Source organism: Pseudomassariella vexata (genome assembly GCF_002105095.1).
Source record: "Pseudomassariella vexata strain CBS 129021 chromosome Unknown BCR38scaffold_3, whole genome shotgun sequence".
In the NCBI taxonomy this organism is placed as follows: Eukaryota; Fungi; Ascomycota; class Sordariomycetes; order Amphisphaeriales; family Pseudomassariaceae; genus Pseudomassariella; species Pseudomassariella vexata.
In genome coordinates, this window is record NW_024467958.1 from 1820855 (window position 1) to 2884325 (window position 1063471).

At 50.5% G+C, this 1063471-nt stretch overlaps 315 protein-coding genes and 7 non-coding genes across 322 annotated transcripts; 162 read left to right on the top strand and 160 right to left on the bottom strand.

The window, feature by feature from the left end:
• The first annotated feature begins 5878 nt into the window (after positions 1-5878).
• BCR38DRAFT_135933 (uncharacterized protein) lies at positions 5879-8414 on the top strand. Its single transcript, XM_040853586.1, has 3 exons — positions 5879-6793; positions 6854-7026; positions 7082-8414. The coding sequence occupies exons 1-3, from the start codon at positions 6105-6107 to the stop codon at positions 8236-8238; spliced, it is 2019 nt and encodes a 672-aa protein (XP_040718936.1). The 5' UTR covers positions 5879-6104; the 3' UTR covers positions 8239-8414.
• Positions 8415-10786: 2372 nt separating this feature from the next.
• BCR38DRAFT_336421 (something about silencing, SAS, complex subunit 4-domain-containing protein) lies at positions 10787-12515 on the top strand (the record flags this gene model as incomplete). The annotated part of the gene is made up of 2 exons (XM_040855455.1): positions 10787-11348; positions 11404-12515. 2 exons carry the CDS (start codon positions 10787-10789, stop codon positions 12513-12515), a joined length of 1674 nt encoding a protein of 557 aa, XP_040718937.1.
• Positions 12516-13592: 1077 nt separating this feature from the next.
• Positions 13593-19131, top strand: BCR38DRAFT_135948 (uncharacterized protein). The gene is made up of 2 exons (XM_040853587.1): positions 13593-17371; positions 17426-19131. The coding sequence occupies exons 1-2, from the start codon at positions 13718-13720 to the stop codon at positions 18698-18700; spliced, it is 4929 nt and encodes a 1642-aa protein (XP_040718938.1). The 5' UTR covers positions 13593-13717; the 3' UTR covers positions 18701-19131.
• Positions 19132-19561: 430 nt separating this feature from the next.
• BCR38DRAFT_482154 (uncharacterized protein) lies at positions 19562-20404 on the bottom strand (the record flags this gene model as incomplete). Its single annotated transcript, XM_040863465.1, has 1 exon — positions 19562-20404. One exon carries the CDS (start codon positions 20402-20404, stop codon positions 19562-19564), a length of 843 nt encoding a protein of 280 aa, XP_040718939.1.
• Positions 20405-21088: 684 nt separating this feature from the next.
• Positions 21089-21411, top strand: BCR38DRAFT_423957 (uncharacterized protein). The gene has a single exon (XM_040859616.1). It carries the CDS (start codon positions 21098-21100, stop codon positions 21353-21355), a length of 258 nt encoding a protein of 85 aa, XP_040718940.1. The 5' UTR covers positions 21089-21097; the 3' UTR covers positions 21356-21411.
• A 64-nt stretch (positions 21412-21475) lies between these two features.
• Positions 21476-21832, bottom strand: BCR38DRAFT_423958 (uncharacterized protein). Its single transcript, XM_040859617.1, has one exon. It carries the CDS (start codon positions 21684-21686, stop codon positions 21486-21488), a length of 201 nt encoding a protein of 66 aa, XP_040718941.1. The 5' UTR covers positions 21687-21832; the 3' UTR covers positions 21476-21485.
• A 581-nt stretch (positions 21833-22413) lies between these two features.
• BCR38DRAFT_363247 (general substrate transporter) lies at positions 22414-24879 on the top strand. The gene is made up of 5 exons (XM_040857201.1): positions 22414-23079; positions 23154-23242; positions 23332-23551; positions 23625-23990; positions 24046-24879. The coding sequence occupies exons 1-5, from the start codon at positions 22802-22804 to the stop codon at positions 24734-24736; spliced, it is 1644 nt and encodes a 547-aa protein (XP_040718942.1). The 5' UTR covers positions 22414-22801; the 3' UTR covers positions 24737-24879.
• Positions 24851-27011, bottom strand: BCR38DRAFT_464041 (amino acid permease; the record flags this gene model as incomplete). Its single annotated transcript, XM_040862658.1, has 8 exons — positions 24851-24946; positions 24978-25545; positions 25640-25786; positions 25856-25958; positions 26027-26324; positions 26382-26497; positions 26559-26768; positions 26897-27011. 8 exons carry the CDS (start codon positions 27009-27011, stop codon positions 24851-24853), a joined length of 1653 nt encoding a protein of 550 aa, XP_040718943.1.
• A 1317-nt stretch (positions 27012-28328) lies between these two features.
• On the bottom strand, positions 28329-28640 carry BCR38DRAFT_482157 (uncharacterized protein; the record flags this gene model as incomplete). The annotated part of the gene is made up of 1 exon (XM_040863466.1): positions 28329-28640. The coding sequence occupies one exon, from the start codon at positions 28638-28640 to the stop codon at positions 28329-28331; it is 312 nt and encodes a 103-aa protein (XP_040718944.1).
• Positions 28641-29097: 457 nt separating this feature from the next.
• On the bottom strand, positions 29098-30544 carry BCR38DRAFT_455567 (FAD dependent oxidoreductase superfamily; the record flags this gene model as incomplete). The annotated part of the gene is made up of 4 exons (XM_040861812.1): positions 29098-29288; positions 29346-29904; positions 29963-30252; positions 30307-30544. 4 exons carry the CDS (start codon positions 30542-30544, stop codon positions 29098-29100), a joined length of 1278 nt encoding a protein of 425 aa, XP_040718945.1.
• A 265-nt stretch (positions 30545-30809) lies between these two features.
• Positions 30810-31939, top strand: BCR38DRAFT_464043 (2-haloalkanoic acid dehalogenase). Its single transcript, XM_040862659.1, has 2 exons — positions 30810-31650; positions 31722-31939. The coding sequence occupies exons 1-2, from the start codon at positions 31052-31054 to the stop codon at positions 31846-31848; spliced, it is 726 nt and encodes a 241-aa protein (XP_040718946.1). The 5' UTR covers positions 30810-31051; the 3' UTR covers positions 31849-31939.
• Positions 31940-34221: 2282 nt separating this feature from the next.
• On the bottom strand, positions 34222-36646 carry BCR38DRAFT_482160 (uncharacterized protein; the record flags this gene model as incomplete). The annotated part of the gene is made up of 5 exons (XM_040863467.1): positions 34222-34513; positions 34582-34663; positions 34756-35057; positions 35110-35735; positions 35786-36646. 5 exons carry the CDS (start codon positions 36644-36646, stop codon positions 34222-34224), a joined length of 2163 nt encoding a protein of 720 aa, XP_040718947.1.
• An 8378-nt stretch (positions 36647-45024) lies between these two features.
• Positions 45025-46328, bottom strand: BCR38DRAFT_423966 (uncharacterized protein). Its single transcript, XM_040859618.1, has one exon. It carries the CDS (start codon positions 45896-45898, stop codon positions 45434-45436), a length of 465 nt encoding a protein of 154 aa, XP_040718948.1. The 5' UTR covers positions 45899-46328; the 3' UTR covers positions 45025-45433.
• Positions 46329-50144: 3816 nt separating this feature from the next.
• Positions 50145-52483, top strand: BCR38DRAFT_455569 (fungal-specific transcription factor domain-containing protein; the record flags this gene model as incomplete). The annotated part of the gene is made up of 4 exons (XM_040861813.1): positions 50145-51229; positions 51284-51478; positions 51538-51886; positions 51917-52483. The coding sequence occupies 4 exons, from the start codon at positions 50145-50147 to the stop codon at positions 52481-52483; spliced, it is 2196 nt and encodes a 731-aa protein (XP_040718949.1).
• Positions 52484-57416: 4933 nt separating this feature from the next.
• On the bottom strand, positions 57417-58871 carry BCR38DRAFT_136031 (amino acid/polyamine transporter I). Its single transcript, XM_040853589.1, has 2 exons — positions 58156-58871; positions 57417-58090 (listed from the first exon to the last, which is right to left on the bottom strand). The coding sequence occupies exons 1-2, from the start codon at positions 58747-58749 to the stop codon at positions 57533-57535; spliced, it is 1152 nt and encodes a 383-aa protein (XP_040718950.1). The 5' UTR covers positions 58750-58871; the 3' UTR covers positions 57417-57532.
• A 200-nt stretch (positions 58872-59071) lies between these two features.
• On the bottom strand, positions 59072-59596 carry BCR38DRAFT_136025 (uncharacterized protein). The gene has a single exon (XM_040853588.1). The coding sequence runs from the start codon at positions 59514-59516 to the stop codon at positions 59211-59213; it is 306 nt and encodes a 101-aa protein (XP_040718951.1). The 5' UTR covers positions 59517-59596; the 3' UTR covers positions 59072-59210.
• Positions 59597-59849: 253 nt separating this feature from the next.
• On the top strand, positions 59850-62155 carry BCR38DRAFT_507783 (MOSC domain-containing protein; the record flags this gene model as incomplete). The annotated part of the gene is made up of 3 exons (XM_040864956.1): positions 59850-60075; positions 60127-61025; positions 61356-62155. 3 exons carry the CDS (start codon positions 59850-59852, stop codon positions 61905-61907), a joined length of 1677 nt encoding a protein of 558 aa, XP_040718952.1. The 3' UTR covers positions 61908-62155.
• A 209-nt stretch (positions 62156-62364) lies between these two features.
• Positions 62365-64129, bottom strand: BCR38DRAFT_423982 (WD40-repeat-containing domain protein). The gene is made up of 2 exons (XM_040859619.1): positions 63768-64129; positions 62365-63714 (listed from the first exon to the last, which is right to left on the bottom strand). The coding sequence occupies exons 1-2, from the start codon at positions 64019-64021 to the stop codon at positions 62523-62525; spliced, it is 1446 nt and encodes a 481-aa protein (XP_040718953.1). The 5' UTR covers positions 64022-64129; the 3' UTR covers positions 62365-62522.
• Positions 64130-64206: 77 nt separating this feature from the next.
• BCR38DRAFT_423984 (uncharacterized protein) lies at positions 64207-65496 on the top strand. Its single transcript, XM_040859620.1, has 2 exons — positions 64207-64532; positions 64592-65496. Exons 1-2 carry the CDS (start codon positions 64403-64405, stop codon positions 65122-65124), a joined length of 663 nt encoding a protein of 220 aa, XP_040718954.1. The 5' UTR covers positions 64207-64402; the 3' UTR covers positions 65125-65496.
• Positions 65497-75181: 9685 nt separating this feature from the next.
• On the top strand, positions 75182-78811 carry BCR38DRAFT_455573 (uncharacterized protein; the record flags this gene model as incomplete). The annotated part of the gene is made up of 6 exons (XM_040861814.1): positions 75182-75727; positions 75788-75897; positions 75956-77521; positions 77576-77680; positions 77738-78418; positions 78478-78811. 6 exons carry the CDS (start codon positions 75182-75184, stop codon positions 78809-78811), a joined length of 3342 nt encoding a protein of 1113 aa, XP_040718955.1.
• A 1521-nt stretch (positions 78812-80332) lies between these two features.
• Positions 80333-81348, bottom strand: BCR38DRAFT_336268 (autophagy protein Apg5-domain-containing protein; the record flags this gene model as incomplete). Its single annotated transcript, XM_040855443.1, has 4 exons — positions 80333-80529; positions 80611-80781; positions 80841-80928; positions 81034-81348. The coding sequence occupies 4 exons, from the start codon at positions 81346-81348 to the stop codon at positions 80333-80335; spliced, it is 771 nt and encodes a 256-aa protein (XP_040718956.1).
• Positions 81349-83388: 2040 nt separating this feature from the next.
• BCR38DRAFT_136191 (uncharacterized protein) lies at positions 83389-88010 on the bottom strand. Its single transcript, XM_040853590.1, has one exon. The coding sequence runs from the start codon at positions 87873-87875 to the stop codon at positions 83709-83711; it is 4167 nt and encodes a 1388-aa protein (XP_040718957.1). The 5' UTR covers positions 87876-88010; the 3' UTR covers positions 83389-83708.
• On the bottom strand, positions 87943-95429 carry BCR38DRAFT_136231 (uncharacterized protein). The gene is made up of 3 exons (XM_040853591.1): positions 95050-95429; positions 91797-94997; positions 87943-91475 (listed from the first exon to the last, which is right to left on the bottom strand). Exons 1-3 carry the CDS (start codon positions 95177-95179, stop codon positions 87994-87996), a joined length of 6813 nt encoding a protein of 2270 aa, XP_040718958.1. The 5' UTR covers positions 95180-95429; the 3' UTR covers positions 87943-87993.
• Positions 95430-100241: 4812 nt separating this feature from the next.
• Positions 100242-101817, bottom strand: BCR38DRAFT_136390 (vacuolar-sorting protein SNF7). Its single transcript, XM_040853592.1, has 4 exons — positions 101233-101817; positions 100964-101168; positions 100702-100910; positions 100242-100632 (listed from the first exon to the last, which is right to left on the bottom strand). Exons 1-4 carry the CDS (start codon positions 101414-101416, stop codon positions 100553-100555), a joined length of 678 nt encoding a protein of 225 aa, XP_040718959.1. The 5' UTR covers positions 101417-101817; the 3' UTR covers positions 100242-100552.
• Positions 101818-103891: 2074 nt separating this feature from the next.
• Positions 103892-104392, bottom strand: BCR38DRAFT_455577 (uncharacterized protein; the record flags this gene model as incomplete). Its single annotated transcript, XM_040861815.1, has 3 exons — positions 103892-104119; positions 104171-104218; positions 104270-104392. The coding sequence occupies 3 exons, from the start codon at positions 104390-104392 to the stop codon at positions 103892-103894; spliced, it is 399 nt and encodes a 132-aa protein (XP_040718960.1).
• Positions 104393-107013: 2621 nt separating this feature from the next.
• BCR38DRAFT_136493 (ribosomal RNA-processing protein 7-domain-containing protein) lies at positions 107014-108381 on the bottom strand. Its single transcript, XM_040853593.1, has 2 exons — positions 107244-108381; positions 107014-107035 (listed from the first exon to the last, which is right to left on the bottom strand). Exon 1 carries the CDS (start codon positions 108274-108276, stop codon positions 107338-107340), a length of 939 nt encoding a protein of 312 aa, XP_040718961.1. The 5' UTR covers positions 108277-108381; the 3' UTR covers positions 107014-107035; positions 107244-107337.
• Positions 108382-108538: 157 nt separating this feature from the next.
• Positions 108539-110835, top strand: BCR38DRAFT_424011 (major facilitator superfamily domain-containing protein). Its single transcript, XM_040859621.1, has 2 exons — positions 108539-108791; positions 109154-110835. Exons 1-2 carry the CDS (start codon positions 108757-108759, stop codon positions 110679-110681), a joined length of 1563 nt encoding a protein of 520 aa, XP_040718962.1. The 5' UTR covers positions 108539-108756; the 3' UTR covers positions 110682-110835.
• A 561-nt stretch (positions 110836-111396) lies between these two features.
• Positions 111397-112948, bottom strand: BCR38DRAFT_424012 (short chain dehydrogenase). Its single transcript, XM_040859622.1, has one exon. The coding sequence runs from the start codon at positions 112676-112678 to the stop codon at positions 111725-111727; it is 954 nt and encodes a 317-aa protein (XP_040718963.1). The 5' UTR covers positions 112679-112948; the 3' UTR covers positions 111397-111724.
• Positions 112949-113020: 72 nt separating this feature from the next.
• On the bottom strand, positions 113021-113410 carry BCR38DRAFT_136506 (uncharacterized protein). The gene has a single exon (XM_040853594.1). It carries the CDS (start codon positions 113315-113317, stop codon positions 113105-113107), a length of 213 nt encoding a protein of 70 aa, XP_040718964.1. The 5' UTR covers positions 113318-113410; the 3' UTR covers positions 113021-113104.
• BCR38DRAFT_136507 (uncharacterized protein) lies at positions 113411-113966 on the top strand. Its single transcript, XM_040853595.1, has one exon. It carries the CDS (start codon positions 113503-113505, stop codon positions 113812-113814), a length of 312 nt encoding a protein of 103 aa, XP_040718965.1. The 5' UTR covers positions 113411-113502; the 3' UTR covers positions 113815-113966.
• Positions 113967-114751, top strand: BCR38DRAFT_136508 (uncharacterized protein). Its single transcript, XM_040853596.1, has one exon. It carries the CDS (start codon positions 114118-114120, stop codon positions 114619-114621), a length of 504 nt encoding a protein of 167 aa, XP_040718966.1. The 5' UTR covers positions 113967-114117; the 3' UTR covers positions 114622-114751.
• Positions 114752-115522: 771 nt separating this feature from the next.
• On the top strand, positions 115523-115867 carry BCR38DRAFT_406591 (uncharacterized protein; the record flags this gene model as incomplete). The annotated part of the gene is made up of 1 exon (XM_040858068.1): positions 115523-115867. One exon carries the CDS (start codon positions 115523-115525, stop codon positions 115865-115867), a length of 345 nt encoding a protein of 114 aa, XP_040718967.1.
• Positions 115868-116712: 845 nt separating this feature from the next.
• BCR38DRAFT_334589 (uncharacterized protein) lies at positions 116713-119175 on the bottom strand (the record flags this gene model as incomplete). The annotated part of the gene is made up of 2 exons (XM_040855331.1): positions 116713-117202; positions 117617-119175. 2 exons carry the CDS (start codon positions 119173-119175, stop codon positions 116713-116715), a joined length of 2049 nt encoding a protein of 682 aa, XP_040718968.1.
• A 3138-nt stretch (positions 119176-122313) lies between these two features.
• Positions 122314-123781, top strand: BCR38DRAFT_136579 (uncharacterized protein). Its single transcript, XM_040853597.1, has 3 exons — positions 122314-122524; positions 122586-123443; positions 123518-123781. Exon 2 carries the CDS (start codon positions 122607-122609, stop codon positions 123312-123314), a length of 708 nt encoding a protein of 235 aa, XP_040718969.1. The 5' UTR covers positions 122314-122524; positions 122586-122606; the 3' UTR covers positions 123315-123443; positions 123518-123781.
• BCR38DRAFT_464055 (uncharacterized protein) lies at positions 123372-126445 on the top strand (the record flags this gene model as incomplete). Its single annotated transcript, XM_040862660.1, has 3 exons — positions 123372-123469; positions 123518-124378; positions 124511-126445. 3 exons carry the CDS (start codon positions 123372-123374, stop codon positions 126018-126020), a joined length of 2469 nt encoding a protein of 822 aa, XP_040718970.1. The 3' UTR covers positions 126021-126445.
• A 414-nt stretch (positions 126446-126859) lies between these two features.
• Positions 126860-130552, bottom strand: BCR38DRAFT_482177 (uncharacterized protein; the record flags this gene model as incomplete). The annotated part of the gene is made up of 4 exons (XM_040863468.1): positions 126860-127488; positions 127542-128278; positions 128332-130399; positions 130510-130552. The coding sequence occupies 4 exons, from the start codon at positions 130550-130552 to the stop codon at positions 126860-126862; spliced, it is 3477 nt and encodes a 1158-aa protein (XP_040718971.1).
• Positions 130553-132031: 1479 nt separating this feature from the next.
• BCR38DRAFT_424022 (uncharacterized protein) lies at positions 132032-132809 on the top strand. Its single transcript, XM_040859623.1, has one exon. It carries the CDS (start codon positions 132074-132076, stop codon positions 132533-132535), a length of 462 nt encoding a protein of 153 aa, XP_040718972.1. The 5' UTR covers positions 132032-132073; the 3' UTR covers positions 132536-132809.
• A 456-nt stretch (positions 132810-133265) lies between these two features.
• BCR38DRAFT_424023 (uncharacterized protein) lies at positions 133266-133627 on the top strand. The gene has a single exon (XM_040859624.1). The coding sequence runs from the start codon at positions 133361-133363 to the stop codon at positions 133520-133522; it is 162 nt and encodes a 53-aa protein (XP_040718973.1). The 5' UTR covers positions 133266-133360; the 3' UTR covers positions 133523-133627.
• Positions 133628-134892: 1265 nt separating this feature from the next.
• BCR38DRAFT_455584 (60S ribosomal protein L5) lies at positions 134893-136029 on the bottom strand (the record flags this gene model as incomplete). Its single annotated transcript, XM_040861816.1, has 3 exons — positions 134893-135757; positions 135851-135888; positions 136027-136029. The coding sequence occupies 3 exons, from the start codon at positions 136027-136029 to the stop codon at positions 134893-134895; spliced, it is 906 nt and encodes a 301-aa protein (XP_040718974.1).
• A 523-nt stretch (positions 136030-136552) lies between these two features.
• Positions 136553-137542, top strand: BCR38DRAFT_335706 (HAD-like domain-containing protein; the record flags this gene model as incomplete). The annotated part of the gene is made up of 2 exons (XM_040855400.1): positions 136553-136606; positions 136745-137542. 2 exons carry the CDS (start codon positions 136553-136555, stop codon positions 137540-137542), a joined length of 852 nt encoding a protein of 283 aa, XP_040718975.1.
• Positions 137543-137702: 160 nt separating this feature from the next.
• On the bottom strand, positions 137703-138482 carry BCR38DRAFT_507817 (uncharacterized protein; the record flags this gene model as incomplete). The annotated part of the gene is made up of 1 exon (XM_040864957.1): positions 137703-138482. A coding segment is annotated over one exon (621 nt), but the record flags the coding sequence as incomplete, so codon positions are not given.
• Positions 138483-139009: 527 nt separating this feature from the next.
• BCR38DRAFT_136644 (uncharacterized protein) lies at positions 139010-139943 on the bottom strand. Its single transcript, XM_040853599.1, has one exon. It carries the CDS (start codon positions 139644-139646, stop codon positions 139086-139088), a length of 561 nt encoding a protein of 186 aa, XP_040718977.1. The 5' UTR covers positions 139647-139943; the 3' UTR covers positions 139010-139085.
• A 950-nt stretch (positions 139944-140893) lies between these two features.
• Positions 140894-142591, top strand: BCR38DRAFT_136690 (uncharacterized protein). Its single transcript, XM_040853600.1, has 2 exons — positions 140894-141029; positions 141091-142591. The coding sequence occupies exon 2, from the start codon at positions 141235-141237 to the stop codon at positions 142318-142320; it is 1086 nt and encodes a 361-aa protein (XP_040718978.1). The 5' UTR covers positions 140894-141029; positions 141091-141234; the 3' UTR covers positions 142321-142591.
• BCR38DRAFT_136711 (uncharacterized protein) lies at positions 142503-143867 on the top strand. The gene is made up of 3 exons (XM_040853601.1): positions 142503-143024; positions 143084-143131; positions 143184-143867. The coding sequence occupies exons 1-3, from the start codon at positions 142862-142864 to the stop codon at positions 143672-143674; spliced, it is 702 nt and encodes a 233-aa protein (XP_040718979.1). The 5' UTR covers positions 142503-142861; the 3' UTR covers positions 143675-143867.
• On the top strand, positions 143630-144987 carry BCR38DRAFT_136724 (uncharacterized protein). Its single transcript, XM_040853602.1, has one exon. It carries the CDS (start codon positions 143857-143859, stop codon positions 144733-144735), a length of 879 nt encoding a protein of 292 aa, XP_040718980.1. The 5' UTR covers positions 143630-143856; the 3' UTR covers positions 144736-144987.
• Positions 144988-145682: 695 nt separating this feature from the next.
• BCR38DRAFT_472189 (uncharacterized protein) lies at positions 145683-149433 on the bottom strand (the record flags this gene model as incomplete). Its single annotated transcript, XM_040862899.1, has 3 exons — positions 148703-149433; positions 147231-148625; positions 145683-147091 (listed from the first exon to the last, which is right to left on the bottom strand). The coding sequence occupies exons 1-3, from the start codon at positions 148956-148958 to the stop codon at positions 145683-145685; spliced, it is 3060 nt and encodes a 1019-aa protein (XP_040718981.1). The 5' UTR covers positions 148959-149433.
• Positions 149434-152963: 3530 nt separating this feature from the next.
• BCR38DRAFT_507860 (uncharacterized protein) lies at positions 152964-155317 on the top strand (the record flags this gene model as incomplete). Its single annotated transcript, XM_040864958.1, has 2 exons — positions 152964-154059; positions 154100-155317. The coding sequence occupies exons 1-2, from the start codon at positions 153076-153078 to the stop codon at positions 155315-155317; spliced, it is 2202 nt and encodes a 733-aa protein (XP_040718982.1). The 5' UTR covers positions 152964-153075.
• Positions 155318-155532: 215 nt separating this feature from the next.
• BCR38DRAFT_482187 (uncharacterized protein) lies at positions 155533-156150 on the top strand (the record flags this gene model as incomplete). The annotated part of the gene is made up of 3 exons (XM_040863469.1): positions 155533-155749; positions 155777-155848; positions 155927-156150. 3 exons carry the CDS (start codon positions 155533-155535, stop codon positions 156148-156150), a joined length of 513 nt encoding a protein of 170 aa, XP_040718983.1.
• Positions 156151-156694: 544 nt separating this feature from the next.
• BCR38DRAFT_482188 (uncharacterized protein) lies at positions 156695-157001 on the bottom strand (the record flags this gene model as incomplete). The annotated part of the gene is made up of 2 exons (XM_040863470.1): positions 156695-156867; positions 156941-157001. 2 exons carry the CDS (start codon positions 156999-157001, stop codon positions 156695-156697), a joined length of 234 nt encoding a protein of 77 aa, XP_040718984.1.
• Positions 157002-157886: 885 nt separating this feature from the next.
• Positions 157887-160507, bottom strand: BCR38DRAFT_406603 (FluG domain-containing protein; the record flags this gene model as incomplete). The annotated part of the gene is made up of 5 exons (XM_040858069.1): positions 157887-158953; positions 159018-159367; positions 159418-159950; positions 159992-160202; positions 160263-160507. 5 exons carry the CDS (start codon positions 160505-160507, stop codon positions 157887-157889), a joined length of 2406 nt encoding a protein of 801 aa, XP_040718985.1.
• An 834-nt stretch (positions 160508-161341) lies between these two features.
• On the top strand, positions 161342-162145 carry BCR38DRAFT_455588 (cytidine deaminase-like protein; the record flags this gene model as incomplete). The annotated part of the gene is made up of 3 exons (XM_040861817.1): positions 161342-161692; positions 161772-161859; positions 162006-162145. 3 exons carry the CDS (start codon positions 161342-161344, stop codon positions 162143-162145), a joined length of 579 nt encoding a protein of 192 aa, XP_040718986.1.
• Positions 162146-162980: 835 nt separating this feature from the next.
• Positions 162981-163919, bottom strand: BCR38DRAFT_406605 (uncharacterized protein; the record flags this gene model as incomplete). The annotated part of the gene is made up of 2 exons (XM_040858070.1): positions 162981-163400; positions 163701-163919. 2 exons carry the CDS (start codon positions 163917-163919, stop codon positions 162981-162983), a joined length of 639 nt encoding a protein of 212 aa, XP_040718987.1.
• Positions 163920-168124: 4205 nt separating this feature from the next.
• Positions 168125-170774, top strand: BCR38DRAFT_136907 (multicopper oxidase). Its single transcript, XM_040853603.1, has 7 exons — positions 168125-168606; positions 168664-168727; positions 168789-168879; positions 168936-169431; positions 169491-169742; positions 169807-170111; positions 170178-170774. The coding sequence occupies exons 1-7, from the start codon at positions 168288-168290 to the stop codon at positions 170334-170336; spliced, it is 1686 nt and encodes a 561-aa protein (XP_040718988.1). The 5' UTR covers positions 168125-168287; the 3' UTR covers positions 170337-170774.
• Positions 170775-173889: 3115 nt separating this feature from the next.
• On the top strand, positions 173890-176044 carry BCR38DRAFT_336245 (major facilitator superfamily domain-containing protein; the record flags this gene model as incomplete). Its single annotated transcript, XM_040855441.1, has 10 exons — positions 173890-174158; positions 174229-174304; positions 174379-174404; positions 174470-174506; positions 174555-174593; positions 174684-174788; positions 174847-174981; positions 175046-175303; positions 175367-175645; positions 175700-176044. 10 exons carry the CDS (start codon positions 173890-173892, stop codon positions 176042-176044), a joined length of 1569 nt encoding a protein of 522 aa, XP_040718989.1.
• Positions 176045-176950: 906 nt separating this feature from the next.
• BCR38DRAFT_424056 (amino acid permease) lies at positions 176951-179582 on the top strand. Its single transcript, XM_040859625.1, has 6 exons — positions 176951-177253; positions 177341-177548; positions 177612-177680; positions 177738-178483; positions 178781-179083; positions 179144-179582. Exons 1-6 carry the CDS (start codon positions 177152-177154, stop codon positions 179336-179338), a joined length of 1623 nt encoding a protein of 540 aa, XP_040718990.1. The 5' UTR covers positions 176951-177151; the 3' UTR covers positions 179339-179582.
• A 2239-nt stretch (positions 179583-181821) lies between these two features.
• Positions 181822-183024, top strand: BCR38DRAFT_334501 (uncharacterized protein; the record flags this gene model as incomplete). The annotated part of the gene is made up of 2 exons (XM_040855323.1): positions 181822-182212; positions 182285-183024. The coding sequence occupies 2 exons, from the start codon at positions 181822-181824 to the stop codon at positions 183022-183024; spliced, it is 1131 nt and encodes a 376-aa protein (XP_040718991.1).
• A 69-nt stretch (positions 183025-183093) lies between these two features.
• BCR38DRAFT_386447 (SacI homology domain-containing protein) lies at positions 183094-186316 on the bottom strand (the record flags this gene model as incomplete). The annotated part of the gene is made up of 3 exons (XM_040857487.1): positions 185924-186316; positions 185649-185858; positions 183094-185600 (listed from the first exon to the last, which is right to left on the bottom strand). The coding sequence occupies exons 1-3, from the start codon at positions 186120-186122 to the stop codon at positions 183094-183096; spliced, it is 2916 nt and encodes a 971-aa protein (XP_040718992.1). The 5' UTR covers positions 186123-186316.
• A 157-nt stretch (positions 186317-186473) lies between these two features.
• On the bottom strand, positions 186474-187775 carry BCR38DRAFT_521707 (putative 13 kDa ribonucleoprotein-associated protein). Its single transcript, XM_040865201.1, has 5 exons — positions 187452-187775; positions 187324-187374; positions 187147-187262; positions 187014-187094; positions 186474-186954 (listed from the first exon to the last, which is right to left on the bottom strand). Exons 1-5 carry the CDS (start codon positions 187506-187508, stop codon positions 186876-186878), a joined length of 384 nt encoding a protein of 127 aa, XP_040718993.1. The 5' UTR covers positions 187509-187775; the 3' UTR covers positions 186474-186875.
• Positions 187776-187813: 38 nt separating this feature from the next.
• BCR38DRAFT_424065 (vacuolar ATP synthase 16 kDa proteolipid subunit) lies at positions 187814-189141 on the top strand. The gene is made up of 4 exons (XM_040859626.1): positions 187814-188011; positions 188157-188169; positions 188260-188389; positions 188442-189141. Exons 1-4 carry the CDS (start codon positions 187980-187982, stop codon positions 188765-188767), a joined length of 501 nt encoding a protein of 166 aa, XP_040718994.1. The 5' UTR covers positions 187814-187979; the 3' UTR covers positions 188768-189141.
• Positions 189142-190698: 1557 nt separating this feature from the next.
• On the top strand, positions 190699-190881 carry BCR38DRAFT_323862 (uncharacterized protein; the record flags this gene model as incomplete). The annotated part of the gene is made up of 1 exon (XM_040854794.1): positions 190699-190881. A coding segment is annotated over one exon (183 nt), but the record flags the coding sequence as incomplete, so codon positions are not given.
• A 2554-nt stretch (positions 190882-193435) lies between these two features.
• Positions 193436-195995, bottom strand: BCR38DRAFT_424069 (ergosterol biosynthesis ERG4/ERG24 family-domain-containing protein). Its single transcript, XM_040859627.1, has 3 exons — positions 195755-195995; positions 193758-195528; positions 193436-193702 (listed from the first exon to the last, which is right to left on the bottom strand). Exons 1-3 carry the CDS (start codon positions 195787-195789, stop codon positions 193691-193693), a joined length of 1818 nt encoding a protein of 605 aa, XP_040718996.1. The 5' UTR covers positions 195790-195995; the 3' UTR covers positions 193436-193690.
• A 4359-nt stretch (positions 195996-200354) lies between these two features.
• Positions 200355-201886, bottom strand: BCR38DRAFT_406614 (uncharacterized protein; the record flags this gene model as incomplete). The annotated part of the gene is made up of 3 exons (XM_040858071.1): positions 200355-201001; positions 201052-201358; positions 201395-201886. 3 exons carry the CDS (start codon positions 201884-201886, stop codon positions 200355-200357), a joined length of 1446 nt encoding a protein of 481 aa, XP_040718997.1.
• Positions 201887-202559: 673 nt separating this feature from the next.
• Positions 202560-203559, top strand: BCR38DRAFT_482201 (Alpha/Beta hydrolase protein; the record flags this gene model as incomplete). Its single annotated transcript, XM_040863471.1, has 2 exons — positions 202560-202783; positions 202839-203559. The coding sequence occupies 2 exons, from the start codon at positions 202560-202562 to the stop codon at positions 203557-203559; spliced, it is 945 nt and encodes a 314-aa protein (XP_040718998.1).
• Positions 203560-204055: 496 nt separating this feature from the next.
• On the bottom strand, positions 204056-205474 carry BCR38DRAFT_424095 (uncharacterized protein). Its single transcript, XM_040859628.1, has 2 exons — positions 205349-205474; positions 204056-205313 (listed from the first exon to the last, which is right to left on the bottom strand). Exons 1-2 carry the CDS (start codon positions 205365-205367, stop codon positions 204370-204372), a joined length of 963 nt encoding a protein of 320 aa, XP_040718999.1. The 5' UTR covers positions 205368-205474; the 3' UTR covers positions 204056-204369.
• Positions 205475-205654: 180 nt separating this feature from the next.
• On the top strand, positions 205655-207427 carry BCR38DRAFT_424096 (phosphoethanolamine cytidylyltransferas-like protein). Its single transcript, XM_040859629.1, has 3 exons — positions 205655-205993; positions 206052-206823; positions 206875-207427. The coding sequence occupies exons 1-3, from the start codon at positions 205779-205781 to the stop codon at positions 207226-207228; spliced, it is 1341 nt and encodes a 446-aa protein (XP_040719000.1). The 5' UTR covers positions 205655-205778; the 3' UTR covers positions 207229-207427.
• A 1646-nt stretch (positions 207428-209073) lies between these two features.
• On the top strand, positions 209074-210889 carry BCR38DRAFT_137143 (protein kinase A regulatory subunit). Its single transcript, XM_040853604.1, has 2 exons — positions 209074-209926; positions 209977-210889. Exons 1-2 carry the CDS (start codon positions 209237-209239, stop codon positions 210694-210696), a joined length of 1410 nt encoding a protein of 469 aa, XP_040719001.1. The 5' UTR covers positions 209074-209236; the 3' UTR covers positions 210697-210889.
• A 193-nt stretch (positions 210890-211082) lies between these two features.
• On the bottom strand, positions 211083-211781 carry BCR38DRAFT_336000 (Pre-mRNA-splicing factor SPF27; the record flags this gene model as incomplete). Its single annotated transcript, XM_040855424.1, has 2 exons — positions 211083-211690; positions 211745-211781. The coding sequence occupies 2 exons, from the start codon at positions 211779-211781 to the stop codon at positions 211083-211085; spliced, it is 645 nt and encodes a 214-aa protein (XP_040719002.1).
• Positions 211782-212224: 443 nt separating this feature from the next.
• Positions 212225-214687, top strand: BCR38DRAFT_336465 (Neutral/alkaline nonlysosomal ceramidase; the record flags this gene model as incomplete). The annotated part of the gene is made up of 2 exons (XM_040855456.1): positions 212225-213969; positions 214063-214687. The coding sequence occupies 2 exons, from the start codon at positions 212225-212227 to the stop codon at positions 214685-214687; spliced, it is 2370 nt and encodes a 789-aa protein (XP_040719003.1).
• A 792-nt stretch (positions 214688-215479) lies between these two features.
• On the bottom strand, positions 215480-217862 carry BCR38DRAFT_455604 (uncharacterized protein; the record flags this gene model as incomplete). The annotated part of the gene is made up of 6 exons (XM_040861818.1): positions 215480-216619; positions 216668-216839; positions 216893-216999; positions 217090-217256; positions 217313-217611; positions 217666-217862. The coding sequence occupies 6 exons, from the start codon at positions 217860-217862 to the stop codon at positions 215480-215482; spliced, it is 2082 nt and encodes a 693-aa protein (XP_040719004.1).
• Positions 217863-219371: 1509 nt separating this feature from the next.
• BCR38DRAFT_472206 (uncharacterized protein) lies at positions 219372-220214 on the top strand (the record flags this gene model as incomplete). Its single annotated transcript, XM_040862900.1, has 2 exons — positions 219372-219410; positions 219521-220214. The coding sequence occupies 2 exons, from the start codon at positions 219372-219374 to the stop codon at positions 219935-219937; spliced, it is 456 nt and encodes a 151-aa protein (XP_040719005.1). The 3' UTR covers positions 219938-220214.
• Positions 220215-222713: 2499 nt separating this feature from the next.
• On the bottom strand, positions 222714-223025 carry BCR38DRAFT_406623 (uncharacterized protein; the record flags this gene model as incomplete). The annotated part of the gene is made up of 1 exon (XM_040858072.1): positions 222714-223025. The coding sequence occupies one exon, from the start codon at positions 223023-223025 to the stop codon at positions 222714-222716; it is 312 nt and encodes a 103-aa protein (XP_040719006.1).
• Positions 223026-227614: 4589 nt separating this feature from the next.
• On the bottom strand, positions 227615-228976 carry BCR38DRAFT_406624 (uncharacterized protein; the record flags this gene model as incomplete). The annotated part of the gene is made up of 3 exons (XM_040858073.1): positions 227615-228664; positions 228717-228880; positions 228940-228976. The coding sequence occupies 3 exons, from the start codon at positions 228974-228976 to the stop codon at positions 227615-227617; spliced, it is 1251 nt and encodes a 416-aa protein (XP_040719007.1).
• A 990-nt stretch (positions 228977-229966) lies between these two features.
• Positions 229967-230704, bottom strand: BCR38DRAFT_137334 (uncharacterized protein). Its single transcript, XM_040853606.1, has 2 exons — positions 230516-230704; positions 229967-230410 (listed from the first exon to the last, which is right to left on the bottom strand). Exons 1-2 carry the CDS (start codon positions 230560-230562, stop codon positions 230104-230106), a joined length of 354 nt encoding a protein of 117 aa, XP_040719008.1. The 5' UTR covers positions 230563-230704; the 3' UTR covers positions 229967-230103.
• Positions 230705-231314: 610 nt separating this feature from the next.
• On the top strand, positions 231315-233797 carry BCR38DRAFT_424118 (GTPase-activating protein gyp1). The gene is made up of 7 exons (XM_040859630.1): positions 231315-231499; positions 231579-231594; positions 231693-231702; positions 231766-231885; positions 231949-232406; positions 232460-233325; positions 233376-233797. Exons 1-7 carry the CDS (start codon positions 231458-231460, stop codon positions 233631-233633), a joined length of 1770 nt encoding a protein of 589 aa, XP_040719009.1. The 5' UTR covers positions 231315-231457; the 3' UTR covers positions 233634-233797.
• Positions 233798-236815: 3018 nt separating this feature from the next.
• On the top strand, positions 236816-238311 carry BCR38DRAFT_455607 (branched-chain amino acid aminotransferase; the record flags this gene model as incomplete). The annotated part of the gene is made up of 2 exons (XM_040861819.1): positions 236816-237907; positions 238138-238311. The coding sequence occupies 2 exons, from the start codon at positions 236816-236818 to the stop codon at positions 238309-238311; spliced, it is 1266 nt and encodes a 421-aa protein (XP_040719010.1).
• A 1476-nt stretch (positions 238312-239787) lies between these two features.
• On the bottom strand, positions 239788-241035 carry BCR38DRAFT_137565 (uncharacterized protein). The gene is made up of 2 exons (XM_040853607.1): positions 240988-241035; positions 239788-240915 (listed from the first exon to the last, which is right to left on the bottom strand). Exon 2 carries the CDS (start codon positions 240552-240554, stop codon positions 239850-239852), a length of 705 nt encoding a protein of 234 aa, XP_040719011.1. The 5' UTR covers positions 240555-240915; positions 240988-241035; the 3' UTR covers positions 239788-239849.
• A 1208-nt stretch (positions 241036-242243) lies between these two features.
• On the bottom strand, positions 242244-243446 carry BCR38DRAFT_424148 (thioredoxin I). Its single transcript, XM_040859631.1, has one exon. The coding sequence runs from the start codon at positions 242964-242966 to the stop codon at positions 242592-242594; it is 375 nt and encodes a 124-aa protein (XP_040719012.1). The 5' UTR covers positions 242967-243446; the 3' UTR covers positions 242244-242591.
• Positions 243447-243569: 123 nt separating this feature from the next.
• Positions 243570-244645, top strand: BCR38DRAFT_424150 (uncharacterized protein). The gene is made up of 2 exons (XM_040859632.1): positions 243570-244287; positions 244349-244645. The coding sequence occupies exon 1, from the start codon at positions 243924-243926 to the stop codon at positions 244254-244256; it is 333 nt and encodes a 110-aa protein (XP_040719013.1). The 5' UTR covers positions 243570-243923; the 3' UTR covers positions 244257-244287; positions 244349-244645.
• Positions 244646-245877: 1232 nt separating this feature from the next.
• On the bottom strand, positions 245878-247980 carry BCR38DRAFT_507913 (peptidase S8/S53 domain-containing protein; the record flags this gene model as incomplete). Its single annotated transcript, XM_040864959.1, has 5 exons — positions 245878-246526; positions 246581-246771; positions 246897-247133; positions 247185-247467; positions 247520-247980. 5 exons carry the CDS (start codon positions 247978-247980, stop codon positions 245878-245880), a joined length of 1821 nt encoding a protein of 606 aa, XP_040719014.1.
• Positions 247981-251324: 3344 nt separating this feature from the next.
• On the top strand, positions 251325-252096 carry BCR38DRAFT_482214 (uncharacterized protein; the record flags this gene model as incomplete). The annotated part of the gene is made up of 2 exons (XM_040863472.1): positions 251325-251804; positions 251956-252096. 2 exons carry the CDS (start codon positions 251325-251327, stop codon positions 252094-252096), a joined length of 621 nt encoding a protein of 206 aa, XP_040719015.1.
• A 1523-nt stretch (positions 252097-253619) lies between these two features.
• On the top strand, positions 253620-254221 carry BCR38DRAFT_424153 (uncharacterized protein). Its single transcript, XM_040859633.1, has 2 exons — positions 253620-254012; positions 254095-254221. Exons 1-2 carry the CDS (start codon positions 253756-253758, stop codon positions 254147-254149), a joined length of 312 nt encoding a protein of 103 aa, XP_040719016.1. The 5' UTR covers positions 253620-253755; the 3' UTR covers positions 254150-254221.
• Positions 254222-256907: 2686 nt separating this feature from the next.
• BCR38DRAFT_336218 (uncharacterized protein) lies at positions 256908-257919 on the top strand (the record flags this gene model as incomplete). Its single annotated transcript, XM_040855435.1, has 2 exons — positions 256908-257326; positions 257382-257919. 2 exons carry the CDS (start codon positions 256908-256910, stop codon positions 257917-257919), a joined length of 957 nt encoding a protein of 318 aa, XP_040719017.1.
• A 3797-nt stretch (positions 257920-261716) lies between these two features.
• On the top strand, positions 261717-262328 carry BCR38DRAFT_482216 (uncharacterized protein; the record flags this gene model as incomplete). Its single annotated transcript, XM_040863473.1, has 2 exons — positions 261717-262233; positions 262282-262328. The coding sequence occupies 2 exons, from the start codon at positions 261717-261719 to the stop codon at positions 262326-262328; spliced, it is 564 nt and encodes a 187-aa protein (XP_040719018.1).
• A 2551-nt stretch (positions 262329-264879) lies between these two features.
• Positions 264880-267531, bottom strand: BCR38DRAFT_137666 (uncharacterized protein). The gene is made up of 2 exons (XM_040853609.1): positions 267109-267531; positions 264880-266868 (listed from the first exon to the last, which is right to left on the bottom strand). Exons 1-2 carry the CDS (start codon positions 267262-267264, stop codon positions 264901-264903), a joined length of 2124 nt encoding a protein of 707 aa, XP_040719019.1. The 5' UTR covers positions 267265-267531; the 3' UTR covers positions 264880-264900.
• A 1064-nt stretch (positions 267532-268595) lies between these two features.
• On the bottom strand, positions 268596-270502 carry BCR38DRAFT_334726 (uncharacterized protein; the record flags this gene model as incomplete). The annotated part of the gene is made up of 3 exons (XM_040855342.1): positions 268596-268982; positions 269068-270192; positions 270383-270502. The coding sequence occupies 3 exons, from the start codon at positions 270500-270502 to the stop codon at positions 268596-268598; spliced, it is 1632 nt and encodes a 543-aa protein (XP_040719020.1).
• Positions 270503-276833: 6331 nt separating this feature from the next.
• On the bottom strand, positions 276834-278191 carry BCR38DRAFT_424177 (uncharacterized protein). The gene has a single exon (XM_040859634.1). It carries the CDS (start codon positions 278036-278038, stop codon positions 277082-277084), a length of 957 nt encoding a protein of 318 aa, XP_040719021.1. The 5' UTR covers positions 278039-278191; the 3' UTR covers positions 276834-277081.
• Positions 278192-278867: 676 nt separating this feature from the next.
• BCR38DRAFT_455614 (uncharacterized protein) lies at positions 278868-283088 on the bottom strand (the record flags this gene model as incomplete). Its single annotated transcript, XM_040861820.1, has 2 exons — positions 278868-279916; positions 279974-283088. The coding sequence occupies 2 exons, from the start codon at positions 283086-283088 to the stop codon at positions 278868-278870; spliced, it is 4164 nt and encodes a 1387-aa protein (XP_040719022.1).
• Positions 283089-289777: 6689 nt separating this feature from the next.
• On the bottom strand, positions 289778-291365 carry BCR38DRAFT_406638 (uncharacterized protein; the record flags this gene model as incomplete). Its single annotated transcript, XM_040858074.1, has 3 exons — positions 289778-289876; positions 289957-290184; positions 290238-291365. The coding sequence occupies 3 exons, from the start codon at positions 291363-291365 to the stop codon at positions 289778-289780; spliced, it is 1455 nt and encodes a 484-aa protein (XP_040719023.1).
• A 566-nt stretch (positions 291366-291931) lies between these two features.
• On the top strand, positions 291932-292816 carry BCR38DRAFT_424193 (haloacid dehalogenase). The gene is made up of 2 exons (XM_040859635.1): positions 291932-292044; positions 292108-292816. The coding sequence occupies exons 1-2, from the start codon at positions 291956-291958 to the stop codon at positions 292769-292771; spliced, it is 753 nt and encodes a 250-aa protein (XP_040719024.1). The 5' UTR covers positions 291932-291955; the 3' UTR covers positions 292772-292816.
• Positions 292817-298993: 6177 nt separating this feature from the next.
• On the top strand, positions 298994-299756 carry BCR38DRAFT_406640 (ras family-domain-containing protein; the record flags this gene model as incomplete). The annotated part of the gene is made up of 2 exons (XM_040858075.1): positions 298994-299098; positions 299166-299756. The coding sequence occupies 2 exons, from the start codon at positions 298994-298996 to the stop codon at positions 299754-299756; spliced, it is 696 nt and encodes a 231-aa protein (XP_040719025.1).
• Positions 299757-306857: 7101 nt separating this feature from the next.
• Positions 306858-307251, bottom strand: BCR38DRAFT_424203 (uncharacterized protein). The gene has a single exon (XM_040859636.1). It carries the CDS (start codon positions 307217-307219, stop codon positions 306992-306994), a length of 228 nt encoding a protein of 75 aa, XP_040719026.1. The 5' UTR covers positions 307220-307251; the 3' UTR covers positions 306858-306991.
• An 865-nt stretch (positions 307252-308116) lies between these two features.
• On the bottom strand, positions 308117-309488 carry BCR38DRAFT_482226 (uncharacterized protein; the record flags this gene model as incomplete). The annotated part of the gene is made up of 2 exons (XM_040863474.1): positions 308117-309381; positions 309461-309488. The coding sequence occupies 2 exons, from the start codon at positions 309486-309488 to the stop codon at positions 308117-308119; spliced, it is 1293 nt and encodes a 430-aa protein (XP_040719027.1).
• A 5800-nt stretch (positions 309489-315288) lies between these two features.
• Positions 315289-316062, bottom strand: BCR38DRAFT_424212 (uncharacterized protein). Its single transcript, XM_040859637.1, has one exon. It carries the CDS (start codon positions 316049-316051, stop codon positions 315839-315841), a length of 213 nt encoding a protein of 70 aa, XP_040719028.1. The 5' UTR covers positions 316052-316062; the 3' UTR covers positions 315289-315838.
• A 308-nt stretch (positions 316063-316370) lies between these two features.
• BCR38DRAFT_472222 (chitin synthase-domain-containing protein) lies at positions 316371-321582 on the top strand. The gene is made up of 6 exons (XM_040862901.1): positions 316371-316821; positions 316934-319429; positions 319483-319616; positions 320144-320231; positions 320649-320736; positions 320809-321582. Exons 1-6 carry the CDS (start codon positions 316753-316755, stop codon positions 321255-321257), a joined length of 3324 nt encoding a protein of 1107 aa, XP_040719029.1. The 5' UTR covers positions 316371-316752; the 3' UTR covers positions 321258-321582.
• A 280-nt stretch (positions 321583-321862) lies between these two features.
• On the top strand, positions 321863-323732 carry BCR38DRAFT_424218 (6-phosphogluconate dehydrogenase). Its single transcript, XM_040859638.1, has 4 exons — positions 321863-322292; positions 322347-322378; positions 322486-323432; positions 323517-323732. Exons 1-4 carry the CDS (start codon positions 322082-322084, stop codon positions 323539-323541), a joined length of 1215 nt encoding a protein of 404 aa, XP_040719030.1. The 5' UTR covers positions 321863-322081; the 3' UTR covers positions 323542-323732.
• A 104-nt stretch (positions 323733-323836) lies between these two features.
• On the top strand, positions 323837-325660 carry BCR38DRAFT_363394 (tryptophan synthase beta subunit-like PLP-dependent enzyme). Its single transcript, XM_040857202.1, has 2 exons — positions 323837-324363; positions 324662-325660. The coding sequence occupies exons 1-2, from the start codon at positions 324021-324023 to the stop codon at positions 325486-325488; spliced, it is 1170 nt and encodes a 389-aa protein (XP_040719031.1). The 5' UTR covers positions 323837-324020; the 3' UTR covers positions 325489-325660.
• A 178-nt stretch (positions 325661-325838) lies between these two features.
• On the bottom strand, positions 325839-328130 carry BCR38DRAFT_424222 (major facilitator superfamily transporter). Its single transcript, XM_040859639.1, has 3 exons — positions 327550-328130; positions 327279-327381; positions 325839-327223 (listed from the first exon to the last, which is right to left on the bottom strand). The coding sequence occupies exons 1-3, from the start codon at positions 327802-327804 to the stop codon at positions 325911-325913; spliced, it is 1671 nt and encodes a 556-aa protein (XP_040719032.1). The 5' UTR covers positions 327805-328130; the 3' UTR covers positions 325839-325910.
• Positions 328131-329172: 1042 nt separating this feature from the next.
• On the top strand, positions 329173-330575 carry BCR38DRAFT_482232 (glutamate-5-semialdehyde dehydrogenase; the record flags this gene model as incomplete). The annotated part of the gene is made up of 2 exons (XM_040863475.1): positions 329173-329473; positions 329530-330575. 2 exons carry the CDS (start codon positions 329173-329175, stop codon positions 330573-330575), a joined length of 1347 nt encoding a protein of 448 aa, XP_040719033.1.
• Positions 330576-331338: 763 nt separating this feature from the next.
• Positions 331339-332057, top strand: BCR38DRAFT_507935 (uncharacterized protein). Its single transcript, XM_040864960.1, has one exon. It carries the CDS (start codon positions 331473-331475, stop codon positions 331992-331994), a length of 522 nt encoding a protein of 173 aa, XP_040719034.1. The 5' UTR covers positions 331339-331472; the 3' UTR covers positions 331995-332057.
• A 1035-nt stretch (positions 332058-333092) lies between these two features.
• Positions 333093-334090, top strand: BCR38DRAFT_482234 (short chain dehydrogenase/reductase family; the record flags this gene model as incomplete). Its single annotated transcript, XM_040863476.1, has 4 exons — positions 333093-333122; positions 333183-333207; positions 333289-333973; positions 334027-334090. The coding sequence occupies 4 exons, from the start codon at positions 333093-333095 to the stop codon at positions 334088-334090; spliced, it is 804 nt and encodes a 267-aa protein (XP_040719035.1).
• Positions 334091-334336: 246 nt separating this feature from the next.
• BCR38DRAFT_335148 (uncharacterized protein) lies at positions 334337-335310 on the bottom strand (the record flags this gene model as incomplete). The annotated part of the gene is made up of 2 exons (XM_040855370.1): positions 334337-334999; positions 335065-335310. The coding sequence occupies 2 exons, from the start codon at positions 335308-335310 to the stop codon at positions 334337-334339; spliced, it is 909 nt and encodes a 302-aa protein (XP_040719036.1).
• A 5080-nt stretch (positions 335311-340390) lies between these two features.
• BCR38DRAFT_455628 (SPRY domain-containing protein) lies at positions 340391-342740 on the bottom strand (the record flags this gene model as incomplete). The annotated part of the gene is made up of 5 exons (XM_040861821.1): positions 340391-340542; positions 340597-341106; positions 341158-341366; positions 341437-341602; positions 341663-342740. 5 exons carry the CDS (start codon positions 342738-342740, stop codon positions 340391-340393), a joined length of 2115 nt encoding a protein of 704 aa, XP_040719037.1.
• A 1754-nt stretch (positions 342741-344494) lies between these two features.
• On the bottom strand, positions 344495-345412 carry BCR38DRAFT_336503 (INO80 complex, subunit Ies4; the record flags this gene model as incomplete). Its single annotated transcript, XM_040855461.1, has 2 exons — positions 344495-344903; positions 345018-345412. 2 exons carry the CDS (start codon positions 345410-345412, stop codon positions 344495-344497), a joined length of 804 nt encoding a protein of 267 aa, XP_040719038.1.
• A 2015-nt stretch (positions 345413-347427) lies between these two features.
• On the top strand, positions 347428-350303 carry BCR38DRAFT_507941 (uncharacterized protein). The gene is made up of 3 exons (XM_040864961.1): positions 347428-348010; positions 348109-349505; positions 349575-350303. Exons 1-3 carry the CDS (start codon positions 347846-347848, stop codon positions 350038-350040), a joined length of 2028 nt encoding a protein of 675 aa, XP_040719039.1. The 5' UTR covers positions 347428-347845; the 3' UTR covers positions 350041-350303.
• A 273-nt stretch (positions 350304-350576) lies between these two features.
• On the bottom strand, positions 350577-352423 carry BCR38DRAFT_335067 (FAD dependent oxidoreductase; the record flags this gene model as incomplete). The annotated part of the gene is made up of 3 exons (XM_040855366.1): positions 350577-351363; positions 351412-351881; positions 352166-352423. 3 exons carry the CDS (start codon positions 352421-352423, stop codon positions 350577-350579), a joined length of 1515 nt encoding a protein of 504 aa, XP_040719040.1.
• A 230-nt stretch (positions 352424-352653) lies between these two features.
• On the bottom strand, positions 352654-354894 carry BCR38DRAFT_424238 (eukaryotic translation initiation factor 2 subunit beta). The gene is made up of 3 exons (XM_040859640.1): positions 354533-354894; positions 353924-354065; positions 352654-353872 (listed from the first exon to the last, which is right to left on the bottom strand). Exons 1-3 carry the CDS (start codon positions 354545-354547, stop codon positions 353061-353063), a joined length of 969 nt encoding a protein of 322 aa, XP_040719041.1. The 5' UTR covers positions 354548-354894; the 3' UTR covers positions 352654-353060.
• Positions 354895-356075, top strand: BCR38DRAFT_424240 (uncharacterized protein). The gene is made up of 2 exons (XM_040859641.1): positions 354895-355515; positions 355570-356075. Exons 1-2 carry the CDS (start codon positions 355293-355295, stop codon positions 355671-355673), a joined length of 327 nt encoding a protein of 108 aa, XP_040719042.1. The 5' UTR covers positions 354895-355292; the 3' UTR covers positions 355674-356075.
• A 165-nt stretch (positions 356076-356240) lies between these two features.
• BCR38DRAFT_334525 (uncharacterized protein) lies at positions 356241-358103 on the top strand (the record flags this gene model as incomplete). The annotated part of the gene is made up of 1 exon (XM_040855325.1): positions 356241-358103. The coding sequence occupies one exon, from the start codon at positions 356241-356243 to the stop codon at positions 358101-358103; it is 1863 nt and encodes a 620-aa protein (XP_040719043.1).
• Positions 358104-361856: 3753 nt separating this feature from the next.
• On the bottom strand, positions 361857-363041 carry BCR38DRAFT_424249 (3-hydroxyanthranilic acid dioxygenase). Its single transcript, XM_040859642.1, has 3 exons — positions 362612-363041; positions 362422-362538; positions 361857-362335 (listed from the first exon to the last, which is right to left on the bottom strand). The coding sequence occupies exons 1-3, from the start codon at positions 362784-362786 to the stop codon at positions 362079-362081; spliced, it is 549 nt and encodes a 182-aa protein (XP_040719044.1). The 5' UTR covers positions 362787-363041; the 3' UTR covers positions 361857-362078.
• On the top strand, positions 363042-364836 carry BCR38DRAFT_464103 (2-amino-3-carboxymuconate-6-semialdehyde decarboxylase; the record flags this gene model as incomplete). The annotated part of the gene is made up of 4 exons (XM_040862661.1): positions 363042-363221; positions 363274-364459; positions 364523-364647; positions 364687-364836. Exons 2-4 carry the CDS (start codon positions 363412-363414, stop codon positions 364834-364836), a joined length of 1323 nt encoding a protein of 440 aa, XP_040719045.1. The 5' UTR covers positions 363042-363221; positions 363274-363411.
• Positions 364837-365596: 760 nt separating this feature from the next.
• On the top strand, positions 365597-366651 carry BCR38DRAFT_482246 (quinone oxidoreductase; the record flags this gene model as incomplete). The annotated part of the gene is made up of 2 exons (XM_040863477.1): positions 365597-365781; positions 365865-366651. The coding sequence occupies 2 exons, from the start codon at positions 365597-365599 to the stop codon at positions 366649-366651; spliced, it is 972 nt and encodes a 323-aa protein (XP_040719046.1).
• On the bottom strand, positions 366516-367520 carry BCR38DRAFT_138350 (putative L-PSP family endoribonuclease). Its single transcript, XM_040853611.1, has one exon. The coding sequence runs from the start codon at positions 367223-367225 to the stop codon at positions 366722-366724; it is 504 nt and encodes a 167-aa protein (XP_040719047.1). The 5' UTR covers positions 367226-367520; the 3' UTR covers positions 366516-366721.
• A 678-nt stretch (positions 367521-368198) lies between these two features.
• Positions 368199-369923, top strand: BCR38DRAFT_334548 (aldehyde dehydrogenase domain-containing protein; the record flags this gene model as incomplete). Its single annotated transcript, XM_040855330.1, has 4 exons — positions 368199-368629; positions 368709-369219; positions 369284-369730; positions 369792-369923. 4 exons carry the CDS (start codon positions 368199-368201, stop codon positions 369921-369923), a joined length of 1521 nt encoding a protein of 506 aa, XP_040719048.1.
• Positions 369924-372514: 2591 nt separating this feature from the next.
• Positions 372515-374261, top strand: BCR38DRAFT_335154 (major facilitator superfamily transporter; the record flags this gene model as incomplete). The annotated part of the gene is made up of 4 exons (XM_040855372.1): positions 372515-373129; positions 373190-373595; positions 373656-373860; positions 373913-374261. The coding sequence occupies 4 exons, from the start codon at positions 372515-372517 to the stop codon at positions 374259-374261; spliced, it is 1575 nt and encodes a 524-aa protein (XP_040719049.1).
• Positions 374262-375190: 929 nt separating this feature from the next.
• On the top strand, positions 375191-376000 carry BCR38DRAFT_335105 (ureidoglycolate hydrolase; the record flags this gene model as incomplete). Its single annotated transcript, XM_040855369.1, has 1 exon — positions 375191-376000. One exon carries the CDS (start codon positions 375191-375193, stop codon positions 375998-376000), a length of 810 nt encoding a protein of 269 aa, XP_040719050.1.
• A 527-nt stretch (positions 376001-376527) lies between these two features.
• On the bottom strand, positions 376528-384174 carry BCR38DRAFT_406664 (uncharacterized protein; the record flags this gene model as incomplete). The annotated part of the gene is made up of 3 exons (XM_040858076.1): positions 376528-380990; positions 381051-383389; positions 383453-384174. 3 exons carry the CDS (start codon positions 384172-384174, stop codon positions 376528-376530), a joined length of 7524 nt encoding a protein of 2507 aa, XP_040719051.1.
• Positions 384175-386692: 2518 nt separating this feature from the next.
• On the top strand, positions 386693-388149 carry BCR38DRAFT_455641 (60S ribosomal protein L44; the record flags this gene model as incomplete). The annotated part of the gene is made up of 4 exons (XM_040861822.1): positions 386693-386812; positions 386982-387225; positions 387492-387879; positions 387933-388149. 4 exons carry the CDS (start codon positions 386693-386695, stop codon positions 388147-388149), a joined length of 969 nt encoding a protein of 322 aa, XP_040719052.1.
• A 257-nt stretch (positions 388150-388406) lies between these two features.
• BCR38DRAFT_138419 (zinc-binding ribosomal protein) lies at positions 388407-389540 on the bottom strand. Its single transcript, XM_040853612.1, has 3 exons — positions 389365-389540; positions 388727-389004; positions 388407-388661 (listed from the first exon to the last, which is right to left on the bottom strand). The coding sequence occupies exons 1-3, from the start codon at positions 389365-389367 to the stop codon at positions 388622-388624; spliced, it is 321 nt and encodes a 106-aa protein (XP_040719053.1). The 5' UTR covers positions 389368-389540; the 3' UTR covers positions 388407-388621.
• Positions 389541-391141: 1601 nt separating this feature from the next.
• On the top strand, positions 391142-393139 carry BCR38DRAFT_336385 (major facilitator superfamily domain-containing protein; the record flags this gene model as incomplete). Its single annotated transcript, XM_040855451.1, has 5 exons — positions 391142-391438; positions 391543-391678; positions 391750-391882; positions 391946-392017; positions 392164-393139. 5 exons carry the CDS (start codon positions 391142-391144, stop codon positions 393137-393139), a joined length of 1614 nt encoding a protein of 537 aa, XP_040719054.1.
• A 3597-nt stretch (positions 393140-396736) lies between these two features.
• On the top strand, positions 396737-399207 carry BCR38DRAFT_455643 (uncharacterized protein; the record flags this gene model as incomplete). The annotated part of the gene is made up of 2 exons (XM_040861823.1): positions 396737-397263; positions 397323-399207. 2 exons carry the CDS (start codon positions 396737-396739, stop codon positions 399205-399207), a joined length of 2412 nt encoding a protein of 803 aa, XP_040719055.1.
• Positions 399208-401563: 2356 nt separating this feature from the next.
• BCR38DRAFT_138499 (uncharacterized protein) lies at positions 401564-402215 on the top strand. The gene has a single exon (XM_040853613.1). It carries the CDS (start codon positions 401669-401671, stop codon positions 402131-402133), a length of 465 nt encoding a protein of 154 aa, XP_040719056.1. The 5' UTR covers positions 401564-401668; the 3' UTR covers positions 402134-402215.
• A 392-nt stretch (positions 402216-402607) lies between these two features.
• On the bottom strand, positions 402608-404021 carry BCR38DRAFT_507955 (uncharacterized protein; the record flags this gene model as incomplete). The annotated part of the gene is made up of 3 exons (XM_040864962.1): positions 403850-404021; positions 403391-403627; positions 402608-403322 (listed from the first exon to the last, which is right to left on the bottom strand). The coding sequence occupies exons 1-3, from the start codon at positions 403927-403929 to the stop codon at positions 402608-402610; spliced, it is 1032 nt and encodes a 343-aa protein (XP_040719057.1). The 5' UTR covers positions 403930-404021.
• Positions 404022-404722: 701 nt separating this feature from the next.
• BCR38DRAFT_424287 (cytochrome P450) lies at positions 404723-407308 on the bottom strand. Its single transcript, XM_040859643.1, has 4 exons — positions 406852-407308; positions 406690-406786; positions 406041-406633; positions 404723-405987 (listed from the first exon to the last, which is right to left on the bottom strand). Exons 1-4 carry the CDS (start codon positions 406973-406975, stop codon positions 404912-404914), a joined length of 1890 nt encoding a protein of 629 aa, XP_040719058.1. The 5' UTR covers positions 406976-407308; the 3' UTR covers positions 404723-404911.
• Positions 407309-408460: 1152 nt separating this feature from the next.
• Positions 408461-409868, top strand: BCR38DRAFT_334662 (uncharacterized protein; the record flags this gene model as incomplete). The annotated part of the gene is made up of 2 exons (XM_040855337.1): positions 408461-408697; positions 408786-409868. The coding sequence occupies 2 exons, from the start codon at positions 408461-408463 to the stop codon at positions 409866-409868; spliced, it is 1320 nt and encodes a 439-aa protein (XP_040719059.1).
• A 605-nt stretch (positions 409869-410473) lies between these two features.
• On the bottom strand, positions 410474-411838 carry BCR38DRAFT_424291 (uncharacterized protein). Its single transcript, XM_040859644.1, has one exon. The coding sequence runs from the start codon at positions 411491-411493 to the stop codon at positions 410600-410602; it is 894 nt and encodes a 297-aa protein (XP_040719060.1). The 5' UTR covers positions 411494-411838; the 3' UTR covers positions 410474-410599.
• Positions 411839-412802: 964 nt separating this feature from the next.
• On the top strand, positions 412803-417092 carry BCR38DRAFT_406672 (uncharacterized protein; the record flags this gene model as incomplete). The annotated part of the gene is made up of 1 exon (XM_040858077.1): positions 412803-417092. The coding sequence occupies one exon, from the start codon at positions 412803-412805 to the stop codon at positions 417090-417092; it is 4290 nt and encodes a 1429-aa protein (XP_040719061.1).
• A 1556-nt stretch (positions 417093-418648) lies between these two features.
• On the top strand, positions 418649-419844 carry BCR38DRAFT_336050 (WD40-repeat-containing domain protein; the record flags this gene model as incomplete). The annotated part of the gene is made up of 4 exons (XM_040855427.1): positions 418649-418675; positions 418727-418749; positions 418805-419285; positions 419359-419844. The coding sequence occupies 4 exons, from the start codon at positions 418649-418651 to the stop codon at positions 419842-419844; spliced, it is 1017 nt and encodes a 338-aa protein (XP_040719062.1).
• Positions 419845-421024: 1180 nt separating this feature from the next.
• On the bottom strand, positions 421025-424707 carry BCR38DRAFT_336207 (SWI/SNF family of DNA-dependent ATPase; the record flags this gene model as incomplete). The annotated part of the gene is made up of 4 exons (XM_040855433.1): positions 421025-421156; positions 421211-424180; positions 424346-424513; positions 424618-424707. 4 exons carry the CDS (start codon positions 424705-424707, stop codon positions 421025-421027), a joined length of 3360 nt encoding a protein of 1119 aa, XP_040719063.1.
• A 2104-nt stretch (positions 424708-426811) lies between these two features.
• On the top strand, positions 426812-427594 carry BCR38DRAFT_406675 (uncharacterized protein; the record flags this gene model as incomplete). The annotated part of the gene is made up of 1 exon (XM_040858078.1): positions 426812-427594. One exon carries the CDS (start codon positions 426812-426814, stop codon positions 427592-427594), a length of 783 nt encoding a protein of 260 aa, XP_040719064.1.
• A 2505-nt stretch (positions 427595-430099) lies between these two features.
• Positions 430100-431671, bottom strand: BCR38DRAFT_482264 (acyltransferase; the record flags this gene model as incomplete). The annotated part of the gene is made up of 1 exon (XM_040863478.1): positions 430100-431671. The coding sequence occupies one exon, from the start codon at positions 431669-431671 to the stop codon at positions 430100-430102; it is 1572 nt and encodes a 523-aa protein (XP_040719065.1).
• Positions 431672-432833: 1162 nt separating this feature from the next.
• On the bottom strand, positions 432834-433676 carry BCR38DRAFT_138646 (uncharacterized protein). The gene has a single exon (XM_040853614.1). The coding sequence runs from the start codon at positions 433574-433576 to the stop codon at positions 433136-433138; it is 441 nt and encodes a 146-aa protein (XP_040719066.1). The 5' UTR covers positions 433577-433676; the 3' UTR covers positions 432834-433135.
• Positions 433677-433735: 59 nt separating this feature from the next.
• On the bottom strand, positions 433736-434947 carry BCR38DRAFT_482265 (delta-aminolevulinic acid dehydratase; the record flags this gene model as incomplete). Its single annotated transcript, XM_040863479.1, has 2 exons — positions 433736-434644; positions 434699-434947. 2 exons carry the CDS (start codon positions 434945-434947, stop codon positions 433736-433738), a joined length of 1158 nt encoding a protein of 385 aa, XP_040719067.1.
• Positions 434948-436618: 1671 nt separating this feature from the next.
• On the bottom strand, positions 436619-437642 carry BCR38DRAFT_406678 (uncharacterized protein; the record flags this gene model as incomplete). The annotated part of the gene is made up of 3 exons (XM_040858079.1): positions 436619-436713; positions 436751-436814; positions 437487-437642. 3 exons carry the CDS (start codon positions 437640-437642, stop codon positions 436619-436621), a joined length of 315 nt encoding a protein of 104 aa, XP_040719068.1.
• Positions 437643-438630: 988 nt separating this feature from the next.
• BCR38DRAFT_424305 (protein-tyrosine phosphatase-like protein) lies at positions 438631-439942 on the bottom strand. Its single transcript, XM_040859645.1, has 3 exons — positions 439799-439942; positions 439201-439741; positions 438631-439120 (listed from the first exon to the last, which is right to left on the bottom strand). Exons 2-3 carry the CDS (start codon positions 439708-439710, stop codon positions 438776-438778), a joined length of 855 nt encoding a protein of 284 aa, XP_040719069.1. The 5' UTR covers positions 439711-439741; positions 439799-439942; the 3' UTR covers positions 438631-438775.
• A 655-nt stretch (positions 439943-440597) lies between these two features.
• Positions 440598-443066, top strand: BCR38DRAFT_138751 (amidohydrolase 3). The gene is made up of 3 exons (XM_040853615.1): positions 440598-441437; positions 441490-441958; positions 442006-443066. Exons 1-3 carry the CDS (start codon positions 440955-440957, stop codon positions 442782-442784), a joined length of 1731 nt encoding a protein of 576 aa, XP_040719070.1. The 5' UTR covers positions 440598-440954; the 3' UTR covers positions 442785-443066.
• On the bottom strand, positions 442958-444242 carry BCR38DRAFT_482269 (uncharacterized protein; the record flags this gene model as incomplete). The annotated part of the gene is made up of 4 exons (XM_040863480.1): positions 442958-443066; positions 443122-443298; positions 443356-444016; positions 444122-444242. 4 exons carry the CDS (start codon positions 444240-444242, stop codon positions 442958-442960), a joined length of 1068 nt encoding a protein of 355 aa, XP_040719071.1.
• A 2054-nt stretch (positions 444243-446296) lies between these two features.
• On the bottom strand, positions 446297-447369 carry BCR38DRAFT_424332 (Threonyl/alanyl tRNA synthetase). The gene has a single exon (XM_040859646.1). It carries the CDS (start codon positions 447224-447226, stop codon positions 446390-446392), a length of 837 nt encoding a protein of 278 aa, XP_040719072.1. The 5' UTR covers positions 447227-447369; the 3' UTR covers positions 446297-446389.
• A 1941-nt stretch (positions 447370-449310) lies between these two features.
• On the top strand, positions 449311-451792 carry BCR38DRAFT_336180 (pentatricopeptide repeat domain-containing protein; the record flags this gene model as incomplete). The annotated part of the gene is made up of 2 exons (XM_040855432.1): positions 449311-451565; positions 451624-451792. The coding sequence occupies 2 exons, from the start codon at positions 449311-449313 to the stop codon at positions 451790-451792; spliced, it is 2424 nt and encodes an 807-aa protein (XP_040719073.1).
• Positions 451793-451917: 125 nt separating this feature from the next.
• BCR38DRAFT_482272 (ribosomal protein S18) lies at positions 451918-452880 on the bottom strand (the record flags this gene model as incomplete). Its single annotated transcript, XM_040863481.1, has 3 exons — positions 451918-452151; positions 452312-452676; positions 452781-452880. The coding sequence occupies 3 exons, from the start codon at positions 452878-452880 to the stop codon at positions 451918-451920; spliced, it is 699 nt and encodes a 232-aa protein (XP_040719074.1).
• Positions 452881-453078: 198 nt separating this feature from the next.
• BCR38DRAFT_464123 (U3 small nucleolar ribonucleoprotein IMP3) lies at positions 453079-454322 on the top strand. Its single transcript, XM_040862662.1, has 3 exons — positions 453079-453236; positions 453294-453358; positions 453427-454322. Exons 1-3 carry the CDS (start codon positions 453171-453173, stop codon positions 453848-453850), a joined length of 555 nt encoding a protein of 184 aa, XP_040719075.1. The 5' UTR covers positions 453079-453170; the 3' UTR covers positions 453851-454322.
• A 65-nt stretch (positions 454323-454387) lies between these two features.
• On the top strand, positions 454388-457786 carry BCR38DRAFT_363494 (P-loop containing nucleoside triphosphate hydrolase protein). Its single transcript, XM_040857203.1, has 2 exons — positions 454388-456004; positions 456110-457786. The coding sequence occupies exons 1-2, from the start codon at positions 454498-454500 to the stop codon at positions 457717-457719; spliced, it is 3117 nt and encodes a 1038-aa protein (XP_040719076.1). The 5' UTR covers positions 454388-454497; the 3' UTR covers positions 457720-457786.
• A 1853-nt stretch (positions 457787-459639) lies between these two features.
• BCR38DRAFT_424340 (marvel domain-containing protein) lies at positions 459640-460889 on the top strand. The gene is made up of 3 exons (XM_040859647.1): positions 459640-459725; positions 459917-460214; positions 460303-460889. Exons 2-3 carry the CDS (start codon positions 459942-459944, stop codon positions 460510-460512), a joined length of 483 nt encoding a protein of 160 aa, XP_040719077.1. The 5' UTR covers positions 459640-459725; positions 459917-459941; the 3' UTR covers positions 460513-460889.
• Positions 460890-462107: 1218 nt separating this feature from the next.
• On the top strand, positions 462108-463997 carry BCR38DRAFT_138831 (uncharacterized protein). The gene is made up of 3 exons (XM_040853616.1): positions 462108-463515; positions 463570-463651; positions 463712-463997. The coding sequence occupies exons 1-3, from the start codon at positions 462426-462428 to the stop codon at positions 463863-463865; spliced, it is 1326 nt and encodes a 441-aa protein (XP_040719078.1). The 5' UTR covers positions 462108-462425; the 3' UTR covers positions 463866-463997.
• A 405-nt stretch (positions 463998-464402) lies between these two features.
• Positions 464403-465425, bottom strand: BCR38DRAFT_482277 (methyltransferase; the record flags this gene model as incomplete). Its single annotated transcript, XM_040863482.1, has 2 exons — positions 464403-464572; positions 464633-465425. The coding sequence occupies 2 exons, from the start codon at positions 465423-465425 to the stop codon at positions 464403-464405; spliced, it is 963 nt and encodes a 320-aa protein (XP_040719079.1).
• A 1968-nt stretch (positions 465426-467393) lies between these two features.
• Positions 467394-468366, bottom strand: BCR38DRAFT_424346 (uncharacterized protein). The gene has a single exon (XM_040859648.1). It carries the CDS (start codon positions 468265-468267, stop codon positions 467749-467751), a length of 519 nt encoding a protein of 172 aa, XP_040719080.1. The 5' UTR covers positions 468268-468366; the 3' UTR covers positions 467394-467748.
• A 782-nt stretch (positions 468367-469148) lies between these two features.
• Positions 469149-472180, top strand: BCR38DRAFT_138846 (uncharacterized protein). Its single transcript, XM_040853617.1, has 3 exons — positions 469149-469297; positions 469552-469858; positions 469909-472180. The coding sequence occupies exons 2-3, from the start codon at positions 469552-469554 to the stop codon at positions 472068-472070; spliced, it is 2469 nt and encodes an 822-aa protein (XP_040719081.1). The 5' UTR covers positions 469149-469297; the 3' UTR covers positions 472071-472180.
• Positions 472181-472702: 522 nt separating this feature from the next.
• Positions 472703-473419, top strand: BCR38DRAFT_138884 (uncharacterized protein). Its single transcript, XM_040853618.1, has one exon. It carries the CDS (start codon positions 472872-472874, stop codon positions 473181-473183), a length of 312 nt encoding a protein of 103 aa, XP_040719082.1. The 5' UTR covers positions 472703-472871; the 3' UTR covers positions 473184-473419.
• A 3965-nt stretch (positions 473420-477384) lies between these two features.
• Positions 477385-479032, top strand: BCR38DRAFT_138924 (beta-glucanosyltransferase gel1). The gene has a single exon (XM_040853619.1). The coding sequence runs from the start codon at positions 477531-477533 to the stop codon at positions 478896-478898; it is 1368 nt and encodes a 455-aa protein (XP_040719083.1). The 5' UTR covers positions 477385-477530; the 3' UTR covers positions 478899-479032.
• A 963-nt stretch (positions 479033-479995) lies between these two features.
• On the bottom strand, positions 479996-481904 carry BCR38DRAFT_482281 (S-adenosyl-L-methionine-dependent methyltransferase; the record flags this gene model as incomplete). Its single annotated transcript, XM_040863483.1, has 8 exons — positions 479996-480153; positions 480267-480578; positions 480717-480922; positions 481037-481144; positions 481202-481243; positions 481306-481401; positions 481498-481574; positions 481659-481904. The coding sequence occupies 8 exons, from the start codon at positions 481902-481904 to the stop codon at positions 479996-479998; spliced, it is 1245 nt and encodes a 414-aa protein (XP_040719084.1).
• A 2356-nt stretch (positions 481905-484260) lies between these two features.
• Positions 484261-484959, top strand: BCR38DRAFT_139025 (uncharacterized protein). The gene has a single exon (XM_040853620.1). It carries the CDS (start codon positions 484295-484297, stop codon positions 484760-484762), a length of 468 nt encoding a protein of 155 aa, XP_040719085.1. The 5' UTR covers positions 484261-484294; the 3' UTR covers positions 484763-484959.
• A 21-nt stretch (positions 484960-484980) lies between these two features.
• On the bottom strand, positions 484981-487636 carry BCR38DRAFT_334775 (pectate lyase superfamily protein-domain-containing protein; the record flags this gene model as incomplete). The annotated part of the gene is made up of 6 exons (XM_040855345.1): positions 484981-485383; positions 485448-486162; positions 486215-486758; positions 486819-487101; positions 487156-487285; positions 487339-487636. The coding sequence occupies 6 exons, from the start codon at positions 487634-487636 to the stop codon at positions 484981-484983; spliced, it is 2373 nt and encodes a 790-aa protein (XP_040719086.1).
• Positions 487637-487912: 276 nt separating this feature from the next.
• On the bottom strand, positions 487913-489414 carry BCR38DRAFT_424384 (Alpha/Beta hydrolase protein). Its single transcript, XM_040859649.1, has 2 exons — positions 489012-489414; positions 487913-488928 (listed from the first exon to the last, which is right to left on the bottom strand). Exons 1-2 carry the CDS (start codon positions 489262-489264, stop codon positions 488267-488269), a joined length of 915 nt encoding a protein of 304 aa, XP_040719087.1. The 5' UTR covers positions 489265-489414; the 3' UTR covers positions 487913-488266.
• A 346-nt stretch (positions 489415-489760) lies between these two features.
• On the top strand, positions 489761-491123 carry BCR38DRAFT_139060 (GAF domain nucleotide-binding protein). The gene is made up of 6 exons (XM_040853621.1): positions 489761-489811; positions 489864-490142; positions 490194-490298; positions 490358-490362; positions 490426-490505; positions 490598-491123. Exons 2-6 carry the CDS (start codon positions 490140-490142, stop codon positions 490984-490986), a joined length of 582 nt encoding a protein of 193 aa, XP_040719088.1. The 5' UTR covers positions 489761-489811; positions 489864-490139; the 3' UTR covers positions 490987-491123.
• Positions 491124-491259: 136 nt separating this feature from the next.
• BCR38DRAFT_455666 (carbon-nitrogen hydrolase) lies at positions 491260-492186 on the bottom strand (the record flags this gene model as incomplete). The annotated part of the gene is made up of 1 exon (XM_040861824.1): positions 491260-492186. The coding sequence occupies one exon, from the start codon at positions 492184-492186 to the stop codon at positions 491260-491262; it is 927 nt and encodes a 308-aa protein (XP_040719089.1).
• Positions 492187-492771: 585 nt separating this feature from the next.
• On the bottom strand, positions 492772-494092 carry BCR38DRAFT_455667 (Spermidine/spermine synthase; the record flags this gene model as incomplete). The annotated part of the gene is made up of 5 exons (XM_040861825.1): positions 492772-493052; positions 493226-493463; positions 493519-493811; positions 493873-493908; positions 494062-494092. 5 exons carry the CDS (start codon positions 494090-494092, stop codon positions 492772-492774), a joined length of 879 nt encoding a protein of 292 aa, XP_040719090.1.
• A 197-nt stretch (positions 494093-494289) lies between these two features.
• BCR38DRAFT_139150 (uncharacterized protein) lies at positions 494290-495064 on the top strand. The gene has a single exon (XM_040853623.1). The coding sequence runs from the start codon at positions 494519-494521 to the stop codon at positions 494999-495001; it is 483 nt and encodes a 160-aa protein (XP_040719091.1). The 5' UTR covers positions 494290-494518; the 3' UTR covers positions 495002-495064.
• BCR38DRAFT_139138 (C-1-tetrahydrofolate synthase) lies at positions 494980-498082 on the top strand. The gene is made up of 4 exons (XM_040853622.1): positions 494980-495064; positions 495123-495160; positions 495237-497764; positions 497829-498082. The coding sequence occupies exons 2-4, from the start codon at positions 495137-495139 to the stop codon at positions 497935-497937; spliced, it is 2661 nt and encodes an 886-aa protein (XP_040719092.1). The 5' UTR covers positions 494980-495064; positions 495123-495136; the 3' UTR covers positions 497938-498082.
• Positions 498083-501933: 3851 nt separating this feature from the next.
• On the top strand, positions 501934-503389 carry BCR38DRAFT_334698 (G protein alpha subunit; the record flags this gene model as incomplete). Its single annotated transcript, XM_040855340.1, has 5 exons — positions 501934-502051; positions 502142-502326; positions 502502-502659; positions 502717-502975; positions 503045-503389. 5 exons carry the CDS (start codon positions 501934-501936, stop codon positions 503387-503389), a joined length of 1065 nt encoding a protein of 354 aa, XP_040719093.1.
• Positions 503390-505244: 1855 nt separating this feature from the next.
• BCR38DRAFT_424405 (glycoside hydrolase family 3 protein) lies at positions 505245-508735 on the top strand. The gene is made up of 6 exons (XM_040859650.1): positions 505245-505878; positions 505947-506416; positions 506473-506576; positions 506631-506817; positions 506878-507390; positions 507453-508735. The coding sequence occupies exons 1-6, from the start codon at positions 505542-505544 to the stop codon at positions 508422-508424; spliced, it is 2583 nt and encodes an 860-aa protein (XP_040719094.1). The 5' UTR covers positions 505245-505541; the 3' UTR covers positions 508425-508735.
• A 1234-nt stretch (positions 508736-509969) lies between these two features.
• On the top strand, positions 509970-512381 carry BCR38DRAFT_139283 (uncharacterized protein). Its single transcript, XM_040853624.1, has 4 exons — positions 509970-511116; positions 511205-511615; positions 511725-512062; positions 512175-512381. Exons 1-4 carry the CDS (start codon positions 510083-510085, stop codon positions 512291-512293), a joined length of 1902 nt encoding a protein of 633 aa, XP_040719095.1. The 5' UTR covers positions 509970-510082; the 3' UTR covers positions 512294-512381.
• Positions 512149-512962, top strand: BCR38DRAFT_139302 (uncharacterized protein). Its single transcript, XM_040853625.1, has one exon. The coding sequence runs from the start codon at positions 512355-512357 to the stop codon at positions 512907-512909; it is 555 nt and encodes a 184-aa protein (XP_040719096.1). The 5' UTR covers positions 512149-512354; the 3' UTR covers positions 512910-512962.
• An 875-nt stretch (positions 512963-513837) lies between these two features.
• Positions 513838-515407, bottom strand: BCR38DRAFT_335529 (uncharacterized protein; the record flags this gene model as incomplete). The annotated part of the gene is made up of 3 exons (XM_040855393.1): positions 513838-514818; positions 514899-515089; positions 515155-515407. 3 exons carry the CDS (start codon positions 515405-515407, stop codon positions 513838-513840), a joined length of 1425 nt encoding a protein of 474 aa, XP_040719097.1.
• Positions 515408-516767: 1360 nt separating this feature from the next.
• Positions 516768-517515, top strand: BCR38DRAFT_424411 (uncharacterized protein). Its single transcript, XM_040859651.1, has one exon. The coding sequence runs from the start codon at positions 516878-516880 to the stop codon at positions 517445-517447; it is 570 nt and encodes a 189-aa protein (XP_040719098.1). The 5' UTR covers positions 516768-516877; the 3' UTR covers positions 517448-517515.
• Positions 517516-519229: 1714 nt separating this feature from the next.
• Positions 519230-522951, bottom strand: BCR38DRAFT_334897 (uncharacterized protein; the record flags this gene model as incomplete). The annotated part of the gene is made up of 4 exons (XM_040855355.1): positions 519230-519735; positions 519801-519979; positions 521585-521970; positions 522133-522951. The coding sequence occupies 4 exons, from the start codon at positions 522949-522951 to the stop codon at positions 519230-519232; spliced, it is 1890 nt and encodes a 629-aa protein (XP_040719099.1).
• Positions 522952-524571: 1620 nt separating this feature from the next.
• Positions 524572-525102, bottom strand: BCR38DRAFT_406704 (SCP-2 sterol transfer family protein; the record flags this gene model as incomplete). Its single annotated transcript, XM_040858081.1, has 3 exons — positions 524572-524735; positions 524816-525016; positions 525087-525102. 3 exons carry the CDS (start codon positions 525100-525102, stop codon positions 524572-524574), a joined length of 381 nt encoding a protein of 126 aa, XP_040719100.1.
• A 1675-nt stretch (positions 525103-526777) lies between these two features.
• BCR38DRAFT_334487 (fungal-specific transcription factor domain-containing protein) lies at positions 526778-528672 on the top strand (the record flags this gene model as incomplete). The annotated part of the gene is made up of 6 exons (XM_040855322.1): positions 526778-526820; positions 526903-526953; positions 527118-527408; positions 527459-527733; positions 527789-528013; positions 528070-528672. 6 exons carry the CDS (start codon positions 526778-526780, stop codon positions 528670-528672), a joined length of 1488 nt encoding a protein of 495 aa, XP_040719101.1.
• Positions 528673-528773: 101 nt separating this feature from the next.
• Positions 528774-530358, bottom strand: BCR38DRAFT_455675 (putative nitrilase; the record flags this gene model as incomplete). Its single annotated transcript, XM_040861826.1, has 6 exons — positions 528774-528995; positions 529051-529276; positions 529426-529735; positions 529895-529947; positions 530013-530014; positions 530203-530358. The coding sequence occupies 6 exons, from the start codon at positions 530356-530358 to the stop codon at positions 528774-528776; spliced, it is 969 nt and encodes a 322-aa protein (XP_040719102.1).
• Positions 530359-531578: 1220 nt separating this feature from the next.
• On the top strand, positions 531579-533792 carry BCR38DRAFT_464140 (uncharacterized protein; the record flags this gene model as incomplete). Its single annotated transcript, XM_040862663.1, has 10 exons — positions 531579-532031; positions 532088-532165; positions 532203-532251; positions 532314-532349; positions 532597-532702; positions 532853-532856; positions 532966-533092; positions 533264-533532; positions 533606-533655; positions 533705-533792. The coding sequence occupies exons 1-10, from the start codon at positions 531855-531857 to the stop codon at positions 533790-533792; spliced, it is 984 nt and encodes a 327-aa protein (XP_040719103.1). The 5' UTR covers positions 531579-531854.
• A 1111-nt stretch (positions 533793-534903) lies between these two features.
• Positions 534904-535890, bottom strand: BCR38DRAFT_508029 (uncharacterized protein; the record flags this gene model as incomplete). The annotated part of the gene is made up of 2 exons (XM_040864963.1): positions 535336-535890; positions 534904-535191 (listed from the first exon to the last, which is right to left on the bottom strand). Exons 1-2 carry the CDS (start codon positions 535585-535587, stop codon positions 534904-534906), a joined length of 540 nt encoding a protein of 179 aa, XP_040719104.1. The 5' UTR covers positions 535588-535890.
• Positions 535891-537320: 1430 nt separating this feature from the next.
• BCR38DRAFT_424428 (uncharacterized protein) lies at positions 537321-538327 on the bottom strand. The gene has a single exon (XM_040859652.1). The coding sequence runs from the start codon at positions 537906-537908 to the stop codon at positions 537729-537731; it is 180 nt and encodes a 59-aa protein (XP_040719105.1). The 5' UTR covers positions 537909-538327; the 3' UTR covers positions 537321-537728.
• Positions 538328-538331: 4 nt separating this feature from the next.
• On the top strand, positions 538332-539421 carry BCR38DRAFT_424429 (uncharacterized protein). The gene has a single exon (XM_040859653.1). It carries the CDS (start codon positions 539005-539007, stop codon positions 539272-539274), a length of 270 nt encoding a protein of 89 aa, XP_040719106.1. The 5' UTR covers positions 538332-539004; the 3' UTR covers positions 539275-539421.
• A 1609-nt stretch (positions 539422-541030) lies between these two features.
• BCR38DRAFT_139605 (uncharacterized protein) lies at positions 541031-543179 on the bottom strand. The gene is made up of 4 exons (XM_040853626.1): positions 542833-543179; positions 541891-542737; positions 541516-541824; positions 541031-541464 (listed from the first exon to the last, which is right to left on the bottom strand). Exons 1-4 carry the CDS (start codon positions 542862-542864, stop codon positions 541291-541293), a joined length of 1362 nt encoding a protein of 453 aa, XP_040719107.1. The 5' UTR covers positions 542865-543179; the 3' UTR covers positions 541031-541290.
• Positions 543180-546233: 3054 nt separating this feature from the next.
• Positions 546234-547479, bottom strand: BCR38DRAFT_472284 (uncharacterized protein; the record flags this gene model as incomplete). The annotated part of the gene is made up of 2 exons (XM_040862902.1): positions 546234-547204; positions 547308-547479. The coding sequence occupies 2 exons, from the start codon at positions 547477-547479 to the stop codon at positions 546561-546563; spliced, it is 816 nt and encodes a 271-aa protein (XP_040719108.1). The 3' UTR covers positions 546234-546560.
• Positions 547480-548116: 637 nt separating this feature from the next.
• Positions 548117-549261, top strand: BCR38DRAFT_139657 (uncharacterized protein). Its single transcript, XM_040853627.1, has one exon. The coding sequence runs from the start codon at positions 548377-548379 to the stop codon at positions 548977-548979; it is 603 nt and encodes a 200-aa protein (XP_040719109.1). The 5' UTR covers positions 548117-548376; the 3' UTR covers positions 548980-549261.
• A 2486-nt stretch (positions 549262-551747) lies between these two features.
• On the top strand, positions 551748-552753 carry BCR38DRAFT_406712 (uncharacterized protein; the record flags this gene model as incomplete). Its single annotated transcript, XM_040858082.1, has 4 exons — positions 551748-551790; positions 551850-552078; positions 552432-552498; positions 552610-552753. The coding sequence occupies 4 exons, from the start codon at positions 551748-551750 to the stop codon at positions 552751-552753; spliced, it is 483 nt and encodes a 160-aa protein (XP_040719110.1).
• A 3489-nt stretch (positions 552754-556242) lies between these two features.
• On the bottom strand, positions 556243-558669 carry BCR38DRAFT_482299 (glutamate-cysteine ligase; the record flags this gene model as incomplete). Its single annotated transcript, XM_040863484.1, has 7 exons — positions 556243-557286; positions 557340-557925; positions 557975-558097; positions 558150-558301; positions 558354-558419; positions 558517-558589; positions 558659-558669. 7 exons carry the CDS (start codon positions 558667-558669, stop codon positions 556243-556245), a joined length of 2055 nt encoding a protein of 684 aa, XP_040719111.1.
• A 1022-nt stretch (positions 558670-559691) lies between these two features.
• BCR38DRAFT_482300 (uncharacterized protein) lies at positions 559692-565053 on the bottom strand (the record flags this gene model as incomplete). Its single annotated transcript, XM_040863485.1, has 4 exons — positions 559692-560817; positions 561031-561272; positions 561326-564149; positions 564389-565053. The coding sequence occupies 4 exons, from the start codon at positions 565051-565053 to the stop codon at positions 559692-559694; spliced, it is 4857 nt and encodes a 1618-aa protein (XP_040719112.1).
• A 1067-nt stretch (positions 565054-566120) lies between these two features.
• Positions 566121-566658, bottom strand: BCR38DRAFT_482301 (uncharacterized protein; the record flags this gene model as incomplete). Its single annotated transcript, XM_040863486.1, has 6 exons — positions 566121-566158; positions 566213-566242; positions 566304-566342; positions 566401-566439; positions 566493-566510; positions 566571-566658. 6 exons carry the CDS (start codon positions 566656-566658, stop codon positions 566121-566123), a joined length of 252 nt encoding a protein of 83 aa, XP_040719113.1.
• A 3610-nt stretch (positions 566659-570268) lies between these two features.
• On the top strand, positions 570269-574109 carry BCR38DRAFT_482302 (uncharacterized protein; the record flags this gene model as incomplete). Its single annotated transcript, XM_040863487.1, has 6 exons — positions 570269-571798; positions 571862-572043; positions 572161-572243; positions 572311-572859; positions 572910-573296; positions 573391-574109. 6 exons carry the CDS (start codon positions 570269-570271, stop codon positions 574107-574109), a joined length of 3450 nt encoding a protein of 1149 aa, XP_040719114.1.
• Positions 574110-574502: 393 nt separating this feature from the next.
• BCR38DRAFT_363545 (uncharacterized protein) lies at positions 574503-576185 on the bottom strand. Its single transcript, XM_040857204.1, has 3 exons — positions 575846-576185; positions 575700-575788; positions 574503-575634 (listed from the first exon to the last, which is right to left on the bottom strand). The coding sequence occupies exons 1-3, from the start codon at positions 575921-575923 to the stop codon at positions 574551-574553; spliced, it is 1251 nt and encodes a 416-aa protein (XP_040719115.1). The 5' UTR covers positions 575924-576185; the 3' UTR covers positions 574503-574550.
• Positions 576186-576611: 426 nt separating this feature from the next.
• Positions 576612-580094, top strand: BCR38DRAFT_424462 (ATP-dependent RNA helicase DHX8). Its single transcript, XM_040859654.1, has 2 exons — positions 576612-576678; positions 576759-580094. Exon 2 carries the CDS (start codon positions 576957-576959, stop codon positions 579960-579962), a length of 3006 nt encoding a protein of 1001 aa, XP_040719116.1. The 5' UTR covers positions 576612-576678; positions 576759-576956; the 3' UTR covers positions 579963-580094.
• Positions 580095-581479: 1385 nt separating this feature from the next.
• Positions 581480-583031, bottom strand: BCR38DRAFT_334960 (P-loop containing nucleoside triphosphate hydrolase protein; the record flags this gene model as incomplete). Its single annotated transcript, XM_040855360.1, has 3 exons — positions 581480-581956; positions 582011-582734; positions 582799-583031. The coding sequence occupies 3 exons, from the start codon at positions 583029-583031 to the stop codon at positions 581480-581482; spliced, it is 1434 nt and encodes a 477-aa protein (XP_040719117.1).
• A 1397-nt stretch (positions 583032-584428) lies between these two features.
• On the top strand, positions 584429-587060 carry BCR38DRAFT_139997 (uncharacterized protein). The gene is made up of 3 exons (XM_040853628.1): positions 584429-584589; positions 584657-586430; positions 586488-587060. Exons 1-3 carry the CDS (start codon positions 584545-584547, stop codon positions 586898-586900), a joined length of 2232 nt encoding a protein of 743 aa, XP_040719118.1. The 5' UTR covers positions 584429-584544; the 3' UTR covers positions 586901-587060.
• Positions 587061-587219: 159 nt separating this feature from the next.
• On the bottom strand, positions 587220-588740 carry BCR38DRAFT_335362 (pyridoxal-dependent decarboxylase; the record flags this gene model as incomplete). Its single annotated transcript, XM_040855380.1, has 1 exon — positions 587220-588740. One exon carries the CDS (start codon positions 588738-588740, stop codon positions 587220-587222), a length of 1521 nt encoding a protein of 506 aa, XP_040719119.1.
• Positions 588741-590859: 2119 nt separating this feature from the next.
• On the top strand, positions 590860-591364 carry BCR38DRAFT_424472 (uncharacterized protein). Its single transcript, XM_040859655.1, has one exon. The coding sequence runs from the start codon at positions 590932-590934 to the stop codon at positions 591211-591213; it is 282 nt and encodes a 93-aa protein (XP_040719120.1). The 5' UTR covers positions 590860-590931; the 3' UTR covers positions 591214-591364.
• A 664-nt stretch (positions 591365-592028) lies between these two features.
• BCR38DRAFT_140014 (S-adenosyl-L-methionine-dependent methyltransferase) lies at positions 592029-594096 on the top strand. The gene is made up of 5 exons (XM_040853629.1): positions 592029-592336; positions 592387-592466; positions 592518-592785; positions 592969-593431; positions 593490-594096. Exons 1-5 carry the CDS (start codon positions 592251-592253, stop codon positions 593628-593630), a joined length of 1038 nt encoding a protein of 345 aa, XP_040719121.1. The 5' UTR covers positions 592029-592250; the 3' UTR covers positions 593631-594096.
• Positions 594097-595535: 1439 nt separating this feature from the next.
• BCR38DRAFT_424475 (RmlC-like cupin domain-containing protein) lies at positions 595536-596691 on the bottom strand. Its single transcript, XM_040859656.1, has one exon. The coding sequence runs from the start codon at positions 596460-596462 to the stop codon at positions 595806-595808; it is 657 nt and encodes a 218-aa protein (XP_040719122.1). The 5' UTR covers positions 596463-596691; the 3' UTR covers positions 595536-595805.
• A 270-nt stretch (positions 596692-596961) lies between these two features.
• BCR38DRAFT_140030 (uncharacterized protein) lies at positions 596962-597866 on the top strand. The gene has a single exon (XM_040853630.1). The coding sequence runs from the start codon at positions 597173-597175 to the stop codon at positions 597653-597655; it is 483 nt and encodes a 160-aa protein (XP_040719123.1). The 5' UTR covers positions 596962-597172; the 3' UTR covers positions 597656-597866.
• Positions 597867-598076: 210 nt separating this feature from the next.
• On the top strand, positions 598077-600271 carry BCR38DRAFT_336264 (uncharacterized protein; the record flags this gene model as incomplete). Its single annotated transcript, XM_040855442.1, has 4 exons — positions 598077-598191; positions 598252-598268; positions 598347-598457; positions 598529-600271. 4 exons carry the CDS (start codon positions 598077-598079, stop codon positions 600269-600271), a joined length of 1986 nt encoding a protein of 661 aa, XP_040719124.1.
• Positions 600272-600443: 172 nt separating this feature from the next.
• Positions 600444-601865, bottom strand: BCR38DRAFT_334890 (uncharacterized protein; the record flags this gene model as incomplete). The annotated part of the gene is made up of 2 exons (XM_040855353.1): positions 600444-600785; positions 600825-601865. 2 exons carry the CDS (start codon positions 601863-601865, stop codon positions 600444-600446), a joined length of 1383 nt encoding a protein of 460 aa, XP_040719125.1.
• A 404-nt stretch (positions 601866-602269) lies between these two features.
• On the top strand, positions 602270-602682 carry BCR38DRAFT_424477 (uncharacterized protein). The gene has a single exon (XM_040859657.1). It carries the CDS (start codon positions 602291-602293, stop codon positions 602654-602656), a length of 366 nt encoding a protein of 121 aa, XP_040719126.1. The 5' UTR covers positions 602270-602290; the 3' UTR covers positions 602657-602682.
• Positions 602683-606638: 3956 nt separating this feature from the next.
• On the bottom strand, positions 606639-608431 carry BCR38DRAFT_521808 (uncharacterized protein). Its single transcript, XM_040865202.1, has 6 exons — positions 608019-608431; positions 607932-607951; positions 607818-607851; positions 607300-607750; positions 607152-607247; positions 606639-607077 (listed from the first exon to the last, which is right to left on the bottom strand). Exons 1-6 carry the CDS (start codon positions 608215-608217, stop codon positions 606687-606689), a joined length of 1191 nt encoding a protein of 396 aa, XP_040719127.1. The 5' UTR covers positions 608218-608431; the 3' UTR covers positions 606639-606686.
• Positions 608432-609152: 721 nt separating this feature from the next.
• BCR38DRAFT_424481 (uncharacterized protein) lies at positions 609153-611558 on the top strand. Its single transcript, XM_040859658.1, has 5 exons — positions 609153-609835; positions 609979-610235; positions 610343-610637; positions 610693-610882; positions 610936-611558. The coding sequence occupies exons 1-5, from the start codon at positions 609441-609443 to the stop codon at positions 611242-611244; spliced, it is 1446 nt and encodes a 481-aa protein (XP_040719128.1). The 5' UTR covers positions 609153-609440; the 3' UTR covers positions 611245-611558.
• BCR38DRAFT_508046 (uncharacterized protein) lies at positions 611217-612570 on the bottom strand (the record flags this gene model as incomplete). Its single annotated transcript, XM_040864964.1, has 3 exons — positions 611217-611899; positions 611957-612114; positions 612169-612570. 3 exons carry the CDS (start codon positions 612568-612570, stop codon positions 611446-611448), a joined length of 1014 nt encoding a protein of 337 aa, XP_040719129.1. The 3' UTR covers positions 611217-611445.
• A 3061-nt stretch (positions 612571-615631) lies between these two features.
• BCR38DRAFT_363575 (NADP-dependent oxidoreductase domain-containing protein) lies at positions 615632-616975 on the top strand. Its single transcript, XM_040857205.1, has 2 exons — positions 615632-616430; positions 616512-616975. The coding sequence occupies exons 1-2, from the start codon at positions 615763-615765 to the stop codon at positions 616840-616842; spliced, it is 999 nt and encodes a 332-aa protein (XP_040719130.1). The 5' UTR covers positions 615632-615762; the 3' UTR covers positions 616843-616975.
• A 2722-nt stretch (positions 616976-619697) lies between these two features.
• BCR38DRAFT_508048 (uncharacterized protein) lies at positions 619698-620731 on the top strand (the record flags this gene model as incomplete). Its single annotated transcript, XM_040864965.1, has 3 exons — positions 619698-619887; positions 619927-620000; positions 620197-620731. 3 exons carry the CDS (start codon positions 619698-619700, stop codon positions 620482-620484), a joined length of 552 nt encoding a protein of 183 aa, XP_040719131.1. The 3' UTR covers positions 620485-620731.
• On the bottom strand, positions 620615-622867 carry BCR38DRAFT_424486 (uncharacterized protein). Its single transcript, XM_040859659.1, has 7 exons — positions 622208-622867; positions 622141-622160; positions 622047-622080; positions 621926-621999; positions 621487-621863; positions 621340-621435; positions 620615-621278 (listed from the first exon to the last, which is right to left on the bottom strand). Exons 1-7 carry the CDS (start codon positions 622401-622403, stop codon positions 620861-620863), a joined length of 1215 nt encoding a protein of 404 aa, XP_040719132.1. The 5' UTR covers positions 622404-622867; the 3' UTR covers positions 620615-620860.
• Positions 622868-624876: 2009 nt separating this feature from the next.
• BCR38DRAFT_424491 (uncharacterized protein) lies at positions 624877-627208 on the top strand. Its single transcript, XM_040859660.1, has 4 exons — positions 624877-625274; positions 625341-625605; positions 625745-626396; positions 626460-627208. Exons 1-4 carry the CDS (start codon positions 625176-625178, stop codon positions 626962-626964), a joined length of 1521 nt encoding a protein of 506 aa, XP_040719133.1. The 5' UTR covers positions 624877-625175; the 3' UTR covers positions 626965-627208.
• Positions 627209-629772: 2564 nt separating this feature from the next.
• On the top strand, positions 629773-630550 carry BCR38DRAFT_320636 (DnaJ domain-containing protein; the record flags this gene model as incomplete). The annotated part of the gene is made up of 2 exons (XM_040854768.1): positions 629773-629831; positions 629917-630550. Coding segments are annotated over 2 exons (693 nt in total), but the record flags the coding sequence as incomplete, so codon positions are not given.
• Positions 630551-630910: 360 nt separating this feature from the next.
• BCR38DRAFT_455694 (eukaryotic porin/Tom40) lies at positions 630911-632180 on the bottom strand (the record flags this gene model as incomplete). Its single annotated transcript, XM_040861827.1, has 4 exons — positions 630911-630940; positions 631009-631128; positions 631185-631925; positions 632013-632180. The coding sequence occupies 4 exons, from the start codon at positions 632178-632180 to the stop codon at positions 630911-630913; spliced, it is 1059 nt and encodes a 352-aa protein (XP_040719135.1).
• Positions 632181-632845: 665 nt separating this feature from the next.
• Positions 632846-635688, bottom strand: BCR38DRAFT_424501 (asparagine synthase). Its single transcript, XM_040859661.1, has 8 exons — positions 635250-635688; positions 635083-635133; positions 635004-635029; positions 634911-634937; positions 634815-634850; positions 633614-634758; positions 633258-633541; positions 632846-633207 (listed from the first exon to the last, which is right to left on the bottom strand). Exons 1-8 carry the CDS (start codon positions 635273-635275, stop codon positions 633060-633062), a joined length of 1743 nt encoding a protein of 580 aa, XP_040719136.1. The 5' UTR covers positions 635276-635688; the 3' UTR covers positions 632846-633059.
• A 617-nt stretch (positions 635689-636305) lies between these two features.
• BCR38DRAFT_t101 lies at positions 636306-636408 on the bottom strand. The gene has a single exon. It is a non-coding gene; the product is annotated as a tRNA-Thr (tRNA).
• A 512-nt stretch (positions 636409-636920) lies between these two features.
• On the bottom strand, positions 636921-637599 carry BCR38DRAFT_334627 (ubiquitin-conjugating enzyme/RWD-like protein; the record flags this gene model as incomplete). The annotated part of the gene is made up of 4 exons (XM_040855333.1): positions 636921-637171; positions 637244-637267; positions 637331-637491; positions 637565-637599. 4 exons carry the CDS (start codon positions 637597-637599, stop codon positions 636921-636923), a joined length of 471 nt encoding a protein of 156 aa, XP_040719137.1.
• A 3696-nt stretch (positions 637600-641295) lies between these two features.
• On the bottom strand, positions 641296-641951 carry BCR38DRAFT_406736 (uncharacterized protein; the record flags this gene model as incomplete). Its single annotated transcript, XM_040858083.1, has 3 exons — positions 641296-641333; positions 641484-641727; positions 641763-641951. The coding sequence occupies 3 exons, from the start codon at positions 641949-641951 to the stop codon at positions 641296-641298; spliced, it is 471 nt and encodes a 156-aa protein (XP_040719138.1).
• A 1279-nt stretch (positions 641952-643230) lies between these two features.
• On the bottom strand, positions 643231-644086 carry BCR38DRAFT_455697 (kinase-like domain-containing protein; the record flags this gene model as incomplete). The annotated part of the gene is made up of 3 exons (XM_040861828.1): positions 643231-643538; positions 643597-643888; positions 643961-644086. 3 exons carry the CDS (start codon positions 644084-644086, stop codon positions 643231-643233), a joined length of 726 nt encoding a protein of 241 aa, XP_040719139.1.
• A 1302-nt stretch (positions 644087-645388) lies between these two features.
• Positions 645389-647880, top strand: BCR38DRAFT_508061 (uncharacterized protein; the record flags this gene model as incomplete). Its single annotated transcript, XM_040864966.1, has 1 exon — positions 645389-647880. The coding sequence occupies exon 1, from the start codon at positions 645421-645423 to the stop codon at positions 647878-647880; it is 2460 nt and encodes an 819-aa protein (XP_040719140.1). The 5' UTR covers positions 645389-645420.
• A 3015-nt stretch (positions 647881-650895) lies between these two features.
• On the top strand, positions 650896-652691 carry BCR38DRAFT_386718 (S-adenosyl-L-methionine-dependent methyltransferase). The gene is made up of 5 exons (XM_040857488.1): positions 650896-651249; positions 651319-651460; positions 651526-651906; positions 652017-652245; positions 652305-652691. The coding sequence occupies exons 1-5, from the start codon at positions 651016-651018 to the stop codon at positions 652339-652341; spliced, it is 1023 nt and encodes a 340-aa protein (XP_040719141.1). The 5' UTR covers positions 650896-651015; the 3' UTR covers positions 652342-652691.
• A 2182-nt stretch (positions 652692-654873) lies between these two features.
• Positions 654874-656893, bottom strand: BCR38DRAFT_424516 (heterokaryon incompatibility protein-domain-containing protein). The gene has a single exon (XM_040859662.1). It carries the CDS (start codon positions 656869-656871, stop codon positions 655228-655230), a length of 1644 nt encoding a protein of 547 aa, XP_040719142.1. The 5' UTR covers positions 656872-656893; the 3' UTR covers positions 654874-655227.
• Positions 656894-657798: 905 nt separating this feature from the next.
• Positions 657799-659155, top strand: BCR38DRAFT_521819 (uncharacterized protein). Its single transcript, XM_040865203.1, has 2 exons — positions 657799-658538; positions 658615-659155. Exons 1-2 carry the CDS (start codon positions 657938-657940, stop codon positions 659076-659078), a joined length of 1065 nt encoding a protein of 354 aa, XP_040719143.1. The 5' UTR covers positions 657799-657937; the 3' UTR covers positions 659079-659155.
• A 3-nt stretch (positions 659156-659158) lies between these two features.
• BCR38DRAFT_386725 (uncharacterized protein) lies at positions 659159-660336 on the bottom strand. Its single transcript, XM_040857489.1, has 3 exons — positions 660282-660336; positions 659967-660186; positions 659159-659741 (listed from the first exon to the last, which is right to left on the bottom strand). Exons 2-3 carry the CDS (start codon positions 660155-660157, stop codon positions 659171-659173), a joined length of 762 nt encoding a protein of 253 aa, XP_040719144.1. The 5' UTR covers positions 660158-660186; positions 660282-660336; the 3' UTR covers positions 659159-659170.
• Positions 660337-663095: 2759 nt separating this feature from the next.
• Positions 663096-664099, top strand: BCR38DRAFT_482327 (uncharacterized protein; the record flags this gene model as incomplete). The annotated part of the gene is made up of 3 exons (XM_040863488.1): positions 663096-663525; positions 663567-663697; positions 663782-664099. The coding sequence occupies 3 exons, from the start codon at positions 663096-663098 to the stop codon at positions 664097-664099; spliced, it is 879 nt and encodes a 292-aa protein (XP_040719145.1).
• A 3998-nt stretch (positions 664100-668097) lies between these two features.
• On the top strand, positions 668098-669333 carry BCR38DRAFT_482329 (putative aryl-alcohol dehydrogenase; the record flags this gene model as incomplete). Its single annotated transcript, XM_040863489.1, has 2 exons — positions 668098-668637; positions 668743-669333. 2 exons carry the CDS (start codon positions 668098-668100, stop codon positions 669331-669333), a joined length of 1131 nt encoding a protein of 376 aa, XP_040719146.1.
• A 1403-nt stretch (positions 669334-670736) lies between these two features.
• On the bottom strand, positions 670737-676272 carry BCR38DRAFT_140353 (cell division control protein). The gene is made up of 12 exons (XM_040853631.1): positions 675707-676272; positions 675507-675641; positions 675414-675443; positions 675283-675347; positions 674789-675227; positions 674356-674716; positions 673758-674272; positions 673205-673705; positions 673003-673146; positions 672451-672940; positions 671943-672399; positions 670737-671865 (listed from the first exon to the last, which is right to left on the bottom strand). Exons 1-12 carry the CDS (start codon positions 675893-675895, stop codon positions 670881-670883), a joined length of 4311 nt encoding a protein of 1436 aa, XP_040719147.1. The 5' UTR covers positions 675896-676272; the 3' UTR covers positions 670737-670880.
• Positions 676273-676993: 721 nt separating this feature from the next.
• Positions 676994-679229, bottom strand: BCR38DRAFT_472312 (uncharacterized protein). The gene is made up of 3 exons (XM_040862904.1): positions 678913-679229; positions 678150-678729; positions 676994-678043 (listed from the first exon to the last, which is right to left on the bottom strand). The coding sequence occupies exons 1-3, from the start codon at positions 678921-678923 to the stop codon at positions 677309-677311; spliced, it is 1326 nt and encodes a 441-aa protein (XP_040719148.1). The 5' UTR covers positions 678924-679229; the 3' UTR covers positions 676994-677308.
• Positions 679230-679654: 425 nt separating this feature from the next.
• BCR38DRAFT_424530 (Mur ligase) lies at positions 679655-681206 on the top strand. Its single transcript, XM_040859663.1, has one exon. The coding sequence runs from the start codon at positions 679869-679871 to the stop codon at positions 681135-681137; it is 1269 nt and encodes a 422-aa protein (XP_040719149.1). The 5' UTR covers positions 679655-679868; the 3' UTR covers positions 681138-681206.
• Positions 681207-682269: 1063 nt separating this feature from the next.
• Positions 682270-684188, top strand: BCR38DRAFT_363613 (S-adenosyl-L-methionine-dependent methyltransferase). The gene is made up of 6 exons (XM_040857206.1): positions 682270-682892; positions 682946-683087; positions 683151-683429; positions 683477-683584; positions 683634-683862; positions 683915-684188. The coding sequence occupies exons 1-6, from the start codon at positions 682422-682424 to the stop codon at positions 683970-683972; spliced, it is 1287 nt and encodes a 428-aa protein (XP_040719150.1). The 5' UTR covers positions 682270-682421; the 3' UTR covers positions 683973-684188.
• A 1203-nt stretch (positions 684189-685391) lies between these two features.
• On the bottom strand, positions 685392-687760 carry BCR38DRAFT_521827 (ABC1 family-domain-containing protein). Its single transcript, XM_040865204.1, has 3 exons — positions 687193-687760; positions 686981-687131; positions 685392-686928 (listed from the first exon to the last, which is right to left on the bottom strand). The coding sequence occupies exons 1-3, from the start codon at positions 687513-687515 to the stop codon at positions 685603-685605; spliced, it is 1800 nt and encodes a 599-aa protein (XP_040719151.1). The 5' UTR covers positions 687516-687760; the 3' UTR covers positions 685392-685602.
• Positions 687761-688133: 373 nt separating this feature from the next.
• BCR38DRAFT_334894 (uncharacterized protein) lies at positions 688134-688847 on the top strand (the record flags this gene model as incomplete). Its single annotated transcript, XM_040855354.1, has 2 exons — positions 688134-688448; positions 688509-688847. The coding sequence occupies 2 exons, from the start codon at positions 688134-688136 to the stop codon at positions 688845-688847; spliced, it is 654 nt and encodes a 217-aa protein (XP_040719152.1).
• Positions 688848-689067: 220 nt separating this feature from the next.
• On the bottom strand, positions 689068-690249 carry BCR38DRAFT_336359 (Pex19 protein family-domain-containing protein; the record flags this gene model as incomplete). Its single annotated transcript, XM_040855448.1, has 2 exons — positions 689068-689169; positions 689230-690249. 2 exons carry the CDS (start codon positions 690247-690249, stop codon positions 689068-689070), a joined length of 1122 nt encoding a protein of 373 aa, XP_040719153.1.
• Positions 690250-690799: 550 nt separating this feature from the next.
• Positions 690800-691393, top strand: BCR38DRAFT_334823 (uncharacterized protein; the record flags this gene model as incomplete). Its single annotated transcript, XM_040855350.1, has 1 exon — positions 690800-691393. One exon carries the CDS (start codon positions 690800-690802, stop codon positions 691391-691393), a length of 594 nt encoding a protein of 197 aa, XP_040719154.1.
• Positions 691394-692919: 1526 nt separating this feature from the next.
• Positions 692920-693312, top strand: BCR38DRAFT_482338 (uncharacterized protein; the record flags this gene model as incomplete). Its single annotated transcript, XM_040863490.1, has 2 exons — positions 692920-693157; positions 693227-693312. 2 exons carry the CDS (start codon positions 692920-692922, stop codon positions 693310-693312), a joined length of 324 nt encoding a protein of 107 aa, XP_040719155.1.
• A 1518-nt stretch (positions 693313-694830) lies between these two features.
• Positions 694831-697264, bottom strand: BCR38DRAFT_455708 (heme peroxidase; the record flags this gene model as incomplete). Its single annotated transcript, XM_040861829.1, has 2 exons — positions 694831-696756; positions 696920-697264. The coding sequence occupies 2 exons, from the start codon at positions 697262-697264 to the stop codon at positions 694831-694833; spliced, it is 2271 nt and encodes a 756-aa protein (XP_040719156.1).
• Positions 697265-699580: 2316 nt separating this feature from the next.
• BCR38DRAFT_335026 (glycoside hydrolase family 7 protein) lies at positions 699581-701667 on the bottom strand (the record flags this gene model as incomplete). Its single annotated transcript, XM_040855364.1, has 7 exons — positions 699581-699619; positions 699691-700041; positions 700159-700310; positions 700449-700610; positions 700675-700921; positions 700992-701447; positions 701512-701667. The coding sequence occupies 7 exons, from the start codon at positions 701665-701667 to the stop codon at positions 699581-699583; spliced, it is 1563 nt and encodes a 520-aa protein (XP_040719157.1).
• A 1537-nt stretch (positions 701668-703204) lies between these two features.
• On the bottom strand, positions 703205-704012 carry BCR38DRAFT_472320 (uncharacterized protein; the record flags this gene model as incomplete). Its single annotated transcript, XM_040862905.1, has 2 exons — positions 703205-703597; positions 703860-704012. 2 exons carry the CDS (start codon positions 704010-704012, stop codon positions 703313-703315), a joined length of 438 nt encoding a protein of 145 aa, XP_040719158.1. The 3' UTR covers positions 703205-703312.
• Positions 704013-710586: 6574 nt separating this feature from the next.
• Positions 710587-713730, top strand: BCR38DRAFT_455710 (uncharacterized protein; the record flags this gene model as incomplete). Its single annotated transcript, XM_040861830.1, has 10 exons — positions 710587-710618; positions 710690-710993; positions 711044-711257; positions 711303-711416; positions 711464-711568; positions 711614-711812; positions 711860-712477; positions 712527-712896; positions 713066-713623; positions 713671-713730. 10 exons carry the CDS (start codon positions 710587-710589, stop codon positions 713728-713730), a joined length of 2574 nt encoding a protein of 857 aa, XP_040719159.1.
• A 7-nt stretch (positions 713731-713737) lies between these two features.
• On the top strand, positions 713738-714536 carry BCR38DRAFT_508085 (uncharacterized protein; the record flags this gene model as incomplete). The annotated part of the gene is made up of 1 exon (XM_040864967.1): positions 713738-714536. One exon carries the CDS (start codon positions 713738-713740, stop codon positions 714203-714205), a length of 468 nt encoding a protein of 155 aa, XP_040719160.1. The 3' UTR covers positions 714206-714536.
• An 836-nt stretch (positions 714537-715372) lies between these two features.
• Positions 715373-717072, bottom strand: BCR38DRAFT_521834 (secretory lipase-domain-containing protein). Its single transcript, XM_040865205.1, has 2 exons — positions 716328-717072; positions 715373-716273 (listed from the first exon to the last, which is right to left on the bottom strand). Exons 1-2 carry the CDS (start codon positions 716851-716853, stop codon positions 715477-715479), a joined length of 1323 nt encoding a protein of 440 aa, XP_040719161.1. The 5' UTR covers positions 716854-717072; the 3' UTR covers positions 715373-715476.
• Positions 717073-718063: 991 nt separating this feature from the next.
• Positions 718064-720052, top strand: BCR38DRAFT_482345 (uncharacterized protein; the record flags this gene model as incomplete). Its single annotated transcript, XM_040863491.1, has 3 exons — positions 718064-718116; positions 718403-719070; positions 719127-720052. The coding sequence occupies 3 exons, from the start codon at positions 718064-718066 to the stop codon at positions 720050-720052; spliced, it is 1647 nt and encodes a 548-aa protein (XP_040719162.1).
• Positions 720053-720422: 370 nt separating this feature from the next.
• BCR38DRAFT_140629 (uncharacterized protein) lies at positions 720423-721697 on the top strand. The gene is made up of 2 exons (XM_040853632.1): positions 720423-720794; positions 721262-721697. Exons 1-2 carry the CDS (start codon positions 720493-720495, stop codon positions 721428-721430), a joined length of 471 nt encoding a protein of 156 aa, XP_040719163.1. The 5' UTR covers positions 720423-720492; the 3' UTR covers positions 721431-721697.
• A 5880-nt stretch (positions 721698-727577) lies between these two features.
• Positions 727578-729035, bottom strand: BCR38DRAFT_508091 (uncharacterized protein; the record flags this gene model as incomplete). The annotated part of the gene is made up of 3 exons (XM_040864968.1): positions 727578-728391; positions 728535-728586; positions 728720-729035. The coding sequence occupies 3 exons, from the start codon at positions 729033-729035 to the stop codon at positions 727578-727580; spliced, it is 1182 nt and encodes a 393-aa protein (XP_040719164.1).
• A 5342-nt stretch (positions 729036-734377) lies between these two features.
• BCR38DRAFT_508093 (general substrate transporter) lies at positions 734378-736201 on the top strand (the record flags this gene model as incomplete). Its single annotated transcript, XM_040864969.1, has 4 exons — positions 734378-734676; positions 734754-735004; positions 735058-735500; positions 735593-736201. The coding sequence occupies 4 exons, from the start codon at positions 734378-734380 to the stop codon at positions 736199-736201; spliced, it is 1602 nt and encodes a 533-aa protein (XP_040719165.1).
• A 1073-nt stretch (positions 736202-737274) lies between these two features.
• Positions 737275-739523, bottom strand: BCR38DRAFT_406761 (fungal-specific transcription factor domain-containing protein; the record flags this gene model as incomplete). The annotated part of the gene is made up of 3 exons (XM_040858084.1): positions 737275-737309; positions 737368-738454; positions 738519-739523. 3 exons carry the CDS (start codon positions 739521-739523, stop codon positions 737275-737277), a joined length of 2127 nt encoding a protein of 708 aa, XP_040719166.1.
• A 708-nt stretch (positions 739524-740231) lies between these two features.
• BCR38DRAFT_424564 (uncharacterized protein) lies at positions 740232-741479 on the top strand. The gene has a single exon (XM_040859664.1). The coding sequence runs from the start codon at positions 740549-740551 to the stop codon at positions 741278-741280; it is 732 nt and encodes a 243-aa protein (XP_040719167.1). The 5' UTR covers positions 740232-740548; the 3' UTR covers positions 741281-741479.
• Positions 741480-744912: 3433 nt separating this feature from the next.
• BCR38DRAFT_472325 (cytochrome P450) lies at positions 744913-746022 on the bottom strand (the record flags this gene model as incomplete). The annotated part of the gene is made up of 2 exons (XM_040862906.1): positions 745817-746022; positions 744913-745516 (listed from the first exon to the last, which is right to left on the bottom strand). Exons 1-2 carry the CDS (start codon positions 745918-745920, stop codon positions 744913-744915), a joined length of 708 nt encoding a protein of 235 aa, XP_040719168.1. The 5' UTR covers positions 745921-746022.
• A 1156-nt stretch (positions 746023-747178) lies between these two features.
• On the top strand, positions 747179-749040 carry BCR38DRAFT_521838 (major facilitator superfamily domain-containing protein; the record flags this gene model as incomplete). Its single annotated transcript, XM_040865206.1, has 3 exons — positions 747179-747986; positions 748050-748417; positions 748512-749040. The coding sequence occupies exons 1-3, from the start codon at positions 747414-747416 to the stop codon at positions 749038-749040; spliced, it is 1470 nt and encodes a 489-aa protein (XP_040719169.1). The 5' UTR covers positions 747179-747413.
• Positions 749041-750563: 1523 nt separating this feature from the next.
• On the top strand, positions 750564-751342 carry BCR38DRAFT_424579 (uncharacterized protein). The gene has a single exon (XM_040859665.1). The coding sequence runs from the start codon at positions 750958-750960 to the stop codon at positions 751195-751197; it is 240 nt and encodes a 79-aa protein (XP_040719170.1). The 5' UTR covers positions 750564-750957; the 3' UTR covers positions 751198-751342.
• A 1877-nt stretch (positions 751343-753219) lies between these two features.
• Positions 753220-753505, bottom strand: BCR38DRAFT_334683 (uncharacterized protein; the record flags this gene model as incomplete). The annotated part of the gene is made up of 2 exons (XM_040855338.1): positions 753220-753361; positions 753402-753505. 2 exons carry the CDS (start codon positions 753503-753505, stop codon positions 753220-753222), a joined length of 246 nt encoding a protein of 81 aa, XP_040719171.1.
• An 810-nt stretch (positions 753506-754315) lies between these two features.
• BCR38DRAFT_406765 (uncharacterized protein) lies at positions 754316-754684 on the bottom strand (the record flags this gene model as incomplete). The annotated part of the gene is made up of 1 exon (XM_040858085.1): positions 754316-754684. The coding sequence occupies one exon, from the start codon at positions 754682-754684 to the stop codon at positions 754316-754318; it is 369 nt and encodes a 122-aa protein (XP_040719172.1).
• A 5824-nt stretch (positions 754685-760508) lies between these two features.
• BCR38DRAFT_335894 (ADP-ribosylation factor 6) lies at positions 760509-761201 on the top strand (the record flags this gene model as incomplete). Its single annotated transcript, XM_040855417.1, has 2 exons — positions 760509-760926; positions 761038-761201. 2 exons carry the CDS (start codon positions 760509-760511, stop codon positions 761199-761201), a joined length of 582 nt encoding a protein of 193 aa, XP_040719173.1.
• A 2418-nt stretch (positions 761202-763619) lies between these two features.
• Positions 763620-765818, bottom strand: BCR38DRAFT_424603 (kinase-like domain-containing protein). The gene is made up of 2 exons (XM_040859666.1): positions 765477-765818; positions 763620-765057 (listed from the first exon to the last, which is right to left on the bottom strand). Exons 1-2 carry the CDS (start codon positions 765565-765567, stop codon positions 763772-763774), a joined length of 1377 nt encoding a protein of 458 aa, XP_040719174.1. The 5' UTR covers positions 765568-765818; the 3' UTR covers positions 763620-763771.
• A 1-nt stretch (position 765819) lies between these two features.
• On the bottom strand, positions 765820-767788 carry BCR38DRAFT_424605 (actin-like protein 2). The gene is made up of 3 exons (XM_040859667.1): positions 767557-767788; positions 767071-767493; positions 765820-766989 (listed from the first exon to the last, which is right to left on the bottom strand). Exons 1-3 carry the CDS (start codon positions 767576-767578, stop codon positions 766259-766261), a joined length of 1176 nt encoding a protein of 391 aa, XP_040719175.1. The 5' UTR covers positions 767579-767788; the 3' UTR covers positions 765820-766258.
• Positions 767789-767929: 141 nt separating this feature from the next.
• On the top strand, positions 767930-769078 carry BCR38DRAFT_424607 (hydantoin racemase). Its single transcript, XM_040859668.1, has 2 exons — positions 767930-768232; positions 768293-769078. The coding sequence occupies exons 1-2, from the start codon at positions 768035-768037 to the stop codon at positions 768956-768958; spliced, it is 864 nt and encodes a 287-aa protein (XP_040719176.1). The 5' UTR covers positions 767930-768034; the 3' UTR covers positions 768959-769078.
• Positions 769079-770493: 1415 nt separating this feature from the next.
• Positions 770494-772778, bottom strand: BCR38DRAFT_363651 (general substrate transporter). The gene is made up of 2 exons (XM_040857207.1): positions 772505-772778; positions 770494-772415 (listed from the first exon to the last, which is right to left on the bottom strand). The coding sequence occupies exons 1-2, from the start codon at positions 772604-772606 to the stop codon at positions 770961-770963; spliced, it is 1557 nt and encodes a 518-aa protein (XP_040719177.1). The 5' UTR covers positions 772607-772778; the 3' UTR covers positions 770494-770960.
• A 150-nt stretch (positions 772779-772928) lies between these two features.
• On the bottom strand, positions 772929-774976 carry BCR38DRAFT_424612 (uncharacterized protein). The gene has a single exon (XM_040859669.1). It carries the CDS (start codon positions 774661-774663, stop codon positions 773041-773043), a length of 1623 nt encoding a protein of 540 aa, XP_040719178.1. The 5' UTR covers positions 774664-774976; the 3' UTR covers positions 772929-773040.
• Positions 774977-787603: 12627 nt separating this feature from the next.
• Positions 787604-788602, top strand: BCR38DRAFT_406773 (SGF29 tudor-like domain-containing protein; the record flags this gene model as incomplete). Its single annotated transcript, XM_040858086.1, has 1 exon — positions 787604-788602. One exon carries the CDS (start codon positions 787604-787606, stop codon positions 788600-788602), a length of 999 nt encoding a protein of 332 aa, XP_040719179.1.
• Positions 788603-792025: 3423 nt separating this feature from the next.
• Positions 792026-792469, bottom strand: BCR38DRAFT_482366 (uncharacterized protein; the record flags this gene model as incomplete). Its single annotated transcript, XM_040863492.1, has 2 exons — positions 792026-792174; positions 792235-792469. 2 exons carry the CDS (start codon positions 792467-792469, stop codon positions 792026-792028), a joined length of 384 nt encoding a protein of 127 aa, XP_040719180.1.
• A 517-nt stretch (positions 792470-792986) lies between these two features.
• On the bottom strand, positions 792987-795532 carry BCR38DRAFT_424627 (major facilitator superfamily domain-containing protein). The gene is made up of 12 exons (XM_040859670.1): positions 795017-795532; positions 794916-794961; positions 794816-794847; positions 794635-794759; positions 794408-794571; positions 794250-794333; positions 794016-794192; positions 793875-793958; positions 793529-793812; positions 793446-793473; positions 793313-793387; positions 792987-793258 (listed from the first exon to the last, which is right to left on the bottom strand). The coding sequence occupies exons 1-12, from the start codon at positions 795252-795254 to the stop codon at positions 793102-793104; spliced, it is 1494 nt and encodes a 497-aa protein (XP_040719181.1). The 5' UTR covers positions 795255-795532; the 3' UTR covers positions 792987-793101.
• A 708-nt stretch (positions 795533-796240) lies between these two features.
• On the top strand, positions 796241-798578 carry BCR38DRAFT_472337 (fructosyl peptide oxidase). Its single transcript, XM_040862907.1, has 7 exons — positions 796241-796892; positions 796951-797109; positions 797167-797276; positions 797338-797497; positions 797574-797680; positions 797743-798051; positions 798105-798578. Exons 1-7 carry the CDS (start codon positions 796611-796613, stop codon positions 798289-798291), a joined length of 1314 nt encoding a protein of 437 aa, XP_040719182.1. The 5' UTR covers positions 796241-796610; the 3' UTR covers positions 798292-798578.
• A 677-nt stretch (positions 798579-799255) lies between these two features.
• BCR38DRAFT_336494 (uncharacterized protein) lies at positions 799256-799879 on the bottom strand (the record flags this gene model as incomplete). The annotated part of the gene is made up of 1 exon (XM_040855460.1): positions 799256-799879. One exon carries the CDS (start codon positions 799877-799879, stop codon positions 799256-799258), a length of 624 nt encoding a protein of 207 aa, XP_040719183.1.
• A 3815-nt stretch (positions 799880-803694) lies between these two features.
• On the top strand, positions 803695-805651 carry BCR38DRAFT_424630 (mannose-6-phosphate isomerase). The gene has a single exon (XM_040859671.1). It carries the CDS (start codon positions 803940-803942, stop codon positions 805305-805307), a length of 1368 nt encoding a protein of 455 aa, XP_040719184.1. The 5' UTR covers positions 803695-803939; the 3' UTR covers positions 805308-805651.
• Positions 805652-806518: 867 nt separating this feature from the next.
• On the bottom strand, positions 806519-808755 carry BCR38DRAFT_424634 (uncharacterized protein). The gene is made up of 3 exons (XM_040859672.1): positions 807282-808755; positions 806917-807074; positions 806519-806716 (listed from the first exon to the last, which is right to left on the bottom strand). Exons 1-3 carry the CDS (start codon positions 808464-808466, stop codon positions 806617-806619), a joined length of 1443 nt encoding a protein of 480 aa, XP_040719185.1. The 5' UTR covers positions 808467-808755; the 3' UTR covers positions 806519-806616.
• Positions 808756-809722: 967 nt separating this feature from the next.
• On the top strand, positions 809723-811336 carry BCR38DRAFT_482372 (methyltetrahydropteroyltriglutamate-homocysteine s-methyltransferase; the record flags this gene model as incomplete). Its single annotated transcript, XM_040863493.1, has 4 exons — positions 809723-809936; positions 810082-810198; positions 810337-810651; positions 810774-811336. 4 exons carry the CDS (start codon positions 809723-809725, stop codon positions 811334-811336), a joined length of 1209 nt encoding a protein of 402 aa, XP_040719186.1.
• A 145-nt stretch (positions 811337-811481) lies between these two features.
• BCR38DRAFT_424641 (flagellar associated protein) lies at positions 811482-813860 on the bottom strand. Its single transcript, XM_040859673.1, has 3 exons — positions 813509-813860; positions 813292-813347; positions 811482-813240 (listed from the first exon to the last, which is right to left on the bottom strand). The coding sequence occupies exons 1-3, from the start codon at positions 813777-813779 to the stop codon at positions 811621-811623; spliced, it is 1947 nt and encodes a 648-aa protein (XP_040719187.1). The 5' UTR covers positions 813780-813860; the 3' UTR covers positions 811482-811620.
• An 843-nt stretch (positions 813861-814703) lies between these two features.
• BCR38DRAFT_482374 (uncharacterized protein) lies at positions 814704-815313 on the bottom strand (the record flags this gene model as incomplete). The annotated part of the gene is made up of 2 exons (XM_040863494.1): positions 814704-815087; positions 815152-815313. 2 exons carry the CDS (start codon positions 815311-815313, stop codon positions 814704-814706), a joined length of 546 nt encoding a protein of 181 aa, XP_040719188.1.
• A 3120-nt stretch (positions 815314-818433) lies between these two features.
• BCR38DRAFT_424645 (uncharacterized protein) lies at positions 818434-818798 on the bottom strand (the record flags this gene model as incomplete). Its single annotated transcript, XM_040859674.1, has 2 exons — positions 818748-818798; positions 818434-818655 (listed from the first exon to the last, which is right to left on the bottom strand). Coding segments are annotated over exons 1-2 (163 nt in total), but the record flags the coding sequence as incomplete, so codon positions are not given.
• Positions 818799-819214: 416 nt separating this feature from the next.
• Positions 819215-820237, top strand: BCR38DRAFT_424646 (Chloroperoxidase). The gene is made up of 2 exons (XM_040859675.1): positions 819215-819386; positions 819438-820237. Exons 1-2 carry the CDS (start codon positions 819296-819298, stop codon positions 820052-820054), a joined length of 708 nt encoding a protein of 235 aa, XP_040719190.1. The 5' UTR covers positions 819215-819295; the 3' UTR covers positions 820055-820237.
• BCR38DRAFT_508141 (uncharacterized protein) lies at positions 820218-821309 on the bottom strand (the record flags this gene model as incomplete). Its single annotated transcript, XM_040864970.1, has 1 exon — positions 820218-821309. The coding sequence occupies exon 1, from the start codon at positions 821094-821096 to the stop codon at positions 820218-820220; it is 879 nt and encodes a 292-aa protein (XP_040719191.1). The 5' UTR covers positions 821097-821309.
• Positions 821310-824450: 3141 nt separating this feature from the next.
• Positions 824451-825429, top strand: BCR38DRAFT_521853 (Ctr copper transporter family-domain-containing protein). The gene is made up of 2 exons (XM_040865207.1): positions 824451-824961; positions 825025-825429. The coding sequence occupies exons 1-2, from the start codon at positions 824507-824509 to the stop codon at positions 825149-825151; spliced, it is 582 nt and encodes a 193-aa protein (XP_040719192.1). The 5' UTR covers positions 824451-824506; the 3' UTR covers positions 825152-825429.
• Positions 825430-825631: 202 nt separating this feature from the next.
• Positions 825632-826194, bottom strand: BCR38DRAFT_472345 (uncharacterized protein; the record flags this gene model as incomplete). The annotated part of the gene is made up of 3 exons (XM_040862908.1): positions 825632-825771; positions 825806-826055; positions 826105-826194. The coding sequence occupies 3 exons, from the start codon at positions 826192-826194 to the stop codon at positions 825632-825634; spliced, it is 480 nt and encodes a 159-aa protein (XP_040719193.1).
• A 2372-nt stretch (positions 826195-828566) lies between these two features.
• Positions 828567-829204, bottom strand: BCR38DRAFT_309362 (uncharacterized protein; the record flags this gene model as incomplete). The annotated part of the gene is made up of 2 exons (XM_040854644.1): positions 828567-828824; positions 828908-829204. Coding segments are annotated over 2 exons (555 nt in total), but the record flags the coding sequence as incomplete, so codon positions are not given.
• Positions 829205-829701: 497 nt separating this feature from the next.
• Positions 829702-830077, bottom strand: BCR38DRAFT_140998 (uncharacterized protein). Its single transcript, XM_040853635.1, has 2 exons — positions 830019-830077; positions 829702-829938 (listed from the first exon to the last, which is right to left on the bottom strand). The coding sequence occupies exon 2, from the start codon at positions 829920-829922 to the stop codon at positions 829749-829751; it is 174 nt and encodes a 57-aa protein (XP_040719195.1). The 5' UTR covers positions 829923-829938; positions 830019-830077; the 3' UTR covers positions 829702-829748.
• A 2385-nt stretch (positions 830078-832462) lies between these two features.
• BCR38DRAFT_482380 (uncharacterized protein) lies at positions 832463-833137 on the top strand (the record flags this gene model as incomplete). Its single annotated transcript, XM_040863495.1, has 1 exon — positions 832463-833137. The coding sequence occupies one exon, from the start codon at positions 832463-832465 to the stop codon at positions 833135-833137; it is 675 nt and encodes a 224-aa protein (XP_040719196.1).
• Positions 833138-833714: 577 nt separating this feature from the next.
• Positions 833715-834678, top strand: BCR38DRAFT_386810 (S-adenosyl-L-methionine-dependent methyltransferase; the record flags this gene model as incomplete). Its single annotated transcript, XM_040857490.1, has 1 exon — positions 833715-834678. One exon carries the CDS (start codon positions 833715-833717, stop codon positions 834630-834632), a length of 918 nt encoding a protein of 305 aa, XP_040719197.1. The 3' UTR covers positions 834633-834678.
• Positions 834679-834685: 7 nt separating this feature from the next.
• Positions 834686-837189, bottom strand: BCR38DRAFT_424659 (uncharacterized protein). Its single transcript, XM_040859676.1, has 6 exons — positions 837102-837189; positions 836405-837044; positions 836276-836348; positions 835715-836219; positions 835487-835658; positions 834686-835413 (listed from the first exon to the last, which is right to left on the bottom strand). The coding sequence occupies exons 1-6, from the start codon at positions 837125-837127 to the stop codon at positions 834700-834702; spliced, it is 2130 nt and encodes a 709-aa protein (XP_040719198.1). The 5' UTR covers positions 837128-837189; the 3' UTR covers positions 834686-834699.
• A 1100-nt stretch (positions 837190-838289) lies between these two features.
• On the top strand, positions 838290-839364 carry BCR38DRAFT_482383 (uncharacterized protein; the record flags this gene model as incomplete). Its single annotated transcript, XM_040863496.1, has 2 exons — positions 838290-839163; positions 839255-839364. 2 exons carry the CDS (start codon positions 838290-838292, stop codon positions 839362-839364), a joined length of 984 nt encoding a protein of 327 aa, XP_040719199.1.
• A 6129-nt stretch (positions 839365-845493) lies between these two features.
• Positions 845494-846855, bottom strand: BCR38DRAFT_482385 (uncharacterized protein; the record flags this gene model as incomplete). Its single annotated transcript, XM_040863497.1, has 1 exon — positions 845494-846855. One exon carries the CDS (start codon positions 846853-846855, stop codon positions 845494-845496), a length of 1362 nt encoding a protein of 453 aa, XP_040719200.1.
• Positions 846856-847221: 366 nt separating this feature from the next.
• BCR38DRAFT_141067 (putative cycloheximide resistance protein) lies at positions 847222-849686 on the top strand. Its single transcript, XM_040853636.1, has 5 exons — positions 847222-847638; positions 847699-847835; positions 847895-848365; positions 848415-849186; positions 849256-849686. Exons 1-5 carry the CDS (start codon positions 847587-847589, stop codon positions 849474-849476), a joined length of 1653 nt encoding a protein of 550 aa, XP_040719201.1. The 5' UTR covers positions 847222-847586; the 3' UTR covers positions 849477-849686.
• A 472-nt stretch (positions 849687-850158) lies between these two features.
• Positions 850159-851443, top strand: BCR38DRAFT_335190 (putative actin-2 protein; the record flags this gene model as incomplete). Its single annotated transcript, XM_040855374.1, has 3 exons — positions 850159-850467; positions 850548-851318; positions 851381-851443. 3 exons carry the CDS (start codon positions 850159-850161, stop codon positions 851441-851443), a joined length of 1143 nt encoding a protein of 380 aa, XP_040719202.1.
• A 1231-nt stretch (positions 851444-852674) lies between these two features.
• On the bottom strand, positions 852675-853139 carry BCR38DRAFT_406794 (uncharacterized protein; the record flags this gene model as incomplete). The annotated part of the gene is made up of 1 exon (XM_040858087.1): positions 852675-853139. One exon carries the CDS (start codon positions 853137-853139, stop codon positions 852675-852677), a length of 465 nt encoding a protein of 154 aa, XP_040719203.1.
• Positions 853140-856827: 3688 nt separating this feature from the next.
• On the top strand, positions 856828-856930 carry BCR38DRAFT_t87. Its single transcript has one exon. It is a non-coding gene; the product is annotated as a tRNA-Thr (tRNA).
• A 713-nt stretch (positions 856931-857643) lies between these two features.
• BCR38DRAFT_424691 (uncharacterized protein) lies at positions 857644-858908 on the bottom strand. The gene is made up of 3 exons (XM_040859677.1): positions 858288-858908; positions 857857-858213; positions 857644-857748 (listed from the first exon to the last, which is right to left on the bottom strand). The coding sequence occupies exons 1-2, from the start codon at positions 858824-858826 to the stop codon at positions 858039-858041; spliced, it is 714 nt and encodes a 237-aa protein (XP_040719204.1). The 5' UTR covers positions 858827-858908; the 3' UTR covers positions 857644-857748; positions 857857-858038.
• A 3142-nt stretch (positions 858909-862050) lies between these two features.
• BCR38DRAFT_t100 lies at positions 862051-862143 on the bottom strand. The gene has a single exon. It is a non-coding gene; the product is annotated as a tRNA-Ser (tRNA).
• Positions 862144-863091: 948 nt separating this feature from the next.
• Positions 863092-864456, bottom strand: BCR38DRAFT_335455 (uncharacterized protein; the record flags this gene model as incomplete). Its single annotated transcript, XM_040855386.1, has 2 exons — positions 863092-863442; positions 863515-864456. 2 exons carry the CDS (start codon positions 864454-864456, stop codon positions 863092-863094), a joined length of 1293 nt encoding a protein of 430 aa, XP_040719205.1.
• A 10242-nt stretch (positions 864457-874698) lies between these two features.
• BCR38DRAFT_455739 (uncharacterized protein) lies at positions 874699-880397 on the bottom strand (the record flags this gene model as incomplete). Its single annotated transcript, XM_040861831.1, has 3 exons — positions 874699-874742; positions 874799-876575; positions 876627-880397. 3 exons carry the CDS (start codon positions 880395-880397, stop codon positions 874699-874701), a joined length of 5592 nt encoding a protein of 1863 aa, XP_040719206.1.
• A 3115-nt stretch (positions 880398-883512) lies between these two features.
• On the bottom strand, positions 883513-883965 carry BCR38DRAFT_334875 (uncharacterized protein; the record flags this gene model as incomplete). The annotated part of the gene is made up of 1 exon (XM_040855352.1): positions 883513-883965. The coding sequence occupies one exon, from the start codon at positions 883963-883965 to the stop codon at positions 883513-883515; it is 453 nt and encodes a 150-aa protein (XP_040719207.1).
• Positions 883966-891050: 7085 nt separating this feature from the next.
• On the bottom strand, positions 891051-894121 carry BCR38DRAFT_482395 (uncharacterized protein; the record flags this gene model as incomplete). Its single annotated transcript, XM_040863498.1, has 4 exons — positions 891051-893439; positions 893500-893693; positions 893762-893973; positions 894082-894121. The coding sequence occupies 4 exons, from the start codon at positions 894119-894121 to the stop codon at positions 891051-891053; spliced, it is 2835 nt and encodes a 944-aa protein (XP_040719208.1).
• A 2270-nt stretch (positions 894122-896391) lies between these two features.
• BCR38DRAFT_335416 (interferon-related developmental regulator-domain-containing protein) lies at positions 896392-897774 on the top strand (the record flags this gene model as incomplete). Its single annotated transcript, XM_040855385.1, has 2 exons — positions 896392-897264; positions 897340-897774. The coding sequence occupies 2 exons, from the start codon at positions 896392-896394 to the stop codon at positions 897772-897774; spliced, it is 1308 nt and encodes a 435-aa protein (XP_040719209.1).
• A 2438-nt stretch (positions 897775-900212) lies between these two features.
• Positions 900213-901304, bottom strand: BCR38DRAFT_335927 (RlpA-like double-psi beta-barrel-protein domain-containing protein-containing protein; the record flags this gene model as incomplete). Its single annotated transcript, XM_040855421.1, has 2 exons — positions 900213-900623; positions 900705-901304. 2 exons carry the CDS (start codon positions 901302-901304, stop codon positions 900213-900215), a joined length of 1011 nt encoding a protein of 336 aa, XP_040719210.1.
• Positions 901305-907310: 6006 nt separating this feature from the next.
• On the bottom strand, positions 907311-907751 carry BCR38DRAFT_406802 (uncharacterized protein; the record flags this gene model as incomplete). The annotated part of the gene is made up of 2 exons (XM_040858088.1): positions 907311-907412; positions 907527-907751. The coding sequence occupies 2 exons, from the start codon at positions 907749-907751 to the stop codon at positions 907311-907313; spliced, it is 327 nt and encodes a 108-aa protein (XP_040719211.1).
• A 1625-nt stretch (positions 907752-909376) lies between these two features.
• BCR38DRAFT_t88 lies at positions 909377-909479 on the top strand. Its single transcript has one exon. It is a non-coding gene; the product is annotated as a tRNA-Thr (tRNA).
• A 1255-nt stretch (positions 909480-910734) lies between these two features.
• On the top strand, positions 910735-913255 carry BCR38DRAFT_424747 (uncharacterized protein). The gene has a single exon (XM_040859678.1). The coding sequence runs from the start codon at positions 910974-910976 to the stop codon at positions 913008-913010; it is 2037 nt and encodes a 678-aa protein (XP_040719212.1). The 5' UTR covers positions 910735-910973; the 3' UTR covers positions 913011-913255.
• Positions 913256-916207: 2952 nt separating this feature from the next.
• Positions 916208-917012, top strand: BCR38DRAFT_406804 (uncharacterized protein; the record flags this gene model as incomplete). Its single annotated transcript, XM_040858089.1, has 3 exons — positions 916208-916315; positions 916442-916800; positions 916832-917012. The coding sequence occupies 3 exons, from the start codon at positions 916208-916210 to the stop codon at positions 917010-917012; spliced, it is 648 nt and encodes a 215-aa protein (XP_040719213.1).
• Positions 917013-918647: 1635 nt separating this feature from the next.
• BCR38DRAFT_482401 (uncharacterized protein) lies at positions 918648-921505 on the top strand (the record flags this gene model as incomplete). Its single annotated transcript, XM_040863499.1, has 4 exons — positions 918648-918998; positions 919026-920362; positions 920530-920941; positions 921038-921505. 4 exons carry the CDS (start codon positions 918648-918650, stop codon positions 921503-921505), a joined length of 2568 nt encoding a protein of 855 aa, XP_040719214.1.
• Positions 921506-922946: 1441 nt separating this feature from the next.
• BCR38DRAFT_336488 (glycoside hydrolase) lies at positions 922947-924331 on the top strand (the record flags this gene model as incomplete). Its single annotated transcript, XM_040855459.1, has 2 exons — positions 922947-923708; positions 923768-924331. 2 exons carry the CDS (start codon positions 922947-922949, stop codon positions 924329-924331), a joined length of 1326 nt encoding a protein of 441 aa, XP_040719215.1.
• Positions 924332-928030: 3699 nt separating this feature from the next.
• Positions 928031-928820, top strand: BCR38DRAFT_406807 (uncharacterized protein; the record flags this gene model as incomplete). Its single annotated transcript, XM_040858090.1, has 3 exons — positions 928031-928396; positions 928504-928650; positions 928728-928820. 3 exons carry the CDS (start codon positions 928031-928033, stop codon positions 928818-928820), a joined length of 606 nt encoding a protein of 201 aa, XP_040719216.1.
• Positions 928821-929581: 761 nt separating this feature from the next.
• Positions 929582-930939, top strand: BCR38DRAFT_336318 (esterase/lipase/thioesterase; the record flags this gene model as incomplete). The annotated part of the gene is made up of 5 exons (XM_040855447.1): positions 929582-930033; positions 930098-930155; positions 930211-930288; positions 930358-930640; positions 930716-930939. The coding sequence occupies 5 exons, from the start codon at positions 929582-929584 to the stop codon at positions 930937-930939; spliced, it is 1095 nt and encodes a 364-aa protein (XP_040719217.1).
• Positions 930940-931083: 144 nt separating this feature from the next.
• On the bottom strand, positions 931084-931914 carry BCR38DRAFT_316565 (uncharacterized protein; the record flags this gene model as incomplete). The annotated part of the gene is made up of 1 exon (XM_040854708.1): positions 931084-931914. A coding segment is annotated over one exon (831 nt), but the record flags the coding sequence as incomplete, so codon positions are not given.
• A 1073-nt stretch (positions 931915-932987) lies between these two features.
• BCR38DRAFT_141354 (uncharacterized protein) lies at positions 932988-934321 on the top strand. Its single transcript, XM_040853637.1, has 2 exons — positions 932988-933616; positions 933672-934321. The coding sequence occupies exons 1-2, from the start codon at positions 933165-933167 to the stop codon at positions 934201-934203; spliced, it is 984 nt and encodes a 327-aa protein (XP_040719219.1). The 5' UTR covers positions 932988-933164; the 3' UTR covers positions 934204-934321.
• A 3253-nt stretch (positions 934322-937574) lies between these two features.
• On the top strand, positions 937575-938808 carry BCR38DRAFT_482406 (homoserine kinase; the record flags this gene model as incomplete). Its single annotated transcript, XM_040863500.1, has 3 exons — positions 937575-938016; positions 938110-938408; positions 938464-938808. The coding sequence occupies 3 exons, from the start codon at positions 937575-937577 to the stop codon at positions 938806-938808; spliced, it is 1086 nt and encodes a 361-aa protein (XP_040719220.1).
• Positions 938809-940214: 1406 nt separating this feature from the next.
• BCR38DRAFT_424781 (uncharacterized protein) lies at positions 940215-941622 on the top strand. The gene is made up of 2 exons (XM_040859679.1): positions 940215-940261; positions 940324-941622. The coding sequence occupies exon 2, from the start codon at positions 940338-940340 to the stop codon at positions 941328-941330; it is 993 nt and encodes a 330-aa protein (XP_040719221.1). The 5' UTR covers positions 940215-940261; positions 940324-940337; the 3' UTR covers positions 941331-941622.
• Positions 941623-941831: 209 nt separating this feature from the next.
• BCR38DRAFT_424785 (kinase-like protein) lies at positions 941832-944722 on the top strand. Its single transcript, XM_040859680.1, has 6 exons — positions 941832-942088; positions 942154-942291; positions 942350-942460; positions 942511-942657; positions 942713-943381; positions 943431-944722. The coding sequence occupies exons 1-6, from the start codon at positions 941966-941968 to the stop codon at positions 944568-944570; spliced, it is 2328 nt and encodes a 775-aa protein (XP_040719222.1). The 5' UTR covers positions 941832-941965; the 3' UTR covers positions 944571-944722.
• On the bottom strand, positions 944723-946540 carry BCR38DRAFT_424786 (WD repeat-containing protein pop3). Its single transcript, XM_040859681.1, has 4 exons — positions 946390-946540; positions 946316-946337; positions 945754-946249; positions 944723-945686 (listed from the first exon to the last, which is right to left on the bottom strand). The coding sequence occupies exons 1-4, from the start codon at positions 946409-946411 to the stop codon at positions 945123-945125; spliced, it is 1104 nt and encodes a 367-aa protein (XP_040719223.1). The 5' UTR covers positions 946412-946540; the 3' UTR covers positions 944723-945122.
• A 1998-nt stretch (positions 946541-948538) lies between these two features.
• On the top strand, positions 948539-949301 carry BCR38DRAFT_424788 (uncharacterized protein). Its single transcript, XM_040859682.1, has one exon. The coding sequence runs from the start codon at positions 948686-948688 to the stop codon at positions 948974-948976; it is 291 nt and encodes a 96-aa protein (XP_040719224.1). The 5' UTR covers positions 948539-948685; the 3' UTR covers positions 948977-949301.
• Positions 949302-957650: 8349 nt separating this feature from the next.
• On the bottom strand, positions 957651-957753 carry BCR38DRAFT_t99. Its single transcript has one exon. It is a non-coding gene; the product is annotated as a tRNA-Thr (tRNA).
• Positions 957754-961989: 4236 nt separating this feature from the next.
• Positions 961990-964280, bottom strand: BCR38DRAFT_334472 (uncharacterized protein; the record flags this gene model as incomplete). The annotated part of the gene is made up of 3 exons (XM_040855320.1): positions 961990-962325; positions 962956-964084; positions 964135-964280. Coding segments are annotated over 3 exons (1611 nt in total), but the record flags the coding sequence as incomplete, so codon positions are not given.
• Positions 964281-964325: 45 nt separating this feature from the next.
• Positions 964326-965733, bottom strand: BCR38DRAFT_455751 (uncharacterized protein; the record flags this gene model as incomplete). Its single annotated transcript, XM_040861832.1, has 5 exons — positions 964326-964577; positions 964624-964908; positions 964963-965263; positions 965293-965556; positions 965714-965733. The coding sequence occupies 5 exons, from the start codon at positions 965731-965733 to the stop codon at positions 964326-964328; spliced, it is 1122 nt and encodes a 373-aa protein (XP_040719226.1).
• A 3616-nt stretch (positions 965734-969349) lies between these two features.
• Positions 969350-971221, top strand: BCR38DRAFT_482414 (uncharacterized protein; the record flags this gene model as incomplete). Its single annotated transcript, XM_040863501.1, has 2 exons — positions 969350-969725; positions 969783-971221. 2 exons carry the CDS (start codon positions 969350-969352, stop codon positions 971219-971221), a joined length of 1815 nt encoding a protein of 604 aa, XP_040719227.1.
• Positions 971222-975250: 4029 nt separating this feature from the next.
• Positions 975251-976562, bottom strand: BCR38DRAFT_424825 (uncharacterized protein). Its single transcript, XM_040859683.1, has 3 exons — positions 976072-976562; positions 975814-975972; positions 975251-975732 (listed from the first exon to the last, which is right to left on the bottom strand). Exons 1-3 carry the CDS (start codon positions 976447-976449, stop codon positions 975547-975549), a joined length of 723 nt encoding a protein of 240 aa, XP_040719228.1. The 5' UTR covers positions 976450-976562; the 3' UTR covers positions 975251-975546.
• Positions 976563-978000: 1438 nt separating this feature from the next.
• Positions 978001-980757, bottom strand: BCR38DRAFT_464210 (uncharacterized protein). Its single transcript, XM_040862664.1, has 2 exons — positions 980388-980757; positions 978001-980333 (listed from the first exon to the last, which is right to left on the bottom strand). The coding sequence occupies exons 1-2, from the start codon at positions 980688-980690 to the stop codon at positions 978135-978137; spliced, it is 2502 nt and encodes an 833-aa protein (XP_040719229.1). The 5' UTR covers positions 980691-980757; the 3' UTR covers positions 978001-978134.
• Positions 980758-981306: 549 nt separating this feature from the next.
• Positions 981307-983577, bottom strand: BCR38DRAFT_424834 (and other transporter-domain-containing protein). The gene is made up of 3 exons (XM_040859684.1): positions 982995-983577; positions 982591-982932; positions 981307-982534 (listed from the first exon to the last, which is right to left on the bottom strand). Exons 1-3 carry the CDS (start codon positions 983368-983370, stop codon positions 981492-981494), a joined length of 1761 nt encoding a protein of 586 aa, XP_040719230.1. The 5' UTR covers positions 983371-983577; the 3' UTR covers positions 981307-981491.
• Positions 983578-985879: 2302 nt separating this feature from the next.
• BCR38DRAFT_406821 (uncharacterized protein) lies at positions 985880-986827 on the top strand (the record flags this gene model as incomplete). Its single annotated transcript, XM_040858091.1, has 3 exons — positions 985880-986084; positions 986144-986288; positions 986362-986827. The coding sequence occupies 3 exons, from the start codon at positions 985880-985882 to the stop codon at positions 986825-986827; spliced, it is 816 nt and encodes a 271-aa protein (XP_040719231.1).
• A 1695-nt stretch (positions 986828-988522) lies between these two features.
• Positions 988523-990534, top strand: BCR38DRAFT_482420 (nucleophile aminohydrolase; the record flags this gene model as incomplete). The annotated part of the gene is made up of 4 exons (XM_040863502.1): positions 988523-988687; positions 988739-988757; positions 988821-989170; positions 989233-990534. 4 exons carry the CDS (start codon positions 988523-988525, stop codon positions 990532-990534), a joined length of 1836 nt encoding a protein of 611 aa, XP_040719232.1.
• A 245-nt stretch (positions 990535-990779) lies between these two features.
• Positions 990780-991269, bottom strand: BCR38DRAFT_335347 (thioredoxin-like protein; the record flags this gene model as incomplete). The annotated part of the gene is made up of 2 exons (XM_040855378.1): positions 990780-990949; positions 991035-991269. 2 exons carry the CDS (start codon positions 991267-991269, stop codon positions 990780-990782), a joined length of 405 nt encoding a protein of 134 aa, XP_040719233.1.
• A 792-nt stretch (positions 991270-992061) lies between these two features.
• BCR38DRAFT_335925 (flavo protein) lies at positions 992062-992865 on the top strand (the record flags this gene model as incomplete). The annotated part of the gene is made up of 2 exons (XM_040855420.1): positions 992062-992553; positions 992623-992865. The coding sequence occupies 2 exons, from the start codon at positions 992062-992064 to the stop codon at positions 992863-992865; spliced, it is 735 nt and encodes a 244-aa protein (XP_040719234.1).
• A 2835-nt stretch (positions 992866-995700) lies between these two features.
• Positions 995701-996258, top strand: BCR38DRAFT_482423 (uncharacterized protein; the record flags this gene model as incomplete). Its single annotated transcript, XM_040863503.1, has 1 exon — positions 995701-996258. One exon carries the CDS (start codon positions 995701-995703, stop codon positions 996256-996258), a length of 558 nt encoding a protein of 185 aa, XP_040719235.1.
• A 1867-nt stretch (positions 996259-998125) lies between these two features.
• On the bottom strand, positions 998126-999145 carry BCR38DRAFT_482424 (NmrA-like family protein; the record flags this gene model as incomplete). Its single annotated transcript, XM_040863504.1, has 2 exons — positions 998126-998477; positions 998529-999145. 2 exons carry the CDS (start codon positions 999143-999145, stop codon positions 998126-998128), a joined length of 969 nt encoding a protein of 322 aa, XP_040719236.1.
• Positions 999146-999807: 662 nt separating this feature from the next.
• BCR38DRAFT_406827 (choline dehydrogenase) lies at positions 999808-1000227 on the bottom strand (the record flags this gene model as incomplete). The annotated part of the gene is made up of 1 exon (XM_040858092.1): positions 999808-1000227. The coding sequence occupies one exon, from the start codon at positions 1000225-1000227 to the stop codon at positions 999808-999810; it is 420 nt and encodes a 139-aa protein (XP_040719237.1).
• Positions 1000228-1005145: 4918 nt separating this feature from the next.
• On the bottom strand, positions 1005146-1005248 carry BCR38DRAFT_t98. The gene has a single exon. It is a non-coding gene; the product is annotated as a tRNA-Leu (tRNA).
• A 1478-nt stretch (positions 1005249-1006726) lies between these two features.
• BCR38DRAFT_482427 (ANK-repeat protein MBP1) lies at positions 1006727-1008845 on the bottom strand (the record flags this gene model as incomplete). The annotated part of the gene is made up of 2 exons (XM_040863505.1): positions 1006727-1008703; positions 1008777-1008845. 2 exons carry the CDS (start codon positions 1008843-1008845, stop codon positions 1006727-1006729), a joined length of 2046 nt encoding a protein of 681 aa, XP_040719238.1.
• Positions 1008846-1011051: 2206 nt separating this feature from the next.
• On the top strand, positions 1011052-1011846 carry BCR38DRAFT_317170 (ankyrin repeat-containing domain protein; the record flags this gene model as incomplete). Its single annotated transcript, XM_040854720.1, has 1 exon — positions 1011052-1011846. A coding segment is annotated over one exon (795 nt), but the record flags the coding sequence as incomplete, so codon positions are not given.
• Positions 1011847-1015031: 3185 nt separating this feature from the next.
• Positions 1015032-1016154, top strand: BCR38DRAFT_406830 (aflatoxin B1 aldehyde reductase member 2; the record flags this gene model as incomplete). The annotated part of the gene is made up of 2 exons (XM_040858093.1): positions 1015032-1015367; positions 1015435-1016154. The coding sequence occupies 2 exons, from the start codon at positions 1015032-1015034 to the stop codon at positions 1016152-1016154; spliced, it is 1056 nt and encodes a 351-aa protein (XP_040719240.1).
• A 619-nt stretch (positions 1016155-1016773) lies between these two features.
• On the top strand, positions 1016774-1019101 carry BCR38DRAFT_424856 (uncharacterized protein). The gene has a single exon (XM_040859685.1). The coding sequence runs from the start codon at positions 1017073-1017075 to the stop codon at positions 1018744-1018746; it is 1674 nt and encodes a 557-aa protein (XP_040719241.1). The 5' UTR covers positions 1016774-1017072; the 3' UTR covers positions 1018747-1019101.
• Positions 1019102-1020977: 1876 nt separating this feature from the next.
• On the bottom strand, positions 1020978-1021721 carry BCR38DRAFT_406832 (uncharacterized protein; the record flags this gene model as incomplete). The annotated part of the gene is made up of 1 exon (XM_040858094.1): positions 1020978-1021721. The coding sequence occupies one exon, from the start codon at positions 1021719-1021721 to the stop codon at positions 1020978-1020980; it is 744 nt and encodes a 247-aa protein (XP_040719242.1).
• Positions 1021722-1029402: 7681 nt separating this feature from the next.
• Positions 1029403-1030365, top strand: BCR38DRAFT_406833 (uncharacterized protein; the record flags this gene model as incomplete). The annotated part of the gene is made up of 1 exon (XM_040858095.1): positions 1029403-1030365. The coding sequence occupies one exon, from the start codon at positions 1029403-1029405 to the stop codon at positions 1030363-1030365; it is 963 nt and encodes a 320-aa protein (XP_040719243.1).
• An 8322-nt stretch (positions 1030366-1038687) lies between these two features.
• Positions 1038688-1038954, top strand: BCR38DRAFT_328165 (uncharacterized protein; the record flags this gene model as incomplete). The annotated part of the gene is made up of 1 exon (XM_040854835.1): positions 1038688-1038954. A coding segment is annotated over one exon (267 nt), but the record flags the coding sequence as incomplete, so codon positions are not given.
• Positions 1038955-1041678: 2724 nt separating this feature from the next.
• On the top strand, positions 1041679-1042275 carry BCR38DRAFT_482434 (uncharacterized protein; the record flags this gene model as incomplete). The annotated part of the gene is made up of 1 exon (XM_040863506.1): positions 1041679-1042275. The coding sequence occupies one exon, from the start codon at positions 1041679-1041681 to the stop codon at positions 1042273-1042275; it is 597 nt and encodes a 198-aa protein (XP_040719245.1).
• A 164-nt stretch (positions 1042276-1042439) lies between these two features.
• On the top strand, positions 1042440-1043573 carry BCR38DRAFT_406836 (uncharacterized protein; the record flags this gene model as incomplete). Its single annotated transcript, XM_040858096.1, has 1 exon — positions 1042440-1043573. One exon carries the CDS (start codon positions 1042440-1042442, stop codon positions 1043571-1043573), a length of 1134 nt encoding a protein of 377 aa, XP_040719246.1.
• Positions 1043574-1047124: 3551 nt separating this feature from the next.
• BCR38DRAFT_508311 (uncharacterized protein) lies at positions 1047125-1048387 on the bottom strand (the record flags this gene model as incomplete). The annotated part of the gene is made up of 4 exons (XM_040864971.1): positions 1047125-1047509; positions 1047672-1047901; positions 1047954-1048221; positions 1048363-1048387. The coding sequence occupies 4 exons, from the start codon at positions 1048385-1048387 to the stop codon at positions 1047448-1047450; spliced, it is 585 nt and encodes a 194-aa protein (XP_040719247.1). The 3' UTR covers positions 1047125-1047447.
• Positions 1048388-1049610: 1223 nt separating this feature from the next.
• On the top strand, positions 1049611-1051293 carry BCR38DRAFT_306717 (uncharacterized protein; the record flags this gene model as incomplete). Its single annotated transcript, XM_040854622.1, has 1 exon — positions 1049611-1051293. A coding segment is annotated over one exon (1683 nt), but the record flags the coding sequence as incomplete, so codon positions are not given.
• Positions 1051294-1054107: 2814 nt separating this feature from the next.
• Positions 1054108-1054566, bottom strand: BCR38DRAFT_336374 (uncharacterized protein; the record flags this gene model as incomplete). Its single annotated transcript, XM_040855450.1, has 2 exons — positions 1054108-1054416; positions 1054495-1054566. Coding segments are annotated over 2 exons (381 nt in total), but the record flags the coding sequence as incomplete, so codon positions are not given.
• A 1835-nt stretch (positions 1054567-1056401) lies between these two features.
• BCR38DRAFT_t97 lies at positions 1056402-1056495 on the bottom strand. The gene has a single exon. It is a non-coding gene; the product is annotated as a tRNA-Val (tRNA).
• A 1208-nt stretch (positions 1056496-1057703) lies between these two features.
• Positions 1057704-1059331, top strand: BCR38DRAFT_424876 (uncharacterized protein). Its single transcript, XM_040859686.1, has 2 exons — positions 1057704-1058255; positions 1058338-1059331. Exons 1-2 carry the CDS (start codon positions 1057972-1057974, stop codon positions 1058909-1058911), a joined length of 858 nt encoding a protein of 285 aa, XP_040719250.1. The 5' UTR covers positions 1057704-1057971; the 3' UTR covers positions 1058912-1059331.
• The last annotated feature ends 4140 nt before the right edge of the window (positions 1059332-1063471 follow it).

Genomic DNA, 1063471 nt, shown 5'->3' on the forward strand with positions numbered 1-1063471 from the left:
GACTACGTCATATGCGCTGCTGTTTCAAACCAATTCGGCCATCAAAGCTTGCTGGAAGCTATCCAGTACATAGAAGCCCCGGTACCATCCTAACCTAGTATACCTAGGTACTGCGCGTCAGCGAATGCTTTTGTACCTTGTTGAACTGCTGTCATCAAAACAAGAAAAGGTGGCCAACGAAATGCGCATCCATCGCTGCCAAGCCACCACCCCATTCATTGTCAGCTCGTCAAGTTCTGTTCTCCTGTCTCGAGTGAGCACAGGTCCTTATTGCTGTCCCAGACCCTAAGCCTGAACGTTTCAACGGTATTCGATGCTATAATGACTGAAAGACCACCAACAGCACCGTCAGAAGACAGCGTTGAGGCGCTAATGCTTTCATGGCCTGCCCCTAAGCAAGCCACCTCTCCGCACGACCATTCACCTTTGGAGTCTCTTCCGTTAACCCCACCTCACTCCCCTCCTTCCTATCCGCAAACCGATTCGAAAGCCTCGCTCGACACGACAGCATCCCGACGCTCCACTCGATCTCATCAGGAGTATTTGGACTCACTGAAACCACCGTCCGATCAAGACTTTATACGCCTAGCTTCGGTGCAGGAACAGCGTGCCAAAGAGCGCAAGCAACACGCGCGTGAGCTGCGACGCCAGTCGGCCGACATAGCTCGGAAGTCTCTGGAGGCCCGGAAGGACTTTATGGAAACAAAACAGCAGCATCACCTACACAATCTGCTCGAGCATGCGCGCCCAAGCAGCAGCAGCAGAGGCGATGATTCAGCCGCCCAGGGCGGCGACGACGATGGGGCGAGCGTCAAGTCGCAAGCTGCGACGGTTATTCAGCGCACATATCGTGGATATCGTGTGAGAAGGGAGATCAAGGGCTTGAGCCTGGATGCCAATACGAGGTGGACACATACGATCAGAGATCTGCACTGGACCACCATCAACACGCCGAGGCCACGGAATGACAGTCTGCTAAGTCCGGGAAGTCCGGGGACTTCGGAGGAAGCCGCAAAAGTTGGTCAGAGGCCGAGGTCCAACACGTCTGGTGCCCGACAGAAATGGAAAAAGGCAGCTGCCATTGCCAGGCGTGCTGGTGGTGATGAAGACTCGCCGCACTCGGATGAGGACTCCGATACGTCGTCTGATGAGGAAGTCAATGCGGCAATGACCGAGGAGCAACATGCAGCTGCGAGGAAGAGGCGAGCCGATTTGAAAGCAAATCGACAGAAGCATGCCAAAATGATGGGGTTGCAGTATTTCTTAGAGATGGTTGATCTGAAACACCGATACGGTTCGAATCTGAGACAGTACCATGAGGAATGGAAGAAGGCCGATACAAAGGAGAACTTCTTTTACTGGCTTGATGTTGGGGACGGCAGAAACGTCGAGTTAACGACTTGTCCGAGGGAACGATTAGATAAGGAGCAAGTTCGGTACCTGAATCGCGAAGAGAGGCAGCATTATTTGGTGAAGGTTGATAAAGACGGTCGACTGTGTTGGGCTAAGAACGGCATTCTCATTGACACGACAGAGCAGTGGAAGGACAGCATCAACGGGATTGTACCAGCGACGGACCAGACGCCTGCTTTTGAACCAACGCTGGAAGAGCAATATCAGACAAAAGATTCTCCAGTACCATGGCAACCTGAAGGTCAGACTCACCCAGACTCAGAAAATGACTCAGAGACATCCGAATCCGAGCTGGAAGCTGCTCGGGCAGCCAAATACGCAACACCCACTCTCGACGAAGCCAAAGGGGTCAAGAAGGTGAGACATGTATCCGCAGCCACTATTTTCAATAAGCTTCTTAGGAAATCTGTTCGGAAAGGGACGTGGATATTCGTTGCCGACACGTCCTTCCGTCTATACGTTGGCATAAAAGACAGCGGCGCCTTTCAACATAGCTCCTTCCTCCACGGCGCAAGAATATTGGCCGCCGGTCTCATAAAAATCAAAGAAGGGAGACTGTCGAGCCTCTCGCCCCTATCAGGACACTACCGCCCCCCAGCCTCCAACTTCCGGGCATTCGTGCATTCGCTTAAGGATGAAGGTGTTGACATGAGCCACGTCAGCATCAGCAAGAGCTATGCCGTACTAGTCGGACTCGAGGCGTACATCAAGACCCGGCAGAAAGGCAAGGAAACTTTGCAGTCGATGACACACCGGAAGGTAAAATTACTCGATCCCGTCGAGGCCGAGAGGAGGGAGGAGGCCGAGAAGGATAACAGTGCGAGTGCAGCTAGGGAGAGGGAGATTCTGGAAAAGCAGGAGGTTGAACGGGACGAGAATCGGGTGGGGGTCAAGTTCATGCAGAAGTTGGGGTTGAGGCCGAGGGCAGCTACGCATTCTTGAGGGTTTGGATTAATGGAGCTGGGACTGACTACTAAGGATGTGACATACACGAGTAGACTTTGTGTCCGTTTGCTTTTTTGTCGATATTCAACCATTCTGGTCCTATGCGGTCTGGTTGGGTTAACAGGGCATAACGTGGCATAGTTAGTCCGGTATGGTTGATGTGGCCTATGAACCGTGAATTAATTTCGATAGCCTGAATGATACCCGATGTTTATCTGCTCATACTTGCTTGGCATTTCATCGCTGGATATTTCCAAAACCGACTCGCCACTGTACAATTTGGAGGTAATTTCGCTGCTGAGGTGGGGAGGTGTTGCTGGAATCCAGATGGAGAGTTGACGGATTCCCTATGAATTACGTACTTGCTCCACCGTATCTATCAACATGGCCGGTTTCATCTTGTAGTATGTATATCTCGATCTTTTTCTTTCAGTTATGTTTCTTCAGCTCATTCTCTTCCTAACTCGACCAACTTCTGTGAGGGCCCAAATCGAACTCTAGACTGCCTGGATGAAGGAACAATTTTGGATCATATTAGGTATTCGCTAACATCATCTTATGCTGTTGCGTGATGCAGCGTTTGGGCCGGAGTTAGTCCCATTATCACCAATACAGCCCTTGCCTGTATTATTCACATATACTACAAGATCGACCAAACAAAACTCATTTCAAATTCGCCACCAGAGAGCGGAAACAATGAGAGTCGTTCGTGTTTTGCAGAGCCAAAGCACCTCGCAAAGTCTGCTCTAACCACAAATAATAGCGCCATCATGTTTACTATCTCTCCTCCGAGTACAACTCAGTCATCAGGATCGAGAAAAGTAGCACTTAACAGTTGGACAAGGAAACATCGTCAACCAGCGATCTGAAGTAACCATCGCGTTTTCAGAATCATCAACAGATAACAGCTACGTCGATTTTTATCCTAGCCGCCAGGTGGATTTCTCAATCATGATTTACAACCACTGACGGATGATACTTAGACTGAGGGTCATCGCTTTCGGAAAGCCCTAACTTGATCTCGATTCTCGAGGCTTAACTGCGGTTTATCCCCTGCCAACATTCATCTGTAGCCTACGAGATCTGCTCAACAGAGGGTATCAACACGAACAAAGAAATTGAATCGCTACCATCAATTATATAAGCCCGCATTCTATCTCCCAAGACTGATCGCCTCACAGATCATCACACAATCACCTCCTCCTTCCACAGTTGTATCATTCGCCTACTCCAAGCCCAGACACGCTCTTCTAAACTCAATGAAATCATCACAAGGCGGCAGGCAACAATGCCGAACAGCAAGAACAGTACGATAATTCCAATTCACGAGCAACCCCAAAGGTTACTCAGAGAATACCACAATGACAAGGCGAAGTTCAGAGATGTCGTGGACGATGCCACAGACGCGTGGGCCAACCAAAGGGGTTATATCGAGGACGCTGACAAGGCCAAGATGCTTATTCAGATTTGGATGGCGTTAAGAAGAAGATTGAGGGTTAGAGGATTTTGATGCGAAGGCGGGGGAGGGGGATAAGGCGATAGGGGCCAGAAGAGTTTGGGCGTTTTGTGACTTCACACGAACCATATTCCATAATTAAAGGTAAGTGAACTTTCGATATCGCCGTTTTGTTGGCGACAGCTTCTTGCGTAATATGCATCAGATACCACAAAGAGTGATACTGGTGAGTTGGCCCCTTATCTCCATACTTCCCACTATGCTGGGATAAAACGAAATAAATCACTCTATGAAACTGGAGCTGCGTGCAAGATAGCCAAAGATCATGTCGTCAAGATCGAGTCAGGTCAATGAAAGTTCAATTCCAAACGACAATATTGTATTCGTGGTTATAATACACTGACCAAGGATCGTTTACACCGCATGCGAAGCTCATAATAGTGCTCTACATCAGCAAGAAATCCGTTTTCGTATAATGCGCAGATTTTATGGCTGGTCTCACCACGAGAGCTATAGATCATCAAATTGACACGCGCAAATTTGGGGTCTTAAGACAAGCTTTCTGGCCAAGTCGGGGTATCTGTTGCTTGGAGGAGACCGACGGGTGAAAAAGGCCGAGATATAGATTTAGAATTACTTGGGACGACAGTTCTGGTGAACTCCTTCTCTCATCATGTTCATGGCACACGAATAGAGGGGCCAAATATGTATTCGCTCTTCTCTCGTCTGGAAAATATTCCTATTCGTTTGCAAAGAAACATTGGTGTCGAGCATGGATCTCGTATGAGGTCGGTGCGGTAGTTGGCTAGATCAAATTTCCCTAATGTATTTCGGGTTCATCACCTACTTCGAACTGAGGCTGCTTGTGAACCCCCACAAGGAATCGCGGTATATCCTTGTTCTACCGAATATCACTTCCCGGACCCGGTGTTCGAGCTTCCATCGAAGCATCCAAGCACGAAAATAGCCAAGTCACTGCCACGCTCTGCTTAGATCATATCTTGCGTGTTGGAGTATCAGTGACACCCCACTCGGGTTTTGTCTCGGCCATTCTACATACTCAATGGCAACCCAAGCTAATGGATCGCTGAACTAAAAATAGATCGAAGCAACCACTTGCAACCAACTACTCAGTTGGCGCAACAAACTTGAAGTGGCAACTATGATACGTACCGATTTGCAACGCACCTGGCCAATCTCAGAAATCAGGTCGGAGTAAAGGTGGATGCCGTTACTGGTTGGCACATAACTTGGTGTGTGAATCAATGGACTAGTCAGATATAATCCCTGAAAGTCCCAAATCTGCCGCATACTCAGTTGATCCATCAACATCGAAAAAGCACTGCGCCGCCCGAGTGCACTTTTCTCCCGATGTCGCCGTAGCCAACAACTGATGTATTTGCACTTTCTTGCCACCAGCTTACCTGCCCGATACAGCATGGATAAACTGGCTGACCGTCGATGGCTCCGACTGGCCAACAAGTAGAAAGGCAAAAGCGAAGCTAGTGCTGACTACAGCTGAGAAATGATGATTGAATGCATGAGCGTGCTGGGCTAGTTCCTTGCTGCCAAGTTGAGGTTTCTTTCAAATGTAGAATTATAACACTCGCGGCAGTCAACTAGAAAAATTTACCCAGTTGACAAGCTGCTACAGCCCCAAGGGTAATGAGTCCCACTCACTCTGGCGTAGCGGCGCTTACAGACTATGCATCTTGCGCACTAGCGGCTCCATCTTGTCATTCAGCCTTTCGAGATGTTCAAGTACCATTCGCGCAGTCGTCCAGAAAACCCACCACCTGCTAGACTGCGAATGCATCCTGTGCCCTGGTGTTCGTTAGGGCTTGGCGACACTTCCCACATACTCCAACCGGGCTGTGAATGGTACATGTAACGGCGTCGTTAGGCCGCTGCAGTCTATTGCTTACTACCGAGTGGGGAACCCGTTGCAGTATACATTAGTATGGTGCAGAATGCAAGCCAACGCAGCCAACGCAGCCAACGCAGCCATCCCGCGACAGTATACCCGTATCCTTGACTGAGTCATGAGAAGTGTTGGGGGCTGCAGATCATGTCGGCCGGCATCGAATCGATATCGGTCGAGTTTTATGACAGATGCAAGCCCACGACGGGATCCTGCTGTGCTATAATATGTAGTGCCCGTTCCCACGGGCTGTCTCTATCCGCCTGTCAGACTGCGGGCCGAGCTATTTCCAGTATCGCGATTGCAGGAGATAACAGCAGCATCATTTCATTTCGTGCCGTCTGTTTATGTTTGATATAGATAGAACCTATGGCTCAATACGCCCCCGTCCACGACCCTAGTTATGATATAAGTCCCGTCACAAACTACGTCCCCCCCGGCGGACATGAGCATAGTCCATATACTCAGCAAACGCACACCCCGAACACCCAACCCCACCACCAAGGTCTCCCATCGGAGACTCAATCTCTAGCCGCCAGCGATGGCCAGAACCCCAATGTGGAATTCCACGAAGTAAACCCCTACTGGAACACCGGCGTGCCCCCCGGGCCAACCCATCAGCGCGGATGGAGCGACAGCACCATCGCAACGGAGAATATCTCGCCTGCGTACCAGAAGGCGGGCGTCTTGCGGCAGGGCACCGACCACCCTGTGAAGAAAACCACCGCCGTGTTTTCCGACAGCGGGCCATGGACGCTGGAGATAGTCACCATCCTGATAGCGTTTGCCGCCGTGGCGTCCATCATGGGAGTGCTAGCCCGCTTTAACGGTCATGCGCTCCCCGAGTGGCCGTATTACATCACGCTCAACGCGCTAATTGCGCTGCTGGCGACGGTGGCGACAGCTACGATGAGCATTTCGTTGCAGAACGGACTGAGTCAATTGAAGTGGATTCGGTTTAAGGAGGCGAGGGTGCCGTTGGCGGATATGGAGACTTTTGATGAGGCCAGTCGGGGGACTTGGGGGGCGCTTAAGTTGCTTGTTACTAGGCGGGGAGGGTGAGTATCTCACTCCAAGATTAGTGATTCAGTTTGACTGGCGACTGACTGTTTACATAGCGTGCTTGGATCTTGCGGTGCTCTCATTGCGATTGTGGCGCTCGCCCTGAGTCCATTTGCACAGCAAATCGTAACCTACCAGACGCGGTCAGTCATAGTTGACGGCCCTGGGAGTGCAAGTGTCAACCGGGCTCTCAACTATACCGGCGCGCTTCCTGGGACCACATCTCCGAGTAAGTCGTTGAAATATGCCCCATATACATGCAGGGCAGAACTAATCCCACACAGCCCTTTACGTTCCAATCCTTCCCCTGAAATCGGCAGTCTATAACGGCCTCTTCGCCGAGAACGGCCGCCCCGGCGCTGCACTGGCCTTCGAATGCCAAACGGGCAACTGCACCTGGGACGCCTACGAGACGCTTGGCGTCTGCTACGAATGCGTCGACTTGACAGCATTCATGTCACGCTACTGCGCCCCGGACGCTGCCGACAATGACTGCGGCTGGCAGGTTCCCCAGGGCGCCCGCCTCAACAACAGTCTCGACGTCTTCAGCATGACATCCCTGATCCCGTCCGCCGACGGCAACATGCCCCATTCCACCATCATGAAACTAATATTCATGGGCACCGAGGCTCAGGACGGGCTTGCCGGCGACTTAAAGCCATGGGCGCAGCAGTGCTCTCTGTCAAGTTGCCTACAGACTCTCGAGACGGCCGTGGTGAACGGTGTCCTAAGTGAGAACATGACGGGCTCAGTGATCAATAATACGGTCGTCGACTTGACCTCCCTGCCCCAAGACGCAGACATGGGCTCCTACGTCACCGGATCCAATAACTCGACCTATCTCCTCGGCAAAGAAGCCATGCTCAGCATGCGCGGCTGGTTCTACACCCTCTTCGCCAACGGCTCTGCCGTCCGCACATCCGAAGACTCGAATAGGACCATTACCGATAATACCGTCGTCGTGAACCTGACGGTGGGTATCTCCAGCGGCGTCACCTTGTTCGACTCCGACATCGTCACCGCCTTTTATTGGAATTACTACGAGTACGCCGAGCAAGACGGCATCGCCATGCTCATGTCCGACATGGCAACGTCCATGACAGTCGCCTTCCGTAGTTTTCTAGGCGCTGCGCCGGTAAATGGCCGCGCTATATCCGTCGAGTCGTATGTACATGTGCGGTGGGGGTTTGCGGTGCTGCCTATTGTGGTGGTGGTGGGCACGGCGGTGTTCTTGGCTGCGGCTATGTACCGCACGCATAGGACGAACACGAAGCCGTGGAAGAGCAGTGCGCTGGCGATGCTGTTTCATGGATTGGATGAGGATATGCGGGTCCAGTTTGGGAGCTCGGGGAGCTTGAGTGATAAGAAACGGCAGGCGAGGGGGGTGAAGGTGCAGTTGGATGAGAGTGATGATGGCAATAGCATTTCGCTCAGGGGTTGAGGGAGGGCGGAATTGAGGCGGCGTATTTTTGCGGGTTGAAGGAGTATGTGATCTGCATGGCCAATGACCTTGAGGGTATATACATTCTTGTCGACGCGATTATTGTCTTGTAGTCTTTAGGCGGTCGCTACAAATATCATAGAAGAGAATGGTAACGTAAAAGTAATATTCAAGCACTTTGGAAACTTGTGTGATAGCAGTGGCCAAGTAAGCTGTCCATTTTGTCGAGTAAAAATTTACTTTGATGCGAAGATAGGGGTCAGGGGTTACGGCAAATCTAACATTGTTCACCTTGCTCTCCCGAATTGTGCTCTCTACTTTAAGATGTATGCCATCAGTTTCCTTGCAGTAAGGCCTCAACAAATAGGTAAAATTCTGGTACATAACCATGGCGACTCCAAGCTGAAGTACCTCCGGAAGGGTCACATGCCCTTCCCTCGGGACTGCGAATACAAACCTGGGATTCGCCATAACACCTCGGCAAATTTTGCAGTAAACGTGCATACCTGATGCCAAGTGACACAATCGATTCGGCACTGAAGGGAGCCTCCTTCGCATTGCCGAGGTCTGCTCAGGGGGCAAGGCAAATTGCCCAGTCCAGAAAGTTTCCTGGTCTGGTCCGGGCCTAATGGCCCTGAATCCCATTCTGACTTCCAATTGGATCTGCCCTGGGAGGTTGACACGGCGGGCTTGGGTGAAATATCGCGTGGATGCCGAAGAGCTTATGGAGAGCGATCCGAGGGCGCAGGGGTATCTGAGCACGCTGTTTCCTATGAAGGCTTGCTTCGGGTTTGTGTCGAAGGATACTGTTGAGGGCCCGATGTGGCAGAGCTGTACAGCAAACCAGTCAAAAACACTTGTTTCTGTTCTCGAGGTTTACCTTGTACTTGAGTATGTGACATGCGCATGGCTTGCTTCGTGGCGACCAGCCAGAATAGACGAAATGTTTGTAATTCGGTCACGGAGAAAAGAGAAAAGAAACAAACCGACGAAGGAGTTATACGTTGTGAAACTGGTAGGCTGAACCAGGAAAGGCCATAATGAGGCCCTTTAACTTCAAATCAGGAGACAAGGTTGTTACGGTTTTTGTGTTACTGTTGATTGTCGGAGGATGCTAAGCCCCTTTTACACACCCAAGCGTGTACAGGATCATCGAGGTCAGTGATGAGAACTGGTGTCAGGTAAGTCGCCGATGGTCATCTTGCAGACTGTATTCCTGATAGAAAACACAACAATAACCAACTTAGAGAGGCCGCATGGGTAAAGTCTTGCCCACCGAACTCGGAGTGCTGTGAACAATATTCGACTGGCGGTCAACAGCGTCAGTGGGGCTGGATCCTAAGTTCCGGGATGGTGGTGCCAACTAATAAGTGACCGGGCAACCTGGGGTGCATATAGGGCTGTAGCGGCTCATCGTCGTTTCTGGGGGAGTCCTATTTGGGCAAATCTGGTGGCGGAGCTAAGCCCAATTCAGAGGCATTGGGTTTCGATACTCGAAAGAGTTGGACGGGCTGGACCAGGCTCGTATACCTTTCGGCGTCACAACAGGACCTTGTCGGCCTTGAGTGACATCCAGTTACATCACCTTGAAGAGCGGAAATGGCGGAAATGTAAATGTGGTGTGACAGCCAAGCAGGCACCAGGGCACACAATGTGGAAAGCCTTTCACGTTTGTTACAGGATGAGAAAGAGCAAACAAAGATATACTAGATGGGTCATCTATGTTAGTCGCTGCGGCTCCCTATCGTTCGTGCAGTCCTCACCCGAGTGATCGAATCTTCGCATCCCCCACGACACTCAAAAAACACAGAGAATGTGAATAATTCTGGCCGGGAGTACCGGTCTTTTACACAACCGGAAGACGTTTTCATAAGGTCCAAATCATAGAGCGTTTGGACTGGATAGGGCATGCGAATCTAAAATATTATCAGCTTTGCTACGTTTACATCTATATGATAAATATGGTGATACTACAACCAGGGAAATAAACAGAAAGCGGATTCTCCCAGTATAGTCGTAGTGAAAAGGGGGAAGTAGTATCTCCTGATGATTCACCCAAGGAAAAGGCTTCATCAAATACAAGAGAAAATCAATCGAACGATGAATGAAACTTCTAGTTTCCCATTGATAAAATGCGGTGAGTATTATGGTCCCATTGAGGGGCAAAATAAAATAAAGTATTGCTGCCATTTGGTTGCGCCAAAGCACAAAATCCCACCATGGCGAGCTACCATGGCGAGCTACCATGGATTTGATGCACCCGCCAGGACTTGGGCGGCTTAAGCAGCTTCAATTGATGACGAACCCCCTGCGCAAAAAAACCACCACAACAATCAATTTCCTGAAGTCAATGCTCAAGTGCATAGTTCGCATGTAGCAAAGGATGTGGAAAACTACGATCAAACCTCAATTACCTCTTCTCCGACTATGAGCTCTGGCTTAATCAACTCCGATGGCCTCGACCACCACACGCTCCACCAGACGAGCTGAACTCCAGCACTCGCGCCCGCAAGAAAACCAGAGGCAACAGCAGATGCAGCACAGTCACATGGCGGCCAAACATGCTCAGATTATCGCGACGCACACAACGCGAAACCATCAAAACATCCTCCAGCCGAACAGCTCGACTCGCATGAAGCGGCCTCTCGATCCCATCGACTCCAATTCCGATTCTCTGAAGAGAGCTAGAATTACCGTCGAGATTCTGGCAAGGCCAATACCTCAACCCATCAGTCCGCCGAAGACCATCACGGTGAAACCGCTGGTGTCTGCCAGACGGATGGTGGTGACGGCGGAGCAGCAGCAGTCGGAGAAACCACTCCCCCCTCCTTCGCAACCACAGCCACCTCCGCCTACTCAGTCAGCAGCAGAAGAAGCAGCCCCCAAAACGGCGACAATTACGCAGCCAGGCCTGACACGACATCAGGAGAAGGTCATTAATGGCATTAAACACGAGCTCGACAGGTTGCAGCCCGCTGGGACCGATGCCAACGTGTCAAAAGAGGGCGGTCGCAAGCTGCGTTCGCAAGAGGCCTCGCGGTTCAAGAGCGAACTGTCGGCGTATTTTCCCGATTACGACGAAGTAATCGGCAATGACGCCAAAGAACACCGTACGTAACACTATGCGAAACACCCGTAACCAGTTATTTGCTGACACCAATGCAGATGTCGTCAACATCGACAGTCCGCTTATTGTCGTCGATTCTCAATCGCGCCGTGCTTACCATGACCAAATCCTACCACCCGGATTAGCATCACAGCCGTCCTCAATTGGCCACGATCCTGAGTTGACCCGACGCCACGGCAACCAGCACACACAAGACCCACCCATACCCACCCAGCCAATCGACGGGTATGCCGTACGAAGTTACGGCGATGCCTTGTTCACCAATCTGTTTGATGCGCAGCAAATTGATTTGGACTTCCTAGGAGCTGGACGAAATGACCGAGACATCGACGACCCGTTGCCCGATTCACACTACGAACTTGCGCACAAGAGAGCCGAGAGGTTGGAGAAATCAATCCGCAACACCGAGAAGGGTCGTGCCCAGCATGAGAAGGATCAGATCATCCGATTGCTCGGGGAGCTGCAAGGCCCAGATTGGCTGAGGACGATGGGTGTCAGCGGTGTCACCGAGACTCGCAAGAAGACGTTCGAGCCTGCCCGGGAACACTTTATAAAGGGCTGTCAAGCCATCCTAGAGAAGTTTCGCCTATGGAACGAGGAAGAGAAAAGGCGCAAGCGAGAAAGAGAACAAGCTAAAGCGGCAGAAGAGGAATCCCAGTCCGAAGAGGCCGACGAACCAGCAGCAGCAGCAGAAGAAGAAGAAGAAGAAGAAGAAGACGAACCGGTAGCAAGCGAAGAGGAAGAGATGGGCCACGAGGAGTCAACCGGCAACATCAGCGATGGCGATCCGCCGGACTACAGTGATGTTGATGAATCCATCGCCAAGCAGCTACACGAAGAGGCCATCGCAAGTGCCAAGTTCGCGCCCTCGGTATCGTCCAAGAGAACCCGTGGAGAGGCACCACCTATGATGCCATCAGAACCGTACGTACCACCCCGAGAGTTTACCTCTTTCTTCCGCAAGAGGCACGAACGCGAAGCGGCTTTAAATATAGATCGCCGCCGCGGCCGAAACGTCATGGCGTGGGGATGCACTGTGCCAGAAGCTCACGAAAACAGCTTCGATCTACCGGAAGAATACCGCGACGAGGATACCATGAAGGCGAGGGCAAGACGTAAACGGAGAGACCTAAGGGGAAGCAGACGCTGATTTCTTGTGTTGGTCTCTTCTGGGATAAATTATTGATACCTTTGGCCTGGCGTATGGATACCAACAAAGCATTGACAGTGCTAGGGAGCACAAGGTAGTACGATATGAAATGGCTGCGATACATACATACATAGTGTTGATCGTATGCGTGTATATAACTGGGCGAAGAAGAGCCCGTTGCTTTGATAATTAAAAATTTACATTATTTGGTCTTGCTGAACGTACCACAAATACCGAAAGGAACATCCAAGCCTTCAGCTGGGTTGTTATACTTCAGCGGCTACATGATCCCGACTCTCTGTGCCCATGGTATTTTCCCACTTAAAAAAATGAAATTCTTCCTCGAGTTCCCCATTCGTGTACTGCCCAAGCAACTGTAGAACCAAGCTAGCTAGACATCGCGGCTTAGGTGAATGATACTGGCTTCATCGTCAATTCAATAACCGCCACAGGCGGCAATGAAAGATAAAATCATGTAGGCCCATGCTATCGTTCATTTTTCCTTTAAAGTAGAACAAGTTGATACACTTCACTTGACTGTCCTTAGACTAGATGTGACTGCGGCTCTAGCAGGCTATTTTAAGGCAGTTTCTTATAAAGGGACCCCACTCCGAGGAAGGATACTATGCGCGGACGCGGTTGGCGCGTTGTGCACAGACCACTGTAATTGGACAAAGATGATTGGCACAGCAAGCTCCATTGCAACCACCCCTACCTCACCTTACTTCGACACAAGGCTACGAGTTTCGCGATTGAACGGCCATATCGCGAAACCAGATCTCTACGATCTTGGTCTTACCCATCGACCTCGCCGCCGGCTCTCTTGCCACTCTCTACGAATCTGCCGACGCTTTGCACTAGTCAGCATTCACTGCGGTTACTGACACCTAGCGCGACGAACGGCGATTTCCAGAGCCAGGTCCAACAGCCCCCGCTTCCCGAGCTGGACTGAACCTCGATCTGTTTTCGACTATTCCTCCATCCACCAAGAACCTTTCCTCGGCAGACCTGCGCCAGTTGATCATCATTTCGCAAACTTTAGCTGATCCTTGGTAAGGCAACTACCGAGCTTTCTCGACGGCGCAACTTGGGACTCCTTCGCTCTGGTCATTGCCGTTGCTCGTCGCAACAAGGACCGCGATATCGATCCCCATGATATTCCATTCTCGAGACGAAGCGTAGCTTCCTTGAAGGTCTCCAAGATGCCTGGAGTCATAGTAGATGCCGATAAAGTGCCTGCGCCAGAGGTCGATGCTGCCGTCACTACCGAACCCCCCGTCGATGAAACACCGCCACGAGAATATACCGTCTTTAGAGAAAACATCTCTCTCGACATTGACTTCCGCCAGAAGTCCATCAAAGGTCGAGCAGACATCTTTATTACTGCGAAAGACTCGAATCTGTCCGAGGTTTTCATCGACGCCCGCCAGTGCCAGGTAGATGTAGACAACGTCACCGTGAGCAGCTGCCCTGCTAAGGCGGCCTACACCGATCCACACGCTTGCCTCGAGACACCGAAGGCGTATCGGTGGTCAGCATCTCAATGGGCCATTAGGAAACAACGAATGCGCCCCGTTCAACACCGCCGGAGAGTGGAGCTATCAGCATCGGAACACGAGGAACGCTTTTGCTGCACGCCAGCTGACGGATCTTTGCAAGTCACCATTCCACCCCTCAAGGACATCCAGGCGAGCATAGCAAAGCTTCGAGAGAAAGATGGCCTCCGGAAACAGCAGAAGGAGCCTTGGGATAAAGTGGTCGAGGATAACAATGGGTCGATGGTTCACAAAATCAGCATCCCTTTTACCCTCACAAACATACGTGATGGGCTCCAGTTCGTGGGAGTTGAGGAGACTGACGTGCGATATCCACATGTCTACACGCGGCACTCCGTCGAACCTGGTACCGCCTCTTCCATATTTCCTTGCATAGACGACCCAGGATGTCGGTCTGCCTGGAAGATTTCAATCACCTTCCCGCGAACCCTTGGGGATGCTTTCCACCAACCTCTTGCTACACAGCAGCAGTTCAATGACAACGGAAGCCGCAAACGCAACCACGGCGAGGACGAGCCGAGGAATCGAGTGTTCGGCCTTACTGAAGAAGACAAGCTGTTGGAGATGACAGTTGTTTGCTCGGGAAGGCTGGAAGACGAAGCTGTTAGCCAAGACGATCAAACGAAGAAAACCATGACATTCAGCTGCGAGGGCAAAGCAGCACATCATATTGGATTTGCCGTGGGTCCTTTTGAACACGTCGATCTTTGGTCCGAGTTCAGGAGCGAAGAAGACGACGAGAAGCTTGCCGCGATAGCTACCAAGATCCATGGTTACTGCCTTCCCGGCCGTGCTGACGAGGTCAGCAATACTTGCGCTGCTTTGGTGACGGCAATCGACCACTTTGTCCTGACCTTTGGCCGTTACCCCTTCGACAGCTACAAAGTCTGCTTCGTTGACGATATGGTCACCGACACCGTTCCGCTAGTAGGCTTTTCGCTTTGCACCACGAGGATGCTCTTCCCACAGAGAGTCATCGACACGGAAGTAGAGATGACCAGGACCCTGGTGCACGCGCTCGCCAGCCAGTGGTTCGGTGTCAACATTATACCCGATCGAAAAGCGGACATCTGGCTCGTCGTCGGCATTGCCTGGTTCATGACCGATCTGTTCATGAAGGTGCTCTGCGGAAACAATGAGTATAGATTCAGAATGAAGGCCATGTCTGACAAGTTGATCGAATTAGACGTCAACCGACCATCACTTCAGTCGCTTGGCGAGCATTTACACCTGGGCGATTTCGAGATTGACTTCATGAATCTCAAGGCTCCTTTGGTCCTCTTCATCCTAGACAGGCGACTTTCCAAGTCCTCTGGGTCTGCCGGCATCACCCGAATCATTTCCAAGATGGTCAGTAAAGCCAACACTAGTGGTGAGGCTAGTGACCAGATTTTTGTTTCGGAGCCGTTCCGCAAACACTGCGAAAAGTACGGCCAGACCCGGCTGGAGAGCTTTTGGGCTCAGTGGGTGATAGGTTCCGGCTGCCCACGTTTTGACGTTTATCAGAAGTTCAACAAGAAGAAACTCTGTGTTGAGATGACCATCCGGCAGATCCAGGATATGGCCGCTGCTAAGACGAGGCCACTCGAGAAGAGTGCATTCTGGAGGGATGTCATGGAAGAAAACCATGCGGTGTGGGCCGGGGAGTTGCAGCACTCTTTCTCTGGCCCAATGACGATCAGGATTCATGAGGCCGATGGGACACCATATGAACATATCGTGGAAATCAAAGAGGAGGGTGCTAAATCCGTCAAATTTGATATCCCTTACAACACCAAGTACAAGCGCCTCAAGAGGAACCGCCGCCAACGGGAACGGCAACAGGCGGGTAACACGTCTAAACAGAACGAAGACAACCAGGAAGAGTCTCTGCTATACTGCCTTGGCGACGTGATCCAAACCGAGGAAGAACTGAATGACTGGGGCTTCACCGACTGGGACGAAAAACAAGAAGCCGCAATGGACCAGGAGTCTTATGAATGGATCCGAATGGATGCTGATTTCGAGTGGGTCTGCTACATGCAGACTAATCTTCCTGCTTACATGTATGTTTCCCAACTGCAGCAAGACCGGGACGTCGTCGCCCAACAGGACTCTATGCTCTATCTCGCACAGAAGAGCAAGAGCCCGCACCCCTTGGTCTCGACCATCCTCACTCGCACTCTGGTTGATCAACGCTATTTTCACGGCATTAGAACCATGGCTGCCGAGATCCTTCCCAAACATGCCGTCGAGTTGCTTTCGCGCATAGGACTTAAGCATCTCCTAAAGGCGTATCAGCACTTTTTCTGTGTCGAGGGGACTTACACACCGCGGCCAAATAACTTCTCAGATAAGCGCCAGTACTTAGTTCAGTGCGCAATCCCAGAAGCCGTTGCGCAAGTTCGAGACAAGGATGGCAAATGTCCAAAGGAGGCTCGGCGTTTCATCCTGCAGCAGCTTCAGTGCATTGACAACGACGAAAATCCGTATTCGGATCATCTTTACATCTGCAAACTTATATGTGCTCTTGCGACATGCCAAATCCCGGACGAGAAGAAGGAAAAGCCGTTGCCTATGTCTCTGACATTCGGCGACGGTGACGAAGACGACGAAATTGTCGATCCCGAACCACAAGAGTTCAAGGAGTTGGCATTGGAGGAGATTGAGCGATACCGTAGGATGGACGAATATTCTCCTTCATTTCAAAACTGCTTCACCGTTGCAGCTCTTGACGCCATGTGCCGTCTGATGAAGGCTAAAGTCGTACCGATCAATCCAATCCTCTTTGTCCAGTACTTACAAGATCGGACGGTTGATGTTGTTCGCATCAAAGGCTTTGAGGCTATGGTCGAGCTCGGGCAATTGTCGAGGGAAGTCTTCCTGAAATTCTTTCTTTCGGTTCTGTCTACGGACCCTTCCCCCTACGTCCGTGATCGGCTCTTCAAGATATTCTGCGGTGGTCTAGCGAGCATTGCATTCGGGGAAAGCGGGAGAGCAGAGAAAGACAAACCCGTTTCTAACGAGAGTGGTCTAATTGTCGAGCAAGACAGTTCTGTCATTGAGGCCAAACAGAAAGAGAAAGCTCGCAGAGAAGATCTGACGACTGCACTTGCTGCCCTCAAAGAAGCGACCAAGAATGACAAGGCTTTGTTGAGGACCCTCTGGAAAACTCTGGACTCTCCCGTCTTGTCTGTGGCGGAGAGACGAAATCTTCTTGAGCTCTGTTCCATCTTAACCGATGAGGAGGACTCGCTGGTTGTGGCCTTCAAATATCCGACGTACTGGACAGCTCAACGCGCGGAGAAGAAAGGCGGCAGGGTAAGTGATTATGCTATGCTTTTAGACGGGCCAGTTCAACTAACGCAACAACAGCTCTTGGTCACCTTTAAGCGTCATTTCAGGACGAAGTCGCGGAAGACGTATGTTGCGCAGCCGATATCCGTACGCCCGGAGCCCAAACGAACAATTACTTTGAACCTCAACAGAAGTACGAGCTCCACCGCCGCCCGGGCAGCTACTCCAGTCGCGGCAACTCCTCCACCTCTACCGCCGCCAGTAGTGAAACCTGCCGCCAAACCCACGGTTACGGTTGCTACGCCGCGACCAATTGCCACGAATCGCCCCGCCTCGCCCCGGCCGGCCAAAGAGATACGCCGTGATAGTATAGCAGTCCAAACGCCTCGACCAAGTATTGAGATCACGGCACCGACTGAGCGGAAACCTCTTCCTCAAGCTGTGAAGCCCTCAGCACCAGACACAGTCGCTGCACCAGTAAAGTCGTCAGTGCCCACCAAGGCATCGGCACCTGTCAAGGTGTCTGCACCTGCTAAGACATCCGCACCTGTCAAGACCGCGCCTGTGAAGACATCAGCACCAATGAAATCTTTAGGACTCAACAAGGCTTCGGGGTCTAGCAGAGGCCCAGCCGCTCTCAAGGGTTCGGCACCTGCCAGAATCCCTATCAAGCTGGCAGGTCCTGTGAAGACTGGGACACCTCCTCCTATGACTAATCGGCCTGGTGGTTTGGCCACCAACAATGGCCATCTGGCCCCAAAGACCTTGAAGCGACATAGCACAGAGCCAAGTGAAGGGCCTCGACCGACGAAGCTGGTCAAGCTGAACACTAAGGGGTTCCCTCCCCACGTCTTCCAAAAGCGATCGAGGAAGGTCACTGTCAAGTTCACAAAATGGGACAAGCTCAAGATTAAAGCACCCAAGCAGCCACGTGCACCCTCGGAGGCCGGCTCTATTCGTGCTACCCCGAAGGGCCCGTTGGTTGTGGAGCGCTCAAACTCGATTAAGGTGTCCTCGCCCGCTGCCTCTCAGTCTCCTCAGCTGTCCACCCCAACAACAGCAAACAATACATCCTTCTCCCCGCCCCCCTCAGCTTCTCAGATATCATCCAACTCGACTTCATATTCGCAGACGAGTGCTGCCGGGAATGGATCGAAGCCTGCTCGCAAGCCTCTACCCTCAGGAGACCGCAAACCTCTACCCTCAGGGGAACGCAAGTCTCTACCCTCTGGAGGTCGCACTATGTTGCCATCCGGCTCAGCGCATCCACCCCCTACGCAGCACAGCAATACTTCTGCTGCTCCTCAAAAGACGAAGATCAAGCTCAAGGTCAAGCCATCTGTGCAGCGGTAGCAATGCGCGTGTCCCGATGAAGATACCCACTACACAGTTTCACCGGTAACTTTACCCTCACTACGCCCCGAACCCTCTGACTGCCAATCTCCCGTATCTTTCGGACATACGTCACCTTTACATCCCCCTCCGTCTTCCGTGGCATCCACGGGCAAGTCTGGGGCGGAACGATAATCCTAGCTTTAACAGAAGCACATTGAGCAGCCGACTCAGGCTGGGAACGAGGACCAAGCTCCGGTTGACTTTCATTACGGCATATTTCGTTCCATTGTACACCAACCCCGCATAATCACCAAACTGCATAGCAAGGCGTTTCGGAAGGAAGTGGCAAAGCTAAACAGGCTTTACCTTTGATTGATTGATTTTGCGTTGACTCCGATGGCCACGATCTGCCGTGGCAACCCAGCATGATGCGAGTAGCTAAATTCGTTTATATAGTCGGCTTGCGTAGGTACCTTAACTAGGTGGCCTCGAGCGTTGAATTATTACAAGTTGGACTGCATCATAGAAAGTGAAGTAGAGTAAAGTGGATAACGCTCAATGTGGGATTGACTGTGATTTGTGTGAGCTTCCCCCATATTAGTGTCTGGTTATCAGATCCTGGACGCACTTATCCACACAATTCGCCCGCCCGTGATTTCACGGACATGCTCCATAGATATGTAAAACGCTCTATTCGTTCAGATATGCTTGTCGCTGTGTGCAAAACCGAGCATGCCAATATTTGCCAATGGCCATATGCACAACTCCTTGCCTCCTACGCTGCATGCTACGAGGGATCTTGGGATATAGTAAAGTCCCACACTCCCTCCCTCGAGTGTCTTCCTCGAGTACCCTCTTCTTCCCCAACACAAAGGGATTCTATCTCCTCCCGCGACCCGCCACCCCAATGCGCTCCTCCCGACTCCGCGTCACGCGCCCTTCCACCGGCTCCGCCGTCCCCTCGCGGCGCCGCACCGGCGCCGGAGGCGGAGGAGGGTTCATTTGGCCCTGCGTCTGCGCCTGTTGTATTCCTGTCTGCGCTGCACCCCATCCAGGTCCCGCAATGCGCATATGGCGCTGTGTAGCCGCCGCCATCGACGTAGCTCGGGAGCTGGCCGGTGGTGGACGAGAGGGTGCTTGTGGGATGTGGCTGTGTGTCGCGGCGGCAGTAGGGTGAGCGGCTGTAGGCGTTACGGCGCCGGGGCGACTGGTGGCGATGGGTTGGGGTTGTGCGCGGTGATGCGGTTGGTGCTGTTGTTGGTGATGTGGTTGCCGCGCCGCGGCGGGTAAGCTCTGGATCTGTCCGGCTACTCCGAGGTCATAGTCCGCCATTTCTTCGTCCTCGTCTTCATCATCATCTCCTGCTTCGTCGCTTTGCTGACTTGGAGCCACGCGCCGTCGTCTCCTTTGCTGATGCCGTTGGTCGTCGGAACTGTCGTTGTCTACTTCTGCCTCGGAAGAGGAGGAGGCATAGTCGCCAAAATTCAAGCCTTCTGTTGAGCCAGGTGGGGAGACAGAGAGGCCTGGCCGCGGTTGGGGGGGTTGGAGTTGGGTGTGGCGGTCGAGGATGGTGGGTTTGGTTGCTGACGAGGGGATGAAGGAGCGCGGGCCTGGATTGAGAATTGGGTGACCAGTTTGGTGGGTTGCGGCTGCCCGACGGTCTTCATACGAGGCGGTGTCTTCCGAGGTGAGAGTGAGGGTTGTTGGCGGGCGGCGGAGCATGGTGAATGTTTTCGGATTGGGGCTAGGTTGTGGAAGTAGAGATACGGATTTCGTCGCTGAGGGACAGATGTAGATGTTATGTAACTATATTTATCAAGACGAGAGACAGCGCTTGGTGTCTAACGTGAGTGTCGATAGTTGTAGTAGTACTGTGCAACAAGAAAAGTTGGGGGACAAATCTACAATTGGCGATTATCCGGGATGGATTGGAGAACGCGCTATCGCGACTTCTAAGGTTGTCTTGCCGCCTCGGTAGGTTGGCGGGGCTGTAGGGCTGAGGTCAGACAATGGATCCCGAGTCCAACCCGCACTTGAGCGCTCCCAGGTAGCGTTGGGACTGGAACTATCTAGGAGCAGGTACTCTTCTAGCCAGCCCTCTTCATTCTGAACTTCTTGCGTCCAGCTTGAAGATTCCCGATTCCAACCTGCTGCTGCTACGCAATTTGCCTGCGCCATAAAACTTACAAGTGCGCGTTCTTGAACATCTCCAAATCCCTACTTGGTACGAAGTATTGTTATGAAGCTGTGAAATACAGCTTCCTTCTTACTTGCATATACGCACTTGGCCGCCCAGCAATTCTCATCAATGCGAACGACCACATCATGAATAAACTCTCTTCAACTTGAATTCCATCTTGTTAATTTGAAAAATGGTGCAAGCCCATAAGTCGAAGACATGGATAGGTTCGTGCGATGGGAACGATCGACCTTGCAACCGATATTAGTGTACCGAATTCCTCACTCGCTGGGCCTCTGCTCAAGAGCCCACTCGTAGGCGTCATCAGGCTACAACGTGCTGTTACCTCAAGCCCATCCCTGTTCTCCAGAAGCACCCCAAAAGGCTGGAAAGAGATATTATCACGCTGGTTGTTATTCAGCCGGAAGGGACCTACTTGGAAGAGCAAACATTCACCAACACCAACTTCGCGAAACGCGTGTTCTCCTGACTAGCACAGGCATGTATGAAGGGAAAAACTCGGTCTTCTACGACTGCACTTCCATTGCCCGAACGCAATAGTAAGTAAAAATTTCCAAGCACTTCGTGAGCAACGCCCTTGCGTCGCGGAAGTTCATAAAGCTGTCAGCCTTTATCGACCTCAAACACTCTACGACATTGAGTAGATTTTCGATTGGTCATTGCTTGACAAGGCCAGGAACTGTAATATTGGTTGGAGATATGTGTGCTGTTGGATATCCGACAATCAAGACCATACTCTTCTGAGGGCGTTGTTAATTCCGGAGTATGGCGACGGTCTGCATTGGGCAATAGTCGACCCATCATGTGTGACTGAAGCTCCCTTTCAGACTATTTTGCGCATACTTCAACTGCCGCGATTACAGTATGTGTCGGTAGCTGTTGACAAAGGGTATTTCGCATGCTGGTATTAGTTTCGCGAAAGGCATGGCGGTGGTCCCTGCAATGGGTACTAGACGGGTATACACAGCTCTATTGATATATATTGGAATACTATGGTCAGGAGTCTGTACGAGGTTCAATGAGTTGCTGGGCTTGATTAGGGCCTCAGTCGACAAACGCATATCCAGTTCCTATCTGACACCGGCAATACCCTAACCGACGGACTAAATGAGCAATGGTCTCAAATCAGTGGCAGGGCTTGCAGGATATGACACCTGAGAGTTTGAGGATAATGCAACATTCAAGCCATTCTGCGAACAGGACCACCCGTTCAACGACTGTTGCCAATATGCGCTGAGCATAGTTGCTTGGTCTATCACCAGCGCCCAGAGCTGTACCAAATACTGCGAGCTTGGACACCCGCGGCCACAGTCTGCACATATTGTCCTTGGTCTTCTGGTGAGAAATCAGTATCGAATCTGTCAGCTTTAACGCTCCTAAGAGTCCAGGTCCACACCCCACGTGCGCCATACTCAGGCTTTTACGGGGACGAGAAATATACTTGACTTTCTGTTAGGTATATTTCGATGCGACCACTTAGCCCGGTCACCACATCCACCTAACTGCCTTCCAGAGCGTTGAGGCTAAGTTACTGGTTGAAAGTTGAGTCAAACCTCGCTTGTCACTGAAGATCGTAGCACAAATTGGGTCTAGTACCACATTTTCGGTACCGCCGACCGTTGTCACAAGGACATCTCGACGATCCAATAAACTTCGGCAGTCCTGTCTTCCCTCCGCATGCTCTTGCCATCAACCAGCATGCCAAGCTTTGGGTTCGGTGTGGGGTAGATTATAAGCTGGGGAAACACGCCGTATTTGGCGTCCCCTCGGCCCCGTTGTTGGCCCCGTCTATGGAAACCTTCCTGGCTTTGAGTCTGGCTTAGGGTTCCCTCTGGAACTCGCAGGAGCTTGGATCCGCTCGGTAAACTATCTGAAATTGTGCTTCTTTGGCCAGAAGACACAATACACCAGCCTATATCATGCCCTCAACTTCTACCCCTACCTCCGCCCATGAGAAGGGCACGGAGAAGGAACTAGATCCTGCTAATACAAACGAGGAGGCATTTGTCGATGTAAACACGGCCGTGCAGCTTGCGCATGAAGTCGACGACAACAGATATTCGCCATGGACACCACGGATGTTCCGTCTGTACCTCGTTCTCGCAGTCGCGTATCTCTGTGGTTGTCTTAATGGGTTCGAGGGGTCGTTGATGGGCGGGTTGAATGGGATGAAGTCTTATCAGCGATATTTTGGCATGTAGGTCACGTCCTCCTGCACTATCAGTTGTGTCTGTACTGTGGAAGGCTGAGGGATGATCTTGTCGTCTGTAGGGCACTTGCCGATTCTGGTACCGGGCTTGTCTTCGCCATGTATAATATTGGTGGTTTGGCTGCTGTGTTCTTCACTGGTCCCATGAATGGTAAGTAATACTCACATATCTGAGTGGCAGCCCACCACCACATCAACATGAGAAGTCATCGAAGGGCTTTGACTAATTCGACATCACAGATTACTTTGGCCGACGTTGGGGTATGTTCACAGGCGCTATCATAGTCATTATCGGTACTTGCGTCCAAGCGCCCTCGACATTTCGAGGCCAATTCCTTGCTGGCAGATTTGTTTTGGGATTCGGTGTGAGCTTCTGCGCAGTTAGTGCCCCTTGTTATGTTAGCGAAATGGCCCATCCCAGGTGGCGTGGTACACTCACTGGGCTCTACAACTGCACCTGGTAAGCATTATTTGAATATCCACTGATGGCATGGTATTCTATTGATATCTGATCTCTAATGCTCCGTTTGAAGGTACATCGGTTCTATTATCGCTAGCTGGGTCGTCTACGGATGTTCCTATATTGACTCGAATTCCGCTTGGAGAATTCCAGTATGGTGTCAGATGATCACGTCCGGATTTGTGGCACTGGGAGCTTTTTGGCTCCCCGAGTCGCCCAGATGGCTAGTTTCCCAAGATAAACACGATCAAGCGGCTCAGATATTAGCCAAATACCATGGCGAGGGCTCGGTAGACCATCCTCTCGTGCAGCTGCAAATCAAGGAAATGGTCAATCAGATCTCGGCTGAGGCTTCCGACAAGAAATGGTGGGATTACCATGAACTGTGGAATACGCGTTCTGCCCGTCGACGTCTGATCTGTGTGCTTGGAATGGCCATGTAAGTCAGACATACACACTTGATCCCCCCTCAACCAATCTGACCGTACAATCAGTGGAGGCCAAATATCAGGAAACCAGGTCTCGGGGTCGTACTTCCCAGCCGCTTTGTCAACAGCCGGCATAACGGACGAGAAGCGCGTCCTGGCCCTCAACGGCATCAACCCCGTCCTCTCCTTCCTGGGTGCCATCACCGGCGCCCGCATGACTGACGTCATTGGCCGCCGCCCCCTATTGATATACTCGATCATCTTCTGCGCCGCGTGTTTCGCCTGCCTGACAGGAACAGCCAAAGCGGCGACCGACGACCCCTCCAGCCCCCGCGCCCCCGCCGCAGCCAACGCCCTTGTGGCCATCATCTTCATCTTCGGGATAGTCTTCTCTTTCGGCTGGACCCCTCTACAGAGTATGTATATCGCCGAATGCCTGCCAACATCAACGCGCGCTAAGGGCACGGCCGTGGGGAATTTCGCTAGTTCGGCGGCGGGGACGGCGCTGCAGTACGCTTCGGGGCCGGCGTTTGAGAAGATCGGGTACTATTACTACATCGTGTTCGTGTTCTGGGACCTATTTGAAGCGACATTTATGTATTTCTTGTTTCCAGAGACGAAGGAGAGGACTTTAGAGGAATTGACGGAGGTTTTTGAGGCGAGGAATCCAGTTACGAAGAGTTTGGAGAGGAGGAGTGCGAGGACGGTTATGAATACGCTGAATGTGGTCGCCGAGGACGCCAAGGGTATTGCTTAGAAGGATTGAGTAAGACATCAGTTACGTCGATATGGACAGGGGCTGACGTACACAATGATGTATGGCTTCCTGCCGCTATGCTCCGGATGCATCGATAACTCGCAGCTGTATCTTCTATTTCCTCTGTACATGAAGAGTTTCCCTGATATGTAACTCCCTACGCGAAAATGAACCGTTTGATCTTGACATACCACGGCACCGTGATCTCCCCTTTACTCTGCCCCAGCACAGCAGCACTAACCGAATCGACGGGAACATCCCTCCTCCCCGAAATGAGATCGACCTCCATCAGGGGCACGACCTTAGTTCGTTTAATAACCTTCCAGCCGATGTACAGCACCACAAACACAGCAACAACAATATAATTAACCACGAACCCTACCGCATCAAATCCACCAATAAACACGCCATACCCAGCAATAAAGACCAAAACCGTGTTAATAATCACAACAAACCATGTCCCATACGGATACCACAGCGCCCGAAACGGCAACTCCTCCAACGCATGCCCCTGAATGACCCAAGCCTGCCGGAAGCGCAAATGCGTGACGCCGATGAAGGCCCAGGCAATGTACGTCGCGGAGCCGCTGATGGCAGTCAGGTAGCTGAAGACTTTGCCTGGGCCGGCTTTGTAGTTGAGCATGGCGATTAGGCCCAGAAGGTTGGAGAAGACGAGGGCGTTGACGGGGGTGCCGTTACTGGTGGTACGGGCGAAAATGGCGGGGGCGCGCTTGTTGGATGCCAGGGAGACCAGGCTGCGGGAGGCGACGTAGAGGGCGGAGTTCATGGAGGAAAGTTGGGCGGTTATCCTGGTATAGGGGCTTAGTGACAGGCGGTTGGGGGGGGTATGAAGGAAGAAAAAGAGGATGTAATTAACTGGATGTGAGGAAGGAGAAGACTCACATTACGACGTTGACAACATGCCCCATCTGTGGTACGCCGGCCGTTTCAAATGCGATCGTCCAGGGTGACTTGCCAGATCGGGTGCTTGCGGTCAGTAGTCCTGGACTGTTTGACGGAACGATTATGCCTGCGAAGAAGACCAGACCCCTATTGACATCTCTCGTGAGTACACAGCCTCGACAAAGTGGATCTCATGAGATGGTGAGTAGGACTTACAAGAAAACGATCAAGACTCTCCAAAACGTTGATTTGATGGCTTTAGGCAAATCCTTCGAGGGGTTCTTGCTTTCCGCAGCTGTAAGCGCCAGCATTTCCGTACCTAGAGTCAAGAATTGTTATTCATCACGCATTCGAACCACCGGGGGAATGGATGATTCTACGACTTACCACAGTAGTAAACGGCCGCCAGCAAGAAACACTGGCCGAATCCATCAATTCCATTGGCGATTGGCCCAGGATCTCTCCAGTACCGAAAACCGATATAGTCTCCGCCAACGGCCCCTGTGTTTATAAGAATAGCACACAGGAATCCGCCCAGGATACACGTCAGTTTCCAGCACGCAAAGTAGAACTCCATTTCTCCCCACACGACGACCCCGAGCAGTGAGGTACCTTGGTAGAATGCCCACCAAAGCAGGATCCAACCGTATGAGGGCACAGCGTCAGTCCAATAGCCCATGATGATCTGTTCACAGTTAACATCAGACTGAACACAGATAAGGTAGTTGGAAGGGATACCTACCGAGCTCGCGTTGAAGTCACTAGCAATATTGGTAATCCAGAGGTAAAAGTAGTTCCATCCCAAACTAAAAGAAAGTGATGGATCGACGAACCGACCGGCCAACTCAATGAATGCACCTATCGCACCGACGTCAACCTCATTCTCCAGTCTCCCCATAGACTAGATAGATATACGTACCTTGAATAGGGAACAGAGTCGACATCTCCCCAAGACACTGCATGACGAAGAAAACATCAACACCGATGACGAAGAAACAGACCAAGGCGCCCACCGGCCCGCTGTAAGCAATCGCATAACCCGTCCCGTACCAGATACTCGCGCCGACGACGCCGCCGAAACTGATCATAATGAGATGACGGTCTTTGAGACCTCGTTGGAGGCCATCGTCTGTGAGATGTTAGCTGCCATTCTTGACTCTCCATTGTTACTGAGCGAGCAGGAGTATAGTGTTTCGAGTTTGGTGCAGGGTATTATCCACACGACCAGCTACGACATAGTAGGACTTCAACACATACCGATGATGTTTCCATTGTTAGCGACTTCCAACGAACGGATCTCGCCCGCCTCCTCACCGCCCGGCCCTGATGCCGCCACGTTCAAGGCGACTTTCGTGTCTCCTTGGGCCAACATCTCGACCGCTGTAAGGTACACGCCGCTCCACTTGATCGCAGCCGAAGTCGTAGACGCAAATTGTTCAGTAGCGCGACTTACGAAAAATGCAGGTCCGGAACGAGCGATGTTGAGCCTAGAAGTCGATCAAGACATTACGGGCATGCGATGTCATTGTACAAAACCGCTGGTATATGACACGACTGCGGTGATGAGTGTATCCTGCGGTTGAGAGCATGCTAGCCGCATATGTCATCGGCAATCAGCGAGTATCTGTCTGCCCCACCACGCGAGAGTCCGAAGGCGATAGGTACTATGTAGCACATGCGGAGGTTATCCCTCGTCATTATTAGCGTGCCTCCTCCGTTGCGTTGCCTTGTAATTGCCGGTGCGTAGAAGGATACCGAGGCCGATGTTATCGATACTGTAGTTATCATGCGGGACCGAAACTCGCGAGATAGGGTCAAGAGTGGAGAGCTGCGGAGGGTTGATGACAGGCAAGTCGGGATAAGCCCACTCACCCGCATTATCTGACCAGAGCTTGCCCCCGTAAAGGCTTGGGCCATGAGGTCAGGGTTTCACTGTTGAGAGCTTTAGAAATCAGGAACAAGCCACGATTCGGGGAATTGATGTGTGTCGTCAAATCGGTATTCCTTCGGCTTCAATGGGAGAAGGACTCTGAATCTCTTGTTAAGGCCAATTTTGCCAGTAAGACTTCACAGGTTCATTGAGCCGGTATGTATTCACATTGATAGCAAGTCTGTAATAGTGGAACCCTCTCATTCTGAGTATAGTCTGTTTCAGATGACATGCCAACTCTGTTTGATAATACTATTGCTCACCTATCGGGCGTTATCCTCAGATCGTTGCATACAAGCTTCGAATGCTCGCGCTATCCTGGTCTCGATGGTTGCCTTGAAATTCTTCGAAATCGAAATCTGTGCCGTGGTATCGTTGCAACGGTTGACGTACTTAGTATTGGGTGGCATAGGAATGTGTCAGATCTTGAACACGATCAGTTGCAAAAAGATTGCAGAGAGTACGCTGTTGGAAAATTATATCGCAGTGCATCCAGGAGAAACACCACTGTATGCAAAGGGATAGGGTGCTGCAACTTTGTTCGAAAACTCCTTCTCTTCTTCAGCCAGCTCTCCAGGCCGAAGACGTCAGCATAGCCACAAATCGCAGTCTGTTAGTATGCAATCTACCACTTACGTTTAAGATGTTTCATGATCTACTGTGGCTGGTTGCTTGAGCGTTGACCAGTATCATGACTCTTTTGGGAACTGTAGCCTTACGATACGGCAGTACATGAAGAGGTGGATAGAACCGCAGAATTTATCGCACAACACCAGCAACAGAGGATGACTTCTCCTCGCTCACGGATTGATCGAATGACTCTTCCATGGTGCTGTAAGAGCTAAGGATGTCTTCGAATGTCTTATCCTGTACTGCCTGGCCCTCGGGGGCTAGAAAAGCGATAACAGCAACGGCGCTAGAGATGATAGTTTCGGATCCACTAGACATGAGTCCTCCGAGAATTGTACGGGCATCAGATGATAGATGTCGGTTTAGTGAAGCCCCAAAGTTTAGACAGTTGAATAGAAAGTAAACCTTCGGCAACACAATTTGACTTTTTGCTAGCGTCATTGTGGTCTTTGACCTCCTGTAAGACCGCAAAAAGCCATTTGTCCCGCCGAGATCTCATTCGGTGCACCTGTGGAATGGAGAGCCCAACAAGTATCACAGTTAGGCTGTCGCTAGCATTCTCAGACGAATCCATCACAGTGCCATGCGTTCAAGTTGCCCTACCAAAGCACAACGATGATGGTGGATCCAGTCGCCCTTTGTCGGGTGTCAGCTGCATGAAATGGAAACTGAGGTTCATCGAAGATTGTAGATTCTGGATGGCATGGCCGAAGTGGACGACATCGAGCTGAACTTTTGGATTGGCAGTATGAGAGAGCGGTTGGATGACTGGTTGGACAAATCAAAACAAAACACAATACACCTACCATCTTGAGTTCAGAGTAACCTCTAGGCCTCTGGCTACCAGTAATGCGCAAGCACAAAGCCCTAATCAAACTCCCGATCGTGGACATGCAGATTATATGCCAAGAATTTCATTCTTCTTGCTTTCCAGCCTTTCCCAGGTTGGCTTGAAGATAGACGGCAAATCTTTGTCTCCCAACTTCCTGCCCTTCATAACAGTCGCCAGCGCCTTCGAAGCAAGATAAATGATGGGCATGCCGTGGCCACTGAACCCAGCATTGATGAATTGCCCCGGCTTTCCGGGCACTTCACCCACGTACGGCATAAAATCGGACGGTCATCCCATGATTCCAGTCCATACACTCTCAGTGTAGGCACCTGAGCCTTCCCAGCCCACGAAGTGTCGCTGCATCAAGCCATCGAAATATCCAGAAGCTGGCTCGATCAGCTTGCTATCATCAACTACACCGTACCAGTGCGTCTTATCATGCCAAAAAGGCTGCTTCGCACCGCCCACGATGATCGATCTGTCAGGTCGTTGGATCAGATAATCGTACTGTGCTTTCATGTAACGGATGCTGTATGTGTGATCCAAAAGTTGCGGTGAGGTGCTGGGAACTACGATGCGACTGCAAATTCCGCGAACGGGTACGATTTTCTCGTGAAATTGCGAAGCAATAGCTGCAGTGTAACCATTTGTTGCGAAGACAATCTGCTTCGCACGGATACTTCCACGGGGTGTTGTTATTGTCCAGTTTCCTTCCGAGTCTGGTGCCTCGGACACAGACGTGACGGGGGTATATGTCTGGACGTTGACGCCTTCCTCAACCAGATTTGAGAGAAGTCCAATGACGAGTTTATACGGCCAAAGGGCCGCAGCTGGATACGAGAAACAGCACTTGGCCCCCTTCACACCGGATATCTTGCATCAGGGCATTAGCCATCGCGACAAAATTTGCACGGTAAAGCGACTCGCTCACCTTTTCGGCCTCATCCCCACCGGTAAACTGGATATCCGTGAGGTCTGCAACACCCATGCGGAGAAGTTCACGATATATGTCTTCTGTTGCCTTGGCATGCTCCACGTCTAGGTAGGCATCCATCGCCCTCGTCAGAACGAAATCACACTCGATCTTCTCCTTTTCCACCATTTCCTTCACGGCAAGCACGTTGGCCGCCTCAAAAAGTGCGAAGGACGCGGCGGCCTCGGCGCCGTACTTGTTGGTGTACTTGAGGATATTGTAGTACACATCCGGTTTGATATGACCGCCTACTCATTCGATTAGTTATTTTCCCAGAGGATATGGCAGCAGGGGGACGCCACCATTCCGTCCTGATGCCCCTGAGCAAGCTTCTCGGGCCTCCAGCATAACCACAGATGGCCGCTTCGCCTCATTGTCATCAAGGAGATGGTAAACCGTGCTGACCCCAGCATACCCAGTACCGATTACGACTATATCACATTCAGTCGGTAACTCTTCCGTAGTCCTTATGTTGTCTAAGTCGTGGAGTTCGGTTCGCCAAAAGGGAGTCGTCGCGCCTGGGACAGGTAATTGGGTCATGGGAGTTTGGGTCGTCATGGTATCAGTGCCAGCCAGTCACGAACTAACTTCCAGTTGGCGAGTCGCAATGACGCATACTCGAAGCCTATCGTTTCCCCTCTTCCCCAATCCAAACCTCCAGCACTAGATGCTGACTGTTAAGATGGCACAGCGGTCGTGATCGGAGCCTTCCGCTATCTGTCGCTTCATAAGACGGAAAATCCCGAATAATCTATAGGCGGAAAAGCGGGTCGACCGGCATCAGTCGACTCGGGTCCTATGGTCGATCATGAACCGCATCGGATCAGGGCGACTCTTGTTCGGATACATCTCAATATGCTGTTCTTGGTGCTCTATAAGGTCTGCTTGGCTTCTTCTGACTGATCGCGTTCATCGCAATTTGGGTTGAGTGTTCGCGAAATTCCCTTGTCTGATTGCGACCACGAGGCTCAAGTTCGAACACCTTGACCAGCCACACTATCATATTATTTCCAAATCTGGCCTCATACCCAGGACCCTTATCCAACCATGGCGAGACGCGGCAAACACGTCGTCTTTGACATAGTCGGCACCTGCGTCTCCTACGACAACTTCTTCTCCGCCATCGAATCCCGCCTCGGCGACCGTCTCCGTGCCGAAGGCATCAAACCCAAACTCTTCGGCTTCGCATGGATGGAATGCGCCGAGCGTGAATTCGCCTACCTAGACCTATCAGGCCGGTACGTGCCCTTCTGGTCCACATTTCAGCCGCTCTTCCACCGCATCCTCTGGATGGCAGGCGTCGAGGACCCGCGCGCCTTTGCCACCGACGACGACGCCCTGTTCATGGTGCAGGCATACCGGCAGCTGAAGGCCAGGCCGGGCATCAATGAGTGCTGGGAGAAGTTAAGGGATGCTGGCTTCACGGTTTGGGCGCTGACGACGGGGGATAAGGAGAGGGTCAAGGGGTATTTGGATAGTAATGGGATTGAAATTTCTGATGATAATTTTGTCAGTTGTAATGATATTCCGGTTAGGAAACCGCACCCCGATAGTTATAAGTATTTATTGGATAAGTTTGAGGGGGCTGAGGAGACTTGGTTTGCGGCAGCGCATATGTGGGATGCATCCGCAGCGAAGCACAATGGGTAAGTATTTCCCCTGGGCTGGGCCGAGTGAGCTTGCGTTGGAGATGATGACTAACAGCGAAACTGAACAGATTCAAAGCGGCTTGGTGTTCGGTGTATGAGAAGGAGCCGGTGAGCCAGGTGTTTGGCGATGTGGACGTCACTGCGGACTCGCTTGTGGAAATGGCGGAGAAGATAATTCAGGCTTCGGGGAGGTAGTTGCTTGTCTTTCATATTTGTATATGAACTGTATTAGAACTATACGCGATGCTTCCTATGTGATAGATTCCGGGGGAAGCTCATATCCACCTCAAAACTTGTTGTTTCGCGCTGCGTTCCATGATTTCGTGATGTTCTCCCCAGACCACTCTTACCACAACCAAGATTCTGCCTGATCCCCGACAATTTCCATCATCAATTATTCTTCACATGGATTGTCAAGGGACGTTGGTGTTAGGAAATTCGAACACCGAAATCGCAGAAGTTCATGGAAGGTGCTCGTGGATCAAAGAGAGCGAAACTAAAGATACCATTGAGATGCCATCATCTGTGATCTATGAGAGGATCAGCTTTCAGTTCCAAGCCTTCCCAGGCAGGGAAGATGTAGGAGGAAATGCCTAGGGCGAGTCCGGTACAAATGAATCAGGAACGTGATCTGGGGTTAGACCGTGACGCGACAGGAGACAGACAGAGATGCAGTATGCGGCCCTTGGCATGCTGCCCACGAGACCGATGAGAGCGAAGAGTGGTGCCCTTCGGCTTCGTACTCCTCTCCCCAACACTAAACCTTAAGAAACTAAAATATGATAAGCTAAAAGCGAAAATATTAGTGGTGCGATACTACTCTTGAATTTTCAAATCCGTTATCCTTTCAAACGAGAGAAATGTTAGGCACCCCAACGAAATAGTAGTAGAAATGCAGTTTCGTCGCTGTCAGCTTGGCTCCCGACTCTGTCCGAAATAGCTTCTTCAACTTCTTCCTTTTCACTTTGCGAGCCGATTTATCCAACTGGGGGTCGAGGTAAAGTTGGTTTCGGGTGACATTGATAACTTTGGCCAACTCCCACCCCCTCCAGAGCGGTGGCCGGTTGCGTATAAGATATCTAAGCTAGCTCCAATGCCAAGCAGGGGATATGCTTCCAGGTAACGCCGCGGCCACAGGTGGAACCTCAAGGGCCCAAGCATAGGCAAAAGCCGACTAACAAGTTGCATGTGTCGCGCACAGGAATTGGCAACATGACAATTCAATTAGAGCTGATGATTTATGGTGTTGACCATGGTAAAGATCACGATGAATATCAATGGTGGATTTGGAGTTGGAGGGTGAGTAGATGAGAAGGAAAGGAGAGACTTGAATGGAGAGAGACTAGAGAAGCAGTGCAAAACTTGGAAGGGGGATATTGTGGCAGGGGCGAGTAACATCCAGACGGCAGGAGCTCAATGAGTCCGATAATTGGAATGGAATAATGCAAGGACACATGCATAAGAGTGGTTCCTCTCATGTAAGTAGTGAGAAATCATGATGAGAGGGAAGGGAGGGCACATGAACCTTTGCGAAGGTGAAACCCATGACGTCCACAGTCCACAGCGGTGGAGACACGCAATTCCGAGACGATGAGTAATGGGAAGACCGGATCCAGGAGAAAGATGGATATAGAGAAGTCGCCAACAAGGTAATTTGGTATTCGAAATCCGTAAAGGGGTCTGGCGAGATCAGTGGACATGTTAAGTTCTTGACAATGTCAACTTTCAGACTTCTTTCATGAGCCTGTATCATTACAAAGAGGCAGGAGACAAGGAGGAAACGGATAGTCTCTGCATTGATGTGATGACATAAACCTTGACCCTGACCAGACGCGATGGAAAATAGCCTCTGGGTGGATCCTCTCCATGGCAGCACAAAAGGCGTTAAGATCTCTGGGGACACTCTTTCCAACCTTGAGAGAAGGTGAAAGCTGGCAATCCAATTGCATGCTGCAAGAAAACTATAAGAAGTTCTCAAGTGCGAAGACTGTAATAGCATATGCGCCGAGCATCCAGTGAAGTGCTGCAAATTTGGCTCCCCCAAAGTTCTAAATGTGGTGCCTAGATTAGTTCAAATCCGCCCAATCATGGAAATGATGAACGACCTGGTTGACGGACAAAAGGCTGCCAGTTGACCGACTCCAGAAAACTCCAGTAACGTTTTCTGGTGCTTTCGGAAAGCGAGGTCTGCTTTTAGTTCATGGTAGCGTGGTTGGACAAGATTCCAGGGGCTAGAACTGCTTAGAACCCTGTAGGCCAGGTGTGCCCACAGCTTAAATGAGGATGACACCACAGACCCATCTCGTTCTCGGCAATCTCATTCCACAAGACCATCACCATCATGCTCTCGTATTTGCGGTCATGTTTATGCCAATTGGAGGCCAATAAGAAATCGTTGAGACAATCTATGTCGTTATCAAGGAAAGTAGAGTAAATTGTAACAAGGAAATCAGAAACCGAATCACTGCGCTGCTCCTTCTCCCTCCCCATATGCCGCAAAATGAGAAAAGAACGTCTCGTGTCACTGATTTCTGAGAGATGGCAGGCCTCGCGGTTGGGGCAGTCAGATTACCAGTTGCATAGTTTTCTCGGGTTGAGAATCTCTGCCTGTTGTTCCTTGGTCAGCGACGAGCATGCACCACACTTGCAGACGAACCCCCAAATGCGTAATAGATGCTCAGGGTTTCTGCAGTATATTATGGTCAATTCTGTTCCTGCCGACACATCTCTCTGCACGGTAAGCACGATACTGTCCCTAGTTTTATTATACGTGTATAGAATGTTGTTGAGAGGCGGGCAGGCGTGGTTGAATCTGGAAGCCACGAGGAAGACACCCTGCTTCGCGCTGAAGGCGTGGAAGCTGCGGCAATAGTCAGTACTTTTTATCATGGTACTCAGAAGTTTAAATGGTCAACAAGCTGAACATACCTGTTTGTCTGGAAAATGGCGGCGATTTCATTCTCATTGCCAGTTGGCTTATGCGCATCCGCGCATGCATCCGTTTGAAGGCCTGTTTTTGCAGCCGCGTTAACTTCTCAAAATTATCGAACAAGGTGAACCTATTGGCGTGGAAGAGGGCTTTCTCGATGAGGATGGTCTGACCCCGTTTGAGGTCTCGGAGGGCGAACGAACCGTAACCGCCGAGCGAGGATCTTTTTACTTCGAAGAAGACATTGCAGAATCGCTCCGGGGTACTGGGCGGGTTTTCCTGATATCCCTGGATGTGGCGTGTCATTTCCAGGGTTTGCTCACCATTTAGCTTAACGGAGCCATCGTTATCATGAGGTCCACGGTTAGATTCCCGGTTGCTTCTAAGGCTACTTTTCGTGTGTTGTTTAGATGTACTGAATGTTTCAAAGCCGTGCGGTGTCTGGAAAATTACCGTATCAAGCTTCTTTTCAACGCTATCAGTGTAAGTATAGGCAGTATCACGGGGACCAAGGCAAGTTGACTTACTCCAGGATGAGGCGACAGTATGTGACTCCACCAATAGGAACGAGTTGCTTCACACAGTCAAGACCGCTTAGATCTACCTGATGAGGGGTTTTGCGGCGGTTGGTCTTGTGTTGCTGGTTGCAACTGGTGGGGTTAAGTGCTCCCAAACCAAGAATGACGGGAGCCTCGGTATCATTTGTGGAAGTCTGGGGTCGCACGTTAGTGTCGTCGATTTTTGGTGCCCCCAGGTGAGGGATGACACCTTTCTTGGGCGCAACTGTGGGAGTCTGGAGCCGCATGTTAGTCGTGACGGGGGGTTGTGCCTCGAAGTTAGGGATGGCACCTTTCTCGGGATCGACTGTGAAAGTTTCGAATCGCGGATTTGTCGTGACGGGATGAAGTTCCCCCAAACTAAAGACGACACGGTCCTCCGGTTTTACTGCATGCGCTCCAGAGGGATGTCTCTTGGAAGCACCAAAGGAGAAAAGCTGGCCCACCTGGTCCTGTACACTAACAGAATCTGCAGGTAAGACCACATCCTCGCTGCTCCTGTCAGCCCATTTACCGTCGGTGATGGTGGGGGATTTGTTGGCACATGGTTCAGTCACCCCAGAGGTACGTCTTCGTCCAGCTCGGGTAGGAGGAGTCTGCGAATGTAAGCTTCAGGTTTCATTATCTCACTAAACGCGCAACCTACAACGTTCAAGGCTCTAAGCTTTGAAAGCTGTGAGCGCAGTTCATCGTCTTCAGGCAAGTCATTCTCCAACACATGGTCCCAGGATAGTTGATACGTCGCTGGTAGATCGAATGTTCCTTTTCCCCCTGACCAGCTGAATCTGTTGAAATGGTTAAGTGGAGTTGGCACCCTCTGCGGTGTGTTGTCCCAGTCAGGGTTGGCATTCTTAGGTGGAGTCGAGACTCCCCAACCACACTGCGGTGAGTCGTCCCAGATGATATTGGCTTTTTTAGGTGAAGGTAAAGCCGCCCAACCTACCTGAGGAGAGCTATCTTCGTTCATGCTGGCATGGTCGCTTGAACTTGAATACTCCCAATCAGCCTTGGGCGAATACGCGGGTGGACTCAAGGGCTGTACATCATTCTGAGGCGTATCGGAGAACGTGATGAGATCAGAAGTGTCAGAGAACGTAATGAGATCAATATCCTCAGGGAAGATGATAAGATCGGAATTTGAGCAGGGACCCATGCGTTTCAAATCAGCCAGAGACGAATCTCGGGGTTGACCCGAGGATACGAAGACATCCTCAGATGGTGTGGAGAAAATAAACTCCTCGGACTCTGTGGGTGAACTCGAGGATTTAAACTTATTCTGAGGTGAGTTGGACCAGTAGTTTAGGTCCAAATTGGTGGATGGGCTTGACGGCTCTGGAACCTTCCGAGGCGGACGGGAGAAGGTTGAAATATCAGGCTCCCCGGCTGATCTCGAGGATTCCATGCGATCTGAAGGCACATAGAACCGGTCCATTACTGAGGAATTCTTCGGGGCAGGCGACTTTGGCCTTTTGTACCACGTGAATTCGGGAAGATTACATTCCGACATTGCGGCAGATTCTATATATTGAGAGTGTCAGTACCTTACAGTCTATGCCAGATAGGATCAGATCAAAGCAAATGTGACTAGTACCTCAGGTGTGATGTATGAAGGTTCCAGTGTAATCGTAGTCATAGTGTAAAGTAAACGTACTTCACACGACGGGTTTCACTAACATACCTTTGCTCTGGGTTGAGGTTTGTGTAGGAAAATGAAGAGGACTATATCAATAGATCGTCAACAAGTGTCAAAATTTGACCCAGCGGCTCGGCGAGAGTTTTATTACCTACCCCCAACCTAGGACTGTTCTCCGCAATGCTGTTGATAAATTCTTTGCTGATTCACTTCAGTCGAAGCCTTGTTTTGTCAGCTGAACAATGACGCTTCTAATTGCTTCACCTAATTCTTCTTCAGATTCCTGCCAATAATCCTGTTAATATCTAGGGACAAAGGAGAAGTTAGGCGTCGAGAAGGAAAATATATGTTCCTTCCTTCAAAGTCCGCAGTTTTTCAGTTTTGAGTTGCGCACAAAGAATAGCATCTGCTATCGGGGACAACAGACAAACTTGTGGCTGGTTCTTCTCAGAATCTAGTTGATGGCGTAGAGCCGTCAATATGTTTGACTTGGGACCTGGTGTCCTTGATGAGGGAGGCTATGTACACCTGACGGAGAATTTTCCTCGATCCGGTAGTGGTCAATAGTTAATCGAGGGTAATGCCGAATTAGTAAGCTTTCGAGTGCTGTCAATGATAGATGTTGGCCTAGTATTTAAGCTGATTCAACTAATAGATGACCGTCTAGCCAGTAAGCCTAGACCAACATAGGAAATTAGCGATGGGAAACATAGTCGAATCTTCTTGGCGGCCACTCCGTGATTGACAAGTGATAATTGGTGCTACAAGTCAACAACACTATGCAGGCACACTATAGTACCTCAAGTCATTTGTCCCATCAATCCATTGCTGATTACAACGCCGTCACAACTCATCAGAGAAGATAGTTGAACAATATGGGGCACAATATGATGAAAATTTCGACTTACCTGTCTTGGATTTGGGCACTACCTGGCTGATTCAGGTGATGACGGTTTCCTTTCCAGTGAATATTTACTGGAATAGGCAGCCTGTCAGAATGATTGCACTTGATGCTGGATTTGTTGCTCGACGTTCTGGGATCTAAACTCGGGTGTAATTAGTTCCCAAGTCAGAAATTACAGGACTGTCGGTTTTCAGTGTGAAGAAAATTGACTTGGATGGCTCTAGAGGGACGATTGCAGGAATGGTGCTGTTTTCGCTGCAGAAGCAGTAGGTTAGATTGTGAGTATCGAGCAGAATGTCTCTTGCTTCAAATCCATCACTGAATTTGTGAGTGAAGATGTTATCGCAGCCAGTTATTCCATTTCTTGGGGCTAAGGGAGAAATAAAGGTTGCCCAGTGGATGTGTTGGAGGAAGCATGATTTGGTAGGGCAGTAGCTGGGGAATAATGCCTTGGGGAAGATACCGAAAGCAAGAAGGAGTACCTACAAACTAGTTGTGTATGAACATCCGTAGTGTTTGGTAGAACAGAAATGAGAAGTTGCACTCACCTTGATCGCCTCTCAGCCGTCTGGCTTCGTGTCCCAGAGGCTGCCGAAATAGATGGGCTTGGGATGGCAATGCCTTAATAAACTAGATATCGTCGTGATGAGTTTTCCTGTCGTACCCGAAATGTATATAATGGAGTCAGATAGTGCAAGGGAATTCCACAAGGGGGAAAGAAGGTACCTTTCACTTAGGAGGAAGATGATGTCAAACAGATGGTGTAGACGAAAGACTAGTGCTGTCGGTTAGATAAACTGTCCTCCACAACAGGCAGGCTCAATTCAGTGGCTTCCTTGAACTGCTAAATTCACCGCAATTGGGTCGTGGCCTTCACTAGCACATGCAGTAGAAAGTGAATGTTGATGGACCTCAGAGAGTAGGAAGAGTCTGGACAGGCAGTGATGTTTACAAAGAATCATACTACTTACCTGATGGTTCTGGTGTAAGATACCAGTAGAAATAATCTCCGCAGACGCGGAGGTAGACAAGAAAGGAATGAAGGCAGTTCTTGTACACAAAATTACTGAGGACTCGAAACTTAGAATCCGAGTTGTGCAGCCTTTTCAGAAAATAGCTGGCAGTGAGAATAAGATGTGCCTTGGACAAGAAGATCACCTTGCTCCTAGAAACATGTCGCAGGCGTAGGTCTCACTGGGAAATGTGTAAGTGGAGAAGTCGTCTCGCTGAGCTGAGAGAAGGTAGAGATTGTCTTGTCAATATCGTGTTTTCCCTGGTGCCCTTTTAACCAGTTGTTGTCGATATTGACAAATGTTGGCGGATAGTTTGGGGACGATGGAGAGTGGACGCATTGTGGGAAAATACCTTATGGGTCATAAGTCGTGGCTACATATAAGGAAGGTCCGACCAGGTGTCTAGTTCGCAGGTTTATCTGTCCGCAAACTGCACGTGCCTTACCTATGACGTTTTAGAAGGGGAAATGGGGATTGTTGGCGAAGGTGATGGATTCAAGGATACCCGCTTGAGTGCTCAAACTTGGTAGGAGAACTTGACAAATGACTGCTGCTGGCAGGTCCTTGTATTGAACATCTGGAGCACGTTTCAAAATGACATATATTATTCAAGGAACTTCTGCTGTTAGTAGGGCTTGTGCATTCTTCTTTCCAAAGTCTAGCGTGTCATTGAAAGCAATGTCCAGGCCACTGGGATCACACACAAGGGCTCCTTTGAATAGTTTCAACGCAAATTCGTTTGTGCTAGTTACTTTGTTGTCTCCTAGGATTGAAGTTTGTGAGCAGAAATTTCCCCCAAATGCGCACGCACATTGGCGGAATAAAGTATCCCAGTTCCCAGCAGCCCTGATCTTTGCGTACGACTCTCTCCAACAGAAGATTCTGCCGAACATCTATCGAAAACATCACCTAAGAAAGAGAGATAGCGACTACACTTGCGCTGCGCAGAAAGAAATGACCACCTGTATCATTTCTTGCCCCCCTTGAGACCCAGACTGAAGCCGTTCAGCTTGAGGTTGGAGTCAAAGGAGGTGGAAGCAGTCCCCGATCTCGCTGAAACGCTCAAGTATGGTTCCAACACCCAGAACACCGGTTGGACTCTGATGAAAGATACTTGATAGTTCTCTGGGATATATCTTAGCTTCTATTGATGGCAGTTCAACGCTCAGAAACCTATAGCCCTGTTCGCCCCACCCTTGGCGAAGCTCTTTGTCGCTATCTCTCGCATTTTGTTTACTGGGGTCTAAGTCTGGCATATGAATGTTTGTTGCAGGTGAGCCATCATCTGTTCCTTTTACTTGTTGTGGGAAGTAACAGTCGGATATGACAGAGGATGTAGTCCATTCAATGATTGTCATAAAGCAGCTGATACACAACTCTGATCCTCCACTCAAGACTAGCTTGGAGAAATGCCAGCAAGACCTTAATCCTCTTCAGCACGCATTAAATATTGACTGGAGAGCTTCGAACACTCCATACCCTCGAAAAAAGTAATCTGTGTGCACAATAACAACAGAATCCCCACTAGTGTTCTTTAGAGACAGCCCCTGCAAGCCTCCACTGCCCACAATAGACTGGACGCTCCCAGAAAGGGACTCGGTCGCTGAATGGAGAGAAAATGTTCTCCAGATATGCTCTGGGTGCTCAGGGGTCAATAGCAACGACTTGGCAATTGCTGACACAGATGGGAAGACTGGTCTCCCGAAGAACTATTGACTTAGACCATCGGCCAATCATCATAGCCATCACTACCTGAAGGAGATAAACATTTTATACAAAGTCGGAATATAATTCGATTAGCTGCACAAAGATGACGAAGGGAACTCCGCTTTAGAAGCTATGGCCGATGTTTTCAAAGTCCGGTTCATCCGTGTCTGACCTGTCGGACCCGGCGAGTCACGGTATACAAGGGACACTACATACCGTTCTCATGGCTTCGAAGATAAATTCCTGAAAGGGGGAATCATAGTTAGGAGACATCAGGCAGACGCAGGGATGGGAGGGCCCCTGGACTGCACAAAGTCAAGGAGGACTTGTTATGTTGTCTGCCCCCTTTCCCTATTCCTAGCTTGTCATCAACATTATTTGAAGACCGGCGTATAACGTGAATGTACACCGAGCTGGCCACTTTCATGCGCCAACGCGACCGGCCAACTTAATGTTTGATTTTCTCAACAACCAATTATGGCAAAGTCATATAACGAAGCAGACTTAATGCTAGCCCTTCAAGCTCTCAAAAATGACCAAAAACTTAGTCTCCGACAAGCGGCAAAAACGTACCAAGTCCCCCGAAGCACCCTCCAAACGCGTAAAAACGCGCCCGAGGCGCTGTGGTATTTGCAACGGGACTGGGCATAATGCGCGAACTTGTAAGATCGCATTGCCATCTTCTGGAGAGGAAGATTCAGAGTAGTTTCAATTGATTTACGGCGTTGTGGTTTTACTATCGTAAAATTTCTATGCGAGGTTATGTAAGGGTGGCCAGCTCGGTGTACATTCACGTTAAGCATATCTTGTGGCACAATAGCCCGCTCGAACCGATCCTCCACAGTTCGCTTGCATATGATATAATGCTATCTGCTTGACCTCGACGTTGCAGCCAACAGATATAGATCCAACCCGACCAGTTTTTGAGCCAAACTCTGTACCAAGACTACAGTCTACATCGATTTCTACGGAGTAGCATCACAGCTGTGATGTCTTCTAGCCGGCAGCTCTTGCGGTTAGACGGCTCCTGTTGCCAACGGGAACACAGCATTCCTTCGGGTGATTTGATCCCCGTCGGGGCTTTGCCACACTGGAAAAGCTGATGTCATATTATACGACGACTACGTAAACCTAGTTACATGGCTTGCCATAACTTGCACAAATCGTTTATTATCACACCAGATCCACCGTTACATTACGTATATTGTGTACACGTTACTTGACGCAAACATGAGCGAAATATCCCGATCTCAGTTACACTACAAGGAATGCCAATGTATGCTATTGGAAATTCCAACTGCACCAAGCTTCCTGAGTTAGCGGAGCAAACCAAATATCAACCTTCTAGCCATACCATAGTACCAGACCTGACCAGTATCATATAAAATGACTTAATCCAACGGAATTGATTTATCTTACTGGGTGGCCTCAGTGAGACGCCCACAAAGCTGATCGCAAGAGTGGACAATGATAACCGTGTCCTGCAAATCATCAAGTCGTGTACCCCTTTATTACCAGTCGAAAATCTAGTTCCCGATTTGCAAAGGCGCTACGTGTCTCCCATCAGATTCTTCGGCATGGTTGCTAAGTCGTATGTCTCGGGCATAAGAAAGCGTAGTCGTCGCTGCTATTCTGTACGCATGCCGACGTCACCTGCTCCAAGCCCCGATACTACTTCCTCTCTGAACCCCACTAGCAACGTCGAGATGCACGTCCCCACCAACGAGCAAGCGTGAGCCGCATGATCCGCATGAGAAGATGCACGCTCAAGAAGCCGTTGCTCCTCGCGAGGACCCCAACACGGTTAGCGTTAGAGACGGAGCAGCTGAAGAAACAGCTCCAGCAGATTATGGTGGTTACGGGAGCTCCAATCACAAGTCAGTGCAGACCACTTCGTCAAGGCTCCCTACGTTAGACAAGCCTGTCTCTCCACAAGCTACATGGGTATTGACGATGTGTATACAACAGTGTTAAACAGTGTTAGTTATTCAACTTACTCCACGTATGACGAACCTGGAGACAACAAATCTGTCTCCACGGCAAGACAAACACTGGTACTGAGCAAGAGAGCGCAAGCTCCGCCTAGAGACCCTTTGAAAAGGGGGGCCGCTTGCTATCACTGGTCAAGACCTGAGGTGCCTACGACATGACCTTGATCAGCGACGCAGGAGACCCTTGGCCCCTTGGAGCCACCTGAAGCCAATACCACGTTGCTACCAGAGGCCAGAGACTCAGATTCCAAATTTGTCCATGGTGACAATGGATGTACTTATAATCGTTATTTCCGGCTCGGGCCAGCAGATAACAAGGGTCGACCATTATTTGGGACCGGCTTGCTAGATTTTTGGGGTTGAGTTACAGTGCAGAGTGCCATCTGATATAATGTCGCAAGTCGGGATCTGGGGGTCTCATCGTCAAGGCGGTGATTCGTCAGTTTCATTTACACAGCATGTGCAACACCCGTTGGGGGCGGTCATGTCTATGTAAAGAGGGGTGTGGTAGATGATATTTGGTACCATGCAGTTGGGTTATCTGGGAGCCTGGAGAGCAAAATTTCACGTAGCACAGTCCAGACATAAACATGCATGCATGGTGCCGATGGATGAGGTGGGGCTTTTCTTCGTTAACGTGGTATTTTGACATCGTCGAAGCGCTTTGCGCGCTCATTGTAATGATCATGAAATTTGAATGCATCCCAAGCCTGGAAATAATTGCTTGCCCAATCTGCCTCGGCTGTACACTGTGACTATTTTCGTTTGCAGCTATTTCCTGCCCGGCAGCCACTGTTTCCCCACAAGAGGAGATCGCATCATCAGCTTGTTTGCACGTTGTGTTGAATTAATGTTTGCTTAACGAAGGCTGACAGACAGAGGCTTGAGTCGCCAGGGGCTTCAAAGCCTCTCCAATCAGTGGTATGATCAACTCAAGGTTAGCTACGTGACCTAGCAGGTATGCTTGTCGTTGAGCCATGCAGGTACAGGGATTGCAGCCCGGCTGCTTCATTCTTGAGAACATACGCGAAGCCGATTGGCGAGCTGCGGCTGTGCAGGTAGCGGGTGATTGACGAATATCCCTGTTCATCATCTTCAATTCTGGCGGGTATAGGAGTTCAGCAAGGTTGGTAAATGGGGACTCTGCGAGTTTGCGGCGTTGTGCAAGCTCCGCAGGTCCAGATGGCCTAAGGGTGATGATCCCAGTTTTGCTGCATCGAGATTTAGGAGACCTAGGGAGGTTTTGTGTTAGAGAAGTCACATATTCCAAGTCTCGACCGTGGCCCCCAATTCGGGCCAGCATTCAAACATCATGGTAATTGTCACTCCAAATTATGGAGTCTTATGTGTCGGGGGCGGCTGGAGAAACGGGAGGGCTAGCATACCCGACGATGCGGCGCGGTAACCACTCCACGTTGTATGCTGCATTAGGCTCATATCAGATCCTGCGAGGCAAAATCGACACTCTGCACACTCTAGCTGTCGATCGTGAGCAGGCCAGGGGCTTCTTCGGACGTCGTTCTTGGAAGCAAACACCCTCCGACTTTCCTGGCATCCTGGAGATGCCAGTTCAACTTGGACTGGTGTGGCTGTTGATTGGTGGGCAATGAGGCTACTACCAACTCAAGGGAAGGATGTTGTATAAGTGCTGCATGGAAAGCTTGCCGGCGGCAATCTGAAAAATAGGAAGCTAAGCGAGCCGGGTGAGCACATTATTCTTGATTTCTTTCCATCCAGGACCGAACGCCAAACCAAAAAGATTCCTAGGAAGCTGGGGGGCCAGCACTGATGCTGCTCGAACCAGATTCGAGTATTGTAGCTTGCGCCGTAGAAGCATGAACTCTTGCACATGCTTAAAGTACGGACACCACAACGCTACTTCTACAGCTGCCCATGTGAGATTGGATCCATGAAACGTCTTCCATATCGCCAGCGAATTTCGTTAAAGACGATGGTTGTGCGACTTAGAACAGGAGGTCGGTCCGGCCAGCCGTTTCAGGATTCCTTAATAAGCTGAGAGCTAAGCCTTCAGGTTTACGTGAGGTCTCATCGCAGGTCTCAAAAGGCTGGAAATCAGGCAATGGGTGGGTGAAGAGACATCGTGAAGTCGCCGGGTGAATGAGAAGAAATAAGCCATAACCTGACGTAGGAGATCACACGTAAGCCCCTGAAGTGAGGCATCTCGGCAATGAGCCTTGTGTTGGCGATTCCTCAAGCTTACCTCTGTCGTCATCCGATCTTCCCCGCGGGATAATTGGATTCCACGCCTGCGGGTGGTCTGGACTGTACCGCTCTCTGCTTGCTCCCAGCGGACCACAAAAATGGTATTTTTAGCGAGGCTCAAGGGGAGGCGAACATTGCGATGCAGGATTCTGGAATCCTTCGGGTAGGGAGATTCTGGTTGATTGGGTCGTTGGAATTGGAGGCCATAATGGCCCCCAACTCTAGAACTAGTTGATAACACTATTCCGCAAAAGGAACAATGGTAGGAGCTGATTCTACTCGAGTTGCTTGGTGGACTTAAGGCAGGGATTATGCACCAGCCACACTAATGCAGGGACCGAGGGACCATTTTGATGGAAACTTGGATTCGACTGTTGCAACGTGCAACCGACTTTTGAACTAGGTGAAGACTCTCTCTCAATCTCCATCTTTTCGGACCGCTCGACATTCTGATTCGATCTTGAACTCTAGTCCGAAGCCAAATTTGGCATGCTGTATATCCCCGGCCTCGACACCAGTGAAGCAAGGAATGCCCCCTTGTCCATCCCCACCTCTGATGCGCGCCCGTTCCCGTTCTCGGCTCCATTTTTCAAGAGCCATCCCACCGTCAGTCGCGGAACTCGACTAAGTGCTTGGGTGGGTTGAAGCGTCTGGTTCTCTTTCCCAGTCCATGCGATGACTATCGAAGGCTGCACCGCGAACACTGCTATTCCATTTGAGGCAGCCGTCGATCTGCGTCCAGATTGATGATGTAGATGCGTTTCACCCCTCACCTGACTGCGATAATTCCGAGTACGGGGTCCCGAGACAGCTTCGGCATCGGCTAGAGACAAACACTCGACTCCGGTGGGTAGGTACGGCCACAGCAACAATCGGACCACATGCCATAGCTATGCCGCAAGTTCGAAATAAACCGAGTGCCCTTCCCATGCGCCCAGTGTAGCACCGGCCGAAAATTTCCGGGGGTTCTCACCTCGCGTTCTAGTTGGGGGATACACGCATCACGCAGCCGAGCGCAGTGTTCAGGGTTCGCTCTATCACCACCGCGTGTTCGTGTTTCTAAAAGCGTTCTGATAACGAAAATCCAATTTCCTTTCCACCAGTCACGGCTTTCCAAATCAACAATTTCTCTGCCTGGCCTTCCGTCATGATGGACTAGGCGCAGGGCGCAGCTCGCCGCTAAGTCTCGGCCCCCAGCCCGCGCTGCTTCGCGGGATACCACGTTTTTTTTCCCCGACTCTCCATCACCGGGGCGGAAGACGAGACACTGCGTCAGGAATGAGCGCATTGCTAAGTCCAATCTACAAGTCCCCCACCTCCCCGGGAGCGACTCAGCCTAGCAACCTGTACCTCAACATAGACAGCCGCAGGGTGTGCTGCTGAGCTCCTCTTGTATCATGCATTCATATCCTGACCGGACTTGGTGTTTGGTACTGACTTCAACCACTCCATCCGGAGGCTCTAGGCCCCACATGATGGTCATGAAGTGCGGAATGCCAATTCCTTCCGCAGGCTTCCCTTGTTTCCCATCTTCCTCCCGTGCAACATGGGCTCTCGGGAGGCTTGTCAGAATCCTAACGTAGGGCTATGGCAAAGCTTCAAGTTACTCGATTTGGGTGGAAGTTATCTGTCACGTTCAGCAGATGGGCTGTTTGTTAGCAACAATGAGTAGCACATGTTCGTACATATATATATATATTCAGTCACAGTCGCCTGAGATGGTTTCTTTGCTGTATCCAAACTATCACCACGCTCCAACCCCTCAGTCCATCGCTTCATACCATCCATCACTGGAACGTTGCTCCATACTGTCCTACAACTTACGATCGTTTTTTCAACCCATTCTCTACAACAACCAGAAGCGCATCTCACATAATCGAAACAAACTGTACGATACCCAGTTCCTATCCTCTCAGTCTTGAACATGCAGTTCTAACCAAGCGCATGAGGAAGATACCCTCATCAATCAATTCTGCTAACACTGGAATCATAGAAGCCCAGCAACGAGGAGCCAACCCTCAGGAGCTAGTAGAAACTGGCAAGGATCAACCCCCTATTGGCGAGTTATCAACACCAGGCGCACCCAGCCAGATCTCGACGAGAGGAGCCAATCCAGGCCAACGAAGCCATAGCAGCAGAGGACGCAGAGGGCCCAGTTCAAGACGACCCGGTGTTCGCATCAAACGGAAACGAGGAGACGGCCAAGACTCTTCTGATCCCGAAGAGACTCAAGCAACGACTCCTGAAAACGCAACCGAAACCTCTTCACTGCCTCAGCGAAGTCGTGGGCGGTCTCTATACAGCAAACGCGGCAAAGGCCACACAGGAACCTCCGGGCATCTGGTCGCATCTCCGCAAAGCAGTCAAACCATCTCGCATCAAGCCACTTCGGCAACAGAACCGCACGAAACAGTCGACATGCCTGAATCGTCTACCGACAAGACTTCCGGAAAGAGCAAGGGCCAGGGCCAGGGCAAGGGCAAGGACAAGGGCAAGGGCAAGGGCAAGGACACGGGCTCTGGTGGTCGTGGGGATTCACCCGACACGGAGAGCACCCAGGAGGAGAGCCCCAGCAGGGGCAGAAGCCGAAGTGGCTACAACTAGGAGACTGATAGTGGGAAAACGCGACTCGGCCAAAATTAGCGATGGAGTTGGGGTATAACGGATGTATCTCTATGGTTTCTTTCTTACGTCTCAGATACGGTCAGGTCATTTGCGATAGATTTGGGTCTTTCGTTGGTTCTCTGCGGTTTTAGATCATCGTTGTAACATTAGCATTTACTGTCGGGTTCCAAGAACCGGGGCTGTATTGGTACTACGACGGTGCGTGGGGTACCAATCCCAAGTTGGCCCTGAGGAGTCCCCGAATACTACAATCCGTGCTTGCCTGCCTCGTACCCCTCCATACCGGAGGCCACAGCTTCCCATATATGTACCAAGCAAGCATTGGGTTAGGATATTTAGGAGCTTCAGCATAGATATATTTGATTTCATTGCCACTGCCTCAAATTACTATTGTGCCTGACAACGTCAAAGTCGAAGAAGAATCCTGGTCTCGTTGACATCTACACCTCGCTAGGACACCGATGATTATCGGACTAACGGTACCAGTCCTCTTGAAGTTTGGATATTAGACCAACTTCCAAATTTGGGGGTCAAGTACCTCAAAATTAGAAGTCGCCGCCTCGAGGCCGGTGTTGCACTGAAATTTGAACCTCGGAATAGAAAGTCCCGTCGGGTACCCCAAACAAATATTCTTCATGTAAGTATCCAGATACAGATATTGCTTCGACCGGTCTATGCCCTTGTTGACCTTTGAACCGTCTTCATTCGTTTCTCGTCTCTTCGTCACCCCCTTTGCTATCTTAGCAGCCTGCTGATAAGCACCATGGCTCTTGAACAGTCCCAGGTCTGCGTTGATAAGAAAGGCCAATGTATATATTTACCATTCGTTCTACAAATGACTTGGCCTCTGGCATTTCTGACGAGATCTACTCCCCTCGTCCGCAGCACCGAACCTACCATATTTGGCAGGAAAGAGTGCTAAACGGGCCAGATGGAGAGCTACATGAGCGAATACTGTGTGGACACTAAACCCTCCGTTGACGACCTCGAGAGGGTCGTTTGCTTGACTGTAGGCTCCATTTATCGCGTATGATGGCAAGTTGGGACCCCAACGCAGCCATGGCGAAGTAACATGTCGCCATTGTCAAACACTATCCGAGTCGCGGAGTATGGGCTCGGGTCCGAACCGCTCGATAGCGAAGACAAACGAAGACGGAAACTGCCCGGCCCAAAGCCTTCGAAATCTTCGGTGGAGGACCATGAAGTCTCTGGTAGACGGAGGTCGAGTTGACGCGCAAGAACAATGGCTAGTGGCGTTGTAAATTGCTGCCAGAAGACGACGGTCCGAATGCTCTTAGTAAGTGTCAGGCGACGTAAGCCGCGGTGCATCACGGGTATTCAGTGCCTTAAGGAACCAGTTCGAGCTCGTTGTGATGGTCAAAACTTTCTAAAGAGCGGCCGAGGGCAAGGGCGAGAACTCTCTCGGTTGCGCTGGGCTCGACTACTCTCACCTTGATCAAATTCTACCGCTCCGGGCTCATTGGGTCGGAAAATCGATGCCATGATGATCTCAAGTATGTCTGAGCTTATGAAGAGGAAGAATCATCCCGCGATCGACGGTATGATCCCCAGATACCTTGCAGGATGTAGTCGGCACTGTGGTCTTGTCCACTGCACCCGGCTCGCTATATCCGGGCATTGTTGTTTTGCCGGGGTCCCCGCGGCCTCCACATTTTACCCCGGCAAGCAACACCTGGCCTCTCGTCATTGCCAATCATTACTGACCGTATGGAACTACTTTATTGCTGCTTAAGATAAAACCGATGCTTCAGAATTAATGATTGTTCACCGCAATACTTTGGCTCGTCGTGGTGTCGCAGCACGTTAATTCGGTAAGATTGCAGTGAAATAATCATCGGCCCTTACCCTCCTACAGTTACGTTGATGCGACCCACGTCCAGACTCGCTACGGATGGCATTGGAGTCTGGAAATCCTAGTTTTCGCATTGTCGTTACAGCCTGATCATGCGTCTCATCTTACTTCTTGTTCTTGTTCTGGCTGAAGATAAATACAGGTATTTAACCTCTTGAGCATGAGGTCTAGACCGCAAAGGGAGTGGCCAAGAGATTTGGCATGTCTGCCTTCCCCAGCCGCTACCCTGGTCAAACAGAGTATACCCCACACTCTACCTTGGCTCCAACTTCAACTTGACTGATTCTCATATTCCCGGGGTGGTATCTTTTTCTCCGTCTTCCATTTCCCAGCGGTCGTCGTAGACATATCTGCTGGCTTCACGACCATCATCATGTCTACCACCAATGTCATGGCCCTGGACCCGAAACCAAAGGCCTCGACTAAAGCTCGTAGAAGAGCGACAAAGGCATGCTTGTCTTGCCGAGCCCGGAAGGTTCGGTGCGATGTGTCGCAGAGGGGTAGGCCATGTATGAATTGCTATCTTGACAGCGAGACGTGTGTTGTGACCGGGAGGGCGTCTAAGTGGTAAGATTTGCATATAACACCGGAATGCACACTAGTCGGAAGCTGACCTGCAAGCCAGTCGGGGGTCACGCGAGGGTGATGACGGCGTTGAAGCCACACATCCACCATGCGCTGCAGATGACAACAATAGCGCTCCTACGGCAGAGGATGTTTTGACATCGAGGATAAACGGAGAGCCCGTGCCGCCCACGTCGGCCGGCAGTGGTCTTATGCCACCAAATAATGGGTTGAACGACACCAGTACCAACCACCTGACCGCAGTTGAAGTTCGTGAAGGGCCGAGACCGGCTTTGCAGCAGATGTCCTGGAATGGAGGCGGGCAGTGCTTCAGCCGAAATGCAGTCCCGTTACCGAGTCATAAAGGTAAGACCATGCAGCCCGAGGAGGAAATCCAGACTGATTAAAACAAGGCCATAACCTGGGAATGCCGGATACATCGTCATTGCTCGCATCTGAGGTCCCATCATGGATGGGAGACCAGCGGTTGGCAGCCAATGCTGATGTAACTTATTCATACTATCCGTTTCTCATCATCAACAACCTCCCCAACATGATGACCCAAGACATAAACTACCTCGAATCGCAAGGATGTCTACGCGTGCCCACTCGGGACATACTCGACATATTCATGAAGCAGTATTTTCTGCATCATCATCCGTTGATGCCGATCCTTAACGAAGGCGACTTCTGGGACATGTACGGCCAGCAGGGGATGCGAGGTTCTGGAGAAAGGATGTCGCTACTCGTCTTCCAGTCGATGTTATTCGTGGTCTGCAATTACTTGTCGCAGGACAGCATCAAGGCACTTGGCTTCCCCAGCACCAGGATTGCCAGGGCTTCCCTGTACCGACGGGCCAAGCTCCTATACGATTTCGAAAGCGAGTCTTCCATGGTGTATCTGGCTCAGGCTGCTTTATTACTCTCGCACTGGTCGCCTAATTTCACCCATGCATTCAAGAAGGCCAACTCAACGTGGCTCAGTATGGCGATACAGAACGCGAAAAGTGTGGAAGCCCACTATTACTCCGCTATACCCGTGATCTCGGCTGCAGCACATCCGGCTCAACACAAAAGACAGAACACCCTCAGGAGACTCTGGTGGTGCTGCATTGTTCGAGACCGCATTTTGCCCCTGGGCTTGAGACGCAGTCCCAAAATCACTCGATCACACTTCGATTTCGACGCGAATCCGAGACTTGGATACCCAGACCTTGATGACGAAGTCCACAGATCCAAAGTGTACAATGCCGAGACGAAACGGTGTCTGATCGGGATATTTAGCCAGATTGTTGACTTAAGCATTGTTTTAACGAGTTCATTGATGCTTGTATTTCCGCTCGACGATTCTCCTGGCTGGGGCAAACGCGTGGGAGCTGAACAAAGCGAGAAAGTGAGGGAATGTAAGAGTGCGCTTAGACGATGGTATGAAAGCGCGTCGCTCCAGTTCCCTATGTTTGGCGGTGGGACAGCTAGACGGATAAATGCTATGAAGAGAAAAGAGAGCCGGCATGATTCGGTAATTCTGTACACCAACATGATGTATATGTACTATCAGTGAGCTGCCTCAGTTTCCATCATCCCATGGCCTTTACTGATGCCAGATATAAGTTCTTCAAGAGTTGCTCTGAGCCATCACGAAGTACTTCAGACGGCGGCCGCTTTCGTCTCGCCCATCGACAATCTCCAAGACTTTTCCAGCATATACGAAAATCGCCGTGAACTCCAGGATGCAACATCGGGTGTGACAGAATGCTTGAAGGAACTCATCCAACTACGACTGGCTCGATGGCTACCTATCAGCGCGTGGGTCGAACTCAAGCCTCTACTATTTCTAATTAGGTACCTTTGCTGACAGTCACCAGCGTCGCATGCACAGCTTTCCCCCTGTGCTTGCACATAATAGATGTCAACCTTTCACCTCACAAGCTCGGATCCTCTTCAGCTCCACCCAGTGCTCAGCAAGCAGCGAAACAGCACCAACTGAACATTCTCATTGCGGCCATGAAGACTTACCAACCCCAATACGACGGGGTTGACTACGTAAGCGAGACTATCCGGCATATCGTCAATCTGGCTCAACTGGACTCGCCTACACCGCCATCAGCGTCGAACAAGATATCAGGCTGGACTGACATCCTAGCATCGCAGCCGGGCTGCTACTTGCGCTTGGCCATGACTATGGATCTTAGTTTCGCCAAGGGCCGCTTACCGGTGGAATCCGACTTTCCCGCCAGCTTACAGGGCTTGTTTACGACGGGCTACAGCTCCGTCAAAGCCCTAATGAGGAACGGTATTGCAACCACTTCTTTAACACAGCACTCACCTAGACTGCCCAACTTCAACGATGCCAGGGGGCCGAGCCCGGTGAATCCTACTCCCCCGGATCGGGCCTTCAACGCGGCCACCACCAACTTATTGATAGCCGAAAATGCGGACGCGAGTCGAGCGCTATCCGAAATGCACGGCGGCCATGGTATCGTGCACCTCCCCAGCACAGAATCCTTCATCGACGCCTCTCTTAAAATAGAGGGAATCATGAGCGAGATTCTGGTTCCGTACACGCTGCAGGACGATGCCTCCTCACGGAGCTCCTCCAACTCGCATAGCCACGGGGCTGGCGGTGTGTCGTACGAAGCGACGGAGGAGGAGACGGCAGATGATTGGATTGGGACGGCATGGGGGAACGAGGCGGATGTGCGGATGCTTGGTGGAGAGGACGGGAGTGATCAGGAGACGGCGCAACTATTGCATGCTTTGAGGGAGAGTACGGGGAGCGGGGTTACGTGGCGTGGGAAAGAAAGTGCATAGTTGGAATAGGGCTCTTTCTTTTCAATATTGGAAACAGTTGGACTGTGGGGTTGGGCAACGGCGTATTTACATATCACGGTGTTACGTGCTCCAAGGTAATTTGGCCTTTTAAGGATAGAGCTTCAAATCGAAGCCATGCGATGTTCGTTTCCTCACAGGAGTAAATTGTCTCGTTGTATTTCGAAAATGATGCACTCATATAGGGTTGATCGTATCAGTGAAGCCGGTGACGCATCATTCCACGAACTTTGTCAGCTCTCAATACTGACAACACTCTCCGTACACTTGACATTCAACACGGACTTGGCATCATTAGCCATGACAAAGTCGCCAATTTCAAGGGAATGCGATGCTAATATGTGTCGAACTATAGGAGTATCTTGATCTAGGAATCTAGCACATCCAAGCACAAAAGAATGACCTACCGTTTTCATCAGAGGTCAAGTAGGTGCAACGCTGTTCCAAGGGCAAGGAGGTTGGATGCGCAGGATGTCAATCACAATTTATGTAGAGTCAAAACTTTTGTTCTAGCCCCTTTTCGTGCGCACATTATGCTAGGACATCGGTTGTTGTATGGCCAACTGTAATACTTCGTTAGACACGTGCTTTAGAGTTGAAACACGCCAGAAGTCCGGCCTCAGTTAGGTACGTAATTCCTAGTATCAAATAAAAATCTAAGGGCAAAAGATTTAAATACCCTGCACAACCCCTATAAAGATCTATTTACCCTGCAATTTCCCAGACCTCCCACCGCCTTCCCAATCCATCAGACCCACCGATCGGGCCTATCAAGCTATCCATGGGGGCGTCGGCACCTTCTCATATTATGTCCAGTCTCACCACAACTAGAGCATCGCGATTGTGAGCTCTGTGGAGGGCGGCGAGAATCCCCCTTTTGAATCCTCTCTTTGACAGGGCGTCCTCGAGGTACTCTAGTAATTGGAGGGTTACAAGGGTCCTCTGGCTTGAGCTTGAGCTCAGAGACGTTGATAGCTGGCATCGGGCTACTATACGTGGCAGCCCAAACTGTCGGAGAGAGAGATTCTGGTAGATAAGGGGTTATACCGTCCCCTCCTGCTAGTATTACGGTAATGGCACGCCCGCAAGGGATTCCATTCCTTTGATACCGACGGCATGAACATGTCCCTGCTGTCAAATTTACAATGCAAATAAGGCCGTCAGGCTGTACTACTCTTGCTTCCGTTGGTGACGAAAACTGAGCACGATTACTAGACGCCCATTGCCTCCCTTCTCGTAATTTCCCTTCAACGAATGGGGTAGCTGTCTTCCCTGCCTCTATCAACCGTAAAGCAGATTGAAGCCGAGCTGCCCTCTTCTCCATAACCCGGTGCCATATTGAGTCGAGGAGAGCAATAATTGGAAGTTCCTGATCAAACTTTAATACTCCGTTTTGCGACTCGACGATATTACTTGTATCGTGGCCATATCGACGCCCAGAGAATAGCGCCTCGGCCCAAAGCGAAGGGTTTGCCACCTCTAGATATGCCGCAGCTTCGGGCTTTTGTTGTCGAAGCTTCACTAAAGCTGCCTCGTATTGGGCTAGAGTTGGTGCTCGGGCGATAGTCCAAAATAAAGAGGCAAGCCCTCTCCCGAACTTTCCCGTGAAATTCTCCTTAATATGATGACAGCACCACGCCCCTGTAGCTAGAATATAAATCTGCCAGATATCCTCACTAGGGGAATAGGTTGCTCGGCAGTGTCATAAACAGCCGCTTAACGCAGAGGCACACACCCAGGAGCCACGGGTCTTATCTCGCCGCTCAACCCGATAAGAGAATTTCTCCTTTACAGCCCAGTTGTCGAGGGCAAGCGATAGAGTATCAAGGTCAAGGAACTCTTGTCCATCAATAGGAATAGATAATAGGGGTAGCGACGTCATGTTGAGCTGAGGAATAGTAGTCGTATGCTAATTCCAGAGGCATGGAGTCAGAAAGCATGGCGGAAATGTGGAGAGAAAAGCGGCAGAAAAATTGCAGGGTAAATAGATCTTTACAGTGGTTGTGCAGGGTATTTAAATCTTTTGCCCAAAATCTAAAGCATGCGACATATTCTTGACTCATGAACCATGCCAACGATTTTCCAACAATCACCGAGGGTCAAATCACGCCAACAAAACCCCAAAGTAGAAAGCATCGTCCGCCTTCCCGGAATAACAGCAGATGCGAATTACCTTTCAGCTGCCGCAACGGATCGCGTTACCCCCGGATGAGGTTAATCAAATTTGCTTTGCCGATTATGGGGTGCGGGCTCCCGTTTGAATCGTGGGACCAGGGGGAGGGATCTGGGGATGACAGATCATGGGAACAACCATGATCACTAAGCTCGTATCGCTCCACTTGAAATATGACATCGTGGAACTAGGGTTAGGGATCTGGGGCGGACAGATCATGGGAACAGCCATGATCACTAAGCTGGGATCGATCCACTTGAAATATGATGAGGTTCACCTGGAGAAATTGGGCGACTTTGCAATTTTTCAACTGTCAGTTGCTTCTCCGGATTGAAGATTCATGTATTGGACTACTAAGATGTCAGTTTTGATATCTCGGGAGACTGAATTGGTCCGCCGGGTGCTTTGAGTCTTGGAGCCCGGAATATTCTTTGTCAATTTGAATTTCTTCCAACAGTTCTGGACAGAAATGACCCACCTCGGTTACCACGAGGCCGCAATGCGTGTCTTACTGATAATACCGTCAAATATATGGGAGGTTGATAACCGTTTCTAGGTGGCGTTCTGAGGTGTGATGTGGCTCAAAAAACGGACCACGGGGAAATTACCTGTCCCGCGATGTGACTCGCACAAGGCATGGAGAAAACCAGATCTGGTAAGCAAGTGCCGAAGACGTGATCAGCAGGCCTTAGCCACCCATGTGATTTCGCGCGGCATACGTAATTAATACTATGAGAGAGTGATAGACTTGTTCATGTTGAAACTCATAGGACGATCACGATGATAAATATAGTAAGCATAACTTATGATGAGATTCATTTACATGCAATAATTCAAGAGACAATTGCGTTTGTAAACGCAGTGAATGCTGCCTTTACAGTCATTTTATATAAACGAAGTTATCTTTCATCCATCACCACTCTACCATTTCTCCACTCGTTGCCGTCCTAAAATCTATACTATATCTCTATAGCGCTTTAGTTAAGGTTAACTATCTTCTGGTGCAACTGAAATAAGCTTTAAAAGCAAGCTCTTATCATACGTACTTGACCCGGCATCGTTGCTTCCTTCAAGACTTCACTTCTTCCCTTTTCCATTAGCCACTTCTTCCCTACCTAATTATCTCTCCCCAGCCACATCCTTCCTCGTGGCTCCCTTAGGAGGTAAGAAGAGGTCTACACAGCCCAAGGCACCAATAGTGGATATGCTAGTGTAAATGCCAACAGGAATGAAGAGTTCGCCTTCTCGGCTGCGAAGGCCGGACGAGGGACTTCTACCATCAAGAGTACAAGAACCTCCCCCAAAACACTAAAGCTAACTTTAGCCACGAAAAGAATCAGTTGTAGCCTGCTCTCGGTCCACTGGGACAGCAGAAATTACAAACACGGGGTTGTCTGGTTCTGGTTGGTAAAGGACTTCGTAAAACAGGCAAGCCCAGTGATACGAAAAGGTAGGGGGACCCACTGGTTAGATGAATCCCATTCAATTAGATACTATAACGTTGCGCACTACTGCATTATAGCATCCTCCCCCCTAGGTGCACGCATCACCAGTGACTAAGCCAAAGTCACAGTGAGCATTGGGGGTTATCACGAGAAATTGGGGTCGGTTGGATGTTACATGACCGGGCCATAGTGAGTTTACCAGCTCACAGAGGTACCGCACAGCACAGTACGGGTCAGGATGGATTGGCTGGCTGGCGGGAGGGGATCAAGATTTATAGGCCATGGGTTCAAATCTAAGGTGACTGCTCTTTCTATAGATGGCCCCTTTCGAGCATCCTTGCGGGCTTTTTTCTTTCCTAATCTAGGTAGCGCACTAAGCTCAATTGCGATGCTTCCTTCCTAAACATCTATGGCAGCGGACTCAATGCATTGTCCTACGATCTTAGATATCCCACGACGGCATGCAGCAGTCATGATACATACCTTAGCGGCGACGAGCTGCTATCATCTGTTAGCATCCCCTCGAGGGATCATTGCTTCACAAGCCTCGAGCCTCAAGCACTATGTCTTTCCCGCTTCCCCTCACACGCTTTGCACTTATCCCACGTAGCCTTCGTCTCACGTGCAGACCAACAGGGGCAGTCTAGCTCGACTGGGCCACCGCCGCAGTAGAGCCACTCGACATGAATCGTCTCGCTGATCTTCCGACAGCAGGGGCAGGTAAAGTGCCAGGTGATATTGGTGCACATTGTGTGGTTACCTCGAAAGTCACTTGACAATTGGGTGTTCTGTGAAAGGAAAAGGAGTAGCGGGGTTTTGTGTATCGTGATGATGCGGTGCCACATTCTTGTTTGGTTGACGTGCAGTACAACACGCCTCTTACCTGATATATATATATTATTGTACATAGTTCCTAAGGCCGCAACTGCCTGGCTCCTCAGAACTTCAAGAATATAAGGCTAGTTCTCGGAGTTCTGGAACACGCACCGTTCTTCAGCTATCGTGTGACTTGTATATAAATGAAACATGCCTGATGACTTCAGAATGAATGCAATGATAGGGTGGTTAATTTTAGAAAATGGTCTTTATGAAGGCGATTGTCTTGGTTCTCTCTCTTTCTCGGCGAGAGGGATGAGAAATAAACCGGCGAAAGGCCGTTCATACAATGGCTTTGTTCACTAATGACAGTTTCGGGAGTCTATCCCATTTGGCCTCTTTCCTTTTGGAATAGAGACCATTTCTCAGAAATTATACTAGCAAGGCCTATTTATCCAGGTGCAAACAATTGCCACTAGAAACCTGACGCAAACCCAAGTCTTTCTCACACGTGGCGCCTTCCTCAACTCGAAAGTATTCAGATTGCCATGACGATGCTGCATGAAAAATCATCTCAGCTTTTGACGGCTGCGCTCATCACTCTCCCCTCTGAATATCATACCGTCTTCGTACATAGTAAAAGCCCAAGCCGAGTATCCATACCGCGATCAGAACCAGCGCCAACGTCGGCGCAAAGATAGCTCCTCGAACCACAACAAAGCCGCTGACCACCGTGAATATGACGGGAACCAGAACGAATGGCTTATATGGTCTTCGCAGCTGCGGTTCGCGCCACCTTAAGATAATGGCACCGAGCACGGTAAGGAAAAAGAATGAGTACTCACCCAAGCCGTTAAAAGTAACGAGAGCACGGAAGTTACCGAGGAGGATGTACAGTGTTGACAGGACGGTTGAGAGAATGATGGCATTGAGCGGGGCGTCAGATCGCGGCGAGTTTTCTGGGCTGGACGGCTTGGCGTTGCCAATCTGACCTACAACGCCAAATACGCGAGGGAGCCAATTCGTGTTGGCAGCCGCTACCGCCATACGGCCGGCGACAAAGGAGTTTCCGAGTAAGGAGCCGGCGACTACGAGACATATGAGTATTGCGGCTATGATGCCAAATGCGTCGCCCATGAGACGTGTGATTGCGGTCTGTCGAATAATATATTAGCCTAAACGTTACTTTATATTTGACTTACGTGGGGTTGGATACTCACAACAGCTACACTGTCAGTCGCGGAGATAGCATTCCATGGTAGTAGAATATAGTAGGCAGCATTACTGAATATGAAACAGAAAATGATAGTCGGGATAGCCGTGTTGATGGCGAGCGGAAGCTGGCGGGCGGGAGATTTCAGCTCAGCCGTGATGTATATCGCTTTGTCCCAACCCGAGTAAGCCCACAGAGCTCCGTAAAGCGCGGCCGAGTAGTGACCAAGCATCTCCCATGCACTCAAATTCGACCAGTGCGTCTTGCTCCCGTCCGAGTTGAGACTCGTCCTGTAGCCAAACCAGGATTTCTCATACCAGTCTCTTCCCCCCACATGTCTATCCGGGTTCGATACCTGAAGGATGATGACAACAGTGGCCGCAATGACGATAAGCAGGATGCTGAGGAACTTGGTCACCACGAACAAGTTATTCAGCTGAGTACTAGCTTTTGTACTAATCCCATTGGCGCCATTCATGATGAGCAATATCAGAATGGAGAGCAGCTTGTGCGTAGCCGTATCAGCCTGGTCTGTCACACCGGCGGCTGAGAAAATGCTCTCAACGAAGACGATGCTGAGGATCGCAAGCGTCGCTGGCATAACAGCTACGACCCAGGTCCAGGCGGCAAGGAAACCGAAGACATCGCCGAAGATATATCGAAGAATCGGCTGTATACCCCCTATAGAATACGTTAACCCGGTTATTGAAGCTCAACTGTTTTAGCTCCAGGAATAAAGGGTTGAGTATACCTTCTCCAGGAATCGAAGTACCAAGTTCTGCCATGGTACTGGCCTGTTACCAGTTAGCTTAGCCCTGGCTTGTGTTTAAAACTGAGAAACCTAGATGCTCGGCCAAGGTCCCGGTGATAAGAAGAAGAGCATAGTCAAGGGGAACCTCCAAATTGCCTCTCCTTCCAACAGCAATTCCCCCGACATGACTCCGGGATTGAGAAACGGGAGACGGCGTTTGCTTGGCGGATTTCCAGTGATATATCCACTTGTTGAACCAGCACCGTTGGTCCAGAACCAGAGGAAAGCAATATAATAGAGGATGCTGGTAATCACGGATCGATGAACAAGTGACTCACACCGGTCCACGCTAAACCCCCCCCAACGACCCAAACGATAAGAGCCATACCCGGCGAAGGAACATTGCTGTCAATGGACCCAGGCGAAGTGAAGACGCCGCTCCCGATGACGATGGATACGACGATGGAGAAGGCGGCTAAAGTTCCCAAACTCCTGGAGAAGGTGCTGGGCTCCGAGCTGGAGGCTCCAGTGATGCCTGCCGCTGCGGCATTTTCATCTCTTTGGTCTGCGAGGAGCGGCCTTTGAGCGGCATCTTCGTTTCGAGAGTCATGTGACATGTTGCTGTCGTTGTTGTGGTTATTGTTGTTGCAATCGGCTTGATACCATGAGCATATGGACTGACAGCAATTGAAATTCATTCAACGTGGTTGAAAAGAGGCGTGCAGTTGCGTTTGAGCGGGGCCAATTAAATACGACTTACTTACCCGATGTGGTAGAAGCGTCTTTCCTAGTCCAGTTTAGCCGCTGATTTTATGCACCATGCTGACATATGGGTTGGTTCGTATGATAGTTTCAGAGTCATACTGAATACTGCACCTTTAGCACAGCAGACGTTAGAATCAACTCTCTCTCAGGTCATATCGAGACAATTCGACTTTCATTCGCTCACCATGGGCCCTACCGCAGATGTCGACATGTTTGCCCCTTTCGAACGCGATGTCATCCTAGAGGTCCGGACCAGCAGGATGAAGATCATGCTGGGCCTTGCCATACAGAGTGGCATTGACAAGGAAATCCGTTCAGGAAAGGTTTTTGTGACCAAAACGGGGATTGAAGAAGATGAGCATGACCTGACCTTTCACGGCGGCGTTGACAAAGCCATACATGGATGCGAGTGTAATCTTGGTGTAGTCAAGCAGTTGCTTTGTAGTGCTAACAAGATCTCAGACTGCTCATCTCACTACCCCAAGTGGCGCTCGGAATTCCCTGAGGCAGCAGAGCGCTTTGAGCCAGGAGGCTTTGGGGAAAACTTCGTGACAAGCAATATGAATGAGCGCAATGTCTGCATTGGCGACATCATGAGCGTCGGTAGCGAGGGCCTTTTGTTGCAGGTGAGCTTGCCTCGCCAGCCCTGCTTCAAACTGGGGCATCGCTTCCAACTGAAGAACTTCGCACCACATACTACAAAGCTCTCTCGCACCGGATGGTACTACCGGGTTCTACGGGAGGGTTGGGTCCAGGCCGGCGATGAGATCAAGCTCGTGGAGAGGAAATGGCCCAAGTGGACGATCGAGCGGCTTCAGGAGTACCTCCATCGCAAGCAGGATAATCATGCCATGAATGAGGAGTTGGCAACGATCGAGGACATGGGAGATGAAAGCCGAGGAAACTTCAAGAACCGCGTCGCGAAGCAAAAGGCCAAGGAGAAGCGGGAAGCCGGCGGCGTCAACGGTAAAGACGAAGACAAATGGATCCCTTACAAAATTGTCGAAAAGAAGCGGCAAACACCCCGAATCACATCCTTTGTCTTCGAAGCTGTGACCCCTGAAACAGAAACGCCGGAAGATGAGTTGGGTGGCCACGTGCGAATCAAACTGCCCAATGGCCTTGTTCGGTCATACTCTATAGCAAGGGGAAATAAGAACCGCTTCGAGCTTGGAATTGCCCTGGAGACCAACAGCCGCGGTGGATCAGAATACTTTCACAAGACGGCAGAGGAAGGCCACATTCTGCCTGTGGGCCATATCACAACCGATGTAGAACCGGCGGGACTGGCGAGCAACCACATATTCATTGTTGGTGGCATTGGTATCACTGCCTTCTTGACAATGCTTGAACTGTACCAGGTAAGATTATCTATGGTTATTCTCTACCCCCGTCGCAAGGATGTGATTGATGCAACACAATTGTCGCGTCAGAAATCCCGTGAAACCACCAACGTGACCTCTTGTAACAAAGCATCAGTACTTTAAGAGTTAAGCAATTCTTGGGGTTCAGGCTGCTAGTATTTATATGTTTCGCCGCCGGAAAGGGAACAGAAATATCGCACGCTCTATGTTGCTTTTTTCTTACTTCTATGCCCAAGAGCCGCACCCCAGGTCAGGAGAAGTCTCCATCTACAAGTCAGGACTTGCTTTTTTCGATGCAGACCCTAATCAACGCTCAAACTCATTCAGCGCATTCACTACAACACAATCCTCCACTACGCCGTCCGCTCCGCGACCGAAATCCCCTTTCCCTCCCGCATCACCAACCTAGGCGACCTAGTTCATCTCTACGACGCCTCCAAAAACCAACGAATGAACATCCCCACTATCTTCGCTACCCGATCCTGGAACTCACACATCTACGTCTGCGGCCCACGCCGTATGATGGACGAGGCCGCCGCCCAAGCCAAGCTCCACGGGCTGGGCGACGACGACGTGCACTTCGAGGCCTTTCAGGCCAACACGACGGGCGATCCGTTTGCAGTCTCGGTCGCCAACCAGGGGAACGAGAAGTTAAGTGTTGGGGCGGAGGAGACGCTGCTAGAGGTGCTGAAGAGGAGGTTTGGCGAGGATGACGTGCCGTCGAGTTGCGAGGTGGGGAATTGTGGCACCTGTAGGGTTACGGTTAGGAGTGGGAGGGTCGAGCATAGAGGGAGTGCATTGGGGGAGGAGGAGAAGGGGGAGGGGGTGATGTTGAGTTGTGTCAGTAGGGGGGTTGGGCCGATTGTTATTGAGATTTGATGGTTGGTATCTGATAGGGGGGGTGTTTCCGATTCCAAGGGATTGAGATGACTACTGTTCCTGAGTGGTTGAAGTGTTCAATCCTTCCCGAGGGCTCTGATTCCCTAATAGTCTGAATTACTATGGTGTCGTGCTAGTGTTTTCGTGCTTGCGAGGTCTCAATTGGGCCAAATTGTATCATACATGTACGTTCATGCTTTGGCATGTGCGTGGGTCTCCATATCTCATCTAATTATCCGTGTTGTGTCTGCCTATTATCCGACAGTTATCGTCTGTCACTAATACATGACCAAGCTAGTTATATCACTGATCTAAGGCTGTTTATAAGCTTAAAGGGGTGGGGGCTAAAGATGTGGTAAAACTTTCAATGGCGAAAAGGGGGAAACAAAAACCGGCAATTGTGTTTCCATTGAACATCAATCAATGCACAGGGTTTACTTTCTAGCATTTTCGATAGGGCTTTGAACTATCATTGCAACTTTTAATGACGTAAATGAACCCACAGCCGGTTTCTATAACCTGTCACTCTTGATGTGAGCAAGCGAATGAGCTGAAATGGAACTTGGACAATGAAACTTAGCTTCCGCTATCTATGCGTCTTCAACGTGGAATATCTTAGATAAATGTAATCTTCTTCCCCATCAAATTTTGAAAGACATCATTCATAGCCTTCCGTTTCTTGGCTTTGTCCTCACTGACTTCTGTGTTCCCATCATCTTCACCCTCTTCGTCCAAGCCTTCCAGCTGGGGCGTCCATGCCCTGATCTGACCATCCATATGTGCACTATAAAGGGCTCCGGCCATGTTTGTTCCGCCCATAACCACACCACTAGAGGAACCTCCACCTCCTGCCCCGCGCCAAGCGATGCTTGTAACCCGATTCTTGACCGCGCTTCCTGCGCCGATTGCCGACTTCACTCCGGCCATGGCTGGACCCGTGCCTCTCAGTTTCGTGATGGTGTGGCCATCGTGCAAATCCATCACTAACAATTCGGTCTCGTTGGGCCAGAAAAGTACTTCCTTGCCGGGATGTGTGAGTCCCAGCGGCGATGTGAACATAGTCACGCTCGCAAGGTGGCTGTTCTTGATGCTGGGCCCGAAGTTTGCCAGAGTATTAGCCCCCGTAGCAGCGTCCCAGACACGAATGCGTCTATCTTGGCCGGCAGAGACAATGTACGCCCCATCATCAGTCCACGTAAGTCCGTTGACGGGGCCAGAGTGTGCTTTTGCCGACATTCTCGTACGCACTTTGCCATCGGATCCGAGGAGTCCATTGCGGTAGAGACCAAGACTGTCCTCTTGGTCCAACATGCCGATTGCACCTCCAGCACGACGGACATCCCAGATTCTGACGGTGCCATCCACACTTCCTGTAGCGACGATATGCTCGTGGCGTGGCGACCATGCGGCGGCTAAGATGGCAGCTGTGTGACCCGCAAGCGACTGAATATTGGATCCTGAGCGCAGGTCTACCAGTCTTACGGCTGGGTGTTGCGTCCCACAGGCAACTAGCAAATGCGATGCTATTGGAGATACAGTGTGAGTGTATACCTTTGACCCAAGAGGAAACGAACCAGATACGCTAAGGGTATCTGTGGACCATAGCTTCAGGGTTTGGTCATACGACGTCGACAGGAACGCTGCTGAGTCGAAGGGATAGAAACTCAAGGTTGTAATCCCGAATTTGTGTCCCTTTTCAGATCGAGGAACCTGAGAAATGGCTTTGAAAATGTGACTTGTCGAAGGGTTTCCGCATTGCTCGAGATCCCATAGTTTCACCGAGGCATCTGAGCCGCCTGAGATGAGGCTGTTCACACTATCAGTCAACCCCAAGTAACGGTCGTCGCAACATCTACTCACAGACGGCCATCAAAGCGTTCGATAGCGAGAGCGTTCACACCGGCCTGATGTGCCCAGATAGAGGTTTTGGCATCCGAAGTCACAGATGAGCCAGCCTCATCGACCTGCACGGCGCTACCTCGAAGCCGCTCTCCTCCGTCGAACCGGAACTGTGGGGCGTCGCAGAAGGAGTTCAGGAACCGCGTTGTTTCTAGCCTGGCAAAGACATTTGGCCCGATTCTGCCGGTGGACCGTTCAAATAAGAGTTGATTCATGCATCTAAATTGGTAAATGATTTTGCTATATAGAAGTGAAGTGCTGAAGTGGCTAATGATTCTTTGATGTTTGAAGCTGGGAAGAGTGTCGATCCATGGTGATGTGGAGACCTGCGGCGGTTTCTATTCGGAGCCAGAGAGCTCTGAAATTGGGGGAATCGCCCTGGAATTCACTGAGCTAGCATCGCTAATCCACTGGAATTTTACATCTTCAAATTCTCACGTCAGTCGCATTACAGCACTGATCTAAAGATTTCACAATCGGAGTATTTATTATGAACATGAGAAGAAGACTCTACTCTCAGGAATCCAACATTGCGACTGGTGGATAGCCTCGCCAAGGACCACCTCCACATTCAACTATCTTCCTACACAAATACGATGGCATCCAGAAGCAAGCAACATGGTCGCTTCGTAGCACCTCCTTCCTCATCCGATTCTGAGACCTCTTCGGCGCATCACAGGATAGAAAGGCGGAGACGCGACGCCAACCTCTACGATGCCATTGCAGGTTCGTCAGAAACCGTCAGATTAGACTGGCTGTTTTCTTGCTGATATCATGAATTGCAGGGCGCGTGACAACGACATTACCACTTGACGAGCCGAGCTACTATCAACGCGCCTCGCTCCGAGATGCGACCCTCGCGCCAGAGGAGGTCCTCTTCCGACGCATTGGAGCACCTATCCGCTATGCAGAAAAAGACATCTACCACGCCCACGAACGGCTCCCGGACGCTGGTCGCGACATGCTGCCCGATAGCGACATGCTCAAGTCGATACACCGCTACGCGAGCCACTTCTATGGTAGACTTCCCGCGACGGAGGTCGGTAAGACCAGCGGTGGCCATGACAAAGAGAACATAGACGAGCGAACCATGGACGAGACGGCGCTTCTTGCGTTTGGCATTCTGCTCGAAGAGGTAGGCCGCGAGGCCCTGGGCAAGAGGGGCGATATGGTCTTCACCGAGGGTGTTCAAGTTAGGGATGAAGGTTGCCGACCAGAGACACACAACGAGGCCGTCAGCTTCCTAGACGTGGCGCCACCGCTGACGATTTCACGACGACATAATCGGATAAGATTGTCGAAAGAGCAAACGCGTTAATGATCTTAGCAGCGCTTACGATGAGATGTGACAAATCTTGACTCCCCCGAGACGGAGTGGAGACGGAGTGGAGTAGATGATACAATGCAATGCGCATATAATGGATTGTTTGCATGCACGTTACGATGTCCGACGCAAACAATCTGCTCGGATCCTGAACCTGGGCTGTCTCCTCGCAGAGTACTGCCAGTTGGGAGATTGTCAAATTGCCTGCCGGCAAAGTAATTGATTCTCTATAGCTCCAGGTTGCTAGAGATCTCCACGTTTCATGCGTGCTGACAGTATGTGACTATCAAAGCTACATGTAGCTCCATGTACCTCACAGCCAAAGGCACCTGCCAATGACCTGTCGCGTTTCTGGCATCCCAAGACTTAAAAAGTACTCTCCTTCCCCACACACACACAAGGCGAATACCACAAGGCGTTTGTTCCAGGCCAGCTTGGGGGAGAGGACGCCAGAGACCTCGAGATTGACTCGTCCCCAAGATTCGAACCAAGAGCAGAATAAGCCTGATCACTGCAACAACAGCCTTGTCATATTACCTCCTCAAACACCCAGTCACCTGACCAGTCGACAATGCCTCACAGACTAATTATTATTAGACTTCGTGGGACATTCCACTGCGGTACAGCGGATCATGCACTCACTCGGCAATTTGGTAACACCCCAATAGGCAGGATTTGCCCAAATTGTTAACTGATCTACGTCTTTATGAAACGGCCTAGAGAACAAAGTCATGCTGACTGACCCCCACGCAACTTCTAGATCTGGAAACTGTTTCGTTCTCGTGACGTGTCTGACTTGCTAGAAAGCCGCCACCATAGATTGATATATTGCTATCTAGATTTATTGGGGTGATGTTCTGCGGCTACGTGCAGAATCACACCCATTGATTCGCACGCCACAAGACCAGTCAACTGGTTGTTCCTGTATCGACTGTGGGCCAAACATTCAACTCGTCCATCAAACAACTATCACTTTGTCAAGCATTCCCCCCTCTCGTGATGATGACGCGTTTGTGGGAGAATTCACAGCACCAGGTATCTGCTATTCTGCTGTCCTGGCGACGATCATTGGACAGAGCCCTAGGATAGCCAACTCCGCTGTCTCCGCAAATGTTCATAAGTGAACTCCGAGGGAGAAAAGTTGGAACTTATCTCAGCACCTCCTCTTCGTTGCGACTCTGAATTTGAAGCTTGTAAAATTTGTCAGATGTTAATCTTGCTAATCTCAACGGCAACTGGCATATGGTTACAAGCACCAACTGGATCAAACAGCAATCATGGCGATCGGCCCATAGAGCTCTACACTGGTTCGGCAAAGAGGGGGGGTAATAATGCTCCACAGAAAGAGGAATCAGCTGCGATTCTGGCTCGGATCCGGCATTGCAGGCTCCTTGGATCAGATACCAACTAACTGACGCCTGGTATCCGTATGGATCAAGTTCCTCGATATGGGATCACGCTTCCGGAGAAGGGAAAGGTCTCGACTACGGATTTCCGAACAGGTGCTGTAGAAGATCCCTATGTTATTTCCGGGCTTATCAGACACTATCGCCGCCTCGCCGTGTAGGCGTTTATTGCCTGAGCCAGCGATCAGCAGCTTATTAAGTCCCGTAGATGTGGTTCACTTGAACCCTTGGCAAACCTTAACCAGCCCTGTCAAGCTTGTTATTCAGCGTCCCATAGTTAGAGAAATCCAGGGCTTTCGTGATGAAAGCCTTTATAAATTATATTCAAGCCGAGTGCTGTTTCCTGCAGGAGTCTGCTAAACGACCAACATTTCCCAGATCTCCAAACCTCAGCTCTTTTCTTGGTATCTGCGACGTGAAATTTCAACAACACAACACAGGACAGGAGCCAAAATACTACAGGTCATATGTGATGATGTTGCCTTGTCGAGGAGTTGTATCCATAGTCTTGATTGATGCCCAATGAAAGCTGTATCTCTGTGCGTGCTAGACAACCAGGCACGAAAGAAAATAAAATGAAAGCAGGTCATCCGCGCGTTGCAGTCAGCCATTCCACCCCGTTCGGTCTTTCGGTGTCTTCTACTTCCCCGGCCACAGGCGGGCGTAACAGATTATGTTGTACGAGGTAAACGAAGTGCGCAAACCGGTACACAGATCTTGGACACCTTGGACACCTCAGACAAGCAATATGAGCCAGCCCGTTGGGATCCGATAATTGGTTGGACTTTCTTCCCATTTTGATGTAGTTTCAATCTTGCGCATCAAGTTTTGCCGTGTAAAGCTGCCAGCCTTGCCATATTCAAAATATCACCGGCAGGAATGGTGGCCGGCTGGCATCTTCGCGAATCAGCAAGGGGATCACGCCACATTAGAAGCATGCCAATAGCAATCATTCGTTCCCCAAGTTCTGCTCATGTCAGCAGGAGAAAAAGCAAACATAAAACAATTGCAGGTTTATGATATCCTTGTCTGTGTGCTACTCTCTGCTGATGACACCTGCGCGGGGAAACGACAGGTACAAACAGAAGATAAGAGGACCATCATGGTTGTCGCATCATGGCTGGCGGAGTTTCATTCTTCCAGGTCTGGTCAGATCTGATCTCTCATCTTGAGACTAGAGCCCGGTTCTGCTAGGCACGCTGCCACGACGCTTTTTACCTGGTCCACGGGCCCTACTGCAACAAGCGGATACGTTGACCCGAGAATAGCCTCATGTGACCGGTCATTTGTGAGCGGCGTCATTACTCAATTTAGGATTCGTTAGGCTGTCTGGCGCTGGAGCCGCTTCCTTCGTGCGGGCGCAGGTCGGTGGTTTTGAAGATTATGAGGCGATATCTCGGGTTGCTTTTGCAGCTTCTATTGTCTCATTGTTTTTCGTGAGGCCTCGCGCCCCACGCCTTGTTGCAACGCAAATCAATGGAGAGATCTCCTCCCAACACTTCATGTTGACACTTTCACCGCATCATTATCACAGTCGCCTCCTTTGTGGAGGCGAGTTGGGTGTCAGAAACACAACTCTCGGAACGTGCACGATCTAACCCGGCCGACAACTTAACGGAAGGCTTCGCTGTCGACAGCCACGACCAGTATCTATGCCCAATGGAAGGGTGTCGGTGGTTGAGTTGTTGGCTGTTAGCCGCCCATCCCTCCGCCAGATAAAGGTAGGTACATTTAGATTCATCAGAGAAGCACCGAAGAAGGATCGTGTTCTTCTGCAAGTGGGTAGTTTGCAGCCGACTGTTCATGACCCCAGGTCGGTGGTGTCCTTGCAAATCGACCCCGCCATCATCGGTGAAGTTGGTGATCAGTTTTCCCTCCCAATAGCAACTGCCATCAAGTTCTCGTGTGACCCTAGCCATTCGGCAAATGGCAGGACCTGATTGGGTTTGATGAACGTGGCCTTCCGCCGCTACCAATCAATGATGCCATGCTCGAATGCTTCTGCCCGACCGTTAGATCATCGTCTCGATTTTTCCAAGTTGTGTTTGCCGAATAGAACGAAAACGTACAATTGACGTAAAGAGTAGTAATGTTGTGACATGTTTCTGTTTCTGCTTCGGTCACCTGCAATCAAGTCAAGACCCAGGATGGTGTCAGGCATCGGACAAGACACTCAATCAACGTTTGTTTCAACGTTGCTCCTCGCCATTCTGCAATATCACCCAACTTGGAGTCGACTTCAGCCGTTCCAAACTGTCATCTTGTTAGCTGTGCCCATTGAGTTCCTATGAACACGGAGTAAACTATCGTTTTAATCAACTTGCGTTGTAATTCCGCTCCGTGACGCAGCAAAGTATCAACAAGTACTCCGTTGCTTGGTCAAAACTGCCCAATGTCAAAGTCATCTGCTGAAATCGGCAGTGATCCGCATACCAAAACTTGGAGCGATCAGCAGAAGCGTGCACATGACTTCTAGAATCGGGGGAAAGTTGAATGATCTGCAACACGATCCGGATAAAGGCATATTGCAGAGCGTCTGCCCCAAGCCTGCCAACAAATTGACAAGCCTGTCCAGAAGGCCTGACTTTCTATACTAACGGTATTATCAGCCCGGTCCCTTGGCAACTTAGCACGCCCAGGTTCTGAACTGCAATACTACATAGGGAGTAAATTTAGCACATAGTAAAATGCTACTCAGCCTCAGGCGGATAAGTCAATGAGTCATGCCCATTTGGATCTTCTAGAAACTGATCCTGAGCACAAGACACCTGCGGCTCTCGCCAATTGGGCTGCCAGTACGAAAGACAATCTTAAACGCTGCTTCAAACAACAGGGGAGGACGACCCATGCTTCTAGACCGGCATTGTGTTAGCGATCTGATAAGGACCTGTGCTACATAAGGTGGGGCGTACAAACGAGGTGGTTATCTGATGTATAGCAGTTCTTATATTGTATGTTTTGATGCTGAGCGCCGACACACGGGTGACCCCTAGCCGATACGACCTACGGTGCCAGGGCGAACGCGTAGCCATGTATCATTGATTCCGACACTGACTGCGTTTGCAAGAGGATTTTGACCAAAGAGAAACGCTTGTGACCGTTATTGGACAGTGTCCAATGACGTGGTCGGGTTGACGGGGAAGCAAATTGATATGCAGAGGTTCAGCTAATGTATCAGTACATGGTCGCCTTCACCAGACTTTATGGCTGTAGTTACAAAGTTCAAAACTATCCCGCGAGGATAAGGTACTACATAGCCCATCTGAAGCCCAAGTGACTCAGTAAAGGTGGAATATAACGTCGTTAGCTCGGCCTGAACAGACCTTCACGCTAGTATCCTTTCATTCGAGGTAGTTCAGTATGACTACTACTACGGTATCAGGCCAAAGTTTTCACCCCCTTGACAAGTACCAGTGGACCACTACCAAGGTAACGCTATACTGATTCTTACCGATTCTTACCTAGCCTATTCATACTAACGAAAAGGTACTTCCACCTCTGATTCCAACTTGCTGTTAACGCGTCCTAATTATCGCGTATGTAGCAACTACAATAGGGACTAAACACCTTACAGAAGCAGATCGCTAACGAATTCGAACCCTCCATTTCGACGGTGGTAAATCGAAAGCCGAAATTCAAACTACTACAACGTTTTCTTTTAATCTGATTAAGACAGCTAGCTGTTAAGGTCGCTTCAAGCCAGGTAGCTAAGAGTTGGCTCGTGCCTAGGTGGAGCACGGTACAAACACACAATTGAAAACTTACCCATGATACCATAGTAGAAGATTTCGCGAAGATTCTAGGTTACAGTTTCTATGATGCTCCACAGAGATTAGGTGACGACTACAATCATGTCATCCGATCCCGTGCCAAGTGCAAGTCTCTTGAGTTCATTCGAACTCACTAATAATAACCTGTAAGAGACTCGAAAATCATGAAGCATATAAACAAGTTTCTCGCTATTCAAGTAAAACATTACTTGACATTATAAGAGTTGATCATGTATAGTTACAAGCTTTGATAGGTGGTTGCCTCAGCGCTGGTTTAGCGCATCGCCCCACGCTTATTTTCAGTCTCATGTTGTTCAAACATATTTTCAAGAGGTTGAATCTGCTAAATTGTTTGGTTTCAGTAATCAGATTCGACTACTTCGTACAGCAAGTGAAGCCCAACCTGATCGCGAGGCTGACGGATCCTACGTTGGCTTCAACTTGCTCCACAAAGCTGTCTTGGAAGTTGCAAGCCAAGGGTCTCGCAATTACCAGGCCAGAGATAATCAGTTCATGCGGCGCTGTTCTCTAACAACCTCATCCCTATTGTACTGGGTTGTTCCCTGCAGAGCTTGAGGTGCAATACTTATAAAATAGAAAGAAAATGGCCAACAGATTTCCCAAATTTCGGCCTGTATTCGCAACATGACTAGTAGCAGGTGGACTGACGGACCTTGAGGGGCGAATTGGAAATTCATCAAAGCCAAGGGAATCTATAGAGTTGTGGCACGATAACTATGGATCCAGCTGCTCAAGTGACTTGAATTACATGCTCGTTATGCTGTGAAACTGCGGCCTTTGAGGCTGGATCCATGTTGACAAATGTGGGGGAAGCCCCTGTAACGAGACACGAAGAACTGCAACTCCAGCCAACAGCTTTTGCCGTCACCAAGAGAAGCCAATGGATACTAAATGGCAAATTGAGGGTATTAACCTTCACCGCCCGACGTACGAAAGAAGATACAGACGCGGCTAGCCTGTACATTTCTCGCCACAGAATATTTGCCCCTCATGTTCCTAGTTTCAATTTATTCTAAATGACGATCTAGAACGGCCAAAGCTTCTACTATTTCCGTGGAACTTTTCATTCTCATTCTTGCGACTGCCAGGGACTCTGCTCCATCGCCACGTGGCCGGTATCGCATCAGTGTTGTTGATTCGCTGACTGTGGGCCAGTCAAGCATCCAGTCATACCCCAGAGTGAGGTAGAGTGACAGTTGCTTCATGTATCACAAGAAACTCGTAAGGATTTCTGCTTCATTTAACACCGCATTTGGCAGTCCGATGGATCCTGTACGTAATATCGAGATGCGGTCAAGTAAGTCCCAAAAACCTTCTAGAAGCTGGTGTACGAATAAAGGGGAGTGCCCCTATGCGGATCCCGGCGTCATATGATGAGGGATTCTCCAGCTGACAGACTAGGTTATCGGTCCATTCCCGTGCAGTCGGTGAGGCTGCAGTTTTCGGCAGGTTTTTGCAACTTATCAAGTTGCTTTGGCGTAGACAGAGCTTCATGGCTTTGGTGATAGCCTTGGGTTGTCTGTCACCTCACCTTCGGGCTGTTTTCTCTAGAACATCTGACACGTTTCACAAATGCTATTCGTTGCAGATTTCCTTACTAAACACATGTATTGAGAAGAACCAATGCAGTGCTATGGCATCCTACCAGCTAATACATTGACAGTATCACGAAAGTCATTAACCATGGAGAAATTATTGCCACCCCACATGCGCAATACGACGAAATGTTATGGTCACTGCTCAGATGAAGTAATTCAGAATTATGCTGATCTTCTGAAAATGAATTTATCACGGTATTCAAGACAAAAAAAATCCGTTCGGTTGACATCTACGAACATGGATGCCAGTCGCAATGCAATGATGTCAGAGTAGACGGCGGGGTCTGGGCCGGAATTCCGGCAGAGACCACTGAAAGTGTGTAGTTAAAGCCGACCCGGTTTCCTACCCCTCAATCCATTCTAGTTGCGCCTGTCTGTCGCAAGCCTCTTTTCTTTTGTTTTGCTCGTTTAGGGAAACCGAACTGTCGGAGTGTTGGTTTCGGCAGTCGATATTCGACTTTAACTTCAGTAACAAGCTGTAACTTGCAGAAGTCCAGAGGAAGGAGGAAGATCCCAAAGTTTTCCGCGTATTAAGCGAGCGCCGTCAACCGCAATAAGCCTTTCAGACACCCGTTACCCGCTTGGCATAATCGTCCCTGGACATGTACTCGTATTTAGAGTGCATACTGCCACAGCCATACATAACCATGCAATAGGGAGGTTTGTCTAAAAAGGTCTGAAAAAGTCGTGAACTTTTGGACCTGATTGAGCCTTACAAGCCCATCTGTCCAAGCTCTTATTGCCCGAACCATGTAGCTAGCTATGCATTAGGGTCGGCATGGTACCCCTCAGACATTTGATATGCAAGTCAACCAGAACCATGCTGCAGAATGCAGCAGTTTCCGACTTGCACCAACGATATCCACTCCCTCGTGTCTTATTCTGCCCTGCCGACGCTCACCACGGGATGACCGACATTTGTTGATGGACATGGTCTAGAGATGGGGGGCTGTGATCTGCTCTCATGGGTGGTGAACAAAGTGCATGTTGAAAATTGCCAGTGATAGCAACACATTTATTATCGTCGAAATTCGTAGTGGTCCGCCCCACTGTTGCAGTGCTAATTTCCTGATGAAAAATGCCACAGACCACTGAGCAGTGCCGTCGTCTCGTCCTTTGTGTAACAGCACTCAACCGAAGCTAGACGCAGATCACGAACCTCATCCCCACATCTTGTCACTCTTTAATTAGATGTCTCTCGTTTGCCTTTTCTTTTTTTTCCTTGTTTTTCTTTGGTTTCTTCTTCTCTCTTTTTCTTCGGCGGTGTCTGTGCATGTCAAACAGGAAGATTATTTGTGGATGTGGTTGCCTGTTTCTGTTTCATGAGAAGCGCACTCGCGATCCTCCGTGCTGCTTGGGATCCAAAGAATTGGAAGAGGCGTCCACCGCCTTCAGACACTTGCATTCAAAATTGTATGCGAAAAAGGTTGGCAATGGTGCAACGGAAGGCACAGACCCAAATCCTTGGTTTGACCCAATCAAAGTACTGGGCCCGAGTTATTGGGTACCTCGGTACTTTCGATACAGATGTACATGATGGTACATGACCACCGACGTAGACCAACGGCCGGCCTCATTGCGATTGCTTGGCTGTTGGAGGGAGAGCTAGTCTATTCCTTCAGCTGAGGTCTCTTCAATGGTTCCATCTGTTGCGGCCACTGCCCAGGTCCCATGGGCTTAGTCTGTCACAAATAGAGCTCTATTGAGTTATGCATCGCTCGTCAAGCACTTGCGTTCATCTGGTCCAAAGGTACTACTGATACCGTAAAATCTTTTCGATTCTGGAGCCTCGTCTGACCGCTCCGCCAATTGGTGGTTCGGACCCAAACCGTTGACAGTCAATCTAAATCTACTTACCCCACTTGTCCGTCAGTGCCAAAACTGGATAGCTCGAGGTCCAAGTTCCTCCACTGGGACTCGACGACTGCTGCCTCTCGTCGGAGACTGTGCAGTATTTTTCTCATCTCTGCCACTCCACTGCGGGTGGGTGTACTTTGCAACATCGAAGTGGCTCTGCCGTCTCGCCGTCTCCGCGCACAGATTTTTTGCAGTTGAGACAATCGCTAAGGAGACACCTGTCAGACGGCTGCCGTCGCCGTAAAACCCACATAGCTCGCAGCAGATCCATCCACTATCCGGTTACACGGGACGCTGATTGGAAGCAAGCTGGACTGGCAAAGCCAACATTCACACTTCACCTTCGCTGTCCCGAGGTCGTCACGACTCACGAGTCGCGATTCCCCTCACACCGCCAGTGTTACAGTTGTCGGGAGCAACCGCTAACTACCAACCGTCTTGCCTCTTGTGTGCCACCACATTGGCCGCAGGCCGTTGACCGTTGTGGTGAAGCTACACACTGCTACTGCCGTGCATGGTACGTAAAAAGAGCCGTCGGCAGCAGCGTTGGAGTTTTCTCAATTTCCGTCGGGGTAGGTACCCTTGTTCTGTACCATCGTGGTCACTAGCCACCCATGTCCATGCGATCCCTGCTTGGTTAGCTTCCCTGGAAAGTCGAGCTCGGCAGGGTCGACAAGTCCTCCATTGGATCTTCAAAGCAAAACGCTTTCTGGACCCTCTTTACCCACCAAAGCTGTCGTTGTAGTTCTGCCGTCAAGAGATTCTTGCTTGGACTCGGGGACACTGATGTCTGCGAACTCTACGACGCTGACCTTTTCTGCCATACACCCCAGCAGCATGTGCTCGAGCTTTGTGGCTTCGTCTCTGCCCAACTGCTGATCGTTTTGCCTCAATATTTTATTATGCTTCGGCGCTTTGGAGCTTGACCCAGGAACCCGGCACCACACACGCCCTCCTCACGCGCCTCGCACGGAAGGTGACAAAGCTCTCACCAGGCACGTTCTCGTTCCGATACATACACCTGCCTTTTCTTCATATGTCACATAAGCCAATAAGCAAGCGCCCAAGTACCGTGCTACTCGTACACTACTCCTTCCCGCCGGCGCTGGTCGAGGTACCTTGCTCTCTCTGACCGGTAACCCCAGGTCCCTCGGTCACTGATAGCTTTCCCATGGCCTCCCTCCCCAATGCCGTTATTGCCTGACTTGTGGTTTCCATTTGCTTAGCCCGCCTATGAGTGTACGCATATACAAACCCAAGGATGGATACCGGGCCACCCGAGACGAAACGTCCGCGTCTCTCGTCCGGTGTGCAGTCATGGCCAAATACACATCAGGGTATATCACTGCCTCCCCCTCCCTCCGGAGCCGCAACGCTGCCACCACCCTCGCACCACCCCATGCCATACCATCCTCATAACCCGTACTCGCGCCCTACTGAACATCACTCCAACGTGGCTCACCATCATCACGACGACCGCCGCCACTATGAGCCTGAGCCGCAGTACCATCCCCCCTCAATGCAGGACCACCGACAGCCCCCTCCCTCGCCGGCGCATCCGTCGCCGTATGGTCAGCACCACCAGGAGCCTATCGTGAAGAGGGATCCGGGAGAAGAGACTCCTCTAGGACAGATGCGCCGACCCAACTCGACCGGCAACGTTCCTGACGGCCTGCCCCCGACACCGCATGGCCCACCGCATCCCAGCCAGCATTCCGAAGAGCAGCGACGACAGATGAGCTTTGACAACGGATCAATGCCTCCCCATTCGCCTGCGACGTACCGGCCTCCCACCACGGGCTTTCACCCTCCCCCGAATCCAATCGCTCAGTCTCAGTATCAGCCGCCCGCTCATAACTACGGCCCTCCGCAAGGCCCCGGCCCGGACATGTACCCTCCCTTCACGGTAGCTCAGACCAAACGAAAGGCGCAACGCGCCTCACAGGTAGGCACGCGAGACAACTGACCATGATGGAATGTTATGCTGACTTACCCGTCGCTGTAGGCTTGCGAAAACTGTCGACAACTCAAGGCCAAATGTGATGAGCAAAAACCCTGCAAGAACTGCAAGGAAAAGAAAATAGAATGTCAATATCGCGACGTTCCTGCGAAACAGTGAGTTCTGCCGAAGGTCATTCATTATGTTGGCCACCAGTTGTTGACGTCCAGCCAGGTCCGATAAAGTCAGCTCGGATATCCTAGAGGCTATCGCCGCTATTCAAGATAATCTCACAAATCAGTTTTTGAGAATAGACGAACGGATGGGTAGGATGGAAAGTGCCATATCACACTTGCAACCGCCGAAAAGGGAGTCCATCGAGGACCACCTGGGGATTCCATATCAGCCTCCAACCGATATGAAGCCACCTTTACCTAGTGATGATGATGACGACCAACAATCCATAGACGCCATGGACAGAGACCCGGACCCGGACCCAACCCCCAAGCCTGACGTCTCCGAGGCTCAAAAACGACTAGACAAGGTCGACGAAGGCGAAATGGAAGCCGAACCAGGACCACCCGTTGACCCTGGCAAACCATCCATGCCAGCCAACCATACAACTCTGGCAGCATTGCTCCTCAAATGGACGTCCGTCCGTGAGCTCGTGGATAGTCTCCCAGAGGATATCCAAGAGAAAATCAAAAACTTCGAGGGCTACCACCTACACCAGGAACGAAAACGTGGATCGTTGCGCGTCTTTGGAAGAGGAGAGGGCTTTGATCGAGAAACACGGTCGTCGCACGTAGGAACCATGATGGACCAGGCCATGCCCGAGTTCTTCGAGGACAATGTATCCGAGACCGCGTCCCCTTCGCCCTCTACGTACGACTCCCACGGACAGGTCGGCGGTTTCACGCCCCCTAGCGGAGGTGAGTACAAAGGCGGCGTTCTCAAGACGGATGGGACAGCGGATTTCGACTCGAGTAAAGTCGCCGAGTATGTGCAGAGCTTCAAGGACAATATCCTGAATATGCACCCGATTTTGAACCCACAACACTTGGATGACTTGGTCAAGACATTCCTCGATACTCTGCCTCGATCATCTTCCAAGGCCAAACCAAAAGACCCGGTCGCTAGGTTCGTTAATTCAAACAATGCGACGAGTGCGTCTCCTTCAATGCCGGACACGGGTACAAAGCGGAAGCGGTCGCCGGCTGTGGAGGAACAGAGTCATCATTCATCGGGATTCACTAAGCCGGGACGACCGTACCGAAATGTTCATAGCGCCCTCGTGTTGGTTGTTCTCGCCCTGGGCAAGATATGCCTCCACAAGGAAATGATTCCTGATGTTGTCCGCGGGCATCAAGAAAAGCACGCAGAAAAGCATCAGGACAATCTGAGTACTCCGAGCTACAGCTCTCCTTCGATTCGAAATGGAGTTCCCGTATCTCCGCTCCAAGGTTCTTCGCCAGGCTTCGCTTCCCAATCTCAAACATCGGGTCTTCCGTCTCCCAAGGACAACGAACGGGTTCTCGCAAGTAGACGATCCTCCCTCCAGGGTTCCGCTACTGCGCCGAAGAGCGGACAATCAATGAAACGCAATATTGAAGTCATACCAGGGCTCGAGTATTTCGCTTTATCCACGGATATCATTGGGGGTCTCACTGGAAGTCCCCAACTAAAGCTCGTGTGGTACTATATCTTCGCCGGGCTTTACCATGGGCAACTCGGCCGTGTTGTGGAAAGCTGGTCGTTCATTGCGCTAGCAAGCCGTGACCTTCAGGTCATCATGCAGCCGTATGTGTTCAGTTTTCCTCTCTCTTGACTCGTACTAATACATACCTCTGATAGGAGCCTGTTCCGACTTGCAACGATAAAAGACAAGGCACTGCAAATAGAGGACAGACGGGACCATATGCTTGCTTTTGCGTTTTGGACCTGTTTGCAACTCGAAAGGTAAGTGGTGCCGTCGTGATCGGGCAATTGAACACCTTGCTAACTAATCGTTTGTAGCGACATCTTAGCTGAATTGCAGTTCCCACAATCAAACATCCTGTCGTGGGAAGAAATCATGCCGTATCCCAATATGGGCATTGCCATGAGCGACGGGCACCCTCAGCACGTCGTGGGCAATTACTCGGCACAGTTGTATCTTCGGAAGCAACTGAACACCATACATAATAGCTTGTACAACCCAAATCCTCGGGAGTCCGAGGAAAATCCACACGAGCGAGATCCAAACAACCAGACGATAGAGGGCAAGATGCTCAAGATCCAGAGCATGCTAAAAGATGCGAGGAGTGAACGTCCTGGAGGAGCTGGTGGGTCACATTTGGTTCCCATGTGGGTCCCCCCAGGCTTCGAATTCTCCGACAACGATCCACCAGCGACGGATATCCTTGCCGCACGACTACGCGCCAAGTATTGGGGCTCTCAGGTCATTCTCTACCGGCCCTTCATCAAGGTGATTCTTGAGTCGGAAAATGTCCCGCACGACATGCTGCTTCCAAATGCTTCGTACAACCACTCGGCTCCCGTACACCCCGATATTGCGCGTATGGCCAATCTTGATCCCAGAATCATACACTACGCTCGCTTGGGCGTTGAGGCGCTCAAGGAAAGCACCCGCGCCTTTCATGGGATGGATCCCAGACAGCGTCTTATCATAACCAATATTTTTGGAACTGCTCATGCGTAAGTGTTCTCCACGAAGCCGCAGTATTGATTCCGCGGCAACTCTAACCCTTCCGTAGCCAATGGGGAAACCTCATTGTCCTGGCTGCCTGCTACAATAATCAAGTTCTTTCCAACTTCATTGACAAGCATACGCTGCAAGATCTGTTTCAACGAACCATCGATTTCATCCGAACCAGCGTCCCCGAGACCAGCTCGAGTTCACTCAACACGGACCTGAAGATCTTGGAATGCCTCTCGCTCAAACTTGGCTTCTCCACCAGTCACGACATGCACTCGAGCTTTTCGAGCCACATGAACGTCGACCCTCCTCTGCATGTGGGACACCGCAACCACTACTCACCAGCAACGCCTGCCAACCCCATGCCTCCACCGCACTACAGGCCTCCTTGATTGGTAAACCCGGCGAGCGAAGGGATTCCGAGTCCCCCCCCCATGAGACGGATTTATATATCATACCTCCCCTAGCATCAGATATTGCAAGCCTGTTTGAATATTTACACATGACTTATGGCGGCCTTATGGCGGCGTTGAATTTCCGAATTGGGGGGCTGATGCTAAACTCTCGTCGATCAAGTCTGTCTCCAATTCGCGTTACATTGCGTGCTGGTTATAATCTCAAATTACACATTTTGCAGATGGCGTGCATATATATACACCACTGGATACCCCTTGCAGTTCAGTTCAGCTCGAGTTACTCGATTTCCCATCTCTCTAATCGGTCATTTGAACAAAGTCTTCAGCATTGCAGGAATGGGCGGCATCGCATTCACTCTCGAGAGGTTTTCCACTCCCTCGAGTTCACTGGCAACAAGTCGGAGAGATTTGGGTTCACGGCGCAAGCCTCGGCGGGTTGATTTGTTTTTGAGTTGATTTAAAATGAAATATTCACTTATTCGAATAACAATGGTCCCACGTTGGGGGACAGGACCAGGGCCAGGGCAGTATCAAAGGGTCACATCACGGGGCGGTTGGTTATAGCATCATTGTCCGGTCACTTTGGGTTGGTGACTGCATCTGTCTTTGTCTTTTTTTGTCATGTATCCCTCAGGTCTTTTCTCGCTTTGCTACTTCGGGTGGGAATGGTGGAGATACCTTTATGCCACGGGATTTTTATTATGTTTTGCTTTACTGTCATGTATATTGCGCTGGTTTTATTTGCTGTGTCTCATACACAGAGTACCCCTTTCCCTTCCTTTCCTGCCGTGTTTTTCCCCGTGCGGGATGCTGTCTATCTGGGAATAGGGGAAAAGGTAAATGTAAATGCTGAGAGCATTTTCATTAATTGTGTGGGATATAATCGGTGGCAATAGTAGCTACTACTACAGAGTGTAGGTACAGCCTGCCAAGGCCAGCTAATCGAACACGGGGATGCTCCGAGCCTTCGTGCCGTGCGCCCTGTTTCAAGCTCACTACGTTTTGTGCGTGTCAAGTATGAGTTCAAGTGCCGCGAAGAGTTGTCGACTTGGACATAAAAGTTGTATCAGGTCTAAATTCCGACAGCTATCGAAACTCCTCAACAGCTCCTGATAGGCCTCTCGATGAGATGTGGTATATATGTGAGGTAGACAACTCGGATGAGGCAAATTTGTGGCAATAGGACCATGTACACATCCGACGAACCCCAGCGCAGATTCTCGTTTTCGTCAAGGTCGAGAGTTCTCGGTGGCGACATTAGATATACCAAGATACGTCGAAGCTCCATGGTCTCCCAATCCTTGACCGCGTAGCCATCAAGCAAGACTGACGTGCCAACCGGCTGGCCCTGATCTCGAGAGCGCTACGACCGTGCGAAGAAGTCGCAGAAGGGGACTGTCTCTTGGTTCCTCAGATCGGTATCGAATTCTCGAGTCGACAAATACTGAAAGCCCCGTCCACTCACGAGGTAGTAGGGACAGACTCTGACAACGTGTTCTATACATCGAGAGGAACGACCACCAAACAAATCCACCCGTCGGGGTAAGCCGCCTCCCGCATCAAGTCTTGCAACGGTGCCGTGAATGGGACATGCGCCCCGTGAAGAAGGACGTTTGCCAGCACCGGGTCGCGACTACTGGGGAAGAGCCTCGGCAGAAGTCCGCGGAGAGCGGCCCCGAGTGTCTGTGGATTGCCTAGTGAAGTGAATATACTTGCGCAAACAAGCGGAATGTGGGGTCGGATCGGGTCGGGGGTGTAGTTATGGACCGACTTACGCTCGTTGAGGCGGGGTTGGACCAGTGATTGGACGACCTTGAAAGAGCCTGCTGTGGCACGTAATGCATCGCCGGGAGATTGGGGGATGTAGATGCGGATGGGAACGTTCCTGAGTTCTCGCGAGGTGTTGAGAAGCCGCGAGTTTATCTTGTGGAACGCTGCGTAATCATCTCGTAACGGTTAGTGCCAGGATAGAGAGGCGGAGCGAGACGCCATGGTGGCGACATACTGTCTTGTACGGCATTCCAAAGCGCTGTCGTGTTCTCCTTCGAAAGAGACATGATCTGCTGTGCATTGCCGTTGCGCACGAAATCCGCCTAGCGACCGTTCGTCAGCCAACAGGTACGCCACCCACGCGGCACTTGCAAACGACAAGCCCTCAGACGTATGTGGGCGGATGGCTGCAGGACGACGTGGCTCACCTCTTTGGCGCTGTTGAGGAAGGTGTCCCCAATGTCCCAACTCATGCCATCATTGACCGTCAGGCGCCAAGGGAGAGTTGGCTGGTACAGATCGATCAACAGACCGACGGCCAGATTGCGCAGCAGGACGTCCTCATGGTGGAAGCTGGTGCATGGCAGGCCAAAGTACGACGAGAGCCGGGGGAGAAGCAGGGCCAGGTAGCTGAACCTTGGGACCGCCGTCACGAAGGGCTGGTTTGGCGCCGAGGCATGGGTAATGTAGAGAGGTGTTTGCAGATCCCAGAGGGTCTGAGGGATGGGCGGACGGGAGGGCATTGGATTCGTCTGCCGAGTGTCGAGATCCTGTTAAGTCGGTGTGAAGATTCGAAAGGGCATCTTGGCCAGGAGTGGAGCAGATGGGCTGTACGCTCGAGCGGTGATCCCATGGCCCGTCCAGACAGACAGCCAGCCAGTCAGTCAGTCGGTGATGATGACTGGACCGCCGTCCAAACTGTCGTCAGATTCCAGACCAAGACAAACATGACAACTGGCATGCGGGGTCGGTAGCTGATAAGGCTGATAAGTGGAGATGGGCATGCGGGATGATGATAGCGCTAATCCGAACGTGGTAAGCCGCCACTGCGCTATTGGCATCTTCTTGGTTCTCCCCTCAGCATCGGCACATTTCCCCCCTGCGTCCCATCGTGGCCAAAAATGATGGCTCAGGATTGCCTGGCCAAACATGGCCAACAAGGTTCAGTCAGATTCTTCAACCCCGAATCTGGCTTGCTGTTTTGTCGTTGCCCGCATCTGCTCGACGTCACGTGATTCATAAGTCTCGTTATATATCCAGGGCACTGCAAGTTCGCTTTCGGGTGTCGTGCTGGTCAGCCCATGGCCAACCAAGTTCAGCATCGTGATCGTGCTCGTTGAGCATCGTGATCATGAGTTGGCTCGGGGAAACTTTGTGGTGAGCGCATCCTTTGAACGCGTACTCCTTTGAACCTTCCCTCTGCAGCCTCGTGCGTTCGGTCCGCAGTCAACCCGTTGGTGGGTGCTATATTTGGCATCGTCGCAATGAGGTTGTTTTACGACGTGTTCCAGGACGTGGACATTTCGTAGACGTTTGTTCGGTGAAAGCAGAGCACTGGATAATGAGGAGGCCAACGCGTAGGCCGCCAAGGGGTTCAGGTACGGTACGGGGACCGAGGGGTCCAAGCCACACGGACCGAAAGACTGGGTGGACATGTCTGGTGGACATGTCTGGTGGACATATCTGGTGGCCCTGGACGACCAGCAAGGATTTGGCAATGTCGCAATTCTTCGTTACCAGAGTTGCTAGGGTATCGTAATTAAGGTTCGCTTTGCCCCTAGTCGGCCAAGGCTCCCTCCAGGGTTCCCGGTGTAGCGTTTGTACCCAATTGAGGGTCCGGACGCGTCGGTGAGGCCTGAAATGGGGCTACGGCGGTCGTGTCTTCCCCTTCTATACTCGTACTGCGCAGGAGACAACGATCATTTCGACTCTGCAAATCCGCCCATTTCATGAACTGGCCGAGCGAAGTAGGGGGTGGGGGTTACGAGACCCTGTTCGTTCTGTTCGTTCGAAAAGCTAGATCTGATATATGAGCAACTCTAATGCAAACCAAGCGGGTTTGACCCATGCGAGTCGCATATCAAGTGCGGAGTTGGACAGTTGGTCTGGTCTGGTCTCATTTTTGAACCAGATCCTTCGTCGAAGGTTCCATGACCCTGGGCAGTTCTTGCCGTTATCGCTATACCTGGGTGTCGGTTAGGCGCTTGATACGTACACATCAGGGAGGTGTCGTCACTATACAGCAGCACCCTTCCGTCACCACCCATCACGCCTTGATGTCTAGTCTCGCTGTAGCAGTCGACGCCGGCTCTGAGCCTCGTTGTTCAGCCCAATCCAATTTAATCGCGCAAAAGACATCAGCCTGTGCAAGACGTACCCAAACATGGGGTAGAGACATGCTTCTCATGACAGACTTCGTCTTCTGTCGTGTGCGCCGGATGGGCATTACACCCGTTTTATGCATCGGCCTGCTGAACAATGGCTTCGCGCCTGGGTTTCACTAGCCCATGGCTCCAATGTACACTTCTCAGCCAAGACGAGCATCATATGTTGTCATCGCTCAGCTGCCTACAAGCACCAATCTGCACTGTGAGTGCTTCAGTACGTATTGGGGATGCAGTGAAATGATCAATGTAGCCCACACGTCGTAAACCGTCGAAGCACCAACAACACCGGAACCCAGCAGGCTAACGAGTTCTTCTCACATTCTCCTTTTACCCACATCCGCAGCCTTCCTCAAGCATGGAAGTCGCGCCTCCCTTGGGTTCAGTGCAAGGCAAGATAGAAAATCTAGTAATTACATAATTAAACGACTGAATTGAAGTAGAAGCATAACATCGTAATATGACATGACCTAAACATGAATCCCGGTCAGATATCGTCCCCAAACCAACTCCCATATCCCAAGTCTCCCAAAAGTCCGCCATCATAATTCCGTATTGATGGTGTTTCCCCATATTAGTCGTGACATGATCTCGTGTGCCTTCCTCCTTCTTTCCCCAAGATCCTCAGCTCGTTACATTCAATCTTCCCAATCCCTACCGTCCTATCTCATTCCATCCATAGCTTAAAACAGACAGATATCGTAATGCGCCTAGCCTCGCTAAGTAAACAACTTCTTAAAAGCCGCCTTAATCCCCGAGCCCTTCTTCTTCGTGCCCTTGACCGCCTCGGCTTCTCTCGTCCTTTGCCTCTCCTCTCGTCTCCGATGTCTCTCCTCCCTTGACTCCGAAGGTGAATCACCACGACCCTCATGCTCACCCCTATCCCCGTGCGTCCTACTACTTCTAGTCCGCGTGCTCTTGGACCTGGCTATCGTATCCTCCTCCTCAAGCGGGTCCGCCATTCTGACCTTCTTCTCCACGGGCGACCCGGTCCGTGTGGGAGATACGTGTAGCTTGTTGCCACCACTGCCCCCACCCGCCGACCGGGAAACCTCCCTAGACGTGCGACGATGACTATCCTCCCTCGTCGGCACGGTGCTCTCTCTCGCCGTGTTAGACCGCTTCAGAACCCCTTTACCCAGACCCCCTTTACCCGAATCCCTCGAGGCACGCGGCACGCTCGTGTCGGTGCTTGCGCGGGTGGCAGCAAAGGTGGTCGCCAAAACACTTTCGCCGTTCTTCATATCGAAGAATTTCTTGGGCTTGCCTTCCGGTGTGGCGGGCGGTGGTCTCTCCGGCGGTTGAGGCGCGGAGCTGTGTCTTCTCGACGACCGCCGGTCGCTGCTGGGGGGAGTCAGGGGTTCTTTCCCCTTGCGGGCGTGCTCGGCCTCCTTGGCGCGCTCACGGTCCAGGGCGTCGCGGGCGGCGCGGCGTTCTTCCTTGCGCTTGTCGTGTGCGGCTTGCTCTTCGGGCGTGCGTACCCTGCGGCTTGATGAAGTGCGGGTGCTGCTGGTCATGGAATCTTTCTTTGGCGTGCTGGTGCGTTCTGCTTCTTCGGAGGGAACCGATTTGGCCGAGAGGTCGCTTTCGGCCCTGCTTCGGCGGTGGTGACGGCGGTGGGGTGGTGGATCGCCGGATTTACTGTCGAGCGGCCTGGACGATGGCTCTCGGTGCTCTCGATGTTCTCGGTAGTCTCGGTGCTCTCGGTGCTCTCGGTGCTCACGATGCTCGCGATGCTCGCGGTGCTCGCGATGTTCACGATGCTCACGGTGGCGGTGATGACGGTGTCTGTGGTGCCGATCACGAGGTGATTCAGGAGACTTCTCTACGTCTGTCCACTCGTCAGTAACAGGTGTAACGTTTCTCTCCACCCAGTCACCATCTCCTGCCATCCCTGGTGCCATGTCACTGCCTTCCAATGCCAGAGCCTTGTCCAACGTGTCTGCGATGTTGGTCTCGACGTGGGGACTACCCGCTCGAGGACTAGGAGGCGGGCTGAGCTCCCTAGCTGTGGCGTAGATGATTACAGCCGCAGCAACTGTCTCCTCTGCCCTCCTGAGCGTCCTCTTTTGCTGTCTTTTCAAGCTTCTTGCACGACTCATGGCTCGAGCCGTCGGGTCAGACAGATCAGGCAGCATGATACCGGGGGTCTGTGGCCTTGCCTCAGACGTGACGTCCAAGGGCGTTTTTGGTCTGAAAGTGTCCTCCGTTTGCGTGCTGGAATGTACCATTGTTGGCCTGCCGGCTAGCGTACTGTGCTCGCCGACGGTATCTCTGTCCTTGACAGCGAACCACTCCGACAATGGCACATTGCCACCAATCAAGTCAAGGGTGTCCTGTAGCTTGGACGATTGGCTTGCAACGCTGCGTCTCTTGTTCTCGACTGGCACATCGCGCGAAGTCGCATCTCCGCGCGTAGGGGACTTTGGCGGAACTTGTGGGACACTGTCTACCAAGTCTGACGCAGTCGTGTGCCTTGCAACAGTGGGAAACGCGGGAGTTGCTGGCATATCAACCAGATCACCGTCTCTGGCTTCAGTTTCGGGCATGCCCAACTTTCCTGTCTCCTTCTCATCAAAAGAATATTTATGGGCAAGCATGCCGCCGCCAGCAGCGAGACTAGCGGCACCGGCCACAGAGCCGGCAATGATAGCAGCTTGGTCATCGTCATGCTCGTCCTCAAAACGGCGGTCAACAACCTCCTTGGTAATGTCTCCCAGATCTTGCAGGCTTGGAAGAGTTTGTTCGGGCTCGTAGACTTGCCCTACTAAATGATCGCCTGCTTCGGATTTTGGCTCGATCGTGTAGTTCTCGGTTCTTTGAGAATAATCAATGGGTGGCTCGATCGGATACATAAACCACGGCCGTGGTTGAGAGACTTCGGCAACTTTTAGTTCTGGTTGGACCATTTCGTCAAGCTGAGGCTGGAACGGAGGTTCGGCCAGAGCGTGATCATACACGACTCTCGCAGCTTGGACATTTTCGTCTCCGGAAGGCTCGGGTGTCAGCTCGGCCAACTCCCTCGAAAGATTATCTTGTATGCCGCCCATCTCAACTGGCACAGACCCTTGCGATTCGATATCTTGTTGTTCTTGATCGATTACTTCCTCTTGAACGGTGGGGATTGCTTCTAGGACAGCTTCTTCCGGTTCATCGTTCACATCTTTGATGAGATTGCTTGCATCCTCGTTGACGGCAGGGCTGACCTCTTGGGCTTCAAGCTGATCGTGTATAGCGAATGACTCTCCGATCAGGTCATCATCCGAGACAATGACCTGAGGATCTGTCTCGACAGCTGAGTCCAATTGGGCACCGACAGTAGAGACTTCGTCAATGGCAGGTGTCTCATCCAACGCGAAGTTTCCATCTTCAGAGGCAGGTATTTCGATAAAGGCAGAGCTCTCATCACCGATGAGACTTTCATCGATATCATGATTATCCTTGGGGATGACTGTATCTGTATCCGAGGTCTCTTGAATGGTATCGAGGTGCTGTGGTTCCGATAGCACAGGCTGTGGCTCAAGGTCGCTTTCATCTTCGTCTTGAGTGGTGAGGCCTGATTCATCTGCCACCTGTTCGAGCATTTGATCGTCACCAGACTCAACAGCATGTGCAGTCGAGTCGACCACCTCAGTGTCTGGTTCCAGAAGGCCTTCTACTTCATTGGCCGGGTCAAGTACATAGTCATCGCTGGGCTTGTGCTCTGCTTGTTCAACGACTAGTTCCGTATTCACATCAGCTGGCGCATCTGTTAATTCGCCCAATTTCTCCACAAACGAGGACGCATCGTCTATTTGATTTGGCTGTTGCATCAAGTTGACAACAGATTGAGGGGTGCTTTCGATCGACTCTTCTGGATGTTGCTCTGATTCTCCAACGGTCAAGTCAGGCGAGTCGCTTAGTTTCTTGTCCTCTTGCTCGTCGATCGCCTCCGATGTTCGATCATCATGCTGTTGCGGGTGTTCCAGAGCTATTTCAGACGCGTCGTTGTCCGGTTCCTCCGGCGTTTGCTCAGACGGCTGCTCGGAGGGGGCTTCGACCAACTTTTCAGGTTGCTCAAAAATGGGTACGACTTCAGGTGGACTGTCAACGGCACTGTCATGTTCAAGGTCAGTCGTACCAGCTGCAGCCTGTTCATTCTTGTCAAATTCAGGCAGGGTATCGTCGGCCTGTGACTCCTCGTTATGTGGCTTGTTGAGTGACTCGTCCAATTGCTGTTGTTCCGGGCGTTCAACTGTGGCTTCTAGATCCGTCGTATCAGGAGCAACATCTTCAGTTGTGTCGTGATCTGTGGCTGGCCCAGGCATGTCCTGAGTAGAGTCCACCGGCAGCTCGGTCTCATCCTGTTGTGCCTGATTTTCTGCGTCTGAAGTATCGCCAACTACTTCCTGGATAGGCTCATCCAATATGTCGACGACATCTTGGCCGGTACTTCCCTCAATCTCAAGGGCCATCACGGGCTCACTGAGGCTCCTATTGTCCTCCAAGTCCTTGTCTTGGCTCGTATTTTCCTCCTCATGGATATCTAGCTCGTCCACTGGACCGCTGTCATCTCCCGGCGTTGGAAGACTAGCCAACTCCGCGTGGTCTGGTGTCTCATCAAGCCCAGTCCCGGGCTCAATGAGCTCTGTGACCATATCCCCTCCAACCTGATGATGATCCTCCTCAATAGCCTTCTCCTCAGTAGCCTCTACCTTGTCCTCCACTTGGGATACAACTTCCTCTATGATAGGCTCAGGGAGACTTTCTCCATAATCAAGCGTCATAGGGCCAGGGGTACCTCCAGGGGTATCGGAAGGAATGATATTCTCACCTTTTCCCTTTTTCTCCGCCAATTCCTCCCCACTCGGGATCGGTCCAACCTTATCCTTACTTTCATCTTCCATTACTTTGTCGTCCTTGACCTCGGGGGCCGGTTTCTCGGGAGCTTTCTCTACTGGGGCTTCGGCTGCTTCCGGTTCTTGTGCGGGATGCGGGACCTCCTCGGCCTTGAGAAACTTCTAGTCAGTCAACTTCTCTGAGGAGAGAATAAAACAAACATAGGGGTCCTACCATTGGCTCTGAAGCGACTGGTACAACGACTTCTGGTCCCGGCTCACATACGGGAAGCACTTCCTTTGTTAATTCCACAGGCGCAGCTTCGACTGGGGCATCTCCCGCGGCAGGCGGCTCAGCAGCAGGCGGTTCTTCAGCTGCCGGCGCTTCAACGGCAGACTCTTCGGTAACTTCGACAACTGGTGCTTCGGGGGCCGGTTCTTCAGCTGTTGGCTCTTCAATGAGCAGTTCTTGGGATACCAGCGCTTCAACGGTCGGATCTTCAGAAACTTCAGCAACCTGTGCCTCTTTGGCCGGCTCCTCAGCTGCTGACACTTCAGTAGCCGCCTCATCAGCGACCGGTGCTTCAATCACTAGCTCTTCAGCGGCTGGCTCGTCGGGAAGAGGCTCTTCAGTAACTGGTGCTTCGGCAGCCGGTGCCTCGACGACCGTCTCAGCAACAGCAGGTTCCTCAGCGACCAGTGCTTCAGCAACTGCTTCTTCCGCGGCAGGTTCATCAACAGCGGGCTCAACAGCAGCTGTCTCATCAGAAGGAGGCTCTTCAGTAACTGGTGCTTCGGCAGCCGGTGCCTCGACGACCGGCTCAGCAGCAGTAGGTTCCTCAGCGACCGGTGCTTCAGCAACTGTTTCTTCCGCGACAGGTCCTTCAGAGACAGGTTCTTCAGCAGCGGGCTCAACAGCAGCTGGCTCATCAGGAGGAGGCTCTTCGGTAACTGGTGCTTCGGCAGCCGGCGCCTCGACGTCCGGCTCAACAGTAGCAGGTTCCTCAGCGACCGGTGCTTCAGCAGCTGGTTCTTCCGCGGCAGGTTCTTCAGAGGCAGGTTCTTCAGCGGCGGGCTCAACAGCAGCTGGCTCATCAGGAGGAGGCTCTTCAGTAACTGGTGCTTCGGCAGCCGGTGCCTCGACGACTGGCTCAGCAGCAGCAGGTTCCTCGGCGACCGGTGCTTCAGCAACTGCGTCTTCCGCGCCAGGTTCTTCCGCTCCAGGTTCTTCAGAGGCAGGTTCTTCGGCGGCGGGCTCAATAGCAGCTGGCTCATCAGGAGGAGGCTCTTCAGTAACTGGTGCTTCGGCAGCCGGCGCCTTGACGTCCGGCTCAACAGTAGCAGGTTCCTCAGCGACCGGTGCTTCAGCAGCTGGTTCTTCCGCGGCAGGTTCTTCAGAGGCAGGTTCTTCCGCGGTGGGCTTAACAGCAGGTGGCTCATCAGGAGGAGGCTCTTCAGTAACTGGTGCTTCGGCAGCCGGTGCCTCGACGACCGTCTCAGCAGCAGCAGCAGGTTCCTCAGCGACCGGTGCTTCAGCAACTGCTTCTTCCGCGGCAGGTTCTTCAGAGGCAGGTTCTTCAGTGGCGGGCTCAACAGGAGCTGGCTCATCAGGAGGAGGCTCTTCAGTAACTGGTGCTTCGGCAGCCGGTGCCTCGACGACCGGCTCAGCAGCAGCAGGTTCCTCGGTGACCGGTGCTTCAGCAGCTGGTTCTTCAGAGGCAGGTTCTTCAGCGGCGGGCTCAACAGCAGCTGGCTCATCAGGAGGAGGCTCTTCAGTAGCTGGTGCTTCGGCAGCCGGTGCCTGGACGACCGTCTCAGCAGCAGCAGCAGGTTCCTCAGCGACCGGTGCTTCAGCAACTGCTTCTTCCGCGGCAGGTTCTTCAGAGGCAGGTTCTTCAGAGGCAGGTTCTTCAGTGGCGGGCTCAACAGGAGCTGGCTCATCAGGAGGAGGCTCTTCAGTAACTGGTGCTTCAGCAACTGTTTCTTCCGCGACAGGTCCTTCAGAGACAGATTCTTCAGCGGCGGGCTCAACAGCAGCTGGCTCATCAGGAGGAGGCTCTTCAGTAACTGGTGCTTCGGCAGCCGGTGCCTCGACAACCGGCTCAGCAGCAGCAGGTTCCTCAGCGACCGGTGCTTCAGCAACTGTTTCTTCCGCGACAGGTCCTTCAGAGACAGATTCTTCAGCGGCGGGCTCAACAGCAGCTGGCTTATCAGGAGGAGGCTCTTCAGTAACTGGTGCTTCGGCAGCCGGTGCCTCGACAACCGGCTCAGCAGCAGCAGGTTCCTCAGCGACCGGTGCTTCAGCAGCTGGTTCTTCAGAGGCAGGTTCTTCAGCGGCGGGCTCAACAGCAGCTGGCTCATCAGTAGGAGGCTCTTCAGTAGCTGGTGCTTCGGCAGCTGGTGCCTGGACGACCGTCTCAGCAGCAGCAGCAGCAGCAGGTTCCTCAGCGACCGGTGCTTCAGCAACTGCTTCTTCCGCGGCAGGTTCTTCAGAGGCAGGTTCTTCAGCGGCGGGCTCAACAGCAGCTGGCTCATCAGGAGGAGGCTCTTCAGTAACTGGTGCTTCGGCAGCCGGTGCCTCAACGACCGGCTCAGCAGCAGCAGGTTCCTCGAAGGCCATTTCGACGACTGGAGGTTTGTCCGCCACTTCTTCTTCCCCTGTCTTCCCCTCCTCGGCCTCAACGGCGTCACTCGGTTCGGCAGGGTGTTCAACGGCCTCGTTTTTCACCTCACTTGGCTCAACTGATTGCGCTAGTGTGTCCTCAACGTCTGCGGCAACACTTGGTTCGACCGTACCGGGCTGCTCGACATGCTCCTTGGCTTCCACAGCTGGTACCTTCTCCGGACTTGCCTCGACAACAGCTTCAGACTCGTCTTGTGGAGATGCGCTTTCAATCGACTCCGCCGGGGTGCTTTCGGCTTCTGGGGCTTCGATTGCGGACGCCTCGGTAGCATCAGCTTCCGCTGGATCATCTTGGGCTGGCTCGACGACGTCTTTGACAGGTTCGGGGACTTCATTGCTTTCCTCAACATGTTCGGCGATGTCTTGGCTCCCTTCAGCAGGGTCGACTTTGTCCTCAGATCCAGGTACTTCTGCTGCCGTTTCTTCACTTGCGGGTACTTCGTCGGCAGGAACCGAGGCTGATACAGCATCTTCCACCGGGATATTTGGCGGCTCCTGAGCGTCGGTGCTGGCTTCAGCAACAGTTTGATCAATATCTGCGCTTTCGACAAGGCTCTTCTCAGGTGAATCTGGACTGCTTTCCTCAGCTTCGGTCTGAGACCCGGCCGGCACACCTGGCACACTTGGACTGCTGCTTTCATCGGTTGAAACAGGGGCCGGTGCTTCCTCGGCCTTGTCATTGCTAATATTGGCGACAACCTCGTCAGAAGCAGGGCTCTCGGCGGCAGTCTCACCACCTTCAGCGTCTGGCGCATCAGCAGCACTGGACTGGGATTCTTCTGCTTTCTCAGTTGAAGCATCCTCTGGATCTGCCGGAACATCTTTTGGGGCATCTGCTGAGGCATCAGTGGTAATGTCTCCGATAGATTCCACTGGAGGGTCATCTCCATCACGCGTCAAGGGCGCGGTAATGACTTCGGGCTCTTTAGCGAAGTGTACCGATTTGGTCTCTACTTCGGCTACCTCTTCAGATTCAACGGGTTCATCTTAGTAGAATTAGTGGGATACTCAGCAAGTTGGGTTCTGCTCGCATAGAAAAGGGGCAACAAAGGCGAGCGACTTCGTCGCTATGGGATAACTTGGGATAATACCGTTATTTACATGTTATCCAGCAAATTGCCACCGGAATAAATGTGTTCATCCCCGCAGAATAAGCTGGATAATATATAGAATAATGGCTTTTATTCCATGTTATTCGAGCAGCACCAATCAGCCCTCTGTATGATCCTATGTTGGGTAAGAGTAGTAAAGACAGTCATCAAGAACGTAGCCTTACTAAGAAAAAGATATAGAAATCAGAGGCATACAGTTGTACTTACCGGTTGCGTCCTCACTCTTCACCGGGTCCTCATACACCAGCTCACTGGCCTCGACTTTCTCAACAACTTCAGGACTTGCTGCCTCCGTTTCGGCGGATGCTTCAACGGATCCCTCTTCAGTAGGATTATCAGCAGAATCTTCAACAGACTTTTTGTCCTCGACAGCTGGGCTTTCATCGGTCTCGGTAGATTGCGAAGGTGTCTCGCCATCAGGCTCATCCTTGGCGTCCGAGGCCGAGCTCTCTTTACTTTCAGCCGGCGTGTCACTTGGCTCAATAACCTCGGCCTCTTTCTCTGGTTGCTCAACGGCCGGATCGTCCTTGGCATCGCTGTCCATCGGCGGCGTGTCCTCTGCGGGGCTAGGTTCGGCAGCATCCTCGGCGGTTGCGGTGGCAACTTCGGGAGGCTCTGGGGCACTGCCACCTTCAGCTGATTCTTCAGTGGCGACAGGGTTATCAGCAACCGGTTGAGACATATCGGGCCGACTCTCGGACTCGGGCGCCGGCTTGCGGCTATCGTTGCCGCTGTCATCTGTGGGCACAGTCTCGGCGCTCTCGGTGACCTCAGGACTCGCATCAGAGAGGTCCTCTTTTGGTTGTTCGTCTTTGATCGAAGTCTCAGGATCGACCTTGACATCGTCGGCTGGTTCTTGCGTTTCCGCTGGGGTAGCTTCCTCAGGGGCGGACTCTGCAGCAGTTGTTTCTGCTGGGGCAGCTTTCTCAGGGTCGGACTCTTCAGGGGTGGACTCCTCAGGAGCGGTTCCTGCTGGTGCAGTTTTCTCAGGGATGGACTCTTCAGGAGTCGTTTCCGCTGGGGCAGCTTCCTCGGGAACGGACTCTGCAGGTGCGGACTCCTCAGGGGCGGTTTCTGCTGGTGCAGTTTTTTCAGGAGCGGATTCTTCAGCAGTGGTTTCTGCTGGTGCAGCCTTCTCAGGGGTAGACTCTTCAGGAGTCGTTTCCGCTGGGGCAGCTTCCTCGGGAACGGACTCTGCAGGGGCGGTCTCCTTAGAAGTGGTTTCTGCTGGTGCAGCTTCCTCAGGGCCGGACTCTTCAGGGGTGGACTCCTCAGGAGCCGTTTCCGCTGGGGCAGCTTCCTCAGGAACAGATTCTGCAGGGGCGGACTCCTCAGCAGCCGTTTCTGCTGGTGCAGTTTTCTCAGGGGCGGACTCTTCAGCAGTAGTATCTGCTGGGGCAACTTTTTCAGGCGCGGACTCTTCAGGGGTGGTTTCTGCTGGTGCAGCTTCCTCAGGGCCGGACTCTGCAGGAGTGGATACCTCAGGAGCCGTTTCCGCTGGGGCAGCTTCTTCAGGCTCGGACTCTTCAGGGGCAGGCTCTTCAGGAGTATTCTCCGTCGGGCCAGACTCTTCAGAGATAGTCTCCTTCGGCGCAGACTCTTCAGGAGTAGTCTCAACTTCGTCACCAGCAGTGTTTTCTTGAGCATCGTCGACAGGACTGCTATCCGCACCGTCACCCTTTGGATCCGGGCTATCCGAGCCCCCTGCAGCAGGCGGAGCTTCGCTCGGTGCTTGAGCTTCTTCCGTCGGAGGGTCCACTGCCGAATCCTCTACGGGCTGTGTGTCACTATCAACGCCAGTTGCCTCGGGAAATTGGACTTCGCTATCGGCAAGGGCCGGGGTCAGTTCGGATCCCACAGGCGGCTCATCGTCCTTCGAGCTCTCCACAGCGGGGTCCTCCTTCGCCTCTTCCGTGTCTGGAGCTGATGGTGCATCGACAACCGCCTCGTCAGTAGACTGTCGCTCGCTCGCCACCGTATCATCGGCGTCGGCGTCTTTCGTAACGTCCGAGGTTGCTTCGACGGGCTCATCCTTGCTGCCGGTGCTGTCTGCAGCTTGTTCGGTCGGGGGTTCAGCCGGCTCGGGGGCTGTTTCACTTTCCACAGGCGGATCAACGGCAGGGGTTTCTGTTGACTCCTCTGCCGTTTCTGCGGGGTTTGAATCTGGGGCTTCTGCCTCCTTTTGCGAATCCTCTGGCGTCGAATCTCCCCCAACTGACACTGGTGGTTCTTCGGCACTAACTTCTTCAGTCACGGGCCCGTCTGGGGACTCCGGAGCCTCCGGAGCATCATCTCCTTCCTTTATGCCTACTGTGTCATCTCCGGCAGGTTCAGGAGCACTTATAGATTCCTGGACGGCTTCACTAGGTGCGGGAACTTCGTCTTGCGGTGCCGGTTCTCCAGAGTCCTCGGCCTTCACTTCCGATGAATCGCTAGCCTCTCCTGCGGGTGCAGGTGCAGGTAGTGAACTCTCTTCTTCTTTCGGCTCTTCTGGCGATGGTTCAGCCGGATTAGGGTCCGCCGGTGGTTCTGGAGGCGCTTCAGTGAGAGGATTCTCCGCAGCCTCAGCAGGAGTACTCTCGATCTCCTTTTCACCCTCTGGTGCTGAGTCCCCTGCAGGAGCTTCGGTACTCGGCTCGGCAGGTTGTTCAGGGGCTTGATCGCTTTCCTCCTTCGCTTCCAGTGCCGGTGCTGGTGATGACTCCCCTTCAATTTCCTTGGCTTCGTTTTCAGCCGGAGCCGGCTCGTTCGGCGGCGGAGGAGGCTCACTTGCTTCTTCCTCCGGTTTACCTGGTTCTTCTACGACCGGCTCTGGTGGAGCCGGCGGATCCGAGTTGTCCTCCTTTTTACCCTTGCCATTTTTCCCCTTGCCCTTCTCAGCCTTGTCCTTGCCCTTAGCCTTCTTTCCCTTTCCCTTCTTGTTCTTGCCTGTAGGGGCGGCCCCGTTGTCCTCAACGGCCGACTCTTCCGCTTTGCTTGCTTCACTTGGCGGTTGTCGCGGAGATGCAGGCGCAGGTGCAGCGGCAACGGTTGCGGCGGCGGGAGTAGGAGGGTTTTTGCTCTTGCTCTTCTTTTTTTTGGATTTCTTGGAGATATCCGACCGTTCCTCCTCAATCGGCAGAGCTTCACCTCTACCGGCGTCAACTGATACTGCCAGAGCTGGTGGAGGCGGGGGGCTTAATGGTGTTGCGTTGCCCTTCTTGCCCTTCTTCTTGCCCTTCTTTGGTGCCTCTGCCCATTCGTCTTCAGGAGCGGCATCCTCAGCTTTACTCGCCTCAACGGGCGTATATGGCGGGGAAAGGGGGCCCTCTGGTGGGATTCCCTTTTTGGATGCGTTTGGGGCCTCGGATGGACCTTCGTTTACATCCTCGCCACCACTTTGGACCTCGTCCTCGGCTTTACACAGGGTTAGCGTTTTGAGTTCTTATGCAGTAGACATGAAACTCACCCTTCTCTGGGATTTCCTCATCTGAGTCCTGAACTGTAAGGTATTGTACATTAGAAAAGTCGGCGACCTGTACATGTGAATATGGGTCGGACCGAACGGAACAATAGGCTATTCCGTCTGGATCACTCATTCTTTCTTTGTTTGGTCGTGTGGCTTGTCCGAGTGAAGTTCTTGAGGGATGACCTGAGGACGCTCTTTATTGACTTCCATCTGCAAGGTAACTGTCTCCAGCGGGATGTTGCAGTAGCTACCCAGAACAATTGGGTCGTGGTGTGTCGGTAGGGTAGCGGGATGATGCTTGTACGACACAATGACAACAATGCCGTGGTAAGGAAGAACAGACAATGCACGCTCTATCGGTGGGGAAAATGCTTGAAACTTGGAAATTGATGAAGAGAAGTAATAGCCGATCGACTTGGAAGGCGAACGGCAATATGAAGAAAGGTTCCGTGTATCGAGGGGTCGGGATTGCCCTCGAGTGACGTTGGACCTACCCAGGAGAGACTCGTACACCCCACTATCCCCTGTCTAAACAAAGGAGTGAAGAGCGATTCCAACTTCAACGTGGGATATCCACGACTCGCAAGCCCTGACTCGACCATTCTAAAGCTCTTGTGATCTGTATCGTGCTCAAGAGCCATTGGTCGGAGCCGCAGCACTGGCGCCACGTCGCAAAAACGGAGGTTGGGCTAGCCATTGAGCCGAAGATCCATAATGGAGAGGGAGAAAAAAATAAGACAGCACTATGCAATCAATGAACAGGGAGGCCCTATAGCGGCCCAACACAACAGTGGCGGCCCTGCAAGAAGCCCGAATCGGGCCCGATCCATGCAGTAAAGCGCTCTCAATGTTGCTTACTACTCCCGCATGTGTACTACGTACCGACATTGGAGTTGGACCGACAGCAACGCCAATGCTGGTCGGCATGACGGCCCCCGCGTGATGGCCTTCCCCTTCACCAACGAGGAAACCCGTCGGCAGCAAGCCATTCGATGTCTGGCTCCATTGGGCTCCAATTATCCCACCTTGCCACATGCAAGGAGATTTCCCATTCGACTGGTTTAATACCTGGATTGAATTGGCAGACAGGCCGGATGAATGCATGGGGACAGCCGCATAAGCTGGTAGCGTGCACGCCTCATTATGGGCGTGCTACGTGGTCACATCTGGCTGCGTCGCTCGAAATTCGACAAGTGAGCATCCTTGCATTGCAGCGCAGTTTTGCAGGTGGTAACCCAATTGGCCAACCACCGCAGGCCACTTGCAGCAGCCAGAATCAGAGTGGGGCAACCATGGCGGGAAAGATCGGGGCTTGACTGGAACTAACAGATCCCCCACGACGAAAGCATTGGAGATAAGATCAGATGAGATGAAGTTGGGTTTCCTGTCATAGAGGGCAAGGGTTTGTTCGAAGAGGTATTGTGGTCGGGATGTGGTCGGGATATCACACGTCGAAACATTGAATTGGGCAGGCGTGGACACCTTGAAACTGCCGGATTCGATATCAAACTTGTACATTGTATTCTGCCAAAACATTGAAGTCGGGATACTTGGGATTTTCCCCGAACAACATTGCCAAAGCACCCTTTTACTGTGGCTCTAGGGTGTTCATGCAAATAACAACCAACCAATGCGACGAGTAACTCGAGTGCACCGCGTCATCGAGATATGATTGGATCAAGTTTAAGCCGCCGAACGTACCTGGAAACGGTGGCATATTCCCATGACACTCTGTGTAAACGCATGAACATCATTTCCTACGAACACCAAGGACGATACGTATCCAACTTGATGTGTATCTTCCATATAGATATTGGTGAATCGGCCTGGCCTACCTCTTAGACCCTTGCGAAGAGTGAAAATAATGGGTCAAGCCCGACTAGGTTTGGTGGTTGACAATGGCGGTGTATTATCAAAACACTTCATAAGCGAAGCTTCACCTGATGAATTAGACTTCGAGCAGTCATGAATCAATAGTCAAGCCTCACACCGACAACCCTTGGAACCAAAGCCCTGGATATGTGGGGACTCTCGTAGGTGAGTAGACGAGGCTGGTGAAAGGAAGGTAATCGGAGTGGTCGATTAAGGTGATGCCAGATCTGCTGCAACGGTGGAACTGCCAGTAAACGTGTCGTCATTCAGAGCGGTAATGGTTCTAAACTTATGATATTGATCAACAGCGGTTTGGAGGACCAATGGCCATACCACACAAGATAAGCAACGGCATGGTAGAATGGACGGTGCATCTGGATGAAATCATACGGGATAGCCCGGTGTTCTAGTGTCTCTTAGGGGGATCGAGATACATCATATCAAATTACTACACTGCAATATCGGGTTATCCCACACCAATCCACCCTGCGCTGTTTGTTTTGTTATCCATTTGAGAAGAGAACTGGGAATACCCTCAAGGTAATCAGTCCCACGCTTGGCTGTGAGGTAGCATACCATTGTGCCGTCAATCGTTCGATGGCCTCGCCTCATATCGTTACAGAAAGGACGAAAAGCAGAGAAGAAACGAGCTTGTCAACTAGTATTAGTCCGACGAAGGTAGGATTCGTACTGTGCATAGAGTACTTTGCCGTTGTTTCGTCTGATATTGGTGATATCTGAGCCCATTATGCTAATTTCGTTGTAACACTCCCACGAACAACAAAACGTGTGGGTCGTCTATTTTATTCACCGGTCAGCTGAAGGATATGTATGAGGGTGACACTAGGGTAAAATGAGGCGCATAAATGCAGATAGGGTCTTTAATAAGAGAGGGATGAACGTAGAGGTGGTTAAGTGCAGGTGAGCTATAGGGGATGATATATCAACCTCAAAGCAGTCTTGCAAGTGTAATTACATATGTCTGAGCCTAAGAGTACAACGTGCTAAAAATTACTGCCAGACGTCATCCATGGTTAAAGCATTGAACAGGATACATTCCAATCATAGACTTGTTGAAAATGCCATGGAAGAGAGAACTAGGCACAATCTCGTATAACGTACCCCACAAGCTAGTTGGCCACTTTTTCTTGGCACCGTATGAATAACTTCAATAACTTAACTAAACTAAAAAATAATAATTCAAGCTAATCGGAATTCTCTTCCTCGTACGTATCTTCATCATTCTCACAAGTACGAGCATTATGTCCGGGCTCTCCGCAGATCCTACAGCGCCGTCGGCGTGGTTCGGCCGGTCTCGTACGACGACGACTTACACGTATATCACCCTGTAGCTGCTGTTCAATATCCCGTTGAGACTGTAAGTCCTGGGCGTCTCGTAAACTAAGAGATCCTCCATCTTGTAGCTGTCGATTTTTAGTCCTTCGACGACGGCTTAGCTCTTGATTAGCCTTCCGAAGTGCAGTGACCTCATCCTCAAGTAAAACTAACCGGTGCATAACAGCCGTCGCACCACGTGAAAATTGGTCAATAGCCGTAAGTATTGTCGTCGGGGAGCTATTCTGATGCTGTACGATTATGTTTTTAACGTATTCAGACTGGGATTGCGCCTCGGTTGGGTTATTTGGAGTCTTTGATTCCCAGATTAAGGGGGCGCCAGACGAGCTCCCAGGAGGTGTAGGCGTATGTAGCTTAATATCCAGCTGTGAAATCACATATTCCGGGTCGTACGGAATAAGTCCTGTCCCCCTGAAACCTGCCTGGATATTCGACTTAGTTATAGTCGTACGATACGCCCTATAGAATGCCGAAAAGAAATCCTCCTTCGAGATATGGGTTATATGCGCCCGTATTAGGTCTTCAATTTCTTTGCCGTACGACCTTTTCAAAGCCCTAAAACAGCCTACATCGAGAGGCTGGAGCTTATGTGACAAATGAGCAGGCATACTAAGTGTAATAATATTATGCTCTTTGCAATATAGCTCGAAGTCAGTCGAGTGGTGGCTCTCATGCCCGTCGAGGATAAGAAGACGATAAACACCCTTCGTACGATCCTTCGTATAGCGATCAAAGTGCTGAATCCAGTCTACGCCTCGCTCATTTGTTGTCCAACCGTTTTTGGTTACAGCGATTACCCAATCGGACGGGAATGGGCTATTCTCGTACCAGGATAAGAGGTGGTTTTGACCCGCGACAATAATATACGGCGGGATAGCCCAGCCGGACGAATTAATACCCTGGATTACTGTAGCCCATTCTCGATTGCCTTGTTGGACTGTACGAGGCCTTCCGCGTCGTTCGGCACTTGTAACTACCATCTCGGATGAGATTAAGCCCATCGCGAACCCTGTCTCGTCGAAGTTATAGATATCCGCCTCTTGGATACCATATTTCGCAATTGTATTTCGTACGAGCGTAAACCACGCGCGATACGCGTCAGGATCTTCGCAATAGGCTCGTTGGTAGTCGATTCTTCGATTAAAACGCGTCCGAAGGTCTGGTTGTCGTCGTACGAAGTTCGAGGCCCAGTTGACGCCGACGCGTCCAGCGCCACGGTCACGGAGCAGTCGGTTAGCCATAGCTTCAACACCATGGAGCCGGGGAGGAAATGATCGCGAATCTAGGTCAAGTATGTATTGTACGACCGCTAACTCTTCTGATTCCGCAAGCTTATGACTAGATTGTCGAGTATCGCGTCGAGATAGTAGTCCGCGTTTTCGGTTAGCTAGAGTTGTACGAGGGATATTGTAGAGTTGGGCAGCGCGTCAGATGCTTAATTCGGGTTTCGATTGAAGCGCCTGACACGCTAGAATCATGTCGCTTTCTTTCCAATTCGATCCCATCTTGGTATGTGTAAAGATATTAATTAAAAGGTTGTTCGTACGGTGCCAAGAAAAAGTGGCCAACTTGCTTGTGGGATACGTTAACATACCTTGATCGGTTCATAACAAGTACACACCTTATTCGTAGGTAATACTCCTTTCTACGGCCATCAACTTAACCGGTTTGTTATTTGACTATTTGGGTATGGGTATAATTCTAACCACTTCTTAGGAGGCTTGTTAGCATCCCGACGTGGTCATTTTGATGAACGTGTAGGTTAGGGAAGCAAGTCGTTATCATTTAAAAGCTGCGATGACAGCGCCGTTGCCGTAATCTGTGGCGAGTCTATGTTATAGTTAGTAGCCATTACAAATGCGCTACTGGCCAGGGGCTGATCGAGTCAAACCGCGTGGAGTTCTTCATCTGCGAGTGAAGGAGAAACACACTGCGTCTTGTTGATCATTTGTATTGTGAGTGAATAGGTTGGCAGTATATCTAGAACGGAGAATCCTCCAAAGCAATACACGGACGCAGTTGTGCACTTTCAGATGAAGTACCATCGCAAACCGACTCCGACGCCAGTGGATAGAAAGCCGAAAACACAGGGGGCAAAGACAAATTCAAGGATGACATGGCAATGATACAGGCCTCGCTTAGCTTCAATTGTTGCCGCATGAGAAAACCAAACCACACCCAAGTATCCTCGATGGACAACTTCATTCCACCCAAGCATGCGCTTCCATGATCCGCAGAACACCGGAAAAACAAACAGGGTTCAGGAGGCAAGCTTTCACATGGCCATCTCAGCTTGCAGCTTCCTGAGCTCTGCCTCTTCGTCGTCTTCTTCGATTGCAGCTGGCTTGCCCTTGACTGTACGCAGGTATCGGAATTAGTCATCAGATTTATGTCATAGAAGCAATTGGTTGGGGACAAACTGACTTTCTCCATTCGCAACCGCCGGCATCCTGTTGATGGAATCTGACACGGGAACTGTGCCCGACTTAAGCATCTGCTCATCCAGTGCTTCTTGCTGCAATGACTCCAGCTCGTTCTCCAGCTCGTCCTCGTCGATGGGCTCGCCGATATGATTGCTGGTAATAGCGCTGACGATCTCCTCGCTGAGCGCATTTTGTTCTCTGAGTTTGTCCCTGTTCCCATTGGATTAGCAGATGGCCTCTGAGGAAGGACTAGGCTGTCGCACATAGTCTCGTCGACCTTTTCTGGCGTTAGCTTGCCATGGATTTGCTTCATGGCTTCGCTCGCCCTCTCCATTGCCGCGAGGGTATTTTTGTTGATATTGGCCGACTCTACGGCGTTAATCTGTTGCTCCAGCGACCCCATCTGTGATTGCGTTTGCTCCAGACTGTGCTCATGAGCCTTCTTCCGCTTCAAGGCAGTCTTCGCGGCTGTGGGCCAAGGCAACATCAGTATTCCTTGTATCAGCACCGCAGCTTTGCGACTTGCACTTACCATTCTTGTTTGTGTTGATCATCTTCCGGGCGATGGCATCTTGCTCAGCCATCTGATTCTCAAGGTGCCTTTCGCGCTTTTGCAGCATATCAAGCTGCGCTCTCAAGTCGAGGATGGCGTTTTTGGGGCTGTCCTTCTTCTTCTGGGCCGCACCTCCCCCAAACCAGCCCCAGACGCCTGACATGTTGATCGCACGATGTGCGGATAGGAGAATCGGTCGAGGGGACGGTTACCGATGATAGACAGTGCTTTGTCAAGCCTGTGGAGTTTTGCGATGGTGCCAGAAGCTCGATGGCGGGGTACGCGGCCTCCGAGGTAGGCCAAACGATAGAGGCTTGTACGTCGCAAATGATGGTATATGGGCTTTCGAGATCGACGGTGTACGAGGAAAGGGGTGGTTGTTGTTATCGGAGGAGTCGTAATTGTGTGGCGTGTTGTTCGGTCGTCAAAAAGTGAAGCCTAGCCGGGTCTGGTTTGTAGGGTATGATGCAAGAGTACTCACCTGCGCGAAGTTGATGATTGCCTAGCGCTGTGGCAGGTGGTCAAGTGTCAAGTGCCGAATCCAATGGCAGTATTCCGCCAATTTCGGCGCATCGACAGCAGGCTGCCAGTTGTTGGGTTTTACCGTGGTTTAGCCGGAAGTATGAAATGACGAGTCAAAGGATAGCAGCGACTTTACGATCTCAAAGCTTTCCCAAAATAAGGTTCAATGAACCTCGGAAGCTAGCATGGCGTTCAAACAATGCCTCTTCCAATGCCTTAGTACTTGATATCTGCCGCCACCTCTTACCAGATACGATATCGAAGCGAGTCTGACTTTTTATAAAGCTTCTGGATGATATGGAGATCGACATTATTCCTTCCGATTCAGAAGCAATGTTTTACAGATCTGCAAAGACCTGAACCTCCCATCATTTGATAAGGTTATATGCCTGTGACCATGTCGAATGGCCCGCTACCATCGACACGCAGCCTGCTCTCGGACCTGCCGGCAAAGGCAGTTGGAGACAAGGTCAGATTTTTGGGTTGGTAAGAACACCCCTTGCATTTTCGATTTGTTCTCACTTATGCGTTTGCCGTCTTAATTTCGCGATGAAAGGGACCTGTCTGTCTCAGTGTGGTCGTTCTGCCCGAAGACATCTGCGGCTTTTGTGTAATTTGGTCGATGATTTGCTGACTCCTCAAGTGTGGCATCATATTCGACCAAGTCCGCGATCCTAAATGTGCAACATTCATTTCCTCGAGACAGTAGAGTGCGGGTATCTGTGGACGTCCGGCTTCTTGTCCAATCTTTCAGGAATGGCGAGACCGACATAGGCCAGTGGATTCACGTGATAGGTTATATCACGCCAAGTGATAAGTCGACAGCCGCGTCTAGATTTGATACCCGGAATGTCAACGTGCAGGCCCTGACTCTTTGGGTAGCCAGAGATCTCGATATTGCTGCTTATGAGAGGGCAATCACCGACGAGTCGAACTGACAGCGGTCAGTCCTCGTCCAAAAGTTCGGGATGCCGCCTTCCGGTGCAGCATCTTGCTACAAGGACGGTTGGTCCAATCCGATAAAGCCACACGATCTTACTGCTGGTTTGGCGTCCGCCTTGCCAGGCCAGCAGCCTCTCGAGAGACGAGACGACGACGTGATGCGACGATGTCTGAGAAATGGCCAACAACTACCTAGACTGTCCTGGTTGGAGAAGAAGCATACAGTAACGAAATCATGCTGGCGGCTACAAGCCAGGAAATCGAGTTTCATTGCGCGCAGATGGTTGATCAACGGCCGCTTGTGTCCTGAAGGTCGCCTGTGTCGACGCTTATGGTCTAGTTCAGCGCTTTGTGCAACTTGAACTCGATTTCTACCGCCATCGCTTTATCCAGCGTCGTCTCATCCTATTGGCAAAGGGGAATCCTGAATCCAGGCCAAATCATCATCAAAGGGGTGGCCTACCCAGCTCCTATCGCTTCTAGTTGGTACGGTCATCATGAAGTCCAGCCGTCGCCATTTGCTGCAACCCGCTTGTCTCAGCGGTCCATTACGAGTCACGTCGCAAGAGATAAGGCCCGTCCAATCTTCCTAAGGAATCTCTCGCTGGATTTTTCGTTGCTGCTCCTGTTTGGTCAATGCCCTCGCGCGGCGTTCCCCTCCTTGCATCGAACTTGTTATCGCCATTTCCACAGTCCATTCACCAGTACTCTGTGAGCATTGTCTAGCCATTTGGTTCATCGTCTACACCGAAGTCCATTACCAATTACATCTACTTCCGGAAGGCCTAGTCAAGCCGCAGGAACTACCTGCACGTCGCGCATAGTAGCAATGGTGAGATTGCACCCTACAAACCAATCAGGATTAGGCGGCCCGCAAATTGCCTAGTCGACTTAGTCGCGCAAAGTCGAGCGCTTGCACATACAGCCATTGATATGGCATCTCTCAACTTGGTACCCACTGAAGCAGAGTGACATGGCACTCCCTCGCTGGACAACATAACCCAATGCAAATTTCCATCTCCGGAAACTGATCCTCAACCAATGCCATTCCAGCCACCTATTGCTCCCGTACCTCGAAGGCATGACCAGCGCCTGCGTCAGCCAGTGTGTTTGCAACACAGAGCCCTTCTGCCACGCCACGCCACACCAATATTTTCTTCCCGGTCGATAGACTTCAGTTCCGAGATCCCTCGCCCCTTTTCCGGTCACTATAGGGTCGCCGGGAATCATGGCCTTTGCGGTCACCGCCTCGTCGCTTTGACCCCTCTCCGGCACCTGAAGAGATCAATACAGGCTGGTGTAGAGGTCGTTTCAATGGCTTGTCGGGGTTCTGTGTCGCTCTTGCTGCCGCTTGTTTCTCCCACATATCCTTCGATTTCAAGCAGATGTCGTCGATTTGCTCCTGCCTTGCGAGTCAATGCCATCCTCCACGGTCACGCCGTGTCAAACTCACATCTGTCAGACATCCTCCTGGTGTCGTGATAAGAAAACCATCTTCCCCCTAAGGACATGTAAGTAGTTCGTTCGTAACGATCAACCGCTGTTATTGTACTTCGCGAGTGTATGGTCTCACCGTCGCGTCGGGTCCTAAATAAAAGGGCAACTCTTGTGTGATGATTCGTTTATGGATGTCGAGGTGCGGTATCCAATATCTGTTTAGCTGTGGGGACGACATGGTCCTCTTGCAGCTGTCTTCAGATCAGTCATGGAGGTGATCGGCAGGAAAATCGACGCAGGATCAGCCCTGGGATTGTCGCCGCGACATACCCAAGTATTTATATTGAAGCAACTTACGCGCTTTGTACACCAAGCTCGGAACTGCCACTAGAACAGCGCAATAATTCCCCAGCAAATCGCCGCAGCAACATGTTTCACCGCCGAAATCCTCGGGAAAGGGTTACTTATGCATGCAGACTATATGGCGCATCCTGGTTTCCATAATAAACTCCCTTGGTAGGCTCACCTAATGCTTGCATTATCGCTCGCCTCACTTATACGCCCCGTTTTCAAGCAGACGAATAGCAGCCCTCCTCCTCTACACCACACTTCATCGCTACCATTTGAATATCCTACTTCATATGGATATGCTCTAATTCGGTTGCGGGTCAGTTTCAGCGTGCAGTCACCATTCCTGCCAGGCCCGCTTTGGTAGGTGACTGGCTTTATATGCCCAGAGTTGACCGTCCCTTCCGGCGTCGTTTCTGGCGTCGTTACACGCGCCGAACTACATGATGCGGGTTTCGGCTCGTGCCGTGCTATTGATGTTTGGGCGTGGGTTAGGTGTTTTTTCTCATACTTGCCGTTTGCGTGATATTCAAGTGGCTGATCCGGTTACCAGTCTGCCGGTTGTTACTTACCTCATGTCACCTGAGGGCTAGCTCAGTCATTGCAAGGCCGTTGCTCGAGTCTATAAACCCCCCGGGTTCACGGGTTGACGTCTACTCATTGTGACGGTCGCATTCTTGCCATCAGTTGGCAGTCCCCACACCTATGCAGCGTTGTCATTGAGCCCCGTTCGAGTCACGCCGTAGCCAACACTCCGGCTCATCCAGTGTAGGGAGGTTTTCGTTGGGTAAAGTGATTAGATTTGCCAGGGAATCCCTCACACGAGCTATATGTCACCGACCAATCCGACAAAGCAGCTCTTAAGAACATTGTCAGTCACACTCGGCAAATGATGTTTGATTAGTCCTTGTTACATGGGTTTTATTCCTAGGCAGCACAGCTACTATGTCTTTCAACGCCCTTTGACGCCCAGCTTAGCAGGCGCGTATTGCGGTTGTCATGTAGCCAAGAATGGCTCTGAACAAATTGCCGTTGGTCATAGCTAATTCGCAGCAATACAATCAGTTATGTTTGCACTGTGCTCCTTGCTTTTCAGCTTCGGCAATGTTGCCGAAACTGCTACTGCTCTCATCCAAAGTTTGATTGCCAGTCGCAGCGACACGAGGGGCTAGGATACGGCTGGTAACAAACAAGCAAGGGGTGTACCGCATCTATATATGACAGCCTTCTTTGAGAAGTTGGAAGTAGGTCAAAATAGTGACCACCAGTGATCAAACGCTCTTCGTATACTGTCACACCAATCAAGAAATCTTACCATGATCAGTCGATCATGTTGTCTTCGCCCCTGTGCGTGTGGACTAGGCGTCTTATGACAGCCGTATCTCTTCTACGCATACATACTTTGGAGATACTCCACTTTCCATAATCCCAATATCATCCGGCTGGCTGTACATGGTCGTAAGACGTCGAATATTGTCTAAGGCTGGATCTATCAGACTGACATGGTTCGATGAGGATGACTGAAGTACACTCGCCCAGAGTCGCAGGCTACATTCAAATTCGACCTTGCGCATTATAATACACGATCACTGTACTGTCAATTGTATTTTACAAGGAAAGCCTTGTTTTCTCAAGCAAAGTTTCGCAAACAGCACTGCGGTTATGCTATATCGAGATTCCCCGCAAGTCATTTGACGATGACTTGATCACGAACTCATGACGTCGTCTCGTAAGTCTGCACAATTGTCGCAACTTGCACCGCATCTTCAGTAGTATCAATCCAGGCCCAGTATAACCCCACAGTGCTCAGACGTCTTTGCCCTCTACGGTTGAGTCCAGTCTTGATGCCTCTGAGACATGTCCCAGCAATGATTTATATCGTGGAATTCATACAAAAGCCGGTCAACACGTAGAGGAGGCAGCATATCTTCTGTTACCGTAATATGTGCGCCTACACTCCCATCCTGTGCTCGCTCGAGAGACATCAGCCTACCAAAAGATATTGGATTCACAAGACACACATTCATCAAAGCACAAGTCTGTGACCTCTACTGATTCCCGGAGTCTCGTAGAAGTACAGAACGACCTCTCGAAACCGGGCGCCCAGCAACGGGTTCATATTTTCTCTTTGCCAAGTGTGAAACATCCGCATCTATTGAAAGAGACAGCGAATGGCAAAATTCGAACGTAAAACGTACGAAATCGGCATGTGGGTAGGGAAGTGGAGGAAATTGGATGGAACATGTCAGTCACTGTCTTGAAACAACATAACCAAGTCAGGCAGGTTTCCCATGATTGGGAATACTAACGTGCAGTTTCATCTGCTGGTTTCATTCTGTAGCGAGCTATTGCAAGTGTCATGGGTTGCTCCATGGCTGCATTGGTGCTTCAGCTAAGGGACTTGTCCCGCGATGATCAGGCTTTTCGAGCAGCTACATATGGCGGTGGGACGCCCAATCGCTCTGCAAACTTTGCAATGAGTGCATAATAGTTGAGGACTAGATCTGCGTTGTCCGTCCATGTGATATCCAATCTGAGAGAAAATTTAGTGACAAGTTGCTTCGAAGAAAACAAATCAATGCACTGAAAATATGGTTTCAGAAAATTTGAGAAGATTGTGATTGCGGATTTTCTCGGCACCTAACATCAAGACTCCTGGTTGCCCAACAGCTGATGGTACTTCGCTGGCCCCCGCATATTTCATCATGCAAAGATTGAGGGGCTGATGAAGGGTGACTGACCTTTTGCCCATATCATACGCACATCCAGAGCTGTGCATTAACGCCACGGCATTGGGTATATTCTTTGGCCAAATTCTTTTGCTCGACGCATCTCTCAGCGGTCTGGTCGGAAGTTGCCTCTCCTTTCCCTCATCATCCTGAGCTTCTCCTTGTCTTCCTGGAAGCGGTTCAAGAATGCTGCCTGCTCCGCCTTCTTCTTCTCCCGCAGCTGGAAACGGTAGAAGTTCTGTGTTGCATCCCTCTTCTTTTGCTCTCTCTCCAGCATTCTTCTCTTGGCCTCTTCAGCCTCTGCCTGCTTTGCGGGTGCTATGCGACCACCGCGAGTGACAGTGATGAAGCCATCCTCGTCGGGCTCATTACGCATACGCTTGGCCAGGTCGGCAGCCTCGACCTCCTTCTTGTTGTATAGTGTAAAGTACGCATCTACTGATGCTTGCATGGCATCGCTGCCTGGATACGACAGCTTGTTGTGTGCCTTCAGCCATTGTGGTCCAAGTGGGGGAGCCTTATCACCAACTCCTTCGCCCCATACTGGAAACTTCTTGGACTTCTGTAACTTCTTAACGGCTTTGAGGACTGACTCGACGCTCTTCTCATCGGCAAGTAAGACGACAGCGGAGCTACCGCTTCTGTGCAAGGGTCGAGACCATGCGGGAGGCAGCTGAGCGGCAGCTTCCTCCTGGGCTCGTTGGGCTTCTTCATCTTCCCGCTTCCGTTTCTTAGAGTGGGCGGCTAACCTCGCAGCCTGGGCTGGCTCGATGGACGAATTGGTAGCTCTCTTGTCGTGCTCAAATGTGATGCCTTCGAATCGGCCAGCACCCACCAAGCTGGCAAATACGGCTCTGAAGTGTGCTTCTGTACTGTCTACAGGGACATTGACTAAGAAGAGGCTTCTCGAGTCTTCTGCTGTGAGGATCTTGGCATTTCTGCGCAGGAAGACATGATGGGTGGCAGGGAATGGAAATGAAGGAAGAGGTGGAATAGATATTGGAAGAACCGAGAAGCTGTCGCCAGATGACGTGGGCTCAGCCATGATGCAGGTTGCTACAGCTTCACCTTGTATCGAGGCTTGGCTGTGTTGTGAGCATGTTGAAGTTTTGTTCCACAAGCTCACACAAGAGGAAGAAAGTTTCTGAAGGTCAAGGGCGAGGAAAAAAATGAGAGCTTGTAATCTTGTTATCAAAGTGGAGCATATGAAATCTTGGCAGCCTTATCGATAGCCCGTGTGTCACTTGACCAAGTATTGGTACCTTATAATGAGAATTGGCGAAATAGCAACCCTATTTCACTTAGAACATCAAGTCACCCAACTCTGTTGAGATCGATGGCCAAGCCTCTGCATGAGATTGGATAGGCAATGCTGACAATACCTTGCTCCTTCCGAAGAATCTTTTCTGCTCTATGTGCGAATTAGCCGCTCTGTAGAACCACCGACCGCCAAGGGCTTTAACCGAGCTATATGTTCGGCATGGCAATTCATCTAGAGTCTCTTTGTTTCGTGTCGAGTGACACAATGCAAACAGATCTAAAACATAGCAAGTTGGAATCGTAAGGGTGAAAGGCCCTGTCGTCTTGACTGCAGGTCGTCAAAGATCAGATCCGTCGGGATGGCGCTAGGAGACTGCCGCCGGGCCCCGCGGGACCCCTCTCCCAAAGGCAGTCGAGATGCCGTGACACAATTCAAAGGTCATTGGTGGTCGCCCTTCTGCCGGCCGGGTTTTTACGAGATTCCCAGATCAGAAAATCTGAACTATTATGTCTGACGGAAAAGAAGGTTCTCAACAGACAGTTAGGAAGCCGTGTCTCGGCTTCATTCGCCTCTCTCGATCTAGTAGAGTCTGAGAGAACGACAAGTTTCCTCCATGTAAGCAAGTCATGGATACAACTCGACAATTCTTATCAGGCACAAGAAAAGATGCTGCATCGAAACCGCCTTTTTTGCTCGCATGGCGTTCGTCTTCATTCTTCATTGTTTTGACTGTGTGCTTGGCTATCTTTACAGATATTTTTTACTACGCTCTCATAATTCCTGTCATTCCGTTCTCTCTCACAGTTCAAATCGGTATTCCTGAGGATAAAGTCCAGCATTGGACAAGCATATTATTGGCATGCTACAGTTTAGCTCTTTTCTTGGGAAGCCCCGTTGCTGGATTCTACGCAGACCACACATCATCGAGAAGACGGCCCCTGCTCATTGGTCTCCTCGCGCTGGCCGGGTCGACGCTGTTACTATGCTTCGGTAAAACAATTGCCTTGTTAGTCGTGGAGAGAATTTTGCAGGGGTTCAGTGCATCTATTGTCTGGAGCGTAGGCTGCGCGTTGCTCGTTGACACCATGGCTACGGCCGTGGGTGTCGCAATGGGATATACGAATATTGCCATGAGCGTAGGGCTACTCATAGCTCCGGCTCTAGGAGGGGCTGTCTATGATTCTGCGGGATATTATGCTGTTTATTACATCGCATTTGGTATCGTTGCCGTGGATATCTTGTTGCGGCTCGGCATGATCGAGAAGAAGGCCGCGAAGCAGTGGATACCGGGAGCAAGCCAACAAAACACCGTCAACGACGTCGAGAATACAGCTACGGCTGTGAGCAGTGTCGATGCGGATGTCCCGCGCAATCACAACGACGCCGGAGGTACTCAGTCGGCTACCGAAATCAACGGTCGACAAGAAGTCGAAACGAGAACCTCGCCAACGCCAGAGGGCCAATCAAAACACGGGGTAGCGGGACCCGTCATCATACTCATCAAATCCCCAAGATTGCTCGCAGCCCTCTACTGTCTCGTCGTAGAAGGGAGCACCATGATGGGTTTCGATGCCGTCTTGGCCCTATTCGTCAAGTCTACCTTCGCCTGGAACTCAACCGCCGCCGGCGTGCTATTTCTAGCCCTCTTCCTGCCGGGCTTCGTCTCACCCGTGGCAGGCTGGCTCGCTGACCGCTTCGGCCCCAAATGGCCCTCACTAGCAGGGTTCGTAGTCACCGTTCCAATACTAGTGTGCTTGCGATTTGTGAATGAGAACACTGTCGGCGATAAGGTGCTCCTTGCTGCTTTGCTCGCGATCCTCGGGGTTGCGCTGTCGTTTTCCAACACGCCGCTAATGGCGGAGATCAGCTACTCTATTGAAGAGAAAGAAACTCAGAACCCAGGTGTCTTCGGCGAGAAGGGCGTCTATGGTATCGGTTATGGGCTCTTTACTATGGCTTTTGCGCTCGGTGGAGTGATTGGGCCGCTCTGGGCTGGATATGTCAATGCTGAGGCGGGCTGGGGGACGATGGCGTGGAGTTTTGCGGTGTGGTCTGCGTCTGGGGCTGTTGTTGTATATCTTTGGCTCGGCGGGACAATGAAATTTCGTGAATCGAAATTAGAATCCGGGGGGATCGATTCGAGAAGAGGCTTGGAACTGATGATAGATGGGCGGGCTGAAGAGCATTAGCATTCAATTCATCTAAGTCAACTTCGCAGCTACCCTTTTAGGGGAAGGAGGTAGATACAACCGCTATGAGCATTAACTAAGATATTGCGGAAGGTACATCAAGTTTTGTTTTGCAGCAAGTAGAAATCTTTGGCCAAATCTGCTGATTCCAAACTTCCCCCACTTCACTCATTGCCATCATCTCCAACCAGCTCACCTATATTCATCACTCAATCTCCTGAAATCTATAACACCTAGTACTATCTAACGTATCGGACCCTCCGTCTTCTTAACATTTCATCGATGACCGCCACCGCGGCCTCTCAAACGGTCGGCTTGGGTTGACATTGTCTAGCAACCAGTCCAGTCCCGAAAAAATAGCATCCATTCGGAATCTTGGACTTTTAATAATAGACACCTACATCAGGAAGTATCTCCACACTGGACAATGGCTTAAACACAACAAGACATCTCTGAAGCATAACTATGACATCTTGGAGGCACATAATCAAGCATTGGAGGCGAAAAAGACAGTGGCCGAACAGAATAAGACTTTCGTACCCTTACAAAACTTCATTAACTAGCATAAGGGTACTATTATGACTTACCTAACCACTATTCGGGAAGACAGAGAGACTTCCGTTATAAAAAATGAACACTTAGTGACGAAGTCGAACAGTCGAAAAATTATCAGTTCGTCTTCCACTTCTACTTATAATAGTAGTGTTCATATCTTGCATTTTGAATAGCTACTCAGGTATTGATACATATATAGTCATTGACCCTAATTAGACTTCACAATAGAGGTGCGATTTGATCGCTTGTAAGGATTTAGACGGCCCAAAAGAGTGGGCAACTCAAGTTCAGGAACTTGCTACGTCATTTCCTGCTGGTCATCCTTTCTGACCAGGTGCGGGTTCCGCATTCTTCACTGCCGTGTCCAGATAATGCAAAATTTAGTGAGGTTCTTGACGTCCTTTTGTCCGGTGCATTCGGTGGCCATTCCGAGGCTGGGATGGTGCTCCTAAGCGCATACTTCCTATACAACTACTAAGGGCAGCAACTCATTTTGTCTTTGCTGTTTCCTGCTCAGCCCTCATGCGCTTCATCACACCCGTTACAACGTAGTCAAATATCGACACCGGAATGAATCCCAAAGCAGCATCTTGCACACCGTGGCACCAATACGAAACCACCGATTTCTTACCACAGCCCGTCCTCGCAAGCACTGCCTTGGCAATAGTACGTGCTGACGGTGTGCCCAAAGAAGCCCTTGATGAATTCCCCTGCGTCTCCGTAACAGGGCCGAGACGGTGGACAATGACTTCGATCTCGCGGCCCTCGAGCATCATCTCGCGCCATACTGCCTGCGATAAGATATCGCCAAAGGCTTTCGATGCGCCGTAGACCGAGACTAGGGGAAGACCGTGGTCGGCGATGGAGCCGATATTGATGATTAGGCTGGGGCTGTTCTTGACAAGAAGGGGGATGAGGGCCGAAGTGAGGAGGGTGGGGAAAGTGACGTTCAGGTGTAGGTTATCTAGTATTTCCTGCGGTGGGAACTGGTCTAGACCGCCGAAAGCTGGGTTCGAACCTCCTCCAACGTTATTGACGAGGACGGTTAGGTTGATATCGTCGAAAGATCGGACGGCCTTCTCAAGCCAGGCACTGTCGGAGTGACATTTCGTGGCATCGGCAAACCAAATTCGGAATGAGCGCGCTGGATGGGCCTTTGATAGCGCTGCCTTCACTCCGTCGAGCTTGGTGGGGTTGCGGCCGTGCAGCACTACGTTGAAGCCCTGAGAAGCGAGCTCGAAGGCTATTGCCTTGCCGATGCCATCGCTGGCGCCAGTAACAATAGCCCAGGCTGGGTTTCCGGAAGTTGCGCGTAGGTATTTGTACAGCCTCGAGGGTTGAAGGTACAGCCAGACGAAGTCTAGAGTCTTGTAGGCGGCGAAGAGGAGAGCAGAGGCGCCTACTACTGACAGCAAGCCAGTGTCAGGTGACAGCAGGGACATTATGAGGTTATTATGATACGTAGACGACACCTCTTGGACATTGCGCTACATCGACAATTGTAGACATGGCAATATTTATGCCGTGCATCTGCCCATCGAGGGCTGAGGGTCAAGCCGAAACCTCCATTGCGTCACCGGTTTCACTGTGCGACCCTGGCGGAGATGGTGCCCGAAGTTGCGATGAACGCTGCTCACGAATCATTACCGAGTATATTATCGGAAAAGTAAATTGCCTCCGAAATACGATCAACTTCTGTGACTCGATGACTGTGTTAGAAGGAACAGGAGTTGTCCGACCGACGTATGCATCCAACGGGGCCTTTCAGATTGCAATAATCCCTGGTCGGGGTCATTTGTGGCCGCTGTTACGTTCTTGCACCTTCGACCTCAACGACCGATTAGAAATCCATTGCAGGCCTCAAGCCTTCAGTATTCTACCGATGGCCCTCCTCCCAGGTAAGGAAGGGGTTGGTTTGAATTGCAGAGACAAAAGAATGCCGCAAGCGTGCTAGTTACTTCAAGATATGTACTTAAGAAGGTTGTGCAGGTGTGGCTGCCTGCCCGCAGCTGGCCTGCATCCCCAGCTCTCACTCCTCTACCGCAAGCAACGACCCAGAACTTGAGCATTAATTTGAACATGAAAATGTAACTTCACCAGGAACCTGAACTTGGCTTCATTAACCCTCTTGATGTCTTGACATGCAACACCTCCTAGTTTGTGCGTTGCCGATCACGCTGGCTTCGGTCTTGTCATTGTCATTGACAGCCGAGTCCCCGCAACCACGCAACTTTCGAGGCCCTACACTGCTATCATAATCGATCTGATGGACTTGGATCTCTTTGCAGGTCTCTGCGAGTGGGTGAAAGCCGAGTGCTATTTCTCGAACCGGGAGAACAACAAACACCCAATCTCCACTCATCTGGTCACCGTCCACATGGATTCGGCGCCAGAATACGACGCCATCCCATACGTGTGGGGGGATACACTGGTACCGTACCAATTTGCTGCGATGACATCTCGACCAACATCACATCGATCTCAATTGGGCCTTGCGGAGGGTGAGACTTGCCGACAATTCGAGGGTTATGTGGGCGGATGCTCTGTGCATCAATTCAAACGACAATCAACAGCATAGCCAGCAGGTCGCCATCATGGGTCGCATCTACTCAGGGGCGAGATATGGTCTCGTATGCATGGGAGATGCCCTGGATGAGGAGCTGCCAATGTCGCCTCTTTTGTGGGCCATTTCGAGAAAACCCCCTCCTTAGACCTGTACGAGCCAGATTTGAGGTTATCTTATGAGGATATTCGGTGGAAATAAGTTGGCGTCCTCATCGCTTCGCCTTGGTTCCAACGTGCATGGGTCATTCAAGAAGCCGGTCTTGCCAGGCACCCTTAAGTCGTCTATGGCAACGCCGATTTCAGTTACAGAAGTCTGATGACCATGGTGAAGTTTTGTCGTCAACTAATTTGGAGATCTTGCCGTAAACGCGCATATTGGCCGCTTCTTCGTCCACACCCAGTGGGCAGACTGGACCAGCAACTGCGTGGACATGGAGCACGAATTTGTCGCTCTGCTGGACCATGGTACGTTACTGAAGTGTTGGGATCCGAAGATCGTATTTACGCATTCAGTCGACACCCACTGTCTCACGCCTACGGTGGCGGTATCCCTGATTATACAAGGATAAACTTCAAGTGTACCAAGAAGTGTCGGTTCGGCTGCTCCAGGACGCTGGCATCCGAGCACTTTCGTCCGTCAAGCACAGCTCAGTCAGTATTAACGAAGACTTTCCATCCTGGGTGGATCGATTGGATACGAGCTTTGTTCTCAACAATGTTCACAAACATCCCGACGATATATACGCGGCAAGCGGCCGGCTATATGATATTGTCCCGCAGTTTTTTGGGCAATAGGTTTCTTCTACAGGCATCATGGTAGACGAAGTATTAACGGTCTTCGCCATAAACATGGTCCATGAGTTCATGAAAGTCATGTTCAGCAGAATCAATGCTTGTGGTACAATGCACAATCTGATACGGTACCTCGAGGACCCCAAGACTCCATTCGCTTACCAAACTACTCAGGCCGAGAGCCTCACGCACACACCGTCCCTTTCCTTTGCGGCCTTCGCAGGCGGGGATGGGAGGCGGCGCCTTACCTATCGGTCGTTGGGGAAGCCTATGGACATGTTACGACGATGGGAGAGGCAATCACGATGCTGCTTGGAAGAGAGGACACTGTCCATCTATTGATGCCTAGGGACCGTGTTGTACAGCGATTGCATAATCAGAATACTTATCATTCGTCACAATCACATGTTGTTCGGGTAGACAAAATATATGTTAGAGGCTGTCGCAATTTCTTCCACTGACGATTTCACTCCAGTAAATACCTTCAGACATAGTATTGCTGAAATCTTTCGGCAGGAAGCCACATCATCTATTTCTCTCGACTGCGTGCCGACTTAGCCCAGGAAGGTGCGCTGGCTGTTCCAATACACATCATCAGAAAGAAATCCTAAGCCTCATCAAGCTTGACTCTCCTTTCAACATTTGGATTATCACTTGAGCCACTTCAGCATTGGTCAAAACATGAACTTACTTTGCTTTTGCCCAGAATCGATTACATATCTGCTCTGGGTCATCAGTCAAATCATTGATCCCACTACCGGCTCTTATTGCGTACTTAAGCCCGGTCATCGATCGAGACAACACCCCCCCACCCCCTCAACTAGTGCACCCGGTCACCAATTTTCTGCCCAGACATCAGCATTGAGAATAAACTCTCACTGAACAAGCCAGTCTTGATAATCTTCACATATATGCATGACCATTCAAACATGCACACTGTCAACAACGCTGCGCTCAACCTGGCCAATGCCGTCATGGACTGCAAATGGGAACTTGCAATATTGGTACTGTACTTCATCTTCCTCCAGTTCGCAATCCGTGACCGCGATTTGGTACGACCGGCATCTATCGCTCTGTACATTTGGGGCTATGTCATGTCCTTGACAGTATCCAGAGGCATCACGGAAGCCTTGGCCGTACCCCGAACAAAGCCTGCGCTTCATGGCATCGTGGCGAGTGTCCTGTATGTCTCGTGGCTTTCACAGCAACAGGGGATGGGTGTCTATCGGTTGGGTTACAGAGGCATGGCCCTGGGCGTCACCGTGGCTTTCTAGGTGGGATTCATGGTAGAGTGCGTCACTGCCGTCAAGATGAGGGGATTTAGCTATTGAAAACAGACACCACGGCAACTTACTTCACTTCAGTGACCCCCAGACTCAGTGAAAGTGACTGCTCATGGATGCAAGATGTAGGAAACCCTGGGTGACGGGTTATCGGTGAGCTTTACTGAACTTGGCATTAAGTATGTGCTAAGGGAAGGAACAAATGGATACCTTTAGCGTAGCAAACTGTATCATACATTGCCAACGGACATTGGGATTTGATCTGGTCTCTACATTGTACTGGAACTCTATCGTGTGTGACAGGGGCGAACGAGCTTGACAATGATGTTTGAGGTGCTGACTCTGAGTCAAACACACCTATCCAGAAGCACCATTGTCGTCGTCTTGTTCCTATTGTGAGGATAATGTGTGGTCCCGGAAAGTTGATTCGAATGTGAGAGATGCCAACCTCCCTTACCGTTGACCAAACTCCAGCGGCGGCATTGATGATCATCAAGCCCTATGCTCATACGACATACCGAATGCTGGCACTGTTCCGAGACACCTCTGGCAAGAGACATACCTAACACAGACTTCCATCCACTCACTGATATGGATATAGCTCATTGACAGACAATAACAACACATCTCAACACACGCAGAGATGGTGTATGTAGCAAGTAGTATGTACTCAAGTATATATCGACTTAATGAATGTATATCTTCATAAACTCATTATAATTCATAAACTTCCCACTTTTCCTTTTCCCCATTTCCTGGTATATGTTCCCTGTCCCTGTCTCCGGTCCTACCGTCTACCCCGACCCCGACAACCAACCGCCGCCCATCCATCCCCCTCACGCCGGACTGAACAGGATAGGCACATCCATACTCGTCTGCATCGTCCCCGTACTCACAACTGGCGTATTGCTCCTCCCGAACAAACCCTCATGGAACCGCATCCGCATCGCCATGCCCGCCGACACGGCATTGGTCATATCTTTCCCATGATGATGATTGGTTTTGTTGTTCGTGCTATTATTGCCGAACCCCTTCGACATCTTCTTGGCCCCATGGAACTGCTCCGATAATTTACTCAACACAGCCTCCTTGGCCTTCTTCAACGCCGAGGTCCGCATCGCCACATCCTCAGCAAGCATGCGCTGCTTTTCCTCCGCCTCGATATCGCGCTGCACGGCCGTGATCTCGCTGCATAGCTCTGCGGTGGGATCATAAACCGCTGGCTGTAGTACAATAATCGGCATCGAGGGTTTGGTGTCGAGGATCGGGGCCGAGATGTCCATCATCGACATCATCCCCGTTTTAGTCTTGTTTATAGTCCCCATCCTAGACTCGATAGATGAGGGCGAGCGGGAGGGGGAGACGGCCAAGGGAGGCGTCATGGGGCGGAAGTACTCGTCGACTGATTCGCCGCCTTCGTCTGTGGGAGACCAGCTCAGCTCGGGCTCGCTGGTGATGACTTCGCCGAAGAGGCGGTGGCTGGATTGCGAGGCATTGCTGTCATCGTTGTTCAGCTCGCCGAAGAGGCGCTGCGTCGCGGACCGGGCGTAGCTTGTGTCTAGCTCGCCGAAGAGGCGGGACTGTGAGCGGCAGTGGAAGGCTTGAGGGGGGGTGACGGGGGGTAAGTGAGATTCTAGTGCGTCTTGTTCTGCCTGGTTGAGACTGTCTTCGGATTTCTGGTGACGGTGATGATGGTGATGATGACGACGATAGCCATGCGGGTGTGGGTGGGACCGGGACTGGGACTCCTGGCATTTCTCGTGGCGTTGCTCGTGCTCGCGCTCATCATCGGCATCGCGGCTGTGGTGTCTCCTCTTGCGGCGACGCTTAGTGATGCGACGCTTCTTCATCTTTGTCGAAGGGCAAAGACTGGCTTGCCGAGCGGCCTCAAGATCGGATGCGAGCTCTTCGACATCTTCATACCGAGGCTCGGTAGTCCCCACCGCGAAGCTATCTTCACCGTACCCTTCGTCGTACTCTTCGCCATTGATTATGTCAAGTTCAAACAGCTCCTGCGATGCGACTTCCACTGCTGCGGACGGGGATGAAGGCAAAGCATCCTCTTGCGAAGGCGAATAATGGACTGGACGAACACTTCCAACTTCGGATATGCTGCCCGTAGAATGGCGTGACCAATGATCGCTGCGAGACGGGTTGTTCATCAATGGAGCCAGCGCCTCATCCCAACTGCCGTTGTTGATGAGAATGACATTCTCAAAGTCGAACTCGCGGACGCAGTGCTGATGGTCCGCCACCAACTCAGCAACCTGCGGCGCGTTCATAGTCGCATTCCGCACCGATAAATACTTCAGCTTCCGGAACATGATGGGTTTCCGGGACGGTGCTGGTGGGAGCGGCGACATGGGCGACGTCACCTCATTGAACAGCTTCCTTGAGCTGCGTGGTGGCGCAAACAGCGGATCGGCTGCAAGCGATACTGGACATGGGCCTTTGCGACCCAGCCAAGCGAAAGTGAACTTCTCCAGGCAGGTCGAGAACGTTCTGATATAATCATCGATCACCTTCAAGTGATCGAGGCCGGGCGAGGGGCCGTAGAAATCCCACGACTCCACTGAGATGTTCAGCTTGCGAATCTGTTGCCACCGGCGGCCCGCCGAAGGCATGCAGCCGAAGCCGGGTACATGGCGCAGGTATATGAAGGCCGACGGATGCACTGACGACAGAGAGAGTTTGGTCAGCTTTTTCAGCGGCGCTCGCTCCAGTGATATCCTGAGGCTGATCAAAGCATAGTCGACAATGTCCCGCCGGTATCTCTCCTTGGCATTCTGGCCCGGCGTCTTTATGGTGAGGTGTCTCATGTTGGGCAAGTGCTTCATCGCATTAATGAAAGAAGGCACGTTGGAAGCCGCATGAAACATGGGTGGGTACTGCTGCGTGAGGATATCGCCCAGTTCAGTATTGGAGAACTTCGGCCTGGCCAGAACTGATGCCATTGAGGTGTGGGGGGTATATAGAAAGCTGATCTCACGCCCAGTCTCGGGGTGAACGAGCGGAGGTAGGAACGTGGCGTCGGAGTGTGGGAGGTAGAAGGTCAAGTGTTCAATGTGGTGCCCTATCCGCGACAACGCCTGGATTCTGGATTGTCGGGTGAAGGTGTTGGCGCTGAAGGTCAGGTGGGTTCGTAAGAACAGCCGCTTGGTAACGAGGTTGCAACATGCTGAAGAGGCGACTCGCACATTGCAGATGTCCTCCTTGGATAATTCCTCGAAGAGCTTCTCGCGGATTGTGTCGTTTTGCCACAGGCAATAAAATGCTTGCGGTGCGGATGCTCGTGCCATAACGTTCGCATGTCGTATTGGCAGATATGAGAAGTATAGACAGCCGTTGTGAAGTCTTGTTGACTCAGTTGCGGATGCGTCGAGGTAAAAGTAGTGTCCGGGACATGAGAATGAACGATGATGTCAATTGGTAATCAAATGGATAAAAATAGCACAGGAATCATGTGTTGGCTATACAGCCGCTATACTGCGGTGTGCGGAAGCTTGAGTGAGGCTATTCGCAGTTCATGCAATCTTGCAAGCGCCAGCGGAACCTGCAGCAGAGCGAGTGTGCTGGCAATGATAGACTAATAACGCAAAGACTCTTAGAGTTGAAAACAACTCTATTCAACGGAGAAGAAACGAAACAAGAGAATGGGTCAGGCCACCGAAGGCCGTCGTCGACCCAGTTATACCCCATTGCGTTTACAACCACCTACCTCGCACATGCTCCAGCATAGTCCCCAAGGATCGTCGCTCGACCTCAGGAAAAGGCGTTGGGTCGAGGTTGGTTGGTGAGTCACGCTCGATATTAACTGCTGCAAGTCGCCATGCACCACAGAAGCACTCGACAGAAGACCAAATCGCGGACGCGACGCCTGACTTATACCGCGATGTGCGCGATGACTGGCCCGACAAGAGGCCACTTGCATAGCTTATATGCGGCTCTATGCAAGCGGTCTGCAACCGTCTCGGGCACTTGAGCTCTCAGCCAGTAGGACCATGTGAGACGACCCGATGGGTGACAGGAGAAGTGCTGTGATGGGTAGAGTGCGGGGCGCAAAGACCACTAGCAGGGCTCTCCGCCAGGGCCGAGACTATGTGACCAATTAGGCTGCAGGGACCAGAAAACGAGTGGCTGGAACAGCGCGCTTCGCGTCTGTTTCGTGTTCTGCTCGCGTCTCTTGGAGTCGACTATGTCCCTTCATGTAAAAGACTTAAGCGCTCCCGACTTTAGGGACTTGCCAGCGAGGGTTTCGTTGGGCATTGGACAGCAGAGGGCAGTGGGAGTCCTCGATTCGGTGGACAGTGGCACCCACTTGGAATCTACCCCACAGGTGACACGCTGGCCGGGTCTTCAGGCACGTAGGGCCATTACATTCGCTGGGCGGACTGCTGGACGATCTGTTTCGAAACGTCTGCTAGGCTTGCAGAATTCGAGGCACTCTTCGAGGTGCCGCATGGTCCCTGGCCCATCTTTACCCGCAAGAGGTGGCCGCAGATAGCGATGCAGGAAACCGAAACCGGCCTCTCGGCAATCAATTTCGCATCTGAAATCGCCACCCTTCAATTTCTTAGCAGCCTTGCGACACACTCTGGCCGTCTTTGGTGAACCGCTCGTGGAATCGGGCTTGCGGGGCTGATGGACTCGGGTGCGCATGAATTGCATCGCGCTAGATTTGAATGGTGGTTCGCATCACAGCCCTAACCGAACCTCAACTTACGATGATCTCTGGACCACTCATCGACCCTTGCCGTAGAAAGTGCAGCGTGGGTCTTGTGTGTCGCAGAGACGTGGAAGCTTCCCAGTATGACGTAGAATCGATGCCACGACCTTCGGATGTGCTGTCCAGTGGTGACGAGCCAGTCCCAGATCCACATGACAGCAACTTACCGCCCCGATTCCGGGAAATGTAGTTCTCGTCACAATAGCCGAGGAGAAACCCGTGCTTGGACTGTGGCAGGCTCTCGATATGTCACTCTCTGCCCACCCTCGCACTTCCAGAGAAGCTGCACGTTTGAGTTTCGGGGAAAATGATGGTTGTGGTAGACGCAATGGGACCACTACGTCATCCCTAGCTTCGTCTTGCCGAAGAACAAGAGCGACGGGCAGCCACGGTTGCCGGTGTGGCAGGACTCGGCAGGTCACAATGCGCACACTGAGTGAGGTATTGCACGAACGCGTCGCGAAAGTTGCACCATGGGACCCAGATTCCTCAAAGGGGTCGTATTAGTACGCCAAGACAGCACCGCGCAGATAGTAGCTGCGCTCCGAGCGTGTGTATTGTCAACAAAGTTGTAGAGGGTGGACTAGACCGCTCGAATACGGGGAGCCCTAGAGACTGTAAGTGCATCATCATCGCTCGAAGGACAGAGGTAGAAGGGACAGGATGCAGGCTGAAGAAGCCGAGCCATCCGCTTCAAAAGGGACGTTGGCATTGCTCATCGACGAGTGGTTGGTGAACTTGCGTTTCCGAAATCAACTTAGCCCGCCCATCAGAGCTTGGCGCTGAGCGATTTAAGGTTGAAGCTCTCACGGACTTGTAGCTGTTAACATGGAGCTGGGGTGGCCCGGGACAAGCCGGAAGGCTGAGGGGTGACTGAACGTGACCAGAGACATTGGTCCCTTACTTTGGAGACCTGCGAGGGGTCGGTAACTTACCTTTCCTTTTTTCTTTTTAGCGGTCGCAACATTTAATACGATTATCATCAATCAAATGATCGACGATGCGAAAGAAATAAATTCCGAGCTCGTTCGCGTCGATATAGGTTGTACTGAGAGTCTCGCTTCTTTATCAGGCAACTAACTTCTCGTGCGAGTGAACTGACCTGACCTCTGAACCATCCCAACCCCAACCCCAACAGCAGCCCCCAGTTCCAATCGCCACAAGGTACTGCATAGTAGCTCTTCCCAGCTGACAGGCAAACAAGCCCAGCCAAGCAACCTTGCAAATCTAAGCAAGGCATTGGCCCATCTGAAACGCACCGAAATCAAATCACCACGCAATAGCTAGTTGGCTAACCTTAGTGTTTAATGCTTCCACCAGGAGAAACACCAAACACCCGCTACCCGTGATTATCTCTATGGAAACTTCATGCGATTGTTCCGAGTCCCCGCTTGCCAATGAAGTGCAAACATATTTCCGAGTCTTCCAGTTTTCAAGTGCGCTTCGTAGCGCCCGTCGGCCGACGATCCGAGTGTTCATCCGAAAACTTCAGTCCACAACGGGGGAGGCAAAGCCAGTTGTTCCAACTTCCCTTCCGTTGCCCCTTTTCTTCTGATCTATCGCCGGGCATATTTGCCCCCTGCGCACTAAACGATGCTAATCCTCCTGGTTGGACTAATCGGGACCAACGGATGGTTGGGGTTTCTCGCGCAAGGAGTCTGAAACGACGCCACTTGGAGGCTGTTCCTAATCACAAAACATGGCATGGCTGAGCTTGGGCTGTCGACTTCCGTTGCAAGTGCCACAAGCGCGTCGAACTCTAGAAACTTGCCGGGTTCAGAGCTTCGAAGCGTCTGATCTACAGAGGGGGTATATCGCATGTACCGGCAATCGGGCATATCCCAGGCGCATGAATGATCCTCCCTTCTTAACCAGAAATTACACTTCATGCCCCGGTGAGCCAACAGCATTCTTACGACGACGTCAGCACTGCCAACTGTCTTCAGCTTAACCTTACGAGCTATCTTACGAGCTATCTCAAAGCAGAATGCATGCGGTGCAACCATGCCCTCCAAAGATGACCAGCCTATGCAACCCAAACTCCATGTACCTTACTCGGATCCGCAGTTTGGGATTCGAGTTTCCGCTGCATGCTGCTGGTCATTTGCAGGACCCTTCCATAACGCAACCGGCTCCAAATGTCGACTGCGACCTCGCAAGCTCACAAGCAGGCTGCCAGCGCAATCTGGATGGACGAATGTTGCAGTCAGAGAGCGGTGCAACTGGCATTTGCTCCACGCCACGCGCGCAAGCCTCCTTTCAAACACACTAGCATCACTCGCTCTGAGTCGTGACTTGTCTTCCAATGAAGTGGTCATGAATGGCAGAACCATAGGCCACCACTGCTTTGATTGGTCTATCCATCCGTTAAATCTAGGGATCTATAACATAGAACCCAGTCTAATAGTACTGCCATGCAACTTTGCAGGGAGGCCTGGGGCTGCTCATCCACGGCATAGGCTCTGTCCCTTGGCTCGCTGGCTCCTTGATTGTGAATGGTTTAGCAATGCCAGAGCGGTCATGGCGGGGTATGCCTGCGACTTTCTAGTCTCGGATCGGGCCCCAGCTGGCGGCGTTACTACAAAGATGCTGTGCGCCTTCGTCCAGGCGTTGAGACGTCGACCCTTTTTGGTTTCCCTTACTCTTATTCACATCGACACGCCGCGGTGCTTGGTAACAAGAGAATTGTACCTATCGTCTATTGTACTCTAGACGCAACTAATATCGGGTCCTTATGTCTTTGGTTGGAATATTCGCATCAGCCCCGGCATGGAAATTGTAATACCGCCTCGGGATCATGGCAAGGCTACGTTCAGATACACTTGGGACAAAGATGGAACGGTACGCAACCTCGAAGCGCTGGAGAGGTGCGCCCCGTCTCATGGCACACAAGATGAAGTCTAACATTGTCGCAGGATACAAGAGGGAGACGAGCCAGAGTCAGCACCAGAAGACATTAGGCCCACCACAGCCAAAACGGGGACTACCCGGAGGGTAAGAAATTCCATGGCAGCCTGGCCATTCCATCGAGCGACAACATCAAACGTCACTTCTATACCTATCACATCAAACTTCCGCCGGCCGACGTGGCAGCCGAAATCCTTTTTCAAGACGAGTGATGATTCCGCCAGCACCTACAGTAGGAGCATCGTCCCGGACTATGTTGTCAACTACATTAGAGGCGAGACGCCAGAGACACTGGCAAGGAGGAAAGAGCAGAGGAACTGGGGAGAGCGTAATGTTATGATCACGCCAAAGCGGGAAACCTTCTACTCGCGAGCGGCCGAATTTGAAGACCCCTTCGCGTCCACGACGGATCTTAGTCCCAACGGCCCTAGTGAAAATAGGTACGACAACGAATGGCGGCAACGAGGGTTGCGGAGATTTCTCGAGGGGTGGCGGGCCGGTGTCGTATTCAACATACTGCTGTCAACCCTAATATTTTTGGTGGCATTAGTATGTTTTGCCGTTGCGGTTTCGAAGGCAAAGTCTATTTCCGAGATCGCCATTTTCACCGGATCATGTTCGATGACGTCTAACATCAACATTGGAACCCACATCGTCATCAACGTATGCGCCATTGTCCTCCTGGCCGGCGCCAACTATATTTTCCAGGTCCTGTCGAGCCCGACGAGGCTCGAGGTTGTGGCGGCGCACAAGAACAAGCGGTGGCTAGATGTAGGCATCCCGTCCATACGGAATTTGTTGCAGGTATCGGGATTCCGGAGCTCTCTAGCCATCGTCGTGATCTTGGTTGCGGTCGCAACTCACGTAATGTGAGTAGGCGGCAGAGTCCTACCCAGCAGTGGTTGCATGAGGAACGAACTCGGATGTGGTGATTTACTACCGTGTTTGAGCGGTTCACCTTCGACCCAAATAAACCCCAATTCAGCTAACACTCGATACAGTTATAATGCAGTAATATCCACATCTCGAACCGGTCTTGACTACGACGTTGTCTTCGTAACCGAGACCTTTCTCAGCGGCGCGCCCTTTAGCAATGCCACAAACAACGAAGGCGGGCTCTCCAGGCTGGAACTCTTAGCCCTCCAAGACGCTGCCAGCCAGAAAGACTTGGTCAACTTGACCACGACGACGTGCTTGCAGGAATTCGGGGGTGCGTTCGAGACCTCGTTCGATGCCGTGATGCTCGTGATCGACATCGATGTGACAAACAGCTCCTTGGTTCAGATCGACAAGCCGGGGACTTCGCTACATGTGTATAGCACCAACAGCAACGACGATGACGACATTATGGCGCTTGATGGCTCAGCGGTGCTGTACTGCCTGGCTCGCGAAGGCTCAGCACCCCAAACCTGTGCTGTCAATGCCAATATCCTAATGCTCGGCATCGTGGCCTTACTAAACCTGGTCACACTGTTCATTATGGCTGTAGTGCTGACCCGCTCATCCTTGGAGCCCCTGGTGACGCTCGGCGATGCCCTCCGCTCCTTCTTGCGCAACGCCGACGTCACTACCGACAACAATTGCCTCTTGACGAAGACGGATGTTTCTCGGGGTCGCTGGAATTTGCGCGAGGCCAAATACTTCATTCCCAAGCCGCACTGGTGGATCTCCACGCCCTCGGCATCGCGCTGGTTCCTATTCATGTTCAGCTGGCTCCTCATCACCGCGCCCGCTACCGTGGCACTGGCCGTTCTCCTCATGGCCGCCAACCCATCCGCCGGACTGCCTCTCCTGACGGCCTTCGGCACAGCCACACCACACACCACCTTTCTCCTCCCCTCGCCCGTATCTACGGACCAGATGGCTCTCCTCTCCGCCGCCCCGCAGCTCCTCCTTGCCATACTGTACCTAACCACAAATTCGCTACTGACGACGTACTGGCTCTCTCACGAACTCTCTCTTTTCTCCGTCTCTCCTCGTCCTCTCCGCGTCTCGGCTGATCGCGTCGGCGCCCAGACGACGTCGCTATATCTCACGTTGCCGCGGCCCGTGTCCTGGTTTCTGCTCATGCTGTTCGCTACCATGGGATATGTACTCAGTCAGGCTGTGTTCCCAGCCATTATCGACATTACTCCCGCTTCCTCTTCGACCACGCCCTCATCAACCTCGGACCGCACAACCGCCATTTCCCTCTCCACCCAAGCGCTACTCGCGCTCGTAGCCCTCCTCCTCGTCCTCGCGATGACCGTAATCAGCCTCGGCTTCCGGCAGGCGCCCTCTGCCTCTGGCGACTCAGTCGAAAAAGGGAACCCCCTCGCTCTCCGAGGCGGGAGTTGCAGTGCCGTCCTGAGCGCCAAGTGCCACACCGACCTGAGCGAAGTCGACCACGACATTTGGCGGAAACAGATCAGCTGGGGCGTCGTTGGCGAAGGGCTTAACATAGAGGTCGGGCATTGTGCGTTTAGTGCTGTCGGGGTTGGGGCCGTGGATGGGGGAAGATTGTATGCTTGATTTGTCTGAGGGGTTGACGCATAGACATATGCAGACGTATAACACACATACACATATATGAAAGCAATAAAGAAAAGAAAGTGCACTGGAAAGGGAAATATAATGGCGTTGGGAATGATTGCAGATCCAACGGCTGGTTCGGCGGCACTGAGCCACGATTAAATGGTTGGTCTCCCGTTGTTTGATTTGGGTCGGTTCGGGTCTGGTTACTTATATATACCCTTTTATTTATTGTACGGGTTGTGCAGAGACGAGAATGGGGTCCTCAAGGGTCCAAAACCTGGGACGGGGACAGGAGACGAACGAGGTTCACGTCGACAACGGCAGGCATTGAGATGTGTGTTTCCTGGAGAACACACCAAGGGCTGGAAACCAGAGGAATTTTCGCAAGTACCAAATATCTAAGTTCACGAATATCAACCGATCGATATTGTCCAGAATATTGTCCAAATATCACGAATCAAGAACAAAATGACGGTATCCTTTGTCTGTCAAGCGTGACACGCGAGTCCCTACATACTGAGGTTGTGTATCCAGTGTTTGAATTCTAGGTTCTATGCCAAGTTGACTCCTCCATCAGTGGGCCTGGCCGGTCTTTGAGGATACAACAGCCTTCTCCTTCCTTAATACTCTCTTCCCTCTTTACTCCACCACCACCGTCCCAAATTTGCGTGTTGTTTTCCGGCTTTTTGGCTCATCGTCCAAGTTCGATCAGGCCCGACTCACGATGAAAACTTGGACGAAAATGTGACCAATTCGTTGCAGTACCCAGCATTCGATGTACTGTCCCAGTACAAAGCTGTCCCTGCATCTGTACATTTGTTTCACCCCCTCGGAGTTTAGTCTGCGATTGCACTTTCGTCGGCTAATTTCGCAGGCGGCGTGTCCTCCTTCGCTCCATTAACATCAACCAGCACGTTGGCGCGAGCTTTATGTTGGGATTCGATGAACCTATCCCAGTAAACGGGATCCTTGTCGCGCAACCTCTTCATGATATCTTCCTTGTTCTCCTGGAACGTACGCATGGCGCCCAGCTCCTCGGTTTTCTTCCTGATATCCTCGTCCTCAGTTGCAATATCGTCAACCACACCTTCCAGACTGCGCACGTGGTCCGGGTCAATGAAGTACTCAGGGTTCGTGAAGATCTCGTTATGTTCTTCGCGCAAAAACCCACGACGGAACTTGTGACCCACGCGCAGAGCGTGGCCTTCTTCCTCGGCGAGCGCCTTGGACGTGGACACCATCGAGTTGGACCGTGAGCGAGAGGGTGGCCGCAGCTCAGTTTCTAGTTCTTCCGTGTCGGAGAGGAAAACTGCGTCATCACCTTCGGTGGAAGAAAGAGATGTGCCAAGTTCGGGAACCAGGGCTGCCGCATGTGGGGGCGTAATGAGGAGTCGAGTCTCAGGGTACTCGTCCTCAAAGCGGTTAATGATGCCGGATATAGTTTGATCAAGGAACACGAGGCGAGCTGTATGTGTCAGTGAACAAAATATATTCTATTCAGGGTTTGGAGACACTTACTGTAAGTATTGATGTCCTCTCTAGACGAAGCCTTGGCTTTGACTAGAGCAGGTTGCAATCGAATACGAATCTTCCGTGCGCTGGCAAGCAGATTCTTTGACATGTCCTTCGCTTTGCCCGACGATACCGGAGTTGTGGGAGTGATCTCCAGATCTCTGACAAATTCGCCCGACTGTCGTCCGGAATCATCACCACGGTTCTCCAAGCAGCACGCCAGTGCCTTGACGACGCCTGTGCCGCCAATGACATAGTCTTCGTCAGGGCCGACACTGACATCGTCGTCATCCGACTCGACGTTCGATGAATCTTCTTCATGACCAACAAGGTGGCGGAGTACATCTGGATATCTGATGTGGCGAGGAACTTGTTCGCCCGACGCAGAGTCCAATAGATCCGGTGCCATACGCATGTTTCGCAAGCAGTAGGCCACAACCTGATTGGCTAAAGCCTTAATGATCTCGCCCGACTCCGCGCTGGGGTAGTCGATGTCAATCTTGACAAGGGTATCCGAGACGCGAGATGCTGCCAGAAGCGAGGCATACAAGGCGCATGCCTCCTCTTGTGTCTCCTCTGTTTTGGCATCCGCCAAATTAACCATCCTCGGATTTTCCAGCAGATTAATATGGGCTAAAGTCTTGATCTCGGGTAGAATCTCTGCTAGGGCGATAGCTTGCTCAGAGGACATGGCCACATCTGCGAGATGAAGCCGTCTGAGAGATTCCATGTTAGGAAGATACCTAGTATGCCAATTAGTGACGGGGCACAGTTTGCTGTGGGAGATCAAACTAACCTTCGAAGCAATCCAATGGCGCTGGGATCGGATTCGCAGAGATCAGTATTATGAGACAAGTCGATGAACCTGAAGTTCTTGAGCTGCGTCAGCTTTGGGAAGAGCTTGCATAAAGAGCCTGGTTTGAGGTTGCAGTCAGCCAGGCTGAGTGCCCAGAAGGTCGCGTCGTTCTCATCAACGGCATCAGCAATCACTTCAAGATGGTCTCTCAAGTCGTTGCCGCCAAGATCGATGCCTTGGCACTTCCCTCCCCGAAGATACTTCGCGACCTGTTCTAGTCCTTGGATATCCAAGTCATTGTTCGCAAGTCCAATTCGGGATATACCCGACTTGAGCGCACCATCGATTATGTTGCCGAGCTGACTTGTCGTTATCCCCGTTTCGCCTATGTTAAGAAGTTCAAGCTCTGAACCGGCCAGTCGCTCACCAAGTGCTTTGGAAAGGAGAATTGACAAATCGACGGGGGCCACCGGGTTATGGCCATTGTGGAAATGAAGATGTTGAGATAATGGTGTTTTGGGAGGTTCAGATAGAGCGGGAAATGCGATACTGGAGAGGTCGAGGCACTTGATTGAGCGGCACATGTGAATGAACAGGCAGATGTGTTTCCAGCCCTCAACCCCGAGTTTGTTGTTTTTAAGGACAAGCCCCTCCACAACGCCACCCTGTTGGGTCAGATCTGCAGCTTTCGTGATGGATCTCCTTTGCCTAGTGTTGGGTTTCCTCGAGGCTAGTAACCCAGCGAGAACAACTCGGACCCCTTCGTCCGTCAAGCCGCAATTCTCCAGGATGACCTCTTTCACAGGCACGACGGCGAGGAAGTCTCCCAGTGTCACCAAATCCGGTAAGGACATGAAATACCCCGTGAGGTCTAACCTTTCTACAACGCCGCAGCCATCGGTAGTCTTGGGCAGCTGAGTCGTGATTTTGGTCAAAATATCCGTTTCTCGTAACTGGCAGCATCTCCGGTATATGCGAGCAGGATTCGTCGTTGGGATAACCTGAGGCTTGTGAGCCCCTTTTGGAGCCGTTGCTTCTTCTGAGGATGAGTCGCTGTCGAGATGAATCTCCATTGGAATTGCCCCCTTTTCAAGAGCCTCTTTCAGCTTTTGCTCCTTTTTCGCTTTCCGTTCAGCCTCACTCTTCTTCTTCTTTTCCTTCTTACGGGATACTTCTTTTTCAGGTTTCGGCTCGTCGGTGGACTCCTGTCCATTCGCTTTCGGTGCTCCATTTGTCGTCGCATTTTCCTGTTTCTCAGTCTGTTTTGGTAGGTCCTCGCCAGTGGCCTCTTTCTGCTCCTCCGCCGTCTTTGGGCGTTTCAGAGCGTCACCCTCGCTCTTTTCTGTGCTCTTGAGTTTTTGCGTCTTGTCCTTGTCTGCAGAACCCTTGCACACTGTTTCCGACCCGGCGTATTTTGGCATTGGTGCGATCTCAACATCGACACAGAAAGCGACGCGACGGAGTTTTGACGGATTTAAGTCGTTCAACCGAGGCCTTTCGCGCTTCTTATCGACATTCAGCACTTTCCGTTCCACTAAGCCATGGTGATTCTTTCCTGCAGCGAGAGACCCGTTTGACGAGGATAGTCGTCGAAGCACTCCCAGAAACCCTGGCTGCGCTGACCTGGGTGGCGCCGGAACATATGGGCCTTCCCCAGACTGTCTTGTTGCATGTGGAAGCACAGCGTTCTTATTGGGATTTATCTTAGGGAGAGGCGAAACGTCGTCGCTCGTAGGTTGTGGGGAAGCAGCGGCGGGAGGTGGTGTAGCGCCAGGTGTTGAAGAAAACTGGGAGGAGATCTTGGAGAACCACGATCCCCTCCTACCCGGCGACGTCCCATTTGCACTCGTAGGCCTCTTCTCCTCGTACGTCCCAGCTCGTTCAGGTATCGGCTTTGGTGGCGTTGGTGACTGCGAAGACTGTGCGGGTGATGGTGCGCCAGCGCCTGATGTTGAATTGCCGTTAACCGTACTTGGAGTCGAAGATTCTAGAGGCTGGACTGGCGGCACACTCGTCTCACTAGCTTGAGACAACGAGTTCCATTTCGTAGAATGCTTGCCTAGCCTGTCTGTACAAGGAGTTGGGATTAGCCATGACGACGGGGCCTCGACAGCAGGAGTGGGATTGAAAACAAACAGTGAAGGGGTCGTCGATATTGGTGGAATGTTTGGTCTATACCTTTGCCATGGGTCATCCAGCTCACATCCATGACCTGCTCCATCTTGATTGGCGATTGTCGAGGACTAAGTCGACCACAATGTTGGAAAGGGGGATTGTAGTGCGGCAACTACAATGTTCGCAAGATATTGCTGGACTCGGCGATATCGATACCTTTAGATGGGACCTCCGGGCGGAGTGGAGCTTGGGGGAGATGCGCAGCCGCTTGTATGTGTCGGTACGGAATTTGATGTGGTTTTCGAAGTAGCAAACGAGAACGTCACGGCCAGGTCTCGTCGACTGAGCCGCAGACGTGTACTATTCAAGAAGGGTGATCGCGCACATATCCAAAAGCACTATCTTTCTGTCGTCCTCAGCTCGTGGTATCGAGGGGGTCGGCCGCTTGAGTTTGAAATGTGGGGTCTGGACCTGACGGTCAGGAGCGACGGAGCCATTTGCTAGTGGGAGCAGAGGCCATTTCGTGGAGGGCAATTGGATCAAGACGACGGGATCTGGGCGCGCAACATAAAGCAGCTCGACCGAATTAAACAAATACTCCGGAGCTAAGCTGATGTGAGTATTATCAGATTGAAGACAAGTTGATGCAATGCCGATGTGAGCGCTTTAAGGTAAAGAAAGCGAGGCGCCAACACGTCGGACAACAGCCAAAAGGCTAGTGACAGGGACCCCTCGGCCCACCTCTGCATTGAGACCAATTCTTAGATCCAATCGCACAACAGAAAATGACCCTGTCACCAACGTCCTTGAACCTAGGCAAATGGACCCGAAGACGTCAGTCGTTCCCATTACTGAGGGGCAATTCATCTGATCTCCAGTAAGGGAACCATCTGATGCCACAACCACAACCGCTTGGCCACACAGCTTACGTCCTTCATATAATGGGTGTGACAATTTGTCCATACTTCCACGAACTGTCTACTCGTACTTCGTACCTAGGTGAAGTCTTGGAGGGTGTCTTGGAGGGTATCTTGTGCCTGCGCTGTTCACGCCCGGAGTTCTCCTCACAAGAACAGAATCATCATATGGAGCATGGTCTTATGAATCAGTCCACCTGCGGTTGGAAAACGCGGGTGCGCAATAAGGGAAATGTCGGAGTGCAAGGTTTTAATTCGCTTGTTGCTTCTGGCCAGTCTGGATTCTGTGATAGTACACTCCAGACTTCTAGTGGAAATCCTCTTGATCATGCTTTTCTGCCAATGGTGCCCTGACATGGAAGGTGGCCAGTCTTGCAGTTGACATTGGCAACCCACACTGGATTTCTGCATGCGGATTAATTGTTGCATCTCATGATCTACAGCATGTCAGCCCGCAGCGATCATACCGTGCGTGTATACCAAGGCGCAATGCGCCAAATGCTTGACAGCAATGCCAACAAGCAGGAAGATTCCCGAATTAAGTTATCAATGCCAGCCGCACTACGGTTCCAAGTTCATCAAGGAACCCAATTTAGACGTGTCTATATCCGTACCTGAAATGGCGCAGCACGCGCCGCATCTGAGCATTCGATTGCCCATAGTTTGATTCCTAACCAATTCCGATCTGAGACCATCGGTCGAGCCGAACTATGCCTCACCTGCAATATTCCCAAATAGGAGATATGCCGCGATCAATCCATAAACATACCTTATATAACAAAAATCATGGTAAAAATTACCAAGCCAAGTTCTTGGGTTGCCAAAAACGACGCCATCAAACGCAATTTAGGATCTCCTCCGTATCAGAGTCGAAACCCTTTGTGAGTGTAACCCAAGTTTGTCGCATATGGACAAACAGGTCATCAGCCACTACGCATATTTGCATCGTTATCATGGATTCGTCTCGTCTCATTCAACATAATAATGGCAAGTATCCGTCGAAACGAGACATCTACACAGTGGTTACAGATTGTTCAAGGACATCAGGTATGAATGATCAGAAGACTCGGTTCAATCTTACACTACAATGCGATAATCGTATTGGAGTATCGCATAAAACTGAGCATCTGGAAGCTGTATTCAAAATGCTAAAACTCAAACCCGAAGAGTGAAATATCCGAAAAAGACAAGAGTAAAGTGCAGACTTGATGGGCAACAACGTGAACAGCATGTAACAATCTATTGAATGATAACAGAAGAAGAAGAAGAAGAGGAAGAGAAAACACCCCATTTCGCGCAACAGAGAAGACGGAATCTTCAAACAATTCTTGCTGTGAGTTGTTTGGGCAAGCCAGGAAGGAGCACGACTTGCAATCATCCGCCTCCGCATCACATTGACTATTGGCGTTATGGGGCTCAACCACATACATTACTATGTAATTGCCATATTTCTATTGTGCCCGACAACGCAGTTGGGTAACAAATACAACACTAAAATACTCCATTAACTTCGACTACCAATTGCGCTACCAAACTATGGCCGAATTACCCCGAAACCGCCCAAATGGAGAATTCGCACCTGACGCTGGAGCCGCTGTAGTTACCGCCACCGCAAGTGGTCAAAATTATGTAGCCACTACAGACGCGATTGGCACTAAGCGGCCCCAGACTATAGGGGACACTATCAAGACCTACAACTGCACTAAAACAACAGAATCAATCCAGTACGCGGCGACGTGGCAGATTCAAGACCACCGACCGAGATGAGCGCCACATCTGCCTGCAGGTTTGCCGGGACCCAAGGGTCAGCTACAGTACACTGGCAAGGCGCGCGGGGCTCAACATTAGCCCCAAGACCCATTAAGAGGACCCTTAACCGTCACAACTTTTAAAAAAAAAAGGTGTGTCGCCAAGCTGATATTATTGACGGAGGAGGACGTAGAGCAGAGACTGGACTTGCGCAGAAATATATCCCTAGTGCTAAGTAATTGGGGCTAATGAGGTGCCTTTTCTCCCACAAATGTACCATGTCGAACTCCCCTGATAATGCGGGCATTTGGGTGATGCGTCATGTCTCTGAACGCTTCCGGCAGGACCTTGTGGACACGCATAGTTATGGAAAGTCCTGGGTTTCTATTGTGGTCTGGTCTATGACCTGATCACGGGATGATAAGGCCGGTCTAGTCAAGTTGATCTACTATAAGAGGGATCCGAATACCCCTCGCGGTAGAGCAACCTCACAGTCGTATCATAGCGTACAGGAGAAAGGATTACTTCCATTGTGTAAGCCTGTGGACCACTTTATACAGGATAATGCCAAAGCACATGTTCAGCTTAACCAAGGGGTGGCTAGAGGAGCACGGCATCTGGACATTAAATAGCCGGCCCACAGTCTGAATTTGAACCCTGTAGAGCACGTCTGGCACGCTCTCAAGAAAATTCATGAAATCGAGCCTAATTTTGCCAATTTGAAGAAGAACATTACCCACAAAGCGTGGGCCAGAGAAGTAATCCAGATGGCGTGGGCAGAGTTGGATCCGGACCTGGTAGTGAAGTCGATGCGGTCTATCCCCGATAGGATAGGATCGCCGCTGTGCGAAGCGCCCGTGGCTGGTACACTGATGATTAGAGTATACGCTTTAAGGAAACTCTTGTAGTAATTCCCAGGTTATTTGAACGTGATTTGCCTGAGAAATAGCCCATTGAAGTCCGAAGGTTGTTATGTAAGGTGGGGTCCAAATAACGGGGTAACGGATGAATTTGTCCACAGATTGTACCTTGTCCTGTCAAATATCGTAACTGTTTACCAACAGTAGGTAAGCCGTTAACATCAAGTTAAGAGTCATTTCCCTGATGATATTATCAACATTGACAGTTCTACAACCTAAGCCTCCTCACTAAAACACCTAAACACTATCAATCCTCAGTAAACAGCTTCAGTACGTAAAATTTTGACTGCCTTCCTGCTGGTAGCCTGTCAGCGAGCATTCTAATCCGGGATGCCTGTGGTATATCATCCCCAGTTGACGCTTCCTCATTTGTATTCGTTGTTGGTGTTGTTTTTGTGTGTTCAACATGAGCACTCCATAATGGGATCGTGTCTACGCATCTGCTCGAGATGCCGAGATAATTAGACCGTCCGAAGCATCACAGGTGATCATTTACTATCTCCATGAGACCCTGCATGTGCTTGCGAGTATTGACAGCATCAGACAATTTTCCTCAACGGCCCTACGGGTATGGACGACCAAAGGTCTTCTACTGGCAGCGTACATTTGCCCCGGTCTAGTCACTACGTTGCAACAGGAAAACAGAAAGTGAAAACGGTACATTCCAGGCAACGCTGATCGGTGGAATTGAGTCATTTAGTTGTCAAAGGGAAGAATCACAGTTTCATTAGCGTGAGGTGTGACTGATCAGGTAGTTTGTCAATCATGATGAGCCTTTTCGTCATATCAACGCCTAACTACCTGGAGGCAAAACCCCAAACCGCATTAAAGTCAACCGTTTTGCAAACCCAACCATTCGTTTATTCGTCGCGGAGCTCGGCAATCTTGGCCTTGACTCTCTCCAGCTTCTGCTCCTTGGTGGATTTGGTCATCTTGTGCTTCTTAGATTCGGCCTTCCACTCGTCTTTGCTCTTCTTGGGCGCATCGCTCTCATACTTCTTGAAGGGGTCCTCGCGGATGGCGGCGTGGGCCTCAGAGTACAGGTCCTCCAGAGCGTCAGCCTCGATGTCGTCATCGATGTACTTCTGGAATTGGGACTTGTAACGCTCCTCATCGTCATCAGCCAGAGTCTCCATGTACTCTGCAACGTGACCGCCAAAGATGTACTTCTTGAGGGTCTCTGCATCAAGCTCCTTGGACTCTATGTCGAAGCCGGGGAATCGGTTCTCAGAGTGGGGGATGAGGATACCACCGTCAGAAGCACCCTTCATGGCACCGAAGATGCGGGCACCAGTCGATGTTCGGTGAAGACCGACATCGAGGTGGGCCTTGAAGGGACGGCGCTCCTCGCCATCTTCCTCGGCGGCCTCAGTGAGGGTGTACTCTCCATCAGCTTCCTCGACTCCGGTGAAAGTCTCGTCAAGGCCGAGCTTCTTCAAAACACGGCGAGCGATGAGAAGACCAGTGCAGTAGGCGGCAGCCCAGTTGGTGAGGCCGTGCTCGATGCCGTAGGCGCGGAGCTCGTGGGAATAGGCAGCCGCGAAGACCTTGTCGCCGGTGATCTCGGAGGTCACGATCTGCATGATGATGTCGCGGTTGGTAAACCGGACGACCAGACGGTACTTGGGCGCATTGTACTTGTTCTTGGCCTGGGTGATCAAACGCTTGCGAGCGTAGTAATCGGTCTTGCCTTGGCGGCGGCGCTTGTACTTGGTCTGGAAGCGACTAGGGAGAAGTTAGCCAATGCCTCCTCCAAATGGCGACAGCGACCCAACAGAGGCCGAGTAGTGGACTTTGGAGAGTTCTCCTTCGACTTACCTGTAGTACGCACTGCTCTTAACTGCCTTATCGAACGCCTATCACAATAGTACCGAGTCAGCAATTGGCGCTTCAGAATTTTGGAGTATTCCGAAGCATCTTGCATTGACTCCAATCGAGAGCTACTGGGCCATTTCTGGCATTCGCACCGATGTCGTTCACAGGTTCACACTTACCATCTTGACTGGATGGCTGGTGATCAGCACGTTTTGTCGAATTGGCTGTTGGGAAGATGGAGGTGAAAGTTGTGATCGCGAAGGTCGAAAAGCACAAAATCTTTGTGGGAAATCGCTAATCACCCTGCTGCTTAACCCTGCCGTCTAGTTTGGTGGGGTACGAAGCTGAAGACAAGCTGCAAGTGGGATTGTGCGGTGGGTGACGACCCGGCTTGCCGAGACCCGCAGCTGGCAATTGCAGGCTAGGTGGCGCTTGGACCATTCAAAACCTGCAACTTCCCTTGGGCGCCGAGTGAGAAGTAACCGAGGCTCCTGGACGAGGGAATCCGAGGTAAGTGTGGCGTCTAGCACGCCCAGTACTTTATAGAACTTGATTTCTAGACTCCCAAACACAACTCCAGCCTTTTTTATTTTCACCCAAGAGACATTTATGTATGTAATAGTACATTACTAGACGCGAGATCTTGAAATCTCAACCACTGGAGAGTGAATCGGTGCCGCCTATTCTAAAGATCTGGGCGGTATCATGGCCACCGCAAAGCAGCCAAAGGTCATTCTATTTGACATAGGCGGTGTTGTCGTAAGTTGGTTCTTACTGCTCCCTTCATCTTCCCTAGTTAAGTGCAATTGTAATATCTCCTGTCTACACACCACTGCCCTCGAGTAGTTTTCATTTTTGCCAGTCTGCAGTCTCCCCACTTGGCCTAACATCGTGCAGGTCGTGTCTCCGTTTCAAGCTATCCTGGATTATGAACTCAGTTTGGGAATCCCACCTGGCTGGATCAACTATTCGATATCAAAGACAGCTCCAGATGGATTCTGGCATAAGCTAGAACGGGGCGACATCCCCATGGATGATGCCTATTTCGAGGGTTTCAACAAAGACATTCATGATCTTACAAGATGGGAAGCTTTCTACAGGCTCCAGCAGAGCAAAAACCCAAGGCTCCCAGAGGATGTACCCCCTTTACCCAAGCTTGATGGGCGGCGGCTGTTTAACGACATGATGACCTCATCAACCAGCCCTGATCCTTGGATGTTTCCCGCATTGAAGAAGCTACAAGAGAGCGGCAAGTTCATCATAGCTGCAGTGAGCAACACCGTCATTTTCCCGCCTGGCCACCCTCTGCATGAAGAGGACTACTTCAGTGGTCCCGTGAGGCGTATATTTGACGTCTTCGTTTCGTCAGCCCACGTTGGGTTGCGGAAACCAGACTCAAAAATGTATGAGTTTACACTCAATGCGGTGAACAAGTTCGCCATGACCCATGCCAAGGAACAGAAGGGACTGGATTTGGGAGATGGTGTCAACCCAGAAGATATCGTCTTTCTGGATGATATTGGAGAGAATCTGAAAGCAGCAAAGAAGCTTGGGTTTCGAACGATCAAGGTTAATCTGGGAAGGGCGTTCGAGGCCGTTGATGAACTTGAGCGTGTCACTGGCCTCAAGTTGGCAGGCGAACATCCCAGGATACCGATCAAACCCAATTATGGCAACACAAAAGCCAAGATATAGGGTCGTAATTTGTCGAAATATTTGTGGTACTATTCCTCATGTTGGACAGCCGTGCAATAGTCGATGTAAACGACAAAATTTCCGAAAGTTGGCGAACGCCCAAGTGTCTTACCACACGTCTAGTTCGACATCTTGCCAGGCCTTCTTGGCAATATACCGACACGGCGCGCCAACGACTCAAACCTACCCGTTTACTGCTAGAGCTTCCCACTCTTTCTGAAATGGGTACCTTGCCTTCTCCAAATCGGGTACTCTCCACTCAGTATAGCTGGCAAAACCCGTGGTGTTCAAATCAAACTGTTCATACGACTAATCAATATCAGAGGACGTGACTGGCGTGCCAGTAAGCTTGTCCATGAGAGCTATTTTTTATTATTTTTTTCCTTTTTTTAGATGACCATGCCTTCGTTTTACAGTAGTCTCTGAAGGGTTTCTTGCCCTTGACCCATCTTCGGTTCGAGGCCACCGCAAATTCATCTGATCCGATACATGTTCGATCACCATGCCTTGAACGCGTAATTTCAATCAGCATTCTGTCACAGCCCTTCAACCAACCTCTCCAGTGCCTCAGAACTTCGGCAGGCTCGTCAAAAAGTACGAAAGCGTTGCTACAGATCACGACATCAAAGCCCCCCCTCATGTCTAGGCCCGTCAACTCTTCGGGCATGTCCGGGCTAGTAACATCATGTTTCGCAAACTTGATCCTCGAGCCTAGCACGGGCTCCCACTTCTGGCGTCCGTGTGCTTCCGCCAGCATTCCACAGCTGACGTCAACTCCGATGACGAGACCCTCCAGTCCAACAGCATCGGTTGCAATACAAAACCTAGGCCCGCGTCGCAAGTGGTGACGAGAGTACGGTTGCTGGGCTTGACATCCACAATTTGTACCATGCGTTGCGAATAGTTTGGGTGGAACGAGGATTCGTAAGTTGAAGCTCGGGTATTGAGACGGACGTTAGCAAAGTTGGGTACCGGGGGAAGCTAACCTACCATTCCAAACTGTACTGAAAATTAATCAATGTGATGCTTCTGAATTATTTTAAAGGGCGAATTGATTGAGAATATATATTCTTCGACTGCAGGGTTAAGAACTTGTATCATCCAGCAAGGTGTTTCCCGTGATGAACGATCAGAGTTGTTCGTCCAAGCCGGTGAATAGTAACCGGTTGCAACTGCCCCTATGACCAAGTTGAAGTTGAAATGTAATGGCACTTGACTTGAAGTTGCGCATTGACTAGTGATTGTTCTAAGACTATGATTTGATAAGATGCATTCCATCCTGTCCGTTCACCGGCCTGAGTTTGAATGTGTAATATGAAACGCGGTGCTGGCCCCTCCGAGTTTGGCGCCCTCCCGATCGGGTCAAGCGCTGACGTAGCCCCGCTCGCCGCTTTTCGCCATTGGCCCATGGCAACGTCACCTCTTGCGCCGCAGCATATATAGGGCCGTCCTCCCTCCTGTCCTGATCTTGTACCCTTGACTTCACGCCCTCCCCTTTCCAGGCTTCATTTTCGCCGAACCCTCGCAGTCGCGCCCTCTTCCCTCATTTCGTTAAGATCCTGCGTCTTGTACCCTCCCGTATGGCTCTTCCTGAGGCCGTACTGCCGTTTCGTGCAGCGTCTGAGCTGACCACCGCTCGGCGTGTTCCCTCTCGATTCCGACATTGAACTTCGCTGCAACTACTCTCTGATTCCTCAACGGAGACAGTCACACGCAGTTCCCTCGAAATTTTCGAACCTCCTCCACGACGACGCATGCGTCCCCTTGCCCTACCCCGTCCCCCACTGTGTGCCACAGCCCTCCGCCTGTCCGTGGATGTGGAATCCCGGGCTGCCTGTAGGATCTCTGACGCTATTGGCATCGCCTCCCTGTCTTGGCCAATTACAAAAATGCCGTAGGCGACGATCGCGTGTTTGTGGAGATGAGGAGGCCTCCCTTTCTTCGCATCACATCGCAGGAGGTCGCGATTGGACCGCTTGCCAGCAAGACGGTGTGAAAGAGTTTCAGCCGTACTCCATGCTGACGCAGCCTTACTAGGGCCATGGCGAGGGATCAGCCTTTCCGGATGTGATGTGGCGTGATGTGAGGGACGATTCCCCTTCATTTGGGGCAATGGCAAGGCAGACACGTCATGCGAAGGTGTTGCAGGTTACGATAAGAGGGCGTGCAAAGCAGCGTCGTGCGAGCTCAGCCTGCTATTGGTGCTGACCGAAATGGTGTGATTAATGGGATAAGACTTTATGCGGAAGGGGCTGGGAGTTGGAGACAACGATGCAGCTTTATCACACCGACGAAGCCTTCACGGACCAACACCGGCGACGCCGTGGACCATGTGCTATAAGATTAAAGACATGATTGGCAGCGGCGGCGACGATATCCCTGTGAGGACTGCCTCTAGCTGTCTCGTCTTGTTTCGGCAGTTACACGATTGGCAGAAATACGAGGTGACTGGGGAGGCTGTGTTTTGGCGTTCTCTTGCTATCCTGTGGAGCGCAGCTCGCAGTTCAGCACGGTTTATCGCCAGGCTGCTGGGGTTGGTGAGAAGAGGTGTAGCGGAAGGCTCGCCCGTCTCTCATGTGTATATATTTTCCGCTTGTCCTCGAGCCGAACCGGCACGTATGCTTCTTAAGCATACACCCGGAAATCGTTCTTCCATTCAGCATTATTCGCAACCTACGCGTAATCGCACTCCGACGCCATGGCTGAAGTGGTGCTAAATAACGAAATATCTCCTACTTCTAGGATAGCAATCTCAATGCTTACGGGCCCAATGCCTACTGGGAACTCGCCAGATGATGCTTTGCCGTTATCCAGCGATGAGGAATCCGATGATGACGACTTTAGCGATGGCCAATTCGATACCTCTTTACCGCCGATTGGCGAATTTTGTCGGCGTGGTACCGGAAATGTGGACTTTGGCAGCACTATTGCTCCTGGTATGCATTCAAATTTTCTTTTCTTTGCAGCAGGTTGTTCTAATCTATCCTCTCGGCAGACACATGCTCCCAAGCTATATCCGGTTTTGCTACCGCTGCTATTAGTGGCGATAGCGATACAGAAGAACCATTGAAGGGAAGCGAGCCCAACGACGGGTCTGCCTTAATCCACCACCAGACAATATACAACCAACAGCAGTCCCAAGTGCTTCCATGTACATCAGGATTCTCGCAAAGCCTATCTGGGCCATCCAGGACTCCACTGATGGAGCAGGATCAGCCGATTCCTACTGGTATCGCTTTGTATGGGGCGAAGCCAACGTCCGGCGCTACATGTACAGCTGCTGAGATACCCCACCCGATTCCGTCAAGAGTCCAAACTCCTCATTTGTCCTGCCCAGGGCACTTCGGTACCCCTTTACAACCAAATGACAGTTCCCAAGAGCATATGCGACTTCATGGTGGTCGGAGCGAAGGCGATTGCGACAGCGATGACGAAGCTGGGCGGCCTCAACAAAACAGCGTTGAGAATGACAATCTGGCTGATTCAGGTTCGTACACAGGTTTCTCGTCTATAGACGTGGTGCCAAAGCTGACGCGGCTTTTAGACAGAACTCCTGAAGGTGCGCTTGGCGCTGGTGGCGACGTCGAGATGGTCTTCACACGAGGGGCTATCGAGAAGATTGCATCAAGCCGACAGCAGCAACCACCTAGCCTAGAGGGTTCTCCATCACCGCATGTATTCCAGCGCTGCGGATGTCGCCTATCTCGCAGAGCCCTCAGCCGGAACAACACCAGCCCAGCCAGGACTTATTGCGTCGCACTGGTAGTCCTTCCTGTGAGGCTAGGCAGGAACCCACTAGCAACGCTACACATTATGTGCCCGTTAAGGGGACCTCTCACGCCTCATCACCCACGGTCCAGTTTCCATCATTACCTGGCTCCCGTAGCCTCTCCACGCTTTCTCCCGCGCCACCGTACGAAACCAACGATCCACAGCGCATATCTCGCTGTGAGCTGGTTAACGGAGCCGACAATGGTCGCCAAGAGTCGCCGAAGGCCCAGCGGAAGTTAAGACCCAGGATCGCAGCGCTTGATAGGGATCGCCATCCCTCCAAGTCCAGCATCGCTTCCGACGACGAGGGAGCGGATGAATTCGAGGACACTGACGATAACGATGACGACTACACTGCGCGGCCACAGCGAAAACGTCGCAAGAACCCATCGAGCTCCCAGGTTTCAAAGCAACGGCACAGTCGCTTAAGCGGCATTGGGAGATCCTCTCGTCCGTACAGCATCTCCACGCCGCCATCTTCGCAAATTGATAGCGACAAGGAGGGTACTGCAGGGGCGCCTACCGCGGCGTTCGAGGAGTGGCCACTTCAGGACGCTGTCCTAAAGCGTGTCACGGAGGGCCGCCAGATGACCTTTCAGTTACAATTCACCTGGGGCTCTTGCAGATCTCAAGGGCTCCATGCCGATGCAAGACGAAGCCTAGGGGACCAGCCACCCACCAGAACAGAAGTCTCTATGAAGCGAGGCATATTGAGCATAGCCGGTCCCGAAGCAGGAGACTCTATGCAAGATGGCGACGAAGAATATATTGTTGAGCAGATCCGGGACCACAGATTCACCGAACCTGGCAATCAAGGCCTCCAGCTCCATGTCAAGTGGCGCAACACTCGAAAGTTGACTTGGGAACCAGTGGAGCTGATGGAAGACACGAAAGCATACGATACATATTTGAAGCACAATAACATCTCTCGTCCTTCCAACGGACGCAAACGTGGTCGACCGAGGAAATCCGTAGTCGATAACCCCAGGTTAGGGATATCTTTCTGAGCATGTATGCGAGATTGTGAGTCAGCAAAGACGGTTGTCGAACTTGTGGCTGTGGCTTTTAACACAGGCTGGCACAGACATGCAAAGCAGATCACTACAGATGTACGGCGTTTGACAGCGATTTATTAAGCCTCATGTGCAATATGGGAACCATGGGCGAGAACTGACCACCTGGGAGAGATGTGAAAGTCCCACGTTGATAACACACGCATGTGGTCCCAAAGTAATAAAATGCGATGCTGTCAATAGTACAGTACCTAACAGATATTTCCGACTGAAATCTTTCTTTCACATTCCCCGCGATCTAAAACCCAAGGCACATGCTGGTTCCCGAATTTATAAGGCCCACCTTCCTAAATGTAGTCTTGTTGCAAACGGAGTGTCTTGGGACTGACGTGGCAACAAACGGGATACCTAGGGTCTAGCTCGGGTCAAACTCGTACTTCCCTTCTTCTCAAACCTTCGGCATCCAACTTGACTTCAGGAAATACACCACTGCAACTGGGCGCGCCTGTGAAGCAGGGCAGTGCTATCCGCCATCATGTTGACGCCCACAAGCCTCAATCCCAACATCTACTTCTACCCCATCGGCAACACTACGGCCATATCTATCACTCAGTCACTTGCACCACAGACGACAGGGAGTGTCTTGCTTCTTGGTTGTGGAGATGTTCGCAACATCTTATTCACCAAACATATGGACGGTAAGGCCCTTCAAGATTGTCGACCGTCCTTCCAGTTAGCAGCGACTAACAATCTCCAGGAAGCCGCTTGGATTTTACATGCTGTGATATACAGCAGGCTGTCATCGGTAAGTGACCCCATGGCTTACTGAGACCAACATACTAATTCGACCATCTCAGCCCGCAACATCGTCGTCCTTTCTCTCATCATTGACGATGAAGAAGGTCGAAACCAAGATTCCATATGGAAAATTCAATTTTACATGTACCTCGACGAGAAAGCCCGCGACCTGCTTGCCCTGCAAACCAAGAAACTCTTTGACGCTTCACAAACTGTGGAAGCTTGGCAATCGAGCAAATATGGCACCGAATTCAGGTTCTGCAGCATGTCCACGATGAGCGATGTGAGAAATATGTGGGATTTCTACAAGGAAGGGACGAATACCGAGCGTCCAGGCTCCCTGCAGCAGTTCATAGCTATGATGAATGGTGCGCGAGACCATCAGGCGCGTAGATCTGGAAGTTCCACCTTCAACTTCACTGCCCTTCGGTCGACCAAACCAGCTCTTCTTACGCCGAGCTTAATGAAAGACCTCGATACACTATACAAACATTTAGAACTAAGACGAATATGGCGAGGTGAAGCCATCGCCAACGAAACCCCTGGTTAGCGGCAGCGCGGTCCGCTCAGAAGCCAGGACTCCACGATACAGTGAGCTGTAGAACGTGCTTGGGAGAAAACTCTTCTCTTTCCCTCTTAAGCTTGAGTATACACAATTCTGCGTCATAACCTCCGTGCATCGCTGTCGGCTGTGACCGTCACATATCGCCAAGCTTCCATCACATCCTTTACATGTACGACCCTCGTTACAAGGCTGAAAATGATCACAAACCCGCATCAACCCTCTTCGAGCGAGGACTTGACCACCAGGCTGAAAGTACTCGCCTTGATCGATATATCAGGACCAATAGGTCAAGAGACGATGGAACCCTCTCAACCTTCAGCAACAGGAGCACCTCCCAGACTGGTTATGACCAAGGAGCAGCTCGAGAGTTATGTGCAGTCAGAACTTGCCAGGCTCACAGCTGGAACGCCAAAGCCATGAAAGTCGCCAACCACGTCAAGGCCCTTTCGGCCGCGGTACGAGGCCCACTGGCAGCAGGCCTTCACAAGACAGTAAAGACTGTCCTCTTGCCCACTCTACTGTACGGGTCCGAAGTATGCTACAAAAACAGGACGAAGCTAACCAGCAGGAACGCTAAGGGCAGGGAGAAACCTGTCAGTATTAGGCTCGGGGGGGGGAGGGGGGCGGCTACGTCTTGCGATGCCAGAGAGCACTGGTCAAGGCCATCCGGGGGGTACTGCCAATATGGAAAACGACAGCTAGTGATGCCCTGTTCGGGCCCAGCGGACTACCCACGGCGGAGATGGCGCTTGAAGAGGCGAGATACAGATACGCCTGCAGACTACAGACGGTGTATGACGTCCCATACCCCTCATGGAGGTCGCGGACGGCGGCCAAAGAACTTTCTACTACTCCTCTACCGAGGTCTCATCCAACTACTCAGAGCGTTACGCTCCACTGTCGGGTGCTACACTCCGATAGTGCTGCTTCAGTTAGCAGGTGCCGACCTCGGCGATTCGCCTGTCCAGCGCTGCGCTGCGGCCAGGAGTCTGCTAATGCGCCTCGTCGCTACAACCCTTCGTCTTCCAATTCCTCTAGTTCATTAAGGGCATCTAATTCTTCCAGCCTCTCCAACGCTGCGTGGTAGGCTTCTGCTGCTACGACGTGGTCGGCGCGTCCAGTATCCCCTGTGCTGCGTGAAGCCGACGGAACAACGGTTGAAACGTGTGTTGTACGTCCTTTGCGAGGAAAGACCAAGAGAGCTACCAACGGCAGATAGAGGACATCGGTGGACAATTCGCCAATCGCAGCATCTCCGATGGAGATTGGAAGAGCGTCTGTCGTATTTTCCAGTGTCGCGAGGATAGCCAGGAGCACAAGCCGTTCGGCTTCAAACTTGCCATCTCCGGCTATCAACTGCATGCAATCTGGTGGCAGCTCACTCAGCATCCCGTCAGAGGAGTGCCAGGTGGCTGCCTCGGCGACGAGATGGGTCTAGGCAAAACGATTGAAGTCTTGGCCGTGTATTTATAATATAATTTATTGGAAAGTGCTGTGGCAGTTCAAGCCAGGAGCGCTCATATGGGCAAGAGCATCTATCGTGAAATAGATGGAAAGGCACACCCACCGAACGGAGGGAGTCTCTGACGCCCAACGTGAGCTAACTAGACCTCACCTCTGCATCTCCTTTGGAGTGTGTGAGTGTGTCTACATCATGTTTCAGCTTTTAATAAGTCGATCTCCTACTGCCGTTACTGGCAGCGTATTGCTTCCAACTACCTGCTACACCTTGTTTGCACTATACTATAACAGGTTATGAGCCCGGGTAGCTCGATATCATCCGATTGAGCGATTTTCTCGCTACGGACCTCTCAACCCATTGACGGACCGTGGCTCTCGAAAGGAAAAAACGCAGGAGTCACTAGACTAAAACGGTGCAAGGCCACACCAGATATTAGCACCTTGCTCGAAGAATACCGATGCGACCTGGAGGCACATGCGGTGAATGCTGACTGAAGGGAGCAACTCTGTGTCATCCGTCGATGCCCATGATCTAACTCCAGGTTGGCATCACGGGACTCTTCCCGCAGCGACCGCAGCCTTCGCCCCACACCAGCGAGATAGTCCCACCACACGCACAATTTCTAACTAGCAGCATGCCTCCCTCTTGTCCTTCAGCCGGCCTCCACGTCTTCACGAAACGAGGGAAGCACAAGGCGCGAGCCAATCGGGGCACGTTTCCGAAGACGGCCGCCACCGCTGGCCGCATGCCCGCGACCTCTGCTCGTCGGGCCCACTCGTCGATGGGGAGCTTCTCGAATTTGCGCGTATGCCCACACTCTTCTTCAAAGAATTCCTTCATCTCCTCGATGGGGATGGCCATGTCGCCGGTCTGATGCACATAGGACACGCCACCGTCTAAAGAACGAGGCAGGTTATCGTGTACCATCTGCACTACGTCGTTACTCACGCGTGATACGGCTACGAGGTCCAACCAACCCCACAAGTTCTCGGACACGGGGACTGCCGCTAACTTGCGCGAGTAGCCGAGGAGCGTATGCAGCAAGTCCCATGAAGCCTCTTCATCGTCGTCACGTACCATGTCAGACGGTCTATGCATCCAAACGGGGAGCTTGAGCTGCTCATTGAGGCGCTCAAGAAAGCGTTCGCTAGCCCACTTGCTTGCCTTGTAGCCATTCATCCCGTCGGTGGGGGGCTGTGCCGCGCTGGCACTGGTCTCGCCAAACGACTGCCAGAAAGTGAACATGGACACTCCCGCGGTGGATACGTAGTGGAACGGAATGCGGCGCGGCAAGCAGAGGCGAGCCAGCTCTTTGGTTGCGTTGAGGTTGGCGCGCCGTAGCGTGTAATAGGACTTCAAGTGCGAAACATCCGCTCCATTATGAATCACCGCGTCAATGTCGGTGAATACGTACTCAGCGTCGGCCTCCGAAAGGCCCAGGCGTGGCTCCCGCAGATCTCCTTCGTAATAGATGACCTTGGGGTGTTGTGGTAGGAGTCCGGTAGCCAAGCGCTTCTCTAGCTGCCGTACAGCCACGGCGTGAACACGATCAATGTGTGGGTTCTCCATAGCGCTTCTAAGCAACGAACGACCAAGAAACCCAGCGCCACCCGTGACCAGGATGGATCTTGGTTTGGGTGCTGGACGAACCACATTCTCTCCTGCCGTACCGATACGCAGATCAGGGGATGGCCGGGTCTCCCACTCCCAATCAATCATAGGCAGCCTCATCGTTTCATCAAGCGAACCGAGATGCTGGTTGATCAATATTGACATGGGCCGGAGCGTACTGTTAGCAAAGAGGTCTGCCAGCCGGATGAGAATACCCAGTCGTTGATTGATAAGAGCTTGTAGCCGAATGAGTAAAAGCGAAGTTCCTCCCACATGGAAAAAGTCAGAATTGGGAGACAAATCATCGAAGAGACCCTGAGGGATGACCTCTTGGCATGATAACGGTTGGGCACATGTAGCGTGGCAACGGAAGATTTTCCTTCAGATTTTGCAGGAAGTCTCGTTGATTGTCCGGTGCGGTGGTTGGTGAGAAAACGACATGGGCGACGAGGTATTGCGCGTCTGTACCGTTAGCTATCGATCGTGCAGATGCGACTGTATCTGCAATAACACCATCGGCGGTCCGCAGGATTGTCTGTTCGATATCCTTCAAGTCGATACGTTGCCCACGAAGTTTGATTTCGGTGTCGCCTCCTATACGACCTTCGATGAGAATAGAGCCATCTGCCATGAGGCGGCTACGATCTCTCGATCGGTACATTGTGTTCCAGCCATGATGAACCATCCAGTCAGCCGCAAATGAATTGTGAAAGAACGATGCCTTCGTCATGTTTTCGTTGTTGTTGTATCCCTCAGCAACACCGACGCCAGCCAAAACGATTTCGCCCGGTAATCCAAGAGGCAGGAGATGCAGGCTCTCGTCCACAATATAGATCGCCTTGTTGGCCAAGGAATAGCCGGCTGGAACTGAACCCTCTGCGTAGTGGCCCACGTCCTTCCAGTTCAGCTCCTGTTGCGTGGCATATATCGTTGTCTCGGTCGTACCATATATATGGAAAAGTTGCAGATCAGGCTTATCAAGCTGGCGCAATTTATCCATCAGTGACATGGGGAAGGCCTCAGCGCCGCATATCGCTACCCGCCAGGCAGATGAGCGCAATTTGGTCAAGTCCCCAACCGTAAGCCAGCTGTTATACTCCGAAGGAGTGCCGGTGGTGTGCGTGACCTTGTGTTTAATCATGAAGTCCATGATCATTAGGGCGTCTCCGCGCATGTCTCGCGAAATGAGACATACAGTGCCGCCGGCCGGCCAAGCGATGAACATCTGAATCAGACTGATATCGAAGCCAAGTGAACTCTGCACTAGACTGATGACTTGCTCATTGACGCCATAGTATTGACAGGAGCTTTCAAAGACAGCCCGTAGGCCCTCATGCTTAACAGCAATGCCTTTGGGTATGCCCGTTGATCCGCTGGTATAATATATCATTGCTGACCCATTCTGAGAAGCGCGGGCGTCAACTTTCGCATCTGATGTGCCCTCCGTCAAAAGAGTTGAGACATCAATATACGCGGCTCGAGTGGCATTCATCTCATGTTCTTGCTTAACCGTAGCAGCATCCACCAGAATTACTGCAGGTCGGCAATCGCTGACAATCATGGCCAGTCGCTTCGTTATAGTACCCGCATCCAGAGGTACGAAAACAGAGCCTACTTTCCATATAGCCAACATACTACAGATCCAGTCAGTGGTAGACTCCTGGAAGAGACCTACACTGTCTCCTGACTTGACTCCGTTATCCATCAAGGCGGCTGCAATAGTGTCGAGGCGTTGCTGCATCTGACCGTAGGTGAGCGATATCCCGTTGGCGTGTATCAATGCTACTTTGTCCTGATGCTGAGGCACGACGGACTCGAATTGTTCAATGAGCGTGTCATGCCATTTCTTCTCTTGGACTTCACCTTCAACATCTTTCTATCAGCAAGCCGTATTTTGTGCAACGGATCGGAAAGGGTGAGGTGAATTCAAAACTGCTTACCTTGACCAATGTCTATAGCCTTCTGTATATCGGCTTGTCGGTATTGCCAGTTCTCTGAGATGTGCTTGGTGGGTGATGTTGTAAACTCTTCTAAAATATCTTCAAACATGTCTGCGACAGCTTTCATGTCATCATTCGAATACAAGGTGGATTGGCCCATAAGAGTGACCCTGGCGTCGCCCTCAGGGTTGTCTATCACGTCTAGACTCAGGTCGTAGTTTGTACTTCCCATTTGTAACTCTATCATTTCCAGCATGCACGATTCCAGAGGCTGGCGCTCTTGTGAACCCTGACGGTAGTCAACAAAGGCCTGAAAGAGAGGGCTGTGTGTTGTAGAAGCTCTGGGAACTTGCAGCTCTCTGAGAAGGACGTCGAAGGGCACATGAGAGTGCGCCAATCCAGTATAGGACTTCGCACGACTGTCGGAAATCAGGCGGCCGAAGGTCACTTCCGGAGTGACTTCAAAACGAAGGGGAACTAGATTGAGATATGGCCCAACACTGTCTTGGATACTACTGCTGGATCCTGGGGTTGTCGCCTCTTTCTTTTCATTCCAGTGGCTGCGACCACTGTCAGCGATACCGATCGAGAAATCCTCAACTCCCAGAAAGCGATGTAGCAGAATCTGGAAGCAGGTGAGATAGAAATGAAAACTGGTCGCTTTGTTCGCACGAGATACACGACGTATCTGCTGAGCCAGGCCTGTCCCAACTCGGCGGTGACTCGCGTTGATTTTGAATTGGGTGAGTGGACGTCGGGTGGTGATCCGTGCACGCGTTAGAGGCAAGGGCTCTGGTACCGTGGAAAACTGACTCTTCCAGTAAGCTATGTCATCTTCCCAAACACCACTCTCATACTCAGCATGCTGCTTCTCAGAGAAATCCAGATACTGTAATGTTTGGTTGATGAGTACCTGGCCGCTGCAGAGCTTGTGCAGATCACGCATGAAAATCTGGTAGCTGATGCCATCGACATTAATATTATTATTATTATTAAATACGCCGTAGGCTCGAAGCCCCCGGTACCTCTACTAGTACTCCCGTATGTCAAACCGTGCCCTAATGGCTGGACTAAATACATACGCTGCGTCGTCGGTTCGCCCTATTGGCGACTGCGTTGCGTTCACTACCATACTACGTTGGTTCTCAACCTACCAACAAAGTCACCCCTGAGAAGATCGATGCTATCTGGGCCTTGAAGCTGTCCGACCCGTCCCTAGCAGCCATCTTACAATAGTCCCACTAACTACTGGTTCTCCTGTTGCCGTTGCGAGGTCTCTGCGAGAGTATAGTGGCCGTGGTGCGATGGCGGCCCGTAATCGTTCCCTCAGTCCTTCCAACAGCCCGCAAAAGAGTATTACGTGCTCTGCCGTCTCAGGGGCATCGCCACAGCGGCATAGCGGCGAGTACACGCCAAAAGCCCCTGTCTTGAATAAGAAGGCTGCTAGTCCTATTTTTTCCGTCCTGATCTGGCACAGCGTAGACGCCTCCAGTCGGTTCAGGCCGAAATACTTGCCCCCTTTCGGTATCTGCATCGAAGGGCCCTCCGGTTCCTCAGCGATAGCGCGTCGCTGGCGATCGTGATGCTCTGCTCCGGTGAGCCATCTCTTCCTCCAGTGGTCGAGGAGGGCAGCCGGGACCTCCTTTTCCTCACTCATCCACTCGGAGCCCCGGGCCTCCTTCTCCATAGTGTACCCTGCCGGTCGGAGTAGCTGCGACGCCTGCTTCCTCTTCGCCGGCCTATCCTGCCGGAGTATATGTGACGCTTTAGCGCTCGCGCTGCGAAGCAGATTTCTCTTCCCGCTAAGTCGTAGCCGTTCTTCAAACTTAGCAGCCCGGGCACTAAGATAGAGGTCTAGTGGCGGGATTGCTGCTTCTGCTTCCAGGTGGCGAACCGGCGTCGCTTTGTGGGCGCCACAGACTACCCGGAGGCACTCGTTCTGTATCCCCATCAGGCTCTTAGCTGGCCCTGCCGGTTCCTCACTTATAGTATGCCACGCAGTCGCCCCGAAGGCGATCGCGCTACGGATAACCACCGTATATAACAGCCTCGCCCGTATAAGATCGCAGCCCCACGACATATTGACTAGCTTTGTCAGGGCTAGCTTTTGAGTTGCCATTTTTGTTTTAACACGCTCAACATGGGCGTGCCACGTCAGTTTGCGGTCGAACCAGACTCCTAGGAACCTGGCTGAGACTACCGGCGACACTGTGGCGTCCCCAAGGCGAATACTTTGCGGCAAGGGCTCTCGGGCCCTAGTAAAGTGCATTAGCTCACTCTTGTCAGGAGCGAACTCCATCCCGTGCCTCACTGCCCACCGCTGACACGTAGCCCATGCGCTCTCCAACCGGCGGCAGGTCGTGTCTGGATCGGTGCCGACGCTTAGCAGGTTCGTGTCGTCCGCGAACCCGACTACTAAAAGTAGTGGATGCTGCTCCGCTAGCTCCTCGTACAGCGTTGAAATGTATAATATAAACAGTATCGGGGATAGCGGTGACCCCTGGGGGACGCCAGCTCGTAGGGGGATTGGCTCTGACTCCTTGCCATCGAACCGGAGGCGTACCGTTCTATCCTCCACGAAGCTGCGTACCCACTCCTGAACCCACTCCGGGTAGCCTTTCCGGGCTAATATGGAAATCAGCCGTCTGTAATTGACCGTATCGAATGCTCCCTTGATGTCTAGCTGTAGCAGCGAGGCGATGCCCCCGCGTCTCCACGCCGTATAGACCACGTCCTCAACTATACGTATTGCCAGTTCGGTGGACCTCCCAGCGCGGTTACCCATTTGGCCGTTTGGTAGTAGGCCGGCCGCCTCAGCTACTTTGGTGATACGCTGGCTCATCGCCGTCTCTATTACCTTCCCTACCGTGCTAAGCAGGGCAATGGGGCGCCAGCCGCCAGGGGTCTGCTTCTGAGCTGTCGTTTTATTAGGCTTAGGGATAACAACCACCCTCGCTGAGCGGAAGCGCTCCGGGTAGTACCCCAGCCTAAAGCTAGCTGTTGCCAGATCCGCTAGGATCTCCCATAGGGGTTCACCGCAGGCCTTTAGCAGGCCAGTGGGGATCAGGTCGTCGCCGGGAGCCTTCCGAGCAGCCGTTCCTTTGATGATAGACTCGATATCCATTGTGGTCACCTCCCTAGGGACGTTCAGCTCTGGTCTCGTCTGTAATAGGCCGCGATCGAGGTCCGATAGATCTATACACGGGTCTGGGAAGAACCTCTCAGCTAGTAATTTTGCCTTCTCATCATGTGTACGTGCCGTACACCTAAATATAGATCTCAAGTTGGAACAGGTCGTAGGCTGCTAATTATAGGCTAGGTATTATTTATAACACATGATATGCCGAGGTCGAAGTGGTCTTTATACCCCGAGTGTGTTACAAAGTACGCTTGCGTGGTGGTCAGGGTTTTCGCTGGTGAAGACGTGGGCTTGCTACCAGCCCTAATAGCGGACTGGCACAAATCGGGATACGCTACCAGTGCACATGTGGACCAGGGACGTCCTGCGCTGGTGGAGGCATGAGCTCGCGACTACGTGGGAGCGTTACCAGTGCAGTTTTGGGGCAGTAAAGCGGTGGGCTGGGCACGGTTCCGGACTGGGGAAAAGAGGATAAGTTACCAGTACACTTCGGCGCTGGTAAAGAGGGACACTGGTGAAGGCGCGTGTCTGTTACCAGCGTCAATTCCGGACTGGCACATTTTGGGATGTGCTACCAGTGCACAGGTGGGCCAGGGACATTTCGCGCCAGTGAAGGCATGGGCTCGCTATCATGTGAGAGTGTTACCAGTGCACATATGGGGCAGTAACGCTGTGAGCTGGGACAGTGAGTAGGCTTTTACCACCACGCAAGTGCACGGAGCTCTGGAAAACGTGGAGGTCGAGGAACTCATGATTGCCCATGTACAAGTTTATCACGAAGATATTACCTCTCATAATAACCCCTCCCCTCCCCCCCTTTTTACTGAGATTGGTCCCAAGGTGATCCCGTCAGTCGGATTCTATGATTTCCTAGACACTGTTCTATTGTATAGTGAGGACCGAACTGAGTGTCTCCTTCGCGTCCAAAGTAATCTATGGAGTGACTCAATGTGAGGCCAAGTCATTTGAAACAGTCTGCATCTGTAACTAGCTTCCCTACTTGTCCTCAGGACGAGGCTGCTCGCATTTGCCTTAGGCATAGACTTTACGGGTCAACTTCGGAGGGAGAATAAGCTAGAATACTTGTTACACAGAGGACAATGATAGAGTGTACACCCCGCACTTAATCGAAGATCACGGCTCATCCATTACGGCATCACGGCCCTAATAGATTAGATGAGATACGCATTCGCTAGATCCATTTGGGACTGAAGACTCTTCGAACACTTACGACATGGCGGAAGATGTGTCAACCACTGTTCTAGGTTGCGTCCTTGACGTTTCCGGTTCGATGCGTGAGGCTCTCGATCTTGACCACCTCACTGAGGATACAACGGAACGTTTGTGGGCAGTCCTGCGCGCTGCGCTAAAAATTGCTCAAGCTGAAGAGGCTCGAAACCCGAATGCTTACATATTTGTTGGCTTATTCGGATTAGACGAAGCAGGCGGATGTCCTCCTACCTTAGACTTGTGCAGTGTTATTGATGCACTGCTCACGGATAGGGAGAACGAGCTGAGCGGTCACGACCGACTGGTCAGCTTGGCGAAAGCTAGAAAACGGCATCGCATCGAGAAACAAATTAGGAATAAGCTCTCAGATGCACAGGCTCGCATCTGCTGGCTGCAGATGCGGAATGACGAAGCGCTTTTGGAGCAATTTCTCGGACTGATCCCAGAGGATGTCATGCCTGAAGTTCAGCACGAATCTAAAGACACCCAAACGAGAGAGCACCGCTTCGTGTTTCACGATGTCGTTCGCCAAGCCTTACGTCCATCTCAGGCTATAGCAGCCAACAATACAGCCACTTCTCCTGTTGGATCGTTGTTACATATGGTAGCCGGCAACGCTGCAAAAGAGGTCGTGAGGCCAGTGTATGAGGTTGCAAAGGCGGGCATTGACTATGCATATGATGTGGTCGAGGACTATGCGGTAGATATGTCCTCGGCGCTCAAGTTGGCTCACAGGACTTGTAAGCGTTGGTTGGCAGGGTTCCACGATTTTCATGCGTGTAGAGTTGCGAAGGCAGTTCAGCTCCTCCAGCACTTACAGGAACAGAGACGATCTGAACGCGAGCAACCGAACAAGCAGCAGCATGGCTCTGATACTTGGTTTGAAACCTTGCGCGAGTACATGTATGGGGAAACACCTATGAAGACGGCCCTAGAAAAGTCTAAGGATGCATTTCAGCGATATCCAAATACCAGTCAGCGCACCCTGGTCAGGACCGACGACAATCCGAAAACTCTTTGCTCGTCAGCTCAAACAGACCTACGGCATAATAATCGCTGGAGTTTATCTGACGAGCAAGAGAAGTATTGATTCGACCTGTCTCTGGGATAAGCCAGAGGACTCCTGGGATTCCGGCCAAAGATATCTTTTCGAAATGGCCAGCACGACATCCTGTATGCAGACTCCGATTCCGGCTTTAGCATCGCTTGGCTGGACGGTCCCATCCTCGGGGCAGTGCGCGCTGTTTGTGATAATTTGCAGCACTGACATGTTGAACCAATTTTGCTCTACGTTACTAAGCATGAGATTTGGATTGGCGGACATGATTCTGGAGATTACCAATCGTATCCTGCACGACGAATACGTTACTATAAAGCAGGACCGACCTCTAAGGAATCCATCGAACCAGAAGCGCTCCGAAACCTGCTATGCTCATGCCGCTGCTGCAGTGATTCGTATGGCACTCCTTCGAATCATTGCCTGGAGAGGTGGCACTGTCCGGCTTTCAAGCATAAGAAACAACATTCTCAAAAAATTTCCAGGCGACACAGGTGGTTGGTCCACGCAGCTGGTCCTGACCGAAGCAATCAAATGGTACAAACCATTGTGTTTCAATGAAGTCACTCCGGACGGTGCGCGTCAGGCCGTATTACACCGACGTCCTGTTCTAACAACCTTCAACCTCTCATCAGAAGGTTGGGACAAGTTTGAAGAATTCTTCAAAGAAGACTCACCTACACGAAACCTGGTGCTTAGCCTAGAAGACATGGCATCGCAGCGCTCTAAGAAACCAGACAAAGTCGGTCACGCAGTGGTTCTGACTGGCTGCGATCCAAATTCACTGACTTTCCTGAATTCCTGGGGACAGAACTTTGGCAATTCGGGCTCTTTCAAGGTCGAAAATCATAAAGTCCTTGAAACACAGGGACAGCTATTCCCAGTCCGTTTCTACGATGTCTTTTGGTTTGAGGAAGACCTCGTGGCGTCAGAAACGACTGCATTCAAGGTTACGATGGATGAAAAGATCCAAACCATTATTGCGGATTTCCCAAGTCTCCTGAACCTCGAAATCAGATGTCCAAACTGCAAACAAAATGCTTCTATTGCTTGGTTGAGTGGCGATCTCCGACAAGCCAAATGCCGGCTCTGCCACGGGCAATTCACGCCGGAGGTCGCTCATGTGCTACAAGCACTTTATGTGGATGAAAATCAAAGGCAGATGTTTACATGCTCGCAGGTGCAGTGACATACATTAGGGCTAGCATCCTATTGTACCAAAGACTTGACAAGCGCTTTCTCTTCCCAGGGATAGAGGTAGTGTGGGCTTTGGGCTTGCTCTTCGATCGGGCATGCACGATGTTGCTTTTTTTAGATCGGGCGATGTGGCCCAAGCTTCTATCCTTCATCCCACCAACACTTGCCTCTTATCCATTATAATTCACTACAATATCGTTCACAAACATGTCGTCTGGAGGCGATCAGCAAGGTGCTTCGGCTGGCGTATCGGCTACGCGCCGCGCAGTGCCCCATAGACTCTCTCTCTGCGGTGTGAACTACACTACTCCGTACGATGTCGTCGTCGGCTATTGCACCGCCGTCTCGGATGCGAGCAAAGAACGTCCCCGCGACACGAATTTCACCCTTCGCGCTATTCAAGACTACCTGCGATCATTCGACGGTTAGAAGCTGCTGAATGTAATTGAAGGAGGAGAGCCCAAGGTCTTGACCGCGCAGCAGCTTATCGACGATACTAGCATCCCAATGCCGCCTCAGTTTGGTAAGCACGCAATCACAGCTGAATGCTCCCATCTTGGTCTTGTATCGTCCCTATATTGACAGCATCCCTCGTTTGTAGAAGACTGGAATCCCAAGAATACCGGCGTGGAACTCCCCGAGCGAGTCGATGGCCAGAATGTCATTCGTTTCACCTTCCGCGATACGCACAACCATATTCTCACCGACGAGCTTGTTCCGCAGGTGGCCTACAATATCTTGTGCTATAATATCTACGATCCCGGTGTTGCAGAGGGCGAGTCTGCAGTATATCTCCGTGTTGGCTCGGTGCCTCGTAACAATTAGGCGGAGGGCACAGCTGTGAAAGGGAACAAACAAGGAATGGTTTTTCGTTGCAGTGCTGGCAAAATCCATAAGTGTATTGGAGCTATCTAAATACCCAGAGGGAAGCCATTATGGTGACTCGTGATGTCCGACTCGCGACTGGATCCTCGGGGTCCGTACGCCCTCGCATGTCCCGTAGGTCAACACGGTATATTCCTTAGTTAAACCTCGCCTCCTGTTCGAGGCCGAAACAATGCAGAAGATCGTTGCAATCAGATGGCTAATCCTTGTGGACGTAGGCAGTGCAATGCGCAATAGCACGTTTCCCGACCGAAACTAGGACGTCAGATCAATTGGCAACTCTGCGGTTGATCCAGGTCTTTGGCCTCGCCTTTGGATGGTGGTGACATACATGATCATCCTAACGTTTGGCCTCGTCATTGTGCCTTACTCCATGCAATAGGACAGCTGCCGAAATCCACACTGCTCAAGACGCAGCTTACGGAGTACTTGCTCTCAATAGACATTCCTCCAATCCCGACCAAGGGTGGCTCTCCTGTACTTCTCATCGCTTTCTTCCTTTCCAAGCAGTTAAAGCACCACCGAAACCAGTCGCAGCTCCCAGTGTCTGCACCATCGCCGCGCCCGCTCCGCCCATCCCTGCGCTCTGTAGCGTTGCGAACAAGCTGCCGGCCGCGACATTGCCGATGCCTGCTTGGGCCATGGCGGCAAAGGTTCCTTGGGATCGCCGGTCAGCATTCGCTCCTTATTTGTTCATGAGATACGGTACTAAGGGGATGACTTGACTAACCTGCTACTGGACCGAGACCTCCAAATCCCAGGAGACCGACAGCTGCAGCTGGGGCGAGCATGACTGTAGTTGAGACTCCAGCGATGCAGATGCCGACGGCGGAGATGGGGTTTTCGTATATTCATTTGGCACCCTATATCATTATGTTAGTCAAAAGGCGAGATGTAATAAGTAATTTGCGGCTAATGTGCACCTCAATTATCTTCTTCGCGAATGTCCGGGTTGCTTGGATTGCGGCGCCCACGAAGGCCACGATCGTGTGTACAGCGCCCATGGTGTAGTTTAGATTGGTTCAATGCACTGGTGAAAGATTGATTGTTTGATAATCCAGAGTAGGGTGTTGTGGGTTTGCGTGCGATGTAGCAGCAGTGCCTGACTTTGTTTTTGAATAAATTTGGGTTGAGCCACGCAAGGCATCTGCGGGTTTCCGAGTGAGCCAACGGTATTGCAAACGGATTCGATAATGCCAGGCTATCGATGTGTTTGTGCTGCATGCTGGGAAATTCTTCATCGCCCTTAGGAAAATCCCACCTTGGGAGAGCCAGACTCTGTCTACCTGACCGTCGTTCGGTGTCTATGGGAATCAACGACAACTTGGATGACCCGCGATCTGACTCCATCTCAGATATTATGAAGTATGATCTGCGTTCTAAGGTTGACTTGCTTCTGACAATGGGTACAACTCTTTCTGTTCATGGTATTTAAGACTTGACGAAGTCGTTTGCGAAAATTGTTCACCGAAATAGTGGTATGATGGTATTTGTGAATCTGAACAGGCCAGATGCACGATCGAGGCACATGTCACAGGCTGCCTAATAGTACAGGATCTAGGTTGCAGGTTATATTGGACGCTAATAGCGCTCTGTTGATATATTGTGTAAATCTAACCCCAGACCTCCTGGCAGGTGCCACCAAAGGGCTCAGCTCGCGATATTGATGTGACGGATCAGCCAGTACGTCGTACCCGCTTAAGCTCAACCTTTCGTGTCCGCATCTTCTGTACCTGTGCTGATGACCGCAGCGCGACGCCGTGGATAGATTGGACATGATTCCTGAATGCATATACACTCCGTAACTTGACTTCCGAGCATTTGGGATGTTTGCAGGCGATAGGCTCGCCCTGCTGTTCAGCACGCTCTTTCCCGTCCAGATGATGGTCGTCAAAGTGGTCATTTCTCTTGGTGGAACGGCAATAGCTGAAAGTCCGCTCGTAGATTGTCTGGGCTGCGTCGCCAATGCAATCAGGGCACTGGGTTGGTTGCATCAGCAGGGGAAAGGGGTCGAGTTCGGGCTCAAGTTCGGGCTCAGGCTCGGGCTTCAGTGCGGTTTTGACCTTCGTAGGACCGGTTCTTATGGGTAACTCGATTTGTGATCTTGGCCTGGTGCGGTTGCGCTTGACTGTCTCTCTCTTGCCACCCAAGGCCACGTATAGGTCGACGGCCTCGATTCTTCGCTGAAGCATCTCTTCGTCGCTCAGCTTTTTAGGCTGGTAACAGAGAAGCTTGGCGAGCTGGGTGCGCTCGGGAATAACGAGGTCGATGGCCGGCTCTGCATATTCCTCCATATCCTCTCCTCTGGCTTGTCTCTCGAGATCCCAGGTTGGACGATTGTAAAAGTAGTATTCACGGTACTCCTTCACTATCCGGTCCTCGCGTTGAGCCCGTTTGGTTCTGATCTGATTCGTGAGCTCTCGTATCTTGGCCTCGTTCTTATTCCCTTGGATTCGATATTGGCCGCTCTTCAGTTTTTCTCGCTCCGTCTCTAGTGTCACAATGTCGGGATCCGGCTCCAGATTTGCCCAGACCTCGTCGGGCACCATGTCTTTTTTAGCACGAGGATCTCGAGTCAGGCTGACATGCGCAAACAGGCGGAACAATTGGTCCTCGGTCTCTTCCTCTAAGAAAGCGTTCTGGAGATCGAAATTGGCAATCTGGTTGAGGTATGCATCTTGAAACGTGTAAAATTCCGGGTTATGACGCATCATCTGATCGCGGACAGGATCTGGCGCGTTTCCTAGAGAAAAGTCGTTAGCTTAAGCGCTCGCCCTGCTTAAGTTCTTGTCCAAGGACCAACCTACCATTCGCAGCGTTCGCAGCACCTCTTCGGGCAAATCTAAGGGTCCATCTCTTCTCAAACCCCGCATTGAGGCTCTGATTGCCCATGTCGTGTCTGAGCTTGTCATACGACATGGCCACGTCTCGAGACACGGTGCCACGGTGTATATGACGGAAGACGGGAATTTTAAGCTTGGATTCCTTCCACCGTAGTGGCAGACATTTCATCCCACGCGGGACTTGCACCCCAAGCACAGATCTTGCATCTATCAAGCAATCTGCCTCGAAAGCGTCGTCAAGTATCGCAAGGGAGATCATCAACAGAAGGGGACAGAAGAGCAGCGTCTTGGAAGCCGTGAAAAAGAAGATAGTCCTAGGAGTCGTTAACAAAGAAACATCTATAGTGAGCAAGCTTGTACGTACGGTTTGGGCTTGTTATCGCATCCTTTGTGATGGACGAACTTGATAGACATGGCCGGGACAGCCCGCCCTGTCACAGGGTGGCGAACAATCATCAGGAGGATGTCCTCGTAGCAGAGCGCCTTTGGACGATCACGCCCGATCGTCTCTCGCAGGAGAAGCTTGCCAACCTCGCTGGAGTCGTCTTCGTCCTCGTCCTCTTCCTCTTCCACCTCACCACCAGGGCGCTCCGCCGACATGACTGCTTTTGTACCAAAAAGCTCCTCAAGCGAGCCATCTTTCGGTTTCTTCCTCTCGTTATCCACCAGCTCCGCCGGCCGTGCCCCAGTATAGCAGAGAATCTGGTAGCAGTTGGACAGGTTGAGACGATGTAGCTCGAGCGGAAAGATGCTGGTGTCGTATGCTATATTGTAGACCAAGATGACGCGCAGTGAGTCAACGTTCAAAACCGGCTTTCCATCGATGTTGGGCGGTCGCAGGCCAAACCGAGGAACTAATACGCGATCATGGTACTGGCTGCATATAAGTAAACTCTCCTACGAGGGTGGTCATAAAGCAGCCGGGCAAAGCGCCATACCTTGTAAAGCTCCTTCATGTGATTTCGGTCGACGTAACGGCCGGTGCTGGTGGTGTGGAGTTGCGAAAATTGACGAATATACTCCTGTGACGAACCTCGAGATTTGATTCTGTAATTCTCACAGACGAAGAGAAAGAAGTCCATCAACGTCTCGCGGTCCAGGCTCTCGATCGTGAGTTTCCAGTCCCCCACTGCCATTTCAGTGCAGTACCTGTATCCTGACGATTAGCTGATGATAGGCGCAGAAGGGTTCTAGCGGGCTGCTACGGACCGCTTCCATTTCCCAAAAATGCCGGTCACATTGATCTCGGTCTCGATTGCGTACTTTGGCTTGATGTACTGAACTTGTTTTAATTGTTTTCGGTGTGCGGCATGCTGCCTGGCCGAGAGCGGTGCCGGTCGCTTGGTAACTCTGCTGTCCGCTTCCTTGCTGGCAACGCGCCTGAGGAAATCCGTATGATCGGGGGCGCCATTTGTCCTGGGGCGACTACGGACTGCAGTTGTTGTCGAAGGCATCAGGGAGACGGGAGCAGGACGCAAAATGATCGGATTGGACGCGTAGTCGTGTAGATAGATGAAAATGGAAGACAGGTCGAGATCTGGAGAACAAGGAAGGCTCCAAGACCTGTCCTGAGGAGTTGTCCAGTGCTGCCATTTTATAAAGTGAGGAGCCAAAAATGGCATCCGTCAGCATGTTGCCAGAAAACGGTAAATTTGAGCAGACTTATCCAATAGAGAAATAAAAGGTCATTTGGGAACATCTAGCCAGGAAGAAGATCGATCAGATGGATCAGGCATGGTTCTGACTTGTGTATGGGGACGGATACAAAGACTTGGTGAGCCTCCGGGCGTCTGCAATAACTTCTGCCAATGACGGACTTGCCACTGCAGCCATGCACACTCCGGCGCTGACGGAATTATCAAACACATTCAACACGGTTCAATACGGCATCAGCGACAGCCGGTGCAAAGTGGAAGGCGGTAGTTCATGACCCCGCTGAAGGACTCGAGAACCCGTGGAAAATATTGAAATGATATCATCCTAAGATCCGGATACTTTCAACAGCGTGCAAAATCCGCCCGGCGCTGAAGAAGGAGCTGTCGTAGATGGAATCGCTGGGCTCGGGACTAGTCCGTTATGGGGGCTTCTTATCATAGCGGCGGAAGGGGGTCGCCGGATTCTATCGACGATGAATAACCGACACCACTCCGAGATAGACGGTATCGCTTCCTTACAGCAACAACACACTAAGCAGTCAGAACAACTCGTCTCTCCTGCACACATTCTTTCAAAAACGCCCGTGTACCCAAACTACCATCAATTCGATCTCATATAATCAATTCCCCAGTATGAACACCACAGCATCATCGACCGCCGAAGGTGGCACTGCAGCGTCGCTTATCCCGAGCCTCTTCCCGCCCCGGAAGCCGATGACAGCAGAGCAGATCGCAGCGGGCGTCGAGGCTGCGCTGACAGTGCAGCGCCGCGCCGTCACGTTCGGCAAGCGGCCCTTTGCGGCGGTGCTCGTCGGTCCCGACAACGAGACAGTGCTGCTTACGCACCAGTCAGTGGATCAGGTCAACCACGCAGAAAGCTCGCTGGCTCGGTTGGCATATCAGCACTACTCGAAAGATTTTCTCTGGACGTGCACCCTCTTCAGCACTTGGGAGCCGTGTGGAATGTGTACGGCTACGATTTACGTGAGTCTAGTCGGTGTGGATTGGTGGTTTGGTTGGTTGGTTGCTACTATCGAGATGCTAACGATGGTCGGTGAGCCAGTGGGCGCACATTGGTCGGATCGTGTTTGCAGGGAGCAATGATCAGCTGTACGAGCTTACGGGCCCTGGAAATAAGGAGAACTTTACGAGTGAGTTTACTATTCTATCAACTCGATCACGGCTTGGAAAGGAAGGGGGGAACTCGGAAGGGGGGAACTCGGAAGAGAGTCACAATGGTCGTGGGATTCGATCGGTTCTTACCGAACAAGCCTAAGCTGACTTTGTATGCTTGAAGTGGAATGGCATACTAGAGATTTCCTTAAGGGCTGCCCTCAGAAGGACGTCGAAGTCATTGGGCCGTTGGAGACCGAAGGCAAGGTTGTCATGAAGGAAAGCGACAACTACTGGAGTACGACGAGAAGCGTCCGAAAGTGATGGGTGGCCTCGTATTGGCAGGCTTACTCATAGATCAGGAGATGAAGAGCGCTCCTTTGTGCCTTGATTGAGTCAAATAGACTGGATACTCAGGCAGTCGGTTGCGGAATCTCGGGACGGTAAGTCCTCTGGTTCAGAGGCGGACTGGGTTTTATGGCAGATATGCAACATGCTGCTGTACCCGTATACTAGGGCTGAGTGAGCAACGATCGCTTGAAGCAGCGCTCTCTTCGTGCAACAACTCCTGCCGTTTGATCGCGCCGACACAAACGATCTGCAAGCGTATATTAGAAAAAGCTTGGCGCACATAGGAGAAATAGCTCGGACATTTTTCAGCTTTACTCACATTTTAGTGAGACATGACATGAAGGCTTGATTGCAGTCGCTGGGGGCGTTAGCAAATAGCATCATTCCGCGACCCAAAGGTGAGGTTGACATTGTGAAATGCTGCAAGTCTTGTGTTCCCAATCATTGTTGGGTTGCACAGGAGACATGTAGGGAACCCTATTCCAGCCCTTTAAGTCACAAACACAGAAATCACACACGCACACACATGAATCCCAGTCGTTTCATTCAATGGTAGGCACACAAGCAGGTAATAATGCACGCGAACCCCACATGTTGTCGCCATTGTTGCTCGCTCACTGTGGTATTGCGAAGCAAGTGACAATACCGAAAAGAATTCAACTGCAACGATAACTCGCCATCATAAAACAGCTGCAGCGCTGCAGCCGCACTTTCCGTACAATGGTACGCTATAGAGCGTGGCTTGTCTGGAACCGCGGCGGTCTGCTCGTGGTCTGGGGTATTCACTTCGTACTTGTTGATTTTTTTTCTATATTTGGGGCATCAGGCCGGGGTTGGCATGCCCCCACCCCGGAGCCCAGCCGTGACTTCCAGGATGCGGAGGCGGCCCCGAGTGGTCGGCCCTCGATCCTCTTTCAGCCATTGGATTAGATTGCATTACGTGGCCCACCATCATCCTCGACCGGCGTACACCGGTGGGAATACCCCATTCCTGTGGCTGGAAACCATTCGCTTCAGTCTTCAAGCAGAACAAGGGCGTGAGCAAACACCTGCTAACTCGGAATTCGGAACTTGCCTTTGCCAAATGGTCCATGGATGAAAGGTCATCATGCCATACGAACTGGGACGTCCTGGGAGAGCGGCCTGGGTAAGGTGTCATCGGCATCCTCCGAGAGAGAACACGGCTGAGATTCAACGATCGAGCTAAACTGCTTGTGGGTATGGGGATCTGATAACAAGAGCAGACAGAAGCTGTCAGAGGGTGTCATTAATGTCCGTGTTTCCTGTTGTCCTGGATGCGCTCGCCTGCTTCGCCTGCTCGATGTCCTGGTCGAAGTAGCGTGGCTTCGTAGAGAAGTTCCCTGCAGATGATAGTATCAATAAGAGTGATTGGTGGTGGTGTTGGTGGTGTAGCAACCAAGACGTTCTCGTAGCGAAGGGAGACATGGGTAGGCTTTGGTTGTCCTGTAGCGGCAAGGACGATAAGTTGGCCAAATCGTTGAGTCAAGAGGGGAGGTACTCACTTCACCATGTACTTGGTTTTCGAGATTTCAATTCGTGATAGAGCATTGGCTTCCAGGTGTTGTCTGGTGGACTTGCCATTATCGGTGTCCTTTGCAGCTATTCCCTGAATATCCTTTTGCCTCATCTTTCCCGATGCAAAAGCAGGAACTGGCTTGCTTGTCGGAGTCGAAACTCTAAGACAGCGGCCAACGCGTGATGGTACCATGCGGAGAGGCGTCATCATAGTGTCTTGACAACTGTCTTTTCTGTTGTTATTAGTCTACGGCTCCTTGTCCTCAAAGCTTTGATTTCAACTTTAAAGACAGATAACCCCCTTGCGGGCCGTCCCACTAGTCTCAATCTCACTATATTACGTTAACATGTTCCTGCGTTCCCTAAGCTGAAGACCAGGCACATTACCGCTAGACCGTGGATGCCCATAAGTGGCAGCTGAGCCGCATCCTAGAGCAACAAACATTGAGCAAATACCCACACCTAGTGGGAAAAGACCCAATCGTTTACAGATGGCCGTGAATCATCTGCAAGCGAAATTCCGCTTCATCTCGCAGCTTGAAGCCAGAAAGCTCGCCACTGATTCCTATTCCGGTCCGTGGATTCATCGAACACTGATTTGTTCCTGCAGTATTGGGGAATTCACCCAGCAGGCGACGACCTTGCTGACTAGTGCACATGTAATCTTGGCAGTGCAATATGAGGTGTGGCTCACAACCTTGTTTGTGCGTTACGATACGGTTGCACGGTCCAATACCGTCGTTGCCGGTCCGTGTTGCCAGCTCTCACAATAAGTTTACCTGCGCCGCAGAACATCAACCGTAGATCGGTGTTACCACACATAAGTAACCTATTGGCGTTTAGACGGCTTCGGAAACCACTTCGTCGCCTTGAAGAGCAGATGTAACGTACATTGGTGTTCCAAAAACAACGGCTTCAGTTCATGAGCAAGCTTACCAACAGAGCCCTCTCATAAGTCTCATAAGTCTCATAATAAAACAACAGCAAACACCAACACTCTGAATAATCGATGACGTTGAGAAAGTGCTTTCTGCAGTCTCGACCCCACCATAAAAACACGTGGTAGCAATGCATCTCATGAAACCACGACAATATCCGCCGTCAGCAAGCCACCACGATGATTACAACTTCGCACTCCACGTAGTGAACGCCTATTTGACGCCACCAACGTTCCTTCATGGAAATCGGTGTTTTTTCTTTACGCATGCAACATGATTTTCCATGGCCACGAGGTCATTGCCTTAAACCCAAAATTAGAACACAGGAAAGTCGGGGCCAACGATGAAGCTTGGCAAGGCTGACACCCCTAAGCCTTGAAGTCATCCTCGAGTTCCTCTGTCAAGCGGAATTGGAACACAGCGACCATTGCTTCTTGGCAAGGATTCTCGTGGAGTGTAACCTGGCAAGTCGTCCCGTCTCGTAAGAACAACACAGAGCAGGGGTGATGTCGCTTTGGTAAATTTCCTGCTGTAGCACATAACAGGAACCTATCACTATCATCCAAGTAAATACTGATATTATCTGCTGTGAAAGCAAAGAGTTGATAGAGTTGAGAGGCGTGACTAATCACGAGAAAATGTCAAGAGAATATACCAGGAGAAAATCCAGGATGTACAGTCTGGCGGGAGAAGATGAGATAACAGCAAGTATACCAGTGTCTCGTCACTCAATGATGACCTAGTCAGTTTTGCCGCTCTACCGTCGAGATGGAACGCGTGTCAGCAGCAAGCCAGGGCCCCCTCGACCCTGCTCAAGATTAGGAATACCAGGGCAATGTTGATAGGAAGAGTCTAGTAGGGGTGAGAACGAGAAACCAGAGTGGTATTTCAGCCCAGTATGCGCCATTTCAGGATACATACCAGAGACACCCGAACTCGTTGAGTCCCTCAGTCGCACCGCAGGACACCCATGATCGTGAGAATAAAAAGCACGCTATCGCTGTAGGATGTCCACGAGGTCACAAAGTGGCGACACATAAGGCTTGTGGTACTTGACATGCTGCATGCAGTGTAGCTCCCGGAAGAAGGATTCTCACACAAGAAAACAACACTTTTCATGAGCACGAGATACCTCTAGCGGAATGGCAGGGGGCGACGGAAGTCTTGGCAGCCAGGTGGGCCGATCGGCATATCGGGCCCGAGCCATACGACGATAAACGCCGGGATTGAGACATGGGCAGTAGTAGCGCTCAAGGATCATGAGAAGACGATACGTCCTGATGGAGTAAAAGATTAAAAAAAACATTTGACAGTTGGCGGTTAACAGATGAACAAGGCTTTGTCGACTTTATCTCGCTTGTACACTCCGTGCATAGAAACCAGGGTAATTTTCGTTTTGAAACGTCATCTGGCTTGCTGGCCGACAGTAGTGTTGCTGCGAACCCCTGGAGCCCGCTGCCCACTATCATTCGGAGTTGTGCCGAGGCCGGGTTCGGCGTGTACCTGCTCCGAAAAGCTCGGTCTATCATTCTAGAAGAAGAAATATAGGCCGCAATCAAATAGTGCCCGGCCGGTCGCCTGTGCAGAATATGGGAGGACCAAGCCGGCAGTCACAAGTTGGAGGCATAACGGATGAGTCTGAGGTGAAGTTGCCATTCTGGAAGCCCTAGCCAATGGGGTGTGGGGAAGTTTCTCGAAGGGGTCGAATGGGGAAAGAGGACGGAGGACCTAACCCTGAGACAGGTCGTCAATTATGGAGACACTCGCTCTTAGTACGATTAGACGCGGAACATATTGTACAAGCTTATTTGCTTGGCAGCGCCATTATAATACGAGGCTTGCGCGTCCTCCCGTCGGCGCCCAATCAGAGACAGCGCAAAAACATGTTTATACTACGTGCACGGATTGGCGCCCTGGGAGATACAGATGCTCTAGCATGTGGAAGCATCCACATTCGGGGGGGTTTACCGCTAAACGTCCCCATTCAGGACCCGCAAGGTGTTATTCATACGGGAAGGTGGGACTGTCTAGCAGGGACCCGGGGGAGCTTATCGTGGGAATACCGCGATGCGGGCATGCGGGAAAGGGTCATTCACATATTTGGAAGACGATGATGCAATCCAAAGTTTGCCAATTCTATCAGGGTCGTTATCAAATATGTTGAGCGAGGATCTATTCGCCGGTTCGGCGGTTCGTCCCGCCAGGGCTGCAGAGATAGAGATGAACTCAATATCCATCATCCGGGTCGTGAGTCTGTACGGTAGTGACTTAAGTCATGCGGACAACGGCATTTAATCCAGATATCAAAGTCCATCTACCAGAAGGCATATCGCTGAGCTGGACAATAAGATCAACTTTGCAGGTTCAGGGGTTCCGACATGGGAATCAGGTGGTACTCTGCTCGGCTGTACGGCCAGGCCAATCCTGCATGTGCAGCAAGACCTCATGCAGTCAACAAGATACTCATCTCGCCAACAACGCCCGACCCATTGTTGATTACGGCACCTTTGAGCCACATCAGTATCGTTCACCCTTGACACAACCCTTGATCTCCAAATCTTGACAGATGCGATGGGGCTAGCAAATAAAAATCCGGCTATAAGCAGGGAACCTTTCAGGGACTTCTCGCACTTACACACTTAGGTACCAACTTCACGTGCGGGATGAGGTACAACGGTTGTGGGCGGCTACTAGCCCCTGGTAGCCTAGTCCTAGAAGCGGTTCATCAACGTCTTCGCCGCATTACGGGTTTATTGCCATGGTCTTTCCCTTTGATAGCAGCTTCGCACTTTTAGGCTTGGCCGAGGTCCAAATATGGTGCTTAGTACAGGGTTAATGCAGCAGCCTTGATTTCCTGGCTTTTCGATGTCAACAGAAGAGCTCTTGGGCTGCCAGCAAGTTCTTTTCCTAACGTGGCCATGTTTTTCCCGAAGGAATTATTTGAATTTTGACTATTCCCAAAGCTCGCATCTATTCCGCCGTCTGACGCCTCTTCCACCTCACAGCTAATTTGACAAACGAACCTTACCGGGATATGAAATTTCGAAGGATCCTGGAGGTCGGAACGTTCATGTGGCTTCCATCGTCAGCGATGCAGCATCAGCCGCCAAGTTGCAAGATTGTTCATGACCATAAGTCGAAGTGTCCCCTGATTTGAGGTAAAGATGGCATGTTGCCACCACCCACACACATATGTTACTCGCGACTATTGAGGAACACTTCGTTTCGATTCGACCGAGCCCATGTAAAGTTACAATAAAGGCTTCAAGTGTGCATTGGCGTAGATGCAGGCTAGTAGGCGCCTGTCTAGCCTAGGTCCAGACCTGTATATCGTTGTAGCTGACGCACACCTCCGCCTACAGGGACATCTGTTTGTGATGCTCTTTTTCACAAAAGGGAAGTTCGACTTCGATAACGAGCCCTTGGCCTGGGCCCGGGTCCGCGGCCCATACCTGATGACCTTGCTCAACTTGGCAATATCATGCAGAGATTGAGACTTACGTCTATATAAGACGTGCATATTCCTCCGTGATTTGATCTCATCCAACAGCATCACCATCATCAACAGCTCCCATTCCTCCTTCCCTTCTTTTAGAGACCCCCCTCCCCCTCGTTAATTCTTTCTTTTGATCCTATACAATATGTACAAAGCAACTATTCTTTCGGGCCTCTGTGCTCTGTTCTCTTTGCAGGCTCTTGCCTTTCCCCTTGAGGGTCCCTCTGCCTCTACCAAAAGACAAGGATGTGAGTTCGACTCAGCCAACTCTCCTGAGTGCTGGGGCGACTTCTCGCTCTCTACCAACTGGTATGAGGAAGCCCCCGACACGGGTGTTGTTCGCGAGTACTGGTTCAATGTCCACGACACTACTATGGCCCTTGATGGAGTCTCGCGTCCCGTCGTTGCTATCAACGGTTCTATCCCCGGTCCGACCATCACTGCGGACTGGGGTGATACGGTTGGTGAGTACTCATGCTTCTCCATGTTTATCAGATAACAGAATACTGACTACCTTTCAGTCGTTCATGTCAGCAACTCTGCTACCAACGGAACCAGTATTCACTGGCATGGACTCCGTCAAAAGTGAGTACTCGACCGGCTTGCCTATAGGGGGGAGCCATCTGCTAACCTCTCACCTTCACAGCCATACATCAGAAGATGACGGCGTTGCTTCCATCACTCAGTGTCCGATTGCCCCTGGTGACTCATTAACCTACACATGGAAAGCTACACAGGTATGCAATTATAACCACCACTTCTTCTCCTTATAGACAATAACCCAGTTCTCAAGTACGGAACCACCTGGTACCACAGCCACTACTCACTACAGGCATGGAACGGTGTCTTTGGGGGCATCATCATCAACGGTCCCGCATCTTCAGCCTATGATGAGGACAAGGGAATTATGATGCTCAGTGACTGGTTTCACGTGCCTGTCGAGGAGCTCTACGTCCAGGCTTCCACTGGTGGACCGCCCCAGGCTAACAATGGTCTGATCAACGGGGTCAACGTCTACTCAGATGGCGGAGGCTCCCGCTACGGGACCACCTTCGAGGCTGGCAAGTCTTACCGATTCCGCCTGGTCAACAGTGCTATAGACACCATGTTCCGCTTCATGATCGACAATCACACCTTGACAGTCATCTCGTCCGACCTTGTCCCCATTACTCCCTACGAGACTACAACAATAAACGTCGGAATCGGTCAACGCTACGATGTTGTCGTGACGGCCAATCAAGATGCCAAGAACTACTGGATGCGCTCCATCCCTCAGACTTCCTGCTCCTGTACGTTCCATTAGTCTCAGTTTTACACCGTAACCCCTTTACTGACCGACTCTTGTTAGCCAACGAAATGACTCTGGACATCAAGGGTATCATCACCTACGATGGTGTTGATGTCGCGGACCCCGATACGAGTATGTGGGACTACGTCGATAGCTGTGACGACGAAACCCTGAACCTGGCGCCGTTCCTGTCCCTCGACGCCGGCAACTCCGACACTGAGAATATCTTCGACATCGGACTGTCAGCGCCCAACGGTCTTTTCGTCTGGACCATCAACGACAACGCCTTCCTCTCCGACTGGGGCTCGCCTAGTAAGCTAACCTCCACAACCGCCCCCATTTCTTAACGTATGAGCCTTTTCTGACAGTAACCAAGCTCTGAAACAGGTACTCGACGGTAGTTCGGACTTCGAAACCGAGCAGCAGGTCGTCCAACTCAACGAACAAAATGACTGGGTCTACTTCATCATCGAGTCCCAGATCGGCCTCGCGCACCCTGTTCACTTGCACGGCCACGATTTCTTTGTCCTGGCCCAGGAAGCAGCCAGTACCTACAGCGACTCCACCCCGCTGAACCTGGTCAACCCTCCCCGACGAGATGTCGCTATGCTTCCGGCTGCAGGATTCCTGGTGATTGCGTTCCAGTCGGACAATCCCGGTGTGTGGCTTATGCACTGCCATGTAAGTTTTCAGTTCGCGCCGAGTTCTCAAAAAGGGGGGTAACTATTGCTAACGACATTTCCACAGATTGGCTGGCACACAGCCCAAGGCTTCGCCTTGCAGCTCGTGGAGCGGCTCTCCGAGATCTCGGCGACTGCCAACACCGATGTCGTTGACCAGACTTGCTCCAATTGGTCCGATTATGCCGTAACTTCGGGCCTCGTGCAGGAAGACTCGGGCGTCTAGACAATGACGGCCACACTCGACCAAACTGATTCATTCATTTACACCCTCGCACGATTATCCACAATAACGACGAACACGATGATACAACGCAACGAAACACGACGATTCGATACTCTTTCTGTACTTTTTCCGGTCCGTATTTTCACTGTCATTCTTTCCACGACACAAATGGATATCAAGTTCTCCCCGCCGGAACGAACATCTTGGCCACGGCCGGGTCAGGTGCCAACCCAGCCACGAATGGGCAATTGATCAGAGGTTTTGGAATGTATATACCAAGGATGACAGTACTAACTCCACTTATGATCGTATATATTTGGAAATGTTTAATATTTAGTTTCCTTAATGTATGTATAGTCTTACTTATGAGTGGTGAGGCATGCCGGGGGGAATATATATAGAGGCAGCCTTGGGACTTATAAATTTTATTACTTTCACTCATATGCAACGTCTTTGTTTTCTTATGAGCTGAAAATTCAACACTCCTATGTTAGCTTCAGTTTGCTTAGGGCGATGAGATCCAAATACCACCCACTCAGTTTCATTTAGCTGATGACGTCCGCCGGTTCTGACTACATGTTTAAACGCATAACCCCCATAGAAACGCACTCCCATATGCAATACTACTTTCTGCAACGCATGTCATGTAACTGATCGAGAATGGCCCGAATGAACAGAAGATTGATAAGTGGTTGCAAGTATCAAAGTCAGGGATTAGGCATTGGTCTTTTTATGAGAAGACATTTCGCATGATAGCGCAGCGGCTTGGTAAGAAATCTCTAGCACGGCGTGGAAATATCCCCAACTTACCCCTAACTCGAAGCTCCCTTTTCTCGTCTGCCACATAGTAAAGTACTATTATACTACGGACAAGCATAGCTGATTTCAAGAGCCATATCGAACGCGTCTAAATTCCTAAATCCCTTGGCCATAGTGCTAGAGCATCGGCGCGTAAATACGGTATCTCTGTGAGATTGGTGGCCTACGGTCACGTGGGATACGGGCAAGAGACTTAAATGCCTTTGTGCGGCTTGGACCCCCACCTCTACTTCCCTTCTTCACCTTCGTATGTAGCCGGAATGCCAGTACCAGTGCGACGATAGAGACATTTCGAAGCTAGAGTCCTAGCGCGTCAATTAACAACTTCTCAATGCGAAAAGGTTTTCCTAGTAGATACTGTCACGACCTGGGTTGCATCGCATTGGCATAGACCTCGATTAGGTGCTATCGACGAAGATTCTACTCTAAGGAGCGAAGGAAAGAAGATGACAACTTAGGTTTGAGGGAGCGCGACTAAGTCATCCACGCTTGGCGGGGCTCCTACAAGGGTTATGCTTGGCTTCCCATCTGACACTGCCACGGCAGGTGTTCCAGCTGTAAGTCACCTGGTTGTAGTGAGTCTGCGAGGGTTGACCTTCACAACTTCGATCTACCTCGCTAATCTAAGCTAGTGTAGTGGGACTAGTAGCGATTACTAAAACTTCATAGCTATAAGACAGATATATAGGCCAATTCTATATAGTCGGCGTGCACTAATAATATAGCTTTGGCTTGTATCCTTCTATGGTAGTAGTAATTCGCCGTAGCCGCTTAGCATTAGCTATCTTTTGCCCCTAAAATCGCAGTATTACTACGAATTACGCTAGATCACCGATATAGTAGTTCCTGGGCAGAGATATAAGTAAACTATACGTCAAGTATACATAAGATTAGTGTGATAACTGTAAGAAGTTACATCTAAGGTAGGTAGGCAGGTGCCGACCTTTTTATCTACACAAGCGATTTCACTGCCTTAGGCACCACCTCAGGCACCACCTCAGGCACACATATGGCGCTCAATCCCACAATAACTGCTTTTACTTTCAGGGGTAGAACGGTAGCTGGGTTTAACAGATGAGGATGTCGCCGATTCCAAATGTGTTGGAAACCTAATTGCCAAGGTGGACGAGCCGATTTTCTTAACCGAAGCTGCATGATCTTGGTTTTAAGGTTGTTTCTCCACGTTCTCCATAACGGGCAATGAACCTGTCTTGTGCTAGCTCGTGATGCGGGCCCGGTAGTTATGTTAGATATTCACGTATCTTGCTGTCTGAACTGTCTATGAGGCATCTGTGGCCCTGAGTGATCCGTCCAATTGATTGATATTATTATGTGCTCTGCAGAAAGCTCTTCGTGTTAGATACAAGGGTCATGTGAGTCACCAGTAGTAGGGGGCTAAGATTGCCAGCCACTTGGGGTCAGTCCGAAAAGCCTTCTGAAGGGGCCTTCCACTTCGACACACAAAAAGGAAATGATCAATAACATCCATCACAGCCATCTCACAGAGAGGTCACACAGCAAGATAACACGAATATCGAATCTTAGCCCCACACTATTGGTCAGTCATGTGACCCCTTGTATCTGACAAGCTGGGACTACCATGGGCCATACACCACTCGGACTAACAAACCAGCGAAAACACTTCCAACTTTATGCAAGGTAATCCAGTCAATGATAACCTATATATAATCATATGAGCCATTTAAGATAACAAATCGATAAACCGCGTGGTTTCCGTAATTTTTCGAGGCGCGAACATCAGTGTTAGCGCTTCCATGACCCGTAATCTGATTGAACACCCAGTACAGCTATACGCAAAATCAGATGATCGACGCGTTTCTTGGTGTTACAGATAATAGCTATTCTATCTCCAGATTGGCTTGAAACAACGGAGTTCCCAAGTACACGCTTTCTGAATAAATTAACAGTCCTACACAACACACAACACAGCCTTTCGGCCTGGAGCGCAACTGTGGCGCTCCATCCCACAGCTCGTTGATAATTATGCAAGTTGTGTGTAGCTCTCCAATTGTTAGCCCTTAGGAGCAGTGCGGTGCTATAGAATGAGTGTAATATTACATAGTGTTTACTTCAAGGTAAGCTCCTTTCCCGAGATTGAAAACTACGTACCGAGATCTGTATGTTGACGCGGAATAGACAACCCGATTAGTCTTCTAACCTCGTTTCCACGAAGCCCACTCCACTGACCCCGCAATCGCGACTTTCCCCCGCAAACTACTACAGCTCCAATGGCAGCTCAAGGGTATCGGTATGCGGGATCGTCACCTTGGGCTCCAGAAGTAGATTCAACCGCATCCAATGGCATGTCTACTTGGCGTCTATCTTTTCGTCATCAATCCCAACGAGCAATTGGAGTGTAGTACTGCAGCACAGTAGACCCAGGCGAGTTGAGGGAATGAGGGTTTGCGACTGATTCATGCGAGTCCTGTCTGTTTGGCTGCTGCAATGCGACGCCCGTTCCTTTATCACAGCTATACGTGCAGGGAACCCGTCAGGCGTTCCGTTCCTGCGATCGGCGGCCACCTCCCTGTCTGCTGTTATATGTTGCGTCGCAGCCCGCCCTCCATATGTGTGTGAGCATTTTGGTTCGTCTTGTTCCAACTTTCCAAGCGTGCTCGCCAAGTCAGTTCTCCAAATTCGGCTTCCAACTCATGCACGACCGTTAGACGCCATCTTTTCTCTCGCCCGGAACGAAGTCTAAATAACAGCCAACATGTCAGACCCGGTCGACAATAAAGTCGATTTCGGCCATATTTCCTCGAACGAAGATGGGCTGGCCGCTCATCATGGTACCAAATCGATTGCAACGTCTGCGGACCCCAACATCCAGGAAGCGAGGGCGAGAGGTCTTCAACCGCCCGCCATCCTCGCCAATTTGACTCCCGAGGAGCGACTCGTACTCGAAGCCCACTTGAGGAGGAAAGTCGACTTGAGACTTTTGCCGATGATGATTCTCATGTACATCATGAACTACATTGATCGGTAAGAGACCCTCACATCAAGAGAGATGAAACTTGAGAACCAGGTGTTAATGAATCGGTCATAATAACAGGAATAACATCGCCGCCGCGAAGCTCGCCGGGCTGGAGCGCGATTTGCGCCTCCCCACCAACTCAACGGAGTATCAGGTTGGTTTTACCCAGTGCCAATTTCCCAGGCTTCTTCATCGTGGTTGTCTGACACCTCGATTCTACTCACACAGACGTCGGTCAGCATCCTATTCGTCGGGTAAGCTGCGGTCTCTTCCGGCCCGGGGTTGGGGATTTTGCGACACCTTCTCATCTGAGTTACAGTTACTTGCTTATGCAGATCCCTTCCAATCTGTTTCTCGTAAGTCCGATGAACGCTCTTACCGATCATGACTAATAGCGAAGTCAGAACAAAATCGGAAAACCTGCCCTGTATTTGCCCGCTTGTGTAAGTTTGACGCTGTTAGCCACGAATGCGACAACGTTCGCTGGCTGTTGGCAATGTTTGGAGGATGCGCAGTGCTGAACGTGAACGCAGATGATAGTATGGGGTGTCATTAGTGCTTCAACAGCAGCTGTCAAGAACTTTGGGGGGCTGATTGCCGTTCGTTTCTTCCTCGGTTTCGTGGAAGCGGCCTATTTTGTATGATTCCACTTGTGTTCAATTGGGGCCGAAAACCTCGGAAACTAACTATTCCCAGCCGGGATGTCTGTACTACTTGAGCTGTTGGTATACTCGGAAAGAGTTGGGTCTTCGCACAGCGATGCTTTACTCTGGTGCACTCATCTCTGGTGCCTTCTCTGGTCTCATCTCAGCTGGAATTACGAAAAACATGGTTCGTTTATGCCCCCTCCGACTCACTTATCAGACATAACTAATGAGAAGTTACCCCCATCCAGGATGGAGTCCGAGGATTCAGTGCCTGGCAGTGGCTGTTTATCATTGAAGGGGTTGTAACCGTAGGAATCGCATTTATCGCCGTTTTCGTCCTGCCCAATTTTCCTCGAACGACCAGCTGGCTTACCAATGAAGAGAGAGCTCTTGCCATTTGGAGGTTGGAAGAAGACATCGGCGAAGATGACTGGATTAATTCAGAAGAACAAACGTTTTGGCATGGTGCTAAGCTCGCTTTCACCGATGTCAAGACTTATGTCTTGGTAGGCCCCCATGAAGTGAAAATCGTGTGCTCGCTGTGCAATCATTAATCCGAATCAATGCAGATGGTGCTGTTGTTCTGCTTCGTTGCAAGTGGCTCCGTCACAAACTTCTTCCCGACGGTGGTCTCAACACTGGGCTACGACAATGTCACCTCGCTCTTGTTGACCACCCCACCGTACGTTCTCTGTGTGATTACATCATTCGCCAATTCGTGGCATGCAGACAGGACTGGAGAACGCTACTGGCACATCATCCTGCCCCTGATAGTGAATATGATTGCCAACATAATTGCCGCAACAACGACGAGCATTGGCCCTCGATATCTCAGCATGATGCTTATGGTAAACCCCCTCATTTCGCCGACCAAGTCTCGATCAAGTGCTCATTATTTTCAGGTCCCAGGAGTCTACACGGGATATTCCGTCGCACTCGCTTGGATTAGCAATTCACTCCCTAGACCGCCCGCCAAACGCGCCGCTGGGCTTGCCTTTATCAATGCTGTTAGCAACACTAGCTCGATATACGCCTCGTATATGTATCCGAACTCGGCAGGGCCTCGCTACGTCGCGGCTATGTCGGTCAACTGCATGACTTCGTTCATCGCTATATGTGCGGCTACCGTACTGCGATCCATGCTGGTGCGGCTGAATAAGAAGCTTGAACAGGGTATCCAAGTTGAAGGGGCGATCAACGCTGCGCCAGGAGAGGCTGCGCAGCATGGATTCAGGTTTAAGATATGATATGGGACTCGGAAGCCGGGGGATATCTGCCGTATCGGAGCCGACTAGGTACCGTTCAGCGGCCTCGAAACCAAAGTGTCAGGAGTGAGGCCGAACGGCATATGGCGATGAAGAGCAGCTATCTTAGAGTAAATGCTAGAACCCGTTGAAAGACGTAAGTTATTACACTTACACAACAGTTAAAGCCCGGTAGTGCTTTTACTTTTGATCAAGTTACACTTAGCCCCGATGTATGCATTTCTGTAGAGGAACTCAGAGAACCCCTCGATATTGAATCCAACCCCAAGGAAATGGGAATGGTAGGTAAAGCATCACTATCCGAAAGCAGCCAGCATAAAATGTCGATTCTGCGATACAATTGAGGTACAAGTGCCGTGTACTGCGGAATTGCATATCAGCAACTAACACCGGTTCAGCCAGGGCTGGTGCGGCAGTAACAGCGCAGGTGTACAAGGGCTGGAACGGAATACTGAAAAGAGTTATGCTTGCCAATTATCAGCAACAATCACTCATTCTGATCGAGGCGACCTATTCATGTTAGCGGCCCCCAGTTTTGAAGAGGACATTATGCAGGTTCCTGGAGTAAATCCCACCTCGCGATTCTCACATTATCACCCGCTTTCGATGACCGACCTTATCTCTACCGCGAATCTTGAGAAGGATGACTTACAAGCCAACCTCGGGGAACCTCCCAAACTGTCCTCGCGCAGCCAATCGCAGCTTTCGAGCAAATCGGCACCGCCGACCGGGGCTAGGCTGTCAACCTATCAGAATTCCGAGAAGATGGAACACCCTTGCCTCCAGTGTTGCAAGCTTCCCTGTCGTACAACAGATGGCTTGCAGGGTTTCGGTACTAATCTGACGTCTCTCAGCGCAGAAACGGCAGCCCGGTAGGGTTTAAAGACACAGAAACCCCGTGGTAGAATGCGACGGCTGACAGCAGCACTCGTTTTAGACCACCCGCGAATTGAGCCTTCGAGACGGCGAGACGGCGTTTCTCAATCAGCGTCAACTTGACGACAGAACACGAGCTACCAAAAGATCTCCAAGCACGTCGACGGCAACCGAACTCCAGCTAAGCTTTCCAGCCAAGGTACCAAACCTCCAATGGCGGTAGATAAGCATCCACTCGAGGAGCCCTCGAGTGGCTCTTCAGCCAACGAGTTGAGCGCTGCCGACAAGGCCCTGGCCGAGATGGGATACGCGCCTGTGAGTTACCCGTTTTACGCCGTTCTATTGGAAAGTTCCGCGACGGACCTGGAGGCTGATTATTGGATGGTGTCGCAAAACGCATAGGTCTTCAAGCGCGAGTTCTCTATGTGGTCATGCTTTAGCTTCGCGCTGAGCATATCGGGCCTCTTCGCGACGGTTATGACAACTTTCTCGTATCCGTTGTATGCTGGCGGTGGTGCTTCCGCAATTTGGTGTTGGCTGATCGCTGGGGCCGGAGCTCTGTGTCTTGCGCTGAGCATTTCTGAGATAGTCTCGGCTTATCCAACTTCAGGTGCGGCAACGCCCAAGAATACGACAAAGGTCGATTTCTGAGGTGAAAGCTAAATGCTTCCAGGGGCTCTGTACTTTACGATCAAATACCTGGCGCCGGAGAAATACGTCCCCATTGTCGCATGGATTGACGGTATGATAATGCCTCTCTGACGCCGCTCAGGCCGATAATTGACCAATTTGTCAACAGGCTGGCTCAACCTCATCGGACAAATTGCCGGCAGCGCCTCATCTGAATATGGAGCCGCCCAAATGCTTTTAGCAGCAGTGGCCATAGGTTCCTACGACGGGACCAATTTCATCTACGAACCATCGACGTACCACATCTACGGCGTCATGGCCGGCCTGATCATCTTCCACGCCTGCATCAATACTCTATCCACTTCCTGGCTGAACCACCTCGCCAAGACTTATGCCGTCTTTCACATCGCCGTCCTCATCGCCGCCTGCGTTTCTTTGCTCGTCATGCAGAAGGATAAGCATAGTGCGCAGTACGCCTTCACACAGGTGGAACCGGCATCCGGCTGGAGTCCCCCCGGGTTCTCTTTCTTGTTTGGGTTTCTCTCAGTTGCCTGGACGATGACCGATTATGACGCTACTGCTCACATAGCAGAAGAGGCAAAGAATCCAGAAACAATCGTCCCGAAAGCCATCTCCACGGCTCTTACATTTACCTACGTTGTGGGGTGGTTGTTCAACATCGTGTTGGTGTTTTGTATGGGCGATCCTGCGGAAATCCTGGCGAGCCCCATCGCTCAACCGGTCGTCCAGATCTTCTTCAATGTCATGGGAAAAGGCCCGGCAATATTCTTTGCCGTGTCGGCGTTCATAATCATGAACTTTGTTTGCATAACGGCTTTGCAGGCGGGATCCCGGACAATTTGGGCTTTCAGCAGAGACGAGATGCTGCCCGGCTCGTGGATCTGGTACAAGATCGTAAGCAAATTTGATTGTCGTTTATTTCCCTGTATATTCTGTCTCAGGAGCCAAAATGACCTTACGGAGCTGTGAAAAGGGGTGTCTTGCCTTCTACCAGAATGATGTTGTCGTGTGTCCTGTGCAAACATTTCCTATTCAGGTAATTCGGTTATAAGGATATTGGCTCGACTCGACAGGAGGCGATTATGTGCCCTCCAGGCACGTCCAGGTTGTTGCTCTTGAGACATGACTTAGGACTCCTAAGCCATCGCTTAACCCTCCGTTTGTGGTAATTACTGACACAACTTTCTGCAGTGGAAGAAGACAGATACCCCTGTCTTGGCGGTGTGGTTCTACTCTCTGCTCTGTATTCTGATCAACCTGATCAGTTTGGGAAGCTACATCACCATCGCCGCCGTCTTCAACATATGCGCCATTTGCCTGGATTGGTCCTACTGCATCCCCATAATCTGCAAGATCTTCTTCAACAAGTTCGAGCGCGGCCCGTGGCACCTCGGCAAAGCGAGTATCTACGTCAATTCATGGGCCTGTATTTGGACTGCCTTCGTCTCGGTCATTTTCATGTTTCCCACAGTCATGCCGGTTGACCCTAGCACAGTAAGTCAGCTTGATACCACATCCTATTTGCAAGACTCCAAACTAACAAAAATCTGCAAGATGAATTATGCCGTCGTGATTCTGGCTTTTGTCTTCCTTCTGGCAACCGGATATTGGTTTGTTGCGGGCCACAAGTACTACATAGGACCTCGAACTCACGCACGTGTTGTCAGCGGGGCGGTCATTGAGGAACCTAGCCTGGAGGTGCTGCAGGATTACGAGAAGGCAGTCGCGGCGTCTGGGCGACAGATTTAGACAAGCGTCGTTAGACTGCGGGAGTTAGTAAAGGCCACATAGCTGCAGTTTCACTCATGTCTACATCTTGCGATCTTGTACAATATTGATCCAGTTCACTAGACTGATGTCCTGGCTATTCTTCTTGCAAGTATTGGGCTGTATACGTGGCTAGCTCCAATATCACTTACATCTCTCTTCACATGCACCCAATCCCTGGCTGATCCGCAGTGACTTCTACGACGTCAATCCCCCGCTCGTCAAGCGACCCCAACTGGTTTGGACCCCTGTACTATGTAAGACAGTATAGTCTCGTTCTCCACACTCACCCCATCATTTCTGTGGGCCATTTCTCACTCCCTGTTCTGAACCCCGTTGGATTCTGTGCATCAACTCTGCAAGACTCTGCCGATTGTCGTCTTTTTTCAAGAAAGCTCGATGCAAATGCACTCGCTGGTATCACGGCGCACCTTTTCGCTATGAGGAAGCTGTGCCGAGATTACTTGGAAGCGGCTGCCTCGCCTCGTTATTATCGAGTGAACCTTGTCGTGCATGTTTAGCTAAAGGGGGGGGGGGTTGATGGTGCGACGACTTGATAGCTGCGTGTTGCTCGGTACCCGTTCACAGGACCCGTGTTTTCTAGCAATAAGGATGCTACCGATACTCCAAGCCATTCTACACAGCTAAGCTTCTTCATGTTTCTTTAAAATCTTCCTCTTGGTGTATTAAATGCTCCTCTTGGGTTTCGCAGCCAGTTTTGATGTCATTGCGGGCCAAATGATCTCCCAGACCAGCGACGAAAACACAGTCGCCATCACGATGCCACCTCCAAAACACCAATTCACGCTGGCACAGCAACCGGCGTTAACAGTTTCGTCGTATGTTATAGCATGTACAGACATTTATAGATGCAGATTGTAGATCATCCTTCCACCCGCGTGCGATTAGCGAATCACGCCGTGTGCTGTTTAAGGGAGAGCCTGAGGCAAGCGAGGTCAATGAAGGTACGGTCAGCTGCTTACCATGAATGCCACCGCGCGAAACGAGCTGTCAAAAGCATGGTGTTACGGACGGTATTGCTGCTGTGGAGATAGTAGGTCTACTGGTTGGTAATGACGTCTGGGCTAGATGTTAGCGACCTCCCGTTGCCTCTGTGCAATAGTTTTGAGTTAACGGAGTGACCGGAAATAGCGGATAAGATTTCTCACCGTAGAAAGCCGATCAAATCTGCAGGAGATGATGGGAAGCCCGTTGACTGTGCTTAGTCGTCCGTGTTGCGATTTTGACAACCCAGATCTGAGGAAGTAATGGTAAAAACACGGCGTCTACGAAGGTGTTGCGGGCCTCCACGGGCGACCTGCTTCAGGGTCCAAATCGTGAATTTAAGTGCGTATTAAGTCTCCTTTCAACTACAGACTCTCACTTACCCCCAATTAAACACTAGTTGAGCGATGGTTACTATGAACTTAACCGATTCAGCATGGGGATATGTGTATTAGAGAAAACTGATCCTTTTCAGCCCTTGCCTAAGATTTCCTCGTCGAAATACCTGCTGCGGCATCGGGAAGGACGAAATATAGACGGAATTTGGACATTATTGGCTGCCGTTTGTGGTCCGAACTATTGCTGGACCGTATTGTCGTCGTTGATCCATGAATTCTATATCTTCTGTGCGTTATATTATAAGCCTGATAACTTTGAAAGACGGCGTTTTAATAGAATTACTAAATTGTATAATGCCGAGGTTCAGGATATTTGCCCGTTCCGCATGGAAGAGAGAATGTTTAGTGCAAGAAAGTATCTTCTTCGTGGCAGGGTTGAACGGATGGAAGGCGCCTCTGAGAATACAGAGCACCTCCTAATGTCTCTCACGAAGGACCTGCAACGGTAATTCACCGGTGCTCGGGCTTTGAATATGCATCGAATGAACTCATCGAACTACACCTGGTGTACATGCAGAGCATAAGTTTAGTAGGCCCGTGGAAACGCGATGTTGGAAGCCACAACATGTTCAGGGGCGTGATAGGCACTATGTGGAATTGTTCCAGATATATTCTAAAGCGATCAGAATAAAAGTATATATGCATCATAGGTACTGGTATCTCTTGAGTAAATTATGGACTTGTCTTATAGAGGAATAAAAACCTAGATATTATGCTCATCTTCATAGCTTCCTTCAACATCCAAAGGCTCGTAGGCTTACATACAACTTAATAATCAATTAATATAACTTAGGTTATTGCTTCTAAATACTAGTTGTTGTAATTGTCAAACATTTTCAAATCCCTTAGTAGTCTCTTGCAAAAGGGGCTCAATACGATTACTGATGTGGAGATAAGTGTCGCTCCAGTCGTGTACTTGCATGCATAGTGTGGCAGCCAGGACCGTGAAGTAAATTACGGTGTCCGAAATTTCCAAATGAGTTCGCAAAAGCTCTCCCCTCCCACCGGAATAGATATTTTCATAAGAGACATACCAGCCGAGTGAGTAGCCAAGCCTCCACAATGGTGCAACACAAAACCCTCCCGCCATCATCCAAGTCCTTCAAACCGCCCAAATCCTCAGCTGCGGCAACATCATCAAAGAAAACCCCCACCACTAGCAGTGCAGACGCGGATGCAGACGTGCCTGTTACTGCACCCAAGACCGAAGTATCCCCACAGGAACTCAAGCACCAGCAAACGCTGCTCAATATCTTCATAGACACCTTCAGCTCTGTCTTCCGCGCCGATGATTTTGCTTCTGTGCTGCAGGAGGTGAAGCAAGCGCTGTACAACCGCGAGTTCGCCAAGGCGTTTGGGAAGGAAGGGTACCTGGATGTCTATGCCGCGCGATGGAGTCCGACGCGAGCGCTGTGTTATGCGCGGGTGTTGGGTGAGATTGAGGAGCATCTGAGTGTGCTTTGCTTTTCTGGTTCGGGGGAAGGTGAGGCTCGTGCGTATGGCTCGGGTGCGGTTTTGAAGGCAGGAGAGGAAGGGAAAGGCAGTGAGGGTGGTGGTAACGAGGTAGAACGACGGAACAAGCAATCGCCTCTCAAGGTTCTCGCGATCGGAGGTGGCGCCGCCGAAATCGTGTCATTCGCATCCTTCCTATCGAGGAACGAAGAGTTTTCAGGAGATCTCACGCTTCTGGACACAGGACCATGGAAGGGCGTCATAGACAAACTGAGCACGACTCTGCGGACGCCGCCCCAACTATCAAAGTACGCCAGCGCTACCGCAAAAGCGACCAACGCAGCACTGACTCCCGAATCACGGCTTCGCTGGACGTTCGCACAACAAGACATCCTGGACCTCACCAAGGAGCAACTCGCGGAGGTGCTGGGAACGGATGCATTACTTGTTACGCTGCTATTTACGCTCAACGAGCTCTACACATCGGGCGGCATCGCCAAAACGACCTCGTTTCTACGCACCCTCACCACCAGCATCCCCATCAACTCGCTCTTACTCGTCGTCGACAGCCCGGGAAGTTACTCCGAAGCCTCGATCGGCAAAGAAGCAAGGAAATACCCCATGCAGTGGCTCCTCAACCACACCCTCCTCAACGATAGCAAACTACCCACCGACGGCTGCAAATGGGAGAAACTCGAATCGCACGATTCGATTTGGTTCCGTGTTGCGGAGCTCCTCCGATATCCTGTTGCTTTGGAGAACATGCGCTACCAGATGCACCTATACCGTGCCGTTGCGCGACCCCAAGCCTAGTCTAATTATATGTATATGCCCCATTCAAGATACCCGACCATCACAAGACCCAAACCCAAAGAAACGAGATCAAGCCCAGACGAGCTTTTTGATAGTGTGTCCCCACTGTTCCAAGATACCAGTGTTTTTCTTGGCCTCGGCCAAACTGATGATATCGCTTCTTTCTCTGAATCCCTCATTACCACGATTTGCCTGGGGCTGGTCGGCAGACACCAGCCTCTCAATTTCGGCCGCGATGACTTCGATTTGTTCCATTTCTGTCATTCTGGTCGTGGTTTTCGGACTGACATCAGCGATACTGTTGCTTGCATTCAAGGCTTTGAGCGCGATTTTTCTGGGTGGTTGTGGAGCCTGCTGTTTGGCACTTCCGCCGAAGATAGGTGCGAGGATACCGCCTGATGTAGCGGAGGGGTTCGCCACCCCTTCTTCCTGGCTGGCGGGTGAGCCGGACGTCGAAGGCCCGGAGATACTGGACAGAGAGCGCGTGTTCACGCGCTTAATGTCGTTCTTGCCTGGTTCATATGTGACTACCAGCCCGACGTTTTTTGTCTCATCTGCTTGTGCCGGTGAGATTGTCGAGGTTATATATGTGCCAACTTGGAGGCCAACGATATGGGCAAGGTCCACGCGTTCAAAAGAGGACACCTTGTCTAAAGTCCAATTGAATCTGCAGAGATATAGTGCCGCATCCGTCAATAGGAGAACGACCTCTTCCATGGGGAGAGACCTGATGGTATTAGACTGGTGGGGGCTGAGCACCGTCCAACCACCAATGAAGTCCTCGCTGTCATCCGAGACAACTATCTTCCGCGAGGTCTCGATGGCTTGCTCGCGCATCTTTCCCATAGAAACGGCAGGGTCTTTCGTCATCATAGTCGCCTCAAACTCCTCGAAAACCATGAAGGTGACATTGCCGAGGAAGAAGTCGATCGCGGCTTGGCTGAAGTAGTCGTTCACCATACCGTTGTAGAAACGCGTCAAAGACAGGCCCAAATCATTCACCATGCCCCTATAATCCCTCTTCCTCGTCCTGGTATAATCTCCCTTCATCGCCGCCGTGCTCGCGTATTGCTTGCTGATGGCATCTCCATTGTCGGCCCACAGCATGTTGAACCAGCTTGTCTTCTGATCGAGCTGCGCCGCCAAGTCGAATCCTTCTTCCTTCAGCTGCAATTCCAGTACATACTTGGCGAATGAGCTCTGGCAAACGTTTGTGCGGTCCAGACAGTCCATACAATTCGTTCGGAGCACGCCCTTCTGCTTCTGAGTGATTTCATGGCTGCTAATGTTCTCGACTGTGCTGCTCAGCTCTTCGATCTGCCGGCCCAGCGTGTCGAGCAGCATGTTCACATTTTCGAATTTCATGCCACGGCAAGCGGAGTGGAAATCGAACCATTCGAAGCCAACCTGCTCACCCCCCTCAACTATTTCCTTGTTGTACTTCTCGACGTTCCGTGCATACGCATCACCAATGACGGCTTCCGGGCCGTGTTTCTCCACCAGGTTGACCAGTTGTACTTTCCCGTACTTTTTCTGCAATTGCTCGAAATGTTTTGTGAATGCGTTAAGATTGACCACCTCGGAATGCTGCAATACTGGTACAGGCTTGAGAGAGTACGGACTTTGCTGGAAGAACAATGGAATGCTGCCCCTGATCTGCACAAAGCTGAATATCTTACCGTCCCCAGCCGAAGTCGACAGCAGTTGCTCCGTCTCTACCGCATTGGCTGCATTTCCCTCGTCGTCTACACCACGTCTAAGGTATCGCAGCCCAGCGCGCTTGATCGAGCGGCGCGAAATTACGGTGATGAGATACTTCTTCTCGCTGGGCCTGAGAACGACGGAATTCTGCTCCAGCTCTGATGGCGGCGAATCTGGCACGGATCCCGGTAACCGTGGGCTTGGCATCTCGCGCAATTCCAGAGAATCCTCGATGTCATTGTCATCATGTTGGGGTGGGTTCTTATCAACGATGAAGGAGGTCTGGCCAACGAAGCCTTGCATCAGGGGCAGGAGCAGGAAGTCCTCGGCTGAGAAGCGTTGAAGCAGGTTTCGGTTCCAAAAGAAATTGGGGTCGGCAGTCTTGTGCAGCGGAGAGTCTGGCGCCGTTGCACCTCGCCCTGTCGAGTTCGCAAGATTCCGTGTGATATCCACATCGTACGAGAAGAAGAAGCTCTTGCTGCTGCCAAACCAGATATGCGCCGTCCGGAGTAGCTTTGGCAACAGACTTTCGCCCGTTGACACGGCCGTAGCGACGGCCGCGCTAGCTGTCTCGGTCACCACCGCTTTGCTCAGGGCCTTATTTTCCATCTCTTCTTTCTTGTCTTCAGCACCAGGTAGACCCTCTTGGGTCTTGGGCGCAGCCTCGCTGATGCCCATGTTTCGTTTCGAGTCTTGCACCCATCCCTTGTGGCTAAACCACCGCTGCGCAAAGCGGCCATAGCTGCCACGAAGTTTAATGACGTCTTCTGCTACACTGCTCCTGCTCTCGTCTTCTCTTGGCTTGTCAGCTTTTGTTTCTTGCCCGGTAAATTCACCGGAGACACTGCCCCGATCGCTCTGCACGTCGTCTGGCTCTTCGGTCCCTAGCAGCGAAGCAGTCTCCCCTTCCGTATCCGACGCACCCGTTTCTTCGTCGATCCGATTATTAGCGGAAGCAGCCCTCAGTAACTGTATGCTCGTGTGCCTGATCGCATCTTCGGCTTCGGATTGCGACGTGCACGGAGTAAGGGCGACATCAGTGACGACGTAAACCGGATACCCGCGGACTTGGGCAACTTCTTGGCGACCGGTGATAGTGATTAGGTAGCTGAGGCGGGATACGGTAAACAATCCTAAATAAATTGTTATCAGCAAGATCCTTCACACTTACTGTCCAGTTTCAGGAGTCCCAACGCACCTATAATGCCAAAAGCCTCGAAGGACGAATTGGGCTTTGAGATATCGGGTAACTGGTCACGCGTTGAAGAGACTGAGCCTTCTCCATACTTCACTTTTACAGAATGCGACGGCCGTTGCCCTTTAGGCGCGAGCGGCTGGATGATGAGGCCATCGACGGCAGCGCAGATGAGGAGTTTGCGAGCTAGTGGAAGAGGCATCGTGGGATTGGTTCTGGATTCAGCAACTATAACGGGGGGTTCATGGTTGAGACTTGATTGCAGTATTCGGGGAGTGATTACATTAGCGACTTCAACATTGAAGCGTTCAATGGACAAGCTGCGGTATAGTCCTCTTCATACAATGAAAAGCTCGCGAGTGGAATTTTCAAGTTGTTGAAGAAGATGGGACGGTCACCTTGCGCTATCAGCTGCAGTATGATGTCTTGGGTACAAAATGGCTTGCATGGTGGGGTAGCTGTCAACCGTCATCGGATCTTGCTTGAGTGGGGGTTTCATGCATGAAAGACGCAAGGAAAATGTTTTGTAGATGGGCCCAAACAGCCACCCCAACCAAGACAATACCTTATCGAAGTTCGCTTTTGAGGCCTTCCACTGCGCCCTCCGTTTCCTACAAATCACAACCTCAGGTAGGGATGTTTATGGGGATCATTTTGTCTCTTTTTGCTATCTCTGCCCCCAGGTGACTGAGCAGCAAGGTGTGACGCAACTCTTATTAACAATAAAATAGTATTCACGAAGCGCAGATGGGCAAGGTCAAAGGTTGTTACAAATTTGGCTTGTGTATTTTGTCTTATTAGATCGATCTCATATCCTTGCCCTCTAGAGAGCCTCAATGACTGATCAGCACCAGAAACGCATATTCCTTCCTTCGTTCCCTATTCAACAGTATACGGCACTCGACTCGAGGTTCATTGTCCCTAATGGGTCGAGAAATCTTCCCGAAGCATGGGATTAGATCATCAGGCGCTCAACCTTGTCCTTCAAGCTGCGAATCTGGTTCATGAGCTCGGAGGCCTCGTTGGTGGTGATGCTGTTACAATGAGTTAGCATTCGATGCGGGAGCTGGAAGGCCATAGTAGAAGCATTTACCTGGCAGCAATAACGCTACGGCTAACACCACAAGCACGTCCAAGCGCAATCTTGGATGGCACATAGACATACGGGACGTTCCTGTTCTAGTCTCAGTTACTGACAATCACGAAACATATGAGCTTCGACATACTTGTCTTCTGCGAGAAGGGGGAGATGCAGAAGGATTGCCAGCGGCTGGGTATCGGCGGCAAGAACGACGATCTCAGAGATACCACGATTGAGAGTCTTGGTGGCCTCGTTGGCTCCCTGGAGTTGGCAGAGTCAGCATTTTCATCTCGTGGACACACTTTGGAGATTGGGCTCGTACCTTCTTCAGCTGGCGATAGTGGCTAGCCTGTTGAACAAGGTCCAGGATCTCCTGTATACAGAAATAGAGTCAGCGAGCCTATTCGTGTAATTGGCGCGCGAAACCCTATCGTCTTCGGTAGGTCTAACCTGAGAGAGCGCGGCATCAGCCAGCGGCCAGGCGGCAGAGGTGTTCTGGTCAGCCATCTTAACGTTTGGGTATCGCTGTGATTGTGTACGAATAGTCGATACGTGGGATACTGGATATGGACGGCAGGGTTCCTTGCGTTGGCTCGCCCTGTGAAGAATGCGACAAAAGCTGCTGTTGAGCGTGGGGGATATTCAACTGCTCGAGCTCCAAATTCGCTGGGAAGTTTTTTTGCATGGGTCCCGCGAAGCTCGGAACGGGCCAAGGATCGGCACATAAGTTTATCCGACCCGCTGCTCCTATCATTGGTCCAAGCTCTGGAAATCAAAGTCATCAGTAGTTTGGTACGTTGCCAAACCTTGAACAGCACTCGACTTCAATTTAAGCAACCTGCCTCGACCTTTTCCATCACGCATTTAATCCCCAAACGTCAAGCTCCCATTTCAATCGCCGACCGAATCCCCCACCGCCATCGCCTTGTGCTCTAAGCTTGATCTTGTTGATCTCTTCATTCCATTCCAACAGTCAAGATGTCTGATCCACGAACATTCTCTGAGGGCTGGTACGTAATCCATGAGCGCCTTTTACCTTGAAGCTCGAAATTCCATCCATCCGAGCTCCTGGCATCGTAATGATGCTTGCTTTTCCTCCCCCAACTATCTATACTGCTACTGTAAGAAATATGGCTAACATACTCGACTTCGCAGTCCCGTCTACGCGGTCCGTCACTACTCCCTATCTTGGCTTGGGCTTGACACTCTCCCAGCCGCCAACATGTCCAGTACATGATGAGCTAACGATGGATAACAGCCCTTCTTCGGCGCCATGGGATGCACAGCCGCCATTGTCTTCACCTGCTTGGGTGCCTCCTACGGTACTGCCAAGTCTGGTGTTGGTATTGCTGCTATGGGTGTTCTTCGACCTGATCTCATCGTCAAGAGTACGCGCAACAGCTCTTTTCCATCTCGCAAAGTAGTGCTAATGTTCCACAGACATCGTTCCCGTCATTATGGCTGGTATCATTGGTATCTACGGTCTCGTCGTCTCGGTCTTGATCTCAGACGGTCTCAAGCAGGACCTGCCTCTCTACACTGGTTTCATTCAACTCGGTGCTGGTCTTTCCGTCGGTCTTGCCGGTCTCGCTGCAGGTTTCGCCATTGGTATCGTAGGTGATGCTGGTGTCAGAGGAACTGCTCAACAGCCCCGTCTCTTCGTAGGCATGATTCTGATTCTCATTTTCGCCGAAGTTCTGGGTCTCTACGGTCTCATCGTCGCTCTGCTCATGAATTCGAAGGCATCGCTGAATGTCAGCTGCTAAATTCATCCACCTCCAAATTCAAAGGGACAACGGGGCCGAGCTAACTTGGTTCTCAATGTGGTAGGACATCAATCATCCGATGGCGATAGCTCAGGGGTTTGGTGAAACCATGGAAATATCTTATGGTTAAAGCTGCAGGTTTTGGTGGGCCATCAATTTGTTGATGGCGGTAGTATCTGGTGTTGCTGGTGGGACATTAGAGTACGATAGTTGACAGACTGTCAGATGATGCGGTATGTACTATAGAAGGATTATTACGATGCTGCGTTTTTCCAGTCTACGTAATATATTTTGGCAAGAAACAAAAGTCATCCTTATATCGTCATCTCATTTGTCTACTAGTGTTGCCATAATCTAATCTCGTCATGTCTCACTTTATCACCTCTGCCTGGGCTCAGTTTTCTCCAAGTTTTCAGTGATTCGCAACCACCATAAGTGCAGTGGTTGATTCGGTTGCGCTCAGAATCATACCTGTGTCTTATGCTGATTTGCCTGTATACGAGTGATAAGTGGTTACCACTCGTATGGGGGAGAGTAGTCTTTTGGCTGTGATGGTGCTGGCCTTACTCTTTATCTCTTTCACCAGTATACCTATGAACTTACATGACCAGTTCGCGGTCCAATCTCTGGAGGATACTAGCGATCCACGTTCAGGGTACCATTGAAGACAAGTTCAGGGTGGAACACTGATGTTGCCGCACAATCGGGTCTGGACCTGGGAACAATTGTTCTTCTCCCGGTAACCTCGGAAGTTTAAACGTTGGTTTACTTTGCTAACAGCAGGGAGATTCTGCCTTCAGCCTGGCCCATAATTTTGCTCATGGTTATTGCCAGCCAAGGGAAAGGGAGGGAGACAATGCCGAATATCTTGGCCAGAGGAGGTCCAAGTCAATAAGTCGTGTTGACCCAAACTTGATCGTTCAGGAAGAGGCTCGTCTTGTCCTTGAACACGAAATATTGATGTTTATATAGCTACAAATGAGATATAAAGGGGCATAAATGCTTCTGCATAATCAAATGGTGGATGCTCCATCTGCTGCTGATCCTGGATCTGTAATGCAGCCCTGTTATTGGTTCCGACACACCGGGTCTGCAGTAGGAGGATGGTAAGATGTAACCCCTCACCACCAAACTTCAGCAAACAGTACATGTATCTTCCCGCCGATTTACAGGCTCTACAGCGAGGCACAACTATCTTGCAGTACGCTGTGTCTAGTGAGATACCACTGGAATTCAGGCCTTTGCCTCAGATGAAGTAAGAGCCTCAAAACCGCCGGCATTCATCTAGTAATTGGGTTTTGTCGTAGAATGGCACAGGAATGCCCTTTGAAACCTGTGAAGTGCCGCAAATACCGATCCTATCATCTCAATCGATTCTGACGCATGGATTTGTCCAGTGCAGCCCTCTCAATCGGTCTCGGGAGCCTGGTACGATGACGCACTTAGAGTTCATGGCACTCCTGACGGACTTTTCATTCCAGAAGGGTTCTCCGCGCCAAGGAACTGCTGCGACTTCTCTCGGGAGAATTAGTCGCAGGGCCCGAATCTGTCATCGGCGAATTGGGAAGGACATACCATGGCTACAAAGAAGGCAGATATTTGTTGCCAAACGATGCTGTAAGAGTTGCCAAGGTTTTGTTGAACTGTATATGCCCAAATTATAGAACAGGCAGGGCAGGATCGTCCCGACTTTCGACACGCTGCTGTTGGTGTGCTTCTTGGTAGTAATTTAGCCCTATGGCTGAAACCCCAGGAGTCGTTCTGGGTGTAGCTACAGGGATGGGATATAGGCGATAGAATTTGTATATATTAGATCTCTTTATAGTATACCCCTTACTTCTTAAGAAGCCCTATTCTGTGGTCTCAAAAAATAAGATAGAGAATTCTGGGAATTTTGAACTATGTGTACACATGTGCCAGTATCACCAAGCTCACTCGTATCAGCTGAAAAAAATCCAACGTCACAAGTCATCGGCACAGATCTGAGCAAAACCCAACCATTAAACGTACCGCCTAATTGTCAATTCGAGAAGGAGGATTCAGAGGCGGACTGGGTCTTCCCTTACAAGTTCGATTACGTCCACTTGCGGTTCGTCTGCTTTTGTTTAAAGAACCGCTGAAAATGATGAGAAACGCGTATCAGAGAGCATACATCCGGCCGCCTGGATCAAATTCTAAGATCCTGTGCCGGACCAAATTGACAGTGACGACGGAAATGGGAAAGACTCAGCTCTAGCCCAACGGGGACTGTCGGTCATCAAGGGAAGGGCGTCCTGTGGACTGAATATAGCAGGAGCCCACCCCTATGCATGTTGGCACCGCCAAAATGGGTGTTAGTGCAGCGGAGAACGTCGCATCTTGTGGCAAAAGCTTCAAAACTAATCCTGGGTCTGTGATTTTTCTTGCAGTTGTCGATGTTGAAGAGAAGAACGTCATATGGCCATCAAGTTCCTGGCCCGAAAAGCCGAGGCTACGAATGGCTGGTTGATGGTCGCAGAGAAATTACCTCAATGGTGTGCTGCTCACTACTTGCAAAATGATCAAGATCTCGGGGATGTTGGACGAGGAGACCAGTGATCTTATAGACTCGGCCAAGACCGAAGTCTGTGATGTGAATAAACGCCTGTATATGCCGATGTATGTTGTTTATGGACGAAATCCAGTCGTGTCTGATCCAAAGAATTGAGTTCTTTTGGTGGAAGGAATAACGTGAGGAAAAGCAAGTCTTCGCGCGTTATTAATTGCGATTATCAGCTGGAAAATTCTGGACATTGAATTGCAGGCGTACTGTAGAAAGTTACCATCGATTGATACCTAAACATAGGAACGAGGCTTCAGGTGTACCTCCCGGGCTATGCTTTGAAAGTAGGCTTCTGTTTCTGGAGACAGAAACTGGCTGGTGGCGTAGCCCACTCAGGGACTTGAACTTTTGCCCATCTGCCGGTATAGTAAGCACCAAATCAGTCAGATCAAAATGCCCAAAACAATTGGAAAATTATGAAGGTGGATGGTTTGTTCTTTGTTTCCGCTGTGCTGCCCGAAAACATTGAGAGATCCTTTATCAATTAAATAATATCAACGAGTATGTTTCTATGCCAATTCCAAAAGTCTCCGTGTGACTTAACCTTCGTTGGCTTGTTATTTGTCCTACAGAATGTCTTTTGGCAGAACGTGGTTATTAATATGTAGGTCCCTGGGGAAGAAACTTGGAATCTAAAAGGCTAGCTCAATGTAAGTCACTACTATCTCATGTCAGATAAACATGGCTGAAACTAAACAAGTGTATCACCGTTGTCGTTGTGGTCCGGAACGCCGCGTCAACCCAAAAGAAAAAGGCAGAAACCAGAAGCGATTTCAGGAGAGGTAGTTCTCTGACAAAGAGGTGTTCACAGGACAACGCTCGCTAAGTGCAAGCGATTGTTGAATCGCTCTGCTGGTTCATAAAAAAGTAAAAGATCTCAGGAAGAAAGCAAAATTAACCGCTGTATGTCCATGGCGCTAGTTATTGCACACATTAAACTTACTAACGCCCATTGTTAGCGATTCATATGCCAGATCTGATGCCTCGTGGAGTACACACAAGAATTTGGGGCATAGGCATGGTGAGGACCCTAGCTTATGTCATCCAGATCGGTGGCTCAATACCGCCTTTTCTTTTGTTTTGAGACGACTGACTAACATGTAGGTTATGTCCACTCTTGTTTGACCATATATTTACGAGCACGGAGGATTTTACTTTGGAAAAGCTTAATCTTTTCAACAACTCACAAAAGTTAAACATCAAAAAAGAAGCCCTATGGCAACAAGAATAGGGACCGCGAACAAGAAGATTTAGACAAGGAAAAGGATAAAAATGCCAACAACGGAGAACATCAGGGGAGCACAACGAAGAAGAGAACTAAGCCATACGCTGAGTTGATCCACTGGGTTGAAAGATACGAGGGACAAGGGCACTGGTGGACTTATACAAACCCTAGACTTCGCTGTCCAATCATGGTGTGTCTGACGGAAACCCCCCAAACCCGACTCAACCTTATGTACCTGCGGAACGAAGTGTACACCAATGGACGAGGCTGGTAAAACTATGCCGAGAATCCCCGCGGGTCAGATGAGGAGATCATGAGTTTCACGCAAGACTTTGTCCTGAATGCCCCAAAGGTTAAGCCACCTGATGTCGCGGAAAAGGATACCTCAGGCTTAGACGAAGCATGACGGAACTGGGATCCATCAGCAAAAGCTAAGATCCCCTAGTAATAGAAGTAATAGACGCATCAAAACCTGGGGACTGAAACCTTGCTAGAGTAATGTACCTGGCTGTAATCGGTGTAGCTGCCTCTACATCAGCTTTGCATCGCATACATGGGTTGAATGTACAGCCAATCCCCTCAGCATCACGGATTCATTCAGATTCCAACCCCCTGAGCCCCTTGATCCATATGGATGAATACGAACGAAGTATTAGACGGGTTTCCTTGTGCCTATGATATGCATGTCTACTTTTCGACGAACTTCTGCACAGGAAAGCGGCACGGGTACTTGGCAGAATAGAGCTTGAAATGCCGCTGTGCTAGGAGTGAGTCAGGCCTCTCCCCCCACGTGGAACCTTACTCAGTTTGATCATCGAACGGAAATTTACTTCCTCTGAGCACGGAAAGGTATATAAGTTTCATGTGTTGTATTCTATCATTAATTATGTTTATTATGGGCGCATTGGGGACCCATTGGGCTTCCCACCGACCGTCTTGCATCGTTACTCAGGCACTGGGCCATTAAAGGTGTAATTTTCAAGTTATATACAGAAGGGTTGTATTCAATACCCACCCACAAGCTCCATTGATAGGAGGCTTTGACGCGACACATCCACCACTTGACCATGTTCATCGCAGGGACGGGGCCAAACATTGGTCTTTCTATAGGCAGACCTCAAAACACATACTATAAACCAGTTAGCATGGAACCCTCGTACAATGATTCGGCCGAGAAAACTTACTGGGATAAAGAGATACGGAACTTGTCTCTCATACTCCTTCCATGCATCACCGTACTTCTGCTTGCATCGCTGAATGTCTCTTACCGCACGATGCGTGATCATGCCGCAGAAAAACACGGGATAGAACCAGGGGAAAGGGCTGCTGAACCCCGTAATCAACCCCCAACTGATTGCGAAAAACGCATCGCAAGTGTAGTGGATCTTCCGTGCCTTGCCGTACCACCCATCTGCCAGGATTCGATCACCACATTCTGTTTCAATGACCTTGGGGTTGTGAACCTCTTGCCAGGGCAGTTGCGGGAAAGTCCTTCGCTTCACAAAGGTCCCACGCTCCATCATTCGGAATGAGTTCTTCTGGCCGTTGGTAGTGTCCCAGACCCAGTATACGAACAGGTAGGAAACGAAGAGAGCGGCAAGCGCGTATTTGTTCCAGGCGTATTCCGATGGGTGGTGATTGGCAAGGTACAAAGTGCAGTGACAGTACGAGAGCGGGACGCCGGCCATGTTCCAGAAGATGAGCATGAAACCCCACTTCTCAAAGTACATGTCCCAAGTCGTGACGATGAGGTGCTCGCCTTTGGAGCACGCATTGGCATAGAGATAGTGTGCCATACAAAGGAACATGACTTCACCAGAGACATAACCGTAGTTTTCGTACTGGCGCGTAGCAGCGCCAACGCTCAGGCCAAAAAGGATGAACCAGGGAATGCGGACCTCATAAAACATCTTGAAATCCAGAATACCAAACATGCGCGGGTTGAGCTCGGCACCCATGAAGAAATCATAGATGGGATAACCCGTCATCCTGTGTTCGGCTCCCCGTGCGAGGGCTGAAAAGTAGGCGATAAAGCTGCAGATAAAGCCGGAAATTATGGCGACTGACATAAGGGGGCCGAACTCGTCCAGGAAGGTGTAAATAGGAAATAGGCCGGTAAGATGCAGAACCGCCATGACGAGGATGGTGAAGTAGAAACTGGTGTAGGCCGAACAGTGGTACTCGAGTTGTTTGCCGCCTGCATGAGGGAGAGGCTTTCCGTAGGCCTTGAAACCAGGCATGAAGACATAACAGGCAGCCTCAAAGAGGTAGAAGGTCCCGTAAATATGCCAGGCCCTGAAATGGGGGAAGGCACCAGTGTAGGCCAAGTGAAGCATGTGCTTCACAAAGTCCAGTAGCGACTGACCTTCGGTTGGCAGAGGAAACTTGCCATCGTAGTAGGTCGCCCCGATCCACATGTAGTACATGAGAGCAGGGAACAAGATCATCATGGAGAATGTACCGGCACTCCCACCGAACTCGAAGTGACCGGAGTAGTCGACTTTCGGATCCATGCCTGGTTTCCAGCCATCGACAACTTCATTTTTAGCATGCCCCTTTGCAGCATACCCATTGACTTGTTCATTGGCCAGTCCATTGGCATATCCGTTGGCGTGTCCGTTGGCGTGTCCGTCGATATGCCCATTGGTATACCCGTTGTTATGACCATTCAGAGTCGCCATATGGGCTTTGCCGTTGCCGTTCAGCACATTAGAGAGCTTATCTTGCGGGACGGGACTGGATTTCCCAGCCTCGGGTGTGTCGTCGTCAGAAATGTTCTCGATGAACTTGCTGGTCGTTCGCCGGCGTACAGGCCGCGTCGTCGAGATGGTCTCGGCGGCGGAACTCGACTCACCATCGTCCGAAGTACCATCCACTGCAGGAAACTGAGCTTTGCGCCGCAAGGAACGGCGACGTGCCGGCGTTTCGACCATGCCGTCAAACAGCTCGGATTTCCTGTTTAGGGAGCGCCATTAGGTCAGCATGCAGGTCTGAGGTGCGTGACCGAGTTGGAGGGCAACACGTGGAGTGGACAGCCACAACAAGCAAGCGTGAAATCCATTATAACATGATAAGCGACGTTCGTCCCTCTCGATTGCCATGCCATATTCCGTGTTTTGCGGCACAATTCCATAGCAGTCCCGGAGGCCGCCAACTCAAGAATGGAGACAGGGGTACTCACCGAGGTGTTGCTCGCAAAGAATATCTGCCAGACATATTCGATTAAGTCCTGCCTCTTGTGGATATAATATAGTCCAAGGAATGGATGCTGGCACTCAATGCTCGCGGATTGCAAAGTCGAACTGACTATGTGCGCAACAATAAAAAGAATACTTTTGCAACCGGTGCCGCGCGGGTCGCGAGGGCAATCCACGCAAATTCCATCAAGGAAACGGCAGCCAATTGCAACCGAGATCAGCGAGATTTAATGTTGACGCATTTTGCGTCACCAAGGGCAGCGCTAGCAATTGAAATCAATGGATCATCTGCGGCAGGGGTGGTCTCTGTACCCCACAGGAACGGCAGCTTCCCAAAGTAGCCCGGGCCTTCTCACCTTAGAAGTATTAATCACTCGCAATTTCCTAGTTAGTATCCTAGTCCCAGCCAGAACCTTCAACACAGTCCCTATCAAGCGAATGACAGAGTAACCAAGCTATATTAATATTTATATCTGCTAATTCAGTGTTACTAAGAAACTATTTAGCGGCTTGTTTATTTTACTACTCGCTTACGTATGATTTTAGTCCTTACCACCGGGCTAAATTTTGTGGTACTTTCTTAAAAAGCTATTTATCTACGAGTTATGTTGTGACGACTGACACATGGACGATAAGCAGGGACATCCTGACATGGCCTGCCCTGATCTGGACGAGCGCGTTCCCCTTATAATAGGAGAACGGCCAGACATACTTGTAACCCTTTCCTTCTCTTTCTTCCCTAGTTTAGTATTCAACAATAGAGATGCACTGATATGCAACCTTGATTCGTACCTATGTGCCTCTGCCTCGTTACATATGTATCTTTACCAAGATTACAAATGTTAGTAAAGTAAGTTATTTCAGTATATTATATTAAAGAAGTCAAGTAAATATGTTTAGTTTTACCTAAGATCTACCAGGTATAATTTTAAGAAGTTTGATACTAACCGCATTGACCACCTTTTTGCGTGCACCCCTATTTTGCAGGGAAATCGTACGCCTTAACAACACGACGTCTCTCAATTTACCTCGCAATTGCTCCCTAGCTACGTACAAAATGGCTGATCCAGTGGAGAATAGTCCGGACGATTTTGAGCAGCGAATCGAGGGCGCTAAAGAGCTTGTCCGTCAGGGCTCTTCCCAGGCCGCAGCAACTTATCGGTACGGTATCAAGGGGACTACATTGTCCTATCGCATTCGTCACGGTAATTCGTATCGCGACGCGGCCTCCGGGTAACAAAAGTTGACTCCAGAGTAAGAGGAGGTCATTGTGAACTGGATCCTACACGAAGAACTGTGCGGACGGGCTCTTAGTAAGCGTTATGTGGCCGACTTTACTATCGAAATCCTCCTTGCTTAAGGGATAATAATATACTCGGCTAACTCTAGGTGGATTACTTCGTTAGCCGCTATCCATAGATACGTACTAAAATTGGGCGCGTCGTAGATACTAGCCGAGTCAGAGCGTCCGATTCAAATAAGATCCGAAACTTTGTAAGGAAAGAGCCGTCATGGCGGTCTCAGCTGACCAGCTGAGTCGGGAGGGTTTCGCCCCCGATCCGGTAGAACTCCGGAACCGCCCAGCTTAAGAGGAGAACTCGAGACGCTCCCACCTAACTTAGATTCCTCAAGAATCAGTCTTGCAATATACGCACCCATAACCCTGGCGCATCACAGCCGCTCTTTGCACTACCTGGCTATTCCTGTGAGACGTGTGATATCCTCGTTACAGATTTCTACACCCTCCTCGAACGCTTACGTACGAAGTACCGTATCAAACCCGATAACGAGTATAATATAGATTAGATAGGTATCTAAGAGGGGGAATCTGGGCATAGTACGGTTATTAGGACGTCTAATTCACGCCGGGTACGCGTATCACAGTCGGACGCTTCGTCGTAGTGCTCCTAGTTAGAGTATATTTTGTATACCTAACGGGGCATACCTGTCTGCGTTTTTTCCGGTAAGAGAGTCTAGGTATAGTGGTTCCTAGACTAAAATATCTCTAAGTGGGAATATATCGCGAAGAGTAAGGGCTAGAGTAACAAAGTTATCGTAAATAGGTAGTTAGATCAGGTTTTCCTCCCCGAGACGAAGCCTAGGGGTACCGAATAGCGACTCCTTATCCTCGACGGTCACTAGACATATATTTATGCCGAATTTATGTGGAAAGCCTACTTGAATAGAGTCGCCGTGCTTTATTTACCCTCACACTGCAGTGACGATCTCCAGCCGTGCGATGTCGGGCCGTTCTCACTTTTTGTTAGGCAACCTTTGTGGGCTTTGCCAAGACCACCAAGGTTACCACGTGACTTAGCCCTTTAGGACTAAGTCCAACCTTCGTGCTCGATAGCATTAGATAGAATAACATGCTTTTACAACTTCACAAATATTCGACCACCATTGCGTGTAACACCTTTGAAGACCTACTAACGCCAAGAGCTCAGGGCTTACGCTTCTTACAAGGCTACAGCCCTAATTTACAAGCAACGTATGCTAGAAATATATCTACGTGCCTCGGAGAGAGCCTTTACTACGGAAAATATTAAATCTGGCTAGCGGAAAACTGGTATATGGCTGTTACACGCAAAGGTGGTCAAAGATTTGTGAGGTTGTAAAAGCATGATCTTCTATCTAGTACTATGGAGCACGAAGGTTAGACTTAGTCCCGAAGGGCTAAGTCACGTGGTAACCTTGGTGGTCTTGGCAAAGCCCATCAAGGTTGCCTAACAATGGCCCCTAAGCTCCGAATGACTGTCGACGTATCTTGTGATCCTCCGCCTCATATATCACCACCTCTACTTACTTTTACTCCTCAGAAAGCGCAGCAACTATCTAGCCAACTACAGTCGATAGAGAAAACCGAGGGCGGGGTATCTCGTAAGATTCGTACCCTAGTAGGCAAGGCGGGCAAGGCCCTTACACTCCAGGCCGCCGAGAATGCCAAATTACGTATCGAAAACGAGTAACTATATAAAGAATTCGATAAACACTGTCACGACCTGGGTTGCATCGCATTGGTATAGACCTCGATTAGGTGCTATCGACCAAGATTCTACTCTAAGGAGCGAAGGAAAGAAGATGACAACTTAGGTTTGAGGGAGCGCGACTAAGTCATCCACGCTTGGCGGGGCTCCTACAAGGGTTATGATTGGCTTCCCATCTCACACTGCCACGGCAGGTGTTCCAGCTGTAAGTCACCTGGTTGTAGTGAGTCTGCGAGGGTTGACCGTCACAAACACGCTCTAGATATACGCTAGCCCGTCGAGCCTAACCCGAATAAAGTATTCGTTAACTTGTCAGCGATCCGACAGCCTAGGACAAGCGAAATAAGCGAATACTGTCACGACCTGGGTTGCATCGCATTGGTAGAGACCTCGATTAGGTGCTATCGACGAAGATTCTACTCTAAGGAGCGAAGGAAAGAAGATCACAACTTAGGTTTGAGGGAGCACGACTAAGTCGTCCACGCTTGGCGGGGCTCCTACAGGGGTTATGATTGGCTTCCCATCTGGCACTGCCACAGCAGGTGTTCCAGCTGTAAGTCACCTGGTTGTAGTGAGTCTGCGAGGGTTGACCTTCACAAGTCTTTGGACGCTTAAATTAAGTGTGTTCTGTACATAATAAATACGGATGAAGTATTTAGGTTGATTTAGTTAGTGTAACGAGGATACCACACGTCTCACAATATAATAGTCAGGTAGTGCAAAGGGTAGCTAGAAGTAGGCCAGTGTATGGGTGCGTATATTGCAAGACTGATTCTTGAAGAATCTAAGCTAGGTGGGAGCGTCTCGAGTTCTCCTCTTAAGCTGGGCGGTTCCGGGGTTCTACCGGATCGGGGGCGAATCCCTCCCGACTCAGCTTGTCAGCTGAGACCGGCCCGCCACAACGGCTCTTTCCTTACAGTTAGACCCTGCAAAATGGGGGTGCATGCAAAAAGGTGGTTAATGCGGTTAGTGTATTCGGATTATTACGAGAACTATGTATTGCTAGTTTCTACACTGAAGTAGTCTTCTAGTAGAGAGTGCTAGAAAAGTAACCTTCAGCTCAAAATGGCTAGATCCTCAATCAACCACGGCCCCTCTAAGTCACTGCACGAACGTCTGTGAGCCCGGTCCACAAGCGCACACAGTCCGCTGGGCTCGGTAACCAAGACAAAGGTATGGCAGGTGGTCCGCATGCTGCCGAGTCGACACGAAACGAAATTCTTCGGAGGTATATGCCCTTCCCATCAGCAATAGATATTTTAAAAGTTGTGTCTGGCTTTAAATCAGCCATTCAGGCGACACACTGCACGTATCAAAAGAACGCTAGAGCAATTTGAAGGTAGTTACGCCGGTTGTGACCACACTAATTTCAACGCTGGAGCGGTCCGATTACGTAGGAACATTGGTATCGGCCAGAGGTTCCGGCATCCACAATAGCTTCCCGATCCATTGCTGACTTGTAGAAGGCGGTATGCTTTGTTCGAGCCCAGTTGTATCGTGACCGCTCTTCCGCAGGCACTCTGGTAATTCAGAACAATGTGCACGTAGCTGACTTTGCGCACAGCAGCTCCATCGAATCCCAACATCTCACCTCGTTCTAGGCGTAGATACTACTCCACGGGTGAGGGAGGGCGTGGTCTTCGTGGTCGTCTTCTGCTGCCGTCGCCGCCGAATGGAGCCATGGGTACATATGGCCCTGGGCTTCCGTCGTCAGACCTGCAACCGCTCGCCCGTGGATAGTCCTGCTCGCCGCTTGGATGTCCTTTCCCAGAATTGGGATGTGTTTGCCTTCATCTTCTACCAGAGGACTGAGCGGTTGCGGCATGACTTTGCTTTCATCCTCAGCTGCCCCTGCCCCGTCGAGGACTGCATCACCGCCGCTCTGATGCTCTTTACTCTGCCTGTCCTTTTCTGCAGAGAAGTGTGCTCGACGTCCTGCCTGTCGCTCGACGTCTGTGTTTCCCACGGAGTCGGTGAAGCTGGTTTTGGACCCGTGAACATCGTGGGGCCACTCTCCATACCCCTCGGAGACTTGTGTCCCGTCGTCGCGAAGCCTCATACCGAATACCTCATGCCGGCACCTCCTTCGTCGTGGCGGGGTTGAGGGGTACTCACCAACGCTCAGAGGTCGTTGGTTATTGGACCTCGGTACTTCACTCGGCCTAGCTAGCGTCAAGCCTTGGCCGCGTTCGCGGTCGTCGTGGGTTGACACTACCAGTGGTACTACTGCCATTTCCGCGGTGTCTGGGACGAATGGCTCTTCAGTTGGACCATGATCTGGGCTCTGGTTGGACTTTCATCTAGACTTAATGGCGGGCTTGGGTGCCGGGGAGGACGTCTGTCTCTCGGAATTTGTCTGCTTTCCTGGGCCCGGCGTTGTGATTTGATTGTATTCACAACGAATTTCTCTATTTCCCTGGTAGTTGACGCCATTATGTCGCATTCCTCTGATGTCGAATCCTCCAAAATGAACCATTTCTCTTTGTAATCCTTCAGTTCCTTCCTTGCCTGCTTCGCTGCCTCTGTCATGTTCTTCAGTTGATCGAGCCAGACAACACTGCATCGTTTAGCGACAGGATCGTAGTTGCAAGTTGGACCAACCTACATTCTTTCATCGTTGATGTTTTTCTTCCTTACCTCATCTAGAGTGAAGAGTTGAAGGAGGAGGGTTACGGTGGCTTTAGCACTGTTCATCAAAAGTCTCATGGCCTCCAGGTCGGGTTTCTGGATTGCCCACTGCACACGCGCCCAAAGGGTCGCTAGGCTTGTATCATGGCTTCCATGGATATCGGCGAACTTCCTTACAAGTGTGTAAACCCTTCCGCATATAAATCTGCACTGGTCCGTTATCCGAACAACCAATTTGGCCGTTTTCGACTTATGCTTCGCATCCAGGCTCTCACCTGTACCATGGACCCTTTCATGGAACGAACAGAGCAGAGTGGCGAAGATGGAGGCTTCTTCATGAAAGCATTTAACCTCCTTTGGCGCAGCTTCCTCGTCAGCCTCACGATTTCCCCGGTGACTTGAAGGAATGCTGACAAAGTTGCAACGAATGCAACCACTGCCTTTGTACAGACAGAAGCTCGAGTATCGCGTCGCAATTTTGATCGTCACATACGGAAACATCGATGGTCTTTCTGCCTGCTTTTAGTTTCGAGATATTCCAACGTTCTCTACGGAAGCTGTTTAGAGCATGACTTCCCCGCAAGAGCCTCATGCAGTGCTCGCGATATGATGCCTTTGATGGTGGCGGGTATACCGCTGTCGTTGGCTGGCTATTACAATATTGAGCAATACCCGATTATGCGGTTGCTCGCACAGGAGAAAGCAATCAACGCCTCGGAGTGGATGATGAACTGTGTGATTGGGAAGATACCCAGCCCTCCTTCCGGACCAAAAGGGTGAGTGGAAAACCAGAGGCGGCATCGAGGGTGCTTGACAGTGCCCACCGAGCTACGCACTGAAGTAATTTGCGCTTACTATTTCCTCAATCACATCAGAAACCCACGTTCGAGTTCGATAGTAACAGTTAACTGCAGAACGTCGCCACATAACTGCCAATGAAGACAGCATTCCGGGATGGCGGACCGAAACTTGCAATCCTTTGAATTCGGTCTTCTATCTACCCCAAGACTTATCAAGCAGAACTATATGCGTGATAGCGGGGTATTGCCAGTACTTCTTCTTTATATTCATTATAGTAACGAGTTGAACGGTATTAATGTGCGTAGGCTCTGTCACATAACCATCTTCAACATAGTCGTTACGCAACTCCATAACTACGGTATCACCAGAAAACATGCCTCTCGGCACAATTGACACCGAGCAACAGGCCCCAGAGGCTCTTGGGCTTTTCGAAAAGTTCACTATCTACACCGAATTTTACAAGCACATCGAAGACCAACCTATCGGTCTCTTTGCTCTGGTCCCCAAGACCACACCAAGTGGTAATCGACCACTACTTGCCAGAATTCACGGGGGTGCATTCACTGAAGGCAAAAGTGATGGCTTCATCCGGCCTTGGTACGTAGCGACGATTCCCGAGCATATCTCGCGCTTATTCTAACCTCCAAACCAGGATCCTGGAGCTGGCACTAAAGCACGACGCGATAATAGTCACCCCGGATTACCGTCTCCGCCCGGAACACGAGCACGCCGACTCGCTCGCCGACATACAGGACTTCTGGAATTGGATCGCGACAGACTTTTCCGCGCTGCCATACGCCAACGACGTCGATGTAACGAACCTAGCCGTAGTTGGCGAGAGCGCCGACGGCACTTTTACCGCGCAGACGGCTCTACTAGGCATGACCTCCAACCTCCGCGTCATCATACTGCAGTATCCAGCTCTCGACTTTGCAACCATGCTCAATTGGCTAGAGACAGATCCCCCTTGGAACGTGCCAGAATCCGTGTTCGACGACTATATGGCGAAGGTTGTCCCGGGGCAGGTCGTCACGAGGGCCAACTACGGCTCGAAAATACCCATTTGGCAATCCATGTTTTCGCATCGCCGTTTTGTCGACTTGGAAAAAAATCCGCTCTTCGATCCGATGAAGAGCCTGGAGGTGGCGGGGCCGCTTCCGCCGGTTTTCTTGTTCCATGGTACGGAGGATACTGCGGTTCGGGTGCAAGATTCGGTGGCTTGGGCGGAGAAGTTGAAGAGGTTGCGACCAGATGTGCCGCTGAACTTGTTGATTAGGGAGGGGGAGCATAGTTTTGATGAGGGGGATAAGCTGGACGTGCCTTGGTTGAAGGAGTCGATTGGGTTTGTGGAGAGGTTTTGGCCGGTCCAGTGAAGGGTTTACTTGTCTGGGGTGTGTGGTGTTAGGTACGTAGATGATTGTACGTAAGTAAGCAGATTTTAGTTGAGTACATATCGTCTATGATGCACTTATGATCATATATTAGACGGATGTAAGTGGTGCATACACCCAAAAGTCCATCTGGGACTGCGTACCGCGTTGGGACTATTTTGAACGGTCCCCCATGATCAAAATATTTTCATAAGCCGAACTTTTGAAGTCGATTGAACATGAGTCCTGTGAATGAGACCGCAGGGGATCTGGTTTTGATCCTGTTACCAAATAAATCGTCGTACGGTGGCTATATAGTTGGAGCCAGCCCCCACTTGTTATGAAATGCAACAACTCCCTAGACATGTATTGCAGTTGAAGAGTCGCAGTGATTCAATCCCGTTGGTAAATAGCTGGAATAGCGTAACCGAGTTGACGTTGCTAAACAACGCAGCAGATACAATTATTAAGCATGCTTATACCGGAAACGGAATTATTCAGATTGTGTCGGAATCCAGGTATTAGGGGCTATATTGGTACTATGAAGGTGCGTGAGGGACCAATCCCAAGTTGGTCCTGATGGATCCCTAAACACTACAACGCGTGCGTGCCTGCCTGCCTCGTACCCATCCACACCTGAGGCCACAACTTCCCACAGATTGAGATTAACATTACTTTCATCCTTGACAACTTGTCGGTTTCTCTCTGTTGCGAACTTGTATGCTCGCATCTTATACTATCCCGAGAGGACGCCATCTTGTCTGATGCAAATTTGAAGTCGTATACAGTCAGAGCTCGCAGCCCAATCCTCTATCAACCCCTATATAGCTTCGTGAACCCTTCCGAAGGCGGTTGTAGCCAGTTCCTCTTATCGTATACCTTTCCCTCGCCCTCTATCACGTGGAAAGTATATATGATCCTTCCTTTCTGACTTAAGTTCTTCTCGCTCTTGTGCAGTAAATTGCCATGTATCAGAACCAACGAGCCCGCCTTGACTTCACCCATCTTGTACTCCCCCTCTTCATCCCCATCCTTCAGACTCTCCCCATAGCCCTCTTTCGACGGAAACCGAGCCCCCTCATTATCAAAAAACGTAGTTCCCGACCCATTTTGATCTCTCACAAACCGACTCTTCACCGGCGCCCACCGATGGCTCCCAGCCAAGAAACTCAAACACCCATTCTCGATCGTCGCATCCTCAAGCGCGTACCAGAACCCTACCGCGCTCGGCGGGTCCGTGTATAAAAAGGTGCTGTCCTGGTGCGGTGGCACCGCGCCTCCTATCTCGGGCTGCTTGCAAATCACCATGCTCTGCAGCACCCTCGGGTCCCGGAACCCCAGCGCCCGCGCCACTGCTGCCGGGTGCGACTCTTTCCTCCCGGCCTCGACGGAACCACCGGTCGAGCCCGCGCCGAGTAGGTCCGGGTTGAGCGCTGGGTCGAGCAGAGACGCGAAGGGTGGGGATAGGGAGTGCAGGTAGTGGCCGATTTTATTGATGGCGCGGGATTTGGGTTTAATCAGTTCGCCGGTCGATGAAAAGGCATCCTCTTCGAAGAAGAAGCGGATCTTATCGCCTGAGGTCAGGAAGTAGTCGTCGCCGACGTGGGCGGACTTCTCGCCTGTGCTGAATTTCGTCATCGGGTGGTCGGCTAGGGAGAAGTTTTCGAGCATCATGTGGGCTTCGGAGAGGAGGGCTTGGACGGTCGTTGGTGGCAGGGCGTTGGGTATTATGAGGTAGCCGTCCTTGTGGAAGGTTTCTAGTTGCGAGGTGGTGAGGCCCCGCGGGCGTCACTGGGTGTTGTGCTGGACATAGTTGGATTTTCTTTTGCTTTTGCTACACTGAAGTACAAGCTGAAGAATTGCGAGTGGTGTCTTTAATACTTTGCGTCTCTGAATAGGATCAAGTGCTAAAGATGACGAAGGCTTGGAGATCGCCGCGGGGCTAAGGTCGCAGCTGCTTTGCTGCTCAATGCGGAAAGGTTCCCCCACTGAGGGGTCATTCTAAGTCCGTATGCGATAGCGCTCATACGGTGTTTGTGGTCACTTCAAAGGCGAAACAAACTGTTCGTATCTAGAAGTCACACGGTGTCCTCATCAACAACCCCACCAGAGTCGGTCAAGTCAAACAGCCAACAAGTGTCACAGCATCAACCCCTATTAATACATCGGTAACTCCTCCAGCTTTGTAACCATAAGAAATTAGATATCCCCCGATTGCGACAATGGCAACAGATGAGGGAGCGCCCCTGGGCCAGCCGGCACTCGAGATCCTGGAAGGCAGAATATGGGTTGATGGTTGCTGGGACTTCTTCCACCACGGTCACGCAGGGGCAATGCTGCAGGCGCGCCAACTGGGCAACGAGCTCTACGTTGGTGTACACTCCGATGAGTCTATTCTGGAAAACAAAGGCCCTACCGTCATGACGTTGGAGGAGCGGTACGGATGTTTCTTCCCAACTTCTACGCAAGAGGCATTCTACTGATCCTTGCTCAAGCCTGTCTGCCGTTGACGCTTGTCGCTGGGTAACAAGGTCTGTTACGCATGCCCCATACGTCACGCAACTATCCTGGATCAGTCACTTTGGGTGCAAATATGTGGTCCACGGCGACGACATCACCTCGGATAGTAGCGGTGAGGACTGCTACCGTTTTGTGAAAGCCGCGGGCCGGTTCAAAGTGGTGAAGAGAACGCCGAGCATCTCTACAACAGATCTCGTTGGTCGCATGCTGCTGTGCACCAGGACCCATTTCATCAAGTCTCTGCAGAAGATGCTGGCTGGTGAGGAGGGCCATGGAACTGAGGCAGAGAGGAAGGCCGAGGGCGCGGCCATGCTGGAGCGCGTTCGGTTGTACGCCACAGACGAGACGGGCAAAAACCCGGGTGCCGACGTCTGGTTTTGGGTGGCCTCTGATGCGGCGAAAGTCGAGGACACGGAAGAGGAAAAGGGGTCTTTTCGGTCCCTTCTCAAGGGACCGGGACCGAAGCCGGGCCAACGAGTTGTCTACGTTGATGGAGGCTTCGACTTATTCTCCAGCGGCCATATCGAATTTTTGCGGTTGGTTGTTGAGGCTGAAAAGACGTTGGCCCGCAAAGACGGCTGGTATGATGAACAAGCAACAAATGAGCGAGTTGGCAAGGGCAGCGACTATGGTCCGGTCTTCGTAGTCGCTGGTGTCCACGACGACGAAGTCATTAACCACTGGAAAGGCGTCAACTACCCCATCATGAACATCTACGAAAGAGGTCTATGCGTATTACAATGCCGGGTGAGTCCTCGAACTGTCCATCCTTTGGGCTTCTAGACTAACACAACCTAGTACGTGAACGCGGTAGTCTTTGGAGCCCCGTTTTCGCCCACCAAATCGTATCTGTCTACATTGCCATGGGGCACTCCCGATGCTGTGTATCACGGACCAACATCGTTCATGCCATTATCATACGATCCGTACGCAGCTCCCAAGGAAATGGGCATTTTCCAGGAGATATCTACCCACAATTTCCAGGAAGTCAATGCTGGGACAATCGTGCAACGCATCATGAGAAGCAGGGACTTGTACGAAGAACGGCAAAGGAAGAAGGGGGTCAAGGCGGGCGCCGAGGCTGCAGCTCGGGAAAGAGAGATATTCGAGGAGGAGCAGCGTCTCAAAGAGGCGAGAACGGCTTCGTCGTGAGATGGTTTTGGCGCATGGATTGATGAAAGAAGGACCTCGGGAGGTTTTTGACGGCCAAAATAGACAGTATTAGATATCCATGCGAAATTTGGTTATTAAACTTTGCAAATTGCATAGGACGTACCCGAGTGGCCGGGTGTCGAGGTGGAGATAAATCGTGTTGCAAGTTGGGTTATTCATGGGTAACAATCTATTAAGAGTCCGGAATAATGATACCGGTCTTGCCGGTCGTCGAAATTAGAGCTCGGAGTTGCATCCGCGGTCCGATCAACTCCCTGGGGCCATGTAATGATCCGTGCGTAGCGCTGCAGACTGGCCCATGCTCTTTCTAGAAGGCATGAACAAGAACATCATAATGCAGATCCTGAAGTCATTCCGGACTGCCCGCCGTGCTCCAAATTGCTAATGACTCGCCCCTTTGACCCCTCAATCCCTGCTCTACTCTTGCTGATGAGACAGAAAGTTGGTAAAGGGGTTCTTTATTGAATGAAAAACGGGTCGGGAATATGTGCTCGTAACGAATTAGCCCAACCACCCAAGACGAACATTGGAATTAAAAACTTCTTTTTTGTTGTGTTTGTTGTACTCGGAACGTTGGGAAAGAGCTGGGATGGAAGATGGGAGGTTGGACGACAACTCATGCTGCATGGATCGTGCTCCCTTCTGGAAGCAGCGAAGAAGCTTCACAACTCATGCATTCAAGCAATCAGAAGCAACTGGGCTAGCAACCCGCTGCTATAGGACTGGGGGTAGCATGGGCGCACGGGGTACAGAGAGCTCCTGGCTGCTCAAATGCCCGTGGTTCTTACCCCACTCCCTCTTGAGCACGGGCTTTTGAATGATCTTCAAGCGGCAGAGAGGGATGAGGAGGGATGAGGGCACTCAGCGGGCTGGCATTCCATTTTCGGCCCTCGAGGAACCCTTTCCCCTCCAAGACCTTGCTGTCAATCTCCCCAAGTTCACCACAAAGCTACCTGGCAAATAGTGATTAGCAGGTTTTCAACAAACCGCCGCGGCCCTCGTTGGTATACGATTAAATAGCTTTTCCTCTAGTTCCTCTATTTGAATTACTATCTTATCTCCACCCAGCCTGAAGACAACCCCCCAGTGGATCGTCGTTCACAGGTCGAGACTCGAGGTCCTGTCGCTACGCTACGCTACGCAATTGTCACTATCTGCCCCTCCCTCCCCAACTACAGCTGCGTAGTATCAAATCCTTGAGTCGTCCCGGGTGCTGTACTGTGCTGTGCTGCTGCCCCAATACATACTACCCCAGCAACACGCCTGCATTCTTTACCACGAGTGTCACGGCATTGGAAATACCAACTGCAGCTCTTGAACAAGTTGCTCATTCTGATTGCGGAGTAAGTCGATGCACCTTTATCTCATCATCTGCCGCTTTCCTCATCCTGTCTCACCCCCCGGTTCGTCCATCCTTCTTCCCACTGTCCCTACCCTTATTTCTGCGTACTGCCCCTGGGCAAAATTAAGACATCTGGAATTCTTGACATCCTTCTGGAACGTTTCCACCCTCTTCTTCAGCTTTGCTTCTGGCCAGTGTAACTTGCGTAATCTGCCCACCGGCCGGCCCCATTCGAGGCCTGCAACTCCTCTCCTCCTGCTCCATCTTTTTCTTTGGACAGCCTTGGCTCAAGCTATCTCTTATTACATAGGCACATCATTTAGCGCCCTGTCCTCACGGCCCTCCTCTCCACAATCGGTAGTACAGGTGGCTAACCCCAGCCGAGCGAAGCTTAGCCACGATCTATTCGCAGGGAGTCATAAAGCCAGCTGGACTATTGCATACTTAGCTGCTCTGGAGATCAAACCATCAGGTACTTGCATGCCACCTTTTCAGCTCATCTCCGTTCATCTCATCTCTTGATACTTTTCTTCCGATGCTCTCGCCCTCATAAAAACCTCATGCGCCAGGTGTAGAACCACCCAGCCATTACATCACATTGCTTATTGCTGTTCCTGCCTTCTCTGCCTTGCCAAATCCGCCGCCATGATGTCTCTACCATCCGCTTACCAGAAGGAAATCCAAGGCCTCGAGAGCCAGATTCGCCTAGAGAACCCACCCGATATCCTACAATTCTGCTCCGACTATTTCCTTCGACGACTCGCAGACGAGCGCAAACAACACATTACTACTACACGCAAGAACCCCACCCTCCAGACTGGCAACATGTCGATGTCGGGCACCACCTTCACGAGCCCATTTGCGGCCAATTCGAACCCTTTCGGCGGTGATGGAAGAAGGAGCGAGAGAGCAACCTCGCCGTCTCCCGCGCTGCTGAATGTTGTCGAGGAGGACGAGAACGACGCCGTCACATCCCCCACAACCCCATCATTTGGCAAGACAAATAGCCCTAACGGCGGCTTTCGGGTTCCCTTTTCGGGCGACGCTTCGGCAGATGGACCACCCTCTTCGCTAAGAGGGCCTCCAAACCCCGACTCATATCCTCCCCAATACAACTTTGGTCGTCGTACTTCGGTCTCTGCCGAGTCGCTGAAGCCAGTAGCCGATGCCAATGACAATTGGACCCCGCCATCCTACCACAAGACGAGCGACCAGTTGGAGAGGCTGAAGAAGTCCATCAAGGACAACTTTCTGTTCAGTCACCTCGACGAGGACCAGAATGACCAGATTCTCGGTGCTCTGCAGGAGAAGCCGATACCGGCCAAAGATATTAAGGTAGGCCCCTACTTCTGCCGTGATATATTTAGTTTACTAACATCGGCAAGGTGATTACGCAAGGCGATGCAGGAGACTACTTCTACGTAGTCGAGAGAGGTACTTTCGATGTATACGTCAACCATACTGGTTCGCTGCAAGCGGGACCAGACGGACTGGGCGACAAAGTGGGCACAATCCAAGCCGGAGGCTCTTTCGGTGAGCTAGCATTGATGTACAATGCTCCTCGAGCCGCCACGGTCGTGTCTGCGGAATCTGGTTGCACGCTATGGGCACTCGACCGTGTAACGTTCCGCCGCATTTTGATGGAATCGACTTTCGCACGCAGGCGCCTATATGAGAGCTTCCTTGAGGAGGTGCCACTCCTGCAGTCGCTCACACCATACGAGCGATCCAAGATATCTGACGCCCTCGAAACACAGAGGTTCCCTGCTCGTTCTACAATCATCCGGGAGGGTGACATTGGCCAGTCCTTTTACCTGCTCGAAGATGGCAAGTGTGAGGCGTACAAGGAAGGTCAGTCGGAACCTGTTAAGCACTATAAGAAGGGCGACTTCTTCGGCGAGCTGGCGTTGCTTAACGACGCGCCACGAGCTGCAAGCGTCGTCAGTACCACAGATGTCAAGGTGGCCACGCTCGGCAAGAGTGCTTTTGCTCGCCTTCTCGGACCCGTTGAGAGCATCATGAGGAGGACTCGATATGTCGGTGTCAAGTCGGGAGTCGAGGATGTGGATCCCCTTCATTTCTTGCAAAGGGAGCTACATGCCTGATTTTATGAGGGACCGGCCGTCAAGCTGAGGAGCTAAAATGACATGGAAGGCAGGAACAGAGCACTATTGTGGTATGGCGGAAGAAAGGACCATTGACTGAATTGAGACGGGAAAACCATTGGTATGCGGTTGAGGAGGGGCGTTCATGGATTACCCTCGTTTTCTGGTAGTATTGTCAGGCTTGCCTAGTTAGCAGTTACCGTAGAGAAGCTCGTGCTAGCAAGCAAATATCGTTTTCATATTTCCCCTGAACGCCGCAGTATGATGTCTCTCCAAGGTGCCTTGATATTGTACTCGCCACCATTATTTTACGTGCCATGCTTTGACACCTGTTGTATCTCGACCGCAGCATCCAAGACTTTGCCTCCAGCGCGCAAGGAACAACTTCAAGAATATCCCGACCTCCTCTTCTCCAAGATCTCTCCCCTTAACTGCTGCGCCGCGACCTCCGTCTCCAACACCCGCCCCACGCCCCTCTTCCACGTCTCCTCCAACCCCTTAAGCTCCTCCCCATGCTCCTCCTGCATCCGCTTCCGCCCAATATTGACCAAATCAATATCGCGCTTCGCGTCAGCAAGCTCCTTTTCGAGCATCTGTAGCTCCATCTCCGTCTGCCAGTTGCCTACGAGCCAGGCATTCTTGCCGAAGCTGTCCAGCAGGCTCAGGTGAGTGTATCGCGAGCGCAGGTACGTGTTTTGGGTGTAGGCTTTTGCGAGGAGGGATTGGAGCTCGGGAAGGGAGGGTGATGATGATGAGGAAGAAGAGGAGGGGAGTTCGAGGGTCTCGTAGCGGTGTAGGTCGATGGCTTTTAGGGGTTCGCCTGTGGCGGCGCGGGTGAGTTCTTGGGTTAGCAGGGGAGTGAAGGCTGGTGTGTAGGCGGCGGGAAGAGAAGGATGGGGCACGGCTGGTTCTGAGGAGGTGGTAGAGGATAGGTCAGCGTCGATGAGAGATTGCGCTGCGGCGCGCTGAGCGGGTGTGGGTTCGCGGTCGATGTCTAAGGGTTTAAGGTGGTTAGTTCGCGTCCGGGGGACCGTGGGGGAGAACCTACATGGGAGGGATTCGTGGACTGTTGTTTTAACCGACATCTTGTTTTGATTATTGAGGTGTAGGCGGTGTGACTATGGAACTACTTGAACAAATTGATGGGTACATGGGCGGTCAATCGGTTGGGGTAAACTGATGCTATTCGTCTTCCGATGGAGCTGCCAGTCGCGATGCTGAACTGGCGATTTTCCGTTATCGCGATAACAACGGGCGGCAGCCACTCGGTACTTAGCAAGGAGGGTCTCCGGGCGAGCCGGGGGCAGCTCTTACCGGCTGTCTATGACGCACCTGCAACCAGACCGGTTGGTTCGGCTAGAAGCATACTGGGCTTATGTGATTCTTCACAGCTACGTTCAAAGGCGGCAAGTTCGAAGAAAGAAAATGATTATTGATTTGAGCATTTGCAAAACCTTCAAATGTTTTCTGTGTTGACCAACTCCCAGTATGATACTGCATAGCAACCTTGAAGCGACGAATGCACAGCATGCAGCCCACCAAGATCACCGTTGATGATGCTAGACCCCCCGGCCACAGGAGCACCAGAGCTTCATTCATCCGCAAAACCATAAGCCTCCTCCCATTTGTTCTCTTAGCAGCAATCTTTGTTACGTTTACATGGCCTTCCAGCAAACAATATGTCTGGGGCCCTTTGGGTTCCGAAGAAACCCAGGCAGATCTGCCGGCGGCGGAAGGCGATGAGTATCTGCTGGGCGTGGGCAAAGGCGACATTACGGGCCCCTGTGTGGAAATCAACTTGATGGGATACGCAGATCCAAAACAGATTGGCACTGGACTTCGGCAGCGCCTCTACTCGCGGGCCTTCATCATTGGTGACCCCGAGCGCCCCTCGGACAGGTTTGTTTATCTAGTCCTTGACACCCAGTCTGGGGATACTGCCGTGCGGTATGGCATTCTCAAAGGGCTGAAGGAACTCGGTCCCGAATATGCTTACTATGGCCATCACAACCTGGCTGTAACGGGGACTCACTCGCACTCCGGGCCTGGCGCCTGGCTCAACTACCTACTTCCCCAGATTACGAGTAAGGGATTCAACCAGCAGAGCTACAGAGCCATCGTAGACGGTGCTGTGCTGTCAATACAGCAAGCTCATGAGAAGATGGTGCTGGGTCATCTGAGTGTTGGCACGACCAAAGTCTTTGGTGCCAACATCAACCGGAGCTTGTACGCTTATCTCGCAAATCCGGAAGCCGAACGCGCGAGATACAACACGACCACGGAGGATGATGGGTCCGTAGAGAAGGACTTGACTTTGCTCAAGTTCCAGCGTGCTTCGGACAAGAAGAACATTGGCGTACTGACTTGGTTCCCAACACACGGCACTTCGGTTCTAGGCAACAATACCTTGATCTCAGGGGACAACAAAGGGGTAGCTGCCAAGCTGTTTGAGGACAGCGTTGTGGGTGACAAATCTGCGGCCGAAGGATTTGTAGCCGGTTTTTCGCAGGCTAGTGTTGGAGACACTAGCCCCAACGTGCTCGGGGCTTGGTGTGAAGATGGCTCGGGGCAGATGTGCAACTTCGAAAACAGCACTTGCAGTGATGGAAAGGTCCAGCATTGTCATGCTCGAGGACCCCTTTTCACGGCAGATGACACGGGGACTTCATCCTGCTACGAAATCGGAAAGCGACAATTCGAACCTGCTAGGAAGTTGTACGATGGGCTGGATTTGTCTCCTGCTCCTGTCCAGGGCCGTTGGGTCAAATCATTCCACAACTTCCACAACATGTCGAGCTACCAGTTCGTACTGCCAAACGGTACACAAGTGAGGACATGTCCCGCTGCCCTGGGGTATTCTTTCGCGGCTGGAACCTCGGACGGGCCCGGCGTCTTCGATTTCACTCAACATGATGGTGGTCCTGGGACCACATCTCCTGTTTGGCAAGTTGTCTCCGGACTTCTCAAAGCGCCTTCGGAGGAACAGAAAGCCTGCCATTCACCCAAGCCGATTCTGCTTGACGTGGGGGAAATGACGAGTCCGTATATGTGGACTCCGAATGTTGTGGACATGCAAGTCTTCCGCGTCGGTCAGTTTGTTATCATTGTGAGCCCGGGTGAGGCGACCACCATGGCTGGACGCCGTTGGAAGAATGCTGTCGCTGGCGAGATAAACGCTCTATTGTCGAAGAACGACGAGCTGTCGCCGGTGGTTGTCCTTGGAGGACCAGCGAATAGCTATACGCATTACATTACTACTGAGGAAGAATATGGGTACGTCTCCATTTCCAACCTCTTCCCGCCAAGCAGACCATTGCCTATTTCATAGCAAACGGCTCTATGCGTTTGATGCTGACAACGAAATAGCATCCAACGATACGAAGGCGCTAGCACATTGTACGGGCCACACACCCTGGCAGCCTACATCAACGTGACTCTATCCCTAATCCCGTATTTAAGCGCATCATCAAACAAACAACCTCCCATGGGCCCTCAACCACCAGATAACAGCAATCGGAGCCTAAGCTTCGTTCCAGGCGTAGTACACGACAAGCCCCCAATATTCAAAGCCTTCGGCGACGTCATCACCGACGTACGGGAAACCTACCGCCGCGGCACCTCCGCCACCGTCGTCTTTGTCGGCGCGAATCCCCGAAACAGTTTAAGACTAGAGCGCAGCTACGCCATGGTAGAAAAGTTGATAGAAACGCCTGCAGATTTACTACTCCGACACAAGACTACTCGGGTCACAGCAGATGGCGCAGATAAGCGACAGTGGATCGTTGTGCGCGATGACAGCGATTGGCACCTCGTGTTCCGTTGGCGTCGGACAAGCGAGTTGCTCGCTACGAGTGAGGTCGAGATTACGTGGGAGACGGAGGAGTGGACAGAGCCGGGAATATACCGGCTTAAATACTATGGGAATGCGAAGAGCTTGAGTGGAGAGATTACTGAGTTTGAGGGTATCAGTCGGGATTTTACGCTCATTTGATTGCATGAAGATATGGATTCGTCAATGGGTACAGCAGGACAGGACGCGAAGTTTCTATATTAGGGTCATCGTTTTAGTATACCAGGGAGAATGGCTTGGGCAATTTGGATATCAAAATGCGGAACACAGGATCAAGGCGTCACGGTTTCTATGCGTGAAGCCTGAATCTTTGGGGGTGAAAGGGGCAACAGCCAGCTGGATGGGGATTCACGAATGGATTTTAGATCGCATTGGCCCAGATAGCAGATATGAGTGAAGATGATGATCAAGCATTCATTGACAAGATGTATGAAACTCCAAGCGACCGAGTACATGCAGCCGCGCAGCAGATCCGTCCTTATAGTATTTCCATTCCGTTCCCTGCCAGTCTCGACGCCTATATGAAGAAGCGAAACTCCATATTTGCAAATGCTCGTGCTTTCAGTTGTTGCTAAGGCCGTCCCGTTTGTTCCTTCCATATATCCCTGCTTATGCCACCACAGTTTCGACGGCCAGATTACCGCCTAAGAGCCCGAAGAAAACGATACCAATATGTTCCCAGTGAAAACACGGTACTATGACCGTTGTGGGTATCAAAAACTTTGCAAAAGATAAGAATAAAAATAATGCCATGCCACTGCGAATGCTTGAACAGCGATAGATTTGACCAATCGGTCCTGATGTCCGTCAGCTCAGATGGCGCCGAGCCAACGTCGGCATTAGTAAGCGCAAAGTCAACCCAACCATCCGGGCTGGGACAACGCTGTTTCAGTCTTGTGTATTGACTCTGTTGAAGTAGGTTCGACTGATATCTCAAGGCAGAGCCAGCAAAGCGAAGTGCCCACCAACAACTGGGCGTGCGGTAAAACTCAGTCCGGAGGGATAATCCCCCGTGACGGCGTCATACAGATCGGTAAACGCCTTGTTCGTCGGTGTGACATTGATCCAGTTGGCCACAAGCTTGATGATTTTGTCCCTAGTATCGGTCGATGCAATGGCAGCGCAGAACAACATCCAGTCCGTCTTGGTCCACGTGTGCCGCGTGTCAAGCGGAATGCCATACTCATCTGCTACGGTCGGGTAGAAGGCACTTTGAATATCGTAGACGGATTGCGGGACGAAGTCGCCGAAGTTGAGAAGGCTGTTGGAGTATAGGTTGTACAGGAGACCGTGCGAGGCGCCATCGCCGTATGAGAGTGTTGTGTGAGGTGGGTTGGCGGCGCTGTTGATGCCCAGGTTTTGCCATTGGCTAACGTAGGATGTTGCCGTATCTCCATATGTCTTTTCATCGCCCGAGTTTCCGGTCAGTTTAGCGATCTCCGACATGGCTCGCAGGCCGATGATCCCCTTAAGAGCCAGATTGGTTTGGTTGGACAGAGGGCCAGCAAAGTCGTCTGTAGAGATCTGGTTCGCTGGGATGAGTGCCTCGTCGACAAGATAGCCAGCCCATTGCTTCAGGATCGGGTAGTGTTTGTTCAAATACTCCGTGTCAGCAGCCCGCTGTGCATAAGCAAGAGCCATAATAATCATGTTACCACACTCTTCCAATGGTTGCGGTTCGTCTGATCCATCTGGGTAGCCCTTAGCTACCGGAAATGTGCCGAGATCATGAATGGCATTAGTATTAGGATAATGACCATTCTCTTGATTTAGGAACAGTGGATCCAACAAGTAGGCTAGGACTTTAGGATTGGTGTAAAGGATCAGTGGCATGGCCGGGAAGATGACGTCGACCGTTTGGATGTCACTGTTGCTGCTGATCTCCTTGAGAAAGACCAAAGGCGCCGAGTCTGTGCCGGTAAACTGCAGAGCACCAAATGTCTGTCTGACACTAAGAGTGGTGATGACCAGGTAGTCCTGACCCGCAGCAGCCAAGGAGTCCGAAGCAATTTTGTTGTCAAGCGCAGTAGCAAGACCAAAGGCATCGCCATAGTCATTGTAGAAGAAGGTGACCTACATTCATTAGAAAAGCCTTCATTGATCAGGGTGCTGCTCACTTACGGCGTCAATGTCGTTTGAAAAGTAGCTCTTCCAAAGAGACGGAACAGTTGTCAGACCACTACCCTCTCCGAGGAACGAAATGGCATTATCCTGCGTCAAACCAAGCGAGAATACTGTCGAAACCGCATTGCTTCCGACGGGCCCGAGGCCATTGCAGAACGCAAAGACTGGCCTAGTAGACTGTTAGTCGACGATTGGAGCGACACTAAAAGCATTTAAACCGACCAGTTGTCATTTACGGCGCGGAAATTAGTGTCCTTCGTATTCGAAAGCTTTCCGTTTGAGACGAAGAGGTTTCTCAGATCATTATCCGCTCCGCTTTGGTATGTGAGCTAAATGTGATTTGATCAGCCTCGTTGCCCACCAGACAAGTGAAGCGTTAACGCATATCCATCTCAAGATCAGATCTGGAGTTGACTTACAGCCGGATAATTGTTAGAGGTAGACCAATACCAAGTACCCCAACTTGCTTGCTGGTTGATCTCTGTCAACTCGGCCTGATCTTGCCGAGCAAAGCTGTGGTACGCTACTCCGTCGGCAGTACCGTAGTCCCATTGTATGACAGCAGCAGTATCACCGGATGCCCATTCTAGGTAAAACATTTAAGCAATGATGTTCCCGCTTCGCACAAGGCTTGGAACTTACCGCCAGACACATCAGCGTACACTTCGACGTCGTGAGTGCTACCGTCTATCGACTGAACTGCAACATCCAGGTAAGAAAAGGTCAAAGATTGCCTCTTCAGATCGTCAGGCGTGACGGGTGACATGAAAGTGATGTTCATGGAAATTTTCCCAGCAACATTCATGATAAACGTGCTTCTAGTCGAAGTATAGGAGAACTCTGTTTGGTCCACAACTTGTGGCTGAACTTCAGGAGCTCCCATCCACGTGTAAGCGGTACCATCTACCCTCACGAGTCCTACCCACCCCGTGATTTGCTGGCTGTGGCAATGTCAGCTCGGCTCCCAAGGAGCCCGCGGATGAGAAAATACATACTTCCAGAATCTCGCCCATGAGTTTTCACCCGCAAGGTATCCACCGTTGCCACCGTCACTGCCAACATTCAACCACGAGTTGAGGTATGGCGCTCGGACAGCAAGAGGAATAGACGGTGGCCTCGCCGGCGAGAAGGTTGAAGCCGCGTTTGCTAGTCCTTCGGCTAGGAGCCCTAGAGCCGCAAATTCTAACCTCATGCTGATCAAGCGGGGGCTAACGTGGATTAAACTGGTAAATCGGCTAACGAAGGCTCGGTATACAAGAAATGTTTGACAGGAGAGGGGATGATGATGGTGACAACTCAAACTCACAGTCGAGAACCCGGAAACTCCGCAAACGGTTGGGCAAGAGCAGGCTATATGAACAAAATTCAGCTTAGGAATAAGAAAATGGACCTTAGGCCCACGTATAAAGGGAGACTTGTGGTGGGATCAGATGTGTTGTCAAATGGGGAAGGGTTGGCAGCACGAACACCCCAGAGACCAGGGATGGAGTGTATACCAGGTCAGCACCGTAAAACGCTTGGAGGAAAGTAATCATGAGACATCTTATTCCACCTGTGACGGCCCTATTAATCAAGCCGACATATGGGCTTGGCCGACCTCACACAGGACGAACTGGCGAGGACTCCCGAGCAAGCGTGTTCATGCGAGTGTGCTGTGGGTGCCTTGCCCAGGGAGTAGAGCCGAGGACAGCTCTACGACGACATATCTTGACAAGGAGATCGGGTGGGTCACAATCCGATGATCTTGGCACGGCTTCGAGAACGTGGGAGACTTGCCCACACGAGAGCTAGGGAGTTCACTAAACTCGGATAGGCTGCGTCAAGGATCATTGATGAGGAAATTACCTGGTAGCGATACCTGGAGAGGGCTGGGCGACTCTGGAGCCGCAGCAGACCACCTGCTTCTGAGCGGTCAGGAAAAGGTTGAATAAGCGTTGTAATATTTCTGCGCTGCGAGTTGCACTCAGGGACAAGCTGTCCATAAGCGGCAAGAGATCTACTAGTCATGGGAGATAGTTCGGGGCATAAAGGCGCTCAATGGTGAGCACGATTGACTAATGAAATTGAGATGGCAGATTTGGTGTTCACGTATTGCCGTTCTGAATACGTGATTTGGGGGTTGACGAAGGAGTGCTGACATCAAACTTGAATGATAATAACGGTTCGAACGGATGGGGCGGCCATGCAACAAGCTGGGCACGGGCTGCGGTTGAAGCTTGTGGAAGAATCCGATGTCGACAAGAAGAACTTGTCCTATGTTATGCAATGTCGTTGGTGACCCTTGGCGAACTTTGGACAGGACAGGAGCTTTGAGGAATACGAGGGCTTCTGAGGGGCAGGAGCTCCCCAACCCCTGCAAAGACTTGAGCTTCCTTCATGCTTGTCGGCAGTGCTCGGCAATTTCTCCATTGTGGTTTTCTTTCATGGAGTATGGAACTTGAAAAGGAAATGCTCCTTCCATGTTGATGAACATAATGTCATGGCTAGTGCCTGGAACGCGCCGAGGCATTGTCATCCCATGAATGGCTGGGAGACCAAGCCAATATGCATCTCGGCAACACGACGCCGAAGAGTGCATTTAGGCCGCGAAAAAGTATAGCACGTCAGGGAGGTACGTGGTATGGAAGCTTGACAAAGCAAGGAAGCTTCCGTCAAAACCAGACGACGGACCAATGCACCGGCAACATTGGACTAGCCCAGCATGCCAAAGGTTGGTAGCAATAGCCCCGCCACTATGCAGGTCCGTAAGAGCCACAGAGCTACGAGAACGCAAGCCTCGATCGTTGAATGGCCCTGGGCGGGTTGGTACCTAGGTGCCCTGCAATTTAAGCAACTGTATCTCCGTTTCAGCATATGCTCTGCGTGCCATCGCATGACATTCCACTCGCCATGCCCTTCTTCACTGAGGGAATAATTCCACCAGCTCGAATATCTCGGAGCCCAAATGGTACACATTGCAGCTCGCCACAAACCACACGACAAAACTTTGCAAGCACACAATGCGTTTGCTGCAGCCGGCTCACGTGGACATGCCCCCTCCAAAGGAGTAGGGCCGCCGTGAGCACCTTGGCGCTCTCTTCGCTGTCAACACGCTGTGGTAGGAACTGGGGAACCCCAGCAACCTCCAATACCGATCGACGGCGAAGCCGTGCCTCATTCGCCCCAACTATTCCTGCGTCCAGCAAATCTCACCCAACCACCGCCTTATTCAGTTACACGCGACCACATTTCGAGTGCAGGTTGTGGGCAAACCATCACTTGACTTAGTACCAGAAGACCACGCATTCGTAGTGTGCAGTTCTACCAATAATTTGCACATCTGACCCCCGTCATAGCTCGACTGCTGACCCCGTCTTGAGTGCTAACGATGTACAGCAAAATTGAGAACGCTTGGCGGACTGAGTCGTTATACTATCATAAAACTGGGTAGTCTCCGATATCTTGTTTTTTGTGAAGGTCAACCCTCGCAGACTCACTACAACCAGGTGACTTACAGCTGGAACACCTGCCGTGGCAGTGTCAGATGGGAAGCCAATCATAACCCTTGTAGGAGCCCCGCCAAGCGTGGATGACTTAGTCGCGCTCCCTCAAACCTAAGTTGTCATCTTCTTTCCTTCGCTCCTTAGAGTAGAATCTTGGTCGATAGCACCTAATCGAGGTCTATACCAATGCGATGCAACCCAGGTCGTGACATTTTTTAAGCTAGCAGGGAGTTCGAAAAAACTAGAAGGGGGGTCGAAAGTTAGACCCTTATAAAATAGCAAGATACTAATAATAGATGTATTAATTAGACGAAAGTATATTTTAAAACTTTAAGCTTATATTATTGTGCTAGTTGTGGAGCTAGAATATATAAAAGTTAGTTCAGTATTATAGACGCGGTTACTATGAATATAAGTGGTTTTTAATACGTATATATATATATGTATCAAAGTATATATTTTTCCTTGAGTATAAATAACGTCAAATAGTAATTTAAGTTTACGATATAATCATATTAAGACTTAATGTAATGGGGATACCACACGTCTCACCTCGAGATATTCTCTTTGACTGGGTGGTTGCGGAGTTCTACCGGATCGGGGGTGAAACCCTCCCGACTCAGCTTGTCAGCTGAGACCGGCCCGCCACGACGGCTCTTCCTTACACTTAAGCACTTTATAATTATATTTTATTACTTGATTTGCCCTTTAAATTCTCTTTATATTATATAATTGTGATTTAATATTGGAATCATGTTAATTGTAATGCTATTTACTCTTTAATCTATTTCGACGTGGATGAGTGAGGAAAAGGAGGTCCCGGCTGCCCTCCTCGGCCACTGGAGGAAGAGATGGCTCACCGGAGCAGAGCATCACGATCGCCAGCGACGCGCTATCGCTGAGGAACCGGAGGGCCCTTCGATGCAGATACCGAAAGGGGGAAAGTATTTCGGCCTGAACCGACTGGAGGCGTCTACGCTGTGCCAGATCAGGACGGAAAAAATAGGACTAGCAGCCTTCTTATTCAAGACAGGGGCTTTTGGCGTGTACTCGCCGCTATGCCGCTGTGGCGACGCCCCTGAGACGGCAGAGCACGTAATCCTCTTTTGCGGGCTGTTGGAAGGACTGAGGGAACGATTACGGGCCGCTATCGCACCACGGCCACTATACTCTCGCAGAGACCTCGCAACGGCAACAGGAGAACCAGTAGTTAGTGGGACTATTGTAAGGTGGCTGCTAGGGACGGGTCGGACAGCTTCAAGGCCCAGATAGCATCGATCTTCTCAGGGGTGACTTTGTTGGTAGGTTGAGAACCAACGTAGTATGGTAGTGAACGCAACGCAGTCGCCAATAGGGCGAACCGACGACGCAGCGTATGTATTTAGTCCAGCCATTAGGGCACGGTTTGACATACGGGAGTACTGGTAGAGGTACCGGGGGCTTCGAGCCTACGACGTATTTAATAATAATAATAATAATCTTTAATCTAGTTAAGAATTATTTCGACAGGTACTTGATACAAGTATATATAACTAAAGCGAAAAGCATGTATATCAGAAACGTTTAGTAACTATTTTTAGACTGCCTCTTAAGTAGGGTTTTTATTATTGTTATATATTGGTGTTATTCTTACTTGGATTAGACGTGAGCAGATTTAACGAGCTAGTTAGGCAGCTGGTTTATTGTAAGAAAAACGGTTATATAAGGATAATTCGGATCTAGCATGTGTGAAGGTCAACCCTCGCAGACTCACTACAACCAGGTGACTTACAGCTGGAACACCTGCCATGGCAGTGCCAGATGGGAAGCCAATCATAACCCTTGTAGGAGCCCCGCCAAGCGTGGACGACTTAGTCGCGCTCCCTCAAACCTAAGTTGTCATCTTCTTTCCTTCGCTCCTCAGAGTAGAATCTTCGTCGATAGCACCTAATCGAGGTCTCTACCAATGCGATGCAACCCAGGTCGTGACAGCATGTACGTTCTCGGGATACTCCTACCTATTTTCTATATAACAAGCGCCATCATTATTTAGGTTAGAGTTTAGAATAATATATTTATTGAAGGTGTTTCTCAAGTTATTTATGTATCTATAAGTATCATTTATATTTCTAGAAACGGTATATAACCTACTATAGAACTAATATATATATACAATGCGATAGTAATATATTAATAAAGAACCTTGAGTATCTACTACTACTTAGTCTAGTATAATATAAGGGATTAAAACCCTTAATCCTTCTATTGACTTCGACTAAGCTATGGACTTAGACCCCACTACGAATTATTTCGACGCCCTGGTTAACTAGGCCTCTAAGTCTCCCGGAGAGGCTTCGATATCAAGGAAAAAAGGAAAAAGTACCCATAAATATCCCCGGATTTACGAGACAACGGACCGTTAGAAGCCTCCACGCCCCTTCCGCATAACGGCCCGTCGAGGAACCTTCGTCGCGACCAGCCCTTCAGCATGACTCGGAGACCGCAGTAGTTCCAGTCAATACTGCAATCTGAAAGAATATCTGACCAAGCTCGTCCAAGTGCTCGGTCTATCTGTGGTCTACCTACCGCTGCATGGCACTGGCATAAGCGTCACATACTCTCGTACGATTGTCAGCCCGGTTCGAAGTACCACTTGCCCCACGGTATGCGCGCAACGAGATGAACGTGGAGTATCGTGACCACAACCCTGGTCCCAATACGCCCACATCAAGCGCTGCCGTAAGAGAGTGGTGTAAGTAGATATACAATCTCCGAATCCCCTGGTTGCTTCGACGACGTTCGCCCAACAGCTTTGTTGACATGTGAGTGCAGACTTCTCCCTTTAGACCGGCGTCGATAGTTGCCGCAATAGGAAGGCCAACGAGAAACAACATTTTGAGTGCATCATGAGATGCAAATGTTGCATCGCGCGTCCGGTTCGCCTAGTTCTTTTATGAGTCGTCAACATCCGAAAGCGTAGTCAACTTTACCAGCCACAACCACGCCGATTGGACAGGGCACGGGCGGGCTGACCATCGAAATGACGAAGAAGGCACTCCAACTGCCGGCTTGTCTCCCTGTCCGCACGAACTGTCCATGTCGTGATACCCCGCAGTTTCGCTAACAGGTAGGGTCTTACCGCCTCGGAGTTTTCAATATTACGTGCAGAAGGGGGGTATGAGGTCGCAGATTTGGTCAACTGTATTGGTCGCCTGGCTTTCCAGAACGCTGCGAGACCATTCGCCGCGAACCAGGGCTCACTGCCGAGGCCTGAACGAATCTGTGCAGCACTCGACCCTCCTCGACCCCCCTCCTCGACCGTTACTTTCTGCAAAATTCATGGATATCAAGTTCCGGGTTGGTGTTCTTCACATTCCGTCGCCCACAAGCATCACCAAATTCGCTTGTTTAGGGACCATTCCAGTGCTTTAGGGGTCGACGATAATGTCGAGGGACGCTCACCCTGGGGGCATCGTGTGTGTGGATACATATTGGAATATCACCTCCCCCCTCCAATGACGTCACGTTGCGCGTGACTCGGTCTTGATGTCCAATGTGGCACGAAGGTAGGTAGTCATGTGTGACCAGAACCCCGTGGCTATTTTTCCCTGCAATCGCTGGCATATCCGAATACAGTCGTTCTACTCTCCAAGACCATCCGATGTAGGCAGTTGGTTGTCGCCAAGAGCCTTACACAACCTTGTCCTGTCGTGGCATCGCTTTCAAGCGGCCTCTCGTCTGGATTATACGATATTCTGTATCCCATCGTTACTCGTGATCGGAACATGCTTGGCTTACTCTCCTCCCAGTCCTCATGTCTTTGATCTTCTCGCCTTGTAAGTCATGACCGTAGGGACGGCAGCTTCGTTGTTGATATTTCACATCTTCCGAGGAAGGAAGTGGCGTTTCCGACTTCTCCACGATATCCGTATTCTTTTTTCGTAGGTAACACAATGTCATGCTCTGGAATGTGAGACAACCTTATTAAGAGGTTATCCAGCCCAGTGAGGTAGGTAAGACAGGCCTACTATGGAGCGTAATGTTCAATAAGGAATGTCTCCTTTTCGGGATGGTATCGCGATTGTAGGAAAGTGTGACGATTTCTCATACCGTCTATTGGACTTCAGCTTGGGCGAATGCGAGAAAGCAACATGATCTGTTCCGTGAAAGTCGAAGTTCACCCTGCGCAACATATGCGTCGACTTCGTTTAAGCCACGCCAAATGCAGCCGAGTTGGTTCTTCCTGCGAGTTCCCGAAATGAAGCTTCCATACATAATGCTACGAGTATGTTGGGCAGCATATAGAAAAGCCCAAGCGCTTGATCCGAGGCTTTATATACTCAGATATTAAGCATGCCATCTCGTATCTTGCTGTTCCGGCACTCGCCAAAGCAACCTTGGCCCATGATTAACCGGAACCCATTCGTGTTCGTCTGCTCGTTATCCGATGAGCCTTGTGCACAGAGCATCAGATCTTGGTAAACATAGAATACATACTATATTTATGCATATGGGATCGACATCGGAAGAGTCTCCAAGTGGACCAAGCCGACATTAGTCCCTGTCCCTTCAACATCGTGTCCCTGATCCGCAGACCAGATACCGGGTTGAGTAAGGGGTCGGACAACGTGGCAAATGCAGCTTCAACCCTTTTGTGGAAATCATCTGCAAACACACTGCTATCCGGTCGGTTAAATGTACAAGGAAGTATGCTGGCCGTCGGAAACCAGGAAATGGCAGTGTTCCACAGAGATCGCAGAGGCAATTTGCAGATTGCCTTTCGGGATTAGTTGGACTTGTGCCACGGAGCCGGAAAGCTCCAGTGTCTTTGTCATGATTCATGCTGTCGTAGATAGTGGCTGTTTTGACGTTGTTGTTGGAACGGAGGATTACGAGATGAGCATGCTGTAGAGCGATGTTGCTGACTTTGCGACTTGGAAGAGGCACAGGGGCGAGGTTGTGGAGAAAACATACCAAGCCAAGTCTAACAGAAGAGCGACCTTGTAGCCTTTGCAGCAAGTGGAGTTTGTTGCTTGTGGTCAATGCCTCCTACAGACGAACATGGGCTGGTTCTAGATGCCTCTGATATATGAGCCCAGAAGAGAATCTCCGCTAAAACCCTCAACAAGCTGCTTGTAGCTAGCAATCCAATTGCAATTCTTCCTTTCGTGAAAGCAGGCAGAAGTTCCTCTTCTGTCAACTTCGCCCACGGCACACTAGTCTCCATATTGACGAGCCAGGAGTCCCTGATAACCCATGGCTGGGTATGACAGCATGGTTACTAGAGGAATAGCTGATCCATCGAGAATCCTGTTCATCTTTGGTTGTGTATTGCTGCTAGTATTTATCCCAAGTACAGTTATATTGACTTCTATATTGGAATCACAATTCTTCCCATCTGAACTTGAAATCTAACAATCAGGACAGCGGGACAACGACCAAAGCGAATAGCGTAGAACAAAACAATCATCTCTCCAATATTAGGAGTCATATACTGCTCGATTTAACCCGTACGTCGACTTTGAGGCCATGAGCAACGATGTCAAACCGTTCGTTGAAGAGATTCAGTAAAACCTATATGCGATTGGACGCCTGGCTGACATATTTTGCCAGCAAGGGGACGGAATCTTTTTTTAGAGATTCAGCTTAGATAATATCAAGAGCTACATGAAGTGAGATGTACCTCTACGCCTAGATACGCTGATAGATAATACGCCCAGAGACCGACGAGGAACTAGGTTGCTGAGGCTGAAATACCGCAAAGCATCAGAGCCAAGAAGAAAAAGACAACTAGAAAATTCAACTGGATGAATTGAGAAACGAATCTTCTTATCTGATCAGAAAACAACCTATGATGTGGGAAGACTGGAACCGACTGCATTCGTAACCAGAGCACTGTAGGAAACCTAATGCAAATACATCAGAACTAACACAAGCTTCGGAACAGACGGATGAGATTTGAACCGGTGTCCTATTTACATGAAATAAACCACCCTTGGCTGATCCTTCTTCATCTTGCAGTCCCAGTGATTCGTGGAAGCTTGGTATAACGCCAGTTCTTGTCTCTACGTTATCCATGTTTTAAGATCTCATGATCCTTGGATTCGAGAATGTGTTTTACTAGGACACAATGAAGCTTAGGACGAAGGGGAAGTCAGAGTCCAGAAGGAAAGCACAGAGCAAGGAATCCAGGAGAAAGATAAGTGATCAACTCCAATAACCCCACGTAGAAAGTCGTAAATGGCCCAGAAACTAAAGTAGAAAACAGCATTGTAGGAATGTAGTAAGGAAGTCTTTAGGTACTTCAAAATAACAGCTCAAACTTCACGAAAAGGGACCTCATCACTTTCATAGCACAGGACCTATGGAACATATAAGGTCCATTGATACAATAGATTGTTATCAAATAAGCCACGACGCTGTTTCTGATTGTTGAGAAGTTGTATGTCCATATGCAACCAAGCGAGGCAGGTGTTAAGTCTGGGCTTGTCACACAGGCAGACACGTAGATAGAAAGAAGATGCGGCAGTGGCAGGCAGCTCGAGGCGACCTGTCTCCCCTCCTGAGGCTCGCCGGCAAGTTTGATGGGATAGTCTGCTGATATGTCAATGGGCCATAAGGAAAGTCGAGGTAGAAAAAGTATCATTGAATTGCCTCAGAGAAGCTAGGGATTGCTTAAATGCATAGTGTAATCGTATCACAAGGGCATGAAGTGATTTCATTGAAGACTACAATTACAGGGCCATGATGGAGAAGCGCCGCATGAGACGTTGTTCGTTTGTTATACAAGACACACTTCTCACCGACAAGATATATTGGTTTCGCTCAGTGGTACCCGCAGGTCATAAACATGTACAGAGACGAGGTTGGACCACGTCGAGAGCAGGAATTGAGCGCAACATTTAGACACTGGTCGTGGAGCCCGTGACATGATTGACACTGCTTATCCAGTTTGCCAGAAATAAGTAATTGATAAGTACGCGATTAACACAGTCGTCATGAGCAATAGGATGTTCGTATTGATTATGAACCAGCCACTGCCAACCCTGCGCATAAGCATCGCAGTCCGCATAAATGCAAGTCGAGTACAGACAATAATTATGACCGCTGCCACTGGCCGACAGCCTCTTCTACCATTTTCTTTATTTTGTCAAAGGCAAGTGATGACCTGAGCCAAGTCACTTGAGCATAGTCGAATGCCCCAAGGACATTTATTCCAAACATAGATACCAACGTGGGCGTAGAGCCGCCGCCTATACTACCCTCTAACTTCGGGACAGCGAGATGGGGAAATATCGACCAGAAGAGTAGTAGAATACACGATGACTGAAAAGTCTCATCCGGAAGTATCGATAGAAGCGATTTGCTTCTCGACTTCAGGAGTGGTGGCCGCAAGATGCCAAGAGAGGGTTGCGAGAGTGATGTTGTCCGCAATTTCGTGGGAGAGGTATGTTAAACACGGGGCCGCCCCTATCCTGGATTACTAGCGCTGGTACGGGTGATAGCCGCGGCTGCTGCCTCGTCCGCCGCCTCGGTAGTTGGCACCAGGCTTTCCGGCATTCTTGGGACCAGTGGGCGCATTCGGAGGCGGTGCTGCGTTCGGATCCGTCGGTCCGGGACTGTGGTTTGACCCGCCCCTGTTCCGACCAAATCCTCCACGGCCGCCTTGGTTGGGGTTCGGCTGGGGAACGTCGTCATACATGCCCTCCCACGAAGTCGGATCTCCTCCACCGCCTCCAGCCACGGCGTAGGCGCCTTGGTTGTAGTTTTGAACTCCACGTCCTCCACGCCGACCGCCACGTCCACCGCCGTACATCTGTTGTTGGTTGAAACCCTGTTGCTCTCCAGCACCAACGCCCGGGCTGCCGGCCTGTGCCATTTGGTTCTGCATTTGTTGCTGCATCTGCTGCATCATGGCGGGGTTCATGCCTGCCATGGGATTTTGGCCATTCTGGTTTCCGCCCTGAGCCATTTGGGCCATTTGCATTTGCATCATTTGCTGCATCATGGCTGGGTTCATGCCTCCCATGCCCATGCCCATTCCCATGCCTCGGTTCATGGCCACCTGCTGTTGCATCATGGCCATGTACTGCTGCATTCTTTGCATGTATTGGGCCATGACCTGCGGTGTCATGCCTCCTTGGCCCATCTGGTTGGCCATCTGGTTCTGAACGCCGTTCTGCTCTTCGACCCCGCCCTTTCTGAACTTGCCACCACCACGTCGCGAAGTCTCTTCCTCTTCGCGCATGTTGCCTCTCGGTTGGGCCTTCTTGACCTCAATAGGCTTTCCATGAATCTCCAAGTGAGTGCTCAAGCATGCGTCGACCCCGGCTTCGCTCTCGAACGTGACAAAGCCAAAGCCTCGAGGTCTGCCCGTGTCCTTGTCCATCATGAGCGTTGCATCAACAACGCGGCCGAACTGAGCGAAGTAATCCTTGAATTCAGACTCCGTCGTATCTTGGCTTACACCTCCAACGAAGATCTTACTGGTCTTCTCCTGCTCATCTCGTGGGATGGCTCGCTTGGGATCAATCTACAGCACTGGTCAGCTCTAGTCTGCTTTACCAAGGAAGTATGTAGCATACGATCTTTCCGTCCAAGAAGTGTTCCTTGACCATAACAATGTTCACAGTCTTGGGATCCTTGAAAGTCAAGAACCCGAAACCTCGAGAGCGACCAGTCGCACCGTCTCTCATGACTGTGCATTCGGTGACTTCGCCGTACTGTGAGAAGTAATCGCGCAGAGACTCTGGAGGCTGGTCAGTTGACGACTTCAAGGCGATAGATGCCATTTTTCATAAAACTTACGATCAGTCGTCTCCCAATTCAGACCGCCAATGAACATTTTCCTGTATCGAATCCATTGTCAGCCAGAGGTTCAATCGACAAACGTCCCGTGGTCAGTGCGATGCAAAAATGCAGGTTATTCTGGACAGGAAATGCAGATGGTAAAGCCTGGTTATCAATCCAGCAAACATGCTGGGCCTGAGTTCTGTGTTTTTGCCAAGAGAATGCAAGTTGCAGTGTATAAGTCGAGACCACGACACCATCACGCCTGGGGAATTTTTCGTCTATACGCGCAGGCACGCCTGAGAGGTCGTGCTTCGTGGTCGGCAGCAACAAGCATGGAGGAGTATGTTGCCAGGTTCGAGCCACTGATGTCGGATTGACAAGGTGTGAGCCCCTCTTTTTGCACCTCAAGGATTTCCATGTGAGCGTCTCGTGTCGACGGGTCAGAAACGTGGATGTAGTTTGAGATAACCCAATAATGAATTTCCGATGAGCAAGCCACAGACAGTATTTTCCCAGCAGGAAAGAGCTCATGCAGACTTGGAGGAAGGTGTGCCAGAAATGTTGTCGATTTTTGCTGTTCTCGTCTTGTGCTACCCTCAAGCTAGGTCATGGCCTCGAGCGCTATTCGCTGCTACTCTTTTGTTACAGCCAGCAAAGAGACCAATGTCCTCATCGAGCTTTATGAGCCTATCTTGACGAATGGCTATGGAAGGCAGTAGTGCGCTCTTGAACTGACTATAGTCGATGTCTGCATCGTGGCCTTCTTTCTGGTAGATTGGCGGACACTTTTCCGCATTCAACTCCTTCCTCTTCAGTCTTCGAAGTACTGTTTGGAGCATGACAGGTTGAGGCGATTTCGGTACGAATTGGTAAGCCGGCTGTTTTGGCAGTCCACCCCACAGCATTCTCTCTGGAGCCCAACTAGCCAAAAGATCTTGTAATTTCGTCTTCAGCCATCCATGACGGACCCTCAGGCCCCGAAACACGTCTTCTCCATGTGGTGCCTAGCAGCATAGTCTTGGACTGTCCTGCAACATCATGCCCAAATGCAATGATAACACCCAACTTTCCAGAGATGACCCCCTTCCATCGCAATGAATGCAAATGGGGCGCGGGGCCGATATGATTGATGGCTGCGTGCAAGTACGATACGCGGGGGGAAACTTGAAGCAAATTTACTTACCCGTCTTCTTTGGCACTAGAGCCTCGGCCACTGTGACTGTGGTATGTCGGAGTAGATACGTCTTGTTGCGAGTGGGAGTTTGCATCGTTATTCGACGCAGTATTGCCCAGGTTGAAGTTGACATCGTCATCATCCTCATAAGTATCTTCATGATACTCCTCTCCATAGCCGTTTTGCTCGGCAGCAGCATGGGCCGACTCGTCGGGGTTGTACTCGGGCACGGGGGCGGCGGGTGCATGAGGCTCAGATGACGGCTCCGGCTTCGAAGCTGCGGGTGTCGCTGCAGTGTCGTTATCATCGTAGCTAGCTAGAGTCAGTACCAAAAGAACCCGCAGAAGGTGACGACCAAGGCAGTCGCGTGGGCCAGGGAAGGCGCGACAGGCGGCAGGGTGCCATCGAAGGACTCACAGGTCGGCGAAGAGATCCTCCTCGAAATTCTCAGGTTCTGCCATCATGAGGGAGATGCTGAGGAAGCTAGACCGCGGCAGCAATCGTGAGTCGAACCCAGGCGACAGTACTGGGAAAGTTTGCTCAGTAGAGCTGCAGATGTCCCTACAGTCCAAGAAGTGTCTCAACCTTCACCAATGGCAGGAAAATATGTAAAGTACAACGATCAGGAAATAGACAGTAGAATAGAAAGGGGAATGATGCGATCGCTGATGACTTCCTAAGAGGAGGGGAGCGGTTATGAAGATGTTGATAGAAGAAATGGCAATTGAGGTAACTAGCGCCGGCCGGCATGAGCGAGCCAGAGCAAGCAGAGAAAGCAGGTGCATGGGCCACACGCAAGTTCAAGTCGGCAGCCGGTGCTTGGGTTATCCGCCAAAACCGGTTCCTGGCCTATGAACGGCTGCAGTTGGGCTGTCGTCCCACAATGCTGTGCTCAAAGACACAAGTGAGGGACTTGGATTGACTCAGGCAACCTCAAAAATGTGGAGTAGGACCTGAAATGTCGCCTTCTTTTGTAGGTTATCAGGTAAGGTAAGCTCTTGATATTGCGGCCAAGTCTGAACTCTGTGAACCAGTTCTAGGAAGAACGAATATGAAGTTGCAGGAACAAGTGTTTGTTTGCCGTTGGCCAATTCTGATGGTGAATTGAAGTTAGATCAAAATGAGGCTTGGCCTGGTTGTGTGGCTTGGAACCTTCCGGCCTCAAACTGGTTGGTTGCTTTCCAAGTCAATGCAGCTTTGCGGTTTTGGTCGCGGACTCAGCCGAAACAGTGGAGCCAAAGTAGCATGCTACAACCAGCCCATGTCTTGACTTGCGACTCCAGGGAGTTCTTGCAGTCGAGACTGTTCACAACTCTAGCCATGTAATCGCAGAGATATCGCCATAACACAGCCGTCACCATGTTCACATCTTCGGGCAGCGGCAAGAAGCCGCCCCAACAGGTAAGTCTTTAGCCTGTTTACACTGTATCCTCCCTAAACCGTCTGGAAGACCTCCCTCTGACCGTTGATGATGACGTAGGAAATGGTCCAAGTCGGTATGTCCTCTTGAATCCCGCCCCAAGAAACGTGTTGCAATATGACGTGAAGGCCACGGTGGAAGCAATTGCTGATATTTGTCCCTCTTTGCTTGTAGACAGATCCGAGTACGCAAGTCCTTTGTTCGTAACACATGGCAACGATGGAGGGGCGGCTAAGACTGAGTACAGGTCAACTTCGCCATTCTGGAGGGTTCAAAGAGAAAGTATACCGAAGCGGACTGCTCGAGATCCGAACCTGGTCGTGGGCGCAGCCTATTCGCACGCTGACATGCTCAAATTCGATTCCTTGTACGTCCCTCCACCTATTCAAATCGGCCTGCGAATAACGACCGAGACTGACGCCATGAGCAGAAGCATGTCTAGTGCGTCCTCACGACCCAAGACGCCTCCATCTTCTGCATTCCAGAAGGCCCGAACCAGCGATGTCAGTCCCCCACCACCGAAGCCCTCAGGCCTGTCCTCGCCTCCCCTGAAATCGTACATCAGCTTCCTCTCGAATACAAACCAGGACTGGACCGCGGATGATCCGGAGGGAGAAGATGAATACGGCTATGAAGATGATGATGGAGACGACTTTGGACTACCGAGTCTGGCAAATATGAAGCGGCGATCAAGGCGAATAGCAGCGGCTCAGGGAGCAAGCCAGTCGCAGGGGAATCTGTCCGCTCTCGAGACCACGTTTGGTTTCCCGTCCCGTCGTTATTCGGATAGTGCCGACATAGCGATCGAGCGACCCACCCCGACATACCCGATGCCTAGGAAGAGTGAAGGAAAGATTCTCAGGCCCCAGTACAAAGACATACTGAGAGGTGTTTCACTTTCATCCTTGGTTATTGTCTTTTTGTTGTTAACACGTAATCAGATCCGGCCAATGCTCTGCACTTGATCAACCACCCAGCCACCACGACGATTGCGACACCTAAGGAGATTGAAGCGGCCAACTCGCGGGTGACGAGGATCAATAAGTTCAAGAAGATACTCCAAGCTACGACGATTCCGCTGCCAGATTTGAGGCAGTTGGCATGGAGTGGAGTCCCAGAGGAAGTTCGGGCCATGACTTGGCAATTGCTGCTGAGCTATCTTCCTACAAGCAGCGAAAGACGAGTGACAACCCTGGAACGGAAACGCAAAGAGTATCTCGACGGGGTCAAGCAAGCGTTTGAGCGCGGCGGCAGCACCCCCGCCGCAAGTGGACGGGCAAGAGGACTGGATGAAGCAATATGGCACCAAATAAGCATCGATGTGCCACGGACGAACCCTCACATTGAACTGTACGGATACGAGGCGACGCAGCGGTCCCTAGAGCGAATACTATATCTTTGGGCAATTCGACATCCCGCAAGCGGCTACGTTCAGGGGATTAACGACCTCGTAACGCCGTTTTGGGAAGTCTTCTTAGGGACTTATATCACCGACTGTAATATCGAAAGTGGCATGGATCCGGGGCAGCTACCCAAGGCTGTTCTAGATGCCGTGGAAGCCGACTCTTTCTGGTGTTTGACGAAACTGCTCGATGGAATCCAGGATCATTACATCGTGGCCCAACCGGGCATACAGCGACAAGTTGCGGCATTGCGAGACCTTACCGCAAGGATTGATGGGGACCTCGCCAAACACCTCGAAAATGAACAGGTTGAATTCATTCAATTCAGCTTCCGCTGGATGAACTGCCTTCTCATGAGAGAAATCAGTGTCCGGAATACCATACGAATGTGGGATACTTATTTGGTTGGACCCCCTGCATCCACAATGTTGCTGCGTTGCTAACGATGCGATAGGCCGAGGAACAAGGTTTCTCTGAGTTCCATTTGTACGTGTGTGCCGCGTTCCTGGTCAAATGGTCGCCAAAGCTCCTGAAAATGGACTTTCAGGAGATCATGATGTTCCTTCAGGCGCTGCCAACTCGGGAGTGGACTGAAAAAGACATTGAGCTTCTGCTCAGTGAGGCATTCATATGGCAAAGCCTCTTCAAAAACTCGTCAGCCCACCTGAGAGGCGGATCAAGCCGGGTACCACCTGCAAACATGCAACTTTAGATAGCCCAATAAGACGCCAATAGGCACAGATGCCGTCAACACTCACCAGATGAGCGTTCATTGCGAGACTTACAGCGGGCTCATGTCGGAGGTCCAGGCGAGGTGGGCATTGTACATACGTTGAAAAAGAAGTCGCTTAACGTACCCCACAAGCAAGTTGGCCACTTTTTCTTGGCGCCGTATGAATAACTTCAATAACTTAACTAAACTAAAAAATAATAATTCAAACCAATCGGAATCCTCTTCCTCGTACGTATCTTTATCATTCTCACAAGCACGAGCATTATGTCCGGGCTCTCCGCAGACCCTACAGCGCCGTCGGCGTGGTTCGGCCGGTCTCGTACGACGACGACTTACACGTATATCATCCTGTAGCTGCTGTTCAATATCCCGTTGAGACTGTAACTCCTGAGCGTCTCGTAAACTAAGAGATCCTCCATCTTGTAGCTGTCGATTTTTAGTCCTTCGACGACGGCTTAGCTCTTGATTGGCCTTCCGAAGTGTAGTAACCTCATCCTCAAGTAAAACTAACCGATGCATAACAGCCGTCGCACCACGTGAAAATTGGTCAATAGCCGTAAGTATTGTCGTCGGGGAGCTATTCTGATACTGTACGATTCTGTTTTTAACGTATTCAGACTGGGATTGCGCCTCGGTTGGGTTATTTGGAGTCTTTGATTCCCAGATTAAGGGGGCGCCAGACGAGCTCCCAGGAGGTGTAGGCGTATGTAGCTTAATATCCAGCTGTGAAATCACATATTCCGGGTCGTACGGAATAAGTCCTGTCCCCCTGAAACCTGCCTGGATATTCGACTTAGTTATAGTCGTACGATACGCCCTATAGAATGCCGAAAAGAAATCCTCCTTCGAGATATGGGTTATATGCGCCCGTATTAGGTCTTCAATTTCTTTGCCGTACGACCTTTTCAAAGCCCTAAAACAGCCTACATCGAGAGACTGGAGCTTATGTGACAAATGAGCAGGCATACTAAGTGTAATAATATTATGCTCTTTGCAATATAGCTCGAAGTCAGTCGAGTGGTGGCTCTCATGCCCGTCGAGGATAAGAAGACGATAAACACCCTTCGTACGATCCTTCGTATAGCGATCAAAAGTGCTGAATCCAGTCTACGCCTCGCTCATTTGTTGTCCAACCGTTTTTGGTTACAGCGATTACCCAATCGGACGGGAATGGGCTATTCTCGTACCAGGATAAGAGGTGGTTTTGACCCGCGACAATAATATACGGCGGGATAGCCCAGCCGGACGAATTAATACCCTGGATTACTGTAGCCCATTCTCGATTGCCTTGTTGGACTGTACGAGGCCTTCCGCGTCGTTCGGCACTTGTAACTACCATCTCGGATGAGATTAAGCCCATCGCGAACCCTGTCTCGTCGAAGTTATAGATATCCGCCTCTTGGATACCATATTTCGCAATTGTATTTCGTACGAGCGTAAACCACGCGCGATACGCGTCAGGATCTTCGCAATAGGCTCGTTGGTAGTCGATTCTTCGATTAAAACGCGTCCGAAGGTCTGGTTGTCGTCGTACGAAGTTCGAGGCCCAGTTGGCGCCGACGCGTCCAGCGCCACGGTCACGGAGCAGTCGGTTAGCCATAGCTTCAACACCATGGAGCCGGGGAGGAAATGATCGCGAATCTAGGTCAAATATGTATTGTACGACCGCTAACTCTTCTGATTCCGCAAGCTTCTGACTAGATTGTCGAGTATCGCGTCGAGATAGTAGTCCGCGTTTTCGGTTAGCTAGAGTTGTACGAGGGACATTGTAGAGTTGGGCAGCGCGTCGGATGCTTAATTCGGGTTTCGATTAAAGCGCCTGACACGCTAGAATCATGTCGCTTTCTTTCCAATTCGATCCCATCTTGGTATGTGTAAAGATGTTAATTAAAAGGTTGTTCGTACAGTGCCAAGAAAAAGTGGCCAACTTGCTTGTGGGGTACGTTACCGGAATGGTCTATACTTATTTACCGGTCAATTCTCCTTCCTTCGACAGCCTATGGGCACCGATGGTCACAGCCAGAGGCATGTGAAGAGTATATACCTACGCCCAGCCTTGTCCCGCTTGTCGGCCGTAGCGCCGGGAGCGTGAGTCTAGGGAGAAGACGGCCGGGCCAGATCGGCAGAGCCAGAAGAGCGGCGCCCTCAGCTACTGAAATAGCCGAGCCGCTCCACAACCAAGCGGGCCGAACGATAAAAATCATATGACTCAAAATTTGTCAACAGGGCAAGTTGGCCAGATGATACGAATGAATATCACGATATAGCGCTGTTAACAAAAATGGGTTGAATGAGGCAGGTGCAGAGGGCCGTGTATCGGCGGTTAAAAGCGGCACCCGAATTCCGCCCCGGTTCCTCACTTACTTGCGGCTTACACCTCTTAGTCTTCGCCGATCAAGGACCCCAACGAAAAACGCCCGCAGTCACTGCACGCTCTTAGTGTGCTTACCGTCCGCGCGTCTGTGGAACCTGGAGTTGGATCTTCTGCAATAACCTGACCCGCTCCTCATGCGATCTCGGATTGCATCTGATAGGGCGCGGATGACACATCGCTTGAGGATTGAATTCCGGTTCTCACAGCGTTTCTCATGGCAGCAACACCCTTACTTAACCTGGGATGGGATTATCGAAGGCCAGAAAGTCATGCATACCTGGATCTACTGGTAGAGGATTACGAGTGCTGGCTCGGCCGCTTGCAGCCGGACGAGTGACAAATATAATGCCGGGATGGGAAACTGGCGGAATCTTCGATAGTAACGGTTCAAAGCGGGGCGATATGAGTTTTGCTTGTCCGCGTGATGGATGGCAATGAGACGGCAGAGGCTATCAGGAAGTGTATCCGCTGAGGCCAAGATGAGATGGTTTCAATTACACTATGTCAACACGTCTGGCGCCCTTCCTTTGACTACGTATTCGGGTGGCGTCTCCCATTGGCCGACAAGTAACTAAATGGCCCCTTTCCGCCCAATTTATACTTTCGACTTTCCAATCCAAGTCTGTTACACTTTCTTATCTTTGTTAACCAAGCTGGACCATCCCCGAGACCGCAACCTTGACATCACGGCCCGCTTTCTTTGTTACTAGGAACGCCAACCTAGATTGTGAGAACCAGTGTCCCTCAACACTTACCTCTCAGTATCTCATCGCCAATTGAGGCTACAATGGTTCCATCTGCTGTCCCTTCAACCGGCCCCAGTGCTGGGCAGGATTTGAGCCTCACTGCTCAGGCCATCGAGCATCGCATGGAAGAAATCGGTCGCGCTAATGGAACTTCCAATGGTGACCATAAGCCTGCACCGAAGGAATTGGACGCATCCAAATTGACTTACACCTTCACCAAGTCTCCGCGAGAGGTGCCGCCGCCCGGAGTCGACAGTGTGGATGGCTCCACCATCTGCACCGATCACATGATCTCGGTCCCGTGGTCCCAGAAGAACGGCTGGTCAACGCCAGAACTGAAGCCCTACGGCCCCATCTCGCTCATGCCCACGGCCTCAGTGCTGCACTATGCAACGGAGTGCTTCGAAGGTCTCAAGGCGTACCGCGGCTTCGACGGCAAGTTGCGCATCTTCCGCCCAGATTGCAACAGCGCCCGCATGTTGCAATCGTCGGTACGCATTTCTCTGCCGTCCTTCCCGCCGGCCGAGCTCCAGAAGCTCATTCTGGCCCTCATCGCCGTCGATGGGCCGAAATGGCTGCCCCGTGAGCGACCGGGAACTTTCATGTATCTGCGCCCGACCATGATCGGCACGCAATCGCAACTCGGCGTCACGGCGCCCATGGAGGCACTCCTCTACATCATCCTCTCATTCATGCCCGTCTTGGACAGTCCCGCAGGCGGCATGAAGTTGCACACCTCGCCCGACGATATGGTGCGGGCCTGGGTCGGCGGCTTCGGGTATGCGAAGGTCGGAGCGAACTACGGTCCTTCACTCCTCGCGACGCATGAAGCCAAGTCCCGCGGCTATCAGCAGGTTATATGGCTGTACGGAAAGGAGGGTTACTGTACCGAAGCAGGCGCAAGTAACTTCTTCGTGGTTATGAAGACCAAGGAGGGAAAGACACAAATTGTCACGGCGCCGCTGGACGACAGACTGATCCTGGACGGTGTGACGAGGCGGAGCACGCTACAGCTTGTCAGAGAGCGCTGCAGGGATGAGGTCGAGGTTGTGGAGAGAAGTTATACGATTGATGAGGTGATGGAGGCGGATTCGGAGGGTCGTTTGGTGGAGGCGTTCGCTGCTGGTACTGCAGTAAGTCTTGATCCATTTATCTTAACCCCGCCTCTCAGCCCAGTATAATCCCTCGCATTGCCATTTTTATCTTCCCATACTACTCATCTGCCCCAAGATCTGAGTCTCGGGCCCGAGACGAGAGCAATCACGATATCGGGGGTGGCTTGCTCGGTGTTTCAAGATCTGCACAACTTGGAGTAGACGTATGGTCTTTGCGCCGTTTGTTAACGAAGAATGGGCGCCGTTAGTTCTTTATTTGCCCCGTGTCGCTGATCCACCACCGTGGCCGCGATGTAGCGATCCCCATGGGCAAGGCCGGCGCAGGTGGCCACTACACCCAACTGATCAAGGGCTGGCTCCGGGACATCATGTATGGCCGTGTAGAGCACCCGTGGGGTGTCGTTGTCCAGGAGCAGCAATGAGCGACGAACTTTACACTTCAACTTTTGGGGCATTCCGCCAACAAGCCGAATTGCCAGTCACAACGGCACGTGCTGCGAAGCCGGGCAGTTCCGTTTTGTGTAAGCATCATCCTCCGGTTGGCTGCCTTCCCGGGGGGCTTTTTGTGGCGTATACTCGCTTCTGCATTTTGCATGGTCCGGAGTTGGGGGTGGGGAAATAAGAACATCACAACGTCAGACGAAGACTTTTGAAACACCAACCCCAACACCAACACGCAACCTCGAACCAACCCAAATACAGAAAACTGGGCTGAGGGCTGGTTTGGATTGGAATCGTGGGAGGAACGATCAATTCCGCATTGCTAAGTGGTAGAATTACTGACGCAAGACAAGGGAAGAAATAGTGCTTACGATTTGTTTGCCAAGATATTGAGGCTGTGTTGCATATCTAGAGCAAAAAATAACTACATTATAGAGGTGCGTATAGAGCACGTATGTATATGCCTACTACTACAACGAGACACACTAGATTCTGGCCTTGCATCCAAAAATTGACACACGCTCACACGTATCTTGTATTACCTGAGATGGGGCGATGATCCCCAACTTGCCGTGCGGGCTTAGGCAACCTGACTGACTGTGTGTGTGTAAACCTCCAGGCCAGGAAAACTTAGCCTCGGACGCAACACAGAAAGAGATACCCGGGCAGCACTGCATCACTGTCCAGAATTGGTTCGATCCACGAATTTACGAACACGTCCGCATCCGGAGCGGAGGATTCTGTCATCATGATGTAAGTGGGACTAGACTGTCTTGTTGGTTGGTGTGGATGTTCAGCTAATGGGACGGTGAACTGCAGAAGATGGATGTCTTCTATAGGTGGATCTATGGCGCTTTCAGCATGTTGTTCAGATGCAACGTATTTCCCTCGTATCGAGTTAGCAATGGCCCATATAAACTTCAAGTCCTCCGCCTCAAATCGCAGTTGCTCCCGGTCTTCCCATTGGGATAGAAGATAGCTGCACTATAGTAACCATTCCACCAGTTCGAGTGTTTCGTAGAAGCTAGCGTCACCACTCATATCAACCACTTTCACCATCCACCATGCGCCGCTCCTTGACAGCCCACAGAGCCATCCGAGGCCTCAAGCGATCCCTAGTGCAATCCGCCCAACGTCGCGGATTCCTAGGCATCCCCAGCCACGAACGTCTGCACAATCTTCCCGGCCTCACCCTCAATCTTCTTCAGAAACTCCTAGAACTCAATCAGTACATCGCCCTTTCGTACGACCTCCGCACCGGAATAGCAGCAGGCGGCGAGGGTTCACATACCTTCTCATACGTCCTCATCTCGTCTACCACCTCCCTACTCGTCACCTCCAGATATGCCTCGAATTCCCTTACCGCGCTCCCGTGCTCCGACTCCATTCCCCTTAGCGTCTTCCCAAAAGTGGTACCAGCGATCTCGTCGAGGGCCTCCATATCATCCGACCCAGCCACCTGGTGCGCAAGCGGCAGTAGTTCCTTCCCCAGGGCCTCGATCTCGGCCTGAGCATCCTCCTACGATGCCCAGAGCGTGTCGAGCTCCTTGACGGTGGCGGACACGCGCGCCTCGAACTCGGGTACTGCCGTCGACATGTCCACCATGACGGCATCGCGCGGGCTGCCGGCAGGCGAGTCAGCCACGTAGTCCTCTTTGACCGTGACTTGGGAGATGGGCGCCACGAGCTTGCCGTAGGCGCACTCGAGTTTCGCTAGCGCTTCGCGGTTGGACTTGATCTTTGACGTGGCTTCCGTGGTGAGCACCTCCTGAGCAGACTCCAGATCTGTTAGGGCGGTGGAGTGTAGGGAGGTGCGAAGGTTGGAGTAATTGGCTGCTTTTGCTGTTAGATTGGGTAAGGTGGGTATAAGGCGTTCTACGAAGATCCATGGAATAAATGGGGATGGATGCGATGGGTTACACGCACCTTGAAGATTCTCCACGATTGGCGACTCAGGCGTACTGGACCGTCGTCGACGGTGGTGGCGGCGACCGGCATCGCTGAAGTAACCATTGTCGTAGCTTTTGTCGTCGCCTCTGCCTGAGCCAGGGCCAAAGAACGGGGCGAAAGTGACGGAACGTCGCTTGGAAGAAGGTGGTTGTGCAGTTTGGCCTTTCTCATCATCGTCGTCAAGACCGAAGCGATGCTTGAATGATGCCGTGCTACGGAGGCTTTGGCTTGAGGATGAGGCTTGGGTTTGCTCTTGGTTCTGGCGTGAAAACATGGTATTGTCGACTTGGGTGCGTGTAGAAACAATCTGAATGTTTAACGATAGTCGATAGTCCAAACAGCGGATGAATTTTCTTTTGCTCCACCAGAGTCAAGCAACACAACTGGATGTCTATTTCGATGGAGCAGGGTTGATTCTGTCTTGCTAGAATAGATGTGGAGCTCAGGTTAGAACTGAGTGGGAGCAACCCGTCTAACTTCTACAAAGTTGGGAAGTCGCAGCCCACTGTCATTCCCTTTTGTTCAAATCCAGCACACCTACCCTACATCTGATCCCTTACTGAACAGTAAATTTTTACTTCCGTCCACCACCATCCTCTCAAATCACATTGAATCAGTACTTCGTCTTTCAGAACCTGTCATGGGTTCAGCTTAACGTACGCAATTGTTTCGAAGTCTGATCTTCATCACTAGACCGCCATCCCTACCTGCTGTCAAGCTTGGCATTCACATTCATTTGATACTATTCTCAAAATACCTCTGCAGATATAACACATGTCGTCCAATGTCGACTAATCTCTTGGGCAGCTCCTAAATACCATAATGTAAAGGCATACTGCCAATTTCGTGATATTGCCATACCAAGGGTGTGTGGTAATATGACCCTCATGTCAACACAAATTAGGTTGGCTCTGGTTTTCATTAGTTCAAATTATGTCCGAACCAGCTATGAATCAATCCTACTTCATCTTAGACTGGGGTACGCGTGCTTATAATTCTTGGGAAGCCTGTCCATGCCAGAGGAAGCCGCGAATCTGGTCATCCGGCTTCTGTCTACCTCAAGCGCATTTAGACACATCCGAAGCAGGGGCACTCTTACTTGAAATGTCAACATCAAGAAGGCGTCTTTCAATTGATGCAATACTCTGGATTTTGTGCATATTTTCTCTCCTACCAAGCACGTCAGCTGAGTCATTGTGCAGAGCAACTGGCCAATTTCAACAAATTTCAACAACGATGCTTGCACTGAGATAATTCCAGAAGCCATAATTTGTACAGAGTATGAACACCCCCCAATCCCGGTAATCAGTCATGTCATTCTGATTAACCCATCTATCCTCACACCGGGTATCATCTCAATGCCCACCATCCCCGTACATTGATTTGTATTTAGGTGCTGGGGAGCGGGAAAGAGAAAGGCGGTTGCCCCTGCCGCCGCGGTGAGTTCGTCATCTCGGGTGTTCCAGGACCGTTGGGGGTGCCGGAAAAAGTACACTACAAAGGCTTCGAGTATAATGAGCACGCTTACGCCCAAACCAACGCCCACGCAGATTCCAATCTTGGTTTCAATAGAGAGATCGGTATACTGTTGGCGATACCCGCCAATGGTGTATACACCGCTTCCTGTCATGTAGGTCAAGGTGTTCCACTCAATAGCTTCATAGGCTCTGGCACTGGTTGTAACAGTAATTGTGTACTGGCCGAGATTTCAGGCCCTGATCCCGTCTGCGAAACGTAGCCGCCATAATTCCAACCTTTCCTATATTCACCATTGGCATTTGAACAATGCTACAAAAAGCTTATATAGCAATTAGACACGATTTCCCTCTTCGGCACTCGGTTCCCGCTCCGTCAAGCCAGTCCGATAACGAAGCCTCCCCTTCTGCAAGCCAGCATGCAAATTGCAACTGATGACAGATGCTGTCGATGAACTTTGATGGGAAGCGAGGAAGCCATTGATACACGAGTTGCATGAGTTGTTGAATTATTATTATTTTAACTTGGTTAGGGTATAACGGGTATGCAGCTTTAGGATGGAAATCTCCCCTTCTAGTTCTCATCTCCGCTGCATGAACAGATCCAGAACATACCTGCACCCCGTCGGACCTGTCGCGTGCCGATATCTTGGTGGTACGGACCGTTTCACAGCGGCATCAGGAAATCCAGAGCTCATCTGTTGGCCCCACAGCTGCCAATGACCATGGCCGTCCATTGTGCCTACAGGCCCTCTATATCCAGCCTCGAACACGATCTTCTCTTCCACCGCCTGCTGTCTCCTCTCCCTCAGGTGTCATGTCCTCGCATCTTTTCTTCACACCCCCGCATCTCTCTTCTCTTTGGCCAACCTCCCCAACTTCTCCGCCGCGCCTTGCAAACTCCTCACATCACCGCCGAGAATTGCCGCAGACCCATTCACTGCGACTTGTTTCCCGCTCTTGAAGAACATAAAGGTCGGCATAGCGGTGATCCTGTACTGTTGCGCGACGGGCTGCACGTGGTCGACGTTGACCTTGGCGAAGGCCAGGTAGTTGGGGATCGAGAATGTGCTCGCCATCTGCTCGTACAGCGGCGCAATCTGCTTGCAGGGCCCGCACCAGTCTGCGTAGAAGTCCGTCACCACGTACATGGTCGACGAGAGGAGCTTGGAGAACTCGTCAGGCGAGGTGATATGGACGAGTTTTGACATGGTATGAGATTACGTTCGCGCTACGGAGGTATAGGTCGATGCCGAGTTTGCGATGGTTATCGGTTTGGAGCGTTTGTTGTGTAGTTCAATGTTGAGGTTGCAAAAATCGGAGTTAATTCCGCTAAGTGGATCAGGCTTTATCGCTTGCTTGACTACGACAGTGAAGTGCTGTTTCTCGATCTGCTTATCTCGAATAAATCGAGTAGAGTTTGGACTTGATGTTGAAGCTTTGCATATTTATAACCAGTGCATTTTGTTTTAATTGCGATGCTCAATTACTTTGCCTCTGGTCAGCGGGTGGAAAACTCTAGGTCTGCCTAGATCATGCTTTGTAATTCGCAAGCAGTGGACTCCATGATGGAAGATACTTTAGTGGTGGGCGGATGTCTTGGGTCAAGGAAGTACCTGCTAATGTGCAATTGCAGGGATTATAGAAGGTGCGCAGCTGCTCTTGGCAATAGGCACTGTGCAAAGTGTACCACTTGCGTACCCTGAAGTAAATTGAAGTATCTTCAACTGCCTTGATTTAGATAATAAAAGTAGCGATCCCTACTTAGTGGCGAGGGAAATGCTGAGCTGGTGTGAGTAAGTGTGGCTTCAGATATAGAGGGGTGTAAGTTACCTAAACCTAGAGTGTTGGGCGATTCTTCCCCACGCGCCTTCGTAGCACCAATATAGCCTCTAATACTCGGGGTCCGATGGCTGGTCTACACATGCACTAATGAGCGAGCCCTTTTCCTTGTAAGGATTCTCAATGGAGCACATTGCCCACACAACAACGAGCTTGCCCACATTCGATCCGGGATCCAGGTCCAGGTCCAGGTCCAGAACGACTTGTGATCGCTGCAGTGCCCGCTTTGATGAGGTCATGAAATTGTCCGGAAGCTCCAGCTCACAAGGGGTTCTCACAACTATATTACACCCTGCAGAATATCCGACATACGAGGGCCAGCTACGATGAGCCTGACACCAAAAATTTGCATCGCCGTTATTGGCTCTGGGCCCATCGGCAAATTACTAGCCTGCTCAACCACTCGGCGCCCAGGGATAGAGCTAGTGTCAACTCTTTATGTCGCAAAATCGTGCAGGGCCAGGACTTCCGACCACCTATTATTACGCTGGCATACTCGCCTTCGCGGCAAGGTGCTAGAGGATAAGGTGCGCGCCACAGTCGGCCAAGTCTTTATTGAAGAGTCGCACTGTTTCATCGGCGTCAAGGGCTGGCTATCAGTCGCGGCACATTTACCAACATTGCGGCTTTTTGTGTTGAACCTGAGCGAAAGCAACTAAGTAGAGAGCGTTTCCTCACTCAAGATGAAAGGTTGGACTACTTCTCGGGGAGGAATGAGAAGGTCGACGCTGTGCTAAATGTGAGATTGCAGATTTTAGAAGGCGTCAACGGGGCTTGCATGAACTGACGTGGCCAGTTACTGAAGGACTACACTCGGGGTGGCTGCCAGCGTCTTGAACTGACACACTTGGGGTAACTCGGCACATTTGTTAATCGAGAGCTCTCCATCACTACCTTTGGTGATGCAGCGAACGCAATGACTCCTTTCCTTTAACGGCTGAGGACGTGATACGTGAAATATAGCATTGTTTCGTACAGTGGATAAGCAAAGTGAATTAGCTTTGCCGATACTATTCTACCGGGCATACTGTAAATAAATGTTAGTAGCCTTTAAGATGTAACCATGCACGTGGTTAGTATTGGTCCTTATATCATTTAGAGTACGGTAAGTCTGTTTCGCTCGTAAATATTCGCTACATCTTTTATCATCCTTGGCGTCAGTCTTTACGAGCATGGATAATGAGGATATCTGGCGATAGAACATCGCATTGCTTCCTATTCGACTGGAACAGGGGGGTTTCCACATAATATCCGGGTCATCCATACGATACGCTAGTTTGGAGGCCAACCATGATCTTCAGGGCACAGGTGCTCACACAGTAAACTCCACACGCTCCTTGATATGACATCTCTCATGTTTTAGGAACGTTGTAACGGGAACATTTATCTATAAATCTCTATGTCCCCCCTTCGCCAGAGCAGAAACAGAAATTACGACTCCGGGGTAGTCGCCAGACCAAAGCCAAGTACGCGACCAGTGATGCGACTTTACTTTCTCTGTTCTTTTTCCTCTTTTCAATTTCTTGTTCAATTGCACCTCAATACGAGTAAGGCCTCATCTTACTTTTTGTATTTTCGTAGCAAGCAATATAACGAGCCCTCGAGGTGGGAACTGACATCAGTGGAATATGTGAGATCAGACGAGCATGCAAATGCAATGAAAGCCCTTACACAAAGGCCACACCAAAACCGCAAGAGAGCTACGGGTGTGCAAAAAGAAAATAAAGGGTTAATGGGGTTAATTGTAGTCTGTTTACAGCCACCTGAATTCATTGCTTCTAGATTGCCCTATAAGGCCCTCTTCGTGCTGGATCTAGGACAGACTTTTGCGATCGAGGGGTAAGCTCGGGGGTAGTCTCGCTCACTTGGATGCGGCTGGGTATGAGGCTGCAGAGTCTTGACGCTTGTAGAAGGAAGAGTTTAAAATCAGATGCATTCGGTTTCTCGAGAGGTGGGTAGATATGTGGAATAATTGTTCAAAGCTACAAATTTCGGACGAACCTAGTCGACATGCGGAAGCGTCACGCATTCATCACTGGGCTACGTTACAACTCGCACATGCAGATACACGGTGCAGAAGGTTTGTTACCTAATAAGAGCAATTGCGTGCGGTCAGATATGATGTTGTATCACATGAGCCGTCCCGGTTTGCACCAAGTACGAAGTTCAGGAGTATTGAGAATGGCAATTGTCATGTACAAATCGGTTTAATGCTAGCAACCAGAAGCTTAGAATGCGTAGTATGGTGCGCTATTTATCATTAAGAACATTTCAAGATCCTTAGCTTCCAATTGTGAGCAATGAGCCCCCCGAAATTGCGAGCAGCTTGTCGAAAAGTGGCGTACCCAGACCAGTCACCGGATCCCAGCCCTCAGTCGCATTCCACCCAGCACCCGGCACGTAAGGGGTCGGCAGTCCGCTGTAAATGTCGCGACCCGAGCATCCCTGGCTTCCTCCATCAACGATATCCGTGAAGCCAGAACTCGCATCGTTATAGAGCCATGGGTTCAAGAAGCCGAGAGCGGGTTGTCCATCACGGATTCTTGCGTTATTCAACAGGCTTACGATTCCTGCGAACGTAGGCGCCGATGCAGAAGTACCACCGACACTTATAGTCCTACCCTGCGTGATGACTTGGAACCCACGGCCTTGCGTAGCAACATCTGGGAAACCGCGACCATCTGGGTTGTACAAGCCAGCGAAGGTGGTGCCGATGCTTTCGACGTATGCTGAAACGACTGCGTCTTGGTATTCTGGGCGGGGGAAGACGTCACTGAAGCCACCAGAGGAGAAAGAAACGGCTCTTTCAGGCTGAACACCCACAGTGCCACCTACCGAGGTCACGTAGGGGCAGGCACCTGGGAAAATCGGGAGAAGGCGTGTTCTATTCGTGCCATCGTTGGTCTGACAAGCACTACCTGGGCCAGTACTGCAAAGGATCGTTAGCCACAAAGTCCATCCCAAGTCCACGCTTCAAACTTACTCTCCAGAACTGAAGATAACGGAAACACCTCGAGCTCCCAGTTGACCGAACATCTGGCAGACTTTCTCGGCATATGTCTTGGGCACAGACTGCTCATTCTCGCCGTATGAGGTGGTGAGCGTCGCGGGGAGTTCCTCATCAGCGAGGTTGGTCAGATACGTCACAAATTCCAGATAGGGCTCATTGGAGACCTGTGGTTTGTCAGCGATCAAGGACTCATTGTTGGCAGTGCCATATTGTGCATACGTCATTTGGATCCGGTTGGCTATTTGGAATTAGTATAGTTAAGTAGAATAATAATGGAGGGAGGTGTCACGTACTCCAGATCGGGGACCAAAATTCCGCGACCGCCAGTGGAATAGTAGCGAACATTAGTCTCGAATCCTAGGGAAGCGGCGTATTGTATGTCGAGATTGGCCTCAACATCGCTGTCAACAGTGTCTATTTGGTTGTCTATGCCACCGTTGACGAGAACCGTAGTGAAGTTCTGGGCCAGCGCGTATGGTGCAAACTTCTCAAGGAACGAGTCAAGCGCATCGTGTTTAGCATATTGCTAATCCTATTAGGACAGGTGACTAGAAACAAGTGGTTCGGAAGCACTTACCTCAAGGAAACCACTAATTCCGAGAATAGAATCCACGCTTGGATCCGCCCGGTAGTTTCCGATCTTGTAAAGAGCCCTCAAGCATTCCGGGGTAACGGTCGAGTTACAGGACGCGTCCAGCTCTGTCCCAGGCACGTCTGCAGCGACCTTGAGTGAATTGACAGCAGCATCGCCTGTCTCAATAACCTCAAAGACCTGGTCTGCCTGTGCCTTCATCTGGCCAAACCGCGTAGTGGGCTGGATCAAGGTGATGTGGGACTTGACATCAGCCGGCACCGAATAGCTATTTTCTGTGAGCCTCTCGCGCTGAGTTGGGAGCAGCGGATTGGACAAACCTTAGAGTGCGGAGTCTCTCGGTGGTGGTGCCGACATGGTTGTAGATGCCAAAGTCGGCATTCAGCAAAATCTCGGCTTTTGCTACAGTCGTGTTGAAGTTGATCCAGTCCCCGGCATCCTCGATGTTGGCAGATGGTGTGCCCGCGGACTCGAGCCACTCAAGAACAGCAGAGGTGGACTCTTCGGTCGGCTTGACCAAGTCTCGGACCTCCTCTCGTGAAAGATGGCGACCGTACAGAGGGTTCTGAGGCGAAGAGACGTCGTACAGCGTCTTTTCGAAAACAGCCAGATTTGGCTGCTCAAGAGCGATGCGGAGCTGGATGTGCTGGCCAGGGTCCGCATCTCTTACTCTGTTCCACCCGGCGGGAGTCTTGGGTAAAGACTCAACGACGACATGCTTGGCGGAAGCGACTGATTGGAGCAGCAAAAAAGCTGCGCTCAGAAGTGATAGGTGCGCCATTGTGGTCGAGGCTGCGATTCGGAGAGCGAAGGATGACGGCAGCTACTCGACATGGTAAGGGAGCCCGTGAAGCTTAAGTACCTGTCTCAGAGTTACGCTCTACGGATGATGCAGGGCCTTCTTTATGGATATACGGCACTCTGCATGCAAATGGATCAAGATAACATCACGCATATACGACCATAACACCCGGCCTTTTCTAAATGATGTCTCGCACAATCGCGGTGTGCTAAGTCCAGGGTAGCATTAACTGCTTCTTGGAGCTCGGAACGGTTCCACATCGGTGTCTCCTCTTCTAGAAGGAGTGACAGATTGAAGGAGGGCGCTGTGTCCTTGGCAAGAGACACGATCGGAGGGAAACGACAACCGGAGCAATTTACACGGCAACCGCAGCGATGGATCATCGGACAAACGGCCTGCCACTTGGAGGGCAAGTGTCCAAAGGTGAGATGAAAGGCTGGAAATATGCATACCGTGCGACTTGAGTTGCGAACGCAGAGTCAACTGATAACAGGGAAGGTAGGCTTGGAACGGCAATTAGCATTTGAGTTACTGAGGCTTGATAGGGAAGCCCAACGGTGAGCCCCTGTCAAGGCTTGTGGTTACCCGGCCTATGGCATGCCGGTGTTTGCCAGCGAACTGCCGTTTTGGTCCAATACCCCCTGCGCCTTAGCAGCCGAGCAACCCCACATTGGTGGGGACAGCGCCTTGTGGGTTCTGCAAGCGACACGGAGCTTGCTCCACGGCAGGGGCAGCTGCAGGATTGATGAATGTATGAAGTTATGATTCATGATCTAAGGACGAGCTGATCATAAATGCTAGTTGTAATTGCCTCCGCCAGCCTCCTTCCTGAACAGGTCAAAACCGTGACAGGAATCGTACCTTCAGTCATCGCTGACCTAGGACATGCACGCTGTAGATAAAAGAAGATGGCGCGGGGGTTTCCTCACCCAGCCAATTGACCGTAAGAAAACGGTATTCTCATTCCAACGTCGCTTATTACTATCTCCACGCCAGAGCTACCCGAAGCCCATAAGCACTGATATACGCCTAACAAGTCAGCAGCACGCTCGATGCAGCGAGTCTGCGTTGCCAAGGATATTGAACGCTCAATTGGTCAAATCTCTTGCCTCATAGGTGCCGCGATGTACTGAAGGCTAATGTTCAAATTAACTGGCTAGTATTCATTGACTGTTTTTGTATGCAATTGCCTTGTAAATTACGGGTATTGATGACTACTACAGTGCATTGAGGCGCGGGCCCCCGAGCCATTCTTTTTGTCCACAGCTTGACATGGTCATTGACCCAGTAGTTGCTTTGTTATACTTGTTTCGTGTAGATGAGGTTAGCTCTGAAGTCTAAAGAGGCAAGATCCTTTCACTCTTTGTCTGAGACCTTGCGGGGGGGAAAGGATGAAGCATGGGCTAATAATGGGTGGACCTTGTGACCCAGATCGCCATAAAACTCCATGTACGCATTTACAAGAAGCATTCGAAGCACCTGGTTGACTTTTGGTTTTCGCAGTGCGAAGGAGACTTTGTTAAAGTGGGCCACAGAGGCAGATGTCGAATCCTGATGCTGTGCTACCGAGGCGAACAAGCATTAACGTGGGATACATTCCTGACAATTCTTGTCGTGCAATATGTGGCTTTCAAGTATGGTAGAATAAATCCTAGGTACTTTCAGTTTATCGATGCCTCCTCACCTTTAATGTGACCATATTCGACCTCGCAAGCATTGATTCACAGCAGTATTTGTAGAATTTAGGAGTGAATGGCTGGTCTGACATAGTTTCTCCACCCATACAGCAGATAGCCGTTGTCTTGGTCTGGTAACACTAACGTGCACATTGTAAGATGCTTGTTACCCTTTCAATCTTACTCTTCTTTGGCAATGGTAATTGACCAAGCTATGTAGGTTTAATTGAGATGCTCTCAGAGCCTCACTTTACATATTGGCTGATACAAAGACCGAATATCAAGCAATATAGAGAAACCACCGGAGCAACTTTCAACTAGAGCTTTGTAGGAACCAAGCACGAATTTACAAGATTTTCTGTGCAACCTCGTTCACTTGAGCAGGTGGAACCGAAGTCGTCCAGGGCCCACGGGTCGCAATGTCTGTCATCTTGCCTAAACCGGATATTCGGGTGGGAGATCTAGATCTATTCCCACCCTCCATGCATGTGGGCACATGTCAATGATTTGGGTGGATCGGTACGGTTATTTAATGTAATGATTTCTTTGGAGCCGCCCGATTTGTTGTGGGTACCGTCCTTCGAACACATGAACATAAGGTCGCTTTAGTAAGTGATGCTCGAAGACATCATATTATACTTCTGAAGTCCCAAACGACTCCCCTAATTTCATCATCACCCACAAGCAAATCAATAGAGGCTTTTTTTGGTCTAGTGCCATTGGATACTCCAGGTCGTGGTCGTCACAATTTACCATCATGTCAACTTTATTGCTGTTTCACAATGCATCCTACGATGCCGCAGGTGTATAAGGCAATTTCGAAGAAGAACCTATTATATCCTTCCTGATTGCTACCGAGTAATAAGACGTCTGAGAAATTGCCTGCATTCTTTCATGTCTGCGTTCCTCTGGGACTATACGCAAATGCTCTGATCATAGATAGCCCTTCCGTAGCTGCAGATTCCTGGGCGTTAGTACCCTCATCATCATCATCAATACAACTCTCTTGCCTGTATTGCCCGCATGTAGGCAATACAGCACATGTTGGCGGCGGTGGTGCTGGAAGGAAGAAACCAGGAAGCCACAGTGGAAGGCAGGGCTAACTATCGCAGCAGTGGCCCGGGCATGACCGGGTCCACGCAACAACTTGCGATATCCTGTGCACATGGTGTTGAAGTGAAGTTAAGGTCAGTAAGGTACTGACTTCTCACTCAGTGTTCTCATCCAGACAAAAATACCATGGATGGAAATGTAAGAGCAGAATTGTGACGTGCATGCTGGGGGACAGGTCACTTTTGTTGCAAGAAGCATCGCTTAGATGTCGAGCCGACATCACACGCCAGGGATGGAATCGCATGACGAATGTTTGCATTACGGTATCATGGTATTTCTTGCTATGCCCATGGACTTATGAATCTGTAACTGTTGGAGAGCATTCTGTAACAGGATAATACGAGTAGATTGTTGGTTGGCAAGTGAATTCAGTACACTTTGACATGATGTTGGCTGTTCACTGAATTGCCTTACTTTTAAGCAGGTCCTTTCCTATTTCAACCACCATGGGTGCTCTTACACTCCCCATCTCACGCCCAATCTCGGTTTTTATTCTTGGCCTCCACTTGTCGGAAACAACACCAATCACCCACAATGAAGATGATCATCTTTCTTCTCTGGCCTCTGGCCGCCCTCGCAAACACCTGCGCAGATATGGTTCCCACCGCAGGAATGACCTGCCACGAATACACTCTCTTCGACGGCCAAACCACCACCATCATGGTCAATAATCGTCTTCGAGTCGACGGCAAATATCAGGAAACCGCGACTACTGGTGTAGCTCCCCGCGCCACCGAGACACCAATCACTACCGACCAAGACAATGACATGTGCGGCGATACCACATGGACCAATGACTCCGACCCGACCTGGCCGCCTGTCGCCGACTGCAACAGCATTGGCCAGTGGGCTCGGGACAACATGGTCTACTGGCGGGCCTACAAGCATGACCTAGCGGCTAGATCAATGACCACGCTGCTGGTTTCGGGAAGGTGCAAGTTCGTCATCGGCTGCAACCGAGACGATATTCCAGAATACGGAATCATTGTCGGCAACACTGATGTGGCAGACTTAGTAAGTGACTGTGACTCGTGTTTTCTCTTTCTGTCCCTTCAAACATCTGTTTATTTACTTTTCGAAATATGTCTGCATTTTTGGGACTATATTCAGTGTCTCCAGTGACTATCGTACATAGTGATAATTGCTGACTTGTAATTCCGACTAGGTGCAGGATGCAATTGCGACAAAGGTGAAGGATGACAGGGTCGCTGCTCTGGGAACCATGAACTGCTGGACGACGGACACAAATGGTGGAGTCAAAACTACATTCACTAAATGGGGTATCATTGATGTGTCCATCGCCTAGTCTTTGAGTGATCTGGCATAGGGAAACAACTCAGGGGGTAAAGCATGATATTTCCTACTAGGTCCACGATTGGGGGCGGTGACTCTAGTGGCCATAGTCAGCCCCTTTTAGTGGACATAGACATGAAACAGCTGATAGCCTCTAAATAATCAGATGCTCCTACTGAACAAGCTCCACGCTTGAAATGGGTAAATAATTGTCAATCTTCTGGTGGAGCTGCCCTACCTGCTGCGGACATGTTGCCCATTCATACTCCAGAATCCCACATAGAAGCATCAGATTGAACGCTGGTGCCATCGGATTTTACATCGGGATCTCACATTAACCAGAAAGGCTTGATCTAAATTTGCTAGGCATGACGGGATATCTTCTTCTAAATCAGCCTGCTTAACAAATATTCAGAGGTAGCTATGCCAAATATGGAACCACCATCACTTCTACCGAGTGTTTGAGCCTGTCGCGAATACAACAGCTACCGCTGATACTAGCCTTACTCACACCAGCTTTGAGTCTGGCATCACGAAACCCACTACTGAGTAGTCAGCTATCGCTAGCTGCTCGGCCCCGATTCCCATGCGAATGGATCTTCCCAACAATGAAAACAATTATCTCAATTTTGCATGCTAATCGCAAGCGAGCAGTTCTCGATAACTTCAGCAATGAGAACTGAGATGGTATCGCTGTGACTGTCGATGACGTGACCGTCCCACTGGATGTCCCAGTACGCTGTCCACAATCAACAGTCGCCTGAGAGTGCTCCCCTCGATAAATTTCACCCATGCCTCCACCGGACAGCATCTCCTTGCCCTCAATCCAGGGCGTCCAGGCACCCCTTACCGCACCATCCTCATGGACCACGACCACTCTGCCTGATTCTTGCTCAAACTCTTGACTCCTTTAAGCACTGGGGGGCAACTGCAAGTTGCTAACATTCGGTATGGGGTATATCAGGAGCAGAGCATGTATGGTATTGGGATGGGATTGAAGATCATGGTAAAATTCTGAGTTACGACATGCAGCTTGACTTGCCGTCTGTCGCGGCACAACTGAAGTAATCGTTAGTGGATCAGGGTTATTGGAACCTAGGCGTAGACTTGCGTGCTATTCTCTTCCAAAAAGCATTGCACGCCAATGATTCCCTAGGTATTTCGTGATTTTTGACTTTCCTCTTCTTGAACATAGTTGCAGTGTGGTGGTAGAAGAAAGAATAGAGAAGGATCAATGAAATCCCCGGTCCAAGTTACACTCTTACCAATGGGTCAATTAATGGGTCAATTAATGGGTCAATTGTAAAATCTGGTTGTTTATACGTTTGGCGCTTCCAAACAATGCCTCGAAAAATGCCATGCGCCCAACGTTTCTGATTCAAATATACTCGACCGAATCTTATGGGTGTCATCGGACTTGATGACCTGTCTGCATTGCCTCAGTTGTATCTCCGAGTCTGTGCAACTTGGAACCATATATGAAACTAAACCTTGCATGTAAAGGTGCCACAGAAAACATTGCCGTAAACAACATGCATCGCCTTAGAGAACGTACTTTGAAGTCATATTATGAGCACGAGTGTTTGTATCGTCTGCTTTCCTCGAAAGGAAAAATAGATTGGTGTACTATTTGCCTCTGGCTCTTGCATCCATAGTATTCAAAGCTGAAGACATGGCGAAGCTCTACGAAGTATTAACAATATGTTGCTTCGTTCTAGTGGCAAAAGCGCCCATATTCAGAAAGTTACGGCCATACGTATTGTATTGCCGTATTCTCAAGTATCGTCAAGTCTTACCGGCAACTTGCCCCAGGAGATCGATATCGTATAAAGGGAAAAGGAAAAAAAGGGGCACAGGAAAAACACTAGGTAAAATTTATGAACTTTGCTTTATCCATCCATATTTATCAAGTTCGTGTTTCGTCGTCTCCTAAAAGGAGTGTTAGCACGTAATTCTGGTTGGGAAGCTTCCGTAGCTGCAGGTATGCCGACGCATTATGGACGTGTAGTACCCATTTTTCTGTCAACTTTGATAGTTTAGAACGGTTGTTTGCTCCTTGGTGGTGATTTCATACTTGAGAAGGTAATGGAATCTGGATAATTTTGATCTTCTACTTTGCTTGATTTGGCGGATGGGTGTATCATGGATCGTGTGGCAGTTGCGATCATAGGTAGGTTTGCTCCGCTTTTATTGCTGCTCAAGCTGGATTAATGCCTGAGGCTCTCACGACGCGACGAAAGTTGATACCTTGTGGCCTGGTTTCCCCTCAAAAGAATGCAATTTGAACAGGCATTGTCATGATGGATCGCGACCGACTTTTCTGTCGACTTCTTCACGGCACTGGCATAATGCCTTCAAGATGCCTTGTTGTGCAAGAACAAACCCTACCATGGGATTCTGAGCCAGGGCAATTGAGAATTATCGACTTGTTCTGTTCCTCCCTCACGCGCTCCTGGCTGCGCGTTGGTCTTTCTTTGTCGGGGTTCAGACACGTTGCCAAGATACCATGACTTGCATTCTATTTGACCCCATTTCCTTCTATTTGCGTGTCATTGCAGGGTCGGTTGGACGTCACCTTCCTTGGAGATGAATCGAGCGAGCCCGCCAGCCTGAAGTCGCCCACAGAAGTCCATCCCGGCATCATGGCACCAAGCCTTGATGTACAGGTTTGGTATCCAACAAAGTATGGACCGCAAGACGTGTGCTTGGATGAAAGGGCGAATTACTGGACCTAACTTTTTGCTGCGCCCCTGGTATCAGCCTGCGCATCGGCTAGGTTGCCATTTGGCGTTGGGTGACGCTACTGACTGCCGCAGGGAGTGTGCAAACCCTTGTGCCCAATTCTAACATCCAAATGCGAGAACAGCTTCGCAGATTCCCACATGAGCCACCTAGTTCCATTAGCTGAATATCGAAACCAAAATACTGGCCTCACCCAGCCCATCATCCAATAGCACGCCTGTTCCCACATGGACATACCAGCCAACCCACGGAGTTCGCACGGAATCCTTACCGAAGCACCTGGCTAGGCTCAAGATGCGTTACGAGTGCCTTTTTATAGCTGCGCCTTGCCATTGTAACAAGCACAGAGGTCGATGTTATTGATCTCCGTCCTCATCTTGGATAGCCATACAACGGTGGTGATGGCGGCTGGCCCTCTCTTTCTCCTACTCATTTTCCTCCATTATCCTCCTGGGTAGTTTTCAGCAGTGGAAATGAAGTTTTCTTTGGTAGTTTCAGTTTTGTATGTTGAGTGCTCTGTGAGTGTCTTGAAAAAAGGGGCAATGGCGCGGTCGGGGTGTTTCTGGAAGATGAGCGACCAGGAAGAGTCCAAGACAGGCTCGAAAACCCTTAGAAAGAAAAGGCATTGAGACATTTTCAATGACGCCGAAAATGCTTTGATTAAGTCAAGGTATGATCAAGTCGAACCTAAGACAGATTTGGCGTGTGTTGGAAGCGACTCGAGGCGCTCGGTCAAGTCGCGCTGCTGAGGCAATTGCACCTTTCACGATTGCAACCTATAAGATATTCGCAGCCTCAAAAATCTGCGGACTCGACGAGTATGGTGAGGAAGTCGAAGCATTACCTCGGTCACTTACCACTCACTGTGCAGTATCTCAAGCTTTGCATTCAAGTCATTTTTTTCCTGAATAACCAGAACACCAACAAGTACTACGAGGCGATCGTGACATTCACTCCTTAACCCTACATCTAGGTCTTCCTGTCTCCTCGGACAACAACACTAATCATCAAGGGATCCAACACGCAGCCAATCCTCAGGCGATCCTCGGGAGGCGGTGGTCTAGGTCTGTTACATTGGCAAGTTGCCGCCTTATAACTGCAGGGTCCTTGAGTGCTAACGTGGATAATAGTACGCAATGGATGTCCCCCATGACTGGTTTGATTGGGTCGTCTCGGGTTACGATAATGATCAGGCGCCAGAGGTCAAGGCAGCAGATGGAGGGTATGCTCATCAGCTTGAAGTGGTGCCAGGCCTCGAGTTGCCGCAATTCACGCCAGAGCAGGCACCCCAGAAAGAGGAATACTACCCCAACCCCGACACTGACTACTGGGACCACCTCGACCCATCACTTCATGTTATGGGCAACGCGCCTGAGCTGCAAGAGAACCAACAAAATCTCGATATTGGTGAGTCACTGTTGTTTACTGCCCTGTTAGCCTAGTGCTGTCATAATCCGCGCCATAGGCTGCTACCGGGGAGTACAGTCATTGCCCATGCCTCCTTGGGCGTAGTGGAACATGGATTTACTGATATAAAATGTAGCAGTCCCTCAAGAAGATATCCAGGCGGTTCCAGTGCATCTTAAGAGCCAGGAGTGGACATATTGTGTTGACGTGTGGCCTGCTGAAGATCAACCTGGTGAGTTTACCGCTTTCCTCTTGGGGGTGTGGACAGCCACATCTAAATATAGCATTCTGCTGTGGCGGAGCATATGCGCGCGCAAAAGCTGAGCAGGCTTTGTGGCGCAGTTTTGGCGATTTCACCTTGTATTTGCTGCTGCCTTGTACAACCATCGGTTCCCCCCTCATCGCTCGAAGACCGAGGCCAGGCTGCTGACTAACGATGTTGAAGGCGAATCATCCGTATTGGATCACATAGTCGCGGTACAGGACAGCCTCTCTAAGAATAACGTACAGTACGACTTGAACATCTGTGTCGATGCGACCGACCCTTTCACCTGCTTCCGACGATACATATTACGTCGCAAACTGCGAAACGAAGAGCGCGCCCGACTCAACTTCCTGCAAGTCTTCAGCGCCAACAAACCCTACAACGCTGCGCTCAAGGGCTACCGCTTCACCATGAGTGTCGTCGGCTACGAGCCGCGGCAGTTTATCCACAACGATGCATACCCTTCGATGGGCGACCCCGAGCACGATGGCGGCGGCCAGGTTCGATATAACGACCACGATGTTGCTGTCTCCGTATCTGAACTGAGTGCCTACAATCCGCCCGTGCCGAAGTTGATTCCGTCGCCCGAGCCTCATCATGGCCTGGAGATCTCGACGCCCACCGCCCAGCCTCAGCCCCCGACCCTCACGCCCGCGCCAGCACTACCGGCGACGCCCAAGGAAGACGCCGAGCCGCGTACCCCTTCGCGCATCAAGGCCATAGAGAAGCCAGTACGAGAGCCGGTGAAGGGCCTTAATGGGAAGTTTGTGTGTGATTGGCCGAACTGTACCGAAGAGTCTCGCGAGTTCAACCGCCGGTGTGAATGGACGTAAGTAGCTCCTATGGCACAGTCTCAGGAGTGCGTTTGCTCATTAATTTGGTAGCAAACACATGGACAAGCATGACCGGCCGTACAGATGTCTTGTAGAAGGCTGTGAGAAGCTGCCAGGCTTTACTTATTCGGGCGGCCTTCTGCGACACGAGCGTGAGGTTCATCATAAGCACGGTGGTCCCAAGAACCCACTCAACTGTCCGCATCCCAACTGCAAGCGCCACACCGGCAAGGGCTTCTCGCGTCTCGAGAACCTCAACGAGCACCTTCGCCGCGTGCACACTAACAATCTGGATGGCGTGGTATCGCCCCTCGCAGCACCGGATGACAGCCTCGCCATGGTAGCCAATGAAAAGGTGGTCGTCGGCACGAAGCGCAAAGCTGAAGACCACGACCTGCAGGCTGAAGTCAAGCGGCTGCGAGCTGAGAATGAAAGACTGGAGATCCAGAACAAGGCCCAGCGACAGCAGCAGTCTGCTATGATGGACCAGATTGCGAGCCTGCAAAGCGAACTCCGAGCATATCGAGATCCCCATCTTCCGGGCGTCCCCCCCGTTCAGATGCTGGAGGACAATTTGCATCATTTCTAATTTTCTTTTGTTGCTTTGACGGCGATATACCCCACCTCGCGCTGTTTTGATTTTCCTTGCTTACTCACGTCACGACACGATACTGCATGTATGATTGGGGAGTTAGGGCGGTTGCTATTGTTTGTATGGTCGCAGCTCTTGCTGGAAGGCCAAGGCGTCAACGAGAATGTGGGATACACACCATCTTGAGTGAGACTGGATGGTTCTGGCATAGATATTCCGTCAGTTCTTGCATTTAGGGGAGCGAGCATGGATGGATTCTTCGGGTTCAGGATGCCGAGGAGGTCCACTAGTTGGGTATTTTCAGGGACGTCTGGCGGCAGTTTAGCACTTGGACCACTCAGCTTGGTACTCGGAGCATTCTTAGAGCGTGAATCTCGATGAGAAACTTCCTGTATGTGTATGAGTATCAGATTGAGGATCACGTCAAAAATGTAAAATATAGTTGTATACCACACTAGAAAACAGTGATCCATCTCTTTGGTTCTCAAATTCTTTTACTTTATCTGTGTTTCCATTGATAGAAGTATGAGAGCACTGCAGCAGCCCCGAAAATGAGGGTGGTCGTGCTCTCGTCGAGGGCATTTATCTCGTCTTGTATGCTTCATGGCCTTCAGTGCTATAGAGGCGCGTTTGAGAATAGCCCAGCGCAATTTCATCCTTTTTTTTCTTGTTCTCATTTGAAGTCTGTTCCCAATGTGCCTGTTGCATTTTCTGAAGGGGAGAAAAGCCCTTAGCTGCCTAGGGTCTCTCGTTCTTTAGATTGGCCAACTTTGCTCAAGATTTCCGATAACCAACAGTTGAAGTTGGATGTCCATGCCGGAAAGGGGAAGCTGTCTTAGGGCAGCTGAACGCCAAATACTTGCTTGCTATCCCTATTCCCAGCGGCCAACGTGGACATATACCTGCAGCTTGGCAGAGTTCCATTTAATTTGGTTGCACGGCGTAATCGCCACTTTTTCTTTGCTTTCAGTGTTCACCATCATCCTGACGAATGTCGTCGCCAACCTCCCCTGTGCGGTGGACGTTGGGCGGGCGGCAGGCAGCTGACAGTGCTTCCGGACGCTTCCGTCCTTGGTAGGTGACGGTTCGTAGCCATAGTAAAGCTAACATCCGTGCTGCAGCGTTGTATATAGACTTGCGCGCGGCCGAAGAGGCTCCATATCGGCCTCGCTCATGCTGTGATGAAGCACTCAAAGTCCGTGTTGTACTACTCCTCAGGAACTGTTAGCGCATTAGCTCATTTTCAGTCCAAACTATCCCCTGAAAAGCAACATGCTTCCTCTAAAAGTGTTTCAGGCGTCACTGGATGAGATCGCTTAAGAAAGAACAATGACTTTAGACATGATTGGAAGCCAGCTAACTGTCCCCTGGAAGTAACGGGATGGATGTACAAAATCCTCAAGAGCATTCGGAGAGGAAACTATGTCTACCTCAACATCGAGTTCACTCGTAACGGCGATTACACACTGGTTATCTTATTTGAGAAAGGAGAATAGAGGGTAGCCCCTTTGGAGTATGGCAAGTTTACTTGTCGTGGACAAGGCGGATGAACAGAAACTCGATAAGGAAACCAACCGATGATCTTTTGGCAAGGCTGACACAATGCAACCCTGCTGTCAGCGAGCTTTTACCGACTCAGTTGTGTTGATCCGGATTACACGAGCATTATCTGGTAGCGTCGCATGGGTCAACAAGCGCATCACTCACAGAATCCCGGTGGTTTTCCTTTTCTTTTTCGATGATGGTCAAGAAAACATAATTGTGAAAGTCGCTCCTCGTTTTTGGACGTCTCATTGGGCCTGGAGTTGGAATTTTCTTATACGGCGTTGAATTGACCAAATGCGTTTGAAATCAGGCAAGATAGTCTTCGTAGCAGTACAATGCACGTCATCCATTAGGCTTGTAATGAAAGTGCGGTTAGATAGTATGTAGAGTAGAATTTGACAACACCCACTAGTATAACATTGTACTTATTTTGACCAGGTAAGTGACGCGTGATGTTTCCAGTAGTCGGCACATGGGGAGCTAGTTTCAATCACTTGGTATTCTGGCCTTTGATCCCAAGCTCTGATAAGGGAGGTACAGCTAGATGTAAGTTGCCCAACAGTTGTCAGCAGGTTGGTTGATTGGCCGTCTATATCTACGAAAGCACTCTAGGTCAAACTATCCCTCCCCTACGGATGATTTGGGGCGCTTGGGCCTTCAACTCTGATTCATCTATGAGATGGTGAATGCCGATATGGGACTGAAGGCATCCCTGCTTCGGATGTGTTAACAGCCACCCGGGCCACACCGTAACCTTCTTTCCTCTTTGTGCGCAAATATTGAGAATGGCGCAAAGCTCATGGATTTCCAGGAAGGGGATCTGAGCTTGCGTCTGATGCGCGCATAGATATAGCAAACACATTCCTGGCGGCCAACCGTGTGCTCAAGATTACTCTTTGTCCCTCGAACATACGACAGGGACCAGGCTCAAAGAGAACGGGGTTTAAGAAGCTGAGGTCTTTTGCTCATGGCAAATGCTGCCAACTGCGTTTGGCCATTGGTTGGTTGGTAAGGTCAAGGATAGTAATATGATGGTGGACCATGATTGCATAGAAAAGCATCGCCGAAAAGGGTGAATAGCGGGATTTCGCTTGGCTGGAGAGCCATGCCGTCTTCAATACCGTCTGCAGTCTTCCTGCCAAGTCAGTACCGTATACATGGCATTAATTCAGAAGAAAGTCGCAGCCATGTATGAACCCCTGAAGGTTCACAAAACGTATCCTCTGCTCAAGCTCATCGTCTGTACTCTTTCCGCAGACAGACACGAGTTCCGCCATGCTTTTCTTGTGTGCGCTGTCTTCATATTAAACGTCTATAGCGATTCAGCCAGGAGACGACGCTGGCAAGCAATTTGCTGAAGCCGTTGAGGTTGCGAAAGCGTCGGACTCAGGGTTGCGGCGAACAACCTGCTGCTTATAAAGTTGCTTCGATGAATCCCCAGGACATACGGGCCTTGGGGGCTTGCAAACAATCTTGGAAATAACTGCATTCTCAAAGGCCAACGCTAGGTTGCGAGCTGTCACGGTTCCAACTGCCCAACTGCCAGCAGTATGATTTGAGCTGTTTGCTATGATGATCCATGTCAGGAAACAAATGGGGTTAGCAATTAAGCAGACTGGTTAAAGAGGCAAAATCCAAACAACCTCGCCACTTCATCAATCCTGTGTGACTACCTCTCACCAAAATAACACCCGAACACACCAGCTGCTACTACCACTTACAAAAAGTTACTCCTCGTAATCACGCATGTAGTATAATATTGCTTCTTCGCCAGTGTATGAGCGCCCATTACATTCGCTATGATGCCTGTTGGGAAGTTCGAGGCTGTTTGCTCGTGGATCCACGGTCTCGCTTCTAGCTTCGACACCGTAGTCTTTGATCAATCAGGCCATCCCAACTTCTTTATCACGAAGGTGCAAACGGCGACCAGGGAAGTAGTTTTACTTGATGGTATCTTTGCAACACTGGATGAGTCTACCGCAAACGGCGAACGGCACTGCTTGAGGTTTATCGCCAGGTGTGGAAGTTGATGTTGGTTGTTGAGATGAGCAATGGATCTATTCAAAGATACGGAACCAACGAATCTGGTCTCTGAGAGGCGAGTCCGCCAGCTGAGTATAAATCTTGGGGTTTTGCCATGCTCAAATCTCGAATAAAGCCCTTTCGCTCACTGATAGCACGCCCAATGCTGCGTACCCTCTTTCGAAGCTGCAACAACTACCACCAAGTCACAAGGAAAAGCCTCAACCATGGCTTCAGAATCCCAAGCGTCGAACAACCCTCTTGAGATCCCCAACATGGGCGAAATCATCATTGCACCTCCTAGCACTCTCAAGGCTGGCAGTACTTTTCGAATTGTGGGCCATATCGACGAGTCCATCGTGCCCTTGGGGGATGGTCTCAAAGCATGGCTTTTGCTGATGAATCCCTTGGAAACGTCGGAAGCCCAGGAATCTCTCAAGCTCACCGTAGCGACTGCTGAAACCACTGCTAGAGGCGAATGCAAACCGCCTCTGTCTTCGTTTATGGCGGAGTCGAAAGCATACTGGGTTTCGCGGGACCCGTCACGCGAGATGAATATCCCAATTGGATGGTACGTAGCCTTCGACAACCTGAAAATCAACCAGCCGGGGAAGTACTCGTTCTTCATTCGTCTACTTCAGTTCGTCCCGTCCGCTGAACCGGGAGACGTGTTGCCAAGTTTGTGTCTTGATCTTTGCAACATTACGGTCACTGACCATGAAGATGCAAAAGAGCAAACTATCGGTAAGATATAACCTCCAACTGTGTTTACAGGAGTCTAAGAAGTAACAGATTCGAATTTTCATCCATTGTTGACGGAGCTAGACGAGCTCCATTAGATCATGTTTTAGAATCCTTGGGCTGACGGGAGGATACGAAAATGGCAAGATTTCGATATCGACTTCGTCCTCTTTGGTCTCCGCATGGGATTATGGCTTTGGGTACCACTTTTCTCCAAGCCATCCGTTGATCAAATGGTCTGGCAGAGTCTGGACACATCATCTGTTGCCATTCGGAATTCCAAAGGGGGCCCACCAGGCAGGAGGTTCACCAGGCGCTCTGCCATTCCAATAACACGTGCACATTCTTATAAAAGGGCTTTCCCGCCCTTTTATATATCTCTCTTTCGGGATTTTTTTGGAATAAAACCGATCTGCAAAATTGGTAGTCCACGTCTGTAAATGAGGGGCCTCATATGCCATCCGTGTTCTCCAGTACGTACTCGTGCACAGGGCTCTAACACGGCCAGTTTGATGCTTGATACTAACAGTCCCATTTTATTTGTGAAAATTGCTTTGATGGTAGTTCGCGCAGCAGCCCTGGTTAAATACCTAGCCATGATGATGGCGAACTCTGCCAAGATGACTATTGGATGTTACTACACAGACTTTGTGTCCGGTCTGAGGTACTGACCTCAACATGACGGAACTTGAATATCCATGTGTCAAGTTGATATTTTGCCAATACTGCCGTAAAAGAGTGCTTACACAAACTGTTTGATGGCAGAGGAAAATACTATCCAGTTCATCGTATCTTCCTTCTTCATTCTATTTATTCTCCCAGATTTTTATGACGGCGTAGGTATCTGTTGAAGTGATCTCTCGGTTAGGCCGGCAACGCCTCGTTATCAGCATATCCTTATGATATCATCCGTATATACTAGTGTCCACTGTGAGGGCAGTATAGTAGATCAGGGTCTGTGAACAATCTGTTTATTCGATAACGCCACATAGTTATTATGATGTGGGAGCCCCTGACGCACCATTGCAAGTTTCCACACGAATTGCCAAGATAGGTATGTGATGAATAATTTCAGACTCGAGCCTGGAAAAGCCAGCTGAACAGATTTTGATTTTACTCCATCCAAGCAGTTCTTATCTCACTAGTCATGATTAGACACATGGAGGCGGTGGCGTCACGAGTACTATGTAGGATCAATCTTGCCTAGCCTCAGGACCATGTGATTGTGCAACCGCGCACGGAAAAGCAAGCTGGCCACATATCAGTTAATATAGTGACCCTTAATAAGTCTGCGTCCGGCCCCACTCTAGGCACGCCCAACGCATCAGAATCAACATCTTCAAATATGAAGTCCTCAGCTAAACCGTGCGGCAATCCTACCCAGCCAACTGTACATACAATGTAGTTGTTTCAGGATTGCGTTTACCAGCGGTTTGGGCAGTGAGCTGATAAGGCCGCGTACGAGAGTTATATCGACCTGTGGCCACGCATCCTCCATCACAACCTTAGCCCACGCCTCGTAGGTTGCAGCGTAGTAGATTAGCACCGATGGTTATATTGGCCTTACGCTTCACCTCTACGTATGTCCGTCATTACCGGGAGTCGGCGGGAAAGGACAACTAGATGTCTCTCTGCCTAGCCCATAACTGCGCTGTTACACTTATCCGCTTAGCTACATGTGTAGTGCTGGTCGACTTAGCCCTAAGGGCCGATTTAGGTGGTTAAGTTGCGAGGTCCTAAAAGCGTCGGCCACCTTCCCCCGACGTTTGCCGCATGCTCTGGTGCCCGTAATAGTGGCTCTCGCTTCTGGTGTGTATTCAAAATTTGGGCCGCGATTGCCGCTCGTAAGTTCGAACATCCATCGCAAATTGCGGTAGTCTTAGTGGATTGACGTAAAAGTCGCCTCGTTGTGTTGTTTTGATTTCTCGATTAGGGTGTGGGGCCGAACACAGACTCACTGAGGATCACTGTAGTATCGATCCCCCTTGCGGATCGCACAGTACTGATCAACACACTTCGGCCGGCCGGGGGCGAGCCTCCCGCTGCCAGGAAACAACAAGCCCACTACGAAGCCGACGAGTCCCAACTTTTTTTATTTTTTATTTTTATCTTTTTTTTTAAAACCAACTCGTGTATCTTCGAACGTGGGGGGGGGGGGCATTGACACTTCTCAGATTCTCTATCCCAAGCTAACTATATCCACATTTAAGCTTCTCACTCCAGTAGTATTATGTAACATAAGAAAGGCAAAGACAGTATAGTATGCGTCAATGTCAAATAGGATGCTCTCTCCTCTTCGTGCAATCTCGCGGCCATATGTCCCACCAGCCAAACATGTTGTCACATCCCATCCAGCCCAAAAACAAAACGAAGAAACTGCGGCGTTCTGCCGTAGCGGGTATCATCTTCCCACTCACCAATAATGCATCTTTTGATACAAGTTAGAAGCAAACAAAAAACAAAAGAAAAAAAACACCACACGGACACGGTAGGTATATATCCAATGTCCGCAAACGCCGTGCCCGTTCTGGTGCGGCCCGAACCCGATGTCCCGAGAACACGGCCCAAAATGAAACGAAACGACTCCCCCAAATATGCAATCTTGCTCCTTTCGTACATGGTATTATAGATCTTCCGTTATACATCCCCCTACTGCCACCTCGCCTCGCCTTATTCAGCGAGGCCTTCCAATAGCGCATCTCGATCCACCGAGTCGGGCATGACCTTGCTCGATGGTCGTTTCTGATGCGCGGCGAGGTATTCAGAGAAGCCGGGCACAACCCCGACTTGATTGATCCCCGCCGGACGGCTCAAGTCACGCTGTGTTTGCTTGTCTTTGTCTTTGTCCGGCCTCACGGGAGGGCTGCCGTTCGGGCTGGTGCCACCGCCCCAGGGCCGCCACCCCGTCCATTTTCCGAACACCGACGGCGCTTGCGCGGACGAAGGGATCCATGACGGCCCGGAGGCCGCACGTAAGCTTGCGACCGGGTTCCTCGGCGATGCCCCAAAACTGTCGCGCAGAAGTGTGCTGCCTCGCTTTCCATCGCGAGAAAGCATCGGACGGGCCGTCACTGTACTGCTCCCTGCGATGGTAGTCGCGCTGCTGAGATGACGCAGGGTGAGCTGGCTGGGCCGAGATTTGAGGGTGTGGATGTCCAAACCGCCGCCGTAGAGCGATATTACGGATTCGTCAGAGGGCGATCTCCGAAGACGTCGCCTACGGGGCTCTTCGCTGCTGTCTGTATCTTCGTGGTAGATCGTAGAACCGTCATCCCGGGCCAAAGGCTCTTTAGGTTCGTCATCCGCGGCCGATTCATCCGTTGTTATCATGAGATCGGGCACATCTAACAAATCGTCGCTTTCTTCGATGATTGTATGGTTGTGTGATGGTGTAGAGGGGTTGAGTGAAAGGTTGCCGGGCGCCTGAAAACTTCGTGATGATATGTTCGAAGGCTGCTTTCGATGCGTTGCACGCCACGTGGGGGACATTGGATCAATACTCGTCGTCGGTGACGCGGGGAATGAGTCTAGCGTGGCTGGGTCAAATACCGAGTTGCGGTTGTTGGACTGTGGGGAGCTGGGTACCGAAGAGGGCGCAAAATCGGATGGCTGCTCAGACAAGACGGACCATCGGTGGGACGGTGCCGACTCCCTCGACATGCGATTGAGTTGATGTTGCCGCCATTGTGCTGGCGGTGTCGGCGGCAAGGACGCCTGCGACGGGGGTATGTAAATACCTCCAGCGATGCCTATGCGTTTCTTCCTCGGCTTCTTCGCCTCCTTGTTTACTGCCGCTACATGATAGTGGTGGTGAATGTGGAGTTCCTGGGAGACTGCCGTTGGGCTCTCTTGCGAGCTTCGCTTCGGGTCCAACTCAGCTTCCAGTGTTGGTACAGCCCTTCCTTGAACCTCGTCAAGGGGCTGATGGTACAGTAACTGCTCCCTCAATGCCTGGATCTCGTCATTTGAGTTCATAAGCATCTCACGCAGCTCAGCAATGCCTTGTTGTAGGTTCGCATTGTCTTGCAGCAAATCGCGTACGAAATGTGACACGACGTTGCTCCCACTCTTTGCAATGCTTAACGACTTGGTGACCGCTGCCGCCTTTAATCGTCCGGCCGATGAATCCAAGGATCTCTCGACCTCGCGCTGCCTCTCCATGCGGCCCAGCACTTCCGCGTGACGTTCTCTCTCCTCTCTGCCCTCTCTCTCCATCCTCTCGAGCTGATCTTGTAAGTCGTTGATACCTCTCTCCGCACGCCTCCATCTGGACATGGCACATCGAGCATCTTCCTGAGTTGTTGCCAAGTTCTTCTGCAGGTCTGCTTGCTCCTGTTCGAGGCATGCCAGTTGTCGTTCCAGTGCTTCGGCCCTCGCAGTTTCTCCTTCTAGTCTTCGAATGACTTGTTGTGACGAGAGCAATGTCGCTTCCAGGGACTTGATGCGATCTTCGGAGTCGGTCACGGCGGTATTGAGTGATTCGAGCTGGCTGAGGAGTTCCCGGTTTTCTTCAATCGTCCTGGCGTTCTTCGCCTCGAGCTCCTTGTTGTCCATCTCCAGTTGCTCTATGCGACTGGTAAGCTCCCTGCGGTCACGTTCCGCATCTGCCATGTATGCTTCGTGGCGCTCAAGTAGGGCCTGTAGGGCAAAGGTTAGAGAGTTGAGACCCATGGTGGGGGTTTGAGACTGGTGATATTTTCAAAAACACGGCTGGCGGAAAACACAATTACGTTGTGGGATGGAATGCGTGATTCACGGGGTCCGTATCGTAATGCATGTGTAGGCATGCCATGGGGGTAAGGTGCTGTAGATATATGTGAGGGCAGGAATGGAAAGAGATACGGTCTCGAGTGCTGTTGCTTGCTTGCTTGTACGTACCTGTCCCATTCGTGCTGCATGCTGCACATCTGCTTCAACGCTATCGAGGACTGAAGAGTTGTGTTTCAAAAAAAAACACTCTGATGAGCCGCAGCAGCAGCTCATGGGTGCCGTCCCGGTACCGCAGGAGGACGGCGTGGGTACCTCCTCGGCCATTGTGACTGGTCCACGTAGGGCGAAGTTGTGTCGTTGCTGTGTACTTTTGGCGCGACAGACACATGCTGGATGCAGGTGGTTGCGGGTATTGCTCCCTAGGGTGCGGCCGGACAGGGGCGAGGCGTTCCGTCGACTTCAGATGAAAATGAAGGTTTGCTGACTGTTGCCAAAAGAGCGCAGAAATGTGACGGACACGAAGCCTACTGGGCGGGATACAACATATCGCGTCCTTTCCCGCTTCAAGTTGTGATGGTCTTGGTGTGGAGCCAGCGATCTAGCCCGAGGTGGGGTTTACGAAAAGATATCGATATACCGCCATTAGCTCTCAACATGGTCCAAGATTTGTGCCTTAGTCAATTCTAGGTGGAAGGTGCAATGATCAGACGGGATGGATAGACATGTCTCGAAGCATCGCGAGAAAAGAAAAGATGATCAGAGTATATTCCTGCATTCGGACGCTTGGGAGGTTGGGCTGTGATATCATCCTCGCCGCGACGCTGCACTCTGCAAGCCAACTCAGGGCCCGTTCGTCGAATCAATAAAAACGCGGGCGCAGTCGCACGATCAAAGCCGCGCTTGCAGGTCGCAGAGAACTTTTTCTTTTCACGTGTTTAATTCGCTCGTAGATTAGACTCTGTGTAATTTGACAGGTGGAGGGGTTCGTCAGCTCGGTCCGGGGGTGGGCCATGTTCGCAGTCAGGTCCCAAACCTGTCGTCATTACCGATAAAAAACGATCGTTATTAGTTACCAGGATCAGACAAAACCTCGTGACTGAGAACCTATACTAGAATATACCATGACAATAGCACATAGATATCAACTAACAATGTCACACCACATCGTAGCGTTTTTGTTTAGACCGTGAAACTGGTAAACACGTAGATAGTACTACTTCGGAGCTATTCCAGAGCCAGTGAGACACCTGCCGCGTCCGTCTCGTCCCATCACTTGCCGCGCTGGCTGAAGTCGAAATGGCCTGGACTTCTAACGTCCTAAGAAGCAAGCACTACCTTGGCACACTGCTTCTTGACGGCCCCGGAACAGGAACTTTTTGTCCAAACTTTGAAGACGATCGAGAATTCGGATTTTAATGCGACTGGGCAACATAGCATTCAGGACCAGCAGATCCGACGCAACTTCATCAAACAGCGAACTACGAACAACCACTCTAATAAGAAAATCTCGCGAGCGTCAAAGTCACTGAAAGATTTAGTTTTCCTTCTCATGCGTTCTGAAATCATACTTAAGCCTGTGGCTCAATCCCCCCTGAACGCTTAGCTTCGTTGTCGGCTGTCAGAGATGTAACACGGACGCCGTCGACCCAACGCACTCATGCTAAAGAAAGGGTGAGGATGTCGAGGCCCCCCCTCAGTTCGCTCTTGGAGGGCATCTTGCCTAATTTCATCAATTCGGCCGTCTGAGACATCGCAGGGTCGGCACCCATCGAAGCCATGGCGACGACGGTCTCACCCTTGCAGTAGTAGGCCACGAATTTGCTTTCCTCCGGCTTCCCTTGCAAAACCAAGTCGTCCCAGCCGTTGACGGTGTTGCCGCAGTACCGCAACTGTGCTGAAAGCGCTGACCAAAAGACCGGGGTGAAGAACTCGGATCGCCGTGTTGGGTTGACAATGTGGTTCGCGACAACGCGTCCAGATTGTTGTGCTACGTTCCAGTGTTCAATGCGGGTGTATTTGCCCTCACCGCCGGGGCCGCGGTACTGCAATAGTGTAGTCAGTAAGTGACGGTCTGTAGTAAGCTGAAAGCTTATCTCACGTGAGAGATAAAACAGGAAAGTGGCTTACCGGGAACGAGGCAATATCTCCGATTGCGTAGACGTCTTTGAGACCAACGACAGAATAGTTCTCGTCCGTTTTCAGCGAGCCATCGTCCTCGAGACGAACTACCTTGTTTTCTCGTAGGTACTCGGTGGCAGGGGATACGCCGACACCAAGAATCACCAAGTCGGCGTCCAACTTGTTCCCATCCTTGAGGAATATAGCTCCGACTTTCGAAGGGTCAGAGCCTGACGGCTCGGCCTTGTCGACACTTGCCGACATGTAGAACTTGACGCCTTTGGCCTCCAAGGCCTTCTGCAGGCCTGCGCCGACCTCCTTGCCGAGGACTCGTTCGAGGGGCACGCTTTCCATGCCTACTACACTGACGGCATTGTCGTTGGCCGTTGCGTTGGCAACCTCCATGCCGATGAAACTGCTACCGATGATGATGATCTTCTTGCCTTTCTCGCCGATAGCTTCAACAATCTGCTTGGTGTGCGTGACGCTGCGGAGAGGGAATATGTTGCTCAAGACTTTGAAGCCCTGTAGGGGTAGGTTGCGTGGTGTCCCACCCGTGGCTAAGACCAACTTGGTGTAAGGAACTTTGCCTGCCCCTTTTGTGACAACGGCCTTGTTCTCCAGGTCGACGTCGGTGACTTCGTCTTGAATTACCTCGACCGAGCCCGACTTGTACCATTCTTCATCTCTCCACTGCAGCTTGCTGGGGTCGGTCATCAACGCCTTGGACAGCTTGGTTCGATCGATGGGAAGAACTCCTTCGTTCGTGATCATGTTGATGGGCCCCGTGAATCCCTTGTCTCTGAGTCCCTCGACCAGGCCGAGTGCTCCGCTGCCACCACCGACCACGACAATCTTGTCCGTGTTGGAGCTGTTGCTGGCACTGCACTTGAAGTTGGGCTTTCTACGGCCGGCCTTGATGGTCGCTTGCTCGCCTGTCACGTACACCGCACCATCTTTCTCGGCCACTTTGAATACCGGGAGAGCGTCTAAAGCAGGAGCATCCTCAACGTCACCAGTTTTGCCGTTGAAACACGCACCATGCCACGGACATCGTATCGTTCCATTGTGTGACATGACACCATTGATGAGAGGCGCACCGAAGTGTGTGCATTTGGGTCCAAGTGCTTGGATCTATCGTCTCGAAGAATGGCAAGTCAGTCACTACTCTTTGAAGCTTGATGGTGATTCGCAGGGATGTCGACGGGGTGTATTTGTGCCAGCAGGGCTCCGCGATATGGTGCAGACTCGAGAAGGGAACGCTGGGTGCTCCTAAACTCGCACAGCCCGTACAGATTGAGCCTCTAGCTGAGATGGTACTGACCTTTCCGCCGACATTGACAAGTAGAACCTTGGCTTCGTCGATGCCTTCCACTTCAACCTCTTGCTTGTCACCAGGCTGGAGCGACAGCGAGGTGAGGCCCTTGAGCTTGAATTCCGACATGGCTCTTATCGGTGATGCTGCAATTGGTCTGAAACAAGACGCAATGCCAACAGAAGGCTTCGTAAAGAGACGAGAAATAGTAGATCGCAAAAAGATAGATCTTGCTACAGCTGAAGTCATGAAGCAGGAAAGAGTTCGGTGTAGAGGTGAAGGCGGAGAGAGGCGATTCTTCGGGAGGGTCGGATTGAACACTATCGATCAATAACAATAGGATTCCCGACGGGTCTCCAACTCTCTGCTTTGTTCTAGACAATAGCTCCCTAGAAGCTGCAGTAAGCGCATGATAGTGCGCAACACACTCGTGTCGTAATCCATGCACGGCTTGGAAAAGCAGAGCTTGTAATTGGTCAGCGTGGGGAGCTCCCTCTTATCTGACATCACAAATCTGCTCGCTCCTAGCATGATTCAGTATCTCTCACGTACTTGCAGTTTGGTACTTCGTGGAATAGGGAGCTTTACGAACGACTCCAGAGATATCTACGGTAAAGAATGTTTGCTTCACTCTGTCCTAAGCAAAACGCATTCATACGCAATGCTTTCAATCCATTGCAAGATGCACTGTAGCCCGAAATCAATCAAATATCCCGTCCACGGTTGATAACTGTACTCGGTAGTTTTCCCTGGGATATCGTGCATAGATCGCGGCCAGTGGAGAGCACTTACCCCGCTAAATTAGGCTCTGTGGTGGATCACCAATGGGACCATCTGGGAATGCTCGGCAGTCGCCGGGTCATAACGGTTATCAGGCTTCTCATTGGTTCAGTCTACATGACTTCGGGACATTTGAATGGAATAAGACGGCAAGATCGTAAGCCACAATGCACTGAAGCTCTTTCAATATGACGTCTCATCTCAATAAGTCATCTCCTCTATCAACGGCCCACTTGACGATGTTATCCCAACCAAGACATCGTCAAAACAGACCTTGTACGAAACCGTTAAAGACATGTCTCACCTTTTGATGGCAAGTCTGCCGAGGTCGGTGAGGAGTTGTCAGAAATGCTCGAGAGAAATGTAAGCCATTTGGGTATTTTGTGTAAGTATATCTTGCCGATACCTCCAAAATTGATTTCGACAAGTCTCCGTACCCCCCTGCCCCCCTTTCCTGTCAGAACTCAACCTATTTACGAATAATGTCGGATTCCAACTATTGGGGCTGTATTGGTGCTATGAAGGTGCGGAGGGACCAATCCCAAGCCGGCCCCTGAGGGGTCCCTAAATCCTCCAATCCGGGCCTACCTGCCTTGTACCTGCCTTGTACCCCTCTATACCGGAGGACACAGCTTCCTACAAATACGCTATAGTTCGAAATAAAATCGGATAATTATATACAAAGAACCTCTGTACAGGATTTTTTATGTTCTATGAGATTATGACTCTAATTTACTTATACTACCCCGGGGCCGCCCTCCAGGCGGATCACGGGCGGAGCAAGTGCGGACCGAGCGCTCAGCGTCAGCAATGCGAAGCTTCCTTACTAAGCGATGCACGAACGAAGAAATACCACCGGCAGCGTAATGGTAGTCTCCATTCTCTACTGGAATATTGCGGATTCAAAAGCGAACGCAGCGCTAGCGATTGAGAAGGGAGGCGATCACGATATAATAGCGGTGCAAGAGCCATGGATTAATCGACAGACGAAGTCAATCTACTGCCCAAGGTCGTCTAGATACGAGGCAGTCTATAGTAGCGGCCGAGCCGCGCTATACGTCCATACACGCTACGATGTAGCCTCGCTACGACCCCGAACGGGTACCGACTGGAGCAGTATCACATTCGGAACAGGCCCGGATGCCCTTACCATCTGGTCTATCTATTCACCAAACCAGTCCGGAAGCCGCTGGATTAGCCCGCTCCGGGACCTCCCTAGTGAGGCCCCGGAAGGGAAGCAGGTCCTCGTAGGGGACTTCAATACACATCACCCGTTGTGGGACATACACGGACGATCGTCACGGGGTAGCGAGAATGTGGTAGAGTTTGCGCGACGGTGGCAATTAGAACTCGCCACACCTTTCGGGGAAATTACACGGCAAAGACACAGACAAAGGGACTCAACTATCGACCTTGCATGGGCGACGAAGGGGACCGTAATAGACTACGAAGGGGACCCGGGCCTAGAGGGATCGGACCATAGGGCGCAAGTAATCAGGGTAATATCTAACGAGGAGGCAGCGAATGAAGGCCGCCGTAACACCGAGGGGTGGAATTGGACGATGGCAGATAAGTGGCTAATCGTAGCCGAGTCGGGCCAGAGATTCATGAACTATTTGCCGGTTGAGACGAGAACAGAGCTAGACCAGGCGGTCGATTGGGTCATCCAAAACCTCCAAGAGATCGCCGACGTGGCGGCCCCTAGGCGTACTGTTGGTAGAGGCGCCGGGACCCCGTGGTGGTGCCCCCAGGTCAGCAAGGCTTGCGCTGAGACGAAGAGGCGACGACGAGATTACCTCCACGCGAGGTCGCAGACTAACTGGGACGAATACTTAAGAGCTAACCAAAAACAACGGCTCGAAATCAGCGAGGCACAGGCGCGGAGCTGGCATGAAAAACTCGAGAGGACGGCGAAGGATCATAAAAGCCTTTGGGCACTACAGAGATGGGCTAGGCTGCGGAGCTGGACACCCCCTGACACCCATGGGATGCCGGATCTTCGACGGAACGCAAGCGATGCACCCACAGCGCGCACCCACGACGAGAAGTCAAAGCTACTAGCTGAGAGGTTCTTCCCAGACCCGGATATAGACCTGTCGGATCTCGATCACAACCCGCCACGGACGAGACCAGACCTGGACGTCCCTAAGGAGGTAAACGCGAAGGACATCGAGGCTGTTATCAAGAAGACAGCGGCTTGGAAGGCCCCCGGCGATGACCAGATCCCTACGGGCCTGCTGAAAATCTGTGGTAAACCCCTATGGGAGATCCTAGCGGATATAGCGACCGTAAGCTTTAGGCTAGGATACTACCCGGAGCGCCTCCGCTCGGCAAAGGTAGTCGTTATCCCTAAGCCGAACAAAACGACAGCCCAAAAGCAGACCCCTAGCGGCTGGCGACCGATAGCGCTGCTTAGTACGATAGGGAAGGTGATAGAGGCGGTGATATGCCAGCGTATCACTACCGTCGCGGAGACGGCCGGTCTGTTACCAAACGGCCAAATGGGTAACCGAAAGGGCGGTCCACCGAATTAGCGATACGTACAGTCGAGGACGTAACCTATACAGCTTGGAGGCGCGGAGGGATCGCCACACTACTACAACTTGATATTAAGGGGGCGTTCGACACAGTTAACCACAGGCGTTTGATTTCTATACTAGCCCGGAAGGGCTACCCGGAGTGGGTTCAGGAATGGGTACACAGCTTCGTAGAGGATAGGACAGTACGCCTCCGGTTCGACGGTAAGGAGTCAGAGCTGATCCCTCTACGAGCTGGCGTCCCCCAGGGTCGCCACTCTCCCCGATACTATTTATCCTATATATCTCGACGCTATATGAGGAACTAGCGGAGAAACACCCCCTACTCTTAGTCGTAGGGTTCGCGGACGATACGAACCTACTCAGCGTGAGCACAGACACGGGCACGACCTGCCGCCGACTAGAGGACGCTTGGGCTACGTGCCAACGGTGGGCCGCCAGGCACGGGATGGAGTTCGCTCCGGACAAGAGTGAGCTGATGCACTTCACTAGAACCCGAGACCCCTCCCCGCAGAGTATCCGTCTTGGAAACGCTACAGTAACACCGAAGGTCTCGGCAAGGTTCCTAGGGGTCTGGTTTGACCGCAAATTAACGTGGCACGCCCATACCGAACGGGTTAAATCAAAAATGGCGACTCAGAAGCTAGCCCTAACAAAGCTAGTGAACATGGCGTGGGGCTGCGATCTCATACGGGCGAGACTACTGTACACGTCGGTTATTCGCAGCGCGATTGCCTTCGGGGCGGCTGCGTGGCACACTATAAGCGAGGAACCAGCGGGACCAGCTCAGAGCCTAGTCGGGATACAGAATGAGTGCCTCCGAATAGTCTGTGGCGCCTACAAAGCGACACCGGTCCGACACCTAGAAATAGAGGCAGCTATCCCGCCACTAGACCTATATCTCAGTGCCCGGGCGGCGAAATTTGAAGAACGGCTACGGAATAACGGCAAAAGGAGCCTGCTTCGGAGCGCGAGCGCGAGAGCGTCACACATACTCCGACAGGACACGCCGGCGAGACGGAAGCGGGCGTCACAATCGCTCAGACCAGCGGGGTACACGATAGAGAAGGAGGCTAGGGGCTCCGAGTGGATAGGCAAGGCGAAGGAAGTCCCGGCCGCCCTCCTAGACCACTGGGAGAAGAGATGGCTCTCCGGGGCAGCACAACACGACCGCCAGCGACGCGCTATCGCCGAGGAGCAGGAGGGCCCCTCGATGCGAATGCCGAAATAGGGCAAGTACTCAGACCTAAACCGACCGGAGGCGTCTACCCTATGCCAGATCAGGACCGGAAAAATAGGACTATCAGCTTTCTTATTTAAGATAGGAGCCTTCGGTGTGTACTTGCCGTTATGCCGCTGTGGAGAGGCCCCCGAGACGGCAGAGCACGTAATCCTCTTTTGCGGCCTGCTGGAAGAATCGAGAGAGCGCCTACGGGCCACTATCGCACCATGGCCGCTGCATACACGTAGAGACCTGGCAACGGCGACGGGGAAACCAGTAGTCAGCGGGACTATCACAAGGTGGCTACTCAGAACTGGCCGGATAGCGCTTAGGCCCGGATAATATCGATCTTCTCAGGGGGACTTTGTTAGTAGGGTGAGAACTAACATAGTATTGTGGTGGACGTAACGCAGTCGCTAATAGAGCGAACCTACGTAGCAGCGTATGTATTTAGTCCAGCCATTAGGGCACGGTTTGACATACGGGAGCACTTGTAGAGGTACCGGGGGCTTCGAGCCTATGGCGTATTTAATAATAATAATAATACTTATACTTACTAGAACTCCAAACTTATATTAATGGAAAATTATACGTAACCTCATCTCTAAGAAATCTCTTAGAGAGTAATAACTTACTTCTGTCCTAAATAGAAAGAGATAAGTATTACATAGCTAAATAATTCATATTCACAAACAAGATATTTTAAAAGTTATGAATACGAGTTTTCAGGTATCATTTAGAACCCTACACAATCAATATAAGCCTCTGGAAGCACGTGGGTTTTGCTGAGAAGTGGGTGGAGGGATGGGGCAGCGGGCAGGGGTGGCGTACGGAGACTGAATAAGGGTCACTGTACCATGACACCAACTCTGCCTCATCGTCTCTCATTGCATCGCAAGACTACAAGTACTTCTAATCTCTCCCGTTGTGAAATTTCACCACCCTACTCCCAACACAGCTATCCAATACGCAAACGTGACCACGAGCCACTTGGTCAAACTTCAGTCCGGATCGAGGATTTGGGCCTCGTTGGTAACGCCGAGGTGAGGACAGCCGAGGGATAAGATACGAGGGTACCTTCGGAAGCTTGAGGCAGATCGCCATTTCCAAATATGCAAGGCATAGACAGCCATTGGCCACAATCGTCGGGCCTGGAAGTGTCATACACGACTATGATGACGCCCTAGACTTGGGGTGCAGAGTTAGCTGTGGGTGTCATGCTTCGAGTTGAGGCAAAAGCCAGACTAGACGTGGATGAATGAGGCCACGTGAAATACAGCATGATTGCCTGGATGATCTGGGAAACTTATTCCAGACTGTAAAGTGATCCTCGTACCATGTTGCCGAGCCCTTGGCCCTCGATCTCCTAGAGAAACCTCTGCTATGTACGGAAGCAGCGCTCTTCTCTACGTTGAAGGTGACATCGCTTCCATTAGGCGTTGATGGTAAGCTCATTATCTTCCCAGTCAGAAACACGGTTCAAACTATACTATAGGGTGACTTGGCTAAGGTACGACAAAGGCCCGAGTATCCATCGAGGTGGGATGAAGAGTTCGGGGTAGCCAACGTTGGACCAACGTGTTGAGTATCTCAAGACGCCTTGGCAGTCAACAACTGATTCACCACTGACCCCACATGTCAGGCCCAAAGTTCAATCTGACTAAATCTCATCCATTATAACTTGACCTGCAAATGTCGACTATTCCCACGTAGCCCCCCGGCTTACGTAACGACTACTCTTTGTAGATTACGCGTAGATCATGTCAAATAAATGTGGAAGATACATATACCCGTTGATCTGAGAATCATGATAGACCAGGTGGGTGGTTGGTGGGAAATATGCTGTTGTCTTCGCGAAGGAAAGGTATATCTTCTGTATACAACCATCAAATTATGATAAGTCATGGGGGGGGGGGGGGGGGGGGGGGGGGAGGGGAAGGCTCTCTTAGCTCGTCCGGGCATATCCTCTCCGATTTCACGCCAGACCCAGCAGTCTTCATCACCATCTAGCGTTGACAGACGGTGCAGACATTGCCAACTGTCATGAGGAGCAGGCAGTTTCGCAAACGGTGTTCTCCTATGGTCGATTCCGTCCAAGGTCCCGCAGACCTGCCATATCTGTCCTTGCAGCCTGCTCCCATCACCGCCTAAACTTCACACCCAACCTCCTCATGCCTTCCTCAGCGAATTGTAATGCTCCCCCAACCCATACCCATGCCGGTAATACGCCAACCATATCCTCCTCCCCTCCTTCTCTCCCTGCCCGCCCGACTCAATTGTCTCCGTCCTCCCATCCTGCACGACCTTAATGTCGACCCCATACGCCTTGCTTAACGCCGCCAACTCCAACTGCCCTCCCCACTCAGCCGTATCCCTCATCTTCGCCACATAACCCTCAAAATCCTCCTCGAGAAACGGCGCGAAATCATCCGGGTGCGCTTTCATGTACTCCGTCGCCTTCCTCCGCACTGCTTTGTACGGTGGTAGCTTCGTCTCGTCTTCTCCATGGGAAGAACTGATCGGGATGGAAAGCTGCACAAGTTGATCCGCCACCGCGGAGAACAGACAGTGCCCGTCGGGCTGTATCTCCTTCTCCGTCAGGCCGTTGGCTTTGAATTGCGATAGAAGAGATGTCTTCTCTATGCCTCGGTGGTCCGTCATGTTGGCTGCCTCCTCTTGCGCTTTCTGGGCGGCTGCCTCTTGTTCTGCCGCGCGTCGGGCCAGACGTTCTTTTTGGCGGTTGCGCTTCTTGCCGTCGTTGTTATTCTGCTGCTTTTGTTGGTTGGGCGGTGGTTGTAAATGCGATGATGCGACGTCGCCGTCGAGGGTCGTGCTGTTGAATTGGACTGCCACTGCGTTGAGGGCCATTTCGAGGTCGGCTCCGTTCGTCTCGTCTTGGGGCTCGGGCTCGTCGTCTGCTCCATCTTGCGCGCCATTGGGTTCTCCATTGAGGCTTGCAAGCTCCTGTGCCTGACGGTCTTTCAACTGGCGCTCGAGCTCGGCGCACTCGTCGTTGACGCCCTTCCGTGTTTTCTTGCTGGCGTTCTTCTTCTTGTTCGTGATTCGAGATTGGAGGTCCCGCTGTTCCTTGCGGTGCCGCGTTTGTACAGCTTCTAATGTCCCCATGGTGGACTTGAGGTTTACAGAAAGTTCGTGTGAAATAGTTTCGGCTATGAGATCGGCCAGTCAGGAATTCGACGATAGTCGCAAAAGAAAGTGCTCGTTCAGTGAGTGTGATTCCAAGACCCTGACGTAGGTAAAGTTCTTGATATTTACTCGTGGTGGGGTGCCATGCCGATTGACACAGGGATCTTAGCTTCGTCAGATCACCTCACTGACAGGAGCGCATTCGTAGGTAAGCTACCTCAAGGTAAGGGACTGACTGATTTGGAATATGGACTTTATTTACGATGCACTATCGAACCATTTTGAGCAATACCCTCTCTCTATTCACAATTATTCCAGAGCCTACTTTGCTTCATCGACTATTAAATATTTACTTTACAGATTATTTGTACAGTTTCCCCGTGTTCCCCGTGTGGAACTTTCGACCCATTTCAGTATCATTACCTACCTATCCCACCACCATGGTCTTGAGACCAAGCCCTTTGCGAACTTCTAGGATCGAGAAGTCCACCGACTGCCCTGTTCCTATTTCCTCGTCCGTTCTACCGCATCCAAAATTCAAGAAAACATAGCCTGTTCATGGCGAAACGATTGATCGTACAAATATCGTGGCATAACAGCCAAACACTGAGGACAACTGACAAGTTCCCAGACTGTTGTACATGATTCGTTTTTGGCCCTTGGGTATCCCCGAAACTCCGCCGTCTGACAAATGACGGCAAATAATGAAACGCCCTCTCCCTCTCCCTCTCCCTCTCCCCGGGGTTGAGCATATAGTGGGTACCTCGGAGGATATATAGAAAGTAGTCCGGAGAAACTAGGAAATTGTTTAGAACCCCTTGAAGGGGTCGTCTCGAAAGTAATCCTCCTCCGGTGCTGTCCGGTTTCCCCCATACCAATCGTCGGTTCCGCGTGTGGTACGGGAATTGTGGCTGTCGCGCTGTCGACTGCGACTTCTGCGGCGACGCTGCTCCTTGCTTCGTCTGCGAACTCTGTAGCGCATCTCCTCGTGCTCGTCGGGGTATTCGTCAAAGCGTGGGAAAGCGAGCGGGCTGATGAAGGCCTCCATTCGCACCGTGCCTATAGCTTCGAAGAAGTTTTGTCCCGGGCGCGAGGAAGCCTCCGACGTGCGTTGGGATGCTGCTGAGCTTATAGCCCAACCCGACGCGGTGTTACCGTTGCTAGACCCTTGGGTGTATATATCAGACGAGCCAGCTGTGCCAATACTGTTGCCAGTAGCACTGTTTGTTGCAGCGTGATAAGAGGTACCATGACCCACCGGTCCCGAAAAGCCTCGGAATGACAAAGGTGGAGGAATGTGGCCGCCCGTATTGCTCCTCTTGCGACCATGCAGCACCACCTGATTGGCCCGTTCATGAACCCGTTCCGTGGATCTTTCATGATATCGGGGAATGAACGGCGGTTCAGCGACGTCCTTCGAGAGTTCGCGCTGGTGAGTTGGCATAGGAGCAAAAGCCTCTGGCTTGAAAACAAGTGCGTCTTCGAATTCGAATTGTTGCGAGTTGGGCATTGGTTCTGCTCGGGGCTGCACTGGACTCTTGCTCTTCTTGAGCATGATAGAGTCACGAATGCCCATCTTCCTCGACTTGGTCGGCGGCGGCGGCGGCGGTGTGTCGAATACCGGCCGCAACTTGGCCTGTGGAGGAGGGGCTGCGACAATATTTTCGGGTACGGACTGGGCCGAGTGCGCCAGGAAGGAAAGCGACGTCAGCCATAAGTAATGTCGTTCCGCATTGACTGTGGTAAACTTGAGTGCTCGCTGAGGCGTCAAGATCAAGATGGACCGGTTGAATATCTGGTTGGCACCCTTGGGAGCAGGATTGTCGTCCTTGACATCCAAAACCGACTGGATTGTCACTGCACATGTACATGGTTAGAAAATAGTGCATGCATGGCGCTTTGGGGTGAACTTACGTTTTCGGCCAGACTTGCCCATCAAGGCACTCCCAGAAGATGGCTGCTTGCCGCTCCACAAAATGGCACGCTCATATGGTGCGAGCCACACCCACCGCTTGTGGCGGTCATTGCTGTTCTCCTCGCCCTTGGTGTCGGCCATGCCAAATGACCTCCGCCTTCGCACATACTTAAACATCCACTCTCCCACCATAGTCTGAGCGATGGCGTCCACAACACCCGAAGCCTGCTGAGAGCTGCCCACAGAGCCCACATTCGTCGTTTCGGTGACAGCCGTTGTGGTTGACGGTTGAGGCCGGTGTCCGCGATAGCGGGGTGCCGCATAGTCGCGCCTGGGCGTGGTGATGTCGTTGCTCGGCAGGGGAGGCAGACCCGGACTCTCGGGCGCCTCTTCCGAAGGTGACATCGGTGGTGGCGGCGACGAGCGACTGCCCTGTCGCCTGTGTCTGTTGTTTCGGGGCAAAGCCACGGCAGAGCGGGTTTTGCGGATGCTGTTGGACCTCGACGGGCCGGCTTTGTGACCTCGGCGGTGCCAGCTTCCGTCCATTCTGATTGGACTCCGTTGGCCGTCGCTGGGGGCACTGGCGCTCATGGGGGGCTGACGTGAGCTTGCTCTGGTGGGAATCGGGAACGGCGGATTCTTTACGTCGGTGAAGCTTGGGCTCCTGGCACGCCCCTGATGAGACACGATACCACTCTGAATCAGGGCCGATTTCCGCATGGCACTTGCCCGGGAAGCCGTGTTCAACGAGGCTGGCTTGTCAGCTGGCCTCACTGATGGCTTGCGAACGAGCGTCTCGCGACCTTCAGGCAGGCTGAACACATCCGTCGACTTCGTCAAGCTTCTCGACTGTCTGGACAGTGGCACTTGTTCGAGAGTAGAGCTTGCGCCCGACGCAACTCGCTTGCCGTGGCGGCCAAATGAGCCTTTTGGTTTCGGTGCGGACAAGGCTGTACGGAACTCCAAGTCACTCATGTCGGCGTCGGCAAACTCGTCTCCGTCGGAGCTCTGAGCTTCGAATCCGGCAAAAAGGCTGCTGATACGATGGGGGCGTCTCATGGGTGCCTTATGGCTCGACAGGGGCCCATCGTCATTGTTACCGGGATAAGCGTCGCGAGTTGGGCGATGGTCATCCAATCCAGGAGATACCGGAGGCGATGAGCCAAAGTCGCTGGTGAAACTACGCTTGCTAGCTAACCGACGAGGGTTTCGAGGAGGTACGTTGCCCGGCAGGGGCGTGAAGTTCTTGTCTTCAACCGTTCCCGGCGGCTTGGGAGAATTTGGGCGAGATGTGATAGCCGAAGGATGCAAGTGGGCTGGAAGGCGGTCAAGTCGCTTATCGATGCGGATTTCGTCCGTCTGCATTCCGCTTGATTTGACCGAAACAGGCCCCAGTATCGACACCTGGCAACCAAAGTCCTTGACATACTGGGGCAGCCTGTGTTCTCGTGGCGTTGCTGGTCGGCTGGTAGGCGGATGGATGCTAATGCTGGGGATCATCGCTAGCGGCGGTTGCATGAATTGTGTGACGGGGGCGGGAGCCGGGTTAAGAGGTGGCGGTGGAGGAGCATCTGTTTGCGTGGCCGAGGACATCATTTGAGGGACAGGCTTCGCCTCGACGACTGGTGCTGGCGCTGGTGCTGGCAGTGGAGCTGGATGAACATCAATCGGCGTTTTTGGTGTTCGTGGCGGGCTCAGGGGTTCTGCCGAAGTCTGGGATGAAGCCGACACCATCAACTTAGACATGCTCGGCGGCTCAATAGGCGCTGGCCTGTTGATATGCACTCGCTTCCGTCTTTGGTTTGCTTCGATTTCCCATTCGCGCTTGGCCGGGATGTCGGTTTCCACTGGCTTTTCCACACTGATGGCAGGCTCCAGTGTACACGGCTTCGTCGGTGCCAACTTGGGTGAAGGAGGAGGCGAGAACTGGATGCCCGTGTCCTTGTACTCAGGCTTCGGAGCAGGTGGGGTTTCATCGTCCTCACGGATTCCATTTTCCAGTCTATCGAGCACGCTAAGGTTCATAAACAGTCTCCCGCGGGCCACACTTCCAGGTCGCATTTGACTTTCGCTGCTCCGGTTGCGGCGATGGGTCTTGGGCGGGGACTTGAGTATAATACTGTCCCTACTCTGGTTGCGCATGTGTCGAGCATTCGACATGACACTCTGGCGGCCATCCATGACACTTTGACGACCATCCATGGCACTCTGGCGGCCATCCGGATCCGTCTCATAATCTGTGTCGTCAAAGTTGAGCTCGTCCGCAAGACTGTGGCCATTGACTTTCCCCGCCATCATGGAGAACCGGATGCTGTTGGTCATACTCATCGACCTGACGCTGGTACCGTCGTTTTCCCTCGCACCATCCTCCGCCTCACTTTCAACACCACTGTGGGGGCCATTGAGCTGCGCAGCCTGGGCGCTGGCCACCTCGTCCAGGATTGTTTTCAATCGTGTGTCTGCGACATGCAATTTCCTCTCGTATTTGCGCTTTTCTTCTTCCCAGTCGTCCTTTTCTTTGGCCCATAGGTCATGGACTCTTTGCGAGTCTTCTTCTTGAGTCCGAATTTTCTTTTGTGCCGTTTCAAGACGTTTTTTAGTCTCCGTAAAAGCCTCGACAGCTTCGTCACGTTCTTTGGCCAATTCACCGAGAGCAGACGAGGTTCCCCCTTCGAGTAGCGCCAATTGACGCTTAAGAGATCTGCTTTCCTTCGCTGTGTTCAGAGCGGTCGTTTGCAGAGACTCGTGCTCCTCTCTTGTACTGTGAAGTGAAGACTCAAGACTCTCAATGAACTTAAGCTTCTCCTCTTGATCTCGACGCAAAGTCAAGATTTCAGAAACGAGGTTCGCATGTAGCGTCGGCGTAAATCGACGTGGGTCGAAAATACTGATGTTCTCATTACTCGTGATGTCTTTCGAAGCCCGCTTGGCATTTCGCTCGACCTTCTCCGAAGGCATGGGTGGAGGGGAAGACGAAGATATTGCCGGAGGCGTCACCGAGCGGTGCGATCGCCTCGAGCTCCGTGACGGCGTTCGGTAGGGAGTGTCTGATAGGGTTGGTAACGACTGGACGGCCGCACCGCTGAGCTCATCTTCCGTTTCCCACACAGACATGGTGTCTGTTCACCGCAGAGTACCCAGGTTCCGTCCAGATAACGCCTGACAACGCTGCACCCAAGGGATTCTGCGCATAGAGGAAGTGCGATCACATATAAGTGTTCGCCAGTCCACGTTTTGCAGTTCCCACTTCAGCCCCCTTGGGTCCTTCAGAAAGCGATCCAAGCAATATTAGTACGGTGTCCACCCCTGTTTACAGTGGAGTGATAACACAATCAGCCCTTGCATATAATACAACTAACCCAAACATTAGCATCGCCGCAGCAGGAAACGTAACAGAAAAGCGGATGTGAACGGCATACAGGGGCCGCGCTTGATTGAAACGCCACACACCTGATGAAGGCGACTAACAAGACAGGCCAAGTTGAAGGGTATACTAGTCTGACGTGACATCTGGTATAAGCCGGTGATTATAGGATTGCAAGGAGGAAGTTGCAGCACGTAACCACAGAAATGCAAAAATCTCCGCTTCTGTTCGCCATTTGTTCGAGAATCGCGGGGCCTCCTTCGTAAATAAGATGGTATGCTCACCTTAGGCCGCCGAATATTAGGGGTAAACCTGGTTGCTTTCCAGCAGTACCAGGTCCGAGACTCTTTCCAAAGCACAAGGGGTATTAATTGGCGTTTCGATTGCAGTTGCGGGGAGCAATGGTCTTTCAATGATTCGTGTTCATGCTCAGTAGTTCGGCTTATTTTGGGCGACGGTTGGGCGTGCTCGAGCCCCCGATTCAATTGGATGACACTCAACACGTACGAGGTGGTGTATAATGGTATATATAATATGTACAAGAATCAAGGAAGGCGTTGCAGGATGGAACGTGGAGGTTCGGGGAGGGGGAAGTGTCCGTCTATATTAATGACCCGTCAGTAATACGGTATTAGGTTTGCAACATGCTTGTGGAAGATTCACGACGGGAGGGAGAGAGACTGGGACGGCAGATCTACAAGCAGCGCAGGGAGAAGCTGGACAGACTTACGAATGATGAGGATGCAGTCTCGAGGTATCTGGTCTGTGAGAAGCTCGAACGGCTGGTCGAGATGTCAGATGAAATGTGAATATGCGCGCCCCTCAGTTTCGGGTCGCCGCTCGATAATGATTGCTCACCATGAGATCCGCGAAGGGGTTCCCCAGAGATGCGAGGATGGGACGCGCACGGCAACAAGGAAAAAGAAACGATAAGAGCGCGCAGACAAACTGCAAGTTGACAGCGCGTCTGTCAGTTGTCGCAAAGCGTTGGCCGAGAAAATAAGAAATTGACCCGGAACTCAAGCTGTGGTCAAAGCAGAAAAGGCGTCCAGAACGATGCGCTAGATGTAATAACGATACCCACTTTGACTTAACGGTGGACACGGCCCAGGATCCGGCTGCATGGAGAGATACACATTACCAGGTATAGAATCCAGAGTGAGGACTTGTTCGACTGGGGTGCGCATCCGGACGAGCAGCTTGCCAGCCTTGTTGGTCTCCACGAACGCGTGGGATGGTACAACTGTACTTACCTCGTGAATCCGCGACTCGGTGGCACCGCCGAAGCAGTTGTGTGCTTCGGCATGTCCAATCCAGATGCAGGACCAGAACAAACTGGACTAACATTGAAGGGGAACTGGCAACAACGCTGTGATGTCTCTTCCGGATCTTCTCTTGTACAATATTGTCAGGGTGAAACGGTGGCAAATCTGCTGGCACTAAAAGACGATTGGGAATAAACGCCTCCAAAAGGGGGACAGGCCTTGCTGTGCCACACTCAAATGTTTGATTTCGCTGGAATCGCTGGGTGTCGGAGCCAGGGATGTTCGGTCTTGAGACGACGATCTAACCTTGTGGAGCTTCCTCCCATTTACAGCCAACTGCGTGTCAGGAGAAGACAAGATCTTGGGGAATCCCTCATAGCCAGTCGCAATTCATTATGTGAACACGCGTGACAGGCCCAAGCTAATGTGTAATGCGGGCGAGTCAAGCGACTGGCAATATTATTAACGTGGTGGGTGTGGGCTTGGAGATGCATCATACAAGTCCAAAGCGCTACGGTAGCTCCATCAGGGTGTTGACTAGATTGGTGCAATTGATTGGCAGTTGAATGCAAAGCGGGAATACTGGTGCGAGGCTTCAACGGCTAGCCCTCTTTGGGGAGCCGTCAAATAGAAATTGCTGGCAGGTTCCTAACGTGCTAATCTCTTCCATTGCTGATCGCATCGTCATTCGCTCTTTTCTGCAGCTTTCTCAAGTCCCAGATCTGGAGAAGAGCCCAGGGCGGCCTGGGGCGCCTGGAGGCCTGGGTGTCTGCTCGACTTGCAGATTACTCTCAGCTCCTACGAGGTAATTGGTTAAGTTGCTTGGTTGTCGAACAACAAAATGATCCTCCCTTTCCTCGGGTTTGCAAATGGTGCCGTCGTGATGTGGACGGCGGTTAGTTAGCTGTGATATAGAGGGCGACGCAATCTGCTTCCTAAGTGCTTGAACTCAATTGCAGATTCAAATTGGCAGACGCGGCTTCAGTTCCCATCGTGCATATATGGCTGCAGAACGTGTGTGTGGGGGACAAGCATCTTGCCTGCTCGCTCCGGGATACTGAAAAATGCCCAGGCGATGGTTTGTGGCATTAAACTATCTTCTGGTGGTCTGTCATTACTTGGCAGTACACTAGTGTAGTGGTGGTTTTGCGTCGTATTTGGTTCTTGCCAGTACTGTATGTCAGCTTGATAAGTCACATCAATGCATTCTTGCGACATGAAGTCTACTGCATCTCATCTCCCGACCCGTTGACAGATACTATTGCAATATCTCCACTTTCAGGTGGGTGAATCTGCCAGACAGCTCTTTGAACGTTACCACCTCATGGTCCGACGCCTTCTTGGAGGCTCAGCGATACGCAACGTCACGTCGTACCCTGCACTCGTTGCTGTAATGCACTCTTAGAACCCTGCAATTAGGCATCACTGATTCAAGACACAATCAAAGTCAGTTGCAGTTGGTAGTTCTTTGACGTTTCTCATCTGGGCAGTCAAAGTCATACCACTTACTACATCATCGCACCGGCGGACCAGTAGTGTATTTTCAGCTTTCCAAGGTACCTTCAGGTACTCTCGACTTCCACCAATTATCCACTACTGGCAGAACTGGGGCCTCGAAAACAACCCTGGTTGTCTGCCCCGTTGATGGGCGTCAGGAGGGTCTCCTATCGAACCTTGACTCTCCCAGATCCACGGAAATTACCTGAGCCATCACATCACGTCGTGATGCAACTTGTACCGACTGCAGCATCCTAGTCAGTGCCGAATTTCAATCGGAACCCAGGCAGCCCGTTTTTCCATGTCCGGGTTCCGACAGGAAAAATCAAAGCTTCGATGATCATACGCATGAGACTCGAGACCCAGGCCCAATGTTGGAGAGCCGCCCGATAGAGCAGAGAGCGACAGAGCTTGGAGGTATTCTTAGAAACTTCAACAAACTTGACAGTTGTCTCGACGACTTGGGGAACTAACTACCTTGCTTGCCTTTACCTACTGGGCTCGTCCCTGCTCGTATTAAATTCGTATCAAGGAACTAGGGTTGGGTTGACGCGTCGCACGAGAACGACGTGCGCGGCTGAAAAGAAGGATTGACTACCCGCTCCAGACGACACAGCGGTTACATCCCTCCGTTATCAATTTCTCCCCGTATTCTGGCGAGTGGTTACTGGCGGCCGCTCCTAACTAACGAGGAGAATATCGGAGAATATCCTCAATGATCCAATGTGCCGTGCCGTCGTCTTTGCAGGAACGACGGACCTGGGCGCCACATCGACCAGTATGTTTTGCATTCACTCGACCAACTGCCTGGATCTCAGCAAGTTTTTCCGAGGTTCGTCCAGCGATTGGCGTTGGACGTTGCAACCGGCCAAATCCTGGGCCAATATGTGCCTTTTGCAAGTTGAATGCTTGTCCTACCTATCTTCAGCTACCGACAGCCGGCAAGCGAGACGCACATCGTCGCCACAGTTACAGACACCAGGATTTTTTTCGTACTCGGCCGCATAGGAAAACAGGCCATTTTCTATTCATCCCAGTCGGTTGAAAGCAGCAACTGTGATTCCCATTTCCTAGCAAGGGTCGACTGCAGTCGGATCACATACTACCGCAGTGAAAATCAACCAGGGCAGAAACGACTCGCCGTTGTACGGAGTCGCGGATGCAACCTAAGCACGCAGGCGCGGTCTGGAGCGAGATTACACAGGAAGTTCATTGCCCATGTTTGCTCAGGAACATAGAGCCCCGGAAAGCCACAGTTGGTGGCATCCGGGCCGCTCCCTAGTCTGCCAAGCAACCACTTTGTAGGTGGGCATGACTTTTTCATTGCCAATGGGATCGTCAAGTTCATGTCCATCGAGATGTCCCGCCATACCAGATGTGAGGCCACTCCTGCTTCCACCCAAGAAATTGTTGGGCTTAGTCTTGATTAAGAAACAATATGACAGAGATCGGTCAAGGACTTTCTTGATCATGGTCTTCATTCTCTCCACCAAAACACCTTAGCCTGGTTATGGCGAGCTGTACCTAATAACCTTTGGCACTGGCTGGAGGATAGCATCATGAGGTTGCATCAAAGGTGACGTTGATTTCGTCCCCATAATGCATGGCGGCCTAATTGCGTTTACAGTTGTAGAACATGCGAACATTTATAGGTTGCATGGCCGTCAAAGACTGCAACTCTAGCATCCCACCGGGGATCCCGCCGGGAATGCCGTCATTGCTGCCAGATATAGTGAACACGCGATGCACTCCAGCGGCGGGACATTAGCTCATACGGATAAGAGACCAAGAGACTAATTACCGCAAATTACGATCTGTATAGCCTACGAGCCGTCCAGAGTGAAGTTGAGTCCACCAGATTGGGTGTTTCAAGTATATTCCAACCCTCCTTACTTCAACGTCAACTGACCTTTGTAGGTCGTGGAGGCGTTTGCTTAAGTATTATCACTTCCATTTTGCACTTCGGCACCAAGAACTCGGGAAGTCGGCCAACTGCTTCATTGCGGTGAGGCAACTTCAAACAGCGAATGACAAGGCACAATAGTTCTTGGGTAACCCAGTACTTGCAGGATCCCAATACCGTGAGCAACAAAGAAGAGCAACAGAAAAACGTGACCCCTTTCGTGTGCAAGTCATCTTCGCTTGGTGTCTTGGTTCGGGCTTGGACGGCGGTTCACAACACGACTTGCAACCAGACAGCGTACGTAGAACCTGGATAAGACGCTGGGGACAGTCCCTAGTCTCCGGGACATCACTATCGAAGCGATTCAGCCTCTACCTCATCTCTCTTGCCTTGCGTTCTGCTGGTTCTCCGACAATTCCCTTGTTCATTTGGGGGATGTTTGTCCTAACAACTCCTCCTAGGCCCCTGTCTCTAGGATCTTCCGATCTTCCGCCATTCACCTGCGTGGAAGCAATCCATCCACAAGTGTGGTTGCGTGGAACTCTTCCTATCCATGCGGAGAATTTGCTGTATCAAGATGAATAGTTGCGAATTAACGAATCAGGCCAGCCTCCTGCTCGCACTCGCATGGTAAGCCCCGAACGAGCGAACCACTTGTATGCATACCTAACTATGTTTGTCAACTCGTCGGGACTTTCCGGTGAATCCAACAAACAGTGCATGGTAATAATTCGAGACATATCTTGCGTATGTACGGTAGTATCAGACATTGTAGTTGTACGAAATTTGGTGACTCAAGGACTCAGGAAAAAGGTAGGTTTGCTCGAAGTTCCCACTGCAAACCCCTGAATCATGAACCGGATCAAGGGCCCGTATGCACAGCTTTACTAATAGGGCATTTAATTTTAAAAAATCATCTGAGCGCCTATAATGACGGTGGCGGAGTCTTAGTATCGTGGCTTTGCCAATGTCTTTTCTCTTGCATGGTTGGAACGTGAAACCTAGAGGTGTTCCGTGGCCTTCTTGGTGGCCAAGAGGTGAAAGTAGGCGAAACCTCTGCTCCACGGATATTCGTAACAATAAATGAAGCCTAGTTTGCTACTCAAAGGCTTGATGCTGATCCAGCGATGTTCTTGACTTCATTCTGATCTGTTGATAGTGCACTGATTGTGGCGGTTTCGTTGCTGATGAGATGCGCCTGCTGGGATAATCAGGGGACGCCAAATATGCTTACCAACGGCTTGCTTGATTTAACTCGCTTCAGAGACGAAAATGTATACTTAAGATCTCACACGGTAAGACTTCAGGTTAACAAAAGCCCCATTCATCATGTTTTAGTCTCTCCTGGAGCTCAAACGGCAATGAGAGTCAAAATGGGAAACCAATTATGAACTCACCCACTGTGGTTAATGATGAAGAGAGCTTGCACCATACACAACTTAGTGACCCCTTTCCATTTCTCCAAGATCTCCTAAATGGTGATTCGTTGACATCTGAGTTAGCGTACGTCTCCAAAGCCCCTGCGTGCACAGACACGTCTGCTCGTTCATTCAAAGATGATATAGCGCAAATTTCTCTATAACACAGGCCCATATCAAGAGACCCTGGACATAGTTCACAATGTCATGACTCAGATTTTACACACTTGCCCCAGTATACGCATGAGAAATGAGACAGTGTTGGCAACCCTTGTCTCATTACTCACCCTCCAGATATCAGAAGCAGTACCAAGGGCTTTTTCCAACCTCTGTTGCCAACGCATGGCACATGAGCTCTAGCCATCTGAATCTGAATCGCTCAGCTTCCTGATACTTTTCTCCAAGGAGACGGGATACTTGTTTAGACTTTCGTACCACTGAACGACACTTCCAGTCTGGAAATACAAAGTCAGCTTCATAGACAGACCTCAAACTCTAGAGGAACAGTAACAGTGGAAAATAAATGCAGACTCACTAAGAAAGCCCACGATCCAATGAAAGTCGCGAGAGCAGATACGTAAGAAGCTGTCTCATTCTCGCTGGCGAAACCAAGGGCACCGCATAGAGTGAAGCCTATCGCCCCAACCAGATTCCAAAACCCAACGTGCCATCCTAAGACCTTGAGTGCTGGTTTATACCAGTTCGGCTGGGTTTCAACCATGAACAACCAGCTGGAGATGATGAATCCCGTGCCTCCAACGACCTACACAGAATCAGAGTTGTGATCGAACTAGAGGGTACGAATATTTAGCTTACCTGCGGGAGCCAGAAGACACCATTAGCAACCGGCGTAGACAGTCCATCGTAGAGAGGCAGCAATCCTGTCAAGCCGGCAACCCAGAATATGGTCGCGCCTATCAACTGCGACAGACAAGCCAGGAATCCGATCTCGCGCAGGTAGTGCGTCAAGTCGTGCCACGACGGCCACCACTGCCACCACTGCCACGACCTCTTCGCGGCCGAGTTGGTGACATTCTCCTTCCTTACAAACAGCGCCCTCTTCTCTCGATGGTGATGCATGCATCCCTCATGGTTTGGCCTTAGCAAAAGACTCCAACCCGCACTCTCCCTCTCAAAAGCCTCCTCCAGCGCCCATCCAAAACACTCGGTGCGGTTCTCGTTGACAGCCTCTAGCATAAGCAACACAGAGCCAACCTCGAAAATCGTAGCGCCCACGAAGGCCGTCACACCACCACCAGCGTCAACCTCGCCTGTGAACTCAGAGGAGGGAAGTTGGGCAGGCAACCAGACGAAGAAGCCGTTGAACACCCAGATAACGGACCCTTTGTATTCGCTCCCGGTATCAGCCATCCATCCATCCATCCATAGAGTGAGTGTTTCACCATATGATCGTAACAAAGCCGAGACAGCACAAATTGAAAGTAGTGGAGTGAAAAAGCACCACTCACCTAGCGTAAAGAGCAAGGCCACATCATACGACACATCCCAGACGGGATACCTGACCAACATCTTTCCTACCCCCCGCCAGGTCTGCCCCCACGAATCAGTCGCCTTAGGGTGCCTCAACAACCCATGTTTCTTTTCTACCCTCTCAGATGAAATGGCAACCGCATGCCGGCCCTTGCGGTTGTCCCGGGACCGCCAGACTCGATAAACACCCGCCGGCGTAGTTGCGGCTGCTACCCCACTGTTGCCCGTTCCCGTCTTGGCATCTCCGTCTCTGTGTCCATGACTCGGCGGCGGCGGCGGGGTAAAAGGCGCGTTATGGGGCCTTCTCGTAGCCGTAACTTCCTCATGACTAGCTTCCACGTATTCCACGGTGGGATTCAGGAATTCGAAGGGACGGGCTGGATAGCGGGCTTGGCTCGGTCTTGCGCCGAAGCAGCCTACGGTGTTGGTACTGTTTGTAGAATTTGTTGACATTGGTTGCTGAGGTATCAACCACTTCGCGAGTGGCTTCGGCGGCGCGATTGGGTATGACGTAAGGAGAACCACTGAATAGATGAGACGGGGATATCCTGGGGCCGCGGGAATAAGATTATGGAGAATGCAGCTACAATATGTTTTCGATTTCACACGTCATCAAGAACTGATGATTATCTGCTCATGCAAAGATGAGTCATGTCCATGTCAGCAAGGTCAATTGCCGTTTCCCTGTTTGCTTCCCGGCCGAGTCTCAACCGGACAACCCGCTGAATCTCGCAGGTTTCCGGTGTCACGGAGTGGATCCAAACCCAAGCCAGCACTTGGAAATGTGAGACACTGGGTTATCAAGTTCCGCTAGAAGTACCACAGTTGAAACTTTCTCGGAAGCTTATCGACTTGCCAAATCGCATACTGTAGTGTACCTCGACTTCCGGGTAACCCCGCAGTAAGGTAGGCTAACGAAAGCACACCACCTCGGCCTCCTATGGTATCAAGCAAGATGCTCTCTTATATTTCAGACCATTTGATGGGGGTCACATGACTATTGACTGGACTTCACAAGTAGCCGTTCAAATTATTCCGTCGAAATGGCTGCCGAATCACCCCAAATTCCCCCGGCCCTCCGCAATGTAAAGGTACTACTCTTCGACACCTTTGGCACCGTCGTTGACTGGCGCTCCACCGTCCACACCGAGTTAACAAGACGAGCAAGTGAGAAATTCAACTCATCAGACCTTACCAAGAATGTAAAGTCCCGTCTACAAAGCCTAACAGCAGATGACTGGTCCCGATTCGCTCAAGAATGGCGCAATAGCTACGGCGTCTTCACCCGGTCTTTCGACCCAGAAGTCTCAGAGTGGAAAGACATCGATACGCACCATCACGAGAGTCTTATAGGGCTCCTGCACAAGTGGAACCTCGCTGGCACATTCACCGATGGCGAGGTCAAGTCGCTCAGTCTCGTGTGGCACCGCCTGACGCCGTGGCATGATTCGGTGCAGGGATTAGAGATGCTGGGCCGCCGGTTTGTGACGTCAACGCTGTCGAATGGAAATCAGTCTCTATTGCAGGACTTAAATGAACATGGACAACTCGGTTTTCAGAGGTTAATCTCCTCGGCCGATTTCAAGGCGTACAAGCCGAAGCCTGCGGTATATCTTGGAGCAGCCGGCGTTCTGGGTTTGAAGCCCGAGGAGTGTGCTATGGTTGCTGCGCACTTGGAGGATTTGAAGGCTGCGAGGGATTGTGGGCTGAAGACTATCTACGTTGAGAGGCCGTTAGAAGAGGCATGGCCTAAGGGTGAACAGCTTTACAGCGAATCTAGGAGTTGGGTGGACTTGTGGGTTACTGAGAAGGAGGATGGGTTTGTGGAATTAGCTCGACGACTGGACATACCCAAGTAGCAATCCAAGAAATTCTTCTTCTGTGGGGGGAACCCTGAACTCTCTGGTATTTCTGGGTTCATGTTTCATGCTTCTTGTCCCCGTGGGCAGTTCAAGTACCGGCATAGGCCCTTCGGAACAGGTATTTTTTCTTTACACCATTCTCACCAAGAGTGGCTTGGCTTGGCGTATTAGTCAACCCGGTTGTCGCCTGCCATTTCATGCTACGCCAATTTGACGCAGAATCACCGCTGCATGATATTGGAAGTGCTCGAGGACAGGTAAGACTTGTTTCTCGAAACACGTTGAAGCACGTGGGGGTGACTATTCAAGTTCCCTGGCCACCATATGGGTGCGCTTCCCATTCAGAGCCTTCCAAGCTATAGTTCTACTATAGTGTCATGGGTAAGTTTTCAATTGTGTGTTTGTATCGTGCCCCACCTTAGCACGCGCTAACTCTTAGTATCTACATTCAATACATTTTACTAGTACTTTGTATGTAATCTGTTAGCCGTGATCACCGCTTCGCACCTCTAGTATTAATTTTAAAAGCTGCTGTAAATAGCTCTTAGGTAGTTTATCCGAAGACGATTATAGCTAAGCCTTTTAGTGATACCGTATTTATCTTTAATATAGTCCTTTATCTAGTTCTAGTATATCTCTGTCGTGTAAGGGAATACAGAGCTATAAGCAGGGTTAAGCCTCAATCCTGTCACTAAGTGACAGAATTGCTAGATCTTTGGTCTATGTGGCGTGATGGTCTAGGCTTGCTGTCACCTTACATATCGGGTTTAGATTAAGGGAATAAGGTAGCTACTAGACTATATTATTATTATTAAATACGCCGTAGGCTCGAAGCCCCCGGTACCTCTACAAGTGCTCCCGTATGTCAAACCGTGCCCTAATGGCTGGACTAAATACATACGCTGCTACGTAGGTTCGCTCTATTAGCGACTGCGTTACGTCCACCACAATACTATGTTAGTTCTCACCCTACTAACAAAGTCCCCCTGAGAAGATCGATATTATCCGGGCCTAAGCGCTATCCGGCCAGTTCTGAGTAGCCACCTTGTGATAGTCCCGCTGACTACTGGTTTCCCCGTCGCCGTTGCCAGGTCTCTACGTGTATGCAGCGGCCATGGTGCGATAGTGGCCCGTAGGCGCTCTCTCGATTCTTCCAGCAGGCCGCAAAAGAGGAAAGACTATATTAATACCCCTATCCGTAAGATCTGTAACTATATTAATTACCGAGTAAGAGGGAGCGCCGTCCTATATTAATATAAGGTGTGTACCGAGGTCCCGTTAATAGAGTTATATCCAGCTATCGATAATAGGAATTATATAGGATCGATATGTCTCGGTAGTAATTGTGACGGTTGTCACGTGATTGACCTACACTGGTCTGAACAGATTGATAAGTGGTTGCAGATATCAAAGTCAGGGACTTTGGTATTGGTCTCTTTTGGTGAAGACATCTGGTACGGTGGCGTAGTGGCAAGGATTGCAACCCCTAGCACGGCGTGACAGTAATAGAACTCTAACCCTTTTCCTAGAAGATTCCCGGTCCTTTCCTAAGGCCTGAGAAACAGCCCTAGAATATCCAGCCTTGTTTACGTTAGTGTCGTTCGGTAATACAGGTCGGGTCCTATTCCTCTCCTAGTTATCGTGTAACGTACTGTTTTCGATAGTATCCTCCTGTAATCCATATCTCGTCGGTCCAAAGCACCTAAGCCTATTGCACTAGCGTCCAGCTAACATATTCGAGGGCCTAGGCGAGGCGCTTTTGTCGGTTAACTTCTGAGATAGGGGGCTTTCGGCGCGCAGTATGTCTCTTGTATCCGAGCCGGCGGAGGATAGTGTCACGACCTGGGTTGCATCGCATTGGTAGAGACCTCGATTAGGTGCTATCGACGAAGATTCTACTCTAAGGAGCGAAGGAAAGAAGATGACAACTTAGGTTTGAGGGAGCGCGACTAAGTCATCCACGCTTGGCGGGGCTCCTACAAGGGTTATGATTGGCTTCCCATCTGACACTGCCATGGCAGGTGTTCCAGCTGTAAGTCACCTGGTTGTAGTGAGTCTGCGAGGGTTGACCTTCACAGATAGTTCGTATAACGTAAACTCCGAAGAGGGACTAGAAAAGGATAATTGATAACTAGAGGAATAATGATCTACGGCTTTGCTTAGAACTAGTTACATATATAACGAGCTCTTCTTCTTGCTTACTGTTACGAACCACGTTCCTAACCAACACAGAATAGGCCCGTTAGCAGGCCTTAGGTGGATACCTGCAGGAAAGGACCGGAAACAAGGCTAGAAGATAGGAACGGAAGAAGGACGGACTGACTAGAGAAGGTCACGTGATGGGTCACTGGATCATGCAGTGAGCCAGTGAGCCACCCCGGTAGGATCACGAAGAATAGGAGTGATCCAACGAGATCAGTGAAGGAGAGATGGATATATAAGGGACAGGACTCCCAGGCATTTCATAGATAGACAGTCTCTACTTCAGTGATCAATCTAAGCATCAATCTAACCCATTGGTGAGGCAAACTGCCTTAATGACTCTATTCCCGATTACCCTACTTGAATACTTCAGTTACCCAAAGCACTCTACTCCATACGTCAAACCCCGATATTATTGCTTGAGGACTCCGCAGCAGGACTTACTTACTAGCACAAACCCTTACAGACTCTTTAGTGGTTTACGCAGCTAGACTATTAGAGGTTTCGTTACACTTACGAGACAAAGTCCGAGGTCTACTACATCTCTTAGCTACCTAGCTTAAAGAGGCCTTAATAGCTGTCTTGATCTGATTAAGAGAAAACGTTGTAATAGTATGAATTTCGGCTTTCGATTTACTACCGTCGAAGTAGAGGGTTCGACTTTGTTAGCGATCGGCTTCCGTAAGGTGTTTAGTCCCTATTGTGGTTACTGAAACGTGATAATGAGGACGCGTTATTAACAGCAAGTTGGAATCAGAGGTGGAAGTACCTTTTCGTTGACATGAGTAGGCTAGGCCAGAATTAGTATAGCGTTGCCTTGGCAGTGGTCCACTGGTACTTGTCAGGGGTGAAAACTTTGGCCTGATACCGTAGTAAGGTATAATAGCCGTATCAGGTCTCGGTAGGGTAACTTGGAACCTTGGAAAACTGAAGCCAGCCGTCCTGGGTGGCTTCATAGGAATGGCACGTCATTAAACGTGGAGATCAAGACAGGGCCGCCCAAAAACCGCAACGAACCTGGCACATACTCATCAATCAACGAGGCGAATAGTAGGTTGGTTTCGTAATTGCTCTTGCTCTCTGCCACAGTGACAGATCCCAAGTCCCCGAGGTCACCGACTGGTAATAAATTGTGATGTGTCAGAGAGCAATGGGAAGGGAATTCTGATAGAAACAGAACCGGGATGGGCTGGTAATCGACAGGCGACGACGAGGTGCCACGGTCCACCGCCACCAATCAACGCTGACCATAGCTGTCGAGACGCGGTCAAAGCACCAGTGGTTTCAGGGCTTGAACCACCACTCTGTCAGTAGATGATGAGCTGACGGAGTTCGAACGAACGTACCTGTGTCAGAGGAAAAAAAAAAAGGATATACAGTTGACTACTCCCATGCAAGTACGGATCCAGCACCGTGGAACCTCGTAATGTAATCAGCTCCTCGTGGTGACAGGTGCCTGGGAAGGCGGTGACAAGGGGTTAGACATCCCCCTTGTTGAAAGTTTGCTGCTCTTGAAATGCTCTTGGCCTGCAATGGGATAATGAAAAGTGCCGGCCGGCCGGGATGCCCGTAAAAGCCATCTTTTCGATATACGATGACCATGTTGTTGTGTATTTCCCACTTGAGTAGTGCATTCGCGATGTATTGGATGATGGGTATGTATCGGGTTTGCGAGAGACAAGGACCCAGGCCACCACGCCTTTGGCCCGCGCAACATGAGCGCCGCCACAAACGCGGCCAGCCCTTTTAGACTTTGGGGGTTGCCAGACCGAGGAAAGCATTGACACTTGACACTAGCCATCTGGAAGATGCTGACAGGAATTCCCCTGACAATCGACACCGTACTTAATCCAGACGTGGGGGACAAGTCCGAATATCGATAGGAACACCAACTTGTCAACCAACATCTGGGTCTTGTAGACAGCCAACTGACTGTAGATGAACCTGGGGGTTTGACGTCTGTATGTTATTCATGAGCGACAATACTGCCAGCTGATGCTGTTTGAGATGTAGCTTGACGATTCCGGGACAAACTCCTAACATGGCTGATTCAGAAGTTACTCTATTCAGTTTGAGGCTGAAGTAGGCTCTTAGCGACTTACAAGTTGCTGCTTGGTTGTCCTTCATATCATGCTTCCTTCTTGATTGTATTTTTATTTCACTTGAGTTTCCATGCTGTGCTGTCCCGACACTGTGGATGTCCAACATCAAAGGCGCATGGGGAGGTCGGCGATGGTACCCCCGCCCCAATGCATATGCGACCCCCGGGTCAAGTAGGCGAAGAGGTATCTGATGTATCGATAATTTGGTGGTATCCGAGTAGCACTATCCACGGGCAAAGTATTATTGTACCGACTGAGTGCTCTACGGGAGTACTGGGTTCGCTTGAACGACTTGACGGCGTCAAATGAACCGCTCACCATGTGGGATGGTTGGATCGTCCAACGTCAAAATCTACTCGGCATGCAACAGAAGGTCCAAAAGTGGGTGTGGCCCAGTCAGTCTGCCCCGTGTGGTACCGCAAGCTGCATAGGAACACATTGATGATGCGAGCTCTTCATGCCGCCGCCGCCGCTGCTCACAAGTGATGAGAGAGAGAGAGAAAGAGCAAATGATGCTGGCCCGCTCTTCTTCTCTCGAGCGACTCCCATTCACTCCACTCTCATCGATGTCACAGGGAAGGGGACGGGGAAAGGGCAAATGAACATGGGAGCAATTCATGGATTAATCAATCAATGTGAATGTAACCAACAACGAACGAACGGTCCATGCATTCTGTTAGATGGCTGATATAACAATTACTTTTTCTTTCCAGACCGGATTTGTTTCTTGGAGCTACTTAAAGTAGCTTTTTACTACTCCAACCACAACCATATGCAACATCAGGCTGCATCACGCTTCCTTTCCAACCGAACCGCTCTTTTTGTTATATCCTTTGATGCCAGCATTAAACCACATGATCGCTTCTTAGACATTTAATCACACAGTATTTCTTGTTTTTGGTTTTACTTTTGGGTCATCGTGGCGGATTCCTTTCTTGCATCTCGATCAGCTGTTTCCTACTTAATGCCTTAATCGAATTCTTCTGAACAATTGTGGAAGCGGCGAGACTCCCGCCGTCCCCCCCCCCCCGGCAGCCAGTTGCCAGCAGGCATATCAACGCAACAGTGGAAAAAGTCCGCTTCAGCCATTTTTTGCTGCCAGCACCCCAAGTTGCCTGGGACGAGGCCAATAAGGTTTCGTTCGGCCCAATCGCCCTCCTCTCTTCTCGCCTCTTTTCAACATCCGGCTCGATTCGATTCAAAGTCGTGGTCCGGTCAACTCTCTGCTTGCGTCTTGTCGGCTTAGCCTTTTTTATCCCATAGATTTCGGGGCGTCATTTGGCTTCAGCGCTGCTACTCTGCTACTGCTGCGGCTCCTTCACCCGCTCTCCATCTGCCATCATCTGTCGCCGCAACGACTGCTGCGCGCGCTCCTTTGCCGCTTCGAATTCCGCCAAAGCTTAGGCCCGCCAAACTCACCCAGACCTTCTAAAGTTCTCCACATCAACAACGCAAGGCTCTCTGTCCCTCCCGCTACCCCCTCAACTGCGGAAATCCAGTCAGGTCTTTTGTCCTTCTCCCAGTTGGCGCTACCACGGTCCAGTCAAATCAGCTTTCCCGACTTCGACTTCCACAAAGTTGCAGTTCCGGCCGCGCTTCACCCATACGTACACCAATACCCGCGAGCACAAGCACGACTGCAAATAGCGGCACTCTGTCGAGCCTACCTGGCCGGTATTTTGCTCCCTGTGCCGTGCACAATACGGGCGGACCTCACAACTCTAGGACTACGACCCGAGCGCAATCAATGAACCACCCGTAAACCACCACCTCACTTGAGCTTCACGGCCGCCGGTCTAGTATCGACTCGTCTCGTCTCGATTCGTGCCCCTCACGATCCTATCAACATCACCACTGTCAACTCCTCAATTCGCCCCACCGAGCTTGGCCTAGTTTCAGACACGCCGTCTTCATCATGGCGGGTAAAATGGTATTGTACAAATTGGTGGTGCTGGGAGATGGTGGTGTCGGGAAGACTGCATTAACGATTCAACTATGTCTGCAACACTTTGTTGAGACGGTATGTCCTCTTACTCGTACATATCCGGTTATTTTGCCCGGGCGCTGACCTTATTGTCTCTTTGCAGTACGACCCCACGATTGAGGATTCGTATCGAAAACAAGTCGTTATAGACAGCCAAGCATGCATGCTGGAGGTATTGGACACAGCAGGTCAGGAAGAATACACAGCCTTGCGAGATCAATGGATCAGAGACGGTGAAGGGTTTGTGCTGGTGTACAGCATCTCCTCCCGGTCGTCCTTCTCGCGCATCAAGCGATTCCACCACCAGATCCAACGAGTGAAGGAATCCGTCCAAGCTTCGCCAACATACCCTGGTTCGCCAATGACCGCCGCAGCACCCTCACAAAACGTGCCCATCATGCTTGTTGGGAACAAAAGTGATCGGGTGACGGAGCGAGAAGTGTCGACACAAGAAGGGCATGCCCTCGCGAGAGAACTGGGATGCGAGTTTGTCGAGGCCTCTGCTAAGAACTGCATAAATGTTGAGAAAGCTTTCTACGACGTGGTTAGGATACTCCGACGCCAACGACAAGCCGCATCGAGACCAACGCAACAACCGAGGACCAGCACACGGCCTCAGAATGGCGACGCTCACCGCCGGGAAGGCAACAGCACACGATACAGGCGCGACAAGAGCCGCTGTGTAATATTATAATCATCCCTCTCGGCCGTCTAGACTAGACAGCTTGCACCATCTGCAGTCCTAGGACACATGAAATTACAACACACACGACGTTTATAACTGATTGCCATGGTATATGCACAGGCTATTGCTGCGCACCCGGGACCCACGAATCCCGAACCCGAAAGTCCATCTGTCTATATCAAAGCCGACAGCTTTTTCAGTTGTCAATTTACGTTCACATTTGCACCACACCTCAGAACTCTCGTAACCAGCTTCAGGTCTGGCGGACGGCGTACGAACCGAAAAAAAAGAAAGGCATCATTGGGCTCAGGTTACTGCTATTTCTACGAGAAAGGATGATGATCTGTTTTACAGAGGGAAGAAGAGAGGGAGGAGGTAGCTCGGTGTTCTGGAGTCTGGACTATGATGTGTCTTGCCCGCCCTAGGCAGAAAAAAACTTTTCCCAATCCATATTCGGCCACCTGGTCTTCGCAATGTCCATAACATTCACAGTTGGATTCAATCCACCTGGCTCCAGGTCAGCAATTCGTTGTCGGGCAATGAAACTCTTGACGATGGATTGTGGCCCATGAATATTATTTGATTTCCCCTTTCAGCGTCATCACTCTCACGTCCTGTGAACTTGTGGCACATGCCTCCAAATAAAAACGTCATCCCAAATGCCCCAAGGGTCTCGCCCTGCCACCATGTGATTGCGGTTCCCACAGATGCCGCCCAGGAAGATCTGCGAGTTTATAGCTTATCTGGTAATTTGAGTCTTGAGGGTTCGGGAACGGGCTCAGCGGCCGCGCTCAACACGTGTATCTCCCCCACAATACCTTACCACATCATGCAAAGGCTGTAAAGCTGGCTGGGTTGCTCCCTACGCAGTAAACCTCAAGTCAGTTGTATTGCCATGGTACTATTACCACACCAATTGCTTATTGATCTTGGGGATCGTCAGCATTGATGCTGATGACGGCAGCTGCGCTGACCCCCCTCGAACATACAAGGTGCTGTTCTTTTCGATGCCATTCCAGCCGAGCCCGACTTTTGGGGGCGAACACCATTTCGCTATCTACAATCCTGTTTGTTCTTTGCCAGAGCAGCCGAAAATTTCTCGCGGTGGGAAGTACGTATGTACAAGCAGCAGAGCTAGGTGTGGTCCTGCTTACCTTACGTACTTACTTCCAAACATACTTAGGCCATTCTTGTCACCGAGGCTATATGCAGTTTGTACATATCATATGTGTAGGTATGTTTGTATTGTCGAACTACATACGCTTAATAAGTCTGTATTGAAGTACCTACAATATTCGGACCTAGTTCCTTGAAAAGGAAAAGGGAATACTGGAGCTAGGTATATCCACCTCGGCAGTAACTGCCGCTGGTGCGTGCCCACAGCAGAACTTGAAGAATTTGATGACGAGGTGGATCCGGCCGGTGGCAGCTTGACTCGAGTACATGGCTCTTCTTTATTACTTAATTTATTTCTCTTGAACTCGGCAAAGGGCATCTAGAGCCGTTGTGGGTTCTGGGTCTTGTTTTGCGTCTTTACCCGAGTAAGTGGTCTGGTGGCTATTGGGCAGCAATATTGAACCCCAGCATGCCCGCCGGGTCCTGCCTGCTGTTGTTGTACGTGGCAGACTCGATCACTGATCAGCCTTGACTTGGCTGCAAGAGTCAGTAGACGGGTTGGATGGGATTTGGTATTTTTTTAAATCCTCATCTTGCCAATGAGCGAGAGCGACCGTGCTGCTTGCTGGCCACTCGCTTCGCTGGTGCATATCCTACCGCCGGCTACTTATACCGTTGAAGAAATATATGCGGACTTCTATGTTCGTGCGTGGTAGGTTGCATTGGAGCTCGTGCTCGTAACCATGGCTTGACTTGACGACTTTGGCCGCACGCCCGCCCGCCCGCCGACGAGTTGTTCAACGTGGCACACACGCGCGCCGGCGCTGCTAGTTTAGACCCCCGCCGTCGGGAACCGAGCTATTTTGTAGCTACGACCGAGCAGAGGATCAGTTAGCGACCACGGTCCAATGATGGTGTACATATGTACATACCTAAACTGGTGAGCTCTCACGACATTCATTACTTGCATTTGCTCAATATGAGATACGACGTACATGCATGTTTCACCTAGTCTTTGATCTCTCTCTCGATCTCTCTGTGTATCTCACTCTTCTCAGCTCCCAACCAGCTTCTGCGGCTTCCTTCTAATGCACGTTCCTCGGCTGTGTACAGAAAGAAGAAGCAGAGCTGCGGTCGAACGACATTACGAGTATCCCGCTTGTATCCCGCAAGCCGAGCCGTCGACAGATAAATGCAGTCGCAGCAGAAATGGAGTCCGCCCAAGGCCTCGGGCCTACCCTGCCCTGCCCTGCCCTAGGCTAGGAAGGTGGTTTCCCGTCGGTTTGTCCTGCCTCGTTGCTCTGCCTTTGCACTCGTTTTGGGCATTCCATGGACGAAACGGTCACTACCCAGCACGAGGCCTCGGCCGGTGAGAGCCTCGTGGCCCGTGGGGGCACTAATAACTGCCCCGAGAAACGATGTTACTCATTATTAGATAATGGGGGAGTTATATGACTAACCGATGGCTTCTGCCTTGTGTACGGAGTATCATCACTATGAGGTATAGGGCGGGAAACCCCCAAAGTTTTAGATTCGAACGCTTTTGCTTTGTCACTTGTCGCGGAGCTGGGGAATCAGTCCATCTTCTCACAGTCGTCCTTCTTACACCGCAACCGGTAGTCTGAATCGAACGACCAATAGAGGAAAAGAGAAACGAAGCAGAAAAGGGTTCCTGATGGTCCCCATTTCACGATCTACAGGTGGCTTAGGGTAAAGACCGTCGGTGTTTCGACAGGGGTTAGCTTCTCATGCCGGGCCCCGGTTCCTTTCTTTCCACCGGAATGCGGGCCGGGAGGAGCTTTAACGTTGTCTGTGCGAAATACTTTTATTCTGTCTTATTGATGACCAGGGTATCGAATGGAGAGTATTATTTGGGTTTGATGTAGCTGATAGGGTCACGCTGAACCTTCTCCTTTTTTTTTCCCCAATATTATCGAGTCAGGAATCGAGGTACCCTGGGAGATTTACCATACATATGTTATCTCCCGCATGAATGTTATACTCGGTATAGCGTATCTCGACTACATTCTCAATACATAGAAAGCCCGCTGTTATCTCGATCATAGCTTTCTGATGAGATTCAAGAGCTAGGATCTTCATGGGCTGCCATCACTCGACCAACCATAGCACAGCCTGGGCCGATCTCCCCCGCTCAACGCTACCCCGAAACCACGACGCTGGGAAATTCTGAGCATCCGTATTGAACCAAAGTGGAAGGCCCAAGATTATACCTAGTTCACACCCCTTGGGCCCCAATCAAACTTGACCGTGCTGAAGAGTCACATTTCTCATCGGTCCGGACCCTGATCCTAGGAATATCAGTCTAGTAACTTGGCTGTTTGTCCAAAATTGTTGATATCTGATTCAAGCACCCCTTGACCTCGCTTGACAAAACCCAACTGACGCTACTATGGAAAGTCTCTTACCCCCGTGGAGCCAGGGGGACTAATGAGCGCATATCACAATAACTGCTGCAATAGACAAGCTGCTGACCCTCAAATTGCCTTCCTGTTCGATTTTGGTCAACTTGTATACGTATCTAATCCTGCTGCATCTTCGCTCGAATCAGTCTATCCCATTACGGTTTGAAAATACGCCGAAGAAGGCATCGATCAACAGCTGACTCCCCGAAAGGACCTTACATATCACACCGTGACGGTCAGGACAAGAAACCCCACGCAAGCGGGCTACAATTGTATGTATACGGTGACTGCTAGACCAGATATAACTCTGCGTTAAGGTCCAGAGCTCCCGGGAACTACGTATGCTCGGCACTCTCAGCGCCACGCGCTGCTGTCGATAGGTTTACCGTCCGTAGAGTAGACCAGTCCAGCTTGCTTCTTTATTGTCACGTCAGCTTTAATAGTCTCTGGGTGGGATGGCATGTCACAGACGTACCATGATATAATGTAACAGCTTTAAGGGGACGTCGGTCAACGAACCGTCATCACAATATCAACTCTCTGTTCTCTCCCCATCGCCAACTGCGTCCAGCGGTAAGTAAAGCACTGTTCAGAGGGCTTGCAGAGGGCTAAGTAATATCATCATCAATAATCATGGTGGCTTCTATGTTGGTCTGGAAACCTTCCTAATTAGGCCAGGTGGTCCCAGGCCAAGTGGCGCGGGCTATGCTTACTTACATCGGCTAAGCCTTGACCGGAGAATGAACAGTGTGGTAAAGCTTCATAATTAGTTGTATGGTTCGGGGGTAATACTTCGTTTGGTAAAGTTAGTTCGTTTGGACAGAGCCGTATTTCAACATTGACGCCGAATGTATCTATATCAAGGGAAATCGTTGCCAATTATGTCATATGCAATGACTATATGCACTTATGTGGCGGCTCGACGTTGGCTGTTCAGTAGATGGATTCTCGTCCTAATGGGCCGTCCCTGCCCGGAGACGTTGTGAGCTTTCCGCGTCTTATTAGACCTGACAACTGTCTGATCGTGACATTGCTTGTGGGGGGTTGAATGCCAGCAGTCTGCTGTTCACTTAGTCACATCTTGGCATGGCCTTTGCTGTGTCAATATCAAACCAGGACATACTCCAGAGTCGTTGAATTATTTCGCAACAGAGCCAAACAGAGCCGCTCGAACTGAATTTTCTGCTAAGATTGGGGCCCCCAGCAGCATGAATGCGGTTTGTGATCATTGTGTTCCTGAACGGATGATTTTGCTAATCAACCTGAACTTGGGTCCAACAGTATCGTTTTCCATAGAGCCACACCGAGAGAGTGATGACTGCCGAGTTCTCTCGCTTTCATCCCCTATATATTCAGTTTCAGGCTGGTGGACTTTGCGGGATTTGTAGGGAGCATGGGACGAAGGGCCAAGTCACAGGAGAGGGATGGAAAATGGAAGTGAATCTGGAATCCCCACTTCTGGTTGTCGAATGTCCGCTGGGTCATTGAGTCTGGATATGCCAGATGTGAAGGTAGAGAGGCAGGGATTGAGCCTGTACTGGTGGCATTTGGCTCTCGATATCGTATAATGCTGTGGAAGGATGAAGTGTACCAGAATGTTCCCAAAGATGGTAGCCCCTCCAGCCCAAGACGAAATACTCCAAAGGCAGGCACATATGCCAGCTAGGGATTTCCTGCAGTAATCTTGGTTGATTGCAAATCTCGGCCTTGGCAAGATGATTTAGACATTGGCCTGAAACTCTCAGCCAGTCTGTTGTTCTCTTGAAACCGGTATAGGAGAATACTCACCTTCTTGACACTTTTTGACCTACCCATTCATATATTAAGGACCCGATCTGAGGTTCTTTAGACACGACTATTTTGGTTCAATCTTGTCCATGTGTTGGTGGATTCGTCGTCTGAACTAGATCTGTTTGGCTGCCCAGCAATGTATTCACTAGCTACACTGCAGCTGGGTGATTGCCTACTCATCATCCAGCCTTGTTCTCTCCTGTCCCCATATTCATCGAAAGCGTCACACCCAAGCGCCACATTTAGAAAGACATGCACCTTTCCAGCAGGGAGACGACCGAGACATAACGGTGCACATCATGAATAGCAAATACGAAAAACGGATATAACACCAGGCTGACCAAGCGAATAGGTGTGGTGACACGACGATGAATCTTTGTACTCGGAAGCCCCTCCTCAACGAGCGCTCGTCGTTCGACCGACTGCCGGTAAGCGTGCGCGAAGCCACGCTGTTGATAGAGTGCTTGTGATACCCCAGAAGTGTAACAAAGACATAAAGACCGGCAAAGTCGGCTTCTAGGTGCATCGAATATTTCCGCAGCCGGAATGGCCTTGAACAATGACATGTGGGAGTCTCGCGTTACGTTCATACTTGCATGGGCTAGTATAATGGGTCTTAAAAATAGTGTATTCCGGAGGCAGCTCGCGGGTCCTGCTTTCTGATTTGTTGCGGCGAGAGGGCTGTGGTCTCGGATATTGGGCCGTCGGTGCTAGAGAACGATATCTTGATATGCTGCTCATGTGTGGCATGACATACATACATTACCGTAGAAAGATGAATCAACGCGCGTCGAACGTCTTTAATCACATCTGAGTTGACTTGTTGAAGTTGCGGGTGCTTCATCGGACAGTTGCGACCATTTCAAATGGTCGTCTATTTTACCAGCAAGGCCCCGAATCATCGAAGTAAGAGAGCAGACAAATAACCTGAATTTGCAGGATAATGTGAATGGTCTTTCGTGTGCGCTTTTCGTCACTCTACTGACCTGACGATATTAACGCACTTCCAGTATTCCACTGGAGCTTGTCCCAGTCGTACGCCGATGTCACATTGGCATGCTATTCACTGAAAGGCATGGAAATGGTTTTTAGAAAGCAATAACGGTGGTTGTTTACACTGCTCTAGTATAACATGTGAGTCATGGTACCACGGTGTACGCCGGTGGCTGCACCCTACAGGAGCCGTCATTCTACTGCCATATCGTCATCTAAATGCGATGAATAACGGGGTCATCGACGGGCACTTCTTCACTTGGAAAATTTGTGACAGGCCCCTCTAGGTATGTAGTATATTCCTTTCTTTGGGCTAGGATCGCGTGGTCATGAAGCGCCGCACTTCGTGTAAGTTGTGGTTGGTATACACAAAGTTTACATCACCACACTACTTGCCTCATTTAATATGCAACCATACTGAAGGGATGCAAGAATTGCTGTTGAATAAAATGGGAAACCCGATATACCAGTACATTGAGCCGCGCTCTGGACAAGTACGATCTTCCTCCATCCTAGGATCAACACCACTCTCGTGATGAAGCGCATCAAACAGGACGGGGGCGCTGCTGAAGATATATAAGATGAACCTCCATGGAGGGAGGGCGTTTTGCCTAACTTGATAAGAATTCCTTACCTGCCATCTGGCTCATGGGATTGAGTAAAAGTCATGCCTCGAATTGTTTTAATGGTGCCAGGGGCAAACAAGCGAGTAGAAATTAGGTTGACAAATTGCATATATATTGAAATTGTTTAATACCTTACTGGAGGTGAATACGACGGCCACTGCGCGTGTGATGAGATGGATGTGTCAAAGATTTGACTCTGCTCTACTACTCGTAGAGTATCAAGTTATTTTGAGATGTTGCTTATTGCAACCGGAATATGGGTAGTATGGAGGAATACATTTACATCCATGACATGTCACATCGTCTGAATAGCGATAATACCACTCACTGTGAAAACAAAGCAACAAGACGATGGAGTAATAAAGAAGGAAAGAAGAAGAAGAAAAGCAATTTCCCTGTAAAAGACATGTAGACCAACCAACAAGCACCCCAATACCTGCCAATAGAAACCCCGAAGCTCACGATACACCCGGAAAGCCAACCAGCGGCACGCGGGGAACCAACTGCTCCCAGTAAACACCATGCCCCCCGCCCCTCACCCTCTCCCAGACCAACTGCAACACCCGCATACCGTAATTTTGCCAAAAAGCATGAAGTCCATTGGCAAACCATGGCGCAATTCACGAACGGGCGCCAGGAGGACTACATATCCATCGCCTATGATGCACTCACCTCTCGTGGATGCAGCAGAACACACGTGCATATGCTGTGCAACCCCCAAGTCCGAAGTTGAGTCGGAATTCAACAATAACCTTCGGGCTCGGGAAAGGCTGTGTTTGCACAGGCAACAAGAACCAGCACAATGTCCATTGTTGCGCAACGGGGGCTGAGTGTGCAGTGTGGCAGACAGAAAACCTCGCTTGTTCTCTCCGTAATCGCACATTTGTAATGAACTACAGGCATGTTATGTTCTCATGCATCAGCGGACTTCCTCAACAAACTGGTTGAGCATAGACAATGTAAGTGATTAATCAACGATGGAACATAGCAAGACATGTGGCATATGTCGACACATGACAATTTTATTCGTCTCTATATCTAGAGAATAAATTCATACACAAAAAAAGTCCGTTGATAGACAGCGGAGGCGTTGACGTTTTCTCGTCGTCAAAACCCCGTGGGGGGAGGGGGTAAGGGATACAAGTGGTGAACCCTTCCTTTCCGTGAGGTATTCCATTCAAACCCGTAGTACCAATACGCCGTAACCATCCCGGCCCAGCTCCCTTAAGGCGGGATATAAAGCATTCAGTGGGTGATTCTTATAGTGAAGCCCACCATGTCCAAGCCGCCATTGCTAGAGAAACTAAAAATAATATTTTATCCAGGAGAACACTAGAGACCAGAATCGAAAATCAATGCCCGCTTTCCCATTACCATGCATGACATCGCGTGAGATAGAGCATACGCGCGGGATTTAATGTTAATCCCTCAAGGCGTGCTCATCTCCAAAGGGGCTACGACCTCGCTCGACAAGGCTCGGGTTCGAATCACTGCCCCTATGCGCAGATGCCCGCCGCGTTGCCTCTTCGATCACGGCACTGAGGTTGTTGGTGCTCCTGTGCTCGGATGGTGTCGGAGGAGGGTCCGCAAATGGCCCCGGCGTCTCATCCGCACTCGATTCTCTGGCACGAGACTCGTCGCGCACCTGGATCAACGGCTCGGGCTCTTCCACTTCTGAAGATGAAACGGAAGCAGACGGCGACTTGGCATCGACCATCTTGGGGCCACTGCCGACTCGGACGACTTGTGGGCGGACGGCCGTGGCCGTGGATGCGCTTGCGTTCTTGAAAAAGGTGGCTCCGATGCTGAAGGCCGGAGACGGCTCCGGCTTTTCATACTTATCATAGTCGACAGACGGGACAGGAGGAGTGCTGGTCTCGCTCCCGCTGCCACTGGTTGCCCGCGACTTGACGCTGACAATAGACGGCTTGAGAAGGGTGCCCTTCTGGGCTGGCATGGGCGATATTACGGCATTTTTACCGTATATAGTCGAGGCAACACTGGACCGTGGGGCATAGGACCGGGCGTATGATGTGCGGTCACTGTAACCTGAGATTCCAGAATACGTCGAATCACGAAGGTCTCCTGGAACAAAGAAGTGCTGCTCTTCAAAGGACGAGGGGGTGCCCGCGTCCGACAAAGCCAAAGGAATTGGAGGGACAGGTGGAACGAGAAGCGTTGGAGACGTAGGGGTGGCCCTATTGGTAACTCCGGGAATGTAGGCGATTTGGATGATGTTGGAAGCGCGGGTGAGGACTGTCGAGGCGACTGAATGGACGGAGAAGGCTGATTGGCGTTGTGACCGGGCCGATGCGAAGTCGTTGGCGCCACGTTCCTTGGACTGTTCGGGGTCGTGCTGCCACTGCTCCTGCGCGAAATTCCCTCTCTTGGTCTTGATACAGAACCTCCAGACCAAATAAGTGACGATGGCTATTGCTGCTAGACCTCCGATGACACCGCCTGCAATGGCACCGGCGCTTGGCCTGTTACTACTCGACGAGGAAGACGAGGATGCAACCGATGTTGTGGATGACTTTACCGCACAATATGCTTTTGGGCATTCCGTGCAGTTCAAGGGAACGGTAACCTGACACTCCTCCGTGTCGTCACAGGCTGGACATGTAGGACTGGCATCTAAGCATTTGACGCAGCCGTTTTGTCTTGCGAGTATGGACGCGAACTCGTCTGATGATTGAAACACGGTCAGCCCCGGACGTATTTCCGTGATTAGAGGTATGGTATGGAAATGAGGAGCATGACTTACCAGTCGCCAAGTTACTGCGTCTCGACATGGTAAATACACAATCAAATAGCTAGATATGGCTCAATGATTGTGCGACAAAGACGTTGAGGTGTCTTCAATGGTTTCGCCGTTGATCGACAAAGAGTGAACACTCTTGTTGCGGGTGGAGATTGACCTGTGCTGATCCGTCCCAGATCAGGGTAATCCGATCAAGCACTTCCAAGATTTCTCAGTTGGGATTCCGGTTCGGCAGACGAAAATACCAGTTATAATGAGCCGAGAAATACTCCAGATGGGGTTTATGGGACCAAGTGGCCGGGTACAGAAAGAGAAGGATGATGTGAGTTTGTCGTCGAGGTAGTTGCGTGAAAACGATTATAGGGGGCTGCCGAGCGACCGTCGCTGGCTTAGCTGGCCGAGTGTTGTAAGTTGCGAAGAATTCAAACGAGTGGACTAAGAGACTAGCTCATAGAAACATAGGATGTAGTATTCGTTGTTAAACGGCGAAGAACATCAGGGGCATCGAGGATCCGGGATCGACGGCGACCAAATAATGAATGCGGTTTGGTTTGTTGTCGTCGGATGCGAGGGGCGATGCAGTGCGATGCGAGAAGAGTGCAATCGAAAAGGGAGAACGAGAGGTTGGCTCAGGTCGCCTTTGTGGGATCCGGCTCTTGGTCTGCCCACTGCCTGACAGCGATGAGAACAAGACGCAGGGAAGAGTCTGGGGGCATGGGGTGCACAGCGCAGGACACGGCGGAGGAATGGGCCAGGAAAGTTGGAACGAGGGAATGCAAATTGCGGGAGTTGTAGCACTTTAGCGAGCGCCCTGGGTGGGCCGTTCTGGTCTGCCATTTGTCCAACGGTTGGCAACCTGGCTGACGACGGCGCCAGGGGTCCATGTCCCCTAGGCCATTTTTGGACCTTTGTCGGTGTTTGACTTGGCTAAAGGCGCTCCATCTGTGTGTGCAAGAAGCTTGGCAATCTTGGCTCGAGACTGATTCATGCCTCGCAAGGACACCCCAAGCAACCAAGCTCTTGGTTTTCGAGGTGTCTAATGAGAATGGAGAAGGGTGAGCGAAACACAGCTCTAAAAGTTCCAGCCCTGTACTGAGTTTGAATATGGAACCTGGCGTCGATCGGCACTGGGCCATTGTTCTGGCCATATGGCATAAATGAAGATGTCTCTCAACTCTGTCGAATTGGGAATCCCATAATTCTATCTGCTTAGTGCCGCACCTTGACGAGTCTTACTCAAGCATAACTAAGAAGATAATGTGCGCCCGTGACGGATTATTCCAAGAAATACCGTATCGATTGTCTCCATGGTTAGTTCTCTTGATGCAGCAAATCGATCGGGTCCGGGTTGAATGCCAGTCTTCGCAGTAAACATCTGGACTAGAGGCAGCACTTGCAGCATTGATCAAGTGCGCAGTGCCTGGACCAGTGGATGGTGCCAATCATGGAGCCCCCGCCTTATGGATGGCGCTATTAACTTAATTTCCCGAGCAGGTGTACATTTGCCGAAATTGTACATGCGTAGTGTCGAGGGGAAAGAGGGCCAAAATATCGAAATCGCTCTGGCGCAATTTCCATGGCAAGACAAACGGCAGACAAGATGGACACATTGCTGCATTGCAGGCCCATTTCGGCCGTTCTCAGATGTGGGAATGGCTTCGGCCCGCACCAGGCGTTCGAGGTCCGCTTTGGCCAACACTGACAGCTACTCTTTCCTCGAGTTTGGCTTAAAAGCCGCTGCAGGTCGGTGGTCGCTAGTGCTGTGATCTGCTATGGTGGGGCTCATCCGAAACCTTGCTCAACTCAGAAGTGGAAAGTCGTCGTCTCAACGTAACCTAGCTCCAGCTTCGTCCGACATCTTCAAGGAGTTGAATTCTTCGCAATACGAGAAAAACGACCTAGGTTGCGCTCCTCAATCAGGAGGTTCTCGGCGTCTTTGGGGAAACATTCCCTGGCCTCTCAGCTCCAGCGTCTCACTTCAGCTGGAGGCAGTCGACCCAAAAACCTATGACCTGTTGCGGTCACACCACTGGTTTTTGCGCCGTCTCGTCAATTGTTTTCACTGCGTTTCATCACCATGGGGAGTACTCTATCTCACACTCAGGTGAGAACTTCGCCCTCTCAAACAAACCCACATGGCTAAGTTCGATTTCGACGACATGTGGGTGAGTTCGGATCATCCGGGCTATGTTGGGGAGAAAGACAAAGTCAAATAAACATTTCAAGGCCAATTGCAACCTGAATTATGAGCGATGCGCAACGCGCCGTTGAGCCCTCCACTTGCGGCACGTGCTGACAGTCGCACTGCACCGTGACGGTTACGGTGGCTCAGGGTGGCTCATCATTGAGAATCTCAATTCTCAAGCTCATGTTCAAGCAAAGCATCGTGGTCGTCTTCCTTGAATCGCCATCTAGCATGAATGTAGAGGGCAGAGGATTTGCCTCTGGATGGCAGTGCAATTTGCTGTAGCTATCCCCCTCCAACCTGTCCAGTTGCTCTTCGCGCTGAAATTCACTTTGGCCAGGGCCGCATCGTGGAGCCTGGACGTAATTTCGCAACAGCAACCCGGACGTTTCTTCGTCAACTCTTCTTTTTACTGCTCAGTTGATCATCAATGGGACCTTTACATTCTTCGTCAGGCAGAGGTGCTTTCGATTCGAAGACTGAACTGCTCCAGATGTTTGACTCAGTTCCCGGCTTGGAGACTGCACATAGTTCGAATCGGTCCACCGAGAAGAGTTTTACGGACTCGACATTTTCGTTCGAGATGTTGGCCTGATTAGTATGCCACTATCGAGATTCAAGACCAGAAGTTCAGGCCAAAACTCCGCAAGCACCTAACGGCAAGGGCAATCAAACCATCGTTGACGCGATAGTACGGACTACCTGGGAGAGCAACCCTAACCATTCCGAGCTCCGCGGCCCCGGGTGGACACCGCGCTTACATGGCATCGTTGCTAATCCGACTCTATGTTTGGGCCTCGGAAACCTTCCTGTCACCGCCCAACTGTATAAAATGCTCTTTTACAAGAAAGGTGGCATGTTCAATGCGCATACCAAGTTGATGTTCCCATGTCATTGACTTGCTCGGAAGCGCCGATGTTGATTTCTGTTGCTACCTAGCTACGAAAAGATCCCCGACATGTTTGGAACCCTCGTGATCAGTCTTCCTTCGCCTCACGATGGCGGATCGGTGATTGTGAGACACGAGGGCACGACGCGAATATTCGACAACTCACAACATGACATGTCGTAGGTATCCCGATGTATCTCATCAGGTCACAGCGTCAAAACAGGATATTGTTGGGTCTTGACCTATAACCTTGCTATGAATCCATCAACCGAACGTCCCTCAGCCGGAACTTGTCTGAGAACAAGGAGGTTCCGGTTTTTTTTCTTTTATTCGAGAGATGGTCTAATGAGGTCAAGATCGCACTTTTGCTTTAGAACTTGGGTTTGACCTATTCTTAACGACTCTAGAAAAGGAGGAATGTAGCTCTACCGTGTACGACCATGATCGTTATTGAACTATAGTAGACATAAATGCTATGGCTACAGCGACGACGACGACGAGGACGACGAAGACGACGTGGATGAAGATGGTGTATACTACAAACTAGACGACATACTGTCCTTCGAACTTGGTTCCAAGTTCATTTTCGATTTGATTGGGAACAAGGTCGCATCCTGAATTCCCCTCGAAGAGACCTCGAAAAGGACGATATGTTTTGGGAGGAGACTTTCGGAGATGAGCCCGATGGAGAAGACCACAGAGTTTGCATGGGTAACTCAGTTAGCACTCTTGAGTACCGGCTCGTCACATCAGCTCCTGACAAGACATACAGGGTCAGATGCAACTCACTGGTATAGTCTATCAGTAAGTCACACCACGGTTCCCGTTGCCACGCACTGAACGGGTATTGACTGCGTACCCAGGCCTTAATCATTATTCCATCTGATGGGATCTTTCGTTTTTTCACACAGGCTCTTGGCGAAAGTTATCGCAACTACTCTGGCTATAGAGTGCCGAGTATCCAAAACCTCCAAAATGCCGTCCCAATTACGAATTGAGATACGTGAGCCAGTGCCTCATTTCTGCTCTGCGTACTGCGTCGATAAGCCAGTTGCACAAACTTCTTGCGTCGATCTAGACACAACAGCACACAATCCCCTATTCCTACATTCTCCGTCCAGTGCCGTCCTTTGGCGGCGACTCGCTGTGTCGACTTCTGCAAGCCACTGTGCGCTGCAAGGATATTGCGATGATGAACCTTGTCTTGACCAAGAATACGGACGCCGTCCCTATGGAGTTGTTTGAAGCTACAAATACGGCCAACCTATGCGAAGAAGACGCTGTCGCGATCTTTGATGCTGCAGTGAATCACAGAGACACTGAGCACCCGAAAACAGCTTGGGTGCTTCAGAATAATATAGGCTAGACGGTGAGGCTCATCTATGGCAGCTTGGTTTCTACAGTTGAGAAAAGTAGTAATTGGTTGCCTTTTGCTCTGGGATCTCCAGCTTCAATATACCGCGGTATCGAAAACGAGTACAAATAAGACTCGGTCAAAAGCGAGGAGGCCAAGCGCATGTATGGGAGCTTGTCGAGATCCATACTGCGAAGCATGCGCCTCGCGTGCTTGATTTCCCCAGGCACAGCGAAGCAATAGCAACCAGCTAAGACAGCAAGACTTGTTCCTGTCCATACTGCCAACAGGGAGGAAACTGATCAGGCCGTGAACAATGACGCTGTGGGGTGTTTTCTACAGCTTGTTCGAGTTGCGACTTCAGGCCAGTTCTTCTCTAGGGCAGTGGGTGTATCGCCATGCAGTTTTGTGCAGATGGTGTGTATGTTGAAGCCCATGCAATTGAAACATTTCCAAACATGTTGTGGTCCAAGATTAACCTTATTTTGGTGTTGTCAATGGCCTCAGCAAAATTAGCCAGTCTTCTGGGGACCTCTCAGTATTGGATTCCTTTGGTGAAAGTAACTATACGTTGTAAGCACCATATATCATGAGCGCAGATGCGATGTCTTGTTTATTGTGTTGCCTTTGTAGCGACGTTAGGATTTCCAGTATTGAGTATTGGGACATGGCAGTATCACAATTCACACTACAGAAGAGGGTGGTGACACCTATAGCTCCCAATATGGATTTGAGAAAAACGAATATTCAATGCCGGACTCGTAAGGGGGGACTCGTAAGGGGGTCGATTCGACGTTACTGTAACGTTGGCAACGGCCTCGAAACCCACTGATCCAGAACACTTTACCCAATAATCTCACAAGCACGCGCCCCTGTAGGGCAGCACAAAATCCTCAATCGTCCCTTGTGGCAGCGCAAGTACAACTGGGGATATTTTTTTAGGTTGTCAGACAATATTGCCGGTGTGGAGAATGAATCATGAAGTGACACTGGAGCCGCTTATGAGCCAGCTGGAACCGTACCCTCGGGTCTCAACAACACAAATCTTGTGGACAATCATTATGGTGGGAGAATCTCCAGGCTAACAGCAAGAAATGTAGGCGGATTCTGTCCGGCTGCCTGCGTACATATGTAACGTCGTTGGCGTGAGATAAATTGACCACAATGCTGCGGGTTTGCTACAATGTATTCGCCACAGAACGCGTATTTTTCCCAGGCGGCGCGGCAGTGGGTTCAAAAAGTTGCCAACACGAACCGGAGTGCCGCTGCTGAGTGATCACGGGGATTGCCCCTGTAGGTCATAGCTGCACCGCCTCGCCGAGCTGGATCCACCGAAGCTGGGTTACTATTTTTGGCCGCGCTGGAACGTTTCTCAATATGTTATGCCATGAGAAACGTGGCGGCAACGGCGAAAATAGGCAGTGCGGCGGCAAAGCTTAAATGCTTTCCTGTTTACGATACGATTCTTGTATGTCGTCGTTGAAGAATCAATCTAGAGGGGAGAGCGAAACAAATTGGATTGCACTCCGTCGTTGTAGCTCGTCGGACTCGAAACATTAGAAGCCACTGAGCAGTGAAAAAGGGGATATGACGGTGTTTCAAGCTAGACCCTTGGACCTAACCTTGGCGCCCCCCGGGCCGTCACTCTTGGCCAAGGATGCAGATGACATGAAAAGCCTACAAAGTAAGAAAGTTAATAACAGGATCAGATCAGATGGATGGCATCACCGTCGGAAGGCTGATGGTCATCGCTATTATTACTACTAGCTACTCCATGGCTCAAGCTGAAGGTCGTGCAGACAGGATTAAGTACTCGATCCTGGCCGCCTGCCTCACATAGAGAGATTGTTGATGATGAGCAGCAACCCCATCATCCGAAAGTCAAAAACAAGATTGGCACGCGGGCCGGAAGCGTGGTTAAGCCTGGCACAAAGTGTCTCATAGCATGCGCTGTCAATTGGGCTTAAAATCTCGGCAGCGCTGACGTAGTGCAAAAGCACTGCTTCCGTTGGATCTTGATTGGAATGTAACATAGATCGAAGGAGGAAAATAGACGCTTTGGATGAGTTTACCTCCCTGGGGCGTTGCACTTGCAACCGCCCAGCTAGCGATCAACGCCGGCAGCGTCCCGTAGTACTGAGAATTGATGAAGGGCCCATATAGCATGCGGTTTGATGATGCCCCTCGATCGCTTTTGCTACTACGTACAGCTCGTCTGGGCCTGGTGGATCACGTTTTGAGCAGACACTGACAACGGACTGGCTGGACTGGCTGGTAAGAGATGCCATCAGCTGCGCTAGTCGCGAGCTAAGCCACACGAACAGAACCTCCTTTTTTTCACAACGCAAGTGGCCTCCAGCCCGTCCTGTAGCCAAACAGGGAGGGAGGGCGACGTGCTTTACCTCGGGGGGCTGCTGATCTTTTGCTACCAGCAACCCTGGGAAAAAAAATACGAATACCTCATCGCAGTCCTCTCTTCCCTTGCCGTTTTTTTTTTCAATTCCATTCTTGCATCTTGACTCGAGCTATCATCAAAGAGGTTTCCCGCAGATTGGGATGCTTCAGAGCCGTGGATGACCCACCATATCTGCTTTTAAAATAGTCCGTCGTTTTCTCTTTCATTGCCCAGTTTTACGGCGTCGCCCAGCCACTCTGCAAACAGGTCTAGCTACTTGGTACTAGCAGCACTTCACTTTCTTTGTTGTCCGTGGGGATCTCTCCCAGACCACCCCTGGATCTTTTTAGGTCAAGTCACTCCGTCACTTCAAGACACCTCCCCCGACCCTTGACCTCTCCTCCAACCAACAACAACCAAAGCCGTCCATCGTTCTTCATCCACGACGGGCCCATCGAGCCGTTCCGCAACCATGGCGTATAACGGACACGGTCACGAGTATGAAGGCCACAACCTCCAGGACATGCCTGCTGGGAGCCAGGTAAGTTTAATCTTGGAGTCAATTACAATCACGGTTTTGGTCAAGCACAGCAAAACAAAGCAAAGCAACTGTCTGCAAGGAAAGCCCCACTGACGTGAAAGCTGCTAAACAGTATCACCTCCCTCCACAAGAACAAGATGAGGACGTTAAGGATCACCTACTGGGCCAGGGCCCCCACGACTACGAGCACAACCGTCTCGGCACCGGTACCCCCCCTGTGCGTCCCGTCTCTGCCTACAGTCTGACCGAGTCGTATGCGCCCGGTGCATCCACAACACCCGGTGCGCCGCAATATGGCCATGAGTACGCTGGGCAAGAGCTTGGAGACACGGGCTACGGCTATGGCCGACCCGTGTCGACGGTCGACAGCGAGGACGCCTGGGTGCGACGTCAGCAGCCTGGCGCTGCGCCGGGCGGCGGAGGTCTGAAGCGCTTCAACACCCGAAAGGTGAAGCTCGTTCAGGGCTCCGTTCTGAGCATCGATTACCCTGTGCCCAGCGCCATTAAAAATGCCATCCAGCCCAAGTACAGGGAAGTGGAGGGTGGCACTGGTGAGTTCGTCAACATGCGATACACGGCGGCCACGTGCGACCCCAACGATTTCACTCTTAAGAACGGTTACGATCTACGCCCCAGGATGTACAACCGACACACCGAGCTGCTCATCGCCATCACCTACTACAACGAGGACAAGCAGCTCATGTCCCGAACCTTGCATGGCGTTATGCAGAACATCCGCGATATTGTCAACCTCAAGAAGTCCACCTTTTGGAACAAGGGCGGTCCCGCTTGGCAGAAGATCGTAGTCTGCATGGTCTTCGATGGTATCGACAATGTAGACAAGGAGACCTTGGATGTCCTGGCCACCGTGGGTATCTACCAAGATGGAGTCATCAAGAAGGATGTCAACGGCAAAGAGACTGTTGCTCACGTCTTCGAATACACCACCCAACTCTCTGTCACACCCAACCAGCAACTGATTCGTCCCATTGATGACAGCCCCCAGACTCTGCCCCCTGTGCAGATGATCTTCTGTTTGAAGCAGAAGAACACCAAGAAGATCAATTCCCACCGTTGGCTGTTCAACGCCTTCGGCCGTATCCTAAACCCCGAAGTATGCATTCTCCTCGATGCTGGTACCAAGCCAGGCACCAAGTCGCTCCTGGCCCTTTGGGAGGGTTTCTACAACGACAAGGACCTTGGCGGTGCTTGTGGTGAAATCCATGCCATGTTGGGGAAGGGAGGCAAGAAGCTCTTCAACCCCCTGGTAGCCGTCCAGAACTTTGAGTACAAGATCTCCAACATTCTGGACAAGCCTCTGGAGAGTTCTTTTGGATACGTCAGTGTGTTGCCCGGTGCTTTCTCCGCCTACCGATTCCGTGCCATCATGGGCCGTCCTCTCGAGCAGTACTTCCACGGTGACCACACGTTGTCCAAGATTCTGGGCAAGAAGGGTATCGAGGGTATGAACATTTTCAAGAAGAACATGTTCTTGGCCGAGGATCGAATTCTGTGTTTCGAGCTTGTGGCCAAGGCTGGCTCCAAGTGGCATTTGACCTACATAAAGGCTGCTAAGGGAGAGACGGATGTGCCCGAAGGTGCCCCGGAATTCATCAGTCAGCGACGAAGATGGCTCAACGGTTCTTTCGCCGCCAGTCTCTACTCGCTCATGCACTTTGGTCGCATGTACAAGAGCGGACACAACATCGTCCGCATGTTCTTCTTCCACGTGCAACTCCTCTACAACATCGCCCAAGTCGTCTTCACCTGGTTCAGTTTGGCTTCCTACTACTTGACTACTATCGTCATCATGGATTTAGTCGGTACCCCGACCGCACCAGGAGATACGAGTTCGGAATTCCATGCCTGGCCCTTCGGCGACACGGCTACTCCCATCGTCAACTTGGTTCTGCAATACGCGTATGTGGCCTTCTTGATCATGCAGTTTGTTCTCGCTCTCGGCAACCGACCGAAGGGATCCAAATGGCAATACATTGCCTCTTTTGTCGTCTTTGGTTTCATCCAGCTCTACATCCTCATCCTGTCCGGCTTCCTGGTCGTGCGCGCTTTCGTTAATGATGATAACGTCGATCTTGGCAATGAGCTCAAACAACTGGCGACGGGACGATCAGAGATTGCGCTGATTCTTATGGCCTTAGTCTGCACGTTCGGCTTGTACTTCCTGGCTTCTTTCATGTACTTGGATCCCTGGCACATGTTCCACTCGTTCCCCTACTACATGGTGCTGATGTCTACTTACATCAACATCTTGATGATTTACGCCTTCAACAACTGGCACGATGTCTCTTGGGGTACCAAGGGTTCAGACAAGGCGGAAGCTTTGCCGTCTGCCAACGTTACCAAGACAGACAAGAACGAGGCTGTGGTGGAAGAAATTGAGAAGGAGCAGGAGGATATCGACAGCCAGTTCGAGGCAACCGTCAAGCGTGCTTTGGAGCCTTTCAAGCCGGAGGAGGAGGTCGAGAAGAAAGATCTCGAGGACTCGTACAAAGCTTTCAGAACCTCCCTGGTCCTGGCATGGCTTTTCTCTAATGCTCTGCTCATTGTCGCCTTACAAAGCGACAGCTTCAACTCATTTGGTATCGGAGTAAGTGATGGTATATATCGAAGTTTACGCATCAGATTACTAACATATTGCAGCAAACCACGGCGAAGCGAACAGCCAACTTCTTCTCGTTCCTGCTTATCGCCACGGCCATTCTGTCCATCATCCGCTTCATTGGGTGTGTGTGGTTCCTGGGTAGGACGGGTCTCATGTGCTGCTTCTCCAGACGGTAAAAGTAGACACGATGATTCGTCGGCGCCGCGGGGTAGCAGCGAGACGTTTAGCCGGCATAACTTGCATACAATGAATGGTACTCTCAATATCAGGACCTGGCGTCAGACGTTATATCATCTTGTACAGGATAAAGGTTGGAAGGAAGATGCTTGGATGAGGTCACTTGAAAAAAAAACATCAGAAAAGTCGCGCTTTTGCGTCTGGTTCTTTGGCTCATGAAAACGAGCGGCATGAAGTTTGGGCGTTCTTGAAATTCTCTTTATATCCTCGAAGGTAGTAATGTGCCTGAAATACATAATTTGGACACGAGTGACGGTATGCTGTGGTACTTGTGTGACGAGGACACGAGACCACATGAAAATGAACGGGGGAGGAGGGGGCAATAACTCGGCTGTTTCTTTTGGACGATATTCTGCGTCATGTAAATAAAGGGTTGACATTTACAGATTCAGACTCTTGCAGCATCGTGAGGTCCACCTTTATTCATGACAACGGCCCTTAACACTTACTACTATATCGTAGAAGGTCCAAAAACTTCGAAGGCATGACAATCGCGCGTCATTCTAGGTTTGGGCGCGCGACGCCGCAAGGTTGGTTCAGCGGTAGTAAGGTAAGGACGGACGGAACTAGCCGAGGAAATGCCGGTACGTACCTGCCTGGAATGATCAGGCTGAGATCACCCCTCCATTCGTGGCGAGGCTTCCATACGTTCAAAGGGGCCTGGTTATTATTATTTCCGAAGTCGTCATTCGTTTCTCCTTATTTCTATGTCGGCGACCCTCCCTTCTCAGATACTTCTGTGCATCCGAGTCTCTACTAGGTAGTGTCTCAATCTCTGACAACTACGCCGGCTTTTCTTGATAAACGCTGAATATTGCATTGTCCCTCTTCTCCGCCGACTGACCAACTAACCGACCCGAGTCCTGCGCATCAATCATAACCACCAAGATGTTAAAGATTTGGTCTATGGTAAGGATAGCATGGATGTTTTATTGGTTTGTGCGACTGGGACTAATGATGTGAACAGAAAAAGGAGCAGCAGAAGGCTGATTCTGCCGAGGGAGCGAGTGGCAAGAAGAAGAAGGTCACAGCTGCGCAACTGCGGGTGCAAAAAGGTACATATTTTTCTTTGTCGCCGATCTTTCTAGCTGGTACTTTATACTGACAAGTGTGCTCCCATGTGACAGATCTTTCCGAGCTATCTCTAGGCTCAACAATGCGAACCGACTTCCCCGACCCGGACGACATCCTCAACTTCATTCTCACCATCACACCGGACGAGGGCCAGTACCAAGGTGGCAAGTTCACGTTTACTTTCAATATGAACCAGAACTATCCCCACGAGCCCCCGAAGGTCCGCTGCCAACAGAAGATCTATCACCCCAACATCGATCTTGAGGGCAAGGTGTGCCTGAACATTCTGCGAGAGGACTGGAAGCCGGTGCTGAACCTGAACGCCGTTATTGTCGGACTTCAGTTTTTGTTCCTCGAGCCGAACGCCTCGGATCCCCTCAACAAGGAGGCCGCTGAGGATCTGCGCCAGAGCCGAGAGAACTTTAGGAAAAACGTCAGAAACGCCATGGCTGGTGGCTCCATACGGGGAACCAGCTATGAACGGGTGCTAAGCACGAAATAATGAGCGCTGACACAGACAACTCGACAATGCTTTATGCATCTCGATGCTCGATGACCACACGAATTGAGATGGAATGCTCCATAGGTTGGCCACTAGGGGAGGCGGAGACCTGGGACTGAAAGCCATGATATTAGATGCTAGGGCCCATATATTGCAAATTTGGCGTTTTCTCGAGCGGCATTGCTTTGGGCAACAAGGGCGCCATGCTTCTTGCCAGTCGTGCGACTGCTACGAAGAGGGGGGTTTGTGGCATTTGGACTCATAGTGTGCATAGCAAGACCACTTCATGATAGATACAGGATGGATGAAGATACGTTTACACTACAACACCAAGTCCACAAACTTGATGCTTGTGTTTCCGGACAATGTGTAACACGCAGATGCCAGTTTTGCTTTGATTAACCTCCCTAGTAGACAGGTCCATCCTCTAAGCAGTCACTGATATCTCGACACATTACAACGCGTCCTCCGCCTGGGCAGTTTGAGCTGGTGTGTCTCGGACTGGCTATGACAGTACGTATCCCTGGCACGAGAGACTCGGCCAATAACGAGTGGCGGATACCCCCATCAACCCCAACTAAACCACCAAACAACCCCACTATCAGTTGATTGATTCGTTTCACCGCCAGGCCGAGCCCGGAGGAAGCTACGTCAAATCTGTCATGGGGGAGTCGAGGTCTTGGACCCTGCCGAACACCAGCCCGAGGGGGAAAAAAAATAAAAGTTTTCTGGGACCTGCGAAGCTGTACATATGACTACACAGTTTCTAAACTTCCACCTTTGTCTATCCCCAGATCTCCACTCCAATTCCTCACCTCACAAATATGGCTTCTAAGAGCTTCTCCAAGGCGCTTCGCTCGCCATTGGCCCGCCAATTGGCCGCGCCTGCTCTTCAGAGACGCACTTTTGTCGCTGCAGCGAGCGCCGTGAGAGCTTCCGCCGTCAAGGCCCGCCCTGCCCTGGCTGGTGTTGCGCAGCAGCAGGTTCGTGGCGTCAAGACTATTGACTTCGCTGGAACGAAGGAGGAGGTCTACGGTAAGCTCGATTGACTCCAATTGACCCGGTCTAGAAGCTTACAGGCCAATGCAGAGCGTGCCGACTGGCCCAAGGAGAAGCTGTTGGTGAGTCACTCTACTACTGTTACTTCCGAAATATGGACTTGAGAAGGCCAATTGGGTGCCAATCCGGGTCTCCCTCGAGGAACACCTATGCCTAATAACTTTCACAGGAATACTTCAAGGACGACACCCTCGCCCTCATCGGCTACGGTTCGCAAGGTCACGGCCAGGGTCTCAACCTCCGTGACAACGGCTTGAACGTCATCGTCGGTGTCCGAAAGAACGGTCAATCGTGGAAGGATGCAGTCCAGGATGGCTGGGTCCCGGGCAAGAACCTCTTCGAGATGGACGAGGCCATCTCTAAGGGTACCATCATCATGAACCTGCTCAGCGATGCCGCCCAGAGCGAGACATGGCCTGCTATAAAGCCCCAGATCACCAAGGGCAAGACACTGTACTTCTCGCATGGTTTCTCCCCTGTCTTCAAGGAGGTGACCAAGGTCGATGTCCCCACGGACGTCGATGTCATCCTCGTCGCCCCCAAGGGATCCGGCCGCACTGTCCGCTCCCTGTTCCGTGAGGGTCGTGGCATCAACTCGTCTTTCGCCGTCTACCAGGATGTCACTGGCAAGGCTGAGGAGAAGGCCTGTGCTCTCGGTGTTGCCGTTGGCTCCGGCTACCTGTACAAGACCACCTTTGAGAAGGAGGTCTACTCTGACCTTTACGGTGAGCGTGGCTGCCTGATGGGTGGTATCCACGGCATGTTCCTCGCACAGTACGAGGTCCTCCGTGAGCGTGGCCACAGCCCCAGCGAGGCTTTCAACGAGACCGTCGAGGAGGCTACCCAGTCGCTGTACCCCCTGATTGGTGCCAACGGTATGGACTGGATGTACGAGGCTTGCTCCACCACTGCCCGCCGTGGTGCCATTGACTGGACCCCCAAGTTCAAGGATGCCCTCAAGCCCGTCTTCAACTCTCTGTACGACTCAGTTTATGACGGTTCCGAGACCAAGCGATCCCTCGAGTACAACGGTCAGAAGGACTACCGCCAGAAGTTCGAGGCTGAGATGGAGGAGATCCGCAGCATGGAGATCTGGAGGGCAGGCAGGGCCGTCAGGTAGGATCATCCCTTTCCCAATAACCAATAACTGCAACTCTTCACTTACATGCATGACACTGACACTGACACTTTCAAACACAGATCTCTCCGACCTGAAAACCAATAAAGACGGGGCTTGACATGGGAAAGGCTATCAAAATCGGAAGGGTACTTGGAGGCCGAGGCTGGGGGGTGTTCCCGGGGGACAGGCTTTTGTACTATATTCAGGATTCCCCTACATTAAGTGGATCTGTGAGATATCAGGCAAAAGTTATTTGCTCTATCGCTTTTTTCGCAATACAGCGTGTTCTGTTCAAATTCGACGCTTTGTGACTCGTGCATTACTCCGCTACCGGACCTTGATAAAGCTTACCCCAACTTTTAAAAGGTAGCATTTAAGTTAGTCTCTATCTGTTGGAGATAGTAGTCATTGTTTTAGACTAGTCTCCTCCCTACCTACTGACTAATAGCCTATACTCATTCCAAATATACTCACGGCGACCTATCTTCCACATAAATCCCTTTTTGCCTCGCCTCTGTTCAAGTACTCCACACCCAGGATACAATTCCACCACTTGCTCACTCGCCCACTGCCTCACAACCACAATGGCCGACCCCTCCACTTCACCCCCGCTAACGCGCGCCTCGGTGATCGAAGCCCACAAGCTCATCAAGACGTACATTCACCACACGCCCGTGCTGACCAACGCGTCGTTAACGGAACTAGCATCAAGACCAAGGGAAGCGGCGAGTTTGGTGGGGACACCCTGGGAGGGGAGAAGACCCGCCCGCCCGGGGAAGTTAAATCTCTGGTTTAAATGTGAGAATTTTCAGAGGGTGGGAGCGTTCAAGGTCCGGGGCGCATTTCATGCTATTGAGAGGTTGAAGAGGGAGACGGGGTGGTTGACAGGGGGCGGAGCGCAGATGGGGGTTGTTACGCATAGTAGTGGTAAGTTCTAAACAAAGGAGGGGTAGAGTTTGGACTTTGATATGGTTGAAGGGGGCTGGAGATGGGTGTTGGTTTGGGGACATGAAGTCAAGTTGAGATGAAGCATGGGTATGCCGCTCGAGTGAGCATTTAGTGTTTGAGCTGGGGAGGCTTGTAATCAGGCGGGCTTGTCAAGGCTTCGTTCGTTCACTGCCTCGAGGTTCATCAAGTGATAACGGCTTTGATTACCGCCTTTCTATCTGTTCCTCCTTCATACTGACTGGAGTTTGACGTACGACTAACGAAGAACCTCGGCAAGGAAACCATGCACAAGCCCTCTCTCTGGCGGCTAGATCAAACGGAATCCCAGCCTACATCGTCATGCCCACCATCTCCGCACCGTCCAAAATCGCCGCTACCAAGGGTTACGGCGCCTCCGTCATCTTCAGCGGCAGCACGTCAGTGGAGCGTGAGGCTGTCGCCGCGAAGGTCATCGAAGAAACAGGCGCCCGACTCGTCCCGCCCTACGATCACCCCGACATCGTGCTCGGACAGGGCACCGTCGGTCTGGAATTACAGGACGATGTCGAGGCTCTCATGGCTGGTGAGGCGGCCGATAGGGCTACGGGTTCTTCTTCGCCGCCTACAAAGAAGAAAGGGCTAGACGCTATTCTCGCCCCTTGCGGTGGCGGCGGCTTGCTCTCAGGCGTCGCCCTCTCTTGCGAAGGCACAGAGATCCGCGTCTTCGGCACCGAGCCGTCGTTCCAAGGTGCCGACGACGCGAAACGGGGGTACGAATCCGGCACCCGCGTCGAATCCGTCAGCACACTCACCATCGCCGACGGTCTGCGCACACCTGTTGGTACAGTGCCCTGGGGGATAATCTACGAGCGGAAACTGGTGAGCGGGTTTTACAGCGTGACGGAGACGGAGATTAAGGATGCGCTAAGGTTGGTGTTGGAACGGTTCAAGATTGTGATTGAGCCCAGCGCCGCGGTGCCGTTGGCGGTTGCGCTGTATAATGAGGAGTTTAGGGGGATGGTGGAACGGGAGGGTGGTGGAGAGGGGTGGGATGTCGGGATTGTGTTTAGTGGGGGTAATGTGAGTTTGGATGCTTTGGGGAAATTGTTTGCTGGGGAGAGTTAAGATGATGGGGGCGAGTTTGACAGTTTGCTGGTTGGACCTGAGCTATGCAAAGTATGTGAGTGACTATAGAGAGGATAGATCTTGGCACCAAAATATATTTAAGCTGTTCTTTTCCAATACATGGTAATGTTCTTGTCAGCAACAAGTCGGCTCAAGTCAGAGCGGCACTTGGAAGAGACCGTTTGCGGAACAGAGAGTCGGGGTTTGACGAGCTCTTCACTTGAACGACGGGGCGTCTTATGAGGCTAGTGGCTCAGAATAGACGTGTGCTCTCTCAGCGACGCATATTTCTCTTGCTTGGATTAAGGTTCGTTGACTCGTTGCGCATTTTTTATGAGCCAAAGCGAATACTCATTGATTATATTCTTTGCTGTGATTATGCAGTCTAATCTAACTTAGTATTCAATCCTTCCACACAGTGGTTATTGAGGGTTAAGAGCCTTGTCCATCTGCGTCCGCCACTTCTCACTATTCCGCCTCAACAGCCAAATGCTCGCATTTCCACTCACCCAAGCCACAAGCCCCAGAATGGTAAACAACCACCCATGGCCAATGGCATCTATCAGCGGCTGCGCAATAATACCTCCAGTACAGCTAAATATATTTCTAACAAAATTATTCAACGCCACACCACTGCTACTCTTACGCGGCATGAACTCGGTCAACATCGTCGTAGCCGCACTGAAAACCAACATGCTCCCCACGCCAAAGAAGAAATTAGCCACCATAGGCACGATCCAGTGAACGCCATAGTGGGTCGCCCAGCCATACCAAATCAGCGCGCCGGGGTACAGCGTAGCGGAGATCCAGATGTTCTCGCGCATGCGGTCTTCGGGGAGGTAGATGAGCTTGCCGTCGGCATCGTAGCGGCCGGCCTTCTCGGCGGCCCGGACCATGATACGGTCGATCCACGGACCGCCAAAGATGGAGGCGAGGAAGTAGCCTATGGAGTTTGGGATGTAGAGGAGGCCGACGAGGAGGGCGGAGAAGTTGTAGGGTGAAGAAGAGAAGGCGGATTGGACTGAGATGTTGAGTACATATAGCGCGCCGAAGGTAATGGCTGCGTAGTAGACGACGAGAGCGACGGCTGGGAAACGTAGATACGTTATGACCTGGAGTGGATCGAGGAAACACCGTTTGAGATATCCAGCGACCAGTTTGGTGCGCATCTGAACCGAGCAGGCGGTTGACACGCGCGAGAGTGCGTCTGGACGCCCGCTTGACCGCGAAGCCTCGGGGGCCGCTGGTCTCTTCTTTGCCAAAGTCTCGGGGAGACAGAAGGTGAGCAGGACAAGTACAACGGCCGAATAGGCAGCGCTGAACCACATGGTAGATCGCCATCCAAATCCTTCGGCAAGAACACCGCCAATGATCGGGGCGAACAGAGGTCCCATCAAAGGGCCAAGGTAAAACACTCCCATGGCGCGACCTCGTTCCCTGCTTTCCCAGATGTCCGCAATTGTTCCAGCACCAACAGCTTGGACTGAGGCGGCAGCACCACCCGACAGGATTCGCATGACGATCAGCATGGCCACATTCACGCTCAACCCACTAAGAACGGCAAAGACGATTGCCAGAGTAAAGGAGCTGAGGTAGATATTGCGCCGCCCCAGGGTTTCAGAGAAGGACGACCACCAGAGTGGGAAGATACTCATGGCAAGCATGTAGAATGCAATTGACAAGTTGGTAATAGTTGCTGAGGCATCAAGGTCTTTTGACATTGATGAAAGTGCGGCTAGGGCGACATCAGTGTGTGGGTTCCTTGACGACCGATGTTGCACAGTACTTACGATAGAATATGGCCGAACCCATGGGCGCAGCAGCCCCAGCGGCAGCCACGATGGTAGTGATGGTCCACTTCACCCGGTGGGTATACTCATAAGGCCTTTTTACCTGTAACAATGGATTAGCAACTGTTACTCCAGAAGGAAATGTGCGTGGGGGGAGAAAGGGAGTAGACGGTCTAGGCTATGGCTTAATGAGGAGTCCCCGAGCTGCTTCAAGTAGGCTGTTGCCCTAACTCAGATCTGGAAATAACATAGATATGGGGAAGTTTCGTACCTCTGGGATAACAGTCAACCTTGCTAACAGTCCTCGGCGCCTTGCCCTCGGTATAATGGTGACGGCTCGGGACCGAACCGATGCAGTGTGAGAACGAGCACGCTCAGGTGCGTGTGCCTCCTCGTCGCCCGAGACATCGTCCGTTTTCGTTGATTGCAATTCTGGAGCGGCTCTGATACTGTCCTTCTCGCTGTCCCGGGTGGTGTCCGTACTACCTACATTGCTTGGAGGTCTCTCTTCAATTTCTAGACCCATGCTCTCCTCGCGCTTCTCGTAATCGGGAACTATATCTGCGTTGAGAGTTCGGGAGTGCCAAGGCCGACGTTGAGCTTGGCCGATGCCGGCAATCTGGTATCCAACACCGCTAAGTATAGTCTCATATACAATCCCGATACGAGTGTCAGAATTTAAGAGTCACCAGTAATTGTCGACCCAAATCCAACTCTATCTTGCGATAGCAATTCAACATGGGAAAATATAGACAGCAACAGTTAGGAAAAGTCAAACCGAAAAAAAATAAGACAAATCCGGGGAATACGACGAGGATAGTGTATGGTATGGGAAGGGTGGAGACTTTCTGCTGCAACAAATTCCGACTAGGGAACGAGCACCCGCGCCTTGGTTTTATATCCGGATCGGCAACTGCCAACCCGCAACCGAATCTGTCGCGCATACATCCCCTCCAGAGAGGCGGTGATAGGATGAGGGGTCGGATAACTTGCCTCAGTCGCTCGGAGTCATTGTCGTACATCGCACTTGCAGAAGTATGTCGACATTGAAGACCCTCGCCATCTCTGTCTAATTTACTGCGGGTTTGCCTACTTGGCTGCCGCGAGCAGTGGGATTTTCTCATCAATTGCATAGTGACAGAAGTCCCCTCCCCTGTGTAAGTGAATGTTCGGACGAGTTGAGCTTCGACATCGTCAGAAGACGAGTTCCATAATGGTTTGCAAACCTGATAAGACGAAAGATACTATTCTCATATGTGTGACCCTCCTTGTAGTCATGCATGTGAGGTGTACTTTTCGACATCATGAGGAAGACCCGCGAGTCTGAAACGACGCAATCCCAAGATAGTAAGTGGTGAGTGCTGACACAGCATTATACCATGGTAGGCAGACGTTCGCGCATCTGACACGACGGTTGCAGGCTCACCGTCTAATCTTGAGGCTAATGGGCGGATCGAGGGGGGCCCACGCGGGCTAGACAACGGAAAGCAGCCAATAGTACCATCCGCGCTGGAAGTGGTATATCATGTATTGGTTGTATCTTGTCTCGGCCGGAGTAGTGTCCGGTATCTCTCTGGGAATCCGTGCTGATTGGTAATGGTAGTAAACATAGTTGGTTAGACGCATCTAGCGTTGGGATATCGCGGCCATATTAGCCGGACAGCGGCAAAAATAAGCCAGCGTGTAGATTAGGAGGATGTCGTCTTTTTGAGTCTCGACTATTCCCCTTGGCGCCGAGCCCGGAGTTGTACCACCAAAAAAGTTTTAACAGAGCCGCAGCAGCGCAAGCTCGATTCAACCACCAGTTCCAGCTCCAGTGGGGCTTTTACCGGGTCGTGAACTGGCGGGGAAATTCAGCTTTCAACATAGTTGCCTGCATCAGATCCCCTACATCATGTCGTTGACGAACGCATCCCCGTCGGAAGCTGCAAAGGCGGCGAAGGGAGCCTCGCACGTTCTTGCAACACTGTCGGCATCGGCGAGAAATGATGCACTCACGGCGATCCACTCCGGACTCGCTGCCGCCCGGGACGACATCCTCGCCGCCAATGCGTGCGACTTGGAGCTTGCGCGCAAGGCTGCATCGACTGGTGACTTGAGTCAGAGCTTAGTGGCACGACTGGATCTGGGCAAGAAGGGCAAGTGGGAGGACATGCTGAAGGGCATCTTGGATGTGCGAGAGCTGGAAGATCCAGGTGAGTCACTTTCAGCTATTTAGCAAATTGGAACACAGATGGCTGATTTCACGAAGTTGGCAAAGTCACATTACGGACAAAACTAGACGATGGCCTGGAGTTGGAGCGGGTGACATGTCCGATTGGTGTTCTATTGATCATCTTCGAGGCACGGCCCGAGGTCATCGCCAACATCGCCTCGTTGGCCGTGAAATCGGGCAACTCGGCCATTCTGAAAGGAGGCAAGGAATCCACGGAATCTTTCATTGCCATATCCAAGGTGATTTCGGAGGCCTTGACCAAGACTCAGGTTCCCAACGGAGCAATCCAACTGGTCACAACAAGGGATGTGATCCCCCAACTCCTGGATCTGGACCGGTATATCGATCTTGTCATACCACGAGGAGGCAATGAGTTGGTCCGATATATCAAGTCTTCGACCAAGATTCCCGTTCTTGGCCACGCCGACGGGCTGTGCTCCATTTACCTGGAGCAGTCGGCCGATCCAAAGATGGCCGCCGAGGTTATTGTCGATTCCAAGACCAGCTACCCAGCTGCGTGCAACAGCTTAGAGACTTTGCTAATCCAAGAATCTGCGTTGCAAGCCCTGCTCCCGACCGCTGCCGAAGCGCTGATAGCAAAAGGAGTCACACTGCGATGTGACCCTAAGAGCAAAGTAGCTCTTGAGGCAAACCTGCCAGCTGACATGGCCAAAATGCTTGTAGATGCGACCGATGTTGATTTCGACACCGAGTTTCTCTCCCTGGACCTAGCAATCAAGACGATCAGCGGCGTCGAGGAGGCCATCTCGCACATTAACACGCATGGCTCCCACCACACCGACGTGGTCCTCAGCTCTTCTCAAGATCTCGCAGAGCAATTCATGACGAGCGTTGACTCAGCCGGTGTCTACTGGAACGCTTCTACCCGCTTTGCCGACGGCATGAGATATGGCTTCGGCACTGAAGTCGGCATCAGCACGAACAAGATTCACTCCCGCGGCCCGGTTGGTTTGGAGGGTTTGATGATTTACAAGTACAAGATTCGGGGATGTGGCCAGGTCACTGCTTCGTATGGCGAGGGCGAGGAGGCGAGGAGTTACAAGCACGAGAGGCTTCTTTGAAATAGAACTGCTTGAGCATTGCTCATGATGAAAAGTGGGATGGGTGGGAAAAGACGGGGCGGCGGCGGCGTTAGGGGTGATAAAAGATTTGGAATCGCAAGTGTCTGGCTGGTTAGAAAAGATTATAGATGCAGATACAGTGGGATAACTATGAGCATAATAGTAAACATCCTGCTCCCTGCTGTCTTTTTTTTGTAGTGACGTTTCAATAACACTCGAGCTGGCAAAGGGCCGGCCGTCGGAGATGCATAGAAGAATTGCTGGGCAGCGTTATGTTCTTTACAATTGTCGATCAGCAGGAACTTGAAGAAAGCTTTGACGGCGTCTGAGGTTACTACTTGTCTTTCCGCGCGCGACCCCTAAATCCATTGCGGCAGAATAGGAAAGCTTATCAGCAAATTGGACAGTTTCAGCGGGTGTAGCGCCTCTCAGCCCTACACACCCTTCATTTCGTAGACCTCTGTAGATGCCCAACAATTAGAGGGACGCCGTCGACTGTTAGCGGTTGTAATTTCTATTTGGGGTTCGGCGCTGCGCTATAAAGGATTTTGCTTGAGGGCTTAGGTAACACTATTTTTGTCATTGGTAGACTAACATTGTTAAGGCGCCTGGGCTTCTTCACCTACATTTCCATGGCGCAACTAGTATGTGACTTCGAGAGATCATAGCTCTGGGGCTCTCCAGGACATTACTCATCGCACAATGGGCGTGATGTTTGTGGCTGATGTAGTTGAGCTGTACGTCAATATTTTCGAAAAGTGGACGCCGTCGAGATGTGAAATGAGGGAAGTGGTCTCCCAATTTTCAACTATATCAAGCCAGACATTCCCTTCCTCCTAAGGTATTATTAGATCAAGAAAACAGGTGTCACTCTTAAGAATAACCTGAATATCCAATATGCATCCCAAAACTATTCTATCCATTGTCGCTTTCGGCATCCCTCTTCTCGCCCATGCTCTCCCCGTCCATTCCGAACCACAAAAACGGCAAGACGACGTATCCTCGCTCCTCGCAAGTTACATGCAGGCGCAACAGCAGATGATGCAAGCACAGATGGCCCTCCAGAACGCCATGCAACAAGCTTCCATTCAAGAATCGGCAGCCGAAGACAAAATCCAGAAACGCCAGGGCAACGACTCACAGGAGGCCATGCTACAGAAGTTTCTCCCACAGTTGCTACAGCAGTTATCTCAGCAACAAGGGTCATCCGGAGGAAGACGCAGAAGTGGTGGCATCACCCAGAAGCGCCAGGATGACGCCACTGCCTCCTATGCGGAAGCTCAGAAGGATATGTTCCTGGCTACTATGGCGGCTATGAACGCTATGCAGGCGCAGACTACGGAGCAGGAGTTTGCGCAGAAAATGAACGACGCTGTGTGGAAAACCGCCTCAGAAGCTGCGTCTGACAAGATTCAGTGACGTCGAAGGGGACAGTGGTCTTCGTTCTTTGCGAATGTATAGTTTGTGGAAGCTTTGATGAGGTATCCTCCAAGTGAGAGAGGACATGGGACAAGAAACACTCAGTGCATGAGAAGGTTCCTACTCTCAGCCACGGAAAAGATTGGGCTCGAGGTTCTGTTGTTGCGTGTTTTACGAGATGATCTTATGCCTTTTCGTAAATCAACGTCAATCTCTTTAGGTCTACACCATGTTATCTAGGTTAGATGGTCACCAATCACTATAAGGCATTTAGATTGATACGCGCTACCAGTACGCGAGAAATCTTGATATGTATCACTCTTGTCGCTAATGCGCATGACCATCGTTATCTAAAGCAACTATCGCTCTTAATCTGCGACAGAGAACTTGCCATATGAGGATAAGAAGCTGCAAAAAGAACATTGGAGAGAAAATACTCTAGCACGCCCAGAGTATTCAATTGCCTGTATTGGGCTTGTTTCTGGGGTGAGGTCGGCTGAAGAGAGCGGTATATCTACATAGCCATCTCGAAGGACTGGACCGCCTGCGGGAGTTATCTGGTCGGCCGAGTGATGATATAGAAGGAGGTGCAGGTAGATGCGTAAAAATAGCAAAAAATTTAAGCCTAGGTCTCAGAAATATGGTGATAGCGTTAATGTTTTCATCGCTGATAGCATCTGTTCACAGATATTTACGCAAACAATCTAGGTTATTAGGGAGGGTGCGTCGAGTTTCCAAATTTCATCTCAACTCATTCTCGCCCTCATCGAATAAGAATTAAGAAATAAATCCATAGCTCAGATCAGATGAACAAGGACGACAAAACTGGCACTGGACATCGTTTCAGCAACGTACGGTGGTAGGTGTAAGCCAAGATATTTCCTATCTACGTAGCTTTCTCACATGAACCTCGGCGCCCCACATTTCCAGGACAACTTAACTCCCTGTCTTTAACTTCAAATATAAAGGATATCTTGACCTCATAAACTTCCTTAGAAGCTCATTCGCTGGACTCGACAACTTGGCTGATTGGCGAACACGCACTGTATAATACTGATAGAGAATTTGCGATTTATGAGACGTGAATCACTCGCAACAATGGAGGTCACAAAGCTCTTCGACGTCAAGGTATGAAGTTCCCGCAGTTCAGTCAGTCTAGCAACTTCATTACTGACACCTCCCCTCAAGGATAAAGTTGTGCTAGTCACTGGAGGTGAGTTCAAAACAACCAAGCAGTGAAATCCCCTCCCTCACCATCAAGACAAACCCGACCCCCGACTCACACTCTCCCCAGGCGCCAAAGGCATCGGCCTTATGATCTCGACGGGCTTCATCACCAACGGTGCCAAAGTCTACATCTCCTCTCGCGACGCGCCCGCCTGCACCTCCGCCGCAGCATCCCTCAACGCCCTCGGGCCCGGAACCGCCATCGCCCTCCCCGCGGACTTGCTGCGACTCTCCGAGTGCGAGCGCCTTGCCGCCGAACTCAGAAAGCGCGAACCAGGCGGTCTCCACGTCCTCGTTAACAACAGCGGGATCGCCTGGGGCGCGCCGCTGGACGAGTTTCCCGATGAGCAGTGGGGGAGGGTGCTGACGTTGAATTTGCAGCGGGTTTTTACGTTGACGCAGTTGTTGTTGCCTTTACTTGAGAGCGCGGGCGTGGGGGGCAAGGACAAGGGTTGTCCGGCGGCGGTGATCAACATCGGGAGCATCGACGCGCTGCGGGTGCCGCTGCTGGAGAACTATTCGTACTCGGCGTCCAAGGCGGCGTTGCATCATTTGGGGAGGGTGCTGTCTACGAAGTTGGGGCCCAGGGGAATCACGGTGAACACGTTGGCTTGTGGGCCGTTTGCGACGAAAATGACGGCGTTTGCTATGAAGACTATGCGGGACGAGATTGAGGAGAGTAACCCCATGGGGAGAATTGGGGAGCCGGCGGACGTTGCGGGGGCTTGTATATTTTTGGCTAGTCGGGCTGGGTGAGTTGTCCGGACGAGAGGAACGAACGTTGAGACTGGACTAACTTTGATAGGTCGTTCATTAATGGGGCTACCATTACTGTGGATGGTGGCGTGAGTAATGTGGCCAAATTGTGAGGAGGGGGGAAAGGTTGGCTGCCACTGCGATTTGGTCACTGGGATCGCTGTGTATACTAATGGTGGGATGGGAGACGTGGGATTGCACCTAATCGGCCTAAGGGCATCGCATCAAGGAGTTGTGGTACTCGAATAGTTACCGGGGTATCGTCCACATCTTACATAAGGCCATTCTGACAATTCATTCATAATGCTGACCCCAAACTGGCGAAGCCATCTGAAGGTTCAGCTCTCATCACATCATGCTCATCCCTGCAAACCCCAATATCTTGCCAGTATCCTGTCCCTATGCTCAACCAAGCTGGGATAGTTCATCAACGCATCTCTCAGCCGGCTGTCCTGCCAGGACAGCTTTTCATCCAGCACTAGATGTGTATAAGCAAACACCGTCGCATCAAATAAGCCCGGATTCAAGTTCCCAAAGAACCAGGCCTCGCCACCCAACACCGTTGCCAGGGCTTCGAAAGCCTCCTCCGCCCCCTTGTACAAAGCCGGCGGATTCACCGCCGGCGCCCCTGTCGACTTTAAGATCTCAGACTCGGCGGCATGCTGCAGTTGGTGCCAGATGGTATTTCTGACCACTTGCGTCGACGAGGTGGGGTTGATGTAGAGATCGAACAGCAGGGCCGTGTCTTTAGGGTTTAGGTAGAGAGAATAGAGCCAGGCGTTGCGTATCCGATGGTCCAGCAATGACTGATATGCTTCTAACCTCAGACTCGAGACTTCGGGTACTTGCGTGGAGCCATTGCCACGGGCATACTTCTCAAGTTTGTTGGATGGAACAGGGGTTTGCGAATCGGCATCGCTCGCAGAAGAAGGACGGATGAGGAAGGGCAGGGCGCCATTTGGAGAGGCATGGTTCGTCGAAGGGATTATGCGGAATTCGGCGCCAGCGAGTTTGAGAAAGGTCTGCGGACGGTATTAGTGGAATGCTGATACACGCCACAAGCGCAAAGAGCAAGACTTTAACGTACCTGCCACTTCAAACATGAAGGGTTGAAACTAGGTAGACCTTGCAGGGCATCTTGGTCGGTGCTGAAGACATAGAGAGTCGGCAGCTCTCTATTTGGTAGTGTCCGGAAGGGCAACTCGTTGGCGGGATAGACCAGCAGCGGAAAGTGCTTGAACAGTCGTCGCAAGGGAGCCGGGATTGTAAACCAGTCAGACGCCTTAGCTGTCGCCTTAGGAGCTGCGGCGCTTTGCTTTGAGTCTACCGACATCTTCGACTCTCCCAGGCCGGGTCGTGTACGTCTGCAAGTGGCTACCCTGAAGCTCCGTCACAAAATTATTCGCGATGCGCGCGTCACGGCCAGATCCGACATCTCAAAGCTGCAAGTGGTGGCTGGGTCCCACTTAAACGGCTCCATCAACGGGCCGAGAAATCTGGGACGCCGGGACCGTAACCAGCCAGGCCAGCTCTTTTACACTGCGCGCGGAGTTTTTCAAGAAAGGCCGACAGATGCTCCGATGAAGGACTTCTCTTCTGCGAGCTGTTCCCGAGATGCTCACCGACCCTATCAGCTCATATGCAGACCCTGGCCACCCGATTTATTCGCGCGAAACTGGGGAATAAGGGTCCTTAGATCTCCCAGAGAAAAAAAAAATTCTGCATTCATGCCAAAATGCCAGAAAAACGCCGACGATGGCACGGGAGACCGCGCATCGCTTCCGTCTGTATTCATGCCTGCACGTGCATGCATGCATCGATATCATTATGAACGCCCAGCACTAGATACGTGCATTTGCGGAGATGTCCCATTGCTACCTTGCGTCCATCAGCTGGTACTGTCTTCAAGAGCAAATTGATATCGTACCAGCTTGACTAAGTTTGAAGGATGAAGCTTGAGTCTAAGTCTGCCTCGACTGCGAGTCAGCCAGCCCCAAGTCCCTTATGACGATCCCAAGCCTGCATGCAGTCTGGGGCGTGGTGCGGGGACTCCACTGAATGTGGGGGTTCGAGTTGGCAGATACTTTCGGAGTACAGCAACTGCCAACTGCCAACTTGTCATGCAGACATTGGACGAGGAAATCATGAGCTGCCCAATGTAGACATTGCTTGCCCAGTCCAAGGACCAGGCATACTGTGACCACAGGCACTTGATACGACCCAATAGACTGACCGGAACTAGAACAGTCTCTGGTCAATATACTGGCGGTTGCAGCGCGCGGGAAGCGGTATGAGACGCTCACTTCAAGTCCTGCTTCTGAGCAGCAAGTGTTAAGCGCGGCCGCCAGGTTGGCCGGTCGCACGAGCCGCGCAACCGCATTGCAACACTCACTTCGCCCGAGGTTACGAAGAGAGAACACGTCCTCCAAGAACTCCGCCAGGGCCCACATGTGCGATGATGTCGTCGGCCCTTCGGTACACTGTGGTATCTCCAGACTTGCCTTCGATCGTGCGGCCTCCGTCGATGCTCGTGCGGCCGTGGACGAGATTCCCCCAAACTCAAAGCCCCGGCTTGAGAGGTCATGTTCGGCTTCAATATGGTGACATGGAAATACAACGGCAAACCGGCGGGATCTAAATCTAAATCAGATGTCACCGTGTAACCTTAGATACTGGTTCCTGATGTTATCAGAAGCAAACAACGAGATTTGGAGCGGGCGGCGGCCTTTCTGCATTCGGCTCGAGACATTAGCATACTATCGCAGTCAATGTCAAGACCCTCACCTCCACTTTCATCGTCGCCTTTGTCGTTTGATATGACCTGGAGGGGCTTTAGCCCCTGTCGAGAACCTCTTGCCTACTTTACTTTTTATTGTCTCTTGCTCCACTACCGCTTCATGCTTTTACAAATACTCACGACTCGTCAACAGTCCGGCGAATTCTCGCAAAGCCACGAGCTTTTGAACCATTTACGTCAACTCTCCCCCGCCTTCTTCCCCCATTCTTCCTGCTGATCTTTCCAACCTGCTTGTGGCATATGCAAGTTATTTGTCCGCTCGGAAACTCAAGTCGTCGTACATCTCGTTGCATTTCCAGCTTTCGGTCACCGTCGGTAACAAACTACAAAAGGACGTGACGCCAATCATCCAAAAGAGGAAGCACCCTGTCGCCCTGTCTCGAATCTATCGATCCATTGGGCTGGCTATCTTCACCACCAACATTCGACTCTGTGACAACATCTGCATATCATCGCCAACCCGCATCTCTACGTCCTCTGTTTCTTGTGCCAGAAAGAAGCAAGCAAGCAAAACCGGTCTTCGTTTTAGCCTGTTCGCCTCAAACCCCAAAACCTTCTCCGAGTTAACAACTTAAGAAGATTAAAACCATCCCCAAGCCTTGAGAGGGTTTTGCCGTCTTCTGCATTCCGCTTCATCATCAAAGTACATCGAGGTTCCTTTCTCGCCCACCACCCGCCCGCCGCTGCCACCCTGCCTGCCTAATTCTCCAACAACCAATATCTGACGCTTGTGACCCCGAGGCAGCAACCCAAAAAGACATCAGGCGCCACAACCTTATTACACAACACATCCCGCATTGTCTGCAGCCAGCCGAACAAAAAGAGGAGCACAAAACAGTCCTATCTTTGATTCAACACGAGCACCAAGAACTTCAAGCGCAAACCTCGAGTCCCCGTCGTTACGGCAGAGCTTCGACGTCACTCTCTCTTGTTTTTGCACCAACCACAACTACAATTACTACAAACTGCACATCATCGCACACATCGCACACACATATACACACACACACAAGCATCAAAATGGACGCCCCCATCCAGTCCCCGATGAGCGCCCACCGCGGCAGCTCTGCAACTACCACATCAATGAGCCAACAATCCTCCACAGCTCAAAAGTTCGTCCCGCCTCCACCACCGCAGCACCGACAGCCGAGCACCGAAAGCTTCATCCGCGACCTGAATCTGGTGGCCGAAGCGGCGAAGCGCGCGCAAATGGCGTGTTTGATGCGAGATATGGAAAGCATCGGAATCTCCTAATCAGGTTTCTTCTCTCTACTTGCCTATCGCCGCCGTTCGCTCATGCATGCGCATGAATCGCGGATTCGCGGATTTGGCCGAATTTTGAGAGTGGATACGCGGAGAGAGCCATGGTATAACGGCGCCCTGGCCAACTAGGTCACGATCCCGTTTGTGCCGTTGCGAATGGGCAATTTTGCTCGGCTTGTCGGGATTATGGAAGAAGCTGCTGGCGATAGTCGCGTGTTGTCCGTCTCCTTGCATTACTTCGTACTTCGATTACGGAAGGTGGGAGACGGACGTTGACGTGACTGTGGAAGAAAAAGAATTTCAAACCAACAACCACAACCAACAATCAATAAGTCCACCAAACCAAACAAACGAATAAACGCGACGAATGAACGTTTGCTATAATGTGCCACTATTGTCGGTGGTTAGGGACCGGGAATTGATACCCTGCGTTACCATCCTTGGACGTCATTCTACGGCAGCAAAGTCGGGGAAGTTGAATTGGAATAACCAAGGGTGTCTTCTGAAACTGGGGGTGGCATCCGATGTTGGTTCTTGTTTGCAAAGCTATTGATATGCCGGCATGGAAAGTTCTAGTCCGGATGGATTAGCCCTCGTCGAACGGCATAGCCGGCGTTGGGCTTCCAGAGAGCAAATACTCTAGGGAATAGACACACCCTAATCCTTATTGCCATCCTCATTCACGAAACGAGGTTGCTCAGAGCATATGCGGACGGAGGTCAATCTTTGCCTTTTCGCTTAAGCTCATCGTTATTACACAACATGCACGAGAGCTGCCTTCGTTGCAGCCTACGGAGTTTCTTGACAGGCTACAAACCTTTTCTGATTTACAGCTTATTACTTGATATCCTCGGCGTTTTCCTCATTTATTCATCCATCCATCGGGAGTAACGTGCGGATGGCGGGGGTGAATGGCATATTTTGATCTGGTGGTCGTTTTATTTCCTCTTTTGGGTGGCTTTGGTAAAAGACACAAGAGACAACAAAAAAGAGACTTGGGGCGAAATTCCCGGCGTCGTGTCTATCTATCTAGCATCTTCGGTAGACTAGGCTACCCACTTCCTTAGTATGCGAACTGTATCAATATAGATACCGATATCTTCGATATGATGACTTGTGGGAAATGGTTTTACTTGAGAATTTATGTTTTTGAGATGGCTCGACGTGGGGGCAGCGCTGTGGTCCTAACCATCACGAAATGAGTACTATGGATGTTCATGCCCATTCTGGATCACAGACCACATGTCTAGGGCTAGAAGCTTTCTTGACTGGTATTTACGTAGACACGACATCAAGAACCTCAGTATCGGTAGAGACTATGCCGCTGTATATCGTTCTACCCCATTCACTGCCTAACAAGTTGTGATCAAAAGTCTTACCATTGTCAAAGTCGAAGACCAAGCACAGCAGCAAAGAATGTTATAATCAAATCTATTCAGTGAGCTTGCCCGCTACACTGGTATTCAGGAGCTAGTATCTAGTAGTGCCTATTCCTATTCTCAAATCCGCCTTCAGGCCTAATTCCGATGAAGCCGAGCCCTTCGCACTTTGGGGTGTGCCCGTCCATCCAGCTTGCTCTGTGCTATGCGTGGTCAATATAACAATACATCCATCCATGCCTCGGCATGCTCGTGGGCAAATAAACAACAACAAAACGAAATGGGGGAAATATTCATTCCATGGAGCCAGCCAGAAAAGAACCACGCATGCCATCCTGTCACTGAAGCCAGCCGCCGGAGTGCAATATACCATTTACTTCATGTTGAAACTTGCGCTGTGTTGTTGGTTATGCCGTCCAATGTATAGTCAAGTCGCCCCTTTCGCCATCCGATATATTCGGCCGGCACGACGTCCAAGAGTAGAGAGGTGGAATCAAGGTATTGACGAGCATAACTCGAGTGTCGGGGTGGTGCTCAGTTAAGACCGCCATTGTACACTCGCCTTGGCTAAATGAGCACACATAGACGTGATACTAGCCATTAGGGCAGTGCAGACCCACTTGAGACAGTCCCGTAAGACATCTTAAAAAGAATGCTAAGTGCCAAGCTTGATGTCCAGATCACTATGAGCGTGGTGAAGGTCGGGGAGTTGAGACGATACCGAGCAATGAAGCCTCCAGACGCCACAACTCTGGAGAATCAATGCTGTAACAAGAACGCTGCGATGGGAACAAAATGCTGGAGATGTCGATGGTATGGAAAAGATTCGACGTGAAGTTCGAACACGATCCTCCGAGTGATCATAAGCCTACGGTCCAACCATAACGCCGTATGATGATGCTGAATGGCGGAAGACGTCAAGGATGGCTGCCCAACGAGTAACTCAACTTGTGAGGCACCGAAGGGTCTCCCTCCTAAAAGGGTTGTTGCTTCGGTATCTCATCAACTACGGACTGAATCGTGACGAATGCGCCCGATCCACCGTCTTCCCGCAAGTAGTCGAGCAAAACAGTTGTTTGTCCGTACAAGGTTTCCAAGGCCGAGCGGGACGACTTTCCCAACGACTCTGGTGAAACTGTCAGTCACAAAGCTACTTATCGACGCTAACATGGTTACTTACGTAGAATGGCAGAGTTCAGTTCCTCAGCCACGGCCACCCTGCCCCTTCTGTCAAGCAAGTGCGCAACTTCCTTGACCTCAAAAGGATTCGGGTAGGCCAACAAGGCATATACGTCGCCCAGTGCCTTGCTGACTTCTCTGCGGGGGTCATCCTTGAACTCCTCTTGCAGCACCCGGCCATACTCAATGGTGGCATTCAGCAATGCATCCTGATCGGATGCAGAATGGTAGGGTCCATCTTCCGTCTCCATCTGATCAGAATAGCCATTCTCATCGAGATCCATCTCATTAGGATTGTCGTCGATGGAACGACCATTACTCTGTTTGCTGATACCGTTATTGTTGTTGTTATTCTGGTTGACCTCGGCCGACTTTCTTATCATCTCGATAAATTTTCGGCAACGAAGTCTGAAGTATACCTGCTCATTCTCTTTCAACACCTCTGGGTAGTAAGTATTAGTGTACTTGTGCGCCTTGTCGATGTCTCCTTCGAGTACGGCCCTTCGTATACCTACTTTACATTAGCTTCTGCATCAACAACGGGTTTTGGGATACACCTTACGCTGCCTGCGGTTAGCATCTTCGTCATCTTTGATATTGATACCCTCCACGTGAGCGTCTGGATCTATCGTGAGAGCCTCTTGTTCGGCGTGGATTTCTTCAGCGAATGCTCTGGCGGATTCGACATAGCCATCGTGCTGCAAAAATTGAAGGATCAGTTGCTGGATTAGCTCCGTCTCACTCATAGGCGGTGAAGTTAAGTTCTCGGTGCTGTTGTACGGTCAATCGTGGCTACTCGGCAAGGAGCGAGGGCTGCAGAAAGACCTCTATATAAGCATACCTGGTTTCAGAGATGGCCTTGCGGATCTTAGCCTGCTCTTGCTTCATCATGCCATCAATATCGTACACGAAGGGTGTGTGTCCAAAGTTGACGCGGATGTGCTCGCCGGTTCTCTTGAGACCAATGACAGGGTACACTTTCCCCTTGACATCGCGGAAGGCAGTTCCTGTGGCAGAGTGTCAGCAGTATGTGGTTTCCTCCAGGGCAGGGCAGCTCGACGACTTACCAAGATTCACGCCGTTCTTGGTGAAGAAGGCAACGCCGGTCTTGAAGTTGATACCGCAGCCGATGGTATCACCCGTGCTGAAGGGAGGCCCGTAGTGCTTGCCGACGCTTTGGCCGTGGAAAATCTGACCGTCATCGCCGTGATAGCCATACGAATCGGCTTCCCAGCCAGGTTGACGTGCAAGCGAAACATCCTTTTGCATGAAGCCGACGCATACAGTGGTGTCATCACGTTTCCTAGACACGATGACGACCTCAAAGTAATAGAGACCAGCCTGCGCAGGCATGGCATGGTTGGCTCGAATGGCGCAGGCCTCGTAGTCGCGCTCGCCTGGAGGCTTAGACGAAACGTACTTGACTTCTTGACCGTCACCCAGCACTTCCAATCCCCCGTTCTTGTCATCCTTGTTCCATTTTGTCGGTAAAGGTGCTATGGACTCGTCGTATTCGAAGGAAGGGGGGCGTTCGATCAGGTCGTACGCCATGCCGAGATGGAATCCAGACTTGCTGTTAATCGGGGAGGGGGTGGTCTGGCTGGTCTGCAACCCGCCGCCTCCAGCCTGTTGCTGTCCTTCCTTCTGTGCTTGTTTCGTCTTATGCGCCTCCTCCAACTTTTGTATATAGGTGGTCCCTCGAAGATAGGACGGGGTGAAGAAACCGTTGTTTCGGTGTGGACTCGCCCAGAAGCTGTCGCCTATTCCCCCTCCACTCATGAACACTTCGAAGGCTCTCGAAAAGGACGGTAGTTGGGGCACCGCGGGGCGAAGGCTGGGTGCGCCGGCGTCTTGGGACGACGCATTTCGGTCGACGTCCATGGCGTGACTTTGGTGGTTGTAGGCAAGGTTGTGGCTGCGGCTGCGTGACGAGGAGTGGTGAGTGGAGTAAAGATCAGAGGTGAAATCATGCGGAGGGTTGAGAAGATGGGAGAGGCGGTTGAAGGGAGGGTGGGATGATGTCGGCTGGTTTGGATTGGAGCCAGAGACCACGGATGCGTACGAGGATCTGATGCGAGGGAGGAACCCTGTGACTGCTACATCTGGTGGAAGACCAGAGGAGCCATGCTGGAACGGATTCGTCATGTTCAAACTGGGCGACTGGGCGACTGGGCAACCGTCGTCAGTCGTCAACTCGTCCCTCTATTCACCCAAACCCGCGAGGGACAATAACGTCGAATGGTCTTCCAAGCGTCTGGTTCTGGTCCAACTGGGACTCTATGGTAATGGAGTCGTTGGTCACTCGGCGAACGAAGGGATTGGGGCACCATGCAGTTTCACACAAGTAGATATCGTAACGTGTAGCGCCGTGGCTCGTCAGACCAGTCGCAATGATAAGGTTCGTGAGGCGCTTCCCCTTCCCAGTTGGGGCCGTGGGTTCGGAAGAGCTTCGCCGGAGCTCCTTCGACTCAGTTGCTCAAGGCCAGGATCTCATGACCAGATCTTATCAGCAAAGCTGCCTAATTTCTCGTCGGTTGGGCAAGTAGAAGCTGCTTTGTACGGCTAAGGGAGTCAGCGGGCGTCAATCAGATGCATTCAGACGTGGACATGCAAGAGTGATGGGCTGTTGCGGAGAAATCCCAAATCTCCCCAAAGTCAAGGGCCGAAGCAACTCAGGTAGCGCTATCAATCACAAGGTCGGAGTACAGGTGGGTTTCCACAATGTTGCTTAACTGGTACTATGTACCACAGCTGTCCCATTTCAAACTTGGCTGCTGTAGAATGTCCTTGAAAGGTACAACCCGACTGTTAGTAAACCCCAGTAGCCCATCCCTGGATGATGCAATTGCACCCCATTCTCGTATTACATCTTCAAACTTGTCGGAACTGAAATCTGACAGAGCTCACGAGCTTAGAAGGCTCATTTGTTCCAACGACGCCAGCCACCTATTTTCCCATGGCAAATTGAAGTCATGACGACGGACGTGACCAGACAGGACTGAGGGGTCACTTTGACTGGCCCAGTCGCACTAGTGAGCCCACTGCTGCTTGCGGCTTCCATGTAACAGGGATTAACAACTGACTTGAAAGTCCAACTCTGCATTCGCGACTTTAGACCAACTATGCTTCTACGCTGGAGCCTGAGTATACAACTACTTGGAAGGAACAAGTCTTGCATGCCGATATTTGTTAGCTATTAAGAAAAGCTTCATCCTTTATTTACTCTATGCGCGGAATTTTAATGTATGTAAGCGAGCTGCAGTCCAGTTGCTGGTTCATTGAATATGCCTACGAACCTAGGAATGTTGTAATTTTGATCCTGCTGTTCAATAGGTTTTTAACTCGCAGTAGTAGGTTACGTGTTCTTCTCTTCCACCTTGCTATATGGCAAGATGACTATTGCGCACCTGTCTACGGAGAATGCGATGGCTTAGCTCCATATCCCCCGACTCCACCTCAGCTACTAAAGTTCATGCCTGGCAGGTGTTTCTTCTCCATGAAAAGTTACGTGGTCATCTTAGTTCTGGAGCGCCCCCATTTGGTAAAGCCGGTAGGAATCGGAACTATAAAAGAACAGAGACTCTGAAGGTGTATATGCATATGCCAGTCCGCTGAGGGGTTGTATAGTACAGCCATTGAATCCTTGACGCCACGCCGATGCAGCGGTATAACTGCCTTCTAGCCCATAACCCCTTCCCAGGTTTTGCCAACCCTATGTCCATGTGCCGAGCAACCTGTCGGAGAGTCCAACAGCAGCTAATGACCACTGTTCATGTGACCTGAACGCCGTGCTTTTGTCCCATAATTCCCAAATCCATGTCAAAAATACAACGACTGTATAGTAACCACATCATGATATAGTTGATGCTGTGATAGTAGGTGCACCAAGCATGAACCGGCTATGAAGCGGCAGCGATGGGGATCTCAGCCGGAGCCGGTGAGCTGCCAGCCATTACGCTCGGTGGGACGCTTCGTTGCTCGCCGTCGACGGCACTGTTGCTGTTCTCGCTCTTGATTTGGCTACCGTCCTTATTGTTCTCCTTGTTGCTGCTCTCGGCCGAGGCACTGGGCTCCTGAGACGCAGTGTCCGGTTGAGGTTTGGGAGGTGCAGCCCAGCGAGGGATCTCCCACAAAACTCCAGTGAAGCTTTTCAGTCTGAAGCCGCCCTTGGCCCATTTCCGACAAGGCTTGCCCGACCGGTCGAGCGCTCGGAGATTGGCGTTGATGTTTCCTTGATTTGCCTTTGGGCCGAGCTTGTGATATGTACTGCCGTTCGTTCGGGCATTGGGGTCGATGGTGCCATCCTCTCTGTAAGATGTGTTGGTGAATTGATGCAGGCAGTGTGGGATATCCGCCAGTTCGCATGGCAGCGACGGCAAGCTCTCATGCCGCAACGAATGGAGATGGAATAATGTCACTTACAGTCTGGCCTTCTTCTTTGGACCGGGCTTGCCTCTAACCTTTGGCTCGCCACCATTCGTGCCAGGGGCACTTCTCTTGACACCTTTCTTCTTGGGAGCTTCCGTTGGCGGTCCCATGGGAACGGCAGACGGCGTGCTATTACCAGCCGGCGTTCCCGGATTCGACTCGGAGGCATTATCGCCAGTCGATGCGGCAGCAGCAGTCTCGGTGGGCAGCGTCGTCGAAGTCGCAGGAGACTCCTTGACGGGCGATAGTTCCTTGATCGAAGCGGGAGAGATGATCTTTCGCAGTCGGTCGGGGGACACCTTCAATGTGCTAAGCAAAGACGGCCTGCCAGCCGACTTGCGACGGTCCTTCTCCTTTGCAGAAGCAGAATTCTTGCTTGCAGCCGGCATGCTGATGGTCTGGTCTGGAAAAATGCAGGTGAGTAGGTGAGTATTGATGCTCTGCGTGGGCCTGATGAGGTGGTGGTGCCGATGAGGTTGACGGAAAGTTGTCGCGATAGGCGAAAGGTGAAGTATTTGTCTTGGGCGACGATGCCCAGCTGGTGAAGTTTGTGCAAGTTTGGTTGGTCTTCTTGACTGGTAAAGGACGAGTGCGTGCCAGGCGCAGTGATCCACCTGGCTGGGTGCAAAGGGTCGTGTGCAAATTTGGCCTCGGTGTTAAGACTGATGGCGTGGTGATTCCGTTCTCGTCTGGGTGCGGTGTACTATGGAATGGGAATGGGGATGATGGATGAAGGCGATGATGGGGTGATAGGATTATTTATTATGGGGGGAGCCATCATGCTCTGGTAGGTTTGGGGCTTGGATCTCATTTCTGTGAACTGGTCTTTTTGGGCGCCGAGCGAGCAGGCGGCGTGACAGAGACAATAAAAACGGGATACGCTCATGCTTGCTTGCGCTCACAGAATTGCGAAGCGTCTCCTTCGCGCTCTTGGGTAAGCGAGAGTGTGGTTGAGTGCCATCCCTGCATGGACCAGCTGCTTGCCCCTGCACTTTCTCCGGAAGGGACCAACCACCCACGCAACCATCCCGACTCAGCTCGATACGGCAACATTTTTATTCACGACTCTGACGCTATCCCGTTTGCGAAACTAAATCCATCTCATCATTCAGAGTTGCACGCAGCGTACGCAGCGTAATCTTCATGCTCCACTGGTGCCAAGAGGTCTCAAACTCTCGCACTCGTCCACCCCGTGAGCGATGTGCCCTTACGCTACATGAATAGCGGCAAAATCGTGAAGAAACTTGTCAGGCTTGCATTTCATTTACACAGCAAGATGCTGACGTTCGGTATTCTACACTAACGAGAGGCCGGAAAGATTCTTGCTCTTCTCCGTACCGGCTAGGTGCTTTTACTTATATCTCAGGTCGGAATGTGGTTTGAGAGTCCGACCTGACAGTCAGTCTGGGACCATGAAGCAAAACCAGCATCATCCAAAGTTACTACAATACCCTGCGGCCGACGATCGCTAGCCCGTGCATCGCTCTTGCAGGCAGTCTTCCGAAATAGAATTTCCACGACGCCTGGTACTTTCACAGATGACAGGCATCCTGGGCTTACCCTCCCATCATTTTGCCCACCACTGATGAGTCGCAATGTGGCTGAGAGAAGCTGCCGCAAACTTCGTGTTTCAATGCATTGGGCCGCTTCTTTGATGACAACAGCAGAGTTGGCTGGAACACTGAACCGAAGCGGTCATGGCATTTGCCGGCCATCCCGCCCACAACTTTGATTCCGGATTTTGAAGACGCGCACGCTAGCAGTTAAACGGCAAGTAAGAAATAGGGGGCAGCTGTTGGTTTTGGAGTCAAACACCAGCCCCCAGGTTAACTTGCATCGGATCCTGCATTTGTGAAATGGCGGACGCATTATCGTCACATCGCCCACGAGCAGGGACGAACTGATGGGCTTTGGCCGTCCACTCGCCCCCAGCACTGCAGTGCACAACTCTATCACGGAATTATTTAAGGTAAGGCTGCTTCGCATCTCACGATTAGCTCAATCAAGTCCGAAACCAGCGATGATTGAACGTCAACAAAGACGCGAGAGTATAAACGGCGCACCAAGGGTGTAATATATGGGGCAGTGTACTAGACCAGGTCTAACTTGATGATCCCACCTGAGTGTGCCCTTGATTTTGTTGTCTACCTGGTCAAGGTGATGGACATGGTCGCCTCAAACCTTCACGATTTCAATGGAGCGACCTTTCATGAGTTGGAAGGAAACATGTTTACGGAGCAATAGATTGCCTAGGCCAACTTTCGAGTTCTTTTCTCTAGGCTCTCACCATGCCGAGTCTAGAATCAGGTCATTCACTACTTCAGATAATCCTAACAATCGCCGATACAAATGAGATTCTCGTATTTTCGTTCCGCAAGGCTGTGTTCTTTTTATGGTGCGATTGGTTTCGACCAACTTGTTTGTCTTTACTGGAGCGTCCGGGTCGAATACAGAACAGAAACAGTGGCCTGCCATACTGCGACGAGCTCGAGGCGCTAATGGCTCCAAGTTGGTGCCTCTACCAAAAGTGATGGGGAATCACAGCAACCGTATATCTCGTAAATTCGACCGCATCCCTTCGGATGACATACCTATAAAAAGAAGTTGCCCTTCAAGGTGTTAGCACTGAGATGGCGATCTTCAATCTGCCACCCATCGCAACTCCTTGCGCACAATTTCCACTTAGAATGGAGCAGGAGTTCGCTGCCAGACTAGGTATACACGGAATCCATATGCGAAACATACTGTCGTAGGTAAGCAGAGAGATACAGCTAACACCACGACTGTAGTATAAATCCACGAGGCCCAGATGATCACACTCGATGTCTTACTCCAATTCTCCTAGGTTCAGTTGTCGGGATGATGAACAATGGATTATGTCTCGAATAAGCAAGAATGGAGCCAACAGGCGATCCTGTGTTTATGGCCTTCTTTCAACTCGTCTCGACATCAAGACCAACATGAATCTAGTCGACCTTCGGACAAAGGTAATGAAAGTCATGCCACCTACATTATGTTATCTTCTACACAACGAGTACGAGGCACTTGATATTACGAGTAGCTGCCAGCTTCTTCGTCTGGTTAGCTATCTTTTCTCGCCTCTCATTACTCTACATTTGTGTGTGCCTTTCTGGGTGTCATATTTCTCTCTCCTGACTACACCACTGCAATCATGAAGATCTACCTGAATTTCGCTTATATCTCTGTCGTTTTTATCCACCTTCTCTCACTAAGCCTGGGTGACTTGTCTAACCAAAAACGCGTTGCTGGTAATGGAGAAACGAACCGTCGAGAACCTCACACCAGACAGGAACAGTTCCCCGACGCGAGGGCATGGACGAGCTGCCAAGCAGATCCGACGTGCCCAGCCAATATGGCACACCCACGTCGAACCTTTGGCAGCCATAATCATCATCTTGAGAAGAGGAATGCTATTGAGAAATCCGATATTGATGAGGCCATGGGAAAGCTGGAGAAGTCTCGTGAGGACTTCCGCAGTGCGGCAGACCAAGCTTATCTGCACATGATCGATGCTCGGTTGCTGCTGCAAAGTGTATCCATGGTCATAGAAATCAACGATACACGGACCATTACACCTACGTCGACGCCGGTGGCGATCAGCCAGGATGACACAGCGTCCTGGGCCGGAACAACATCAAGGGGTACTGCGGACACCACTGACTTCTTCATAACACCCACAGAGGGCACCTTTGACGATAGCTCCCAGGCTCTCCCCAGCTCTTCAACTTCCAGTCCGAGTTACTTCCCCCAAACTCGCACTAGTTCCTCAACTTCCACTACGCGTTACTCTACAATAACAGAGGCAGACGGAGACCTCACCTTGGTTCCCATAACCCCGAGTTCCAGCCCAACGTCCAGTACCGCGAGTTCGTCACCTTATACATCTACAAAAGCATATACCAATTCCAGGATGTTCTCATCTTATTCATTTATGCCTTCGGCATCCAGCAATACCCAAGACGTGGTCTCGATGACAACATCCACGACTACTATAAGGTCTACCACTACACTTACCACCACGATTACTGTGCCATCTCCAGAATCATCGGGTGACCCAGATTATATACTGGACGACGAATGTGGGCCTGATGACAACTCAGCCACACCCAATACAGCTGCGAGGTCTGGCACTGTTACTAGTTTGATTATCATCATGGGCACTTCCTCGTCCACTCCCTCGCCTGCGAACATCGCATACACATACACAACCCAAATGGGCTTTATTCAACCAAGTTCTGGTCTCTCTGGAAATGGATGGCCCTCGCGGAGTATGACATACTCGCACAGCTTGACCTATCGCTTCCCAACCCCAAACTTTCCGCTCCCGACATCGGCTCGCTTGCGATCCTCGAGTGATTCTTATTCCAGCAGCAGCACGCCTTTGGGCGGCTCGGCAATGATGGGGACCTCTCCTACAAGCAGCTTCGCCGCCAAGACAACCAGAAGTAGTAGCTCAACCAGGTATACGCCAACCCCATCAACAACATCAACTGGCTTGTCTTCACCACTGGCATCTACAACATCGTAGAGAAATACAACAACGACCGAAACAGTGAGGCTACCAGGGAGCCACCACCCATCGTCGGGCCCACGGAGTATGAAGGCCACCAGATCCTTTGGCGGCGCCGCCTGGTCTTTACCCGTACCATCCGATACGCCATGGGGAAAATCAACGGCTGCCGCAACTGAAACTTTATGCGGAACTGGTCATACCCCTTTAAGCACTCATTCTCACTCCCATGGAAGCACATCCAGCACCTTCAGAAGCTCGTTTTCGTCAAGTGCACATTCGACCCCGTGCTCAAGCACAGGCAGAAGCAGTACTTATTCTTCGTCATCCTCGTCTTCTACATCAAAATCCCTGCTACCGACTGGCTCGTTCGTTCTCTCCACCACATTCACCACGACTACGACCACGACTATGACCACTGGAACCGCCGCATTTTCGACAATGACTTCAAGCTTGACGGGCTCCAGTGGCTCCACAAGTTCCTAGACAACTCGAGCGGCGCAGCCTGGGCTCGATACGCTTAGGCAAGTTGGATGGACGGATTCCGTGAGAGCTGCTGATAGCTTTACTAGATATCCCTGCTGGCATGGGGGGTCCTGGAGCACGTGTTCCCAGGAAATATATGTAAGCATACCGCAGCATGGAAACGGGTTCGATTTGAAGTATACGAAGCTACTTCGCGTAATTGGTATTTTTGGCGTGAATGTAGACAGTTATCTCCCTTCTTCACTCTTAATGCTAGACTTCAGACCTTCATGCTATACATCTTCGATATGTATGTAAAACTCGATGTTACGTATATAGTACTATCTCTAATCCATCCAAGTCGGTAACATTGCAAACGGCGTAACAAGACGGAATAGTATGGGATGATATTCTGCATTCCAGTGTAAGAAACCAGCTATATCGTCATCATCCCACTTAGGCACGCCGTTTATTCTTTTATTAACCTAACATCTCCTTTCTCTCTTCCTTCCTTTATAGCATCATTCCCAAGCAATCATTTACTCACCCCACCCCCCTTAATCCATAAACGCAAACATCTCCAACTCCCCCCTCGCATCCGCAACCCTGACCGTATCCCTCCTCCTGGCCCCCTCGACCCTCTCCTCCGTGACCTCATATTCAGGCGGCAAATCCACCTCATCAGCCCCAACCATCATATCCACGACAGCCTTAGCACACAAAGCTGCATTCGGCATACCATGACCTGTGTAACCAGCACAAACCCATAGTCCCTCCCCGCCACCTAAACTCGACGGCACCGCACCCACCCAAGGCGCCGCATCCCGCGAATATCCCATGATCCCCGTCCACTCGAAACTCGCCTCCAGATCCTGCTTATTATTTTCCCCCTGTGCGGCGTGCACAGGCGAGGTAGTCGTCTCCTCTGGCGTACGCAGACTCAAATCCATAGCCGCGGGCAGCTCGCCCCGTAGCCACCACTTCACGGGCTCGTCCAATTCCCCATCATCCCAGACGCCGACAGCGTTGTCCTTGGCCAGGAACCTGCCGCCTCCTAACACGAGCTCTGCTTTTGGAGGCGGGCGCTGCACAAGATAGTCGTCCCGGCGCAGGGGCCGGTCCGTCGCGTCGCCCAGAATGTAGTACGTGTGTCCTATATCAAGGGGGGCTTCTCCCGGTTGCGGTTCCTGCGGCGGGAGCAGGCTGGAGACTTGGCCGCGGGTGGGGACGATGAGATCTGTGAATTGGGGGAGTAGGTGGGACGTGTACGCGTTAGTAGCTAACAAAACCGACTTGGCGGCGATGTGGCCACGAGGGGTGTGGACGATCCATTTCGGGTGCTGGCTATTGCTACTTGCGCTGCCGTCCGTGCTTGTCATCAGGTTGGCTGACGGTTCGACTTTCTGAATTCCGGTGGCGGGTGTTTTGGTCTGCAGGTTGAAGCCGCCCGCTTCGGCTGCGAGAAGGCGTTCCAGCATGGACGCTACGAGCTTGTAGGGCCAGAGGCTGGCGGCGTTGAACATGACGACTGCACCTTCGGCCTCGGGGATGCGGAGGCCCTCAAGGGTGAGTTCCTTGCGCTCATGCTCGAGGAGCCAGGCTGGGCTGCCACCTTCGCCTTTGGTGACTACTGCCACATTGGCGGCCAGGTCTGGGTAATTATCTGCAAGTTTCTCTATAACGTCCTGCACGAGCTTGAAGAATGAGGCGGAGTAGAAGGCGTGTACGCCTGTTGTCGTTTTCCAGTCGCAAGGGATTGAATACTCTTCTACTATTGACTTGATATACGAGAAGGTACGCAGCTCGAATGAGGCGATGTGCGGTTTCGCTGCGTACATGGCCGGTTGGCAGTGGCCGCCGTTCTGTAATTCTGTCAGTTGAAGGTTCGGCCATGCTCATGGATCATATCAAGTGTGATGAGGTAGGGAGGTCCGAAATAGAACTGCGCGCCAGTGTACCCCTGACGCAGGACCTATTATGCCACAGAGATGACCCAAGATCCATCCAACGAATGAATGCGCTTCTATAAGTCCATCGACCAAACTCGGCTCGAAGCTCTCATAATCAACAGATCACCTCCGACCCCTCCACCAGACCTAACAGCTTCCCTCGTAAGACCAAAAACAACAATAAAAAAAGAACTCACCCTTCCCGTAGCACCCCAACAAGCCTCCCTAGCCTCCAGCATAACAACATCCAACTCGGGCCTCTGTTCCTTCAAACAATGCGCCGCAAATGCTCCCGTAATGCCCGATCCCACAATGACGACATCCGCCGAGTGGGGGAGCTGCTCCGTCGTCCGGTGACCCATCAGCTTCTCCGACGGTGCTGAGTGCCAGTAAGATTTGGTTGAATTATCGACAGGCAATCCCGACTGGCCATTTAGAAGTTGCGTTGTTGCCATTGTGGAGATATTATGGTTGTTGCGGCTGTTGTGTGGTGATGAGGAAGAAGGCGCTGCTACTGATATGTGGATGTGCAAAGAAGAGTCGACCAGGCTACTACTACCGGGATAAACGCCCGGGTGCAGCCCGGGATTGGGCATGGAGTCGTCACACAAATATGCCAATGTTTGTCTTGGACTTTTGAGGAGTTTTATATCTACTTGTAGAGAAGACTGCTTTGAGCAAGAAATGTAGAAACGCACGGTCTGATGAGTGTCGGGGCTTCAAAATTAACCTCTTATCATTGAGGGTGGGTACTTGCGCCATCAAATGCAAGTGATATCACCCAATGTTTGTGATATCGAATTTGCCGACCCATCCAGTCTGTTCACCATTAGGCAAGCTGGTAGAGAGTCCAGAAACAAAGCAGCAAACGCCCTGTCATTATCAATGTGAATCTACTGCTGTTATGAAAGCCGCGAACATCCCACGCGTGTAGCATAATGACCCATGACCCTATGCTGCATTCTGCCTTGTGCCGCACACTGCCTTTTAGCAAACATGACCACATCCAGCCTAACCAAGCGTGCTCGCAAACTTGGCATCTCCAGCGCATCCTTTCGTGTTGTTCTTGCTTCCAGTATGTACAGCTCCAGCTTATGCTTGCATCTTCCGTCTCTTTCCGACCTGGGCCGAGAAACCAGTCTTGATGGCTGTGACTGACCGACGAGAACCGCATTGGTTGCAGGTAATGAAGTACAGACGGTTCTCACCCTTGCTGAGCTCCGTATCGGGAGATCGGCACGTCTTACAAGTCACATACTCCATGATGTACTTCCGCAACATAGACTCGATCTGCTTCTGCTGGAATCGACCTTTGATGACGAGGCGTCTGCTTCCGTCAACGGAACCGCTCGTACCCAACTCAGCGAACAAGTAAGCTGTTACGTGCTCTTCGGTTCGCTTCATGCGATGGCAAATCTCTTGGATGTTGGCAAAGATGGTCTTCTTGTTTCCTTCACGCAGACATTGCGGAGGCGGGATCTTGTAGCTCTTGGAGCTGCTCGAGGCGTGGTCAGGGTTCTTCTGGGCCAGCAGGTCGAAGAAGCGGATGAGCATGTTTCCGTAGGCAATAGGCTTCGTCTCGTCGTGGGCCCAAATGCCGGTGCCCTTGTTCATGTCGCCTGCTTGCTCATCAAGTACCTCTGCGGGCGCATCACCCTCACCACCCTCGTTCTGCAACTCGAGAGCTGCTAGCTTGGCGGCCAAATCGTCGCCACCTTCCTCCTTGGGCGCCTTCTTCTTTTTCTTCTTCTTCATCGTGAGGTCCACGGCATCCGCGGCACCGTCGGCGCCAGTGGCAGCCTCGCCCTCTTCGCCATCCTCGGTCTTCTTGACCTTCTTCTTTTTCTTCTTGAGGGTCGACAAGTCAATGGCAACTTCCTCGGCGGGGGCGTCCTCGACCGGAGCTTGACTCGGGTCAGTAAATGCTCCCAGAGCGGCGGATAACGGCGGCGTACTGGGTGCGTGGGACATGGCGGAGTCTTGGGCCACTTCGGTGGAAGCCATGGTGGTCAATTTTCCGTCTGCTTCAACGACTATTGCTTCCGAGTTGAAGACGACTGATTTTCGTTGCTTGCGATCAGGTGGGGCGGGGTGTTCCTGTAGGTTAGAAATGTTAATCGAGTTTGATCGAAGACGATGGTCGGCAAGGCACTAGCAGGGCAAGTTGCGGTGGCTTGATTGGTGAGGTGAATGGGATGTGAGTGTGGTGGAGGAAGTTTCGAGCAGTGTGGTGCTAGTGTGTCAAATATTGATGGAAGTGATGTGTATGACTCTTTCCTGCCTCTTTCTCACTGGCTGGACGTGCTTGTGTGCGTGTGGCGTGTGAGCACCGACGCTGCTAGCAATTTTGGTGGGAGAGGTGGGGTGAGAACAGGTGTTGGAGGGGGCGGATTTAGCTTTGGAGAGCCCGCCGACCAGAGCAAAATACTCCGTGACTAGAGGTGGAGAGGGGGTTTCAAACGGGAGGGCTAAATTGAACCGCAACACAATTCAAGAAACAACCTGGCCGACAACCTGGACGTTCTGGAGGAGGGACATGAGAGCTAGACGAAATCAGAACTTACCTCTGAGCCATCCATTTCGCTAGCGGCTGTAGTGTGACCTGCTCTTGGCGATATAGTTCTTGGAATGGAATTTGGTGGCGACGCGATATCCTGTAGAGTGCAGCTGGTTGGCGTACGTTTGGTGATGGAGGTGCGAGGTCGCGTATGGTTTGTGTGATGTTTGCGCAAGTATATATTTATCCTCTTCACGTCAGATAGATATGGAGGAAAAGGGCCGACCTTCGAGAAAAAAGGTGCTCGGCGGGTTCGGTTCGGGCGCAAACAACGTTTGCTGTTTGGAAACCCCACGACAGTTAGAGAGTTTGAATGAATGGCACTTTCGCCGCCTCACTAGCGGGCAGCAAGGGCAGCTTGCCTGGTTGATCGATGCTACCACTTTCTGACCCCCGCCAAAGGCTCTCCAGTTGGTTTATGTAGCCACTGGTGCCGTAGGCCAATCAGGCATCAATGCTTCTGAAAGTCGGCCTTGGCCGGTGACGATTTGCCGACGACTTGACTTCATTCAGCCGTTCAACGCCCAGATTGGCAACCAGGTTGAAACCTCCAGCTTCCGCAAACCGATCGTGTCCCTCGTCAACGTCCGTCACGGCTCGAAATCACAATATCGCAAGTATAACTTCGTCCACGAGGCGCAGGCTTTATTTTCTCTTATTCCAAGGTCCGGTGTCCTTCAATGCATGGCGTCTGGCAACAATAGCGAATAGCTCGCTCACCCTCCGTATTCCTCACCCGCCAGCTCCCGCAACACACACCTTCTACGATGTCTCTCACGGAGTCTTTCATGATTCCAGACGTATCTGTCTTGGATAATGACGATCTCGACTCTTTGCCTTCCACATCGACTGACTCCTACAACTCCGACGATGCCGATTTCGATGCACAACAGGAATGGGAACGGAGCATAGAACAGCTACAACTGCTTCTCACCATGATCTTGGTACCATTTGCGGGCAAATATCTGGGTCGAAAATTTGCATATTGGAGTAAGGCTAAGCATCTTCCCCGGCCGCGACCACATTGTTTCTAATTATTCGCAGGTTGGGCGCGATATATGGAATGGATGCACGACGTCGAAATACGCTGGACAAACGAGAAGAAATTCAAGGTCGCCGGGGCTGCTGAGGTTGCGGCAACACTTTGATAAATGACGATGCAAGGATTTGCCTACGATGAGTGCAGGCAGTACATAGGGGTTTGGCTGCCGTCGAAATCTCTATAGACGGTGCAGTACACTGGTCCCGGTGAACATAGAAGGGCGGATATCTCGCATAATGGTTGTTCCAGAAATCGAGACAACATTTTGAGCATCGGGAATTACAACATCACATCTGTCATCTTTCCAATAACTCTAGAGAATTGGGTAGGTCAGATCTCAAATTCGTGAGTGCTTTGAAGTTTATCGAACGTTTGGCTATACCGGTGCACAGACTCTCCTCGGCTTGACGAAACGCGTCTCATGTTTCCAAAGAAGCATAGGAACGTTTGGCATGGCAATAAAATAACTCTATGCCCATCTCTCTTTGCTACAATATGTATCCTTGAGGTGATATTTTCATCGTTGCCGATTTCCAGAAGCAGTGCGCTACCGTTTGAAATTCTTGGTTGCTTTCGGTGACCCACGTCTGCCAAGTCCTACTCACAGCAATTGCCTGTTCTATCATACAACTGAATCATGGGGATTCGTCGGCTGCCATCAGAGGGTTACGGAATGAGGGAGGACAACGCATTTAATTCGTTGGCCAATTCTGATTCCTCGTCTTTCCGTACACCAACATCTACAGAGGACGAGGGTGAAAATAGTGAGCTGACGCCCAAGAGTCACTACCATCGAGCAGTGGATGACAAGCGTCTACCGAGCTGGCTCTCTCCGGGTTTGGAATCATGGCTCAATGGGGGTCGCTCGCCTCAAAAACACATATTTAGGCCCGTGATGCCAGCTCTACAGTTGATTCCGCGGCGATGGCTTGACCAAAGGTTCCCGCAGCAACAACACAAAATGTTCCTCTTCATCGGCATTTGTCTGCTGTGGTGTCTCATGTTTGCCATCCTATACGACACGAGTATGGGTCCGGTCATGGTGGATGGCCTCTACCAGCCAGTACAGCAAATTGACTGCACCGACTCGTTCTGGCTGCCTGACAACGGATGTGGAATTGACGGAGCGGACTGCAGGCCATTCGCGGGCACCTCAATGGCTTTTCACTGTCCTAGTGATTGCGCTAAGGCCAAGGTCCAGACACCTCATCATGTCGGTGCTCAAAACATTGTTAATCGTCAGCTTGTCATTGGCGGCCCTATATACCGAGGTGACTCTTATATCTGCGGCTCAGCTATCCATGCTGGTATTATCAGCGACGCCGACGGTGGATGTGGTATTGTGACTCGAGTGGGTCAGACGAACACTTATCCCAGTACTCATATTAACGAAATCGAGTCCATAGCTGTCAGGACGTACTTCCCGCTGTCTTTCAAGTTTCAGCTGGACTCGGGTTTTGAATGTCAAGAGAGAAATCTGCGGTGGCTTTTGCCCTTCCTTTCGCTGGGGTTCACCATTGTGGTATTTCTATTCTCATCAAACCCAGCTGTTCCCTTCTTCACGGCATTTGTCGTTGGCTTCGTACATGTGAGCCTTGTGTCCGACGAACCAGAGGCGGGTCCACACTTGAGTCCTGTTCACGCACATCCTGGGGTTTACTCCTCTCATAGTCTATCCTCAAACCTCGTCAAACTCCTACCTGCCGCACTATGTGCTACACTCATTTACAAATGCTCTGTGCGGCCGACTTTTCGCAACTTGACAGCACATATTGAAACGACCGCTCTCTGGCTAGGGGGATTCTGGATCGGTTCATTTTCGAACCACACGTTCGAGTGGTTCCCCATCTCCCGACTTGCAGCCCGGGACATGGAGCTACAACGAATGGCTATCTCAACGGTCTTTATGGCTCTAATTCTCATTTACCAAGTTTACAATCTCCGCCTTGAGGGACGACTAGCAAAGTCTGCACCCCTATATACCATCTTCACATTGGCTCTTATTATCTACATTATCGCCCCCAGCCTGCGGCTACCCATCCACTACGTCGTCCTCCCGCTCGTCATCATGCCTGGAGCAAGCATTCAAACCCGAGCATCGCTCTTCTTCCAAGGCCTCCTGGTCGGGCTCTTCGTCCACGGCGTCACCCACCAGGGCTTCGTTCCAATTACCCATTCCCCCTCCTTATCCGTCGAAACCCCCGACTCCACCAATTTCCCAACTCCCATCCCCACTATCCTGCAACCGGAGATATTCCTCGAAGATGCGGCGTCCAACATCACCTTCGTGTGGGCGAACCCAGTCCCGCCCCTGTTCGAGGGGATCAGTATGCTTGTCAATGATGTGGAGAGGGGAAGGAGGTATTTCGGGGACGAAAATGCGCCGGAGAGCGATGATCGGTTTGAGTGGCGACGGGGACCACAGGCTGTGGTGGATTATGTCAGATTTAGTTATTTGAAGGACGGGAGGGCTTTGGGGTACTCGGAGGCCGGGATTTGGTTGGTTAATGGGACTTGGACTGGGTTAGGGGAGTAGGATTTCAATGGATACGATGACGGCGACGGCGTTTTGAGGAATGTTTCTATACACATCTATATCAGACTGTCCCACCCCCTTGTAAAAATCGTCCCGTCGCTTGCTTTAGAAACTGTTCAACAGTAGCTGAAAAATTTTCATGAGTTACCTATTCTGCCTCCTCACGAACATTCTGTGTTGAATCAGATCCGGAGTCACGCTTCACACTATAACGATGAATTGCTTATATGAAGCTCCCAATAGTCAATACTGCGTGTATGTAAATTGCAAATTGTATACGCGAAGCTAACATATGTTTTAGCGATAATGAAGCAGAATGGTGATCGTTGCATCTCCGGTTTCAAACCACCTTGACTACCTGGACAGGATTTTTGTCGCATATGGCGTCTCTAATGTTTGCGTATTTGGCTTTCATCTCAAATCCACTCACGATAAGCCAGCGTATATGCACTGCAACCCGTTGAACAATCACCAAGGACGAAGCATTAATACCAGGACACATTCGATGATGCAAGAACGAGACAGTGTTGTAAAACCGCGAGGCCTCAAATCACCAATATCTAGTCTCTGGATTGACTTGCACATTCCCAACTCTCGCGGGCATCAACAGTGACGTCACACAGGACAAGGGACTTCAAGCGACTTACACGCTGCCCGACCAAATAACGCCGTCTTTCCATTTCGGACACACCAAATAACGCACTGTTTTGATTGAGTTTCGGCAAACAGTGTAGACCTCGATGATTGCATGATCGCCCTTCCCGAATCGGCAGGTGCGTACAGTATATACAGTGTCACCGTGTCTGATCCGCTTGTGGACGTCGCCCTCTAAAATCGCTCATTGGTCAAATGGTTAGCACGGGCGCAACGCAATTTTCAGCTGTCCCAATCTGGAATGACATGCCAGGAGTGATTGCAGCTCTTTCACTTCTTTCCCCTTCATTCTTCCAGTCGGAGTTGGGCTTCAGGGAGAGTAGAGGACGCTGAGTCACGATCTGTGTGAGGAAGAACTCTCCCTTCGCTGTCTATCAAAGTAGATAGTTGTAGATAACTGGTTGGAATGGGGTTGCTAGTTTCCGTTTCCTCCCAGTTGACTTGTCTTGCCTTTTCCTTGAAGTGACTTTCAACATCACCATTATACTCGGCATTATCCTCCCAGTGCCATCGCCGGACTTCCATGTCATCCAGTAACCCATGGCTACTGCCATCACAATGATTGATGCATTCATCGCCATTGCCAGTGTCGCGAGGCTTGACAATTGCTAATATCGTCACCCGTCAACAGAATCCATCTGCAGTATCCATCCTCTGTGGCCTAACCTATCAACATACTTTGCTGGCTACAGTAGGCAGCTTTCATTGCTATCATTGAATTCGCTGCCAGGGCATACCATGGCTATTATCTCCAAAAGCCAACACCCATTGCCAATGGCAGCCGTATTTATGAATTTTTCAGTATACATTGCCGGAATTCAACAACATCAAGATTCCGTCTTCCACTATTCATCCCGTTCCTGTCAGGAAGCGACCCGAAGCCAGTTCGACGGTGTCCCGATATTGTTTGATGGACTATAACAAACTAGAAGAGCCTGCCCCATGCTGGCGTGGTGCAATGGGGTGCTTCTACATTGACTACAAAATGCGCCACAATCCCCGTGGCAAAACAATGGTCGAGGAAAGGATGCGGATGCGGATGGAGCTTGAAGTCATCTTTCCGTGGAGTTTTCATTATCCCCACGTAAGCTTTTTTGTAATCTCCATCTTGGAAGTCACCGTAAAAACAACAAAGCAACACAATTTTGGCAGGCTACTGACAAGCAGAACGGTTCAGCACATCATCGGCAACATGGCCTATAGCTTTAAGCGATCGAGTCGCCGAAACGAGCCGTAGCGAACCAGATTTTCATGCCCATTCGCCGAAAGTCGCTGATACCTGAAATAGAAAGGACCTCCAAAGCTTGATGAGTGTCGCGACGCACGATTGGGACTCAATACTGCCGCGATAGTTCTTCTCTAGACAGACTGTGGAATTGCCAACTCAGGCCAGGCCCCAAACCCTCATTTGTATCGCCGCTGCCATTTAAGTAAGCGAGGGCTTGCATCGCTCTGTCGAAAAGTATTCTCTCCATGAAACGGTATAATTGGATTTGGTTGTCATCGACATCCTGACATATACGGCTATGTTCTTCATTGCCAAAGCCCCACTTTTAATGATACATACTATCAGGTTCGCTATTCCAAGAATGCTTAGCAGAGTTATACCGGCAGCCTTCTTATTCTTCGTCATCATTTTCGTGGTCGCAACTATACTCGCGCTGTTGCCCTGCTGTACAACTCGCAAGATTCCAGTATCGCTTAGGACCCTCCTTGCAAACTATTTAAGGCAACCATGATATTCTCCAAAATAATAATCTTGTCGGTTGAAAGGGGTTGCTTTTGTCCTTGAAGAGTTTACGAGAGCAGCCCCTAAGAACTCATGTTGGTATAGATATCGTTAACGTTCGTCTCCAAGGGACTCGGAAAGATAACGTCTGAAGCACTGATGGTAGACTGAATAAACAATTTTGATAACTATCTGAAAGGCGGATGATGCTTGTCTGCAAAGCACTTTGTCTGTCTCCGAGTGAGTTGCCAATGGCCCCGAAATACTGACAACACAGCTGAGCCCAGCTTTTCGATGACCACGCCTACAATGCTCGGGATACTTGATATTGGACATGGCCCTCGACCAACAGAAAGTGAAACCTGGGGAAAATTAATGGTGTTATTCCATGCAGTTGCAGACAACGATCAATGGAGGTACCAAAATACCATTGCTGAGAAAGAAGATCTTGTGATAAATAGTGAAGGTTGCGACAAGGGACACGCAGGAGGAAAGGGGAGGTGTTACCATGTAGAGACTTTGCTTCACTTGATACCGAATGAAGAAGACATACACAAGGTGTTATCATGGATGATAAGTCAATGCATCATCTTAAGTGCGCCTGCATTATTTAAGACTACGACGGATGTTTTCCGTTGGCTAAACTCCAGCGTTATCTCCTTGATGTTGAGGAGCGTTTTCACCTTCAGACACGTCAACCCCCGAGGTCTGGCTTTCAGCTGAGCCAAAGGGGTAGATAGTATTGCATAGAGTCCAATCATCGAGCTCAACATTCAGAAAACGAGGATGACTTGCAACCAAACCTCAAGGCGGGTGATCTTAACTGCGACTCCCTCAGCCCGCAAACGATCAGACTAAACTCGGCATTGACGCTACGTGACGACGCAGCTTGCTGCACGGGTTTCAAAGTCAATTTGATGCGGGCTAATACGAACATTGCCGTACTTGTATTTCTTGAGGGTTCCACATCAACCATGTAGTCTCAAGAGGCCATTGAAGTCCCTGTTTCCGTTGTCATCAGCTCAACTCTCGTGTTTGAGAGCGATTTGGACTCGAAGCTGTCCATCGCCATCCCGGTTTTACCGACCAACCATTAATAAATATCTTGTTACTCTGTACTTGATACTGGCTAAACTTGATAACGGAAGCAGTACGAATTGATTTATATGAGGCCGACATGATCGGAATATATGGCGGCAGTTGTGAGCCCTTCACGACACGTTGAATTTTGTGGTAAGATAAGGCAGCCATCACCGTATTCGTCATTGCCGCATTGGCGTACACGAGTTTAGCATATTTGCTGAGAACGATGAATTTAGTCGTAACACATTTCACGGCGAGGTGTGTAAGATGTGATGCTTGAAGAAAGAGGGATCAGCAATTGGTCGATGTAGCGACGGCGGTCGAAGTCATCGTGCCTAACTACGTAACTGGCTGCGTTAGGCTTATGCAAGGCTACTCGGATCTCGGAATTTCGGGCACACAGCACAGTGCAAAGCAATACCACGTCAAGACCTCCGACGCAGACTTCATGCATCTCCATATCAAGTTCTTTTGTCATTTTCAATGTGCACCAAATCCATCCGCACAATTCACTTCGGATTTTCCACCAACCCACAAGCCGTACACCGGCGCGCCTCCTCATCCTCTTGCCAATAGCGGATCAATGGCTTGAGTTGCGTCCCCAGATCAGTACAGTGGAAGACTTCCTCCCGGATGACGGTAGGTCCTGGGTGTTCGCCTTTCGTGCAATACCAACGCAGTCTATCCAATGCTTCCGCTGGTCGCGTTCGCTCCATGACCAACCCTGTGGTATCGGCGAAGCGGATGGGATTGTGCGGTACATTTCCTGATGCGTGTGTCAGCCATGCCAGCAGCATTAAACCTGTGATCCCATCCGTAGCGGAGAAAGCTGAAGAGGCAGTAGTTGCATACCGGGTAACATGAACATCTCGCCCTCATTGATATGCACGTCTCTGAATTGGCCGTTCTCGACGATGCGCAGCAACATGTTGCCTTTGAGCTGGTAGAACCACTCCTCGGTCTCGTTAACTGGGTCAAGTAATGCTTCAGTTTGCTTGCATGTTTCTTGTCAAGCCGCGGAGAGATGGTCAACTTGGCGTACCGTGGAAATCATTCCTCTCGTTGGGGCCACCAACGACCATTAGCACGAAGTCCTTGCCGCTGAAGAGGCAGTAATTGTTGACGGGTGGTTGAAGCTTGGCCTGATTCTGGCCCAGCCATTCTGCAAAGGCCAGGGGAGGGGGCAGCGTTGAGGAGGCCAAAGGCGAGTCTGCCATAGTCGAAAGTGAGATGAAGTGTATGAGGTTGCGCGTGAGGATGTAAAAATGTCTTGGCTTGTGGTTGAGTTGTAAAGCTGCTTCCCGTTCTATAAATTTTGCGAACGATTCCAGCAACTGGGGTGTAAGTTAGGTTCCTCGATGCGCTATAGTGGCTCGCATGTGAAGACGACACGGACTCTTGGCTACTTGCAGCGCAAGTGGAGAAGAAGCTAATGATGACTGACAACCTTGTCCTACAAGATCGAGATACTATTAAGGTTGGTCGTCCGGAGCCGAAGCTGGGCAGTCGGACATCTGTGGTTAGCAACGGAAGTTTAGACGCGGAAGACGGATGCGCTTGTGAAGCCCGGATCCGAACCTCAGACCGCAACAACGCAAGACTACATCACCGCACGCATCACTGCAATATTCTATACAATCTTGCACCATCATGTAAGTGGAATCCTGAAGGCATACACACTCCTGGCACTAAACACATATGCAGTTGGTTGCGAGCAACACTATACGGTCGTAGGGCAATCTAGGAATGCTCGTTGCGCTCACTTACACCCAAAAGAACCGAACAAGGTCCACGTCCTCAACTTATACATAGATAACCAGGGGAATCTCCAAACTCGCTATCATGGCCCCGGGACGCGTTGGAGACTTTACAGCCAGCAGCAACAGCTGTTGCTGCACCACCACCGGCAGCCTAGCCACCCCACCCTCTTCCCCGCGAGCCCAAACAGACGGCTCCTCCCTCTACCGCATCGACATGCACACGCACATCATGCCCTCCACCCTCCCAGACCTCTCCTCCTACCCCACAAACTCCCCCAGCAGCCCCTGGCTTTCCCTACGTCCAAGCAAAACAGGCCAGCCGGATCAAATCGACATGTATGTAGGATCCGCTTTCTTCCGCACCGTAGAGCCCAACTGCATCGATCCGGCCGTCCGCCTTGCAGAGATGGATGCTGCGGGTGTGGATGTGCAAGTCCTCAGCACGGTGCCCATCCTTTTTTTCTACGACGAGCCGGCGGAGCCGGTTACTGTCTTGGCGAGATCGCTGAATGATCATATCGCCAATGTCTGTAACCAGTATCCTGATAGGTTTGTCGGGCTGGCGACGGTGCCGTTGCAGGACGTTGGTGCATCAGTGGAGGAGCTGCGGAGGGCGAAGGGGTTGGGATTGAAAGGGGTGGAAATCGGGACTACGATCGGTGATGCGAATCTCGACGACTCTATGCTGGAGCCGTTCTGGACGGCGTGCGAGGAGTTGGAGATGCCGGTTTTCGTGCATCCTCTGGGTTACTCGTTGAGCAAAGAAAACCCCAAGAGGTGGGAGAAGTACTGGGGCAGCTGGCTGGTGGGGATGCCATGCGAGACGGCGCTGGCTATTCTTGCATTGACAGCTTCGGGAATGCTGCTTAGACACCCAAGGCTGAGATTGTGTTTTGCGCACGCCGGGGGCGCGTTCCCGGCGTTGTTGGGGAGGATACAGCATGGGTATGAGTGTAGGCCGGACTTGGTCGCCGTGAATGCTGGGGGCGTCAGTCCGAAGGAGCATATGGGCCGGGGTGGGTTTTGGATCGATTCGTTGGTGCATGATCCGGATTTGTTGGACTTTTTGTGTAGGAAGATTGGGAAGGATAGGGTTGTGATGGGGAGTGATTATCCATTTCCCTTGGGAGGTATGTGTCTTCTCTCTTGTGTTCTCCTTCTTTAAGGAGATATGATGACTGACATAATTACAGAAGTTCCGATTGCTGGGAAGATGCTGTGCTTTGAGGACAGGCTGTCCAAGTTCCTAACCTGGGATGAGAGGGCGAATATGCTGGCTGGAAATACTATCGATCTGCTCAACCTCGGGCCTGAATTTGTGAGGGCTTTTCAGGACAGATATGCGAGCTTTAATCAGACCATTGCTGGGACCCAGGAGAAGATGAATACTGGGTCTGAGCAGACAAAGGGCTTTAGAGATCATGAGCAGACGGGAGACAACGCTGTCGTGTCGCAAGAGGCACCAGCGGCACAGGCGCATGATTGGGCCTCGAGCGTGTATGTATAATCGTTTCAAAGACGGAGCATCCAAGGTCGCCGCAACTCTGATGGTGGTGACATCTCTGCCAAATAATCAAAAGTGCCCCTGGCTGGCAAAGTTGACAATATAAACCGAATACATCATAACGGGCAAACCCTAGGTAATCTTCTCCCACTGATGCACCACCAACGTCGTCTCCCTACTCTTCAGCACCGCCACGTGTTGCTCGGTTCGAGATTCGAGATCGAGGGGCCGTTACTCGTAAATCAGCTTCTCCACGATCTGATGGTGAAGTGAGTAGTGCAGAAATGTGAGAGACAAAAACCCATCTTTATCGTCAGATTATTGTCCTAGTTCATCTGGTTATCTACATCCCATCTTTTCGATCGTGTGGACTCTAAATCAGGACCCGGATGGTGCGATGTATTCGCTCCCGGAACGGCGGAACGGGCCGAATGTCCGGGTAGATTTGGACGAGTGAGTGGAGAGCTGTATTCTACGTAGTGGTATTCAGAAAGAACTTACTTTACTTTGAAGATGGGCAGTTCACGGAGTACAAAGCGGGGCGAGTCGGATGGCGTGACGAGCACCAGCATGCAGGAGGGCGGCATCGCTGTGGCTTATTAATCGCGTAGAGCCAACATCTATAGATCAATGACTCGGTTGTATGTTCTCCCAACAAGCATCTTTTTAGATTATTTGCTGCAATATTTTCTGGCCAGGCCATCTAGGGAGTCAATTCAAGCAATTATCTTATCCATTCTTTCAATCCGTGCGTGTCCCCACGATGAAGGTCGTCCAATTCGCAGAAACCGGAGGCTCCGATGTCCTGAAGTTGGCTGATGTCCCCAAACCATCACCGAAGCCAACAGAAGTCCTCATCAAAGTCGAGTATTCTGGCGTCAACTTCATCGACACTTATCGCCGCACAGGACTCTACCCAGTGCCCCTTCCATGCATCACTGGGCTCGAGTAAGTCTTCGTACTTTTCAAGAAAAGAGAGGAAATAGAAGATTCAGTACCTGCGTTTCTTTCAGTTGCTAACTCTAAACAAGAGCCGCCGGTGTCATCGAAGCACTCGGAGCCGAAGTGGCCCCTGAGTACAAACTCAAGGTAGGCGACCGCGTTGGGGCCTGGGTCCAGGGCTCGGCCGCCGAGTATGCAGTGGCAGCGGCCAAATACGTGCTTCATCTGCCGTCGCACGTCTCGACCCGCGATGGCGCCGCCGTACTGCTGCAGGGTCTGACTGCCCTCACGCTCCTCCGGGACGCCCACGAGGTCAAGCCAGGCGAGACCATCTTGGTGCAGGCCGCGGCCGGAGGGACAGGCGGCATGCTGGTGCAGATCGGCAAAGCACTGGGCGCTACCGTCATCGGGACCACGTCCACGGAGGCGAAGGCCGAGACGGCTAGGGCGAATGGGTGTGATCATGTCATTATTTACAAGGAGAAGGATGTCGAGGAGGAGGTGATGAAGATGACGGAAGGGAAGGGCTGTCATGCCGTGTATTCGGGAATTGGGAAGGCTACCGCCGAGGCGGACTTGAATATGACGAGGCGGAAGGGCACATTTGTTACTTTTGGGAATTCGAGCGGTGCGATTGAGAGTGTCAAGCCCTTGGATCTGGCCAAGAATAACGTTAAGTTGGTACGCCCGACTCTGTTCAACTACCTTATTGAGCGGGAGGATTTCGTGACAAGGAGCAGCGAGCTGTTGGCTCTGGTTGAGAAGGGCGCTGTCAAGGTGAATATCGGGGGAGAGTATGCCCTTGCCGACGTGGGAAAGGCGCAGGATGCTCTTGTCAGCCAGAAGACTGTGGGCAAGCTTGTGATCAAGATTTAAGGATGCAATTACCGCGTCAATGATTTCTCAATTTGGCGAGACCACCTATGCATCCCTTCACTTTTTCCTCTCATGACTTCTCAGGCGCGACCCCCTCCCAAATTATAGCAGTACACTTAATCTCCACGTTCAACCTCTCATTTGGCAAAGCCGCAACCTGCACACACGTCCTCGCCGGCGCCTTTTCCCGATCCGGCCACACCCGATTCCACTCCTCATTCATCCCTGCATAATCCCCCCGGATATCCGTCAAAAAGACCGTGGCGTCCGCTACTGCCTCCAGCCCCGCGGTTCCATTCGAAGCGCCTTGGATAATGGCTCCGATGTTTTCTAATACGGCCGCTGTCTGCGCCCGTACGTCGAGCTTGTGCTCGCCTGTGGTAGGGTCCGTGGTGCAGCCGGCGTATGTGCCGTCGCCGCGGCGGGAGGAAGTGCCGGATATGAAGAGGGTTTTGGGGCCGGGTGTGGGGGATGATGAGGAGGAAGAGGGGACGAGGCGGGCGTGCGGGTAATTGGCTAGGCCTTGGGCGAAGGTCGAGGGGCGGAAGTAGGGGGTTCCGTTTGGAGATGTCATTGCGAGTTGTTTGTCTGATACGAGGTATTGGATGAAAGTTTTGGTGGACTTGCTATATTCGATATTCTGTCTACGAAATATCTCATGTCTACCCGCTCAATCAGATGCATCCTTTTCACATGAGGGTTGTTGAGTTTCAAGACGGGCGCCGATGGTGCCGGAAGCGGGTTTCGTCGGCTCTTACGCACACCGGCCTACATCCGGGGTTGCACTGTGTGGAGACATCTGCGGATAATTGGGTCGGTCTATATTATACGAGATTAATGCTGTACGAGCCCGTCATGTCATTATGCCCAAATCTGAATTTCATTGATTATGAAGACGTTAGCTTGCAGTTTTAGAAATATCCTTCCGTTGCAACTGCTAGAGTACGCTTGCCAAGTGGCCACTTCACGAGCATATTTGGCATGTAGATGAAAGCAAAGTTGACTACGCTTCGACGTGGACTACCTCAGGAAAGTCACTAAGCCTGCACTGCAAAGGATTGACTAATAAACATCATGAGTATACTTGTTTTCCAGATTGGCAAACGACAAGAGCGATGAGCATATACCCAGTTGCACTAATATATTCCTATTGGAATTAGCCTTGCTTCAGGCCCCTGAGCATGGTACCGGGTAGCGTGAGACACCCCCATAGAGTACCACCAGCGCCATAGCGACTTCTCACTGTCGCCGGTGGCTCTCATTGAAGTTCACACAGTCGCAACAACTTGGAGCTGCGTCATACGCTTAATCACAGTACCACTGAGTCGGCAGCACTTTGCTGTTAGCCGACGCGAGACTAGTTGTCTCCAACCGCTACTTCCGTCTTCCGCACTCCGTCTCCCGGGCAAACTTCCGCACAGTGTAAACTTGATGTAAGGTTTGGACGGCCGAACCTTCGACAGATCGGTATAGCTCGTGGCGACGTTAGGAAATCGAGGGTGCAGTTTCCAATTCCTCATTGTAGATGTACCTGTCAATAAATCACCATGGGTTCACAGACTCGCTGCCAAGCCATTGTCGACGCCTTCAGCTGCGATACCCTAGAAAAGGCCGAAGCATTTCTCAAAAGCCACAATGATTCAGGAAGTCTGGTGCTGCAGAACTTCGTCGGGAACACCTTCGTTTCTTCATCACAGCCAACACATGACCTAAACACAATAAACCCCAAAACCTGCAAGCCGTTCGCCAAAGTCCCCCTTAGCAGTGCCTCTGAAGTCGAGCAAGCCCTACAGGCGGCTACCATTGCTTTCAAAACCTGGAGCAAAACTACGCGGGAAACGAGATCAAAGTACCTCCAGCGTGTCGCGCAGCTCATCCAAGAAAACAGGGAGCTATTCGCAATATGGGAGAGCATCGACCAAGGGAAAACGCTCGCTCGGGCTCGAATCGAGGTTGATAGAGCAATCTCGAATTTCAAGTGAGTCTTCATACTCGGTATCCACCCAGATATCAAAAGATTTCATGAGACAAGATCAACGAAGGACTGACTAACTCAGATACTTCTCTACCTTCATCTTGCACACGCAAACCGCCGCCCGGATGGTCGACAACGTAGCGCTAACCTACGAGCACCGCTCCCCCGTAGGAGTATTCGCTCTCATTTCCCCCTGGAACATGCCCCTGTACCTGCTAACGTGGAAAATCGCCCCCTGCCTTGCCTTCGGCTGTACGGCAGTTGCCAAGCCCTCGGAACTAACCTCCATGTCTGCTTTCTTACTTTGCGAGATCTTCCAGCGGGCGGAGCTGCCCTCCGGCGTGGTCAACATCGTGTTTGGCGATGGCGCCACAACGGGCGCGGCGCTGGTCCGGAGTCCGCTCGTGAAGGGGGTTTCGTTTACGGGGGGCACGGAGACGGGGGTGAGGATTAGGCGGGAGACGGCGGATCAGGTGTGGAAGCATCTCTCGCTTGAGCTTGGGGGAAAGAATCCGACGTTGGTGTTTGAGGATGTGGAGGTGGGCAGGGCGGTGGAGACCGCTGCTATGGCTGCTTTTGAGAATCAGGGAGAGGTTAGTTTTAATTTTTCTTTCATTTTCTTCTTTCGGGCCTCAGATAATTGCTAATATACTCTAGATCTGCCTCTGCGGCTCCCGGATCTACGTCCAATCAAGCATGTACGACGATTTTGTCTCGGAGTTCACTGCATATGTCACAGCCAACTACAGGTGCGGTGGCAGGGTGGGCGCCGTGGTGTCAGTGCCACACTACCAGAAAATCAGGTCGTATCTCGAATTGGCAGAGGTCGAGAAAGCCACTTTCCTCTCTGGCTCAATACCGCCAGCGAACCCACAGGAAGGGCTTTGGATCGAGCCTGTAGTGTTAACGGGCGTTTCGACTTCGTCCCGTATCATGCGGGAAGAGATCTTCGGCCCCGTAGTCACCATTGCCAAATTCGAAACTGAGGAAGAGGCTATCGAGCTTGCGAACGACAATCCGAATGGACTGGCAGCTGTCCTACTTACCAAGGATGGTGCGAGGATGAGGCGGGTAGGTGAACAGATTGAGGCAGGGTTAATTTGGGTAGGTGATCTCTATCAGGCTCTTTCCTCGAAAGTGCATGTACTGACTCCATATCTCACAGGTCAACTGCTGGCTGGTCCGCGAATTGGGGACGCCGTTTGGTGGGATGAAGAATTCGGGAACGGGGCGTGAAGGGGGAGAGTATAGTAGGGACGTCTTCACGAATGTGCGAACATTGCACATACCCATGTAGATATGGACAAGTTGAAATCGGGTGTCATCCCTAATAAAACCATACGTCAGACTTCGGAACGACCCAGTTGAGATGTAGGCAAGATGATGACAACTGCAAATTATGCTGCTTCCTGAAAATCCCCACGTCTCCACTCTCATCCTTGTGGGCTGGACTAGACGGATTGCCGCAGAGAAGGTGTGCATGATGTCGGCTGAGCATGGCGCCACGACGCTCGCGTTATAAGAAACAAGCGACTATCTGATACTTGGGTGAGTAATCATACAAGGAAGACACCATGATGGAGACCAGTCAGACTTATTTTGGGCTAAACGATCATGTATGACCCTTGATGTAGTATTCCTGCGGATAACGCTTGTATGGAACAAACCTGCTAAGCTTATCCCAATAATAATTTCTCCCCTCGGTCCGCACCCGCGCGAAGAACGACACCTGCGACCCAAGTAAATGCTATGTACAGTTCGTCAAGAGGAAGCATATCCGCCAGCAACCACAACCCAGCATTCAAGCTTTCAATGTCGGTCAAGCGGCCCGACTGACAGGGCAAAATCGGGGCCACATAGGGCGACGGGTACCCGTCGCTCTTCCTAAGTGGTAAAGCCCTTCCGCTATCGGAAACGCACCAACTTCGAGACTTGGAGAGTCTTTATTTTATTTTTTCTTCAGGCGTAGATAGGATGAATTAGGGAATAACTAGCTACCTTACTAGGAGAATATAATACTATAAATTGTCACAAGAATTAGGCTCGGTGTGACAGGCTGTGCCTGATATGGGATCCGGAGCTGCAAGGACCATGCGTCCGGATCCACCAAAGGAACCATCGACGGCATACAAAACATAGTCCCTGTTCCCGGGAGAGCTCGCATATTTTACTTTCCTCCTCAGTTAGATAATTAACAGTATTTGGCCCAGAAGTAGTCCTGCTCTGTCTCGCCACTGAGAAATGCGAACGCAATACAGAAGGATCGCTGGCAGGCGTCGACTCCGATTATATCAAGAAGAGGCATTCCGTACTTGTTCGTCTTATACGTACAGTCTAATATCAAGGTATCTGGGTAGGCCTGGAGGTATGCCAGTGATTCTGGATGAGCAAATAAGATAGCTTTTACCCGGTTATCTGGGCCTAGTTGCATTCGGTTCCAAAATCCTTCTCGATCTAGCTGGTTGGCAAGTGCGTTGATACTACTCTGCCCTTCGCAAATATCTCGCCTTGCATCTGCAATACGATTATAGATATCTTGCTGAGTTGCGATATAAGTGGTGTTTTGCCGCATATACGTTCTGATATCCTTAGGAGCTATACCAGCATTTGTAAGGCTCGTAAGCTGGGACATATCTTGTTCGGAAAGCCCTCGATGAACTGGATGAGCAGATGGATGATCACTTGGCTCGTGATTATGTATAGAGAAACGTTGATCGAAACGATGTCGCAAGGTCCAAGTACTCTTATCTAAGGATTCCTTAGCTAAGACAGAGAACTGACAGCCAGTCCCTCAAGTAGTTGTCTTCCGTTATCGCTCTTTGAGGTATCGGGAGGGTTAGCACGCCGATCACATAAGTACGTAATTGTTTGTTTGCCGGTTTTCTCTTTCGTTGACCTCCCATTTATAACCTCTTGAAGCTGCCCACGCATTAATCGTGTAAGGAAAGAGCCGTTGTGGCGGGCCGGTCTCAGCTGACAAGCTGAGTCGGGAGGGATTCGCCCCGATCCGGTAGAACCCCGGAACCGCCCAGCTTAAGAGGAGAACTCGAGACGCTCGCACCTAGTTAAGATTCTTCAAGAATCAGTCTTGCAATATACGCACCCATACACTGGCCTACTTCTAGCTACCCTTTGCACTACCTGACTATTATATTGTGAGACGTGTGGTATCCTCGTTATAAATCGCTTTAAATACAGCATCTCGAGATTCGTATTCGCCTTCAGGGGGGAGGCAGTCGTCAGGAAACCCGGTATTTCGATTTAGAGATAAATCCATGCTTATTTATAACAAGAAGTAGCTGCACCAAAAGAATACCTACTTAAAAAAGCAAAAGACGTTATTTACAAGTATAGAAACGCAGAGAATGTCTCGAAGTTGATGCGTTTCCGATAGCGGAAGGGCTTTACCTATTTAGGAAGAGCGACGGGTACCGGTCGAATTTTACAGCAACGGGTACCGTCGCCCTATGTGGCCCCGGCAAAATCCACTCGCTTAGTCACAATATCCACTCCTGACACAAGAAATCTTATCAGACCATCTGATATATGGAGCACCCACGCCTTGGCAAACTCCACAAGCGCACCCAAAGACTTGGTGCAGCAATGGAATCCGGCTTCGTTGTAACTGTCTATGGACGACAGCCGGAGCCTGGGGCAGAAACTTTTAGGCCCGTTCAGCTTGTCCTCTTTGGTGTGCTTGGCCCGGTATGACAGCCGTTTCTTCACGATGGCAATCTGGCTCGGACGTTGGTCTGCCGACGGCGAGAGTGGTGGTGGGTATAAGAGGGCGTGCCTGGAATACTCTCATATACCTTCATGGCTTGAAAGCGTGCGTCGTCGACAACGTTGAAAATCTTTGGAGTCTGTTCACCCTCCCGTTCTTCCACGATGTTGGCAAGAAGAATCACCGCCCACGAGCCAGATGGCGTCAAGTCCAACGATGCGCGCATCCAAGTCGATCCCGTCTCGCCCCCTAACGCCAGCAGTGCCGAGTCTCTCGCAAGAGAAAACCGGCCCACGGCACCGCTCCTTTGGAAGATCTGCGCCATCCTCCTCGTCTCGTGCATCCGCTTCGGCTCGTCCTGGAGCTCGGGCATCACAGGCGCCATGAAGACGACCATGAAGAAGGAACTGCACATCAACAACACGCAGTACTCCCTCCTCGAGGCCGCCGAGGACTTCATGACTATGAACCTGATCCTGCTAAGCGGACCTGTCACGGACCGCATCGGTGGCGCGGGAGCTATTGTATACGGCAATGTCATCTACTCTATCGGCTCGATCCTTGTCGCTGCCGCAGCGCAAGTCCGCAGTTTCCGCTTCATGATCGGGGGGAGGGTCATTCTGGCGCTTGGCGATATTGCGACCCAGGTTGCGCAGTACAAGATGTTCTCGAGCTGGTTCCCGCCGAACAACGGGTTCGCGTCCATGTTGGCTCTGGAGTTGGCAATTTCCAAGATTGGAGGGTTTGCGGGGAAGAGTTCTGCGAACATCATTGCCAAGGTGAGTTCTCAACATATGATTTTAGAGCATACAGTGCCGCCGACTAACTTCGTTATCAAGAACACGGGCGACTTCGCCTGGGTTTTCTGGGTTGCCGTATTTATGAACATTTTCACCAACGTTGCCACCGTGGCCTTTCAATATTTCAACCGAGTTGCTGAGAGAAAGTTTGGATCCAACACGGATCCGGCGACAGGCGAGAAGCTTACCGAGAAGAACAAGAAGTTTGAGCTTGCGAAGATTATCGAACTCCCCTGGGTGTTTTGGGGCATCCTGGCCTTCTCCCTGTTCCAGACTAGCACCGCTCTCGTCTTCAGCCAAAATGCGACCGAACTCGCCGAGCAGCGTTTCGATGTCGATTCCATCACGGCCGGTTGGTACACGGCGCTGGCCCAGTATGCTGGCTTCTTCATCGTGCCGTGCTTGGGCATGTTCATTGACGTGTTGGGAAATCGGATATCATTGAGTACGTGCACCTCTATACCCGCGAGTTACTCGAAAAACCATGACTGACGGTTGAAAACAGTGGCATTCTGCGGAGCCGGGATCTTCCTCTCTATGGCACTCGTGAACTGGGCCACGGATACCAAAGGCACGGCGGCAGCGTTTGGCGTCTATGCCGTGGCCGCCTCTTTTGGTCCTACGTTGATCATCGACGGCATCAGGACCTCAATGTGGCACCAATCTGTGTTCGGCTCGGCATACGCACTGAAGATAGTTATGAACAATGCGTGAGTTTTAGTTCCTTGACACAGTCATGGCGCAATGCTGACCTGCTTTCAGTATGAACATCATCGTCCGCATCGGAACGGGTGTCCTGCAAGACGAAGACAACAACTCGTACGGCCGTGTAGTCATTGTGTATGTTGCCCTGGCCGCGATGTCCGTCGTAGTGGCTCTGATTTTGCTTGTCATGTCTTACCGCACCGTGGATCTTGGACACCTGCAATGGACTAGGAAGCAGCGCAATGCGAATGGCGAGCTGTGGAACGAACGAAAGCGAATGTTCCAGGAGGAGAACGGTGTGCGTAACAAGAGAATCTCGCGCGGATGCTTCGCTTGTTTGCTGGTCCTCATGACGGGTGGTTGGGTTGCATTCTTCTGGGGAGTCGCGACAGGAAACAACTCGTAGGGCGGACAGATCGATAGATGAGATGCATTATTGGGTAGTCTGAGAATGAGAAAATTACATCCGACTGAAATATAATTTGAACTTGACAGGCTTTCCCGACCCCGACGTGTGATTTGAGCACGCCAACTTTAGCAAAACTGCCCTCTGCTTCACAGGTTAGGTTCTGAGGATGATGTTGAGGAATAATGCCTTGCAAATCGTCTTTACGTACTCCTACGAGAGCCCGGACCGCCCCAAAAGTTCTTGTCGGCCATATATCAGCTCCGACGAACGCACCATAGGCTGGCGGGGCTCCGCAGTTTCGGGCTCAGGAGCAAAGTAGGTCCACGCGCGGCTCGCGGACTTGGGGTTCGGAGAGAATGAGCTGCTGGACGAGACGGGACTGGTTTTTGGAGGATGCCGACTGGTACAAATAGGCAACAAAGAGCGACGATGGTACATCAATCAAGACAGCGATTGCTACCGATTACAGCATTGATGCCGATGACGTTGCCCACGTGCTCGCGAACAAGCCATGTTGGTATGTTGACACAAGGGTAAATTGCTGTTCGCAGGATCCTTGGTGTGGGGTGGGGGACAGCACTGATTGATGCCAGCCTACATTACCAAACTGCTTCTGGGAGCACTTGAGCGCCCAGTTGGGCCTATCGGTGAGATTTGATAGTTGATGATAGTGCATGTTCCAATGTTCTCCGCTTTTACATATCAACACTGGCATCAAGCCGAATTAGCAGCTGATCCCGGCCCACAGTCAGCCGCCAAGCCCGTCCTTCCTTGCATTGCACACCGTTCTCAGAGATAGCGTAGAGTATACAGCAACGAGCTATACAAGAAGCTACAATTTCCCAAGACAGAACCCGCTTCGAATTCTTAAACTAGCGTGCTACAATACTTGAACATTACTCAACTCAACTAAGCAACAGACAAAAATGATAGTCCAAACCATACCCATACCCCAGGCCCTCACCCTCCACCCCCTTCCCCTCAGCTCTTCCTCCTTCTCCCCCTTTGGTAATGTAATCGCCAACCCCTCCCCCTCCTCTACTCCACAAACCACCACGGTCTCCTCCATCGCCGCCGACCCGCTGCTCCGGTCCCACGGCGCCATCTCCGCCAACCAAGGGACCGCCATCCAGTACAAGCAACTCGGTGCGCACGGCCTGCGCAACCTGTATGACCAGGCGCCTAGCGGGAAGGTTGCCTCGGGGAGGATAACCATGTTTGTGTGTGCTGCACGGGCTGAGATCTCGACCAGCCCAGGAGCTGCAAGCAAGGAGGAGAAGGAGGAAGCCGGAAGGGCAAAGAACAGCATACCCATCACCATCCTAGAACGTCACCCCTTCACCACCCAAACCTTTATTCCACTCACCGCCAACGCAAAAAAACAATACCTAGTCGTTGTAGCTCCCTCGGCCCCACCCGGAAACCCAGATGCAGCACTGCCCGCACCCGAGAGGAACCAGAACCACCTCCTACCCGGCCGAGGCCTGCCCGACGTGGCTAAGCTGCGCGCTTTCATCGCCACGGGGGAGCAAGCCGTGACGTACGGGGCCGGGACCTGGCACGCGCCCATGGTGGCGCTGGGGCCGGCCGGTACGACGGTGGACTTTGTGGTTGTTCAGTTTGCGAATGATGTGGCGGTGGAGGATTGCCAGGAGGTTGTGCTGGAGGGCAGGGAGGAGGAGGGGATCAGGATAGAGGTTGGGCTTCCCCCGAGGATGGAGGTGGCGAGACTGTGAAGTGTGTATACATGTTTATTCGGGAACATCACGCATCGGAATTGTCGGGATTGTTAACTATGGACCGACTGGTTGGCTGATATTGGCGTCGGGTATACTGCATTACCCGAGACACCGGGTCTAAGAGACCGAGTACTCTTCATCGCCTTGCGAAGCTGTGAAGAACCAAAAGTATCAAGACCACAGTATCGACATCACCATTTACCACCTTCAGAGAGCGTGCCACTTGTTTCGCTCAAATCACAACCATATCAAAAGCTACTGGATTTCATCGCCCCTTTATTTCTCGCCAGTTTTTTTTGGTTGCTAGTTACATACATAATTCTTTAGTCAAACGACCATTCCTCATCCCAATTGCCAACAATCAGAGACTGAGTGGATCGCCGACCGCACATGGCACTTGTCCGTTGACTAGTGCGAAAAGCAGCAAAAGTATTCGTATATCATGAGCTCGTGTCGTGTTTCCGATGAGGAAGTAAGGATTGAAGGTGCGGGGTGTTCTTCATCATGGATTCGTATGCAGCTGACTATTCGCTTGCTGCTCTAATAATGATGTAATCCGACTCGTCCATCGCCTTGAACACCTCTTTTGGCTCAAGAAGGGAGTTGATGCGCTGTAAAGAGACACCGGATTGTTCAAGATGTTTCTTGACATGCTCTGCAGATTTCTTCTTGTCCACGAGAACTCCAGTTTCTGAGTGAGGCGCGACTAGCACATGCTGTCTCGTCCGGAGCTCAAGCACATCGACTTCGGCAGTCAATATCGTGAGGCAGTGATAGATGTAGACCGGCTTCTTCTGGCCTTCTCGGATGCAGCGTCCACGGGCTTGCTTCATGTAAGCATCATATTCCTCTTGGCAATCCGTAATGAGCGGTGTTGCAAAGATCATGTGGTTTGCAACCACCAAGTTGCTGCCGGAAGCTTCGGGCGAGCTCAGTTTCAGCACCAAGACTGGGAAAATCCCCTGCTTGAACTGCTCAACAACTTCATCATCTTTCATAACATTGCTCTTGGCCGGCTTGCGCCTGGTCGACTTGCCCTTGCCGGCCTCTTTCTTGTCTGCGTCCGTATTGGGGCGCGGGGTGGTCGTGTAAGCCGTGATATTCTTCTTGCCCAATGCATCCACAATCTGATGGAGGACTGCGTCATGCTGGGCGAAGATGACGACCTTCTCATGACGATTATGAATGCTGAGCACAAGATCAACGATGGCCCTGAGTTTAGAGCTCTGATTGTCGTCAGGAGCCGACTTTGTCGATCGTTCGATCTGTTCAATGGACAGTGTGCAGGTATTCAGTACAGACGGACACTCTTTCATTCCATAACCGCAGCAAACCTTTCCTTCGTGATGCTCCTGGCAGAGTGCATGACCACATTCCAGTACAATATATGAAGCATTGTTCTGGCACTCATTGCAAGTTACTTTTTGGGCTCGTTCAATAAGATTGAAGCAGACGGCGAGCCGGTGCTGCTTATCGAGGTCGATTAGATACTGATGGACCGTAAGCAGCTTGCTGTATAACTGCTTGTACTCATCATGGAGTACTTCAATCTTTGTTCCTCTAGTGCGTAGCACATTCCCTACAAGCTGAAGGGGAGTTCGTACTCGCGAAGCTTGTAGATTGGGGCCAATATACGACTCGTCGCTTGCAGTTCCGTTTGCATCGTCAACAAGTAGCTTTTTGAGTTGAGGCAAACTGGTCGTCTTGACCTTGAGACCACGCTGGCGACACTTGTCACTGAGCTCGGCAATACTCCAGTCTCCGTACATAGATACGTCCGCGACTTGGGTGTTTGCCGCACCGTCTCTATCTCTCTCAGCTTCGACTACTTCAAGAAGTTTTTTAAGAGCTTGTCTGAGGCGTTGCTTCTGTGCATCGCTTAATGTATTGTCGAGTGTGACTGTGGTGGCTGCAGGTTTGTTCCCCTTGGTTGCCGTTTTCATCACCTTGGCGGCTGCATCGATGTCCTTGGCTAACTTTTCCTTCCTGATGTCTGGGATGTCTCCAAGAACATCCTCGAGTTCATTTATCAGCGATTTGATTGGGTCAGCCGGTTCTTGGGTGTCGGTGACCTTGACCTCGTAGTAATCCTGCAGGAGATCCCTGATTTCGTCCATCCCCATCCGATCGATGTCTTTATTGAGGACGGTGTAATGATGATCAAAACTCTTGGTTCTTGCTGCGTACGCTGCATCAGGCAAGAAGTGTATCAGAGGAGCATCGGGGACGGGAGCGTCAGCGTCAGGATTAGCAGCCATGGAGGCACTATCCAGAGGTACATATTCCCAAGGCATGGAGGTACCATAAACAGGGGCATAAGCCATGGTGACACCGTCCTTAGGGGCATAAGTCCTGGAAAATCCATCCATAAGGGCATAAGCCATGAAAGCACCCATGTGACAAGCGTCTGGCATGAGGAAGTCGGTTCTCTTAATTTGATCAGAGAAGCGAAAGAAAGGCCGAGGCCCATTGATTCGATCCCTAAGCGTTTCCACAGGGAAAACATTGCGATGCTCATAGATGGAGAGAATGGTGTGCGCAACAGTGAACCAGGCATCGACTCCACCAAACCGTTCAAAAATGCCATCTTCCAGAGCTGCAAGTAGATCCCAAAGCTCGTCAAGTGCACAATCTTTCTCTGTAATGCCAATGTTGACCTTGCTCAGCTGCAGTCGATGCGCAAGCCAAATGGTCTTTTCAAACACCCGCTTTAAGCACGCCTTAGCTTCGTCTAAGAGTTCCTGGCGTTTATTTACAAGCGCTTGAGAAGCCTGAGGATCTTCACCAGCGTTCTGAATTGGCAAAGATGCTCTGTGGAGCAGGCCTTGCATGCCTAGATCCCTCCCCGAGGAAGGAAAGTTCGCCTTTAGACGGATGTTGTTGATCAGGTCTTGCAAGGATCTCTGCCCAAGGCTATATGCATCCATGTCGGCGCGGCGCAGTTCTTGCTGCAGGTCAAGATAATAGGCCAATTCGACAAATGTCGGGTAGCAAACAACCACCTTCTCTTCCACCTCGTACAATCCGACGTCAACGGGATTGGCACAGGACAAGGCGCTGAGGAATGCTTCTCCCTGTTCGTGTCGCTCCTCAACATAACGCTCAGACTTGTTCTTTCCGTAGGATCGATAGATCTCGCCGTCGGTGCGAACTGATAACGACGGACCCTCAGTGATCCGTGGCAGCCCCTGGCGTAGGTCCATAGGTACAGCTATGTGGACTCCAAGTGGCATTGCCATAGAATCAAGTTCTCTCAGACTGCGCGTCGGAGGTGTGCCAGTAAGCAGCCACTTGGCATCCGCAAGCGCGCTCCGGACGAACTGGCGCGTCTCCGGGTTCTTTTCACTGGCTTCATCCCAGACAATCCGATTCCAAGTAAAGAATTCGAGGAGGATATTAGCGTCCATGAACATACCAGAACCGATCTTTTTGCCGCGCGTTTTGCTGCTATCTTGCTGGGGGGTTTTCTTCGATTTCGACTGGAGTTGTCTCTTGCGTCTACTACTCTTCTCTACTCTGTTTGCAAGCAAGGCCTTGTTATCTTCTAAATCAGCATCACGGGACTCGGAGATCGCATTCTGAAGCTCGTCGTCTGTTTTGTTTCCAAATCGATATTCTCTGAGGAATGCCCGGATTGAGGAAACGCAGCCATCGTGCCAGGCTCGATAGGCACGCTCTGAAAGCTTTTCTGCAGAGAATGCCTTACCAGCCCAATATTGAAGGGAATCCTGATATGCTTTGACCTTGAAGATCGCGTCACTCACAATGACGATCTTGGCACGTCTTATGGCATCTATGGTAGGGTTCTTTTGAGCCAGAGTCCAAGTCTTGATTACGACCGTTGAGTATGAGTCCAAACCGAGAAACTTGCTGATCTCTGTCTTCCACTGCTCAGTCAGGTGCTTTGGAACGATAATCAGAGTGGCATTCAGGGCCTCGCGGCCGTCTTCTTTCACCTTCTCTTCTCGCTCTTCGAAAAGCTGTTCGTCGTGCATGCTTTGTTGTAAGTCGATCAGAGCCAGAGTTATGACAGTCTTGCCATATCCAACGTCGTCAGCGATCAGTCCGCCCCGGCAGAAGATCTCGCGTTCAGCACATCCAACCAGTCGTAGCTGGAGTTCTGGGACTACTTCTTCCTCAATTTCTCGTTCCACAAATCGTGCTCCTTGCTTTTCACGTCTGACCATCCACTCCACAGAGATCTGTTGCCTTTCATGCAGCATTTCACCTTTCTTGACGAATGATGGTGGTTGAATATTGAGGTTACTGGATTTCCTCAAGGGCTTGATGGACTCCCGGAAAGGGGCTAGGGTCGGAGCAAGAGTATCAGCATGGTGGTGTTCCACTTTAGTCGTCACGCTGACCTGATTGGCAGTAGACACGCTCAATGTTTCTTCAATGCCAGGGAGCAGTCGTAGGACTTTATGCTTGAGAAGTTGCGGGTTCCAGACATATCTGGCCGTAAGCACAACCTTCTGTGACTCAGTTAAATCTACTGAGGGACATCGGACCTGCACCTGCACACCGAAAGCTGGAGGTACCGATTTTAACGCATCTTCGTAGGCCTTGGCATCCAGATGGTCATGGCAAGGCTCAGCTCTTCCGCTAGTCTCTTCGCGGCTCAGCCAAGAAACTGCTGGGGGTGATGGGGAGCATTCATCGCAAAGGTCAGATAAGGTGACAGGTATGTTCGAACTGCCATATTTCCTGTTTGTAGACATGACCTCAATCAGCTTCAGGTTCCCGAATGCAAGCTGCTTCAGGACCTCAGGCATGTCGTGTTTTGGCACTGTGTACCATCCGTCCTTTTGGCCTAATTCATTGCAGGCTAAGCCCAGCTTTTGCAAGGCACGTGGAATAGAGCACTTATCCAAGCGGATATCTTCCAGCTGGCTGAGAAGCTGTTTGCCTTCGCATTCTCCACTTGTTGATGCTTGCGTATCTTCTTTGGGCAACCAAAGCTTCGTATAGGTGTCAAAGGGGGCATCTGGTGAACTTTGATATTCATGCGATGATTCCTAGTCATCGAGCTTGTCCCAGTACCCACCTATGCTGAAGTTGACCATTGTTTTGCCATCTTTCAACTCGTGAAGTTGGTGTTTGGGGTTGAACGAAAGCAAAATCTCGCGATGCTCAGGTGTCTGCAGCAATCGGTTGTTGTACGAAACGACGAAGTAGTCATCCTCGGCGGGGCCGGTCTTGGTAGGATCCTTGAAGAGATACACGGGCTTTGGGCCCTTGTTGTTGACAAACAAACTATTCTCAGCCGCGTCGCACTTGGGCAGGTGAACGTATGACCCAAGGGCACTTCGGAGAATTCGATTGACCTGAAGGGGGTAAAGTCTGCCAGTTGGCACGAGCTCTATTCTCTCCTGTTGTTTGTAAACCAACATAGGCAACTCTTCTGTTTGAAATTGCCAGAAATCCCAATCGGCAGGGCAGGGCAAAGCATGTTGGGCACATGCAGGAAGCTCAGCCTTGGCAAAGGGCCTCTGTCGAGAGAGGAAGTCGCCAATAGTTTCCTCCTTCTCGTTCACTATATCTCCATGTACACAATGGCGATCGAGACGGACAAACCAGGTGATACCATGGTCAGAGATGCTTGCTTTCAGAATGAAAGCCGAACCAGCGGAGTAGGTGATCGTCATCGTCTCTGTGATGTGGACCTCTTGCAGGCGAAAAATCGAGGATTTAAGCTCACGCAAAGCAGACGCAAAAGAGTACATGCCAGGGCCTTTCAGATACTGGTTGAGCTGAGAATCGGTGAACAATCCAGAGACGAGCGTGGGGAAATGCTGCATGAGGCTTCTGACGGCTGGATTAAAAGTGAGGCGCTCCAGTGGTTGATGATACCGCTGATATCGGTGTATGGGATTGCCTGCGCAATTGGCGCACCTGATTATGCCGCAATCGACACAAATCAAGAAGATATCACTGCTGTATTTGGCAGTTCCATTGCAGCGACAGTACCGACGGGCTTTGGCCAGAATATTTAGTACTTCCTGGACCGCAAAGGCGACACCACTTTCTGCTTTGAACAGTTCTAGGTTCTCAGGACCGAAGGCTTTCTGGCCGAAGGGCCCCGACGCTTGTGGGTTCAGTAATGGGTGCTGGTACCCGCTACCAGCAATGGTTTTGAATATGCGAAATGAATCCCCATCAGACTCGGCCAGCGCGATAAACGAAGCCAGAATGGTAGCGCCGACGACAGTTGTTGTCATGGCGTTGCCAGCCAGGTCCTTCAGCTGGTCTTGGGTTTGGCGAGACATGTCGAGTCGCTCAAGAGGTAAACCTTGTAAGGCCAATGCCTCGTATCCGGTGATAAATCGACACTGGTCTCCGAGGAAAGGGATGCCGTTCGGGGTCAGGCAGCCGGCCAAGCCAAAGTGGGCTACCACGCCTCTATCAACATTCTGACTTAGATCGTAGTGTTTCATTTTGAATCTGTTGTCGAAAGATATAAAACCCGGTAAACTGAAAATGCCGCGCAGAAAATTGATGTCTAGGAGGTCCCAAACCCGTGGTGCTTGTCCACCGATGATGATCGGATCCATTCGGTCGTACAATTTGATACAACCAGCATCGGTCCACTGGGTCAGGGGTCTGGACTGGCCTAGACCCTCGTTACGCCTGGCTCTGTTGTGTCGCTGAAGGCTGTGGAACCACTCCTTGTCACGGGACTTCTTGCCTTCGGCTTTGTGTTCAAGCTCTTGGCGAGCGATTTGGATCAGTCGACTATTCTCCTGAAGCAAATAATCTTCAATGGAAGACGAAGCTCGACGTTTGAGGCCGCCAAGGATTGTCTGCCACTGCGTGACAACCTGGGTCAAGTCAATGCCCGGGAAAGCCTGCATGTCCATCGCAACAAGGTACATGCGTTTGCGTGTTTGTGGCATGTAGAAGTCTTTGGTGTCCAAGGCGATGATCTCAGCAGTGTATCCGATCCCTCTGAGCCAAACGTCCCTTGCATCTTTCCAAGGAGCGCCTGACACGTTTTCCAAGATAATCATGCTCGGCCGGTATTTCTTAGCGTAGAGCAGCATGGAGAAGAAGGTTGTATCCGATTCACCGCCTTCGTCCAACTTTCCCTTGATCGCGTTGAGGACACGCGACATGACACGCATCAGGTCTTCGGTTGGAATTAATCCCCAGCCTTTGGATCCCTTCTTTTTCAGGTCGTCATCTTCGCCCTCTGCGTTGGACTGGGCCTCGCAGAGTGCTGCGAATTCAGCTGCGGAGCACTCCTCTTTAGCAATCGCGAAGATATCAATGCTAAAACCCGACTTCTTCTTCGTATTCAGGGCAGAGAAGTCGACACAGGATGTACCTGCAACAAGGAGTTGAATATTTCGCGGAATTTCAGCCTTAGAGCCGTGTGCCGTGGTACTATACATGCATTATTATTGAGTGGGTCGAGCAGGAACAGGATTAGCACGGGGCAGAACTCACGCTATCTCGCAAGTTTCATTAGCCATTTCGCGAACATCTCGGAAGATGGTAGCCTCCGTATTAAGACTCAGGAAAGCTTGTTTAGCCGGGTCAATTTCGACCCCGAAGACATGCTCAAATCTGAACACTTCTTGCTTTCCTTGGAGGAGAAGAGATTCCTGCATCAACTTCAGCGCAAAGTACGGGGCGTCCGTGCCGGAGCACATCGTGGCAAAGCGAAATGCAATGCCGCCTCGTCCGATTATCTTGTTGAAAGCAGCAGGATGGTTTTCAAGTGCCTTCTTCATGAGATCATCAAAAGCCACATAGACGTTGGGGATGGGAGGCAACGTTCGATTGAGGCCAGTTTCTGTGGACTTGTCCTCTCTCTTCGTTTTCTTGTCTGGGTATATCCACCTGAAGCGTGACTCGTAGGCCTTGCCAGAGCCGTCGTAGCATTTCTGACACAACAAAATTGTCGGATTTGCAGCAGTATTGCCTGCGAGGTTAGTCCCATCGGGTTGATTAGTAGTGTCATTACTGTTGGAAGCATCTGCAGCGGCGGTAAGCCCATCACCAGAAGCAGCGAGAGGCGTGTTGCTTTGGATTCTTCGCCTTTTCTGGACGGCAAAGTCATCTGCTGCAGCTCGTTTAGTACCGCAACCGTTTGTCTTGGTAGTTACCGCCTCCTTAGTAGTATTGCCTGTGCTAGCTTTCTGGCGCCCTTTGGCCTGACGCGCCATCGTTAGTGCAAATCGTGGTTGTGCGATGATGAGGTTCAGGCTTCGGTGTGTGGAGGAATGAGGGTGGTGGGCGTTGGGCTTGTTATCAAGATGCCAGATCAGTGGCAGACCACTAATCCGGCACAGCAGAAGATCTCAGCAGAATGAGGAAACAAAAAGAGAGATGAGTCCAGTATGGATTTGTGTCGCAAGATAGCTCTCGAGGGAAGATGTGTTGGTTAAGAAGCTCTTCTCTGATATGTGCGAAGAGAGAGAGAGATCCAAAACTTGAATGGTTAGAACGTCAGGAAAAATTAAAGGCACAGGAAACGTGGGGTGCCAACTTTTCTTCAAGTAGGGCTACAACCACGAGAAGCGTTGACTGTGTTGGGAACCCGCTGCGGCGCCCGTCACGGCTTGAGCTACCTTGTGCCCCTACCAGTAATGACAAGGACGACGACTAATAACTTGTGAAGAGTTCGGGCTCTCAATGATTGTAGTCCGGTGCGCAACCGCTCTGTCAACATACCTAAGACCTGGTCAATCCCATGCCGTGATTCAAGTGAGTCTTCCCCCTAATTTGCCCAACGGAGCGGAAGGCCGTTGCTGAGATATCAGAAGAACAGACTGCCCTTGATCTGTCCTGATGTCGAACTGCAGAGGTCTACAGCTAGTCAAGAGACAGTGGCTGGTCAGCGTATCCCAGTACAAGCCCTTCACCACATGACAAAGGTTGAATGTCAACATAATAACCCGGGTCCTTTGATAGGCTGAGTATCTTTCAAGTCAGTTGCAGTGGAAGCAATCAGCCATGCATGCTGGTCCAGCAGAATCGAAGCAATACACAGTAAGCTCAGTGTCGTGATGCCAGCTCCTTCACGGATGTCTGGTGAAACTGTTTTCACCATGGCTGCATGGCCAGGCCAAGGCCATACGTAGGATCGAATACCAACGACAAAATCGGGCTTTGCATTGAACTTGTTAGCGACATCTGGTCATTGGCCCAAGGCTTATTCACTGGGGATGCCAAGTGGTATAAGTGGCAGCAGGCCGAGCTGGCCATATCCTGTGAATACTCAACACCCAGCGCCATGGATCTGGGGTGTTGAGATTCCGGGCTTTGAAAAACAAGTGCAAACCAGAACAAGTCGAAAGTAGATCTGCCAGGAGTGGAACTTGTCATTGCCCAGCAGTTGAGCAAAGGCAAGAATCATGGCATTAGGACAAGCAGCGACTTCAAACTGGCTGTCATGAGAATTGTCACTGGACAAAGACCCCTTCCGAAAGATCAAATGACGACCCATTCTTGATGCGAGAGAAGGAGCGTGCAAGTACCCTCTCGTGTATGTGACCACATGCCAGCTCGATGGAGCCGGGTCCCCAGTGTGTTTGTTCCGTTGCATGCTTGAGCTGATGGATCCATCGATGAATACTGAAATAATGCTCTCATCCATCGCTTGATGAAAAAGTTGGTAGCCATCTATTTATTTCGAAGGTTGCACTTCACGGAACAATCCGCAATGAGACCACCAGGCAGAATTCGATGAGAGCCAAACGGGTGTAGGACATTGGCGTCTCCAGAGAATGCATCTTCACAGCTGGCCTGTGGCTTTTCTGGACCGCAAGGCGGTATGTCTAGGGTGATATGAAGACAGCACAGTGCAAGCGCGAGAGACTGGAGGTGCGAAAGCGGATAACCAAGGGCTCAAGTGCGACCAAGAAAGGTGAATGAGATGAGAGCTCAGTCAAAGGAACAAGATATCTGAAGCACTGGATCAAGACAGCACATTCTGGTTTCGAACTGATACGAGATGACAACAGTTCTTGCTGGATGAAGATCAGGAGGAGCTTTCTTCAACAGGACCGTTGTTGAAGTCAAATATTGATTGAAGCAAAGGTGAGAACAAATCCCAACTGCGCCACAGCATGGGTGAGGTCTATTTAGGGTTGTGGCGGAGAGGGCCATTGGCCATGCACGGTCTTCCGTGTGGCTCACACCGCGATGCCGGTTTACCCGACCCCGAAAGTGGGTTGGTCAAGCTGCCAGCTGGGCCGCTGTGGGAATGGGCTGAGGGTTGGAGGGACGCTAGTGTCATATCGATACCGCACCCTGGTCAACAAGCAGGCTTGGGAGTTGTGATGAGGTGCCATCTATGAGCCCTCAGGAGCTAAGAATCTACTATAGAATGTGCTGATTACGAGAGTTCAGAACAACGTATTGTCAGTTTGCAGTAATGAAGTTTTTTTTTCTTTCAGGGGTTAAATCACTGGTTGTAAACCTTGGCATAGTCGATGGCCCTACTTGTATTTCCAAGCGAACGTTCGTAGATACTTGATAGGCTTCGGCCGGGGTTGCTCTCCGAGTGCGGCTTGCTAAGCTTGAAAGCTAAGAAAGTTGCGTTCCTGTACCTTGCTGTCAACTTCTCAGATCATTTGTCTGCACCTAGGCAGACACCGTACATCAGCCAATCCAGCGCTTTGTTGTCTCCAACCTATCAAATAACAAGTCCGGGTTGAGAAGCCAGCCCCTGATCGTACGATGGGTTCGTTATTGGAGTCCACGGATGTGAGGAACAAGCTCGAAGATCTCTCCGGCGTTGTCATCAAGCCAGGAGAGAATCCATACGATGCCCTCATTGCGGCCTGCAATGATGATCCGGTACGGTTACGGACTGCCGTATATAAACACCACGAGGTCTTGTTGGACTGGATAGTTGCTTTGCTGCACCAATTGGGTTTGGGACTTCGGCAACGCAACTGCCATATGCAACGGGCAATCGGAATCTATGTATTTGGAAGGAGACTCAACCATGCTGACAGAGTCGCAGGCCCAGATACAGGCACTCTATGCAGCACACCGGACGAAACGCAATGCCCAGCAGAAGGAGAAATTTTTATCTCCTGATTTTAAGGAGCTCATTATCGATCCGTTCCTCTTGCGGCTCGAGAACCCGACTATAGAGCCAGGCTTCCAGGACACGAGATACTGCATGACTTTTTGGGGTCGTCCTCCAATCCACGCTCTCGAACTAGCCGGCCAGATTCAAAAGAAGCTGAAGGCTTGTGCACCTAGTAAGTGACAGCTTTCTTGAATCGTGATATCGTAGTTTCCAAGAAGTGAGACATCATATCTCGTATTCCATAGACGCAAATTATAGCGAGCCTCTTCGTGGAAGACAGGGCTGGCTCTTCAAGGCTGACGCTACCATTCTCTAATCTTGAACCATGCGCTTTGCAGTTCTTGTACCGTTGTCTCACGGAAACTGAACCTACTATAGAAAAGACTATGGACTTTTTCTACTCGTTGGATCTCATTATCAACTAACATGGCCAACCAGACATCTGGCTCATGCCACTCCATCGAATGCATATCACAACTCTCGAACTCGCATTCTCCAGAACAGCCGAGGAAATAGACGCTATCAAGTCTGAACTGCGGCCAGCTATCCCATCTGTAGCTAGTTACACGTACGGTCACCGCACCCGATTGGTCAAGCCCATGATATCATACGACCTTTCGGCGTTCGCCGTCTCCTTCCTGCCAGCCTGCGGAGAGCCCGTGATCTCGCCTCCGCCTGTGGCTCCCGATACAGCAGAAGTTGCGCAGCAAGGTGATCAGTATACGTATCACCATCTCAGACGGGATATGTGGGACCTGGCCAAAGAAGCGGGTATGACCGTTGACTCGCGCTATGTCGTGCCCAGCGCACATATAACTCTGGGAAGGTAAGATTAGGGCCCTTGGCCTTCAGCTAATACGTACGCTAAATCCGTTGAAGGTATTTGACGCATGATGATCACGCAACTCCAGAGAAGAGGAAGAAGTGGGTGGAAGCTATTGACGAGATCAATCACTGGCTGGAAACCGAGATCTGGGGCAACGGGAGGGAGCTGATAGGGGAGTGGGTGGTTGGCCAAGAGAAGGGACTTGACGTTCGAGTCGGTACTCTATGGTACGGAGCAGGTCGAACAGTTCTTCTGGGAGAGGGCTTTTGAAGACATACATATGCAGGGCATTCCCAATTTGGCCCTGGAACATATACACTGGAGGCAAAAGCAGCTTGGAGCAGACAATGACAGCCTCTTTTTAGTGACCGCTATGTTCTGATCTGAGCCTTTGTCTTGCACACTGCAAGTTTTAGAGTTGAAACTTGAGATCAACCCAGAGACAGGGCTCTGCCAGGTACTCAGGTATTCACAGTGGTTGCTTTAGACCATTCTAGATCGTCGGCACAAGGACCGACGCATTGTTCAGTGAGTTTTTTAAATCCTTGCAGTGCACTAAAGATCAAGCTTCCCTCGATGCCTTCGCAGCAAAAGACTCGGTTCTCTATCCGACCTATGTCCCTGCCACATCATGCTCATCAAACTGAGATCAATACTCCTATCGCCATTGTATCCGGCATGATGAACCACCCCTAGTGCCAATTGCCATGAATGATGAAGGTGTCCGAATATGAAAATGCGTTTAGAACACCAGAGCCGCACCCTTCGTCTTCTTGTCACCACTGTACACCCAGTTAGTCAGATATACGGCCAGCATGGTCAAGCATGTGATTTCGAGGCAACGTACCCAAGCTCGAAGTGCTTGCAACGCTTCAGCGCCAGTTGCATCTTAGTCTTGCATGCGACACATTCCAATCTTAACACGACCTTCTTCGTTGTCTTCGCCTTCTTGTGGAAGACAGGCTTGGTCTGACCACCGTAACCGGCTTGCTTGCGGTCGTAACGACGTTTTCCCTGTGCGAAGAGCGAAGCCTTGCCTGCCTTGTATTGGGTGACCTTGTGCTGCGTATGCTTGCGGCAGTCCTTGCCCTTGCAGTAGGTCTTGCGAGTCTTGGGAATGTTGACCTAAAGGATAAATTTCAGTCAGCCTTTCAGCTCATTGATCTTCGTATATACGTTCATTCTTCGCGGCGATCTGAGGAGAATTCAGTCATTTCAATGCGCCAGGTCCAAGGGAATCCATGCGTCCCAATGCGTCTCGCGCACCGGCTCAATAATATGGCGCAATCACGATCGATAATAGGGATCGTGGCATCGTCGGGTTGCTCGTCGTTTCTCTCGCTTCATTGCCCCCATGTCCATCTTCTGCTCCTAGTTTCCATCTCCCAGCTTCAAATCCCAGCTTCGAAACCCAGCTTTGTCGACATGACGTACTGAATCCCCTCGGAACGGCATGGAAATCAAACTAAGCGTGTGCATACGTACCATTTTGACAGCGTTCTCTGGATGCCGGCTCGAAAGGTGGTCGTGGGTCTCGTAGAGTTGGTGTGAAGTTCGACAATCTCTTGACTGGATCACGAAGGTATTTTTTTGGGAAACCGCCTACTTTGTGGCCCGGAGGTGTGCGCGCTAGCCGAGTTTGAGGGGTCTAGGTTGTGGCTGCCTTTGCCATTTTTAGCTCCGCAGCCACAAGTGGACAGCACTCGCCACAGTTGATCAACACCAAATCTGAAATCGCGACTTCAGATTCCAAGTCTAGAGCCCACCTTCAAGTTCAAGTTTCCATTGGAAAGTCCGGGTGCAGTTTGAGGTGGTCAATTATTTGCAATGTTACCTATTGTGGAGAAAATACCAATGCATTCAACTCTTCATGTAGTTTACTTGCGAACATGGCCGGCAACACTAAGCTAATGTGGTACCATGTTTGAAAATTCCAGAGCGTGAAGCATCTTGGCAGATTGCGAATACAACATGACCGCATCTCGACATGTTCGAAGATGTCCAACGAAAATAACCGATGCACGTTTGACCTCATGATCTGGACGAATTGTTTATTTGTTGTGGTGTATGCCCCCTGCTAACCTATGTCGCTCAACTACAAGGGTTGAATGTGGATTGTCACTGTCAACTTCTCCCGTACCTTTGGTCTGAATCCTCCCTGCAGTAGACCTTCAACAAGCAAGAGGCGACCGGGACTTGGGAGTCGCTCAAAGATACAAAACCTACATATTCCTGTCTTAGCCAATCTCAGGTGGCGAGTCATTTCTCCTACTATGTAAGAATTTGGTCGGCATTATTACACTGACAGCAGCAACTGTACCAGTTGCACTGGGGCCAATCATCAAGAGACCAACGCCATCAACGGCTGTAGTTCTGGAAGACCCGTCATGGACATTCATCTTCAAGACTCCGCCAGCCGCCCAGCAGAGCCATCCGGGGACATTTCGCAGCGACGAATCGCCGGCGTCGGAGGCGTTGGAGACCTAAAGCCGCCAACCAAGCCGTCATCGGCAAAATTCCGCGATAAATGTTGTCCAGACTAGGAAGCTCGTGAGAAATGATTTCGCTCATCGCCGTGCAGGTCCTTTCATTGCGGGGCAAAGCCGGGAATAATCATATTGCCGCCTCGATGTTGTCACGACAGGATACTATTCCCATGCATCTTTTAAGCTTATTCCTGATGGATTTCTCACTTGAGCAGTAGATTACATTCTTCAGGTCTTACTTGCTAAGCTGATAACGGAATCAAAGACTTGGGCAAGTATCCACTTCGAGTTGCCTTAAGAGCTCAAGACCGGGTAGGAAGGAGGCCCGTCGACCTCGATATGGGCTTCCATCCGTTATGGGGATGGTGGCCGCCTTTGGTTTCACCGATACTCGGCACTTAGATCTTTCACTAGAGCACTGATTGACTGGGGCAGAAACTGAGAAGCACGAGGGATGTATCATGTGGGTGTAGTTAGCCAAGTTCCCCAGACTATTTTTTTAACAGTTGTTCTTTGTTTGTTGCGACTCATTATGTTTTCGTGAGAGCCTCACGTTACCATACCCTATCGCCACTCACCTTGAGCCCTATACCTCGCTCTCGACATCAAAAAGCCCATTGAGGGGTTTATAAGACCTTTACAGAGGTGTCTGAACATTGTTCGCGCCATCAATAAGTGGCGTATCCTGTAAAAGAAATCAAGAGTACAGATCGCTGTCGTTGTATCTTTCAAGCTTCCCAATCTGAGACAGTTTCCTCATGTTCGAGAGCAATGCAATGGAGCGTGACCGTCATGAAGGCCAAAGTCAGCAGAGCATAAACTCTCAAAATAACGACGCGTCCCACAATGATGACTCCGTTTCCTCAGAGCCGCCAGAGCACCCGTACCTGGAACGCTTCTCAACCCACCAATCATTGGGTCCAGATGCACCGATCGAATGCCGCGAGTCTATCGTTGAAATCCCAGATGAAGTATACGACCGTTTGCCTAAGCACAGAAAGCTCGTCCTCGTCTTGCTGCTCTCTTTCTGTGCCTTCCTGGCACCCATCTCCAGCACGACGGTTCTGGCAGCAGTGAGTCATCCTCGGACTCCTTAATCCCCTTATTTGTCATATCCTAGGAATAGTAGACTCTGTAAAAAGAAGTCATGCTAATTGCTGACTCCGCGAATCCATAGGTCCCAGAAGTTGCCGCCGAGTATAACACTACTGGAATCATCATCAACCTGAGCAACGCTATCTATATGCTCTGCATGGGAATCAGTCCAATGATCTGGGGTCCGATTAGTCAGGTGTACGGAAGAAGATGGGTGAGTCGGGCCACCAATCATTCTCAACTTACCACAAAGAGAACCTCTGACACACCCTTTCTCAGGTAACCCTAGTGACGGCTGTAGGCTTTCTTGGATGCAGCATCGGAACCGCACTAGCACCGAACCTCGCCGCCTTCTTCGTCTTCCGCATCCTGACGGCCATCGAAGGAACCTCGTTCATCTTGGTAGGATCTGCGGTGATAAGGTTTGTCGGCGCCTCCTTATTCAACCATGTCCGTCGTGTAGATACACTAATACGACATTGCAGTGACATTTACAGACCAACGGAGCGCGGTACAGCGATTGGGTGGTTTTTATCCGGAACTCTAATCGGACCTGCGTAAGTCCAGCCCCCGGGAGCTCGTTCATGCACTCAGTTTTTGACAGCCAGCCCCTTTTGACTGGAACTAAACCTATGACCGTTGGAACTTTAAAAAGCTTGACTCAGTGTACTTGTCCTTCTGATAACTAACCCTGGGTTTGCAGGTTCGGTCCTTTTGTGGGTGGTATTATCGTAACACACACCTCCTGGAGGGTTATCTTCTGGCTGCAGACTGGCCTTGCAGGCGTAGCGGTTGTAGGCTCCTTCTTTCTTCTGCCGGAGACAATCTACCACAAGAAGATCGATGACCTGAGTGGCTACAGCGGCGTCGAAAAAGGCAAGGTCCTCTGGGGGATGATAAACCCGTGGCGGGTCATCAAGCTATACGAGTATCCAAACCTCCTGCTCACAGGCTTGGGGAGTGCAAGCCTGCTCTGGAACATGTATAGTCTTCTGAGCCCGATTCGGTATATCCTGAATCCGCGGTTTAACCTGACGACCCCCATGCAAGCTGGCCTGTTCTACCTTGCCCCAGGATGCGGCTATTTTCTGGGGACGTTCGCGGGCGGACGTTATGCTGACTATGTCGTGAAGAAGTACATTCAGAAACGAGGGGTGAGAATCCCCGAGGATCGTATGTATTCGGCATTGCCGTTTATGGGTATCGTGATTCCTGCCTGCGTACTGGTATATGGATGGTGCGTCGAGACGAACCGGGGCGGCATCCCGCTCGTCGTCATCGTCCTATTCCTACAAGGTTTCGCTCAGCTCTTCTGCTTTCCCTCACTGAACTCGTACTGCCTGGACGTGATGCCGGGCCGGACGGGGGAAGTGGTGGCGGGCAACTACGTCTTCCGGTACATACTAGCCTGCGCCGGCACGGCGTGCGTCCTGCCAGCGGTGGAGGTCATGGGCGTCGGCTGGTTTTGCACCATTAGCGTGGTCCTCCTGATCCTAAGTTCCCTGGGCATCCTGGCGACGGTTTGGTGGGGCAAGTCGTGGAGGGACAAAGTCGACGCCAAGAAGAAGGCTAAGCGCCTGACAGAGAAGCCGTCACATCGTGGCGCTGCTCAAGGCCTTGGCGGCAATGCTCATATCGCTACTCCAGCGGCCGAAACGCAGCGCAAAGACGAAGTCTAATAGAAGACAACCACAGACATTGGGATGGACCAAAATAGCATCTCCGGGGCGAATAGATCTGAAGTTGATTACTGTGTAGCCCGAAAAGCTGGTATCAGTTTGAGAAATCAGCCCTTCGTGTCCAGCATCGCGAACAACCAGCCAAACATCTAGACTGAGACTCGCCGAGTGTAGAACAATTGGAAACGATAAGCACGTCAACGGCATAAGCCAAGTCAAAGCCAAACTTGGCAGGGCAATCGTACGGCTATTGCTTGCGGCGCCGTGTCATTCTCTGCCCCGTCACTTGTCACGCCTTTGTTGCTAAACGAGGATGACATACTATCGCCGTCTGGTCAGGGATATCAGACGGTGGAGGCTGTTTCTAGAAACCCACGGCGTCGCCGTGAGCAGTGCACTATCCTCCGGGTCCATCCAAGTATATGTTCTACCAATAGCTGTTGAGGGAAGCAAGCGAGTAATGACTATGCTTGCCATGGTCACACTTGAGAAGGAAATTATGACTTCGTGTCCCTGTTGAAAACCCTAAAGCAATTCCGAGCAGCAGCCACTTACTGAGTAGAGGTCCAATTTGTTTCTTACAGACCCACCTCTATAGGGCACCACCGACATGGCTTGAGTCTTGGTCTCATTATTGGTAAATCTTCAAAATTTGAACTCGAAAAGGTTTTTGTTGACCATTGTTTTGACAAATCGGCTCGCGAAACGAGTCATGAAACGGGAGCACTTTCATCGCTTAAGTCGGGCAAACTGGACCCGCCGAGTTGCCGCTACGTGCATTGTTTCAGCATGGCTAGCTGGATTCCTGTACCCCCATGATCAGACGGTCCGAGAAGGTGCCCGGCATTCAGGTAATCGACGTACTGCCCGCCTCTGACAAGGGCATTAATAGATATCAGGATGGTAATTCCCCATAGAAAGGTGAAGAATGACGTCATTATCACAATAAGTTCTGACGGGGAGCCCTTATTGAAAGTACCAATTTGTGACTCTTGAACTGCCGATCGCAACCGTCTTCGGTATTCCGCGACTTGCCTGGGTTGTGAGATTCGGTACTCGCAGAGCTGGCTTGGCTGGGTTGAGTTCCACTGACAGCTGGCTCACCACAAATCCCGCAATTCCGTGCCCGGCTTCATGGACAGAGTCACCGACTGCTAAATTTGAGACGTTCGAGTTGATGGCTGCAGCGTAGGTAGGTAACACGAATTTGGAGTCCGGAATTGGCTGCGCACTCGATAATTCAGGATCATATTGGACGAAGTGTTTCCTTGTTCGCAGTCCATACTAATGTATAAGTGCTGGTGCAGACTGAAGTTGGCTGTGAAGGTACTTATCGAGCTAAGTGCCTGGCGCTCCTACTAATGCACAAGCCAGTGGCTTATTAGAGATCCTAAAGTTAACTACTCGCCGGCTGTAGTAAGCGCAAGGCATGCATCTGTGCATATTGCGCAAGAGGGATTCCAAGTCTGAATACGATGAATAAGCATCTTAACCAGGTGGGGTAAGATGCAGCAGTCCTTCGGGTTCCATGCTGAGACGGGTGGATATCGATGAAAGACTGGGCATCCCAAATGTGAGTATCCCAAATGAAGTTCGGCCTCATGTCGTTATCCGCGCGATTCGTGATGCTTTGGCAGATGGCAGTCGCATCAAGAGACGAGTAGGTGTTTGCAAAGCGGTTTGGCGAGGTTGCAAACAGACGAAATAAGTACGTAGTGGACTTGTGGAGCAGGCCGACCTGGACTGACCTGGATGTCATGGCTTTGGAAGTCGCGCCACTCCCGTCCGGACAGGTGACAGGTCTACCAGTCGACGTTTTGATACGCTGGCCCAATGAACGAATCGCGCGACCCTTCGCAAGCTTCTCGGTTGTTGAACCGGTTTCGCCCGTTCGTGGTACTGTACATATGGCTACAATTCTGCCAAATCGAAATTGAATAATCTCCGAAGTTGGCACCAAATAACATACGCTTGTTGCTTTCGCCCATCAGATCTGCGTTCCAACGTCACACATTCTTCATGTTGGTACACGGCTGCACGCAATCTACTTGACCTAGTAGCAAGCGTAGCTCCGAAGGTCTGAGGTTTATCTAGACCCCATACGGACATGGGGGTAGTAATTGGGCTGGGCAAGCAAAGTTCGCCAGCAACTCTCAAACATACCTTGTATTTTATGGGAAGAAGAGGATCGATTCGTGTCTGCAGGTTCATCGAATGGGCTGTAGTGAGCAGTGACTTAGTTCGTGCATTGGTATAACGGCCCTGTTCAACCTGTCGCTTGGCATCGATTTGCATTGCTTGCTTGGCCGCAAGAAGACAAGGGTGTCGATCACTTTTGCAGGTGCCGACCCCCCCCCACTAGATCCTGCTCTATGATAGGCCTCTCAGAAGCAGGAACTGTTAAGCGTTAGTGGAGGCTCAACTGTGCAACCCCAGTTTTGCAGCCCTGATGGCTTACTAGCGTTGGGCGATCAGGAAGGAACCGCCGACTTGTCCATTTCTAGACGTAGAAGGTGGGAGGGTGGCATGGACTCATCAACCCAGAAAAGAGAATCGCACAGGAATGTAACTACCAATGTGCATTCACTGGCAAACTGGATCGATATATGTCCAACTCGTCAGTTTCTATTTTGAAAGCCAAAAAAGGACTTGCAAAGCACAGATCTTGAAGGATGACTGAGTTCAGTTCGGTTGGAACCATTGGGTGAAAGATGCAACGCATTGACGACCTTCGAGGCCAGGTAGTTTCTAGATCTGGCGAGCAGCCCACCCTTGAAAATCCAGGTCCCAGCACTCCAGCGAAGACAGGGAGGTATGCTGGGCATCAAATGACCGGGGGTACCGCATGGCATACACTTATCCTGCATCACTAAGATGACCCTACGGGCCAGGGCTGCCCACAAATGAAGCGGTACGGTTCAAGTCAAGGATACGTAGATTTTGAGTCAACGTCTCGAAACTGTAAAGCTGCTCGTGTTTTGGACCTCCGATCTGAGCACCACACCACACATAGACACACATACAACACGTTCACTTCCTATTCCCTCCCTCTGGCTAGGTATTCTCGGTTTGTTGTTTGACACAGCATCTCATCCCCCAAATAATAATTCCTCCCCACCACATTACATACCTGGACTTGTATTCACTACTTCTTCATCACCTACCGCGCAACCCGTTTGGGAACAAAGACACCTTTTTCCCTTGTCCTTTTTTATCATCACCCGTCCACGCCGTTCATTGACCTAGGCCCTACCACAACAAAATTGTTTTCCCCCTGCAGCCCACCTCACACCCGAGCGACGACTGCATCACGCCAAAGCAACGTCTTGCAAACGCTCATTGTCGTTAACGTAGCCGGTGCCGAGGAGGACGTACTACTTGAAGCTTTTTTCTTCGATACCCTCTGACCTCAACTGCTTCGGTCTTTCCCTTCTTTGTCCCTTCTTTGTCCCTTCTCTGTTCCTGAAGCATTACAACCGAACTTGGGGCAACCACAAGGAGCTCTTTCAAGACTGCAGACCAAGACATCTCCGGATTGTTTTTCGATGCTAAACCTTGATCTCCTCCCAACCTGACGACCCCCATACCTCGCCTGCAATGGACAAGGTATCGTCGTTCTTTCTGCGTAAACCAGACTCCTTCTCTGGCCTCATGTCGCGAAAAAGCGAAGTATACCTGCCAATCACCTCAAAACCGCAGCCCAAATTCCGTGTAAGAGCATTACTAGGCCACTGCCTCTACCGGAGAGTGGTGTTATGGACTTTGATCGTCATCGTATTACTCTCAGTCACACTGTTCAATCCGCGAATAACACAACGACACAATGTCTTGGATCTGGTCCACGTCGGCGTGGGAGAGGTCGCAGAGAGCAAGGCAGAACAGACGGGGGACCTGTCCCTCACTAAACAAGATGGGAAGAATGACGCAGATGAACGGCCTATGAAGTTGGATGAAGAACACAATGATGATGAGCAGAGTGAGAACAAAAGCGAGAGTACGAGCGAGGATAAAGAGCGGGAGAAGAAAAAGAAGGAGAAGGGAAAGGATAAGCAAAAAGAAAAGGAGCAAGCGAAAGAGAAGGAAAAGGAAAAGCTGAATGGTCCTCACTGGCTCCGATACAAACAGTAAGTTGCTCACATCAACTTTTCCGTTGGAAACATTCGCATCTGACCACGATCAACAGTCTCGATGGGTACTACAACGGCTTGAGGTCGCTGGTTTCCTTCTCCGACTACATCCCTGAATATCCTGTCGCACTGGACGCCAGCCAGCCCACCGTAGTCGTGCCGACAGTACACCGCACTGCTCTTCCTACGCCCACAGTATATCGGTCACATCCAGACTACGATTCGTCCGAATACAGGAGCGAATACCAGAAAGTGAAGCCCTGCTACCTCGATGCGAAAAGGAAAGTCCCAGTCCCCGAGCTCTACGCTTACAGCGGTGTCCCACAAGGTCAAGCCAAGCCCGCACTTGGGTCGTATGATCTTTTGGGCCTCCGGGAAGACGTTTGTTTCGATCGATTCGGTCGGTACGGTCCTTATGGTCTTGGCTACCCTGTCTCTGAAGGTGGAACGGGCGAGGCGACCGATACGGAGCACGAGGCTAGCGAATACGTTTGGCAGAAAACGGGTAAGATCAACTGGGACGACATGGACTGGGCGGCGGCACAGGATCGCTGCACCCAAGACAACGAAGCCCGTTTCTTTACTGGCAACAAAACCCGTGACAGTGAGATCGCCAAAGTTCGACCTCGAAAAATCCATCGACAGGCCGTGGTGGTGCGAACGTACGTGGGCTTCAAGTGGACGGCACATGCGCTGCTCAATTTCCGTGCCATGATTTCCGAACTCAATCTGCAGTCCAGTGGCGAGTATGACGTACATTTCTTGCTCCATGTCCGCGACAATAATGCCCCGATTTGGGCGGATCCGGCGACGGCTCAACGTATACTCGATGCCAATGTACCTCCCGAGTTTCATGGCATCTGTACCCTGTGGTCCGAGGCTCAGATGAAATTATATTACCCAGGCGATTTTGGTTACACGTTTGAGAATCCAAGCAACGGCGATATCCACGGGGTGTATCGCAGTGCCCATATGCCGTTGCAGCATTTTGCCAACATTCATCCCGAGTATGAGCACTTCTGGAACTGGGAGATGGATATGCGCTGGTCCGGGTCCTACTACGAGCTCTTCGACCGCCTAGGCAAATGGGGTCAGCAGCAGAGCCGCCAAGGTATGTGGGAACGTGCCAGCAAGTACTACATCCCCGAGCTGCATGGCGACTGGGATAATTTTACCAAGATTGTGGACAAGGAGACTCGGACGTCTGGCCGGAGATCGATCATGGGCCCCGTCATTTTTGCCGGCAAGACGAGCCTTCAGCATGGTGAGGAGGGCTTCCTTCCCAGAACTTGTGCTACTGGCTCCGACATGAAACTCTGTGGTGTTGGTGAGGACGCAGATCTCATCACGCTGAACCCCCTATTCGACGCCGACCAGTCCGGCTGGGTATTCGCAAGCGATGTCACCGGCTATGACAAGCAATACCAACAGCCTCCTCGACGGTGTGCCATAGTGACTGCGTCAAGGCTTTCTCGCCGGTTGCTGTCTGTCATGCACGAGGAAACATGGCGCCTGCACCACAGCATGTTCAGCGAGATGTTTCCGCCCTCAATGGCATTCCATCATGGCCTCAAGGCTGTATATGCGCCCCACCCCGTATACCTGGACCGTGCATGGCCAGTTGACGAGATCGAAAAGGCGTTCAATGGCGGACGAGACCACACGTCTGGCGGCCACGGCAGCCCCTTTGACTTGATGAATGAACACAACCACAAGGGAACCTCGTGGTACTACAACAGCGAGTTTGCCGGTCTCCTGTGGCGACGGTGGTTGGGTTATGCCCAGATGGATGGCCGTGGAGATAATGGAGGCCGAGCAGGTGAGGGCACGATGCGTGGGGGAAGAGACGAGGAGATGGACAAGAAGAACTCCGGTCGCTTGTGTCTGCGCAGCATGTTGGTACACCCGATCAAATGGGAGAACCCATCTGAGCGAGACTAACGACTAAAAACTTGTATTTTTGAGTTGAAAGTTGCGAGAAATTTCTTTTGTTGGTTCGTTCGATTACGGATAGATTGTGCTCCTAGGGGCACCAGAGCATACCCACGTATCGGAATCAAGTCAGGACGGTGGGACGGATCACCCCGTGCGTGGGAGGCGGGACGGAACGGATATCATCAGTCATTTCCAGTACAGAGTACTGGCGGGCGTCGCGTCGATATCTTCAACTAGGCGAAGATTTCCACTCACCAAAAAAAAACAAAAGATAGGCTGGCTGGTGTGATCGCGCTCTCGCTTTCTCGCCGTTTTTGGGTTTGCCAGTTGTGTAATGTGTGGAGTATCTGAAACTGTCGGAACAGCTTGAGGACACGGCCTGCATATCCATATTTTTTCTCGAAGAAAGAAACGGAGCGAAGGCGTTACTGTGTAAATATGGGGGAAAAGGTTTCCATCAGAACATAGTGCCCGGCTCAAAGATGGTCGGTTCGTACATTGATTAAATAAAATCTGCCGTCTATTCGGATGTAGTACTCGAATAGTCCAGTTTTGCCGGTTCGATCAAGTGATGCTGCGGGCGTGGGCCACCGGAATCAATGAAAATTAAAGTTGACTTTTAGGAACATGCGAGGGAATTGCGTGAATAACAATCTGAGACTTACCAAGTTATTCGGAAAAGACAGCCTTTATATATGCCACTAGTAGGCCAGTCTCACTCATAGTTATCTCGGAAGACCGGCACGCGCGCTGATGGCATAAGTAATGTTTTGATGAAATTGGCGCAGGGGAGGGGCTTACGGAAGCCAGGACTTTTCATTTCTTTCGACATGTAGCCGCAAACGTAGGCATAGAAACATATACGAAGGAGTTTGTTGCGTGGCGTCTGATCTCTGTCTCTCTGGAGAATCTTCGAAACGATTGGAATATCCCGTTCATTGTTACGAAGAGCAAGCAAACCAAATGTGCATCAGCTTTTCAATTTGGGAAATCTGGTAGATTGAACAGGGTTTAATAACTTGAATAGAGAACCATTCTCGAAGTCTGTATGTTGCCGTTTTAGCGGAACCAGGAGAAATGCACTTATCCAATGCATGCTCTGTGCCTCGCCGATTCAATATGCTACCAGGTGATTATTTGGTTGCTATGGGGAAGTGCTTTTCAATGGTTTGCTGGGTCAATGTTCGGAGCGGGAGGAAAGCTTTCTGGTGTTTTCTCCTTATACTAGACCTGAGAGCTGAATCCTGATTATATCTTTGCCAATTTTGTGAACTATAAAATTTAATGAGATGGCGGTTGTTGGCTTCCACCGAAAGGAGTGTTCCGTTGATAGAGGCGTAGGAAACTGGAGAGTAGAAACGGAGACCACGATGGCATATACCTATGATATGTCACTAACAGTCAATGAACGTTGCAGCTTTCAGAAGATCCTGTATACGGAAGGAACTTGGGAATAGCCAGAGATTTGACATACGTATGGCCTGATAACATGCAAGACTAGGACAAGTTCCTGATTCTGCATGAAGATTCGAGCGACTTGACTTGCTTGTTCATATGTGTCTCATGATGGCGCTGGCAGTGAAAACAGCATTGTTTCAGTTTCTTGCAGATACAGAGTTGGTTCAGATAGTATTTGCAGAATCTGGAGTAAATATACATATATATAGATACTCCGCTGGAAGTAGATACTGTGGTTCATGTTTATACATCTGTTCTGCCAACTGGATACACCTTTCGTAGAGCCCATGATACATGTCATGTCGTAAGAGAAAACGGATAGCCATGTTGGTACACATATATCGAAACGGTTCATCCATCATAGTAGATCTCAGCCATTGTTGTTAAACAAATTCCGTCGAGTAAATGTGAGCGGACTTGAAGGGGCAGGTCAGTCGACCCCAATCGAAGCTGGACTATCATAGGGCATAATCACATTCTTAGTTTGGAGACAAATGGTTTCAGGTGGCTTGCCCTTGTGTATGAACCTAGTAGATAAACCCGGCTTATCGCAGTAGGTATGTGAAGAGAATCCTAGCGTTTAGGAGCAACGACGGTCTAACACTGACAAGAGTCCATAGTAGAAAATTCCGGGATCGATGCTCTGGCATTGGCATGAGCAGAGAGGGAGTATTCAACCGCGCTTCTGCTATACGAATCAACCCAGACCTCTTTTACCAATAAATACGTAGATTGGCATGCCGCTTCTGGCCAGGCCTGAAATCAGCGGGGAGAGGCCAGTCTTCAGTCTACCCTCCATATATCAATCCTCCTAAAAGAGATAGTAACAACGAGGGGAGCTTATCAACGGACGGTGGAAGTGACTCATCTTCTGAGAAGTTGGCATTTATATGCCACGAGTTGTGACATGCGAAAAGAAAAAGGGGATCGTAGCAACTAACAACTTAACAAACAGCAGAGACCGGAGTTAACCTGCAGTTTTTCCTCCACTTATTTACAGCAACCATGTATGAGATGGATGAATCGTAGTGTAATTGGCGACCCACGGTCAATAGTAAGCACGTACGGCATAGGCACCACACATAATATCAAGCCACGTACAGTAAGTAGCTTTCAATGTGAACGGAGAGAAATGCAGAATATGTTTCCTACCAAATCATCCATCCATTCATGTACAAGCGTCCATCATCCTCTCGTACTCGCGCTACTTTTCTCAGGTTCTCAAATGCATCACAGTGAGCTCCATGTCGCTCCATCTTCCCACCGCCAAGATATACAATCCAAAAAAAACGCGCAACTGACTGACTGCTTTTCTTTCCCCTATTTAACTCGTCAGGAAAATTGCTATAGACAAAGTTCACGAATCATGCAACCCATCCACCAAGGGAGCAAGAGTCCGTACCCACCCTCACCACCGGCCGCCGCTGTGCGAGATAATCCTGAGAGCAGGACCAGTGGTAAAAGATATAGTTAAGGCTAAGGACCGAATCCAGAATGAGCCTACCACTAAACGGGAAACCAGAGCCAAAAAGTGTCAAAACTATACCACCGTGCTATAAACAGCTGGGACGGTGCGAGTCTGCTCCAACAAGAGCAATTTGAACCTTTGCTAAAGTGCGCTTAGAATCATGATAAACAATGTGCCAGGGAAGAAGGGGCAGGTATCAGGCGAAGAAGAGGTGCAGGAAAAGCCACCAACGCCGACAACGCCATTTGAACGCCGCCTTTCAAAATACTGATTCGAGATGGAAAATTGGCGACACTTGCAAGCCGACCAGTTTGTTGGATAGTGCTGAGTTAGAGCGGAAGGGCAAATATGTAGATATGGGGTGGTGGCCTATCATCGAATGACGAATGAGGCTGGGATGAAATATTGCTGTCGTCGGGGGGTCATGTTTCGCCTTCGCTAACAGCCATTGCCGAGAACGAGGAAGCCTTGGGCGGACATCTAGTTCCGCAGCACTGCGCCGTAGATGCTCATAAGTCCGCTGATGGCAGTGCCGACCAGGATGCCCTTGTAGCCACCGTAGACGGCGCCGTTGACGCGCGCGATAGATTCATCGTCGATCCAGCCGCCAAAGGTTGCTTTTTGGCCGTAGACGACGAATGAGATCAGAGCTTTGACAATGCTGAATGTCAACGGGTCAACATTGTAGGCAGGTGTGGTGCCGCGAGTCTTGCGACCTGGGGGTTGGGTGCCAATGGTCAAGTTGAGGAAGTAGCCCACGACGCTAGGAAGAACAGAGCTGGTGAATGACCACAGTAGCGCAGGCGACCAGAAAGACGACGTCAGCAACAGAAAGAGGTCCGGGATCATGACGGGATAGTCCTTGGTGCCGAGAAAGTTGATGGCCGGGATAGTAAAAGCGTAGCGATCCGGCAGCACCTCGTGACGCAAGAAGTAGAGCTCAAAAGCCGAGACGATAAAGAGCACTGACGTGACGGTCGACAGGCTCTCGCGCGTGGCATGTGTAGCTTCTGTGATGCCAGACTCCTTGTACAGAGTCGCGACGCGGTTCCTCACCGCCACTGTGGAGCGGTCGACGGCATTAGCGACGTCCGCTGGGGTTGCCGGGAGTGGGATGCGCTGGGCAAGAGAGAGCGCGCGGCCAGGGGTGCGGGCAACGGCGGTCGAAGTGCTTTCAGGCGTCTCATCATCCGATCTATCGCAACTTGTTAGCCTACGCGTCTTGTTATGCGACATCGAGCCTAAGTCGCGACTGGGACTTACTCGGGCGCGACGATATCCTCGATTGCTCGGGTGGTGCGGCGCCTTGCGATCCTCAATCTGCCTTCAGGGACGGGAGCTGCAACCTCGTCCTTGAACTGTTTGACGGGCGATCCTACGGTTCTGGCGCGACTCTGGAAGTAAGGGGCGAGTCTCGGGTCTGATGAGAACTGCGTCGAGTTCTCTGAGATATATTCATCGAGGGCAAGCTCGAGCTCCGGCTTTCGTTTTCCTTCGTAGCTGTTTCATGAGAATTCCAGTCAGTCGCTGTGTGTCTCAGTGCTGGCGAAGTCACAGCCATCGTGCTGCACGGTCTTGTTGTTGCAAGCGCATCCGATCTGACGATCCAACCACCATCCTTATAGCATGACTAAGAATAAGATATCACGCGATAAACTCAGATTCTCCATCTGAACATAGACGGGAAAACATTAAATTAGTGGGAAAGCAAGCCGTACGTACTTTGTCAATCCCGTATGCTGTGCAAGCTCCGTCAGTTCTGTCTTGCGCTGCCTCTGCAGCCAGCTGTTTACGCCCGACATTGTAGATGACGTGGCTTTCTGTGCGGATCGTAGTGGGTATCAACGTGGTCGCGTCAAAAATGCGACCAAGATGCAATGCTTCTTGAGGCAATATGGGTAAGTGGTCCGTATAATACTAGGAAATAGGCGATCCGTGATGGTGGTTACGATGGCTGGGCTCGTGTAAAAGAAGATTGGCGTCAGCGGACTGTAGGGGTGTGTTGCGAGTGCGAGTTCACACGGAAGCTAGGACAAGGTGCGTTGTTTATGTTTTCTTTTCGCGTGTTGTTTTGGGTAGGAACCAAGACTGGGGGAGCTGCGACGCTGCAGACTAGGCAAGCTGGGGGACTGACGGAGTGGAGTGGAGCGGAGGGAAGACGGCGAAATGGGTGGCTGGGAGCATTTGTGCGAAAGAAGCTCACGTCGTGTTGGTTGCTCTATTGGCCTATTGGGGCAATGACGGGCAAACCCTCTGTACCTTTTCTCCGTGTTAGCTTCCCAGTGTGTTGCATCCAATGACGCCCAGCTGCCGCATACAATATCCCTTGTATGCCTTGTATGTAGGTACCTAGACACAGAGGAGCTCTTGTTCCAATTGTGTAGCAATTGGGGAGGCTGGGGAGACCTCAGACGATCCCATGTTGAGGTCGTCAGTTCTGCGAAACAACTGTCAAAGTTGGACCGAGTTGTTTACTCGTATGTTGCGACAGTCTCCATGAACTGCTCCAGCGGTACATTACACACCACTTCAACGCCACCTAATTGCTCAAGTATCCGACACAGGGAGATCCCGTGAAAATTGCAGTGATAGCTACGCACATCTTCCCGGCTATGCACACAGCATGTCTCCAGGCCGTGGTCATTTGTAGACTGATCTTAATGTCTCAACGTATGCTCGGATTCTATGTATGCCATAGAGGAGTATACATGTTCTTCGCTATACCCAATGCCCTCACAATAACACACAGGCTATCCCAGCTCAACCAGAACCGCATGACCCACGTTATGATTCCAACCAACTCACAAACCTCTCCTCCCCTCTCTTCACTAACCTCACCGGGATGACCTTACTCCCGTGCATCTTAAGCGTAAGCAAACTAGTCGCAGATTTGATATCCTCTCTCGACTTGCCCTGCGCTTTCTTGTACACCTTGGCCTTCTGCTCCCTGCTCATGAGCTTCACCTCGTCGTCGCTAGCCCATTCATCTACCGCCAGCTCCAAACTGTATTTCTGAAATATAACACTGAGGGCCGCAACCATCTCGACCTGCGCTATGCGCCGCCCTAAGCAAGACCGCGCACCGGCCGAAAAGGGAATGTAAGAGCCTTGCGCGGGCCGGAAGAGCTGTGCACTCGTGTCCGGGCCGGCGAATCCGCCAAAATCTTCAGTGTCCGCGCCCTCGATGCAGTCGCCGTCGCTGGCCGTGGCTTCGGTGCGGTACCAGCGCTCGGGCACCCAGTCGTCCATGTCATTCTCGGCGCCCGTGATCTTGCTTGGTTTCGACGGCCAATAACGGGGGTTGCGCTGCACGGCTGCGACTGTGAGGCCGATGAACGTGTCTTGAGGAATGACAACCTTTTCCCCATCTCGAACAATGGCTTGGTCCTGCCCTGGGGTGACACGCTTCGGGATATCGACGACTGGGGGAACGATACGGAGTGTTTCGTTCATGCAAGCTGCCACCAGTGACGCCATCAGGGGGTTGATACACGACTCATAATCCCACTTCTGCGGGTCAGTATCGCCAAAGAGATTGTCCAGGTCTTTTTGGAGTGCACGTTGAACTGGCGGGTTGTTTGCGAGTTCGAGTAACGTAAAGTTCATGATGTTGGCTGTCGTTTCGTGTCCAGCAACCAACATGACAAATGCGTTTCCGATGATTTCCGAATCCGTAAGCGTGGCCCCCTTGGCTTTCTCGCCGTAGCTCGTCCTTACCAGTTGTCCCATTATGTCCATGCCGACCTCTTTGTTTCCCTGATTAACATCGTCGATTTTGTCGTGCAAGAACTCGTGCATAAACCCCATGCAGTTGTTTTGCGCCTCAGCCGCCTCCTTCGTCTTCTTGAACGGCAATCGGTCTGAAGTTGACCATCAGCTTCAAATTCATCCATAGCTAGACGCGATTACCTACTCAATATCCATCGTGGTACAATCAGCAGAATGATGATATTCTCCAACGACTTAGCCAAGGAATCGACGAAATTCATTGTATGCCCAGCTGGAGGGTGAAGCGTCGAGTATTTGACCAACTTTGGGTCGATGTCAGGCGGTAATTCTTCGACCGGCCAAAGCAGCTTCAAGCCGAATCCAATATAGCCAATGATGTGAAGCATTAGAGCCATTGTATCATGTTCAATCGTCTTGATCGTCTTGTTTCCCTTGTCATCGGGACCCAGCCACTGAGAAACTAAGCCTTGTGTCTGGTTTATCGACTCGTGGAACACAAGTGCCGCGTTCTTCTCGTTGAAAGAGGCCGAGGTGATCTTGCGATGCATGCGCCACTCTGCCCCCTCGGTTGTTACCACGTTTTCGCCGTATTGCGACAGGAGCTTGTAGGATTCGGTGGGCTTGGGGAACTGCTCGCGCTTTGATGTGATCTGGTGGATGACCTCGGCGTTTTCGGTATACAGAATGACTTGGCCTGGGGATATAACTATGAACGAGTCGCCTAGTTTCTCAAATATCCTGTGATTCTCGCGGTAGTGCCAGTCGGCTGTCAAGACCCTGCATTAAGTAGGTCAGTTGTCTGACACGAACTGCCATTGAAGGGGAAATCCTACACCTGGACATTTTCCCAATGTCTCCGTGGAAAGAGTTTCCACAAGGGCATGTAGATGAACCTGAATGCTTGCCCGGTCCAGTTGAAAGGGCTGCATGCTATACGCACGTTGTATCAGTCCAGTTGCCTGGGTTTTAACCGCAGCTGTAGCTTGCTGACTTACGAATAACATAGTAAGGCAAGCCTGTGCGCTTCGCGGCGGCTAGGTTGGATATGAAGCGAGTGAGGGTCCTGTAGATGCTGTAGGCGACCACTGCGCTCAACAGTAGCAGCACAGACAATGCCATATTCGATTACGGCCTCGTTCAATTGTAAAGACAAGCAGAAAGTGCTTTTGTTGTTTGAACGAATAAACTTCCAAGTGATAACCTTTCCGTCTCAGACTCGAGTCCTCGCACGCCAGGAGCTCCGTGTTTCAGCAGCGGACTCTCAAGCACACGCGGTGGGAGAAGCAGGACTTGATAACACTTGTTCAGCCCACACACAAGATACATGAGGAGACTCTTTGTGGGTGACCTGTTGCGAGAGTCTGGAAAACAGCTAGGTGGCCAACCGGAATGGCAAACGTGGACGGCATTTTGCCGCACAACTAGAGCCATTGTTGCTGGCATCTTGGTGAAGAGGGTGGAAGGTGTTCTTTGTGCTCGGGTACTCTGGTAGCCGTGCGCTAAGGCCGCTGATCCACGCCTATGGAATGACGCCGATTGATTGAGCCACTAACCTGAGGAAACTGGGTGATGACGGACTTTCCCAGACGACACCACACTATTCCTAATCACCGTAAAGACAATGGAAATGTGCTTCACCAGCACAATTTTATAATATTGCACTTGAATACTACCTACTACGATGCCTCAAATTAGTGGATGAGCGTTCGCATGGGTAAAGTGCCAAGCCATCCGCGGGATTCAATGCAGGAAGACCACATGGCAGATTAAGTGTGGCAGCTTTGCATTTAGTACGCATCATAAATATTACAGACTGCCGCAGGTTGACAGCTCTCCAGATGATCTTCCTAACGGCAATATCAGCATACCCTTCATCATATATCTGACCTTGATACCAGACTGCTCAATGAAGCAATGTTGTTATAAAGTACACAACTCTGTCAAAACAATCAAAGGAAAGTCTTTAACTACAAGGTATCTCCCGGTGGCACAACTTCCATCAGCCGCCCTACCGATGCTCATCCACAGATTCCTCCGAGGCCGAGCGCCCTAGCCGTCGGATCTTGCTTTACTTAGGTAGCCCATCCCAAGGGTTGTCTCGCAGTCGTATCTGGAAGGATTGCAACACCGGCAGCTCGACCGGAGAAGCAGAAAGCCAGATAGTGTCAATCCATATGGGCGGCTGAAGCCGCAATGCATCGTGTGTGGTCCAGACCCTTTTTGCTTTGCGCGAGAGCACTCATACTTCCAACGGATATAAAAATATGGCTCAATACTTGTTGAAGGACCGTGTTTAATCCCAGGATCCTAGCATTCTATACCCAGTCTTTGGAGACGCGAAATTTAGTGATAACTGGGACATGCGCTGGACTATTTTGTCCACATGATGTACATAAATGCCGGTTTGACGTGTGACAGATCATCAGACAACATCAACATTCTTTTAGCGAAGATGCTAGGTGCGGGCCATACGGCCTAGCCCGGCATGACACAAGGAATCAGCATTTTATTTGAACGCCCATCGATCCAACCCTACGCAACCTTAATACAACCTCCTCTCGATTCTTGACTTTCGTATTCTTGGAGGTGGAGCCGGAAGCAATCATGCCATTTTTCTCCAACATCAAGCGATTCCATCGCAACAATGTGTCAACACTGCGTCGGCAGCCCCTCGCAGAGATCTCGGGCGCGCTTGGCGACCTCGGCACGCTGCTGCCGCTCATGATCACCCTGGCCATCAACGGGTCGATATCGCTGTCTACGACGCTGGTCTTCTCGGGTTTCTTCAACCTGGCTACAGGCGTCGTGTTTGGCGTTCCGCTGCCTGTGCAACCTATGAAGGTATTTTCATTATCAACTAGGCAATTCTTGATGTCACATATTTAGAAACGTCAAAATTTGAAGACTAGTCAACTGATAGCACACTCAGGCCATCGCGGCAGCAGCAATAGCCTCCCGCGCCTCCCTGCGCGAGACCGTTGCAGCCGGCAGTGTAACCTCCATCATCGTTCTCTTCCTCAGTGTAACCGGCCTACTGCACTGGGTCACACGCGCAATCCCCATCCCCGTCATCAAAGGCATCCAATTCGGCGCGGGCCTCTCCCTCATCGTATCCGCGGGCTCCTCGCTCCTGCAGCCACTGAGCTGGGTTCGCAGCTGTCCCTTCGACAACCGTATCTGGGCCATCGCCGCCTTCCTGGCTCTCATCGCCACGCAGAAGCTGCCCCGTTTCCCGTACGCCCTCGTCGTCTTCGTCGTGGGTATTGTGCTCGCCATCGTGGTTCTGCTCACGGATTGCTGCTTTGATGATGCGCACCACCCGCACTTGCCTTGGTTTGGGATTTGGCGCCCGTTCGTGACGCTGCCTTCATGGAGTCCGGATGCGGTTGGTATGGGCATTGCCCAGTTGCCGCTCACGACGTTGAACTCGGTCATTGCTGCTAGTGCGTTGGCGGCGGACTTGCTCCCGGATCTGCCTGCACCAAGTGTGACGCAGCTGGGTATCAGTGTTGCGGTAATGAACTTGTGTGGTTGTTGGTTCGGTGCTATGCCCGTGTGCCATGGAGCCGGGGGAATAGCGGCGCAGTACCGCTTTGGAGCGCGCAGCGGGGCAAGTATTATTTTACTCGGGCTGTTCAAGCTGACCCTCGGGCTCGTTTTCGGTGAGACATTGCTCGATCTACTCGCTGGGTTCCCCAAGAGTCTGCTGGGAATCATGGTCATAGCCGCGGGCTTGGAATTGGCTAAGGTCGGGCAGAGCTTGAACCACGGAGCCTCCGACTTGTGGGAGTCGAGCGTGGAGAATAGCAAGAAGCACAGAAATGTTTCCGATGATGAGAGACTGGAGCGCTGGACCGTGATGCTCATGACGACGGCGGGCATTCTCGCCTTCAAGAATGACGCCGTCGGCTTCTTGGCTGGCATATTCTGTCATTGGGCTTATAGGGCTGCGGACTGGGTGCAGAGGAGGCACGGATCGAGATTGGAGAGGATGCCGTTGTTGGTCAGCTGAGGTTTGGGAGAGTTGTAGGCTTAAGTAAGAAGCTGCTGTGTCGATGTCATAGGGGTTACTGGGAACACGAGAATATGAGAAACGATTGATTAAATGTAGAAACTGGATCATGGGCCGCCTCCAGGATTGACAGATCGAGGCTCTCGTCGCCACTCATTAAAGTGCCGTGCTCGAGTCTAGGAGTATGACCTATTCCGACGAGAAGATCTTATGGCTGCAGCGTAGATCGATATAAAGTGGTTGCACTTTGAACAGTAGCAAATAGAGCCATTGTGTGCGCGAGTGGTATAATGAGCAAGTATTTACTGCCGCATTTGAATAGGTGGTTTGCCTAGACAGAACTAATCTAGAGCTTTATCTATATCATCGAACCGCACCTGAATATTCTGCTAGTAAATAATACTGGGAAAAAGGCAGCACGGCAACTTTTCCATGTTACAGTCACTTCACTTGGTTGTTTCTTTAGTTCTACTCGATAAACGGCGAAGCATACTGAAAAGGGGTAGGTACTACTTCTCGTCTGCTCATATCTTAGACAAAATCAAATTACACAACCTAACTTGAGCTCTACCGATTAGACACGCTCGCTTTGATAAGAAAGAAAATTCTTTGAACATGGAGATTTTTCTACATTGTAGCTCTAGATATTGCATCCGATACCAACACTCGACCTGCGAGCATTTGGAAGCCAAGAATCTGCAGATTTCAAATCGGATGTACAAAAAAGATGATTACACAACACTCCCAGGTTCTAAAGCAGGCTCATGTAGCTTCCTCTCCGTCTTCTCCAGAAAGCCTTCAGCCTGCATCTTCTCGACCTCACGCCCATGCTTCATCTTGATCCATCTCAACAACAAATTATTGAAAATCACAAACAACAACCCGCAAATCCCCAGCGCAGACCCTTCCACGATCGCTGTAATCTTAGCCATGATACTCCAATCTCCATCCGCCTGAGTATACACCGTAACCAACGTCGAGATCAGACCCGCAAGCCCGTTCATAGCGCCCGGCAAAAACAGCCGGTTCAGGAGCCACACGTAGTTCTTCCGCCAGCGCACGCTCAACCATACCATCCCTGTTGTGCCGGCAGTGCAGCACACAGCACCCACGATAACGAGGGGCACGTTCTTGACGCGGTTGAGGACGGCGTTGGCTGCGGAACTGGACCATGCCTCTGGATCGTCGGTCAGATCCTCGATGCTGGTGAAGGTGCCGGGCCAGACGACGAAGCCAGCTAGGAGAACCCAGGCGAAGAAGGAGACGAGGATGTTATGTAGCCGCGGGATGGTGTCGAGGCTGAGCAGCATCTCCATGTAGTGCGTCTGGAAGCTGGCGGCGGTCTGGAAGCCTGGGCGTGAAGGTTTAGTGGACTTGGTGGAGGGATGGCCAGACCTGAAGGAGACATTGCGGTCTGGTCTGCTTGTGTTTACAGGGCTGGCTTTGGTGTACCGGTCCTTTGCGTGGGAGGCGTTGCGGTGGACGTGATTGTAAACTTGCCCCCGTGACTCTTGTTGTTTGGTCGGGTATTTCTCAGGGAGAGTATCGGTGTTTGAAGGTAGATGTTCGGGTGCTGGGCGGGTGGTCTTAGACTCGGGGTCCCTTACTGGACGTGTGTCCTTCATTGATGCAGATTATATGGTACGGCCAATTGTAATGGATTTGACGGTGGTCCTTATATAATAATGATGTCCCAAGACGTCGAACCCGAAACACTACTTACTGTAGATGAGCTAACATGAGATATGAAGCTATAGCAAATTGATGTAGTGGAACACATAGGAGAACCTAGGTTGGTTTAGAACCTGGCACGCAAACCGTCTATATTTGCCAGAACGTCGCGAGTTGACATCACCCGACTCGTCCGTACCCTGCACTCATCACGTCAAACCAGAGTATCCTCTGGTTCCTAGGTTAGAATAGTAATATGGATAAGGACCAATCATAGGTCTGAGATAACCCGTACCAACGCCACGGTAGGATAGTTGCTGAAAAGAGCTAAGAGGCATTCGGCCAGTTACCAGAACTTGGCTAATGGTGGGATGAACCGTTGGCAGAACCCCTGTCCCAAGCTTGCCCGCACCATGACGTATAGGCCACCAAGTGAATGGTCAACTGGCGGCTGGATTCAACGCCGCTGCCCAAGAAACAACAGTCAAGACGGTCGCATGGGATTGTCTGTGAGTGTATGCAAGCACATAGTCTTCGAAGCTTACGAGCTCTTGGCAGAGGCCTGGACAACGAAAGATGTCTTCGAAGGATGAAAGTGTAAACGGTGCTGTAGCAAACGTATAGATTATGTACACCGAAACATGTCTCGCCCCCAATTAGGGATATTCCCAACTTTGAAACTATGCAGTGTAGTGAACACAACCAAGTGGGGATAACGCCACTACATTTCGAATAGCTCCTGTTATCGGAGGTGGGAAACTGCGAATGGGACGAGGTGTTTCTCACGTGTTTATCCATTCAGAGACTTGTAAAGGCCCGCTGACACAGCAGAATCATCGGGAGACCATGCGTACTCCGTTTTTCTGGTTGTTATTCGTCTTGAGCCTCTTGGATCTAGCACAATTTCTGGAGAACGACCAGTTGGTCGGATAAAAGACCGACTTCGAACCTGGGGAAGAGCGGTGGGTGAAGGAGGGGCTGGAAATGGCCAAAGCTCCCCCAAATTTACCGTCGGGCTCAAAAAGTCAAAACGCCGATGGGTATCGAGGTGAGAATCTTGAGCAGCCAATCGGCAGGCAAGACTTGCAACAAGCCCGGCAGGGATTCTGGCGCGGAGGTGTGGAATTGTCAGGCATTTTTCGACTTTGCGGTCGGTCGAGTCCGACAACTCTTGTCATTGACTGGACTCTCGACAATCGCCAACCCCCAACCAACTCTGCGGTACGTCGGCAATGAAGGAGCTGTCTGTAACTTGGACCAGCGATGACTTCGACCAACGCCGCTGCCGCCGACAATGGCGGCAGGTCGCCATCCGCTGCCCCACCGCCGCCCTTCGCTGCAGCGACCACCGCGACCACCGCGATGAACATCGATGATGAAGAAGGTTCGAATGCGAATGCGCCCCTTCAGCCAGGCCTTCACGACGACCACTTCATGCCTTCACCACCCACTGTATCCCCCCTCTCGACGCCCGCAGTCACGGCCGTTCATTCCATCAGTGGCGACAATGCTGCCGAGGATGAACTGCCCAAACTCTCCGATCAACATCCTACCACCAACCGACAAGCTCAGGATTTGGCCCACGTTTCTGCACACAGTTTCATGGTTGAACCAGATCCAGCCGAACTTGTTTCCCCTTCGACCGGCTCAGCCTCCGCTATGGATCTGGGCCACCCTCAATCGTTGATTCAATTGTCGCAGAACTTGCAGCAAGTTCAGAAGATGCAACATCAACTGCGTGCAGCCGTCGCGATCGTCGACGACGACGAGAGTTATCCAGCTGCAAACATCGGAATGATGTCGTCTCGGCATGAGTCTTTGGGGAGCGTAGATCCAAACGCTTATATGCTATCGTCTTTGGCGCAGGCCAGCGCTGCGCAGCTAGTCAACGACTACCCGATGGCCGTTGCCCCCTCCGAGATATCTCTACAAGCCTCCTACACGCAAGATAGTGATGTAGTCACGGGGAGTGGAGAAGTGGCCAGCGCTTCTGCCAGTGCTGGTCAGAGACTACAGCGACTGGAGTCCTTTGCCCGGATTGAGTTTAAGGATAGCACCTTCCAAATGACTACATATGAAGTCGTGATTGGCCGTGATCAGAAAGCCATGTTTCAAGCTCGCAAGGATGAGCGTCGAGAAGAGGCTTTCCAGCGCAGGATCGACGAGTGCGCAAGGCAAGGCTTGCCTCCGCCAACCCCCCTGGAAAGGAGCAGGGGCAGGTACAACAAATCCTACATCAGCGAAGAAGGAGGAATGCTGGGCCCCGAATCGGACGACGAGAATAATGCTCGCCCAATCAAGCGTCGGCGGCCGCTGAGCTCCGGAGGCCCTTCTCGTAATGGCGACATCCAGGGCCATAGCGAGGACCGTCCTGCTAAGCTCGATCGGCAGTATATCTCATTCACAGAAGGCGCTGCACCTGTCGACCTTGACACCATGGCCCCGTCGCACTTGCAATCGCATTTCCTCGGAATTCATTCCCCAGGACCTAACATCGCTGAAAAAACGAAGAAAATCTCGAGGAGACATATGAAGATTCAGTTTAACGAGAAGAAAGGGGTCTTCGAAGCCATCTCGCTCCATCGTAATGGGTTCTTCTGCGACGAAATACACCACAACAGCTTGGTGCAGCCCGTTACCCTGCGCAGTGGAGTTCGCCTGCAGGTTAAGGATGTCGAGATGATGTTCATTGTAAACGGCGTTGAGTTTGGCAAGACTGGTGCAGAGGACTTGCACGAAGAGGAGACTTCTAGCAAACGTTGTTCGGTTGGTGGGAAGGAGATGAGTTTCGACTTTGAGCATTCCGATCACCGGAAATTCAATGACACTAGTGACGAGCTCTCCGACGTTGAAAACGTGCCTACGCCTATTATTGGGTCTGATGGTGGCGAAGGTGAAATTGAAGAAGAGCGTCAGGGCGTGAACGAGCACGAGCATGAGCGCGAGCGCCAGCGTGAGCATGAAATCACTACGCTGATCGAAGGTAACGATCACAATGCTCCTGATAACAAGTCGGATATAATGGACGACGACCAGGACGCCCCGTGTGAACATGACGGTGATATTGTCATGCAGTCAGCGGAAGGAGATGACGGGCAACAGCTCGAGTTCATCTTGCCTCAGCTCCCTCGAAGGCGTGGACCAGGCAGACCGCCAAAAGACGGTATCATGTCCAAGAGAGAGCGTCGCTTGCTTAAGAAGCAGTTGATGGAAACTTCAAAGAAGACACTGCCACAAGAACCACCTGGCGAGAAGATCAAGCGTCCAGTTGGTCGTCCAAGAAAGAACCCGCTCCCCGAGGACGGTGACAAGCCAGAAAAACGCAAATATACCAAACGCAAGAGAGAAGATGGCGAAGAAGGATCCGATGGCGAAAGGCGCTCGAAGGAGAAGAAGAACGACAAGAAAGTCCGGCCCAAGTCTCCTCCTTTGGAGCTAAACCGGGAAGACTTCACCGAGGATCAGTTGCAGAAGCCGACCCGGAATTACTCTCTTCTGATTGAAGATGCCTTGATAGCAGGGCCTGCCGAAGGTCTGACCCTCAAGCAGATATACAAAAGGATCATGGCCAAGCACCCGTGGTTCTACTTTTCTGCAGAGACCAAAGGATGGGAAAGCAGCGTACGCCACAATCTTATTGGCAATGAGGCCTTTAAGAAAGATGACGAAACAAGCCTGTGGTCTCGTGTGCCCGGAATTGAGCTCGACGCAGGCAAGAAGCGTAAAGCAAATTCGCCTGAGGGACCCATGGGGCATTCGATTCTACCGCCTCACCTGCAACAGCAGCAGTACTTCCACGGTGGTAACTACATGCAACAAGGATCTTTGGACTTTACGCATGGATTGCCAGCACCTGCGTATCCTTCCAACAACCAAGCCCATGGAAGCTACCAGCCATCCGGTGCCCATGCTGCTCAGCAGTACAGCGCGCCGCCCGGCCAGCATGCATATGCAGGTCAAACTCCAGCGCCAGCTCCAGCACAGCCGCCGGTTGGGCTGGGTTCTTCTCTCCTCTCGAGACAGGCACCAGTACCGCAACAGAGTACCTACAGCTCTCCATATGCAAGGCCACCGCCCCCGGCCAACCAGGCTATCAAGACGGAAACCTCAGGTCCCAACCCACATGCCCCACCGGCAGCTCCCGTGTCACAGCCTACCAACAACTCGATCCCTCAGTCGCAACCACCGAGAGCTCCTACTATTCCCGCAGCGCTCAATCAACCAACGCTAACCCCAGAGATGCACAAAGCAATCGCCGAATTCAAGAATAATATGATGGCTATCCTGTCGAAACAGACGCCGAAAGCTAGTCAGATCATCGAAACGGCCGTCAACCGGGCGCTCGGCCTACCTGCGCAAGCAACGATACCGGGCTTTGAGAACGTGGAGAAGGCGCTCATTCCTGGTGTGCAGCAGATACTCAATGATAAGGCGAATAGACATCGTGGCACCACGTCGGCTACCCCAGCAGCCGCCAAGCAGTCGACTCCTATTCCCGTACCAAGCCGAAGCCCGGCCCCGGCAACAACAGTCGAGGCCGAAATCCAAAGACGTCTGAAGGCTGTCAAGGACAACATGGTCAATGCCCTAAAGAGCAAGATCAGCCAAGCCGAGGCTGTTGTCGACGCAGCCATCAAGCGTGCGCAAGGCTTGCCGAACGCGGTCCCCGTCCCTGGCTTCGAACCGGTTGACAAGCTAATTTTTGAATCTGCCACGAAAGCCATCAATGAAGTCCGCAAGAACTTTGCAAATCAACCGCCGTCAAGCCCCGCAGCAACACAAGCACCGTCGGCTCAACCATCGCAGCCATCGACTCAGGCTGCATGCCAGGTATCATCTGCGTCCCCAGCACTCGGCCAGACCTTGACACCCACCCCCTCAGCCACCACTGCTTTGTTGCAGGGGAACAGCACCGCGCCAGCTTCTTCTACGTCCGTAGCACCAGCTCCTGTCATCCCCGCGGCAACGGCTCCGACATCAACGCTAAGCAAACCCCCCATCCCAGCCGTGCCCAGACCAAATTTCACGCGTCCGTCGACATTTGGCATCGCTCGGCCTACCGCAAACCCGGTAGCTCGTCCAGCCCCGTTCCTCGTTCGCCAGAACTCGGCTTCTGCCACGCCCCCTCCACCTCACCCCGCTGGGCCAAGTACAACATCAGCTACCAACAATACTATTCCTAAACCAGCAACGGCCAGCCCGGCGCCGCCTCCGCCTCCAACAACGCAGCCAAGCGCTGGGGCGATTGAGCAGATTGTTGGGCAGAAACCGGCAATGGAAAGCTCGCAACTGCCAGCTCAACCGAGTGTCGGGGCTGTCGAGCACATTTCAAAACAAGCACTTGGGGGTTCTCAGGTACCGCTTACCCAACCGAGTGTCAGGCCTAGCGAGCAGGCTCCCGGACAGAAGCGAGCCATGGAGAGCCCCAGCAAACCCTTTGAAGTGAACGTAGGAGCATCGGGGCAAGTTACAGGAGAGAAGCAAGCCCACGACAACTCTGAAGGGGTTATGAAGCACTCCGAGCCTCAGAAAGTGGCCGTATCTTCTACTTGAGCTTGAGGCAGTGTGAACTACGGCGTATAGGATTGTATTTTCGGTCAAGCATGAAAAGCATATAGCATGGGCCAAGGGATATGAAGCTCAGGAGTTGACAGGCATGCAGTATTTACCGGTTGTTGCGAAATGTATCATACCGTTTGCTTTGCGGCATAATTCCCAAGCAACGGGCTCGGAGCGTTATCTTCAACCATGTCGGGCGAGTTGGAACTGTCGAGTATGTCCGGTTTGGAAGGGTTAGACACTCCAGAATGGCAGATGAGGTAGATGAGCAGGTGGCCTACTCACTCAAGTAGGGTTCATATGTGAAATTACAGGTTTGTTAGAGCCACTTTTTGGCTCGGAAGAATGAGTATACGAATAACCAACCAAAACAAGCGATATATAGATAGGGAGACAGCCAGCACCGCTGGGTGCCCTGACTAGTCAGTTTAGATGTCCAATGAAAACACATGATATTCCCCTAAGATCTCTGACCACATCTCGTGCTCCTTTCGCCAAGTGACAGCCAACCCGCTGGGTGTTGCCTATAAGGTCCAACATTGTGTGGAACAACGGCTGTGACTGGGAGTGGTACGTGGAGGTCAAGTTAACATCTTAACTCCTTGCCATACCCTGAAGTGAAGGTCAAGGCAACAAGCGACAATAAGCATCATGCCGTGCCAGATTCCATGCATTTTTCTCAGGCATTTCAACAGCATAGCCTGGCAGTCAATATTGAGCATCATTCCGCAGCTAGACTTGACAAAACGGTTGGTCAGACGATCAGGAGCCAGTTTGGCTTTTGCATATACTCGCAGGGCGTATTCCCGGGGCTATGGACATGGATACGAGCCAATACTGAACTTACGCACAAGAGCCTTGGGTTGTCTAGAGCTGCGGCGTTGCCGCCGATAATGCCGAAATGGTTGGTTGCTAGAGTCATCAACTTCCGATAACACCTCACACATATCTTAATCGCCCACATCCATGCATGCCACCACCAAGCGGCCATTGAGCAGTGCTTCCACCCTTTGTAAAAGTGGCTGGAGTGACTCAACCCGGGTCCCAGAGTATGAGTTCTGACTAAAGGGGAAACGGGGGTTTTCAGCGCGTTTACGGAGATTTATCCTGAATCAGGGAATGGACAGACTTGGCGAATTCGTCAAGATGAGCAATACTCGACTGCGCCACTCGTGCGAGGTCTGTATGTAGAAAGAAGAGTCGAGTCTACGACTGGAGCGAATCTTGAGACTGGGGTTGAGTGAGTCAACCGATGACTCCTGCTCGACAGATGCAGGACTCTGGATTCCATGGGCAAATTATCAGACCCTTCCCTGGTAATTTCCCCCTAGAATGATCTCGTAGTGCATCCAATTTAAGAAGTGAAGCATCCTCAAAGTTGCAATAACAGGAAGCTGCAGTCATCACGTGTATATCTTGGACAAAGCGGCAAATCACCGGTTATACTAGCGATTGCACCTGCTGCCCCACGCCCACAGTCAAAAATCTGTGGCAAGCGAAGGACAGCAGCCATCGCGAAGATCATCAAGAACACCAGAACAACCGCGAAGATGAGACCTATTCTTCTTTCTGGCCATGTAAGTTGTATCTGTGCCAAAATTTGCGGTCCATGTACTAATGTCTGCTAGGAACGGGCTCTGACCCAGATCAAGTTCGTAACGCCTAACTCGACCGTTTACCCCACCATAAACTGACCCTCTTCGCAGGTTCAACCCCGACGGCGACCTGCTCTTCTCCGTCTCCAAGGACCAGAATATCTGCGTGTGGTTCTCCCACAACGGTGAGCGACTAGGCACGTACAAGGGCCACCAGGGTGCCATCTGGACGGTTGATGTGGACCACACCTCGACCTTCATCGCCTCGGGCAGCGCCGACAACACCATCAAGCTGTGGGAGGTCAAGACAGGCAAATGTCTCAAAACTTGGGAGTTCCCGACCGCCGTTAAGCGTGTCGAGTTCAACGAGGACAGCACCCAGCTGCTGGGCGTTACCGAGAAGCGCATGGGACACTTGGGTACGATCGTCGTGCTCAACATCATTCCTGATGTCAACGCTGAGCAGAGCGATGAGAAGGAGTTGACTATTGTGTGCGACGAGAGCAAGGCTACTGTTGCCGGGTGGAGCTATCTGAACAAGTACATCATTGCTGGCCATGAGGATGGCAGTGTCAGTCAGTACGATGCCAAGGTAAGAAGCATCCATGCAGCGTCCCTCTTCCCGTCTTCCATGAGCTAGTCGTGCTGATAGTAGAACCCTCTAGACCGGCGAGCAACTAGACAACTTCCCCGTACACGAGCTCGGCATGCAAGTCACAGACCTCCAATGGTCCCCTGACCGGACTTACTTTATCACCGCATCCAAAGACAAAACCGCCAAGCTGATCGCAGCACGGGATCTCGAGGTCCTGAAGACGTACCCCGCCGATACCCCCCTGAACAGCGCCGCCATTACACCCAAGAAAGACTACGTTCTGCTAGGCGGTGGACAAGCCGCCATGGACGTAACAACCACCTCGGCACGCCAGGGCAAGTTCGAGGCGCGCTTCTACCACAAGATCTTCGAGGACGAGATTGGCCGTGTAAGAGGCCACTTCGGTCCTTTGAACACAGTGGCTGCCGATCCGACGGGAAAGAGCTACGCCAGTGGCGGTGAGGACGGTTACGTGCGCATCCACCACTTCGATAAGGGATACTTCGACTTTCTCTACGAGGTCGAGCGAGAACGACAGAACCAGAACCGACTGTAAATTCTTTCGTTCTCTTGCGAGGCAAACCGAATCGGTACGATTGGATGGGCGTGAGCGCGCGTGGCTGGCTTCAGGCGTTGGTTGTATGTAGTTAGCAAAATTCATTGCTCTTGCATCTGGGTCTGGCGTTGGTGGATTTTGGCCTTTTTTCTTTTTCTGCGAGGAAAGAAAAATTAAAAGGCAAAGCAGACTCGATCTAAAATTAGGCTGGGAAGAACCACTCCGGTATGTAGATGGAGTGGCGTTCTGACGGTAATAAAGATGGCTACCTACTTTTCTACCACTGAGGAGCCTATGTAAAGAAGCTTCTGATGCTCAATGAAGAAGCACCGAGATCCGATTTCGAGCCTGCCCGCCTGCCTCGGGCGAATTCATGCTTGCCTGCCTTGGAGCGTTACATCAGCGGAAAGGACAGACGGCAGAGCCAGGCCCCGAGGCACAATCGATGCTTACTTGTCCTCAAGCGTTGCACTAGTGGGTGGCAGACGGCCAACGTTATGGGTCTAGAAGGAAATGATAGCTGTGTAGAAACAACTCTGCCCCCAAATTTGAATGTATGGAATATTGAACCGAGAGCCCTTGCAGAGCCTTGGAACCTCGTGCCGCATAATGAACCCGCTTCTTACACTGAACAAGGCCCTGATGCTTGCTATTCAAAACCTCAAGTCAGTCAGCCAGTCAGTCAGTCCATCAGTCCCAGTGACCACCAAGACCGCTACCATTAGCACAATATTCACTGTGTACCTCGGCACATAATGACTCATGTCCAGAAGGTTTGTTCATTCCGCAACGCGCAAACCAGTACCGTACATTTTGCCATGAGCCAGTTCTAATAACCATCGTCACGCCTCGTCACCTTCAGACCTCACTTGGTTCCACATAGGCTTCCTAGTCGCCGCCCTTTGCTGTGTCTAGTACATAGGAGGAAGAGGTTCGTCAAATTGTCCATTGGAGCTCATCCAGGGACCTTTACAAAAAGCAAATCGCAAAAACTCAAACGCCGTCACCCGTGTCCCTTGGTGTTTTTCGCAACACTGTCATCTTGGCAGCCGAAACATTCTACCATGCAACAAGTCAAACGCAAGCTCAAAGCAAATACGGCTTGCTCCAGTCGTGTAGTCGTGTGACAGCCAAAACTTCCGTTTCCACCATGACAAAAAACTTACAGCGGCTCAACGGCTCACTTCTTCTTCCCCTTGCCCTTAGCCGCCTTGGACACCGAGGCAGACGTCGTTGATGCAACACTAGATGCCCGTGAAGAAGTGTTAGCGGAGTTTGCCTTGCTGCCCTTAACGTTATCAAGCGCCTTGTTCTGTTGTCATGTTAGCTGCCATTGCAGATTAAGTTGGACCGGCTCTTTACATACCTTGACACCGTTCTTCGTCTTCTTCTTTGCTGGAGCCATGCCAAGGATGCTATCCTCATCGTTCTCTTCGTCGTCGGGCTCGCGCTTGCCCTTGCCGTTGACACCATTCTTCGTCGGGTGAACGTCCTCGAATTCCTTCACAATGGTCGTGAGAAGCGTGGTGCAGCGACGGCTGATCTCAATCGGTGTACGGCTGAGGAAGAACCAGTCAAACCGGAACAAGGGGCTGTCGCGAATCTCATCGCGAATGCGCTCATGGATACCCTCCGTATCGACGCCATACTTGTCGAGCAACACAAGTAAGAAGCGATCCTCCTCTTCCGTATAAACCTTCTTGTTGGTCGTGGATACCGAATAGTTGATCTTCATCTGCTGCAGAGGCACTCGGTACTGCCCCATCTTCTTGCGGAGCATCTTGCGCTGGTGTTCCGTCTTGCTTCTACGCTCCTCGCCAGCGTCAATGACGGCTAGATACTTGGTGTAATCGGCAATCTCTGTATATCGTTGCCAGAATACCTTGGCGTAAGCCTTGACCTCGGCTGCCGTTTTGCTGTCGACTTCGTCCGCAATTCGCTCGAAGTTGTTCTTGCCGTATTTCGCAGATCCATTGATGAACTGCTGGAAATCACGCCTGTTCCAGTCACCGAAGCCCTGGCCCGACAGGACCATCTTCTCTTCCTGCTCTTCTTCAGTTAGTGCCACGGCGTCATCGATCTCTTGCTGATCGAGCGCACGCTCTGCCTCCCGCTCCGACAAATTCTCATCATCACCATCTGGCAACGGAATCTTGTATCCGATCTCTTTGCGATACCATGCCGTCTCCCGTTCCTGTAGCTCACGAAGTCTGGCAGGATAGAATTGATAGTCATGACACGGGGTTTGTCGTGGGGCCTTGGGAGCCTTGGGCTTGGCTTCGGCCTTGGTGCTGGTGCCGTAAATTGCTTGTCTGTAGAACTTATCGACGGAATATGACTGTTCTTTTCGCTCGCGTTTGGCGGGCTCGATCCAAAGTAAGGGGCCATCCTCCTTCTTTTTACCTCCGAAGGTCTCGCCGTTCCACTCGTACGCAGATTCCGAGGTGAATTTCTGTAGATCGTCAAGTCCAAGCTTCTCGTATCTACTGTTGAGCTCCTTGGTTCGATTTTCGCCCTTTGCTAGGATGGCTTCAATGTCATCGTCGTTTAGATCAGTCCCCTTTGCAGCCAATCCAGTGGCGCCTTTAGTCTGAAACACGGCTTCAGCACCATGCTGGATCATACTCAGGAGCTCGTCCTTGGCTGCAGGTCCCTTGGCACCGGGGTGAGCACGGCCTTGCTGGATGACAAGCTGGTCAAGACGGAGTTTTTGTGCAGCCCGCTCGAGAACCTTTTCCTCAATGGCGTGTTCGGTCACGAATCTGTATACGACAACCTGTTTGGTCTGACCAATACGGTGAGCTCGATCCATAGCCTGAAGATCGGCCTGAGGATTCCAGTCGCTGTCGTAAAGCACGACGATGTCGGCGGAAGTTAAGTTGATGCCTAGGCCACCGGCTCTCGTGGTCAGAAGGAAAATGAACTTCTCAGAACCAGGTTTGTTGTATTCATCGATGGCAGCAATACGATCCTCATGTGCTGTGCCACCATCGATGCGGCAGTACTTGTACTCTCGGAAAACGCAGTAGTCTTCCAGAATATCAAGCAAACGACTCATCTGCGAGAAAATAAGAACTCGGCTGCCCTGTTTCTTCATCCTGCCCAAGAGCTTATCCAGAAGTGCCATCTTCCCCGAATTGTAGACCAAGTGTTCGTCAGTTGTGTACGGTGGTCCAGGTTCGGCCCCTTCGAAGAGATATGGGTGGTTGCAGCACTTGCGAAGCTGCATCACGATGTTGAGCAGTCGAGTCTTGGATTCCCGCTTGCCGCCAGCACCATTTACAGCGTCGATATCCTTCTCAAGAATCTTCTGGTACCACTTCACCTGCATCTCCGCCATGCCGATGTAAAGGTTGATCTCCTTTTTCGGAAGTAAGCTCTTCTCCACATCGGCCTTGACACGTCGCAGCAAGAACGGTCGAAGCACACGGTGAAGTTGCTGGACCACTGTGTCCTGATCCTGGTCTTGGCCCGAGAACCATTGGTCAAAGGCTTCCGACTCACCGAAGACGTCAGGAAGCAGGAAGTTGAGAAGCGCCCAGAGCTCGTGAAGGTTGTTCTGCAGAGGCGTTCCTGTGATGAGAAGTCGGTTTCGTGAGTTGAACATACGAATAACTTGCGACAAGGAAGATTCCTCGTTCTTGATCCGATGTGCCTCATCAATGATGATGTATTCCCAAGCAAACTTCTTCAGATGGGACTTCTCTCGAAGGATCATTTCGTAGCTGGTGATGCAAACGTCGAACTTCTCGTCGATGAGGCGTTCATTGATCAGATTGTGTCGCTCCTCCTTGGCGCCTTGCAGAACGAGAACGTTGACCTCGGGCGTCCATCTCTCAAACTCGCGCTTCCAATTGTCGAGGGTGGACTTCGGCACCGTAATCAGATGGGGACCCTTGATATCCATAATATGTCGCAAGTAACCCAAGAATGAAATGGTTTGTAGAGTCTTGCCCAAGCCCATCTCGTCCGCAAGAATACCCGAAATACCGTTCTCGTGTAAGGATATCATCCAGTTGAGGCCAGCAACTTGATAGTCTCTCATGGTGCCCTGAATGAATGGGGGTGATTCGCGGAACACGGTTTCCGCCGAGCCTCCGACTCTTTCATCCTTCAATAATTCAGCGTCTTCTTCAGCTTCCGTACGGCGTCCGCGGCTACTGCCTGCGCCACCTTGGCGGGAGCCCTTTTTTCCGGCCTTGCTGGCTTCCTCATTCTGGCGATCGATCTCGACCATGATCTCGCGGATCTTTGGGTTGGGATTCGTCTCGATGAAGTGTCGAAAAAGATCCGTCAATCCCAGGAGGTAACGGAACCTGCGAATGCTATCGTCTTCCTAAGGTTGGATCGGGTCAGCAACGCCATTCCACGGGCTTCGCGCAGAGCAGAGCTGCATGCAAACGACGAAATACGCGCTGGGCATGCCAAGTTCGCATATTCAGCAGAGTTTTACCCAGCTCAACCTGTTATCAGTAGAGAAGATTGGAAAGAGCGACTTTACCTTTGACTCGCCCAATGCGTCGTGTTTCTTGCCGAAGATGCTTCTGCGTAGCTGGTTTGCCTCTGATCGCTTCTTGCGGCCGTCCAACATGTGGTCCCCAGCAACACTACTTGCTGTCGTGTTGGGATTGGTGTCGGAGTCAGTGTAGTCGGGTGTCTCATCAACCTCCTGATTACCAAGTTAGCATCGGATGTAATGGTTTGTAGCTTGTAAGTGAGGGCCCGTCGCGAGACGGCGCCTCGAAATGAAGGGCATAATCTGTGCGGACTTACCATTTCGTCGGCGTGTATAACAGGCTCTGCGGCATCCGACATGGAGGTGTCGGTGTCAACAGCGCTGGGCCGTGATCGTGAAGGAGCCATTGTGTGATGTGGTTGTCGCTTCTGTGAACACTCAACGCGACTTAGACGCGCTCGGTGTAAGTGGTGACGCGATCCCTCAAAATGCTTGAGATGGTGCCAAATGATGTTTCTTGATGGCCTGGAATTTTTGGGGAGGGAAAGTGACCAAACACGGCAAGAAAGTCGAGAATGATCGAGCTGACTGGAGGTGATGGGGTAGAGGTCAGGAAAAAGAGAGAGTGGGCTTGTTCAGAATCTCGAACAACTCTAATCCTCCCAATAAGGCCTAGCGGCATTGAGAAGTAAGGATTTTGGACTAATTGGTGAGCACGGCCTTGGTTTTTCCGACCGTTCCTGCCCCAAGCTCCTATTACCCGTGGACAACACCTAACGAAGGGGAGGAGCATTCAAAGGCTACGCTATTGCCCCCACTATCCAGACGTAAAGGAGGCACTGCCGACTGAATTCACTTCAAACCCACCAACGAAGGGTCAAATCTAGGCCTTGAAACCACATGACATTGGCAGGAGTGTTTCTGGACATTACTTGGCTATAAACTGTTGTATACTCTATACTAGGACTATACACCCGGCCAACTGGCGACAAGTCAATGTGCATCTAGTTGCTTAACACATATTCACCTCGATTAAAGTCTCGCAACTACTATGTGGTAATGGATTTCAAAGTCGCTTTTCAAGTTGTACATGGCAGTCTCAAAAATTTGGCTGTTAAGGTTGCAGGCTTCAATCTGATTGTGCTAGGCAAACGCCCAGCATAGGATGAGCTACATTCCAGACCTGCACAAGAACAACTCGTCTCCCACTCGTATTCATAAGTACAGGCTTAACCACGAGGTGTTTATCTGTGAGCTGTATCTGTATTTAGTTTAGACTGGCTTAGGTACATCCGAAGTGACTATAGTCATGGGGACTATTATCTATTAGGATCAATGCATAGACGACAAAGTGGCAGAGCAGAGTGATTTTCTTAACCAAGATGTTTCGGTAGATTTAGGTTTAGATTGAGATCGATTAAGGGCATAAATCACTCGACGTGTTATCATTCATCTTAGTCTTGAAGACCTACAACATGTGGGACTGTATCCGGCATCTCCCCCGTTCAAATGCCTCCAATGCCAATCTGCGGACCCGACTTCCGAAAATACTTGACAAAAGGCTTCAACATAATATGCGAGCCAACTATATCGCAGTCAACCACTTTATGCCTCGGAAGCCTGGTGACTCGTTTATAGCATTAGGAAACTGATGTGACTTTGATACTCAAGTCTATGGCGAACCCCGGTCTTTAATATTTAAAATCACTGTAAGTCAGGAACCGGCGGCCAAGCACGGTCCATCGGTACATAGGTCCGCCGGACGGAAATGACGTCGGCCAATTGTTTCGCACCTCGCTTCGGCGACCGTATCGCTGGGACAAAGACTTTCAATGTACTGAATGTCAACAGTCAAATCGACCTTGGTGCTCGTCTTTGATGCATCTAGTTCTCTAGTCTTCCCCGACGACTCTATGCAAGAGTAGTCATCCCCAAGATTGAGTTATGGAATAATCGTCGAAGCCCGGGTTCACCACAATTTTTATTCCATCATCTTCAACCGTAGGGTTCAAGATGGGGCCTTTGGGGCCTTGTTGCTTCGGAGGTTAAACGGACCGAGGGGTGCAAGTGCCACGGTTTGTGGCCGACTGCCGATGTGACTTTCTCCAACAAGGTCATCAACTGTCATAGCGATTTAGCGACCTACCTCACCTGACTGCCACTGCCGCTACAGTCATCAACCCTCAGCTGACAACTTCATTCTTTTATCACCCTTCATTGCACACCGTATTCTCCTGATACCCGTTGTCCTCGAATGCAACACCTCTCGGTCATTTCCTCATCTTGATCATCTAGATTGGTAAACGTGATAGCGGCAATACAACCAGTGATTGGCAAGGATAGCATCCCACCTGTAGCTGGCCCACTCCTTCGCACAGGCCCCACTACCAACAACAGAAGAAGAGGAGAGAAAAGCATCGTCATTTGCCGTCGGGCTTGCCCACTGCCACTACGAAAACCATAAAGCCAATTTTTGTCGAGGACATCAGTTGTTCTCAACTGCAAACCATCATGGACGCGCTGAGAGGATCGTCGCCGGCTAAGGGGTCAGCCAACGACTCCCCCGAACAGCTGCTCGACATCTTCAAGACGGCTGCCCTGTCGGTAACTAAGCTATATAAGACGTCAGCGGCAGCCCAGACCAAGGCCCGCTCCGATGGGTACCAGGACTGTCTCGATGACCTCCTGTCCTTCCTCGATAAGCAACGCCTCGGTCTCAGCGACGGAGAAGGCTGGCAGATCCGACGTTGGGCCACCGAGCGACTAGAGGGCAGCAGGGACGCTCAGACAGCCGAGAGCGAAGATGAGAGCGACAAGCCTGAGACCGTGTCGTCACCCGAACTGTATCGGTCAACCAACACAACCTCGACAATAACAGTCCGCCCAGAGCCTGAAATGCGAGCCGACTCGGCTCCTCCAGCGACAATAATAGCTCAAACCAGCCCCGCAGCAACAGTAAGCCCGGTTACAGTACCTCAGCAGCCACCGATTGTTGTACCTACCCAGGACAATTTCACATTCCAGTCTTCCATGATGTACCCCCAAGATTCCGATTTGAACATGGCCAACCTCGACCTCTCAGACCGGAACAACGAAAACGTAATCCATCAACCTACATCTCAACCACGTCCACGAAATCACCGATCGGGTCAAAGGCCGAGAACAGCAAATCACCTCGGCCGAGGAGCCGGACAGAAACGCAAGATCAACTTCGCTGAGATATTCGACCTGGGAAGCATAGGGGGCAAGGACATGTTCGGTAGCGGCGGAGGGAAACGGAGTCGTCACGCATGATATGCATGTATGGATCTTTGATGGATGTCCATACCACCAGCGAGCGATTCTGGATTGCAACGGGTCCCTTCTCCTTCCGATACCCAACGGGAATAGATAAATGACGCTGAGCATGTCTCTTTACGATCCATTCATGACAGGGCTTGGGCATGGCACGGCGCGGCACAAGGGGTGGGAAGGGCATTTGAGGAGTTATCTAGCGGTCAATATTTTGGCTCCTTCGAGGAGGCTGCATCGGTCAGGGGGTCTTCACTCCTACAAGATAACTATAGCGCTGACGTTGTCTCCATACGACGACTATGTGGCTCTTTGGGTACTTGCTCGAAGAGTCCGCAGGTATCTATCACCTGCGATTTGTACATAGCCTGAACCCCAATATCATCAGCAAATGCTGATGGCACTCAATTCTCCAACTGTAAGCGTGCAAGTGGTGTAGATTATGGAGGTTGTGAAGCCGAAGGGAAGAGATTGGGCATGTGTTCTCCAGTTGTAGCTATCGGTAATACCGGGCATGTGTGGCATAGAAGACACTGGCACTATACGATATATAATTCCTTTTCTTCTTTTCGTGCATTGATGTACCAAGCAAACTAGAGTTGGTAGACATTCTTCCAAATCAAAAAGGGCTTGTTACACCATGGCATCTCTCTGGTTTAGTGGTTGGGCTTCAGTTTTGAAGGCTTAGAGTAACTTGAAGGTACAGAAAACCCAGAGACTCTGCGTACATAACTTGCTTGTCTTTTACCTTGTTCACTATCAGCTCAGCACATCCTTGCTACTATAACATACCACACAGCGAACGTCCTTTTTACAAGATTATGATTAACTTGAAGTACGTTTATAGGTTTTCCACTTATTTGTCTATGAGTAGTGTAGCGCTGTTGGAACTGGGTTCAAGGTAACGCGGTAGGTAGGTGAATCTGAGCGCTTTAACAGATAGTAAAGGTAATGAATACAAGGCTTGAATTTGGTTAAATCATCATCTACATACACGCTATATCATCACTTCATCATCACCTCTGTATTTACCACTCCCATCAACCATCTTCCTCCTTGATATTATCACTCCTCGCCGAAAGCCCTACCATCGTCTCCGGCATCCCCAGCGGCCGCGGTATTGCTGATTAGCTCGGACTCCTCCACCATCACCACTGCTCCCCTTAGTTCCATTATCACAATCGTTATTATAGATATACGCCACCACATCCCCTGCCCAAACGGCGAGCGGCACACCATCGCGGACAACTTAGAAGAGGTACATGGTGTGCGGGCAGTCAGTGCAGGATTGGGAGAACGAAGCTAGGGAATAGTTCGGAGTGGTGTGGTGCATCCCCAAGATAGGAAGGTCTTGCCAGACAGGGGAGGGGACGACGGTTTCCGGCTTGGAGACATCGGGCCAAGTGGAGCCGAGGATGCTGTTGGTGTAGGTGAGATTTCGGTTTCGATGCTTTGGTCTGGGTGCACGTGTTAGGCTGATCTGTATCTGAAAATAAATGAGGATTACGCTTGGGGACAAAGGTAACTTACCATGTTCCGGTCCTGTCGATACTAGAGGCAATGGGTGTGTGCCTTGCGCAATCTCTTCTAGGTCGAATTTTGGAGCGAAGAATTCCATATATACCAGTAAGTGGGTTATCCGATGAGTTAGGAGAAAACAAGGAAGTCCTCATCGCCATATACTTACCAGTAGCCGCTGTCAAAAATGGCCGTATTGCTTCAAATCTTCCGGACACATTTCTCGGCCGAAGTCTTTACTAAACGAGATATGTCTACATCCACGTCTCTACCCAGCCTTTATATCACAAGCACCAACAACATCCCATTCCCTTGCACATTCAGCCACTACCGCGGCATACCACAAATAGAAGTGCCACCCATTGAAGGTTTGTACCGTCACCAATTGAGTCAGCAGGACCCGCTAGTGGTAAGGAAGGAAGGGATGGAATTTGGATGATCAAAGTGAAACTCTTGGTTTGTTGGGCGAACTCCATGACCCTCAAATTGCCCTTGGTAGTGGATTCATTTCCGATTCATCACAGTGACAACTTGAAGCCAACAGCGGGATATTCCCATTCGTCGAATCCACCGGCAGATTCATGACGCCTAGGGGCGCATCAACTTGCCACCTCCAAGACAAGTCTACTGTTTTCGGTTTGCTAAGAGTCCTGGGAGGAGCTTGCAGACGGTAATTCGTTCGAATTCAACAACAGAAGCAAGCTTACTAGATTTAGGCAATAACCAAACTCGCACAACAACCGAACGCTGCGCATAGAGACGCCATGCCATCCTACCCATTCCCCGAGAATGCTTCCTAACCAGTCGTATTTGTTCCATAGATCCCATGTCCTCCGTATTTTCCAATTTAGTGTTACAAGCTCTGTCTGGGCTTCTCGATGCCTTTGTCGCACAATTGAACCGTCCGTGGTAGCCATGGGTATCAAATGCAATCGACCTAAATCAATGAAGATACACACGCACTGCTGAAAATTTGCTCTGCTCTGATATCTAATCCAAAATAACAACCTTGCTCTCCAACCATTTCGTAAACCTGACAGTGGGTGCATCAACGCCTCGCCAGAAGACGTCAGCCGCCCAGATGACCAAAGGAATGTTGATGAAACTGGCGAGGATGAAACCGGTGTTGTATGCGTAACCTTCGGTGCCGGTCAAGCTCCAGGCCCATTTTTCAATGATATATCCGATCGTGTGCATGACGGGGCCGTGCATCAGGTAGATGGCGTAGCTGATGCGCCCAAAATATTGTACGAACGAGGTGTTGAAGACGCTCTGCCACTGGGGTGAGCGTGCGACGCAGAAGACGAATATGACAGATCCGATCATCTGCCAGTATCGGTACTTGTCGGAAAACCATTCTGGAATCAGGGTGCCCAAGAACTGCCAGCCTGGCATGCCTTCGGTCCCCAAGTCGGGTTCGCACATTAGATACAAGGCCGGGATCGATAAAACGATCCACATCAATGCCTTGGGGCATCGTTTCCGCGTAGATGGCGTCTCCTCGAAAGGGAGTATGGATCTCGCGGATGTTTGCGAAGGCGGCGGGTTGTGTGCTCCACGGATTATGTCCAATTCAGCTAGGCCCATACCAGCCAGGAACAGGAACATCTCCCATCGATCGTTTCGTAGGACAAACCAGGAGATTCCTGCCAGACAAAGGAAGCGCAGTCCAGTTCGTAGCCTTGCCAGCCCGAACAACACAAGGAACAGCATCATGGAGCACCGGTACTCCACGGGTATGGTCCATAGATGCACATCATAACCCGTGCTTCCGCCAAACTTCTCCCAGCCCCAAACATGGACAAAGTTGAACATTTCGGTGCCCCAACGAGAAAGCTCGTCGTTGAGCGTCTCTTTGCGCTGCGGATGGAATTCGACAACGTTTCTGAAGAATTGTTTGTCGTTGGCGAACTCCTGATTGTGTTCGTAGAAGCCGAGCTGGAGGAGGATGAGAACCATGAATGTAGAAATGGTCGTGGGAAGGAAGAGTCGAAAGCCCCGCCTGAAGACGAACGATGACATCGTAGCGGCAAAGCCGTCGAATGTGCGACTGCGAATTTGCTTCAACGGCTTCAACGATAGGGCGTACCCTGAAATAACAAAGAAAAGGCAGACCATGGTTGGTCCACTGACAAGTAACCGGACAAAAGGGAGCTTCCATATTTCGTAGTTTGCGTTGTTATGACCCCATCCTTCTGCTATTGCGAATGCCGTATAAAAGTAATGACAGAAGAAAACGAAGAGCGCGGCTAAGCCTCGCATGCCATCCAAGTAGGCTGTTGGCCCAATTCTATCGTTCCGTGAGCGCTCGCGGGTAAGTCGGTGATGTACGAAGCTGGGTGTCAGGAAGATTGCCGTCCGTAATATCGTGGAGCTCCATGATGAGAACCGTACTGCTTTACAGTATGACTTTGCGCTTGTGATCCATCTCCGCGTCGAGAATCGAGTCTCTATATCCGCCCGGCCGCTCTCGCTTTCCACATCAGATAGCGACTTCTCCTCGATTAAAGACAGCTTCTCCTCGTGGGAGAGGGAAAACTTGGAAGCAGCATATCCGTACATTGTCCGGCAATGTGGGAAGATGAGAGCAAAGAGATTTACGGAGGGTCATCACCGCCGGGTACGAAATAAAGTCAAAAGATGTTGAACGAGCTGCGGAAGTGGTGAGAGTAAATGATTTAGACACGATAGTCCTCTCGGCAACTTTGCCGACGGATGGGTTGAGCCAAGCCGACCTGTGACAAGACCTCGCCTCAACCATTTCCATGGCTGCCGCGTGGAGCTTGTCGTGGAGTATGTATGCTACCGCCTTGCTTGCTGACAAGTTGCTACTGGGTTGTGTTGTTTCAGGTTTTGTGATGCACGGTGGTAACCAGTGCAAAAAGGTTAACTCAGCAACATCTTGCCAACTCAATCGTGGGGCTTTTGCTACACTGAAGTAAGATAAATACGAACAAATGCGGGTGTCCGTGATTCCTTACCTGACTATCTTCATCTGGGGATGCCCCATCACAGAGGAATTCACCCACTTCCAAGTAACGCATCACAATTTCACGACGTGCCTAGTCGCTGTCATTCTGCAACAGATCATTTCCGAGAAGAGATCTGCCGTCTGAAAACCCTCATAGACTCGGCACACTGGAAATCAATAGAGTGCAAGGAGTATGCAAGCATCCCAGCATCTCTTGTGACGGTCGAAGTAAGGTAGGATCCCTGATCTCGCCGGGTGGATATGATCGTCGATAGGATCCATGCGTGCCGGTATGCTATTCCGAGACAGTCGATCTGCAGGAGAAAAGCTTGGCTATTACGGCTAGGTCGCTTTGGGCCACTGCCTCCACAGTTCCAATGCGGCCATAGAGTCGTGCGGTGTTCCAGAATGGGGGAGCATTTGAGATGTTGAAACGTCCAATGTGTTGCTGATTGGAAAATGTGGACAGACGAAAACCAGATACCTCAAGTAGGTGTGCACAAGCGAGGTTGTGGTTATCTCTCCACTTGAACTGAACAGGAGCAGAGGCAATGACTCCTGTCAATGATTTGATGGCTCTAGCTATTAGAACGATAAACCTAACGATGGCATAATTAAGGATGGATACCTGGATCTGGATCGACCGACCTAGATTGCTCATGGAAGTGTGGACGATTCGAAACGGGTTACTTACAGAAAATACCGACTCGGTAATGTTAATATAATGTTTGATTACTTATCAATAGGGCATACCTACTTTAGATGCATGCCCGCACCCTTGCGCCCCTCGAGTCGTCGCTAATGCTTGGGATTCGTCAAAATGCTCCTACGCAGAGCTGGGAATAACGAAGTTCCTCTGCTTCCTCTGCTAATGGGTCTAGAACCTGTGGGTGCCCTGGTCACAAGGCTGTTGTGAATTTGACAGCCGGCGGATTGAACCGATTACCGTGGCTCGAGGCTTTCAGGTTTGTATCAGCAGCGAGTCCTTTACCACCTTGACTCGCATCGCAAAGAATTTACTCTCATTTGTCGCGTGTGTGCGTAATTTTTAGATGCTATTTGAAAGTTGACAACCGCCAGGCTGTCTTTCGCTTGTTGAATTTACCACAGACGCAAGGCTCTTTGCTCGCCCCTACCATCCGATGTCGAAAGCTTGAGTTGGTGAAGTCGCTCAACAGGCGTACGTGACCCTGAGGTGTTATGGAGGAGAACTGATTCAGGGTCTTATATGGACCTTGTGCTTGCAATAAATATCTAGACCAATACGTCGGTATCATTGATCCGGGTAGTCCTTGGCTTTCCTCCTTAACATCCGAAATCAATTTTATGCTTTCCCCCCGGCTACACGTATGAGTCCCATCCGCGACCAAAACGCCATCTGCATAGCACCTCGCCCTAGAGCCATGAATCAAATCCCAAAACAAAGTCAACTGAACGACGATTCCGCACGCTGATGGCATGGTAGGGCAGAATAACCTGTCCAACCCAAACATCATGCGAGGAGCGCGGCACGCGATTACGGCCGCTTCGAACGTTGTTGTGCTGCCTGAACACCTGATGAATGTAATCGAACGATGTGGTGTGATGTCTTGATGACCTGCCAGGACAGGATATTGACAATATCCCAACAGCCATCCCACTTCATCCCGTGGCTGCTAGTTGTCCAACCAGTCAAGGAACTCGGGAGTGAAATAGCTAATCACAATAGTCGCTCCTGCCCGGAGGATGCCCTCGGTCACTTCGAAAGCCATCGTCTTCAAGTCGAACACTCCAGCTTTTGCTGCAGCGCAAACCATGGCATACTCTCCACTGACGTGGTAAGCTGCGACGGGAAGGTCCTTGCCCAGTTCTTTAGCATCGCTGATAATATCTAGATATTGACTGGCAGGCTTGACCATGATGATATCGGCGCCTTCATTGATATCCCGCACGATGGCACGTCGAGCGAGGCCACGACCCCCAGGGGGGAGTTGGTAGCATTTGCGATCTCCGAAAGAAGGTGCTGAGCCGGCTGCGTCTCGGAATGGGCCGTACAAACATCCAGAAAACTTGGCCGCGTACGACATGAGCAAGGTTTTGTGGGCAATACTTTCGTCGATGAGCTTCATCTTGATAGCTCGAATACGGCCATCGTTCATGTCGGAGGGAGCAACGCAGTGTGCGCCTGCTAGAGCGTAGGCCACAGCAACATCAGAGATTCTGTCGACGGATTGTCGGTTCTCCAAGGTGCCGTCCGAGCTCAAGATTCCGCAGTGGCCATGCGACGTGTACTCACATAAGCACACATCCACGACGATGAACAGCTGAGGGAATCTTTGTTTTATCAGACGGATAGCCTGGATGACTGGGCCTTGAGGGTCGTCGGCAGCGGTGCCCAGGGCATCCTTGGTACCTGGCTTCAGAGGTACACCGAATAAAATAACGGATCGAAGTCCTTTATGAACTAATGGCTGCAAGAAAGGGACCAGCTTATTGACTCCACGGCGGTATTGTCCGGGAAGGGATGGGATGAGCGTTTCGTCGTCTTCGAGGTCGGACACGAAGAGAGGGTAGATGAGCATGGACTAGCGACCCGTTAATTAGCCACTCCGCATGTGTCTTGACAGTCTACTACACACCTTTGTCAATTGACGCTCGGCTTGCCATGAGCGGGCAAGAGGATGATGATAACCTCCATGTAGTTGACTTCTGATATCGCCAGCGATGCTCACGCTTGTAGCTGCTGTACTGGTGTAGGACATAGCCCGTGAGATGCGCGAGGCGCAATCATCGACTGTAGAGACGGAAGTGGCGGTTCGTGGCGGTGGCCGACGGGGATTGTTTCCATCGCGAACGGATAGCTCTTGAACGAGGCTTGAAAAGGACATCTTCGGCCGGTGTTTGGGTGTGTAGTTGTCTTCGAGAGGTGACAGCTTGGTCGTTTCGAAATTATGGACACTGGGCTAAATAGCGCACAGTCGCTGAAGTCAATGCGCAGGAGACAATATGTAACGGAATGAGAACAGCCGCCGGTAAGAGAATAAATAGTACTTGAAGACGTAGCGGAGGAAACTGTATCTATGTTCGGGATTCGGAAGTTTATAACAACCTCATCAGCGTTGGCGCATCCTTTTTTCGCCCCTCAGGGTTGCCTAACATTGGCCCAGGCAAGTCGGCGGCGGCGTCTTCGGCATTGGATTGGCCATTTACGCGTTTCACTTCTTCCATTATCCAATCGCCTCTGTTGTTTTACAAAATAAATTTGGGGCCCCGACTCCGACTCCTATAATTCACTTGGGCGAGGGTAAATTCTACAAAATATGCAACAGTAATCGCCCGCTGCCTGTAAATATTCAAACAGTTACAGCACAGATACTGGCAGTAGACGCTGGGAGTCTGCCGTCAGCAGCTTCCTAAACGAACATTATGCCGTCAGACAATTGAGAGACCCAGTGAGAAGGGCTCCTCTGGAGTGTAGTACAGCTCGGATGTTACACTGTGACGCTCTTGCGGTTGGGCTGTTTACTCCTGCTAAATTTGGTAGGTTGCATCGAACTGGCCGGCGATGATGTTACTCGTAACATTGATGGGTGCATTAACACTGCGTGATTGATGATTAGTTATCTGGCGTCTGGTATTTGTCAACGGTTGTTGCCGACGTCATCTTTACCGTCGATTTGGGATGTAGCAACAGCTTATCTCTAATCTGGCGGGAGTGCTAGATGCGGGAAACGCGTTCACCAACATCGTTCTACTTGTTGCGTTAGGCAGTGCTGCACAAAAGAGTAACCAAATTAACCACTATTTTTGACTGCACTCCCATTTTCATGGGATTATCGAGAATCTTACTCAACGTCATTCCCATTCCTTATAAGAGGCTGATTGATTCTACAGCAGGAGTAGATTTTATTTCGAGGAATCCTTCGACTTTAAGCTAGTCGGGTCTCTATTAAACTAGCGAACACCTTAGTTTAATCGGGCCCTACTAGTTAACATACGTAGGGGCTACCTTCTCAAGTTCCTTCCTTAATTACTAATTTTAGGTTTCTTTCTAGATAGGATTATAGTGTACGTAGAAATGGTTTAAACTATCTTACTACTAACGTACGTAATTACTGTATGAGATCTTAAGCTTTATATTGACCTAGTGACAGGGGGTTTAAAGGGTATTTTCGGATGAAATATGCAAGTAGCCGTGGAAAAGCATTACTGTAGTAGTGGTCATAACGTGGTTAAAATCGAGGATGATCGTCGTCTACAAGGGCCGATAATGACCGACAGTAAAGCATTGTATGCATGCAAAGGTGGCCACAAGGGTCCTCACTACGTGAAAATGTTGGTGACAGCTGGCAGTTGTGTCAACGCCAACTACGCTGATTATTGCATGGAAATGAAGTCGTGCTCTCCGCCAGGCCTGCATCCAGGATATGAAGCCATCTTGTAGGGGATGAATGGTCAAGGTCGCCACTCAACTAAGCAGTATACTGAGAATGGGGCAGCCAATATAGTCCAAATTTATTTTTCTTTTACATATATAGGTTGGTGACAAGCCTCATATCTCATATCTTGACAGTGCACTTGTCGGCCATTGAGTCGCAATTTGTCATGCATACGTGCAGTCGTGGATGGAAGAGGATAGACGCACTATTTTGTCCTATAGACAGTCATATATTTGCTGGAAGCAGACTCACTTGATTTAAGGGGAAGAGGGAAGGAAGGGTAATAGGGAGTCGGTAGCGTAGTTTCTATGGTGACCTAAACACCACTTTTACTGGAAAATTCATGGATATCTCTGTTTCATCTCAAAATCAAGAATTAAAGATAGTGAGGTTTGGTCGCATACTGTGGTATGCATGTAATGGAGAGAAGCAGAAGGAGAGAAGAGGCCGAAGTTTGAACAAGCTAATGTGGGATTCACCGACCTTGTTTGCTTTTCTGTTGAGGCGTCACAGTCCACCGTAACTCACAACGTTGATTTACAAGGAATGCAATTTGCAAACAAAAAATAAGAATCATTGAGAGGAGTTGCTGCTTATGAGAGCGCTAACTCTATACTTTCTCTTTGTATTTTCATAATCGCTGAAGTATATCAAAGCATTCAATTATGTAGTGAAGTTCAAATTGAATATGGTACTTTGCTGTCATACAAGTCCTCGACAGTATCGTACATATCTTGTCATATCATAACATGTAAACACATTTCGCTCGCTTCCAACGTCTGTTTGGGGTATCATATTGTTCAGTCCTCCGACTTCTTATCTCGCATCTCTCCAACGTTGTTGTGCACCTAGTAAATGCGCTTGGTGCGGGTACGACGGCTTCCACGGCCGTCAGTACCTCTCATGCGGCGAGTGCCAGCAGCCTGATTAATCGATTAACTTGATGCTGGAGACGGATTACGAGAGAACATTAGGATAGATGACTAACCTTCTCGCCAGGGCGGTGGGTCAAGGTGCCCTTCAGCTTCAATATGGCGCCTGAGATCTTATCTCCAATGGTAGCCTTGCGCTTCTGGTGGTGGACGACCTTCTTGCGGCCGAACAGACCGTGGCGAGTAGTGGTGGTGGTTGTAGTATGAACCATTTTGATGATTGTTGTTGTTTGGTCTGGGATATATTTTGAAGTAGTTACTGATTCGCAATTTGGTTGCTTGCTTTGGGACTGAGTTGGATGTTGTTGTCTTTGTTGGGAGAAGAGAGAATTGATGTAGAGAACGAGTATAACACCTTTCTTATATGTTGAATTCGAGCCGCTTGGAGACTTGGCCAGAGGAAGCTCTATCCAGGTTGTAACCAATGATGCAAGACTGGGATACGGCAAGGAGCCATGACATCAAGCCCTACGTAGCTCTTTGCAGATCCGGGTTCGCAGAAGCTCCCCATGTTGACTTATCGCCTGGTGGTGTGGCACGCGCGGTTGGGCATCTCCTCATAGCTCAAAAACTGGGCGCAATGGTTTCCGAGTTCACGCTGCTGCGGGTTAGCGCAGGCCAGACCCTCATGACGCGCGGAATCGAAGTGGGACACTACAGTCTTGTCGCAAATCAGGGACCTGCGGTGCTCGTGGGTGAAGGTACTATGGTAATCGTTGAGGCTGAGTGGCTGGTGGTGATGTCATTGCCCCTCAAGCCACAAATTTGTTAGTTGACATGAGTTGAGATTGTGTCCGAAACCAGGCTGCCGAGGGGCACGATAGGCCTATTGGTTGGTAAAATCGGTGTGAATGAATTTGGAGGAGCTCAAGTGTGTTTCATAATATGCTCTTATGACGAAGATGACGAGAATTATGCGGTTGAATTGCAAACCTCGAAGTGCCGTAACCAACCAGCCTCTACACTCATAAGATACATCCACTAGCCTATAATAATTGTACATTTTGTAGACACCACCAAATCACGATCGGGAAATTTCGAGAAGAATGCTGAAACTTCTACGTCATATCTGATTATGAATCTTCGCGACACATGGGGTCATTACCGCGAAAGTAGACTAATGGAAGTCAGGCTGAAGTGGATCGTGAGGATCGGGGATACCGTCACATTGTGGCTACGGCGCCGGAAGTGCATGGATTGATCGCACATTGGCATTCTTAGAACAGTTCATCATTCCGCAAGTTAGAGGCTTCTCTTCCCCTTATCCGTTTCGGTCTCAATCGTTCCAAACGTGATCATATCAGCAACCTTAAACCCCAACTGTCTTGAACACCGCTTATGGAAGCTACTTCTTGGTTGAAGGTGAAGTCAGGTTTGCCTTGATCTTTGCCAAGTCCTCCCCCGAGAAGCCAAGTTTGTCGATGACAAACTGCTCGTACCCTCCATACTCTCTCTGCAGCCCGGCGATGAAAGCATTCCAGCAGGATGCCCGCAGACTGCACATATTATAGAACCCGGGCTGTTCTTCACTCTCAGCCGAGGTCCCCGCCATGGCGAAAGCCAAGAGCCTCTTGCGAACGGGTTCCGTGCCGATACGTGAGAGCAGGTAGTCGAGTGTGACCACATCTGGCGAGGCTCCAGCGAGTGTGAGCAGGAGTCCTCCCAAAACTCCGGTTCTATCCCGCCCCGCTATTGTATGAAGTTGTTAGTCAACCAGGCCGTTCTCTACACGCCCGAGGACAGCTGATGATTGGTTTGACTTCACATACCCACACAATGAACCAGAAAAGGATCCTGAGGTCGATCTTTCACATGCTCAAGAATGACCTTCCACGCAGGCTGATAGAAATCTACCACTTCCAAGTACATTTCCTCATATCCCACCTCTCCGCCGCCCGAGAGGAACTTGTTCAAGTCTAGATGAGAGTCTGGCCGCGAGCTTTGAATCCATGTATTCTCAATATCCGGAATGATGGGATCAGGGTCGTGCTTTCTTTCCTTGGGCGAGCGCAGGTCAAAAATCCGTTTGATTCCTAACTTCCCCGCCAGCACCGCTTTACCGTTGTCCGTCAGGTGGCTGAGAGACCCAGATCGGTAGGCAAAGTTGGCCCGCAGCGGACTGTTGGGCACCAGGCCCAGATCGCGGGTGTTGAATGTGCCGTCGACGAAGACGAACGGAGGCTGCAAGATGACGGGGCCGAACTGTTCTTTTGGTATCTCTTGGGCAACGTCAGTTTCGGCAAGCTTGAGGAGGGTCACGGTGTCGGCCATGGTGCTCATTACAGGCGGGTGCTTTGCGATGCTCTCCAGTGTAAGTTGATGCAAAATGCTGGACGGAAAATCGTTTAATAAGTTTGTCTCTTATTAGATGCGGATCTCGTGGTTACTTTTCCAATTGTATTAACAACGGCCTTTCTTCTATTTCTACTTGAAGCTGGTCGGTTCATATGGGACGTTCTAAGCACGACCTCCACTCTCATTGAAGTTCATTGAAGGGACGCTCAAGTTACCCCGCCTCAGTCTACCAATTTAGCTATAGGACTTCACTTCAACCCCAGAATGTTAAACCTCAAGCGATTGTCCTGAAGCCGACCATTGTAAATACAACTGAAACAAGTCAGTATACGCTTTGTCTTCCGAAACGCGCACCACTTTTAGCGTCAAGTAGCATCTCCTCGAACTTTGGCAGCCACAAGCGAGGGGTTCGTCCGATCATGCTATTTCTATTTCTAGTTCATGCCTTGTCAAACTCCCAATCATCGCAAGATGCATCTACGACAAGCTTCATACCTGCACATCTAGCCTCGGAAGATTGTATATATAACTGTAGCCACTAATGGACAACTTTGGTATTGCCAGCATACTCTGATCCTGCGGTTGATCCTTCTCAGACGACGTATCCGTCGCCAAACTTACCGTATTATTATTATTATTATTAAATACGCCGTAGGCTCGAAGCCCCCGGTACCTCTGCTAGTACTCCCGTATGTCAAACCGTGCCCTAATGGCTGGACTAAATACATACGCTGCGTCGTCGCTTCGCCCTATTGGCGACTGCGTTGCGTCCATAACTTACCGTATGATATATGTATATATTGAATCACATCAAAGAGAAAGGCTTCTTCTTAACGCCATCCTGTTTGTACATTCTACAACAATCCATGGATGCTGCAATGAGATCAATTTGACATTCAGACACCATACATCAGCCGCGATAAGGCGCCATCATGCAGCGGCAGCGTATCATCATCCTTGCTGTCTGCGTATCAATTAAGTGGGGTGAGAGTTTAGGTGAATAACTCCCGAATGTGTCACCACAGCACAAAATGCCTATTTAAATTCTCGCCCTGTTCTTAAGGCGGTTGAGCAACTCAGGAACAAGGCATCGTTAACATTTCAACAACCTGGGCCATCATGATTTAGCGATTCTTTTACAAAGACAGCGACGCTCTTTCGAGGTCCTACTTCCATACCGCACCTTGAAGAGCCTCGAAACACACTACCTTCAAGGTAGTAAGTCCCGCATGGCTCGGTTCCGTCTCCCAAAACTTGGGAGTGACAAGTCCCCGTGGCTGTACACATCTGCGGCTGTGGTTGGTCTTGCCGGGTTGATTAAGCTCCGGGAAGGCGTCAACAATTACCTTTTCTCTGAGACACACTGCTATCAGTCGGTACGAACGCACTGGGAAGACGAGCCGTATGCGAACTGCTTCTCTGTCTCTCCTTCAGGTACCTTCTCCAAGGTCTTTCGGGAAACGTCAGATACGCAACTGGCCAAGAGGGCCGACACCGGCCATGTCATTCCTGGGCTATGGGACGGCCACGGTCATCTGCTCCAATACGGCGAGTTTCTGAATGCGGTCGACCTCTTTGGATCTGAGTCCATGGAAGATGTGCAGACTCGCGTTCGAGGCTATCTCGATGATCACCCTGGTTTCGGTACGAGACATGAATGGGTCAGAGGTGTTGGCTGGGACCAAATGGCTCTCGGCCGAATGCCAACGGCTGTAAGTTTGAACCCCTAGAAGCAACGAAGCAGGCCAGGCTGACCGAATGAAGGATGACCTGGCTGGAGATGACCGACTAAAGGGACTCTACATCATGCTAGATCGTGTGGATGTCCACTGCATATGGGTTTCGCAAGCTGTTCTCGACCTCTTGCCCGAGTCCTTGCCCGATATTCCAGGGGGTGAAATCGTCAGAGAGCCAGGAATGGGCGTATTTTGCGACAATGCCATGGATATGGTAATGGCCCTGTGGCCCAAGCCGGACAACAAAATGAAGCAGAGGTTTGTCAAGAGCGCCATGGAAAAACTCAATGAAGTTGGACTCGTTGGGATGCACGATGCTGGAGCAACCCCTGAAAATCTGGCTCTGTTCAAAGAGTTGGCAGGAGGCGATGACTGGACAGTACGAGTCTTTTCCATGCTTGAATGCTACGAGCGTGATACCTACTGCCCGGATGAAGTGGAGAAATACATCAGCAAGGATGGCTTCCTACACATTCAGAGTGTCAAGTTGTTTGCTGGTAAGCTTCTGTTCACCCCTATTGTGGCATTGTTTTGACATTTGCAGATGGTGCTCTGGGTAGTTGGGGAAGTGCACTCATCGAGCCGTATAGTGATCGACCAGACACTTCAGGATCCCTTCTTGTCAATACTTCGGAATTGACAGCAGTGACGAAGGCTTGGGCGAACCATGGATTCCAGGTCAATATTCATGCTATTGGTGATTTAGCCAACCGATATGCCGTAGATGCTATAACTGCAGCACTTAGGGAAGTCTGTCCCGGCCAAAGCCCGTCGGAATGTCAAGCGCAAAAGCGGTTCCGCATTGAGCATTCCCAAATCATCCACCCAGACGACCAAGCGCGTATGCACTCCATTGGAATCATTCCCTCGATTCAGCCCACACACGCCACTTCAGATATGGTTTATGCAGAGAAGCGACTCGGTAAGGAGCGGACAGCAAAGGAAGAATATAGGATGCATTCCCTGCTGGATATTCACTTGGTCCTTGGAAGTGATTTCCCGGTTGAGCCATCAGATCCTTTCCAAGGTATATATGCCGCGGTGACCAGGAAGAACCCGCACACCGGACAAGGGACAAACGATTATCCTGACGGCTGGCACATGAGTGAGGCACTGAGTCTGGACCAAGCCATACGGGGGTTTACTGAAGGACCTGCTTATGGTTCTTTCCTAGAAGGAAAAGCCGGCGTGATAAAGAAGGGTGCATTTGCTGACTGGGTGGTTCTGGACAAGCCCCTGGAAGAGATGCACATTGAAGAGTTCCGATCTTTGAAGGTCCGTGAGACGTGGGTTGCAGGGAAGAGGGTGTATAAGCGCAACTGAAGACATTTCTGTCAATCGAGATCCTGGGAAGAAACGGCATTTGCGGTGTGTTGGACTAGACTTAGATTCGGACCAAAAAATAGATGACGTAGACGGTCAGGACAAGAAGCTAAGAGACTCTGAACTAGAGAGCGTTATGGACTTTTCAAGATCATGAACGGAGAATAAGACAATCATAAAGAAGCCTTGAGTTCCGCCATTCTCTCGATGGCCTGGTTTCTGACCTGCTCGACAATCCTACCAGCGGGCATTACGTTTTTCACCAAGCCTACTGCAGTTCCACTGGATGCATGTCAGTAACAGTTATGTAGCGAAGGCATGTGGAACGCAAACTCACCTCCAGTAGACATTTCGAGAATTGTCACCAGCGGCTTCAGTCTCCTTGTACTTTGCAATATTTTCCTCCAATGGCAGACCTGCCTGCTCATCCCGGATCGACGGGCCTGCGATGGCTCTCCCGTCATAAAATTTGGGCCAATGCGTCACTCCTTTGACACTGTCATGCAAATGTGATCTAGAAAATAGTCAGTGAGCACGCCACTCCGTTAACGCGAGAAAGGGCCATGCATACTTGACCGTGCTGATCCCCCCATCCTCAGCCCCCAAAATGACCTCCCTAGCATGCCCCGGCGCCGACGACTCGTCGGCAGCAATAAACCGCGTCCCCATAACCACCCCATCCGCACCCAACACCAACATAGCCAATAACCCGCTCCCATCCACGATACCTCCCGCAGCAAAAAGCGCAACCTCCTTCCCGTCAAACTCCTGCCGCAGCATCTCCCTCACCTCGGGAACCAGACTCACCACCCCGGCCCCTTGGGCCCACTGATGACCGCCCGCATCAATGCCTTGGGCTATGATCCCATCCGCACCGTCTTGCATAGCTTCTCGGGCTGCGGCTACGGAGCCCACTTGCACGAAGACTTTTAGACCCCAGAATTTGCCTGTTTTGTGGAGCAGGGGGATGAGTTGCTGGTGGGGGCGCGAGGAAGGGTCGGGCGCGAAGAGCCAAATTACTAGGGGTTTGTGTTTGATTAGGAGAGGGGGGATGGTGGAGGGGAAGTGTGTGGTGGTGCTGTGGTGGAAAGTGAGGAAGCCTATGCCGACGGGGAGGGGGGTTTCTAATTTGTCGTTGAGGTTGAGGATTTTGCGGGCTGTGAGTAGTTCTTGGTCAAGGGTTTGGAGATTTGCTGAGTCCGAGGTGAAGATTGATCCGCCGGGAATGGTGCCTGGTAAGTGTGAGTATATTGAGTATAAGGCAGGTAGGTGGATTGCGTGCAAATTCCGGGGGTGGGGCTGATGGTTGGAATGAGGTGAAGTGAGGGTTTAGTTACCGAGACCGCCGGCCTTGGATACTTCGGCTGCTAGGGTGCCGTTTGAAGTTGCTAGCATGGGGGCGCTGATGACGAGAGGGTGGGAGATAGTTGGGAACCACCCTTTCAAAAGTCGGTTCATGATAGCCGTTTTGGTCTTTTTACCTTGAGAACGATGTTGGAAGTAGTCATTCTTAGGTATTGGTGTTTCTGCGACAGCCGGTTATTCGATTTGCGGGGAAGCAACATTACAAACCAAAAGGCAATTGCTGATAACGTCACCCACAGGTCAATGCCCCACACGGGTCTTTGCCCAACTTTTCACGACCCCCCAACCTTTAATCTTAGATAGATCAACAACAGCCCGTATTCATCCAAGAAATTAATCAGAATTCTTTTCATTATCTGTTTCTACATCTGCCAGACAAGCTCGCGCATTATGTCCAGTTCCTCCGCAAATGCCACAGCGCCTAGCACCCGTTGCCCTCCTCCTTGTAGGACGACTACTTTCACCCTCTTCCTCACTTTCCAAACCCGTATCACCCCTAATAGCCCGTAGAACTTGTGAATCTTCTATATTAAGTGGCCCACCATACTGGATTTGCTTGTTTTTGGTTCTGCGACGTTTGCTTAGCACATGGTTAGTCTCACGAAGCTCTTCGTTCTCGCGACGCAAGATAACATTCTCTTGCATCATTGCATGCGTAGCCTTTGCAATCGAGTCAATTGAATGAAGAATATGCGTCGGATAGCTGTCTTGATGCCTCTGAACGCTATTCTTAATCAACGTTGACTGCGATTCGGCTTCAAGGGTGGTAGTAGGTGTCTTAGAAGTCCAAATAGGGGGTAGGAGTTCTGGGTCGGCAGAGGGTCCACGCGCGACTTCTGCGACATCCAGGGCAGATAACCCTGTCGGGGTCAAAAGGGACAATTCCAGCTGCTTCGAAACCAGATCTGATGTTTTGTTCAGTAAAAGCAGCGCCAAACGCCTCCAAAAAACCGGCAAGGAAATCCTCCTTCGCAACGTGGGTATGATGCTGTCGCATCAAACCCTCAACAAACACACCGTACGCCCGTTTCAAAACACTAAAAGGCACTAAGTCGAGAGGCTGGAGCTTATGGGACGAATGGGCAGGCATAGGAAGGGTAATGATGTCATGGTCCTTGCAGTATTGTTCGAAATCCATCGAGTGATGGCTTTCGTGACCGTCAAGGATCAGGAGGCGTTTGACACCCTTCGTACGATCGCGTGTGTGCAGATCGAAGTGAGCTGCCCAGCTGAGACCAATATCATTCGTTGTCCATCCGTTGTGGGATAGATCAACGACCCAATTGCCCGATAATGTGGTGTCGCGATACCACGAAGCGAGGTGAACTTTGGCCGCGAAGATGATGTACGGCGGCACCGCTCAGCCTTGGGAATTGGCCGCCTGAATGACAGTAACCCATTCCCTATTACCTTGCTGGGCTTGCCTAGGCCTTCCACGTCTTTCGGTACTCGTAACGACCATGCCGGTTGAGATCATGCCCATTAAAAAGCCCGTCTCGTCAAAGTTGTAGATATCCTCCGGCTGGATGCCGTGCTTCGCTATTGTGTCCGCAACACGCTTAAAATAACCGCGATACGCGACAGGATCTTCGCAGAATGCCCGCTGGTAATCGATTCGACGATTTAAACACGTCCGGAGGTCTGGTTGTCGCCGTACGAAGCTCGAGGCCCAGTTCTTGCCGACGGGTGACGCGTCGCGGTTGCGTCGGAGGATATTCGCCATTTCTTCAACGTATCGAAGCCGGGGAGGAAAAGTTCGCGAATCTAGCTCAATTACGCGTCGGGTAATCGTATTCTCTTCGGTTTCGGTCATTTTCCGTTTGGACATGTTAGTAATGTGTAATGGTTGTACGCCTTCATAACGGCGCTTCAATGTCTTATGGTCGACTTTGAAGATTTTACCAAGCTTGTTCCAACTTAGGTGAGGATCGCGTCGTTTATTTTGGATGGCTAATTGAAGATTAGCTTCACCAGATTTGCGTGCCATGTTGTGGAAGGGAAGAATTGTATAAGTAAAGATGGAAAGTCAAGATTTCTTGAAAAGTTGGGCAAAGACCCGTGTGGGGCAATGACCTGTGGGTGACGTTAATATTTAGGTTGATTAAGACAACTATTTGATCACGACGTCAGCACTAGGATAGTTAAATGCCGGTAAATTATCTATTGGTAGCTTTTCACATGTATGACTTCTATGTATATCTCGAGCCCGACCTCTAGATCTAACATGGAACAAAGTGGTGTTACGGCAATGCATAGCTCACTCTACTCGTCCCCTTCGCACGACTAATCTTCCTCACATTCGTCTTTCCGCACATCATAGTGCTATCCACATGCGTACCCCCACATGGATACGCCTCAGCACCCACAATATTAACCACCCTAAAGTTCTCATCATCCGTCATACCCATGGCCTTCCGGTCCGGGATGAGCCTCTCCAGCCCATGGGCTCGGAAATCCTCTTCATCCCACCAGTCAATCTCAACCGGCATATCCTTCTCCACGTAGGTATCCAGCCGCGTCTGAATTGCCTCCTTCCATTTCCCCTCAATCAAGCCCTGGAACTCGCACGCTGCCGAGTCCGGGAAATGCGACGCCTTCAGCTCGTCGAATCCGTCGATCTCATTTTCAAGCAGATGCCGCACCGCCGCACCCAGTACATGACCAGCTGTATGATACCGCGAGTAGAGCTCGCGCTTAGCGCTGTCGATAGTCTGTGTGATTTTATCTCCCGTCTTGAAGGCCGATGACGCAGCGATAGTTTTCTTACTGTCGTCTGTGAAGAAGCGGCCAAAGTGTATGACCTGGCCCTCGTTGACAGTGCACATGCGCACGCTCAGGACGTCGAATATGACATTGCCGCTATCGCTCTTCATGACACCCACATCTGAGGGCTGACCGCCGCCTTGAGGGTGAAATATGGTTTGTTCTGTGACCACGACATGGTCTTCGTCGGTGGCTTGCTTGAATAGTGCTTTATTGGTTTCTTCGAGCGAGGCTATTGATTTCACTGCCGTCACTACGGTTTGCAAAGTGTGGAGGTGAGCGTTGCGTTGGAACGCAAGGAAGGTGCGTTGCATTGTAGATTGCTAGTAATGACAGTTTGAGGAAATTTGTCAGCTTGAGGTGTGACGAAAAAGTGACTGACCACGGCATGCTCCAATGACACAGTTGACAGCTGTTGTAGCGCTTCACTTATTGCATATACTCGCATAGTACAACGACTCGTAACAGCGACTACAACGAGTCAACCGGGTCAGATAGCTCATGTAATTCCACAGCTAGTGCTTATTTATGTATGTATGTTAATATTGACTTTATGTATCTAATCTCCCGTTCAATGGGGATAAATACAGTACATGTTCTCAATAGTATATCACATAGGGAACTGCTTATTTTCTTACGTATTCGAGTAGGTGCAGAATAGTTATTTCAACTATTTCGCAAGAACAACCCAGGGTATTCTCAGCTAGCCAGTGAGACTGTGGTATATTTAATGATTGCCAACTGGTTCATTGCAGTGGATGTCTCGAGACATCCGTTTGCATCCTGATTACTCTACAGTGACAATGATAATACACTACTGTCCTCGAGCCCAAAATTACACCCGCAAAATCTTTGTTTTATCAGCTCAGGTCAGAAAGATGGGTGCGAGCATTTTGTACCAGACAGGTTTTGAAAAGTGTTTGACAAACCCTATCTGGCATTGGCGATTCTTGCACTGAGAAACGACGCATGGCAACATTATTCTTCTAAGGGACAGGTATAACCCGTCACGTCTGTTATGGAACAGAAATCTGGCCAAGCCACCGCATGTAGTGTTTGTCGTCTCCTAATTTATGGTGGATTATGTACCGGTTTCCTGGGCTAAGGGTTCTTAGAGGCTTACCGGTTGGTAGCCTCCCAGACGAAACCGTCCCGGGGTTTCGATGTCGGTCTTGTCATCCCAGCATTTTCGGAAGATTCTACTTCGGCCAGCATCAGCAAGGATGGGTCCGAATCGAGATCTTGAAAGCGGAGCACTCGACGGACGCTGGCCGGAACTGACCATCATCCGACATCTCGCCGGTGGGAGGCGGGAAGAGCTCGACGAAAATTACTTTTTCCTGGCGCCGTAGCAATTTTGGCTCGATGGACCAAACGGCCGGCACTGCTGTCTCGTTCTTCCCTTTCTTGCGCATATTTTCCGTTACATCAGTCCTGGGGCCGGGGTACAAGAGTCGGCTAAGGCTATCGGACTGCAAAGGCCGGAGCTGCTTCCTCGGATCACTTGAGATTCGATATAAAACTCTCGGTGTGCAGTCTTCAACTTACAAATGATCTAGAATCTCGAGGCAAAACAAGCCAAGTATACACAGCTAGCAGGCAAGGAAGAAATCCTCCAAGAGTTAGGACTTTGAGTCTGAAGTGCCGTACTCGACAAGCCTAAAAACGGCGGTTTAACTCATTGCTAACGCGGTGGGTCAAGGACGTCTGTCTACCACTTTTCATCTGAATGTCATTTTTGACCGATACTTCCCGAACTTCACCAATTCACAGCAATTTCGGAAGTATCTCTCAAAAGTTTGAATATAATGCTTAGAAGCATGTAACGAAAAAGCCAGAGTCGGCTTCGCAGCGACAGTCAGTGCCGGAATTTAAAGAGAATAACCGGGGATGAAGACCTTTTGTCAATTATGCTCATTATATTCGGATTTGATCGAGAATAATAAGTCCGCGATCACGTACAAACCCCATAGCACGCACAAACTGGCTGTCCTTGACCTACCGTGTTAGCAATGGGTTAAACCGCCGTTTTTAGGCTTGACGAGCATGGAAACTAACCATAAGTTAGAGGAGAACAGAAGTGAGCAGAGCTGTCGCAGTTTCAGTGCCGAAGTTCTACCTTGGCCCCACATCGGCTTGGAGCTGCAAGTGCAACGATGGTTCTCGCCATCCAGGGACCTAGTGAGAATGACGCGCCGCTGGTGTGAAAGCAGCTCTAGTGATTTTTCTTAGAGCTCCAATGTTCATTTGAATTCAAGCTGTGCTTCCGCAACGGTGCACCGCCGATGACAGCTTCAGCCATGCACAGGTAAGTTGACAAAGGCAGATCCAAAGTTGATATTGCATACAATCGCTAATCACCATCTAGTAGTCTTTGTACATAGCCATACTACCCATTATGCGGTCGCAATTGACCCGCCATGTCTTGCGACGCCTGCTTGCCCACCATGCCCTGGTGCCGCCATGCCCCGTCCTCGCTCGACCTACCCTGCGCGGATATCCCGTCATATCCCGTGTAACAAGGTCCTCTCAGAGGAGGACTTTCCTCGAATTCTTCAGGAAGCCTCCCCGGGCGCCCAAGGACCTCGAGATCGATCCCGGATACGAGATACTAGTGCAATACTGGAACCACAAGACAGAAGATCTTCGGCTCCCCTCAAATGAGGAACTGGTGGCAGCGTTTCGAGAATTTTGCAGGCACAAGAAGATGACCAGTCGTCAGCCACTCACTGCAACCCAAGTAAGAATTCTCCACAACGTCCTCAACCACCTCTGCCATCCATCGCAGCTTGACGGCGGCCTCACAGTGGGAGATCTGAGGACAGCGAGGGAGGTCGTCCTGATAGTGCCGCGGGATGACACGGACGATCATGTCAAGTTGTCTAAGTTCCTCTTTGCAAAAATACGAAAGATGGCTCAAGACAAGCGTCGGGAGGTGCGGGGGACTTCAAAAATGACGGATGAGGCAGAATATGCAGTCGACTTGGCGGTGCTTTTAAGAGCCTTGACCCAGTATGGAAGATCCACCGAGGCCAGGCAATACTTACTGGACTTCTGGGCCAAAGTTGGCCGAAATGACCCAAACATTGGATTGGGACGTACCAAAGCCCTGTGGATTCCTGTGCTCCGTGGTCTTGCACAGGAAGGCAACGAAACCCAATTACTGGAAATGCTGGACGCTATGGAGCAACAAGCTGGGCTTGCCTACAACCCGGGCGCCAAGGAGATAGTGACGACCTTCTATGCTCAAAAAAATGAGTTCCACAAGATGAAAGACTGGTTCACGAGACCAGTTGTGCCCGAAGCCCCTCCAACACCGAAAACATACCAAGAGGTGTTCCGGTGTGCGGTGCGGAATAACCACAAACCTTGGGCGATATCCTTGTATCAAGACGTCGTCAACGGACTCGAGTCACTAACCGACACGAAGTACTTCGGAGAAAGCATACTACTTATATATCAAGGCGCAGTCATTTTGCTCGGGAAGGGTGCTGATCACATTGAACACATGATGACGGCATACTCTGACCGACACCCATTTGATCCTAAATATCAGCCCAGCATTGAGACCATCAACGGCCTCATCGAAACCGCCGTGGAAAGGAACGATGCGTATCTCGCCGAGCGCCTCGTTTCCTTGATATCAAAACTAGGACTGAAAGCGAATAGACAAACCCACAGCCTTCAAATGGAGTACAGGATACGCACCAATGACTTGGACGGCGCCTTCTCCGCGTACCGATCCCTCCAGAACTTTGATGGCGACCGGCAGGACTGGCCGGCCTTGAATAAACTGATCCGCGCCATGTGTACGGCCCCGACACCAAACCACGAGAGGGTTCTCGATGTCGTAAGCCATCTGGAGCAAGACACGGCGGTCTTGGAGGCGGAAACGGTCGTGGCAATATGCATGACCTTTCTAAAGAACGATGAACATTTCGAAGTCATTGATACGCTATCACTTCACACAGTCAACTTTAGTCAGCGCGAGCGACAGATGGTATGCAAGTCCTTCGTAGGATATTGCTTGGAGACAAAGAACACCACAGCCCGCGTTTGGGATGCGTATGCGCTACTGCGTCAGTTCTTCCCAGATACACAGAACGAGGACCGCGTCAAGATTATGGACAGCTTCTTCCGCCGCAAACGGCCGGACATGGCTTGTTTTGTATTTGGCCACATGCGTCAAGCGAAGAACCCTGCCAACAGGCCGACACTTGATACCTATGTTCAGTGCTTTGAGGGCATCGGGAGGTGCCCAGATATAGAAAGCCTGAAGATTGTACACAACATGCTGAAGATGGATACGACCGTCGTACCAAATACGCAGTTACACAATGCCCTGATGATCGCCTACGCAGCATGCGAAGAAGATGACCGAGCACTGGACTTCTGGCAGGAGATCAGCAACTCGGTCGAGGGCCCATCGTATAATTCGTTAGAGATCGTCTTCAGGATATACCAGATCAACCACAACGGCGATAAGAAAGCAAAGGCTCTCTGGGAGAAGATGGAAAAGATGGAAATTGACGTACCCCCGAAAGTCTACGCGGCATACGCAGGGGCGGTGGCAGCACACAGCAATCCAGATGAGGCAAAGAAACTTTTGGTGGAGATGGAGGCCAAAGTCAACCAGGAGCCCGACACAATGACGTGAGTCTCCTTTCCGTTATATAGTTGTTCTAGACAACTCATGCTAACACTGAATAAGTCTTGCCGTTGTGTACAACCGCTTGGCAAATGATGAGCAGAAAGACGATTTTGAAAAGTGGGCTCAGGAAGAGTTTCCCCATATTTGGACAGAGCTGGCCAAAACAAAAAGAAAGCGAGACAGCGAGGGATTACGCAAGTTCCGGATGTCTCCGCCCTGGAAGGCGTAAAAATGTACAATACGAAATCTATACATAGACAATTCGCGCTATCTGTACATATGGATCAATGTCGCCATCGAATGGAGCTGTCGTACAACAGATACTTCGTCCCTCTGGCTGACGACTGATGTCCACTAAACCCTCAAGTGGTTGGTTCTTTTCCCTACAGGGGCGTTCTGCTGATATCGGCTGGAAGACAGCTGGGCTAGTATTTCCGGATGTCTATGGACACTCGGGTGCAAGCCCATCCCAATGGACCGTCGGATTGCCTTCGCCACCTTTCGCTGGTTCACGGGCCGCAGACCTGTCTGCTCAGAGCGCATGATCTTGCCGTGCGTGGTCATGTATTCTGATATGAATGAGAAGTTCTGTAGACGACATTAGCATTTGTCGTTCCAACATTAAACCAAAAAATCCCATTATCAGCATCCCTTTTCCCTTATTCATTGTAACCCCACCCGGTCCCCCTCTCTTCACCAACAAGACTAGTCCAACATCAGTTAAAAAAGTAAAAATTCTAGAACTCACCCTATACATATCTAGCGGTCTCAGCCCTAGCATATCCACCAAATCCGTCTTGGCGGTCGTGACGCGGCGCCACTTGCTCGCCTCCTGGGGGCTCAAGTCATGGGGCGCATAGAGGTCGCCCTCGCGCCAGCGCCGGGGCATCTGCCGCATGAAGTCCTCGGAAATATTCTTTTGCTGGAGCGCATCCAGGATTGGCCGCTCGCCCGCTGGCGGCTGCATCCTGCTGTACCTCTCGTTGTTGTAGGCCGTGAAGATGTTGCTTACCCCCTTGGTGGCGTTGCCGATGGGGTAGGTGCGCGACAAGTTGGGATCACCGGAGGGCTCGAGGCCGAGGAGATTGCTAGAGGCGGATGGGACGTCACGGACTGCGTGGTGGGTTAGCTGTATGATAAGAATATGATGGGTAGGCTTGATGGATGGGGCGGTCGACGGAGAGGCAAGGAGAAGAGAAGACGGGATGGGGACGTACTTGCTTGCGGTGCTGCAGTCTTGGAGATTTGGCGGGCTTGAGGTTTGAGCCATGATACCGGTTGCCGCAGGGCGCTGAAGTAGGGTATCCGGGGTGGCATTGTAGGCAATTGGGGGGAGTCTTCACTGCTGGAGTAGAAGCTGACGCTATCCCGAACCGCTGCTGCGAATTGTCTTTCGTCACAGCAAGCCAAGCTGCCCCAAAATTTGGTTCGCCGTGAACGGGTTCTTCCGCTTTTTATCGTGACTTATCTTATCGCCGAGAAGCAAAAGAGTGGGACCAACGCAAGAAAGTCCAAAATCGCACTCCAAGGTGACTTGGAGACCTCGAAATCATCGCGAACAATTCAAGTTGAGCGCAAACAGCTATACGAGCATTGCAACCGCAAAAATGGTCCGAAAATTAAAGCATCATGAGAAGAAGCTTCTGAAGAAAGTCGATTTCATCACATATAAGGTACGTATCCTTGCATCCCCAGTTCCATCACAAAGCTAACCTCTCCGGCTATTGTAGCAAGATAACGACCATCGAGATGCCGCCGTCATCCGTCGGTACATGATCCAGAAGCCCGAAGATTAGTGTGTATACTCCATTTTCACTCCAAGAATTACCGGGAATATCAGACTGATCAGTTCGTTTTCTACAGCCACAAATACAACCGCCTCTGTGGATCTCTACGTCAACTCGCCCATCGACTCTCTCTATTACCCCCCGACAACCCTGTGCGCCGCAAACACGAACAGCTGCTCCTGGAAAAAATGTACGACGTGGGAATCCTGTCAAGCACGAGCAAGCTGTCCAGCGTCGAGCATGGAGCTACGGTGAGCGCATTCGCCCGCAGGAGACTTCCCGTGGTCATGACAAGGCTCCGTATGGCAGAGACTGTGTCAGCGGCCACCAAATTCATTGAGCAGGGGCATGTACGAGTGGGTACGGAGACGATAACCGATCCGGCGTTCTTGATCACACGGTCCATGGAAGACTTTGTTACTTGGACTGTGGGCAGCAAGATTAAGCGGGATATCATGAAGTACCGGGATGAGCTGGACGACTTCGAGTTGCTGCACTAGGGGAGGGGTTGAGGACCTGGGGAGGTTGTACAAGGACCGGAAAGAGTTGGATCTAAGGTCCATACTTTGCATTGCTTGGCGTCCTGGAGTTTATCTGTTGGCCGGAAAAGTGATTCGCTTCCCCTGGGCTGCAAGAAAAGGGGCCCTATCAGTTGCGTATCGAAGTGAGACGTGACATGATTTGAGTCGTGATATACCCAACATAGAGAAAAGTAATAGTTCAAAAGATACATAGCCAAAGCGGTTATCATCTATTGACGTTTAAACTCATAGGGTTCCGAGATTACGAAGACGGCTCCAAGTTGCGTCTCCTTCCAGCAATTCTAAGTGGCTGTTTTCATGGCGTTGTGTCTGAGTTACGCTCCATTATTTTACCCAAACCTCAACTATCAGTTTGTGATGCAATCAGATTCGGTCTAGGAGAAGGAGTGTGAAGTGTTAACGAACCCCACTTGAGCCAGCAAGTCACGTGATCTCGCGGCCTTTTGGCGTCAGCTAGCTGCTGCAACGCGACTTCCCAAGTTCCCAACTCAGGCACGTATCCGAGCCCCTAACCAGTCTCCTAAAGTCGTCCTTGCCCAATCGATCACCCAAACAGGTGATAAGTCGCGGTGAGACGAGCCTGGCCCATCATTGCCGTCATCAGCATGGTTGGATCATCCGAAGCCATCGATATCTCTGATGACGATGGTGTTACTGTCTTGTCGCAATCGCTCGACCAGAGCGACGAAGGCCCGTCCAAGAAGAAACGCAGGGTAGAGACTGCGGCGGTACAAAAAGTCGGATGGACAGACGATTCAGACGATGTGGGGTATGAAGCCTTCAAGAAACGTAAGAAATATCAAACGAAACCTCGCAAAGCTGAAGGCAAGGGGAAAGCTGTCTCCCGAGGGTATCTCGCAAACAAGGGTAAGAAGGCACGGCACGCGTCTTCACCGGATGAGGATTGTGCCGAGAAACAGTTGCCTGAGCATCTGCGAAAACGTCGCGAAGCCTTTGACAAGAACAAGGCGATGCTAAAGAGAGGCGGGTTGCGCTTACCTCCGGACTATGAGGGCATATCTTTTTCTGATGATGAGACTCTCGAGAACCTGGATGAGAGGCCTCAATTTGATGAGATGAGCGGCATAAAACCATCCCGCGAGTATAAAGATGTGCCTCTCGAGCATTCGGCCGGCTTCATCCCTGCGTCCATCGCCCAATATCTCCGGGATTATCAAGTTGAGGGGGTGAAATTCCTTCATTATCTTTTTGTCTATCAAGTTGGTGGAATCCTCGGTGACGACATGGGCCTTGGGAAAACCGTACAGATCGCAGCATTCTTAGCAGCGGCGTTTGGCAAGACTGGGGACCGCCGAGATGCCAAGAGAATGCGGAAGTTCAGGCGTAATTCTGAACGTTGGTATCCTCGAGTCCTGATCATATGCCCCGGCTCTTTGACCCAGAACTGGAAGAATGAACTTTCTAGATGGGGATATTGGAATACGGATCTTTACCACAGTGTCGGGAAAGAAGATGTGCTTGACACTGCTCGAGCAGGCCGTCTTGAAATCATGATCACGACATACTCAACTTACAAACTGAATTACGACCAGATCAACAAGACGCCATGGGACGTAGTTGTCGCGGATGAATGTCATTGTATCAAGGACCCCTCAACCGGCGTCACTCGAGCGATGAACGAAGTCAACGCCCTCTGTCGCATTGGACTGACCGGCACTGCCATACAGAACAAGTATGAGGAACTGTGGACATTACTCAACTGGACTAACCCAGGGAAACTGGGTACCCTTGGAGAGTGGAAGCAATTTATTTGCAAGCCACTGACGGTTGGACAAAGCCACGACGCCACGGCCCAGCAACTCAAGGTCGCGCGTGAAACAGCATCAAAACTCGTCAACCACCTCTTGCCACAGTTCTTCTTGCGCCGGGCTAAAAGTCTGATTTCCCATCAGTTGCCAAAGAAGAGCGACAAGGTAGTATTCTGTCCCCTCACGGCTCTCCAGGAAGAAGCATACGAGAACTTCATACAGGATCCGCTTGTGGATTTTGTCAAGTCCGCGTTTGTTCAATGCGAATGTGGTTCCGACAAGAAACGAGGCTGGTGTTGCCATCAGACCACAACTGAGGGCGAAAGTTGGAAATCACTGGTTTGTAAGTGTCCTGGTTTGTCAAATATAGCATCCACCCCTCCGACGAATCTACGTAGTACTCATGACGTCTTATGAAAATAACAGCATCTAACCGCGCATATCGCAGTTCCCATGGTGATCTCTCTACAGAAGTTGTCAAACCATTTGACATTGCTGATTCCCCGTACTGCGGACACCAAAGAGAAATTACTCAAGGACCTCCGATACCTCAAGGCGGCTATGCCCGACAAATGGCAAGAGCTGTACAGCAACCGAGACTCACTTCTGAACATCGCCAATCCCGAGTACTGTGGCAAATGGGCAATCTTGAAGAAGCTCTTGCGCTTTTGGCATGGCAGTGGTGACAAAGTGCTGGTCTTCTCACACAGCGTTCGACTGCTGAAAATCCTCCAGTCCTTGTTCCATAACACCAGTTACAGCGTTAGCTACTTGGACGGATCTCTATCCTACGAAGAACGACAGAACACTGTTGACGACTTCAACTCGGACCCCAACCAGTTCGTATTCTTGATATCCACAAAGGCAGGAGGTGTCGGCCTCAACATCACATCTGCCAACAAAGTTATCATTATGGATCCACATTGGAACCCATCCTACGACCTTCAGGCCCAGGATCGAGCGTACAGAATTGGTCAGGTACGCGACGTGGAAGTCTACCGACTCATTTCTGCAGGTACCATCGAGGAAATCACCTATGCACGGCAAATTTACAAGCAGCAACAAGCAAACATTGGCTACACCGCATCCAAAGAACGTCGCTATTTCAAAGGTGTCCAACAGGATAGCGACCGGAAGGGGGAGATCTTCGGTATTGAGAACTTGTTCTCTTACCGCGGCGATCAAGTTGTTCTACGAGAAATCGTCAATAAGACCAACATTGCCGAGGCAAGAGTCGGAGTCAACCTCGTGGACATCGACATGGAAAAGGCGCTGGAAGACGACGACGACACTCAGCTGTTCAAGAAGGAAGAAGCGGACGATGCAGGCGGGCTGGGCTCACTGGCAGCTTATCTTACCAAGGATGAAAAGGAGAGATTAGAACTTAAGTCCGCTCAGAAATCCAAGACCGATCCGATTCACGGTATCCTCGCGTCAGTTGGAGTGGAGTACACCCACGAAAACTCCGAGGTAGTCGGCTCGTCCAAAGTCGAGGAACAGCTGTCCCGGCGCGCGCAACTTGAGGGCAGTCAAGATCTGAACCCCACGGGCAGAGCACTCTTCTTCGACAGCCAGGAAAATGCTGACGGTATGGGGGATCGCGATAGCCTCATATATCGGTATAATCCCCCGGAATATGTCATGCAACGCCAGTTTTGTACAATGGCCAAGACTTTCAACTTTCCCAACGCCACTGAGTTTGCCCTGGTCGTGGAAGGGTTGACGCAGGAGCAACGGAGAAATATGCTGGATATGTTCTACAAGAAGAGAGTAGAACGGCTAAAGGAGCTGGGCGAGGTGAAGTCCGAGGGAGAAGAGAAGCTTCGTGTTGATATGACGGATGAGTTGAAGGGGGAGACGAAGATAAAGGACGAGGATGAGAAGCAGCATATGATGCCGACTGAAAATGTGGTGGAAAACGAAATAAAAGATGAAGTTAGGGCTACGTCTTTCAGCAGCGACATGAAAATTAATAATGAAGAACCGGCAATTGTGATTGTCAATAAGCCATTGGGATCAATTTGGCTATCAGATAGCGAGGAAACGGATGAGTTGTGAGGCAACGGCATGATACCCTAGGATTGGGAGGAGTTGATTGGTTTGCGCATTACATCATTTTCTTGACAGTTTATAGCAAAATGCAATCTCTTTGCCAACTTTATCTTTGTTATCATGTTGCCTAGTTCGCGTGTGTGAGTATTTCCGCCGTCAAACCACCTTGCCGCCGCGTCATAAGCTCACTTCAAGAGAGGCGATGCCGAGCCTCTACGTAAAATGCTTCGAGACTACTCAAATTGAGCGGACATATGAAATTAATATTCATCGCACTTGGTTCTGGTCTTTTAGGTTCATCAAGCATGTGGTTCGTCACAAAATTGACTATTGCAGTTTGCCACAAGTGTATAGGTTAGTTTTAAATGACAGTGTTACCTCGAGCGTGGAACTTCACAGATCATGAGAACCCACAGCCCTCGGCGGTTGAGGCACAGGACATGCGGATATCTTATCTCTTATTAAAACAGGTCGTTGATGATCAGTCCTATGTGGTCTCATCGCTGATGGCAGCAGAAACTCGCATCAGGTAGAGGGGGGGGAACAATCTTGTACTAGCTATCACGTTGGGAAAAGAAAGAGAGGGGGAAAGAGCTGGCCAGAAAAACTAGATCGAGACTCTTTAGCCATCTATTCGTCTGACTAGCTCTTTCGTTGTGTCATAAGTGAGTTGGGATAGTTCGGATTAATGAAAGCCACTACTTCATCCTATCGCCGACAGAGAACGACGTCTCTTCAATGCACAGCTTATAGTGTACAAGTCGTTGCGTGATGCCATTGGCTGCAAATCGTAGCGTTTTGGAGTGCCTCCGAAATCAAGAATCTCAGCACGTATGCCGTTTCCGGAACAGCCTTCGCATTCCGATCTTCGGTTTTTTCAGCAAATAAGTTCAGTCCACATGTCCCACTTGAACCGTGATCGAGATCTTTGACGGATAGTCATCAGACTGAAAAAGGGTTGCAAAAGTCCGAAAGGAGAAATGATGTCAAGCTAGTGGCGCCTCAAAATTCCTGATTTGACCCCTGCACTAACAGCTTTCCCACATGTTTAAACGATCATCCAAAGGGTAAATAGGGCTGCGCAGGGATATATGTGTCAGATGGAGAAGTGTGAAATTAGGAAGGATTTTCCTCAGATGAAGGCCGAGTATACCGATATACTGTTCATTCTGAATAACGCGTGTCGTCATTTTGAGTCTTGTTGAACTTATCAACTACAGAAATCAGGGTTACTTGGACGATCGAGAAGGCCTCCCGTGTCGTAATTGGAGTTTGATGTTGGAAAAGCGCCGGGCTGCTAATGTTGGCCCGCCATAGCATTCGTCAGAACTCCTCCGTGGGTGTTCACCAGCTATAAGCTGATACTCGTGTTCATTCTGAAGTCAACTCGGGCTCGTGATCCACCTCTCAAAGCCGAGCCCATCTTCATCCGCAGAATCCGCAGGCCCCGTAGTGAGTGCCGTCCGTTTCCCTGCCAGTCTTTGAGATGTCAATTGCGCAGAAGCTTCTCGTCAAGCCATGTGTGTGTGTCCTGGTAGGCTGCAGGAAAACGCCGGTAGTTGACGAGCAATGTTTGCCAATACCCCTGTTAGCGCACCCCGCATTGCCGTTTCAGCGTTTTAAGCCACTATCATTGGACGGAGTAGGGCTGGCACCAACGCCACAATTTCCCGTCCTTGATTTTGGCAGATTTTTCCAGTGCTTGGGCGCAGGATGACCTCATACTTGGGCTGAAGCGCCTGGAAGTGCTAGTTTTCAACAAACAAGCAGACCATTGACAAGTCAACTCAATGAGTCACTCGTGATCGGGAGGTCGCAGCCAGTCCGTGCCGGCCCTTGGCCTTGGTGGGTAAATGTGCGCCACGTAAGCCATGCCACGGCACCCCGGGGATGAATCTCGTGCTCGGCCGTGGGTGTTTTCCATGGTAAGTGCTGCCTTCATGGCCGGGTACCACTGGCCGAATTGTCACCCAATAGGCATGATGAGTCCCCATTTGTGTTTGATTTTCAAGGTGAGCGTCATCGGCGCCAGTGATTCGGATTTTCACTCGATCAGCATCTGAATAAATACATACCTCGTGGCCGTCCTCCCATCAACTAAGTTTAAAGCTTTCCTTATAGCAGCCGCAACTAGTTTTTCTCAATAAATCACAACCAACAACCCACCCAAACCCAACGTTAGCGAAGGGACTAATTATCCTAGTACTATCAGGAACCCACCGCCAAAAATGGCTATGCTTAGCCTCCTCTCAATGGTCCTCCGGGTCGCAGAGCTTGTCTTCGCCTGCATCGTTGCCGGTGTTAACGGCGCCTATCTTCATGCCGTCGAAAATACCAGCTCCTGGGATCAAGCTCGTTTTATATTCGCCGAAGTCGTTGCCGGTCTTTCCATCCTCCTCGCCATTATCTGGCTATTCCCCTTCTCGGGTAGCTTTGTCCATTGGCCCGTCGACCTCGTTATTTCCATTTGTTGGTTCGTCGCATTCGGTCTGATCGTCAGAGTAAGTTCACTGCTATACCCATATATATAAACCATGGCTCGCAGAAGAGAAAATTTAAATAGCGGAAAAAGAAACTAACACATTGCAGCTTCTTGATGGCGCTTGCGGTTCAGCTTTCGATTGGGAGGGCATCAAATTCCGTGGTGTCAGCCAGTGCGGTAACTGGAAGGCCATCATCGCTTTCTCGTTCCTGTCGGCCATTTGTTGGTTGGTCAGCGCCATCATTGGGTTCATGTGGGTACGCGACCACGATAGGACTTACCGCCGCCGCACATATGGCCGCACCAGCCGGGTCTAAATATCGTCAACCATGGCACGAACACCGACCGACATGTGACAAGCTTGTCCACGACATGAACCAATTATCGTCACACGACCTGAGATGCTCCTGATTCACTCTTGTCGGTTTACGAATTCATGCAGCCCATTTTCTTGAGTGAATTTGGACATCCGAAGACAGCGGATAATTGTTTTACGACACGGGGAATTTGGAAATGATTGAAAGCCTTTTCTTGAAAGCATGGGGGATTGTGATACCATTCTCATGCAACTTGCTGAATTTATGAATATTGATACCCGCTGTTGCGAAATACCTACTAATTTATCCAGACATCTCTCTTTTATAATATGACCTATCATACCTAAGTTAAAATACGATGGAAGCTTTTACGAATTGCATTTTTGATCTATAAAATCACTTGATATATCATTTTAAATCCAGACGTGAACCACTCCACACTTAGCACGGCAGCATACCATTAGTCATGGACGCGTGTGGGGTATATCTCACCTGTCATAGTCAAACTTGCAGTCAGTGACTAAATCAATTCCTTAGGTGGAAGGGTGGAAAAAAAGAGACCGCATCTCGACATTGAAGTTGATATAGTACTCGAGATATCTATTTTGAGCAATGAGCGCATTAGCCTTACGGCTCGGCCTACGTACTCCAGCCGATTGATGTCAAGAAAACCATCGATAATTTCCACGATCAGCCAAACTCGCGAGAGCCATAGAAACCTGAAAGGTCATTCACCGCCCCTGCCAAGACCCGAAAACCAGCATTGCTTCGAAATGAGTATGGAAATGTGAAATTGCGTCTTTGGAATTTGCTGTTCGCTGTGGCTAATGATGGCAAGCGGGCCGTGCTAACCGAGTTTCCTCTCCCTTTGCCCCTTGTGCCGTGATCTCGTGCATTAGCACCCTCAGATCATGCCTCCTGACACGAAAATGACTCCAGTAAAACACATCATAAGAGCGTCACGGAAGCAGGTTTAAGCTGCGTCGTCTATGACGCACTAAGCCGCTCACTAGCCACAGCCAAGAGCCTCCAAGATCGACCTTGCGTCAACGGGGAGTCCACTGGGACCCCAGCTTGGTCCCTGCTGCTCTGCCGAACGGCCCCATGTGCGTTCCTGATCGATTTTGCAAGGATGACGGGCCCCTCCACCGATAGCGCCACCCACCCCTCCCCCGCTCCAACTTCAACGTCACAGCCACAGGTATCGTCTTTTCTCAGTATTTCATCATGACGTGAGCCTCGCCTGTCACAAAGCATGGCATTGGCTAAGATCATGATGTCGCCTTGGCCAGTAGGTTTACGCTGTGGCTTATGAATATGAACGAGTGACCAAGGACCGCAAATAGCCCTGGCAGTTCCACAGTTTCGGATATCTACCGGTCTTGACGGACCTTCATTGGGCTGGCTGAAAGTCGCGCCAGTTAGCAGGGATGGAGCTTAGGGGGCTCTCTCCGTAAGAAGTGTACCGGCTGTTTGGGCTACTCTTAGTTACTCCTTGGGTAAAATATGATGGAAATTGCTCTGGACTGTCGGAAAGAGCGGTACTCTACTCTAACAAAGAGCACTTCAGGCACTGGCCAACATGAATCCAGGATAGAGCTGCTTTACCCAAGGGCGATGACGAACCTATGATGACAGAGGGTTTGCAAGTACACTCAAGCTGTTTGCAAGCTTTCCTCATTCCTTGGAACAGGACGGACGAAGCAGGTGTCTTCCACAACGGGAAAGTCTCAGGACGCAAGACGACGCTCATTCACTACTTAAACACTCCAGTCGTTCCTCAAACTCTTATTGAAACCTATCGTAATATCATCATATTCAGCAACTCACCTCTTTCTGATACCCCCAAAACCTACTTCAAAATTATTACTTCAGCTATCTTCATCAAGTCAAACTAACAGCTACCACTCATCATGTCTTCCATTGTCAACAAGATCAAGGACACCGTGTCCTCGGACAAGACCCACGAGGAGCCTACTGGGACGCACGGCACCCACAACACTCGCGCAGCCAACGCGGCGGATCCTAGAATAGATTCCGACCGTGATCATCGTGCCAACCCCGCCGGTACCACTGGCTCTCACACTGCAGGCACCACCGGTGCTTACGAACAGCCAACTGGCACCCACGGCACTCACAACTCTCGCGTTGCCAACGCCGTGGATCCTCGAATCGACTCCGACCGTGACCACCGGGCTGCACCCAGCTCGGGCATCGGTGGGACTTACGGCACAGCTGGCACTTCAGGGCTTGGTGGAAGTCATAACATCACCGGTACACACGGCACCTCAGCTCTCGGTGATAACCATTCCAACATGAGCGGCACCCACGGTACCTCTGGCCTCACTGGCACAACTGGTGGCCATCCGCAGCCAACGGGCACTCACGGTACCCACAACTCCAGGGTTGCCAACGCGGCCGATCCCAGAATAGATTCTCATCGTGACCACCCTGCCCATCCAGATACATTCGGTGGTATTAACTCCGGCATTACTGGCTCACACTCCACTGGGGGCGCATCCCACTTTTCATCCACCGGCGGCCCTGCCCCCAACACCGAGGGGCCTCATAAGAAGGATCTCCTGAACAAAGCTGACCCTCGTATCGACTCCGACGCATCTGGTCACAAAATGGGCAACACCCACGGTGCTGTCGGTGGATCCGGTCGCGAGGGCATTGCTGGTCCCCACGATTCCAAGTACATGAACGCGGCCGATCCTCGTGTTGACTCCGACCGTGATGCCTCGCGTACTATTGGCAACACGTACGGTAGTTCTGGTACAACTGGTACTCAAGGGACTGGCCCTAATGTTACACATGGCGGCGTCGGCTCCGGTTCCCACACCACTGGCACTCACGGTACCACCGGTACTCACGGTAGTACTGGTGAACACAACACTACCGGTACCCACGGCACTCACGGCACTCACGGCACTCACGGGGAAGGTCTCCACACTCATTCTGGCCCAGCTCCCAACACTGCCGGTCCTCACAAGAGTGACAGTATTTATTCCCTACTCCGTCAATCTATGGTACGCGATATTAATTTATTTGCAGTTCTGAACAAGGTTGATCCTCGCGTCGATAGCAACCTTGACGGCTCGAAAACTTTCGGTGGCAATAAGACATTCAGTTCCTCGTAAGTACGTGATCATCACCGCCCCCACCTACGCCTTCAGCTTATCTAATCAAATTGCAGTTCGAATCGAGATCCTACCGATGCCGCTCAAGTCCCTCCGTCTGTTATGAAGCAACATTTTGGTGAGCCTGTCATTGAGCACGATGACAATACTCACGGGCGCGATCGACGTCATTCCCTTAAATCGGCGCAGGAACAGTATCGTGGAATTTGAACGGTAACATGGTTAGTTGAGGATGTTACATGCCGTGCAGGCAATAATGAGTAACGAAAATATCATCTATATCCCACAATACACAAATATTTCTACATAATACCCCATACTCATTGATAATATGTGTGAGTGCGTTACTTTTAACTCTAGCATCGTTCGCCCGACATTCAGCAAATAATTGCCAACACGCATAACTCTTAGAGATAATCTGTCATCGAACGGGATGGGATTTTCATGATAATATTTATAGAACTTCTTGAAAATAAAACGAACAATCTTCGCTTCATAAGACATGCACGGTTTCATTGCATGGTACGTTTTTCATGACAACTGATGTGTACGCAAGAAATTAATCATATAGAATATTGTCTGCATACTATAGCAAGTCAGTCGAAAACTTTAGAGTAGCTTACTTCTGTCATTTGGGGTAATATCAATGTGTCATTTGAGCCAAGGCCCCGACGACAAACAATGCAACCCATTCTAGCCAGAGCCCCTTGATTCTGGTTTGTAAGTCATTATGACCAGACTCAGAAATTATTTCGTGAAGACACCGAGAATGTGTGGGACACAGTGATGCCACTGCTCGCCAGGAGGTTGGCCAACATCGACCTTATCCCAAGGCCCTGCCTCTCTCAACCACTTCTCCGTCGGACGACACAACTGGCAACCGCCCAAAAAGTGAGGCCAGAACAGATTAGTGAATGCTGTCGATGTCATTAGCCCTCTGCCTGTGTCTCAATGTCATCATCGCATAGCAAACTCACCTTGAAATATCCTTATTCCCCAATTTCCCTCAGCCCGTACGTGTTCAAACACATACCACCTCCCCCCTTTTTTCAAGTACCCATAAAGTTCCTTGAAGTTCTTCTGCGGCTCGGGGATACTGCACAGACACAGAATGGAAACGATACAATCCACACTCCCCTTCTCAACCTTGCCGTCCCATTTGCTCGGGTTATCCAAATCCTCAATTCCCACGGGCACGATTTCGTAAACATCCTCGAGCCCAGCCTCACTGATCTTCTGCCTTAAACTCGGGTGCTGCTCCCGATTCGGCTCAACCCCATAGATGCGCGTGACAAGACCTCTAACACCACTCGTCCGCTTCACCACACCAGCCCCAGTCCCCGCAACTGCCTGTCCATCAATACTCGACGCCTTGCCCTCCCCCTTTCCCAAATCCCTTTCCTTAAAAACATCCACCCAGAACCCACTGCCGGCCCCAATCTCCACAACAACGCCCTCAATGCCGTTCCCTGTAGGTTCCTCCACGACCCTCCCGCCGCACGTACGACCCTCAAGCAGCGAAATCACCATCGGTTCCCTGGACAGCTTGATATTGGGCCCGGCCCAGCCCCAGAATCTGCCGAACCAGACGCCTTGCAGCTTGGAAGGGGAGAGGAGGATGGCGAGTTCGCGGTTCCGGAGGAGGGTGAGGATGGTGCTAGGGAGCCAGGAGGCGGATATGGCCATGAAGAGCCAGGGGTCCGCCAGGGCCCAGAGCAGGGTGTGGGTGCGGGCGAGGAGGGACGGGGAAGGGGAGGGAGAAGAAGACATGGTTCGGCTGAGTTGGATGGGTGAAGGGATCGATAGGGTGGTGGGGAAGTTCGTTGTGGATGGCGAACCTCCACAGGAAGAAAAGATAAGTCCTGTAGAAGTACTAGCGAGCAATTCAATTGAATTAATAGAGTCAATACAATACTGCTGGCCGAGTTAGCAAATCAATTTTTCATGGAATCTGGGAAAAGCCCGGGGAAGGATGAGCGCACTCTACCGAACTCGCATGAAAGACGAGAGGGGAGATGTGTGGGAGATGAAATATCGCGCTCCCACGAAAGTAAAGGGAATCTCTCTCCTGATATAGGCTATTGGATATATGTGAGCATTCAAGCCTGACCCAGTAAAGCTCTGGATAGTGTGACACCTCTTGAATGCTGATAGGCTGAAAGAACAACGTTGTTGCGCTGTGCCGCAACCTTGTCTTTAAACCTGATTGACCCGCACAGTGTTAGTTACTACCAAGCGCGTATAAGTCTCTCTAACAACTTACATACTAAGTACATGATGAAGTGTGATCTCAATATAATGACTCACTGTGTAAAGCGATCAGTAAGCTCTGGTCAAGGCTATCCAAGTTACAGGTAGTCGGACTCTTCATCCACCAGTGGATCTTGTACAATTCCTGAGTCAAGTAGTGGACGAGAGACATAGTTGGTGCAGGGAATCGAGCAGCAATTCGATTCAACAATAGCAAATGAATAATGAATTTCCAGTATCAGATTTCTTTTTGGAGCCGTGGACGTTAATTTTTAGAAGTATGTATGTGCCTTCGTCATCACTAATTGCCCTATGCTTCTCGGATCCGCACATGAGAGACTGTATTGTTGCTCTCGCTGTTACTAGAATACGGGCCATCGTGTAATACTTGAGCAGAATGGACACCGGTTGTTTCACTCCTCGGATGCTGCGCACGCTCTCTGCTACAAGCTAACAATACCCATACATATGAGATCTTACCCTAGTTCATAATACCGTGGCTATTGATGTGCATATTGAATTCTGTCTTTGGTTTTATATTGAAGCTATTTATCTCATGCTGAAGCCACGCCGCCCAGATATCCTATTCATACAAGATATCACATAGGCCTGGTCTTACGTTTGAGTCTCTTAGCTTTGCTTGGCTGCAACTTTCGGGCTTTTCATTGCCCACTTTGTGAGTTCTGCGAGATCCATACTCATCCAGTGCCCTATTAAACTTGAGGTGGTATCCTCGTCCTTGTTCTGAACTAATGCACACTGTCCGTCGTTCGCCATCTCTGGCCAGGGTCAGCAGGTTCACTGATCATAGAATAGTCAGCATGGTTCGTAAGGACTCCAAGAGCCTTCAAGATTGGCTTGATGACATCGAACCGTTTTTATCAAGGATATCCTTATCGTGCGAGTGTTAAGCCATGCAATGCATTTATCTTGCAGATGGGGTGTTTTTAGGCTATATTGGTAACCCAGAAAAGCAGTAGCATCGACATTGCGAACCCAACAGGGGCGCAGGCCAAAGTGGTCACCAGTAATATTGTTGGTATTCGGAGTCCACAAAGGCATACTGATACAAAGTGTTTCATCCTGATCGTGATCGTCAAGTCTCTTTGTTCTGCGTTTACATTTGGCGATGTTATGGCGCTCGTCTAGCGTCTCCATCTTTTCTGCGTTAGTCGGACCCGGCGACATAATTGAACGCGAGCACGGCAATTATATTTCATTATACCAGCCCTATAAGTGGGCTATGAGTGTCGGTGGAAATATAACCGTTAGTTTCAAAGTACTTGGATAATTGTGTTTGGTGTTAGATGTTCCAATATCAAGATTCAAAGGGGGACAAAGACTTGTTCCGTGTATGCGAGTCTCTATCTGAACCCGTAAGGTATGTAGGTATTGCATGCAAAGCAAATTCACGTATAAATGACCGGGATCGCAATAGGTACCGAAACTAATAAACGGTGATGTCTTCATGTCATACCGAAATCGTCCCTGCGATAACCCTAGGAAGGGCTTGTTCAATATTGTCGACACTTCTTACTACCAACACTGAAGCGCACGTGGTTCAGTCAAGCCATGGAGTCGAGCAGCTTGTTGTTCCCGAACTCTGAATCGAATTCCTGCTCTCTCATCACTTCCAGTGGCCTCATCTCTGCCAATACATTCATTCACCGCCAATGGCATGATCCAGCGATGATGGTTCTGAATACTCGGCAATTGAAACTAACCGATTCTTTGGCATCTTAGACCTCCTGTGGGTACCTAAGTACCATCAGTGACCCATATTGATAATTGAATACTCATCACAATCCCCGGCGCTTCGGTATGATTTTGAAACAAGAATCTACTAGTCCTGTCCATATAGAAGATACGGCACCTCGAGGAGTATGTACGAATGGTCCAGGCTTAGCCAGGTATGCCCCGTTCGCGGTCTGGCCATACTCTTCAGCGACATGATTGTCGGTACTAGCCGTGATAATTTCGTCCCAAGTGACCACAAATACAGTTGCAGGAAGGTATCCTGGGATGGTTTGATCAAAATGAACAAACACATATGTATTAGAACGTGTTTGCGAACGGTATCCCCCGGCGGCAATGCAATCATGACGACGATGAGATCATACCTTAAGGTATCGTGAGATCTCCGGGTGCCGAAATGCCACGAAATGTCACCTTGAAGATGGCCGCCAATGGCGAGACCAGCGGCCCGTCTGCCGGAACCCCGGTCGGCGACAAGAGTTTCTCGTCGTGTAGTTTCTGGTCGTGTATAGCCGACCGGTGAGTTGGTGAAAATGTCGATTGACAGAGCTTGGCAACTTTGGAAAAAGTACAATGTCCTTTCGCATCCTAGCTTGCACCAACCCATCCCAAGACGGTGTCTTGATAGATTCGATGGCAAGGCATAGTGGATCCGAGAACCCCCAAATCAATCTACAAAAATGCAGTTGGGGAGGTTATCCAGTCAGTTGCGCCTTGCGACGGGTTCAAACAGGAGTCCACGGACATAATGGCCTTTGCGTCGCAGTCGTTCAAATCGGGCGAGTTGAGCACCGCCTCAATTGGCTGACGCTCATCCCATACCATTTCTACGCGCTGTCCCTTTCTTCCCTCAGGACAATTTTTAGGCGCGCGCAAATTAGCTGCCACACCAAAATACACCATCGCACCCAATCTGACGGCACACAGCCTACCTCCCATCTTGCATCTCTTACTCCGCCCTTCGCATTTCTGTTCTTGCTGATCCCGTTCGCCCTTCGCATTTAGTCCTGTCGCCTGGGGTGCCAACCTCTTGACCACTGAGAGGAGGGCAAATTGCCCAGGCGCGGCCAATGAGGACCGCCGGCGACCACACAAAACGACCTTTTCTGGGCTTTCGAGGGAAATGTCCCACGCAATGCCGTCCGCATCTTGCTGCAGAATCTAAGCCATGACGCACCCTGGGTCGGATAACTTTTGTACTGCGTCGACGATGGTACCTGGCGGCGGCACTGCGTGCATGTCTCTCATTCGGAGCCGCTTACTTCCAGCATTCATAGCCCAATGCTACCTTTTCATTGTCGACGAAGAGATACTAGTGGCCTGCCTGGCTATCTGCTGATGCGGTGCATTATGGATGCCGTTGTAATGAAAGCCCAGCGGCCTTCATTTGATGACCCTTTCCCTTCCCGCGCGTTCCTGTCGTAGTTTCTGCTTGCATTCTGCAGCAAATCTCCTTTCCTTTTTTTTCTTCCTTCCATTGATCTTTGAGGCTTCTCTCTGACTATTCGGTTTTCTTGCGTATTCTTTTTGAGCTCTGTCCCGTTATTAGACCCGTGCATACTCTTGTTTGTTGGCTGTGTTAGACTACCATGTGGAGATGCTAGCCGTCTCTCCGAGTCCATCTTTCTATTCCCTAGGTAAGTCGCATGATCAAGTCTTCCTATATATCCTTGGCCCGACCGCATCTTGGACCCGGGTGGCCTCTGAAACGGGGTACCTACTCTTCTCGTGTCTCTTCTCTTGTCTCTTCTCCATGATTTATGTGGAGGATCTTCTCTTGGTTTTCATCTTTGGCATCTCCGGTCCCAAGTCTAAGTCATGCTAAGCCCTGTCCGCTTGACATGATGGACACAGCCGTTGAAGAATATCAAACATTGACATACCTCCTCAGATGTTCTATAGAATGGCCTTCAAGCCTCTGCTTCATCAGCTGTTAATATGGATCTCGATATCGACCGCCCACGGATACATGGCCCACCTTGTTAGCCAAGTCAGCGCCTTTATACCCGACTGTGCTCAGGACTGCGTCGAATCGTTCATAGAACTCAATTTCTTGTCGACGGCTTGCGGGGCGTCTCCTTCTTTACAATGTCTGTGCTCGCAACACACACAAACTGGGTTTACGATAGGGGAGGGCGCTGTTCAGTGTATCGTCGCCTCGGATCAGCTTGGGTATTGCCGCACCGGTGAAGTCGACGGTAAGAGTCGTGCTAAGATGGCTGCTGCATCTCTTGCTGATTACCTACAGCCACGGTCGTCTCCAAAGCCTATAAGATGTGTTCAGGTCAAGTGAGCGCACTGCCCAATACCCATCCAACACTATCGGCCACCCTGGTGGTTCCGACTTCTGGGACGGGAATCATCATCATTGAAACTCCAACTTCAACCAGGACTTTGGTTTCGGCCACGCAGAGCATGTCGAACTCGGTATCCCGGACATACTCAGCCAGTCCAGTGAGTACTGCTATAGTACCAACAACATTTACGACTTCGAGGATAACGTCAACACAATCCGCACCGCCCTCGCCATCCTCGTCGTCGACAACCGCTGCTGCAACTGCAACGACAGATCCTCAGCCCACCGGAGCATCAGCGCCAGCCCCTGCTAAGCTTGCAACAGCTCAGATCGTGGGAATCTCAGTGGGCGTGGCTGGAGCCATTGGCCTGGCTTTGTTGGCAATATTCCTAGCCCGACGTGTGAGGAGGCGTCAGTACCCCGAGTTCTACGATGATGGATTCTTCCCAATGGATGAGAAGAGAAACAGTAGTTCCTTGGGAGGTGTCGAGGCAGCAGCCCAACGCCTCTCGAGGATCTTCCACATATCACCTCCGATCTTGAGAAATCAACAGTGGCAAGATACCCCACCCCCGCCACCTTCTGGGAGCGCTGGTGTCGACCGTAGCACCATCGGTCTCGCTATATCTCGCCCCCGAAGCGATATCGCCCCGGTGCAGACACCACCCCCGGTAGCCCAAAGACGATTGTCGAAACTCCTTCCACCCAAGCCGGTAAGGGCAGTGAAGCCCTCACTGACATTGTCCATTCCGATAAAGTCCACTTTGCGCCCTCAGTCTTCGCAGCCGCCACAGACAGACAGGACAAGTACGATGACCAACATAACGGCCTTCGCGGATCTGGACACGGAAGCGGCAGAAGGAATGCAAATTTGGCGCCCACCCCCATCGGATCCTCAGTCAGCAACGACTTATTATGTGGCCGACAGGTGGGGCAACTGGGTTCTAAGTAACGACTATCGCCAGTCACAACTTGCTCAGGTTGCCGAGGCGGCCGAGCTGGATACGTACACACCACTGACCAAGTCGCCGATCGAAAAGAAGGAAGAGGCTGCTGCCATGGCGGCAGCGATATCTGCAGCATCCGCCAGGCCGGATGTTTCTAGGCCAAAACCTGCGATGATGCCGAGGAATGTTGCCGACTCCAGTATGTCTCGTACTTCGAGCCTGTACTCGCAGGCCAGTGCTGTGCGTCCAGGAGTGAAGCCACTCGCTGCACTGGCTAGTCGCAGTAACAGCGCTGGACGGAGGAAGGGCCGTTCGGATTCGAACGTTTCGCAGGACTCGGCAACTACCATCGCCACGTCGTCTACCAGCGCATACGATGAGGACGAATATGTCGGTGGCGAGGCGGAGCGTGGTCGTCTATCCCAGGCCGCATTGTCTCCTGTCGTGGAATCTCCACGGACCCCAACCGGGCGTTCCCCCGTCAAATATCCCAAGATCCCGGGTCGTTTAGACGGTGCAACACTGCGTATCGTACCACCCCCGAAACGCCCGGATTTCACGGCATCACCACCCGGCCAACCTAGTCCGACGCTAGGTGCTGTCCAGCCCGTGAGAGGTTCGCCGTCGGCTTACCCTCCGCCGCTCAACCCGAGACGTTACTCAAATCTAAGCACCATGGATAACATGAATAGGCCCAAGCCACCCGTTCAGACTTCGGGTTCCGGTTTCTCTCCCCAACCTCCATCCAGACCTACTTTGCTGAAGGACATGCCTGCCTTCCCTATACCCCCACTGAACCCTCCCAAAGGCAGAACATCCCGAGACCTATCCAGAAATCCACCTAGACTCGACACACGGCAGGTACCGCGCCCGCACATCGCCTCTTTCGCATCGCCTACCAGCGCCGCAACCACGAGCTCCGTGGCCAGCTCCCTCCTGGCCAAACGCAGGGGCAGCCAGAAAGCCGTGGCCATGTCGCTCGAGAATAGCCAGAAGGGCCAGCAGTGGATGCGGCAAGGCGGTCGTGGCGCCGACGGACTCCTGAGTCCCGACGCCGCTGCCATGATGTCGCCACGAATGATTGGGGGTCTGCCCGCTACACCGATATGGCAGCCCAAATTGACGCCTACGCGGAGGGGTGACGATTTGTTTTTGAATGTCCAATAGAGCTTTGCAAAGCTTCGAGACAGACCCGATAGTCTGATCGTATCATTCCCTATGTTTCAAGTCCTTCTCGCGCCAAGAATTGTCGCTACGGCAGCGTTGCACGATGGAGATACCCACTCACTCACGACATACTTTATGTACTTATTAGACGTTTTCTTTTTCCGATGGGCCAAAACTTCTCTCCCACCGATTTCTTTTTATCACGATACTTGTACTATATCAGACCTTGGAATAGGCATGGCGCTGGTGTTTGGGGTTGGTAGCATTTGTTGACGGAGCATGAAAAGTGACATGCCGGAGGCTGGGCAGGAGTTCAGGGGTTTTTTGCATCTTGATGTTTCGATGGAATAGGAAGGGTTTGGGTTGATATATAATTAGGGAAAGACGGAGAGATACCCGATGATAAAGACGTTTTTTAGGCATAGGCATATATATCTCGTATAATTTGGAGTTGAGAAGGGGATACTTTAGTTCAAAGTCGATAGATTCAGGACTGGGATCAATCAAAAAACATCAAGTGTAGCTTGAAGCCAACCATCTTGTGACAGTCGGAGGAGGTTACCCGGGAAACTGTGGACCTGAACTTTGAAGGTTCTTGGTGGGGCAGACTTTTTTTTTGCCAAACTAACGACATGTAAACTACTTTCCTCTGGAGATCGATCGTAACATCGGAAAGCCACCCAAGCGTTGGACATTTGCTGCCGCCGTACAGAGGACCGAGGCGATTGAAGCACCTCGTTGCCACTTCTAACACTTTCCCAACCTTCCAGTCCCCCCTCTACCACCACCATCGCCAAAGAAATGGCCCAAGGAACCATCAAGAAATCCGCCGCCAAGCCCCCAGCGGCGTCTTCGCGCCCCGCAAGCGGCAAGACGAAAAAGGGCGCGCGCGTAGCCAAGTCCAAGAAGACGACGACGGCCGACAAGACGCAGAAGAAGCTCAACGCGGGCATGACCATCAAGACGGAGAAGTTGCTGGGCGAGCGGGCCGGGCATCTCGAGATGATTGGCAAAGGACGCGATAAGGGCGGGCCGAAGAAGGAGGGGGAGAAGGGGAAGGCTACTGGTGGGGAGAAGAAGGTACAGACGGGGGGATCGAGGAAATTTGGTTGAGAGGGTTAGAGAATATGATACCCAAGAGTTGGAAGCAGACTACAAGATGCCCCGTGAGTGGCCAAAGTCGGAATGCTCGCGCGGCCGGCTAGATTGAGAGCAAGACTTGGTCCACGGTGTTATTTACTCCCTGAGCGGTTTATCAGGAGACGGTTATTGACGCCAGAGGAGCGACGGTCTCGAGATCGTCTTCGCCTGCTGGGCGTTCGCAGAAACCCGAAGGGAAAAAACCCGAAGGGGAAAAACACAGTACAGAGGTGGATTACAGCCTGTCTCTTCAGGCATTATTGATCACGCCAATCTAACGCTACAAGGTCGTGCAAGAGTCCTGGCAAAGCAAGACGTGGAACCAGAAGTCTGAAGGAGCCGGTATCACAGGGCTATATCATCAAATACATTGTATTCACGCATATTCTCCTCTCATCGACAAACTATTCCATTGTCATGACCCACCTCTGACATTGCAATGGCATGTCTACCCATATTTTCAGCACTAGGATTATGTCGATCCGCCCTGAAAGACAACAAGGAGGAAATTGGCGTTACCCAGCCGATGCTGGAATAGCGAATGAAGTCTGGTCACGGTCGGGCACACCCTCCTCGCCCTATCGCTTTGATGCACTACAAGTCAAGAGGCCCTCCATCAGCGGCTTGCCCATGAGGGCATCCTGGGTTTCGATTGGCCCGAATATAAAGAAACGTCAACTTGCATTCTGCAACACAGTCATATTTCAACTTGGAAATTATTTTTCTACATGCAGTCAGTCTTCTGGAGAAAACTCACAGTCGAGACACTAAGCTGAAGTTCTTACATTTGCCTGGCATTCTATCAGAACGGCTGAGGTTATTGACTGTTGTGACACGAAAAGAACCTTGAGTCGAATGGGGTTATTTTGTGACCAGTAGCCTTAGAATAAGGGAAGAGCTTGTGGTGCTCAGAATTCCGGGCAAATGAAAACCACGAGATGTTCTTGCATGGGGAAAATTTGGTAAGGCGCCCAGCTATTTGGTACTTCAGGTATAGAGGTTGATGGACGCAACGAAAAATAGGGAAATGATTGTTTCCAGGGGAGATTACGATCACCAAATGCTGGCTTTCTGGTCCGGCTCCGACTCACCAAAGTGGAATACTTTATGGATTTCTTGTAGACACGTTTGGACAGGTCTCTTGGTTCTTTCCTAGATACTCGAAGGCACGACCTGGTCCACTTTTATCACCTCTTACGTATGGAACGACATAGCACCAGATCGATGGCAAGATATTTATTGAGCAATTGAACAAAATATGTTCTTGGGTTACAAATTATGTTTTACTGCGGAATCTGCAACGCCAATTCTCATCTTTTGCCAACGACTTTAGCTGACTTTGCAGTTGGAGGGTCAGTAATGTGAACTCGCTTCCTTGGCATGGTGCAAGAGGCGATACAGTGATACGTAGTGGGGTAGAAAGATATGAAAGCCTGAGAAACAGCCTGTTTACTCGGGGTTCGTGGGCAGGCTTCGGCTACCCCCATCATGATGTAGTGCGGTTAGGTGTCGACAGTTGAACATGGGCAACAACAGCAGGAGCTCCAGCTCTTGAACTGCTTCTTCAACTTATGGGTCATCTGTGATATCCAGGTCCTTTCCAATGACAACCTTCAGGTGCTTGTTGACAAGAATCAAAGCCGAATACTGTAGTCATATGCCACCCAGGCTTACTTGTGACTAGTGTACGGACTCTGCTATCTTTAATACATTACCTATTCCGCGCAGAGCACTGGGCCGATGTCAAGCCAGATTCCTTTCCCCAAACCTCATTGTTTGGATTTACGCATTTCTCTCACCTCGGCTGAACACGTATCACTCAAAGCTTTTCTACACGCCACCGCATTCAAGGTGCGCAGAGCTAAGGAAAGGCTATGTCGTCAGGGCCATTGTCCCGACGATCGAATTAGCGTACACCCACTAGCGCATTCCTTTCCGCAGTTTGTTGGCCTACGGCTTGTGCATTATGCCAGTATGCACTGCATCATGAGCATAGGGACCTATATCCACATTCAAACCCGGGCATGGACTAGTTCAATTGACGACCACGTGGCCAATTACGGCATCGTGAGTATAGCTAGGTCCTCGTGGCCATCTAGACCGAGTCGACACAGTGTGCTCTAATCCCTCGTTAATTCGGATGATGGGATTGGCTGAAGCTCGTCAATCGAAACAGTTAGGTGAGCCGTCATGACGTTCATGAGTTGAGGCGCCCTCTCAGGCCTCAAGGTAGTACACAGGATGCGGGAGGGACCATCTACTATGCGGTCAGAATTGTCTGCCCTCTATTAAAGCACAAAGAACCAGTGCTGCTTGCAGCAAAATAGCCAATCAAATCAGAAAGATTGCGTCGATTTCGACTGTGATACGCCGTCGTTGGATGATTTGGGAATGTTGGAGGTCTGGAAATGATATGTCAAGGATATGTCAAGGATATGTCAAGGATATGTCAAGGATACGTCAAGCGAGTTGTTGCACGGTCCGCAACATCCTTCGTATCTTCCGGCACTTCTGGAAGTCGTACAGGGTCACGAGTCCCGTGCCCGCCATCGCCGATGCTAGTGCTGTTTGGGGAGGGCAAGGCGTCGCACATCGAGAACAAGTCGCACTTTAGCAACGCCAGATCCGTTGCCAAGGACCTTGTCTTCTTGGCAAGCCAAGACGCAGATGCTTGATTTTGGTGACAAGCACTATTGATAGCAAGACCCATGCATGCTGACCTGCTGAAGACTTCAACCACAACAACTATATGTAGAATATCGATACTCCCCAAGCGAGGTGAGCTGGGGGACTTCTAGCGCGGCGACTGATGATATCAAAGGGGCCATAGGAGCACAGTAAATACCAAGACGGAACGGGGTGTATTTTCTCTCCAGTTCGAAGTTAAGCGGATACGACGTGGAGAATTCCCCTGGGAACGGAGTCGATGAGTCGATGGATATGGAGATGATGGAGACTATGGAGACTATGGAGACAATGGAGACAAATGCAGGTACCGAAAGCAGGCTTTTGTTACCGAATGACGGCATCGAGATGCAAATAGAAGAGAAACCAAGTCGTTAGCAAGTGGCACTGAGCATTGTCTTGAAACGGTTCGACGGCCAGTGGTATGACCGTCAGACAAATCTGGCGCATACGATCGCCGAAATTTGCTTAGGCGTGAAACCTCCAATCATAGGAGTTCTATCAGATGAATCGGCCGTGGAGAAGGGATCAATCAGTGGGAAACAAATCCGTCCACCCCAGGGCCAAAACCGTGGATCACCTTGGATACGAGACTGTGGGTAAAAGATGGTGCGCTGGGCATCCCATCGCTGGAGAAATCACGGACGAGCGGTTAGTAAGTTGGCAAGTTAAGTTTGGCATCAAATGAAGCTGGCAGGCTGGGAAGTGATTCAAAACCCTGCCACAGACGATCGGCCCGTCAGGGGATCAGGTCTGAAGTCGAAACTTGAGGCAGTGTTGACAGGCCGAAATATGCAAATGGAAACATTTGACTGGCATTCACGTGTGTGAGAGATGATGATTGACAATTAAACCGACAGCACTTGATTCGCCGCATCCCTGCATCCCGGCCAGTGGCGCCCTGTGGAGGCAATAAGGATCCACACCATCAACTTGTTCTTGCTATTTACACCCTCCATCAGCAGAGACGGATAATGCAGACATTGCCACGGTGCGGCAAGGCTAGAGGGAACTGCACAGTCTCGTACAGCCAACCGTCACTCACTCATGGTACCTCTGCTTTCGAGCTTCTGGGCCGACACCCTTCAGCAATCTTACTGGAAGCGCTTGCAGCCAAAGCGCATCCACCTGCCACTAATGCCAACATGCCCGGTCTTGCATTGCTCGAGACGGGCAACCACGCTCGTGTTGAAAGCCAGTTACTATGCATATCACGAAATTCACTTTTGTGGACATACCCCCTCTGCCTCCCTGTTTTGGGGCTGACGGACCTGCCTCTCGATTTGTGTGACATTCGGCCAGCTCTTTCCTTTTTCTTGCACTGGTCTCCCACTTGGACATAAACTCGTTCCTTCCCCCTTTTCCCTCCCATATTCACCATTCCGATCGCTTATAGTTAAGTGTCTCACTCGACGATTTCTCCTCTGAGCAACTCACTCGCTCTTGTTGCTCTTCTTAATCAACTTTGTAATTCGACCTCAACCGGGTCTTTTTTTGTGACGGCTTCCGCATCCCTCACTCTTTCGGGACCGCGACTACTTGGTTTTTCTTGCCCACGACACCAACACTACAATACCAATTGGAACTCGAGCTTTCGGATTTGATACCAATTAGTCACATACTACCAAAACAAAGATGCGTTCGTATGCTCTCGCCTCCGCTCTGGCGGCTGCCTCCCTTGTGAGCGCCAACCCTACCGATCCCACCAGGACCACGCCTCAGCTCCCCAAGCGTGCATCTTCCCTTCCCGCAGTCACCGCATCCGGCAACGCCTTCTGGGCCGGTGATGACCGATTCTACATCCGTGGAATCGACTACCAGCCCGGTGGTTCGTCTGGAATGAAGGACCCCCTGGCCGACGAGACGGTCTGCAAGCGAGACATTGCCGAGTTCAAGAAGTTGGGCATCAACACTGTCCGAGTTTACATGGTGGACAACTCGGCCGATCACGACACATGCATGCAAGAGCTGGCTGATGCCGGCATCTACCTTGTCCTCGATGTCAACAACCCTCTGTATTCCATCAACCGTGACAAGCCGGAGCCGTCGTACAACGCCGCCTACCTCCAGTCCGTCTTCGCCACCATTGATGCCTTCCAGAAGTACGACAACACGCTCGCCTTCTTCTCGGGTAACGAGGTCATCAACGACAAGCTCAACTCAACCCTCTCTGCCCCCTACGTCAAGGCTACCACTCGTGACATGAGACAGTACATTGGCTCCATGAACTACCGTGCCATCCCTGTCGGTTACTCGGCCGCCGATGTCAGCAACAACCGCATGCAGACTGCCCACTACTTCAACTGCGGCACCGACGATGAGCGCAGTGACTTCTTCGCCTTCAACGACTACTCGTGGTGCGCTCCTTCATCCTTCTCACAGTCCGGCTGGGATGCCAAGGTCAAGAGCTTCACTGGATACGGTCTGCCCATCTTTTTGTCAGAGTGGGGTTGCACCACCAACGGCCGTACCTTCGAGGAGCTCAGCGCTCTTATGAGCAGCGACGATATGACCATGGTGTACTCTGGTGGTCTGTTGTACGAGTACAGCAAGGAGGGAAACGACTTTGGTATCGTCGACGTCTCGGACTCTTCCAGCGTCTCCGAGAGTGATGATTTCAAGGCATACTCCAGTGCTCTGGCCAAGTACACCGCACCTAGCGGCAATGGCGGCTTCACCTCGACCACCAACTCGGTTGCCTGCCCGACCAAGGACGCATACTGGCTGGTCGACTCCTCGGCCCTCCCTGCCATCCCTGACGAGGCCAAGTCGTACATGACGGCCGGTGCCGGGACTGGCCCTGGTCTCAAGGGTGACGGATCTCAGAACGCCGGCTCGACCAGCACTGGAACGGCTTCCCCCGGATCTGGATCCGTGGCGACCACTGCTTCGGCTTCTGGCGAGAACGTTGCTGGACGTCCCGCGCCGCCCATGGACATGGCCATATTCGCCATTGCTGGCGTCTTTGGCTTCTTCACCCTCGCCGGTACCCTCCTTCTGTAAATAAGCGGACCTCGCATAAATCCACCCACGTGGACAAATGGTCTCGTCTTTCAGAATAGACCCGCGTGTTCCCGGTTGTCGTTTGTTGATTTGGAAGGATTATGAACCCCGTGAGCGGATAGACAGGAAATGGCGCTTTAGGGGATGGCGTGGTTAGCAGCCACTTGATATAATTCAGCACTTGGCCACTAGTAAAATCTAGGTCGTGGCGCGTATGTGTACACAATGATAAGTCAGGGACTTAACACAGAGTTCAAGCTCTGAGAATATGGAACTACGGAATGGAGAAACAAAAAAAGACGGCGGTGTGCTGCCCGTTGGTAACGTTCTACTGACTCACGCATGCGCAGAGGAACTGGAATTGCCGCTGGAATTTGCTGGCTGGTTAATTACACAGTGTGTCGTGCATAAAAGTTCGATAATTAATTATTCTACCAAGTTTCCTTCGTATTGTGTGGGCTAAAGTGAGGTGTTCGCAATGACTCGAAGTGATCGATGGAGTCCCCAAAGTACCGATGAACACAGGGCGGGAGGTTAACCTTGGGTGTCAACCGTATATGTACTTGTAGTTATGCAGAGCCATGGACCAAAGTAATCCAGTCCAACCGGCCTCTTCTATATACCGCAGGTAATGAAATTTCATCGCAGTACGTCACCAGTCATTCCTGCTACGACATCGCTGGCGTCTCGTCAAACCAAGCATATTTCATTTTGTGCAAGGAGATATTCGTTCCTGGCTGCAACGATGGTTCAGATGCGCCTTTTCAGAGTTTGAGCTTAATCCGGAGCCACCAGCGAGTGCATTATTCAACGAGACTCTGTGATACCACCGCACCAGGGATTATACTCTCACAATGGTTGGATATTGACCACGCATGTTTCTTGTGGTTTTTCAGCCCAGGCCTCCACCCAGCCAAATGCATAGCATCGTCATGGCGGCCGAGGTTGGCATGCATGTTAATCAATGTATTTACCTCGCTTGGTTCCAGCCCCGACCCGCACTCTTTTGGACGCAATGTAGCTTAGCTCAGTCTTGATACCGGCGTCCATCGCTCATGAGCTGGTACTCGTCTTCTCATCCCGGAAAACAAAACATGCTATTCACCTACCTCCAGTTTCCTCCCGTACGTGACTTGGACCCAGGCGTATGGATGCAGCTTGTTGGATCGGAGTTCCTTCCGTATGCAAGCCAGCAGAAGCTGGACTCGCTCGGGGGCCCATTTGAGCTGTTGGGTTAGGAGGTACATGGCGTATCCTGTGTTTTCAACGTCAGCAATTTTTTGTCTTCGTTTCTTTCGCTCTCTCCCCTGTTCTGTCTCCCCATTTGTCGATTGGGCTGATAATAACGCGAAGATAGAAAAACCTCACCCTCGAGCCCCTCCTGCGCCGCCCAATGCTGTATCGCCCCCACCTCCCTGAGCCGCTTGTCCGCGGGCCATGCCGTCAGCGGCAGCCGGTATCTCCTCTCGACGACATCGACGAAGCCGGCGGCCTTCAAGCCGGCGGGGACGATGCCCCGCTCCACCACGTCCATCGGTCGGCCCATCTTCCGCCCGGCCTCGTGGAAGATGCGGCCCCAGTCGTAGCAGGCCATGCCGGGCGCCACGGACCCGTCGTCGCTGCTGATGACGACGCTGCACTCGAAGTCTTCGATGTAGCCCCCGGGTTTGATGCATTTATCTGGATGACACGGGGGTTGTCAGCTTCGTTTGTGCTTTGGGATAAATCACTCGGTGATTTCAGGGGCTTTGGGGGAGAAAATCGGGGAGAGGGGAAGATAGGAGAATGAGATCTTGAAAAGGAAAGAGAAGAACATACAAGCTTGTCTGTACAAGCTGTTCCAGTCCTGTATCGACCCGAACAGGTCCCGCATGTGCACGAAATCAAACACGTTAGGCCTGAAGGTCCACACGAGCGTGGCGTCGTCGACCTCGAATTTTACGTTGGCGGGTACCCAGCCGGGCTGCGTGGGCGACAGGTCGGTGCCGATGACCTCGGCTTGGGGGTACTTATCTGCAAAGTCGCTGTTGATGAGGTGGTCGTATCAGCTAAATATCTCTGAGTAAAACAGAGTTCATCTTCTCCTTCACTTCTTCTCTGGAAATAGGCAAGCGGGGTGAAGGGGGATTAATACTTACATGGCCCATATTCCAGATCCCGTGCCGACGTCGAGCACCTTTTGCACATCGTCTGGTATCGGGGCCAGGAAGAGCTTGTCTTCTAACAACAGAGTGAAGGCGTGGTGGCTAGCAACGAGGTTATAACTCAAATATCATGTATTGACAATCGGTATGATGGCATACCTAAGATCCATAGACTCGAGTTGCCGGTCATCATTAGGTCCCCTGGGAGCTTCTTTTAGCAAGTGAATTGATTATGCATACTATGGGGATGAGATTGAACATACCAGTACTCGGCATTACCTATGTTGCTATGATAAGTCCGTCCGTGTATGGTTCTATACTCCAGTATACTGGCCGACAACGACGCTGTAGAACTTGCACTGCAGGTGGTTACATGTAAGACAAAGTGGGCCAGCCGTACGTGTCACCCTTGGGGTGCAAACCAGGGGGTGGGTATGAAGAGAAAGAGGACGTACCCGTCGTCACCAAGCGCCGAGTCGTTATCATCATCCTCGTCAAAATCTTCCTCGTAATTCTGCAAGGGATGACAGGCCTGTGTTAGTTAACTTGTTCCTCACGTCAACGCCGTAGCAGCGTGACTTTGACGTGGTGAGGTAGGGGTGGGTTCGTGTAGTACCGGTTGCGTCCAATGCGGTAACGCGTCGGCTGGAGCCGGAGCGACTGTTGATGACTCGCCTCCGGCCTCGTGCTGCTGCTCCTCCTGCCCGGGTTTCGGACCGGCGGCAGGTTGCTCGCGGGTCTCGGTCTCGGTCTCGGCATGTTTAGGGCCTTTTGTCTCAGCCACGCCACCATTAGGACCGGAGGCTTCCTCCTCCTCGACCGGCACAACCCTTCTTTCCTTCCCTCCTGGACTGTCGGCCATCGGGGTTGTCGTACCCGTTGTGAATTTGACTACCTCAGTATGGGAAGATAATAACAGGCATGAAGTAACAGGCAATCCTAATATGTTGCACAGACTTTTTTTCGAGCCTCAGAGTTCACTGTAAATGTAAAGGCTGGAGGTCGGTTGGGGAAAGGCACCACGCTAGCTGAGAACTACTGTAGATTTGAGGAGGGCGAGGAGAAGAGTTGAGAGCGGAGTGGGAACGTAAGCGTGGTGACGGTAGGGCAAAGTCGAGATGAGACGCCGACACGGCAGAATAAACACACCGACAGACTGACCACCCCGGAGAGCAAATTAGGCCTGTAACAGTAATAACTAATGAGGTATAACCCAAGACTTGAGAAAGCGGACTGTGCCGAGTGGAGTAATTCGGGAGCTCGAACGGGGACCGAGGAAAATCGCACCTGCGGAACAGGCGTGCCGATGAAACCTAGCAACTAGGCAACCTGGGTAACAACTCTTACCAAAGATGAGGCGAGCGAGAAGGATTTCCGACGATGGTCTCGGAGAGACTGATCTTATGTTCCTAAGTGAGCGCGTGTGAAGAAGAAACAACAACGTACCTTTGTTGCACTACTAATTTATTATAAATGGTCAATCTTCAGTTTCGGTCTTTCCTCAATGCAAGCTAGTACCTCGGTGGATAGATATATCATGCAAGCCATTAATTCGACGACTAGTCTCTTTCCATGACACACTATTGTCGAACGGTAGGGGAAAAAGACCGACCCCCAGCCCATCACCGAGTCCGCTAGTCCGAAAAGAGATTCACCGTTGCCCCTTAGGAGGGAGGGACCTGGCCATACCATTCGTTAGATTGATTATGCATGCAGGCCATTAATAACTAGCCTCTTTATGTGAATATTTCTATTTTTTCTATTTTAGATTCTTTATAACTAGTATGACTAAGATTCCTATTACCAATATAGCCGTAATATATAATTTTATAGGATACACTTTATCATGGAGCTAGGCTCCTATACGTCGATATAGGCCTTCAGGGTCTGGATATATGTATAAACACCGTAGCCTAAGCTACGGCCCTTGTAACTCCCTCTATTTTATTGCAATATAATAACCCATACTTAAGCCTGTGTACTGAGTATCCACAGTACGCTAGACTCTTCATACTTGAACTAATTATCTTCTCTGTGACGCCGGTCACGATGCCTGGCCCCTAGGCCCCTGGACGAACAGGGACACCCTAGTATGTGTCCCACCTGTACGCGCTGCCCTTTTCCTTATAATGTAGGAAAGGGCACTTGCACTTAGATCTCTTTCTCTCTCTTCTTCAGTTTAGTATTCGTCAACAGAGATAGACTGATGTCGCAACCCTGATTCGAACTTGCAGTGCCTCTGCCGTGTCACATTCTCTGTCTTTATTCATCCTTTTTCATTAGTTAGCTACTACTATTATAATTAAGTAGGACCAGGGATGTCGGTTAGTATAAATTGTCGCATTTTACATATAAACTACCCAGCTAGTTTTTAACAATAGGTAACAAAAATATTCGTAGTAACGGATACTTGATTACTATGAAATTTAGGTAGGGTCGACCTATAGCTCTAACTGCATTGAGCATTCGCCATGGGGGGGTTTAGAGCAGCCACATATATTATTACGTATGCACAATCCTTCTCTCGGCTAAGCCTGCGAAGGAACCAAACCTGGATAAAAGTGATCAATCGTCATGGGATGTTGGTGTCGCCATGCTGTACGTGCCGCGCGTATGCTTGAGAGTATGACCTGATCACTTGCAACCTTACTACCAATGGGATGAAGACGAGATGTTGGCATGCGGACAAATGTGGAGTTTATGATGCCGAGTTTACGATGCCGAACGCCGCGATCGCACCGCATGTCGTTGCCCTCAGATTCCCAAAAGTCAGGTAAATATTTCAGTGACGATAGCCGGAAGGTAATCGCCGCAGTCATGCATGATGTGCCTCGGGCGGGATCCTGCGGCCTGGCCATTCAAGTCCAGGGTTTTGGTGCTTGTCGTTGGGGCTGGTTGCTTTCTGCGGTACTCAAAATCCGGACACTGTCGATGATGCAGCCCGGAGTAGGTCAGACCAGGGTCATTCGAGTTTAGTGCTTGCGGTAGCGCACTTCAGCTGCCTCTGTCAATCATGCAGCCGTAGGACTGAGTTGGAAAATCTGAGATGGAGAGGTCATGTCTATGCAGGGTGACAGATCAACGTACATATGCGGTGTATGGCCCTTTACATCGACGTTCCTGGTTCGTCGAATTGTAGGCCGGCATGCTCGTTGTTGGAATAACACCGACTATGACACAGGACGGCAGGCAGTTCCGGGTAATCGGAATTCGGATTCGGGATCTTCAATTATCAATGCTCCGTAATTCCGAATGGGCACCTGGGAAGCTAGGCGTCGACTATTTGCGAGCATGTTTGTCACACTATCCGAGCTGTCGGATTATAAACTCTGTTTGCTACACTTCCTACGGCCACTCCTAAGCTTGCCTGCTTCTCCACTCCACGGCTTTCCAATTAGCACACTTCCGGCGGTCCAGAGAGGCCAACCAACATCTATCCTGGGGGGGTGTTCGCAAAGCATGACAGGGTACGGAGCGCGCTCCGGTAGCTTCTCTCCTGGTCCTCGTACGTCCAACGCCACGTGGTTGTACGGCCTATGGTCGGATGTGGGTGGCAGGTGGTCCAGACCTGTCCATTGCCTGCACAGCCGACATGCGTACATATATGACGTATATCGATATCCTCCCTCGACCTTGCCGCTTGGGTCTTTCCGAATCATGGGACATGGAACCACGTTTATGATGAGAGCGCATAATTACGCAAGTCCCTCTTGGTCGTGAACACTGGCGCGACTAGATGCAATGACCGAGGCCTCATATGCGCGCCAGCATCTTATGTTGCCACGGTCAAAACTCCGACGGTAAACAGGGAGCCGATTACCAGGCTCCTGATGGGTACTTGCGCCATGAAGGCGTTAGACCTAGTGTTTCACATCAGCTGATATTTCCTCTCACGGCACAGCAGTGTTCTCTGCTCGACACTGCAGGACACGGGAAACTCACTCATCTCCCTCCACGCCAAAGTCCCTCAAATACGCCGCAACAACCGCTCCCCAACCGCCCACATTATCGTCCATGGCGGCAACGTTGATATCGCCACCCGTCGTGTCATAGACCAGATTGGTTGTCGACTTGCCGCCGAGTGAGTACATGAACGTCGAGACGGCATCGCTGAGAAAAATCATATTGAGTTGGCAGATCCCTCCGTACTTGTCACAGTTCGCATCCTGGAACTTGTTATCGTTCATCCCGTTAAAGAAAACCCACAGCGCCGACCCATGGATCACGATGTCGGAGCTGCCCGCAGCGTGATGTGCCCAGGCGCGGAAACACTGCCCGTTGCCATCTGCATCTTGGTCGGCGCAGTTGCTAAACGTCGGGTCGCCGTACGTGGTATTAGGTCTGGATATCTCTTTGTCAGGGGCTCCATCAAGTTGCAGACTCTCATACCGATCGATTGACTTACGTCCACGGTGCAGGCGCATAGTTCGGCTGGCCAGTGCCTTGCCAATACGGACTCTCCGTCTGCTGCAGGCCAATGTATACATTTGACGCCCTGTTCAGGTTATATTGGTACAGTGCACAGTGCTCGAATGAGGTGCCGACCAGCCACGTGGGCTGTGTGCTTTCAATCAGGGCGCCCCGACCAACGGCAATGTTCTGCGTCGTGCCGTCTTCGAGGCTGTGGTCGGCTACCCATCCCCATAGGTTCTCTGCGTACAAGGAGGCGGAGTTGGTGACGTGGAGGAGTGCGAAGGCCGCTTTGCACGTCGACGTGTCGGCGTCTGTGCATTGCGTGTTTACTAGGGTGTGCTTCGATCCGCCGACGCGGAGGACTGTATTCCAGACTCCAACGTCCCCGGGTTTAGTGCCAGCCATGTTAACTTGCATCAGGATGGCGCCCGGCAGGATATCGGATACTTCGACCAGAATGTCTAAGATCTGGGCAACCCCCTTTTCGCCTGGTTTTCCTACCTGGACGACTGGTTTGGGATCATCTGCGTTCTTGAACGTGGACCCGTTGCCGGTAAAGACACTCAGGAGTTCACCGACTAGGCGAGTGCCTGGAGGTATGTAGATTGTCTCCTCGGTCACGTAAATGCCTTGTGGGACCAAGATGATCTTGCAACCGGCATGCTTCTTTAGAATCGCATTGATATTGGGTCCGTCATTGTGTGAGTCTAGAAACATTATGAGTTTGCCGGCATCTCCGTCAAGGTGGAATGTACTTACTGTCTCCAAATACAGGATACTCTGAATCGTTGGTGAGACTAACAACCTGACTGATCTCGTATTTCTCGTACTGCGGCGCGGGCATTGTGAAGTATTTGTCATCCGAAAGCAGCGCACTCGGCCGATCAATCTCATATAATTTGCCGCTCTGGTAGTTCTGGGGGTTCTCGTTGCCCATCACCCAAGTCTGGCCAGCCGGGACCGAGTCCTGTAGCAACGTGTTTCCTTCAGATGACTTGACGGCTGTTGTCCCACCGTCAGTCTGAAAGTTGTCAATAGTAAGCGACCCCTGTCCAGTGCCCGAGACATAGGCATTTACTCCAGCTTCGCAGTTGTTAATGGAAGAATCCACTAACGATACCGCTCCGGTGGCATTGCCCGACATGTCGATGCCATACTTGCAATTGGCAAACGTGATGTCCTGGAAGGTGGCAACCCAGACGGTGTCGATCTTGATGCCAGTGTTGCAGCCGTTGAAACTGAGGCCTTTTAACTCATACTGCTGGTTCTTAAGGAGGATCCCGATGGCACCTCCTGTGAAGCTCTGTGTCCGCGTCAGTTGGTTAGTACACTGAAGCAACTATGTTTCTGGAGATATGCATACACAATCTGCAATGATGATGCCAGAGCCACCGCGCTTCATGGTGATTCCCAGATGTTTCGAGTCCTGGGGCATCTTGATCTGCACATTATTCATGGAGCAGCCCTGCGAGACGGACCAATCGATGGCGGTGATACCCGTGTCTGTACTTATCTCCGAGGTATCAATGATGATATTCCGAATGGACATGTAGAAGTTCTTGGTAGCAGATCCATTCCCTTGGTGCGTGTCATAACCATTGATGACCGGATCGAAACCCAACGCAGGGTCAGCGATGAGCGTAGGGCTTGGCCAAAGTCAGTTCCAGTCACTTGAACGTATAGGTAGTAGGTGAACGAACGGATCAAGAGGGTCACCAATCAGATAAGTCGATACGAGCATCTGAATCGAGGCTTTGATTCGGTATTTGCCTGGCGGGACATAAACATAAGCTGGCAGTGTCGTGACGGTATTGGCAGTCCGATTCCAAGCTGGCATTCATTAGCAAAGCCGAAAAGTCATGTCGACGAGTCGAGTCCCCAACCATTAATAGCAAAATTGAAACCCTCGGTTGCATTCTCAACACCAGTGTTGTCCGCGCCATACTGAATGACAGTTCGATAGTACTGAAAGGTCTCATCCACAGCCGTGGGTGTCGTCCCGTTGTATTGGATGGCAGCTCTCCACCAAGTTTTCGGACTGCTTTCGACAGGGCCTGAACAAGAAGTCTCTCGGGTGTTGAGGCTTTCGAAAGGCGTGGGATGTTCAGAGGGAGGATGCGCTAAAACGACCGCTAAGGAAACCAGCAGAGTCCCAGCTGCGAGGAAGTGGCGGGGCAACATTGTGTAACGATGGGATATTCAACGGCCGTAGGGCTGAGATCAAACAAGCGGGTACCCTAGTTGGTTATAGTACCTTTTAATTCGTACATGAGCGACAATCATAACTCGAATATAGACAACGACGAGTTTCTAATGTCTGTATCCAAACAACGCAACGATGCAAAGCTCGGCCGAATTGTCGTTTCTGTTCCTGAAGTGCCAATTTCATGTGGGTAGGGCAAAGTTGTCTGGCACCAGTCAAGCCTGTGGAATCGAGTCACACAGGTTCGACCGACTTTGTGGATGACAGCACTCGTGAATGACAGCAAGCCTGATGCAGCCTCGAGTTGTTGGCTGCAGGATCGATGGGTGCCACGGTTGGGATGCTGGCCAGCTGATAGGGTAATAATAGCACCCAACCAAAACCTCGCCCAATTTTCTTCTGAATAACTCAGACCTGAAGATGCACTTCTAGGCTTTGTTCTGGCACTATGCCGGTTTCTACAAGGAAACCTTGAATCTTCAAGCTATCAAGCCTTGGGAAGGTGGTTTCATGCCACTCAGTAGAGCAACATGGAACAAACACGCCAAGTTTTGACAACTGAAGCAACGATTCTGCAATGATCTTGCATTCGATTGGACAATGTCCATCTATTGGTGAATATGCTTTCTAAACCAACTTACAGCCTGGTCCTCCGCACGCGCGCCCAGCTCAGCCTGCTTCGGATCCCTCGGATCCCCTCTTACGGCAAACCCGTGTTTAGCTCCATCGTAGACCACCACCTCATGTGCAATATGCTCCTGAGCCCCAAGAATTTGCTGCAGCATTACCATTTTCTCTCTTCCTAAAAACGCGTCGTCCGGCCCGTTAGCGACACTCAACGGCCGTTTTACAGCCACGATATCCTTGGGCACTGAAATCAACGACGGGTGAGCCGTGAAAGCGCAGTCAATCAGCGAAACCTTCTCGCCAATATTCCCGTCATCGTCCGACCCTGGCGGTGTCGCGATTTGGTTCTCGGGTAGGTCCTTAGCCAGCAGCACAGTATAATACCCGCCCCAGCAGAACCCCGCGACGCCGATTCGAAGGCGTTCCACTGTCGCGAACGGCGCGGGGCTGCTCCTCAGATCCTGGAAGAACTTGATGATGCGCGGCCTTGTGACAGCCTCACGAGTCCAGAAGCCGAAGGGGAGGAGGGCCGACGCGATCCTGATTGCCCACCATGGTTTCAGTACGAGCGTCGTCCACCAGTCGGGCGAGGGGCTGCTGAGGCCATCTATTATAGTGAGGATCCAGGTATTGGGGGCGGCGCCTTTTACGCAAGATTGAGTGTTACTATTGAAAACAAACATCTGATAAATGTAGCATTTCGCGGTGCTAATAAGGATAACAAACCGTTCATGAAATCGGGCAGATAGACTAGGAACTCTCCTCGTTTGGCGTAGTTGTCGGCCAGGGCGCGGCTGTTTTTCAGCGTCCAGCCGAAGGCATCCGGGATGATGACCACGATGCCCTTCGGCTCCGTACCCGCCTCGGGCCAGGCAACGTAGCTCGGTAGGCCATGGATCGTCTCGACGGTACCTGTTAATTCGGCGTCGCCCCGGAGCGTGCCCTTGAAGCAGTCTTGGCAGAACCCCGTGGCTGACATTGTGGTTGTGGAAACGTGGGTCGTGATGGGGGATAACTATGTACCCAGTGCTCGAGTTGGATCAACAGTGGGAATATATATACAACGCAGCAAACCCCAAAACAAGCCATGCAAGTGCGCTTGGGCATCGTATTAAATACCTTGATCGGTTACCTTGATATTCCTAGCCCATGTGATGACGTGCTAACATGCAGACGGCCGCAGTTTGTGGTCGTCTCATATGTGCTGAATTACTTTTCAACACACTAAAAGGTCCCAAATCCAAAGGCTGGAGCTTGTGAGATGAATGGGAAGGCATACACAATGTAATTATTCGACCATCCTCAACGGATAACTCGTCAAAGTCGGCATTTTTGTGCCCCAGACACTACATTACAAGCTCAGCACACAGTACCTAGGTTACTTATCACATGTAGCTATTAATAGGCGACACGCTCAAAGTGTGGAAACATCAGACGAACATGTGAACTCGAACGTTCCTACTTTCAGTATGTTTGCTATGTTAGTCATTTGAATTACCTGGGCTGGGTGTTACTATTGGTCTAAGGTAAAGTGCTATGTTCGTGGTATTTGTCTGTTACGCGCCTAAACGACACTAGAAACCAACAGTTCCTGCTGCAATTCCCGCTTGGCACACCTAGGTAAATGCATTATAGTGGATAGACGGCAGAAATTTGTGTCTCCTCGAACCGATTGCGCATTGAGTCATCGTCTTACCCTACCGATTTCTTATTGCAGTCACGACCAACTCACCACGTTTCACAAAATCTCATTCATAGCCAGGAGTCACGCAGCCCCTGTAAGCATTCTTGACGTCTCATTTCCGAGGATTTCATTATTCTCCAACGCTGTCCGCCGGCCCTTAAACCGGCACCATGGTTAGCAACACATTCCCAGCTCGGTAACACTACACTAACTTACATACTCAGGTTCATGCAGACGCCTCTAACTTCGTCATTGGCGTGACCAAAGATCAAGCCTACGAGCAAGTGCTAATGCAAGCCGAGGGTCTCTTCGATGGTCAAAGAAACTGGGTTAGCTAACCTTGTCGTATCTCTAAATTTCCCCACAGTTGCTCATAATTAGTATGTAGGTCTGGTATGTAGTCGCCCTCTGTGCCATTTACTCCTCGCATCTCGTATATATCTAACACCAACTCAGCAACCTATCCAACGCAGCCTCCCTCCTCTGGCACGCCTACAAATCCCTTCCTTCGCCGAGTAACCAGGTGAACTGGGCAGGTGCGTGCTTCTGTCTTCATCGTCACTATCACACAACTGCCCTCATGCCATTTATCTCACCTTACCTTATCCCATCTAACAATCACACCCAGGCTTCTACACCCTCAATCCCCTCTCTCCTTCTCCCCAACTCATCCTAGGCCCCTTTCAAGGTAAAGTCGCCTGCCAAACTATCGCCTTCTCACGGGGCGTATGCGGCGTCGCGGCTGCGACGCAAACCACGCAGCTCGTACGCGACGTCGATGCGTTTCCGGGTCATATCGCCTGCGACGGAGATAGTCGGAGCGAGATTGTCGTGCCGATCGTTGTTTCTCAGGAGGGAACAGGAGAGAAGAAGCTGGTGGCTATTATTGATATCGACTGTGCGGTTTTGGATGGGTTCGACGAGGTGGATAGGGTGTACTTGGAAAAATTGGGGGGTTTGATTGGGAGGAGTTGCGATTGGTGGCTTTGGTCATCTGGGGATAGATTGGACTGCTAAGGAAGTCGAGTCTGGGCGAGACAAAAGCTTGACGAGTATTAGGGGCTTGAATTCTTGGGTTGAGTCCACTTGGCTTTCCCTTGTACGCTGAGGATGACTTGAAAGCTTCATATAACTTGAAGCAACAGCTGATGAGACATGCTGCGTGCTAACAGGTTCAAGAGAACACAGTGTGCTTGGATTTATGAGAACCGCGGTAACAACGCTTCGGTCACAACGTATGCTTATTGCTTCACACAATATTATCAAGCTACGGTAGATTCACACCGCCCTCTAACTCGGCACATTATCCTCATCAAACCGCACTTTCCCTTCGCTGATGTCAGGGTAAACATCAAACCTCCTCTGCCCCGAAAGGGGGATCCCCTTCCTCGTCTCCTCAATCCTGGCCCCATCCAGCTTCCAGCTTACAATAGCCTCCTTCTCCTCAGCCTCAACCAGCACCGTAGCCATAGGATCCGTAATCAGACTATGTCCCCACGCGTGGTAGGTAGCCGTCGTGTCCCTTGCTGGACTGCACATGGCCACGTACAACTGGTTGTCCATGGCCCTAGCCTGCCCCTGCAGCCGCCAGTGCAGTGGCCCTGTCGTGGTGTTAAAGGCGCCCGGGTAGATCAGCGCGAAGCAACCCTTGCGCGCGGCGATGGTGGCCAGCTCGGGGAACCGCACATCGTAGCAGATGGCCACGGCGATCTTCCCGTACTCGGGCAAGTCCACCAGCGTCACCTTGTTTCCGGGGGACAGCACGTCGCTTTCGCGGAACGTGATTTTGCCCGGGATGTCGATGTCGAAGAGGTGCACCTTGCGGTGGCTCGCGAGGAGCTTCCCGTCGGGCCCGAAGATCAAAGACGTGTTGTAGTATTTTTTGCTCGCTAGGTCCGGGTCGGCTTCCGGGATCGAGCCGCCGACGAGATAGGCGTTGGCTTCGGCTGCCATGGACGACAAGGCATGGTACGATGGCGACTGGTCTTTAGAAGGAGGGCTCGGGAGCAGCGTCTCGGCGTACGAAGGGAAGTAGTCGCAGCCGTAGGGCGAGTTGAAGCACTCGGGCAGCACGATAATTTGGGCGCCGCCCTTTGCGGCTTCGAGCACTTTGTCGCGCGCATGCGAAAGGTTGGCCGTCTTGTCCGCACCGCTGGCAAGCTGGATGCATGCCAGCGTCACTGGCTTCTTAAGCGGGGACGAGGTTGAGGTCGCCATGGTTCTTCTTGCCAACTGTCGCAGACCGGGAAAGAGACAGCAAGTAGAGGAGGATAATGATGATGATGATGATGATGATGGGAAGGATTTGGTGAAGAGACTCAAGATCCTCAGGAAATGTCTCATGGTGGTAGTCGCATCTCGTCGTCGGAGTGTATTGGAAGCTAGATCGGCGGTTGGAGTCGATTGGTTGGGGGACAATGGAGGGGTCGTGGGGTCGTTGGAGACGACACTGGAAGTTGGGAGTGGCTATCGGCCTTTAGCGGACCTGGCGCCGACTTGGCTAGTTAATTCGGGACACTAATATATTCAGGGCCGAGATACGAAGACACTTTGAGCATGCCAGCACGAAACTTGGAAGTCGAGCAATGTTTGTTCATGTATTGAATTTGTTATTGATCAATTGGTGGAAGACCTCATACTATGTCTAGGAGTTTGAATGGTTTTTGGCTGATTTTCGTCCGCAGATAGAGTGCCTACCGATCCGTATTTTTCATAAGCTCATGTATGTATTTGCTTTTTTCATATAATGTTATCATGTTTTCATTTCCGGGTTAAGCCTTTGTAAATTACGTAGTTCCCAGCTTATTGATTCAGAGCCTGCTTGGCAAAGTTGGGAAGGACGAAAGCAGCCTTGTGCACCTCTGAGTTGTAGTAACGGCAGAGCTTAGCCTCCTCCTCAGGGGACCACGATCGCTGCGGCGTCTTGACGTCTCGGCTGGCATCCTTGCAGCAAACCATGAAGCCGATCTGACCGGAGGGGTAGGTAGGAATGGTGGTGAAACCATACTCTGCCACTGGGAAGACTTCTGCGCAGTCCTTCTTGATCTGCTTGATCAGGTTCAAGTGAAGCCATTGACTCTCAGCTGCAGTAGATGGTTAGCATTTTCCCGAGTGATCTCATTGAAGTAGAATGGAGAAATTGTTTGGTGACCAATCAACCCCGCAATGGCTTGCAATGGCCGATGGCTATTAATCCAAGCTCATCTAGGTGGTTCTTTGAAAGTTTGCAGAGGGCTCAACAATGAATTTCACAAACCTTGGGTGGTAATGACACCACCATCGCGGAGTGCGTCAAAAAGGAGCTGGAAGTAGGGCTTCTGGAACAGGCTCTCGGCAGGACCCTCTGGATCAGACGAGTCAGTGATGATGACGTCAAAGGTGTTCTTGTAGTCATCCAGAAATTTGAATCCATCACCAACATGCACCTTGGTCTTTGGGTGCTTGAAACCCTCGGCCATGTTGGGCAAGTACTCCTTGGAGAGACGGATGACGGCCTGGTAGCAGAGTCAGTAGAGGTCGAGCAGCCATAAACCTCGATGCATAACCCACCTCATCAATATCACATAGGGTAGCCTCCTCGATACACTCGTGCTTGACGACCTCGCGAAGGACACCACCGTCACCGCCACCAATGACCAAGACCTTCTTGGGGTTGGGGTGGGCGTTCATGGCCAAGTGGGTGATCATTTCCTGGTACGAAAATTCATCGTACTCGGTGCACTGGATGACGTTGTCCAGGACCAGCACGTTGCCGTGCTTCTCCGACTCGAAGATCAACACATCTTGGTACTTGCTCTTCTCGTGGTGCAGAACCTTCTTCACCTTGAGGGTCATGGCCTGGCCTGCTCACAAATGTCAGATGGCTTCATCTAGCTGGGCATGACTCGCTGATTTATAACTCACCTGCCCACATCTCAGAGATCTCTCTGAACCAGCCATCTAATATGGAAAATTAGCAAGTGTTGAGCAACAGTTTTGACTCAGTGGCTTAGAGAGCCATGGAAACAGGACGTTGGGCCCTGATAAGGAGGACGCATTATGAATGGGATGATTGTGAGGGCCTCCTGTGTAAGAGATGATGCGGCAACATACCCTTGATTGTAGGGTGAGTAATCTCGCTCATCTTGTTGGGTATTGCTAGTCTTTCTTTACAAGAATTATTACGCTGAATTTTGATTGAGAAATGCTCTACGTTCAGAGAGATATTCTTGTGGAAATGGAGAGAATAGTTTGGGTTATGGGTCCTGTGTTGCTGCGGCCCAAGGATGTGCCCTTGAAAATTTTTGCGACTGAGCGAATAACCGCCCAAAGCCGCGAAGCTGCCTTTACCCGCCATTTCTAGGAACTGGCAATTTGAGGAGTGGTTGTATGGGGAGCAGACAAGTCTAGTGTAATACTGTGTCGACTAACAATCGGCTGTTCCCTCTTCACATTTTGAACGCTCCAACCAAAGGACAACCTGACGGCAGAGTCCGATGCGCAACAAGCGACGAGATTTTAAGAAAAAGTTTCCTCACATCGGGTGTTTTTGGAAATAAGAAAGTTTCAAATGTTGGCAGTCCGCCGCAAGTGGCCTGGCAATTTGAGGTTGTACGGCGACTGTTCTCATACGCAGCTTACTCTTCTGGCGCCAACTGTGAATAAACAACGGGCACTCCCCGCCCGGCTATCGACTCTGACTCCGCCCAACCGATATTTATCAACAGACTCAAGTTCATCGGCACCGGTCCGACGTCGCACTTCAAGCTGCCCCCTTTCGAACACAAGGGCAAAAGCAAGACGGAGGACTTGTTCATCTTCTCTTTCTCGACCTAACTCTACTGCACCTGCGGTATTCACATCTGCATCTCCCCGCGCCTTTTCTACCAGCTACCCCGCCATGGCTGCCACAAAGATTGATGGCACTGCTATCGCGAAAAAGATTCGTGAGAGGCTTGCCGCCGAGATTGTTGATAAGCAGAAAATCAATCCAAGATACAAGCCATGCCTCAAGATCATTCAAGGTGTGCAATGGTCCCCCGAATACTTTTGATACTGTCAGGATCACCATACTGACTCCAATTGTCCCGAATAGTTGGTGATCGATCTGACTCTAGTATGTAACAACCCCAGATGACCCCGCCATGGCTGTGTTGTGACTAATGATCGCGCAGCAACCTATGTTCGCATGAAACTCAAGGCTGCCGAAGAGGTATGTTTCCAACTGTTGTGTTGTGCAGCATCCGAATGTAACAGTGTTCTCATCTTGACAACCGTGATGTATAAAGGCCAACATTAGCTGCGACTTACTTCACTACCCTGAGTCCATAACCGAGGCAGAACTGCTCGCAAATCTCCATATTTTCAACCACGACCCCAATGTTCACGGTATCCTCGTGCAGCTGCCGCTTCCCGAAGGCATTAACGAGTACATCGTCACGTCTGCGGTCGCCGATGAGAAGGATGTCGATGGTTTTGGGGTTGCTAACATTGGTGAGCTCGCCAAGAAGGGCGGCCATCCGCTGTTCGTTCCCTGCACGCCAAAAGGCGTCATGGTCCTGCTGGAAGAGGCGGGAGTAGATCTCAAGGGGAAGAACGCCGTCGTCCTCGGCCGAAGTGATATCGTTGGGAGCCCAGTCAGCTATTTGTTGAAGAATGCGGACGCAACCGTCACCGTCTGCCACTCTCGGACACAAGACCTCGAGGGGTACTTACGCAAAGCTGATGTCGTCGTAGCGGCGATTGGCAAGGCTCAGTTCGTCAAAGGAGAGTGGTTGAAGCCTGGCGCAGTTATCATCGACGTTGGCACGAATTATATCCCGGATCCATCAAGGAAGTCGGGCCAAAGACTGGTTGGAGATGTGGACTTCGAGGCAGCTGCGAAGGTCGCATCCTATATCACGCCAGTTCCAGGAGGCGTTGGTCCCATGACGGTTGCCATGCTGCTGCAGAATGTCGTCGACGCTACTTCTATGTACTTTGAGAGGCAGAAGCGGCGCCGTATTGTACCCCTGCCCCTGAAGCTTCAGGACCCAGTGCCTACTGATATCGAAGTCTCGAGAGCACAAGCACCCAAGCAGATCACGCGGGTTGCCGAGGAAGTTGGAGTTTATCCCCATGAATTGGAACCTTACGGTTCATACAAGGCGAAGGTCGACCTCAGCCTTTTGAAGCGTCTCGAGCATCGTCGTAATGGTCGCTATGTCGTTGTCACTGGCATTACACCTACACCTCTGGGCGAAGGCAAGTCGACGACAACGATGGGCCTTGCTCAAGCTTTGGGAGCTCACCTGGATCGACTGACCTTTGCCAACGTCAGGCAGCCCAGTCAGGGTCCTACCTTTGGAATCAAGGGAGGGGCAGCAGGAGGTGGATACAGCCAGGTCATCCCCATGGACGAGTTCAACCTTCACTTGACTGGAGACATTCATGCCATCACGGCGGCCAACAACCTCTTGGCTGCTGCCATCGAAACCCGGATGTTCCACGAGAACACGCAGAAGGATGGCCCCTTGTACAAACGATTAGTTCCTGTGAAAAATGGCAAGAGGCAGTTCGCCCCTGTTATGTTCCGACGGTTGAAGAAGCTGGGCATTGAGAAGACGGACCCGAACGAGCTCACAGAAGAAGAGGTTCACAAGTTTGCGAGATTGGACATCGACCCCGAGACCATCACATGGCGAAGAGTGCTCGACGTCAATGATCGCCATCTACGTGGCATCACCATCGGCACGGCCCCAACGGAAAAAGGACAAACTCGAGAGACTGGCTTCGATATCTCGGTGGCCAGCGAGTGCATGGCTATCCTGGCAATGAGCACCGATCTGGCAGACATGCGAGAGCGACTTGGTCGCATGGTCATTGGAAGTTCGCGATCTGGAGACCCTGTGACTTGTGATGATATCGGCGCTGGAGGCGCGCTAACGACATTGATGAAGGATGCTATTAAACCCAACCTAATGCAAACTTTGGAGGGAACGCCAGTCTTTGTCCACGCAGGTCCCTTTGCGAACATCAGCATCGGGAACAGCTCGATTCTGGCGGACAAGATGGCCCTAAAACTGACAGGTACCGAGTCGGACGAAGATCATAATGCCAAGGCAGGATTCGTCGTAACCGAGGCGGGCTTCGATTTCACTATGGGTGGAGAGCGTTTCTTCAATATCAAGTGCCGGGCATCTGGCCTCGTGCCTGACGTCGTGGTCATTGTCGCCACCGTGCGCGCGCTCAAAGTCCATGGCGGCGGTCCACCGATCACCCCTGGTGCTGCTCTCAATTCCGTCTACAAGCAGGAGAACGTTGAGATATTGCGCAAGGGTTGCGTCAACCTCGCTAAGCACATCCAGAATGCAAAGACCTTCGGCTGTCCGGTGGTAGTGGCTATCAACAAGTTCTCCACAGATACCGATGCCGAAATCGAGGTTCTTCGCGAGGAAGCAGTCAAAGCCGGCGCGGAGGACGCCATCCTAGCAAACCACTGGGCGGAGGGAGGCAAGGGCGCTGTCGACCTTGCCAAGGGTGTGATTGCTGCAAGTGAAAAGCCCAAGGATTTCAAGCTGCTTTATGATTTGGATGGCAGCGTGCAGAGCCGCATGGAGGCCATTTGTCAGAAGATGTACGGAGCATCTGCCGTCGAGTTTAGCGAACTGGCACAGACGAAAGTCGACACGTACACCAAGCAGGGCTTTGGTAACCTGCCTATTTGCGTTGCAAAGACGCAATATAGTCTGTCCCACGACCCTGACCTGAAGGGTGCTCCCACAGGCTTCACGGTGCCGATTCGGGATGTGAGAATGGCTGCTGGTGCTGGATATCTGTGAGTGCCGCCCTTATCACGCTTGGCTTGCCTCAAAATGCGGACCCTGCTAATATGTGAAAAGATATGCCCTTGCAGCAGATATCCAGACCATCCCCGGTCTACCCACTGCGCCGGGATACCTGAATGTCGACGTAGATACCGAGACGGGTGAGGTAGACGGGCTGTTCTAGACGTGTGGTTATAGAGGGGAGAGTGGCATGAAACAGCAATGACTGTACCAACAAAAACAACTCAACTAATATACTCGGCTCTTCAACCTAACGAGCACTAAATAGGGTATCGAAGAAAAATCCATCATTTATCAACAGAATCACAATGCCGGAAAATGAGTGTCGTCGCAAATCAGATAGCTGAAAAATCTGGCACGTGAAGATAGAGCTATGCTTCGCGGCTTTTTGGATACCGGTAGTTATTCTATTTTTTTTTAAAAAACCAACTGTGGACAGATGTCATAGACTGCATGAATACACTTACTCAAACCACGAAAGCAGTGAATGCTACGAACCAATGGCTTATGGTCATCTGGATCTTTGAGACACAGACGCATCTGCTAAAGACGTCCACTATTCTTAGCATAGCTGTCAGTGGTTCTGTCAAACAAGACAAGACGCACCCTCATGGCATGTGGGCCGCTAGGGGCGGTCCGCTTAGACAACCCAGATTTGTCCTCGTGAAACGCACTCGCATTCGCCAATTCCAACTGTGAGGGATGGCACTGTGCCAAAAATACCACATTAAACCGACTAGCCTTAAAGGTAGGGACTTAATTAGTGGCAATAATAACAAACAAGCTGGAGAAGGCCACATTAATCATGGATGGTTCAGATTCCGCGCATGGGGTTTGACTAATAGTACGTCGCCAGCAGTGATGATGAACCGCGTTGCTAGTGTCCAAAAGAGCTGGCAAAGCTGGCACGTATGCTGTGCCTTGGCTTCAAATTATCGTCCTGGTTTCCCGTATTGCGCCTTTCAATTGGACGTGCTATGTAGCAATTTCTAAGAATCCGATCCGACGCAAGATTGTGGCTAATCCCTACGCTTAATGGAGGCGGGAACTATTCCCATTCGTTAGCTGGGGGCGAAGGCAGATCGAACAATCTATTGGAAGCATGGCGCATGGCAGATGACAGGCAGACAGACTTGTAGGCGAGCTCTACACTCTTCTACGCTACGATGCTGCAGAACCTTTTGATTTTGATTTTGACTTTATCCGTGGCCCAGTGACAAATACGCCAAGGCGGAAAGGGTAGTCTGACAGATATTCCCGTGATATTCCAGATGCCGGCTGAAAAGGCGTGGCGGCATTCGTCATTGACTGCATACCGCGTATCTTGAGACGATGAGTGAGTGAGGCCTTCCAGAAGTATTTACACGGCAACTAAATTTTCAGCTACTTTACCCCCAGTTTTTCTTCAATGGCGTGAAATCATACCATTCTCGTGTCTTGAACAACGCTTGCAAGTGGGTTCAATATCTTGGGTCATCTCCGAAATTTCTCAAGATTGGGATTTAACAAGTTGAGACTTGAGATCAAGAGGCGTGCTGGAAAACTACGGAATACGTGAACGGCCTGATGTTCGTAATGACCGTCAGCTCAAAGCCTGGCCGAAACAGACTAGACGTACAGATGTGAGGTTGCAGTCTGATCAGCTCCTCTTGAACCCATTCCCCTGTTCTCCGAGCCATTAAACGTCGCTGTCTGACATCGGTCCGCCGTTGACACCCCTTTTATGTGCTTTGGAAGATGGGATGATCATTGCTATGAAAGAAAGTTCAGTAGCAGCAGCAGCAGCATGGCGACATGGTAGTCGTGGTTAAGCGATGCAGTGCAGGTTCGATGCATTTCCATGGGGCATCTCGGTGAAGGGAGGATGACACCCTTTCTTGGCCTGTCAAGCTGCAACAAGTCGTCGCATTTTTTCCATGTCATTCGTCTCCGAACACCCCTGCTTACCCGAACTGGGAAAGCTTTCGAGACCCACTTAGTTCAACACGTTTCAACGTGGGAAGCCGAATTCCAGCAGAGTTCACGACCGAATGACTCGCGTGAATTGCGGGTTTGGCCGTCATAGTGTAAATACATTATCGATTTGATAATTGCTGCATATTCATAGGAGCCAGCAAAGCTTCATGCATGTGCAAGAATCTGCAAGTTCACCTGCCGGATATTCCAAGGTATCCTTGCAACTCGTCTGAGTCCTCGCGTATGCACTCTGCGGTGGTGATGAGACATAGCCGGGCCAGTAACACGATACAATTGGTAGCGGCGAGCTGGGGGCGAGGGGGGAGCTTGGGTTGTATACTATGTCTAAGGCTCTGATTGACTAGGCTGCCACAATGTAAGTTGTTTGCTTGCAATACAGTCTCTGTATCTAGATGATGTGTATCCCCCAAGGTCTTCATCAACCAAACCAACGATGATGATGATGGCGGGATCCATTAGCCCGAGCGGCAGCCAGGGAGGGCGAGGCACAAATTACTTGCTTGCACGTCTCATACTGCAAGGAGTCGGCCGTAAATGATGAGATTATCCAATGGGCATGTATTTAGAATGATGGCATCACAAACTTGTGCATGTGAACAACATCTAGGCGAACGTGTGGAAAACCTAGGACCCTTGCTTGCCTGGATGGATGGTCGAAGGACTGATTGATGACTGCAGCTTGCACACTTCAAAGCTCGCATTATTCCGTTTTGATGGCCAAACGGCAGCTTCGGCCCCCAGAAATCCCAATGCCCCGCTTTACTGTTCTAAATTCTTCTCAGAGACCTTGACGGTAAATCCTTTTAGCAGGTTGTCGGGAAGTTTGAGGAGCGTGCGTGCAAGCAGTTGTGATATTTCGTACTATTTTCGGCAAGCAGATCGGTTCGCTATCTCGGCGATGGAGACTTATCAAATGGAAAAAGCCGCTTTTAAGCAGAGTGCACAAAATGCTAGTCCTAGAGGCTCCACACCACATGTTGCTAGTAAGCATATTCGTCAAGGCTGCTCAGACTGCTACTGCATCGTTGAGGCACGGCTTCGTGATGGCGCCGAAGAATACTGCACAAGTCTCCCCAACTCTGGCCAGCTCCAGATCTTTGGCCTTGGATTGCTGCCGATCCCTCTCTTGGCCGTGACCCTCCCAACTCCTAAGGACTGCAGACCATAATTGCCCCCCATCTTGAACCATTGCCTAGTCTATGTAACCATGTCAACATGCTCGTCGTAGGCCCTGTAGGCCTGCAAGGTACCTGGGTTCGCACCGTGCCAAATAGGAACCACAGTTGCCTACCTTACTTTACGTCGGGTGCTCACTGGGCAAGGCTCTGGGGGCGGCCGCGCTCTCTCTCTCTCTCTTGCTCATTCAAATGTCAATCAAAGCGAGTCTCCTCTTTTAATCCTACTTTAGCTGCTGCTGGCAACAACCTTACCTAGGGACTGCATCTTTTTGCTAGTCGCCTCTAGGGATCTTCTTTCCTTCTCCCGTAGTCTTCTCTTTCCTCCCATCGAGCTTCAGAGCGCAGTTGTCGTCTTCGTCGCCGTCGCTGCTGTCGTTATTTACCATTACTTATTTGAAGTGCTGTACTGTTGCCAGAGTTCAATTGAAGCATACGAGATTGCCGTTCAGCGCCTCATTCCTTATTCCGTTGGTTTCCAACACCAGGAGTATCGCGAAACCCGCCGATTGAAGCTTAAGGTTTCTGCCCTTGTCTGATCCCCCAAGGTTCTCTGAGTCGCGAAACATTAGAGCCTGAGGAACATTCGCTAGGCAGCCGGATTGGAGAAGTGCATACGACCTTGTCCTAAACCTCTCTAGACGGCGCCCTGGGAGCTTTGGGCCATCGTTTCCTACGAAGCCGGTTGACAACGCACGGCGTCATTGCCATCCTCTTCCGCCTCGCCCGTGGAGGACTCTCTCCGCAAGAGCTAGCCTCCCGCGCTCCAATTGTTAATTTAGCGGTCGAGAGCATTTCTTGAGAGGGTTGCCATTCCGTTCTATAATCATAACTTGCACCATTACAAGGCACAAAAACGCAGACGCAAACGCAAACAAAGACAACGCCCCGACGCCGCACCCGAAGCTGTTGCGCGCATTCTGGTTGCTGCGACTCGACGCCGCCCCACGAGGGATTACTTTGAGGAACAAAAGTAACTGGCCAATTTCCCAACCGACGAAGCCATCATGTGCTTCAGCAGCAGGAAAACGAACGAGGAGGGCCTCAATCGGTCACGCGAGCTCGACAAGGTTATTCGTGCAGATGAGAAGCGGTTGTCAAGAGAGGTCAAGCTGCTACTGCTGGGTATGTACCTTTCCTTTTTTTTTAGGTGTCAGACACGTTTTCCCCCGATGTCTCAGAATGCGGCCCGCCTAACAATCGAATGTTGTGCAGGAGCCGGCGAGTCGGGAAAGTCGACGGTACTGAAGCAGATGAAATTGATATACGCCCAAGGCTTCAGCAAAAACGAGAAGCTAGAGTGGAAACCCGTCGTGTTCAACAATGTCATCCAATCCATGAGGCTTATTTTCGATGCCATGGCCGACTTTGGAATCGAGCTCGAGAACAAGGAAAACGAGGTGAGAACGTCGACCTCTGAATTTCTATTACACTATCACTTTGTCTCGTCTTTTTTTTCCATAGCTTTTTTCTTGTTCGGTTCTTTCGGGCTGTGTGTATCCATTCCTACTGGATGGGCTCAGTCCGACACTAATTCAACCAACTGCCTCGGAGCTGACCAATTATTGCGCGTAGAAAAATCAGGCATTGGTTCTAGTCGATTGTGAGATTTCGCCCACCGACACGCTACCGCCAGAATACCTCGAGCCAATCAAAGCACTGTGGAAAGATGGAGGGGTTCAGAAGGCCATTCTTAAGGGGAATGAATATGCGCTTCATGACAACTTGGCATAGTACGATATTACCACTTCTGTTCTACTGCGCTTCCAGGCTGACTGACCTTTGTGCAGCTTCTGCGATGACGTGGATCGGCTGTGGGCAAAGGGCTACATCCCCAATGACCAAGACCTTCTGCGATCGAGGTTAAGGACGACTGGCATCACCGAGACCATCTTCGATTTAGGCCAGCTTACATACCGAATGTTTGATGTTGGTGGCCAGCGATCAGAGCGAAAGAAGTGGATACACTGCTTTGAGAATGTCAATTGTTTGCTGTTTCTAGTCGCCATCAGCGGATACGACCAATGTTTGGTGGAGGACAAAGATGGCGTAAGTTCTGCTCGTCCGCCCCGCGCCACGATGCGAAACACGCCTTTCTAACTGATATGTCCCATTTAGAATCAGATGAACGAGGCCTTGATGTTGTGGGAGTCCATCGCCAACTCCCACTGGTTCACCAAGTCCGCACTCATCCTCTTCCTCAACAAGATGGACTTGTTCAAGGACAAGCTCGCAGCGAGCCCCATCACCAAGCACGGCTTCGTCGACTACCAAGGGCCCGCGGACGACTGGAAGCAGGCCAGCAAATACTTCATGGACAAATTCCGAGCGCTGAACCGGAATCCAGAGAAGGAGATATACGGCCATTTCACAAACGCCACCGACACGAATCTCCTTAAGATCACCATGGGCTCCGTACAAGACATGATCATCCAACGGAACCTGAAACAGCTCATCTTGTGAGTCAGTCTCCTGAGCCTACTCCAAGCTTCCGAATATTCTACTGCACGGCTTGCAAGTGCAATGTAGTTCGCGCCCATACCTCTCGAGCACGGCGATCCATGTCGAATTTCTTTCCTTGGCTGTTGATTGAGACTTCTTATGAATGTCTAGGGGATCACACGCGACGGAATTTGTATAAAAATATACCCACGGAGAGCCGGAGCTGAGACGTTGCAAAGAATATAGCACTGCCCTCGTTGGGCTATTCGCTTCAAGCACAAGCCAAAGCTCGATGTTCGACTCCCCCCCCCCCAACGAGGCTGGTCCCGCCTTTCGATTGTACACCATATATATATACATCATACTACTTTTCTACCTTTTCAACTATTCATCAATATCTCGGACGGCAGGCTCATGGCTACGGCAACCCCCTTATAGCGTGCCAACTTAGGCTACCTCAATACCACTATTCCCCAATATTTCAACAGTACTTCGAAGCTACTTCACGGGCGCATATATACAACAATCCTTTCCAATGCGCCAAATCGATTTTCGTCTTGATCAGCATTGGGCGGCGGCGGCATATCTCTTCTGACTTTGGCACCGTTCTCTCCTTTTATTTCATGAACCAGCGATACCTTTGCTTTTTCTAGCGATCCGGGCATGCGATGACGAATGACGGCGACGGTGGCAGTTGGGTGGGATATATCAAATCCAAGTGTGTCAATTAGGAAATTGACGTGGAGTCATTCATCCCTTACTCGGAATATTTTCAGTGCCAGGTGCCTACATTAGGGATGCTATCAACATGGACAGTTCTTTCAGGGTCAGAATCTGGTCTGATGGTGAGGCATCAACCTCGAATCCAAATTGGGCAATTCCTTCTAGCAGTTTAAAGGTTGGCATCTCTTCCGGGCCGGCTACGCAAACCAACAGGATGAATTCTGCTGAGTTGAGCGTGCAGCGCCTTCTCGGTATAGCAATTCGATTTACTCTATAGCTCGTGGCTCGCAGGTCTTCCAAACAGCGTCATCTGTGCAACGCTGCATCAACTCGGTTTACGAGCACGGCAGCCGCCATGAGGATGAGCTCTTCGGTACACAACTCCCCTCCATTTGGAGATATAGATCTAGATTTGGCGGAGACGGATATGAGGATGAAATGGCGACCGCCGCAAATGTGTCAGGTGCGAGTCGTGGATTTTCAACAAAAAAAACATGGGACATGATGGCCATGTAAGGTTAATAAGTTTGTAATAATAAACTGACTCGGCTACGTCAGTATTGGTTTTCACACGTTGGATCATGGCAGTTGCCAGTAACGATTATATCAGATACTGGAAATACTAACCTCCATTTTCAAGCACTCAACTACTCAAGTAAAAAACCCCGACAGCATCTTGCGTTGGACACACGTAGATCACTAGTATATCTGAGATGCTGCCAATATTTCAAAACACCACTCCCGCTTATTAACCACAGTTGATACTACCTCAGGTAGGCTTGACGATCGGCCATGCCCTGAAACTCCGAGCTACAACGTGATATAGTGTACTGTACTTCACGCGTTGCACGCATCCCGTGTGCTCCGGTCCAATGCTGCCCGGGAGCGCCACCTGCCGTCTGTTGTGGCATCGAATCGTGATGCACGCTGCATGTGTCCACCCTGCCAGTCATCTGTAGAGTTGCCCCCCGCAATCTGCCACGCTTTTCTGCCCTAGCGCGGGGGACTGTGGGATTGAGTTGCGGGAGTCAAAAGAAAGAAGGACAGAAGTACGATGGTAGACCAATGATGTGGCAGTCGGCTGGCATTTCCGGTACTACCGAGATTTATCCACTACCATGGGCAGGGATACGGCAGATTGTGCTTGCCCACTGCGCAGGGCACCGGGCCAACAAAGCGATGTCAACAGGGTATTTCCATAGTCGAATTGAGCGCACTGGGTCGCATTCCTTCACTTTGCTACGGGATTAAACGGCAGAAACTCATGGTCCATCTTTTTTTTGGGACCATTCTCACAAATTGCACTGCTTCAAACAGACCCTGTGGTCCAGTTAGTGTCGAATTGTTGGGAATGAATCGGAATTCACCCTAGCTTTGGACCAACAGACGATATTCAGCATCGCAACAATCGCCAACCACTGGCAGTATTTCCCAATCCAATACAACCAATATGGAGAAAGATGGTCTCGTCGGGTTGAGAGCTCCCAACGAACGGCCGGCCGAGTTGGCTGACTCGCGGAGGAGGGATCCCTCTTTGCCAGTGAAAGACACAGGCTGGTCCTCACGCATCAAGCAAAGATACCCCATACTCCAGAAAAGGCAAGGAAAAGCTCTCGTGATCACCATCCTGCTACTTCCCCTGTTGGGACTGCTCGGACTCTTGGTCCTTCGACATGGGGGTTATAGTAGTAGTGCAACCGGTGTTGGTGGCGGTGGTGGTAACGGACAGAATGCTATCACGGACGACACATACTTTTATGGACTATCTGAGCCGGTGTATCCTTCTCGTGAGTAGTGACGGGCTTGTTGATGTATTTCGACGTGTAAGGGAGGACTAGTATTAACCGTATTCTAGCGACTATGACGGGCCTAGGCAGCTGGGCTGAGTCATTGACGAAGGCCGGTGATATGGTCAAAAACATGACAGTCGAGGAGAAAGTTAGCTTGACCACTGGCACTGGAGCACCGAATGGCTGTTCTGGCAGCATACCTGCCATTACACGCCTGGGGTTTCCTGGACTTTGCTTGAGCGACGCAGGCAACGGACTTCGCGCGACGGATTTTGTGAGTGGTTGGCCAAGCGGAATACACGTTGGTGCGAGCTGGAACAGAAACCTCACCCGGCAGCGAGCTGTAAATATGGGGGGCGAGTTCAGAACGAAGGGTGTCAACGTCGCGTTGGGCCCCGTAGTAGGACCGGTCGGCAGAGTCGTTCGCGGGGGTCGTATTTGGGAAGGCTTTGCTGTAGATCCTTATCTGTGTGGTGCTTTGGCATACGAAACGGTTTCTGGAATTCAGTCCACTGGCGTCATCACGAGCACCAAGGTTTGCTTAAACCCGTGCTCTTCAAAATGGGCCTTGTTAGCTAATAAGTGGCACAGCACTTTATTGGCAATGAGCAAGAGACGAACCGAGTTCCGGGAGGTGGTGTCGAAGCGGTGTCATCGAATATTGATGACAAGACGATGCATGAGCTTTATCTCTGGTAAAAGAGTTGGTCCCTACGTTTTGTTTCCGTCTGGCTGACACATTGAACAAGGCCTTTCCAAGACGCGGTCCTCGCAGGATCGGGTAACATCATGTGCAGCTATCAACGAGTCAACAACTCTTATGGTTGCTCTAATAGCAAGACACAGAATGGTCTACTCAAGACGGAGCTTGGGTTCCAAGGATTTGTCGTCTCTGATTGGGGTGCTATGCACTCTGGTGTTGCGACCGCACTTGCTGTAAGAGCTAACCACTTTGCGTACAAGTCCTTAAGATTGAGAAGGGTCTAACAGATACAGGGAATGGATATGGTGATGCCGTCGTCGGATATGTGGGGCGACAAACTCACTTCTGCCGTCTCCAACGGCTCGGTATCCGAGGCTAGACTGGATGACATGGCAACACGGATCATTGCCTCTTGGTACCAAATGAAGCAAGACCAAGACTTTCCAGACCCTGGTGTGGGCATGCCTTCTGATTTGACGAAGCCGCACCGTATTGTGGACGCACGAGACGTTTCTTCGAAGCGGATTCTGCTAGATGGAGCAGCCGAGGGTCATGTCCTTGTGAAGAATATCAACAATGCACTGCCGCTCAACAAACCGCGGATGCTCTCGCTATATGGGTACTCAGCCAGGAACCCTGAGCAGTGGAACTACAATTCATCTGGTGGAGTTCCCGCGTGGACGTTTGGCGGCGAGTCAGCATACTTCGGAAAAGATATCTCTGTCGGGTTCGCTGGTGAAGAGGCCGAATCGCCTTCTCAAATAGCTCCGAACGGGACAATCGTGAGTGGTGGCGGCAGCGGCGCGGTAAGACAAGACCCCTACCTTCGCAGGACTACGAAACTCGGAATTAACGCTGCAATTCGTAGGCTACGCCGGCGCATATCAGAAGCCCTTACGACGCTCTAAACTCGCGGGCGTACGGGGATGACACAGCTTTGTTTTGGGACTTTTATTTCTCAAATCCCTACGTGGCCGCAGCCTCGGACGCTTGCATTGTTTTGGTGAATGCCTTCGCCTCCGAAGGATATGACCGTCCTGGCAGTCTCCACGACGACTATACGGACGGTCTGATCAAGCACGTCGCCGACAGCTGCAATAACACGATTGTAGTGTTTCAGAATGCCGGAGTTCGTCTGGTGGATCAGTTCGTGGACCATCCTAATGTTACAGCGTTGATCTTCGCACATCTTCCTGGGCAGGAGTCTGGTGAGGCATTAGTCTCGCTGTTATATGGCGACACAAACCCATCGGGCAAGCTGCCGTACACTGTGGCTCACAACGAGTCGGACTACGACCACCTTCTGGGTCCGGACTTACCGGAGGGTATCTTTGAGAATTTCCCTCAGTCCAATTTCACTGAAGGCGTCTACATCGACTATCGTCACTTCGACGCCAGAAACATCACGCCACGATACGAATTTGGCTTCGGATTGTCCTACACCACCTTTAACTACTCAAACCTGCAAATCGAGAAGAACAACACCGCCGATACATCGAGATACCCGACGGGGCCTGTTGTCGTGGGCGGACAGGCCGATCTGTGGGATATCATTGCAACCGTGACTGCCGACATCCAAAACACCGGCGATGTGGACGGGGCAGAAGTAGCCCAGTTGTACGTGGGCATCCCCGACGCGCCAGCGAGGCAACTCAGGGGCTTTGAGAAACCATTCATCAACGTCACGCAGTCAACTACGGTCACTTTTGCACTGAACAGAAGAGACTTGTCGGTTTGGGATGTCGTTGCGCAGAAGTGGCTCCTTCAGTCGGGATCGTATAGCGTGTACGTTGGCTCTAGCAGTCGGGATCTTCCATTGCGAGGCACGTTGTCTTTGTGAACTTCAAATTTGGAGCTGGGCCCTGTGCATTCCACGGGTGAGATCTAGATCTTGGGTTGTTTGTGATAACAATGGATAGATGGCTTAGACGTTTACTGGATGGTGGAGCGTGGATAAGCCAATGATTAGGGTGTCAAGGATGGGATACTCGGAAAATTTAAGGTGTAATGAGAGATGATCCGGCCTGGAAAGTTGGGCTGTAATATGGACTTGCCACTGTATATTCAGTAATTATGTTATGGTTTGGAAACGGAAGACTGGCAAATTGCCATCCTGTGACTAAGTAATAAATACAACGGGTTCGACAGTACAATTCATATTGATGACAAGTTGCCTGTAAGTAGGTAGATATGGATCTGAATTGCATCGCTGCTACACGTACAGTGGCTATAATCATGTACAGGTGGTATAGGACGGCAAACTGCCTGGCATTCCCACTAATCTGAAAAGACCGAAACAAATCTCGATGTAGCTCATCGCTACTGGGTTAAGCGGCAGAGTCATAGTAATAAGTCTTCACAATGCATTTCATCCAACTTGTGGTTGGCCCGAACACGTACGGTAGCTTAGTGGTAAACTCTGCTCTCCGTCTAGGGGCGGGTGTGCCTTCCTAGTCGATCAGGCTATATGAATGAATATTCGGCTACAAGGGTGTTTAAGTATATCTTTGTTGCGTCCGTCATGATTCAAGCCACTGCTAAAGGGAAGTCGGTGGTGTTGTCAAACTTATTTGGCACCCTTCCACCGCAAGAATATATATCCAATGCAAGTGGCGTCAGGCCAGCAGGTTGGCGAGACCTCATGCCAAGGAGATGGAAGCAGAAACAAGAACGACAGTATCTATTTGGGAAACCTGGCTCCCAAGGTCCGAGTGAACGTATCCACAGTGGTTATGGCATGGTTGTTTATCCACAATTTCAAAGCTGAGTCGGTGTTTCAATGTGTCCAACATACGTTCGCGACCTGATTTGTTGTCGATAGTGGCACTGTTATTGGGTTGCCTCCACCTCTCCCGGTAGGGATGGCATATTCCTTACAAAGTACTCCTTTGCCAGGTATTATGATGCAGCGCTGTAGCAGTAGTCCAGGTAGGGCTTGGGTACGCCGTTCGGTAGCAGGGCAGTGACGAGAGGGCAGTGACGAGAGGGCCCCAATCAATGTGCGGCTGATGTGACATACCGGTGGGGGTGAAGGGGGGGATCCCTCGCTTCTTCATAGCTTGTAGATCTTGAGTAAACGTTGAGATCTTGCGATACTGCCCCCAAAGAAAAAAAAACAAAAAACAAAACAGAGGGGAAAAGAAAAGAAACTGTTCGCCATCGACGACGGGGCCTAGAACATTATCGACAAGCTGTGGCGCGCCCGACGGGAAGTGGGTAAAGGTTAGGACATTCGAGACCTCGAAGCCCCAATTATTGATGCACGACCTCATGATCAAAGCACTTTGCCCACAACCACGACCACCCGCTCATTCGTTTCAAGCTAATGTGATCGAGTTTTGGCCTTGGCCTGCCAAAACCAAGATAGAAAGAAAGCGCACACCCACTTGACATTTTCATATCTCCTCATCACCTCTGTTGCCTGCGGCGGTTGATGGCAACAGAGTGAACCTCGGCCCTCGGCGACGGTTGTCACTTGCATCAGCACATGCAGACGACATGGGACGGCCGGAAATAATGATATCGACTAGTTACCTGCCGAACGGCGTGTCGCCGAGCTCGGACAGGAGCGATGCCCGGGATGCGGGAGACTCCCCGGAGCCCACTTCGATGTCCAACAACGGGCAGTCAATTAGCGGCAACGGCAGCAACAACACCATGACTACCGAACTGGCAGCGCGCGCTTGCGAGAAATGCCGGAGCTCCAAGCGACGCTGCGACAAGACGCTTCCCCAGTGTGAGCGCTGCTGTCGCCTCAATGCCAAATGCGTCTACCTCGCCGACCCTGTCGCCGCCAACTCCAACAACCCAGGCGCTCCCGTCGTCGTCTTCCAGTCCCAGTCCCTGCAGGTCGTCAACGACGTGCTGCTGCGAGGATGCGACCCCCTCGAGGAGCTGACCGCAGCGCACATCCTTCGCCTCGTTGCCGCTGACGCGCAGCAGCCCGGCGAGAAGCTTGACTGGGTCGACGGTGTGCGCTCCTATTTCAACTGTGTGCATTCATGGTACGCCGTGGTGCACCGCACCCTCTTCGAGCAGCAGATCGCCTCCCTGTGGTCTGCTGCCGACTCTCCCGTTCCGCAAGTCTACTCGCCGCCCTTGACCAACACGCCCTCGGACAAGGCTCTTTCCGTACATCAGTCGTCCTCGGTCCTCGACTCGGCCCCGGAACACATGGGCCGCGACTTGGCCATCCTCATCGTGACCATGTATCTGACCGTAAGACTGCGTCCCAACGACAGGACCATGTTCGACGAAACATACCGCTCCATCAAACGGGTTCTGACCCTTTCATTCCTCGATGGTCCCGTGCCCACATTAGAGCTGGTACAGGCTGGCGCCTTACTTGCTTTATACGAGTATGGACACGGGGATTCCTTTGCCGCCTATCGAACACTAAGCGAGACTGTGGCTGCCGGCAGAGTCTTGGGCGTCCAACCAGGTCGGCTGGAAGACGGGTTCCCCAGCAAGATGCTGGGGCTGGCGGATGAGCAGAACAGTGGTCTGTGGTGGGCCATGTTTATTCTCGACCAGTGAGTTACCAGACCGTTTCCTCGGGGATTTTTATCTTCGGCATCTTCATGCTCATCGAGACTTCGAATTGCTAACCCGGATCGGCAGGTTTCTCCATCGAGACGAAGTCTCCAAAAACCTGCCTTTTATCCTCGAGTCGCCAGACGAGCAGACCCTGCTCCCTGGCTCCATCACTGCCTCGCAGATTACTCAGCACGCCGGAGGCTACGACGTGAAGTACCTCTGCGAACCCATGACGCCGCCGTCGCGGCGGATGTCCATCGCCGTACCCATCAACGCGACGTCCATGGAGTCCTTCCAGCTTTCGGCCAAGGTGGCAAGTTTACTGCATCGAGCCTTGCGTCACGAGTACGATATCAGAACGAAAACACCGAATCGCTTGCCCGCCGTCAGCTTGTTTGTAGAGTTGGATCGCGAGATTCGGAGCACCACCATGGCGTTGTTGCAGGATGATATCAACTGGCAAGCGGCGCTCGACTGCTTCGCCATGTGCGTCTCGTAAGTCCCCATGTAAACACGCCATTATAATACCTCTCATTTCGAGTCACTTTACCAAAGAAGACTGGCCATCAGACTCCGTACCTAGTGTTGCTAACTTCTAGCCCAGCGCGCTGTTTACTCTCTACCTCCCCTTCCTGCCCGTCCTGCAGTCCAAAACGGCACAAGAGATCAACGGGGACTACGAACTGACGACGGCCCTCACGGCCCTCCGCTTCGCCATGAAGATGTCGACCGATATTTCATGCAAGATGAATGGGGATATCGCGAGAGAGGTCAACTCGGTCCGGTATCTCGCGGCTCCGGCCGCACCGACGTGTTATTTGGTCGTCATGGCTTACGCGGGGCTACGTAAAGTGTTCCCTGAGCAATGGGACCAGTGCCAGATCGCTATGATGGAGAAGTATGAGAGTCTAAAGTTTTTCAGTTATAGGTGGGGGATTGCTGGTGAGTCTACTTCCGTCTTTCGTGGTGGTCTGCGAGGGCCCTGTTAGGTCTCGGTGCTGCGACTTATGGTTCCGAGTCTCATCATCAGTACTGACTTGAGTTCTTTTGGCAGAAAAAATCATGCGCCAGCTAGAGGACGTGGTTGGCTTGGATCGAAATGACTTCCTTAGCGGCCAGATGCCAACGCCGCCCTTCATTGAATCGAGTGGCCCGATGGATTTGAGTCGGTAACGGGATTCTAGTTTTAGACGCAATCGAACTGTCGAACGAACACTACATTCAAACGTTTAGTATGGGGTATATAATACGAGCCGACCAAAGGCGGGAAGCACTCCTTGGAACAGGGGCAAATCTGCCCTGGGGAAGCGACGAGCAGCACATGCAACGTTGTCATAGCCGGGCACTATCATCCAAGGCGCGCCGCGGGGCCAAAGTGGTCTTCAGAGGGTGGGAGCAAAACGTCGGCGAACTCAAGTACCCCCCATACCCTTGGCCGCTCGGAAAGGAAAGTAAGGAAGGAGGTTATACGACGGTGGCTGACAGGGTGATAACCAAGTGCAACATAATGACACGGAGACGGATATGTATCTGTAGAGATCTGGAATTTCAAAATGTGACAGCAGTCTGCGATTTGGGGTTCTACGTAAGGGGGAGTACAGGAAGAAGAGGGGTACGGGAAATGGACCATTCTGGGAATGCTTGTCGCTTGTGGCTACGCAACCTCCCTCGATGGGAAAGCATCGTACCCCTGGTTAAATATAATACCTCTTGCTTTCTGTTCCAGGCCCGAGTGGTGGCTAGTAATTTTATTACGGCTCTGTTAAGACTCATGAAACCTCACTCCTGAGCTTGGGAGTGAGTGATCTCCAACCCTTGGTGGGGATCAAATCAGGGAGGAGCAAGACTTACAGCGGGTAGCCAAGATCAACAAGCATCGAGGCTCAAGATATACCTCACCGTGTTACTCCTTCTGCCAAAGCACTCCCTTGCCGCTTTGAGCTTCGAGCTATTCTCTTCCGATATACTCCTATACGTCCCCACGGAGAAAGACGGGTGGCCTGATGAAGATCGGGGGTACGGGGGAGAGGGAGGAGCGGCGGCGGGGGCTTGGCTACTTGCTGGTCCCACTGCGGGACTTGCTTGGCCTTTCGGGTAGATGAACTCGTGTTTGATTGATATTGTTGGCGCGTTGTTGCATGTGTTCGTACCGGAGAGAGAGGTTTGAGCCTCCGTTTTGAGGGGCCGTCTAGTGTATCAGGAGTTCGTTTCAGTAGCATCGAAGTAGATAGACGGCAATGGTCGGGGTTTCCGATTGCTATCCCGTCGTCGTGATTAAGTCGATATCTTGGACTAGCAATCGTGTCGGATGGATAACGACAAAATTTATCACAGAAGTGGTGACCTTTCTGGGCGAGCTGACATGAAGCTCAAGAATAATGTGGAAGACATCGCTTATATTCCCATTCATATCTAATGCACAAAAGAGATTATGTAGCTATCGCTAGGGTTCCTCCAGGGGTTCAATCATACAATCTAGGTATGCCCTGTTCGCGGGTATCGCAAAATGCATCGAATGCTCCCGTGTACACCCAGTACATTTGCCACCATCCGGGGCAGCAAGTCCTACCGCATATATCAATTTGACCGACTGCCATCGGCCGTACCAGCCCTAGAAGACTTCCAAAAGGGGTACTCCCAGGCCGAGTCGATCGTATCGTCATCTCATGTCAGTTCCCCTCTACGAATGACTCGTGACAACGCAAAAGCCATGTACATCATAAGCCATTACTACCCACGATCAGGACAAGTAACATGACGTTGAGCACGAAGTTGCCAATAAACGCCACCCAAGCAACAGCTTTGTATATGAAACCCAGAGCATCATGGCGATACAGCATGCCGCCGAGTCCCAAACAGCTAGCACCCAAACTGGCGACAATAGAGAGCGTTGCGGCCGCGTCCACTTCCAGTCTCATCTTGTGCCGACCCGTAGCCACGAGCACGCCAGCTACCATCAGCAGCACGGCGGCGACGGCGAAGCCCCCTACGGTGAGATGGTGGTGAACCCTCTCCCGATATCTTTCCACCCGTTGTTCTTCAATGCTCGGCAGGGCAGCGTAGTGTGTCGCGTAGCCAGTGGATGGATATTCCGTTGACGAAGTGTCTTCGTTGTCGGTAACCTCATTGTCGCTGGACCGAGATGACTGACGTACACGTATACCGAAATAATCTGTCGGAGAATCCGCGTCGTGCAGGAGTGAACGACACTCCGCAGTCCGGCCAGAAGAGCGAGAGATGATACTACGTATCGTGTTGACGGGGGTGCTGAACATGCTTCGAAGTTTGTCCATGCCGGGAAACGTCTCCGACTCACTGGGGTTGATATATATGGCGTAGCCGTCATCATCGTCACCTCCCGCCTCGCTGCCGTTGTCATACTCGTTCCAGTACCTCGGCGGTTGCGATGCTTCTTGTCTGTGTAGTACCAAGGTTGGAGTCCGCGATGGGCGCCGGCTTTCCGTCTGGTAATCGCTGTGGGAGGGTCGGGTTGATGTTCTATTACTGTGGTCTTGGGGGTTATCGCGATCGGCCGGCCCGGCGGGCGAAGAGGTGCCAGGAGATGCGGCGTTTAGTGTTGCGAGGAGTTCTCGATGTTGTGTTTGCAGCGGGTGGAAGTCGCGTTTCGTAAAAGTTTTATAAGTACTCAGGACATCGTTCCTAAAGCGACTGCTGAGGGTCGTGGATCCGGTCCATTTCTGCAAGTTCGATGTGGTCAGTGGCTGTACTGCCTTGCGCAAGGCATCGTCTACGGCTGTTGGGTTGGGGTCGTAATTACCTTGTACTTTTTGAGGATTTTGTGAAAGGCAATCGTTTGAGCGTTGACGAAGCGCTCCAGATCCCTGATATCGTCGCCGCATTCCCCTATTTGTTGCTGGTATTTGGCGAACTTCTTTTGTCTCTTGCGAGACACGCCTCGCGAGTCGGTGCATTGGACGAGTAAGCTGTGGACGAGCCCGGCGAGATGACCTAGGCATGACCATCAGTAAGACGTCCACAACAATGGGCGACGTAGGTGGTTGAGTTTAGCGTACGCAAACGTCTGTTTATCTCGTCGGCCTTGCTGGAGACGAAAAGCCCGACTCTGTCGTGTTGCCGGCAGAGCTCATGGTATAAGCCGTTTTCGAACTTCTGCAGCACAGTGTCCTCGGCCCCCCGGGTGGCAATGGCCTTGACTTGGTTCTTGGTCGTATGGGTCTTGATCTGGTACTTCAACGAGTTGTAGTCGATGTTGTGTAGACTCCAACGGGGAACCGATTCCCTCTCGAATAATTCGCCGAACTTCATCTTGGTGTGATCATAACCATCTGATCTGCGCCGAAGGAGCAGCCGGCAGACCAGTCGACACTGTCTCTATACCACCGACAAGTATACGGCTTGGCAACGACCCGATGCCTGGAAACAATGCCGACTTGAGGTATGCGGCGGCGGTCTCATAGGCGATCCTCGAGGTGCTGGGCATAGTGCTATGGAGCAGTCGGGATAGAAAAGGTGAGAGACTAGGAGACAGATCTACAGAGAGCGGATGGCAATGGAAGAGAAGAAAAGACCGGCAATGACGTCCAGCGGGGGTCCGCTTTCTAAAGTCCCGGGTCTAGGCCGAGAGGAAGAGGCGCGACACAAGCTAAGACAGTGAAAGAGCGAACGCGATACGATGTAGATATCGGGGTCAATCGAGTAACCAGTGAGGCCGGCGACTGGCCAATGGAGACAATACTTTAACCTTGACCCAGGAGCAACCGAATACTACCGGATACTACTTGATATCTGATACGCCAAGGGCTGTTGAGGAATCCTAGCAGAGGTTGCATCTGACCTGCACTTGACTCGGGTTTTAGCCTAGCGTGCGTAGGGCTTGCCTGCAATCTACTATGTAGATCGTAGATGTCAACATCTGGCCATGATGATAGCGCCGAGACTTCCTAGTAGAGCCGCCAGGTACATGGAAGTTTCAAGATTGCGTCCTGGATAGGCGAACGACTCTGGTGGATGCGGGTATGGATGGGGAGAGCGCGGGATGGAGGGTGGTGAAAAGGCAAAAATCATGACGGTCCTGTTCTGATGAGGGAAGTGCCCTGCAGGGCCCCGTCCAGATGGCTTCCACTAACCACCCGAGTCTAAGTTGTCTGGGTGCAGGACTGCGTGCAGAGAGGGCCGAGGCCAACGACCCCAACGACCCCAACGGTGTGAAACCTTGTCAAGAGAACAAAGAGAAGGTGCGGGATAAGTCGAATCAAATTAAGGATCTGACCGTTTCCATGTGATGCAAGGCGTTCGCAGCAATACGACCTAGCATGGGAAAGGCTTCCAAGCGATCGGGGGTCCCCTTGCCTTAAGTGGAGCTGAGCCATTTGGCGAGTGGCTCTTTCCTTGGCTCGGTGGAAACAGAAAACATCTGAAGCGGGACTTCAGCCCGTCATTTCTGAGCCATGGGCCTCAAGGCATTCAAGGTTGCTTTGAAGCTCTTGAACATGGGGAACGATGGCGATTGAGATGGGTGTGAGTTGGATGCGATAATGCTAGGCTAAATGCTGATGACAACGGATAAATACCGGTCCTATGGAAGGTTCTATCATCTGTCCACCTTCATTGATAAGCTCTGGGAGCCCAGCAACGCAACAGTCCATGGCTTGGCATGCTTCGCACGCGATTGGCCAATTACAACAACGGCCGCAATCTGTTGGTCTCTTGGAGCTGTCGCGTGCTCGCCCGATATAAAGTTTCATCAGTCTGGAAAACAATGATGTGCCGCTTTCCATGCATTCATTGCGTTATCTAGACGGACATAACGAACTTGGTGAGCGAGCAATGCTATTTCCAGTACTGCTCGATATTTACGTAAATATGCTGCTGACTTTGCGGGTTCCACTTGCAGGTTCCACTTGCAGAAGAGGTAGCTCGCAGCTCAAAAAGCTCAAAATCCACCAACTTGCTTCCTTCGCTTCGGCGGCCGTACTTTTGGTTGCGGTTTTTGATGAAGACAACTTACTTGTCAACCTGTATACATCCCGGCATACACATACATGCGGCTCCTTGGCATGGTCAACTGGGTCGGACATGAGGCATCCGAAGGCGCCTGGGCCGTATGCTGTGGAGATCATGGTAACACCCAACACCACAACGCCATGCAGTCAGTCGCACGGCATCAGGCAGGTGCGGCATTATGATGAACTTACATGTATATGTACCCGGAAACTTTTTGTCACCTCAACATGTCCGTACCATCATCTACAACGCTACCGCCGCTCTGCTCCAGTATACGAAGTACCAACGAACCGCTTGGAGTCCCGTCTCCCCGCATACCCTGGTAACATCGTAAACTTGTAGGGGGGATAGGGGTCTTTGTTTTACCAAAAACCCCCCAAAAAATAGGACCTACGTAGCAAATCTAGAGGAGTCCAAATTCTAACCGCCCCAACGGCCCATTCTAACCTGCATCCGCGAAACCCACTCCAATGTTTAATGGACTAGGGTCAACGGACGGGTAGAAGTGGAACTTAGAAACAACGACAAACGAAATATTGTGCCGTTCCTCCACTACCGAACAGTCATTTCCACAGTCACCGTCCAGCGCTTGCTCTGCATGCGAAATTTTCTCATTCCGCAGAACGCCAGTAACGATTTTGGCAGGTTGATCCCGCTTAGCCAGTGCGGTAGTGACGGCGTCCGGGTTTGCGTTGATTTATCAACGGAAAGCATTGTGGATTTTCGTCGTCGTCATATGTCATAAACGATCCTCACCACTCGGAGTCACGACCGAATTTCGAACCTTGCAGCAATTCTGATCTGTTCCCATAGACAGGCCATTGGCGGATGACCTCCCTGTAGCCATGCAACTCTGCACGGTGGTTGGTTTACAACGCATACTTCCTACACATTACTTTTCGGAGGCTGAGCCGGCACGGTGGGATATATTTTCGGCGTTATTAATTTGTGGTAGGTCTACGATTACGCCGGTCTCAACTGTGTACAACAGAAAATTTCGGCTGAGCATGAGGATATTCTTTTTTTGACTTCCTGGTAGCTCATCAGGATTGACTTTCCCGGACTCCTATTTGCTCCGTGACACTTGCTACGTACGGAACTCGGATTCGAACTTAAGCTTCCGAAACCTGGATCATTTAACCTTAGTAAGACCCAGCCTGGTGTTCGCACCGCTAATACCGCGCTCGGAAGTATGCAAATGCAAAAGTATCATCCGGCACCCGACAGACCTAGGTATGTGCTGTAGTTTTCCTTTTGGCAACGACACTGAGGGTCCGCAATCGTAACAGACAATGTTATGCGCAAGCGGGGCAGTCGGTTGAAGTTATAATGTTGTTTAAACACTCCATCTGGACGTCATGGCTTCAACTGAGCTCGGGAGCTGTAATGACCTGTGAGGCTGTAAGGATCGACGTGCAAATAGGAGACATGGGAAATCCGGAGGGCAGGTTACAGTTTTGGCACGTGACGTTACCAGTACTGATTATGGGCGACTGTGTTTGATAACATGGGAGAGACCTGTCGCAAGAAGGCAGGAAAGCAGGTCAATTCGCGTTGAAGATTGACATATTCCTCGCAATATGAGTTTCATAGACCAGAAACAAAAGCAGCAGTTCTTCCACCACACCTAACCACGAGCAACGATGCCTACACTCTGCAAGGAAGTCAAACAATGATTCATACCATGTACAATCTAGATGATTGAATAACTGCAGCACAGCAAGAACCAAAAACAAACACAGCCATGAACCCCCTTTTTTAATGCGGAATCCCCCAAATCAAGCGCTACCTGATGCGAGTTTCCGTCATTCTTTGGCCCCAGAGATCTGCCGAGTCCAAGACGGATAGTGAGGTTGATGGCGTAGGCGTAAACACTCATACAACTCATCCTTCCGAAACCGACCAGTGTATGACCAGTGTGTAATAGCACACATCTCGACATGCTCTCGCTCTCAAACAGATTAGACGGAAAATGCCAAATGCCAGCGCCTCTAATTACTATCGTCATCTCCTGCGGCTTTGTTCACGTCGATGCCTCAACAACTCGTCTCGCCGTAATGTCTTGGTCCTCCGTGAACCGTTCCGCCTAGAGGTACACTCTTGGTGGCGATTAGGTGTAAAGTCCTACTTCTTGTTCGCAGCCTTGTTCGCCTCCAAGACCCCAGCCAACTCGGCCGCCATCTCGGGCCTTTTGACTTGCAGTAGCCACGTCTCGAGCGAGTTCCCGTCATCGCTAGCCGCAGTTATTTTCAACGTCTTGGCGTCTGCCTTGTAAGTGTAATCCGACAGAATCGTCTTGTTCAACGCAATGTGTCCTCTAGGCTCGGCACGCAGCAAAATGCGCACTGTGCCCGTCGTCTTATTTTTGAGAACACGGAGCGGGCCTATGCCTTGAGTGCGCCAGGGCGACTTCTTATCAGCATCATCCTCGTCGGGTTTGACGGCTTTGTACACAATGGCTTTGGCGCGCACTTCGTGCAGGATGGTCTCATCTTCCTCACCGGGACCGCCATTGATTAGGGAAATTTGCTCTTGCGGTGCTTCATCGTCATAGCCTTGCTGGGTTTGGGGTTCGGGTGTGCCATTGACCGGCGTAGTATTCATACTAGAAGGCGCTGGGAATGGCGAGCCTAGGAATGATAAGCAAAGATTCAGACACCTCAGTGTTCGTTAGGAAGTGCATGGGTGTACGTACTGGCTCCAGTAGACGTGCCTGCTTGCAAGAGATTGCCGAAGACGCCTGCGGGCTTCGATACAAAAGTGTTTGGTGTATTCTGCGGCGGAGTGGCAGATGTGAAACTGAAACCCGGCGTGGTGAAAGATCCATTAGGTTGTCCACCGAATACAGATTTGTTCTGCTCAGCTGGCGCGGGACTAGGCATAGATGGCGCTTGGCCGCCAAACTGGAAGTTGAATGACCCAGAAGGAGTTGGAGTAGACGAGTTACCACCAAACGTCGGGGCAGACTGTCCTTTTGACGGTGAAAATGGATTTGGGGCAGACTGTCCTAGACCGCCTGCCGTAAACGTGAAGGATCCTTGGTTCGACGAAGACTCCTGACCGTCACCTCCAAATGTGAAACTAGAGCCTGCAGCAGGCGCAGAGCCTCCGGTGAAGTTGAAGTCAAACTTGCTAGACCCCGAACCTCCTGGTTGTGCGTTAGATGCACCAAATGTCGGGGTTGGCGGCGCATTCTTGTCTACACCGAAAGTGAACAGCGAAGACGAAGCTGGCTTGCTTTCAGTGGGGCCAGGGGTGTTGTTCTGCGATCCGAAGCTGAAAATAGGGGTGCTCGCCGGTGGGGCGCTGCCAAAGCCGTTAAATTTTGGAGCTGCTGGCTCTTCGGGCTTCTTCTCGGTGGGAGCTGCGGAGCCAAATTGGAAAGGAGATGCCGTTGCTGTACTATTCCCGAAGATACTGGCCGGTGCAGGAGCAGTAGGTTTTGCCGCCGTAGAGCCAAATAGTGTGCTTGGAGTTGCGCCGAAACTGGGCTTCGGTGCTTGGGCAGAAGTAGCGTTCGAAGCAGCGAAGTCGATAGGCTGATCAGGCTTCGAAACACCGAACATGGGCCGCTTTGCGGGCTGACCTTCTTGGTCTCCAAAGCTTTGTTTGGTCAGAGAAGCGGCCTCCGCAGCAGGAGTTGGTGTAGCGGGTGTTCCAAATGTGTTCGGCGCAGACGATTTCGTGTAGTCACCAAAGACTGATGTACTACCATTCGATGGTGTCTTTTCAGGCTCAGTCCTCTTCTCAAGACCCCCAAAGAGGGTGCTACCATTTGATGATGCCTTTTCGGGTTCACCGGTCTTCTTAAGACCACTAAAGAGGGTGCTACCATTGAACAATGCCTTGTCGGGCTCAGAGGTCTTCTTAAGACCGCCGAAGATGGTACTGGCAGTTGCTGGTGTGGTGTCCTTTGTCAATTCGGAGTTTCCAAACGGCGGCTGCGATCCGAATATACTCTTCGGCTGCTCCTTAGCAGTCGTGGTGTCTGGTTCACCAGCTGTGCTCGCTTGTGTAATGGACGCACCAAAGATCGAGGATGGCTTCGTGGCATTCTTCTTGGCCCCGAACTTCGAAGAAGGGGTGGCTATCGGCCTCGACCCTGCAAAGATACTGGTCGTGGGAGTTGCATCAGCCTTCGGGGTGTCACTTGACTGGTTGAGACTACCGAATAGTGTCTTGGGTGTTTGTTGAGATGTTACCGCTGACACAGCAGCCGGTGTCTTCGAAGCAAAGATTGACGAAGCGGCCGAGGACCCATTCGTCCCAATCTCTTTAGTGTCGCTTGTGGTAGGCTTCTCAGCAGCAGGTTTGGACGCAAAGATAGAATTGCCTCCTTGACTAAAATTTATGGGCGTTGTTGTGGGGTTGAAGGTGTAATCACCAGGAGGCTTGACTGGAGACTTAGCTGAAGTATTGGCCTGCTGAGATTTTGCGTGCTCCGCCACGGCCGCAGCAGTCTCGAGGGTTGGGGATGACTCTCGAGGTTCTTCGGCGGGTGGCGTTGCTCGTAGAGGCTGACCGTCCGATCCCATAGATACACGGTCAAACAGACCACCCTTTGTTGCACTTTCTGGCGGTTTGGATGCGGCGCTGGATATGCTATCGGTATTGTTGGTCTTGCCGGGGGCAAACAGACCAGGTGCTCCTTGAGTGGGAGGTGTGCTGGTTCCCGTGCTGGCTGCGGCACTTGGCTCATAACTAGGTGCAACATCCTGGCTTCCAATCTCCGGTTCCGACGCATGACCAGATTCGTCATCAGTCTCGGCATCAGCATCGCCATTCTCATTACCGCTGTTGTTGGCAGAACTCTCGGACAGATAACTGAAGATATTCGCCGAACCTGTAGCTGGTGTGGAGCCAAACTTGTGTCCCGATAAAACGGACCCAGAATCACTCCCGTTCAAGACCTTGCCGGGCTGGAATTGAGATGATTCAAGCTTCGGTGCTGCACTTGCCCCATTTGTTGCGGCTTTGAATGGATTCGATTTACTGGCGAAGGGTGTTTCGCCAGGTAACTTAGAAACGCCGAAAAGTGGTGTTTGGGTTGATATTGAAGCAGCAGAGTTGGCACCAAATAGTGTGCGCTTGAGTGGTGATCCTGACGACGCCGAGCTGCCAGATTGCACATTATCGATGATACTCTCAAGCTTGGACTTAGCAGCCGAGGATGTGGGCTTTTGCAATTTGCTGCGTTGGTTTTCATCGGGCTTCTCGGCCTCATCCGCCTTGCGCTTACTTTTCATCGGAGTAGGGGCGAATCTGGGCATGTCAAAGGCCGAAGACTGCTCCACGTTACGTTTCTTATTCTGGTTGGCGGTAGAAGCCATCAAGGTGTTATCTTTGGGCTGTAGATCGTCGTCGGCCTTGCGCTTCGTAGACCCTGTACCTGCAGTGGCTGAGCCAACACCATCGGGCTTTGGGGTCGTCGTCTGAGGTTCGGGGTCCGGTTCTGGTAGACCATGCGCAGCTCGCCATCTCTTCAGCAACTCCGCGGATGGCTTCACGTTCTTGAACTCGTACAGACCGTAGCGCAGCATGATCAAGCCCCTGCTCTTTTCGTACTCCTTGGCGAAGTTCATAATGTTCAGCTTCCATTCCTTTTTCGCAAAGATGGCGTTGGCTGCATGCTTGAGCCGCCGCAAATCGAGGATACAGAAGAACTGCCTGCGTTGGAGTTCATCGAACTCGGGCGGGCATTTGTCGGCCAGGTATTGATCTGCGTAGACTGTACCCTTGCGGCTAAGGTCGTCGGGAACCGCCTTGGTCAGGGCTTCGCCGGTCAGACCAGGGTCTGGCGACGGTATTCTCATCTTGAACAATTCGCTCGATGCGATATTGGCCATGCCAGCGCTAACACTCTTTGCCGGCGCAAATTTGCGAGGCGATGCCTTGGTTGCGGCCGCGGGGAGCTTCGGGGCAAATGGGGTTACTCGACTAGGCTTCGCGGTTCCGAAGAGGTCGCGACTGTTTCCAGACGAGGTTGACGCCGATACCCTAGTGGGAAATGGCGCCGGCCGACCTGGAGAGGGTCTAGACATTGGTACGAGCGATGAGCGGAATCTGTTCGCGGCTGGGGAGGCAGTGAAGGGCATCGAGCGCGGTTGACCTTGCAGATCCGGCGCGGTCCCGGACTTGCGGGGCGTGACGCTGGAGCTCATCGCGACGGCTGAGTAGGAGTAGAATTGGGATCGGAAGAAATATTGGGTGTTGCGTTGGTTGTGAGGAAACTAGGTGTCAAGTTTCATATACAGAGAGATGCGACAATGAGACCGCGTTCGAAGAGATCCGGATGGAGCAAACCAGAAAGTGAGGGTTCAACCTAGCATCAACGAAGTGAAAGCGGATGACGGCGTCGTTGTTGATGTTGTTATTGTGATTGCCGTAAACAGAAAAAAAACTCGCGATGGCACGCCTTAGAAAAAGCCGTTGAGGGTCATCATTTGACACGAGAAATTCACGCGTTTCGCTTTGGGGCTCGATGCGATGGATCGTCGACCACTTTTCGAAGGCTTTGACAATGGGCAAGGTTTTTGGCGTTGAAGAATAACGGGGTCGTCGTGGTGGTTATTTGGGTACCAAACCCACTTGCAAACCGGGGTTGAAGTGCAAAAAAACAGGGTGCCCATCGCACCATGGGTGCAAGACTGGCCAAAGCGCGTAGCTGCACTACGCACCCGGGCAACCACCTGCAACCGGCTGACTGGGCTGGCAGCTGACAGCGGTGGCTATTTTATTGTAGCTTTGTCTCGAGGCGCCACGTTTAGTACTTTACTAGATGAGCTCGATAATGATATGCTGATCAGAGAACCGGTCATATCGAGCTTCTGCTTCCTGATTTATGTCGTCACGACCGTGGCCTAAATTATGCTTAAATACCAAAAGTAATGGTTTAATAGATACAGCATACACTCACTCAGTTGTAATCGGTCCTGCAGTCAAGGCAGAATCTATATGCTGAGGAAGGCTTTGTTACGGATTCAAGGCATGCTGGAGTACGGAATTGACGCAATAATTGACCATCCTCCTTCTCAACTAGAGTGCGACTTCGCCTTGTACTTTCAATCGGAAGCAGCAGAGCCAAAAAGCTAAGCAAGCGCATCGACTCGAAGGGTGGGTGTACGACCATATTCACATGATCCAACACAGTACGGTCCTTAGCAGTGAGCACCGGTAGATGGTGTCCATAGACCATACCAATTGATGTGCGCAAAGATCATGAAACACCTGATCAATGACCAAATCAATGATCTATTTTCAACGTTGACGTATTCAAGTAATGCCCCACAAGATGAGTACCACGATTATCGAGGTGTGTATTGCGACCGCTTTTCATAATGTATCCACGATTTTGTAGGTATGCAAGCTGGCAATACTTCGGATCCAGGGCGCATCATATTTCAAGATCTGATAATTCTTTCGGAATAGTATGACATTAGACACTGCGCGCATGAAACATGTATAATTTACAATTTGGCCTTGGTCTGCGCCTTCTTGAGAATGGGCTCCATCTTTGTTGCCTTCATGACATCACCCTTGATCTTGAGCTTTCCCGACATGAACAATCGCTGCGCATTCGCCTGTCCAGTGACGAGCTTGCCGAAATCGTCATCTGAAAGTGATAGTGTAACTGCAACCCGTGAATGTTAGCTATGGGTTATTGAGGAGGGGCCAGAAAGGGGTTGCTGTTGCCAAACTGGGGGGCCATACCAGTGGGTTTACTCCCCAGACCAGTGCCAACCTCGCCCTTCTCCTTGAGGTCGATGTGCCAGCTCTCGGTCTCGCCGGCCTTGTTCTTCAGGGTGAATGCAAAGACGGCGTTTCCTTGTTTGATAGCATCCTTTTTGTCCGCCTCGCTCGAATTCAACGCCGAGTTGATGGCCTCGAAAGCCACAGAGGAGGGAAATTTGTCTACATTGGCATTGTCAGCCCATATTCTCCAACGGAAGCTTGCGACAGGCGGCAGGGCGTCACGTCATACCATTCGCAAGACCCATTGTGGCTGTTAGTTTAAAATTGCTGTATGGTAAGTATGGCTTTGTAAAATGGGTACAGAGCGAATTCGATGGAAAATATGACACAATAAATGTCTGACGGAAGGGTTGGATGGATACTTGTAGGATATTTGATTCGTGGGCTGTCGGCAAAAGAATAGTTGCTATGACGCTCGTTCGTAGCGACACAACATGTGAACTGGACCTCGGCGCCTCCCAAAGCGTCATGTGCAAAGCCGGCCGATCTTTAGAGTTTCGACACCAGCCACATTGTCAGAAGGCGCAACACATTGGAACAACCAGAAGGGACTGGGGTCAAGCCTTCTTTACTGGGGCGTGGTTCAGCCACAACTGGCCAATTTGAAAGAAGAAAGTCGGTACACATATACTGTACAATCGATGCTAAATCAAGTAAACCGACGGAGGGGACTTTCAACCGATGAAACCCTGAAACCTTCATCATTACCTCATTCGGTGCACTACAATACGAATTAGATTTCAATCAGCAAATCCCATTTTTGAACGTCGCACCTGCAAACCACGAGTGTCTGGCGTCTGTCAGGTTATTACTGGCACGGCCCGTTTGATGTGCTCTCCCAGTTGCGAGCGAGGTCCAATCGAAGGTCGCGGTATTCGTATCTATGTCGTTGAGTTTACTGCACCAACTGCTGATATTTGATGTCTTGACTCAAGCACTCATGAGGAGTGTCTCAATTTATAATCATCAACAGGACGCGGCACCAATTGACCTAAGGTTGCGTCCAAGTTGGCCTTAATCTGATTGTCGGAATGCCCCTTTGTGGACCAATGCGGCACCCAGGCCCGTTCAGAACACCCAGTATCTTATTCCGACAACCGACCCTGCGCAGGCTGTCAACAGTGGCTAGCCCGCAAAGAACCTTTCGGCTGCAGGTGAACTGACCCCATTGGTGAGCTGTCAAATTTATCGTTACCGTCGATATCTCCCAAGGGTGGCGTGAGCCTGTAGTACACCTGTAGTACACACAGAGGTCTTGAGAGTTCGGATATGTCAGCAAAATAAGGTATCTACACGGTCAAGTCATATGTGTACTCGATATCATCATTGGCCATGTATGATGTAACGATCTTGGGAACCATCATCGTTGTCGAGCTCTGAATTGGAACCCAACCTTTTCCATTTTCTCCAATGGCTACGACGCTTGTGGCTAGCCAAGTGCGATGATCATCCCAGGTCAGGCACTTGAGCTCGCTAGGGGTCATGGGCGGTCCTGTCACAATTGGCCACTTCTCTGTGAGACGAATGCGGAGACTGTTGATTTTACTCTCAGTGGCCGATACGATCCTGCCATTCATGCATCCAGGCAGCTGGTGCAATCCCCATGTTGCCGCCAACGGCGTACTTTTCGAATGCCCGATCGGGATTTGTGTCGGCAGCGGGGTCTGCTTCGCTGGCTCAACAACGACATTGACATTATCTTGCAAGATGAGAAAGCAGAGGCCTATCTATATCTACCCTTCTACAAGCATCTTCAAGCTCCGGTTGTTACCACAGGTTGGGGTTCCACTCTCCGGCAGCCTTGTCGTCCCGCTGGTGTTCTCCACATGCAAGCGCCCCCAACCCGGATATTTTGTTGTTGAGGAGTTGCATACAATCTCCTAAAATTAGCTGTCCTTGTTGCTCAAGTCTCTGCTTCAGATGGAGTCGGTTAGGCGCGCTCAAGGTTGCTGGACTTGTAAAAGTGAGTTGAGATCATCCATCGCTATGTATCTGGCGTATTGCCTGCCGTATTGCCTGCCGTGCTCATGCTAACACCATCATAGAGCGCAAGATTGGCTGTGACAGAGGCGAGCCATTTTGTAATAACTGCATCCGTATGTCTCTGCCCGTTCCGTTTCCATCCCCTTTGATCGAGGTTCAATTCAGACTTTCTGAGCTTGCGCCACCAATGCGGCTCATTCCTACTATCTATTTTATGTGTCCATATGACCCAGAGTCACAACAAGATATGTGGTGATACCTAACTGCGAACCTACAGGTACTGGCAGAGAGTGTCTCGGCTATGGACTTCGACTGGCATGGCCCGATCAACCTGATGGACGCCGCCGCGTGAATCGGCTGCCCGAGCAAGAAATACGTTCACCCTCGACCAACTCAGAATACTATGGCAAGCAATTCTTGAATGTGACCTACGCAGATCTTGCTCTGGCAGGAAGTGGTTCGCCGCCTGACGGCCTGGCTGTCATGCGCAGTGGCATAGCGCGTCCCAAACGACTCATATCATTTATTCCAAATGTTCATGAGAGAGAATCCTATCTCATCACATATTGTAGGTTACAGCTACCACCAATATTGCAATTGACACTAAACCTACTTCAGACGAGGGCCGGCTCGCGCGCATGATTTCGACCATCGATGTTAACAACGGCTTCCGTGACGAGCTACTCCCTATGGCCATGTCGAATCTCAGCCCGGCCTCTGACGGTTTGCGCAATGCGATGCTGGCCTTGGCCGCGTTCCATCTGTGGGGCCCCGAGCAAGCCTTGCCCTACAAGGCAATGGCTCTTCGATCCTTGTATTCGTCCCTCAGCAGCGATTCTGTTGGCATTACGGAGACACAGCTGGCAACATCAATGATGCTGTGCGTCTACAATGTGAGAAAGCTTGAGCACAAGGGGAAGGCGTTGGTGTCTTGCTAACATCAATCAGGTCTTCGATGAGACAGAAGGCAACTGGTATCTTCACTTAAACGGAGCCAAGAACATACTTTGCCAACTTGCAGGCGTACGTGGGAGTCTCTTGAAGTACGGCTTCCTGTACACCTGGTTCCTCTATCACGAGATCCTTGGTTGCTTCGTTGATCCTCTGCGACAAGGCAAAGACGGGCCTGCTTCTATACGTCTGCGACGTGATATGCTCTTTGACCCGTCAATTGTGAGTTCTAGAACTTCGTGAAATCTGGATAAGTTCAATCTCTGACCCTTGAACAGATCGTCGGATCTCTTGGCTGCTCAGTAGAAGTCATGGAGATCATCAGCTACGTAAATGGGTTACGGGCCATTGAGCTCAAGGGAGAGTCAGCTGCATTCTCTCCAGGGGAACAACTTTGCAGAAACGAAGAATGGCACAGTATCGAAAGTAGGTTATCCAACCTGAATCAACGACTGGACCCCGAGTCCGAAACGAAATTGCCAACGCAAGAACGCACCAGGATTCGTACCACCGCCGAATTGTACAGAATTGCTACCTTTTTGTACCTCCAGAGAACTATCAACAATGCTCAAGTACAAGAGACCAGGACAGTGTATTTAGAGCAGGCCTTCCGAGTATTGGGCAGTATGGCTGTGTGTACCAGCCCTTGGCCTCTTTTTATCATCGCTTGCGAAACTGAGAGCGACGCACAACGGATCGTGATTCTTCAAACGTTAGATCGAATGGACGAAGAGCGTCATATTGGCAACGTCTTTGTTCTACGAAATATCATCGAATCATTCTGGAAGCAACAGGACCTCCAAGTAGACAGTGGGCGGGCCTGCAACATCAAATGGTGGGATGTCGTCGATCTCAACACGGTAGCTCCCTGGTTCATCTGAGCCACCAACTCACGGAGGTCTCAAGCATTCCCTTATCTTTAAGGGTTCTCTTAACACCGGCGAAATAATCAAAAACTCGAGACGCAACTGGACGAAACAATCTATTTGTCCATACTAGTTACGTGTTTGTCCGTCGTTGGATTCACTAGCAGACTTAACAGATCCGGTCTAGCGTAATGACCAACAACGTCGATGAACGCTTTTGGATAATCAATGTCCCGCAAGTTGATATCCGCTTTCAGTATAGCCTCTTCCCCTGCACCGATGGGTTCGCAGAGCGGCTTTCCGTCCGGCCCAAATATCATGGAGAACCCGCCGCCGGGCTACGTGTGGTATTAGTTTCCTACCAGTTTCAAGCCATAGCTGGGCACCACTTACCGCCTTTGTGACCGGGTTTCCTATCAGGTTATTCTTCTCGAGGTTCTCCTCCGTCAATACCTGTGACGCGACGAGGACGAAACACTGTCCTTCGATGGCCATGAACTGGCTCGCACGATAGCTGGCTTCCCCCGTCTCGTGGTACAGCCAGGCAAGCTTCTTTGGATCCGGCATCTCGAATTCGGCAGGCCAGCTGGCCACGTGAATTTGAACACCTTGCGAGTACCTAAAACACTCGGTGTCAGTAATGACTGCCATTGTCTATTTCCGAAGGGTTATGCCATGTACTATGAGTAGACTGCTTCTGTCTCAAGAGCCCTATACTCCTAAAACATGACATGAAAGGGGACGATGGAGTCTGAGGAACGACGCAACTCGTAATATCGCAGCAAAGGCTGGAGATGCTCCCAACAGTTGAGGCCGCCGATTTTACCAAATGGCGACGGCACGACGCACTTCAGCGACTCGGCCTGGCCTTCTCCCCAAATCGTTCGCTCGATGTGGGTGGGTTTGATTTTCCTGCGATGGTGGACAATCTCGCCCTCTGGCGAAATGAACGACTGGCCCATGTACAGACTTCCTCCATCTCGTTCGCTGTATCCGAGCACCACGAACATGCCGGCTTTCATCACCGCAGCCTGGATCCGCCTCATCTGATCGGAGTCCCGCGCCATCGAGTTGTTCACTGCAACAACGTGAATTAGTATTGCCACTTCCGACATGCCAAGGGATGAATCGGGGGTTCAATCATATGTCCAGGGGAAACTAGAACAACTGTGTTTAGGTAGTTTCCGCATATGAGACAGACCGGAGGATGGGATGAAGGAACATCATGGCCGCCTACTGTATTCGTGGATGATGTGGCTGTTGTCGATGACACTGGAGGTCCACATTGACCTGAGGCCGCGAAGACGGAGACGTCAACTCGTATTAACACACAGTAAGGGGCTATTGGGGCTCACCACTGCAAGAACTCGAGTTAGCGACCACTACATTTAGAATATAACACAACGGATCGGAAAATTCGACGACTGCCTAAAAATCAAAAAAATCAAAAATCAAAAAAGATCCCGAGAAGCAAATCCCTCCGTCAAACGATTTTGCTCTTGAGACAGTAAAAAAGAGGAATCAAAGACTTCTGAAGTCACATACGGGATATCCAGGTATCCAAACCTCTGGAAACCCGAGGACCTGGACACCGTCTGCTGCTGCACCCTCGATAAGCGAGATGGTCTTGTCGACGCTGCCATTCAGGTCGAGCCAGACTGGCTCTGCCTGCACGGCACCAACTCGAATTCTTGCCGTCATTGGTCACAAATGCGCAGACGGAAGTTGAGCAGTGGGCGTGGCTACATGGCATATCGGACGATCGTATGTCGCAGGCACATGGCTTCTTATAATGTTTGACATTACTCCACACCATGGGCCCAGCTCCTCTTTTTTCAAGTGATCGCAAGATGTTGCTGTAACCCCCTTTGCACAACGTGCCTTATCTCGCTGATCTCCATCCGGCAGGATTTCTGACACATACTAGGATGACAGACTCTGGGTGCCATTGGCTGTTGCTATAGCATGCATCCACGACGCCGCATCTTACTTGTCTGTGCGACTTTCTGGTTCGGTACGAAGCACGTGGCTGTTCAGATTGGATGATGCAAGAAGACCGATGCGGTAGCCGCCGTGGGGGACTTGGAATCGGAATACCTCGGCACCCTAGATCAGCCTCGAGAGTCGGATGCTTACTGTGTCGCTGATCGCGAACTACTGCCGGCTGACAGATCGATCACGTCCAGGGATTAGTCACTTCCCCACATTGCTTGTTTCTTTAACGATGTCGGCTATAACCCAAAATAAGACAAGGTATGTTTTCTGACAACTGTGCTGAGGAATAAAACGAGATCATACGTGGTACCGCCGTCACACCAGGACCGCAAAAATAATGAGTTACATCTGGCTGTTTGGGCTTCGCGCTCAAGGCGGTTATGACGTTGTTGATCGAGGATAGTTTTCTGCAGTCTGTGGACAAGCCGATTTGGGGTGTGCCAATCGGCATCTAGGTTTATTGGCTTCAGGCATGATTTACAGGAACATATGGTGGTGGCATGAGGAGTGAGCTTTAATACACTAAAGTTGGAGTAGAAACTGCGAGGCCAGCCAGTCCTGAAGGTGGCAGCTCGGGATACAGGAAATATAGGTCGATGGTCCCCGAAAACAGATTGTACAGCATACTACTGGATGTCCATTCGTTGAGTTGACGTGACTACTCGGCATACCTGCATTATGAACGAACGACCACAGGGACAGAATAGGCTTGGCGTCCTTTTGTTAAGAAACAATACCCTATTCGACGAGAAGCGACTCTATGAAGCCGACATCGGTCGGTCTGTACGACTAGTCCAAGGTGTTGTGTTACATGACAATGAGCTTCGTAAGGACGTCGACCTCTGATGTGCGTGTATCAGTACATTATATGTGGTATAGGACCTGATCTCCGCATTATCTTTTCCCCTTTCGGTAACACACCTTATCTGCATGTTACACAAGCGAGAGTGTTTTTCCTCCAGTGTCCAGACCTCATCTCAAGAAATTGCTACAGCTCACTCAACTTCTTCCCGTTCTCGTAGAAGGCCTACCCTCACCAAATACCGTCACAATGTTAGTTCACGAAAGTTCTCTCCTCGCCGAGGGTCGACTTCAATCTTGATTATCGTGGTTGACCACGTGGGCGTCGAAGTTGCCATAATTAAGTAAATAGACCAAACCATTATTTTCTTCCAGACTCCTCGAGACTCCAAGCAGAACAAATGAAGCAGATATTTGAATCGGTGAGAGACATGCTGAAAACAAGCTATATCACTTGGATCGCCCTCGCCGGCTCCATGTCCTTCCCCTACCGCTTCATCTTCTGCGTCGTGTGCAATCTTGCGCTGGTGGCGAGCCTGGATGAGATGGCGGCCATTTGGCCCACTATGGGCGGGCAGGTATGTAAATTCTCCGGGACGGCCCTTTTCTTTTCTGTCTGGCCAATTACTTCCAGGGTACTGCTGACTCGATGCTGATGGCGTCGTATCATTTGTTCTATATGTTGTGTACAGAAAAGTGGAAGAAGTCCATGGTATTTACATCTGAACGTTCCGGTCATCTTGTGATAGACTCCAACGGGCTGGCTGACAGTCGTGAATACCGCGTGTTTCTTTGGCGGTGAGCTTCCGTCATGATGCATTCTTGACATCAGTATCGGCTGCTCATATTTCGGTGTCAAGCCCAGTTCGTTACAGCAGCGGCCATCATTGCTTCAGGTGGAAAATAGGAGATAGAGAAGTGGAAAACGTATCTAATTTCCTCGCCATCCTCAATCTCACCACGGGTGCCAGTATCTGGGGCAGCAAGATTATGGGACGATGAAATGATGCAGCTTATGAGTTGATGCCCCCTTTCCCAGTTTCCCTGACTCTTGCTTTCCCACGCCCACATTACCAATAAACTAAGCAAAATAATCCCGTTTAGTCTACAAGTAACTACTCGGCGTGGTGATAATTCGTGAAGTGATCCTATCCACCTTATCCAATAACGATGCCTCCTTGGCCTTCGTTGGGTTCCAGAACGAGATGGGCTGGTCCGATGGGATATCATGGACCCTAGGGATTCTCTAGTCGGCCCTCTCCCTCATCGCCTTCGACGCCTGTCTACACATGACGGAGGAGTGATCCGGCCTGTCGAGGACGTGCCGCACGCCATGTTGTATGCTGTGGGTATTGGGGGTGTTCCGTGAGTGGACGAGCTTAGTTGATCGCATTTGCAGTTCAGTGTGGCAGTGCGGTGTAGAAGAACGATTTAGTCGAGTGACCAATATGTAGAAACCACAGTGGAAACAGTCTTCATCATCTTCATCCTGTTCTGCCTTACGATCCCGAGATTATCCTGCCGACAGCGTCTGGTCAGCCCATCTCGGAGCTCATCCTACAGGCAACGGGCAGTCGTGTGGCCACCACGATTCTTACTCCCATGATGGCCGTCTGCTTCATCAACGGCACGAATGGCTGTGTTACAAGCTCGAGCCGATTTCTGTACGCAATGGCTCAGGATAAGGATATTATCTACCACCACTAGTAACTCACCTAACCCCTTGGTCCCTTAACCTCTTCATCACTTGTTATCTTCAAATTGGCCATCAAATCTCGACGCAGATTTGCTTACATCTCGCCAACCCTAGACGTCCCAGTTCGCACAACCATGCTTGCATTCATCTTCAACGTGCTATTCGGCCTGCTCTACCTCGACCATTCAGTCGCGTTTAGTGCCTACGCGGTCAGTTGCAACGTCTTCCTGGATATGCCGTACGTCCTTCCCGTCATCGCACTGCTGCTTCGAGGACGAAGCGTGCTGGCCAAGTATCAGACCGAACAAACGTACTTTGCGCTTGGCAGATACGGGTGGCTATGTAAGTGGGTATCTGCCATCTTTGTCGTCGTCATATTGGTGGTAGGGTGTTCATATAGGCTTCGGTGGATGCAGAAGTTCCAGGACACCACAGTCGATTTGAGAACACTGGTAGTTCTTTTGCTTCCCGACTTCGTTAGCCGCGTCGGGTGAAAAAGTGAGTAGGTTATACTGTTTGGGATATGTCTGGAATTGATTATGGATACGGCTCTAGACGGTGTGCTGTTGTTATTGGAATCGTAATACTCGTCGGCGCGTACTGGGGTCGTGTACGGCCATACGTTCGAGGAACCTGTACGTGAATAATATTAACCGACTAACTGGCTAAACTGCAGACAAATACAAGTGACTAGTGTGCTTTCTTCAATAAGAAATTCGAGTTTATCATAGGGCACCGTCCTCGAGATGTTAGAACAACTCAGCATGTTGATGTGACGTCCAGTAACCAAGATGAAATAGGAACATTGTTTAGCCTCTGGCTGTATCCATAAACGAATTATCTCTCACTGTCTAAGTATGCCTGCATTAAACGAGTGAATTTCTCTAAGCAAGACAAGAGGTCCGATTTCAGTGTCACAGCTAGAAACAGATAGTGAGAGTGAGTATACGTTCGTTACATATTTGCATCAACCGGAGCAATATACTCAAGAAACATGTGATGGACTCTGTGATTGTGACAGATCTGAATAGAGCAGCCAGCGCGTAACTGGTCACGTAACCTAAGAAGTAATTCATGGGGAAACCTCCCAGCTACATCGAAGTGACTTACTTCTGCGTGCGAGTATGGAGAATAAACCACCAGACCCTATTATGGCAAGTCCCCCCTAAACCGAACAGCGTGCACTGTGGATCGTGAACGGAGAACCAAACTGGGTCATATGCAAAATTCCATTGGATAGCAGCCAGACAGGCTCGAATTTATGGCACACCTATCTACAGCCACACCCTCTGTGATAGCAAGGGAATAGCTTGTAGACAATGCACAGGATCGCTGGCAGACCCCAGTTCATCTCCTTTCAGGGATCTGGGTATCGAATCGAAGCTCATATGCTGAGTTCTTCTCTTTTCCGCAAGATATACTTTCTCCCTTGGCCTTGGGGATGGAGACCACGGGACCGCCTTAAGATTGCGAATCATGGGGAAGCACTGAACCTCTGGCAGGGATGGTAGCTGCAGAGCTGCCAGTATAGAGCGGATTGAGTCAGCACCGTTCGTCCTCGTCGATCGATGGGTAGATGTGGACGGCATATAGATCAGCGCGCACAGCAGATCGTGGCCATGGTGCCGGAGACCCCTGCATCCCCAGGGGGAGGGCGGTGACCGCTTTTACGTACGTTGTGAATAAGCTTTTTTCCTTGTCAAAACATTGGCTGAAGTGGCCTAGAATCCAAACAATATTTCGTTTGAGACGATCTACCATCTAGAGTTTTCCATCCCAACTTGAGGAGAGTTTCGGGAGTTGGGCATCAACCACAATACCGTCGTACACCGTCGTTGAGAGTTCATACACCGACGTTTCTCTTTGTGGGGACTGGCATGTACTTGCCACTTGCGCGTAGTTTTCCGTAGTGTGTCTGAAGTGTTTGTGAACGAGATCATATCCCAGGAGCAAAACAATACCTCCTCCGGCATGTCCAATGTTAGCGTGTGTAGCGTGTGCACTGGCCCATAATAATACCAAGGGTCTGCTCCCAAGTTCTGCTGTTAACGACGTACCAAAACCCTTGCACATAGAAATTCTACATGTTTAGTTACTTAGTTTCTTATATGAACTTATATGTGTCGATTGTTCCTTCACGTGGGGCATTTCACTGGCTAACATTTGAGATGCCGGAAGAGGTGTACTTCACGACTTCGGAGCGCGGGAGGAATAAGCAATGTGTAGTCGGCCGCTAGAACGTGCTCAGTACGGGTGGCGAGTTCAACCCGGCGCTCCGGATAGGCGAGATCCAGATCTTCTACGCCATCATCTCTGTTGCCCCCTGTAGGCATGATAGGGACGATATGGGCATCAGCAAGCGGCGTAAACGTGCGGTCGCAGGTGTGAAGGCCGCTAGGGCAAATGGCTGGGACCAGGCGCAGATCTTGGATATGCATCCCATGTCTCGCCTAACAACGTTTCCGGCACCAAAGGGGGGGAGCCACTATCGGGAACTTCCACAGGGACATCTCCAACGCACAACGTGCTCAGTCTTCGGCACTTGCTCCAACCGGCATTCTTTGCTTTTTGTGCTGAGTCTCTCGACATGGCCCCGAAAACCTCAAGCCTCCAAGCGGCTAACGACCTGGAGCTGTTCTTCGGCTGTCGCTGGAATTCAAGCCGGTGTAGACTAATTAATGAAAACAGACGAGGCTCACCATTAGTGGCCAGCGCCATGCAGCCGCAGCAACTAGAACATTTCGCCAGAGAAAATGATGGGACGCCACAAGTGATTAGTCCTGTGAAGTTGTGGCTACCCTGACGAACTGTAAAGATGGGGGACGACATCTCTTGTCTGTCCTTCAGATGGCCAAGCGATGACCCGGAGACGAAAAACCGAAATCGTGGAAATGAGACCGTACCCTTGCTAGCGCAATGACGGAACGTCCAGGGAGATACCTGGGTAACCTTAGGTTCTTGCTTGAGCAGAGATTATAATGGCAGGATGCAGGCCGACTGTGCGGGTGATCGTGCTGCTTTGCTTAACGTAATCGTCCAGGCAAGTAGAAACAGACAAGGGCCTCACGTGCGAGCCGCGTAGAAAGTGTGAATCTGGCATGAATCTGTATGTATGATGAGTTTTGTGTACAACGCCTCACCTACAGATAGTGGGTGAGGTGGCTCTGGGTTCCGGTTGGAGAGTGCTGAAGAGGCACTGAATGACGTCAAAGGTTTCATAATAAGAAGTAAGTCAGCACCGAGCAAGATAGTAGGGGTATACCATGACGGCCCGAACTAGATGGTCCCAAGGACTGGTTGAAGCAATAACCGACGGCGGAATGGGGGTATTGCACTGGAGATGTTTCTATCGTCCACCCCACATTCTTATCACGTCGAGAAATTCCATCCATGACAAATGGCATCAAGGTTTACCCACGCGCTACCGATATTATTGATCGATTCCAGCCGAGCTCATTCAGACGGCGCGAACCTTAGCAGTAACCTTAACTTCGGATCGGGATTCCCTAGCGAGGCGGCATTGAACCCACAAGGTACATGATGCGGGCGATGTCAAAAGGTTCATTGGTAGATATTATCAGCGCGCAGCTGAAGCCAAAGATGTTGGCGAGTCGTTGCTTGCTGGTCGACCCTGATGTGAACCTTAGCGACAGTGAACCTCGGTTCGTCAATTCGTTGATTGGTTTGAAGAATTCACTTGGTCGAGTCGTTGGGAAATTATGTTGTGGGGAAGCGTCTGACAGAGGCATTTCGTCCGATACATGGCCGACGAATCAACGCGTACGATGAGTGAGACGTAAGTTATGAGTCGGCAACTTTTCGCAGCATCGTGATCTTTGCCGCGTGCCGCGATGTGAAGCAAAGGTCGACGTGCAAAAGATGCCTGGGCCAGATCAGATTGCGTACAATGCCCTCAAGCGCAACGTTCAGGGATATTGCGTGGTGCTGAAGTTGCTGGTATTGGTGGGTCGTGCCTACCTTACTTTCACTTCGTACGAAGAAAGCATTGCTATGTATGATAGATGGGGTGGAAAGAACGATCTGGGCTCGCAGCGATGCGCCTTCCACCACGTGGCTTCGCAAGGTCTGCCACGCGAGATGGCCTGCTTTCAGCGCTAGAGCGCCTAAGCAAGCGCCCCACTCCCACTAATTGTTTGTGCTTGACCAACCACAACGACGTTCTTCAGCGACAGCACTTATTCTATCACAAAACTATGATGCATCGTGCATCTTAGACATGGATTGTCAGACTCGACGACCGGCCGATGGCATAGATTGTCCTATGTGGCCGGAAATCTTGCATGCGAGGAAGCTCGAGACGATGCCTTGAGACAACGAGCTGAAAATAGCTTACAGACCAGACGAGACAAGACGAGCCGCTGCCCGCAGGATGGATGTACGTCCGAACATACCAGCGAGCGGCGGTGATATCACGCCATCATGACAGAATGCCACAAGATCAGCACCGAGGCACAAGCTCAAGCCATTTGTTGATGCATCACAATCTCTCGGAGAAAAAGCAATGTGCGCCGTGCCCTCGACTGTGACATTCGGAAACGAGTGACACGTTGAGCCTGAGTCAAGCTTCGATCCATGTCTTAGATACGTGTAAGCCCATCTTGCACGTAGGGCTGCACAGACTGACACAAGCCGACTGAGGAGTCAGAGACAAGCAGAAACTGCGACACAAACATTCTTGTGCGCTCCGTATGCACACTTGGGGTTGGCCGGGGACCGAGATGGCAATACTACTCGGCATCTTCCCGAGGTGACGTCCGCATTGCAGTCTAACGAGCAGGTCGAAAACTGCCTCTTGACCTGCCGCCAAGACAAAGGACTTCTATATCGCCAAGCACGTGTTACCGTGCGATCAAACTTGAGGGTTCAACCCGCCTTTCGATGTTGAACCAAACCCTGGGAAGTCTAACCAGTTTATCGTTGCAAGTGGCATGAGTTCCAAGGTCAAATATCAAGTCTAGGTCTCGGGCCTGAAGCATCTCATTTCCGTTGCCAATATGTGCCATTATGCATATGCCTGCAAGTATTTCCAAGCCTGTTGCGGCTGCCGTTGAAGCCACATAACGGAACCTGTCAAGCCGATCTATCGCCTCTTTGCATTTCTTGTCCGGACTGGCCTGCTGTGTATCGTGCCTTTACATATACGCGAGCATCTTGGACATTGGCGCTGGCGACAATTAATTAGATGCATGTGGCTAGCCTGCAGCCTCCCGCTGGCGTTGACAGACACTATGAGTACATGCTCCGGTTCCCGTTCCCTCCTAAAGAACAAGGAGAGCTCAATATCAAGGCAACGATTAGGGCGAGTCTTCAACACCCTTATGTCGTGGCACTGTCTGACAGACAAGATCTCGAATAATGTGCAGATACGCTTACTTGCATCCAGTGAACTTTGATTTCTGCCGCCTCCCTCCCCCTTGTACGTCGTGGGACCATAAGGGAAGAACAAGATCAGAGGGTAGAAGAACTGGTTGTTTTTGTCCTCCATTCCCTTGAATATGCTTGCCGCCGGTCTCAGACCCCGCATTTTTGGCCTCTCTTCCCGTTTCCGCTCTGCAAGGGCGTTCTTGCGGCATGGCGAATCGCATCCTACAAGGCAACCCGCAGCGGTTGTGGGATAGCCGAGTGACATTGCCGCGCTGACTTGGCCCACGAGTGCATTCGGTATATGTAGGATCGAGCTCGCACAAGTTTGTTATTGGAATGGTGCGAGTTGGCTCACAAATATTGATCGTCGTTCAATATCGACGACCACGCTGCTCAACCTTAACCGCATGACTGACTAGCTGGCGCCCCCGATCCTGTACATACAGACAGGCAGTGTGTCGTACAGTGACATGCCTGGGCCTCGTCCGCTACCACTCACCTTATTTGTGATTGCGGTCCGCCCAGGCTGCTGCAGGGTGTGGTGGGCCGCTGGTCCAAGAATAGTGGCAGCGAAATTCTGGTCAAGTGGTCCAGTCAAGCAGGGCTCGAAAGCAGTATCGATCAATCAACAATCATGCAGTGAGACTTTTTGGTCCGCGACCAATATGTGGGGGCCTATGTATATCCTTATTGTCTGCTGTGCACTACGATGTCGCCCAATGCCACCGGCCAGCCACTGACTGACTGACCGACGCTCCTTCCGCTCATTCCATCATAGCATCGTCCACACATAGTAATGGCAGATCATTCCAGTCGCTCGTACGGAGGATACAGTAGCAGCAGCAGCAGCAGTAGTCGTCGTCATTATTGTAAGAGGTGTTAGTCTCCGAGGGCACACATACCACCCTCTCACACAGGCCGATCCGCTGACCGGGATTTCCCGCTTATGTACTCTACTCACTCACTAAAGTATCCTTACCGCGCACGTACGGTATGGCAAGACTTCGTAAAGGAGCAAGTCGGGGAATTCGAGCCCCAGCGCCAAGCCCTGAGACCGACCGTACCGTACCGTACCGTTCCCCTCTCCTTGTGTAGCGCTACCCGCTGGCTCGCTGCTGGAAACCAAGCCAACCAGACCTTGGCTGAGCCAATTAGTAATTTGGCATTGTATGTCATGGTCAAATTGACAGCTCACGTCGCACGACAGTAGATTATCTGGAGAAGCTGTTAGGACAGGAATTAAGAAAAGAGGCGGCGCGGGTAGCGGGGAATCCGCGTGTTCTTTATGCGGGTGTGTTACCAAGGAAGATGGAAGATGAGACATGACTAGACAGGGCAAAGCAAGCCAAGGTTGAAGGAGGACATTTAGGTTGTCAATCTAATCTCTTTTTTCCCCTTCTTGATCGCGGTGGTTCTAATCTTGGTCGTACTACCTTCTTCGTACTGCCTCCGTCTCCTAAGCTAGTTCATGCACATGAGCATAGAGTGAGACGGGTAAGCAGGCAGGTTTCCATTTGCTCAAAAAAGGCATATCGTATGTAGCATCACATCATAGGCAAGGCAGGAATATGAGATAACCAAGATAGAAACCATGCGAACGGACTTCTCCCAGTTGGCATCACCCTAAGGGGCGTGTGAAGGTAAGATTTCTTACCACCATGCATTACGACCGGATCATTCGCGTCCTTGATGATGATTGGGTTGGGGTGGTATGAGCTCACGGAGCCCACATCGCTTGTGAGACGATGAGTCGACATCTCGAATAACGCCACATTTCACCATCAGTGGTTCTTTATTGTGGATGCTCTCAGCATCAACAACTCTGTAAGCTCCAAACAGAACAACAGTTCATATGATTATATGTGTATACGTATATATGTGGGTACCTGAAGGTGTTATCCAGATGATGCTTTGCAATGTCTTTCCCCACCGCCAGGTCCTCCTACATACATCAAATTATGAACCCGCGAGGCCCTCGCTCTCTTTGTGTGAAAACAACAGCGAGGCCAGACTGACCGGGGCTGTTCTCATTGGGATCCTGGACCTTGGGCCGACCCTTGCTAATGAGCCACATTGCGTTGCCCATCCATATCTTCGAAAAGCGAAAAAAGACTCCCGAGCCAATGCTCCTCCGTCTCTTCTCTCCGTCTCTCTCGCTGGGTTTTGCTGTACATCATCGTCTATGATTCTTCATCGTGCCAAATTCGCCCTTGTCATCATATGCCTTACCGCCTAAAGTCAGGGTCTGAAAACGTGTCGATGCGACCGGACCCGCGCAGAAATGGAAACCAAAAATCATGTCCCGGGGGAAAACCCCCCCGAATGCTTGCAGCTGGAACGCCGAAAAATGCCGTGTGACCTGTCATGCCAAAAGGCCCATTTCCCCGAGCAAAGGGTATATACAACCGTCGGAACCGGTGCAGCTCACCAAATAACCGAGCCAAATAAATATGTCGAGATGGGTATAATTAACACATGTTTTTTTTGTTTTTTTTGTTTGGCCTTGTGAGGGACGGAGAATGTTGTCAAGTCCTGAAGCTTAGGTCGTAGTTATAGGAGTAGTTGTAGTAGCAGCTGCGCAGCGTGCAGAAATGATGTGCACAAGTCGGAATGGTTTCGTCGATGTGATACTATGAAGCCCCTCAAGTTCGGACTTCGAGTATTTCAGGTTGTTGAGTATGTCGAAATGCAGCCTGTACCCATATTGACCAAGAGGATCAGAAAATTCGAATAATTGGATAGTTCAACCTGAACGTCTACTCAACAGCTTTCGGCCTCAGAGCGCGTTGTTCCATTTGTCGTTTCCTCTCCAGTTTCGCGTAGTGGAGCCCACACGCATTGCATAAGGTCCTCGCCCCGTCCGGTCCTCGCCTCCATTCGGGGGTATCGATCCTATTGCAACTATGGCATCGACCAGGAGGTGCAGCACGCTATAGTCGTCAGCTTTCGTCTCCCTAATATGGAATCTTCCGGTAGCTTACCCCTCGTCGCTTTTTGACCTCCCCGAGACTGTAATGCTGCTTCATCCCGTCGCCATACATGGAAATATCGTCGTCATCGTAAGGTCCCTTGTGCTTGCCGCCTTCCCGCGCCTTCTCTGCAAGGCTATGCTGAACCAGTTCCCGGACGTTTTCGAGCGACTTCCGCAAATAGTCGGCATTGCTCAACATCTCAGATACTTCTCGCTCAGTCGGTAATCGTTCTGGTATGGGGTGGCCACCATGCTGTTCTGAGGCGATGTTTCCATATGCCTCAGCGAAGTTACAGATGGTCCTGCAAATAAATTGTATCTGCTGCGTGTGTTAGCAAGAGTTTGATATAGCAACGAAGCAAACGTTGGGGATATATATATATACCCTTTGAAGGCCGTCCGTGTAACTCCATGTTTCGAAATGTCGGTTCAAAGAATTTGGGTCATATCTCCGGGGCGCTCCGAACTCGTCATCACTGTGCAACTGTTGAGGTCGCTGGTGTTCAAATGGCGGTGGTATCGGCGGTCCAAAATGGCGTGGGGAAATCGGTGGAGCAGCGGAGAGAGGCAGTTGGCCAGGTGGATATTGTCCAGGCTGAGTGTACGGAACTTGAGGAGGTGGCGGAGGGTTATTTGAGTGATTGCCATTACGCTGCAATGAGTCCGGGGGCTTTGGTAGCTCGCGTTGGTCACCATAGGGATACGCTGAACTGGAAGGGCCGGATGGAGGGCCCTCCTGGCGTTGAGGATGGCGGGAGAACTTGTCTTCGTGCGAAGGAGGCGGCCGGCTTTCTGGTCCCGGTCCCGATCCCGACCCTGCTTCTGCCCGAGACGACACCGAAGACCCAAAAGGCGGCGGTGGAGGGAGATTTTGCGAGGGACCCATGGTAGTTGGTGTCGTGGGAGAATAAGGATGCGACTTGTTAGCGCTCGAAAACACTTCGGAGATGGAGGGCAGAGACTGCCTCTGCGCAGGCTCAGCGTCATGCATGGAATGTCTCCGAGATTCGTCGAGGGATATCATGCTGGGCATCGAGGGCGGAGGCGGCCCGTGGTGTCCATGCCCATGCCCGTACGGCGGAGACAAGGACGAGTAGCTGTGAGAATGATATGCCGCAGCCGGGCTCATCAACGCGGCGGCTGCCATGCTCGGGACTTCTCTCGACTGTCTTTCTGCCGGATCCCTCGGGCGAGGATGGAAGATATCAGGTCTACTGGCCGAGGTAAAACCACTATAAGAGCAAAAATGCATAAGAGTCAACTTTCAGAGTCCACACGTTATAAGAGCTGCGCGCGTGGTACTAGCTCCAAATAAGAAGCAACTGACCTTTGCCTAGTGCCAGAATCACCCGCTTCCATAGCGGGACTGCTGCCAATGATGCTGCCAAAACCCCAGCCGATTTCAACTAGAGCGATTCATGCATCTGACTCGACAGACAGACGGACAGAGCGATCTGGATCGTCGTGGGGAAGAATGCGCCGGTGCACAACTCTACTGCCTTCGCTCGGGCGTTGGGTTGAGATCGACAGGAAAGACAGGACGACAAACTGGCCAGGAACCCTAGTTTCTGTAGTTTCCGTACTGACGTAGAGATGGCTGCGCTAGTCACACCCGACGTCGCCTCCAACGGGCAAAGCCAATTGCTCCCGTCTTTTCCTTGGGAAACCGTAGCGGCGTAAAAGCTGGCTTGATAAAGGCGAATCGTATCTTTGGGACCCGGTTTGATTAGATCAGAGCAATGAGACCAGAAAATGATGGAGAGGCAGGTGGCGGACGGGATGGGTATAGGAGCTGACGGCTTCTGGGGTCTTTTTTTTCTTTCGGACCAAGACGTTGCAAGGAATTGTCCTGTGGCCAGTCCATACACACACACCCGCGAGCTACGACAACAAACGGAGGCGGCGGAGGCGTTGTATTTTGTTTTCTTTCTAAGACACGCCTTGGATTTCTCACCTTTTTCTGGGGGTCGAGACTTCGTCAAGTGGATCTGCGACGTCCCGCGGGACTGGATTGGGGGGGGGGGGGTAGGATCTTGCTTTGGGCCCGTCGTGGAGTCGCTAAATAAACTACCAGTCGTGCGTGCTGACCTAAAGCATAGTCGTTCACAAGTCGTGAACTCTATCTCAATGCGCGTGTGAAGTTTGGTTGGTTGTATATAGATAATTGTAGAGGGGGAGGCGGGGGGGAGGAGGAAACGTTAGACCCGAGTCGGGAGCTGCCGTCGATGAGCCTCACTCAAACACTGCTTGCTGCAGCGGGCCTGGCAAGCAGAGTGCGGTCGGGATGTTTGCAACGAGGAACACCGAATGGGAGAGGGTGGTCTGTCGCGTGTTGCTGGTTGGTAACCTGTTGCAGATGGTATGTTTTCTTTTTCTTTGGCCCTTCTCTTTCGAGCGACGGGAGGACAGGAGGAGGGGGGAAAACAGAGGTGTAAACTCCGACGGAAAAGCGGGTGAAAGTTGGTATTAAGAGATTGAGAAACATGAAGAGGCGAGATGTGACCAGTACGGGAGCATGTATGCAATTGTATGTATTGTGTGATGCCACGGGCTGGGATCTGATGAAAGGTGAATGGGCACTGGGCCGAACAGCAAGACCCCAACTCCCTGGCAGCCTGCCTGACCCTTGGAGCCAGCCCCTGTCGGACGGGTGGGGGAAGACCCAGGGAGATAATCGGGGGTGTGAGTGGGATACTACCATAGCAGATACATCTTGACGGCCAGGGGGGCAGACCTGGCAGATCGGGATCTGGGGGGGGCTAACCAGAGACTAGGTTGCACGCTGCAACCAGACTGTGCTGTCTTCGTTTTCGTCTGGAAGCTTTTGGGGAATCATTTGAGTACTCACGTAGTCAGTTGGGTAAGGTCGAACGACTGCAGCTAAAAACCAAACCACCTTAAAAGTACTTAAGTACGTGCCATTAGTCAACCACTTTAATTGACGTAACCGAGTAATCAACAAGGCAACTCAAAAACCCAGGCAGAACCGCAAAGAGAGGCCACAGGCCGCCATTTCATCGTCCTGATTTGGGCTGGCAATTGCAGGGACGACGCGTTTGGCGGCGCATCTCCCTCTGAGGGTCTACGTTCGAGCTTTCACAGCGACTGACCGACCTACTTGACCACCAAACGGATAACGGAATAAACGGCACAGCAAAGGGAATCTTTCGGGATAACCCAATATCTCCATGTGGTGTATTTAAACCGGCGACCTTACCTGGTAAACGCATCATAGGCCACTCTATCTGAAGTTCTACTGACCAAACCACTCCGTCCGTGGAAAACGTTGCTATACCCTTCCCTCTGCCTATACTGTAACCTCTGTATTAACTCAAGAAATCCATTGCCATCTGTCGGTCACCGCTTGCTTGCACGCGTGTATGTAGGATTTAATGATGGAACCAGTGGACTCTCCATCCAATCTTAACAGGGGAGTGGCACCACTTTCGCGCAGGGTTTTGTTACAGGGACAAGGTGAGGGGCGGCCTTGACGGCAACAGCGCCCGGCGAGTCGGCGACTTGCCCGCTAGCTACCAAGTGGCACCTTTACGGATACTCCTTCGTATGGTTCGTCTTCTGCGCTCTCTTTTCAGAAAAAAAAGGTTAAAAGCGGCTTCTCCGGACTGCCGGTCTGTACCGCACTGCAAGGCCTATCGATCTTTGAGGGAAAGGAAGGGATGGAGACGCATCGTCGCGTTGAAGTTGTGTTGCTGAACGGACAGCTACTACTACTACTACTACTACTACTACTACTACCCCGCCACTGAAGAGCGGCAAAGACAAATTGTCAAGTGGTTTGACAGCAGTCGAGAGACTCGGCGACGTGCGTACAGCTGTTGGTAACCCCCTAACCTGACAGATAAAGCAGCTGCAAGGTGGACATCCTTTCTTTTTTGGTCAAAACGGGCTCTAGGGCGCGCAGGGGACGGGCATGAGGTTGAGATTCGGGGGCGTGTGAGTGATCAATGAATGGGTTGCATGAGCTGGCCTGGGGGCATGGGTTGAGATCCAGAATCTGCTGTAGACGTCAGTTGCAGGGCTCCCTGCTTGGCATCGCGGTCGGGTCGCTGCAAGTACCGCCCAAGTACATACCGCATACCGCGTCCAGTGCTGTGGTGCGGCGTTGGTGGCAGAAGCAGCATGGGGCAGAATTACACCGTGTACGGTGTTCGTCAAGTACTCAAGTGGTTCGAACCAGGTCGTGCTGTCAAACGGGGGCAGGCAATCTCTCTCTCATCAGACTCTGGGCCCGCTTGGATGGGGGAACACTGCTGTCACTGTCAAGTCAGCAAGCGCGGCGCGTGTTACCCGTCCACTGGCAGCGATAACGCTCGATTTTAATACCCACTCAAGGATCGTGACAAGCTTATGACCCCTCCAAAACCTCCATGCCCCTTACCATTCGTCTGTATTTTTGATTCCCATGATTTGACATCTCGTTGAGCGGGCCCCCGTAACATCGTGGATTTTTCCACAGTTGCAGCGGTCAGCAAAGAAATGTCGGGATGTCGTCGTGTCGAATCTCGATAGGGCCATCTCCGCTCTTGGACTCGGTGACCGAGTCGTTGGTCTTTATCAAAGTAAATAAGTAGTTTCAAAGGGAAGGGTCGCGTCGCAACACGCAAGACCACACACCACGCCCAACTGCAGATCCTGCACTTAGTATATACTGAAACACAGCACAATATGGAGAGTATGTGGGGTTTATATCATGTTCTAAATGATGCTATCGACTCGATCAATTCTCGATGCCACCTAGTCACTCCTTTATAATGAAACCTCGTCGTCGCATTTCAGGTCTGCCACAGGCCTGAAGATGACCAGAGCGTGCTTGCTCAGTTAGTTGTCTCGCCTCTTTATTTGCTGATGTACTTTTCTGAGATATCACAAACGATAGAAAAGGGACCTCAGCGTTGCATCACTTGTGCTACCCCGAAATTAGACTATGTCTTTCGTGTCACTGGCAACGCACAGCGCATTTTGCACACTTTTGACTGAGATCGTGTAATCTTGCCAGAACCCACTCGATACGGCCTCGAGACAATGCTAAGGGCATTACTTGTATTGGCATGCCGACGTTGCCAACTCATTTACACCATTTCTTGAAAGTGACTTCGACGATAACGCCCTCCAATATGGCCTGGAAATTTGATGCGGACTCTCGTTGCTCGTGTTGTGGCACCTTTGATCAGTCACTTTTGACGGCCATGTCCCTCTCTCCCCGTGCTCTCCTGGGCTAAAGGGCACGGGTTTCTTCGGTAGCCAGATTCCTTGTGCTGCGTATGAGGGCATCTTGCATCTTGCATCTTTGCCACTGACTGACAAGACTGGCACGCCTTCAAAAGATGGAAGCGGAAAGCCGCCAAGGGGAAGTGAGTGGCTTGCAGAGTAACGCCTGCTCAGCCATGTCTGTGATGCGTCGCTAATACCTGCCGTCGCGGATATCGAGATAATTGATGGACGAGCGACTTTGTGACACGCCGAGTTTTGTTGCTGTCGCTCACGGATCCGCGCCACGGAGTCACGGAGACTGGTTGGACGATATATTCCTACTTCGTAAACAACCTGGGTATGCAGCGTTCCGGCTAGGAATTCGTTGCAGTTTGCGGCGTTTCTATCACCACTGCCAGCTGGACAAGAAAGGCGGATGTAGCAGAATAGCCACATCTCACATGTCATCTTGTGGAATTTGGTGTCGGCTTATAAGAAGACAAATAATGATTCTACGAATGCTAGCACAGGGGACGGTGACAGAATTTCGTATCCTAGAGACAGAACAACAAACATTCAGTGAGGGCTCACCAAATCCGCAGGAAACCGTACCAGTGCGCTTGTCATCGCCACGAAATCCACGGAATAGAACAACTGCAAGAGCGTCGTTGGGAGTTGCAGATGGAGGCGTTCTTGGATGCATGGTACCCGTCGACACGCCTTCAGGTCCCATCCTTGCGCCATCACGAACTTGCCAGGACATGGCCGTGTCGAACGAAGCAACGAACAGGGCCACTCGACGTGCAATATGCCATGACTCCAGGTGATATCGGACCCATCATTTTTATGACAGATCACGAACAGGTGTTCTTCCGCTTGATCAATGATCATCCACTCTGCAGACCCGCCTTCGGAACGCAGCGCTTGGCCGGGCCGCCATCAGGGTCTTCGAAGGGCCACCAACGCCTCGTTGCTCGTGTCATGACTCTCGCCAGCTCTGTAGGTCATTCTTACGCTCGGGAACTCGAGAGAAACTCGAGAGATACACTGTCCAAATCTATCCATATCAAGAATCATATGAGCACATGGGAGTTCGCTCTGCCCTGGATGGAGCAATGGCACTGGTGCCGGTATACCTGAGCTGGATGGAGCCTACGACATCCAACCAACCAAAAACGTCAGCATGTAGTTGGACTTGTCAGCGATTGGAGCGTCAAGTCCTGTTTCGTTTACTGGAACCTGGGGGTGTGATGACGGGCGTTCTCCGAAACCCCCAAACGGCTACGTTTACATAACACCACGGGCGATCATCAACAAGGCCGTCATCATAGTTGAGATGCAGACTTGCGGTTTCAATAATGTCACCACATTATGGGCGCGATCTACCGACGTTGTCATACCCACAAACTGCGCTCAAAATATTTCACGTTCGAAGAAACCAACTTGCGTCTGACCTGCATCTGAAGCAGCATGGGTCAGCCCCACCTCTCCGAACTCGACGTCGGGCACCAGACACGCTCGCGGCGTCTTGACCGAAACCTAACGAGAGTGGTTCTGGAGAGACGAGATTGGTTCCTTGGAGCTCGTTTAAATCTTGATAAGCCGTCAAACGGCGGCGGCGGCGGCGGCGGGCATTTGGGCGGGCTCGCAGCGAGAGCAGATGCACGCTGCAGATCGATCTCATCACACGTCAACCAGGCCCCTCCAACAGCGGCTCGTCATGAGCCGTCTCGCCCAACCGCCGAGGCACTTGGATCTGCTAGATCGATCTGTTTGGTTATTGGGCATATTGTGTTTGCGGGGCACCACCCCCTCTAGTTTCGAGCCTGGTGACTGGTTCGCCAGATCATCCAGATTTTCCCTCCACGATCTATCGTGGATGCATCATGCGTTTCCGAGTTTCAAGGTAGTACTGAACCCGTACAGATATAGCTCGCAGGATCGCTGCTCCGTTGTGCGCCACCACCTGCACCAAAGACTGACGCCAGGCCGTATTTTGTCGACAAAAAAATACGTCTGTTGTCGCCTACGCACTAGTCTGTTTGGGTGGAGTTTCCTCCCAGCATCTGCAATTTCGTATAGCCACGACTTGTCGGAGTTGAAGGGGCAGCGGAGTGCACGTGGTCTTTGCGAAGGGGGTATCCTTGATCATGTTCTTTTCCATGTTCTTTTCCATGTATTAAACGCCAAACTAGCTGGATGTGGGCGGCATGGTCCTTTTTTTAGAGGTCTCGGCCCTGCTGTGCTCACGTCAACTTTCTGACGAGCATTCGCCTCGCGGTTACGAGGTTCTACAAAGTGTCGTTGTGAGACTCGAACAGGCAAATCCCATGCGGAGAGTTCACAGCTGGGGCGGGGATTGGCTATCTCAATCGCTGGTTGTCTGGCTGAGTGCGGCTGCTGTGACAGGCAGCAATCCATGTTGTGCCCTTCAAATATGCCGTAGATGTGATAAGAGCGACCATCTGTGTTATCGTCTTCCTAGAATTACTCCGTAGAAGCTTGGCAGTTGGTCCGGGGAGCCCGGCTAGCACGTCAGGGACCGATCTAACAGTTATCGTAAAAAGTAAGATTCTGATCGGTGAAAGGGTTAAAATAAGAGAAAAAACCGGGTATGCAGCTGATGGATTAGGGTTACTCTATCTTGATCCATCTCCGTGGACCATGAGCCCGAATAGTTTGACGAGATGTGTGGCTCCCTTCCTGAATCCATCTCATCCTACGTAATTTTCTTTCGACTGCTGCAAATCAGGCCACGAGCAGGTCCAGCTCAGACCAGCTCTGCTGTTGATGGCCCGACCGAAGCCCGCTCTTTCTGTAAAATGCTCGCATGCGGCATCTCGATTCGCATCTTCTAATTTTATCGTGCCGTACCTGTTTGTGTTCCCTCTGCACATTATTGCGGCCACAATTTATTTACGATCGGTCGTTAATTTAGCGGACCCCAGACGCCAAACTCCTGCTGGTCAGGGTGACCATGCGTCCTAGATCTAAGTAGGTTGGTGTGCTAGCGACTGGCAGGCTGCGGCCGCCGGGATAGAGCTTGATGCATTCGCAAGCCGGTGGGCCTGTCATCTGGAAAAGTACATGGCGGTCGGTCTACAACGTACATGAACCTCGGGACCCTCAGATGGCAGGCAACCAAATTCTCAGGGCAAGCCCATCTCTCATTACCTACCATCTTGCCATCTTCGAGATTGGATGATCCGATGCGCCCTCATCTATGTGTCAAATCAGCAAAGGGCATCAGGCGGAGTACGATGGTGCTTCTTTGCATTGGGCAGTCCTCCTGCTATCATGCTTCACGGAGCTGCGTGGAGACTATAGGCTGAGGAACGAACCCGCTTTGAAACCGTCACGACATCAGTCCCTAGTCGCCGCATCCATCCACCCCATCCATCTTCAACGACAGACCACTCTGCCTTAAGAGAACCACCTTGAGAGGCTTCAGGTCAGACCTCCCTGAAATTGACGAGGCCCAACAAGGCTCATCGGCGATTCAGTACCTGTCAGAAAAGATTCGCCGCCGCGGCGCGGGCCCACTGCCACGAACCCTGTTCGGAAATGTCCTATGATTTTATCGAGCTAGACCGCTTCTGCTGTGTCGTCCAGGCCCAGTTGAGAAGCAGTTGGGAAGCAGTTGCCTGCCACCAGCACATCCTCGTAGTCTTGCATTGCTCAAGTGGTGTGCACTGAATTCTGACCTGACACGTTGTGTGGCTCCAAAGGCGCAGGGACACAGGCACAAGGCAACTAATAAGCCATCACTGCGATCCCTCCGTGTCGTCTCTAACCTTGTGGACAAGGACGCTCCCGAAGGCGTTCCGGGATGGACGTTTGTTGGAGTCGTTCGTTCGGCCTCTGATGTACCGCCTCTGATGTACCCCAGACATCTGACAAGCGGGGACATACCCAAATTGGGCAGCAATTCCAGAGTATCGAGTCAAAGTCGTAGTGATCATCGTCTGCAACACCACCGCTTTATTGGACCAGCAGCGAGCGAGATCCGGTGAGCACAACAATCCATCACATCTCATTCAACCTGTCTCCTGGGACTCGCTGGCTGATAACTACGTACCATTCATGTATATCGGGAGTACTCCGAACGAGATTGATTGACGCGTACGTATCACTCAGGGTTCTGACAAGATGCAATTCACTTTCAGCAGTCACCGGCACTCTGTAAGGGCCACCTGTCGGATAATCTCCAAGTTTGACGGCCTGGCTTACGTCTCATGTGCCTGTTGCTGGAATCTCCGGTACTGGTCAAATAATGGCATAGTATACTCTCGTATTCGTAAGCACGAACACCCGGTGGATAGCGAGGACATCATTCATAAGTTGAGGCCATCATAGTCTCCCCTTGCCGTTCAGAAGCGTCGGCAACCACCCACGAATGATCGTGCAGTATATGCATCGTGAGATTCGTTGCCAGGGTTGGCTGTCAGACCTGCAGCTAACGAAAAGGCATCCCTCCCTCAAGCCGCCCATGTTCTCATTCGTCGCAGGCAAGAGAGGGTTCCGATCCGGGCAACTATCCGTTGCAAGTCCAATACTTGTCATGAAGGCCACTCGGTTCGGCACACTTATTACTACTGCTGCGTTCTGCAGCCCTTCTGATGCATCAGGAGACACCGCATCAACCATAGACGGGGTCATGCTTCATGATTGGGCCGAGTATGGCAGGTAGAAACCCAACAATATGGACATGATCTGATCCTGAGCGGGCTGGTTCGATCCATCCGGCGCATCTTCGTTCTCGTCCAGTGAGGTTCGGTTCCTTACGGCGCCTAGCCAGAGCCACGTTGTAATCTGCGCATCTCAATTGTTGCCGCGACTTTGCAGCGAATATAGAAGACACGCTGGTCAACCAGGAAAGGCTTGCAGACCGCGGGATTTGAACGGGAACGCCTCTCACGTCATGCCATTGACATCGTAGATTCACCACGGTTGGGCAGATGTGGGAGGGTAGTATTCTTAGCCAGGTTCGTAACATCTCACCCACACTTTCGGATGACCGACAGGACTAAAATGGACCTGCCAACCCCAACTGGGCAGGAGCAGCAGTTGCACGGTATGTAGTAGTCAATGCTAATCGATTCCGATCTTGGACGACTGCACTACATGATGAAGATGAAGGATGTTTCCCTTCCCAACCTTGTTTCCACAGCGGTGGTCTTCTCGGTGGTAATCGGGCCAGTAACGTGAGAGCCCAGCCTTTTTCCCTCGCAGGTCTTGTCACCTTGCAGCAGGACACACAATCTTGGTTCGACCAGTGTCAGACCCAAACCAAATGCGGATTTGAAGCGAAGAAACCATCCACAATCTGGATCTGGTTATCTAGTCCAATGATCCTGTGGGAGTATGATCTTCTGATCTGGCCAAGTCAGATCCAGCGTGGGTCTTTGTTTTTTTTGTGTTTTTTTCCATGTCTGCGTCAAGCACATGTGATGCTACGCCCGCAATATCCTGACCGCCGTGTGCTTCGTCCTATTATTGCCAGCAACCGTGAGTTTCCGACGCCGCAAAACTCTTTTGCCACTTACGACGCAGGTTTTGAGCCCAGCGCTGCGGTCCGGCGCCCAATATGTTCGATGTGCCGGGTGTATTTGTAGCCATGCTTAACAAGATCTCGGTCATCGTTCCGTGCAGGACGTCGCCGTGCCGAACCCACCGCCCGAGGCTTTTGACTAGGCTACACACTATACTATGCAGTCACCCGAGCTCCCCCTTACGCTCTGGCACCATCAACAAATGCAGTGCGAGTGTGCCGGCCAATGTGGTGAGCACCTTTGCTCATTACCATGGTTGAATTTGCTGTCATTCTCGTCAGCTTCTTGTCAGCAACAAGCTTGACATGCCAAACCCACCCTGTGGAGATGATAATTGACAGGTCAGCTTCGCAGGGTTTGTCTTGTGGGCGGAGCTCCGTCGTCCCCCAGGCAGACAGGGATTCTTGGCTGTCGTGTCAAAACGTACGATATCGGAGAGTTTATGTCCAAAGAATAGCCGAGTTGACATGTCTCTTGACCCTTGAGTATTTCTTGGCTACCAAATAGTAGGAGTATCGCAATATGGTGGTTCATGGGGGCTTGGCAAGTTGGAGTAAGACGCATAATCTGAAGCCCCCGTTTGAATATGCCACCCACACTCGATGTCACCTCGTGGCTTACTCGGGTCGATCCCTTTTGTGATGCACGGCATGTACTTTGTCGATAATCAGCTGATTTTACAAGCCCTCATTGGAAGACAGGGAGGAAGAACATCAACGGAGCAAACAGTTCCTAACGATGAAGCCTTGTGCGTGGAGAGCGCCAGATCCAAGCCGGCGCCCATCGGGAATTTCTACTCGCAGGATCTTGCGAAAAGGAAGCCCCTTGCTCCCAGGCGAAAAGAGCAATCAATGTCGGGCGGCAGGTTCCCGCTGCTGTGCCGGCTCGGCGAACTCGGTTACGTTTTCTCTACTACCCTAGTCACTTCGTAAAGGAAAAAATAAACCAAAGGGCTCGAGAACGCGTCGAGGTCCCACGGAGGATGGCGACGTACTGTCACTTGTTGTCGTGTCACACCAGACCCCGAAATCTACTGATGAACAATATCTGCGAGGGGACATTGACTGGTCGCCGACCACTGCAATCTCATCTGCCCGTTGAGAAGAGCAGCTGTTGTTGCACACGATCCAATGGCAACTTGACATGTTGGTTCGCCCGTTCTTTCCGACGGCCCTGCCGAGCCACAAGTTGACAGCATTCAAGCGGCCAGTCGGAGCAAGCTGTCATTGGTTCGCATTTCGATTCCGGTCTCAACAGGCAAAGGGGCCGGTCAAGTAGTCTATTGATTTTGTTTGCTACATCTACATCTTGCATCCTGGATTCGCACTTTCGCGCTCTTGGTTAACCACGCGACCCATCTTTAGATCTCGATCGAATGCGCCACCGTCCCTGGCTTCTGAACCCCCCCTACCCCAGGAAAAGGTTCCTGACTTGAACGTTGGTCACTTTCAGCCTCATTGCCACGGGTGTAACTGCAGTTTTTGCAGCGTCTGGCCGGGGGTTGTGTTTCCAACGGAAAGGTCCCTTGTTTCCCCCACCATTCCGCTCTTGACCAGGCTCTCAACGGTCACTGCCGAGACAGGAAAAAGCAAATTCCTTCTGACAAGTCTGGAGTTCGATCTTGATGGCACTCGAACGTTTCCTCGTGTGTCAACCTCCAGCTTCCAGGGTTGAGGGGGGGTCGATGGGAAACGTCAGAAAGCGCGGATCCGATACGCATTGCAGATACCTATCACCAAGTCAAACCAGGGCACTCCCCGACGTCTAGAGTATCCGCGGTTGTACTTCATTCTATGAGCAAAAGAGACCGGCGTCATATCCACTTGCAAGTCAATGAAACACCCCTCGAGTTCCTGGTCTAGCTTTTGCTCGTACCAAGCAAGGGACCATTGATGCTGCGTCAGCCGGTAACCGAGACATGATCACCAACCCAATAATGAACCCTCGCGAGTAAAACCTCGTACATTATGTGAAATGAGTTTCCTATCTCAGGCATAAAGAACCAACTAATAACATGTCACTTCGTGCCATACCCAGGAGAAGGGAAGAGACCTAACCGACCATGGTGTTGCCCGAATCAGGCAGGCGAGACCGTTGATATATAAGAACTCGTCGGTTGGCTGCGGTGCCTTGAAGTGGCGCAGCTAGATCTCGTTCTGATTTTCCACGTTATCTATCGCCTTTTTTTGCCTTACCCCAACATTCTCTCTCACGGCTGCTGAGCTGTCATTCTTCTTATCGCCTTTCTGTCAGTTGCAATTTGCAGTCCGGAGTAGAAAGCATCCGAGTTGGCGGGCGCGGGGGTCGGTCTCGCCTCTCCATACACAAGGTTTCTCCCTGGACGCGTAAATAGATAGGGTAGATATGATATGCCCCCCTCCCCACCCAAGCCGGAGTGCCCAATACATTTTGCATATTTTGCATAGGCCTAGCAGCCCAGCCCTGGGGTGGCTTCAAGACATTGTCCGAAATTTCTTATTGATTTTTTGAGGGCTGGGGAAGGACGGAAGAGGGAAAGAGGGGAAGAGGGACCCCTATCCTGCGACTTTCCAGCCACTGACGCAACTCCTTACATGGCCTGCAACACATGGCTGAGATATCTCTCCAATCTGCCTGCCTTCATGTGTAACCCCAAGCCAAGATTCGGCACCTGGGGTGGTTCTTGTTCTCCAAAATATCGCGAATGTACAGTTGATGAAACATGTTGCAACAACAGAGAGTTATTTGTTCTTGTGACGTCGTGACGCCACGCACTCACTCAACACCAAGCTGGAGGCCAACCAAGGAAACACATCACTCACGTCTTGCGAGGTGGCAATAGTAAGGCATCAATCATCGCCAGATTCGCGCTGCAGGCATCAAGTAGTCAGGCCGCGTAGCTGACAAACCCCAACGTTCACATTCCCCTTTCATCATGCGTTTGGGTCCAGCTGGCACCCAACCAGAGCCAGTCAGAGGCGCTCATCTACCAAGAGAAATGCGGGTGATAGTATATATTCATCTAATACCATGCCATGTGTGCAGTAGAACCCTGGATCTGTGTGATTTCAAGTGGGGTCTTGGCGTGCATGTTTGCTTCAAGGGACATCGCTCTCTTGCATTTTGACAGCGGCTTCTATTTTGTTGTTTTTCCATATGATTGCTCAGTTTCCGGAGTCGTGGTCGGCGGTTGGGCCAGGCTAACTGCTTAGGTTTACATCCAGGAAGAAATGGCCTGAATCCATGTCGTTGAATCGAGGGACATATGAGATTACGTGCGATGTCGGAAGTGGCTTTTGGCAGGCGCTGGGGGATCAGAGGGCCAGAATGGCCGTTTATTGTGGCGGGCAGCAAGACTTCTAGCAAAGGCGTAGTTGGATTGGGTCTCGTAGGATTAAGAGATTGACTTGGTTGGGGGTGTAATAGGATTGTCATTTGATATTTGGACCTGGGGGACAGACAGAAGTGCATCTGGTATCTTTCCTCTTAACAAGAGCCTTGATCTAGGGAGCATCTGCTTTTAGTTGATGCAGAGGGATAGACATAGCAAATCTCTTGACACGCAAATCCCCTCCAAAGAGACATCAACGAGCCTGATGCCATCAGACCTCATTGAGTCGAATGCGACATGCCTCTAGACATCTTCAGTTGGTGACGGAACCGACACTCCAGTTTGAGACAGGCACCACGAGTACCTTCAGTGAAGTGCTTTTCTTATGCGTAGGACTTATAGGCAAATCAGCTGTATTGCGACAAGAAGCAGATCTATCCGAAGTAGGCCTGACATATGCTCTCCAAAAGTAGTGTAGTGATTCACAAGCCTGACGGATGTATTTCCATAAAGCCTACGCAGCCGCAACCTTTGAAGGTGTCCCAGCCAGACAGCCAGGAGGCACGGTAGGGAGCCTCACGATTACAAGTTGACCTTGTCCGTAGTGTTCTCACCAAGAGCAGGCTTAGAGTAAAGTTGGACAAAGGGAGGAGACACAGCAACCCTACTCACCCGCCTCCTTTCCTCCACCTCCACCACAACCACCCCTGAACTGCCCTAATAACCTCTCCAAATCCGGCACGCCGTCCAATCCTTTCCATCCCTTCCCCACCTGCTCCTTCTCACTGATATCAATAACCGCACCCACGAGACTTTTATTGATTTCATCATCCACAACACTATCGGCTTTGTACGCCGGGTGCTTGGCGACAAACTGACGGATCCACTTGGCCGCGGTCCAGAGCTCGCCGCTGGCGCGCCGACGGATCAAGTCGAGGTAAGTAGCGAGCTCGCAGCGCGTTTGCACGTCGACGTTGACGCTGTCGAGGTAGCTCTCGACGATGGGGATCAGGCCAGGGAAATCATGGTCCTCGGTCTGGGACCCGTTGATGACCTCGTTGATGGTCATGAGGGCGTACTCGTCCTCGACGGGACCCGAAGGCGAAGCGGGGCGGCTCATGAGCGGAGTACTGGTGCCCGAGGCGACGGCGGATCGAGGAGGGCGCGTCGGGAAGGGATTCTTGCGGAAATAGAACTTCTGCTCGAGGACGGCGTCGCGGGTGTGGGCCGTCTCCATGTTCTCGTCTACCTTGGCGATGGGGATGTAGAAATTAAGGTCGAAGGAGAGGATGGCGCGTGTGATAAGCACCATGAAGACGGCGAAGGCCGCGTTCTCAAAGTCGGTCATCTGAATCTCCATGGGCCGGAACTCAACGCGCCAGCCGATGTCGCTGCCTGCCGGCGGAGGCTTGAAGCGCATGTGCTGCCAGTTGGTCGACTGGATGTTCTCGAAATGGTCCGTCTTGGACATGTCTAGCTCCTCGAGATCCTCGGCAAAGATGACGATGGGGTCGCGGATGAAAAGGTGAGCAAAGTGTGTGGCAAGCCGCTCGTCCATGCCTCCCTCCATCAGCTGCCCCTTGATCGACTCGTCAATGATCAGGTTCAGGTCCATATACTCAGGCCGTAACCTGTTATCTGTCGAGATGTAGGTTGAGTTGGACGCGTAGCGCGACTTTGGTATCCGCCATCTGTTGTTCTTCAAGGGCTACACGTAATTAGTCTCTTACACTTACGGCTATTCAACAAGATTTCTCCTACCTTTTCTCCAAGTTCTTCTTCAGTTCGGTCATCGACAGCCGTGCTGATCTGATTCCAGCGAACATCAGTGTCTGCAAGGAAGCCCTTGTATATCGGCGTCGCCGCTGTAAGAGCCAGCATAATAGGCCCGATCGGGCTGAGCTGATCGTACATCTTCCTGCCCTCGGTGATATTCTTGGCCTGGAAGGTTATCTGTAGACAGCAGCTTCCCATGCCGAAGGCCATGGCATCCATGTGGATGAAGTTGTCCGGCGCAGCGCCGTTTCGTGCGTCGGCATCCTCAGGCCACTTATGCATATCATAGTTGACTGTGGGATCCTTCCATGGGCTCGCTGTGTTCTTGTCGTGGAAGACAGGCACGTTCACCTGTACCTTCCTGCCTCTTCTCCAGCGGATGTTGGCAGCAAGGGTTGGGAATCGAATATGAGGATTGGCAATCTCGTCCGGGACAAACTGGGATCGCAGCTTCGACCCCGAAGGTGGATAATAGGGGTCAGTAAAAACGCCAGGAACCCCAAGGCGAGGGAAGGTCGTCAGCGTAATGGGATACTCGTTGGTCTTCATGTGTTCCTTTGCAATTTTTCTCCTGCAATTTCGTGAGCCAGGGAAGACATTTCAGGCTTGTGAAGTATTACCTGAGCTTCATGTCTGGCTCAACCTCGAGCAGTTCCTTGAACCCAATACCCCATGGCTTACCAGGTGTTGCCTCGAGCATGAACCTACCAAACTCAGGGTGGAACACTGGCAATGGGTTTGATCTGCAATTTTGTAAGCACTAGCGCCGCCTTGCGGTAAGTCGATTATGCTTACTGAGAAGCATCAAGGTCTTGAAGCGCCGGAACACCTCCTCCCTTTTGAGCGAGCTCCTCATCAGCAGCCAGCGCCGTCAGGATGTCTGCTTGTCGAAGTGACAGGAGGACTTTGGGATCATCCTTAGAGTACGTGACCACGAGGTATTCGATCTAGAACAGTCTTAGTGAACCATCCTACAACCCCAAATAGTCTTATAAGTACCTCATCGCCCCACAACATAGCATCCCGCTCCTTGTGCTTCGCCTTGTTCCAAATCTCAAGTAATTGCTTTGAACCGGCCTGGTCAGCTTGGCACACATAATCGCCCCAACAAGGCCGCGGAGTATTTCTCTAGGACTTATGCAGTTGCAAAGTGGAAAAATACCTTGATGCCCCATTCTCTGACTTTACTGGCATGCTGTTGTGCATCGGGCCAATCAAGAGCGGTACCCAGAGCACTACACACGTTGCGTTAATGAAAATTCTTGTGTTACCGTGGCTGCAGGCGTTGAAGTAAAACAACGTACAGGAGACCCATCTTGCACTAAAGGACTGATTGCGTGTCGATTTGGATTTGCGCAACAGGAAAAGATTCGCACGCCAATCCCGCCTTGTGTGTTGTGATATCAATGCCGGGTGTCGCAAAGGTTGTTGAGCAGATTGATAACTGCTCCGAGATATGATATGGACCCAATCGGAGTTCGTTTGCTGGTCAGTATAGAAGCAACCCCAGCACTTACTCGATGGTGAATGACCGAGACAACCTAGTCAACATTCACTCGAGCCACTGCTCGTCAACGTGACGGTCAATGTGATGAGCAGATTCCTCGCTTCTCAGGTGAAATTTTCAAAAGACGTCGCAGTCCCTTCAAGAGTCTTAATGGAATGTCCAATCTAAGCCTCCGGGATTAATAGAGGCAGAAAAAGGTACCCCCCACACTGCACTTCCCGCTGAGCGCTCAGGGCTGACACTCCATGTTCTGGGATTGGTCGAGGCAGGGAATCAACTGAATAATAACAATTCTGTGTCCGAGCACGCAATAACCCTAGGTTCTTAACTGGTCCGCTTTATGCCGAGGGCCTGGTTTGGACGACAGCGTAGGAAGACGGACGGGGTTTCTAGGTGATGAGTTTTGTTTCTCTTTCTTACCAGTCGGTCTTCAGATCAGACGGGAGTCCCTATGAGATTGAATTTTCCAACATGCTTATTGTGGGGCCGACAGCTGACAGAAGTGACTGCTTAGAAATCGAATTGAATCGCATTACAATCCGGCGCAGTGGTTCCTCGCGCTTTCTGCCGAAGTTAGGCGGCGTATCGCGGCTGGGGCGTTTCTGGGCCAGATTCGGCATTCCTTGGCTGAACTAGGCTGTGGCGGTGCAGTCTGTTAGCCACCAGTTTCGACTACGTTTGGTTCGCAATTGTCCAAAGTTTTCAGTTGCTTGACGATAGATTTGAAGGTGACGTTCCGAATGTCGGTTGTGATTGTTGTACTCTAGTTATACAGCTTGTCTTCCCTTCCATTGACTTTTATGTCTCCGGACCATTCTCCTTGGCTCCTGCTACCTCGACTTCTTGTGGAGCGAAACCTGTCCGCCTTCCGATGTCTCATCCTCCAGGTCCGCCGGCTTGACTTTGCTCTCCATATGGGCGCCATGCGCTTCTCTCAATCTCAGGCCATCTGGATCCGCTGGTTGCACCTTTGGCTGTGTGTGAGAAGCATGGCCTCTTCGCGCAACATCCGTGTCTACTACATAGTCTTGAGACGGGAGACGGCCGCCCCTCACCTCCTGCTGCGCAAAGCCGGTATACGGCCGCACCTTGGACACCATGTGGGAAGTGTGGTCTCGAGAGCCGCGTCTCAGGTATTCGTCGTCAGCTGTTCCGCCGCCTTCCACCGATGAGCTCTCCTCGGCCTCCTCCGGCACCGTCTGGCCCATGACGCATTCTCGTTCAATAAACACGTCGGCTGGATATGTTGGATTGTGGTTCGGATTGTGGTTTGCACCGTGACCTAAGCCAGTCCCCGTCGATGCCACGTCCCTCGACTCGTTTCTTGGTCCTGTTTGCTCATCATCCGAAGATGCGTAGCTCCTTTTACTTCGCAAGCTCCTCTTGCTAACCTTGCGTACGATCTCTCCAACCTTGGCTCTACCACGGTGGAGGTCGTCTAGGACATCTTGGCCCATCTGCCCCAGCTCCGATCGCGCCATTTCGAGCGCTGTCCGGTTGAGATGTGTGCCTTGGTCAATCAGACGGTTCTTCTTCCGGATCTCCGACCATCGTGTCAAGGAGCCGAGCTCCAGGAAATTCATCCGTCTATGCTTCTCCGATGGATTGCCGATGATCAGAGGTCTCCAGCCGACATCCTCTTCGGGAATGTCAGTCAAGTCTTTTTGACCGCTGACCTTGGCTGCGGCGATGGCCGACGCCCGTCGACGCATGCTGTCTCTGCGAGCAGAGGTCCACTTGTCCATCTCCATGCTTCGGGAGCGCGGAATGATTTCAGTCTTCCTGAAGCGAACAAGCACGGCGAGTAGCAAAACCGTCATGACAAACAATATCGAAGCTACGACAGCTGTGGCAGCTCTTTGACCCAGAGTTCGTTGAGCCATGCCTCCAATGCCAGTTGCCCCTGCTGCAAACACAAATCCCAGGCCGTGTATAATTGCATAGCCCGCTGTGACCCTGGGGAATGACGAGTAGTTCGTGGGTTTCCTTGGATTATTCATGCTTTTGGAGCGTCCAGTCATGCCTGGCTGGAGATCGGAGCAGTCCTAAGCCTCCATCAAGAGCCCGTTGCACTCGGCTATGGCGAGGCAGGACAAGAAACCAACCAGAGCCGCGAAAAAGCAAGGGAAAAAAATATGAACAGGCGGCCCGAAAGAGACAATAGCGTACATGACACCTGCAATAGGCAGAATAATTGTGAAGATGACGCGGCGGACCAGATGTGACGTCCATGTCACCGTCTGGTCCAAAGACTGGCCGCTTGAGGTCTGAGGCTTGTATCTTGAGCGCGAAAACAGATTGGCCTTCTGGAAAGGAACTGCTGCCAGAGCGCCGATGGCTACAGATGACACGGCAGCGCCAACGAAGGATGCTCGAAAGCGGTAGTATCTAGAGGTCAATGACCCAAGGAGCTAATCCGTGTTAGAGGAAGTATCAAAATTGTCGCAATCTGAGAGGAACTTACCACAATGATTAGTACAACTTGGGCATAGATCCACGCTGAGTATAAAGCGATGACTGCAAAACCAGGTTGCCGAAGCATCTCAAGCGAGAGTGCCACACCGTGATACACTTCTTGGCCCCACCATTTTGGGCCGTCTTTGACTCGAGACATCATGATCTCCCCGCGTCCGACGCGTCGAGAAACCTGGGAACCAACTCTGACTTCAGCCACTGATCGCCTCCATGCCGAACGTCTAACCTCGGGGGTCAAAACATTGAGAATTAGTACGACCGCAATCAGTATGATGCTGATATACAGCCCCCAAGAGGGTGGCAAGTTATCGATGATAACGGCGCCGACGAGGAAACCTACACCAAGAGATCCAATGAAGCACCAGGTCCAAATGCCGAGCCAAACTCCTAGTCCACCACCATGCCTCCTCACATCATACTCATCCACAACCTCCTGGTGAGGGTTTCTACTCATCAACGAAGCACCAAAAAGGTCTGTCAATATTGAGTGGAAATTCATGCTTGCGAATCCCAGAGACACACCCATCAAAGCCCTGGGCAGGAGCAATGCCCATCTCCAGGCACTTGTATATGGCGATCTTGGTGCGCTGACTGTGATGGCTTGGGGAAAGAGCAGGGGCATAGCAATAGCCAGACTGGACAGGATGTAAGGTTTGCGGCCATGCAACAATGGCAAAGGCCAGCAGAACAACGTTGGAATGGCCATGCCGAGGTAAAGGCCCACATTGCCCAGGATTGCATAATGGTCAAAGTCGGCAATGTAGTACTGGATGGATGGTACGAGTCCGGCATAAATGCCAATCAGAACGCCTATTAAAGCTGTGCTGATGCAAGCGACCGCAGCTACAAACCTTTTTCGCACGGGTGACCAGTTTCGAGCGATGGTTTGACGACGACGTAGCTTCATCAAGCTGAAGCGGCTCACGTCTTTGATGCTGACATGCGACCTCCCTCGGAGACTGATCTTTTTTAGGTCATGAGCACGCTTCGCTGCCTCCTCATGGTGGTGTGCCCCTGAGTGGCTAGCAGCAGCTGCCATGCGAGATTGCTTGGGTGGTTTCAAAGCACCAGTGACTGTCCGCCCGATTTGAGGAGTTTCGAGAAAGTCCACTACTTCATCAGATGCCCCGCCATCCAAGCTACAACCGTCTACATCTCTGTAATGCTTGGTGTGGTATTCTCCTTTTCGGTCGGACTTCGGCACATGATAATTATTGGCAGCTTCTCGAAGGTTCTTAGAGCTGTCCCGGGGCACAATGGGTGGCTGGTGGAAGACGCGGATGTACTCACGAACTTCTCTGCTGTTTGGCACATTACCTGACGTATGGGGCTCGCGTATCGTGCTGGGGTCATCCTCATCGTAAGCATGAGGAGCTGGATACGCGCAGTCTCTTCTGAGCTGATTGTCAGGTGGCGGCATCGGAAGGAAAGGACTGTCACTTCTATGCCCCTCTTGTCGAACCAGGCGTTTGCCTACATGCTTGCGGGCACGCAAGCTAGATCCTCGATCCGGAAGTGCTGGCCCTCTGACATTGCCGCTGCGCATGTCAGGCGTGTCCAACCCATGACGTTTAACAGACCCAAGAGGGGAAGCTTCGCATCCATGACTCAATTCTTGCACAGCTCCAACAAACAAGGCTGGGCACTCTTTGGCATGTGCAATTGTGGGCTCCATGAGGGCACCGGTTAGATCACCGTCGTAGTCGGTATTTGAATCACTCGCTACGCTCTCGTGGACACTCGGAGCGTCATGGAACACCTCCGACATACTTTCAGACCGCTGATGAAGGTGGCCATCGTCAACCTGCCCATCTTCATCTCGTTCTGCAACCTCGTTTGCGATGTCCAAAGCTTCACTGAGGATCTGCTCGAGGTTTTGCATAGCTTCTTGCATGGCCCCAACATCTGCAGCATCTTTGTCAGAGAAGGTCGTAACTCTTGAGGCGAGAGCGAGGCCGAGATCATCACGGCTGTGGCCATGGTCTTGGTGCCTGGGGTGTAGTTTCATAGGACGCTTGGTGAGCTTTGGGCCCCTGGAGTTAGCATTCTTGAGTTGCTCGCGAAGCCATTGTAGAGTGCGCTTAGTATCCAATCCCTCAGGGATAAAGCGTCGTATTGGCTGTGGCAGAGCATTCCCCGGAGATTTTTGATCGGATCGAGAAGGAGGCGAGACGCAAATAGTTGAGCGGCGCGGGTCTCCTCTCTCCAGTTGGAGAGCTTGAAGTCGCTCTTGCAATACATTAACTGTGAATGATCGACGTGCTGGCTCGGGCGTGGTTGATACCTCCCCTTGCGGCGCATTTTCCTGTTTGACAGTGGTGCTGGGTGAAGTAGTGTCCCCATTCCTCATCCTATGAGGGTTACCCGGAATTGAGGCAATACTTGCCGGGCTCTCTGGTTGAACTAAGTCGTGAGACTTCGTGGCGACCCTTTGAGGAGACTCTTGGTTTTTCCGCGAGGGAGTGGAATGACTGATATTTCCAGATGAGAGGGCAGCTAACGGTTTCATACCGCTGTTTGTTAGCCCCTGAGCTTCTTGACCATCCTCAACCGGAATTTTGTCTGATTCATCATTAATGACTTGCGGTTCTTGCTTCTTCTCTCCAAAGGTAGGGAGAAATCCCCAATATGAGGCTGCTTTGGAGGTTTCCTCGGCCTGCAAAGGTATGTTCTGTTCAGCATTGGGGTGAATGAAACACCGCGGTATCGAATGAACGTCGCCATTGGACGTCAATGGATCCGAGGGGCTGCCATGGTACGATTGTACTTTCTCGACCCATACATGTCCTTCGTGGGTCTCATTGGGAAAGTAACTGTTCCCATTTGCCAGTAACGATGGTCGATCCAGAAACGGCCTTACTTCCGAAGGTTGGTGATGACCATGGTGTTCATGTTCCAGTAGATAAGGCTTGGCGGCACTGGGCGAAGGGCTCTCCCCTTGATAAATAATTTCTTTATTATCGCCCCCATCTGCCGTTCCCACTTTGGAAACACCGTGATGACCTTCGTGGCTGTCCAATTGCCCATGTAGAGTTTCTAAAGCCGGCCGTACCTTGATCGCAGCGCTATGGCCCCGTGTATGTGCTCTGTGACGTCGACAATTACCTCGCATAGGTCACCTCCCGTCAGCGTTCGATAGTTTCGACCCGTCAAGATCGCGTCAGACAAATCTTCTGGAGAAATTCGACGTCTGTTTGGAGCCTCTGTTGGGGAGTCCTGGTCAACAGTAATGTCCTCGTCACAGGAGACGTCTCCTTTGACCAAGACTGGATGATTAACCATGCTATGAGAACTCGGTGAGTGTAAATCTGAGTCGGTACACACAATCTCAGGCCGTAGAGCAGTATCCTTCCCCATTGTGGGTGAATCTTGGACTGCCAGAAGGTCTTCAGATGAGTGTCGTCGCGGTACCGGGACGTTGGAGAACCGCAGGTCTCGCTTGAAATCTTGGGCTGGTGATGCCAAAGTATCTACCTGGGTGAGGACTGGAGGAACCGGAAGGTCCCTCTCGGTGGACTGCTGGCGAGACGCTTCGGACTTGAGTAGAGCGTGGCGGTACGCCCCACTTCTTGAATTGGTAGAGCGAAAGGAGGCAGGTCGATTGCTCAAGACCTTCAACGAAGGAGCTGAAGTTTGGGGACGAATGATATTTTCGGGGGTTGGCTCCATTTCTGTCGCTTTTCTCGAATCCGGCATCATATAAGAATGTGGCGACATGATGGCAACTGGTCTCCGTGTATTTTGGCTCCAATGCAGCGAAATCACATGTGAGCATTGCTCATCTGTTGTAGGTGATAGATTCCCATCAGTGTATGAGCTGGGAACAATACAAATGCGAGCCGAGCTTGCTGAAGACAGACTTCTTTGACAGGAAGGAAGTGGGATTGCCCAAATTCTTTCTGGCAGGTAGGCAGTCAGAGCCGTGGAGTATTACACGTCAGTAGGCAGATACCTGGCGACCGTCGTGCGTTCGCCTTCGGTCAAAGTCCTTGAGTTTGACCGTGTTTAACCCAAGAGCATGGAGCGGATGGCTAGAGGAGTAGAGGTTGAGGCCTGGACTGTGACCAAGTATCACTGTCCTAGGGGGCAGGAAAGAGAAGACAAGATAGAAGCTGCTGCATAGAAATTAAAACGAGCGTCGTACGTAATAGGGGTGAAGGTTGGCAAGAATGATAACAGGTTGATGATGGCAAAGGTGCAGAAGAGTCGGCGAGATGAAGAGGTGAAAAGCATGGCCTATCTTGAAGTCACTTGCTTTAGTCAAGTTAGTCGACGTCCATCTTTAGTTGTCGACCTGGCTCCACAATTGGGCCTTACCTGTCATCGCACCTGCTTCGTCTAGGTCATGGATCTGGCAGTTGCCATCGCGAGATCATAGACGCCACTTGGGACATGTAATTAGTTCGTAGCTTCCCACCAGATAAGCCCACTCTCTCTGCACAATGGCATGGACCGACAACAAGTGCAACTCGATGAAATGGGGGTGATCATATCTTGCGAGTAGAGTTCCACTCTCAATGAGTGGACTGCGGGCAAGTACAAATAGAGTCACATATATCTCGATCAAAAGGTACAACGAGTTGCGAAGATGGAATTATGACTGGATTCTCTTCGATCACCGTTCCAGCGTGTCAGAGTCCTGCTTGATACATGTTCTTAGTATGTAACCCGCATTCAGCCGTGTCCAATCTCAGACATTTTCCAACTAGACCACATATATGCACTACCATCTTCAGGCGACGGACCTGCAAGCTTCTCATCCAATTGCATTGCCGTATTCATCCTTAAACGCCAGTAGGAGGAGTAGGAATAGCGAGCCCGGCTTGATATATGTGTCAGCAGGGTTGCATCACGCAACTTTATTAGAGGGACTTACTAGGGGAACCAGTAGGAAAGGGGTGGCCGCCTTGAGGTTATATTAGTTCCTTTTCTTGTGAACAATTGTGCTTAACGAAGTGTGGACCTACTTGCAGGAGGGAACCCACTAGTCGGGAAGGGAAAACCACCTATTCACTTATTAGCATCTTCTGTATTTCCAGCTTGTTCTTGGAAGGGTTCACATACTCCCCGTTGGGAATCCACCAGTCGGGAATGGGAAGCCACCTATGATTTTGTTTAGTTTTAACTTTTCCGATGTAATTTCCTCATGTATATACCTTCGGTACCCGTGGGAACTGCATTATCTAGGTCAGCAATCACAGCCATGCAATCAAGGAGGTACGGAGAAGACTCACAACCAGTGGGGAATTGAACCTGCTGGACCTGGTCAACAGGAGCGGCGGCAGTAAGGCCGATAAGAATGAACGAAAGGACTGCCTTCATGGTGTCAGTATCTTGAATGGAATGAATGGATTTGTTGTGTAGAAAAGAATGATACTGGATGGTGATAGTGAGTAACGAGAACTTCAACTTTCGAGGGTAGAGTTGCCCTTATTTATAACTCTAGAATACTAAGCAAGGGAAAAACAACTGTTCAGGATTAAGATGAAGACCGAAGATTTCACCTCCTAGTTCGCACCTTGCACGCGTTACTTGACACAGTCTTGTCTCGGCCTGGCAGCTATACTGGGTGTTAATTAACGACGTGACTCAAATGGAAGGATCAACACAGGGCAGGGTAATGATGCCATATTGGGAAGATATCATATGTGCTCCGGCGTGGTGCTGGTTCGCTAGCTGTGGTTCCGGGATGGATGCCTAGTGGAGGAAAAATAGGCCAATGGTCGAATCAGAACCTCCGAATACCAGGGAGTGTAGACAAGTTTATAGACTTTATTTTATTGCATACGACTCCGTGTCTGGATGCCAGATCATCGTTGATCAGACATGAATATTGCTATTTAATATCTCTGAAACGAGTTTGATGCCTATCTAAGTCCAGGTTCAGGAGCGCAGCATGAGGCTGAATCGAACTGCTTGGGCCTATTATAAGCTGACAAAATTTGGTTGGAGGAAATTGTTTTGTAAAGCAGCCCGGATTGAACAAAGATCATATTTTAAGCTTGCTTGAAATGATCGGCACGCGTAACCGTGGTTGTACAAGCCTTGGTATGAGCATCCCGTCCCGTTTCAACTTGGATCACGGATACAGCATCTCCTTTAGCCTTTTAACCTTATTCAAGAAACGCCGTTCAACCAGGGTCAGGGGCAAGACGACACAGATTAGTAGGGGTGATCCGTTGGAACGGGCTCGTGGGGCCGCATGTTGTTGGATCGGGATATGGTACAGGGATATACGATGTATAGTGAGATGACCGGAACCCCGTTAGATGATCTTCGTCCGAACTAAAGACGGAGTGGATTCCGTAGATGGACATTGACTTGGCTCGACCTACCTAAAAGGGTAAATAGATAGATCTGAAGCATGGTTGAAGACATCTGCAGAAGTTCCCTGAGAGCCGCGTGTACGGAATTCCGGAGAAACTCATAGTGATCCGGGGCGGACGGCGAGACTCTCGAAAGCGGAATTGAAGGAGACTAAACGGCGGTCTCTTCTACATGGTATCCGATTCGGCTTAGGGGTTCGTGTTCCATGGGATTTCTCCATAGAAAATATTACGCAAGGACCCGTCAACTCCGGGCTCAGTTGAAGTTTGTATTATGATACCCATCGTTTAGGTAGGTTCAAACTCGATTCGAATTTGGGGCCATTGCAGTCGCCAAGCAACCGTAAGACTAGATGCGCTTGATCTAGGTTGGTCGATGTTCAAGACGAAACGTATAATTCAATGCTATACCCCTGAACCCCGCCGCGGGAAGTTTGGCCGTCGTATCTTTTTGTATATTTCGCATGCCATGAGATGCAGCACGGGATAGCTGCTGGGTACGTGACTTATAGTTAGCTGTCCGAGTCTCTCTTCTTTCAGCGAGATGACCAGCGTGTACCGAATGTCTCGTCTCTTGCACTGTCAGGCAAGAACACCAGGTTCCGCCGGCCTTCAGCGATCCCTATGGACTGCGAATTACTTCACTGCCGTACACTGTACCAGCTGCGAACGCATGAAGAACACCACCAGTCTCAAGTCGTGAGCTAATGCCGGGGTGCATTGTTGATTCCTGAAGATGAAGAAGTGATCATTTTCAACAGCACAACATGACTTCCGCTGTGGAGCAAATCTCGGAAGACTCGGGTCTTCCTGGCCAGGAGCCTACCACGACTTCTCTGCGGACTAAGTAGAGCAACAGCAGACACCCAGCCTGGTGTCGGATATCACACATCCGAGATAATCAGCTGAATGAGGTGGTAAAAGCAGCCGCTAGGTATTCCACCTCGTGCGTAGTTTTCGTGCCTATAACAAGCAAGTTACTAATGTCTGTTCTGTCTCGTGTCCAGAAGAGTGCCGACAGCTCCTCAGTCAAGGTGAATGCACGCCAGGTGAAATCGGGTGTTGACGAAGTCTCACATGAGGATACTTGTGTCCACATGTTAATACCACAATACATTATCACATCCTTGTGTCATACGTTAACTCAATGTCGTTTATATCCTTTCCGGAACAGCGAACTTTGCAATGAAAGCATACGAAGGAGATCGACTACGTATTTCTCGCTTCCACCAGCACTGGAGATGAAGCAGGGAATGCCCAGGAGCACTTCCAAGATTGCCAACTTTACTTTGAAAAGTGCTTATGTCACCGCTACCCCGCCTCCCGAGAAGACAGACGACTTGGTGAAAACAGTTCCAAAGTCCCATTGCCCACAGCGAACTTCATGAAGTATTAAGATTTAATTGCTGGCATAAAAAGCAGTTCCGTGATTCTTAATGCAGCCGCCCGAGTTGAGTTTGGGTTGATGAAGTTTGCAGTATTGCGTCTTGCTTTGGGACGGAGGTGCAGGTGCAGCGGGGTCATGCCAGCACAACGACTCGATCTCGGGAATTGGCCAGGCAAACAAGAGTTGAGCAGTTGCAGAGGGTATGACGACATCGACAGCCCAGGCCTTGATTGAACCGATTTTACGAAATACTGTACAGGGGTTATCTCTGCTTGTGTTCGGTGCCAAGTCAATTGGTTTGATGAGAGACGTTTTATATCCACCACGAAGCAGCATTCAAGTATCCAAGCTGGTGACAACAGTCAACCCATTGACTTATGTTCTAGGGCTTACGATGACTATCTGTGTTGAACTCGGCCAATAATATGCCTTCTTCTCAAGTTGCATCCCAAACCTAGCCTGTCAGCTTCTTCAACCGCCCACCACCCTGTCGCAACCTGTGATGCCAATGATGCAGATGATCACAAGTCCCCAAAATTCGACAACAGCGTGATCTCTCGGTGCCTAGAGGTCAGCTCACCGCATCTGGGGCTTAGAGGCTCAATCCTCTCACTCCCTCACCTCGGGAGCCTCCAATACTGAACTGGATGTTTTACATTTAACTTCTACAGGAGCCAGATGGAATGATAATCACAAGAACGAAGTACCAAAAGCTGCTCGGCTCCCGGATATTGGACCCTTTGGCTTACTTGCAGGACGCATGCAACCAGGCGCTGCGCAGAATCAGGTAACCAAGGTGGCAACGTTGTCATAACCTGGGAATCTTGGCCCGACGTTATCTGTTTATTCTCCCTGTACGAAGCATTGTTATTGCACGAGGCTCTGAGGCGGCGGTTCAGCCCGGGTCGCTCAAGGGCTATTAGTCACAACTCACGCCTCTAGTTCAACAAGCCGCCGGAGGCCGCTTTCCCAAGGCATTCAATTCTGCCCAACCCAGCCCCGCCAACTCGCAGCAGTGGAGGGGTGCGAGTCCTGCTGGTTGCGTGACATCCATCCCAAATCCCCGCCCGCTTCTCCCGCACAATTAGTAGCCTTTCCAGATATATCTCGTTAGATCCACGCGGACATTACGTAGCTCTTCGCTTCCTCTTTTTCCACCACATCCTGTTACACCGTGAGCCGCGCTCGACTCGCATATTTCTAGTTGCGGCCAGCAAAGATGTCGTATCACGAGCGAGAGTACCGCTACAGTCGGCACAAAGACGACGCATCATCGGATGACGAGAATTACAAGAAAACGACGGTCCGACGATATAAGGTCGGCGGGAGCAGCACCAGTAGCCGAGTTGAAAGAGTTGATCGATTTGAGGAAACGGACGACGACCGCCGATCCAGATACTCGCACCGAGACGACTTTCGCGATTCACAGCCCCACATTGGTCGCACTTCCGGCGATGTTCTGGAAGTCGATCGCAGGGTCGAGAGAACTTACTTGCCCGAGCGACCCAGATCGGCCTTCGATCCCCCAGTCCAGCGCACTGTAACTGAGAAGCGAGTTGTTGAGCGCGAAGGACCCGAACATCGAGAACGAGACCGAGGCCGCGACGATGGGTATCGCTCTGTAGAGAGAGACGTGACGTACTGGGATCCTGAGCGTCGCGATCGAGACCGGGTTGTGGAGAGGGAAATTGAATACTCGCGAGAACCTGAGCGCAGGGACAGGGTTGTCACGGAGCGAGAAGTCGAGTACTCTCGAGAACCTGAGCGCAGGGACAGGGTTGTCACGGAGAGAGAAGTTGAGTATGCCCGAGAACCTGAGCGCAGGGATAGAATTGTGACGGAAAGAGATGTTGAATACTCGCGAGAACCCGAGCGACGGGATCGAGTGGTTGAAAGAGAAGTCGAATACTCACGTGAACCAGAGCGCCGTGAGCGGGACTGGGAACGGGGCTCCCGGGCACCGTGGGATGATCACGAAGAAATGCGTATCGAGAAGCGCGTCGAGCGCAGATCTGACGAGCACGTTGACGACGTCCGAATTGAGAAGCGCATCGAGCGTCGGTCAGATGATCATGTCGACGAGATCAGGGTGGACAAGCGTGTCGAACGCGAACATTGGCCAGAACATGAGCATGGCGGAGATATTGAGCGCTACAGGAAGGAGACCGAGTATTATGCTCCTGCAGACCCACCACCACAGCCTATCGTCATCAGACAGAGGGCGCCAGAGCCGCAGCAGATCATCGTACAGGAGGCGCCTGCACCGCCCCCGGTCATTCTTGATAGACCCCGTGAGCCTGGGTATATTGTCCTCCGCGAGAACAACCGTCCGGATCTGCGAGAAGAAGAATACTGGCGGCGCCGCCGAGAGGAGGACTATGCCATGGAGAGGTATGAGAGGCGACAACAGCGCGACTACCCTTCAGAAGAGGAGGATGTCTATGTCAAGCGCACAGTAATCCGACGTGAGCGTAGCGAAAGCTCTGACCGAAAGCGTCACCTGGCCGAGGGCGCACTGGCTGGCGCTGGTCTTTCCGCCCTGGTGGCTAGTCGTCGACGCCAAGATGGTGACTATTCTGAACACCGAGGCAAGAAGGTTCTGGCTGGCGCTGCCCTCGGAGCATTGGGCACTGAAGTCATCAGAAGAGCCAAGAGTGCTATGGACGACCATCGGTACGAAGACGAATATGACGACCGCCACAGGTCTCGATCAAAGTCTAGATCAAGGCTCACCACCGGTCTTGCTATAGTAAGAACAGTCGCTTATCCTGAACAGTCTTGTCTCCGATGAAACTAATGACGCAATGACTAGGGCGCTGCTGCTCTGGCTGTTGCTGGTGGACTTAAGTACATGCAGAGCAACAAGATAGAGAAAGAAGAGGCAACTCGAGGCCGTAGCAGACGCCGGTACTCTGGTAGTGATTCTTCACGCTCGAGAACCCATTCTCGAAAACGTAGCAAGTCCAGCATGGCTAAGGCCGCGGCCGCGACTGGGTAAGTGTTACTGATGCTGAACCCGTGACTTGTGTGACACGACGTCAATATAATGACTATACTCAACATGGAGCCTGGTTTCTCCTTGAGAATGACATGCTGACTGTGCTTTACTAGTGCCGTTGCTGGGCTCGTTCAGCACTACCGCAGCAAATCAAGAGGACGTTCGAAGTCTCGAAGCAAGTCAAGGATTCGCACTGGTAAGCCCTAGAACTACTGGGAGCTGAGGCTTCATAGCCAATAAATGATGCTTACTCGTAACCACAGGAGCTGAGATTGCAGCGGCTTCGCTCACGGGAGCAGCAGCAAGCAAGCTTTGGGAGCGTCATAAAGATAAGAAAGCGCGCTCGCGTGACAGAGAGGTCGACGATGAGTACTATTCCGATAGAGATCGTCGATACAGCCCGTCACGCAGCCGCAGCCGCAGCAGGTCGAGGGCTCGAAGCCACAGCAGACGAGACGGCGCTAATCCAGAATTAGGCCTCGTTCAGTACGGCGGAGGTCCATTGTCGCCGACGGCAAGTGAAGAGCGCCGCCATCGCCGCCGCCATCGACACCGGTCGCCTTCGGTAGAGGTAGTGGAGGAGAAAGAGGTAACGCAGAAGAGGAGTAAAAGTCGTCTGCGAGAGGCGGCTGCCGGTGTGCTAGGCGCCGGTGCTGCTGCTATTGGAATCAAGAAGTACAATGATGCGAAGAAGGAACGTTCAAAGTCCAGGGAACGGTCTAGAGAGCGCTCTCCTGATGAGACGGAGGAGGAGGCACTAAGAAAAGAGGACCGACGACGGGCTAGACGATCTCGCGAGCGTGACCGAAGGCGTACGAGTTTGATCCTACATTTCTCCGACGTTGGCTGACATTTGTACTAGGCTATGAAGAGGAGGCAGCAGCTGGCGGATACTACTCTGACGAGTATGACCCCGAAGCTCCCCCATCTCCGCTGACAGCATCTGGAGGCGCATACTATCCACCTCAGACTTATGGACCCCCACCGCCTCCAGCAGGTCCAGCCGGCTTTACTCAACAATCTAATCAGTCCACCATGAATCTCAACGCGTATCCACCTCACAACTACAATCCGCAAGATTACGCCGCCGGCTACCCTCCACCCCCACCCGGTCCTCCCCCAGCTGCAGGCCACCGCACTCCCTACCAGCCGACAAGCCCAGAGAATGTGAGTCGTCAAGCCAACCCCGGTGAAAATGATGTCTATCCCGGTCTTAATGATCCTGAACCCGGGGGCGCTGATGCACAAGGTGCGGCTCCCGAGTCTTATGTATCCGTACTCTCTACTTCTGATGTAAAAGTCGTCGTCCCTTCCAATCTTTGCTGACATGTGTCTACTTCTAGATGGTGTGAGACGTCGGCGACGACGCCGTCCTGGCCCAGTCACTGTGCCCCGGCGGGCATCCTCTGATAGTCCTGGAGTCACTTCGCCGCCAACAACCTCGAAATCCGTGTCTTTCATTCCCCTATCTCCACAGTCTAGCTTCACATTAAAGAAACATCACGAAGCCCAAGAAGAAAAAGAACGGTCTGAGCCCGAGACCGGGCAAGATGACGACCTCACAGCCCCACGACGCCCTGCCATCCGAAGATATCGATCGGATTCAGACCCATCATCAGACCGCTCATTAATTCAGCGTCGTCGCGGACCAAGAAGCGATGAACCTCTCTTTGACGAAGATATCGAGGAATTACCGGAGCGTTTTGACGCTTCCGGCCAACCCATAAATCCCCATGATAGACGGCGCTGGGCATCGAGACAAGGCGACTTCGAGTACCGCCCACGGAAGCGAAATGGCACTCATGTTCAAGGCTCCTGGGGTGTGGCCGGCACAGACCCTGAAATGATTAGTAAGTTGGCGCAAGGTGTCGGGAGCTTGTTGGAAGGTCGGAAGGGCTGGATGGGCGTGCTTCGTGGTATTCTTTCAAACGATCTTGAATCTGATAGAGGCGGCGGCGGCGGTAGCAGCAGCATGTATGCAATCGACGATGGGAGAGATGCAAAAGATGATGATGAAGCACGCCGGAAACATAGACGTCGTCGGAGGCGGGAATCGGATTGAGCTGGTGTCGAGTTATTTTTGTTCTTATCAATTGGGTACATACGGCAAGCGACATATGCTGTTGATGAGTACCATGTTGTTTCTCTTTATAGGGTCGGAACGATAACGACTTACGAATACGACTTTCCTTGGCAGAGTTTTTGTTAAAGCGAATTACGACTTGAGTACACGCGAGTGGAAGGAAGTTTTGCTCTGTGTTCTAGGAGGGAACCGGTATATTAAGTGACGTCAATATAGGTATTTACGATTGATGAACTAGATTGATGAATGAGCATTAAGAATTTCCGCGCCATGAGAAGTGGCCAACTCGTATATGCTTCACCCCTTATTGCTTGCTTTTATACGCTATATCGCAAGTATGTGGTTCATTGTTAACAGACTTAATGAGTTGCTGTTAAAACACAATCCTGTATTAGGCATGTAGGTATCATCTATGCTCATTTATAGTTCATCATGTTGTTCACTCCCCGCTGGTATCGGCGTCTCAGGCCTCCCACTATCCTTATGCAAATCCACGCCGATCTTACCCCTCCACTTCTGCCAAAGCGCCCAAAACTCCTTCTCCATGCCACTCTCAATCTGGTCTGGTAGCACAACGATGTATTCAATAAAGAGCCGCCCAAACTGGGTCTCGTGGTAAACCGAGTCACCGTCCTCGTGCCACACGGGCATCCCTTCCCCTTCAATGGTGTCGACCTGCCCCGGCTGCACCACCTCGCCCCTTTTCCGCCCCAGCCGCACAATATGCCCGTCCAGATGTGTCAAGTTGCGCGTCCAGTCGCCCATCCACGCCTCCCGGAGCGAGAGCACCTCCCGCCAGAACAGATCGTCGCCCCTACGGCGGAAGAAGACCCCGTCGACGTGTTCCGGGTTGTCCTGCTCGATATCGGGCTCCTTCTCCACCAGCGTTACAATCAGATCACCGGCGATATAGTCCGGACTAGCGTCGGCTTCATTCTCGTAGACAATCTTGGAGTCGCGCGCCGCCCCCCGGTCGATGTGGAGCGGTACTGTTATCGTTTGCCGCACGACGCGGTTGCCGCCACACACGGGACACTTGTGCTTGATGGTCTTGCCTCGGCCGCCGCACTGGTCGCACTGCGTCTGGACTTGCTGGAACATGCCCGGCGCAAGCTGGTGCTTGATAATACGCACGCCGTGACCGCCGCAGTGGTGACACGTATCGACGACACCGTCGCTTGACCCGGTCCCTGCACATTCCTCGCAAATTTGCTGTTTTTCCCATTGGAACTCCGTGTCCCGCCCGTTGTAGAAGTCGCGCAGGGAAATGGCTACTTTGATTTCGATGTTGTGCCCGCGCGGCTGGCCTCGTTGATAGTGACCGCCGCCGCCGAAGAAGCGACTGAACAGGTCGAAGGGGTCGTGGTGGTGTCCTCCTTGTTGACCGCGCTGCTTTAGGCCTTCGTGGCCATATTTGTCGTAGATTTGCCGCGATTCTGGGTCGATGAGGGCTTCGTAGGCTTCGGAGACTTCGACGAACTTATCTTTGGCGGTGTCGTCATTGCTAGCGTTTGAATTAGAAATGACTGGCGCCTGTAGGTGTAATTCCGGGGACAAGGTGCAGCTTACGGGTTCTTGTCGGGGTGGTATTTCTTGCTGAGCTGGCGGTAGGCCGACTTGATCTGTTTGTCGCTCGCCTGCTTGTTCAACCCGAGGATCTGGGTCAACAATGTTAGGACCGAATTCTTCTACCACGTTCGAGTCGCTTGCCTTACTTTATAGTAGTCCTCAACACATAATGCGAGCTGCACAAATGCCAACAGGAACAGCAAAGCTGCCCCGTGGAATAACATCTTGAAAATGGTTGAAGGTGCAGCAGCCACGAGGCTTCCAACCTCAGCGAAAGAAAAGAGTGTACCGGAATTGCAAGTGTATTACACAAAAAGTACTAATGAGTGACTTGAATGGCAATTCCAGCGAACAACTCTCCTATGGCGACAGGAAGACAGGAGCTACCATGGAAAACAAAAAAATGGTGCCAAAGTGGTTTTGTTCACATTCACTGCGGTGCCATGGACCCTGGAAAATACCAGCGTGTCAATGTTCAAGTTCATGTGGCGCTGGCCACATGAAGTGCCATAGAAATCTGGCGATAAGATAAGCAACCATTTGGGAAAATATCCAATAATGTGATTGGCTGGGTGAGCTCTGTCCTTGCTACGCCGACAAGAGAACAATAACGAGAGTATAGACTTTGCAAGTACTTTATATGGTCAATGGGTTGAACTCAAGTAGGGGGCTAGTGGCGTTCTATGAGATCTCTACTGAGTTTGGAGACAATACTCCAGAGCCAAAGTACAGTTGTGGGTAACACAGCCAAGATCTGCAGGCGTCATATATATAGCGTTACAGGCTTTCCTACTTCACATTCAAGTATTAGATCTGGTTTGCAATACCCGTCGGAAGTCTAGTAAACACTCTCCCTTTTCTGTTTCTCGTAAAGTCGTTGAGACTAACCAATAAGACCTCTTAGGCGGGTTCCGGACCTCTGTACGGCTGTACCGCCGCATCGACAACTGCAGGTCAGGCAGAGTTGCCCTGCCAAAAGGTTCGGAAATAACTTTCTTCGGCTGTACTTGAAAGTGCGAAGATTATGCTGCTGATTTATTTTCATGATTCAACCTGTAGACTGGAGCAGCAGTTATATGCTGGTAGAATAACGACGGTCGTCCAGTGGAATAGCGAAGGTTTACCCCAGATTATAGTGTCGCGTCACAGCATTGGAGGTACACAGGGCCGGCCCACTTCTTGCTGCCTGTCAACTTGACATCGGCATCTGCTCGCCAAAAGTCCTGAACCACAACACAACAACCACAGACAGCCACAATGAGCAAACGATACGCATTTATCCCTATGGACGACGACGGTGCCGAGATAGGGCCACAAAAAGTCGAAAAGAAGAAAAGCAAGCATCGCAATCGAGACCATGGCAACGACCGCGAACGAGATCGGGGAAAGCGCTCCAAACCCACACGAGAGAGTCGCAGTCGCAGCCGCTCTCCAAGAAGAGAGCCACGACATAGCAAGACAATCCCAGTCAGGCGCCGTCGGAGAAGCGACGACTTTGGCGACAGGTGGGGTGACGAAGAGCCACCTTCGGAGGGCGCGGCTGACGAGGAACCCGAATTTCAGGAATCAGCATCGAAACGAGTGAAGCTGAGCCATGACGACGCCGAGAATATCGAGGACGGTGATATTTCCGACTCTACCCGTGACAAGCGCGAGGCTGAAGCCTTTGCCAAGCGGCTGAAAGCACGAGACGACGAGAGATCGAAGAAGACCGATGCGAAGTCTTCGGGCAATACCGAGCGGCGCCGTGAAGAGGACCCTGCGGCCTTATCAGGCCTCCGCGAGAAGTCCCGTCAGGAATACCTCAAGAAGCGAGAAACGGAAAAGCTCGTCTTGTTGCGCCAGCAGGTTGCTGAGGAGTCTCGCGAACTGCAGACCAACCCAAGGCTGTCCAAGAAGGAGAAGGCCGAATTTGCCAAGAACCGAGAGATCCTCCAGCTGGCCGAGGAAAGGCTGCGCATCGACGACCACCGAGATGGATACTACATGCCCGAGGATTACATCACAGAGAAGGGCAAGATCGACAAGAAGAAAAAGGAGGATGCTCTGTACAAACGATACGTCGAAAAGGACGAGTACGGCCGGGAGAAATTCGTCACGGAACACGAAGAATGGGAGCGTGAACAGGCGCAGAAGGCCAAATCCCAAATTAACAGAGCCGAACGTGAGTATGAAGGCGACTATGCCCTGGTCGTGGACGAGGAGCAGTACATCAACTGGACCCTGGATTCGACGATGCCGGGCGAGGACAGGCAGCTGACCGCGGAGCAACGGTTCCTGGAAGCCCAGATCGATGCAGCCGAGAAGAAGGCTCTTTCGATACAAGAAGTTCGAAAGAGCTTGCCAGTATACACCTATCGAGACGAGTTCATGGCAGCCATCGAGGAATACCAAATTCTTGTCGTCGTAGGTGAGACTGGTAGTGGTAAAACGACTCAACTGCCACAGTTCATGCATGAAGCCGGCTATACCAAAGATGGCCGGAAAGTTGGCTGTACGCAGCCTCGCCGGGTCGCTGCCATGAGTGTTGCTGCTCGCGTTGCTGAGGAAATGGGAGTCAAAGTCGGTAACGAGGTCGGTTACTCGATCCGTTTTGAGGACAATACTAGCGACAAGACCATTTTAAAGTACATGACGGACGGTATGTTGCTCCGAGAGTTCATGACCGATCCCGAGTTAGATGGCTACTCTGCCCTGATGATCGACGAGGCCCACGAGCGTACTGTTCACACAGACATCCTCTTGGCTTTGATCAAGGACTTGTCGCGAGCCCGGCCAGATTTGAAAATCCTCATTTCCTCGGCCACTATGAACGCTGAAAAGTTCGCCAAGTATTTTGACGATGCTCCGGTCTTCAACATCCCCGGCCGCAAGTATAAGGTCGACATCTACTACACCCCGGCCCCTGAGGCGAATTATCTGGCCGCTGCCATCACTACCATTTTCCAGATTCACACCACTCAGGGCAAGGGCGATATCCTCGTGTTCCTAACTGGACAAGACGAGATCGAGGCCGCAGAACTGGAAATCACCGAGACTGCTCGGAAGCTCGGCAGCCGGGTAAAGGAGCTTATGGTTTGCCCCATCTATGCGAATCTGCCATCCGATCTGCAATCCAAAATCTTCGAACCAACTCCGGCGGGGGCTCGAAAAGTCGTCCTGGCCACAAACATCGCTGAGACAAGTTTGACCATCGACGGCATTGTTTACGTTATCGACCCCGGCTATGTGAAGGAGAACGTCTTCAACCCAACCACTGGCATGTCGAATCTTGTCGTTGTGCCTTGCTCCCGAGCGTCCGCGAACCAGCGGAGTGGACGAGCTGGTCGTGTCGGGCCAGGAAAGTGCTTCCGACTCTATACCAGGTACGCTTACATGAACGAAATGGACGAGTCGACGACCCCTGAGATCCAGCGCACCAATCTCAACAGTATTGTGCTGTTGCTGAAATCCCTCGGTATCAACCAGTTGCTCGACTTCGAGTTCATGGATCCGCCGCCCACGGACTCACTGATCGGTGCCCTGAACCAGCTATTCGCTCTCCAAGCTCTGAATCACAAGGGCGAACTGACGAAAGTAGGCAGGCAGATGGCGGAATTCCCTACTGAGCCCATGCTTGCCAAGGCTGTGCTTGCCGCAGACAAGTTTGGTTGCGTGGACGAGGTGCTGTCCATCGTCTCGATGCTGGGCGAGGCTTCCGCGCTCTTCTTCCGGCCAAAGGACAAGAAGATCCATGCAGACAGCGCCCGAAATCGATTCACGATCAAGGAAGGTGGTGACCACCTGTCGCTCCTGAACATCTGGAACCAATGGGTCGATAGCGACTTCTCGCCTGTCTGGGCACGAGAGAACTTCCTACAACAAAGGTCCCTTACGCGAGCCCGAGATGTTCGAGACCAATTGGCTAAGCTGTGTGAACGTGTGGAGGTTGCTCCTTCCACTTGCGGAGCTACCAACATCGACCTGATCAAGAAGGCGCTAACGGCTGGGTTCTTCCCCAACGCGGCGCGTCTGCAGAGGAGCGGCGACTCGTACCGTACGGTCAAAAACAATACTACGGTGTACATCCATCCTAGCTCCGTCCTTATGGGGTCCGACCCGCCGGATAAGATGGTTGTTTACTTTGAACTGGTACAAACTACGAAGGAATACATGCGGTCGGTCTTTCCGATTAAGCCCCAGTGGTTGAACGAGGTCGCGCCTCACTTCCATAAAAAGAAGGACATTGAAGAGGAGCGGAAGATGCCGAAGCAACAGCGGTAGGTGCGCCCCCGTATGATAGAGGGGAAGGAACAATCGATAGGGATAGAAAGGTGGTCGCGATCGGTGCGTAGGAGCACGCAGTTGGTAAATTTTTCTGCTACATGATCATAACGGAATAAACAGTTCAATCCATTGTCTTGAGTATATTCCATGGTACGAGCAAGTGATGCCACCAGAACAGTCAGTACAGATCACTGCATTCCACGGGATAGACAAAGTCTCCTGGAGTTGGTAACATGGCTTGCTGCATTCCAAAGAATAAATAGTGCAATACCACTAGAACAGTCAGGTGAATCCACTGTATTCCACGGGATGAACAGAGCAATGTCACTGGAGTAGTTCAGCGCACTATATTCCACAGGTAATACCACTGGGATAGTTAGGTGAGCCCATTGCATTCCGCAGATAGACAAGCTTAGCCCACTATATTCCACGGGATAAGCGCAGTAATGCCATCATGATAGCTAAGTCAGGCCACTGGTCCTCCACCCATATTGCCGCCGAGGATGTTGCCTTGCCCTTTCACAACCCTTTCTCCTCACAATCCGAGATAGCCCGCCATTTCTCGTCTCATCGACGCATATACCCGTATCTGGACGTGGGAATTAAGCTATCTGATCAACGTCGAATCGGCGAGTGTTATTTGTGTGACTATTGACAAGCTGAGAAACCAAGTGATTTCGGATGGCCGACGATGGATACATGGGGTCATGGCTCAGAATCTTTCTTGCAGCATTGAACAGTATTTTGGCGAATCGCTTTTCATTTGGGTCTTCAAAGTGGCATTGAGGAAGACCATGTCCATTATTCGATTACCATTTCTTGTCTTTTCTGCGCTCGATCCGTTGTATCATGGCGAGTGTGTGGATCATCGAACAGCTCCGTAACATCCACAAGTTGGGACAGCCGGGACCACCTAGTTGGGTCCAGAACTTCACCCCTTTATAAGTATCATTCAGCGTTGGCACGACCTATGAGAGCTATTCATCGCCCCTCATGATTGGCCGAGTAGTGCCACCCCTGGAGGCCTGAAAACTCGACCGCGTATAATAGGTATATCTTCGGCTAGTTTCATATACGTAACTGCTGCGTAGTACTTCAGCAAACATGACTTTAGCTATCAGAGGGAAAGGTTAGTTACAGATGCCGGTGATTTCTGAGTATCTCTACCAGCACAAGTACATCATTAGACGTATGGTGAACGAGAAACAATAGAAACTTATGGTCACAAACAGCTGAAGGAGGCATTTTTGTCTAGAGGTTGTGTCAAAATCAATCAGCTTTCATTATGGTATCAGTAGTCTCTTCTCTCATGAGTCTCTATCTTTTCATTACGTACAGACATTGCATGATGCAAATCACCCTTCACTTGTTTGTGACTAGCCAAATTCTAACCATGGATGCAATATCCGGAGCAATTCAGATGGCCATTCAGTGTCCGCTCAAAACCTCAAGATAACCGGGGTGAGGGTGTAGTTGTGGCAGGCGGCCAAAGGTTGTAGGGGCAAAGCTGTCGTTCAAGTTCTGGCACTTGGGTTGAAGCCCGCCTGCGCTCTGCTCGACTTGATTACACGCTGGACCTTTTTCTCCGTATTGTCCCAATCATCGGGTACCAGGCGAATAAGGTCGATATCATATTTGGCGGCGATGTATTGAAGAGCCTCGTAGCTCTTCTTGTCGTAGATGAAAGTGATACTGACACCTACACGGCCAAATCGACCAGTGCGGCCAATGCGGTGGAGGTAAGTCTCCGGATCCGCCTCGCGCTCGCCGGGTCCCTTCATGGGGACGTCGTAGTTGATGACCATGGAAACACTTGAGACGTCGATTCCACGAGCGAGAACGTTGGTAGTGATGAGCACCTTCGATCGTCCTTGACGGAACTCATCCAACAGTGCGTCTCTGCTCGAACCCTCGAAAGCACCGTGGAGTGCAGTGACCTTGTGACCATCGGCTTCCATGCGCTTTTGAATCTCACTTGCACTCTCGCGTGTCTGTGAAAATCGTCAGCTGATGCTCTCGTAGTAACTCTTATGAGCTATATTTACCTTGACGAAGATGATTGACGATCCAATGTTCATCAGACCGTAAAGACTGCATAGGATCGAGTACTTCTCCACCTCACTAGGGCAATCCATGAACATCTGGGAGATGCCGCGTACGGTAAGCTCCTGGACCTTCAGCTTGATTTGATTTGCCTGCGGAGCAAAATTGGTCGCGTATCTCAGTACGACGTCGGGAAAGGTAGCAGAGAAGAGGAGAATCTGTATAGTCGGCGGGAGCATGTTCTTGACTCGGGCGCACTGTTCACCCAAGCCCTGTAGGTCCAGCATGTTGTCGGCTTCGTCAATAACGAGCACCTTCAGTTGGGACACATCAAATTGCCGTCTTCTAATCAAGTCCATGACGGTTCCAGGGGTGCCGGTGACAACACTGGCTTTTACGCGGGAGTCTCTGGCGATGTTGCCGGGAATGGCGGCTTCGACAACCAGATTCCCGCAGAACTGACCAATAGTCTGAACGACACCTTGAATCTGGCGAGCCAATTCTCGGCTGGGGGCTAGGACAAGGGCCTGTGGCTGCTCGGGTTTAGTGAAGTCTATTCTCGATAGGATCGTCGTGACGAAAGCAGCGGTCTTGCCAGTTCCAGACTGGGATTGCGCAATCATGTTCATGGGCGGGTCAGCCAACATGAGAGGTAGGGCCTTCTCTTGGACCTTGGAGGGCTTCTGGAAGCTCATAGCCATCAAGCCGTTAAGCACTTCGTTGGGCCTGTGAAGTTTTTTTTATCAGCCATCCATTCACTTGAAACAGGGATAGGAAGCGAGAGGCGTACAGTCCAAGTTCCTGGAAAGTGTGTGCAGAGCCCAAGGGGTTTTGCTGATCGCGCTGGATCTCGTTCAGCGATACCTCGACATCGTAGTTGACATCTTGGAGACCCGAGCCGCCTAAAATCTGACCAGCTCCATCCGTTTGCGCATCTTCAACGGTGCCAGTAGTCTCTTGAGCAGGAGCCGTCTCTGCCTCTGCCCCCTCGGGCTTTGTGATTCGGCTCGCGAGATCGGCCATGGCGGATATCGACGTGAACGATAGGTGGGATTGAAGGACTTGAGCCGAGTGGAGTGGGAGATGAAACACGATTCTACGAGAGAAGAGTTTCGAGTAGAGAGTGACACGTTAGAAAAGAATACTGGCGGCGCAAGAGAAGGAAGGGAGCTTGTCGGCGGAGGTATCGAGATCTGAGGTAGATGCGCGATAGACACCCGGAGGCTTGAAACAACCAGGTGTAAATAAATTGCTTGAGGCCACCAACTTAATCAGGTTTCCGGCTACGCATGAAAGTATAGAAAACTTACCAGACCACCCGTGCCTTAGTGATGCTTTGTTGCTGGGCAATCAATCTAATCCAGCAATGCCAGATGATGGAGCTTGGAGTCTGAAATTACCAAGGTCAAATTTTGGCGGGGTTCTTCCAAGGTGGGGTGACAGCCGTGCAGCCTTGTTGCCTTGAACTTGAAGGTAGGGATTGAGCATGAAGAGGGTCTCCGCTCGAGCTGCGCAATGCAGCTGACAGCCGGTGTCACTCTGCCAGCCCCGCGATTGTCATCTGCAAGTACTCCTCAGTTACTCAGCGCCTTCTAATGGCAAGTCAAATCTACAGTACGGTACTTCTTATAGTTAAACTTGTTTGATGGCGGCTTCAACCTCATCAGCCAAAAAGCCAGGCAGACCTCAATCAAGGTTATGGGTACCCTAGATCCGACACACGAAATTTGAGTTCTTCATATTCTAAAATCATCTGTAGTTTAGGCAGAGAAGTTGCATCTACCTTTGCAAGTCCATACATACTAAATATGTTATTCCAAGGCTGGGTAAAAAAACCAACGGCAAATTTCGAAGTCTAGGATTCGTCTGGACAATGCACGCATCTAGTAGCTAGAGTAACAAACCGTCCAAGTTCTTCTGCTCCAACCATAAGAAATTGCCTCAGTAGAATTGTCCTGAAGTTCCCTCAATGTCGTTCTGATGCTTGTCATCCAACAGCAGGTGAATCTGCACTGCCAATTGTGGGCAACGCGTGGTTGTAAGTGGTGCGGGGCAATCGCGAGTCGGCCCACGGTGCCGAGTTGCTGTGCCCAGCGTTACCGCGGAAACTTCGAATCATGAGGATCGCTTGGTCGTAAAGTTTTCCATTTTGTAGCATTGTTCGAAGTGGATTTATTCCATTTGTCTGACATCGGATCATCCGCTTATGGTATTGGGTATCCGACAAGTCCAACGAAAAAAAGGGGCCGTAGCTACCCAACTCGTTCATCTTCCCAGACCAAGTTCCAGCCTGGAGTGAATTGAAGTGGGCTGTGCCTTGTCGCTTTCTCAGCCTATTTGCTTTTGGGAAAAGCGACGGCCAACCATCGCAACCCCATCCTTCTGTTCATTACCTGACACTTTTGTATTGCCCCCATCGCACCTTAGATGGCTTTCCTGTGCGAAATACAACTAGAATCCGCCTTCTTTACGGAGCTTCGAATTATAACCTCTGCTGTATGCCTGTACCCATCGTCTTTCAAGAGTAGACTAAGCGATGGCTGAGGTGGAAGCTACGCCAACATTTGGCGCGGAACTGAAGGTATGTCTCTGTGGACCAGTTATCTATCACAGAACCGTGTCGCTGAGACGAAAATTACTGGATGTAGGATGGCTTCAGACCAGCCAGCGCATGGGTTGCCAACGGGATCGCCTGGCTCGACGACATTCAGCAATTCTACCGCGAACGAAGCGCCATCGAGAAGGAGCACAGCGCCAAGTTGAACGCCCTTGCCAAGAAATACTTTGAGAAAAAGATCAAGAAGTCAGCTAGCTTGAGCGTCGGCGACACGCCTACTATGACACCGGGATCCCTTGAGAGCGCCTCCCTCACGACGTGGACAACACAGCTGACGACCCTCGAGTCCCGAGCTGACGAGCACGAGCGATATGCTAACGAGCTGATCTCCAAAGTCGCAGACCCCCTCAAGTTCTTTGGCAGCAAATTCGAAGAGCTGCGAAAGCGCCATGTCGAATATGCGGATACTCTGGAGAACGAAAGGGATTCATCGTATGCGGCTTTGCGCAAGACCAAGGCAAAGTACGACACCGTATGCCAAGAGGTCGAGAGCAAGCGCAAGAAGTCCGAAACGTCTTTCGACAAAGCCAAGGCGAAAAGCACATACCAGCTACAAATACACGACATGAATAACGTCAAGAACACATACCTGATAGCCATCAATGTCACCAACAAGCAAAAGGAGAAATATTACCACGAGTACGTCCCCGAGCTACTAGACAGTCTCCAGGATCTCTCGGAATTCCGGACCCTCAAACTGAATGGACTATGGAATATGGCAGCTCAATTGGAGTCCAAGATGCTGCAGCAGAGCAATGGTCTCGTAGAACGGCTTTCCACCGAGATCCAACGAAACGAGCCCCATCTTGACTCCATGATGTACATAAGACACAATCTGGGCTCATGGACGGAGCCGTCTGACAAGATCTTCGAGCCAAGCCCAGTCTGGCACGATGACGACTCCATGGTCACGGACGAGCAGGCAAAGATTTTCTTGCGCAATGTCTTGAACAAATCCAAGGGTCAGCTTGGTGACTTACGTCGGGAGGTTGACAAGAAGAGAAGGGAAGTAGAGAGTATCAAGAGGATAAAGCAAGGCGTCCGAGAAGGGACGGAGAAGAAAGATGAGGTGCAGATAGTGACGCAACTCTTCGCCATGCAGGAAGACCTACACCAGGTGGATCGGAAGCGTTTAACAGCCGAGGTCGAGACGTCCACCATTACGGCGGCGGTGGGAGACGTGACGCTGGGTGCTAAGAACCACAATTTCAAGTCACAAACGTTCAAGATTCCGACAAATTGCGATCTATGTGGGGAGAGGATATGGGGCCTGTCAGCGAAGGGCTTCGATTGCCGGGACTGCGGGTATACGTGTCATAGCAAGTGCGAAATGAAGGTGCCAGCCGAATGCCCTGGTGAATTATCAAAGGAGGAGCGCAAAAAGTATAAGGCAGAACGACAGACTGCCGCAGGCTCACTGCTCATGCCGGTCTCTGGCGTACCTGATCACATTGCCGAACTGCCTGATCTCAGTCGGTCCAACACCATGAACTCACTTAGTTCAGGGTACGCCGCCAGCGCACATCGATCAATTGGTGGCCCGGTGGGTAGTCCCAAATCTCCAGCCGAGGACACGCCGCCAGAACCCTCAGGACCGCGGCCATCAATAGGTTCAACTAAGAAGACCCGATTGGTTGCCCCGCCACCTGCCGCCTACATCAGTGAACTGCCTGGTATTTCGGTGAATGGATCTGCAACAAGCAAAACGGAGCAGAAGGGCAAGATGCTGTATGGGTTTGACGCGAACGGAGATGGGGAGTTGACGGTTCCAGAAGGCCGAGAAGTCACGATATTGGAGCCTGATGGTAAGTTGCAATTTTTTGGTCAGTCCAAGGGTTTGCATGTACTAACTGGTCAAATAGATGGAACAGGGTGGGTAAAAGTACGCGCGGGGTATAAGGAAGGTCTCGTGCCTGCGTCCTATCTTGAGGTCATCCCACCTGCTCCTTCGCCTATGGCCCCTCAGGATACTGGTTCCTCGATCAATACCAGACCCGCCTCGGTCTACTCCAATTCTGGATCGTCTGTGGGGACAGGCGGCCCTCCCACAAAGAAGAAGGGGCCAGCAGTCGCTCCTCGAAGAGGTGCCAAGAAGCTCAAGTATGTGGTCGCGATCTATGATTACACAGCGCAAAGCGACGCCGAGCACAACATGCATGAGGGTGAACGGTTCGTTCTGGTCAAGGAGGACCCCGGCGATGGGTGGGCAGAAGTCGAGAAAGGGGGCGCCACAAAGAGCGTGCCGGCAAGTTATGTACAGGTGGATCCGGCGTAGGACGTTGTTAAGCCAAAATATTTGCCTCGAGGACTTAGGGTGGCTTTTGGGTGTTTCAACGGACCGAGGTAAAAGATAGATACTTGTTGAAGCGTTACCAGGTAGCATTGGAGGGTAGGAGCGGGATGCATTGGGTAGTGTGAGGGGAACAAATGCGGAATTGCACTAGTATCGCATAGGTTGATAACCGCGCCAAGAGGTATGGGGCCTCTGAGACCAGAGATTGAACCCAGTGTTGGGACACTGGGTTCACATTCTGGGCAGGATCCAGTACCGTGTATATATATACTACTTTTGATGTGAACTGGCTACATGTCTATTATCGGCTGTTCCTTCTGTGGTTTTGGGCTATCATGGCCAGAGAAGATTTGACCATGGCCAAATCAACCTCGACATCAACTCGCCAGTTCGCAACCGCAAGACGAACTGCCGTCTGGCCCCTCCATTTCGTCCCACCAACATACCACTTGCAGCTTGTATTGATGGTGTCTACCAGTACCTTATTCAGCTCATCATCCTTGGCACGGAACAGCACGATGATATGCGTATCTTCTAGGCTGGCCTCATCCGGCAGCAAGATATAATCCTCCGACTCCTTCACAACCGCCGCTATCCTGCGTGCCAAACACACCATGCGTGTCAACATCTCTGTGATCCCGTCCCGCCCTTCACTCATCAGCACAGTATAGACGGGTAGGGCCCTAAACCGCCGCGAGTTCTCAATCCCGACGTCAAGGGGGGATTGGATATCCGATGTCCCACCACCAGAGGGCAAGTACGCCGCGTTGGGGTTCTTGCAAACATTTGTCAGGGTCGATGCTTTGCGGGTGAAGAATATCCCCAGGTCATACGGCACATTGAGTAACTTGTGTCCGTCGACCGTAATGCTATCCGCGAGCTCGAGCCCGGCGGCATACTGGTGGAGTTGTGCGAACTCTTCAGTCTGCGGTAGAAGGCGCGCAAAGATGCCGAACGCGCCGTCGACGTGGATCCAAGCCCCGTGGCGATCGGCTATGGACCGCAGCCTCTGCATGTCCTCGAGTCCGGTCGTGGCGAAACGGCCGGTGTTGACTTCGCCGGCGCTGACGGCGATGATACTCGCGACACCTTCGCGCTGGAGCTCTTTTTCAACGGCGTCTAGGTCGAGTCTCCAGGGCTGGTCGGCGCTGTGGGGGAGTTCTTTGACGGAAGCTCGACCTAAACCGACGATGGAGGCCGCTTTGGAGAGGGAGCTGTGGCCCATGCTGGTCAAGACTTGGATATCCATGATTCTGGCTTTGAGACAGGCGTTCAGGAGGCCGAGCTCGCCTACACCTTCATGTTCGGGTGATGCCGAAGACGAAGAAGACAACCTTGCTAACTTCGCACCCACAACCCCCTCCCTCCCACACCCCAGCCCAAGCACATTACTCGCCGTCGCCCCCGTAGTCAACGTCCTCCCCTCCCAATCCTCTGCATTTCCCAACCCCAACAGCTCGACCAGCATCTTCAACGCCGCATCCTCGACCTCGGTCACGATGGTTTGCCCGGGGAGGTGCACGCTCACGTTCTGGTCGTAAGCGCTGACGAGGTTATCCGCCACCTCGGCGATGGGCAGTGTCCCGCCCGTCACGAAGCCCCAGTACCTGCTGGACCGGTTCTGGCCATTGAGGCCGGGGGCAATATCGGTTAGAAGGTGGTTTAGGGTTGCTTGGGGGCCGTGGGAGGTTAGGTAGGTGATGGCAGTGCTGCTGGGGAGGGAGGACCGGGCCGTAGAGAGTTGGGCTGGTGTGGGGAGGGTTGGTGCGGTTTGAAATGTGGTGGTTACTGATGAGCGAATGCGACCGTACGCTTCTTGCATGAAGTCGTCTCTCAAGGCCATATCGTTGGAACCCATGTTTGGGGGCTGCATGGTGTTGATGTGCGTTGCATGCAGTGTGTCTGCGGGTTCGCTGCGGGTTCACTGCGTGTCCTGGCTTGCGTGACAGGTCTGCAAACCAACAGGGGTATTTCTCACTTGGATGCTCCAATGGGAGGGTTTACCGAATTTCCCAGTTGCAGATTGGCAGCTTTTGACTGGGTGGGATCCTCGGCCACGGTGGTTGATGGAATTACTGGTTCGGGCGACGACGTTGGATTGGGGTGGTTGATCGGGGAAAAAGCTGACGTAGTGATGTGGCACAGTTTTTGCAACTGCATGTCAGCAGCTTGATGCGCTGAAGGCTGGTTGAATCAACAAATAATCATTATTGCTGTCCGAGAAATATTGATGTCGACGAGGCCTGGAGGAATGGCTGGAGATCTCCAGAGTGAAGGAAGTTTTGGCTCAACCCAAACTGCAAATATACAAGTTTTTCTCATTTGTGGCAAACTCGCAGACAGACACCTTTATGAACTCAGGGCTTTGAATTGGGATGTGAGTAGGATTTAATGCGTCGTTTGCTTCTGTTTCACTGCATGCTATCACTAGTTACGATCGCATACTATTTCCATATTGTAAACGTACACTTGAATGGAGTCTCTATTCGTATGGGGAGCCCGTCTACTATAGCCTCAATCCTGAGGAGGCTAGTGTATTAGCTTTTAGCTTCAGTCCATGTCATTTGCATTACCAACCACTGTAGTGTGCCGAATTTGCTGCTCAAGTACGGACGTGTCCTACAGCTACTGGAATCGGCGAGTAAGTTCAGCAAAGTAGTTGACAGTCAAGCCCGTGTGTCGCCCGTGTGTTTGATGGTTAAAAGGCTGCGATATCGGAATTGGGACCAGAATCTACCAGTATGCCAGCCGTCTAACAATCAACGCTGTTATTTGAGTATGATAGGTACTTGGAATGATGACGTCCAGTTTGTAAGTAGCTTCCATTTTGACATTCACCGGAAGCAATCTATCAGAAAGGAAGATGACTCTTTGTCAACCTGTCGTCGTCGTACGCGACAACTCATACAAAATGGAGTCCTCTGAGTTTCATTCACAATGATTAGTCCGATTGACATTGGAATGTTCATTGCGGTCTTCTCACTCAACGCCCCACCCATTGTGCTGGGCCTGAAATTTTCAGGGTTGCTTCTACCCTCCCTTGTCATCCACATTCCTGGGTTCGCAGCCATTCTGCTGCGGGGTAGCGCGGCGACATCCATCCACGTTATACCTGGGTACTTGTCACAATTGATATTTAGGACACTGCGTAAAACTGTTTCGAGTGCTTGCGAGTACTCATGTTCACCTGATCTCTGTGGAGATAACGCGATTTGTTTCACTGGACACTCCGTGTCCTTGCGGCTGATGTAATTCGCAAGTCTGCCTACAAACGGCTAACCGACTGGGACATTCCCTGGCGCGGTACTCGATAGGCGCGTGTCACCGATCCATCGCTCCCTGAACGCTTCAGATGCAAAGGCCATGTGTCTGCAGCTCTTGTGTAGGGTTTTGCCTTTCGGCGGGATCCATGCCCGGTATCACAATCAACTGCTCAGCTTGGACTGAGACGGTGCCTGGAAAGATATGACGGGGTGGCTTTCTTCGGCGATCCGAATAGACGGTTCGACGTCTTGGGAGAGTTTCAAGATCCAATGTGCCAGATGTAGCTGCTACGTAACAGTATATTTTAAAAAGAACCTATATGCTAGATACCGCTGGCTGTCAAACCCCAAGTGCTTGGATTTGGAACTTGACGGATGCAGCTACCCCTCAAACGGAGGGTTTCGTGCTACCAAAAGAATTGGGTTGCATTAAACGAAGGTGGGCTGACTTCTATCTAGATGCTACCGCGGACACTTGTACTTCGAACGAGCTTCTTTCCAACCTGGAAGCCCTATACCCATGCGATGACAAGGTTAGCTCATCGGGGAAATAGCTCTAGCGCGAGCTTAGAACGCCCCCCTTCCCTGACTGCCTCTTGGACACCATTCGCCGGCGGCAGAGGCTTCACTATCAACCCTCGTGCATTACGCCCCGTCTTTTGAAGCATACAACCGAGGCTGTTACGAATCACAGTTTCCACGCATAAGTATTCCAATAGTCGCGATTCCACCTGATATCGCATAGACACTATGTGGCTGGGCATTCGTCATGCTCTCGTTGTTGGCGCACCGCAAGCGAGGGTCGCTGTCGCGGGGGTTTTCGACTTAAACCTTACCAAGCCTTTAGCACCCCTCTTACATGACGCGACCAGATCGCAGATATCCACCCTTGATGGATTGAAATATACAACGGTGCTGCAATGGACGTCCACCTCCCCATCGCATTGGACGAGCGAAAGCCCACCTGATTATCAGCTGCACTATGGGTCAGGATCAAGTATATGTCTTATCAATCGGGTTTCGAGGGTTTGATGCGACCAATCCTGCCCGTTGCAGAAACCAGGGCCATGACCCGTGTCGACTCTCACAGTTGCAGGAGGAATTTCTAGCCGCGCTTCCCGTTTGCGTGATACGCAACGGAAAAAAAGAAGTAGCATCCCTCAGATGGAAAGCGGTTCTCGGTGGGAAAGGCAATCGAGCTGCTGCACGCATATGTCTGCGGAGTTGTTGCCGGCTGGAATGTCTGACGGTCTGATGCATGGATGGTCGTCTAATGTCTCCTACCCTACCTACCGCACAAGAAAAAGGTTTCCCACCCCAGCTACAAGGGACGGTCACAGATTCGCAAATCCTCCCTCTCTCCACCCTCTACTAGTCTATGCGAGCCCGGTATCCTGTCTGGTGCCCGCAAAGCGACTGGTTTCACCTTACCGTGCGGCGTAGTCACCGTTACTCAAGAAATTCCCAATTCCCAATCAGGAGACATCGTAACAGGGGACGCGGCTTGACCGGGCTCTTGCATGCCTGCCGTACACCCAAACCGTTCCTTCGGGTCCTGTCGTTCCCGACAATCTGGATCGATTCTTTTCTTTTAGGAAACGCCAATAGAGGGAGCTTCGAATAACTCGAGAGCTGCTGTTGTCAATAAGGCGAAACGGCACTTCCGTCAGACTACCGACGCAATTAAGCTTCCACGCCACGCGTCTAATAGGGTTGTTTCTTGGGATAGTTCTTAGGTTGGGTCGCTAGCTTGAGGCACATATAACCCTAAGTTTATATGTGGTCCTGCGTTTTGCCGGCGAGCTTATCAAATCCGATCCATCTTCACGTCCACAATTCCTCATATTGCTGGGCGCAAGATTCTCGCCAGAATTATTATTGTCTTTTGCTAGTGTCTATTTTGTTAACCATGCCGCGCAACGGTGGATACGGAGGCGTCGGGACAGATAACGAACGGTATCAAGTCGGCCGCTCCGACGGCCTCGACACTTTCAGTCTGATGAACTACCAGTTCACGTTTGAACAACGTCTCGATGATGCGACAGCTGCCTCTTTCCAGATAGAAGCGGATGTATGTACCTAATCACACTCATCCTTCCCTCTATGTCATGTCAGATTTGCTCACCCCCAGGCAGCCTGATCCTAATAATAGCCCGTACGTTGATATGCCTGCTCCGGACGTCCCGCCACTAACTCTTGTGCCAGCGACTACCAGACGGTCACAAGTAGCATAACGAGGTATCGGTTAGAGAATGGACGAACCTACCACGCATACCAGGACGGCTGTAAGTACTCGTCTGATACCCTCAACCCCGCGGCTGACAATTTGCTCGCAGCATACATGTTCCCAAACGACCTCTATGAGTGTGATCGCCTCGACTGGCAGTATTATTGCATAAAACATCTGATGGGCGGCGAGCTACATTTCGCACCATTTTCACAAAACGATCCTCCGCGGAAGGTGCTTGATATAGGCACTGGCACGGGTATCTGGGCTGTTGACATGGGGGATGAGTATCCCACCGCTAGAATAATCGGCACCGATTTAACACCCATTCAACCTGACTACGTGCCCCCTAACGTTATTTTTGAGATCGACGACTGGTAAGAAACAGCCGATCTCTTTCCTAGCCCCTTGGCCGTATTTCAAGACAACTTTATACAGTGCCAATTTGTTCCTTCAGTCAACATGGTCACGCCAACCCAGCAACTTTCATTCATCTCTCTGCGGACCCTCGCCAGAGCCCAATGCATCCATATTATTTCAGACTGCTGATACTGTTCTAGCCTGCAAGAGTGGAGGTTCAGAGAGCTCTTCGACTTCGTCCACCTGCGCTGCATGCTGGGTAGCATACGAGACTTCAAGGATGACATCGCCGTGAAAGCATTCGATCACCTCGAGCCAGGTGGCTGGCTGGAGGCACAGGAGCTACACTGCTCAATCCAATGTGACGACAACACAATGCCACCGGATTTCCCACCCAAGGTCCACTTTGACGACCTCGAAGATGCTACTGCGTCGGAGCAGCGGCCTCTCCGCATCGCCCACACATACGCCCAAGGCATGCGAGACGCTGGTTTCGTAGACGTGGTAGAACGAACCTACAAGATCCCTATCAACAGTTGGCCGATAAATAGGAAGTACAAGGAGCTTGGGAAGATGTGGGAGGAGAATTTCGCCCAGGGCATCTCGGCTTTCTCTATGGCTCCCTTACATCGGATACGAGGGTTGAACAGGAAGCAAATCGAGGCGAGTCCCTATTAAGCCGTCAACAACAACGGAAAGCATAACTAACTTTCAGGCGTAGATCATGTTGATAGATGTGAGAAAGGGTCTCTCGGACCAAAGCGTGCATGCGTACCAGAAATTCTACGTTGTCTGGGGACGGAAGCCGTACCCGGGTGAGGTGCCGGAACCAAGGGGTGAAGCGGAGATGACGGATATTTAGCGACAGAAACGTCGGTCAGCATTGCCGGCGTTTGGGAAACTGGTGTTCGAAGGTGGAGCTATATTATCCCTGTTCAGTCCAAGAGGTCTCATTGACTGGAGTCTTGGGGATGTGATACACTTTTGATTTGCCCTCGGGACATTATGACTTCAAATGAAGTTCTGAATAAATGTTCTTCATTTTAAGCTGGAGGAGGAAGATGGGTCACATGGCGGCTCGCAATGGCGCCATAGACAAGGAAAAGGAGTAGCGGACTTCAATACGAATGTCCTAACTTCAAAAAACTGCCCGTATATAGGAGACGTGACATACTGGGGTGGATGGACATATATTGAACCCATTTTCAGCGGCTCGCTGTTGATGTTAAGTTGCTGACCGAGGGACTGCAGAGAAGTTCGGTGTGTGTCACTCGAGCAATGTAACGCAACGAATCGTAGGTCGTTTATATCAAATAAATGTTCCGTGCCTACGCTATAATGAACAGGATGCGGGCGTCTTCTTTCCACATCCAGAACTCAGCTCGCAGCGAGCTGCGAGACCAAGGCCCATTGATAGACCTCCGTCCCTGTCCACAGCCTTGGACTGCACCCAATGTGACGTGCTCGACGGACTAGGGGCTCACACTTTGGTACCACGCCCACATGAGGACATTGTACCCTACGGGGGTGCTGTCAGACACCAACCATGCAATCGAGATTTCCATAGGGGTGCTCGAGGGGTTTCATCACCAGGATTCGGAGGAAGCTAGGAAATAGGGAAGACTCGAAAGAAGCTGACAACCTATCCCCTCTAGACGAAGGATGACTGATCACAACGTATAGCAGCGGGGCGTAAGAAAAAAGATAAAAAAGATGTGGGATCTCCCACCGGTCTAAGGTAATGTGTTTACTTCATACTTGAGTTTATTAACTGTATACCCATCATTTCACATATGTGACACAGATACGAGAGGATTTGACTCCTCCTACAGTGCCCGCACTAAATGTTAGTTCACATATATGGTATGAGTGTGAACCTCGACACCCATGAGTGGGATCCCCCACGGCATAAGTTCCTGCACAAGGCGGCGTGGGCCGATCTTAGTTGACAGTTAGGATTGCTTTTGCAACGGCTCTAGATGTCTGTAGACAAGTGTGGCTGTGAGCGTTCTATCTCGATATGATGGACCTTGGATTGATGGGTATCTTTCTAGTGTTGTTTCTATTCTCCTATTTCGAGTTAGTGACGCCGAAGAATTGAGAGGGGGATGGTTTCAAATCGGCTAGAGATCCCAGTCGTTAATATGGATTTCATTTGTTCGCTATTATCTTCTCAACGCAGTGTCGTGGGAAAATTTGTCGCAGATAGGATGGAAACAAGGAATTGTGAGCTCTAGCCTGTTTGGGGGGAGCTGACCCAACGTTTGTTGGCTTGTATCTTCCGGATCTGTTGGTAGCGAAGATTCTGAGGAAGACGTAGGATTCGTAGCTTCGCGAGAGGCTAGCCATCCGGTCTGAAGACAGTGATATTCAGGTTGGGTAAACCAAGTAGAGGTGTGAAGAACAAGTAAAGCTAACGGACCGGAGAGTATCTTTATCTTGTAATTTGCTATGGATGGTGAGGGGGCAGTGAGAGGTGTGTGCCGAACTCAATATTGTGATCTTTCCTGTTTTGATTTGCCAACCTGCTGATGTGAATTCTGAGATCTGAAATCGGCCAGAGATCCTGTTGGCAATGTTGAGTTTTCCATTATGTCCTTGTAGCAGGGCACTTTCCAGCCAGCCAAAAGATGTAATTCAACATGATATGCCAACTATCGACGCCTTGCCCTCGTTCCTTACACCATCCTGCCCATCATGCTACATCACTCCGAGTGTCAGACTGCAGTCGTTCATCAAGGCCGCTGTCACCGTCGTTATGAAATTGTTCTTCCATACGTGGTTAGAACAGATGGGAATGCACTTATATACACGCGAGTTTCGAACCACTTCCAACTACTGCTTTTCTGGCTCACCACAACAAAGGCATGGTCAATCTGAAAACAAGTCCAGATAGGGTCGAAAAGAGAGCTCTTGGGTCACGATTGGGCCTTTCTAACAAGTTCATCATATCAAATCTAGCTGTACAGACAGGGGCGCATACACTCCTCGCCCAACCCAAAAGAAGATTTGCTCAACTGGAAATCAAGTCCCAACATCAGCTTTTCCTAACGAGCCAGCCCAGTTTCTCCGCCTGCTCAGACCCAACAAGCACTTTCAACCCTTCCGCAACCAGAAAATCATGATCACAATACTCGAACCCAGGAACGACTGTCTCCGAGATCAACAACACACCACTCTGCTGACCCTCTGCCCCTTGATCTGGGAGCAAGAAACTGGCCTTATACTTCCCACCCTCTACAATCCACTGCAACCGCTCCCCCTTCGCCACATCATGACCCACGACAAACGACTCAACCCGCTTCCCCCTGCCGCCGCCCTCATACTCGACATCCTCCTCATCGGCATGAATGAGCACATATATCCCACGTCCTCGGTGCAGCGTGTGTACAGTCCGTCCCCGGTTGCGGTGGAAATTGCCCTGAGGAGACGACGGGGTAAGGAGGTAGTAGATGCTGGTGGAGGCGTTGCGGTAGCGAGGGTCGAAGCCCTCCCGTTGCGGCATCAACTCTGATGCTGGGTTGAGAGGGAAAGGGGAGGAAATGAGCAGGGGGTCTCGGTCTGTTTCGGTAAAGTAGCCGCCTTCTATATGTGGAATCATGGAGAGGGTCTTGATGAGAGCTGATGTGGAGCTCGATTCTGGAGGTGGCGGAAAGGAAGCAGAGAAGAATGACTTGATGGCTGTTGTGGCCATTGTGTATGGTCGTGAGTCAAGATGCACTGGACTGACTCCGGAATTCACGACACAGGTGTCGATATTGGAAGCACAAGAAAAAGCATGTTTGGGTGGAGGGTTTTCTGCGTATGAACAGTTCTCTCCCAAATGCTCCGTGTTGAGAGTAATGGTCGAAAAATCGACGACAAATTAGCATTAATCCTGATATTATCACTCACGTACATAGTACGCTCACACTGGCTAAAGGACCCGCTGATACTTGGACTCGTTAGCTCCGAAGCGTCCGAACGTGCAGCGTGATGCTGACTCCATGCGACAGGTGGCCGTCACTGATACGACTCAAAGTGTTCCTATGCATGACTTAAGGCTGTTTGCTGCACGAGTAGATAAGTGCTTCTAGCCATAGGCAAGGAAGGCGTGGTAAGTTCCTGCATATGCAGGCTGCTGACGATGTGGTCAATGATTTTTGCTCCGGTTCACGGCTAGCGATGACTGAGTCTTTGCAATCGCCGTCAATCAGCACTTGAAGAGCACAAGTCATTGTTGATAGCATGGTGCACTTCCTCGAAGTTCGGCACCTCTTCATTTTACTTGATTTGGATCTCCAAAGGCCCTCGAGATGCCACCTTGGTTTCCACTAGAACCCCTGCGAGAAGATGCTTTGGCGGAATCGAAGAAGCAAACCTTGGAATCAGTAAAACGGTTCGACGGCTAAAACATCCATCCCCATGGGGAAGTCTGCCGTGCGTCTGAAAATTCAGACGAAGGTTGCCGGCAGAATTTTACGTGACAAACGTCTGAGAAATACTGAAGCACTGTTTTCGTTGGATGCGACCGCTACGAAAAATCTCGTGAGAATGCGAATTACCCTAGAGCGCAGCCTACAGCGCAGCTTAGAGCCCCAAAAACGCCGAGGCATGATGCGGCTAAAAAGTTTACGAATCGAATCTTCCGCAGCACCGCCAGGCCACGTCTTCGAGACGTTGACGCAAAGCTCGGCCCAGGTGGCTTTTCGCCTAACGAAAGCAAGGGAACCAAGTCTTTTGGTCCCAATTCCGAAGTGGGATCTGCCCCTTTCTCGACTTCGGAGGACTTGCTTCGATCGACATTTGGAGATTCAAGGCCAATCTCTATTTTCGATTCTCCTTCTCCCAATTTGCGCCCAATGGACTGATGAAGACCATCGCGGCTCTTCCACTTCCAATCTCTAGCATTTTTCTTGTGCCCTGCATTGATGGCCGTCTTCTCTTCTTTCTAGCTCCTAGTACCGTCAACACCTCTGCCTTTCTTTCGCCCCCAAGCAACCCGACGTGGCGGCGACGCGACATCGGTCCAGCATCCTCGAGTTCGCCGGTGTCGACGGACAACTTTCCTGGTTGTACGAAGCTGCCATTTACACCATTGCCGGTTTATTAATGCCTCGAACACGATATTCCATTTACTAGTTGCATCGGGCCCTGTCCTATATTGCCGACGACATACCCTCCTGCGTTTCCTTCGCACCTTCCTTGGTGGTCCCAAGGACTCGGAACCCTGGTTTTTGTTTTGTTCGAGCCGCGCCGAGCAGATTGGTACGATTGGGCTCAGACTAGCTTTGCGCTTCACGGACATCGACTTTGGAGACACGCGACAATGACCTCGTTGATGAGCAAGCGCCAACAGGCGCGCAACGAGAAGGCCCTGCAGGACCTGGTGCAGAGTGTGCCAGGTAACAACTTCTGCGCCGACTGCAACGCCAGGAACCCAGGTGCGTATTCTGCATGTCTTCAAGCCCGCATAAGCAATGACTGACACTTTCGGTTTTCAGCATGGGCATCATGGAGTGTACGTATCTGAATACGGTTGCGACCGACCCGCGCATCGGAAAACACCCAGAGGAAAACTAACATGTGGATTTCGTAGTTGGGCGTGTTTCTCTGCATGCGATGTGCAGCCATCCATCGCAAGCTTGGCACCCACATCTCCAAGGTTAAATCGCTGAGCATGGACGGCTGGTCGAACGATCAAGTTGAGGTATGCCATCCCTGGTTGTAACTACAGTCTGCGAGCACCGAGTTCGATTGGGATACTGACGATGTGAGTAGAATATGAAGCGGGTAGGCAACGCCATTTCCAACAAAAAATACAACGCCCAGAACAAGAAGCCGCCAGTACCTATCGATGCAGATGAAGTCGACTCGGCAATGGAACGATTCATCCGTGCAAAGTATATGCAGAGCGTGGCAGCACCGGCAGCCCATGACGCTCGACGGCACGACAGAGCCAGTACGGAGTCAGACGAAGGACCGCCTCCTCCCTTGCCGCCTAAGACGGGTGGCAGTTTCTTCAAAAAGAGCTCTGCCACGTTTCCTCTGTCATTCCGATCCAGGAAAACCCCTCTTAGTCCGAAACATGACACGCCCCAGCAACTTCAGAGCAAGCCATCCAAGGTCTTCGGCGCGAGCGTTAATCAGGACAGCCCTGAGGAAATGGCCCCAAAGCTCTCGCACCTTCGCGACATGGGTTTCGCAGATGACAAGCGCAACGCTATGGTCTTGAAAGGTGTAAACGGCAATCTCCAGAAGGCGATAGAGGCGCTTGTACGGCTCGGAGAAGGTGGAGGAATACCACCTTCCCTGGGTTGTGCCCGCCAAAATTCCCTGTCAACTTCGAGGTCGATGACTTCATTGAAGACAGGGCCTCCTGTAACGCCTGTGGGCTTGTCGAGAACCAGTCCGGCGGCAAGCCCCAGTCCAGCAACATCCAACAATCCTTGGGATATGCCACCAGCTCAACCGCAGTCATCTCAGTCAACGGGTACACTACAGAATCGGAATCCTTTCTATTCAACCAATCCATTCGGGATGCCGGTTCAACAAGCCGAGTTCACCTTGAACCAGTCGTTGCAGAACCTCTCTCTGACGCCATCCCAGCAACAGCTCTTCCCACATCACACTGGAGGTATAACTACGCCTGCGCCAACGCAACCGCAGCAGCAACAGCAACCGATGTACCAGCAATCTATGGCGACGCCAGTACCTCAAAACCAAGACTTCGCATCTACTGCATTTAATAATCAAACCTACCAACAACCGCTTCAGCAACCTCAGCAAAGTTACAACCCGTTTCTGCAGGCACCCGCATCGCAGAAACCGCCACAGCTCTCCGTGACCGCGACACCATTTTTAAACCAGGGTAACAATCCATTCACCCGCTCGCCTACCAGGATGACGTCGCCAACGACGCTGAATCAAATCCCCGAGCAAGCACAGCAAAATTTCTACAGCTCCCTGCAATCGCAAACTTTGAACCAGATCCCTGAGCAGTCGCAACAACACTTCTACGGCGCACCCCAGTCGCAGTTTGGGAATAACCCGTTCTTTGCCACGGGTCAACCAGCGCAACAACAGCCGCAGGCGTTCGACCAGGGCTTTTACCAACCTGAGCAACAGGCCCAGCAAGCACCAGCGCCGCATCCAGTGTACCAATCGCAGCAGCAGACCAAGGCAGACATTTTGGCCTTATACAACTACCCGAGTCTTGCGCCGACTCCGGTACAACAGCCACAGGACCAGAGTGTGCCCAACACAGAGGCTGCTGCTCACGTGGCCTCTACTCTGGTAGTGCAAACATCACCACGGCGCAGTTTCTCGACGCCTTTGCCGGCGGGAAACAAAAACCCCTTTTTGAATGGAGGTGCGTCGTCACCCTCAGCGGCGTTCAGCAACCCTGCGCCTACTGGCAGTGCTCGAAGTCGCGAAAGCATGACTTTGGGGATGGAGATGGCCTGGAACAATGGCCGTCATAGCCCGGATGCATTTGCCAGTCTGAGTGCGAGGAGCAGTTGATGAAAAGGTTATCCTAGGGTCTGTATATATAACCATCATGTATTGAAACCATGTATTCATCGCAGCAAGAGCATGTGATCTAGTAGTGTGTGGCCAAGAAATTTTTGACGCTCTTCGCCGATTGCCCCAGACGCCTTCGACACCGGACACGCGCTTGCATTTGTACCAAAACTCATTTGTGCACCTCCGTCAAGCTGAATTCTTCCCACGGCATACCCTCCACATCCTCAAATCCCTGCCCTTCGTACCTAGCCACCTTGCTCCATCCCCGAATCGCAGCCCTCCAGTAACACATCTCCGCGGCCGGACTAAGATATCCCGCCTCATGAAACATCTCCCGCTGTCGTCTCGCAATGCCCTCAGCGACCTGGGGATGCTTTTCCAACCACTCAATCGTTGCCTCCAAATCGCTCCAATCCGGCGCCACGAACACGATATTCGCCTCCTCAGCCCGATACTCCCGTGGCCACGCCTCCTTTACCCAGGGGGCCGGGTACGGCGCCAACCTCGGGTTCTCCCCTTTGGTTACAGGATCCCGAAGCGTGCGTTTCACGCCTCCGTCAAAGCCGCTACTGCTGAAGACGGGACGCACGAGGTGGGTCGTGTGCTGCATCCAGGCCAGGGGCGGGGTTATAACTACGCTCGCACAGAGTTGGTGAAACTGGAAACGTCCGCTGTACGTGATCCCTTCGGTTTGGATGATGTACTTGTACCGACAGAAATCCTCGATGGCCAGCGCGTTGGACGCGTTGTGTCCATTGGTGACCCACTTTAGAGCTTCGATGTCGGCCCAGGGTTTGGAGGACGAAGTGAGGAGCAAGGTCTGCCGGACGCGGCCGGCGCGCGCGTTGTTGAAGCGGGTCGTGCCACGCCAGATGGCTTTGGGGATTTTGCTTGACCAGCTACCTTTTGGGGATGAGAACGTGGATTCGAGAGAAGTGATGGCGCTGGCGGCGCGCGGGAAGGAACCGATGAAGGGCAGGGGCCAGGAGTAGAAGCTGAAGTGCGGGACAGGGAAGATGTGGGAGGAGGGCTTGTTGAGCGCGGTGTCCGCGGGACGGGAGTATGAGAAGGACGGGGATAGAGGGTCGTCGTGGTGGTTGAAGGCGAAGATGGTATCAGGGATTTCGTCCGGGTTGGGAGATGTGAGTAGCGCGGCGGCGATTTGGTGCAGTGTTGCGCTGCGGTGCGCCAGCATGTCTGCTGACAAGTCGGATTTACGCACCCATTGCAGGATAGAGAGCTTGCCGTTGTGGATGCGGGCTACGAGGGGACCTAGGGGGCCGCTGGGGGAGAGAGTGAAGGGGCCTTTGGAGACGACGGTGTCGATTTCGCTGGTTAGGCCTGGGAAGGTGGTGGTGCATTGGGAGTGCGTGAGGAAGAGGTTGTTGAGAACCTCTAGGGATGGCGATTGATGTATGTGCGGACTGCTGGGATAGGAGTAGGAGGAATCGAGGATGGTGCGGGAGGAATCGAGGCTGTGGTTGGGGACGAGGAGGAAGCAGTAAATTGCTAGGAGGAGGACGCAGATTATGGCTAGTTGTCGGAGGCGGGAGGATTGTCTGGTGTGGAGTGGTTTGATCGTTGACCCCATGATGCGCGAAAAGGCATTTCGTTTTCAGACCTAGGAACTACTAGTAAGAGAGAAACATGTGCCAAGATATTCAAGGACGCAACTGTGCGGGCGCCAGATCTTGATATCTACTTCGTCAACACGATCTCTGGCATGAGGAATCCGGCCCCTCTTCCGGAGCGAGTGTGACGACGCGTCCCGGATCGTCTGGCTCCGGAGGCTTGGATGCGGAACTATTGCGGGCGGGGTGCTACCCCAAGTTTCAATTAGGGACATTTAGGTAAATATGCCAAGCAGGCATGGCAAGGTGGTATGATGGTCTTCTGACATGGGGTGTTGAGTTCAAAAACCAGCCTGTTGTTCCAACGTTATAATTGCGCTGCATTGGCACTCCGTCCAAAGATACTTCTGTGGTAATTGTCCCAGGTCATCTGCTATCATCCAATATGGCCAAGATCAGGTACACTGGTAGGGGGAGATATGCAAGATGGGCAAGTTACGAATCAAAAGACATGGTCTTCTCACTGATATTAGTTGCCCCGCCAATCAATTTACATAGAACCTGTGTGCTCCTGCACATCTTACTCGTTCAACTAGGATCACGCGAACACTACAGATCGAGGACGACAAAATGCCAGGCGCCCCCCTGTAGAGTACCCAAATTGACTGTTCACTCTGCTGGGATATCTGCTTATTACGCATCCTTCCACCATTTAGTGTACCATTTATCATGTTTTCTTTGCACCAACTGCCCCTGTTTATGCTTCGTTGATACCGTACGCACTCAAACGCACTCTCACCTATCGAGCTGAAATGTAAATATTAAAATTCACCAACGAATCCTTATCATTATACTCCGCTTCTAGGGAGGAGTCACGCTGCTCGTCCTCGGAATCAGGGGGCTACTTAGTGCTAATTAATGAGTTATGAGGGGAGATAGAGAGACGGCTCGCAATTTACCTCATTCCAGCTTTATGGTACAGCATGCACTCACCATCAAGGCGCAATTCCATATCTTTGGACACAAGGCCTGTAGTAGCTTCCAAATCTCTTTCAAGAAACCCAAGGATGTTCTACTTAAACTGCAGTATTCCCAAAACTGACTTCTGAGTGCTTCAGAATGCTTTGAGAATCCAGCGAGGAAAGCATCATCTATTGGTCTTGCGTGTCCATCGTAGGAGTGCGATGCTGCTCGAATAACTATTGAAACCAATGTCGGCCAGTTTATTCTAATCTTGATCCATCAACTGTTGACCTACCTCCGCCTTCACCTCAAACGTCTTCCCCTTGAATAGATAGTAATAGGAATCTTGATGGTCTAACTTGCAGACATTCTTGCACTTGCTACATTTATTGGGATAGGTTCGGGTTACCAGCCACGAAGAAAGAACTTCATAAATTTCGACATGTGTTTTGGACTGCTGGTGAAATTCGAGGCTACTTTCGTGTCCCTTTTATTCAGCGAATTATTATAGGGGTATTATAAATTGTAATACTCAATCAGCTCCAGTCCAAGTCTGCTTAATAATAACTCAGGAGTATGCTTGGAAATATACCGCTAGTAAGTGTTGTCAAGGTGGGATTGTAGGGTTGATATACAAGGAAACAAATGCAAAATGAGGCTGCAATTATTGCGGTTCAAAGTTAACGATAGGGCTATATTGTCGGTCTTGAAGTCCGGCCAAAATGATAAGGAGAAGAGACGTAGAAGAAATTCGAGAGGAGATCGACCTCATAACTTTCCCATATCCCCAGAAGATATGCCTTGCCAGTTCACTAGGACAAGACGTATCTCCGTTATGCTTCGTGATGTTTTTCTTTCTACGAGTCAGAGGTATTGCTTGCCCCTCTTGTTGCGGCAGAAATAGATGAGACAGGATTCAATCCTTACAAATGGCCTTGTTTGAGAGGGCTAAAGACGATACATTAACTGCGAGAAACACTGAGTCCGAATAGTATGGCTCTGAATATCGTGATAGCAACAACGCGCACGTTGGGCTGTGACTCTCTCGTACATTGCACGAGAAGCGCTAAACATAGGCCATCGTGACTAGTTAACCCGGTTCTGGATATCACAGAACCATCCGAGTCGGTCATGCAGAATAGCAGCTTCATATGCTTATTTGTGTATGTATGTACATCTCACGTGTCCTCACCAAGGAAATATATGTAACGAAGAAGATATCAATGGACACCTAAAGCCAAGCCATCTAAACAGTAGTTTTCATAGTACCACCAGCGCGGAATCGAGTGTCTACGGAGCTCTAGAAGAGGTCCTGCTCACCTAGATGAGTACCCATTCAGTTGAATATACGGCTTCTCGTATATATTTCCATCACATGCTTTGGGTTTGCTGATACGTCCTCATTGCAGACTCCATCATTTAAGCTTTCTGCAACAAGTACTGAAGCCCTCATCATCGGCAGCATAACTGGACTCTCACAATTAACGGCATGAGTTGAATTATCTAATTGTACCGGAAACGAGGTGTTAAATATCCTAATATGATCATACATGGTTAATAGAAAATGACACGGACCCGACTAGAGGAGGCGGTACTCGGTACACACCCGAGTTAGGTACGATTCTAAGGGGCCACTGAGTAGGATCAGCACGGCATCCGGAAGGTCTAAATGTAAGCGTGGATAATTGGACAGGTTACCACCCGGGAGTTTTTAAAGCTGGTGCCTTATCTGCCCAGCACCTGGTCGACTCAGAGAAGAACTCCTCCGCCTCGTTGTACGAGTACGAAATCACAATATTGGTCTAATGCACTCGTGTTGGGCACCCCTTAGAGGTGAGTCCAGCCAATCGCTTGGTTATCCATGTTGCAGTCCCCCGAATTGTACCAAATGGATCCGTCCTAGCAATACTTTTGCAGGTTGGGCAAGCCGTCGATGTCGCCCACCTAGCAGTCTGTTCCGGTCGTATGGTCGCAAAACTGCATTACCTTGGCCGCTCCTCCCTTCTGGCTAAAGCGTGACATGAATTATAATAGACAACTCAAAGACTACACCTAGCCCAATATTATGTTTTGTTTATTCAACATTGCTTGAAAGAGGTCAGTCTGAAACCTAGACTAATTATCGTATATTCATTCGGCTTCATAGGGTTATCTTTGCGGAATCCGGTGGTGTTCAACAAGGGCTTTCTGTCTTTCTACCCCTAGTGATGGAGAGTCTTGAGTCTGGAATGGGCTCGTACGTTTTCCCACTCCCTAGAATACACTGTTGATTCTTTGTGAGTATTGGTCAAGCCGCCGTGAAGGGGAGTAATGGGCGTCCCTCCTGCGTAGCACCGGGTGGTCACTGGCGATCACGGATAGTCTCAGGTAGGGGTGCCCACGATGGTTCATTGATCTCTGCCCTCCCTATCTTCTTCCCGGACACCTGCCCCTTTACATAGATAGCTAGAGCCCGGAGTCGGAGCCGTAGAAAATTAGTTCCTCCAATTGTTCTGTATACCAAGACTCCATATTAGGTCATGAAACGTCCCTACACCGGTGCCTGTAGCATTCAGTTCTCTGACAGCTCGGCTTTAGCTTCATAGGAAAATATTTTTTCTCAGCATTTCGTGAACCGGCTAGTATAAGCCTGAAATAAGTGCTATAATGTATCACATTACAGCATAGTTGAAACCCGAACCCAGGTGATGCGAGTGCATATGGGGTGTGAATTGTTGTATTGGGAAAGGATGGCCAGGTCAGCTATTCTGGCCTGGCAGAGCTCTTTAATAGCTCTTATCTATTTTATCTCTAGCTATAGGGCAACTCCCCATGGGGTCACGTATCACCAGGTGACAAATCAATGTTTCAACAAGCCCAAGCTCGTATTTAGACTTAATGACGGCTTCCGCTGGTTCGGCACGCTGACAGCAGGGCTTTATAAATCAAAGCAGAAAAACTAGAAGCTACAAGTACTTGTGTTCTACGCTCTTCAGTCACTCATCGGCCCCGATAGTACCAGTCGGACTAGATCTTGAAGAGTCCTTCTTAAACTCCGGATACGCCATAGCTAAAGAGGATATCTCGGGCTCTCTTACCTAACTCATGGTACGAGTTCGATATAAACTCAAACCAAAAGCGATGATCGCGCTTGAGGCTGATTTCGATAGTAGTCTATAGATTTATCACAGTGATTCTGGGACATTTCTGACCATATTTGGGACAATGTGTAATGGTGATTGCTTCATAGCCGCTCCCGGCGTAGAATGGACCAATCAGTGACCATGAGAAAGTAAGTTGATATTCGCCGATTCGTTTCTATCGAATGCAAGCAATGCACTATACTGAGACATGGCCTCTTCTAATTCCACCAGCTTCGGCAATTTATCCAACTCAAAGAGCGTCCAATCAAAGTAGTCGACAATCCACCCACCAAACTGCAGTAATATCCACAACAGCAGCCTGGCCATGCCTCCAAACCAGAACCAGTCTGGTCAGCCGATCCAATCTCTCAGGGTCCACCACGCCCCGCGGCTCAATGTATTGGCGATGAATGCGGTGACGAAGGAGCCGGCTGTAAATGTAGCGTTGTTCCGGCTAAAGACAAGGCATTTCTCAAACATGTAGCGGACACGCCAATACGCCGAGCCTTCAAGCAGCGTTCGGTCGTTTCCACTCGCAATATTGGATGCAACTATGCCTACCATACGAGGCATGCATCGTATGCCGAACGCGCGTGGTCACATAAGCGAACTGGAATTTGAGATTCCTCCTTGCATGCTCGAAGAGTTGAGTATCGCTGCTGTAAAAGCCAGGATACATGTGCGTCGACTTTCTATAGAACCTAATCTGGTCTATTTTCCATCCGTTGATCAATGCGGCATCTTACGACACATATTTCACTTGGAATATGTCACTGTCGTCGTCCGTGTTTGATAAATGGCTTTGTCAGAACTGCCGTCCCCATGTTCCTCCCAAACACCTGAATTACCGTTGATTTCATATGGACTGTCGCTCCGCTGCTTTTCGGAGTCTTCGTGGCTACCGGCTTCAACATTGATTATTGTTTCGAGAGGATAAGGGGTGCCATCGTCGAATCGACTATATTGGTCGTGACGCATTATGCGTTCTCCCCCTGAACCGCCAATTGTTGCTCGGGCATTCGTATCGGACAACCCGTATGTTTGTTTTGAGCAGTCACTGCCTAGCAGACGAGGCGACACATGGGCGATGAAGACCTTGAGGGTTGGAAGGGAGCCGCATATACAGGAGAGGTTGCTTTCGACGAGGCTGTTGGAAATCGGGGCGTCAGCAAGTGATTCTGCAGCATATCCGAAGACTGGTATTTTTGCCATGATACTTACATCCACACAAGGACTGGGCCAGCACCCCAGGGCTGATCGGCGTCACTCATTGACCGGATGAGTTTGACAAGACGCATGATGGAGGTCATGACCGTGCTATGTCTAAATTAGCGTTTGCAGCTCTCCAGCTGCCATTGAGGGAACTAACACGGCACCAATGCCAAAACAGCTGATCATCAAGATCTTTTGCTTCCGTGGAACATGCAGCTTGATGATGATTGGCATGGGCACAGCCAGAACCAGGACATCGCCAATAGCGCCCAAGATGGCAGTTGCTTTGTAAACGCCAGGGCGATCGATGCATTCGTATTCCGTGATGGTAATGTCCCAGGCGGCGGCGATCGGGCGACACGGGAAGATGGTTGTAAAAAAGATTGCCACGGAGGAGCCAACGACAACAAATCCGACGGACCAGACCACGTATCGGTACCACAGTTGCGGTGCAAGACGACGATACACCAAAAGAAGAGCTAGTTTGGCACCGCATTGGACGGGGTTGTAAAGAATTGGGAGACGGTATAAGGCCTTGACAAAGTCGCGGTATTTGCTCAGAGGCATCTCCCAGCCGTGGATACCTATGATGCCGCGTACATAATTACCTAATTGGTTGGCAAGCCAGTCAAGCAAATGAAAACACGTGGATAGTTCTCAAAAGTGAGTACTCACGGATAATCAGGACTTGCAACACCACAGAGCAGACCTGAAGTGGCAAGCCCAAGTCAGCAATCGGCAGTAATGGATATGAATGTAAGATCACGAGGCGTGAAGTGAGTTCCATACATAAGCAATGAACAGGCAAACTTGTAGGGTACAAAAGTCAGTGTATGGTCTTGTCAAGATGGCAAGCGGGTTTCCAATGCGGCTCACCATCTTCCAGAAGAATTCGCTTTTGAATAAATAGCCTCACATGAGCTCTCTGGTACACGAAAAGCAGACAAAACACGTTCCCAACGCCAAAGAGCCAATAAGCTTCGGTGACGGTGTGGCGCTGCGGGTTGTCGAAGTCGACGACGTATCCTTCGGGTGGTGGGATGGCAACGGGTACGCCATGCACAATAGCCGCCATGCTGTATGATACCCGAAGACGACTGGTTCTTGCTTAACTCATGTAGTATGATGGTAAGCGAACTGTGAGGAGACTTCCCGGTGTGGGTAGGCAGTTGTTTCGTTGTGAGCAACGGTCCATTCCGCTAGCTAGCGCTTGTTTACTGTGTCCCAGAGTCGCAATCTCATACAGCACTGATCATGCCGGGGTCACTCAATGCCTAAATGAGTGTGCCCATAGCCTTTTCGTCTGCTTGGTGGAGCAGTGACAGAGAAAACGTGGGGCACGTTGGGAATCGCCTAATAACCAGACAGCCATCCCTATTTTAAGCAACGTCAAGCTGGCATCACTTGGGGTACCGACAGTCTAGTAAATTCGAATATGACGAAGCCATCACTGCGCATACGGTGGGGAATAAATCATATTTCATCACCGGGGAGGACTCAGCTAGCACCTGGCCCTACAAGTCCGCTTAGGGCTCCATTTCCGAGGATCCGATCTTGCAGCAGAACCCGCAGCCTTCACGCAGAAAGCCGCAGCATCGTTACAAACAGGTACTTGCAAATCTTATTCTTGAACGTCCAGATCAAAGAAGCCGAGCGTTCTGCTATCCTAAACATTCAGCAGCCTCTGGGACGTGCGACTGAATCAAGAACTTGATCGAGCTCCATGCGTGTGAAAACGTAAAGGACGTGCCGCCAATCCCGTAGTTGAGGTGGATAGCCGTTGAGATTAAACGTAACCCCTTGCCATGATGCAACTTGATGGGTTGTCCGCGATTGGTTCCGAAGCAGCGGTTCGCCCCGTCCTCGCCCCTAGCTTGGTATCCACAACCGCGCATAGACTTTCGTTCCTAACCACAGCTAGGCACGGTTCGAGTCGGCGTTCTGGGTCTTCCATATCTTATTTGAGGCATTTATTCGTTCGGTGTCAGGCGCGGCGTGTTCCGCTTGCTCATCTGAGCGAAAGTCGCACGTTTCGTGGGTTTTATAGTGCACTATCAACAGCTGAAAACAGAGCAAAGGGTAGCCTCTTCAGGGTTATTTTTTCCGTCACGGGAAATTCAAATGTATTTGACCGCCATGTACTACTTCAGCTGAGCTTGGGCTGCAACCATTCTGATCCTGTGTCTCGACAGCTTTGTGATAGTGAGCAGCGGCGCCTTGTCATGACACCGCATACTTTTGCCTTTTCGAACACCGTCGAGCCATAATCATTACTTCTCTTCTTGACCGAAGTCCAATATGGCTGCCACAGTCCCAAAGCCCCCTTGCCCGCAGGCCGAACCCCTCATCAACGCTGGTCTCCACGTCCTGGTTCCCCAGGATTCCGACTACGCAGCACGTGAGGACTCATACTGGTCAAACAGCGCCAAGCTTAAACCTGCCTGCATTCTCCTCCCCAAGTCTGCAGAGGAAGTTGCAACTGCTGTCAAGGCACTCGCAGCCGCGGGCGAGAAGTTCGCTGTCCGAAGTGGAGGCCATACCAACTGGGCGGGCTCAAACAACATTGCTGGAGGTGTAACCATTGATCTCAGTTTGCTGAACTTCACGGTGTTCGATGAAGCGGCGGAAAGCGCCGCCATTGGGCCGGGAGCTCGCTGGCGTGATGTGTATGCCGAGCTACACAAGCACGGGCGGTAAGTAACTTCCAAGGGACCAGTACTATGAACATTACCCAGATCAAAACAAGCTTAGCCGTTCATTGTTGCTATCAGGCTTATGGGAACCCGCAGTTTCCTACCTTATAGCAACGAAACAATGCTAAGTCCCATGGCTATAGTGTAGTCGCAGGCGGCCGAGAAGGCAACGTCGGGGTGGCGGGCTTGATACTTGGTGGTGGCAATACATTCTTCACGGCACGACAGGGCTTTGCATGCGACAACGTCCTTGCCTATGAGGTGGTGCTTGCTGATGGTCGGATCATCACGGTAGATTGGAAAACTGAACAATACAGAGATCTGTTCATCGCGCTCAAGGGCGGGTCCAACAATTTCGGCATCGTAACCAAGTTCACTATGAAGGCTATAAAGTGCGACTGTAAGTCCATGTCTTGACCTCGAACTTTCCAAAATATAACGGCTACCCTGTTGAATCAGCCTGAGGATCCCACGGCTGTCGAGTTACACTGACAGTGGATGTTGCAGGTGTCTGGGGCGGCATGACCTTCTTCCCCAAGCAAACGATCCCTGAAGCTGTCGATGCCCTCACGTCATTCACTAGCAATGTTTCGAACGACGTCGACAGTAACCTCGTGTGTATGTTCACCTACATGCCAGACTTTAAGGATGTAGTCGTTGCCACTTTGTACACGAACCTTGCTGGGATCGAGAAACCCCCAGCTTATAAGAAGTGGCTAGCTTTGCCGGAGATGATGAGCATGGTGGAGATGACCAGCATCAGCGAAATGGCCTTCAAGTACAACATTCCGGCGCAGTACCAGTGAGTGACCTCCCTCTAATCCTTACTATTGCCTCGCTGACCAGTCCATCCCCAGCAACATATGGTTCACGCTATGCTTCAAGAACGATCCTCGCATCTTGATGAAAGCATCGGAGCTTCACGACCAGCTCGTGGAGGATCTCAAGGTTATTGCTCCTGACGGCGATTTCACCACGCAGTGCTTGTTCCAGCCCTTACCGAAGCTGTTTGGGCAGCGGGTAACAGAAGCCGGGGGCAATGTTATGGTAGGTCTCCAGAAACCCCAGGAAAAGTGTTTTACTTACTTTATAAATCTTAGGGCGTGGAACACCAGGCTCATGACGGCATTCTGTGGTTGGCTGTGGCCATGATGAAGACTCCTGAGCAGGAGGCTCTCGCGTACCCCAAAGTCAAGGCGTGGGTGAAAACTGTGGAAGAGTACGCTGCATCGCTAGATGGCATGCTGGAGTGGGTCTACCTCAACTACGCGGACAAAAGCCAGAACCCACTGGCAAGCTATGGAGAAGAAAATTTGAAAAAGATCAGGGATGTGGCGGCGAAGTATGATCCGGACCAAGTATTCCAGAAGCTGTGCCCAGGTGGTTTCAAGATTTCAGATGTGAAGTGAAAGATCGAACATCTCAGGTGTGGTTCAGAGCAATGAGGGGATAATGTGTTTGAATTCAACCAATCGTCGCTTCGCTCTATAAGAATCCTCCTCTTTCAGGAAAGCAATAGTTGCTATCGCTCAACCGGCACAGCCCGCAACCTCAACACAGCAAATCAGGACCGCCTTACATCGACGACATACCGGGAAGCTCGCTGAGCCCTAATAAAAAAAAGTTGTTAGCGTCACCTTGGTAGAGTAGCACATGAATATTGGCTTACAGCCATCGATATTCTCATTGACCGTCGACTGCACCGCGCACTTGTTCATCTCAGTCACACCCTGCGACAGCAGCGGTCTTCCATTTTCGCAGGCATTGAACATGCATGAGTTGTCCATTGCGCGCTGCAGGGCGTCGCCCTTCCAGCCGAAGACGTAATCGGCGTGGGTGCCGTAGCCCAGGTTGTCGTTGTAGCTCATGACGAATGGGTTCGAGCCGTCCTTGGGCCACATGCTGCTGAACTTGGCTGTGTCCCAGAGAGTCTCGTAGGCGACCTGGGGCATGCGGACTGGGTGAGAGGCCGGGCAGGGGCCAGCGGGTTGGAAGGCTTCGTTGGCTGTGTTGTACATGTGCGATTGGTGGTCGGGGCTGTCGAGGTTCTTGCCGTCCCAGCATCTATGTTTTGTTAGCAAGCAAATGGGGTCTCCATTGAACATATGTGATTTTACTGACGATGGGAAGTGGTGGACCGTCATGATTCCGCCCTTGCAAGGCTGAGTGGGGAAGGTGGGAAGCTCGGGGAATCTTGTTGACTTGGTGTCGAGGCAAACGAATTTCAGACCCGTGTGTGTCTCCTTAGATGTGACATCGCCGACTGTCATGCGGAAGCCCTGATATAATTAGTCGCTGACAGCAGCCTATATTTCTCTGTCGACCCAACTCACAGGCTGGAAAGAAGTGATCTTCTGGTTGCCGTTGGAGAAGAAATCCTGCTGCGTATAATAGACCGTCATTCCGCCGTTGATGCCGGCAGGCAACGCATCGTTCTCCATGATTGGCACACGCTGGTATGAGCCGTTCTCATGCTTGAAGAACATGACAGCGGTCCAGTAGTTGGAGAAGTCCTCGGAGAAGACACATGTCGTGCAGGTGCCTTGGTTACCGACATCGCCCGACATGTTCGGTTTGAATGCATTTCCACCCACGATCTGGTGGAGATGAGTCGAAGGAACGATGCCAGGTTGAACAACGGGGTCGAGGCGCTGAATACTCAGAGTCGCGCATCCGAATCGGAGTGCGGCTTGGGAGGGCGCCATGAGCGCGGAGGCGAGATAAAACCACTTCATCTTGGCGCGTTACAACTGACTTGTTGATCTGTCCTGGAAATACGGGAAATTCTCAACAGAGGGCTGCGTAAAGCGGTTTCAGCTCAACTATATATACAAAAGCCGGGATGCTTCCATGGTATGAATCGAAATACTTGCCGTCCGCTGGTCCTTCAAAGTACTTGAGGGTAATCTATTTATCCGTCATGTGTCCATGCGGATGGACGAGTGACAAGCCCAAGTGTAAAGTGTCTCCCCGCATTCCCGGCATCAACCAGATTATCTATTCAAGTGCCGAAGCATCGGTACTTGCCATGATCAAGTCGGAACAGACACCCTCCGCTTGATGTCTTGGCCGACATATGCTGATTGTGGTAATGATGGCCCATGAACCGGCGTTTAAGATCACAGGACGGGCAAAGGGGGAGACCCGGGTTTCCCATCTTTGGTTTCGAAATCCCAAAATATATGCAAGCTGTAAACTGCTCAATCGGCTGTGGTACCGAGTACCGAATGCATGTTTTCTCCTTGACATGATGTCGTATGGATGGTAAATAAGCTGAATGTGTTGCTCTCTTCAGGGATGAAAACTCCGTATCTGTGTGTTTCATTTCTCGAAGTCCGGTTACATACCGAGCTTCTTGGCATACTTTCCTCTGCTGAGAACTCTCACGTTCGTAGGGTTCGTAGGGAAGCAAAGGTGTTTGAAATGGTTGACATGATCCAACTTGATGTCATCTTTCGCTGAGTGACTGGATAGATCGGGATGGTTTGGCTTTCCGTCTTCCTCATGTATGGAATGTTCCATGATGAAAATGGATTTGGAATTATTATGCATTTCGGCGTAACATGCAGTCGTACTGTGAGTTTGTCCGAGATTTGATGAATCTTTAACAAACCCTGATCTCATCGCTAGTTGCTATTTGCTCGTACATATTTGGCTACTATATTTCTCAGGGCTGACTAAAAGGAGGAAGCCACTGATATTGCTTCAATCCGTGTGATTGGAATCGACTACTGGCGCCAAAAATATAATCTTGGTTGGTAAAGAACTGCCGAATAAGCTGCCGGTGGGCGTAGGAGCAGCGGGTAACTTCATTAGTTCACTGGAGATTCTACAGAGTATACCGCCACTGTGCGCTCCAGATACTCCTGGGAACAAGTCACACTTTGGAAAGCAGACATCCAAAAAAAGAATGAATACTTCCAGCACCATTTCCAAACCCTTCGCTGGAAGTTCCTGAAGAACTTGGAGCAGGTTCTTGTTGGACCAAATTGACCGTCAAAAGACGAGGGACCCACTCGCTATAGAAGGAGGTATTTTTTGGTAGTTATAAGGTCTGACAGTTCTTTGGGTTAGCTCCAGAACTCAGACAATCACTGAGGCAAATAACACAAAAAATTGACGTATACGCATATGTGCGTTCAAAGATCCATGTCATCAGGCTTTTCCCTGGAAATATGGCACTGTATAGACGCCGGTAGATTTGCTTGTTCGGCTATCGCAAGTAATACGTGCGACGATGAAGCACCCGCGGCAGTCATGATCAGCAAAAGCTTCTAGAAGTTTTATGATGTATATTAATTTGTAGAGCTTAATAAAGGAAATTTCTACTATTCGACAAGAAGTCTTTTAATCTGCTGATAGTGGTTCGGGTCTCCGATGTTCTCCGAGGGAATCAAAGTATGGCACATGCACGAGAGATTGACCGATCGACTGCTTCGTCAACAGGGATCTATTTACTGGCTTCCCCAAAAGCCTTGTTATTCCCGGGGAATTATTTCCGTGTATAGAATAGGGAACGAAGGTCCCCTATCATCTGGTCTTCAGCAAGAACCAGTTCGCTGGCAGAGTCTGCTCAGATGCTTGACTGGCCAGGGAGCCCGCAGACCACTATCTAGCCAACTTGATATTAATGAAGCTCGTAAGAAAGCTCGAATGGCTGTTCCTGCACTCACGTAATACCATGCCGACTTAAACCAAAAGTAATCGAAATGACAGTTTGGTCCAGTTGTTTGCCATTCAATCCTTAAGAGAGTGGGTTGGAGTGCAGAGCTAGATCACCAATGGCTGCGACGCGATCTTGGAACGTTACTTTCGCACCACGTTGAGCCTCGATGATGAATGCTGCGTAACGCTTCCACTGCCTACAAGTCGGCCATCCGAGTCTCTTGTATACATCTGTGCTCACAATAACGTGAGACGGAGAGAAAGTCGAAGTTTTCAGGGTTCCCTTGATCTGGTTCGAGGATCACTTGAAAATCACACCCCTTAAGTGACCCAGCTTCCACGGAGATTTTACGAGTATGAGGTGGTTTATGAATGGGCAACCGTTGAACCATTCTTACAAGACAAGACGGCGATCGACATGGCACGGATTCCACTACAGTAGATTCCGCTGCAGGACGGATCTTCGAGATAGCGACGAAGGCTGGACAGGGCGACTTGCGCTCGAGTAGCACTATTCATTTCGAATGTAGTTAGTGGGACTATTGTAAGGTGGCTGCTAGGGACGGGTCGGACAGCTTCAAGGCCCAGATAGCATCGATCTTCTCAGGGGGGACTTTGTTGGTAGGTTGAGAACCAACGTAGTATGGTAGTGAACGCAACGCAGTCGCCAATAGGGCGAACCGACGATGCAGCGTATGTATTTAGTCCAGCCATTAGGGCACGGTTTGACATACGGGAGTACTAGTAGAGGTACCGGGGGCTTCGAGCCTACGGCGTATTTAATAATAATTTTTTTGGATCAGATTGAAGCGCATGTAATGCTAGAATCATATCACTTTCATTCCAAGAACCAACCATAGTTATGTGGTGAAAAACCGCAGGTCAAAGTGGTAGCGTACGAAAATCTGCCGAAGTGTGCAATTGGACCGTGGACTACGTTAGACAGTGAACTATCTAAGTAGTATATGGGCAGTCGAGGGGCAATATCGTCAACCCTTCGCCGCAAACGTCGTTTCTGATGCTCTTGGGAGTTGTCTCAGTACTTATAGGTCCTAGCGTAAATGGTCTTGTTACATTCCAGTCTCATTTCAGCCGATCTTCTCATCATACGAGATGTTTCAAGTCGCAGACGTCATGACTCCACCCACTAATCCAAATTTCCAGGGTTGTGTCGCGACTCTGCGACGATTATCCAGATCGGCTGTCCAACATCATTCTCAACGTCGCCAATTGGACCACAGCGAAATCATACAACCATCAACATGGCAACGCGCTTCACCCTCAAATGCGCCCGTGAATCCAGCGGCCTCATCCCCCTTCCCAACCTCTGCATTGGCACCTGGGCCTGGGGTGACTCCAAAACTTGGAACAACGACTCGTCCGCCGCGCGGCAGGACCTCGACGGCGCATGGGCTTGCATGCAGAAGCAAGGCCTGAACTTCGTCGATACCGCCGAGTTCTACGGCTCGGGCGAATCCGAACGCATTATCCGCTCCCTACGCGATGCGTCCCCGCCTGAATTTAAGTCCAGCCTAGTCATCGCGAGCAAGTTCTTGCCCATACCCTGGCCGTTATCCCGTTTGATGATGCCTAGTGGTATGGTGAAGTTCTGTCGGGAGAGCTTGGAGAGGTTGGGGTTGGAGACAATGGATTTGTATCAGATTCATGGACCGGTGCATTTTGTGAATTCGATTGATTCCATGGCGAGTGGGCTGGCCCAGTGCGTCGAGGAGGGTTTGACGAAGGCCGTGGGCGTGAGTAATTACAGTCGGGATGAGATGATCAAGATGGATGAGGCTTTGAAGAAGAGGGGGATGAGGCTTGCGAGTAATCAAGTTGAGTTTTCTTTGCTTCGCACGTTGCCGAGTACGGGTGGGTTGTTGGAGGAGTGTAAAAAGAGGGGGATCTTGATGATGGCGTATAGTCCCCTGTGAGTGTTGACCCCTGTCGCCATGCCTCAAGTGCATTACCACCCATTTGCAACCAATTGGCTTAAACGAACCCTTAACAGTGGTATGGGCCGCCTCAGCGGCAAATACACCGCCGAGAACCCGCCTCCATCTGGACGCAGATTCAGCAACTATCCGATGGAGCAGCTAACCCCCCTCCTGGATACTCTGCACAAGGTTGCCGGTGCTCACGGTGTTAAGCCCAGTGCCGTGGCACTGAAATGGGTTATTCAAAAGGGGGCGATTCCCCTGGGAGGCGTCAAGAACGCCAAGCAAGCAGAGGAAAATGCACACGCGGCTAGCGACGAGTGGAGTATTTCCGACGAAGAGATGGCCGAGCTTGAAAAGCACTCGATAGTCGGCACGACGAGCATACAATGGCAGCATGGATAATATTGCTATAACGCACAGTGTACATTATAATAAATGGCGCATCCAGGAGATGTAACTAAGTTAATCCTGTCTACTACACTGGAATCTCGTGCTATCCCCATATTAGTCCACCCTCAATTTTGTTGTTCCCTTGACTGTAGTATACTGGGAAGTCGGCTTAACCCACGAGATCCCCATTGGTTATGACATTGCCTTTTTGTGTCTGAAGGGATATATCACCTCCACGCACAGTGTTCCACTCTTCAGGGGACCTGATATAAAGATCTCGGAATGTTATACAAGTGTCAGCGTAACATCGTAGAAGTAAGAACTTGACTCTGGTGGCCGGTGGCACGGATACGAGGTGAAATAAGCCTTGTTCCTAGACAACGTCACACTACCGATGACGGTTGATTTCAGATTTCAGATCCAAAACTTCATTAATCCGAACAAATCCACAACAACTACTCTGATGTGTTCATCGATCGCTGGAATGTAAACTTGAAATTTCTTTGACTCTTCTACATGAGTAGCACCGGGCGATACATTTCCAAAAACATGTGATCTCCACCGACAAGGGCAGAACAATGACTTTTGCCCCCTTGTATTAGATGGATGTTTCCGCCAGTCGTGCGATCCAATCAAACTTCGTCCGGAAGACTCCAGGCATAAATGGAGGGACCAGTATCTCCTCCCAAGAATCGAAGCAGACCATCTCTCTCAAACCAGAGAATTCACCAGCCACGCAGCCCCCATCACAGCCAGATTGGAAAACTTTTGGGAGGTTGTTCTCGAGTCCAGGATTATCAATGCACTCTATCCATTGACCATTATGCTGCACCGAGATGACCGATTCCCAGAGGAAAATCTTTTGGTCGATAGCTGGTGAAGCGGACAGTGGAATGAATTGGAGGATACTGACTCGCGTTGAAGGTCAAATATGTTAAGTCTTCTCGACTTTTAATCAATTATTATTTACAAGTCAATATATTTCCATAAAGTTCACCACAAGTTGCAAGTGGGATAAAATAACAAGTTTATATTCGCCGGAATACAGCTCGTTGTTTCTATATTCAAGTTGAAATGCCCCTTGGGAGGCTTGTGCTGTTGCGCCACGGATACTCTCCCAGACGTTGAAGATTACAAACAAACAAACATCTATCCAAGTTAACTAGAGGTATTGTGGTCGTAAAATGGCGTGAAAACTGGTGGTTTCAAATTAGGTAGTCAAATACTTCTGACGTACCGAGCATATTGATATTCCTCTCTTGACCGCCTGCTCCGACCATGTAATATCCTCGGATACACCTCCATCATCTAGATCACGTGCCGTGACGTGTGCAAGAAGGTGAAACACCATTGCAACTAGTGATAGACCCTTCTAAAACCACCGGCCAACTATGTCTAGGTATCTGTATTATCACCAACATCTCGGGCCGCATGGGACCATGGCTATTCAAATGAGGTTATTGTTGGTTGGATGATGATGGCATCCCCAAAAGGGGTTGTCACCGGGGCGGCAACACTCCAGTCACCTTCGTTCCGCACCGCGTCGTGCCGTGCTGCTGGCTTGCATGGTGACTGACGACCAAACAAATAGCCGCTGTGCATATTGAGGTAAGTACACGAAAATCGGGGCTCAGTTACTCAGTTAGGATGTAGGTTACAGATCACTCTGCATGATGCACGCCTTCTGCCACCTCTACTTGTTCTTATCGGAAAATGGCTTTTTATAGACAAAAAAGCTGCAGTCCTGGCGCTTATATTATAGTTCAAATGCAAGCCTCGATAAAAAAAGTAATCAGTCCTGATAGCACACGGCGCTGCGATGCGATTTCACTTGGACTTGTTCCCCCGAAGACTCCAGTCCCACTTATTGTTATCTGCACGAATGTGTGCAAGTCTACCTAATCATTGCATATATGTCTAACATCTGTTTGCGATATGGGCAGGATCCAGTCCATTTACTCAATGTAACATCGGATTCACTCCCCGAGGAAGTTCCCCCTACTTGTACCACCTAGTCCATCTGCGAGGCGCAGCTGGCGCTCATCCGCGCGCATCTCGACCTAGCCACAAATTCGTATTCGTAATGGCCTGATCCAGTGCGATCACCTAAATTGGACTGAAAATGGATGATTCAAGCATTGACCTCAACATTTCCTTCGACGAATTCTGCAAATGTAATGCAAAGAGGGCCAACTCCCACCTGGGATAATCTGTTCTCCAGTCTCGACGCGAGACTATTATGACACAAATTGTAATATGATCTCACTTTGACGACAGGGATTGTAGATTTCTCAACAGCTGTGAAGACAATAGCATAGCCTTGGACTAGAAGAAAACAGAGCAATCCTTGATGCCAGATCCTTGACTCCTCTACATTAAGGCGCCTGCTTCTGAATAGCAGACATAGTGGAACCAGCCGGATGGTTGTTACGTCTTGACAACTTGTGTTGGTAATTATGAGACATATTCTCCTGCCCAAGAGGAGTATCACGGTCAGGGCGACCACGCCTAAACCCCAGTAAAGATTAATCCTACTTTGTCAGGCGGTATTTTGGAGCTTTTTATAACAGAAATTTCGTATTTCATCTCTAAATAGCCAGATGAAAGGTAGAAACATCATCGCGGCTCAACATACTACTTCTAGCCGTTCTCACGACCATTGTCTGGTGCAGATTGCCCATACTTGCAGCATTCTGTCTTGACCTTTCTAGGAATCAAAGTCATTTCCCCCAAAGAATACTTTACACCCGGCCCTTATAGTCGACACACCTAATATAACCGTCAAAACTAGATTATTCTCGCACCTTCCCCATAGCCTTCATCTGTATGTCATAAGTCTTTTGCCTTTGCTAACTTTTGAACTCACCATGGACTCACCATGGAGCAATGGCCAAGAACCTTACTTGACGTCACTGAAAATAAAACCAACGGTCATTCAGATGATGTCGAGCTTGCAGGGAATAGGCCCCAAGATGGTGATAAACATAGTTGTCCCTATGCCATCTCATGGATACAAGTTAGCATCCTATATAACCTTTTTCACGACTCCTTCTTCAAGTATATATCATGAAGTATGTGACTAGCTGGTTGTTATAGAAACCGTCGATGAAAACACCCTAAACGCGGGCAGGTACAACATCCTAATGGGTGCCGTTGCAGGCTTATATATAGTGAGTGGTTGGCTTTGGCATAGTTCAATCTCTCGTTCCACTGAAAGAGAAACCAATGCCGTGGGTGCTATAACAGTGTGTAGGTTCTACTCCAACCAAAAGAACAGAAACAGAAAAGACATTTATACTCAAATATGGCGTTCAAAATGATTCACGAAGTCCAATATCTCGGCACCTTTATATTAATAGCTATCAGTGGCTCTGTGTTACACAAGCAAGCCATCCAACAACTCATCCGTCCCTTGCCGACATCTTAGTGGACAACTTTGCCAACCTGATTGCTGGCACCAGCAGCTCCATATTTGCGACGCTGTATGATGCGGAAAATGCTGTCATCATTTCAAAGATCACAGATACCATGAAGATCCTTAGTATATTCTTCCTGGAGGCAGCCCTACTGAGCGTCGTTGGCATATTAATACTACGCACATACTCGCGGGACTTGGACGTCATTCGACCTTCTCTCCTAAGTTTCCAACAGTAATTATTGGATATTGGCCTCTAAATAGCCCAATAAACAATGGCACCGTGGGTGTTAAGCCACACCAGGAGAATCAATGGCTTGTTATTAAGAGTCAGGAAGTACCTGTGCAAGAAGTGTGACCTTGAGCCATAAGCGCCATCAGGATTTGAGTTAAATCGAGACTTAATAAAGTAGAACAAATCTATGATACTGTTAATTACCGCCCGTAGCTAACAAGGCTTTAGAAATTAAGGGTCTAGGTAATAGAAATTTTGGTTGCATCACGAGGTCAAGCAATTATCTATCCTACCAGGCCGCGCCCCCACCCCCCGTCTTAGGCAATCACCTCTAAAGCCCCCCGAATAACCTTCTAAGATAGACCATAAATAAAAATTCTTCAGTTGTGATTTTCCTCATCGGAATAAAACACGGTCATAGTCTTTGTCTGCACGATAGCCCTGACACTATCACCATCCCCACGGGATCCCGCATCCCAAGTATGGCCTTTGTCTGCAGAGCCTGCATCAACTTGATTCTTCCGCCGCTGCATTCGATCTCGATCTCCTCGCAAGTTATGATCACTTGGCTCTTCATTAAGGGTCATCATACCGTATTCAGACTCTCCAAACTTATTGTACTGCTTTCTCTTGTTGCTCGACCTCCCGAACGTCCGTAGGTTTGTATGTCCGGGGAAATGGGTGGGTGCGCTGGGGCTGTTGTCGCTCTCGCCGATGATTTTCGGGGCCACATCCCGAAAGAACTTGCGTAGTGTGGGCAAGGAACAGCAGATGACCAGGAGGTTGGCTTCCGCGCAGCTGGGACATGGTTAGTGGGATGCTCGCTTGGGCTGAGAATTAAATTGAAGGGAGTTCTCACATCCAAGTACATGGGAAGGCAATAGCCCATGGTTGATCCGTGTTCGTGAGAACAGGGAGGAGGATAACGAGGCGGACGATGGATGTAACGACAGTCCTGCAAATGTTAGGACCAACGGCATCAATATGGAAGACTGCATATGCTCACAGAGATCCAATAGTGAACATCAGTAACAACCCAGCCTTCTGCAAGTTGGGCATCTGTAACCCCAGGACCATGGGGATTGGAAGAACCAGGAGGATCACATCAGTCAAGATACCTAGAACAGCTGTGACAATGTATAACGCCGCGCGGTTGATGCAGTACCCTTCTGTTATCGTGATGTCCCAGTTCTTGGCTATCGGGTTACAGGCAAAGATCAAGCTGAAGAAGATGACGATCGTGTATCCAACGACAATGCAAATCATAGTTGTAATGCTCCATTGAAACCAGGTCTGGGGTGATATCCGGCGATAGAATAACAGCAGTGTGAGCTTTGCAAAGCCAGAACAAGGGGCGTATATAACGGGCGCGACGAGAATCAACTGGCAAGATTGTTAGTGTATTCAAGTTGAAGTCTATTGCTAATAGCTTGGCGGCAACTTACAATGCTGTAGAAATTGTACTGGTCAAGCGAGATTTCCCAGGCATGAACTCCCACCACCCCAACTGAGAACATATCTTTGCGACTGTCAGCACAAAACGAACACTTGAGGGCGTATACATACGAAGTAAGACTGCTTGTGTCCCAATCGAAGTGATCTGGTCGGAAGGTCAGTCCAGTTGCACCTTTCATTTCACAGGTTGAATGAGGGATGTTACCCAGGCGGCGACGAGAAAACCTGCAAAGGGTCAACATGAATCAACGGGAGGTTCTCAAGTTGCATACCATCCTCTAACTGGAACGTTCTCAAGACTGCGAGTTTGGTATAAACCCTCTGACCGATGAACAGCAATGCCAGAAAATTGCCCACAGCCGCAACCCAATAAGTCTCAATTTCAGCCTGTCGCTGGGGATGTGCAAAGTCGACATTGTAGCCTTCTGGTGCCGGAAGGAGAGTGAGAACGCCCTTGGTCATAGGCATGGTGAAAGAAGGTGGACGAGGTCGTTGGAAACGATCGAAAACGAAACGTGAAACCAACGGACTTGGGCCATGAGAAATGAGTATGTATACCCCCTACTGTTGGCACTCTTGTCTCGATGCAATGGGTTTGGTGTCAAGGGCTCCTCAATTACATGTTTGAGAAGAAACATGGGGTTAGGAATGCTGCCGTAATTCCAGCAAGGTACGAGCTCCTGCAGTTCAATCGACTATTCTAGAGATGCAGAAAAGGATGCTTAGATGTTCCAATCAACGGCTACTAGCCATGCGAGGGCTGGCAGCTTCATGCGACTTGCCTGAAACTTTCTCCCATGAAGGAAAAAAGGCGTTAAAGTGTTGATCGGCACTGAGTGAGACTCAACGTCGGAAGTGAGTTTCCTACCCTTGACAAGCCGGCTGTCTGTCCAATGTGAGCAGTCACTTAAGTACATTGGTAATGTTCATCACCGAAAATAGAAGTAACTCGCCATCTAAAGTGCTTGTTTGAAGAAGTAGCCGTCACTGAACTTTGACAACATTTATTAATTCGGTTGAACTCGTAAGTAGCGTTTATGGCTCGAGATATTTTTCACATTGTTTTCAGTTGATGTAAGCCAAAGATACCCAAAGATACAGTTTTACAGGGCCGCAGCCCGCCATGTTACTGAATAGGATGCGTTGGTGATCATCGTTCTACCGGTGAAGAGCTGAACTATAATCCTGGGAATGAAGAAGCAGGGATGATGTCAAATGTTCGGCATATCCTCAAAGTTCTCGTACATCGTAGGAGGTGAGATGTGCCGCCTCAAATAAGTAGCAAACAAAACACATTTCGGCGAGTTAAAAGCCAAGAGTAACGGCACAGAGATGTCGATTGCCCATCGCGATCATTACCAGAAACCTGGGCCGCCAGCCCTTGGGTAACTTCACCTACCTGGTCAGATAATGTAAAAGCATGCACGTTGCAACCAACCTTCACACCTAATGACTTGGAATTGGTATTTTCTTGACGAGAGCTGCTCGTGACCAATGTGCCCACCAAAAATTTTCATTCACCTGGTATATCACCAGAGAAGGTATGCCCACGGACCCGAAGTTCTAACTTGTATCAGTAAGTCCGCATGCATGGCACACACTAATGCGCTGTGACAGATCCACTTGCAATGCTTCGTTTCCCACTTCCCCATTCAACTTTAGATGTTCCGGAGATGCGACATCAAAAGCAACCATTATGAGCCAATTACTCCATAGGCATAGACTGACTGGTTGTCAAAATTCCGAATCTCGTAAGCCAACCGTGATTTATAGTGGGCGAAGAAACCTGAAGCATACTCGATTCCCTTGATGAGACCCCATCTGAGCCTCAGCTTTTGAGCTCACGGGACAGGCTGTGCTGTGCGAGCGTTGACATAAATCACCCTGGTATTACACACGCTGAAAGGCTCTTGGCTCTGCGTTGTCCCTCATACGAGCCGCCGCATCCCCGTGGCAAGCGGCACTTCCCATCAGTCCAAGCCTGCGTTGGGTAACATTGTGTTCATGCAATATTTTAGCAGGGTTTCTAGAAACGGTGTGGGCGATTCCACGTTTACGCTGCTTGGCTTCCGGCTTTGCGGGTCAGGACATCAGAATCCTATGGTACACCTGGCACGCCGTTAGCAAAACATTGGCTTGTCTGGCTTTGACTTACAACAGGGCAATCTTAGAGGCGTGGAAAGCATGTGATCTTAAAGGAAAGCCAGATAAGAAGACATCTCGGCGCTCAATTTCTGCAATCGAACAATCGTCCGCGTGGATCATCTTCCGGCACGGTTCCGGCGATCCTCTTGGTCGGAACACTGCCTACTGATCCACTTATCCAATCCAGCCTTGCCTTTTGTCCGGATCGCTCAAGGGTCGAGGTCCCCTTCAGTGGAGTGTCTGAAGAACTAGTCTAGATCTCGCGCACAGAGGAAAAGGGGGGTTGTTGAGTGCGCAGAGCAAACGACAGACAAACAGCTACTCAATTCAACTTACGTCTGACCTAAAATTGGTAATAAACTCCTGGGAGATTCCTCGCCAGCCTCTCTCCGATACTTGCTTAAATATCGGCCGTTGCTTAACAACAGTTTAGTACACCCCATAAGTCCATATCCCGCACCAAATACTTCACTTCAAACGCACCATATTGAATCCAAGAAACGCCGTAAAGGTAATAAGTAAGCTGTATTAGTGGGGAAGTAGCTAAAAATTTATTACAATTTTGTTCATATTGTTTCAGTGCGTTAAGATGAAATGTTGACGTGTAGGATTTAGTAGGGATTGGATGCATGAAATGTATTCTTATGGTGCGTGGCCTCTGCCTGAAGCGGAAACAGCCTCGGGGAACCTGGAAACTCCAGTGGGCCCGATCTCATTGCCGCACCCGGGACAGGCTGGCAGAGCCCCGGAGCTCCTCTTCCTTCATTTTATCGTTGGCAGGGTTTAAAGCGATGCTGGTGAAGACTATTGCCTGCACAGTATATTGCTTTCCTTGCCCTAGGACACCCCTGGAGTCTTCCACGCAGCCCGATTCCCCGGAGAAAAAGTATGCAGGCGGCTATGAATACTTGTTTGAATATTGAGAAACGATGACGACTCCTTTATGGTGCTGATCCCCCGTTTTGTGTGACACGTCCTCGTTCCTGCATCTTACTACCGGCGTTAATCAAATATTAACTGACTGCACGCTCATCAACTATCAAACGCATCAACCAATCAAACAAATTCCTCTCGACTTGCCGGGGAACTGCAGCCATGAAGGGCGCATCCAGTACTGCAGCACTTGCTACCACTGCCATGTTGAAGGCGCCAGGGACCGATGCATTGTCTTTTCAAAGCAACTCAACTTCATGCGTAAGGGTCCTACACTTAAGCAAGACTGTGAACCCAAAGCTTTCGTAAAGTACTAACGTGGCGCAGTGTAGCCACCTTATCGCCGCTGGCTTGGGGGAGAGGGTCTTCTTCCCGAACCAGACCGTGTATGAAGATCGGATTGACTCTTACTGGTCCGTCAGCGCTCAGTTGCGACCAAACTGTGTTATCCAGCCTCAGTCAGCAGAAGAAGTGTCCTTGACTGTCACTACACTGGTTGGCGACTCTGGCTGTCAATTTGCGGTACGCTCAGGAGGCCACACAACTTGGGCAGGTGCCAATAACATTGAGAATGGTGTCACCATTGACTTGGGTAATGTTTGTTCTTCTTGTCGCTTTTTTTTCGAAAGATTTCCTCAGCTTCTAGTTTGTATTTCTTCAGGGGCAGCCTCGCAAAGCCTGCGACATCCTATCACTAGTTCATGTCCCGACCACTTACTAACCTCACCAAGGGGATATGAACACCACCACGTTTCACCCTGAAAACAGCACGGTGACCATCCTCCCTGGATCGAGATGGCTACAAGTATACCAAACATTGGATGCCATTGGCATGACCGTCCCAGGAGGTCGAGCCGGCACCGTCGGAGTGGCCGGCCTCGTAACCGGCGGCGGCAACTCATTCTACTCAGCCCAGACCGGTATGGTGTGTGACGCCGTTGTCAACTATGAAGTCGTTCTCGCCAGTGGAGAGATAATCTATGCTAACAACGACGCCAACCCGGACCTGTTCCGAGCCCTAAAAGGAGGTTCGGGGAACTTCGGCATCGTGACACGGTTCGATATGGAGGCTTTCGAGGCCTCCAAGCTGTGGGGTGGTGCTACCATGTATAACAAGACCTACAGCGATCAGCTCCTCGATGCCATGGTTGACTTCACCGATCACGTTGTGGATGATCAGTTGAGCAGTTCCATTATCTTCTGGACATACCAGCCTGCTCTGTTGGATACGGTGGTTCTGGCAGCGTATGAGAATACGGCTGGCGAGGTTGCACCTCCCGCATTCGACAAGTATATGGCGATACCGGCGAACATCTCATCGACTATGCGGATAACCAACATCTCGGATATTACACATGAGCTAGAACAGCCGACAGGCTACCGGTAAGTAAACAACCCCCTGACGTCATGATTATCAAATGGCATCCTCTGACAACTCTCTCACAGCGATATGTGGTTCACTCTCTCTTTTAAAAATGATGAGCGCGTTCTCTCCAAAGCCGTAGAACTGCACAACCAGCTCGTCGAAGAGATGAAAATCGAGTCTTCCGACGGCGACTTCATAACTCAATGCATGTTCCAGCCCATGCCCTCTCTCTACGCCAAGCAATCCGTTGAGAAAGGCGGAAATATGCTGGGCTTGGACAAAGTCAAAGAAAACGCAATTCTATGGCTCGCAACCCTTGCTGTCAAGGGGGCGGACCAGGAACTCATAGGTCGCCAGAAGATGATCACATGGGTTAACGCAGTCGAGGAATACGCCACGTCTATCGACGCTCACAATGACTGGATCTACCTCAATTATGCCGACAGCACGCAGAAGCCACTTGAGAGTTATGGCGCTGAGAATGTCGAGAAGATTCGCGCTGCAGCCGCCAAATACGACCCTACCGGCGTGTTTCAGACGCGGGTCCCGGGCGGTTTCAAGATCTCCCATGTGACGGCTGTCTAGGATGATTTAACAGGATATCGAGACAGGTCGAAGATTGAGACATTAAACACTTCTGCTAGCTCCGGGTCAGCCACCTTACTTCATGCCAATGTTGTAGGTCATACTATTTCGAAAGTAAAGCAAGCTGTCGCCGTGTTGACGCGCCGTATTTCTTCGTGATTCAGCGAGGATATGGACAGAGCCACATAGTTATATTGAGTAGCCTAATATCTTTGAGCCATGCATATTTCAAGCTTCTGTGTACCTCCTTTAATCCATGGCCTCCGTGGAACTTTGTGTTGGGTCATAGAAGTGCAATATCTTGAAATACGTTTTCCGTGCCCTGCCAAAGCTCCCTTCATCATCCCGGCGTAGTAAGCCGGTGCGAGGATCAAACCCCCATCTTATTACTGCCGTCTTGTCTCTCAGTACCATCGGTTGATTTTCCCATGCCAGCAGGACTATCTGATCACCCTTTTGACAGGTATGGTAGGCTCTGCCGACGCAGCCAGTTTCTAGAAAAACCAGTGCATATTTACTGCAACGTCAAACAGATCGAATATACACCATCTTTTCGGCGAGTGTATTTATGAGGAGGATGATAGTATTATAAACAGAATCAGCTTCCAGGCGAGAGTGTAGGCGTGACAAGAAGTCCAAGATGTGGAGATTCTCAAGTCGGCTTTGACCACCGTAAAGCATCAGATTAAGCCAGTTCACGAAGGCTTCTTTGTCTGGCTGATAATTGTGCAAACAAATGCCTCAAATGCAGCATCGATTCGATTAATTTGTCCAGGGTAGTCTCGTATAGCAGACGCAAGCTTGGCCCATGCTACGCACGTCTTTGTGAACTTGTAGTAGTTGTTCTCATAGACTTCTGTAAGTCCTGTAAGCGAGCAGGAGACCCCTCGATTGACTTTACCAAGTAGTATGCATATTTTAACTCAATTGTTTCGGATTTGTTGCATCGTGTCCTAACTATTTCGACGCCTTAGGTAGCAAGATAGGCTGTCGTGTTGGCGTACATCGCTGTATGCCCACAGCCCCGAGTGCCTGACGTATCGCACCCACCAACACCTTGCTTCATTCTCTCAAGTCAATTTGGGATCCATGTTGGGATCAGCGGGTTGCAGAAATAGCATACAAGATCGAATGGAGGCTCTACAGATTCAGGGTTGCTGCACCGGATTTCATGTTGGTTCCGAGTGCTCTAAGCAAACCTGAGAGTCTGTGACCATGAATATCTGCAGCCGCGCTATTTCATTAGTGATCATGGCTTCTGCTGATATCAACGACTTGAAAAATAAGATCCGGGGTATTGTTGATTGGCTATACACTACGGTGCAATTCCTCGCAACCACCGACTCCTGAACAGTACAGTATAATAAATCAGGGTTTTCCAGAATTTGGGCAAAGGACTTTCCCGTCGCAGTACTCCCTATGTAAATATAGTATCAAACAAAAGCCGTGTGGTAATTGGCGAGATGAGTTGCACGGCATGGATTTAGGAGACAGAGGGAGTGGGGAGGGGGCTCGGTGAGTCGTGTGTTGCCAGATCATACCACCAGATTATCAAGGGGAACCAAGGACCTTTGTCGGTTCATCTGTCACTCCGGTGGAATATAACGGACTAAAACGTGTATAATTTGAAGGCTTTCCAGTACAATACGTACCGCTTTTGCATTTGCTGCCTCGTATGGAATTGCGCATCAATGTACATGGCACCCGGTGGTTCAGAAGATGGGAAGCGAGAAGAACAAGAAGATACTGACAACGGCCATGGAGAAGGCCGATGCCAATAAAGTGCCGGAAGAGCGCTGGCGTTGCAGCGTCAGCCAGCCCCTACTAGATAAGGACGCGCTCCCATAGATCTCGCCCATCTTTCGAATCTTATGGTTTCTCTCTTCAAGACCATCGTAACTTTGGTCAATACAAACAAAATCGATCCATAGTGTCCACCTTCGGAGGCCGTGTCGTTGGCGGACCAGTGCCTCGTGACAGTTCTTGGTCACTAGGAGGTCCTTGCCGTTACAGCTGATGGACCAGCCTCATATGGGTGGCTCTTGTTGGGCTCATCCAATGCGTGAATGCGACATTGCAACGGAAACTTGCGACTGAGTGAAGGAAGTAATCGAGGACCCGAATTGAATTGGTTGATGAGAGGAGTTGGAATTAGAAAGCAGTGGCCATGACGATGCTGTGTGTTGACTTGACATGGTAGTAATTTGGCATGGAGAAGAGGAATGTCCATCACTTTGAGCAAGAAATGGAAACCATCGATTCAATTTTCAGCTAAGTGAGCATCCAGGAGATGGGAAGGTACGGCCAAGTACAGGGCTACAAAACCCCGCCTCAAACCAGAAGTAACCATCATAAAAAAAGAAAATAAAAGATCTTTTTTTGGCCTTCATATAAATCTCCAGGTTGAGGCATGGATTATCATCAAAAATGGCCGACTACAAAAACACCATGCGCCTCATGCATGCGCCACACCTACTAGTTGAGACACGGTAGTTGCAGTGGGGCGCCCCAAATCGTTGGGTTCCATGTCGTCACCAAATAAGTGGGACCCCAATATGCAAGCTCCGATGTCGAACTTGCCTCAACCTTCCTTCTTCCACTTCTACTAACAAACCATCGGGATGAGGGATGCCACTCCTCTACACAGCATTCCCCGCGGCTTTTCGCCTGAGTTTCCTTTGTCCAAAATCTCGGGTTCCATCAAAATGGCTGCCTACACCAGCGCCATCAACAGCGCTGCTAAATCAGTGCGGTCGGCGGCCCTTCCACGACGCCTCCGTCCTGCGCAATTGTGAAATCGACCGCGCGACCACGCATTATGAAGCTCTGAAACTCACTCCCGAGGCTTCGGCGGCGGACATAAAGAAGTGAGCCTTAATGTTCCCATACCCTCCATCCCCCTCCATCCCAACCTGTCAGGACTACAATCCCAACTAAAATCCAACTCCCAAGATCCTTCTACAACCTCTCCAAACACCACCATCCGGATCACAACCGCTCCGACCCCACCGCCTCCAAACGCTTCATGCGCATAAGTGAGGCCTACTCTACGCTGTCGTCGCCTAACAAGCGTAGCAACTACGACCGCGACGTGCTCGGGCTGCATTCCTCTTCGCACGGACGACGAGGCGGTTCATACAGCAGCACCACGACCAGTAACCCGGCAGGCGGTCGCCCCGCAAGTGGTCTCAGTAAGCGGCGCAGCACGTTTACGGGCCCGCCGCCGAGTTTCTACCGGTCTGGGGGATGGGGCGCGCATAGTGCCAAGAGAAGGGCTGCACATGAGGAGACCACTGGGGGTGGAGGTACGTACTCTGCTAGGGCGGAGAAGGATCCCAATACTAGGAGTTGGTCGACGTATGGTGGTATGGGGCCTGGGCAAGACCCGTTTGGACACCATGATGAAGTGCCGCACTTTGATAGAGAGAGCCATGAGAGGACTGGTCACCGGACGGAACAGATGAGAGCGGCTAGAAGGACATATTCGAATGAAAGCCTTTACAAACCGGACCGGGGAATAGCTGGTATGTTTTTTGTCATAGGGGGCGTGCTGATGCTTAGTTTCCTCGGCCCTCTCGCGGTCAGCAAATTGTCGGGTGGTGGAGGAAGAGACAACAGCCGAGGCAAGTGGGATAAGAAGGCCAAGGGGTAACCTGTCACCTGCAGGTGTTGTACATAGAATGATACCAACGTGCACCTAGAGCATCGCAAATTGCGATTGGACATATCCCTTATCAACGACGAAGCCTGGTGTGTGCAAAGCCAGGGTCAGATTTTCGCGTAGTCTAATCTACATACAAGAGAGGTTTCTACGGTGGACCGAAATCTGTCTGGGTTTGGGTAGCGTAGAATACAACGGCTTTAGGTAAGTTGGGTATGTGCACGGGATATGGAACAAGTCATCTCATCAGATGAAGTCCATTGATTCCTCAATCCTTGCATCGGCTTAACCTTCGAAGGTGAAGCTGACACCAACCTATTCCGTAAGTTAACCAAATTGGGTTCGGGGCTATGCATCTGCGGAACGGGACGCAATGGACAAACCTTGTGGGTGGCCTGGTCGAGCTTCTGGGTATCGAAGGAACCACCGAGGCCGAGAGTGACACCAGGGCGGAGGAGGACATTGTAGGCGACGGCAGCGACACCACGGTCGTTGATCTTGGCCTGTTCATATTGTAAGTTTCTTGCACTTGAACGAGCTATTTCTCATGGTAACAAACCTTGGCGAACGAAACGGGGTCCAGGCGGTACTTGCTGGAGACCTCGAGACCAACGGCTTTGCCACTCTGGGAGTTCCAGGTAGCCTTCGCAGCAGCCTCGACCTGGCTGTTGACCTTGTGGTAGTAGCTAGCAGCGAAAGTCTTAAGGTTATCGCTAGCAACTATGGAGGCACTATAGGTGGGGGCAGTGTAGCCGACGGCGGCGCTGTAGCCCGTGACGGCGGCCTTCTGGGCATCGTATCCAGCGGAGGCACCAGCAAGGAAGCCCTCGTGGCCAATGACGGCGTCAATGTTGGCAGTCGGGCCCTTGAGCAGGTCGAAGAAAGCTCGGCCGTGGAAGGCAGGCTGCTTGAAGTGCAGGTTGAGCTTGGCACCACGGGCCTGGCTGGCGGGGAGGAAGGAGAAGATTCCCTCGGTCTTCAGTCCCTTGGCGAGGGCGTCGGAAAGCTCAACCTTGGACTCGAGCGCGTTGGCGGTGTTCCACGTCTGGGTCAGGGTGAGGCCTGCGCGGTGGTAGAGCATTAGCAATGAAGAAGGGTGACTTGGGATCAAGAATATGCCAAATTCCAAGGGCATGGCGCGATGGCCAGGCACGGCGATTCGAGCCACCGACAAGGTGGCCGAGCTGGTCCTTCTAGGCTCTCTACGCACGGTACCATAACGATCACGTCGAGTTCTGCTGGAGGGGTTGGGGGTTGAGGTATATTTACCGAGCGGCTTGTCTGTGTATTTGCCCTCCATCTGGACTCGGAAGACTCATTGTCAGCCATATCCGGAGCAGATTTCTGTCATCATCGTCAAGAGCTCCAAGCTCCAAGGGAGACTCACAAGTCCACTCGTCTTTCCCTCATGACTGCTTTTTCCTGTAGTCTTGAAGGCCACGCCTGACGCGGCGGTCGACTTGATTTCTATCGAACCGCCTTGGACATGGTAGTAGTCCTTGTTGATGAGATCGCTCGCGGGTTTCGCGATGTCGGCGAAGGCGGGAACGGACATGATGGCGGTGTTGGTGTCTTGACGTTAGGCGGTTTGGGATGAAGATTGATGCCACAAATTTCAACGGGACGGGCTGAAAGAGATGCTCAGCCGATGTACCTGAGTAGTTTTGGCGCTAGTGCGGTTCGGGTTTAATGCATAAGTGACACCGGCACCAAAAGCCGAAAGGGCAATAACGGGAGGGGTACCCTTTATTCCACCGATATGCCATTTTATTCCTCTGGCAGTTTAAAGATATTCCAGTGTTAGTCTATGTCTGAGCTCAAGACTATACTGAAGTACAAGTAGGAGTGCCCTATTCCTTTGTCCGCTCAATTACGTCACCCCTTGTGTTCGCAACGATCCTGCCAGCATCGAGTGTACCTCATACGTTTAGTGGTTAACAAATGGAAGTGACCATTTTAATGTGTTCTTACTTTCACTTCCTTCATCTACTACCTTCCATTGGATGCTTATTTCCGGAATTAATGCCCAATGCTGGGTCACAAATCGATTCCATACATCTTGCATGAATGAGCTGGACTCCTTTATACGCATTGCCCTGACTTCAAGCCCGGAGTGGTTAGTGGACACCACCAAACCCTCAAATGCCGAATGCTTCGGTTCTAACTGATCACCGCTAAAAGAATCACGCATCTAAACCCTAAGGCCAACAATTATTGCAAAGTGAGGCCAGGCCGTCTACATGGCAAGCCTATGTATTTAGTCTATGGTATAGATTCTCATCCCGAGTCCAGCATCGCATCCTCTTTTGCCAAGATCCAAGTCTAGGAATCCACATTTTCACCCAATAGCCTAGTGCAATCATCAGAAGAACTGGTCAATTAGGCCCACCCAAAGAGATAGGATAGATGGACCACATATTCCGACACTGCCCCGTTACGCCTCTTCGTCGTACTTCTGTTGGTGTGTCGAGATGGCCCTTCCACTGGGATCGGTCTGCTTGGACCACGTAGGTGTCCATCGCATCACTGTCGATGCACAGTGAGGAGGGAAGTGCTCGTCGAATATTGTTCGGTACCAATACCTTTATCTACGGTCAGTATAGCTCAAAGCTCATAAAAACGTAGCACTTACGCCTCTTTGGTATCCGGAATGTCGTCACCCCATTCGGGCTTGGGGTTCTTCATCATCTCGTCCGTGACGAGGAGCTCAGCGTTGTCCTTCAGCGCATCGATCCAGCCGTAGCCAACACCATCGGAGAATTGCTCTTTTTGACGCCAGAGAATCTCATCGGGTAGGTAAGGCTCGGCGGTAGGATCGTCGGATGTGTCAAAGGCTTTCCGCAAGATGTGCTTCTCGATCTTGTCCTTGGTGATCATCTTCTCTTGAGGGTCGATGTTCATGCAGTCTTCCAGGAACTGGAGCATCTTGTCAGTGGCTTTTCCTTTTTTTCTTTCTCTTTTGTTAGATTGAGCTTCGCATGAACTTACCTGCTTGTCAAGGAAAGGCACTCGGGCTTCGAGACCCCAGGCTGAGGTGGACTTGTTGGCTCGGAGGCAGTCTGCAAAGTGCAAGTTCTTGACACGGCGGACAGTCTCCTCGTGGAAAGCCTTTTTGTCGGGCGCAGCATGGAAATATAGATATCCACCAAAGATTTCGTCACTTCCCTCTCCACTGAGAACCATCTTCACACCCATGGCCTTGATCTTCCTTGAGAGAAGGTACATGGGAGTCGAGGCACGGATCGTCGTCACATCGTAGCTCTCGAGGTAGTAGATGACATCGGACAGAGCGTTGAGGCCATCCTCGATAGTGAAGGTCATGACGTGGTGCTTGGTGCCGAGGAACTTGGCCACCTTCACGGCAGCTTCGTTGTCAGGCGAGCCCGGCAGACCGATGGAGAATGAGTTGAGTTGAGGGAGGTACGTCACGGTCGACAGCTTGTCGTGGTCGTCGATACCAACCAGTCCCTCGCCCTTGTCTTGGTCCTTTGGCTTGACTTCGACGTCGCCGTTGCCAGCCAAAGCCAGCTTCTTCAACCTCAACGTCTCCCGTTGTGCAATGGACGCGACCAGACTCGAGTCCAACCCACCCGACAAAAGCACACCGTATGGGACTTCAGCCATAAGTCGTTTCCTCACGGATCGCTCCAGAGACTCTCGAACAAGCTTGAGATCAAGCGGCGTCTCCGGTACTTTTGAGCCATCCCACCACGTGGGCTGGAAATAACGCGTAGTCTCACCCGTCTTGGTGTCGTACACATGTCCCGGAGGAAACGCGCGTATGTTGTCGCAAACGGTATGGAGGCACTTCAGCTCCGAAGCGAAGTATGAGGTTTCGGGCTCTTTCGAGGACCAGCCTTGGTAAAATGTTGTGATACCAATGGGGTCGCGCGCGCAAATCGTTCGGTCGAGCTTCTTGTCGTACAGCACGAAAGAAAACATGCCATCGAGGTATTTGGGCGCATCGAGACCGTACTCCATATACAGGGGAATGATGACTTCACAGTCGGAATGCGTCTTGAAGTGGTACGGCGTCTTCAAGTTCTTTCGGATCAGACGGTGGTTGTAGATCTCACCGTTGACGGCGAGCACGATGCTGCCATCCTCGTTGGTCAGAGGCTGGGCGCCGGATTCTAGAGCCACGTGAGCTTGCGCAATCTTGGGGGTATGATCCTGGGCGGCAACGTACCAACGCCGACAATACTGAGGCGCTCATGGCACAAGACTACAGTCGCAAATAGTTAATCCAGTATTCCGTGTTGGGCAGAGTAGTCTGGGGTCATACTCGTGTTGTTGCAAATCACATTTCCACCTATGCACAACCCTGATCAGCATTCCATTCGTATAGGTTGTGAAGTATTGTTGGTTGTTGACTGACTCCAATCGGGACCACGGTGGCGGATTCTGTGGGAAACGGTCAATGCAAACTCGTGAAGCTGTAGAAGTTGGTCACATACTGCTTAGCCAGTCGCAGAGCCGTCGGCTTGAACTTGCACACGTCAGGGTGCCTACGCGCAGAGGTTGTGTCAGTTTCCAATGGCGAGCAAGGCAAAGGTGATTACGGCGGGGTCGTGTAGGAGTTGCCCCTCCATTGCGTGGACAAGTCGATTGGATGGGCACTTACGAGTGACAGGCGAAGATGCCACACATCTTGCTGTCTCCTTTAAGCAGATGCGAGTGCAATTGGGGTTCGAAAAAGCTTTGAAGATTGAGGGAAATTGGGTTGCCAAATATAAATTTATTCTTTATATTTGGCTGAAGATGTTAAGTTTGCCTCTCGATGTGAAGTGGATGAAGGAGGAAAGAACACCGAGTCATAAAATTTATCGTCCTGAATTTTTGGATACCAACCATTCATACCTCGAAGTAAATTCTGGAGCAAGGGTTCAGTATGACTGTCCGCCGTGTTCTTCATTGCCCGCTCAACGGAAGACCCATAGATACAAGACCAGCTAGCGTTGAGGCCGGGCTTCAGAGATAGTAGTCCGCTCGCGTTCGTGTTTATGACTGTTGGAGGGAGCTCTATCTCTTCCGGCCGATCTCGGCGCAGGCGATTATTGGACAGGCTGCGTGCCGTAGAGTAAAATAATATTAAATACGCCGTAGGTGTTAACCCTCGGTACCTCTACAAGTACTCCCTTAAGGGGCTATAGATGATATAGCGGGCGTTAAGCCGCGTCGGGCGGTTATACAGGTAAACTTGTAGCCAAACGACTACTAAACCTCCTGTCCCTCCCTAAGTCTGTGCTCGTCCTCAGGGGTGGAATGCTGCTGATGTGCAGAAGATGCTCGACTATTTTTTGTCGCGACAAGTCGTAGTATCTGCTAATTGGGGTTCTCGTCGAGCGTATACATCTCACCCATACGCTCAAGTGGATAGACCGTAACGTGGTCTAGACGCTCGCAAGAATCGCGGCGAGAAGGCGTGCTGCGCGCCTTCTATCGTGAGGGACGGGTTCGCCGACGAGCGTTATCGGATAGGCGAGGTCCGATAAGGGGTCGGATTAACGATTCGAATTCTGGACCGGCTGTCGAGTTATATTCCGCCGACGTAGTGCTTGACGGTCGACTGGCTAGGATGCTCGTAATCCTAAACTGCACCAATCGCCCTATGATCGCTAGGTAGGCGAAGTCAACAAGGTGGGCAGCGCGCCGTAAGGGTTGACTAAACGCCCTTGTGTGTCAGCTGCGGGATTCGAACCCGCGACTCGTCACCGACCCAAATGGGCGAGGCTCAAATCGGGACTTATCTACCAGCGAAGTGACCAACTACACCAGCCGACGCCGTAAAGTAAAACAGCTTGGAACGTTTGTCTCAACCACGTAAAATTAACTGAATCCAACATGGCATTTGGTTTTGCCAACTGACCGTGGTGCCTTGATCAAATGCGTAAAATGGCGAATTAATGGCGCTCTCATTTGCGTGTGTACACAAGGTAGAATGCCACACGCGTCTATGATGTCTCGCATGCTCAGCGCTGGGGAAGAGCGGCGGAAATGCCCGATTTACCACCAACGTCGGAACGGATTTCAGCTGTGTTAGCCGCTGGTGAAGCTTCTCCAGGGTCAAATAGTCCATTGTGCGTGCTCTAGGAGCTACTAAGGCAGATCGGGTGAATTATAACATGGGAAATGTCATGGGATTGCACTCAAGATCTATGCCAGACTCAGTTCATGAGCCTAACGAGACTATGACCTGCATAATCCTTGCTGTCCATAGCAGAGTATAAAAAAAGCAACGCGCTTGTGGTATTGTAGTCCTGAACGCCCCTTACATACCTTGTCAATCTCTCTATCACGGCTGATTCTCTCTGACCACTCGTCGAACCCTTCGCTCATACTCCACCCGGTCTTTCTTAAAGAGATTATATGCCTCAGCTTGTGCGGGGGACTCGGGGTTGGGGTTGTCGAGAAGATCCTGCACACCCAGTACAATCTGCTTGACCGTGATCGCTGGCTTCCAGCCTTCTTCCTCGTTCAAGATCGACAGGCAGACTGTACCGGAGGGATACACATTCGGATGGAATAACGGCGGGGTGAACTTGCCTGGCGCGTCAAATTCTTATCAGTCTTGTGACCATCATGCAGCGAGCTGGTGCGGGTTGGAGTGATACTTACACTTGGGGGGCTTCGTGGGGTACTCTGACGTGAGCGATTATTAGCATCTAGTTTGGTCGCAGGGCAGTTCCACAAGCCACAGCTTACCATCAGGAAAACTCATCGTCATCTTGAACATGCCACCCTCCCAGATCGTCTTTTCCTTGCCAGGAATACCGCACTCCCAAGTCTTCAGGTCCATGACACCATTCTTGTCCTTGACAGGTCGAGCCCAGAATCCGAAAGGGTGATCTTTTCGCCATTGCTTTCTGTATGCATGGCATAGTCAGTAGGTGGCTCGAGTCTGGAAAAAATCGGGTTCTCGACGTGGGCGGGGCATACCTCTCCTCGCCGAGGCGCATCTGGCACAGCGCCATTTTGGGTCGCAAAAGTGAGTCGCTTCGTGGAATGGGCAGACAGGAAGATATTTCGATCAAGACGTTGCGGATGCGCGGGATGCTTCAGACCAGGCTTGGGTTGAAAGTGGATGGTAGATGAAGGTGGAGGGATGAGAAGCAGCGAATTGGGTACAGGGTGGAGTCCTGAGTCGAATTTTAGAAGATTGAGGCAGGGCGCAGGGTAGACAATGGGAGATGGAGAAAAGCTGGCAACTTAAGGGAAATGATGAGATTTGGCCGAGGTTTATTTTGGTGAAAGGGGCAACAAGTGCCCAGCAAGTTGTGAATCGCTGAGGCCGGTTTGACAATACTGGTGATAACAGTAAGGTTGCGCAACAGGGTTGAGAATGAAATGGACCTGAAGTGGTCCGTGTCACCTTGTTCCAGGCGGCGGCGGGCACAGCGGCTGACAGCGGGTCACATTTGAGGCTCTTAGTGATCAGCATTAGAGTCTATGCCCCAAATGGAAGGTGGTTAGGAGTGAGTTGGTGGTTAAAACAGAGACACAGTGCAGTTTCCTTAACGTCAATACTTCAAACTGTGCATAAACTGTGCACAAACTCCTCTATTTGTAAGCAATCTAAGTATGAGTAGAAATATATATTATTTTATTATTAAATACGCCGTAGGCTCGAAGCCCCCGGTACCTCTACTAGTACTCCCGTATGTCAAACCGTGCCCTAATGGCTGGACTAAATACATACGCTGCGTCGTCGGTTCGCCCTATTGGCGACTGCGTTACGTCCACTACCATACTACGTTGGTTCTCAACCTACCAACAAAGTCCCCCCTGAGAAGATCGATGCTATCTGGGCCTTGAAGCTGTCCGACCCGTCCCTAGCAGCCACCTTACAATAGCCCCACTAACTACTGGTTCTCCTGTTGCCGTTGCGAGGTCTCTGCGAGAGTATAGTGGCCGTGGTGCGATGGCGGCCCGTAATCGTTCCCTCGGTCCTTCCAACAGCCCGCAAAAGAGGATTACGTGCTCTGCCGTCTCAGGGGCGTCGCCACAGCGGCATAGCGGCGAGTACACGCCAAAAGCCCCTGTCTTGAATAAGAAGGCTGCTAGTCCTATTTTTTCCGTCCTGATCTGGCACAGCGTAGACGCCTCCAGTCGGTTCAGGCCGAAATACTTGCCCCCTTTCGGTATCTGCATCGAAGGGCCCTCCGGTTCCTCAGCGATAGCGCGTCGCTGGCGATCGTGATGCTCTGCTCCGGTGAGCCATCTCTTCCTCCAGTGGCCGAGGAGGGCAGCCGGGACCTCCTTTTCCTCACTCATCCACTCGGAGCCCCGGGCCTCCTTCTCCATAGTGTACCCTGCCGGTCGGAGTAGCTGCGACGCCTGCTTCCTCGTCGCCGGCCTATCCTGCCGGAGTATATGTGACGCTTTAGCGCTCGCGCTGCGAAGCAGATTTCTCTTCCCGCTAAGTCGTAGCCGTTCTTCAAACTTAGCAGCCCGGGCACTAAGATAGAGGTCTAGTGGCGGGATTGCTGCTTCTGCTTCCAGGTGGCGAACCGGCGTCGCTTTGTGGGCGCCACAGACTACCCGGAGGCACTCGTTCTGTATCCCCATCAGGCTCTTAGCTGGCCCTGCCGGTTCCTCACTTATAGTATGCCACGCAGTCGCCCCGAAGGCGATCGCGCTACGGATAACCACCGTATATAACAGCCTCGCCTGTATAAGATCGCAGCCCCACGACATATTGACTAGCTTTGTCAGGGCTAGCTTTTGAGTTGCCATTTTTGTTTTAACACGCTCAACATGGGCGTGCCACGTCAGTTTGCGGTCGAACCAGACTCCTAGGAACCTGGCTGAGACTACCGGCGACACTGTGGCGTCCCCAAGGCGAATACTTTGCGGCAAGGGCTCTCGGGCCCTAGTAAAGTGCATTAGCTCACTCGTCAGGAGCGAACTCCATCCCGTGCCTCACTGCCCACCGCTGACGCGTAGCCCATGCGCTCTCCAACCGGCGGCAGGTCGTGTCTGGATCGGTGCCGACGCTTAGCAGGTTCGTGTCGTCCGCGAACCCGACTACTAAAAGTAGTGGATGCTGCTCCGCTAGCTCCTCGTACAGCGTTGAAATGTATAATATAAACAGTATCGGGGATAGCGGTGACCCCTGGGGGACGCCAGCTCGTAGGGGGATTGGCTCTGACTCCTTGCCATCGAACCGGAGGCGTACCGTCCTATCCTCCACGAAGCTGCGTACCCACTCCTGAACCCACTCCGGGTAGCCTTTCCGGGCTAATATGGAAATCAGCCGTCTGTAATTGACCGTATCGAATGCCCCCTTGATGTCTAGCTGTAGCAGCGAGGCAATGCCCCCGCGTCTCCACGCCGTATAGACCACGTCCTCAACTATACGTATTGCCAGTTCGGTGGACCTCCCAGCGCGGTTACCCATTTGGCCGTTTGGTAGTAGGCCGGCCGCCTCAGCTACTTTGGTGATACGCTGACTCATCGCCGTCTCTATTACCTTTCCTACCGTGCTAAGCAGGGCAATGGGGCGCCAGCCGCCAGGGGTCTGCTTCTGAGCTGTCGTTTTATTAGGCTTAGGGATAACAACCACCCTCGCTGAGCGGAAGCGCTCCGGGTAGTACCCCAGCCTAAAGCTAGCTGTTGCCAGATCCGCTAGGATCTCCCATAGGGGTTCACCGCAGGCCTTTAGCAGGCCAGTGGGGATCAGGTCGTCGCCGGGAGCCTTCCGAGCAGCCGTTCCTTTGATGATAGACTCGATATCCATTGTGGTCACCTCCCTAGGGACGTTCAGCTCTGGTCTCGTCTGTAATAGGCCGCGATCGAGGTCCGATAGATCTATACACGGGTCTGGGAAGAACCTCTCAGCTAGTAATTTTGCCTTCTCATCATGTGTACGTGCCGTAAGCGTGTCGCCGGCGTCCCTCCGGAGATCTGGCAAGCCGTGGGCCTCAGGGGGGGCCCAGCTCCGTAGCCTAGCCCACCTCTGCAGTGCCCACAGGCTTTTGTGATCCTTCGCCGTCCCCTCGAGCTTCTCGTGCCAGCTACGCGTCTGCGCTTCGCTGATTTCGAGCCGTTGTTTTTGGCCGGCTCTTGTATATTCGTCCCAGTTGGTCTGCGACCTTGCCTGGAGGTAGTCCCGCCGTCGTCTCTTCGTCTCAGCGCAAGCCTTGCTAACCTGCGGGCACCACCACGGGACCCCAGCGCCTCGGCCAACGGTGCGTCTCGGGACCGCCACGTCGGCGATCTCTTGGAGGTTCCGGATAACCCAGTCAACAGCCTGGTCCAACTCCGTTATCGTCTCAACCGGCAAATAATTCATAAATCTCTGGCTGAAATATATAACAAGATATGTCTAACAGAATTGAATAAGTAGTAATATAAATCCTATCTGTATCGATGAGGTGGTATTATTTTCAACTGTATTCCATAACTTTTATGACTTGTACACAGTACCTTATCGGACAGTAGCTGAAATAACAGGATACCAGGGAAGAGTTAAACACCCGACATAGAAAGTACCTGTTTAGGTATACTTCAATACCAGCCTATTGCTACTGCTGACTTCAAACATTGATACAATATATGCTTGGCGTCACTTCCAGTACTTGGTTCTGTTTGAAATGGAGGAATGAATGACGTGATCATACAGCCTGTCCAATAGGCTATTCAATGAATTCTAACAACTGTTGAAGCCTTCAGGCCCATTGCGAAGGTTTGGCCCCATAATCATAACCTTGAAAAACATAGTAGTGGTAACGGTGAGCAGGTGTATATATTATCTCAAATTCGATGCTACCACAGCCCTCTAATGGTTTTCGTCCCTTGCCGCATTGTGTCCTAGGCACTTTGTTTAAATTTGGGGGGTCTTTACAACGGTATTTACCACGCACACTTTCAAAGAGCGGTTGAATTGTTGGGATGCTGACAAACATTATAGCGAGATTTGGCTTCTGGCATGTATAGAAGATATTGTCCTGCTCAATCCTTGTGATATCAGACCATCTTATGCGACACAAGGCAAATATTCGTAAAACCCCAACAACAGTGACTCTATTCCAGTCAGCTATTAGCATATTTGCCCAGAAAAAAACACGTAAAGCAGCATACGCATAAACAGTGCCATAAAACTAATCATAGTCATCGTCCCCATCTTCAAACTCACGAGCGGCATCGGCAACGCAAGCACCCAGAAGTCGGCCAGAAGACTAAAGAGTCCTACGACGAAGATGATAGTCATGCCATCACCGCATTCTTGATGCATGCGCTGCGGATCAAATGGCACCTGAGAATGGACAACATATGAAGATACTGAGGGGCATATCCACGAGACGCGTACAACGATGACGCACATAGTGATCTTGCTCGCCAGTGTCATGCAGTGGCTGTGCTTCAATACGTGAAGATAGAAACACAGGATGCTGGGATTGGTGGTGGTTAGGTAGAAGTTATATAGCTTGATGTGCGCTTTGAGCAGCTATATTTCTCTGTCAGCTCGTCTCAGCCTCTAACAATAAGGGGGAAGGGACTAGAACTAACTTTTCCCCAGAGTGACCAATCGATCGATATCGATCATGATTCTTCACTCCGGTATCGATCAACATCATATTCATCCGATCGGTACCGGTACAGATTACTAAGTAACCGGTATCGATCGGCATCGATCACATATAACCGGTCCGGTCAGATAGAGGTCGGATCGATCAATAGCGGTTGTACGGAGTTGTTTATTTTTAACGGTTTTGCGCCCAATTAGCTAATTCGCGTGAAACCTCACCATCCAATTCAACGTTTGATACCTTGTCAAGCAGATGGAGTGGCAACTCTGCCTGATAAACGCCTGCTAAACTTCATGACCTGATACATTGTGATGCCCCAATAACGTGGCGTTTTAGGCGAGATCTTCGTGCTGATACCATCTCTCCTACGCTGTTAAACTGGCGTTCTGTTTCTGCTTGCGCTGAAGGTATCGTAAGGAAGTCAACAGCCATATAAGACAGTTTGGTGAAACGTTTTGCGCCAATATCACGCCACCAAGCTACTGGGTCCTTTAAATATTGGTCCACGTTAACCACAGGTTCTGCCAGGTAGAGGACAAGCTCGTCTTGTTGTGATTCTTCCTGCCTAATCGGCACCGGCTTGGTGTTTCTGCCCTTTCCTTTCCTTCTCTTTGCTATTGGCTGTGTATCTTATGTACTTTGCGAATCAAGGACCTCGGAGTCGGCGTCGCTCATATAAAAACGCTTGCGGCGTTGAAGCATCGTAAGGACTGGCTGGTTCTCAGCTTCAGCTAAAGGGTTGGTCTCAGGAAGGGGCCTAGACGAGGGTCAGTTAGAGATGAACAGTTATCTAGATATTATACTTACCTATTTTTATAGTCACCCTCCCAAGGCTTCCTCAACCTAGCCATATAATGCTCACGCCAACTCAGCTATTCACTTTTCCTACCTAAAACAACGCCTAACCGTATTAGGTTAGATAAAACCAGGGTCAACAACAAGGGTCACGATGCCCTCAGAATCCTCCATATAACCGGTCCGGTCAGATCGAACGATCGATACCGGTGGCAGTTTGCGCCACCGGTATCGATCTAATGAACAAAATGTGCTACCGATCGGTATCCGATCGATTGGTTACTCTGAGCCCAATTGTTTCCAGTCGATTATCGCTACAATCTTAGACGGGCATTCAGTGTCCACCATAATGTTGCTAGGATGAAGGTCGCTATGCGTGAAAGTTATCGCGACGTCGTCTGGAAGTAAGCATCGATACGGATCTGGGATGTCCTCCGGTTTCACTCTTGGCCAATGCTGTTCCTTACCCTGTCGAATCATGACAGAGAGCCAATTATGAAAGCCATGAACCGATGCAAAGGGTCCTCCGGGGGGTGTGGAGTTCTTGGGTATTGAGATGTCGTGATACGGGCCCCCGCCGACGTTACCTGGGAATTATCAGCACGAAGTTATCAGCAGGAAAGTACCGTACGCTTCCGGAATTACCGAGAAATGTGTTTTGAGGATCCGGCCTCAGGGTGCGAAGCTCTGCGTGCATGGACTGCAGGGTTCCCCACAGCTTGGGCTTCTCTTCTGAATTCATTGAATCCCATCGCTGCCCAACAGTATCACCATGGATTAACTCCATGTAGAGAAGGACGTAGCCACCCTCCTCCGACCACCCGTAGATCTCGGGAACGGGTAGTTCGGGGAGATAATGGCGGAGAGCCCATAGGCATTGGCCTTCGGAAATCGACACGGTTCCATTGCGCCCGCATTTGATAACAAGCCCAAGAGACTTAAAGTAGGTAGGAGGCAAGCCAGGCTAGTCACGACATGATGGATTCTGTATGGCGCTCTCCGCAAGCACCTCAGCCAGAGTCGGTAGTGATAGCTGCGAATTATTTCGAGAAAAGAAGGAAGATTCCGGAAAGGTGACTGAGGAGCCAGAGGGGAGCTCAGAGAAAAGTACAGTTCGCTTAAGCGTCGATTCCATCTGGACTGACTTTAGGGGCATTGAGTGGAAGAAGAAATGTGGAGGGCATCTAATGCTAATGCTAACCTTGACATGGTTTGTAGGTCGTGTGGGTAAACATTGGGAAAAGGTCGTACCGGTCCAGTCACTTGGTGCCTAAAGCAATCCCACGGTCTATTCTACCGCGACCTCAGCTTGATAGTGAGCAGTCAGGTGCCCTTGGTACGCTCTGCGGGTATTCCTTCCTAGCTAAACGGGAGATAACCTGTTCGATATGCACCGACTCGTCCACATAGCAACAAGGTCATGGCTTATAAGGCAGAAACAGGAAGTGGACGCACTTGTAAATGCCCTACAACATATTGCGATGTCACTGGGGTGCCTGGTGGGCTGCCGCAGAACGTGGATAGGAGTAAGTTCAATTGGACTTGACTACAGCTGAGCTCAGGTTTGGAACAGAGCTGATGAGGTTGTAGATTTCGTAATTGGGAATAATGATGGAATACTGAGTTGCTTTAACACTCCGGGGGTTCGGGTCTGATGACTGCTGAAATCGTGGCGGTTGAGTCAGGTTAAGATACATATCACCGCTGGGTGTCGTTCCTGGGTTCGAAGGTACTCTAGCAACCTGATAATATTCATCAATAGAAATGATAACTAAGTCCTGCTATAATAGAGTCAAATGAAACAGACCGTTTGATTGGCAGGGTAAGTGCGCCTCTCTCAATTCAGAGACGGGCCGGATGTACTAGCATGTCGACAGGAGGATCAGTATCAGACTTTCACAGTCCATCAAAGCAATTTCACGGAATTCTTCATGTCGAAATACTGTCAATCTTTGGAAGACGCCATGTCGAAGGGTCTGTGTTGATAGGGAAGGTTGGGAAAGTTGTAGGCCACATGTGTTGCATTTTTGGGAAGTCGGAACCCATTTAGGCAGCGAACGGGGCCTTCCTTGCAATGTGAGTAGTAGCCAGAGGTCTTCTGTATCAATGTATCACGTGCAGGATCTTGGATCCGGGTATGGAACACGCGTCAAAGCTTGTCAATAACAGTAGTTGCTCTCTGTAGATCGAGATCCTACCTTACATTGGGATTGCGAGGAGCGGCATCACATATCAATATCCTTCACATCCTAACCTACCACCCATGCTACGCCTCTCTATTTAAAAATTTTACGCTACGGATAAATTTAAACATTTAAAGACATTAGCAGTATTGGCTGAGGTACTTGCCTCCAGTGCGGGAAAATTAAGCCCCGAAAAATTCCCTCCAGTTGCAATTTTCACCCAGCATTGCATCCTTCCCTTCAAACCTAGATATCCATTTTCAGCATAATTTATACACGAGACACAATGAATTGGACCGAGGGTAACCTGGCTCGCCATTCACATGGCAGAGCCAAAAACGGGGTCCTAATGCGCCAGAAACAGCATTTTGCAAAGGCGCGCAACAACCTACTGAGTGGCATCAAGCGCAGCCCGATCATGACATCATCCTTCAACATAGAGTTATCAAGACGACCTGAGAAGTCCCGAAAATCTGCAGGTTCTCAGTGCAATAGCCATTCTTGGTGGATACACTCACCCGAACGAGAGCAACGGCAGGCAGCAAGTACGAAAGCACAACCTCGTCTTGAGGATCAACAACATCACCGATCAAGAGGTGAACTTCCAACCCAAAACGAGATTTTAGGCAAAAAAAGGAAGACACCAGCGGTAGATACGCCCAGTAGGATCGACATCGACGTGAAAAGGCGGAAGCTCCTCAGCAAGCCAGATTGGGCTGGCTTGACCATGCCGCAACCAGTTGATATGCTCTTCTCGAAACCACCACAGGAGGCGAATAATAGGCGATGGGGAAAGGTTGACCAGTCGCGTTTAAGAAAAACTAGAGGAAATCGCCACTTCACGGCTGATATCCGAGCAGAAGTGTTCTCCCCTGTGCAACACAGTTCGAAATCCAGGGCCCGACAGCCGAAGCAGTCTCCTATCAAGATTCAGATTGAAAGACAGGAGACCTATGGCAGTAGCACAAGTTCCAATACGCAAATGACGCGCAGGAGATTCAGCTTGGTTCCCCCCATGAATAGGTCACCTTCGCGCCATGACATAAGAAGACGGGGTGAGCCAATTCAGAAGAAGGCTGCACAAGCGAAGGTACCACACCAGAGAAGTCGACGGTACGGTTCTATTTCGGGTTCCTGCTCGAGTTCGGAATATGACCCACAGTTTTCTGGAGCTGATGTTCCGGCTCACGTTGTTTACTCATCGTCTGAGATCCATGAACCTTCCCCACGTCGACTGGAGGACTATATGGTGCTTCGATGGTCCCCGTCCAGGTCGGGTAGCACGAACAGTCTCCAAGCCCAAGTCGGTCGCGGGCCACCGCAGCCTTCAGCCTCTCCAATTGTCGAAAACAATAAGTGGCTAGCTTTGTTATCTTCCTCGGATAACGGAATCAGCCCATTGATGAGAGGTTCTTCTCTCTGTCGCAGCGACCTCCCACAACCCATAAGCCCCGGTTTAAGCACCATTGAGTATCATTTTGACATGGCGCCTATGGATGAGGATTTATATTCATCAAAAACGTCAGATGCTGCCCAGTTTTCAACCAGATCATCCAAGCAATGTGCTGAGGTCCAGTCAATGCCTTCAACTAAAAAAGGCCCTGACCATTCAATGATTGCGATGCATGGTTCAGTTTCTCCGGAACTTATATACCAGGATGGGTTGTCTTCAAGTCGGAAAGCTGATCCTAGCCCCGGTATGTTCGCGAATGATGACTCAGACTCTCTACGATCCTCACCGGAGCTACTTGAAGAGCCCTTCTCGGACCAGCATCAAACAGTGCTTAAAGGGTATGGCACTGTTCCGACTCAGATCAAAGCCGATGCTGCAAAACACTCGCAAGCCTTGGTTGAGTCAACTAAACACTGTATACAAGCTCATTCATTGGTTTCCAAGATGGATTGCCACAACATGGACTGGAATGTTTTGATTGGGATAACCAAGAGTCTGGAGCCCCCTATTGTGGTGAAATCCGCGACTCGAACTGCAAAGGATGTTAATGAGGCATGGATGAAATTCATTTTCGACATGGATAATGACGAGATGGAGGAAATCAAGTCGCAAGCTGTCCATCAAGCTGCGCAAGAACTCCGACCTTCAATGATTCCTGTAGTTGCCTCTCTCGAAGAATCTAGTGCCGAATCGGTCGAGTTCTCAATGACCACGGCTTCGGGCGGGACCTCCACTTGGTCGCCCGTGGAGCATTGCACTATGGGCACCGTCCGCACCTCATCAAGCCAACGTCTTGATGAAGATGATGACATGACTTATTTGGCCCCAAGCGCAAGCAACGCCGCTACACATGGCTCGGTGTCATCTTCAACAGTACCACAAAGGCAACGCTCTCGCGCGAAGACCATCTCTGCACCAGCTACTGAACAAGTCGAGGTGACAGTTGGGAGTGTCACCGACACGACTTCGTCCCCTGAAAGTACAAATAAGATGTCCATAGCAATTTCCTCTGATCCTGAAACAATCGACACGGGCGCAGCGACGGTGGCTAGCTCGGATGCAACAGACGATATCCACTCAGACTCTCGCATTACAATGCCTCAAACTTTTGATAGGAAACTAGAAGAACTTGGCAAAAAGCGAACGGGGATGCTACTACCGCCGGCAAAAATAAAATCAAGAGGCGATAGTGGCAGAGGACGTCGAAGGAAGAAGGCACTCGCTGGGAGGACCGCTATCAGCAGTTTGCCGAGTTTTGACGGGGATCTAATTGAAGATATTGTCGATGATTAGACATGGACTTGTAACAGCAACAAAGAAACAGCGTGGATCGGCTTTAGCTACTGGATTTACTAGCTTTGCAAAAGATGAAAATAACTTCAGTTTAAATCTTACAAAACATTATCATACCTGAAACGCTTGTGTGATAGGGCAAGGGCAAGGCAAATAACAAGTTATGTTCTGCCAATCCCCGCTCTCGTTGCTCGCAACATAGGTCACATCGCAATACCGCCTATCTGACTTTAATCTCTCGACCCTAAAATTTTCGAACAACGCGGTCCATGTCGAAAAGTTGGCCCTGACTTCAAAATTAACGGCCAAGCCGGGTGAGCCGCCCATGTTCTGGACAGAGAGCGGTGTGATGGTCAAGCGGTCGCCGTCGTTGGTGAGCTGCTGCGCTTCACATGGGAGTGCGGTGTTGCATTGCTAAGGAATAGTCAGACCCAGGCGGCCTCAATTGAAGTTGAGTCCTTCGAGCTTGTTCGGTTCTAAGCAGTTCTTAGTCTAAAACTCCCCACCTTCGGACGTCAGCCCGGATGCCAACGCCACTGTCACAGCTCATCAAACCAACTCGGAGCAAAACTACTCGCGGCAAACCACTCCTCTTAATATGAACTTTATGCAGGCCCAGATGAGAAAACAAGGAAACAAATAGGGTTCAAATCAGTCCACAAATAAGGGTGGGGTGAGGTATGTTTCCCATTGAATGGTAGTGCTGACAGAGCTACAAGGCATGCCTGTCAAGTAGGTCGAATGTAAGATTAGCATCTGCGTGAGGCAAGTTGGTGATCTGTGTTGGTATTCGAGTTATTTGGAAACAACTACATGTCGATACGACGAGGTGCGAATATGGGACATCAAGCCGCCTCACTACTCTGGCCGTACACAATCTATTCATTCGTCTCTCACTATATAAAAAGCTAATAGGGAAGACCGCCCATGTTCTTTATCCATGATCTTCTAGTTGGGCCCAGTGTTGCCTCCCACAATAATGTCTTGGTCGATCAATCCATCACATGACGTATTGAGCCTACATCGCTCCAGCGAGTGTTTGTATTCGCTACGCTTATACGTTGTCTGCACCGCATAAGTGGCCTGCATCGGACCACACAAGTCAAACACGTAACCGCAAAAGAGCAATTTGCGCCTCTCTGGACATACATAATCGAGGTCGAGGCCCATAATCAGAAGCCGTATTCCCAGTACTTAGTGGCCGACTTGTTTCTCAAACTTCTTCGTCATCACCAGCTTCTTCGACTTACAACATATAAATCAGCAAACCTAAGGATGAATTTCGACAGTCCGCCGGTCGAGTCCGCTTCTATGCTAGAGGTTTAGCCTGGGTAGAAGGCCGGGTCGGCTTATGGCGATTGCCAGTTAAATCATATCGAACATTACTAGGACCAGAAGCAACAAACCTAGTCCCGTTATATAAAGAAAAATACAGGTATGTTGAGATTCAGATTTCCTTGCAATGAACACCTGAGGTTGTTGTTAATGGTGTCATTAGCAATCCCCAGCCTGACGAGCCTTACACTTTGAAGGTGGGTGACATTCTTGAGCTCGATGAAACCGAGGGACTTTATTTGAGGGCGGGCGGTATTTCCCTGGCCCTAATTTGGTACAGCGTGAAGAAAGGGAAGCCGGTGGAGGCTGTTCAGGATCAAGATGGGGAGAACGGAGGGGGGTTCACGTCGTTGACTTGATGTACTGGCGGACTGTGACTGGGAAACGAAGACGGTGCAAAATCCATATTCCCCAGACTCCCCATGTTGGCTTTCTCACCGGAAACGAAGCCCATAAGACCCAAGAAATTTGGCAACAAATTCTGCATAAAGCCTGTGCTTAACGGCTCAGAGAAAACGAACCAATCTTGATTGTTCCAATCTATTCCCGTCGCTGCGTACTTGTATGCTGTCTCTGGTGTTGATCGAGCGGTCTTGTCTCTGTAAACAATTTAGCACTCTCCGGTGTATGTGTGTCGCCATGCCCCTCCATGACCGCAGTATTAACGGTGATGGTGATGGTAGTGGTCGCGACGATACCGTTTCGAGACAAAATCGATGAGCGCCAAATTGGCTGGGACGACCACATTGGAGATTGTGAATCCAGGCGGCGCAGCTCGCTATTTGTGATCCCTTCACATCAATCCAGCTTTGCGGATGACCATAAATCTGACAAATTACTTGACCGTTGGGACTTTGATGTTGGGCGTTGATATATCTAATTTGTAGAATGCTCCTGGTGTGATATCCCTGCACGCCACGGCGGGAAATATGTGGGATCCGCAAAGCTTCGCTGTCTTAGCTTGTCTGAGGCTCTCCTGGCTGCTTACTGTCGAACTTCCTCCTTCAATACAGCCCCTTTGCTAAAAATTACAATTAAACTTCCCCAAGTGGCAAGGCATCGCGGATAGGACATTCGAGGTTCGGTGGCCATTCAGGGGTCTTCGAGTTACTGTACATTGTTCTGATCAATAAAGAAATGTTGTTACTACTTGGGTTGAAGGTGACTTAAGTGTCGGGGTGCTTAATTTGCAATTGCTAGAGAGGAGGTCGCAATTCATGGACTTGCGATATGCTAGGCGTTGTATCAACTTATTACCGTAATTGCTATAAAGCTGCAGTATTATAACGAGTAATAGTCAATGAATAAACTCAAATGACATCCTTTTACAGCGGGATAAAATAGTATAAATATAATTATTCCGTCGTATCTGAATCTAATAATGCAAATGCTTGCTAATTTTTCTAATAACTATAGTATAACGATACGTTTAGTCTTATACCGACTTGGATACGTAAGTATGCATCTGTATCGCACTCAAGGGGATACGTTTGTTGCGATTCTCGCATACGCTCCTTGAATCAGCGTCGTCTAGATCTCTAAAATCTCTTACTTATTAGAAAAATGGATCGTGATTTTCATGTACGTACTCTCATTGGTCAGGCCAAGCGATGCCTCACACTGAAAAGAGCAGTTGTTTCCGCGCCCAAATCCCGACCCCTCTTCTGCCAAAGGGCTCACCACAACAGCAAGCCGCCATATCACTTTACTTGTTGGCAGCTAGAGACTTCCGCGTTACTGCACTGTGATATTAGCATCAAGTCGGCTTCTAGCCAGCATCAGCATAACGAACGTGCAGTTATGAATGATGACTCTCATGCCCCGTCCGGGCAGGACAACATGACTGGTGATGGAAATAGCTCCGAATGGACACTTACTTCTGAGAAGTTATTGCCTGAAGGGTTTCATATTCCACGAGAATTGATTCGTCAACCGTCTGGCCGCCCGGTCGTTGAGCCTGATTCGGTTTTGGGAGATTCCAGGAGAACATACCAGGCTTATAAGGAAGGGAAGTACATCATGCCAAACGATGAGGTAAGTCTGGGGAGCATCATGAGATCCAGGGTATGCTATGGGTGTTAAATATGATTTGTCATGATGCAGGCTGAACAGGAACGTTTGGACAAGCAACACTATGCATTTACGCTACTCATGGACGGCAAACTCTCGTGGGCTCCGTTGACGGAGCCTCCTGCACATGCTGTCGATATTGCAACAGGCACGGGAGTATGGGCATTGGAATTCGGTTGGTTTGCATGCGACGCGAGCATTTCTGACGTTGAAATTTTCTCATAGACTAACATGTCACAGCGAAACAATACCCCGAATCCATGTTAATAGGGACTGATTTGAGCAGGATACAACCGGATCCAGCCATACCTAACTGTTTCTTTGTCAAAGAAGACGTGGAGGATGATTGGGTATTTTCCCACTCTTTCGAATATATTCATGCGCGGTTCGTAAACACCTGTTTCGACAACCCAAAGATGGTCATCTCCCACGCCTTTAAGAATTTGAATCCGGGAGGGTGGATAGAGTATCAGGACACGGCGCCTCAATTTCTGTTCATGGATGGAAGCTTGGACGGCACCGCTCTCGGAAAGTGGTCGGATCTTTGCCGTCAGGGAATGGCAGCTATGGGAAAGGATGCACTGGTCTCTGCCAAGTACAAATTTTGGTTTAAGGAGGCGGGTTATAAGTGAATTCTCGTTCTCTGGATGGCGGCAACATGTGTTCGATGTTGCAATTTGGCAGACTTGGTAACCAGTCAACCAGATATGATAGACGCTGATACTTTCCAGTCGTGAACGTCACAGAGAAGAAAATCCCATGGCCTTGTAATGGCTGGCCGGCGGACCCAAGGTTTCAACAAGTGGGCAAACACCAACTGCAAAACATTTTGGATGGAATTCGCGGCGTTGCGTGGGAAATGTTGAAAGCTGCCGGCATGACCCCATCCGAGATCGAGTCGTTTATCGAACAGGTCAAGGAAGAAGCGCAAGATAAGAATACGCGATTCTTCATGCCGGTGTAAGTTTATAACTTCATTCCATTTGGGTCCTGATTTAAGCTGACGTGTGACTTCAAAGCTACGTCGTGTATGGACAGAAGCCGCTGGTGACTTAGGATCGAGTTGAGACGTTTTGTTAGATGACGTGGAAATGGAACTAGATACTTGGTGCTTTGGGACTTGTGGGGTCATTTTCTACTTACTAGCTTGGAACCAGTTCTCTCGGCTGGGTGGAAGGAGGAACTGCCTGCCCAGACGGAGAAATGATCTCCTTACATTGCCATACCATAGTATCCCAGTTATAAGGTGCATCTGGAGTGTGGCGAAACAACGACCCCTCCTATTTCGGACACCCGGTCACACATAGGAGCTGTACGCACATGTTGAACCTTCAAGGCTACTACACCAAGACTGCCAGTCTTGGAAGAACACATGGTCACGTACCGTAATTTATAGACCAATATGATCACCACCCTGGCATCTTTCATTCCTGTCTATATAAGGCCCTTATAGCCGCTATTCACTTCTTACAGGACTCTCCAGAGATCATATCTTCAATATAAGACCATTTGCCTATTGATACATGACCCCATGGGGGGTTGCCCTATAGCTAGAGATAAGATAGATACGAGCTATAAAAGAGCTCTGCCAGGCCAGAATAGCTGACCTGGCCATCCTTTCCCAATACAACAATTCACACCCCATATGCACTCGCATCACCTATAGTCTAATAGTTATAGCCGAATCTACTAAATACACGAGTCTAACCATCTAATTTATACACGAATTAGTAAACTATTTTCTTCTAAAAGGGGATGGGCTTAGGAAAGTGTTCCCCGACCTTTAAACAAATATTAAGAGGCGGAGTTATAAAACGCTTAATGTACCCTGCAAGTTGGCCATACCGTATCTTTATTATTCTTAAAAGTACGAGCATTATATCCGGGCTCTCCACAGATCCTACAGCGCCGTCGGCATGGTTAGGCCGTTCTCGTACGACGACGACTTACACGTATATTATCCTGTAGCTACTATTTAAATCTCCTGTTAAGACTATAGGACCTAAGCCTCTCGTAAAATAAGAGACCCTCTATCTTATAGCTGTCGATTTTTAGTCCTTCGAAGACGCCTTAGCTCTTAATTAGCCTTCCGAAGTGTTGTAATCTTATCCTTAAGTAAAACCAACCGGTACATAATAGCCGTAAGAATTGTCTCGGAGAGCTATTCTAGTACTATACGATCTTGGTTTCAACGTATTTAGACTAGGATTACGCCTTAGTTAGGTTATTAGAGTCTTTGATTCCTAGCTTAGGGGGCCGCTAGACGAGCTCCCAGGAGGTATAGGCGTATATAGTGTAGTGGGGCCAGGCCGGTCATCAAGGAAAATGGGTGACAGGGGGCAGGGAGGACACCCTTTTCTTCGCTTCAAGATGTACGCAGAACCAATCACCATCTTCCCTTGATCATTCCTCTCATCATATTGTAACGGGGTAAGGCCGGACATCAGGGAAATAGGTTACGGGGCTAGGAGAAAGTTTATTTTATCTTCTTTAAGAGGCACAGAGGCAGAGTAGGACACGAGTTCCCCATCTTCACGCATCATCATCCTCATCTTCATATCATCATCTCCTTCTTATCTATATCTTCACCTTCGCTTTTCAGTCAGTTATTTAGTTATTTTAGTTATTCAGCTTATCTTTACGTTCGAGATCCTATTATCACGATACGAGTATCAGAGGCACATCCGACCAACTCGCGCACCAGACGTATAAGAGCTTCACTCTTATAACCAGTACCACGATCTTCGTCTGATAAGACCACCAGATGGGATCTGTTGGTACTGGAGCCGTCTGTTCAGTGTGTTAGGTGGTAGGTATATCCTACTGACCGCCTGACCCCGTTTCAATATTCTTTTCAGTCTTCGTTTTTCAGTTAGTCAGTCAATCCTGTGGAAGGTCTGGGACGCTCGTCGAAAACACACCGTGCGGTCATCTCTAAACAGAGCCGCAGCATATGACCTACACGAGTTCATCGACCTCAGGCTCACATCGGATCCCGAATTTCTGGTGGGAAAGTGGCCGCCGCTTCTTGATGTTGCATTATTGGGGCTCGAGTCTCTAGGGAAGGTTGAGCGGAGCGTGGAGACGGTGCGATCTCTTCTGCGGCACGGGGCAGATCTTAATGAGTGTCTCGAAGGTTGTCAGACCTTATAACTACCAAAAATACCTCATTCTACAACGAGTGGGTCCCTCGTCTTTTGACGGTCAATTTGGTCCAACAAAGGTTCTACAGTCTGGGGCAGGTTTTTGGACAGGCTGAGATATCGCCAGGCTCAAATTTGCTCCCGGCAATCCCTCGAGGACTTGAGGTTGCCGGAAGTGGCAGAAGAGCTGATAAGACATAAATCAGATCTTGGATTCGAGATCTTATTAGGCGATAACAAGACAGTTTCTGCAGCTAGGACCCTGAAAGATGTAGTCGCGGATGACTTACAAATACTGAATCTACTCCATGATGCTTCGCAGGATTGCAACACCCTGACAGACTGACATCAACCCCTCGGGAAAGTTGTCACATAACGGGAATTCGAATGAAGAAGACGACAGTTAAAGGTATGCCTCACATGCGTCATGCCAGAGAGTAAACGTCGCTACGTATGCGCTCATTAGTCAGTATAACAACTCTATACTTCAAATAATGACCACTTCCTCTGTAGGGCCATCATTGTCCCAGGTTCGCACAGACGACATAAACCGACCAATCCTTCGAAACCGTTGCCCTCCCTCAACAGTCGCAAGTGCCAATCCAAACACCTGCGGCCACGGATGTCCAATCTCGGAACAGGCTACAGCGTAGATGGAATCCTGCGCCTCTGTGGACACATCGAAAGTCACAGATCCGACCTTGCTTTCTTTACCGCCTAGATCTGCGAATAGGTTCTGCGTCCTTGGATCATTGTTCAGCCATGCGGGGGTGACTTCACGCGTGCTTAACTGTCTAATCTATCCCTTGATTCTGACCATCCCACTCTTCACCCTGCCAAATGGATCCAAGCCGAGGGGTGACGTGTCCATCACCATGATATCAGCCACGGATTTGATCCGATCCTTATCCATGAATAAATTCCAGTCCCAAGCTACGGGCCTAGCGATGGAGGCCCATGACCACGACGGCGCTGTGTATTCCTGCGGACGACGTGGTTCCTCTTCGGTCTTATGTGGGTCGTCTACCCTCCACAGCAAGTTGACGATACCGTGTGATGCAAAATGACCGGCATGGTATTCGCCAGGTGTGAATTTGGCATAGGCGCGAGCGAGACCCCCAATGGCGGGCAACATGTCGGTCTGCTTGGTTAGGTTCTTTGCGCTGTACATGCGTACCAGCCGCAGCCACTCGGAAGCGGCTTGCAGCAGGCCATCGCCCGTCATGTCACCACCAAGGGTAGGATTAAGCTTGGGATGTCTCCGACCGGAGTCATCGTAGTCGAAGATACGAGGATAGCCTAGAAAGGCATTCGTGTTAAGCCACGGGAAGACCAACGAGGCATGAGTCTTGCGACACTCCCACCGGACGGTATCGCTTGAGAAATGGGCGATGCGAGGAGATAGCTCGCGCTCTTGAAGACACCAGCCTCTCGAGTGCAGAGGATCACGGTTTATGTGATAGTCGCTGAAATTTGGCCAGGCACATACCCTGTACCGCCTCTGCGTCATGGACTCTGGCTCCAGCTCACCACCGTTGATGGGCACATCGATGTACGGGACTTGGTCACGCTGGGTCCGGCAGCCTTGCGTCCCATCCGCAGAGCCTGATGCCGCAAGAGTGACATAAGCACTCGAATAGACGGCGGCCATCTCACTGGCTTCTGCATCCCAGTCCGCGGCAGAGTCTTGGACGATGCAGAGGGAGTCAATCCATATGTATGAAATGCCCAGTCTGCGGGTAATCTTGATAGCGTCGATGAAAGTGGCGGTCAGATTGTTCAGAGAGATTGACCTCAGATGATCACTCAACACAGCCTCGACTGTTGTGGCCGATGGTGGCATATTCAGCCCCCAGCAATGGCTCAGAGCAACATAACGTTTGTCGGCAGGCTCTCGCTCTTTGGCCTGTATGAGTTGAACATGGTCATCACCTTCGCCACCCACGGCAATGACCCGTGTGGGAATGAAGTCCACAGGCCGGCTCTGCCAACATTCAGGATGCTCGGCGAGGCATGTTTTGATCCAATAACTGATAACGCCGACAGCTCTATCGTTCACATCAATATCCTCCTCGGCCCAAGGATCCCACCAACCACTCGGTATCTCGTACGCCCTGACTTGCCCCAGAGCACCGACCAGTCCGTCCATCCATATTGAGCGCTTGCCGTCGATGCAGAGCATACCGCCAAGGCCCAGCGCGCCGTCGGGAAAGACGGGTTGCCCGTTGTGGTCGAGCTTGATCTCTGCGTTGCTTTTCAGCTGCTCATCGTCCAACAGAGCGTGAAGAAGGATCTTGCACAAGCCGCACCCTGCGCCTGCTGATTTGACGAGAGCCGTGTAGTTGGGCAGATGCGGGTAACGCTGCAGATTGTAAGTGACATTCTGGACAGCTTCGCCAAAGACTGTTGCTTGCAGAGACCTGCACTGGGCGCAGAACGACATGGTAATGGTCGTCAAGGTTCAGGGGTCAGGTAGGGTAAGATGCACCGGCCCGTACCCACAGGTTCTATTTAGTTGATTTACCATCACGTGCGTGAAAGTTAGCGCGTGTGTGTTGGCCCTTGAGGCTGTCAGATACGGGCCACCAAAAGGCCTAAAGCGCATATTGATCGCCTTTATATATATCTTACGAAGAACGATGGATTCAGAAGAAAACGGGAACGTCAAACGACGAGGGGAATATAGCGCCTGCGGCACGTAAGCCTCCACGATAAGATACCGTTTCGACGTCGCCAGAGCGGTACGCGGGATAGTTTCTTCCTTGAGTAGAACAACCACTCGGAAGCCTTTTACCACTAGATTTCATTCCAAGAGATAATACAATATGTAGCGAAGGCTAAGATATGGCATTAAGAATTACACATTACGGGGAGGTCATGGATTCTGAAAGGATTCAATTCGGAATGATTGAATTGACGAGCGGTCTAGGTGAGACTATAGAAGCCTAGACCCCATTACATTCTTTTCTTAGTTACTAGTTAGCCTACCTCACTGCCTTCATAAGCCGCAGGCTTCTATAAGGTAGTATAATAAACGGGATTTTTTTTAAAAAAAAAGATAAGCAAAGATGCTAGTATAAGCTAATCATTCCCACCAAGGTGCACAATTTATAGTCTCCACTGTTCACTATTTTCCTCTCGCATTTGAATTATAAGGCTCCGATCTATAAGCGCTGGCTGACGCTAAGTAATTTGATTTATGATTGCCATGAATAGGAGATTTAACTAGATGCAAGGGAAATATCCTAGAAGAATAGCACAGTCATGAATTACTTACCCTTATGATGCATCAGTGACGGTCCGCTGCCGGCTAGCAGACCCACACAACCCCGCTCACGTCCGACGACCTACATACAACATATGCGAAGATGCCAAAGGTCTCGGGCCGCACTCCTCAAATTAGTATCGACGATAAATAAACAGCAATATTTCTTATAATCCTCCCAATTCTCGACCTGCTTGTTCTTCAATTCTCCCTCACCTCTGCCCCGTGCAATTATACCCCCAAAATGTCAACACCAAATCCCATCGCCACGCAGGCCACCCCAATTCCCACCATCTCTAAATCAACCCTCCCCATCGCGGGCCTGCACGTCGATATCTACGGCCTCGCGGAGCTGCCGCCTTCGGCAACATCCATATCCTGTCTCTGGCTTCACCACCCACGCCTCCAATCGAAAGAATGCATGACCGATATCGCCTCGCTCTCCGTCAATGCCTGGAATTCTCACTCGACCCCACTTCCATCATCATCGTCTTCGTCACGAGGCCTAATAGCCGTCGCCTTCGACCAGCGCAATCATGGCACCCGCCTCATCAGCGCCATCGCCAATGAGGCTTGGCGTAGTGGGAACAAGACCCATGCGCAGGATATGTTTGGCACTATCAGCGGGATGGTGGTCGACACGGGGATATTGATGGATTTGCTTGAGGGTTATCTTTTTGGCAATGGAAATGGCCCCGGAGCGAGTGTAAGTGGGGTGGAAAGGAGGATCGACCAGCATTTGGCGCTAGGGGTTAGTTTGGGTGGGCATAGCGTCTGGCAGCTTATGTTTGCGGAGCCGAGGGTTTGTGCAGGTGTGGCAATCATTGGGTGTCCGGATTATATGTGTAAGTCTGAGACCGTCTCTGCTGTTGAGAAATGGGGGCTTCACGTTTCCGGTATTTTGCTGACAACTAAGGGCAGATATCATATCAGACCGTGCACGCCTGTCCAGGCTGGATACCTACTCGGCGGTAGATAATGGCGCTTCGTTCCTGGGTAGCAAGGACTTCCCTACTGCGCTGGTACAAATGTGCAAGAAATATGATCCGAAGGGAATCCTGTTCGGCACGGATGAGATTTCCTACCCGACTTCAGAAGCGGAACAGAAGAGGCTGGCACCGTTGCTAGACTCGCGGGTGCGGGGGAAGAAGTTCCAGGTCTTGTCTGGAGGAGCTGATAAGCTTGTGCCCTACGCCAAATCCGAGCCGTTCTTGAAGTTCCTGAAAGATGCTGCAGGATCTTGGTATAACGGCGCCATCTCGGTGGAAGACATTGTTTACGCGGATGTTGGACATGAGTTCAACGCTGATATGATGAAGGATGCTGTGAGGTTCATCGTTGACACGGTTTCTGTCGCTGAAGGGAAGGTCTTGCCGAAGATTTAAGCAGAAAGAAGCCAATATACCAAGATAGGCAGATTGCTTTAGGTTCTCTGCTGTGACTCCAGAACCATGATATTAGCTATGTGCTCATAGAATCAAACAACGTCTTGTGACCATGGCTGAGAAGCATCAGGATCTAATACTTGCTGGTTATTCTCAAGTATCCTTGTCTTGACCTTGCTTCGCACCATCTCCTGCTGGTTTGAGAACAAATCCTGCGATACTCCCCATGGATTCCTCTCTTTCCGTTTCCCAGCCAAGACCTCCCCAGTCCCATGCGGATCCTCAGTCCACTGAGTTATTGCCTCAGCAACACCCTTCATAGCAACTTCGTTGCTCCCATCCATCATGCCCGGCGGATCAACGCCAATGAATCCAACGCGGTCCAGGGGATACCCAATGGCGCCGCAATGACAATCGACTAAGCGACCCTTCTTGAAGGAGTGGCTCACAATAGTGATGCGCTCCGGCCAGACGTTGCCGTGGTCTTTCCAGAATTTGACGATGCTGAAGAGAATGTTGTAGTATGAGTCCAGGGCTCTGCTCTCGCAGGAGATGCGAGTTTCTGCTTCTCCGGGCGAGATGATGCCGAAATACGAGTTGGCGGCGGCGAGATTCGCGTAGCTGGTTGCTTCTGCGAGCTGGGTCTCCTTTCGGGTTGGGCCACTATAGTATCTTCAGCAGTGTGTTGTGCTTGAATTAGGATAATAATAGGTTGTAAAAGCATGACAAGGTATTCACCCTTGCAAACACGTTTAATCGAATACTAGAGCAGTCTATCACGCGTTTTCCGACAACTCCCAACGAGGCTCGAACGAGGCTTCCAACGATGTTTTCGGGCAGATGTAGAAACTGAATACGCGAAATTCGATAACTGCAAAGGGGACTTACCCAGAGAACACCAAGACAGAGTCCGGCGCATCCTTCAGGGTCTGCAATCCAGTCCGGATATGGTCGATGAACGTCTTTGTTTCATTCTTTTGGAACGAGGCAAGGAGCCATGCGTCTTCATCAAATCCCAGATTGGGACCTCCAAGCCAGATGGCGTGGCAACAGACGATGATGAGATGCTTCGGGGACATTTTCTGTTTGTGTTGTCGGACATGTAGAACTGTCGGTCAGGGTCTAGGTTAGTGGACTAGATTGGAAGATCCACTGAAGGCTGGGTCCATGGGTTTGATTCGTCAATTGATTACTTCCACCTACGTAAACGGTAAGCTATTTCCGAACCGCATTCGAGTCAAACGAGGTTTATTTTGTCGAATCCCGAGGATTTGGGGCTGTATTGGTGCTACAAGGTGCGTGGGACAGAACTGCCTAGGGGGTCCCTAAAAACAGGGTGTACCCTTCCACGCCTGAGGCCACGACTTCCCACACCGGGCTCATGGTTATTGATGCTCATCTGTATTCTCGGAGGGTTGACCCGTGCGGAGCAGCAACCGCGTCTAATATAAACCAAACAACGCAAATCCGGTCTACGATCTAGTTTGTATTTATATTAATTAGAAATGTAAATAACTAGCTATACACAACGTGTTGGACCTTCAAGGCTACTCCGTCAAGACTGCCAAGTCAAAAGGAGAAAAGTAAAGCCGCAAACCGTACGAAGTATGGGTCAATATGACCTCTACCCATTGAACCACACAAGTCCTGGCTGTGGGGCAGGCATCAGTCATTTCTACCTATATAGGGCCCCTATGGCCGCCCTTCACTTCTCTCAGGACTCTCCAGAGATCATGACACTTTCAATACAAGACCATTTGCCCATAATCCAATACAACGCTACATAGCCTTTGGTATCTAGTAGGTCCAGCTTACTCTACCAAGGTCCATGTCCCACTTACAAATGTTTAATCCCTAAAATAATACAGATCAGGGACAGATTCATCTTACCCTCTTCTCCTACGAAATTGTTACTCTCCGTATCACCATTCGATCCACATAATTCCTGTGATGCTGATAGACCTCCTGCCGGCCGGAAATACCAAGGTTTGACGGACTTTTGAGTTTGAGTAATCAAACACATCGTACCATATGGTTTGTATTTGCAAATATATGGGAGAGTTATGTTTGCTTTTCTTTCTTTGAATTTGCATTGATTCGCTTGCCAAGCATTTACTTTATGTTGGGCGCTGGCGAAGCTCGAGTGAGGTGATGTGTTGGTCCTAGTCGCCGTTGTATTTGGGAATGGAATGTTGGTAACCGTTAATATACGTAAGCAACTTTTTTTTCCGAGACCACCTTCGTAAATAATCCGACTCAAGACGGCACGGCGGCTGGGCACGGCGGCTGGTCTGGACCACACCGTTTTAGAGGTCGGCATCAATGTGATTCATGGGAAAAGCAGAGTAACCAATCGATCGGATACCGGTCCGGACCGGTCCGATATTCCGATATCGATACCGATCGGTAGCACATTTTGTTCATTAGATCGATACCGGTGGCGCAAACTGCCACCGGTATCGATCGTTCGATCTGACCGGACCGGTTATATGGAGGATTCTGAGGGCATCGTGACCCTTGTTGTTGACCCTGGTTTTATCTAACCTAATACGGTTAGGCGTTGTTTTAGGTAGGAAAAGTGAATAGCTGAGTTGGCGTGAGCATTATATGGCTAGGTTGAGGAAGCCTTGGGAGGGTGACTATAAAAATAGGTAAGTATAATATCTAGATAACTGTTCATCTCTAACTGACCCTCGTCTAGGCCCCTTCCTGAGACCAACCCTTTAGCTGAAGCTGAGAACCAGCCAGTCCTTACGATGCTTCAACGCCGCAAGCGTTTTTATATGAGCGACGCCGACTCCGAGGTCCTTGATTCGCAAAGTACATAAGATACACAGCCAATAGCAAAGAGAAGGAAAGGAAAGGGCAGAAACACCAAGCCGGTGCCGATTAGGCAGGAAGAATCACAACAAGACGAGCTTGTCCTCTACCTGGCAGAACCTGTGGTTAACGTGGACCAATATTTAAAGGACCCAGTAGCTTGGTGGCGTGATATTGGCGCAAAACGTTTCACCAAACTGTCTTATATGGCTGTTGACTTCCTTACGATACCTTCAGCGCAAGCAGAAACAGAACGCCAGTTTAACAGCGTAGGAGAGATGGTATCAGCACGAAGATCTCGCCTAAAACGCCACGTTATTGGGGCATCACAATGTATCAGGTCATGAAGTTTAGCAGGCGTTTATCAGGCAGAGTTGCCACTCCATCTGCTTGACAAGGTATCAAACGTTGAATTGGATGGTGAGGTTTCACGCGAATTAGCTAATTGGGCGCAAAACCGTTAAAAATAAACAACTCCGTACAACCGCTATTGATCGATCCGACCTCTATCTGACCGGACCGGTTATATGTGATCGATGCCGATCGATACCGGTTACTTAGTAATCTGTACCGGTACCGATCGGATGAATATGATGTTGATCGATACCGGAGTGAAGAATCATGATCGATATCGATCGATTGGTCACTCTGATCGGGCTGGTTCCCGGACTACTGGGAGTTCTGCAAAGCAGAATATACAGCCGAATTTGGGTCGGAGTGGCATCAGTACATGCTTAAGTATTTGGAGGAGCCTGGCGCAATAGAAGGCTTCCTTACCTACACCCGAGCGTTCGGTTGCTGAGTTTTCTTTACACAGCCACCGTGAGAGGCAAACCTGTTCATCACACGGTCGTGGTCTATTGGTACATCGATAAAATTTAATCATGAGACTAGGCGAGTCGGAATTCGTACATAATAAATACCTAGGTAGCCAAGAAGAAAATAGGGGAAAAGCCATCACCAGCCAACCCCAACGCACCACCAACCCGCCAGCATAGTTGCGTATGGGGCATAGTTACATGGACGGTTGCGATGCTTATATCAGGGATGGATACAGAGCCAAGCAAACTACCATGGCATATCATTATGTACGGAGTACTTAAGTAGGTACCTTGATACATGTTGGTTCTGCTTGTCTGCCGCCCTGGCTGTGCCACCCTTGTGTGGGGTAGACAACCACGCACCTCCAGGACTATCATGCTCCCCCGTGACCGTCCATTCTTCCTGTTCCCTGCTTCTTGCTCCCCATGGATTCTGACAATTACGCCTCGCAATCCCACCGTCCGACTCAAGTCATTAGAGCTGACCATGGGTCCCTATGACGACGAGGGCGACGTGAATCTTACCTCGTATCTGGAACAGTTACCTAACACGCTGGAGGACTTGTTTGCACACCGAGAAGTGTCGGTCTGGCCCGATTCTCCAACAGATGAAGATTACATGCCATTCTGGGACGACATCTGGGACGCCATCCAGCACCAACGGGCAACGCTTCGTCGGATGGTTTTGCAGATCAAACCGACCGAGGATTGGGGCCACAGCTGGAAAGTGGGCGACGTGTTCAACCTCGGCCTCCCACGAGAGGACGGTTTCCTGGACGATCCACTTTCGGGCTTCGATTTGGAATGTTTAGGTCTTGCTGTCTATCCAGGCGGATGAAGTTGATAGTCGAGCCTTTCACAAAAAAGGAGACACTCAAGACGCTTCATATCCGAGCACCTCTGGACATGGTTAGGAAGGCGCCTCGGGATGACGCGGTGGATCCGTCCGCGGAGCGCCCCAAGATCGGGCTGTGGGAGGTAGAGGACGCGTTGGCCATGCGACCCGGCCACGGAGAGCCCGACATCCCGGATGCGGGCATCTGGTCCAGGTCTTGACACCAGTTCTATGACCTGGCCAACTGGATCTTCGGGCCCGAGGGGATCCCATCACTCGACCTGCTAGTTTACGGCGACTTCACCGGCCGCGGTTGGACCTGGAAACAATCCGACGACATCTTCTTCATCCGCCGGAGGAGACGGCAGCAGCAGCCACTACGGGAAGAGGCGGGACATGAGGACCCAGAACAACAACAACCATGGGACTTCTATGTCCCCGATACAAGCACGAATTCAGGCGAAGATGCAACCTTGAACAAGTTGATCGTGGACAATTTTGATTTTCTCGAGGCATTGCCTCTGAAAATTTCGGGCTACGCATAGCAGGGCTCTACTCAGGGGGTGTTGGTGTACCATTACGTTTATAATTTATAGGCAAAATCAGAATAAAAGGAATAACGTACCCCACAAGCAAGTTGGCCACTTTTTCTTGGCACCATATGAATAACTTCAATAACTTAACTAAACTAAAAAATAATAATTCAAACTAATCGGAATCCTCTTCCTCGTACGTATCTTTATCATTCTAACAAGTACGAGTATTATGTCCGGGCTCTCCGCAGATCCTACAGCGCCGTCGGCGTGGTTCGGCCGGTCTCGTACGACGACGACTTACACGTATATCATCCTGTAGCTGCTGTTCAATATCCCGTTGAGACTGTAAGTCCTAAGAGTCTCGTAAACTAAGAGATCCTCCATCTTGTAGCTGTCGACTTTTAGTCCTTCGACGACGGCTTAGCTCTTGATTGGCCTTCCGAAGTGTAGTAACCTCATCCTCAAGTAAAACTAACCGATGCATAACAGCCGTCGCACCACGTGAAAATTGGTCATTAGCCGTAAGTATTGTTGTCAGGGAGCTATTCTGATGCTGTACGATTCTGTTTTTAACGTATTCAGACTGGGGTTGCGCCTCGGTTGGGTTATTTGGAGTCTTTGATTCCCAGATTAAGGGGGCGCCAGACGAGCTCCCAGGAGGTGTAGGCGTATGTAGCTTAATATCCAGCTGTGAAATCACATATTCCGGGTCGTACGGAATAAGTCCTGTCCCCCTGAAACCTGCCTGGATATTCGACTTAGTTATAGTCGTACGATACGCCCTATAGAATGCCGAAAAGAAATCCTCCTTCGAGATATGGGTTATATGCGCCCGTATTAGGTCTTCAATTTCTTGACTAGATTGTCGAGTATCGCGTCGAGATAGTAGTCCGCGTTTTCGGTTAGCTAGAGTTGTACGAGGGACATTGTAGAGTTGGGCAGCGCGTCGGATGCTTAATTCGGGTTTCGATTGAAGCGCCTGACACGCTAGAATCATGTCGCTTTCTCTCCAATTCGATCCCATCTTAGTATGTGTAAAGATGTTAATTAAAAGGTTATTCGTACGGTGTCAAGAAAAAGTGGCCAACTTGCTTGTGGGGTACATTATGTGATACTCACTTATAAATGTTCTATTTTCGAATCGCTTTTTAGCTAGGTCAGCACGGTATAGAAACGGAACGTAAGGTTTGGCCACGAACACCCCCTTTGTTAGGCAACCTTGGTGGGCTTTGCCAAGACCACCAAGGTTACCACGTGACTTAGCCCTTCGGGACTAAGTCCAACCTTCGTGCTCCATAGGACTACATAGAATGTCGCAAGGCCACGCCCGGTCATCTAAAAGCGCATATGGCCAAGAATAGTATAGATTCCCTCCTAGGCACGGCCAAGGGAGCTCGTTTGTTTTGCCAATGGGCGGAGGAGACCAATTTCTTTACTGAGATCTGCCCATCGCACTGAACAGGAATGTTAGATGAAGACAGTCCCCTGTAACATAGATTCGACTAGCATTGACCATGCCGGCACTGCGCCCGGCACGTCTCACGTGATGAGACGTTAAATTTCAATCAATCAATCAATCAATCATAGAATGTCATGCTTTTACAACCTCTCAAATCTTTGACCACCTTTGCGTGTAACACCCTTAGTGGTACGACATAGAAAGGGAAGTAAAACAAAACACGTATCTTGATACGAAAAGGTAGGAGGACCCACTGGTTAGGTGAATCCCTTCAATTAGATACTATAACGTTGCGCACTGCTGCATTATAGCATCCTCCCCCCTAGGTGCACACATCACTAATGTACATACGGGACATCCGGTCCAACCGATAAGGACATTGATAAAGGACAAGGGAACACAAGAACATGACTAAGCAAGCCACATGATACAAGGAACGGGATCCGTGGGTCTACACAGATCCAAGAGCAGGATTATCATGATCTGTGAGATCCAACAGATCGAGGATATTATATATACTACGCTCATTACCTAGATAGAAAGTTAAGAAATATCACCTTCAGTGATCAATCTAAGCATACATTCACTACTTGGAATTGTATGGGGAACTACGCCCTGACGACGCTTACCTTTATGACAATCATTGCTCAGAAGTCCGACATCAAGATACCTACTTGGTATTCATCTGTTTACCTTACGAACATAAATCCCAAGCAGATCTAATAATCAGCCGACTTGGTAGAATCGTCACACGGACGTATCAAGATACGTCGTAAGGCGGCGTATTGGCTATAAATTGGCTTTCCCAACCCGAGCCTTACACAACGGTCAGCCTCGTGTGGGAGAGGTCTACTTGATCTTACTATTTCAACTTCATCTACCTACCATATACTCACTAGATCTTCATCCCTATTAATAGCTTCGGCAGACTCTGCTAACCTGTCCACGTATTGTGCTGATTCAGTAGAGTATAAATATAACCGTTTTTCTCATTCGAGTGATCACACAACTAGCTCCCTCCCCATCACACAAAATCACTCTTTAGTCTACTCTCCCGTGCACATTCTCATAATCAGTCACACGCGACCAAAGCAGAAACCGCCGCCATGAAGCTCGCCACCTTGACCGTGGCCTCCCTGATCTCGGCCTTGCTGGCTGCCCAGGCCCAAGCACAGGGCTGGATGCTCAGTAGCAACCTCGACTTTCGCCGACACCGCGGGAGGTACCTGGCAATGCTCCGATATGTACGGCAAGAACCCTTTCGGCAAGGTGCCACCCAAGAACAGCACCTTCACTAGCGTCAACTTTGCCCAGAACGGTCTCTATCACAAGTTGATCGTATATTCCGACGAGCACTGCACCGACGAACTCGAGTAAGTTCTAGCTGTTTCGTTTGAGATTTCTCGCCAGCCGTAAAAGAGCTTGAAGCCAATGCGTGGTTATTCCGTCTTCTTAGTTCTGGGTTGAATACCAATGGTGCACCCCGATCACCTCGGAGACGCGATTCTTCGAAATCGTCGAGGCATAGAGTCAGTGAAATTTCGGATAGCTTCGGTAGTAGGGATGGAGAAACCATGGTAGAATGCATTATGAACTTGAAATACTTCTCAGTCCATCACATCAATATACAAACAGCTGCTCTTCTTCGCGCCCTGACTGTTCTTCACACTCCCATAACAACAACAAAGGCGCCTGGCATGCCAAGCCAGTCCTCAGCCATTTATGAAGTCTCGTTTACACCATGATCAGCCACTGTATTATATGTAGTGTGACATCAATTAGGCTGCGGTGTAGGTCATTACTGCATTGAAGCACAAAAGACGTACTCCAGCGCCGTGATAACTCTACCGCTTAGAACGACAGACTAGCCTGGAAGCAATTCCGTCCAAATGATAAAACCAAAGGGACGCTCAATTATGGATAGCATGTCATGCGAGCCTTCGAGCCTTTTATTACCTTGGACACCTCGTTGGGTTGCTTGGGCTGAAATAGGACGGCTACCCGTTCTTGGCGCTACTTGCCCATCGCCCACTCTCCTATTTGTCGATTTTTGACGTCCAATAGACCCTTCTTCGGAGTTATGGGGTATTCCCGGTCTTCAGACCTAGCTCTGCATACTAAGTACTAAGAAGGCAGACGGAAGTCAGCTACTTAACGAATGGAGGCCATGGCATCCTCTGCCCTCGGACTTTAACGGAGATTAACTGTCAACCTCCGGAACACTGATTTGTCTCTCTGCTCACCAGATGCGTGTGTCCCTCTGCCGATTGAACTGACCATTCAAATTGAGGCAACTCGTCCATGCTCTCCTATCACCTATCACCAAATCGATCGAATTGAGACGGCCTGAGCAGTCTCTAGTGACTTGAGCAAGTCATGATTAGCCGTACTAGCCTTCGAAGCCCTGAATATATAAAGTCTTGGCCATGTTGCGATTCGAATTGCGTTTTTCAAAGCGTTCGAATCAATTCTCCCCTTCGACTCCCTCGTACAGAGCCTTCTCATCTCGCCGTTCAGGCCCCCCTGTATTCCAGGCTCATTATTCAGAATGGCCCATATACTCTCGGCCGCCCCGGCTCCGGCCACAGAGCTGGGTCGATACCGAATCCTCTCCTCCACCGCTGGAGTTCGAGTATCGCCACTTCAGTTGGGAGCTATGAGCATTGGCCAGGCGTGGGTGAAAGAGTTGGGTTCAATGGATAAAGAGGCGTCATTCAAGCTTCTCGATGAATACATCTCGAGTGGGGGAAACTTCATCGATACCGCCAACGACTACCAGGATGAAGAGTCGGAGGCCTGGCTCGGTGAATATTTCGAGAAGAGAGGCATCCGAGATCAGATGGTCGTCGCCACCAAGTATACTACGCATTATCGCAAATATGATCTGGGTTTAGCGGGTATCAACTACGCGGGGAACCACAAGAAATCCCTTCGTCTGAGCGTCGAAGCGAGCTTGAAAAAGCTGCGCACCTCTTATATCGACATTGTCTACGTTCATTGGTGGGATCAGACCACCTCGATCGAAGAAGTCATGGATTCCCTCCATGTTCTCGTTGAGCAAGGCAAGGTCTTGTACCTGGGTGTGTCTGTAAGTGATCCGAGGATTCCTCCATCAGCCCCTCCGCCCCGCTCGCAGTCAAGGCAATATCTTCCAAGCAACTCACAGCGCAGAAGGGCTGACACAATTCAACAGGATACCCCGGCATGGGTCGTAAGCGCCGCCAACTACTACGCCCGTGCTAGGGGAAAGACGCCCTTTACCATCTACCAAGGTCGGTGGAGCGTCATGATGCGTGATTTCGAACGAGAGATCATTCCCATGGCGCGGCATTTTGGAATGGCCCTCGCACCCTGGGGTGCCCTGGGCAGTGGCAAGTTCCAATCCAAGAAAGCAGTTGAAGAACGGAAGCAGAAAGGCGAATCACTCCGAAGCATCGGTGGCGCCGAGCAATCCGAGGACGAGATCAAGATGAGTGAAGCTCTCTGCAATGTCGCCGCCGAGCACGGCATCGAAAGTCCGACCACCATCGCTCTGGCCTATGTCATGAGCAAGTACCCATACACGTATCCCATCGTCGGGGGTAGAAAGGTCGAGCATCTGAAGGACAACATGAAATGCCTGGAAATTACCCTGACGTGGAAACAAATCGAATACTTGGAGAGTATTATTCCCTTCACCGTGGGATTTCCAAGCAATCTTATCGGTCCGGATCCGAAGGTCATGGGAAAAGCTACTGGATTGCTGGCTGCCAGCGGAAATTTTCACTTTGTGACCACCAAATAATCCTTGAACCAACATGTGAATTTAGGGGTGTTACAACAGCATATAGTGAGGGCTATCAAGCATGGTTTAGAGCCGAATCTTGACCTTTCATAAACATCTGGCCGAATTTGGATTGGCTTACATTTTGACGTGATCTTGGTCGCATTAGCAGCCGGTGGATGAATGTGATTACGTGCCTTCTCAACATGAATTCTTCAAAGTACAAAAGTATGGGATACAAATGACAGCCGACAGGGCCCTTCCTACGAGCGAGCCGCTTACCTACCGCGGGATGTAGCCTGAGAATTCGGCTATGGAAAGAGCAGCCAGGATCGCGACTACGCCGAGGAGAATGACGCGAAGCATGTTTGCAGTCTGCGAGGTTGTAAGTGTTCGCTTACTAAGAGGCACGGTCGAAGGGTTGAGTGCGCTGTGCAATGATGAAATGAGAAAAGGCTGTGTATCACGTGCATCAAGCACGATAACTTGCAATAGCAATTTTATAATCATGTCAAGGTGCCTTATGTATATTCAGCTTGCTGCCGTACTGGAATGATAAAATCTAGGAAGCCAATGGCATCTTGCTGGCTACACACGGGTCAAGTTTGGGAAAGCACGATCCAGCAATCAACACCAAGGAACCAACACTCGACAGCCAACACCCATTTGTGCTCCGACACAGAAGATCACTGATGTAGAGCCTCTATCCATGTATTTTCATCGAGTGGCACATATCCAACGCATTCACCAAACCCGGCCGTCCCCCGACCAACCGCGGCCACCCACAGCAACAACCATTTGTAAACGCCGACACTGCACATGGTCGCATTTTCCGTATCGCAATTGCTTGCTCTTGTATACTCTAACTGATATCCGCCAACGGATCATACCAGCCTTCTTTCTAATGAGGGTAGCTCCCCGTCACTCATTCCCCCTGTCCATCTATATCACGTCCTCCATACACGTCCTTGACAACAGTCCCCCTCTACGAGCGACTATGAACAGAACGAAATAATCTCGCATCTTCAAATGCAGAAATCAAAAACATCAAGATCATACTTTTCATTGCCGTACGCATTACCGACCAACCAGAGCAAAGCCAGCTCAAACCCGATGTCATCATCCCATCCGGCTTCGTCATCAAGCAGACCGCCCAATATTATGCGTACGTCTAAGTATGTAGACTTGACAAGACTAAACAGTTGCAAAAGAAAACGAAAAGGAGCACGCCAACTATCAAACAGCCTCTTAGATGCGGCTGTAACAATGCAAAACAGGTGACATAGGAGACGGTTTCGTGATGTAAATGCTTTTCTTCTGTGTATAGTGATCGGGGGAACGGAGGGTCACGTCCTTGCCATGTCACTCACGGTTGGGCCATCTCCTTGCACCAAATGTACTTGTCAAATGGTGGAACGATCAGGCTTCCAAGAAGTGACATGCTACAAGTATACCAACAGGCCGTGGATCAATAGGGTAAGTGAGAGCGTTGGTGATACATCAAACCTCGTGAACTCATGCCATGACTATTGTCTTTATGTAACTCATGGAGTGAGCACAAAATGTCACTACGAGCCAGGCGCCCATTTCTTTCCCCCACTTTCGCTCGGTGCGCGACTCCTACGCTGCTTTCCTGACGAGCCTTCTCTCGAATGACCCGCAGTGGATGAAGCACTAGGGCTTGGCAGCGGGTATCTCGTGCCATTCCCCTGCTGATTCTCCTTGTTGCTCAGGACACTTTGACTTCGAGCCGCAGACGGTTCGCTGAGGCTAGGTCGAGCGAAAACACCAGAGTTACGTGGCAGTCTGGTCTTGCCGGGCGGAGGGGCATTGGTCAGGTCGCCACTTATACGGCGCGGGATAGAGGACATGGGACCGTCACGACTCCGGGGGCGGTAGATGGAGGAGTCCCGTTCATGAGTTATGGAAACTGCGGATCGCTTAGGGCTGGAGGCCACTTCTATATAGCCATGCGATGGACGGTGGCCGTGGCCGTGTGTTGGCGTGATGGGCATCGATGAGGCAGAGTGGAGGGATGGAGGGGTATATATACGTCTTGGGCCAGAACGCGAGCGGTTCGAGCCAATAGTGGACACTGACGCAGTTGAAAGTCCCGAGGTAGTCGTCGGAGGTGCGTCGTGGTCGCCACTGATGTGTGTTCTAACTAGCTCGGATGCAAGGTTGCGGACAAGCACAGCCGAGTCTTTCTCAGCAAGGGTTTGTATCGACTCGAGCAGTGACCGTAGCTGTTTGTTTCTTGGACTGGAGAAGTAATCCAACTCGCGCGCGTCGAGGATATTTCGCACTAGACGGAGAAGGTTGAGCCTGACCACGGCCTTCTTGTGACCGAGTTTCTGTGCGATGCCCGAAAACATCTCGGACTTGGCTAACGATGAGGATAGGTCGGGACTGAGTCTTAGAAGTTTTAGGAGGGGCTCTAGGAGATTTGGGTCAAAAGCGTTGAGCTTTTGCGTGTTAAAGCAGGAGATGATAGCTTCGGTAAAATTGCCGTTGATGAGATGGCCTTCGACCTTCGCGGTTTCTTCTTGTAACCTGTGCGTTGTTAGCACACGCACTTTTCACACGCTATCGAAGGAATATATCGGCGTAGATTGGGAAAGACAGCTTACCAGACAAAAATAGCATCCAGCGCAGTAACCTGCCAGTACTGGTCCGCAAGGAGTGACACATAAAAGTCAAGGCCCTTATTCTGCCAAAGGAACCTCCGCCCTTTGCTTCCCGAATGTGCCATATCGCACAGGATTGGCAAGGCAAACTCCTTCGGGGGGCGATCGGTCTTCATTATTTTCATGAGCAAGGGAATGATCCCGTTGACCGCTGCGTACTCCTGGCGATCTTTACTCAATCGACACAAGTTGAACATCGTATTCAGAACTTGATTGGAAATCTCTCGGAAGTGTGGATGACCCTTCTTCATATTTCCACTGAGAAGGTCAATCAGGAGGTCAATCGCATCTGCTGAATGTAAAGTTTCTAGGGTCGTTGACAACATAGACAGGTTCTTGATGAACTTGAGCATTGTGATCTGATGTGCCGGAGACATGCGTCGTAGATCTTTTAGAATACCTATTCCACATGTTAATTATGAAGTCGATTGGGAAATTCAGCTCGCCTTACTCTTCAGCACTTGCCGATCAGCTACCATTTCCTTGACATAGTTCTCAGCTTGCGAAAAGAGGTAGAAGATGTTGACAATGCGGCCTTCGATCAACTCGGTCAGCTCGTCCTCATCATCCTCGTCTAGTACTCTGTGTAACACCAATGCCAATGGATCAAGGATCTTGCTCCTGGAGAAGATTCGACAGAAATCGTTCTTCGGCGTTGGTCCCTGAAGTTCGAAAACATTCCAAACTCCGTTGACACCAATGAGGACTAGATCTCTTGAGTTGTCATAATCTTCATCCAAAAACTCGACCAGGACATTGAGACCACCAGCGCTGACGAACATCTGCAATGTCAATGTTGAGGTTTGGTACATTTGTCGTACAAAAGCAGCCGCCTCCAAACGGATCTCGTTCGAGTATTGCCGCGCTGAGAATTTGGTGATAATCGGTATTCCTCCGACGAAGCACAAGTTCTCTTGAAGCTCGACATCGTCGAGGATAATCTGTCATTCCACTCCATTAGCCATCGGTCTTTAGTCTCCTCTGTAAATGTGGTGGTGCTCACCGTGTTGACGACCTTCAGCAGCTGCAAAATCATATGCTGTCTACTCTTTACGGTGCATGGCTCCAGAATCTCAAGGATGGGCAGAAGGCCATGTGCACCGATTATCAGGTCCTTTACTTCGGTGTGTTCCCAAAGTAGGGCGAGCTGCATCATGTTAGCCATTAAAGTTATATATGTCCCAATTTGATGAATGATGGCTCACCAGGTCTTCCGCAAGATCTGTCAACTTGTCTTCACCTACTATCATCTTCAGCGACCGCACTAATTCTTCAATCTTCTCGGCCAATCTCGCGTGTCGATCTCGGGCAATGTTGGCCTCCAGATCCATCTCGTCCCAGCCAGGGTCCATCGATGCGAACGGGTCGTCCTCGTCCTCGTCGTCACCAAGCCAAGAGTTATTCGAGACTTTGGACAAGACCATAATACCACCGTCCTCAGACCCCCTGTCACTGTCAGCCTTCTCCGTGACGTTGTCGGAGGGGCCGAATATATCAGAGAAATCTTCGTCGCCTTCGTCTTCAGCAAACTTCTGAATCTCGATAGATGATTTCGATCTTTGCATCTGCCGATCTGGTAGAACGGATGGTCGTAATGATGTCTGCCTACGCATACTCCCACCCATAGGCGATTGCGTGGACCGCGGCAAGCTGGTGAGATCTGAAGGATGAAAAAGTTGAGGCGTGTCAGGCTGTGGCTGAGGCTGCTTTTGTCAGTTAGTTACAGCTGAAGCCATTGTGCCATTTGAAAATACATACCTTCTTCGTCTGGACCAGCCTTTGGTTGAGGAAAAGGTCATTCTGATCGTTGTCGTCGAACAAGTCCGAAAAGTCCTCGACGGACTGCTCTTTGTATGTGACGTCGAGCCTCGAAGGAAGCTCGAATTTGCTTACCATGTTCTTGCTCTGAGACTTCTGTCTTTGATGTCCACTAGCAGCCCGCTTTCGAGGGGATAACTTCGCCGATTGTTGAGGCTTCGTTTCGACTGCCGTTTTGGGCCTCGCACCTGCCGACATTTTCCAGTTCGGGCGAATGGTCTTCTCCAAGGGGTCTTCCTCGTGAAAGCTGTTCATCTTCTTGATTGTCATCATTTCTCCGTCCATGGAATTGCCCCAATTGGAAGAAGCGTCACGAGAGTAATCAACTGAGGTGAATAGTTTCAACCGATCAGCTGAGAGCATGCCGCCAAAGTGATCCTGGGGCTTAATGTGAGGTAATTTCAAAGCCCTCGGTGAAATGGCCGTGGCAAAGTCATTATCCCAGTTGTCATCATCTGTACTTTGGTCAGTATCCAAGCTGCGACCGGGATTCAACCGGTAATCGTCCATTGAATCCCCCGCAAAGAGGTTTACTCACCGGCCAGTTCAGGAGACCTGAAGTCCTCTGCTGTTGGCCTCGGCTTTGCAAGGGCTAAAGGCCCCTTAGCGGGCGTTGTAACGATGGGCCTTCCCTGCTCTGAGGCTCCAAAGCGTGAGTTCTGGTGAGACTGCGCCCCTGAATCGGATCCAGTGGAAGCTCGTAGATTGGTGTCAGAAGTCAGAGCCTTATTCCATTGCTTGACCTCTTCCACTGCTTGGCTGAAGTTTGCTGATGCCTTTGCAACTGGAGCGTCACTTCTCCTGCAACCTACAATCCAGTTGTGTTTCAACAACTTTCTTGCAGATACTCGGAGGTTGGGGTCCTTTTGAAAGCACTGAATCAAGAAATCACGAGCCGCCTGGACAGGAATCAGCATTGAATTCACGTACAAACTAGGGAAAATGGGAGCAAAGGGTGTGGGACTACAGACCGAAGATACCCCCTCGGGCAAAGGCGGATGGTCATCGTTAACTATAGCGAAGAGAGCTGGCATGGCTTGTAGGTGATGATATGGTGGCTTGCCTTGGAGAAGCTCAATCACAGTACAGCCCAAGCTCCATATATCAGACGCTGGAGTCGCACCAGATAGCTCGATAATCTCAGGAGCCATCCAATACGGCGTCCCTACTACTTGAGCCTCCTTGTCCGGTCCAGTCAGCGTGCTGGTAGATACACCAAAGTCGGCAAGCTTGACTTTGCCATCTTTGGTGGTCAAGATGTTGGCTCCCTTGATGTCTCGATGGATTACACCTTGATCGTGTAGGTACTGAAGGCCTTGCAATACCTGAGTCATGTAGACTCCGACTAGGTTCTCGGGGAACTTGCCATATGCCTTGCATATTGAGTGTAACGAGCCATTCTCACAGTATCTAATATGTAAAGTTAGGCGACGAACAGGGTTTCGTCCGGAGCGGGGATACATACTCTAGGATGATGTTGAGGCAGTCTGTCGACTTGACAAAGCCTATGTACTTGACAATGTTGTCATGCTAGACATAAAGTCAGCCTCAGAGTTGTCCCTGACGCAGTACATTATGGGGCGTAGTAGAGCTCACATGGAGGTTCTTTAGTAGATCAATCTCGGCCTGTATCAAGTCAGCCTCGTGTTCTCACACCGTAACCTGCCAGAGGGTGGGGATAGAGCATACCTCAATCATGCGCAATTCGCTCTTGGGCAGATTCACGAGCTTGATTTGCTTGACTGCAACTGCTTCGCCGGTGCCCCAGTGAATGGCCTTGTAGACAGACCCAAATGCGCCTTTGCCCAAGCATTCCCCCAACCGCTGTTAACCCCAAGTCAGCCCTGCGTTCAATATGCGATGGTCTGTCATCCTAGCCTTTCACATACATAGTCTCTCAGCCCCGGATCCTGTACTGCCCTCTCACGGCCAGTGCTCTCTTTCCTCGGTGTACCGGGTGTCCTCTCATGTCTGGCTACAGCCACAGCCGGCTTACCGTTGGCCGCATGATACTGGCGCTCCTTCTCTCCGGCCGAGGACGTGGAGGAGTTCGACGAATGGCCCGTCGTGGGCGCCATGGCCGGCGGTCAGCGCGGGTCTCGTTGCTTCACGTCAGGTCGCAGGCGGCACTGGAGCTGCAGCTCGCCTTGGTTCGGATTCGTAGACGGAGGAGGTAATGTGGGGGGAGGGATCGCGCGTAGCTGGCTGACCAAGACGGGGGCTCTCATTCCAGCTGCAATTCCTCCTTTTCCGTCAATAAATCAAAGCTCGCCTGGACGGGAGGTTCGCTCGAAGGGAAACACGTCGGTGCTATTGGTCCGTACACGTTAGGCCAACGCGTTGGCAAGGCTCGTTCGTCTCGTTGGTCAAAGTGGCACTTGACAATCAATAAATTGCTTGCTGATTGCTTCGCTTTGGGCACCGTTGCTGTTGCTGTTGCCGCTACCGTTGTCGTCCAATCCCAATCCAAGTGGAAGTGCCTGCCCAATGTGGGGGACGATGCAGACAATCCACTTGTAGGGCTCGTCCTGGCGCTGAAGCTGGGCCTGAAGCTGCAAGCAAATTTAGTAACTGGACCGTCACGGCAAAACCTGACAGGAAACAATACAAAGTTCCTTTTCTTTCCGTCTGGCTGGTGGCGTTGTGCTCCTCAGTTCCCGTGTTTCACGTTTCCTTCCTGGCGCAAGGCAGCCTTGCGAATTCTGGAATCGCGGGGTTACAACCGCCGCCGCCTGCATACATGTAGATGCCACCGTACAGGCGCCGCTGTAATACCGCTGGGATGGGGGTTTGAGATTGATTGGCGCCGCATTCAATGGTCAATCTTGGCTATCAGCTTACCGTCCAGGCACGCCATCTCAGGGGGTCCAATTCGCATGAATGAATGACGACCGCTATTTCACGGCTTCGACCGATGCATTCAAGAATCGTGCCTGGTGTTAGACTACCATGAACAGTCTTGCATTGGAAACATTGGGGCTGTCTCCAACCAAATGATGTCATTGTACTCAGTACGAAATACTTATCGTTCCTCAACACTGCCCAGATGGGATTTTTGCAGCTGTTAGTTCAAGTTACATGGTCAAAATGTCTTTGCGATAAGTACCCGCAGACGCGGTTCTAGGGTGTAACAGCATACGTCATTCGCTGCACATATCTGGTAAAAGAACCACTAGCAGACGCCTAACAGACTTGAAACATTGACGATACCACACTAATTCTAAGAAGCTGGAAGACTTCGAGCCCATTACATCCCATGAGATATGCTGGTAATAGTAGGAGCTTGACGCTTGTAGGCCAGCTGCCATATGTCTTCTCAAATGTACATCTACTTTACAGCCCCCCGTCTCAAGTGGGAAGAACATATTGTCCCACCTCAAATAGAGCGTAAATCTCCGGCTTTTCCGCATTCAGTTATTCCAATCCGCGAACTAAGTGACTGGTATCACGGCCGACCCTGCACATAAAACAAATTCCCAGAACGTCAGGCTCTAATTAGACTCATCCCATGCCGCGGATCGGCTGAGACCAGCTCCAGCCCACCATTCATCCGGTATACGCTCTTGTTCAGCCAGACGGCGTATGATATTTTGCATGTCCGACAGCCATTCCAATCGCTCGGGACCATCGTCTCGAGATGCAGGGAGTAGTTCTGCGACGACATCTGCATACGACCGTCGCCATTGTAGGGTCGGTCGTCGAGGGGGTTCGGTTTGTTGCTCCTCAGCGTCCTCATCTCTCTCCCCGTCAGTATCCGAATTGTCGACAGCCGGATCACAAGGTGGCTCTGCCTCTTCTTCCGGGTTCGTCATAGAGGTGTTTGACGAATTCGCAGTCGTTTGAGATGCTGCCGCAGAGGCTGAGGTGGAGGCAAATGAAGAACCAACGCTTGGGGGCTGGGGGTCGGGGGTAAGGGTAGACTGAAGAGTATCCCATTCTCTATCGCCCTCGGGACTCAAACTTCTGTCGCGATCACCCAGTCCATCAGCGTATCGCACCAAACGAACATGGCGATGAATTCGAGCTTGGTTTGACGAGACTCGCAGACCTCGGCGTCGACGGTACTCGGTCAGATACTCTGCGGGATCGGGTCCTTGAGGGGTTGCCGAGCGGTAGGATAGGTAATCGCTGCTATCGTAACTACGACCGGGAGTGCGGGACTCGTAACCACGGGGGAGCACGTAGCGCCTCGATGATCCGAAGGGAGGCCCATTGATGACCTCTCGCTGAGTAGTAGGTTAGCAATGGTTTGACGAGAAACTTCGCTTTCGAACCCGGACGCAATAACGTGAAGTCCGGCTACGAGCAAAGAGAGAGGAGAGGTCGGCTCACAGAAGATCGCATGCGCGGCACACGAGTAGAAGAGCGCGCTCCCAGACTCCATTGATCTGGCCGGCTCGAGTCATTCCAGGAGACGCGATCGTTTCTCATATAGCTCTCCTCGTGTAATGGAGTCGTGTCTGGCACCTCCACTCGAACAGGGCGGATTTCTATGTTGGCATTGGATCGAGGTCCGTGACTCTCAGAGCGGTTACCGGGACCATCTATTTCGATACCGGGTATCTCAATCTCCACGTTGGAACGGGGACCACGACTCTCAGAGCGGTTGCGGGGGATGAGACCAGCTAGCTCTTCGAATGACGGTTCATCGAAGAAAGGCGGGAGTGATACAAGGTTGACGGTCGGCTCATCCGGCGACAAACGCTCTGCGGGACGGTTCTGGGGAAGGTTCGAGTTGCTCTCATTACTCTGCAAAGCAGCAAGCAATCCCAAGCGGTGTTCTCGAATGTCATTGAGCTCGCGACGTCGATTGCCGACGCGACGGATGGGCGATCGCGAATGCGCGATGTCAGCAGGGCTCTTCGCCGCAGGCTTGGACGGGATGTCGGACTCGACGGGGGCTATGAATAGTCTGAGATGGTGGGGATGGGTCAGCAACTCGCAGCAAGCCTGAGGACGCAGTAAAATGCGCCGTAGAATTCACAATCGATACGAGTCATAAGAAATTTCTGAGGCCGTCCATCATGTTGCGATACCCAAAGCGAAAGCGACGCGACCGGATAATGGAGCGCGTTGAATGGCGGACGGAACTTACGGTAGACCCATTACTGGAGTATGGCTGGTGCGCGTGGCAACGCAACGAGGAAAGCGAGTGAGCGAGGCTGAACAGCGAATGCGACATAAAATAAGGGCAAATGACGGCCAAATTTGCAACCCCAAAGAATAAGAAACCTGTCGAGATGCAATGTTCAGAGGCGGCAGCGAGGAATTGATGAATTTGTACGTTGCGCGATGATGCCGGGTGTAGTGATGGACATGCGCAGGCGTTGAGATGGTTCAAGTGAATGGGCGACGGGTCTCGAATCCCTTTCGTGGGGTTTTGTCGAGGTGGAGAATAAACAAGAGGAAAATCCCAAGGGGTTGATTTGTCTTATGGGTGGGCGCCGCACCTTCCAGTGGGTTGTTCATGCTCCGTATTTTTGTCACCCCATGTCACGGTCGCGCCTCCGTGATTTGGGCTAAGATTTGTTAAGAGGTAACTTTTGACCCTCGGCCATGGATCAATGCACCCCTCAAACCTCTGAAGAATAGGACCTCCTAGCAACGATGCCTGAATCGTGGAAAGATCATATGATATTTTTCAGCTTCTATTGGCATATCGTAGCCTTCTTGACTTTGTCGTATATGTCTCTAGACGGACCCTCCTATCATGGAGTAATACCATGTTAGTTGAGCAATTCCTGTCTTTGACTAACAATCTCAAACAAAGTTCCTCGCAGGGTATATGCCGCAAACCCCAGTCCGCTACTAGCGCCATGTGTGGATTGTCAGCCTGGTCGCAACTTCATGCAAATTGACGGGCTGAGAATTGTTGACTATTCCTCGGTTGCTGGGGATTCGACTGATGCGATAGCTAGCTGTTCTTGAGTCACTGTCTGAGGAGATACACTATCGCCGCCCACAGCAGTGCCTCTGAAGTCCAGTTCCAGCTCAAATCTTCGATCTACCCAAACACGCCAAGCGGTACATAGGAACCTACCATTCTGCAGCATGATTGAGCTAGGACTCGCACGCATCCAGACTCTGCTTCAGCGGACACCGCAGACATGGAAAGCGATACATGTCGCTGGCACCAACGGCAAGGGTTCGATCTGTGCTTACTTGGAAGCCATGCTACATGCCAATAACATTGCATGCGGCAGGTTCACCTCGCCTCATCTGATTGACCGATGGGATTGCATCTCCATCAATGCGAGAGCTGTGCCTGAAACCAAGTTTCGGCATTTCGAGAATTTGGTCAAGAAGAGGAACGAAGATTTGCGGGTCGGCGCAACCGAGTTCGAGCTGTTGACAGCCACTGCGTTTGAGATCTTCGAGGCGGAGAAGGTCGAGGTCGGTGTGATCGAGGTTGGACTCGGCGGCAGACTCGATGCAACGAACGTACTTAAGGAAAAAGCCGTCACTATCATCTCCAAGATAGGGTTTGACCACCAAGCCATACTAGGCAATACTATCGAGGACATAGCCCTGCAGAAAGCAGGAATCATGCAAGCAGGAGTGCCATGTGTGGTTGATGCTAGCAATTCCGAGCCGGTACGGCTTGTGTTTGACTCACATAGTCTGCAGACTGGAGCACCTCTCAAGTACGTCAGTCCTGGCCCCAGTGAGCTGATGAAGAGCTTGAAAAGCTTGCGGCCGCACCAAGCCCAAAACTTAGCGCTTGCCCACGAGGCCTTCCGACTTGCATATCCCCAATTTGCAGAGTCTGTAGGCATTCTTGTTCCTGCCATCAGAAACATGTCGTGGCCGGGTCGACTGCAGATGGTCGACATTCAAGCACTCACCAGCCGCAAGGAGAAGGTCCTGTTGGACGGTGCTCACAACCCGCAGTCAGCAGAAGTCCTTGCTGCCTATGTCAATGAGCACCTTCGACATTGCGCCAGCCCCGCCAAGCAACAGCAGCCACTGATATGGGTCCTTGCGGCATCTAAGGGGAAAGATTTAGGTGAGATCCTGAAGCTCCTTCTTCGCCCAGGCGACTCGGTAGTAGCTGTTGAATTTGGGCCAGTTGACGGGATGCCATGGGTGCAACCAATGGAATCGGAAGAGATTTTGAAGCAATGCCCGGTTGATGTCACGAAACATGACGCGCAGAAGGACTTAGCGGCGGCTCTCGACTGGGCAAGCAAGACAGCAGACAAGTCACCACTAGTCATAGCCGGAAGCCTGTACCTGGTCTCCGACGTACTCAGGCTGTTGAGGGGACACGTAACATCGAATTCACAGGATAGCTCGTGCCCTCATAAAGAAACCATTTAGTTAAAACACTCTTCACCATTAATCGTACCATGTGGTACACTACTGTGTGCTTACAAAGTTCTGTTATTACTGTAAGTCCCTGGCATTCAACATCGTATCCCTCTCATGGCAACAGAGCAGAACCCATCCCTGCCCATCCGTGGACTGGTCAGATGCTGCAATACCGTAGATTCCCTGTTGATGGTTAGTAACACCCGAAATGGCACTGGGTTGGCTCACCAACATAGCCTGATACGTTTGCGACTGGCGCTTTTCGAAGCCACCCAAGGCGACATTTAAATTATTGTTTTGACGCAGCAAGATATTACTCTGGTGAATGCATCAACATTGCTGTGCTCTTTGGGCTAAATTAACTTGTTTGCAATTATACGTACATCTTCAACGGTATCCTTTCATGATGTAGCGCACAATGGGCAACTTGCTTCGTCTGCCCAAGACACAGAGCATTTCCAAATGCCTGCTGCTCCACTAAGGGGTTCCGGCCAATTGATCACCGACTTTGGGCAGTTTTGTCTTCATGTGCATTGTTAGTGATTAGATGGGGTGCCTCCTGCAATATAAGCCGGCTAGGAGACCCGATCTATTTATACATATTGCGAAACCTATGAAAGATCATGACTTGCTTATCATTGATTATTTCCCATCCCTTGCGGATACATAAATATGTAGAAGGGATGCTTACAACAGAGAGGCCAACAGTTTCTTTAGCAATAGAAGGACATATAGCATCACATATCTAACAAGAGTCCCATTTCGGAAGCCATGCCTTCCCAAGACACTTTAAAGCATTCTTCAATACTAGGAAATATCGACCAGTATCATTTATATTGAGCTTCGAGGCAGGTTTAGTTTGCAATGTGGCTTCACCTTTTGAAAATACCCTTGGACAGGTGACGAACCTGATAACAAGCGAAGTTGACAGACTGGCTCAATGGCGTCAGGTAGCTCCAAACAGCGAACAGGGTGCGATACTTGTAGGAACCCCGAACCTAACAGCAATTGTCCCCGAGGCCCTCTTCGAAAGGCCGAGGTCTATCTGTCCCGACAGTTTGGGACACCCACTTAGCGTTGACGTGGGTTTGGGCGGCTATCAACTTCTGGAACACATGATTGGGTCGGTTTGGTTTCCAGAGTGTTGCTGTAAAAGCACCGTCCCAACACCTGCCACATCTTTAATAAACCCCGCTTCGTTAATACTTACTTATAGATTTCAAGCCCAGGTTAAACAGGAATTTCCTATTTGAAAAGCATTCTCTACTTGAGGTACAATGATTATCTAAGATCATGGCAAACTACCAATACTCTGTTCCAGAGCAAGATCCGAAAATGGAGAGGCAACCGCCGAATATCCTCCCATTTCCGAGCCAGATTAAAGCCTACGATCAGTCTGCCTCACACAGCAACACAGCCCTCAAAGTCGAAGCTGGTTCACCACGGCAGGCGAATCCGGGCTGGGACATGTCGTACGATAATGGGCAGTTGCCGAATCCTAGCACGAACACTACTCAGCATCAAGGCCCGCCGCAAGCGGAGTACATTGTTAGAGGCCCATTGACTTCCAACTCTGGCCAATCTAAGTATACGCACACCGGCGGCGGAAGGGGTGTCCAGTTTGAGAACTTCTACATACCCACCGAGCTCATTCATCGTGTACCCTCAGATGCCTCGGTTGTCGAACCAGATTCTGTTTTGGGAGATTCCGGAAGACTCTACCACGGATATAAGGATGGCAAATACTTTTTGCCGAACGACGGAGTAGGTGAATTCACACATTTAAGGACCATTCCCCTGACAAGCCTTTTCCATAGCTAGAACAGGATCGGCTCGATCTTCAATATGCAGCCATTCACATGATCTTGCACGAAAGGTTAGCCTGGGCGCCGATGTTGATACAACCTCGGCATGTCCTGGATATTGCTACCGGCACCGGGATCTGGGCTATAGAGTTCGGTAGGTTCTCACTGCAGCCTACTTTGTGGAGAGACCGCAGTTGGGACTAATAAGCTTTTGCAGCTGAACAAAATCCAACTGCGCAAGTCATCGGGACCGACTTAAGTGCAATTCAGCCGCATAACTCGACACCCCCGAATTGCGTCTTCATAAAGGAGGACTCCGAGGAGGAGTGGTTGTTTGATCAAAAGTTCGATTATGTCCACCTAAGAATGGTAGTAACATGTTTCGAAGACAAGAAACGGGTAATTAAACATGCTTTCGACAACCTCAACGCGGGTGGATGGATCGAATTTCAGGATACAGAATCACACATTCACTCAATGGATAATAACCTACAAGGTATATAACCCTAACCCGTGGTTGACACTAGTAGCTTACTTGATAAGACTCCCCATTTAATATATGGGTCAAGAGTATTGTTCAGGGGGCTGCTGCCATGGGAAGGGACCTGAAAGTAGCTGGAAAGTACAAAGAATGGCTATTGGAAGCCGGATGTAAGCTCATCCCAAGTAGACGAAGACTAACTGGCTGACTTAAAATTAGTCGTCGACGTGGAGGAGATCAGGTTTCGATTCCCATATGGCACATGGCCAGACGACCCCAGATTTAAGAAGATCGGGGCATTCTGTCGTCAGAACATGATAGAAGGTGCTCGAGCTATAGGTTGGAAGATGCTTACCGGCAGGGGCCTGACTGCACAAGAGATTGAGCAGCTCACAGAAAACGCAAAGGCGGAGCTAATGGACCCCCACAAGCGCTTCTACGGATATTTGTAAGTCAATTCTACTATTCATGTGGGAATTCAGCCACTTAAAATGATGTAGTTATGTCGTATACGGTCGGAAGCCGTTCGAATGGGAATCCAGCAACGATTTAGCCTGAAATTGGGCCGACAGACGCAGATACTCTATGTGTATAGGCTCGCATTTATATTTGTCAAGGATTGATGATTTCTCATGAATAACATGGGACAAGCGAATACACCTTGCTCAGAGAAAATCTTCTATATACAAGTTACATTATTTGCTTTGTTAAGAATAAGCACACTTGTAAGTCGACTATTACTTAGAGCAATAGACCGAATTTCCAACCCTTCAGAATGCTTAATTTCTTTTATGAAGCACCTGGGACCACACGGCGTTCAAGTCGTTTCTCTGGAATCTTTCGATGAGTGAAGTACACGGACGCGGGACATATGTTACCCAGCAAGAATTGTATAAACAGTCCCACGGCGGCTTCTTGTGGTTAAGTGTTGACAGCATCTCATGCGGTAGAGCATTTGTTACCACCCAATACAAATGCACCTCATTCCATGGCTCGTCACTTTTACCATCCCTTACTTAACCAACCACAATCAAGCCAGCCATCCATAATCTCCCCTTTGAAACCCCTCCTCGACCTTACCCCCCCGTCTAATCGGCACCATTCTCGTCGGCAGTAGCACATATGCTTTCCTCTCACCCGTGACCATGTCCCACGTCTTCTATATCCTCAACCCGATCCTAAACACGCTACTCTATTTACCAGGACTTGGGGGGCACAATCTGGCTGTCGGACTCGCCATATGGGCGCTCAGCCTCAGCGACCGGCGTAGGGCGCTCTACATGCTGCTTATCTGCTGAATGAGCGCGGGGTTGCTGATAAAAGTCTCCTGCTCAACCATCCAGAAGAGCTCGCTATGTTTTGGGTGTCTTTGATGAATACGTGCATTATTGGGGCGGGCTGGCTCAGAGTGTAGAATGAAATCTGGCAGCGATTTTTAAGCATGGGGTAACAAGTGTAACTTTTCCGGGTTTTGAAGAAGGGTCATATCACAACTGGAATATGTAGCAATAGCGGAACTAATGATATACTTGCTTGACATTGTTCGGCCAGGAGGGAACATGTATCGTCTAAGTTCCCGATCCTACCGTCTCTGTGTTCTCACCTTGTGTATAAAGTCTCTATACTTCTGAGCCCTATTGAGTCCCTGTTATTCCTCTCATATCTCTGATACTATCCTGCTTGGCTATCTCGATATACTCTACATCACTAAGTTTAAAGTACGTCCGTTCTAGCTTTAGCTCGACATGCTGCTCGACGTCATGGTGATGAAGGTATTAGTTTCCCGCTGTAAGTAGAAACGCATTTCTGGATGTACTGCTATCAGTCCATCATCAACACGAAGCACTAAGTAAAACAACACAAAGGTGTCCAAACAGCACTTTCACACTCCACGGCCTTCTAAGTATACATGAGTTGAATATCATAACCGGAGGTGATCCCGATTGTGTAGCACGCCAAACGGTAAGACTGCCAGGACGCTATTCATGGTCATATCTGTGTTCATGTGTGCCCTCAATATGTACATACATGCTATATACCCTTACCCAATCAACCTTCCTCCTAGTACATGGTCTACCAAAATCACATCTAATTGGGGGCAACTGTTATTGGTATCTCACCAACAATAAATGCAAGGTATTCGAACCCTCAACCGACTCATACATCAACCCTTTTCCCCTTTTCGAATTTAAGTCAGCGCATTCGGAGTCTGAAAAGACACCATTTCTGCCCGAACCCCTACAAGCCTCTTGACCGTCAACCACAGCTGGAACGCCTCTAACTTGAGCTCGACGCGCAAGAGTCCCACCCACGCCGCAAGAAATCTAACGGCATTCCCGGGCCAGAGCAGTCCACCTTGGCGAGCCTTAATCTCCTCCACCTGCTCCCGAAACACCGTCTTAGCGCAGTACCGTGCCAAAATCATGAAATTCCGCATAGGTCCCTCCCGCGTCTGCAGATTTTCGTCCAGGCTGCGCGTCAAATCGTTCGTTTTCAAAATAAGCAAGATGATCCGGGGCACTTGACCAAGTAAATGCACCAGATCGGTCAGCAGACCCTCCTGTAGCGCATCGCCCATCGTCTTCTTCTCGTCGCCCGACCGGGGCTTCAGAATGGACTCGCTGACGACACTGTAATCCCTTCCCGTGATGGCGCTTGCGAAAAGCGGGAACTGCTCCTCGGTGACGCCCGCCACTTCGTTGGAGTACTTCTTCATCCGGCCCACGTCGCCGTCAATAATAGCTAGCCACATCTTGGCGTAGCTGCGCTGCAGACTCTCAGGTATATCGCGGTACAGACCGTGGTCGTAGATGATGACCTCAAAATTGGCGCCGCCGGGGCGGCGGTGGGCCGTTTTTCGGATGGAAATGTTACCACCGTGGGGGTCACAGTGCAGCGGTGCATTCTTGCCGAAGATCATCTCGTTGAAGATGTACGCTAGTGTAGCCGAGACTTCGTCACGGTCGATACCGTTCGAATCGAGGTACTCGAGGTCGTCGAGCCGGCGGCCGGACTCATTCGCCATAACAAGGATGCGCTTCTTGGCCCAAATAATGTCTGGAATCACCAAGGGTAGCTCTGGCATTGCTGCGAAGTACCGTTGGGTCCGGACGGCGTTTGCCGCCTCGCGCTGGAAGTCAAGTTCTTGAGGTAAAGAGACGTCCATCTCGGCCGACAGCCATTCTAAATCGTATTCGGGAAAGAAACGCTTTAGTGTAGAGAAGGTAAACCTCGTCAAAGCTAAGTCGAGGCGAGCCCATTGAGCGAGGCTCGGGTGCTGGATTTTGACAGCTACCTTCTGTCCGTCCTCCTTAATGGTTGCCAGGTGTACTTGCGCCAGAGACGCCGCTCCTATCGGCTCTTCTGAGAATTCGGAGAAGTAATCTTTCAGTTCTTTGCCCGTGTCATCCCGGAACATTTGCTCGACGGACTCGAAGGAGGACACCGGGCATTTGTCTTGTAACGGTATAAACGTGTCGGTCCACTCCACAGGCAACAGGTACGTCATGGCACTCTGTACTACTGTTAGCATCGAACCACAAGCATTGATCGGCATTGCCAAGTACCAAGTGCTGTCCCAGCTTGATGAATAAGCCTCCGTTCTTCTCCAGAACCCGTAAAGTCCGCACTGCACATCGCTTGTGGCATTGCTTGAGCACCTTATTCGCCTCGGCTGCGTCATCTATTTTGTCTCGGTGGTTTAACGTGGTTCGGTAACTGTGTGTCCTCTCATCAGTCTCTCATAGTCGAGTCAAGTAGGAGTGTAGGGTGGGCTCACTCATTGATACATAATGCCAAGGTAGCAGCGACTCTGCCCGCACGCTCTATTGCATCATACCCATGCTTGATGTCGTCCCCAAAGGCAAGAAATCCAGCACCAGCAGCACCAGCCGTAGCCGTGGCAAAGAGGGCAACGCGTTTTCCCGGCGGCGGTATTCGCTGTGAGGAGCTCGACGGACCGGATGAAGAATGTCTAGGAAGCGCAAGATTGGCCGTTGTATTCGTGCGCCTCGAAAGTTGGCTGCGACAACTGGAGCAGGTCCATCGACCGCTACTCCTCGTCGTGACACGACTAAGAGAGATGATGGAAGGGGGTTTCATGGTGTTGCCAAAATCAGCGGCGACATGAGAGCATTAGTCGTCTAGTCCCGCAGCAATGGAGTGATTATGGCAGAAACCATCCGCATGTTCTAATGATAGTCGAAAGTCGGCACTGTCTTTTGGTCTGAGGTACTTTCACGATTGATGTCATGGGGGCTCGGGTCCTGGGTGGAACCACTTTTGACAAAGGACACGGTCTAGTCGACGATAATTGAAGCTTTCCGTTGGGGACAACCAAATTCGCTGCAACGTCTCTTTTTTTTTTTTTCTCACGGCAATCGCCGCTGCGGAATCTGACCTCGGCGTCATAGGCTTGAGATTGTCGGGATATGCAGGGATTATTCGGGTTAGTCCTCTCTGCAGGGGTCTTGGATTTGTGGCTTGACTTCCAGGGTGTTGTTCAACCGATACGGCTGATTGCTGATCGATGCTCTTTACGCGTCACAGCAACAAGTCGCGTCTTGAACCCATTTTGGCCCACCTGGCTCGATTCCCCGTGTAGAGGATCGATAGTCCAAACGCCACACGCCATTCCATTTCCCAGTAACCTTCAACTGATAACAGCTCGTGTACAACATCTTCACTACCCTACGTTATACGACCATGATGTTGGCGACTATGCCTTCACCAGCCCCCATATTCTCCTTCTCGTCCCCTTTCCGACCAACCGTCTCCTCGCCCCTGTCATCATCACCCATCTGTGCACAAGCGTCCCAGTCCTCTCAGCTCTCCCCGCGCGATCCGAACCGACGCGATGTCCAATCCTCGCCACTCCAGGCACCCAAATTTAAATACGCCGTGCGGACGGCGAAGCCGAATCCGCTCAAGAAGACCCGTGACACTGCACAGGAGAGCAGAAGGAAGCTGTTTCTGAATAATGTGCGGCAGAGGCGCGAGGACAAGGAATGGGACCGGAGGGGTGGCGATCAGGAGGTAAGTCCTTTCAACTCGGTGCTGAGACCTTTAGAGGTGCTGATTGATTGATGGTTGCAGCTCTTGAAGCTCGAATGGGCGACCCAGGACCGCCGGCGGAGAGAGCAAAAAGACACCGACCTGGATGGGATAGTTTTTGAGGACGAGATCGATGAAGTCCCTACAAATACAGAGCAGCCGCCACAAGATTTGGACGAAGTCATGGCCGACAGTATTGCACAGCAAGAGGAGGCCGAATTAGAGGCAATGCTATCATCTTCACAGGCCCCGGCAAGGCCACAATCGCCTTCTCTATCTGACGATGACGATTACGACAGTCTGTTCATGGACTATCTTTCACAACATCAAACCAATCAAGATCAAAGTATTCTGCTTTCGGGGCAAATGGATATGTCATGAGATAGCCTCTTGTGATGTGGGGAGCGTCAAGTTTTGTTACCCCTATCAGAGGTATGGCGTTGTTGGATGGTTTCAGTTGAAATTTGGCGTTCGGACTCGGATGGTCTATTGGAGTCATATGACGGCATATAGAGGGTAGGCTGCGTGTATAGGCACACGTCATAATTGGTATCGAATTGATGCTGCTGTACACACATCCAGATCTCAGTCGCCCGCGGCTTCATTGCGTTGGGCATCCCTCGTCTGGCCCATCCCCAAGCACGTCTTTCGCTGACGGCATATTACCTATCAAATCGGTTGGTGGCGAGCCTGCTTCTTGCATCTGAACTTGGGGTCAGCTTCAACATTCTGGAAATCTCGAGCTTGCAAGGGGACTACTCACCTTTTGCATACGATCTACGATGTATTCTCGATCCGCTGCGTTGGAGTCCTTATACGTCGGCTCTTCGAACTTGGCAACCATCTCCTTGACCAGCTTCTGCTGGTCTTCATACCTCTTCTTATCCTCTTCCTTCAGCGTGCCCTTGTTCTTTTGCATCCAATCCGGGAACTTGTCGTTAAGCTCTTTCATCGGCTCGTACAGGATCTCCTTATTGGTGAGCTGTTCCATCATACCCATCAGCATTTTGGTGAAGTCCTCTTCCGACCCGCCCTCACCAGGCAAGTCCTTCATCGCTTTCATCATCTCGGAAATGAAGTCGTCCTCGGATCCCTCCGCAGCCGCCGCTGCTGTCGCTTGTTCGCCAGACGCCTGCATGCGCGCCATAGTGCGCCGGATCGTGTCTTGGAACGAGGCATCGGCGCTCAGATCCGCGGCTACTTGCTCGGGGTTCTTCGCTTTTGGCGCAGGTTTCGAGGTCGACGAGGATGACGTTGCTTCGGGCTCTGCGCCGATGGCGGCGGCGACGCCTAGTTCTTTGAAAATGCTCTCGAACTGTGACTGCATTTCCGGCTGTGTCGCATTAGGTACATATTGCGACAGCAGTCTGTCTAGCATTGTGCGGGCACGCCGACTTACGTTCTTGTCCAGATCTCCCATAAGCTCTGCCATGCCGGCCTGCAACTGCTTTTGAAATTCATCTTCCGAAATATCATCGTCTAGGATGTCTGGTATGTCTGTCATAGATGGGGGTGGTGCTGATGTGGAAGCCGCCGTAGGTGTCGTGCTACTGCCAGCCGTCGCTGATGTTGCTGCTGGTCCCGATATGGCAGCAGATTTCTTGGAATCGGATTTCTCGGTCGAGAACTCGTCAAGCAAGTCATCTAAATCATCCAGATCGTCCTCGTCTGGGTCGGGCGCATCGCCGATATCTACCGGTGCGGGTGGTGATAGTGCGGTTGTCACATGCTTGACTGAGCTGTCAGCTGCGACAGCTGGTGCGGGTGAGCTGTCGCTGCCCATCGGGTCAGCTTTGCTCTCGGACATTTCGTGTTGCCTAACGCAAGGCGTCGTGGATATCTGGCGAAAATAGTATAGGCGACGCAAGTGGGTGCATCCCAGAAGCAGATACTGAGATGCTCCTAAGGTCTTGGTCGATGAGAGCGGCTGGGACGACGAGGGGTGCTGCCGACAGTCCGAGGTAGATAGCTGTGCCTGCGTCAAGTGTGGCTGAGCTAGTCAGATTCTCATGAGGGGCAAGGATGCGACAGCACCCCTGATATCTGACATCTGACATCTTTGGACTATAGCTCCTGGTAATTCAAACCCTGTTCGACTAGTGTACTTATATGTATGCTTACTCATACCCTGTAACAAAAGAGTAGCACTTTACTACCCTACATGCGCACCGTATGCAGCGACGTCTGGATCGAGGGTCAGCCATTGCCCCTCCACCAAGTCAACCAATACCTTGACCTCAGTAATCCACTTCCCCACCAGACTTAAAAGAGCAGTTACTGGAATATCGCTTGGCACTACCAACCCTCAGAATCTGGCTGCCATGATGAGCAACATGTCAGATCAAAGTTCGCGTCCGCCACGCAAACTCGTCCAAATGTCAGGTGCACCAGGCTCCGGTAAAAGCGCGATAGCACGCCTACTAGCCCACTCCATCGACGGCGTGGTCATCAACCACGACCTCATCAAAGCCTTCTTCCTCGACACCGGTATCCCTTTTGATCAGTCAGCAAAACTCACCTATCGCCTCGATTGGGTTCTCGCCGAGGATATGATCAAACAAGAGCGGAGCGTCATCATTGACAGCGTCTGCAACTACCCCGAGGTTATAGATCGGGGAACCGCTCTGGCTCAAAAGTACCGGTACGACTATAAGTACGTCGAGTGCAGAATCACGGATTTGGATTTACTGGATCAAAGGATGCGTAGCAGGGAGTCGCTGAGGAGTCAAAGGACGGGTGTGGATCGTCCCCCGCCAGATGCCATGGCAAGTAGTGCCAGCCACAGTATAGACGAGCTTTTCAAGAAGTGGATCGAAAATCCATGCCGTCCAGTTGGAGATTGTGCTATCATCGTGGATTCTACCCGCAGCCCGGAGGAGTGTCTAGACACCATACTGAAGCAGATGACCCCTCCCACAGATGTGTGAACGAACAATGGTCCACCCCCTGAAGTCACACTTTCTCCAAAAGCATTCGCCGGACGTTGGCAGACACATTGGGTGTAGTTTTATGGATGACGACGAAGGCCAACTGTTCTCTCAAATTCAGAACTGTTGCTCCAGCCTGGTGCTGCATAGAAGACTGTCTATGTTGCCGCGACCTCTGGCCGGAGTGATGTAAGTGCAGCAATAAACTGACAATGCCGTCCCAGTGGACCAGTCCTGCTGTGTTTAAAGTCAATGAATTCGATCTCTGTTTGTCAAATGAGGACAGAATAGAGCATTGAAACCCATGTCAAGAGACACCAACTGTTCTGAGTAGGATAGGGGGCCCTCCAAGACCCCAAACATTAACCTATCGGGTTTTCTGGTCAATCTAATAGTTCCGCAAGGCGTCGACCTGCATATTACCGGCTTCTGATATCAAATTCGAACAACTACAAACGAAATAGGAGTCTGTAGTCGGCTAATCTCAGCCTCAAGCTGTTTGATGAGTTGGAAAGAGGGCTTGGAAGCTGGTCATGGATGTTCTCGCTGGAATCTCGTTGTCCAGATTATAGTTAACAATGGAGTACCACGGATCTTTCGTTGTGAAATTTTTTATCACCAGTGTATTACTGGCCTAAGATGAAAATCAATGCGCCACCTTTTGTTCTTCTTAGGTACAAGACTTTGGGACATTTCCAGTCAGGCATTGAAAAGTTCGGAATTCCCAAGATGAAAGAGGACGCCGACAGGAGTACCTTGTTTGAAGTCCCGTCAACATTGTACACACAGTGTTTTGAAGGAATTCCTGCCTGGTGGTTCCCTTGTAGACTGCAGAGAGTTCGCACATATCAAGGCAACTCCTTTCCCCGTCTCAGAGTTCCTGGAAACTGAAAGGCAGCATACACCAACATCATTTTACGAACCCCCAACTCATCAACCACAAACCCAAATCATTCACATTTTTCTGATTTTCACATCAAACCTAACAGCCGGCAAGATGGTCCTCACGTTGAATTCTGAGGTCCTGAACGGACTCTGCTCGCAGGATTAATCTGACCCACTGGATGCCGTCAATCATGCTCGTCTTGAGCGCATTCATCAGCAAGCCGATATCTCGTTGCCGCAGATCATCGTGTGTGGCGAAGCCATCTGATAAGAGCTCTGTGCTCGAGGCCATCTCTGGTGTCCCTTTCCCGTCAACAGCAACTTGTGCACTCGCTTGCCCACCGAAGTGGTTCTCCGCACAGCGAAGAACACTAGCGTCACTATCTCCATCGTCAAGCCCCCTTATATCGGCCTGTCAAACCGTGATTGCGTGGTTCGTGTTGAAGAAACGCTAGTTCCCCTCTCAGGTTTCCCGGTTTAATCGATCATGCAAAGAAGCTCATGGGAATCTCAGAGGGGTTCTCAAACTAGTCTCTTCGTATTGAAATCAGTAGACCGGATTGTCCTTATTTGACTATTGTCAACCTCCCCGGGCTCATAAACTTCCCGTCGAAGAGTACCAAACTCAAGCCGACGTCGACATGGTCCATGACATGGTTACCAACTTCATAGAACAGCCAATAAGCATCATCCTCGCCGTTGTCTCCGCCAAGACTGACATCTCCACTCAAGAGATCCAAGAGGTGGTGAAGTTGGTCCGCAATGCAGATTTCGTTGGAAAGCGAACCGTGGGCGTCATCACGAAGCCGGACACCGACGCGAGATCACCGAATCAAAGAAGTCCTCGAAAAAGGCTACGAGACATGCAGAACTTCGTCGGTACCCGATAGGGTGGCAAGTCCGGCCTTCTCAACTGAGTCGCTATTGTTGAGCTAATGTGCTTGGCAGACGAAGTCGCTAGTCTTCCCGGGGAGATCGAGTCTATCTTGAGCGAACATGGGGATGGTGCAGATGAGATGGATCATAGGTCATGATGACTAAAATCCCATCACAGTTTATTACACGTCTCTCAGTGTGACCACATCTGAGGTAGAGGGAGTCCTTGTTCCTGCGACTGAAGACAACGTCCAAGTTCACGAGCAGCCAGGTCAATAGAAACAACGGGGCTTGATGGGTCCTCGGGCTTGCTGAAGGGCCCGAAGAATGATCTGTGCATGAATCAGGAAGACTATCTTTAATATTCGATTCGAGTTGGTTGGTTGGAATTGCTGGCTTGAACTCCTACGCAACCACTTGATGTGAGTAGCCGGGCTATTGAAGGTATTTTAATACGTGTTTTTCTGAAAGGAAAGCTCCGGTTCCTCCGCATCTCCGCTGACTGGAACAGAACCCCGTACGAGACATTGAATTTAGTTAGACATCGTAACCTTGGACAGTATATTTAGAAATGTAACCAAACCGTTTCGACAATTCAAAGTACTTCTAGCTTTCTAAGAACTAGATAATATACGGTATATCAGGTAGAGCAGTCGGTATACGCATCTACTACACTTGAATACTGGGTTATTGTGGGAAGCTGTGGCAGCAGGCACGGATTGTAGCCGGCCCCCCGAGTTGACCACCTTTTGAAGGAAAAGCGTATACATGTTGGGGATTATCTGAGTTTGTACGAGGGAGCGCACCGTGTGCCCATCTGTGTGTCTTCAAGGATTTGACTGTGCAGGTGGGCTCGAGCTTGTGCAGTAGCCTGGGTATACGTTCCGAGTAGGCTTATCTTTTGCTGATATGCAAGTGCCATAAGTTTGAAAAGTCGACCGGAGGTGGCGGCGGGATACAACAGCTTGGGTTCAAGTGGAGGCCCTCAATGCCCCCGAGCACTGGAACCAAGTTCGCCATGCAAGGGTACGTTGAAGGCGTAAGCAAACGCGCCGTTCTCGAAAGGAATGACCAAAGTCTCTCGTAATCCGACATAAAGCAGTATCCAACTACCTAAAGTTGCAAGACGTACTCAGGTTGGTAAGAATGGGATTGTGCCCATCTGCTACACTAGGATATCGGTCTGCCCCATAAGCAACTTTGTTTGTTTACCCACATGATAGCCCAGTTTGCGACATCAACAGTGTGCTAGAAATAGCATGTTCAATATAAATTTATTAGACTATTACGGTATCGCATGAAACACCTTTGTTTCGTTTTTTCCTCACAAGAGGTTAGGCACATTGACTGCAGACATAAGTGTACTGGAAAGGATTCACAACCTATGTCAAGAGCATGTGGGTAACTAGATAGAATTGTCAAGACTCGTCAAGGTATTGTGAGTCGATGGCGTGTATACATTTGTCATTTCTGCGAATCATTAAACTATCAATGCAAGTTAAGTAATCAATCAATTCTGTTTTTGTTCGATATAATTACGAAGGTAACGTGCGGAGTCAAAGCCTGGCACCCTTAAATATTGACTCCGGCGACTCTAAAAGAATGGGTGGAGAGCTGATACTATAAACGTAAACATTCTGGAAGAAGTCGGTCAAGCGAGCCTGTGGAGATGATGCCTACTTCAAATCAAACCGGTCCAGGTTCATCACCTTGGTCCACGTCTCCACAAAATCTTTCACAAATTTTTCTCCTCCGTCAGCGCTGCCGTATACCTCCGATATGGCGCGAAGTTCGGCGTGAGAGCCAAAGACGAGATCGGCGCGAGTGGCGGTCCACTTCTTCTGTACCGACTTGCGGTCTGTGCCTTCATAGATTTCACCGTCGGAATCAGCTGCCCTCCAAACAGTACTCATGTCGAGCAAGTTGACGAAGAAGTCGTTCGTAAGATGACCAGGACGCTTAGTAAAAACACCATGAGCTGACCCGTCGTAGTTGGCGTTCAATGCGCGCAAACCGCCCACCAATACAGTCATTTCCGGCGCCGATAGCGTCAGAAGATGCGCCCTGTCGATGAGGAATTCCTCAGTGCGCACCTTGTGTGTCGATCTACCGTAATTGCGGAAACCATCAACCGCAGGCTCCAAATAGCCAACAGACTCGATATCGGTTTGTTCCTGCGACGCATCCATGCGACCAGGCGCGAAAGAAACTGTTACGTTGTGGCCGGCATCCTTCGCAGCCTTCTCAACGGCGGCGGTTCCGGCTAGAACGATAAGATCAGCCAGTGACACCTTTTTGCCACCAGATTGCGAGTCGTTGAATTGCTTCTGCACATCTTCCAAAGCCTTCAACACTTCCGCGAGCTGTGAAGGATTGTTCGCCTTCCAGTGGCGCTGAGGTTCGAGGCGGATACGTGCACCGTTGGCGCCTCCTCGCTTGTCGCTGCCGCGGAATGTGGAAGCCGAAGCCCAGGCAGTGGAAACAAGCTTAGCAGGTTCAACACCAGATGCCAGCACGTCCTTCTTCAATAGAGCAATGTCCTTTTCGTCAATCAAGGGGTGGTCAACAGATGGGATCGGATCTTGCCAGATCAACACTTCTTCCGGTACTTCGGGGCCGATGTACCGGGCGCGGGGGCCGACGTCGCGATGCAGCAACTTGAACCAGGCGCGCGCAAAAACGTCGGCAAACTGGTCTGGATTCTCAAGGAAGCGTCGCGAAATCTTCTCGTACTCGGGGTCAAAACGCAGTGAAAGATCCGTTGTAAGCATTGTTGGAAGTTGCTTCTTATTGGGATCGTAGGCATCGGGAATGATGGGCTCCGCATTCTTCGCTACCCATTGATTGGCACCGGCTGGACTCTTTGTTTGCTCCCACTCGAAACCGAAAAGATACTCGAAATAGTGGTTGCTCCACTTCGTCGGAGTCTTGGTCCATGTGACTTCGAGACCACTGGTAATGGTATCGGGACCTTTGCCGGAGTTGAAGCCATTGCGCCAGCCCAAGCCTTGCTCCTCGAGACCGGCCGCCGCAGGTTCCTTGCCCACCTTGTCGGAAGGACCTGCGCCGTGCGTCTTACCGAACGTGTGACCGCCGGCAATTAGCGCAACCGTCTCCTCATCATTCATGGCCATGCGACCAAAAGTGACACGAATGTCTCTGGCCGCAGCGATAGGATCAGGGTTTCCATCGGGGCCTTCAGGGTTTACGTATATCAGACCCATATGAGCAGCGGCCAACGGCTCTTGCAGGTTGCGTGTATGTATATCGTTGTCGGCACTACCTTGCTCATCACCGTCCACTACGCCGTGACCCTTAACACCTTCGTGTCCTTTGGTGTAGCGAACATCGTTGCCCAGCCAAGTCGTCTCGCCTCCCCAGTACACCGACTCATCAGCCTCCCACGTGTCTTCGCGGCCGCCAGCAAAGCCGAAGGTCTTGAAGCCCATGGATTCGAGAGCCACGTTGCCCGTCAGGAGCAACAAGTCCGCCCACGAGATTTTATTGCCATACTTCTGCTTGACGGGCCACAGGAGACGGCGTGCTTTATCGAGACTGACGTTGTCCGGCCAGCTGTTGAGTGGCGCAAATCGTTGCTGGCCCTATTTGAGAGAGTGGGATCAGTAAGGAGACTTTCAAGAACTGCTGGGAGAAGGGAGCAACCATCGTTGATACCTCAGGAATACCACGGCAACGAAACCAATGCTATGTTCCTGGAACAAGACCGAGTTGAACAGACAAGCGACAATAAGAAGGGGTACTGACCTGCCCACCACCTCCACGTCCATCCTGGACGCGGTAGGTGCCAGCACTGTGCCAGGCCATGCGGACAAACAGACCACCATAGTGGCCAAAGTCGGCTGGCCACCAGTCCTGCGAGTCTGTCATGACAGCACGCAGATCCTGCTTCAGGGCTTCATAGTCAAGACTCTTAAATGCCTCGGCATAGTTGAAGTCCTTGTTCAGTGGATTGGATACCGACGTGTGCTGGCGTAGGATGTTGAGCTTTAGCTGGTCGGGCCACCAATCACGATTCTTGGTGCCGCCACCACCGGTGTTCATCAGACGGGGGTGAACCGGGCATTTGCTTGCGTCTGGGTTCTCTCCCATGGTTGCGGTTTGCAATTGTGTCTCTCGAATGCGTGTCTCAGGGAATTGGCAAAGAAAAGTAGCGATTATGGGTGGCAGAAAAAGACTGCGAACAGATGGGATGAAGAAAAGGCATCTAGACCGGCAGACAAAGAGGGTGACCCCGCGCTTTATATATCGCCTTGTTGCCTTTCGAAACCCGGGCGAAACCTTATTGGCACGGTTTCTGGAGGCGCTTACGTCTTACAAGTTGGATGGCCAAGCCAATGGCAGCTTCGGCATTTGCAGGCGTTGAAGGCAAGACGCTGGCAAGGAGGGGTCGGCATGGTCAGGTTGTCGTCTTCCCTGGGGCAAGCGAGCGTGGCACGTGCGGCCGTCTCTGCGCATTGGGGTTGAAACAGAGCCACAAAGAAGGCAGGTGCGGGGAAGTGGGTTGGCCACCCGCCTGGCCTCAGTACAGTACTGTCATTCATTTCTGCGATACCTTGGCGGATGGAGGCTCAATATTTGGAATTGACATCCTCAAATGTCTCTATCAATCTCCTTCGGCGGACCATCTCTTGCTTTCAGGATCGAGAGACGACAAGACAGCTACAGCAGCTGAAAGAGGACTACCTACCAGGAGCCACCGAATCTTGGACGATGAAAACCCAGGCTAGGAACCATTTCCAAACAAGGTGCTTCACTTCAAGTGTTTGGATGCTTGCACGGTCAAGCACGCAACAGACCAGGATTAGGCGGGGTTGGTAAGCGAGCATTTACCTACGGCGTGATTGGTTACACGCGACAGACTACTACACAACTTCCATTCGTACGTCATGCAAATGTTCCGCTCTCGAACGATCGCGTCAAACCTTCTAATTAGCGCTACCCGTCAGGTGCTGAAAACGGCGATTTGACCCATTTCTACTGACGCAGTATAGATCTCGATGCTCGTCATGGATACCATTTCCGTGTCGACATCATTGAAACGACTTCACAGGTTGCTAGGCATCGGTTTCAGTGGCTATGGCTCCATATGTCGCCTGGCTGATACGGTAATGATGCATTCGAACATGATTGCAGGCATGATGGCGATCTTCCGTTATTACATCCCGAGGTCTCCGGAACAAATCCGAGTTCAACCTCACAGCATCATTGGACCCCACTGGCTGCTGCATCATTTGACATGCCAGCTGGCACTAGACGATTCATACTGGCATGCAGCCTGCGGCCTTTAACCACTCATGTATATCAGAACTGGCATATACGAGGAAACCCATCCTCCAACCGCAAAACGATTTCCTGTAGACACAGGAAACTGTATAGAGTTTGACGCAACACTTCTTTGCTATCTTGTGACATGTCCTAGTGAAAGAGTTATTCTGTACTCTATAGTGTTATCTCTACAGTATTATCATGCTGTCTTGTACACTTGGCGGCAAATGCACCATTTATCGGCTGAAGTAGAAATTCAAGGATCCCAAGCATTCCCAACATTCCGAGCCCAAGTGCCAAGCTTCTTTCTCACCATAAATTTGTGAAGCTCTCGCAACTGATGGGGAGGATTGAATTTCTGAAGTTACATTTACACCCTACTTTCATCAGCCCGTTCTCAATAACTTCACAATACCCTAACAGAGCAGTCACATTGGCTACAGAACCACTATTGGCTGGATGATTGGAACGGAGAAATTCAAGCAACGGGCGTGATTTCATTCCCGGTAGCACACCGTGGTAGAGCTCAAATGCCATGTATGGTGAACATGCTGCTTACGAGCACGTCAGCTGCACAACACTTTGCAGACGCATGGCTGGGTGCTGAAGTGTATCGTTGCAGTTTATTGGGGGCAGTTCGCCATCTCCATCTCACAAAATAAAGTAGCATGCTTTGGTTTACTTCACGGACGAGAGCGTATGAGACAAGCGAAAGGGCGGTAGAGGCCTGCTATTAGATCTAAGGACTATTCCTGGTGGTGAATCATTAGCTGGGGGTCACATGTATTTCTTGTGCTACCTCGCAATTGCCGATTTGCCATCGAATCCTTGCTGTTGCAAAACAACTCATAGTCGCAGACTGCAACACACACAAACAGCGTGGAACCGGATTCAAGTTGTCGCAATGATAAGTATGCAGATAAACATATTTGCGAGCAGAAACGAGAGTCGTAATGCGATGAAAGTGACCTCCCCAACAGTGTCTTAAAGATAATACGTCCAAGAAAGTTCGCAAAGAAATTCAACGAGACAACTGGTGCCCCTTTTGATGATATCCATCCTGTATGATATTATCTGTATCTTGGTCTTCTACCCTGATCTACGTGGACATTCAATTTGAGCTGGTCACAGCAGCCATGCTTACAAGCATTGCGAGTAGTACTCATTCGACACGGTGCACTGTATTAAGCATCAATCAGCAACCTGTTCTGCAATCACCTTCATCTTCATATCGTGCGGGAAACACTCACAGTAGTCCCTGCCACACAAGTAGTAGGACCCGTGTACCCAATACCCCCGCACTGAGCCCACTTGGGTGCGGTGCCCGTGGCGCCCGAAGTCGAGCTGGTAGTCGTCGATGTCGGCTTGGTCGTGGCACCCGGCGTGCTGGAGGACGAGCTACCGCTTGCGGAGCCGGCGCTGTTGAAGGTCGATCCGATGGGACCGAACTTGATGTTAGAGTATTTTACCGAGGCGCTGGGGTTGTTCTTCTCCACGTCGGAGGGGACGCCCGAGGTGGTGGCGCAGGTGCCGCGAGCCGCGCCCTCGGCGGTACTGCCGACGGGGTAGGTAGAGTCGAGCCAAAGCATGTTGGCGGCGTGCTGTTGGTTAGGGAAATGTGTGTTAGTTTGTTCGTGTGTGTTTGTGCGTGTGTGTGAGGCAGTGAACGGAAGTCGAAAAGGGGGAAATAGAATAGTGAAAAGGAAAAGCGGGCTTACGTCGTCCCACAGACTCATGACAAGAACCATGGGCTTGGCAAGGGCGGCACCCATTTGGGCCAGGCCACCCTTCTTGGCGAAGTCATTGGTGTCGCCGAAGGCAGCCTTTTGGGCGGTGCAATAAGCAGTGGTGATGGAGTTGCCCGTGACGCCTGTCTCAGTCAGTAATGAACGTGCAGAACTGGATATTTGTGAAGAGAATATTGGAGGTAGAATTTCTTGAGTGTTTACGCAACACCAGCAAGTACAACAAATGATAAGACATGAAAGGGGGTCTGAGGCATCCTTACCGCCGATGGAGCTCTCCGAGTTGGGGATAACCTTGCTATTCTGGACGTAAAAGCGCTTGATCTCGCTCAGGGCACCGTCAGTGCCAGTGAGGAACTGAGTCACCACAGTCAGGGGCGACTTGGTGTCGATGGTGTCTCCGGGACCGTAGAAGGTGGTGTTGCCTGTTAATCCTGTACTAAGCTCATGCTTCACCACACAAATGCCTCTTCCCAAGGTGATACTTACCCTGGCGGTAACTGTTGAAGTCACATCCATCGGGATCGCAATCTCCCCCGTATCGGTCAGCAGAGTAAGTTCCTCCACAGGCGTCACCATTGCACGAGTGCTGAGACGACGTGGTGCACGGGTGAGGCGTGTAAGCGGCCGAGATGCTGTTCGCCTCCCAGATATCCATCTCAGCACAGCACGAGCCCAAGTCGCCGAGACCGGCATTAACGTCGTTGGAGGAAGGGGTCCAGCCCTCGCTGTTGGCCTATGCACAAGTGGCGTTAGAATCGTTTCCTTAGATCGCTCCGTTGCGGAGTCAGAGACGATAGACTTACAACACCATCAATGAACTTGATGTCCCGCGGGCACTGCGAGTCACAGTACCCAGTACCGTACTTGGCACCAGCCTTGTTGGTAGGGAAGCGAGACATGCCACCATCTTCGTCCATGGAGACAAAGTACAGAGCGCCATTCAGGCCGCATGGCAAATTCGACACGTCCACGTCGAAGGTGAACTCGTTGCCGAGTAGGGTGAACATCTGGTATGTGGTGTCGCTAGCCATCAAGAAGAAACGGCTGCCGATGTTGGTGCTGTATGGTCCCTCGGTCACAAACTGCAAGTTGAGAGCGTTGCCACTGGTGGTGGCGCCGTAGGTGCCGGAGTAGTCAGCTCCGTCGAGACAGCAGGCCGTTGCACACGTCTCTGCATCGGTGCAGATTGATGTATCCCATTCATTTCCAGTGTAGCAGTTAGTGCTGCCTGAGACGGTGTGGGTCCATCTCCAGTTGGCCTGCGAAGTATGAAGTTCAGTAGTTGGGTAGATATAGAAGCTAAGGTCTCGAATGATGACTTACATCGATTGTAACGGACCCTGACTGGGAAGTGCATGTGCCTCCAGCAGCACACTTGGACCATGTCATTGTGGGGTGAGTCTCTGTGGTGGAGGAGCATGCTTGCTGAGCCCGTGAGACGGCCACGAGCGACGAGGCGATGGCAAGTTTGGACAGCATCGTGAATGAACGATTGTGGCTTGTCTTACTTGGTAGGATCTGTTGACGATGAAGTGCTTGATGATTCATAAACCACCGAAGCATGAGGACTGGAGGTTATATATGTATATGTAAGTGTGGTCAGTTAACATTCGGGATCCGATTCATGACATGAGGTGGAACGACGTCCCTGGCATCCGAGACGGGGCCATGTGGATGTTGCCGTTTTGGAGCGCTAGATGAGTCGCCGTGAGGTTGTCGCCGGGAGACGTTGTCATGATGCAATTCGGAACGTCCAAGCCGGCTGGCGGGCCTCCGTTTTTGCTTATTTGTCCGTGCCTGGGCAATGTGACTGGTGGCTTCAAGACTATCGTCGCTAAGCCGTGCCTAGTAGTTGTGGCCATGTCTTCAAGGAGGACGTCGACCGTTGACCGTTAATCGCGAGTGGTCAAATAACATGATGAACCCTGTACTACGACGTTGACGGTTGAGCTACAAACGCCCGTGGGCTGTGAGCTTCAACGATCTAGACTTGGAGTGGATTCTTTTTATTTGTGGAATGCCGTGTTGCTCCCCACAGCGCCGTATAGCCATTGCTGCATGCCCACATGATCAGCTGAGTTGCACCGGGATGTTGAGCATGAGAAGCTCATTGGAGGCTTTTCAGCTTTAAACCCCCAGAAACTACGGAGCATCCCAGCCGAGTGTAACCTGAAGCACCTCAATGGGCAGTCTCACTGAGCTTCAAACCCGGGCACTGGATTAATTTTCGCCATGCAACTCCCCAGATCCCGTCACGTGGCAAGTGCAAGGAAAACTTGATATATCTTCGCTAGATATTCTCAGCCCTGAAAGAATATCAAAATCCATACATTGCCTTATTAGGAAGTTGGAGGCATTGCAAGGGTACTCCACAATGGATCGACAGGCACCGCAACCGTCATAGTCTATCTATCTACTCAACTGTGTAGGTCGTTTAAGCTTGCAACCACGGGATCTGGACCGACCAGCTAATAATTATCCAGCTGCGCCCCAAAACTGGAAAACTTCCCCATGCCTGATATTTATTGGCACCCCGAGTTCCGGTCAATCCGATACCGAGGACTATGCGTGGTTCAGTAAACGGGAGACCGCGCCGACGGTTTTGGGTATGGAATGATATGAGGCGTGTCTTTGCTCTTTTGGATGGCACCCCTTTTCTCTAGATGAGTAAAGAACTAGACCAGAGAGTCGTTCGACGACAGCATCGAAAGACGTCAGAAGGAAAACCATGGGCGAACGATTGGTCTACGTGAGTAAGAGTGGTTTTTGTTACGTTCGGTGGATACAGGAGCTGGCTACTAAAGTATTTAATTTATATATTGACGGTACATGGTGTGACAACACCTTCTGTTTGTTCCTTTGGGACTCGAAAGTTGCTGATTGTGGATCGTCCTGGGCCTTAGCAATACTCTCCAGGAATGACGCCGATTGGCTATCAGATAAGGGTGTCGTAGATATTCTTCATAGCTGGTGACCTAATTCTTACACCAAACAATCGGGTCTCCCGTTGTTTCAGGTGGTTCTTTATTTTGACTCTTCCCATCTGTAAGGGGCGCCAATGTGTGGATCTGTCTTCCACCAACGCCCAACAGTGACCCAACTCAACCAACCTACAACTTTAGACTTATGGCTTTGCAAGCCATCTTGCAAACCGCACAAAAGACCGTCTGGGACGCAAGGCGCGAAGATAGGTCGTGAAGCAGTTACCACAAGATTGCCGTCCCTCCATCCCGCGCCACAACCCGCTATCACGCAAACAAGTCTTCGTCACCTCCTTCGCCTCCCGCCTCTTCTGCCTCTCCGCCCTGTTAGAATCCTTCATAGTCCGCTTTCCATCAACCTCCACATGCAGCTTGGCAGCATTCCCCTGCGCAAACTCCTGCACCACCTCAAATTTGGCCTCGAAAATCTTCAATAGTTTCTCGATCGCTTAGTTTCAGGAGGATTACAGTGGCCTCTGCTGCGTCGACCCGCTTTTGTGGACCTGAGGCCTTGCCAAGAAGCGAGTGCCTGAGCTAGTTTTGTGGAACATGTCGGCTATTCTGTCTTCGGACGGTCGGGCCAGGGGAGTGCTTCGGGTCTTTAAGGACTGCATAGGCATCTTTAATCTGATAAAGTCCTTTAGCTTAGCTTTATGGGTTTCCTAGGGTAGAAAGTTCATGATGACTCACAAGATGGGACTTAGAACTCATATCTTCACTGCCAACAATCTTGTCGGGGTGCTCCGACAAGCCCATAGATGTATAGGTCTCTCTGATCTCGGCATCGGTAGCATCTCGGGATACGTTGATATTGTGTTGGTTGTTGTCCTGAGAAGTGTTCATAATTGCGTTGCTGTGTTGATAGAGACCAGTTGTGTTTGTCGTGTTCTCGGTGTAGAGCTAGGGGTGGAAGTCGTGTTGATATTTTGACAGTCCTGGGCAAGCCCTATTGGGTGCAGTAACTCTTGGGGAAACCCCCTTCTTTAGATTCGATTCATATCCTTAAAAATCTTCTTTGCTTGTAGCATGGGGACTATTATGGAAGTATTGTAGTCTTAGCTGGCGATGCAAGGTCCATTTTTATGCAACCTGGCTCTATTTTTGGTCACATTGCTATTAAGATTTGTCCGATTCAGGTTTCCTAGGTGTCTCGACCGCCATCTCTAGGTATTTGAGAGATTGGGGTATCTAACCATCCAATCTAGACGAATAATAGTCCATGAAGAGTTTGATATAGTACTTCAAGACTTCAATACTTTGAGTTAAAGCCGTTGCCCTACTCTTCTATGTACTCCTCGGGCATGATATAGCTGTGGACGAGCCAAACCTGACCGCGTATCATCCTAAGTTCATGATCTCCCCGATGTTTTATAGGCAGCTCGGGAAGCTTGGAAACTGAGCGCGGTCAAAATTTGGTGCATGACAGGTGCACTGGGGGTCGCATGCGGATGGTTGACAACATCATGGAGACGAGCTGGCAGACTGGCTCCAAAGATGCGGAAGTATTTCGGACATCAAAACCAAGATTAGCAACAGCAATAAAGAAAAGCGAGCTTGAGTTGACAGGAAGTCAAAATAAAGCTTTCGCGTGCATAATTTGTGAATCGACTCTGAAGCTGCAAATTTCCAGCTAGGCTTAACGTCCCAATGGTCTCGATCTGGAGGTCTTCACCGGCAATTAGCGCCACTATGGGGATCAGCTTTTCTCCTGACTGGCTTTTTTTTACATTGCGTCAATCCCCGCATCCTCTTTGCCACAGAATCTCCTAGGTGGTCTGTCTAATTTGACGTGCTCTCACTTAAAGCTTATCATTGCTTCTTTTTAATGTCTACTTTAACCTCGGCGTGATAATCAATGAGACTGGAATCTGACAACTACAATTTTCCCATTCACTTACTCTCACACTAATAAACAATGAAAACAGTCTCCTATATAACTGAATCTATCTGATTCATGATGTTAAGATTACTTCAGCATCTCAAGCGGCACATGTCTTATTCCTGATCGGGATTATCCTCTGACTACCCACCTCATACGGCCGTTCCAGGAGGCCGTTCCAGGAGGCCTAACATGTGCTCATGGCAGAGTGTCATGCAATATAACAATTATATGACCATGCTTCTGGATTTTCGGCCTCGAATTGAATGATGAAAGGGCCGCAGCGAGGTATCATGTGCACATCGCGCCGTGGTGGATTGGCTAGGATCTCGGGGTCAATGGTCCCGTTGAAGAAGCCTAGATCTGCGGCAAAAAGAGTCTGTTGATAGTATGTTAGGATAGAGAAAGTAAAAAAAACATGTTTTAAGGTAAAATGACGAAACCATTTCACTCATGCCACCAAAGGGGGCTGCCTATGAGTTGATGGCCATGGAGATACATGGGGTGTGCAGAGTCACTATATATACTCTTTAACCTAGGACACATGAGAATATAGTTAATTAAGTCGTGCTCATTAACATCTTGAGTACACTTTATGGTGCCTACATTCCATGGCTTGTAAAGTTACGGGGTAAATGGCCAGATAGATTATAGGAGAAAAATGCACGACTGATAAAAGCGGCAAGAAAAACACTAGTCATGTTGTCCCTACCGCGCCCCAATTGCGCGAGGAATATCTCATGTAAGTCCAGGTCATCCTGCAAACTTGGATATGCGAGCCTATTAAACTTCCATGAAAGCACACCATCGGCTGATATAAGTATATTGGGTGAAGCTTGTATTCAGACCTGCTCCTCGTACTATAGCCGTTCCAGCGGATCAACTACATTCGTGAAGGTTTTATAAATCTCCCCATCCCTCAAAATATCTGACTTAGAGCTGTTACTGTCTCTTTCTTTCTGCAGAGTGATAGACCATTCTCTCGTCTGAATAGCACTTATCACAATCAAGTTGTCGGACCTTCAAGGCTACTCCGTCAAGACTGCTAAGTCAAAGGAGAAAAGTAAAGCCGCAAACCGTACGAAGTATGGGTCAATATGACCTCTACCCATTGAACCACACAAGTCCTAGCTGTGGGGCAGGCATCAGTCATTTCTACCTATATAAGGCCCCTATGGCCGCCCTTCACTTCTCTCAGGACTCTCCAGAGATCATGACACTTTCAATACAAGACCATTTGCCCACAATCCAATACAAGTACTGCCGAACATCCTGGGCCCTATAACCCCACTCAAGTAAACTATCCTCGAAATTTCGTAATTATTTTAATGTCCTCTTGGTATATTTGGTATGAGTTTACGATGATTAAACACAAAATTGTCGTGGCTATAGCTAGTGCTCGCGTAAGTTACATAACCACATTCAAGTATTCACAGCTTACGTAAACGAAGGGCCAAAGCTGTACCGAGCTGATTTTTCCTTCTAATCCTAGGCGCGTTCGGCGACTTTCGTGTTAAGTATTTGGTTGATTTGCTCCAGAGTCTTACCACTGCTAACGTATTTCACCCCCATTCCGACACCCTATAAAACAAAACACCACGAATAACACTGCAATTTCAAACAACCACCACAGATTCAATTCTGAACAACTATACAATCGCTTTCGACAGTAGATACATTAGATATTTCTGAACCCGAATCATCAACAAGAGCTTCATTAGATACTTCCCTCATCCGCCGTATGTCCTCAATCCTTGCGAATTTCGCGTTTGGACTTACTTGCACCTTCTTTTTTTTTTCCGTGGCTTCATAAGCTCCAATCGCTGTTTCAAGCCCTCAATTTGTAATTCTGCGCTTACTAATAGATAATCCTTCTCATCAAACCCTTTTTTCATCTTTCTAAATAGCTGGCGTTGTGTAGTCATGTTAGTTTGTTGGAGTCGATTGAACTCCCTAAACTGGCGCTCTGTATCTACGCTCTTCTTTGGCGTTGACCATACAACATTGCCCTCTGAAGGCGCCTGGAGCGTTTTCTGGACTTGCTGGGTTGTAATAAGAATGTCTGGACCTTGGTGACGTGTGCGGTTGCTATTTTCAAGCAGAAAAGGGCTAGTAAGGGGCCTAGCGACATTTAGGGGCCATAGACCACTTGTACGCCAACCAGACTTGATATTTTGAGCCGTTAGGGCCCTCTGGCGTGCTCTGGCGTAACAGCGCATAAAATTCCGCTTGCCAATAGGTGCTGAATCAGTTAATAGGGTTAAAAACCCGACCCCCTTGCGATATGCCGTTTTCATAGCTGAGAACACCCCAACATCGAGGGGCTGAAGGACATGAGATGAGTGCGGGGGTAAAAATAATAAGTATATGTTGTTTTGATAGCAAAGAGACATAAAAGTATCAGTTGTGTGACTACCGTGATCATCCAAAATAAGTAAACGAGTGTCTGAAGGGTCCTGAGGAAGCGTAAGGGGTATAAAAACGTCTTCAAGCCATTTGATAGCTATCGTATCATCTGTCCAGCCCTTGGGGGATGCCTTGAAGCGCCAGTCCTTGAAGTCCTGAAGATTTTTACCAGGGAACCACTGCTCTTGGACGTCCTTGCCCTTGAAAATAACCAGGGGGGGTAAGGTATTGCCGAGGGCATCCACACATTCCAAAATTGACGTCCACGCCCTCGAACCAGGCTGTTTCTGGTGTATTGCGCGTAAGTTAGCGCTCCCGACAACTAGCCCAGAGCCCCCTTGACCCTCCATAAGGCCATGCTCATCCATATTATACCTGCATTGCGGCTTAATCGCTTGAATTGCAGGAATACGTAATTTTGAAGCAAATCAGGCTTGGATTACCTCGGTAGACGCGCCATTGATACGCTGAGAGTCGATACGGCGTTTCTTTTTAGTCTTTAGTGCTGGGTGACGCTTTAGAAAGGCTTCCAGCCAATTCTCGCCCAGTGGTTGGTGATCACCTTTGAGGGCTAGGACGCGCTGCGCGAGCTCCTTGATTTGCGCGTGCGTTGGGGCTAGTCCAAGGGCTTCCTGGACCAAAACCCAGTCTGCTAAGTGTTTTTCTTGCACTGAAGATAGCCTCTGCTGGCTAGCAGAGGCCTCGCGATTTGATTCAGCGCCTTGAAGTCTGTCGATAAGTGTAGTCCTTGGTATACCCCAATCCAGGCCAGCGCGTCGCACAGATTTACCATTTGCGACGTCTAGAACGGTGGCAGCGAGGTCTTCTTCCGTATATGAAGGCATTGATAGCAGATCAGATCGAATACTTGGAATAAAGTCAATTGAAGCAAAAGTGGTTGAGAAATAAAAGGATAATGTAAATAGCGGTGTGGTTATTGTTAGGGTTTACAGAGGTGTCGGAATGGGGGGTGAAATACGTTACGTCTTGCCTAGGAAGTTCTCTGCCGCATCCATCTCTTACCTTATCGTAGCAGAAGCAACATACCTAACTAAACATTGCTAGTTTAACACCTGATGTGGAAATAGTCGCCGTTATGACATGTCTTAGTTTAAGTGTAATGTTTGCAGGAATACGGAATAAGTCTACCAAAATCAGCTTATCTTAATCTTGAACTTTCCATTATGTATAACTAAGATACTTAGAGCAAAATGAAGAACATCTCCTTATAATTACTATCAAGTATGTAAACAAGTAGGTAGGCAAACTTAAATAGAGTTTTAAAATATGATATAATGGTTGCTATTGTTTTGTAGTCTTTGGGATGAGCGATGCCCCGCGAGATGTTCGGGGCGCGTTATACCCGTGACAACGCGTCTTGACGTGGCGTTGTATTTTTAGCTGCGGCTACTTGCCTCTTGTCGGCTGGTTACACATATGTTCTAGACATCTATATAGTTAGCTGCATGCAAAGATCCCGAACTCTCCGACAGGTGCCGAGTGCGTTCTTGTACCCGCCGCTCCTCGAATTATCGTTCTCACTTCTGCCAAACCACTTCATCGCTGGCTCCCCGCTAATTGTAGCCTGGGTCGTCGGCGTGTAGCTGATCATCCATATTGGGTCGAGGCAGAACCCCCTCCCCTCCATACCCGCTGGCATCGACTTATCGTGTTACTTGTAAATGTAAGCCCTTAAGGTCGTTACCGGGACTTACCTCTAAGAGTCAGCGTGGCTGTAGGCCGCCGAGTACTAGTGATCCGGATGTAATAGCCAAATATGACCGTCAAAGAGTCCTGATATCATTTCCCAGCGATTCTTCAATCATCTATAAGGATATAAATATGGGTTTAATCGGTTGCTCCCCTCTCGGAGACAATAAAATCTGCTGGGCTCGACACTCTAGCTGTCGCCCATGTGGCGATCGGTCTTGTTCCTGACATAAAAAGTGTAATGGATGAGAACAGAATATCAAATCGAAGGCAGAAACGGTAGGTTAACTGAGCTAGATCTACTCAAGACTCTTTGGTCGGAGAGTACAATTCAATGGTGTGAGAGCTCGCTTGAAATAACAGCATAGGCGGATATCCTATGGCAAAGCTAATGGGGCTTGATAAAAGATTCCACAGTACTGAAGAATCCAGAAAGATGGCGGGAATAAAAGGAGATTTTGTCTTCGTTCAGCCTGGCGGACTGTATTGTAGGTGCCCAACAGCATAGCCACCGGTATGCACGAGTCAAGCATGATATTGCGAAGGCTGTGGCTGTGGGCTGGCTGGCAGCCACATGTGCCCCGCTATCAGCATAGGGTTTGAGACCAGCCTTACGTGCGCAGAGGTACTCATGCCAGTTTCATACCACAAGCTTGAGGCACACTCAAAATGTCGACCTGTGCGTACTACAAAGTGTGTAGGACTTACGACCTTGTTATTAGAGGTCGGATCTACACAGGAAGCACTAGCAAGTCCCCAACTTCTCCATCGAGCTATGCTCGCGTCGCGCGGAAAGAGCTCGTCGCGTATTGTTCAAGTACGAAATGGGGACTATCTGTACAACGTTTGGTCTCCGGGACAATGAGGCGGTGTTCCCCGAAGCCCCTTTGACGGTCTACATTCTTAGGTTGTTACGGCTGCAAATTTTGCCTTAGCACTGTCAGGAAAGTGATTGGTCGTCAACGCCCCCGCCGTCATAATCTTCCCAGCTCTGCTTATATTCCCACCATTCATTATCCGTCCAGTAGTTATGTTGCCCTCAAGTAGCCGAGCAGTTCTCTCCAAAATGACCATTTTATTCCTGTCGCCATCTCCTACAACCCCTCGAATTGTCTTTGCTAAGCACTGCTCTTGTTATCCCTCGTTTCTGAGCTGCGTCTCCGACAGGTATACGCTGCTCTGCACGACACGAAACTTATTTTCGGGCTAACGCCTTTGCGTCCTGTTCCACAAACGCTAATTGAGCCGACGCCCTGGGAACTAGCCTAGCAGGGCAGAGCACTGGCTTATACCGACTCGTCCTGATCATCAAACTCCATCCGTATATCAACGAACACATTGAGCCCTACTCTGCCTAACCTTGAGTACAGCGCCGTACGTCCTCCTCTAGCACACATGTCCATTGCCTAGAGACGGAGCCAGATGGCTTTCGCGGGTTCTCTCAGGGTCTCCAGGTAAGCAGGCAGGCTACGATCCCCCGCAATAACCCCATTCCTTTATGTTGCCTAATACATCCTCTGTTCAGTGATAATCTCTGGAACGAAGCCGTCGCTACACTTGGAGAGGAAATTACGTCTCATATCGACTTCGACCAGCAGAAGCAAGAATCGCTAAACAAGCTGCTGGAGCTGACTGAAACGGCCAGGCGACAGTCGCTCGATAAAGCCTGGTCCTTCACTCCGAAGAATGGCGAGCAGGTCATTGTCCGCGATGTCTTGGCGAAATTGGTCAAATGGGTCAATCACTTCAAGGAGGTGGGCGATATCGTCGTTCAGTACGATCCGATCCACGCCGCCCTGCCCTGGGCCGGTGTTCGGTTTCTGTTGAATGTGGGCTCTTACTTCATCCTTCCAAGCTCGTTATGCTAATATCTAAACAGGTCGCCGTAGGGGACATGAACACATATAGTAGCCTTGTCGAGAAAACCGCATCCATTGCCGAATCCATCTGCCGCAATGCCCTTGTCGAAGATATTTTGAAAGGGTCCTCGTCATCCACTGCAGAAGAGTTACGTCATGCACTGGTCAAGTTATACGCAAAGATCCTGACCTATCTTACCCAAGCAAGGACGTATTACCGACAAAATACTGTGAGTGAGTAAGCACATAGTTATATCGAATATTAACTGACCGAACTAGAACGCACTATCAAACATCGCATCTCAAATACGTCTCATCTAGAGTCTTCCTTTATAGCCATTAGTGAAGCGCAAAAGGATGTGGACCACTGCTGCAGAATCTTCAATTTACAATGTCGGTTATTACCCTTACCGGAGCATACATATACTAACTAGAAACAGCTCAGCTGGAAATTCAGGTTAACCTCAAAATGATGCACGAGAAATTCGACGCACCCATCGTCCGCTGGACCAGCAGTCTTATTGATATCAAAGACAATCTCGACAGTAAGTCGCCAACCTGCAGAATCTGCACAATGCTAACATATTTAGCGACAACGAAGGCCAAAATTTTAGATTGGATCTCGGTCGAGCCTCATGCCAAGCACCACAGGCAGACAAGGGACGACATCCTTGAGGGCACAGGCCAATGGCTTCTCGAGGACAAGACCTTCTCCAAGTGGAAGGATGAGAGTGCTTCCTCCATTCTCTGGCTGCACGGGATTCCAGGTTCTGGTAAAAGCAAGTTAGCGTATGTGAAGACCGAAATCGGGCTTTTCATTTCTAACTATCTTCCAGGTCCATTGTGATAGAGGACGCTAAGAGAGCATTCCAACGGAATCAGGGCCCTGCGCTGGCGTATTTCTACTGTTCCCAAAACAGAGGAGAGCCTGGACGCTCCGATCCGGCAAGAATCACAGCTAGTATTACTAGGCAACTTTCAATGCCCAAACAGGGTGGCGCACTTATCGAAGCAGCAATCCAGGTCCATGAAAAGCGGCAGGCAGATGACGAGTTGTCTTCTCCGCTAACTCTAACCGAAAGCAAGAGCTTAATTACCAGTCTTCTCGGCCATTACAAAGACACAGCAGTAACAATAGTGATCGATGCTCTAGACGAATGCGACAAGACGACTCGAGGAGATCTGGTAACCACGCTGGAATACCTTCTGACGGAGTCTCCCTGCCTATTGAAGATCTTTGTCTCGAGCCGGGATGATCAAGATATCGTGTACAAGCTGTGTCGATATCCTACGTTAGACCTCTCCTCGAACCGTAACGCGGCAGATATAGACACATTCGTACGGTGGAAGACAAGACGATTGATCGAGAACGGCAAATTGCTGCGAGATAGCGCAAAAATGAAGGAACTGGAAGAGAAAATTAACGACAAGCTCACGTCCAGTGTACATGGAATGTAAGTTATTATTTATTTATACGATAAACTTCAGGGCTTACATAGGTAGGTTCCGCTGGGCAAGCCTGCAATTGGACGAGCTCTGTGAGCAGCATACAGACAGTGCTATCGAAGAAAGAATCGGAAAATTACCAAAAACTCTAGAGGAGCTCTACGAAGAGATCCATTCTAGAATTGAGAAGTACGACAGCAATGCGGACAGACAATACGCTCAAAATGCCCTGAGTTGGCTTCTTTGCTCGCGGAGGACGCTTAAATCGGAGGAATTGCTAGCAGCCGTGTGTAGCCGAGTCGGATCACCAATTCCGAAGGGGCAACTCTTGGATCTGTGCTGCAACCTCGTCCTTTACGACTCCAACGTCAACACGTTTCGACTTTCGCATTTTTCCGTCCGGGAATTTCTCGAAAAAAAAACAAATGTACGAACCAGCTTCTGCGAACGCATCTGTGGCGGAGGCGTGCCTGTTCAATTTAACGAATGCTATCTCACGAGGTTCGTCTTGGACACCACTCGAGGAGTATTCTGGCATCTACTGGCTATTTCACGCCCGGGCTACTGATTTTACGAGACAACCGAGACTGAGGAAGGAACTAGGCGAGTTCCTATCAGGCGAAGATAATGCAAAATCACGCTTTTCCGGTTGGAGCAGGAGTCTTAAACGTTTACGACGATGTGTCGCCATTTTGGATTTGACAACCCGGCTAAAGTTTCAAGTCATCATGTCTGCACCTCCTTCTGCACTATTAGTGGTTTGCGTGTTTGATATACATAACCTGATTGATCAAGAACATTGGGGATCCCTAAAAAAGAAATTGCCCAGGGTCTTGGAGAGCATGTCATACTCAGAACTGCTTGCTGAATTTGGCAGTATTCGGGTCCTTCGTTGGTGTCTAAATAATGATACCGACTTCAAGATCACAAGAAAACTTATGAAAGCGGCAGCCGGGAACTATGGGATAGGTAAACACGTGATGGCCCTTCTCCTCGAGAAGCGCGACAGCGAGATCCAGATCACCCAAGACGTCGTCAAGGCCGCAGCCGGGAACGAAGGGAGCGGTAAAGACGTGATGGCCCTTCTCCCCGAGAAGCGCGGCAGCGAGATCCAAATCACCCAAGACGTCGTCAAGGCCGCAGCCAGGAATCGAGTGAGCGGTAAACACGTGATGGCCCTTCTCCTCGAGAAGTGCGGCAGCGAGATCCAGATCACCCAAGATGTCGTCAAGGCCGCAGCCGGGAACGAATGGAGCGGTAAAGACGTGATGGCCCTTCTCCTCGAGAAGCGCGGCAACGAGATCCAGATCACCCAAGACATTATCGAGGCCGCAGCCGGGAACGTACATAGCGGGCATGAAATCATTAATTGGTTTCTTACAGAGCGCAAGAACGACACGAAGGCCTGTATTACGGGTAGGGTATGTATTGCGGCTGCTGCGTGCGGGCAGCAACATGCTCTTGGTCTTCTCTATGAGCATGTTGCTCCGGGAAACGTATGTCCTGTCTGGAAAGTAATCGCCCTTTTTTACACGGCTGCTCACCTTGGAGATGCGAATCAGATCCGACAACTATTACGTGATCGGACTCCACCAGATACGAAAAATATCCGTGGTGAAACACCCTTGTGGGTTGCTGCTCAATATAGACGAACGGATGTTGTCCGAGTTTTCTTACAGGAGAAGAACATCGATGTGAATTCATTGTCCACATCGGGACAATCGGCGGTTTTCTGAACCTCTGCCCACGGGTATGCTGACATTGTTGCTCTCCTTTTGTCTGCTGGTGCTAAATCGGATTTCGTCGATGTGGATGGGCAAACAGCTATTTCAATGGCAAGAGAAAACGGGCATGAGGAGATTGTTCATATGCTCCTCTCCCAATCAAGTAAACCAGAGCGTTGGTGGCATAACTCGCGGGCTTTTCTGACGACGGCGTTACTTTGCTCGATTTTATTGATGTCCACTATGGTGTTGACGGACCGCATTGGCCTTCGACCTCCAACGACTCTTTTCCAGTTTTCCGCTACTGTGGCTAGTTAACTGACAATATATGAATCTTGAGCCCCAAACCCTTAGTAATAAGCAACTTCTAGAACTTCAGAAGCGAAACCTCTGGTATATTAAGCAACTGACTCAAATGCGTGGCTGAAAGACACATTAAGTCCTTTATCGGCACCTCCACTCCTTTGCACTTGCGGACATCAAAGACACATCAAATTCCATGCTTTAATATAGCTTGCACCAAGTCCGATAGGTGTCCTGTATTGAATTTAAGCATAATATTAAAGGGAGAGCTAGATCAGAACACCTGATCATAGTCAGGACTCCCCTCCACCCCTAGGGATAATGTGCACCTTTCACCCGATGTAGTCTAGCATGCGCGTTCGCGATATGGCATTCCATACGCAATTGCTTAACGCATTTGAAACTCTTCTATATCTCTCGTTCTAGGAACATCATGATAAGCTAGAAGTGCACATCTCTATCATCAATTTGGAGGAATCCTTGCCCTCCCTCTCCAAGTTGACTTGATATGAGATCTAACATTAATTTTCTTCAGTCCTACCACTACAAACAGCTTCTAGTTTTATAATTTGTAACATGATATCGAAGAATGAATAAATCCTAAAGATTGGGAAGAAGTAAATTGTTATAGCGTTGTCAACATGGCCTGGAACTGGTTGGCAGACCCCCGATGGTGGCACTCGCTAAAACCCTGAGGACGATCAAGTAAGGTGGCTTGCAACTGAGGTTCTTGTCGGTGTGGATGGTATTTCTATATTCATATCATAGCCGTCAAAGTATTTGATACAAGTAGAGTCGCATATGAATTGCAGTTCATTGAAGTCAAGGAAGCAAGACGAAGACTGATTATATTAAAGCTATGTAATTAATGCTATGGAAGGAAGTATTAGGTGTTCGGACTCTGTCCCCCAACGTGATGAAGACGGAGTGCTGTCTGTGAAGTTCACTTTTGTGACTATGTGTTGGTTGGCCATCTCGTCTCAGCGGCGAAGGGAGGAAATTCCATCTGAAGTCAAGGTAAAGTTGTACGAGGTGTCGGTGATGTTGCACTTTGAGGGTGTAGTGTAGTTCCCGCCCATGACCTCGCCCAAGAACCTCCAAACGCTCCGAAACGCATTAACACCACCTTCACGATGGCCTCCGATGGTATTGCGTTCGAACGTGATCTTGGTCCCGTTATTACAGTGCTGCTCAACGAGGACATCCGTGTTCTTGATGGGCATGGCCTCATCGTGGATTGACTGGTATATGAACATGGGCATCTGAGGGGTGCCAAGGTTGCCCATGGTACAATCGCTGGCGAGGACTTCCTTGGAAATGACGTTTTCCATTCCATCTTCTCCGGTTTTGAAGTAATTAGAAATATTCTTGTTCGCGAAGCGGCGAAGGCTTTCATCGATTGTCATTTCTCTCGCTGAAAGAAACTCGTCCCTCTTCTCACGCTTCAGCAGGGACATGGCGTACTGCTCTACTTTATCAAACTGGTTCATTACGCCGACGATGGCCTGTACAACCGCGCCTGACCAGATCGTGCCAGAGCATGCACGGAAGAAGTCCAGAGCATTGGCCGGCACACCCCCTAGAGCGGCACCACTGAAAATGAGCTCCGGAGCATATTTGAGCTGCAGTTCGGCAGCGAATTCGACTGCCTGGGCTCCACCAGAGTAGCCCAGCATGGCATATCGTAATTTGATCAGAGGCATATGTTCAGCGAAAACTTTGAGATGTGCTCTTATGGAGTCGAGTGTTGCGTGGCCAGCCATCTGTCCGGCAAAGTCTAACTTCGGTTAGTATGCAATACGTGTCGTAGCTGGTGCTGAACTGCACTTACAGGACGCTTTGGGGCCTTCGTAATCCGGTATGTCAACAAGCCATCCATTCCCCAGCGCCTTTACAATGTTATCGCGTACTGCCACGTTGAGACGCTCGCCGGCGAGATATTCGCTCAACGAATAGCTGGGGCTCGCATCAAGACAAGCTGATTCGTACGGAATCAGGTAGCTGAGCAGTGGCAAGACGCCATCTTTGGATATTGCCGGGGATTTTGGGAAGAACACGGTGGTGACCGCCCACTCAGATTGGTTCTGGCTGTTGGTCGTTCGAAACATGAGGTTGTAGACCTTGTGGGCATGTTTCAGAAGTGTGAAGTTGCCGGGAGCCTCTCGGACTCGCAGCAAGGTGCCCGGGGGCTTCGAAACCCAGTGCTTGTCTGGTGGTGTGTACCAGGGGTCCTTCTTTGGGGGAATTGGCTTAGGAAACTGGAGACCCTCGGATACTGGCAGTGGTGACAGTACCGGTGAGGCTGTGCAGGCCTGCAGAAGGGCTGCAGCAAGTGTGAGGAATACAGTCGACAGCATTCTCGATGAAGGAAGGTCAAGTGATGCAATTGAGATGAAAGAGCTGTTGGGCGGTTTAATGTTGGTTGAGAGCTAAATCCAAAATGTGTGAGTAGTAATGATGGTTGAGAAGATGAGAGACTTGGGAGAAGTTGAACTAAAAGTCTTAAAGACTTATCGGGTATTTTTAACGCCATACAATGACATCAAGAATCATGTCGTGGCAAGAGCTACTTACTTCTACCGTTGGGTTTGTCAGAATCCACATGTGCCTTCCATGTTGGGGGGCACTGGACTGATGCCTTTCCTATGATTAGGTCATGTGCCATTTTGAATGGCAACCAGAACCAGAACACATAACCTTCAGAACGACTTCTGGAATGCGAGCACCCAGTGGTAGTGTGTATAGTTTGGGATAAACTGATATCCAGATATAGTAACTGGCATAATCTGATTATTCTATCTGGACCCGCCGTTACACTTTCATCCTTTACAGCCCTACCTTGTAGAAGACCATCGGCGGCGACTACTTAAAGTAACCAAAGCCTATCTAGTAAATTACCAATCGCTCTCGCCTACAAATGGTGGCTGTCATTTTGGTTTGGCCATCCCGCCATTTTAGTAAAGGTTGGGAGACTGCCTCATGGTGATTCTACCTTTACTAGTCGAACATTCCACCTACTTGGGCAGAACGTACTGAGAAAGACAGCCCAGTCCATACTTGAGCTGATAAGGGCAATCCCCGGCTAACAGCCGCCTTCTTTTAGGCCGCTGGTAAGAAAGCGAAGTTGTCAGTGACCAGAGCATGTGATACTGTTGGTCGCGGTGTCCATTCCTGTTATTGGCCCACAGCTCTTGAACTTAGGGGTGCAGTGGACAAGTCGTATCGGCTGGGGGGCCAGTCAATTGCAACTTAAAGAGACGTATAGCACCTACCTTTGGGTACGAATAAAGTATTAGACTAAAGATGCGAAATTTCCAAGCTTCCAAGTGACGTCTGCATGAGCATCAATCAAGAGATGGCAGCTTCCCGTTCGATTTTAAAGACTCCAGTGGTCTCGAAGCATTCAAATGTCGTCATGTGACACCTGTCGGGCAGAATGTTATTGCAACTTGAGGATGGAAAGCACGACTAAGTGCCCTACCAAACTGCACACTTCGCCGATTAGCCAGGCAGTTGACCAACTGAAGAAAAGACCTATATTGGCTTTTCCCAATTTTGTCGGAAGGCATGAGAGGTTGGAGATCCGGTGCAGCTGCACCAGGCGTCTGTGCATTTCGCACGTGAGTGTCGTGTCTGCCTGCTGTTTCCAGCTTGGCAGAGCGCGTCTTGTGGGGCAGTTGGTCGCGCCACGACCTTCCAACTTTAGAGGCGGGCAAGCAAACGCATTTCGCTCCAAGAAACAAAACTGCCTCTAGAGCAAGCGGTTGATTCTTAGAAACAGGACATTAAGGCATCTAGAGATGCTTCAATGAGGCCTAAGACTTAGAACTGTCACAATGCCTGCGTATGTGATCCCAAAACCCAGCGGGCCGAACGGGTATCGAGTACTAACTTGTCGGTAAACAGTCCTGGCGACCAACATGATGTAATCGCCAACCCCTTCCAAGACACAAAAGCGCGCATTTCCGAATTCACAGCCAGCGAAATCGCGACATTACAATCGCGACTCGAGAAGCAACTTGGCCCCGAGTATCTATCAGCCCGCAGTGGTCCCTCAGGCCAGAAGGTGCATTACATCCCGGCGGAAAAATGCATCGCTCTCGCAAATGAGGTATTCGGCTTCAACGGGTGGTCATCTAGCGTCCAGAACATCCAGGTCGACTTTGTGGACGAGAACACGCAGACCGGGAAGATCTCCCTCGGTTTGTCCGTCATTATGCGCATCACTCTACGCGACGGGACGTTTCATGAAGACATCGGGTACGGGCACATCGAAAACTGCAAGGGCAAGGCCGCTGCGTTTGAGAAGGCCAAGAAAGAGGGCACCACGGATGCGCTCAAAAGATCGTTACGGAATTTTGGCAACGTGCTTGGAAATTGCATATACGATAAAGACTACCTGTCTAAGGTGACCAAGATGAAGGTTACCCCGACGAGATTTGACGAGAGGAACTTGCATCGGCACTCGGATTTCGCAAAGGAACCGGAAATGAGGATTGAGTCAAAATCCGAGGCCTTGCCCGAGCCGAAAGGCGAGGTCCAGAAGGCTGGAACAGTTGCGACGATGCCGAATGGTGGGTTCAACTCTGATGACTTTGACTGGGTGGAAGCTGATATTGCGGGCTTGTAGTTTCTTCAGTTGAGTCGCTAGACGATGATTTTGGAGACTTTGACATGGCCGACTTTGGTGTCACGGACGAGGGCCACCCCGATGAAGTGATGTTGCCCGCATCTCATGAGGCAAACTCAAATGACAAGCCTCAAATTGCGCCCAATGACCAAAGTAGACCCTCCTCCAACAGTGTCAACAGTCTGCCAAAACCAATACAACCACCTTCACGAGCGCTCACCAGAAGTGTTTCCAATGGCAACCCTCCGCCCAGGCAACAGCCCTATACACCCCAGCCAGCACAACGAGCGGGCGCACCAATGCAAAACCGGCCGAACGGACAACAACAAGCTAAACCTCCCAACCCTCCTAACGGCAATTCTGGGGTGACAACGCCAGGCCAGGCAAATGGTGAAGCAGCGCCCGCTGTTGGGTTTCTATCAGCTCGGTCTGCAACACTATTACAACAGGACGATATTCCACCTGGGGCTGCACCCATAGTTGTCAATGGATCAAAACTTTTCGACCCACGAGCTGAGAGCCCTTCTATTCGAAAGACGCCAGGCATCGACCACCGAACCTCGAAACCTGTTGGCAGGAATGGTCAGCACGTTCCCCCCGCGAAAAAGGACGAAGAACCAGTGCGCGCGGTCAGCTCCGTTGGTGTTGCCGGGTTCACTGCCGGTAACGGAGCACCTGCCGCGGCTGGAAGACCAAGCACGGGCAATGTAGTGAACCCAGCCCTCAACCAGACCCGACAGATTGGTGCTCCTGGCGGAGCCAGCCCGATGAACAGAGGCCAGTTTCGGCAGCCTTTGAAGCGGCCAACCGCGGGCGGGAATGGGAGTACCCGAACGCCCCTGAACGAGGTCTCTACGAATGGGACAGCCAACGCAGGAGCTGGGGCTGGAGCTGGACCAGATGCGAAGAGACAGAAGATGGGCTAACTCAGGTGATTGAAATGGCTTGAAAAAGCTATGCAGTGCATTAGGGAGCAAAAGGCATGGCGTCTGGCGAATGCTTGCTTATAAGGGACAGCACTGCTCTACTACGTGTAGATTGTTGGAATCATGGACAAGGTATTGGGGGGTTCGGTGGCTTTGTATGGCTTGACAAGTATTGGCTGTGGTATACATATAAATCACTTGGACGGACAGAAATGAGAGCTTTGCTGGGTGCTCATATTTACGATGGCACTTGGTCGGTATGAATTGGGTAAAACAAACCCAATGTTTATTGAGTGATCGGACCATCCTAGCAACACGAGATCTCCAGTTACACAGTTCAATAAATCATTAGTGGTCGGATTCAATAAGGTGAGTCGCTGGCAAAGACCGTCTCACTGCTCAAAACATTGAAAGGACACTCGTGCACAAGGTTAAGCAGCATGAATATTAAAGGCTTTGCCATTGCTAATGTTGCTAATGTCAACTATCCGGGTATATATAATTGCACCTACCATTCAATGCCCGGATGCACACATGCGGTGCTGTTGAAACAGACGGATCAAAGCAATACTCCCAATCCCAGCGGCAATGAAAGGGGGCCGTTGTATCCACTCTGTTTCTGCTCTCTGGACTTTGGCACAAAAATTCCTTCAATGAACGCCTCAAGACTCCGTTGCACCATGACTACCAATCCCCAAGACCTTCCCGACGGGACTTTCTCCTTGTTCCCTCAATGCCCGATGCGACAATCGTCTTTCGTCATAATAGTGGTGGCGGTGTGGTGGTGTGGTTCGACTCCAACATTTCGATCGGCAGGTTCCAACGTGCCCAACACAGTGCCAGGCAGTTGCTCCACCAAGAGACAAACACGTCGTAGGCGCCATGCGCGCCTGTCTGTATGAGCGAGTGTGGTGGGTGGTAAGTGTAGCATGGCGTGCTAGTAGCCCGGGATCGCGCGTTTCTGATTCGGTATCCCCTATTTGGGGTTGTTTTGGGGGTGTCGTCCCCTTGGAACTGTGCTGCGCTCTCCACAAACGATGCCATTCACGTCACGTCATCTAGCGACCACTGCCCCATTTCCAACTGGAACTAGACGACGATCGCGACATGGGCGAGCTGCTCAAGGTATCGCTGCGGTCGCTGTCCATGGAGCGCTTCTCGGGGGAGGGGCTGCGACGCGTGTTGTACGTGGGGATTGCAGATGCCGAGGCTTCGGAGCTTTGGGGGCCGTTGCGCGATTGTTGCCATGAGGTGTAGATTTGCTTGCACAGATGTGCCGACATGGTGTAAGTGGGAGACATATTTTGGTTGGTTGGAGGGGTCGCGATTGGTGGGGTTGAGAGGAGACTTGGAGTCGGCTGAGAGACGCGGCGGATAGGGGTCGGGGTTGCGAAAGAGTATTTGTTGATGTGTTCGTAGAAGAATAGACAGATCCGAGATCACGAGTGTGTTTTGCCTTGATAGAAGAAGGATAGGAGAGAGAAATGGTGTTGCTGGAGTTCGAGGACAATGGGCAAGCAAAGAGCTGGGCAGGGGAAGGCGGGAAACACAGCAGTTTTAACTCGAGTCGTTGATCAATTCCCAACTAAATTTGTATGTACGCAAGTACGTACCTACTAATCAAAGAGATCAACAAAGAGACGGTGTCAGCCCTGTGACCGTGCCTGAACCGACTCCTGAATTAAGACATCTGACGGAACGTTAAAAAACGAGCCTAGGAACGCCTGGTAACCGCCTGGAAAAACATGCTTGCATGGCCTCATGGCCCCAATTGTTGCGAATAGCCCCAGTACAAGCCCAGGCAGCACCAGGCAGCCCACGTCGGCTTTCCCCGCCCTGACTCGCACCCTCCCTTCAGTCCGTCCCAGCTTCACCCGACACGTATCTGCGATTCGAAGCCAATCAGGGAAGTTTAGGCGTCTTTTATCGAATCAAAAGCACAGGCAATAAGCTTACGCGTGCCCAATCTCTGTTCACAGGCTTGCGCTACCCTGTAACCAAACCAAATGGGAAGCCTGAATGTTCCGTCATCGTATGATCTGCTGAGCTGACTTTGTCCATAGCAGCCCATAGCAGCCCATAGCTGAACGCGCCGCCAAGGCTGGTGATATGGGGATGGCCTCATGGTCGCAGCATGGCACCACTGCGGCACCGCGGCACGTCTCGGTTAGTGGGGTCCCGACGCCCAAAAATCAACGTTATGAAGGCCTAGAATTACGTGATGGGACCCAGAAAAATGGGCGTGAGTAAGTAGTTATGCCACCAAGGTTGTTCCTGCAGCTCTGTAGGGGTTCATGCTGCTGCTGAGTGGTGCGATTTTCACATGGAAATATGCGACACCAAAAGTCGCGATCCATTTCTGTTCGCGTTCACGGCTGGCATATTGTCCGGCATGGATCTAATTACACAGATGGTGCGTGGCCATCTCGCTGAAATCTCAAAATACAACCGTTGATCGACTCTTCAGCCGAAGCGGGGTTTTACGGTCCGAATCTCGCTTGGGAAGCTCACGGAGCTTCGGTGACTTCTTCAAAGTAGTGGGTGGAGTCCCTGCGGTTTCCTACGGAGGCACAATATTTCCCCGTCGCAAATTCGGTCTCGATCTCCCACAATGTCATGTGCCACAACAGATGTCACTCGACAGCCCACGCGAGTCATCAACTTATCAGCTCTTATTAACCTGCTCACCGCGGCATATGAGATCAACAGCCATGGGCGAGCGCGGCAAATGCGGCCTAGCTCCCTGGGAACTCCCGCCCAATCTCGTCATCGTCACGATACTCCCGGTCCAGGATCTCTTTATACTCCGCCAAGAGTGTCATGTCCTGCACATGCTCCTTGATCTTTGTGTCGATTCCCCCTCTGCATGGGGTCTTCCAGGGATATGCCCAGGACTGATTTTGTTATCAATCGCATCTCGGACAGCGCCGAAGAGGTCGGCCAACCATGAATGAGAATCAACCACGGTGGAGCTCCGCGCACTTGGCAACCAGTTTTTACTGCTCCACGACAAGGCTTGGCGAAGTTGTAGTGTAGTTGGACCTTCTGGATCGAGTCCGCAGACAGCTTGCATGACTTAAAACTGGTTGTCATGTTTCCAATGTCGATGACACTTGGATCTTGGACAGGGGCGGTTACACAACCAACAAATCTTGGCATGCGTGATTGTGCCAAGGGTCTCATCACGGTTGCAATAGGTAAGCTGTTGCTAGTTCCTATAGATTCGGGCATCACTGGTGTCTTGTGGTAAGTAGATTGTGATATTGCCGTCTACCTTGTCAGTGGCTCGACCGAAGTCAATGGCTTTGAGTATCGGGACCAGCACTTACTCATCTATATCCAACTCACAATATGACTGTAGTTTCTATTATCGGACCGCCCCGCCAATAGGCGAGTGGACCCGCTATAGCAGAATGTGGTCATATTAGCTGTTAAGTATGAGATCTGATATCCAACAGCATTATCATTCGGTACGTCGGGTATGGCCAATCCACCTGATCTCCCCGTAGGCGAGCCTCTAATGTGGGGCTCTTAGTAGTCTCCCCGTAGGGCTCATCAGGTGGATTGGCCGTACCTATGATCATTCTGTCTGATCACTATGAACGTATTTTCAGCCTAGCTATACTGTGCCAGTAGGGACACCTAGTCCCATGTGAGCATAAGACTCACGAGAAGGGAATATCATCCATAGAGCACGATTAGCCACTGGAGGCCCGCCTCGTCCTGTTTCTTCTTTTCTCTGTCAAGAAATTGACCTAGGGTCGAATTCGGCAAAATTTCAGTAACCAGCGCCGTGCCATCTATCCGCGGAGCATTCGCCGGGACACAGTCGAGCTTCCTCATATTTCTGCTCTCCAATATAAGCTGAGCACTATCCATGGCTCCGTACATTTTCTTAGCTGCCCATCAGCATTATCCGCACACAACGACAGAAGTAGGCTCGCAACCTTACCTTCGTGATTCGCATCTCGTTGTCGAGATACTCCAAGTACAGGAATACACGTATAGCTTATTTAAGCACGGATTTCCTTACCATTCGCCCATTAGCATCAACTTCGCGGAGCAGGTATGGCTTACCACTCGCGCCGGTTTCAAGTGGTCTTTCGGATTGGAAGCCTCGGGAATCATTCTCGGAGTAGCCTCTCCGTGACTTCCTTGTCTGGGCCCTTTCAGGTTATCTCCTTTGCATTGCGTCAAATCATGTTCTCTACAATGACCACACTATCAACCTGAAGTTGTGCGGATTGTCGAAGGCTGGTCGTGGTAGATTGGATCCCAGTTTTAGTAGAACAAAGAGAGTCTTGTGTGTTTTTGCCACGTTTTCAGCACATGTAGTGATTGGCATTGCGGCTTTATGGCTTCATTGTTGATGCCGGGTATAGACAGCCGGACCCTATATTTGTGACTTGGAAAACGAACATGGCGCCAATAGCGGCAGGGAGTTTTCTCTTCATCCTTTACCACCAGGCAATATTAGGTACAAGTCAGTGGGCAGTCTAGTAAAATTGTGATCAAGGGGATAGCAGGCCTTGCTAGATGTCTGATGTTCTAGGGGCAGGCATGCTCATATGTAGAGGATGGACAGTACTGAAGCAGAACACTTGGAATAACGCAGGTTATGAGGCCATATGTCAGGGTACGGCAGCTCAGAGTGACCAATCGATCGATATCGATCATGATTCTTCACCGATACCGATACCGGTCCGGTATCGATCAACATCATATTCATCCGATCGGTACCGGTACAGATTACTAAGCAACCGGTATCGATCGGTATCGATCACATATAACCGGTCCGGTCAGATCGAACGATCGATACCGGTGGCGCAAACTGCCACCGGTATCGATATCGGAATATCGGACCGGTCCGGACCGGTATCCGATCGATTGGTTACTCTGGTACGGCTAGGCCGAAGGCAATAGTACAGAGTGATGGGGAGTAACGGGCGTCCCTCCTACGTAGCACCAGGTGGTCACTGGCGGTCTCAGGTAGGGGTGCCCACGATGATGCATTGATCTCTACTCCTTCCCCATGCTACTTCGAGATGGTCCTTATATAGATAGCTAGGCTGCCGCTTGGATCCGGCGTAGCCGCAGGTTTGGCGATGCCGGGAATCCTGACTCTCGGCATCCCGAAACTTCACATAGATTGTAATCATGACTCGGGAGGCTTTTGTCCGAAACACCCCACCGGCACCCCACCGGTGTCCTGCGTTCAGTGTCTCTGACACCATAGGCAGTAGGTGTGAGCAAATGTGGTCTCAGGCCTAGAGGGTTACAAAGCACCCAGGCACAAACTAGTGTATTCAGAGACTTCCCAGGGGCCGATTGGCAGTTTTTCCGAAGCACCTTTGTAGTATCAACACAGCCCTCAATACTCGGAATTGACAGTAGGCATGAAATTCAAGAATTCACAAAGCCTAGCTAAGATAGTTTTATTTTACTTGATCTAGTCTATTCACACATCTATGTCAATTTTTATCTGTATAGTTGCGAGTCCAGGCCTATTTGTCATAATTCCTGTGCTTTGGCGTGTCCAGTATCTGGAGACATGAAGTCGAGTTTCGACGCCACCCAATTCATGAGATTAGCCTGCGTGCCAAAGACAGGAAATCCTTCCTCTTGGGCGATTCCCAGACTCCATGGGTTCGAAGCCTGCCCAGTGCTTCCGAAACGGTGCGAGGCACTTGGATTCGTTCCAGCGGGCGTCTTCGAAGTCCATAACTGGATGTCACCTTTCATGGCGGTGATTCATGTTTTTTGGAGGTGCGGTCGAACTCAGCTGATAGCTCACAGTAAAAAGCGCGCTGGGTGGGAGAGCGGTTGATTTGTCGCTGTCGCCGTCGCCATCGCCGATGAGGCCGGCGTGGCGGAGGGCTTTGGCAGTTAGTAGCCAGGTTGTTTGTACCTGAATGTACGTATGTACCTCGGGCGAGATAGCCTTCCTCACCAAAAGCAAGGGTGATCAGCGAAGGCGGCTGCTGGGCTCTGAGGACCGTTTGAAAGATGCGTTACGTGTCCCGTTAACATTCTGGATGGAAGTCTTGGATGTTCTGCATATACAGCCATTGTTCCCGCCCATGCGCGGTGGGAGTGCGTTCAGAGTCGCCTGGATCTGTTTCAGGGAGCCTTCCATGAGGATCTCGAGGACGAGCCGGGCTCAGAGGATGTCGCTGCGGGACTTCCTGGCCAGAGCCGTGCAGAGCGAGTATTTTTCTCGTCGAGAGGCCCGGGCTGATTGCCTCGAGATGATCGGCACAGTGCTGAGCGATGGCCTTCTCAGACTAAAAGCGGATGCGCAGTCGATATATGCCGGCAAAGTCGGCTTCAAACGGCCGCAGCTCGTGGCTGCTTACGAGAGTGGAACATATTTCTGCACCACTTTCGCCCCGGAGACAAGTACGGTCCCGCTGCTGCCTAAGTTGCAGGATGTGAGGCGGGGGACGAGCGTTTGGAATGGCAGGTCACGGTTCAGCTTGGTCTATAGTCGAGTTTTTTTTTTTTTTTTTTGGTCTCTGGGGATGTTGTTTGGGTTTCGCTAGATGAGTGCTAGGGGAGCAAGCTAGAACAATCAACGAATGAGTATGAAGAGGAGCTGAGCAACTTGATAAATTGTATAGCATAAATTTGCATGGTGTTCCCGTTTTCTTTTCGTAACGCGAGCACGGGCATGGTTTCAAATTCAGCTGGACTATCATGGTGTAATACAACATAATCATTACCAACGACGTCCAGGCGTTGTGCTGTTATCAAGGAGAATTACGTGGGTGTATTGCGGTAATTTATGTCAGGCTTCACGAAGATGGCTGTATATGGGTCTCTGATAGTTGCACTTATCTAGTGTCCCGGGTTATAAACCCAACTGCAAGTACGTAAATGTATGTAACTGGCTGTGGTACCTTTATATTCGCGTTGTGCAGTTGTACAAGCGCAGTAAAACTCTGAAAGTAGCTGTGGAACAATGCCACCAATCCGGAGCTCTGTTGCCCAAAGGCCGCTTCTAGTGTGAAATCAAAACCTGTTCACGCAATGAGATCCGACTCAATAATCGGACTTCCCTTTTCACTTGGTCTTCTAAAGGAACTATGACTGCAGCGTGGCTCATGAACCACATATGACAGTGTTATCGCGCATAGGACTCAACTCATTACCCGCAGAGCTGACACTCAACGTGGCGTCCTTAGCGCCTCCTGTTCTTGCCAGTTTATGCGTCACCTCCAAATACATGAAAGCACCAATCATTCGTCTTCTTTGGACCTATATAGAATTCCACTAAGAAGAATACCATAGCCAGCCATCCTCTTGAATGCTTGTGAGGGGGAGGGGGTCAAGTGTCAGGCGAGATTCGGGCAGTGGTGTTTCTATGATTATCATGACGGCTTGACTGAATCCTGGGTTTATTGGCATGATGATGGCAGAGATTACAGCAGCGGTAATGAACGGAACTTTAACGATTTGGTTTGGAATAGATGAATGGGAAGCCATCTCATTTCTTCCTGCAGCTGTTACTAGCTTCCAAATGTAATCAATATTCATCGATCTCCTGCAATCCCTCCATGTAATGATCGCCATCTTCACTAAATGACTGCTCAGAGTCTTCATACCTGGGTGTAGTGAAGATGTCATCGATATCTACAAACCATCCTAGCTCCCTCACAACAGACGTGAGATTCTCAAACGCAACACTTTCCTTGGCCGAAGTCACAAGTGATGTGAGATCATGAAACCACTGTCCCCCGTCGCAATCCACGATACTCTTCTTTTCATCACCTCGAAGCAATAATAACACTGTCTTGAGATCGTCTCCCAGCCGATACTGACACTTTGCCCACACACGAGACGCAACCGCACTCTTCTCCTTTGACCAAAAGACATCACTCGCAATCACGAATATGCTATTCGCAGCGCTGAACTTCGTCTCGTAAGTACTTGCAATCCGCACCTGGCCCAGAATAATCTCGAGTGACTCCTCAATGGACCTTCCCAAATCTGATGCCGCCAAGAGTTCCTCATTAAAGCTGGGAAAATCCGCTTTCAACTCTTTCCTGATCCTGGTAGCGTGGTGGTCGAAATTCAATGAGACGAGACGGTCAAGCGCGTCTGGGAATTCCACTGTCTCGCGCACACTCTCGGCTACCAGCGCGTCCCGCTCACTTGCCGCTTTCAGAAGAATGCGTAGGGTGCCGGGATTGAGGCCGTCGACCCAAGCTACGATGTCATGCTTGGATGGTTCGAGTGATTGCTCACGAGAGGGATTAAGGGAGCGGCGATGTTTTTGAGGAGTCGGTGCCATCTGAGAGATGAGAGTGTTGTGGACTGCTTGTGGATTGATCGTGAGACTGTACTACTTAGTGTCAATAACGGGAAACAAACAAGAAAGTGTAATCTAATAGAAACTTGATGGGGGAGATGCCTGAAGCCTGCTCGAGGAAAAGCGATATGGTAAACAAAGTAGGCTTTGAGACCGAAAGTCTAAGCTTACGCCACGACAGGGGTGTATACGGGCGTCTTGTAGTATAGGGTTCTCGCAAACTCTGCAAGACACTACTATTATTCGTAGTTTGGTATTTCACAGTAGAAGACTTGGTCGTTTGCACCAGTTCTGATAACGAAACGGCGTAGCTCCATTGGACCAGCAATATTAAGTAGCGCTGTGAATGGGCATACGGAACTTTATTGAACCGCCAATGACGCATTCGCTCGTTCCTGAATACTCTGGTTTCCCGATGGTAATGAATCGTTGCTGTTGTTGCAAGGTTGATCGTGCTTGCGGGACACCACTTTGGCCAAAATCTGTCATACCATGTTCAGGCTTTGGCAGGCGTGCAGGCCTGCATATGTTATCTAATCCTCCGTATTGTTCTGGCGTATCATCTGACACTTGCTTGCATACCCAGCAACGTACGGTGCTGATTGACTTTCCAAAGAAAACCTGTATCAAACCCACTGCAACCAAGCATGCCACTGACCGGGACAAATGCATCACTTCTGCCTAATGTCGGAGATCAAGGCCAAGGACATAATGACCGTGCCTCCTGAGCGCTGGGTAGAGAAATCAGAAGTGAAGGACTGGGATAAATTGGTATGTGGCTCATGTCAACATGATGTGTATCTTTGTAGGCTGACTAGTACGACCATGGAAATGTTCGGGTTTCAGTACCTGTGTATTAGAAAGTGGCACCCAAATGCAACCCGCGGCCTTGAAATAACGGCGAAATATGATACAATTTCGACCGCAAGTGAGCTCCACCGATACACGCAATGGAGGCGGAGATACGGGTGTAAATCAATGATTACTTTGCATATCCTAGAGAACCTCTGTGCTCTGTCAGTAGGACAATAACGTATTTCACCCCCATTCCGACACGCCTGTAAACCCCAACAATAACCACACCGCTATTTACATTATCCTTTTATTTCTCAACCACTTTTGCTTCAATTGACTTTATTCCAAGTATTCGATCTGATCTGCTATCAATGCCTTCATATACGGAAGAAGACCTCGCTGCCGCCGTTCTAGATGTCGCAAATGGTAAATCTGTGCGACGCGCTGGCCTGGATTGGGGTATACCAAGGACTACACTTATCGACAGACTTCAAGGCGCTGAATCAAATCGCAAGGCCTCTGCTAGCCAGCAGAGGCTATCTTCAGTGCAAGAAAAACACTTAGAAGACTGGGTTTTGGTCCAGGAAGCCCTTGGACTAGCCCCAACGCACGCGCAGCGCGTCCTAGCCCTCAAAGGTGATCACCAACCACTGGGCGAGAATTGGCTGGAAGCCTTTCTAAAGCGTCACCCAGCACTAAAGACTAAAAAGAAACGCCGTATCGACTCTCAGCGTATCAATGGCGCGTCTACCGAGGTAATCCAAGCCTGATTTGCTTCAAAATTACGTATTCCTGCAATTCAAGCGATTAAGCCGCAATGCAGGTATAATATGGATGAGCATGGCCTTATGGAGGGTCAAGGGGGCTCTGGGCTAGTTGTCGGGAGCGCTACCTTACGCGCAATACACCAGAAACAGCCTGGTTCGAGGGCGTGGACGTCAATTTTGGAATGTGTGGATGCCCTCGGCAATACCTTACCCCCCCTGGTTATTTTCAAGGGCAAGGACGTCCAAGAGCAGTGGTTCCCTGATAGAAATCTTCAGGACTTCAAGGACTGGCGCTTCAAGGCATCCCCCAAGGGCTGGACAGACGATACGATAGCTATCAAATGGCTTGAAGACGTTTTTATACCCCTTACGCTTCCTCAGGACCCTTCAGACACTCGTTTACTTATTTTGGATGGTCACGGTAGTCACACAACTGATACTTTTATGTCTCTTTGCTATCAAAACAACATATACTTATTATTTTTACCCCCACACTCATCTCATGTCCTTCAGCCCCTCGATGTTGGGGTGTTCTCAGCTATGAAAACGGCATATCGCAAGGGGGTCGGGTTTTTAACCCTATTAACTGATTCAGCACCTATTGGCAAGCGGAATTTTATGCGCTGTTACGCCAGAGCACGCCAGAGGGCCCTAATGGCTCAAAATATCAAGTCTGGTTGGCGTACAAGTGGTCTATGGCCCCTAAATGTCGCTAGGCCCCTTACTAGCCCTCTTCTGCTTGAAAATAGCAACCGCACACGTCACCAAGGTCCAGACATTCTTATTACAACCCAGCAAGTCCAGAAAACGCTCCAGGCGCCTTCAGAGGGCAATGTTGTATGGTCAACGCCAAAGAAGAGCGTAGATACAGAGCGCCAGTTTAGGGAGTTCAATCGACTCCAACAAACTAACATGACTACACAACGCCAGCTATTTAGAAAGATGAAAAAAGGGTTTGATGAGAAGGATTATCTATTAGTAAGCGCAGAATTACAAATTGAGGGCTTGAAACAGCGATTGGAGCTTATGAAGCCACGGAAAAAAAAAGAAGGTGCAAGTAAGTCCAAACGCGAAATTCGCAAGGATTGAGGACATACGGCGGATGAGGGAAGTATCTAATGAAGCTCTTGTTGATGATTCGGGTTCAGAAATATCTAATGTATCTACTGTCGAAAGCGATTGTATAGTTGTTCAGAATTGAATCTGTGGTGGTTGTTTGAAATTGCAGTGTTATTCGTGGTGTTTTGTTTTATAGGGTGTCGGAATGGGGGTGAAATACGTTACGAAGGCACTCTGTTTAATTAGGAGATATAATCATCAAGATAAACAGTATATAGGAGTATAAATCTCTACTAATACAGAATATCTATCATCATAGAAGTACGACTTTATTAAGGTAAAGACTCAAACATACAACTTCAATAGCGTCGTAAATCTGCTATGCGAGAATCGCGTGAGCCTGTCTCACTCAAGCTTCCATATACTACAACTGATTTTATGAGCCAGTTTTATTGGAATAAAGGCCATCAACGTGCCTCTCCACCCCAATATCTATACAGATTCTGCAACTTTTACTTGCAATACCACAAGGGCAACCTAATTCTAATACCCTTTCATAACATGCAAAAGTTTCACCTTCCAACCGACATCCTAATCCTACAATGAAGACACAAGAAACGACGGCAGGACCTCGAATTGCACATCAATTCACTAACTTGGAAAAAATGAGACGCAAGTACTTCTCGACTATGTCACTCATGGTGAACTCTTCTGTCTAACCTAGATGCCCCTTCAGAATAGCTGGCGTTACGGGAACATACCTCCAAGAGCGTTATTTTCTTCAGTACGACGAAATCGAGCGGTGAAGAGAACACAGTATTGTATTGTGCTGCAATTGACTGTTGAAGCGGTCTCGAATCCCGAATATTGCTCTATATACCATCCATGAGCTGACGTGAATCAATTTTGCCAGAGGCGGTCGAGTATCTGTACCACCATAGCCCGCCAAGCACGAGCCCGACTACCAAACCACGTCCAAAGCTACCTTATGAAGCCTTCAATGTCCGGAATAGAAGTAATCGCCATCGCTGTTCGCCTTGGATATGTGAACTTCATCGGTGCTCAGCTCAAGAGAGGAGCTTTATGATTGATATAATCGCGCGAAAGTAGTACCTAATGGCCTGTCTTCTCATTGTGAAAGGAATTGGCATCAATAGAGCCGATTTGACTGGATAGACAGCGCTGCACCTTGCCGTGCAGAACGACGATGCAACTGGTATAGCGATTTCTTCAAGCTTCATTGACACGAGTATCAGGGGCATCACCGGGAGAAAGCACCGCGTTGAGCCTTACTATTCAGTTCAGGAAGCAGAATGCATCCGCTGCCTTGCATCTTGCTTGATTGTAAGAATAGATGGATTTTGGGCGGTGGAGTTATGGAGTTATGGAGTTATGGAGTATATCATGAAAATCATCACCAACATTCCAGTATACCCCCTGGTTACCTGTATGAAGATATGATTTTGTTTGTACCTTGTCCCTAAAAGCCTTTATTTCCTATAGACCAACTGTATAAGATACACCTTACCTTCCACAGTAATAGTGTTATATACCTGTACCCATATATCCAGAAGGTACTTTTGCCCTTGCTACTAGAAGGAATTATATATCGTCTGCTGGTGTGATACATGAATATTTCATTACCAGAAGAAGCAGCTATATGTTAATATTCACCACCAACATGCTGGGGCTGGGTTTTTAATTGAGTGTGGTATCGATATCAACAACGTGTAACTGAATTGAGAGTTATACGACTAATATAATTGCCGAGGTTCAATATGAGGTTGAAAAACGTGCTGGTGAGTTTCATGGACTCTGGCAGTTGGGCTCATATGTATTAAGCTGCCATGTAAATTCTGAGGTACTGAGTATTGGACCCTGTCGAGGAAGAGGTGTGGAATGTCTGTAGTTACTGTGCAGTAGATTAATGCACAAGTGTCAGGGGTTAATATTGAATTTTGAGCCGCTGACGTCAATACAATGGATTATCTTAATTTGGCTTTGAGTCGCCTATTATCTGGTTTGTGATAATTTACCTCATGGAGCTATAATCTCACTAGAATTCATGCCAACCTATGATAACAGCCGAAGCTTCATAACTACTTAGTATTCACCGGAGACCGAAGTTCTCGTCTTTCAAGCGTTCGGCTTAGAAATTGGAGTATACGGCGAATCAGCATAGCCGGTTTTCAGCGCCGCACTCAAACCGAGCTGTCCCCGCCTGGTAGGGCTTTATTCGCAATTATCGATAGCAAGTCCGGCACCGACGGGGTGATTCTCCGTGTTGAAAACTTACGATCTGGACTTTAGCAGAGGCTGGTGGCGAGTTTCCATGTCTCATTCCCCCAAAGGACGACTTGGTGGTAACACTACTGATATGTCGCAATACACCCTTCGCACGCACCACTTACCGTAGGCCTTGGCACGCTCGCTTACTTAACAAACTAAAGGTCATGAGAAATATCGGACTTGTTGGTTGCAAATTATGATTGAAGTAATCTCTACTCTGAACAGTCCGAAATATCAAGTGAGCGGGCTTCGTCATAAAGGCCCTAAATACATCAAGGAACGACCAGTGCCTCCGGAATCAGTAGCGACATACATAATATGTACGTGTCATCGTATATCATAACAAGATAATAGCATTTGTTATATTTAACTGGGGCCAGAAAAGGGATTAATCGGCCCATCAGGTCGGACAAGTTGGAAAAGAGGGAAATAACGGTAAGTTGGCCGTCGAGGTCCGGCACAAGATTAGACAGATTTCGCGAGGCCAGAACCTGCCAGGTTGGCCAAATCTTTAACACTTCACCTTTAGAAGTTAAAGCACATGGTCACATTACCAGACTAGACTACCTATCGCTGCATCTTGGCCCGAGCAGACAAATCAAGATACCACGGCGAATACATAATAGGTTAGAGTGCCTCCCCCAAATCATTCCACTACGGGTCAATTCAACCAGTTTCTACGACTTGGTATGGGTCCTCCTGGGGTTAAATCATGGGGTTATTGGGGTATAGTGGGCCGTTTCGCAGTAACCCGTAACCCGGATGGGTCCGACTGTATTTAACGGGCCCTCTCGTTAGCCTCTGATTCGCCGAGCGGATTGTAGTCTCGGAACTCTAGAATTGGCCCAGGTTGGCATGGGCATGGTTACCTCGGCGGTCTGGATGTTGAGGGGTTTGTCCCCCGGTACTATGGTAGAGCAGTCCTGGTCCACGGCCCCGGGCCTCCCCTAACACGGGGACCCTGACATGGAAGAAAAAAGTCGGTTTGGTACATGTATGTTGCGTCTCCTCGCTGTATAAAATGCTTACATCGTCCTTCCCTTGTCGTCTTTACATCCGACGGCATACGATCCAGCCAAGATCCTAGCATCCAACACTTTCATCATGGTATTCGGTATCCTGGGCAAAAACCAGCCCAAGCAGGAAGCAGCCGTGACCGCTCGAGAAGATGCACCCACTTTCGAGCGAGTAGACTGGAAGCGAGACCCAGGTCTGCGGCAACTCTACTTCTACGCCTTCATCCTCTGCATTGCTTCCGCCACCAACGGATATGATGGCATGTTCTTCAACTCAGTCCAGGTCTTCGAGACATGGCAGCATTACTTCGGCAAGCCCACAGGCTCCACGCTCGGTCTGCTGGGTGCTCTGTACCAGATTGGGGGTCTGTGCTCGCTGGTTATCGTGTAGGTCCAGTCCAGCTGCTGCTCTTCCATCCATTTTGGCTTTCGTGTACTGATATGTTATTCTTTTCATGGTGTAGGCCCTATTTGGCGGATAAGTGGGGTCGCAAGCTGCCCATCGTCCTCGGATGTGTCATCATGATCATCGGAGGTATCCTGCAGGGTTGTGCGCAAAACCTCTCTATGTTCATCGGCGGCCGCATCTTGCTTGGATTCGGCGGGTCGTTCACTCAGATGTGCTCGCCCATGCTCCTGACGGAGCTCTGCCATCCTCAGCATCGTGGTCGTTTGACAGCAGTCTATAACTGTCTCTGGAACGCCGGCGCAATCGGTAAGTTGAAGAGTCCCCATCAGAATTTCGTGTACTGACTGTATGTATCCCAGTCGTCGCATGGCTCTCATTTGGTACCAATCACATCAACAATGACTGGTCCTGGCGTATCCCGGCCGTGCTCCAAGCCCTGCCGTCCGTCATCCAAATCTGCTTCATGTATTGGGTTCCTGAATCCCCACGCTATCTTATGTCGAAGGACAAGCACGAACAGGCTCTAGAAATTCTAGCCAAGTATCACGCCAACGGCGACGCTCAACATCCCACGGTCCAGTTCGAATACCGTGAAATCAAAGACACCATTCGGATGGAAATGGAAAGCAAGTCGAACAGCTCGTATATCGACTTCTTCAGGACGAAGGGCAATCGGTACCGCCTGATGGTATTGGTCTCTCTCGGTATCTTCTCCCAATGGTCCGGCAATGCTGTCATTTCGAACTACGCTGGAACGCTCTACGAGCAGGCCGGAATCAAGGATTCGAATTCCAAGTTTGGTGTAAGTCCCGTTGTTTTCGTCTCAACCCCTCTTTGCAGACACACGCACAAACATAAGACACCTGAAACAGTCGCTAACAGGCTCCAATCTAGCTCTCTGGAGGCCAAACCATCCTATCACTCATCGTATCAGTAAGCATGGCCACAATGGTCGACCGTTTCGGCCGACGCCCTATCTTCCTCACCTCCACCGGTGGCATGTTCGGCGTCTTCATCTTCTGGACACTGTGTGCGGGTCTGTATGAGCAGCACCAACTGCCTGGGTCCAACGTCGCCATGATCTTCTTCATCTGGCTCTTCGGCTTCTTCTACTCGATCGCCTGGAACGGTCTGCTCATCGGATACACCATCGAGATCCTGCCGTACAAGCTCCGGGCCAAGGGTCTCATGCTCATGCAAATCACAGTTCAAGCCGCGTTATGCCTCAACACGTACGTCAACCCCGTCGCCTTTGAAGGATTCGGCGAGAACAACTCGTGGAAATTGTACCTGATCTACACGTGCTGGATCTTTATTGAGCTTTGCGTCGTTTACTTCCTCTACGTCGAAACCAAGGGTCCTACACTGGAGGAGCTCGCCAAGGTCATTGATGGAGATGGGGCGCAAGTTGCACAGGTTGACCTTCTACAGGTGGAGAAGGAGATGGCGATGCAGAGTGATGTCCATGAGGTTCATCATCATGAAATTCAGAGGAAGGCGTGAAGGTGGCTATGGAACGTCGTGATCGAAACCTAATTTTGACGCGAGTGTCATGGAGTGGTGCGGATGCTCGAAGTTCCCATGAATGGAAATACTTCGTGTTGGTCCGGCGATTTAGAAATCGGCAGTCAGAGGTAATTAAAGACCTGATACAGAGCATCATGTGCCTGATATTGACCACAGCATCTTCCAGCATCCGAAGAAGAAACCAGTAGCTAGTTAGCGTGTACACAGCCACTGCCTGAAGCCGCTGTGGCACTAGGCCATAAGACGCTAACTTTGGCCTGATCAGGAGCACAGAAGAACCCTTCCAATAATAACACACTTTTCTGACAAAGAGAGAACTGAACCATCTTTTCCAGTGTACGTATCAGGTGCATATAAACTCCAACTTCGAGGCCAGTCAAACGCCATAAATACATTGGTAGCCACCAGAGAAAAGGCAGAGAACAGCGGATCCACCACTGCTCGTACCTAGTCGTTAAAATCACAACAGAAAACAGCGGAGATAACTGCACAAGGGCAATCGCACAGAAGCATCACCCATAATTCCCTCCTCGCGAGCCCCATAGCTAGGGGACTGGGAAAAGTCCATCTACCTTAGTTGGCTCCGCTACCCGCTGGTCCTGCATCCCTAGGCATTTCCACTACCTTGGCCAACTCGACCCAATTATACCAGTCCACCTCTGCTGCCAAATCCATATTGACATCAATCGATGTATCTGCGTCTAGGTTGGCAAAAACGTCGACAGTGGGATCAGCATCAGCCCACAGCCAGCCGACACCCTCAGAACGAGCCCCTCCAAGGCCACCAGTCCAGTCCACGGGTCCTGAGGGGAAAGGAGCATAGGGCGGCGGCCCAGGGGTCCCAGCTTGACCAAACGCGATTGTGGAGGTAGGTACGGCAGATCCCATGTTCGTGCTGTAGTTCGCTAGATTTTGACCAGCTGGTGGAAACCCTGTACGGTAGTCCAGATCGGTTACTCCATACGGAACAGTAGAGTCAGGCTGGGGTTCGTTTCCAATGACAGCAGGTACCTCCGAGCCTTGTCCAGATTTTAAGCCAGATTCGTCCGTCATAGCCAAGAGTATGCGCCATCTCTCACGGAAGCTATCAACACAGGCTTCGGCTGTGGAGGAATCACCATTGACCACGGCTGAAAACGAACAAGCACTCTTAGGCACCGGGAGCTTGCGGTCATCTATCTCGAGTTGTCGAGCAGCCCCAGCATCGCCACGTAACCTTTGGACCTCGGCAGCGCGATGCTTTCTAGCCTTGGCCATCAGCTTTCGCAAGGGGACCCAAATTCGAAGGTTCCTGTTGGATTGAACCGGGATTAGCCAGGGGCTATGCAGATTCACCCAGGCTCGCTCGACAATAGACGACCACGGGCGGCGGGTCATCTCAATCAACAGGTAGACGATGACATGCCAATGTGTAAAAGTTTGGTAAACCCAGCGCCAGTGGTGACAGGCGTGTTCGGAGTTCAGCGCGTGGTTGTGCTCGGCGACTTCGATGGCTGACACCAGCAGCTTGTCTCTGATCTCATCTGAGAAGTGTTCACTTGGCGACGAGAAGAGCACAGGGAGGTGGGTTATGAGGGTCATTTTTGCCACAAGGAGGCGCATGCAAATAACGCCGACCCAGTAACAGATGTTTGCCGAATCTGCAGAGTACTGGAGGTAGCCGTGTTCGGATTTGTCGTTCATCTCGTTCAAGAGACGGCTTTGCTCTTCAAAGCCTGGGGGTCCAGCCATCATCCGCCGCGTGATCTCGCACATCTCAATAGAGAGCATCGGGAAGGTCATATCCGTGAAGCCCTGACATTCCGTCGGTGTTATTTTGGTATCAGGACTAATGTCTGCATCGTTCAAATTTATGGGGGTCCTGGTATCAAAACTACCGCTGCTAATCGTAAGATCGATTCCTTGGTCTTCTGATGCTCTCACGTCAAGTATGCAGACCACCCACCAGACCCGCCTACGCATCTCAACCTCGAAGGGGGTCAAATGGTGAAAATGAGATCCGTCGCGGTGCATTCCCAGAGCCTGCGCCATGCGGATGAGCAGTCCTGTCATCATCCAAACATATCGCGGGCTATCATGACGGCGAACGAGAAAGAGAAAGATGGAAAATGCTTGCACCAGAACTAGTTCAGGGGCGTTGAGGAAGTCCGCCGCGGCAAGGGCATGCTCGAGTCCGAGCCGATACTTGAGATTAAGGTTGGCCTTGGTAGAGCCAAAATTCATCATGATCTAGATGGATGTACAATATTTGTGAATGATCATTACAAAATGTCAAGGGATGGGTCAAACTCACATCGTCTTCCTCCATAGATGTAATCGCTGCATAATAGATGGAAAACAACAAGGCCTCGTTGGCCAGCGTGAGAGTAGTCGTGTTACTATTGCGACCGCGTGAGCTGGGGGCCATGCTCCGCACCGTGGGCATATGAACAATCTGGTAGAGAAGATTGACATTCTCGGAGAAGACATCCAGGAGAAATGGGACTTGGGAGGGGAGCGGCTGGAATTCGCGGAGATCGGGGCCGGCAGGGTTGAGGTTATGCCGGAATAAGAAGGCATGACGTTCCGAAGGCGTCCGTTCCAGCTCCTGAGTGGGCAGCGACTTCTCCGCAGACTGAGAGCTCTCGTCTTCTGAGGTATCGGAAGTCTCTCCAGCGAGACCTCGGGTCTCCATCTTGAGCCCATCGAGCTCGTCGTTGATCCGTGACCAGAAACCGCTGCTGATATAGCGACTTCGGCTAGCATCTTTGAGCACCAACCTTCCAAACTGCTTCTGGAAATTTTCGGTGCTTGTCACGGTAGGAAAAGGCGCATCTATCTGATGGTCTGGACGCTGGTCATGAGGCGAACTGCCAGACGATATGACACGGGATGAGTCATGCGGAGAGTGAGCCGCCGCATGAGCCTGTTCCAGCTGACCGCTGAGCTGCTTCACGAGGCTCTCAAGATTCCGTATTCTTTCCATGACTTGCTCAGCTTCCGGGTTGGCAACTTGGGCTGCATTGCTAGTGATGCGCTCTAGACGCCGAGCCCATCGCGGAGGACGGTCGGCTGAGGGGAAGACACAGGGGATGTTGGCCCGACGACAATTCGAGCATGGCGACTCCTTATTGCAACGGACTTTTCGGGTCCTGCACACGGCACAGCTGCGAAGTTTCGCCGGCGATGCAGTGGCAGGTGTTGGACGTGGGCTCGGAGTGGCGGATTGGCTCGCGTTTTTCTCGGGCCCTGGGACCGAGACGCCCGCGGCCCCAGATGGAGTCGCCGCTGAAATGGTCACAGGTGACACCTGCGACATTGGAGGAAAGTGTCACTAGACGCGCTTCTCTTCACCGGATGCGTATTGAGCCGCTGGATTCGCCTTACCCTCGCACTTTTTTGATCGTGTGTACCGTGACGAATTCTAAGACCCTCTTCTCTTTGCGACCGGCGATTATGAGTGACACTGTTTCTCTAGTGCTGACTGGCTGATGCAACGAGTTGACGGCGCCTGCACTGCAACCACCAAATCCGTGCCGTTGGGAAGCACTGGTGGCTTTCTGCCGCCATGTTTACACCAAAGGATATAGTGTGAACGATCAGGAAATGTGAATGTCTGCAGGCTTGGACTCTGTGGTGTTGAAGTAACTTAGACGGAGCCAGCAGCCGTAATATTTTGTAATTGGGGTTGCTTAGGGAGCCTGGAGGGACCTTCCCGACATTGAGGGAGAACTAACAATGTTGCGGGCATCCCAGGTTTCCAATTTGCTGTGCCAAAAGAAACGAGGCTCCCGCCAAACGCAAGCAAGCATTTGTCACTTGTCGCGTCTTTTGCGCCACATTGCCCGACCGCTACAGTTTGAAACATGATGGCCAGCAAGGCATGGCGCAGTGGGTGCAAGTATTACAACTCCGCAAGGCTCCAGATATTAGCATAGTAGTGAGATCGGAAGAATTCTGCCCCGCGCGGCGTCGCTGTATGTAGTGGTTGTGGATTTACAATCCGAAAAAAGAGCGACACAGCGAACGCCTCGTGACACTTGTTGGCACTAGGGTTTACTCGGTAGCCTAGGCCTCCTCTCGGGGCATCGTCAACTCTGAAGTCTTAACTGGATTAAAAGTTTATTAGAGATATTCAACAGCCATAGCGATTTAGACAGAGATAAAAGCCTGAGTAGCGCCCGGCATCAACTACTTTGTTCGTCTAATTCTGCAAACCCATCCAGTCCCCCACACATATAAGCCTCCAGCATCTTCAAGCATCACAATAAGAAAGGACCTTGTATTCCAAGGCAAAGACATCGGTACCAAATTACCTCAAAGCAACGGTCAAAGAAAACCACAATGTCATCCGGCCCTGAGACCGTTGCCTTCCTCGGTGCCAGCACCGGAGTGGGCCTCTCGGCACTTAAGCACACCCTCGCCACGGGCCGCAGATGCATCGCTCTCTGCCGCAACCCAGAAAAGCTGTCTGCTATCCTCCCGGCCACATCCAACCCTAACCTCGAGATCGTGCAAGGGAACGCCCACGATGTGGCCGCCGTCTCGCGTTGTCTCCAGCCTTCGTCCGGCGCACTAGTCTCCACCGTTGTCTCCACCATCGGCGGCGCCTTCATCTTCTCCAAGATGACGCTCGACGACCCAGAAGTCTGCCGGAAAGGCATGGTAACACTCCTGGAAGCCCTGGATCAGCTGCGTCGCGACGGCGCCGTGGGCAAGCCCCACATCATCATTTGCAGTACGACGGGCATGTCGCGCTTCGGTCGCGACACCCCGCTCGCTGTGGTCCCGATGTACAAAGTGCTGCTCAAGGTGCCGCACGAGGACAAGATCGTCATGGAGGACCTGTTGGTCGAGAGCGAAGAGGAGTACACCATTGTCCGCGCCAGCTTGATGGTGAATGGAGAGACGACTAAGAAGATCAGGGTGGGCATTGAGGACCCCAGGACTGGACGGGAGTCCGATGCTATTGGTTATACGATTAGCAGGGAGGATGCTGGAAGGTGGGTCGCCGAGAACCTGGTTCTGAGTAGGGATGGGAGGTACAACAAGAAAATTGCGACGATTACGTATTGAAGGGTGATGGATGAAGAGACTAGGGCTTGCACACAGGGTGGCTCAATGGTGTAGACTGTTCTCATTTGTTTCTTAATAGGGAGCGCTGTCTATTATATCTTAGTGGATAGATTAGCAGGCCTTTTCCGATACGCATCTCAAAACCTGTATCAAATTATGCAGTGCTATCTAGTACGAGAAATGTGAAAAACAACACGGGGGACTCTATCTTCCCCTTTATCAAATATTGGTCTGCCTGGGATTATAACTCTTGATTGGCAATTACCCCTTTAATGTTAGTGTGCGACTTTGCATTCTAATTGATATATCTATAATATCAGCATTTAACGTCCCACACCCACATCCGGGACACCCCCACATGTGGGACACCCAAAAATGCCTCATCAACACCGCTAGTGTTGGACCAAATTGACCGTCAAAAGACGAGGGACCCACTCGCTGTAGAATGAGGTATTTTTGGTAGTTATAAGGTCTGACAGCATGGTGTCCCAAGGTCTACTCTTTCACAACGGATTCAGGGAGCCCAGTCAAGAGATATAGCCTTCGCTGACTACCAGAGGCTCTCTCCAGCCCAGGAATCTCATCTGGCTGAATGGGTTCGAATCCAGGCTGCCCTAGGCCTCCCACCAACCCATCAACAGCTCAAAGACTTCGCCGAGCGTATCCTACAGATCCACGGAGACACCGAACCACTTGGAAAGAACTGGGTCCAGGCTTTTATCAAGAGGAACCCTTCAGTCAAGGTCCAGAGAAGCAGAGCTATCGATTCCTAGCGTATTAATGGAGCCTCAGCTAATGTGATCAGGCAATAGTTCAAATACCTCGCTATCCCTGAGATCAAATCTATTAAGGCCTCGAATCGATACAATATGGATGAGACAGGTATTCTAGAAGGTAGAGGATCAAATGGTCTTGTTCTAGGATCATCTGAGACTCGTTCTATACCGAAGAAACAGCCTAGATCTCGAGGTTAGACATCTCTTATAGAGTGTATCTCTGCGACTGGTACTGCACTACCCCCACTTGTGATATACAAGGGGAAGTCTATCCAGCAGCAGTGGTTTCCTCTGGACTTGACTCCATACAAAGCCTGGAGGTTTACAGCAACAGAGAATGGGTGGACGTCAGACTCTACGGCTATTGAGTGGCTACAAAAGATATTTATTCCTTTGACTTAACCAGAGGACCCTGAAGAGACTAGGTTACTTATCCTAGATGGGCATATGTACCTCTGCTTCATAAACAAGATAAACTTGCTTTTCTTGCCGCCACACACATCCCACGTTCTCCAACCTCTCGATCAGTCAGTCTTTGGACCCCTCAAGGCAGCCTATAAGAAGGAGCTTGGTTACCTTGACCGATGGGATACTACTACTGTCGTAGGGAAGAGAAACTTTCTCCTCTGCTATAGAAAGGCACGTCTAGCAGCATTGACCGCTAAGAACATTATCAGTGGATGGAAATATACTGGTCTCTGGCCTTCGAGCATAGCTAGACCCCTTATGAGCCCCCTGCTCCTTGAGAATACGTCAGCACCAATCAGACAGCCTAGTCAGACTTGCAAAGGGTACTCTGATAGTAAGGGTAGTCAGGACTGGGCGTTAGACACATCAGCAGTAGCCTGGTCAACGCCTAAGAGGAGAGATGAGCTCCAAGATCAACTCAGCTTATTCAGCAAGCTTGATAGTGATCCAAATACCCAGCGGCTACTCTTTCGGAAAGTTCAAAAGGGCTTTGATGAGAAGGACTACCAATTAGCTGTCGCACAGCGAAAGATTGAGGCAATAAAGGCAGAGCTTGAGGCTAGTAGGGCTAGGAAGCGGAGGAAGGTCAAGATGAGCCCAAATTCGAAGTTTACTAATATCAAGGCTATTCGGAAGGCTCAAATCGAGGCTGGTGAAATTGAGGATAGTACAGATGAGTCTAGCGAGTCTGAAAACCCTAGTGACGGTGAAAGCTGTATTGTAGTCGCATTAAAATAAGTGTAAAAAAAGGTTGAAGTTAATGGTTATAATATACAGTGTCATTTTTAGGGCGTCCCACATGTGGGGGTGTCCCGGATGTAGGTGTGGGACGTTATAACTGAAATTTCCTATTTCATCGTTAATATCATGTAAGTTCCAATGTGAATGCGTGCCCCTATGTTTACAACGCACATAATTACATGTTGATCAAGTACGACCCAGTCCGCGGAAATTGTGCAATCCCTCTCTGATCATAGAAAGTCAGCCTGCTAAGGATGTGATAGGGTGCTTCCTGTCACAGACCAGCCTCTCATTGAGAAACAAGTAGATAGAAAGTTGTCGGTCAAATTTTCTGTAGAACAAGTTAAAATCTTTCGATTGTGTCAGCCGACGATATGTTGACATCTGAAATACTTCCTGTAGAGTCGGTCCTTCTCGATCCCATATTCAGGACAGAGAGGAATAAGGATCCACGTCGGTTTGAACGAAAAAATAAATTGGTAGCCAGAGTAGAATGTCGGTCAATGCCAAGAAATTGGCTAAGTAGTCCGGGGATGTTACAACTAGCGAGGAGCTCCAGAATACGCTATACTTCGATAGAGGCTTTTTACCAAACAAAAATAGACTATGATAGCCAATCGTAGCGAGTATATTCTAATGTATACCGATGAATGCCTTATTAGTTTCGCCGTATAACAAACGCATGTTGATGTCGACGACAGCCAGCGGACTATAGACCGAATCTTCCAACCTGGCCGTGCGTCCTTTACTTACCTAACTTAATTTGCTGCAGAAAAAATGCTGTGTAGGTGTCTGGTATGGTCAAATAACGTCTGAAAGAAAAATCACGGTTGACTCAAATAACTCGGATTCTAATTCATGTTTGCTGCCCACCTAGGGCCACTTGCGACCCTAGAACTTGATAATGAATGAAGCAATGAGCTCTTAATCCTACAAAAAGGTGGTTATGTTTGTTCATACAGGTTGAATTCAGCGGGATTCGCAGACGAAACGTGAAAAAATGAAGGAACGAGTGACTTCTTACTTCATTAGTTCTACGAAGGCGACGGCCTATAGTTGAACAGATCACAAACATGACCTTCAGAGGCAAATTATTAAGGTACCAGCACATGAGGCAAGAAATATAAGGGGATGTACGCTTTTAATACATCTAGGTGTTATTTGTTTTCTCTACATATTGATGTACTCCCAGAGTGGGCTAGGCCAAATACAACGATATGGCCTTTGGCCATTACAGAAAATTCTATTACGTATATAACTGTGGTTTACTATAGATACATAGCTATTATAGTTTTTCTGAATAAATCACTTATCAAGTATTTTTACCTGCCTCGTTCTACCTGTAGCGAGAGAAGTGCCTTGTCCTGATACTATGATAAGGGGTAAACATTTTGGTTTACCACTTAGCATGCTACCGGCGTTAACACTGCATACGCCATTGGATTTATGAGTCTGCCATAAATCGTGAATATTAACCCTTTGAATTATCTAGTTTTAGAATTATTCAGTTTTCCATCAGCGCCATAAATATTGCAATATATTTTTATGGATGAAGGATTGTGCGACAAGGCACGCAGGTTTGAGTCTAGAGTAGACCTGGCATTTTGGTTTTTACTCTCCCTGTGTGCAGACACACACTATTTTCAATTATACTTCTAACCATGTAAATCTCGCTATAACACCATCACTTGGCGAAGCCGAGATAGCCCGAACAATCTCTAACTTCTTGTTAGGGTCCTGCAGCTCTATATTAAACCTGCCCACCAAAACCGCCACCAAGCAAAGCAATTCCGATTTGGCAAATGACTGTTCAATATACCCTCTGGGGCCGGTCAAGAAACTCAAGTTAGCATAACTGCTATCCGAGCCGCCGCTATTGGCTCGGCCCTCGCCCATCCAGCGATCGGGGTTGAAGTCCTCGGCATCGGGGCCCCAGCGCTCCTTGTCGAGATTTGTTGCACCTGCCAGGATCAGCAACGTGGTGCCTTTGGGGATAAAAGTGCCGTCAAGGCATGTGTCGATCCTCGTTTCCCGCACTATTGAGGGCACCGGGGGATATAAGCGGAAGACCTCATTACAGAAGGCGTTGAGGTAGGGCAGAGAGTCGACTTCTGCTGCTGTAATCGCCCTCGTGGATGAGGGAAGGTTAGTGCGGATTTCCTTGCGCAGCCGACTCTGTATTCCATTTGCCCATGAAGAGCTTGTCAAAGTCCCTGCGACCGTAAGGTTGGACAGTTCCTTGGAACCTAGCCTGTAATGCTTCCAGATACAACGAGTAGATGGGGTTATTTCTCCATCATGCTCCCGTGAAATGGTTTGTAACCTAGGATGTTGAAGGCCGAGAGCAGCGCTGGTATGTCTTCGTCAGTACATGGAAACGTTGTGACAGGCAGTGATACGTGACCCCATGGGGGGTTACCCTATAGCTATAGATAAGATAGATAAGAGCTATAAAAGAGCTCTGTCAGGCCAGAATAGCTGACCTGGCCATCCTTTCCCAATACAACAATTCACACCCCATATGCACTCGCATCAGGCAGTCAACACCCACAAATTCGTTCCGGTTCGAGGCATTCCCAGCACGAGAACTTCCATTTCGACGCCATCCTTCGGTGCCTCCGGCTGCTGTTCAATCAGACGCGGCGCTCTACTCATTTTGTTGTATTTTCCACCTTAACAAAAGGTCGAGTAGGGAGGAAAACAAGAATAGCAAAAGTAGGGTACAGATTGTTTTTGGACAGCAACGTAGTTTTCGCCCTAACGAGTCGAAACAGCAAGCTGTATAAAATAAAGCATTACTTAGTATAGAGCACTTGTTTCATTTTTATTGTTATTATTATTAGTTGCCCGGGGCTCCGAGTGGATGAGTGAGGAAAAGGAGGTCCCGGCTGCCCTCTTCGGCCACTGGAGGAAGAGATGGCTCACCGGAGCAGAGCATCACGATCGCCAGCGACGCGCCATCGCTGAGGAACCGGAGGGCCCTTCGATGCAGATACCGAAAGGGGGCAAGTATTTCGGCCTGAACCGACTGGAAGCGTCTACGCTGTGCCAGATCAGGACGGAAAAAATAGGACTAGCAGCCTTCTTATTCAAGACAGGGGCTTTTGGCGTGTACTCGCCGCTATGCCGCTGTGGCGACGCCCCTGAGACGTCAGAGCACGTAATCCTCTTTTGCGGGCTGTTGGAAGGACCGAGGGAACGATTACGGGCCGCTATCGCACCGCGGCCACTATACTCTCGCAGAGACCTCGCAACGGCAACAGGAGAACCAGTAGTTAGTGGACTATTGTAAGGTGGCTGCTAGGGACGGGTCAGACAGCTTCAAGGCCCAGATAGCATCGATCTTCTCAGGGGGGACTTTGTTGGTAGGTTGAGAACCAACGTAGTATGGTAGTGAACGCAGCGCAGTCGCCAATAGGGCGAACCGACGACGCAGCGTATGTATTTAGTCCAGCCATTAGGGCACGGTTTGACATACGGGAGTACTAGTAGAGGTACCGGGGGCTTCGAGCCTACGGCGTATTTAATAATAATAATAATAAAATATTATTATTATCATTATTATGACTAAAGTCGGTACTATACAACATGCGAATTTAGAAGGTCTTGCACTGGGTGTGGTGCTAGGCCCTTCAGTTCTGACTTTCGACCCGATTAGAAATGCGTCAGCCAAAATGCAAGAGCGAATAACCACCGCGATTTTCGCAACTTGTGAATTGGTGTTATGTAGTGCAGTTATCCGTCAGTGAGACACTTGTCGATTATGCCCCTGAGCTTCCCAGATCAGGAACCATCAGCAACTGGACTCCCCAAAATAACCGGGAATTGGCCGATAGAGGGCAAAGGGTTGAGATTACCCGGGGAAATTTTTCTCGTCAGGCCTTACTAAAGGTCGGGAATCCATCCCGTGTGGCACAGAGCTTTGCATTACTAAAGTAGGAGATTAATCTCTTGCTATCACTTTCGTACAATTTGTGGTGGACGAGTGACGTATTTCTACCAGGATCGATCAACTTGATAGACAGTTCAGGCCTCGCTTAGTCTCCGGGGCTTGGTTTGCTTGACCTCCAACTTCGTTCCTTCACTTTCCCACCTTTCAACCCTCCAACTCTCAGCCCTTCATCCTTCAGCGCATCCACTAGCCCATAATGGAGGCGCAGCACGGTAATGCAACGGAGACTGTATCGGCTGTTCAGGATGCGACCAGGGATGAGCAAGTACTTTTCGAACCAGGACGACTAGCAGCGCCATCAGACGGTGGTGATGGGCCGTGGTCGATATGGTCACTTAAACAGAAGAAAATAATCATTCTGGCTGCTTCTTTTGCTTCGCTTCTGTCTCTCCTATCCGGCCAGATTTACTTCCCGGCCCTCGATACCATTGCAAAGGACTTGCATGTCACGGATAGCTTGGTCAACTTGTCCATCACTACCTACGTGATCATTCAAGCCATTGCTCCGACTTTCACAGCCCAGTCATCCGATACGGCTGGACGGAGACCATTGTATATGGTCTGTTTCATCCTTTATATGGCTGCAAACATTGGATTGGGCGCGCAAAACAATTACGCGGCATTGCTGGTGCTGCGTTGCTTTCAGAGTCTAGGCAGCAGTGGAACGGCGGCGCTGTCCAACGCCGTGGCGGCAGACATCACGACGTCCGCCAAGCATGGAAGCTATGTCTCTTATGCAGCTGCCATCCCTATGCTTGGACCGACGCTTGTATGTCGCCTCTTGACTGGCTCCTATGTACCTAAGTAGGCAATGAAACTGACGAATAGCCAGGGACCCATCATCGGCGGACTTTTGGCTCAATACGTCGCGTGGCATTCCGTCTTCTGGTTCCTGTGGGCGTTAACTGGCGCCGTCGCTATCCCCATGGCCATCTTCTTTCCCGAAACCTGCCGCGAAATCGTCGGTGACGGCTCCATCCCGCCCCCAAAATGGAACAGATGCTACACCAACGTTCAACGCGAACGCAACGCCCTAAAACAAGGCAAGAAAGTGCCGTACGATAAACGCAATGAGCTAGCCAAGTCCCGTCACATCCGATTCCCCAACCCTTTCGGCACCATCATGCTCCTGCTACATCGAGAATGTGGCTTCGCTTTGCTTTACAGCGCCATCCTCTGCTGCTCATTCTACGCCACCCTGTTCACAATTCCATGAAATCTCCCACTTCAACGAGCTGCAGATTGGGCTATGTTATATCCCTTTCGGGGTGGGCAGCCTGATCGCAGCCTTCAGCCGTGGCCGCTTGCTCGACTCAAACTTCCGCCGCCATGCAAAGCGCCTCGGCATCTCCCCTGAGAACAACCGTCAAGCCGACCTCGCTGACTTCCCCATCGAGCGCGCAAGACTAGAAGTCGTGCTGCCAACCATAATCTTGGGCAGCGCGTGCATCGTCGGCTTCGGCTGGACGCTGCAGTACAAGAAGAACTTGGCCGGCCCGCTGATTCTGCTGTTCGTTATTGCGTTCTGCGTGTCGGCGTTGTTGAATTGCGTCGCGTGCCTCATGCTGGATTTGTATCCGGGGAAGGCGGGCACTGTTACGGCGTCCAACAATTTGCTGCGGTGCTTGCTGGGGCCCGACGCCACTGCTATCGTGGTGCCTATGATCAACGGCATTGGGATTGGCTGGGCCGTCACGATATTCGCTTTCCTGAATGTTGCGGCGCTGCCGTTGTTGTGGTATATCATGAAGCAAGGACCCAGGTGGCGCGCTGAGACGCTGCAGAAGAAGTCGGAGAAGGAGGACGCTGGCGGCAGAAGATAAGAGTCAGTAGATGCGTACATAGCACCCAGGATTGAAGATATCAAACGTTAATATGTGGGTTTTATATCGAATATTTACACCGCAGTAGGTAAGGACAGAAGGGTACACAATAATTACCGCGGGCATATAGCAATTCAGGTAATGAGCCGGAAGTAGCTGGGGTGAATTCAGTAGTATTAGGGCTACTTGACAACTGCTTGCAGAAAAAATAAATTAATTGCACTACTCCCCTCCATTGCTATCTATCTGTAGGCGTGCGGCTCGTGTAGGCTTTGCAGTCTGGCGGTACACGGCAAACCCTGTAAAACTGTCCACTGGAGGTATAACCGGAGTCCCAGTCCGAATAAAATCCTGCAAGGAGGGAAGGTGGCTGATATTAGGAGAGTAGGGCAGTGTGAGAGTAGATATTACGGCCCAGGAAACGCATACAACGCGAGGCGCAATAGGTTCTTGAGGAGTTGTCCATATCTGAGCAAGATTCGTAACGACACCTATCTGCTGCAAGTTACAACTCGCAATTCTCGGACTAAGCCAAACTGTTTACACGAACAAAAGAACCATTGGCAACTGAAGGAGTCAGTTTCTTACTCACAGCTATCTAATGCATGTCATGCTGCAATACTACTCCCCTACCAGGCTCAGTTGCGACCCTGCAACAGCCAGACGATAGAGAACATATCACCATCCACATTCCTTACTCTTTACTTTTTCCATTTCCCCCCGGGATAGCAAGCACATCAACTAGCATGCCTAAATTGACTAATTTCAAACGCTTGTCTCTCAGAGAAGGCCTCAGATGAAATGCGGATGATAAGTGGGGTCTTTAGATCAGCTGAGGCTAGACTAGGTAGGGGAACAGGGCATTGCCATTCAATAGCGCACCCCCCCCCTCCCCCCCCCCCCACATCTTAGCGGCGACAACATGCGGGCCGTGTAGGCTACGCACCTAGGTGTCTTGCCGAAATTGCAAAGCAACTGCATGAGGGTGAGGGAGCCAATGTTAGACTCTCCATCTTTTATATTTGGCTACTACCGCCAGCTTACGTACTATACGTACATGGCAATTCAGGTAATCAGACGGAAGCAGTTGGGGTGAATTCGGTAGTATTGGGACTACGGGACAACTACCTGCAGAAAGGAAGAAATTCACTGTACTGGTGTCCTCCATGACTGCCTATTTGTAGGTAGTATAACTTATGCAGTCTGCCGGTAGCGACACATTCGGTACCATAGCTAGTCCAAACTTATAGTGGGCGACCGCGCCCATTTAATTTAATTGCTCACGCATACTCTAGCGCCGTTCCTAGTTGTCGAACGATCGCCCACTATATCCGGGCTCATTCTGAGCCATGGTGCACTTGTTGACCTATCGATTCTCGACAAGGAGAGCAAGATAAACTAAAAATAGGGAGGCTCGCGTCTGAGGGTCCCACATCCTCCCCCACATATAGGACCGTATGTGGCCAGCCGTTATGCAAGAGGCCAGGTTTCTGCGGAGCGTGCTCATACTCCACCAATGCCACCCACAGGCAAAATCTCATGGGCCCTAAACCCTTATATTGCACCTCTTCTAGCACCTGCGCTCCTACTGCGCCGGGACCAGTTTAAACATTATGAGAGTTATTTTCTCTACTATTGCCCCTTTCTATGGTGTTTTCTGCGAACCGCTACTGCTCCTGTCAAGATACCGCGCCGTAAAGGCACCTCCACTAAGCAAATGAATGCGTTGACGACATTCGCATCCGCACCCTGCACTTCCAAGGAAACCAGCCAAAATCAAAAATGGTGAACGATCACTAGCTTCACAGCTAAACAAGTGAAGGCCTATATCACACGCCTTACCCCCGGCCGGACATATCGCCCCAGTAAGAGCATGAACTTGAGCTATTCGTTACATCCCTCAGGACCACCCGCTTGATGACCTTTCTGATGTCTTTCAATCCAATTTTAGTGTCTACGTGGTTATCTGCTCTCTGTAGCCTCGGATTCGGGCGCCGTATCCTAATCGGAAGCTACCGATCTATAAACACGTCCACTCACTCCGGCTCGAATAAGCGGAACTCCACAGTAATTGGATCTTTTGATAATGGGAGTAAATACTATAGACGGATGAAATATAAGTTACCGGCGGTGCTTATCGCCGCTATTACGTTATGAGGTCTTACGAACCGTTGGCAGACCAGAAAAGTGAACCTGAGGAATCCGGGCATTATATTTCAGAACAGGGGTTTTGGCCATCTATACCAGGGAGTTGTCTTGAAGAAGAAAGAAGGGAGAGTCAGAGAACAATAAACTATTCTGGACATACCTACCTGTGTCCACCCGGTGATCAACGCGGTAACGCCTGTTTCTCCCCTTCCCTCTGTGCTATTGCCTTGCGGTCTAGCCGTTTGCTGACACTAAGTATCAACCTGAACCATTAGGGACGCATATTGCCTTAACGTCTTTATCTCAGTTACCTATTGCCAATCAGTTATTCCGTACCCAAGTTATTAATCAACACCCCGGTAGCAGGAGTTTACGTGTCAGCAAAAACCCTTACAGTAACTCTTAGTGGTGTAGCACCTAGGCCATTTAGATTTTTTTCATACGAGGCGCCCAGTAAAGATGATTACGCAGATTACGTAGTAGACTCACCGCGGAAGACAAAGGAATCGATATTCTAAAGTAGTTTTTCAGGGGCAATTATTAAGGGCCTGACGTCTTCTAGGAAAAGACTGAGGTTGGATTAATACCGAAACCTGATATTTATCGATAGATGTATTCGTCTTTACTGGTAAGACGATAGCGAAGGAATAGTCCTAGTATAGGACGGTGCTTCTGCGTAGTGACGCTGCTACTATTAAATATTTAAGAACGGAACATTTATATTATATACAGTTGTGTGGTCACACTTATACTGGCAATTCGGCTACAGACAATGGTGAAGAAGAGAAGTGCAGATGGGTGAGTCCAAGTGGCACAAGTGCTCGAAGTATCTCAGATGTACGTCACCATGACCTCAGGCCATCAACACTACCATAAGTGCCTAATTCCCCTGACCTCAATACTGGAAAATATTTAGACTGGATAAAGAACTATATCGAGTTGTCACGGGGCTAGCCCTTGTGGGATGCCGATTTGATCCAATTGGCCAGATGCTGTATATAAGCCCTGGCCGCTGCTGGCAGTGTGCACCAAGTATTACTCTTTATCATCATCATCATCATCAATGCAATAACCTACTTCCGGCCTGTACCCTGTAAAACTATTATGTACAGTGTCCCTAACATGAGGAAAACTAGGGCCGTAACAGTGACTCCCTGTAGGAAGTGGTAAAGAGCCGCGAATTAGAAGCGTGGGAAGCAGTACCAAATTGGTGGCTACGTGAATTTCTAGCTTCTTAAACCTTTATTATGAGTATATAATTAAGGTTAATAGGGATTATAGAAAATAGTGAAAATACGTATTAGGATATAATAGTTAGTTGTAGAATTACTGGTTAGGTACAATGTAGAATATCTAGGTATATAAGTAATATATTACTGAGGCGGTTTGTTTCCCCATCACACTTGATATTTTTCTTTATGCTAAAGCGACCTTGTGAGGCGTCCTAAAGGCGCTCATGTCTCTTTTTGTTTTGTGATCCCGGGATAATACCTTGCTATCGTCCTTATGGCCCTTAGCTTCCCTAAACTCTTCGGCAGCCTTAAGCTACTCTCCTAACCGTACTGGTGGGCAAGCTGATCTAGGATACCTTTCGTGGAATTGTTTTAGTGCAATTATAAGGGTCCAGGACCATGTTGGTGCAATTGGTTTGTTGTTAGATGGGCGTCACCATCTATAGGTGGCTAAGTTAGTGTGGCTCAACAGGCTTCATATAAGACCAAGCATGCTAACTCGAACAAGAGTCAACACAAGCACAACAGAATACATCAACAGCTAATGCCTAAACTGGCTGAGCACACGTCGTATCCGACAGTAATAACGCGGATCAATAGTACTACAATTTCCCTTTCATCGCCCGACGAACCCTACCTTTAGATGCATAGTTTTGAAGAAGGTTCAGCGGAGTATTGTGGATCTGTTCCGGACTGGATGAACTTTGGGCAGTTATTTCGCATCCCCGTCAAATATGGCTCGAAATCCTTTCATGTCTCGATATCGCTGAGATAGGCGTGGCAAACCACTGACTTGCTGTTAAAAATCATACATGGAATTGACGGCTTCCCATATTTCAGCGCTGTAAGTCTTGGCGATGCAACAAGTGTCAACCCAAATCCATTTGTGCTCATCGGAACGAGCCTCCTCATGGCCCTTCTGGATTTTCAGCGGATCCATTCTTCTCGCGAGCCTTGTTCAGGTCGACCATGTCCTAGAACAAGAAATCCTCCTCTAACCATGTGTGCGAAAGGGTGGCATACGGGGGGATGGCTTCGCCGATGAGTTCTTTCAGCCGGTACGTTCGCACTTGGGGCAAGCGCATATCGTAAATTGGAATGATAAAGCAGCGGGGTAAAGAAGAGTGATGACAGCCTAGGAATCCAAAAGAGGTTCGAGGGTTACGATCAGGTTTACAAGCCTCGTGAGGTGTGACGAGGTCTTTCCTCATTCGCTACTGACGGTAGACCAAGATGGATAACGGCACACTTCCGTGCAACCTCACGAGCTTCTACTACGGCTATCAATATTAAGTAGTTCTACCACAAAAGTGGCATATTTATATGACACTCACTGTTAGCTTCGCCAGCACATTAGAGTTATAGTTCCCTTTTAGTGCTAGTGACTCTGCGGTAGTTTACTCAGGTACAGGACAAAGAGAGTGTGCCGGTTACTGGTGTTCGCATAGATACAACGTGGCTAAATTTTTCATTTCATCCTGGTCGTGTTCATCAGGCACACCCACATATATCAAGCATGAACGCAGCTGATGTCTCTTGGCCAGTTTGTCTTCAAGCATATTTCTATTCTTATTCACAGGAACGAAGAATGTACCAGATGCTTTATATTGATATTTAAGTATCCACGAATCCAGTCAAACGTTCTCCGCCACGATATGAAGTCATGATAGATCATGTTGTCCCGACAGAGAACGGGGGCTGCGTGCGGGCGGTTAACAGCCGGTGGAAGACCAATAGCATTGTTTTCCAACCCCTATTTCGATATTCTCTATAAATCATATCATCCATATCCTTCATATCGTGTACCCTTGATCTGCGCTAGCGAATCCCAGCCTCCTGAATCTTCCAGTCTGCGTCCATCTCACCGATGTCTGGCAAAACCATTACACCCATCCCTAGTCACAGACAACTTCATAAGCGGCAATAACTTCATCGTCGAAAGGGGCGGTGCATTCCTCCGGTTCTGTCTCCTCATCAAAAGCGTCAACCAGGTTGTTACAATTTACGTCGTTGAACAAAGTGACTTCGCAGTCCGCGCTCACGAACGTCTTTATCCAGGCGAGCGCATTCCCGTTTCGAATGCCTGCAGTGCATGCTTGGTCGCCAGCACCACTGTATCTGTCGGCGGCGCCAGTGCAGCCCGTGGTTTGAAAGAGTTTGAAGTCCCACTCAACGTTCTGGCGCTTCGAGTCCGTGTCCGCGGCAGGGGAGGCGGCGCTGAGGGCCGTGAGGGCCAAGACTGCGAGGGAAGTGGTGAAATACATTGTGAATGAAGTAATTCTGTGTGTTAGATATGATGGCGACGAACAAAAGTCTTCGAATGTGGCATTAAAATGAGATGTGGTGGATCGGAGCTGTCGATGTTTGGTCTGAGAAGTCTTGAGAACAATCGCGTTGTCTAGCCATCTTATATAGATGTTGGCTCTGTACAACTGACCGTTGTAAGCTCTTATTTGCTACCATAGAAAATATACCAGAGTTGTAGAAATAGCCTTAGGCGTTTATTTTGGTATCAATACAACAAGATCGACATGGTCATGCAACCGTCGCATTGAACCGTATAATCCCCTGCCGATCATGAGGTCATAATTTGAGTTTATGTTTGTAACGCGTAATCCTAACCACCTACGTCCAGAAAATAGTATGCGACTTTTCCAATCTTAAGTAATACAATGGTGCCTTCAAAAATCCAACCAATGTTCGTTGTACTGCTAGTCAGCATGGGGCAGACAAGTCAGTCTTCCAGCTGGTTCTAATAAGACACAGCCCCAGCCCCAGTAATCCCATACAAGTGTTTCTTGTATTATTACCGACGATCAGAAGTTTATATCTACACTGTTCAACGTCATCTCACACATTGACCAGATCCTTCGAACTCAGGTATCATGCCTTGGCAAGGCACCGCTGGCCCTCGTAAAGCGCAGCCGATTCCCGCAAGCCTTGAGACAACCCAACCACTTCAACCAGGTTGCCAAGGGTTTACGTCAACTATCTAACCAAACCTATCAATTCTCCAGATTTTGGTTATCAAGCCAGATCAATTTAGAGGCTTGGTAGTCAAGGCTAAGTGTTCCCTATTTTAAGTAATTTGCATGTACTAGAGGCCCCTGCGGGCCTTCTAGGAACTTTCGCTGTAATCTCGGCAATCCTCTAGCGCTTAAGAAGCATGAATGGGATACAATTAATCGTACAAGCAACGGTGTCGGTACTGTTAAATCTGGTGTTATACTGCCAAGCGTCTTCCGCGACGAAGGGATTTTGGCAGACGCCGACTGGCTGACACTTAGCTACCTTACAGGATATACTCACACACTTCGAGACTGTTATCCGTATCCTTGAGGCCGACGGCTAAACCCGCTAGCTCCTTTATAGCTTTATTGCTTATATGGTAGTATCTAGCATGTCGTTATGGTATTTGATGTAAGGAATGGCCGCCTGTAACCTATTGCCCCACATAGACCAAAATATCTAGCAATCTGAGCACTTCATGCCCGGATCCGGGCTTATTTACGATTATAAGCGAAGGCTAGTCTACCTTGACCTTTTTCGCTGCTAGTATAAACGCTGTTTCAAGCACCTACGGCTCTCGGTAATAGTACTAGACTTTCTTACAGTACAGGCTATATCAGCCGAATACGAGGGCTTATTTTCATATATCGGTAGGATAATATCTTCATAGCGGCTTATAGGTGGAGGCTAGATAATACGAAGTTAGTACAGGGCCAGCTTAGCAAGCCTAGGGGACCCTCTATTACGGGCTATAGCGGCTAAGACGGCTGTACAAATTCACTGGCCAAGTTAACCGGATAAGCCTATAGAAGAGGCCACCGCGGAAGCTGCCTGAATACTATGAGATTACGGCACTGGTGAGGTTGGACGATATATTCATTTCTGGCTAGTTATGGCAACCACCATGGTAACCAGTCAACCTAGCCTTATGTGGATAACCGTTTGATCAACTTAACCGTTCTTCAACCCAGCGGAAGGTGACGGGGAGTTTGATTGGGTTGACTCGAGGCGTGGATTCCCGCTCTGCCAAGCTTAAATTCGAAGAGGTACATCAAATGTGAAGTAGTTAAACCATCAACTGAACTCAACGGGCTTCCAAAATCTCGGTCAATGCATCGACTTGGACTTCAGATTTGATATTGGACAAATCATATCCCGCGGCGACATTATTTTGTCTCTGGATGCGGCATTTCGGATTCGTTTCGGCCATCTGATTCACACAAGTATAGTCGGGGAGGCAGAATATGGTATACCATGATCCCCGTTTTTAAAGTGAATTTTTGCAATTAAGTCTAGGTCTGCTTGCTAGGATGAGTTTCATGGGTATTCATCCTACACCGAAACCCCGTGCAAGCTAGTTAGGCAAGGGCATTATAAGCAAGTATTCTATTTCTGGCGTTGCAACTGACCTACATTCGGCCTGGATGGCTGAGTGAAATATATTATTATTAAATACGCCGTAGGCTCGAAGCCCCCGGTACCTCTACAAGTGCTCCCGTATGTCAAACCGTGCCCTCATGGCTGGACTAAATACATACGCTGCTACGTAAGTTCGCTCTATTAGCGACTGCCTTACGTCTACCACAATACTATGTTAGTTCTCACCCTACTAACAAAGTCCCCCCCGAGAAGATCGATATTATCCGGGCCTAAGCGCTATCCGGCCAGTCCTGAGTAGCCACCTTGTGATAGTCCCGCTGACTACTGGCTTCCCCGTCGCCGTTGCCAGGTCTCTACGTGTATGCAGCGGCCATGGTGCGATAGTGGCCCGCAGGCGCTCTCTCGATTCTTCCAGCAGGCCGCAAAAGAGGATTACGTGCTCTGCCGTCTCGGGGGCCTCTCAATATAATTCTGGCATGTTTGCCGTTGACATGTTGAATGATATATTCTCCAGGCTATATACATGCGTGCCCATCTGTGAGCTTCAAGAAGGCGTCTCAAATGAGCTGGATTGTAGTCTTATATCAGCACCACAAGCCCACCTCGGAAGCTCGCTAATGGCATGAGAATGTTGACTTCATTCTTCTGGCTCGGTCATTGGATTATGGCTGATCTGAGTCCTGCCCGGGCTCACGTCCGAGTTTCTTGCAGAAGAACAACGTCCTACTGCAGTCGCAGTGATATCCATGGTAGCCTCGCTATTAATCATTGTTGTTGTTGTTGTTGTTGTTATCAGAGTACTTGTTCGTTAGAAGCTGATTAGAGCGTTTGACGAGCGCGTCAGCCCACAAGTCCTACACTGACATTTTTCCACCCGATCTCAGATCCTCAGCTTGTCCTTAGCCGCTATGGAATATACGATATTGGATACCGAAGCGGGTCCGCATATCCACACGTCGGAAATGGCAATTGGTCACAATATACAAATTGCTAATTCCATCTCGGCTAATTTACATGTTCGGCCTTTACGCAGGAGAAAACTTGGCATCGCAGCTGTTCTTTGATGTGGACTTTTGCGAGTGTCTGTTGGAATCTATCTGTTAGACAATGCTAACGTATGGTCTGGTTTTGTTGTGTGAGTCGTCCTAATCTTTGTCGCCTGAACAATGCTTGCAACGTCAATCATTTGATCATCTGATTGAACGATTAATAAGTATCTGCCTATCAGACTAGAAACTCAGAAGCTGGCACGTGAATACAAAAAGCACATCCGTCTTTCGTATCAACGCAATGCTGACTGCTATCTCCGAAAAGGATACTACCTGGCACTAGTCTACCGTAATGATCTGGTCGTCTGTAGAACCCAGCACAGCTATCATCCCGCTCTCTCTACCAACAATGAAGAGTCTCAGGTTGCAGCTGCCGCCAAGCGAAAGCCGAATCACCACCACCCGCCTTCTGACCCATTGGACTTCGGCTATGTAGGAACGGACCATCAACCAACAACTTTTCGTGTTTTTGAAGGAAAATAAATAAGGCCGACTGAGGTAAAAGTTGCCTTCAGAGCCCACAACGGTGAGGAGGTGTTGTGGCAACCCGTCACAACAGGAATCAGCACCCAGAGAATAGTCAATGTAGAGAGGAATGTAGGAGATTACCTCGCAGACATGGCTGCTACCGTGCCGATTATAATGAGGTTGAAGGCCTGTGAATCCTCGCAAAAAAGCCCAAGAGTCAAGGATCGTCCTACTTCTCATGTATACAGTCAGAGTTTCCCTTAGGGACCTTTCAAAGGTAATTTAGTCTGTTCATCTATGTCTCTAACACTGTCTACCACGCCACACATATCACCGAATCGCTAAAGGACGGGTGCGATAAGCGGAGTAAGGACGTAGATGGATTTTACGGAAATTGGTAGGAAATGTGGTCGCGATTGCATGGCTCAATCTACAGCGCTACACGAGAAACCCAACATTGCATCTTGGCATAAACGTGCATGCATTACGCCCACTCGTAACATACATGAAACCATGCTCAAAGAAACTCTATGATATAAAACACGCCGTTGTAGCCATTTCTTCCCCGTCAGAGTGTGCTAAAGTACGTATAGTGATCCTATCAATATAGTAGGTATCACGTCCAAGAGGCATCTTATGTGTAAGGATTCTCCATACTTCGACATGGGTAAGTGATAGTTACCAAACTAGTGAACACATCCTACACAAGTCGAGAGTGGATAGATCCTTATTGGCTGAGGCCAAGTACCAAGAGTCAGCCTCATATGTCTCTCTTACGAGCGCTTTTACGTCTGATAGCGCAGGTATCTAGGCTATTTTCATGGTACCTCGGAACTGAGTGGAAGACGCAGGTATTGTGCCACTTTGTTACGGTGCAGTTCACTTTTCATACTCATGATGTGGGAGCGACTCGGAAGAGAACCAAGACAACAAAGAAGTCACCGTTCGCGCATTTACGTAGCCTGTATTTAGGGAACAAGTCCTGGAATCCAAGGCTGGTTTGATGCATGGTGCAAAAGCCCAGCCCTGCTGAAGGCACAGAGTGACTTGAGCAGTAGGGGGATTTGCTTGACTAGAACGCATACTATACATGTTTCCATCGACTATAGTGTCTGACAAGTTTCGATTGATCCCGAAGTCATACTTGCGCATCGGTCATTTCCGGTAAGTTTCAGTGGAAAGTTATAATATTGTTACCTCGTACTTCGCACTTGCATTTAAGCACGCATTGGCGACTGTGCCACTGGCCCTGCACATGTAGAGCACGGAAGTTGGAGTGTTTCGAAGGCTAATAATGCAGTCCAACAATCGGGGCAGCGGCCGAATCCATCTAGTCATCTGTGCTGTGAAGGTTAAGATCTTTGATAATTCTCTCGAGGCAGATTGAATGGTAGTTGTCGAAGTGGAAGCCGCAACCGGTGGTTTCTTCCTGTTTCGGTGAATGACGTCGGCTGCAATTTCCCTAATTGTCCAAACCAGCAACCCACCGTAGCAACCCTTGACGCCTCATAACCTCTTGCTGGCCCAAGCGCCGAGGTCGGACCCAAAGCGGCTAAGCGGGCGGGCCTTATCAGGTGCAGAGCTGGCCCATGCACGACCCCTGAGGCTGAAGTGCAGCTTTGCTCTGCTTTGCTTGGTCCGGGAAATTGAAACATTTCACCACTTTCCAGGGTTCGGGTTAAAGCTAGCACCCCCAGGGGAGCGAGAGAAAGGCTTTACGAATTGCCCGTGGCTTGTTTTTTTCTTGGCCGTCAGTTGCTACTCCATGTGCCACTACCACTGATGTGTTTGAGTCAGTCCGTCTGCTATCTATGAAAATTCCCAATCAAACCTGCGCATCAGAAAGAAGTCTTCATCGCAACACAAGCTACAATTGCCAGGTACGACACGATTGCCGCAGGAAACGAAACGCGGTTTGGAGGGACGACGCGCCAGCTGTCTGTTACATTGATTGATTGATAACCACCAGACACCACTCCGACCACCTGCCACGGTCACGGAGCCCAGCCTTCACCCACAGAAAGCGTCGAGGCCAACCAACTCCCTGAGCTAAAAACAAGCCCGACCGAACAACTTCTCTCTTGATCCCAACACCCTTTCCACACCTGCGGCCTCGATATACCGCATAATCCCCGGACGCAAAAACCACACACAGCCCCGACCGGAACCAACAGCCGCAAACATGGGCGGGCAATTCAGCAAAATGATGGGCAAAATCTTCGGATCCAAGGAGATGCGGCTGCTGATGTTGGGTCTGGACGCAGCAGGCAAGACGACAATCCTGTACAAGCTCAAGCTGGGGCAGGACGTGACGACGATCCCAACGGTTGGTTTCAACGTCGAGACGGTGACCTACAAAAACGTGAAGTTCAATGTGTGGGATGTGGGCGGCCAGGACAAGATCCGGCCGCTGTGGCGGCACTACTTCTCGGGCACGCAAGGGCTCATCTTCGTCATCGACTCGAGCGACCGTGCGCGTATCGACGAGGCCCGCCAGGAGCTACACCGCATCATCAACGATCGCGAGATGAAGGATAGCTTGCTGTTGGTGTTTGCTAACAAGCAGGATATCAAGGAGGGTGAGTACTCGATTCCCCAGTGTCAAACACTTTTCTCTTTCCTACTCGTCAGATTTGACCTAGCCCACTCCCATGATTGATCGCAAGACATGGAGAAGACATGAGAACTGACGGTGCTATCACCATCTATAGCGATGAAACCCCAAGAAGTAACCGAAGCCCTGCAGCTGTCCAAGCTGAAAGACAAGGTGTGGTACGTCGTACCGTCATGCGCAACGACGGGTGAGGGGTTGCTCGAAGGCCTGGCCTGGCTGTCTAACAACGTCAAGGCGCCGCCAACCCCCGCTAAGAAGTAGGCCACCCTCTCTCTCTTTTGGAATGAGAGCGTATGCCTGCAGCGTCGGCGAGATGATGGGAAGTTGGCGAATGGAGAGAAGCACGTGAGCAGAACCGGGTTCTGCTATAGTTTGCCCATATATATATATATATGGATAGTAATGCCCCCCCCCCCACCTTTGATGACAAAAAGGCAAGAGAAGGAGACCGACAGTTGACACGGCGACGGTGACCGCTGTGGTGGAGATAGAAAAGGAAGAAAGAGCGAATAATTGTTTCATGTAATGCGATTCCAGCTTGCGGGGTTTCTACCGTTTGTATGTTTGATTTGGGCCATTGCGAATTGCGGGTTTACGGCTACAACTTCGGGCGAGGGGCTAGCAAGCGCGTCGGAAGGACGGATAAGGACAAGGTGTACCATATCATCGAGCCGCCAGACCGAAGCTGCTGCAACTCGGAAATGCTTGGTTGGGGAAAGCGGCCAGGCTGTGGTCTGACGGCGGCGGCGAGCAGAGGAGAGGAGGAGAGAGGTCATTGTACGCTACAGGGAGATTGTAATATTTGGCCCTTGGCAAGTCCAGCCCCTTCATTTCTGAATTGAGGATAGATGACAAAATAAGAGCTGAATGTACTCTGCGGAGCTAGTCTTATGTGAAAGGGACGCAAGTTCCAATCCAGCCACCATATGCAATTCCACCAACGGTAAAAGTAGCCCTGCTACTAACGTACAACCCCACCTTTCCGGCCACCTAATTTGCCAACTACAACAACCTTCGGCACAACAGATTATCGTCGGTATTGGCTATTATTATACAATGCCTCGATATTCAGAAAATTCGATTCAAGGCGCTCTCAACGATATCAATCAAGGGATATCCCAGCGCCAGGCTTCCCTCCGATGGGGCGTTCCACGCTCTACCCTCCAATTACGACTCGGCGATGGCCTCAGCCATTCTGACGCGTCAATCGCGTCGATGAAGCTATCTAGGGATCAGGAAGACGCGCTGATTGGATGGATCCTCGAAATGGATCGCGAGGGTCGTAGCCCGTCGGCGCTATTCATCGCTAAGATGGCGTTGATTCTGTTACCTCAGGATCATCGATCAGAGGGCCTCGGTCGCCATTGGGTTCATCGCTTTATTCAACGCCATCCAGAGGTCGGAAGTATCCAATCTCGACGTCTCGACCGTCAGAAATTTGATGGCCTATCGACGGGATCATAATATCGACGATTTCTTCGAGACGTACGAAGCCTTGATGTCTGCTCACGACTACTTTCCACATAACGTCTGGAATATGGACGAAACAGGCATCGCGATTGGCGAAGGGATCGAGGGTATAGTGTACGGATCGTCAGAGAAACATACAACATTCGTTCGGAGTGACGAAAGCCGCGAATGGGTCACTATATTACATGCTATATCGGCGAGGGGTAACTCGTTGACCCCAGCAGTAATATATACTAGCAAGAGCCTCCAAGCCCAATGGTTTAACGATTGCGACGATATACCTGATTGGCAATATACTAATTCGTCTAACGGTTGGATCAGTACAGATATCGCCGTTCGATGGCTTCGTGATATCTTTATACCTCGTACACAACCAGTTGATCCCGACGAGCAGCGGCTCTTGATATTAGATGGTCATATCGCTCACGACAACGTCGAGTTTTTGTGGTCAGCCTATTGTAACAAGATCTCGTTACTATTTTTGCCAGCACACTGTTCTCACGGGCTCCAACCTCTTGACGTCGCCGTATTTGCTCCATTAAAGCGGTACTATCGCTCGTTAGCGACCTCTCTCTCGATCGAGTACTGTTCTATTTCATTTAAAAACTCGACGTTCCTCTCGCTATACATCGAGGCATATACGAAGTCGTTCACGATCAGTAATATACAATCAGGCTTCTCTGCAACTGGAATATACCCATTGGATCCATCGTGACCTCAGCCGACGATAGCCCCCCTATCAGAACGACCAACTACACCACCAACAGCTGGCAATTGGCTTGATCCGACAATAATAGCGACGCCAGTGACTAGCTTAGCAGCTAGGGAGAGTCTGGCAGCGATCACGCCATTGCGATCGTCGCAACGGCTATTGTTTCGGAAGCTGACTCGTCGGCTAGATGTACAGAGCGTCGAGGTCGCTACTTTGACCCAACGTGTACACGCATTAGAAGCCGAGATAACTTCGTTACGCCCCAAACCACGTAAGAAGGTACGATTAGGGCATAATGAACGATTTGGTAACATTGTACAGATTAAGGAAGCGATGGATCGAGCCCTTGAAGTAGAACGGCAACGAGACCAGGTACAACGTCGGAATCAGGTAATACTGGACCCAGCTAAGGCGTCAGAATCTATCATATCTATACCTCAGGAAGCCCTAGAGCACAGCTTTCTATTAGAGCTGGTTGTACCTGAATAGCTATAATAGTACGTTGAATATACTGTTTCGAATACCTTCAATTGGATTGCAATATGTGGCCAGAAAGGTGGGTGGCCGGAAAGGTGGGGTTGTACGTTACTCTATCTATCTACAACGCCTCCCATGCCCAATGCACCTCGTTTGATATCCGATCCACCCGTCACCCTTCTTTGACCCTCTTCACCGGCCTCACAAGGCTATCATCCGGCAAGCCACTCCGCTTCGTCCCGGGCAACGAACTAGTCCTGATATCGTTGTCGTCCTGACTAACTCTCCTCTGTGGATAACTCGTCTTCAATCCCTCGAAACAATTATTACTGACTTTATCCCCCGTCGAGAAGAACGGATGCTGCAGCGCCTGCTGCGCCGTGAGCCTCTTCTCCGGGTCGTACTCAAGCAAACCTGCTAACAACTTGTACCCCTCCGCTCCCAGGGAAGCAAGACTCGTACTGGAGCTAGGCGCCGACGTGCTCGAGTGCGCGCCAATGGTGCTGTAGTACCACTTTTCGAGGTGGCTCGTGCTGGCGGCGGTGGCGGCGGCGTGGCTATTCCGGTGGTGACCCCCTCCGCCGTGGTGGTGGTGCGCCATCATGGGGGCCTGCAGCGTGCCCAGCGCGCTGTACTCGTGCATGCTGGTTAGGTAGGGCCAACGTTCCTTGGTGGGGAGACCCATGATGTCGACGATTTTCTGCATCTGGTTGCGCTGGAAGGGGACGGTTTTCTTGCTGTCCATTTTGGCTTCTTCGCCTTTGAAGATGGGGCGGAGGCTGAGCAGCTCCGCGAAGATGCACCCGATGGCCCACATGTCGATGGCGGGCGTGTAGTGCCGACTGCCGAGGAGGAGTTCGGGGGCTCGGTACCAGATCGTTACGACTACCTTATCGCCGCTGTAGAGGGAGTGGAGGGGTTTGTGGAAGAGCCGGGCGAGGCCCAGATCGCCGATCTTGACTTGTCCCGTAGAGGTGACCATGATGTTGGCCGGTTTCAAGTCGCGGTGCAGTACCCAGTTGGCGTGGAGGTACTGGCATCCGTTCAGCAACTGGAACATGATGCTCTTCACCGTCGCCGGGGGTATGTGGTGTCGTGGATTTTGGGTGTGATGGTGGATGATCTGCAGCAAATCATGCTCGGCGTATTCGAAGACCATGAATATGCACTTGTCCTCGAGGATGATCTCGACCAGCCGGATGACGTTGGGGTTGCTCAACTCGGAGCACAGCGCCATTTCGCGCACCGCCGATTGAGAGATGCCGGTATACTGGATCTGCTCCCCTTCCTTGTCGGGCTTGAACTTCTTGATGGCGAATTCGCCCGTTTGGCCTTGACGGCCTATGGCTTTGTAGACGCGTCCATAGGTACCACTGCTAATGAAGCCAATGATTTTGTACTTGTCTATGATGCGCACTTTGGTCTGATAGCCTTTGCCGATCCCGCGGTCATTGGGGTCTGCGCGCGGTTGTTAGCTTGTTCGGAGGAGGTTAATACGAGGAAGAAACTCGAGTGCTGACTCTGATAGGGGTGGCCGAAGAAAATACGACAGGTTCACATTCGTAGATGTGTCTCGGAGCGATGGGGCATACTTGTTAGCAAGAAATTGGGTACGAGATCATGTCCTCGTCGTCATGGTTCACGATCACTTGACCCGATCTGAATGTTGACACCATCTAAGAACAACCACGGCTGCGGACGTTCCCCAACGACGGTGTCTGAGATCAACCCAAAGAAACACCCCACGAGGAAATCCTGAGGCCTATTGTACCCATATCAGGCTCCAACATCAGCCTCGCCACTTGGATGCCCCTGGGGGTACTTGCATTTCCCCGTCTGAGATGTTCCACCCAACCGAAAGGGAATAAATCATTTACCATCAAACGCAGCCTGAACACTCCGTTTTAGACCTTGGGTTCGAGCTCCTGAGGGCGCAGAGGCTCCTGAGGGAGGGTTGGTGAGACTCATGATTGCGTATCGTCAAGTACGTTCCGGAACACTGTCCCCACGCGGCCTCGGATATGTTGTCGACGTGGCTCCAAGGCTGACAAACGCCGCCTTGCCTTCTTGGGTTGGCTGTCAAATTAAGTACATTCGAAATCGAGACTCAACTTTGCACATTGCAAAGAAGTCAGATTGGGGTATATAGGCAAACAGAAATGAATAAACAGCATTAGGGAATTGTTGATGAACATTTGGAGGCGGGTCCTGCTGAGACGGGACGAGTAAGGTTGAAGCTTGAGTCTAGATTTGTGGCTGGTGCAAAGTGTGGCTGTCCATCTCTCCCGTGGACATCTACGATGTCGAACAGTTGCAACTTGAATCAGTCATATTTGACATTATCCAGGTCGAATCGAGTACATAGTTTCATCATGAACACAGCCATAACCTATCGATCGGCCCACACTCGATCGTTGTACCGGAACTGTAGAGTTTGGAGAGCAGGTGTAGTCATGAAATGCCGTGTCAATGAAAGGGGCATCAACAGAAGCATACTTGTCCAACTGATGGTATCAGTGGGAATCATGTACCCCTGCACTGCAGCTCTCATCGAGTCCGCAAGACAAAGCATGGTCTTGGTCATGACATACTTTTTAACATATCGGCTCAAACTTCACAAGTCATAATTCTATCCCACAAACAACGACCCCTGGATTCACTATCGCGGGCCTAACTTCTCAAGCACCTTGGAACCTTGCTCCTCCCACTCCTGCTTAGTGATCCACATGCTCTCTTTATCCGCCATGATATTTGCCAGCACTGCACCTCCCAAGAAAACCATATGCCGTCTACGAGGGGGATCCTCTATCCGCACCTTGAACTTACTCAAGCGCTCCGGATTGCCGCCCAGCACGCGTGTAAGCCACAGTTGCTTGAGCTCCTTCTCGAGCCGCGACGGCAAGCCGGGATACATGCTGCTCCCGCCCGAGAGCACAATGGCCTTGAACAAGGATGAGCGCACGTCGACGTCGGCGGCTTGGATGGTGTTGAAGAGGAACTCGGCGATACCCGGCTGCTCGCAGTCGACGAGGTGTGGCTGGAAGAGGCACTCGGGGGCCTCGAAGCGCTCACTGCCGACGCGGATGACGCGACCGTCGGGCAGGGTGTAGCTCTCGACCAGGACCGTCGTGTCCTCGCTAAGGCGCTTGTCGAGTTCCAGGTCGTACGACACGTAGCAGAGCTTCTCCTTGATCTGGCGCACTGTTTCGAAGTCGGCTGTGCGGTTGAGGGCGTAGCCGCGGCGGAGCAGCAGCGCGATGAGGTTCCGAGTTACGTCGCGGCCGGCGACGTCGAGGCGGCGGGTTAGGTGGTTGAGCACGACGGATTCGTAGACGGGCACGATGTGGGTGACGCCGTCGCCTGAGTCGACGACCACCCCAGAGCTGAGACCTGCCGAGGGAGTAGTATTAGCTTGCTGTCGGCCGTAAATTTCTTCCTTCTAGCGTCTTCTGGCTTCCCACGGCAACGTACCTTGGGCGTAGAGTGCCAGCACAGCCTGAATAGCCACGTAAACACCACCAAACTGGTACCGCTCAAACATGACCTCGCACATCTGCTCTCGGTTCCTCAGGGGGTTCATGGGCGGTTCTGTCAGGAGAATCTTGCGTCCGCTGGTCTCAACCTTCATCTTCTCGAAGAACGTGTAGTCCCACAGGTGCTGCATGTCATCCCACTTCTTGACGATGCCGTTCTCCATGGGGTAGCTAATCTGGAGCATGGTGCGAGCGGCCGCCGCCTCGTCGCCGCACATGATGTCCTTGATGACGATGTCATTGTCGCTGCTCGTTTCTTCCGTTCGCAGGATTGGCCGGCCGATGATCGAGGGGTATTGGAACTCGGGGAAGTTTTGCGCGGCGTAACCGACCTTGAGGAAACCAGTTCCACCGTCGAGGACTAAAGGGTGAGGTTAGGCTCATGCGACCCGTTTATGGGGAAAGTGAACGTGGGTTGGATTACCGATGGGCGGAGAAGACGCCATGATTTATGACAGGCAGCCGGCGCGAAGGGGAGGTTGGGATTGAGAGAGGCTACCTCCAAAGTCGATTTACTCGTCGGTATCGTGGGATTGAGTTGCCTGGTAGCTTGATGATGGCGGGGTCCCACCTTGGAGTTGCGGTCTTGGCTGGTTGCTACCAAGTTGCACAGCCTCGACTAAGTTGCGCCCCAAAGCTAGAACTGGAGGTGTGCTCGAGCTGTGGCTGCCTTGAAAGTAGCTTCGGGAGTGGCTTGAGCTCGCTCTTGCAACCCTAGAACCCCGGCGTTCCCCGCACCCGGGCGTTTTGCACTTGCACCTGTAGACAGACCGCACATGATGCAATGCAACGCCGTAGATTTTGAGGTTCTCGTGACTATGATGCAGTTTTCATTACTTAACTGTGATACTTGGAGCATCTTATTGGCTCTCAAATACTCTCAGTCAAGTATATAGGTAACGATGCATCAAGTGACTTCATCAAACCGCCAACAGTCCTGCTCATTGAGCTCTTCTACTCGTGATCGACACGGGATGCCCACAATGTCCACCAAACTCGTCCGCGGCAAGCGGACCAAGATTCTGGTCCTCAACCCCAATTCATCACAGTCAATGACCGATGGAATGCAGGCCGTTCTTGATTCTGTAGATTTGCCACAAGTCAGTGTCTTGTTGCGCAACCTGGAAAGCTAGACCTTGGGCTACTTACGCTAAACACAGTCTACCGAGATCTACACCTACACCGGCCCCGCATCCTCCCCCGCCAGCATCAATGACGGTGACGACATCAAACAAAGTACAGAGGCTGTGCTATCAGATTTCGAAACTCATAATGCATTCGACGGCATCCTCGTCGCCTGCTTCAGCGTCCACGATCTGGTCCCCAAACTACAGTCAATCCGGGCTTTGCCCAAAGCCGTGACTGGAATCTTCGAGGCTAGCATTATTACTGCCCTCTCACTCCTGGGACCGGGGCAGAAATGGGGCATTGTTACCACCGGCAAGTTTTGGGAGAAGCACTTGAGTGAAGGTGTAATAGGATTCCTCGGGTCGGAGGGCGGGAATAGCAACAGCAAATTTGCAGGCGTTGAATCCACTGGTTTGAATGCCTCGGATTTCCATGATGGGGTTGATCCTTCTGTGGTCAGAGATAAGTTGAAGTCGGCTACGAAGAGGCTATTAGCGAAGAACGACGTGGGGTGCATCGTCATGGGTTGCGCGGGCATGGCTGGTCTCGAGGAGATCATACGCAGTGCGGCGGCTGAAGTGTCTGGCGATGTCTTTGCGTACGATATTTTGCATGTGGTGGATGGCGTACGGGCTGGTATCATGCAGGTTGAAAGCATGATCAAGAACAATAAGTTACGGAGGCATTGGGGCTCTTGAGAGAGAGCAATTTGTAATTCGACAGTGTTGGGCTATTTTGGTACCGAGCTTTTACACATATCTTTCAAAAATGATTCATAGTATCCTATTGGATTCAGACCAATTTTTTTTTTGTTTTTACATGCACGTTTTCGTTAAGGTCCGCATTATGAACTCAGTTAGTTCTCGCATGTGAGCTAGACGACTTTCAGGCAGATTATAGACTCGATTCAACTGCTATCTATGTAGTTCTCCAGATTTTACCTTCCAGACCAAAGCAACGAAACCAAAAATCAAAACGTGGCGGACACAGTATACCCAACACACCGAGTCCCTACATTTGAAAATGAGTCAAAGAAATGAAATACAGCAGAAAGGAAACCCAGGCATGCAAGGAACAAAGACATCCCTTCGTCGTGGTCTTCATGTCCACCACGGTAACTTCCTAAGTGTGGCTATCATAAGGAGTGGCAAATTCTTAGTCCTTCGTCTGTGTAGCTTGTTCTGTCTTCCGATTCTTCTCCGCTTCTTCTCACTTTTTTGCAGCCTTTTTCTCTCACGTTCTGTCCATTTTGCCGTTCGTCCCTGTCAACGTCAAAAGCATTTTCCATATAGCTGCTCCCATCGGAATTCGCTTTCACCAGTTCCTAAACCATTGGTTTTCCCCGTGACCATCAGGTCCGTTGATTGCTTGCGGACTAATAGAAATTGTGCCAAAAGACAAATAAAGATTACTCAGCACCTCACCAATAACATCTGCTGGCTCATTGAGGAGCTGATTTTCTGTTATAGTTCAAGAACTGGATGAACGGGTTCGAAAGATTTGAGTTCATCTTCGGTCAGCTTCGCATTTTCTAGTTAGGAATCAACAACGATATGCTGCATGATTTTGTGGCAAAGTTGCCCCACGAGCTCCGTCGCGGTCGTCTACTTATTTGCCTGGCTCAAAGTCGACATGTTTTCTAGTTTCGTGAAAAGGAGAGATACAAACCTGTGCTGAACGAACAGAAGATGTCAACGTAGAGTCGAGAAAAACACTGGCTTTGCAGACAACATGATGGGTGTCGATTATTGTCGGATGATTTTAATTGGTTCTCTGCTAATCAACGTAGAGTTCACTATGTCGGCCCAACCCCTGATCTTCTCGTTGGAACTGCCATCACTATCACCCATGATCATGCGAAGCCTCACCGCGAAGGCATACACGCTCCTTGGTGAGCTTCATGTATGTTGTGTCTTGTAAAACTGCCCTTCTGTACCGAATGATTTCGATATATTCTTCTTGACATTGCGCAGGCCAACTGCTTTTTGCGCGTTGCCAAAATGTGTTGCGTCTGTTTCTATCGTTTCCTGAAACATGAAAGAGTGTAATCTGACCAGAATTTCCGTCCCCATGGAAAATGATGACCCCTAATGATAATCCTCGTCTTGGTATATCGGAAGCCAAATATCATTCCAGCCTCTGGCCCTCTGAGCTACGCACGAGCGCGTTTCTTCATTAGTACGCCACCGGTTTCAGTTATTCAGAGGATATCGTAGTTCTCTAATTACATAATATAACTTAATTCTGTAATATTTCTTGCTGCGATCGAATTCCGGTCTATTACCGCCTTGTGTTGTTGGTGTCACAACTGTAGGTTGGTGGTGTAGAAGTAAATTGCCAACCAGCCTTGACTAAAAGTAACTACCCGCGTCGCATATAACCAAATTCCGCTTACGGTTCTAGTTTAGTTTACATCCTTCGCCAACCCAAGTCTCACATGCGCTCACCATGGGGGGCGTGGTCTTTGGGGTCTGAAGACTTCGTGAGTATATATGATCTGATCATAAAACACAACGATACAGAACATGGAGAGTATTGGAAGGATCAAATCAATGGCGGCAAACCGTCATTGGTCGCATGCGGCTACTCTCATTGATCAGCTTGTGTATGCGGCTCTGCCAGGCTGGTTTCCGTATGGGAATGCTGATGCCCCCTAACTTTATGTACCCCCAATTTGAATCAATGCATACAGATACCCCTTCAGTCTAATCTCCTAGTTCGACCCCAAACCTCATCAGCATCCCTCTTCCCCTTGGTCTCAGGTACTCTGGTCGACACAAAGAGCCCACACAGCACAGCCAATGCAGCAAAGACAAAGTACACCCACCCCGCGCCACCAAACCTCTCATTCATGGCCTGGTTGATAATGGGGAAAAACTGCGCCACCAAGAACGTAGCGATATAGCTAGCAGCCAGACACCAACTCTGCGCAGCGCCCACGGCCTCTTGACTAACCAACTCGCTGGCCATCATGAAGGGGACGGGACCTAGGCCAACTGCGAAGAAGGCCACGAAAAAGAGGACTGCGATGGCGCTGAGGATCTTAACCCCGGATAGAATGGAGATCGCGAGACAAAGTGCGGACGTACCCTGCCCGGCAATGGAGAGTAGTAGACAAGTCTTGCGACCCAGCTTATCTGGGAGAGGGGAACACGCCACAGTGGTGATCAGATTGATAGCCGAGATCAGAATGGTCAGGAGCGCCGAGTCAACGGGTAGCAGGTCGGCCAGCAGCGAGACAGAGTACATGATGATAGAGTTGACGCCACAGAGCTGTTGCGAGAACATGATCCCCACAACGGCGATGATAGCCGGACGGGTGACCGGATCGCGAGCGACTTCGAAGAAACCCAGATGAGTACCAGCCTTCCCACTCGCCTTGCTGGTCGTGGAGTCTCGTCGAGCCAACAACGTCTCCTCGTCCGCGCCGTTAAGCAGACCCTCCTCTTCGGGTATCACCACCTCTCCATCCGCGCGCCATGCCGCAATCTCTTCTTGAATGTCAAAATGATCGCCTCTGATGCGCTGCAGGGTCCGCTTGGCCTGGGTCACGCTCTTGTTCGCCGCCAACCAGGCCGGGCTCTCGGGCAAGATCAACAACCCCACGCCCTGGAAAGCTCCGACGATGATGCCAGCACCAAGAACCCATCGCCACGCCGAGCCGTAGCTGAAGAAGTACCCGAGGGTCTGCGTGCCGAGAATGCCGACATTGATACTGACCTGCGTCATGACACCGAAGAAACCCCTCTCCTTCGGCGGGGCAATCTCACTGATGTACAGCGGTACGATGACGGTGGCGGCCCCCGCGCCCACACCTGAGAACATTCTTCCTATCGACATGACGGCGATTGAGGAGGCCACGGTTTCTATCAGTGATCCAAGTATGAAGAACAGACTCGTGATTCGCATGGCCAGCAGCCGGCCTTTCGCGGACGAAGTTGGACCCGCGGCGAGAGCGCCAACCAAGCCGCCGATGGTGAACAAGCTCGATACGACAGCGAATGCGGCATTGTCCATGGGGATACAATCCGGCAAGTCGGTGCGGGCAGCGGTCGAGGATTTGGATGTGGTTAGCGAGATTAGAGTGCTTGTGATCCTCGTCGAGATGGATTTCTTGCGGCAGGTTATGACGTCTTGTGGGGCATTGAGCTCAGCCTGGTTATGTACTTAGTTACTGTGCTATGACTGGCCTCTAAGATACACAGCAGAAACGAAGGACATGTCTGGGGGAACACCGCTCTCACCAGATGGAAGCCAAACTGTAGCGGTCCCAACGTGCTGATCGCGATCAACAAGATGAGGTAAGGCGAGACATCGTGGACGCATTGGCGCAACCCGGGAGGCATGATGAACGCCAACTTCGAGCAAAATAACCAGGCTCTAGAGATAGCTAAAGTATATGGTGAAGGTTAGTAGGGTTTTGTTTAGGTTGAGGTCTGCACTGAGGGATGTTAATGGTGTATAGCTTGAAGATAGACGATTGGCACCGTAGCAGCATTAGCATCCAGTTGAAACGTCGTTCGCGCGCGCAAGGCCAGGCACGACTCGGTGTCTCTCGGGTGATCGACCCGAGCTCTCCGCACGGGCCCTAGTTTTAGAATCTGGGGTCCATACTTCCTTGAGTAGTATGGCAACTCGAAAAAGGTCTTCAAGATTTCAAGTACCTTAGGAACAACGAAATTGAAAACTCCAAGTCGTGGTTGAATAAATCACCTTTTAGACTGTTATACTGGTATCTTATTAACAAAAAAATGCCATTGGAACATGTTGCCAATTCCACTTATTCGGCGGTCTCATTTGCTGGCTGGCTTCCTTTCCACACCTCGGCCCTCTTGCTCTCATCTTCTTGTTCCTCATCAGCACCAAACTTGGTCATGCTGAACTCGGGCAAACGCTTGTGGAAGCTACGGGCACCCTTAAGCTTCCGTTGCCGCAAGTGTTCCATTTCATCGGTCACCTTCTGCTTCTCGGCTTCTTCGTCCAACATGGTTCCCTCGATGCTGAGGTACCCGTAGTCGCCACTAACGCCAACCTCATAGTTCTTGACGCGGAAGCGCAATTTGCCGCGTACCTTCTGGCCCTTCTCGTCAACCCAGTATCCGGTTGTGTGCAGCTGCGTCTGAGTGACATCACCGTCGACGTCAGCGTCATTGTCAGGAACTGCCGCGACTTCGTCTTCATCTTCATTGGCAGACTCGGGAGTTGGCAGCTGAGCTTCATCCTCGAAGGTAATATGCTTGGCTCTCGTTTTTGTTGAACCCTTGTCGCTCATCAAGTCGACCCATTGCCAGCCCTGAGGTAGCCTTGCTGCTTCAATCGAGGCGTTGAACATCTCCCAACATACTACACCCAGGTGCCCTTCGCTCTGCAGGTTGATGGCTCCCTCCAGCCAAGCACCGCGCGCCGGCTTGAAAATATCGACTTCTACCGTAAGCCAGCCGAACACGACAGCATATTCGTCGACTGATTCCAGCATGGCCTCGTCCGCTGTTCCCTCACTCTTCTCCGTCAATGATCCTTTTCCAGGCCGTTCACCCACTCGTGGGTTGCGATACGCCAGGAGGACGCCCTTCAAATTCGGCACGTAGCGGTTGAGCAGGGGTTTGAGGTGCTGGTCGGCAAACCCTTCGACGGGCTCGATCATGCCAGAAGGGAAGAGAGGGAGGTATAGAGAAATCGTTTGAGTGAAGAAAGGGTAAGGCTTTTCGGCCGAGCTTCCGAACGCTTGAGACTTTGGTGCCTTCGCTGGAGAGTCAATATCCATAGCATCGGTATACATGGTCGCAGTGGGCGTATTGATTGTGTCCTCATGCTTCTCCTTTCTGTTCCTCTTCTTTTTCTTTTTTTCAGCTTCCTGCACAACCCCAACAACCTCGACCTCTTGCGACTCATTGACATCAGAGTTTTGATGCTTCTTCTTGTGCTTCTTTGACTTATTCTCCTCGATGGTGACCTCAACATTCACGTCGTCCACTGCGGCTGGTGGTGTCTCGATGGGCTCTGCGATCGAGTTCCTCCTCTTGTCCTTCTTTTTCTTTTTCTTCTCAATCTTCGCCGCGTCGGTATCGGGAACTTCCTCGGCTTTGGCCCTCAGATCACTTGTGGTGGCGTCTGGCATTGCCGCATCGTCGGCCAATTGGGACTCGGCGCCAGCTTCTGAATGTCGAGGTCGCTTCTTCTTCTTCTTCTCTTTCTTGCCGTCGCCGTCCAATTCTGTGTCGACAGCGGGTGTCGCTTTGATATCGACAGCGTTATCCTCCTCTGTCTTGGCCATGCTCTTCGATTTTTTGTGTTTCCGATCTGCCTCGAGCTCGCCATCGAGGTCTCGGTTTCGCTTCTTGGATTTCTTCTCCTTCTTATGACTAGTGATTGCCGCTATTGGCTCTGCAGTTGACGAGGGCATGACGACGTAATATTCTCCCGCGCTCCAGGCAATTGCTAAACTAGGTTGAAAGATTCGTCAAGTCCGAGGATTTGTAGGAACTGTCGTGAGGCCTGGGAATGCCCTCTGAAAAAATTGGGCTTGCAGCTTCCCGAGATGTCTGAAAATTTTGGTGGGGCAATTGCATGTTTTTTAAGCTAGGTCAGTGCACTAAGTGGGACTAAGTGGGGGTCACTGTGCCATTTACGGTCGCCAAGTTCCGACTTACACCAATGCAAAGTAAACCTCACTCTTGTAACTGCGCATGCCTACATCAGTGATAGACAAGTCTTGGTAATGGTTATGGTTTCCTCTGATATAATTGTTTCTTTCGCGGTCGTCTCAGTTCACATGCCAAGTTTCCAGTGGAGAAACCTATTGGAACGAGGGCACTGCAACACCACGTTTGGCTGCGAGGTCTATTCCATCTATAATTTTGGTATTCCCTATCATGTTTTATGAGGAGGCGAGCCATTAGATCAGTAGCAATCCATTCGCAAATTATTACTCGGAATCACAGCAGCAGTAACATCAGGAGACCATCCTCTTCGGTGATTATTGCCAGCCACTATCCTTGAAACGCGTTGGACAAAGTTGTGGAAATTCTCAGAAGGGCACCTAATATTCCTTCTCGATATTCTGGTTCAAATTCGGAGTCTTGTCCATTCTCTGTGTTCAGACAAATAAAATGCCGTCGACAAGCTGAAGCTTTCGGTGGCTGTATCAGAATAAGATACTTATAGGAAGGGAAGCCAAATTGGTCGGAACTACAACAAATTCTATAAGAACTTGCCGGTTAGCAATGACGGTGATCATTTTCTGGCTAATATTTAGTCCAAAAGACAGTGTTAACAGTGTTGTGGTCTTGTTAGATGACCAGGACTACAGCCTATAGCAATATCAATGACTTAGACATCTGACGCGTCATGCAATATTTCGAACTCCTTAATTGAAATGTTATATGAAGCCCAGGAAAACACGGAAGAGGGATCATTCAAATGATATTAAAAATTCCACTGGCTTCATATATTCCAGAATCTATATATCCGGCTGGGCTCTATTTTGACTTCATAAGCCGTCTCTAATCTTATTCCAAAACTTTTCATAATTTGATACACAACCGTGTCTGTTCCGACATCCTGTACTCTCAGAATACGACTATTCCGTGACCATCATCTCAACGCGGGACCTTCTCGTCTCGCACTCCATGGCCGCCTTGGTCACCATCTCCAGCCTCCTCCTGCCGCAAAATGTCTTCCCTAAAATATAGCAGGCCACAAATCAGAGCGCCTGGATTGGCTAAAAAGTCAGCAACAGAGAAAGCCCCCACTAATCCGACACGGATAAGGGCTCCCTCCCACCTTCCCGTCGACAATACATCGCCTCGGCAGTCCGAGAGGCCCAGATGGCAGCGGTAAAAACGAAGATCAGAAAGTCCTACTGGAGGAAGAATTGGACCTCAGGGCCCATCATAATTGGCTTGGAGTGCGTAGTGCCGAGCATATTGCCAAAGTCAGGCACAAAGATATTCGAGAAAGAGATGGCCCGATCGGTGGAACGGAGCACGAGGTCCATTGGAGTAGCCATAATGATGATCAAAATGACGATGATGAGTACCAAACTCTTTGTTAGCCAATAGGTGTTACATTTATAGCTGATCCCGACGGTACAATTGCCTATTAAGCAGGAGAAATATCGCCCGATATGTCCCTGTTCCACGATACGATACCGTGATCTTCCATCATACCATTCGTCTTTGGTCCCTTTTCGGCTTCCGGCACTCCGGAGACTCGGGCGTTTGTCGCGCAAGTGGAGATCGCCCGAGTATAAGTGGCGACAGGGTATACAGGATGGGGGCCGAACCTTATCTTAGGCTCGGCCGAGCACTCGAGCCCGTCGTTCGACATGAAAGGACAGTTACAAATGTCCAAAATGAATTCCGTTGCATCTATCATCCTATACATGCTGTCGGACCTTCAAGGCTACTCCGTCAAGACTGCTAAATCAAAGGAGAAACGTAAAGCCGCAAACCGTACGAAGTATGGGTCAATATGACCTCTACCCATTGAACCACACAAGTCCTGGCTGTGGGGCAGGCATCAGTCATTTCTACCTATATAAGGCCCCTATGGCCGCCCTTCACTTCTCTTAGGACTCTCCAGAGATCATGACACTTTCAATACAAGACCATTTGCCCACAATCCAATACATGCTCCGAAAGGAATTTCGAAGCAAAAACCTCCTTTTTAACAGGGCATGGCATACATTTTCCGAGACGCCATTTTTGGCCATGTCCTTCGCCTACTCACGGGCCGACGATTTTTCACCCATGCAGATGAGAAGCCAGGCTTTCAAGCACCTTCATTCGAGGACACCCGTGTGAGAAACGTAAGCGAGAGCGATGCATCGACCAATGACGCGGAGAAGTCCAGTTTAATGCCGCTTTTCCTCGTGCCGACCAGATGTCGGCGGTCCATGCTGTCATGGACCTGGTTGACATCGCGAATCACAAAAATTCCCTTTCTTCGGTCCTCGTCATGGATTATGAAGGATAACTTCCTGAATCCGAGATTCTGAAGCGCACATCACTGGCGACTCAAATACATATCACTGGGAATAACACTGGCCAGGAAGAGACAGAGGTCCGTATCAACAGATTAATCTTGTCTGGTGAGGAACCCCTAAATTTGGAAGCTCTAGGCATTGACGCTCTGGATCTGGTGCTCTTGGATCAGCGGAACATTGAGTAAACCTGCAACATTTATATTTTTTAATAGATGTGGGAAAAAGGTAAAATGATAAATAATTTAATTATTTTGCATTTCCTTACAGCGTGAAGCCACGGAGCTGGTCAAATCCGGCTCGATTTCACCATTGAAGACTGTACTCGGTGCGGCTAGCCAGAGTGTCATGCTTCTGAGCTCAGATGATGTAGGCCTAGGCCTTGACATGCTGACCAAGGCCGGTCTGCGAAATGCTGCCGTCGATTTAGCAGACAAGGCTATGGCGTGGGCTGCTCCTCTTCCAGCCTTTAACAGTCGAGACTCCGAGATGCCGTCGTGGACTTGGTGTACTCTCCGGCACCCTCGGCCTCGCCGGATGACCTCGCCGCATCCTTGACCAGGCAAGGGATAACCGTTCGCCCTAAGACACTAGAGGAGCACATCAACACCACAAGCAATAGCAATAACAGGGTTGTTCTTTTTGACCCCACCGGAAACCTGCTCTCCGCAGCTCAGCCCACGTCTTTCGAAGCCGTCAAAAAGCTTATCGCATCGTATTCTCGCCTACTCTGGCTTACCGCGGGCGTCAACCAAGGGAAACCCCCCCACGGCGTCCCTGGTGGCCGGCTTCCTGCGAGTGGTGCGCGAGGAAGACAAGTCGGCCAACTTTTCGGTGCTGGATTACGACCAGAACGAAAGCCTGGAGTCCATCTCGGGAGCTATCAAGTCGGTCATCTCGCCTGCTGCTGTTGGTGCTGGGACTGAATCCCTATCCGTTGAGTCCGAATACTGGATACACGGTGGTGTCATTCACATCAGTCGTGTGGTTCCAAATGCCAAGGTCAACACGCGCATGGTCGGTGACGATAGCAAGCTCATCCAGGAGACGCTTCCTCAGGGGGGCTCCTTCGAGCCATGCCCGAGTCAGGCAAGCTCCTATTCCGGCGCAGCGCTGTCCTGGAGCGGGCAAACATTGGCGCAGACGAGCTGGATATCCAGGTAGATGCTCTCGAGTTTCAAAAGGCGGATTTGCATTCTTCCCCTACAGGCCCGAGACTCGTTTCCGGAAAGGTTGTCCAGGTCGGAACTGATGTGCGGAATGATCTCCAGGGAAAACCCGTCATTGCATATTCTATCAATGCTTACGACACCGTCGTGGGGGTAGCAGCAGTTTTGGCTATTGAGATTACGCCCGGCAGCACCCCCGAGCTGATGCACAGCCTGCCTGGTTTCTGCTGTGCCATCAACGTGTTGCAGGCCAGTCCTGGGCCCATTTCGAAGAAGAACGTTCTCTTGGTCTCATTCTCGGCTGCTCTTTCGTCGTCCATGATTGCGCTGAGCAAGTCACAAGGATTCAAGCTGGCCTTGCTTCGAGGTGGCCAGACCGAAGTCGAGACGGAACAGGTTCTCTATCTGGATTCTTCGGACGTGAGTGGCATACAGGAAATGGTGAATAAGTCAGGCTCGACCGCTGTCATCGTGGCTGACGACTTCTCGAGCCTCGCCCAGAGCCTGTGGAGAGAGATACCTGCGGGTGAGACACTCGTTCTGACAGACACGGTGACAGCGACGGGCGGTCTTAGTAACTCAGCCGATGCCAGGCCTTTCAACCGCGGAGCCAGGTTCGCGGTCACGAGTGTGGCTTCTTCTCTTACTTTGGATCCAGCATTGTTGGGCAAAAATCTCGACGTGGCTATTCGCGAGGCCCAGAAGCACATCGTCAAGGAGCCGACTATCATGACGCTCGAGTCGCTTGCCAGGCACAGCGACATATCCAACGACACTTCCACTCTCGTATTCGACTATAGACAAGATACCATCAACATTGCCCCGTCCGAGTTCTCCATCCGTTTCTCTTCGGAAGACGTGTACCTCTTGGTGGGCTGTCTCGGTGGCCTGGGACGAGGCCTGCGACGAGGCCTGCGACGAAGCCGTACTTCCTGGATGATGGACCACGGCGCCAGGCACTTCGCCTTCATCTCACGCTCGGGAGCAGACAAGCCCGAGGCAGCCGAGCTCATCGAGGACATTTCAGCCGCCGGTGCGGTGCGGGCGTGGAAACAGCTAGTCACAATGGTGCACATCATGGCAGCAGTGATGATATAATCTTCCCACGCAAGCTGTCTCGCGAGTGTCTTCAACTTGGCGATGATGCGCAGCATGTATACAAAAAATGGCAGGGTGCAGCCGATAATCGGGACCAACATCTGTGGGATGTGGAGATCCCTGACGGGCACATTGAACATCGTCTCCGAGACGTTCTTCATTGCTTTTGAGAATATCAGTACTGGTCCATGGGGGCTGATTCAGTGGGCCTCAGGGTTTACCTAGAAGCTCATATGTAGTGCACGCTGCCGTCGCACATAGCGTGATGTTGGTCTGCAGAGAGACATTCTCGCAGACGCATTGGATGTTGGCCGCATTGTCCTGAAAACAGTATGATTATGGCACCAGTTCCGTGATACATGCGAGCTGGTTTGCCATGAAGTCATTAGCTCTTCATTCATGATTTGTGACAAACATGGTAGGTTCTATCAGTATGGGTAGGTGAATGACTTACAGAACATGTTGGAAAGGCCGCCATCAATGCTGCGGAGGAAGATTCGGCGCTCACGAGACGGATGCTGAGCATCACCGCCGCCAGTGGTACTTCGTAGAGCCTCATGGTTCAAAAGATACGTGTCGACTCTTGAGTTGTTTTGTCGACGAAGATGTCCTTCTAGGCAACTTCGGATATGCTATCTTTCACTACGCCCTATTCGCTTCCCGGAAGAAGTCCGCAGGAAACTAGAGGAGGACAACTTAAATACCATCTGGCAGTTGTTCCTCAACCGGAAAGGAGAAAGTAATGGTGCCACCCGGGACTTCTCCCATCAGAGCCGAAGACGAATGCCATCTTTCGTATTAATGACCTGCCGCAAGGATAATGTAAGCAGTGTCGAATTACCATATTTCTTGTAATCCACTAGGGTAGTACTCCATGGAAAGGATCGGATCTATATACGAGTGGTCAGCCTTCGAGAAGTTGGAAATCCCACCATGTGGCAGGGGTGGAGTATACAGCATCATAGTTGAGAGGTAGAGAGAAACAGGTTTGCTCCACCCGCATACCCCAACACATCCAGTATAGGAAAGGAATTTGCTGGTGTACCAGTAAAATGAATATCTTGTTTGGTAAGATCTACAGGAGAGATAATGGTAAAAATTTGCCGACTTGGCGTTACTAGCCGCGTCCAATTGAACGCACGTCATTGTCAGACATCCAGCTTGCTTGTTAATAAGAAGATTCGAGTAGAATCGCTGTGATAAGCACGCCGAATTCATTAGTGAGATGTGTAGACAATGTGAAATTGATCGGGCTACGATTAGGCTACCTGTTCCCATCTATGCGAAAGCCCAAGATTACAACGTTGCCGGCATGCCGGAATCAGTATATCACTCACGTAACATGCGAAGAAAACTCAAAATTGGTACAAATATTGGTCCTGTTTATGGTCTCTCAACAAACCGTTATGTTGACTGGTTTGAATCCATCTGGAAGCAATCCACAGCTTCGGGCTAAAAGTCGATCTGTTCTAATGGACCATGAAGCCGACGATCACTCTGTTGACGTTAGCAACCCGGGAAGATCGCCAACAGGCGGGACGCTGACCGGCTGTCGTGCCGGGATTGTTGAGACCATGTGGGATGTGCCGTGTACTCAACACCGCCGTCTAGAGTAACCGAAGTATTGTCACTTGATCTGGATCAATTGGAGGTTCAAATCGTGTCTAATTTGGTGGATCTGTCTCTTTGTAGTGAGGCTAGCATCCTCCGAAATAAGCTTGAGATCGCATGCCGATCTTGTTACCCTACGCCTCACAATACCGGAATCTAGGTGGGTAATAAATAAAATCACTTCGTTGCGTTGGCATTGCACTGACAATTATTTCAAATACTCCACAACCAGATTGAGCAGATGGCCCTCCTCACCTGGATCTAAAGAGGTTGCGAAATGGGTCGGGGGGCTGCAGATGAGCCATTGCCGGTTTTGTTATTCCTGCCGCACTCAAGAAGTCAGATATGTATAGTCATGGGGGAAATAATGAATGCAGCTACGGCCTGGCTTGCATTGATTTCTAAATAATAAGAACCAACAACGGCCCGAAGTTCTCAGGAATCTGGACTAAGATCCCCTAATAGGGAATAATTGTGGAATGACCAGGATAAAGTGACATTGTCAAAGGCCTTGTCCTTATCATATTCCTGGGCTACCCTAGACTAGACTGCTAATGATCAATCACAAAAGCGCCGATGAGCGTCGATGTAAACGACAACGGACTGTCGTGGCAGGGTTGGAACCGGGCACAGCATATCCCCACGACATGATCCAAGCTTGGGGAATTTGGCAATATCTCAATCTTATATACCCACTTTCCTCACAACGTAGAGTCTGAGCATTCAACAGTGGCACTACCAATGTCATTTTTCGTGAAATTTCATCATAATAAAAATTATTATATTTTTGTACACAATTTAAGTGATTTAGGAAGGGAGATTTCTGACTTTCATCGATAACTTCTTCGAACAGCGTCAAATCATCAAACCGATTGCGGCATTCGATTCCTAACGACCGTTTACGTCGGACAGTGACCTCGCATCGCACGCGAAGCGAGGACGCAAGCGATGGCGGCGCCGATGGTGATCGACGGGGGACGGGCGGGACTCGAACAGAGTTTTCACCACCCCCACGCCAACGAAAGTGCCCACGCACCGAACGTGGAGCGCACCAGCAGAAAGAACGCAGAGAGGGAAGGGATCGGAAGAGAACTACAAAAGGTAGAACAAGAGATTGCCGACTTGGTCCCACGTGAGAAGATTGAGGTCATGGGGGGTTTGATGGAGCGTTGGCTGGGGTTGAAACTAGCCGGCAGGACGCTGGAGGAGGGGGGCGACAGACCCGCCACACATGCCGACGTACTGGCAGTGACTCTGGCCCTTGCCGAAATTCCTGCGGCGATCCAGACGATGGTTGAGAAGACCATGCAGGATACGGTGAAGAACGTGGCCTTGCCTACAACTCGATCCTGGGCCTCTATCGCCTCAGGATCGGCCCAGGGACGGGGACCCGGTGAAGCCCCAGTGTGGCAGCAGCGGGTTGTAGTGCCCCAGCGAAGGGAGAGAGAGGTAGTGATCCGGGGGACAGAGGACCCTAATATGAAGAACAGATCGGCGGCTGAGGTCGTAAAGGCAGTGCTACCAGTGCTACGAATACGGCCATATCGCGAAACACTGCAAGAAGACGGCGCGTTGCGGCGTCTGCGCTGCAACGGCACACCCAGGGGGTGAAAAAGACTGCCCCGAGAAGGCACCTAGCGGCAAAAAACGTTGTGTGAACTGCAAAGGGAAGCACACGGCGTGGGACAGGGACTGCCCTACGGCAGAACAGCAGCGGCTACGCGTACGCGAGGCGTACGCTCACCGCCCCCGACAATTTGAGGTCCGCAGCTACTCGGACGGGTTATCTAGTGAGGGCAGGCTCACACCACCTAGCTCATTGACCAGCGACGGGTTTACAGTTGTACGACCCCGGGGCCGCCCCCTGGGCGGATCGCGAGTGGAGCAGGAGCGAACCGAACGGTCTGCGTCAGCAATGCGTAGCTTCCTCACTAAGGGACGTACGAACGAAGATATACCATCGACAGCTTAATGGTAGTCTCTATTCTGTACTGGAATATCGCAGATTCAAAGGCGAACGCAACGCTAGCGCTGGATAAGGGGGGTGACTATGATATAATAGCGGTTCAAGAGCCATGGATCAACCGGCGGACGAAGGCGATTTATTGCCCGAGGTCGTCCAGGTACGAAGTAGTGTACAGCAGCGGCAGAGCTGCGCTATACGTCCATAAACGATACGACGTGGCTACGTTGTGACCCCGTACCGGGATGGACTGGAGCAGTATTACGTTCGGGGCAGGCCCGGACGCCCTTACAATCTGGTCTATCTATTCACCAAACCAGACCGGGAGCCGCTGGGTCAGCCCGCTCCAAGACCTCCATAATGGGGCGCCGGAGGGGACACAGGTCCTCGTAGGGGACTTCAATACACATCACCCGCTGTGGGACGTCCACGGACGGTCGTCACGGGGCAGCGACAACGTAGTGGAGTTTGCGCGACGCTGGCGATTAGAGCTCGTTACGCCGTTCGGGGAAATCACACGGCAAAGGCACAAACAACGAGACTCAACTATCGACCTAGCCTGGGTGACGAAAGGGGCTAGGATTGATTACGATGGGGACCCGGGCCTAGAGGGCTCAGACCACAGAGCGCAAGTGATTAGGGTAATATCCAACGGGGAAGCAGTCAAGGAGGGCCGCCGCAGTGTCGAAGGGTGGAACTGGGCGATGGCGGATAAGTGGCTCATCGTAGCCGAATCAAGCCAGAGATTTATGAATTATTTGCCGGTTGAGACGATAACGGAGTTGGACCAGGCTGTTGACTGGGTTATCCGGAACCTCCAAGAGATCGCCGACGTGGCGGTCCCGAGACGCACCGTTGGCCGAGGCGCTGAGACGAAGAGACGACGGCGGGACTACCTCCAGGCAAGGTCGCAGACCAACTGGGACGAATATACAAGAGCCGGCCAAAAACAACGGCTCGAAATCAGCGAAGCGCAGACGCGTAGCTGGCACGAGAAGCTCGAGGGGACGGCGAAGGATCACAAAAGCCTGTGGGCACTGCAGAGGTGGGCTAGGCTACGGAGCTGGGCCCCCCCTGAGGCCCACGGCTTGCCAGATCTCCGGAGGGACGCCGGCGACACGCTTACGGCACGTACACATGATGAGAAGGCAAAATTACTAGCTGAGAGGTTCTTCCCAGACCCGTGTATAGATCTATCGGACCTCGATCGCGGCCTATTACAGACGAGACCAGAGCTGAACGTCCCTAGGGAGGTGACCACAATGGATATCGAGTCTATCATCAAAGGAACGGCTGCTCGGAAGGCTCCCGGCGACGACCTGATCCCCACTGGCCTGCTAAAGGCCTGCGGTGAACCCCTATGGGAGATCCTAGCGGATCTGGCAACAGCTAGCTTTAGGCTGGGGTACTACCCGGAGCGCTTCCGCTCAGCGAGGGTGGTTGTTATCCCTAAGCCTAATAAAACGACAGCTCAGAAGCAGACCCCTGGCGGCTGGCGCCCCATTGCCCTGCTTAGCACGGTAGGGAAGGTAATAGAGACGGCGATGAGCCAGCGTATCACCAAAGTAGCTGAGGCGGCCGGCCTACTACCAAACGGCCAAATGGGTAACCGCGCTGGGAGGTCCACCGAACTGGCAATACGTATAGTTGAGGACGTGGTCTATACGGCGTGGAGACGCGGGGGCATCGCCTCGCTGCTACAGCTAGACATCAAGGGGGCATTCGATACGGTCAATTACAGACGGCTGATTTCCATATTAGCCCGGAAAGGCTACCCGGAGTGGGTTCAGGAGTGGGTACGCAGCTTCGTGGAGGATAGGACGGTACGCCTCCGGTTCGATGGCAAGGAGTCAGAGCCAATCCCCCTACGAGCTGGCGTCCCCCAGGGGTCACCGCTATCCCCGATACTGTTTATATTATACATTTCAACGCTGTACGAGGAGCTAGCGGAGCAGCACCCACTACTTTTAGTAGTCGGGTTCGCGGACGACACGAACCTGCTAAGCGTCGGCACCGATCCAGACACGACCTGCCGCCGGTTGGAGGGCGCATGGGCTACGTGTCAGCGGTGGGCAGTGAGACACGGGATGGAGTTCGCCCCTGACAAGAGTGAGCTAATGCACTTTAATAGGGCCCGAGAGCCCTTGCCGCAAAGTATTCGCCTTGGGGACGCCACAGTGTCGCCGATAGTCTCAGAGAGGTTCCTAGGAGTCTGGTTCGACCGCAAACTGACGTGGCACGCCCATGTTGACCGTGTTAAAACAAAAATGGCAACTCAAAAGCTAGCCCTGACAAAGCTAGTCAATATGTCGTGGGGCTGCGATCTTATACGGGCGAGGCTGTTACATACGGCGGTTATCCGTAGCGCGATCGCCTTCGGAGCGACTGCGTGGCATAATATAAGTGAGGAACCGGCAGGGCCAGCTAAGGGCCTGATGGGGATACAGAACGAGTGCCTCCGGGTAGTCTGTGGCGCCCACAAAGCGACGCCGGTTCGCCACCTGGAAGCAGAAGCAGCAATCCCGCCACTAGACCTCTATCTTAGTGCCCGGGCTGCTAAGTTTGAAGAACGGCTACGGCTTAGCGGGAAGAGAAATCTGCTTCGCAGCGCGAGCGCTAAAGCGTCACATATACTCCGGCAGGATAGGCAGGCGAAGAGGAAGCAAGCGTCGCAGCTACTCCGACCGGCAGGGTACACTATGGAGAAGGAGGCCCGGGGCTCTGAGTGGATGAGTGAGGAAAAGGAGGTCCCGGCTGCCCTCCTCGGCCACTGGAGGAAGAGATGGCTCACCGGAGCAGAGCATCACGATCGCCAGCGACGCGCTATCGCTGAGGAACCGGAGGGCCCTTCGATGCAGATACCGAAAGGGGGCAAGTATTTCGGCCTGAACCGACTGGAGGCGTCTACGCTGTGCCAGATCAGGACGGAAAAAATAGGACTAGCAGCCTTCTTATTCAAGACAGGGGCTTTTGGCGTGTACTCGCCGCTATGCCGCTGTGGCGACACCCCTGAGACGGCAGAGCACGTAATCCTCTTTTGCGGGCTGTTGGAAGGACCGAGGGAACGATTACGGGCCGCTATCGCACCACGGCCACTATACTCTCGCAGAGACCTCGCAACGGCAACAGGAGAACCAGTAGTTAGTGGGACTATTGTAAGATGGCTGCTAGGGACGGGTCGGACAGCTTCAAGGCCCAGATAGCATCGATCTTCTCAGGGGAGACTTTTTGTTGGTAGGTTGAGAACCAACGTAGTATGATAGTGAACGCAACGCAGTCGCCAATAGGGCGAACCGACGACGCAGCGTATGTATGTAGTCCAGCCATTAGCGCACGGTTTGACATACGGGAGTACTGGTAGAGGTACCGGGGGCTTCGAGCCTACGGCGTATTTAATAATAATATTTATTTAAGCGAAAGGGTGATGGGGCATGTTAACAAGAAAGAGACCCGGGATGAAAATTACCAAAGGTATTTTAGGTTGCTAGCAAAACGATCAAAGCCCGTCCGACTGTCCAAGGATATGAACACATTGATTAAAACGCCACGAGAACCTCACAATTCCACCCACTCCGAACCAACCAAGTCGGGCTACTGGTCTTCAGCCCATTCCCTGGAAAATAATAGAATATAAAGCAGACAGCCTGTAAGGAGTTTCTATTTGCGAGCTTGCATAACTAGCATACATTTGTACCGCAGCATGATTGCCGCTGGAGGGGGGTCGCAGTCCATGGGAAGTCCGGGAACGGTCCAGAGGCTCTGATAGTCCCACGACCCAAGAGCAAAATGACGAATTCTAGGAGTAACACAAGACAATATTCATCATTTCAGGCACTAAAAAATGGCTAGCCAACATTTTCCCCTTCCTTATCTTCACGAAAGTACGACTAGACTAGTGTTTGAACAAATTTGTTGGCTAATATGGTGTCATGGTCAATCCCTAGACAGTGCAAGTGAGGATTAGCCGTCGAAAGCCGTGTAGACAAAGTTTTGATGACTTTATCAGGGAATAATACTTGACAGCTAAGGTTAGCACTGAATCAGCTAATATAAACCACGTCACCCTGGCCTAGAAAATATAACAAGCTAACGTTCAAAAGCTGTGCGAACTTGATAAATTGAAACCACCATACTAAAGGCGAAACGTTATCCGGGAAAATAATAAACTGCACGTGGTATTCAATGTTAGTGTTCGTAATTCGAAGCGCGCAGTTGACCAAGTGAATTTTGGATATCTATGTAGTAGATTAAGTCGAGAAGGTGGATTCTAGGATAGCCCCTACACAGTTGCAGGATCATCGTAGGCAGATTCTGCCGGGGTTTACCGCCTTCCTATGACATCAGCTTCGCGTCTTGCGTTGCAACAGGGGTAGACATAACCTGTATCCATCAATTGCTCGTGCCTCCCCACGAGCATGTTGACGTGGCGCCCTCGGTGGCGCCCTCGCACGACGTCTCTGCTCACCTGAGCTCAAGCCGAGCTGAGAAGCAGCAAACCGACTAAAACAGCCTTCGAATAATGTCGTCGCAGCGTAACCGCCCGCGGGGCCCCAATCGCAACAGCGAGGGCATCCACGGCGAAGAAGTGCAGCTATGGGAGAGCTGCAAGACCAAGATCCAAGGCGTTATCGACGGTTTTAATGAGAGCAGCGACAATGTGCACGAGATCCGGGACCAAGACCAGCGCATGGCTGAGAAGCGCGACACCAAGGGTTTCGGCAGCGTTGCCACGGCCGACTTCAGCGTTCTCGACAATTTACTTCGCAAGGGTGTCAAGATCAACGACGCCGAGGCTCAGAAGCTGCAGGGCATAATTGAGGAGCTGAAAGTCGTGCGCGCTGTCGTGAAGGCCAAGGAGGAGCAGCAGGAGCAATCGACGTCGCGCGCTTCAGCCCAGCGCGCAAAGGAGGCCTCTGCTGCGGCGTCTTCGTCCGTGTATGACTTCGATGGAGCGGGCGACTCCCCTGTCCCTTCGCCGAACCCGACCGTATCGAGGCGCATGGGAGGCAGCGTTGGAAGTAAGGGCGACCGCGACTCGGTGCCCCCGAAGCTCGACCGCTCGACTCCCGCAGCCAAGGCTGGTAGTGCTGAGCCACAGTCCGGGACCTCCAACAATCTAGCCCGCTCCAAACAAACTTTTGCACGGGGCGATGAGGTGGCATTCAAGCCCAAGCCAACGGCGAACGAACAGACGGACTGGATACTTGGTATTGTGCAGGGCGAGGGTAAGAGTCGTCGGTACAAGGTTCTCGACGCCGACGTCGACGAGGCAGGCAACCAGAAGGACTTCCGGACGAGCGCGAGCAGCATGATCCTCATACCAAAGGAGGGGACGGTGCTGCCGAATCTAGAGAATGGCAGGGTGGTGTTGGCGCTGTATCCTAACACGACGACGTTTTACAAGGCTGAGGTCATGGGCATGGATGAGGGGAAGGTCAATTTGAAGTTTGAAGGCGAGGAAAGCAATAATACAACCCAAGCTGTGCTGCGGCGCCATGTGGTCGAGTATCGGGGATAGCGGCTACGTGATCGATCTCATGGTTAACGCGATATGGAACACCACGGGCATGTTCGCTTCATTAGGTAAGATTATTCATTTGATGGCTTGTGTTTTACCATAGGCAACTGGGGATTGGTGGAGGGGGTAACCAGATAACAGCCATGAAGACTCGAACTCATCCGCAAATGTATGATCCGACGCTCCAAACCCGCAGCTCGCACCGTGCTTGACGCCAATTATATCGTTCTCGCTTGTCTTCCTGTGCAACATTATGGTAGCCGGTGGCAAACCCTGCAGCACTGATCGATGGGGTACCTAGAAGCACCTCCCAAAAGTCTGGGCCCCACCCCAACATTCCGCGACGCGCTCGCTTCCAACTCAAAAACTTCATCAAATGTACCTGCCTGTCAATCGGCCATCAGCAACCATGAAAGCCATCTCCAGGAAAGCTTCTACGCGCGTTATACTGGCAAATCACCGTTATGGCCAGGAGTGGTCGTTGCAAGCGCGTGCGACCATATCTGCGTGGCATAGGTCCGGCCTAAGTATCAGGCCCGGTACGTAGAGCTTTAAATACGGTGCATCGGTCGTTAAAGCGTACAAACGAAACGCAGTTATTTACTTCACACACCCGCCCCTGTGTATCCTGGTCGATCTACCGCACTGGACTCATGTCAAGAATGTCAAGTTCATTGAATTCGTGCCAAGTCAGCTGTGTGGTCAGATCTGTTGATTCGTGGATTGATTGATGATAAGTCTAGGTTTCTATGTAACGCGGTAACAGCGTTGGCTTTATTTCCACTTTTGTGGGGCCTAGGGCCACACCTGTGGGGCTTAGGGCAAGCCACACTCAGATCTACACCCCGCCCGGCCAATCCACTCTAACTAATCGCGGTTGCTGCTATACTATGTATAACCCAGATTATTCGAGGGAAAACCCTGAATCGGCTAGTCTAAGCTATTGAGTGGTGAAGGAACAGCTAGGGTTTCCGCTAAGCCGGTCGACCCCATAGAACGCCTTTCAGAGCTAGAATCTTCACTACTAGCGCTCTCTTCGGAAAATTTAGTCAACTGTCTCGTTAGTTAAGCAAAGGAATAAATATCATCGATTTTAGAAGGGTAGGGAAGTAGAATTAATAAAGGTCTATACAGGTGAAATATCGCGTTGGGTTACGATTCTCCCAGACCAACATTCCTAACTTATTATTATTATTATTAAATACGCCGTAGGCTCGAAGCCCCCGGTACCTCTACTAGTACTCCCGTATGTCAAACCGTGCCCTAATGGCTGGACTAAATACATACGCTGCGTCGTCGGTTCGCCCTATTGGCGACTGCGTTGCGTTCACTACCATACTACGTTGGTTCTCAACCTACCAACAAAGTCCCCCCTGAGAAGATCGATGCTATCTGGGCCTTGAAGCTGTCCGACCCGTCCCTAGCAGCCATCTTACAATAGTCCCACTAACTACTGGTTCTCCTGTTGCCGTTGCGAGGTCTCTGCGAGAGTATAGTGGTCGTGGTGCGATAGCGGCCCGTAATCGTTCCCTCGGTCCTTCCAACAGCCCGCAAAAGAGGATTACGTGCTCTGCCGTCTCAGGGGCATCGCCACAGCGGCATAGCGGCGAGTACACGCCAAAAGCCCCTGTCTTGAATAAGAAGGCTGCTAGTCCTATTTTTTCCGTCCTGATCTGGCACAGCGTAGACGCCTCCAGTCGGTTCAGGCCGAAATACTTGCCCCCTTTCGGTATCTGCATCGAAGGGCCCTCCGGTTCCTCAGCGATAGCGCGTCGCTGGCGATCGTGATGCTCTGCTCCGGTGAGCCATCTCTTCCTCCAGTGGTCGAGGAGGGCAGCCGGGACCTCCTTTTCCTCACTCATCCACTCGGAGCCCCGGGCCTCCTTCTCCATAGTGTACCCTGCCGGTCGGAGTAGCTGCGACGCCTGCTTCCTCTTCGCCGGCCTATCCTGCCGGAGTATATGTGACGCTTTAGCGCTCGCGCTGCGAAGCAAATTTCTCTTCCCGCTAAGTCGTAGCCGTTCTTCAAACTTAGCAGCCCGGGCACTAAGATAGAGGTCTAGTGGCGGGATTGCTGCTTCTGCTTCCAGGTGGCGAACCGGCGTCGCTTTGTGGGCGCCACAGACTACCCGGAGGCACTCGTTCTGTATCCCCATCAGGCCCTTAGCTGGCCCTGCCGGTTCCTCACTTATAGTATGCCACGCAGTCGCCCCGAAGGCGATCGCGCTACGGATAACCACCGTATATAACAGCCTCGCCCGTATAAGATCGCAGCCCCACGACATATTGACTAGCTTTGTCAGGGATAGCTTTTGAGTTGCCATTTTTGTTTTAACACGGTCAACATGGGCGTGCCACGTCAGTTTGCGGTCGAACCAGACTCCTAGGAACCTCGCTGAGACTACCGGCGACACTGTGGCGTCCCCAAGGCGAATACTTTGCGGCAAGGGCTCTCGGGCCCTAGTAAAATGCATTAGCTCACTCTTGTCAGGAGCGAACTCCATCCCGTGCCTCACTGCCCACCGCTGACACGTAGCCCATGCGCTCTCCAACCGGCGGCAGGTCGTGTCTGGATCGGTGCCGACGCTTAGCAGGTTCGTGTCGTCCGCGAACCCGACTACTAAAAGTAGTGGGTGCTGCTCCGCTAGCTCCTCGTACAGCGTTGAAATGTATAATATAAACAGTATCGGGGATAGCGGTGACCCCTGGGGGACGCCAGCTCGTAGGGGGATTGGCTCTGACTCCTTGCCATCGAACCGGAGGCGTACCGTCCTATCCTCCACGAAGCTGCGTACCCACTCCTGAACCCACTCCGGGTAGCCTTTCCGGGCTAATATGGAAATCAGCCGTCTGTAAAATAAATAAATTAATTACGCCACAAAGCCAACAACTTCCGCATAAGTCCATCTCGACACTATTATAGCACATACTATCGGATTGCAACCACTGGGAGTTGCATTGGTACTCCAAAGGTGCGTGGGGGCCCCTAAATACACGCAAATTATGCCGGTTTGGGTACGTACCCCTCTACACCTGAAGCCACAGTTTGGGACACAACATAGAATTCAGTCAATACATCGTAGATGATCTTATTCTGTAAACTTTTAGGGACATTAGAGTGTCATGCATTGCTTTTTCTTTATACGCAATAGCGCTGAAAATGGTATATCTTAGTGTCTGCTAAAAAGCCCCGCGGCTGATAAACCACACCTCCGAGCTGTAATTCCGGGAGTAGCCTCTAAATTTAGCTCGAGAGATCGCGAGTGTCACTTTCTTTATTACAGCCTGCTATAACTGACAAGGTAAATGGCAGTATCAGCCAGCCGGCTCCACGCTGCACTCCATGCGTTGGAGGTCATGCAGATAGCCATCCATGAGGCCTCTTAAGACACTCCAGGCCAGCTTGATATTTGGCTTCTCCATTCAAGAAGACTTCTTGATGGTGAAAGGCTTTGACCACTGAAATATGTCTTCATTTTCCTCGAGTGTGCAGAGAAACCCATACATAGGCTCGGTGCCCAACGAAGTCCACACCGGCCAGGTTAAGGAGAGCGCGTCAACATCGTAGTTAGCTACGCCAAAAGTGTCAGTATAGCAAGGAGACCCGAATATTTATGTGATTCTGAACGTACAGTTGACGAGCCCAGCTTCGGTCAAGCTGTTAGCGTCTTTACCGGCCATCAGATCGATTTTAACCTTGCCGGTATATTTGCCGGAGTTGGTCCATTTGATGAGGAAATCAGTGCCGGCAACTAGTTCTTCATTTTCTATGGGCGTTTCGAAAGCACAAAAGTCGGAGGTCGGCTGGGCAGCCAGAGCTGAAGTGGCGATGTAGAGGATCGAGCTGGCGATGGCGAGGACACGCATTATAACTGTAATGAACGGATGACGTGTATGAATGGTAGAATGGTTGGCAATGTGATAGTTGAAGTGGATGTTATGGGTGAGTTCTTGTTGAGCCAAGTGTCGATCAGCAAAGTTCCACATACTTATATCTGATTTTCCCTCCCTGGGCTAAGGGAGACGTGGTACTCGCAATCAAACAATGAGAGAAAGAATGATGTTGGCTTCACTTCATTTTCGTTCGCTTTCTTTTCAATCACGCAAGATGATGTTAGCCTGTGTCTACAAGTCCAAGTGCTTTCGGACAAAGGGTTGAGGCGACATGTTGGAGTGCTAGGAGGCTGTTGGTCACTGGAAGTATATCAAACAAAGGAAATATCCAAACACGGCGATAACCGTGGTTTGATGCAGAAATACCACCCAACGAGCTATCCGTGCTATTCAGAACGCGTTCATGTCTTTGGTGTCCCATCACAAGAGCCCCTTTCGTCAATGTTGGGAAATAGCGCATATGAACTCGGTTTTGAACACCGAATGAATGGTTTAAGAACTGTTATTAGGCACTTCGCGTTACTAGCAGTCCTATATAGTACTAGTTGTTTTGTTCAATGGAGGCCGCCCTTCACCACGTTTCTGTCTCGGTGGATTGTAGTACCTTAAACCGCCTTCACCGGAATTCCATGAACAACCTTCTCCTGCATCTGCTTCTCATGCTCCTCGGCCAAGACATCGGCAGGGATACGGTCCGGCGTAGAATTGACCAGAACAAGCATTGGACCTAGAGCGGCTGCCATGAGGCCAAATGTGACACAACTGACGGGAGTTCGTAAGCACCGTGCCGGGGAACTAAGCAAGGGGAACGCTTACAAGCCAATGAGAGGAGTCGTTTTGATTTGAGTGTTCATCCCATACGAGATTGCTTGACCAACTGCTTCAAGGCAACTGTCGTAATGTTAGATATTATGCAGGACTGAAGAGACGGATCCGGGGAATGACTTACCGGAATGCGGCCCCATTACGAACATTTGCTGGGACATGGTCAGCTTTGGTCATCAATAGCAATGTGTATCGAACTCTACTAACACTGCGCATCGGTCGCAAAGGATGACAAGAGCCAGTACATGTATGACTGCGACAGCGGCCCCGTCGTCTGCACGAAGAAATACGGAAGGAAAGCTGACGGATACAGTTGTGCGTCCCAGTCGATCTTGCCTGGGCTCGACTCATCGAATCGTACTTGCATGACGATGGACCAGATGTAGACACCCAGGTTGAGGATGACAACGGTGAAGAGGCCGAGCTGAGCTCTGCGGCGCTGGCTGAGGGACTTGATGTCGAGGATGAAACCGAGGCCAAAACATCCAACGCTGAGTTGTTTGTGTCAGTAGGTGGGAAGGCGAGGTTCTCATCACCAACTAAAACCACTTACATGCAGAAAAAAGGCGAGATGAGGGACGAGAGGGCGCGTGAGCGAACAGAGAAGTATGTGCCCAGATAAGTAGACCAGGAGCCACTGCGAATTTGCAGAGTTAGCTCCACTAAAATAGATCTCGGGAATATCACCACGTACCTGTAAAAGAAAGACCAGATAGCCCAAAGAGCCGACAACAGAATCAGCTTGGAGCTCATGGTGAATCGAATTTTCCTAAATTCCTGCTTCGTGCTGAGTGACTCGGAGACGAGAATCCGAGTCCCGTCGGACCTGACGACTCGCTCAAGGGGTGATATGAGCAACGCGAATGGTAATCTGTACCAATTAGTATGTTTCCATCAAGCATGGCTCCTGCTGGAAACGAGAACTTACGCCATGCATTCGATGATCAAAAACGCGACGTAAGTATCGGGTGTAACTCCACCCTCAGCACCTTTGCGGTGGTTCTTCGCCAAGCTAAAAAGATGGTATGCCCATCAGCCATGTGTCCATGAGCTCCTGAGCCTGATGGGACAAGGCTAATAACTCACTTAATGGCACCACCGACCAGTTGTCCGAGGTTTCGAGCAACAATCCACAGGGCCAAATACTTCCCTCGAGCACCGGAGGGTGCAAGCGACATGATGGCTCCAGATTCGGCGACATACCAACAACCTGTACCAATGCCGGTGAAGAAAGCGCCCATAATCAGATACTGCATGAGAGGCAACTGTCAGAGGTCGATCTCTCCATGGCGAGGACTGCGATTTGTACTGACCCACTGGTTTCCAAACTGGCTATTGCAATAGTAAGACGAGCCGCGGATGGGAAACGACATGGCGCCAACGACCAGAGACCACTTGACGCCCAGTTTGTTGACGATTGGTCCACCGAGTAGACACACTGAGGAGTACGTCAGGACATAAAACAACGAAGGATGGCGAAAGAGTAAGACAAACCAGTAGCAAGCAAGCTATAGTTGATGGCGGTGCTATTGAGGGAAAGAAATGTTAATATCTCATGTCACAAAAAGAGATCAAATGAGCTTTTGGGACGCACGCAATATTTGATGTCTGAGGAGTCGCCAGACCACCACCACCAAGACCTAACAACATATTTATTAGCCGAATTCCTTTCCACCAAAAACTACATGAACTCACCCGCAATAGCATCTGCCATAGCAGGTCCACAAAATGCCTGCACGCTCAGAAGCATCATCTGCGTCAAACTATGGTGGTACACCCGGCTCCAAAGGGGATTATCCCGCTGGTACGAGTCCATGTTGACCCTCTCATCTGCATCGTTCGTCGCATTCATGGGCAGCGATCCCCGCGCACGGAGAGCATCGTCGTCTCCGCCGGCGTGGGTGTTGGGTGGAGCGGCGTCGAACTTCGACATCGTGAGCAAGTGTAGTTTCTTCTTACAGCGATGAAGAAGTGCTTGGACTTCAAAGACTGGATGCGTGCAAAGGCGCTTGAGCACGCGGGCAGTAGTAATATTTAGCTGTCGCTACATCCCGCCTATATATGGTGGTCGATTCGGAGTTTTGCCCGAGCGGAGACGGTACTTATCTCTGGTGGATTTGTGATAATCGCGAGTCATTCCTATATCTGGGGGAAATTGATGGATTTGGAGAAGACATGACCATTCTCCAACCCGGGCCGGGATAGGTGGAGGGGCTGGAGTTGACGACCAGGGTGTGTGTAAGTCGTATGCGATGAATCGGTCGCCTGTGGCACAGATACCCTGTCTATCTGTGGATATTTGATAGGCGAGACTCAAATCCTCCGTACCAAGTACTACGGTATCAAGCCAAAGTTTTCACCCCCTTGACAAGTACCAGTGGACCACTGTCAAGGTAACGCTATACTGATTCTTGCCTAGCCTACTCATTGTAACGAAAAGGTACTTCCACCTCTGATTCCAACTTGCTGTTAACGCGTCCTAATTATCGCGTATTCAGCAACTACAATGGGGACTAAACACCTTACAGAAGCGGATCGCCAACGAATTCGAACCCTATATTTCGACGGTGGTAAATCGAAAGCCGAAATTCACACTACTACAACGTTTTCTCTTAATCATATTCAGACAGCTATGAAGGTCCCTTCAAGCCAGGTAGCGAAGAGTTGGCGCGTGCCTAGGTGGGGCACGGTACAAACACGCAATAGAAAACTTACCCATGATACCATAGTATGTAGGTTGCAGCCGCCCACATACGGACCGTATGAATCATGATTGGTTATTTTCGAATCCGTTCCTGGATGATGGGAAGGTCCAGACGGAGAACTTTCGGCTTAGCTCTCCGGAGCTTGTATGTGGGGGGTTTATTATGACAAGGAATGAATGACGAGATGCACATGCTTAATACTATGAACACGCGGAGGAGCTGAATTTAAGCATGCTGTAAGAGACCTAAGAGACGACTTACAGAACTTGGTTTGCATGTTTCGGGTGTTCTTAATATTCGTCATTAGCAATTGCTGTTAGCCTCCGTCTCGGTGTTTACTATCTACGGTACGCAGGGACCTGGACGTAGCGGTCTATCTGTAAACCCCGCAGTCGGACAGAACCACAATAAGACTATTACGAATCCGACCCATGAAAGTAGGCTTCAGGCGCAGCTAGGCTCAACGTCTTTCAACTTTTTCTGCTTCACAAAAGTTCTGTGCTTGCTATTTCACTCACTCCGTGCGCCTCATTTTCCGCCTCAAACCGGCTTCCAAGAAAAGACCAAGATCCAGTTGCTACAACATGGCTGGCAATCGCACAACCATGAAAGTCATTGTCATCGGCGGAGGCGGTACGATCGGTTCCTCGACCGCGCTCCATCTCATCCGTTCCGGCTACACGCCCTCCAACATCACGGTCCTGGACACGTACCCAATTCCTTCCTCTCAGTCCGCCGGGAATGATCTCAACAAAATCATGGGCATTCGGCTACGAAACAAAACGGATTTGCAATTGAGCTTGGAGGCGAGGCAAATGTGGAGAGAGGATGAGCTTTTCAAGCCGTTTTTCCACAATACTGGCAGGGTGTGTCAACGAGACCCCAGACCACGTTTGGCCGTTCTTGCTAATAAGAATTCACCAGCTTGACTGCGAAGGGTCAGAGGATGGCATTGCCTCCCTTCGACGGCAATACCAATCCCTCATCGATGCTGATGTTGGCTTAGACGAGACGAATGAATGGCTGGACACCGAGGAAGAGATCCTGGCCAAGATGCCGCTTTTGCCGCGCAGTGAAATCAAGGTGGGTTTCATGTTCACCATCATAGAGCAATGCATGCTGAATACATCATACCCGTAGGGTTGGAAAGCTATTTTCAGTCATGATGGGGGTTGGCTTGCTGCAGCCAAGGCAATTAACGCCATAGGAGAGTTCCTGAAAGACCAAGGAGTCACTTTTGGATTTGGCAGGTGAGTCAGAGCCCTGTTAGTCTCCTGGCTTCTCTAGGAGTTTGCTGATTTTCGAACGCAGTGCTGGATCCTTCAAGTGCCCCCTTTTTGAGGACGATGGTACAACATGTATTGGTGTTGAAACGGAGGATGGCACAAAGTATTACGCCGACAAGGTGGTTCTGGCTGCTGGAGCATGGAGTCCGGTGTTAGTAGACTTGGAAGACCAATGCTGCTCAAAGGTAAGTACACGTACCCAGGCTTCTTCAGCATATCCTTTCTCATTGCCAATTTGCTGATTGCGGTTGAATACTCAAGGCTTGGGTCTACGCACACATACTATTATCCCCTGAAGAAGCTGCCGAGTACAAGGGCATCCCCGTGGTGTATAACGGAGACATTGGCTTCTTCTTCGAGCCCAACGAGTACGTACCGAAGCTAAGCTCGCAGCCGTCCATGGACAAGAAAACTAAACATAAGTCGACAGACACGGAGTCATTAAAGTATGCGATGAATTCCCAGGCTTCTCGAGGTTCATACAACACCAACCATATGGCGCCGACGCCCCCAAAAAGATCTCAGTCCCGCGATCCCACGCCAAGCATCCTACTGACACCTACCCGGACTCGTCCGAGGTTACTATTCGCAAAGCCATATCGACATATCTACCCCGATTCAAGGAAAAGGAGCTCTTCAATAGAGCGATGTGTTGGTGTACCGACACAACAGATGCATCGCTGCTTATCTGCGAGCACCCAAAGTGGAAAAACTTCGTCTTGGCTACGGGAGACAGCGGGTGAGTTAAGCAATGAAGCCGGAATTCGCATTGATCCACTGACCTATGGACAGACACACGTTCAAGCTGCTCCCAAATATCGGCAAACATGTTGTCGAGCTGATCGAAGGGACGTTGTCTGATGACCTGGCTCAAGCGTGGAGGTGGAGGCCAGGGGGTGATGCCCTTAGGTCTAGACGCGGCGCACCGCCGAAGGATCTTGCTGGTTTGCCTGGTTGGAAGCATGACCCGGCACCATAAGGACATTTGGATATGGGTACTACATAATGCAGTAATTTTGGATGGTGAATTGCTCGCCACCTAGACGTGATAAGTGTCGGCTCTTGGCTGAATCAACCCATGGACGAGTGCCAAGCTAAATAACATCCCGAAAGGCTTTCCAGGCGCTAGACGTCAGATATCTCGGGGGAGGGAAAACGACTGCAAACCGCAAGAGCGCAAAAAGTGTGCACTATACATAGATGTAAAAGCCAGAGATCCTTTCGCCTCTCCGTGTCAATATAGTTTGTCTTCAAAGATGACTCACCTCTATTGATTCCATTCTCAGAATCACGGTCCAAGATGGAGCTGCTTGTAAGACACCGCCCGTCAATCCACCGCCGGCTCCATGTGAGTCTGTATGAGCTCTAATAGGCTGAAAAGTGATATATTGTCAAGTCATATGGTGGTTGTATTGGTGTTACGCTACTGGCTATTTATATGAGAGCCGAGGCCTAGCTGCACAGTTGGGAATGGTTACCCGGTAAACAACATAGGCAGAATATGTGTCGCAAGGGAAAGAAGAAAGAAACCACCCCTTTGGTGTCCTCAAATGCTGAGTTACAGATTTCCTGATAACATGCTGAATAGATGCTAATTGCGGAAAATCGCATCAGCCAACTTAAAGCTAGAAAAGAGGCTAGAAGAAACCAGCCACAAGGCGCAGACAATCCACCACGTAGCGGGATCATAGTTATCTTGTAACAACTAGCAGTTATTCATTTATGTCGGGGGGCAAGTTCTAATTAAGACTTATAAGTACCCCCAAGTTGTTCTCGTGCGGCTACCGGCGAGTGGGCAAACCTTTTCAGAGTAGACTCCGTTGTCAGCCATAGAAAACAACGGCAGGGTTGTACTCGGCGACGTCGTCACTATAACAAATGAAACGTTTGGAATATAGAACAGTGGTGCAATTGAGGGTATACAGGATGGGTAGTCCTCATACTTAGGCACATGGATCGACACCCCAATGGGCGTACACGCGGCTCCATGCGGCATGCCCATCCTCTTGGTCTGCTATACTCTTCTGACGGTTAATGGCTCGCATTGCGCTCGCCGCCTGACACCGGTACGAGGCAAACTTGTACTCGACTGCCCGGAAATCCTCTGCCTCAAGCAGAATAGTGAACTCGTCTAAGTCCCATGCGATGTCGAAGTCGGAAAAGACCTTGTCCAGAACCGTCCGGTTCACAATATCCTTGGGGCCGGTTACTTGCAAGACTCGGGACTCAATCGAGGGAGGTTGTGCATCGCTACGGACACGGTTCATCTTGACAACCGGCACGTAACCTCGGATAGTGAACTCTCCTCGGCGGGACTTCGTTAGCAGACGGTCGACGCCATCACGGTTCCACCACACAATTTTCATGGCGGATGTTGCGATGGTAGCAGTGGGAGGGTTCATATTACATGCCCAGATCTTCCCCGTTCCCTTCAGCGTGCTCAGGACATCATTAACCGTGCAGTTCGGGGGAAGGTTAAGGATGTAGACTGAAGTGCTGAGGTGCTCGGGAATGTTCGCGCTATAGTTCTCAGGATTGCTACGATCTCCTCTGTAATTAGAGGACATCCGATTCTCATAGCGTGGGAATTTTGAAGGCGGGAATCTGGTGGTCATGCTCGGGGATTTCTGGTACACAGCATTGGTTTGCGCGTTTGATTGCATAGTTGCGGGCTGGGACTGCATGAAACCGGCAGGCTTGAAGTTGTAACCCGTTGAAGTTGCCATCGGGATTGTCATTGGGGTGACCATTGAGGGATAGGATAGTTGAACCATTTGACCTTGACGACCACCTTGGGAATATGCCACGAAGGTTCTTTCAGGAGTGAGGATGGAAGACTTGCTGGGACCGGCAGCAGTGTCGTCGCTGGAGTTCGTATCACCCCAGATGGTGGGGTCTGCCCTTAACATTGGGTTGCGAAAGCCGTGTTCGCGACAAATGTCGCACTGGCAGACCATGCGATCACCCATCGCGCTCGAATTGATACCAGTTGCTGATAATGCTATATTTCCTTCGGTTGGAAAATGGGAAATGGGTTGTTTGTTGCAAGGGTTGAGAGGACTGTCGGGGAGCGTTGGATATTTGTGGCGGAAAAGTTATTACTATAAGTACTTATTTGGGAAATGGCAAATAGCTAATAATTCAATTAGTGAAGATAATAGGCCTTTCATTCCACCAATTATCATAGATTCAGTACGATACCTTGTGTGAATGTACTTAATTGAATATTTGAAGGAGTCAGCCAGTATCACATACTAAAAGGGAATACTATAATGGCAAATACATCGAGAGAAGGAAGTGAATTAAGCATGACGCTTGACCACAGAGTAAATCAACAACTTGGAACCCCCGTTCTCCCCAGACAACGATGAAGCTGTGATAAATAGATCAGAAGATTGGCGGTAACGAGGCTGTTTAACGGAATTACAAACTAACATAACATACTATATGCTCTGGCTGGATGAAAATTAGGAGTTTAGTGTTGTGGACTAAGCGGCGTCTACATAATCAGAGCCAGATTGGCGGTTTACTATTACCCCTTTGGATAGTAGTGAATAATTGCTTTCGAGGTGCCTGCGTAAGTGGTAATCTGAAATTTCCAATGCACGTTGGCAGAATACACATATATTCGTATGCTAAACGTGGAACCCTGACTCGGATGCATCCAGGAGGGCTGTCGTACTATTTGCAGAGTCAATGCATCACTGACCTATGTTTATGTCAATACTGCCCATTGTTTGTGAGATTATGACTTCTATCCCTGTGCAAATACCATTATGTGTGGACTGTCTCTTGTGTGACGCATCGTGGCCTTCGTATTTCCATATCCACAAAAGGTTGCATGCCATTAGGCATAGTACTGTAGAATGGACATCTCCAATTACTTCGATCTTGCCCACTCTCAAGGGAATCGTCTGCCTCGACACCAGAGCTGCCGGCGGGGTTCACCGGCAGCCCCCTTAGTGCTTCTATGATCGGGCCGAGATTCGAACTGCTGTGAAGTTATCCCGGTGTCTCGCTTACTAGAGTTTGAGGTTATCGTGAAATCAAGATTTACGGGTAACTGCATGTCTTAGTTCTTGCACAGTAGTCAGGTGTCACCAAAAATAGACGTTTCAGCCTTTGAGCACAGAAAATCAATCTGATGGCCTCTATTGGTCTTCGAACCGTGAAGATTATTCCTACCGTTAGGCGTGGATCAGAGTACAAAGCATGGTCATGTTTTGAAACATTGCCTCATTTGGAGATGCCAGGCGTCGAGCTTGTGCAAATGACGTGCTACTCTCAGCCTCAAACAGGCACTGCAGAAATCGAAGTCAATACCAAGTCAATGTTGACTCAGATACTGGCCCTGGAATCCCGTCAGCATTATTCCCCAACAGTCTGAGCAGTGTCATGTAAAGCGAGAGGTATCGCATGACTGGGTGCAAATAAGGCAAACAAAATGGGCGAAATGGTGATGGAATATATCAAAGCGGTCTGTTGATCTCGGCGAACACGGAGTAAGTCAAATTTCCCTAAAAGTTTTAACTCAGCCATGATGTAATCTGCTCCGTTAAAGTTCTAGTTACTCCTATGACTATTTTCTCTTTAATAACTCTGGGTAAATAGATCATCGGCACGTATCTGCTGGTTTCCTGTTATTTTGTCTCCTTTTCTTTTCGATTAACATGGATGTTAATTGCAATATAGATAGATACCATGGAGAGCACCATGGAGAATCTAAAGGGAGTTCGACAATGCAAGCCAAAGCCGGCAGATACTGCCAGCTGGGATTTCACTACTTGTATGGGTGGTATCTCCCCCCAAACAGTCGCGTAGATACTTATATGAAGTTGATTTTACTATCCTTGGAATTTACGTCTTGCAACCGCGCCTTTGGTTTATTAGTCCCGTTGAAATGACCTTAACATGAAAAATACCCCTTCCATTTATCCTAAGTCACACTAAACTTCACATAGGCACGAATCTGAAGTCACTGCCTTGCGTGCCGGAGGTAAACAAGCTGCCTGGTGGCAAGCTTAAGAACACATTCAAACATCTGCAGTCAAAGGCAAGCCAATAAGCCAATAAATTACTAGCAATGGGGCGCAGACACAGGGAATTAACAGAGCACCGAATTATTTACGGTCGGGTATCGGAAATATAAATCGCGAAGGAATAGCTAGAGAGCCACGATATCTGGACTATCGACTGGCCCTCCCATAGTTCGGACCAATCGCCGATAGAGCTCATCTGGCATTATATGAAGGCCTGAATCCATAGAAAATACACTGATCTCCATAAATTAAGGGACACAGAAGTTGACAAAGAGATGACGAACGACTCGATCCGGGAGGCGTGATGGTCAGTAGATCCGGCCTTTATTGACCAACTGATTGATTCGTGCCCGGTCGCGTAGGTAAATAACGTAGGGTCCGTGGCTAGTACAGATGTATCAAAGAGGGAAAGTAGGGCTTAGAAATACGTGTATTATTGTTGAAATATCTTGGGAAAAGGATGCGTAATTAAGCTGGCAACTGTGGTGGTCAAGGTTGGGCGTTTCTCAATTAGTGGGGATGGGGCCAGACTTTTTGGCGGTGATTTTACAGTTTCCCGCATATAATCTGCAGGAACATTTACTCGTGCCTCAACGCGACAGCTACATACACTCGATATTAAAACTGGTCAAGATTAGTCTCAGTAACTCAAGACTTCCGCTGCCTCCCCTCTCCAGTCGGGATCTCGCATTTCTACATCTCATCCGTCAAATTCTCCTATGGTATCAGCAGGTCTCGCTTCAGCACCACAGTCCTATCCGTCCCCACGTTATGTATCGAATGCCGAAACTAGACACCTAACTAAGCTTGTCTTGAGCCCATTGTCGGCCTCTCGAAACCGGGTATTACCCGATTCAAGGATACCACGGACTCAATGGTGACCCAAGGGTTGAACCAGAGAACCGATGTGGACCTGATCTCACTCGAACACATCAATACTAGGAAGTAAATAAACCACCGATCCTATGCTTCCTCCCTTGTAGCGGGTCTTAACAGTGGACGATGAACTAAATGTATCTGAACTGTGACTTAGTGACTGAAATTGGATCAGGGCTCCCTACTTCGTTATTGCAAGAAACCCTTTCCACTATACCAAGCCAAGTCACCATTTGACAACCAAATCGATGCTACCTGAAGGAACAGAACCGTACTCTACATGTGGTGGTCGCTATGATATGGTTTCCGCAGGACAAACCAACTCATTTCAATTATCACAAGGAATGGTAAGTTCTCATGGGTTCTGGATGCCAAACGTGAGATTTATGGAGTATCTCGATTTCACGGTGTCTGACGAGTTCAGTTCGGGATACGGATTACTGTTCGGGTCATCGAGATTCGTCAGGTGGAGCATGGAGGGGCCTGCCAGGGGCAATGGTCAAGGGTAGCACTGAGGCTGACAGCGCGTAGAATGGCGGGGTAGCTTCTGTGACTTGCTCCGCCAATTTTGTGACGACATGATCCATCCATCCCTTAGCTCTCCGTTTGAAGCATCCAACGGAAGCAATTGAGTTCCATCATAATTACCGTCCCGCCTCGGCGAATCAAGTCGATCGATAACAGGCACTCTTCCAACACATCACCGTCCACGATGGTGCTCCCCGTCCCGCTCTACCGCCTCCAATGCGGCGTCAACTCTTACGACTGGGGCAAACTCGGCTCCGACTCAGCAGCCGCCAAATTCGCCGCCACGACGCCCTCCGAATCCCTCACCATCCAGTCCGACAAGCCTTACGCCGAGCTGTGGATGGGCACGCACCCCTCGAACCCGTCCAAGGACATCGACAGCGGCCGCACCCTCCTCGACCTTGTTGAATCGAACCAGGCCCTCCTCGCGCCCGCGGTCAAGTCCCGCTATGGCTCCAAGCTGCCTTTCCTCTTCAAGGTCTTGTCTATCAACAAGGCACTCTCTATTCAGGCCCACCCGAACAAGAAGATCGCTGAGCAGTTGCATGCTAAGGATCCGAAGAATTATCCCGATGACAACCACAAACCTGAGATGACGATTGCCATCACCGATTTCGAGGGGCTGTGCGGATTCCGACCGCTCGCAGAGATTGCGCACTTCCTCGCTTCCGTGCCGGCATTGCGGCAGTTGGTGGGAGAAGACGATGCGAAGGCGTTCATTGCCACGGTCCGCGGACAAGAAAGCGACGACTCGTCTGAGTCAACCACACAGAACAAGCGCGCCTTGAAATCCGCATTCGCAGCCCTCATGGAATCCTCCTCCTCAGACATCGCCTCTGCGTCCCAGTCCCTCGTCTCCGACGCCGAATCAAGAGGCTCCGGATTTGCCGACGGCGGCGTAGAAGGCTCGAGCGGGGTAGCGCTCTCGCAACTGGTCATCAGACTCAACAAGCAATTCCCGAACGACATCGGCCTCTTCGTGCTCTTCTTCCTCAACTACGTTCAGCTCTCTCCGGGCGAGGCCATGTTCCTCAAGGCGGATGATATTCATGCCTACCTATCGGGCGACATCATCGAGTGCATGGCCGCGAGCGACAACGTGGTGCGCGCGGGGTTCACGCCCAAGTTCAAGGACGTAGGCACGCTGGTTGATTTGCTGACGTACGACTACGCCCCCATCGATGAACAGAAGATGGAGCCTAAAGAGTACCCCTACGTCGTGCTCAACCGGGCCGCGTATAGTTCCGGGTCTGAAGCTATGTTGTATGACCCCCCTATTGATGAGTTCAGCGTTGTGAGGACGGTGTTGAATGGAGATGGCTCGAAGGCCACATTTGATCCGATTGATGGGCCGAGCATTATCATTTGTACGGGTGGCAAGGGGAAGATTGCTGTAGGGCCGACGGTCAAGGAGATGAAGGAGGGTTGGGTTTATTTCGTGGGAGCCACAGCGGAGGTGGTGTTACAGTCGGAAGGGGAGAAGGGGGACGAGTTCATTACGTTTAAGGCGTATTGTGAGGTGGAGGATCATAGTAATGGGGGGAAGCTGTAATGGGTTTACGGCTTCTTTTGAGCGATGAGAGCTGGGTTTGACAAGGATACTGGCATGGCCTGCTTAACAGAGGTCATCCCTCCGTGTCGACAGGATTGGTCAAAGGTAGATGTTTTGACCGGATGAACGCGATCTGAACTTTATGTTCAACCCACCAAATAAATGGTAATGGAAAAAGAAACCAGCCGGCTGAATATGCAGTCATGGCAGTTACGAGGAAATGGACGCGATGCTTTTTGGAAGAAAATATATCCCTAGGTAGTTGAGAATTTCAATTCTTTTTACATTTACTTTCTCACCATACAGACAACTACAATACTCGCCTACTGTAGCGCTGTCCGAAGTTGTATTCAACTCTGGTTCTTCTGCCATGGAATATTCACCTTGACTACGTGCTCTTCCTCTGTGGGTTACTTTCCTCATTGCAAATGCTGTGTCGAGATCTTCTATTTTAGGATGAGAAATCTACGAATGCCTCTTCTTAGGCATCTACACCCCGCCGATGTAACAGGCTACTTCAACACGTTCGTTTGGGAGGGAGGTGAGAAGCAAGAACTGCTTGAAGCTTTGTTGGTTTCCTCTTGGACTTCTACCAATCCTAAAGTTATCCTTTCTTTTGTTCTCCTGCCCTCGTTCCCACTTCGTCAACTACCACAGCGCAGTGCTGATTTGTGCTCTTTTCACATTCAATGGCCTCTGGCTATCCATAATAAACCCTAGTGTGATGATATTCGTCAACTAGAGATCTGGTGTAAGCATGGCCTCTATTTACCGCCTGCTCCAGTAATCGCAATGTAGAACTTGACCAGAGAATGGCCATGCTCTGGCCAGGTTGTTCACTGTAGTCAGGCTTCCCTGTTTTCTCAATCGATTTATCAGACACCACATTGTACCAAGCGTCCTAATCTTCACACGAGAATACACACCGGTGAGAGCTCACTAGACGAACGAGCTCCTCACACCCGTTAGCTAGAAACACTCGCCAACAAAAACCGCCACGTACTCCGTTAGCCGATAATTCGCAGGGAAATCGACGGATGGTGCAACAGCGCTCTGGCTCCGGGTACAATACCCAAAGCAAAAAGCGAGGATCCGGCAGTTCCAGTAGGTAGTCATTACGTGCAGGCCAGGGTTGAGGGGGCTGGTCAGTACAGCAATGAGAAGGAGAACGGGACAACTGCCCCGAATCAGATAGTCACGAGAAGCATGATGGCGTGCACATCTTATAAATTAAGCCAATTAAAAACTGCCAGTATTTACATCAACGTCCCATCCCGTTGTAGAAATGCATTCCGGGTAATATCCTGGCCTAGTGGTTGTGCTCAGGCGGGTCCTGCAGGTAGAGCCACATGCTTGAGTACGGAAGACGAGCCACGCCGTTGAAAGCGATTCGCCTTATCTCTCCCTGACTAGTTTGACATGTATTAGTAATCAGTCTTGACGACGTAAGCCAATATAAAAGAAAATGAGAAGCACGGCTAGCTCTTCCGTGATGTGCTAAGGTGCGATCACCACCGAAGTAGTGAAGAGGTGGGTGTAGGGAGAGCACGGAACAACCTCAAACTCGAGTCGCTTTTACCCTTTTACCTTGATTCATTCGGGTACTGACAAGATAGTCCCATCAAAGGTATCATTACCAAGTAGATGATGTGCCACCATGCCGGCTCCGCTGGGCATTTCAGTTTTACCCTCGTCGAGTTTGACCAGGACACCGTCCCGTTGCGTTTTCCAGTCTTTGACTCCGCTACGCTCCAGGAAATTGACGGCCTGCACACCGAAAAGAGTTAGCTCTCCGTCATAGATACTGCGAGGATCATAGAGACCGCCGAGAAGTTAAGGGGGATTGAGCTCAATTCAACGATGGAGATGAGATAGAGAAGAGGCTCGGGCTCATGTGTAATGCACAAAAGGTTGGCGTTGAATGATTCGATATCCGTAAATGCGGGAGAAACAACGGAAAGGCGCAATACTAACCATATCCCATGACTCCTTGTCAGCCGCATCACCGCTCTCGAAGACCTTGAGGGTAGCCCAGTTGTCCGCGGGCGTGGGAACGGTCAATTGGCCAATCAGATAGCTGTATGACGTATTACGTTCCATCCACAAGTCCGCCATATCAACATTCTTCATCGCCGTGCGATCCTGCAGCAACTGGTTCCCAGGTCTTGGCGTTAGCTGCACGAAGAGCCGATCGACCTTGGGCAAATTCGAAATCAGCGTGTAGAAGTGCGACGACAGAGGGAAGATGGCGATGTAGTTAAAATCTACAATGGTACCTGGCAGAAGTGGCGCGTTGTTGGGATATTCTCCAAATCCTAGTAGAGCACTGAGTATGGATGGGGGAGACCGAAGGAAGAATTCGTAGCTTGAGTAGACTCTTGTCGACGAGCCTTCGTTCAACAAGATCGAGGTCCAGGGACGAAGGTTGAAAAGCGCGCAGGGAGGTGCCGGCTCTGGGGTCTTACATGAAGGGGCGCTTGGGGCTGACGTCGAAGAGGGTGGTCCTGCAGAACTCGGCGACGACGACGATACTTTCAACTCAGCCGGGTGGGAGTGGATGGTCAGCGTTTCCGCTGAACGCCCCGGTGTGCTGGTACGGGCCGGACGAGCCAGCGAAAGAACATGATACGGGATATTGAACGACCACGCATCGTCCAGGAAGAGCATCCGATTGAGGAGAGCCGCCAGGGTGGTAGGTGGGGCAATGACGGTGAACCTTAGAGGGTCGATAACGGAAAACAAGCGATCCCAAAGCCATTCCAAATCAGCCGGACGTATTTGATGCGGGATCTGTCTGGCATCGATCTCATCCTCGGCGAAGGTCACGAGCATGGTGAAGGTGGAGACGTAGGATGCCAGCGCATTGTCCAGGATGAATCGCAAGAGCGCGACAGGTTGGAGGCTCAAGTTGCTCAGCGATGACACCTCGGGTCTCCAGACGATGTTGCGATATAGCTGTGGCAGTACGATGGAGCGCCATTGTCGGCTTACGAGCGAGATGGCCTTGAGGTTTTGAGTACGGATGTTGGCCGCCAGCATGTCATCGCTGGGTTGGCCATGGAGTGCCTCTGATGGGGCTGCGCCAGCCAGAAACCCGAAGACATGAGATAATATTTCAGGGGGCAGTGAGTGAACAGTAGTGCTCGCTTGGGCGTCCATTTCCACACGCGGAAACAGGTAGACTGGTTGGGCGTAGGCAGCTTCTACAATTCAGAACGATGCAGTGATGTTGACAATGGTAAGTAGCTACTGGAATTGTAGTGCTTGGACACTGAAACAAAGTGGAGATGCGGGATCCCGCCCAGGGTTCGGGGATAAACTCGAGCTTCACTCGGACAGTAGCCTCATGGAGGACTCGGCGAAATCCGAATGGTTTCCGCGGAGCTGGATCATGACCATCTAAAATGCCTTGCCGTAGCGTCGAGATGCTAGTGCTACTGAAGATCTGGGGAATTATGTGCTACAGGAGGTCACGAGCTCGACATGATGGCAGTGGATCATGGAATCCTAGAGGTGACGTCACACTGCTTCCACCATATTGCAGCTCAATCATGAGTGAAGATCGACCAGCAACATGCTACTATTCTTTAGGAAATTGACCATTTGCATATCAATGAATTCTTCGCAGCTATATATCACCTGAAATACTACCATACGTACACAATATCTGCGTGGACCAGCGTCGTCATCTCATGACATGCCACCAGAGTAGTCGAGGGACAAGCAGGTCGGCTCTTGCCTGCAGGTCGATGATCATAGCGGGGTCATGATGGTTAATACAATTCTGTCTCCATTCAGCCGGGTTATTGATTGCTCACTTAAGTAGTTGCGAAGTCGTTAATACCCTGGTTTCCCGTACACCCTGCAGCTCATCTGGTGAAGATACTGACAACCTGAGATACACACAAATGGGGTTGAAAAAGATAGCTGACTATATTATTATGTGAAGCATACATAATCATTCTCGGCTACAATGGAGCATTAACCAGTAGAGTTTCAGATGCACTCAGTCCATATGCACGAGGGTCATCTTTCCCCGGCGACACCATCTGTTCGCCCCATTGGCTCGATGAATCTTTCCGCTGCACAATCAAAAACCGAGATGTAGACTTTCAAAGCTGCAGGAATGGTCAGGCAAGTAGACCAAATAGAGCCCGTTTTGCAAGCTACCCCTCAACTCACTCCTCTCCACCATCCCGAGGTCGACGTAGGTCATGATAATACCCCACTCGATTTCATGGCCACTTACAGGTTTTGTGTCAGTTTGGGTAAGATGAGGAGAGAGCCACGGTAGATGAGGTTGTCTTAAATGACCTCGATGTCATCGCAATCATAAAGTCGAGCATATTCCTCTTTCTCATAGCCTCACTCGTATATTTGCTGACTACCTTGCTTGAAACCCACGCAAAGAAACAATGGTCACCACCAAACAGAGACCCCCATTCCGTGCCGAGCACATGGGATCCCTGCTGCGCCCCAAGGCATTGAGTGAGAAGCGCATCCAACTCGACAGCGTCAAGGCGCTGGAAATCGTTCGAGACAAGGAGTTGCACACGTTAGAAGACGAGGCCATCAACGAAATTGTCAAAGTGCAGCTAGACATCGGCTTCCATGCTATTACCGATGGCGGTATGTAAATGGGGAACTTGACTTGCATTTCAGATCCACTCGTAAGAGCTCAAATGGGTTGATACAGAGAAATTCAGCTTTCTCAAGGAACGGAACTCCTAAATTTCTTCCTACACGTCAATAGCTGACTCTGATTTTCGCGTAGAATATCGCCGCCACCAGTTTTGGGGCACCTTCTTCCCCAACTTGGAGGGCTTCGAGGAGATTCAGAACCCGGAATGGGATATGTTTCGGCCTTATGTGCCCGACACAGCCGCGTTCAGTGAGTGACCACTAACTGATATGAGATAGAGATCAGGTAGCGATGGTAGACGAAGTGTCCTCCCAGTTTTCCTCTTCATGAAGAAGACCAAACGCTCATCTTATCGCATACTGTACCATCTCACTAACGCTCTCCCAGCCGAAACCGGCCACAAACCCGGCGAATCCATCGTCTGCACCGGCAAAATCAAGCACGCGGGCAGCGCCTACATATCAGACTGGGAGTACCTCAAGTCACTCGTGCCCGCGGAACGGGTCAAAGAGCTAAAAGTTACCCTTGCCGCCCCCGAGTGGTACCACCTACGGTACAAAAAGGGGCGGGCGTACCCGTCGTCCGTCTATGCGAACGACGAAGAATACTTTGCCGACATTGCGGCCGCGTACCGAACCGAGCTGCAAATCTTGTACGACGCCGGATGCAGGAACGTCACTATTGATGATCCAAACCTGGCTTGTACGACTCCTATTTCCTTTTATCACTCTCTTCATCCCGTCCCGTCCTTCATTCTCCATTCTCAAAACTCGCCAAAACCGCGAATACACGCAGCTGGCCTGACATGATCTGGTATAAATCAGACTTCTGCTCCGAAAAAATGCTCGCCGGCTTCGAAGCCGACAACGAATCCGCTCCCGCCCTACTATCCTCCTATATCCGCCTCTACAACTCCTGCATCTCCTCCCGCCCGGCCGACATGCACCTAGGCATCCACCTCTGCCGGGGCAACTTCGCCTACAGCAAGCATTTCTCCGAGGGCGGGTACGACCGTATCGCCTCTTCCCTCTTCAACGACATCGCCGCCGACACCTACTTCCTCGAGTACGACACGGAACGCGCAGGGTACTTCGCTCCCCTGAAGGAACTCCCCGCAGATAAGAATGTCGTGCTGGGGCTTATCACGAGTAAATTTGGTGAATTGGAGGATCTGGGGGCGATGAAGAGAAGGGTGCACGAGGCGGCGGAAGTGGTGGCAGAAGCCGTGGGACAGAGTAGAGAGGAGGCGTTGAAACGGATGGGGGTTAGTCCGCAATGTGGGTTTGCGAGTCATCATTTGGGGAATTCGGTTAGCAGGGAGGATATGATTAATAAGTTGAAGTTGGTGAGGGAGTTGGCGGACTCGATTTGGCCGGGCGAGCCGTGAGCTGGTATCCTGGGCGGGGGCCATGGTCAATGGAAGCCGGGGCGGAATTAAGTTGTGCTTGATGACGAACTTGGATGATTAAAACGGACAATCAACTTGTCCCAGCGACTGATAAGCCGCAGTCCGGGGTCAGGTGGGAATGCAATGGGAACGTAAGGATGATCATGTATTTCTACTGCCCCCTAGTAAAAGTATTTAACAATCGTGTTTTCAATGCCCCTTTTCCCTGCATCATCTATCGTGCCAATGTCATCAGTCGTCAAAGTACCCCCCGCCGCCTCACTTCACTTCGGAACTTCGCCACCAATCATAACGATGCGGCCCTCGAGTCTCGGCGCAATGGCTCTCGTCCAGTCGACCTCGAACTCATCCTCGTTCAGCTCATCCGCAACCTTGCACTCCACACCCGCAAGCCTCGCCCACTTGCCAAACACCCTCCGCATGATCTGCAGCTGCTTCTCCACATCCTGGACATCCCCGACCGCCTCTTCATCCGCCTCCTCTTCGCTTTCATCGTCCGACTCGTGGAGCAGCAAAACACTGGATCTGCGCTCCCGCAGCTTCTTAGGCGTCCAGTTGTCCCAGCCGGGAGCCTTGCTCACAGACGGCGAGACGGGAGTCGCCTGCGGAGTGGGGTCGATGAGAGGATGCGCTGCGCTGACCTTCTCCGACACTTTGTTCCAGTGCCGGTTTATGGCGTTGCCCCAGTTCTTCCACTGACCCATGACACGGATGGACAGGAAGAACTGGCGAAGCATCATCGAGATCAGGATACCGTTTTCCTCGGATACGATTTCCTCGGCTTGACCACCCTCCGCTTCTATCAGCAGGGAGTCGTAGCCATCCTTGCCGCGACCCATATAGCCTCGGGTGACCAGGACGTATTTTCTTTCCATATCGATGGGCTCATTGTTGATGGTGGCCGTCACGATCCGAGAGCCACGCGGCTTGCTACAGTCGAATTTGAAGGCGATGGCAGACACCTGCGGGAAGCGACCTTCGAGGGCAGGGTACTGAGACACGCCGTTCTCTAGGGCGTCCCAGATTGCTTTCCCGGTGACTCTGATCACCACGACCGGATCTTCGAAAGGGAAACAATTCATAATGTCCTTGAGGAGAACCGGTCCTGGCGGGTAAATCTGGTCCCCTCGCACCGTTCCCGAGGCTATAATGCAGCAGTCGCCCGAGTAGTGATGCCGCATGATGTCGCAGACCCAGTTGGCAATGTTGCTTTCCTTCAGCCGGACCGTTCTAAATCTGGCATCAAGGGGCGCGGCAGTATAGCCGATGGGCTTTTGAAGCGTTGTCTTCAGGCTGGCTGTCAGTTTCGCGACTAGCTCAAGGGTTTCACCGTGTTCCGGGATGGCCGATGTGGCATCTCGCCGTGTAATGTTCACGTCCCACCTCCCCGAATTGTCTTGGCGCCGCCGTGCTTCTATGTAAGACAATTGCTTGAAGTCGGTGCCGGACCGGAGGACATGTGTACCCTTGATCAAGCTGTGGTTGTAGTAGTGATCGTGACCGCCCAAGATGATGTCGATGATGCCGTCAGTGTTCTCGGCGAGCTTGTTGTCGTTTGGCTCCCGCATATGCGTCAGGGCAATAATGATCTCGGCGCCGGCAGCACGCAGACGAGGGACCAGTTCTTTGGCCGTGTTGCTCGCCGACTTATAGATAAGATTAGGCGGGAGACTGTTGATTGTCGCCAGCCATTCCCGCTCACCCAATCCAATCAGACCGACTTTGATCCCGTTGGACGAGGTGATGATATGTGTTCTCTTGGCATTACCAATCGGCACATTCTCGCCCAGAGCAGGGTCTAGCACATTGGCGATAAGCCATGGGAATTTGCACTTCGACGCTAGGTGCCTAAACTGGCGGACACCAAAGTCGAGGTCGTGGTTCTGGCAAGATTGTGAGTATGAGCGACAGCATGGTATTTGGGAATTGCATACACCTAGTGCCGCAGCGTCTGTACCAATACTGTTGAGAAGTGGAACCATATGATCGCCTGTCGGATCCACGTAAGTAGGTAGACCAGCAACTGAGTGAACCAATTGGTAGAGTTCAGCAAGACTGTCAAACAGCCGCAGGGAAGGGACTCTGACGGTGTGGCTGATGGTGGATTGGTTTGCAACCAGCGTAACAAACTACATGCAAGTTCCAACATACCCTTCGTTATCGAGCTCTCCAAGCTTGGATTGAACGCATCTCCCGAGAAAAAGGTGAGCAGATCAGACTGTCCCTTGAACGTCTCATCATCGCGATACTGCTTGATGAGGGTCATGAACCGAGCCACACCGCCCACGGGTTCAGCGGAGGACGGATCGACGTGGTACACATCGTTGTAGTGCAAAAGTCTCAGGTCTGGAGGTCCATTGCTGTTTCCCGAATCGTAGGTAACCGACTCATCAGGAGGCGGCTTCGACTTCTCGGCCGGCATGATGGTTGGTTTTCTAGGTGCAAATGGCGGGTTTACGAGGATGTTCGGGGTGGAACGATGAAGCACTCACCTCAGTGAATTGGGGGGCAGTGCTCGGGTGAGATTGCGGGGCTGCTAGCGGGTGGCTGCCCTACGACTGCCTGCCCAGGGTGTTGGGCGCAGAGAGAACCGGCCCCTGAATGCCAAGGCCTCCAGTTGCGTTAGCACTCTCCATCATCGCCTCAATAACAAATAATAATGAAGGATTTCATAAGCCTTGGGAAGCCTCGCGACCAATCAAATGGTGACGTATCACGATTGAGGATCAACGTGGATCGGTTTGAGTTGGCAACCTGCCATAATTGCCACCTGAGGATGGACGACGAAGATTCGATGAGATGTCCGGTTCACGCCCTGAATCACCAATTCATATGTTCCCTCAGTATGTCCACAGCTACCGAGCTCCGAGGATTGTGAAACTTGGTCGGTCAGTCTACCATGACGTTGCCAATGTTTTATACGTTCCTGGCAGCTAGTTTGGCCAATGGCATCTTTCGACAACGTCAGCTTCATGTGGTTGCAGCAAGGGGAAATCAAGAGCTGATGGGCGCATCCCTGTACAGGTAGCATGCCCTTTGTACGTGCTCTTTATTTTCGCTACTCTCCTCTTTCCATCTGTTCGAGGAGTATAAAACGGTTAGGGGAAGAATTGATATGATCCTGAATGGAATTCATCATTTCATACTATGTCTTCATCACGAATGCTAGCCACTCATGTCATTAAACGTCACGCGTGTCCCGTCTTTTATATCCGAAGCAGCTCGTCTTCATATCAATCGGCCCTCGCATCGTCATTCGGCTGGCGCGACGCGCGTAGACAACAACTCCCGATCCAAACATTATTCAGCTCAAGCGACCTGTCGACTCCATCATCGCAAAAGTGTACTAGACCGGCGAAGGCCCAGACTCAGACCTCATCTCAATCCCCTGACGAGAAGACCTCTTTGATCCCTCTTGCCCATCCCTGTCTTTCGGCGTCCGTTTCTTGTGTCGATACAAGAGAAATCCCACAATGATCATGACAAAGATGCCACCAACCGTCGAGCCGACACCTATCCCCGCCGCAGTGCTAGTGCTCATGGGACCGATATCATTGTCCGGTGTTGACGTTTGCGTCGGCCTATAGCTCGTGTGACTCGAGGAGCTGCTCGTGGCGGCGACGATGCTTTCCGGAAGCGGTGTGGACAGGAGCCCTGTAGTCGGCGCAGTGAGTAGCTCCGTATTCGTGGCTTTGATGGTAGGGGGTAGGATCTCAGATGGTTGGAGGCTCTGTTGGATACCTTTCGTAAGCCTCCTTCCTGCGCCGCGAATAATTGAGGGGGCGGGTTCCTACCATAGTGCTGCTCGTAAATCGAACAGTTACAAAATACCCCTCAATCATCCCGACATCTCTCTCCTCATTCCGCTGGTTCAAAACACCAACAATCCTGGCTTCCACGACGTGAAGTTGGCCAGAAATCCACGCCGCCGCAGCGAGTGCGCGCAGGAAACCCATCATGTTTTTTTCGGTGTCAAGATAAGGTGTGGCTTTGAATCGCCAAGGAAAACGAGGGCGAGCAGGAAACCCCCTAATCCTTATAGTAGAGCGAGGCATGCACGGAGCCGCCGTGACACGAAAGCTTGCCGTTGTTGTGGGACTCGCACCTCCCGACTGAGGCAAACTTGTTGCACAGGTGCCACGCATCTAGCCTCGGCCTAAATCAGGGGACGTTTTTTCGTGTGTAACGACAGCCGGGAATGAGAGCAAGTGGTATGTGTGCGTGCGTGGGTGTGGATGTGGGTGTGGATGTGGGTGTGTGTGTGTGTGTATGCGGATGGGCAGTGCGGATATGCACACACATGCTCCGGTGCCATTTTTTAGGAAGTGTGGGATTGTTAAGAGGTGAAAAGTGCACTCAAGTAAATGTGTGTCTCGTATTACAGTGAAGCTGGGATTTGTTTCAATGATACCCGAGCCGGGTAATCGTCGTGTTGAGGTCGGGAGAAGGCAACTACCCGCCCAGAGTTTCACCATCCGACGGCTGATAATGAAACCGTTTGTAGGTATCTAAACAATTGCTATAGCAGGCTGATGGCATATAGTTTTGATGGGCAGGACATCCGATCATGATTCAACCTTCATGCTATTTGGAGACCGCTTACTAGGGGGCTGTGGATTTCATCTGAGCCCGCCTCCTGGCAGTCTTGACTTCTCATCAGACGATTGCGGTCTATTTGAATCATCCGACTCCACTCGTCCCATCTTGTGCCCGATTCAAATCCGAATACACACTATTCTACGAAGGTGTAATCTTCAAACAAGGCGCTGAAAACATGGCAAAGACCGTCGGATGAGCCAGGTTTCTGTCTTCACCAAAATTCCAGCCAGTATTATACCGCATCGCAGAGCGAGCCAGAGCACTCTCCGAAGTTATGTTGATCAACCATATGTTTTCCCTGACGTATGAGCCACTCATCGTCATTCCAGAAGAATTCATAGCCGCAACAAAATGCAACAGCTCATAGCCCGATGTTTATTGTGTTGGAAGTCGGCTTCGATGCCAGTGAGGTAATGGCAACTCCAATGATGTCCATCCAGATCCAACGGCCGTGCTCCTTCCTCTCGAACAAAGTCTAACACTTTGTTGTCTTGACTTTTGGGAAGATCTGGGTTTACGTTGTTGAGAGCAGCCGAGACGCTCAAGGGAATACTATTCATGCGAGACTACGCACTAGACACTTTGTTAGACATCTTGTCGACATCGCTTGATCATCTCTTCGGTTTCACTTCGGATTCGGCACTTGTATAGACGGCCGCTTTATCATAGAATCCGCATACGTCAGTCGAAGCATCGCAACGTACTTCATGTTCTTACATTCCAAGCGTAGGGAGGTCGACAGTAAGCATCTCCCTTTGCGTAGATATCCTCATTGGGAGGTTGGATAGGGATCTTTTTAAACCCCATATTTTAAGCTTTTTATAATGAATTTCACCCACCACGAGTTATCAGAGGATCTTAGAACATATTCGGTCTTCCAATGTTCGACTTCGCTCCGGCATCTGCGCATGCTAATTTCCAAATGGGCCAATTCAGCGGCCTGACTTGGCTCATCGGTGCCGGCATCTCTCCCCAGCAATCCAGAGATGCTTTCAAGAATAATTTTAAAATTGAAAATGTCTTCTAAGACCTCTAGTGCCATCGATTGTGCATACTTGATTGACTCAATGTAGTCTGAGATGTGGTCTTTGAGCACCAAAAGCCCATTGAGAGCCTGACCGACAAAGGCAAGGTTGCGCGGAGCGTAAACTGACCAGGTATAAGAATTCTCTAACCAGGTACAAAACCTAAGGTCTTGGCAAAAGTTCAGCATGTACTTAAAACATAACGCGCTTCAATGTTCAACATATGTTGAACTTCAATGTAAGTATTATTAACTATCTAGTAATATTACGCTTAGGGTTCCTATCTAAAACAAAGACTTCGTCGTCCTCTCTATCTAAAAGAGAGTTAAAGGATTACTTGAACATATGTTGAAAATCGACTTAGCACTATTATATCATATGCTACACATATGTTCTACATATGTTGAATATTAATCAAAGATATCCTTCTATCTTACCCGCTATCGGCGGTGACAAAAGGCCACGTAAATGAAAACTTTCTGTACTGCTATCAGATAAGTTCAACATATGTTAAACCTCGGAGCGCGTTATGTTTTAAGTACCTGCTGAACTTTTGCTAAGACCTTAGGTTTTGTACCTGGTCAGAGCGATCTTGTATCTGGTCGATAAAAACCTCCATTGCGCGTGACAGACAAGATAGCTGCAACGAGTTCCATGGGCCACGCCACAATGCAATCAGACCATGGCAGTAATGAAACTTCTTATTTTGGCGAATGTGACTGGTCATTTGGGGTGGAGGTTTCGAGATAAGATGGTGGTAGCAGAATTTGAAAAAGCGGGAAGTTGGGATAACCCCCTGATTTAAGTTTTGCACTTCTTAACTTGAATAAAAATGTGGCCTTCTATTTGCTTCGGTTTTGAATTATTCACTCCAACCCGGTTGGCAGTGGCATAGCATCTTGGAGATAATTATCAGATTCCATCCCCGCAGACGAAGCTTAGGGAATAAAAGGTTATTATAAAGAGAGGCATTTGTTATCGTGAACTGTGGATCGCGAACTTCAACAGAAGATGGCCAAGCCGCCATAGATAGATGAGACAAAAAATGTTTTGGGATACGGCATGTACTCCTCTATTTACGAGGGCATTTTCTACGTATGATACTTCTGTTCACCTTTTTCTTTTACTCAACTCTTCGCAGCATTTAATGTGCACAAATCTATCTGACGCCTGAATCAATCAGGTGGTGTGGGAGTCTATCCTTCGCGAGGCTATGGATCTTACTGGATCGGCGCTGGAGCACTAGCGGCCCGGTCCCACGACCTGATAATAACGAGGAAGTGAACGCGAAAATTGGCCCGTGGGCAAGGATGCATTCATCTCTACCAGGGTACTAAGGAACACCAGTTCTTGGAGTACAAACGGTCTGTCTCGGTGTTTGATATAGTGTTTTGCGATTGTCTTGAGCAGCTTTCCGCTAACTGGATTTCTGAGCGTTTTCAACCATTTATGGGATATTCAATTGAGGAGTTGCTAGAGGCTGAACATGCCGAGGTAAATTGACAATGGACCCATCTCACTTTCAGCATCCACGAATTGACACCAAATTTAGGTCAGCCCACTGAACATAATGCGCAAAGTATTCAACAACGATTTGGCTATTCTGAAGTGCGAAGAGGCCGCTTCTATAAAGCAGCTACAAGTGGACTCGGTCCCAGGAGGAGATGATTTGATCTATATTGAAGTCTTATTATCGTTCAGGTCGTTCACATTGACTTAACTAGACTCCCCCATGAGCAGCAAGTCTTGCTGGAGGACAAACTTACCATGAACTTAATGGGATCACAAGCATGCATATGATCTAACATCGTTCAAGGCCCTGAAAATTTCATGATTCGTATAGTTAACAAATGAGGCCGATATCATGTACATATGATCCTGTAATCTCCAAGCCCCCCTGGTCGTCCGTTTATGCACAGCTACGGCTGAGCATGGCATGACCAATCAGGTTCCACATAAAAGCAAGCGTATATGATGCAATGTGACCTATAAGCCCAATAGTATCGTCATCCTTCATACTGGTATGGCATCTCATTGGCCAAAATCCTCCACAGTCATAAGCGAACGGCGAAATTTTAAATCCAGATGAATGCTTACTTAGACCCCTACGCCTTCTGCATTGAGGTACTGTCCCGATGGTACAGGCACCAGGTTATCTGGTAGGCAGGCATCCACGCCTATTTAATATATCAGGCCGTCTGGATACCAATGGGTATATTTTGTTGTTAGCTGCGCAGTAAGTATATCCCGCATCTACAAGAGTTTCGCAACCCAGCACTTCCGCAAATCGCTAATTGGATTGATCTTGCCCGCGATGAATGCACAGTCTCTTTTACTTTTGGGCGCTGCCGCTTTTGCAACGGCAACAGCAGACTACGAGTGGCTCCCCGCGGGACCAGGCGATAGTAAGTAAACCCCATCGAACATTAGCTTTTCAAACCTAATCCCCTATCCAGGCCGCTCACCCTGCCCCATGCTCAACTCCCTGGCCAACCACGGCTACCTCCCCCACAACGGCCTCTCAATATCCCAAGACGACGTCATGACTGCCCTCAACGAATCCGTCAACTTCATCGCCGACGCCCTTGGCCCCATCATCCAACTGGCCCTTACTACCTCTACCACAGGCAACGCATCAACATTCAACCTCGCCGACACGGCGAAGCACAACGTCATTGAGCACGATGGCAGTTTGAGCCGCGACGATCTTCACTTTGGGAATCAAAAGGATTTTGATGCCGTTGTGTGGGCAGAAACCGTCGCCCATTTCACCGAGGAGACTATTCCGCTTCAGACGGCTGCGAGCGCAAGGGTCGATAGACTGGCTGCGGCGCAGGCAGTGAATCCGGAGTTTAATCTGACTAGTTTGGGGCCCACCGCTAGTGTTTTTGAAACGACGTTATATGAAATTACGTTTGGGGATAGGGTTGAAGGGAATCCTCCGACGGAATGGATTCGTGTTTTCTTTGAACAGGAGAGGATTCCGTTCGAGGAGGGATATGTGAGGCCTGACAATGGGATCACGACGGAAGAGTTCAACGTCATGGCGGCGAAAATCGTGGCGTTATCTTAAAGGTTGGTATTTACATGGGGGGATTCAGGTTTGAGCTCAACATATTTGGCAGGTTTCATGGGAAAAAATCGGGCTTTAATTTTGTGTAATAATACGGCTATATAAGTCGCGATGGGCTGGTGTAGATATTTCTTGGTATTCCTAGACATCCCACTGTACTAAATTAATCTAAGCTCACGTCCCTCAACAGTCTGCACATTCGAATCGCCATGCGAATCTCCTTCATGGACACCGGTGTCGCGGTAATCGGCTCTCTGCTCCCAGTTTGCAGAATATCTTCCTGGATTTCGCCCGGTCTATGCCCTCCCGCTGCCTTAGCCAAATCCCTAACCGAGGACAATACTCGCGCGCTGTCGAAGTTGTACGCCAGGCCGGAAAATATCAGCGACTCTCCTCTTTCCAGCGACGTATCAGCACCCACGCCTGTTCGGTCGCAGATGAGCCAGATGGCTCGGTCAGGATCGAGGATATCCATGACCACAGTATAATTTGTATAGTCTTCTGCGGCTCCCTTGCCAAGCCCCCCGGGTCGTGGGCAGTGCTTCTCCAGTTTGCCAAGTCGGAAGCCGTACCGAGGAAAACTGGGGTTCAAGTCGTTATCCATAGCAAAAGGGCTGCTTGGTGCCAGTGAAAGAAAGCATGGTAGTGGGTCATCGTCTTGTAGGCCAAATCCCCTTTCCAACTCAGGGTATATGTCTGACGTTACAACGAGTCTCGAGGAGTCGTCAGCCGAAAGTATCATTTTTCCGTGTTCGACCTGACTCATAGTAGTCATGAGGAGCCACAAGTCATCAATGTTATCGAATGTTATGTATTGCAATAGTCGTGTCGCGGCCCCTGGTGATACTTTTGGAAGCCGCATTACTGACGACTGTAACATCGCGAGAATATCTGCAGGAGGCAAATCCAGATTTCTTGTCTTTGTCCATTCGTAGAACTGCCTGTATCTGGAATTTTCGAGTCTTGACATGACGGTGCACACCGCAGTCTCGGCTGCGAACTCATGGAACATTTGTTCGAGAATCCCGTGCTGTGGAAGCATTGTGACGATGTATATTGCTGCGGACGAGTTTGAAGGCTATGATGCAGTAGCGAGTACTGAAAATAACAGGTAGGTCGGGTCCTATACGTGGGTAGAGATGGGTTGAACAGGTGAAGTAAGACTTGATAGAAACGCGTTGGAGCTTTTTATGTCGGAGGAATAACATTCAGTGTACTTTCAGGGTCGCAAAATTTTATCAGTTGTAACTTAGAGGTAATCTATAAGGTTTGTGCTCCCCAAGGCTACTATAAATCCAGAGAGTTCGCATTTTCCACTGTAAGCGCAGCTGACATTTCTTGTCCTGCCAACAGCCAAACCTTACCACCAGACGCTGAATTTGTTTTATATTAATATGGATTTATTTTGTGAAAGGCGAGTGCACGCTAAAACTTTACGCAACCAAATAGCCGTATGATGATACAACCAACGGGATAGACAACTCTTAAGATGTGAAATTTGGCATATTAAACGCGACCTGATTAATCTGATACTATTGCCTCATCACGTACGGAACAGCTTAGTTCCGTCGATGTTCAATTTATGGGCACAGTCTGAGGCACTGCACGACCTCGATTCGTCACACGCACACGAGACCTTGGAGCACAAAGAGAACTTCTATGTAAATCAATTTACCCAAATACTAGATTTGCATTCATCGCTGGTACCTGAGAACATCACCACCACGACCCATACATACTTAGACCCATCCCCTCACTAGAATTTCCTACTTTCCTGCAATCACCGTGCTAGGCCCGTTGGGCGGAACCAAGGCCCCCTAATCCGTACAAGTCGGTTCCATAACAACTATTACAAGTCCTACCTAGTATTACCCCGATTTGAAACAATGCTTTTCTAGCGGCTGATAGGCTAGCAGCAGAACAGAAAAGATCACGCCGGTGTAGCACAACGCCATCTACACTCACACTTAGCTCGCTTGTTCAAGAGAATTGAACATGAAATTTTGGAGCCTGACATTGAAATCACGGCGAACATTCGAGAACACTTTGCAAAGCGGCATGCATATGTCTCCTCACCCACCACCGGGCGATAACTTGTGCTCGGATACCGGGGCCTGGGGCTGAGATGCTTGGATTCTGACAGATTGCCGGAGCATTGAGACACGATGCTATAAGTTCACAACGCGGATACCAGGATGTTTTAAAATGCATTGGTCGTAATGGCAGCGACGTTGGAATACAGCAGAACGGTTCGGGTAAATTCGGGTTAAGCAGACGGCGGCGGGAATTGAGATGTCGAGGTTCGAGTCTGTCGACTTGAGGTAGATTGTAAAAGCATCGAAAACTGTCGGTGACATGCTTAAAGGGGGTTAATATAACTTTTTGGTCCGTATGAGGAGTATTTCCGGAGGCTCTTCATGGTTGGCGTAAAAGTAGATTCGCAGCCATGGGTTCGAGTTCCGCCCTTCCCCCTCCCCCCGGCTGCGTTCCATGGCGTGGTTTTGCAATGGTGTTGCTATGGACTGGAAAATAGTGCTCAGGTGATGATGGCCATAATGAACTCGATGGCCAATGCGATGAGCACCTTATATTCTGGGAAGCCATGATTCTTGTAGAAAGTGCCAGGCATCAGTTACTCCGAAGACCGAAGTTGAGAGACGCAATTTAGACCTCGTCGAAGAACTTGGGCTAAAGGAGGCAGCGAGCAAACAGAGAAAATATCAGAATAAGATAAAACAAAGCCCTCAAATAATGTCATCAAGAAGGACGGGCGCAGACCTGGAAGTAATGCTAAGTACGTACCATACTTGCACTAGGACATTGGAAGGATGTAGCAGTTCTAAGATTGGAAGTTCCGCGGCAAGTAACGGAAAAGAAAACCAAGTTTCACTATGCTGAGTCGCCAATTGGATACTAGCTCGCAAGGAGTGGGCAGTCTGGTCTGTGACTCCTAAATGCTGTGCACGGGCACATTAGCGCAAGTTTATACTACTCATTTTCAGCCCTGTGAGGTGAGAGACATAACCGCGGTCCGCAACACTTGCCCAGCTTCCCGAGAGCCCCATTTTTATACGGGAACTTATGCAGTAACGGAACTTGGAACTTGGGCACTCGTCCTGGGTTGGAAATTCTAATACCACGGATCCAAACAATCACTTAAATCGAATAACTCCTTTTCTAGACAGTCTTATCAGCGTGCATCATGATCTCTGTGCTAAAGTCACAGATCGTCCCTCCCATCCAAGCGATTCGTTGCTATTGAAAAAGTCCGTAGTTCACATCAGCCACTCGAACCTAGAGCCTTAAACCGAGATATAATAATACGCTGAACGTGGTATTGGTGAAGGGCACGCGTGAGGACTTATCTCTACGATGTTGGTCGTGCTCAATTGGCCTTGACGGGGTTGGAGGCGTAGGCCAGCTGCTGCAGTCTCTGACCGTGCGTCGGATCATGTTCCATCAATGTCCGGCCTTGTCAGTGTGTGTTGCAGAGGTACGAATCCATTTTTGGTTCGTTCGATAAATGGACATACATCGAGGTGAAGGGGGTACAAGTATGGCAAGATGTTGCGTGTCCCCGGCACACCGCTTGTGTGCTAGCAGCGCTTGGGCCAATTGCCCTTTCGGAGCTGCAGCCTTTGGGACTTGGTCCCATCATCTTCACCGATACGAACTCTCTTGCCTCTGTTGCTCACACGAAATTATCCAGCCTGCGCAGCCGACTTGTCAAACTGTTGGATCGGGCTGTCTTGGTAGCGCTAGCCCCCAGGGTGGGATAAGCGGCCGTTACGTTGAGTGGGAGCATGGAACGAACATGGGGTCATAATATACTCAATTTCCCAATATCCAAAATGGTGGCGCACGCCTTCATCAACGGTTGCTGCAAGACCGTTGTGGTGGTACTGTTGAGTGTGGTGGAAACCAGCTCAAAATTGCTCATGGGCTGAGCCGCCGTTGGAATGATCCCGTTTGCGGGTCCGTCGAGTCGGGTAGGGTCCAAAGTTACTGTTCCGTCCCGCTATGCACGATGACACTTGAGGTGGTAAACTTTGTATCTGAAGGCCCACTTCTCATCTGCTCATCATTCTGGTTCCGGCTTCATAGAAGCATGGATGATGTAACGTTGAGAGATTTGTTAAACTGCGTGAAACGCGTATTAATCCTAAGAGATCTCGTGGGCCCGTCGCATGGTACTATTTACTCATGTTGAACATGGAAAACTACAACGTGATACTCCTGCAGAATAGTTCGGCAGAAACTGACTCAAAACTGCTCGCCTGACGAACTTGGTCTTGGCAGCTATAGGAATTCTCGGAAACGCTGCTGGTCACTTACTCAGGTGTGCGGGGTATTGACCTATAATATATTCGGGGATGGCCTTCATCATGTACAGTAGTGCCATCAGCCCAGAACCTAACTCTGCAATCTTCGTTTCAACATAATCTAGGCACCATGATGCACGATACGGGATGTATGGGCTCTATGGGCTCTATGAGCTCTATGAAGCAAGCCCACTCAACTACGGGCGGCGCTAAAACGATGGACGGTTCAATGGTCATGACCTTCTTCTCTTCATCCTCTACCCCACTCTTCTCAAAAGGCTGGACTCCGCAGACCACAACCTCATACATGGCCACATGCTTCTTCCTTGTCGCTCTAGCCTGCATAATGCGAATGCTTCTCGCCCTCAAGCCTGTGTTGGAGACTTCAATATGGTGGATCAACTCAAACTCGGATAGGATACTATTGCCCGAAGGAAACGAAGATATCGACCCGGTTAAAGAAGACATTCGACGGCTACAAAAAGTGACAAGCCAAGTCAAACAACGATGGTGGAGATGGAGGTTTTCAACAAGCCTGTCAAGAGCTACTTTTGAGGTTCTGCTGGCCGTCGTGGGCTATCTGCTGTGAGTTAATGCCTGCTTTTGTTTATTTCATGACAAGGGAGTCTTACTTACACGGTGATGCAGTATGCTTGCTGTGATGACGATGAACATAGGCTACTTTGTCTCTGTAATTGTGGGGATATTCTTGGGCACATTTGCTCTGGGGGATTTGGCGATGAACAGTTCGCTTTATGAGGAGCATCAGTGCTAAAGCTTTTGAGAGAAGCATGGGGACTCAAGCAGTGTATCGATTATCTGGGTTTTACCTCTTGATTATTGTTCATGCTTATTGTTGGACCTTAAGGCCATTACAACCGAATTGCCAGTCTGTGAGGCCATATGACCATCAGCCACCGTACCACACAATTTCTGCCTGTGGGGTCGGCATCGTTCTTTTCTACATATATAAAGTATAAGGCCCTTATGGCTACAGTACACTCTTTTGAAGAGGATCTACAGATTTCAATGCAGTACAATTTCCACAATTAGTACAATACTCATTACTACGACTCTGTTGCTGCCTCTTGCTCTGAATGGCCCACATGTATGGGCTAGGTGGGTCGTCTTTTCCACTAAAGATAGAGGAACAGGTAAATGGTCCATCTAAATATAAGGGATGTATAACTGACCAATTGCGTGCCAAGAAATTTGACTCGCCCAGCCTGATAAGTGTAAGGGCCCCCTCAAGTACTCACGATGCTACTGCTTCCGCAGGTCTCTCGCCTAGCCCTAAATCGTCCTCTCCCTCCGCGTACTTGTCTTCGTCTTCGTTTTCCTCATCGTAATCTTCCACTCGTTCTCGTCGTTGTCCTCCGATTCTTCGTCCCAATTCTAATGTAATCTTTGATCAGACCTGCGTTATTACCTTGAAAGGCGTCCGCACCTCTCCTCAAATACGTCTCGTGGACGACAAAATTTGATGGTTCGTCATAGTTCCCCTCGTGCTCCATACATTTGTCCCAATCTTGACCATTCTCTGTGTGATGACCTGGAGGACCATCTTGATACAAATGGTAATGATAGAACCACTCGATCAATTCTGGACACGACCACAGCACTTGGCCCAACTCTGACCACTTATACACGATGCAATTGGGATCCACCACGACACCGTGCTACCGCTGCACCAAGGTTTTCCGATACTTTTGAAATAACCGAACCTACCACCTGTAAGCCACGATCTCGGCCCTCTCCTACTCGATGAAGTGCACCAGTCTCGTCATCACCCGTGTTTGCAGAACAGACGACTGCCATGTACCTGGCTTATTCCAGTTCCTTGTCCCATGCCTTCTCGTGATTTTACTCGATATCCTCGGACCATTTCCTGGCCATGGCATCAATTTTGTTGAGCCTTTGATCGATCCAATGGAGAATAGAGGGCGCGAAAGCAGGGCTCGAGATCCTTGTTTGGCTTGAGCTGCTCGGGCTCACCAGCCTTGGTGCCACATGTATACACTGCTGATCGAACTCGGGCAGAGCCAGGTCGATCCAGTTTGCTTACGCGCATCCAGTTGTTCCACATATCCTCCGTGCTGGCTTTCCTGGCTGAAATGAAATGAATGACAGTATAACCGATACTACGAAGGGGACTACCTACGGTTAAATAGACTGCAAGTATGACCTTGAGGACCAAATTTTTATGGCTTGATCATACAGGCTATTCAACAAATCTAACAATTTGTTGAGGCATCCTCGCCAATTGCGAAGGTTTGGCCCTATAACCAGAACCTGATGCTTTCCCTGCAGACACCGGAAGCGACCAGCGCCGATTCTGACGCTGTAGCGGGGCCTCGGAAGCACCTTTAGACTTTTTTTCGAGCTAATTTGGCTTCCTATGCCCTTTATACCACTTGCCTTGGCGGCTGTTGATCTTCCCTGGAGCAGGATCAGGTCCTTTTGCGCCACGTCAGACCTCTTTTCCCTGCAGCAGTGCTCATGCCGTCACTTCGCCCGAAGCCGAACGCCATGATATCTTTCACCACGTTGCCGTTTGGGTTCGTTCACAGCAAACCCGTGCTATACAGGTGCTGTGTCCGAACTCTTCAGGATGAAAGCATCGACGCTGCGCTGATTCAAGATAACCCTCTCGATCCACGCCGCTGAAAGCTTCTTGGCGTGCCAGCTTCTGCGCCACCAACAAGCCACCGGGAAAAAGTTTTGAGCAGTCTTAGACTTCATAAACATGATCAGATATGCTTGCCCTTTAGGTCAGGGATAAAAAGGACTAACTAGGTTTCTAGATCAACGCCACTTAGCTCCTTTTAATTTGGACTCTTCTGAACCACTTCGGCGTTCATGCAATCATCGTCGCGGAAAGCCGGCACCTCTCGATGCTTTTTCGCCCGACGCCATTATGATTATCTTTTTTTTCGACAATGCTCGCTCCTCGTTGCTGGTATCGTTGGCGTCCCTCGCAACGTAAGATGCCGTTTTTCCTCCTGAGCCGCCTGTTCAAGGTTGGGATTGCCACAAGGGGCGCACTTATTGCCAGGGTATCATCACTATTTTGGGCTATGCGTCTTCTAGGGTCTGTCTTTGGGGTCCTGGCCTGTAGGGGAAGGGGGAAGGGAGTTTTTGGTTAAAGACCCTTCTTCACCCAAGTCGGGTCTGGTTTGGAGTCGAGGCGTTTAAAGTCTCCCTTGTTCTTCTTACAGCCAGTGCTCGTGCGGATCGAGTCCGTTAACCAGAGGTTTGAAGACTCTCATAATGTCAAAGTTCCAGCTGTCTAGGCCTTGCCCACCTACTCTCCGAAGACCGAGGCCGCATCAAGACCATTCTCAGTAAAAGATGGCACTGGGCAGGAACTGCAGCCCAATCTGGGCGATGGAAGTAAAAGTCGACTTTATAACGGCATAAACTATATTATCCGGGTGCGCCAGCGTTTCAGCAACCATGTTCGGGATGGCATCGCATAGGTCGCAGATAGACTGGCACTTTTTACGAGTTCATCTGTTGCCAGTCTTTTTCTTTAATTGCCACCTCGTATCAATTTTGCTTCCGACTGTTTGGCCTAACATGGCCTCGTAGCTCATCAATACGTTGTGTGGTTTCTTATTGGTCTTCACCCACCACTCGGTCGGTATCTTGTATCACGCCATTTCGGCTTGGTGCTCCGTAGAGCTCCTACTGTTACCTTTTGATATTGTATGCGATTCAGACCAATTCCATAGCAGACTTGGTATAACGAGGCAATTATATTTATACGCTCTCAAGGCATCACTCTACCTGACCGCCCTGGGAGTGGGGTTGAATAATATGCTAATTGGTCATTTAGTCATCTGATCCCTCGAGCTACATTGCGACTGTGAAGGAATATTTAAGTAACGATTATTGCATCCTCAAGATACACCATCCTGAGTACCCACAGTCTGCCTCATTCATATTGTACGTTAGAGTTTAAGAGCGGTTAGAGAACTTGAAAGACATTTACTTCCCACTATAACTAAGCCCTTTGATAGTAATATATGTCCCCACAAAGCTGGAATTGAGCCAAACCATTGTTTCTTTATTATTGTGTCATGACCTTATAAAGTAGCGGCCAAAATTCAAGGTTGTTGGCGAAATCTCCGCTGGATAATTGTTTCCTATGAATGAAGATACCCCCATTGGTTTGCCATTAGAGTCATTCAGCACCGTCTCCAAGCGTACTGCCACTCCTCCGTAACACTCTCCCTCGTTCCTTTCCCAAAGTACCCAGTCTGCGTTCCATTGACACCCCCTAGAAGCGCAACCCGGAAGTTAATATTCAAAAGCCCGGCGTAGCCCCTAGAATCAGTGCATGGCGACCAAATCTCGCCACCATCCGGAACCCTGATATGTATTGCGGCGTATCGATCAATGGTGGAATTGCCGACATTATTCGAGACGGAAACATGTTGTGTGCGCTGCTCGCTTGTTAGTTGTTGTCCGTCGATTCGCATATTGTCCAAACAGAAACGAGATAAGCAAGGGGGAAAGAGAAACGCACCGTATACGCAGCATTTTGACTAAAATAAGTCGTCAAATAATACTCCAACGTCGCCCCCCGACTCAATATCAAGTGGCCCGTTGTCCAAACATTCTTAACGGCGAACTGCCAGCCCGGGTCGACTCCCACGCCCTGCAGGTGCAGTTGGCAAAACGTGGTGCTTTGTTGGAACCCTGGGTACCGGGCTTCGAAGGCTCGCATTTGTAGGACGGGCTCGTCCCAGTCGTTATTGAATGTCACGGTGGTGTGGCTCGATGGGCAGCCTGTGCCGCTGGAGGAGGTGGAGATAATTCTGGGGCCCGAGTCTTGGTCGTGCCGCGTGAGGAGGGGGGCTGGGGAAGAGGTTGCGGCTGTTAGGAAGGAGAAGAGCGAGAAAAGGACTGAGATGTACATCGTCGGTGGCGGCGGATGTGCGAAGGAAGGACAAGATTTGCGGTGTGCGTCCACTTCGAATCGCCAGGATAACTTCGGAGACGCGGAAACTAGCATGATATAGTACTCGATTTTTTCGCAATAGGGTATAATTGCGAGTAATCCGTCCAGTACCTAGCCTCAATTGATACTGTAAGTCTCTCCTCCGTTGACGGCCTGGGCCGAGAATTCTCAGCTTCTAGTTGGTCCAAATGAGCCCGGACTTGCAACACAACTGGGTTACGATTATTTATCCATATTACCCCAAGCCCCGACTGCAACCGAATCCGTGGGACAGTATATTGTCGTTGCATCGATGCACATCAAATTTAAGGATTCATACTCCGTTATCGCCAAATAATTGGTTTTTACAGAAATAGAATGTTTGAGAAGGTGTAATTGAGGACATTACTCGGTATTTAGTGGGTTACTAAAAGTTCAAACGAAGTTCTAGATGCACGTACTTAACCCAGGCCACCGGCTTCAAGCGAAACAGTAGTGGCTTCTTCTCCCATGGCACGTACACCTTCCCCTTCCAGTTACGTATTTCTTGGCAACGCTCGAGATCAAAATTATAGATAGTACTTGCCAGGAGTAGACGCATCTCGTGGTACGCTGTACTATGGCAATTGTAAGTTGGTGCATTTCATCACGAGGTCATTGATGACGCATGAGGTAGGAGTGCAGAGAGGGGACCCACGGTTTGGATGTATCCCGGCTGTCACTGGCATACTCAGGGTCGTATGCACCTGATATTACGCGTTGGACTTGGCATGGTCATCTCTGTCCGTGGTGACATGGAATGGACGTTGTTCTTTGGTGGCCCAAAGAAGCGCCTATCCTCGTTGTTTTCCTTCCTGCCCTTATATAAATGACGGCCTACCGATGCGAATACAGGAGTGAGTATTCTGATGCGCAATCACTTTTATGAAACGAACTTTTCTTTCTGCTAATCGCGATGGACTTCAAGTGGTGCAAGCTGTGTATTGGTTTTGTTTCCATACAACGCAAGGCCCTGGCTTGAATTTTGAGATGAGAGCAAAAGATGAAGGGCGGAGAATGACAAGTGCCCGGTCAGTTCGGCTGTGTCATGGTGTCATCGGAACTGTGCTTAGGCTATCAAGCATATCATGAGGTTTTACGCGTGAGAGTTTGGATTCGTGGAAATGGGGGAGACCGATCGTGTAAATGTGCGATGCTCGGTTCGGGTCATATTTCTAGAAATGAGTAGTCGACCAGGTATAAACGGGCCTACTTATGCTACGGTAGCAAAACACGCTGAGGCATTTGCAGTTCGTGTCAGAACTTATAACTACCAAAAATACCTCATTCTACAGCGAGTGGGTCCCTCGTCTTTTGACGGTCAATTTGGTCCAACAGTTCGCACCGCAGAGGCTGACTCAGGACAACTCGGGAATTGCTGAGTTTCAGAGTAGCTTCGGGCCTTAGGCTCTTCAGTCTCTAACGTCTTGTGCATACAGTACCATCAATTAACTGTAAGTGATAACAGGTTTCCAGATCCCTCATGAAGCAGAAGTCTCAACTAGTAGTTGAGACAATTGCATGTGAGATGTAAAGGAATGCACTATGCGCGGACCCCAGGCTATTGTCAGTAGAGCATTTGTGCTTTCCTTGTTTTTCCAATTTACCTACTGGCACTTTCACTATGGGAAAAATATTCCTGGTTCCCCGGTCACACTCAAGTTCGGGTTCAGGTTCCCTCGGTTGCAAACCTTGATGCTTGATCTTCGACTACCCAATCCCCCTCGTTAATTTGGTCGGTGCTATCTCATCATCGTTGGAAAAATTATTTGTATGTGCTGGTCAGTCGGAGACCAGGAGACAAGATGCCTAACAATATGCCCGACAAGGTGAGTCCAATTAGAGACTGCAGGGATCTGACTTCAGTGCTAATGGATCTTGACAGAAGTCAGTCAACTTTCTCAGCTTGCCGCCTGGGATGTGCCACACAATCTACCGCCTAGTCCTTGTGGGTCGGAAGGGGCCCTGGTCTATCCCCATCTGACGTTGTCCTCGCCAGAGCCAACACGCTCATGTTGAGCTGTTGATAATCTTCTGCGCTTATAACAAGTTTGAAATCGACATTCGTCGGGACGAAAATGCCGTCAGTTACTGATCCGTATGTATGAGGGCCTTAAAGACAACGTCAAGTATTTCAACGATATCACTGCCCTTCGCAGCAGCACACCCAGGAGGAAGCGACTGGAACGACGCCAAGGAGGTAGAGGTTGAATGTATCAACATACTTGAACTCAGGGCATATAATGGAGACACATGCATGATCGAATTGTACGGACAAAAAACGATCAATTACGTCATTTACACCTTGTTTCACCTGGCGAAACAATGTGGTCGAGCCGATAACTACGCTCTACCTGTCTGGAGCCTGTTTCCCAGAAATGGACACTGGTTTTATTATTGGCTTGATACTCCAGACGTCAATAAGTATATTTTAAAGCGATCGAGAGGCAATTTGACTCCATGTATGCCGGCCAGATCTCGAGATTGAACACTACAGCACATGCACATCCTTCAAAAACCGCAACTAGCATGTGCTGAGAGGCGGTAGCTATGGAAGCTATTCTGTTAGGGATCCCGGGAAATTATGGGTTTTTATAGAAGACCTGTAATTAAGAAGAGAATCCCGCGTCGTCAGATGTGCTTGCTAGACAGATCATGGGATTGATCAATGTAGCATATGAACATTTCACACTGCATCTGACGTATCTTTGCTCACACTACGTGCACTATAACGCCATTGCTATACGGAACACTCTCGTCTTAAGCAGAATTCTCCTATCTACAAATGATTCGGCGAGTAAGGTCGTGATTGCATATTCTAATGCTTAACACGTTATACCGACAGGGAAAGGCGCATGGTGGCCTATAAACACATGCAAGAGCAAGCCTAAACCATGGCCACCAACAACGCGTCAAGACATGACACATTCAAGATGCTTAAAAGCGCCTCCACGAGCAATTCAAGATGCTTAAAAGCGCCTCCACGAGCAATTCCATTAAGGGCTTCCTTCATTTTCCAAGTCACTCGCTCATATCAAGTCCACAGCAAGCATATTTCCTAATCACCAACTTGGGCAAAGCCTCCTTCACTCGCTTGTCACAATGGTTTCCGTTCGCTGTTCCCTCCTCTCGATGCAAACCTACGTCCTCCTCACCAGCGCATTCCCCATCCCGTACCATTTTAGTCCTACCAGTGATGCCACACAAGCCGTAAACCCAGTCGTCACCCGCACGATAACCGGCGAAGGTGCGGTAACCATTAACATTTACGGCAACAACACGAAAGTCGAGCTCGTCGAAGAAAAAACCCAAACTCCGCCGAGCCGCAGGTCCCTCAACCTTGGTGTTGGTGGCAGTGAATCGAATACCGAAGCCGCGTACGAACGTATATCTACACCTGAACTTGTTGAATACCCACCGGTCCGTCGCCACGGTGAATCAAGACGATACTCTATATCGCCTCCGGAAATGGTTGCCAACAATAAAGACAACAATCTTCACCCCATCACGAGAAGAAGCAATGGGACAGAAACGGCGGCAACCAAGATCCTGGTCCCAGATGGTGTCGGTGCCGGTGCGGAGCTGCTTTCCGAAACTCAAACTCTGAACCGCACGAGTGTGACGTCAGCTTCGAGCGACTCAAGCTCAAGCTCTCCAAGTGTGGAGAAGCTATTAGAGCTTCAACAATTAGACCAGGATGAGACTTCGCAAGATACGACGATTCAATTCAAGATTTTTGGGTTGTCGACTTTGGTTTTGGATATGAGCCATCATTGACAATAAGGGGAAGCCCGCAAACGGCATGCTGGTTGAGAGATGCAGATATTTTGTGTGTGCTTTCACAATTTGTACTTACTCTATGGATTCGATGGGTGGTTCGTGGGCTCGTGGTTATGGGTAGGCTTTGTGGCATCCCTTCCCGCGTCTTACGTACATTATCTCCAGCACCTCGATGTCAAGTATGGTGAGTTACTTTCGGACGAATCTAGAAAAAATCGTGTGCATACTTCAAAGAAGCTCCAACCTGTCCAAGCTTGTACCGTCCGATATTGACTGGCTGATAATGTTGTCATTGGTTTACAAATACTCGAAGTATATAAAACAAGTTCATCTGGGCAACCCTAAAACAGTGCACTGACTCGAGATTATCGGGATGGTGAACTAACCTCCACTTCCCGCCGGCGTTGAATCTTCCGGCCTCCTCCTCAAAACCAGAGCGCAGTTCTTTGGGATTTCAGAATCAATCCGATCAACGCGCTCTTTGTATTATAACAACCCCTTTGTAGTACAGCAACACCATCACTCATTCCCGGGAAACATGTCGTCCTCAGAAAAGAACCCTAGCACAACGTCAATGACGAGTACCAGCAATGGCGGCAAAGGTAAAATCACCCTAACGGGTGCCCAAGAAACCCTCTTCATCACGCTCCTCAGTCGCGCCAATGACGCCCTGTCGCCACACTCCATCCTCAACGACCAAGACGCCGTGCGGGTCGTAACCCTCGTACGTGAAAACGGGTACGACTTCTCGCGTGCCGAGCATCACGTATTCGGCCTCAGCTGGCTCAGTGGTTGGTCCGCCTTGCTCATTTCGTTCCGCGCGAGGGTTTTGGATCGTTACACGGAGCAGTTTCTTGCTCAACACCCAACTGGAAAGGGAGATGGAGTGACCATCTTGCATTTGGCTTGTGGATTGGATGCTCGCAGTCGCCGCGTGAAGTGGAGGGGGGACGGGAATCTGTTTGTTGATGTGGACAAAAGCGATGTTGTTAAGCTGCGGCGGCAGATGGGGCTGGATCCCGAGCCAAGCAGCGGTAAGCACAGTGGAAAGTACCAGCTGTTGGACCCGAATATTACTGAAGACGGGTGGTTGGAAAAGTCCGGAATCCCACGGAATAAGCCCGTGCTAGTGATTATGGAGGGCTTGACTATGTATCTCACTCCGGAGGAGAATTATACCTTGATACGGGGGATTGTGAAGTACTTCCAGAAGGGAGGGGAGATCAGGTTTGATGTCTCCGGGTCGGTGACCAAGTTCATTTCGAATAGGGGAGGGGTTTTGAAGGTCATGGGCACGAGTCTCAGATCGGCGCTGAATGATCCGCGGGCGTGGGAGAGGAACGTGCCTGGGTTGAGGTTTAAAGATTGGATGACGATGGTAGATTTTTTGGATTTGGGAAATCCGCCGTGGATCTTGAGGCTGGCGTTGCGGGTGTTATTTGCTTTCATACCACTTTCGTGGTTTGGAAACATTTATGGGTTTACATTTTAGTTTGTGTGCATGTAGGGGAAGCGTTCTAGCGTAAAGGTATATATTCATCCTGTGTGGAATGTTGATCTCACATGTACGTTCGTAATAAAGTATTGGAATGTAGTTCACATAAGTGTATGAAATGCACAGTCAGTTGTTTCGTTTGATTTGAGTCCACCTGCGCCGCATTCAGCGCATGCCTATTCGCCGACTGGAGTTCCACTTCCCCATCCGGATTCAACGATTTCAACATCGCCGGGTCATCAAAGTTCCAATCCTCGCCTTCCCATGAGTCTCCATCGTGAGTAGAACCCTGCGAGTCGTCATCAAGAACAATGAAGTTTTCAGGAGCGTTCACGGAGGTTTCATCAACATCAGGAGGCTGTTGTACGTCCTCGACTTGGATGCCATTCTTCCTCTTTCCTGCATCCGCCCGCGCATATTGGTCGAACCCGGCGAGAAACTCTGAAGCATCGCGACCATCCTCACCGAGGTGTATACTATTGCTTCCTCTATTGTAGTACAGGGGTATGGTCCGCGAGTCATAGGCGACTATCTTCCTTTTGGTCTTGTGGCGCTTGCTCCGTCGCTCGATAGTCAGGGACGTATTGTCTCCACATCCCACTAGAGTCAGCGTAAAGTACCACCACCCTTTCGTCGGTTGGCCGAGGTAGAGTATGTCGTAGCACTTGTTGCAGTGCATGTTGTCAGCATTGTTTCCGTCGTCAAAGAAGGGATCGCAGACGATTTTGAGCTCGTCACGACCTGTGACGTTTATTTTAAGATCTTTGATCTGCCTCCGCTAGGCGTAGTATGAAGTCAGTCTCTAAGCAAGCGACTGGATAAAAGTGCTTCTACAAGTAGGATACACGCACCTTGCTCATAAGAAACATTGCTCTGTCGTCCCATTCGTTTTCCGCGTTGCTGTTACCACGCGTTGCGTGCTGCCGCATCTGGAGACCAAATGCAGCACCCCGCCGCATGAACTGATCTACCGTCAGGGGGCGGGCAATGGCATATGCGGCACCCATGGCAATCTTCACTGAGCTATGCGGATAGAGGTCAGCATGCCGATGTGGTGTTTCTCGGGGCCAAGAACTCACTCATACTGCACCATGATGTCATCAGTAAAGACTGGGTCCGGAAGCCCACTTGATTGACACAGATCTCTCAGCTGACTTTGAAGACCTTCATGTTTCGATGTGCCTCCCGCCACGATCACCCTTGGCTGGGCTCTTTGCCGCCGGTGCCTGCCTTTATTAATTTCTCCGTCTGCTTCGTGTCTGTCGTTCTGGGATCTGTACATCTTCGCAAGTTGCTGTATCTTCTCAGTGGCAAGCGCCAGTGGCTCTTTCAGTGCTTCATTGAAACATGATGTGATTTTTTCGGGACTCAGAAACACCTGCCAGGGAGTGCCGGTCTGTCCTATCACTTCGAGGTCAAAGTTATCCGGTTGGCCAGGACCGAGTCCACTCTTCTGCCGGTTGAAATCGTCGAGGATGGATTGCTTGGCCTTGGCTGATAGGGTTTCGCCAGGGGCTTGTTGGATCAGTTCCAGGCAGGTTTCGCCGATGAGGTATTCCCATTGCTCACTGCCACCACCCCTTCCTGTTCGATGACATTAAAAAGGAGGAAGGGTGGAAGGGCGCAAGGGGGATAGCTACCATCGGGTTTACCTATGAGATAAAAGCTTTGAGTATTACCTCTACCATAAACAATGTTGAAGACACACGTGTTCTGAGAAATAGTCAGTTTCTGGTGTTGGTCTGTGGAGGACAAAGGCAGTGTCGTACCATGTTGTGGCCCCCAAAGTCCAAAACCAACACAACATCGTGGTGAATGTGATCCCGATTTTCCACCAAGTGATTGCGGTGGTCGATGTCGGTGCACAAAAAGTGGGCAAGTGCTTCCGTCTCCGTGATGAAGAAGATATCTTCCGACGGATGATGGAAGGCTTCAGCAACAATGCCCCTGTACAGGTCCTCGAAGTCGAGCTCCCATTGAGATGGGATGGAGAGTCCGATACTCATGACTCGGAGGCGCATGACGCCGCATACTTCATTGACCCGCCGGAACAACCTGGAAAACAGGTCCATCAGACCTTGCTTCAAGCGGTCCAGAAACTTTTGGTCGTTTCTCCGACGCATCAATGGCTCGGCGAGTCGGTATTGCTCAATGAACTCGTCGGACCCATCCACAAGGGGGTAGAACGCATATTTCAGGGAAATGGACTCTCGTCTCGGGTTCACTTTTTCCCCCATGTATATAGGTCCGTCTTCGTCGAAAGGATATCCCGTGGATGAGAAGTCACCTTTGTCGAATCGGCTCGTGAAGTTTTTCTTGTCTCTATTCTCCACATTGAACCCCTTTTTAAGTGCTAAACACCAAAGGTAGGCGCGGGTACTCGTGCTTCCGAAGTCGATGCCGAGAGTTCTAGGCGTAGCACATAGTTAGTTAGTATCATCAGATGTTGTACCATGGAAGATTTACGCCTCTTTTTCCTTTTCCCACGACATGGTGAGACTGGGAGCCGCAAGCCCACGGTTTTCTCAACGGAGTTGAGAAGATTCGATATGCTATGATGTGCATCGTAATAACACGAGATATACAGAGGTGACAAGTGATTTATATACAGTTACATGCAAAAGTAATAGCATGAAACAGCATGTCCAAAGCACCGTTCTGTTGAGGATGCACGGTTTGTGTAACCTTCCATTTCGCGGGCTGAGAACGTTGGTCTTTGAAGTGGGGTATCTATCATGTTGCGCAGATTGCGCTTCATCCAAAGCGATACTATCATATCAGTAAGTACCCAAAGGTAGCTGTGCCGAAGACTTGAGTTGGATCATATACACGTTTTCAAGTCACGAGTTTCGTACCAGGACGTTACCAATACATCTGAAAAGCGTCTAGGATACTGCGAAAATTTCCGCGACGGATTTTATCATGGTTCAACAATGTCTCCCCTGCTCATCTAACACCGTTCTCTAAACCTTGCACCTCAGGTGCAAATCGGATGCTGTTCCGGTTTCCGCGGCAGTGTCGATTGGTAGGGCACTAGGGTTGGTGATGAAATGAAGGTGGCTGAACTAGTAGGCACATCACATCCCTGTTCATGGATTTCCATGCTGTAGGCTGTCGAAATATATCAGTTGTCACTTTACGCACCGAAATCTTGCGTGCTAAAATTCATGACCCCAGACCCAAGAGTGGTTGAAGTATGTGAATCCCAAATACAGACCTGGAGAGGAGTCCTGGTGTGCTTCGTCGATCAATAACCACAACGAACCCGTCCACAAATTGGAAGTTCATTCGTAACAGAGATCGGATAGGCCGTTGCATATGTTGCTGATTTTGTAAAACAATAGATGCAGGAACCCATGTCGATTGCCATTTTGCCTGGTTTGCATGAGGTGTTTGGACCCCAGTATCCCATGACAACACACCATGCGGGACAAGCATGGGTGTTTGGATGAAGATATGCGATGATTTGATACTCTCTCAGCCTCGACTACCATGTCCAATCAATCGAGCTCTACCCCATGAATTTCGAAATCAAGAGCAGCCCCTGGAATCATGATTTCTTTCAATCCACGCTCATCCATTTCCTCTCCTCTGCATACCAGTAACAGCTCACTCTTTCGTGTCCGGCACTACTCGTAACTTCCTTGCGTTTACATGGGTACCAAAAATTTTGCAGCAGCATTCAACCATGGAACCGCAGAAGAGGCAGCATACCAAAGAGGCCAGGCTGAGCTGAGCCATATTATGCGGTCGTGGACGGCAACTAAGAACGATCTACTCGAAAACATCCTCGGAGCCATTAGGCAGTACAAAGCTGAGTGCGAGGAGCTGTTGCTTCAACGAGCCCAGAGAATCCAAGAGATATCCGCTTCTTTCCCACATGTTGGCGAGGCTCTTCAACAGGAATGCAAGATCCCGCATGCCGACAACAACGGCATTTTTGATACTCATGGTATCATCTTCTCGTTTAGACCCGATGAGAACAGAAACAGCTTGCCGGCGTTGTCCACAACCCCTATTTCGTCTTCGTCAGATAACGCGAATCCTAAGGCAAGTTGTCCTCGTCTCAGTTCGGTCTTCCACTCTGACCTGGCGAAGTTGTCTCCTCTTACCCCGATTCTTCAACCCGAAACCTCGGAGAAGTTTCAGTCCAACGCTTTGCCTCCCCAATCCAAATCCTCTCGGCGCAGTGCTGCCAAGACACGTCACGACGCATCACGCAAAGTTCTCCGTCCCAGACAATCAGCCACCAATCCCAAGTCGAACACCGCTCTATCTCAACCAGCCTTCGAAACCCAACAACCCCCCATCAAGACATCCGAAGTATCCAAAGGCAACTACTGGATCTTGGGGTACCCCACCCGGTCCAGCAGCGCCTTGTACATAATGCGATGCCCATCCGAGACGTGCGAGCATCCTGTGTTCTCCAAACACCCGCTGTGCCAGAATAGGGCGGCGAATCATTTACGGGAGTGCGGTCAACCGTTTAAAGATAAGAGAGATATGGTGAAACGATATGCCCGACTGGGTAAGTGACGCTTTCCATCGATATTTGATGCCTATGTGGGCAATTGGAAGATGAATAGAACGTATTTGCTAACCTGACACATTCAATACAGTTGTACCGGACCGGAAAGGGAGAGAAGTTAGGCGGCCTTGGGCGAGGGAACATAATCGGAAGTTGCTGGCAAGTAATGAGCTGCATCTTCAGGAGGAGAACCTAGAATAAGAGAGTTTTAAAGTACCCTGTTCATAGATGGAATCCATGCGAATTTCTTAGCACTGCCTAAATGATGAATGGAAGGCACCATGTGCAATTACAAGTGTGGCAAGCACGACTATGAGATGAAAATGAGGAAATTCTAAATCCATCCATTCACCAAGTACTCATTTGATTAGATCCAACTTCAAGTGCGCTAAGAGCTCATCCAATGATAATCCTCTAGTAATGGTATTCTCGTCTGGCACTGGCCTTCCTGTGATCAAGATAAAACACATTTTGTGATCAAACACAACATATGTGCATTGGACCCTAGGCCATCATTACATGAGAGAGGGCCAAAAGGCCACAATCCATCCGGTCCTGTGGAGTTACTTGAGCATTTCACTTTCGTTGCCTTGCTGGCAAGGTGTCCGTTTTCAACTTTCGCTCAGCTTAACTGCGTTGTCCACCACTGATCAATCTGCCAACTACCATTCCCTATCACCCTTTCGGGAACATGCTTTCGGGAACATGTCAGACCTTCTAACTAACAACATGTCCACATTCTGCAGCGAGCGAGTCCCTCATATTTTGACGGTCATTTGGTTTAATAGAACACCATCCTACCGGTAACCAAATTAAGAGTGCATACAGCATAAGTACTTCAGCTTCGCTTACGCGATGAAGCGCTTAAACGACCTTGTCCACAGTTAAGCTGTTGTGGGCAATACATAATGCAGAGAGACGTGTATTAGGGCAAGGACGGGGGATGTTCGGGTGTGTATGTACAGCAGGCTGCGGACTTAAAGCGAAGGAAGGGCTAGAATTGTCAGTCGCAGGTAGTCCGTGAGTGGCCACTGCCACTTGGCTTCAGCCCATCAGCACTAGCCTATATCACATCACAATACATCCATCTCTATGTGTGCCCCAACAAAATAGAGCAGAGCGCTTTAGCACTGAAGGCGCCGAAGGCGGTCAACAGCTATAACTTCTCCTCACAAGCCGATTTAACCAGTACATAGAAGATCCAGTGGTTTTTGTAAGGAACCCGTTCAGTACTTCTAGGCGGAAGGTATTAGACTAGCTATATATTTTTGCGGGTGGGTAGCCCTATTATTAGTTTTGTACTCCCCGAGTACATAGTGAAGCAGGTCGCCGAGGGTATTTTTGATGTCATTAATAACGCTTGTTGCAGGACCCGCCCAGAAACATATTGTACTTCAGAGGGCTGAAGCTCTCTGTGTCGTATTGATTTATTGATTGCTATGTCTGCTCTACGCGTTGTGCTGTGTTCGTTGGTGGAAGTGCTCTTATTCTCTATGTAGAAGGAAGGACAGACCCACTAAGTACACTTGCCGTTACACCGCGTTCGGCCTAGAGCGTAACTGTGGCGCTCACTCACAGAACTTATCTTTAACGCGAAGGAATTGTAAAAGTAATGGTTTGTAAATATATTCTGAAAGACTTACCTCAAGTGGATTGATTGATTGATTGATTGAAATTTAACATCTCATCACGTGAGACGTGCCGGGCGCAGTGCCGGCATGGTCTATGCTAGTCGAATCTATGTTACAGGGGACTGTCTTCATCTAACATTCCTGTTCAGTGCGATGGGCAGATCTCAGTAAAGAAATTGGTCTCCTCCGCCCATTGACAAAACAAACGAGCTCCCTTGGCCGTGCCTAGGAGGGAATCTATACTATTCTTGGCCATATGCGCTTTTAGATGACCGGGCGTGGCCTTGCGGCCGCGCTTGCAAAAGTAGAAGTGGACTGGTGTCTTTGTCTTTCCACACCCGCAGTTGAGCAGTGCGTCGCGATGCTGGAGTCTCTCGTGGTAGGTCACGAAATCCCCGTGGTGCGACCTCGCTGCGAGTAATCTGCCTAGGTGTTGCCGGGGCAGGCCAAGTTCGGGGGGTCGCGGGTGGATAGCGATCCCTAGATCTCGATACTGTTGAGGGCAGGTAGTGGCCCATCGATCGTTGAAACTCTTCCAAGTGTAGGATCTCGCGATTCTCTTTATATGTGCGAATGAGGCCGGGTGTTGTGTCTTGGGTAGTTGCTCACAGGCCGCTTTGGCCTGTACCTCAAGTGGAACTATATAAATTTACCGAATAGCTGTGGAATTGGTGGCCTAAGGTCACGTGGGATACGGGCAAGATACTTAAATGCCTTTGTGCGGCTTGGACCCCCCCACCTGTACTTCCCTTCGTATGTAGCCGGAATGCCAGTACCAGTGCGATCCCACAATAGCTGGACGGATAACTTACTAGTTACTAGTAGCTTCTAGAAGTGAAGTACATTTGGCTGAGAGTAAGCCGCAAGACCCGACAGAGTTAGATACCAGATTAATTATTGCGGATACCCGGATACCTTTACAACGGTAAGTCAACCCACCCATCTGCGGCCACCCTACTCCGCGACGCGACGCGACGCGACCCTACGCATCTCCACTATAATCGCACAAAGTGTGGCCTGTTGAACGAGGACAAGTAGTTGGGATTGGCTGGTCGGATGACGACAGAGAAGTGTGTGGTTGTGCCGGAAAGCATAGCACTCAACGCGTTTGTTGTTCGAGTTGATGATGAAGGGACTGTGAAGGTCAACCCTCGCAGACTCACTACAACCAGGTGACTTACAGCTGGAACACCTGCCGTGGCAGTGCCAGATGGGAAGCCAATCATAACCCTTGTAGGAGCCCCGCCAAGCGTGGATGACTTAGTCGCGCTCCCTCAAACCTAAGTTGTCATCTTCTTTCCTTCGCTCCTTAGAGTAGAATCTTCGTCGATAGCACCTAATCGAGGTCTCTACCAATGCGATGCAACCCAGGTCGTGACAGGGACTACCTCCCAAAGGCTGCAGCTACGCGACTACTATTGGCATCTGGCCTGAGCGCTGCACCCAACACATCCGGTGTACCTGAGGCACGCAACATAAAAGGTAGTGACAATTGAGCCATGCGTGCCTAGGCCTAAAGTTCATCTGACCACACACTAGACTTAAAACTCTGGGCAGTTTTCGTATGTCGACATACTTTTGATACCACTACTTATCACCATTGAAAATATTTTTTGTGCAATACAAATTGAAGTCAAGCAGTCACGCCGTCAGTCCTGGCCGTATGGGGGACTTCAAACACTCAAAATTTGTTGGCCATTCAAACTTGATCGCAAGGATTTTGACTGGTGCATGGATCCGAGTACCATACAATAACAATCGACTGATCAGGCTCTAAGTTCATGGATTTCGTCGTAAATGACGATGAGGTGGAGAATACATTTAAGCGCCTGAGCAGTTGCCTAGATGAAAGACCGTCTACAACCAGGATACTCTGTCCCGGCCAGATATGGCATCCATAGCTCAGAGACAAGTGCGGAGATCGATTAAGCAACAATTTGGAGTTCCAGTCAAGTTGAAAAGGATAACTTGGAGTCCGATTCGCAATCGCTTACTATTCTACATCTTGGACCATCCTGTGGCGATCGCTATACGGATTGCAAGGTGTAGAATAGTACGAGCTCACACATTTACAAAATGAGCGCAGATAAGCCCTTAGGGGCGTTGTTACCTTTGCTAAACGCGTTTGGAAGGAATTACCGCTCGATTCTGATGTATTTAGTTGAAAATAGCGTTGTGAATAGCTTCAACTTTGCTTGTTATGCTGTTACTGATCATCCTCTTATTCTGCTAAAAATGGTGGCCCGCTAATGGGTGTGGCCCGCTTATGGGTGGATTACGTTAACTCGCACGCTATTACTTATCGCTCATGTGAACTAGATGGATATTACGGATGCGCATGCTGCTCTCGGCCTGGAATAGCTGATGTGCGCCGGTTTCGTTCGGTCTTCGTTGAATATCCCCGTCTGGCATTTGTCACGACCTGGGTTGCATCGCATTGGTAGAGACCTCGATTAGGTGCTATCGACGAAGATTCTACTCTAAGGAGCGAGGGAAAGAAGATCACAACTTAGGTTTGAGGGAGCGCGACTAAGTCGTCCACGCTTGGCAGGGCTCCTACAGGGGTGATGATTGGCTTCCCATCTGGCACTGCCACGGCAGGTGTTCCAGCTGTAAGTCACCTGGTTGTAGTGAGTCTGCGAGGGTTGACCTTCACAGCATTTCGCTTCAACCCAGGGCGTCATGGTAGCTATAGGATTTGCTCTTATATATGGCAGAGTAACCAATCGATCGGATACCGGTCCGGACCGGTCCGATATTCCGATATCGATACCGATCGGTAGCACATTTTGTTCATTAGATCAATACCGGTACCGGTATATCTGAGATCCTGCTCGATCGATCTGACCGGACCGGTTATATGGAGGATTCTGAGGGCATCGTGACCCTTGTTGTTGACCCTGGTTTTATCTAACCTAATACGGTTAGGCGTTGTTTTAGGTAGGAAAAGTGAATAGCTGAGTTGGCGTGAGCATTATATGGCTAGGTTGAGGAAGCCTTGGGAGGGTGACTATAAAAATAGGTAAGTATAATATCTAGATAACTGTTCATCTCTAACTGACCCTCGTCTAGGCCCCTTCCTGAGACCAACCCTTTAGCTGAAGCTGAGAACCAGCCAGTCCTTACGATGCTTCAACGCCGCAAGCGTTTTTATATGAGCGACGCCGACTCCGAGGTCCTTGATTCGCAAAGTACACAAGATACACAGCCAATAGCAAAGAGAATGAAAGGAAAGGGCAGAAACACCAAGCCGGTGCCGATTAGGCAGGAAGAATCACAACAAGACGAGCTTGACCTCTACCTGGCAGAACCTGTGGTTAACGTGGTGGCGTGATATTGGCGCAAAACGTTTCACCAAACTGTCTTATATGGCTGTTGACTTCCTTACGATACCTTCAGCGCAAGCAGAAACAGAACGCCAGTTTAACAGCGTAGGAGAGATGGTATCAGCACGAAGATCTCGCCTAAAACGCCACGTTATTGGGGCATCACAATGTATCAGGTCATGGAGTTTAGCAGGCGTTTATCAGGCTGAGTTGCCACTCCATATGCTTGACAAGGTATCAAACGTTGAATTGGATGGTGAGGTTTCACGCGAATTAGCTAATTGGGCGCAAAACCGTTAAAAATAAACAACTCCGTACAACCGCTATTGATCGATCCGACCTCTATCTGACCGGACCGGCTATATGTGATCGATATCGATCGATACCGTTTGCTTAGTAATCTGTACCGGTACCGATCGGATGAATATGATGTTGATCGATACCGGACCGGTATCGGTATCGGTGAAGAATCATGATCGATATCGATCGATTGGTCACTCTGATATATGGTCCAGCCACGCTATCTCTCGGCGAATGTTTCAAGAACAGTAACCGAGCCATGGCATATGATATCATATCGTGTAAAACATCGTTGGTTCAGTCTAAATGGAGGAATGAATGGCCGCTTGCTGTATTAATTCTACGAGGGGGACAACCTATGGTTAAAGATACTGCAAATATGAAGTTCAGAGCCAAATTATTATGGTGTGATCACACAGGCCTTCCAGCACGTCACTTCAACAGATGCTAATACCTGTTGAGGCTCTCAGGAAATTTACGAATGTTTGGCCCGTAAAACAATCTTAACAGCCACTAAGTTAACTATAGAAAGAAGGAGGGGCTTATTATAGAAACATATAGCACTTACATATAATACACCAACCGCTGAATAAAGTGTTTCATCCCTCCGTCTAGCATGATTCACACCCTAGCATGTTATGGATTTACTTTACTTTTGCTCCTACATCACAACGTTATCATTTGCTGCGAATATGGCTTCAATACAAGCAAAATTCGTTATACCCTAATCATATCATATCCACTACCATATTTCTACCATGGTACCCCTCCAGTCCTTCAGCGGTGGCAAGGGCTCCGCAAATTGGCACCTGACGTTGAAGCTAGTGGCAAGGACAGTTATAGCGTAAGCATCTCGACTCATGAACACAATTCACATAGAATATCATGCATATTAGCAGCTCAGATACATGCCCGCTGCTATCATATGACTAGGTGGACCGCTCGTAACCGGCAAAATATTAGATGAACCATCTTAGTTAAACATCAAAGATGGTATCAGATCACCATACCAGTTGATATTACATCTGTATATGTTATTCAATATGATAAGTCTGCCACTACTAACCCCACATCTACAACTCCGGTTCCCCCGCCGCCTCCGTACCACTCAAGCTCCCATACTCAATATACCCATTCGTCCCCTCCATGACATGCAACCTTCTCGCCCCCTCCACCCCCTCCGTCCTCACTGCTTCTACCGTCCTCTCATACCACTCCTCCGCATACGCCTCTGCATCAAAATTCAACAACCAAGCCTCTCTCCTCAACCTTAAACTCTCCGGGTTCTCCCTCGCGGCTGCGAAGTCCGCCTTGTGCCATATATCCCTGGTCTGTTCGCCCGTCTTCTGGGCGCTCTTGACTCTCTCATATCGTATAGCCTCAAACCCCTCCAGTGCTTCTTTGATATTGTTTTTCCCCGCCTTCCGTAGACACACCGCTATCGTCGCCCCGTCTTCCATAGCCTGGCTTGCGCCCTGAATACTTGTCGGTAAGAAAGGGTGCGCTGCATCCCCTATGAGCGCCACTCTCCTCTTGGGACTAATCCATGTCGGCAGTGGATCACGATACACCAATTTCCAATCCACAAGCGGACTGGGCGTTCGATTAAGAATCTTCTGCACAAGGGGGTCCCACCCCTTTAGCACCTTCCTCGCGTCCTCCAGCGGCGCCTCCCACTGCCAGCTCTCCCCAATATCCGCCTCATCCTTGTGCGTACACACCCATGAGAAGTTCTCGCCATTCAGACTGGCAGCAATGAAATGCACATCGGGCCCCAACCAAGCACAGTGCTTATCCCCCTCCGCAATCAACCAATGCAAATCGGGCTCCTTGAGCAACTCCTCCGTTCCGAACCAAGTCCGATACACGGCATACCCGCTCGCTTTGGGCTTATCCTCGTACCCCAACACCGTCGTCCGGCCCTTGGACCGCACCCCCTCAGCTGCGAGCACCACATCCCCCTTCACCTGTTCCCCTCCCTCGAGCAACACCCCCGCCCCAGACTCGTCCTCAAAGTAATCATCCACCTTGGCCCCCAGCCGGACTTCAATCCCCAGCTCCAGCGCATGCTGGAACACAATCTCGTGGAACTCGCCCCGGTGGCCGTCAAACCGGATGCCCCACTCTTCTTCTTCGCGGCTCCACATCTGCTTGTACAGCGTCTCGCCCAGCCACGACTTGATGGTCATGCCATCTGGTCGCAGGGCGCGGGGCTCGAGTTTCTCGGCTACTCCTGGCCATCGCTGGAAGATGCGCGATGAGTTGGGCGCAAACGAGATAATGTCTCCCAGAGGTTTGAGCTCGGGAAATTTCTCGAGGATGATGGGGGTGTGCCCGTGGCGGTGGCATTCGATGGCTGCTGTTAAGCCGGCGAAGCCGGCGCCTACTATGAGGACGCGGATGCCGCTTGGAGTTGGGGGTGCGTTTAATGCCATTTTCTTCTCTTAATTTTGCTGCTGCTTTTAAATCTCAAATATCGCGGTTTGTCGAGGAACTTCGCCAAACCCAGATGCTGTTCTAGACGCAGCTTGAAGTATTGAATACAAAATAACCAAAATAACAGATTGATATGATACTTCCCTCGCTTCGACAGTCACGGCATCCCGACGTCTGCCGTTATCAGGATATGACACCGCGAGAACGTATTGTTGTCATATATCATATTTTGCCGGTCAATGTTACATACCCGGCAAACGATGGCGTTGCAGTGAGCGGCTCAATCAACATTAGGCAACACGGCGCCTATGCCTTCCCCGCACTTGAACCACACGGTAGTTATTCTACGATCGGCCCTCTACCACTACAGCTGATAGTTCAGTGAGGAGAATCCTGGGTTAAACGATCATGCATCAGCAATTTTGTTGTTTCGTCATGCGGGGGAGGGTACCAATCGGGAAATAGTCGTGTCTTGTAGGTAACTTTCCGCGGCCCACGATAGCAACGTCGTACGAAGCATATTGTGCGATTCCCGACTAACCGTGGGAGATGGTACTGGTTCAAGTATGAATTAGAAAGGTTTATGCGGATGGGCAGATGAGTTTGCCCTGGGGTACTCTCGCAAAAGAGTTCTGGCTTAAGTAGTGAGCCCCTTTCATCTGGTATCGGCAGTAGGAACTTTGTGGCAGCATTTTCACGTAGCTTCCTAGTCGTGAATCTGCAGCTAGCAATGCCTTGGGGTATCTTGGAGGACAAGCACATGGAACATGTGCCTGGCACAGGTATGCCCGCTTCTTTTGCGTGGATCATGGTAAAGGAGCTTACTGACGATCGGCATCTAGTCGTCCTCGCTGACCAGTCCGATGTGCCACCCGAATTCCAAGATGTCCCCCGAGAGATACTCAAACACGCATCGGACAGATACTCCAGTGTCATTTTGGTTCCACAGCCAAGCGACTCTCCAAATGATCCTCTGAATGTCAGTTCCCTCTGCATAGCCTAGAAGAGACCTGAATATGTGGAACTCACGGTCCAAAGTGGCCAACATGGCAGAAAGACGCCATCCTTGTCATCGTCGGTCTCTCGGCCGCAGTGGTAGGCGCATATGGCCCAATGCTGTCACCCGGGTTCGTTGAAATATCCGCGGCTCTCGGCATCACTATCAACACGCTATCGCAAGCGACAGCATGGGTCATCCTCTTGATCGGCATCTCGTTGTTCATCTTCAACCCACTTGCTAAGAAGTACGGGAGACGACCTGTATATGTGATTTGCAGTATCATCATGCTATCGGGTAGCCTCTGGGGCGGGTTTGCGAAAGACTACAAGAGCTTCCTCGGTAGTCGCATATGGAGCGGACTCGGCATGGCGCCATACGAAGTACTCGTCCAGTGTACCATTGCCGATATGTACTACGTACATCAGCGGGCAACGAGAATCGCAGCTTGGAATATGTTTCTGTTATGTGGTATTAGTGGCGGTGCTCTCATCGCGGGGTACATCATTCAGGTTAGCTGTTTAGCTTTCTTCGCAAAGACCTCTGACTGACGACAAAAAGGACCAAGGATGGCAGTGGACTTTCATCTGGTGTGCCATCCTCTTCGGTGCACTTCTTCCTTTGGTGTTCTTCTTCGTCCCGGAAACTGCATATAATCGCCCAAATCCTCTGCAGCGACTTGTAGACACCAGAGCGCGACATGAAAAGCCCGATGACGCGGGAAACAAGAACGAAGTGGTGGAATACAAGGAGAATGTAACTCGTTCGCCTGAGAATGGCGAGCAGCTAGCCGAGACGAAAGACCCTTACCTGCGAAGTTTGCGGATGTACCACGGGGTCTACACCCAAACGTCACTGTGGAAGATCTTCCTACGGCCCGTGGTAGTCTTTTGGTATCCAGCGGTGCTGTGGGCGTTTTTATTGTACGGTGCCACGCTGACATGGATTGTCGTCTTCAGCGTCGTCAATGCAGCCATCTTCACAGCGCCACCTTACAACTTCTCCGTGTCCGAGACGGGCCTGATTTCGGTTTCGCCGTTTGTCCTCACATTCATTGGAGAGGTGATTTCGGGCCCTCTGAACGACCGGGTATGTCTGTGGTTGGCGAAGAAAAACCATGGCATTTATGAGCCGGAGTTCAGGTTGGCGACCATTCCTGTGCCTCTACTCATTGGTGTCGTCGGGTTTTATGGCTTCGGAGCCACGATACATTTCCAGACTCATTGGATTGGGCCAGTTTTGTGCTTTGGCCTGGCAAACATGAGCCTTGCCTTTGCCAATGGATGCGTCTTTGGATATGTGATTGACGCCCATAAGGACTTGAGCGAAGAAGGTGAGAACATGTTCGACCGACTGCCACTATTTGGCGAGCACGTGCTAACTCGATGGTGATGTTGGACAGCGTTTGTTGCGATCAACGCCCGAAACTTTTTGACTTTCGGCTTAACCTACTTCGTCAATGATTGGCTTGCAAAGGATGGGGTCCTGGCTGTTTTCAACGTGCTGGGAAGTATATTCGTCGCAGTAAATTTGCTGACAATTCCGCTATGGATATTTGGAAAGAGAATCCGAGGCTTCATTGCTCGAAGTAATAAATTGCAAAAGTTCATGCATGAAGACTAAATTGCTGGGAGGGATGAGAGGCGTCTTGGTGTGACCTCACCCACCAGCGCCTCTGACAACATGACACAGTTTATAACAGAGACAAATGAACAAGATCCAATGTCTATAACTTGCTAGCAACACACACAAGTATAGCTTGATGTGCGCCTTTGCTTCAAGCTACCTGCCATAAGTTAAGGGAGGAAGTAGTTTGATCAAGCCGGAATTTCAATACAACTCAATTGGGAAGTAACTTATGGGACGACGAGTTTTGTCTGTGCGCCACACTCCCACACTTGCGCCTGCCGTTCTTCAAGCTGTCACTTTTCCACAATAGGTTTAGCTCAACACGCCCAACCCCCTGCAGCAGCTCCTGAGCATCGCAGGCCACCGCGTCGTGATTGAGCTTGTCTAAAATGTAGCTAGGCACATTCCAACGCCGACCAACACTTACCAGGCGAGCGTCCGACAATTCCAGAGGCCTCAAGAAAGTACGACCAACAGTTTCTATTTTCTTGAGACTGCAATTGGTCACTCAGGCCGACAACCGCCCCAGTATCCACTTCCGAAGTCGGTTGACAACACACAAACCGATCGAGCTCCCAGCCCAGACCAGGCCAAGAAGGACTTCAGCGAAGACGGGCGCAAAGCACAGAAAGGTACGGAGGATAGAAGTGGTGCTGCCTGACGGCAAAACATCGAAATGGCCGAATCCCTACACAATGCACCCATCGTGTTAGACAACGGCTCCGGCACGATACGAGCAGGCTTCGCAGGAGACGATGTACCAAAATGTCACTTCCCCTCCTTCGTCGGTCGGCCCAAACACCTGAGGGTGCTGGCCGGTGCATTGGAGGGAGAGGTCTTCATAGGGGAGAAGGCGGCGACAGAACTTAGGGGACTATTGAAAATTCGGTATCCTTTGGAACATGGCATTGTCACGGATTGGGACGATATGGAGAAGATATGGGAATACGTGTACAGTGAAGGCTTGAAGACGATGAGTGAAGAGGTGTGTACACAACTGCTACATTCCAGGCCCAAGATCCCGCGGTTTGGCCAGTGCATCTACTGACGACAGCCTTCTTCTAGCACCCTGTTCTCTTGACCGAACCACCCCTCAACCCCCGCGCGAACCGCGACACAGCCGCCCAGATCCTCTTTGAAACCTTCAACGTGCCCGCCCTCTACACCTCGATCCAAGCCGTCCTCTCGCTCTATGCATCCGGGCGCACGACAGGCTGCGTCCTCGACTCAGGCGACGGTGTCTCGCACGCGGTACCTGTCTACGAAGGCTTCGCCATCCCGTCCTCGATGCGGCGCATCGACGTCGCCGGCCGCGACGTCACTGAGTACATGCAGACGCTGCTCCGCAAGAGCGGCTACGTCTTCCACACCTCGGCCGAGAAGGAGGTGGTGCGCCTTATCAAGGAGTCCGTCTCGTACGTGGCCGCCAACCCCAAGCAAGAAGAAAAAGACTGGGCCTCGTCCAAGCTCGATCAGGGACGCGTCGCAGAGTACGTGCTGCCTGATGGCAATAGGCTTAAGATTGGGCAGGAGCGGTTCCGCGCCCCGGAGATCTTGTTCGATCCTGAGATCATTGGGTTGGAGTACCCCGGTATACCGCAGATTGTCACGGATTCAATCAACAGGACGGATTTGGACCTGCGCAAGGCGCTGTTTAGCAACATTGTGCTCAGTGGCGGGAGCACGCTAACAAAGGGCTTTGGTGACAGGCTGTTGAATGAGGTCAAGAAGTTGGCAGTTAAGGATATGCGCATTAAGATCTTTGCGCCGCCGGAGAGAAAGTACTCGACGTGGATTGGTGGTAGTATTCTAGCGGGGTTGAGTACATTCAGAAAGGTACGTGCTTTGTTGTCCGCAAGGTTGGGAGTGAGATGGAGATTGTGCTAATGAGGACGCAGATGTGGGTGAGCATTGACGACTGGCACGAGAACCCGGACATTATCCACACGAAGTTGACGTAGCGAAGTTTTCTGTGGAAGTTTCGCATTGAAGGCACAATGTGTCTTGACCAAAGTCAAGATGCGGGAAAGCAGATGGTTTGGAGAAAATGGCATTCCTCAGCTCATGATACAACATCCTGTGGCCACGTCTCGAAGGACGGTGGAAACAGATCAAAAGGAGCCCGAGTCGGTTTGTGGGGTATGATGTTCTACGGAGTTGGGCAATACGAGGACAGCCGAGTGGGAAAGGATTGCGACACGGCCAATTCAAGAGGTGTCAGCTAGGGGCCGTCTTTACGAATACCAGCCGGCCGATTCATTCTAGTGTACGACCACCACCATAGAGCAGTCATCCGCCTAGAGATGAATGATACCCAAAGAGTTTTAAATATCAATGTATAATTGCCACATGTTACAACATTGAACTGGGTCATGTGGGAGTCTGGATTGATCGAAAAAGTACGACCTACGGTTCAAACGGACAAGCCAATAAGCTCGTCACCACAACATGGGTGCCTAAGAAGAGCTTCAGGTGGTCATTTCGATGAGACTGCTGTCAGGTCCAAGGGGACGGATAGGCGAGACACCAGAAGAAGGCCTGCCCTGGCTGGCTACTCTGGAGCAAACATGGTTACGACCCAAGATCGGCTGGAATGGTGCGGATTGATCGATTCATGCAGATTTACTAGATTGTCAAACAGCTAGCGAGTAATTAAGCATATCACACATCATCCTGCCAATCCTCCTACCCATCATTGCTTCTATCCCATAATGCATCAACTCCCGTACTCGATAACTCAATGAATAAACAACAAATTGCCTCCTTTGTTGGGGGGTATATCCAATCGTTCCATGTCTATTCCACCTAAGTTCACCAGAAACAAACACCTGTGTCGCTACCAAATGCGTTTGGTTCGTAAAAAGTATCCCGCATTTCGAAATGTTCCCCAGACACGTGCTAGCCGGGGAACAAATTCGAATGTCAAAGCCAAGATGAATTCCTTCCTTCTTCGTGCTTTCACTTCGCGTATCGTGGGTATATCCGTTCTTTGTCCCAAAATCATTGAGCTTCTGTTTGCTCTGAGGCCCCAAACCTCCAGATAATAGAATGATAAACTTTTGTTCGGAGTTTTTTTTCGTCCCAGTTCCCGTGGTGTAAAACAACCCCATGCGCCATGCTTGTGTAGATAAAAAGGAGATCTCAAAAAGCCCTCCCAGCTCCATTCCATAAGTGATGATGGGAATGAGAAAACTAGTGGTGGCTGCGCAAGCTGAACCCACTCAACCGACCCATGAACCCGGAGAGAGTGCTTCCCGAGCTGCTAACGCTGCGCTGGCTGACGGCGTCGCTGTCCTTGCCCTTAGGGTTGGAGCTGGTGTTGCCGCCGGCGTCATGGGAAGAGCCGTACACGTTTCCGGCTCCACCACGGCCGACGTGGCCTACGGGCTTCTCGTTAATGTGGCTCTGCACCTTGTACACCTCGTCGAAGGATATCGTGGGACAGTCAGATGATGTGTGGGCATTGCCGGCACCGCCGCGGCCGGAGTAGAATGTCTTGGTCTTGGGCGGCAGGGGCATTGACGTCGTGGTGGGAACGCCGGTGGACGAGGTCGTGACCGGAGCGCGGAAATAGTTGCCGGCACCGCCGCGGCCGTGGTGAGTATATGTGTCCTGCACCACGGTCGGGTGAGGCTCGGTGACGGTGTAGCGAGGCATGTTTGTGGTTGTTTGTTGTGTGATGAGGTTGTTGATAGAAGGCAGTATGTTGACTTCAGGTTCGGTGTAAGTGAGATTCGTGGACCTTGGTCGACTCTTCGATATACTTGATCTTCAAATGCGATGCGAACGTCTCAGGGCAGTTGATGCAATTTTTCAATGACGAAATTGACAGCGTTTGTACATGGGATGGGAGGGAAGAGCTTCATATATCCATCGCGAAGTCCGGAGTGGTTACCTCTTTGGCATCGTAACACGCCTGCCCGGGCTTCCGCCAGGTCCCATGAGCGAACAAACGCCATGGAAAAAGATACGTCACTACGTACTGCTGTAAAAATTTTCTAGACACCGAAACAACAGAAACACCGACCAGACCACGGTACCAGACGGAAAGTGGAGAGTCGCAAGGTGCGCGGATCGTGTTTTCGTGGTCGAATTAGCGATGACTGCATTCTCGGCCGTGGAATTGCGAAAGTTGCACTGAAAATTTGCACTGTTGGCAGGCATCGTTAGGCGCTTAGCAGTTAACGGCAAGTCCATTCAGCTTTCAGTCACCCCAAGTGGAATCCGGGGTTGGCCTGGGCTGGAGCGCGTGATGTACGACAGGCATGGCATTAGCTAGGTATTAGCTAACAAGAAACTCGCGGGTCAATGCGGTGGCATTTTGTTACCAAATCGCACAATCATGGGACCTGCGAACATGGTTCTAGCCAATTTTCTGACCTAACCATTACCCCATAGTTTGCTGGGGCGCTAAGCAGGGATGTAGTCCAATGCAACACGTTTTCGAGTTCTATGTCGTGGAGCCTGGAAGCAGGTACGGGACCAGTTAAATAAGGCGTCGTCCAATCACTGCACACATTCTGACACGTTGATTCGCTGGGATGCGTTGAGATCACCGCCGCGTCTCATTTCGCCATTTCTACCGTGATGGTTACAATGTCTGAGTGTTGGGTTTTCAGGAGGCGAGGAGGCGGTGTCTCTGTGATTGCCCCGGCTAAAGTACATTGATGTGGTGAAACCCGATCATGAGATTGAGTGTCATACAGCACATAGCGTTATCAACATCTCCGCGGTGTTGGGCCTCCTGTAGTTGGCCTCATCCGCCAGACATGTGCACCAGTTGTCCAACAGCAGTGGCAGTGCATGTTCGAAAGGAGCTTCTAACCTAGATGCCGAATCTTGCTCATGGAGTTGATACCAAGATTTTACCAACTGAAACAGGTCGACACTACCCATAGTACAAAACCTTTTTGCTGGGTCCTTGTCAGATTTTTTCCCAGAGCCCACCTTATCGACCATGCCTCGTTAGGCTAGATCAAGATTCTTGGCGATATGCCGTCGCCTTGTAACTTACATAGCGCTCAACATGAACCTACCGCCTCAGATTGAGTTACCAAGCGCATCGTTAAGACAATGTCAAACTGACTTCAACTATCGAACTCATCAACGTGGTCAAGATTTGCCTCGTCCGAAGATCGGATCCCAAGATGTCACACGTGCAATTGGAGGGGCCTCTCCACTACTACATTCGTCACAATCCAGTAAGACAATGCAGACAGCATCTTGAATCAGTACCCTTGGAGTCCGATGACGAATATCTGGGGATGACGAGGGACAGGACTCACGTGGAGAGTAGCTTTCCAAGCGCTAGGGCAAAAGGCGCGCTAAGAATTTTTGCAACAAATTCTCCGTCTCTGAGGCCAGCCGCGGTGAAGAAAACCTGGTCATAGTCAGACGAGATTGTGACTAGATCGCGAGGGCCGACATCGCCGCTTCAGTCGGTCACATCAATCTGGTCACGGGCCACAACCAAGTTTCTATTCGCCTCAAGGTGCAATGCTCATTTGCATCAAGAAACACTCTGACACCAAAATTATTGTACGATAGGCCTAGGCTGTAGAACATAAACGTCTTGCAGTACTGTAGCCAAGTGCATGACGTCGCGGATCAGCCGGGTATTCGTGACTTAAGACACGACGCATTCTTCGTGGAGGCGATGCCTCGATACCCATGGTAGCATGAGAGATAGCAACGCGTCAGCGAATTTATGGAAAGGATGCCTCCCTCAGCAAGGGCAATGGATCTGGGCTCCAAGCACGGAATTTTGTGTGGGGGAAGCCGTCATGGAGCCAGATTTCGGTGTCAGCACCCGCCTCCTCGGGTCTGAGATCATATTCCCAAGTCGTCGATCGTTCCAACAAGCCGAACACACCTTGCCTTCCCAGCAGCTGCTGCGGCCCATGCAGGGGTTTCGCTATATGTGACTAAATCTCAGCCCCACCCAGTACGTCGTCTGGTAGTTCTACGAGCAAGGAGGCATGTCAATCAGCAAACTGGGAAGCTCTCCGTCTTCGCCCGTCGACGTTCAGCCGTGATCATGTCGATGGGGTATTTCTGCAGCAACATAGCACGTGCCGTTGGTAGAAGTTGCTATGCGATGTCGTTGCGCACCAGCGAGGCCGTGTAGGTGAAGTCTTCCTCATTGGTTGTTCGCCGGGCAGAACTGCTTACTACGTACATGGCCGAGCAGGAAGAGCCGGGTGGGGACCGGCTTCGATCACATGGCCTTGACCTTTTCCTGCTGTAACGATCGCGCCGTCGAAGCGAATCGTCACAGAGTTTCTTGCGCAAGTATCTATGTCGGCAGGTTCGGTGCTCGTCACCGGCGCGATCTAGATTATTCAGGATCGACACAGCCTCTGCTTGTCAGATTCGCGGAGGAGAGATGTGACGAAAACCAGTATATCTTCGTAAACGTGGCAAACAGAGGCCATGTGGTGCGAATAATAAACCTTGCCAGGTCTGTGGCCAGCTTTCTTGCGAATACCTTTGAGGCTTCGAGCTCCTTTGCCAGGCCAGAGATTGCCTCTGTTGGTCTGCCGCGTTGGGCGAGAGGGCGTAGATGAAACCGGGCCCTGACAGCGTCAATGATTTCACCACGTGAATTGAGTCGTGATTTCAGGCGTGCTCTTCGGCTCGGCCAAAGATCAACTAGTCATAATTGTAAGTTTTCTTCGCAGTGCAGACGGACTGGGTGGCCTTGGTGTGTTTAAAAGTGCTACCCGCACTAGCGGAGTGGGAAGGTATCCGTAGGGGTAATAAAAGTATAGCTATTACCAAGAAATCCAGGGGCATAGAAAGTTCCACCAGCCAAAGTACTAGGGGCTACATAGGTAGCAGTGTAGATCCGAACTTTTCAATTGGATATCTCTTTATCCCGTTTTTCTGTTCATTTCCCGTTACAAGTGCGTGTATCGTAAAACTAAAATAGCGCCTCGTGTAACCCCGGTCAAAGGCAGTCATCATCTATATGAATATCCTTAATCCGTACATTTACCACTCAAACCAGACATTACAATGACGAACGCATTTCTCTGGGTGCGCTGGGACTGGGTAGCGTTGTGACAGTGGCTGCCTACCTCGGCAAACAACAACTCAATCGATATTGCCCCAGAATCCCCGTCGAACAACCTCCCCAGTCCCGCACATGTCGACACCTGGTAGAGAGTGCGGGCATCAGCTCTGGAAGTAACGGTAGCATCCCAAAAGCATGGGCCATGGCCCAAAAGAGTTATTGGGTTTCCTCTTTCGTCGCCGTCGACTGCTAGCGATAGCACACGGGTCAGTTCTGCCCATGACGGGTTCTCAGGCGATGGATTCAGCAGGTGCTGTCATATATTGGAATGTCGGCTGGTGTAGTTGGTCACTTCGCTGGTAGATAAGTCCCGATTTGAGCCTTGCCCACTTGGGTCGGTGACGAGTCGCGGGTTCGAATCCCGCAGCTGACACACAAGGGGGTTTAGTCAACCCTTACGGCGCGCTGCCCACCTTGTTGACTTCGCCTACCTAGCGATAATAGGGAGATTGGTGCAGTTTAGGATTACGAGCATCCTAGCCAGTCGACCGTCAAGCACTACGTCGGCGGAATATAACTCGACAGCCGGTCCAGAATTCGAATCGTTAATCCGACCCCTTATCGGACCCCCTCTCGCCGCGATTCTTGCGAGCGTCTAGACCACGTTACGGTCTATCCACTTGAGCGTATGGTGGAGATGTATACGCTCGACGAGAACCCCAATTAGCAGATACTACGACTTGTCGCGACAAAAAATAGTCGAGCATCTTCTGCACATCAGCAGCATCCCACCCCTGAGGACGAATTTAAGTGCCACATTACCACGCTTATCGGTAGTTCAGGCAGGGGTTGTAGCACAGACTTAGGGAGGGACAGGAGGTTTAGTAGTCGTTTGGCTACAAGTTTACCTGTATAACCGCCCGACGCGGCTTAAGGGCCCGCTATATCATCTATAGCCCCTTAAGGGAGTACTTGTAGAGGTACCGAGGGTTAACACCTACGGCGTATTTAATATTTTTTTTATATTGGAAATTTCGTGATGGCTCGGTTCGAACGTCCGGTATATTAGCGTCTTACGGCTCGTCTTGCCGGTTGATGAATGGTGGGTTCGATGAATTCATTGTTGAGAGGTCGCCGGATGAGAAGGCGAGAATCACGCATACATCGGTTGAGTGCTCTAACCTACATCCCAGCGCCCAGTTGGAGAGGAATCTGAAGAAGCTGCCCTGGCTTGCTCATAAGGCCCAAGTGGTGAGTACCGAAACCCTTCTGCTTGGCGCGGTACGACAGTTGGGGAAGGCCCAGTCACACTAGATATACTTGATTTAGTAGATATATATTCACTGACACACACATGAGACTCAGTAATCACTCTAACACCAAACCGGGAAACTGGATTCCGTGGGAAGGACAATGATACGCATGCCGTACTCTCAAGGCATACATTTGAAAGAATCCATAATATTACAGGTCGAGAGTAGCATCACCTACGCTCTGCATGACAAGATACGCATTACCCCTCATCACGTTATTCCACCTTTTCATTCCCACCTCGTGTTCCCCAAATCCTCAAGCTTCGTCCCATCAACGAACGGAACCAAGAAAGGGAATGCATCCGGATCCTGCACAATCCTCGAGTACATCTCAGCATGCTCCTCCGGCCCAGCCACACCAGCCGGTCCACCCTGGGCATTCCTCTGGTCCGTGAAGAAGAATCTGCTCACTGTGTAAGTATGTGTTGTCTCTATTCAATTAGAAACATTCGCGAAGGACCCCCCTTCAATACTTACCGAAACCCTCTCTCCCTATACATCTTATCCGCAACCCCCAACCAGTAAGCGCTTGCATTCTTCGCCACCCCCAAGGTGACAAACTGATAAAGCGGCAACAACGTGTTCCACTGTGCATTCCCCGTGAATATGAACTGCTTCTTTTCCCCTCCCCCACCCACTTTCTCCTCTTCACTCCACAGCTTATACGCCTCCCCCGCCGCTACATAAGGCCCCTTGACCTGCAAATTCAAGTCTCGTTGGAACGCGTCGAGCGGGACGGCGAAGATATTGCCTGGTTCGGTACTGGGCGAGAGTAAGGCGGCGTTGAAGACGACGACGCTGGGTGTGCCGCCGAAAGACTCGCGGATGCGGGTGAAGATGCTGCAGTACACGTTGGGGTCAGTTAGGTCGGCTTGGAGGTGTAGAATGTTCTCGGAAGAGGGCTTGGGGGTCGAGCGGGAGACGAGGGCGAGTTTGTATCCCAGGCTTTGGAATTTGGTGGTAAGGGCTGCGCCGACGTTGGAGCCGGCGCCGAGGACGAGGATAATGCGTGCCATATTGAATCAGGTGAATATGGTGGGATCGAGATAAGGTCAGGATCGATATTGGAATTTGTTATGATATTTTCTTCAATGATCTGGAAATGGTGTCTGGGTAGCCTCCGTCCTTTATGCTCTTTGGCTCCCTGAAGGTAGTTTTTGGTGATGCCATTTCACCATGAGAAGATGAGCATATCCAATACGTTTGAACAAACCGCAAATAGGAAAAGGCGAGTAAATCCGGTGATGATTAAGCGCTCTGCATCTCGTGTGCCTAGTTATGCATAGCCTGCCTATCTCCAGCTGCGCGAATCTCGACGAATCCTGCCCAAATAGGCATGGTGAGGTGTGACAGCCAGTGTAGTCGAGCTTCAATCCATACCCTGGTGCGAATCGTGGACGAACTTGCCGATGATACTAGCTACTGCGGTGATGAATTATCAGCAGATCGGACCTAGTGTGACGCATGGTGTATCGGATATCGGAGACGCCACTGGCTGGAGTCTGGTGATCGCTGTGGTAGAAGAATGGGCTGGAGATCTAGAAGAGTGTACTTACAGCTACTTTTACATAATTTCATTTGCTCAGTGACTCCACAGGGGCGAATATAGGTCTTACTAGAAAATGGGGAGGAATCCAACAAGACTGGATTTGAAAGTAGGACATGGGGTGAGGTTCTTCATGTAATGTAACCGCCTACTCACGACATGATCTACATTATGCCAGTATTATGACCACGAGCAACACGATACATCTCTAGTATGTTAACTGCTTATCTTATTGTAGTGGATTATTCGGTTTGTGGTAGCTACTTGGCTAACCACTCAACCACCTATCTCCATGCTCTTCGCTTCCCTCGTCAGTCAACCCATGAACCCGCTTCGAGCCATCAATCAGCACGCTGTACGTAAGACAAAGTTCAAGTGTTGCCGCAGGAAAGTATCAACTTCTTAGTCCAAAACTCTCTCCCGTGTGGTTTACTGTGAGTAGAGCCTCCTTAACTCCCAGCTCAACGTATTCCGGACCTGTCTGGAGGTTTCTTGCTTGGTTCTTGCTGCCGTGTTGTTCCTGGAATTCTGTAACTCCCTGTATGGCTTGGCATCGATTTTTCTTGGCCACTCTCGTTCTTCACGTGGGAAATGCATCGTCATCTGTTGCAATTAACCAGGTGCCATGTCAATATGTAGCGGTACGCCTGGCATACCGGGCCCAGCTATGACACCCTTGGGCCCTTGGAGCGCCCAGACAGCCACTTCATTTCCTCCATTTTTTGCGAATTATTGCCGATCCACTGGTCGAATTCCTCAGCGGCCTTGTATGGGTCGTCGATGTGGTGGAGCAGGTACCACTGTATTGAGCTGGCATGAACCGAATTGCTGAATTTGTAAGCTTGATGAACCAAGACTACGTCTTTTGGAGTTCATAGCTCTCTGGCGTGCGCCACAGGACTTCGTCTTCTCAATTTCGAGATCGGTGGTAATGTCAATCCGCCCGGGCAGCAGATTTTATTGAGGATCATGTTGTCTGTCTACATCTTCACCACCTTAACCTGCGGACATTCTTGCCCGTCATCAACAGTCAAGCCACGCATCCCTAGGAAGCCATATAGACCAAGGTAAGAATGGCTAACTCCGCAACCGAACTAGGATTAATTGAGAACTAACCACTACTAAGTTCGTCATTCCACGGGTAAAGTATTTCAACAATTAGTAGCTTGTGACAACAGTAGAGTAGTAGATTCTCATCTTAGTTCCATGGATGGCTCGCGTGAAAGCCCATGGATCTATAGTAATATTAAAAGATACCGGTACTAGTAGCCACTATATTGTCCGAGGACCATAGGGTGGGAAAAGGGAGAAGAGCTCACAAAGTTCAAAAGTGTGCCATATAAAACAGTATAATTGCTAAAATAGGAAATGGTCTGGGCGCTGAATTTGTTTTGTAGGCTGACAGCAAAGCCGCTTTCGTTACCCACTTCACGGAAGCCAACATACGTATGATCCCGATGCCCTGGCCGCCATAGCGCAAGCGTTCCACTCACCGTCTTCTGCACAACTCGTGCCACGTTAACTGTATACGATCGGGTTGTCGAATATTAGTCGTTAATTTTGAGCCGAGGCTTACCTTGCCCGCCTGGGCCTTCTCATAAGCGGTCATTGTAAGGACTCCCCGGCTGGCTTATATTGAAAAGAGCCTGCTTGAATGGTCTCAAATCAAACGAGGACCACGATCCTGCTTTGAGCGAGGCTCATTTTACCCAGTTACGCACAACTCTAAAGGGATATGTGTGGAGTGTGTCTCATCTGGAATGAGGGCTAAGTGTTGTGGTAAATAATGCCTGCCACCTTGTTGGCACCAAACTGCATACGAGCACCAGCCATGTGTCCCCCTTGTGTGCCATCTCCAGATATTGAAGGCTACCGTACCCAGCTTCAAAGTGCCGCCGTATCCAGTCTTTGATATCACCAGTCATATTCCTGGCCTGTAACAAGCGGTGGTAGAGGTCAACAGCACGCTTGATATCCTTACGGGATACCATGAATATCTTCTCGCCCCCATAATCAAGCGTTAGCATATGCCGTTCTTGGGACGCCATTTCTCGCGGTATTGGCTGTCCTTCAACATCGACGAACCGATTGTGGTCGCAAGGCAGCGGGCAAAACAGCAGAAGCTCATTTCTACCGAATCGCCATCGCTTGTCCGGGAAAGCAGGCTGGGTATTACAGCCTTGAGGAACGCGACCTGCTGGACGTTCTGTCGATTGGGATGACGACACGCCGGATTTGCGAGTCGCTTTCTTTATTCACCAGCAGCCACGGAGTTGGAGGTTAGTTAGGAGCGCGACTGGGCAATGACTTGACAGACAAAAAGAGGATTGGCTCAACGAGCTCGTAGCTGAGAGCAGGACTGAGATTCACTTTTTAATCGCTTCAATTACCTTCGAACCGTTTGACCAGATGGGACAATGATTATTTAAAAACTGAATCAATCTGGATATTTATACCCTTAAACCAAGCATGATGCATCTAGTTGCCTGTTGTTCGCAGAGTGCCACGCGGTAGACTTCCTTCCCTTACGATGTTCTTTGCCCCGCCCTTAAAGGATTATATTATTACCTCACCTGCACTCTGATCCACTTCAAAACACTGTTCAAGTTCCTATGTCCAGCCTGGGAAAGGGGGACAGGCAAAAAAGCTCAATGGAGTCTACATGCCGTGACGGTATCGGCAAAACCAAAACATCGTCGGAGACAGGATTCGAACCTGCGCAGGCGAACCTATATGATATCAGAAGAAATTCGAGTCATACCCTTTAACCAACTCAGGCACTCCGACTTGTTTAGACTTCTGATGGCTTATGTGCATCTATGATGTGTATTGCAAATTTGGTTGGGCAGGATTGGTCGTTGCTGCTGTTTTCTCCGTGACTCACATGAGATAAATGACAAACAGGCTCCCCTACGTCTAGGACGCAGTTATTATCAAACTTATTGAAAGCTATAAAAGAGCATAGGATTGAATGTCTCTTCTAACCAAAAGGAGTAAAAATAGCCATAAGGGCCTCAAGTACAGAAAAATGTGCCTCTTGGCTGCACATTTCGAGACCGCTGATCACGTGTGAACATCACAGTAGCTGATACACTAGAGGATTCGTTCCTGAGGGTGTAACAGTGATTTTGGGGGACAGGATTCAAAATACTGCCAAGTGGATGTTGTAGCCAGAAGCGGGAAAACAGCCGTTGAGAGCCAAAAGACTGTTGCGGTCCGACAGTTATTTATGTCAACTCACTACCTAAGCCTGCTTGTCTCTTACCTTATAGATAAATCACATACAAACGGAAGTGGCTCCTTCCATCCTCTATTGTTATTTTAATCCACAAACGATAATAATCTGAAGTATGTTGGAAGCAAAAGGCTGGCGAAGAAAAAATGCAAATGCACCAGGCTTACATGCCACTTGTATATGAACTGCATTCCGAGGTTTCTATTTTACCTACCGTGCATTACTTCATGGCGACTTCTTATAGTAACTCGAGTCTCAGCTTATGCTGATAGGCGAACTTGATATCATTGTTCAGTTTCCAGCCCGGTGAAGCACGAGTTTCTACCGGCTTGATAGGGATGTCCCACAAGGGTAGATCCGCCCTCGTCCCTTTTCTCTAAATTAACTCGCGGACTGGAAGCTCTTGTTTACATGAAAAACAGCTCCACGAAATAGCAACTTCTCGGAAACCCAGTACAGTGTGCTTGTAACTCCGGTTCGTTGAATTTCTTCAACCATATTCAAGGCAGTATCCAGTCTTCACCATTACACGATGCATCCATCTCCTCGACGAAAGCACTGACGCGGTCCATCATCCATCCAGATACCATTCGCTCCGAAGGTTCATCTTTGTGGCGTCGGTGCCGCTGATGCCCCAGGCTGATCTTCTTAGACGACCTACAGTCTTGACCATCGAGTGAAAACTGCATGCAATCTGACTGGCGCTCGCATATGCCGTGACACTCCGGGAAGGAAGCATTCGATGCCGAGTCCTGCTCGTCCGTCGACACGTTGTCCCAGTCCGCGACTTCGGGCCCAAGTTGGGGAAGTACAAAGTCGCGGAAAACGTCGCTGTGGCGTAGAAGACTATCCTTGTGCTGAAAATTCCACATACGTTAGTTACTTCGAACAATAATGCCCGCGTAAGGAGGAGAAACCCTCACTTCAAGGTTCCATTTCTGCTCAAACTGGTAAAATGCGGCGATATCAGTTGGATCCATAGGATGGTACGAAGTGAAGTAGTAGCACCATATGTGCTTATTGCGTCTGAACGTGTCGTTGAAGTTCATGTTGAAGGGCGTCTCGCTAAAAAGAGTCGGACGAGACCAGGTCAGTCGGACACCTGCATTCGCCAATGCCTTCCCAAGCACGCAGTCGCCGGCCCAGTGTTTGCCGGTGTAGTCATCGTAGAATTCCATCCTCGCCGCGCGATGCTCGACGAGTGCCTTCATGGCCGGGTTCGATATGACGAATCCCGAACCCCCGTAGGCGAAAGTACTGTCCCCTATCCGCATCTCCTGGCCTAGATATAGGGATTTGGAGGCGTCAAACTTGGATAACCATCGTACCAAGTTCCTCCAGTTGAAGAAAGTGTCGCATTCCATGAAAACGAACCACTTAGCCTCGGGTCGTTGGCGATAGGCTTTGTCGGCCATGGGGAGAAACTTCCATTTGTCCAGCCTCCAACCTGGCGAGTCATGACCACTCGGGGTGTTGGGAGCCGTTTCCCATTTATACAATTCTTCGGCCGTGAATGCATCCAGGCCGTTCCTTTGGAGGCGGCGGTAATATTCGAAGTCTGCGTGGCTTACCACGATGTTGGGGTCCATCTCATCCAGGGCGTTCAAAACATGATGACCATCAATTTCTTCTTCCATATCGGACCAGATGCCATAGTGCGGGACGCAACGCAGCGTGGTGTCGAAATGCGGGGGAAGCTTCTTGTGCGCTTCGTTGGCCCCCGTCTTGAGAATGACAAATAGGTCATTAAGCCCCTGCAAAGTGGCACTATCGCAAGAAGACCGCTGAGCTTCGTCGGTGTATAGTGTTTGAAGTTGTAAGAAATCGAAAGGAGCCCGCGAATGGAAGATAGTTTGCAGAACCATCAAGATCAGAATCACGACGCCGACGCGCAGGAACGCCCGTGACCGCTGCCATGGGCGGGAAAACATGGTGATAAGGTAGATTCGGCATCAACAAGGACGGCATTCAATGCTCGGCCATGAAGTAATGAATCGATGGAGAGTGCGACAAAAACACGAGAACGGAAATGGACGAATGGAAGATGCGACAGGATGTCAGGAAAGCGGAACAGCAGGTTTTAATATATAACCACAAAGCTCCTGGCTTCTGGACCATGAAGAAGAGATTGGAAAGAAGGCTCATGGAAGGGTTGACGATTTGGCAACTTAGTAACAGCATGACGCCGGTCCCAAGCTGAGTTCTTCGAGGGAGATACATGTTTGCAGGGAACAAAAAACTCTCTTGTGCTCCAAGTTAGGGGTGCAAGCAAACACGCAAATGGACAGCCAAGGCTCAGCAAGTGGCGGTTACAGGCAAATCAGCTGGCTAGGTTGCAAACTTCACTAATGAGCGAGCTCTAGCCACGGGCCGACTTGTTGCTCAATACGATACTGTGAGATAGACGCGGTGCTGTTGGGAATATGGCCCAATAACTCAGCTTCAGATTGGCTTGGAAGCAAACAATTTCCATGGCTCTCAATTAGCTGGGATTCAGACGCAAACTTCTTTGAATTTAATGCCGGCGATGGAAAGAATATATTTATGAGTTCATGGAGTGGTTATTGTCATGATGACCAACTTTCCCGGTTACACACCTGGATTTCTGTGTTTTCTTTTTCATTTATTCTGCCGCATTCCCTTGCACATCCTATACATACGAGTCGGGTTATATCTTGTCTTATGAAGCGGGGTTGAGTCTAGATCTGTTATAGGCTCTAGAGCTCGTTCCTAAAAATACTTCAGCAGAGTTCAGATGGAACCGTCCAAACGTTTCTATGCTAAAATCAGCAGACATAGAAAACTTTATGTTTGGTCTGATTAGAGTGAAGTTGCTTTCAGAAGATTGAAGGTGAAGGAAGATAAGCAGAGAGAAGAAGAGGCCATAAGAAGGGGAGTGCCGGTTAGTACTCCAATAGGTGCTTCTCGTGATATTAGGCACGGCGGTGAGGATAAGGAGCAAAGCAATCATTTCAGTCGATCCTGTCGATCCTATCGATCCTTTCAATCCCGTAGATTCTGTCGGACCTGATGATCCTGATGATCCTGTTGATTCCGTCGAACCTGTCGATTTCGTAGAGATCATTAAATCCGTCAAACCTGTCTGACCTATGAATCCTGTCGAACTTACCAAATCCACATATTTATGTGAGAGGAAGTCTAGCTTGATGGATAGCTAAGTCAGTAACTTGGAAACCGCGACCCTTCTGAAGATTTTCATTCTCCTATTTCCATGTCCTGGACAAGGTATTCACCTACCGCCTTTTAGTAGGGAGAAGGTTGTAGAATACATAAAGATATTTGAAGAGTTCTATTCTGAATACGGTAACCACAGATCAACTACGACGAAGGCTTCTCTGGATAGGACGGTGTGATTACGACACTCGTTTTATTATTCGAGCTTTCGAAAGGGAGTATACGACGGAGGATAAGTTAGTTATTAATATGAAGGAACACTGGAAGTTCACACCCCATATGCACTCGCATCATTCGCCGACTATGCGTAATAGAGATAACCGATCCCTCAGTCTAACTCGCAAGACTTAGAGTTGTCTATTACATCTAGTCTGATGTAATAGACATCTCCAATGCATCTGCCTCCGATCAAGGTAAGATAGCTGTCGAATATTCGGTTCGATTAGCCGATATGCTAGACTCTATACTAGCTGTAATATCAAATAATGAGACTGCTTCAGACTAAGATTTGGCACCAGCTACAGACTATGAGGAAATTATGTTAGCCAACGAATACTGCTTCGATCAAGTTACCGAAATAGCAGTTATACCTTATACCGTAGAACGTCGAAACCCTGACGGATTACTTTAATGCTCTTGTTCTCGAAGAACCTCGGCTACTGCCTCAGAATTCAGCTGTTCGGATCTATAATACAGCCACGCTCACTTAATTCAAGAGCCCTGATTAGGACAACCCGAAGTATTTGAGATATCCTGTAATTCGAGTTAACTTAGGCGAACACACACAGAATGTTCATATGACAATATACCCTTGAGGAACAGGAAGATCTTCTAGTATCAAAGTGTCAGAGCCACAAGTGTCATCCGAGGCGGGCCGGATTCCACCAGGAAGGAAGCCGTTTGTGGCGGCTAGAGAGCCGTTTGTGGCGAATGAAAGCCGTTGAAGCCGTTTGCAGCGGATAGGAAATCGCTTGGTTGCAGATAAGGAGCCGCTATCCAAGATATTGGCCGAAGTCGGAGGAACACAGACATACGGAAGCAAACATCCAGAATCCAAGAGAGAACCTCGGCTGGCTATAATAAGTAAGGAGTCGAGACGGAGGAAGATAGAGAGGGCAGAGATCAATGAACTACTGTGGACACCCCTACCTGCCATCACCAAGTGACCACCAGTGACCACCAGGTGACCACCAGGGGGACACGCCTATTTCTCCCCTTCACTCTGTACTATCGCCTTCGGTCCAGGCCGTAACCTGACAAAAAAGGACTGCACTTTCGGAGGATTCCCTACAAACTTTGTAAAAACTTCTTACATAGTGTTACTAAATCTCTAATCGACCTACCTTCTTAACTACTCTAGTCTACTTAAAACTATATGGATAGATTCCTTATTCATTCTTTTTTCTCGTCTTATGATTTATGTCCCAGCTAAAACTTCAGAGAAAATAGCTAACTAGAACACTAACCGTCGATCTAAGAGACTCGTAGAGAAGACTCCAAGTAAGGAAAGGGTGAAGTAATATCCAAAGTGCACTTAGATTAGTTCGAGTTAAAGAAACAGACTTGGTAATATAACAGCTACCCCCTCGTTAAGACAGCGATCCGTGTCTAGACTGTCACAGTACTGGCGATTGCATAGCCAGATAGTACTGTATATAGCAGGTAGTCAGATCCCCTTATCAGGGTGAACTGACATTTCTAGACCTTTTGGTCAATGGCTCCAGGGGCTTCTTCCTCACTTGTGATAATTATCTCAGAGATCACGGTGTGCGGGTGTCGGCCCTCGGCCATAGACAAGAGGGTTCGAATCGTGCTCCTGACAGCCCATATGCGAAACAGCCGAAACCACGGACATGCTAGAAGCAAGTTCCAGCGGATGACCGTGCGCGCCAGCGGCAACTACCTCCCAAAGTATGCGGACAAGTGCGGGGTACACGCATGTGATCAGTCGTCTGCTATGTGTGCTGTACTTGGGGGTCTTAATGACTGATACCATATCCCTGTATTGGCATTAGAAATATTCCCATGAGTTCGCATAAACCATGAGGGTTCGCAATGTTTGCATAGCCCCAGCAAAGACCCAACGGGATGACGTCCAAAAAAGGTCAGTGCTAAAACCTTATATCGAATCTCGGAGTCGAGCCTCATAGACGAGGGGATAATTGTTACAGTACTGGCGATTACAGACCCATTGTGACGGGCTCACTGCGAAACTATACAGCTCAACATGGCCAAATACTGTTAATTATCTAACTGAGGAGGAAAGTAAAATATGCGAGTTGTCCCGGGAACACGGACTATGTTTTGTGTGCCCTCGATGGTTCCTTTGGTGGATCCGGACGCACGGTCCTTGCAGCTCCGGATCCCATATCAGGCACAGCCTGTCACACCCATATAGCTTTATATAGCTTTATATAGCAATTAGTCGGACCAAATGTCAGGCTAGCGGCTTCTTCCTCCCTTGTGGCATTTATAATTACAAGTATAGCACGACATACTGGTTTGATTATCCTAGAGACTCCTAGTAATATAATGTCAAGGCCCGAGCGATCCTTAGTAAGTTGTATAAACCTTACTTACCTAGTCACTGTGGAATTGAGCGCTACGGTCATGCCCTAAGCCGAAGGTGGTGTAGCGGCAATTGTAGTCTAGTTCGGTCAGACCCTTTCCCATAGCACAAATAGGAACGCACACAGCCAACAGACAATAAAAAACAGGATCTACGCAGAGTCATCAATAGAGGATTGAATCCCTCAAAGAACCACTTGCTGTTCTTAATTAGGGACATTTCCGACGAAATAAAATATTATCTTAGATATCCGTCAACTGAACGTCTAACCGCATTGACCACCTTTTTGCATGCACCCCCATTTTGCAGGGTCTAACTGAATCAACCTAAATACTTCTGTCAGGGTACGGCTAGGCCGAAGGCAATAGTACAGAGTGATGGGGAGTAACGGGCGTCCCTCCTACGTAGCACCGGGTGGTCACTGGCGGTCTCAGGTAGGGGTGCCCACGGTGATGCATTGATCTCTGCCCTCTCTATCTTCCTCCGTCTCGACTCCTTACTTATAGCCAGCCGAGGTTCTCTCTTGGATTCTGGATGTTTGCTTCCGTATGTCTGTGTTCCTCCGACTTCGGCCAATATCTTGGACAGCGGCTCCTTATCTGCAACCAAGCGATTCCCTATCCGCTGCAAACGGCTTCAACGGCTCTCATTCGCCACAAGCGGCTCTCTAGCCGCCACAAACGGCTTCCTACCTGGTGGAAGCCGGCCCGCCTCGGATGACACTTGTGGCTCTGACAACTCCTTCCCTATCCTACTTCGAGATGGTCCTTATATAGATAGCTAGGCCGCCGCTTGGACCCGGCATAACAGCAGGGTCGGCGATGCCAAGGATCTTGACTCTCGTCATCCCAAAGCTTCACATAGATTGTAATCATGATTCGGGAGTCTTTTGTCCGAAACACCCCTCCGGCGGCCCGCCGGTGTCCTGCGTTCAGTGTCCTGACACCCACTGGTGCCTATGGCATTCTGTTCTCTGACAACTTCGTCCATATTATTTATATACAGAACATACTTAATTTAAGTGTCCGAAGACTTAGATATATTCTTTCGAGCCTTCTTTTTAGGAGGGACCCTTCCTTCGAGAAAAGTATCAATTTCTAACTGCTTATCCGGTAAAATAGGCCGTATTCGCTTATTTCGCTTGTCCTGGGCTGTTCGGATCGCTGATAAGTTAACGAATACTTTATTCGGGTTTGGCTCGACGGGCTGGCGTATATCTGGAGTGTATTTATCGAGTTCTTTATATAGTTGCTCGTTTTCGATACGTAATTTGGTATTCTCGGCGGCCTGGAGTGTAAGGGCCTTGCCCGCCTTGCCTACTAGGGTACGAATCTTACGAGATACCCCGCCCTCGGCTTTCTCTATCGACTGTAGTTGGCTAGATAGTTGCTGCGCTTTCTGAGGAGTAAAAGCAACTAAAGGTGGTGATATATGAGGCGGAGGATCTGGTGTATGAGGCTCCGGAGGATCACAAGATACGTCGACTAGTCCTTCGGAGCCTAGGGGCCATATACCAGTCTTCCGCCAGCCAGAAAGTCTCGGATCTTGGTCGAATCGGACGCTCTAACTCGGCTAGCATCTACGACGCGCCCAATTTTGGTACGTATCTGTGGATGGCGGCTAACGAAGTGATCCACCCAGTGTTGGCCGAGTGTATTGTTATCCCCTTGAGCAAGGAGGATTTCGGCAGCGAAGTCGGCCACATAACGCTTGCTAGGAGCCCGTCCACACACTTCTTCGTGTAGGATCCAGTTCACGATAACCTCCTCTTGCTCTGGAGTCAACTTTTGTTGCCTGGAGGCCGCGTCGCGATGCGAATTACCGTGACGAATACGGTAGGACAGTGTAGTCCCCTTGATACCGTACCGATGAGCTGCTACGGCCTGGGAAGAGCCCTGACGGACAAGCTCTTTAGCTCGTTCGATTCGCTGCTCAAAATTGTCCAGACTATTCTCCACTGGATTAGCCATTTTGTACGTAGATAGGGAGTAATTGCGAGGTAAATTTAGAGACGTCGTGTTGTTGAGGCGTAGAAATTCCCTGCAAAATGGGGGTGCATGCAAAAAGGTGGTCAATGCGGTTAGTACTATAGATACTAGGTCTTCGGTGTCAGGAACGGCTCGACCGCAAGGGATGGTACAGAGTGAAGGGGAGTAACAGGCGTCCCCACGGGTCCATCACCTGATGGTCATGAGGTAGGGGTGCCCAGAATAGTTCATTGATCTCTAACCTTCCTTCTATCTTCCTCCAACATACCTCCCTTGCATAGATAACCAGAGCCCATATATCGGAGTAGCAGCACCAGGTCCCCCGGTGGTTCCTCATACCAAGACTTCCATACTAGGTCATGACTCATAGGCTCCTATGCCGGTGCCCCAGCGGCATCCCACCGGTGTCTTGCACTAACACTCGAGAACCTTCGCCTGTTTTCCTGCTTAGACTAGTCTCGAGCTAGACTAACTGTCGTTATTAGCTGAAGTGATTACTTTGATCTTTTTAATAATAGTAGAGCACGGGATACAAAAAGATTCTTTATAAGAGAATTATAATTAATAACTCGAAGAGTAATACGCTAACCTAATAACCACCCGGTGCTACGTGAATATCTGTCTAATTAAGAAGAGAGTCCTCATTACTCCTACTTCTACTAACGAAGTCTTAGTAGTTAAATAGAAGATCTAAGTATAACGTTTACATTTGATTACAGCAGCTCACCGACTCGCAACCTCTCTCTATCTTATACTACCAGCTTTTCGGGATAGGGTACTAAGACTAAATAAATAGCTAAGGACAAGAAGATTGTCACAGCTAGCGATTACAGAGCCACACAGTGCTGTATATAGCAGTTAGTGGGACCAAATGTCAGTAACACTGACATTTCTAGATCTTTTGGTCTATTGGCCTAGGGGCTTGGTCCTCCTCTTGTGACAAAGAAGTCTAGGAAGTTATAGTGTTACACGCAAAGGTGGTCAAAGATTTGTGAGGTTGTAAATGCATGACATTCTATCTAGTCCTATGGAGCACGAAGATTGGACTTAGTCCCAAAGGGCTAAGTCACGTGGTAACCTTGGTAGTCTTAGCAAAGCCCACCAAGGTTGCCTAACATATAGGCTGATTTAAAGGAATTTTGTAGAACAAATAAACTGTTAAGAGTAGATGTGTATAAGGCAGAGAGAGAGTTGGGGAGGAAGTTTAAGAATACGTTCTCGGAGCCCCTGATGTAGCTAAACCGTGGTATTTTAGTTTAATTAAGGCAAGGCCTTTGTGTTTTACTTTCTATCACTTCTATTTTTACGTGAATTATAGCGTGTGACTTTCGTGACTCACGAAGGAAAGGATTACTTAGGGACAGGGTTTTTAGGTATTATTTTTCGATTTTCAGATGAATTATGTAAGCGTGTTTTAAAGGTATTTCAGGACCTATGTAGGTAGTCACTGTCTTAGGAGAAGTTCGATTTAATGTTAACTCATCTGCTTGTACGTTTCACTGTCCAACTCCAATTATCCCGCTGCGCTTTCCCTTATAGTCTGCCACATCGCTTGGGTGAGGATACTCTGCACACAGGTACATTCTGTTCTGCTGCAACTTTAGTCCTACCTGGGCGATTCATAGGAGTTGCCTGCTTGATTTTCTATTCTTCATATTGTAACGGGGTAAGGCCGGACATCAGGGAAATAAGTTACGGGGCTAGGAGAAAGTTTATTTTCTCTTCTTTAAGAAGCACAGAGGCAGAGTAGGACACGAGTCCCTCATCTTCACGCATCATCATCCTCATCTTCATATCATCCTCTCCTTCTTATCTATATCTTCACCTTCGCTTTTCAGTCAGTTATTTAGTTATTTTAGTTATTCAGCTTATCTTTACGTTCGAGATCCTATTATCACGATACGAGTATCAGAGGCACATCCGACCAACTCGCGCACCAGACGTATAAGAGCTTCACTCTTATAACCAGTACCACGATCTTCGTCTGATAAGACCAACAGATGGGATCTGTTGGTACTGTAGCCGTCTGTTCAGTGTGTTAGGTGGTAGGTATATCCTATTGACCGCCTGACCCCGTTTCAATATCCTCAAGATTCTGTGGATATCGTCTTCGGACGCTATGGACTCTTCTGCTGGGCTTGTCTGGGATATCATGTAGGTGCACCCCCTGAAATGTCGGTAAGAGATGGTTGGCATTTTTTGCTTGGATCTTTTTCTTCTGAACCATTCAATACTGATTCAAAAACAGAACTCCGCGACTTACCTCGAGAAATAACAGTAGCAGGTACATGATTGTGGTGACAGGAAAGACTAGTCGATACCGGTTTATCTTGGTACTCTTAACTGCTTCATGCACAAATGTCGCATTGAAAGGTTTTACTAGTGTCAGCACAGGAGTTCATCTACGTTTTCTTGCCACATGTTGGATTCATGCCGTCACGAAGGCTTTGGAATTGAGCTGTTTGCCAAGCGACTTGGTCAACCGGTTAATCCACAGCTAATTTGTGGCGTGATATAACTCGCACCCAATTTGACAAGATCACTTACACAGTCTGCTGGACGGCGCTTTGACAATACTGGATGTTGGACTCCGGGGTTAAAAGGCCCTGTAAAGACGTCGATCCAACGTATAAAGCAAGTCCGGACTTTTCTTCGAAAGTCCCTTGAAAGTTGAGGTCGTCCAGACCACGACAGACCCAGTCGCGAAACCCCGTAGCAGCTGAAGAACAGAGGAATAAAACTTGGACCAGGTTGTGTGTTTGATTCGTCCATTAGGGTCACTCGTCTACTTGGTGTCGACATGTCGGCGACCTGTTGAATCCCGAAGGTCAGACACGATTCCTTTTATCAGGCTCATAGGAAACTAACCTTGATGTCGAGAGAGTAACTAAGGTGAGTAAGCACTCTCTTCTAATCCTCACGCCACATTTCAATTGCTATACATATTATTGCCTGAATGATCAATGGCACGGACTAAGATCGAGGATTTCGTACGAGCGATTCAGTGTGATGAAACGTCCACGAGACGGCGCTTCTCGTCTGTCGATCACAGGAGGAATTTTGTAAGCTTCTCCATAGCGAGTGATTATGGAGTGGCATACTGCAAACTAGTATAATCGTTCGGTATTTCCGAAGGAATTCATTGCGCTGATAGGTAGCAAAATTCGTGCTTTTTCACGCGGGCAAGGTGCCACTCTAGTAACAGACTGAGGGCTAAAAGATCTTATGTGATATTGTATCTGAATCGAGTCGTTACTTATAATGGATAGCAGGGCGTAGTTAGTTGACTTCGAGAACAGGACATGATCGCAGTATCGATGGAGAGAATAAAATATTGATCTATTGGCTCACGTTTCATACCAATCAATCAACTGGTCAGTGAAACTGCTCTACATAAATGCCTGATTCCAGCAGCCTACTATGCACATGCCTAGGATCAAATGTGTTCCACACCCACGTGTGTCTGCGGCCAACCAACATATCAAGCACTCAGGTAGGGCTCATCAATTTGGATATTCCACACTAGAAAGATAGCATCAATAAGAGCTCACAGCCAACTCATCATACAGCCAGATTAGAATGCAAAACACCACGCCATGGTATTAAAACTATACACTACAACACGCTTCGCTCAACTCCCATAGGTATCAGGCATTATTCAGCACTCAAATCATCGCATGCATGTATGCATGCGTACGTGAGTCCGTCTCTGTCATAATTGCTCAACTCAATCATAAAACGCGAACTCCCCGTGTGCTTCCATTCATTCCAAATATCATCAACTACGAACGAACCCAGCCAGACTGCTTGCTTGTTTCCATTCATTCTAGCCCTTTCCTTTCGTCCGGCCAAACGTCATATCCTCATCAAGGGAAAAAAGGAAAAACCAAATCACCGTCGTCATAAACCTCTCGCCCCTTTACATGGTCGTGAGAAATGGAAGAAGTAGAAGAAAAAATAGGAAGGAGAAGAACGAAAAGACACTCGCTGGTCTTGATGCATACGAATTCCCGTCGCCCGTATGCCAAGTGCGAAGGTGGGAAGGGGGATGTCATGCTTGATATCAGACACGATGGTCCTCCAAACGTCATTCAGAATTAGCATTCGTTCGTTTTCCCTGGATTGTGTTGACCTTGCGTGATCCAAGATTGTCTAAAAGTGCATATAAGGAAATGCGCTCGCGTTTCCCACAGTCGGCCATCCAGTGGCCGTGACTGTTCCATATTTGCCAAATCCGATGTTCTGGCAGTTGCGTCCACTTGCGGTGCAGGACAGAGCGCAGGCCATCAGCTGAAGTTGATTTTGAACGGAGATGATGAAGGCAAGGCTACATCCAGCAAACGAGTGCGCTTCTCCTAGAACGTCTCGGATTCCTGGCTTGTGACCGTGCCGAATGTATCTGTTGGCATCCGTCAGCTTTTGACAACTTCGCTATATGTGGATACGGCAACTAACCTCTCTTTCGTCTCCTCTCCTCTCTCGCGCTTGAAGGTGCCTCAGCTGGGCTTCTCAAGCTTTGATCATCCTCACTCCCTCGGCTGCGACTAGCGCCCCTAGAGGGTGTCATAGCGCGAGGCCCACTAGGTCTTCGCGCTGGCACATTAAGCGCGCCGCTCAGGTTACGGTTTTCCAGCTTGGGGCTGCCCGAGTGATAGCTCGGCACAGTGGCCGTTGCAGTGCCATATCCGCTCTCCACGCTGTGATACGGAAGTGGAGAGTGACCGCCAACGGGCTTCTTCTGCAGTTTGTTGATTCTCTCATTGCGTGCTGGTGTGTTCGAGTCGAGAGGCTCCTTGGGTGGTCGTGGTGGTCCCTGGCCCGCAGGCGACGATGCCGCATTATAGGCATACTCATCAGCGGCAGTCTGGTCGCTGTATCGCTGTGTCCGTTGCTCCGGGAACCGATTCAGTGACGTGGCGGAGCCAGCCCAATCTGTTGACCTTGGGCTCATGGGCGTATCGTAGTCTTGTGCGGACGACTCGAGGGCTGTGCGGAAGCGTTCCGTTTGCCCAGGCCGTGGCTGAGGGTGTTGCAAGTTGAGCGAGTTGCGGTGTGCTTTGTACTTGGGATCCTCCGGGGTTGAGAATAAGGGGGCCGGCGGCCCATCATGAAGTTCGTATCTAGCTACTGTACCGGATTCTTCAGGCATCGACGTGACTGGTAGGTCTTGTTCTGAGAAGCCAGAGTGCAGCTTGTCTTCGTACGGGTCGGTCTGGTAATTGTTGTAGTCGTTCAAATCCGAGCCGGAGCGCGAAGGTGGGTGCTGGAGAAACTCTTCAACGTCATTTTGGTCCTGCTTTCGGGGATTGCCGCTGTTTCGAAAGACTTTCCCGAGGCTTGACGTTGTTGTCTCGGACCACCTTGAGATCTTGGGGAAGAAGCTAGAAGAGCCTCTGGACTTGTGTTTCTTGCTCGTGTCAGTTAGAGGCGTGTTCTCGTTGCTGAATGATTCCTTCGTGGCCCGAGCGGACGGCTGAGGTGGCGTACCAAGGGGGACTGAACTGCCGCGAGCAGGCCCCACAGCTGGTGACATCAACAAGTCTACGTTTTCGTACTTGTGAGCGGCGGTGACTCGCGGGTTGTCATACTCGTCCTCATTGTCCTCCGGAACGGTGCTAATGCGATGATCTGAAAACTTCCGCTCATAACCCTGCTTCGTAGAATTCCCACGAGACTGTGGAATGGAGAGGTGTCCCGACTGACTACCATGACTGGCAGTGGAGGTCCCAGCATTGCCCTCTGGCTCATAGCCCCGATCAGGTTCTTGCTCGTCGTACGGCATATCGGCCTGGAGATTATCCATGGACTGGTTACGTGTGCTCGTCACGTTGGTCGGAACGGACTGGTGCTTGAGCACGTCAACATCAGTGAGCAGTTGCATAAGCATGTCCTCAATTCTTCCAAGATCGTTTGTACCCTTGGCACTGAGACCCTTGAGAGCGCGTCGGAACAGGTTGCGTTTCTTCGCTGGTAGATCGTCAAAGATGGTGCCAGCTTGAGATCCAAGTTGCAATGATCCTCTGGCACTACCAGGGATTGGTCTCGGACCACCAAGGTGGCGCTGTACCGTCTTTTCCGTGTTGTCCTTGACTTCACCGATTATTTGGTCCTCGGTATCGGCCAGGAGTCTCTTGATGTCATTAAAGGAGTTGCGCATCTCGGCTGCAGATCTGACCAGGGTAACGAGCATCTCAGTGTCTCTAGCACTCCGTTGTGCATCGCGAACCATGAGCTGCGACATGGTTAGTCCATGACTGGAAACGAATCGAATAGAGAAACTTACATGTTCCATCAAGGCAATAATGTCCTTGGACTGGATACGGTCAATGCCAGTGCCCGTGGCGGGATCATACAGAGGCGAGCCCATGGCCTGAGACATGCCGCTAAGGTGTCTGGTATGCTTTGGCATCGTCATCGAGTTATAAAACGGGTCGTCATTGTTAGAAGCTTGATCAACAAATCCAACACCTTTGCCCTTTCCGTCCTGGGCATCACGAGCCTCATTCGGTGCAGCAGATATGTAGCCCTCATCGCCTTGAGGCAGTCCTGGGCTGCCCGTATTGAAGCCTCTACGATAGACATCAGTGCCGCCATAGCCATCAATACCAGGGATGTTGGCAATGGGGCTTGTACCCTCGTAGGGGTTCGTAACCAACGTGTCTCGCTTCCGATCTTCAGAGTTGCGCTGCCATTCGTCTTCTTGTTCCTGGCTCGGCTGTCGGCTGTGTTTAGCAGCCAAAGCTCCAGCGGTAGCCAGAGTAGCTACAGCAGCAGCCTCTTGGAGGCCCAAGCCTTGACCTTTAGTGTTGTCCTTTTCGCTCGCCTTTGGAGTGGCTGCCCTGTCGAAGTCAAACGTTTTCTCTTGGGTTGGCGTATGCTCTTCGGCCCATTGCTCGTGGCTTCCGTGCTGAGAGCCGCCCAAGGGTCCTTGAACAACGGACGGCGTTTGATGCTCCTCATCGTAGTATCCAATCTCAGGCATGGGATGATTCGCGTCAGGTAGTCCACTGGCTACCATCTTGGGTGTCTGGTAACCATCGGAAAGGCGATCCACACTGTGACGCGGCGTGGTATTTGGTCGGTAGCCGTTCTTCGCACGTTCTTTAAATGACCGATTGCGTGACACACCCTCTCCCATGTACTGCTCCTCGCTAACAGACTCAACAGTGGGTGAATGATGACCATCGTTCTTGGCCTTCAAGGCAGCCGCCGCTGCCAAACCGACCGCTGCATTTGTGATTCTTTGCTCCGACTCGGTAGGCGATTGACGATATTTGGATTTCGGTACCTTCCGACCATACTCGTCCATTTCATACTCTGAGAACTCGCGGGACGCGTTCGATCGACTCAGCTTGGATGGTGCCGGGGAGCTGCGCTCTTCAAAAGCTTCAACGCGACTCTGGACCGATCTCTTTGCGGGGCTGGACGGTCTTGAGCTGTGGTCTGCTCTTCCCTCGTGAGATAGCAGTGACATTCCTCCATCATCATATGATAGTTGCGATATTCCGCCATCGTCGTAAGACAACTGTGATTTTCCACCATCCTCATAAGAAAGCTGTGACTTTTCACCCCCTTCATAAGACAGTTGTGACTTCCCGCCATCCTCGTAAGACATCCGTGACCTTCCAGCACTATCGTAGGACAACTGCGAGTCACGATAATCCTGGCCACCACTCAGAAGAGATGGTTCCAAGACGGAGCCATCAACCAAGGAAGCGACATGTGACTCGACACCAATTGGTGAGTCTATAATATCGGGATTCGCACCGACTCCGCGGACAGCCTGCCCGGACGTGATATGGTCCAACTCGCTATCTTCAGTGTAGGTCGTATTACGATAGTGACCGGAACTCCGGACACTGCTTTCTTCATCGCCGAACGCGCGGCTTCGCATGTTGCTGGAAACCGAGCTTGGCGTGTTGAACCCTCTGTCGTGCCCAGGTGACTTGCCAGGGGAGGACAACTCGCTATACGTCGCTCTCGAATCGCGGCGATGGTTGATTTCGCTTTCACCTTCCGTATATCCAGAAACACTCTGGATAGGGCTTAGTCCACGTCGCTCCTGTTGGTACGGAACATATCGCAAGGGCGGTGGCACATCCTGTGAGTTGTAGTATGGTCGGTCCATACCAGACTCTTCATACATGCCTGGCTCGGCTAGATGGCCTGCTTCATCGTACTCATCGTCATACTCGTCCCGTTCTTGCGAGTACCTCTGACTAAGCTCACTATCCTCGTACTCCTCATCATACTCGGCTGCGCCTTTGCGAGGAAGCGCCTTCAGATCGCCGTGGGAGATATTGGCGTGAGTAGCGCCGAGGCCGTGAAGAGTTTGGTTTGGAGTTCGCGTTGGTGTTGGGGTATCATGAATCGACTCCATCGATGCAACTCCTCTGCTGACCTCACGGACAGGTGTCATTTCCTCACTGGCAGAATGCGGCCGATCCGTGTCTGCAGACAATATCGACGTCCGCGTTAACTCACTTTGGTTGACTTCGCTTGCCAGCGGCATGGGCGGGATGACCTCATGTTCAACCTCATCATACTCCTCTGCAGCCCTGCCGCGTTCCGGCGTCTTGGCTCTTCGGCGTCTCCTCTGTCGTTTCTCATCGGTCCGAGATCGTTCAACAACAGCACCCAATGCCGCCCCGGCTGCAGCTACACCTCCCAACGCGGCAGCATCTGCGAGCCTGTCTTTCCCGCGGCGAGGCGTATCATCTTCAGCTTCAATGGACTCCACAGATACTTGATCGATGCTGCTGTGGGGAGATAGATCATTGCGAGCCTCTCTATCTCTAGACTTGACAGAATGCGTCACGTCGCCAGACTTCTTGTTGTTCGTGATGGATATATCTTCCCGCGAAGCGGAAGTTAGACTCGATAGTGAATCGCGATCTTTGATTTTCCGCGTTTCGCGGGTTTCGCGCTGACTTCGCTCCCGTTTGATGGCGTCCAACTCTGGAAGAATCAGTCGCCGAATGGCATCTTCGACTGTTTCGAGTAGTTTCGGGTTGTTGATCGACACCTTGGAGGAGGAATATGAATCATAAGATCTGTGACTTGGCGTCACCTGGGATGAGAGCACGCTGGAGTCGACGGCTGAGACCAGGGATTCCTTGTGGCCAGCTCTTGCTCTCCGGCGTTGCGAACTCCGGCTCAACTCTGTATCCTTTTCGCTTAGGCTGCTCGTCCTGCTTTTGGACTTGTGTTTACGATCTGAAGTCTTGCTGGACTTTTCCAGGATCTTTTCTCGACTTCTGTCATGGCTCCCACTCCGGTGTTTGCGGTGCGATCGGTCTGATACGGCAGAAGCGACGAGTCCTGCAGCAACACCAGCTGCTAACGCCTCCCCCCTTGATGGACTGTTACTTCGCTTCTCCTCACGAGACAACACTGTAGTACCGCCCGAACCATCCAAAAAGCTGTCCGTCGGGATGGCAGATATATCTGACATATCAGGTGGCATGTAAGATGAGGCCTTGCTGTCGGTAGCCGGGATCAGCGGGCTCGACACCTTGCGATCACGCCGGCGATAGTGGCCTGGCGTTATCTCCACCTCAATGGGATTGCGGGAGACATTGGACTCCTCGGTTGCCGATGCGTATGAGTTCATGCTCCTAGTATCATCTGGATCCACTAGATTGACCTGGCTTCTTCCAGCCGTAGGGCTGGCGGTTGCGGCTCTTTGGCTTAACGAGCTCTTCCGCGAGCTCTTTGTCTCGGTGATCTGAATACGGTCGTTCTTCCCGCGGGCCTTGGATGGCGTGAGGCGCACGCGAACGCTGGGCTTCCGCTTGGAAGAGCTGGTTGCGTCGGGCGAGCTGCGGGGGCTTTTGCCACCTTCAAAGTACTCGATCAGCAATGACGTCTGCGACTTGTTGGCTCTGTGGCCACGAGTCTTGATGGTGACAGGCGTTCCGTCGTCGGGTAGCGAATAGGACGACTTGTCGTCGGCTGTTCTCGAAATATCGGTCGCAAGCTCGGTGGGTGTGGTGAGAGATTCGGATTCGGTCGGTGCAGGTAACGGCGGAGCTTTTCTCGACTCGATACCCATCGTGTCTGCCACGATGCGATGACTGTGGAGCGCCAATTGGTAATGTAGCCTTGCTACTGCTGTTTTGTTTGGCTTGACGTAGCTCCTCTCTCGCCTGGACCCTGGCCCTCCTTGCTTCGCTTGTTTACTCGGACCCGCCTTCCGACGTAGCTATGGACCCGTCGGTCGCGCCCAGCAAAAGAAGCGCAGGACAAGAAAAAGCAGGCCCAGAGATCCGCCTAGAAAATTATGGGTGAGGTCGAAAAAAATCGGTTGGGACTGTCGGTCAAGACATCGGTCGCAGAAGGGTGGTGGGAATGGCGGGCATTTGTCAAAAAAAATGCGGTGGTGGGTAAAAGAAGGCCGAGTACTCAAAAGGTCAGGTGTAAGCATGGAAGTCGCAGGACAATGGGCGACCCAAAACGACCTATTGTCGTAGGAAGCTTGAAGGGAGGAGAGTTTTACCTCGAGAGAATAATACAATTGGCGAGGAAATAAATTAATATTTTGCCCCCAATGAAAATTATGGGCAATAGTCAAGAATCCTTATTTTTCCGGGTCAACTCGTCTTGAGTAACGACGGGAAAACGGGATCGAGAGAGCTTCCAAGCCCGGAAAGTTGAGTTGTAGCTCCAATTGCCAGGCAGCTAGCGTTGCCTAAGTGAGTGAGAGTCGTGAATCGATCAACTGCACTCAGACCGAATGCGCCAAACTCTCCAGCGCAGGCAACTGCGAACGCACAGGCAGAGACGGGCAGGGCAAAGGTGACGATGGGGTGAAATGTGTGTGAAAGAGGGTCGGTGTTTCCGTCCACTCGAAGAAAGTGAGGAGGCGTCTGCGGATGATGCGATACGTGGTGCTTGATCGGCGGAGCTGCACTACGGCAACTTTAGAAATCTTGCACCAGGCAATTCAGCTGCGCACCTGTGACAGACAGTTCTGCGGATACGATATGCCTTGCTAATGCAGCACGGCCAGAAGATAGTATGCTTGGTAGGCAAGGTCGAAGAGGCGATATCCACGCAATCTGGGGCCAGAAGCATGGGAAAAAACGATAAAAGGCTTATGAGGCTTTGTTATTGCGCAGAAGTGCAGGGGCTGGGAGTTGATGCGTTGGCCCTGCCGGGCTGGAGGGCCAATTGTACGGGAGAGTGCGACTCTGTCAGAACGAGTGGGCTGCACGGGCAGGGAGTGGCTCGTTTGTGGTGATGCGGGATGTTGTATGTGCAGAATGTTGGATGGGCTTCAGCCTGATGACGATGGAATAGAATGACCGAGTTTGCAAGTTGTTTAACGAGGACATTTGTCTTCACAATGCTATTAAGATTTCAGATTCCCTTCCTTCCAAATGACTTCATTCCATGAATTTCACTTCTCACACTTCAGATGATTGGTACACATGAGGAAGGTAAAGTAGCTAGCGAGTAGGTGCGCGGGGCAGAAAGCAATTCTATGCTCGGCTGTTTGTTTGCTATGAGGAGGTTGATGACAAAAGAATCTGCACCTGACCTGACCTGACCTGACCTGACATCCCACTTTTTCCCTGCAGGTATTAAAGTTGCGGGATCCATTTATGCCTCAAGCCGTGTAGTCCATATGGCCGTTTGACATCCCACATCAGGACCAAACCTTCAAGATAAAATAGACGACAAGGACTGGGCTACACCGGGAGGGAGAGAATAGGTAGAATTACCTTTGCAACACCGAGCTCAGGTCAAGTCAGCGGATCTTCCCCCCGAGATCCCGCCCCGCAATGTGGCTCGCGCTTTTTGGCAGGGCGACCGGCAGCCAACATTGGAAGGTGCTCAGATCAAAGCAATGCTCCACTTCATCAAGCTCGTCGATATTGACAATAAAATCGAACTGGTCCGAGCAACATGGAAATGCTAAATTGCATCTATACAGAAGTTGAACAAAGCCCTAGGAGCGACAGACCTAGTCATCGATGCTGAGCATCAGAGACTGGAGTCAGCAAGCCATGGCCTCCCAGGAGCCTTACCGGCTTCTCAGTTTGCGGCTTTAGACCCGTTGCTACCGCTTGCTTCACCGCACTTTCGAGAAATGAGTTCGAGTCAGGTTTACAAGTTCAGGTCACAAAGCCATTCGGCCAGGAACAACGTATGATGTTGTAAAGACACCAGAGACCCAATATGATATTGGATCTGCTTCAGCAATGGTTGGGAAACAAACACAACCAATTTCGAGACGGGCCAGAGCCAGATAATCCCGCATCGACTTCAGCTTCGTTAGTTGATGCCACATGAATAGCTGAAGCTAGAGCCGACTGCGCTTGAACAACGCCACAATCCCTCTCGCAAGCTCCCTCCCAATTTGGAGAATTGGCAGTTTTTTCTGCTATGTGGCAAAAGTTCCGCGAGTTGGCAACTAGCCTGCTTGATCCGAAATTGGTCCAGTCCAAATCCAATCTGGTGCTCTATTCCACAACCCCGCTGTGGCTGCTGAAATGACCTCTCGGATCGCGCCGTTGGAGCACGCTTACCCGCTTTTTTGGCGCGGGCATCTGCAAAGCTATTTCCTATCACATTCCCTCAAGTAAATTCTCGAGGTGTCGAGGTGCACAATGTTCCACAGGGGTGCTGGGGACATGATATGGGGCATCATCACATGGCATACGCAAGGTAACTCATTCCCAGCGAAAAGTTGATGATTTGCATGAACTTCGCGCATGAAAGGTCTTGCTCCAGCCAGCCACTGACGGCGGAGCGTTGTTTTTAACCTGCAGAGCCGCCGCACCAGATATGCGCATCGCATACGGGCTTGCTGCTCTCCTGAATCTTTGCATGGAGTGTCCCAGCTTTCCACGGTATTGGTGTCTCATCCGTCGAGAGCACCGTGCCAGAAGGAAATATTGCGAAAGCAGAAAGTCAACTCCATCTGCTCTCCCCATCTTCGAAACGAGATCTTCCGTCATAATATTTCCAACTACACCCAGCCGAGAAAGGCAGGGATCAAGAGGTGGAGATAAAGAGGATCCGCCCCTGTCTTGACATGGCCATAGATACAGGCGCTGTCAACTTCCAGGGACGTACGAAGTACATATGTACTGTTTAGACGATCACCTCGCCTCGATTTGATATCGTGGCGGCCCCAAGAGCAGCAGTCTTTGCCCATCTCTTCACGCCAGCTTCCCCATCTTGCCCTCGTCGATCCCAACCCCCATCAACAGCGCAACCTTAACTACCACAGGTGGAAAACTAGAAACCACATTAACCCAATCATCCAACCTCCAAACCTTAGCATCCAAAATCGTTCCCATCCCCAGCGTCCGCACGATACTAATACAGTTCGCCACATCACTGACGAGAACGGTCATGACCACCAGCCTGAAAATCCTCCAATCCGTGACCTGCCGCCCCAAGACGGCCAACACGAACGACAGGGTGAGCCAGGATCCAGCGAGCTGCTCGAACAGCATTCTCATGCTTGCGTCATAAGTTGCTGTAGGTGCAATCACCCGGAGGAGGTATACTGGGTCGAAGAGGGCTACGTAGACACCTGCAAGGGCGACGCAGGGTTCGATGTAGAGGAAGGTGAGCCGGTAGATGAGGGGCAGATTTGGCGGCGCCATTTCGGGAACTTTGGTTGCTGATTGTTGGTTGATCGAAATTTCAACGTCGTTGGTACTAATTCCGGGAAACTTCCGAGTGTCTTTAGTTTGTACAAGTGAGGAAGATGGCTGAAACATGACTGTTTCGGGACAGCCGGACGTGATACTTTAGCCCGGGCGGCAAAACATCGGTCATTTGAATTTCGAGTGTGACAATTGATAGTTGCGAAGGACGACAAGGTTAGACCACAACAATAGGACAGCATACCTGTATGTCTTCATTTGGAGGTAGAACCGACACAAGGCGTCTTGTAGCCCTTAGCGACTATCACAGGTCACTTTTTCGGTATTGTATAGTCCGTCATCCACTTACGTAGTCTGAACGTGGCACCCCACCATTTGCTAACCCCACACTTTCTCTGAGCCAATTGAGCTACTACTTCAATTAAACACAACGTAGTAGCTATTAGGGTTGCAAATAATATAAACACACTATTTACTATTTCGTAGTTAGTTCGCAGGATATTCTACATAAACTGTGGCTTTTTGATTGTATGCCCTGATCTCATAGCCTAGCACAGTTGTCACGGTCTATGACCGGTATGTGGCCTCTGCGACGCCTTCGGCCAGAAAGACCCACAGAAGATTCTCGACAGCACTTGGACTCACAGAAATCTCCGAATAGCTATCTCCGAATAGCTTCACTTCTCGAAGATCCCTGAAATGACGAGACGGGAGGACAGAAGGATAAAAGGGAGAAGGGTTCAGCACACTGAATGTATCTAATGTTTTTCTCTTCATAGATGGATGGTACTCGTAGAGTAGGCTAGGCTAATTGCATCGATATTACCCTTGACCCTTACATCAGTGGCTCTAGCTCTCTAAGTCGTCCCCCTCCTCATGTTACGAACCGTTGGCCCTGAACCAACATTACAGGCCCGTCGGCAGGCCAGGTGGATACAGACGCTAGGATCACGGGATCCCGCATCGGAGGAAGGAAAGGACCGATAGGTCACGTGACCTACAGGGGTGGATATGTTGGATATGTTGGACAACCAACATATCCAAGTGGGGATCAGTGAAGGAGAGATGGGTATATAAGGGACAGGACTCCCAGGCATTTCACAGATAGACAGTCTCTACTTCAGTGATCAATATAAGCATCAATCTAACCCATTGGTGAGGCAAACTGCCTTGACGACTCTATTCCCAGTTACCCTACTTGAATACTTCAGTTACCCAGAGCCCTATACTCCATACGTCAAACCCCGATATTATTGCTTGAGGACTCCGCAGCAGGACTTAATTACTAGCACAAACTCTTACCAACTCTTTAGTGGTTACGCAGCTAGACTATTAGAGGTTTCGTTACACCTCACTGCTGGCCCCTTCTTTAGCAATCGGCACTGGACGCCCCTACGGGGCTAATGGGACTCTTGTACGATGTTAGAAGGTATAACCTATGTCCCCTCCTCATCCCCCGCTCTGCGGCGCTCTGCGGTTAGTAGCTCTCCAATGTCCGTAAATCACCTATTCGGATTCGGAATTGCCTTGCACTTCTTACCCCTTAAACGGTCCAGTTCCACTTTTAAAGAGGCATTCTTTGCCCTCTCTGTGGCGGGTTCAATTTCCTTATTTTCCATGCCTTTAGCGGCCTTCAAGAATAAGTTAATGTTGGACTCTTATTCCTGTATGGCCGTCTAGCTTAGGGGCAGGTTTGGCTTGTCCAGACTTATCCTATTGAATGTTTGGATGCGAAAGTGTCTTACGCTGTGAAATTGGCCAACTTGCAGTAGTTCGCCGGCCGGATTTGATAACATCGAGAGTCAGACTTACGTGCTTCCGAATAGGCTCTAATAAAGTTAGCCTTGTCAACAGGGGCAGAATCAGACGGATAGCTCAACTTTTCAACTTTCCTGTGGTATGTACGCTTAAGGACATGAAAGGGGTCATTTTCCGCTGGTTGCAAGTCGTAGGAGAAGTATACCGGTAAATAACAACAGTATGTGTTATATAGAAAGCAAAATGTCATCCACTCGTCCTATCAATCAAATTCAAGAGACTAAGATAATTAATTATTAAACTTGCGGAGATAAAACTCCCATAGCTATTCAGAATAGTCTATCTGGTAGTAGAGGGATCCACTAACGTATTTCACCCCCATTCCGACACCCTATAAAACAAAACACCACGAATAAAACTGCAATTTCAAACAACCACCACAAATTCAATTCTGAACAACTATACAATCGCTTTCAACAGTAGATACATTAGATATTTCTGAACCCGAATCATCAACAAGAGCTTCATTAGATACTTCCCTCATCCGCCGTACGTCCTCAATCCTTGCGAATTTCGCGTTTGGACTTATTTGCACCTTCTTTTTTTTCCGTGGCTTCATAAGCTCCAATCGCTGTTTCAAGCCCTCAATTTGTAATTCTGCGCTTACTAATAGATAATCCTTCTCATCAAACCCTTTTTTCATCTTTCTAAATAGCTGGCGTTGTGTAGTCATGTTAGTTTGTTGGAGTCGATTGAACTCCCTAAACTGGCGCTCTGTATCTACGCTCTTCTTTGGCGTTGACCATACAACATTGCCCTCTGAAGGCGCCTGGAGCGTTTTCTGGACTTGCTGGGTTGTAATAAGAATGTCTGGACCTTGGTGACGTGTGCGGTTGCTATTTTCAAGCAGAAGAGGGCTAGTAAGGGGCCTAGCGACATTTAGGGGCCATAGACCACTTGTACGCCAACCAGACTTGATATTTTGAGCCATTAGGGCCCTCTGGCGTGCTCTGGCGTAACAGCGCATAAAATTCCGCTTGCCAATAGGTGCTGAATCAGTTAATAGGGTTAAAAACCCGACCCCCTTGCGATATGCCGTTTTCATAGCTGAGAACACCCCAACATCGAGGGGCTGAAGGACATGAGATGAGTGTGGGGGTAAAAATAATAAGTATATGTTGTTTTGATAGCAAAGAGACATAAAAGTATCAGTTGTGTGACTACCGTGACCATCCAAAATAAGTAAACGAGTGTCTGAAGGGTCCTGAGGAAGCGTAAGGGGTATAAAAACGTCTTCAAGCCATTTGATAGCTATCGTATCGTCTGTCCAGCCCTTGGGGGATGCCTTGAAGCGCCAGTCCTTGAAGTCCTGAAGATTTCTATCAGGGAACCACTGCTCTTGGACGTCCTTGCCCTTGAAAATAACCAGGGGGGGTAAGGTATTGCCGAGGGCATCCACACATTCCAAAATTGACGTCCACGCCCTCGAACCAGGCTGTTTCTGGTGTATTGCGCGTAAGGTAGCGCTCCCGACAACTAGCCCAGAGCCCCCTTGACCCTCCATAAGGCCATGCTCATCCATATTATACCTGCATTGCGGCTTAATCACTTGAATTGCAGGAATACGTAGTTTTGAAGCAAACCAGGCTTGGATTACCTCGGTAGACGCGCCATTGATACGCTGAGAGTCGATACGGCGTTGCTTTTTAGTCTTTAGTGCTGGGTGACGCTTTAGAAAGGCTTCCAGCCAATTCTTGCCGAGTGGTTGGTGGTCACCTTTGAGGGCTAGGACGCGCTGCGCGAGCTCCTTGATTTGCGCGTGCGTTGGGGCTAGTCCAAGGGCTTCCTGGACCAAAACCCAGTCTGCTAAGTGTTTTTCTTGCACTGGAGATAGCCTCTGGTGGCTAGCAGAGGCCTCGCGACTTGATTCAGCGCTTTGAAGTCTGTTGATAAGTGTAGTCCTTGGTATAGCATTTGCGACGTCTAGAACGGCGGCAGCGAGGTCTTCTTCCGTATATGAAGGCATTGATAGCAGATCAGATCAAATACTTGGAATAAAGTCAATTGAAGCAAAAGTGTTTGAGAAATAAAAGGATAATGTAAATAGCGGTGTGGTTATTGTTGGGGTTTACAGGGGTGTCGGAATGGGGTGAAATACGTTAGCTTAGTTTAGGGGCCATATACGTCGCTTAGCTATAATAGACCAATGCCATTATCTATCAATCCATTTGGTGAAGTTATGAATTTCCGCTACGAGCACAACGTCTAAAAGTCGTCAACATATCACCAATTTTACAGCTATTTAGCCTGAAAGATGATTTCAGGCTATAGGATTCGTCCGTAGGCCGTCATGGCTTCAACAAATGAGGTCCATCGCTGGTCCTGATAGCTCTTGAGGAAGGTCTTCTTCAAGTCCGGAAAGTCAATTACAAGTGAATAAAGCCCTAAACAACGCGCCAGTAAACAGTTGATAATCACTGTAGTCAAGGATAACTTGCCAAAGCCTACCATCAGACCACCCTTATCGACATTCACAATATTATTTGGTTTAATCCATCCGCACTGCTTCACTCTAATATTAAAGTGCCATTTAATGGCCTTAGAGGTGAATCTATTGAATTTGACGTCTTCATAGCGTCTACCAATTTTTATTTTGATGTCAGCATGCCAAGAGATAAATCTGTTAAGCCAGTTACACCACTCCATAGCCTTTGATCCCCTTCTTGTTACAATAGGGCCGTTATGACGGCTTTGACTTAGCTATATGAACGGGCATAGCCGATATATTCTTGCTTTTGAGATCCACTTAACGAACCGGGCTATATCTGCTCAATGCTCTTGAGACGGTATGCCAGGGTTCTCTGCGGCACTATATTTTTCTGGGCTGATTTGTTCCGTAACAAGCAATTACCTTGACATAAAAATTTCGATCCACCATATGTGACTGCCTCTGTATGGGTGTGTCTAGTACTGTGGCAATAGTAGCGGTATTGATAGGTTTGGTCTAGTAGACAGAGGTAGATGTTAGGCAACCTTGGTGGGCTTTGCTAAGACCACCAAGGTTACCACGTGACTTAGCCCGTTGGGACTAAGTCCAACCTTCGTGCTCCATAGGACTAGATAGAATGTCATGCTTTTACAACCTCACAAATCTTTGACCACCTTTGCGTGTAACAGTAGAGGAGCTATCGAAGCAGAATATCACAGAAATTCCACTTTATACGCTAATCTACTTCGAAATGACGTCATGAGGTGTCACTTAGTGTCTCTTGAAATTGACAAATACTGTAAATTAACTACTGTCCCACTCACTAATTAACCGTGGTGCGAATAACTTGTACAAAAGTTGTTCACTTTGCGTGATAGTTATTTGCATCGACGGAAGTGTCACGACCTGGGTTGCATCGCATTGGTAGAGACCTCGATTAGGTGCTATCGACGAAGATTCTACTCTAAGGAGCGAAGGAAAGAAGATCACAAACTTAGGTTTGAGGGAGCGCGACTAAGTCGTCCACGCTTGGCGGGGCTCCTGCAGGGATTATGATTGGCTTCCCATCTGGCACTGCCATGGCAGGTGTTCCAGCTGTAGGTCACCTGGTTGTAGTGAGTCTGCGAGGGTTGACCTTCACAGGAAGCGGACGTCACAATCGCTCCGACCAGCGGGATACACGATGGAGAAGGAGGCTAAGGGCTCTGAGTGGATGGGCGAGGAGAAGGAAGGCCCGGCCGCCCTCCTAGATCACTGGGAGAAGAGATGGCTCTCCGGAGCAGCACAACACGACCGCCAGCGACGCACTATCACCGAGGAGCCGGAAGGCCCTTTGATACGAATGCCGAAACCGGGCAAGTACTCAGGCCTAAACCGACCGGAGGCGTCTACCCTATGCCAGATCAGGACCGGAAAGATAGGACTATCAGCCTTCTTATTTAAGATAGGAGCCTTCGGCGTGTACTCGCCGCTATGCCGCTGTGGAGAGGCCCCCGAAACGGCGGAGCACGTAATCCTCTTTTGCGGCCTGCTGGAAGGATCGAGAGAGCGCTTACGGGCCGCTATCGCACCGTGGCCGCTACACACCCGAAGGGACCTGGCGACGGCGACAGGGAAACCAGCAGTTAGTGGGACTATCACAAGATGGCTACTCAGAACCGGCCGGATGGCGCTTAGGCCCGGATAATCTCGATCTTCTCAAGGGGGACTTTGTTAGTAGGGTAAAACTAACATAGTATTGCAGTGGACGCAACGCAGTCGCTAATAGAGCGAACCTACGTAGCAGCGTATGTATTTAGTCCAGCCATTAGGGCACGGTTTGACATACGGGAGTACTTGCAGAGGTACCGGGGGCTTCGAGCCTACGGCGTATTTAATAATAATAGTAATAATAATATTTGCATCGGCTTAGAGAAAGGGTGGTGTCCCTTGGTACAGTCAGGGTCCAGAAGTGTGGGGACCACTTACGAAAATTCGCGCAACCAACTATAATCACTACATAATTTCATCCTCTCACAAAGGTATCAAAATGCACGCGAATAAGACCGAGTTTTTTAGGGAGCTGATAGCAGGCTATTTTAAAGGCAATAAGCTTACTCCCGTTCAGAGTGCCGCCATAATTACTACAGCAGCAGTGCTAGGCGACCTAATTAAGCGGCTGATTACTATACTAGAGCGCCGGCTTCACGTAGTGAAAAGACCCGTAGTTAGCACACAAAATATGAGTGTATACCCCCTAGGCTGTATTTTAAATTTATTTTATTTGTAAAATCGTTTACATTTCTGGAGAAATGGCTAAATGCTAGCTGTAATGTACTATAACAGTGTGATGTTCCAGCGGGGTGGCCCCCAGACTTTTGGAATATAACTGTAGCTATCAGCCCTCTGTTCAACCGATATGGTTAACTCACATTTGGCGTTTATTAAAATTGACCCCATGATTTTGCGTTATGCGATACAAATGCCTTATAGGTGTCACGACAACTTGGCCTACAGCATACAATACAAAACCACGATAAATGCAATCGATTCTCGGCCTACGTAAGTTAACCTCGCATTACAGTCAAGAAGACATTCCTCTTTCCTAGCTCGTGTGATGTCAATATGCGGAAAAGCTAGGGTCATAACAGCCATGACTTTGTAGTAGAAAAAATGTCAGTGAATCATAACCGTTCTTCCATGAATATCACCATATCCATGCCGGCCAACGTAGAATCCTCTTGGCTTCGACATTCAAACGCCCCGGCTTTCTTCGTGACGCCATATCAAATCACACACAATTCTGATCATCAAACCAATGCTTAAAGTCATTTGAAATCGGGCGCTTCCAGTGCATTCAAGCGAACTGCGGAGCTGTAGCAACCAATGTGGAGAAGACGGCAGCCGCACCTAGGCCAACGAAAGCTGCAACCTCAGCAACCCGACGTCCATACGTCGCCATTTTTGTGAATCGACGTCTCTTTGCCGGTCTCGTCTCGACATCAGCCTCCATCAATGAACCTGCTGCGGATTCAGGAGCAGCACTGTGGGTGGCCAGACCCTTCACAGTTTCTACCTTGGCTCTGTCTCTGGGCACTGACTTGACTGTACTTAAGTCCTCAACAAAGGTGTTGAAACATCGCTTGGGCGGTCTCGCGGCAGGAGACTGTTCAATGATTGTAGAGTACTGGACGCTAACGGGTTGCCTAGCGGAGCGAGACCCCGACGCGAGACTCTTAGCTGTAGCGTCCTCGGCTGGGGTAGCGGCGTGGGATGTTGTGTCGTTTGCCAAAGTAAAAATCTTCGCCACATTATCCTCCGCATAGGCATCGGTGCGAGTAGCGTTGGCGGAAAAACTTGACTGCAAGGAGGCACAGCGCTTGGCCGAAGTACCATCAATAGGAGTCTCCGATTCTCTTGAAACGGGCGACGCCTCTTTGGCCAGCAGATCCTGGATGGGAAGGCGCCGAATGTTTTCCACCTTGGTCTTAGCCGCCAACTTGCTCTGCTGGAATGTGAACGCAGAAGTCATGTCAAGCTCGGGGCTTTGCAGCCGCGTTCGCTTCTCTGACACGGAATTAGGAGGGCTATTGATGAAAGAGTTGCCCGTAGCTATCCAGGCAGACTGCACAGGAGGCGAGAGACTGAGCGCAGCACGGTCGGGCATCCCAAAGTGCAGCGTGTCTGGTACAATTTTACTGTGAGGTAGGGAACTAGCCTTGGCAGGGGTCGGCTCCGTCCAAGCGGAGGCCACCGGTTTCGCAGTTGGGGAAATAGGGGGTCGGGTTTGCTTGTTCGAAGTCTCGCCTGCATTGTTGGCGGTAGCAGAACCCAAGGTTTCTCGTATCGCCGAGATTAGTGGAACAGGCGAAGGCGGCCGGGCCACTGTAGGTGTAGGTGGCTTAATAGGTGCCGATGGCTTTTCAGACATTACAGCCGCGCGACTCTTATTGATATCTCGGGCAGCGAAAAACTCAAACTTTCCCGTTTTCTCGCCCAAGACCTGCGCAGTTGACTTGTAAAGTTGATCGCAGGCCGGATGGGACTTTGCCATAGCGGCATCTGAGGGGCTGGGCTGTCTCTCTCTCTGTCCGGCGGAGTTGAAAGATGCGAGGGAAACAATCCCTGGTTGTCCTTGAGCGAAGCCCGAAGGTTTAGATATAGCCTTCATTGCGTCTGCGAACTTCGATAAATTCGCATTATCAAGGTATGGGGGAGGAGTCGAAGCCCAAGGTGACAAAAATTGAGAGGCGGCTGGAGCATCTGTGCTACTGGGCGGGGGAGGGACGAACAATCCAGTATGTGGGTGTCCAAAGTTGAGCACGTTCTTCGCTTGCTGGGCCACCGGTGATGAGGATGGAGAAGAGTCCTTATGGGACTGGTCGAACAGGCTTGTCTCAACTTGGTCGTCACTCTCAGAATCCATGTTGTCATTCTCATCGAAGTAGTTCTCGTCGCGGAAGATAAGTGCTTCATCCTCTTCGAAATAGTCAGATGTAGAATCTGCGTCCATTTGTGATATACTGGAGTTATCGTCCTCAAGATCACTGTGGTCGTCGCTATCGCTGTTTTCAACGGCCATATCTTCCATGTTGGAGTGCTCTTCGTCCTCCGAGAATGGTAGATGCCGGCTTTCCGATTCATCGGAATCATAAGAGTCCGACACAGAGTCGCCATCATCGGAATCATCCCAACCACCCATTTCCATGGTCGCGTCGTGCATGGCAATGATAGGCGACAGAGAGCGCCGTTCGGCATTGTGCAAATCCTCCCGTTCACCTTCGGCATCCGAACAATAGCTCATTCCATCCGAGTCGCAGTCGGAGTCGGAGTCAGACACAATCCCACCGGGTCTCCAGCGAAGATCGTTGTGGGGTTCAACATCTAGCTCGGATTCTTGCTCTGAGTTATGATCTTCCTTCTCTGGCTCGGAAGCGCCGGCTTCGGAGACGGCGAGGTCAACCTCGGTCTCGGCGTGGCTTGGAAGATCCAACTCGCGTTCAGCCTCGTGGTCAGGCTCGTAGGTGAGATCGATGAAATCTGAGCTCAACGTCTCGTTTCTCTGAACGACAATGGTGTTCGAAGGCGTGTATCGGGACTTGAAGGATGGGCTGTCACCTGTCAGATCAATAGACTCAGTAACTCCATGCGTGCGGTTCTCCATGATGATATCGTTGTCGCTCTCGTCGTAGTCGGGAACGGTGAACTTGTTGGTGGAGGAGAGAATGGCTTTGGTTTCAGATATTCTACAATCACTGATCAGAAAATGTTGGAAAGTCGGGCACTTTAGACTTTGCGAAGCATACGGTTGACTCCAATTCATGTGTACCTCCACTGTGGAGGGTGGGAAAGTTTGTTGCGATCGATAGATGTCGATCCCGAATCGAATCTTGTCTCCGTTAGCAAGCTTGACTTGCTCCTTCTCGGGCAGTCGTTTCTCGGTTCCGTTGCTCGTATGGAAGGTGCCATGAAGTGAGCCGATGTCCTTGATGGAAATACTCTAAAGTTGGGTGGTTAGCCGCAAGTTTTATTGCCTGGGCCAAATACAGACAGCGAGGACAAGCTTACCTTGTTATCAAAGTTTGCTATCAACTCAGCATGCTGGCGGGACATCACCGGGCTCTCAAACCAAGCATTCGCGCGGCCGGCAACAAATCCCTTGGATGGGACCTTTGAGGCTCTGCCAATGAAGATAGATGTGTTTTTGGGGGTAAGTCTGATCTGGCGCTCAGGCTCGACGAACAGAGGACCTGGATTGTAGGCCTTGAGGGTAACAATGACTGGGATGTCTGGGTTAGCAACAATAACAGTACGGTAATGGCGGCGGAGAGTTGAAAGTCAGTGGGGATAGAGGGTGACTGGAAATAGGTGGAAATGAAACAACATACGGTCGCCCTCGTCTCTGGTGGAATCACTACTGAAGTCCATCTTCCCACGATGGACAAGAACCAAGAGGTGAGATGGTTGGCGTACGATCGAAGGTAGATCTTAATGGGGGGGGGGGGGGGGGGGGGGGGATTTAAGACGCTCTCGAAGCGATCCTGGTGAGTTTAAGGCTCCCCAGGCGACGCAGTTCTGATGACAGCCTCCACCCAGAATCAATCAAGCCTCTCCAGCGCGGGGAAGTGGCCCTGGTTGATAGGTGGATGCGAAGCAGGTGGCTTGAAGGTTTCTGAATGCGTAGGAAAGGTGTGCGCCTCGAAGACAAAGAGGTTTTGGTCGAGTTTGGTCGATCAAAAACGATAGACAGGCAAGATGAAGTTAATGGAATGGAGCTGAGAGGGGAAATGTGGTTGTAGTGAAGTTGAAGGTGCAGCCACGACCTCCCTCTTGCCTGCCCCTGCCTGGTGAGAGTCTAACCCAGGCCAATCAAAGTGCGGGGTGGGTTTAGGTGGTGGGGCAGTGAATGTGTCAGAGCTGCCGCCCTTAGCACTGACCCAGCAGTTCAAGTCGTGCTCAGATTCTGGTCACTATTTTTCTGAATTTCCTTGCCAAAATTCAAACACGAAGATCAACGGTTGTGTGTTGCCTTGCCAGTTTCACCAAATACAACAGATGCGATTGCCTTGCGTTCGGTTCTGCGAGGTCACGAGTTGGCAAGGACGGAACGGGTCGTTGGTTGGAGCTCTTATCACGATGATAAGGCCGCCGCAGGGGTTACAAGGGTCGGTAGCGGACTTGTTAGTGGATTTTGGCTGCCTGATATCCACAGTTGCACTTTCGGTACCCCGCGTCGAGACAGCAGTTGGCACCATTTCAACTCGGTGGATCAGATGTGATGCGAGGCAAAGGTGGAATGACATTTGGCGGTACGAGATTCGAGTCTGAATTGCGCCTTCAAATTTCCTTGCTCTCTATCTACAATTATTACAGAAGAACTAGTTATCTGAATTGTTCGGAGATTGAGCCATTTATTTAGCCCATCTCGACAAATGAACTCTGTTTGTCACCATGAACCATTGCATATACTCAGGCCGCCGCCCTCACCAGCAATCCCGAAATTGAGACTTCAATAGTCTAATACAATACTTTGGACTTGGCTGGAAAAAGGCCGGCGTTCAACAATATTGGAAGATCCCTCTGGCTTTTGCGCAATACGGTGTGGTTCATGCCCATAGCTGGCAAGGCGGACCATCTGCTCACTTGACACGTACAAACCGGGCGAGATCGACCTACATGTCAATTAAAGAGCACCAGTAGAGTCTAGCCTTCTACTGTGGTGCATTTGTTACGACACGAGGACATCTTATCGATTTTCGATCAAAGTCCAGAGTCCTCTTGATCTTGCCGTCTGTTTCCCGCAATTGTCCCGGTTGACAGCACATGGTGCAACTCCCAGCGGTTACTCTTGTGCTGCTAACCCCGAGGGCGTTGCCGAAAACCTGCTGCAGTCTGGATGTCCGCAGTACAGGTCCTGAATCTTGACAAGGTTATCCGAGGGGTCCGGAGACTCCTTCATCGAGAAACGGCAATCGCATTTGGCTCTATTGAGCTCACAAACATGCAGTTATTCCAGCACAGGAGTCAAAGCATTCGAACACCTGTGATCTGAAAGCTTGTCATACTCGTACACTGCAACCTCGTCACCACTTTGGATCCCATCGCGCGGTGCCATCTACTTGAATATATTACCCGTTGGGGCTTAGCTCCCCTACGACAATAGTGCAGTCACATCCTTGCCTGTGATCCAGTATCCTGGCAGACCATCACCAGCTGGGGGCAACCCCGCCATTTAGCCCTGGGTTCACGGAGGCAAGAGGTGCGCGGTGAAAAAGTGATTGCATCATCGCTGTCGCCTAAAGTTCAGGGTACCAAGGTTTGGCCCTGATTTCAAAACGAGTCACCGAGGCTTGCCATTCTGCATAATCCCATTTATATCCGCACTTTTCCATCGTGTATTGGCTTGGGAATTTGGTGCACCGTCCCAAAAAGCCCTTGCCAAAATCTCGGAGTCACTGCCCCAACATCCATTCCGTAAGCTTGTGCCAGACGATCCATAATAACCGCCAGGCAACAACACCATTGTACCGTACGATCATTTATTTCCATATGTACCATTCCGCGTGGAACTCTATTCGAGAAGGGCTTTCCATTTCTATTATATATTCCTCGAGTACCCATCGAACATTCTGTTATCCCCATATTTTTGCCACAACCCCCCAATTTTTTACGGTGTTTGTCGCTGAGACACCAGCATCATGAGAGACTTGCGCAAGAAAGCCCTCCTTGAGAGCGGCAAGACCATGTCGCGCAAAGCGCGCACCCGTGAAGTTTCCAATTTCGGCTCTACGAATCAGTCGCCATTGAGTTCCTCAGCCAACTCGCGCCCGGGTTCACGTGCGCCAAGTCGATATGCATCAGAAGACGAGGACACGGAGGACGAGGATGTTAACGACAGTCTTACCAACTCAGTCATTCATTCGGATGACGGTGAAGACGTTATCACGGATTGGACTGATAGGCTCAAAGATTGCATTAGCGAAATCCTCGACCGCAAAAGGAGTAGCGTTCACGGTCGTGAATCGTACATGGCGGCATACGTACATTTGACGCGACATCACTTTGCCGATACCATAATCGAGTCTCATCTGTACGAACTCATTCCAGCACTATTGAAGAGCATCCGTAGTGGTCGCAATACCGAGGAGAAAGTCGCAGCATTGAAAGCGCTCACAATGACCATGCTCTCCACCCAGTCGGACGGAATCTACGACCAAGTCTTTTCGAGTTTGAAGTCGGCAAGCGAGAGCTCGGATGAGGAAATAGTCAAGGTGGAAGCAATCAATACCATGACTGTGGCAACAATGTTTGGTGGAGGGATGGAAGCAGCTGCAGAAGATTTGATGGACTTTCTTCTTGAGATTATAGAGAGTGATGGACATCACATTGAAGCAGGCGATAATGGGCCTGTTGTCAGCACAGCCTTGACATGTTGGGGATTCCTTGCCAGCCACCTTGATGACCTTCAGTCTCAATCTGAACAAGCCATCGAGGCCTTCACGGAGCAACTCGATAGTACCGATGTGGATGTGCAAATCGCAGCTGGAACCAATGTTGCTTTGATCTTCGAAGTTCTGCGTGCATATAACGATCGGCTGGAAGAGGAACACGAAGAGAAGCAGGAATGTGCCAGACAAGAGGCAAAGGTGAACAAAAAGGAGTTCAAGGCAGAGCCATTTCAACCCTACGATCTCCAGTATAATCAACATCAACTTGTCCAGCGAATGACAGAGCTTGCAAAGGAATCCTCAAAGGCAGTGTCAAAGAGGGACCGACGACAACTACATGCTCGCTTTGCTAGCATAGTCACCTCACTGGAATCTGGCAAAGGCCCTGGGTATTCCAAGGCAGGCCGTGTTGCACGCGAGTCGGACAGAGGAGGTGCGAGGGTTTTTGACGCCGAGAAGGTGTTCTCAGAGTTTGGATACAGGGAAACGATCCGAGATCAGAACATGTCGCTGACAATCGACTCCTGGTCGCTGTCCATACGAGTGGCGTTCTTGAAGAAGGTTCTTGGAGGTGGATTCTTGACCCACTGGTCCGACAATCCGACTGTACAGGAAAGCTTTGACACTGCATGAGTTGGGTTTGGACATGCTTCATAATGTTTTGGGTCGAGGCGTTATCCAGTTTTTGATTTAGTATCAGTCTCATGTTGTATTGTGTCACTGAGATACCCGGCATCGGTTATTCAAACAAAGTGGGAAAAAGGGTTATAGAGATATAAGTTGATGAATTTATAAAAGTATCCAGGCAATAGATTTGGAATTACACTTCATACTCCATATTTGTGAAAAGAGCAACTCGTTATTCAGTGCGGGCTGTCCGTCATGAAATGCGTAACAGAAAACCAAACGGTTGGGAGCACGCGGCTTTGTCCCAAGAACGACTTGCCGGCTTCACGTTGTTCCTCGTGCACCTCTTTAAGTCCTCCAAGTTATACCCCATGCATCTCAAAGTAGTTCCAACGACATACCTTACCACCAGTAGGAGCTAGTCCTCGGCAACATCACATCATCACTTTTCACCAACGAACGACTTGTTTGTAACAGGTCCGCTGCTCTCTTGATTTAGTTGTACCATGACCTATGACCAACCAGCGGTCACCCTCACGCTAGCCGGCTCAGTAGAAACCGGCTCATGGTACTAGAAACTGACGCCGTTTTACTCTGTATTGTATTAGCCGACAACGACAAAGAGTTTTACGCCTTCCTCCCTCGCTAGTAACCACGACTCCTGCACTACGCAGGGAATATACAGTGCGATGAAAAACAGGTTAACTGATGACCATTCAAGCTTAATAATATTAAGGGACGTTGTGGCAACGTCATCAATTCAACAAGCCTTGGTCTGGAGAAGGCTGCATATGGATAGAGGCGCATTGATTGCTTCCTGCTGTGACATGAGGCAAACTCCTCGAGACTGGGTAGCACCCCCTGGACTGTTATTGGTTTGGTGCGGGTTTGTCCAACATGTCTGAGGCTGGTGTATACCTGAGTGATCATCGGCCAGTCTTGGTTGATTTCACACTATAGGTGGAGTGAGTGGGATTATGACGAGGCTTGGTAGAGGGAGGCCTACTTCCACATAGGCTACTGTTCTCAATGTCAAGGTATGCCAATATCTCTCTACGAAAGTAAGAGGTTGAGTATGCAATCAACTACATGTAATCCAGCTTTAAAAATTGAACTTGCTGCGCATCTGATGTGTGGTCCTCGTGCCTCACATTCTTGTTGGCCTAGTCAATGCTTGTATCCCTACCATGCTTGCGTCGAACAAAACAAGAAGATTGGGGAGTGAATGTGCCTGCCATCCATACTACAATTTGACTGTACTATGAAGACATTATGTAGAATAACGCATAGATCGCTTAGCTGATTCCTAATACAGTTTCAAGTCAGACGCTAGGATTCAGTGTTTCAGGGAAAGTCAAAAGTGTGTTTGTCTAAGCTGCGTTATCTACTCACCTAGGTAGGGAGTACGCAATCGCAGAGCTCGCGCCTAATACTCTATAATCCGAAGACGAGGTCAGTATATCTACGGCACCCAAGCGGACGGTAACATAGATGACTTACCGAGTATAGTAGTACATGATCGCCCGGAATAATGGTTTTAAACCAGGCATAACAGTTCGGTTGCACTATTTGCTAGAACTGCTTTGTTACCAATTGCAACTACAATGAGAAGGGTTTCTGGCTTCAATCAAAGTTAGGAGTGCGTCTTTTTATGGTTGGATTGATATTCAAAGTTTCACAGCAACTGGAGGTGGAAGAGAACAAATAAAGGAAATTCTTAATTAGAAAAAGGCACAGCTCAAGGACCAGGCTAGTGTACTGGGTCAATATTCACCTCTAGAAAGCTGGTATTGGTAATGGTCAAACGACCATCATGTCATGCCTGATGGACCCAATGCGAGCGTACGGCATAACTCTGCTTTGAGTGAAATTTGTGAGCAACACCCAATTAGCCAACCAGTTCAGATGCCGTTCCCTCTTTGGCCATGACTAGTACGACGGCGCAGGATGGCGCAGTTACATAGTGGGAGAAGTTATATATCTTGATGTTGTTGAGTTGACAGCGAATCCGGTGTACTAGGGTGAGAGAGGGTATGGGATAAGACAATGGAGTGGGCGAGGACAGCTGAGCAGGGGGGTTGAATCATTGGGGGGAGCTTTTGGAGTGGTGGGCGTGATGCAGGACGAGACTGGTGTTATACTTGCGGTCACTTTGATTTAGGCCCTGATTTAGCCGTCGGCTGGTAATTCTTTCGCAACACTTACATTCTCGGAAGTGGGCGATGCCTTGACGGGAATTTTCTTGTATTTTCCTGACGGGTTGGTAAAGCTTGTCGGTAATGTTTAAGTGTGTACATATGATGATGGATTTCATTCCTTCATACACGGGCTTAGATATGGACATCTTCTGACTGATCTCGAAGCGCTTTCACCTCCATCTCAGATGGTAATATTTGTACAAGAAAGTTGAATCTTTTGCGGCAACATGAGCAAGGGCACCCCCCTTAAAAGTTCGACGCCGCCGTCACCTCGACATTCGCGGCGATACTAACATTATCGACCACAATCGTCTTACCACCCTCGCCAGTAATCCTGATGGACACCGTCTCCGTTCCAAACCCGCTCTGGTTCTCAAAGAAGTTGTACTCTTGGCGCTCTGTCGCAGTCCAGGAGCTCCCCCCATCGGTGCTGACCTCGAGCTTCGTCACAGGGACATTGGCGTTGATGACCTGCATGCTGAACCAGTAGGCCGATGTGCCCTCCTTGTTGCGCAGCGAGATGGGCGTCGTGATGCCGCACTCTACGAACTCATAGCTGATGTCGATGACGCCCTTTGATACGTCGGCTAGCGTCTCGAAGGCATTTTGGAAGAGGTCTAGGTGGCTGGCTTCGCATTCGGGGCATTGGTCGACGATCTGGTGGATTGTTTAGTGTGTTGATTCATGATGGTTCTTGGGATGAGATGGGATGGGATGAGATGAGATTAGTCAGCTTACCATGGCTGTCAACTTGTCACCGTCCGGACCAGTCACTTCGACACATTGACCGCAGTGAGCCGCAGTGTCCCAGGACGAGCCGGAGAAGGCGGTGCCAAACAGCGAGGAGGGCAGGGTGTAAGATGTGAAAGAGCATGTGCCGCCCGCCACGTTACCGCCGTAGAAGGTGGCCGAGCCGCTGACTGCGTCGCTATCGGCGACTGTACTAGCTACCGTGGTTGCAACTGCTGCTGCTGAGGTGGAAGTCGAAGTAGGCAAAGGGGTTGTCTCTGTGGTCTCGGCCAGAGTTGACGTCGCCGAGGTGGAAATCGAAGTAGGCAAAGGGGTTGTCTCTACGATCTCGACCAGAGTTGATGCCGCCGAAGTGGGGATAGCGACCTTCTTTGTTGCGGAGCTGATGACAGTAGCCAGAGTTGAGCTCTGGTAGACTGAGCTGGTTAAAACAGAAGTTGGCAGAGCCGCATTGGTGCTGGATGGCACAGAGACGATGGTGGTGGGAATCTGCGTAGTGGCAGAGAGCAGAGTATTGCGGTTTCTGCACTTGCGGCCGAGAGCCGGGCTGGCCGCAAGGGCGAGAACAAAGAATGACGATGTGTGCATCTTGAAAGAATGGAATATGAGAAAGTCGACTTCCCAGTTGTGGTGAATGAATGAATGAATGAATGGATGTGTATGTATGGTATTGTACCAGCCAGGGCTTGAACAGCAAAAAAATGAGCGTACGAAACAAGATGTTCTAATCAGTCAGTCCGTCGAGCAAAGAGCGAAACGTAGAGAATCTCTACAGGTAAGTAAGTGAAGGGGTGACTGAAATGCAAGGAGCGAGACGCTGTGAGATATCCCCTTCATCAGCACCACTAACGCACGATGCTGGCGTGGTTTAATTAAAAGTGGCCGAGACTTTCCCTACTGGGTTCCTAAGACCCATTTACAGCAGCTGCCCATTGCTGTTGTCTCTAACCGTATGTCCCGGGATCTAGGAATGCTAGTACAGATCACTTCGATCAATTACGAGCCAATTATAGACTGTATGCAGGGCACGTATCGTGGGTCCGTCGTTCGATAAGGCTAGCCAGGAAAATGCGGGCGTCCAGGTTGATGCGTGGACCTGAAACCAAGCAATAAATTGTAATTGGGGTGCCTGGAGACTGACAGGGTCCTTCCACGCCCTTGACAAGGGATACGCATCCACCTTGCATGTTCTAGGCCTCGGCAGGGGGAAAAGAAAACAGATATGCTATGTTTAGCAGTTAGGAGATTCCCATTTTTCAGGTTAGACGAGTAATCCGATCTATAAGAGGTCCACGACTTCTCCATATTCACTTCCAACATGAAGCTCTCATATTACACCTTTATAGGCAGTTGCATCTGTAGATTTGGCATAACGGGGCACCTGCATATAGTCCGTAGTTAGTTGCACTCATGTGTGAAAAAAAAATCGGAACCCCCTCCACGTGTGGAGAAACTCGACCGCAGCTGACATGCGTTCTGATTAGAGGAACAATACCCAAGCTTGTACTGAGCCACCACATGGACCACAAATTTCGAAAATGGGCAGCACAAAGACAGGTGCCAGGGACAATTGTGCATGAAGCCGGGATGAGACAAACACAAACTCCAATTGTGGATGAGGTCTTGGATGGAGAGATCATGTGGGCTACTTGAGTTTCGAGTATCTCAGTAGACGGAAGTCTTGCCTCCATAAAACACTCCTGGCGCATGCTGTATAACCCAAAGTCGAGGTCGATGGTAAGATTCCAAAAACATAGCCAGTTCTAAGGCTTGCTTGTGCGTTGCAGAGAGCCATATGATGAGTTGAATGTCATAAGTTGATCATAAGTGTCACCCATTTATTTGCAATAGGATTATATGACACGAATGAGTCAGTCTGCGGCCTCATCGGCCGGCAGGCCCGGCATATTTTTGGCGCGCAGCTCCCACAAGACGGAGCTCTCATCCGCCGGTGATCAACTCGTCAACCCCACACACCCAAGCAGGCTCCCGCACCCACAGACGTGCAGACGGCCGTTCCGCCGCGACCAGTATCTCCGCTCGGCCTCTTCATGACCTTACCTGGACGTGAAGCTCAACATGATGCACCTTGCTCTGGACCAATCGAGCCAGCCAATCCCCGCGTTTTACAGACAGGCTGACCCATGCGTGTTTCCGGGTGCCGGTATCGAACATAATATGGAGTGGTTACAGACACTTCATCCTACCCTTTGCAGCCTCTCGTGTGAACGTGGACTAAGGGTGTTCGAAGGCGGATCCATGGACCGCTGAGAAATACCAGACACGCTTAAGGTTTTGTTTCTCGTATCAAATCAAGAATCTCAGCGGAAGGGTAAGAAAACCCTTCTGCTCTCTTCATCCACTACAAGTGCAAAAGACTAAGATGGTGTCAAAAGATAAGCAAGCCGGGGCAGCCAGCAGAGCCCATAGTCTCTCGCTACACTTTCTCCTAGTCGCAGAGTCCGAGTCCTCAAGCGCTTCTATATTCATACGGCGAACCGGATGGAAAAGTGATGTCTCTATCCCTTGAACATTACGGTCCAGGAGCCTAGAGGAGAGGACGTCCACTAATATCGGAGCATGTATACAGGGCCCCCCCTGTCTGTGTCAGCGGGTTTGTACATAAGCGGTGCACTTGCTCGTGGAATGTACCAACCTGCTGTCAGTGCAGAAATCCTTCCTTGCATGACAACGCATCTGAAGAAAGACTTTGAGACCGAGCAGAAGTCACAAATACCCGTAGCGCAACTTCAACCTGCTTGCAATCTGGAAGTGAGCCTGAACACCCTGAGCCTGGAAGAACAATAAAAGAAACGCAACCTGACGCAAGACTCCTAGTGTAAAAACTGCAACTTCTAAAGCAAGTATAAGCAATTCCCGACCGTGTGAAAGAAACTCAGTATTACCCACTAGAGCCCTGTTACTAGAAAGCTGGCAGTAGGCTCAGCAGAGCTTGAAAAGTTTGTGAGGAGTCTGCAACCTTACACAACAAAATTGTCACAAAGCCTAATTGTGATATTTTCAGGTTAGCAGACTTCACCCATTGGAAGTTAGCAGTAAGTACACAAGAGCACGCAAATGTTTGTAGTGGGCTTTGCGACCTCACTTCTGCATATGAACACCGCATGTCAGTGACGGATCAAATTCAGACAGCACACTTGGTAGGCGTGGTTGCCCCTCATCCAACACAACCGTGCGGTACTAAGACGCGCATATTAGCAAAGGTTGACATAACGAGAGAGAGAAAGAGAGAGAAGGGAGACCGGGTAGAGGGGCGCATGGAGTAGGAAAGCACTCACACACAGACACAGGTCAACGGCGTTCTGATGAATACTTCTCTGGTAATTGCACCGGTTGAGTATTGTGTTGATAGACTGCGTGGTTCACAAGGCAGGCTTGCACTTCACCTTTGCGCCCAATGACTTGACACTTCTGATATGACCATGCATATCCAGGAGCATTCTAAAACCACTTGTTATTTATGAACTTTCGATATTTGTGGAGAGCATATGGCTCTAACGAAACTACGCAAGTGAGAATTTGTCAAGATTCTAGAGATACATGAACCGATAAGGAATTCCACAGCCAGCCACTATGAAGAAAGGGAGTTTCATAGAATGAATTAATTACCAAGAACGTTTTAACAATAGTTAGATATTCTTATCCGACCATATCTTCAGCCTTTTAAGAAGCTCTATGTCAGTCTCCACTGTAACGTCCCACACCCACATCCGGGACACCCCCACATGTGGGACACCCAAAAATGCCTCATCAACACCGCTAGCCTCCAACTTCAACCTCTTTTATCTTTACCAATATCGATTCAATCGTTACGAAATTTTACGTACATCTTCTTTACACTAATATAAGTCAATATACCGAAGATGATATTTATCGAGCTCTTCAAGCAATAGCTACCGGTTGTGACGGGCTGTCACGCCGTGCTAGGGGTTGCAATCCTTGCCACTACGCCACTGTACCAGATGTCTTCACCAAAAGAGACCAATACCAAAGTCCCTGACTTTGATATCTGCAACCACTTATCAATCTGTTCAAACCAGTGTAGGTCAATCACGTGACAACCGTCACACGGGCTCACTGCGAAACTATACAGCTCAACATGGCCAAATACTGTTAATTATCTAACTGAGGAGGAAAGTAAAATAAGCGAGTTTTCCGAGAACACAAACCATGTTTTTATATGCCCTCGATGGTTCCTTTGGTGGATCCGGACGCAAGGTTCTTGCGGCTCCGGATCCCATTTCAGGCACAGCCTGTCACACCGGTCAAAGCCTCCGAAAAGCAGCATATGAGCATGGTGTCCCAAGGTCTACTCTTTCACGACGGATTCAGGGAGCCCAGTCAAGAGATATAGCCTTCGCTGACTACCAGAGGCTCTCTCCAGCCCAGGAATCTCATCTGGCTGAATGGGTTCGAATCCAGGCTGCCCTAGGCCTCCCACCAACCCATCAACAGCTCAAAGACTTCGCCGAGCGTATCCTATAGATCCACGGAGACACCGAACCACTTGGAAAGAACTGGGTCCAGGCTTTTATCAAGAGGAACCCTTCAGTCAAGGTCCAGCGAAGCAGAGCTATCGATTCCCAGCGTATTAATGGAGCCTCAGCTAATGTGATCAGGCAATGGTTCAAATACCTCGCTATCCCTGAGATCAAAGCTATTAAGGCCTCGAATCGATACAATATGGATGAGACAGGTATTCTAGAAGGTAGAGGATCAAATGGTCTTGTTCTAGGATCATCTGAGACTCGTCCTATACGGAAGAAACAGCCTGGATCTCGAGCTTGGACATCTCTTATAGAGTGTATCTCTGCGACTGGTACTGCACTACCCCCACTTGTGATATACAAGGGGAAGTCTGTCCAGCAGCAGTGGTTTCCTCTGGACTTGACTCCATACGAAGCCTGGAGGTTTACAGTGTCACGACCTGGGTTGCATCGCATTGGTAGAGACCTCGATTAGGTGCTATCGACGAAGATTCTACTCTAAGGAGCGAAGGAAAGAAGATGACAACTTAGGTTTGAGGGAGCGCGACTAAGTCATCCACGCTTGGCGGGGCTCCTACAAGGGTTATGATTGGCTTCCCATCTGACACTGCCAGGGCAGGTGTTCCAGCTGTAAGTCACCTGGTTGTAGTGAGTCTGCGAGGGTTGACCTTCACATACAGCAACAGAGAATGGGTGGACGTCAGACTCTACGGCTATTGAGTGGCTACAAAAGATCTTTATTCCTTTAACTCAACCAGAGGACCCTGAAGAGACTAGGTTACTTATCCTAGATGGGCATAGTAGCCACGTGATACGAAAAGGTAGGGGGACCCACTGTTTAGGTGAATCCCATTCAATTAGATACTATAACGTTGCGCACTACTGCATTATAGCATCCATCCAAATACCTAGCGGCTACTCTTTCGGAAAGTTCAAAAGGGCTTTGATGAGAAGGACTACTAGTTAGCTGTCGCACAGCGAAAGATTAAGGCAATAGAGGCAGAGCTTGAGGCTAGTAGGGCTAGGAAGCGGAGGAAGGTCAAGATGAGCCCAAATTCGAAGTTTACTAATATCAAGGCTATTCGGAAGGCTCAAATCGAGGCTAGTGAAATTGAGGATAGTACAGATGAGTCTAGCGAGTCTGAAAACCCTAGTGACGGTGAAAGCTGTATTGTAGTCGCATCAGAATAAGTATTAAAAAAGGTTGAAGTTAATGGTTATAATATACAGCGTAATTTTTAGGGCGTCCCACATGTGGGGGTGTCCCGGATGTGGGCGTGGGACGTTAATAAAGATCATGGGCTACAAGATGCCGTCATCGCCTTCACCGTGTCCGCAGATATCGCACTCTTATTGTAGATTCGACTACGTGCGACAACGAGGAGATAAATGAAGTTATTTACGGGCTTATTCCATGAGAATATCAAGACTGATACCAACTGGAACAAACATGAACAGCTAGCTGTGTGAAGCTATTGTGAGGCCCGTCAGGCTTACTTATAGACCAGCTTAGAGAAGCCTGGTTCGGGCAGGTCTATGAAGGTTTTTCGCGACACGTCACTGGATGATTCATAGTAAAACTTTACCAGAAGTCTCAAAAAGGCTGCATTTGCGCTAGAAATACTGTTTCCACAAGCGAGCAAGCACTTTGGGGTGTATTTCGAGTTTAGTTGGATGTATTAAGTAAATATATAGAAGGCAACGCATCCATGTAAATTGTTTTATTTTGTCAGAATTGAAAGAGAGGAAATACTTATCGTCTGCGTAAAGTCCGACGCTATGCCCATACCGGCAGGTCACTTCTGCCCTCTGCAGGACTTGCTGCAAGATTATGAGCTGGAATTGCTCCAGACACGATACCTTCAGAAGATTTGGGCTGTGACCTGCCGACGGAGGCTTTACCTGGGGCGAGGTGCTGTCAACGCACCGAGATGCCGTCCTCTAGGCGTTGTAGTTCATAACGGAGAGGGACTGCTGGCCTCTAGATAATTGGGGTGGGATCGAAAACGAGGAAGATAAGGAGTACATATCAGTGGCAACTACCGAATGCCACGGACAAGGCCTGATCGATTCCTGTGTGGAAAACCTACTTTTGCGCATTAAACGCCGGGTCAACCTCTGGTGGAAGGCCTTTCAGTATGATCCGGAACATGACAACCTCAAAGCCTCGTCCTCGAAGCCAAGATGACTATATATCTCAGGGATGGCAGTAGGCTATTGGTTTCACCAATCACGAAGCCCGTGGCGTGTTGGATCATGGAAGCGCTGGCACTTGCATAAATTGGATTCTATGACAGCATACCAGTTCTCCTTGGGATATAATGGGAGCAGAAGGACTCCTGGATCCGTCCTGTCGATGACTCCTGAAGAAACTCTCTTTGTCGGTGAACTTGGCCGTCTCCCGCCAATGATCGAGTTTGTCGACGGTTGGGTCCCGGACCGAAAACTCCCCGTCGACTTTGAGTACGGCACCTTCAGGGGAGGCATTCCAGAGTTTCACCTTGGGTCCGAAGTACTGGTCGAACATGGTATGGTCTTTTTTTCTTTTTTTTTTTATAAAAGAGCCCTTGGTCGAACCCTTGGGTGACGTCGATGTATTCGACCCATTTTTATTAAAACGCTTAGCTTCTGCTTGAATGTCGCGGTTCAGAGACTCGGCTAGGTCATTGATGGCTTTGCAAAGGCCTATAGCGAGCTTCAGTCATGAGTCTTGTTGGACCAAATAACCGTCAAAAGATGAGGGACCCACTCGTATTAGAATGAGGTATTTTTGGTAGTTATAAGTCTTCCTCGCCACGAAGCTCTGGTCATTATAGCATGTGGAAGAAGTGGGCACATAAAATGGCGCAGAGATGGATATCTTCGCTATCCTTGACTGCTTCATATTGCCGCAAATTACTGAGAGTCTTCTCGGTTTGCACTTGAGCGTTGGCATTAACCAACCTACGAGCGTCCTGGATGGCCTTGGCACACTCCCCGTTGGGACCCGGATATTCTGGACTGTGGTCTCTGTCTCTAATCTGGAATAGACGATTGCTACTAAAACCCAACATCGTTGCCCCCGGCTTGCATTGCAATAATATTGGGCTTGCCGCCTGCATCCATCTGGTTGTAGCCATTGAGAGTCATCTCGACCATGTTTAAGAAGAGCGAAATGCAAGTCTTGGTCTTTGCTATCGGGAACCCGGCTAGAGTTCTGGCTGACCTTGACAGAGTAGGCATGGCTGATTCGCAGACATTCGTCTTTGTTATGATCGTAATCGGTTCATCCGATCAAGTTGTAATTGGAGCCGCTATCTTTCAGGGTCATTAAGTGATAGAAAGATCCTCATGAGCTGTTATCTACTCTGGACTTACAGCTCAAGGGTCACCAATGGCGCCGTACACGAACTTTTGCCACCACTTCTGATCTTGAAAAACCATGTGGATACGTAAAAATTGCTAGAAGCTAAGAGGTCATAACCAGGAGGTGTGTCATGGTGAAGTAATGCATGGTGCAAGACGAGCAGGTCTGTCACGACTTTAATGCACCAAATTCAGAATGTAATTGTGATTCGACATCCTCTACTCTTCTGATGTTTTATCACTCTTTAACATCCAATACAAGTTGACCTTGTCAACACAGGCACCACATAGCTTCAGTAGAGCTATACAGCTGAAAATGCCACTCGGACCCAAGCCAGCTTGAGTTTGGAGATTTAGCTCATGGCCAACATGTATCCAGGGTCGGACTCGGAGGTCAATAGGGCTGAACAGCTTAATCCAATGGGAACTCGGGTTGGAATGGGCTGGCGGAACCCACTTCAGACTCTGGGTCCAGCATTTTAGACCGTTGAAAACATGCCGCAATGAGAGCGGAATCTTGGGAGATTGAAATACTCTAGAAAACACGTTTATCCGTGTATTTCAAAAATGCTGAGGAAGAATATCGAGATGAGGTTGAGGCAGGACGTGTAAAGTTGACATGGACAAGGGCGGATGCGTCGGAAGTTGCTGTACAGGGATATATCTCTGATAGGCGCAAATCCAAACTCATTGCTGCAAGCGATTGAAACTTCAGGGTCCTTCACAATTAAAGGTATCTTGCCCGACAGGTCTTTCTTGCTACCCTACTCCGAATCGCAGCAATTGCAGCGACATTTCATTTCTCTCGTCGGCTGGTGTAGTTGGTCACTTCGCTGGTAGATAAGTCCCGATTTGAGCCTCGCCCACTTTTTTCGGTGACGAGTCGCGGGTTCGAATCCCGCAGCTGACACACAAGGGGGTTTAGTCAACCCTTACGGCGCTGTGCCCACCTTATTGACTTCGCCTACCTAGCGATAATAGGGAGATTGGTGCAGTTTAGGATTACGAGCATCCTAGCCAGTCGACCGTCAAGCACTACGTCGGCGGAATATAACTCGACAGCCGGTCCAGAATTCGAATCGTTAATCCGACCCCTTATCGGACCCCCTCTCGCCGCGATTCTTGCGAGCGTCTAGACCACGTTACGGTCTATCCACTTGAGCGTATGGTGGAGATGTATACGCTCGACGAGAACCCCAATTAGCAGATACTACGACTTGTCGCGACAAAAAATAGTCGAGCATCTTCTGCACATCAGCAGCATCCCACCCCTGAGGACGAATTTAAGTGCCACATTACCACACTTATCAGTAGTTCAGGCAGGGGTTGTAGCACAGACTTAGGGAGGGACAGGAGGTTTAGTAGTCGTTTGGCTACAAGTTTACCTGTATAACCGCCCGACGCGGCTTAAGGGCCCGCTATATCATCTATAGCCCCTTAAGGGAGTACTTGTAGAGGTACCGAGGGTTAACACCTACGGCGTATTTAATATTTATTTTCATTTCTCTCGGTCGCAGTTGTAATCATACATAAAGAGCAATCTACGGGAGTAATTATGGGGTTGTTGCACTACAGTGTCGCACATTGGGGGTGTCAGTCGAGTAAAAGGTTGTCACCATCGGCACCGATGGTTATCACCTACCACCCCTCCTCCGACTTCTTCGGCTCATTGACACCATACTCACTGAAGCGAGCCTCTCAAAAGGCATTGCCGTGACGCATCATCGTTCATATTCTGCCCTACTCAGCAGCTTCTCTTGTTGGCTTTTGCTTCCCATTTGAGCACCCAGCCAGCACGCAGTCAGCAACCATGGCGTCATCACATGAGCTGAAAGGGCTCAATGCGGCGATTGACACTACGCCCATCATCGACAACCATGCGCATCCTCTATTGACACCAGCAGCTCTAGGCAAGTACCCACTGCTGTCAATCGCCACTGAAGCTCATGGTGAGGCCTTGAACGACTCGTGGTCAAGCCTGTCCCATGTTCGTGCCACCAAGCAGCTGGCCCAGATTCTTGGTTGCGAGCAGACCTGGGAAGCTGTCGAGGCTGCCATCGAGCAGCAACGCACTCAGTCTCCCGATGAGTGGACGCAACGGTGCATGCAAGGCATCGAGACCCTTCTGCTGGACGATGGCCTTGACGGCGGTGACGAGGTCTATGGTTACTCTTGGCATGACCGCTTTGTTCGGAGCAAGTGCAAGCGTATTGTCAGGATCGAAGCTGTTGCTACCGACATCATCCGACGCCATGTCGCTGCTGGACTCAAACCAGACGGCGAGGGGCTATTGACGGACATCCTGCAGGACTTCAGAACCAACATTGAACGGTCCATAGCTGACCCCGAAGTCGTCGGGTTCAAGTCCATCATTTGCTATCGAGGGGGTCTCGATATTCCGTGCATGGCAGATGTCGGATTGGAGGGCTCAAGGCAAGCCCTCGAGGCAATCTTTGCGGCAAATCGATGTGGCACTCCATTCCAACGATTGCAGAACCTACCCTTGAACCATCTATTCGTCCACACGACGGCCAATCTCATTGACACCAGCAGCGCCCTGCACAAGAAGCCCATCCAATTCCACACTGGCCTGGGTGACAACGACATTACGCTCACCAAATCATCACCTGCCCACCTCCAGCAGTTCATCAGCGAGTATCCATCGGTGCCTGTTGTGATACTCCATGCGAGCTATCCCTGGTCAAGGGAGGCTGGGTATCTAGCGGCGATGTATCCCAACGTGTATGCCGACATTGGGGAAGTGTTCCCATTCATTAGCCGAGACGGCCAGGAAGGCGTCGTGAAGCAGATACTGGAACTGTGTCCATGGTCCAAGATCCTGTGGAGCACGGATGGCCACTGGTTTCCTGAGACTTATATCCTGGCGACGACACAAATCAGGTCTGTCCTCAAAACCGTACTAGGAGACTACGTTCGCAAGAATCAACTGAACGAGGAACAAGCCGTGCAACTCGTCCGGGGCATATTGTTCACCAACTCCAAGAAGCTTTACAATCTCCACTTGGACACTGTTCTCGCTCCATCACCACAGCCGATGGCGGCAAGTCTGGACAGAGGGCAAGAAACAACCCGAACCTCCCGGCCAAACCTGGCTATTCTTGAGAAGCTACGAAAACTGGAATGCAAGTGGCTCAGGATATACTGGCAAGACTACACATCCACTGCAAGGTGTCGGCTGATACCACTCAAGCGCGTCATCGCCACGCTCGAAAGCGGCAAACCTATGACGCTCTCAATCACCAAGGCGGCTCTAGGCTTGTTGCCAAACGACGCCATGATTCCAGAGGCCACGGCTACTGGGGCATATGCCCTTCAGCCCGACTGGTCGTCTCTAAAACCGGGGCCTGCTCCCGGTCATGCCAGCTGCTTTGGTGTGTTCCACGAGATGGATGGGAAAGATGTCGCAATATGCCCACGGACGCTGCTACGAAAGACAATCGAAACAGCTGCGTCCCATGGGCTGACATTCATCCTCGGATTTGAAATTGAGTTCGTCATCATGGAACGTAATCCCGATCCAACGAGCGAGGAAAAATACCGCACAATGACAAACGACGGTCATGCGTGGTCCGTCGCCCGAGTACTGGCAGACACGGGCCGAGAAGGCAGCTTCAACAGTGTCGTCGACGACATCGTGGACTGCCTCGACGACGCCGGTATTTTGATCGAGCAGTTCCACTCCGAAAGTGCGCTCGGGCAGTACGAACTCGTGCTCCCCCCCATGCCTCCCATGGAAGTTTGCGATGCCTTGCTACACACGCGTCAGGTCCTCGAGTCCGTGGCCGCACGACACGGTTTCCGTATGACACTGCACCCCAAGCCATTCGCGGATCGATGCGGCTCCGCCTCGCATGTGCACATGTCCGTCTCGTCTCCTGGTGGTGACGAACCCCGGGTGTACGAAGCATTCTATGCTGGGATTCTCAAGCACTTGCGTGCCATCATTGCTCTCACGTACAGTAATCCCACGAGCTACGATCGCATGGTTGATGGCTATTGGGCGGGCGGTAGATGGGTTACGTGGGGTACAGAAAACAAGGAGGCTCCTCTGAGGAAATGCGAGAACAGTCATTGGGAATTCAAGACGATGGATGGGCTGGCCAACCCGTATTTCGCGGTGGCTGCTATTCTTGCGGCAGGAACTAATGGTATTGTGAAGAGGGAGCGGTTGACATGGGGAGACTGCGAGCCCGACCCCGCGAACCTCAACGATGAGCAGCGGAAGAAACTGGGCATCTCACAGATGCTGCCGGCAGACTTGAAAGAGGCATTGCAGGCATTGAAAGAAGATAGCGAACTCGGCGACCTTCTCGGACCGGCCTTTGTCAGGCGGTACATTGACGTCAAGGAGGCCGAACTGGAGATGCTCAATCCAATGGGTGTCGAGGAACGTCGCCGGTGGATCATGGAAAGATACTGAGCAATGACTCGGGCCTTCACCTCGTCTATTTTCTGTGGATAGAACGCAGAGTAGCCACTGCCGTGCACCGACGAATTTACAAACGCTGATTCATCCCCAAATTTCCGTACTTGCTGACTGACTAGTCCTCGGTGTTGAACAGCCCCCGCCAGGAAATGAGGACGCCATAACAAGTCTCGCAGCCGACGTTGCACTTCGACAGCGGTACTATCGACGGAACTGACACCGACGGATACGCAACATGGTACATCCTTGTGAAATGATGCACATGTGGCAACGACGAAGTGGGTTGTGCACTCAGAAGATCCACAAGCCCGTGGCGACCCACTGTCTGTCCGGTAGGCGGCTTGGCTCCGGGAACTGCACAACAACCAAGTTTTCCGAGGGTTTTCTCCTGACAGTCACCGGCTTGCCTCGTTCTAAGTCGATCCGGTTGCGTAGATGGTAATTTCAGTGTGGTGTTTTAATTACTTTAACTTTGCAACTAGAGTCTTGGTGGATGGTGAATGGTGGATGTCGGTACTTGCTAGAAGAGAGCACATGACATGGTGGAATAGGAGGTGTAACGTTTAGAACCTAGGTTACAAATACAATCCAATGGAACATTTTCGACATCCACTTTCATTCGAGTTTGATTGAATTCGGCACATACACCTTCGGAAAGACATTAGTGAACGAGAGGACCCATTTGTGCCTGCTCCGAACGGCACGCACCTGACTTACGAACATGGTCAAGATTATCACAACCCTGTTCACGTCTCCGACTCACGATGAAGTCTATGAGATGCCGGTCGTGGATATCCATGTTGACGTGGGCACGGCATGGAATCCCGAGGCGAGATATTACCTACAAGAGGAACTATAAAGCAAGCCAGGTGCTGCTCTTCTTTGTATTTCGAACAGACACTTCATCCCACCCAAAACCCAAAGACCACACATAAGCAAAAAGCTTACGAAAATTGCTCCTGCCTTCGCGCACTCCGGTGCCGCGGGCAGGAGGCGCCAGCATCGGTCTTGTGGGTTACCCTTCTTTCATTACACATCTGATGAAAGAGCACTGATCACTGACCCGCGGTATTCTGGTTGCTGTAAAGTCCCACACCCACATCCGGGACACCCCATCATGTGGGACGCCCTAAAAATGATGCTGTATATTATAACCATTGACTTCAACCTTTTTTTACACTTATTCTGATGCGACTACAATACAGCTTTCACCGTCACTAGGGTTTTCAGACTCGCTAGACTCATCTGTACTATCCTCAATTTCACCAGCCTCGATTTGAGCCTTCCGAATAGCCTTGATATTAGTAAACTTCGAATTAGAGCTCATCTTGACCTTCCTCCGCTTCCTAGCCCTACTAGCCTCGAGATCTGCCTCTATTGCCCCAATCTTTCGCTGTGCGACAGCTAACTGGTAGTTCTTCTCATCAAAGCCCTTTTGAACTTTCCGAAAGAGTAGCCGCTGGGTATTTGGATCACTATCAAGCTTGCTGAATAAGCTGAGTTGATCTTGGAGCTCATCTCTCCTCTTAGGCGTTGACCAGGCTACTGCTGATGTCTCTAACGCCCAGTCCTGACTACTAGAGTGCCCTTTGCAAGTCTGACTAGGCTGTTTGATTGGTGCTGACGTATTCTCAAGGAGCAGGGGGCTCATAAGGGGTCTAGCTATGCTCGAAGGCCAGAGACTAGTATATTTCCATCCACTGATAATGTTCTTGACGGTTAATGCTGCTAGACGTGCCTTTCTATAGCAGAGGAGAAAGTTTCTCTTCCCTACGATAGTAGTAGTATCCCATTGGTTAAGGTAACCAAGCTCTTTCTTATAGGCTGCCTTGAGGGGTCCAAAGACTGACTGATCGAGAGGCTGGAGAACGTGGCATGTGTGTGGCGGTAAGAAAAGCAAGTGTATCTTGTTTATGAAGCAGAGGTACATAAACTCTGTCGTTTCGTGGCTACTATGCCCATCTAGGATAAGTAACCTAGTCTCTTCAGGGTCCTCTGGTTGAGTCAAAGGAATAAAGATCTTTTGTAGCCACTCAATAGCCGTAGAGTCTGACGTCCACCCATTCTCTGTTGCTGTAAACCTCCAGGCTTCGTATGGAGTCAAGTCCAGAGGAAACCACTGCTGCTGGACAGACTTCCCCCTGTATATCACAAGTGGGGGTAGTGCAGTACCAGTCGCAGAGATACACTCTATAAGAGGTGTCCAAGCTCGAGATCCAGGCTGTTTCTTCCGTATAGAACGAGTCTCAGATGATCCTAGAACAAGGCCATTTGATCCTCTACCTTCTAGAATACCTGTCTCATCCATATTGTATCGATTCGAGGCCTTAATAGCTTTGATCTCAGGGATAGCGAGGTATTTGAACCATTGCCTGATCACATTAGCTGAGGCTCCATTAATACGCTGGGAATCGATAGCTCTGCTTCGCTGGACCGTGACTGAAGGGTTCCTCTTGATAAAAGCCTGGACCCAGTTCTTTCCAAGTGGTTCGGCGTCTCCGTGGATCTATAGGATACGCTCGGCGAAGTCTTTGAGCTGTTGATGGGTTGGTGGGAGGCCTAGGGCAGCCTGGATTCGAACCCATTCAGCCAGATGAGGTTCCTGGGCTGGAGAGAGCCTCTGGTAGTCAGCGAAGGCTATATCTCTTGACTGGGCTCCCTGAATCCGTCGTGAAAGAGTAGACCTTGGGACACCATGCTCATATGCTGCTTTTCGGAGGCTTTGACTGGTAGCTATTGCTTGAAGAGCTTGATAAATATCATCTTCGGTATATTGACTCATATTAGTGTAAAGAAGACGTACGTAAAATTTCGTAACGATTGAATCGATATTGGTAAAGATTTTTATTATTATTAAATACGCCGTAGGCTCGAAGCCCCCGGTACCTCTACAAGTGCTCCCGTATGTCAAACCGTGCCCTAATGGCTGGACTAAATTGGTAAAGAAAAAAGAGGTTGAAGTTAGAGGCTAGCGGTGTTGATGAGGCATTTTTGGGTGTCCCGGATGTGGTGTGGGACGTTAATGCTTCTATAAAATGTGTTGCACCCTCTGACCAAATTTGCTGATACTGGCCCGGGATCCAGCTGGACATGCTATACAGCGTCATTTGCTGGCGGATGCTTTTAGTGCCAAGGCGCTGCGGGAACAAGAGGGTATAGCAAGCCACTACGTTGATGGATTTCTGGATCAGATGGGAAAGCTTGATGGAGGACCTCGAGGGGTGGATGGTACCAAGGCGCTCAGTTGGTTGACCTTGGATAGTATTGGCGAGTTTCCTTCTACTGGCTCTCAAGTTTCAGTGCGAGAAATTAGCCAACTAACAATGCTCCTCTAGGCGACTTTGCATCCCGGAAGTTTTTGGTTGTGTCAAGGAAGGCGTATTAACTACTAGGTTTCCCAGATATTAGGCTCTAATTACATCTAGCTAGAGTACTTTAAGGCTACAGAATGTATCCTGATCGTCCTGGACCTTCTCCGCTTAGTGCTCCCCAGCGACATGCTTGCTCAACTCGCTAGGCATCAACGATCTGCACTCGAGAAGATGTGCGAGCGCATCGCTCTAGGTGACACAGGCTGTGCAGATTTCTTCGGTCACATACTCAGCTCCAACCTAACTGACAAAGGGAAGCACAACGAGGCCTTGCTCGCCTCCAAGTCCATGGTCCCCACCACTGCCGGTTCCGAGACCACGGCCACCACGCTGGCCGCCATTACTCAATACCTCTTGCGCAACTGCCACTACCTCTCCCACCTGACTAAAGAAGTACAGGATGCTTTCGATGAGTACGTTAACATCACCGCTGACATCGTCCAGCGCCTCCTACCTCCTCGCCATTATCGAAGGCCTCACATCTACCCGCCCGTGTCCTAAGGCCTGCCGCGCGCGTCCCCGGACGAGTTTATCCCCCCCGGCGCCACCATGTTCACGCGATACTTCGCCCTGGCAAGCTTTAGGTCTCGTGGGAGAAGCCCAAGTTGATGGTGGGGTTTCATGAGGCGAATGGATGGAAGGTGAATGAGGTGGCGTGGTAGATGGGTGGATGGTCGCAACTGGCTAGGGGAGAAATGAGGCGAACGGATGGAAGGTGGATGAGGGGGCGTGGTAGATGGGTGGATGGTCGCAACGGGCTAGGGGAGAAGAGGGGAGGTATGAGGAGTGGTAATGGTTGGGGGTGATGGGCGATAGGCGCGGTTTTTGTATCCCACAGAGTTTCTTTTGGTTTGGGTCTTGGTGGTTTTGTTTATAGAAACATGGGCGCTATCTTTTTATTGGGATTGGGATAAATTGGGGACTGAGATTCGTTTCACCGTTTCACGACGTCATTCGTTCGAGGGAGATTGCTATATAGCATAGCTGCTTTACAAGAGACATTGTTGTTTGGAAGACCTTTGACCGCTACTGGGCAAGCACTCCCAACGTGATAGCTGGGCCTGATGTCGGACCGCACCAGCCCTTTGCTAGCCCTTTGCTAGCCCTTTTTGTGCCCAATGGCAATATTAGAGTTTTCTTGGCTGTTACAATGGACCTACTGGTATCTTCAGCCAAGCTGATTACCTCATATATCCGCTCCGATACAGTACGTACTCTGGGACTCTTGCATGTCTTCGAGTATTTAAAGGCCCGTATGGCCCGTCACACTGGTCGAGTAAATGCGCGTTCCGTTCTATCCTTGGTCATAGCTTGCAATAAGTCCAATGCTTCAGCTTCCCAGAACGATTGTGAGTACAGTAACACTAAAAAGCTACTCGACTCAACACATTCTCTGTCCTTTTGCTGTATTCTTTTTTAAGATTTATTACGGTTTCAGATAGACTAAAGGTCGACTTGTTTTATACACTTGTAATATTACAATTATAACAAGAACTCTCGAGACCGCAATATGCTACCTAATGTCACTTTGCCGCTCTTTGGTCCGTGCGGATGAAGCATAAGCTCAAAAATATACTGCTAATTGGGAGGTCGCACTGGTACTGGCATTCCGGCTACATACGAAGGTGGAAGGAAATACAGGCGAGGGCGTCCAGGCCGCACCAAGGCACCAAAGTATGTCAGGTGTACCTCCTCCGTGACCTTAGGCCACCAATTCCACACTAAGTTGCGAATGAAAAAGGACAGCCAATTCATTCGCCCTTTGTTATTTATTGCGAAATGGTATTGTATGATGTGACTCGACCTGGTTTCGGTCGTAGGTGTATATGTCGAGGTTTACTCTTTTATGTACAACCACACAGTAATCATGTAAGAAGTATCCTGCTACGGATGAAAACCGTACACTGTGATTTTCGTTACTCTAAATATCCGTCTTGCTTCTGCAAGAAGCTGGTATATGGTGTAGATATTAGAAGGAGCAAAGGGAAGCTTCCGAGGCTGATGTCCTGCCGGTCCGACAACCATGGGGCTGCAGCTGTCCAGGATATGTACGCACCTGCGCAAGTAGGTTGAGTGCCCGACCCCTGATCCCTGGCCCTGGCCCTGATCCCCTGAAGAGCAATGGAAGGTCACCAAGAGACGACGCGTCACATCGAGTCAACAACTGTTCCGAGTGCTTCACTCTTGTGGTAACGTTGCCTCAATTTATCCAAAATTGGAAGACTACGACTGTGACTGAGAAGGATCAGACGAAGAATCAATGGCTGACGATGGTCCGGCCCTTGCCTCCTGGAAGCGCACCCTGTCTCGGCAGATCGGTGCCATCCAGACCTTCGGTGACTTCTCAACGTCGAAGCGACACTCCGCGTTTGCCAATCCAGGATTGCGCGTAGCCAATTCTCTCATCCCACTTCCACTTACCCCCCGCGATGCAGAAACCATCAAAACCATCTGCAAGCCAGCCCCATTCGGCGGCGGCGAGGAGACGGTCGTAGATGCATCAGTGCGTAAGACATGGGAGTTGAACCACGATCAGTTCAGTCTTTCGAATCCAGCGTGGAATGACTTCTTTGACTCTCTGCTCAAGGACACGGCGAGCAGTCTCGGCATGGTATAAGTCCACGCCGAGCTCTACAAGCTCCTGCTCTACGAGGAAGGGTCCTTCTTCAAGCGCCACAAGGACTCCGAGAAAGTCGCGGGAATGATCGGGACTCTGGTCATCTGTCTCCCTTCGGAGCACAGCGGAGGCGACGTTTACCTGTCGCACGGGACGAGCAGTCGAGTCTTTGCGACGGGGCCGGCGTCGGCGTTTGATCTCACGGCTCTGGCGTGGTATTCTGATGTCACGCATGAGATCAAGGAGATCAAGTCGGGGTATCGCTTGGTCCTCACGTACAATATTATTCAAAGAGCGGGTGCGGCCGTATCAGCCGATGCTTTTAGCAAGCAGCAGACGCGTCTGCAGAGTCTGTTGGGCGACTGGCATGTAAAATTCCCGGATACTTCTAATCTGCTCTACGTTCTGGAACACAAGTACTCGCAGTCAAGTCTGTCGCTGAACCACTTGAAGGGTCGTGATGGCGCCGTTTGCCGGAGCCTGGCAAACTTGAGCTTGCAGAATGGGTTCTTCCTTCTTCTCGCTAACTTAGCGAACACGAAAAAAGAAGAAGATGACTACTACGGCTGCAGCTATGAGGATGATGCAAGTCTCACACTAGACACAGTGCGTGCATGCGACGGGCGCGAGCTCGAGCTCGCGTCTGGCATCCACGTCGGGCTGGAAGATATCCTTGGCGCGAACCCCTACAAGGACCGAAGTGCCGACAGCGAGGATGAAGGCGACTTCACTGGCAACGAAAGCGCGCCGGCGACCTTGAGATACCACGATGCCGTTGCTGTGCTGGTCCGGAGGGAGCATTTCTATGAATTCGGCGGACAATCGTGCGAAAACGTCAGTCAGATGCTTCGCCTCATATGCGAGGACCTTGAAGCGCATGGCGATGATATCAGTGTCAGAAACAGCGCTATAACTTTTATGGGGAAAGCTGTGCAAAGCTCCATGGATGGTGACGGATTGCGTCTTATCACTCGTTGGGCCCTTGAGCTGCGCCAAGATCATCCGTACCGGGCTGCAGTTCGCGCTTCCATCGTCCGAAAACTTACAAATGATCTGGTGGGTGAAATCGCCTGCATCATTAACAAGAGCTCCCAGAGCAAGGTTTGGAGCCACAAGGAGTGGGGTGGATATCTGGACGAGTTCGTCCGCCAGCATCGATATCTCACCGACCTGTCATCTACTCTTCGTGGAGTTGAGACATCACTCAGGGCCGATCTTCAGCCTTCGTTCAGAAACTGGCGTGCATTGGTCGAGCTGCAACAATTTAGTGGCAAGTCATCGCTGGTTCTGCAGGACCATGGTTTCATTATGAATTTGATGATCTTGAGGTCGAGAGACACAGACTGGATTCTGAATCAGTGAGTGGTCATTTCAATTGCGACAACTGTCTTGCCTTTATGTTCCACGAGCCAACAGCCTCGTATACTGTATGGGTCGCTTCTGGTCTTGGGTGTGGCCCGGCCTGTCGACCCATTGGGTGGCCAGAGCTGGCTGTATCTTCGCTGACGAGCTAACTGTATCATAGATTGATACCAACGTTATGTGATCGTGGCGAAAGGCCGCTTCTCCATGCGATCCTGGACACTGTCCTCCATAAGTCTCCGGCTGCGCTCCCTACAGGCCACGCCATTGCCGAAGAATTACTGAGTACGGCACAATCGAAGCTGAAAGTAGTCCTTTGTGATATCGCAGCCTCCTATTACGCCTCTGAAGACTCACAGGAACCTGCATTCAAGTTCATCAACCTTCTAGACAAGTGTTTTAGCTGCGACCTGACAACCCAGGCGACCAACTTGCTCAACGCAAGCTGTGACAACATCGTTCGGTCCCAACGTAACGTGGCCCAAATCGGATACGCGGATGGTACCTCCGTCGTGAAATTCCTACGTGCTCTCCTGGTCGTCATGCAAAAACACCGCCTGCCGCCTTTGACCACCGTAAAGCAGCTATTTGCATCATTGATCCGCAAACAGTTGCTGGACGGTGTTCCGACGTATCCCACGAGGCTCCATGGTTAGACTTACAAGCGCCAGAGATACCCGAATTACGATGAATACAAGGAACTGGACAGCTTTCTCTGCGATGCGGACCAAAAAGTGATATCTTTTCGCAAGAACCAGTCGATTCGGTGCCACATTCAGTATCAGCTACAACTGCAAGCCTTCACATTCCATACCGAAACGAGAGGAACTCCACACACGCTCATTATCACAAAGCGCGGCAATGAGTTCGAGGTAGATTTACAACGATACCACGCTCAACTGGCCAAAGTGGAAGAAAGACTGAGGCCTTTCCGCCACGGCTATGTGGAACAGTTGCTCGGCGAAGTGCTGTACCGAGAGATAGTGATGCTGGAGAACGTAATTGATTCGGAAGGTTCTAGGCTGCTGGCGAGCGGGACGAAGAGACCGGCCGAGGATGAGTTGGTGGATCCAAGCTTTGCGAGGCCTCGACTGGATGGGATACCAGGCTCTCTCCGAGATCCCATTGAGCTGGACTAAGCTCGAGACATTATGATAGTTTGGTCTTCTTCATGATGCCTTGTGCCGTCCAACCTGGCGGGCGTCGCGACTTTCGTGCGTCATAACGATGGGGATGTGGCGGGTGACTGCAGCCAATTGTCCTGTAGTTCTAGCAAGTGATTTCCATCAAGGGTCCAAAGAAGTGATTCTTCACCTGCAACACTTCAAGCAGGCAACCAGAGCCTTATTGAGCCATCAGGTCTTGATCTTGGTGCGACACTGATGAGTTCAACAAGTAACGTCGCGGACCTGTTGCCCGTTACCAATAGTCGTTACCAATAGTGACAAGTTAGTCACGGCGCACACGTGCGAGTCTTGCAGTAGTGTGGGATTGAGGCGCAATCGTCTTCCAGGGTCTTCCAGGGTGATCTTCATTTGGATCAAACGAACTTGAGCAACGATCGTCCACTTGAGAACATCAAGAATCTTATCGGATGCTGTTGATCGACAGAAGCTGTGTTGTCCCTTTTGATGCACGGCTGCTGCCTTGAACGTCGAGAGAACTCGGGTCACAGATCGATGTGTTGCAGGGACTTGAATTGAGAGTCGGGTAATGTCGTGATCGCGCCAATCGGCTAGGCGCTGGACGTCCGTGCACTGTCCCAATTTCGACGGGGCAAGTCTCCAGTAAATAGCCTACCCGCAATCCCCAGACCCTCTTTGCCCCTCGTAGCACTTGGGGAAAGAAGTGGAAAAGGAAGCCTTTGACACCTGCTTGGCATCGTGTAAGCGTCGGGGCAGATGATCAAGCCGAAAACTAAGCAATGTCGAGGAAAGCTTGGTATGAATTCAATCCATGTTGATAAACAGGAAATACGACGCCACACGAAACACTGACCGATCTGGTGGGCGATGGACTGATTCGAATTACTTGGCGCGCCGCTGTCATCATTTGGTAGGGAGCAACGAAGCTGCAGGCGCCTGTCACCCGGGGCATCATCTGGGTACTAGCTATATGCACCACACACCCACACACACACACACCACAAACTCGCGGCCCATTCACCCTCCATTCTGCAAACAGGGAAGCGAATCCCCCTTTCATCATCGTGCAATCCGACACTTTATTGCCTGGTCTGTAGCCCAATTCACTTTACCTCTGCATCAACCCAGTTTTACCACCCACGCGGACCCTGGGCGGCAGGATATCAACCATAACAACACGCGACAAATGATTTTTTGGTTTTAATCGACCTTGCGACATCTTCCTTGCCCTTCGTTGTTGTCGCTCGTTTAAAGAACGCGCAGTGGACTCCTGCGCTTCACAACCAGACATGGTGTCTTTCTTTCGGCGCGCTGCGGCAGCGCTTCTGTGTGTCAGCCCTTTCGTGTCGGCGGCCTTCTATTCTATCGACTCAGATGGTATGTGATGTGGATTTCGTTCGCTACCCGTGTCACCTTCAATGCTTCTCGTTCGACAATGAACAGGCGACCCATAACTGATTCCACATCTCCGGCAGATGCCATTAAACAATCATGCAAAACGCTCGCCTACGATTTGATGACATACTATAAAGGCAACGAGTCTGGACAGACACCAGGAATCCTCCCCGGTCCGCCACCTGCGGGTGATTACTACTGGTGGGAAGGCGGTGCGTTGTGGGGAACTATGATTGATTATTGGCATTTGACGGGCGACGACACCTACAACGACGTAGTCACTCAATCCCTGCTGTGGCAGGTCGGCCCCAACAAGGACTACATGCCGCCGAACGTCACGGCATCCCTTGGCAATGATGATCAAGGCTTCTGGGGCATGACGGCCATGCTTGCCGCCGAGGAGGGTTTTCCGAACCCGCCGGAGGACGAACCGCAGTGGCTGGCTTTAGCACAGGCTGTCTTCAACACCCAGGCCGACCCTCAACGACACGACAAGTCGTGCAACGGAGGTCTGCGGTGGCAGATTCCCTTCTCCAACAATGGATACAACTACAAGAACAGCATTGCCAACGGCTGTTTCTTCAATCTTGGCGCTCGCTTAGCCCGTTACACCCAGAACGATACGTACGCCAAATGGGCCGAGGAGACGTGGGACTGGGTCCGCGGCGTGGGTTTTATGGATAACGACTACAACATTTACGACGGAGCCCATGTCGAGCACAACTGTACTGATATCAACAAGGCCCAGTTCTCTTACAACAACGGTGTCTTTCTCCTGGGAGCCGCCTACATGTACAACTATGTAAGCATTTGCACAGGTATGTATTAATCAGGAAGGCCGGGTTACTAACTGCTATACAGACCGAAGGAAGTCCGAGGTGGAAGACGGAACTCGACAACCTGCTCGACGCTACTCTGAAGGTCTTCTTCCCCAACAACATCGCCTTCGAAATCGCCTGCGAAGAGCACATGACCTGCACAACAGACATGTTGAGTTTCAAGGGTTACGTCCATCGGTGGATGTCAACCATCACGCAGGTTGCCCCATACACGGCCGAAAAGATCCAGCCCGTCCTGAAGCAATCAGCGACAGCGGCCATCAATCAATGCACCGGTGGGGACAATCAGCGAACCTGTGGATTTGGCTGGGCAAGTGGCGCTTTCGATAATAGCGTTGGTGCAGGCCAGACGATGAACGTTCTTGCGGCAGTCTCTTCGCTCCTCATTGGTGGCACCAAGGCACCCTTTACAAACGATACTGGCGGTACTAGCGGCGGTGACGTCAATGCGGGACAAGGAAGTGATACTTTCTCCAATACTCCAACAACGATAGGCACAGGAGATCGGGCAGGCGCGGGTATTCTGACACTCTTGATCCTGGCATCTACAGCAGGTACCTTCGGCTGGATGAGCACGGGTCTATGAGAGATGATATTTACGGCAGGCTACGAGTTCATTTCTCAACACACTGTACTAACTTGCGAGTTTGACACGAAGTCATTCTCGGTTTGGGATACAACGGCGTCTAGGACAGGGCAGATGGATATTGCCGGGGGCAGGGGTCAAGTAGCGTTTATTACATGCTCTTCTGAATACTTACTACATAGCCCAGGAAGAGGGGCACTCATCCCGTTGCCTGGAACGCAATAGTAATCTAGTACCACAAACACACATGAAAGTTTTGTTCTTCACATATGCCCTTGTATCAACGCAAGGTCCTGGCGATGGCGAAGACGTTTCGTTTTGTTCCATTTTCAATCCGAGGATTCCGAGAGGCCTGTACTAGCTAGGTTTGGTGCTCAGACAGCGGTTAACCCCGTCCAAACTCCCATGGCTATGCGCAATGTGAGGGAACTCAATCTGGGGCACGGGTGCTCGCCCGGCTGGGTGGTAAATACTAATTACCGATATGAGTATCATGAGATGATTACGCAACACGTCGCGTGTCAGACGCGAACTAACGGGTTCTGCTACCGGTCGGAGAATCATGTGTGGACAGGGTGTCGCTTGAGGTGTTGCTTATTGCAATAACAGCGGGCCTTTTCGGCTTGGTGACATCCACGTAAGTAAACAATGGGAATTCTTGAAGAGGTGTTAACTACCTGATATATAAAATCCATAGATCCGAGGTATAGCTCTATTTAAGGCTTCTTCTACACAGGCCATAAAACCCTCAGGGAAGAGGTTGTTACCGCCGCACTCAGGTAGGACAGGTATCAAATTCCGGCACGAACCTAGCTCTTTGGCTAATTTTTATGAGCTTGTATCAAGTTACACAAAATTACAGCTACAGTAAATACGATTTCAAGCCCCTTAATGGCTCAGAGTATCTTGAAAAGAGGTAAAGGGCTATTGACCATGTCTTCGTCACTAGGCCATTTTGCAACCATGTCTTCACTTACAGACCTTATGTTTTGATCATTCGGTAGCGTAATGGACAAACAGGCCAAATATTTCATGAAACCGCGACTGTGGTCGACTCGCCGTCGCGAGCTAACCTGGAAGGCTTCGCGAAGCGTCAGGTTAACCCTCGGCCGGCGCTGGGGGAAATCGATACCAGTATTCAACCGCCATCCTCCCCAGCCCCACTGCACACTCCTCGGGCCAGTAAACGAGACCTCACATGCGATGAACGTCTCGAGTGTCGACTTATGAGGAATATGTTTCTCTGACTTGACATACCCTCAGGCGCATCCTGAGAGCCAGTGATTCAGGTTTTCAAGAATAAGTACTGGTACCGAGTCGGGGTCCAGCAAGAGAGACTGTTACCGAGCAAGTTATAACAGTGCCAGAAGTCACATTTGCCGGGAGAGGGCATGTTCTGACTGCAAGGAGGCAGCATATAGGGGTTGAAGAGTCCAGTAGTAGAAAGCTGGAGGTTAGCGACCCGCATGATTACGTCTACGGATACCTAGCTCTTTTGCCGAAGAGGAAAGACATCATATCAAAGTGGACTACTTGCTCTGCATCGCCCAAACATACTCGACGGTCATTTGGAATGAGATTGCTCGAAGTATTTGCGTCGATTTCTTGTGCCATATCAGCGCCTCTACATCTTCTGATAAACTTCCCACTTGGCTCCCCGAACCCCTCAAGAAATCGCGGCGGACAGCTTAATTTATCTCAAATTTCTGCTCCGCATCTTTTGGAGGCGGCAGACTGGATCTGGTGGCCATATCTGATGATAGTCTCGTATTTTTCTTGAGAGACTTCATGGTAGACGTTGTCAGGGCTGCTATTGCAGATGGCCCTTCTGTCAGAGAACAGAATGCCATAGGCACCCGTGGGTGTCAGGACACTGAACGCAGGACACCGGTGGGCCGCCGGAGGGGTGTTTCGGACAAAAGACTCCCGAGTCATGATTACAATCTATGTGAAGCTTTGGGATGACGAGAGTCAAGATCCTTGGCATCGCCGACCCTGCTGTTATGCCGGGTCCAAGCGGCGGCCTAGCTATCTATATAAGGACCATCTCGAAGTAGGATAGGGAAGGAGTTGTCAGAGCCACAAGTGTCATCCGAGGCGGTCCGGCTTCCACCAGGTAGGAAGCCGTTTGTGGCGGCTAGAGAGCCGCTTGTGGCGAATGAGAGCCGTTGAAGCCGTTTGCAGCGGATAGGGAATCGCTTGGTTGCAGATAAGGAGCCGCTGTCCAAGATATTGGCCGAAGTCGGAGGAACACAGACATACGGAAGCAAACATCCAGAATCCAAGAGAGAACCTCGGCTGGCTATAAGTAAGGAGTCGAGACGGAGGAAGATAGAGAGGGCAGAGATCAATGCATCACCGTGGGCACCCCTACCTGAGACCGCCAGTGACCACCCGGTATTACGTAGGAGGGATGCCCGTTACTCCCCATCACTCTGTACTATTGCCTTCGGCCTAGCCATACCCTGACACCTTCGCATATTGTCCCAATCAAATCCTGGTTATCTGAACAACTGGATCTCTACTGCGGCATGTGGCCATCAAGAAACCTGAATCTCTCCGGTCTGGCCAGGAACTCGTCCAAACTGTTCAGACTGTGTTGTTCGACCGGGTTTTGAAACCCACAATCGAAGCAGATGATACTCATCTGTGCCTAGCATTTTTGGGCATATTCTCCGCAGCAGCCACCAACACTCATCGCAATTGGGATAATGTATATTTTCTGAAGGGGACTGGGCTAACAGAAGCACCCGCTGCATTTCTCATACTCCAGGTGCTATTGGGTTACGCTATACTGGATACTGAGCCGAAGCGGCTTGGACTTGTAGAGTTGACCAAACCCAAACCTGCACCCTCAGACGGTGATCAGGTTTGGGTCGTCGTTGGATGCTCGAGGCCAATCATCCTCCGGTCTGAGGGCAATGAATTAGGGCGATTCGTACACATTATAGCCAATACGACTGCGATGATGATAGATGGAGTTGCAGAGCACTTCTTGCACCAGAAAGAGGCCAAGGGTATGTCTCGCGACGATGTGATTGTGGACTTTGAAATTGTATGAGAGAATGGATGCTGACGAAGCTGGATTTGGACCTGATAGGTAATCTTAGCTTCGTTCTTATTGCACACGACTTTGGAAGAGATGGGTGCAATGCGTGTTCAGAGGAGTCTACGGTGATAAATATCAACGATGGAAAAGCAGGTGAGCACATCAGGAAGCTCGGTCACAATGTTCGTGTTACTCAGATCAATTCGCACATTGGTGTCGCATGCGAATTAAAGTAGTTCAGAGATATGCAATAGAACTGAATCATAGACTCACATCTTACATGTCAAATGAAGTTACTATCGCAATACCATCTCCACTCTGCTTCATAATAAAATGCCACCATGGACGCCTGTTGCGTGTCCTAGTAACATCCAGGGGCGATTGCGGTAACAAGCCCCACCCAGTGGACTTGCGGTGTTTCATGTCTGCTTGTGAGCCAAGCCATGATTTCTCACAAGAAACAAGCTTCGTCGTAACAAGATTCTCATTCTCATTTTAGACTTCAGTCATGTCAATTTGTATCAATTGCTCAAGCACATTCTATACTTAACCAGACCGACGCCTCACCTTTGAATCAAAGCATACAACCGGAAGCGGGGCGGGCCTCACTGAACACCAAAACCACAACTCGCTGCGTCTCCTCACTCAACATGCCCCCAGCCATAAACCTTCACGACCCAAGCGTCTTCCCTTCCTTCTATTCGCTACCGGAAGCATTGGAAACATCAGCGTCGGCGTCTCCAAACCTTGACGACCATGTCGCCGCTGCCAATAAGGGGTGGTATATGGTGGCGCAGGTGAAAGAGAACATGACCATCACGAAGCCGACGCTGATCGTGACGGACCGGACGGGCATGGACTTTGCCGTCATCTTCGAGGACACCAGTATGAACTTGAAGGGGATGGGATTGAAGAAGGGGATGACGATTGTGGTGCCTCGTGGGTTGAGGACGGTTACGGGGGAGGGAAGGAAGGCGATTATGAGGGTTGAGAGGGGGGCGGGTGGGGGTGTGAAGGTAAGGGGATTTTCGAGTTGTGTGGTTTGATGCACGGATGGACTAGTGCTTGATGGTTGAATGAATGCAAGAGAGGTGCATTTCCAGTCGCTAATCCAGGAATCCAGGCGATACCCGGGAGTCTGGAATTGGTCATGGCCGTGGGCGAGGGCATGGCAGACGAGAGCTTTGGGACAAAGTGCTGGGGATGCAAGGAGGAAAAGGAGGCGCTTAAAAAGTGCACCGGTTGCGACACGGTGGTATACTGCAGCAAGGTGAGTGTCTGTTCTGGGGCACCTCGAGTTACTACTATAAAGTCAAATTGCTGAAAAGAGTTCGTTGCCCCTTCCAGGAATGTCAGGTTAGGTCGTGGGAAGCCGGTCACAAGAAGGGGTGCAGGGTCGTTAAGGCTGTCAAGGAGGTTTGGCCGGCAATTTGTGCTTAGGGGTTGAAGAAAGCTTATATGGGATAGCACAAGTTGATGGATGGATAAGGTTCACTACCAATCCCACGTTAATTGCGCGGCACAGTCCGAATACGCCGGCTTTTCCACTAGGCAAAATCCATCATTCGGATTCTTTACGGAGGACCTGAACCCGGCCAGTCTGACCGGGCTTATGTGGGGCTATTTCGGTGGTAGCTCCTGTCATCTACTGCCAACCTATCCTAGCTCAAGAGCTAGCCATCACCGAGCAAAGAAACAACTAGAAAGACGCCGTACGATTCACCTTCCTACACCCCTAAATTGAGGTACCGAATTGCAGAGTCCAAAATGATGCGACTCGGGTCGCTAAACCATGGTCCCATCTTGCTGAGATAACAAGAATAGGGTATCCCCCATGTCAACAACGACCGCACGTTATGAGCGAAAGTTAAGTTTTGGCCGGAGCACCAACACTCTTTCTTGTTAGGATTTCTCTTGAAATATTGGCGGTAGCAGTGCGAGTTCACGGTAATTGGCACCGCAGCGGGAGAAGTTGTGTCGACTTGTAAAAACCCTATGTAGGGGATTAGGGTGATATCGTGTAACTAGACTGCCCCAAGGTATATAAGTCGTCCATCTTGCCCACATCACACTTTCTTGTTCTTCCCTCTACACAACAAGCTGCAGATATTCCTGGGTGGCCGACGATTTAATCCCCTCAGGCACAAGAGACACAAGAAAATTTCAATCCTTCAACCACACGCAATAAGAACAACAGCAACATGGTCGTCTTCAAGTCCAAACCAGAATACACGGTCCTAGACCCCAACTTCCAACCCGGGCCCAAGAACGGCCACCTTTCGGAAAGAGATCCTGAGTATGCAGCCGTCGAAAAAGCAGCAGAAGAAGCCCTGAGACCTCTGTGGTACAATGATCTCCCCATCGACCAATGGAGAAAACTGTGGACCACCGCGCCGCCACCTATTCCGAAGGGCTGCCCTGAACTAGGCAAAGAGGTCTCGGAGTCATACGGCAAGGTGCCCGTGCGCGACGGGACGGAGATCGAGATCAAGATTTATAAGTCCACCACCCCGAGGAACAGGAACGACGCTTTGCTTGTGTTTCGGATGCATGGGGGCGGGTGGACGGTGGGTGGACATGTGACGGAGGAGGCGGAGAGTAGGTATCTAGCCGCATTGGAGAATGTGGTGGTTGTGAGTGTGGATTATCGGATGTGAGTTGCTCAAACCCAGTAACGGTAAGAGGAGGGGAGGATTTTGCTGACACTTGTTTGAAAGGGCACCTGAGTTCCCTTTCCCTTATCCAATTGAAGATTCGTGGGATGTCCTGAAATGGGTAAGTATACCCGCACTCAGTGAACATCAACCGCTCAACTAATGAACTACTTCAGTGCAAGGCCAATGGCAGTTCCCTCGGTATCAATCCCGAAAAAATTATCATCGCTGGCAACAGCAGTGGTGCGAACATGGTCAGTACTTTCCATCCACCCCCTTGTTAGCTTACCCTATTTCCACACACACTGACTTGCCGCCCATAGGCCGCCGTCCTAGCCATCCGCGCCCGCGACGAGGGACTCACCGGAATCGTGGCCCAAATCCTCGCTGTCCCCGTCACATGCCACCCCAAGCTCTTCTCGCAGGTGCCCAACGCAGAGAAATACGAGCTGCTAAGCTACGAACAGAACCACAATGCCGGTGTCATCGACACCGTCCGGATGGAGTTCGTCTGGGACTGCTACGTTGGCACTAACCCGGAGTCGGACCCCAGGCACTCGCCTCTGCTGAATGAGATACCGGCGTTGAAGCGGTTGCCGCCTGCTTGTAAGTTAGCACCGGTCTTTCTCGATGGAAAGGTTGAGTGGGAATGATGTAACGATAAGGCTGACATGGATGTAGTGGTGCAGGTTGCAGGGTGTGATCCCATGCGAGACGAAGGGATCGCGTATGCAGAGGTGTTGAAGGAGGCGGGTAATGAGGTGGAGTTGACGATTTATAAGGGGTTGCCCCATTGCTTCTACGGCTTCACCGAGTTGAAACGGACGGCAGAGTATTTTGAGAAGGTAGTTGCGTTCGTGAAGAAGTATGCGGATGCTGACGCAGGTTTGGGACAGACTATTTAGTTACATATGGTGAATTGTGGAAAGGAGTTTGTGGGAAGGAGTGTGAAGGAATGGAATGGAAATGATAAGAAATGGACACATTATTTGGTACATGTCCTATCCCATTGTACATGCGATGGGATGAGATCCGTCCTCCTCTTCCATCAATTCATACATGATATCCGTCCGCACTGTATACTTCGTGCCCGCCAAAACATCATCTCCAGAATGATACAATCTCCTATGCTGAAAAATCAACACCCTCCCCGCCTTAGGATCGACATCCATCTTCTTCTTGTCATCATAGGATAAGAAACTCGTCGCCCCTCCCACCAGTTCCACCCCCTCCTTCTCCTCCTCTCCTACCGCCTGCTTTGAATCATTCAAATACAAATGCAGCGTAAAATGCGTCCTCAGAATCTGGCCATTCCCCCCCAATTCCTCATACGGCCCATCACAGTGCGGCCGGAAGAACTGCCCCGGTCCATACTTCAAAAATCTCATCCGCTGGTTCACCCGATGAAACGCCCAATGCGCCGGCATCCTTCCCGACAGCGGGACCTTCCCGCCTAGAAACTGCGCTTCATTGAAGTACCCCAGCTGCTCCATCACCTCGGGGACTTGCGCCGTGATGCGCGTCCATATCCTATCGACGATTTCTTGCTGGTCCCAGATAATGCGGTCGCTGTTGCGGTACTCCGGCTCGAGGATCTCGAACCCGCCGCCGATGTTGACCATGGCTGGCTTCCAGGGTGAGGTCCCCGAGGTGTGGTCCTGGAGAAGGACGGAGGACTCGGCGAGGCGCAAGAGGGTGGTGCATTCACTGGGGCTGAGGACATGATCGAGGATTATGGCGTAGCCGCCGGCGAATTCGGGAACGGGGCTTTGCGAAAAGTCAATCGGGGTAAAGATTATGGGGTGGGCGTCAGGCGGGGAGGTGGTGAGGAATTCGGTGGGGATGGAGACGGGGGCGGATTCGTAGGTAGTTTGGACGGGCTTGCGTCTCGACATTTTGAGTAGTTGTGATGTGGGTTTGAATTGACAGCAAAGACGAGATGTTGATTTAGGGCAGATGAAATGTAAAATATGCCTTACTTAGGTAAATGTTAGGTTGAATTATACTTCCAACTCCACGTCGAGGTGGTGCTCTTGATTATACATAGTAACCAACTCGACTGGGAGCTTTTCGATGCTGCCTAGAGGCAAAGTCTGACTGCCTTGCAGGCCCCAAACGCGGGTAAGTTGCAACGCCGCAACAAAAAAGTTTCAGTTCGCCTCATTAGAGGCTCTGCTTCTCAGCGTGTTGAAGATCAAAACCCAGCTCCACAAAGCTAACGGTTGAGTCAGCAACTAGAGAAACTTTGCAACTTCCAGTTGTCTTCACTAAGCGCTATGCGAACCGATGAGTCAGTTGGTGGGAACACATGCGGCCAGGCGGCTTTCGTCATAACGGAACTCAGACCCTGATGCTTCAATCAGCATCTTCATGTAGTGCCAGATCATGAGGGTTACTTTATGCTACATGTCCAAGCGATGTCGAGCGATGTCGTAGGACTGTAGGATCTAGCTCGGGCGCAGTCATGGATCTCCAGTTGTCAGCAAAGGGCGGGTTGCTGCGCTACCGGGTTGGTCCGAGTGCGGGTCGCTGGAGGCTGCCTCTGCTAGGCCTGGCCGACGTCGTATTCGTCCGTTGTCCATCCATGGAGTTCGGAACGTCGTCAGTTGCATCTGCGCTGATACGTATCCGCAATCCCACCTCAGATCCAGAAAGCTGTCTTACATTACCTAGAGGAGCCATGTGTGGACAGATGGCGGTGCGCTGTTCTTTCCGGCTCGGTATCCAGACTACAGCATGCTCGGCTCGCCTTTCATCAAAACTCGGTCAACAATGACCCAAGTTTCCTCGGCTCTCTGCCCGGCTCATCAATTAGCAGCAGTTTCGGCGATTGCTGTTAGCTCGACTCGACCGGTTGCTGCGATGCTCTTATGACTTGCATTGCAGGTTCAGAATAAAATTGATGTGCACGAAAAGAAACTTTGCTTGTCGCTTCGCAGCCTCCCGAAATGCCGAATTAGAACATAGCATCTGACGCGTCACGAGAAGCTTGAAATGACCCGGCGATTTCTCACATCATGCCTCTACATGAGATTCATTACAGAAGTCGTCCAGAAGTTCGCAGCTGCGGTCTAGTATATTCGAAGTTGTCATAGCAAATTTAGGTAGTTTCCTATGAATTCTGGTTAAGATGTCTACTCCTCCTCCACCCGGAATCTACGTGCCCGTGCCGACCTTCTTCCAATCCAAGAAGTCCGCCACTTACAACGCTATCGCTTCACCTGTGGATATCGACACGCAGGTTGCCCACTCGATATATCTCGCGAAAGCTGGAACCAAGGGGTTGGTCATTCTGGGCAGTACAGGCGAAGCCATCCATCTCACCAACAAGGAGCGCTTTAATGTTCTCTCTGGTGTCCGGCGTGCGTTCGACCATGAGGGCTTCAAGGACTACCCCATCATTGCCGGCACCGCGACCCAGAATATCGAAGAGACGGTCGACCAGCTGAAAAATGCAAAAGAGGCTGGAGCGCAATGGGGACTCTGTTTGGTGCCGGGATACTTTGCTGGTGCGAATTCACAGGAGGGCATCATCCAGTGGTTCACAGCTGTGGCTGACCAAAGTCCCATTCCCGTCATGATGCAAGTGTTGTTTCACGAGATATGTGGTGTAAAATATGCTAATGAAGACTCAAAGCTACCATTACCCCGGGGTCTCAAATAATGTCAAAGTCGTCCCCTCAACCTACGTCACCCTGGCAAAACACCCTAACATCGTCGGCTGCAAGCTCTCACACGGCGACATATCAGTGCACGCCCAGATCGCCTCAAACCCCTCAATAGACCACTCCAAATTCCATACCTTCACAGGTTTAGGCCAACAACTTCTGCCCGCCATCTCCATCGGCGTCGTAGGCGCCATTGATGGTTGTGCGGGGTTCTTCCCCGAGACCGTGGTCAAGCTGTACGAACTATCAATCAAGAACCAGCCTGCGGACGAGGAAATAAAGAAAAGAAGGTCATTGCAGTACAAGCTTAGCTCTATGGAGGAGATTATTGTCAAGTTTGGTACGGTAGGGATCAAGGAGGCGATTAGTCGGTTGAGGGGCTTGGGGGATCCGGACGGCACGCGGCTGCCCCTGTTTAGGGGCATTCCAGGGGGTGAGAGGGAGTGGTCTAAGTGGAAAGGGGTCGTGGATAGTATGGAGGCGGAGGAGAATGGTGCTTAGGTCGGTGAGTAGATTCGAGTCGAGGGAATAGTATTGGTAAATCCTGATTACCGGTCACCAGTTGGCTTCAACGATAATGTGTCACTTATGCCAAGGGCATTCCTACAGATCCAGATATACATCTATTAAGCTTCATGATTATGCAAAGATCAATCACAGGGTCAAGAAACGCCACGTATCAGTACGCCCTGGTCTTTCGCAACGGTGCCCGCATGCATTCCCTCGCATATACCAGCCCTACTCGACGGCGGTTTTAGAAGGATCGCGCGGTATGAGTTCCTATTCACTTGTCCGTCTCTAAGAGTACTGATCGTTGAATACATGGTATAGCTCTACAAAATCAACCACCTAATAGCGGCCCGATAGTCTAATGGACACAATGTCATGAACAAGGCTTGCAAGAGGTTGTTTTATTCGGCTGTAGATTTCAGATCCTTTTTGATTCGGGTTTTTTGCACAAGGCCTTCTTGTTGGTATTTAAATTTGCAGGTCTCCAGGGTTTTGGCATGGGCAAGCCCTAGGCTTTCGACGCTCTGCTAAAGGAGACGATAGCTTGGGACAAATGGAGGGGGTAATTGTTGGCCTGCGCACTAAAGCGGGTACTATCGTAGCGTATTTCACTATGAACTAGGTGATTGCCCCAAAACTAGTGGACGCTAAATCAGACAACATTGTTGGCTTGAACAGGACATAAACTATTAAGCAACAGAGCCTTTTATTCTGTTACAAGTAGAAACGTCAACGACTTTCTAGATCTGTGACATTATTTGCCTGCACATATGCCAACCAAATAAAAGAAGGATAAGAATAAACTTGTACTGTGCAAGAAAACACATTCTCAATGCTTTTGGTATGTTTTACTGCTTGTCACCAGATTCTGTAATAGAGGCTACTGAATAAGGTAAGAGGTGGTTGAGAGCAAAAGGACCTAGGGGCCGCACGTGCTCAACAATCCCTAGATTCAAAGTTGTAATTTGATGTGATATTATGACACATACTCTAAGATACTTGGGGTTATGGCACTCAGTATATGGTTAGTCTGGCATCTAAGACTTTCGTTCTTGAATATGGGTGTGGAAACTCAGCATAGGAATTGTATTATTCATATTAAGAACTTGTTGCAATACCTTGAACACTGCTCCTGTGATATATAAAATGAAAAGTTTCCTTGGAAAGCTAATTGCCATGACGTTAAATAAACTTCGTTTTCTTTGGGCAACTACCAAAGGAACGCGCTCTAGCAATTTGCGACACCATGCGGATGCTTATCAACGCAATAGACGAGTCTTTAATTCAGTTAACTGAATTCAGCTATTGCACGGGGGTCAAACCTCAAGACCTCGGTACACATAATTCGCCGTCATCGATCACACCTAGCATAGGCCTATTATCCACCTACAATCTATAACCATACCCAACTATCTGCACAATCAACCGGGTCACCCAACCAGCTTATCAACCAAGTTGTCGATCATACACTCAGAGCCAATACTTTCTCTTCTACAAATAAGAGGAGCCATGTCCGTGTTTGATACACCGGGGTCACTGAATACATCCTATACTTTCTGGACAAACACACCCTGCTTAAGCCCATGCGCGTCTGTCATTCCTGGAAGGATCACATTGACTTGCTCTCCACGCTGCAAAGGGAGCTCTTCTTTCAACCAGATATCTTGGCTCTTCCATTGAGAGGCTATTACCGCATTAGAAATCCAATCCTATCTTGAAAGATACCAGATTTCTTCGTTTGAGAGAATGGAACATCCACGAATTATCAATGGCACCCCTTCTTACAAGCGATTTCTGAAGGCCGGCATCAGCGGAACGCATGCTGGCTAGCGAACTACCGGTCACGAATGTGGCTTTACTCTATGGAAACTACGGTGGATATAACACTGCGCAAGGATATCAAGATCCCCTATAGCGAAGTTCGTGTTGACGGACGGATGACGGGTTGGGAAACTCTACGATCTTACCACAGACGCACTTAAGAGTGCAACTTGCCTCCTCATGCGGCCAAACCCCTCTACAGAGTGTAACGCCGTTTCTGAATGGACTAGATGGTCCGCTTGGGTGAGATCAGCCGTGGCGGACGCGGACCCCCAGGGTGCCATCGTCTTACGGCATACTGAGTTAAAAAGAATCCGCTCACGATCGCAAAGAGAAGGGGATTTCAGACGCCAGACGGCACACACATCTAATCTATGAGAAAATTTGGGGCTCATCTCTGCTAGTTGCAGCTGCATGAGAATAGAGAACTCGAGCCGGACCTCGTACAGAGCATGTGCAAGGATGAGGCGATGAACCAATGAACCAATTCATAGTGGAGTTAGACAACCGCTCACCTGTGGGGAAACTCACTCTTCAGCTTAGAAAGAAGACAGTTCTCGACAGTTCAAAAGGTACCCATCCAATTTCTCAGTTAGAGTCGGGGATGTGAGGAGGGGCATAAGTAGGATATGAGAAGAATCCCTGTTGAGGAGACTACACCTCAATCCTCATTACACGATACGTGCGAATTAAACTCTTACTCTCTTTGATAAGGTCCGTTTAGCACAAACTTCTTCATCACATATTTTCACTCTTCATATTACACGTACCTTAGGCACTCCAGTATTGGAATGACAACATGGCCAAGTAGATAACAAAACAAACAGCACAATAAAGGATGGAATAATGAGGGATACTTCGAAATCCCATTGACATAGAGTATCTATTCCGCCTGAGAAGCTGTTCATATTGACGTCCACTTGCTAGCAGGCAATGCGGCCATCCTCTTCAATCCATTGCTCAGCTGCAAGCCCGCCTTGTAGGTTCAACAGTGATAGCTTGAAACAATCCACGTGCTAAGAAATATACTCAAGTATTAATAAAACAAGACCAGACAAGACGGCATACCCAATGGGTCAACCCTGAACCCAACATCCGAAAGAAAGCCGGGATATCTCACTTGGTATTCCTAGATATGTTCCACAACCTTATCAATATTTATCTAGGAGGAAATTTAGAAGTCGCAAGGCGCTCTTAAACAAGTTTCAGGAGTCGACCCTTCCTGTCAAGTGAAGCTGGTAGCGCGCAGCTACCCCGCAGCTTTTGTGCGGGAAGGTGCCTGTAAGGCTGATTCCCACCCCACATCTCCGTCATCGGGCTTGAAAATCTCGTCCGGTCTAAGCAGTCACGGTCGAATGATCATCTAAACCCCGACATTCAACCCTTAGAAGTCCGTCTGTCAATTAAGTGATCCGATTGAGCAACAACATAATCTCATTCGCTTCTGTTTTTTTGGAACCATCGAAGCACTATCAAAGGCATATTGCTCTCTTTGCTTCCCCACCCACTTGTAAACACTGTCCATTCACCCAGAGCCGGCCATGGAGACGAACGGACAGGGCATCGAGAAGTTCAGTATCCGAACGCCGTGCTCCTCAGCCAATATCGGGCCCGGATTCGACGTCATTGGCCTGGCATTGTCCATCTACCTCGAGCTCCAGGTGACTGTTGACCACACCAAGACTTCCTCCGAGCACCCTTTGAACTGCCGAATCACATATGAGGGCCAGGGAGAGAACTCGGGCGAGGTCCCGCTCGATCCAGCCTCCAATCTCATCACTCGCGTGGCCCTGTACGTTTTGAGATGCCATGATCAACGTGCATTCCCTGTGGAGACGCATGTGCACATTGTAAACCCCATCCCTCTGGGCCGTGGTTTGGGATCATCCGGAGCCGCTGTTGTAGCGGGTGTGATGCTGGGCAAGGAAGTTGGCGGTCTGGATCTGGACAACGACCGATTGTTCGATTTCTGCCTTATGATTGGTATGTCGAACTCTTGGACAGAGTGCCACTCCAAGAAACCAGCTCCATGACCGGTCCGGACCCCAGATATCAGACTGACACACCTGTGCATAGAGCGACACCCGGACAATATTGGTGCAGCCTTGTTTGGTGGCTTCGTGGGTACCTACTTGAAGCCGTTGTCACCAGAGGATGTAGCCCGAGTGGAGATCCCGTTGGCCGAAGTGCTCCCAGCACCAGCAGGTGGCGTTGACACGGGCGAACGTCCCCCTGAGCCGCCTTATGGAATTGGCCATCACATCAAATTCCCTTGGTGTCGGCAGATCAAGGCAGTCGCCATAATACCTGAATTCCAGGTTCCCACTGCCAAGGCGCGAGAGGTCCTTCCAGCGAACTATCCCAGACAGGATGTCGTACGTTGCCGAAAACACCCCTCCACAGGTTGACCACTGACTCACACAACATCAGACTTTCAACCTGCAGAGAATAGCCCTGCTGCCCGTGGCACTCGGCCAGTCACCGCCCGATCCAGAACTGATCTATCTAGCAATGCAGGACAAGCTCCACCAGCAGTACCGACAAACGCTCATTCCTGGCCTCGGAGATATAGTGGAATCCATGTCGCCAAGCACCCAAGAAGGTCTGCTTGGAGTGTGCCTATCGGGCGCCGGCCCAACCATCCTTGCACTTGCCACCAGTAATTATGAGCAGATTGCAGACCGAATCATTGAGTTCTTTAAGAAAGAGGGGATTCGATGCCAATGGCTTATCCTAGAGCCAGCTGAGGGAACCAAAGTCATCCGGAGAGATTAGGCAGAGTGCTGCTGCAGGAACTGATACCCAAAAGCAGAACGAAAATGGTAGGCTGGCGGGAAGGCTGACAAATGGCGGCGGCTAACCGTGATGGGAAAGTTGATAGCTGTCGGAGTTATTACCTTGGCATTGGACCCATGATCCAACGAGAGATCATCATTCCGACGTCCCCATTGATTGTTCGGCTCTGAAAAGTCATAAAAAGTACATGTATTGAGACAAGCCGAGGACAGGGCGAATATCAATCCGTTCTTGCCATTCAACTTTATTGACCATGTGAAGAAGAATTGGCGTTGACAGGCAAGACGGGGGGAAATTGTCCACCGGCCCCGAGAAAGGAAGCTGGCCAATATGCGGAGCCACGGTTGATCATTGCCATGAACTGTACGAAAGCCTATGATCGCACCATCGACCAATTGGATCTAGATATGACGAATGTGACACCGGATCTACGGCCAGTACGACATGACATATGCTTTAATGACAGAGGCATCACAGAAGTGCAATCGCATATACATCTCTGAAAATCGAGCGGTTGGATAACTGAATGTCACGCTGCGGTTGTATATGAACATGCACCTGCTATTCCTGTCCTGTGTCCCCGGAGACAAGACCTCTGTCAGTAATGGTATGGTGTCACTGGCCCGAAAGGGCATGTCTCCCGATCTGCGGTGGACTTGCGCTCAATTTAGGCAGTGGAGTTGGTGTACGACTGGGGTATAAAATGGTAATGTCAGGCGAGAGATTAAGCTTAAAAACGTGACGATATTGAGTGTATCGCCAAGTCAACAACTGGACGATTGTCATCAGACTCACTAGACGCATCGACGTGCGGCTTCTTAGTCCTGTGCTTGCAATACCTGTCTCAGTTTCCGCCTGTGACATGTGTTTGTCCTGTCAGGCTTATCTCAATTGACGATGGTTTTCCCCTTGACTCTCAAGATGAGTCCACTCATTCGCACCGCCGTTATTTTGATGGCTGCAACTCTGGCGGCAGCGACAGCATCAGCTACAACGGAGCCCGGTAGCGCCTGTAGCATGGTTGAAGTATTGTCCAAAATTGACATCGAACCACGGCTGTCCTGGGACTACGTTGCTGACCAAAATGAATACTGGTCGACGTCGTGCGGCGATCTGAATCCCACGTGCATTTTGAACCCGCGGACTACGGAAGAGGTGGCGGTGCTGGTAGATATTATTAATCGCAGTAACGAGACGTTTGCTATCAAGTCCGGTGGGCACAACCCGAATAATTGGTTCGCCAGCGTTGATGGCGGGCCCTTGATACAAACCAAGAACTTCAACCAGATCATTTTGGATAAGGAGAAGGAGGCGGTCCGAGTTGGACCTGGGAACCGGTGGGATGATGTTGCTAAGGCGCTCAACGGTACGGGGTACTCGGCGGTTGGTGGGAGGATTGGGAATGTGGGCGTTGGGGGTTATATACTCGGAGGTGCGATATCATCCACATTGCTCAGACCTGTATCGAGCTTTTCACTGACGACACCATAACAGGTGGGCTGAGCTTCATGAGCGCCGAGTACGGATGGGCAGCTAACCAAGTGCTCGAGTATACCCTCGTCCTGGCCAATGCCTCCATATTGAAAGTAACACGGGACAACTACCCAGACATCTTCACAGCCCTAACAGCCGGGGGCAATAACTTCGGCATCGTCACCTCCTACCTCCTCCAAGTATACCCCCAAGGTGAGGTCTGGGGCGGAAATCTTGTCTTCAACGCAACCCCCGAAACGACCTCCTCTCTGCTCGCCGCCCTCCGTGACTTCACGGAGAACTACCCGGATGAAAAAGCCGGGATTATCATGACGTCTGAACGGACCCTCGGGACCCTCGTCAACATTTGGATCCTGTTTCTTTATTATAACGGGCCTGAGCCGCCGCCGGGCGTTTTTGACAAGTTTCTGGCCGTGGGGCCTAACATCAATTCCTGCAAGACGCAGAGCATGGCCGACCTCGTCGAGGGTAATAATTGGGCTATTGTCAAGGGGAGCGTGTATACCATCGGGACGGAGACAACGCCCGTGCCGAGCGAGGAGCACGGGGCGGAGGTGCTGGGGTCGTATTATGACCATTGGGTGAACGTATCCAACAGCGCGGCTTTTGTCACTGGGGTTATCGCCAGTATTGCCTTTCAACCCCTCCCAAAATCCATAGCGCGGGCTGCGAAGGCGAAGGGAGGGGATCTAATTGATCTCGATACAGAAAAGGACCTGCTCGTCATAGAGCTGGATTATAGCTTTTCGTTTAATTCGGATTATGAAAAGATTGACCAGACGATGCGGGATACGTACGAGGGGCTGCGGACGAGGGTCCAGAGGTTTCAAGAGCAGGGAAAGTTGGAGAAAGGGGTTTATTTACCGCTTTTTATGAATGATTGCTTTTATCCGCAGGATTATTTTGGGAGGTTGAGGCCCGAGGGGAAGGCGTTGGCGGGGAGGGTGACGGAGGAGTTGGATCCCAATGGCGTTTGGAGGGACCGGACTGGGGGTTTTAAGTTATGAGAGATCAGTTTGGGTTTGGATATTGGTGAGAGGTGTGAGATGAGCAAATGTATATGTGATATGACGTGATATGATACCAGCTTGAATACGTAAGTCCTGACTGCTTATAAAATGGATAGATAGAGACATGTCTTAAAGCTTAGAGTTACTGATTGGGATATCTTAATTTTGCGATCTACGATTGATTTCAGACGAAGGTTGAGTGCACGGATGGAATATCCGAATGTCGCCAGATAAAATAGATAATCGCGATTCAATAGCTAGGGGTCTAGCCGTGGGTTTCTGGGTATCGTGAAGTTGTTGCGGAATGCCAAGCGCCTTTTAATGCGAGATTGGCTCATGGAGCTCATCGTCTCCGAGTCGACTTACCCTGCAGCCCCACTGTATGATGTACACTTGAAGTTGGCACCGCCTTCCCTTTTGGTCATAGAAGTGCGGGAACCCCAGCGCTTGCCGCACGCCAAACCTTCTAAAGTTCAATCGGAGGGGTGCAAGCTTGAGATATTGACAGGTCGTCAAAACAAAGCTTTCGTCTCCGTAGGTAGCTTTTACAGCTTTGTCACCAACATTCCTTTCACGAAATAGTGTTTGCTCACGGCATCGAGTTGCGCCCGCATGACTAACGACCATTCTCAATGAATTTCCTCAAATCGGCGGTAGCATCAGCTATCGCGCAAGGCCCGCCGTTCCCCTACACCTTTGGCGAAAAGGTCGAGGGACACTCGTCCATCTGGACTCTCCATAATGGCACCAGGCGCGTTAGTAGTGCCACCTTTGCGATGTGATACTGGGGAGCAAGTGCTGATATGGACATTCCCAACAGGAGGATGGCAGTAATTGCAGCATCCTTTCCTTCGATGTCGCAGCCAACAAGAGCCGGCTGGCTCTAGCCAAAAATGCGCTGAAGAAGTTACGGACGATGCGACACCCAGGGGTGATCAAGATTCTAGATACCGTCGAGGTATGGTGGATAGCTGGGGCCAGACCATGATTTCCAGAACGCTCACTACCAGCCACAGACAGACTCATATATATACATCGCGACCGAACGACTTGTACCGTTAAGTTGGTACATCAAGTTGAAAAGCTTAAGTCCCGAGACGATCAAATGGGGATTATACGGCATTGCGGTAACGGCGAATCTACGAGGAGCACCGGAAATTTGGCTGACTCGAAGCAGCGCACCATCAAGTTTATCAACGACGAAGGCTCTTCGATCCACGGCAGTCTGAAAGTCGCCTCCATCTATACATCCGAAAGCGGCGAGTGGAAACTTGGAGGCTTTGACGTCCTTAGTAATGTTAAGGATGACGAGGTGATTATATACGTATGCACATCCATCATTGGGAGGCCGTACTCGACCGTGCTGACCAGCCACCCAGACGTACGGAAGTCTTGTTCCAGACTCGGGACGCTACACACCGCCCGAACTCGCTCGAAACGGCTGGGATGCTATTAAACGAAGCCCACATACGGCGGTCGACTCATACAACTTTGGCACCCTCATATTCGAGGTCTTCAATGGCGACTTCACCGGAGCAGACCAGGCGGGTCAGACTAAAGGAATCCCACCTTCGATGCACGGAAGCTACAAGAGGCTCGTCAACCCATCGCCGAAATCAAGAATCACAGTCGGGGCGTTCCTTGAGCAAGGGCGGAGGTCGGGCAGTTTCTTTGACTCGCCTCTGATTAAGTTGACGGACGGCATTGACAATCTTGGCGTAAAGTCGGAGGAGGAACGGGAGATTCTCCTTGACGACCTCGATTCAGTCTCCGACGACTTCCCGGAGGACTTTTTCAAAATGAAGGTTCTTCCTGAGCTTCTCAAATCTGTCGAGTTCGGCGGTGGTGGACCGAAAGCGTTCAGCATTGTTATGAAGATCTCCACTAAGCTTTCCGACGAAGATTTTGATGCAAAGGTTCAACCGGTGGTCGTCCGGCTCTTTGTAAATCCTGATCGCGCCATTCGTGTGTGTCTGTTGGACAACCTCCCACTTATGATCAACCGACTGCCACAGAAGGTGGTAAACGACAAGATGTTCCCCAATATTGTAATTCAATCGACTGCCATTTGCTTGACTGAGCTGACGGCGTCTCTAGGTTTCTGGCTTTACAGATGTAGCACCACTAGTTCGAGAGCAGACGTTGAAATCTGTACTAGTAATCATCGGCAAGCTATCAGACCGTGTTATTAATGGTGAGCTGCTGAAATATCTTGCAAAGACGGCAAACGACGAACAGCCAGGCATCAGAACAAACACCACAATTGTGCTGGGAAAGTTGGCCAAAAACCTAGGAACGTCAACAAGATCGAAGGTTCTAATAGCAGCGTTTTGCCGATCGCTGAGGGATCCTTTTGTGCATGCACGGAACGCCTCCCTGATGGCTCTAGCCGCTACGGCGGAACACTTCTCTGATGAAGATTGTGCAACGAAGATTCTCCCTGCCATTTGTCCGGCCCTGATCGACAAGGAAAAGCTCATTCGTGATCAGGCGATCAAGACGATGGAAGTCTACATGCAGAAGATCCGCAAGGCAGCATCAAACATGCCAGACACGGTCCTACCACCGCCAGAGACAGCGCAAGCAGCTGGTCCCAGGATGAGCACGCCGCAGCCCAGCGAGGCCTCGTCGTGGACTGGCTGGGCCATTTCGAGTTTCACGAACAAGCTCTCGACGGCGGCGGGTGAGATCCAACCGTCAAGTAACGACACTGCCTCTGCCAGCGTGGCCTCGCCAACCCCACCCTCAACTCGATTGGCCCATGTCAACTCATCGGCGTCTGCTCTGCACAGGCAAGCTGTGCAGTCGCCGCCTCCGCCACCCTTATCCCGCAACTCGTCAACCTCAGCTGCAGAGGCTTACTTCAAAGACCCCGAACCCATTGATGATGGTGCCGCATGGGGCGACATGGAGGATATGAACGATGACGTGGATGTATGGGGTGAGGAACCCTCCGGGGCCGTAGCACCGGCACCGGCAAGCAAGCTAGCGGCTAGTAAGAAGTCCGCAGCATCGCCATCTTCATTCGATGATGGTTCGGAGCCTGATTTCGCGGGCTGGCTCGCGGCGCAGTCGCAGAAGAAGATACCCGGAAAGAGCAAACCGTTACCCAAGGGGTTGACGAAGTCGGGTGGTGCCGCTGCGAAACCGGCGACATCAAAGCCGGTCGTGGCCAAGAAGATCGACTTGAAGCCCAAGGCTACAGACGACGATGATGGGTGGGGCGACGGGTGGTAATGGGCGGTTAGTCTGCGCGCGAAGCAGATAGGGCATAGATGGCATCGCATGGCGTTTGGGAGTTGAAATAGGCTCAGAATCTACTTGGTACACCAACACATGGTATCATAATATGGTGGGACAGGTGCAATACAATCTGAGATACTGGCTGCTTTATTGATAGTAGCCTATCTAAGCAATGCAATCCAATTCAATATATCGCAGTACGGCATTCACGCGCATGCAAATCGTGTTGCAAACTCCCGTCCCAAGCTCGAACTTACCAACCTTGAACGCCTGGCCAGAAAGACAGATGATTTCTCTCTTTACCCCTGAAACGAAGTACGAATACCGATTCGCAACCAATCAAACCTCGCGTTGCTTCTCAACCCACCAATCCGAATCACCACTCAAGATGGCCTCCGACTCGATATCACTCCACTTGGATGCAGTATCCTCGTCCAATTTGATCGCTTCCTGCTGTTCCCTGACCCAATCGGCCGTAGCCACATTATCCTCGACCCTCGCAACCCCGCCCTCGAGCTCGCCGCGCCGTAATGTCGGGTCCGAGTCCTATCTCGCCTCCGAGTAGTCGTTAAGCGCGACGCAAACCGCGCCCCGATGGTGGCCGTTATACTGGCGAATAACCTGCTGACTATGCAACTCCCAAAGCCGCGCGTAGTGATCTGAGCACGCCGTCACAAGGTACGCGCTATCGGCGCTAAAGGCGCAGTCCCAGACCCAGCGTTGGTGCCCCTGGAGGGTTGCTTCGAGGGGGTAGGGTTTTGGCGCGTCAGGCAGGTTGGTGTTGGCGATGGCGTTGAAGTTGGAGTCTGATGAGCCATGGTGAATGATACCGTTGCCGTTAATGAAGGGGTTGGGGTTGTTACCGTTGTTGTTGGGAGAGGAGGGGAGAGTATTGATACTGGATACGGGGAGGGGGGTTGGTACGGTTGGGTCGACGTCGGCTACTTCCCAGATTTTAGCGGTGTGGTCAGCGGAGCAGGTGGCGAGTTTTTTGACGTCGGGGGAGAGGAGGATGCGGGTAATGTATTCTTTGTGGGCGGAGAAGTGGGTTACGGGGAGGAGTTGGGTGCGTTCGAAGGTTTGGATCAGGGCCCAGACGAAGACATTGCCCTGTGAAAGTAGATTTTAGCCTGTGGTCTTTCGATTCAGTGGTATATAAGCAGAGCCCAATGCTTACGGCATTATTCGCAGCGCAAAGCAACGATCCATCACTGGCGACCGTCACGCTGCTCACACTAACGTCCTCCTCGGGAATCAACTGATGGCTGCAGTTATTCTCCGCCAGGTCCCAGACTCGGACGCTGCCGCCGCGATCACAGCTGATGATCTCGCCCTGGTTAGGGTGGATCACCACATCGTTCACGGGGCTGCCGTGGTTGTAGCTACGCTGGATGGTGCCCGACCGCGTTTCCCAGATCTTGACGGTGCCGTCCTCGCTCGAGGTCACCATCCATTTTCCCTCGCAGTGGAAGGCGACGCCGGTTATGTTGCCCGTATGGCCTTCGAAAGTCAGCAAGGGGTTCGGGTTCGTCGACTTGATGTCGTAGAGCTTGACGGTGTGGTGGCCGGCCGCGGCTAGGTAGCGCTTGTCGGGGCTGATGCAGAGGCGGTTCACCTGCGAGTCTGGGTGTTGGATCGTGCGGGAACATATCCCGGAGAGAGCCTCCCAGAATCTGTGGTGGTCTCTGGGTTAGAGAGATGGGGAGAAATAGCAGATAGCTTTGTGCTCGGCTTCGTACCTGATGGTATGGTCGTAACCAGCTGTTGCACTTATTAATTGATGAAAACGCGACGGGCAAACGGGCTGGCTTACCTGTGCAGAGAATGACAGACATGATGGTTTCAGTCAATATCCATCCTCCGTTTTCAACTATTCCCCTCGTCCAGTGTCGCGAAGGTGTCTCGTTGTTGGGCTCTTTGGCGGGGTCCTAGAGGTGAAGCTGCGAGCTGTTGGCCAAGTTGTGATGAAGCATGCAATTAAATGGAGGGATGCATGTATGGGGAGTTTTGAGACTCCCTCGCTTACGTAAATCAACTTGGCTTGGGCAACTTCAACCCCTCTCTAGGCAAGCATGACTTTATTGCCAACCTTCCGCTTGCATGGAAGCACTCCAACAGTTGCCAATATTCATGCTATTGATAATCATCAGTTTTCTATGACGTGAGAACATGTTCACAGCGCACCACATTATTTCATCACAATTATAATAGGCCACAGCGACAAGAAAAGCATGCCGTCGCATAATTTCAACCACGGCAGTCCAGTCATATCCATATTCCGAAAGGGGTTCACAAATTACGCATTATTCCCACTTCCCCAACTAGTTGCCAAGAGGCCGCTTTATAACAACCACCCTCTCAAGGTTTATATCGATCTTTAAGAATCAATTAAGGCCTATAGCTATAGCGGTTAATGCCCATGATTAGAGGGCGTATCCCTTGTAAGCTAAGAGGCTACGCGCTATAATTATGGAGATTACCCTTTAGTTTATAAGGCTACCTACTATAATTGTAAAGACTTGTTGATTAATTTAATATTACTATATCTCAATATAAAGCTTTCTAAGTCCAGAAGAAAGTTATATGAGGCTTTATAACAGAAATGGTGAAAGTTATTGACAGACAGCTACTGTGGGAAGTTGTGGCCTCAGGTGGCCAGGGTTACGAGGCAGGCAGCACGTGTAGTATCTAGGGACCCCTCGGGGCCAACTTGGCATTGGTCCAACACAGCCCTGATTACTTGGATTCCGACAGTTACCACTTGGTAACCGCGCCTGTAAAAGATGACCATGCGTACTGTAGCCTGAGGTCATGGTGAGGTACACATGAGATACTCCAGCACCCTTGTGCGGCTTAGAAACCCCTTACCTGTACTTCCCTTCTTCACCTTCGTGTATAGGTGGAATGCTAGTTAGTACAAGTGCGATTCCACGCTTGTCTTACGAATGAATATTTTAGTTAATGTACTGTATCTCCTCTTATCCTTATGGAATGATAAAGTTCCTCATAAGTAGACCTTTACGCACAGGCCTCATTTGCACCTGCTGGCAGAGTTGGTAGCAGCTGTATTGGGCTGAATAGTTCGTGATTGGAAATCCGCGTAATTGTAGTTAATCCCTTCCGAAAACACACTTGCAATATCGCAACTTGTAATATCTGCGAGCCTTCAGTCCGAGTCGTACTTCCCGACATTTCCATGGGGTTATGAAAATCGGACCACCGACCTGAGTTCGAACTTCTTGTGACACGGCTATGTGCAGCAGCCACGAATGCTACGACTTCACTAGTGTGGTTGCCTTCTTTTCTGGCCAGAGAACATTTCTCATTCTAGATACCCTTGGTCTAGAAGCCCTTGAGGTCGGCCCAGCTGCTTCCACTCTCGTATGTGTTGGGGTCTCCGATTCAATCTAATCCCCGCCGATCTTTTGCTCGGTGTCCTGGCCCCGAACTGCTCGATTCCTGACAAGCGCATCATCATCATGGATATCTCGACGGCGGCTCATTGAAGCCCTCGGGGCTCATATCATTCAACACCCTAATCTTCAGACACAAACGAGCACCAAGCCGGGCTATTCTACCGGTCATCCAACTGAGGTTTTGAACTATTATTATTGCTCGTACTGCATTGGTACATGAAACATTACTTCCGGCTCACGAAAACTGTCAGGTGCTTTACTGTTTGTTCTGGCTCCTGATCACCCAAAACAATCAACGATTAAGATGCTAGGCATCATCGCTCAACATCCTCGTGACCCACGACCCTTGTGGTCTTCATCTTGCTTGGATATGCAAGATCATCGGGTCTTATGCCATGATACACCGACCTGCATGGAACACCCGAACGTTCTGTAATCCTTGCAACAGGAAGGGAACCAATCGAGGCCCATCTTCAGCCGCCACTAGGGACAGCAGTCGTCCAAAACGTGTCCGACCGATTTCGCGCCTTTTCTCACGCAGTTCCTCACTTTGCTCGCTTGGGGGCCCTGCGACTTGATGGTGGGGGGTACTTCCGAGAGTCCTCGTGAGCACGATCTAGAGCCTCATGGCTTTGCCGTAACCATTTAGTTGGATCTATGCTCTGAAAACACTCATTGGGGCAGTAACCAACAATGAGCACTCTGGTGTTGTTGCATTCCGCACAAAAGTATTCAGCATCATTCCTGTTTGTATCGTCAGTCTTTCTCCTGGAAGCCTTCCCATCAAACTCACTTACTTTCTCATGTTGCTGGCTTCGCAGTGGGGGCAGCCGGTATATATGTAACCGCCAATGCATTGTGTGCAGACATCATCATCTTCCACGAGCTCAAGATGCGACGACGCTGACATATTTGAGGTCCAGTATCAAGTGGGAATTCAGGTCTTGTAGACTGTGGTTCTCTGAGGAGTGTCAGACACTTTGAGATCGCAGTCAACAGGATCTCACCACGACGATACTCATCTCCCTATTTATAGAACATGGGGGATGGAACTTATGTGCAAGGCCCGGATGCCCTCGATGGCTCGCCAAATATCATGGTTTCAAGCTGAGTAGGGCAAATCTCACACCGCCTTTGATTCGACTCAGATTTCACGATCATACAATGGCATGCCACAAGGAGTGCATGCTAGGTGGTCTGGTGGTCCCGGCCTCGATGGCTGCCTTACTCTGACCGGCCACGAGGTGATTGCAAGCACTCTGGGCATGTATATCACCATCCGGAGCGATATTATCTCTGGAAAGCGCTGTTACACATCTGCCGCGGTATGACTGCAGCTGATATCCGTTGTTGGATCCGAAGTCGGCTAGTACCGCACATCGCTTTTACTTCCCAACACCCAATCCTTTTCTACACCGCCGCTTCGTCCTGATCATTGCCGTCTTGTCAGCACATACTACATCATTTGGGTCAAACCAGTCCCTGAGATACCTCGCACTACTTTTTAGCGCAAAAGTATTGGGAGAGATGTGAACTCGAGTCGCTCTGATACGGCAGCAGAGATCATGCAGAGTGTCGGCGAGGTGCATCCGACTCCACGCACTTGAATACTCATGCAGTATTCCGTCGTGGAGCACATGGCTTTTTCTTTCTTGATCCTATGGAGACACGTAGCTCGATCGGCCAAGTGAATGATGAGCATACTTTATTTCCATGTATTCGATGGAATATCTGATTTGAACACTCCAGAAACCAGAACATCGACAAGACGTGTCAATTAGTTCAGGTACTTCCACTCCGTTGCTACAACATAACGGCTTGTCTTCATGAGCTGTCTTGGCCTCGAAGTACCGATTTCGGCCCGCTCGAAATGATACACCATGTTCCGATACATCTGCAAAAACATACATTTTTCTCTCCGATTGGACATCTACAGCCACCTTGTTTCCGGTTATTATACCTTCGCTTGCTATCTGGGTTTATGTCCAACTGATACCGGGGTGAAACGGCCGCCAACGAGGTCCAATGAGCCACCCATACCTCTGTTGAAGTTGGTCTTGAGTCTCACACAGTTGTGTCACCGGGGAAGAGTGCCGGTATAAACAAGTATTGGTGAAGCAAATTTGGCAAATGATACGGCTATGCCGACGTGCGTATCGAATTCTCACCAACAAGCGAATTGACAATGAGAGGACCCCCGCCAAATGGGTGAGATGGGACCTCAACTGAAGTCAACTTGGTGTCCAGTTTGAAGTGTGCTGTTGCAGCGCAAGCGGAGTACGGCATGCGTAACAGGTGCTTCAGGAAAGGAGTTCCCTTCCACGCCACACACTGACACAGGCAGCCAAACAGTGTCTATTCACCTCCGGTATCAGAGGTGCTCGAGTCTTACCATCGCCTGTTCTCAAGCTCGTTCACTTGACGCATCGGCCACCTCTTCTTCGTCCGTCCACGTTGACATCGAGGTTCCCTCCCTCGGCACACGTCAGTGCAATTCCGGCGCTCAAACCTGCCGTATCAGTCTTTCGTTAGGTTGAAATGCTAGTGTAACCAACGTAAAATTCCCGTTATGGCTTTGAAAGGCTTGATGGAATCAATGCATCATTGCGGGCAGAAACCTTTCCGTAATTGACTGGATTAAAACATGCGGAGCAGGCCCGCAGGATACGACTGAGACATAACAGTCCTATCAGCAATCTGAATTTTACCGACACTTGATGTGCCTGCCTCCTGTCAATCCTGTCAAGCCAATATCCCGAGACATTGATCTTCAACAGCTGCGACAGTATTGAAGCGGCCGCCCGACTCGACTGCGAGTGACAATGTCGGCCTTACTGTATCGACTGCGACTACAACTTCTCGGTCCTCACTGGTACTCTGTTTAGCCTTCTTCTATTCGCTAGTTTCAAGCATCGCTTGGGCTGGCAGGGCCAACCTTGCTTGTGTCGCTACGGAGTGCCTTTACTGGCTACGGTAGCGCAGACATATCTAATCCTTGGTCTATACCATGGCGACATCTTACGTCCCGTCGACACCGGTTGTTCTCAGACTTCCCTTGCCGTTTGTCAATCCGACGCGGCAAGCCTGCATGTCTAGTACTACTTCACCAACTGTTCCAACTACTGCGGCGACCACGGTAATCGGTGCCATTGGCTCATATTCTGGTTTCTCACACAACTCAACAAATACTCGAGTAGCCAGTCGATCGTCGAGAAACAACTTTTGCGCCACACGATCATACCAAAGATGATAGTGGCAAGATTAAACGGCCTCAAATAGTCCAAGTTCCTCATGACAAACGGGACGATATTCGGGTGTGCCACAGAACGGCACTCATAGTAGAAGCCTCATCTACGGAAATCCATGGATACGGGTTCTTGAGTTACTGTTTGGCAGTTGGAAGCCTGCCTACGTCCACGTTCGGGTAATCGTACTCTTCAGTACTCTGGTTCATCTAGCAACAAAACAGGAGCAAAACCCCTTCATCTCCAAAAAGAGGATTGCCTTGGTGCAGCTACTTGTGAACGAAGTATTCGAGAGCCCCCACCCCTGAACGTCATCCCCGCTGCCCCCGGAATTTCCATACATGCAACGAAGGTCACGCCACATTCCAGCTGACAGCGTTGACCTGCATCGCGTAGCTGACAGACGCCCATGAGACTAAACCATAAAAGGTAACCCGCATCGACATTGAACGCCAGCCATCAATCCCGAAGTTCTCAGCCAATAGGGACCTGCTTGTCTATATCCTACTGCCCCAAACCTGTACCTGCGGCTCTTCCTCTCTAGGTCAACTGCTGTTACACCCCTCGACTTCTGGTGAACTACAACTTTAGTTGCTTCAGCCCTTTGAGCCTTTCTTCGCGTTTGAACCCTTCGAGGACAGGGACTGGTCACCTTGTGGCCCGTTTCGCTTTCGCGAGCCGGAACCGCCACTGTTGGGACCTAGCGAAGACTTGGTATCTTCCCTGTTTGGGTCACTGATGACGACAGTCGAAGGTCCCCAAACTAGGGCTGTCCTATTGCAGTAGTCGCACTTAACGACGCTAGTAAGGTTCGATCAGTATTCTTCCCTGGACATATTGTCAACCTACACGTACAGTTTTGCGTTGCCATTACAGACGGGGCAGGTGTAAGGTATCAACCGCTCCGGGCCAAGGCCGTATATTCGTTGGTCCTCTTCACCCGCGTACTGATCCCATTGTTGAGACGTGGACATGATGGAAAACCCACTGCTGCTTTTGTATGCGCCTTCTTGTGGCTTTGGAGACATGTTGAATTGGCTGTTGGAGTTTATGGATGATGGCAGATAGAAATAAGTTAGTCGGTTTCAGAATCTTCAATTTGATCGTTATCTGTCTACCAGACAGACAAGAGTTGGTTTATTGATAGTTCGAGAGGGCGATATGGGTGAGATCCTGTCACTTTATAACTCCTGGATGGCGAAATACGAAACGGGCGGCCATTACCTCATCGCCATATGAGTATGACGTTTCCATAATAGGCAGTTGCCCAAGCCCTCTCACAAGGGACGACATCCAGCACCCTGACAGGTATTCGTCGTGGGTTTGTGCTCGGTTCTGGACAAGGCGGCACTCGGTGCAAATAAGGCAAACGTCTGGGTGACAGGTTTCAACGTCAGGCTTGTGGTCTTTAGCCAGTAAGACAAGACTCTCGAGTGCACAACGTAGCCACTCACCCCTCCCTGTCCATTGCCGCTGCTGCATGGATGGGATTCCCCGTCGAGCAAAGTGCATGCCGCTGCAACTTTTACGAGGGACATATTGCGGATCATTTCTGACCGTCTTATCTGCTGTTTGCCCTCGGTGAGCTACCAATCTTCTCGCCACCGTTCTTTCACCACCTAGTATTTTCCCGTTCCAACTGTAGGATATTTATGCAAGTCATCCGAACCTAAGTGTTCGGTTGAGCATCGATTCCTCTCGATTCTGCACTTGTCCTTTGACGTCGATGGGCCGTCGATTGGGGGTCCGATGCGGCAGACCCTGCGACTACCCGTTCATACATGTGGCTCAGTTAATCTGATCGCCTTCAAATGGAGACACGTAGCTGGTCCGCGAAGCAACCCATCCTTGCGGCGCCTGATGTCCAGTTGTCGACACAATGTACTCGCTCGATTTTCTGGACCTGCGTCGTCGTGGTACTCTGACCTTATGGCATTGCAAGGTACTAGAAATATATTACCAGCAGGTTGCTAGTTTCGCCGAGTTCAAAAAGGAGAAGCCTCGCAGTTCACTCTCGATCGACTCTCTTTGTTCCACCTCACCATGCCGTCAGGCGCCGGCCGTCCTTCGCGATATTAGTTAATTGTGCCTAATCGACATCCTCACGGGGATACAAGGGGGATCTCGTCTGATTTCAGCCAATGCCCTTCTGTGCAGTGTGAACTAGTTATTCCGGTCGACGGGATCGTACTTCCACGACACGTGATCGATGTCAGATGCTTTGTGGCATCGTCGCATCATCCTCCACGTCGGTTCATCCCATACGTACATTCGCCCAACTTCCTTGGAAACGACACGAATTATGATAATCTCGGGTTCTCGTGCGGGTGCACAAGCTGTCACGCACGCTCAGCGTATCAATGGGGACAGAACGGAAATATCACGATGCAGGTCTCAAGTCTGTTTCGTTTACCGGGTCTACCAAGTGGCCGTTGTCCAACAGTTATTTCCCGCCATTGCCACGCCTCTAATCTCGGCCGGCAATTATTTTATTTACCTCGAGGTCTGTTGGAATGAGAAGATGACGTCTTTAGGGTTCACACGGCTCAGCCCCCGTGCCTGTCTGACAATACCTTAGTTACTCGGTGGTGGAACCCACCTCGCTCTGGGTCCGGTTGTAAACGGGCTGGGCTCCCGTTGGTCACAGGGAACCTAGCGTTACCGGCGAGCAATAGGTCAAAAAGAGCTCATGGGTGTGACCAGATGTGGCCAAGGTCAAGTGACATTTCCAGCTTATCCCTGGCCCTACAATGACCTCCGGCTTCGCCCGAACTATACACAATGCATCGTCAGTCTAAGCAGGCCCTTACAACTCCCTCGTTCCTAAGTTGGTAATTCGGTGCTTTGGTTATTTGGTTCGGCAACCCGGAGGTTGTCATTTCTTTCTTTCCTTTGCTGTCATCTGTAGTGCTCTCCTAACGTTTCTACCATTCGTGGAGCGAGGTCATGTGGCCGCGTCTCCCACAGCACGAGTTCTTTCAATGGTCATCAGCAGATGCCGCTTGGGAAACCAAGTGCGTCTATAGCATCTCCTGGTCTGGTCGAACTACAGAGAAGTCCTTGCCCCGGAAACTCGCTGGGGCGATGGAACTATTGTGATTCTCGGGGACGTTATCACAGGGCCGCCAAATAACCGCTCAGAGACAGCTATGTTTGCGTAAGAACGGTCATTCCGAATTACACTGCCAGCTGATTTTCCAAAATGAACGAGCCAATTGCAGGACATATAAGTGAAGTAATCAACCGAGACTCGTCTGCTAGAGCGTACTATCCTATCCAGATCGGCACACTTGCAACTAACATGGATTCACTGACAGCTGATCAGAAACTGAATTCTGCTGAAATAAACCACTCGCAAGCCAGTGCTAGCGCCCCTGTCGGATCTTGGCATAACGACTCGGCTTCTTACCCGGAAACCAAGGTTACAGCGTACGAAAGCCGGGCTGTGCCTTAATTCAATACACGGGCCGACACCACCTACAGAGGCGGTGGTGTGGCTCCGTTGTCTGACTGGCTGCATGTGGTCACGCGTGCTACTGCCTCTGCTGTCACTTCTTTGCTCCGATGCCACTATGGGACAAGCTATATATGCAAGATAAGCTTCTGCCCTATCTGGTAGATAATTTTGTAGAGACACAAGGTTTAGAGCCAATAGTGTTCCTGAGCGATTTGGGGCCCATGACCCCTTAATGCCCGAAATCGGTTGTGGACAAGAGATAGCACGGCAGCGATAACAGCCGCGTTGCTGTCTCCCTTCACATAATCTGAGGACGGAAGAGGTCACTGATGAAACAGCAGTTCAACGGGAATGGTGCGAGGTTTCCCCAGAATGACTTCACGATCAGCCAACAATATTTCTGTCCCTCGATGCTGGACTCTGACAGTCAACGATGGTCCGATTTGTGGTTTTCAGTGTGCCCATGTTGTTCTGCTTAATCATAAATGCACATGGCATTCTTTTTGGAGCATGGGAAACATCCATGGTGTATGCTGTCAAACTGTAATGAACATGCCGCGTAAGCCTCGTACAGGGGACGGGCCATGTACGACAGGTTAATCAAACATAAGGGGCAACACTTAGGCCAGGCTATTAGAGGGGATATTACCAGGTCTCATGGGCGTCTTACATATGTAAGTTTCGTATGACTGGTCGGGTGATCTTGAAGTGTTACAATAGTCTGCATCACGTGATGTGATGGTCAAGAAGAGGATGACTGTCTCTCAGTGGCGACCATGAGATTCATGCAAACCATTTACACACGGTATAGCATAAACTGCGGATTGAATTATTCTACCCAGGGCCAGAAGATGTATGGTGACAAGAAATCTATTGTACCGTGTATCTCCATCGGAACATTTCATTTTCCATGCTCAATTGGTAAGATAGAGTCGACGTGGTTCGAAAGTACAATGATGCTTAATCTGAATGTCTCGTACTCATCAGGATACCCCTACATTTATGTTTCATCACTATTGCGATGAAATCATATGCCTAAGTCCTGAGATGTAATTTCCGTAGAACGTGGTTGAACAATATAAATAATAAATAATATTATTATTATTATTATTAAATACGCCGTAGGCTCGAGGCCCCCGGTACCTCTACTAGTACTCCCGTATGTCAAACCGTGCCCTAATGGCTGGACTAAATACATACGCTGCGTCGTCAGTTCGCCCTATTGGCGACTGCGTTGCGTTCACTACCATACTACGTTGGTTCTCAACCTACCAACAAAGTCCCCCCTGAGAAGATCGATGCTATCTGGGCCTTGAAGCTGTCCGACCCGTCCCTAGCAGCCATCTTACAATAGTCCCACTAACTACTGGTTCTCCTGTTGCCGTTGCGAGGTCTCTGCGAGAGTATAGTGGCCGTGGTGCGATGGCGGCCCGTAATCGTTCCCTCGGTCCTTCCAACAGCCCGCAAAAGAGGATTACGTGCTCTGCCGTCTCAGGGGCATCGCCACAGCGGCATAGCGGCGAGTACACGCCAAAAGCCCCTGTCTTGAATAAGAAGGCTGCTAGTCCTATTTTTTCCGTCCTGATCTGGCACAGCGTAGACGCCTCCAGTCGGTTCAGGCCGAAATACTTGCCCCCTTTCGGTATCTGCATCGAAGGGCCCTCCGGTTCCTCAGCGATAGCGCGTCGCTGGCGATCGTGATGCTCTGCTCCGGTGAGCCATCTCTTCCTCCAGTGGTCGAGGAGGGCAGCCGGGACCTCCTTTTCCTCACTCATCCACTCAGAGCCCCGGGCCTCCTTCTCCATAGTGTACCCTGCCGGTCGGAGTAGCTGCGACGCCTGCTTCCTCTTCGCCGGCCTACCCTGCCGGAGTATATGTGACGCTTTAGCGCTCGCGCTGCGAAGCAGATTTCTCTTCCCGCTAAGTCGTAGCCGTTCTTCAAACTTAGCAGCCCGGGCACTAAGATAGAGGTCTAGTGGCGGGATTGCTGCTTCTGCTTCCAGGTGGCGAACCGGCGTCGCTTTGTGGGCGCCACAGATTACCCGGAGGCACTCGTTCTGTATCCCCATCAGGCTCTTAGCTGGCCCTGCCGGTTCCTCACTTATAGTATGCCACGCAGTCGCCCCGAAGGCGATCGCGCTACGGATAACCACCGTATATAACAGCCTCGCCCGTATAAGATCGCAGCCCCACGACATATTGACTAGCTTTGTCAGGGCTAGCTTTTGAGTTGCCATTTTTGTTTTAACACGCTCAACATGGGCGTGCCACGTCAGTTTGCGGTCGAACCAGACTCCTAGGAAAATAAATAATATTAAATACGCCGTAGGTGTTAACCCTCGGTACCTCTACAAGTACTCCCTTAAGGGGCTATAGATGATATAGCGGGCCCTTAAAGCCGCGTCGGGCGGTTATACAGGTAAACTTGTAGCCAAACGACTACTAAACCTCCTGTCCCTCCCTAAGTCTGTGCTACAACCCCTGCCTGAACTACTGATAAGTGTGGTAATGTGGCACTTAAATTCGTCCTCAGGGGTGGGATGCTGCTGATGTGCAGAAGATGCTCGACTATTTTTTTGTCGCGACAAGTCGTAGTATCTGCTAATTGGGGTTCTCGTCGAGCGTATACATCTCAACCATACGCTCAAGTGGATAGACCGTAACGTGGTCAGACGCTCGCAAGAATCGCGGCGAGAGGGCGTGCTGCGCGCCTTCTATCGTGAGGGGACGGGTTCGCCGACGAGCGTTATCGGAAAGGCGAGGTCCGATAAGGGGTCGGATTAACGATTCGAATTCTGGACCGGCTGTCGAGTTATATTCCGCCGACGTAGTGCTTGACGGTCGACTGGCTAGGATGCTCGTAATCCTAAACTGCACCAATCTCCCTATTATCGCTAGGTAGGCGAAGTCAACAAGGTGGGCAGCGCGCCGTAAGGGTTGACTAAACCCTCTTGTGTGTCAGCTGCGGGATTCGAACCCGCGACTCGTCACCGACCCAAGTGGGCGAGGCTCAAGTCGGGACTTATCTACCAGCGAAGTGACCAACTACACCAGCCGACTGAACAATATAACTATCCTAAGCGGACGTTGCCTCTAGAACAAAACACTGCAGATAGAGGTACTTATTGTGACAGGCTGTGCCTGATATGGGATCCGGAGCTGCAAGGACCGTGCGTCCGGATCCACCAAAGGAACCATCGAGGGCATACAAAACATAGTCCGTGTTCCCGGGACAACTCGCATATTTTACTTTTCTCCTCAGTTAGATAATTAACAGTATTTGGCCATGTTGAGCTGTATGTTTTCGCAGTGAGCCCGTCACACTTATATAGACTATAAGTCGCCCAATATAGTAGTACACTTGGTGCTAAGCTTTTCATAAATTCAATTTCAAGGCGCTTTTGACTTAGTGTCCTTCTAGAATCTTTTACCTTCATTGACATTCACAAAGTGGATGGACTAGAAATAATGTGCCAACATATCGGCTAAAGCCTCAAGATTGTTATCGAGAAAACACGCGGCAGTACGACAAGGCAAAGAGGTGTTTCCAGAAGCGCACCAACTGGATCGGCATCTTCGGTACTATGAGCGAGTGGTACGACAGGATGGAAAGGATCGGCTAGAATTAGGGCCACCTGCGTCTGGGATTCATTCGATTATGAATACAGGTATCTGAACCGTTTTTTGTAGGTTATCGAGCTTGAGTAACATAGGTTTCGAAACCTAAGAAACTGATTGCCCAAGTTAGGACGATCTCGTATTAGAGATTGGTTTCAAGGCATGCTTGAGCACATACCTCTAGAAATCTTGAAAAGATTTCAGAAAGTTTCAAAGCGTCTGAAATAGATGGAAACTATGTATCCTCTTATTGCATTCGTAAGACGCAAATTGCAGGTTGACTTCCTGTCTCATCGGAATCTGCCCATAAAACAGGAAAACACACTGGAATGTAGGTTACAGTTGGCCAGGGTCAGAAAAGGTTGGCCAGGGGTAAGGAGTGTGGCTAATTGAGAGATAGATGGGAATGAAAGCGCAGGAAACCCCAAAGACATCAACAAATCCGCAGCTCTTACCACAAACGCCATGGCGGAAACCTCCTATTCGAATGAAGTTTGGTCATTTTTAACCTGTTCCAATATACCCTTAATTCTCCAAGCCTCAAATGCCATGCTCAACTCGTGGAAGGATAGAGAATGCATTCGTGGTGTCATGTCATCCGGGCTTGGATGCTGCTGCTGATGATGACAATGATCATGATCTTGGTGCCAGAGGAAATCGAAATGTTCTTTCCTTCGGAGTCGGGATGCTGCAGCTACTGAGCTCAGCTTCCTCCTGTTCGCCCGTGAGACGGAGAATGAGGTCAATTAACAGAATTGGCGGTAGGGTTGGAAATAGACGAATTTAAATAGAATATACGGCAGAATAAAATTTCCAGCGAGCTACAGTGTATATGGGCGTCATCGAAAAAGATAAAGAAGGAGCTAACTTATACCGTTGGTAGCGCATGTCATGCTTCGTACTGGCCATTTCACTTGCCTCGTTAGTGATGGTAGACGGAGTTTCTATTTTGCCGTTGTAGATAGCGAGTAGTCCATGTACCCGGGTGAGCTGACTAGCAAGAACCAGTTGCTAAGTCTATATTGGACCCTTGTAACGGCTTAGCCAGAGCTCGTAATTTTCCAACTTGAACGCACCCAAAAGGGTAACGAATGAAGTTAGAGATTCGATTACCTTATGCTAAATTATTAGACATCAGGAGCTGCAGGACGGAAGCTATGAATGTTCTCGGGTGAGTAGCGTAAGACTGTGACAGCCTTAAGATAACAACTAGGCTGTCTTTGTTCATCGAAGTAACAGCTGGGAGGCTGAGCCATGGTCTCCCGGACACGACCCTGCTGTGTAAGTATGCGTTGTCCCCCTTGAAGTCGTCATGCATGATGGAAAGTGTGGGCTTTTTCAAAACGAGAGAATCAAGGTCGACAAATTTTTAAGCTTTCGATACGAACCAAAGCTCGAGCTCAGAGGGGCGAAGTATATGGTACGTAGCCACGGCAGCATCGTGGCTATCCAGGAATACATACCCCTTTAAGCCCGGAGATGCATACCAAAAACCCTGAACTACATATCCTCGATGTCCAGAGCCTTCTCTGGTCATACCGATTACCAGGGTGTAAATGTACCAGTGGGTTTCGATATATATGTACATTTCGATTGGCGTTATTCAGCTGCTATCTAAACTAATGCGATACGCAACACCACTATGCCATGAAGCCAGAGGTAGGGCACACATTACAAAGCCAGCTTGACCATTATATGTCGACGCCTGTGAATTATACAATCGATTTAACTAGGCTAAGTTAGTTATATAAGAACTCAAGACTGACTGGGTTGGTATCACAGGTTAACTGATTTCAAGAAGACGCAACAGCTCATAGTTATAGAAAAAACTAAATGTATTCTAACGTCACCCACAGGTCATTGCCCCACACGGGTCTTTGCCCAACTTTTCAAGAAATCTTGACTTTCCATCTTTACTTATACAATTCTTCCCTTCCACAACATGGCACGCAAATCTAGTGAAGCTAATCTTCAATTAGTCATCCAAACTAAACGACGCGATCCTCACCTAAGTTGGAACAAGCTTGGTAAAATCTTCAAAGTCGACCATAAGACATTGAAGCACCGTTATGAAGGCGTACAACCATTACACATTACTAACATGTCCAAACGGAAAATGACCGAAACCGAAGAGAATACGATTACCCGACGCGTAATTGAGCTAGATTCGCGAACTTTTCCTCCCCGGCTTCGATACGTTGAAGAAATGGCGAATATCCTCCGACGCAACCGCGACGCGTCACCCGTCGGCAAGAACTGGGCCTCGAGCTTCGTACGGCGACAACCAGACCTCCGGAGGCGTTTAAATCGTCGAATCGATTACCAGCGGGCATTCTGCGAAGATCCTGTCGCGTATCGCGGTTATTTTAAGCGTGTTACGGACACAATAGCGAAGCACGGCATCCAGCCGGAGGATATCTACAACTTTGACGAGACGGGCTTTTTAATGGGCATGATCTCAACCGGCATGGTCGTTACGAGTACTGAAAGACGTGGAAGGCATAGGCAAGCCCAGCAAGGCAATAGGGAATGGGTTACTGTCATTCAGGCGGCCAATTCCCAAGGCTGGGCGGTGTCGCCGTACATCATCTTCGCGGCCAAAGTTCACCTCGCTTCGTGGTATCGCGACACCACATTACCGGGCAATTGGGTCGTTGATCTATCCCACAACGGATGGACAACGAATGATATTGGTCTCGATCTGCACACACGCGATCGTATGAAGGGTGTCAAACGCTTCCTGATCCTTGACGGTCACGAAAGCCATCACTCGATGGATTTCGAACAATACTGCAAGGACCTTGACATCATTACCCTTCCTATGCCTGCCCATTCGTCCCATAAGCTCCAGCCTCTCGACTTGGTGCCTTTTAGTGTTTTGAAACGGGCGTACGGTGTGTTTGTTCAGGGTTTGATGCGACGGCATCATACCCACGTTGCGAAGGAGGATTTCCTTGCCGGTTTTTTGGAGGCGTTTGGCGCTGCTTTTACTGAAAAAACATCAGATCTGGTTTCGAAGCAGCTGGAATTGTCCCTTTTGACCCCGACAGGGTTATATCTGCCCTGGATGTCGCAGAAGTCGCGCGTGGACCCTCTGCCGACCCTACCCCCTATTTGGACTTCTAAGACACCTACTACCACCCTTGAAGCCGAATCGCAGTCAACGTTGATTAAGAATAGCGTTCAGAGGCATCAAGACAGCTCTCCGACGCATATTCTTCATTCAATTGACTCGATTGCAAAGGCTACGCATGCAATGATGCAAGAGAATGTTATCTTGCGTCGCGAGAACGAAGAGCTTCGTGAGACTAACCATGTGCTAAGAAAACGTCGCAGAACCAAAAACAAGCAAATCCAGTATGGTGGGCCACTTAATATAGAATATGCACAAGTTCTACGGGCTATTAGGGGTGATACAAGTTTGGAAAGTGAGGAAGAGGATGAAAGTAGTCGTCCTACAAGGAGGAGGGCAACGGGTGCTAGGCGCTGTGGCATTTGCGGAGGAACTGGACATAATGCGCGAACTTGTCAGGCAGGTATAGAAACAGATAATGAAAAGAATTCTGATTAATTTCTTGGATGAATACGGGTTGTTGTTGATCTATCTAAGATTAAAAGTTGGGAGGTCGTGAAAAGTTGGGCAAAGACCCGTGTGGGGCATTGACCTGTGGGTGACGTTAACTCCAATTTTCAACCGCGGCTAGACTCGACAAGGTGTCTGGATGCTCTGGCCCGAGTACTCGATCTCGAGCCAGAGAGCAATCCTGGATTAACGCTAAGGCATCTGCATGGCGACCTTGATCTTTCCAAGTAAAAGCAAGGTTGGCCATACTAGTCAGCGTATCGGGATGGTCCGCCCCGAGCTTCGTCTTGCTCGTCTCCATCACCTGCACCTCCAGCTTCTCGGCCTCCTCCCACCGGCCCTGGTTCCTGTACGTCGACGCTAGGTTGGCCATACTAGTCAGCGTATCGGGATGGTCCGCCCCGAGCTTCGTCTTGCGAGTCTCCATCACCTGCAAAAACAGCTTCTCGGCCTCCTCCCACCGGCCCTGGTTCCTGTACGTCGACGCTAGGTTGGCTATACTAGTCAGCGTATCGGGATGGTCCGCCCCGAGCTTCGTCTTGCTCGTCTCCATCACCTGCACCTCCAGCTTCTCGGCCTCCTCCCACCGGCCCTGGTTCCTGTACGTCGACGCTAGGTTGGCCATACTAGTCAGCGTATCGGGATGGTCCGCCCCGAGCTTCGTCTTGCGAGTCTCCATCACCTGCACCTCCAGCTTCTCGGCCTCCTCCCACCGGCCCTGGTTCCTGTACGTCGACGCTAGGTTGGCTATACTAGTCAGCGTATCGGGATGGTCCGCCCCGAGCTTCGTCTTGCGAGTCTCCATCACCTGCAAAAACAGCTTCTCGGCCTCCTCCCACCGGCCCTGGTTCCTGTACGTCGACGCTAGGTTGGCTATACTAGTCAGCGTATCGGGATGGTCCGCCCCGAGCTTCGTCTTGCGAGTCTCCATCACCTGCAAAAACAGCTTCTCGGCCTCCTCCCACCGGCCCTGGTTCCTGTACGTCGACGCTAGGTTGGCTATACTAGTCAGCGTATCGGGATGGTCCGCCCCGAGCTTCGTCTTGCTCGTCTCCATCACCTGCACCTCCAGCTTCTCGGCCTCCTCCCACCGGCCCTGGTTCCTGTACGTCGACGCTAGGTTGGCTATACTAGTCAGCGTATCGGCATGGTCCTCACCGAGTATGGCTTTCCTCAGGTTTGTTGCTTCAAGTTGGTGTTTCTCCGCACCCTCCCACTGCCCTGAATAGAGCAAGTATGCCGCCACACAGTGTAGAAGAGACGCTCTTGCGATTCCTTCGACTCCTGTGCTAGTGTTTTTGCTTCTTAGAACAGCATAAGCATGTGGAAGGTATTTGAGACATGCCTCCCGGGTTTCAAATCGTCCGTACGGATAAATATTCGATATCGTCTCGAGAGCATACTGCGCGAACTCGGCTGTCCTGCCCTTTTCGACTAGCCACTTACGCGTTACTAACTGTACCAGCCGGTGCATGTCTATACTTTGATGCTTATCCTCCGAGATGAAGGAAAACGCCTTCAGAGTGCCCAGGGCTGTAACGACTTCTGCTTCTTTATTTTCCCCCGACTCTTTCGGCTGTCTGCGACACCAGTAATTGACCACGAAATCTTCCGGAATAGCCTGGCGATCGAGTAGACTGATCAGAGATAAGACCTCGCTGGCAAAGGCATTCTGTCGCTCGATCTGCTCGAAGGAGATGATCCACGTTTCCGTGAGTGCGTGCGGCGTCTCCGAATCTCTACCGACTGTTTCAAAAGGCTCACTTAGGCGATCCACCAGACCAGAGTCACTTTGGTCTAAAAGCTGAACGTATCTACGAATGGACACGTCGTTTTCTTGAATGAACGCCGCCGCCTGCGCAAGTGCAAGCGGTAGATGTTCCAGCCGAGTCGAAAGGAGGGACGTTTCTTCAGTGGGGATTTCAGTATCCTCTAGAATCGTGCGTAGTAGCTGGCTTGCCTCGCCGTCGGTCATCCTGCCGATCTCGATCGGACGCTTGCCCCAGGTTTTGACGAGCAGTAGCACGTCGACTTTTGGATCATTGTATCCCGGGATGTTGCACTTCTGAGCAATGGAAGCAAACGCCTCGCGGAAACGTCCTTCGTTACTAGCATGAACCCAGAATATCGATATGTCCGGGCACGTATATTGGAGCCAGTAAACATAGGCCAAGGCAATTTGGGTCTTGCTGCGATGCGTCAGCCTGTGTAATACAGATGTCGCAATAGGAGTAGGTACCCAACACCACCTAGACCGTAAAGCGACACCCTCGACCGGGGCTTATTGGCTCCCTGGTGCTGGTCGTAACCTAGTTGTCGTCTAAGGTCGTTCAGAATCTCAGATCGGCCAAAAAAGCCCGGGTTTTCGATATACGGGACAAGGACTAGACTTATTTAATAATTGAATAAGTGCTAAAACAGCCCCATCTTCTACATACACTTTGCGTTTAAGGCTCGAATCCGGTGCCGTGCCGTCAGCGCCCGTCGAGAGATGCCCACGAGCCGCTCACGAGCATTGATATACTCGTGGTCGTGGCGCTCAAATTTGACCATGTTGGAGTGCGTGCGAGTTACGGCACAGATATGCTCTGGGCCGACTTCCCACGGTCGGCAATGCGTAGCAGAGAACTTTGTGACTAGGACTGCCGGTGGTCCGGTCATCGTCCAGTTACCAGCTTCGTCCTATTATTCATTAGCGTACATCTTGATGGATAGGAGTCGAATATACTTGTTGGGCCGTTGGCGACTGGACCGTTTCGTAGAAGCAGATAATCTCGGAGTCGCCTTCCTCACCTAACGCTTTATAAAATTCCCGCTGTTGGATGCTGAGGATCTGCGAATTAATCCGGCCGATGGACTCGATAAGGAAGCGATTTGGGCCGTCCCCAACCATAGGAATGAGCGCGCTGATATCCATGCCGTCATGCGGCACTCCGAAGAAGACAATTCCATATACTGCGCGAATAAGTCTCTCGTCATCCTCCCTCTTCGACCTCGATAATGTGATTAGGGTCTGTTACATGCGTTATGACCGTGTAGATAGCGTTAAATGTGTCGATCAACCCACCTGCTTGACGATCAGCCCTCCTAGGCTGTGGGCGACAAAGACGATTGGTCTGGTCATCGAAGTACGAGCTATTGAAAGCAAGCTGCCGTGAAACTGCGTTGCGAGGTCCTCCAAGTTCTGCATGCTCTTACTGTGCGCCACAGTCGATTCGTAGCCGTAGGTCATCACTCGCGCCATCGGACGGTTTGTGCCTTCCAGGGTAAGATCGTATGGGAGAGAGTCTCGTAACCACATGAAGTCGCTATGCCTGTGTTTGAACGACCCGAAAGCATGGCCACCAAGGCCCGATATTGCAATAACACTACCTTTTCCGCGGATTACTTTACTTACTTGATTTTGTGATCATCCGCCAGCGGGGTGAAGAGTGTAGTAACGCCGAGGAAACCATCGTCAAGCTTAAGGTTGTTCTCGGACAACTTCGGCAGTGTCCCATAGGTGATACTTTGGAAAGTTACGGTACCAGTGTGGGAACGACCGTCGATGTCGGGAAAGAGAGATCTGACGATTGGGCCTGCGGAGCTATCCTGGTCTACCAGGAATGATCGCAAATGGTCAACGTCCCAGTCTAGGGGCACACCTCGGATGCAAAATGTCCTGCCGTCTTTCAGTTGCCGAAGTCGCTGCTTCTCCAGGTGCACTGGTTCTGATACCGGCGGCGCATATTTCCTGAGAAGCCAATAACATATCAAAAGGGTGGAGATCGCGATGAAGGTCAGGAGGTAGAGCTGACCAGCATCGGGCACATCCATACCTTCGGACGAGGTGGATCATAGACTAAAAGCTTGAGTCGCTTGTGGAGCTGGGACAGGCTGTGGATGTTGTCCGTTTTGATATCGAGGTCGGGTGGGTATGACTGCAACGGCCGCCTTTGTTTTCGTAGAGAATGCCAAAATTGGAGTAATTTGGAGACGATACAGGTCAGAAGGGGGTGTGGATGGGAACGCGGCCGTTCGGTGCCTTATATATGTGCGGCTGACGCAAGTACTGCAACCAACCACGAACCCTCGTTTCGCGCCTTAACCAGTCAATCTGATTCTTCCGATCAGGCTGATCAGTACGTTTATGTCTCGATACTAACTTGGGTTAGATTATTTGTTGATCGCAGAATCACGTCCACCTTGTGGTGCAGCGCCCAAAATGTTACCTTGCTCTCCCTTATCAATGTTTTTATGTCCCTGTTATCTTCAGGCTCGAGCGGTGGCTTCCAGGAAACTATGTAGTGCATCACGCCATCGACGACATCTCTAACAGCTTCAGCCTCCCGTTCACCAGGCCAGGCATTAAATGGTAATGCTATGCTTGAGGTCTTCCAGATTCCCGACCGCATGAAAAAGATGCAGCTGGACGTGGCGTGCTGAGTCTTGTAGGATCGTGATTATGCGAGGGGCGCTTTTCAATATTGGTCAATGCTACGATTGGATAAGCGCCTGTGCCCCTCTATGTCAGAAGGTACGTAGAATACAGCGTATGGTTGACCAATAAAACGTGTATATCAGATCTCTCAATTTTTACACCGTTCAGAATGGTTCATAGACAGCCGCTTTTGTCTGCAAAGGCTCCTGAATTCGACCATTGATAACCGATAGCACCACATTTGTTCAGGAGTGAATACTATAGATAAACCAGAGCTTTTAGATTATTCCAAGCTGTCTAACTATAGTATAGATACGTTTTGCTTATAGAGTATAGAGAATGAATCCGACAGGCGATGTGGCGTGCTGTAGGCTTGCTCAGGGGCTGCACTCTCTGCATGCGAACATATAGGCAGTGCTGGAGGGAAACAAGACAGTTGGTATCTTCCCCTTCTTGAAGTAGTTAACAGGTTGCCCAGGAGTCACAATACTACCAAGTCCACCACGGCTTCTTCCAACTGATCCTCTGAATAACTGTTTTACCTAACGTAGTCCACGGTCCAATTGCACACTTCGGCAGATTTTCGTACGCTACCACTTTGACCTGCGGTTTTTCACCACATAACTATGGTTGGTTCTTGGAATGAAAGTGATATGATTCTAGCATTACATGCGCTTCAATCTGATCCAAAATTAAGTGTACGTCGCGCTGGTCAGATCTATAACGTACCTTTTAGAACCCTTGCGTATCGACGCGACGGTAAAACCGCTCGAGCGATTACGCGATCGCCAACGCAAAAGTTGACTCCTTCCGAAGAAGAGGCAGTCGTACGACATATAACCGACCTAGATTCGCGAGCATTTCCTCCCCGATTGAGTGGTGTTGAAGATATGGCCAACCGATTACTTCGAAGTCGCGTCGGCGTCAACTGGGCCTCGAGCTTCGTAAGACGACAACCAGACCTCCGGACGCGTTTAAATCGAAGGATCGACTATCAGAGAGTCCTATACGAAGATCCCGACGCGTATCGCGCGTGGTTTGACCTGGTACGGAATACAATTGCGAAATACGCGATCCAGGAGGAGGATATCTACAACTTCGACGAGACCGGTTTTGGGATGGGCCAAATCTCGTCCGAAATGGTCGTGACGACTTCTGATCGGCGCGGAAGGCCTAGAGCAGCCCAGCAAGGAAATCGGGAATGGGTTACAGTTATTCAAGGCGTTGGGTCGTCCGGTTATACCCTCCCTCCGTACATCATTTTCGCCGGCAAAACCCACCTCTCGTCATGGTACGAAAACAGCCCATTACCGCCTGAATGGGTTATCGCAGTTACTAAAAATGGCTGGAATACGAACGAGAGAGGCGAAGATTGGATAAAACACTTCGATCATCACACCAAATCTCGTACGAAAGGTACTCATCGCCTATTGATCCTCGACGGTCACGAAAGCCATCACCCGACCGATTTCGAGGTATATTGCAAAGCTAACAATATCGTCACGCTTTGTATGCCCCCTCATTCGTCGCATAAGCTCCAGCCTCTTGATGTTGGTTGTTTTCGCGGGTTAAAAAGAGCGTACGGAAAAGAAATCGAAGATCTCATGCGACCACATATAAGTCATATCTCGAAAGAAGACTTTTTACCGGCGTTTTTAAACGCGTAAAACGCAACTTTCACGGTTTCAAATATCCAAGGAGGTTTCCGAGGGGTAGGAATAGTTCCGTACGATGCAGATTATGTCATATCACAGCTCGATGTGAAATTACATACGCCAACATCTCCGGGTAGCTCGGCTGGTCTCCCCGTCCCTTAGGAATCAAAGACTCCGAACAACCCAACCGAAGCCCAATCACAAACCGATTATGTAAAAAACAGGATTGTACGACATCAAAATAGCTCACCAACGTCAATTTTTGCTGGAATAGATCAGATTGCGCGAGGTACAACGAAGGTTATGCATCGGCTTGCCCTTTTAGAAGGCGAGGTCGAATCACTTCGAAAGGCAAATGAGACCTTAAGTCGACGTCGCCGTGCGAAGAAAAAACAGCTACAGAGTGGAGGGTCACTTCGTATACAAGCTGGACAGGACCTACAGTCTCAATGAGAGGTTGATGGGCAGTTACATGCCGAATTTCGTCAAATTGGTGGTCGGACGAGGCGGCGAATTGCGCGTGTACGGCGCTATAGAATCTGCGGCGAGCCCGGACATAATGCGCGCACTTGTGGAAATGATGTAGAGACGTCTGAATATAACGATTCTGAGTAGTTTCAATTGATGATAGGCGTTGTGGTTGAATTAACTTATACATTGTTGTATAAGGTCTGCCAAAGTGTGCAATTGGACCGTGTGTGCAATTGGACCGTGGACTACGTTATACTAATGATTTCCACTAGTTATCAGAAAACATGGACGAGATGTTTGTGTTAGGGTAATCCCACGACGTGAGAAGTCCCTGATCCCGGGATATAGTATAGCCTTTGATAATAGCATACAAAATCGTGGTGCTTGATTCAATGCTCTCGCAGCCAACAGAGGTGGGATGTGAGAGTTTCTGCAATGTAGTGACAGAGCCAGGAAAAGAAGCTGCGAACTGGGTTTCTTGCTGTTAGTGGACGAGCCATATAGTTCTAATTAGTGCATCTTCCGTTTCTGTTATAAGAGCTTGGGGCCTTAGGCTTGGGCGGTGAGGGTGCTGCAAGGACTAGAACATTCGTATTTCCAACTACTGTGGCTCTTATCACCTTTCTGAAGTCAAGGTAGAATCGTTCCACACAGCTGTGGTAAGAGTTTCACATAAATTAATTAGCTGTGTTATTCTATATGGGGTTAGACCTTACATACCTTCTCTCTGGTCTATTCTTTGTCCTACCTCAAGTGATTGTTGTGGGTCCGAGCAATTCGACGCGTCTATGCATCTCCTCCCATATCTCCTCCCCTCTTCCAACTGACACAAACGAAGCTAAATGCAACTTGCAAATTTAAATCAATGACTTGAGACAAAAACCCATACCTACCCAATCACGGCTAGGATGCCTTTCAGCTTCTACGCCGTGGCCAGGGGCCGGCGGCCTGGCATTTACCCCGATTGGGACTCGTGCAAGGCCCAGGTCGACAAATTCAAGGGCAACAGATACCAGGGCTACAACAGCATGCAAGAAGCTGAGGAGTATATGAGAATGTATGGGGCTAGCGACTGTTCATCCCTGGTCAACAGGAGCCAGCAGGCTGGACCAGCATCGTCACTGCCCTTTCGCGAGAGGTGGAAGCCGTACCCGGAAATCGCGCGAAGCCAACGCGTCAAGGCCTCTTCCAAGGCCGAATACAGAAAAAGTCGGAACAAATACTACAAGAAGCGGAGCATGGCAGTCGTTCAGGAGGTGATCGATCTTTTTTTCTCGGACCCAGGTGAGTTTGGGTGCTCATGGCTCTTGAACTTGACGCGAATGCTAATCGTCAAGCAAGACCTGGGCATGCTCAAGTGTTGGCAGCGTCTCTGTCGGGCGGTGCGCATCGAGCCCCGTGACACTGAGAATCAGTGCAAAGCCGACCTCAGAGGCACGCTGGTCAACATTTTCGATCTGATCGAAGCCGTTCATGAGAATAAGCCGGTGCCGGTTTGGCCATTGGAGCAGTGGGCCGAGTTTAAAAACTACACCAGAAAGCCAGCCAACTACTTGTCCCGTGAGATTGCTAAGGACAACGAAATCCTCGCGTGTTTCCTGCAGGATCTCACACTGGCGCAGCCCCGTCGATGCGGAAGCCCGAGACCTCTCGTGGATGCTGAAGAGGTGACCAGGGCCGTTCCCCCTACCCCGCCATTGCCAGACCCTGTCGATTCCTCTCATGCGCAGCCGCTTCCTAACAAACGTGCTCCAACCGTCGAGCAGGGTCAGACCACGCAGCAACCTGAAGCGAAGCGTCCTAGAATGCTGTCCCCCGAAACGCACGTCGACGAGCCCGACTGTGATATCTTCACCGATTTCCCACCCGAGTCCGCCTTCAATGACCACGATGTTAGTCACTTCGAGACCCGCTTTGCAAACGGTAAACAGTGCTACGTTCGGTGCCGCGATGCATGCGTTGAGCCAGACTCGGAACAAGACACAGAGTTCGGAGATGAGTCTGACACTGAGCCCGATACAGAGCCTGATATCGATTCGGAGGACGATGTGGCAGCCTTGATCACTGAGGGCTACTCTGAGTGCTCGCCAGAACCGAACCCGCCCCTGCGCGGTTTTGAATATTATTGCTGCCCCACGGACGGTCAGAATCGTATTTTCCGGCGCCGCGATCCAGACTACGAGTCTGACAACGTGGCATCCATGGTCGACGATGGTTTCTCCGAGTGCTCACTCGAGCCGGATCATCCCCGGTTGGGTTACACATACACGTATCGCGACGTCAACGGCCAACTTCATCTTTTCCGGCGCCGCGATTCAGACTACGAGTCTGAATCAGAGGAAGCAGACCTGGAGTCGGACGATACGGCATCCATGATCAATGACGGGTTCTCTGAGTGCTCATGGCCAGCAGAAGGGCCCTTGTGCGGTTATGAATATGAAGGCCGTACCATAGGGGGTCAAGCTCGCCTCTTCCGGCGCCGCGATCCAGACTACGAGTTGGAATCGGCACCAGACATGGAACTAGATAATGAGCCGAAGACGGAGCCGGACATAGAGTCGAAAAACAGGCCACCCATGATCGATGATTACTCGTCCAGCGATTCCACTAGCAATCTTAAAACCGAGCGCATTAAGTCCGGATCCAGTCCTCCTGCACCAGAGACCTCAGAGAAGCAGCGTGTCATGTCCCAGTGCATAAAGCCGGAGCTCCGAGAGCGAACCAGCCTACGACAAAGCCGCCTCGACACTTTCTTCAAGCCCGGCCCGACATCATTCTAAACGACATCTTCAACTATCGAAAGGTCGGACGTGAAGTATAGTACCTGGTCGAATGGTCTCAGACCTACATCAATTGAGATCCGGCCAGAGCTTTGAAGCAGTACAAGAAGATTTGGTTGAGTTCCATAAACGGAATCCGGATAAGCCGTTTGGTCCTAGTGAGCTCTGGATTAGATGCTGGGAAGTCGGCGGGGCCGTTTGGAGTTTGGAATCGGTTGCTAGTGTCGAGTAACGGGGCAGAGTGGGTGATGTGGACGAACGTCGCATCAAGGAGCACATCATCGGCTATTACACTGGAGTGTCGGTTTAGCTCCCATCATTCTACCTTTGGTGCACCATTCATTCGGTTATCTGTTTGATTTGGTGGAGGATGTGTACGAGTATGGGGGGTTGGTGGAAGACGGCTTGTTATGGGCAAAGAGTTCTCTACTCATGTCTTCTCATTTTCTTTTCTGGTCTTTTCTCTGATATCTTCTTACTTTGAACTTACCTTTTTTCATCCTCAGGAGCGCTTTTTGAAAGAGATGAATGTATTCAAAAAAGAAGGGAAAAAGTTAAATGCGTGTATGAAAAGATGCGATTGTCAGCCGAGAGTACGTATGAGCAGGGAATGTGCGGTGTGCGGGTTAGTGAGCGAGCAGGAAGTATCTGCCAGCGGAAGGGTGTTTAAGGGTAGCTATGTCCCGGAAAAAGTAGCGCGCTAGCGAGGTTGTGTGCCAGAAAAAGATGTATACCGGCGGGGTCTAGGATTGGCTTCCAGGCTCGTAGTTGGACTTCGTGGGAGCATCATCAGCCCCAGGGTTTGCCTGGTGCGTCACCCCTGAGGCAAATGGACTTGCCCTTGGGCTGTTATAATTTTCAGCCTTGCGATGGCAGAAGGCTTTTTCCCCAGGACCCTAACGGGGGTCTGAACCTAACAGTGTTTAGTCCAGCATGACGCTAAACTGCAGAACTATGTGCCCAGGATTGTTCAAAGATATCCGCTAGTGCTACGTAGTACCATTAGCAGTGCGGAGGCGGACTGGGAAAATACTGAACTGTGTGTCCAACCCCAGTTTGAATCATAAAAGTGCAAATTGAGATCCAAAGTTGTAGTGCGCGAGTATTTGGTTGATGGACCTAGGCGATAGCTTTCGTTCAACCTACCGACCTAGGGATCATATCATCCTCTGAATCACTGGAAAATTCCTCCTTCATCTCTCGCTGGATGCCTTCAAGCTATCAACAGATGTCACGCCACTACAGCAAGGACGAAACCAACACTCTCCGGACATGGATTTCACACCTTACCTCACAAAGTCCTTCTAGAAACAATGCAACTGCTTCCGATTGTGCCATTCTGCAGCCTGTCTAGCACCTGCTATTTAAACGCCTCAGCCACAATGTAATACTCCAGAGGAATCTCAAAGCTGCCTGGATACCCGATTAAGTCTCGTCCTTCCTAGGCACATCCCGAGCCTATAGCAAATACTCCTGTGATTCCCGAGATGTGTCAGCCCCTTGGCAACGCGGTAGTGACATCGGCGGACGGCAGTACTATCAACGGGTTTTCCGTGGAATTTATACCAAACCACGCAGCCTACGATCTGGGCACGCGGCAGAATTCACTTTTGCACGAATTGCAAGCCTGTTGCAGCGGGGCTTCCTCTGTGGAAAGTGCTGAGACTTTTGGTTCGGAGCACGCCAGAATTCCCAAACGAGTTGCAGTTCTTGCTCAGATCAGTGTGATGCCATGAATGCCTGAAGAAACACCCGGCACTCTTGTTTCCCGAGTCTCAAGGAGAGTGCCAATAGTCACCACATCGTGCCTATATTGGGATGTGCTGGCCACAACCAGTTATGCCCCCACAGGACATGGAGCTGGAAAGAATCGCAGTTGTTGCGCATCAAGTTTTACTCTGTAACCTGGAAAAACGACCGACGGGGGACGGCAGGTTCTTGCGGATGAAGGATGAGGCTTCCAACAGCTTTACCTTCCAGAATACATCCATGTTACGCAAAACGTACGGGGCAAAAGGCTATACTGCCAGAGATTTCTCTGCAGGCAACTTTACCACGGACAGCAACATCAGATACAATGTCAATACTGGATTAACTCATGCGTCTAAGTCCAGGTTCTGTAACTGTGAATTTTCGAGCTACATCCGGTCTATGGCGAATTGCGGGAGGACTAACATTCTACAGTGTACTCGAGATACATGCTCCTTTTAGGTCATCTCCAATCAAACACCCACGATCTCGTCGCACTGCATAAATTCTGTCTGGAGCAGAAATTGCGCTCGCAGGGCATCGCAAACAACTGAACGTGTTCACAATGGGGCATCATTGAGGGGGTGTCGTGTTAGAAAAGATAATGACCAGTTCATGACTTTTGCTGTTTTTCTTTTTGGAAAGGGGCGTAGGTAACATGATCTCTCAGCTACAGGAGTCAGCTGATATTGTGGATTCCAGTTGGTTTTATCGTCCAGACCTTACATTCAAACTGCACAATGAGTTATCAGTAAAGACTTTACTAAATCCAGGGTGATTTGTGCAGAACTCGAAGCGAGGTTTTTGATTTGTGAATGACTGTCAGCTCAATTGCTTTGCCTGATACGGCCGCAAGTGCAGCATACTCATAGCATCCAATAATTTTATGCCCCTGGGCACCCATATGTGCTCTTGCTTACAACGCACAGACATCAAAGCAGCACCATCTGCGGTTGAGTTACCTCACTTCAAAATCGATGTTGTCGCTGCGGGTCCTTGACTCTGTTTGAAAGTATCACGTCGTGAAAGTTAGCCAAAGTCGACGGGGTACGGTACGAAGAGGGGCATGTGGGATATCCCGACATCACAGTGGTATAAACCAGTATATACTTTGATCACACGAACTAGTGTGCCACTGGATTAGTATGGCGAACCCAATAGTCCGGGTGTCAGACAGCCAGATAGTTTGCTTATCACCCGCATGTATCATGTATCGTAACCGCTGTTTCCTGTTTCAATCTGATGCCGAAACCAGATCATTTCTCTTCAGCACGACTCTTCCCATTGAGCCCTTTTGTTCAAGCTTGTCAGTTCGTTTGTTTTCTCCGTCTTTGGAGACACAATAATTTCTTTGGCTAAGGCTTCAATGCTACTCACATATTAGAAGCATACGCCCAAAAGGGTGTCCTAATTATGTATCCACCGATCAAGGGCGACGAGATCCATCTCTTCAGCATGTCAAAAGAACCCGACGGGAATCTATGTGGAGCAATGGAGATCGCCAGTCTTTCCATGCCGTGTCATACATTTCGTGGACCCACCACAAAAGAAACAAACTATACCTTTCAATGGCAGGGAACTGGGCTGCAGAGTGGCAGCAAAATTTTACAAAATGCATGCGACACGAACGGGGTGGATTCCATCTGCATCGATTCGGTCAACATCACCGAAAGCAACGTGTAGGTAAGATGATACACGACATCTACAGAAAAGACACAACGCCCAGACGGAGATGGCTATGCCGTATGATGGTTGATATAAGATAGAGGGGACCCCGGGGTCCAAAGCGGCGCCTTCGGGACGCGGGCCCAGAGTATCGGGATGACGAACTCCTCGTAAATGCTAGAAGCGAGGCTGGCGATGGTGGCCATACAAGAAGCCATGCTTTGTCGCAGTGATGTTTCCAAAGGGTCTTGAGACATTTCAGGGAAGCCTAGGTCGCCCAGAAGGATCGCGTCAATTAACGTGAGATTTGTGTCCATGAGACTGCTCAGCATGTATGGGATACTTCCCGTACCGTGGTATGTGTGTACGGCTAGTATTCAAATAATTATGTTTGCAGAATCACCTTGGCTGAGATGTGTCTCCCATTTGGGGCCAACGTTTTGGTTGCCACAGCCAAAAGGAAATACCAAATGTATGTATTGGACGTTGTCTTACACTGTTTTCAAGCAGGCTCGATTCTTTCGTCTAGAGACTTGGATTAGTTTCGGAATGTGAAGACGGATTTCGAGACTACATTGAAATGGCGCACGTCTTATGTTCGTTGCCGCTAGGGATGATTATCTCCTCAAATGCGGATATGGTTTTCTTGCCCAGTCCTTGAGCACGACAATATGACACACAGATCCTCGGGTCTTTGGCATGATAGAACTTTATTCGTGGACGGCCTCCTACTGGGCTGAAACTAGGAGGGAATCTGGAACCCTTTGGATCCCTTGGATGGGACGTCTTACATTTGGCAACCCGCAATGAGGCTCCGCTGGGCCATACCTTTTTGCCAAAATCCATGCACGATTCATTCACACCTGCGTTCGTTCTACAGCGGTTTCCCCCCTCGGGAAGCACTGTATGTATCATCGCTCCAACTCCTGCAACTCCTCCGGGCTCAGCGTACGTCCCTTCCATGATTTAGGACCGAAGCCGAATCCTTTACCGTAGTTTCGGAAATCCAGCTGAAACAGATACTTGACATCCGGGTCCTTCAGTACCTTGCACTGCGTCTTGTGTCCCTTGTCCTTCCAGCCCTTGACTTGACAATCCTGAATACGGAGGAAGTTTTGTCAGCAGCTCACTCTGGAGACGAAATGCGGTCGTGGCTAAATGCGAGATGGAATACTCACCTTGGAGCAGTAATATGCCAGCTTACAACCGCCACATCTTTCCATCGTCTGCTTCGCTTCACCGCAGCTGTGGCATGTCTTTGGTTCCTCAACGAGCCAGTTGTGCTTGATTGAGTCGGTATTGAGTTTAATGAGTTCGTCCACCTTACAGGGAAAGATCTACATGATTAATGAATAAACTTTCGGCCTGAGAAGCACGGCCATGGAGTCCTATCCATGTGGAAATGTCAATCTTCAAACCTGCAGAAATAAACTTACAGTAATCTCATCCCCATCTTCAATCCGCACTCCGTGCGACCCGTCCAAAAATGAATGAGCAAGCGGATGCATCAACGCTACCGTATTGCCAACCTTGAAATGGGGAACGAGCCGCGTCATGTCTTCCGGCTCGTCGAGATACAGAGCGACAACAAACATATGTCCGCGACGATCGCGGGCCACCAGTCGCGGGCGGAGGAATGTGTTGGCCTCGATGATGTCACCTAGGAGGATCCAGTGCTTTTTGTACGTCGCCGAACCAGGAGGCAACGACGGGTCCGTCGAGTCGATGTAGTAGCGCGCGTCGTACTGGTGCTCGCCCGGCAGATCTGCGAAGGACGGGAAGTAGGCGCGATTGGTAATGGGCTGGAGCGGCATTGTGGGCGCGTCTGGGGTTGGTCCCTGGCTATGGTGCAAATGAAGTTGAGAGTTTGAGAGTTGACCGGGTTGTGACTCAAATTTGACGTGATTTTAAGGTGCTCAAATCTGTCTGAAGGTCTTAAATATGCAGGGACCAGGCTGTGAGGAGTAACGTCCCGCACCCACATCCGGGACACCCCCACATGTGGGACACCCAAAAATGCCTCATCAACACCGCTAGCCTCTAACTTCAACCTCTCTTTTCTTCCCCAATATCGATTCAATCGTTACGAAATTTTACGTACGTCTTCTTTACACTAATATGAGTCAATATACCGAAGATAATATTTATTGAGCTCTTCAAGCAATAGCTACCGGTCAAAGCCTCCGAAAAACAGCATATGAGCATGGTGTCCCAAGGTCTACTCTTTCACGACGGATTCAGGGAGCCCAGTCAAGAGATATAGCCTTCTTTGACTACCAGAGGCTCTCTCCAGCCCAGGAATCTCATCTGGCTGAATGGGTTCGAATCCAGGCTGCCCTAGGCCTCCCACCAACCCATCAACAGCTCAAAGACTTCGCCGAGCGTATCCCACAGATCCACGGAGACACCGAACCACTTGGAAAGAACTGGGTCCAGGCTTTTATCAAGAGGAACCCTTCAGTCAAGGTCCAGCGAAGCAGAGCTATCGATTCCCAGTGTATTAATGGAGCCTCAGCTAATGTGATCAGGCAATGGTTCAAATACCTCGCTATCCCTGAGATCAAAGCTATTAAGGCCTCGAATCGATACAATATGGATGAGACAGGTATTCTAGAAGGTAGAGGATCAAATGGTCTTGTTCTAGGATCATCTGAGACTCGTCCTATACGGAAGAAACAGCCTGGATCTCGAGCTTGGACATCTCTTATAGAGTGTATCTCTGCGACTGGTACTGCACTACCCCCACTTGTGATATACAAGGGGAAGTCTGTCCAGCAGCAGTGGTTTCCTCTGGACTTGACTCCATACGAAGCCTGGAGGTTTACAGCAACAGAGAATGGGTGGATGTCAGACTCTACGGCTATTGAGTGGCTACAAAAGATCTTTATTCCTTTAACTCAACTAGAGGACCCTGAAGAGACTAGGTTACTTATCCTAGATGGGCATAGTAGCCCGTGATACGAAAAGGTAGGGGGACCCACTGTTTAGGTGAATCCCATTCAATTAGATACTATAACGTTGCGCACTACTGCATTATAGCATCCATCCAAATACCCAGCGGCTACTCTTTCGGAAAGTTCAAAAGGGCTTTGATGAGAAGGACTACCAGTTAGCTGTCGCACAGCGAAAGATTGAGGCAATAGAGGCAGAGCTTGAGGCTAGTAGGGCTAGGAAGCGGAGGAAGGTCAAGATGAGCCCTAATTCGAAGTTTACTAATATCAAGGCTATTCGGAAGGCTCAAATCGAGGCTGGTGAAATTGAGGATAGTACAGATGAGTCTAGCGAGTCTGAAAACCCTAGTGACGGTGAAGGCTGTATTGTAGTCGCATCAGAATAAGTGTAAAAAAAGGTTGAAGTCAATGGTTATAATATACAGCATCATTTTTAGGGCGTCCCACATGTGGGAGTGTCCCGGATGTGGGTGTGGGACGTTAATACAATACTTCATTCGTTCCGGTGTAAACAATCCAAGTCACCTGGGAAAAGAAGTTTGGGTTGATTATAAAAGGTCTGGTATCTGCAACCCGATTCCACCATGCTCCCTGTTCATATGCTTATAGCAAAGCGTGGCCTCTTGGAAGGTTCGCATACACACCCAGCAGATATGAATCCCACAGCCTCCACAGGTCATGTGATTACACCCTTCAGTCTTCTCCATCGGTGTCTTACACTTAGGGCAGTCCTTGATGCCCAACTTCTTTTTCACCTTCTCCAACGCCTCATGGCCACCTGAAATATGGTATTTGTGGTCGGCACACGTCATATCTGGGTGGGATGCGCGGCATTTCGTGCAGATAGCCGCAAGGCAATCTGGGCAGGTGAACAAAGCAGTGTTGGAGGTCGCTCGATACACCTGTGCACAGTCGGGCGTAGGGCAATAGCAGAAGTCGAGTGGGCGAAGACGGATATACGTTTTGAAAGACGCTTCCAGCAAATCTTCAAATGTGCTCGACGAAAGATACTCCTGGAGCTCATCGAGACCAAGGACTGACTTGCATTGGCTTGAATCGCCTTCGCAGCGGATGCACAAGTCCTTGTTTCCAGTAGCCCCAGAGAAACAAAACGTTTCGAAGCATTCTGAACAGTAAGTATGATTGCACCGTGTGACAACAGGATTGTCAGTCTCAGTCCAGCATATAGTGCAATCCTTTTCGTTTTTCTCGGCGAGTTCTGACTGATCCAAGGTGATCTGATCATTAACCATTTTCAATGCGGATTTGTAGTCTTCACTTGAGCCAGTTACCAAAAGTCGTTTCGGTGTCGAGATGATGTCGAGTGTGACAATGCCTTGCCCAAGTGCAGCCGACATCAGCTTGAACCCCCCTCGGCAAGCCCAAACAAACTTCTGCTGATCTAGCTCGATCGCATGGCCTGTGGAGGTATCATGGATGGCAAGATTGGCTAGCAATTTCTGGGCTTCGATGCACAGCTCAGAGGGGCCGTATATATGCAAGCACGACTTTCTCCTGTTCCGGGAAATGACAACACCAAGTTTTTGCATGACGGCCTTGACCTCTCTCCAAACCTGTCCATTGGAGCCGAATGATGGTGACCAGATCGGTTTGCCCTCATGTGTAGCCACTTCACCTCCAAGAATGTTCTCGATCGTGTTCTTAGCCTGCGCCACCTTTGTGTTATCTTCCCCTTCCAACTTGAGAACTCGATGTCCATGAATAGGCTCGTATGCGATGAATATCAAGTATTGTACCTTCCAGGTCACCATTTCTGTTTCCAGCTGACCACGTACAGCATTGTAAATCATGTCTAAAACCTTCCATTTTGCCGAATTCACCAGCTGTATGGTTAGCTTGACATTCTTGCCGAATGGTAGAGTTGCCATGTTCAATGAAGCCGCGGCCTTTCTGGCATCCGCTTCGTCTGTGAACCTAGCTTTGGATTTGGCGCGTTTCCCTCCCAGGCCGGTCGCATCTTCCCACCACTCCAGTGGACCAATATCCGCGAGCATCGACTTCACCAGAGTATTTGCCGCGGCAATGTTGACGTCGTACGTTGGCTTCCCCAGTTCAACGTGTCGTGGGCGTATGGATGGTGGAATTGACTGAATCACATCAGACGCAGAGGCCATGGCCGGGACATCGTTGAGCACGATGGTCCAAGCTAGCGGGTTGCGAAGCCAGGCTTGTCCACTGGTATCGCTACCTCTTGGAGCATTGCTTTGGACTTCCCGGCCAAGTATTCGGTAGATTCCGGTAGCGAACTTCTCATGAATCTTTTTTGCAATGCTCTCGTTTCCAAAATTCAGCCACACAACACGGGAGGGTCGATGCCAGGAACAGTGCACTTTCTTCGAGTCCACCCGTCTTGAACTTGACCCCTGTGGCATAGAAGCGGTTATAGGGACGGCCGTAACATTAGGAACCCTTCCACTGGTGTCCATTTTGCCCCCCAGCTTAGAGCACAGGCGTTTGGCGAACGAATCGTCCTCCATGCGGACATCGGCGCTGCGATGCATCGAATTTCCCTGCGGTATGAGACGGATGCACTGCCTTGGGACAGTGAAACCATTATCCGATAAGAGGGCGATGATAGAGGTTATGGACGCTTCAGGTGGAAGCATTCCCAGATGAACAGCAGAGAAGTCTGACGGGAGAGAGATTTTCAGAACTCGGGCACCGCCTCCAAAGTGCGCAATAGTGCCAAATACCTCTCTGACCCAATCGTCGGGCTTGTCTTCTTCCTGCAGCAAGAGATGTCAGAAAAGGCTGACATTGGGGTCCAGGGGAAGCCTAACCTCCTTTTGAGGCATCTGTAGGTTTACGCCATCGTCCTTATTGTGGGCATAAGGACATGTGCTGCCATTGCGGCAAAAGCCTCTCAAGTAGAACTGACATATAACTCGTGACCGGGTGTCTGTCTGAGATGTAGCGGTGTTGGATTCCGGTCCCCTCGTCGCCGTCTCGCTTGATGCAACGTGAGAAAAGCGACAGTTGTTCCCGTCTCGACATGTTCCCCGACTGAAGAAACGGCACGCTGGGGTTGGCCGAGTTGCTCGAGCGTTCTCTCCGAGATGAAGACGAAGTGGCAGGCCGTCCATGGTTCGCACTTGGACTTGGAATGCAGACGTTTAAAAGGCTGTATGTACTTTTAGTATGCAATATTTTATTCTTGCCAGCGTTGTTTGCAGAGAACCCCGCAGCTCGGTGTTACACACACGCACGCGCAGCTGTGCCTTCCTGCAAACGGTACATTTTGACAGCGCTATACGCGAGAAAAAGACCTCAGATGCCTACACCATCGTCAAAACATGTATGTATCCCGAGTACACGAGGATAAAAAGCCTGATAAGCTCGTTTTATATTGAGGCTCAATACTCTGACCGGCCAAGAACCTTGTTGTAGCGGCAGCACTTCACTTGAAGCAATTCACAGGTATCTGAAGAAATTCGGATAGCCGCATTGCGCTTTGGTTCTCCTGAACTTCCCCGCTCACTCGCCTGCCTTTACTATGGCTATGGTCGGCTGTCGGACAGACGGGGAACTGATCAAAGTTTTTGTTTTTCTCGAACAGTGAGCCCAGCTAGGAACAGTGGGGATATACCAACCAGTTTTCTATCAAGCATGCCGTGGTTCAGCAATCAGAACCTTACTGCATGTCCGGGAAATTGCTTGGTAGATTCCCTGCTAGCAATGAGGAATTTTCAGGAACAAGGCCCAACAAAGAGATACCAATAAGTATTGCTCCAATCTCCAACTAGCAGTCTTCATAGTTGCGATGTAGATATAAAGCCGTCTATTATCTAAAGCCACCCCGCTCTACCAAAAGCCTGCTAACCTAGAAATGATGTACACGCCTCATAAAACACCTTGTGGCCCACGATTTTATCCCCTTTGAGTCGTCAAGACAGTCCAGACCGGAATCTCGGCGTTGTGGGACTGTTGAGATCGATGCTCTCATCATCCTCATCGGACCCCATCTCAAACGCCCCCATCATGGCCTCATCATCACTAGACGCGCCAAGAGGCACGAAATCGCTCATCTTCACCCCGTTGCTTCCCGCCGAGTGGTCCGCCTTGTGCACCAACCAACGCCTATTATTCTCGAACCACCTGTCTGTATCCTCCAAGCTGCGTCCTTTCGTCTCGACCACGAAGTAATAAACCAGGGGTACGAACAACGCGTTCAGAACGGCGTAGACGAGGTAAAGTCCCCATTTCAGATGTTCAATGCCTGGCGGCGTCGTCTGCACGACCACGTAGTTGAACAGCCAGTCGCAGGCCGTAGCCAGAGCGGCGCCTTTGGTCCGCATGCTCAGCGAGCTGACTTCGGCCGGGTAGAGCCACGGCACGCTGATCCAGCCGGAGGAGAAAATGGTGAAGTAGAGCCAGATGAAGGCAGTTGCAATGATGCCAGGCGTGTGTGAGTCGGGGTTCACGAGGCCGGTACCCACGCCTATCGAGACACCCAAGAATGCCACAGACATAACCCCCGCCCCGAACATGAGAAGAGGCCGGCGGCCGATGCGCTCAATCCACGCAATGGACGCCGTGGTGGTCAGGAAGAACGAGATGGCGTTCGCGGCGGCGACAAGACGAGCAGTAGGTTCGGAGAGGCCAACGCTGCGGTGTAGCACGACTGGCAGGTAGTACGCTAGGACGTTGATGCCCGAGAGCTGCTGGGCAGTCTGCAACATCATGCCTAGAAGCATGCGGCGCGTGGCCAGACCGCCGCGGAAAATTTGGGCCCAGGATGCGCGAACGGCTTGCTCGGCTTTGACGGAGGCGCGGATTTCCTCGAACTCATGGGCAACGTCATGTTCACTGAGAATAGCGAGGACATGCTTAGCTTCGGCGTCGCGCTTGCGGGCGAGGAGCCAGCGTGGGGACTCAGGGAGCATGGGGACCATGGTAAGGATAATAACGACAAAGACAAGCTGGATGCCTATTAGGGGTTTGAGATTAGTGCCACGTAGGAGAATGAGGCAATGGATCACGAACCTAGTGGGAAGCGCCATTGCGTCTCCGTCATCATGCCGCTGAACGCCAATGTGACGAAATTGCTAATCACGAAGCCTAACACGTTGACGGCCATCTCCTTGACCACTGCCGTGCCCTTGGCACTGGCATGGCTGGTCTCCACATGCCACACGGGAGCCGTTGCCGTGTTCCCGCCATTGCCAATCCCAGCTATGAGGCGACCCCAAATCATTTGGTTCATGTTCACCGACACGGTCTGGACGATGATGCCAATGCCCATAATGACGGTGAACAACATCAACATGCGCCGACGACCCAGCTTCTCGCCCACAGCCAGCGTCAAGATGGCACCAAAGAAACATCCTGGTCACACGGTGAGCTCTCACTGATCAAACCCCCATGTCGGAAAATTGTGGTTGAATTACCCAAATCGTAGACAGACACCACGAACCCCTCAACTGCAGGCGAGGGGTGGTTGAAATACTCCTGAAACTCAGCCGCAACAATGATGCCGCCGAAGACACCCTGCTCGTACCCGAACAGCAGCATGGCCGTGCCGGCGGCGAATGAGATGGCCGAATGGAGCGCCTTGGTCGTCTTAAAAAAGCGATGTTGGGGGGGCACATTGTCATCGAGTTGCAATCCTTTCCGTTCATGGTCTACTTCGTCGTGGTGACCATGGTTGTGATGGTGATTGCGATTGTGCTGGCTGAGGTTGCGCTCCTCGGCTTTAGCAAAGGACAGACGCGCATCATCTGGCTCGCTGTTGGAGCGGCGCAGGCGCGTGTATGTGTCGCCCATGATGATGTTGAAAGCAAACAAAAGAGAGTTGCCGCGCCGTAGTATGTGGGTTCACTTTGCCATTTCACCAGACAAGGCGTGTGCTGAGCGGACTTCAAGTTGGTGGACTGAGAGACAATCTGAACCGGACATGATGGCATCAGCGGCCGCCCCGACCGTGCTACGCGGCGCCTTGGATTCAGGAGGCCGCATGAACGCCAATTTGCTGCTATCAGGGGTGTGATCGACGCTGTGGCTGAGATTGCGATGCTACGGGAATTCTTCTCATTTCATTGGTGCTTGAAAATGCCAAGTTCGATTAATCGTTTGGACGCCACAGGTTAGCCACGGGATGACAGGGGCGTTCAGCTTGCCCAGAGCGCCTCCAACAAATGATTTCATACATGTAAATGTCCGCCTGGACACGGTACTTGCAAAGACTTTTACTAAAATACGGAAAACTCGTATATATACGTAGAAAAGCTACTGTCCTTATTTAGAGGTTGTGAATTTATAAAATGTAATTTTCGGTTCATCTATCCTTTGTAAGCAAATTAAAGCTATGTCTTTGTATGTTAAATATCTGTGGATTTTATGCTTCCTATAACCTAGGATCTAGTGGATATAAAATAAAGCAAAACAACAGTTATAGTCTTTCGCTCTCAAAATATAAGGAACAAGATGTCTTTTCATTTCCAGGCTTTCCGCAAATTAGTTCTTATAAGTTAAATATGTAGTATCTGTGGGATCGCACTCGTTCTGGCATTCCGGCTACATACGAAGGTCAACAGGGGAAGTACAGGTGGGGGATTCCAAGCCGCCCAAGGGCACTAGAGTATCCCAGGTGCACCTCACCATGACCGCAGGCCACCATTTCCACAGGATCTTGACGCACTTTACGTAAAAATTAGTGTATCCAAATTATTGTTTAACCCGCTTTGCTCGTCCGTGCCGCCCTTGCCTTGCCGAGAAGCCGATGCATATTAGCCCTGGTCATAAGACTAGATGGACACGTTGATCGTGGCATCCGTGATGGTTGAGAGTGCAACTGTACTCAATTAGCCTCTAATGTACAAGATTACTTTCGGGAGATGAAGAGTATAGGTAAGGTCTTGACTCTTGACCGTTAAGTTGGAGCTTTGAGTTCCACCTAATAATATGGCAATTGGCAACTTCCCGGTACGCATATCTGACTTGCACTGTGCCAGCAAGATAGTCAGTCCATGCTTACTCCGCATTATATTCAGGTATCCGCCATCTTCGAAAAAGAAATAGAAACTGCGCTATAGCAATTACGCAAGGGAAATCGTGTTATCATAACTTTTAATCTCCCATGTCAGAATCTTTGTCATTAGGTTTAAGTGTGGTGAACATGTGCGTACTTGAGATTGAATAACAAGTTTTTGCTATCTTGACTAGCCCCAAGGGGTTTGTATATAATTAAACAAATTTTCTTTCCATTGTTGTGTAGCTAGGAGAAAGTGTTGATCCTCCATGGTTACGGGTGTATTCGTGGTGTGCTCTTCAACACCCAAACACACATAAATAATAATTTCTGACCAGGTCCATGCACAGCTTTTGTGTCGTTTGGCATGGAGGCTTCAAATCAAGCACCGAGCTCGCCTGGCACGTCTGGTACAGTCTGGATGACACTTCAGGCCGCTGTATACGATCTTTGCCGACGCAACGGGGTTTATCTCCCAAGCATCAAAAGTTTTGAAAGGAGTTTAGCTTTTCCGAAGGCACATGCACAGTATTGTTGCTCTTGAATATATCCAGAAGGTGCTTTTGCCTCAGCCTATTCTCAGCGGCTAATACTCCGACAACACAGCCTTCACCAATGGAGCCGATGGTTCACATCGTACATGCTATATTCGATGACCTTACTTTCCCGGAAGGCGACAAGGACCTGGCTATAGAGAGGCGAGAGGCTATTGTCAAGATCGCGCTGGAGAAATTCGTCAAGGCATAGAAAAGCCTCTCAAGCCTCACTTCGAGCAGCTGCGAAAAACAGCGCAGATAACACTGAATAATATTACTCCCCAGACTTACCAGAAGTTATTCCAGGAAGCACTGACAGACATGGTCATTGGGAATAAGGACCGAACTGCTGGCCCCGATCCCATGAACAACCACCTCTCACACGTCCTATGTATTGCGCAACGTCGGCAAGATGGAAAGGAACCAGCATCTGATTCTGATATAGACGAATTGGAAATACGTAATTCCATTGAATGACATCCTTTCACTTAGCTGCCTAAGTCGATCAAACCCAGGTGTTCATACTGCAAAGCGCCCGGGGCTACATTTCGTTGCGGCAGCTGCCACATTGTCAAACGCAATCGCACTCTACTCAGCCATCAGCACTGCAGCCGGGAAGTCAGAAAAAGCACTGGCCGCAGCACAAGGCCAACTGCACCGCCCAAAGACACCTCCACCGCGCTGCCCACTTGATGCGTGTCATCCTCGTCATCCTTCTCAAGGCTGCCTTTCAGCATAGCGGCAAGCTGAAAGACGTCGGGAAAAAGCAATGGTGGATGTCGCTGCGTTCAACAAGAGAAGCTCAGAGTTCCAGTTTGATGACTGGATGCGCGGTCGCCTGGGCCATCCCCTCATCAACCCGCTGGAAGAGGCCCATTTCTCGTGTGAGGAGCACATGATAGCTGTTATCATGGCGGTTGAGCCGCATCAGCTTTCTTTGATAGTTGAGCCTCTTCTGGAGGGTTTCCTCAGGCGTAAGTCAAAGTCCTATATGTTACATGTCAATAGATGATCACCTCTAACATTCGTATAGCCATCGTCGATGTCGTTAAAGAGGTCTACTTCACGCCCAAAAACGCCGCGATCGGCATGTCGATTTCTCTGGATCGAATGAAACCACCCCGCTTTTCCATGTGTAGTCCTCATGCCGTCTGGATCGTTTCCTGGAACGGCGGAGGGTGATTTCGTCGTGGACCTTTACGTCCCCAAGTATGGTTGGCGCGAACCCATGGCGTACTGGAACGACTACAGTGCCTTTCGCTGCCGACAGGTTCAACTCGTCGTCCCACCGGTTCAGATGGGTCGAAATTTGGAAAAAGGGAACGATATGAGCACGAAGTTTTCTGCGGCTTGCGCTGTAATGATTCTACAAAAGAGGATGATGGCACCACTGGTGAACACTGCGACAGATTGGTTAAAGGAGGACAACCTTTCAGTCAAAGAACTTCACGAGCTCCCGACGGAACAGTACATAAAAATAGCCGCGGATATGTTGGTTGAGGTTCAGAAGACCTCTGACACTTGGATGGAAGATCCGTTGAAGCTTGGAATGCACCGCTTCTACACGGACATCAACCGGGTGGCCCGAGTAACACTCACGGAAGAAGGAAAGGATGAGCTGCCATTGTTTGATGGCAGGTCCTTGTATGCCTGGCTGGAGTCCTACTTTGCGAAGGCAGAGAATAAGGGCGTTGACTTGTCTGATGCCGCGGCATAGTCCTGCGGAGTTGAGAGTCCGAGTATTGGCTCATGCCCTCGAGTTGAGGAATTAGGGGGAAAGGATACTCGTCATCATAAAAAGCCCCTTCGAGACACGGCTGGGGTCTATCAGTTAGCTGAAATGTAGTAAAGAAATTATCTCAATGCAAAGTGCCCACTGCTTCTGTCCGGCTATTTGGTAAATGTAGACTCCTTTTCAGATGTTGCCCAGCCCTTCTCAATTTACGTTTCAGCTTCAGATAGTGCCGTCTTGTTCTTGTATCGTATTCTGCATATTACGAAGGAAGGCATTGTCACGCACAGGCGTACTGCACGGTCACTTACCACGTATTGTGAACTTAAGGGATGGACTAACTTGTAGAACTTTCGAAAACGTATACATACCATGTAAGCGAAATCTGAAGTATTGTGCATAATCGTGGTTCCACATAGGTGGACTTCAATGTCGAACCCCTGGAATTTCGTCAGGATTCTGTTTCGATGGTCCTGATTCAATGGAAATCGCGGGTTCATATGGATTGAAACCGGGTGGGGCCACGCCTGGCATGAATGTCATAAGTATCTGGGTGGTCGCGACTTGATCAGAACCATTGTATTGGACATCCCCTCGCCCTATAGACCATGAGACAAGTTATTCCAATATCAGAACGGGGACCCAACATACTACTCATATGCAGACGGCAGTCAATCGAGCAAAGCTTGTGCCGTATGGACTCGGTCTAGGGTTCCCAGAGTTATAACTGGGTGCCAGCCTGTATTCTGTCGTATTAGCTGCTGTTGTTGTTATTTTCACCTTTGGACCCTCACTGACCTCATCTTCGCTTTTGAGGTCCTAGGGAAATTGTGACCGCATGTCTAGATCGAATTTGACTCGTCAGAACCGAAAACAAAAACAAGAACAAAATACACTTTCACTAGCTAGATGTGCAACACAACGGGGATTATAGACTCCGTCTTTCGCTGCCTAGGATTGGTATGCCAACCGAAAGTAACCTGTCGGTGGTCTCTTCGACGAACTGACACTCGGCGAGAAAATAAGCCAGCATTTGATCTCTGGACTGCTTCCGAGTTGTTCAATGTTCCTCTTTGGGGAGAAATTGAAAAGAGCCAGACTTGGGACAGAGCGAGTTACATATCAACCTGAAACACCGAGTTTCTGATTTTGGGATAACTTGCAGTACCTGGAACCCTTCTTTCGCTATGGCTTGTGTACAGCGAGGCAGAATGCCACACATTCGGAATTACGCAAGGGGATTTGGTGGTGTCACCTTAACCATCCTTCCTCGCTGACGATCGTGACATTCCAGCAGAACCTAGTCAACATTCAATTATGTCTACAGGAGGTTCAAGCAATGTCACAGCAAATCTTGGAAGATAATGGTTGCAGCAAATAACTAATGGACTAGCCGGACGATAATTAAAACAGTACGGCGGGGTGCTCCGAATCTCGGGCGATTGGACGTGTGGGGTTTCGGTTAAGATGACATCGCTATCGGCGATAATGAGCCTCTAGCCATTGCTTGCGCCTTTACTTGCGGTAATGCAAATGGGCTGTTTTGCTTTTGGGTAGAAACCTTCTTGAAAGTAACGTCTGCTTGACTCAGAAGACTAAAGGTACTTTTAGTTGTGACGGCCCTGCCACTTGTATCAGCTCTCTGTAGGTCACGAAGAAGTGCCCATATCTCAAATAAAGATGCCTCTCACGACGCCGTCGGTTTTTCCGCCCAACGCGAAAGCGTTTGTTAAATTCCCGAGTCGAAGGAGCGTTGTGCATAACACCAAGGGTATTGTGTCGTGCACACAGCCTCTGGCGGCCAAATGTGGTCTCAAGGTTTTGCAAGCAGGCGGGAACTGCGCTGTAAGTCCCCTTTGACCCCGAGAGTCATGATGTATGCTGAACAAGTTGAAGGATGCCGCAATAGCTGTCGGTAGGTGGGCCATGAGCACCAAAATCTCTCACTTGACAATGAACGACTAAAAACGAGACACAGCTGCTGGCCTCAACATCACCGAGCCGGGCTCTACCGGCATCGGCGGTGACGTCTTCTGCCTTTTCTACGACGCCAAGACGCAGAAGATCTCGGCCATGAATGGCTCCGGCCGTTCAGGCCACAAGTTCACCCCGGAGACGATCCGCCACTCCCTTGGGATCAAGGATGGAGAGTACGGCAAAATCCCCATGAGCAGCGTGCACGCGGTCACGGTCCCCGGCGCCGCGGCGGGTTGGTGTGACGCTGTCGAGCGCTTCGGCAGCGGCAAGGTAAACATGGAACAGATCCTAGCGCCGGCTATCGAGCTGAGCGAGCAGGGGTTCCCGGTCTCAGAGCTCATTGGGCATTATGTGAGCTATACTATTTAAAGGTGAAAGGAAAGTAATTGAGCGTGCTGACTGACTTCGCATAGTGGAACGCGGCAGAGCAGACTATCCGTCATGCTTCGCCCAATTTCCGAGAGATGCTCAAGGACGACCCTAATGCGCCTGATGGCGTGAGAGCCCCGCGGCCAGGCGAGATCATGAAGAACCCCACGCTTGCCCAAACTTTTCGCACCCTGGCCACCGAGGGGAAGACAGGTTTCTACACCGGCCGTATTGCTGAAGAGCTGGTCAAAGTCGTTCAGAGTCTCGGAGGCCATCTAGACCTCGAAGATCTGGCCCACCACCTAGAAATGGGCAGCGAGCCTGTCGACGCCATCTCGCTCAAATTCCGCGGCCAAGGCATCGCCGAAGCGCTGAAGAATAACGTCCTCGGTGGTTCCAACCCCGACCTGGACCTCGGCGTCGAACTCTGGGAACACCCTCCCAACGGGCAGGGCATTGTGGCGCTCATGGCCCTGGGCATAATCCAGGAGCTGGAACTTGCGGGGAAGATCCCCACTTTCAAGGCAGAGGACTTCAACACGGCGCCCTATCTCCACGTCATTGTCGAAGCGCTACGCATCGCCTTCGCGGACGCCAGCTGGTGGGTCACTGACCCGAACGTGGAAAAAGTCCCCACGGCGTCTATGATCTCCAAGGAGTACCTTTCGGAGCGATCGAAGCTCTTCGACGCCTCCAAAGCCAGCAATATTGTGCACCACGGCTCACCCGCGCTGCAAAGCAGCGACACCGTCTACTTTGCTGTGTCGGACTCGGAAGGCAACGCAATCTCCTTCATCAACAGCAACTACGGTGGCTTCGGGACGTGCATCATCCCTAAGGGGTGCGGCTTCACGTTGCAGAACCGGGGCGCGAATTTTAGCCTCGACAAGGCACACCCCAATGTCATTGCGCCCAGGAAACGGCCATACCATACCATTATCCCCGCTGCAGTGACGAACTTGCATGATGGGTCGTTGCACTCGGTGTACGGCGTCATGGGCGGGTTCATGCAGCCGCAGGGACATGTGCAGGTGCTGCTGGGACAGATTGTGGGCGGACTGAACCCGCAGCAGGCGCTGGATGCACCGAGGGTGTGTATTGGGGCGGGCATGCCGGAGACAGGGAAGTCGTTGGATCGTACGGTGTATGTTGAGGATGGGATCAGCGAGGAGACCGTGGAGGGGCTGAGGAAGTTAGGGCATGATGTTGAGGTCATGACGGGGATTCAAAGAGGGCTGTTTGGTAGGGGGCAGATTATTCGGTGGAGTGTTGATGCGGTTGAGAAGACGGGGGTTTGGTCTGCTGGGAGTGACATGAGGGGAGATGGAGCGGCCTATCCAGAGTAGATATAGGCAGCCGAGGCAACAATAGCAACTCCACTTGGATATTTAGACCGCCAGGGGGAACTTATTGAACCCTCCCCTCTTCCAGCAACCCCTCCATGGTCGGTGCTGAGCATATTGGCCCGCCTAATTGTATGACTTGACGGAAAGCACTTGCATTAATATATATTTTTCCATAATGATGCTCTTGTAGTGTACAGTCATTCAAGTTCATACAGCCTTTTTGCCCTCTACCAATAATCCAGTTTCTAATTTCCAGCGTCTGAGCCTTCCATGGGAGCCAGCACTCCCTTTTCTTCCAGCATTTTTGCAAGCGAGCCGTCTTGGTGCATGGAAACAAGGATGTCACAGCCTCCCACAAACTCCTTGTCGAGGTATAGTTGAGGGATCGTCGGCCAGTCGGAAAACTCCTTGATGCCTGCAAAGCTCAGTGTCAGCTGTCTAGGACCTCAATTGCGCCTGTACCACTTGTTTCCAGGTTCTCTCTAGTGGGGCGGTCTAACCTGATCTCAACTCGTCATCCTCCAATACATTGAACGCCGCAAACTTGTTCGGGTCGACGCCTTGGAGTCCGAGAATCTGGATGCTTGCGCGCGAGAACCCACACTGCGGTGTCTCGGGGGTGCCCTTCATGAACAGGACCACAGGCGCGGAACCAACGGCCTTCTCGATAGCCTGCTTGGTGTTGTCGGAGAGGAGACGCGACTGGAAGGACGAGAGGAAGGGCGCGGGTCGCATGGCCTGTCGCGCCACGGGACGCGCAGCTTGCCGGAAGCCCTGTCATGTCTTCGGATCAGATATCGTCTCCGATAATCGGTGTCGTAAGGATACTCACGGCTGAAAGGAAAGGTCGCGACCACATCTTGATCTGGTATATAGGGCAAAACCTGTTCGTCGCGAACGGCAGTTGGTGAGTGATGCGATGAAGCTCGTGATTTTTGATCGGCAAAGGTCGGATGTAGCCGATGATGTAAATAGTGTAAATGTGGCGTTGAGCTGACACTTATTGCCACAGGGACCTTGCAGCCAATAGATATCATTGGGAAGTCTCTATGGGCCCATCCGGTGTGCCCCGCACGCATATTTCAACTTCACTCCAGTTTGTTGCGGAGGTATGTCGGTAATCGCTTGCTTGCAACACCTCGGCCAGCGATAAATGCCGTTCAACTTCACACCCCCTCATTACTCTTTATGGAATGGGAATTTGAAGAGACCATGAGGTCGTCTCACTTTCCTATGAAGGCCATTCCATCGTAAGTTTTCTACTTCTTGCAAGCCAGTAAATCTGATTTGTGAGGCCACCAATCTGCTGACTAAATCGACTTCGAGAAGATCCGATTGGGATGTTGGCAATCAAAAACCCCGCCCTCTGCACGAGTGGTTTCCCTTGGGTACAATCTGTGTCGTCCTTCAACTGAATCGCTCTGTCTGAGATTTTCCAGAGTCGGCATCTTTGCACTTGAGTATACAAGCTCAAATAATTTCAAAGTTGAGATCACCCTAAGCATCACTACATTTGAGCTGGACATAATGTTGCAAGCCGTGTCGTCGGCCCACGACGACCATCACATCCGTTCAAACTCCTCATCCATTGCCTCCATCACCCGTTCCCTCCATGACTCCCGCACCCACCTTCTCCTCGCCTCCTCGGGCTCAGTGGCCACCATCAAGCTACCCCTCATCATTCAGGCCCTCTCCTCACACCCCAACCTCAGCATCCGCGTCCTCCTCACCCCATCAGCATCCCGGTTCCTGGCCGGCCAGTCCGCAGAGCAGCCTACCATCTCAACTCTGCATCGAATGTCCAACGTAGACGGTGTCTACATCGATGAGGACGAGTGGAAAGAACCCTGGAAGCGCGGCAATGCCATTCTGCATATCGAGCTTCGGCGCTGGGCCGACCTTCTCGTCATTGCTCCGCTGAGCGCCAACACCATGGCCAAGATCGTTGGCGGTATGGCAGATGGTATCCTGACGAGCGTAGTACGGGCCTGGGATGCACGAGGAGAGCTGGATTCCGACGTTGGTCGGACTGCTGCGAATAACGAGAAGGCGGGCCAGGATGGAGAGGTTGGGGGGAATGGCAGGAAGACGAAACGCATAATTGTCGCTCCGGCGATGAACACAGCTATGTGGCGCCATCCGGTCACCGCCAAGCAGATCAGAGTACTGGATGAGGAGTGGGGTATTGGCAAGAATGGCAAGGGCGAGGGTTGGTTCGAGGTGCTGCGTCCACAGCAGAAAACTCTGGCCTGTGGGGATGTTGGAGATGGCGCTATGATGGAATGGAAGGAGATTGTTTCTGTGATTGAGGAGAGATTGGGTTTGACTTAAACGATACATATCGGGATACATTAACCTACAAGGCGCTTATAATGGCGAGTGGGGCCTATCTTCATTCGGGAAAACATGATAACCTAGAAAGTAGCGTGACATTCTTCCTAATCATTATGTTTTCTATGGTATAAAGATTGTTTGTTCCTTGGGATCTTGGTTTGCGTCCGTATTTTAAGAGACTATCTATGTTCTGGACCTGACGGGCATCCACATCGCCTTTCTTAACAGGCACGACGTGACTTATGAGATAGCACGTAAGTTTGTGTTATGTCTCATATCAAGGTCGATCCTCCCCCCTCTTCGCCCGAAATATATCTCACCACACAAATAGAAAGTCCCGAAAAGATTCTGCAATATCCACGTCCTAGAGCAAACTCGCAAATCTAGAAATCCTTGACCCTCATGTTCCAAGGTGCTCTAAGCCACTTCTCTCGTTTACTTTGGATATACAGATCACCTTTCTTTGTCGATTCCGATTCCTATACTTCCGTATCCGATTCGCTATAGGATGCCACTTCATCCAGTTAGTCGTTCTTCTACGACGCATGTTTTTAATCATGTGCTCAGTGATGCCTTCCCCCGTGTCCTTTTATACCTCATGAATCTCGGTAGAGATTTATGGCCGGTATACTCATCGATTGCCTTGGCGAGCCTACCTTCTCAGGTTTAATCGGGTTGGGTCGCTAATGGGAGGACTTGATTTGCAGCATGTGCGCTTCCTTGAAGCAATTCATCAGCTGCACGATAGTGACGGCATCCATACTCTTGGACCCGTTGACAGGTATTGCGTCGGCCGCGGGTGTACTAGAAACTACCAATGGGAAGGGATGGTTCAGTGATCTAACGCGACGCTTCGTCTGCACCTGTGTCTGCTGGAGTATCTGCAGTTGATCCGAAGGCTCCACCTGCTGATGTTGCTGCGCCGCCACGCTGGAATGAACTGATGAAGATGGAAGATACAATATACAGCATGACTACTTGCAGACAAGGTGGGAAGTTAAGAGAAGGATGAAAGGTGGAAATCGTAAGCTTGGTCATTGGAGCTCCAAACATCAAACTTCTAAAGGCAAAATGTAACAAAGGTTTTAACCTGCAGCAGAGCATTATGTTCACTTGTAGGAAAACATTGGCTATTTTGACAAAAGTGTTTATTGTCTAGCCAAGATAGGAAGGCACTGGGTTATTATAGAACAGGCTGTTTGCTTTGAGGTTCAGCTTCCTGTCAACTCTCATCTCCTGTCAATTGGAAACCGGGTAGCTTGGTCAGACTTATCGGCCCGTTTCATATACCCTTAGGTTCTGGACTAACACAAGTCTTACACGTAGGTATCAAGAGGGCTATATATCAGAAATGTCGGCGTATATAGAACCTTAGTTCGAATATGGCTATCTTCATGTCCATAGAACAGACCAGTTTCGCGACCCTTTTATTACGTATATTTGTGTTCTCGCCCGATGGAATACAATTCCTTGTCCAGTCCAGCTATATGCGATATCATCTGGGTTATCTCTAACATCTATGATGCACAAAGCCATTGCCACAAGTGGTTATATTAATGCTTATCTGTGTCTTGGATTCATTTGTAGATACTCCTGATCACAGTCATGATCCTACCAGAGTGTTTCCAAACAAAACGCTCTAACAAACAGAAACATTCAGAAAGCTTTCACGAGAAGCATTTAGACCATTGAAGTCTTGTCATGGAGTTAAGGGTCAATACCAAAGTTGAACTAAATTTCCCCACCTAACCTAGATGATTTGTAACTACTAGAACTGGGTTATCCTTGTATCTCAGTATTGAAGTTTAGTTTAAAGCTACTATTAATGATAATTTTATGAAGTTTCTATAATACTGTCCTGAAGGGATTATACTCTCATAATAGCTAGATATGTGCGGGAATTATATAGCCAAACGTATGGATGAATCTTTCACGAGCTACATCCAGATACCAGTTCTTTTATCTAATATAATAGTGCGATAATGATTATCAGTTAATAGCATAATGGACAGTAATTCTCTAGTAAGAGCCAACTACACCTTGGATAATCAGGTTCTAGGATAGGACCTCGAAGCTAAGGTTATGGCGAGGACCATTGATGAATATTTCTTTCCTGGAAGATTCGGAGTAACTAACATAATCTGAGTTTGATAATTGTAGCCTAGTCATCTTGAAATTAGCGGGATCACTTGAATATTTTTGAATAATGTTCTTTTAGGCTCTTACAGCTGCTCAATATTCCCAATTTAGTTCAGTGGTCACATATGGATGAATGTCAAATGAGAGGGGGCCTGTTTTCTTTTTATTCACATTCGTCAGTGTTAGACGGGATAGAAGATATCCACAACTTGTTAAGTCTGCGAACAGGAAATGGCAAACTTTGAAAAAATATCGCTTCCGGAAGACTCCCTTTGGAAACGCGTGAATATTTGATTTCTAAATCACAGGCAAGGGCCTGCTCAGCAGGCTGGGATAGGGAATTCCGGACCATGTCACTGGTAAATTCTATGAGCGGCAAAATGCAGTGAACACCTCGAGACTCAGTTCCACTAGTGCTCAAGTGGTGTGCGACTTGCGAACCTTGAAAACTTACACTACAAATTCAGGCAACAAGGCAACTATGGCCTGCAGCATCTATGGTTTCTGGTGCCACCTGCCTCTGCATCAGTCGTCGGTCACACTAGCCACTTAAACGCCGGCTCTGCGGGCCACAGACATAGCATCCCCTCATCTCGCATACTCTACAGAAACCATTCCACCTCAACCATACTTGTTTAGGTTGAGAATCAGGACACACCACCAGGTTCACATTCTGAAAATTTAAACAAGAAAATGCGTCGCTTCGTCTCGGCAGAAGAGGAAAGGGCGCGCGCTAGACTGTTTACACAGTCGATGCGTGGGCGCCACTATGGCCGCCCCCGACGAGATCATGGCGAGGCTATGGAAAGAGCCCAAATGTATGTGGCCGCGATGCGTCCTATCCAGCCCGTCACCAGCTCCCCCGATCACAAGAGCTCACAGGACCCCGTCGCCGGCCTGGGTAGGCTAGCGATTTTGCCGAATGAAATCGTCATGACAGTCCTCGAGCAAAGCACCCCTCGCACGCTGACCCGACTGCTGCGCATTAACAAAGCGGCTTCGACTATGGTCAGACTGCTGCCTGAGTTTGCATATGTTCGAGAGACTGCCCGAGGCATCATGGAGCGCGCACAGGGACACTACCTCATCATTATGAAGAAGCTCTTCGGTATCTTGACCTATCGAGGAATGCGGCAGCTCCTGATGAGCAAGGTCTGCGAGAAGTGCGACAAGGCTGGATCATCTTTCCGCATGGTCAAGGTCAAGGTGCTTTGCGATGAATGCAACAATCCGACGAAGAAGATCATCTGAAAGCAACACTGAAAGGTTGCTCGGCGAGTACTTCACCATCATCATCCTACAAAAGTGGGAAGGGCTCGTATTCCGGTCATCGGATACTCCAATACATTATTATATAAATTGGAGACACAACCTGGTCAAGGCTGGCTACGCCTACCTTTGGCTTCGTATGATAGCTCCGCCTATCTGAGCTCTAACGATGTTTCTGCACCACAAGAAGCTGTTGTTGTCTTGAGTTTACAGACAACTGAGATAAGAATCATTGGCCGATATCCTCGAGTGACCCTGATTGAGCTTAACCCCAGCTCAGAATAAATTCGAATTTAAGACGAGCTCAAAGGCTCCGAAGACAAACACAGCACAGCTGCGCCTATTGTGTTCTACAGTACACACTTCACAAGATCATTAGAAATCAACGGCTTTCATCATCATCTATGTTCAAGGGCACTTTCTTCCAGTGCCATCCTTGTAAAGATGTAGATAGCATAATCCAGCAATGGTGTGTGTGATGCTTTCTGAAGTTTGTTAATTTCGTCACAGGAGTTGGTTATCAGAATACTTACGTACTTTGGGGTTTCTCTGGACAGTCAAATAAATTCAAAGATGCTTCGCACAGTAATTTATTCTCAACCAAAAAGTACGTCTTTATAGCTACGGAGTCTGACATAAATTAGCTGTTCCCAAATATGACTCTCAGCACCCTATACCAGTGTGCCCCACTTCATGCCTCGCCGCTTTTGTCAAAACTTGCTCTAGTTACTCACTCTCTAACATCCTCGCACTACAGCAATATGGGAAGTTCTTCAATTCCAAGCGAGGTAGTCTGCAACGGTCACCTGGAGAGACGATAGACGAACCTCGCAGGAAAAGAGGCCCACAATGCTGTTATCCCAGGAACTTATTTGTTTCTAGTTCCTTGATGTGAGCTCGGACGAAAACAGGGAAGTCATACCATGTTCGCCAAATATCATTCCTGTTCTTCCGTTAATGGACGCTAACATAATGCTCGAGAGTTCGAACTTTCGTCGCAATAAAACCACGATCCAGACACGGAAAGTGTGAGGTAAGTACCATTAGTGCGAGCACCATGCAAACGCGAAGAATACGCTGGCTGTCTGTCGGAATTGACCGTAGTAGATGGGGTGATGATTAACCTGCCGAGACGTCCACTCCATTAAACTCTATCTGTTGCGATATGGGAAGAACAAAATCAGTCTGGTTGACAACATGAGCACGAGCCCAATGAAGGGATTTTCAAGTGCCGCAAACATTATTACGTGTACGCAAAAGTGAACGAGTGCAAAGAAATCGGTAACAGGCTTAGCCAGCAAGGCAGGTAGCAAGAGGAGTCAGTGTCAGGGTGACATAAAGAACGGTTGGGACAGGGCCGGTGAGGACCGGCGGAACGCGGCAAAGGTCAGGATAATCAAGTCAGCTTGGGAGGGAATAATCTTGGAAGAGGGCTGGCTGCTTTGAAAGTTCTTGGAGAAGATGAGTCCTGGATATGGTATGAAGATGTCGTATGTTGACAGGGCACGAGACATGGAACAACGCACCATGAGCTATGTTGGCTTAAGTGTCAATCTCGAGGCAAAGCCGACTAATAGCGCAAAGGTCTTATTTACAGACTTAACAGAAGCAACACACGTAGCTCTCTGCCCACTGAATTCCATTTTGCAGGGACAAAACATTATTTCCCCTTCAGGACGTCACGCACGATTCCCTACAGGATATCTCTATTATATCACATATTATGTGTACGGGGCTCGCTGCATAAATGAAGTCGAACATCATTCAAGCCTGCAAAAACGTATTGCCACCTTCCTCTCAAATGAGCGGACTTTCGCGTGACTTCACAGTACTTCAACTCGTCGAACTCTTACCACCCCTCGCCGTTGATCGCCTTCTTCACAACGAAGTCAAGCGTTTCCATATCCTCCGGCTTCAGTCCGATGACCTCATTATCCGTCTTCTCATACAACGTCTTCCCACTCGCCCAAATCCGCCTCAGCGTCAACAAGGCCGCAGCGGGATTCCCCTCAGCCCACAACTTCTGCTCCGCCTCCTCCAATTTGTCAATGGGCGTGTAATCCACCTTGAACTGCACGCCCGTCTGCTTCTGGAACTCGGCCAAGATCTCCTTGGGAGTCGTAACGAAAGACTGTACCTTGAGGATCTTGTCCTGCGATGCCTCGGGATGCGCAAGAGCAGCAGCCACCAACTTGCCAACACTGCATACTCGTCAATAATTAATCAGCTAAAAAAGGAGCGGAGCAACACACTCAGGCATAGTAGTAACCCCAATCTTGCCCTCCCCATCTCCCACAAGCACCGCATCCTTCTTCCCGGCATCAAACCCGCCCGCGACATCCAGCCCTGGCTTTTTGAAGAGATACATCTCCAGATACGGCCCGGTAACCACGTAGGTAACCTTGACCTTCTTCAGATTCTCACGGATATACTTGCGCACCTTGAGCTTATTCTGATGCGGCTTCTCATCATTGCTGCTCTCATCATACTCAATATCGGTGCCGTACTCGCTCGGGAAGAACCACTTGACGCTGTCGCTCTCCTCGGCCCATTTGAGCAGATCGATCTGCTCGAGAAGTCCGCCGCGCCCCAGGCACGAGACTACGGTGTCAATGCCGGTGTAGGCTTTGCCAACATCGTCGGCGTTGTGGATGTCGCCTGTGATGACGGAGAGACCCTTGGATTTCCAGGTGGAGAGGAGGGATTCCTTGTCGGGGTTGGATACGGTGGAAGCGGAGGTTAGGATTGACACGGAGGAGAGAGAGGGGATGGAGGCTCCCTTGGCAGAGAGGATGGCGGCGGTGATGTATTTTCCGATGACGCCGGTGGAGCCGATGATGAGGATTTTAGAAGGGAGTTGGGAGGCCATGGTAACAGGAATTTGTGCGAGCGTAGGTTAGCTATTAGGTGAAGTGAATATGGTGAAATTTAGATCTAGATCGAGTGAGTTTAGTTTGGTCGTATCTATTATATACGCACTTCACAAAATAGCACTTGGAGTTTTAGGAGTGAGATGAACAAGTGGAGCGGGCGATGAGGCTACGATGTCGCCATGCGGGGTAAATCTTAAGACCGGAATTTGTTGGAAGGCTCATTCATTTTCATTTTTATACATCGCAAATTCTGAAACCGTTTTCGATCATGTAGGGCTGAACTCAAAATGCAATGTCCCCTTACCTGTTCAGTTCGGATTCATTACTTCAATATCATAACGTTGAACGAGACAACTTTCCTCGCCAATATTTAACCTAATCGTAACCCTAGCCCTAACCCCAAACTACAGCTGCGGGCGTGTTTCCTTCATTCTGTCTAACAGATGACTTTGAATCTAGTAGTATAATACCGGCAGAGAAATTCTTAAAGAGGGTTTATTGGGCTCATCGGGACTTTCAGGGAGTCTGACAAACATTGATAAATACTATCGATGCCCGTAACATGTGGGTCTATATATAACTACAACAAAGCAAACCGGTGTCTACACCAACCATCCTTAAATTTGAGAAGGTGAATCTCCCCTGACGCAATGATCGCTTACTTTATATCATGCAGATTATCATCCGCCGCCTTCTCAGAAACCATATATAGCGGCAACGCCGGGAAGGTGCCGGGCAGCTTAGGGAAAACCGAAGCATCTACTACCCTCAACCCGTCCACCCCTCGAACTCGGAACTGTCCATCCAGCACCGCCATGGGATCATCATCAGCCCCAATCTGACACGAGCAACTCGCGTGATGCCCCCAGGCTTCATCCTGGATCCACTGCTTCAGATCCTCCTCGGAGCTGACCTCCTCAGGCGGCCACACGCGCGTGATATTCCCATCAAGCGGGGTCATCTTCTCAAAAGCCTTAATTCCGAATTCCACGCCCTCGTATATAGCCTGGAGATCATTGTAGGCGTCCTCGCGACTACTAGCTCCCTCGTAGAAACTATTGAATGTAATCTTAGGCATATCCCTTGGATCCGAAGACGTCAAGTTGACCGCACCAGCCTGGTTACGTCCTCTAGCCTTGAGAATCAACCAATTCCACGCATTCTTTTCCGCCTCAGCCGTAAACGTGTAGCCCGGGAAATACCCTTGAAACAGGGCTGGAATGCTTCCAATCCAGAGATCGTGGTCGCTTGTCTAACCGCACTCTGAATGTCGCTGCTGTACTTCCACCACGCTCAACCAAATATGGGCGGGGAGAGTACTATAGTATTACTCAGACGGCTGTAGAGGTGCCGTCGCTCATCTCTTCCAGGTCGACACTCCATGCGCTTCCAATGGAGTACAAAAATATTATTATTATTATTATTAAATACGCCGTAGGCTCGAAGCCCCCGGTACCTCTACTAGTACTCCCGTATGTCAAACCGTGCCCTAATGGCTGGACTAAATACATACGCTGCGTCGTCGGTTCGCCCTATTGGCGACTGCGTTGCGTTCACTACCATACTACGTTGGTTCTCAACCTACCAACAAAGTCCCCCCTGAGAAGATCGATGCTATCTGGGCCTTGAAGCTGTCCGACCCGTCCCTAGCAGCCATCTTACAATAGTCCCACTAACTACTGGTTCTCCTGTTGCCGTTGCGAGGTCTCTGCGAGAGTATAGTGGTCGTGGTGCGATAGCGGCCCGTAATCGTTCCCTCGGTCCTTCCAACAGCCCGCAAAAGAGGATTACGTGCTCTGCCGTCTCAGGGGCATCGCCACAGCGGCATAGCGGCGAGTACACGCCAAAAGCCCCTGTCTTGAATAAGAAGGCTGCTAGTCCTATTTTTTCCGTCCTGATCTGGCACAGCGTAGACGCCTCCAGTCGGTTCAGGCCGAAATACTTGCCCCCTTTCGGTATCTGCATCGAAGGGCCCTCCGGTTCCTCAGCGATAGCGCGTCGCTGGCGATCGTGATGCTCTGCTCCGGTGAGCCATCTCTTCCTCCAGTGGTCGAGGAGGGCAGCCGGGACCTCCTTTTCCTCACTCATCCACTCGGAGCCCCGGGCCTCCTTCTCCATAGTGTACCCTGCCGGTCGGAGTAGCTGCGACGCCTGCTTCCTCTTCGCCGGCCTATCCTGCCGGAGTATATGTGACGCTTTAGCGCTCGCGCTGCGAAGCAGATTTCTCTTCCCGCTAAGTCGTAGCCGTTCTTCAAACTTAGCAGCCCGGGCACTAAGATAGAGGTCTAGTGGCGGGATTGCTGCTTCTGCTTCCAGGTGGCGAACCGGCGTCGCTTTGTGGGCGCCACAGACTACCCGGAGGCACTCGTTCTGTATCCCCATCAGGCTCTTAGCTGGCCCTGCCGGTTCCTCACTTATAGTATGCCACGCAGTCGCCCCGAAGGCGATCGCGCTACGGATAACCACCGTATATAACAGCCTCGCCCGTATAAGATCGCAGCCCCACGACATATTGACTAGCTTTGTCAGGGATAGCTTTTGAGTTGCCATTTTTGTTTTAACACGCTCAACATGGGCGTGCCACGTCAGTTTGCGGTCGAACCAGACTCCTAGGAACCTCGCTGAGACTACCGGCGACACTGTGGCGTCCCCAAGGCGAATACTTTGCGGCAAGGGCTCTCGGGCCCTAGTAAAATGCATTAGCTCACTCTTGTCAGGAGCGAACTCCATCCCGTGCCTCACTGCCCACCGCTGACACGTAGCCCATGCGCTCTCCAACCGGCGGCAGGTCGTGTCTGGATCGGTGCCGACGCTTAGCAGGTTCGTGTCGTCCGCGAACCCGACTACTAAAAGTAGTGGGTGCTGCTCCGCTAGCTCCTCGTACAGCGTTGAAATGTATAATATAAACAGTATCGGGGATAGCGGTGACCCCTGGGGGACGCCAGCTCGTAGGGGGATTGGCTCTGACTCCTTGCCATCGAACCGGAGGCGTACCGTCCTATCCTCCACGAAGCTGCGTACCCACTCCTGAACCCACTCCGGGTAGCCTTTCCGGGCTAATATGGAAATCAGCCGTCTGTAATTGACCGTATCGAATGCCCCCTTGATGTCTAGCTGTAGCAGCGAGGCGATGCCCCCGCGTCTCCACGCCGTATAGACCACGTCCTCAACTATACGTATTGCCAGTTCGGTGGACCTCCCAGCGCGGTTACCCATTTGGCCGTTTGGTAGTAGGCCGGCCGCCTCAGCTACTTTGGTGATACGCTGGCTCATCGCCGTCTCTATTACCTTCCCTACCGTGCTAAGCAGGGCAATGGGGCGCCAGCCGCCAGGGGTCTGCTTCTGAGCTGTCGTTTTATTAGGCTTAGGGATAACAACCACCCTCGCTGAGCGGAAGCGCTCCGGGTAGTACCCCAGCCTAAAGCTAGCTGTTGCCAGATCCGCTAGGATCTCCCATAGGGGTTCACCGCAGGCCTTTAGCAGGCCAGTGGGGATCAGGTCGTCGCCGGGAGCCTTCCGAGCAGCCGTTCCTTTGATGATAGACTCGATATCCATTGTGGTCACCTCCCTAGGGACGTTCAGCTCTGGTCTCGTCTGTAATAGGCCGCGATCGAGGTCCGATAGATCTATACACGGGTCTGGGAAGAACCTCTCAGCTAGTAATTTTGCCTTCTCATCATGTGTACGTGCCGTAAGCGTGTCGCCGGCGTCCCTCCGGAGATCTGGCAAGCCGTGGGCCTCAGGGGGGGCCCAGCTCCGTAGCCTAGCCCACCTCTGCAGTGCCCACAGGCTTTTGTGATCCTTCGCCGTCCCCTCGAGCTTCTCGTGCCAGCTACGCGTCTGCGCTTCGCTGATTTCGAGCCGTTGTTTTTGGCCGGCTCTTGTATATTCGTCCCAGTTGGTCTGCGACCTTGCCTGGAGGTAGTCCCGCCGTCGTCTCTTCGTCTCAGCGCCTCGGCCAACGGTGCGTCTCGGGACCGCCACGTCGGCGATCTCTTGGAGGTTCCGGATAACCCAGTCAACAGCCTGGTCCAACTCCGTTATCGTCTCAACCGGCAAATAATTCATAAATCTCTGGCTTGATTCGGCTACGATGAGCCACTTATCCGCCATCGCCCAGTTCCACCCTTCGACACTGCGGCGGCCCTCCTTGACTGCTTCCCCGTTGGATATTACCCTAATCACTTGCGCTCTGTGGTCTGAGCCCTCTAGGCCCGGGTCCCCATCGTAATCAATCCTAGCCCCTTTCGTCACCCAGGCTAGGTCGATAGTTGAGTCTCGTTGTTTGTGCCTTTGCCGTGTGATTTCCCCGAACGGCGTAACGAGCTCTAATCGCCAGCGTCGCGCAAACTCCACTACGTTGTCGCTGCCCCGTGACGACCGTCCGTGGACGTCCCACAGCGGGTGATGTGTATTGAAGTCCCCTACGAGGACCTGTGTCCCCTCCGGCGCCCCATTATGGAGGTCTTGGAGCGGGCTGACCCAGCGGCTCCCGGTCTGGTTTGGTGAATAGATAGACCAGATTGTAAGGGCGTCCGGGCCTGCCCCGAACGTAATACTGCTCCAGTCCATCCCGGTACGGGGTCACAACGTAGCCACGTCGTATCGTTTATGGACGTATAGCGCAGCTCTGCCGCTGCTGTACACTACTTCGTACCTGGACGACCTCGGGCAATAAATCGCCTTCGTCCGCCGGTTGATCCATGGCTCTTGAACCGCTATTATATCATAGTCACCCCCCTTATCCAGCGCTAGCGTTGCGTTCGCCTTTGAATCTGCGATATTCCAGTACAGAATAGAGACTACCATTAAGCTGTCGATGGTATATCTTCGTTCGTACGTCCCTTAGTGAGGAAGCTACGCATTGCTGACGCAGACCGTTCGGTTCGCTCCTGCTCCACTCGCGATCCGCCCAGGGGGCGGCCCCGGGGTCGTACAACTGTAAACCCGTCGCTGGTCAATGAGCTAGGTGGTGTGAGCCTGCCCTCACTAGATAACCCGTCCGAGTAGCTGCGGACCTCAAATTGTCGGGGGCGGTGAGCGTACGCCTCGCGTACGCGTAGCCGCTGCTGTTCTGCCGTAGGGCAGTCCCTGTCCCACGCCGTGTGCTTCCCTTTGCAGTTCACACAACGTTTTTTGCCGCTAGGTGCCTTCTCGGGGCAGTCTTTTTCACCCCCTGGGTGTGCCGTTGCAGCGCAGACGCCGCAACGCGCCGTCTTCTTGCAGTGTTTCGCGATATGGCCGTATTCGTAGCACTGGTAGCACTGCCTTTACGACCTCAGCCGCCGATCTGTTCTTCATATTAGGGTCCTCTGTCCCCCGGATCACTACCTCTCTCTCCCTTCGCTGGGGCACTACAACCCGCTGCTGCCACACTGGGGCTTCACCGGGTCCCCGTCCCTGGGCCGATCCTGAGGCGATAGAGGCCCAGGATCGAGTTGTAGGCAAGGCCACGTTCTTCACCGTATCCTGCATGGTCTTCTCAACCATCGTCTGGATCGCCGCAGGAATTTCGGCAAGGGCCAGAGTCACTGCCAGTACGTCGGCATGTGTGGCGGGTCTGTCGCCCCCCTCCTCCAGCGTCCTGCCGGCTAGTTTCAACCCCAGCCAACGCTCCATCAAACCCCCCATGACCTCAATCTTCTCACGTGGGACCAAGTCGGCAATCTCTTGTTCTACCTTTTGTAGTTCTCTTCCGATCCCTTCCCTCTCTGCGTTCTTTCTGCTGGTGCGCTCCACGTTCGGTGCGTGGGCACTTTCGTTGGCGTGGGGGTGGTGAAAACTCTGTTCGAGTCCCGCCCGTCCCCCGTCGATCACCATCGGCGCCGCCATCGCTTGCGTCCTCGCTTCGCGTGCGATGCGAGGTCACTGTCCGACGTAAACGGTCGTTAGGAATCGAATGCCGCAATCGGTTTGATGATTTGACGCTGTTCGAAGAAGTTATCGATGAAAGTCAGAAATCTCCCTTGAAAAGAACGCTTCGTATGAAGGACTTGTGATGAGAATGGGATTCGAACCCATGAGGATTGCTCCACCAGGAATATTGTAGTTAGGGTTGGGACCTTAACCTGGCGCCATAACCAACTCGGCCATCTCACCGGTTGATGTTAAGAAAAAGTGGCCAACTTGCTTGTGGGGTACGTTGTTCTTTATTATTATCCAGGGGGCTATACAGAAGGGGGCGGCTTTAGTATCATTGTTATAGAGTGGACCCTTAATCGCAGCGGTAAGGCTATTCTATAATATTTCAGATATGGGCTCTATATCAAGCCCTACTTCCAGCATATTCACGCAGGACATTATTTCAACAAAATAATGCAGGATTACACAGATCCGCTATAATGATTGATAATAGGAGGTTATTAATAGTGTGGTGGGCAGAGGTGCTACAAGTACGAATCAAGGTAACGATATCAGTCGACAATTGGCACGAAGCGTGAAGCGGATGTATCATTGGACTCATGGACACTGATGCGCGTCTTCTTTTGGTTGCGCCACAACGGTTCAGCGGTCCTTGACAAGCTGATGCGATCAGGTGGGTACGTCAGTATCTGATCTTTTGTTGGATTATGATGCTAGGCCTTAACTGCGGTCCGGTGCTGGCTGTGGTAATAAGGCGTCCCTTCCCTTGGCTGAGGATTTTGCGGCGGTGATATTAGATTTGGCTCGGCGAATGAAGCGGCCGTAACATTGTTTCAAATTCCAGTTGCCGTGGTACTGCAACGATTCGGGTTTAAGTCATGTTGACTCTTGAGGCTGCTCTAGATTTCCGCTATTCGAAGTCGAAAACACCCACAGTTGGAATAGGCGTGGCGCTCTCCATTCGGCCATGGCCTATGAAGCGACTGTATCATTGGTTCGGGTTTCGTTTTGGTGTTCGATTAAACGATTAAAGAGGAGAGATCAACACAGAGCGCCAAGAGGGTGAAATTTGCTGAGTGCAGCGGAAGATGGAATAGTGCTCAAATAGTCCCATGTACCCGAGTGTGAATTTCAGAACGCGAATCGCCTCTGTCAGATTTCTTATGGCGTCTGTCTGCAACATACAGTCTCGCTATTGCTCCAGGTAGAACTTTTTGATTACCTCTACCGATTTTAAATGGCCGTGTCCGTATTCCAACTCGCTTGACGTGAGCGATGGGCATGTGGATAGCCAGAAGTCGGTTTGTGTTGGGTGATGCCCATCCCACCTAGCCCTTGTTTTCTGCTTCCTGGAATAGACCGCACAATTTGCATGATAGGAGGTAGTCAATCAGTCATGATTTTACAATATTTTCCATTGACCAGATTCGGTAAAGTCGAAGTGAAGCCTCCGTCCCTAGCCTACCCTACCTGCCAAGAACGCCTAGAATCGCCTCAAACTCGACTTATATACTCAGTCAAAACCAAACCACCCCCTCTTGCCCTGCCAACCTAAACGCCCATTCCATTCATGACATGGTGTAGTCACATGCGTACGCAGTATAAAAAGTAGTCAGACCGGACAAAACAATGCAAGCCTAAACAAGTCTCTCTCTCGCCGTAATCAAGATGGCCAAAACCACGAGAGACAGAGAGAAACAGCTCCCACGTCGTTTTTACATCATCATCGGCTCTCCCGGAGGCATAATAACAGCCCCAACCCCACTGCGCTCCTCCTCCATCATTTCAATCAAATCATCCAGGTTCGCGTCCAGACTTTCGGCATCGTTGCGGTCCAGACACTGCTTCAGGAGACGTCGGTACTGGTCAATCTTGTCGCCGGTCCCGGCAACGGCCATCGCCTCCACGTACTCTTTCTCGGCCTGGCGCTGATCCAAAATGGCATCACGGACCTCCTGTCTCAGTCTCGTCATTGCTTCGGGCGATTCGTCATCATCCGTACCATTGATGTTCCCATTCCCGTTGGTAGCGGCAAGGGCCTGCTGGACGGCTGCTTCGATGTGGATATGGTTCTGGGTGGCTAGAAGATCCAGGACTTCTTGTTGCAACAGGTTCGCCTCGGCTTGGGTCTGCGCGGTTTTGTCCTCAGGCTCAAGAGTGGCTTGCAACTCTGCGATCTGCTGGTGTACCATAGCAAGCTCGCCCTCCGTGTTGGCCAGAATGCGGCGGGCCTCCAATTCGGCTTCATTCTTCTCCTTCCATTCCTCTTCGTAACTCTGAATCAATTCCTGAAATTTACCCATCACAAGAGGCGTGATCTTATTCTGCACCGTGCTTGCGGCCTCAGAGTTGTATGTGGGGGCCACCTTGTTGCCGTTTTCGGTCAGTGCATCGCGGAAAGACACATGGCGCTGTGATTCGGGCGCGAAAGGCGACGACGAACGCTGCGGGGCACGCTCCTTGGGCCCTCTCGAGGCATTGAGTGACTGGATCATCTCCTCGGCGCGAACACCCTCAGCGTTTGCGATGTCGGTCGATGCTCCTCGGCCCAGCAGTGCTCGTATGCATTTGCGGGCATTGGTCTGGGCGGCGAGATGCAAGGCAGTGTTGCCCTTGTGGTCCTGAGCATCTATTATGTGCTGGACGAAGCTCGGGTCATGAATCTCCTGTAGCTTATTGAGGATGTTGTCGAGATAGTAGCGGGAGCAGGAGTGGCTTGTCACTCTGCCACTCTTCATGATGGTGGCGTGGTGAATGACGGTACTGCCTGTCTCGTCTCTGGCATCAACCGAGTCGAACAGCTCGCGCATGATGGCCGGAAACGTTTGCTTCTCATAGCAGTTGGTGAAGTTCACAGCACGCATGAAGGGCGTCTCCCCCCGAACATTCTGCGCGGCCAGATTCGCGTTGAATCGCTTCAGCTGTTTGACCACATCCACATCACCCATGGCAGATGCCCAGTGAAGCGCGCTGTGCCTCTCCGAATCAATATACCAATCAGGTTGGAAATTAGGGGGTGGCTCAGGTCGGAAAGTCGGCGCATCCTGGCGGCAGAGGAGGAAGTAATCCAACAACTCATCGCCGTAGACGGCATGTTGCTGCTCCGTGAGGTCCTGGACAGGCTCGTCGCGCTTTCTCTTACGATGGCCCGTGGAGTAATGCGACATATCCTGGCGGTCTTCTTCAGCCATGTACGAGGCCGAGGCCACTGTGACGTTGTCGGGGGTATCGTCATCATTCAGCTGTTGGCCCGCGGTCTCCAACTCCTCTGCAGCAGCCGCTGCTGCCGCCGCCGCCACTGCCGCTGCCGCTGCCGCTCTGGGTAATGGGAACTTGGGCACGGCTGGTTTTCTGGGAGCCTTTGGCTTGCTGGTGTGACGAGGAGCAGGAGGGGGGCTCTGGTTGCCAGGAATGTACTCGAAGATGGGTCGGAGTTTCTCGTAGGCGTTGTTGCGATGCGCAAGTTGCTCGCCAGCCTCGAGGGGAATCCAGGTACCCTGGTATTTGCCATAACCGCCCTGGATCTTCTCATGGACGTCCTTCTGTACTTCTCGCTCAAGAATCCTGGTTCGTGCCGGCTTGTCGAAGCCAGCGGCTTTGAGGATGTGTGTCGCATTGATCCAGTCGTCTTGACGTCGGCGCATTACATGTTCCTTCAGATCGGCGCCGAATTGGAACTCATACACGGGGATCTAGCAACAGGGATCCTGGTCAGCTATGTCTACCAAGATGATGATGATGGCGGACATGTATTTGGAGACTCACACCACTGTAGGTGGCACTGTAGATGCCGGGGCCGGTGTCGGCAACAGTGGCCGTCGCACCCTTCACCATCTTGGTTACTTGTGCTTACAACCGTCACACAAGTTGGGATTAGAATAAAACACCTATCCAGAATGCCGAGGCATTACACAATGAGGGGTGAGATACAGGGAGGATGGCGGGGAGGTGGTTGGCGATTCAGCTTGGCGAAGTGAAGGTTGCCCAAGATTGGATTCGGGCCAAAAGTGGTGGGCCAAAAGTGGTGGGCCAAAAGTGGTCGGCAAAAAGGGAAACGGTTGAATTAGGACAGCGATAGAACCAATCTGACCGTTGCCGAGTATAGGTCAGGGTAGGTGACTCTTACAGAATCGATTGGTGAAGACGCGGTGACGCGAAATGATGAATGGTGGGCAGGACGCGGTTCGACTTAAGTCGCGATTTGGACTCGGATAACGGCGGTAAAAGTCCCGGTCCAAGGCCCCGGCACCCAGCCTTTTGGGGTTGATCCCTGAGCTCGGACCATGGTCAAAGTCAAGTCGACCCGTCACTGCTCCTTGACTGCAACTCAGGTGAGCCTGCTCGCGTCGTTAGTTCCGGAGTCAATTTTCTTGATCAACTGTCACAATGCCTTGCGTACGAACTGATCAACAGCACAGCATTGCTCTTATTGTGTAACTCTCTGAAGCCTATTCCCGTCTCACCATTCATAGCGACACTAGTCACTACCGGACGAGTAGCACCTAGCTGGGCTGCATGGCGTCGGTGCAGGCCATCTTCAGTTAGGAAGTACATGAGCCGATGTCTCTACACCATGAGCCCACGCCAGTGGCAGTTTTTCTTCCTTCTTCTCAGTCAATCCAGAGTGCTGTCACAGCTACTCGATGACGATGTGCATGAAAACGAAACCATCGTCACTATGCCGCAATTATTCGGTACGCATAACTGACAGCAGCTTAGCTGCTAGATCGTCAGCAATTGTATCCCCATTCCCTCGTGGCAGCCACATCCCTTAGCACATATCCCAAGGCGTATTTTAATCGCCCACAGACATCCTAGGGTGTACTAAGTGGATGCCGTAGCAATAATCCTAAGAAAAGAACGGAAAGGCTCGGTCATGCCTGACAGGTCTCTGGGTCCAGACTCGTTAAGAACGTTGGGTTGCTTCCTGCCTCGAGGGGATGTATCGTCAGATCACTGACGATGCCGTGGGCCGTGCCGCCCAGGAGCATGTTCAATTTCCTTCCTCTGTTCCCCATCTCAACTCCTCTGCTCTGCTGATCTTTCAATCTGCCATCGAAACTTTGCTTACGTTCGTACCTATTGCTGTCGCCCATGATGGGTGATCCTGCCACTGAGTCTGTTCCTCTTCCAATGTTGGTTGGTGGTGTCGCTGAGGTGTGCGGCATCACTGCGGAGGCACTCATTGCACTTCAAGCTCGTATCCAAAAGAGTCCGGCGAGCCTCTCTCCTATCTCAGCAGAATGTCTCGCCACTAAGGCCGTACTTCAGAGACTCGCGTCCCTCTTGCAACCCGAGGCAGAAGACGGGACTTTGGAGTTCGAAAAAATATTGGACTTCCGGGACTGTATTGTAGTCATTGTGCAAGCTGTCAGCTCCACCATTCTCGACGTCGATCTCGAAGTAAGACGCCTACGCCGGTACAGCGTCGAGGAGGACCCATTGGCAATATCAAAGATTGTCCCCATACTGCAAGACTCCTTCTTTGATGCAAGGCATAACTTGAGAAGGAACCGGGCATCATTGGCCCTGATATTGGACTGTCTGATGAGGTAAGCACATCAACTTCTTGTCTATGCTTGAGGTTAAAGGCTGTTCCATCCTGCCGAATACGCCTTACCTGCTCGTCCGTGAAGCTGACAATGACTTTAGTGGCGACCTTGTGGAGACTTCGGTGCATTTTCCGCATCATGATCAAGCAAAAGATCACGTGGAGAAATATGCGGAACTTGCAAGATTAAAGCCTCAAGTAGCCATCACTTTGTTTAAGGAATCCTCTACACAGAGCGCCCAGCATCTTATTGCGAGGTTTCGGCCAAAATCAAAACGATCCCACAAGATAGACAGCAGGATCATCCGGAAACTGCACGCCGGCATCACCAATGGTAACTACGCTGCCGTCTACAGATGTCTATCCGACAAGGCCGATCCTAATGCGCCACTCAGAAGCTCGAGTACATCACCGATCAACAGGGCACTCACCCATGCTGAGATGGCCTTGTCTGGCGACGACGAGGCAGCTTCGAGAGATGCCATGGCCATCATCAACGCGTTGGTACTCGCCGGAGCGAACCTTCAAGCAGTGGATGAGCATGGTCGAACACCACTCATCCGAGCCGTGAAAGACGAGATGTCCGACTCACTCGTCACATTGCTGCTGGAATTTGGAGCTCGCGTGAACGCGACGGACGAGCAGCAGAACACGGCGCTACACTATGCCGCCATGCAGCAACCGTCCGCAGAGATGCGGAATCTCAACGTGATCCGGATCCTGCTTGTAAACGGCGCTGATCAAGGGATCAGGAATGTGCGAGGTCGCACTCCTCTATACAAAGCCATCATGTGGGAGCGTCTTGGTCGGGCAGTCGAGTTGTTGGACTACGGAGCTGACTTGGAAGCGGTGGACAACAACGGTCAGACTGCCCTGTACGACGCCGTGCTCCACGGCAACGCGCAATTAACCAGACTCCTCTGCGAGCGTGGCGCATCTTTGGACAAGAAGGATAAGACGGGCCAAACAGCACTCCATTATGCCGTATCGCAAGGCCGGAGCGAAATCGTCGAGATCCTCGTCAATGCCGGCGCAAACGTGAATCTCATATCGAAGGGTGAGACGCCCCTATGTCGCGCTACGGCCAAGTCCAACAAGTATCTCATCGCTTTCCTGCTGGCTTTGGGAGCGGACATATCTGTGCCTTCTCCTGGGTATTCCGGCGCGCTTCCTATTCATCTTGCTTGCATTGGGAAGCAGATGGAGATTCTTAAGACGCTGGTCGATGCGGGTTCGCCCCTGGACGTGGTGGATGACGAGGGAAGGACGCCGTTGCAGTGGGCGACAGAGGTTAACAGGACTGATTTTGTGAAGTTTCTTGTGGCGAAGGGTGCGTATACCGAGGCTGAAACGCCTGCTGAGTGGAGTGGTGTTGGTGCGAGGTGATGAAAGGAGAGATTGAGTCCATCGTAGGAACCCTTCCAGCATGAGAAAATCAACTACGGCTGGCTAAACCCACCAACAGACTGGCTGATCGCCCCGTTACAACTTGTTTCACACCCAGCTGCGGACATACATCATGTCCTCAACTGGTCGCCGTGGTTATCATCCTGCTTGCGGACCGGGAATCCAAGGTTCCTGCGGGCCTTTTAGTGCGCGATCATCCTTAGCGTTCAAATCTGTTACGAGCTGGCCGCTTATATCTCAACGTGGGATTATTCAAATCTATGTTGATCCGGCGAGCATCTGATTTTCACTTGTTTGATCTTCTTCCGCTAGGCCGACGTGTGCATGCTTGTAGCCTTGTCTGTACGAGGCATAGCTAACATCGGACAAATATGCTGGGATGCTTTCACGCTACCCGGATCTTCCGATAGTGCTAGAAGTCGTTCGAATCGCCTTTCAAGGATATGAGAGTCGCATTCCGTGTGACAATACTGGCACGCCTGTGATGACCCGGTGGCTGATCTCGCAGCCTCCAGTTACCAGAACCGGCATTTGCTAGTCATTACTTTACCGGGGAAAAGTGATGTCTCGTCATTGTCGAATGAATTTTGTTATTTCCTTCCTCCCTATCTCTCGTGCCGCTTCAACCACAAGCAATATTCAACTCGTTCGCTTCAAATCAACTCGGCCTCTTCAACCTCTGGGGCCTGTCGGTAAAGTCACCATCTCCGTCAGCTTGTGGAAGAAGTCCAGCTCCTCGGCTTCTCGAGAAAATAAAGGACATGACAGACATATACTGCGAAAACTTCGCCTCAAAGACCCTCTTCGCCCATCCAATCACTTCAACAGACACGACCACCATCCAAGCGGCGCAAAACAGTCAAACCCACCGATGCATGCGATCACTCAAATCATGCGCCGGCTCAACGTCTCCGGACAATCCTTCAACACCTGCTCCTTCGTCATATTATCCGCCGGCGACTCGCTAACTAAATAAAGCATTCCACGCAAAACCACGCTCCTTACCATCGGCCTGCCCCCCAGATTTTCCAGCAACCCATCGCACGGCACCTGATTAACCCTTGCCCCAGCATCCCCCTTCATGATTTGCAAGTCCCCCTCCACGGTCAACATTCACGCCACCAAACACACGTATCACGCCCCCGAGGCGACAAAACCCAAATATGCCAGCTGGGCCACCGTCAACCCGATCCTCATCCCTTGCCAAACGCTCTGCAAAGCAAATAACCTCACATTCATAAACAGACGGGCCCTGAATTCGACGGGGGTAGTCCACTTATGGATATTGTGGTATGTGAACAGAAACCCCGTCCGGTAAAAATAGACAAATTGCAACATTTTGCCACCCCAGCTTCTGAGTTCGGCGGGTAGGGATGATTGGAGGAGTTTGGTGAGGGGAGGCTGAGGATGTTGTCTTGAGTATGAGGAGTTAGGGCTGAATAGTTGCGAGACTGGCAGCTCGTGGGAGTCATTTTATGTGATCTCATGGCTCACTACTGCTTAGGGTCTTCTTTGCAATGTTTCATGCTGTCGTCGTTCGCGATGACTGAGGAAAGATGGATACGTTGAATGGGGGACCACAGTTGGGCTTCATAATAGTCGCCAGTTCCTGTTACATGACACTGATAGGGTCATCTGGGTAAAGTAGGATGTCCCCGAGATTAGTTGACATACAGAGACTCTTGTGATTGACACGGTGATTGCACGAGAGGTCTTTCGTCGCTATGGGGAATCCCTATTCATATCATAACAGATAGGTCAACCCAATGAGCTAACGGGATTACACGAATACAATTAAGGTCTCCATTTTCTCAGAGGGACACCATATTCGAATTGATGGGTTGGCACGGTCTGGCAGCTGCTATACTGGGCAAGAAACTTTGCCTGAGTATTAACGCTGCGCTACTAGCCAATCATGTCACAAGACAGCTATTTGTTTGAGTGCTGCTAGATGAGTCTCTACTAGTAAACAACTCGATCGACGACGAGATAATTCATTTTGGCGCGAACAGTTTTGGGATCGTGTAATTGACATTTTCGCACCCTTTCAACTCTAGTATCTTGAATTGTGGAAGAGCGTCAACCCCGGTAGTGGGATTCGACTCCTCACCCTTGAAGTAGTCGAGACGACAACATGCAGACACATTATCAGTCGCTTCTAGATCCATGGGTTGCTACATCGGTTTAGCTTGCTACAAAGCTGCAACCTGAGGATAATAAATTACAGTTACACGATATGCCTACAGTTGACCTTGCCAGCATCATGCATTATCACTCGACGTTTCCGGTCTTCGGTAGAGGTCGCTAGTAGCATGGGCCAACGTCCATCGTCCAAGGAAGAAATAGTAGCTCATTGCTGGTGCTATGGCTCTTGTAAAAGAGGTTCGCAATTGAGGGCGGGTGAGAGCAAACATATAGGCCCCTCCTCCTGTGGGCTGGCATGCTCGTATCTATACATGGCTATATGCAGGTCTCAGCCCGCTTCTGTCGATTGTTTCCTCATGCTATATAGAATAGGCTGGGTCAGAACGCTGCGAATCGGATAAAAACGGCAACCCACCCGTATTGTTAATGGGTCATCTAAATTCCAGTTGCCCTCCAAGCAAGTCGCGCATCGCAGCGGAACAAGCCAGTAAGACCTTCATCGCGACTTTCCAGCAATAAACTTCATGCTAGCAACCCCACACCAGTGCAGTGCAGCGGGGTTACTTCACCTTGATGAGATCAGTCGCCTCGCTCTTCTATTCGACATGATGGCCGCGGCGTTACCAGCATCTGCGTGTAATTCGGCTTAGAAATCGCAGTTATTTCCGATGTACGGAACTGGAGTTTATAGGCTTTCGATTCTTCTTAAAGCCGAAGAGATTTCCCAATACTTCAGACAACTGCCGCCCATGAAGCCCCATCTTTCTACCAAGTCATGACGTAAGTCCCCCTCAAGCTATACACCAATAACCAAATGGAGTGCTCAACATAGTTTGTGCACGGAAAACTTTTCTCTCGCGTCTCTTACTGCCCGTCCTACAGACTTCGTATTATCGTCACATCATTACATTCCCAAAATGCCTCTTATCACGAGCACGGGCAAGCCTCGCGTGATCCTAGGTCTGATGATCTACGGACCGGACGAGGAGGCCGGCGCCCGCATCACGGACCTGGGCGAGTACAACAAGATGCTGGATAAGTTCCAGGAGCGCGGCTACAACGAGGTCGACACGGCACGCCTCTACGTCAACGGCAAGCAGGAGGCCTTCACGCGCGAGGCGAAGTGGAAGGAGCGCGGCTTGACGCTGGCGACCAAGGTTAGGTATCCGGCTGCTCCGGGCGACAACACGGCCGAGAATGTGCTGGAGAGTGTAGAGACGAGCTTGAAAGAGTTGGGGACGGATTGCATTGATGTACGTGCACTTCGACGAAAAGGGGTCAGTCCGGGTCTTCAGCTGGCTAACAGCCCCTTACCAACAGATCCTTTACGTTCACGCTGCCGACCGTGCAACCCCCTTCGCCGACACCTTCAGTGCCCTCGACAAGCTCCACAAGGCGGGCAAGTTCGTCCAACTAGGCGTCAGCAACTACACAGCCTTCGAAGTAGCCGAGGTTGTGATGCTGTGCAAGGCCAACGGCTGGGTGCGCCCGACCATCTACCAGGGTATGTACAATGTCATCACGCGGGGCATCGACGCGGAACTGATCCCGGCCTGCCGACGATACGGCCTCGACATCGTCGTGTACAACCCCGTGGCGGGCGGGCTGTTCAGTGGCAAAATCAAGAGCAAGGACATGGTGCCGAGCGAGGGTCGCTTCAGCGACAAGACGACTAGCATAGGCAAGATGTACCGGGGGCGGTACTTCAAAGACTCAACGTTCGCGGCGCTCAAGACGATCGAGACGGCCGTTGAGCAGCACGGGTTGAGTATGATTGAGACGGCTCTCAGATGGACGGTACATCACTCGCAGCTCAAGGTTACGGATGGAAATGATGGCATTCTTATCGGGGCAAGCAGTCTCGCGCAGTTGGATGAGAATTTGGCGTGTTTGGAGAAGGGGCCATTGCCTGAGGAAGTGGTCAAGGAGCTTGATAAGGCATGGTTGATTGCTAAGGCAGATGGGCCGAACTATTGGCATAAGGATCTGGAATATACGTATGACACCAAAGAGGCCATTTTTGGTAAGAATAAGAAGTGAGCTGTTCATGTGGTTTGGTCGTCCTAGGTCTCACTGCATGATTCATGGAGCATTGTGAGGGCGGCCGCTCTGACTTCGCAAAAGAGCGACGTCTGAACAAACAGTGGGCATTAGCAGCAAAAAAACAAGAAGTCAATAACGACCCGTCCAGACTTGCAACCCGTGTAGCTGAACAACCAGCAGAAAACATTAAGACGACCTGTGTGTTTGAGTAGGGAGACTTCGGACTATCGGCTGAGCATATCGGCTAACTTGAGTCGTGGTCAGTTTTCTGACGGCGGGCTCCCGAGAGGCTGAACCTTCCAAATGGTTGGCTCGGTGGCACGTGTAAAATGCAGGAACAGAGATGTGCACAATTGCTGGGACGAACATCAGTTGAAAAATATGCCCTATCACGAGGGTTTCCAAGTTCATCACAACAAAATGGAATTATATTGATGTCTTTGGTGAATATTGACCACGATGAGCTCAAAGTCAGCCACGATCTCACCCAGAGATCTCGACCGCAAAACCCCTTCTCTTTTCAGCCACGATTATCCCGGTTGGGTCCAGCCGCAGCATCGCAATTAGCGAGCCTGCAGCCCGGCATTCCCTATTCAATCCTAGTAAAGCTGCCAAGGGGGGATTAAGGGTCTCTGTCGTTTGGCGTCATCACCGTCTGAGACGAAGTCAACAACTCCATTACTCGTCGGATAGCGCTCTAAGTCGAGATAGCCACAACCACTCTCACTGGTAGAGTTCGGAACCACATTAAGTACACTTGCATATTGAGTCTACGCTAATCAATGCACCTTCCTGCACATGTCATCCATGTGTGTATTCTGGTATCATACTTCCGTTGCACGCGAGCTTAGCCACGCCTTTATTATCCTTTGCCTTCCTTCCTTTCCCCTTCTGCACACTCTTTAGTCAGATTTGATGCCTTCACGCGAGCTCCGCCTGTCGAGGATTCCGCCGGCGCTTTCGAACCTCCATCCCAGCCTTCGGTCACCTTTCCTCGACGACGGATCCGAGCCTTTGCCGCTCACAGCCGCCTCCTGCGAAACCGACATCGAAGATTACATTGGCAGCGGGTGTGACACCGTCGGCGAGCGGACACCTGCGTTCGGCAAGCGACTTTCTTTCGAGCCGGCAGAACGTTCACCTCTAAGTAATGTCGGACGCTACGACAACGATAAGAAACTGCATCTAGACAGCGACGAGGAGGAAGACGAGGAGGAAGACGACGACGACATGGACAGACCTTCCTACACCCGGCCTAGCAATGGCCGCTCTGGCACTCCCCTCCTTCACAAAAACGATGAAGAGCGCGGACGGTCTCGGGGGGCGCCGTCACCTCTGCTCATGCCTTCCAGCTGGTCAACTTCACGCACGCGACCCTCGCTCGCCCGGCGCTCCACGATGCGATCCCGATCACCAGACACACAGGCGCGTATAGCAGCGCGCAAAAAGTACACATATGCCGCCGTCTTCCTTATCATCTCGCTCGTCTCCTTCTGCATCCAGACGGAGCTAGCGGCGTACGTGCAGCAGGACCTCGGCTGGAACAAGGCATACTGCATGCTGTATCTGACCCACGGTTCATGGGCTATGCTCTGGCCCGTCCAGCTCCTCGTCCTGCGCCTGCAGAAGTGGCAGACGCCCTGGAGGACGTTCTGGAAGCGGCACGTCTACATCCTCCGCAGCACGGCGCACATGGTGCAGGCTCAAGACCTGGAGCCCAAGCACATGGCGCATTTGAGCCCTTGGCCGTACTTGATCCGTACCACGGCCTTCGTCACCAGTGCGCTGACGGTCGCGGGATTGAGCTGGTATTTGGCTGTCAACATGACGAGTCCGAGTGATCTGACGGCTATCTACAACTGCTCTGCCTTCTTCGCCTACGCCTTCAGCGTGCCCCTGCTCAAGGAGAAGCTGCGCCTCGACAAGAGCCTCGCGGTGCTCATCGCCATTGTGGGCGTTCTAGTCGTGGCCTACGGCGACTCCAAACCCCCCGCCGAAGGATCAGAAGAGCCAGCCTCAGCAGACGGAACCAGGTTCTTGGGTAACATGATCATCGGTGTCGGCAGCGTGCTCTACGGCCTCTATGAGGTACTCTACAAACGCTGGGCTTGCCCGCCCGAAGGCGTCTCCGCCCAGCGCGGCATGATCTTTGCCAACGCCTTCGGTAGCTGCATCGGGTTTTTCACTCTGACCGTTCTCTGGATCCCTCTTCCGTTGCTGCACATGCTCGGCTGGGAGACATTCGAGCTCCCAACGGGCGAGACAGCCCTCTACCTTTGGCTCAGCGTCGTCATGAACGCGACGTTTGCGGGAAGTTTCTTGGTGCTCATCTCGTTGACGAGCCCCGTGCTGAGTTCAGTCGCGGCGTTGCTAACGATTTTCATCGTGGCGCTTGCCGATTGGGCCCTCACGGGAGAAGCCATCAGTGCCGCCGCGCTGTTTGGCGGGGTCATGATTATTGTGGCGTTTTTGATGTTGAGTTGGAGTACGTGGAGGGAGATGACGGAGGACGCGGCGCGGAAGGCGGGCGCCGTGGAGGTGGACTATGACAGTGAGGAGAGTGATAAGGATGACGAGAGGTTAGACTAAGGTGTGGTAGTGAGATAAGGGTCGAGGTTTGCCGTGGAGGATGGAGTGTGTGGAGTGTTGATAGGTGCCTTGGAGTTGAGGGGATAGACTGATTTTGGCGAGATCTTGAGAAGGTGATATACAGTGTTGGTTTGTTGTCAGTTGTGTTACATTCAGTTCAGACTCTGTCCTCCAGACGGATACAGGGGTTTGTTTGTTAGACGTTGGATCTGATCTGGGAATCAAGACAACGCGAGATATATAGACGGATGAGGATCACGATGTTGTAGGACAGATTAGCTAGTGCAGCTCCCCGTCCCCCATCGTGAGCATTAGCATCACACGGCGTTCTAGGTACCGGGAATGGATTTGGGGTTTCTTTGCTTCGCGTGCATACACCTATATTTCCCACGTGCTTTAGAAGCTCGCCCGAGTACAAGGGTTACTGGGTGTATTGGGTACATCCGGGTTTCCATCGATGGCGGGAGGGCTTTGCTAGGGCAAGTTGGGCTCTACGCTATGGAATACTTTAGTGACGTTGTTATGCGAGTGTGTAGTCGAGACCTCTTTTCGTTTTGGGGTGGTCTCGGGTTGGGGTAAGCCAGGCAGGGCAGTGTTATACGGGGAGCTATTTGCGCGTCTTGCTGTTGACTTCGAGGCTGTGATGTAAGATAGGACGGTGAGTGAGTGGCGCCATACAGTAAAATAGTAGAATTGATTTCCTGAGCTGTTCTCTTGCTTCAGCTGAGTCGGCGTCGAAGCCTCTCCTGATGGGCTTGCCGTCCCGCGGGCAGGGTCGAGACTAGAGTGATACTTGGATACAGTATATTGTCTTCGCTGGGAATGATTATTGAACCGAGCTGACTAGACGAAGTCATGGTCTTCATCAGGATTACTATACCTCTCTAGGCAAGCAGACGGTTGGCGGATGAGATAACCTATTTTAAGCGACTGATCACTGCATACAAATTGTGTGACAGGTCAAGTACCGGCCTGTTTGGACCAGGGTATCAGCACCCCTCACAGCACTGAAAACTAGTGGAAGACCAAGTATCATGAGGGTTGTAATATTCGAAATCTGCGTGCATGCAGAGGTGTACTGCATACAGATCCGCGTCGAAATGACATTAAGCGATGTTTTCCATCTGGTGTTGTTGCTTTAATTGAAAGGGTGGGATCAAGATTGACGACTTGAACAAATCCAGATGCTGATCTTCGCCTGGCTGACTGCACACGTTGATTTGAGTAATCTGCTTCACTAGACGTACACCTCCATCTAGTCCACTCAATCGTTGATACTCTATTGAAATCTCGTATATTTGCGCGATGCTCGTTCCTCCGGGTCGTGCATCGATCCATGCCACCGCGCCACCCAGTGATCTGCACTATGCGAAGGTAATGCGACTTGAGGAGGCAGGCTGGCATGTTGACAGCTGAACACGGACCCAGCTTGCTAAGCTGACACTGATAGACGAGTGTTGGGGGCGCTTTTGGATCCTTTTTCAGCTGCTTACTAGTAATGATACAGGGTATAGGTTTCGCGGCCATGGGAAGCGGAGTTGCTTACTTGGGTCAAGCATCCGCGCAGCCCTGGGGAAGAGCCAATATAATTGATGCAGTGCTGAATATTATAGGCCATGGTGATTTCGCAAGGACAAGGCGCAGGACGTTGCAAATTATATGTGGCGAGATGAGGTGTGTACTTGTGAATCATGTTGGCACCACCACGTCAGATATGGTATTCGCAACCTCAGACATTGCATTGCACGATGCAGTTTAAAATTTCATGCTTCAAGGATAATGACATAATGTCTTAAAGGGAAGCAGACTCAATGTTAGCTACTATATACTATGCACAGGATGTGGATTATAGGCATCTTGAAACTCCTACGTAGCAATTCGGCACTAAAAGCGTGTTACTGGATAGCTGTGCTGGACACCCCATTTGCTAGTTGATGGATAACTTAATAACCATCCCAAGTAGTGCTTCTCCATATTACGGGTTCTGCAGGTTCACATTATAGCAACTTCATTGCCTTAGTGACAACACCATGCAATTTAAACACCTTCCAAGAATCCATATGAACACATCATTGATGATTCAATCCCTCTGAAGATAAATGCAAGCACACATAAAGTCGTCATTTCTACCACTTTAATAAACGAAAGAAGATGAAAAACCAGGAAATCCCCTATCGCATCTCCCAAAGAAACCTGACCATGGCCGTCATGTAGATCACAAGTCTCAATCTCTATCTTCTTTCCAACCACTCTTCAAACTTGTCCTTCGTCGCTTGAAATATTCGCAACAAAGCTATGATGGTAGTCACACCCGCGCAGACAAGGGTGGCCATGCCGAGGATCCGAACAGACTGGTATTGGTCCATACCCATCTTCGTTTTAGAATGGGCCAACTGCAACATAGCCATACCCCCAAAGCAGTACCATGCACCCATAATGATGAATTCGAAGACGCGGGAAACGATCCTCCACCAGTTTCTCTTTTTGAATTCGAACCTCATCCGAAGAAGTAGGAACCAGGCGCATGTCATGGCAGGCAACACCAACAACATAATGTGCAAAACAGTACCAGGCTCGTTGCTGTCAGAGTCGCGCCAAACGTACCAGATAAGAGCATTCATGAAGAATATGCCTATTGCAAGGAAAATCTGGACGCAAAACCGGAGTCCCCCTATGATCACGGCCACGGTCGTGTCTGGTTTAGCTTTGTTTTCTTCGATCTCTCTTCGTGCTTTCTCTGACTTCTCCTCCTCGCCAGTTGCCAAAATCCATTTCAAAACTGACTTGGTGCCCACAGACCCGCGGAGTATGGCTTCCAAGTGGTGGTAATTGATTCCCGTGGCTGCATGGTCAATAGATGCAGTACCACTAAAATTCGTCGTCGTGGTTGAAGTCTTGGACATTTCCTTTCTTGGAATAGAATCCGCTGGTCCTGTCCCCTCCCATTCTTGGGACGTGGATGCAATATCAGCCATATTTTCGGAATATATAGAACAGATTGGTCCTTTTTTATGTTGTCTGTGAACTGGGAGCTCGGAGTCTTCCTGAAGTTTTGCTGAGATGATCCTGGATGTGTTTCTGCTGACGATGGCCACGGTAGGGATACTCTAATATACGACGAGTCGCGGGGACTAGGGATAACTTCTACCTTATGGTTCTCTTCTCTCTGTCGGCGAATTCATTTGGATGCTTGCTCAACCTGTCGGCATGCGGATTGGTATGTAAGATATAGTGGAAAGTGACTGAACCAGGTCATCTGAGTTGAGTGTGATATGTGGTCAGCATATGACTAACAGGACGGATGCTACTGAACTGCAGCTCTTGAAAGACCCCCAAGCCGTCTCCTATTTCGGCTACTACTCCCTTACACCTACTAGGAGATAGAACCCCAAACCAACAACACATCTAGTGAATACACCATGTGCACCTCCAACCCTTCGCCAATGGTCTTATGAGACTCTTATGTTGGCCGTCAATACCTGATTTGCGGACATGAAGTCAACCAATATCCACCACGTGGGGAAGCAAGACATTAGCCGGTCATGATGTTGGGTGGTTTCCTTTGTTCTCTCTTTCTTTGTCTTGAGGACACGCGATATGGATATGCGAGTTTGCGGCAGGTGATTCTGAGAGCAACAACCAACATTCATTTCCTTTGTTCTTCAGCCTCATTCATCGACCTCGAGATGCTGCCGAGCAAGGCTGACGGACATGTTGTCACAAATCGCTGAGTACATGATCTTGAATCTTTGAATCACAGTAAGGAATTGGAGACAGAGTTGTTCTTGTTCAAAATGCTTCCCCTTCCGTATAAGTCAGGAAGTTTCACGCCAAACTGCAGTTATCCGAGCATCTCGAAACTTCCTGTACTTGCCATTTGCATAAGAAAACCCTCGATTGTTCTCTTGCCCTGCCCCCAAAGTTTCATGGTTTCTCTAGGCAAGGTTTCAGCGAATAGTTTATTAGAGCAGATTCACCATTGACTAGTGTTGGAATTTTTCGTATGACAACATCCATCAGGGTTCTGTGTCCAAGTTTTAAACGGAATGATGTCTCATAGGCCGGGCATCTGGCACAAAATAAAAGGATAACACACACACGGGCAAACCTATAATAGTTATTAGCCGTTTACCATTGTCCTTATAGGCATCTGGCCCAGCTCTGCATAGAGCTTGTTATTGTCTTTCCTTCTAATCCCTTCACGGACAAATGCCCAGGGCCAAGAAATTACCTAGCTTCATCCCCTATAATGTTTTGCTCTTCCGGAGTTGGCGGGTCGACTGTACTAATCACACAGAACATTCTCTTTTGGATATCCGTTTGGTCGCTGCCATTTCTAAATCCCATAGTAAGTTCATGGATCCTACTATGCCAATTTTAATCATGCCAGCCACCGATCCTTCTCCATTTGAGCTTCAGACATAGCATTATCATCACGCCAATCCCGTCCGTATGACCCGTCCCATCCACCAAAGAATTCGCGCTTCGGGCATCTCTCATCTCACCAACAGCCTCTCCACAGCACATTCCTGATGCCTAAACAAACCATGGCGAGTTCCTAGCCTCGGCGAGGTTTGACTCCAGAATGCGAGCTATCAGCTGGCCCACACCCACCCTTCGCTTTCAGGATCCCATGATCACCCATCAGGCTGGCTGGAGTTGGTTCCAAGTGGGTCAACCCCGTGAACGAAGGAAGGATGGATTGTCGCTCTCGCGTCCCCAAGCCTACTGCGGAATCGCGCTTACCACTATCCCATTCAAAGGAGTATGTGGTTATTACTAGCGAATAGGACTGGATGAGACATAAATTTGGAGATGGCACTTATGACGCGAATGGAGGATGGCACGTATTCTGCCTTCCCTGGTGTTCTATTGACGGTGCCAAGCTCGGCTGTTCGGATACGGTGAAATAGATAACGCCTGAGCTCCACACTATTTAGGGAAGTATCCAGGAATATCACTACATATGACCAGAACCTGTCTGTTCCATATTTTGATAATACATGGCCCACAACCTACGGTATGCGTCTGCGAGGCATTCTAGGTACTACAGACGAACTTGCGTTATTTGACTGTTCCCCGTAGGAATGACTATGGAGTCGGGCGTTCGGCCTTTGCCAGGTACCTGTTCAGTCGGAGCCTCATGACTGCATGGCAGAGGCCAGCTTGGGGTCTATGTGTCGTTGTTTGACTGAGGCCTGTGTACCGCGCCTCAAAGAGTGGGGACTAATAACTGGTCAACCCAGGATGCTTTGAGGGTTTTCCCGGTCCCAAAAGACTCAGATCATGCTGAAGCAGGTTGCAAAGATCAAATTCTGACCGGAGGCAACGGAAACAGCTGACAGGCCGCGCGGCACATAATGGCTTCTGGAAGTTCACCCGGCAAGGAAAGGACGAATCTCTCGCATCCTGAAGAATGAGTCAGACCAGAGAGTATGGTGTATAATCCCTTCGAAGTCTAGAGCGGTCTCTTGCTCTCTCATCAACTGTAAGTCATTAGGCAATATCAGCAAAACTGAAATATTGGGCCGCGCACATTTAGACTGCCCGTATTGTGGTAGTGATACATATTGCGATCTTAAATATTCTCTGTTTGGGAACGACACGGACTCCGTTGAGAGGAACCTCGCATAAGATGTAGTTTGAGTCAGCAAGTAGGTTTCGAAACCCATATCCTGTTACCCGATCTTGATTGGCATGAGTTTTGGCTCATCGTGAGTGGACGAGAAGGGAGAAACACTACCGTCAGCTGAGTCACTCTACATCTCACTTGACCTGAGTGCTTGTAACGGAACTATATAACTACTGTAAGAAACCAAGCTGTCCATCATGGGGTAATTCGCGTTGCTGGCACGCTCGAGATCGCGGCCTAACGTCGCATTCCTCATCCTCGCAAAGTCGCAAAAGGTCCAATCGAGAAACTGTCTTCATGGCGCATTCCCTTGCGAGGCGTAAGCGCATGTCATGAGGTGTTTGTGTTGGGCGATTTCCAGGAATTGAACATCACTGGAGCCCGTTCCATGTACTTCCCGCCGAGACACGATGTTGCGAGTGCTGAGAGGAACCCGAAGAGGGCGGTTGGAATTCAGCCTGTCAGACGCCAATAATCCTTCCGTCTCCACTCTTCCAGCTTGTCACCGAAGGATGCAATTTTGACAGCTCATCAGCCGGGCTTCCGGTCAAGTATCTGGCGAGAGTGATCATGAGCCATTGATATCACGAGTGAGCCCAGGTGTATCCCCAGTCGTGAACTGCCGTGGTTTCACATGCCCCAGATGTCAGCAAGGCTAACCACGAGGTTATAAACTCCACATATTTCTATTGGATGATACACGAGACGACAAATACTCGGTACGACTTCCATTGAGCTGAAAGGCATTCAACCACGGTTTGGTAATGCAACCAAAATGGTTCACACAAGTAGTCGGTCGTGGAATCGATAGAACAGGGTGACCAATCAAAATGGAATACAGCCTGAAATGCGGCCAGACTCCAGCAAAAATTGGTTGGTTATACGCAATTCAGGATGCATGACCGAAAGTGGCAGCGTCGTAGGGCTGAAATGCCGAATTAAGCTGCTTCATATAAAAGTCTGTGCAGAGAGTCGACGCTCGGGTGAAAGTGGGGCAATGTTTACAGGTGCGTGACCGATGGCCATTAGATTCGACAGCCGCGCAGCAGACTGGCCACAAGGTTAAAAGGGGGGGGGGGGGGGGGTAAAGGGGGGGTGACACTGGAAGAATAAGCGCCAGGGGACCTAGGCCTTGTTGGGATCGTAAGGCTGAGGGCAGTAGATCAACTTGCCGATGGTGATGCAGGGTAGAGGGGAGGTAGAGGGGCGCTGACTGCACGTCATGCCTCGTGCATCCCTGACTCATCAGCATGGCGGCTCAACTCTTTGAGATAATCATGGCCAACCAAGTCGTGGTGCACGGTGATGCTGTAGGCAAGTCTGCCGATCAAGAGTTCACCTGCACAAAGTGCAAGATGGAGACACCCATCGGGTCCTTGTAACAAAAAGAGCTAAAACCTCTGTCGTGGGAAGTCGCTGTCGGATGTTGGATAGCGGGGTAAATGGCAGTGCAGGCCTCGAAGCAAGCAAGTGAGCTGGAAAAACCTGTTGTCTGGATGACACGACGTGCCGAGTCGTGTTCTAGGGTAGTTCGAGAACGTTACGCCAAAGCTCTCGGATCCAGTGAAGTCGTTTTCTCGCAACGATGCCAGCTGGGAAGGACAGGCGGTGTGGGGGGTCCACGGTCCCAAGTAAGAGATCTGGAAGGCGATCAGTGCTTGCCATCCTGGAAGTCAATCTCGGATAGGGCTGTGGCCGGCTCTGATTTGCTACCGTCTTGACGGATCTGGTTGGGTAGTTGGGCGGCAGGGCAGAAGTCGAAGTATTGACTGAACGGGCATATCGCGTAGATGCTGCAAATGCCAACCAAACTCGACGGCTGTGGAGAAGCTCGCTGCCAGGAGCAGAACAGCCGCCACAATTGGGCGTCGGTGAATGCTGTACGTTCCATGATGCCCTAACATGATGCCCTAAGACGGATCCTGTTGTGCTGAAGTCAGATCCAATTGATGATTCTACCCGTGGGTTTTCACCGCCTGAAGATTTGGGGGTTAGAAGGCCCAAATGGATGGCACGGGGAAAGGATGATTAGAAGTCGCCACCGCGTTAAACAAAGTCTGCATGGACATATTACGAGAAGGGTGCAAGCAACCTATGGCAATGCAATACTGCTTTGAAGCATGGAATGCTGCACGAGATTGGACTGCTGCATGGCTGTAAATCGGGGATGATTAGAGTTGTGGGGATCGTGATATGCACATCGAATGTTGGAAAAAGGAGGTGAAGGCAAGTGCAGCTGAAGATTGACAAATAGGGTGGCCAAGTGGGGCAGTTGGCTAGTTTTCAGCTAGTTTGGTGCTGAGAAAAGTCTGTATGCCAGCTGCCTCCAGGCATGCCTTGCCTGGATGCAAGGTCAAAACGACCCCGCCATAGACGATTTCCAGGTTGGAACTTGGTGCAGTCCTAAACTTAGAGTGGCAACCCTGCAAGTCAAGTCCTGCATGAATTAGCCCCCATCATCATCTACATATTTCCAATATCTTGGCGCCCGGCATCCACACGAGTGACGTGGTTCACACTGCGTTCACCTGCACGAGCAGCGGAAGTGGGAGGAACGAATGTAAAGCATGGCAGGCATGAGGGAAGCACAACAGGAGCCGGTTGAGTGTGCAGACGCACCATGTCGCAACGTCTATCCGGGATCAAAAGCTGCTGAGAGTATCACTGTTCGTGGCGCTCACGTGGCAAAAGCTGGTACTGGCATCTGACGGGCTGGCTGACCCTTGCCTTCACCCTTACCAATGGAAATCATGGAGCATGGAAGACACGGAACGCTAAGTCCACGAGACCCAGCTTCACGACATGGCAATAATAAGCAGTGGACCATTGGTTGTCCCTCGCCAACCAAGGCTCCTGAAAGCATCGACAATACGAGTATCGCCGACCAGTATCATCCACTATCGGGGCCGCATGGTCAGGGATCCAACTGGGAACTGGGGTGGGTGGCCGCGTAGGGCTCACCTCAGCGCAGCTGAATCTCTAGCCAGACTAACCCGTTTGGGTTCTTTGTCGCTCCCTAGCTTCGGGCCTTCAGGGTTCTGGCTGGCGGTCTGCTGGTTGATCTCCGCGGATTGGAGTACCGGCATATGAATATTCGAATAGAATGTGGATTCCGAGTCCATCTTTCTAGTATCGCCGAAAGATGGCTGCCGAACTACACAATCTGATGCCCCCGGCTGAACTTGATGGCTGGATCAATCGCTATCGGATTCGGGACTCATGGAATCATCATCGACCGCACACATGTGCTGACAACAGCACAAGCCCGGAGTTTCATACATTGGCTTTTTGATCTGGCGGCTACTTGACCAACCGGACACAAATTGCTTTAGCCGACAAGCAATCCGCCCCAGCATGAGCAGTCTAAAGGTATTGGAGATCCGGTAGCAACTGTAAAAAATCCACAGCGCCAAGTTGGATGGCCGGCTCATACTGCGCCTTACAGATACCTATTCCAACCATGGCGCGTCACAGTGACTAAATTTCCAGGAACGGTATCAGCTGTCGCCTTGTACAACCGCGATTGAGGCGCGTCCGACTTCGATGGCGCGATTTGTATGTTGATCATGACAGCGCTTCACAGGCCGCAAGGCTTTAGCAGCAACAAGACAGGCCTCCACAATTGCACCGCTCATCATCGCGCCACAAGTCCGACGGGACCGAGTTTACCAGGACTGCTGAAATGTCCCACGCGCGACTAGCTGACAGCCCTGCGGATAAGTGGGATGAAGGTCGTCCCTGGCCTGCGCTGATAGTCAGCAGGTGATTTTGGTTCAATTCTCCTCTTTCTTCGCGCCATAGCTGTTTGCCCCTCGTTCTCAGCCAAATCATGCATCGTCCCCTTCAATTCCCAATTCCTCTCCGGCACATCTTGTTCCAGGCATGCTGACCGAGTATGAACCCTCGCAACAAAAACTGGCCGTGGTTTTTGTTGCGTACTGCGTCAGTCGCGTATAGGCCACAAATCAAGTCTCTCCTACAGCATGACTGCAGGTCATTGTCGCCAACCCCCTCCCAACCTAGCTATCCCAGCTGTCCCACCTAGGCCAAGGTCACTTCCACCTCAAATGCCACACTTGACCTACCCTATACCACTGCTGCTACTTCACTTTCCGTTCGCCGTCGAAGCGCACACGGTAAATCTTTCCAATGGTATTTCCCACTATGTCTATACCCGAAGAGGCAAGTTGTCCGGTATTAGCGCCAATCGACATCGTCTTGTGTACATTCGCTGAGCCGACTTACTTAAACGGCGGGGCTCGAAGGGAATAAAGGCTGGTGTCATTTTCACTCCTCCACTCCACTTACATCCACACCCCCTCTCCCCACACCCCCCCCACCCCCCCAAAGTTGGGCTGGCTTCTTATTTCCATTTCTCATATTACACATTCTTTTCTTTGAAGATTGACGACTCCCTCACTAATTTCGTGCTTGTGGTGAGTTGATCCGCGTATATATAGTACAATCTTGCTCCACCTCGTCACATCCGTTGCTTTCAGACATCGCTCTATCTGTGTCTTCGCCCATTCGCTCCGAGTGGGCGACCAGCTGGGTAGCTCTACGGCATAGTTCCTCATTCTTACTGTTATTTTGGTCATAAATGGATTGAGCTGTTCCTTCCCGATCACCATAATTTCCTGCATCATACACCCTCCAACATACACCAACGACCAACTGGCCTGCCTACCCGTGTAAGTCGGATCAAGCACCATCTATTGGACCCCATCGTCCTCGGCCCTTCTCGCTAGCAGTTGTTGCACCCAAGGCCTGCAGCGTTCTGCACCTCTGCAACCCCTTACGGTTCCTTCTCACCTGCATATTGCGTTTTGTTTGGGGTCCGTCGTGCGAGCGCCTCATAGGTCTATCCGCGAGATTCTCTAGCTCGGCTCTCAAGTCACCCCGATCGACAATTCACCGGCCCACCTACCGGACTTCGTTTGATCAGTGCAAGCCACCACTGTCACCAGCCTAATCCAGGCGGGCACGAGAAACGGTACCCTACAAGTTTTTTTTAAACAGCAATCATGCCCACCGTCAATCTTCCTGTGCAGCACGCCCGGGGTAACGTCACTCTGTCGAGTAGTCAACTACAGCTCATATTCAATGTCGCTGTCGCCTCGGTGATGCTCTTCTCCGCGTTTGCCCTACATCTCGTGATACGATCGAGGAAGCACGCATTTTACGCTCCAAAGCTTGCCGGTTTGTCAGTACCCGGTGCCATTCGCGAGCACCACCGGTACTTAAGGGTACCAGAAAAGTCACGTGGGGTCAGCAACGACACTACGTTGGCCATGCCGGCCAAGCCAGAGACGGAAACTCACCAGTTGGGTACAGACAGCGACACAGTGCAAATAAACACTGGGGGAACACGAAGAGGGTCTCAGGATGGTCTCGATAAGTTCCGCAGAGACGTAGTGGGTACCACTGGGAATGATGCGACAGTGCCACGGAGTCTTAAGTCTCAACCACCGCCACCACCGCCTCTGACTCCTCCTGCCCTGTCCACGGCTGTTTTCATGTTCGAGGAGCGCCGATCAAGCTCGTCTGTATCTGTCATTGGCGATCTGGACACCAATTTTTTCCAGCAACCGAATCCTGACTACACATCGCCGATGTCGTCTACATCGACGGCCTTGCCTCCGAGTCACGGTTCTCCCACAGCCCCAAGGCGAAGATCCTATACGAAAATGCTACCACTTGGACCGCCTCAGCCAATTTCGACTTCTGAGCTGGACAGCCATGCGCCGCCATTTGCTCCAAGCTCGTTTCCGCCTTCCAGCCCAATTCTGCCACTCGCACCCCATACTGCGTTTAACCAGAGGGAAATTGACGTGCATGGTGAGATCATTTCCGTAATGGACGACGCAGGTGCAGGCTGGAAACGGCACACTCGTGTTTATAGCGGAGGCGTATGCCTGGCTTGTCAAGCATCTGGCGGAGAAGGGGGCTTTTACGGCGACAGAGTTCGTCCAGAGGAGCGCAGGTGAGGCGGTTTGTGAAGGAAGGGAGGGGCTTTTACCCCTGTTGGCGCGTTATTTGAAGCGGCGTAGCTCCTCGTTTCCTCCGAACATATTATCACGAGATACGACATCACTAGATGGACGTCGCAAAGACTTTGGTCGGCGCAACTTTTGTGGAGATTGGTGTCTGCGGCGCATTTGCAGGCGGTGGCTTCTCCAGTGTTTCTTTGGATTTACTCTCCCTCATGATAGACGGCCTCTTCCCAAGACATAAAGGATGATGGGTAACCTGTTCGAACGGCGACGGCTGGCATCTAGAAAAGGAGATACCTCTTTCTGTAGTATTGGCTTGCATTCGTTTTGGGTTCCGAGTTGCCGATGTCACTCAAACATATAATGATCATTTCATTTTTCACTGCTTCGTGTACATGTTCAGCAGCACAATGCTCGTGTTGTACGTCTACGGCCAAATGCGAATTATTGGAGGTCGATTTCGACGCCTTTGGTCATAGGGGCTGGTTGTTAGTTAAGCTGTATCACTCCCGCATCTCTCGTGCCGTATGCGCCGCAGAACCTTTTCCTAGGATGCGGCATGAGTTTGAGGCTATGCCGATCCTTAAACCAACCTCATGGTCGGTTTGTTATTTTGGAACAATACACTGCAGAACAGGGATGCCATTCCTACGACAGCGCAAGACACACTCACTCACGTTGTCACTGTCTGGCTCCCGATTTTATCTCCGTCAACATCTCCACTGTTGGGTCATGTCACTGTACACAACCTGGTGATAATGTTCGACTGCGCCAAATATGGCGCCAACAACGCGCTAGTCGTCGAAGGAAGTAGCCGTCCAAGCGCAGATTCCTGTGGGTTCGCCCGAGGAGAGGCTGGTCAAGATTACTTGCAGACCCTTGCATCATCCTTCATTCAACACCAATCCACGCCTCGCGTTTGATGTGCTAACGAAGGCGCCACAAAATTAGAAACCTGTGCTGATCTTGGGACTCAAAAGGTCCCCCAAAATAGTTCTTCGCATGTTAAACGGATACCAGCATGCTCTCGTGAAATCAGTGGAGCTGTAGAATTTTTTCAAGTGTGGAGTATATATGAGGCACGAGTCTCAGTGGGGACGGAGGCCAACAGGTTAGGGCAAGCAATTCACAGCTGATCCTAAGCCACCTTGTAACGAGAAACCAACACGCCAAGGTATGGTGGTAACCAAGGAAACGAAATGGCTACGGAACACAGAGCACCCAAAGTGGTAAGTTACGGGTTCATTGCCTTCCTTCCTTACCTGCCTGCCTATCCCGCTATCTGTTACCGATGGTCTTGTTATCGTATGCAGTCCTGCAGTAATCACTGGTCGGCATCGTTTAGCTCTTGGCAAGGTTCAATATCGAGTTACTCCCGAAACAAGCTACGTCATAATCATTGCCCTGTGACGGGGCATGTTCATGTGAGGGCGTAGAGAGGGCCGAGCAAGGTGGGGGGCCGAGTGAAATCAGGCTCTACGAAGCATAGAGGACTTAGGGCCACAGCTAAGGCTCACGTAATCCGGAGTCGCGGGGATGCGGGAAGGATTGGGAGGCCTGCTTAGCGGAACGAGACTTCGTTGCTAAGAGACAAGATTGCAAAATTCTACCTAGAACAAAAAGACATTGAGTTTTCTGATCTTTAGGTAAGGTATGGTTGTGTCTGAACGATAATATTGTACAGCTTGATCATTATGTTGGTTGGTGAAGAGGAATAGAAAGTTCTCTCAACATAGAAACAGATCACCCACGCAGGACAAAGGCTGTCCCTCAAGCTTAGGGTCGGGGAGCTGACCGATACTACACCAAGTACCGAATCGAGCTTCAGAGTTGCTTGGTGGTGACATTCAGGGGTAGCTACTGAGGTAGGCTACCGATCAAATCCCGGGTGGAGCACCAAAAGGCCATGTGGACGGTCAGATAGAGGGAACTCCTCTTGCATGACACTACGTTACTTGGAAGAAATCCTTGGAAGAAATCCTAATCGTTCTGAAGCCACCTCTCCCCTCCCCCTACCCTCCCTCGAGGGCCAGAAATGGTTAGCCGCGGCGCGATTCCTCAGTTCCAGATGTGCCGGTGTAAGCGCACATATTACACAGGTAAGACCAACGCATACAGAAAACCAACCTCTTACCTTGAACAAGTATGCGGATGCACAAGTCGGAGAAAAGAAATGATGCCGATGTTCCCGGTTAACTTGGTCACAGGCTGGATTATTAAGGATGTCGCCGACGTCTCCGAAGAGTTGAGATTGTAAACTGCCTCTCACAAATTCTTCCCTTGGATCAGCTGACTTATACAAGATCCAATACAGTGGTGCGGTAAGTAGGCACATTTCGGATAATAGTTGGGATGAATATATGCTTCGTGAAACTTATGCATACAGTGCTGACAACAGCGATCGGCAGACCATATACAAAGGGAGCAGAGACCGGTTTGATCATTGGCTCATGTGAAGCCCAGTCATTTAGTTATATTGATTGATAATCTGTGACGATATAAGTCACGAGGCGACTACAGTTGAGAGATTAGGAAAGTGGACCGAAAAAGTCTAGAGTCGTTCTAACTCTGAATAAGAAACTAATCAGACTTAATGGGACCTTCTGCATTTATTCTGGTCACTGGAATGAGTTAGTGCTTACGAAATGATCCCGAGGCCCCCCAGGGTTCGGATTATTTGACGGGGGCTAGAGTCATTTCTTTTTTTCGTGTTTCCATTTTGCAAACGCGTTGAGGATGCCCAATCCGAAGCTCTGTGTATGATGGAGGCACTGTCTATTCCTCATAGTCGCAGTATGTTTCTTGATTTGTCATCGTTGTTCAGCATTTGCTCAGATGTGACAGCCGAGTCAATGCTGGTTCTCGATCCTGTCATGGCGAGAAAATCTCGAAAACGCCACTCAGACTTCGAACACTGTCCTTTTCAGGGAGGCAATAACGATTCCCAAGTACGATGACACATTGTTCTAATGGGTTAGCCTCGAAATCACTATTGGGCACAACGAATACAGAGAAGAAATAATGAGTCTGTGGCGATATGAATGGCTAAATCAGCTGGGTCTTTCGGCACATGATCTCAGCTAAGGCGTACAGAGAAGAGTACCATAATAAACCTTGATATGGAGCGTGTGGGCTATTTCTTCTGTTAAGTAACAAGTGAGAGGTGAACGGTGCTAGTGAAGCCCCATCAGTTTCTCTTTTTGTATTCGACGTGGCCGTCAAGCCCTGACGACTAACGCCGATCAATCCTGAGCCAAGGCGCCAGACCATAGAAAAGATTATTTGACCCACACCACTAGCAAACATCATAAATATATGTCTAAGAGCAGGCATAACTGCCTCTAGTAGGGGTATTCCACACCTATTTAAAAACCGCCACATTCTGTAAGCCATAACTGCGGAGAAGGAATACCGCGGGAAGGCAACGCAAGATCGGCAGCTTACAGCAGAACCTTGAATCAGCCCTACGACGAAGCATCGTCGGGGACTAGTACATCTAGAGCCACAATACTCGGAGGATAGACATTTGCAAGCCTCAAGCCTTTCTTTGAGTCTGCCAGATTCGCTCTGATGACGTTATGTGCAGCCACTGTATTGGACGTTTTAGGAAGTTTTTCCGTTTATTGCCATAGCTCGGTAAGCTAATGAGCCGATCTGCTGAGGCCTCTAGGGCTGAAAGACGTCAAGCTTGCAAAAGTCTAGGAGAAAAGGCATGCTGTCCCTCTTTTAGAAATAACTTGTTCCATAATACAACAACCCCATTCAACTGCTTAGTATACACCAGCTATTTAAGCTAGAATTTAAACAAATTCAGTTAGGAATATATTGCCTGGGGTTTGTTACATTAGGATCTCTGCCATGGGCTCCTCAGTTATTATATGCCGCCGTATATTTCTGCTTTCGCCACCTGGGTATTGAACAAAGTCTTGCCACTATTGTCTTTACAGTCGAGCAAGACGAGATGTTAACTGGGCTCTAACGGCTGGACCAATAAATACGCTGCTTGGTCGGTCTGCCTTATTAGCGACTATGTTGCGTTCGCTGCCATACTGTGTTGGTTCTCAACCTACCAACAATGTCCCCCGGAGAAGATCGACACTATCTGTGCCCTGAAGCTGTCCGATCCGTCCCTAGCAGCCACCTTACAATATTCCCACTAACTATTGGTTCTCCTGTTGCACTTGCGAGGTCTCTGCGAGAGTATGGCGGCCGCGGTGCGATAGCGGCCCCTAGCCGTTCCCTCGGTCTTTCCAACAGTCGGCAAAAGAAGATTGCGTGCTCTGCCGTCTCAGGGGCTTCACCACAGCTACATAGCAGCGAGTACACGCCAAAAGCCCCTGTCTTAAATAAAGAAGGCTGCTAGTCCTATTTTGCCGGTCCTGATCTGGCACAGGGTAGACGCCTCCAGTCAGTTCAGGCCGAAATACTTGCCCTTTTTGGTGTCCGTATCGAAGGGCCCTCCGGCTCCTTAGCGATAGCGCTGCTCCGGAGAGCCACCTCTTACTTCAGTGGTCTGTGAAATAATGAGAGCGTTAAGCACATGCACCTTCTCCAATATATAGACCGCAATAGTATACTTTCCATATTAATACCCTTGAGATTCTCTGGGAAATAGACAAAATGAGCGCTCAGACAGGAAAAATACATACTATTAGTACGATAACCATGACAAATTCAATAGCAGCCTTGCAGAAAATGGCAAGGGTCGGACCAACTTCACCGACCTCACCATCCCCCCTTGGTTGGTTGATGGTCAAATTAGTAAGCAAAACGCTGGTGTTGTTGACCAAACAGTGATCATGGTGAGGTTAGGTGAGGTTGGTGACTTTTTGATTGGGTTTACTGCCAAGAAATGAATCGCCAACCTCGCCGGCGCGGCCCATTCAACACATCCTCCCTTCCCATTCATCACTACGTAGATACTGATCATACATATACATTGATTTCGAAGATGGCCGGCGTCAACGTCCCCAAGACCGTCAGTAACAACTGGATCGAGATTAAGAAGGTGACCAACGCTTCCAATAGCAAAACCGACCCCGGGAAAATGTCAGGGTACGGCTCGGCCGAAGGCGATAATACAGAGTGAAGGGGAGTATTAGGCGCCCTACTGGTCATCACTGGGTGGTCCATTGCGGTCACTGGTGGTCTCAGGAAGGGGTGCCTAGAGTAGTGCATTGGTCTCTAACCATCTTCCTATCTTCCTCCAAGATACCTCCCTCACATAGATAATCAGAGCCCGTATATCGGAGCAGCAGGGTACTAGTTCCTCCGGTTCCTCGGCATACCAAGTCTTCCATATCAGGTCATGACTCGCAAATCCCTACACCGATACCCCACCGGCACCCATCTGGTGCCTTGCACTCGGCACTCGGACAGAATATGCTGGCGGAGTGACAGGCTTCCTCAATCTGCTTGTCGACCGGTATAAAATGAAACCGGCAGAAGCCTACCTTTGGCTTGCAGATCCGGCAAACCATTACACTAGGGAGAAGTTGCAGGCACACGAAGACTTTCACACATGGTCACTGAAGCTGATGAACGTCTGCAAAGCGGTGAATATCACCGAATCAACAGGTCTTATGACCAATATATACAATCGTCTGTACCCAGGACTGAAAGTACACATCCCCGAAGATGCCGAAGGTCTGGAAGTCGACGACTATCTGGACTATATCGAAAGAAAGGTCCGATCACATCGGGACGAACTGGTGTACAGCGGACACAAAGATAAGAAGCCCACAATCAGTCAGATGGTGGTGCGAGGCCAGCTTCTGGTGGCGCCAGCTCTCATTGATGCGGCGAAGCCACAAAGGATGCTGCAAGCAGCTAACGCGACGTACCATCTCAACAACGACGAAAACATCACAATAAGTGATGACGAACACGCAAACTATTTCAACCCAAACCGAAGGAATTGGCGTGGAAACGACAACCACCGTCCCAGGTATGAACGCAATGACCGAAAAGAAGAAAAACACGACAACGGACGCGAAGGAACTAATCGACGTGGAGATCGAAGTGACCGCTTCAAAGGTCGCGACGAACCCCGTCACAACCGTGACAACCGTGACGAACGCGGCGACAGAAGGCCCTTTTACCGCCGTTCAAACAGAAGATTCGGATTTCGCAGACGTGGGCGCGGCGATTTCCGAAACAGATGGCAAGGACGCAACCGCCGATTCCGCAAGTATCACCGCACAGCAAGATACGAAGGCAGAGCCTACGTTGCCGAAGAAAATCATTACTTGGACCCTAATGATAGCGAATTTGACGAACAAGAACAAACCCTGAAAAACGAGGGTTTCATCTACGTTGGTGAAGAGGAGCATGACGGACGCTTTGTCGGATACGAGGATGATAGCAGCTCAATAAACTCTGATATCGACCACTCTGATGATGGATACGAAGGCCATGCCGAGGAGGCACCTTCGCAGCCACAAAACCGCAAAGATGATGAAAGTGATAAGACACACAAGTTCGCATGTTCGAAATGCGCAAAGCCATTCCCAACAGAACAAGCATGGTTCGTACACGAGCTATCAAACACTTGCAAATCAACTAAACACAGCGAACCAAAAAAACAATCAGCACAGATACATGTAGCCTACAAAATTCCGGAATCCGGTGAGATCATCATGAAAGCGAAGCCCAAGAAGATTGATAAGATCGACAAAGGCATCGCAAGTATTACGTACTGTCAGGTGAACATAGAATACGAAGGCCACGAACCAACAACCGGATGTTTAGATACCGGAGCTACTAACACATTAGCGGATCGTAAGTGGGTGCAAACGTACGCACCAGAAGCGGAAATACTGACTAACGACACTCTACGCATACGAGGCATAAGGAGGAACACCGACTTTGACAGAACGAGCAATACTCACATTTGTACTGCGAAGCAACAAGCGGGGAAAACCGACACATTGCCTTATTGCAGTGGAGGTGTGGCTCATGGACAACCTCAAGCCAAACATCCTTCTAGGCTCTAGCTTCCTGGCAGAGCACGGAGTTACAATCGATTACGGGCGCAACAAAGCTACCTTCAGCTCTTGTGACGGCATGGAAACCGATATAACGGTATATCGGAAGCGAAATACGATACGTCGCAGAGTGTTGGTTGAAGCTGCAACGGTTGTGCCAGCGAACTCGCGAACACTCATACACGTCTGCTATGCAGATGTGGACGAGTTCGATGACTACGGCTCAAGACGAGACTACCAGTTTATCGCATCTGCCGAAGGATTCAGCAATTGCGTGACTGATGCAAAGTCAGCAAAGGTGGTGCCATACACCAACCTGTCCGACAAAGCCATTCGTTTGACGAGAAAGCAAAAAGTGAGGCATCTTACCGACATAGGCGAAGACGGATTCATTGCAACATCTTGGGAACGAGCCAACATGGTGCAGACTGCGTGCATCATGCAAGACGAGCAACAGTCAGAGGAGATGTCTGACAAGTCGGCACCAACTGACAACGATATATGGATGTCCCAAGAGTTCACTCTGACGGATGACATGATGGCAATGTTACAATCAGAAGACTGTACACCAGATGACCTTTGGAAGAAAATTAAGAAAAAAGAAATGTCTGAAAACAACGATAAACCAAAACCACCCAAAAACATCGAGGAAGTTATTACGGACGAAGGTATACACATATGTGGGACAAGCAAAAAATGGAGTGCGGAAGCCAGGAAAGCTATTCGCGCTCACAAAGCTGTAATCGGCAAACGAGGTATCATTAAGATGCCGGAGGAAGACATGATAAGAATCGACCTGGTGGAAGGGTGGCAGAATCAGAAATTGGGCGCAAAACACTATCCCCTGGACATCAAAGACAAGGAGATTCTCGACAACACATTTGACCCAATGCATGCCGAAGGCAAGCTTCAATTTCGCAAGGGATCAACCCCATTCGGCTGCCCAGCCTTTGTCACATACCGCACTGTGGAAGGTGTCCGCAAAGGACGAGTTGTTGTGGATCTCAGACCACTCAACAGACTCGCAGTGCCGAACAGGCAACCGATGCCCACGGTCGACGAAATCGTGGAGAAATGTCAAGGCAAGAGATATTTCACAATTGCAGACATGGCACAATTCTTCTACCAATTGCCAGTCTACCCACCACATCGCGATAGAATGGTTATATGTTCTCCAAGAGGTCTGGAACAGTCAAACGTATGCCTCATGGGTTATGTTAATAGCCCTGCATATGCGCAAAGGTTCATGAATAGGCTTTTGCGCGACTATGTCAAGTTTGCGGCAGCATACATCGATGACGTGGTTATCTTTTCTGACACCAGAGAGGAACATCTGGAGCACTTGAAACTGATCCTGGATTTGTTCGACAAAGTTGGTCTCGCCGTTAATCCTAAGAAAACATTTGTCAGATACCCCTCTATCAATATTCTTGGCTTCACTATCGACGGATACGGTAAAGCTATCACGGAGGAACGCGTGGAAGCGATCCGTAAGCTGAAAATGCCGGAAACACTGGGTGCCCTCGAAACATACATCGGCATGACAAGCTACCTTTCTCATTACATCCCCTACTACGCACAAAAGATCAAACCATTGCAAGACCGCAAGACAGAGATGCTTGCAGAAGGCCGCAAAGTGAAAGAAATCCCTTCCAAGCCGACAGCAAGGAAGAAATACACCTCAAAGCGACGCTTCGAGCCCACGGCTTTGGAACAAAGCAGCCTTGAAATCCTACAAGATCAATTATGTGATCCAGACAATCTGATTCATTGGAATTATAAGCAGCAAACATTCTTCAAGATCGACGCCTCTCAAGAAAGAGGCTACGGCGTAATGATATTTCACCTCAGAAATGAATGGGACGGCAACATAGTACACACCGAGGATGTACAAACATCATGTTCCACAGCAAACAACTCTCAAGAGCCGAGAGGCATTACGGCTCCACGGAAAACGAAGTAGCCTGTTTGGTGTGGATCTGTCGACAACTGCGTATTCACATACAATCATGCGAAGATCCTGTAGTGGTATTGACAGACCACAAAGCAACGAGGAGCATCGTGGAGCAGATTAGCCTCCGAACAACGGATATCAACAAGGGCAACCCGAAGTTAATGCTGGCATCAACTTATCTTTCTCAGTATCAACTAGACGTACGCTACATCCCAGGTAGTCTAAACCTGGTACCCGATGCATTGTCCAGGTTGCCGACAGTGGACGACGCCAGGGACACAGCCGAAATGGAATCGGACAAATCGGCATTGGACGACATTGCAGAGGTTCGGCTACATCGCAGACGTATTCGTTCAGGAATATACAACTGAGCTGAGACTAAGCAAGGAATTCCGCGCAAGGATTGAAGAAGGATACAAAACGGATCACAAATGGAAGAGGATCATCGATGCTTTGCAGACAGCACATCGCCTACAAAAGAAAGATTATAGTTTCAGTCTGTCTGAAGACGGACTACTCTTTCATAACACGCGACACGGATTCCCCAAGCTCTGTATACCAAAGAATTGCGTGCAAGACCTGTTCGATTTGGTACACGACAAGAAACATCACTTTGGTGAAGCAAGAATGTTTGCAGACTTGCAAGGCTTCACAATAGCGAAGATCACAAGGGAGATTCGATCCTAGATTCACCATTGCCCACAATGCAGACTCAATTGAACCCCACATTCTAAGCCGCCAGGCTACCTCAAGCCAATCGAGTCTGAGCCAATCCCATACCACACAGTCAGCTGGGACTTCATTGCACCTTTGCCAGAGGTAACAAGCGAAGATTACTTCTGGAAAGTCGAGGGATTCGACAAGATCAACATGTTGATGACAACAACTTGCAAGTACACGAGGAAGTGTCTCTTGATTCCAGGACATACGACATACACTGCTAAGGAATGGGCAGAACTCACAATGCGAATGCTATAACTGTGCGACTGGGGAGTACCACGTAAAGTCATCTCAGACCGAGACGCCAAATTCATCGGCGAATACTGGCAAACATTCTGGACCAGACAAGCAGCGTTACTCGCATTGTCTACGGCCTGGCACGCACAAACCAATGGACAAGACGAAAGACGTAATCAGGAAGTAGAAATCGCAATACGATACCACTTAGCAACGCATCCTCATGAAAAATGGACAGAAATACTTATACCACTGCAACATAATATCAACAACAGCAAACACTCAACACTGGGAATCAGCCCAAACGAGCTATGCCTTGGTTGCAAACCAAACACGATGTTGTCAGCCCTGGAATTGCCAGAACAAAGCATCGACTACGCAACAGTGAGGAGCATGTATCAAAAAGAAGCCACAGCGGCTATCGACTTTGCCGCAGCCGAAATGAAGATTCGATACGACGAAAGACATCAGCCAGTGGAGTACAATGTGGGTCAAGAAGTGTATTTGCGATTGCACCGAGGATACTCATTGCCAGGAGAACCAAACCGCAAATAGTCAGCACAATGCGTTGGACCTCTCACCATTGTCGAAAGACACGGAGACCTGGCATATAGACTGAATTTTCCAAGACACTGGAGGATCCATCATACGGTGTCAGTGGCGCAACTATTGCCAGCCCCCAAAGGAGTAGACCCATGGGGCAGGCGCAAACCAGAACCAGGACAGGTTATTGTTCAAGGCGATGACGGCGACTGGAAGTCCTTCGAGATAGATAGATTATTGCAAAGGAGGATAAATCGAACAGGAGGCAAAGCAACATTAGAATACCTTGTAAGGTGGAAAGGATACTCTGCAGTGCACGATCAGTGGTACCCACGATGGCATTTGATGCAGAACGCTGCAGAGCTGGTACAGGCATTCGACAAAAGAAACAAGATGACACTGGAAGATCTTAAAGCTAAAGCCGACAACAACGAGATCGACGACGACATTACAGGCAAGGAAAGAATCGACAACGATCTGGGAAGATTAGTGACAAGCATTCCAAAAACGATCGTAACAGTCGAATTGCCAACGAAAGCTGCCCGACCCGAAGAAAAAGACCAAAACGGCAAGGACAGCAAAACTGAAAAATATATAAGAGGCCGTGTGGTGACCAGGCGAGCAAGAAAAAACAACTACACCGCAGAAGCTTTTTTCTTCATCTCACAGCACCACCTTCCGTATCATACAACCAATCACTAGAGACTCACGGACCGCCAACAACAGATGGAAAAGTTGCAACAAGAAACAGCAATAAGCGAAGTCGACTACACACAAATCAAACAACAATCTCTGTCAAACAAAGTCTGCGAAAGACCAGTCCACCTACGTCTTCGGTAACACAACGTTGATAGACAGTCTAGCAAAATGGCCCAAAAGAAACCAAAGAGCGAGGTCGTCAGTAGTAAGCAGGATGATAGTTCAGCAACCACCGAAGCAGCCAAGCCTCTTGGAGGCTACCGCAACCTCGACCCGGACGTCGACCTATCCAAAGAGCAGCACGAGGCGCTGGCGCAAGACAACGACCTGGTTCGACGGGTCGAATCAGTCGTCAATGCGAAGGGTGATTTCAAAACAGCACCAAAGCCATCGAAGGCAACCAAGTATCGCACATACTATCAAAACATTTGGGGACAGAACGATCGAGAAGTGGTTCGAGGAGCCACAAGCGCAAAAGAATACTGGAGGCAATGGCTGAAAGCACACCCTCCCAGAGGCGATGTTGGCAAAATAGTCGACATCATTGCAACGAAATATCAACCAAGAAAGGCGCCATCAGCAAACCAAGGGTATCGGGACATCTATCACAAGCTCGAGAAGCTTATCACACAAGACGACAACCCCAAAAACACAGCCGGCCACATGAACATAGACATGCCTACATTTGAGGAAATCGAGGCAGCGCGTTGCGTCGGGAGCGCAAACGAAGGCGGAGGCATCTTGCCACAGGAATTACAAGTGTGAATGCAGCAGGCACAAGTCACACACTTAGCATGGCCGGGGAGTGAAGAGGACGTGAGAACCGACAAAAAGAAGGAATTAACCGGCAAACGTCAGGACCCCTTCACAAACCCAGCACCAAAAAAGCCCGAATGAGTCACACGGGACTCACAGCAGATGACCCAGTGATGGTGGAATCTGAAGAGGAGAAACGAATCACTGAAGAGCAAGAGCCACATACGACAACACAACACAAGCGAGGAACGACATACAAGTTCCCCAGTACTCCCGCAAGCGCAAACCTCATGTTGGGAAGCAAGAAGTACAAAGACCGTCCATTCAAAACAATCTTACAAGAGATTGCGGGGAACCAATTTGGTAGACACCCCAACAAGCAGGCGATCGAGGCACGGTACAAAGAATTGGAGGCAATGATGCAATGGAAAAATGCAAGTATAGAGCCAATGACGACAAGAAGAACATTGACGGGACAAATTGTAAACGACCATCAAGCATCAGAAGACACTAAGGTCGAATGGTTAATACGCAAGCCAAATGACTGGACTCCAAACGATGATGACAATGCTGAACACATAGCAAGACAATGGACCACGGCAATACACGACGACGACGCATCACAAGTGGTGATGAAATGTCTGGCAAAGGAAGCATTCAACGAGATGTGTACCGGCGAAGCAAAAGCCGACCAACAAGCCAGAAGTTTCCTCGACAGACACATCAGCAATAGATTACAAAGTTGGTCCGCAGGCTTCTGCAAGTCGACACAATTCGACGAGGCCGTGAAGGACGTCACCAGAATTCAACAACAAGACGAGGAGTCTACGAAGGAGATATGGGACAAGCTGAAGCCGCTAATGGAACAGTGGCAAGACGAAAGAAAAGACAAAGTCATTAAAGACATTGCTGAAGGGGTGTGCAAGGAGGTTGAGAAGAATCTCAGGGACGGATTGTACCGGGACCTCAAGACAGATATCATAGCCATGCAAGGAAAGCCGGCAACCAGCAACATTACCTCCAGACCATCAGTGACACTACCATCGACAACAAGCGAGAGGTCACGAAGGGTGACAACGGGACAGCTGTGGACAACACCTCGCAAAGAGACAGCACTTGCAAACATGGATCCTCGAGGAACCGAAACCATCAAGGTAGATGTGTCAAAGCCATCACACAATTTGAAACTACAAAAAAACATCACCAAACACGGACATCGGCACAAAAACAAGCGGACGGCCCTCGCGCTTCGAAAGACAGACAAAACGAGCGGCCACGTCCCCAATAACGGGAAATTCCCCAGGTAAGCCCTAACTACGTGGGCTGTTTGACAAAGTGCCCGCATGGGGTACACTCGAATCAAACAAACCTGACAACCAAGACGAATCAGACGACAGCGACCATGCCTTCTCAGATCTGTAATAACCACGAGAACAATCACAATGATGGAGCTATTAAGGCTCAGCTTCGGGAATCTACCTTTGCATCAAACACATCTACATGACAACCTGGCAAAGAACACTACCCAAACTAGGTCAAATGTAGTGATAATAAGCGCAACAGAAACCACGAAGGAATAAATAAATGAAATGGAAGACGGATAGACAGCTATTGGCTTTGCAACAGAGATAACCTTGACAATTTTCTTTGAAGGGGGCATTGTTAGGCAAGCTTGGTGGGCTTTGCCAAGACCACCAAGGTTACCACGTGACTTAGTCCTTTGGGACTAAGTCCAACCTTCTTGCTCCATAGGACTAGATAGAATGTCATGCTTTTACAACCTCACAAATCTTTGACCACCTTTGCGTGTAACAATCCCGTTGAGACTGTAAGTCCTGAGCGTCTCGTAAACTAAGAGATCCTCCATCTTGTAGCTGTCGATTTTTAGTCCTTCGACGACGGCTTAGCTCTTGATTGGCCTTCCGAAGTGTAGTAACCTCATCCTCAAGTAAAACTAACCGATGCATAACAGCCGTCGCACCACGTGAAAATTGGTCAATAGCCGTAAGTATTGTCGTCGGGGAGCTATTCTGATGCTGTACGATTCTGTTTTTAACGTATTCAGACTGGGATTGCGCCTCGGGAGGGTTATTTGGAGTCTTTGATTCCCAGATTAAGGGGGCGCCAGACGAGCTCCCAGGAGGTGTAGGCGTATGTAGCTTAATATCCAGCTGTGAAATCACATATTCCGGGTCGTACGGAATAAGTCCTGTCCCCCTGAAACCTGCCTGGATATTCGACTTAGTTATAGTCGTACGATACGCCCTATAGAATGCCGAAAAGAAATCCTCCTTCGAGATATGGGTTATATGCGCCCGTATTAGGTCTTCAATTTCTTGACTAGATTGTCGAGTATCGCGTCGAGATAGTAGTCCGCGTTTTCGGTTAGCTAGAGTTGTACGAGGGACATTGTAGAGTTGGGCAGCGCGTCGGATGCTTGATTCGGGTTTCGATTGAAGCGCCTGACACGCTAGAATCATGTCGTTTTCTTTCCAATTCGATCCCATCTTGGTATGTGTAAAGATGTTAATTAAAAGGTTGTTCGTACGGTGCCAAGAAAAAGTGGCCAACTTGCTTGTGGGGTACGTTAATCGAAGCCGTATCTACTAAAAAATTTACGAATCGTCCGATGGTTCGCATCCATGGGTATTACCGTTTCCTGGAACAACCCGAGGCCATGCGAGGGGACAAAATTCGCGGTTGGCCTTTTTTCGAAGGCGGATAGAACCACAACCCAGGACCGGGACGAGAATTACATCGGCGACAGAATCGGTTGCCTCATTCAAAGTGATAAGGCCATACTCGTACTGTCAGAGGAATCTTTCGAGATCCCTGTAGAGGATAACTCAACAAGACGGTGTGGCATCTTCATGACGATAGCAGTGAAGACGGACTGTCCAAGTGTAAATACGGTAGAGGTAAAGTCAAGAAAGGGCTCCGAAAGATGACATCAGAGTCAGGCTCATCTGATACCAGCAAACGATGGATACGAAAAGACGAAATGCAGTATGATGCTTCTCAGTCTTTCGATCAGGGCAAATCTGACCTCACCTCGCCACCAGAGTCAGGTGAATAAATATCCGTTGGCGACGGTCTATCCACCGAATTCAACGAGGCTCTGCCCTCGCGTCGTAGATGGGATCGCATCCAGCTGACGGCTGCAGCAGGCGTCAGCATGCGATCTCGGTTGGAGATTGCATATGCAGATAAGACCAAGCCCCCGGTAGCACAAGCAGCAGCAGCAACTAGCCCAGCAGCGAATGGCATCTTCAGATGGGGCTCGATGCAAATCACCGGAGCCACTTAAGGTTATCGGAGTAAACGGCGCTTGAAGGTTTGCCATGAAGTTCGGGTTCGGCCTTTTAAGCGCCGCTCGCTCGTTTGACGAGTGGCTTGCAGCGTGCCAAGCAACCAACAACGGAATAGGATGGGAAGGTTTCTGCACAATTGCAGATAGCAGCTACCACACCCTGCAGCTTGCATGGCCCATGATCACTTGACTTGGGAAGTACCGAGGAGTGGGTGATCGTTTCCCGCAATGAGCAAAGTCCACGAACAGCGACTTGCTGGTTCCTGCGGGGTCGCTGGTCCTTGATATGGCAGCTCGGATACAACTAAGTAGAGACGTTGGTGATGATGCCAATTTATTTAGAAATGTTGGTCCCACGGCGCCAATGTGATCTTGACTCGGGATAAGGTTATAAGAGCGCGAGGACTATGATAACACTGGTTGCGTCTAATTGACGAGGAAATGATGCGGAACTGTGTGGGCTTGATTGCAAGGCCAAGACATCGTGTACCTGGTAAAACGGGGATGAAAGTTGGCGTCTAACAGGTCGTGCTGTCTGTCCCTGACAGGACGGGCCCAACCGCACGGGAAACAACAAGTTGGCCGGAAACTGGCACCATCGATGTCATGGCGAACCGGTGGCAATGCCGAGCGGAGCCAACGAGTACGAATAGATGAACATCAAGGACGCCAAAACAGTTCTCCAATTGAATGCTACGCTCCTCAAACCGAGGGGTTCGTGGCATCGACTGCTTTTGACTCTGTCGCATAACCTTTTAGATGGGGTGCACGGCCACGGCGCTCCACTGATTAGGGGGTTTTGCAGTCTCGTGTCTCAGATGTTGCTCTGTCAGTTAGTTTCGCGGTGACTGACAAGCAGGGGGCAATGCAACCCTAACCTGGTTATGGAACTCCTGAAGCAGGGTTTGGCGTTCGTTCGACCGACGATGTTCTCGACTCTTGTTCAGACTCTGGATTCTGCCCTTGCGACGGACATGTCATAAGGTCAGAGTTGGGACGGACGATGGCGTAAAGAACCGGGTGGCATCAGATATGGACAGGCGTGTGTCAGTTGCTGTTTTCGTTCCAGTTTCTCGGCATCAGTCGACGACGGGCATTTTATCTATGTAGACGCGTCTGGCCGTGGCTGCCATCGGTGGCCGGGTTCCTGGATGTGCGACGTACCAAGTACCCACGTAGCGAATAAATAGAACACGCATGTGGCGTGTCTTGCTTCTCCATGCCCCTGGCATTCGGCGTGAAACAATTTGCTCGAATCGCGTCACCTACGAATATTACGTGGAGCCGAACATGCCGGGACGAAAACGTCGCTTGATGGATGGCACATCTCAACTTGCCTAATAATTATGGTGAGAAGCCTTCTTGGGTCTTTGTCGGGCCCTCACATCGAGAGGATCAATGCGATGCCCTGTGCCAGTTTCCCGTGGAAAGCATGGATGGCAGCAGATCACCAGGATCACCCGTTCGAAAACGTTATGCGGTCCGACGTTTTGGGAGCAGGCCGATTCGTCATTGCCTTTTTTGCTCGTTCCAACTGCCTAGGAACTGCCCTCGTCCATGCGAACTCCGCCGGCAGTAGCAGGCCCAAATTTGAGATCGCGTGTCGTGTCTTGATGAAATTTCCACTTCTAGGCTGACGATCCTGTATTTATTGCAGTGCCACACGACTGGTACTGACGGAGCTCCGACACGCCAGACCGCTGGATTGCATCTGGAGACTTTCTGCCAAAGCCACACCACATTTTGTGCTTTCTTTCTTCCTCTTCGTCCCCCTGAGTCTAGGCTCACAGTGTAAAACAGCGTGTTCGATTGATCTTGACGATTCTCTTGGCCTGACAGGTCTGCCATGAAAATCTCACATCACATCGTCGTTAACCAGTGGCGTACGTAGACAGCGCAATGCTCATGATCTCGAAAGTGATACGCGTCGATGCTGCAATATCGATAGAGAAGTTCGATTAATATCGAGAGCGCCCACCGCCCGAGCTAAAGACCCAAAGGAGATGCTGATTGGGAGACATGATCGATGTCGGTCACAGCTGGCTAGCCTTTTCCAGCCAAGCAGCGCTGCTATCGTCCACTGGTGGCCACTCACTTCCAGCACCTAGTAGCGTGGAAAGCAAGGTGCGAATGAGAAGTCGCGGCGACTTCTGATCAAACCCCAGTTGTCCGCCTGACCAGACGTTCCAGGTACTTCCCAGCACTTGAGTTCGGATGCCTAACTTTGGCCTAAACCTGGCGCCCCTGTCGCTGCGTCCCCTGCTCACACCCCTTAAATGGTCCTTTCTGGTTGGCCCGCTGAGCTCCATACCGTAAAAAATACATCTGCCCAATACATCAGCTACGAAGAAATCTGGGTCTATCACAGTGCAGATACCTGCACCACTCTAATTGATCCGGCCAATGGGCAGCGCCTGTTGCCCCAGTCCCCAATTCGCTGTGCTGGCAGATCGAGCACCCCCAAGCGCCTCTTCGCCCAACCAGTACAGCCAGTGCTGGCCAGTGCCCGTAAAGTCCTAGCTTCCACTGGCTCCCTGCACCTTTTGCTCTTGCAGGGGAGCTCCACTGGGCCACACCTTGCCGCCCCCCCGAGCATCCACCGTACCGTATCCGTACGGCTGTCTTTTTCTCCTCTTCCATCAATCCTGCCACAGTTTCCAGCACTCTCTCTCTCTTCTCATCACAACTTTTTGTCCATCTTCTCTTTCTTCCTTTTCCCTCCTTCTCGTCGCGCCACTACCGTCGCCCTTCCTTTATTCTCATCCTCCGTTAGACTCCCTCCTCACCAGCTTCCTGCGCGAAAATCACCATTGTTTGTTGTTGGCCTAGCCCGTCGCCGTTGAAATAGAAATTTGCAAGCAAAATCGCATTCTCTCGAGAAGACGATCAACCCACCCACATCCCACGGACATTGAGAAAGTAGAGAGAGAAGGAGAGAAACGAAAGAGGACCTGGAATATTGTCCGCTATCGTCGCCATCGATACGCAAAACTTTTTAATTTCTGTACCATTTTATTCGCAGCTCCGTTTCGACGTTTCTATTCGCATCGCGTTATCCATATACAACCAACCAGCCGTAATCATCGCCAACAGTGGAACTGAGGAAAGCAAACACGTCAAGCACGCGTAGAAAGGCACAACATTGGAAAGCTGAGACCAGGATCGTCTCGCTGCGCGCACGAAGGTTGAGAGTTTGAGCAGACAAAAGAGGATTTCCTCGAGTGGACTTGACAAAGGTACGATTTGCGATCGGTACACCCAACCGCAACCGCTTGCCCCTTCCGTAATCGCTCTCGGACTCATCGAGTCAAGGACACTTGACCTTCACCTCCCCTTTTCTGCTCTGTACCTCCGAACCTGGGGCCTGGAAACCGCACTAGACTGCATCCACTGCTGGGATTTGCCGCCCTTTGACCGAATTGACGTTGCGCCTGGAACAAAATCATCCACTTCGTCCTTCAAAAGGTGTCCGATTGTTCCTTCCACCATTTCCTCCTGGATTCACTCGTGGCTCCCCTGACTTGATTCAGTCAGCATCAACTTGTCGCTCATTCAGACAACCACAATCCTTTTCGCCCAAGAACGCTTTTTAATCAGGTTATTCTCACCTCAGCAACGCTACTCACAAGCATCGTGCACCCCTCCACGTCGACCTTCTGTTTCTTGTCCACAGCTTTCTACCCCCCACAGCCATTCACCTGCTTCTTGGATTCGCTGGATCTTATTTTGGCAACGCGTTTGACACGACATCATCCCGAATCACTCGAACACTGAGACGAGCATCGACCTGTTTGGCCCTTTTTCCCACAACAGTACCGCTAATTATAAACCAATCCGGCTTATTCATCATTCTGCCATCTACTTGGTCGTAATCACACATCGATCGCCTATTTCACCAGAGGCAGTCATCCATTCCTTCGCACCTTCATTTTTATCTATCCGAATCTTGGAGAGCATTTGCAACGTCCTGCCTCAAATCGGTCCAGGCAGTCAAGTTGTACGGCAGATCATCACCAAGAAAAAGCTTTTGAGTAATGGACACTGGTGGTCTCGCTCAAATGTCGCACAACAGCTTCACTTCGCAAAACGGCTTGGCCATGCCTTCCAGCGGCCTGTCATCGCGCCGTGGTGGCCAGGGCATCAAGCCGCTTTCCTTTGACGCCACCAAGCCTAACGACACGCAGGACAATGGCGTTCCTACCCCACGGACGAGCCGATCTCATTTACTGGCGGGTCTTAGAACGGCCCCGAAATCAGCAGTAACTACTGGTGCCTTCCCTGCTTCGCCCACGACTATTTCGACCTCCCACCAGGCTATGGGCCGCAGTAACGTTGCATCAAATACCTACCATGGTCAGGGACAGGAGAACACCTACAGCGGGCCGAAGACCTCCATGCCCCGCATGCAGAGCCAGCAGCAGCCTTACACCCCCATGATGGGTCAGCAATTCACCCCCGAGATCCTGGCTCCGCCCGAGATTCACTTGGACGAGCAGGTGCAGGAGCAGATGGACCCTTCGATGTACGCGCAACTGGTTGCTGCCAACTACTACTTGGCTCAACGACAGCAGCAATTGCAGCAGCAGCTGCTGAACGTTCAAGCGGCCGCCCAGCAGTTTCAGGGCATGAACCTAAACGGGCATGCCACCATTCAGCAGCAGATGGCTCTCCAGAACCTCTACCACCAGCAGCAACAGCTCAAGAACCTGCAGCAGTCCATGGCTCAGTCCATGCAGCCAGCCCAGCAGAACGTTTACACCTATTTTGATCCAGCCACTGGTCAGCAGGCGTACTTCGTTGACCAGAACCAGGCTCAGTACAACCAGCAGGTTAACAACGTGTACATGGAGCAGCCCGGCACCCCGCAGAACTTGAGTTTCCAGCAGCAAAACAACATCACTCCACGTGTCCAGGTTTCGCCACCTCCCGCAGAAAATGAGAGACCGGTCTTGTTCCGCGCCAACTCTCCTCCCAAGAAGATGGAGTTGACTGCTGAGCCGACGCCACTCCCGCCCCCTTCGGCTAATGCGTTCCGCCGAGGTCATAAGAAGTCGCCATCTCTGGCGAACAACAAAGCTCTTCTCCAGTTGGCGGCCGAGGATGCTCCCAGATCTGCTGGGCCCAAGTCGACCTCTTTCCCGCTTTCGCCCATGCCCAACGGCTATGGACCTGGTCAAGCTCGCGCTGGCGAGCACCCCGTTCGACAGCCCCGTGGACCACCTGCCATTGAAGAACTGCGAGCCAAACCCACAGCCAAGCACGAGGGTAGCAAGAACTTTGCTGCCCGCACCCGACGATCTGCTGTCCACAACCTGGTCAGGGCTGGTTTGGAACGACGTAAGGGCACTGGCAGCAGCATCGGCAGCATGAGCCCCGTATCTGAAACTGCGGATGAGGCGTGTACCCCGCTCAGTGACAACGAGTCCGATTCTGGGCGCAGTGGCTCTGGCAGTCTCTCCGGCGACGCTGAGCCGAGCCTTGCTAGCTCCCGGACCTCGACTAGTTTTAGCTGGGGAGCTATTGGCTCGGACCGCCCCAGCTCGCGACAGAAGGGCTCTCGCAAGAGCGTCGACAGCCTGTCTAGCGCTTGCGACAGCGACCCCGGTAGCTTTGCCAGCGTCTTCAAGCACGGATCCCAGCGATCAACGAGCCCCAAGACAACGGACAGCCAGCGCAAGGCTCCCAGGCTCGTGCTCACCAGCGTCGAGAAGCGCAAGGGTGGCATCGCCGTCGTGTAGGTGACGGCACAGCGGGCTTACGGATTAATGATCGCACGCTCCCCACGTTCTTGCGATGGAGTGGTAGATCCTCTCCTGAGCACGTTCTCTTTACGAAATGGATCGCACAGGGGACTAGGAGCACGGAATGGTGATTTTTGTTTCATGTTTGGAGGAAATGGCGACTGTTTTCTCACATGGCAGGCGAACGTCGGCACATGGTCCTTTTGATATTCGTCCACAATACCAATTTTTGGAGAAAGAAAGGCTTGGGGATTTGCCCACAGTCAGAAGCTGTTGGGGATACACTTCTCGACGCTCTCTCACTCATATCCACCCCTTCCCAAAGCACGAGTTGTTGCGAGCATTTGCGTTTTGTGTTTGGTAAGGGATTACAGAAGAGCACAACTTGCTAAGAAGTCCCGGCACATCGCACTTATGAACCTTGTGGATGTTGCTGTGTTCTTCGTGAGTCAGTTGTAGAGATTGAATGTTGAGCTTGGCCAGAGAAAGAAGAAAGAAAGAAAACCCTCGAAGTAAAAAAAGAAGAGTTCAGGCGAGATGATGAGATAGTCCATAGGTAGTCACTTTTGGCGAAAGCTCAATAAAACTTGTTAGCAGCCAATCAGTTCCACTTGCGAACCCTGCGTGAAACTGAGCGTAACGGGCAGTGATGTGAAGTGAGGGAATGAAACCAACTTCATATTCTACCACTTGAAAGGTGACAACTGTAGCAAGCACGAACCCGTCGTCGGCTCTTCCATCCCGCATGACCGATGTACGCTATTCATGCAACCCTGCGTGTACCATCTTCACTTGCTTCATGGCTATTACATGTGTAGACAAGACTGATATTGTATTGTTAGTGTGTCTATCTTCCTCTTGTGTCTGTACTAGATACACAATTGACTTGCTGGTGAGTGAGTGTAGGTTCGTTGTGGAGTCTTATGACCATCGATTGCAATCCTTTATCTCTTTGTCGTGATCAGATCGGAGGCTGCTGCCCTGATCCTCGCCATATACGTCATGTTCATCAATTCTGTCTTTTCGGGATTCAAAAAACGGAAGTATTCGTGGTCAATCTAGGATAGAGGTTACTTCAAAGATGAGAGGTAGGCCTCAGCAAGGGTAGGCAAGGGACTTCGGGGGTAGCTGGTGGAGCTTTCGGTCACCGCAGCTGCTCTTTACTTTAAACCGTGTGTTGGGGATATGTGGTGAACACGAAGTTAGGGAATCCCGTAAATAAACATAAGAGTAACTCCTAGAATGTGGTTTGGCTGTTAACAAGAATGCAGCTTTGTGCAGTGGAAGACGTGAGTAAGTAAACACCCTGCGAAAGATCACCCATTTCGGTGGTTATTATAGTCCACGGACATCGGAATCAAGTTATGACGAGGTTAGAAAGTTGGATAATGCCCTATGGTTAGCTAAGAAGTATCGTCATGCACTGACTGGAAATTGACGGCATTATAATAAGTAGTCGGCAGATATACCTGTCTAACGCCGTAGTTTCGGCCAGCAGGTTATCACTATATTTCAGCTCGCTGACGTAAATATTTACACCCATTGCCGAAACAATATCCCTAATGACGTGCCTACTACACCCAGAGCCAGTCATCCAAAGATATTGGCAAGGACCGTGTCCTTGAGCCTAAGCTGCTTTTTGACACATTTGCCTTCGTCATACTGCTCTTCTCGATACAGGACGTTGGTTATATGTAATGCTAGAGAGTGTATAGATATTACATCTTCATCAAGTGTTGGATTTATGATATATTCGAGGATAAAGTAACCCCGATAGACTACAATACATCCAGTCGACTATACCTAACAAACGCTCTTCTACTTGTAGTTATTAACTTGTGGGCGATTGTACTTCTATAGAAGCTCGAAGAATCTATTTATAAGGATGACGGGTAGCGTGGGATGTTTCTAGACCTTTAATCTTGGAAATACCGTCATGAGTCCTAAACAAAAACTATGTGGATGGCCCACAGGCATTATGTTCAATATCGATACGCAGAGCAGAAAATGGTCCTGGGACTCTTATAAACATTTACAAGAGCCCCTGTAGTAGTAACAGCTGGTAATTTGAATCACTTGAGCTTGTAGACCACCAGGTGTATTATTTGCGCGCTTGAAGTCCAACCAGGCTCGGAAAGTGTGCCATGAAGAACTCAAATTTCACAAACTAGCTCTCTGGCTGCAGTTCTCATAGTGGGATTGGTATACCTTGCGTCCGTGACAGGCCTTGGGGGTCAAGGTGCTCCGCACTGCTCCTTTGCCCCATGGGCGCTCCCAGTCATGTGGTGCCCGAGCATAGACAACATACCTAACGCAGTTAACACATGTAGCTCAAGCACTATATATCATCACCTCGACCTCACCATGGAAAGTACCAACGAACTTCTGTGTTTGACGCTGATTCCTTTGCCTCATGTATTCTGGCCTCAACGTCGTTCAAGGACATGACCAAGCCATGTTGGAGAATCTTCAGGGAAATACGAGCATGTCTTCCAGGCAGTTGGTCAGCATGAACTTCCCGTTTCTTCTCCCTCCTGTCGTCGGGCCGTGTGTTGCCAGGGGTGTGGAAAATTCTCTAGACAACGTCGACGATTCCTACCTCAACAAGCCAGTTCTTGTATTTGGCTGAAGCTTCGAGGTCGCGCCCTATATATTCGTGTCAGAGCATGGAGAAACATCTTGGGGTTATCTCTCCATTTTGGTTTCTGCCTTTCCGACCATATACCTGGGATGTGTTTGCTCACCCAATGCACAACCTCCCGCTTGACGAGGCAAGTCCGCTTCATTGACTCACCAGGCGACATGGGACCCAGCATTACTCGTAGATGGGATGTAGTCAAACTTCACTTGAAGTATCCACTCATCCTCAACATCGTCTTGCAAGAAGGAGCAGTTCGGAAACTTCGCATCCGGCTGGACCAGATTAAGGTCGGTGTCGATGGCATTGGGACTCGGGTGCGTCTCTGCGAAACCAAGCGCCCATGTGCCGGCCCCACAGCCGATGTCCAGCACTTGCCTAGGCGAGTCCCCAATAACAGCACATGCCGGAGAGTTGTCCATCATCATGTAACATGATGCATGCTGGAAATCTGGCAGGTTCTACTCCTAGTCTCAGAAGTGCTCGGCTATACAAGCCGCCGGCTCTGGCGGTCGGGTCTTAGTATTCGGGGTCATTACCTGCTCTGAACTATTACTTGAAAGGAAATATTCCCCCTCTCCGTGGGCCTGATAGGTCCGCCCACTCTCCTCAAAGGGAGAGGGATCTGGAATCGTGCTGCCAGCTTCGTAGCGAGACTCTGCCCAGGATTCCTGAGACCCATGAAAGTTCCCCTGGGCGCCTCCACGCTCGCTCCCAAGACTGCCCGAATGGCTTCTGCTGTGGACTCAGACATTTGGATCTAGTGGCACCTGTCCATATTGCTGCTGGTTTCGAACCTGGATGCGTGTAGCCGGGCATTTTAGATCATATGATGTCACACACTGATTTGAGACACTCGGACTGTGTATTTATTACATATCAATTCTAAGGAAGTTTGAGGAGGGATAGAACAACCGAGCCTCCCCTGTTACAAGCTATATATGACGAGAACTGCATCCTTGCCGGAACGCAATGCGGGAAACCTTTTTTCGAAAGGTGTGCTGCTTCAACCAACAATAATTTGGATGACCATGGTTTATTCTATCCGTCAGGTTCGTGAATTACAAGATCCAGATCATGTGAAGGAGATGCGGCGTATTTGAGTCGGACCTCCTTAGATTTCGTGGTTGCCCATATATTCATTCTAATGGTAAAATCAGACTGTACGCAATTGGGAACAGACGTATAAATGCACAAGAAAAACTGGTATATTGACCATCATGTCTTGTTCATGCTACATGGATATATACATAACGTAGTCCACAAGCGAACGGGTCACCCAACCGAACGGGTCACGCCCATAGCAAAAAATAGAACTAAACTTCCTAACTTTACCACGCAACTAGTTCTCGATGGATTCTGCTCAAAAAGAATCTCAATTACTCCTTGCAACTCAGGCTATCAGAAATGACTCAACACTTAGTATCCGACGTGCTGCAACAATCTACAAAGTCTCGAATACTACTCTCCAGGCGCGTCTTCAAAAACGTCAATTACGTCGCAATATCGAACGAAGCCAACGGTCGGAATTCAACAAAACTAGAAGAAAATACGATTATTCAAAGGATAATTGAGCTAGATTCGCAAGCATTTCCTCCCCGGCTAAGTGCTGTTGAAGATATGGCAAACCGACTGCTACGCGACTCGCATATCACAAAGGAGGACTTTCTTCCGGCATTTTGCGACGCGTTCAAGAAGAGCCTGACCGAAAGCAATATTCGTGCAGGCTTGCAAGGGGCTGGGCTTGTGCCTTTAAGCCCAGATATTGTTATTGAGAAGCTGAATGTGAAATTACAGACTCCAACGTCCTCCCGGCCCCCTACGCGGGAAACCCTTCCTTGGGCTTCTCGGACGCCAAACAACCCAACCGAGGCTACTTCGCAATCCGAATTTATTAAATCTCGAATTGCCAGGCATCAAAATAGCTCCCCGACGCCAATTTACGATGCTATCGATCAGTTTTCGAAAGGAACGCGGAGTATTATGCATAATATGGCTTTACTCCAAGCTGAGGTCGCCGAACTTCGAGAGGCAAATGCTCTAATTAGCAAGCGGCGCAGGGCCAAAAAACACGAATATGGCTTGGAGGATCACTTAATTCACAAGACGTACAATATCTTCAAGATCAAAAGGACGTTGCGCAGCAAGTACAGCAGGAAATGCGTGGAAATAGCGCTGGATCAAATCGTGGCCAGCCACGGCAACGGCGCTGTGGCATATGCGGGAAGACCGGGCATAATGCGCGAACCTGTCAGGTAGAGATAGAATCATCTGGGTAAGAGTATATTTACGGCGTTGTGGTTGCGAAATCGTGTTGAATTCCATGTTTTGCTAGTTGGCGTGACCCGTTCGGTTGGGTGACCCGTTCGCTTGTGGACTACGTTACAATAGAAAGAGGCCAAACGAGGATACAAAAATGAGTTCACCCTGAGTAGGGCAAAAGGTATGATCAGAGGGAGGCTCGATCTCCCGACCTTCAGTGGACTTCTATGTACGTAGACATGTTAGACTGACGTGATAACCAACTACACCATCCGACCAATTGATATTAAAACTTGTTGGAAAAGCGCCCTATGTAGGCTAACCAAGGTGCAATACGTGGGTGGGCCACGAGTCCATGACTCTTACTTTGTGAACAGATTTAAGTCCCACTATCGATCTGCCTGCACATTAGATCAACTGATCCACCTGGAAACTTGGTTTAGAATAAACTTTATGTTTTTGGCAGAAAACTAAAGGTCGCAATATTATGGCTTAATAATAGACTAAATTGTGAAGGCGCGAGAGGAAGCTGCCCAACCACCTGCAGGCCTTTGGCTGGCGTATTTCCACTGCTTTGCTTTAATATGTGTCACAATGGATGGGTAATGGGAGTGCTTCTGTTGCAGCCCAGCCATCATAACATGGAGTCTCGAATTGCTTGGTGAAAGACAGCGCGGACTTCCGCTGATATGTGCTTTTGATGTTCCTAATATCGACCTCATGACGACGTTGATGAGAACGACCAGCTATAATCCCATTGGCAGAACTACATACATGAAAATCGCGGCGGACTAGAAACTGAAGACCGATACGGGACAAGTCCTTGATCAACATCCTGAAAACAGTGGTGAACCGGTAGAAAAGCAGGAGATCCTGCATGAACTTCAACACAAGTGGACACACAGGCCCCAGTCACCTCTTCACTGCAGCCCTCGCACTGTAAGATCATCATACACTTATCTAGTTATAAGACGAATAAGATGCATTGCTGGAATTCAAGCTGGCTCACGCTTTGTCTAGTTCTGGGACGACTCATGGGCCCAAACCACATGGAAGACAGGCCGATTTTTACCTGAGATCGTTACTAAACGTGTCCATTTCGCATCCTTCGCGCATATAGAAAGCGGAAGCAATGCTCCAGTAGACACGTCCCTAGGTGGCCCTCCTTTCAACCATCTATTTGTTACTGGGCCCCAGAATTGATGGACTGTGAGGTCACGGAGGTTGAAATGTCACAAGGCCGACTTGGGAAGCTGTGGAGATGTAGTTCTAACATTGGACTTCGCTAGTCGTGAATAACATCCTTCTCGCGATGTTCGCCTAAACAACCAAATCAGAAAGGACAACAATGTCGGACTATTCTGCAGCAGAAGAATACGAGCTCAAGCCCGACTTTACAGGCAAGCCGTAGTGTGGGCAGTTTGCCCAGTTCAGCTTCGGAGATAAATAGGTACTTCTGAAAGTGATCCCGCTGCAAACCAGACGAATTTCAACTTGCATCGCGAAGTATCTCGGGGCGGACCAAAAAGCCTGGTGGGACTCGGATCGTTGAACATCATTGACATGGTGCATGAGGGGCCTACTACTATGGCAGAATTGAGGGCTTAATATGGCGTATGTACGCAATAGAATCTTCCTGATTCAAAGGTTCTTCAACTTCTGTACCTTCAGCCTGAATCGACCACGAGTAATTGCGTTGCATCAGACCTATCGCCAACATCATTCTGCGATAAGCTCACAGAATACTTCCACTTATGCTTAATCGAAGCGGCCACTGCAGTTCAAGCCATTCGCCTTTGTCCTCAACCTCATCCCTCGAAATGTCTTTCCCGTACAAGAGCGTTCTCGTGATCGGAGCGACCGCCGGCATCGGCCTCGCACTGGCGGAGCGCATGATCGAGAACGGCATTTTCGTTATCGGCGTCGGCCGCCGGCAGTCCAGACTGGATGAATTCATCTCCAAGCACGGGTCCGACAAAGCAGCCGGCTCGCAATTCGACATCACAAACCTCGATGGCATCAAGTCCTGGGCCGAGAAGTGAGTTAATCTGAAAGATGCCCCCGGGTACCCTTCTTGGGCAGACCAACACAGCATTCCGCTGACAGTCTATCACGCACAGCATCGTGGCAACTTACCCATCCATCGACGCTGTAGTCCTTAACTCGGGTATTCAGCGCGCCCTAGATTTCACGGATCCGGCCTCTATCGATCTGTCCCTCGTACAGCGCGAGCTAACAACAAACTACACATCCTACATATCCCTCATCACCCACCTCCTCCCACAGCTGAGATCGCAAGCTCCCAAACCCACCGCTCTACTGGCCATAACCTCCGGCCTAGCCCTCATCCCCATCCCACGCGTCCCCAACTACTGCGCCACCAAATCAGCACTGCACTCACTGTGCTGGTCCCTACGCACGCAGTTGTACAACCACGAGGGCAGTAAACATATCCGTGTAATCGAGATCGCGCCGCCTGCCGTGCAGACGGAGCTGCATACGCAGCAGGGGTTGGATCAGTTCGGAATGCCGCTCGAAAAGTTCACCGACGAGGTTTGGGAGAGGTTGAATAAGGGGGATGTCGAGATCGTGGTTGGGCGTAATCGGGCGCAGTGGGAGAGTGTCGAGGGGGCGAGGAGGAAGATTTATGACGACGTTTTACCGGCGTTCGGATTTAAGCCTGCTTCGCTGTGAGATAGTGTGTCGATTTGGGGTTTCTGTTCGTAGGCGTGCGGAATCAAGTGTGTTTGGATAGCTGCTGGCCTGCTCGTGTTGATGCTTGTTGCCAACTACGCGAGCTTACGATCGAGTACGGCAGGTGAGTGTCGAAGTAGATGACAGCTGAGAATAGATTGGCAGGTGCCACGAGCCGTCGCTGGGCTGGAGCGGGCCTAGCCTGCCTCCACGGCAACTTCCTTGGGCTATAAGATTGCACCCGAGGCCTTCAAGCTTTCTATCAACAGCAGGGCAGTATAATAGCCAACCTGCCTCGGTCTATAAGTGTCAACATTGGAATAGCATGAATAAATGCGCCAAGACCGAGCGTAAACAGACCAGGTACAATACCTAAGGTCTTGGCCAAAGTTCAGAACTTAGAACATAACGCGTTCCGAGGTTCAACATATGTTGAACTTATCCAGTAGCGATACGGAAAACTTTTCACCTACGTAGCCCTTTGTTAACACCGACAACGGGCGGCATGTCTTTAAGTAACAGTTTAGTATATGTATTGTGGAAACCTGTGGCCTCAAGTTTGGAGGGGTACGCGGCAAGGCAGGCGTACCAATGCAGCCCCCAATACTCGGAATCCGACATATATCACATAAAGTATAGGAGTAATACATTGTTATCATATAATTAAAATGATTTCTACAAATAGTAAACATACTGGTATTATTGGCTGTAGAAACGGGCGGAATTGTCTAGCTCTTCTTACGGGCCCCTCGCCAACCTGTTAACATATGCGTAACATATATTACAGTAAGATGCAAACTAGCTCGGGTCAGTGGCGGGTTAGAGTACGATATAGGCGGAAATACTAATACCATCTTACTGCAGTTCAACATATGTTGAACTCCGACATGCGTTATGTTTTAAGTACCTGTTGAATTTGTGCCAAGAACCTTGGTTTCGTACCTGGTCGGGAAACCCCTCGATCGTAATCAGCTCTACGACTGCCGACAATGGTCTCCTCCCCTCCAATGCGATCCATAACCGTGTAACATTGTTCTGCATAGACCGTTGCGACTTCTCGGCGAAAACTTACGGACGCTGTTTCTTTTCACTGCCACGATGGTTCAGTTCGATGTTGCGTCTTCCAACTATTGTGATATCCAAGATTACAGTCAGCTCTCCAGCTATAACCCTTCATTAACCGCACCCGAGACTCCGGTATACGACAACTCAACTCCATCGGCGCGTTCGCGGGGAGGCAAGTCGTATGCGGCGTGGACATCATCGACCGTAGTATATTACCTGCACCTGTATTGCCCCAAAACAGAAACCGAAGCAAGTCGCCTAATGGTTACGTGCGGTGACAAGGTAGGCGTTGAGCGATTACAGCGCAGCTATCATCTAGCAGCTTCAGCTCTTTCCAACTGTCACGTCAATCATGCGTAAGAGCCTCGCGAGTCGACGATCCCAGGAGCAACAGCCTTTAGCACCATGCGGCTTCTGAACACGAAGACGCGCGAGCTACACGAGGATATCCAACCGCCTCTGAGATATTCCAACCTCTCCTTCACCTGAGAGTCCGAGGAGGTGACTTTCGAAGCTCAAGCATAACAATCATGAGTCCAAAGCCGGCTACCGGAAGATGGATGCCTGCTGCAAGCAAGCCGTCCGAGATGTATATCAGCTCGTCTGGATTGACACCTGTTGCATCCATAAGTTTAGCAGTGCCGAGCCGTCGAAAGCCATCAACTTCATGTTTCACTGGTACAGATGCCTCGTGTCTGCTAAATTTTCTTTGCTGATGTACCACGTGGTAATAATCTATATGCCGAAGGATCAGCCTCCCGGAATAATCGCTTGTTTACTCGCAGATGGACTCTCCAGAATCTTCTTTCCGCAGAGAACTGACTATTCTTCGACGGTCTGAAGTATCATCAATCTGAATCCCGGTCGCAAGGTGAAACAAAGGGCGGGTCACACAGCGGGCCACAGAGGGAATAATAGCTTCAGGTTGTATGAATGGGAAGTAGGCCTGTTACTCAGTGAAATACCCGGTATACCTGCTCATGCCTGCTAGTCTGGCGTTGTTCTAGATTCCACTTCAGTAGCGCAAAAGCTGTTGCGGGAAGGTAACAGACAGACAACTAGAAAACAAAGGACCACGCCTACTGTCTGCTAATTAGTACTCACTAGCATCAACATGCTTCTCCTATATAGCGAAAGCGATCGTGCTTTCGGTCGTCTCCAAGAGGAGATACTGAGGAGAGATGCCGACCATTCCATGTTAGCGTAGCAGAGTCTACCAAAATTACGAAGTGGATTTCCTAGCTTGATCGCCCGAGGCTTTCCATGACTGCTTAAGGTTGTTAAAGCTGCCGCATTGTCAAGGCGGACCCGACGTCTCCCCAAGGCTGAAGGGTTGGCGTCCCATTCCGTGATGACGAATTTCGAGTTGGAAATCAAGCTCCCATGAAACTAGTGGACTTGGGCAATCGAACTGCTCTTGCCATTCTCGACGCAATACCAGAGTTGAGATCCTGCTGCGACAGAACTCCATAGCAACCTTGCATACCGCTAACTCCTTGAGCTAACTGAAGAAATATTTTCGGCATGGCTCCTGAGAGCGGCACGATTACTGTACCTAAATAGATATCAAGGCGATGGCCAAGAAACAAGATACACATTCACAAAACCAATGCAACATTCAAGCCAGAGGCTCTATGGGAATTCAGGCTCAATTGATCTCTCTTGAATGACGAGAAATGTAAGTTCACTAGCTGCTACGCAACAAGCAATATTCGAAGTTTACCGGCCACTGACGGTAACGTAGGTGTCAATCATCTACGCGGGTGTCTGCAACTTTACCATGGTGGACTTTTCCAATCAGAAGCACTACATGCTCCTCGAAGTACCGGAGATGAGTATCGCCTTCGAAGTAGAGCCACGGGTGATATAATGACACCATACTAGTCCCCTCGACTGCCTCCTGAATATGGGGAGTGAAAAGGTTGATTTTGATCTGATCTCGAGGCGGTACAGATGGCACACGTTTGATGAGGACAATCAGATCAGCTGGATTGGGGGGGGGGGGGTTTAGAGCAAGAGTGACTGACTCAAAAGGCGAAAATCTTGAGGCATATATTTGACCATGATGTGTAATTGAATAAACCATCTGTTACTGAAGGTGGCTGAGAATAAGGGGGGTGAAACAAAGATATGTCAGGAAACACATTAATTGTTGTAGTCGCACGCACAGAGCAGCGGTTAACGAGCTCAGGTTACGGGAGGTAGACTTCATCAAGACTTACGAAAATGGTGAAGCCACCGAAGCCATAAATGATGTGTTCCCTGATAGTCACCGATGGTCAAACTATAATATACGCCGGGCACAAATGCTAGATACAGATATTGAAAAAGGGGAAGATGCACCCAGCGAGCCCTTTATCCTAAATTGATGATCTATACTTTAATACACCGGTAAATCGAGGAACAAAACTAGCATGGAGAGACAGGAGAGCAGTGTTGCACTCGGCTGCAAACTCTATGTCATGCAAAGGGGCAATCCCCTGGGAACAAGGTCCTTAGCAACATGAAGTGCTTTGGAAACGGTAAGCACACCATCCCAAGTTCAGCCTATGACTATTGCCCCCCTCTATATGCTGGCTACTTAAGAACGAGAAACTCTGGGTTATCGATACCAGGCAAGTTCTTATTCGCAAAATGTGACTTTGGTCAGAGGTAGCACTCCTTTCGGACCTTAATTACACCTATGTTCCACGTCGATATACAGTAAGCTGTGGCGAACTCACTTCCCAGATATGTGAGCTATAACCATGGCAAGCCGCCCCTCAAGGGAGACCATCAGCACGCCCAAACAGACATTGATCACTCACATCGGATGTCAGTTCTCGAGAGACGAGCTGTAGAATTGGCAATTCAAAGGTTAACAGACAGACAGTAGACGAGTTAGGTAGTCAACGGTATTGCATAGGTAGCTAAGAGTCTGCGTGGACCTCGCTGGATTCTATGGATGCCATTTTTAAGCTTCATCTCATCTCTTCGCAGTGACAACCGAGTCATTATCCAGGCCGTTCGCAGGTGAAAACAAATAAAAAATAATAATATTAAATACGCCGTAGGTGTTAACCCTCGGTACCTCTACAAGTACTCCCTTAAGGGGCTATAGATGATATAGCGGGCCCTTAAGCCGCGTCGGGCGGTTATACAGGTAAACTTGTAGCCAAATGACTACTAAACCTCCTGTCCCTCCCTAAGTCTGTGCTACAACCCCTGCCTGAACTACCGATAAGTGTGGTAATGTGGCACTTAAATTCGTCCTCAGGGGTGGGATGCTGCTGATGTGCAGAAGATGCTCGACTATTTTTTTTGTCGCGACAAGTCGTAGTATCTGCTAATTGGGGTTCTCGTCGAGCGTATACATCTCAACCATACGCTCAAGTGGATAGACCGTAACGTGGTCTAGACGCTCGCAAGAATCGCGGCGAGAGGGCGTGCTGCGCGCCTTCTATCGTGAGGGGACGGGTTCGCCGACGAGCGTTATCGGAAAGGCGAGGTCCGATA

Bases quoted from the DNA above. Each gene is read 5' to 3' on its own strand.
- BCR38DRAFT_424340 (XM_040859647.1), top strand. From the start codon at position 459,942: ATGGCTATGCTTAGCCTCCTCTCAATGGTCCTCCGGGTCGCAGAGCTT. The intron at 460,215-460,302 runs GTAAGTTCACTG...AACACATTGCAG, and splicing joins CATTCGGTCTGATCGTCAGA to CTTCTTGATGGCGCTTGCGG.
- BCR38DRAFT_363545 (XM_040857204.1), bottom strand. From the start codon at position 575,923: ATGTTATTCCACGGGGCAGCTTTGCTGTTCCTGTTGGCATTTGTGCAG. The intron at 575,789-575,845 runs GTAAGGCAAGCG...TTGTTGACCCAG, and splicing joins GTGTTGAGGACTACTATAAA to ATCCTCGGGTTGAACAAGCA. The intron at 575,635-575,699 runs GTAAGCTGCACC...TTCAAACGCTAG, and splicing joins TACCACCCCGACAAGAACCC to CAATGACGACACCGCCAAAG.
- BCR38DRAFT_139605 (XM_040853626.1), bottom strand. From the start codon at position 542,864: ATGGAAGCGGGTGATTCTGGCACTAGGCAAAG. The intron at 541,825-541,890 runs GTATATATATAT...CACACGCAGCAG, and splicing joins ACACGGACGGCCTTCAAAGG to ATACAATTTATTTGCAGGAC. The intron at 541,465-541,515 runs GTAAGCTACCGG...TGACGACTATAG, and splicing joins AGGTCAAAAAGCGACGAGGG to CGTGCTGCACCTCCTGGTCG.
- BCR38DRAFT_424305 (XM_040859645.1), bottom strand. From the start codon at position 439,710: ATGAGCACCATGGCCGACACCGTGACCCTCCTCAAGCTTGCCGAAACT. The intron at 439,121-439,200 runs GGTATGTGAAGT...CTTCATACAATA, and splicing joins CTTTTCTGGTTCATTGTGTG to GCGGGGCGGGATAGAACCGG.
- BCR38DRAFT_140629 (XM_040853632.1), top strand. From the start codon at position 720,493: ATGAATATTAAAGGCTTTGCCATTGCTAATGTTGCTAATGTCAACTAT. The intron at 720,795-721,261 runs GCGACAATCGTC...GCAGATGCCGAG, and splicing joins TTGTTCCCTCAATGCCCGAT to GCTTCGGAGCTTTGGGGGCC.
- BCR38DRAFT_137666 (XM_040853609.1), bottom strand. From the start codon at position 267,264: ATGGCCGAGGAGGTACCCACGCCGTCCTCCTGCGGTACCGGGACGGCA. The intron at 266,869-267,108 runs GTACGTACAAGC...TTTGCCCTACAG, and splicing joins ATGCAGCACGAATGGGACAG to GCCCTACTTGAGCGCCACGA.
- BCR38DRAFT_521707 (XM_040865201.1), bottom strand. From the start codon at position 187,508: ATGGCTGACCAGAACACCTCTGCCGCCTGGCCGCTGGCTGATGCCGCG. The intron at 187,263-187,323 runs GTACGAGCCCAA...TGCCAACTCCAG, and splicing joins ACTATCGCCAGCTGAAGAAG to GGAGCCAACGAGGCCACCAA. The intron at 187,095-187,146 runs GTATGTCGAAGC...AGACTAGAACAG, and splicing joins CCCCTTCTCGCAGAAGACAA to GAACGTCCCGTATGTCTATG.
- BCR38DRAFT_136231 (XM_040853591.1), bottom strand. From the start codon at position 95,179: ATGAGTGATCCAGACGGAATAGCCTATTGTTCCGTTCGGTCCGACCCA. The intron at 94,998-95,049 runs GTGAGTTTCATG...CCCTGTGTAAAG, and splicing joins TGAGGAAATCCCAGAGAAGG to CCGAGGACGAGGTCCAAAGT. The intron at 91,476-91,796 runs GTATGCCTCTGA...AATTCTACTAAG, and splicing joins CGCAACCGGTAAGTACAACT to ATGAACCCGTTGAATCTGAA.
- BCR38DRAFT_424022 (XM_040859623.1), top strand. From the start codon at position 132,074: ATGCCTCACCTGCAATATTCCCAAATAGGAGATATGCCGCGATCAATC.
- BCR38DRAFT_424346 (XM_040859648.1), bottom strand. From the start codon at position 468,267: ATGGGTTGGTGCAAGCTAGGATGCGAAAGGACATTGTACTTTTTCCAA.
- BCR38DRAFT_136506 (XM_040853594.1), bottom strand. From the start codon at position 113,317: ATGTTCAAATTAATGCTCAAGTTCTGGGTCGTTGCTTGCGGTAGAGGA.
- BCR38DRAFT_138499 (XM_040853613.1), top strand. From the start codon at position 401,669: ATGAGATGGATGAATCGTAGTGTAATTGGCGACCCACGGTCAATAGTA.
- BCR38DRAFT_135933 (XM_040853586.1), top strand. From the start codon at position 6,105: ATGGCTCAATACGCCCCCGTCCACGACCCTAGTTATGATATAAGTCCC. The intron at 6,794-6,853 runs GTGAGTATCTCA...CTGTTTACATAG, and splicing joins CTTGTTACTAGGCGGGGAGG to CGTGCTTGGATCTTGCGGTG. The intron at 7,027-7,081 runs GTAAGTCGTTGA...AATCCCACACAG, and splicing joins TCCTGGGACCACATCTCCGA to CCCTTTACGTTCCAATCCTT.
- BCR38DRAFT_424646 (XM_040859675.1), top strand. From the start codon at position 819,296: ATGAATGCACAGTCTCTTTTACTTTTGGGCGCTGCCGCTTTTGCAACG. The intron at 819,387-819,437 runs GTAAGTAAACCC...TCCCCTATCCAG, and splicing joins CCCCGCGGGACCAGGCGATA to GCCGCTCACCCTGCCCCATG.
- BCR38DRAFT_424291 (XM_040859644.1), bottom strand. From the start codon at position 411,493: ATGAAGGACACACGTCCAGTAAGGGACCCCGAGTCTAAGACCACCCGC.
- BCR38DRAFT_424472 (XM_040859655.1), top strand. From the start codon at position 590,932: ATGTGGCTGGGCATTCGTCATGCTCTCGTTGTTGGCGCACCGCAAGCG.
- BCR38DRAFT_507941 (XM_040864961.1), top strand. From the start codon at position 347,846: ATGTCTTACTCCAATTCTCCTAGGTTCAGTTGTCGGGATGATGAACAA. The intron at 348,011-348,108 runs GTAATGAAAGTC...TCGTCTGGTTAG, and splicing joins TAGTCGACCTTCGGACAAAG to CTATCTTTTCTCGCCTCTCA. The intron at 349,506-349,574 runs GTATACGCCAAC...AACATCGTAGAG, and splicing joins AGAAGTAGTAGCTCAACCAG to AAATACAACAACGACCGAAA.
- BCR38DRAFT_424612 (XM_040859669.1), bottom strand. From the start codon at position 774,663: ATGCCCTCGTCAACTGCAGAGCCAATAGCGGCAATCACTAGTCATAAG.
- BCR38DRAFT_424249 (XM_040859642.1), bottom strand. From the start codon at position 362,786: ATGGCAGACTCGCCTTTGGCCTCCTCAACGCTGCCCCCTCCCCTGGCC. The intron at 362,539-362,611 runs GTACGCCAAGTT...TACTTGACCCAG, and splicing joins CGAGAGGAATGATTTCCACG to TTAACGAGACCGAGGAGTGG. The intron at 362,336-362,421 runs GTATGCAACTAC...CACACGCATCAG, and splicing joins CGAGATGTTCATGTTACCCG to GAAATGTACCGCACAATCCC.
- BCR38DRAFT_424096 (XM_040859629.1), top strand. From the start codon at position 205,779: ATGGCAACAGATGAGGGAGCGCCCCTGGGCCAGCCGGCACTCGAGATC. The intron at 205,994-206,051 runs GTACGGATGTTT...TCCTTGCTCAAG, and splicing joins GTCATGACGTTGGAGGAGCG to CCTGTCTGCCGTTGACGCTT. The intron at 206,824-206,874 runs GTGAGTCCTCGA...AACACAACCTAG, and splicing joins TATGCGTATTACAATGCCGG to TACGTGAACGCGGTAGTCTT.
- BCR38DRAFT_424634 (XM_040859672.1), bottom strand. From the start codon at position 808,466: ATGGACGCCCAAGCGAGCACTACTGTTCACTCACTGCCCCCTGAAATA. The intron at 807,075-807,281 runs GTTAGTATTGCG...TTCGGTGTGCAG, and splicing joins ACAAGGAGTCATGGGATATG to GCCGTCAATTTCCTGGAGCG. The intron at 806,717-806,916 runs GTCAGTACCCGA...ATGTCAAACTAG, and splicing joins ACCTTTGATGGGACTATCTT to TCAGGGAGAGATAAGGCGAA.
- BCR38DRAFT_424069 (XM_040859627.1), bottom strand. From the start codon at position 195,789: ATGTCTGGCAGATATTCTTTGCGAGCAACACCTCG. The intron at 195,529-195,754 runs GTGAGTACCCCT...CTCCCTAAACAG, and splicing joins TCTTTGCGAGCAACACCTCG to GAAATCCGAGCTGTTTGACG.
- BCR38DRAFT_138751 (XM_040853615.1), top strand. From the start codon at position 440,955: ATGGCTCGGTTCCGTCTCCCAAAACTTGGGAGTGACAAGTCCCCGTGG. The intron at 441,438-441,489 runs GTAAGTTTGAAC...GACCGAATGAAG, and splicing joins TCGGCCGAATGCCAACGGCT to GATGACCTGGCTGGAGATGA. The intron at 441,959-442,005 runs GTAAGCTTCTGT...TGACATTTGCAG, and splicing joins GAGTGTCAAGTTGTTTGCTG to ATGGTGCTCTGGGTAGTTGG.
- BCR38DRAFT_139657 (XM_040853627.1), top strand. From the start codon at position 548,377: ATGCACGCTGCAGATCGATCTCATCACACGTCAACCAGGCCCCTCCAA.
- BCR38DRAFT_424627 (XM_040859670.1), bottom strand. From the start codon at position 795,254: ATGTCGAAGTTCGACGCCGCTCCACCCAACACCCACGCCGGCGGAGAC. The intron at 794,848-794,915 runs GTGCGTCCCAAA...TTCCCTCAATAG, and splicing joins CCTCAGACATCAAATATTGC to CACCGCCATCAACTATAGCT. The intron at 793,813-793,874 runs GTAAGTGGTTTT...CAAACAACTCAG, and splicing joins ATCTCGCCTTTTTTCTGCAT to CGTTGGATGTTTTGGCCTCG.
- BCR38DRAFT_139025 (XM_040853620.1), top strand. From the start codon at position 484,295: ATGGGCACCTGGGAAGCTAGGCGTCGACTATTTGCGAGCATGTTTGTC.
- BCR38DRAFT_424630 (XM_040859671.1), top strand. From the start codon at position 803,940: ATGGTGCTCCCCGTCCCGCTCTACCGCCTCCAATGCGGCGTCAACTCT.
- BCR38DRAFT_423984 (XM_040859620.1), top strand. From the start codon at position 64,403: ATGGCATCCAGAAGCAAGCAACATGGTCGCTTCGTAGCACCTCCTTCC. The intron at 64,533-64,591 runs GTTCGTCAGAAA...CATGAATTGCAG, and splicing joins CCTCTACGATGCCATTGCAG to GGCGCGTGACAACGACATTA.
- BCR38DRAFT_136493 (XM_040853593.1), bottom strand. From the start codon at position 108,276: ATGGCTGAGCCCACGTCATCTGGCGACAGCTTCTCGGTTCTTCCAATA.
- BCR38DRAFT_424218 (XM_040859638.1), top strand. From the start codon at position 322,082: ATGGCTTCTAAGAGCTTCTCCAAGGCGCTTCGCTCGCCATTGGCCCGC. The intron at 322,293-322,346 runs GTAAGCTCGATT...AGGCCAATGCAG, and splicing joins AACGAAGGAGGAGGTCTACG to AGCGTGCCGACTGGCCCAAG. The intron at 322,379-322,485 runs GTGAGTCACTCT...TAACTTTCACAG, and splicing joins GGCCCAAGGAGAAGCTGTTG to GAATACTTCAAGGACGACAC.
- BCR38DRAFT_464210 (XM_040862664.1), bottom strand. From the start codon at position 980,690: ATGGACGGCCTGCCACTTCGTCTTCATCTCGGAGAGAACGCTCGAGCA. The intron at 980,334-980,387 runs GTTAGGCTTCCC...CTCTTGCTGCAG, and splicing joins TACAGATGCCTCAAAAGGAG to GAAGAAGACAAGCCCGACGA.
- BCR38DRAFT_136579 (XM_040853597.1), top strand. From the start codon at position 122,607: ATGCCCTCCAAAGATGACCAGCCTATGCAACCCAAACTCCATGTACCT.
- BCR38DRAFT_464043 (XM_040862659.1), top strand. From the start codon at position 31,052: ATGGCGAGACGCGGCAAACACGTCGTCTTTGACATAGTCGGCACCTGC. The intron at 31,651-31,721 runs GTAAGTATTTCC...GAAACTGAACAG, and splicing joins TCCGCAGCGAAGCACAATGG to ATTCAAAGCGGCTTGGTGTT.
- BCR38DRAFT_138884 (XM_040853618.1), top strand. From the start codon at position 472,872: ATGGCCCAAGGAACCATCAAGAAATCCGCCGCCAAGCCCCCAGCGGCG.
- BCR38DRAFT_424012 (XM_040859622.1), bottom strand. From the start codon at position 112,678: ATGTCCCTGCTGTCACCTGACACTGGCTTGCTGTCAGTAGTAGGCGCC.
- BCR38DRAFT_521853 (XM_040865207.1), top strand. From the start codon at position 824,507: ATGATGCACGATACGGGATGTATGGGCTCTATGGGCTCTATGAGCTCT. The intron at 824,962-825,024 runs GTGAGTTAATGC...ACGGTGATGCAG, and splicing joins GCCGTCGTGGGCTATCTGCT to TATGCTTGCTGTGATGACGA.
- BCR38DRAFT_136031 (XM_040853589.1), bottom strand. From the start codon at position 58,749: ATGCCAGCGACGCTTGCGATCCTCAGCATCGTCTTCGTTGAGAGCATT. The intron at 58,091-58,155 runs GTGAGTATCCAA...ATTATTCGACAG, and splicing joins CGACTGACAGTGTAGCTGTT to ACCGCAATCACACGTCTCAT.
- BCR38DRAFT_424781 (XM_040859679.1), top strand. From the start codon at position 940,338: ATGAGCGCCGAGTACGGATGGGCAGCTAACCAAGTGCTCGAGTATACC.
- BCR38DRAFT_424641 (XM_040859673.1), bottom strand. From the start codon at position 813,779: ATGCCGGCCGAGAAGTCGAAGCCGCCTCCTGATGAGTCGGTTACCTAC. The intron at 813,348-813,508 runs GTATGTTGGAAC...TGGATCCGACAG, and splicing joins GGAGAGCTCGATAACGAAGG to GCGATCATATGGTTCCACTT. The intron at 813,241-813,291 runs GTATGCAATTCC...CAATCTTGCCAG, and splicing joins CAGACGCTGCGGCACTAGGT to AACCACGACCTCGACTTTGG.
- BCR38DRAFT_472222 (XM_040862901.1), top strand. From the start codon at position 316,753: ATGGCGTATAACGGACACGGTCACGAGTATGAAGGCCACAACCTCCAG. The intron at 316,822-316,933 runs GTAAGTTTAATC...GCTGCTAAACAG, and splicing joins ACATGCCTGCTGGGAGCCAG to TATCACCTCCCTCCACAAGA. The intron at 320,737-320,808 runs GTACATATTTTT...CCCATGTGACAG, and splicing joins GCAACTGCGGGTGCAAAAAG to ATCTTTCCGAGCTATCTCTA.
- BCR38DRAFT_135948 (XM_040853587.1), top strand. From the start codon at position 13,718: ATGCCTGGAGTCATAGTAGATGCCGATAAAGTGCCTGCGCCAGAGGTC. The intron at 17,372-17,425 runs GTAAGTGATTAT...ACGCAACAACAG, and splicing joins CGGAGAAGAAAGGCGGCAGG to CTCTTGGTCACCTTTAAGCG.
- BCR38DRAFT_424429 (XM_040859653.1), top strand. From the start codon at position 539,005: ATGCCTGGGCCTCGTCCGCTACCACTCACCTTATTTGTGATTGCGGTC.
- BCR38DRAFT_424118 (XM_040859630.1), top strand. From the start codon at position 231,458: ATGTTCACATCTTCGGGCAGCGGCAAGAAGCCGCCCCAACAG. The intron at 231,886-231,948 runs GTACGTCCCTCC...CGCCATGAGCAG, and splicing joins ATGCTCAAATTCGATTCCTT to AAGCATGTCTAGTGCGTCCT. The intron at 233,326-233,375 runs GTTGGACCCCCT...ACGATGCGATAG, and splicing joins GAATGTGGGATACTTATTTG to GCCGAGGAACAAGGTTTCTC.
- BCR38DRAFT_424287 (XM_040859643.1), bottom strand. From the start codon at position 406,975: ATGGCATTGTCTGTGCTGCTACTGTTGAGCGCAGTGGTCGCCTACAGC. The intron at 406,787-406,851 runs GTAAGTCAGCAA...ACGTGCGTATAG, and splicing joins CTTGCCTTACTATGTTATTC to CATGCAGCCCTTTCAACTGG. The intron at 405,988-406,040 runs GTAGGTAATCGC...GGTCAACTTCAG, and splicing joins TGTACCACGATGGATATTGA to ACCGATTGCCGTTCAAGAAG.
- BCR38DRAFT_424023 (XM_040859624.1), top strand. From the start codon at position 133,361: ATGAGGTGCCTTTTCTCCCACAAATGTACCATGTCGAACTCCCCTGAT.
- BCR38DRAFT_138846 (XM_040853617.1), top strand. From the start codon at position 469,552: ATGTTCTATAGAATGGCCTTCAAGCCTCTGCTTCATCAGCTGTTAATA. The intron at 469,859-469,908 runs GTAAGAGTCGTG...GATTACCTACAG, and splicing joins CCGCACCGGTGAAGTCGACG to CCACGGTCGTCTCCAAAGCC.
- BCR38DRAFT_139997 (XM_040853628.1), top strand. From the start codon at position 584,545: ATGGCTGAGGTGGAAGCTACGCCAACATTTGGCGCGGAACTGAAG. The intron at 584,590-584,656 runs GTATGTCTCTGT...TACTGGATGTAG, and splicing joins CATTTGGCGCGGAACTGAAG to GATGGCTTCAGACCAGCCAG. The intron at 586,431-586,487 runs GTAAGTTGCAAT...CTGGTCAAATAG, and splicing joins CACGATATTGGAGCCTGATG to ATGGAACAGGGTGGGTAAAA.
- BCR38DRAFT_424222 (XM_040859639.1), bottom strand. From the start codon at position 327,804: ATGGGTCTAGAAATTGAAGAGAGACCTCCAAGCAATGTAGGTAGTACG. The intron at 327,382-327,549 runs GTACGAAACTTC...CCATTGTTACAG, and splicing joins GGTTGACTGTTATCCCAGAG to GTAAAAAGGCCTTATGAGTA. The intron at 327,224-327,278 runs GTAAGTACTGTG...ATGTCGCCCTAG, and splicing joins GGGTTCGGCCATATTCTATC to CCGCACTTTCATCAATGTCA.
- BCR38DRAFT_424785 (XM_040859680.1), top strand. From the start codon at position 941,966: ATGAATTTCCTCAAATCGGCGGTAGCATCAGCTATCGCGCAAGGCCCG. The intron at 942,461-942,510 runs GTAACGGCGAAT...GACTCGAAGCAG, and splicing joins GGGGATTATACGGCATTGCG to CGCACCATCAAGTTTATCAA. The intron at 942,658-942,712 runs GTATGCACATCC...CCAGCCACCCAG, and splicing joins ATGACGAGGTGATTATATAC to ACGTACGGAAGTCTTGTTCC.
- BCR38DRAFT_363613 (XM_040857206.1), top strand. From the start codon at position 682,422: ATGGCAAACTACCAATACTCTGTTCCAGAGCAAGATCCGAAAATGGAG. The intron at 683,430-683,476 runs GTATATAACCCT...TTACTTGATAAG, and splicing joins AATGGATAATAACCTACAAG to ACTCCCCATTTAATATATGG. The intron at 683,863-683,914 runs GTAAGTCAATTC...AAAATGATGTAG, and splicing joins AAGCGCTTCTACGGATATTT to TTATGTCGTATACGGTCGGA.
- BCR38DRAFT_139138 (XM_040853622.1), top strand. From the start codon at position 495,137: ATGAAACTCAAGGCTGCCGAAGAG. The intron at 495,161-495,236 runs GTATGTTTCCAA...TGATGTATAAAG, and splicing joins AACTCAAGGCTGCCGAAGAG to GCCAACATTAGCTGCGACTT. The intron at 497,765-497,828 runs GTGAGTGCCGCC...ATATGTGAAAAG, and splicing joins GCTGCTGGTGCTGGATATCT to ATATGCCCTTGCAGCAGATA.
- BCR38DRAFT_136507 (XM_040853595.1), top strand. From the start codon at position 113,503: ATGGACTTGGATCTCTTTGCAGGTCTCTGCGAGTGGGTGAAAGCCGAG.
- BCR38DRAFT_472337 (XM_040862907.1), top strand. From the start codon at position 796,611: ATGGCTGGCAATCGCACAACCATGAAAGTCATTGTCATCGGCGGAGGC. The intron at 797,110-797,166 runs GTGGGTTTCATG...TCATACCCGTAG, and splicing joins TGCCGCGCAGTGAAATCAAG to GGTTGGAAAGCTATTTTCAG. The intron at 797,681-797,742 runs GTACGTACCGAA...ATAAGTCGACAG, and splicing joins TTCTTCTTCGAGCCCAACGA to ACACGGAGTCATTAAAGTAT.
- BCR38DRAFT_424240 (XM_040859641.1), top strand. From the start codon at position 355,293: ATGTCTCTCACGGAGTCTTTCATGATTCCAGACGTATCTGTCTTGGAT. The intron at 355,516-355,569 runs GTAAGGCTAAGC...AATTATTCGCAG, and splicing joins TCGAAAATTTGCATATTGGA to GTTGGGCGCGATATATGGAA.
- BCR38DRAFT_138350 (XM_040853611.1), bottom strand. From the start codon at position 367,225: ATGACATCTCCAAACGGAACCCCCTACTTCCGCCCCTCGACCTTCGCC.
- BCR38DRAFT_424411 (XM_040859651.1), top strand. From the start codon at position 516,878: ATGCATTCATTGCGTTATCTAGACGGACATAACGAACTTGGTGAGCGA.
- BCR38DRAFT_424481 (XM_040859658.1), top strand. From the start codon at position 609,441: ATGGCTGCCACAGTCCCAAAGCCCCCTTGCCCGCAGGCCGAACCCCTC. The intron at 609,836-609,978 runs GTAAGTAACTTC...CCATGGCTATAG, and splicing joins GAGCTACACAAGCACGGGCG to TGTAGTCGCAGGCGGCCGAG. The intron at 610,638-610,692 runs GTGAGTGACCTC...GTCCATCCCCAG, and splicing joins AACATTCCGGCGCAGTACCA to CAACATATGGTTCACGCTAT.
- BCR38DRAFT_386718 (XM_040857488.1), top strand. From the start codon at position 651,016: ATGAATGATGACTCTCATGCCCCGTCCGGGCAGGACAACATGACTGGT. The intron at 651,461-651,525 runs GTTGGTTTGCAT...AACATGTCACAG, and splicing joins AGTATGGGCATTGGAATTCG to CGAAACAATACCCCGAATCC. The intron at 651,907-652,016 runs GTTATAAGTGAA...GATACTTTCCAG, and splicing joins ATTTTGGTTTAAGGAGGCGG to TCGTGAACGTCACAGAGAAG.
- BCR38DRAFT_363575 (XM_040857205.1), top strand. From the start codon at position 615,763: ATGGCAACGCGCTTCACCCTCAAATGCGCCCGTGAATCCAGCGGCCTC. The intron at 616,431-616,511 runs GTGAGTGTTGAC...AACCCTTAACAG, and splicing joins ATGATGGCGTATAGTCCCCT to TGGTATGGGCCGCCTCAGCG.
- BCR38DRAFT_424475 (XM_040859656.1), bottom strand. From the start codon at position 596,462: ATGGCCACAACAGCCATCAAGTCATTCTTCTCTGCTTCCTTTCCGCCA.
- BCR38DRAFT_363247 (XM_040857201.1), top strand. From the start codon at position 22,802: ATGCCCTCAACTTCTACCCCTACCTCCGCCCATGAGAAGGGCACGGAG. The intron at 23,080-23,153 runs GTAGGTCACGTC...TGTCGTCTGTAG, and splicing joins TATCAGCGATATTTTGGCAT to GGCACTTGCCGATTCTGGTA. The intron at 23,243-23,331 runs GTAAGTAATACT...TCGACATCACAG, and splicing joins CTTCACTGGTCCCATGAATG to ATTACTTTGGCCGACGTTGG.
- BCR38DRAFT_424747 (XM_040859678.1), top strand. From the start codon at position 910,974: ATGGCAGATGTCGGATTGGAGGGCTCAAGGCAAGCCCTCGAGGCAATC.
- BCR38DRAFT_521819 (XM_040865203.1), top strand. From the start codon at position 657,938: ATGTCAACACCAAATCCCATCGCCACGCAGGCCACCCCAATTCCCACC. The intron at 658,539-658,614 runs GTAAGTCTGAGA...AACTAAGGGCAG, and splicing joins TGGGTGTCCGGATTATATGT to ATATCATATCAGACCGTGCA.
- BCR38DRAFT_424788 (XM_040859682.1), top strand. From the start codon at position 948,686: ATGAGCACTCTGGTGTTGTTGCATTCCGCACAAAAGTATTCAGCATCA.
- BCR38DRAFT_424462 (XM_040859654.1), top strand. From the start codon at position 576,957: ATGAGCAAACGATACGCATTTATCCCTATGGACGACGACGGTGCCGAG.
- BCR38DRAFT_139060 (XM_040853621.1), top strand. The intron at 490,506-490,597 runs GTGCGTGCTTCT...AATCACACCCAG, and splicing joins TAACCAGGTGAACTGGGCAG to GCTTCTACACCCTCAATCCC.
- BCR38DRAFT_424405 (XM_040859650.1), top strand. From the start codon at position 505,542: ATGGAGAAAGATGGTCTCGTCGGGTTGAGAGCTCCCAACGAACGGCCG. The intron at 506,417-506,472 runs GTTTGCTTAAAC...TAAGTGGCACAG, and splicing joins GCGTCATCACGAGCACCAAG to CACTTTATTGGCAATGAGCA. The intron at 506,818-506,877 runs GTAAGAGCTAAC...TAACAGATACAG, and splicing joins GTGTTGCGACCGCACTTGCT to GGAATGGATATGGTGATGCC.
- BCR38DRAFT_424659 (XM_040859676.1), bottom strand. From the start codon at position 837,127: ATGTCGTGGGAAAAGGAAAAAGAGGC. The intron at 837,045-837,101 runs GTAAATCTTCCA...TGCTACGCCTAG, and splicing joins TGGGAAAAGGAAAAAGAGGC to AACTCTCGGCATCGACTTCG. The intron at 836,349-836,404 runs GTACGACACTGC...ACTATTTCTCAG, and splicing joins ACTTTGGGGGCCACAACATG to AACACGTGTGTCTTCAACAT.
- BCR38DRAFT_424150 (XM_040859632.1), top strand. From the start codon at position 243,924: ATGAGCCTGACACCAAAAATTTGCATCGCCGTTATTGGCTCTGGGCCC.
- BCR38DRAFT_137334 (XM_040853606.1), bottom strand. From the start codon at position 230,562: ATGATGGCAGAACCTGAGAATTTCGAGGAGGATCTCTTCGCCGACCT. The intron at 230,411-230,515 runs GTGAGTCCTTCG...GACTCTAGCTAG, and splicing joins GAGGATCTCTTCGCCGACCT to CTACGATGATAACGACACTG.
- BCR38DRAFT_139283 (XM_040853624.1), top strand. From the start codon at position 510,083: ATGGGACGGCCGGAAATAATGATATCGACTAGTTACCTGCCGAACGGC. The intron at 511,117-511,204 runs GTGAGTTACCAG...CCGGATCGGCAG, and splicing joins GCCATGTTTATTCTCGACCA to GTTTCTCCATCGAGACGAAG. The intron at 512,063-512,174 runs GTGAGTCTACTT...TTCTTTTGGCAG, and splicing joins TTATAGGTGGGGGATTGCTG to AAAAAATCATGCGCCAGCTA.
- BCR38DRAFT_424193 (XM_040859635.1), top strand. From the start codon at position 291,956: ATGGCTGCCGAATCACCCCAAATTCCCCCGGCCCTCCGCAATGTAAAG. The intron at 292,045-292,107 runs CTCCACCGTCCA...ATCAGACCTTAC, and splicing joins GGCACCGTCGTTGACTGGCG to CAAGAATGTAAAGTCCCGTC.
- BCR38DRAFT_138419 (XM_040853612.1), bottom strand. The intron at 388,662-388,726 runs GTACGTTGCCTC...CTGGGTGTACAG, and splicing joins TGCAAGCACTTCGAGCTTGG to TGGTGACAAGAAGACGAAGG.
- BCR38DRAFT_136390 (XM_040853592.1), bottom strand. From the start codon at position 101,416: ATGTCAGGCGTCTGGGGCTGGTTTGGGGGAGGTGCGGCCCAGAAGAAG. The intron at 100,911-100,963 runs GTGCGACAGCCT...CAATGGGAACAG, and splicing joins GAAAAGGTCGACGAGACTAT to GGACAAACTCAGAGAACAAA. The intron at 100,633-100,701 runs GTCAGTTTGTCC...ACCTGCGTACAG, and splicing joins GGCGGTTGCGAATGGAGAAA to TCAAGGGCAAGCCAGCTGCA.
- BCR38DRAFT_424477 (XM_040859657.1), top strand. From the start codon at position 602,291: ATGGCCAAGATCAGGTACACTGGTAGGGGGAGATATGCAAGATGGGCA.
- BCR38DRAFT_136191 (XM_040853590.1), bottom strand. From the start codon at position 87,875: ATGGAAGATGAAAGTAAGGATAAGGTTGGACCGATCCCGAGTGGGGAG.
- BCR38DRAFT_139302 (XM_040853625.1), top strand. From the start codon at position 512,355: ATGGGGTATATAATACGAGCCGACCAAAGGCGGGAAGCACTCCTTGGA.
- BCR38DRAFT_424605 (XM_040859667.1), bottom strand. From the start codon at position 767,578: ATGGCGTCTTCTCCGCCCATCG. The intron at 767,494-767,556 runs GTAATCCAACCC...CTCACCCTTTAG, and splicing joins GGCGTCTTCTCCGCCCATCG to TCCTCGACGGTGGAACTGGT. The intron at 766,990-767,070 runs GTACGTTGCCGT...CTCCCTCGGCAG, and splicing joins GCTGGCACTCTACGCCCAAG to GTCTCAGCTCTGGGGTGGTC.
- BCR38DRAFT_424486 (XM_040859659.1), bottom strand. From the start codon at position 622,403: ATGCCTATGACCAAGGGCGTTCTCACTCTCCTTCCGGCACCAGAAGGC. The intron at 621,864-621,925 runs GTAAGTTGCCGC...CAATCTTGCCAG, and splicing joins AGTACAATTTCTACAGCATT to TTGATTCTCGTCGCGCCCGT. The intron at 621,279-621,339 runs GTGAGAACTCCC...ACCATGTCCCAG, and splicing joins GCCTTCCCATGTACTTGGAT to CTGCGCGGAAGCCAACCTCC.
- BCR38DRAFT_363651 (XM_040857207.1), bottom strand. From the start codon at position 772,606: ATGCCTCCCGGGTTGCGCCAATGCGTCCACGATGTCTCGCCTTACCTC. The intron at 772,416-772,504 runs GTGAGAGCGGTG...GTACATAACCAG, and splicing joins TACAGTTTGGCTTCCATCTG to GCTGAGCTCAATGCCCCACA.
- BCR38DRAFT_424579 (XM_040859665.1), top strand. From the start codon at position 750,958: ATGACCTTTCTGATGTCTTTCAATCCAATTTTAGTGTCTACGTGGTTA.
- BCR38DRAFT_521827 (XM_040865204.1), bottom strand. From the start codon at position 687,515: ATGAAACCCCCTTCCATCATCTCTCTTAGTCGTGTCACGACGAGGAGT. The intron at 687,132-687,192 runs GTGAGCCCACCC...GAGGACACACAG, and splicing joins TTGGCATTATGTATCAATGA to TTACCGAACCACGTTAAACC. The intron at 686,929-686,980 runs GTACTTGGCAAT...ACAGTAGTACAG, and splicing joins TCAAGCTGGGACAGCACTTG to AGTGCCATGACGTACCTGTT.
- BCR38DRAFT_472312 (XM_040862904.1), bottom strand. The intron at 678,044-678,149 runs GTGAGCCGACCT...CCTACTACTCAG, and splicing joins TGCCGCGCATGCGATCTTCT to CGAGAGGTCATCAATGGGCC.
- BCR38DRAFT_423982 (XM_040859619.1), bottom strand. From the start codon at position 64,021: ATGAATCAACTCTTATTTGAACGGTCCACCGGCAGAATCGGGCCAAAT. The intron at 63,715-63,767 runs GTGAGTAGATGT...TAGTGTGAACAG, and splicing joins GAACGCTTTGATGGCCGTCT to CCTCATCTCAGGCGGCTCAG.
- BCR38DRAFT_363394 (XM_040857202.1), top strand. From the start codon at position 324,021: ATGGCCGACCCCTCCACTTCACCCCCGCTAACGCGCGCCTCGGTGATC. The intron at 324,364-324,661 runs GTAAGTTCTAAA...AACCTCGGCAAG, and splicing joins GGTTGTTACGCATAGTAGTG to GAAACCATGCACAAGCCCTC.
- BCR38DRAFT_424056 (XM_040859625.1), top strand. From the start codon at position 177,152: ATGGCGGTAGATAAGCATCCACTCGAGGAGCCCTCGAGTGGCTCTTCA. The intron at 177,681-177,737 runs GTATGATAATGC...ATTTGTCAACAG, and splicing joins CATTGTCGCATGGATTGACG to GCTGGCTCAACCTCATCGGA. The intron at 179,084-179,143 runs GTAAGTCAGCTT...AAAATCTGCAAG, and splicing joins TGCCGGTTGACCCTAGCACA to ATGAATTATGCCGTCGTGAT.
- BCR38DRAFT_423966 (XM_040859618.1), bottom strand. From the start codon at position 45,898: ATGCGCTCATTCCTGACGCAGTGTCTCGTCTTCCGCCCCGGTGATGGA.
- BCR38DRAFT_521808 (XM_040865202.1), bottom strand. From the start codon at position 608,217: ATGGCGGCTATTGTGCATGGCGTACCCGTTGCCATCCCACCACCCGAA. The intron at 607,751-607,817 runs GTGAGTACTCAC...CCAACCAATTAG, and splicing joins GTTGCAAGTCCTGATTATCC to GTAATTATGTACGCGGCATC. The intron at 607,078-607,151 runs GTAAGTATCATG...GATTTCCAACAG, and splicing joins GGCCCAGTCCTTGTGTGGAT to CCTCGTCGAAAGCAACCTCT.
- BCR38DRAFT_424011 (XM_040859621.1), top strand. From the start codon at position 108,757: ATGCAAACAGATCTAAAACATAGCAAGTTGGAATC. The intron at 108,792-109,153 runs GTAAGGGTGAAA...ATCAGGCACAAG, and splicing joins AAACATAGCAAGTTGGAATC to AAAAGATGCTGCATCGAAAC.
- BCR38DRAFT_423958 (XM_040859617.1), bottom strand. From the start codon at position 21,686: ATGATGGGTCGACTATTGCCCAATGCAGACCGTCGCCATACTCCGGAA.
- BCR38DRAFT_424607 (XM_040859668.1), top strand. From the start codon at position 768,035: ATGCATCAAGTGACTTCATCAAACCGCCAACAGTCCTGCTCATTGAGC. The intron at 768,233-768,292 runs GTCAGTGTCTTG...CGCTAAACACAG, and splicing joins ATTCTGTAGATTTGCCACAA to TCTACCGAGATCTACACCTA.
- BCR38DRAFT_140030 (XM_040853630.1), top strand. From the start codon at position 597,173: ATGGGGAAGTCTGCCGTGCGTCTGAAAATTCAGACGAAGGTTGCCGGC.
- BCR38DRAFT_136508 (XM_040853596.1), top strand. From the start codon at position 114,118: ATGACCATGGTGAAGTTTTGTCGTCAACTAATTTGGAGATCTTGCCGT.
- BCR38DRAFT_136724 (XM_040853602.1), top strand. From the start codon at position 143,857: ATGTACGACCCTCGTTACAAGGCTGAAAATGATCACAAACCCGCATCA.
- BCR38DRAFT_136025 (XM_040853588.1), bottom strand. From the start codon at position 59,516: ATGTCACATGACTCTCGAAACGAAGATGCCGCTCAAAGGCCGCTCCTC.
- BCR38DRAFT_363494 (XM_040857203.1), top strand. From the start codon at position 454,498: ATGGTTGGATCATCCGAAGCCATCGATATCTCTGATGACGATGGTGTT. The intron at 456,005-456,109 runs GTAAGTGTCCTG...CGCATATCGCAG, and splicing joins AAGTTGGAAATCACTGGTTT to TTCCCATGGTGATCTCTCTA.
- BCR38DRAFT_424603 (XM_040859666.1), bottom strand. From the start codon at position 765,567: ATGAGTCTCACCAACCCTCCCTCAGGAGCCTCTGCGCCCTCAGGAGCT. The intron at 765,058-765,476 runs GTAAATGATTTA...AACCGCGCGCAG, and splicing joins TGTTCAGGCTGCGTTTGATG to ACCCCAATGACCGCGGGATC.
- BCR38DRAFT_386725 (XM_040857489.1), bottom strand. From the start codon at position 660,157: ATGTCCCCGAAGCATCTCATCATCGTCTGTTGCCACGCCATCTGGCTT. The intron at 659,742-659,966 runs GTAAGTCCCCTT...AAGATACTATAG, and splicing joins TCTGTCTTGGTGTTCTCTGG to TGGCCCAACCCGAAAGGAGA.
- BCR38DRAFT_139150 (XM_040853623.1), top strand. From the start codon at position 494,519: ATGTTGGCAGTCCGCCGCAAGTGGCCTGGCAATTTGAGGTTGTACGGC.
- BCR38DRAFT_424825 (XM_040859683.1), bottom strand. From the start codon at position 976,449: ATGCCGCTCCAGCCCATTACCAATCGCGCCTACTTCCCGTCCTTCGCA. The intron at 975,973-976,071 runs GTAAGTTTATTT...TTAATCATGTAG, and splicing joins AAGATGGGGATGAGATTACT to ATCTTTCCCTGTAAGGTGGA. The intron at 975,733-975,813 runs GTGAGTATTCCA...CTCCGTATTCAG, and splicing joins TGGCATATTACTGCTCCAAG to GATTGTCAAGTCAAGGGCTG.
- BCR38DRAFT_424203 (XM_040859636.1), bottom strand. From the start codon at position 307,219: ATGGTGTTTACTGGGAGCAGTTGGTTCCCCGCGTGCCGCTGGTTGGCT.
- BCR38DRAFT_424856 (XM_040859685.1), top strand. From the start codon at position 1,017,073: ATGCCTTCACGCGAGCTCCGCCTGTCGAGGATTCCGCCGGCGCTTTCG.
- BCR38DRAFT_424491 (XM_040859660.1), top strand. From the start codon at position 625,176: ATGAAGGGCGCATCCAGTACTGCAGCACTTGCTACCACTGCCATGTTG. The intron at 625,275-625,340 runs GTAAGGGTCCTA...AACGTGGCGCAG, and splicing joins AAAGCAACTCAACTTCATGC to TGTAGCCACCTTATCGCCGC. The intron at 626,397-626,459 runs GTAAGTAAACAA...ACTCTCTCACAG, and splicing joins GAACAGCCGACAGGCTACCG to CGATATGTGGTTCACTCTCT.
- BCR38DRAFT_137565 (XM_040853607.1), bottom strand. From the start codon at position 240,554: ATGTTTTCACGCCAGAACCAAGAGCAAACCCAAGCCTCATCCTCAAGC.
- BCR38DRAFT_138646 (XM_040853614.1), bottom strand. From the start codon at position 433,576: ATGATGTTTGGGTTGGACAGGTTATTCTGCCCTACCATGCCATCAGCG.
- BCR38DRAFT_138831 (XM_040853616.1), top strand. From the start codon at position 462,426: ATGTCTTCCATTGTCAACAAGATCAAGGACACCGTGTCCTCGGACAAG. The intron at 463,516-463,569 runs GTATTTATTCCC...ATTTATTTGCAG, and splicing joins CGGTCCTCACAAGAGTGACA to TTCTGAACAAGGTTGATCCT. The intron at 463,652-463,711 runs GTAAGTACGTGA...ATCAAATTGCAG, and splicing joins AATAAGACATTCAGTTCCTC to TTCGAATCGAGATCCTACCG.
- BCR38DRAFT_424177 (XM_040859634.1), bottom strand. From the start codon at position 278,038: ATGGGGACATTAGAAGCTGTACAAACGCGGCACCGCAAGGAACAGCGG.
- BCR38DRAFT_136711 (XM_040853601.1), top strand. From the start codon at position 142,862: ATGTTGACGCCCACAAGCCTCAATCCCAACATCTACTTCTACCCCATC. The intron at 143,025-143,083 runs GTAAGGCCCTTC...AACAATCTCCAG, and splicing joins ATTCACCAAACATATGGACG to GAAGCCGCTTGGATTTTACA. The intron at 143,132-143,183 runs GTAAGTGACCCC...CGACCATCTCAG, and splicing joins TATACAGCAGGCTGTCATCG to CCCGCAACATCGTCGTCCTT.
- BCR38DRAFT_141067 (XM_040853636.1), top strand. From the start codon at position 847,587: ATGCCTTGGGGTATCTTGGAGGACAAGCACATGGAACATGTGCCTGGC. The intron at 847,639-847,698 runs GTATGCCCGCTT...ATCGGCATCTAG, and splicing joins GGAACATGTGCCTGGCACAG to TCGTCCTCGCTGACCAGTCC. The intron at 847,836-847,894 runs GTCAGTTCCCTC...CACGGTCCAAAG, and splicing joins CTCCAAATGATCCTCTGAAT to TGGCCAACATGGCAGAAAGA.
- BCR38DRAFT_136690 (XM_040853600.1), top strand. From the start codon at position 141,235: ATGTCGCCTATCTCGCAGAGCCCTCAGCCGGAACAACACCAGCCCAGC.
- BCR38DRAFT_141354 (XM_040853637.1), top strand. From the start codon at position 933,165: ATGTCTACTCCTCCTCCACCCGGAATCTACGTGCCCGTGCCGACCTTC. The intron at 933,617-933,671 runs GCAAGTGTTGTT...GAAGACTCAAAG, and splicing joins AGTCCCATTCCCGTCATGAT to CTACCATTACCCCGGGGTCT.
- BCR38DRAFT_136907 (XM_040853603.1), top strand. From the start codon at position 168,288: ATGTACAAAGCAACTATTCTTTCGGGCCTCTGTGCTCTGTTCTCTTTG. The intron at 169,432-169,490 runs GTACGTTCCATT...GACTCTTGTTAG, and splicing joins CCCTCAGACTTCCTGCTCCT to CCAACGAAATGACTCTGGAC. The intron at 170,112-170,177 runs GTAAGTTTTCAG...ACATTTCCACAG, and splicing joins TGTGGCTTATGCACTGCCAT to ATTGGCTGGCACACAGCCCA.
- BCR38DRAFT_423957 (XM_040859616.1), top strand. From the start codon at position 21,098: ATGGGAACGATCGACCTTGCAACCGATATTAGTGTACCGAATTCCTCA.
- BCR38DRAFT_464123 (XM_040862662.1), top strand. From the start codon at position 453,171: ATGGTCCGAAAATTAAAGCATCATGAGAAGAAGCTTCTGAAGAAAGTC. The intron at 453,237-453,293 runs GTACGTATCCTT...CGGCTATTGTAG, and splicing joins TCGATTTCATCACATATAAG to CAAGATAACGACCATCGAGA. The intron at 453,359-453,426 runs GTGTGTATACTC...CGTTTTCTACAG, and splicing joins ATCCAGAAGCCCGAAGATTA to CCACAAATACAACCGCCTCT.
- BCR38DRAFT_424691 (XM_040859677.1), bottom strand. From the start codon at position 858,826: ATGGCACGCATTATCCTCGTCCTCGGCGCCGGCTCCAACGTCGGCGCA. The intron at 858,214-858,287 runs GTAAGTATTGAA...CACAGTGAGCAG, and splicing joins TATAGGGAGAGAGGGTTTCG to ATTCTTCTTCACGGACCAGA.
- BCR38DRAFT_424834 (XM_040859684.1), bottom strand. From the start codon at position 983,370: ATGGGCGACACATACACGCGCCTGCGCCGCTCCAACAGCGAGCCAGAT. The intron at 982,933-982,994 runs GTAATTCAACCA...CCGTGTGACCAG, and splicing joins GGTGTCTGTCTACGATTTGG to GATGTTTCTTTGGTGCCATC. The intron at 982,535-982,590 runs GTTCGTGATCCA...AACCCCTAATAG, and splicing joins GCAATGGCGCTTCCCACTAG to GCATCCAGCTTGTCTTTGTC.
- BCR38DRAFT_521834 (XM_040865205.1), bottom strand. From the start codon at position 716,853: ATGCTGTCGACTGTATTCCTCACACTTGCTGCAGCCCTTCTGCAGGCC. The intron at 716,274-716,327 runs GTAAGTGCAGTT...AACCGAAGTTAG, and splicing joins CGAAGGCCCCAAAGCGTCCT to ACTTTGCCGGACAGATGGCT.
- BCR38DRAFT_424212 (XM_040859637.1), bottom strand. From the start codon at position 316,051: ATGCTATATGGGCCCTTCATCAATTCTCAGTACTACGGGACGCTGCCG.
- BCR38DRAFT_136644 (XM_040853599.1), bottom strand. From the start codon at position 139,646: ATGAAGGGGAATCGTCCCTCACATCACGCCACATCACATCCGGAAAGG.
- BCR38DRAFT_424530 (XM_040859663.1), top strand. From the start codon at position 679,869: ATGATTGAGCTAGGACTCGCACGCATCCAGACTCTGCTTCAGCGGACA.
- BCR38DRAFT_424876 (XM_040859686.1), top strand. From the start codon at position 1,057,972: ATGCTTAATCGAAGCGGCCACTGCAGTTCAAGCCATTCGCCTTTGTCC. The intron at 1,058,256-1,058,337 runs GTGAGTTAATCT...TATCACGCACAG, and splicing joins ATCAAGTCCTGGGCCGAGAA to CATCGTGGCAACTTACCCAT.
- BCR38DRAFT_137143 (XM_040853604.1), top strand. From the start codon at position 209,237: ATGATGTCTCTACCATCCGCTTACCAGAAGGAAATCCAAGGCCTCGAG. The intron at 209,927-209,976 runs GTAGGCCCCTAC...AACATCGGCAAG, and splicing joins TACCGGCCAAAGATATTAAG to GTGATTACGCAAGGCGATGC.
- BCR38DRAFT_507935 (XM_040864960.1), top strand. From the start codon at position 331,473: ATGCATCCCAAAACTATTCTATCCATTGTCGCTTTCGGCATCCCTCTT.
- BCR38DRAFT_140998 (XM_040853635.1), bottom strand. From the start codon at position 829,922: ATGCGTCTACTCCTGGCAAGTACTATCTATAATTTTGATCTCGAGCGT.
- BCR38DRAFT_424153 (XM_040859633.1), top strand. From the start codon at position 253,756: ATGGCGAAGCTCTACGAAGTATTAACAATATGTTGCTTCGTTCTAGTG. The intron at 254,013-254,094 runs CTAAAAGGAGTG...GACGTGTAGTAC, and splicing joins AGTTCGTGTTTCGTCGTCTC to CCATTTTTCTGTCAACTTTG.
- BCR38DRAFT_424332 (XM_040859646.1), bottom strand. From the start codon at position 447,226: ATGCAACGCACCTTCCTTGCGTTCCAACGCAACGCTCACCTCCACACT.
- BCR38DRAFT_424148 (XM_040859631.1), bottom strand. From the start codon at position 242,966: ATGTCAAAACTCGTCCATATCACCTCGCCTGACGAGTTCTCCAAGCTC.
- BCR38DRAFT_424501 (XM_040859661.1), bottom strand. From the start codon at position 635,275: ATGTGTGGCATCTTCGCCTGTCACTC. The intron at 635,134-635,249 runs GTAAGTGCCCAT...CTCTGCGCGTAG, and splicing joins GGCATCTTCGCCTGTCACTC to GCACCCTGACGTGTGCAAGT. The intron at 634,851-634,910 runs GTATGACCCCAG...TTGCGACTGTAG, and splicing joins TGTGATTTGCAACAACACGA to TCTTGTGCCATGAGCGCCTC.
- BCR38DRAFT_138924 (XM_040853619.1), top strand. From the start codon at position 477,531: ATGCGTTCGTATGCTCTCGCCTCCGCTCTGGCGGCTGCCTCCCTTGTG.
- BCR38DRAFT_424564 (XM_040859664.1), top strand. From the start codon at position 740,549: ATGTCATCCGGCCCTGAGACCGTTGCCTTCCTCGGTGCCAGCACCGGA.
- BCR38DRAFT_140014 (XM_040853629.1), top strand. From the start codon at position 592,251: ATGTATGTACCTAATCACACTCATCCTTCCCTCTATGTCATGTCAGAT. The intron at 592,786-592,968 runs GTAAGAAACAGC...ATACTGTTCTAG, and splicing joins ATTTTTGAGATCGACGACTG to CCTGCAAGAGTGGAGGTTCA. The intron at 593,432-593,489 runs GCGAGTCCCTAT...TTTCAGGCGTAG, and splicing joins TGAACAGGAAGCAAATCGAG to ATCATGTTGATAGATGTGAG.
- BCR38DRAFT_424384 (XM_040859649.1), bottom strand. From the start codon at position 489,264: ATGTCAGCCACGGGGTTCTGCCAAGACTGCTTCAAGGGCACGCTCCGG. The intron at 488,929-489,011 runs GTTTGTTATCCT...CTTGCGTAAAAG, and splicing joins TCTGCCCGATTTCATGAACG to GCGCCGCCCCCAATACCTGG.
- BCR38DRAFT_424428 (XM_040859652.1), bottom strand. From the start codon at position 537,908: ATGCCGAGTAGTATTGCCATCTCGGTCCCCGGCCAACCCCAAGTGTGC.
- BCR38DRAFT_424238 (XM_040859640.1), bottom strand. The intron at 353,873-353,923 runs GTACGCCGCCGT...ACCCGAGTCAAG, and splicing joins CGCCATGTCCCACGCACCCA to CTCCGGTCGAGGACGCCCCC.
- BCR38DRAFT_424516 (XM_040859662.1), bottom strand. From the start codon at position 656,871: ATGTCGTTCTGCGCCCAGTGCAGGTCTCTGCAAGCAACAGTCTTTGGC.
- BCR38DRAFT_140353 (XM_040853631.1), bottom strand. From the start codon at position 675,895: ATGGCGCCCACGACGGGCCATTCGTCGAACTCCTCCACGTCCTCGGCC. The intron at 675,228-675,282 runs GTATGTATCCCC...TTTACATATTAG, and splicing joins TGCCTCAACATCATCCTAGA to ATACTGTGAGAATGGCTCGT. The intron at 674,717-674,788 runs GTCTGTAGTCCC...ATTCCTGTCCAG, and splicing joins TGCCCGAGGGGGTATCTTCG to GCGGCTCGTGATTTCTTGAT.
- BCR38DRAFT_424786 (XM_040859681.1), bottom strand. From the start codon at position 946,411: ATGTCTGTCATTCTCTGCACAG. The intron at 946,338-946,389 runs GTAAGCCAGCCC...TAAGTGCAACAG, and splicing joins GTCTGTCATTCTCTGCACAG to CTGGTTACGACCATACCATC. The intron at 946,250-946,315 runs GTACGAAGCCGA...AGACCACCACAG, and splicing joins GGTTACGACCATACCATCAG to ATTCTGGGAGGCTCTCTCCG.
- BCR38DRAFT_424065 (XM_040859626.1), top strand. From the start codon at position 187,980: ATGTCTGATCCACGAACATTCTCTGAGGGCTG. The intron at 188,390-188,441 runs GTACGCGCAACA...AATGTTCCACAG, and splicing joins ACCTGATCTCATCGTCAAGA to ACATCGTTCCCGTCATTATG.